Source organism: Dermacentor albipictus, chromosome 10, assembly GCF_038994185.2.
Source record: "Dermacentor albipictus isolate Rhodes 1998 colony chromosome 10, USDA_Dalb.pri_finalv2, whole genome shotgun sequence".
In the NCBI taxonomy this organism is placed as follows: Eukaryota; Metazoa; Arthropoda; class Arachnida; order Ixodida; family Ixodidae; genus Dermacentor; species Dermacentor albipictus.
Window position 1 is genome coordinate 1,784,019 of NC_091830.1, and position 918,593 is coordinate 2,702,611.

The window sequence follows — 918,593 nt, forward strand, 5'->3', positions numbered from 1 at the left end:
TCTAGAAGTCAGTATGGAAAAGTGACTGAATTGAGGATGCTAAGGTGGACGAGGCGAAGGCAGATTGTGATGACAGATCTTAAACACTTAACATCCAACACACACTTAAGTTGGCAAAGATTGGACTGAATGTTCAAGAAGGAATTGACTAAGATAATTTATTGGTATACATACATGAGAGAGCAGCAACAATACAGCAGAGATAACTGTCATGCAACACGAAACAACGTTATTCTAAAGATTAACAGCTGATCAGAAGGATGGTTAAGCATAGGCTCAGGCTCATGTACAATTCTGTATGGTATGCATGATGTCAGAGCTGCATTGCATAAGGAACTGTGGCCTTACATGCCTTGTTTATGAAATGATGTGGGCCAAGAGTGGAACAAGGATAGCATCAAGAGTGGGTCTCCTCCAAAAGGAGAACAGGAGGGAAACTGGGTGAGAGAGATTTTCTACGCAACAGATACAGAGTCATACGAGTCAGAATTAGAGCCAGCATGTCTCGGGGGAAGAGACAAACTTCCAAGGCCCTCCACTTGAATCTGCCAATGGTGCAGGCAAAACGGTACATATATATTCCGGTGTGATAGGCATAAAGTACTATATCTTTCTCATACTGTGTTTCCCTTTAAACTTAGGCCAATGTTGCTTTAATATAGCAGTTGTCAACTGGCAGATAGAAAGTAAATCTGCACAACTAAGTGCATATCTAGAATATGGTAATATATAGCCGTCTGCTGCTTATAATTAGTAATGAAGTCTTTTTTTTTTGCATACAAATAATGCACCGATATTTGCAAAAGAGCATCATGCAATAACTTAATTGTTCTTGGTTAAATAGAGCACGGAAATGCTTCACTCAAACCTACATACTGCAATTTTTTATATGAATGATTGTCGAACTTGTCGATGAGCACTTTATCATTATTGCTTCAGCTAAATGCTGGCAATATTACATGACTGAAATGTTGCAATCTCACTCAATATGTACACAGTTCCTTTGTACATAAATCACATCACATCACATCACTTTATTACCTTAAAGACCCCGGTTAGGGGGTATTACATAAGGGGTGGGTTTACAAATCAAGGTTACAGAGAGTGATCTTCATGAGAAACAAATGTAGTTATGTTGTCCGCAAAAGTTGATGAACACGTGATGGCTGCAATGTTCCGGGGAAGGCCATTCCAGTCCACTGCTGTGCGAAGAAAAAATGAGGCAGCAAAAGTAGTGGTGCGAGCACGTGCACGTGCGATTGAGTAAGGATGGGACGTACGGGGGGATATGCGCGCCGGTGGGATGATATACGGTGCTTGATTGAGCGGACTGTGAAATAATTTGTGGAACAAACAAAGACTGGCGATGCGGCGACGCACAGAAAGATTAGCAAGATCAGTTTTACGTTTTAGGGATGATATGCTTATGTCGTATGAATATGAAGAATGGATGAACCTGGTGGCGCGATTTTGTACAGATTCTAGTTCGTTTCTTAAGTATGCTTGATGCGGGCTCCAGATGGGTGCTGCATATTCTAGTTTCGATCTGATGAGTGATTTGTACGCGAGAAGTTTTATGTCTGATGGTGCGTGACGCAAATGACGCTAAATTATGGTACACTGTCAATAAATGTGCAGAAGTAAAAAAAAAATTTTACTCCCTCAGAGTTGGAGACTCCCTTGAAAGGATGCAGAGATAGCAGGAATATCCTTTCTGCATTGTTTATTGAGTTGTTAATACAGAGTAATAAAGTTTTGACTTGATATACAATCAGCATAGTGCTACATTGTTCTACGAAAAGGTTTACATCACCAGCCCAAACCACATGAACAAGTTAATTACTAGGTGCAGGCATAACGCGGATTAAAAAAAGAACTACTTCACCACTGCTGACAGAACAAAACATTGAACATGTGTTGGAAATTGTCTTTGCATGGTCCCTTTAGTAAAGCTGTCATGTGTAGCAGCACTCTGCAGTCTGATTGAGTGAACTGGAGTAACATAGGATAAGCAGCATCAATTGATCTGAGTTCAATTTTCGTGGTTCTTTACTTGCCGCTATAATGTACAGAATAGGCAAAAAGAATTTGCACCCACGAGCGATGTGGAAGCCATGACTCAAGGAGCTACACAACAAGGTATGCACATTCAAATCTCTATATATAACGAAATTTCCTGTTCTCTACAAGGGTGGCAATGTGGGCCTGTTTGTTGATCATCATGGAATGGCATGTAGTGTAGTGCAGCAAAAACAAGAACACAAGAAGAAACGAAGCACAGACACAAGCACTAATTATGTCTGTGTTTTGTTTCTTCTTGCGTCCTTGTTATCGTTGCACTACACTACATGCCATTCAATACTTTCACTGTCACATTCTTGAGCACTGAAAACCTAGAATGAACTAGCATCTTGCCTAATTTGCCATAATTTAAAAGAAAAATGTGGGTTTAGTAGGTCTAATTGAGTTCTGGTTATTTTAGTATCACTGTCGTATAGCTATACTTTTATCAATCTTTTATCAAATACTTTTTATCAATATTTTATCATTTCTCCCGTTAAGGCGGAGTACATGCTCAACTGCTACAGTAAGTGGGAACGTAGGCAAAAATGACATTTTTGGTTCTTGCTTAAATTTTATGGCATGTTGCATGATCTAATGAAGCGGTTTCAATTTGACGAAGTTCTCGATTTAACAAAATAAAACCTCACATCCCACTAAAATTTATTAGCTAGACTTACTGTGCTTTATAACCAAAGTACCGTAAACTATAAGCAGCTACAGCCGCCACAAGTGGTGAGCAAAAGTGAAATGACATTGTTTTAGTCAAAGCACACCGAGCGCTGCTGCTCAAGTATGCGCCAAATGCATTGGCAAGAAAAAATCTGTGGGAACTGCGGTACCACACGCAGTTATTCAAAGCAGCCCATAAAAGTGCCGCGGACTCAAATTGGTTAGTAAATGCATTTGGAAGCAGTCTTTCGATTACTCAATTGTTACTATCAGCCACACGCTCACATAGCACAGCCACGTGGCAAACGCAGCCGTGCGGACGCTTCGCTATGCGCGGATCAGCTGGTTGCAATATTGGGGCATTCTATGAGTGCATGTTTAAAGTGCAGCGTTTTATTGTCTATCGCGTGATCTTTGCGGGTCTTGCATGGTACAGAATTGGCCCCAGTACCAAAAGTACGCAGGTTGGGCGGCACATGCAGATGAAGCGCAAATGCGAGCTTAACATATGCAAGTTGTCATTATTCTGTAGCGATTATTTATGCAATAGCATAAAATGGCCCATTGAGCAAGAAAGCTGGCATTTGTCCTCCCAGCAAAATGGCACCTCAAATCCCATAGAAATTGAAATTGATTGATTTATTATAGATTACAGCTTATACAAAAGAATAATATACAGAAGGAGGTCCCATAGTCAAAGCCTGTATTGGGACCTCCTGTTATTTATAAATATGTGTTTTCTAAAGCAACGAGGACAACTACAAATAAAATCACACATAAGGAGACATGGAAGAAAGCAAGTACTGGAGAATCCAAAACAAGATTAGGAGTTACAATAAATCTAACGAAGGAAATTATATAATTGCAAGGAGCAAGTGCAGAAAAACTAAATGAACTAAACAAAATTGACACTAACAGACAAAAAAAAGTTTACCCAGACATGCAATACAAACAACAACAACAAAAAAGAATTTCAAAATATTCATGACCATAAATGCAACAATAGAAACAACAAAAAAAAAGACTTCGAGATATACATGACCATTAATAAAAAAGAAAGGTATCAGAACAGCGGAACTGGCTGTGACTGCGCCTCGACGGAGCAGAGCTGGTGAAAGGGTACATCTGCCGTTGCTGTAGCGTGCCAGGTGTTGTGTGAAGGGAGGAGGCATTGCCACAACGCCACGTCATCCTTGCTCTTGCAAGCTGGCGCCCGGTCCCTATCTCTCCCCTCCCCCCCTATGGGCTTAGCTGCTGTGCTTGCCTGCCGGCCTTGGTGGCCACTGCTGCTCCCTGGTCTCTGGTCGTGCTGGACGTTGGTGGCATGCGGCATTAGCACTGCAGGCTGCTGCTGCTTGCTGGCTCAGGCACGATGTAGCTCTAGGGTACATTACTCGCAGCACAAAGCTCGAAGGACTGCTCAGTGGCATTTAATTGGGCATTAATGCTTTCGCAATCACAACTCAGATAAGAAATGCTTAGCAGTCCTCAGATGTTTTTCTTTAGTTGCCAAGCAGATGCATCATTGTTCATTGTTCACAGCCTTCAATCTGTCACCATCATTGCATTGTCATTTCAAGTTAGTTGTAATATCATGCCGTCGGATGCTGCCGCCTTCACGCTGTGCAGTAGATATGCAGTCATTGCCATGCATGCACTCATCATCCCACAGTCGTTATGCCTCAGTCGTGATGACTCTAGAATTGTCATCCCATTGTCGATCACGCCATCGTTGTCACCCCATCAGCATCATACTGTTGTCGGCATTCAACAGATACATTACACAGATTAGCATTCCCTTTTAAGCTTCTAGAACAGAATGCATGCGATAATCTACCGCAGTAATATTGTGAGAGACACTCGGGCAGAACGATTGCTGGCCTCGATCACCAAGCCTCCCTGCCACATAATTTATTTCAATCGCACTCAATAATACTAAATTGCGTCACAAAACTTCTACAACAAATGTCAACATGGCTGCCGTAAGACCTTCTCTTTCATGCAAAACACAACTACTATTGTCATGTTCACTAACTTGATCTCCTCTCTTGAACTTGGTTCTTGTGCCATTAGTGTTTTAAATTCTGCTACTTTGTGCCACTGCCTCCGTCTCCTGAATAAGCAAACTTATGCAATAAGCGATCCACATGCAATTACTAAAATTCACTGAATGCTCTTGTTTTTATCTATTTATAGTACCCTCAGGGCTTACAATGAAGCATTACAGAGGGGAGGCGCTAACAAATGCAGATAAGTATGCAAGAAAGGAGAAAGGAAAACACGAATACTAATCAGATGACAATGCATGGTGCAATGTAAAAATAACGCGAGAGCGACAAAAAAAAAGCATATTACGGTAAAAAAATAATTATACAAAGAAAAACGGAAAACTTCGGTAATACAGATTAAATATAAATACATGGTATATAGGACAAGTTAGAGTGAGACAATAAGCACAGAATGATAGAAAATGAAGTATAATACAAAATACACTGTTTGTAGATTAGGTAGATAATAAAAAAAAAACTTATAAACAATACTGATCAGGAGAAAACGGAATTGCTTCGTTATACATTCACATCAAGGCATACTTGATAATATTAGTAAGTGCCTTACGGAAGTTATCTGTGTTAGTTATATAGACTAGTGGATCCGGTAGGTGATCGGTAGGTAGGGAATCATTCTATTCCTGGCATGATTTTGGAAGAAATGAATTACCATAGGTAGACGCTTTGTGGAATGGGATGTTCACCTTATGACGATGGTCCAAGCGTGCAGAAGTAAAAGAGGCTGGTTCGATAAAGCGTGACTTGAGTGTAGGAATTAAATAGTATATTTTATGGAACAGACAAAGGCGAGCGATTTTTCTGCGTTTGGAAAGGAGAGATATGTTGAGGGCAAGTCTGATGCTAGTTACGCTTGCTGTGCGCTGGTAATTGTTAAGAATAAAACGAACGGACCGATTCTGGACAGCTTCTAAGCTGTTAATTAATGTTAATTGATGAGGGTCCCATATTGAGGATGCATACTCTAGATTAGGCTGAATGTAGGTGACATAAAACTGTTTTTTCAGGGAAGAAGGTGCGAGTGAAAATTTTCGTTTAACACAGCCCAGCATGCGGTTGGCTTTTGATGTAATGTGTTCGATATGTCGTTTCCATGAGAAATTATTTGTAATGTGCACTCCGAGGTATTTATAACAAGATACTGATTCAAGTGGAATACTGTTAAGATGGTAGTTATAGAAAGATACTTGGCTGCGCGAGATTCTCATGAATTTACATTTTGAAGTGTTAAGATTCATGTGCCAGCGTGGGAGCACCAGGTTGTAACGTTATCAAGGTCTGATTGTAATGTAACCATATCAGAATCATTAGTTATTTTTCGGTAAATTACGCAATCGTCGGCAAACAAACAAATAGAGCTAGTGATTTGATTAGGCAGGTCGTTAAGATAAATGAGGAAAAGTAAAGACGCCAACACAGAGCCTTGAGGTACACCCGATTGTACTGGCACCTCTGGTGAGTCATTGTCATTGATGGTTACACATTGGGTACGATTACAAAGAAAGCTGCAAATCCATTTGAATATTAAAGGGTCAATATTTAGAAGGCTTAGCTTATAGATAATTGGTGATTAACTTTATCAAAGGCTATAGAAAAGTCTAAAAAAATACAGTCCATCGCAAAACCCGAGTCCACGAACGAATGCAAGTCATTAGTGAACGTTATTAGTAGTGTTTCACAAGAAAAAGATTTTCTGAAACCGTGCTGATCAGGGCTAAAAAAATTGTTTGATTCAAGAAAGTTTACAAGGCGAGTGAAAATTATGTGCTCAAAAATTTTGCAGGGTACCGAAGTTAATGAGATGGGTCTGTAATTCTTCATGGGTCTGCTTTCTTCATGACCAAGCACAATTTGTGTGTTAACAACTCCAATTCACAAATCTGTTTTTGTCCCTTCTGGCATGCCACAGTGCTGAGTGTTTAGGCCTTTGATTTTTGTTATTTTAGATCTCCCAAAGAACTTAACGTATAAAATTAAACTTTCTGTTGATGACTGTGTTTTGTCATAAAACAACCAAAACCTGGCAGGTCCGCTTCAGTTCGAACAGACTAATGTCTCTTCGGAGTGTCATCACTAGTTAAAAACCTAACATCAGTAAAGGTAAAATTAAGAGATTTTCACATTATAGCTAGTCCTTTTAACACATTTACCTACAAAATTAAGCACTAAACACCTTGCACATCGGTATTCATATTACTAATAACTTTTCAAGGAAAATGCTGTCAATTATGACTAATGCTAATAAATGAACACTTGGTTTTTTGTGCTGCAAGTTTTCTTGGACTCCTGCTTCCCTTAAACTTATACTATATAATGTTTGCAAGATCTAAAACTAGAGTTTGCTTCATTAATCTGGGATATACCTACAAAAAACACAACTCTCATATTTAGTTGAAGCCATACAAAACCAAGCTGTACATTTTATTGTAGCTGCTTATTCTTGTACCACAAGCATATCAACAATTAAAACTTGCCTTGATTGGCCAGGCTTGTCAACAAGAAAACTTACCCGTTTATTTCACAAATTCTCGATTGAAACACGTCTTTATTACCTCCTTCTATCTCATCGAGAATGAACCACGACCTCAAGGTACAGGTGCCAACTTGCAAAACCAATCTTTACTATTCCTGTCAAAGGCAGCCTCAGAACACACTCACACATATATGTATATTCCATTGCACCTATTCCGTAACTCTAATGCTCCATTTGGTTATCTTCCCTAAGCTCACTAAGATGGAAAATTGGGCAAGTTGGTGAAGCTTCATGGTAGCTACTGCACGACAGACGCTGCCAAAAGTAACTGAACAGGACAGGATACAGCAGTGACAAATGAAGTTTATTGGAAGAAAACAGCCAATATATAACACACATCACGTGACCAACACCCGTCCCCCCAGCATATGCGGATACATATCAAAACAACCTTCATATCACAGAATGCGCATGTTTTGATGGCAACACACATTTCACGGCTGATTAATCAACGTAAAAAAACAATTACTACGGCACAATGCAACTCAGTGGCTTTACTCAAGATCTAACAAGGCAACCTCGCTACCTTGCGGTAGGATGAATGGCTGGCTAACACATAGTGAGCCTTTTTTCCTAAGGTGATAAGCCTCAATTAATTCATGTAAGAGCTTTTCATAGTGTCTCAACAGCAGGCTAGTACTTTCAAAAACTGGATGACACCCACAGTTGCAATAACACACAGAAAGGTGTGAATGAGCAAAAACCCTTCAAAGAACTATGGTTACATCTTAGTCGAACGTTCAAGCATCTTCCAGTCTGACTGATATACTATTTTGTAGCCTGCAAGAAAAAGGAATCGAATAAACATTTTGTGTGCAAGAGACAAACTACATGCTATGTTTCACTTTGCAGACCCCCTGTTCAGACACCCCTTGTGAAGAATGCGCTTGTTTATTGCTTCACATATTCCCTTCAGCTTACTTTTGCATGAAAACCCAATCCGGACCTGGAGCTTAGAAGCCACCTTTTTCAACCTGTGCGACAATGGATAGAGTAGATAATGGCAACTTTGTTACACTCTTGCTCCTTAAGCTTCTTCCACCCTAGTTGCACTTTGAGGTCCTTAATTAACTTGTTGCAAGATAAAGAAACCACTGAAACTGGATAACCTGCCTCATCAAGCCTTGTCACCAGATTCCTTACACTTTCAAGCATAAGGTGAGGATAGCTCTTGGTTAGGGCACCTCTAATTGCGTGAGTGGCAATACATAATAATTTTTGAATAGCTAGACCTATAATCAGGAAGAGAGAAGTTCTCAACTGATGTCACCAGCATAAGTGATCCTTCATAAAAATAAGCCTGATATAAGAAGTTGCAGCAAATTTTTTTCTGGAACTTCTAAAGTGAAGTTGAAACCTTGCTCTTGTTCTCTAAATAGCTTCAGTATTTTGATGACAGCTCTGCAAAAGTTACCATTTGCCCATGAAAATCAAATACTCATCCACGTATCTGAAAATGTTGAGCAAGCCCACTCATGTTTTGATTAATTTGCTGGTCAACGTAACTTAAAAAAATATTACTGAGCACTGGTGCAACACAGGAACCTATGCAGATGCCACCATTCTGGACAAATATTTTACCTTCCCACCAGACCGAAATTGACTTTAAATAGAAATCTAGAAGCTCCAGAAAAATAGCAACCAGAATTTTACACCTTTCAGCAAATTCCAGCTAATCTGTTTGATCGTGTATGCAGCCCTTAACAACCTGCAGGAGACGCACCTGCAGCAAAGAATAGTATAGATCTTCTACATCTATATTAAAGCCTGTGCGTTTCCCAATATTATGCTCCTGCAGAAAGTATACAATACTCGGAGAGCTGGGAGCAAGGAATCGGTCCTTCATTCTCAGCTTGCCAAGGTGTGTCTGCAGAAATTATGAAACAACACGAAGGAATGATTTATATTCCGACACAATGGTCCTGAAATTGATTCCCTAGCTTGTATGTTTTGCACTGAAAAAGGCGCATAAAAGAAAACCTTTTCCCACCTTAACATCATTTGAGACTGTTGTCAACCCAAACTGATTCAACTTCACGACAGCTTAACATTTTATGTTAGCTAGATTGGCATAAATTTCATTAAAATTACTGTCAGTGGCCAACACACCCTCCTCCAGGAAAGTGCCTCCCAACATAACAAAATGCCCTTCATTGTGTCCAAGAAAGCTCCAAGTTTCTGCCCCGTATGTTAGCACAGGTAGAATGCAATGATTGTATGCTTGATTGGGCACAATGATATATATATATATATATATATATATATATATATATATATATATATATATATATATATATATATACTTTGCATTCACCATCCAGGGAACAAGAGAAGCCAGGCATCACTGACCCATTTCTGACTAAAGGAATTAATTTTTGACCTCCTACATCTCTTCACCGTCACCTCCCTCACCTCCATCTAGGTTCCCAACATTTATATCTAAAGAGCTTGTCTACCACCACATACATGTACCTTGAAGGTATGTCTGTGGAAAGCATTTTCAACTTCTGCTTGCTTTTCTGGCACGGAATAAAACAGCCTTTTGTCTCTAAACCACTTACCTTTAATCTATTCCATTTGGTTCATTTTTCAAACTTTTGCAGAGTTGCATTCACATCTTCCATAGTTAACCGGCTCCATTTTCTTTCTTGCTTCCCAAAATATGCCATCGTGTCATTCCGATTTGGAAGGCCTTGTTAGCAAAGGGTATTTTATTTCAAGAGTATCAGTGCAATGTTGCATGACGAAAACTATTCTTGAAGTAAATAATTGTTCAGCTTGATATGATATTGCCACATGGTTGTTATTTAACTCTGCAAAAGACTGGTCTTGCCGTCCTACCAAGAGTGTATTTCATGGGTATTACTCTCTTTCTTTTGACATTAGTTTATGAGGCTCACAGATATGTATCTGTGTCAACAATAACACCTGACATGGTCTCCTAATTTAGTGCAACATACACTACATTTCATCAGATAAAAGTTGCATGTTTTGTCTCTTGGACCAGTCTGCTCAGTGGCAAGAGGTCAAGACCACAGTTGGGGATGACTGGCCAAGATCCTTGGTGTCCGTCCCGTGTTATGCAACTGACAAGATTTTGTGGTGGCAAGAAGACATGTCATACACCATGTAGTCTTTCTAATTATTATGCACAGAGTTATCAGCATGATAATATCCTTAATGCTATAAATAATACCTCCAGCAGGCAGTCTATATGCTTATGCCTTTTTGTTGCTTATGGCAACAAAATACAACATCCTTTGAAGCATGCTCACTCACTATCTGATGCGCAAAATGAAGAATGTTGCCTTCTCTAAATTTATTAGCAACAAGAAAGCCACTCGGGAAGCAATTATATACATACACAACAACACAAACCAAAACCTATAAATGGGGGAAGAACACGAAGTAAGCTAACAATGAAAGAAACCAGACACCCAACATGTGTTACATGTTACTAAAGTATGCACATTCAACCTGAATTACAGAGATGGACGGTTTACTCCCGCACTCCTGTGCATGCATCTTGATATGTTAAGGCTCAGCTACTCTTTGTGTTTCATAACTACCCCCATGTTTGTGAAATCTGGTGCAGAATGCAAGATTGACAACGGCTTGACAGGTGGTTCACCTTTCGAGGAGTTATGTTCTATAAGTAGGATGCATCAACACTTCCTGCCAATGTACGCACTACCACGTGAAAGCAGCAGCTTATAAACAGTACAACACCATACAACACAAATTATATATTTGCCACGTTATTAAATTTACATCATTTAAGTACATCAGAATTGGTGCTAAGGCTGATGCACAATATATGCATTTACTTTGGACAATCATAGATAAGGCAGGAACTTGGAATATGATTGAATATTCTTGGAACTGCTTTGATCATACAAAAGTCAAGGCTTTCTTTTTGACATCACCCACTCCCGTTCGTTTCTTTTTTTTTTTTAAGTGAAGCATCGGCAGTGTTTGTGCCATACGCTTCGAACGTGATTCTTCCTTATTCGCGCCTTTTAAAAGTGCATGGCCACGACCATAAAACAAGAAAATCGCCACAGTAACGCAGTGGCCCTGTTTACTTCTTTTATAAGCTTCACCGCAATACATCATGCATGCTTCATCGCTTAACATAACTGTATTGCAGCAAAGCTGAATTTATGGAACTAACTTTATGTAACGGACCGTTTGTCATTCTGCTGCTCACACGAGCATAAGCTCGCAAAGCCACAAAACGCAGACTTGACTTGCTGCTGGTTGATTTTCTAGTTAACATTTCGAGACGTCCACATTGTTTACAAAAAAACAAGTGAAGTTTCTCGCGCTTGTACGCACTTCTAAAGGCAGCGTGACCACCTATAATTAAGGCACTGTCATAAGTGGCGACGAAATCCACACAAGGTACATCAACTTCCACAAAACTACTGGGCAACGCCATCAATCACTCGCACAGGCGCCACCCAGGAACTGGCAAACGCTGCGACGACATCCACACAAACCACGTCACTTTCCACGAAGCTATTGGACAACACGATCAGTCACAGTCACAGCTGAAGTCTGCTAAACACTACATGCGCAGAACTACTACGGCCACACTTGATTACTTCGCCACAAGCTCTCATTTAACCACATCAAACAGCCACCATCACTTCTCCACAAGCACGAGCACAGGCGAAGTCCGCACGGACAGAACGGAAGACGGAAGCACTGATTCAGAGCTCTCGTCGCGTTCATCACTTTGGCGCCACCTATTTAAAAATAATATACGAAAGGGGACCCTCATAACATCCATCCACCCTTCCATCCATCCATCCATCCATCCATCCATCCATCCATCCATCCATCCATCCATCCATCCATCCATCCATCAACCCATCCTATTTTATCTATAAATGTACATATAATAACCGACAAACAAGCTTAACATGCCATTTTGTTACAAAATAAGTAAACAACTGTTTTTGTTGAACTATGTACTTAATGTGTGTGCTTTATTACTTGAATGAAGGTTTTTAGTACTCACTGGCCTGCGATAAGCAGCAGCCCACTGGTATCCATTGCAGTACGTGCTGTTATCGATTCAAATTGTACGGCGGTAATGTTTGAGGTGGTCGTTTTCTTTGAGCAGCATCAGGCAGGTTTGTTTTAGTTAGATAGCAATAATACCTCAGTCAGTTTAAGCGTCCACCATTCAATAGCCGCCACCAAGCGAACAAGTTTAAAGACGGTGAATTTTATCAGCTGCGGCTATTCGCTGGCATAACGGCTGTATGCACGGCTTCCATCGATGGTGATCTGCCACTTTTAAAGAATGTTGCTATTAAAAATGTGCTAGCTGGCATGAAAATTCGCCGCTGGAATCAAGCACAGTGCATTTGGAAAACACCCATGAAAGCAGAAAAACCTTGCACCTTCTAAGTGAGTGCACCGGTGAGCAAAAAAGCAGTTTCGCATTTTCAAGTTCGAATTTCTTTACGTGCGAGGTGGATAAAACATATTCCTGTAGTCATTTATTAAAATTTGAAAAAAATATATAGTTATTGCTCTTCAAAGGGAATTCAAACAAGGCTCTTGTTATTTCGCCACATTGTAAAGTTCCCAACACCGAGTACAGCATAAATAATAAATAGTTTTTTTCTCTTTCTACGTAGACGATACGCTGCGGTAAATTCACTGCACGTTAGTGCAAATGTACTACTGGTGATACAGTTGGATTAATTGCATTTGATACATAACAAAATTATTGCTTATTATTTAGTATATGGCAAAAAAATTTATCTAATCAACGCTTCACTATGCACAGTCCACACAAGGGCACCATTGAAAGAAATGCACGGTGTTGCCGGTGTTTGCTTTTCTCTCATGGAGCGTTTTGTGCACTGTTCTTAGTCGTACATGAATCACAAACTCACCCACACTTCTGCTATAATAACTGAGGCTCTTTTTTTCGACTACAGCATCCAAGACGCTGCTCATATTTGTTCACCACTTTGGACTATTGTCTGTGGACGGGTAAGTCAAAAGTGAGTGTGTCACTACTGGGTCAGAATCCTCGCAAGGTATGCTTCTGAACACTTCACCTAGAACCGTGATTTGCTCATTTGTTTGACTAACTTTTGTTTCACCATTCTTACATGTTTGTCATGGCTTCATGATTTCTCTTTTCAAGAAGAAGGACAAAAGAGAGATTATTGGTCCGCAAGCTGCCCATGCCAAGCCCCAAGAAGCTCAGCAGTCACCATAATAACAACAGGTCTTCTTGAACTTTATGCCTCACCATGAAATGTTTGCAGGTTTACCAGATAGAGGGTTGTGAGCCTTGTCAGGGAAGCAGCTGTCTACAGTTTTGTATTGTACGAAGTGGGAATGCTAAAATTTTACATACAAGCTTACTTGCATTTAATGGCGTTTTATGACAACCGGAAAAGTAACATGTTGACTGCCAACTTGTTTCTTTTCATGTCGTTATAGCCATGACGACCAAAACAAAAACAATGTAGCGAACTCCTACTTGCTAATGCACATAATCTGTCATATGCTCTTTGCAAATCAGCTTTACAGGCGTTACCACCAAGTACCAAGTATCATATGCTCCCTCACAACATTAATTTGTTACATGAAAATGCACATAATGTCAAAACTTTCAGAAACGCTCAATGCAATTTTGAAAAAAATTATATGATGTTGACTGAAACTCTGGCAGCCACTGTTCATTTTATTATTTCATTTTTTTTTAAATACCCTCACGGCCATATGGCATGAAAGAGGGGACTGGTTACAAAGTAGTAGAGTAAAGCAAATAAACAAGTGCAGTGAGTTGTAATAATTATCCTGAATATACAATGTTAGCTAATGTTGTGCGACAAGTTTATCAGTGATGGCTACGATACTTGAGGGAAAGTGGTTAGATTCTTGAGATGTACAGGAAATCAAAGATTGAGAGAAAGAGTTTCTGTAACATGAATAAACTCCTACCTTACTGTGATGATCGACACAATTTGAAATGTACTGAGGTCGCAGTATAAAGTCATCATGAAGTGCTGTGTGATGGAAACTTTGAATAGCGAAAGATGGGCGAATTTATGGCAGTTAGCTAGTGGAATAAGTGCGACGTTAGTTCTCATTGAGGTTATACTCACGGTACAGTCGTAATGAGAAAGAATGAAGCGAGTAGAGTTATATTGTACTAATTCAAATGATGTAATAAGACTCGCGCTAATGGGATACCATATTGCAGATGCATATTCATGTTTCGAGTGTATTAGAGTCTTGTAAAACTGTATTTTAAGTAGATGGCGCTTTGGAAAAGTTGTACCATGAGTACCCGAGCATGTGATTAGCATTTTTAATGACGTACTTTATATTAATGGTCTAATTTAAGTGTTTGTAATGTGTACAGAAATACCTATATGACATGTTGAAATCTAAGAGACTGTTCTTAAGATGGTAAGTGCTAGGATTAGAATCAGATCTGGATACGTGCATTATTTTACGTTTGTTAACTACAAAAGGCTCATGTACAGTTTTCATGAAATCAAAAACTAGGCTAGCCCTGCATAGTAGGAGATAGCTAGAAAAGGCAAATGCACGCAACCAGCCTACTTCACAGTTCTCAAACATGACAAGCAATAAAAATAATTTTTATTTCTCTTCAAGCAGCAGATGAAAAAGCTGCACAGTGTGTTCCCAAAACTTTTTGAGATATACTGCGAAAGAGTTTTGCTTAACATTCAGCCAATCAAGAGTGGACGAGCAAGGGAAAGCTCAGCATAGATTGTCTTTGTCACAGCCCTCACAAATATGTTTCCTTGTTGAAATGTTGGCTCCAGGTTGAGGGTTCCCTTGCTCACCTTTGTTATTCAATTGAAATGTTCATCTCCTTGCAACCTCTTTGACTTGTTTGAATACACAAACCGAGATGTTTTTAAAACATGAAACGTTAAATTACATTTTCCAGAGATCCGTGAGCATTAATTGGTCTTATATGTTTATTTAGTGTACTTGTTTATTCGCACAATATTTGCAGATGTCCTTGTAAGCACTGTTGACTCCACAACGTTCCTTGCTTTCCTACAAATACTACACTTGTGTGGAAACCTTTACTGCCGCATATGAACACTAAATGTGCAGCAGAATTATCAAGAGGTACGATGCTAAATTGACGTAGTAGTTCTGCGGAAACCCGCAAGGTGGAGAGAAGTTAATAAAGGGAAAATCAGACATCCACCAGTTCGTAACAATTGCTACAAAGGAAACCCAAACGGTTTCCTCGAAAGAAAAGCCTCAGAGTTGAAGAAAAATTTGTCCTGGTTCGGGACTCGAACCCGGGACCACCGCCTTTCCGGGTCACCCGCCCTACCATCTGAGCTAACCAGGTGGCTAGCAGATGGCAGGGCGAAGTCGAATTTGTCGACAACACACGAAGCAAAGGCAAGTGTTTGACGTAGTAGTTCTGTGGAAACCCGCAAGGTGGAGAGAAGTTAATAAAGGGAAAATCAGACATCCACCCGTTTGTAGCAATTGCTACAAAAGAAACCCATACGGGTTCCTCGAAAGAAAAGCCTCAGAGTTGTAGAAGAATTCGTCCTGGTCCGGGACTCGAACTCGGGACCACCGCCTTTCCGGGGCAGCCTTTGTTTCCATTGTAGCAATTGCTACGAACGGGTGGATGTCTGATTTTCCCTTTATATTGTTAAATTTAGCACGTTTTCCCCCTTTCACGCCTCTCGCCAATGTGTTACAAAAACAGTGGGACATTGCAGCTCGAGCTTACCTTCCTGAAGGTACATCTTTGCCGAGCACTTTTTATGTTGCTTTTTTTAATATAGCTGAAATGAGTGAACGCAGACAATTTACTATGAAACACGTCAAGCAGCACTGTACGCAACTACAAGTACGAGGGTATGGTATTGTATGGTACAACTTTATTATGGTCCTTCGGAACGCACGTCAGCACGTAGCAGGCTGCTCCCATGTCTGTACAAAAAGGCCGAGCCTCTCTGCTGCGTGCAGACCTGACGTACAGCGCATAGCTGTTCCTCAAGGTCAGGGATGCTTAGGGCAGCCTCCTATTTGGATGACGTGACGTCGTCATCGCCGTGTAACGCGGGGCACTGCCAGAGCATGTCGTCCAAGTTAGCTACGTCAGCATAGCTCGCAAAGATTGGTTGATTGTGTCTCTGGATAGATTCTGTGTAACGGGGTTAGGGTATGCCCTGACCTAGAGTAAACCAAGCGTTAAGGTCTGTGGTCTGCTTAGTTTCCTATGGGGTGGAGGATATCGTCTCCGTCCTATGTAAAAATGTTTGGTAAGTTCGTTATATGAGGAGGGAGGGTCCTGATTGTTCCTAACCTCAGCACAGTGCCACCCGGTAGCTACGTTGTCGACGACTCCTTGCGCAGCACTGTGGACCGACTCGTTGAGGTTTGGCGGGGCACCCTCGATCTGCACCATCTGTGCGGGGAACCAGATTGTGTGTGGCTTGATGTCCTTGTCCTGCAGAATCTGCAGGGCCTGCTCCGAAACAGTGCCCTTGGTGAACGCTCGGACAGCCGTCCTCGAGTCGCTGTAGATCGTGGTCCTTCTGTCGTCCAGTTCAGGGCCATCGCCACCTGCTCCACCACCTAGGCCGACTTCGTTCGAACCGTCGTAGAGCTTGTGATTTTCCCATCGTAGTCGATGCCCACCGCTACGAATGCCGTCCCATCGGGGTACTGGGCAACATCGACAAAACAGCAATCCTGAGCCCATTTGCGAGCCTCAACCAGGAGAGCCTTGGCCCTAACTCGTCGCCGACCCACGTTATGTTCGGGATAAACGTTGCGTGGAACAGGAACGATGACAATGCGTTTACCCTGTTCCCGAGGGAGGTCGCAAAAACGAGACTCAATTTCCGCCGCAGGAACCCCAAGCTCCCGCAGGATGCTCCTACCTGCTTGAGTGGTGAGCAGCCTAGCCTATTGGGCCCTCTCCTGCACTTCTGCAATTTCTTCCAGTGTATTGTGCATGCCGAGCCGCATCAGTCTCTCCGAGCTTGTGTACATGGGAAGCCCAAGGGCACTCTTGATAGTCTTCCTGATCAATGTGCCGAGCTTGTCCTTCTCCAATCATTGCCAATTGTGCATGGCCACCACGTGGGTAAAATGACACATCACAAAGGCGTGCACCAGTTTCACGAGATTGTCCTCTCCAAGACCTTGCTGCCGGTTGGCAACTCTTCGTATGGGTCTGATGGCATTGTCCATTTTCTTGGCTAGTTTAGACATTGTCAGGTTATTGGACCTCATCAAAACGGACGTTTGGGCGAGTTGGTAAGCCATATTTGAAAAAGAACAGTGCGGTTTTGACGGGGACAAGCAGGGACAAATGACACGGACAGTCGTCCGTGTCGCTTCTCCCTGCTTGTCCCCGTCAAAACTGTGCTGTTCTGTTTCAAATAAGGTTATTGGAGCTGTTTGATTCGATCGTCATACCCAGGACTCGGAGGGAGTCTACCCTGGGGATGACGCCGGTCTCACTTGTCCATAGAGTGATGTCTACGTCACTTCCAACCTTTTGGTTTGGGCCCCCTTTGTCTGGGTCAGTAAAGGAGAAGTTCTGATTTCCACGGTGAACACCGAACACCGATCGGCTTGAGATATTCTTCCATGATATTGATGGCTTCCTGCAATGCAGACTCCACCCATACGTCGCTGCCTCTTGTAAACCAAATGGTGACGTCGTTGGCATATATTGTGTGATGAATGCTGTCGACTTCGGAAAGTCTCCTCGACAGACCGATCATGGCAAGGTTAAAGAGAATTGGGGATATGACAGACCCCTGTGGCGTCCCTCTGCAACCCAGTCTAATCGAGTCCGAAACGAGTTCTCCCACCATGAGGGTGGCTTCTCTGTCCATAAGGAACGATCTCGTGTAATTGTGGAAGTGCTTGCCCAACCCAAGGCTAGAGGTTCGGTCAAGACAAAGGAGTGGAGAACATTACCAAAGGCCTTCTCGAGGTCTAATTTGAGTATGGCTCTCATGTCCCTCTTGTTACGGTCAATGACTTGATCTTTGATCAGCTTCAAGGCATCCCGTGTTGACAGTCCAGGCCGAAAGCCCATCATATTGTGCGGGTAAATATCGCGGTCTTCCAAGTATTGCGTGACCCTGTTTAAGATTGCATGTTTGGCCACCTTGCCAACACATGAAGTTAGTGAAATCGGTCAGAGGTTGTCGAGACTCGGGGCTTGCCCGGCTTGGGTATGAGAATGGTGGTAGCCCTCTTCCACATCTCTGGTACCCTTCCTTCTTTCCACATTTGGTTGATGACATCTGTCAGGTACTCCACCGACTTGTCGTCCAAGTTCCTCAATGCCTTGTTTGTAGTTCTATCTGGACCCGGGGCTGACCTGTTGTTTAGAGCGTGCTGGGCCTGCCGAATCTCCTCGACGCCGAACTCCACATCCAGCTCCGGATTCACGACGCCTCCATATTACAGGACGGAGAGCGCCGGACCGGAGGCTACCCGCAAATACTTCTATATCAACCTTGCCATCATCTCCTCATCCAAGGATTCTTGCCTGGCGCTGTGAAGCACTCTTCCCAGCGTGCTCCGCTGGTTCAACTTGGTGTTGGTTTCATCCAGCAGATGTTTCAGGAGGTTCCAGGACCCACTGCTCCACATTTGGCCATCAATCAAGTTACGCACTTTGTCCCACTGCTGTCTGGAAAGGACCTTGCAGTGCTCTTCGATGATTTTGTTCACCTCAGCAATCTTCTTGCGAAGCCTTCGATTGAGCCGCTGACCCTTCCATCGGGCCAGAAGGGATTGCTTGGCCTCGAGTAGGTGGGCCAGCCTCATGTCCATCTTCACCGCTGGGAGGTCCGTACTAACCTCCTAGGTGGTACACTCACTGTCTTCACTAATCTGTGCAATCCATCGTTCTAGGTCGAGCCTTTCTTCGCCGGTCCACTCCTCTCTCAGCTAGCGGAACTTGTCCCAGTCGGTGAACTGGAACTTGCATTGTCTGTTCTGCTTGATCCGAAGGACAGAGGCCAAGATGGGTCGCTGCTGAAGTCTATGTTAAGTTCCATCCATTTCACCTCCGCCACTCGCCTGACGAAAGTGAGGTCCGGAGTCTTGTCCTTGCTAGACGATGTACCGCACCTGGTAGGGAAGGCAAGGTCCGTGACCAACATCAGGTCCAGGTTCATCACCTTTGCCTTCTCGTGACGCATGGGATTTGATATCACTGCTTGCACACTTTGTCTGCTGTCTTGTGCGGTCCCCTGCAGAGCTTGCATTTTGGGGCACAGTGGTGCTGATCATTTGGGCTCGACGTGCCACAACCCTGGCATGTCACGGCCTCCGGGGTTGGGCATACGTCAGCTCCATGACCCAGCTTGCCTCACGCGTAGCAATTGTCCACTTGCTTGCGGTGCAAAAAGTACTGCAAAAGGAGCAAGTACGAGGGTCGCCCAGCATAGATATGGTAGTCTGAAGCTTTGCTCTCACTGCTTTAGCAGCACGCCGAACACGATGAGAAAACTTTGTTTGGTTTTAGCTTTCAATTCCATTAAGTAGATGGCTATCTGTGTTTCTATATGTTGTAAACTTAGTGACTAACAGCATTAAGTCTGCCTGACCTGTACGAAATTTGCGAGCATGCACTGCTTCGTTCACCATTAACAATAAACAATGTAAGCTTAATTGTTTCAAGTGCATTTTTGCCAGATGAAGCCTCTTGGTCAACTGGCAACATAATAAAGATATCTGTAGTCATGTTAGAGTACCATTCATGCGATTATCGCCTGAAAGCGGTAACCAAACGCCAAAAACCAGCGAGTGAGCAACACGATGAGCCCCACCAGCCACTACCACAGCAGCCATATTGCGCACTGTGTAATGATGATGATATTAGCATCAGTTTTGATTTTGTCAGCGCCATCTCTCGGTCGTACACTTTAGTTCACAACACCACCGCTACTCTTATTATCCATTGCACTGTGAAAGGTAGTTTCCCTCATCTAAGTTTATATTGGTGTTCTGTGGTGTTCATGTCCACGCTTTCATCGCAACGCGCTGTGTTTGCAGCAGTCACCGAACGCCGCAATATGGACTTCTATATACAGTGTGACAGATCCGTGAAACTGCAGTCTTCGCACTGTCACTCGAATGTTTCCTCAAAGGGTCGAGCCCATACGAGTTATTTGCTATAATCGGATACAACTCAAGTCTGCAGTGAAGCCCCACTCCTGCCCTCATAACCGTCAGCGACTGTTCCTCTGCGACGCTGCAAATAGTTCATACTTCAAACTTTTCCTGTTACCTAAACAAGGCGGTAACCACAAAAATAAAATTATAAACACGTAATTTTATACATTTTTATTCGTTATAGTGGAACAGTGAAAGCCTAATTGTTTATTGAACTGAAATAAAACACTTGCTTTGCAGCAACTATTTATTGTCAAGTTTCATTTCAGTTGGCAGTGAAGTTTAATGAGTAAAATGGGCTCAGCAGTGAAATTAACTGTACCGCGGACTTTTGAAGAGTGAAATGTTCAGACTCCATACACTTTGTCTATGTCTCTTGCACGCTTCATCACTTTCGCTGATGAAAACTCTCTTCAAAAGTAGCAGACACACCGGAGGTATCAAGTACGATGCCATTTTTAAAAATTCACACGACGACTATTTTCTTCCTTCTGTGATTGGCTGGCAAAGTAACACAACCCCGTGTGGTCCATGTGCCTTGGTCGCCAACTGCTCTTTCTTCAAGTTTGATCCTACTATAGGGGGAACTCTAGCACTCAGCAGCTGCAAGCAGGGCAGTTCAGTCAGCATTGGAAGGATGCCACCACCCCGCTCTGTGCAGGGTGCCGACGTTCTTCGAAAGTGTCGATGCACACTAACAAAACCACTTCGAAACCAGTTTTCTGAGCGTGCTCTGCTATTTTGTACACGTGAGTGGTCAGCAGCCATCATACGCATTGCACTCGCAGGCATTGATATGGCTACTGAAACATGACAGGTTGCTGCGTCCCGCAGTGCCCTAATCATTCGCGAAATGGCTGGTGAATTTTGCCACTTCCGAGTAATAAAAAAAAGGGGCTTCTATGGATGGTGTATACTAAACAGAGCAATGGGCTGCCAGAGCCATGTGCATGTAGACCCCTTGTCCTTTACAACTACACTTTGTTTTTACAAATATCAAACTACACTCAACAGTTCCTTATGGCAAGCGTTTTGCTCTGCTGGCAATTATTTGAATTTTTAGAATATCTTGCGACTCCTTATCTCCCCCTACAACATTGCAATGTCGCGGTCACATCGAAAGTATATACTCGACTCACTGGAGCTTTAACACCGAACCTAGTCATTCTCCCACGACATTTGCATATACATACAGCTCCGAAGTGGGGACGAGCAAGCTAGCGAAAATTGCACAAACTGAGGCGATTTCACACAACACAGCTAATTAATTCCCACAATCGTAACTTTGTGTCCAAATTACCTTTTCACCCCATCTGTGCATACAATTTACAGCTCGCTGCAACATTTGCTTCTGCAGATAAGTTTGAGTTTGCACATATGTGTCTCTGCATACGAGCTTGTTTTACACATTTTGGTTCATCTTGCGCATGCGAGTTTACTTTTTCAAGCACTTCTGGTCACAATAACAAGTCCAGTGCAAGATATCGACATAAGGCAATCAATGGCTATCTCCACCACAGTGACAACCAGTATTACTCTCAGTTATTTGTTTGATCTGTCACTTCAATACACAATTTAAAGTTTAGAGAAATCATAAAACCTACAAACCGAATGTTTGAGACTTTGTTTTACTCTGTGCCGTAGCAAGAGGAACGTACTTCCACTTCGTCTGCTTGTTCCCACGTCGTGCAGTCACACGAACAGAAAATGAAAATAGTCTGTTTTAGCATAGTGACCTCCAAAGATAAGGGGCCACTAACAGTTAGCATCTCACCACAGCGCTTGTGCCAAGCCCGAACGGTATCTTCAGGTTTGGGCTTTCGCACGCCCCTAACGTTAAATTTCAAAAATAGCGTGGGTGCCCAAAACTACAGTGTACTGTACGTAAACGCCCCAAACCTTCTTTGTGTCATCTCAACGTCGCTACGAACATCTGAAGAACGTGTCAACGCAACCTCACTTAAAATAATAAACTCTCAGACATAATTTTTATCCTGAAAAATTTTAAGGATTGCATCAATTCATACTGTTCTTCTCCGGCTTAATATTTTCACTTTCCTTCCGCGTACAGGAAGGGCGCTGCAATTGCGTGACGCTTAAAGTTACTGGAACCTTTAGCGATGCTTAGCATGACTCGATTCCACGATTCTCCATAGAGGGTGGCGACAGGTCCAGTTGCGCTGCCATATTGCGTGGGAACACGTAAGGGTGCGCTGTGACAGAGTGATACAGCCTTTGACCGTAAAACTTAGCTGTGTAATGCGGCAAAAAAATACAGGACAGAACAACAAAAATAAATATGGCAGCATTACAAATAACTGAAGGTACTTCATTCATCGAGATACAGATCGCGAGTGTGAAAGATAAGAATGATAAGGAGCACATTGCCGAAAATTCTTATATTAGCACAGACACACTACGAGTGTCAAAAAGCAAGCTTGTGGTCATGGTTTCGATCACGATCGTGGCTGCAGATTTTCAAACGGGGCAAAGTGCAAAAGTGCTGGTGTATTGTGGGGTACACCGCTCCTCCGTGCTCTTGGCCAAAGGAACGACAGTACAGTAGTGCAAACACTCACAAGGGCATTTATTGCACCTTTCATAGATCAATGCCTGCTAGCCAAGTTGCCATCCACAAAACATGCCGATGGGCGCGCGACAAATCTAGAAGTCCGACTCACCGCGACCGGATAGCTAGCGAATATGTTCGCCCCATGCTGGATCCCAACGCCTGGTCGTTCGCGCATACTGTCACGCGAACGGTGGCGCATTCCAAGGCGGCCACGCGAGACGGTCTCGCAGAAGCATGGGTCGGCGCACGTGCGGCACGGCACGTCCGTACCGCTTGCTGTCTCGAACCCAAGAGAGCAAGCGCCTTCCTTTCGGCGCCCAAGTAACCTCGCCTGTCGGCGGCGTTAGCAGCGCAACACTCGCGCCATCTCTCGCACTGCGCCCCAACTACATCGACCGCCGGGGGCATCACGCAGGTCACGCAGCGAAGCCGCATTACAGGAGACGCGCTATGCGGGAAAAACATCAGGGGACGTGCGAGAGTCGCGCATCCCCACATCATTTAGATTTAGGTGCACATTAAAGAACCCCAGGTAGTCAAAATTATTTTAAAGTCCTTCACTACTACATAATTTATTCTCTTTAATAAGTGAAAAGCAAAAGCTAGGTACAATGTACAATGAAAAATGACGGTGGACCATGAAAAAGACATGGACTATGCTGTAAATGTAAACTTCATTTCTTATCCTGGCGTCCTTGCTACGTTGCTTGACTCTAAGACTAAAGCTTCTTGCGGTCCCTACAATATACCAAACATATTTCTTTGTCACTCTGCCGAGTCTGTTCCTAAATACTTAGTTATTATTTTTCATGTCTCTCTGTTATCAGCGGAATTGCCAGATGACCGGAAGTCAGCCCGAGTTGTGCCTATATTCAAGAAAGGCGACCGTCTATTATTACAAAATTATCGCCTGATATCCTTAACATCTTCATGTTGTAAACTTATTGAACACATATTAGCTCACAAACTGCATTAATTCTTAGAAGAAAACTCAGTTTTATCAAATCATCAACATGAATTTCGAAAAGGATTTTCTACTACAACACAATTGGTTACTATAGTTCACACCTTTGCAGCTTGTCTAGCTACGAAAAGTCGAATTGATGCAATATTCCTAGATTACAGCAAAGCATTCGATACAGTTCCACACGATGAACTACTTACTAAGCTTCGGATGATTAGCATACCAGAATTATTCATTTCCTGAATTTCAACCTATCTCAACAACTGCAACCAATATGTTCAGGTGGGAGAACAACACTCCAGCTGCCTTTCGGTAACTTCTGGCGTTCCGCAGGGGAGCGTACTTGGCCCTCTACTTTCTTTTTTATATATATATTATTGATATTGTCAATGTGGTTAACACCCCAGTTCAAGTTCGTCTATGTGCTGATGATTGTGTTTTGTTTAGAGAAGTTACCTGCATTACAGACCATTGTGACCTTCACTCTAACTTAGACAATGTGTTGAAATGGTGTGAGCAATGGGGAATGCTTCTGAATGCAACTAAGTGTGTCTATCTCCCCATAACGTATAAAAAAGTCCCCTTAGACTACACTTACAATTTGGCTGCAGCACCTTTAGTGAAAGTAGCCTGCTATAAAAATTTGGGCTTAACATTAACGAGTGGCTTATCATGGAACTTGCACATAAAGACTGGGATACATAGCGCAAAAAATGACACAGGGACAAGCAGGAACACAGGATGAGTGCTCGTGCTGTGTTCCTGCTTGTCCCTGTGTCATTTTTTGTGCTATGTATCCCAGTCTGTATGTATCCCACCAACACACCCAAACTTCTTCCCTGCTAAATTGCACATAAATACCATCTGCTCTGCTACTTTCTGGAAACTGTGCATTCTGCACCACAAACTCAAGACTGCTCCGCCTAGTGTTAAACTACTCTCTTACATTTCCTTAATTAGGCCAACACTTGAGTATGCTTCCATAGTTTGGGACCCTCAACAAAAATTAACATTAAGAACCTAGAAAGAATTCAAAGAAAAGCAGTACGATATATTTACAGTAAATTTAAGGCTACTGACTCCCCCACTGCATTATTAACCATTCACGACATTAAACTATTACAAATTAAAAGAAAGAAAAGTCAGCTAGAGTTTCTTTCAAACTTAATTAATCATAGGCTAGCCTTAGAGACTGCAATATCCGTATCCCTCTTGATAAGCAGACCCACTCAACACCACTACCCTCAATCTCTAACACCAATTTTCGCAAGTACTGACACTTTTCGGTACTCTTTCTTTCCACAAACAATAAATGACCGGAATAAACTAACTGAAACATACCCCCAGCACCCGTGAGCTGTATACCATTTGTGTAACTAATCTTGTTATTTAGTTCATTAATTATAGTAGTATTGTAATGAAGTTTAAATTTTTCTTAATCGTTTACCTTATCACCAAACAATTTCTGTGAAAAACATGTTACGCTTGTTTCATCTTGTTCTTCTGTGTAGTCTTTTGTATTTTGCTCACCCTGCTTGTGCTTCTTGTCTGCAGTATTGTATAAATAAAAATAAACAAATAAAGTACAAGGTCATGCATTCGGTTTGTGAAAATTTCCTGACTGTATTATAGTATATTTTCTGTCTGCATAATTACAGTCCTAAATATTTTTAGGAAAAACACATTCACCTTATGTTCTGTTATGTAAGGACCCATGATGAGCACAGCAATGTAAGAAAGAGAAGCATAGTGACACATCTCACTAAAAAAAAGGGAACACTTATTCCTAAAGTATATAACTGTCACTTGTGTAAAACCAGAGGAAGACAGCCCAGAAACCGAAATGTAGTTCAGTGCAGCTCACCAACACTTTCACCTGCCTAAAGCCACAGGAGGCCGTGCACATAAACTTGCTGGCATTGACAAAGCAAAGCTCAAGTTAAATGCCTCTTACAAATATCAAAACAGATCAGTTCACGTTTACACCTGCGGTAGTTTTAGCTTCCATATTCCATCCCCTCATTACATCTACAGCTGGTAAAATGAGTTCAAGTATAAATGCTCAGCCACAACAAGACAAAACTCCCCAAGAACGTTTTCCTAACATTTGGATGGCGAGTGCATGGGATTGTTGGAAATGACACATTGAGTTTGAGCAGGCTTCTCATCACCTTGATTAAATGATTTAGACGCACACAACTAGTGCATCAGAAAATTTCCTGAAGACTGTTGCACACAAAGACACAAATTCAAGCATCTAACCCACGATGCTTAAATTTGTGTCTTCCTGTGAAACGGTCTTTCTGCTGCAGGATGAGCAAAGTCATAGGTGTTGTTTTTCCGTTGAGCTACTGCACAAAGGCGCGTAGCAAAAGGGCATGACAGGGTATTTTTAGTGCTAAAATTGTTAAACACCTTTCATCTCGCATCGCGAGCCTGAAATGTCAAATCTTATTTTGTTATAGCTTTTGTCACGTGCAACAGAATAATAATAATAATAATAATAATATTTGGGGTTTTACGTGCCAAAACCACTTTCTGATTATGAGGCACGCCGTAGTGGAGGACTCCGGAAATTTTGACCACCTGGGGTTCTTAAACGTGCACCTAAATCTAAGCACACGGGTGTTTTCGCATTTCGCCCCCATCGAAATGCGGCCGCCGTGGCCGGGATTCGATCCCGCGACCTCGTGCTCAACAGCCCAACACCATAGCCACTGAGCAACCACGGCGGGTATGTGCAACAGAAGGCACATCTGACACACAGTGTGTGTGTCAGATGTGCCTTCTGTTGTCCGTGTCAAGCTTGCGCTATAACAAAATAAGATATGCCGTACCAACAAGCCCCTATTGCTATCCTCACTGAAAAGTCAACTTAGTGAACACGTGTGCAGCACCAATGAAACTACAAACGCAAGGCAACACGACTGCTCCACACTGTACAGCCGCTTCAACGGCTCCGACACAATATGACGGAGGTGCGGCGCGGGTCTGGTCAAATGGTGGTCACCACTCTGAATGGTAGGAGGCAGCACCGACATTGACACGCCCTATTGATGCTTACACATGCCAGGAACCCTATTCTAAAGCACCTTCTGGGCGAAACAGACCATGAAAGCAAAGCGGTCGCTTGTTGGGTCACCCTAAGCTCTAGACCGTTACTCTAAACATCCCTGCTATTTGCCATTTTCTACTTCGTTCCAGTGTGCGACCGTGCTCAAGGATCCACTTGTGACTGCCTCAGTGTTCGTGTAGCAGTGACTTGTTATACCACAAGTCGAGTGTTCTAATGCAACAACACAAACGCAACAGCTCACGCACGAGACCATTACCGGAACTAGTACACTGTGCCGCAGCGGTATACATACGAAAGATGCCGCATACAAAAAGAAACTTCGGTGATTGTCCTCCGTGCATTCTTTGTTTATCCCGCCCTTACACATGCTGATTTAACCGTTTCATCAAGCCAGATATGGTCTGTCAACTCGGAGCAGAAATTAAAAAAAAAAGAAAAAGAAAAGAAGTTTTGAGACCTGGCAATTTTCGATGCACCGAGCAAATGAGGGCTCCAGAGGAAAAAAAAAAGGATAAGCAAATAACTTTAATTGCAATACGTCATGGACTTTATCGTCTGAAAACACTTTGGCGCTGTTGTTATTGGCATGAGGTCTGTATAAAGACCACATCTTGACACTGTGCTAGGTACTGCGGAGAGATTAAACATCACGTGCGCTGTAGCAAACGTTGCCACACTGTACGGAGCAGCTTCGTGACTTCGCAAACTTATAATTTTCAAGAAAATACTGCATTATAAATAATTATATTTACATAAAAATTGTCTGAGGGCGCGATTCGAACGCAGGGCCTAGAGTACAGAAGTCTGATGTTGAAACCATAATACTATGCACACGTAGACAAGTGGACCCACTGCAATTAGCAGCAATAATGTGCGCTCGCAGAGCCTTATTGCCTTCTGCGTCCAACAGAGGTATAGATTGCTTTGAAATTTAGGCCAACTAAGTCAGATCATATGTAATAAACCAAGCCACAACCACGAGGGGATCAGACAAATCCGTGTACTCACCATCATTCCCATGGTGGCTGGATGATCGCAGCACCACAGTTCCCTCCAGTAATTATTGTAGGAAACTCCATGGTTTTGCCCGAACCGAGGCTGGGAGTCCGTACTACTAGATTCCACGCCAGCAGGTGGTGCCACGCTTTTTTTCATCAACTCAATGTGGCCTAATAAACCTAATCACAAGGAATTACCAACAGGTATCGCACAGTGTGAGATTGGTGCTGAAGTTCTTCTTTAGAGCTTGCTGAAGGATACCCCAAAACAGGATGACATTTCGTTTAACGTTTTTTCTCATGGGAATGCACATCTTGAGGAAAACGCATATGCAGGACCATAACACTGAATGAGCAGTTTCTTCCAGAATGCATTCTGTTCGAATGATTATTCACCTTTGCGGTTTGGTAGGATGAGGCATGGTTGCAGGCCTTTTTCAAGCGGCGGTCTGACTTTAAGATGGTGATTTATAATGATGAGGAGGAGCTTTTTAAGTGCTGGCAGGTTCTCTTCAATAACCACTAAACCTTTCTTGACTCTTCAGAGCAAAAGAACAGCTGGGAAGAAGGACTTAATGAGCTTGTCACATTCTGTACGCTGGATTGCACACACAAATTTTGAGGGGGAGGGGGGTCAGGACATCAGGACATCACCCTTGGATTCGTGCATGGGTATGATAACTTGGAAAACACCACAACAATTTTTCATTGAATTAAGAAACTGTCATAAAACATAATACCTATTTGTCTTGAACCATTTAAACTACTTGGCGACCCAATTTTTGCACTGTAGCACAGTTGGTACTGCTTTTTAATGCACACATAATGCGGAGTTGTGGGTTTGGCTCCCAGTGGCGAGTTTTTTTCATCTACTTTCATTTCCTTTTAGCTTACCATTTGTAAACTTAAAATTACAAATAACTTCCCCAACGCTTTCCTTGTCTGCTGGCTTCATATGGTTGTGATTAACAAATCGGACCCCTCGGTTCCTCTTCCTTCTATTCACTGCACAGCGAGGGTCTCATCTCCAGCAGGTATGATGCCTTCAGGTAGCACACGAGGCTTTATTGGCTTTATTGTTCAGCTGCCAGCTTCTAAAGATCATGCAATTTGTGATTCCTATTAATCAAAATTCACCAAAGAAATGAAAAACTCCATTTGATGCATGTGAAAATTCTAGCGCATCGACTAAAACTGACTTTTTTGTACTTGGAAAAATCCAGTCAGAAGGCAGTAAATCTTTTTACTCCCATATGGAAAGTGATCGATGTGACAAAATTCTAAAACGATGGAAGAAACCATCAACACATTGTTTTGTTGAAACTACAGGAAAAGCTGCAAAAAAATGACGGAAAAGGAATGTCACTAAAATTTTTACATAGTTTTTTCATAAAAAATTATTTTACAGCATATCCACAGTTAAAACAGTACCTCACATCCACAATTCGTCCAAAACTTGGATGGCCAGCATTGATAATGCGCACCATGTTCATGTGCTCCCAAAGTAGCTTCTGTCTGTAAGCTGACCGCTTGTTAAAGGCTGGATTTCCGTAAACTAGTATGCAGCATGAGGGGTGGCTCAAGAGCTGCTCAGATTGACCACCAAGGTGCAACCATGACAATTATGAGGTTTTTCCACAAGGGAGGAGAGAGGGAGAAGGTGTTCAGTTATTTCACACATGCAAGGTGTTCACAGAAGTTACAAAGGATTAGTGTGTTGCAATTACAAAATTAGAATTGTTGCAATCACATGAAAACACTTCAGCTGTTTCTAAATTGTGGTATCAGAAGGCACCCACACTGTCACATGGCATCACAGTTTCGACTTCCTTTCCTGTCACCTGCTGCTCAATTTTATCATAGCTTTCATGCTCGGAGTTTCATAAAGACGTGCATACTTCACATAAATTGTTGCAGCAAAACAGCCTTTTTGTTTGTGAATGCCAGTGTCATCTCGCCAGTATAGCCAGAAGCCACAGTGTGGAAGTCAGCAGAGGTGTCGCAAGAATCAAGTGTGCTTTTATTTACACTTCTCTGTTTTGCCATTCACACACTGCAGTTTGCTTTACATACACAGATCAAAGCGGGGCTTGCCACTGCAAAAATTTCAATGCAGCCATGGGCTCCATCATTACATGCGTCTCCTGTGCTGTACTGGAAGCACATATTTTCTTGTTTGGGCATACCTGGCACAGACAGAAATGTTCCATGGGAAAGCAGACTTGTTTCGCTCTGCATTCTGTAAATATAACAGGTCATAAAGGACTAAAAGCATTTTGCAAGTACTATGCATCTAAGACACTAAACAACATGATTTGCCAAAGATTCTTGGTGCAACAATCTGCCTCTTATGCACTGTCAAACTTCAAAGTAATAAACGCAGATACAACAAAGTAAATCAAGAATTTTTCTTGTTGGTTTATCACATGTAATGAAACAAAGCAGGCTTGTGTTAATTTGACTCCGGTTAACACAATCAGTTAACTATTTCGATCATGACCGAAGGTCCTGGCCCTACCAATATATAAGTATGGGCGAAAACTTTCGTTATTTCTATCCTGAAATTGCTCTTGTCGGATAATTCAAACTTGACTACTCAACACACACGTGCCTGATCTCAATGGTGACCTTAACAGGGGCAGCACCTGTCTTGGTGGCACTTAGGGGACAGTAAATGCTTTGAACACGTTATCTCCTAAAGGAAGCGCCCCTTTTCGGCTTGGCCTAGAAAGATTTTCAAGAAATAACGGTAACAAACAATTGAATGATTACAGTATTTACCCAATTGTAATGTGCACCTCTTTTCCAAAGAAAGAATTGGTACTACAGGAATTGTCAGCGTGGTGCAATCAAATACAAAACTAAAACTATATTCGTGACATTCACCATAGCCTGCTATAATTAATTAATTTATTTATTTATTCAGTTACCTCACAGGCTCCCGAAGGAGTATTGTGTGAGGGGAAGATACAGGGCATTAGCAAAAAGAAAGGAGTACGAAGAAATTATACATTTTTAGCCAGTAAACATGAAAGAACAAATATCTAACGCAATAAATGAAACAAAATGACTGTGTGAAGTGGCAAATTATAAAAATATTAGCTGGTGAAGATGAAAGAACAAGTCTCTAACAATGTTAATGCAACAGAAAACAAACAAACAAAACAAAAAGAACTATGCAACTTCGCTAAAAGTATTTATGTACTTAGGTGCGCAGTAAGGTTTAGTTGTGATGAATTATGGAAATAATATGCATAAGTGTGCTTTGAAGGATACAGGGTCAAGAATGTCAACTATGCATTTGGTAGTTATTCCAATGCTGAATGGCACGTGGTAATGCAAAAATATTGAGAGCACTGGTTCGGCCAAAGATACGCTGTAAATAGATGATTATGCAGACGCCGAGATGTACTAGATGGACGAGTGAGCGGCAGGGTGGACGGGCGCGTGCTGTGGACTATTTTGTGAAAGAAACAAAGCAATGTTATGCTTCTTTGTGATTCAAAAGATGAAAGGGATAAAGATGACAATGCTAGTCATGCTAGAGTCGCGGTGATAATCTCCGACAATGAAGTGGGCGGTGCTGTTTTGGACTGACTCGAGAGTTGCGATTAGGTAAGCTTGAAGAGGTGACCAGATAGAGGCTGCGAATTCCAGTTGTGGCCTTACGAATGTCTGATAGGCGATTTTTTTTATGAGAGCAGGGGCATCGCGCAGGTTGTGTTTGAGATAACCAAGCGTGTGTGAGGCTTTAGCAGTTATTTTTTCGATGTGCGCAGACCATGACAAGTTAGATGTAAGGAGGCTAGGTGTATAAGAGTTTTAGAAGTAGGAAACTTTAATGACAAGAGCTGGGCCGTTGCCTAAGTGGGAGTGAAGGGAATGGATGGGTGGAGTTAGGTATAGGATAGCATATTCTGGTTTCCTGCACGTAAGTCGGAAGGGCCAGCAGGGTGCAGTCGGCCCAACACATCAATCTGGTCCACTCCTCATAAGAGGAGGGTGGGGTAAACTGTTTCTGAGTGAGGCTGTGGCCTGGCATGTCCATAGCAGACGTGTCATGTCTATCATGGACATGGACCTGCAGTTGTGCAACTTACAGTGTGCTTCTACCACTGGCTAATGGCTGCCAGTGTATCGGCAACAACTGTCCGTGCCTTGCACGTCAGTACTTGAGCTGCTTGGGGAATGTCTTGTGATGTCGGTGGGTGGAGTTCTGAAAGGATGTCCAGTAAAAGCTGTCTGCTCCCACCAGAGTCAAAAGACGGTGTATGCAGTGGGAGCAGGTAACTTGGGAAGGCAGTGGGAATGATAGGGAGAGTCCCCCAAAGGCTGTCATAGAGGTGCAGTGGTCTATGAAAACTTGCTCACTGGCTGCTTCATGTGCCAGCTGCTTACCTTCGAGGGTGTAGCTGTGGCTTAGTGGCCAGTGTATGTCAATTTTGGTAGTTTGATGAACTAACTCTCGAAAGGTCTGTTCGATGTACAAGGAGAGAAAATCTTGGTATGAGCGGCCCTTGAGAGCCTTGATTACTTTTTGACTGTCTGTTAGCATGTGCACTTCAGTGATGCTGGGCTTTGTTGTCAGGGGCAAAATGGTGCTTGCAGTGTTTTGTACCCGACATCTCTCACACAGCAGCCCCAGACCTGCTGCGCGAGAGACTGTGGTGCCTCTGAAGCTACGATTGATGGACATGTCTGGTGCAGCAGTGTCGACCACTGCCATTGCCGCCAGAGGAAGGGAAAGAGAAAAGCGGAAGGCAGGAAGGTTAACCAGAATAACGTCTGGTTGCCTACCCAACCTACCTAGATCTACCTAGATCAGTGTCCCTAGCAGTAGGAGCAGTATCCAAGCCAAGTCATGGGCCCCCAAGCTGAGGAGGAGGAGGAAGTAAACTTTATTACTCTAGAAAGAGTAATTCAGCGGTCGGGCCGGATGTCTTGATCTTCTATTGGTTGATGAAGATCTCCGGCCTGCATGGTTGGCGCCCCTATTCCAGGGCACCACTGAGCATGGCTGCTCGTCGGGCATGATCCACCAGCTTCCGTTGGAGGCTAGGGTCGCCGCTGGAGAACACGCTCTCCCACTGCTCCGCACTCGGATTTTCTATTTTGTGGAATTCCTTATTCGCATTGCACTCCTATGCACTCTCACATTTTACATAGTATATGTAAATTTGGGAAAGTTCCCGTCTGTAGCTTTCACCAGTAAACAGCCTGTTGTTGAGTGAGTGTATTGTGGGGCGGGGGATATCTGATCCTCGTCCCTCTATGGTAATTTAGTATGTCAGAGTACGTTGGGATCACTGTCATGAAATCCTCAGGATCTCTGTTTAGGTCCGCTCGGTTTGCATGCTCCGAGCGATCCTATCAACCCTTTGGTTGCCCTCAATCTCAGTGTGCCCAGGTACCCAAAAGATGGTGTGTCTAATGCGTTTATTCTGTTGGCCAGCGCGGAGGAAAATTTGGAGTGCTTTTTGACCGATTCTGCCGTTAATGTAGTTTCGGCATGCTTCCTTGGAGTCTGTTAGAATTTTAAGGGATCTATTTGTGCGGTAGCCCTCCACAGCTGCTAGAGCAACAGCCATTTCCTCTCCCTCGGTTACCGTACAAACCCGTGCCGACGTGCAAGCGATTTCCCTATAGTCTGAGTCTATTACTGCCGCAACAACTCTTTGTTCTATTTCCTTTCGTTCTCGAGGATATACCGCGGCGTCCGTGTATACCGTGTTCGCTTTTGTTGCTAGGTATTTTTCTACATACTTTGCCCTAGCGTTCCGCCTGGCTGTGTGTAAATTCGGGTCCATGTTTCTTGGTAGGGACCCTACTTTGATGGTGCTGCGATACTCATCCGGTAGGTTTGCCGTTCTTTGTTCTTGCCTTTCAATTTCTTTGTGCCCCAGTTATTTTAGGAGCTTTCTGCCTGTGGTAGTCTGCTGGAGTCTGAGTAGCTGCGACCCTAATTGTGCTTCTTTGAGCTCCTCGAACGTGTTGTGGAGTCCGAGGGCCAGGAGCTTCTCTGTCGAGGTGTTGGCCGGCAGGTGAAGTGCTGTTTTGAATGCTTTCCTTATGATGACGTCAGCCTGATCCCGTTCGCCTTTGTTTGTGTTGTAATATGGGAGAGCGTACGTAATCCGGCTGATTATGAGGCTCTTAACCAACTTGACTGTATCTTCCTCCTTCATGCCGCTTCTTTATTGCGAGACGCAGGTGATCATACGTGCCACCTGTGCCGTCGCTTGCTTGAGTAGGTTTATGGTGTGTGTGCAGTGTTGATTGCTCTGCACCCACATTCCCAGAATCCTGACGGCTACTTTTTCTGGTATCTTTCGTCCTTGTAGGGTGATGCTGATTTGTTCTTTCAAGCATTTTCCTCTTCTGACTCTCAGCTCCGATTTCTCCGTCGAGCAGGCGAGGCCTCTTTCCCTAACACATTCTTCCACGCATGTTGCTGCAGCTTGTAGTCGTTCTTCTTTTTGGCTGAGCGAGCCTTGGTTAGTCCAGACGGTGATATCGTCGGCATAAATGGCGTGATGTATGCCGTCGATCTCCTCCAGCTTCCGGGCTATCCGAATCATTGCAATGTTGAAAAGGATCGATGAGATCACGGATCCCTGCGGGGTTCCTTTGTTAGGTGTGTGGAACTTGTCTTTCCGCAGGTCTCCTAACCCCACCGTGGCTGTTCTGTTTGATAGGAACGCTGTCACATAGCCGTGGATTCTTCTTCCGCTGCTGAGATCGTCCAGTCCCTTGAGGATGGCAGCGTGGCTGACGTTGTCGAATGCCCCTTTGACATCGAGTGCCATTATTATGTTTTCTCTGTTGTAGGGGATGTTGCTTAGAACCCCCTCTTTAATTTGTAGTAGGACGCCTTGGGTTGATAATTTGAGACTGTCTGTGAAAGATTTGTTCCTGTTGGAGCGCTCAGCCAGGTCCTTTGGTCTTTGTTGAAAGAAAAAATTAAACTTTGGGGTTTTACACGCCAACAGAGATAACTTATTAGAAAGGCAGAGAGGTCAGTCTGAGCTAGTATGGTCTGGCCTGCTACTCTGCCAGGGGAAAAAGGAATAGGAAAAAAAAAGTGATGAAGAATGATGACAAGGATAGAAAGAAGGAATACACATATACACAAACTCAGTACATAGTTCCTTTATAGCTTTGAGTCTATTCCAGTGATCTTAATGTGCTCCAGATCAGCCCTTGTAGTTATTGATGCTACTGTACGGTCACACATTTGGCACAAAATAGTACTTTCGAGCAATGCTAGCCTGCCAATGCCTGCTAGTGCTGAAGCCAGCGTCTTCAGCTGTGATGCATGGTGGTGGAAAAACAGATGTTGAAGAGTCTCAGACACTTGGCAGGGTCTGATAAGATGTGCATAGCGTCGAGTGAAGGTGACACCTAGGTGAATCCGGTGAAGTATGCTTACTTGCCATGGCATGACTTCAGCCAGGAGGCAATAAGTCCTGCCACAGTCTATTTCCCACAGGCACCTGTACCGATGGTCTCGTTGAGCCCAGTACTGTATTGTACTGTGCAATCTCGCATGAGTGTAGTCAACAAAGAGTAAATCGCTTCGCGAATATGGAATCCTTACGTTGATGGCTCTAGGAATAGCAGATCTTGCTTCCACATCAGCTAGCTCATTGCCGGCCAAGCCACAGTGGAAGGTAATTGAGCGACCGTTTCATATGTAAGAGGCATGGGGCACAAAAAGAAAAGAAGAGGACGATGTGCGCTGACCGGTCTGAACGGCACGAGCCCTCGAGGCGCGTGACCCGAGGTGTGATCGGGGGAGAAGCGGCGCCAAGCTGGGATTATCAACTTGGCTCTGGGCCAAGGAGGTTGGAGCGCCAGCTTCGCACTGGCGATGAGAGCCATGGAGGTTCGGTCTGGCCTGTGATGCTGGCTATCCTGGGTGTGGCCGTCAACCTCGGCAACGTTCGAGCGAGGCTTCCCTAGACCTGCTGCAGCCTCCCACGGCGCTGCCGGGCACTCCAGAAATTGGATTCCCCTTCTTCGGCAGACCAGCACGAACGGTAGTCTCCGGGGCTTCTCATCGGCACTCGGAGAGGTAGCGGCGGAGCCTGGGGGTAGGCCTAACCAGGAAGACCGGAGTGCCACGCCACTGACATAGTTAGGGGCACTGACATCCGAGACGGAGGAGCTGGCCAGTCGATGCCATGATAACAAAGCTTTCAAGTTGGCAGGAGCACCGACTGGGATCAAGAGCCGACGCACATCGGACTTGGAGTTACGTGCAACAATGGAACTTTGTAAGAGAGTTCCTTTTTCCTTTTTGTTAGCGTGCAGCCATAGGCCAGGGTTGCCGGACTTTCGCACTAAGGACGCACGTAGGCAAGGATAAGGACATTGTTTTGGCAATGCCTCCTTTACTAGATGCCTGCCGCATCGCTAGTCTTCCCATTAGAGCAGAAGTTCTCGTAGTTCAGGGTAGTCGCGGAGAGATGGCACTCGCGGCCGACCCACTTCCTGTTGCGGAGGAAGTGACGATTACTAGGCTGGTGCGCGCTCGACCAATGGCTTGACGAGAGACCACGGGTCCAGCCTCCGGGATTGCAAGAGCTAGACGCCATTAAAATCTCGGAGGCAGGGCTGCGAGATTTAGGTTTGCAGCGGCCACCACAGCTAGTGCTCACAGCCAACCCGGGTGGGGAAGGGTAAAGAGGAGAGGGGCAGGAACCAGCTTCTTGGCTCAAGCGGCAGGCATCTAGTAAAGGAGGCATCGATTTTGGCTATGCAAGTGTGGAGTTTTATTTCTTGCCAACTGAGTTTTGACTTTTCTTTTTCGAGTTTGGGTAAATTAAAATCTATTTGCTGCGCTCGCCTGCGTCTCCCGACTCCATCTCTCCCAACATCCGTACAGCCCCGAGATCAGTGACAGACTGTTCCTCTAAGCAAGATCAAACACTATTTGTAGGATGTCTACTATTTGTAGGATGTACATGGAGTCAGGCAACAGACGAAACGGACAGCTTCCCATATTGTGACAAGCTCTGCAGCTGTATAAGACGATTTGTGGTCCAATTTGTATCGGCGGTATGTGCCCACCTGAGGGATCACAAAAGCCACAGTCAAGGCACATGAATTAACAGATCCGTCTGTGTATACAGGGTGATCATTTTTTAAGCTTTACGGAATTTTAAAAAACAGCCTGTTACACATAACATAATTCTTGTGATTGAGCATGATTATTCAGAGTGCGAACATTACTTGCAGGAGAACTCAAAACACCTATTCAACTAATTAATACGAATTGTAGCCGGTGAGTTAGCGAAGTGCGTACACTTGGAATGAATTTCCAGAATGACGTCAGTTTGGAGATACATGCCATCAAACATGCCGCAAGAATGCCCTGTTGTTCCACTTGCTTTTTTAACAAAACGCTCTTCTGTGCATTGAACCACAAAAGTAACTGGAACGCCTGTGCATTTCGTCCCACATTTTCAGAAATAATATCTCGAAATTGATGTCAACCTCGAAATTCACTTCAAGGGAGCACATTCTACAAGCTCAATGGCTACAATTCGCAAATTGCAATATGGGCCATAAAGTAATTAATTATGAAGTTAATTTTTGGTAATTAGTTTCATATATGTTTTGAGTTCTCATGCTAGTTATGCCTGCTGGCCTCTTCAAATAATCCAGTTCAAGGACAAGAAGTGTGCTATCTGCCACAAGCAATTTTTGAAAATTCTATAACACTTAGAAATGATCACTCTATGTGTGCACAGAGTCCAGCCAAATGGGCCAAGGTGAGTTGTTTAATGCCATTCAAAGGGATACTTGACTTCTTTGAAATCCGAGGTATGCGAAGGCGCACCTTTAGTCTATGCAGTGTCCACAGTGGTGCTTCAGAGATGATGGTAGGTGCGAAGTGTGAGGGAACGATATGCCTGTGAGTATTGAGGCATCTTGAGTAGGTGCAGCCTGGCTGGTTCTCTTGAAGACAACGAATAGCGGGTGTCTCAAGTCAGCAGACGGAGGTGAACTTGAAGTGGCCCACAGGATACGTAAACTTCAATTGGATAGGTCCGTGATTCCTCTATGGTGCCGGAAGTCGATATACACTGTGGCAGGCCTAGGCATGTTCACAAAGCTTGGGCCTGAAGGCTTTCCAACAACCGAAGACAAGTTGAACATACATTGGAAAGCACAGGTGTGCTGTAATGCAGGTAGCTCACAAACAAAGCCTGATATAGCTGCAAAAGACTTTGATTAGAGGGGTCCCATCTAAGTCCAGCTACAATATGAAAAATGTGTAAAAAGCTGGATAGTTTAGTCCGCAGTGCATCGACATGCTTCGACTAAGATAGGCTGCAGTCAATCTCAACACCTAAATATCTATAGTACATGACTGCAGGGATCACTGTTCCGTCAAGGAACATCACATACCTTGTCATTAGTTTCCTTATGAATGCCACTGCAGCACATTTTGCTGTGGAAAGTGGCAGGCCTTCATGGTGCAACTACTTTGATGCTATGGTTGTGTTACGTTTTAGACTTGCACGCATTTGCAGATGTGTTACTTTAGATGCCCATATGCATATATTGTCTGCATATGCGCTCATGTTAACATTGTGGGGAGCTCAGCTCCAAGGCCGATGAGCGTTATGTTGAACAGCATACGACGGAGGGCTGTCTGTTTCACTGTCAGTCGTGGACACAAAAATAGTATGTCCACTAAAGTAGCTGGAGATCCATGCATAGCATCGACCACCTATGCCAAGGTCTTAAAGTGCACTGAGAATGGCCTCGTGAAGGACGTTATCGTAAGCGCCTTTTATGTCCAAAAATATTGCACCGACTAAGCGCCGACATTGTTTTTCCTGTTCTATGCATGAAATGAGGTCAATAACACCGTCTGTAGATGAACAACCTCTGCGGAATCCTTTCATAAAATCTAGCAAGCTGGAATTTTTCTCCAAGGGCCATTTAAATCTAGAAAGCACCATGCATTTCATTACTTTCCCGATGCAGCTGGCTAGAGGCCTACAGGAAGAAAGCTCGTACATGCACTTCCAGTTGTCCGGAACTGTTGCCGTGTCCCACATGTATTTGTAGAATGACAGAAGCACTTTCTGCACTTCCTGGCTGAGATGAAAAATTGCAGAGCAAGTGATGCCATCAGGCCCTGGGGTGGATGAGCATCGCGAGGCAGAAATTGCAGCGTCCAGCTCATGCAAAGTGAACGGCAGATCGAGGCGATCGTCACAAGATGGTGGTGAATCGCAATATGAAAGTGATGCTGGCGAGGTAGATGCGCCTACAAGTAATTGGCAATAATCTTTTGTCACTTCCACTTCACTCCGACCTTGCTTTAGTGCCACGGCTCAAAAAGGATGCAATTGTTGCGTGAGTGCCTAATGGCTCCGTGCAACTTGCCATATTCTAGATAAAGGTTGCTTTGGGCGCAGGAAACCACAAAATGTTCTCCAGCGTTGCTTATCGAGTTTGTCGAGGTGCTGAAGTACATGTCATTGGGCTGGGCGAGAAGTAGATAAGTCTGAAGGTGACTCTGTCCTCCTGTACTTTCGTTCGGCACAGCGACTGATTGCGCAGAGGTGTTTGTACTGCACATCAAGCTGTGATCTGGGTCTGGTCACACTGACATGCCTTGTTTTTGCAGTTAGGGCTGATGTAATAACATTTTCTATTTCTGAAAAGGCAAACCACAATATGATTATGAGGCACGTCGTGGTGGGGGACTCCATATTAATTTCGATTATCTGTGGTTATTTGACGTGCACCCTGTGCATGGTACGCAGCTTTTTTTTCTATTTCACCCCCATCAAAATGCGGCTGCCATGGCCAGCATTTCATCCTGCATTCAAACACCTGGGCTTAGGTGTGCAATTCGGTCTCTGTGACCAGTGGTCTGGGGTTTGTTGCGTGACATTCCTACCATGGGGGGAAGGGCCAGCGTGGCCTGTTGGGGAAGGGAGTGAGAGGCGGATGGGTCTACATGGCGCAGCAGACACTGACTACCGCAAGTGAACGTTAATTTTGCTCTACGACTTGCGACTGTGTCAGCAGTCAAGACAGCCACTGTCGGAAGCTGGGCATACGATGAAGCTTGATAATGTTGGCGTGTCGTGTAAGCACCTGTGATGACTCTGAATGCAGTATGGAGGAGCACATGGAGTTGTTTGATATCAGGCAGCCCAGCCAGTGCCATTGCCATTCTAAGATGGCAGCAGAACATGTTTTCTTATAGCATGACAATTAAGAAGCGCCTCTTTTAGTCTTTGATTACAAGAACTCATTCAAAAGTCAAGTTATTTTACATGCTAAACTAGCGGCAACAAGTTGATCGATTCAGGTATTTTTGGTGTTCAAGGAATGGCATGGGTTGAAGGATGAACTCGCGACGTGGTTAGTCCAGGCAAGGCCACCATCACATTTGCAATTGTTGCAGAGTCCTTTGATGGATGCAGAATACTAAGCCTACAATAGACCGGACAGACATGACCAGACCAGACAGCATTAAGCGCTGTCAGAAAGTGATCATGGTAGATATTAGGTGTAAATAAACTTTCTTTCTATCAAAGTAAAGTTAGCTGGTTTCATTTTTTTTTTGCTATTGCTAGAAGTGGAAGCATGCTACATATTTCTTGCTAAAAAACTGGGTACAGATCATATTGTTTGTTTGTTTGTTTGGGAGCTGTAATGTCATCTCTTGATTAGTTTTCTACTTTGAACCTATAAAAAACAGATATGTATTTGATCAGGGGCATGTTAAGATCGGGCAAATACCGCCAAAGTGGTCCTTGCACCATAAAACCCCATACGTCATCAATACTGCCAAATGAACTGGTGCCATGCAGGGGCATATTTTTTTGCCTCTTGTTTAATTTGACCCGCCAGATAATTCGGTCAATTCCGTCAGTCCTAACAGGATCAAATTAATGAAAGTTGACTGAGTAAATGATTAAGACAATATTGGACTTAATAAAGGTAGTGCGATGTTGCATGCAATTAATGAGGTTTGACTGTATAGGAAATATATCATGGCATTGTGCAGCATGAGACCCTGCAATCAAAGTCTATGATGTGAATCTTTGTTTTAGGCCACTGCGTTGTCCAAAGCCAAAGTGGCACCTGATCCTAGAAAGAAAGGTTGATCTGGGGCCACAGCACAAGTGAACTTATACATAGAGTTGCTATATTGGACACTTGTCAAGTCCCACCATGTTGCCATCTCTTGTGCTGTGATAATTGGCTCACAGAGGCACCTCTGTGACTGGCTCAGAATGCCAACAACATGGCAGAAGAACAGCATCCCAGTAATGCTTAACAAACCTGAAGAGAGACTCTATTGCCAGAACAGTATACCCTGGTGAATTGACTGACTATGATACCACCAACTTGAGTGAATGTTTAGCACTCAGCCCCAGCAACTGCAGATTATTTGACTAAAGAAGCAGTCAGACCTTGCGCACAGCAAGCAGTGCTAAGAAGGTCTATACAGGCTGCCACTGCAAAGTGAACATTCAGCACCAGAAACCAATCAAGTCAAGCTAGCTGAGCTGGGCTCTCTGAGGCATTACCTGAAATGCCACAAGGGGTTTCGAGGATTGGTGATTGGCCCATAGAGTGCTCAGTGTTGTTCCATTTAATGGCCTTTGTGATATGAACTAAGTTAGATGTTTGATCCATAAAGACACAGCAAGTGAGGCCAAGAACCCTTCAGCATTGGTGAGAAAGTAGAAGATGTCACAGTAAACATCCAGAGGTATGAGGTAACAGTAGCCAGTGGTGTAGCAACGGGGGGGAGGGGGGCCGTGTGCCACGGGTGCAAGGGGCCAGTGGGGGGGTGGGGTGTCATATATGCCTGAAGACACCCGGAAATTATTGATATCCTCGACTTCCTCGACTACACCTGGGGAGGGGGGGAGGGGGCAACAGAAGACCTATGGGCCTCGGGTGCCGGACGACCTAGCTAAGCCACTGACAGTAGCACAGTTTAATGTGAGCATGTGAATGCACCTAACAGATGTGGATAAAAGAAAGGACAAGACACATGTAGAGCCTATTTTCAATTGGTTTACTTGAAAAACCTACTGTGAAATATATGTGCATACATGCAAACATAGTGGGTATGTCTACCGAATTATGCTTTCTTGTGAAAACATACATATTAGGCAAAAAAGTTGTTGCATCAATGACTACCCCAGGGAACACTGCAGTAATGTCAAGAACAGAACCAACGGACATCTGGCTACCCACTGCAGAAACTACACCTTCACTCCCAAATTTGACATCTGTGCTGGTCTGGCTCACAATCGTAATGAATGGGCAAGGCTTATTAAGTTAAAAGTTCTTAATCGAGGCAAAGATTATGTGCACTACAATGGGGGTGTTTGCCTAGCGTCACTAGTTCTAGGTTGTAGCGGTAGGCTTAAACAGGTCGGTACTATGGCGAAACAGGGAAGCCAGCAATTCTCGTTGTCTTTACTTTCACAAGCACTATGCCCACTGCCCAGTGCCTTCAGTACAATCACTCCCCGCCGAAAGAGGAGCCATCCTGGCGACCTAAGGGTAGGAGAACACAGGGAGGTCATGGCACTGCTTGAGCCGGGAGACGTGGACAATTTCCTGGGCACGACGACGCTGGTCGGAAGGCGGTTCCATTGGCTCGATAAGGTAGTTGACCGCGGATGTTTGTTTCAGTACCCGATAAGGACCGTGGTACTTGGAGAGCAGCTTAGAGGAAAGGCTTGGAGGGGTAGAGGGCACCCACAACCAGACCAGCAAGCCAGGAGCAAAGCACGTAGCCGTAGTGGATGAATCGTGGCGATGCTTTTGGCGCCACTGGTCCTGGGATGTGAATGAACGGGCGAGCTGGCGACAATCTTTGGCGTAAGCAGCCACTCTAGAAACAGTCGTCCACTCCGAAGCATCCAGCCGGTAAGGTAAAATCATGTCCACAGTACATGAAGGTTCGTGTCCGTACAGGAGAAAAAAAGGAGAGAACCCAGTCGTGCTTTGCGTGGCGGTATTGTAAGCGTAGGTGACGAAAGGCAGAATGCGATCCCAATTCGAGTGGTCAGATGAAATATACATGGACAACATGTCGCCAAGGGTGCGGTTGAAACGTTCTGTCATTCCATTAGTTTGAGGATGATATGCCGTGATAGTGCGGTGAATGATGCGACACTCCTTTAGCAATGCTGAAAGGACGTTGGAGAGGAATACGGGACCACGGTCGCTCAGTAATGCTCGAGGTGCTCCATGGCGTAAAATCAATTGTAGTAATCAATCTAATTGTAATTGCGTCAGTACAGCAAGTTATCCCGAATGATTAAGTGCGCGGCTTGATGACGGAGCGTCTGAGAGATCGGCGGTGACAACTGTCTAGACAGGAAGTCAATAAGTGAAGAGATCCATGGGTCCTTGCGCTGCTCTGATGGCATGTCGGAAATATTGAGGGCGAAGGCACCGCAGGTGGAAATAGACGAGTGGACAGGACCAGAGGGCAGGGGTGACCGGGATAGAGCGTCTGCGTCTGAATGCTTTCGGCCTGAGCGATAAACAACGTGGATGTCGTACTCTTGTAGGTGCCAACGGGCGAGATGACCCGTTGGATCTTTTAGTGAAGATAACCAGCATAGGGCATGATGGTCGGTGATGATGTCAAATGGACACCCGTACACATAAGGACGAAATTTTCCTTTACCCCAAATGATAGCCAGACATTCCTTTTCAGTAACCGAGTAGTTCGCCTCGGCTTTGGTAAGGGTGCGGCTGGCATACACGATGACGTACTCTTCGAAGCCGTCTTTGCGTTGTGCAAGAACAGCACCGAGCCCGACACCGCTAGCGTCTGTATGGATTTTCAGTTGGAGCAGAGGGATCGAAGTGTCGCAGCACTGGAGGAGAGGTGAGAACGCGTCGCAGTTCTTGGAATGCGTCATCACACACCGGGGTCCAGGCTGACAGGTCAGAACTTCCGGTGAGAAGTTGCGTCAAGGGGGCGATGATAGAGGCAAAGTTACGGACGAAGCGTCGGAAATATCAGCAAAGGCCGATATAGCTGCGAAGCTCTTTCATGGTAGTTGGTTTAGGAAACTCGGATACGGTGCTAAGTTTCGTGGGGTCCGGGAGGATACCGTCCTTTGAAACTACGTGGCCAAGAATAGTAAGCGTGCGAGCGCCGAAGTGGCATTTCTTCAGATTTAGTTGCAGGCCTGCAGTGGAGAGGCATGCAGGGACTTGCTCAAGGCGGCTGAAATGCGACAGAAAGTCGGTGGAAAAAACCACAATGTCATCTAAATAACAGAGGCATGTTTTCCACTTCAGCCTTCGAAGAACGGTCTCCATCATTCACTCGAAAATGACAGGCGCATTGCAGAGGCCGAACGGCATGATGGTAAATTCACATAGCCCATTAGTGTGACAAAAGCTGTCTTTTGGCGATCGGCCTCGGCCATTGGCACTTGCCAGTACCCAGAGCGCAGATCCAACAAGGAAAAGAATTCCGCTCCCTGCAGACTGTCCAAGGCATCGTCGATGCGCAGCAAAGGATAGACATCTTTGCGCGTTATTCTGTTAAGGTGGCGATAGTCGACGCAATACCAAATGGAGCCACCTTTTTTTTTTAACTAGGACAACCGGAGATGCCCATGGACTGTTAGAGGGCTGGATGATGCCACGCGCCAGCATGTCGTCAACGTGCTGGTCGATGATACGGCGTTCAGCAGCCGACACACGATATGGACGCTGGTGCAATGGTGTTTGTTGACCAGTGTCGATACGGTGAACGACTGTGGACGCTCGACCCAAGGATGGTTGGTCAATGTCAAATGAGGCACGAAAACGTTGGAGGAGCTTGATGATTTCTGTGTGCTGCTCAGGTGTGAGTTCTGCGTCGACGGCACGAGCGAAGACGTCTACAGGGGCATCGGTTGCAGCGGGAGGAGTGACGGCACAAACCAGAAGTGATTCCGTATCACCAGACATGGTGGCCGAGAGAACGCATTCGAAAGTTAAAACACGCTGGCGGGCTAGTTGGTTAGAATCCATGGTAGAGTGTATAAGCGCGACTGGACGAGGACGAAGAAAGAAACAGATACACAGACACAGCGCTTCACTTTCAACTATATATTTTATTTTCGCACGCATCGATAAATATATACCGTACAAGCGGAAACAAACGTGACAGAGGCATACGAGATAGCAAAATTACAGCAAAAGTGCGTAAGCAAGCCATCGGTATCACTTTCGGAAAAGGAGATACGATTCCTTGGTTTGTCTTCGTGACAATTGTAGTAGATGTTTTTTTCTCTTTTTTTCCCTTGCCTTGCACACGTGTCCGGTTCAACGAAATGTACCACTCAATGTTCTTTTTTGCTGTCACGTTTGTTTCCGCTCGCACGGTATATATTTATCGATGCGTGCGAAAATAAAATATATAGTTGAAAGTGAAGCGCTGTGTCTGTGTATCTGTTTCTTTCTTCGTCCTCGTCCAGTCGCGCTTATACACTCTACCATGCATTCGAAAGGTTCAGAGGTACCCAGGCACTCGCCGTGGAATAGGGAAGATGGGCAGGCAGACGGATTGCACACGTAAAGGGCAGCAGAACTTTCGCAAAAAGTGACGACAGCAAACAGAAGCAGAAAGTTCCGGCAGCGCACACAAGTGGCCGACGGCATAAACAGAACAGATGAGTTCACAGCAGAGTTACATAACATAGGGACCAGAGTGGCGGAGAAAGGTTCGATATTGATGTCAGAGGCGGCAACAACTTTAGGAGAATAATGGTCGTCAGGGTCAAAGCACGGTACTGATAACGTAAGTTCGGCACGAGCGCAGTCAATAAGAGCTTGATTGACAGATAGGAAACTCCATCCAAGGATAACGTCGTGCAAGGAAAGAGGAAGGACGATAAATTCGATAACATACTAACGCTTTCAATGACGACCCAGGCTGTGCACGACGCTGAAGGCTGAATGCGATGCGAAGTTGCCGTACACAGAGAAAGAGAGGTAAGGGGAATGGTCACTTTGTTCAAATTGCGGCAAAGCTTTTCATTTATAATAGAAACAGCGGCTCTGGTGTCGATAAGTGCGTGTACGGTGACGCCGTCTACGGACAGTTCAATTTCGTTTGCCGGGGCAGAATGAGGCCTTGAAATGTTCAACGCAAACGCAGTTCTTGCCTCTGGAACTGCGACTGTTAGTTTTCCTGTCGGGCTGGGCTGGGTCGGCGAACCATTGGGGAAATGGATCGACGACGTGGGGAAGGCGACCGGCGTGAATCGAAGGGGTGGCGACTGTAGGACGAGTCCGGAGCAAGTTTAGGTGGGTCCTGATGCGGAAGTCGAGCAGGCCTGTAGCTTGAGGCGCCCCCACTGTTATGTAAACTGTGGCTGCGACGGCGGCAGAATCGCGCTACGTGGCCTGGAAAATGGCAGTAATAGCATATTGGCCAGTTATCAGGTGTACGCCACGGGTTGGCAACAGGCGTTCCAGCGGCCGAGTAAGGGACGGCAATCGGACGCGAAGGTGGCGACGGCACATGGAAGGTGCCGGTAGTCCTGTAGGCATCAGGAGCCGGAGGAACGTAAGGCCGGGCGACAACGTCAGCGTAAGTTAGCAGTCCAGCTGCAGGCTGCGGAGGAGGGGCAGATGGTAGTGCCGCGGCAACTTGCGTCTGAATGACGTGATGAAGCAAAGGAGTCAAGGTTGTCGACAGCTCAGGTGCGCTATTCGCCAGAAAGAGCTGGCGTGCGAGTTCCTGACGGATGAACTGCTTTATCTCTGGCATTAAAGGGAAGCTGAAGCGGTTTTCAATTTCCATGAATTGCTGGGATTGGGAAGAACAGACCTAATAATTTACGGTTCCGAAATTTTTTTCTTCGTTTTGTTAATATAAGGGGCGGAAATCGCTTTCTAAATCACCCCCGCGGACACGCCCCCATCGCTTCCCGGAGCGCCGGGTGAGGAGGTTACCAGAGGAGAGAACCGGCGAGAGTGACGTCACTGGCGGGGACCGAGCTGCCGGACCGGCGTGTTGGCATGCGCTGGCATGCCTCTTTCCGTCCTGCGCTTTACTGAACGACGCTACGAGAGATTTGCCGCCGCCGCCGCTCACGTTTGTTTTGCGATTTTCGTCAACTGTTCTTTCCTTCTGTGCTGCGTGAGTGCCTACAGCCAAGGGCGCCCAACATGCCCTCGTTCTGTGCAGCAATCGGCTGCGCGAACACACGCGGGCGAGACGATGTGGTGTTTCACAGGTTCCCGAAGCACAAGAAGCTTGCAGCGCAGTGCGGTGAGGAGAGATAAGTTCGTGCCGACGAAATCAGCTGTGCTGTGCTCGGACCATTTCCGCGATAGCCGGATAGCCTTACGACAAATGCAGAAACGCGTTGTTGCTAGCGTTGCTATACTCCGTTTCATACATCAGGTGCAACGCTGTGGAGGCTTGAGATACTTCTTGCAGTGGCTGCGTTCGCACTTAGAAAAAGTTCGGTGTTTCTTGACCCGATTTTTGAGAAAACTTTTCATATATAAGCTCAGTTATGAATGAAAAAAAAAGAATTTACCCATAGAAACAATCCGTGTACTTATACGGCTGCTAACACGTTCTTTTAAATCAATTTTCTTTTCGGCATTCTTTAACTGCAGCCCGTCGCGGCAGCTTCACGTGCATGCTCGCGCGAGCAAATGCCGCTGGCACGCTGCGAACCCTAGACGGAAACGCGCGCAGTAATAAATTTTGGTAACCGGACTTCGTGCGTAGCTTCCACAGCGTTGCACCTGAGGTATAAATTGGAGTATAGGCTTGCCTAGTGACATTCGACGTACGGTTGCAGTTATCATGTTTACCACACGGCGGTGCTGAAACTGCCTAATATCTTTATGTCAACACTAGCATGGAGCGCGCATACCGATTCTTGATCGAGCCACAATCGCAAAGTGTCGAACCATATTCTGAATATTGCACATATAATCCCCCTGACCATCTCGATCTGGATGTGTATGATAAGCAACTTCCATGACTGTACCTCGCAGCACTGCATGTGCGCGCTTTGAAACGCGGCACTTATGTTCGCGATCGTGTATCAACGCTCAGAAAACCACGGGACTTCAGACAAGCAGCGGCAAGGTGCTTGACATCGCGGAATTGTACCTGTGTTTACAATCTAATGAGAAGTTAGTGCTTCGGCATTCTTCCAGCAGCAAGTTCCCAGTGACACTTTAGCGCATTTTTTCTCCCGTCATTGGAACGTGCAGCTACATGAAAAAAAAAAGCATACGTAACAGCTAAGATTTACAGCGCGCGAGAAGATGTACACATCGCTCTCGCTTTTGGCACACTCAACATCGTCGTTGCCGCCGTTGCCGCCATCGTTTTCCGTATCGGCTGTCGGTTCGAACATATACGGCGAAAATACAAGCTGTCTGAGACAGCGAGAACGTTCCATAATGCTTACAACTCAGCTATGCAGGCAGAACAGAACAGCGTGCTACGCTCTCAAACGGTGGCGCCGACCGGCGACTGCCGCCACTGACGTCACAGCGGCTCCGACCAATCACGGGCAACAGCGGCGTTCGCGCGATACCCTGAGGCGCTGGTGCGCGTTTTCATTAAAAAACAGCCGCTTGCGCTTGTTTCCGCCCTTTTTGAACGAGATATTCGTGTTCAGGGGACTCAAAACTGCAGAATGCCGCAGAGAACTCATTTTTTTCGAAAAGTGTTTCAGCTTCCCTTTAAAACAGAGATGTCGGCAGCGTCACGGCCAAAGTCCAACGGAGATAGATCCGTGGAATCCTGCTGAGCAGTGCGTGTTGATACACGCTGCTTGCACAGCTCGTCGTACTGCTGACAGAGATGTTTGACCTCGGCAATCCTCCGGGGACTCCTCGCGACGAGCACCTGGAAGGCGTGGTCATCAATCCCTTTCATGACGTGCTTGATCTTGTCTGCTTCATCCATAGATGTGTTGACGCGCTTGCAAAGCGAGAGCACGTCTTCAATATAACTGGTGAAAGTCTTGTTCTGGTGTTGAATTCGGCCACGCAAGCACTGCTCATCGCGAAGCCGGTGAATGGCGGGACGGCCGAAGACCTCTGCCAAAGTTGTCGTGAAAGCCGACCAGGTGGTAAAATTGGCTTCATGAATGCGGAACCATAGGTTTGCCACGTCAGTCAAGTAAAAGATGACATTTGTGAGCTTGGCGCGGTCGTCCCACTTGTTATAGGCGCTTACACGGTCATCTTCGGCGAGCCAGTCTTCCACGTCGTGGTCATCTGTGCCGCTAAATATGGCCGGATCGCGTTGCCGGATGACACCAGAGCAAACGATGGGCGGGGGCACGGGAGCAGCAGCCTGGGACGGTCCCGGTTCATCCATTGAAAGAGCTGGTGGTAGTGTCCGACTGCGAAGTTCCAGGATGTCGAAAAGAAACCCAGTAGCTCCACCAAATACAACTGGGGTGTTTGCCTAGCAGCACTAGTTCTAGGTTGTAGCGGTAGGCTTAAACAGGTCGGTACTATGGCGAAACGGGGAAGCCAGCAATTCTCGTTGTCTTCACTTTCACAAGCACTATGCCCACTGCCCAGTGCCTTCAGTACAGCAAATAAAAAGGTGTCAGTTTAGCTTTAGTGACGTTGACAGAAAAGGAATCTTGGTTTCTGGATACCATGTGAGTGCAGTGCTCACATTCGAGTCACATGTCTGTGCATACTGTTAGTGGTGCCAGTAAGAAGAAGACCATTTGACGTGTGTAGGTGGAGTCGGTCTCGACAGCCATCCTGTTCGTGCATTGTTGTCTCTCTTGTAAATACATCGTTATATGTGACTTTTGCAACAAAACAATATATATATATATATTTGACAACAGGGTTTTCAAAGAACCCAGTTGAAAGTACTATACACTGTGTGTCACATCCGTCTTTTTTTGTCCATGTCTGTTAAGGACATTTACTTGCTCGCAATGCTCAACAAACCTGCCCAGCCAGCTGTGTTAACGGGTCTATGTGCCAACAATCATGATGAGGAACAGGCAGAAATGTACTATAAGAATGCTAAAATGGCAATCGGGAAGGACAAAACTGAGTACACTGTAGTGATCGGTGACATCAATGTGAAAATTAGGAAATGGCAGGCAGGCTAGCTGGCAATAGAATATTGCAGCAATAACTCTGAAAAAAAAAAAAGAAGCTTTGAGGATGCTTAAGCTGCACCTTGAAGAGTGCAACACGATAGCATTCAAAGATGCCTGACTGCTTCTCACGCTTCCCGGCAACTACAGCTTATGTAACTGTAATGTTTTCCTGAAAACGCTGGTGGCGGACACTATGCACGAACGCGAACTTTCTGGTTCTTTTTTTTTTTTCGTTGCTCCCCCCCCTCCCACAGTGGGCCTCACTACTGCCATGGATGCGAGCACCACCTGAATAGTGTTGCAAAGAACACAGACCTACCGTGGTTGCTCAGTGGCTATGGTGTTAGGCTGCTGAGCACAAGGTCGCGGGATCGAATCTCGGCCACGGCGGCTGCATTTCAATGGGGGCGAAATGCAAAACCACCCGTGTACTTAGATTTAGGTGCAGGTTAAAGAACCCCAGGTGGTCGAAATTTCCGGAGTCCTCCACTACGGCATGCCTCATAATCAGAAAATGGTTTTGGCACGTAAAACCCCATAATTATTAAAGAACAGAGTTCCTACTAAGACAGACCTCAAATGACAGTTGGAAAAGGGGTTTGTGTTAAAGTTTCTGTGTAACAGAATTACATTTTCTCGTATATTCAAATAACAATCCGATGCCATATGTCCGTAGGTTGAGAGTAAGTCGTACTTTACAAATTTTCTGACACATTTTACTTCGAGAAATTCAATTATTTCAGTAATGACTATGTGCCACGCAGAAAGCCTGTGTGGTTTAGGATGATTTTTCTTATACGAACAACGTCGCCAATGCTGATACCGGATTTTCTGCGACATGGGGCCTTTAATGCTATTGCGTAATTAGGCACCATAGCAAGAAGAGGGCCTGGTAAAGCCCAATTAGAGAAGCAAAAGAGGAAATATACATACTATGTGCCAATCTCGTCTCAACATTGTGCATGATATAGAAGCATTAGGTATGCTACAACATGGCAACTGTGGGTTGGTGAGGTCTAGGCTTAGCCTTAGCTTGAAGGCGAAATTTGGCAGCAATGATGTGACAGCAGTTTATCAATTAATTAATCACAAGAAATCCATAAGGAGACAATTACTGACCTTTCAAGTGTCAACCAGAGGCATAGATATGTATGTGTTAATGCCAGAGTTGGCCCTAATTATCTGTGGGGTGCCTATCAAACCTCTTTTCAACATCCCCTAACTTTCACAGTGAAAGTTCACTGACTAAGAAACATAAGACAGTAACTGATTTTTCAACACAATTTTTCGTACAATGTCCCATAAATCCAGACGAAACAAAACTAGGGGAACATTGCATTACGCCAGCAGCAGGAAACATATGAGTGTATTAGCCATTTGCTCAGACTTGCACTTCAGCAGGATATATACTTATAAAGCGACAGACTCATGGCAACCCTGAGTCAAGTGTACAGCAGCAAGGAACTGACTGTTCGATGTCAAACCTCAAGTTCAACCCTGCATACCACCTACAACACTTCCCTTCAACTACCCCTTCATGAACATCTTGTCCACACTTCTTCAAATTCATAATCATATATCAGGCAAGCCTAGACAAAGTGTTAGTTGCTTTGTGAAATGGTTTCAACAAGTTCACACCTGTTCCCTCACATAAGCACAGCACTCTTGGATTTTTTTTTTTCATCAGCAAGCTGATGTGAAAAAATGACTTTTGCATCACCACCACCAAACTCTGCTTCCAACAAAGGTGCATTGTCGCCGAGACAGGAGTGTAAGACGACGCCCCTCATTCGACACTGATGTCAGTGCCACTGCATGCACATGTATCAAATACTTGCGGAAACAGCAATTGACTGGTTTCCTATCTAATAGCTGATTAGTACAGTAAAATTTACTACGGCCATTCATACTTTGTGCTCTCACAACATGTCCAGAGTGGACTTTTGCAGAGAGGCGAGGAAAAAAGTTGCAAAGTTGCATGCAACATATAATCATACCTGCCAACCTATGATGATCAAAATTCTTAAAATTCTGCAGACATGACAAATGAGGGCGAAGGAGGCAGGGCAAAAGCAAAAATTTTATTGAAGCTTGCTCTGATCACAGACCTTTTATGGGACTTTGTAATGTTTTACCAAAAGAACAGACCGATGGGCTAATTGGTGCTGCAGTAAGTGAGGTATATCGCCAACACAGGACGACAGAGGAGATGAAGACATAAGCAATGTGTCTTTGCCTCCTCTGTCTATACCTCACATAATTATTTTACCTTTAGACTGACAAGCAAAAGATAAATTTTACATCAATTATTTTTTTTCTGCGAGTTTGCCGTTGCCGATTTAACTCGCTTCAGAAACTTCAATGAATAAACTATGCCTTGTGCTACCACGAAGGGCGACACAGATACTGTCACAATTTCTTTCTCGGATACATTTTTCTTTACATCCGGCACCGCCCTATTCTTCGACACCTCTAAAACACCTTTACAAACTGAATCTATCTTTCGTACATCGTGACACAATATTCGTAAAATCGTAAAAGAAGCTCAAATTTGTACATTTAATGAAAATTTGGGATTTGGCACATATGTGTGTAATGCATGTTGCTGCCAGTACCACATTCGCTAATGGTCCTTTGCCATCATTTATCTTTAGCATCCATGGCAGCATGGTTCAGCAGTGTACAAAGCAGTCCGAAAGGGTGCTACAACAAAAATGACACGAGGCTTCAGCAATGCCTTCAGCTGTGAACTCATTTGCTGCGACACAGCGAATAACGCCATCTCATTTTTTTTTCTTACCTGCTTGTTCCTCAGATACCGTACAACCTCGTTCATAAGTATTGAGAAAAGATAACGCAAGAAAAACACAACTAGCAGAAAAGCAAATTACAAATTTGGCAGGCGCGACTGCAGCTAGCATACTATTGCATGAATCATCGCAGCACAAGACGCAAATTCACGCCAAGCTGATGGGGTCCAAGCGGCCCAAGACAGCCATTATCATTGTTGCAGCTTCGCCAAGCTTACGATAGCTTACAGTAGAGTTTGGCCTGGGTCAGCGGCTTCTTCGGGGAGGACATGTTGGAGGGAAGTTTTGATGCGTCTACTTGTTGAGAATCGTTGCGCCATAAGACCCCGACACATGTTGAGCCGGCGGGGTCTGAGCAGCACATAACATGCTTTGGCATTTTTCTATTGTGCAGTGTTTTCCAACTGCGATGAGAAAATTAAACTAAATCAAGCTAGTGGGTGGTGCCGGAATACAATGCCACCAGAACAGGAGACTCACTTCGTGCTGCCTGCAGCAAGGAAAGGTGGCATTCGTGTTATCACCTATTAAAAGCATGCAGTGCACTTCCAATGGCACTACGCCACATGCTCCGTGAAACAGATAGGTGAAGATACTTATCACAATAGATAGGGCTGGCGGCGACAGCTGTGAATGCGATGTACAACAACCCATGAAGAGATTTGCTTGTACCAGAAAGGAAAACTGAGTGTGTGTCGGCATTTTCATGTGACACGGGTGGCGAGCACTGCGGGGAAGCTGCTGTGGCGAGTGCCTATGTCTCTCGATCACATGTGCCTCACACCTTTTCTTGGTCACATGGAATCTAGCAGCTGCAAAACGTATCATAGTAACAGCAGTTTGGCAATGTACAGAACGTTGGTGCTGAAACATTTTGTATAACGGGAATGCATTAGCCAGCAAAAAGAATGTGAAACTGATTGGGTCATTGTTTGTGCACACAATCCCAAATGTTGCCACCAGGAAATCGTACAAAAGGGGATGGTTCAACAAGGTTCTACTGTAGTTGCGCTCAGACACTGTGGGGTACTAGACAACCACCTAACGGTTGTAGGGCGGTTGGTTAGGGGACCGCTAGGGTGCAGCTGGATAAAGATGTACTGATTTAAGTAAGAATTTGAAAAAAAGATGAAGTATTTATTATGGTATTATGATAATGGTTCCATGATAGTACAGAAAGAACAGTGTTCATTAGATAAATTCTTTGTGATGCACGCAAATTCCTTTCTGTACAGCATAGTAGTGCATTTTGTGGAATTCGAAATATACATGGACAGATTATGATGAAAAAAGCGCTACTAAAGATGGAGACTTGGCAAGAACACAGGAACCACTTTGTCCTGTGTCCTTGCTAAGTCTCTGTTTTTAGTAGCACTTTTTCCATCATGAACGTTTACCAACATGCCCAATTGACAGCTATTATACACAGACATACATTAGCACACTCGGTGCCCCATGTCTAAGTAAGTTAGACTTAGTACGAATGAATAGCTTTATGAAACCTTATGTTCATAGCTTCATGACCAAAAGCTTATGCAAATTTTTTTTTTCAAGGCAGCCGTATATATTACTATTTGAATATATGTAAATTTGTGTAGAATAGTCACACTTTTCTGTTTCCATTGTTCAGTATGTTAACGTCTGAGCAGCTACCTGCCAAACATGTCGGCATCATGGCATCTAAATGACTTTCAAATATGAAGTCTCCTTAGACCATTCTTTAAATTCAGTGTGTGTAAATCAATACTTAGGCTGAAGGTTGCGATGGATGGGCAAGGCAAACCCAATTTCAAGCACGTACCAACTGGCACAGTAAAAGAGAGAGAAATACTAATTGTTACAAAAGATGGCCCATGGTCGCACTGTGCAAATTCAGCAAGAAATTTAAAGGTGGAACATAAGCTTTTAAGGTGAATAGCTTTCTTTGACTCATTCAGCTGCTGTCATGGTTGGCAGGTGGTCGATGGTCAGACTCGGCAAGGAAAGCGTCTGTTCTCACACTCTCCGTCTCGTTCTTGATCGCTTGCTTGTTTGGACTATTTGCTCACATTTACAATCATCATCGATGGTTTCTGCACAATCTTTTCTCTGGCTTTTTCTTTACATGTGTGCCCTGTAATCATGTGGGAAAACTTATTGCGACTGGGCACGCACCACTGTCAGCTCAGCAACCAAACACTGTATATCCGAACTCGCTTCATGCAAGCTAATGCCAGTAAAGCACACAAATGTACATAGTCTCTGTGCAACTGTGCAGCATTAGAAGACCATTGTGTCTTGCCGATGCTAGAGAATTATTGCACAAAACTTTCACAGAAAAGCTGACTTGTGCTGCAAAGGGTCTGAAAGCTCTGCAGAGTAAACGACCTACATGAATTTGCAACTTGGGCAGTTCACTCAGTCATTTTTCCTGACTCATTAAAAAATTTTCCTCGGGCAATTCTCTGACTTTTCCAAGCTTTCCAGGTGGCTAGGCACATTAAGTTTAAGACAGCAGTTTTCACTCTTCAAAAATGCAATGCCTTCTGCATTCTATTTGCTTATGTAACTTTCTTCTTGAAGATATGTCGTCTAATGCTACTCTCGAGTGAGCCATAGCCAATAGCAAACAACACAAAACGTAATAAAACTCCAAGCCCTACTCACTCTGATCCACATTTGATTATTCCCATCTAGAGATTACATGTAGCATTACACGCAAGGCCATCTGGCCTTTATGACTGAATTTTTAGAGTCTCTATGATTATATTTATAGGCAACCACAGTAGACTTTCTGTGATGTTTCCTCCGGGCAGTGATGAAGACAACTGGCTTATAATCCCTTTTGCATGATCACAGAGAACGTTCTTACAGGCATCCACAGATTGCACGCACAGATGGATTCATTGGAGCTCTCGCTGTCACATCTATGACTGACAATATTAAACTTTTTGTGACTATTGCCTACGTGTCTGAAATACAGTGAGACCATACACAGCACACCAAGCTGCTGCCAATTGTTCAAATATCCACATGACGCAGGCCACAACAATGGCCTTCAAGAAATATTGAGACCTACTTACGTTGACTGCATTCAGCCTTGCAGTATATCCCTCGATATCACCATCTTCATTACTTCATTGGTTCCTGAGGAGGTAATAGCGAAACACAAATTATGAGGCACGAAGTCCATATCGGCTAACCTATGGCACACCTCAAAGGTTAAAAATTGCAAGTTTACAGGTTTACATGCCTTATGCAGCAGTTTCTTGTTCGGCTACTCAGAACAGAAATGCATGCGCTGGCACTACTTTGTTGGCCAACATGCAGAATGTGTTCTTGGCCTGGTTGGTACATAGTGCGAGAATTAATTGCAATTAAAAGGACATACATGGAAACACAGGCACAAAGGGAGCAACCACCTACTTTTAAAGGAAAGAACATCCTTTTAGCCGCAATTATGCCTTGCAGCAAGTATCAACTAATAGACCATGAACAAGTTGTTCTGAGAAGAGCCTACGTGGCTTAAACCAGCCTATGACCAGGACGTACATGAAAACACAGTCATAAAGGAAGACTCATGATCTTGTAGAGGACAAAGCATCGGTTTAGCAGTAATTTAGATTCACTGACGGTTTTGCTGAAGCTTGCATCTGGCACACACAAGTGTGTGGCCGTGCATGTATCTATGAGTGGAAAGGGATTCAACGGGCTCGATTTTTAGTGCAGAATGACAGACAAAAGTCAGAGAATGCATAGGGGAAGGTGTTTGTTATGTTTAATTGAAATGTAGAAGTAATGAGGTAAATGTAAACGAAAGTGGAAAAAAGATAACTTTCCACTATCCTCTTCATTATGCATGCAGTGCTTTACCAATTAAGTCACTGGGGCGCCATCCGTCTGGCTTCTTTCTTGGGTGTGTGTGAATAGCCCTGGCAGTGTTCGCTAGTGCTGCTCATGTCCAAGATGGTGGACATAGAATAGAAGACATAGAACAAAGACATAGACATAGACATGGTGGACAAAGACATAGAATGTCTTTTCTGGCATGTGCCAGAAAAGAAAACTATGTGGGAATACAGACAATTTTTTTCTCGCACCTCCCCCTCATGGTTTTCGTTGCATGGTTTGTTTTAGAGCTAGTTTGCTTCGGCGCATCTGTATACTACCGCTCGTGCGCTGGCACGCGCCCGGGCAGGCGGCGGTTTGGGTTTTGTTTCATGGGCGGTTTCGGCTTCTTGCACTCGCAAAACTGATGGCTATCTCGTCACTAATCGCTCAAAGGGGCGACTACCTCTTTCTCGCTCGTTTAGTGCTCACAGGGGTGCGCATAGGAAGGATGCCGCCGTGCATGCATTTCCTTTCCTTTTCTTTTATTTCTTTTTTGGAGACGCACGAAAACTAATTGCCTCTGGTTGGCGATAAGATGAAGATTAGCAGAAGGTTGTCACACATTTTGTTTCTTTGACAGGCACACAACCACAGTTTTCTTGAGTGCGCTCAACTATGCAGTTCCATTACGCTATGGACGTAAATATTAGTGTAAGAGCAGGAACATTTGAGAGTTGCGAAGTATTCTCGTGTGCGCACTTTTCAAGCCTTGAACTATGTGCATGAAATTTTTTATTCTTATAAGCTTATTTCCTTTTTTTATTGTTGTTGTTAATGAATAAACAGAATATATATACCAGCGCAAAATATCTTTTCCTCACTTTACGGTCGCCCTAGAAAAATTACGGTAATTTTTTTTCAAAATAGGTCCCTCAGAAGAATCGGAATCTGCAATAAAAAAAAAAAAATCGACCCTGGGCAGTCGCATATGGCGAAGAAAAATCGACCCTCAGAGGGTTAACCAAAGGCATCACGCAGTAAGTGATCTGACGAGCAGGCAACTGTGCAATAGAACTTCATATGCTGCCTTATGACACAAAGATTGCTAAATTTGAGGCCCTGGCTATGCAATGAGCGAGAACAATATGGGCTCCTAGGGGCTAATTTTTTTCTTTTCCATAGCCATACGAAGTAACAAACAGTAAAGCAGAGAAAGCACACGGGAAGGGTCTTGTTATGTTTAATTGAAATATAGAAATAATGTGGTAAATAAAAATAAAAATTTCCTGATTTTATCACACCATCTAATTCGCTGCCATCTTCAACTGTGCTTCTCTTCTCTTGACACCTATTCTTTAGCTCTTAACAGACCACCGGCAACTTGCCTTATGCACTGTGTGGCCAGCCCAACTCTATTTCTTCATTTTAATGTCAACTAGCCTATTGGCTGCACCTATTTGCTCTATCAGCTATACCTTTTTCTCTTTTAACTTCACACCTATCATTTTTCGTTCCGTCGCCAACTGTGCGGGCTTTACCTTCTTCTCAAGCTTCTTTGTTCACCTCCCTGCACTATATGTCAGAACCGATAGAAGGCAATGATTGCAGAGTTTCCTTTTCAGGGATAGCAATAAGCTGCCGGTCATGCCTCTGTAATGACTGCCATATAAGCTCCAACCCATGTTTATTCTCCTGTAGATCTCCTTGTCATGATTAGGACCCCTGTAGGTAATTGGCCTGATTAACGTATTCTTGTACAGATTCTAGGAGCTGACTGCCAATAACAAATTCTCATTTTCTTGCCAGGCTAGTGAAAATTACCTCTGTCTTCTACATATTAACTTTCAAACCTACTCTGAGGACCTAAATCTTTTAATGCATTAGCATTAGAAGTGTCAAAGTGGAAAAAAAAGTGTACGTTTGAGATGCGAGAAGCCAGTCACATGGTCGAGGCAGATAGGGGATGCAAAGAAGAACTTAGAAGTGTGCGTGTGTGCAATGCAAAGTGGTAAGAGCACTGCACGTGTAATGCAAACACTTGAGTTTGTATCCAACCTGCGGCCAGTTGTCTTTTCATCCACTTTCATTTCCATTAATTTATCATTTGTTTAATTCAATTAAGAACTACAAATAATTTCCCCTATGCTGTCCTTGGTATCATTGTTGCTGCATTTTGCTCCTCGAAGAGGCCAGACATGAGTTGAGTGAGCTCCTGAACAACACTTTGCAACGTGGGGAACATGTTTTAAATCATAAATCTGGGACCTTAAAGAGGTGTGACATGATGGTAACGATATTATCTTGCATTTAGGGATAAATTACCACTGAATTTTTGTGGCAAGTTATCTCCAGCTTTGCTAAACAAGACAACGTCATTTGCAAACTACATAATGCTGAAATATTTGCCACTGATCCTCATTTCTAATCTTTTTCAGTTTAACAGCTTGAATACTTCTAAGCATGCAGTGATAGCATTGGAGAAATTGTGTCTCCTTGCCTGAACCGTTTATTTATCGGTTGTGTTTTGCTTTTCTTGTGAAATATTAAGGTAGCTGTGGAATCTCTATACTGTTTTCATGTAAGGATAGACTAAAGGAGTTCCCAACTATTTTTAGTTTTCAGCAAAGTTTTTATATGAGGTGGGAAAATGCTTCTGTAAAAAGTAATCAACCTTCGTTTTGTGAAACTTAGCACATATTTCTTGAAAACAATTCTTATTTCACTAAGGGTGAAAAAGAGCGTTTTAATGACTTAGATTTTACTAATTCGAAGACCTATCACTCAGAAATTAACTAATTGTACCCGCCAAAATTTTTTGGGTAAATCTACGCCAGTAGTACCATTGGCTCATGAGAAGTTAAATTTATGCCACCCCAGCATCCTTTTTGAAAAATTGCCAAACTTTGGTTTTTGAGCAAATGTATCCAACTGACCCTGAAATGATGGGAACTTTTAGGCTGCTTTAGGTAAGGCAATAAAGCTGAAAAATATTTTTGCAAACTTTCAGGAGGTTTCTCACAAACTAAAAAAAAAGTGGTGTGCAACTACACCACACATTTATTTCGTTATAAAATCCCCCAAATGTCAAAATTGCAAGAATAGCAAGAATTGTAACAATTAAGAGACATTATAAAAAAAATATCCATCGCCGATATTTATTAAAATTTTATAGAACACCCACCCAGTACTGGTAAATCTACTACTGCAGAAACATGTTGCATTATTTTACATTAAGAATACTGAGGGTATATTAAGATGCATGTATGGTCATCCCAACAATGGGTCTCATTCTAATAATAAAATAAAAACGACAGTCATATTGGACTCTAAAGTCATTGCTTTTGTTATAGTAAAGAGTGACTCAGATTGTGTCTTTTTGTCTCTTTTTAGCCATGAAATGAGATGAGCTTGAGTTTTCAGGGCTCCTGCATCCATATTCCTACTAGGGTACATTGAGGTAACAAGCATGCGACAGTACAGCAAGCTTTTAAGACTAGTCGGAAGAACCTATTTCTCGCATTCATCTCCAATTACATTTGCCATCTTTAATGCTTCCCATGCCTGCAGTACCTATAGCGAGTTTACATTGTGATTTGTGAAAAATTTGCCTTTTTCGTATAACCTTTTTTATATGATGCGTATGCTTTTTCTTCTTTAAATTTTTTAATCACCTAAAGCACATATCTATATTGTAACGAACAATTAAGGGAGTCCAGACACAACTATTTATTGTGGGCTAACTTGTGCCCTGGGGGTAAATAAAAAGGACTGCCGCGTTCTGAAGAGGAGATCAAGAATGCCTTCTTCTTCTCTCTCGAGCGTCGCTTCACCTCTTCTTCTTCTTGTAGAAGCTGACAACGGCCATCTACGATGCGAGTGCGTGCGGCGAAAACACGTGCCATCATTTCGTCGTCTTTTTCTCCAATACGCCGTTGTCCTCTTGAGGGGGCGCATGAACCTGCGCACGTTGTTTAAATATGTTTCTGCCTTGTTTCATTATCCCCCCTCCAAAACGCATCGTCCCAATGTGTACAGCGACTAAATTGTTCACAAGCTGTTGTCCATACTAAAGTGGTATATGGCACAGAATAGATGTTTGGTCGAATATTCACTGCCTGTCATAATATGGCTTCAGTCTGACATGTACAGTTACCGTGCGACGCCGGCATCGTGATGAGCTCACTTGTCCTTCTGGCGTAACTTCGTAGTTCAGAGGACTGATGCGGCGAAGTACTTGGTAAGAGCTGAAATAATGGTGCAAAAGCTTTTCGAACAGGCAGCGCGTCCGCACGGGAGTCCACACCCATACTCTGTCACCTGGGGCATACTCGACTTCCCTTCGCCGCAGGTTGTAATGGTCCGCGTCGATGCACTGCCTTTGTTGAATGCGATGTCACGCCAGCTGACGTGCTTCTTCGACCCTCTGTGTAAAGTCGCTGATGTCAGGGTTCTGTTCTGTACTGTCGCTGACAGGCAGCATTGCATCCAAGGGTGTAGTAACTGTTTGACCAAAAACAAGCTGGAATGGCATTACCTGAGTGGTCTCTTGCAATGCGGTATTGTAGGCGAATATTGCATAGGGTAGTATCTTGTCCCATGTACGGTGCTCTAAGTCTACGTAAATTGACAACATATCGGTCAGCGTTCTGTTCAATCGCTCGGTTAGCCCATTTGTTTGAGGGTGATAGGCAGTTGTTCTCCTGTGGCTGGTATGAGTCAGTTTCATAATGGATTGCATCAAATCGGCTGTGAACGAAGTTCCTCGGTCCGTGATAATAATGACAGGGGCACCGTGTCGTAATACTATCTTGGTGACAAAGAATTCAGCCACTTCGACAGCCGTTGCACTGATGAGAGGGGATGTCTCGACATATCGGGTTAGGTAATCCGTGACTACTACAATCCATCGTTTCCCTGATGACGATGTCGGAAAGGGGCCGACCAAGTCCATTCCTACTTGTTCGAACGGAGCTCCTGGGGGTTCTATTGGCTGAAGGAGGCCTGCGGGTTTTAATGGAGGCTTTTTGCATCTTTGGCAATCCCGACATGTTCGTACATAATGCTGTACTGAAGTCAATAGCTTTGGCCAGTAGTACTTAGCATGAATTCGGGCGAACGTTCTGCTCACTCCGAGGTGTCCTGCTGATGGGTCATCGTGACAGGCTTCCAAGATTTCGGATCGCAAAGCTGAAGGAACGACGAGTAGAAATTTCTCTGTGCTGTGCTCAAAATTCCTTTTGTACAGGACACCATTTCTCATCACATACGATCACAATCCCCGGCAGAAAACTCGCGGAACATGGACGGGGTGTCCCTCGAGGTGCCTGATGAGTAGGAGCAACTTGGCGTCAGACTGTTGGTGTTTGGCCATCTCAGATGTGGTCACGGCTCCAAGAAACGGAAAATCGTGTCCATCTTTCACAGGAGCAGATTCGACCGGCGCACGTGATAAACAATCAGCGTCACTGTGCTTGTGACCTGACTTGTACACGACCGTTATGTCATATTCCTGCAGCCTCACACTCCATCTAGCAAGTCGTCCAGAAGGATCTTTCAGGTTTGCAAGCCAGCACAATGAGTGATGGTCGCTGATTGCTCAGAACGGTCTACCATATAAGTATGGTCGGAATTTTCCTATGGCCCATATTACTGCGAGGCATTCTTTTTCGGTGGCTGAATAGTTGGTTTCGGCCCTCGAAAGAGTGTGGCTGGTGTATGCAATCACTCTTTCCTCTCCGTTTTGCCATTGAACGAGGACGGCACCGAGTCCTAAATTGCTGGCGTCTGTGTGGATATCTGTTTCCGCTTCCTCATCAAAGTGTGCAAGGACCGGGTGGTATTGAAGTCGCCGTCGTAGCTCATTGAATGCATATTCTTGTTCACTTTGCCAGACGAAAGGCATATCTTCTTTCGTTAATCGCGTTAATGGCTTGGCAATCTTTGAAAAATTTTTGACGATACGCCTGTAGTAGGCACAAAGTCCTAGGAATCGCCTAACGGCCTTTTTATCAGTTGGTTTAGGAAACTTTTCTACTGCTGCGGTCTTCTCAGGGTCAGAACGGATGCCTTCGGAGCGAATCACATGGCCGAGGAAAAGGAGCTCATGGAAGCCGAAGTGACATTTTTGTGGCTTTATCGTCAGCCCTGCTGAACTAATAGCTTTGAGCACAGTCCTTAGTCGTTCCACATGCTGAGCAAAGGTGGTGGAAAAAATCACGACGTCGTCAAGATAAACCAGACAGGACTGCCACTTTAACCTGGAGAGCACAGTGTCCATCATCCGCTGAAAGGTGGCAGGTGCGGAACAGAGGCCGAACGGAAGTACCTTGAATTCGTATAGTCCGTCAGGTGTGACGAATGCTGTCTTCTCACGATCTTGTTCGTCCACTTCTATTTGCCAGTATCCGCTTTTGAGGTCGAGAGAGGAAAAAAATTTCGCATCCCGTAGTCTATCGAGGGTGTCATCGATCCTCGGATGGGGATAGACATCCCGCTTTGTGACGACGTTTAGCTTCCGATAATCAACGCAGAAGCGCAAGGTCTGACCCTTTTTTCTTTACCAACACCACAGGCGAAGCCCACAGGCTGGTCGATGGTTGAATTACGTCATCTCTAAGCATTTCTTCGACTTGTTTGCTGATGATCTCTCTCTACTTCGGTGACACTCGGTAGGGATGCTCGTAAATAGGCCTCACAGCTTCGTCGACAATGATACGGTGTTTGGCGATGGATGTTCTCTGGACTTTCGATGTCGTTGCGAAACACGAGGTGAATTCTCGTGCAAGGTTCTCTATTTGCTGCTTCTGGCTCGGTGATAGTGCTGCTTCGATGTTGACAGATGCAAGTATGGAGTCTACGTTGTCAGAATCCAGTAGTGCAGCATCGGAAAGGCTCAAATCTGTAATCTGTTCATAAGCATTAAGGCGGGCAATGACAGTTCCCTTCGCAACATGCTGGACTTCATTTCCAAAATTAGTCAGGAAGACATTCGAACACCCGTCACGCAGCTGAACCAGACCCCTTGCCATACAGATTCCTTTTTCGAGTAAGAGCCCAGTGTTACTGTCTGCTATTCCTTCATACTACTTCCCACCGCCTACAGTAGGGAATAGCACCATGTCTGGGTTATCGCCTATTAAAAGCGTGTAGTACGCTTCCAATGGCGCTATGCCCCATGCACTGTGAAACAGACAGGTGGAGATGCTTATCTCAATAGGGTGGGTGGCAATAGCTGCGAATGCGGCGTGCGACGACTGGGAAGGCGATTTGTTGGTACCGTAATAGAAAACTGACGTGCGCTGGCTTTTTGATGTGAGATGGGTGGGCGAGTATTGCAAGCAAGCTGCTGCGACGGGCAGCTACTGTTCTTGATTCCATGTGCCTAGCACCTTTTCTTGTTTACGTGCAATCTATACTCCATCTCAAAAGCCGGTTGCAGCACTGCCTAAGGTGCGAGGCGTACACAGGCAATGTCCTTGCACAGAGGTATATAGTTCCAGGCATAACTGGCTGATTATTGGCTGCACTAGAGAGTCTTCTTTTTGCGTGCTATATGATATAGTGTAGCAATGCGTGACATGTTAGGACCTTTGCGCATGCATGTTGTATACAGAGAATTACTGTGACAGTTGCAGCCAGTAACTGTAATTGTAAAAGCCACCCTAACCGTGGCAACATGGCAGCGTCCATACAATGCTGACCAACCGCTTTAATTTGAATTCGCAATTGTTACTGGCCTTCCGCCCTGTCAGCAAGAAGCAAGTGGCAAAATCTGTCATCGATAAGTCTCATCTCAAGCTGAGGTCAAATCATTAGGTATGTTATGTCATAATTATTGAGATCGGCTGTTTGTTCTCACACTGCTAGGACTACAGACACGGCACCGACCCGTAAAGCTGGTTTAATTTATAGTTAGCAGATGGCACTACAGCATTAGCACTGGTGGTGCGTTGACGATGCGGAACGCTATAAAGGCCTAATTGTTCATTGCATCATTAATTTTTTATCCCGCTCTAGCATGGTATGTGATGACGGTAGCGAGCAAATGCCAAACAGATGCCGAGCAGATGCTGTCACAGGTGAACACTGGTAAGGGCATTTGCCCATATTACTTGATAAGGAGGCTGCAAGGTAACTGCAGGGAAAGTGTACAGGTAAAGCGAAACCCTGCTGTTACATGCATGTAAGCATAGCTGGTGGCTAGGGTGCTGAACATTTTTTGTGTCAATCAAACTACCATGGAGCATGAAACAGGATGGCAAGTAGAAGTAAGGCATTTTGCCTGTGGCAAGTAGACCCTGAGCGGACGACACGACATGGATGAGCACATCTCGAGGGACATTCAGCCTTCCTATTGGCTAAGAATTTGTGTAGCTTCCAGTGCTGCAACCAGCTTGTGACATGGAGTACAGTGGCTGGAAAACATATCATATGATCATAATTTGGCAATGTTCTAGACCTTGGCGCCGGGAAATTGTACGTAATGGAATCGTATCAATGAGGTTCTATTGTAACAAATTATTTCAGAGGCCTCAAGCAATTCATCAGAAAGGTGTTCAACTGTAGTACAATAAATGCACACAACCATACCTTCAATAATTAAGTGCGCCCTTAGGTCCCTCAGATACTGCTGGATCGGGTACTCCTTGATGAAGCCATAACCACCCATCATCTGGAGGGCCTGGTTGGTGATCTGAAAACATACCAAGCTCCATTGCGGTAGGTAGTTCATGTTGGTCTACACTGTTTTCTCAGACGATGCGTCACCAAACTGCCTGATTAATGGTCTACTGCAATAAAATTTCACTTTGGCTAAATTTGTTATAAATGAGTACTGCTATGATAGTGCTATTACACTATCGAAACAACCTTGGCAAAGCCACAAGGCTGTTAATTGTCTACCTTTCTTATCTGCCTATTTTCTTTTCTTTTCTTTTTTTCAGTTTTAGTAACAGAAACATTCCTTTTTGCAAGGCTTTTGTGATGCATCCACTCGTATTTCAAATGTAAAATTTTGCACAGAGGCTACTATATAGCTAAATTGTCTGAAATTAGGGAGTAACTGTGGTAGAACAAGGAATGTCGCTGGGACGCTCCAACATTCCTCGCTCGACCACTGTTTGTTCATTCATTCATTCATTCATTTAACAGGGTGTCTACCAAGTTGACATTTCCAAATTCCCTGAGTTTTCCAGGTTTTCCCTGAGCGCCTTTGCAAAATTCCCTGACTGATGCAGAACTAGTTTTATGTCAAGACGAGCAGAAACCATGTCGCCCGATGCGGTCATTCTCTAGTAAGCATATCAAAAAAATTTTAAAAACGACTTAATCCAATTTGAATACTAAGGAGTAGTGTTCATGTTATTCAAAAAGAAAATAGAAGGGTGGGGTTAGTAAAATGCACCGCAAATAAGATATCTTCGAAAAAAATTGCAAATCAAGTCGGACATTCTCAATTGCGAATAAAAAAGGAGATGCATACAAAAGCAAATATTTTCGAATATGAGCTATTTCTATCAACTGATAGCAAGCTCAGTGGTATGAGGCCCGAACTTTGTCACGGCTGAGATTCTCTCTCAACAGCTCGTAAGTCAACCTCAAATGTCCTGACATACTCTCAGCTCATGCACGACGCCTCACTGTTATGTTTCACTGCTTTAAAGAGTTTATTTTTGTTTGCATTAGGGACACTTGCATCTCGGCATCAGCCAACACTTTGTTTTTTGAGCTCAAGCTCCTTCAAAATGGCGGCAGCATGCTTCCTTTCCCGTTCATTCCTCGAAGCGCAGGTCCTTTCTGTTTCTTTACTCCTTCCGCCACTCGTTCGACCCACAGACCATTTGAAGCATCTTCTTTGTCAGTTGCAGAGTCCACGTCTGAGTTTTCTAATTCCTTAGGGGCCGCGAAAACGTCCGAAAAATCGGCCAGTTGGAAAAAAATAAATGCATGTCATTTACTGCCCTTAGTGGCTCAAACCACCACAGGCACATTCGAAAACGCTCTGAAGGCCTTTCGGGACACCTATTAGGCATATCAGTGCTCGCACTGTGACAGGAAATACCGATTGCACGCGTGTATGATTAAGGAATAAATACTGTGTCCCGTGGCAATTGCCCCTTCCCACGCTTGTAACGCTTCACTGCAATACTTTTGCGCATGCTTCACCAAGTAAGATTTCTATACGGAGGCGAAGCTGACTTTCGGGAACTGGCATTATGCAATGCACAGTGCTTTCTAAGCCAATCGGGAGGACCGCAAAGGCGGAGTCCGTGCCATTGCTGACAGCAGCGAATTCTTTCAATAAAGAACACGGCACCCAACGGCAAGAAGCTCCATAGCAAACGTCGAAGCAGCTAGGCCTAGCGTTGCCGCAGCGTTGGCTACGGCTGCCAGCGGATCTGCGTGCCAGAGCGCTGATTTCAGGCGGCGAGGTAATCAAAATGGCAGCAGTGGCGGCTTTTACTAATACCGTTTCGGACCTGCGGTCACGACAAAACCTCCGGAAAATTGGACGGCGAAGAGTTCTTGCGTCCGAAATTATAGATGTTCTGTTACATTGACTCTAGGGAGACGTGGTGGTGCCGCGAAGCCGTCCAAATTATCGGGAATCCGGAAAGTCAGTAGTTGACTGTACACTGACAACTCCTCCAGCCGCCAACAGGGCGTCAAAGACGATTCATTACGATTTCTGTCTGTTGCTCGATCCAGAATCACCGCGACTTTCGACCCTTTCAATAAAATTACAGCTAATTTTTCCTGATAGAGACACAAATTCCCTGAGTTTTCCCTGAGTTTTTCCAGACTACTCAAAATCCCTGAGAATTCCCGGTTTTCCCGGTTGGTAGACACCCTGTTTAATGTTTCCTTACAGGGCTCGTATGAGGCATTGGGTAAGGAAGGCGTCACAGTAAGGATTAAATGAGCATAAACGATGGGTATACAACAAAACATAATATACATACATGAAAAATACGCAGTAATATATACACAATATTTACATTACAGCACTGCACAGGGGATGGTAGTTTACATATTGGAGAAAAGACAAAAGATACAGTTCATTCAACAAACAAAATAACAATGCAGAAAAGTAGCCACTTCAATGTCACAGGATAAAAATTACAAGAATAATAAGCAAAATAATGAACTCGTAAGTAAAAACAAGAGAGTGTACATAACGTATAAAACTGGAAAACAAAAGAAAAGACATCATGCCATTTGTCAAAGTTACGTAGTGGAATATGAACTCATGAGCTAGCAAAATTTATCAGGATTTGTTTCGGAGATGATGAAATGAGGAATAGCATTCCATAACCGAATGGCACGAGGAAGCGCTCACCATATGATTATGTTTATGGCACGGTTATGGTTACATATGCTCACTTCATCTCTATCTTCCTGTGAACTTGTGCTCTGTTTTCACATCTGAAACTAGACACAGTCCAAACATTTGCTTGAGTTTATTAAATTACTTTTCATTCTACCCTCAATGCCATATGGCATATTAAGCATAGGGGTTAGAAAGCATTAAAATAAAAACAAATACAGTGAGTTGTGGTAAAAGCATATAGATCCTTCTGATTATACTATTTTAGCTAACATTTTCATGAAAAATTTTGTCATTGGTGATGGCCACAACTGGGTAAAAGGTTCTATTTCTGGGAGGTGTGCGGCAAGAAAGGGCTGAAAGCAAAACTTGGTATAGCATGAATCAATTGTTTCATTATGGTGATCAACACAGTTTTAAATGTACTGCAGCTGCAGAATGAGGTCGTTGTGAAGTCGGGTACAACGAATATGAAATAGCAAGAGACTAATAGCAACATTATGACAAGTAGCTAGTGGGACAAGCGCTAGGTTAGCTTTCATCATAGTTATAACAGTTGTCATAGTTTGGAAGGGTAAAACCAACATAACTATTTTGTACTAATCCAAGTGAAGTAATCATGTTGAACAGATATCAAAGCGCACGCTAACACAAACAAAATTTTACAGAAAAACAGACAGGACAGCCCTTCACTTATATGCTGTCTTTCACTAAGCACTGTCCTGTCTGTTTTTCTCTCAAATTTTGTTGATGTTCCGGTGCACTTCAAGATCTGTTCAACATATAACCAACTAGCCCCACTCGCCACATTGAAGTAATCAGTTTAACCTGGTTTATGCAGATGCACATTAAATTTGGAGTGCATTAATGTTTTGTAGAGCAGCAGCTATCAAGTAGACAGTGGTTTGGAAAAGCTGCATACTACTCGAGCATGCAATTGGCACTGTTAATATTGCACTCTACATGAACGGTCCAACTTAAATTGGTTATGATGTGCGCAGCTATGATCGGATGATTATATGGTGAAATAAAATCCAAGGGGAAATTGTTAAGATGGCAAGTGCAAGGACAAGAATTAGTTTGAAATGCCCACATAGCGTTTTTTAATATATAGTGCCTATTAGCTACTTCCCATACTGTCAACTACTTTATATAATCCAAATCAAACTGAGGTGTTCTCATATCATCAATGTTAACAATTTCCAGGAAGACAACACAATAATCTGCAAACATGTGTATGCTAGAGAATAGGGCAGCACTATGATCACTAAAAGTATAATATCGATAGAATTGAACATGCTCTCAGGAACGGAGGAAGCCTAAAAGCAGTGAAGAAGAAACTAGGAATAGGCAAGCATCAGATGTATGCGTTAAGAGACAAAGCTGGCAATATCATTACTAATATCGATGAGATCATTCAAGTGGCTGAGGAATTCTTTAGAGATTTATACAGTACCAGTGGCACCCACGACGATAATGGATGAGAGAATAGTCTAGCGGAATTTGAAATCCCACAAGTAACGCCAGAAGAAGTAAAGAATGCCTTGGGTGCTATGCAAAGGGACAAGGCAGCTGGGGAGGATCAGGTAATAGCAGATTTGTTGAAGGATGGTGGACAGGTTGTTCTAGAAAAACTGGCCACCCTGTATATGCAATGCCTCATGACTTCGAGCGTACCGGAATCTTCAAAAAACGCTAACATAATCCTAATCCATAAGAAAGGGGACGCCAAAGACTTGAAAAATTATAGACCGATCAGCTCACTGTCCGTTGCCTACAAAGCATTTACTAAGGTAATTGCAAAGAGTATCAGGAACACCTTAGACTTCCGTTAACCAAACGACCAGGCAGGATTCAGTAAAGGCTACTCAACAATAGACTATATTCACACTATCAATCAGGTGATAGAGAAATGTGCGGAATATAACCAACCCTTATATATAGCTTTCATTGATTACGAGAAAGCGTTTGATTCAGTCGAAACCTCAGCAGTCCTGGAGGCATTGCGGTATCAGGGTATAGACGAGCCGTATGTAAAAATACTGAACGATATCTATAGCAGCTCCACAGCCACCGTAGTCCTCCGTAAGGAAAGCAACAAAATACCAATAAAGAAAGGCGTCAGGCAGGGAGATACGATCTCTCCAATGCTATTCACAGCATGTTTACAGGAGGTATTCAGAGACCTGGATTGGGAAGAATTGGAGATAAGAGTTGATGGAGAATACCTTAGTAACTTGCGAGTCGCTGATGATATTGCCTTGCTTAGTAACTCAGGGGACCAACTGCAATGCATGCTCACTGACCTGGAGAGGCAAAGCTGAAGGGTGGGTCTAAAAATTAATCTGCAGAAAACTAAAGTAATGTTTAACAGTCTCGGAAGGGAACAGCAGTTTACGATAGGTAGTGAGGCATTGGAAGTGGTAAGGGAATACATCTACTTAGGAGAGGTAGTGACTGCGGATCCGGATCATGAGACTGAAATAATCAGAAGAATAAAAATGGGCTGGGGTGCGTTTGGCAGGCATTCTCAGATCATGAACAGCAGGTTGCCATTACCCCTCAAGAGAAAAGTATATAAGAGCTGTGTCGTACCAGTACTCACGTACGGGGCAGAAACTTAAGAGGCTTACGAAAATGGTTCTGCTTAAATTGAGGACGACGCAACGAGCTATGGAAAGAATGATAGGTGTAACATTAAAGGATAAGAAAAGAGCAGATTGGGTGAGGGAACAAACGCGAGTTACTGATATCTCAGTTGAAGTCAAGAAAAAGAAATGGGCATGGGCTGGACATGTAATGAGGAGGGAAGATAACCGATGGTCATTAAGGGTTACGGACTGAATTCCAAGGGGAGGGAAGCATAGCAGAGGGTGGCATAAATTTAGGTGGGTGGATGAGATTAAGAAGTTTGCAGGGACAACATGGCCACAATTAGTACATGACTGGGGTAGTTGGAGAAGTATGGGGAGACCTTTGCTCTGCAGTGGGCGTAATCAGGCTGATGATGATGATGAACATCATCACTATCAATAAGAAATATAATCCCAGCACAGGTCCTTCTGGTGCACCTGACTGAGTTTCAGCAAGTGCGCTAGTGGTAATGAAATGAAAGTGGTTAAAATACATTCAATTCCTTTCAGAAGGTTAAGGTTGATAGCCAGAAAGCATAGCTTAAAAAGCAGTTTGTGGCATACGTTGTCAAATGTTTTATGAAGATTTTCAAAAAACACAGCCAGCACAGGTTGGCCTACCCAGGAAGCATGAAGGTGATGAGTAAAAACTAAAGGTTGAGTTTCACAGCAATAGGTTTCTTAAAAATCATGCAGCGGCTTAGTTAAAGGGCCTCTGAAATGGTCCGGACATATTTTGTAGACGCGTAGGGTACAGCTTAAGTAGAACATTTGCACCACAATTTAAGTGAAGCGTTACGTATTAATGAAGCTACAAGCGATTACAAGTTACCCTCCTCCCTAGCCATGCTTTTCCTTCCAACTCGTTTGCCGAGCGATCGGGGCTAAGCTCTGCCTTCACTGGTCCTGCGTCACGATGCGACGTCACATCGTCCATTTCCGGTTGTTTTGGAGCCTGCCCCCGCCCGCAAGAAACCTCTCCGCTAGCCGTTTGGCCGTCGACCTCAAGCGAGAGCTATCAAAAGCGTGCATTGCGAGCATTCTGTCATAGCGCCGAATGTGTCTGGTATTCCGGTAATCACACACTACCTGAATATTTCGACGGAACGATGGAGGCGTAAACTCAAGTTGATGAAGGAACTTTAGCGCAGACATACGTGAGCTGCCTGATCGTTCTCCACGGTCCAGCCACCCGCTGGCGCAGAGCTTAACCAGCCAAAAAAAGAGCTAATATTGCTCTAACCAAGTGTAAAACATTTTAAACATTTACAAAAACAACGTGTTAATGATTACACTCCTGCGAAAAATTTACACCAGCAGCCAAGAAGATTAAATTTTGTTACTGCTACTGTGTGTGGTTGAGCTTTATGCCACCAGGTGGCTGTACCGCGCAGACCATTCACATTTGCGCTTCTGTTCATCCCCTGAAACCACACGCAAGGGGACACGGCCACGCCCTGTCCCCTTGCATTTGCGTTTACCCAAATACCGGACTCGCGAAACGCTATTGCATTAGTAATCTTCCGGTGTAAAGTGACGGCCGCAATCACACAAATCCTGGCACCGATCGGATAGCAGCAGTCCGATGCGCTGCAGCCAGTCCGCTCATCTACTGGCTTGCAGAGGGACACGATGTCGCAGCTTGACATATTGCCAGTCGCTACGTTTGCAGTCCACAACGCAACAAAGTCGAATCATAGCGCTCGCGAAAACACAAACCGACACTGACAGCGGAGCTCTCGTCAAAGACAGAGCACGTTGTAACACAAGCAGACGACACTTGCTGTGTGCCAGAAGTGCTTAAGTGTACTGAAAAATTTTTCTTGTGCATTCTCTTTATGTTACTTTCTTGTTATAAAAACAAATTAACATACCAACTATTACGAACAGCATTTGTTTACCATAAAGTTGGAAAACTTATCTATCATGCGCCCTGGTCAGCCAATCGGATAGCTCGCCCCACTGACGTCATATGGGTGATTTCGGTCATATGGGTAGGGGCGGCTTAAAATTCTGCCGAGCAGTGTACTGCGATCGGCAGCGATGTGCATTTTTAAAGCCTTATAATAAATAACACGCTTTACGCGGAGCACTTAGATGTGTCAATTAATGATCAGAAGGACTTACTCTAATGACTCAGTACGTTTGTAGAAAATCGTCAAAATCGTTTCAGGGTCCCTTAAAGTATCAATTTGGCACCAGAATGCTAGAAAAATTTGTGACTATGACAGATTCTAATAGTTTGCAAAAAGCACTTGTAAGGAAAATGGGTCAGTAATTAAGAGGTAAAATGTAGTCAGATTTATAGATCAGAGCTACCTTCCCAATTTTCCATTCCTTTGGAAGTAAACGTGTTCAGGGATTGCTGAAAGATTGTTTCAGTATATCATGGAACTAAAGATGCTAGTGCTTTCAAGAAATTTAATGTTAAGGCTCATTCACACTGGTGACTTGCAGATTGCAAAGCGGCCGCTCACAAATGGTCACAAATGGTCGAAAAGCAATTGTTCTGGGTCAGTTGCTCATTGCTCAATTTTACAGTCGTGTGACTGCAGTCACAAATCTGCTGAACCGATCAGCGAAGTGCCAGAAGTGACAACAGCACTGGTTTACATTCAGCCTCCCTTGGCTGCCTAGTGCCAGCAAATACAAATGCGAGAATGTCTGCTCCTCTGCACCATGACTGCAGTCAACACGCTTAAATATTGAGACGTGTACTTGTTTATCTTTATCAGATGACCGCGTTTCACCGCCTAACAAATTTTCTGTAATGTTAATGTAATGGAAGTTTCTGTAATGTTACTGATGGTTCCATCCGCTGTCTGTCGCTGAACCGTGTGTAATCTGATTTCATGTAATGGCGTAGAACATTGTGGAAGACACCCGGGTCCCAGGGATTACTCTGGAACATTCGACGACTGATGTATAAAAAGTCGATGCGCTTGACTTGCTGATCACGTTTACGATGATCGCCGACTGTGTTCGCCGCTATCATTGTGCTTTAAGTGTAACTTGCTTTGGTGGGCACAAGTTCGCCTAATAAAACGCTAGTCTTGCTGGCCATTCACCATTTTACTTTCTTCACCGTCACTACCACGTGACATCTGGTGGAGGTGTGCTAGTGCGTTCATGTACAGAACGCCCCCGCAAAGCCGTGATCCAAGCCTGAACCATGAAGACAACACCATCGTCGCCAAGGACCAGTGAGCTAGCTGCATGCTGTAAGGACCGCCCCTGGATCATGGACGTTTGTCTGTGAAGATCAGGAAGATTGTTACAAAGTCAACGACCACAATGGCTGCACCAGCATCCCCCATCTTGCTTCAACAGCCTAGAGAGCCACCTACCTTCGGTGGAGCTTCGTCGGAGGATCCAAAAACCTGGCTGGAGACTTTTGAAAAGGTCTCGGTTTTCAACAACTGGACCTCTGAGGACAAGCTGCGCCACAAGTACTGGTCCTTGGAAGATGCCGCGAGGACGTGGTTTGAGAACTGGGAGTCGACCCTTACAACATGGAAGCTGTTCCGAAGTAACTTCCTGCGGACCTTCACAAGCATCATCCGGAAAGAAAGGGCTGAGGTTCTATTGGAAGCCCGAGTGCAGCTACCAAAAGAGAATGTTGCCATCTTTACAGAAGAAATGAGCCACCTATTCCGTCACGCCAACCCGGAAATGTCCGAGGAGAAGAAAGTCCACCTACTCATGTGTGGTGTGGAGGAACTTTTCGCCGGAATGGTACGAAGCCCATCGAAGACCATCGACGAGTTTCTTCACGAGGGCACCAGCATTCAGAAGACACTGGAAATGTGTAACCGGCAATTCAACCTCCACATGAACTCAACAAGCTACACTGGAGTTCAATCACTGGCCACCAACGACCTGCGTGAGACCATGAGAGCGGTCGTGCGGGAGGAGATACAGAAGCTGTTCCCTTCATCACAAGCCACAGAAGACAGCTGCCATCACAAAGTTCCAGCAGCCCATCGACAAGAAGGCAGTGCGTAGATTCCTTGGCATGTGTGCCTACTATGGCGCTTTGTCAAAGACTTTTCACGCATCGCTGAGCTGTTGGCATATCTAACTAAATGTGGTGTCAAGTTCAAGTGGGAAACGCCGCAGGCCGACGCATTTCAAGAACTCAAATGACGCATGCAGTGGCCACCAGTACGTGTGCACTTCGATGAGTACGCCGATACAGAAATCCACACTGATGCCAGTAGCCTAGGCCTCGGTGCCATCCTAGTCCACAGGGAAGATGGACTTGAACGGATGATAGCTTACGCTGGCCAGTTACTGTCAAAAGCGGAAGGCAATTATTCTAGGACCGAAAAGGAATGCCTTGCCATCGTTTGGGCTACAGCAAAATTTCGCCCTTACCTATACTACAGGCCAATCAAAACCGTCAGCGACCATCACGCGTTGTGTTGGATAGCAAATTTAAAGGATCCTTCAGGACGGCTGGTGTGGTGGAGCCTCAGACTACAAGAATACGACATTACTGTAACCTACAGGTCCGGACGAAAACACTGTGATGCCGATTGCCTATCACGCGCCCCCATTGACCCGCCGCAGCAACATGACGAGGATGACGACGCCTTCCTTGGAATAATAAATGCGGAAGACTTCGCTGAACAGCAATGAGCAGACCCAGAGCTAAAAAGCCTCATCAATTATTTGGAAAGGCACACCGACGTCCCTAGGGCATTTAAGCGAGGATTGTCTTTGTTTTTGCTTCAAAACAATCTACTCGTAAAGAACTTCTCACCAGTCCACGCCAACTACCTTCTTGTTGTTCCGTCAGCGTTGTGTCAAGAAGTACTGCATGCCCTACATGATGATCCGACCGCTGGGCACCTCGGATCCTCCCGGACGCTATCGAGGATACAGGAAAAATATTACTGGCCGCGCCTGACCACCGATGTCATCTGTTACATCAAGACATGCCGAGACTGTCAACGACGCAAAACACCAGCGACAAGGACAGTGGGATTGCTACAGCCAATCGAGCCTCCTTACCGACCATTTCAGCAGATCGGGATGGACTCGTTGGGACCCTTTCTGACGTCAACATTCGGAAATAAGTGGATCGTCGTGGCGACGGACTACCTCACCCACTTCGCTGAAACGAAAGCTCTGCCGAAAGGTAGCGTAGCTGAAGTGGCGGAACTCTTTGTCGAGAACATCCTGCTGCGACATGGTGCCCCAGAAGTCCTCATCACCGACAGAGGAACGGCCTTTACAGTGGAGCTCACCCAAGTCACTCTGCAATACAGCCAGACAAGCCACAGGAGGACAACTGCCTACCCACCGCAGATGAATGGTCTCATGGAGCGCCTGAATAAGACCCTCACTGGCATGCTAGCAATGTAGGTCGGCGTCGAGCACAAGACCTCGGATGCCATCCTGCCGTACGTAACCTTCGCTTACAACACGGCGGTGCAAAAAACAACACAGATCACGCCATATAAGCTGGTTTATGGCAGGAACCTGACGACTCTCGACGCCATGCTGCCGCACGTCACCTGCAAAGAGAATCTTGACATCGACATCCATCTCCAGCGCGCCGAAGAAGCCCGACAACTTGCCCAACTGAGGATCAAGAACCAGCAGAGGACAGACAGCCGACACTACAACCTTTGATGACGCTACGTCAAGTACCAGCCCGCAGACCATGTTTGGGTTTGGACACCAATTTGCTGACAAAGACTTAGCAAGAAGCTTTTACACTGCTATTTCGGAGCCTACAAGATCATCCAACGCATTGGCGCACTCGACTATGAGGTCGTACCAGACGGCATTTTACTATCACATCAGCGCCGCTCACGACCTGAAATAGTCCACGTTGTGCGACTCAAGCCATTCTACCAGCACTAATAAACTTTGGGACTTTGCGTAGTTGACCTCTCGACTTTTCTTTTTGGATTCTGTTTTTTTTCGTTGTTTTGTTACTTTTATTTAGTAAGTGTCCTTATGTTTGTAGCATTGGGACGATGCTTCTTAAGAGGGGGGTATTGACACGTGTACTTGCTTATCTTTATCGGGTGACCACGTTTCATAGCTTAGCAAATGTTATCGCACAGTGCAGGATGCGCCTGCATGTATCGGAAGTTTCTGGAATGTTATCGATGGTTTTATCCGCTGTCTGTCGGTGAACCTTGTGTAATTTGATTTCACGTATGCGCGACGCGAATGGCGTAGAACTTTGTGGAAGATACGCGGGTCCCAGCGATTACTCTGGAACATTGGATGACTGATGTATAAAAAGCCGATGCACTTAACCCGCTGATCAGATTTCCGATGATTGCTAATTGTGTTCACTGCTATCATTGTGCTTTAAGTGTAACTTGTTTTTGTGGGCATAAGTTCGCCCAATAACGCAGTAGTCTCGCCATTCATCATTTTGCTTTCTTCATCGTCACTACCACGTGACAGTATTCACTAGGGCAGCTAATGAACTCTGTAAAACAGTTCCTTTTATGACAAGCTGAATGTATGTTTCAAAGATCGCACCAACACAGACTTGACATGGACAGAAATTGAGAAGATGTTTGGCAACCCTCAAAAGTACTTCATGCACAAGCATGCAAACATTGCAGATCCCCACAGTTCTCGCTGAAATTGAGACTCTCTAGGATTGCGACTTGCAGTTTGCACTCAGTCGGGCTTTGTCGCCAGTCGAAATTGGTTGTGCGACCTCTCTCTCTCTCTCTCTCATTAGCCAGTGTTAATGAGCCTTTAGTGCAGACATCGCCAGAGTGAAAGTGATATGGCAATGCATATATTAATTAGTCAATTCCAGGTACTTCTATAACCACTGAAAGCATTGATAATTATTTATATAGGTATGCATTACGTAGTTAAATATCATACGTTTACAAGAACTGACTAACAAATGAGTTCATTTTCAGAATAATCTTGCACACCAAGTGTATTGTCAACTAAAGGGTTATTATTTGCAAAAACTTCATAAAAAGTGTTTTTATTATTTGTGGTAGCAAGCTAGATAAGAAATTATTTGTAGCCATTTTAGTGAGTACCATATTAGTAGGTTGCCCAGCAAGCATTATAAGTGAATGTTTGCGCTAAATAATAGAACTCTTTTTTCTGTTTAGATGAGTGCTTTAGATGGGCGAAATACTACAGGACTTGCAGATTTGAGATGATTGTCCGGTTAAGAATGTATCTTTCACTTAGTTTGTGAGTCGTACATGCAAACACATACCAGTTTAGTCTATCAAAATCTCTCACAGAATCCTTATAGAAATGGGATATTTTGTTACTGTAGCTACAAAATTAACTTTTTTAATGTTGTGTGTGGTTTTTCAATGCGTAGCTTTTATTTTGTAGAAAGTAGCAATAATTTTGCCTACTACTGCATTTTCTTTTTTACTTATTTCAGCAATTTCAGTTTTATGCGATTTTACCGTATAAAAAAGCAGCTGCCATAAGAATGTTTTTTCCTAATAACACTCAGTAGGGACCCTTTAACAAATTTGTTGGGTCCCAAAAGTGTGTACATTGCAATTGTATACATTATTTACGTTAAATAAACTTTCAAACAAGAAGATGTAGCAACATGAGAGTCCTTTAAATGACCTTGCTGATCAACAACCATTTTCTAGGTCAGTGCGTTCACATAGCCTCCCCTGGACTTTTCATGAGGCAGTTCTTGTATATACTGCATTTATTTCTAAATTAAAGCTTAGTTCAAATCATGTCTCCACTGCGTTTCGGCTTCCATTTCAGCTGCTTTTCTCAGATGTTAATCATGAAAAAAAAAATCCAAGGGCACCTAAGCACTTTTTATGAGTTGTGAATGCGAAAGCAATAATGTCCGATTGAATGGCACTGAGTGGTCCTTCAAGTTTTGAACTCCTCGCGAGCAAGTGAGCGCGTTTTGATTTGGCCTAACTGAGGCACAGTTAGAACTCAGGTGAGAGCTTGCACAGACAAGGAAACACACAGATAACACAGGCTTGCAAGGGTGAGGGCGGCGCGTAATCGTGGCGATGCCCTCTCCCCTCACGCAATACCATGGCAGCAGCTGTTCCCTTTCACTTGCTCTGCTCCGCCAAGGCCCGAGCCAGCAAGCAAGCGGGAACCTGCGTCACGAGCGTGAGAGGCACCTTTTGTTTTGCTGATATGTGGCTAAAGGATTTTATTTTTCAGCAATATACCACCCTTGTCTATAATCATCCCAACAGTGGCGGAGCAGGGGTGGCACAAGCTGCCAGGCTTGAGTAAGCAGAAAGGAACATTTACTTGAATAGCGTGGGTTGCTGAGTGCGTCAGGTACCGCCTTCACAAGGCGGCACATATGTGAGATACTAATTCAGAAACTAACATTAACAGGACAGCAAGCTAGCAATGTAATCTTTGGGAGCAACCGCTGCATGTTCACCTGGCTATGCATTTTCATGAACACAACGACAGGCTAGTTTTTCCAGACATGGGAGCAGCCTTTACTCACTCGGTGCCTACTGCACAGGTACGCTGTTAAACCTGAGCACATCAACCAAATGGGTGGATTGTGTAGGCCATGCTTCACTGGCAGGTGGCAGAGGCCTGAAGTTTACTAAAACTTCAAACTTCTGCAGTGTGGAAATGTGAAAAATAAAAAAAGCAATCAACAAAAAGCTAATGAAATCTGTCTCCATATGTCTGTCGTAGCTTCTTCTTATTCACCACGGTAACTCTAAACCATGGAAACAAAAAACGAAAGGCAACCTTAAAACCAACTTCCGTGGCATGAAGCTTGGCCATGGCACACAACGTCATCTTGTCTGGAGTGTCGTCATCTATGGACTGCGCTGCTCGCCTCACAATCAGACGTGATGTCTGCAGCCCTGTAGCCATCTTTGCCAAGTTGAACTGGTTGTTCTGAAACAAGCAAAAATACAAGCTTCCAGCTGACAAAGTTGGCTTAATCATAAGCAAGAGCTTAAGCTTGAAATAAGTAAACAGGAGAAATAAATCCATTGCCCATTACCCATAACTGATGCCTCTTTAATTCTAGATTGTGAGTGGCAAAGTGGGGCACAAATCCCATGCATTCTTCATTTTTTGTGAAAATGCCAAGAAATTGTGGCATCATGCACATCTTTTGTTTTGCCTACAAACATGAGAAATAGAAAGACAGCAGAAAAGCATGAACAAAACTAGTAAAAACTGGGAGCTTCACAGTGTGAGAAAAGCAGGGTAATTACTGGAGAGCCATGTCTGGTCTCCCTTTCCTGCACTCACTACTTGCTCCCTGAATCAGCCACATTCTATTACTGCACCCAAGAGAGTAGACAGAGCACCAAATTATTTTTTAGACCGACTCCCTGCACTTCCTACCAGTACCACATGATCAATGTGCCCCTGCAACTTCAGTCTGCAACACTTTTGTTCGCATAAATGAGACTGCACCTACTCCCGGAGACTTCTCGGAGCATATTTTGAACTCGTGTACCGACTACGTCGAAAGACATTAAAGCAATGGCTTTATTTAACTACTTCCGTCGGTTTTCAGGGTTGGTGGATGGCAGTGCAACATGGTAGAGGGTAACAAGAGTGAGGAGGAGGAGAGTAAAGAATGGAGAAGGAAATGCATGTGTGGACGATGAGCAGAGAGAAAGGCACGTGATTGGTTGGTGTGGGTGATGATGTCATGCACGTAGGAGGAGGAAAAATGTGAGGAGGGCCAGTGCCAGGCAACATCCTTTCCACATTAAAAGCACAGTATAAAAAATACAGCACAATAACTGGAGAGCTATCACTGCCTTTGACAATAATCTTGGATGGTTCCTGATCACATTTTTTGTGACAGCACAGGGTGAAAGAAGTGTACCTGGTAAGAGGCAAGGGGCTTTCCAAACTGCTTGCGAACCTTCAAATGTTCCTTTACTATGTCGATGCTAGCAGCTGCAGCTCCCATGGAACAGGATGCTGTGGATAAACATGGAAATGCAATGCTCAATGGCTGAACTGGTGCAAGACTCAATGGGTTCAAAGGCTCTAAAAACCAGCACTGCACTCACAAAAATAGGGTACTTTCAGCTGCTGGTTTTAATAGCATAGCATAGCCATGTGCCACATTTTTTGAACCAAGTAAAATGAGAAAAAGATTTTCGACATAATAGTTCTTTCGGTTCTACTTTATTTGCCACATTGAAACATTTTTTTTCTCCAGGATTACTTACATGATGTTGATAAGAAGAAAACATTTGGTGATGCTTTGTCCACATCGTCAGTTGATAAGAGGATGGGGCTTTGTAACTTAAAAAAAGAGGAGTAGGATACCATTTGAAATGTGGCAGAAATATAAACTAATTGACAGTGAGACTTCGTGGTCTTGCCACGAACACATATTTGAAGCCAGAAATGCTCTCTCCCGTTAGGCAACTGCTGAACTAAATTTAATTGAGTATGCTGTATTTAGTAGTGACGAAAAGATTTTGCAGTAAAATAATGGAAAGAAAATTTAAACTTAGGCCTTCCCCTTTCCTTTCTCTTAAGCAAAAGAAAGTGACGGAATGTTTCTTTAGAAATAAAACTCAAGTTTACAGATTTGTGGCGTTCCCAACATAGAAAATTCTATGCCTGCTACAGTAGTGGACAAGAGCAACATATTGGAGTCAGCTCTAGATCACCCTGTTGTTCTGTTTTGTAAAAGCCATGTAACCAAGGCGACAATTTCCAGTAAAATGTAAATTATTGTGTTACTTTGAGGGAATTCTGGCTTCACTGTCTGTGATAGTTTCATAAAGGACACTGTGTGCGCAAGGGAATGCTGGCATTCAGAAAGATCGCCTCATCTCAAACATGGCCTGGCTAAAGCATCAATGGTCAATACTATGGAAAAAAAGATTTCGTGGAATCAAATCAATAAGTTATGGCTTTCTTTACCATAACTTTTATTAATACGGTAATTAGTTCTGTGAGCTTCCAGAGAACTTATTTGCCATATTCAGTATCCTTGTGCTTTGAGTTAAGTATTTCAGCCTCACCTTGCCATCTGCTAACCTCCTGATTAGGTCAGGTGGCACACTAACTTATCTAGAAAAGCGGCGGTCCTGGGTTCAATCCCCGGACTAGACCACATTTTTCTTCAACTGTGAACATTTCTTTCCGAGAAAAGCTTATGGGTTTCCTTTGGAGCTCTGTGCTACATGCGAGTAGCGATATAATCTCGACCAGGTGAGGTGGGTCTTCACTGCAAGAATCAGGAAACGACGACGAAGCCGGGCATCGCGATAATGAAAAAAAAAAGTAGAAAAGATTGTATTCATGTCATTGGTACATGGCTGGGACTCTCATCTGAGTCTCGAGCAGTTCTTTTAACACCGGGGCCAGCATGGCCTTAAATAACCTCTGGCAGTCTTGCGGGCATCGCCGTCTTCTTCCGGAGCCTGTCTTTCCCTTTGCCTATCCTTGGTTTCAGGTCTGGGAAAAGGGTGACGTCGTCTTGACCTTCGGTTTGTCTTTCTTATTCTATCCTATTGTGCCAGCTCAGGGAAAAGGGTGACGCCATTTCATAGAAGAGGGCAATTATGTTGACGTGGGGAAGCCCATTTGAATGCTTCTCACAATTGACAGGTCGATCATAACAGTAGGCAAAATTTTCCTTTCATCTTTTATTAATGTTTACTGATACGCAAATCATGAAAATTAAAATGTGCAACTTAGGCTGATGCACAATGAGCAGAGATCTTTTCCTCTTTCCTCAAACTTAGCAATGTGCCAGCACTGGTTGATCCAACATAACAGGGGGGGTGTCCACCTAGTGGACATGTCCATTTCGTCTACTGCTGAAATTGTGATTGGCTGGGCTGGGGAATGTGTCAGAAGGAGGCAGGCGCCCCCAACAAATTGGCACTTGAGTAGCAGACGAAATGGACATGTCCACTAGGTGGACACTTACAAAATACCCCCCTGTACGCCTTAGCACAAGGGCTTAAGTTTAAAAAAAAGGAAAAAGAGAGAAAGAGAGGAAAAGAGTACTTATATTTAAAAAAAGAAAATACGGCATTTTATGTGGTATTTTAGTAGAGACCAAGACACTGTGACAGATGGTAAACAGGTGGGACTTCTATAGGTGCCCTTTGAGAAACATGCCAATTTGATGAAGCCCCCATGCGTACAGCAGTGCCATTAGCGCAATGATAGGCCAGTACTACCGCCACGAGCAACACAGAGGTCTGCCTCACTGAGAAACAATTCCAGCCAGGGTGCACTGCAATAGTTCACCAGACAGGGCAAACAACAAGTGCATGAGGCACTCAACCACTTTTGCAGGCCACCAACTGCCACCAATACCACTACAGGCACCAAGCGAGGCATGCCGTCAGCTGCTGGCAGTGTCCACACCAAAAACAATGCCTAGTCACCCCTGTGCCATCACCACGCTGCCTTCACAGTATGTTTCAGGGCAGGACTGCTGAGGCACACCTGCCACTTGTCAGGCAAGCTGTTATAAAAAATAAGTTTCTGCTGTTCTTCTATAAACACCGAAAAATGAGCTGTGCATAAGGTAACGTGCCACAGTTTGAAGTACAATGAGTCTTACACTTCTAAACACGCTCTAAATCTTTTGTATTGACCTGTAAACTGCATGTTAATAATTAAAAGGTTATCTCATTAGTAATGCTAGTTATTTAATTTCATTTATTGTATCCTCAAGGCCTGACAAGGCTTTACAGAGGGGAGTGGGTTACAGGTAATATCAGCAATTACACGAGAAAAAACTATACAACATAAAAAGTACAATCTTACAAATAATTCGGCAGGAATACAATGAGTAGGAAAAAAGGTTATTACAAAAAATACAAGGTATACAGGTACATGAAACTGCGAGCTAATAAGTAATGTTGTTTAAAGCAAAATGAAGCAAGGAATTATCATTGATGGATACAATGTTTACGGGAAGGCAGTTCCACTCTAGTGAGGTCAGAGGTAAGAATGATTGGGAAAATGTATTTGTGTGGCAAGAAGGAACATGAACCTTGTGAATATGCATGAATAGATCATGCAGTGTTGTATGGGGAAAGGTCTTGTGGAATAATGATAAACAGGAAACATTACATTGAGCTGCAAGAGGTGGAAGAGAAAGGCTAGTTTATTTAATTAGTTTAATTAATTAGAAGCACTAAAACATGCAGGCAGCTTCTTCTAATGAGAACCTTCCTTATGCTTGATCACTTGAGAAACTTCCAGTACATCAGCTGCAACCCTCTGTAGGGAGGGAATGGTCACAATTTCTTGATGTCCAGTAAAATAAAGCCCTTGTGTGACCCCATGCCTGTAAGCTAAGATAAAGTTATACATTTCAGCACATTTTCTATCATTATTATGCATGACATCCTGTGTTTACGTTTGTGTACAAATTGGCATTTCCTCTAGTCAGCTTTCAATCAATGTTCAGAACTAGTTATGTCTTCTCTGCCACGTACCTTGGTGCTGTGGACATAATACAGTTCTGAATGTTTTCCACGAAGTTGTGGCAAGGGCAATAATTCGTTGCTAATAAGAAAGAATGAAGAAGTGCAAATGGGGCACAAGCAGACCAAAATCCTGCAGAAATCACCTCAGGATAACTGCCAATGATGTTAGTGTAATCAGTACTGAAGAAATGTAGCGACATATCACAGTGCCACCGTCAAAACCCATAAAGTGTGCTGCTGCAGCCAGGCCCCTCTCTCGCGCTTCACTTTAAACACACCGCACCACCTAGTGGCACCACCGTGAAGTCCATGCATAGTGCATGTCTGAATATATATTGACACAAGATGATTTCGAATTACGCGCGCCAGCCGCCTCCTGCGTTCGTGCAGTTGTTTACTGCTACCTGCGAAAGATAGCGGCAGTGAAGCGGGCAACACGGGCTCGCAAGGCACGCGCAATCGGAGCAGCGTGTCATGAGCGCGGGACACGAGCGAAGAAGAAGACGTGCGGGTCTCTTGCGAAAAGACTGCGAACGCTCCTGTGAAGCTCTTGTTTAGCTGTGTGTCGGGCACAAGTTCGCCCAAGGTAAAGCGATTAAAGCACCATCACTCAATTGTGCGTTACAAATCTGGTGGAGGTGCGGGGTATGATTTCAAGCCCTTCTCAAGTCAGGGAAAGGAGCCTGGACTCACGGCAACTTGGACCCATCGAATTGACTCCTGTTCACCAACGCAGCAGTCGTCGCCTACGTGGTGAGCCCCCTGAGTTCTCCTCTTTGCCGGATTCTATCGGTGCTTCAGCATCTGCTAGCGGAAACGCTATCGAGATGACCACTCAAACCACGCCAACTCATATCGTAGTCAACTCGCCAATGACGCCAGAGCCTTTCCACGGCGACACATTTGAAGACGCAGAGGACTGGCTGGAACGCTTTGAGCGCGTGGCCGAGTTCAATGGATGGAGCGGAGAGCGCAAGCTACGAAACGTTTACTTCGCATTGGAGGACAGCGCACGAACATGGTTCGAAAACCACGAAGCGACATTTGTGTCGTGGGATGCTTTTCGACGGGAGTTGCTGGCAACCTATCCGAGTACCGACCGCAGGGAGAGGGCCGAAGCTGCCCTGCAAGCTAGAAACCAGCGTAACAACGAAAGCGTGGCCATGTATGTAGAAGACATGTCCCGCCTATTCCGCCGAGCGGATCCGAACATGAGCGAGGACAAGAAACTACGCCATCTAATGCGGGGCGTAAAACAGGAACTGTTCGCAGGGTTGGTTCGGAGCCCGCCGCGCACCGTCGCTGAGTTTCGTTCAGAGGCGACGACTATGGAAAGCACGTTGCAACAGCGATCAAGGATGTACAACCGGGAGATGAACATCACCTCTGTGGGCGCATTTCCGGCCGTCTTCGGAAACAGCGTGGAGGTCATGCGAGAGCTCGTGCGATCCGTAGTGCGAGAAGAGCTTCAGAGGCTACGGCTTGACCAGAACGTTCCAACGCCCTCTTCGCTGGCAGACCTCGTTCGCGAAGAAGTCAGACAGGTGGTCCGGGAACCACAGCTTAGTGCGCAGCCCCAAGCGCCACTCCTGCGCCAGCCGACCCTCTCATATGCCGATGTGCTGAGGCAAACTCCCGGACGTGCTGACGTCGCAGCCACTTCCGCTATGAATAGCTCGATGCCTCGTACTACGCTGCCGCCACCCGAGAGAAGATTCAGGAAGGCCGATGTATGGCGCACTCCTGACCGAATACCCCTCTGCTACCATTGCGGTGAGGCTGGCCACCTGTACAGAATGTGCCACTATCGTCAGGCAGGGCTTCGCGGTTTTCCGGTGAACGCACCTTGCCCTCGAAATGGTGAGCGTCCCTTGGAAATCGAAGAGTACCTGTCCACTCGTCAAAGCTCCCCATACGCCTACCAGCAACACCAACCTCGGTCAACAGCGCCGTTGAGGCATCGGTCACCGAGCCCCCACCCGTCTTCAAGCTCTCCAAGACGCCGTTCACAGAGCCCGCGTCAGGAAAACTAGAGCCAGCGACCTCGGGAGGTAAGGTCGCTGCCGACGCGAAAAGAGAAGAACCTCCATCGATGACTCCGAGCGACGAAGAGGGACTCAGAAACCAGTGCCGTAAGAGTGACGTTGCTTCCGATTTACGTGTGTTTGTTGACGGTTACGAAGTAGACGCATTAGTGGATACAGGTGCAGATTACTCGGTAGTAAGTAGTGAGCTCGCCAGGAAACTGAAGAAAGTGCTGACTCCTTGGAAAGGGCCACAAGTTCGCACAGCAGGAGGACACCTCATCGACCCGACGGGCAAGTGTACGGCTAGAATAGGAATTCGAGGCTTCACGTACGTCGCCAGCTTAATCGTACTTCCCGAGTGCTCAAGAGACTTGATTATTGGCATGGACTTCTTGCAGGATAATGGCGCTATAATCAACTTGCGGGAATCATGTGTTTCCTTCTCAACCAAGCACGCTGTCGCAGCATTCAACACTGAAGAAAAATTCGACGCCCTTTACATTGCCGATGACGACGTGATGCTTCCTCCGAGATCCAGCGTAGCCGTCACAGTCAGAAGCGACGCGTTCAGCGACTACGAAGGAATTGCAGACAGCAACACCAGTCTCCTACTCGAAAAGGGGATCTGCATGGCAAGAGGCCTTGTTCAGCTGCGTGGCGGATGTGCCAACGTTTTCCTCACTAATTTTGGGAATGAGGTGCAACATGTCGCGAAGGGAACCGTTGTTGCCACCCTTAATAACTTCGTCCAAGTTACAGATCTCAGCATTCCGGAGTCTTCACCATCGAATTTTCAAGATGTGGATTCTGTCCTCGCAGCCATCGACATCGAACCAGGCCTATCGCCCAGACAGAAGGAGCAAATAGAGACCCTCGTAAGAGAATTTGCCGAATGTTTTTCAGTGTCATCCAAAGTCCGGCGGACATCTATTGCCAAACATCGGATAATTGTTGACGAATCAGTGAGGCCTATTTGCCAGCATCCCTACCGAGTGTCACCAAAAGAGAGGGAAGCCATCGGAAGTCAAGTTAAGGAAATGCTTGAAGACGACGTAATTCAGCCGTCGGCAAGTCCGTGGGCGTCGCCTGTGGTACTTGTAAAGAAAAAGGATCAAACCTTGCGCTTCTGCATTGATTACCGAAAGCTGAACGCCGTCACAAAGCGGGATGTGTACCCACTTCCAAGAATCGATGACACTCTAGATAGACTACGAGATGCCAAATTCTTTTCCTCCCTGGACCTCAAAAGCGGCTACTGGCAGATAGAAGTGGACGAACGAGATCGTGAAAAGACGGCGTTTGTGACGCCAGACGGTCTGTATGAGTTCAAAGTGCTCCCATTCGGCCTTTGTTCCGCACCTGCCACATTTCAGCGGATGATGGACACTGTGCTCACCGGTCTGAAATGGCAAACCTGTCTCGTTTATCTTGACGATGTCGTGGTTTTTTCTACCACCTTCGAGCAGCATGTAGAACGTCTGCGGGCTGTGATGGAAGCGATTAGGTCAGCAGGTCTGACGATAAAACCGCAGAAATGTCATTTTGGCTTTCGCGAGCTTCTTTTCCTCGGCCATGTCGTCAGTTCAGAAGGCATTCGCCCGGACCCTGAGAAGACTGCGGCAGTGGAGAAATTTCCGAAACCAACCGACAAAAAGGCTGTTAGGCGATTCTTAGGACTTTGCGCCTACTACAGACGCTTTGTGAAAAATTTTTCAAGGATCGCCGAACCACTAACGCGGCTAACAAAGGAAGACGCGCCTTTCGTCTGGTTGAATGAGCAGGAGAATGCTTTCAATGAGCTCCGAAAGCGTCTTCAGAACCACCCAGTTCTCGCTCATTTCGACGAGGAAGCCGACACTGATATTCACACAGACGCAAGCAATTTAGGTCTCGGTGCCGTCCTCATTCAGTGGCAAAACGGAGAGGAACGAGTCATTGCGTATGCCAGTCGAACACTTTCGAAGGCTGAGGTGAACTACTCAGCGACAGAAAAAGAATGCCTTGCGGTGATATGGGCCATCAGCAAGTTTAGACCATACTTATATGGCCGACCATTCCGAGCTATCAGCGACCATCATTCGTTGTGCTGGCTGGCGAATCTCAAAGACCCATCTGGACGGCTGGCAAGGTGGAGTCTACGGCTGCAGGAATACGATATAACGGTCGTATACAAGTCCGGTCACAAGCACAGTGATGCAGATTGCTTGTCCCGTGCCCCGATTGAATACACCGAATCTACGCTTAGGGAAAATGAACAGGATTGCCCTTTCCTAGGAGCTGTAACATCATCACAAATGGCTCAGCATCAGCGATCCGACGCGGAGTTACGCCTGCTCATTGATTACCTAGAAGGACATCCTGTCGACATTCCACGAGCTTTTGTCCGCAGCTTGTCGTCGTTCGTCCTGAGAAATAATGTCCTGTACAAACGAAATTTCGAACATAGTGCAGAGACATTTCTGCTCGTCGTACCTTCAAAGTTACGACTCGAGATATTGGAAGCATGCCACGACGAGCCAGCAGCAGGACATTTAGGAGTGAGCAGAACATTTGCACGCATCCGCATGAAGTATTACTGGCCAAAGTTATTGAATTCTGTGCAGCACTACGTAAGAACCTGCCGGGACTGTCAAAGACGTAAAATACCACCATTCAAGCCAGCAGGTCTCCTACAACCGATACAGCCACCGGAAACTCCATTCGCACAAGTGGGAATGGACTTACTTGGCCCCTTTCCCACATCGTCATCAGGAAAGCGTTGGATCGTAGTTGCAACTGACTACCTAACTCGATATGCCGAGACAGGGTCTCTTGTCAAGGGAACGGCCAGTGAAGTCGCTGATTTTTTCGTCACTAACATAGTACTGCGGCATGGCGCTCCTAAAGTTCTCATCACGGACCGAGGAACCATATTTACTGCCCGCTTGACACAGTCCATTATGAAATTGACGCACACCAGTCACCGCAAAACCACGCCATATCATCCGCAGACAAATGGACTGACTGAGCGACTCAACAGAACGCTGACTGATATGCTGTCAATATACGTGGACATGGAGCACCGAACATGGGACAGGATACTACCGTACGCAACGTTCGCGTACAATACCGCTGTGCAAGAGACGACTCAAATGACACCTTTCCAACTCGTTTTTGGCCGGACCGTCACCACAACCTTAGATGCAATGCTACCAGTAGATGAGACCTCCGAAAATGACAATGACGTCAGTGACTTCACACAAAGAGCTGAAGAAGCACGGCAGTTGGCGCGACACCGCATCCAGCAGCAACAGCAAACCGACGCGGACCGATACAACGTGCGACGAAGAGACGTCCAGTATGCACCTGGAGACAAAGTATGGGTGTCGACTCCCGTACGGATGCGCGGCCTATCCGAGAAGCTTCTTCGTCGTTACTTCGGCCCGTATAGGATAATTCGCCGAATTAGTCCGCTGAACTACGAAGTTGCTCCAGAAGGTCAAGTAACCTCATCACGACAGCGGCATCGCACAGAAATCGTCCACGTCGTCAGAATGAAACCGTACTACGACAGGCAATAACTGCTTCCGCCTACAAGCGTTGCGAAATCATGACAGCCTAGAAATCACCGCCCTCTGTATGAGCATCGGGACGATGCACTCTTGGAAGGGGGACAATGACACAAGATGATTTCGAATTACGCGCGCCAGCCGCCTCCTGCGTTCGTGCAGTTGTTTACTGCTACCTGCGAAAGATAGCGGCAGTGAAGCGGGCAACACGGGCTCGCAAGGCACGCGCAATCGGAGCAGCGTGTCATGAGCGCGGGACACGAGCGAAGAAGAAGATGTGCGGGTCTCTTGCGAAAAGACTGCGAACGCTCCTGTGAAGCTCTTGTTTAGCTGTGTGTCGGGCACAAGTTCGCCCAAGGTAAAGCGATTAAAGCACCATCACTCAATTGTGCGTTACAATATTTAGACAAGAGTGTTTGGACATACTATACGACACCAATTCTATGCCACCCAGCACCGGAAAAATTTCAAAGGATTTTTTTTTTTTGTCATTGAAAAGTGGCACATATCTAGTGACCCAAGTTGCCGTCATAGAGTTTCATTAACCCTTTGACGGTTTTTGCCGTACATGTACGGCGGCGGTTTTCTGTCCCGCAAGGTCTTCGCCGTACGGGTACGGTTTCGACCCTCCGTTTGAAATTTCGCGCCATAATGATGATGCACGCTTACTGGGAGGTGCTGCCACCTCTTAGGACTTACAAGAAGCGTTTGAAATTTGTCCTACCTTCTTGGGGAGATAAACAGAACTGACTTCAAGCTTCAGCGCGTCGCACAGACTGCGGCCACACCCCTTTTGCAGTTTCGGTTTCGCCGCGTGATCGCAACGGAGGCGCGCGAAACGTCATTTTTCTCTTTGTTGGCACTCTCTTGCAAATGCTGTGGAAGTTGATTTCTATCTTGATTGCCACTGCTCTTAGCTTGTTTATAACCGCCGCTCGCGAGGTATTCTCGCTCTCAGCGGCAACGCGCTTTCGCGGTTTCGGTTCCGCCGCAACGGAGGCGCGCGAAACGTGATTTTTATCTTTGTCGGCACGCTATCGCAGGGGTGGCGGAAGTTGATTTCTATCTTGATTGGCACGGCTCCTAGCTCGTTTATCACCGCCGCTCATGAGGTATTCTCGCGCTCTGTGGCTGCGCGGAGACTCGTGTTTCAAGGAGTACCACACTCTAAAATACTATTGAACATATTGCAGTTCCGAGTGATGCCGACACTAAAATACTGTTCCTAATTTTTTTTACTATTTATTCCCGACTTTATACATCTTGTACATTCAATATCCGCAATAAAATAATTTGACCACCCGGGAATGTTTTCTTCAAAATAATTCGACCCTCAAAGGGTTAAAGGGGTGCTGAACAATCCCTTGGCTTGATGAAAAAACACAGTTCACGTCCACAGATAGCATACGCTGCTGTGAATATCTCAGGCAAATTTTGCAGTCATGCGCTGTGCTTGGAGCTCATAAGCGGAGCGCAAAGTCACATCTTTCTCAAACGCTTTCCTTTCAACAGAAGCCTGCCCCTCACTCTTTTCTGGATGCTTTATTCAGTAATATAGCAGATTTACATATGCTGCTGCTATTGGCCAATAGCTAACCTCAATCAAGAATGGTGTTCGGATCAGTGCGCTTCTTCCTACTGTTACTGTGTATATTTACTGACACAGTTTCATAAACAGGCTGAAGTAAGCGAAAATCTTCTTTCGAATTTCTACAACAATTACGTACTTCCGGAAGATACCGACTATCATCTGCTCACGCTTGGCCGCCCATGCAGGAATTAAACTGTGGCCACCTGCTGAATGGTGTCGTAGCCGTTGCGTCCTGCTAATTTCAACTAGTTTTGAATTCAACTAGCGCACACTCACTCCTGGCTGCTGCTGGTTAGACGCCTTGGCAGACGCCTTCGCTTCCTATTCAGCTACTGATAGCACTTCAAAATGCACAAGTTGGATGTGGCTACTATTAGTCCTCCCAGGTGGAAAGACCCCGTCAGATATTACTGCCTTTTGTCCTCTCTTTCTAACTGTAAACATGCACTTGAATAAAAGTCAACTCAAATTAAATTAGTTGGTCAAGCTGGTGCAGGATGAAGCCAGTCCACACTACATAGCATGGCCAGACTGGAGCATGTAAGCGTGAGTGCACACGCAAGCCCAGTCGTGCACAAAGCAAATGCTGCGCATACGCACTGTGTGGTGCAATTGCGATGACGCTTACTACAGCATAGCCAGTGCAGGCAATGAACACGTTTTTTGAGAGCCCTGGTTATAAAGACATGAGCTAGCATGCTGTACATACTGCACAACACTGATGTGCATCCGTGCTGATACAATAACTACAGGTGTCTGCTACACCCTCCCTCAGGGAACAAACAAAATAGACACTAACGCAAATATGAACAATTGTCAAAGCTTATGGCACTTGATTAAATTGTTCATCATAATAAAGCTTGTGTGGAGGCCTGACGGTACAAGTTGACCTTCTTGCAGCTGGTGGCAGTGGCGTGCCAGGCAAAGGCTCGCAGTCACTTGCTGGTAGGGTTGATCCTACGAATGTTTCTAGAGATGATGCTTCAGAGGCTCACGCTGTTGGTTCAGCTGGTGCTGTAGGTGCTGGTGTACAGGAGTTTTCACCCAATGGGCTCTCCTCACAGTTGTCACCACTTTCAGCACTGTACTGCTCCCCCGTCCTAAGCAGATGTCGGCAGTTTCGGCAAAGCACATGGTAATCATGAGCTTGTACCAAGTAGGAACGTGAAGCAGTTTCACTAACAACCTTCGCTTTTGGGACTACCCCAAAACATCCTGAAGTCCCACTTTCGTGGCTCTGCACAGTACCGTATTTACTCGCATAATGATCGCACTTTTTTGTCAGAAAAATTGACGCAAAATCAGGGATGCGATCATTACGCGGGTTAAATTTCCCGCGAAAATAAAACTTTTTTTTTTTTCGTCCTGCGTTTGCTGTGGGACACCAAAACAAAAATGGCAAACAGTGGAGCAAACCAAACGCGCCAAACGCGATTTTTTGTTTCTTCTCGTGAGTACATTACTTGCATTGCAACAGTTTCTTCCGTATCAGTAATGAATAATATTGTTAATATTGGCAAGCTTGCAGCAATAACGTAGCCATGTCCACTTTGAGGGGACAGAAACAGATGGGGGCGCTTAGCTGCCAGTGACATAGAAACACATGGTCGGCATGCTGCGGAAACTGCGGCATCCGTCTTCACTACTATCCTAATACGGCAAGTTTCCGCTAAGGGTGGGTGAATCTTAGCTGTGTTACAAGCGTCGGCTATGAATAGGGTACACTTTTAACGTATCAGTGTAAACGTGGCTACTACCGTTGCCGCTTGCGATTTGTTGTGTGCCCACGAGTGCAGATAAGAAGAATCGAAAGGTGCCTTTTTTGTTGTTGTTGACCACAACCATTATAAAGCCTACACATAATAAAGGCAAGTCTGGTTGCACCTTTTTTTAGTCATGGAAGTGCGGAAAGTGATGAAAGTAATAAAATGAGGCATCTACTTAAGGATGCTTGATGCGTGCAAACCGCTTGGTTTATCTTGAAGAGTCGTTCGCGTAGCATTCGACAGGTGGTAAGCGCCACATGTCGAAAATTTCAACACAACAACGACAAAATTAAGGGACGCGATCATTACGCTAGTGCGGTCATTATGAGAGTACATACAGTATTTCCAAACTTTGGCTTGGTGTTGCTTCCTCGCAGTGGTCTGGGACAGTCTGCCAAACTCAGGAATGTTTAGATGAAGTCGTCGTCTTTGCAGAAGCTCACCTGGAGAACGCCTATCTTCCAGTGGTGCTGAGCAATAGGCTACCAGACCCAGCCAGAAGCACTCCACTGCCTCTCGAGTCATTTTCAGGGTCCACTTTATGATTTGCACACCTTTTCAGCCATTCAACTGTGGATAACCGAGGCTGGAGGGTCCGTGATGGAAATCTTATGTTTTAGCAATCCTGGCAAAATCACGGCTCGAACACTGGGATTCGTTATCCATGCAGCCTTATACAGGTATGATGCACCTGGCGAACGTGGTGCTAAGGGCTACGATCATAGTTGCTGCAGTTGTGTCTTCGAGCTTCTCGATGTCTGGGAATATGGAAAAGGCATTGTAAGCAACCACGTACGAATTTCTAGCATAAAAAAGGACATCCACTCCAACCTTGTACACCAAGCACATTTGGGAAATGACCACATTATAAGTGGTTTATATGGCTGTCTGCATGCGTACTTTCTGCACGTTGCGCAGAGTATTACTAGTGCAGCAATTTTGCCGTTCAGGGCCAAGAAACAAGCGTTCAAGCCCTCTCCTCACACTTTTGCAACTCGAGGTGGCCAGCATGAATTCTCTTCAGCAAACTTTGTTCCATACTCTTCGGTATTACAACTTTCAAGCCCTTCAGCACTACTTCATTAACGACTGACAGTTTTTTAAAGATGATTTGAGTTGCCCATTCACCAGCTGCCTGCATGCTAAGCTTGTCATCACGGTCTGTAGGTAGTCGTCACGAGAAGTTTCCTGCTGGAGTAACTGCTGCATTTCGGAAGTGACCATGTAGCCCAAGGTCAGTACCTCGTGACTTTTAACATTGTTTGTAGTGCCAACTTGGTCTTCGCCCTAGTCCGCCGTCGGCCATGATATGTCAGCGAGAACAAGCTGCTTTCTGGGAATGTACTGCAAAACAGTCATATTTCAGCAGTCACTAAAAGAATCTTTGCACTCGTGGTGGCATGTCAGCAACTTCTTTTTACATGATTGCTACAGGTAGCTTATGGTCTCTTTCGATAAGCACTTTTCTTCCATAGACAAACTCGCGAAAACATTCACAGCCAAAAGAAATGCGAAATGCCTCCTTTTCGATTTGTGCACAGATTTGGTCGGCTTGGGTTAAGACATGAGATGCATATGCTACAGGTAGCCATTCACCATTGTAGCCTTGCAACAACGCTGCACCAACGCTGTTCTTTGATGCGTCGCACTTAGTTTCTCGTTGTGGATCAAAGATGGCAAGCGGGGAGGTAGTGGTCAAAACTTGCGTTAAGATTTTCCACTTTTGCGCATTGTTTGCAGTCCATTGAAACTTAGCGCGAGACTTGATAAGCTCTTGTAAAAGCATTGTGCATTTTTGCCAAGCTTCTGATTAGCTTTGGGTCAGGCGACACGAACGTTCAGCACATAATGTCGTTAAGGAATTTGATTTTTTTCACACCAAACTTGCATTTCTGCGCATTGAAAGTAAAACACGCTTTTTCGGGAGCTTTCAGCACTGCTGTTAAACGCTAATCATGTTCTTACTTATTGGAACCGCAAACTAAAATGTTGTCAGTGTATATCAGCACACCCAGTAGGCCGTCAAATACTTAATTCACGGTTTGTTGAAATACCTCCTGTGCAGCTGAAATGCCGAAGGGTAGAAGCCGGAAATGGTGTCTCCGAGATGGTGAAGAAAATTGCAGACCTTGAGTCTGTTCGTCAAGCAGTATCTGATGATAGCCGGAGTTCACATCAAGACAGCTGAAGTATGCAGCATTGGTTAAACAGGCCTCCAAATCCTTGCGCCTAGGATGCAGGAAATTCTGCCACTTTGTGTACTTGTTAGCAGCTCTGCGGTCCATGCACACTCTTAGCATACCATCTTTTCTCTTTGCCAGAACTAAAGGGTTGACCCAGTCGGTAGACTCATATACTTTAACAATTAAGCCAGCACGCACCATTCTTTCAAGTTTCTTCTTTAGAGGCTCCTTCAGCCCCAATGGAACTTGTCGAGCTGGTTGCATGACTGGCACCGCCCCAGGTTTCAAGACCACACTGTAGGCCTGCTGCAAGCAGCCTAGACACTCAATGACATGCCTGAAATTCTTTAGAAGTTCATCATTTAAAGTCTTGTCTACAGTGCCTACTATATGCAGGACTATCCCAAGAGCTTCACTAGCTTCTAGTACGAGTATAGCCTGCTGTCCACTTTTCACAACAAAAATGTGACTGCAGCAGAAGTACTCTCATGCCTTACTTCCTGTGTAGATGTTCAAAAGCACGAAATAGTACCGCTGTTACACACCCGCAGCACTGAATTTGTTGGCTTCAAATCTTCTGCTTCCCACAATTGGCGGTAAATTGACATGAGAAACAGGCTTGTCTACAAGGTGGTGTCCACTTCAAGGGGAGAGGCTACCCTCAGCTACCAACTTTTTGTTTATTAAGATATCTTAATGAAATTTTCAAATTAGACTCATACCAAAAGCATTAGTAGAACTACAAGATTTCATGCAGTTATGTTCACTAGTTCTCAAGTTACAGCAATATGTCAGAATGGTGCACATGGTTTTCTCATTCCAGGCCTGAAGAAATCTCAAAAGGTGCTGCAACTGTGAAATTCACTATGATGATTCCCAGATGGATACCTCAGGGCAAGACAGAGCCCTTTTTTAAAATTTCCTTGCTGAAAAATTTTAGCAGCCCACCGAATTTAGTGTTGGTGATTAAGATTTTATCAATCAAATTTTGATTAAATATCGCAAATCACAGGCGCAATATATTGTCACCGACAAAGCTACAAAAAGACTTCGGTGGATGCTATAGATCTTTTATAAGCTGTCCTGGAACCTTCGTCATCGTCTTCTCCTGGGAGCCACCCAACAAGCCTAGCATATGGCACCGAATTGCACCAAGTGGCTGTCAGTTGTGTCAAGGTCGTGCCAATATAAAAAAAAAATGGGCTTGCCTTGCCCTCAGAAATTTAATCAGGTACACAATAAAAAAAACTTTTGAAAATCTGATCAACGGTTACAGAGATATGGAACAAGCAGCCTCACCAGCCAAAAAAGTCATTTTGAGAAAATGAGCTTTGAAAGCTTTGAGCACATATATTGGTCTAAAATGACCCTGAAGCGTAAATGGAGATGTTCTTAGGCACTCTCTTCTTTTTCACCTTTCCACCTTCTCTTGCGATCGCTTCTTGGCCTTTTTCAAGCGCAGAGAATCTTTCTCGGCTGCCCGTTGAATGGCCAGGCCCCACTGATGAACATAGCTCCTGGGTGACCCTGTGGCAGCCACCATTATATCTTAAAACTGCCTCATGCAGTGCTGTCTCCACAGCAAACAGCGACGCATGCTGCTCTTTGGGCATCAGGGACCACAGCATGGAGAGAAATTATCCTGATGTATTCTGCATCTTCCTTACACCGCATCCTTGCACCAAACGCGTGTCGCGTCTTGAGTTTCTTTGGGCGCATCGTGGCCGACCACACAACAATCAGCAGGCTAAGCACAACAACGGTCTCGTAAAGACGGTTGAAAATAGTCTCGTAAAGATGGTAAAAACTTGGAGGATATGTGAACAGCTGCAAAGATAGACAATGGCAAGCAGAACACACAAAGGGTGCCGGCAATGGAGGAGCCGAAGCAGACGACGGCTGGATGCATTATGCAGGAGACCACTATGTCATTGCACGCAGCAGCCAATGGGAGTCGCGGGCTCCACCGCGTCCTTGAGGAGCCGCGCCGCTTCGCCCAATCTCAGCTTCGCATCTAAACCGCGGGAAACTTGAAAGCTCTCGCAAGCCCTCCAATCATGAGCGATTTACGCCTCTCCCATGCTGCCACCGCGGGTGGCGGGGAAAAAAAAGCACAAGAATGCCCGAACAAAACAACACCAAAATGGTGGCGCTCAGGGGAGCCGTTGAGAAATGGCATTCCCGCCAAGTAGGGGTATTTTGAGCACTCGCTCACCGCTCAAGGGCTGCCATGGTTCGTTATAAATTTTATTTGAAATAGTTTTGCGATGAATTAGGCGTTGATATTTACAGAAATGGTAGTTTATAAGACATATTGCCCGAATATGTGGTTTTCCAAAAATTGACTTTTTCGCGATTTTTTCGGTTTTTAAAGGCTGTGTCCTCCCTTAAGCTCATCTCACAATTGAGAACATAAGGTTTAACTGTCCAATCCCTTTCACGTCTTGCTGTTGTGATAATGAGCTTGAGAATGTTGAAGTCTTCGTCTAGCTGATTTCTGACTTTGATTACTACAGCTGACCTGCAACCACTTGCAAAGTGGTTCAGCTTGTGGCATAAACAACATCTTTTTCCAAAGGCAGGCACTGCTTAGGTCTGTGCCAGCGGTTGCACTCACGACAAAATTGTTCTTTTCCTTGTTTCCACTTTTTTTCAGATAGTGCCGAGCACCTTGAAATGGCTTCAACACTGTTCTACTTTGTTTCGCTGTGCTACTGGCTCCACTGCTTTCCACATTTCCTCTGCTTTTTGCAAAGTCAATTGGCTATCACGAAGTATTTTCTTACGTAATCTAGGATTGTGCGTGCCAAATACGATCTGGTCCCTTATCATCGATTCTTGCATCACACCAAAGTTATACAGTGCTGCTTGCTTTTTTAGGTCACGAACAAATTTTTCGAATGGTTCTTTTTTCACTTGCTTTCTTGAATGGCATACACATTTCTCAGACACTTCATTGCTCCCTCTGGTGCAACAGGTATCAAACTTTCTCACTACAGTACTATTGAAGGCGAGGAGTTACGGAGTCGCCATCTGTCGGAAGTGCCTCTCTTGCGTAGTATGAGGGATCACGTGGCGCGCTCCTCATAGGTTTCGCTTACGGTGCTCAATAAAAACACCACGCGGCAGCCCTCCCGGACATTTATATAGGTGCTCTTAAAACGAGGGAGGTTTTCGACTGTCAATATAATAATGTTGGGCAAACTTAAAGCACAGAATCATTTACAGACGCTATCTCTTTACCGAATACGTACAGCGAATGCCACTACGCACGGTCGCCGTGATGGAGTCACCCGAACTGGCTTCTTGCGTGAAAGGTAGGCAAACACTGAAAGTAAACTATGTGAAATATCTTCTTATAGTAGGCTGTATGTATAACCAAATGGGGCATAACAGAATGAAGCCTCAATGCAGCGATCGCACGGGTTCGCAGCAAACGACTGCGCGTCTGCATGCATGTCCGCGCACTATGTTTTGCTTTCGCTGTGACCACGTCTTCGCACCGTGCCGTGAGCTTTAGGCCGCCGCATATGAGCATTCGACAGTACACCAGCAACCATTGTTGCGTGGACACTATCAGAAATGTTCAAAAATAATTCCGTTATAGAGACTTCAACGCCTACGGCGACTGTGATGTGCCGTCGCGACGACTCAGTCTTTTTTTGTCTTCTAAATTCTTGGACATTTCAATATTATTTCTCAAGCTGCCTCGCACTGTATGTTTATCGGTCTTAGCGTGTGATTTCCCTCTGCTTCTTTTTTGTAATTCCGTGCATTAATTCCTAACACAAAAATGATCATATCCCATGCCTTTCTTTAACCCTTTGACGGTTTTCGCCGTACATGTACGGCGGCGGTTTTCTGTCCCTCAAGGTCTTCACCGTACCGGTACGGTTCCGACCCTCCGTTTGAAATTTCACGTCATAATGACGATGCGTGCTAACCGGGAGGTGCTGCCACCTCTTAGCACTTACATGATGCGTTTGAAATCGGCGCTACCTTCTTGGGGAGATAAACAGAACTGATTGCTAGCTTCAGCGCGTCGCTCAGACTGCGGCAACGCCCCTCTGGCGGTTTCGGTTTCGCCGCGTGATCGCAACGGAGGCGCGCGAAAGGTCAATTTTTTCTTTGTCGGCACTCTCTTGCAGGGTGGTGGAAGCTGATTTCTATCTTGATTGTCGCTGCTCTTAGCTTGTTTATCAGTACCGTCGCGAGGTATTCTCGCTCTCAGTGGCAACACGCTTTCGCGGTTTCGTTTCCGCCGCGTGATCGCAACGGAGGCACGCGGAACGTCAATTTTTTTCTTTGTCGGCAGGCCCTCGCAGGGGCGGCGGAAGTTGATTTCTATCTTGATTGGCACTGCTCTTAGCTTGCTTGTCACCACCGCTCACGGGGTATTCTCGCTCTTTGCGGCAACGCGCTTACGCGAGACGGTGCCTCAGACCTCTGCCCAAGGCAACCGCACGCAAAGGTGTCTTGTGCACCAACACAACTCCTCGCTCCAAGAGAACAGACACGCATTTTAGGTGTGCAGATTGCGATAAGGCGCTGTGCGTAGACCCGTGTTTCAAGGAGTACCACGCTCGGGAATACCATTGAACATTTTGCAGTTCTGAGTGATGCCGACACCAAAATACTGTTCCTAATTATTTTTTACTATTCACTCCAGACTTTATACATTTTGTACATTTAAAATCCGCAATAAAGTAATTTGACCACCTGGGAAAGTTTTTTTCGAAATAATTCGACCCTCAAAGGGTTAATGTGCGTCTTACCGCTCCCTTTCCATTCCAGTGAACTTGCCGGTATCTAGCATCAACAAGTTCATAGACAAAACCGTCCTGACATCAGCCGGGCAGCGTGCGCGGGCGAGCGTCTCAGTGCGCGTTTTCTGCTACTCACCGAACATCGCGCAGTCCCGACACCGTAGCAGAAATCTTCCTCGCGCCTGTGCTTGCTGCATACCCGAGTTGCAGCCGACGGCTGTCTGCTGGTTCTAAGTTTCGCCAGCCAAGCTTCACGCAGCTCCTTGCCCTGCGGCTACGTGTGAATAAGGCTGACACTGGGATCCGTTGCGTATGTCCGGCACTGTGGCACCGAGCAGTAGCCTACCATGCAGCAAGCCTTCAAAGGCAGCCACTACCTATTATAGTACTTTCAGATGTTGTCAAGCAGACACCCAAGGCGGTAAAGCCTCACCACTTAATCAGAACCGCGGCGCAGGTGGGACTTTAAACTTTCGTTGTCAGCTCGCTTCGGCGCTTCCGAAGCAGCCGACGCGGCCGCTGTGTCCACGTGATCCCTCATGCCACGTCACGCCGACGGTGGTGCCAGCTTTTCCAGCAGTGGAGCTCGCCGCCAATAGTAGCTCTTGTCTTCACTCGGCTTGAACTGGAAGTTGTTGAACTGACATGAACAACAATTACATCGTGACATGGATGACATGGCATACATTTTATGATGTCAATGTCATAAATAAGATGACATGACATGCATTTCTTTAGCTGGATATGTATTGAGTATGTGTGTTATGACATGCAATTACGACATGAACATGTCATAACATGAATGGCTTGAATGAATATGTTTTTGATTCAATTAGTAAGTATAAGTAATTTTCCATTTTCCTTGGTGTCTTTGTTTGTTGGCTTCTCATGATACGACTGGATATCATGGCATGTCTGTATGTCAAGCCATGACATGATTCCTACGAATGTCATGACAGCTTTTACAGGAATGCCATAAAATCATGTCATGCGGTTGTGCATGCACAGCACAGCTTGACATTATTACCATGACAAGAACTTATGCCGACTTCTGTGGACATAGTTGTTTATTAACTTGGGCCGATGGCAATATGCTCGTGCTTGTGATGCCAAAATGGCCACTGCATCGTCATTCCAGCTTCGTCATCCGACTCTCACCTCTGATTCTTTTCTGCTACCTGCGCTTGAGCCAGGTGGCATGCCTATGAAGACCCCTGCATTATGGCAGTAGAACATCATCCGTTCAAACAGCGATTGGAAGGCAAGTTTCCCATGACTGTTGATTTACACATGCCAGCAACGCAGCTCCTCTTCATTCTTTCGAAGCTCGTACCAGGCTTTCATGACCATCAAACATCGAGGCCTGCTCTTTCTTGATGCACATTGTGTCCGGATATGACGATGCTGCACTGAATTGTGCTATGGCAGCGTCATCATGGCTCAACCAAGGTGAGCAGTGCATCATACCACTTGTCCGAATGGATGTAAATGGACACGGGCTTTAGGTTGTGCTACAGTTTCGCCATCATGTTCCCTGTTTGTGTTCTCAAGTGATACCACGTGCTTGCTTCCATGAATGTTCTGTTTCTGTGTTCCTTACCCTTCTAGCACCTCCATGCCACTCGTCCACATGAATTCGATCATTTGTGGTAATCACACAATCATTATTATTACCGTTGTTGTCTTGCTGCTGTCACCACACACATGCACAAGTGTTAATTCTAGTTCACTGTGCTTACATCACATACACAAGTACTGACCTTACACAAACACATTGGTCAACCTGTTAATCAGGGTGGCATAGCCTAGTCAATCAACCAGTGTTGCATAGCCTAGTCAGGCTCTTTCTGGGCCTTTTGCTGTGCCTCCTGAGACATAATGTATGAAATTATGTCAAATAAAACAGAAAGAAATAAAGACAGAAAACACCAAACGATGCTGCATAGCTAGCTGCCTGCAAAATGCTTCACATAACCTTCATTTCTACAGTGCATGGGATCTGCACAATTCTTTTTCTGTGTCCTTTCATGCTTCGTTATTCTTCCTTACCTCTTTGTGTACTGTGCCCGTTGGGCATCGTTAGCTCGCTACCGATGGTTTGAAATGCCACTTTCGAGGCCTTCCGCACCGCTCACAGGCACTGCGCTATCAGATGTAAAGGAGACAAGTTTTTTTTTGTTTTCTAAGCAGTTTGCTTTTTCTCGCCAGGCGGTGATTTTTGAACGTTCTCCGAAGTTCTTACGATTACCGATGTAGAAAGCAAAAAATGGCTGCCCACAATTTTTGGTTTGAAGCACCGCTTTCAAGACCTTCCATGCCGTTTACGGACACTCTGTGCCATTGGACATGAAGGAGCAGAACTATATTTTTGTTTTCTAAGCTGTTTGATTTTTTTCTCGCCACGTGGTAAGTTTTGAATTTACTCTGAAGTTTCCCAATCGTCAAAGCAGAAAGAAAAAAGTGGCCCCCTCCGTGAGTCGCGTGTGCACTTCTAAAGATTGCATATCTAGTGGTTGCGCTGTATCTGCAGCTGATTTCATCAATAGATTGAGCAGCAGCGAGTCTGACGATGCTGCCTTTTTGTTGGACTTTGACTCCGACAGCAACAATGACGCAAACCAGCCTGGAACATCACCAGCCACAGCCCGGCAAGCCCATCTGTAGTGCTTGCACTTAAATTTTTCTAGTGGAATACCTTTTCAATGAAAATTTAAATTTTTTTCGGAGGTAGTGCCTATTATACGACAACACATTTTGCATATCTCATAATTTCTGTTACATTTGTTTCTTAGCAGATACAAGCGTGTCTTTACAAACTTCATTCAAATTTATCTCACAATCTTGATTATGGTAATTTATATATTTTTAATGACATACATCTCGTTAATAAAACTTTTATGTGTGAAAAGTGTATTCATTCTGCTTTTTGTTTATGTATTACACAAAATATTGAGTGCAGCAGTTCCTTCAGAAGAAAGAAGATCTAGCTTAACCAACAAGACACACCTCAGAAGGGTTTGGGTGCGAGCTAGTTAGTACGGATCATTTATATTTAAAACAGTGCCAAAAAACACGGACAAGGGAGGACACAGGACAAGCGCTGACTGCCAACAACACCTTTATTGGAGCCTGCACAAATATATACAATTTGCAACAGGCATAAAGAGTGAAAGAAGAAAGGGAGGGGAAGGTGAGTCATCGTCGGTCAACTACTGCTGCGCATGCGTCAAAAACATTAAACAATATAAAAGAAACCATAACATGGTGGACACGGCCAACCTGCTTAACTTCTAAGGAACTTAAGTTCTTTATCACAACGGGCTATGGAAGGGGAACTAACACAGGTGGCTCCTAACAGACACATTGAAAATGCCTCAAACATTTCTCTGGCCATCTGATTGCTGTACTTTTTCAACACGTGTGTGTCGTCAAGGAGTGGAGAACAGCCACACTTGGCACAATGAACAGCCAGATTACTGCCAGTCTTAATCTTGACACAGTGCGCATGCTCACGCAAACGTTCATTGATACAGCGTCCTGTTTGCCCAATGTAAGTGTAGCCGCAAGAGGTGGGAATGGAATACACCACATTGGTACTGCAATCTACAGGCTTGGCGACATGTTGCTTATTGCACGGTCCAGATGTTCTGCGGCTTTCTTTTTTTTTTTTTTCACATCCTTCCCAACTTGTTAGGCGCACTGAACACGACCTTTATACCAGCCCGGCCTGCGGCTTTCTTGATGCGATGGGACACACCATGTATATACGGGATCGCAACAGTCTTGGTTAAGACATCATCTGCTTTGCGCTGTTTCTTCGGGGAACGAGCCTCTTGCAATAAAACTTCCGCCAAGGATGACAGCAGTTGTTCAGGATAGCCACTTGAGTTAAGCCGCTGGACTTGATTGGAGAGCCTGCTGGACATCGAGTGGTGGCAAGAGCGAACGACCACATTTATAAGGGCCCCTAGGGCGATGGAGTGCTTCACCACTTTAGAATGGTTGGATGTGTAGGGGAGAAGGTGTTTTTTGGAACGCGGGGCATATATCCAACATGTGTGCCCTTCCTGGAGGTGTAGCGCAAGGTCTAGGAAGCGGATTTGGCCTTTTTGCGGCAATTCTCTTGTGAACGTCAAACCTCGATAGATGCACTTCAATTTTTCATACACATGGTCGACCAGCGTTGTGGCTTCATTAGCGTATGCAGAAAGGATCACCAGAAAATCGTCGACGTAGCGAAACACCTTCTTGACAGGAATTGTGCTGAGTTGCTCCTGGAGGAGACTATCATAGTATCATGACTATCATCAGATGGCCAAAGAAATCTTTGAGGCATTTTCAATGTGTCAGTTAGGAGCCACCTGTGTTAGTTCCCCTTCCATAGCCCTTTGTGATAAAGAACTTAAGTTCCTTAGAAGTTAAGGAGTTTGGCTGTATGCACCACGTTATGGTTTCTTTTATATTGTTTAATGTTTTTGACGCATGCGCAGCCGTAGTTGACCGACGATGACTCGCATTCCCCTCCCCTTCTTCTTTCACTCTTCATGCCTGTTGCAAATTGTATATATTTGCGCAGGCTCCAATAAAGGTGTTGTTGGCAGTCAGCGCTCATCCTGTGTCATCTCTTCTCCGTGTTTTTTGGCGCTGTTTTAACCCTTTGAAGGTTTTCGCCGTACATGTATGGCGGCGGTTTTCTGTCCCGCAAGGTCTTTACCATACGGGTACGGTTTCGACCCTCCGTTTGAAATTTCGCGCCATTATGACGATTCGTGCTCACTGGGAGGTGCTGCCACCTCTTAGGGCTTACAAGAAGCATTTGAAATTTGCGCTGTCTTCTTGGGGAGATAAACAGAACTGATTTCTAGCTTCAGCGCGTCGCGCAGACTGCAGCAACACCCCTTTTGTGGTTTCGGTTTCGCCGCGCGATCGCAACGGAGCTGCGCGAAATGTCATCTTTTTCTTTGTCGGCACTCTCTTGCAGAGGTGGTAAAAGTTGATTTCTATCTTGATTGACGCTGCTCTTAGCTTGTGTATCACCGCCGCTCACGAGGTATTCTCGCTCTCTGCGGCAACGCGCTTACGCGAGAGGGTGCCTCAGACCTTTGCCCAAGGCAGCCGCACGCAGAGAAGATGTCATGTGTGCGCCAACACAACTCGTCGCTCCGAGAGAAGAAAACACACGCATTTTAGGTGTGCAGACTGCGATAAGGCGATGTGCGGAGACCCGTGTTTCATGGAGTACCACTTTGTAGTACTATTGAACATTTTGCAGTTCTGAGGGATGCCAACACCAAAATACTGTTCCTAATTTCTTTTTACTATTTATTCCCTACTTTATACATCTTCTAGATTCAAGATCCGCAATAAAGTAATTTGACCACCCGGGAAAGTTTTTTTCAAAATAATTCTACCCTCAAAGGGTTAAATATGAAAGACACACCTATTTTCTTCATGGTAATGAAAGAATACCAATGTGCCCAAACTGCCACACTCTTGAATTGCTGATAACTTTTTCACACAAGGCGCAGTGATAAACTACTGCTAACTGCAGAAGGCTTCTGAGGCATGGCACTCTAATGCCAGACATACTATTTTAAAAGGTATTAAGAAGCCCTTTTAAAGGTCTTAAATGAGCAGTCTTCCATTCTATGTTGTAACAGAAGAAATAAAGAAGGCATCTAACCGATATTGACACGTCCGCCGTTGAGTCCCAGCATGGCAAAGGAGAAGCCCTGGCCTTCCTCGCCAAGCCGGTTAGAGACAGGCACTCGGCAGTCCTCAAAGATCACTGCTCGTGTTGGCTGTGTGTTCCACCCAAGCTATGACAGAAAGGCACAGAAAGTGAGTGCTCCCACACTAAAGTCAAATGGTGTGCGAGGAAAGGCGGGCCTGTAAATGGCCACACTGCTTCACCAAGAGGTTTGGTGAGTGTGCAGGGCTACTGGAGACCATTACCAAAAGCCAGTGAGCTAGTGCACTGCACATTCCTGGCAGTGGGATGGTTTGCACCATGCTGAAATGACGTGGCTGCTAAGACAACTACAGAGGATGGAGCCACATGTTCAGCTGATGCTGACTGAGCGTTAACAGACCTTTGTGTGAATATATGTGCGTGCAAAGTAAGAATCACTAATAAAGTGTGAGCATCCACAAGTGAATGTGACAGCAAAGCTCATGTAGCTTTGGGAGGCCCATAAGCGGTGCATAGAAGCAGCCATAAGCGTACAGTATGGCCCAATCTGGAATGTAACACCTAGCTAGTAATAAAGCAAATATGACAAGCAATTCTACTGTATAAAGGGGAAGAAATGGCTGATAAAATGTACCAGGCTGACATCTTTGCATTAAAGAATACAGTTGAACCCACTTATAACGATACTGCGCGCATTTTAACATTTTAACAATATAATGGTTATAACAATGAGAAGCCACTGTACCGTCAACTTTTGTATGTTTTCTATGGTGAAATAACCCGCTTACTTATCCCGCTTACTTACTTAGTGGTTATAACAATAAAGTCTGGCTACTGAGTGTATGTTGAAAGGCAACGAAATGTGAAATCCTTGAAAACAAAAACAAAAGAAAAATTCAGGCCCCTGCATGATGGCCCGCCATCCCAACAGCCGCCACATGCTCACTTTCCAGCCTTCCATGCCTCTCACCATCCTCATGCGCCTCTCTCCCATTACTCTTCTCAGCAGTGTTTGACTTGCCACTGAAATGAAAGATGGTTGATCTGTGCGCTGATCATCGGCAATGCATGACATTGCCAGTGAAAAGAAAGCACACTGCTATTGATTTGGAAACTAAGTGCTTCTAACCGATGTGCTTGCATCAGATAGCGACGGCGACGACGGCAGCGATGGCACAGTAGGGTAGGCTGCATCAACTTTTGTGCTCACAAGAGGGCCGGCAGACGATCCAGTCCCTCCGGTACTTCATTTTTGCAAGGAACCTTCCGCTGCACTACGTCAAGCCCATGGATGCCTTGGAGAAGAATGTCAGCGAGCTTCGTGTAACGCAAGCAAGGCCGACGGTCATGAAATTTTCTTGTGCAAGCCAGTTAGAAGTACCCGGGTGTTGGGATGCTTGTGGCAATCTTGTCCCAGCATTTTTTTTTTATTTCTCAAGCTTACAGGCTGCCCCGGCAACCTTCCCACATTCTTTAAAAGGCCCTTTATGGGGCCACCGAAGCGATGCCTCAGCAGAGCTCGCATATTGCTTGCTGCCCGCTACCCCTCTTTGCAGTTGTTATAGCAGTGTAATTCTTCAATTCCAACAGCCATCGTTTGTTAAGTGTGATCGTAGCGTGCAGGAAGTACAGCTAAACAGTTAAATAAATGAGTGAACACAATCAGCAGCCAGATGGAGGAAGGTGGTCGGGAGGGGCACTGGCCTGCCCGCCATTATGGTCTTCTCGCAACAGCTCTTCCATCCCCTATTTAGATTTTTTTCATGCAACCTGGTTATAACAATTATTGGTTAAAGCAATGGAATTTTCGTGGCACTAGAATATTGCTATAAGTGGGCTCGACTGTAGTCTGTATGCCTTCATGCCACAATTCAGCAGAAATTCAGCTTTTATTAGCAGCCAAACAATAATTTGGCATTCCTTTCAATAGTGGACATTTATTTACTGTAGATTTTAGAACAGCAATGCAAACCACACACGCAACACAGAGTAGTACTATGAAAAACACTATGTAGTACCTTGAAGCTTGCTGTATGACAGTATTAACAAACAGCAATACTTTGGTCTTCGAAACAGGTGAAGTTATAGGAATTAACAAAATGAGCACATACAGGCTGTCCCACATAACTTGGCCAAGAATTTAAAAATGAAAGGCGCATTGGAAGCGAATTGAACTGAACGCATACTATTCGCAGTATCCTGTAGTAACTCAGACAGTTTTTTGTTTTCCCCATAACTCAGTAATTAATTAAGTTTAATAACCCAACTTTCTAAATATTGGTTGAGGAGCACAAGTATGATACGCAGATTTGTAGAGCACCTTCAGACACAACCGATCGACTTGTTTCCCTCACGATACATCTCACGTGGTCCTCTTTTCTGGGTTGCTAAGAAAGCCCGCGAAATATGAAGGCCACGTGATGGAGCACTTGCGCAGTGGTATCGTGCTGCTATCAAGCGTGTGTTCAGTGAACAAGGACGGCTCCCGTCGGATGACGGCGAAAATGCATGCTGCTGGCTGAGTGCCACCGAGGACACAAAGAACACCCTGCCACTTCCTCGTCGCCAGTCACGATGAAGCCGACCTTGTTCACCAAATGCACACTTGAGAGCAGCACGATACCACTGTGCAAACGCTCCGTCACGTGGCTTTTTTCATATTTCGCGGGCTGTCTTTGCAACCCAGAAAAAAAGACTATGTGAGAAGTATTGTAAAGGAAACAACTCGATCGGTGGTTTCTGAAGGTGCTCTACAAATCTGCGTATCATACTTGGGGTCCTCAGCCAATAATTAAAAAGCTTGGCCATTAAACTTAATTAATTAGTAAGTTATGGGGAAAACAAAAAATTGCCCGAGTTACTATAAGCCAGTGCGAATGATATGCATTCGGTTCAATTAGCTTCTGACGCACCTTTCATTTTTAAATTCTTGGCTCAACTTATGTGGGACACCTTGTATAAGCAGCAGTATAACAGAGAAAGAGAGAGAGAATACTTTATTTAAATGGTGGCTCTAGGCCTATTTGTAGAGGTTGGTAAGGGGAAGGCAACTAAGTATGGCTAACTATGGAAGTATTACACAAAGCTTCGCAGCGATTTCAGTGTCGCTTTCTCATTAGCTCATCATCAGACCCAGTCCTCAAATGATGTCAGCTCCTTAGGCCGGTACATATCTTGAATCCAGTCCTTCAATTTCCCACATGACGTAACGGGCGTTTGGGGTTACCTCCATTGAGCATGCATAACATTTTACTTGTGGAGGTAACTGCAAACTGCAAGGCCTATTTTATGACCACTTCAGGACGAACGCCTCTCCCAGTGATCTCAATTACCCCTTTCTTGCGCTAGCCAATCCCAGCTTGCACCTTCAAATTTCCTCATTTCATCACCCCACCTAAATTTCTGCCATCCTCGACTGCACTTCCCTTCCCTTGGCACCCATTTTGTAACTCTAACGATTCACCAGTTACCTGCCCTGCGCGTTACATGGCCTGCCCAGCTTCATTTTCTTTCTTTTAATGTCAACTAGAACATCAGTTATCCTAATTTGCTCTATGATCCACACCGCTATCTTCCTGTTTTTTAATGTTACGCCTAACATTTTTCGTTCCATCACTCTTTGAGCATTCCTTAACATGCTCTTGAGCTTGTTTGTTAACCTCCTGAGTTTCTGCCCCCTATCACTGGTAGAATGCAATGACTGTACACTTTTCTTTTGAACGGCTATAAGCATCACTGCTATGAACATCACCAACCTTCTTTTCTTTCTTGCCAAAGCTCAGGCCTGGTGTTCCTTTCTCGACGACAACTGTCGAAATGCCTTTTGCGCCTGAACCGCCGGTTCGGCACATTACCACGTACACATGGCTTGCACCCGAGCCACTGACGAATGCCTTGGTGCCATTCAAGATGTAGTCGTCCCCATCCTTCTTGGCTGTGGTGACCAGCGAGGCAGCATCACTGCCACTGCCTGCACAATTCAATCCACATTATTCCTGCTTCTTTCAAGCAGGGAGCCCTGTAACAAACTGAGTGAGGAACAGGATTAAATCTTTTGAGTGTGCTCACAACCACGCCAGCAGCAACATGACAGAAGATGCCAATGGAAGCTGGGCAGCTACTGCCTTAAAAGGCATCGCTATAATGGTGGATAGCTGATCAGAGCATTTTGCATACAGAACTATGCATGTGTCATATCTTGGCAGGTCAAAGTATGTTGCACAGTAAAGCTGGAAAAACATATCTATCAATCCCTGCAAACATTTTCATTGGCACAAAGAGGAAATATTCATTTGAAAACACTTTGCTATTTTAAATGTGAACTGAGAAATAGACATTGTCCATAAACCTTCCTAGACAAGGTTGTGAGGAAAATTTGTCGAGACCCTTTAAATAGATAAAACCAACTTGAACTGCACAAATGCTCTGATTACGAGATGAAATGGGTCACAATGAAATAAATTAAATGAATGGGTCACAAATGGGTCACAATTTGCCAAACATACAGGTGCATTAAGCCGAGTCTACCTGCATTGACCAATCTGAAAAGATTACCTGCATAGGTTTGAACTTGACAATATTTATTTATTATTTATTTATTTTATTTCAGAATACTGCAGGCCAACAGTTATGGCCCATGCAGGAGGGGCTATACAAGGCACGGAAATACACTGCGACATAAAAAGAAAAAGAAAAAAAGAAGGGCAGTTTAACAGATTGCCGCTAATATATACACGTATACGCACATATACAGCACTCATTCACTCAAACAAATACTCTTCTAGAGCTTTAACAAAATTAGAGGACTGGAAAATGGCCCCCGGAAGACAGTTCCAGTCGGAAACGGTCCTCAGGAAAAAACTGTGTCTGAATGTTTCAGTTCTTGCAAGAATTGGTTCCAGTAAATGACTTCCTGTGTGGTGTGTTCGTCTAGACGATAGCTGTTTTAGTACTGCGGGATGCGAAATGTTTAGTTTATGTGCTAAAAGGTTATGCATGAACAACAAATGGGACATTTTCCTACGTACTTGAAATAGTTGGATGTTGTTTGTTTTCATTAGTGTCGTAGGTGAATCAAGCCTTCTGTATTTGTTATAAATAAATCTAATCGCTTTCCTTTGCACCATCTCAAGCTGGTAAATGTCCTTCTTTATGAACGGGTCCCATAAGATTGACGCGTACTCCAATTTTGATCTAATAAATGTTATGTATGCAAGATGCTTAAGCTTACTTGGAGCGCCTCTAAGCTTCCGCCTCAGAACGCACAGCTTGGAAAATGATGAGGAACAAATGTCTGCAATACGCGCAGACCAGGTTAAATCGTTTGTTATTGTAACCCCTAAGTATTTATGATGTGACCTCCATAATAGAATGATTTAGAAGGCTGTAAGAGAAAGGAGAAACCTGCTTTTTGCGCGAAATTCGCAAGAGGACAGTTTTATCTAGGTTAAGTTGCATATTCCATTTAAGGCACCATTGATGAACAGCTAGTAGTGAGTTTTGTAAGATGTAATGATCATTACGCTCGTTTATGCTCTTGAAAAGAATGCAGTCATCTGCAAAAAGCCTGACAGAGACATTTTCGGAAACAGCAGCCGGCAAATCATTAATATAAATTAAAAATAGCGGCGGGCCTAAAACGCTTCCTTGGGGTACACCTGACGTAACTGGAAGCACTTCAGATTTACAACCATTAACCTCTACATACTATGTCCTGTGCTTTAAATAAGCATTAATCCAATTAACAAGGTAAGTAGGGACGCCAATACTTTCCAGTTTATAAATAAGTTTACCGTGGGGAACTGTGTCAAATGCCTTGCGGCAATCTAGAATAAGTACATCAATCTGCCCTGATTTATCAAGCACAACAGAAAAATCATGAATTGTTGTATCTAACTGTGTCACAGTGGACATTTCTTTCTGAAAGCCATGTTGTGCAGGTGATAAAATGTTATTTTCAGCAAGATAGGAGTTAAGATAACCAGAAACTATGTGTTCAAGCAGCTTGCAACAAAAGGAAGTGATTGAGATTGGTCGATAATTAGAAATGGTTAGCTTGTCCCCTTTTTTTTAGAATTGGCACAACGCGGGCCATCCTCCAGTCCTCCGGCACATCTCCCGAAAGTAATGAGACTTGAAAGATCCTCGTTAAGAAAATAGATACCTGTGCTGCAAAGCGCTTCAGAAAGGCATTTGGAAGCCCATCGGGACCCGCGGATTTTTCATCTGCGATTTTACGCAGCATAGACACAACACCGTTCACAGAGATAGCTGGTACGTCACCAGGATCTTCAACTGGAATTCTAGCTGTGGTTGCGCGTTTCATGAATGTTTCACCAAGCTGATTAAGAAGTTTTAGAAATATTCGACTCAAAGGTAGGCAAGCTTATGAGCCAGCTATACAAAACAATGAAGAGTAAAAAAAGAACGCAAAAGGCATACAATGGAGCTGGCTTATGGGTACGTGAAGCTGAAATCAAAGTGCGAAATGAAAGGTCAGTAGGGTTGAAAACACAGGCACTGACTCGCAACTTAATGCTTTGTTACTGACGAGATATGCACACACATACAAAGGCATATGGTGCATACAAGATATACAGGACGCATCAGCAAACCATGCCACTCAATAATTGTACTTCTTTGTTAAGCAAGATAAACATTTGGCTTACACACTGGGCAGAATTTTTATACATATGGCATGCCTCGACTATTTCGCAAGTTGTTTAGCTGTTATTTCAAAACAGAACCTTGATTTTCAGAATGCCCCTGTTGTCAAGAGTCTATTGTCATTTATTCATTTCACCCAGTTAACTTGCCCAACTTGCTGTTTTGTTAAGCAAGTTGGGGTGCTTGTTCTAAAACTCCCTATTGTTGAAACAATTACAGTAATGTTCTCATGCATACAAATCAGTCACACCTGCAGCCAGGCCCATGCAACTAGCCAATTGTGAAATCACCCTTATTGTCACTGTGGGCCAGTTATCCTGCATTCGACGAGTAGTGAATTTGCAAAACTTTTTAAGTGAATGTGAGCCCGCGAGGCTGAGCAAGTCCATGATTCCCAATGTATCAATAAGCTTATGATTCACATCGGAGTCAGATTTTTGTGAGTCGGAGTGAGGCTGACTGGGTCCGATTAGTGGCGAGTTTGAATCGAGGAAGGCAGATTGGGTCTGATCTTTGTGAATCCGTGCCTGACTGAGCCATAAGCTTAAGAAATATTTTGTGAGCGAGTCCGGTGAATTCTGTTTGGTTTGCCAACCTATGCTCTCTGGTAGCACAGACTTGTGTGCATGCAATGAAACTACAGGGTGTGTATACATTGCACTGCACACCATCCAATCCCAGTGCAACAAGTTTTTAGAAACCACCATTAACAAAACCACAGACATGAACTTTTGGTGGTAGCTGCAGTTGTTTGATTCATTCACACATTTAAGATGCTAACAAATTGCTATAATATATAAACAATGTTACGTGCCAAGATCATCTGAATACGGTAACACGTTAAACTAATCTCCTAGGACAGTGATGCCACGAATGCTGTGAAAAAAAAAAATGCCCAAGCTTGAAATGAATTGCAATAAGCAACACAGACGTAGAGGCTTTGGTTCACAGAAGAGTGGCTCTGAGGTACGACCATTAAGCAAGTCCAACAATGACTGTAACAAAGTCTAGTGGAACAAGACCAACATATAGAAAGGTAGACTTAAATGGATGGTAAACATAGCCAAATGCTACTGTGAGGTCAACTTGTAACAGCATCAACTGTCAATAAGAGATGGAGCAAGAACGAAGAAATATATTAGTGGTAATACATGTCAAATAAGGCAACACTAGGACTGATGTTACACATTAAAATCTGTTGCCTGCAATAATATGCCACACGAAAAAAAAAAAGTAGAATATACAGGAAAACGGAATGGTGGTATTGTTTGTCAATGTTAAGAGGAAGCTTTAGCTCGAGTGCTCCCATCTAAATACATGTAAAAGGAGAATTCGTTTTTCTCGGCAACCACTGCAGCAAATTTGACGAGGTTTGTTGCATTTAAAAGGAAAACTTAAAATCTAGCGACTGTTGGTTTTGAATTTCTGAGTTAGGTCGTCAATTATTTATTAAAGATTGGCAAAAATCAAAAATTTTCAAAATACGAAACTATCAAGTTTACAACTCTGTAACTCAATAACGAAAAATGATACCACAATTCTGTGGATTGCATCTAATGGTACATCTAAAGCGGACAAAATTGATATGTCACACATGAATATAAAAAAATTTAGTAATATGGAAATACAGCTTTTGCAGAACCCTTGTACCCAATGCAACAAATTCCTGTAAGATGTAAAATGACACATCGAATTTGTCCGCTTTGAATGATCTCATGGATGCCATTTACAGAACCGCGATATCTGTTCTTGATGCAGGGGTATGAATTTGTAAACTTCATGCTTCTATTTTTTTCGAATGGTCGAACATTTGAAAATCTTTTCAACAAGATTCAGGCTCTAAATCGAAATTCCGCTTTCAACAGCCACTAGAACTTAACTTTCTCTCTCAAATGCAACAAATTTCATTAAAATCTGTCCAGGGGTTATCTCAGAAAAACGTTCTTTTTGTTTTACATGTATTTGAATAGGCCGCGTCGGAGTTGGGCCCGAGCTAAAGCTTCCTCTTAAAGGGAAACATGGCACGCACCTTGTCTTGCTGTTACAATGAGAAATGACAAATGATGTCATCTACTATAGTATAAATTTAGGTGGTGGTGACGATTCTGCTACAGGCGGGTTTAGCCTGGCAGACTAGGCCAGCAAATGCTCTGCCCGAGGGTCTCTTTCTGCCTCAAATATGTCAGCACGAGCCTAGCAGTCCAATCTCGCGCAGAAATGTACAATGCTTCCTTGCACATGATTGACAGTCCTTCCATTAAGACTTCCCCACTTTTCTGGACCAAACAGGCAAAATAATGTATTCAAACACTATATTAAACTGAATCCACCATGCCTATATGTTAAGCTTTGTGCGCAAACCAGCGAGTGGTTTAGCTGTAAGAGCTGTGCACCTGGTGCTCTTATATTGCAACATTTGGTGCACCCTCAAGACAGAGAGGTCGACCTGAGCTAGTGCACTCTCGTCTCCTACTATGCACTGGGAAAAAAGGAAAGGGAGTGAAAGTACTGGGATGGATGATGATGATAAGAGAAGTGGTGAGTGCTTATGTACATGAGACAGTTGTCTCACTAGAGCCGCTCGTCGAGCTTGGTGTCCTGCAGAAACTTCAACAATACTTTTGTTGCACGCATTGAAATTGCAGTGTCAGGCCATGGGCCTAGGATAGCTTCCTCCGACAGTGGTTGCCTGCCAACGCTGGCTAGGAAACTGTCTAACGTCCTTTGCTCCAGCATATATACTGGGCAGTCGCACAGTACGTGTTGCAGTGTTTCGGGCATCTGGCAGTGTTTACTATCAGGGCTGTTCGATTGGCCGATGAGGTGTGCATAAAAAATTAAAATTAAATTATAAAGTTTTACGTGCCAAAACCACTTTCTGATTATGAGGCACGCCGTAGTGGAAAGCTCCGGAAATTTCAACCACCAGGGGTTCTTTAACGAGTACCTAAATCTAAGTACACGGGTGTTTTCGCATTTCGCCCCCATCGAAATGCAACTGCCGTGGCCGGGATTCGATCCCGCGACCTCGTGCTCAGCAGCCCAACACCATAGCCACTGAGCAATTACGGCGGGTGATGGAAATCGAACCTGGGTCTCCGGAGTGCCGAGCTGAATCCTGTGTAGCAATGATGTTTTGCTCCGTGTAAGCTTCGGGGGCAAACAGAATTTACCATCTGGGTCAATCATATGTAGACGTCTGTGAATGTTGTCATAGTGGGCTCTGTAAGCCTTTGTAAGGTCCTGCATGAGTGCCTTGATCATGGAGTTGGTGTCAGGTCGCAAGTAGGCAATCCGTACTTCATCAGAGGAAGAGGAGGCCAATCTTGCCTCACTGTCAGCGAGTTCATTGCCAAAAACACCACAATTACTGGGCACCCATTGAAAGGTGATCACGTGGCCACTTAACTCGGCACTGTGATGAAGTTCGACGATTTCCAGCACAAGCAGATAATATGGTCCTTTCTTTAAAATGTATTTTAGCGCTTGTAGCACTGATTTGGCATCGCACAATATCGTCATCCATTTATGGGGTGTCTGCATTCTCATAAAACGGACAGCCTGGTGCACCCTCATAATTTTTTCTTTACATAGCAGAAGCATCGACTTGCAAGTCAGTCAGCATTACAGAGGCATGCATGTTTCTCTTAAAATCATTTCTATAAAATTTTGCAGATCAAGAGGAAGCTTTAGCTTCCTCTTGATCTAAATACATGCACCTATCTAAATACATGCAAATGGCGAATTAGTTTTTTTTTGGCAACCACTTCACGAAATTTGGCGAGGTTTGTTGCATTTAAAACAGCTTAATATCTAGTGACTGTTGGTTTTGAACTTTTCATTTAGGTCGTAAATCTTTTATTAAAAAGTGGCGAAAATAGAAAATTTTCAGAAAACAAAACTATCAAGTTTACAACTCTAACTCAGCCATGAGAAATGATATCACAATTCTGTGAATTGCATCTAATAGTACATCTAAAGCAGACAAAATTGGTGAATCTTAAATCAAAATTAAATTTTAATGAATCTTTAAAAAATTTAGTAACATGAAAATACAACTTTTGCAGAATGCTTGTACACAATGTAAAAAATCCACATAAGATATAAAATGACATATTGAATTTGTTTACTTTCAGTGATCTAATGGGTGCCATTTACAGAACCACGGTATGTTCTTGATGCAGAGCTTTAATTTGTAAACTTCGTGCTTCTATTTTTTTTTCAAACTTTCGAATTTTTGAAAATCTTTTCAACAAAACCCAAGCCCTAAATTGAAGTTCCGCTTCAAATAGTCACTATAATTTAACTTTCTCTCTTAAATGCAACAAATTTCGTTAAGCTCAGTCCAGGGGTTATCTCAGAAAAACGTTTTCGCATTGTACATGTATTTGAATAGGCATTGGAGTTGGGCCCAAGCTAAAGCTTCCTCTTAACAGTAGTTGATGTCTACATGATATGAAGCATTCATGATTTGTAGAGAACAGTTGTGTGAACAATATAACTATTTCGTAGTAAATGGTGACGCAGGGATTATATGCTGTAGTGTTTATATTTATATTCAGTAAGACAGACTATTTCTAATGGCAAGATATCAGGTTGAAAGCAAACTACAACGCAGGGGCACATATCCAGTTCACCGTGTGGCACATAACATTACATTGCACCATCATTGGGATTTGCCGACTTAAACTTGCCTGCAAGGAAATGGCTGCTCTCAGAAAAAACTTCTTTGCATTCAAGATTTTGCACTTATCAGCAGTTGCTCAATTTAGGCACAAGGATCACACATTATGGTCAGAATCGTTCATAAAACATTTGGCCCTGTTACTTGCCTGCTTTACAAAGAAAAAAACTTAATTTGCATTTGTGTGCATTCCTCGCAGTGAGTGATGCTTAAAACATGGTGGCTGTGTCACTTTCGGAAACTGCAGTACAGCCACGCGTGGCCTTTGGGATTGGCTACCACCAACCGCTCGGTGCTGCATCCGAGAGGCACAAAGGAAAGCACATAAGGCAAGTAACTGTGCCAAGTGCTATACCGAACAATTTGAAGAACCATGACATACGATCTTGTAGCAAAATTTTGTCAAGAACAGCAGCAGCGGTAAGAGCAAAAATCTTTTTTTCTTCAACTTTAAGAGAAAAATGCATGTCCCTGTATGTGATGGAGCACAGTGGTGCCGTGGGCAAGCATATGTACACGTGCAAGAAACATAATTCAGTGCAGATGCTCTTTGTCAGGCTCTTCTCCGCATTCCTCACCACACCTAGCAAAAATATAAAGACTACACCATTTCCAAACTCAACTCGAGCCGAAGGAGCATACAAGGACAAACACATAGCTATTAGCCCCGAGAAAGAGGAATGGCGCCCTCTGGCGAGTGACGTCACGGCCAGGACGCCGCTCACTCCGGCTCGCTCGGCTGCCGCGCGCGCTCGTTCCCTTCGTGTATGCTTGGGGTATAGGTGGCTCGAGCCGTACGTATTGAAGAATAAGTCGGCTTCTTTCAGCTGCAATACCTTAACCACAGTTTCTTCTTCAAAAGCGTGTGAGTCGAGAAACTTTGCGACTTGGATATCGCAAGCTAAGTAGCGTTAAAGGGGTCTACAAGGTTTTGCAATGCATATATGCGCCGTGTCTATCGGTAAATTTTGACTAAAAAGAGAATATCTGCAAATTCAACGCGCGAAGTTGTGTATGATGCTTCGCTAAACACTTAACATTCCTTTAGTATTTAGCTATGAGAGGTATTGCATTTTACGTGGAAGAAAAATTTGGTAATTGGCGTCAACATGTTATCCGATATTAGAAAGACACTGCCCAGCGAAGCTGTCATCATGATTCCTATTACTCTGTTGTGTTGTTCTATTCAAATATGGCCATTCATTAATGCGTAAAAAAATAGTTAGGCGCGCATTTCTTATGAAAATGTTTGCTGCTACTTTCATCCCCCTCTGAAACAGGCCTCCAAAAAACGAATTGCTCATGGCTGCTAACACGACGGCGTGTCATGTAGAGTATTTACATATTTAATTCACAAACACCATAGTAGCAATCACCTGAGAGAAAAGTTTCGTTGTTTAGATCGACAGCCACTCAATTGAAAGTGATGAAATGTATCATAGTGGCCCTCAGTAGCCTTTATCGACAATATGGCCCACCCCTGATCACGTAACGGTAGCAATCGACTGTCCGTATGGCGAGGCACGCTATGTTCGCGAAACCCATCAGTTCACTTCAACTTCGAATTAAAACCATAAAGCATTTTTTTACAGTGCCAACTGGAATGGCTAAAGTATTCTCGAGCTACTACTACGCAGCTTAGATTGCCTACAAAAGGAAAATTCAAGCACCTTTTGTCTCACCATGTCTCGATCCAGCATTATTTAATTATACAAACGGATAACTATTCGCTTCGTCGGTACTTAAAAGAGAACCTTGCAGGCTAATTTAAGTTTGCTCCAATCCAATCGCAAACATTCATAAAGAAAGCACCACAAGCCTTGCATATACTTTCACTTGATTTCTGACCCTCCACAGGGGGAATTTCGATATCTTCAATATGTCCCATACTACTAGTCATTGACGCTTCGACTGCTTTCTGGCTACAGCTATGTGGTCCAGCAGGCATACTTCACTAAAAAAATTGGGCCGAGCAGCCTGTGTCAGTTTGCCAAACAGATTCGTCATGTATATTCCTTAAGCAACAAGCACCAGTAAATTTCTCAAGTGAGTTTGATGTGATTTGATTTATTAATTTCCGTTTACACACACACATGTACAGAGGAGTGGTAAATGGAGGTGGATGAGGGAAAAAAGCCGCACAGACGCGGCTTGAGGTAATCTCACCCTCTTAGGTACAATATGGCTGCATGGGGTAACACATCAAGCGCCATATAAATTACATCTATATAGTGGCCATAAAACATTGCAGTTATACAATATATGAAAGCACAGTGAAATATTTCCACGATGACAATGCAAAACACACTGCGGCATTGAAATAAATAAATGATATTCACTTGGTAACATAGACAAAAAAAGAGGAACATAACATGCATTATTAATCATTAACAAACGCGCTCTAAAGAGGTGAGTTGAACGTGTAGCACGGGAAAGGGAATATATATTGGTACATTCCTATTTGTACTCTGTAAATAGCTGTAAGCCTTCATTAACTTTACTTCAAATTTCCGCTGCTTAAAAAAAATAAACACGTGAAGAACCGCCTAATGTTGACAAGCAGTTAAAGAAGCAAGTGAGGCGTGTAGAATCTAAGCTCCAGTATTAGTTAAGTCACCGTGCTACTGCCGAGCGTTTCTGTGAGGAAATGCAAAAATTCGATATTATACCATGAACTACTCGTCGTGAGCAAACCTGTTTTAGCGGAATAAAATCAACGTAACTGCTGTAGTAGTCATATATAGCCAGCTTTGTGACATACTTGTTGCACCGCGGCAGGTATGGTATCATAACTGGATTCCTATAGGCTATGCTTTTGCGATTGTCTATCCGCGTATGAAAAACCCGCAGTGGGCTGGTCTGCGTCGCTTCGGCTGGCACTGTAGCGTTGCCTTCGAGAGCTGCATTGTTGTCTAAGAAATTAGCTCTTTGAATAAATGTTCGCAAAGGAAGACGTCATAAAAATATATTTAAGACGACCACCATAAGTATACAAGCAGAGAAAACGAGGGCGAACAAACGAAAACACCGCAGAAAGCGCCCGTACAACGCACGAACTGTAGCAGACGACAGGCGCGAGTCCCCTCCCTGACGTCACGCGAGCGGCGCTCGCAGCGCCGCTCGTGTTCGTTCTCGGGGCTAATGTTAATCAACATTACACCAACTCGATCATGTGGCCTTTTCATTTATTGGTGGTGTTCCAGAACGGAAGTGAAATGTGATAAGGAACCCAAATTAAAGAGGGTTCTGCACTTGCACAAAGCCATGCTTAATAGACATATGTACTTTCACCTATCTTCCCAGTCTTCTCCATCATAAATACTGACGCCTTCCCAGTCAATGCTTCTATAATATTAAAAATAGCATGGGTGTACAGTACACACAGAAAGGTTTAAGGATGTAATGTTAGCTCGCAAGCTGTGTCAACCTGCATCCAAAACTGCTAGTCTCTGCTCAGGCAGACAGCACCTTCGAGTCATTGATTGCATTTATATAGTGATAAACACCTAGGTCGGCATTTTATTATGTTATACATTACTGAAGATGAGCTAAATGGAGGAACTAGCCACTGCAAGGTTAAAACATGTTTTGGTTTTGGGCAAGTCAGTATGGCTTTATTGACACACAGGATATATTTGAATGAATCGATCTTAACATTCCCATGTGGCCCACTACAGCAGCATAACTAGTTTTACATAAAGAATTTGCTTCCGGCGAACCCTGTGATGTGAATGGAGTATTGTTTATGCAGTCCGAGATCCAATAGAACTGTTGGCAGACTTTCCTCATAACAGTGTACTGGCTGCTTTCTCATATGAGTTCAAGTTGTTCTTGGAAGACGAACGAGTAAAAAGATTGGCTAGCACAATGTGTACATGCTCACTCTTTCACAATAGAGTTTATGTAAGGAACTACGCAGTGCAACAGTGTGGGGAATGTTATGAAAGATGACACCATGGCCTTCTGAATGTTCTGCAGTTCTGAGCAAATGGTAACATTGCTTGTAACATAACAGAAGGTAATGCAAAAAAGCACAATCACAATAGAAGGTATGAAGAGAAAGTGTTAGACTCACAGTTTTATTCACCAGCATGGGCCGCTAAATATGTAGGGTGTACACGAAACAAACATACGCAAAAAAACAGGACTATCACAACAGTATCTACATGTGCACATCAAGAAATGCTTTCTTTATATTGTACAGGTTGGACGGACTGCTGACACAATCAATTCCCTCTTTGATATTGGAACAGCTTCTAACATGAGCTGTGTGTTTGTTTTTACTTTTACCGAGAATCATTATCTCAACAACTTGGGGATCACAAGTGCCCATGTTACCGTGCTCAGCTAAATTAGTATTTTCTTTCCCCTTTGTGTTCTGGAAATGTTCCCTCTCCCTATCATTAACATAGTATCCAGTTTGGAACATGTAGACGCAAGTAAGTGGTATTTGGTACACCTAGCCAATGGCACAATTCACCATCCTGTGTGGCACTCGGTGCCTACTACTGGCTGCTTCATACTGTTGGCTTTTGCTTCTTTAAAGCTGTCCAGCTTATGCAGCAGGAATTTGGTTATGACAATCACAGAGCGAAAAAAACCAGCTCCACTGGGCTACCCAATCTGAACATGCCAGTTATCGCTCATCTTGTGACCACATGACTTCTTGGGGTGCGACTCGAGGCACATCGAGGCAAAAACATTTTTTTTATAACTTTGGTATTTGGTATATACTCATTACAATGGCAAACCTTTCTTTGCTCTTGGTCAGTAACACTATCAAACATGATTTATGGCAAAAGTCAAGTTATCTAAGAATTGCAGCTTATTATGAGCAGGTGTCCCATGCCCCTTTTCATGCATCCATTGCATGTGCACGGAAATAGGACGAGAAGCACAAGTCCCATTCATCGTGTAAAATGAGCAAGCAACATCATGCCAGCGGTAGAATGGCGACTTCGGTTGTCATATTAGAGTACAGAGCAGAAGTTTGGCACTATATTCAGAGCCAGTTTGCGCGACTTGTGCGTAACTTCTGCTATAATCGCCTACAGAGCATTCTTGCTCTCTGCCAACAGATATAGGCTGATGAAACCAAGCACTTGCTCCAAACCAACCAGTGAAAAGCACTTTTTAAAGATTTTACTGCACAGCATAGAAAACACAGGACTAATGCACAGAGCAAATGGCACACGACACTGACCGTCAAGTTTTATTCAGTGTAGCATATTAAAGCCTTTGCAAGTAGAGCTGTGCAACAATAATTCGAACTCAAGTTATCACGTTTTGATCAATGAATCTGAACTTCTAGTTGTGGAATGTTGCTTTGCTTAGTAAGCTGTACCAAAATGGCACTCAGATGGCGTTGGATTTTGTATCTGCCAAGTTGAAGGGCAGCATGCATAGGCATTTTCAACTTCAACAGCTCAGTCTGTTGGTCCCTTCCTTGCTGGTGAGTAAGCAAAGTGGGTGTGTTAATGCCCAAAGTCTGCCTGTGGTCCCAACCAATTATTAAAGCATTAATATGAAATTAATAGATATACAAGATACTGTTACCAGAGCATAAAACTTGTTGAAATTAAGCAATGTGCGTCATTTCCTCTGCCTCCTGCTTTCCATGCTGTAAAGATAATTATGCCACATCAGCAAGCCCAGTATCTACCCTCCTTCACAATAATTTTACTGTTATTGCTCAAAAGAATGTATGCAATTGTTTTTATCGCCAATATACTCCTGCTTGAAACAAGTGTTGGAATTCACACCTTACCGCCTTATAAAGCAGGAGAAACAGTGTTGTGGTCAAGTAGTTAAAACACCATAACTACATGTCGAACTTTCATGCCATAATGATTAGGCAAGAAGGTCCTGTTTTTCCCCTCATTAAATAGCCCCATGAGAAAGAACAAAATGCTATCCAGCTGCTAAATTTACAGCCTTAGTTTTTCATGTGTTACAAGGTAGTGTCTGTGGTGATAGGTGAGTAAGCACAGGCACACAATCAGAAGACAGATGGGAACAAACATTGCTCACCACTTGCTCCCATTCATCTTTATTTAGTGTGCACGTATGACCTAGCTGGCTAATTAGGATAGTTGATGAAATTGTGCACTGTGATAGTTCATCCTGTTGACAAGCAAGCACTGTAAAAGCAGGACATTTAAGGGACTAGTTCCTAACCTTTCCAGTGGTAAGAGTGGACAATGTAAGAGCGACACTTTATTATTTACAAGTATGGGCTGTGGCGTAAGTTAAGGCAGTCCCTTCATACTCATTTTCAACCCTTTTGCTGAGCGCCTAGCCTTCCTCCGATCGACCATGTGCGCCCTCACTTTCTCTTCCCTGTCTTGCTCAACCTTCGTTTTTCTCAACGCAAATGTCATCATCTTATTCCCACTGGCACCCACTTCTGCACCTGTGCTACTCCTGTCCAATCTCTGAGCAAGCGTCAGCTTCTGTGCTGCCTTCTGCTGCTTTTTCACGATGTCTACATTTTCACCTTTTCCATAAATTACTCCGTGGAACTCAACACCACTCTTCAGTTCGTACATCTTAGGACCTTCTGCTGTCGATTTTGCTTCATGCTTTATCATCCGGTGTTGTTTCTTGACTTCTCTTGTCCATGTTCTGTCATCATCTGAGCTCTCCTCTTCACTTGAGCTGCCATTCTGTTTGACTGGATTGAGCAAGTCCATGATGCTATTGCCTTGCACCTCGGCTTCATCCACTTTTTTCTTTTGCCGTTTGTCCAGACTCTTCACGAGTGGATTCAACAATCTGTATTCTTCACTGGCAGGGTCAACCTCAAAGTCTGGGTTTTCAAATATTGCTTTAAATCGCGTGTCCTCCAAGAGGGCCGTCTTTGGAGCCTTTTTATCCTTTCTTGAAGCTACCATAACCTCGGCTACAGCTGCTTCTTGAAGTTTCTTTGCCAGTTCCCTGTTGACTGTTGGCAACTTGAGCTTGCTCTCAACACGGTTCTTCCTTGCAGCTTCAACTGTCTCTCTGATTTTCTTCTTTCGGTACTCATCGTATGCAAAAGGTTGCACCAGTGCTTTTGCCTTGTGGTAAAGCCTCATGTCTAGGAAGTAGCCATGCATGTATGCTCGGAGAAGGTTTGTGCCCACAAGGTGGCCCAAGCCAAGATTCTCTAGCTCCCTCTGTGTGACAAACTTGTAATCATCATACACGGTGTCCTGATGCGTCTCCTCCAGCTCCTCTGTCAAGTTGTCCAGGAAGGAGCACCAGCGTGGCGCGGGGCCTAGGCTCGGGATGTAGTATGACAGCACCTTTTTGTCTTCATTTGCCAGAAAGAACAACCCAGAGCTTCCTACAAGGCACAGGTCATTCAAGTCGACGCCTGGAGTGACTGAGCTGAACGCCTTTCCCGAAGACCGGTCCCACAGCTTAAGCACCTTCGAGTCCATGCTCATCACAACATCGGCGCCAGAGTGGAAGGCGATCTTTTTGACAGGCAAGCCGTACAGGTGGTCCTTCACGAGCAGTGGCTTGTCAGAACGAATGTCAAACAGCAAGATCTGGCCTGTTGCCGTGCCGACGCCGAGTGTCAAGGCGTCCTTGAATGTCAGCGCGGTGACCGACGGCATTCCCTCGACTTCTGTGTCTAAGGTGACACTGTTGAGAGCACATTCAAGGGTTCCCACCCGCGACCTCGACCTAGGATCGAACGCTTCCACTTTACCTTCTTGCGTCCCCAAGCAAACAAGATTGTGGTAACTGTTAACGCGACACACGTTGACAGCCACCGCCTCAGTCATGATTGGGCTCATGAAACGACCTTGGTCCAAGTTGAGCCTGTACACTTCAGGTCCGTCGCAGCCGAAGTACAGCTCGCAAGCGGCGGGCAAATAAGTCATGTCACGGCCAAACTTTGGAATTCTGATCCTGTGATAGCGCCCGTACGCGGCGTGGAACTCGACGTAACGGTCACAGTGAAGGAACACCATCTTTGTGTAGTCGTCACTCAATATGTCGAAGGTGACCACATCGGAGTCGAAGCAGCGCTCGAACTTCATGGACAGCTGCGACACTTCGTAGCAGCGAACGCGTGGCTTGTACGTACCAGTTGCCATTACGTACTGGCCGTCGCGCGATATGGCAACATTGGTACTCACGATTGGCATTTCGAAGTCCTGGATGAGTTCGATGCGGTGCCGTATCTCCGCGTTCTTCTTGGCCAGCATGCGCTTCTTGCGATCCGATAGCCATTCTGGCAGGGAACGACCCGCGCTAAGGTTGTAAATCTTTACGTCGTTTGTGCTTGACACTTGCATTTTGGACGCTTTTCGCGACTGTACTGACAAAATTGCAGCGTTTTAACTGTCGAACGACAATGGAAATTGCCCTTCTATCGGATGAAAACTGCACGAGAGAAAACAAAAAGCTCAACCATAGCTATGGCTCAACCATGCTGTGGCCTGGATTGGACAGGATGCGAGTGGCTGTGCGAATAGTCAACGTTAGAGGATTCGGCTTGGCTCGTTCTCTTAAGACGTAATGGCTTTAGCCAACGTTTTGAATCTAAAACGTTGGCTTTAGCGTGGTTCTAGTACACGAAACAATGGTCGAGTCCGTGGTCGAGTCATATGGGTTGAGTGGAACAAACGGCGCGCTCCCACTGAAGCGCCGCGTGTGGAAAATTTTGCGATGGCGCTGCGAGCGAACTCGATTGCGGTGAGACGCGCTTCGCGGCATAGTCAACGTGGTTTCGCTGCGGGCGCCGAGACCGATTGCAGGCGTACGCTCTTATAATGGTGTTTTATTTCAACTGCAAACTTATATTGACACCATTTTGCTACGTATATATATATTTGAGGCATGGGTCATACAACATTCAATTTTGATGTTATCAAGTGCGTCGTCTGCAAGCGAGCGCGCATTCGTTGCGCGGACGCTGGCGGACGCCCAGTTTTTCTAGCAGAAAGTCTGCGCAGTAAATTTTCTAATGGTATTCCTTGCTTTGCTGCGCCCGCGATTCCTGTCGGCCGGTACCAATTGTAGTTTTAGCCAAGTGAACTGCTATTGTTTTCTCAAAGTAACACGTAATTTTTGCCACAGAAGCCGCCCATCTGCGACATGAAGCTACGTAATGTCATTTTACGCGCGCTTCTTGGTGGAACATTGATCAAGGACAGTGATCAAGGAAAATATTACATTGAAATAAACCAGGTTTATTTACTGCGTGGCGCAAAGAGATGCAGATGACCAATGTAATTCTAGGTAAATCTAAGGGCACACAGACATATATATCCACGACATATATATAAGAGGGAAATTGTCAAATATTGTAAATGCACGTATTTAAAAAGTGAGAACTCCCAACCGGAATAAGCGTGCTTCTTTTAAAAGCTGCACCAGCCCCAGGTCAACCAATCGACTTTCCGAGAAAAGGAATCAATGTAATTATTAGGCGTTAATGTGAACAGCAGTGTTAGGTAAATATATTGCCTATGTACTCAGACAGAATCGAAGAAACCGGGAAGTCTTCAGCAACATAATCTCCGTGCCTTGTTTGACGATCTCCTTCAACGTGCCAGCAGGTGAAATAAATGTAGAAAATATATAGTGTAATCGAATGGTGTTTGGTATTCAGATCGTGTTCGACTTATTAATTCGCTATTAAAAATTATGGAATAGCCTTTTCCGTCTGGATGCAACGCGTAACAGCAGTTACCCGCTTCGGTTGCTTAGTGGCTATGGTGTTGGCTGCTAAGCATGAGGTTGCAGGATCGAATTTCAGCTATGGCAGCCGCATTTCGATGGGGGAGAAATGCGAAAACACCTGTGTATTTAGATTTAGGTGCACGTTAATGAATCCCACATGGTTGAAATTTTCGTAATTCCCCACTACGGCGTGCCTGATGATCAGATTGTGGTTTCGGCACGTAGAAAACCGCATTTTAATAACAGCACTTTTGAAGTCTCGAAGGTGAGGGGCCAATGCAAGTGAGGAGTCTTATTTCGAGTGATTGTGCTGCTGGAGAGTCGTGACTGTTGCGCAGAGGCGCACCAGCTCCTGAGAGAGTTAACGCACGGTTGTTATCAGCTCTGCTGAACAAGTTCCCAGCAGTCATTCAATATAAACGCCCTGTTTTGAGACAGCCTGTACATCTGCTAACTTGATTCAGGCTAGGAAAAAAAATTTTTGACAGCATTACCATGTCTGCAACCCATTAAAACTGGGTGTCCAATGTCGTACACTTCTTCAACGAACACAGCAGATCTACAAATATCTCTACGTGTATGTGAGGCATGCCGTTTCATTAATTGTTTCATCATTGTTCTTATGATAATGCACCGGATAACTGAATACAGAAGCTGCTTAGTTGAGCGGATGTACAGTTGGGAATGACAGTACATTTAGGTATGAAATATGAAAGATAAGCGCAAAATGTTTTCTCTGAAATCAGACGCGAGAATGATTTCTTTCATTTACACCGCTGAAAAATGCTTAAGGATGCAGCTAGCTGCTTCTTTTTTGCATTCTTTAATTTAAAATATTCTGGCATTTTTTGTCTGATGATATTGTCACAGGTATAAAACTATTTGCACGATGTATTTACAAGGCATACATGAACAGCAGCCGAGAATCCGAAGAGTCTGTTGCCACTTCATCGTCTTCACCGTCGACGACCTTGTCTTCTTTTCCCACCGTAACACGACCCCCGGCAGAAAAAGCACCATCCCGGTGCTTCACACGGGGCCGTCAGTAAGGGCATAGTAAGGCTTAAGCCAAGAGACGTGTATGACGTCAAGTGATGTGTAACCGGGTGGCATGATGGAGGTCACGGGGATTATCTCATAAGCGACATTGGTCACTTGACGTAGAACACGGTAAGAGCCTTTATAGCATAGAAGGAGTTTCTCGGAGAGCCCCACTCGGTGGCCAGATTTCAACCCTTCTGCAAAGGGAACAAAGTAGCACGAAAGAGCCGGGTGAAAAATATGTGTCACGATGGCGCGATTGTAAGCGTGCCATTGAGATTCCTGCGATGCCAACAAACAAGTTCGGGAAAGCTGGCGCGCATGGTCAGCATAGGTGATGGCGTCATGGGCATACTCGGTCCTCGAATCCTATATTATCAAGGGGAGTGAATGAAGTGTCCAATGGTAATACAGGGTCACAACCGAAAAGTAAGTAAAAGGGGGAATACCCAGCAGTATAGTGGTGTGATAAATTATAGGCGAACGTGACATAAGGGTCGGGTGAAACGCATTTCAATAGCATGTCAGTAATGGTCCGATTAAGTCGCTCAGTAAGGCCGTTGGTCTGGGGATGATAGGAGGTAGCCACCTCGTGCTTGGTAGAACATGAGCGTAGGATATCGGCGATGACTTGGGAGAGGAAAGTGCGGCCGTGGTCAGTAAGGAGCTGTCGCAGGGCTCCATGTACTAAATGATATCCCGGAGTAGGAAACCTGCGACATCGGTTGCACAGCTTGTGGGAAGTGCACAAGTGATGGCTTAGCGCGTTGCGTAATCAGTAGCGACAGCAGTGATCCACCTGTTGCCGGAGCTGGACTCGGGGAAAGGGCCAAGGAGATCCAAACCTATGCAAAAGAATGGGTCAGGTGGAATGTTGATCGGCTGTAGGTACCCGGCAGGAAGCGTTGCTGGCTTTTTGCAAAGTTGACAGGGCTTGCAAGCAGCTTCATAGCATCATACGATGCGTGCAAGGCCGGGCCAGTAGAAGCTGCAGTGCACACGGTTGTAAGTGCGAGCAAACCCAAGGTGTCCGGCAGTTGGGACGTCATGAAGCTCCTGAAGCATGGTTGAGCGGAGGTGTTGAGGAACAACAAAGGGAAGGACCGTCAGGATGAAAACTGTGTCAGCACAATATCCCATCGTTGAGGACAAACCACTGTAACGATGAATCAGTACGAGCAGATTACATTCGGTCAATGAGAGTCCTCAAAGTAGCGTCATGGCGTTGCTTGTTGGCCATGTCCAAAAGCTAGGAGATAGAAAGAACACTTGCAGAAGCATCCGTGTTGGCGTTGGCGTGTGTGTACAGTGTAAGCGACAAGCAGTCGGGGGTTTTTGTGTAGGCGACCAGACCTATACACCACCGAATAGGAATACTCTTGTAGCTGCAAAGCCCATCGTCGAAGCCTCCCTGTGGTATCATTTAAGGACGGAAGCCAACAGAGGGCATGGTGGTCTGTTACAATAGAAAAGGGCCTGCCACATAAATAGGGGTGGAATTTCGCTACTGCCCACACAACGGCCAAACATTCACGCTCGGTAATAGAGTAGTTCAGCTCCGCAGGTGACAAAAGATGGCTAGCGTACGCGATGACACGTTCATGGCCGTATTGAACTTGTGCCAAGACGGCACCGATCACGTGGCCACTGGCATCCTTGTGCACCTCTGCAGGGGGCTGAAGTAGCGAAGTGTCCTAGAATCAGTGGGGTGGTGAGCATGGTGGTAAGGCGAGAAAAGGCAGTGGCCTGAGAGGATCCCTATGAAAACAGCACACTTCAGTAGATCTGTGAGAGGGCGTGCTATGGCGGCAAAGTCTTTAACAAAGCGGCGGAAGTAAGAGCAAAGGCCCACGAAACATTGGACATATTTTGCGGACTGTGGAACAGGGAACTCTTGCACGACACGAATTTTCTTTGGGTCCGGTCGGATGCCAGTTGCATTGACATGCCCAAGAACAGTAATCTCACGGTGGCCAAAGTTACATTTCTTGGAGCTGAGCTGTAGACCGGCCTTGCGAAAAACGGCAAATACAGCTGAGGGGTGCTCAATGTGCATGCTGAATGAGGGCAAGAACACAACAACATCATCTAGGTAGCAGAGACAAGTTGACCACTTGAATCCTTGGAGTAATGAGTCCATCATACGCTCAAAGGTAGCCGGAGCATTACATAGCCCAAAAGGCATAACTCTGAAGTGGTAAAGACCATCAGGCGTTATAAAGGCGGTCTTTTCACGATCTAGATCGACAGTGATTTGCAAATATTCGGACTGTAGGTTGATGGACGAAAAATACTGTGTCCCGTATAGGCAATCGAGAGCGTCATTGACACGAGGTGGTGGGTAGACATCCTTCTTCATGATGCGGTTGAGGTGGCAGTAATCGACGCAGAATCTCCATGAGCCGTCCTTCTTTTTGATCAGCATGACAGTTGACGCCCAGGGACTTGACGATGGCCTCAATGATGCCTTTCGCTAGCATCTTGTCTACTTCTGTTTTGATGACGTGAGGCTCCGAAGCTGAAACTCGGTAGGGTTGCCGATGGATGGGTGGATTATCGCCTGTGTGTATACAATGTTTGACAAGTGACGTTTGGCCTAAAGGTCGGTTGTTCAGGTGGAATATATCCTTGTAGGAAAGCAATAGACTGCAGAGCTGTTCAGCCTCCACAGGAGTGAGATTTGGGGGCAATCATTTTCCTAATGTCGTTGTCAGTACATTTGGCAGAGTGGAAAGGCTCACAGGAAGCGTCGACAGCAAAAGTCTCGACGCAGCTAACTTCTAAAGCAGTGATCATAGCCAGGGTGATATCTTTAGGCAGAATTTGCTTAGCGAGCCCAAAATTCACCACAGGTAAATACGTGCGATTGTCTGTGACCATCAGTATTGCATGCGGGACAACGTTGTGGATGAGAACGATGGCAGTTATGGGAGCGAAGACGTAATCACCATCGGGAACTGGCATAGAAGGCGACAATTCAATGTATGTCAAGACTTGTGGTAGAACATGAACAAAGTCAGTCGGTCTCAGGCGAATTTCGTGTGGTGTTGGAGGAACTCCAGTAGAGGCAGGTCAAGATGCACAGTACTTGAGGAACAATCGATGAGCGCTGAATGGGCGGAGAGGAAGTCTAGGCCTAGTATGAGGTTTCAGGGGCATCGGTCAAGCACAGTGAAAAGGACGACAGTATGGCAGTCCAAAATGCTCACACGTGCAGTACACATTCCGACCACGGTCACCGTGCTATCGTCGGCGATTTGTACGAACAGAGTGACAGAAGGAGTAACAATCGCATGGCGAGTTGTTGCTTGGCGGGTAGTTGTCGACCGGTCGGATTGCCAAAAACGTCGGACAGCTTTTCTTTGAGCAAGTCTCAGCTGGTTAGCTCTTTCTCGTGTGTGCAAAACCCCGTTTGCGGTGTTTCGTCGAGGTAGAACACGATACTGACCAGCATTATGGCCGGATCCCACCTGCTCACCTTGCTGCCACGCCCATACATCTTCAACCATCCTTCTATGTCAACACCATCGAGGCCGGGGAAATTACCGGGGTCTTGCGGCTGAGGTAGAGCAACGTACTGGGTATGCGTAGTTGGCATTGCAGCTGCAGATGCGGTGCCTTCCACTGGAAGCATGGTCGCAGGCTGGGCGAGACATCCACTGCAGAGCTCCGTGGCGAAGACGCATACCCCGCACGTCCACCAAAATGTCACGGCTATAAAACTATTTGCACGATGTATTTACAAGGCAGACATAAACAGCAGCTGAGAATCCCGAGAGGCTGTGGCCACTCCATCGTCTTCACCATCGAAGACCTTGTCTTCTTTTCCCACCATAACAATGATTATGAAGCACTCTGTTCCGTTCTTTAACGTGCACCTAAACGGAAGTAAATGAGTGTTCTTCCATTTCATTCCCATCAAATTCCGCGACCTAGTTTTAACCCGCACGTGAGCTCAAGTTTAGCAGCGCAACCTCATGTCCACTAGGTAGCCACTAATTAGGCTACCGTGCCACCTCCTTTCTTTTTTTCGTTGTTGTTAAGCATGGACTGAACAAAAATTTTACACGGCTTGCAGGACAAAGATTAGCATATATAATGCATACCTACAACTGTTTTTGGCACCCGAGGTCCGACCACAACAAAAGAACTCGTACCAATTACTCCACATTCTGTTATGCGAGGAAGATAGAAACATGAATGGAATGTTGCACTGCAGCTTTTTTTTCTTTTTCTATAAGAATACTTCCCATAAATCTGAGTACAGGGCACCGAATGGGGCAGATATGTTTTATTTGTTTGAAGTGGCAAGCAGGATGTATGCATATGTTTTTCCGTCAGCGTTTTGTAAAACCTACTGATGAAAAACCACATGCGCAAAAATACACACAAGAGATACATGCTGCTTGAAGAACAAGAAGAATATTTGTTCTGCAAAGGGAACCATACAACAATGTAGTACAATGAAAGCCGACATAGCGGCCGCAATGCATGCGCAATCACCGAGCGGCATTTAAAAAATAATGATATAAAAAACAGAAAGAAAGGCACCTAATCCTACGGCATAAATACAAGCGATAACCAATTATAAACACCGTTTGAGTGGCTTGAACACATATACCAGCGGCGAAGTAGTACGATTGACCCTTCCGAGAAGTACCGTGCCGGCAGTTTCCAACGGCGCGACCTTGACGCGGCCCAATCCACTTCGATCGCATTGCCGCCACACAAATTTTTCGTCGTCGCGTGCCTCACTGCAAAGCATGCGCCGCCCGAGCTGCTCGTTTCACTCAACCGTATTCTAGTACACACTACTCTGGCCAAACTCCGGTGCGACCTATTCAGACAAATACATCTAAAACGCAAAAACTTTTTCTGAAATAACCTCTGGACCGATTTTAATGAAATTTGTTGTATTTAAGAGAGAAAGTTAAATTCTAGTGACTGTTTCCAGCGGAATTTCGATTTAGGACATGAGTTTTGTTAAAAAGTCTCAAATATTCGAAAGTTAGAAAAAAATATTGAAGCACGAAGTTTACAAATTAATAGCTCTGCACCAAAAACAGGTATCGCGGTTCTGTAAACAGCCCCCATTAGATCACTGAAAGTAGACAAATACGATATGTCATTTTATATTTTACACTTTTAAAAAAAATTACACCCTTTGGGGCTTGTCCCACAACAATAATTATCTGTCTTGCCCGCGTTTCCTTTCTTTAATGTTGCGAGCCCGATACAGGGTGTCTCCCAAGTTGACACTTCCAAATTCCCCGAGTTCTCCAGGTTTTCCCTGAGCGCCTTTGCAAAATTCTCTGAATGGGCCAGAACTTTGTTTTATGTCAAGGCAGGCTAACCCCATGTTACCCAATGCTGCCACTCTCCAGTAAGCATGCTGAAACAAAAAATGACTCAATCCGGTTTGAATAGTTAGGAGTAATATCTATTTTATTCAAAAAAACAACAGAAGGAAGGTGTTACTAAAATGCACAGCAAATAAAATATATTTCAAAAAAATGGTAAAACCTATTCCAAATCGAGTCGAACATTTTCAAATACGAATGAAAAGGAGATGCATACAGAAGTAAATATTTTCGAATATGAGCTATATACATCAACTGATAGCAAGCTCATCGGTATTAGACCTGAACTTTGTCACAACTAAGATTCTCTCTCAGGAGCTGCAAAGTCAACCTCAACTGTCCTGGCATACTCACAGCCTGTACAGAACATCTGTGTTGGGTTTCACTGCTTTAAAGAGTTTATTTTGGTTTAAATGAAGAACATCTGCATCTCGCCATCAGCCAACACAATGTTTTCTTTAGCTCAAGCTCCTCCAAAGAGGCGGTGGCACACTTCCTTTCCCGTTCATTCCTTAGTGCGTCGGTACTTTCTGTACTCATCCTCCTTCCGCTATGCGTTCACCCCATGGACCATTTGAAGTATCCTCTTGGTCAGTTGTACAGTCAACGTCCGATTTTTCGGACTCTCTAGGGGCCACGAGAGTGTCCGAAAAAAATGAATGCATGTCTTTAACTGCCCTTAAGGGCTCAAAATGCCACAGGCACATCCGGAAACGCTCTCAAGGCCTGCCAGTACACTTATTAGGCATATCTGCGCTCATACTGTGGCAAGAGAAGGGGGTGCACGCGTGTATAATTAAGGAATACATACTGTGCCCCATGTCAGTTGCCCTTTCTCAAGCTTGTTATGCTTCACCGCGTAACACTACTGTATTGAGGCGAAGCTAACTTTCGAAGACTGGCATTACGCAACGCGTTGCGCTTTGCGAGCTTCGAAGCCAATCGTGAGGATTACAAAGGCGGAGTCGGCACCATTGCTGACAGCAATGAATTCCTTGAATGAAAAACGTGGCGCCGCACGGCAAGAAGCTTAATAGCGAACATAGATGCAGCCAGTGGCGTAGCTAGGTCGTCTGGCACCCGGGGCCCATAGGTCTTGTCACCTCAACCCCTCCCCCCCCCGGGTGTAGCCGGCAGAAAGAGGGGCTTCTTCAGACGCATATCACACGCCCCCCTCCCCCTGGCCCCTTGCACCCGGGGCCCACGGCCCCCCGGCACCGCCTGTTGCTACGCCACTGGATGCAGCTAGGCCTAGCGTAGCCGTGGTGGGAGCTGTGTGCGAGAGTGCCGGTTCGAGCCTGCGAGATAATCAAATTGGCGACGGTGGTGGTTTTGATTAATGCCATTTCAGACCTGCAGTCAGGGCAATATACATCGACTCTATGGGGTACGTGGTGGTGCCGCGAAGCCGTGCGAATTATCGGGCATCTGGGAAATCGGTCGTTAACTACTCTGTCAATACCTCCAGCAGACGACACGGTGTCAATGATGATTCGTTGCAATTCCTCCGGGGGCCAGCATTAACGCGACTCTCATTCCCTTTCAATAAAATTACAGCTAGTTTTCCCTGACAGAAGCACTAATTCCCTGAGAATTCCTGGTTTGCCCGCTTGGTAAGACACCCTGTGGTACTTCCCAGTCACGAATGGATTGCGCGTTAACAGTGTGACACAGCACTCTCGACAGGAAAGTAGCGAGCGCCGAGTCTTCAAGAAAGGAAATGCAAGCAAGGCAGATGACGATTATGACTGTGGGGCAAATATACACCTCAAAGGGTGCAAGCGTTTTAAGAGCGTACACTCTTAAACAAATTTGCACCCTTTGGGTTGTATCTTGCCACACAACAATAATCGCCATTCGTCTTGTCCGCATTTCTTTCGCTACGAGCCCGGTACTTCCAAGTCACGAACGGCATGCGCGTTACCAGCATGAGGGCATTCTCGACAGGAAAATAGCGGGAGCAAGGTCTTCAAAAAAAAATACACAAGCAAGACAGATGATTATTGTTGTGTGGCAAATATACACCTCAAAGGGTTTCATTTGTTTAACGGGCCCCTGAAACGGTTCGGACAAATTTTGTAGACACGTAGGGTATAGCTTAAGTAGAACATTTGCACCACAACTTAAGTAAAGCGTTACATTTTAATGGAGCTACAAGCGATTGCAAGTTACCCTCCTCCCTAGCCATGCTTTACCTCCTCAACTCGTTCGCCGAGCAATCGGGGCTAAGCTCCGCCTTCACTGGTTCTGCGTCACGATGTGACGTCACATCGTGCACTTCCAGTTGTTTTGAAGCCCGCCTGCGCAAAACCTCTTCGCTAGCCGCTTGGCCGTCGACCCCAAGCGAGAGCTATCGAAGCAGCATGCGTTGCGAGCACACTGTCGCAGCGCCAAAAGTGTCTGGTATTCCGGTAACCACACATTAGCTGAACGTTTCGACGGAACGGTGGAGGCATAAACTCAAGCTGATGAAGGAACTTTAGCATATACGTACGTGAGCTGCCCGATCGGTCTGCACGGTCTAGCCACCCATTGGCGCAGCGCTTAACCAGCCAAAGAAAGAGCTAATATTGCTCTGACCAAGTGTAAAACATTTTAAATATTTACAACAACATGTTAACGATTACACTCCTGTGAAAAATTTACGCCAGCAGCAAAGAATACATTTAGTTACTACTACTGTATCTGGTTGAGCTCTATACCACCAGGTGGCTGCACCGTGCAGACCATTCACATTTGCGCTTTTGTTCATCCCATGAAACGACACGCAAGGGGACACGGCCAGGCCCTGTCCCCTTGCGCTTGCATTTACCCTAGTGCCGGACTCGCGAAATATTGTGTTAGTAAACTTCCGGTGTAAAGTGACGGCCGCAATCGCACAAATCCTGGCCCCGATCGGATAGGAGCAGTCCGATGCGCTGCAGCCAGTCCGCTCGTCTACTGACTTGCAGAGGGACACGATGTCGCAGCTTGACATATTGCCAGTCGCTACGTTTGCGGTCCATAACGCAACAATGTCGAATCATCGTAGCCACGGCTGCGAGCTGCCAACTTGGAGGCCGTCGCATCTTCGTCACCGATCAAATTACAAAGCAGCAGTTCCTCGCCGACAGCGGTTCCAACATTTGCTGCTAACCGCGAGCACACCTTCAAGGTACCCGTCCTTCTACGTCTTTCGAGCTCAGCGCGGCAAACCGGTCGACTATCAAAACTTACGGCTCGCTCCGCCTGCACATCCAGCTTAAAAACCTACGCTGTGACCTTCATTGGAATTTTGTCATCGCCGACGTCACAGAGCCAATCATCGGCTCAGACTTCTTGGCGCACTACAACCTCCTTCCGGACTGCCGCCACGACCGTCTCATCAACGCGACAGCGGGAAATTCTGAGCCAGGACAGCGAACGACTACCCACCAGCGAAGCATCGAAGTACTCAGTGTCGAACATAATTCACCGTGCCATGCCATCCTCGCCGAATTTCCCAATTTGATGCGCCCCAGCGGGTTGTCACGTGACATGCAGCACACCACCTTGCACTACATCCGGACCACTCCAAGCCCCCCGGTTTTCTGTCGCGCCCGTCACCTTGCCCCGGACCGCATGTGCATAGCCAAAGCAGAGTTCGAAGCTATGCTCCGGGAGGAAATCGCCCGCCCCTCCGACGGCCCATGGGCCTCGCCACTTCACCTCGTCCCTAAGAAGACCAAAGGCTGGCGACCCTGTGGGGACTACCGTGCCCTCAACGCCTGCACAATTCCGGACAGGTACCCCGTTCACCACATACGGGACTTCGCCAATTGCATTTCCGGCTCCCACGTTTTTTCCGTGCTAGACTTGGTCAAGGCCTACACGCAGATACCCGTCAATTCGGACGACGTCCCGAAAACTGCAATTATTACTCCTTTCGGCTTGTTCGAGTTTCCCTTCATGAGCTTTGGCCTGAGGAACGCTGGACAAACCTTTCAACGCTTCATCGATGAAGTCGTCCACGGCCTCGACTTCTGCTTCATCTATCTTGACGACATATTGGTCTTTTCCCGCAACACCGACGAACACCACAGGCACCTTCGTCTGCTTTTCCAACGCCTCGATGACCACGGCCTACTCGTCAATGTCTCAAAGGGCATGCTCGGCGCTTCAGTCGTCAAATTTCTCGGCCATGAAGTCTCATCAGAGGGAACACGACCCTTACCTCAACGCATCTCAGACATGCAAAATTACACTCAACCAACCACCGCTAAAGACCTTCGACATTTCCTCGGCATGCTGAACTTTTACAGGCGTTTCTTGCTACACGCAGCCGACTACCAGGCTCCCCTCCATGATGCTTTGGCTGGTCTATGAGAAAACCAACCCGTCACGTGGACACCGGCTTTAACAGAACTTTTTGAAAAATGCAAAGTTGCTCTCTGCACCGCCACACTTCTCTCCCATCCTGTGCCAGACACTCCCTTGGGGCTTTTCACGGACGCCTCTAGCATCGCCGTAGGCGCCGCCCTTATGCAGCGCATAGACAACACCTGGCATCCCTTGGCGTTCTACTCCAAGAAACTCTCAGCTCGCAAAACGACCCCTTTTGCGGCCAGTCCCACCGACGAAACCACGACCCCCAGCTCGTCGAGTTCACCAACTTAATACAGAGAACTTCTGGCAATATACGAAGCAGTTCAGCACTTTCGCCACATTCTCCAAGCACAGCACTGCGCTATCTACGCTGACCATAAGCCTCTGACCTACGCCTTCTCTCAACGCCGCGACAAACTCCCGCCGGTCCAGCAGAACCAGCTCTCGTTCATTGCCCAGTTCACCGCCGACATCCAACATGTCAGCGGGAAGGACAACGTGGTCGCCGACGCGCTTTCACGTGTGGCAGCTATTAGCCCTTCGCAGATAACAGCTGATGTCCTCGCCGAGGCTCAGACCACAGACACCGAACTGCAGGAGCTTCTTAAGGGCGGGTCCTCACTACAGCTGCAGCAAGTCCCCATACCTGAATCGACGACTATCTACTGCGACATATCAACAGCACGAAGCAGGCCTTACGTGCCCCTTTCCCATTTAACGTGCCCCTTTTCCAGCTACATAATCTCAGCCATCCCGGGATACGCGCCTCTGCACTCATTATGCAAAAAAAAAAGAAGTGAGGCGTGCAGACAGGACACAAGAGTAGAGCAGATGAGCTTTGCGTCTTTTTTCTTTTTTCGCCTCGGTGCTCCCTTCAGTTGATAGTCAGCGCTCGTGTTGTGCACTTCTCTACTCTTGTGTCCTGTCTGCACGCCTCACTTCTTTTTTGCATAATGAATCCTTACCAGCTAGCTCAGCTTTCTGTCGTTCTAAGCGACTCTACACGCCTCGTGGCCGACCACTATGTCTGGCCCTCCATGCAGCGGGATTGCTGCACCTGGGCGCGCTCCTGCATTCAATGCCAGCGCGCTAAAGTCACCAGGCATGTCACTTCACCACTCGGCGCATTTCCCCAGGCCTCTGGTCGGTTTCAACACGTCCACCTTGATATCATAGGACCCTTGCCTCCAGCTGGACGCTATCGCTACAGCCTCACTGCCATCGATTGGTACACCCGATGGCCCGAGGCATGGCCCCTTGAGGGAATCACTGCGGAAGACGTCGCCTTGGCTGCCGGCTGGATCGCCCCCTTCGGCCCCCTTGCCGCGTCACCACCAACCAAGGACGACAGTTTGAATCGCACCTTTTCTGGCTACTCGGGCTGACAAATCGGGTTCGAACGCTCGCGGGCCACCACCTACCACCCATGCGCCAACAGGATGATCGAGCGTTTCCACCGACAGTTCAAAGCAGCCATCATGTGCCACCCGGACTCAACCTGGCCTGAAGCCATTCCAGCCGTCACCCTAGGTCTTCGCGCCACCTTCAAGCCCGACATTCCGGCTACACCCGCAGAGCTCGTCTACGGGGAACCCCTCCGTCTCCCAGGCGAATTTCTTGCTGCACCGCCATCCACCACCGCGACGTCAGATCCCACCGATTGCATCGCCCGGCTCCAACGCACCATCGCTGCCCTCTGCCCGTCACCTGCAGCTCACCACTGTAAGACCGCCCCCTTCGTCTTCAAGGATCTGGCAACGTGCTTGCACACTTTTCTCTGCGACACCGTCCGCCGGTCTTTACAACCACCTTACAGCGGACCCTACCCAGTTCTCCGTCGCGACAACAAAATATTCACCCTGCGCATTAAAGGGAACGCCGTCCGCGTTTCTATCGACCGGCTGAAGCCAGCCTACACCGATTCCGCTGAACCAGGAAATACCAGTGCACCCACAGACGTCCATCCACGACCGCCGACATCACAGCCTGCTTCTGTCACTACACGCAGAGGACGTCGGGTACACTGCCCAGATTTTTACAAGCCCTGAGGGCTCTCCACTCCGCGGGGGGGAGAGGTGTGATGGGGCGACACACTCTGCGCATATTTCTGCGCACCCTCCGTCTTCCTATCATCCGGCCCAGCATAACACAGCTGCACGCTGGAGTGCGTAGCCGATAAAGCATAGCGCCACCGCCGCGTCACCTGAGGTATACGTCACCGACGGTGGCTATAAAAACAGGCAGCCTGGCTGAGAAGGACCGCTTTCCTACCTTCCGCTACTGGGACGAACGTAGCGTTGGTATGCCCGTCCACTGCCATCGTTAGTCGTTTAAAGAGTCGTTACGTTTTTATGTTGGGATTCGTCCTTCAGCAGACACGACATCCCACAGAAGCAAGCAACTATACAGGGTGACTTGCACAGGCTTCCACAAAACACACAATAAATCATAGACTGCACAAGTGGGCAAAATTACTTCGTTCAGTACATGAGCTGCCACTACTGTGCCATGATACTGCAGTTTGGCTTCCTAACACTTTCATGTAGTCAAAAGAACATGTGGCACGTGTTAGCGACAACAAAGTCCAACTCTGCAACATTTTGGGGATGCAGATTCCAGAGCACAGAATCAAATGGACATTCTTCTTTTAATCTATCTGGACTACTTTTAATTGTCCCCCTTTGATGATATGCTGCCAGCTTTGTCCAAAATGACAGATTAAACTCCCAGGTTTTAAGTGCCGAAACCATGACCTGAATATACGGCACGCTGTGGTAGTGGACTCAAGATTAATTCCCACTACCCGGTGTTCTTGAATGTACATCCAATGCATGGTACACAAGTCCTTGTAAAAATTTGTCTCCATCATAATGCACCTAGAATCAAATGTTGTGATCAGCAGCACAATGCCATAGCTACTGAGCTTCATTAAAACTTCTTTCTGGGCGAGTTATTGCATACTTGACATAAAAATTGTTACAGCGCAAACATAGATTCTCGGCAAGAGTGCTGACACGACGGTGCACGTCAGTTTGGAAGCGCTCCACATACACAAATATGGCAGCAAGTGCATAAGCACCCCTTCTGCATCGCTCTTTGCTGCAGAGCTTCATTTTTTGGAAGCGACTGCTTACTGATTTGATTGTATGTTAGTATCCCTCGCCTTCTTCTAGTGCTTTTCTAGTTTTTTTTCTCGTTTTCTTGTTGTTGTTTTTTCCGCCTGATTCCGTTGACTGCTGGCACATCCGTTCATCGATGCGCAATGTCATTTTCCCCGATTGTATCACTCCCTTCCCCCTTCGCTTCTGCCTTTCCCCTTATATAAGGTATCCGTCTTCCGTCAATAAAATTTAGTTCACAGTCAGCGCTTGTGTCCCGTCCTTGATACTTTGTGGTTGCATGTGTTTGCGCTGTAACAATTTTTATGTCAAGCTACTGAGCTACTGTCTGAAGTGACAATGCATGCTAGACCACAACAGTGATGCTCACAGCACCAATGTTGGTTTGTGTTCACAGCCAAAGAATTGTTTTTACAGAAATCTTCTGGCATGATCACATTAGGAAAACTGTTTGAGAAAGGTTCATAAAGCATGTTGTGGCATAAAAGTGCAGTAATAGCAGTCAAACACTTCACAGTTCAAAAAGCAACTAAGTAATTTCACGCATTTCATGGTAAGAGTAACGAGTGCCAGAATAATAGCAATAATTCATCACCAAGTACAGCCAACACCAACAACAGGGTCTTTGATAGCAACCTTTTGCTGAAGGGCATAATGGAACACTACCAGTAAGATTACATGTTATTTGTTTACTTCCAATAAAATGGCACGCAAGGTGCTTCACTGTCTTACCTGTGTGTAAGCATGGCCTTATTCACAGAAGTGATGAGGCATCCTTATCAGGCAACACTGAATTACCTTCAGACTACAGCAACGCACAGAATAAAGGCGAGCGCTTGCTAGCGGTGTGCTTGTCCCCAAGAAATTACCTGGCTCTGTCAGGCAGTATGATGCAAACTTCTCCATTGTGCACAACTCGGGAAGCCACTTCAGCTTCTGATCCTGACTCCCAAAAGCATCAATCATCCACAGTGCCATGCTGAAAAAATTGGCAAGTTATTGCACACAGGAAAATGTTGCCCTGCCTTAGAGAGCATTTGCTTACACACCACCATCATTTTCCATATCCTGCTGCAACTTGCATAAGCAAGTGTTATTTTACAATATCTACACAGAGCTAACTGTGCTGCATGAGTGTACTGCTTGCTGTTGCCTTTGAAATATACATTTGCCAACACAAATTTTGTGTCACGAATGCTAAGAACCCTGCCCAAACAGTCAGACTGTGCAATAGCTGAGACGTCACTGTTTAATGTGTTGGTTCTTAGCGTCACATTGCTTCAGTAGCATGAGCTCAATCTACAGTGGTGTGGATAGACACAAGCATTGTATTAGCCTCTAGCAAGGACTTGCTGTAAAGTTGCTTTGGCAGTGGTTCAATGTTTTTTTTTTTTGGCTGCAGTGTGCCAACTGACACCAAGCGTGCTGCAGCTAGAAGACGCAGCATGCAATAAGAAATGCAGTCACACAGTCCATGCACTGCCTACACCAGCAATTGTGTTGTTCAGGATGCATTACACACCGCTATGACTGCAGGACATGACTCCGTAGTTTACATGTTGATGTGTGCCATCATGCAAGAATGCATACTCTGCAACTTAATGTGTGCTGCAGCAAGTGCACATCACATTTGGCCAAAGATGAGAGGCAACCCTATGTGCAAATACAACCGCATTTACAGGTTTATGCAGTAGTCAAAATACCTGCAGGTACACAAGGTGATGTGTGTTAATCTACATTGCCATGTGAAGACAAGAGACAATGAGACCAAGGAAATCATTGAGGAAAGAGTTTCTAACAAACTTGCAATAAGTTTATATCCTGATTAAAGGGAAATGGTAATGAAAGTAGACAGAAAAGTAGCTTGTCACCTGCAGGAGCCCAACGCACAAGCTCCAAATGATGCATACGATGCTTGATCAGTTGAGCCAGAGCCCTCCCTCCATTCACTTTCTTGGGTATTTGTTTGCATGCATTACCCATAGTCCTGGGAGCGCTAGCCAATGCGACTTGCAACCATGGCAGTAGGTGCAAAACATCCTTTCAACTGCAGGTGCCACATAGTACATAATACATACACGACCTCGAAAAGATGTTAAAAGGGTGTTGAAAAGCTGTTAATCCCTTCTATGCTTTTCTTGGTTTTATATTTTGTCAACAATATTATGTCTGTTGGCATAATATTGTTGTTAGAAAAAATCAAGGCCCTCTGCTCCTCTGATTGTTTTCATCTAGGTAGGGGTCACCCATCTTCTCACTTTCCTGTGCCCTGTTGTTTCAATAAGGGTCAGTTTGTTATACATGATGTAGCCACGCACAAAGGACACAATGCACTGCATGCCTTTGTTTCCTTGGTGGCACTGCCTCTTCCCTTAATGTAAGTTATGAAATCCATGCAAACGTAGCACAAAGCTACAGAGGAAACCTGGTCTGGGATTGCCAGACAAGTGTTTCTTCAACTGCGAGGTTTTCTTTCTGAGAAACCTGTCTGGGTTTTCTTGGAAGCTGTGCACTACACTCGGGTAGATTACAATTTTTCCCTTTCATGTACATTCTCTTCCGCAGCACTGATTTGCCTTAATGCAGGTTTCTCAGATCTGTTACCTTATTAGATCATCAGCCTATTTATGTCCACTGCAGGATGAAGATCTCTACTCCTGCTGCAAGCTGCTGGTCATAACTTAATAATGCGCAGAGCATGTGCTCCAACACGTTTTTACTTTTTTGTAAGTTTCCTTGTTATGATCAGGGTCCCCCGAGTCTGTTAGCCTAGATACACATACCTTTGCAGAGATTTATTCTTGGGCCTCTCATTCTCCTGCCAGGCTCTTTAAAATTACCTTAGTCCTCTGCATGTTAATTTTCAGACCTACTGTTACACTTTTGTCACCTAAGTGATCTAAGTGATGAGGACAATCTCTGAGAAAAGGTTTCAAACCGAGCTTGTTAGTATATGTTACATGACTTCTTGGGAACTGTGCGAGAAATTGGAGAAAACTAGACAAACACGAGCGCAGTTGGAGGTGCTTCACAAAAGCACGCAAATCGAAAGCGGTCCTTGAAGAACCTGGCCAGCTTCCAGGTTTCTGGTTGTAGAATACAGCAACTACTCAGGCACTGCCCCTGAGAAGGGGCTAAGGATCCCACAAGAAGTCCACTGGCAGAACGGAATTGCCAACGGAGTAAGAGCACATGTGTGTTCTGATAATGTCATCTGCAAACCACACGGTGCTGAGATATTCACCATTGATCTTCACTTTTAATCTTTCCTTATCTAACAGCTTGAATACCTTTTTTGAGTATGCAGTGAATAGTATCGGAGATATTGTCTCCTTGCGTGACCTGTTTCTTCATCAGAATCCTTCCACTTTTCTTGTGAAGGCTTAGGGTAGCCGTGAAATCTTTATAGATTATTTGCCAAGATACTCAGGTATGCTTCCTGCACTCCTTGATTACGCAATGCCTACATTGCTGCTGGTATCTCTACTGGATAAAGTGCCATTTGAAATCTATGAAAGCTATATGAAGAGCTTGGTTTTACTCTGTAAATTTTTCAATTACTTGATTGATGAGATGTGCGTGATTCATTGTTAAATACCTTTTCCTGAAGCCAGCCTGTTCTCTGGGTTGACTGAAGTGTTGCCTTAATTTTGTTGGAAATTACTTTGGTGAAAGCAGCTACGGAATACTACAGGCAAGATAATGGGCCTAAAATATTTCATTTCATAATGTCTTCTTTCTTATGGATCAGTACGTATAATGTTGGCATTCATCCAAGTCTCTCGTAAACTCGCGGTTCTGAGGCATTACAAATAAAGGGTTGCAAGTGTTTCTACTATAATATCCTTGCTGTTACTTTAGTTGCTTGGGCAAATTTCACTCAGCAAGAAGCTGACCTGGCCAGCATGTGTTGCAGCAGCATCCCATTCCAACATAACATTTAGACAGACACGTGCCCTAGAAGCTTTTACACGAGTGCTTAAGGCAATACTGACAGTAGAGCAATATCCGTGCATGTAACTTATGGGCTGCTTACAATAATGGCACAATAAACAAATTAAGCAGGGGTAAGAGTTTGGTAAAAGTCTGCAACCAAGGTATGTCTTCATTAATAAATCACTCATCAAACTAAGCAAGAAGAACAAGGGGGTGCACTGGTTTGCATAAAATGAAGACCTATGTGCAGAGCCCCAGAATAGTGGCTAGCCGGGCTTGTTGGTACGATCACATACTTTTGCAAACAGCGCGAATAACGGGACACAGAAAGAGGCACACAACACAGGCGCCCTCCATACAGGGCGCCTATGTCGTGCGCCTCTTTCTGTGTCCCGTTATTTGCGCTGTTTGCAAAAGAATTGCAGAGCCCAACACAAAGGAATTTCTCTTAACAAAGTCAAAGGCTGCATACTTGTGGATGCTGATGTAAGCAGTCGTACTGACACAACCTTTCGCAAGGGCTTCAAATATCACCGAAGCATCAAGGCGACTCAGCCCTGACCCTCCATATTCATCTGAAATGTAAATAGCCCCAAAGCCAAGTCCAGCTGCTTTCCTCATTGCATCCACAGGGAAGTGTTCCTGTAGAAGTAGAAACGAAGTTAGCAGTTCCCACTGTATCACTGAACAGCAATAAGGTCCGACAATTAAGGCAGCATTATGACGTTTAAAACAAGCTCAGCCATCAGAATGTTACCACTGCTCTAAGGAATGAAACAGCTTCACCTACAAATCTGTATTTTTTAGTACTTCGTCTAGTCAGATTTTTGTCGTCTGGAGGGTGTGCGCTTGGTGTGTTGTCTTCTCTCATGTCCGTGTCGTTTTTATGTCGCGCAATATCATTTAAGCAATGGATTACCAACTTGCCCGGAATGCTGCTCTCATTAGGGTTGCCCTACTTTATTTTGTGTGGAAAACTACACTGCTCTGACCATACACCGTCATGGCAACTCCTAGATAATACTGGCAATATACTACACTCATGGAGTGAAATGCATCAATTGAAGAATAATTAATGCACATACTTTCATTCCTGTCTTCTTCAGTTTGTGTGACGTGGGCATAATTCTGGCTCGTACACTCAAAGGCTGCATTGCCTACAATGACCAGATTCATAGCGACATGACATGAAACGCATGAGTAATTGCACATATGGAGTGTCCTACATTAATGCTTACTGGCTGCATATCATTCAATGAGTATTGTACTATGTTTCATATAAACAATCACATAGTATCTCCAGAATAAACAAAAGCAGATACATAACCGTTCGGTATGCCTGGGTAACCTTTATTAGAGCTATCATATAAGCCACAGATTGGGTGAGGCAACAAACGCGAGTTAATGACATCTTAGTTGAAATCAAGAGAGAAACGGGCAAGGGCAGGACATGTAATTAGGAGGGAAGATAATCGATCTTCATTAAGGGTTACGGACTGGATTCCAAGGGAAGTGAAGCGTAGCAGGGGGTGGCAGAAAGTTAGGTGGGCGGATGAGATTAAGAAGTTTGCAGGGACGGCATGGCCACAATTAGTACATGACTGGGGTAGTTGGAGAAGTGTGGGAGAGGCCTTTGCCCTGCAGTGGGCGTAACCAGGCTGCTGCAGCTGCTGCTGCTGATGATGATGATAAGCCTCCATAGGGACACTAATTAACGTGAGCAATTAATATTGTGATATTTCAGACAGTTCTCTACGCTGCGAATCTAGATAATGCGTGCGCACACTCACCTTTTCATCCCATTCCATCATATTTGGAAGCATCTCCTTCTCAGCAAACTCGGCAGCTGTTCGCTGCATCTGGATCTGCTCTTCGGATAGTCCAATGGTGGCTGTGGCAAAAGTGAACAGCCCTGTTTAATGAACTTTGACAAATGGATATAGCACAGACACCTGTTAAAACTAACCTGGTTAATTAAATTTTTGGATATGAAGAAGTTTTGTAAACATATGGCTGGTTTCCCATAGACACAATGAAAAAATATCCCTTTAACAAGAATCACAAATTCAGTTAGGCTGAACTTCTATAACTGTCCACCACTGTTGCTTCATCCTATGTTCAGCAGGTGATCTGCTAGCTACAGAAGCAAATGGCGGGGATATTTTCGTTACTAAACTGGCTACACAAATGTAGCTAGTGCAGGAAGTCACCATTCTTTTTACTTGGTGTAGAAAAGTGTAGCACCGCCCACCTACACGAAGGCATTTTTTATAGCTGTAGTGTGGCATGAAAACTACACTTTCTACACTGTGGTTTCGATGAGTGTGGGCAGCAGACGACAAACAAGCAGGCTGGCATTGCAAATTCATGGTGCCATTTTGTCTGTGACTGTCGGCGCTGATATATAGCGACGATAGTGAATATTCGCTGCAAGGACAGTAGCGAAGTGCTGATGTGACCATGTGTCACAGAGGAAGGTGAGCGAATTTCATTTCATTTCATTTCATTTCATTTTTATTTCCTTAAAGACCCCCTGCAGGGGGTTTTACATAAGGGGTGGGGTTAACATGAGAAAGTAAAACATTTTTTTTTCATGATGACAGGTGGAATGTAACTTTTTCTAGGAAGGTTGATGGACAGGTGATGGCTGCAATTTCATGAGGAAGGTCGTTCCTGTCGCTTACTGTTCGGAGGAAGAATGACTTGGAGAATGTAGTCGTATGGGCACTTTGGCATGAGACTTTCAGCGGATGACCAATTCGGCGAGACGTGCATGATGGCAGTGCGCAGATGTATGGCTGCTGTTTGAGCTTCCAAGAATCTTCCAAGAAGATAAAACAGTCTTACTCACAGATGGTGTGGGCTTTTATCAGACTCTGCGCTGTATTATATGCATTGAGACGTTGTCTTCGTACACTGTGCATTCGCTGTGCATTTCGCTGCAGTTTGTCTAGATCTGTTGGTGATAGGAAACTCGTACATTGGCGTTTAGTTTCAGGCGAGGACATATATGCAGCCAATATATCCGAAGTCAGGCGAAGTCATGCACTTTTCGTCAATATGCTGTCAGCTGTGATTGGCTACAGCCCAGCAAGCCAAGTGCAGCACATGACATCATAGCCTCTGCCCAACACTATACTGATCTACGCAAGCCTGCACGAAGTGTAGGCAAAAAAAATAGCTCTGGTATTTCAGCGAACAGCTATCCCAGTGTTGCGGATAATGTGGAATCCTACAGGGCTGCCAACATGGCAATTGAAGTGGTGTTTGAAGTGCTTCTGCAGGCTGATAATGCTGGCAAGAACACTGCCGAGGAGCCACGAGAAAGCCAGTGGTGTTCACACACGATGTGGCTGATAACGCCCTGAATACTTTGGTTAATTTTTTAGCAACACGAAGGCAGTAAAGAATTCTTTCATTAAGCTGTGTGAAATTTACGCATTTCTGACGGGACACAGGTTTTCAGTACTCGCCAGCTAACATTACACAATAGCAAGAACAAAGAGTCCATGAAAGAATACTTTGTATCACTTAAACCTCTTTTCATAACTGCCTTTTGGTTTTGATGTTTCATTTACTGTTTTGTGTCATGAATATCCGGGTGTACAAGGAATAGTTGATCTTTAGTTTTGTGGATTAATTCTCTAAATATGAACAGTACTTATAGCAGAGCAATATCAGCGCATCTTCTCAGTTAATTCAGCAGCTCGTTAACAGACAGACAGATTTGCACGGTCCCTTCGAGTTTGTCTAATGTATAACAAAAACAAGATCTTAAATCTCAGCAATAATTCGGTGTCTACCATATGTTCTAGCTTCATGCTGCTAGCATGTCATACTCGCAAAGCTGCCTGCCTAGGACTAAAGATTCGTGCTTCACCATATCACAACGCATCGGCATCATAGTGAACCCCAACAGTCGGTGATAGATAAGACACAATAATAATTAAGGAACCATTCCGGTGAGCTTTTGTTATGGTAAAAAAGATGATGAAAGAGCTCGCTCCAGTCACAGCGGAAGCATTTTACAACCAATCTCTGCGGCACGTTTGTTTATGCAGTCATCTAATGCGCTGATTCACCTGTCAGCCAATCTAACCAAAGAGTGCGTTAACTTACTCCATATGGGCCAAACAAGCACAGAATAGCTAGATTGCAAGGTACTTGTAACCAGGGGCATAGAGAGGAGGGGGGGGGGGGCTTACGGGGCTTCAGCCTCCCCCCCCCCCCTAGAAAAAAAAAATAAGTTTTCGTGTTGTCATGCAAAGCTGACCAAAACAACCCTTGTCGCCGGAAATTATTCCGGATTTCATCTAGAATGTCCTTTTTATGCACGAAGAGACATTTCAGCGCAATTACTGTTAACTCTGGCTGGATTTCGTGGCGACGCCCATGCACCAGGAGTCGAATAAAGCAAGGAGCCCCATCCAAGCACGAAGTTTCAAAGGTGTTTCAATGGCGCCGGGCTCGTCATGGCATCTTGCCAAGGCCGTGGTATCTACACAGTGCATGGATTTTGATTCCGAAAGTTTATGGTATAAAGTTCTCATAAACTATTGATGCAAAATATACATTGACATTACCAAAGCCGTGCTTTAGATTTTCAATTCTATAACTTTGTGGGTTTAATGTTTGTTATAAACATTTGATGCCAGAGGTGCATTAACTTTTCTAAAGTTGTACATCAGACCGTATAACGAGACAAGCCAAATCAAGACACCATCAGACAAGTTGACAAAGCACGCAGTGAGGTCCGATGAGACGAAGTGTTCTGGTGTTTCATTTGTGCGATCATGTCACAGCAAAGAATATGAACATCTTTTTCACCTGCACCAAAGCACCCATGTCAAGGCACTAATGCCAACAAAGGTAACTATACATTCTTATTTATTTTTCTACTTTGGCTTTTATTCGCGAGGTCACATAGAGCTTCGTCAATTTTCTGGTTCGTTTCTATGCGCAGGCTGCCAGAGCCAGCCAGAGCGCCCTCATTTTTCTCATGCTGCCCCAACTGTCATGCGGCGCACTTCGGCACACAATTGTCTATGTCTGGCCGAGTGGGTTTTTGCCTGGCAGAGTTTTGGACCCTTTCTGGCTAGCAGACGAGAAAAAAAACCAATGGGTGCTCGCCGGCATCACTCTGGGGACTTGATGGATTGCAACACGCTGGCTTAAGCGCCTCTCCGAAATGTCTTGTCTAGCCAGTGTAGGATACCGAGCACTATGCATATGGTTCTCTGTTAACCAAACGTCTCGCGTTTTCTTCTATATTCCTTCAGTAGGTGCCCAAAGTAGGCATTCGATTGTGGTCAACATGCTTTCCTTCGCGTTTTTTTTTTTCATTTCTGTGCCCCGCCCTACAAAAAAAAAAGACAATGTTGTGGTGCAGTGAATTGTCGTATGATAAGAGTTTGATTTTGTTACTTCTTCTTTTGTGGAAAGTAATGGGCCATGCGAAGCTTCAGTTGCCGAATACTCTTACTATATTATTGCGCAATTGTGTGGACACTTCAGGCGCATTTCTGTTGTTGCCATCTCCCTCATGTTCCATATAAAGTTCGCGGGTGATAACATTATGACCGCACTCTGCATGCTGCATGTGCGAGTGAAAACGGGGGGGGGGGGGGGAGATGGCATGGGTGAGCCGACGATGGGACCTCAATCTTGTGTGCGCAAGGGAGAAAAGTGGGGAAGAAGTGTGATTTCTTCTATCGCATGCAATTATCAGTGGGAGTGGAGGTAAGGGGGAGGGTGGGCGAGCCTTAGAATTATATGATCTGTGAATCTGTGATTTCACATGTTTACTTGCCTTGTTTGACACATTATATATAGTGACTTTTTCTTAGATACCTAGATTTATTGGTGACATATACGTATATTAAATTTTCTTTTTGCAAGGTTTTGTGTATACGTGCAGTGAACTTTGTTTCCAGCAGCGCTCTTCTGCCTTTTATTAAGCTGTATCTTTGCATTTGTACATTCCATTGTATCTTCGAATTTCTAATGTATGAGGGCGAGTCAAATGACAGTGGGCCAACCTACCCTGCGCAATAATGGTTCAGTCCATTATCTGCGAGGCTTGCGTGTAGCACACATGCATCTCCCATTTACAGAAGTGACACGCAGGTGTGAGCATAAATGTTCTGTAATACTTTCATACATTGGGTTGAACATGGTTACGTGACATAATGGACGCTCAAAAAGTTGAACAGCGTGCTGTCGCGAGGTTTTTGACAGGTGAATGTGTTTCCCAAAAAGAAATTAGTAGCCGTATGACTGCCTTTTATGTTGAACATTGCATTTCATTGGTCACTGTGAAGCATTGGAGCAAACAGTTCAAAAAAGGATGTGAAAATTGCAAAGATGATCCAAGACTGGGCAAAAGCCACCATGCAATCTCATCTACCTTTGCAACCAGACCCAACACAATTACAGAGGTTGATGAGCTGATTAGACAAGAATGGAGGATAAGCATAGATGAACTGGCAGAGTGTGTGAACATCAGTCACGGTGTGGCTCACACCTTAATTCATGCACATCTCGGTTATCGGCTCTTGTGTGCGCAGTGGCTGCCCAACATTTTGAACCTCCGCCAGAAGACGGAAAGGTTTGGCGCTGCCTTGACTCATCTGATCCCGTATCACAATGAGGGTCACAACTTCTTGGCTGCAGCTGTGACCGGGGACGACTCATGGTGCCACTACTATGAGCCTGAAACACGATGGCAAAGCTTACAGTGGAAACATTTGAATTCACCACCCCCAAAGAAAGCAAAGGCCGTCATTTCCACTGGAAAGGTGTTGCTGACTTTCCTTTTTTTTTATCGTCAGGGGCCATTACTGATCGAATTTGCTAAACGTGGACAGACTATCAATCGTTTCCGGTATTGTGAAACGCCGGATCAGCTGCCTGTCACAGTCGAAGAAAAAACGACATGGAAAATTGACGAATGGGGTCATCTTGCTCCACGACAATGCCCATCCTCATGTCACTGATGTGGATACAGCCCAGACCTGTCACCTTGGGACTTCCACATTTTGGGGCAAGTCAAAAAACAGCTCAAGGTAACCTGATTCGTGTCGAACGATGACGTGGAAGTCAGTTACAGACTTTTTGAAGCAGCAACCCAAGGAGTTTTATGAGATGGGAATCACACGACTCGTTAGTCATTGGGACAAATGTCTAAATGCTCACAGAGACTACGTTTCAATAAGGTACCCCGTTTGTCATACATACACACTGGCTCACTTACATTTGCCTCGTCCTCATATATTTTGCAGAACTTCTGCTTTCTATATATTCTCTCTGTTGAGACTATAATTTCGGTGGTTACACACAATACACGACCGGTGACAGCTGCTCCTGCGCAATACGTTGGAACAAAGGACAGCATCATAAAGATTTTTTCCTGGCCATTGCACATGTACACAAACGTAAACAAAGTTCTTGAATGATGAAGTTTTATTAAAATATTTGTCCCCACCTTGTTGATTTCATGGCCTTTACATTTTTTCATACCAGCCGCATGTACTGCTTTGCTGGTTTCGAACTGATATATTTCATAAGTAAGTGTGATTTACTTAATAAATAGACAAAAAGAAACATGGAAGCATTGATATCAGTTATATTGGCGCAATTTTTGGTACATACGAGTATATTTCTTTATAAGAAAAATACATTTTACTTACGTTGACAGTGCGTAGCGTTCAAGAATTCGTTTGCAGCATCTTTGCAGCAATGGCAATGCAGATATTATTCATGTATTTGATCGCTCGACAAATTCCATAAGGAGGAGGCCGAGCTGCAACGTGAGCTCCCACCCGAACGAAATTTCTGCCTACGCCACCGCTTGCAACTGTTTATCGTTTAGGGGAAAGAATGAAAGTGTGAATTGTCTAGCACGTAGTACAAGCGACCACGAAAACGAATGGGCGGTTTATTTATTTCGCCGGAATTATCCGCCAGTCAGGAAGCATGGTTCATAAAAGCGCGGTTTACAAATAATCGGCAGCGCTCACCGTCTAGTGATGTGGACGCACTACGGGCACGCGCACTGGGCATCGGCAAGCGAAGAATCCGCCGCAATAGACAGTGTCTTGCGAGCATACCAAACGCGCTCATGTTTGCACAGGCTACAAGTACCACCACGCTGTCTGCTTTTAGGCGGCAAAAAATGCCAAGCCTTAAAATAAAAACCAACGTCACACTAGAGTTCACACGGACACAGTGCAGAAAGTGGCCCGCTGCGCGAGAGCCGCCACGGCACGGCGCTTCATTAGCTACACCTTGGGGAGTCGGAATGCTCATCCATCAGGGAGCCAAATGGAAAAGAGTAAATTCACAATGTCAAGAGGATCTTTGGTTATCAGGTACAATGAGTGGGAAAGAAACTTGTCTGGGAGTTACGTATTTGTGGACCGGAAAAAATTGCACAGAGAAGAATAAAGAGTTAGTGGAATGCATAAGCGCTGATATTAAGGGTTTCGGGAATGGTGCTGAGATTGTCCTAATAGGTGACATGAATGCCCACATACAGGATTTAGATGGCTATACCGACAATAACGGGAAGTCAATGCTAGACCTTTGCGAGCAACATAACCTCGTGATCGTGAATACAGGGCCTCAGCGTGAAGGACAGATCACGTGAGAAGTGGGAAACCGGCAATCGACGATTGATTACTGTCTGATGACAGAAGGAATTCATGATAAGTTGAGAGAAATGGTCATCGATGAGGAAGGGTTTAGCAGCATAGGGAGTGACCATAAATGCATCATTTTGAAAATGGGATATGTAGTTGGGAAAGAGAGCAAGAAAAGCACAATGGCCAGTCCAAATTTGAACGCTGAACAAATAGCAAATATAGTCACTAGAGTTGAAGAAGAACTTGGCAAGTGGCCAAGTAAGGAGTGGGAATATGGTGAGCTTCTAAGTGTAATAACGACAGAAATACGTAAAGAGAAACAACATGTTCGTTGGAAAAGAAAAAAGAAACCGAAAAGCTGGTGGAACAAGAAGATACGAGAAGCGATCGCCGAACGACAGAAAGCATCTCGAGAGCACAGGCAGGCAAAGAAGGCGCAGTTGCCACAGGATGAAGTAACCAGTAAATGGGAAATATACCGGGAGAAAAAGTCTATGGTTCAAATACTGGTGCAAGCAAAATTAAAAGGTGAAAGCGATCGAACGTTGGTTTTCAGAAATACGTGAGAAAAAGAAGGCCGCACCTAGAATATTTTGGAATCACATAAAATTATTAGGCAGGAAGTCAGCAACAATACAACAACATATCCTAGACGAAGATGAAAACAGACTGGAAGGAGAAGCGGCAATGAATTACATCCGAAACGCAACAGCCGAATCCTTCCAAGGCAATGACGAGGTTGTACTTGAGGAAAAAAATAGCATGAAAGAGACCCAAGTGGAAAAGGAGCTGGTGCTGACAAATTTAAACTGGAAGAAAGCGGAAGAGAAAATTCCTAAGCGCACAGCCACAGGGCTAGACGAGGTTCCCGTTAGGCTGATAAATGAAGTATAGGAAGCTCTGGTGAAAGCTGTGGAAAAAACTTTAAAAGATAGACGAATACCAGACAGTTGGGGACAAAGTAGAATTAATTTAATTTATAAGGGTGAGGGGGAGAAAGATAGAATTCACTCGTATAGACCATTGACCATTACATCGGTAATATACAGGCTAGCAATATGCAGGCAATCAAAATAAAGCTTCAAGCATGGGCAGAAAATAACGGCATTTTGGGAGAGCTTCAGAATGGCTTCAGAATAGGTAGGCGTTTGGATGACAACTTGTTTGTTCTTACTCAGTGTATTGAAATATCAAAAGCAGAAAGTAGACCGTTGTATGCGGCCTTTTTAGGCATTACAGGAGCCTACGACAACGTAGACCGCAACGTTTTGTGGGATATTCTGGAAGGGGAAGGCTTAGGTAACGATTGTCTAGAGCTTTTGAGACAGATTTACCTAGAAAATACCGTTTGCGTTGAATGGGAAGGGATGAGGAGCGAGGAGAAAGTTCATATCAACAAGGGACTGAGGCAGGGGTGCCCTTATCCCCGCTGTTGTTTATGATGTACACGATGAGGATGGAGCGGGCGCTAGAAGGAAGTAATATCGGGTTTAATCTCTCATACAAACAGGTGGGTACAGTAATAGAGGAGCAGCTCTCAGGTTTATTTTATGAGGATGACATCATGTTGCTAGCTAACAAGCAAAGTGGTTTGCAACGTCTAGCTAATATCTGTGGACAGGAAGGCAACAATTTAGGTTTGAAATTTAGTGTTAGAAAATCAGGTGTTATGGTATTCAATGAATATAGCGAACAGACAGTGGAGATACAGGGCCAAGAAATACCTCGGGTAACAGAATATAAATACCTTGGTATATGGATAAACGAAGCCAATGGATATATGGAAACGCAGGAGAAAACCATAACTGTAAAGGGGAAGAGAAATTCAGCCATAATGAAGCACAGAGCGCTATTGGTACAATAGGTACGAGGTTCTCCGAGGTATGTGGAAAGCGCTAGACAGTAGGTCATGGTGGAAAGGTGTAATGGGTTCCAGGGCTTACGTTTAGAAATGCGGCTGTTTGCTTTAAATCAGGGGTACAATCAGGACTCGACGGGAACCAAAGGTCAGTGGGTCGCCTCGCATTGGGCGCTCGCGGGAAGACTACAAATGAAGCTGTGCAGGGTGATATGGGCTGGACTAGTTTTGAAGTGAGGGAAGCTCGCAGTAAAATTGAGTATGAAGAACGGCTGCATGAGGATTATGGAAGAAAGTAAATGGGCTGGGAGAATGTTCAGGTATCTGTACAGGAAAAAAACATAGATTCACAGTGGAGGAAAAGGACTAGGAAGCTTACCAGCAAGTATGCTGCCTGTAGGGTGGGCAACACAGCAACAAAGAAGGTCAAGCGGAAAGTCAGAGAGGCTGAAATAATCTCATGGGTGGCGGCAATGGAAAAGAAACCTGCCATGAGTAACTACTTAAGAGGAAAAAACAAAATCAGGAAAGAAACCATTTATGATAACTCAAAGGGAAGCTCATTACTTTTCGAAGTGAGATCGGGATGCCTTAGAACACGCACCTATAAATTAAGCGAGATGTAAGAAGGAAGAAGAAGCACATGTGCTTGCTGCGGGAAAGCTAGGGAAACGACGGAGCTTGTTTTATTAGAATGTGAAGACGTCTACCCAACGGTCGATTTAGGCACCACTGGCCTCCCTGAAGCCCTTGGGTTCAGCGGGAGCAGGGGTGAAGCAAACAGGTCCGCAATATGCATTAGTAAGAGGCGATTGAAGGATTGGTGGAAGAAAAGTAAGGAAACGACAAAAGACGGAGTTGTACAAAAGCACAGTTCGCAATAGGGGATCAGAAAATTTGGGCGTCGTAGTTCATAGTCTTTTTTTTTCTTTTTTTATTGTTTAACCTAGGTAGGACATTAGGCAGTATATATATATTAGCAAGGTCTTGGTGACGCAACCCACCACCCCGTTCCAAAGGCGACGCTCCTAGCATACATCCATCCATCCATCCATATAGATGAATGCATAGAGCTACAGTGTACTAGACATAGAGTTTCTCACTACATTACCTAGAGGGAAATCTGGCGCTGCTGCGCTGTGGTATGCATGGGAATGCCGGTATATTGTGGATGCGGATTGGCATCGTTCTCGTAGAGACAGGACACCTTGAAGACGCGCTTGGCAAGCACCGTTCCGTCTGTCACAATGATTCATTTTCTGCTAGAACAGCACGTGAAAAGCTGTTTTAGCTTTATTATTACGTGAAAACATGTTTTGTTTAACTATGAGAACTTGTTATTGTGTACGACTACATGTTACGTAAAAATTATCAGTGGGCCGCTAAAGTTGGAGGACAGACGACAAGGTTCGTGCTCGCTTTGAAACAGTTGGTCGTCTGTTCTTGCTTTTCTTCGCTTGGTCATGCATCGTGGGTGAGTAAAGATGTAATATGCGTGAATGGAAACATTTTATGAAGATTTTACTTTGAGAACGTGTTATTTGCGTAGCCATATCCACGTTTTAGACGAAGCCTTTTACAACACCAGCCAACACGAGCCTCGCAGACACATATCCCGTCATTCCCATGACGGCACGGTGCCCCCTTAAGAAACTCCCATAGACGGTGGCGCCAGATTACCCTCTAGGTGTTATAGTGAGAAACTCTATGGTACTAGACATTGAGTTGCCGTAATTTTGTAGGAAACTCTATGGTACTAGATAGGGGCAGTGTGTTCAGACGGCGGAGCGCGCCACGCACCGCTTTGAAGCAGGGAGCGTAGACAGGTCCCGGATGTATGCGGCGGCGCTGCAGTCGCATGGGCTGTACCATGGAGGAAGGAACCAGTCGTCCTAAAGTAGGGTACCATACCTAAAGAGCTGGCCGGCGTTTGCGCGAGAGAAACGTGCGGAGAGGCCCTACCCCCTCCGCGCGCTAGGAGAAAAGTGTGGAGGAAATGACGTAGTCGATTCTCCTTTTTTGTTGATCTTTTTATTTCTTTGCCGTGGCAGCCACGCCTTTCGGGCCACAATGGCGGCTTTGTTTTGGTTCTGTGCGCTCACACGTGTTGCTCCGTAGGTTTCGTACCGTGGCAAAGGCGCTGTGCGGGCAGGTTCGCGTTGGTCTCCGTGTTTTGTTGCGCTGCGTTAGCTGGACCGTGCTCTTCCAGATTTTGTTGCGGCCAGGTGGGGCACGAGGAACTAAAGTTCGTGAAATGAACGCGCATGCAACGCTGTACGCAATGTACCGCACCACGGCAATGGCAACGGGCGAAGGAATATCTGCGGGAAATATTGCCCTCTTTGGCGGAATCATGCTAACGATTGTTTAGTATTGCTGCGGAGCGCGCGCGTCCGAGCACCACGGTTGCGCGCAGCGCGGCGTGGTTTCGCGAGAAATGTAACCAAGAGAGGAGAGCTGGCCCGATAGGCGGAGCAACGTTATGAGCAACGCCAACTTCCGGCTTCACTTTAGCTTCACAAAGAGTGACGTCATGGCCTCTTCTGAGTTTCCTTCCTCCGTGGGCTGTACGGACGCGTTCTCCGTGTGTTGCGGCCAGTTGCAGCGTGCTTGCTCTGAAGGGCTCTGAAGGAATTCCTCGAGTTTCTGTCTTGTTGGGAGTCACATGCAAAAGGATTGCCATTTGTTGGGCGTGTTGGTAGACTGACTTGGAAAGCATATTTAGCGCCAGCGAACTAGGACAGAAGGCAGACGACACCACAATGCGCTAACTTCAACCCACCTATTTAACCCATGCACAGTTAAATAGGCGGGTGTTTCCTTAAATTCAAGTTGTTGAAGTTAGCGCATTGTGGTGTCGTCTCCCTTATGTCCTCGTTCGCTGGCGCGAAATATGCTTTCCACTGCAGGACTTTGCGGCTTGAGCTAGTCGACGGCAGATAGACTCCGTGTGACATTGTGCAGCACTTTGGCTCTGTTAGAATACTTGGAAGGAGAGGGTTTTAAATACCTATTGACATCTAGACTAAGCCAATAAAAGTCGGAGAACTTCTTTTGCGGTAGTCGTGCGGATTCAACGATCACCCAACGCCGTCTCAATTTTTTATTGTTGTGAATTGCCTTTTTATATCTTGGCGAAGGCAATGCAAACAGGGGAACACAGAAGTCAGTAAATATTTGTTATCGTTACTTCACTCACCTGATCATTCTGACAAGGAAGGGGACGTTGCGTAACAATTGACGAGTTTAAGCTGGAAATCTGACGCTGGTAGAGCAAAGGCTAAACAATACTCCGGCAGAGCACCGGGCTTATGTAGAGGAAAGGAGCAATGACCGCCTCATCCATTATATATGGCAGGGTATGTCGCGCAGAAAATTTTTATTCCCAAGAAATGTGAGGACTGCCGCTCTCTTCTTCTGCATAACTCTAGTGTCAGTAGCAGTCTCAAAATTCACAAAATTTGTGACAGGGGAGGATTGCTGCATCCCTCCAAGTTGCTTTTTGAAGCACTAAAGAAACTTGAGGGAATATATTTACAACCTTCTTCAGCAAAAAGGAGCTTTGCAGCGACAGCATAGTTGATGCAATGATTTTAGTGAAAGCTTTAAATTTGGCTATGCCATGTGCTGCAAATTATATGCTGATGATTTCACATCAGCAGTTGCCCATTTTTATGTCTTAACAAGGCTGCACTTTTATGTTAAAGGTCTTAATCAGTGAAGAGAAGCATGACGAAAAAAGAAATTGCACTTTAAAGGTAGCTATGCTGTTCTGAGCAGGCTGGTGCAACATATGTATGCTGACCCTTTTTTGTCTTTTTTATCTGTATGCACAACTTTTTCTGGTGCATTCAAAAAGCTAATTTTGTGAATATAATTAAAATAAATTAAGGAATTCATATGCGCATATTAATTCCGCTGTAGGTCTCCATTTGGGGTATAATGTACTCGCACTGTTATCCTGTGTTTTGGCATACTGTGTGTAGTTTTGCAGAGATCCCTTTTACTTGGCATCTTTCGTACCTGTTGTATTCCTTTCATAGAAATGTAGGATGTCGGTGTGTCTTATACTCGCACATGAGCCTGACGTTCGGGAGCACTTCATGATGTAAAAAAAAAATGCCACGAATAAACTGGGCAAATGTAGTTGTGGGAGGTTCGCGAAACCGAATGAAAGAACGAGGGACAAATGTTTATCGCGAAAGAAGGTAAATGACAAGCAGGGAAGCTCTTTGGCTTTGGGCTATGTACGTAAATATTGTTTAGCCTTCTCTCCTACAACAGCGGCAGAGGAACTAAGCGCTTGACGTTGGGTCGCGGATGCCGCGGCCGCTTTTTTATGAATGCGAAACGCAAAAGAAAATGTGCGCACCTGGAGTCCGAGTTGGTTTAAATCAATTCGATGTCCTTTACTACGGCGTTATTTGCAGCCGACTTTTCCGTTCGAATAACTTCTAGTTACGTGGCAGCGTGGCTCAAAACAAATTTAACGGCTTTACGCCGCTACTTCGGTGTCTGCAAAACCTTTGCTGTCAGATTAATAAATCCGTCTAATGGACGTTGAGATGCGCTACATGTGCACATATAGTTAATCTCTTATATGAAGTGAGTTTCGGGGATGCATCTTAACATCTGCCAAGCATTTGCACGTCTATTTGATTGCGACAGAAAATGATTATAAAAATATCAACATGCAGCGCTGGCGCTGCGCCGTACGTTCCGTACAGGATGGATGAATGGATGGATATTATGAGCGTCCCCTTTGGAACGGGGCGGTGGGTTGCGCCACCAAGCTCTTGCTACTATACTGCCTAATATCCTGCCTAGGTTAAACAATGAAAAAAGAAAAAAAAATAACACTCTGAACTACCATGCCCAAGTTTTCTGATCCCCTATTGCGAACTGTGCTTTTGTACGTCTCCGTCTTATGTCGTTTCCCCACTTTTCTTCCGCCAATGCTCCAGTCGCCTCTTACTAATGTCTATTGCGGACATGTTTGCTTTACCACTGCTCCCTCTGAACACAAGGGCTTCAAGGAGGCCAGTGGTGCCTAAATCGACCGCTGGGTAGACGTCTTCACATTCTAATAAAACATGCTCCGTAGTTTCCCTAGCTTTACCGAAGCAAGCACATGCTTCTTCCTTCTTATATATCGCTTTATAGGTGCGTGTTCTAAGGCATCCCGATCTCGTTTCGAAAAGTAATGAGCTTCCATTTGAGTTATCATAAATGGTTTCTTTCCTGATTTCGTTTTTTCCTCTTAAGTAGTTACTGATGGCAGGTTTCTTTTCCATTGCCGCCACCCATGAGATTAATTCAGCCTCTCTGACTTTCCGCTTGACCTTCTTTGTTGCTGTGTTGTCCACCCTACAGGCCGCATACTTGCTGGTAAGCTCCCTAGTTCTTTTCCTCCTCTGTGAATCAATGTTTTTCCTGTACAGGTACCTGAACACTCTCCCAGCCCATTTACTTTCTTCCATATTCCTCAGCCGTTCTTCATACACAATTTTACTCCTCACTTCAAGACTAGTCCAGCCCATATCACCCTGCACAGCTTCATTTGTAGTATTCCCGTGAGCGCCCAATGCGAGGCGACCCACTGACCTTTGGTTCTCGTCAAGTCCTGATAGTACCCCTGATTTATAGCAACCAACCGCATTTCCAAAACTAAGTCCTGGAACCATTACACCTTTCCACATACCTCGGAGGACCTCGTACCTATTGTATCCCCATAGCGTTCTGTGCTTCATGATGGCTGCATTTCTCTTCCCCTTTACTGTTATGGTTTTTTCCTGTGTTTCCACATATCTATGCCTTCGTTTGTCCACATAGAGTTGCTCACTACATTACCTAGAGGTAAATCTGGCGCTGCTGCGCTGTGGTATGCATGGGAATGCCGGTATATTGTGGATTCGGATTGGCATCGTTCTCGTAGAGACAGGACACCTTGAAGACGCGCTTGGCAAGCACCGTTTCGTCTGTCGCAATGATTCATTTTCTACTAGAACAGCACGTGAAAAGCTGTTTTAGCTTTATAATTACGCGAAAACATGTTTTGTTTAACTATGAGTACTTGTTATTGTGTGTACGACTACATGTTACGTAAAAAGTATCAGCGGGCCGCTAAAGTTGGAGGACAGACGACAAGGTTCGCGCTCGCTTTGAAACAGTTGGTCGTCTGTTCTTGCTTTTCTTCGCTTGGTCATGCATCGTGGGTGAGTAAAGATGTAATATGCGTGAATGGAAACATTTTATGAAGATTTTACTTTGAGAATGCGTTATTTGCGTAGCCGTATCCACGTTTTAGACAAAGCCTCTTACAACACCAGCCAACACGAGCCTCGCAGACACATATACCGTCATTCCCATGACGGCACGGTGCCCCCTTAAGAAACTCCCATAGACGGTGGCGCCAGATTACCCTCTAGGTGTTATAGTGAGAAACTCTATGTTTGTCCATATACCAAGGATGGATGGATGGATGGATGGATGGATGGATGGATGGATGGATGGATGGATGGATGGATGGATGGATGGATGGATGGATGGATGGATGGATGATTGAGGCTCAACCCTTTGAATCGGACGGCGGCGACGCGCGCCACCTAGCCTTGAATGGTACTATATGCATGCATGCATACTTATGTATTTACTCCTTTACTTTTGCGTTGATATCATCCACCAATCAGATAGCCTCCGTTTAGTTATTTCTAGCTGTTCAAAGTCTATTTTACTTTCACTGTCTTTAAAACCCAAAGCTTAGAATAGCTCCCCATTATATAGTTTCCCACCAAGTTCTCCACCATACGCGTAGTGCGCGCCGATGGATGGGCCACTTGTGGCGGCCTTGCGCAGAACACACGGGAGAGGAGCCAGCCACGCGCCGTAATTTGTTGTGTCGTTGACAGTGCTTCTCTGTCTTATTCACGTTTTCAGAGCAAAATGGGCAACGCCCTTCGCATGTGTGGGGTGGCTAAAGCTTCAAGGAATGTTGGAGAAGAATTGTTGCCGCGTGGGGGGCTCAAATGCCGGCGAAAACGTGCCGGCGATACGGTTCTGATCATTCCCGGCGAAGCCTCATCAGCGGGAGCAACGGTAGCAATGGACCGTCGCTTCGGCGGGAAATTTCATGTTCTCATCCTTTTCTTTGTCGCGTCGGTGTTTTTTTCCACTCGACCATAGACGCGTAAGCGACGAAGTCCTCTAAACTTACGAACCTGATCCCACAAGCACAGGGCCACAGGAGAGAAGTTTATTAACATGTCTTTAATGTCACCTAAGTTGCGTAACAGCCCTCTACAATTTCAGTGGATAATAAAAGCCATCTTAAAATGGAAAGATAAGAAATGGCACTACAGAAAAATTAAGAGGTGAGGTATAGGTGACATGTATTTAAAGAGGCTAATACAAATGAGCGATAACCTTTAGGTTAACGCTTTCTTATTTTGAGTTATGGGGATTTTGTCCTTAGCGCGCTCGAGAGAGCGCTTGTCCTTCGGTGTCAATGACACCGGGGTTTTTGTGTTGACCTCCATCGCTCTCTCTGAGGCGCTGGAGGACCGAGAGTTAGGCGCCGAGACATGTGCCTCGGGCCTTGGGGTTCTTTATTTTTCTTTATTCTTTATTCAGACATATCCCCGCTTAGCCCGAAAGCGTTACAGCAGGGGGGTTACAAGCATGAAAAGAATACATCTTGATTCTCACTGCACACCTGTTCACATGACAGGGCCCTGTGGGACTGGTGTCTGCAGGGCCGCCGAAGAGGGTGGAGCAGTACTGACTGCTTCCACCACGGGGGCGGGAGGAGTCACTGCGGTACCACTGCGCGTGGGCTCGGAGGACTCCGGAGGCCTCTGTGACGCTGCCCCGCCTGCGTCACATCGGCATAACTTCTTCGGGGAAGGTACGACCGTCTTTTTCTGGCTTCGAAGAACGAGATTTTTTCTTTAACAGTTAGTGCAATGACTTCTTTTTCTTTTTTCCAGCAAGGGCAGGACCGCGAATAAGCTGGGTGATCTCCCTTGCAGTTAACACAACGTGGCGAAGAGGTGCAGTTGTCAGACTGGTGATTATTTGAGCTGCATTTAGCACAGGTTGCTTGGCCTCGGCATGCATGGGAAGTATGTCCGAACCTTTGACACTTGAAACATCGTCTGGGGTTCTGGATATATGGTCTTACATTGACTTTAGCATAACCTACATCGAGTGAAGTAGGCATTACGCTTGTTCCGAAGGTGAGTATAACATGTTTGGTGGGGATTTCTTGGTCGTTTCTGCGGATTACTATTCTTTGTACTTTGGTGACATTTTGTTCCTGGAAACCTTCCAGCAGTTCCTCGTCGCTTAAACCAATAAAGTCTTCTTCAGATATTACTCCCCCGCTTGTATTAAGTGTTCTGTGGGCTGAAACAGTCACTGTCGCCTCGGCAATACTGGTAAGTTCAGACAGCTTATCTGCTTGATCTTTGTTATTCAGTTCTAGGAGGAGGTCCCCGCTAGACATTTTGGAGGCTTTGTATGTCTGTCCGATTTTATCTTTCAGACATTTGGCTACCAGGAATGGAGAGAGTTTTCTAACAGGCGTGTTGCTTTCACTGTAGACTACATAGTATTTTGGGAAAGATGGAGCGTTGCTTCGAAAGGAGAATTAGAACGGTACTTCGGTGCGGCATCTTTTCAGACGCCGATCATGGACAACAGAGATTTGAGCTGCCATAGGAAAGTGTGTGTGTTGGGCAACAGCGCCGACCGCCCACCACGGAGCCCAACGAGGGGACGCGGCAGAGCTTGCGTACAAGCCTGCACGACGCCAGCCGTACGCCATCACTATAACCCAATATAGTGTACCCAAGGTAGGATATCCACACAAGGTTAACCCTTGCCGCCGTGGAGGAAGGAAGTAAATGGAAGAGAGAAGAAGACAGGAAAGACATAAAGTGAGAGATAAAGACGAAGGTTTGAGAAGAGAGAGACAGGAAGAGGCGACTACCGGTTTCCCTCGGGTGGGTCAGTCCGGAGGTGCCGTCTATGTGAAGCAGAGGCCGAAGAGGTGTGTTGCCTCCGCCGGGGGGCCTTAAAGGTCCAAACACCCAGCATCGGCTCAACCTCCAGGATCCCCCTATCCCCAGACACGGCTAAGCCGCGCATGGCTACACGCGGGAGGGTCCAACCCTCGTGTGCTCGGGTACGTGGTGTCGCAACACACCAAACGCCTGCTGACGCAGACGCCCCTGCGGGGGATAGGCAAGAAGCAGGCTGGAGACAAGGCAGTGGGGGAATATGGCATAGGCACTAGGAATAGCAGGGGAGAGTTATCAGTAGAGTTTGCAGAACAGAATAATATGCGGATAATGAATACCTTCTTCCGCAAGCGGGATAGCCGAAAGTGGACGTGGTGGAGCCCGAACGGCGAGACTAGAAATGAAATATACCTCATACTCTGCGCTAACCCTAGCATCATACAAGATCTGGACGTGCTCAGCAAGGTGCGCTGCAGTGACCATAGGATGGTAAGAACTCGAATTAGCCTAGACCTGAGGAGGGAACGGAAAAAACTGGTACATAAGAAGCCGATCAATGAGTTAGTGGTAAGAGGGAATATAGAGGAATTCCAGATCAAGCTACAGAACAGCTACTCGGCTTTAACTCAGGAAGATGACCTTAGTGAAGAAACAATGAAGGACAATCTTGTGGGCATTATTAAGGAGTGTGCAATAGAAGTCAGTGGCAACTCCGTTAGACAGGATACCAGTAAGCTATCGCAGGAGATGAAAGGTCTGATCAAGAAACGCCAATGTATGAAAGCCTCTAACCCTACGGCTAGAATAGAACTGGCAGAACTTTCGAAGTTAATCAACAAGCGTAACACAGCTGACATAAGGAAGTATAATATGGATAGAATTGAACATGCTCTCAGAAACGGACGAAGCCTAAAAGCAGTAAAGAAGAAACTAGGAATTGGCAAGAATCAGATGTATGCGTTAAGAGACAAAGCCGGCAATATCATTGCTAATATGGATGAGATAGTTCAAGTGGCTGAGGAGTTCTATAGAGATTTATACAGTACCAGTGGCTCCCACGATGATAATGGAAGAGAGAGTAGTCTCGAGGAATTCGAAATCCTACAGGTAACGCCGGAACAAGTAGAGAAAGCCTTGGGAGCTATGCAAAGGGGGAAGGCAGCTGGGGAGGATCAGGTAACAGCAGATTTGTTGAAGGAAGGTGGACAGATTGTTCTAGAGAAACTGGCCACCCTGTATACGCAATGCCTCATGATTTCGAGCGTACCGGAATCTTCAAAAAACGCTAACATAATCCTAATCCATAAGAAAGGGGACGCCAAAGACTTGAAAAATTATAGACCGATCAGCTCACTGTCCGTTGTCTACAAAGTATATACTAAGGTAATTGCAAATAGAATCAGGAACACCTTAGACTTCCGTCAACCAAAGGACCAGGCAGGATTCCGTAAAGGCTACTCAACAATAGACCATATTCACACTATCATTCAGGTGATAGAAAAATGTGCGGAATATAACCAACCTTTATATATAGCTTTCATTGATTGCGAGAAAGCGTTTGATTCAGTCGAAACCTCAGCAGTCATGGAGGCATTGCAGAATCAGGGTGTAGACGAGCCGTATGTAAAAATACTGAAAGATATCTATAGCGGCTCCACAGCCACCGTAGTCCTCCATAAAGAAAGCAACAAAATTCCAATAAAGAAAGGCGTCAGGCAGGGAGATACGATCTCTCCAATGCTATTCACAGCGTGTTTACAGGAGGTATTCAGAGACCTGGACCTGATTGGGGAGAATTGGGGATAAGAGTTAACGGAGAATACCTTAGTAACTTGCGAGTCGCTGATGATATTGCCTTGCTTAGTAACTCAGGGGACCAACTGCAATGCATGCTCACTGACCTGGAGAGGCAAAGCCGAAGGGTGGGTCTAAACATTAATCTGCAGAAAACTAAAGTAATGTTTAACAGTCTCGGAAGAGAACAGCAGTTTACGATAGGTAGTGAAGCACTGGAAGTGGTAAGGGAATACATCTACTTAGGACAGGTAGTGACTGCGGATCCGGATCATGAGACTGAAATAATCAGAAGAATAAAAATGGGCTGGGGTGCGTTTGGCAGGCATTCTCAGCTCATGAACAGCAGGCTGCCATTATCCCCCAAGAGAAAAGTTTATAACAGCTGTGTCTTACCAGTACTCACGTACGGGGCAGAAACCTGGAGGCTTACGAAAAGGGTTCTACTCAGATTGAGGACGACGCAACGAGCTATGGAAAGAAGAATGATAGGTGTAACCTTAAGGGATAAGAAAAGAGCAGATTGGGTGAGGGAACAAACGCGAGTTAATGATATCTTAGTTGAAATCAAGAAAAAGAAATGGGCATGGGCCGGACACGTAATGAGGAGGGAAGATAACCGATGGTCATTAAGAGTTACAGAATGGATTTCAAGGGAAGGGAAGCGTAGCAGAGTGCGGCAGAAAGTTAGGTGGGCGGATGAGATTAAGAAGTTTGCAGGGACAACATGGCCACAATTAGTACATGACCGGGGTAGTTGGACAAGTATGGGAGAGGCCTTTGCCCTGCAGTGGGCGTAACCAGGCTGATGATGATGAAATAAAATAAACAATGTAATGTATTGCTTGTTTCGCACAAGATGAAACACGCTTTGTGGCCTCTTATTTCTTTAGGGCGTTGTTGCCTGTAATTTCTCAAATTATTCACAACTCAAGCAAAGCAACGTTCAAAATAATCTTACACCGTGCTCCTCGTAGTGTCCGAGCGCAGTGTACTGAAAGGTGTGAAATTGAACAGTGATCAATCTGAAGACTATTTATGGAGAACACGTTTCAGAAGTTACTATTGCAGTATATCTATACGAAACGGGCCTGCACACTTATATTTAGTTTCATACTGACGTCATGCCTAGTGACAATCCAAGTGAAAAAAAAGCACATAGGAATTTGTTTGGAGACGCCGCAGAGCGACTTTCTCTATGGTTAGCTTGGGGTGTGGTAAGGGGCATGTCCTTCCTTCAAATTAATAATGCTGCTGGATGTCCGTGTATTTGTAGGGAATGTCATTGGACCTCGTAGCCTTTCGGAACCCCTCGGGCAGGAATGCCCGGCTTGTATGACCTGAAACTCCCCCCCCCCCCCCCCACGGGCGATGCCGAAGCACTATCCCCCCCCAGCAAACACACCTAACGTGCCGTTACCAGCGCTTTGTCACCCACATCATATGAAAATCCTTTTCACTTACGTCGACCTTTTCACTTGAAACTTAGTAAGTAAGTAAGTTTATTTCAACCATCACGTCATGCATTATGATGCAGGGGGACCGAAGTAAAAGCTGTCTTTCAACACCTTGACAGAGCAACGGCTCCCCTTATTTGGCAGTACTAGTATAAAAAGTGACATAAAAAGAAATACACATAAAGAAACACTGCTCACGGCGGTCACATTGCACTACAGAACAGTGTATAAACATGTTACATAAAGGCTGCATTTGGTACATAATTATTTTTTGAAAGAATTAAGCCATATACACATGGTAAAAAAATAAAAAAAATTGAAGGCTTCTAATGGTTTACACAATCCAATGACATGGCAAAGGCCCGTTAACAGAAAAACAGGAATAACATCGAGTAACACCATAATTCTGTAAAGCAATTTGGCTTTAGTTGCATAAAGAAATAACAAAAAAAGTTCAGGAAGGAAAATAAGCCAAGAGTGTCCGAAATGTGACATATTGGGGTGTCATATCCTGTCTCAACAGGTCATTAAGAAGCCGTGGAAGCCGGTGTTCTAGCGTTTGCAGACCATATATGTTGTTCGAAATGTTTTAATTTCCCACATACCCTTATTTCTTGTGTTGTAGCTTTGTTCGCGCCTTCTCAGACCTGAAAGAGTTTGAATAAAATATGTTTTATTTAAATGTTCTTGTTTAAGTGTTCGGCTGAGGCGATAGTCATAGATTTTTGTGACTGGAATTATTTTGTGTTCTAAAAATATTTCCCTTGTATGATGTAACCTCGGTAATTTCTTAACAATCCGCATTGCTTTTTTCTGTAATACAAATTAAGTAATTTGTTCAGGTTTGCCCGTGTTGTAGTTCCCAAGATAAGGCTACAATAGTTAAGGCGAGAATTAAATAGTAATAAACTAACATCATAACACAAGAGGGTAACATTTCACGGTTGCGATAGAGCAGACGAATTATTTGTGATAATTTAGAAGTAATGTGGGCCACATGATCGTCCCAGGACATCTGCTGCTTAAACACAACGCCCAGAGTTTTAAACTGTGATACTGTTTCTAGCGGACAAGATCTAAAGTATATTTGTTTTGTCAAAGTAACTTGTTTATTCTTGACCCGAAAAACAACTGCTTTTGTTTCGCTCACAGTTATTTGCAATGCATTTTTTTGTGTCCATTTGTCTAGGTGTTTGAGCATGCAGGTTGCTGAATCTATTAGATCATTGGCATTTTTGCCGGATAAGAATATGCTCCTATCATCTGCGTATATGATACATTTTGCGAGGAGAAATACGTTGATGATGTAATTGATGTAAAAATTGAAGAGAAATGGACCGAGTATACTTCCTTGCGGAACACCGCAGCGGACAGGGAGTCTATGAGATGAAGCCATTTACAGTTACAACTTGTCGGCGATATTCTAATACGATTTGACTATGGATGCTGCTTGCCCGTGACAACCGTATCGTTCAAGCTTCCGGAGAATTAATTCATGATTTATAAGGTTAAACGCCTTTGTAAAATCAATGAAAATACCCAAGACTATACTGTTCTGTTCAAATTGTTTTAGTATATATTCATTCTGCTCTAGGAGTGCGAATTCGGTTGAAAGGTGCTTTCTAAACCCATATTGTGATTTGGTGAGTTTATGATGTTTGGATTCAAATTCTGTGAACTGTTTGTGAAGAGCTTATTCTAATACCTTTGAGAATATTGGAGGTATTGATATTGGGCGGTAATTGCCTAACTGGTCCCTATCTCCCATTCTTAAATAATACAGAACAGCGGGCAACTTGCATTCCATGACGAAATACAGCATTTGAAATACAGATTATTGATGTGAGTGATGTAGGACAAAATAATGTCCAGAATTGATCTTATGGGCCGTATTTGTAGTCCATCTATATCACGTGAGGTACTATTTTGGAGCTCTGTGAAATTTGTCGTTACTTCAACTTCAGTCACAGGTTTAAGATATATCGTGCTGTTCAACAGTGGGACGTCATTTAAGTCGTTATCCACGTCTCTGTCACAAAAAAGACCAACGAAATATTTATTAAACTCGTCCGCTAGATTTTGGTCGGACATCTGTGTCCCATTTAATTTCAGCGATGTAATAATTGCTGTAGGATTTGTATCATTAGTTATCAGGCTGTTTAATTTTTTCCAAACATGGTCACTATGCCATTTAGTTGATTCGAAATCATTTATGCAATATTCATTCCTAACTTTCTTAAGTATCTTGTTCAGGCGGTTACGATAGGTTTTAAATATATGCAAGTCGCCCATCTCCTTCGTTCTGATAAACTTACGGTAGAGTTTATTTTTTTTTCTATCTTAAGCAGAAGATCAGGTGTGACCCATGGTTTGCGGGTTTTTTTATTTCGCTTAAATGTCTTTATGGGAAAGCAAGCAGCGTAAATTGGTTTCAGAATAGCAAGGAAGTCCTCGTAAGCCAGGTTTGCGTCACGTTCCGGAAGAACAGCATCCCAGTTAGCTTCAGATGCACGCTGTCTAAAAGCGAGGAGGCTTTCCTCCGTGATCGCTTGATAAGAGAATGCTTGTTTGTCTCTATTTCTGAGCTTTCCTTTCAAACACAAGAATATCGGCAGATGATCACTGATGTCTGAGATTACACTACATTTAGCTAACTTATTGGCAACATTTGTTGTGAACAGATCTATAAGGGACGATGATCTAGCTGTTATGCGCGTTGGTAGCCGAATCACGTTAGAAACCCCGCTAGCCTTTAGTAATAAGTCAAAACTTTTCTGCGAACTGTCATGAGCACACATATTTATGTTCATACCTCCACCACAGACCAGTGTAACGTTTTTGTAGGAGACAAAAGAAAACAACGATTTAAGAAAGTCGAGAAAAATAGGATTGCAACCCCGAGGAGAACGATAACCGACAACGAAAATAGTTTTCTGCAAGTACTGACAGAACTTCATAATCTGCTGTGCTCCGAGTAAACTGTGGTAAGAGCTCAGGTTCATGTTCACTATTTATTAACAAACAGACGCCACTACCACGACCTGCATCACGGTTTAAGGAGGATGTTTGATAGTTAGGAAACCTAGGAACTTCTGAATGATCCGTAGCCCAGGTTTTCTGTTAACATAATGACATTGAATGTCACGTCTAATTGTTGTAGCAGGTTAGTTAAACTGGGTATTTTGTTTCTAATTGACTGGGCATTGAGATGTAGGCATTTGAAAGACTTTAGAAAGGCTGTGCCAAGGTGACTCAAGAAGTCACTAGGGATAACATATGTATCCGAGACCAAAACCATTGTTAGCTAAAGGGTAGAAAATAAAAACGCAAAATGGTTCAAACAAGCCTAGCAAGCTCACTTGCCTTAGGTACAACAGTAAAAACTGTTGAAACTTTACTGGCACTAATAGCTTACAGCATCATTGCTGGCGCGGACGTGCGTGGCTTTTAACTCATACTTTCGCTTTATTTCTGCAAATCCTGACAATAGGAGGACCCGCGCATTAGAAGCACTAACGGTGGCTTCCTCATCCGTGTTTTCTCGATTCAACATTGTTTTAAATGTCCACTGTAAGTACGATGCACATACAGAATATATTTAAATATACACACTGGACAAAGTTTATTATATTTTTGAAAGAGATGGAGGTAGCCAATGAACAATTATTCCTAAAGGTATGGATAGCCTATGCCTAGAGAATGAACATGTTGCTGTATGTTCACCACGTCTCAAATTGCTTTGCTGCTTTGATGCAGTTGCTTTCAATCAGCTTATCTGAGGGTGCTGCCTTACGATGCGGGTGGTAACGCGCTCACGTGGCATATTTCCTGCTTCGCGAGGCCTTTTATTTGCCAGTTGGAAAAATATTGTGCGAAATTAATACGTTGCTTAAAACACCACAATCAGATGTTATTTTGCGGTGCCTACAAATGCCTCATTGACACTTTGAAAATTAAGGCAGTACTTCTCGAGTTAGATAATTAATAACAATTACCGAATTAAATCTCGATAACGAAAGCATTACTGGTGGCTTCTCCCCTGTACTGGAAATTAAGTTGTCTTCGAGTGACACAGCTGCTCTTTTTTGAGTCTTGGCGCATGATAGTTGGGGAACACTATAATTCACTCAATATCCGAAATGAGGTCCAGCCGGATTCACGCGAAATCAGAATCAACAGAAGTCTTGTGCAGGAGCGCTTACACTTGGACTCAGAAAAAGACAAAAAAAAAGACAGAGAGGCTGCAGTTTCGCCGGAAAGGCGAAGTGGTTATAGTGATAGCCAAGTATGTGACAATTACACGAAGGAAGATTACACCACCGCGAGGACTCTGGCTGTGAAATTCAACTATCCCCTAATATGAGGTCTTGTATATACTGATATAGCGCCGTCACTTCAGCTCTCAATTCTTCGAGGTCACACGAAGCTTCTTCAAGCGCAACACACACACACACACACACACACACACACACACACACACACACACACACACACACACACACACACACACACACACACACACACACACACACACACACACACACACACACACACACACACACACACACACATATATATATATATATATATATATATATATATATATTGTTACGTCCAAGCGCGTCAAAGGGACGCAGGGATCAAGAAGGGAGGGGAAGAGGAGAACAAAGACGGTGCAGCGGCCATTCCTGTTGTTCGTAGCCTGCCGTTCCTGCTCTCGCACGCCTAAATAAACCCCTTTTCCCCGTGCTTGTAACAAATTGGTGGACGGTGCGGGGTACACCTCGTAACCACGGAGCCTACGCTGCTACAACTTCGCCGAAGCCGTCGACTTGCCGGACTTCCGCCACCATCACCTGACATGACTGAATACGCCTGCCAGATTCCCGAAGGTTCTGACGCGGCTTCAAGGCCAGCACCTGGCGTTCCGTGGCAATACTACCGGGTGCCACTCACTTTCGGAGGAAAAGCCGGAGAAGATGTCGACGAGTGGCTCACAAACTACCGAAGGGTGAGCCGATCTAATGGTTGGAACTCGACCGCGCAGTTGTCAAATGTTGTGTTTTCCCTTACCGACACAGCACTCGTCTGGTATGAGAATCACGAAGACACGCTCACTTCATGGGAGCTTTTCGTAGAGGAGCTCAGAGCGTGTTTTGGCGACTCTAGCGCAAAAAAGAAACGCGCCGAACAGACGCTTTCGCAAAGAGCTCAGATTCCCGGCGAGACCTGTACTACTTATATCGAAGAAGTGCTGAAACTGTGCAAAATAGTGAACTCTCAAATGTCTGAAGAGGACAAAGTTGGACATTTGTTGAAAGGGATAGCCGAAGACGTCTACAATTTTTTGATCGGCAAAGAAAGCTTGGATTCCGTGTCTGACGTCATTCGCCACTGCAGAACCTTTGAGACGCTGAAGATGCGACGGATAATACCGAAGTTTGGTCGCCTGGCGAATGTCACAACGGTGGCAAGTGTAGACCCGAGTTCGTGTGTTGACCTTCCATCAACAATACGGCAGATTGTTCGCGAAGAGTTGCTCCATCGGGAAGAGATGTACCGTTGCACACCCGGCATCGCTGGTGCGTACTTACCACACGAGATGCGAAACACGGCCGTTTCGACCGCATGGCAACCCACGGTTCACTCAGCGACCGTCGAGTATAGGTCTACCCCACAAACGAGAGGGACCTTGAGCTACCAAGATCATGACTACGACCAACGCCCTCGCCGCACGCACGCCTCCGGGCGGCCGATGCCTAGCCATGATGAATGGGACCCACCTGCTGGCTATGCAGTCGACAGCAACATGCGTGACTACGTGCAAGAACATCGAAATTTGCGGCATCTGCCGGTGTGTTTCCAATGCGGTGTCACGGGCCACATAGCGAGATTTTGCAATCGTCGGCCAACAACGTGGAATCGTCGATCGGGGTCTTCAACAAGGACCACACTTCCTACGAGGACAACTCAACAACCATGCACCACCTCTTGGTCAGCTGGCGTCCCTCCTGGCAACGATTACTGGCAGAGAAGCTTCCGGAGCCGCTCGCCGGCATCTGACAGGAGTTTGACGCCACCGCCAACTTCTCGTGCACCGCGTTTACGCCAATCTCCATCGCCAGTGCGCCGCTCAGCCTCGCCTTCACCACCGGAAAACTAGCTAGCGCGGCCGATGGGGTGAGGTCGCTCGACACGTGCTATCGACAGAAATGCCCCCTGCAGTTGCTATGATTAAGAACAAAGTGCATCTACTTGTTGATGGTGTTCCTACAATGGCTTTAGTGGATACCGGGGCAACTGTATCCGTAATGAGTCTCGGTTTTAAAGGTCGGTTGGGGCGCAAAGTTGTATTCCCGTGGGACCAGGCTGCAACGTTTTGTGGAGTGAGCGGCGAGTCGTTGCGCCCTGTTTGTGTGTGCACTGCTGAAGTGTCCCTGGCTGGTGGAGTTTTCGCGACGGAGTTTGTAGTTATTCCCCGATCGACGCACGAAGTGATTTTGGGCATCGACTTTTTGCGGCAGTGTGGTGCGACCGTTGATTGTCGCACGGGGGAAGTTTGCGTCGATGGCCATGTTTCGTCCGGGCTCTTAGAGGAGACTTGTAGTCAAGGTGAACTTTGTGTGTCTGCAGATACTGTTGTGCCTGCGTCCACCTCGGTGTGCGTGCCAGTTGTATGTCGCGGTGAAGTTCCAGACAGTTTCGATGCCTCCGTAGAGCCAATGCATGTAAATCTTATGAAGAAGAACGTTTTTGTCCCTCATTGTGTGGTATCCATCGGCAACGGGCGTGCTGGCTTGTGGACGGCCAACTGCTCAGCAGAACCTGTCCTGCTTCCAGACGGCTTGAAACTCGCCCACTTTACAGAATACACGTCTTCGTCCGTAGCCGTACGAACAGACTCGCCGTGTGAACCTGCTGACCTTCGCCAAGTCTCAGACAAAAAGCTTCTGTCTATGATAAACAAGTCGCTCAGCACAAGGGAGCGCCATACCTTGGTGGATACGCTTTCTAAGCATCTGTCAGTGTTTGACTTTGCACAGCCGGACAAAGCGTTCTCGATTCCCGAGTCACGAACGCGCCATACTATCGATACGGGATCTGCGCGCCCGATCAGGCAAAAGCCTTATCGCGTGTCGCCTAACGAGCGCAAGATAATCGGGGAACAAGTGAGTGACATGATGAAAAATGGGATAATACAAGAGTCCTCGAGTCCTTGGGCAGCTCCGGTCATACTCGTCAGAAAGAAAGACGGTAACTGGAGATTTTGCGTCGATTATCGAAGATTAAACGCCGTGACTAAGAAGGATGTCTACCCGCTGCCCCGGATTGATGATGCAATTGATTGCCTTCATTCGGCCTCTTATTTTTCTTCAGTGGACCTGCGCTCAGGATATTGGCAAATCCCTATACACCCGACAGACAGAGAGAAAACAGCCTTCATAACCCCGGATGGATTATTCGAATTCAATGTGATGCCGTTTGGGTTGTGCAACGCTCCAGCAACCTTTGAAAGGTTCATGGACACCATTCTGCGTAGGTTAAAATGGAACATCTGTATGTGCTATCTTGACGACGTTGTTATATTCGGGCGCACATTCAATGAGCACAATACGCGCCTGGATATTGTCCTCGACTGCATCAAAAACGCCGGCCTGGTTCTGAACTCCAAGAAATGTAAATTTGGTGACCGTCAAACCCTTGTGCTGGGTCATCTTGTTGACAAAGACGGTATCCGGCCTGATCCTCTCAAGACGGCAGCTGTCGAAGCATTCAGTGCTCCGCAGTCAGTGAAGCAACTTCGTAGTTTTCTTGGTCTTTGCTCTTACTTTCGCCGATTTATTCCTCGTTTTGCTGACGTCGCTTATCCTCTGACAGATCTGCTACATAAAGACGCACGGTTTGAGTGGACACCCGAGTGCGATTCTGCATTTCGTCAGCTGAAGTTCCTGTTAACCTCTCGACCTATCCTTCGCCACTTCAATCCTACTGCGCCGACAGAAATCCACACAGATGCTAGTGGCGTTGGTCCAGGTGCCGTATTGGTCCAACGCTATGACGACCGTCAGCACGTGATTGCTTATGCAAGCCGCTCATTAAGCAAACCTGAACGGAATTACACGGTGACAGAGCGAGAATGCCTCGCTGTAATCTTTGCGGTTCAGCGATTTCGCTCGTACTTGGACGGACGCCCATTCCAAGTCGTCACAGACCACCATTCCCTGTGCTGGCTCGTGAACCTTCGCGACCCTTGTGGTCGCCTTGCGCGCTGGGCTTTGAGGTTGCAGGAATATAACTTCACTGTTTCCTACAAGAGTGGCCGAAAAGACGCTGACGCAGATTGCCTTTCCCGTATGCCGCTTGCCACGACGGACTGCGACGCAGACGATTTTGATCATCTCGTCGCTTCTGTGACACCCGCTTTTCCAGATATCGATGCGTTCAAAACAGAACAACGGACAGACACTAAATTGGAGCCATTCTTTACTTCTGCCCATTCAAGTGCAACAAGCAGCTACTGTGTGCGTGATGGGCTCCTGTACAAAAGGAACTACTCAGGCACGGGTGCACGCTTCCTTCTAGTGGTGCCGGAGCGTCTCCGCCCAGCAATCCTTCAGGCTATGCACGATGACCCTACCTCCGGGCACTTAGGCACAGTGCGCACACTTTATCGCATTCAAGAACGCTTTTACTGGCCCCGGATGCGACATTCGGTTGAGTTTTATGTCGCCAGCTGCATACAGTGCCAACGTCGGAAACGCCCAACCACTGCCCCATCTGGTCTCCTTCAACCTGTGCCGCCTTCCAGCTCACCCTTTCGGCAAGTTGGAATTGATCTGTTAGGCCCTTTTCCAAAGTCATGTAAGGGGAACCGCTGGATAATTGTCTGCGCCGACTATTTCACACGCTATTGCGAGACGGCGGCTATACCATCAGCAACTGCCACCGAAGTGTCGCTTTTCTTACTTCACGCTATTGTTCTACGATATGGACCACCTGGCGTTATCATAAGCGACCGGGGACGTCAATTCACGGCGGATATAGTGGAAGAGCTTGTGCGTTTGTGTAACTCGCACCTCAGGCACTCGACGCCATATCATCCGCAAACGAACGGCCTCACTGAGCGCACTAATCGCACGATCACAAATATGCTTTCCATGTATGTTGCGTCCGATCACAAGAATTGGGATGAAGTGCTACCGTTTATTACTTATGCATACAACACCGCCAAGCACGAGACAACCGGCTACAGCCCCTTCTTCCTTCTATATGCTCGGCCGCCCCGGTATACGCTCGACACTGTCCTCCCTTTTTACCACCACGACAACCCTACGGTCGCCGATACGCTGTGCCTCGCTGAAGAGGCTCGGAGACTTGCGCGTCTTCGGACTTTGGCATCACAAGAAAACTCCAAAGCCCGCTACGACGCACGACATCGGCCAGTTACATATAACCCTGGTGATCTCGTTTGGCTTTGGACTCCCACAAGGAAGCGCGGTTTGTGTCAAAAGCTGCTGGCAAACTACGATGGACCGTATGTTGTCATCGACAAAGTCAGCGAAGTGAACTATACTCTCGCGCGCCTCATGAACACTGGTAGACGTTCTGCTAGGACACAAGTCGCGCATGTCGCACGGTTGAAATCATGCACGCCACGACAAGCTAGTTGACTCGCCCAGGGGGCTTTGTCTGCGAGGGGAGGTATGTTACGTCCAAGCGCGTCAAAGGGACGCAGGGATCAAGAAGGGAGGGGAAGAGGAGAACAAAGACGGTGCAGCGGCCATTCCTGTTGTTCGTAGCCTGCCGTTCCTGCTCTCGCACGCCTAAATAAACCCCTTTTCCCCGTGCTTGTAACAATATATATATATATATATATATCGGTATACGTACGTACGTGTACGGTAAAATAGAGTACCGCACACAGGAATATCGCCCCGACAATGGCAACAAAACGACCCAAACAGCGAGCGAGCAGCGCGGCAAGCCCCACCAGCCAGGTGGTTAGGGTGGTTAGGGTGGCCCTTGTAGCCACCCTACCGCTGTCGCAGCGGCCATATTAGAGTGCACTAGAGCGGGGGTAGTGCGCCGAAATGGTGGCACGGGCAATGCGCGCGCGTGCAGCAGAAAATCCTCAAAGTCTTTGTGGCCGCGATGTGGCGTCATAATTATAGCCTTTCAGCGCTAGCGCGTTTGCCTGTCGCTTGCACTCGTCCACGTGTTTGTGTTCTGCGTTTTGTGCATGCATTTGTTATTTCGTGTGCAGTTTTCTTCTCTGACCGATGAGGTGACATGCCGAAGCCTCGTCGGAAGAACTACAGCTTCGCTGCCGGTTGCAGAAATGCGTATAGCGGCGTGAAGAACGCGCCGAAGTTGTTTAATGTCCCCGAAGACGACGAAAGGCGCTGTGCTTGGAATCGGAAAATTCACCGTGCTGATAAGCCCCTGGAGCTGTGTGTGAGCTGCAGTTCGAGGAAAGTGCGTATTTCGAGACTATATTATATGTTAACGTCATTGATGGAAAGGCAGTGCGGATACCGCGTTTTTCACCTCGCTTTCACCGGACGCATTACCGACCATTCAATGTTCCCAAGTACCTTTCGAAGGTGCCAGCACGCGAAAGACCTTCACGAAAAAAAGGTGTGCACAGAACCTGCAGTGTGTGGCTCGTTCTAAGAAACCTTGCTTGCAAGTTGATGAGCTTCAAACGGATGGGCCGACAATCGACGTGCAGTACGTGCCGTTTGACTTATAGAATGTGTCTCAATCGACAGAGCGCTGGGCTGCTCATGAATTTCCCAACTATGGTGGTGCTCCTTATGTTCACGCCTCTTTTAACAGTCAGTCTCACACAGTCGTGATCGAAAAGACTATCTTCGTGAACACTGGAAGTACGCAAGGCGACGTTGTCTGCCGGACGTATGTTTGCCGTACGTTGTGTCAGAACCTCTCGCACACCGTGAAAGAAGCGAAACAGGTGCTGCATGACTGTTTTCGTCCTGTACGTTTTACAGCGAAGTTGTCTATGGCTAGGAGCCCGGGATTTCTTCGTGGCGTAACGTCGACAGAAAACTATCATCATCTATGGCTGATGCCTCCGTAAGGCAGAGGCTACTAGCACTTACCAAAGGGAAGCGAACAGTGCATACATTCTCTGGAATCACACATACAACATACAGAACAACATACGTTTTAATAAAGAACAAGCTTAAAACAAGCATTCAAACCACGTGCATAATTGATGATAAGACGCTCCTACGCCTACTTGCAATGCAAAGCACGTAGCGCTCCCCGCATACATTTCCCGTAAAGATTACGTTGCGGTAACTACCGTGGCGACGGCACCTTGACTGTTGTGTACGAAGGAGGGTGTGACGTACGTAGCTACACTTTCGTACGTGGAAGAAGAACCCGCCTAGCAATTTATTTGTGTTGTGACACGCACGTATAATGCAAGAGCAGCGTGCATACGAGACACGGCGAATTTCTCTTCTCTCTGGCTAAGTCTTTCTAGGTGCACGCAGTAGCGGTGCAAGCCAAGTCGCAGGCCGTCGAAACGTAATGACTATAGGTAAAATGTATGTGAATGTCACCACGTGAATAATTTCAACCTACGTCGCAATGGGTAATCGTTCTAGTTGTCGTCTACAGCTTCGCTATCCAACCACCTTTACGGCATGGTTTGGAGCCTGTTTTTTTTTACGTGTAAATAAAGCGCTCTCTGCAGAACTTAACCTGTGTATACGCTGAATGTTTTCTTTTCGGTGCAGGTTTCGATGAGCCAGTCGTGCCAGCGGCGCGTGTTTGGACTCGCACGTACCTATTAAACTTTTTTAACTTGTGTCCTCGCAAGAAAAAAAGAAGAGAAAACGAAGCAACTCGGTTTCTGTCCACTCTTTATTTCTCTTCTGTATATATTAGAGAACGCGGTAGAGCGTATTCAAACGCATAAGTGCCTAGGATTGGATTGGATTGGATTTAGTGGCCTCGCCTTTTTCAACGGGCGAGCATCGCCGTGAAAAAGTAGCAATGCCCTGGCCTTGGTAGGTAACAATAAGGTACATGCACACATTAGCACAGTCACACATGCATTTCACACACACTGTCAATGTCAATACCAGATGAAAGGCGCAGCAGCGCCACCTGTACGTTTCTGGGAAAAGTGCTTCAGCACGGAGACTTCCCACGACCCACTACCCCTAGTCTAGTACAATATAGCCAATATTGCACACTAAGTAATGATGATGATATTACTTTTGATCTTGACAGCGCCATCTCTAAGTCATAGGCTTCACGGCGCCACCGCTACTTTTATTTACGTTGCGCTGTGGATGGTACAGCTCCCTTCTCTAAGTATGTCCTGTGCGTCAGTTGCATATCGTTCCTGGAAGAGGCCAGACGTAGGCCGAGTGAGCTCCTGAACGACACTTTGCAAAGTGGTGAACGCGGTTTAAATCATGGATCTGGGACCACAAAGAGGTGCGACGCAATGCTAAGGCATTTTATCGCATTTGGCGCTAAATTGCCACTAAACTTTGTGTGTGTGTGTGTGTGTGTGTGTGTGGGAAGTACCACACGTTCGCGCGTGGTGTTCGTATTTGAAATGTTTGGCTTTGACTCTCCCTATCTCCTTATCTTGGTGACCTTGCACGTAGCCGAGTCGCATAGTTAATCGTTAAAAAGAAAATTAGGAGAAGCAGAAGAAGGAGAAGAAGACAAGAAGGATCGCGCCAAACAAATTGCACTCTGATCAAGAGTAGGGTTAGGAATAAAAAAATGAATAAATAAAACAATGCAAAAGCAGCGGTCTGCGCCACGGAACGCCACGGTAGTAAAACCACAGAACAGTAAAACCCCGTGGCGTACCACCCTTGAGGCGGGGTGCAATTGCAAGTGTGGTGTCACAGATGGCGCCACCAATTCGGGCGCCGGTGGAGTAGGCGTGCGCGTGTGCGCGTTTCGAAAACGCCAGCCGCGAAGTCGGCTGTACGTGTCTGCAAAGCATAGACAGAGCAGCAAAGTCAGTAGAGCAAGCCAGAAGCAACAAATATTCGGGGGAACGAGGGCGGAAACTTCTTTCTTTCACTGTTGGCGAACAGCGAGCCGGCAGCAAAGAGCACGCATTCTTGCTCCTACTGGCAGCTTCTTTTTTATATGGGACGTTTCCCGCGTTGTTCCTCCATTGTTTTGGCGCGCTTTCTCCCCCACCATAACAAGGCGCCCTTCCCTCTCGGGCTTCCGTGGCTCTGGCGGCTTTGTGCGGATGCGTCTTTTCCGACAAAATAGCGCTGAGCCGATGGGCGCAAGGCGCAAACCGCGTGTTCTCCTCCGTTCATCGCGTTTCCCGCGCGCTTAACCCGTGCTTGAGCTATTGCCAATTAGCTTCTGTTGAGGTTTCAAACAGAAGCGCCTGCTTTCGCATGCTGGCTACACAGCGAGTTCCCTGCTAGTCTCAACTTTGTAACATGTTACGACGATGTACGTTACGCCAACGTACTGCTCGTCGCGGACGTACGTGTTATCAATACATGCATTGTGCGGTGCAGACTACATAAGCGAGATTCGCAATACGTACAGCTATCGGCGACCGATATACTGGTAAGATAGATAGCCTTAAAATTAGAAGGCTGTCGAAAGAAGGAACACGACAACTCGAGAATGTATACAACCGCGCGCGATATGAAGGTTAATTAATTAACACGGCAAGTTGGCCGAGTTGGTGATTGAGCGTGTTCCTAAGGGGGGGCAGCGCAACCCGGACGAAGGATAAGAGGACGTAATCTGACCGCGCATTGTAGAGTTTGCTTATGTAAACCTATGCTTGAATAAGCGGAAATATTGCATAAAAATATGAATCAAATCAACCGCGAGATTGTGGAAGCCTGCTTCATGCATGTAAACTCAGGCGCATGCGTCAGCCAGACTTCTATCACTCTGCACGATAAACTGAGTTTTTGAGTGACAAGATAGGCTAACGCTTGTAAGCGTCACTTCACTCGTGTTTACATTTTCTGTATATTTTAGTCCCTTGTTTGAAAAAATAAACCAGTTCTTAGTTTGCGCTCGTATCGTGTACTTCCTGCTGTCTTTCGTCCGGTTTGCGCTGCCCACCCTTAGGAACATGAAGGTTAAAGCACGAGCATCAAACGTTCCGGTGCCGTCAAAGGACGCTTTCGGTGCGGCGGAGACGAGACTGCACGAGGGAAACAACAGCGCAGGCAACTCAGGGCGACGGCCACACACGGGCGCTGACTGTCAACTGATGGTTCACTCGAGAAACGGAAATACGTACGGGAAGAAAAGCTGGGAGCATAGTCAACGTTACATAACGAAAAAAAAAACTAATCAAAAAGCTGCAAGTTATCAGGCACCAAATGTGGCAAAAGCCACGGCTGCCCCGCAACTATCACAAACAACACCTATCGTGTATGCAAACTGAATGCACTAGTAAAAAACAACAGCAGGAGCAAAGAAAGCAGACAACATACGTCAACAACTAAAAACCGAAGACCACAAAAACAAATGCAGCGGTGAAAGAGAACGCGGACGGTCCCATCGTGCGCAGCGAGAATTCTAGCCGCTAGTTTCGTCCGCTGCAGGTGTCTCCCGCAAGGACTGCCACACACCTCCGCGACTGGATCTCGCTGTAGGTGCCACAGGGGCGCCATCAAGTGCTCCTGCAGCAGCTTTCTGGTGCTTGGTCATTTGCTGTAGACGGAGCGGGACTGCGCTTACGCCCAGCACTCGTCGCGCCTCGGCGTCCGGCGCATCACGCGGTCTGGTTGCACTCGGTTCGGGTGCTCGCCAGAATTCAAGGACAGTGCCTCTTCGTATCTCGCTTTCCGGGTTCGCTATTGCATATTCTTACAACCTGCGATGCTTTATTGACGTCGAGCTTATCATGTAAGTGTGTGTGTTTTCCACCTTTCTTGCAGCCATTCATTCTTATTTCTTGCGGTACGCCGTCGTTCTTTGCCAAACAAAAGCAGCAGAAACAGAACGCAGAGCTTGCGGCGCGGCTTCTTCGAAGCGGAGTGGTGATATTCCGGAATGTAAATGCGAGTCGTGTTTACGTTCGAAGATCGCGGAGCGACCAGCGGCGAGAAGCAGCTGGTTGAGCAGCTGCTTTCTCCACGCACCTCGGTGCAAGGAGAAGGGCGAACAGGTCGTCATTCACCGCCTCCGGCGCGCTCCCATGCAATGGTGTAAGCCTTTGTATCTCGTATATTAAAGCAAGATATCGCTGTGCAAAAGCTTATGTTTCTAGTGGAGAGTCGTGATGCTTGGGAATCCCTTAAACTACCCATTGACGTGGTTGTTCTTGCGAACACACAAATTTAGTTGCAGAGAGAATTGCGTGATACTTTGCCGTGGTTGGTTGAGCACTGTGGGACCATTTGCATGCTGCTCGTTCCCCGTAAACTGGAATCAAGAATGCTTCGGCAGAATTTTGACTCCTGCATGATCCGTCTGTATAAACTTGAATTAAGCCTTGGCGCTCAGTGTAAATATGTGACAATGTTAGGTATTTCGCTTGTGTTGCTGGCAGTTTGTATTTACACGCAATTCCTGCTACTGAAAGGAAAATATTTGGAATGTGGAGAAGCCAAGGACGATGTCTAACTGCCAGCACTGGTGCACCGGAACGCGGTTTCTGCATTGTTCTATAATTTCGTGCACCCTTGCCCCATCTCGGCTAGTAAGCGCCAGATAATGGGGATGGTTTGCATGTTGAGTGGTTATACGAAAACAGTGAAAGCACATCTCCGCACCCCTCACTGACAGGACAGAAGGCGGGTGAGACTGGCGTTCCGGGTAGAACGAGGCGAACCCCCCCCCCCCCCCCCCCCCCAACAAAGCGGGGGCACTGGCGCGTATACAAGTGCCCTGACCGTGCGCGATGCGACGGGATCGTCTGCTCGCACGCGGCACTAAACACTGCATCGCGTGGAGCCTCTTCGCTGCGCAGGAACACCCTGCCAGTCAGGTATATGAGCAAAATTGGAAAGAAGGTATCTTTTTTTAAAAAATCAAGTATACATTTAAAGAAAGACGAAAAAGGAATCAGGGGCTGCCTCTTGTACTTTTTCTTTTGGTTAACTGACGGGTGCACACATGTAATTAGGCGACGGCACCCAGCCAACGAAAGCTGTAATAGACGTGTGAGTCGGCTTCACCACAGGGGTGAGCTTAAACGAACCGTTCCCAACCCCGCGAGCGCTGAGCGGCTGGGCGTGCGGTGCGACGATTGGCCTTTTCAAGTAGCTTTCCGGCCGCAGCGCTCAAACAGCGCCTGCCAAAGGGGAGCACTGTCGGCGCTCTATAGCGAACGAGCGTGGGAGACCACTGCAGCCCCGAACCGCAGCGCACAATGGAGCCCACTCTCGTACGAGGCGGCGCCTTCAAAACGGGGGTTTCGGTAAAAAACTTCTCACGCGCCAATGAACAGCGGGCCGCGTGTATGCCGTGGCAGAGTTTAGATTGATAAGCTGACGTCGTAGGTGAATCATTCGTCCATTCCAGTTTCAAGTGAAAATAGCTAACTTGGTGAGGGAGCTTATATTGCTAAGGATGGCCGGCGTTGATTAACAGATGGTGCAGTCCAGTTGATCGCCGATAAATGCTGCAACTTAACGCTTTTACTGATGCCACGGAAAGCGCCTCTGTACACGATGCCAAGCGCTAGTGAATCCCGACTGTCATCACAGACAACGCGGAGAAACTTCAGAGCGCAGAGTTTCGGGAGAAGGTCATGCGCACCACTCGTCCAGTCTTCGCATTGCTGAGACAAACGCGACCATGGCGGTCGTACACCTAGAGAGGTACCAGTTAAACTTTTGAACAGCATAACCACAGCTACGAATTCTTGCTCAGTGACAGCTAGGACTCGTAAAGTGGACACACACACACACACACACACACACACACACACACACACACACACACACACACACACACACACACATATATATATATATATATATATATATATATATATATATATATATATATATATATATATATATATATATATATATATATATATATATATATATATCAGCCTATTTTATGTCCCCTGCAGGACGAAGGCCTCTTCCTGCGATTCTTCAATTACCCTTGTCCTGCGCCAACCGATTCTAACTAGCACCCGCGAATTTCCTAATTTCATCGCACCACCTAGTCTTCTGTCGTCCTCTTCCCTTCTCTTGGTACCTATTCTGTAACCCTAATGGTGCAACGGTTATCTAGCCTGTGTATTACATGACCTGCCCAGCTCCATTTTTTTTATCTTGATATTTCTCCGAATATCGTCTATACCCGTCGCTCTCTGATCCAAACCGCTCTCTTTCTGTCTCTTAACGTTATGCCTAGCAATCTTCGTTCCATCGCTCTTTGCGCTGCCCTTAACCTGTTCTCAAGCTTCTTTGTCAGTCTCCAAGTCTCTGCCCCATATGTCAGCACTGTTGCACCTTCTTCCTTTTCAATGATAATGGTAAACTTCCAATGAGGAGCTGACAATGTCTGCCGTATGCGATCCAACCTATTTTTGTTCTTCTATGAATTTCCTTCTCATGATCAGGGTTCCTTGTGATTAGTTGACCTATGTAAATGTACTCCTTCACAGACTCTAGAGGCTGACTGGCCATCCTGAATTGTTGTTCCCTTACCCGGCTATTCACCATTATCTTTGTCTTCTCCAAATCAATCTTCAACCCCACTTTTACGCTCTCTCTCTAAAGGTCCACTATGATTTGTTGCAACTCGTTTGCAGTGTTGCTGAATAGAACAATGTCATTGGCAAATCGAATGTTGCTGAGATATTAGCCGTCGATCCTTACTCCTAAGCCTTCCCAGTTTGATAGCTTGAGTACTTCTTCCAAGCATGCAGTGATTAGTATTGGAGAGATTGTGTCTCCTTGTCTGATCTCTTTCTTCATAGGTATCTTCCTACTTGTGTAGAATTAAGGTGGCTGTGGAATCTCTGTAGATATTTTCCAAGGTATTTATGTAAGCGGTCTATACACCTTGATTACGTAATGCCTCTATGACTGCTGGTTTCTCTACTGAATCAAATGCTTTTTCGTAATCTATGAAAGCCATATATAGAGGTTTATTGCACTCTGCGGATTTCTCGATAACCTGACTGATGACATGGATGTGATGCATTGTAGGGTATCCCTTTCTGAAGCCAGCCTGCTCCCTTGGTTGACTAATGTCCAGTGTTGCCCTTATCCTATTCGATATTATTTTGGTGAATATTTTATATAATACTGGGGGTGCGCTATTGGACCTATAGCTTTTCAATTCTTTAACGTCTCCATTTTTGTGGATTAGTATAATGTTTGCATTCTTCCAGTTTTCTGGGACCCTTGCAGTCGATAGACACTTCGTATAGAGAGCCGCCAGTTTTCCTAGTATTATGTCTCCTCCAGCTTTGATTAAATCGACTATTATTCCACCTTCTCCTGCCGCTCTTCCCCGTGTCATGTCTTGAAAGGCCCTTCCGACCTCATCGCTAGTTATAGGAGGAGTTTGTCCACTGGGTACTGCACAGGTTAGTGTAGAATTCTCCCACTGCTTTTACTATACCGTCTAGATTTCTGATGATATTATCCTGCTTATCTTTCAGTGCACACAGCTTGATTTGTCCTATGCCAAGTTTCCTTCTCCTTGATTTCAGGCTGCGTCCATTTCTTACGGCTCGTAAGTGTTTCTCACGTTATAATTTCAGATAACCCTCATTTTTCCTTATAAGCCTTATAACCCTTGTTGATCAGTTTTGACCGTTCCGCGAATTCTATCTGACTTCTTGAGTTGGACCGTTTCATTCTTTGTAGCTTCTTTATTAGGCCCTTTGCTACTTGGGAGAGCTTGCCTACTGGTTGCCTTGGTACCTTACCTCCTACTTCAATTGCTGCCTTTCAAGCCAGCCTAGTTACGTTTTCATTCATTACCTCTGTGTCATCTTCATCTTTCTATTCTAAGGCTGCATATTTGTTTGCAAGCACTAGCCTGAATTTATCTGATTTTACCCTTACTGCCTTTAGGGGTGCGGTCTTGTACGAGTTCCAAAATCGAACGGAGGCGGTCCGTTCTTTACGTCACGAAATAGGCTGTCCGTTCCGTTGCGTTCGTCCGATAGCAGACGACACGGAGTGATTGACAGCAGATATCACGTCACAATTGACGTCATGGCGTTCATCACGGTTCAAATTGACCAATCGTGTGCGGCTCGGTGGAACGGACCCCCTCCGTTATATTTTGGAACGCGTACACGATCGCACCATAGGTTGACCTGTATCTTTTTGACCCATTTTCTTGGCGGGTCGACGGGAACGCTGTCGCGTTCCACTCTTGAAGGCGAAGCTTAAGCGTCCGCTTTGCAGCTGTTATGACGTCATATGGTAGCTACGCGGCCGCGCGTGGCGCAGCAAGGAAGAGCGTGGTTGTGCGGCTAGTATGCTTCGCATAAAAAAAAAAAAAGACCGCGCAATATGCAACGCATTCTTGGCTTAACCAAGCTAAGACTGGCCATTTTTTTCTCTCTTCAAATTGAGGTAAATCCTAGCCCTGACTAACCTATGATCACTTCACTTTAACCTACCTAACACTTCTACATTCTGCACTATGCTGGGATCGGCATAAAGTATGAAATCAATTTAATTTCTTGTTTCACCATTAGGGCTTTTTCAGGTCCACGTTTTATTCCAACGATTCCTGAAGAAGGTGTTCATTACTCGCAGCTTATTCCTTTGTGCGAATTCTAGCGTTCCTAGGATCGACGGATCTAGCGTTCCTTTTCTAGCGTTCCTAGGATCGACGCCGTAGTTGCCAATTGCTTGTTCAGCAGCCTGCATTTTCCTCACTTTTGCATTGAAGTCGCCCATTAGTACAATATATTGAGTTTGCACTTTTCTCATCGCTAATTCAACATCTTCATAAAACTGATCTTCTTTATCATCATCGTGACTGGATGTTGGAGCGTAGGATTGTACTACCTTCAATCTATACCTCTTATTAAGTTTGATTACGACTACTGCTACCCTCTGACTAATGCTGTAGAATTCGTCAATGTTGCCGGCTATGTCCTTATGGATTGGGAATCCTACCCCATATTGCTTCTTATCTGGGTTACCACTATAGCACAAGACATGGCCGTTAGTCAGCATTGTATAAGCATCACCAGTTCTTCTAATCTCACTAAGGCCAATGATATACCAAACAATATCTGATAGTTCCTCAAAGAGTCCCGCTAAGCTAACCTCACTCGACAGAGTTCGGCTGTTAAAGGCTGCCAGGGTCAGTTTCCGTTGGTTGCCTGTCCGGGTTCAGAGATTCTTAGCACCCTCTGCCGCGTTACAGGTCTGACGACCGCCTTGGTCAGGTGCTCCGCAGCTGCTGGGGACTGAGAGCCATGGTTAATTGTAGGAATCATGAGGGAGTCGCCGAATACTGCACCAGGGAGGCCAATTCCTGTTCTGGTGAGAGAGCCTCTTTATCGGAGCTTAGTGGGCCTACCTAATTTGGTTGTACCTGGGTTAGTATCAGGGAGGCCAATTCCTGTTCTGGTGAGGGAGCCTCTTTGTTGGAGCTTAGTGGGCCTACCTAATTTGGTTGTACCTGGATTAGTATAGTCCCACTCGCTCTCGGCATCTTTTGCCGGTGTGAAGCGCAACTCCAAGACTGCAGATGTGGTGCACCGAAGGAGGTCGAAATCTTGCATACCATTGTTAGATGTAAAAAAAAGGGATGCGAACTTTCCACTATCTTAACCGATGATTCGTATAGCTCAGCCATATAATCCCGCAGGCGGCGAGGCACCTTATCGCCGAGAAGCACCACCCAGAGGGCCCTACATGCCTAAGCGATCCGTCGATTTGTCCGCCCTTTGCGGGTTTATCCACCCTCTGCGCAATACAATTCCCGGGAATACAAACAAAAATACGCTAGAAGGAATAACCGCAAATGTAAACGAAAGGAATGGACGCAAATACGATCGTTCTGACGGGATGAAAGTCTGTGTGTTAACTTTACAAGTGGTAGTGTCGCTACTTGCTTTTTCCTTATTTGCATGATTACAGTAAAATCTTGTCATCACTTTTCTCTGCTCCTGTTGTGCGGAAAATTTGCATCATCAAAAGAAAGCCCGTTTTGGCAGCGTGCCTCGTAAGTTGCTACGGATAAATTCTTGAACTTTGTAGTGGTATGGGAGTGTGCAGTGCTAACATCTATTCACGTATTAGGTTCCCCGAATAGTTTTTCAAGATCTGTATAAGCTAGCTTCTGTGTATGTAGGCTTCTATATATATATATATATATATATATATATATATATATATATATATATATATATAGAATCAGTTGCTGTGGTTGAAATTGAAATCTAGAAAAGATTTGGAAACAACCTCAGGGGCGTTACAACACTATATTTTATGATTTTGCACTTACCTACAAAAGTGGACAAAATGCATGCGTGTTTGACATAGCACAACACTCATAATGCATAACTAAACGAATGAAAATTAACTGCTAACCTAAAGAAGTTAAGATGAGCTTTACTAATTCACGAGCAGGTAGCTTCACACTCAGGTGCCTCCTGAAACGGTATGCTGTGCAAAGAATCTCAGTCGAACAACGGTGGTGACCATCATGTGCAGTGCCGCGAGGAAATGCAGTGCGACAAAACGTGCTTTTCAGTTCTAGCTCATGCCATATCAACCAATTAATTTCAATTAAATAATTAATCGAAAAGCCGAAGAATTAGAATCCTCCCCCCCCCCCCCCCCCGCCAATTGCCCTACAGGCAAAAAAAAAAAATCACCTTCAGCGCTTGTCAAGTGGGTGCCGCAGTGCTTCAGTAAACATGCCAGGGAGGGGAGGGGGGGCACCGAGCCCCTTCTTGAAGAATGGAAAGGGGGGCCGGGTCCGCTCGAACTTTCAGCTTTAAGCGCGTGCAGTCTTGCTTAAAGAACGATTGGCGTATGCAATGTTTGCATTATGACGATGTATAACTTGCATCACTCCGATGCCCATTAAGCCGGCGTCAGTGTGAACATCGGTGGGAGCGGATGGATCCAAGCGACAGCCGATTATGAGCTCAACAGGCGTCCCCGCGAAGGTCTTTTCGCAAAAATAATGTCAATGGGTACCAAGTGTCCGTGAATATTGGTGCTAAACGTCGAAAGTAAGAACATAAGCCCGGAAATCCGCGGAGCATATAACTGTGCTGGCTTCCAAAATGTTGACTGTCTCCATTTCCAAGGGGCTCCTGTCCAATGTCATCTCTGTCAACCACACGGCAATGAACCCAAAGTTATGCCAATCAAAAATACGCAGTCGTTGTTTCTGTCGAAAGCCTGCTCTGCTTTCAGTGCGCAAGTGGCTAAGCGCACGTTATAGTTGATCGCAAGCGAATTTCGGGAAGTTTTATGTGCATATGTGTTCAGGTAAAAAGTCGCAGTTTCCCCTGAAACGCGAAGCCCCGATCGCGATAGCAAATTAGTAGATAGCTATACGAAGTAAGGCAAGTAGTGTTAGTGACCGTATAAACCTGTAAACATTCGCTTACTCACTAAATTATTAATGATATAATATGTAAGCGCGACTCAACGAGGATGTAGAAACAAATTGACGCACAGAGACAGCGCTGTCTCTGTATGTCTGCTTGTTTCTACGTGCTCGTTCAATCACGCTTGCACATTCTATCATGGATTCAAACCAACTAGCCCGCCAACGTGTTTTAACTAAATTAACAAGCACGGTGTCACGCGCGCACAGGTAGACGTGAACACACCTCGCTCGATGAACGCGGAAACTCGCTGTCAAAATGCTGGAGTGAGGAATCGTAGCAGCAGCAGCGATCGAATTGACCTTCGTGCATATCTCGCTTCAACGAGAACGAAACGTCGAAAGCACAGCGCATACGAAGCTACCGGCACTACGCGCACTCTGAAAATATGGACGATCGCTTTGAAGATGACGCCCGCTCGGACGCGCACTTTGGCTATGTCGCTGATCGCTGTCGAGCTGCGGCGCCCACACGGCCGCGCCGAAAGCAGCAGCCGCCGGGGAAGAACCTCACCACCGCCTCACCACCGTGCCTCGCGCGCGACAGGAGAGGGCGCGCTTCAGGTCCGCCTACGATAACCTTAAGGGAAGCTCATTGTTGTTTGAGGCCAGGACAGGTGTACTGCGGACTAAAACGTACCGAGCCAGATACCAGGAGATAGATTTGTTGTGCGGGGCGTGTGGAGAGGAGGAGGAAACGGCTGAATACCTGATACTTGCTTGTAAACAACTTCACCCTGCAGTTGAATGCAACGGGGAACAATTCAAAGCTCTGGGTTTTAAAGACAGTAAAAGTAAAATAGACTTTGAACAGGTAGAAATAACTAAACGGAGGCTATTTGATTGGTGGATAATATCAACACAAAAGTAAAGGAGTAAATACATAGGTATGCATGCATATAGTAGCATTCAAGGCTAGGTGGCGCGCGCCGCCGCCGCCCGATTCAAAGAGTTGAGCCTCAATCATCCATCCATCCGTCCATCCATCCTTCCTCGCTCGCTCGCTCGCACGAGATTCAGATGCGTCCGCCGGCTCAGCCTCGTACGCTTTCCCTCGCACATACAGCATACCACGCGCGGTGACGATTTTAACGCCCTTGGAATTTATATGGAACCTCACGGCGACCACAGAAATGCGCCTGGAATGTCCATATAATTCCTATCGCAATAAAACACTGATATGGTTCATTGGAGCCGCAGCCGTGAAACGTCTTGTACGTGCTGCTGATGGTGTAAGCGAACTACGCTGCAGAAATGGCGCAAAGAAAATACATAAGTGACATTTATTCACGGATTACAATGTTTACATCTTTAACATAGGATATAGTTGGTGGAGTCCTACGGTCTAATCTTGCAATTGTGCTCGTTCCTTAGACACCTCGCACTTGTAAGCGATCGCGTTGTCGATGAAGATGAATTGCGTTGTAGCCAGGTCCCAGCGCCTGTGGTGCTCGGGTGCACAAGTAACCTGTTCAGGCTGTGGTCCCGCAATCAGGCTGTTGGGTGCGCCTTTGAAGCTCCTGGTGGATTTCGATGGCTGGTCTCGCCGTCTAATTCCATTGCTGTCGCAGAACCCTCTACTGGTGGCGGCCGAGACCCTGCGCCACTCGAGCGCGCCACACTCGTAGATGGTTGGAGCTCGTGCGCTTGCCTCAATCTCCTGCGCTTGCGTACCCTGTGGAGACGGGCGCCGTCCGCTGTGGACGAAGGCCATGGTGGTTAAAGGAGTACGTGTGCAGTGTTTCGCACCATACGCTTTGAACTGTCCACACAAACTTCCTGATGGCGTTCTGAAGATTTATCTCGAGGAGTCTGTCGAGTCACATTTTCTGACAGCACCAAGACATTCTAGCACGCTTCCTAAGGCGACTGTGGACGACAATACGAAAAGAAGACATTCAGAACTTCTTAACAAGAAACCAGATCCGCTGCAAACTTATAGCTGTGAGAGCCGCTTGGTGGAGTGAATTCTGGGAAAGGATGCTTCGGTCCGTGAAACATCATTGAAGGAGGCCATGGGAAACAGCTAGTGGAAATACGAAAAGCTCACAGTACTAACACAAATCAAAGCTGTCATCTACTCTCAACCTTTGACTTACGCTTACACGGAGGCGAACGAACCCGAACTTCTAGCACCATCGCACTATCCGGTGGGAATGTGACTGACCACTCTTCCTGATAGCGGTTCCGCTACAGAGGTGGCTTGGCCACCTGGTCAACTCACTCGTCGCTGGCGCTACCACCAAAGGACGGTCGACCAATTTTGGCGTCGCTGGCAAAAGGAGTACCAGACAGGTGTCCAATCAACCCATTTTGCTTTGCCGAATTCGTCAACCTCTCTCGTTTTAGTTCACGAACATTACCGAGGCAACTCCGGAAAACTGGACAAGTGGCAGAAGTTCCTCCTGGACGAGATGCAAGAATCAAAATCTGCATGATGCACATGCGTAAGAACGATATTGACAAGACCACTTCAACTGTTGAAATACCCGGACGAAGGACTTGAAGCTTCTTCCGGAGGGAGTATGAAGAAATTAGCAACTTCAGACGCCTTCTTTCCGTCAAGGGGCAATCCTGTTCTCTTCCGAACTCGCTTACGAGCATCTCTATAGAAATAAAGTTAGTTGCTTTGTTCACCTCAAACTAAGCAGTGAGTTCTTTCTTGACCTGCCATAAGTTTCTCAATAATCGGTACAGATTCCACTAAGAGGGCGCTGTGAGATATTGCACCGGCTTCGCGGTTTGCCCGGGTGTTAGAGGAACAGGCTGTGAGACTCATTCGCTGGAGTAAATACAAAAGCGCCGTCAGGCCACTGCCGTCGTGCTATCTTCGTCGCCGTCGTCCTGCCGCTGTCGTCAAACGCAGAACGGTTTGCTTCAGACACATTTTCCATCTAGTATATGTTTGAAGATCCTCAAACGATGCTGGACAACCAGGCATCGGCAAAATACTTCGTATAACATAAATTCCCACAGTGCGTGAGGTGTGCATAATATTATTTGTTTTTAGCAACATGTTTTCATGAAATTTTGGGAACTTGTTACTGGTTTCAATTCAGTATCGCAAAAGGGTGTGAACCTGAGCTTGCTGGTAGTGTTTCATGAAGAAGAAACAGCGCGAAAAAACGGGCAAGAAAGAGAGGCCTAGATGTGTCCTTTCTTTCTGTCTAGGTTTTCGTGCTGTTCTTCTGTCAGTGTTGCGCTTTACAATGTAAGCATTACAGCTTATTATATCATATATCGGTGCGTATACGTGCGTATGAGCACAAAAATTGCTATCTGTCCCGAGGCGCCAACTTGCCACTTTAAGAACTTACAGTGAACTTTAGTGACACGTAGGTGAAAATTCATCATGGTATCGTTTTTTGAAGTCACACTTTATTTGCCGCATTGGCTGCCAAAATGGCAATCACAAGCTGCCGTTGTGTTGCGTTTTTCGACGCGACATGACAACGTTTACGTTGTGGAAGCAAGCATAACCAATCGACAGCGCTAGTGCTCTGTAACCGGCCGCTCTTCTCCTACAGACACCGTGATCGGATACGCGTGGCTAGCGAGTGCTGTGGGCACCACGCATCGAGCCCGGTTGCGACACAAAGCCCGATGGCATCGCCGGAAATCGTTAGCGTGCTGCAGGAAGCGCGCGCGACCGTCCTTGTGGGAGAACATCCGGAACTGCGTCGCGTGATGCAGAGACCGCCTGCGGCCCTGCGGGGAACAAACGAGTGAACTGGACCAGTCGTCGTCCTTCACACGAGCCAACGAACAGGGCTGGATAAAGACACCTTCACTATTTGTATATTTTAATACTTAGATACACTCGCACATTCTTCGTTATAGCTGCGTTGTTAGCTTGCAAATGTTTCAACTTAATTCTGCCAACATACTTCGTTCCTTTGGAGTTTTGTCGAATAGCACGTAAGAATTTTGTGTCTTTCTATATTCATGAGATCGTATAATGCGATTACCATTCTTTGGGGACTTCTTCCAATTTGCAGTACCTCTGTTTGAATGTATATCTGTCCGTTTGTCCTCGTTTAACCGTTTTCCAGCCGGCTTGGGTCACTGGCTAGTCCATGGTCTAATGAGTAGATCAAATGAGCTACTGTGCGGAGGGAGCCGAATTTGAATCTAACCGTTAGACCAACTTGCATCACTGGGTATGTGTCCAATTCACCTCTTTGACGCCACCCTTTGTCACTGGGTATGTGCCACAGGGTGTAGAGACGGACATAGGCGCAAACTGCGGGGGAGGGGGGGAGGCTCCAGGGCCTGAGCCCCCTCCACTCAGGCCCTGTGGAGTCTCCAGGGCCTGAGTTTACCGGGAAGGCTGAACCCCCCCCCCCCCCCCTCCGCGATACCAAAGTAACCCCCCCCCCCCTACTTATCGTGTCATTACCAGTGTTTTGTCACCCACGTCATTTGAGGTTTCGTTTGACTTGCCTCGACCTTTTAACTTAAAATTTTAATGTGGCTAATAGTTTACTGCACCATTGTTGGTGCATACGTGCACGGATTTTAATTTTAACTTTGCTTTATTTCTGCAAATCCTGACAATAGGAGAACAAGCGCATGAGAAGTTGCACCGGTGGCTGCCTTACCCGTATTTTCTCGCTTCAACATTGTTTTAAATTTCCACTGTAAAGACTATGCACATACACAATATATTTAATTATACGCACAGGACAAAGTTCATTATATTTTTAAAGAGAAGGAGGTAGCCAATTAACAAATATTTTTAAAGGTATGGATAGCTTATGCCTAGAGAAGGAGTATGTTGCTGTATGTTCGCCTTGTTTCAAAATGCTTTGCGTGCTTTTTTGACCGTGAAAAACCTGTAGACTTTAGCCACCCCTTCGGCTGACTCTTTTATCAACGACGTATGAAATGCACGTGAATGATACGTGTCTCAGTATCGCTTCTCTTTCCAGTAAGGAAAGCTAATAACTAATTAAAACACTTCTAATAATTTACAGCATCTAATAGGGATGCAGACATCGTCACTTGCATGCAAAGATCATAAATACATACATGGTGTGCCAATTAACTATCATGCACAAAGATTTAAAAAAAGGCAATACGTTACTCGAAGAAAAGCTAGTACACATTGTTTTCATAACAGCGGAGTAGCTGCCAGTATTTTTTTCGTTACTGATATTTCAGTAGGTAAGTGTAATTATTTTCTAACTCTTGACGTGCTATCATAATTATCAAAGTGTCAATAAGGGATTTGCAGGGACAGCCAAGGGACATCTAAGTACGGTATTTTCAGCGACGTACTAATTGCGCACTAATTTTTTTCGACTGATAAACCCTGCGAAATATGGCGAATACCACGTGACTGCGCTTCCACCCGCATCATAAAGCAGCGCCATCGAATACACTCCTTCTGAGTTAGCCAGAAAGAAATGAAGGAAATAAAGAAATCATCGCCCAAGCATTCTGTACAGATGGCTAACCAGCGAAGCTGAAACGTGCGGCCCCGGTGTTTATCACTGGATTAATCCCGATGGTTCATTAAACGACGGATCCTCATTACGCAGTTGCTGCTTGCGCTCGGCTGCAACGAGCCTGTTCTTGGCCCGGGCTGCAGCATCGGGACGGCGTAGACGAGCTCGTTCCCGGTTCTGCTCGCGGCGTTGCTGATCGAAGGCTGCCTGCTCCTCCGGAATACGTATGACGCCTGGCCTACCCATTTCGGAGCCGGAGAGAAACGGCTGCGCGCCCGCTCGGCTGCGACGGAGAGCAACGACGTCACTATTAGCGCAGCCAATCGCGCGCCTCCCTTTCGTTTTTTTTTTGTCCATTAGCATGGGGTTTCGCCGGAGGAGTTTTTGGCGTACAGGCGACACACGGATGAACGGACAAATTGGCTACGCATATACGGCTTCGCTGTAAAACATCATGATCGAGCTAGTGCCTCATCTGTCGCACCTCGGCCGAAGTAACATGTCGCGTTTCCAACTATCACAGCTAGTTGGAAACAAGCTATGATAACAATTGCCTTAGCGTAGATAATGTACACAGATGCTTCTTTATTTGCCACAAAACCTATCACGACGAAAGCGAGTTGACAATGTCAGTGCAAAGGTTTTGCGTTTTGTTTCGTCCCATGTCGCCATGTCTTTCTCTAATGAACAGAAGGTAAAAATTATACTTGCCTTGAGATCCGCAAATAATGACAAGAGGTGGGCGGCAAATATATATCAGTCATGGAATTGTGGCGGTAGACCAAACATGTCGACTATCATGAGAAATGATGAAAATCGGAGACGAACTGGCAGCTTCAAAAAACAATGGCGTAGGTCTCCATCTTTGAGTCCTAGCATACGCATGAATATTGCCACAGACAAAGCCACAAAAGGACTTCAGTTGACGCGATAGATCTTTTATATAGCTGTCCTGGCACCTTCGTCGTTGTCTTCCTCTGGGAGCCACACAACATGCCTAGCATGTGGCCCCGAATTGCACCCAGTGGCTGTCAGTTCTGTCAAGGTCGTGGCATTACCCCCTCCCTAGAAGCATAGTCTCGATGCGGAACATTTATGCACTGGAGAGTGCCACGGTGATACTATTAAGGAAGACGTAGCTGGTGAGAAGTGCAGAGCTTTGCGGTCAGCGGGCGTGGTATAGCTTCAACCTAGAGACGTAAACGACGGCGGGCAGACGTGGGCGTCGGGGACGGCGAGTGGTGCCTTCTCCTACAGGAATCACTTCGTATGTGACGTAGCCGAGTCGTTGAACGATGATATAAGGTCCGAAATAGCGGCGCAAAAGTTTCTCCGACCGACCGCGCTGGCGGATCGGTGTCCACACCCATACTTTGTCACTGGGTTGATAAGTGACGTCGCGGTGACGAAGATTCTATCAGTCGGCGTCGTTGTGTTGTTGGTAGCGGACACGCATTCGTGAGAGCTGGTGCGCCTTTTCGGCGCATCGAGCGAATTCAGCAGCATCAGTGACAACATTAGAACAGGGGGGGGGGGGGGGGTAAAAGCATCGCGTTCAACGTTGTGTCCGCTTCCCGGGCATGCACCAAACGAAAAGGGGTGAAGCCCGTAGTTTCTTGAACGGCAGTATCATATGCAAACGTAAAATACGGGAGAACGTCGTCCCAGTTCTTGTGGTCGACGTTAACATACATGTAATACATATCAGCGATCATTTTGTTTAGCCTTTCTGTGAGCCCATTCGTCTGGGGATGGTAAGCTGTGGCTTTGCGGTGAAATGTACCACTGAGAAGCACGATATCTTCTGTGAGCTGCGCTGTAAATGCTGTGCCCCAGTCGGTTATAACCACTGTTGGAGCACCGTGGCGGAGTACGATACCATGTACAAAGAAGGTCGCAGCATCATTAGCAGTGCCTCGTGGGAGAGCTCGGGTTTCAATGTAACATGTAAGGTAGTCTGAGGCAACAGCAATCCAACGGTTACCAGCCCTCGACGTGGGGAATGGTCCAAGGAAATCTGTGCCAACCTGCTGAAAAGGGATCCGCGGAGGATCCACGGGATGGAGAAGTCTAGCGGTACGCACGGGTGGTGTCTTGCGTCTCTGGCTGTCGCGGCATGTCTTCACGTATTGATTTACGTCATGGCGAAGGTTAGGCCACAAGTACTTTTGGCGTATGCGTGAAAACGTTCGTGCGAATTCCAAGTGGCCCGAAGATGGCTCGTACTGAGAGGCCCGCAGGATGTCGTCACGCAGTGAAGACGGCACTACAAGGAGGCAGGCGGATGCAGTCGAGTGAAAACCCAATTTGTATAGGACGCCATCGCGGAGAAAAAATGAAGATAACTTGCGGGCGAACATACGAGGCGGCTCTGGTAAACGGTCCTCAAGGTAGTCGATGAGAGGACGGAGTTCTGAATCATCGCGCTGTTGCTTGCTGATGCCTGATACTGTGATAATGAAAAGAAATGCGTCCTCTTCATCAACGTCGAATGGCGACGGTTGAAGTGGAGCGCGTGACAGGCAGTTTGCGTCGGTGTGTTTACGCCCGGATTTGAACACTATCGTCATATCGTATTGTTGCAAGCGAAGACTCCAGCGTGCAAGACGGCCAGATGGATCCTTTAGATTGGTGAGCCAGCACAATGAATGGTGATCTGTCACAACTCGAAACGATCGGCCGTACAAATATAGTCGGAACTTAGCAACTGTCCACACAACGACCAAGCATTCCTTTTCCGTAGTGGAATAGTTCCTTTCAGCTGGAGACAAAGTGCGGCTTGCGTACGCAATGACGCGCTCGGCTCTATCTTGCCACTGTACGAGAACGGCACCAAGGCCAACGTTGCTGGCATCCGTGTACAGCTCGGTGTCACTGTCTTCGTGAATTCATACACGTGAATTTTTTATAAAATACAATGTAATGACAATTGCCAGTATGTAAGATTATCGACTCTGTAGAGCATACAAACAAGAAATAAAAAATGGAGCCAGCTTTCTAAGAACACTAGCGGATTTAAAAATCAACATTACAACATATACGACAAGGACCAGAGAGTTTTGGAAAGCAGAAACCGTTAGAACGACACACGGACAACAAACTATTCGTAACAACCTGCTAAGGTGACTGAATAATTTACACAACGAAACCACCGGATTGGAAAATACATCTTTTAAAGCTCTGTATAGGTATTTCTGCCTGCACTAGATTGATCGCAAATTTTTCCATATCGTAACCAACTAGTACCATTCTATAGCTTATATTCAAGGTTTTTCATTTGTTTAGTTTGTATGAGAAATGTTATTGGTACAGCTTGTGTTATGATTATATATTTCTCACCCTCGTGTTTTTGAACAGTTGCGATACCGTCGTGCCTATCATTGCTTTTTATCCTTATTGGTTAGAGATATCTTTTACTATGACCTGTTAGAGCACATCTTTTTTTCTTCATTTGCTTCGCATGGTTCGCAATGCTCAATTTTGTGTAAAGGACATTTTTAAACAATGATGTACAGCCTTTGTGTTTGCTAACGCCGCGCAAACGCCAATGCGGGGGCCTGTGGCTTCGTTAAGCTGTCCATGTGGCAGATTTTTCTGCATTCCCCGCGTGCGTCATGTACTGATGCCAATAAACATCATTGTCATTGTCATTGTCATGCATTAAAGAAGTTGATTACGTTCATCAAAGTCGGTAACCGTTCAGGTTACCTGTCCCTTTTTCGGTGAAGCTACAAGAAGTTTGTCCGTCTTGGTGCGCTCCAGAGAACGTGGATCTTTTGGCGTCAATGAAGTCGGGTTTTTCGGGTCGACCACCATCACCGTTTCCGACGATGATCGAGAGCCAGGCGCCGAGACGCGCGTCTCGAGCCGTGGAATTCGGTTCAACTTTCGGTTCTGCGGCAGTGCGGTCTGGCGGCAGTCGGTCTTCGAGGATGATCAGAATCAGGATCGGTTTTTATTGAGATGATTAAAAACATTACAAGATGTTAACGTACAGAAGGATGTCCCGAAGTGAAAGACTGCAATGGGACCTCCTTTACAAAGTAAACGTAATAAAAAAATTACAGCAGTTTCGACAAATCGTTAACATGGAAGAATTACAGGTATTAGTATGAATGTCGTGATTAAAGAATTACATGTGCATAAATGCCATGAAAGAAAGCACTGTAACATATTCTCGTTGACAACTAATAATGTAACCGAGCAGGTGACGGGTCAAACACAGTGTAATTTGCTAACTCGAATGTATATGTAAGGCAGAAACAGAGACATAATGGTATGGCAATGAAAGTGAAATGAAGGCACCCTGAAAGAATGGTTGTGAGTATGAACTAGGCATAAGTATTCGACATAATTTACTCTTGTAGTTGTTTATTAAATTCGTGAATTTTAAGTGTTTTTATATGTAATGGTAGTGTGGTGCAGAATGCGATAGATGAAAAATAGAGGCTCTGCTTGCCATAATTAGTAAGTATTTTGGGTAAAATGAAGTTCCTATTTATTGCAAGACTGGTAATATTAGTATTTATTGGAGAAGGTTGTGGAATCAAGCTATCGCATCGTGCGTAATTGATTTGACGGAGCAAAAAGGTACCTAGGTTATATTTAATGAGCTGTGTGACTGAAAGAATGTGATTAGTTGGTAAAGGTATGAGGCGTTGTTATATGGGCTAAATGTAATTATCCTAATAGCCTGATTCTGTCGGATTTGCAATGAGTTTAAATGGGTTACGTAAGTGTTTCCCCAGCAAGTAACGCAGTAGTTAATGTGGGAATGAATAAATGAGAAGTATAATGAGAGTAATATTCGATGGTTAATTATGTTTCATGCTTCTAGAAGTACCCTAATCCCGTGGATAATCGTCTGTTTCACTTTGGTTAACTGTTCAATAAATTTCAGATTTCTGTCTACTTCTATGGCAAGATAATTACATGAAAAACTTGCAGGGATATGACTTGTGCCCAGAAAAATAGGAGAAATTGAGTAAAGTGTTCATTGGTGGGAAGTGATTACAACATATTTTGTTTTCGACGGGCTTATCTGTAGCTGGTTGGTATGGCACCACTCCAGCAGGCTGTGTAAATCACCATTAAGGTTAGATATTAAGGTTGTAAGACATTTATCAGAGTTAATGATAGTATCATCTGCATGAAGTATACATTTCGAAGAACAGAGGCAGTTAGGCAGATCATTGACGTATAGTAAAAATACAAGCGGACCCAATATGGAACCCTGGGGCACGCCAGCATTAGTGAACATGGTTTTAGAATGAACGCCTGAAATAGTTATTACCTGCATTCTGTCTGTTAAGTGATTTTGTAGTAACAAAAGTGCTGGGCCAGTAATTCCTAATGATTCAAGCCTATTAAATAAGATGTGATGATTTTCTCAAACGCTTTGGGATTAAATCTACAAATACTGAAGCTGTATAATTGCCTTGATCGATAGCGAGTTTTAGTTGATCGGTTAGAGCAACAAGAGCAAGTTCAATCGAGTAACGCGAGTGAAAGCCGTATTGGAATGGTGAGAGAATGTTAAATTTTGTAAGGTAATCAGTTAGACGTTTTTCTATAAGCTTTTGAATTACCTTGCTAAAAAAGGTAATACACAGATGGGGCGGTAACTGGAAATTAAAGAGCGGTCACCTTTCTTAAGAATTGGGGTGACCTTGCCATGTTTTAGTTCCTGTGGGAAACTGCCTGATATAAACATGATGTTAATTAAGTCTGCAAGGACATCAGTTATTAAGGGCGCAATTTGTATGGGATGGGCGTAATTTATCGATGCCGGCGCCGGTTATTTTCATGTTGTTTATAATGTTTAGAATTTCCTGGTTTGTAGTTGGAAATAAAAAGCAAGACTTTGGCAGGCGCTGGGGCACGGGATTGTCATGCGCAGGTCTCTGTAGTTCGCTGCTAAAGAAGAAATCAGTAAACGCATCAGCTATTTCTTTGGCGGTCTTGTACACCTTACCATAATAAGCAATTTCTGTTGTACTTTCGTGATTATTTGCCCTATTTAAGAAGGAGTTAACAATTTCCCATTTCCTTTTTACGTTATTACCGCATTCCAAAATTTTTCTTTCGTATGATTTTTTTTAGCACTTTTCAATGTGGAAGAAAGATGGTTAAAAAACTTTTTGTATTGAATGGCTAAATTCTTGTTAAATGGTTGTCGCTTGGTTCTATTGTAAAGATGATCTTTCTTGCGCATTAAAGCTAGGAGCTTATCTGTTATCCATGAATTCTGAGGTGACGCGAATTTCTTTTTGCATAGAACTTGATGGCAGTGACGATCAAAACAGGACTTAAGCATGATGGAGCAGCACTGCCTGCAGGCACCAAGGGGGCGAATGGAGTTTCGACAGGAATACCGGACGTGGACCCTGTAGACTTCTGAAACCGGTGTAGCGCTGCCCCTTGCCGCGCCGCACTGGCGTGACTTACTTGAGGTAAGTGCTTTAGCCTTTTCCCCGCTTCAAAGAATTAGAGGTGTTCCTTTACAGTGATTGCGATGCTTTCATTTTCTCTTTTCCAGCAAGGGAAGCTCCTTGAGTAAGCTGTGGTCGCCCTTAAACAATGTGCAGGAGTATTGCAGTTGTCAGATGGATGGTGGTTGGCACTGAATTTCGCACTCGTTCCTTTTCCTCTAGATGTTTGGATGCATGTCCGAACCTCTTGCACTTGAAGGACCGCATTTATGTATTTATTTATTTATTTATTTATTTATTTATTTATTTATTTATTTATTTATTTATTTATTTATTTATTTATTTATTTATTACATACCCGCAGTTTACATACCAGCAGCTTTGGTTCGGTATGTATGGTCTTACAATGATTTTGAAATAACCTGCGTGGAGTGAACTGGGTACATTACTAGTACCAAGTGTGAGTATCACGTGTGTCGTGGGGATCTGTAGGTCATTTCGCCGGAGAGTTATTCTTTGTACCTTCATAACGTTTTGCTCCTGGAATCCTTCAAAGAGCTCTTCGTCACTGAGGTTCAGGAAATTGTCGTCTGATATTACTCCCCTGCTTGTGTTGAGCGAGCGATGTGGAGAGATCGTCACATTAACTTTACCAATACTGGTGAGTTCAGCGAGCTTTTCGACTTGACCTTTCTTTGTCTGTTCGAGAAGGAGGTCTCCTCTTGCAATCTTTGAGGCTTTGTAACCAGGTCCAATCGTGTTTGCAATGCATTTATGTGCGAGAAACGTGGCAGTTTTCTTGCAGTTTTGTTGCCTTCCCTGTGAAGGACATGGTACTTTGGGAGGGTATCTTCGCTATGTTTCATAAAGAACTGAAAAGTCGCTTCGGTGCGCCCTCTGTTTAGGGCGTGATCTTGACGGGGGAAGGAGTGTTTGCCATGTAAGCCTTCAGAGATTCGGCGGCGATGGTAGCCACCCACCATCGAGCCCGACACGGGGTCGCTACGAGGTTGGAAAAATACTTGCAGACCATAAGCATCGCCGCTATAACCTAGCATAAAATACCGAAGGTTGGATAACTACGCCAGGTTGACTCTTGCAGCCCAGAAATTCGCAAATCAGAAGAATACAGCAACGAAGAAACAGCGACAGATAAAGCGAAAGATCGAAGAGGAGGGCAGGAAAAGTCGACTGCCGATTTCCTCCAGGTGGGTCAGTCTGGAGGTGCCGTCTATGTGAAACAGAGACCAAAAAGGTGTGTTGCCTCCACCGAGGGCCTTAGAGGTCCGAACACCCGGCATCGGCTCAACCCCCAGTATCCCCCTTTCCCCAGACATGGCTAAGCCACGGGCGGCTACACGCGGGCGGGTCCAACCCTCTTCTGCTCGGATACGTGGTATCGCAACACACCAAACGCCTGCTGACGCAGACTGATTTATAGCTGATGCGTACCTCCACAAGACATAAGAGGAGACAAATAGAGGGCCAGACTCGCAAATAAGTTTACTCCAGGAAGCACCTAATATATAGGCACAGAACCATTACACTCGCCGCACGTTCAGGGATACTGACAAAATAGTTGAAATCGCAAGATAGCTATCAAAATCGAGAGAAACTATCAGCAAGCCAAATCCAAAATTTGAAATTGGCTTTTTCAAGGTTAAACCGGCGGAACGCTAATGCAGTTCTAGATAGGGCGCGCGCAGTCGCGCAATACGCAGTTGCTACTGGAGTACAACGCCGCCCTTCCTTCCACCGCGGCGGCGGTGTTCTCGCCCTTGGACTTTATACCGAACACCACGGCGACGGCAACGACAAAAAAAAAATACAACTGACGATTACGATATTCTCTAATGCGAAATTTGAGCGCAGCTCTATATACGTGTTTTCATTTCGCGCCATATTGAAGCAAAGTATTTGAGAGAGATATGCAGCAGAGCCGGCCATCGTCGATAATCTGATCGGCGTGTCAAGCACGTCGGCTTTTATACATGACTCGCCATGCATACATGACTCGCCAGTGTGAGCGCCGGTGCCGCCTGGCTACCAGAAAGTACTGCATAATTCGCGTCCATTTCAAAACGATCGCACACCATGAGAATCTAAGCAAGCGCGAACGAGACCAAACCAAGCAAACCAAACAAGCGCGAGCGAGAGCGGACACGAGCAGACGATAGTACGAAACGAGCGGTACGTCCGGTTTTGACTAGATACACGAGTACGCACCAAGCGGGTTCGCATGAAACCTATTTCCGGCGCGCATGTCGCTGAAGGAGTCGCTTTCATTGGTCTCCGACCTTCGCGGCCCGTGCCTTGCATTTACTCCAGCGCGTTCGCTCTTTCAACTTTCGCTGTTCTGCTCGTTCGGTCGGGTACGCCGCCGCCGCGGCCGATGCACGCCGCAGGAACCGGCCATTAAGAGCTGCGCTCTAAAATGCGCCTGGAATGTCCATAGAATTGCTGTCGCAATAAAAGAATTTGAAAGCATCCAAACATTATGCGGTCGATTTATATGCAATCGTTATAAATGTCACAACTCGCCGACAGCTGTTTTGCAACTAGAAATTCCTAAAGAAAGGAGAAACATCGCCGTGCTCAAGATGCTCCGTTCGATATACATCTGTAAGCTGGGAATTCGACTTGAAGATGCCTTGGTAAAGATACGGCAGGAGCATCCCGCAACAAACATATGCATAATATTAAACCGACTTTCGTACACACCAATGTATATAAATATGTTATTTTCCAAAGATGATCGCCGACTGGAATACATTACCGAAAAGTTCTCATTTTCTTATGCCTCTCGAGTGAATTGTATTATACTGAAGTTGCGTCCCACTTTTCTATTATCATGGATTTTGCTTTATTCTTCATCGGAAAATTTTGAGATGATTCATGCATGCGTTGACTATATGGCAGTCCCTCTCCTGCTTGGCCCTTAATTGATTCGCACTATGTACAAGGTAAAAAAAAAATCAAGTCGCAGTTTCGCCTGAAAGGCCAAGCACCGATTGCGATAGCAAATTAGTAGACAGCTATACGAAGTAAGGCTAGCAGTCGTACCAGCCCTATAAGCTTGTAAACATACCCTTACTAAGTTAGCAATGATATAACGTACAAGAACCCGCCGCGGTTGCTCAGTGGCTGCTGTGATGTTAGGCTGCTGAGCCTGAGGTCGCCGGATCGGACCCCTGCAAAGGGGGCCGCATTTCGATGGGGGTTAAATGCGAAAACCTCCGTGTACTTAGATTTAGGTGCACGTTAAAGAACCCCAGGTGGTGGAAATTTCCGGATCATTCATATTTAAAACAGCGCCAAAAAAAAAAAACGTGAACGAGGGAGGACACAGGACGAGCGCTGATTGCCAACAACACCTTTATTGGAGCCTGCACAAATATATACAATTTGCAACGGGCATAAAGAGAGTGACAGAAGAAGGGAAAGGCGAGTCACCGTCGGTAAACTCCTGCTGCACATGCGTCAATGACATTAAACAATATAGAAGTAACCGTAACATGGTGGACACAGGCCAAACCGACTAACTTCTAAGGAACTTAAGTTCTTTATCACAAAGTGCTATGGAAGGGGAACTAACACAGGTGGCCTCTAACTGACACATTGAAAATGCCTCAAATATTTCTCCGGTTATCTGATTGCTGTACCTTTTCAACACACGTGTGTCGTCAGGGAGTGGTGAAAAGCCACACTTTGCACAATGAACAGCCAGATTACTGCCAGTCTTAATCTTGACACATTGTGCATGCTCAAGCAAACGTTCATTGATACAGCGTCCTGTTTGCCCTATGTAAGTGCAGCCGCAAGAGGTGGGAATGGAATGCACTACATTGGTACTGCAATCTACAGGTTTGGCGACATGTTGCTTATTGCACAGTCCAGGTGTTCTCCGGCTTTCGTTGACTTTTTGCACATCCTTCCCAACTTGTTAGGCGCAGTAAACACGACCTTAATACCAGCCCGGCCTGCGGCTTCCTTGATGCAATGGGACACACCATTTATATACGGGATCGCAACAGTCTTGGTTAAGACATCACCCGCTTCGCGCTGGTTCTTGGGGGAACGAGCCTCTTGCAATAAAACTTCCGCCAAGGATGACAGCAGTTGTTCAGGATGGCCACTTGCTTTAAGCCGCTGAACTTGATTGGAGAGGCTGCTGGACATCAAGTGGTGGCAAGAGCGAACGACAGCATTTCTAAGGGCCCCTAGGGCGATGGAGCGCTTCACCACTTTAAAATGGTTGGATGTGTAGGGATGTGTTCATTGTGCAAAGTGTGGCTGTTCACCACTTCTTGACGGCACACGTGTGTTGAAAAGGTACAGCAATCAGATGACCAGAGAAATCTTTGAGGCATTTTCAATGTGTCAGTTAGGAGCCACCTGTGTTAGTTCCCCTTCCATAGCACTTTGTGATAAAGAACCCAAGTTCCTTAGAAGTTAATCAGTTTGGCCTGTGTCCACCATGTTATGGTTACATTTATATTGTTTAATGTCACTGACGCATGCGCAGCAGGAGTTGACCGACGATGACTCGCCTTTCCCTTCTTCTGTCACTCTCTTTAGGCCCATTGCAAATTGTATATATTTGCGCAGGCTCCCATAAAGGTGTTGTTGGCAGCCAGCGCTCGTCCTGTGTCCTCCTTTGTACATGTTTTTTTTGGCGCTGTTTTAAATATGAATGATCCGTGCGAACTAGCTCGCACCCAAACCCTTCTGAAATTTCCGGAGTCCTCCACTACGGCGTGCCTCCCAATCAGAAAGTGGTTTTGGCACGTAAAACCCCTTAATTTAACAAACCTACAAGCGCAATTGTATTATGAGGACGTAGAAAGAACCCGACAGACAGAGACCGCGCTGTAACTTTTTGTCTGTTTCTTTGTACGTCTACGTTTAGTCTCGCTTGCACATACTATCAGGGATTCGAACAACAAGACCGCCAACATGTTGTAACTAAATATTAACAAGTCCGGTGTTACGCGCGCACAGGTAAACATGAACACATCTCGCTCAATGAGCGCGGAAACTGTCTGTCAAAAAGAAGGAGTGAGGAATCGCGGCCGCAGCAGCGATTGAATCGACCTTCTTGCATAACTCGCTTCAATGAGAACGAAACGTCGAAAGCACAGCGCATAGGAAGCTACCAGCACTACGCGCACTCCGCAAACATCGCAGATCGCTTTCAAGATACGGCGCCGGCACGGCGGGTGAATCTCGCTCATGCAAGCAAAGAAAGCGGGGAGGAAGCGCACCGTCTTCCGTCGCGCGCAATGATCCAGGGTGAGGGTAGGGAGAGGGGGCGGTGTATCTCGAAAGCCATCTGCGACGGCGACAATCCGCCGCGCACTTTGTTTTCGCGACTTACCGCACGTTGATGCGAGAGGGAGCACGGAGGTCGATTCGGGGGGCTCGCTGCTGATGCCGTGCTTGGTCACTCCAAAGTCTTGACAGCGACTTTCCGCGGTCATCTAGTGATATGTTTCCATGTTTGCTTCTGTGGGCGTGACACCACGTTTGTTCATTTCGTTTGTGTGCCTATACAGAGAGACATGAGAAAGGGGAAAGGCAAGGAGGTGAACCAGACGGGGAAGATCCAGTCTGCTACACTACACTGTGGAGAGAGGGGAGAGGCACGTAAAGTGACAGGAAAGCACAGAGAGAAAGAAAGGCAGCGCAGATAAAGAATCCCAATAGGTCACGGTCACCACATGCAATCTCCGCAGAGCACAGTAGCACCTGTGGCACTGTAAAAATAAGTTCAGGCTACAGCGACTTGTCCAAGTCTCGTGTCTTTAAATACTGCAACAGAGCCCTCCTCGCTCCCCACTGCGATGGTTTGTGATGTCGGCATACTAAAATTATTCCCTCTGTTAAAGGTCTTTAGTCCAAACGCGCTATCGCGATTGCGAGCGGTCATCCCAGTAAATTGTAAGGAAGGCAGTAACAGAGAAGGTGTTGAAGAGTCTTCTCGCAGCCGCAGCCATCACACGAGGCATCGTCGGCCCTTCCGATTCAGAAAGCAAAGCACTTCGTAAAGGACACTCCTAGCCTTATTCGATATCGCAGGGTAGCCTCGTGTCGGCAAAGTCCAGCTGGGATGCGACGGCGGAGGGAAGAGTCTAACTCGTGCAGCCGGTTGCTTTCAAAACTTCATTCCACAAGGAGAACATGATATCCCTGGGGAGCATTCAATGTTTTCTAGCGGCACCTGTCCTTGATAACTATAGCGACTCCTCTTTGTTGCCTTGAAGAGCCTACCGAACAGCGTCATCGACGTGCTCGTTACCTATGACGCCGCAGAGACATGAAAGCAACTGAAATGTCACGTAGTGTCTTTTCTCAGTCAAGGTATGGATTAGTTCTCTAATCTGGAATACCAGTTGTTCGTGTGGTCCGCGCCACAGGGTTGATAGTGAAGACTGCAGTGCTGCCTTCGAGTCACTTAATGTGGACCATCTTCGAGATTGTTCTTGGCTGACGAGACGAAGTGCAGCGCGAAGAGCTGTAAGTTCCACAGCCGTTGGTGTCATTGGCTGACACTTCTACATAGGCATACTAAAGCAAGCAACTCCCCAGTGTTCCTCTGGTGCCGCGTTTTTCCCAGCGAGAGTTAGTGTGCCTATGTTTACAAGTTTATACGGCCGGTAAAACTACTATCCTTACATCATATAGCTAGCTGTCCACTAACTTGCTATCGCAATTGACGCTTCGCCTTTAGGGCGAAACTGCGACTTTTTTTTCATGTGCACCCAAAGCCTGGTACACGGGCATTTTTGCAGGTATCCTGCCAATTTGCAGGGCCATGGCAGCCTATGATTCACCCACAACCTCGGGTTCAGTGGCAGAACGCTCTAGCACTGAGTAGCCGCGGCGCCTGCCTCCCAAGCAGTCAAACGCAGCTAGAAAGCTCCAAAGAAGAAATCGTGTAAAAATTTACGCCGAAACTCCTCTGGGAGTTGTTTAAGTATGCGTAAGCACTGTTCCACTTCCTCGCTCATCTTCACGCAGCCCGGCGTCACATCGATGTTATGAAACTTGATCCGACCAGTACAAACGACAGCGCTGCGGCGGCACGAACTGCTGTCGACGGCGGTGCAGAATTGATGACGCGAGCAATCTACTGCAGGTGGCGGTGCCACGTGCACTGATGGCGTTCCGATCATTATAGGCCGTTATCGCTCTGTAGCGCATTATCCATAGGCGTCGAACCATTGTGAACTGTGATCAACCGCACTTCGGCGGCGATGGTGTCGGGCTGTATGTAGAGATCGATGTGCTGGATGGATGGATGGCTGCTATGAGCGTCCACGTTGGAAGGGACGGTGGGTTGCCCATCCAAGCTCTTGTTACTATATTGCCTAATGTCCTACTATGTTAAAATGAAAAAAAACCCACGATGAATTGCCATAACCAAATTTGCTGAACCCCTATTGTGAACTTTGTTTTTGCACGTCTCCGTTTCTTGTCGTTTCCTTACTTCCGCCAATTTTCCAATCGCCGCTTACTAATCTTTGCTGCAGGAATGTTTATTTTCCCCTGGTCTCGCTGAACACAAGGGCTTCAAGGAGACCAGAGATGTCTAAATTGACCGCTGGGCCAGATTCACATTCTAATAAAACACGCTGCACCGTTTCTCCAGCTTTACCGCAGCAATCACATGCTTCTCATTTCTTCTTATATCTCGCTTTACAAGTGCGTGTTCTAAGGCATTTTGATCTCGCTTCGAATACTAATGACCTTCCCTTTGAGCTATCATAAATTGTTTCTATCCTGATTTAGTTTTTTCCTCTTACGTGGTTACTCATGGCAGGTTTCTTTTCCATTGCCGCCACCCATGAGATTATGTCAGCCTCTCTGACTTTCCGCTTGACGTTCTTTATTGGTGTGTTGTTTCCCATACAGGCCGCATACTTGCTGGTAAGCTTCCTGGTTATTTTGCTCCGCTGTGAATCAATGTTATTCCTGTACAAATACCTGAAAACTCTCCCAGCCCATTTACTTTCTTTCATATTCCTCAGTCGCCCTTCATAATCAATTTTACTGTGAGCTTCTCTCACTACAAAGTTTGTCCAGCTCACATCACCCTGCACAGCTTCATTTGTAGTCTTCCCGTGAGCGCCCAATGCGAGACGTCCCACTGTCCTTTGGTTGCCATCGAGTCCTGATTGTATCCCCAATTTCGAGCGAACAACCGCATTTCTAAATGTAAGTCCTGAAACCATAACACCTTCCTACATACCCCAGAGCACCTCGTACCTATTGTGTCCCCATAGCGTTCTGTGTTTCATTACTGCCGCATTTCTCTTCCCCTTAGCTGTTACTATTTTTTTCCTGTATTTCCATATGTCTCTTGCCTTCGTTTATCCGTATACCAGGGTATTTATATTCTTTTACTTGAGGTATTTCCTGGCCTTGAATTGACACTGTCTGTCCACTGTTATCATTGAATACCATAACACCTGATTTTTAACGCTAAATTTCGGACCTAAATTGTCGCCTTCCTGTCCACAGATATTAGCAAAACGTTGCCTATCACTTTGCTTGTTAGCCAGCAACACAATGTCGTCCGCATAAAACAAAGCTGGAAGCTGCTGCTCTACTACTGTACTTGCCTGTTTGTAGGAGAGATTAAACCCGATATTACTTTCCTCTAGCGCCCTTTCCATCCTTATTATGCACATCATAAATAGCGGTGGGGATAAAGGGCACCCCTGCCTCAGTCGCTTGTTGATATCAACATTCTCCTCGCCCCTCATCCCTTCCCATTCAACGCAAACGGTATTTGCTAGGTAAATCTATCTCAAAAGCGGTATACAATCGTCGCCCAAGCCTTCCCCTTCGAGAATATGTATTCCACAAGTCTTGCGGCCTGCGTTGTCATACGCTCCTGTAATGTCTAAAAAGGCCACAAATACCGGCCTGCTTTCTATTCTTGATATTTCAATACACAGAGTAAGAATATGTTATCATCCAAACGCCTACCTATTCTGAAGCCATACTGAAGTTCTCCCAGAATGCCATTATTCTCTGCTCGTGCTTGCAGCTTTAATTTAATTGCCTGTATTGCTAACCTGTATATTACCTATGTAATGGCCAACGGTCTGCACGAGTGAATGCTATCTTTCTCGCCCTTATCTTTATAAATTAAATTCATTCTACTTTGTAGCTAACTGTCTGGCATTCGTCTAGCTTTTAAACTTTTTTCTACTGCTTTCATCAGAGCTCCCTCCCTTTTTGCACCCAGTTCATTAATTCCCCTAACGGGAACCTCGTCTAGCCCTGTGGCTGTGCGCTTTGGAATTTGGCGAGGGCCACAGAGAGCGCCGACTGCTAGCAGCATCGTGCGCTCTGTGTTCTCGCCGCTGTGTTCGTGTTGAAGAGAGACGCGCGGGCCCCAGTGTGAAAGCGATCTGCGATGGGGGCTCAGTGCGGCGAGTGCTGACGGCTTCGTGGGCTCTGTGTTCTCGCCGCGTAGCTCAGCGCGTTGAAGCGAGACGCAGCACGAAGGGGAATTCGCCGCTGCTGCGGGCGCCATCGCTAAAGACATCGTCTTACGGGATGGACGGACAGTTTTCTTTGGGTAAGCATAGAAATGCTTACGCATTTGAAAATCTAGGCAGCCATATGAGTGGTCGTGTAAGGAGCTCTTTTCGTTTGGCGAGAGGGTGCCTCACCTATCGATAATTGCTTTGTTTAGCGTAAAACAAAGGACACAAGAGAGACGACAGGACAAGACGCTACTCCCAGTTGACATCATTTTATTGCATCTGTTCTCTATAGAGAGCAGAATATAGAAGAACATCCGCAGCGAACACCATGTGCAGGAACCACCAACATCCGATCACCAGAGCGCACTCATGTCACAGAATCCAAAAAACCATATTCAGCGCGGTATAAGGTTAAAGAAGGCACACTAATGCACCGCGAACCAAATGACTGTATGCAAGAAGCTTCCGAGAATTCTCGGGCAGTGGTATCATAGCTCTTTTTCAGAATCGTGGTATCACGAAACATAGCTTTGCACTTTCATATTTTACAATGTTGAGCTACATGGGAACGTGTGCCTGTCGGTATGGATCGCTCATGTTCTCTAAGACGCTCATTAACACAGCGGCCGGACTGCCCTACATACACTTTGCCACATGACAACGGAATCTTACATACCACACCGACGCTACAATCTACAACCTTCGCGTGGTTCTTTTCACAATCTGGTTTTTACTTGTTTTTGAAATACGGCTGCACAAGACTGAAAGTTTCTGAGGAGCAGAAAACACTACTGGGATTTGGTATCTAGTGGCGACATTCTTTAGATTGTGAGCCACTCTATGGCAATACGGCACAACTTCAGGCCTCTTCTTTTGTGTAACACAGTTACTTTTGTGACGCTTGTTGCGACACCGTTTCTCGAACCTCGACCGGCCTTACCATTGGGTAGCGTGGTGTTGTCGGCGGGCTCCAGGCGTCCGGTAGACCATGGCGACCTGGCAAGGACGAGACGATTTCAAATGCGAAACTTGCACTGTTTATTCAATGGTTGGTGAAAGTTGAGAAGAAGAGAATGAATCAATTGAAAAAGTACATTGCGGGGCCCCTTAAATAGGCCCACTAAAATTGTAGGCGGGATCTTGCTCATGTCAACGTCACGTGACATGCACCGAGTCCCATGGTGCTTGGCGGCGGCTTCCACTTTCCCCGGTGACTTTGCACGTCCCCGCTGCTGCTTTGCTGCTGCTCCTTTCTTCTAAGCGATGTTGGTTCGCGGGAAGCATTCTCTCCTAGAGTTGGACAGTGTGCTATAGTGATATCACAATTCTGCAAACCGAACCTTATGACACATCTAAAGCGAACAAAATTGATGCATTATACATCGGTTTTAAATATGCGACTTATTTGTCAGTAGAGCCATTTCACAGCCTGTGTAAACATTGCAACAAATTAACGTAATTTGTATATTTATCTACCGAATTCTCCCACTTTAGATTCTCTGACGGAAGCCCTTTACAGAATGACAATATCTGTTTTTGGTGCAAAGGGACAATTTTGCAGATTTCGGGCTTCCATTATTTTAAAGCTTCTCACTTTTTGAAAGGTCTGTAAAAAACTTCAGGCTCTAAACAAAATTCAAGGGGTGTATGGTAGCGCGATTAAAAGACGGGACAAAAGAAGACACACACAGCGCTGTGTGCGTCCCTGTGTGTCTTCTTTTGTCCCGTCTTTTAATCGCGCTACCGTACACCCTTTGAAAATGCATTACCATCAAGCCCACATTGCAACCCTCGTGCTCTAAACCAAACTTCTGCTTCCTACAGTTACTCGAATTTAACGTTGAACATACTTCATTTAAATTGGTCCAGCCACTGCTTCATCAAAGTATTTCTACCTTTCGCATGCATTCGAACAGATGGCATCAGTGTAATTGTGGAAGGGCGTGTCACTGACACATCTGAACATTGACCACTCCCACTCAGCCCATCTTATCTGATGCTGTCGACCGTACACAGACGTCGGCGTTCCCGTTGCGCTGTTCGCATGGTCGAGCGCGGCCTGTTCCAAATTGCCGCTTTGCGGTGGCTCTGGCGGTACAATCGTCACATATGGAATTGGAATTCGCATGTGGAATTGTCCTAGCTGCTTGCGTTCTTAGTCCTGTTTTGAATAGTCATCGTTCGAAAGAATAAACCCTTTGTCTTCAGTGGCTGCAACCTAATGAAAAGAGAGCTTGCTAAAAAACGCAGCATGTAGTGCAATCTCATGTATATAACCTCGTTTTGTAGTCTGAAGTCGGGTTTTCTGTCAACTGCTTGAAACGCCCCGGGCCCTCTGCGCTAAAAGAGAGGAAGCGAATCGTGGCACGGGACATGGCACGTTTTACCGTTCGCTTGTAATCACTCGGCAGGAAGCTTGATAGAAGCGGAAAGGTTTCATCACCATGCAGCACCATTTCGTTTCCTTTTGTTTGCGGCAGACGGAAATGACGCACAGTCATTTGCTTCCGGTAGCGGCACAACAGCAAATTCCATTTGTATCCCGGTGATACGTGTCGTCCACGTGGAAAACTGTGAGTCGATGCTGCTTCATTGTTTGTTTACATTTAATTTCACCGCCACGGAAAGCGGGCCACATTTTCATGAGTGCGCAAGTCCGTATATGTGTGGATTTACTTTTGTGTCGAGATTACGTGCCAACTGTATACAGCTCCGACGCGATGCACCGAGCCCTTCAATGTATGCAAAGGGCTTTCGTAAAGCCTGTACTGCACTCACACCGGGACGTCAGGCGATTTTAACAGGAGATTGATTCAGACATGACAAATCTAGACGAGAGCGTACGCGATAGATAAATGAACTTGAAATCTAGTGCTTTAATGAAGTTTCAGATGCAGCTTGAGAACTTTGCCATCGTGTAACGTTTCAATAGCGGTTGTGGTGAGCTTCTCAGAGATCGAGCCCGTGCGTCAAAGTTTTGATGACTAGCGGCAGCTTTGTTGCACGTTACCGATCGAACTGAGCGAATTCCTAGGCAGGCACTGTGGATAGTGTGTAGCGTAGCCACGACACCTGTGGCCAATCCAGGAGTGCGTGCGAAACAGGCACATGACTACGTGAGATCGGGGCGGCGCAGATCAGACCTGCGGATGGCGCTGGTTTCAGAATTTGGTATACGTGCTTGACAAGTATTTTTAGCATACGAGCACGCTTTGGCGAAAGCGTAACAGAGTTGTGTGTGTGAGGTGCGAGCAAACTGATTACGCGCGCCCACTTACAGGAATACTCTCACGAAAGTATCGACAATCTTTAATTATCCTAACATAGTCGCGGGTTTTTCTCGGGGTGTTCTACATGTTGATCGCCGTGATGTTGCACAATAGAGAATATAGCGTAATTATTTAGTCTGGTTTTAACTGTGAAATGGCGAACTGGGCGAGTTGATGGGCATTTATGATTAGGAAATCGCGAAGGCACCAAGAACACATGATGAGCGCTTTCTCCCTGTGTTCCCCAGTCGTCTTTGTCTTTTTTCGGGCACTGTGGTAGCCATGCCACTGGCAAAAAAGAAGTCAGTTTGCAAGGCGATGACAGCCGTTTCGAAACTTCCCAATGCTAAAGGCAAGGAAATCGCTTCAACGATTTGTTCGGTTCTGTATGGTTCCCAGAAGCAAGCAGAATATGTCATCCCATTAGCTAAAATTACCGCTTGTCTTTGGTGAAATTGTGAGTGTGCGCGGGAGTATAGAAAAAAAAAAGCCGCTTGGGAAATGCTCCTCTATTATCAATACCGGACAAATTGGAAAAATTATCAGTTTCTTGCTGTTACTTACGCGTACTGTTAAATACAAAAATATTCCAAAAACCGCGTGAATTCATGATTGAAAAATGGTTTACTTTGACTTCACATAAATTAACAACAAAATGGTATAGACGTTTCGTCACCCATGCAGGTGGCATCTTCACTATGTACTGACACAAATGAGGAGAGGTCCAGTCCACTCGTCCCACACGTTCTTGTAACCGTCCGGCAGGGGACCACGGTTAGTGTAGCAGGCCGATTCGTCAAAACAGACTAACCAGCATTCCAAGAGTTTGTTTTCCCTTACTCATGCACTCGGGCCAGCGTCGTCGTATTGTCAACGTCGAAGCTACGCCCTGTTGTCCACCAGTGTTCGAGAAGTTCCGTCTCAGAACGCGTTACATGGGTGGCCTTGGAAACATCTCCTTTGCGTGTTATTTTTAATCTCGTTGCCCTTTTCCTGCCTGTTTTGCCTATCTAAGTCGCGTCACAATCCCCGCATCTGACTTTGTAGATGACCCCGTTCCAATCGTCCGCAGGGGTGCAGTCTTTTGGTTTCGTTAACACATTCCACAAGGTATACTAGGGTTTAAAAACAGTTTGTGTGTCCAGCGGACGCAAAGCTCTCTGAACAGTATCTGACACATCCTGAACATAGGGAATAGATACAGTAGGCGCTGCCCTCACTCGTGAATCACTACCCCTTCTCCTCCGCATTCACTTCTGGGTCTCGTTAACAAACATTCTTGCATAATGGCGTCACTTTAATGCATCAGATACCCTCTATACTTGTTGCCGTAACTGCTTGCTCGAACACACTTCATTACAACGTGATAAAAAGGTTCTTACAACGGAGCGTTTGTGTTCGGTCGGGTGGTCCGAGTGAAAGGATAAAAAATTATCGGTGTCACACTGCCTTTGTCGTTTCCATACTGTCATTTCCCTACAGGCGTACAAGCACATCCAGAAAAGGCAAGCCATTATCTCGCTCTGTCTTGGAGGGAGGGACTCTTCATTAGAAAAACAGGGAATTTTGCCGGCACGTATATAACCGCTGGCATGCTACTCTGTATAGGTATGAGGAATGGGATTAAAAGATTCTAGAGGAGAGTGGGAGAAAAAGAGAATAAAAATAATATGAAATATCCAAGCGGACCTGGTTACATATTTACAGGTGACTTGGAAGGTAAATTTAGGCTGTTGTATACGAAGTGTGCAATCTTTATAGCTTTCCTATTAGACCAATTCCTGACAGGTATTTGAACAATAAATTCAAAACCCGCCGCTCTATTGAAGGGTCGGGCATTGAACCTAAGATGCTCGGTAATGTTAACGGTTCGTGGCAAATCATGTCCATTTGTTGCTCAAAAAATTGTCTCTCATTGCGGTACGCAGGGCATTATAGTAATATGTGCTCAATTGTCTAAGTTGCGACAGTTATCACAGTATGGGTTAGTGGTAAGCCCTATGCGGTACAGATAAATGTGTATGCCACGTTCAGTCGAAGACGATGGTACAATGTCTCTAAGTGTCGTCGAATTTTCGGTCTCATTTCTAGGTAAATATAACGCAGCAAGTTATCTTGGTGAAGCGGCAGATTCCAGATGCGGTCTTTTTCTTTATAGGCATATTTTTTGCCATGTTTGAAGCGTCGGCTTTTGTAAAAAAATGTTTTTTTTGAAATTGCGGTATTGGAGTCCATCTCTGTCAGCTTTATCCGCTCTTTCATTTCCCGAAATGCCGGCATGGCCAGGTATCCACTGGAACAGCGCCCAGCAATCTTAGCCTTGTGGTGAAGACAAGCAATGTCAATTGCTGCAGGTTGATTATTGCAACCCTTGTGCCTGTTCCACATACTTTGTAGGGCTGCTTCTCAATCCGTGAAAATCACCCATGTCTTTGGCCGCTGCTGTCGAAGTACATACACGAGGGCCTTCTTAATGCCATATGGCTCTGCTGAAGTAGATGATGCCGCTCGCTCAAGATGAAACGAGAATCGTTGCCCTGTAGAGGGAACAAAAAGTCCGCACGATGAGGGATGTGGAGTTGTAGAGCCATCTGTGAAAATGTGCGTTGCGGCTGCGTATTCTTTGTGCATATATTCCAAAGCTGTCTGATAAGTCGCTGCTGATTCCAGGTACATATAGCATAATTTCCAGTGGGGACAGTGTCCATGGTGAAACGTTTCGTGGCATAATTTGTGACGCCTGAGCAGGAATCGAAATAGATATTCTTCCAGCGGCCTGCTCAAAGCTAAATGTAGCACGGGTTCTAGAAATATCCTTTAAAAAGTGAGTGTTCGTATGAATGACGTGGCGGAGGCGAATCCGAAGTGTCTCCTGCGAAGATAACACTTCAAGAGGCAGGCATCCAGCTTCTGCTACAGTTCCTGAGCGGGACGACCTCTTCGGAAGGCCAAGACATATGCGCAGGCAGTTCCGTGTGTCCTCAAGTTTTCTCTTGCTTGTGGGAGACATTTTGTGCAGGATCGGAAGGTAATATTGTAGTGTTCCGTCGACGTAGACCTTATGGAGGAGCACCATTGATCGACAGTAGCTGCCCCACTGTGATCTGGCTAAAAATCGGAATACGTGCGAAGCCGAGGAAATCTCGCTCAGTTTTTTCACTTGAGGCGACCATGTGAGGTTCCTGTCGATCCTCACTCCAAAAAACCTTTGGGTCTTGACGTATGGAACGGTGCGACCACCCAACACTAGTGGGTATTTTTCCATACACCTCCGCGTGAAAGCCATGGCAACGCTTTTGTCAGGGGACAATTTCAGACCCCTTGGATTTAGGTAGGCCGATACATTTGCTAGCGCTCTCTGGAGACGTTGTTGGGTGGTACTGCGGGAACGCGCCGCGCTCCAAATGCAGATGTCGTCTGCATACAGTGTGATTTTGACGCCACGGGGCAGGTTTCTTCTCAAATGGATGAGGACTAAATTAAACAATACGGGGTTTAACACAGCTCCTTGTGGCACTCCCTTCTCTACGGCATAAAGCGCCGTAGGGCCATCTGGGGTACACATGAAAAGTTGGCGACCTTGAAGATATTCTTTAATTCATGCGTAAAGCCGTCCTCCAAGACCAAGAGTTTTCAAAGCGTCAATTATTGCTTTATGATAGAACGAATCATATGCTGCCTTAATGTCAAAAAATAATGCAGTAGGTGTGTTTCCATAGACCAATTCCTCTTCAATTGATGAGACCAAGGCAATGACATTATCAATTGCGGACCTGTTTGGCCGGAAGCCATTCATTTGCTCCGGGTAAACTTTTGTAGTTTCCAGGAACCAATTTAGTCGTTTGTGAACAATTGTTTCGAATAGCCTCCCTACGCAGCTAAGCAGAGATATAGGTCTGAAGGAGGCGTAATTTGTCGACTCCTTTCCTGGCTTCAATATAGGAATAACTTTCGCAAGCTTCCATTCCGTAGGAACCTCCCCAGTTATCCATGAGGCGTTGTAGTACTCCAGAAGGCGTCGCTGAGATGTGTGGCATAGATTTGCGAGCGCTTCGTAACTCCCACCGTCATGGCCACGTGATGATCGCTTGCTTACGTCGCCGATTGATGCTGTGAGCTCTTCGATTGTGAATGGTAATCCTAAGTCAGGAAAGGTCGCTCGAGGTGGACTAGGCTGATGATTTGCAATCTGCCGAGAAGGTTGTGCCCTGTTGGAAAGGAGCCTGCAGTACTGCTCTGCCAATTCTTTCAGGGATGCGCACTCATGTATTGAGAGGGCGATAAAAGGATAAAGCTGTTGCGGCTCTTTGCGAATGCCTCTGACGACTCGCCAGATTTTTCTCAGCGGTTGTCGTATGTCCTGTGTCCCACTAAAGTCCCTCCACCTTTTTCGGTTCCGTGTGGTGAAGTAACGTCGTATATGTCTTTGTGCCCGTCGACAAGTTCTGAGGTCTTCGATATTCTTAGTACGTAGAGCCTTCCTTACGGCACGCCTTCGAATGGCACATAACCTTTAGGATTCCTCGTCGTTAGTTGGTACATTACAATGCTTAGTGGCAGAGCGGGTGCTTTGTTTGAGGCAATTAGCTATTATCGGTATTAATTCTGCATTCGTAGTCGAGGCTGTGATCCCTTTGTCTACGGCTGCTGTGTAAGCTTCCCAGTCGACCGACTTCAGTTTCCCTTTTTTGGGCGACGTCCGAAAATGAAGGGCAGAGATTAGGATCGGGTAGTGATCATTACCGCGAGTCTTAAAATCTGTACACCATCCGAACATAGGGGCCACTTGACTTGATGCGAATGTGATGTCAAGCTAACAGTCTTCGGATTTTTCAGGTATGTTATGCTGCCATCGTTCAAGGGCTCTATATTGTATTTTGCAAGAAGTTTCACCAGCATAGCACCCCGAGCACATGTATGTGAACTACCCCAGGTCTCGTTATGTGCGCTAAAATCGCCACAAATAATATGGGGAGATTGAGTATTTGTCAACAAGTTTTCCAGTCTTGTTACGTTGAAAGGTGATCCTGGTTCCAAGGAGACGCCGATCAAGGTAAACACTTTGGATGTAATCACTGTGGTTGCGCAAATATATTCATTCTTGTCATGTGGTGCTACGCCAATCGCAGAGGCAGGCATGTAGCTGCGAAATCCAACGAGCAGTCGGCTAATTCCGTTTTGTCGCCTTGAATGATGAAAATAATAACCCTTTATTCCTAAGCTGCTCGTCGACGCGAGACTCGGAAATGACCATTAAAGGGAATCGGTACACTCGCCAAGATGCTTAAAGTCTGCTCACTTGAAGTGCAAGCCGCGAGCGTTCCACTGGAATATAGCATATGTGCGGAAGTGTTTGTTGGTGGACACCGCTTGTGAGACGATTCTTGGCGAAACCATCTTTGCTACTGCGAAGAATCACGGCGTTGCGCCGTGAAAGAAGACGACACCAGCGGTTCCAAAGCCAGGACGGCCTCTACCTCTGGGATGCTTTTAAACGATGGGCCGGCACGGAGAATAGCCTTGATTGCTGCAAACATCATGAGAATCAGCATACTTGATATCTCATTTACAGTGCTACCATCTAATGCTGCGTCCCCATGGTCGCAGCAGAAGAACAGGAAGAACCAAGCAGAACGCTCTGTTTCGCACGTGAATTGAATGGCTTGGTGTACACTGTTCAGCGCCGCCTGGAAAGCAACCAGGTTTGTGCGTCTCAAAATTACAAAAGTGTCATCCACGTACCAACAATACATTTTTACCCGAAAGGGTAATGAGTTCAGCACCTGTGTTTCGACGTGCTCCGTCACTTGGTTTGCCACGGTAACGAAAATAGGACTTCCCATAGGGCACCCTTCAATTTGATGATAAATCATGTTGGCGAAAGTGAAGTAGGTTTGATTCAAGCAAAACCGCAACAAAATTACGATCTCCTCTACCGACAAGGACGTACGGCTTTCTAAATTGCTATCTTTTCTCAAACGCGCATCTAACACATCAATGGCCAAACCAACAGGGCCGTTTGTAAGCAAAGAAATAACATCAAAAGACGCCATCACATCGTCACCATCAAGTTGCTGTGTACGGACGTCAGTTTGCAAAATAGTGAGAGTTTCTAACTGACCTGGGGTTGCCCTCAGTCAAGGGCTTCACATTCCAGCCAAGAACTGCGACAGGTTCTAAGTTGGTCACCGAACAAAAGACACGATAGGACGGAGAAGGCCACCCTCCATATGCACTCTGGGCAGCCTATAGATCGTTGGAGTAGCCCCGTCCGAAGAAAACAGTCGGCGGTACAACGTTTGATCCAGGCGTCATTTGTTTCGTAGTCCCCGTAATTAATCAACTAGCTGTCGCTTTGACTTTGCTGCCGTGTCACCATTCAGCTTCAGAAAGTGCAAGGGTTCGTTCAAGATGTGCATTTTCTGCGTCTGTATCCTTTTGTTGTTAATTTGTTATGTTAGGTCGGAGTAAAGCTATGTTCACACTACGGTCGTAACGCGCGTAACAGCTCGTTCGGCGTATCGGACGTAACGGCTGTAAATAAAGTTACGGCAGTTAAGCCGGCACCTTTGTTCACATTTACTGCTGCGTAAATTGCGGCTTTTGCAACAGGCCAATCAAATTTGGAGCTGCAGAATCGACGTCACCAGCGGTCCAATATGGCTCCTGTCAACATGCGAGCGCTCGCCGAGATCGAAGAAATTCACGCTCAAAACAAACTTATAGTCATGTATTCAATCGCACAAAGACGACGAAGGCGACGCAGAAGGGTTTGGGAGCGGCAAGTATTTCTCGACAGGGCCGTGGACGGCGATTTTCACAACCTTTTCGCCAAGCTCCGAGTTGGTGACGCTGTGATGTTTCATAACTTCATGCGCATGTCGCCCCAGCAGTTCCGCTTCCTTGAAAAACTAGTGAGACCACTCATCGAATTTTGGTGCACGCATCTGCGGCCATCGATTTCCTCGGCGGGTAAACCAGATGAACTGAATACAGTCTCGCAAGGCGCACTGCACACATTTTCACCAACACAGCCAACCTAATCGTGCGCACGGAATGGCGGAATGGCACTTCCCGCGCCCGGAGCTGTCTGCAGACGGGAGGACGGCAGTGTCGTCACCGGTTGTTGAAAACTGAAAGCTTATCGGTCATTGGCTGTGTCGCAACGGTCGTTATATCACAAGCCTGTTTCACATGATGCGATTTTCGTCGCACCGGAAGTGCGATTTCCGTCGTTTGCGATGAAAATCGCAGTCGCAGTGCCGACCCCCCGATTTTCGGCTGCGACCAACCGGTTGGTCGCACAGTCGCACCGTCGCACCGATCGCTGCGATTTTCCGTCGAAATTGCGCCGAGAGCTGTCAACGGAGCTATTTCGCCGGTTTGTTTTGGAATGTGGCGTCTCGCCCGACAAGTGCTATGCGCGGAGACGTGGATCGTCGAATTCGGTACGTACGCAAAGGGAGAATAAAAAACTTGTGCCGCAGATTGCACTCTCCGATTTCTATGCGTTTGTTGGCACGCTACACAGCAAATGAAGTGCATTTTCACGTTTGCTTCGTACGCCTTTGCGAGTTGTCAGTGCTAGCGAGAGATGTTCGATCCCCAGCAGACGACGAGGTCCCTACAATGTTTTGTTGAGTAGCATGGAAAAATCGCGCTTACTGAGCAGCTTGAATTATTTCAACCTCGGCAAGGGCAAATGACAAGACAGCAAAGTACCCGAAATTTCAACGTTTCGCTGAACGCGGTACCGTTCAGTTGCATTTTCTTGTCGGTTTTCAAGCATGAATTTCCCGATGCATCTTGAAAGCTCATCTTGCCTCTTATTAAATTTGACAGAGCAAAAGTGTAGGCTATCGTAATGAATTTGCTACGATAGCATTAAATCCGTGGCTCGAATAAAATATTACATGCACGTTAAGTTGCACCTCTTCTCTGGAGAATTTTTTTTTTCTTGCACAAAAACCAATAAACATCGACTATGTTGCGGACTTTGTATCCTTATTGCATCTGTATGAACACTTGCTCTGCAAGGTAATTAACTGTACAGCTAGTAGATTAAGTAAATACAGTAACAACGTACCCTCCTGCACAATTATGTAGAACTCGTGCAACAATGGGAAAAGCAGGCAAACGGCCTGTTCTTGTGGGGATAAAACAGTATAAAACGACGCGCTGAAGAAAAGTAAATCAAAACTGTGCAGTGAAGTCAGCCAGTACAAGCAGTCCTTGCACGTTCACAGCTGATCAAGTGTGCAGAAACATTCATGCCTTACATGTTTCTAGTAAGTTTCTAATAAGTTTGTGATCACATATATTAGTGTGTAAACCCATATAACGATATCCGCTGCGATTACTATCTTTATAAGTAATGAAATACCATGCTACTTGCAAGAACATATATCACCTGAGGATTTTAGAACAAATTTCTGCATTTCAACTACACACAATATGTGGTTTATTCAATAAAAGAACACAAACTGGGCTTTTTTGCAATGACAAACTTATTCCAAACTTTACTTACATACAGGCAAGAAAAAAAATTATAGACAGAAATATTGTTCACCTGCCACTGTGGCTATAGCATTCTGCTGCTAACACAAGGCGAGGGATTGATTTGCCAGCCATGGAAGTTGCATTTCGATGGGAGTCATAGGTGCTAAAAAAAGCTCTTGCACTTAGATTTAGTTCATCACATTTTATTGAACCCTTACACTTCAAAATGCTATTGCATGGGGGGCATGCTTATGAAAAATCTAACACCAATAGAAAGCAAAGCGCAGAATTGTAAAACAACCATCTTTCGTGATAATTCAAGTGTGTAAATATTCATTGCATCAATATGTATTGTTTAACAGCACTGCACAAGTAAGCATGATCAGGTATAGCAAGTACTCTGTCAAGAAGCTGGTTCTACAGATGTATAAATGTCAAGGCATGAATGCTCATACTACGTCGCACACATAGCACAAAGAAAACCTTTTTCAAGAGTTGTCCCTTCTGGCAGATATGAGTGGGCCATAAGCAGCAGAAACTTTATTGCAGGACATTGTGTAATACCGCTTATGAAAGAATGAACAGAGTGAAGAGGCTTTTAACAGCAGTACCTCATGCTGCTCTAATAAGAGGAACGATGAGCAAAAACATTTCTGGTTGAGCACTTAAACTAACTTTCTGAAAGACAGAAAATTCCAGGTGAGAGTTGGAGGTATGTTTAGCCCACACACACCAACAACACGGGCATACTACAAGAAACACTACAGCCTATGGTGTATTACAGTCTGTGGGAAAGCTATCTTATACAGAAATCAAGAATGATGCAACAAGCCCTCGACAACACTGCAGACTTTCTTGGCTAGTCTGGCCTCTCGCTTTCTGATAAGTCAGCCCATATCGACGTCAGAAAAAAAAAGAAAGACTAGAATCAAGAACTACCCCAGATTGCACATTGTGATCCACATAGCTGGACAAATATTCCCGCAAGTCAACATCCACAAATCCTCAGCTAGTGTAAGCCCATGACGGCAGAGCCAGCATGTGGGTGAAAGAATTATGCAATGCCTGGACGCAACTTCCACACCTGGTGAAAAGAATAATCTCGAAATAACGGGGGTGGGCGAGCGGATACTATAGAAAATCGCAGATGCTGTGCTTGTGTCCAAGGTATGGTACGGTATGAATTACCAGCAGCACACAAAAAAGACAACTCATCGAATACAGGCATCGGGTAGTAATAACAGCTCTTTCCAACTGTACCATGCTTGAAGACCTCTATGAGAAAGAGCTAACGAACAAGCACCTAGACAGAGTAGAGTTGCAGCCTGCAGCACAAATTCTTTGTCTCGAGAGCTCAGAACCTCATCCCAAGATACTATGCCAGCTAGCATATGAGATGCAAAGACGACTACCCCTCCCTTCAGAAACACAACCTCGGGAGTACCTGAACTTGAAACACAACAGGCCCATACCATAGAATATGGGGGCAAACAATTAGGCCAGGAGACTATATGCAACTGCCAAACACACAGAGGTGGTTGCTAGTCATGAAGATACAAGCAAACATAAGGCACATATAGTACACTGATCTGGCAATAGCAGTGTAACAGTAGTATGACACTACATAAAACTAAACCCCATATAAGTGAGTACCATTCCAGGTCATCCTACACCTAGAAAAGCTGAACGGAAAGCAATCTAAGCAGCACTTGTAATGCAGATTACACCCTGCACAACACCCTGCATGGATTCACCAGAAACTGTCTGGGCCTGCACATCACACAAGATTGTCAGGAAAATCAGGAGATTAACACGGGACTTGCCAGCACATGGCCAGAAATTAAATTACAGGATACATAGCCATGCAGATATTCCAGGACACAAGCGGGCTTATAAGCCTGACATAATAACTGAAAACTAGATGAGTTTGTGTGTATTCATTATTAACTAAAGTGCAACAGATAGACAACACACAAGAACGAAGCGCTCTGTGTGTTCACTTCGTTCCTGTCCATCGAATTTCTGTTGCAGTATAGTTATTGAATTCATAAGGCTGCACAGAAGAATGATACCTCTGCCCAAGGGCCCGATCTCGCATCCAAATCCACGCGTGTGCACACACACACACACACACACACACACACACACACACACACACACACACACACACACACACACACACACACACACACACACACACACACACACACACACACACACACACACACACACACACACACACACACACACACACACACACACACACACACACACACACACACACACACACACACACACACACACACACACACACAAATGTTACAAGAGTGCATAGCATGAAGCAGTATCAACAGGATGACACTAGATATGGATGAGGACTAACTTTCAACTGGGGTTCATTTGTAAAAATGTGGCGAGTTGTAAAAGGGCGATGAGCAAAATGAGAACAAGGTGAAAGCAGGAGCCAACGTTTCGACAAGTGGACTTGTCTTCTTCAAGGTCCACGTGTGGAAACGTTGGCTCCTACTTTCACCTTTTTCTCATGTTGCTCGCCGTCTTGAATTTCCATCTCCTGCCTTCCCCGAGTTTTCCCCAGAAAAAGAAAGACATCTTTGAAAGATAGATAAAAATTGGGGCTTGATGCAGCCAAACATAAATAAAAATGCTACAGAAAGAAAATAGAGAAAAATTCCAAGTGCACGAAAAAATAATTACAATTGCCAATCCTGCATGCCAGCACCTTTCAAGAAACACTGTTGTTATTCCAATAGACAGACTGACAGCTTGCTTATGCAATGCAAGCACGTTCTTCCAGTTCCATGCCATTGGGAAAAAAATGAGTTTCCTGGAAGGTAGCCACTTGCACACTTGGTGATCACTGTTTTTTTCCCCTGGACTTGTATATCCATATGTATTTTCCCGCTTTCCTGCTTTTATGCTTGGTTTCATCAAGCACTAGTCTTTATCAGGTTTTATTGCTGTACTACTTTGTGGTAACCTTTATAGATCACTGCATTTTCACAATAAACCTTTTAATTAGAAGTTAGCATATCCCATTCTTACTGCTTCACACTGTAAATTCTTGCTACATTGGCCAAATAAAAGATATTATAAGGTATCATGAGGGCCATTAAAGTGACTTGCTGCAGTCTTAAAAAAAAACGAATTGCCTGGCTGCAAATGGCACCAAAGAACACATAGGACAAACAAGAAAACCGTGATCATCTAACAATCAAAAGTTTAAATACACACAGAGTAAATGCTCGCTGACAAGCAATAGACTGAACATACACAAAAAGGAGAAGCAAAAATTCATGTGCATTTCCTGACGGGAAATGCATCCATTTCTAACGGAGGCCGTGATGACAAGACTAACCCAGCATTTTTAGATCTACAGCTTCTGTAATTTCTCTAGGCAGCCGATCTGCACAGAATGCTAGCTTCTTCCTCTACAATGCACGCTCAGATGTGGAGAGTGCATTGTAGAGGAAGAAGCTAGCATTCTGTGGAGATCGGCTGCCTAGAGAAATTATGGATGCTGTAGATGCAAATACACTGGGAGAATCTTGTGTCAGCATGGCCGCTGTTAAACTTTCAGAGATGGATGCGTTTCCTGTTGGGATCTGTATGGACACGCATCAGATCTTGCTTCTGCTTTTTGTGTAAATTCGATTTATTGCTTGTCGACCAGCATTTACTCGGCATGGTCAATAAACTTTCATTTGTTAGTACACCTCATGAGATTATCTTGGTATCTAGCAGAAAGGTGTTCATTCTTTTTAGAGTGAAGCTGTATATGCCTAGGCGAAACACTCATGGTCCGATCACAAGAACCCTAGCGTAGGGGTATGAGCCATTGTTTCGGGGGTTGTGAGCCATTGTTCGTCTTACATGAGGGACGGAGACATTTCTTGTTGGGTAGACATAGAAATGCTTATGCATTTGACACATAAACATTTATCTACGCATTATTGCAAGGAAGGGACACAGAGTGGGGCGGGGTTAAGACAAGATCATGATGTCATAATTATCTTTATTTATTTATTTATTTATTTATTGTCATACTCTCAAGGCCCGGAGGCATTACAGAGAGGAGTGGTGATTACTGCAAACAAATTCATTAACAATATTCTTGAAGTTGGTGGCTTCAGAAATGGCAGTGATGGAGGCAGGGAGGCGGTTCCAGTCATTCGTCGTTCTTGGTATAAAGGAATCAAAATAAACGTTGGTGCGACAAGTTGGAACTTCAACCTTAAAACGATGATCCGTGCGTGACGATATGTATGATGGCGGGGAGATTAGTTCATCCTTAAGTGTTTCGTTAGAGTAATAAATCTTGTGAAAAAGGCATAGGCGAAAGTAAGGCATAGGCGAAAGTATGCAGCGAAGGTGTAGAGGGCCATTGGCTACACCGATAGTGACGTCGTTTCTCTCTAGCAGCAGAGCGCGCGTGCAGAAGTCTCTCTCAGACTTCCCTATAGGTTCAAAAATGTGTCCCTATATTTAATTAAATGAAATGTGCAGCCCCGGTGTGTCACTTGGTAACTACAGTGCATAACTGAGTCATAAACATTATGACTAACGCATTACAAAACACAAATGCGTAACATAATTCAGAAAGACTTCGATGGACCACCTGGATTAACACAATGAACCGCTGCTCATCGCACTTTCAAAGATGGTGATCTTGCAAAGTGCAATGTGCGGCATTCCAAATAAGAGAGAGAGACAAAGAGGAGGAAAGACAGGGAGGTTAGCCAGTGTAAGTACTGGCTGGCTACCCTGTGCTGGGGAAAGGGGTAAAGGGAATAAAAGGAGAAAGAAGAAGAAGAGGAGAAAAAAAATTAAGGAAATTCACGCAGTACCGCGATACTACGCAATACAACAATGTGATAAACCCAAGCCAAATATGTGCATAACCTCATTAAGAAACACAGACAATACCAATAATATAGAAAGACTTGAATAAGCCATTGGAATTAACCCAGTGATAAAAACCGGGGCTGCACATTTCAGCTTCGCTGGTTTACCGTCTGTACAGGGTGCATGGGCAGTAACTTTTTCTGTTATTGTTTGTTAAGTATTGTATAATGTTGTGCCAGTAAAACACGTTGGGCTAGTTGGTGCAATGTAGTGGTACTGCTTTTTTTGCTGGCTTTTTCTTAATGTTGTGCCCTTCTTCCTTTTGTAACAACTTTTTTATTCCCCCTTGCATAATACTCCAACCTTGCAGCCTGCGAGGTATATAAATAAATAAGTACATAAGCACGTCATTCATTCATCTGCATACACCTCGCACCATTCCTTGCTCAACAAACGTCACTGTGTTGATGTCTCGCAGCGTGCATCTACATTAACTGCCGTTTGCGTTTTGGTATGGTTTGTGAACAGTGTAATGCATAAAGATTACATGACATTAAAGTTGTGACCTATGCGGTGCATAAGCAAACCTTGCAAAAGATGACAATTTGGATTGTTGAAAATAAGACAAATTGTATATATCGCAGTTACTTTAACAGCATTTAATTGACCACTTGACAAAAACTTCACTTCGCATAGATTCCAACACGTACACTGAATCTGCAGTTTTCTTTTTTGCTTATTAATGCAGTCGTTACTGCATGGCCACATTGTAGATTTGAAAACAAAGTGAAATAAATTTGTTTGTTGCAATATAACAATATGTGTAGATCACTGCGATTGTAACCCCAGAACTTAATTCAAACATGCACACTATAGGACGCAGACAAATGTTCAGGACAAATTTCAGAATGTTTGCATCCTGATACTTATGAAAGTGAACGGTTTCATTCCATGGCTGTCAATGAGAGGGAGAGAGAAAACTTAATTGTGTTCGTGGAACAAAAACGCATTGATAAGCTTAGACATATAGTCATTGCTTAACACTTTCGAAATGAATAATTATAGCTTGCTATCGACATTGAAGCAGCCATTCGACAGCAAGAAAAGGAATCAGTTTTTCCAGCTCTGAACATTGAATTGCAGGAAATGCAAGCTGGCATACAATTCTGCCAATATAATGTTTAGGAATCAATACCAAATTGGAATAAACATTGAGGCTTGCATTTGTACTTTCTCTGGCTGAGCAATCTAGTTTGAAATGACTCCCATAAGCATGTCGTAACAATGTTGATCTAATACAGGTTAAATGCATGACTAGCTTAAGAAATCTGGATGATTGCTATAAATTACAGTGAAGAAACTATAATATCTAATAACATTAATAACATAATAATAATATTTATTTCCACAAAATAGGCTAACCGTGAGAGGCGTGCGAGGCTGAGCAGAAAGCTGAAAAATTCTACGGCAAGTGCGCCTGCCGTGGGCCTACGATCCTGCATTATGAATAACGCGTATTGATATGGTCTTCTTGTTAGAAGTTCCGAGTATACTACCAGCGCGAGACACGGGACAACAAAGTGGACGAGAAGCGTGTCTTTTAGAATGCTACGTTACAACGTACAGGTTTCTACAAAAGTGACGGTAACTGCTCGAAACATTTGATGCGTGGGCTTTTGCGCCTTGAGAAATATTGAGAGGGGGCCCCCATATATATATTCGCTGCGCAAGCACGGCGATGGACGAACCAGGCTAGCGCTAAGGTTGAATTTCACTACACCATTTTCATTCCACGTCGTAATCACACAGATCGTTTGAGGCTTCGTTCAGGGGCACACGCGGGCGTTCGGGTTGGTGCTTCTTGTTGCGTTTGGCGTAAGAATATGGCTAGGAGCAGGCACCACATATGCGCAATGACAGGCAATATACACGCATCATTTCTCTAGATGCTGACGCCGAGCACGGGTAGCGCGAGGATCTTGTTGGGCTGACACGACGACTTCGTGGCAGCCGAATTCCGAATACTGCATATGCGGTGAGGGTAGCTATATGAACTTGTCGATAGGTCATCTTGCAGATTGTTGTAGCACAGGCAGAACGAAACGGTCATAGAAGGTAGATAAGACAACACACATCGCTGAACCACCTGCGAACAGCTGTTTACGTGCGCGATGTCGCACTGAGCTACAGAAACCGCCATCGCGCACCACAAGACAAATCTTAACTAACGTTTTTAAATGAGTAAACGTACATATTATTTGCTTATAATCAAGAGAAGTCAATAATATTATAGTGTAAACGTTTTATTCACTACAATGAAAGAATTATGCAGCGTGTGCCACGAAACCTGGCACTAAGCAACCCTGGGCGTCGCACCAGTCGCATTGTTGAAATCGCAATCGTGTGAAATGAGCCCTCTAAAAATCACATTGCGACGCGTGCGACAGCACCGATTTTCGTCGTTGCAGTCGCAGCATGTGAAACAGCCTACAGTCGTAAATGTTGCCGACCTTTTAACACTCTCACCCACGATTTTTGCGTGAATTGCGCACGTTGGTACCTTTACGTTCGTAGTCTGAACTAGACGCATACGCTTGTTGCGCTTCCGCTTACGCATGTTACGAAAAATCGGCGCCTTACGAACGTAGTCTGAACATAGCATGAAGCATTCTTCAATCGCGTACTGTTAAGCGAGCCAAAGGTAAATATGATATTAGGCATTACGATTATCTGTTAAATAAACAAACGTGCTTCGTTGGCATATCTTCGTGCTACCAGGGTGCTACCAACGCAGCTGACATTAGACGCAATTGTTTTCACCCCTCAAGAAATAGACGCGTCCATAGAAGAGATTGCCAAAGGCTTAGAAAATTGATTTGCAGCCCGGCTTCGCACTATTCATTTTGCATTAAACCCTTCGGATGGCCTAACGTCAATTTATTTGTCTCTACCAAATCAGACTGTGGTATGCTCGCCTAAAACGGCCCCTGGTCCTGACGCAGTCACAAATACAATGTTAAAAATATTGTTACAGTAATCACCTAACATTTCTTAGATCTGGTTATTAATTCAAATAAAAATGCGTGGATTTCGTTCCAATAGAAGTTTTCCAAAGTAATAATGCTGCTTAAGAAACAAGCGAACGGTATCCTTTCAATAACTTAGGTTCATTGCGCAAACGTATTAAAATAAGTTGAGAGGCTTCCTCACCTCCCTACGATTGCTTCTTCAAGTACGCTCATTTTCTCTCTCTCGTTGCAGCGCGCCATGCCGGCAAGCTGACGGGAACAGAGCCAGTCGGCGATCGTGCCTTAGTTCAAAGGTACAGTCCAGAGACGTACGCGACATGAGAAGAGCGAAGAGGTGCAAGAACTTTATCCTCAAGTCAGCGTTACCGTGTACTGTGTTGTGCACTGTGGTCTGTTTAGTGCTGTACACGCTTGACGCCTTCGGTCCACGTGATGTGACGTTTCTTGGTGGCAACATTACTAAACCGCACCGAACATATCGCGTTCTTATGTGGCACAGCTTTAGCCATGATTTTTTTGAACGCATTTTCGGGGACAATGCCATCGAGAAGTGCTCATTTCCATGCAAATTCGGCCAAGACCGAAATGACCTGTATAGAAGCGACGTCGTCGTTTTGCAGAGCTTTTCTAAGTCGTTCTGGGAAAGTCTCCCTCGCCGCCGTAGACCGGGCCAGGCTTGGGTGTTGTACGCCATGGAGCCTCCGCACAGACTGCCGGTGAAGGCTTCGAAGTTGGATACGCTAGGTATTAACTGGACGCTCTCTTATCGATTCGACGCTGACATCGTGCACAGACATAGCTTTAGGACGGTGCGTAGGCGAATCGTCGAGCGCGTATCAGCGCCGGACCCGAAAGCTAGACCCGTAGCGTGGATCGTGTCCAACTGCCGGAGCTTCAGCCGCCGCGAGAGCTATGTGCGGGAGCTGCAGAAGGTCGTCCCAGTGGACGTGTTTGGTCGCTGCGGGCGACACCGCTGCCGCGAGCAGCACTTCGGCTGCTACCGGGAAATCGCGGCCAACTACTCCTTCTATCTGGCCTTCGAGAACTCCGTCTGCAAGGACTACAGCACCGAGAAGCTCTTCCACCCGCTGATGAACTCCATGGTTCCCGTCGTGATGGGCGGCGCCAATTACTCCGCGGTCGCACCTCCGGGATCCTACATAAACTTCGCCCATTTCAGGACCGCTCGAGAATTGGGAGCTTATCTGCTGGAGCTGCAAGGAAATCCGCAGGAGTACAAGCGCTACTTCGAGTGGAAAAAGCACTACGCCATAGAGAGGCCTTCCTTCGGTTGCACCACATGCGAGCAGATTCACCGGCTCTTCAGACTTCCCGCGAGAGAAATCCGCCGCAGCCTGTACGAGTACCTCTGGAAAGAGGTGCGCTGCACCACGTGGCAGGGGCTGCTTAATAGGACCTGGTCGTAACGCAACCCAGCTTGTCAGGAGTGCGCTATCAAGACGCAACGCGCCAACGGCCTGTTTACCCCTCCACGTACTGTACAAGCTGTTACGCAAGCATACTGTATGCCCCAGCCAATGCGGCGCAAGCTATAACGAAAAAAAAAATTCGGCAGAACCCATCGCACGATGACTGCCGATGGTAATGCGTTAAGCATTGAAAAAGTATAGCGACACAACCTATTCCCACTGCAAAAACGAGGTATGTATGAGGCTGTACTTCAGTGGGACTCCTCTTTTACGCTCGTGACTTTTACGCTCGTGGGACTCCTCTTCTGCGTGCGTGCGTGCGTGCGTGCGTGCGTGCGTGCGTGCGCGCACGCACGCACGCACGCACGCACAGACAGACAGACGGTGTCCCAGCTGACTTGGACCAGGATTTTGGAAATGCCCGGGAGCTCTGGTGAAATCGTGGCGACTGCATAGTGGCCGTAGTCCTATGTACTTGCGGCCAGCATTTTTTTCATCACAGAGTATTACCTAATAAATTGCTTTTAATTGGTGGACTTTTTAATTGTTGCTTGAGTCACAAGCATGTCAATTGCAAAGTTGTGGGGCACATGAAGTGGCCTCCGAATCAAGCATTTATATTGTGCCGAAGTGGTCCTGGTTGTTTTTTCCAAGAACAAACAAAAGCCCACGAAATACGAAATGGATGCGCGCTCACGCGCTGCTGTTCGAGCGCCTGCAAGCAACCATTGAAAGATATACGGCTGCATTCTCTTATCGCCGCTTTCTACAAAGCTCTGCAACACTTATCAATGCTAGAATAGCAGCTTGGGCTTGTTGGTTTTCCATCCTGCTAGTAACAGCGCAAAATATAGACAAGGGACGAGACAAGAAGACACCACAAGCGCTGACTTTCAACAACGTTTATTCCGAAAGAAACACGGCTTTTTATAAACATTGCCCTCATGTGTCGCAGTCACGTGATCGCACATCATGTGAAACAAGCACTTTTTTCTTTTATGCACTCAAGATAGCGGTTGCACGTGCAAAAGCTCAAGTTCTTTTTTTGTCAGTAACAAGGACGGCGTGCTAACGCATTGATCACGAAGTCTGGTAATCTCGGCTGCCTCAATTATCTCCCGGACCAGCTGGTCATTGTGTTTCTTCAGCACTTTACAGCGTCTAAATTCTGCGGCGCAATCTTTTGAGGGGCAATCCCTGATATGTATGCCTAGATTCCTGTTAGCCTGCTCGACGCTAAGTTTATGTTCCTTCAGTCTCTCATTTGTGCATCTAGAAGTTTGCCCTATATACCTTTTTCCACATTTCAGAGGTATTGAATACACAACGGCTTCTGCGCACTCCACAAAACGATTCTGGTGATTAGTCGTGCACCCTTCCTGGTTTATCGGCTCTTCAGCATTGACGCGTCGGCAGAGGCTTTTTAGTTTTTTCGGGGCAGTAAGCACTACATTGACTCCAGCTTTTCGCCCAATCTTTTTCAGGCGGTGAGATAGGTTGTGCACGTATGGCAGGGCCACGGTCCGTCGTTTTTCTTTTGGCTTCTCGCTACCTGGCTCGCCATGGGCACGCTCGAGTTTTAGGTTCTTGCTCATTTTTTCCGCAACGGACACAAGAAGGTGCGACGGGTAACCAGCCCTAGTAAGCCGGTCAACCTGCCGACGAAAACTTTGTTCCATTGCGTGGATGCACGATTTTTTGAGCGCATTTGTTAGACAAAGGTTTGCAAAGGTTTGCGTGATCAATGCGTTAGCACGCCGTCCTTGTTACTGACAAAAAAAAAAAGAACTTGAGCTTTTGCACGTGCAACCGCTATCTTGAGTGCATAAAGGAAAAAAGTGCTTGTTTCACATGATGTGCGATCACGTGACTGCGACACATGAGGGCAATGTTTATAAAAAGCCGTGTTTCTTTCGGAATAAACGTTGTTGAAAGTCAGCGCTTGTGGTGTCTTCTTGTCTCGTCCCTTGTCTATATTTTGCGCTGTTACTAGCAGGACTTATCAATGCGTCAGCGACGTGTTCTCTCCCAGCACCATTCCCAGCATTAAACTTTCGGAACCACTATTGGGAACTTTTTTTTATGCGCCTCCATTGTCTGTGGTCTCAATACTGTTGTGCCGCCAAATCACCAATTCCCTTTTCCTAATCTCCAATGCCGACTTGTTTACCCTCCCTCTGCTATCCCTGAACCCAGGGGCTTTACTGCAGGAGCACATGGTTATTCTATATATATATATATATATATATATATATATATATATATATATATATATATATATATATATATATATATATATATATATATATATATATATATATATACTTTTCGAAGCGAGGTCAGGATGCTGTAGAGCCCGCAGTTCCTGCACACACACACATCATCATCATCATCCTGTTTTATGTCCACTGCAAGACGAAGGCTTCTCCCTGCGATCTCCATTTACCCCTGTCCTGCGCCAACCGATTCCAACTAGCTAGCGCCCGCAAATTTCCTAATTTCATCACTCCACCTAGTCTTCTGCCGTCCTCGATTGCGTTTTCCTTCTCTTGGTGTCCATTTTGTAAGAATAATAGTCCAGCACTTACCTAAACGGCGCATTGCATGACTTGCCCAGCTCCATTTTTTCGCCTATACCCATTTGCTCTCTGATCCAAACAACTCTCTTTCTGTCTCTTAACGTTATGCCTAGCAATCTTCGTTCCATCGTTCTTTGCGCGGTCCTTAACTTGTTCTCAAGCTTCTTTGTCAGTGTCCAAGTTTCTACCCATAGGTCAGCGCTGGTAAAATGCACTGATTGTACACCTTCCTTTTCAATGATAATGGTAAGCTCCCAATCAGGAGCTGCCAATGTCTGCCGTATGTGATCCAACCCATTTTATTCTTCTGTGAATTTCCTTCTCATGATCAGGGTTCCCTGTGATTAATTGGCCTTGGAAAACGTACTCCTTTACAGACTCTAGAGGCCGACTGGCAATCCTAAACTCTTCCTTTGTCCGGCTACTTATCATTATCTTTGTCCTCTGCATATCAACCTTCAGCCCCACTCTTACACTCTCTCTGTAAAGGTACTCAATCATTTGTTGTAACTCGTCCGCATTGTTGCTGAATAGAACAATGTCATCGGCAAACCAAAAGCACCTTAGAGATTCGCCGTCGATCTTTACTCCTAAGCCTTCCCAGTTCAATAGCTTCAATACTTCTTCTAAGCACGCAGTGAATAGCATTGGAGAGATTGTGTCTCCTTGTCTAACCCCTTTCTTTAGAGGTATCTTTCTACTTTTCTTGTGTAGACTAGAGGTGGCTGTGGAATCTCTGTAGATATTTTCCACGGTATTTACGTAAGCGGTCTGCACTCCTTGATTACGCAATGCGTGTATGACTGCTGGTATCTCTACTGAATGAAATGCTTTTTCGTAATCTATGAAAGCGATATAGAGAGGCTTATTGTACTCTGCGGATTTCTCGATAACCTGGTTAATGACATGGATGGGATCCATTGTAGAGTATCCCTTTCTGAAGCCAGCCTGTTCCCTTGGTTGACTAATGTCCAGTGTTGCCCTTATTCTACTCGATATTATATTGGTGAATATTTTATATAATACTGGGAGTACGCTATTGGACCTATAGCTTTTCAATTCTTTGTTTCCATTTTTGTGGATTAGTATAATGTTTGCACTCTTCCAGTTTTCTGGGACTTTTGCAGTCGATAGACACTTCGTATAGAGAGCCGCCAGTTTTTCTAGCATTATGTCTGCTCCACCTTTGATTAAATCGACGGTTATTCCAACCTCTCCTGCCGCTTTTCCCTGTTTCATGCCTTGCAAGGCCTTTCTGACCTCATCTCTAGTTATAGCAGGCGTTTCTGTATTAGCGGCGAAAATTAGGAGTGGCGCCCTCTCGCGTGTGACGTCACGGCCAGGACGCCACTCGCTCCGTCTCGCTCGGCGGCCGCGCGCGCTCGTTCCCTTCGTGTATGCTTGGGGCATGGGTGGCTCGAGCCGCACTTATTGAATGGTATGACGGCTTCTTTCTGCTGCCATGCCTGAACCACAGTTCCTTCTCCTAAAGCACGTGAGTGAATAAAATTTGGGGCTTGGATATCGCAAGCTATGTAGCGTTGAACGGGGCAACTGGTTTTACAATGCATATATGCGCCGTGTCTGTCCATAAATTTTGCGTAAAAAGAATGTCTGCAAATTCAATACGCGAAGTTGTGTACGATGCTTGGCTAAACACCTAACATTCCCTTAGAATTTAGCTATGAGAGACATTGAACTTTACATGAAAGAAAAATCTTGGTAATTGGCGTCAGCATGTTATCTGTGTTAGACATTGCCCAGCGAAGCTGTCATCATGATTCTTATTACTCTGGTGAGTTGTTCTAGCCAAATATGGCCATTTATGAATACGTAAACGAAAGAGTTAGACGCCCATTTTTTATGAAAAAGTTTGCTGCTAGTTTCACCCCTCTCTGAAACAGGCCTCCAAAAAACGAATCGCTCATGGCTGCTAACACGATGGCGCGTCATGTAGAGTATTTACATAGTTAATTCACAAATACCATAGTAGCAATCACCTGAGAGAAAAGTTTCTTTGTTAAGATGGAGAGCCAATCAATTGCAAGCTATGAAATGTTTCATAGTGGCCCTCAGTACCCTTTATCGACAATATGGCACACCCATCACGCAACGGTAGCAACCGACTGTCGGTATGGCGAGGCACGCTTTGTTCGTGAAACCCATCAGTTCACTGCAATTTCGAATTGAAACCATAAAGCATTTTTTTACAGCTCCAATTGGAATGGCTAAAATATTCTCGAGCTACTACAGCGCAGCTTAGAGTGCCCAGAAAAGCAAAATTCAAGCACTTTCTGTCTCACCATGTCTCGATCCAGTGTTGTTTAATTGTGCAAACGGAGAACTATTAGCTTCGTCGGTACATAAAAGAGAACCTCGCCCAACTGCAGGCAAAATAAAGTTTGCTCCAATCCAATCACAAACATTCATAAAGAAAACACCACAAGACTTACATATATATTCACTTGATTTTTGACCCTCCACAGGGGAATTATATCTTCAATATGTCGCATACTACTAATGATTGACGCTTCGACTTCTTTCTGGCTGCAGCATGCGGTCCAACAGGCATATTTCACTAAAACATTTAGGCCGAGTAGCCTGTGTCAGTTCGCCAAACAAATTCGTCATGTATATTCCTCAAGCAACAAGCACCAGTAGATTTCTCAAGTGAGTTGAACGTGTAGCACAGAAAAGGGAATATATATTGGTACATTCCATATTATATTCTGTAAATAGACGTAAGCCTTCATTAGCTTTACTTCAAATTGCCGCCGCTTAATATAAACACGTGAAGAACCGCCTAATTTTCAGAAGCAGTCAAAGAAGCAAGTTGTACTTGTAGAACGTAACTGCAGTATTAGTAAAGTCCTCGTGTTACCGCCGAGCATTTCTGTGGAGAAACGCAAAAATTAGATATTACACAATGAACTACTCGTCGTGAGCAAACCAGTTTTAGCGGATTGTAACTGTTGTAGAAGTCATATATACACAGCGTCTGTGATATACTTGTTGCACCGCGGCAGGTATGGTATCATAACTGGATTCTTATTTTCTATATTTTTGCGGTTATCGATTGAAAAACCCGCAATGGGCTGGTCTGCACTCCTTCGGCTGGCACTGTAGCGTTGCCTTCGAGAGCTGCATTGTCGTCAAAGAAATAAGCTCTTTGAATAAATTTTCGCAACTGAAGACGTCGTAAAAATATATTTGAGACGACCGCCATACGTATACAAGCAAAGAGAACGAGGGCGCGCAAGCGATAACACCGCCGAAAGCGCCCGGACACCGCCCGAACTATAGCAGACGACAGGCGCGAGTCCTTGCCCTGACGTCACGCGAGCGGTGCTCGCAGCGCGCCTGTAGTTCGTTCTCGGGACTAATACTGTTCATTATTTTTTCTAATAGAGTGCTCCTGAGTCCTCTGGGACTCAGGAGTTGAGTTATGGTTTCGAATGCCCCTTATTTTCGCCTGCACACACACACACACACACACACACACACACACACACACACACACACACACACACACACACACACACACACACACACACACACACACACACACACACACACACACACGCACGCACGCACGCACGCACGCACGCACACACGCACACACATATAACGTCCAAAAAAGGAAACGAACGTTATGGCATACATTTTTACTGATGTTTTGGCCGGAGGACAGGGCTTTGTCGGAGTGAATTTCACTCCGACGAAGGCCTGCCCTCCGGCCGAAACGTTAGTAAAAAAGTATGCCATAACGTTCGACTTTTTTTTAATGTTATACCTTCGGATCTGGCGCTAAACCCTTCGTCTTGTATGCTTACATCTGCATATATATTATGAGCATTATTCATACACTTCATATTCTGATCTGTACATAAGCCCCGTTTACATGAATGCGACAGTGGCGCACCGCATTTCCAAGCGCATTTGGGAAAGGCGACGTGACGCCGTTTACATGTAGCGCATTAACTCTCGCTAGAGTTACTGTATATGCTACCACAGGTAGCCTACCTGCGGTAGCATATACAGTAACTCTACCCAGTGGCGTAGCAACAGGGGGGGCCGGGGGGCCGTGGGCCCCGGGTGCAAGGAGCCAGTGAGGGGGGGGGGGGTGTCATATACGTCTGAAGACACCCCTGTTTCCGCCGGCTACGCCCGGGGAGGGGGGTGACAGCAGCCCTATGGGCCCCGGGTGCCAGCCGACCTAGCTACGCCACTGACTCTACCTATTGGCGTGCGTCGCGTACGTGTAGCTAAAAGCGTTTCAGTTGGCGTGCACCTAAGGTACGTAGGCTTTTCACGTTTGCGTACGTGAAGCCTCTACGTACGTGTAACTAAAACTGTCTAATAAACGTGAAACATTTCTCTGCTTTAGAAACTCTTAACACGAGCTGTTTACAGTACTGCGATATCTGTTTTTGGTGCAGAGTTACGGATTGGTAAGCTTCACGAGCTTCTCTTTTTCTGAAACTTATCACCTTTTGATTATTTTTGTGAAACATTTGCTCAAAACATTATTTTCTGGTGTTTGGAAGCATTTCACTTGCTCTCTAAACTACAACAAATTTCTTTGAAATTAGCCCAGCGCTTGGCTCATGAAAGCATTTCTGCAATTCATGAGAGCATTTATGAAAGCATATTTAGCGCCAGCAAACAAGGACGTAGGGGAGACGCATTGTGGGAGCGCATTGGGTTGTCGTCTCCCTTACGTCCTTCTTTGCTGGCGCTAAATATGCTTTCAATTTACCAACACGCCCAACAAATGGCAAAGCATTTATGAGTACTAAACGCACCGAGTGCAGGGTAATGTGGGAGGTTGACTTTTGTAGACACCCCGCAGTGAAAAACCTTCGGGAATGGTTGGCTTTAGAGGGCTGCGTGACGTCATGTTCCCTCATAATTTCATTCCTTCCTCCATTTTCCCCAGTGTCAAAGGGTGCATTTTCAGCGCGAAAAAAAAAAAGCGTCCTGCGGAAGCAGTCTTGCGTTCGCCTAGCTCCAAAAGTCGGTGCAGAATACGAACCGCCGAATTTGCTTTATTACGAAATCGAACGGCAAAAATTGTGCGATTGAAAAAAAAAACGTTGAATGTATCTCACGCGTAAAAGGAAATAAAATAAAACGGCACGTTTCAGGTATCTTTCTGTGTAGCATTTGTTTGAAACGTCTCTACAATGCTTAGTGTAGATTACAAAAGATATGCTGGGTCTGATGGCACCTTCGTTTCCTCAATGCCGAAAAGAGTTTCTCGCAGCTATTCGTTGAGCGCTTTAGCGAAGCTCTTGAAATTAGACGCCAAGCCTCAGGGCAGCAGCGCCTAAATATTATAGAGGCGGCTTGGAAAAATAGCTAATTGCGCAGAGTACTTTCGTTGTCCTCAGAAACTGCTGCAGAATGACAATGCAGACGTCGAAAAAAAAAAGACGAAATAGAGAAGTTGATACGGGTTGTCAGAGGAAGCGTTAAGCTAACGATGTCTGGTGGCAGGTGCTAGTAAATGCGCAAGTTAGGTCTATTTTAATATTGCCGCAGCCCCTAGAGTGCAGCTATATTGAGCACCATGTCGAAATTTATTAAGATGTAAATAGCGAGCACAGTACAGGGCGCAATTCACTTGTGTACCTTCTATCTGCGTCTCAATAAATTTTTGTCTCAGCATGTTGTATAGTCATTTCAGAGATTCTTAGTGCATTCCTGACCAATATTAAAAACACGAAACTTTCTTTGCCTACACCATACAGTAAAGAGAGTTACAGACATCGCATTTGGCTTTACTTTGTCTAGTTAGCTACTTCAGCAAAGCTTCAATTCACATAGATCGCAACATTCACATTGGATCTGCATAATCTTTAACAGCATCGAACTTCTAGTGCCCTCAAATGAATCACATTAATGCGTGAATAAGTCTAACCTGTCTCGTATAACGATTCGAGACCTAGGAGCAATCTCCAGCTCCCTTCATTCATAAGTGACGCGAAGCGAAAGGGAGGTTTACGCTCGACAAACTCCCTCGCCCACTGGAGAGTTAACATCCGGCCTTCGGCGTAAACGCTGTATATCACTGGCACGTAAACGCAGTTCGCGTTCCCGTCTCCCTGCGGTGAATACCGCTCTTTTTAGCCGCCTCGGGGAGGAAACCGTTTGGTGCCCTGAAAGTGTAAACACACTTCGCCCAGGCTGTTCTCGGGCAGGCTTTGTTTTCTCACTGGTTCACTTACGTTCTTCATCGCGGAGTGTGTCCGGACGCACGGTTATAAATACTCAGCTTCGAGGCTAAGGTCACCCATGCGGACTGCTCTGTGCGCATCGCTTATGCTTTGCGCTGCATGGTCTGCAACATTCCTACACTGAGGAGGCTCAACCTGCACAAATTCGTCGCTACGAGGCCACCTTCGCCTAGCACAGGAGAGAGTGTCCATGCGTAGTCGCGACAGGTGGGGCAGGGGGCAGGAATCCAGCGGCCTTCATACTGACACCTCAGAAGGCTCACATTATGGTCTATGTAAATGAAGAAAAAACTCTTATATATTCACGGATATGGTCTTATGCAAGACCCCCTTCGATGAAAGCTCATGGAGGAACAAGGGGCCGAAACAAGGAAAGACAGTAGGAGAAAACTTCCTTATATTTCGCGAACCAGTAATTCACAGGAACCATTCGTTAGCGCGCTTAAAACTAAGCCATATCTAAACCTTTTCACATGCTCTCTTATAAAGTAGTGTACAAACGGACGTCTTGCTTTCACCCGGCATAATTGTCAAGGCAGCTATCCTTACCACACATCCAGTTGTTGGTACACATTCAGAACAATGTACATAGAAATTGTATTACAAATGTCACTAGCGGTGAAGCATGTTTAATTACGTCTCGATTTGTTTCGAAGTCACTGTCGTTAGGCTGTGGTTCGAGGACAAACATTATTTACATAATATTTGTGGAGGACACTCACCCAAAAAGGTAGGCGCTTCAGCTACATTCAAATAAAGCTATCAGTTGAGCCAGTCTTCAAGTTCACATCTCACATCTCTTTGTCAGTCTCCAAGTCTTTGCCCTATATGCTGGCACCGGTAAAATGCACTGTTTGTATACTTTCCTTTTCAATGATAACGGTAAGCTTTCACTCAGGAGCTCACGATGTCTGCCGTATGCGATCCAACCCATTTTTATTCTCCTGTGAATTTCCTTCTCATAGTCAGGGTTCCCTGTGGGAAGTTGACCTCCGTAAACGCACTTCTTCACAGACTCTACAGGCTGACTTGCGATCCTGAATGCTTGTTCCCATGCCCGGTTATTCATCATTATCTTTGTCTTCTGCATATTATTCTTCAACCCCACTCTTACACTATCACTGTTAAGGTCTTCAATCATTTGTTGTAACTCGTCTGCAGTGTTGCTGAACAGAATAATGTCATCAGCAAACTGAAGGTTGCCGAGGCATTCGCCATCGATCTTTACTCCTAAACTTTCCAGGTTTAATAGCTTGAATACTTCTTCCAAGCACGCAGTGAATAGAATTGGAGAGATTGTGTCTCCTTGTCAGACCCCTTTATAGGTATCTTCCTACTTTTCTTGTGTAGAATTAACGTGGCTGTGCAATCTCTGTAGATATTTTCCAGGGTGTTTACGCAAGCTGTCTCTACTCCTTGATTAAGCAATGCCTCTATGACTGCTGCTATTTCTACTGAATCAAATGCTTTTTCATAATCTATGAAAGTCATAAAGAGGGGCTTATTGTAATCTGCGGAGTTCTCGATAACCTGGTTAATGACATGGGCGTGAAACATTGTACAGTATCCCTTCCGGAAGCCAGCTTGTTCCCTTGGTTGACTAAACTCCTATGCTGCCCTTATCCTATTGGAGATTATTTTCGTAAATATTTTATATAATGCTGGGAGTATGCTTATGGGCCTATAATTTTTCAGTTCTTTAACGTCTCCCTTTTTGTGGAAGGAATGAGTAGGCTTTCGTAAAAGCCACCCCTAATTAAAAGCGGCACAGTGAGTTTGCATTACGGCGGGACAAGTGCGATGGAATTTGAAGCTTAAATGCTGGATCAAGCCGGCGGAGACGACAATTCGAGACAATCGGGGAGTCCCACGAAGTTTCAATCTGGGTTTGAGGAAGTAAACGAAGACTCTTGGAAGTGTCTGTCCTTGAAAAAGGTATGGGAACTGTCTGGGGTTCTTTATGGGCTGACCAGGCGGCATCACCAGCAAGGTCATTACCGATGATGCCAAAATGCCCCGGCAGCCAGTGGAACATGATGTCATGTCATTCCGTGAAGGCTTGATGGAGAACTTCTTTAGTCTCAAACGCTAGTTGTTCATAGGCCTTGCGTCGTAAGGCTGTTTGCAGACTCTGAAGGGCTGGCTGCCTTGGAGTCACGAAAACGACCTACTTTCGAGGTTTTGCTTGTGCGATGTGATTAACAGCAGTACGTAGGAGTGCAAGTCCTGCTGCCGTGAAGGTTGTTATGTGGCACACTTCGAACTTCATTGACTGGAACTTGTAAGGCCGCGATGAGAATGGTACTTGCGGCGCTGGTGTCTCAGACAGATCGATCGGTGTAGAGGTGCGTTTTTTGATCATATGCCTCGTTTAGTAATGACGACGTCATATGTCGTAGAGCCACTGTTGAATGACGGGTATTGGTAATTACCTGAATTGTGAGGCTTATTTGTGACTGCCATATATACCACATATGTAACAGTGGTCTTGGTGTTAGTGTGAAGCCTGACGGAAGGAGGCATTGATGTGTCGCAACAAGTTTTGAAAATGTGGCTTGAGGTCTTTGTAACTGAGTAATACTTGTTGGGGGGCTAGTTGGTGCATGTTTCCAGAAGAGGGTTATAGCGCCGAAAAAACACAACACACAGCAAGCGAGACGGGACAGGCGCAAGGTCTTTGTGCCGGCGAAGCAGCAATATAGTGACTAGGGAAGTGACAGAGACGGCGAATGTGTGCTCTGCGTTTGTGAACTGTGATTATGTTGAAATTAGGTAACCTCTAGTGATCTTGACTGTTGCATGAGTCGAGGCATGCCGTGGTAGTCAAATACATGAGCATAGAGCCTGACCACGCAAACTTTCGAGGGTGATTTGCGTGTGTTCGCCAAAACCGGCAAGCTGTACCTGCCGCATAACGCCAAGAAATAGTGTTCTTTACAGCTGCAGCATAGACAGTACCGAGGTTCCCCAGATTTCTCCACGCAGGAACTTCACTATATGAACCATCGAAATCAGACACTGCTTCAGGTAGATACAGTGGAGGCTCCATGAAAGGTCTTTGTCCCTATCACACCTACGTCATTGAGATAATTAGGAGCGGTGTCATAGGGTTGCGCGTGAATGCAATTAACGCACATTTTCGGTGATCACACTGATACCTTGTTTGCGCAGATATTAACAAGTTACGGTGACCGCCCGCGGTATACTTGCGCGCACTTGAAGACGAGTCACTACACAAGACCAAAGATAAATATCGTGATAGTATATTGATACTATGACGATATATGACGAATGGTATACTGATAGGTGAACAGTCTTGGGCAAAATTTTAGAAAGGCCGGCCATAGTTAGGCAAAAAAATAGAGCACAGTACATCGCCTTGTGGGGCGCCACCATATGTATAACAGTTGGCAGTATGGTCATCTTCGGTCGGCAAGATAACTACCTTCTCGTGAAATAGCCGCGGACCCACTGAAACCCTCGGCCACCGATTCCAACAGCCTCCATTGACGCGAGGATCGCTTCATGTGTGGCATTATCGTACGTCCCTTCGACATCAAGAAAGAGCGCCATTGATATGCACTTGAGGTATTTTAGTTGCTGGATGAACGTTGTGAGATCAATAACGTTGTATATAGATGGCCTGCCACACGGGAAAGGCTGTGGTGGAGTCAGGGTACACATTGTGGCGTTCAATATACAATTCTAAGCCTTGTAAGAATAATATTTTCCATTACTTTCCCTATGCAACTTGCCAGCTCAAATGGCGACTTTTCTGGTTTAATTATCAGGACAAGCCGACTTGTCTTCCATTGCTGAGGAACAATGCCGTTATGCCTTGAGCGGTTATAGTAATTCGAAAGCTCTTGCTAGGCCTATTGTACAAGATGGCATAGAGCATCATGGTTGATGCCGTGGGGCCTTGGTGAAGTTGAACGTCAAGAATTAGGCAATGAGGCGTCAAGTTCTTGCATTGCATATGGAATTTTCGCTACTTGGGCGCGAGACACAGGGTTGACATTCACATCTTCGGCGTTGGGAGTGACAAACACACCAGCGATTCGCGCACAAGAATCATTCGCCACCTCATGTTGCATCCGGCAGTGATGTAGGGCTAAACGCAAGAAAGGATGTCGCTGTGGCGGAGACGAGCGCAGGCGAAAACGGTGCTCCTGATGTGCGACAGTGCTGTACGAGGGTTGTTACAATCTCGACCGGGTGAGGTGGGTCTTCACCACAGGAATCAGGAAACGACGACGAAGCCGGGCATAGTGATGATGAAAAAAACGTAGAAAAGATTGTATTCACTTCATTGGTGCATGGATGTGACTGTCATCTAAGTATCGAGCGGTTCTTATAAACACGGGGGCCAGTATAGCCTTAAATAACCCCTGGCGGTTCTGTAGTTGTCGCCGTCTTTTTCCGGAGGCTGTAGAAGTAATAGTGTTTTCGTCGCTCATTCTTGGTGTCAGCTCGTGGAGAACGGGGTAGCTCCGTCTTGACCTTCGGTTTGTCTTTCTTCTTCTATCCTTTTGCATCATCTCGTGGAGAGCGGGGCGGCGTTGTCTTGACCTTGTTGCCTGTATTTCCATTCGCCCATCCTTTTGTGTGAGCTTGGGGAAAAGGGTGACGCCGTTTCGGAGAAGAGGACAGTTATGTTGACATGGGGAAGCCCTCACACCTGACAGGTAAATCATAACAGGGTCGCAAAAGTGATTCATTAAAGCACCTCCAACGTTGTTCCTGCAATTTGTTCAAACGGCCCTGGATTTTCTTTTTTGTCCTCCGTGCCATTCTTAGGTCACAAACTGCCTTAGTGTTCCTGTATCTCCTTTCAGCTCGTCGTCGAAGTGCAGTTAGCCCCTCCAGTTCCACGTCGAATCGAGAACGATTCGCTATCAACTTTAGCAGCCATGCAGCTTCTCTCATTGCCTCTGCTTGCGATGGTAACCTCCAGGTTGTGGCCAAGGTCTTCTCTGCATGCATTTCCCATGTGTAGCATAAATTTAGACCAGTCGATTCTTCGTGCTGCATTTGACTAGAAGGAATTGTTTAGTCACCTGATCCGCACGTTAGTGGGAATATCGCGACTTCGATGCATTTCTCTGTCCAAAAACAACTGAACTTACGAAGTGAAGTACCGTCATACCAGGATCAAGTCGAGACAACTGCTGTACTTAAGGCCACGCCGATATTTAGCCTGCCATCACTCATGACACACCGTTACCATCAGAAGAGAATGGCACCAGATTCCTGCCTCTCAAATGAATCGTAGAGCTATGCGCGAGTAAAGGACGCACGTTGAAGTGTCTCGTTATAAGGACCACTGGTTTGTAACAATATGTATCGCAGTCTATCTCGTTCAAATCATCCAGACGAGGATATGCAGATATTTATTTATTTATTTAGTTAGTTAGTTATTCATAGTGCAGCCTGTTAGGGCTATGGCAGGAGTAGGTGTACATGCGAGGAAAACTGATTATGATATGCAGAAACAAGAACATAGAAATATAAATATGCGAAGGAACTATACATCTGAAATAGCATTTAAATATTGAGAAATGAGTAACAAACGAACTTCGGCAGGTAACAAATTTCACTGTTCAATTATGCGGGGGAAAGAACTGTATTTGAAAGTGTTAGTGCGTGGATGGAGTTGTCTGATATTAGAGGCATGATAAGCTCTAGTTGAAGTCGAGCAAGCAGGCATTAAAAGGGAGGGATCTGATAGGTGACAAAGAGAGTTCTTATAAGAATAGAAAATCTTCAGAGATTCTATGTGCCGTCGTCTAGAAAGAAACTGGAGGTTTAATTCCGTAAGAGCAGCTGACGGTGAAAAGTCTCGGTCGAAGCAACGGTAAACGAAACGAATAGCCTTCCTCTGGACCGACTCAGTACAATTAATTTCACATTGTTTATATGGGTTTCATACAGAGGAAACATATTCCAAAATTGGGCGAATCAGTGTTTTGTATGCTACTAATTTAGTGTCCCTCGGAGCAGGAGACAACGTCCGGCAGATGTAACCAAGCTTTTTAACGCTTTACTACAAATGTAATCTATATGTTTAGACCAAGACAAGGTGGGTGTAAAAATGACGCCTAAGTATTTGTATTGAAAAACTCGTGTTAGTGGTACACCGTTGCATATATAATCATAACACACGGGCATGTGTCTGTAAGTAAAAGACATTATAAGAGATTTATCAAAATTTCTGCTCATTTTCCAAGTAGTACACCAGTCACAAAATGAAACAAAGGAATCTTTAGGGCGCTGATGATCAGCGAGTGAGTCAACTGGGCTGTACATAACACAATCATCTGCATAGAGGCGTGTTTTTGAAGTAACATGGTCTGGAAGGTCGTTAATAAACAATAAGAATAGTAGAGGGCCAAGTACGGATCCCTGTGGGACTCCTGAGGTGACGTCGACTACAGACGAATCCACAGAATCATATCATACGAACTGGGAACGCAAAGAAAGGAAACTGGAAATCCAAGACACTAACTGCATGAGGGTTATTTAGAATATTATGGAGTTTCAAAAGCAATTTCGAGTGTAGTACTGTGTGAAAAGCTTTGCTAATGTCAATGAAAATGGTGTCAATCTGACTACCTAAGTCGATTTAATGGGAAAGGTCATGAGTGAACTCCGTAAGTTGAGTTACAGTACTAAAACCGCGCCTGAAGCCGTGCTGAAAGCTGTTAAATACGTAATTATTTTCAAGGAACAGTATTATATGCTTATAGATTATGTGTTCTAGTATTTTACATGAGGTTGCAGTTAAAAAAATAGGCCTATAGCTAGATAAAGGCTGCCTGTCACCAGATTTATATAAAGGTAGTACTTTAGTTCTTTTCCAGGAAGAAGGCACAACGCCACTATTAAGGGACTTCTGACATATAATGAACAAATATTTAGATGTCCAAAGCGAGAATCGTACTAAAAAGGAATTCTGAGTCCCATCAGGGCCGGCTGGTTTTTTTAGTATCTAAGTTTAGCATGAGATTCAAAACACCTTCTAGGCTTATGTTGATATCATCAATTGCATATGAATTGTTAGTTGCAAATTTTGAACGACTGGAATCATCCGAGGCGAATACCGACTGAATATATGTATTAAACGCTTCTCAAATCTCTAATGGATCGTTAGCAACACTGTCGTTGATTTTAAAAGATGTGGAAGAAGAAGAGCCAGGAGATATGAAAGACCAGAATTTACGATGAGGATAGCAATAGGGGCTTGTTGGTACGGCATATCTTATTTTGTTATAGCGCAAGCTTGACAAGGACAAAAGAAGACACATCAGACACACACAGCGCTACTTTCAACAACAGGTTTATTTCTCGTTCTCGTCGCTATATATACACCCTCGACCCGTCATACACCACGTGTAACATTTTTGGAAAAATAAACAAAAGATATAAACTGGGAACCACACGTAGGCAGTTTCTTGATTCACATATTCAAAGACATGTACACGTTCAACGCGAACAAAGATAATTCAGCTCTTTTGATGATAATGAAATGGAAGTTTTACTGACGCATGCATCGCCGAATGTTGCTATGTGTCTGGCTTCTATTATCAAGCGCGTAATTTCACACCTGCTTCTACTCATGATCACTGTTTCTTTAAATCTTGGTCTGCACTTGCATCTCTGGCAATGGATGGCAAGAAAGCCGTCAGCGGCCACGTTGTTAACTTTGTTACTATGTTCTCGTAGCCTGTCATTTATGCATCTACCTGTTTGACCGATGTAGGATTGTCCACAGCTGAGAGGAATATATACCACGCCGGCGATGCAATCAACGAATTTGTTTTTATGTTCTTTTTCGCATGCGCTACGTCGGATTCTTTCCGGCCTTGTGGTTTTACAGAGGCTGACCAATTTATTAGGTGCCGAAAACACAACGTTAATGCCGCTCCTTCCAGCAATCTTTATTCTATGGGAGAATCCGTGTATGTAGGGGATGACGGCAACCTTTCCTTTGTTCATGTCAGTGCTCGACACGTGCACCTGCTCCGAACTGCTTTGCTGCGCCTTCTTAAGCAGTCCTTCTGCGACTGACACAAGCACGTGGCTCGGGTAACCAGCGCATCTTAAACACGAGGCCTGCCGTTCGAAGCTATCGTGCATCAGGTGTTGGCATGATTTTTTCAGTGCTTCGCTGAAACACATCTTCGCGATTCCCCTCTTCACAAGCTTTGTATGCGCGGAATGAAACGGTAAAAGTGGCTTACTTGCCCTAGGTTCGTAACACCAGCAGGTTTCGTTATCGGTGAGCACAAACTTAATGTCAAGGAATCTAATCCTCCCGTCACATGGCATTTCAAAGGTCACTTCTAGTGGATTTAGACAGTCACGAATAGTGGTAAAAACAGGTGCACATTCATTAGTAAAACAAGCAGACGAACAGTCAATGAAAACTAAAAAGTCGTCAACTTTTACCACTATTCGTGACTGTCTAAATCCACTAGAAGTAGAAGTAGAAGTAGAAGTAGAAGTAGAAGAGCCCAACATTGCATCCTTCTAGCGCCCTCTCCATCTTCACCATGTACATCATAAACAACTATGGAGATAAAGGGCACCCCTGCCTCAGTACGTTTTTGATATCAACTTTCCCCTCACTCCTCATCTCTTCCCATTCAACGCAAACGGTATTTTCTAGGCAAATCTCTATCAAAAGCTGTAGGCAATCGTCACCTAAACCTTCCCCTTGCAGAATATTCCACAAAATGTTGCGGTCTACGTTGTCATAGGCTACTGTAATGTCTAAAAACGTCACATATAACGGTCTGCTTTCTACTTTTGATATTTCAATACACTCATCTCATCCCATCTCTGTTATTCCCCAAACCCCTTCACCAGCGTGGAGTAGCAGGCTAGAGGCACTTCACTGAGGCCGACCTCTCCACCTTTCTGCCATTAAACATTATCTCTCTCTCTCTCTCAATACACTGAGTAAGAGCAAATAAGTTATCATCTAAACGTCTACTTATTCTGAAGCCATTGTGAAGTTCTCTGCCCATGCTTGCAGCTTTGATTGCCTGCATTGCTAGCCTGTATATTACCGATGTAATGGTCAACGGTCTACACGAGTGAATTCTACCTTTCTCCCCCTTACCCTTATAAATTAAGTTCATTCTACTGTGTCGCCAACTGTCTGGTATTCGTCTATCTTTTAAAGTTTTTTTCCACTGCTTTCACCAGAGTTTCCTTACTGCTTGATCCTAGTTCATTAATCAGCCTAACGGGAAGCTCGGCCAGCCCTGTGGCTGTGCGCTTAGGAATTTTCTCTTCGGCTTTCTTCCAGTTGAAATTTGTCAGCACCAGCTCCTTTTCCACCTAGGTCTCTTTCACGCTCTTTTTTTTCTTCATATGAGACCTCGTCATTGCCTTGGAAAGATTCAGCTGTTATTTTTCGGATATAACTTATTGCCGCTTCTAATTCCAATCTGTTTTCATCTTCGTCTTGGATATGTTGTTGTATTGTTGTTGACTTCCTGCGTAATTGTTTTATGTGGTTCCAAGATATTCTTGGTGCGGACTTCTTTTTCTATCGTATTTCTGACAACCAAGGTTCACTTTCACCTTTTAATTTTGCTTGCAGCAGTAATTGTACCACAGACTTCTTCTGCCGGTATATTTCCCATTTACTGGCCACTTCTTCACCTTGCGGCAAATGCGCCTTCTTTGCTTGCCTATGCTCTCGAGATGCTTTCTGTCGCTCGGCGATCGCTTCTCGTATCTCCCTGTTCCACCAACCTTTCGTTTTCTCTCTTTCTTTCCAACAAACATGTTTTTTTTTCTTTCCGCATTTTTGTCGGGATTACACTTAGAAGCTCAGTATATTTCCACTCTTGGCCATTTGCCAAGTTCTTTCTCGACTCTAGTGACTGTATTTGTTATTTGTTCAGCATTCAAATTCAGACTGGCCATTTCGTACTCCTTGCTCTCCTTCCCAACTACATATAGCATTGTCGAAATGATGCCTTTATGGTCACTCCCTATGCTGCTATACCCTTCCTCATCAATGACCATTTCTCTCACGATATCATGAATTCCTTCTGTGATCAGACAATAATCAATGGTTGATTGCCAGTTTCCCACTTCCCACGTGATCTGCCTTTCACACTTAGGCCCTGTATTCACGATAATGAAGTTATGTTGCTCACAAAGGTCTAGCATTTACTTCGCATTGTTATCGGTATAGCCATCTAAATCCTGTATGTGGGCATTCATATCTCCTAATAGGATATTTTGGAAACAGGAAAAAACACATGGAAACACAGGAAAAACAATGACAGTAAAGGGGAAGAGAAATGCAGCCATAATGAAGCACAGAGCGCTAAGGGGATACAATATGGGTACGAGGTGCTCCGAGGTATGTGGTAAGGTGTAATGGTTCCATGACTTACTTTTGGAAATGCGCTGGTTTGTTTGACATCAAGGGTACAATCAGTAGTCGATGGGAACCGAAGGTCATTGGGACGCCTCGCATTGGGCACTCACGGGAAGACTACAAATGAATCTGTGCAGGGTGATATGGGCTGGACTAATTATGACGTGAGGGAAACTCACAGTAAAATTGATTATGAAGAACTACTGAGGAATATGGAAGAAAGTAAATAGGCTAGGAGAGTGTTGAGCTGTCTGGACGGGAACAACATTGAATAAATGTGGAGGGATACAACTAGGAAGCTTACCAGCAAGTATGCGGCCCGTAGGATGAGCAACAAAGCAACAAAGAACGTCAAGCGGAAAGTCAAAGAGGATGAAATAATCTCATGGGTGGCAGGAATGGAGAAGAAACCTGCCATGAGTAACTATTTAAGAGGAAAAGATGAAATCAGGAAAAAGCAATTCATAACTCAAAGGGAAGCTCATTGCTTTTCGAAGCGAGATCAAGATGCCTTAGAATACGCACCTAGATAGCGAGATATAAGAAGGAAGAAGCTAGGGAACCGATGGAGCATGTTGTATGAGAATGTGAAGACATCTGCCCAGCGGTTGGTTTAGGTGCCACTAGCCTCCTTGAAGCCGTTGGCTTCAGCGAGAGCCGGGGAACAATAAACATGTCCGCAATAGAGGAGACGAATAGTAAGAGGCGATTGGAAGATTGGTGGAAGAAATGTAGGGAAACGGCGAACAACGGAGACGTACAAAAATAAAGTTCACAGTAGAGGGTCAGAAAATTTGGTTGACGCAGTTCATTTTTTTCTTTTTCGTTTTTAACCTAGGCAGGACATTGGCAGTATAATAGCTAGAGCTTGGTGGCGCAACCCACCACCCTGTTCCAAAGGGGACGCTCATAACATCCATCCATCCATCCATCCATCCATCCATCCATCCATCCATCCATCCATCCATCCATCCATCCATCCATCCATCCATCCATCCATCCATCCATCCATCCATCCATCCATCCATCCATCCATCCATCCAAGATTTCTAACAAACACCGATAGGTGTTTGTTAGAAGGCACGTGCTCTGCATTATTATAGTATTATAGTATTATAGTATTTGTAATAGAAAAAGCCGTGCAATACTTGGCAAGAAAGTCGGGAAAGCGTGCAGTTTGCGGGGGTCCTTCAATGCAGAGGAGGGGACGGATGAAAATGGAGAGGGAAGCGAGTCAATCTGCACCCAGTGGGATGTCGATGCAAGGCTGAAGAAAATGGAGGCTTTCCAGGAAGAGCTTGCCAAACAGGTCGAGAAGCCCAAAAATGAGCTAAATAAGGAGCGGGATGCCGCGAAGGTAGTGGAAAAAAACACAAGCAGCTGAGGAAAACCTGAACAGGGCCGTCATTGTGAACGAGGATGGTTGGACAATGCAACCGAGTCCCCCGACATGACAGGAGAGGGAGTGCCAGCAAAGTACGTGCAATGCGTGCAACGTGGGGAGCAAGTAGCTGGAAAGAGCGGCACCTATCCAGGCCGCCACACACAAAAAGCAGGAGCGCAGCAGTCAGCACCCTTCGTCGAGTCCGAGTCACACGGAAAAGAACAAAGGGAAGGAGGTAGGGGTAGGAAAGAGTGAAATGGGGATTATCGCTGGCGACTCAAACCTGGCTAGATGCTCAGAAAAAATTGTGGAAAGGGTGAAAGGCGATAAAAGAGTGGCGGTAGGGACATTTCCACGGCGGACACTGGGTTCTGTCATGGAGCGAGCAAAAGCAAAGCTCGCGCAAAATACCCTGGTGCTCAACCGTGTCATAGTAGCAGGTTGGCTAAATTACGTTCTAAACAGAAAAGGAGAGGACGAGCTCAGCGCTTGGCGAAGGGGGCGGACGACTTGCGCGAGCTGCCCCCTCAGGTGCAGATCATGGTGTGCATGGTGCCGAAGGTGCCTCCACGTGACAGTCACGTACAAAGAGCCGTAGTGGCTGCTAATGAGGTGATATGGAAAATGAGCCGAAAGAAAGGTTTCGAGGTTTTCGATGTAAACAGGGAAGTGAGAAGATGTGGTTTTGAACGAGACCGGATTCACGTCAATTACAGGCTTGGACGAGAAGTGGGCTGGCGACTTTCTTGTCGAGTTTGTTGCTTCTTTAGGGGACCCGCGGAAGGTAAAGCCGTCCGACGCCGCGGAGCACCTGATGGCGATGTCCTCCGCATAGACCGTACGGTTGAGGCCTGCTATCTTCGAGATGCGTTCGGAGACCCCGGTCAACACCAGGTTGAACAGAGTTGGCGACAGGACGGAGCCCTGGGGGGTGCCACGTCGTCCAAGCTCGACTTCTTCCGGCATGAGGTCTTCAGCACAGAGCCCGGCCTTGCGATGGGTTGGGAAAAAGCGGACGAAGTTGTAGAACCGGCGCCCAAGCCCTAGGTCTGCGATCACCTTAAGTATTGCCGAGTGCTCGATGTTATGAACGCCTTCTCCAGGTCGAGGCCGAGTATAACGCTGGTGTCCCAGGCCTCGGCGTCTATGGTCTAGTGTTTAGGAGAAGCATCGTATCCTGCATCGAGAGCCTTGGGGGGAAGCCGATCATGCGCTGTGTGAAACAGTCCTGGTCTTCGAGGTGCGGCCGACTCTATTGAGTACGACATGCTAGGAGAGTGTTGAGCTGTCTGGACGGGAACAACATTGAATAAATGTGGAGGGATAGAACTAGGAAGCTTACCAGCAAGTATGCGGCCCGTAGGATGAGCAACAAAGCAACAAAGAACGTCAAGCGGAAAGTCAAAGAGGATGAAATAATCTCATGGGTGGCAGGAATGGAGAAGAAACCTGCCATGAGTAACTATTTAAGAGGAAAAGATGAAATCAGGAAAAAGCAATTCATAACTCAAAGGGAAGCTCATTGCTTTTCGAAGCGAGATCAAGATGCCTTAGAATACGCACCTAGATAGCGAGATATAAGAAGGAAGAAGCTAGGGAACCGATGGAGCATGTTGTATGAGAATGTGAAGACATCTGCCCAGCGGTTGGTTTAGGTGCCACTAGCCTCCTTGAAGCCGTTGGCTTCAGCGAGAGCCGGGGAAAAATAAACATGTCCGCAATAGAGGAGACGAATAGTAAGAGGCGATTGGAAGATTGGTGGAAGAAATGTAGGGAAACGGCGAACAACGGAGACGTACAAAAATAAAGTTCACAGTAGAGGGTCAGAAAATTTGGTTGACGCAGTTCATTTTTTTTCTTTTTCGTTTTTAACCTAGGCAGGACATTGGCAGTATAATAGCTAGAGCTTGGTGGCGCAACCCACCACCCTGTTCCAAAGGGGACGCTCATAACATCCATCCATCCATCCATCCATCCAAGATTTCTAGCAAACACCGATAGGTGTTTGTTAGAAGGCACGTGCTCTGCATTATTATAGTATTATAGTATTTGTAATAGAAAAAGCCGTGCAATACTTGGCAAGAAAGTCGGGAAAGCGTGCAGTTTGCGGGGGTCCTTCAATGCAGAGGAGGGGACGGATGAAAATGGAGAGGGAAGCGAGTCAATCTGCACCCAGTGGGATGTCGATGCAAGGCTGAAGAAAATGGAGGCTTTCCAGGAAGAGCTTGCCAAACAGGTCGAGAAGCCCAAAAATGAGCTAAATAAGGAGCGGGATGCCGCGAAGGTAGTGGAAAAAAACACAAGCAGCTGAGGAAAACCTGTACAGGGCCGTCATTGTGAACGAGGATGGTTGGACAATGCAACCGAGTCCCCCGACATGACAGGAGAGGGAGTGCCAGCAAAGTACGTGCAATGCGTGCAACGTGGGGAGCAAGTAGCTGGAAAGAGCGGCACCTATCCAGGCCGCCACACACAAAAAGCAGGAGCGCAGCAGTCAGCACCCTTCGTCGAGTCCGAGTCACACGGAAAAGAACAAAGGGAAGGAGGTAGGGGTAGGAAAGAAAGACTGAAATGGGGATTATCGCTGGCGACTCAAACCTGGCTAGATGCTCAGAAAAAATTGTGGAAAGGGTGAAAGGCGATAAAAGAGTGGCGGTAGGGACATTTCCACGGCGGACACTGGGTTCTGTCATGGAGCGAGCAAAAGCAAAGCTCGCGCAAAATACCCTGGTGCTCAACCGTGTCATAGTAGCAGGTTGGCTAAATTACGTTCTAAACAGAAAAGGAGAGGACGAGCTCAGCGCTTGGCGAAGGGGGCGGACGACTTGCGCGAGCTGCCCCCTCAGGTGCAGATCATGGTGTGCATGGTGCCGAAGGTGCCTCCACGTGACAGTCACGTACAAAGAGCCGTAGTGGCTGCTAATGAGGTGATATGGAAAATGAGCCGAAAGAAAGGTTTCGAGGTTTTCGATGTAAACAGGGAAGTGAGAAGATGTGGTTTTGAACGAGACCGGATTCACGTCAATTACAGGCTTGGACGAGAAGTGGGCTGGCGACTTTCTTGTCGAGTTTGTTGCTTCTTTAGGGGACCCGCGGAAGATAAAGCCGTCCGACGCCGCGGAGCACCTGATGGCGATGTCCTCCGCATAGACCGTACGGTTGAGGCCTGCTATCTTCGAGATGCGTTCGGAGACCCCGGTCAACACCAGGTTGAACAGAGTTGGCGACAGGACGGAGCCCTGGGGGGTGCCACGTCGTCCAAGCTCGACTTCTTCCGGCATGAGGTCTTCAGCACAGAGCCCGGCCTTGCGATGGGTTGGGAAAAAGCGGACGAAGTTGTAGAACCGGCGCCCAAGCCCTAGGTCTGCGATCACCTTAAGTATTGCCGAGTGCTCGATGTTATGAACGCCTTCTCCAGGTCGAGGCCGAGTATAACGCTGGTGTCCCAGGCCTCGGCGTCTATGGTCTAGTGTTTAGGAGAAGCATCGTATCCTGCATCGAGAGCCTTGGTGGGAAGCCGATCATGCGCTGTGTGAAACAGTCCTGGTCTTCGAGGTGCGGCCGACTCTATTGAGTACGACATGCTCGGCCACCTTACTCACGCAAGTTATCGACGCCAGGCGCCTTGCCCTGTTTTGAAATGAGGATCGTGGGAGCCAGTTTCCAGGCATCGCGTAACTCGACCCGCCCCAGACGTCGTTGATGGCGTCCGTGAGACACACGACTGAGGGGTCGTTTAAATTTCGCAGGAGTTTGTTGGTTATGCCGTCGAGGCCCGGGGTGGAACGGTCGTTGAGTTCGTGGAGAGCTCGCCGCACCTCTTCGACGGAAAAGTCGGCGTCTAGAAGGGTGTTGTCGGTACCGGTGTAATCGGGATGTAGGGTCGGCGGGCCTGTGGGTATCGACAGGTACTTTTGCACAAGGGTCTTGGCGACGTCATCCGGCGCCAAGACCCTCACGGACTTTGGTGAGCGAGTGGCGCTGGTTCGTGCAGGTGTTGATGTCGCCGAGCACGTGTCTGAGGATGCTCCACGCCTTCCCGTTGCAGACCTGCCCGTCGACCGAGTTGCAGACCTCGTCCCAATGTTGTTTGGATAGGGTGCTGCAGTGTTGCATTATGTTCTTGTTCAGTTTTGCTATGTGTTTGCGGAGCCATCGGTTGAGACGCTGGCGCTTCCATCGAGTCAGTAGAGACTTTGGCCTCGAGCAAGTGGGCGAGGCGGCTCCCCATCTTCTTGGTGGGCATGTCCGTAATGACAGTTTTCGTGGCTTACCGACGTCGGCCTTGAGCTGAGCCGTCTGTGTCTCGAGGTTCGGGGCAGTGTCGGCATGAAGTCGTGCAGCGCGAGTCTTGCGAAAGAGAGTCCCAGTGGAGCCACGTGTACAACTTGGGCTTCCTGACGACGGTGGGCAAGTGCACGGCCAGTATGAGGTGGTCGCTGCCGAGATCCTCCGCGAGATTGGACTAGCGGGCATCGGCTGTGTTCTTCGCGAAGGGTAGTGTCACTGTGGGTGAACGTGCCGATGCGGGCGGGAACGCCTTGTCCGTCACTAGGGTGAGACCGAGGTCGTTCGCTTCCTTTCACAGCCCGGTACCCTTGAGGGTGCCATACACATAGCCCCAGGAGCGATGCACAGCGTTACAGTTGCCATTTATCACGAGCGGGAGTGAGCCTGCAAGACGGATAGCTCTCTCGAATAGGGGTCGGAAACGTCTACTCTTTTGTCTGAGGCTGCTGTACACGTTGAGGATGTACAAACTTTGTGTGACAGATATCTCTAAAATTTCTCCAGGCCTGGGAGGGGTCAAACTCACGTCATATATATTCAGAAAATTTTGTGTGGATATGTATTAATACATGCACCACGCACCTACTTCATAGTGGCACCGCTAGATGGCGCTGCGTACCCTGCGATATGCACGAGTCCGGTTGCATATACGCCTCATTCGCAACGCATTTTGGCAGTAGCAATACGTTGTGTCACTTACTTGAATGCTAAGTGCACTACCGTCGACATTCATCTTCACATAGGTTCTGCCCAAATTTCTCTCTGCAGGTCTGTCCAGGCATAAGCACAGTGACAGTAAAAAAATACAGCTAGAAATATAAAAAATTGGAGGACGCTTAAGCTTCGCCTTCAAGAGTGGAACGCGACAGCATTCCCGTCGACCCGCCAAGGGGTGTAAGACAATGCGCGACGGCGCAGCGATCACTTACGAGGTGCCCCGCATCGGACACGGTGAGCGTCGAGCAACGCAGTGTTCGGCGCGGCAACGAAATGTGCGCCTGAGCAAACGGAACGAACCAAAGAACTCGGTGTCTCGGAGGAGGAAACGATCTACGCCAGCCGAGCGTCGTGATCGGCACGGGCAGAGAGATAGATAGATAGTAATCTAAAGAAAGGAACGGCGCTTGAGTCTGCAACCCGTGTGGGAGAACGGCGAAGCGTCGTCAGGGGAGAGGGAGTCGGGGCATGCGACGCGCCTTGCACCGGTCCGCGCACAGCCGTGGCGCGCCACCTGTCGGGGCAGTGCCGTACATTGAGAGGAGGGGGTCTTCTGTGTTTGCCGCAAGATGGCTCTGCGTGTGCGGTAAGCACAGAAGAAATGTTGCGGAAACGTACTGCGCTACTCATGTAAATGCGACTTCTGTAAGTTGCATGCTCATAATTACCGATATACACCGCAGTATAACTTTCTACGCCACGTTTTTAAGGCAACACCACATTCACTAGAAGCGCTTTTGTACTTCTTTCACGCATCGAACTCGTGGCTGAGTGGTAGCGTCTCCGTCTCACACTCCGGAGACCCTGGTTCGATTCCCACCCGGCCCATCTTGGAAGTTGCTTTTTATTTATGAAGTGCCTGCAGTGATTTATCGCTCACGGTCAACGCCGCGGACGCCGACACCGACACCGACGCCGACGACACCGGCTTTTCTGCGACACGAGCTCCTTAACGCTATCGCGTTAAAAGGCGCTTCACTTGATTCACGGACCTGGCGAAACTGCAGCTTCGACTGTCAAAATAGCACCCTGCCGCGGCAGCGTTTCTACAACCACGAGATCAGAGAGATAGCGGCTTTCGTCAGCGGCATATTAAACGCTCTACGAGAACCGAGCCGGGCGTCCTCCAAGTGTTGTCAGTCAGACGTAGCCAACGCGGCCTTCGGGCGCTGCCTGTTTGCGCAGCAGCACTGATGTGGCAGCCGATTGCTCGATACCAGCGCGCCGCTTGTGAGTGCCACATTGAAACACGTGGCCGCATCACGGAGGCAGTAGTGTCACCGCTGGTATTCTACCCGGCTTTCGCTGGCGGTACCATACACATACTCATCCATTTCATTCGAAGCGCGTTGCATCATTTTCCCCGACTTGGTCGTCACGCTGGAAACCTTTGCTGAATCTTCGTAAGTGTTGCTATGTTTATGGCTATATTTGCAGTAATGTTTCGTTCATCTGTTGCCCTCGCTTCTCAGTTTCAACGTGAAGTTTCTCGGACGATGATCGGTAGTTGATCGAATGCAGAAAGGAAGCGATGGAGACCAGGTGTACAGGAAATATTTATAAGTAAACTTTTTCTATATACATGGCACCTAAAACAAATGCATTACAACTTGAACAATTGAGAAACAAAGTCTCACTCTTCTACAGTCTCAATGACTGTTAGAGCCCAAACTCGGTTTAACGTACGTGGTACGGAGCCCCACTGATCTATCAGCAATCCTGATTTCAGCCCAGTCTTGTTTTAACGTCCATGGTGCGGAGCCCACTGATTTGTGAGCAGTTCTGATTTCAGCCAAGTCTGGGGGACAGCATATCGTTCCGGTTATTATAGCTCAAATAAACAAAGAAAAGGGGTGGTAGGGCCGTTGGCCTGTCCCCCAGATTCAGTTGCCAATGAGTCAAAAGTTTGTTAAGCCACAACCCAAAAGGATGCTATTAAAAATATTAGAAAACAAACCTATTTTCCTTCTCCCTAAAACTCCGTTCCCCTCTCATTTCTACGTAGTCAGTGACGGCCTCAACAAAAAACGCCAGGCCCGCACAATTCATTGCTAAGCCATCTGAAGCCCTGACGGCGTCTCTAGGCCGTCTCAAACCTCGGTGGCGTCTCTTCATCGCTAATATATCTGAAGCCGGCACTTCAACACTGCGTACCGCAGCTGCACTCAAGATTTGTCCGCGTGGGAGATTTATGACCGTTCATGGCATCCGAACTTATTGTCCACAAGACGAAGCTCTCCGAATGCGTGTTTACAAGACGACGTCGTTTGAATGTGCTCCTCACATGGCACTGCATCTCCACAGCGCACACTGTAAGTTGTCATTCGACATCACGTAGGCTTTTCTCCGCACCCAGCAACAAAGGCCGACGATTGCCTTCGAGACACGTAGAAGAATGGACCTCCGCTCCATGCATGCAGCACGTGGTCAATGTTGCTAAGGCATTTTAAACCTCGGCGGCGTCTCCAGCCAGACAGGGAATCGGGAGCCGGCGCCACAACACCACGTACCACGCAGTTCCATTCAAGGTTTGTATGTGTGGACCTATTACGGCCGCGGCGGAATGCCAACTCAGTGCGCACAATACTGCCTTCCCCGAGTCCGCACCGCGCCCCCCTGGCGCACGCTGTGACTCGTCATAAAAGACAAACGGTTGCCCTTCCGACATGGAGGGCAGTCGATCCCCTTTCTATACACGAAGCACGTGGGCGACTCGCGACACTTGGGAAGTACGAAAAACAATCAAAGCGGCCTTACATTCGCCTTAGCCTGGTAGAGCTTTCACGCAGGTTTTGCTGTTCTTGGCGAGGATTTTGCATTTATGTGCTTCAGATACGGGTAACTGTGATGCATGTTGAGCGACACTCAGATCAAAATTAATGAGCTACGGCTTATTCAGTGCAAAAGCTGTTGTCTCAGACCACAACGCATTACTTGTGGTCTGCCGGTTCCGCTGTGATCAGCTAGAGTTAAGCGCGGATTCTCCTACAAAAGAATCAGGCGTACAGTTGTGGAATCGCTCAGCTACCTCCACTTACCAGGTATATGTTTCTACGTTTCTTCCAAATGCTTTGGCGCAGCAGGGAATTCTAGTGACTGAAGCAATGCCGTGCCATTTGCGGGGCATTGCTCTCACCCAGTGTTCTCAGGGAAGCTGCCACCTGTGGCTAACACTTGGGAAAGGTCCGCACCGCTGTAGCGACCATTAACGCCAGCCAGTCACCTGCCTTACCATCCATTCCTAGGCACTGCCATAACACTGGCAGGCCTTTTTCAAGTACCCGTTTACTGGATTCCCGTATCCGCTGCCGCTGAAAGTAATCGTTTCTCTTCTCATTGTCATGAATGCAAATGAGATGCCGCTTGTCTTGTCGATCAGAGTTTTCAATTAGAGGAAACGTACATATTTGGTCATAACTCTGAAATTCTGCCACATGTGCCGTTCCTGCATATACAAGCCACAGAACAGGCGTGCTTGGACATAAACTGACCTATCTGGGGACAGTTTCTGCTTTCTGCCATTGTTTTAATGCGCAGCAATCGAAGAGAAACGCCAGACACATTAAATGGCGTTTACTTGGAGGCAGTAAGAACCAGCACAGCTGGCGCCTCATGTACAACGAAGGCTATTTTACAAGACCATTGACCTCAATGAGATGCCTAAGCACTCAACAAAATGTGTCGTGTGCATGTTCCAATCGTGTGCAGTAGAAATGATTAAGCGATCTGATGGTTCACTAACGTCTAAAAAAGAGTGTCCTTTTCTCACGCGAAGTATGAAACAGTGAGTTACCTCCCCGCCAGAACACAACATTGGGCTGTCCTAGGACGCACAGTTGTTGGCACTTACACAGCCCCGAGTGAAAAAGTGATAGCGCGCAGTAGAAGCTACTGCGAAGTTGCCCTATAGCTTAAGGACGCCATGTCCGGTGGGAAATACTGGTTATACGCCAGAAGTTTGCCGCACTATCCAATGATCGTTATTACCTCAATAACTTTTAAACGGCTCTTAGTAATGGCTGAGACTGAAGCAAATGAAATGTCGCTATGCCACGGTGAGCAAGGCCTACAATTCGACCACAACAGACGCGCTCTCATTGACCAGCCCACTCATTCTTCTTTCCCTCATATAGTCGGCAGTACTGGTGACGCGTCGCGAACGCCTCCTCAGTTCTTCTTTCTTTTTGTTCCCCGTTCTTGGTGCACAGCGCAATTCCAGAGGCAGTTTCTGGCGCATTCCGTTTAACGGGAATCCCCGAGTTGACGGCGCTGCGGCTGACTATTTACATGTACGCGCTGTAGGAGCCAAACAATGACGCGAAAGAACCTCGTGTGTGACGTCATCTTGATTTCGGAGCGAGCGGTTCCTTCGCGAAAGGCGCCAGGACTTTTGTATGAGTTTCCAACTATTTTCGCTGCGTATATACATAAGTGTACCCATTATGACGGTATATTATTTCAGCAAATTTGTTGGAATGAAACACATGCGTATTCATACACCTAATATTTAAAAAAAACTTATGTCTACATTTAGACTGCGCACTTAAAACCGAAAATTTAGTATAGCTCTCGGTGAAATGAAAACTAACGACGACTGAGAGGTACACAACAGTGGCGTAGCCAGAAATTTCGTTCGGGAGGAGCTCACGTTGCAGCTCGGCCTCCTCCTTATAGACTTTGTCGAGGGATCAAATACATGAATAATAACTTCATTGCCATTGCGAAAGATGCTGCAAATGAATGCTTGAACGTTACTCACTGTCAAGACAAGTAAAATATGTATTTTTCATAAAAGAATGCACTCTTATGCCTCAAAAACTGTGTCCGGAATAACTGATATCAATGCTGCCATGTTGTTTTCTGTCTATTTAGCAAGTAAAGAAAATATCAGATGAACTTTACAACTACATCAGTTCGAAACCAGCAAAGCAGTGCATGCCGCTGATATTAAAAACGTAAAGGCCGTGAAATGAACAAGCTGAGAACAAATGTTTTAATGACACTTTGTCAACCAGGAACCTTGGTTACATTTTTGTACATATACAACGGTCAGGGCAAAATATCAATGACGCTGTCATTTGTTCTAATGTATTGCTCAGGAGCAGCTGTCACAGGTCCTGTATTGTGAGTAATTGCACCGAAACTATAGTCGCAATAGAGAGCACGTATAAACAGCAGGAGCTCTGCCAAATATACGAGCGCACGTCAAATGAAAGCTAGCCAATGAGAATATATGACAAGCGGGGTACCTTATTTAAAAATAGTCTCAGTGAGCATTTAGACATTTGTCCCACTGACAAACAGTCGCGTGATTCCCGTCTCATAAAACTCCTTGGGTTGCTGCTTATAGGGGTATTACTCAGGCTCGCGCGTGCGCACCTGACCCTTCTCTGGATCGCACAGCGCCGGCGGAGCGGCAGTCGCTCCCTAGCACTTTCGCAGCAGCCCTAGCAGTCAGAGCTGTGACCCCTAACCCGCGGTTCGCAGTGAGTTGCGACCACGGCGGGTTCAGGCCAGTGGGGACAGGGTGAGTCTCGACCTAAGGTGTTTATTCACCTTAGAGTACAAAGATTCCAACAGACAACAACAGCCACAACACATACAAATACAACACAAAACACAACCACAGCGGCGGAGCATTCCGCACGTCTGGGGTGAAACAAACCGCACAATGTGGGAACCACAAAAGAGGCTGATAAGAGTTCAGCTCACCCAAAGTGGAACCGCGCTCGGGCCCTGGGGCGGTGAGTCGCACACAACGGCCGGGCGCAACAGGGGACGGCGTGCGGCGGTCTCAGCGGCTGATTTGAGATGCGGCCGTTCGCAAGCTCTTCTACCGTGAGACAAAAATGCTTCGGGGGAACAGCGCTGCTCCCCGAGCGGCGGAGAGGGAAGTCTCCCCGGTTCCAAGAAAGGGAAAGGAGGGAACGGGGTGCCTTGGCTGCAGCGTCGCGGCCAGGCGCCAAGAGCAGCGGGAGTGGCGAAGGTGCCCTCTCCACGCTACCCTCCGCGAGCGAGCACGTGATTATCGCGTGATAACCGCGTGGCCGCTCCGGAGATATCGGGATGCGCGTGCGATCCCCACATCCCCCCCTCCTTAAAATAAGCCTTTAGCCGCTAAGAGGCCGCCGTCACCTGAGGCTTTCCTGCGAGAGGGACATGCTACTCCGACAGCAACACGGTTTCAGTCCATGTTGGTGAGGGAGCAGCTCTAGCTGCAGACCGTCGTTGTCGCCGTGTAGGTGGTCGCGAGCCAGGCCGGAACGTTGAACGATGTCATGGAGCAGCTTGACAGCAGCGGGATGTAGTAGGAGGCAAGAAGGCTGCTGGGTCCGGGTCACCTTGCGTCTCGGCGGCGTCATCTACCCAGTCGGACTTGCCGGGTTGGTGGTGGCGAAGGGGGCCCCTGGATTTCTCTTGGCTGCCTCGATTACGCTGACGCGATCCCCGAACCAGCCTCGATATGGCGCAGGACAGCTCTTTTGATGTTCTCGGAGGTCGTTGCCCTCTGGTATGATCGAACGCGTTTCTTCCGGTTCGTTCCGACACAGCTCTCTGTCATTGCGCACCCTCGCGGGTGTCGGCACGCAAGATCGGCAAATGCGCGCCGACCCGCCCCGACGACGGCTTGCACCTCGCTGCGCAGCAGGGGTCCACTCTGTCCTTGCGGGAGAAGACTACGCTCGGCCTTGAGGCTGGATGCTTGGTTGCGGGGCTTGCAACTCGGTCGCGGAGCTGTGCGGTGCGGTTCGGCGAATTCTGCGCCGCTGCGACCATTCCGGACCGGAAGTCGCCCGCTGCACCTCTCACCTCGCTGTTAGCCGCTGGAGGATGTTTTCTCGCCGCCCGTTGCCTGCACTGCGCTGCTGACTGCTTGCGGCCTGCTCGTCCCCACCGGGAGTGGAGATGGTCTTTCCTTTTTGCTTGGTGGTTGTTTCACGGCTCCCGACGGGCGGTCTGCTGCTGCGACAATTCTGTTAGCCCCTCTCACTTCTTCCATAGAGAAAGCGCGTGCTCGCTCTGGAAGCCTGCATGCTAGACATCGGAGGAGCATTCCGTCCGATATCGCGCACAATAAAATAGCCTCCGCGAACCGGACAGAGTTAGTTCTGCCGAGATCGCAAGTTATAATACCGCACCGGGCTCGAACGTCGAGCCGTGCCACCCGATGCCGCTGCCTGCGGGCGCGGGAGAGCATTCTCCTCGGGCCACTCGTTCCCTCTGTCATAGTAGGGTTTGAGATCGCAGACATGCACCGGTCGGCTGATCGGTCTTAGCTTCAAGTCCGCCAGCCTGTACACGAGCGAAGAGACAGTCTCTCGCACCCGGTACGGTCCTGTCCATTTCGGCGCCAGAGAAGCTGAGAATTTCTTACTGGCGTCGCTCAGGACGTGATTCCGTCTCAACACCAGGTCGCCCACTTTGTACTGAACTTCCCGATGAGAGCGGTCGTACTGCGCTTTCTGCTCGGCACGTGCAGTGCTCAGGTTCCGTCGCGCTTTTCGTAAAGCCTCCGTTACCTTCGCGCGCAGCCCAGTCGCATAATCGGCGCGTGCCGACGAAACAACCAGTTCCGTGCTGCTTCGTTCCTGTAGAGTAAGTTCTACCGGATTCAACAGCTCCCTCCCAAGGTTGAGGGTGGCGGGGGTATACCCAGTCGATCGATTCACTGTCGTCCTGATTGCAAATCCAATTTCAGGAAGACAAGCGTCCCACTCATTGTGCGTCCCCGCAAATGCAACTAGCATGTGCTTGATGTTGCGGTTCACACGCTCAGTGGGATTCGCCTGGGCATGGTACGTGGTTGTTCTCCTGTGCTTAATGCCGAGAGCTGCACAAGAGTCCACGAAGAGTTTGGCAGTGAAGTAGGACGCATTGTCCGTTATCAGCTGCTCAGGATAGCCGAATCGTGTAAACACCTCGATCAGCTTTCCCATGATTACGCGTGCCGTCAGCTTCCGTAGGGGGAACAGTTCCACCCACTTGCTGAAATGATCTGTGACTACGAGAAGGAATCGGTTCCCGCTCGGTGTCCTGGGGTAAGGCCCCATGACGCCACATGCCGCAATTTGCCACGGTGTTCGGCTATTGATCGGCTGCATGAGCCCGGGTGGGCGTCCACCACGCGGCTTCACGCGTTGGCACACGTTGCAAGAGCGGGCGTAGCGCATCACATCCCGCTTCATTCCAGGCCAGGTAGCAAAGCGGCACAACTTCAGATAAGTCTTAGGGCCACTTGCATGCCCGGCCAGGCACGTATCGTGAAAGTAGCGTAAAAGTGCTCCTCTCAGCGTGCGTGGAATCACCGCTTTGAAGGACTCGTGTGTATCCTTCTCCGCGGGAATGTATCTCAGCAGGACGCCGTCAGAGTCTAGCAGGTAGGAATCCAACGCGCTCACAGCATTACCAGCTGTTTCGGAGCGCCGCGCACCCACAGCAATACCAGCTGCGTCCATGTGCGCCGCGGCCACGCCGCCGGGCTCCCGGAGCCCCTCAAACACTTTCTTACAAAATGGATCCTCCCGCTGTGCCTCTAACAGCTCCTTTCTGCCGAACACGCTCCCCATTGAACTGACGCAGTCCAAGTGGTTCACGCTTTCGTCCTGAGAAGGGGGTTCATCCGCCCTTCCTTCGGGACCAGCGCCGTCGAGCATTGTAGCAGTTACTCTGCTCTTCGGCTGAGTCACTGAGGGGTCACGATGGGTATTAATATTACCCCTCCTGACAACCTCAATCGTCGCAGCGGTTAGTCCGCTCTCAAGCTCAGTTTCGGGCGAGGTGAGTTGAGTGGTAATATCACTCTTCTCACAGTCAACGGGCGCGCGCGGAAGTGCGTCCGCCACAACGTTGTTCTTTCCTCTCCTGTAGCGAACGGTAAAATCGTATCGCTGCAGGAGAAGTGCCCATCGCGCGAGCCGGCCGCTCGGCTCTCCTAAGCGCCTAAGCCAAGTTAATGCCATATGATCGGTCTCAATTATGAATGGGACTCCATCAATATAGTAGTCAAACTTTTTGAGAGCGAAAATGATCGCCAGACATTCTTTTTCTGTCACGGAGTAATTTTTCTCTGCGGGAGTCAAAGAGCGGCTGGCAAAAGCTACCGGGCGCAAACTACCTTCGTGCTGTTGGAGCAAAACCGCTCCTAGGCCAAGGTCGCTGGCGTCCGTATGAATGACAAATTCTTTGTTCAAATCAGGTAGCCTTAACTCGGTGGTTTCCACGAGCGCGTTTACGAGGTTGCGCAGTGCCTCCTCTTGCTCGGGACCCCACCTCCACTGCTCACCTTTCCTCAACAGCATTGTCAAGGGGGCTTGCAGCGCAGCGCAGTTTGGGATGAACTGTCGATAGAAATTCGCCAGCCCCAAAAAGCGTCTCAGTCCGCCTATGTCTTCCGGTGACGGGTAGTTCAATAATGCCTGAACCTTGTCATCACACGGTAGAAGGCGTCCGTTATCCAGTTTAAACCCCAGTAGCGTTACTCGGGTTGCTGCGATCTGGGTCTTGGTCGGGTTTAGCGTTATCCCCGCAGACCTCAGACGCTCCAACACGTCCCTGAGATGGCGTAAGTGCCCATCAAAGGTACGCGAGTATACCACAACATCGTCCAGGTAAGCAAGAGCGTGGTGCCACCTTGCATCACCCAAGACACGGTCCATCAGGCGCTGGTAAGTCGCAGGCGCACCGACAAGTCCGAATGGCATACGGGTAAACTGGAAAAGTCCCCTGTGACACGTGAAGGCAGTCTTCTCTCGGTCAGAGGGATCTACCTCCACCTGAAAGTATCCTCTGCTTGCATCGAGCGTAGTGAAGTACTTCGCTCCGCCAACGTTGGATACGATCGAGGGAATGCTAGGAAGCGGATATGCGTCCTTGCGTGTCACCTCGTTCAGGCGGCGATAGTCAACACAAAGGCGGGGCGTCCCATCCTTTTTAGGAACCAAAACCACAGGAAAACCCCATGGGCTGTCCGATCTTTCAACAACGCCTGTATCGAGCAGTTCGTCCAGAGCGCTGTCTAGTGCTTTCCTCTTAGCCAAACTCACCGGCCGAGGATTACACTTCCACGGAGAGGCGTCGCCTGTCTCAATTTTGTGCCTGTATAGCGCAGTGCAACCAGGCCGCTCTGTGAATACGGCATCATATTCAGTCAGAAGCGCTGAGAGGCGAGCCTTTTCTTCCCCCGACAAACTGCTTGAGTCGTCCAGCAGCGGGTGGTATCGTTCGCCCCTCACTGCGTCACAGTCTGCCACCGCAGCGGGGGTTATGGGTTTGGCGGGAGGGGAGCAGTTCCCCTCCGCGCCTCTTTTCTCAGCGCGGTTGGCCGGACGGCATTTCGACCCGGCCGCAACCGTTCTGAGGGACCTTTTCGGGCAATCGTTTGGTCGGTCTGCGCGCGAAGCATCATCGAACGAAGTTGTCTCTGACGCTTTTTGAAATGAAACGAAAGGTTTCAGGGTGCCACATGCTCGCTCCCTATATCCTCCGTTGCAGACGTCAATAACAATGCCCGTCTTGGCGAGGAAGTCTCTACCAAGAATTATAGGAACCGATAGGCCGGGAAGGTGAGCTAGGCGCTGTCGCCTCACCCGTTTCTCCCACCGCACCACAAGCCTAGCAGCACAGCTCGCGTGTGCCGTGCCGCTGGCCAGTCGGAAGGTCACATTACTCTCTCTCAGTCGGATAGCGTTCCGACGGAGATGTTCACACACCTCGTCGCCAAATAGTGAAGCGCTTGCTCCTGTGTCTAACAGCGCAAAAAACCTGCGCCGGGCGACTGTAACCTCTATGAGCGGGACTGGCGTGTCGCTGGGCAATCCAAAACGACAAGCCAGCGGGGCAAGGAGTTCGTGTGTCTCACTTCGCACCGCTGTAACCGCCGCCGGCCATGCAGCATTGCTCACCGGCGGCCCCGCTCGTTTCCCGAAAGCGCGTGCTCTCGGTTCGCAGGCTGTCTGCAATCCCGGGCGTAGTGCCCCGGCTGGTTGCACCGATAACAGAGGAGAGCCGGCCTTTGACGGGCTTGGCGTCCAGTGCCTCGCGCCGTTTGACCGTTATTCCTCTGTATCGACTGCTCCCTTGCAGGCACGCTCTGCTCTCGCATCATCGAGCCGGCATATCGACCACGATTCTGCATACCTCGGCCATCGGCAGCGCATGCTGCACGCATGGCATAAGTGTACGGATCGAGAGCCCGGTCAGATAAGCCCCAACCGTTTCTCAGTTGTCCGTCACTGAAAGCAACCACACCATCTCCACCGGAACGAGTGCGAAAAGTGTCCCCGTTCCACGCGCATCGCGGCTCAAGTGCCCTCGACGCTGGGGGTGGAGGTCGGTATGAGCGCAAGGCGAGTATGTCCGCCTGTATGCGCTTTGCCTCCGAGGCCAGCTCATCCAAATCCCTGAACTTGCTGCCTCTTAGGTACGCTGCGAAGGTGGGATGAGCTTGTCGTGTGACTCTCTCCACCTTATCGCAGTTCGGAGCGGTAGGGTCAGCGGTACGATAAAGTTCGTCCATCGCCCTGACGTACTCGAGCAAGGATTCGTCCGGATGCTGAGTACGTAGCTCCAACTCGCGCCGCAGACGACGCTCGTAATCTGCGGGCAGGAATTCCTCGCGTAATCCCGCTCGGAACTCAGCCAGCGTGCTAGACCGGTAGCCAGTAAGCCGGAACCAGCGGGCAGCGTGATCAGTCAACGACACTGGTACGACGCGTTCCAGCATCTCGTCATCGGACAGCCCCGTTGCGCGCTGGTAAGTCAGCACGCGATCGAGGTATTCGTTGACGCTAACTGAATCATGATACCCGCTGTAGGTGGGTAAGTCCACCCTCACTCTCGGTCTAGCAGCGGCGGCAGATGTCAGCAGAGTGTCCTGCACGGCACCTGTCAACCTCTCAATCAAGCGCATCGCATCCTGCAACAGCGCCTGTTGAGGCTCGCTCTGGCCAGTAATGCCTGGCACAGGAGCAGAACGCGTCGAGCAAGTATGCCGCAGTGGCACCATGCTCTCCGCAAACACTGGCGAAGGGGTCGGCGTAATGTGCCTCACGCCTTCAAGGGTACATCCTGCCGGAGAGAGCGCCTCGTGTGTAGCGCTACCCTCTTCGAAGCTTATCAAATTCCCAGGGCTAATGTTCGCCGCAGGGCATGACTGAGCGGTAGCAGTTACCGCCGCTTCGAATTGTTGCCTGTTGGTAGCAACCTGCGACAGCGTATACAACGGCTGTAAATCAGCCCCGTATGCTGCCATGGTTCGTTCGTGTCGTGGCAATCACTTACACAAACAGACTCAACCTGTCACACCTCTGGCCCCACGTTGGGCGCCAAATATAGGGGTATTACTCAGGCTCGCGCGTGCGCACCTGACCCTTCTCTGGATCGCACAGCGCCGGCGGAGCGGCAGTCGCTCCCTAGCACTTTCGCAGCAGCCCTAGCAGTCAGAGCTGTGACCCCTAACCCGCGGTTCGCAGTGAGTTGCGACCACGGCGGGTTCAGGCCAGTGGGGACAGGGTGAGTCTCGACCTAAGGTGTTTATTCACCTTGGTGTACAGTGATTCCAACAGACAACAACAGCCACAACACATACAAATACAGCACAAAACACAACCGCAGCGGCGGAGAATTCCGCACGTCTGGGGTGAAACAAACCGCACAATGTGGGAACCACAAAAGAGGCTGATAAGAGTTCAGCTCACCCAAAGTGGAACCGCGCTCGGGCCCTGGGGCGGTGAGTCGCACACAACGGCCGGGCGCAACAGGGGACGGCGTGCGGCGGTCTCAGCGGCTGATTTGAGATGCGGCCGTTCGCAAGCTCTTCTACCGTGAGACAAAAATGCTTCGGGGGAACAGCGCTGCTCCCCGAGCGGCGGAGAGGGAAGTCTCCCCGGTTCCAAGAAAGGGAAAGGAGGGAACGGGGTGCCTTGGCTGCAGCGTCGCGGCCAGGCGCCAAGAGCAGCGGGAGTGGCGAAGGTGCCCTCTCCACGCTACCCTCCGCGAGCGAGCACGTGATTATCGCGTGATAACCGCGTGGCCGCTCCGGAGATATCGGGATGCGCGTGCGATCCCCACATGCTTCAAAAAGTATGTGATTGACTCTTTCACGTCATCGTCCGACATGAATCTGGTTCTCTTGAGCTGTACATTCAATTGCCCCAAAATGAGGAAGTCGCATGGCCACAGGTCTGGGCTGTATGGCGCAGGTTGCAGCGTTTCCCACTTGAACTTTGCCAGTTTTGTAATAACCACATCAGCGACGTGGGCATGGGCGTTGTCGTGGAAAATGATGACCGCATTCGTCAATTTTCCACGTCATTTGTTCTTGATTGCGACACGCAGCCGATCCACCGTTTTAAAATATCGGAAAAGATTGATAATCTCTTTAGGTTTACCAAATTTTATCAGTATACGACCCTGAAGATCGAAAAAAAAAAGTCAACAACACCAGTCCGGCATGAATGAGAGCCTTTGCTTTTTTGAGGTAGGCGGTGAATTGGAATGTTCCCACTGGAAGCTTTGCCGTCGTGTTTCAGGCTCGTAGTAGTGGCGCCATGGTTCGTTCCCGGTCACAATTGTAGACAAAATGTCGTCACCCTCATTGTGATACCGGATCAGATGAGTCAAGGTAACGCAGAACTTCTCCAACTTTTGGCGGTGGTTCAAAATCTTCGGCACCCATTGCGTACACAAGAGCCCATAACCGAGATGTTAATTACGGTGTGAACTGAACCGTGACTGATGTTCACACCCTCTGCCAGTTCATAGATGCTTACCATCTGTTATTGTCTAATCAGCTCAACAACCTGTGCAGTTCTGTTGGGGGTGATCGTACAGTGGCTTTGACCCGGTCTTGAATTGTCTTTGCAACTTTCACGTCCTTCTTTGAATCGTTTACTCCAACGCTTCACAGTTATCAATAAAATGCAATATTCAACGTGCACGTCAGCCATACGGCGCCTAAATGCTTTTGAGGAAAGGCCTTCAGCTGTCGAAAGCCCCACGACACCATGCTGTTCAACTTTTGGAGTGTCCATTCTGTCACGCAACCATGTTCAACCTATTGTATGAGAGCATTAAAGAACCGTTATCCTCACACCTGCGTGTCACCTTTGTAAATGCAAGATGTCTGTGTGCGACGCGCATTCTTCGCAGATAATGAACAGAACCATTATTGCGCGGGGTTGGTTGGCTCACTTTCATTTGACTCGTAATTGTACATTAGAAATGCGAAGATACATTGGAATACACAAATGCGAAGAAATAGCTTGATAAATGGCAGAAAAGTGTCACTGGCAACAAAATTCACTGCACGTATGTACAAAACCTCGCAATAAGATATTTAAATACACGTGTAGGTTTCCAATAGATCTATGTATCTATGAAAAAGTCACGGTATATAATGCTTCAACCAAGGCAAATAAACATGTTCTGCAATCACAGATTCACAAATCACAGAATCTAAAGCCCTCCCCCCCCCCCCCATCTCCATCCACTCCCCCTTATGTATCGCGTGCGACGGAAGGCACCGCGCTTCCTCCGCGCTTTTATGACTTGCGCACACAAGACTGAGCCACCATCATCGGCTCACCCATGCCAACCCCCACCCCTCCCCCTGCCACGCCCGTTCACTCGCCCATGCAGCATGCGGCGCGCGGTCACGTTGTTATCGCCCTTGGACTTTATACGGAACATGAGGGCGACGGCGACGGCAGGAATGCGCCTGGAGTGCCCATATAATGGTTATCGCAATAATGTAATAAGAATATCCGTCAAATGAAACGTTCTCTGGCCCATTACTTTCCGCAAAAGAACAAGTCACAAAATCCAACTTTCACCATACGACAATTAGCTGCGCCACAACAATGTTTATTTTGTGCGTGCGTGTGTGTGGGGGGGGGGGGGCACCGAAATAAGAAAAAATGCAAAGGAAAGCATGCTGGCCACAATCGAATGCCTACTTTGGGCACCTAATGTGGCTGCCGAATGAATCTCGAAGACAACGTGAGATGCTTGGTCCACAGAGAACCATACGCATAATGCACAGTATCCTACACCGGCGTGACAAGACTTCCCGGAGAGGTTGTGGTAAAGTGACCGCGTTGCAAGCCGTCGAGTCCCGCAGCGATTGTGGTGAGCGACCATTATTTCTTTTTTGCGTCTGCTAGCCAGAAGCTGTCCAAAACTCTCCCAGGCGAAAATCCACTCCGCCAGACAAAAACGAACGCGCACCGAAGTGCGTCACGAGAAAAACACATGTGCTCCGGCTGGCTCTGGCAGCCAGAGGACTGAAGCAAATTGAAGCACTGAAGCAAATTGAAGAGGCTCAATGTGTCCTCGCGAATAAAAGTCAAAGCAGAAAAATAAATAAGAACGTAGTGAACTTTGCTGGCTTTAATGTCTTGACCTAGATGCTTTGTCGCAGGTGAAAAAATTTTTGATATTTTTTTTCTGTGATGTGACGGCACAAATGAACCACCACAAAGCTTCGTCTCATCGAACCTCGCTGCGTGCTTTGTGAACTTGTCTGATAGTGTGTTGATTTAGCTTTTCTCGTTGTATGTTCAGATGTACGACTTTAGAAAAGTCAATGCACCTTTGGCGTCAAATGTATATAAAAACATTATACCCACAGAGTTCCGGAATTGAAAATCGAAAGCACGATCTTAGAAATGTCAATGTACCTTTCGCATCAAAAGTTTATGAGAACTTTATACTCATAATGCTTCCGAATTGAAATCCATGCGCTCCGTAGATACCACAGCCTCCGCAAGATGCCACAACGAGCCCGCTCGCAATGAAAACGCCCCTGAAACTTCGGGCTCGGATGGGGCGTTGCCGCGAAATCCAGCCCGAGTTCGTAATGTACGCGCTGAGATGTCATTTCGAGCATGAAAAGTTATTCTAGACAAAATCCAGAATGATTTCCGGCGCCGGGGGCTGTTTTGCTCGCTGACGCATGGAGAGTCCGAAACATTTTCGGGGGAAGGGGGGGGGGGGGCTGGAGCCCCATAAGCGCCCCCCCCCCCCTGGCTACGCACCTGATCTAGAGTGAGTGCGCCCACACATTGAAGGCAACGTGTAGCCAGCAATGAAACCGTGTCCAACAAAGAAGTTCGAGTATTTTGAACAAAAATTTTCACGTGTTGTTGGGTTAATTTGGTGCATTATAGCGGTAAAAGGTGCCAGGGAACACGAAAAAGACGAAAGCGCCTTGTTACCGCCCTCTTCGTGTCCTTCACGTTCTCTGGGGCCGTTGACCGCTACAAATAATTATCGGTGATGTTGCTGATTACAACAATTATGTTTAAGTTTTACAATTTACGTCATCGAGTATGACGTCAGGTCTGTTATAGACATCTATAAATCTGCGTTAAAATTTCAAGAGTGCCTTCACTGTCATGTGGCTTGACGACTATATAGGTCGACGTTTCACGACTGTCTATTCCGAAATCGACCGGTCGTCAAGACGCGCCAGCGCGGTCGCGAATTACTGCCTGTGTGCGCTGTTACGGGGACAATGATAAAGAATGTGTTCGATAGTTTCCTCATCGCCGCAGTGGTCACATGTAGCACTATCCACTCATCCTATGCGGAAAGCAAACGACTTCGTAAATGCGACGCCAAGCAACAATCGGTAATCTACCATTGTCTTAGGTCGGGATAGTCCAGTGTCAAGATTGGGGGGCTCAATCCCATCGCTCGTAATCAGTTGTCAATGTTGGAGTCGGCATGAATTAGATGGTAGTTGGCCCATGCCTTCGTCCAACTTATCCACGCTGAGGACGTTGATGAAGAGGACTGCTCCTCATCGAGAACGAGGAATATGGGTTTATTTACAGTATCTACATGCAGTTCATCAGTCTAGCATGACTGCGAGAGAAAAGTACATCAGTCTAGCATGAATGCTTGAGAAAGTACACTGAGCAGCCGCACAACAGCGGTTTATAAACTCTCGGTCCTCAATCGATCCCAAGGTTCGGGAAACGTTCGACCAGGCACCGTAGACAAGTTGACCAGGCACCGTAGGCGAGACGACCAGGCACCGTAGGCGAGACGACCAGGCAGCATAGGCGCATTTTATTCCCCGAGCTGACCCCCACAGCGCGCCCGCCGGCTGCCCATTGTCTTGCGTCTTGATCGGCGCGTGGGAAGGGGTCTCCGCAGACGTTCCCGCGGCAACTCCCCCGCTCATAGCAGATCAGGTCCGCGGTGGCGGGTTCAAGCACAAAGCCTGCTTCATCAAACTCGGCTCCAGCGACGGAGACTCGAAGACGCGCGTATTGTTGTCCACACAAAGTCGCCTTAGTGACGCCGTGGCTGGAGGTTCGCGGCGGCGCTCCAGGAAAAGTTGACGCCCGCTGTCGCATCTGGCAGGCAAAACTTGCACGTCATCGGGCCGTTCTTAACACCAGGTGGAGGCTGAAGTTGCACACAGGGGTCCAGTCGATGTCGACGTGTGTGCTGAAAACTAGGTGTGTTCCACAACGATTGTAAGGGATCATATGTAAGCACTCGAAGTTGCGCTGCTGCATCTGTTCTTGACAGCGAGATTGGCTCCTGCACGCCGTCTTCATGAGCAGATCGAGCAGCTTCAAAAGCCTGTTCATTACCCATCATGCCATAGGGAGCCACTAAAATGTGACCTTGTGTCCTTGCTCGACGAGGCAATGAAGGAGCTCTCGGATTTGTAGCACTAGTTGTCCGTAGGGCCCACGGGGTAAGGCGTAAAGCAAGCAATGTAGATCTGCCTTAATTAGAGTAGCTGAAAATGCTCCGCTTCTGAGGTGGTTCCTGTTGAATTATGCGTAATGCGCTATGATATTTTTACCATCCTGGTGTTAACAGCGCAAAACACAGACGGGGCACGAGGCGAGAAGACGACACCACAGCGCTTGTGGTGTCGTCTTCTCGCCTCGTGTCCCGTCTACGTTTTGCTCTGTTAACACCAGGATAGGAAAATAACAAGCCCAAGCTGTATTCTAGCGAAATTTTTTACGTTCGAGTGGCAGACCTATTGGATAGATTGTAATTCTCATGGGCGTTCACGACCTTCCCTACATATTTTTTTCCGTTAGTTTGCTTTTTTCTCCCCGCTTTTCTTACCGTTTTTCATTTCCCCTTCCCTTCCCGCACTGCAAGGTAGCAAACCAAAATCTCATCCGGTTAACCTCCCTGCCTTTCCCATCCCGTTTATTTATCTCTCTCTCTCTCTCTCTCTCTAGATCTGTGTAAGATGATGACTGTAAATGTAAATGTAAGATGACGATAAAAATATCCAATGATTCAGTTTCTTCGTAAGACGGGTGTGAAGTTTCGCTCATTTCGAACCAGACTGGTGTACACATCAGTGGATACCCAAATTTCAGAGAACCATGTATGATGATGTCTTTGAAATTAATATCGCTGACATACCTTTAAACAGTCAAAATAGTAAGCGTCATAACCAGGCAAAACACACGAATTATTGTTAATCTGGAGGATAACAAGAAGCGTCAAAGTCGCAAAAAATTGATCCATGCGTCCAGTCTGCTTCATGGAAATGCACAGTGCCACGTGCGGTTATTCAAATTGAGAACATTATTGTTTGATGTGAAGGACACGTATATAAAATTATTTTCTTTGGTCTATGAGAAAATGTGCACGAGCCTTACACATACGTAAATTGTTCGGTCGCTGCAGCCTTCCTACTTTCACTGACGATTGCAAGCGAAAAGTGCAGACGCAGCAGTATAGAACACGGAATATAGACGGAGTTCTGCGGAGAAGAGCTTTATTGCGCATATGCGCAAGTAGCACTTCTGTTGCCCTATATGTAAGCAGTAGTAGTAGTAGTAGTAGTAGTAATTGGTTATTGAAATGAATAAATACACGAAAAGGAAGGGAAGGAAGCTACTGTTGGCCGCGGTAACTGTCTAGCGCAGGTTGCTGAGGCGAGAATCGTTACGCCACTGATATTTCATTTCTCGCCTTTCGCATTTGTTTTACCGAAGACATTGCCACTAAGCCGTGTCCTGCAATGAAAGCTTCGTGCAGTCACCCTTGGCCGTCGTGGTGCGGTGATGCGTCATTTGCGAGAGCTGCGTTGCAGTGCCCCGTAGTGACGAAGACGGTGGCCTCCGCTCTGAAGAAGACCCTGTTCACCCGGCGCGTGCCGTGGCTTGGCCGGATGTGCCTCGCCCGGCCTTGGCACCTCTAACCGAATGCGCAGCCGAGCCAAGGTCAGCGCGTGACGTCACGCACCGCTTCTTACTCGTTCTGCGTGCGCGCCACTGGGCCCCGTCACGGCGTCCCGCGCAGTCCAACCTGTCTCCGCTAGGCCATCGCCCGCTGCTGTGACGCTGAAACGGCGCTCCACGGGCGATTACGGACCGCCTCGTTCGATCTGACAGCGAACTTGCTATGGGGACTTTCGCAGTTGTTTTCGTGAAGTATCAAAACAGCAAGCAACGCAACCTGCGTCAGGGTCTATAATTTGCTTTGAAACGTAATTATCAATCATTATAAAATATAATATATAATAAACATAATATATACCTCTCTTGAATAGACAACTTATTTGCCTGTTTCTCTTAGCGATTAATTTATATTCTCACGTGTGTTTAAGCGGCTTCACTTTGCAAATGAGATAAGAGGGGCCCGAGTCGACAGTTTGCGGGCATAGCGTCTTGGCCTCGTGGCAAACATAGTTTTTTTTTGTGTGTGTGTGTGTGTGGCGTGCGGGAAAACTCGACTTTTCGAGAGTTAAGTATGTGCGTGAAGTGTGGAAAGCCGGTCCCGTGGTAGAGGTACAGACGGCATGCGAGAGCTTAGAAGAGCGTAATAATATAATAATATATGGGGTTTTACGTGCCAAAACCACTTTCTGATTATGAGGCACGCCGATGTGGGGGACTCCGGAAATTTTGACCACCTGGGGTTCTTTCACGTGCACCTAAATCTAAGTACACGGGTGTTTTCGCATTTCGCCCCCATCGAAATGCGGCCGCCGTGGCCGGGATTCGATCCCGCGACCTCGTGCTCAGCAGCCCAACACCATAGCCACTGAGCAACCACGGCGGGTAAGAGCGTGTATGTATGTATGTATGTATGTATGTATGTATGTATGTATGTATGTATGTATGTATGTATGTATGTATGTATGTATGTATGTATGTATGTATGTATGTATGTATGTATGTATGTATGTATGTATGTATGTATGTATGTATGTATGTATGTATGTATGTATGTATGTATTGCAATGGACGGTGGCCTGATCCGGGCCACCGTTCGTTGCACTTCACTCCTTGGATATTGGCGGCGAGGAGTTACGGAGTCGCCATCTATCGGAAGCACCTGGCTGGCGTAGTATGAGGGATCACGTGGCGCGCTCCTCATAGGTGGTGGTAACAACTTTATTGAGATTCTGCTCAGTTATGTTCTGGCAGGCCCGAGTCCTAGGATGGCCCCTCACGAGGAGCGACCCTTTCGGCCCAGGCAACGAGGGCTTTTTGTACTGTTTCTTCCGGCGTTCTGAGCAGCTCTTCCCACGTCTGTTGTGAGGGAGCTGGCAGGAGCGACCTGGGAGGGGGTAAGCCCTCGCACCCCCAAAGAATGTGATTTTGGGTAGCCAATGTTTGATTTGTGCAATTTTGACATATTGGGTTCCATTGCCCGTTGGTAATTATGGCTAGCCAATGTGGGCTGGGGAATGATTTAGTTTGGATTCGACGCAGGATCGAGGCTTGCGCTCGCGTGAGGCTTGCGTTTGGAGGAGGGTAGATTCGCCTTTTTTGCTTGTAATAGTTTGTTATTTCGTGGTATGTCGTCGGTGCCTCATCCATGGGATCCGAGTCTGAGGGGCACATCTCCCGGTTGATTAGACCTCGGGCTACCCAGTCCGCCTCCTAATTCCCTTGATTCCCCGAATGGGCAGGGACCCATACGAGTTCAAAAGTGTTTTCATTATTAAAGTCCCGTAGGACTCGCGCTGCACAGACGCCTATGCTGCCTCTCGAAAAGTTGACTATTCATAGGTTTTGCTGTCAGCGCTCACTGAAAACACCACGCACGAGCTCTTCCGGACATTTCCGTAACTACTTTCGAAACGAGAGAACTTTTTTACTGTCTAAATAATAATCACGGGCAAACTGAAAGCACAGAATCGTTTACAGACGCTATCTCTTTACCGAATACGTACCATGAACGCCACTGCACGCGGTCGCCGCGATGGAGTCACCCGAACCGGCTTCTTGCGTGGAAGGTAGGTAAACGCTGAGAGCAAACTATGTGCAATATGTTCTTATAGTGTTTGTATAATTGAATGGAGCATAATAGAATGAAGCCTCAATGCAGCGATCGCACAGATTCGCAGTGACCGACTGCGCGTCTGCATGCTTGTCCGCGCACTGTTTCGCTTTCACCGCGTGCGCGTTTTCGCACCGTGCCATGAGCTTTAGGCCGCAGAATATGAGCATTTGACAGTATACAAGAAACCATTGTTGCGTGGGTGCTATCAGAGTTGTCCAAAATAATTTCATTGTAGAGACTTCGACAGGGACTGTGATGTGCCGTCGCGACGATTCAATCTTTTTTTTCCTCTTCTAAATTCTTGGACGTTTCAATATTATTTCTCGAGTTGCGTCGCACTGTATGTTTATCGGTGTTCTCAGCGTGCGATTTCCCTCTGCTTCTTTTTTTGTAATCCAGTGCATTAATTCATAACACAAACATGACCATATACCATGCTTTTTTTTAATGTGCTTCTTACCGCTCCCTTTCCACTCCAGTGAACTTGTCAGTATCTATAGCATCGACAACTTCATAGACCAAACCGTCATGACATTAGTCGGGCTGCGGAACCGGGCGCGCGTCTCAGTGCGCGTTTTCCGAACATCACAGACCCGGCGCCGTAGCAGAACTCTTCCTCGCGTCTGTGCTTGCTGCATACCCGAGTTGTAGCCGATGGCTGTTTGCCGGTTTTATGTTTCGCGAGCCAAGCTTCACGCAGCTTCTTTTCCTGTGGCTACGTGTGAATAAGGCTGACACCGGGCTCCGTTGCGTACGTCCGGCACTGCGGCACCGAGCAGTAGCCTACCATGTTGCGCGCCTTCAAAGGCAGCCACTACTTATGCGGTGCTTTCAAGCGTTGTAAAGGAGACACTCGAAGCGGGAAAATCTCGCCACTAAATGAGGACCGCAGCGTAAAAGGGAACTTAAACTCTCCTTTTCAGCTCGCTTCGGCGCTCCCGAAGCAGCCGACTCGGACGCTTTGTCCACGTGATCCCTAATAGCACGTAACGCCGACAGTGGCGCCAGCTTTTCCAGTGGTGGAGCTCGAGGCCAATACAAGACGTGTATCGATCGAGCTCCTATACAGCACTTTGCAATGTGGCGAACGCAGTTTAAATCATGGATACTGTACCTTAAAGAGTTGCGACGTATTGCTAATGCCTTTTTCCCGCATTTGCTCCTAAATCGCCCCTGACTTTTGTTTTAAAGCATCGGTTAAAGATCTACTATACATCAGTGAACTATGCAGCTTGTAATATAGTCATGTTTCCACATTCGCATTTTGCATCGTGGAATTTTCGTCTAGCATTTGTATAAAATATACCGATGCAAGCTAAAAAAATTTACTCACCTTCCCCGCCCTACGAGCGTAAATGTCCAACGCGAAGCGGTTGAAAACCACCACTACAACTGCTGAGGGGGGTATGCAATGCTTGATAGCTTCAGAATAACGGTAGTAATGGTAATTTAGGGTAATGGTAGTAATGTGATTAATGGTAATTTTGACAGCACGCCGCTGCTGGTCGTATTGCCGTTTCTTTTTCCCTTTGCCGCTTCTCGTTCACGCTGCTTCTCGGGAGTCCTAACTATGCGTTGCCTAGCCATAGCGATGCTGCAACAACAATGGCATCAGTTTCTAGGCTGGTTCCTTAACATACGAAAGGCGAGTGACATCACTCCTGATGTCGCAAGCAGCCGTCGCCGCTGCAGCTTGCGCAACAGTAATGTTTACCGGAAAATGCATGAGGAGAGTGCTGCGTATTTCGCATTGTTATCAGGAACACCTTGTCATCAATTATGTGGTTCACATGCTTGTTTTGGGCTGGTTCCTTATTGAAACGATTACTGTTCTGTATGTTGTATTCGTGAATCCAAAGAATGTATACACTTTTCGCTTCACTTTGCTGGATGCTTGAAGAGCTTCACATCCTCCGTGAGTCGGCCCGATATAGCACTACCTCCACGATCGGCCTACGTTTTTCTCCACGGACATGGACGCGAAAAATGGCGTACACCAAGAGACTAAGAGATTCGCTGTAAAACATTTAGTGCTTAAGCGCCGGTAGCACTTGGGTGTATTGGTTGAATAAACCTCACTTTATTTAGTTTGGGTGGCTGCACCTAAACGTTGTTCCCGAGCAACCAATGTAGGATTCGGGAGTCGTGGTCTCGGAGTCTGGCGTCACACAGAGGGTCGATCTCTAGCCTACGCCGTCGGTGCGTCTTGTGACGGGCCGAAGCTGGACTACGCTACCGGGGCGTCAGATTCGACTGGGGTAGCTTCTTCAGTGATGATTACAATGTCGAGAGGATGGAGAAACGGAACAGGGGATTTACTTACATAGGAGAGGTAAACTTATTTACTGAATAAGGAATACTCTACTGGCCGGAGCATGGAGCGTAGTACATTGTTCTCAAAGCGTGAGCTACATGGCAGAGCAGACATCTTTTAGGGCGAGCACGCCAGAGGGTACGAGCAAGGCCGCTTGTAAAACAGTCATCTTCCCTAGCTGACTGACTGCATTATTTCGGCAACATTACCCCAGCAATCCGCTATACCCGGTCAACGCTAGTGCGCGTGTGTTACTACACGCTGCCTCGAGCAGTGGAGTCGAGGCAGCAAGCGAGAATTGAAGAGGAAGAATCTGGAATTCTTTGCAGATCTGGTCAGCTTCCTAGAGAAATTGAAAAAGGGCCGGGGTACTGGCGAAACACAAGTGGACGCGCACACAAATAAAAGGCGTTAGACACGGACGGACGCTGGACTTTCAACTGTACTTTATTGGAATTCACATTTTCGCACCAACTTAAAGCCTAGAGAAATTATGGAAGCCGTAGATCTAAAAACGCCGGGAGACTCTTGTGCCAGCATGTACTACGTTAGAGATGAATGCATTTCCTGTCAGGAAACACACGTTAGTTCTTGCTTCTCGTTTTTGTGTATGTTCGATTTATTGCTTGTCAGCCAGCATTTACTCGTCACGTACATTAAGCTTTCTGTTGTTAGATCATCTCGGTTTTCTTGTACGTCCTATGTGTTCTCTTGTGCCATTTGCAGCCAGGATATCTTCTTGTTTATTTTTTAGAATGCAACAAGTCACTTATATGGCCCTCATGATGGTTCTGTGTACCTTACAAGATCTTTTATTTGGGCAATGTTCCAAGAATGTATGGTGTGAAACAGTAAGAACAGGGTACTCTAACTTCTAATTAAAAGGTTTATTGTTAAAATGCAGTGATTGAAAAAGCTACCAGAATGTACTACAGCAAAAAACCCTGATAAAGACCAGTGCTTGATGAAACCAAACATAATCAAAAACAGGAAAGGGAGAAAATACAAATAAATGTACAAGTCCAGGGGGAAACAAGGATTGGAATCACCAACTGCGCATGCGACTACCTTCCATGAAACAAGCTTTTTTTCCAGTAGCATGAAACTAGAAGTGTGTGCTTACATAAGCAAGCTTTCAGCCTGTCTATTGGAAAAAGAACAGTATTTCTTGCTAGAATAGCAGCTTGCGCTTGTTGGTTTTCCATCCTGGTGTTAACAGCGCAAAACGTAGACGAGACACGAGACGAGAAGACGACACCACAAGCGCTGACTTTCAACAAGGTTTTCAACAACGGTATAAGAAGCCGTGTTTCTTTCAAATAAACGTTATGGAAAGTCAGCGCTTGTGGTGTCGTCTTCTCGTCTTGTGTCTCGTCTACGTTTCGCGCGGTTAATACCAAGAATGTTTCTTGAAAAGTGCTGGCATGCACGATTGGCGATTGTAAGGATATGTTTCTTCCTGCACTTGGAATTTTTATCCGTATTTTCTTTCTGTACGTTTTTATTATTTACGCTTGGTTGCACCAATTGTTACCTGACCTTCTTGTAGTCTTTTTTTCTGGTAAACTGTACTAATTGCCTCAATTTCACAATAAACCTCATTTGGAAGTTAGCCCTCACCCCTCTCTAGTGTCATCCTGTTGGTACTGCTTCATGCTATGCGCCCTGGAAACATTTGTGTGTGCGTGTGTGTGTGTGTGTGTGTGTGTGTGTGTGTGTGTGTGTGTGTGTGTGTGTGTGTGTGCGTGCGTGCGTGCGTGCGTGCGTGCGTGCGTGTGTGCGTGCGTGCGTGTGTGTGTGTGTGTGTGTGTGTGTGTGTGTTTGTGTGTGTGTGTGCGCGCGCGCGCGCGCATGTGAGCGTGCACATATATTTCGATTTGAAATCGGGGCCTTGGGTGGGGTCATCGTTCTCCTGTGCAGCCTTATGAACTCATTAATTACGGCACAACAGAAAGACAATGGACAAGAACGAAAGGAACACACAGATTGCTTTGATCTTCTCCGCTGTCCGCTGTCTTAGTTAACAGTAATTACACGCCAAGTCGTCGAGTTTTTAGTTCTTATGCCGGGCTCATGAGCCCGCTTGCGTCCTGGAATATCTGCATGGCTATGTATCGTGTAATTTAATTTCTTCGCCTTGTGCTTGCAAGTCGTGTGTCAAGCTCCCGATTTTCCTGGCACTCTTGTGTGACGTGTAGGACCTGACAGTTTCTGGTGATTCCATGCAGGAGTGCAGGATGTTGTAGTCAGCAAATTTGCACCGCAAGTGCTGCTTTGATAGCTTTCAGTTCAGCTTTTCTGGTTGTATGGTATTTAATTTTATGCAGTGTTATTCTATTGTTACACTGTTACTGCCAAATCAGTGTACTACTTGTGCCTGAAGTTTGTTTGTGTCTTCATTAGCAACCTCCTCTGTGTGTTTGACAGTCGCACATGGTGTCCTGGCCTAATTGTTTACACCCATATTGCACAGTATGGCTGTGTTGTGTTTCAAGTTCAGGTGCTCCTGAGGTTGCGTTTCTGAAGGGAGTGGTAGTCCTGAAGGGAATGGCAACCAGGTCCGAGCTTTTGAGGCAAGGAATTTGGACTACAGGCTGTAAGTCTGCTCTGTCCAGGTGCTTGTTCGTGTGCTCTTTCTCGTAGAGGTCTTCAAGCAAGCATAATAAAGTTGGAAAGACCTGTCAGTACCCGATGCCTGCATTCGATGAGATGTCTTTTTTTGTGCGTTGCTGGCAATTCATACCGTACAATACCTTGGACACAAATACAGCATCTGCGATTTTCCATAGCGTCCGTTCGTCCACCCCCCATGATTTTGAGATTATTCTTTTCACCAGGTATAGAAGTTGCAAGGAAGCATCGCATAATTGTTTCGCCCACGTGCTGGCCCTGTCATCTTGGTCTTAAACTAGCTGCGGATTTGGGGTTGTTGACTTGCGCACATACCGGTATTTGTCCAGCTATGTGAAGCACAACGTGCAATCTAGGGTAATCCTTGATTCTGGTCTTATTTCCGACGTCAGCGTAAGCTGATTTATGAGAAAATGAGAGGCCATTTGGCCAAGAAAGTCTGCAATGTTGTCGAGGTCTTGATGCATCATTCTTGATTTCTGTGTCAGATAGCTTTCCCATTGACTGTAGTATTTTTGTAGTACGCTTGTGTTGTTGATGTGGGTGGGCAAAAGGTACCTCCAACTCTCACAAGGAATATGTTGTCTTTCAAAAAGTTGCGGTTTAACTTATGTGCTCAATCATAACTGCGAGTCGGCCTAGTTGGAGCAGATTCATTATTTAAAAACGTTTTGCGCGCAAACAGACAGGGACAAAGAAAAGGGCAACACAAGGACGAGCGCTTTCTAACAATTGGTTTTATTTTCGAAGAACTTCCTGCTTAAATACCCACAGATCTGCGCGATCTAGTCAAACAGAGCACGACTATTGCGCATATAACCTGCGAAAAAATGCCGTGGACCAAAGCCACCCGATCAACATAAAAACATCAAGGCGCATGTAACAAGCACTTACGATGAAAATACGTTATAGATGCGATGACAACAGCGAATTTTATTTATCCAGCAATGAAACAAAAGGATGGCTGATGCATTTTTATTTTTATTTTTCAATCCAGAGCGCTTCCACTATTTTTCTCGCGGTTTGATTCTTATGCTTATGCAAAATTACGGCGCTACTAAGACACGGTGAGCAATCGCGTTCTTGACAATGCATAGCCAAATGCGTATCAGGGCGACCTTTCAGACTGGATAAGTGTTCCCTTAGTCTCGTGTTGATGCATCTCGAAGTCTGCCCTACGTATACCTGACCACACGTCATAGGAATCTGATAACGTTTTTCGTGAAATCAACAAATTGGTTCTTACGCGGATATCTAACGCTATATTCATTATTTGCATCATCCTTTCTTTCGAACTCATTTTTAACCTTAGAACACGCACTACCTATCTTGTTTTTTTGCCGAAAACACCACTTTGACTTCGTAACTCCCAGCCACCTTTTTAAGCCTATGTGGAAGGCCGTGCACATACGGAATCACTGTAACCTTGGAAGCCAAATCCTTCTGCCTTTGGGTTTTTGTGCATTGTTCTTTATCCTGTTTAAGTTTCTTCATTAGTCTATCACATGACGCCAGCATCACAGTGAGCGGGTACCCAGCCTTTCTCAACCTCTCAACTTGTTCAAGAAATGCAAAGTTTACAGTGTGATGACATGACTTCATCAACGCTGACCGGAAACATGAAATGACTATCCCATTCTTCACAAGCCTGGAATGGTTTGAGGCATAGTTCATTAGAGGTTTTCCAGCTCGGGGCGAGAATGACCAACACACATGTTCCGGTAGAAATTGTAACTTGACGTCAAGAAACTGTAGCTTATTATCTACCGGTACTTCCGAAGTAAATGTTAAGCCCTTGTCCAGAGAATTAAAGGCTTCTACTACCCTATTCCTGAAAGCACCCTTGTCTACGTGACGGCCTAAAATCAACTGGTCATCGACCATATCTGTATAGCTTATATACTACACCTTCCAAACCTTTTGTCAGTTCTTAGTCTATGCTTCCCCAAAAAATGCTACTAAGGATGGGAGCTACCTTTGACCCGATGCGCACACCCCTTGCCTGTAGATACGTTTCACCACAGAATCCTACATGCGTATTCGCTAAGTAAAAATGCAGAATTTCAAGACAGGATTCAACAGCCATCCCGCACGTGTTGCGGAATGACACCTCGTCATTCTAATTTGTTATGCAGTCTTTTACACTGCACATTAGGGGCCCATGCGGTAAGGAATAGTAGAGATCTTGAACATCTATGCTGAATCCCCAGCTGTGACTTGTACTATCCGATGCCAGAAAATTCACTAGGCCTTCAGGGTTTTTCAACAAGTACGGATCCTGTACTTCTAAGGAATTCAACATTTTCTGAAAAAACCCCGCTACCAGAACCTGCCAACACCCTCGCTCGGACACCATTGGCCTAAAAGTAATTCCTTGCTTGTGCGTTCTTGCCGTAAAAAATACCTCTAATTTTATTTCTTTTGAGTTCTTTACATGTGACGCAAGCTTTTCTTGGTCACATTTTTTCAATAGCTCCACCACCTTCTTTTTTACGCTTTCTACATTTACATAGCATTTCCTAAAGCACTTATTCACCGCTAGGAAAGCTTTTTCTAAATAACAATCATTCGGTACAGATACGAGAAAGCCTTCCTTGTCTGCTTGAACCACGCGAAGATCGTTCTCAATCAAATATTTAGCAGTCCTATCAACATTAGGCTTGGATCTATCGCTCACCGAAGCTTTGGCCACCACGTCCACATATACCACCACACATCGTTCTTTATCTTTCTCTGGTACACGTTGGACTATATCCTGCGTTTGTTGGGAACATTTAGACAAGCAGTAAGCAACATGGTACGCAGGTGGCTGACGCAGCTGACGTGACTGTGGGCACATTTTCGTGGATGAGCCGGAGACCTGTGCAAGTTGTTTCATCCGCGAAGGCTTGATTTACATGACGGAACGTGTGTACCCTCAGTTCGGAAATGCCTGGCAATAGCTGCGCCCCAAACTGCAGATCGAAGTATGGCGGTGGTCTGGACAGCGCATGTGTAAGATCCTTGCAGACGAGGCACAAATGTCAGCGCGGACAAATGCTATATTTCATGAAAATTTCGTGCTGACGAAGCACACAGTGGTAAGCATCGCTTTTTCTTCTGCTTTTCAGAATGCTTGTGCTAAGTTTACGTGCTTCATGCCTCATTTTTTCCTGTAACTTACTTGGGAGAGCAGAACGTTTTTTTATTATACGTCGCTTGCCGAGTTTTGGTTCTGAGTTATTTCGCTTGCCGAATATTGTGAGCCTGTCCCCTAAGCCTAACTGACCCCCGTTTTACTTTGTCTTTAGGTGTGTGAAAAACACTCTGAGACGAGTGACTCCTTCAGGGTTGCAACGTGCACGGACTTGAAAACTGGAAAGGTTATTGCAGTGCCGCGTGAAGCATGTTCGCCTCAAGCCAACTCCTGTCCCCAGTCTTTTTCGCGGCTGCCCGAAATATATGTATCAGCCAACGCCAACGCATGAAGCTCCTGAAGAAAAGAAGGCTCGGCTCGAAGCAGCATCGCTGCGAGAAGCGATAGAGCTTTTTGTTGCTGCGCAAGAAGGAGATCGCAGGAACAAAATTTGCCCTTTTGGGGAGCTGTGTTGTGCCCTTCTGACGATAAAGACTTTAAACTTCTGGACTGTGATCACTAGACAGTCAAGGGTTTTATTTCTTGACCTCTCCCTCGACTGTGCTCCCACAGCGCGCTCGTCAGTGGGGGCGTTAGAGGACCTGGCTGTTCAGGTGCTCCTCGGAGGGTCCCGTCTTCACAAATTTCGAGATGTCTGCGTGCCATCAGAATTAAAGGATTTAAGGGAGCTTGACCGAGCGCTGTAATCTCTGGAAAAGCTGCAAAGTTGCTGTAGTGATAACAGTGAAATAGAAAAGAAACACCAGCTACTTTAAACTGTGCTGATGCTCCTGGATGAAGTGAACAGGGAATACGAGCACCAAGAACGTCAAGGATGGAACTTCCAGGTACTGAAATTTGTGAGAAGCCAAGTCGAGCTTGTGTTGAGAAATATGCCGCGATATCCACCAGATGTGTTTGTGTTTTCAGGTCTGCTGTATACCATTTCTCCACATGCGTACAGTTTCATCAGAAGTTCTCTTAAAGCTAAGCTGGCACACCCAGACACCATTCGACGATTATGTTCGTCATACCAATTGAATCCAGCTCTTGTTTTTGTTTTTGAACTATGCTAAAACTTTCTTGCAAGCAATGACCGATCATGGGCGCACTGTAACATTAATGATGGATGAGATCCATCTTCAAACCTATTTTGAATACAAAGCAGGCTTCGTTACAGGTCCCACAGCCAATAGTTCCAATCCAGCTAAAACAGCGTATGCGTTCATGTTGCAGAGCCTTTTGTCGAGCAACAAGGACGTGGTTCACATTTTACCAGTTGCACAGATCGATGCAAAAGCATTCCATAACTGTTTGCTTAAGCTCATCATTGACCTTGAGTCACTTGGATTCAAGGTACTAGCAGAAGTTTCAGACAAAAATGCTATAAACTGAAAAGCCATGACATTTTTTTGCTAGACCTCCTAAAGCCAGTGTTGTTTAGCCACATCCAGCGGATTCCTCTCGGCCACTGTTTATTTTGGACCCTGTACACTTTAAGTCGATCAGGAACAACTGGCTAACCCAGAGAGATAGTGGAAAGTGCTTGTATTACCCTGATCCGTGCAGCAATGACCCAGAGCCACCTGCTGTTAAAGCATATCAGTTAAATTTTTGTCTTATTTACATGACGCTGAGCAGAATAACCTTTTAAAGTTGGCACCAACGCTCCCACTAGAAGCACTAAACCCATCAACTATAGAGCGTCAGAACGTTAAGCTGGCTCGCAGTATATTTAATGAATGGACAGTTGCTGCATTGCATTGCTCCACAGTGCAACATGCCAAAGGAACGGCAGATTTCATTAACACCATTTTGACATAGTGGCGAATAGTAAATTTTAAGACACCGAGAAAGGGTCAACGCTTACGTGATGAAATGCAGTATCCGATTGTGCCAGCATGTCCACAGCTGGAATTTTTGAGAAAAATAGCAGTGGCTAGACTACTGGGCTAGCCTCAAGCACGACGCCGGCCACCTGACGAAAGAAACGCAGTTGGCTTTTGACCACAGAAGCCACGCCCTGCATGCGATCTCTGTATACTGCCTGGAAGGGCTAGAATTTCGATTTGTGCTCCTTGGAAAATTTCAAATATATTGCCTTGAAGACAGGTTTGGGAGATACCGCCAGCTATCTGATGCCCAATGCCACATGTCGATCAGGCAGATCTATGAATCTGAGAACAAGCTCAGGCTTAAAAGTACTGGACCTGCCTGACCTGGACATCATTACACAGCAAATTCCTACCATAAGTGTTCACTCACTTCGCGGGCAGTTCACCATAGCAGTGACCGATGCTGATGTTGCTAAAAAATCGACAGTGATTCCCGCTGTTACATACGTCGCTGGGTACTGTGCACATGTGACACAGAAAAATTTCATGTGCGTGTCGTGCAAAGAAAACCTTATACTGGAGAATACCAGTTTGGATCATGAAGACACAGTGCTCATTGCAGGTATGACGCGAGGAGGACTGAAGTTTCCGCGAGCTATTGTAGTGAATGCTGTGCTCTGTACTGAAATAGTCCTTGATAAATTGATGAGTGAGGAGTTTGCATCAAAATTTCTTGCTCTTCCAAATAAGAAAGAGGCCCTTGTAGCTCTTGTGTCAACCATTCTGCGTGATTCTGGAGGCCTTAATGACCTTGGTGCCTGTGATTCTGGCCACTCGCCAGAAAAAGTCACGCACCATATTTTGAGTGCAGCGGCCAACACACTGTTGAATAGTCTGTGTAAAACCAAAAATGACAAAGCAACTGTTTTAAAGGGGAAGCGTAAATTGCAAACTCTAAAGGGTTGAAAATTGATGTTCGTATGGTTTACTGGCAAATGTTTTTCAGTCGTGATAGTTTCTTGTACATCTAATTACATGATTATGATAGCTCTGTATTAAGCCATTTTATATTTTGTACACGCGCTTTTTATACTAAGCGAATGCTGCACATAGCACTGTATAGGGCGTGAACTTAAGTTCCAAAATGTTTGCTTTTGTATGATGGAGATGTACATGTAAATGTCAATGCTTGTTACTGTTTGACACACTGTGGTGGTCAACAAATTGGTTCCTCTGTGCTTGAGATGCATATCTCACCCTGTCAAGTGACAGCTGCCGCGCGCGCGCGCGCGCGCGTGTGTGTGTGTGTGTGTGTGTGTGTGTGTGTGCGTGTGTGTGCGTGTGTGTGTGTGTGTGTGCGTGTGTGTGCGTGTGTGTGTGTGTGTGTGTGTGTGTGTGTGTGTGCGTGTGCGTGTGCGTGTGTGTGTGTGTGTGTGTGTGTGTGTGTGTGTGCTTGCGTGCGTGCGTGTGCGTGTGTGTGTGTGTGTGACGTGATGAAATAAACTCTTCATGCCCTGTATTCATTGCATATCTTTTTGAAGTCTTTCAGGTTTGTTTTCATATATCTGTGCAGCTATCTAGTGGTAAACTATGGGAAGTGAGTATGGTAATCATATTCTGGCTGCAAGGTAATTGACTAATTATAATAAAAAGAAACGACATGCCGCAGATTGGATCTGAGGCCGGGACCTCTGAGTGGATTTGTCATGGATTAGTTAGTTGCTGTAATGGCTAACAAATGGGCTTTTTGCTTCCAAAGCTGAGTTGGAAAAATAAATTCAGGGAGAAAAAGAACAATCACGAATACTAAGTTCGCCATTGAGTGCAGTAATTGACAAAGGCCTGCGGCTTCTCATGCGCGAGCCTAAAAGCAATGTGTCGTACTCGCGAGGAGTACATCTATTGATAGGGACTATTTAAATAACAGTAAGCTGGCACAAAACACGCGGTATCTTTGAAAACAGGTGCTCTGATGGCTAGGAGAGAGAAACCGCGTCGGGTGAAGCTGACTTCCAGGCCGGTCTCTTGTGCGTGACGTCACGGACGCGTGCGGATGCCTTAAGCTAATCTAGGTTGTGTTGGGTGACGACGCAGTTTCCGCACATGGTTTGTCTTTCGTGTCCTAGACGCTACAGAGCTGGGCCAAAATGCCATCGCCGAAGCGACTTGGCAGCAGGACGACGCTCGACAACAAGACGCCGCGCGCCATGCAAACCTGGACCGCAGTTGCCGCAAATCGTGCGCCTTTCGCTGCAGCGGACCATGAGAGCGCGAAGAAAATATGCAACAGCTTCAGTGAAGACGCGTTTCACGTTATTGTTCTACTGATTCCTATGAAAGAGGGATCAAACATATATTTTATCACCATAAAGATTTATCTCAAGAACACGCACCGACTTTGCCAAAGCAACTACCAGTTACCAGTTCTTGACCAGCCATTAAACTTTAATAATAATATTTGGGGTTTTACGTGCCAAAACCACTTTCTGATTATGAGGCACGCCGTAGTGGAGGACTCCGGAAATTTTTGACCACCTGGGGTTCTTTAACATGCACCTAAATCTAAGCACACGGGTGTTTTCGCATTTCGCCCCCATCGAAATGCGGCCGCCGTGGCTAGGATTCGATCCCGCGACCTCGTGCTCAGCAGCCTAACACCATAGCCACTGAGCAACCACGGTGGGTCATTAAACTTTAACGAGCTCGTCAACAATATATTTTTGACTTACAGTATCTCGCGTAGTTTTTAAGGAAACACTATAGTATTGCATTTGGTCTCTATTTGAGCAATATAAAGAACTAAAGCAACAAAAACCTTCCAGGCCAAGTCTTTCTCACCTTGCCAGTTAAAGAGATAAGAATAAGGCAATATTTCTTATGAAGGGATTTTTTTTATCAAGAATGTTTACATTACTTCTTCTTACACAGCATCCCAGTCAATCATGATGTTGTGATAAGTAACCCACCAGTAAGACGATGTTGTAGAAAAAGAAAACGCTGAAATTAAGCCTGTAACACGTAGTAAGAGCTGATGGAACTCACTGCCGCGAATTAGAGGCAGACTAACATGTTTTTAGGACGAATAGTGCCAATAATTGAATAAGGCACTGTGAAATTACTTACTATAGCCAAAACGCGCATTGCCTAACGTTCCAGGTACAATAGATTACGTGTGAGCGTTACTACTACGCGATGCGCGAAAAAAAGACATTGCGTCTGAGGTGATTGTGATTTATTCTGACGAAATTAGAAGTGTGCGCAATTGTTGTTGTCACCAGCCTCTCCACAACTAAGATTTCCAATGAGCAAAGGATGATAACATGAGATGAAATGAAACAAACAAACAAACGTCCCGTCAACTAAATACATTTCGTAAACATGTTTAAACATTACGTGTTCTACGTCCTTCCATGAATGGCCGCACGTGCAACAAGGCATGCTTGAGCGACGTATGCGATACAGAAAGCTACTTGTATATGTAACTTTTAGCCTAATACGAGAGCGAGCATGAGAATCAATAAACAGGAAACTGTAGATCGGGGTCAACTCTACGCAGAAGACTGTTCACACAATTCGGGTCCAATCGGCGCACTTGTTTTATTGCAGTGGTGAACCTTGCAATCGGCGAACTAGCATAATTGATGATGATGGTGATGATGATGATGATGATGATGATGATGATTTGTAGTGTTTATTGGCGCAAGGTTCAAGTGTGGCCAAAGAGCGCCATGGCAGTGGTGATGAGTACTGAATGGACTAATGGCTGATGTGACGTGGCTGTAGAGAGGCCTAAAACTGAGAGCTATGGGTTGCTTAATATACATAAGGAATAAAAATATGACAATGGCTGAAGTAGGGTATGCTATAAGTATAGGACGTACAACAACGGTGTAATAGTGTTACGTGAATAAACTTGGACAGGTGATTGTTGATGACGAGTAGCAATACAGCCTCAGCGGATCCCTTGAGCACAAGGGCCCGGAGGCATGTGCTATAACAAAGGCTTACATCGCAACCGTGGCCTCTCACAAGAGGCTGTGTTACGAATTTCTTCAACAGAAAACGCGGAGCATGTCACCGTCGTTTAAAAATGCTAAGGTAGATTGCATGTCAAAAAGCGGTTCTCTGTCTAGAAACAGTGCCAGGTGAAGTGGTATACACTGACTATATGCTAAAGGGAAGTGCCTTTTCCTCTCGACTAGCGTTTCGCGGCATTCTAGGAAGACATGCTGAACACTGAGTGTCTCCCCACATCTACTGCACATTGGACGTTCACCGCCAGTCAACAAAAAGCTATGTGTACCGTAAGTGTGCCCTATTCTGGGACGACAGAATAGGACATCACTTCATCTGGACTTGGTGAGTGATGGCCAGTATCCTAAATGTCGCTTAACTATGTGGAGTTTATTAAAGGTTTCAGCGTCCCGCTTATGCTGCCAGTAGTTTCCCAGTTTCTTTTCCGTAAGTATGGCTTTAGGTCTGAGAACGGAACGGCTACGGACTTGTTGCAAGCTTTCGTGTCTAAGGAGGTAGCAATTCGGTCTGCCAGGACGTTACCTTCAATACCTCTGTGTCCAGGCACCCAGCATACCGTTACATGTTGGCCAGAGGCATAAACAGTACAGAGGAAAGAGGAAAGATCTGCAATTACTGGATTTGTGTGGTTTAAGCATGACATCAATGTTTTCACAACACTTAATGAGTCTGTGTATATGACCGCCTTATGTAGATTTAACTGTTCGATGTGTTTCGCAGCCGACCATAGTGTATACGCCTCTGCTGTAAAGATGCTTTTTTGATGGCGCAGAACATCGGACTCAGAAAAGGCTGGGCCGACGGCTGCATACGACACGCCAGCATGTGATTTAGACGCATCTATGTAGTACTCTGGACATGAGTATTTCAATTGTAATTCCAGAAAATGCATATGAATGTGGGCCTCTGGAGCGTGCGTCGTTACCTCTACAAATGACGTGTCACAGTTAATGATGCACCACAACCACGGCGGAAACGGCTTGGCAGAAGCCATTAGACGATTTTCATGTATAGGAACATCCATATCCCCGCTCAGCTTTCTCACATGGATCGAGAATGGCTCTCTGGCTGTAGGTTTGTTATGAAAGAGCGTTGCAGAGGTCATATCGTTTATGGTAGGATAACAAGGATGGTTTTTGTTAGCGTGTACTTTAAGAAGATAATTAAAAGTAAAATGTGACCGCTTCAGATCAAGCGACCATTCATTCGATTCGACATAGAGGCTTTCAATCGGACTCGTCCTAAAGGCACCGGTGGCGAGGCGGATACCAAGATGATCCACCGGGTCCGGCATCTTGAGCGCACTGGGTGTAGCAGAGTGATACACTACGGCACCGTACTCTAACCGCGATCGTACAGGGCTCCTGTAGAGGTTCATGGGGCAAGTTGACTTCGCCGATACTGTCCGAGCAGCTGCTTGCATCTGCGCAGCATCCTTCAAGGCATCGTGACGTCAACGTGACGAAGCATGTCGCCGCCAAGGGTATAAGAAGACGGAACCACCTTCGGGGAGGCATTTTGGCAGCAGCAGCGGCAGCAGCTTGATCGACCGACTCTGAACAATATTTCTGCTGCACTTTTGCAGGTCAGTTGAAAATTTCCATTGGAATATTTTGCTTAAATTGGTTACCTTTGCTGCTGCTGCTGCCGCCGCTCTGCTTCTTTTTTTTCTTCTTCTTCTCATTGTGCGTTTCTAGAAAAAAACGCGTGTGAACTTGTGTCTAGCCTTACCTTGTTATGGCTCCGGAAGTGTGTCCTGCCTGCAATAAGGATTGTCAAGATGAGGAGGGTTTTGCGTGTGTCAGTTGTACTTACGTATATCACTTCGGAAAGTGTTCAGGAGTTGCAGAATCGACATTCAGGTCAAAAGGCGAAACATGGCGTAAAGCATGGTGCTGTCCAACATGTCGGACCACAAGCACAAAGAGCCGCCAGAGTGGCAGGTCGAACTCTGAACAGGACACTGATTATGCCAGCTTGATATTGAGCATAAATGACAAGCTGGCACAGCTGATGACACTAAAAAGCACGGTGGAAAGCATTGAACAGTCAGTGCAGACAATGTCTGATCAGTAAGACACAATTCTTCAGCACATTACCCGCCAAGATAAGGACATAGCCGAGCTAAGGAAACGAGTGGACATCATTGAGAGTAGGGAACGTTCACTTGACTGTGAGCAGATAGCAAAGGATATCAATGACCTGGAGTGGCAAAGCAGGAAATTAAACCTTGAATTCCATGGCGTTCCGGAAAGTAAGGATGAGGACCTGCTGTCGAAGCTTAATGCTGTAACGAGCAGGGTGAACCTTCCCATGCTAACTGTGAATGATGTGGCCGCTGTGCATCGGCTGCCAGCGCCTAAACATAAGGTCCCAGCAATTATTGTCCGATTCGCAAGACAGTCGCAGAAAGATCTGTTCTTGAGCAAGAAGGGAGAACTGAATAAATTGAAAACAAACTGTTTTATGCTCGAAAATTTGACAAAGAGGAACAAGGAGTTGCTCAAAGATGCAAAGAACTGGGCGAAAAACAGCAACTTTAAGTATGTGTGGCACAGAAATGGGAGAATTTTTGTGAGACAGCGAGACGGAACAAATGCAGTTCACATTGCTTACACAGCGGATTTGAATAATATAGTACAGTTTCTTTCCTTGTGTCTCGTTTTGTTAGTTTTTCACAAGTTACAATGGAAAGTGCACTTTCGTCGTTGTACATGGCGGTATATGCTTCTTGCTGTGTAATGCCACGTGATTTTTTGGATCTTTCTAGATCTCAGACATTGCAGTCTTTCAGCGTGTTTCATTTAAATGCTCAGTCTGCGGTATCTAAGACAGCTGATCTCGAGTTTCTTTTTACGCAACTGGGTTTTGCAAACCTGGTATGGTGAACATAGCAGTATATTCAAGCTTCCTTTGTATGATACATTTGTTTTAAATCGCACGAATAGTCGCGGTGGTGGCGTACTATTGGTGGTAAAAAAGCACTTTCAGTGTGATGTGTTACCTGAATTTTCTGTCATCAACTCTGATTATGAAATTCTGTCTCTTGTTATCGAAAATAAGGTTGTGGCGGTCGTATATCGCCCTCCAAGCGGAAATTTGAAATCCTTCTTCGATTTTCTTGACCTTTTTTTGTCTTTCATAAGTGAAAACAAATACGATGTCATTTTAGGAGGTGATTTTAATATCAACCTTCTTGCAGATAACCCCACAAAAAAGAATTCCAAAATCTATTAAATTCTTTTGCCCTCTTAAACGTGATATGCGATCCCACACGTGTTACATTGCAGACTGAATCACTACTTGATCTACTTATAACCAATATGCACATGCCTATTCTGAAAGCAGGCGTAATAGATGCTGATATCAGTGACCACCGCGGCGTTTTTATGTGCGTTCCGAAAAGCAAATTTCCAAATTCAAAAAAGATACCAAAGTTATTTCAAGATATGTCGACAAAAAACCTGCACAGTTTCAAAGAGAAAGTTCGTAATCATGACTGGAGAAATGTTCTTGAGGAAACAAGTGCCGAAAAGGCTTATGTTTTGTTTTTAACGGCTTTTTGTGTATATACAGCGAGTTCTTCCCTTATAAACATGCACAGGAACGAAGGAACATAAGGAAGCCATGGATCACACCTGAATTGCTGAAGAAAATTTACAAAAAGGATAGGCTATACAAGAAGTTTGAAAAAACTCGAGACCCGGATAGGCTTAAGGCTTTTAAAATGTTCAGAAATAAAACTGACGGCGGAAATACGCAGAGCACGTGATCAATATCTCTGTAGCCAGTTTTGCTGCTCGATGAATAAGTCGGATGAATTATGGAGGAAATTGAATGAGCTTCTAAGCAGATCTACAGGCCCAAACCCAGTAACAAAAATTCATACTCAAGATGAAGAACTCACAGGCACTGATTTAGCAAACGCATTCAACATATACTTCACAGAGATAACTAGTAATTTCGTTGATTCTAATACTCTTCATATAAGAAACGAAAAGTCAATGTTCTTAACACCAACATCAGTATCAGAGGTCATGTCGGTTTTCATGGGGCTAAAAGATAGCAAATGTTGTGACGCAGACGGAATTGTAATAAAACCGGTGAAGTTTGTGATAGGAGACATAGCAGAGTGTTTAGCTCACATATATAACCTTTGCTTATCTCAAGGAACATTTCCGGGGCAAATGCAGCTCGCCAAAGTGAGCGTATTGCACAAAAGAGGTAGTAAGAATGATTTTACAAATTTTAGACCAGTATCCATACTACCCGTTTTCTCAAAAGGCTTTGAAAAAATAATTCTTACTAGAATGACAAATTTTTGCGAACAATGCAATATCATTCATGACGCGCAGTATGGCTTCCGGAAATATCGATCAACAGAAATGGCACTGTTAGAGCAAAAAGAATTTATCCTGAAATCGCTTGAAGATAAAGAAGTAGCCCTTGGAATATACGTAGATTTCACGAAAGCTTTCGATTATTTAAATCACTCTATCCTGCTAAAGAAACTTGATATGTACGGATTCCGCGGAACGGTTCTATCCCTACTGACGTCATACCTTAGTGAGCGCAAGCAGTACGTATATTTAAATGGCTGCTCTTATAATATATTACCAATTTCTGCCGGCGTACCTCAAGGGAGTATTCTGGGCCCATTTTTGTTTAACTTATATTTGAATGACATTGTTAACGTCGATCCTATGGTGAAATTTGTCATTTATGCTGATGATGTGACACTGTTATTCGCTGCAGAAAGTACGAATGAGCTGATTCTGAGAGCGAACAGAACGCTTGTGAAATTAGACACATGGGCGCAACTTAACAAACTGAAAATAAACGTTAGTAAAACGAAGGCTGTCATATACCGTGCGAAAAACAAGAAAATTAACATTACCTCAGACATTAAGCTGCAAAACTCAAAGGTAGAACTAGTAAGCGCATTTAAAATACTTGGAGTGTATTTCAGCGAAAATATGACCTGGGACGCTCATATCGACCACGTTGTGCCAAACTGTCTCGCATCGTTGGATTGACATACGCAAACAGATACATTCTACCGTCAAAGGTTAAGCTTCTATTGTACAATGCGTTATTTCACTCGCATATTAATTATTGCCAATTAGTTTGGGGGAACACAACAAAAGGTAATTTGCAAAGAATTATGATATTACAGAAAAAAATGTTACGAAATATTGAAAACGTTCCCATGAGTCACCCTTCCCACCCTCTGTTCTTGAAGTACTGTGTAATGAAAATAGACGAGCTATATCCGCATTGCCTGTGTTCACGTTATAAGCTTGAAGTAAAAAATAACAGCTATTCCCTACTACGGCTGGCATCGCTTTCTAAAAGGACCACACCTTATGAAAATCGAAACACATAGCCATGGCTAATCAAAACGTGCAGAACCGGATACGGACAACAAATGGTAAACAGAACCCTACCGCATTTGCTAAATTTCTGCCATAAAAACGGTTTCACTCCTGAAACAGCATCGAACCAGAAACTGAAATTGTTCTTCCGTGACAAAGTTCCTTTCCCATGACAGAATTTCATGTGGTTTTTTTCATCTCTGCGCATGTACGATATACGCATTGCAATGTACCAATGTACAGTTTCATACTACACCAAAGTGTGCCGTTTTATTTTTCGTTTTTTCCTTCATTATGTAGTGCTTTTTACTTGCAGTTTTTCATGTTTGTACGTTTTTCTATAACATTGTTCTATCACGCAGTTAACAAACATTTTATTTCTACAGTAACTTATTCTCAATGTTATCGACAAGTTATTGCTGCATTAGTATTTATTATTTGTTTGTGGTTTTTTATGTTGCCATGCGAAAAAAGTGTTCGTTTCTTCTATGTTGTACTCCGGGGAGCTGGGAACTAGTCAAGCTGACTTGTCAGCTTTTTTTCCCGCACTCCCTCACTTCATGAGTGAAATAAAGATTATTATTATTATTATATTATTATTATTTCCTGTCGCTTGCCCATGTTGTGTGTGACAGTATTTTCAGGATGTTCATTGTTTTAAGGCATTTAGTTTTTCAGAGACTTGATATGATGAATGAAGGTTAGCTTTGAGCCAAGTATTATGCGTAAAAAATTTATGTTCAGTGTTGAGTTGTATGTGTTGTCCATGCAGCATAATATCAGGATCTTGTATCAAGCCTCTCTTTCTAGAAAAAAGTACACTGGTGCTTTTGAGGGGGTTTAGCTTGAAGTCATTTTCATTTGCCCATTTTGAGACCTTGTTCAGTCCGAGTTGGACTTGGCGCTCGCAGACTGCTAAGTTACAAGACCTAGATCCTGGTTGCACATCATTCACATATATTGAATAAAACATTGAGGATGGAATGCCTTTGTGAAGGGAATTCATTTTTCGCAATGAAGAGGGTGCAACTGAGCACGCCTTCTTGTGGCACACCAGCCTCTTGAGTGAAAAGCCTGGACAGGGCATTGCCCACTCCAGCACGGAAGGTGCGGTTATACAAGTAGTTTTCTATCATGTTTAGCATATTGCCGCGTGCGCTCATCGCAGATAGGTCTCGGAGGATTCCGAACCGCCATGTTGTATCATAGGCTTTCTCCAAGTCGAGAAATACAGAGAGAAAAATTGTTTGTGTATATAAGCCTTTCTAATGTTTGCCTCAATGCAAACATGGTGTTCTATTGTTGACCTACCTTCCCTGAAACCACATTCAAGGGGATCAAGCAGACGGTTGCTTTCCAGGAAATAGATTAGTCACCGATTTACCATTTTTTCATACAACGTACACATACAGCTTGTTAGTGCTATTGGTCTATAACTGCTGGCTAATGCGGGGTCCTTGCCTTGTTTAAGAATTGGGATGACGATCGCTTCTTTCCACGAGGATAGAATATGCCCAGATATCCACATGGTGTTGTAAAGAGACAGAAGTGTGTTCAATGTTTGTGCGTTCATATTCTTGATCATTGCATACATTATGCGGTCACCACCTGGTGCTGAGTTGCTGCAGGAATTCAGAGAAGCCTTCAGTTCGGCGAGACTAAACGGACGGTTTGTAAGGTTCATCTGCTGCGCACTTTAGTTCAATGCGCTCTCGCTTTATGCGTTCCTTGAACTTTAGGAATGTTGGCGCATAGTGTGATGCACTAGAAATATTTTCAAAATGCTTACCCAGGAAGTCTGCCTGATCTTTCATGATGTCCCCTTGAACGTTTATTAAAGGGAGTCGCCGTGTTTCCCTGCTTTTTAGTTTGTTCACCCGGTTCCACACCTTACCCTCATCCTTGTACGAATTGATGCTACATATTATGTACCTTTCCCAACTTTCTCGCTTGGCACGTCGACGTGTTCTCCGGCCCTGTGATTTTGCCTTCTTGAAATTAATGAAGTTCTCCGCAGTTGGAGAGTCACGAAGCAGGCCCCATGCTTTATTTTGTTTTTTCCGTGCTTCTTTGCATTCGTTGGTCCACCAAGGCAAACGACGCTTATTAGCAAGTCCGTTAGTTTGCTTTATGCATTTTTCAGCGGCGTCAATAAAATATGTAACCTCCTGAAACAGTTCCCAATTCGACGACTCAGTTTTCCATCGGGGAATCTGTGGAGGGCAATCAGCTCGTTTTGTTAAATTTAAGAGAATAGGAAAGTGGTCACTTCCGTAAGGGTTTTGCAGGACTTTCCAATCAAAGTACGGCATTAAAGATGGAGAGGCTATGGTTAAGTCTATTGAATAATATGATTTATGTGTAGTGCTATAAAAGGTGGGTTCTTTTTTACTCAGAAGAACCGCACCGGTACATAAAAGAAAGTCTTCTACAGTATGCCCTCTTGCATCGCAGCGCGAGTCACCCCACAGCGTATTATGGGCGTTACCATCACCGGTTAAAATGAATGGCTCAGGAAGCTGATTGGCAAGCGTTTAAGGTTCCCTTAGATGCAAACAATGTTCGGGTGGCACGTAGAGTGAACAGACCGTAACCAGCCTGTCTAATAGTATCGCCCTAACTGCTACTGCCTCTAAATTAGTTTGAAGGTGGAGGTGTTGGCAAGGAACTGACCTCTGAGTTATAATAGCCACGCCGCCAGATGCGGCATGGCTTTGCGGAATAATGTGTATTGTGTTAGGAAATTTGCATTTGATGTTTTCATGTGGGTTTCCTGAACGCAGAACAACCTAGGGTTAAACTCTTGTACTATTTCTTTGATGTCATCTAAGTTGTTTAGGATGCCACGGGCATTCCAATCAATAATTTTTACAGCCATTTTATTAGGATGAGAAACGTTCTGTGTTCCGGTGTGTAATGGTGTACCTTAGGTAACAGGACCGTCGTCTGGCCCTATTACGGGTTTTTGTTTGTTTTGGGGAGCTCGAGAGAGCCACGCCAGTTTTTGGGCAGCAAACGTGCCGTTGTTGTGTCCATTGCCTCCTGGGAGGCACTGGACGTCAGCGTGTGCGGGCTGCTAGTTTGTTTCTCAGACCTCGCCTGGCGAGGCGTGGCGTTGAGTCCCGACGTACTCGGGAAAGCCGGCGTCTGTGTCTTCGCGGGTGGAGCAGATTTGACTGCTGCCACCTTGGGAGCGGGGGGTGCCACAGCCAACGACTCGCTGTGCGCGGGCCAGGCAGGTGGCGCAGGCCGGTGCGGCGCCGCCCCCTGGCGCGTCGCATCGGCATACGTTGTGGTATGGAATGGTGAGCACCTTTTACGTGCTTCCTTGAAAGAGATGTTCTCATTACTTTTAGGGTGATAATTTCATCTTCTTTTTTTCCAGTTGGGACAAGATCGGGAGTATGCTGAATGTTCACCATCACAGCTTACGCAGTGAGGTGCCGCTTCACATTTATCTGAGGTGTGGCCTTGGACTCCACATTTCGCACATGTGAGTTTACCACGGCAGCTCTGCGATCCATGGCCAAATCTTTGACATTGGAAGCATCTTCTTGGATTAGGGATGTATGGTCCGACAGCTATCTTTGTGTATCCGGTTTCTATGGTTTGTGGCTGATCGCAAGTGGCAAAGGTGAGGATCAGGTGCTTTGTAAAAATTTCTTTATTTTCTCTTCTGATAATGATGCGCTGTACGTTAGTTATATATTGCACTTTCCAGCCCTGTAATAGCCCTGTTTCGAACAAGTCGTTGAGATTTGCATCAGATACTACACCGCGTGCTGTGTTCATAGACCGATGAGGGGAAACGGTAACAGGAATATCTCCAAATGCCACAAGGTTGCTTAATTTGTTGGGCTTTTCTTTATCATGGATTTTAAGCAGGAGGTCCCCGCTCGCCGCTTTGGTGACCTTATAACCTGGGCCAAGTGCATCAGTCAAGCCTTTTGCGACAATAAATGGGGATACGGTTCTAGCTGGTTTTTCATGTTTTTCACTGTGTACAACTTGAAAGCAGGGGAAAGTTTCTTTCGGTTTGAAGAGGCTTAGTATTTCATCGGTGCGTCCCCTCTTTCGAGGGTGACGATCAAGTAGACGTGGAAAAGCAGATGTTCCCATAATATTTCGGTCATTTTCGGCGGCAATAGCGGCCACCCACCACGGAGCCCTTCAAGGGCACGCTGTAGCACTTAACGTGTAAGGCTGCAGACGCCAGCCGTGCATTGCTACTATAACCTAAAATAACATACCCAAGAGAGGGCATATAAACAAGGTTAACCCAAGCCGCCTACGAAAATGTAGAAGTAACAGAAGGGAAGAGAAGACAGGGCAGCTGAGAAAGTGTACAGGAAAGCAAAAGTTCGGAGAGGGGGACAGGAAAAGGCAACCAGCCGATTTCCCATGGGTGGGTCAGCCCATGGGTACCGTCTACATGAAGCGGAGGCCAAAGAGGTGTGTTGCCTCCTTCGAGGGGCCTTAAAGGTCTGGACATTCGGCATCGGCTCAACCCCCAGCATCCCCTTTTCCCCGGACCCGGCTGAGCCACGCACGGCTACACGTGGGAAGGTTCAACCCTCGTGTGTTCGGGTACGTGGTGTCGCAACACACCAAACGCCTGCTGACGCAGACGCTCAGTCGGGGAACTTGCATACTTGTTCTGTTCTAATGTTAGCATGAGCCTTCGTAATTTTAAGGGATTGTGACAGGAGCGGTACGATGTGCTTTTCTAGCCAGTTTGTCGGCTTCAGTGTTTTCTGCTACATCGCCATGACCAGGAGATCCATTCCTGCTTCATCTGATGGCCTGGCAATGCAGCTGTACCTAGGGTATCGAACCGGAACTGAACTGAAAACATAAAACCGGAAAGTTCTTTTTGCTCGAACTGAAACTAAACCAGAATGTTACATTTTTTTTGTTATGACCGATATGACAAGGAAAAATTAACGGTTTTTGGTTCAGGTTGGCCACCTTTTCAGGAGCTTTTTATCCTTTGCCTGCACTTATAGCTCAGTTACGCTACCTGATTTGTAAATACACAGCGTCTTCCCATGATTTTAAATGTAGCAACGCCAATAGTACAGTTTTCGTCACATTGCTTCATGGGGCAGACTAGGTGTATTAATGTGACATTATTTGTATCGCACCAAGACAGGCCGTTCTTTAAGAAAGTGTTTCTGTGCCATTGACCGGACATATCAAAGGAAGGAGCCATCAAGACTCTTAGAATATTTAGCTAACACAGACCTAAATTGAAAGCAATAAACGGGTCCTTCGAACAAGAACGTGTATATATATTCGCTTCATACTTCCTTTGCTCATCATTACTCCTCAGCCTCTTATCTTACTCTTCATCTGTTTGAGTTGAACCAGAATTGAACCATTTTCGATGAACCGAAATGAAAACCGCAACGAAACATTTTCGGTTCAACGATTTGGCCGTAGCTATATGAAAGTAAATCTGATAAGTCCCCATTATGTTTGGATCATGCGGTCAAAAGCACTGCGAACAATGAAGGGCCAATTTTGAGTTGACACTTATGCTGCTGCATTAGTCCCATGCAACTTTTTCCAGGTTTCGCGCCCTTCTTAAGAGCTTCGGAAACATGAAACCACTATAGCGAACTTCATAGAGATAAGTTATCTCGGTACATCTTCCAAAACGCTCTACAGCTTTCGGATTAAGATTTTTAATGCGTACTTCACGAACTTTCCCAGGGCTATATATGCATGTATCTATGCATCTGTGTGTATCTCTGCATCTTATAGTTGTATCTAACAATCTTCCCGCCTACCTGGGTCCCTGGGTAGTGCATGGTCGAATGGTTAGTGCATTGGGCCGCTGTGCTAAGGTAACATGGTGCGAAACCAACCAGCGGATCAACTTCGGTAACTGAGTATGCACCAATGTGTGAATACGTGCCTCTCTTCAACGGAGCTCGATCTTTCACGCCGACATGAGTCGGCGGGAGATGCGGGACTCGGTAGGTGCCGCTGTTCGAAGAAACTCTTTGACGCCGACTTGGAGCACTGTGTATCGGCCACTCGGTGTGTGATGGTCTTCAATGACCCTCTTGGAGGCCAGCTTGGGTCACTAGGTATGTGCCAGTGTGTGCGTGCCGCTCTTCAGTGAACGTCCTTAACTCCAGCTTGAGTAACTAGTTATGTGCCACTGGGACTGTGCCGTTCTACAATGGAGAAAAAATGCCTCTGCATTTCTTCGACGCTGAGTAGAATCGAGCCCAGGTCAGAAAGGTTTCTCAAGGCCCGTTACATTAGCAGGCTATGCCACCAGTGCACTGGGTAGGTGCCACTTTGCAATGAACCCCTTTCACGAAAACGTTTTAGCGAGCTGCGCCATGAACACACTGGGCATGTGTGGCTCTTCACTGAACATGGAGAGAACTTGGATCACTGAGTATGTACCCCTGAGTGTGCGGCTAGCAAAAGAACAATTCTTAGCCTTCCAAGGCGCCAGCGTGCCACGCTTCCCATCTCGGAGGCCACCTGTTGGCTTCTCGACAGTGCCAGCTGTTCCGGTGCGCAGTGACGACCACCAGCATGGATGCAACAAGAACAAGAAGTGTGTTTTATTCAGGGATGCTTACAGGTATATATAGCTTTGGTTGACTGTCCGATAACAGACACGTGCATGCTTCGTTGATCAGTCTGATCGGAAGGGGCCATTCCAGGAGCGCATGCGCGACCTGACGATACATCTTCCCCCGGGATAATGTTACAAGTTGAGAGTAAGATACGAGACTTGTTTAAAATCCCGGCCGTAATGCAGACGATTGGGTTGCTGTCTTTGTCGGGTGGATCGCCTTGGCACCGCTTGCGTGGGCAGCATTGTTGACTGTGAAGCAGCTGTCGTTGCTTGAAATGGCGTAGTTGCGGTTGGTTCTGATGGCGACGCCCTCCTAGGCATCGTCGCCTGGGAAAGCTCCTCGCTCTCGGATTCATCTTCTCCCAAGTCCGCGTGGAAAAGCTCACGTGTGGCTAGAAGGTGTTGCCGGTTGCGTCGGAGTATTTGGTTGTCCTCTGTAGCGACGCGACAGGACCTCGGCGCCACCAGGTCCATGACTCGAGCCTTGCGGTCCCACGTGTCTCCCCGTACTCTTACTACTGCATCTTTCTGGAGTTCGGGTAGGGGTTTCCTGCTTGCCAATTGCCGAGGTTGGCGCCTAAGTGCTTGTTTCCTGGGGCACGCCCAGAAGTCTGGCAGCCGCGTACGTAACCTTCTGCCCTGAAGCAATTCTCCTGGGGAGCGGCCGTCTTCAAGAGGGGCCGAACGATAAGAGAGTAGACCCAGCCAGAAGTCCTCCCTCGTTTCACTTGTTTTCTTCATGATCCTTTTGACGATTTGGACACCCTTCTCGGCGAGACCATTGGACTGCGGGAACCGTGGACTTGACGTCACGTGTTTGAAGTCGTATCTGGATGCGAACAGGGCAAATTCATGGGATGAGAACTGCGGACCGTTATCGGTGCAGACTTCCATGGGAATTCCGTATCGTGCAAAAACTGCACTAAGTTTACTTATGACAGTTCTTGTTGTTGTGTCAGCTAGTTTCTCGACTTCCGGAAAAATTGAGAATGCATCAAACACACATAAGTAGGAGGCTGCGCCGTACATGAAGAGATCAACCCCAACACGGTACCAGGCATGTTCTGGGATCTGTCGAGGTAATATCGGTTCGCTGGGCTGCTTATATGCGTATTTCTGACAAACGGCGCACTAAATTTTCGATGTCCCCGCTCAGTCCTGGCCAGAACACCAAGCGTCGGGCAATTGCTTTGCACTTATTGATGCCTAAGTGTCCTTCGTGAATACGAGTGAGCATCTCAGCTCTCATGAGCTTTGGAATAACAACCTTTGATCCCTTCATCACCATGCCTTGTACTTCTGATAATTCAGGGGAAACCGGTTTCATCGCGCCACTAATTTCTTCGCCGTTCCTAAGGCAGCGCAACACAATTTGCAAGTCTGGGTCAGCGGCTGTTGCTTCTGCTAGTCTGTCTAACATTTTCTTGCTCACCAATTCTGAAGCCACGCCCACTGCATGTATGTCGACGTCATCTGTGAAGCTATCCACGCTGCGGGGAGAGACAGGCGACGATCTGGATAGCATGTCAGCCAGGAGCAGTTCTTTCCCTGGGACAAAGTGAAGGGCATAATCGTATCTTAATAAGCGCAAGAAAAACGCTGTAATCTTGGAGGCATGTCTGCAATGGCTTTAGCCGCGATAGCTAGCAATGGTCTGTGGTCGGCTTCAACGATAAATTTGCGGCCATACACGAAGTGAAAAAATTTTTCGCACCCAAATGTTATAGCCATTGTTTCTTTTTCTATTTGGGCGTATCTTTGTTCCGCCTCGGACATTGTCCGGGAAGCGTAGGCTACTGGCCGCCAACTGTCACCATACCGCTGAAGTATGGCGGAGCCGATCCCATTCTGTGATGCGTCAGAAGAGATTTTGGTTTCTCGGGTCGGATCAAATATGGCTAGCAGTGGCGCACTGCTTAGAGTACGGCAGATAGCTTGCCACTCGTTGCAATGGTTTTGAGACCACTCAAAGAAAGTGTCCTTCTTAATTAGGCTTCGCAGTAGCGTTGTTCTTTCTGCCAAGTGAGGTATGTATTTACCGAAGTAGTTTACGACCCCCAACATTCTTTGGACGCCTGCTTTGTCGCTTGGCTGAGGCATTTCGCTTAATGCTGACGTCATTGTTGGGTTCGGACTTATTCCGTGTTGGCTGATCACATCACCCAAGAAGTCAATTTTAGTCAGCCCGAATCTACATTTTGTTGCATTAAACGTTAGGCCGGCCTTCCTTGCTAAATTCAGAACCGTACGGAGGCGGCTATCATGCTCTTCCCTCGTGCTCCCCCATACGAGTATGTCGTCGATATATATACGCACACCTGGGGCCTGGTCAAATATTTCATTCGTGGCTTTTTGGAAGACTTCCGGTGCGGAAGCGATTCCGAAGGGCAGTCTCAAGAAGCGATAACGACCAAACGGCGTTCCTATTGTGCATATCCTTGAAGTGGCATCATCAAGAGGGATTTGATGAAAACCCGAGTACGCGTCGAGGCGCGTAAAAAAAGTTGCTCCGGCCAGCTCTGCCTCAATATCTTCTCTTTTGGGCAATCGATAGTGCTCTCGCTTTATGCCTGCGTTAATGCGCCTGGGATCAATGCATATGCGAAGTTTGCCATCCTTTTTCCTTGCCGCGACAAAAGGGCTTACCCAATCCGTCGGCTCGCTGACTTGACGATAATGCCTGCACGTTGCATGCGGTCCAACTCTTCTCGGAGAGGCTCGCGCAATGCCAGGGGCACCCGTCGCACCGGCTGGACCACCGGCGTTGCTTCCTCCCGCAGGACCATGTGGTACGGGCGTGCCAGGCAGCCGATACCCTGAAACAACCCTGGGAATTCCTTCGTCATTTGGTCAGTACTGTTCATGTGAACAGAATCCACAGTACGCGACACCAGTCCCAAAGTTTCGCTCGCCGACAGCCCAAGGATGGCTTGGTTGCTCTTCCTGACGATAAAAAAATCAAAGTACTGGCTCCGGTTGTTCACAGTCACTGGTAGCGTAGCCACGCCGATATGCTTGATGACGTTGCCACTGTATGAGCGCAGAACAGAGTGGTTTGTCTTCAAACATTGATTCACCTTGAGCCTTTGAAAAATGGTGTAAGGCAGCAAGTTGGCTTGCGAGCCCGTGTCTACCTTCAGAGACACCAGTTGGGACGCGACTTGGGCGTCGATAACCCAATCAGCTTTGTTGCCCACGCCAACATCCAGGATTTCAAAATCGGCGTGCTCGTCCCTCACAGCGCTTATTTGAGGACCTTTCCTACAACAAGCCGAAAAGTGGTTAGCGCCACGGCACGAGAAACATGTTTTTCCAAACTCTGGGCACCTTCCACGTTCGTGGATGCGGTTGCACTTGGAACATTTGAATTGCCTCTTTGTTTTGATCTGCGCTACTTCCGTTTCAGGTTGAGCGTAACTTTGCTCGGAGCCTGAGGCAAGTTCCTCGCGTGCCAGACATTTGCACTGCACACGCTGAACATTCGAACTGCGCATTTCTATTGGTGCCACTTGTTTTTCTGCTTGAACCCATGCATTGTTTTGCTCGGCGCATACTTCTTCCGCCTTGCAGATTTCTTCGGCTTTGCGCAATGTAAGGTCCTTAACCTTCAGCAACTTCTTTCGCAATTCCGGGTTAACGGTGCCGAAAACAATCTGGTCTCTGACCATAGAATCACTTAGGTCCCCAAAATTGCAACTTTGGGCTAGCTTCCTCAGGTCTCGAGCGAAATGCTCAAAAGGGTCCCCCTCCGCTTGAGTCCTTGTACGGAAGACATACCGTTCATGCACCTCGTTTTGCTGTTGCCGACAATATTCTTCAAACTTTCCCGTCACTGTTCCATAATCCTCTTTACTTTCGTCGTCCGAAAACGAAAAATTGTTGAATACCTCTAGGGCGTCCTCTCCGGCAATGGTGAGCAGGAGCGCAGTCTTGGCTGGCTCGGACCTCGGTGCTTTCGCCGTTTCTGTTGCTTGCAAGAACAGCTCGAATCTCTGCTTGAACAGCCACCAATTCCTTGCGGTGTTCCCGGACAGCACCAGCGGTTGCGGCGGCTTCACTAAATCCATCTTGTCGGTTCACTGAGACGCCCGTCTTTCGATGCGTTCCTGCTTGAGCAATTCTACCCCACTTCTGACACCATGTTCCGGTGCGCAGTGACGACCACCAGCATGGATGCAACAAGAACAAGAAGTGTGTTTTATTCAGGGATGCTTACAGGTATATATAGCTTTGGGTGACTGTCCGATAACAGACACGTGCTTCGTTGATCAGTCTGATCGGAAGGGGCCATTCCAGGAGCGCATGCGCGACCTGACGATACCGACAGCCCAAGGATGGCAAAGGAACTACTTCGGTTTTTGAAAGAGACGGGCTTGGACAAGTGGCTGTGACAGTGATGCCTCGTACCGCGCAAGAGTGACGCACTGTAACTGACGATGTGTGTGCTGTGTTATGTGCTCTCTCTCTCTCTCCTCCCCATCTTTCATCCCCCCATCCCGCGCTCATGTGTAGGGTAGCAAACCAGTTAAGCTAAACTGGTTAACCTCCCAGCCTTTCCATCTCCACTTTTTCATTCCTTCCTTTTCGACAGTGCCACTAGATGGCCCAGTGCGTCGTGAAAGAATAGCTAGCAAGGAGCACGGTTGCCTCATGACGTGACTATCAGCGTTCGTACGCACCGGCGCGCAATGCATATCAGAGGCCACGCACTGACATCCCGGTGGTGGCACTAGATGGCGCCGAGTGTTCTAAGGGTCGCGCTAAAGAGGCGTTGCACTGCAGTACACGTCTCATACATAACTCGTTTCGATTGTGGCAATACGTTGTGTCGCGATATTGGTTCAATGCTCATGTATTACCGTCGGCAGTCATGGTGAGATAGGTTCCACCACCATTTTTTATTGATATCAATACTTTAACATTTACACAATTATATTGTGCTATTTAATACTGCTTATAAAAAATAAAGGACCTTTAATTGTTGAGGGCCACAGCAATAACACTACGTTGGTTGAATTTGCCTATACAACAGTCACATTGTTAATTTAAGGCTGGGCACAATTTAGCTGAAACACCCTTTTAAGTACTACGCCTGGCAGCAACAATAGTTCATTAACGTTTTCATGACTCTACAAAGAATGGGCAAGACATTTCAGTCACCCAGTCGCTCTCGCAGGTTGTCACAGCGAACGCTCATAGCCGGTCATAATGCGAACCATGATAACCATGATGCTTGTACTTTACACTGCTTAATGCAATCGCATTAAACTGAAATCACTCTACTCCACGCAGAAACATCGGAGCAGATACAACGGTGCTAGTAGTGGTTTTATTGTAGCTACAGGCGCGTTCAACAGAGATAAAGACGTCATATGCTCCGGCTATGAGGCACTATGCTCAACGTGTAACAGATGGGCGCCAGTCGCATGCGTCCAGCACTTGGTGTAATGGAAGATCAACAGAACCAGGCTGCCTGCCGCAGCACTTTCTTATCGTGACCTGTCGTCAAAGTTCGCTGCGTTGCGAGCCTGCACCGGACAGGCGGGAAACCCTTCGAAGTTGCACTCAATAGGACACAGGCCTTGGAAAGCCATATCGATAGTCAGTCTTAATTATTAGTGAGCCTACATACGGGTTTATGTAAGCCGAGTCGTCTTTGCTAAGACCGCTACGTGGAAAATGGTTTTGCACTTGCGCGCACCTCTCACTATTTTCTGTGCTGCTCCGCGTGCATCCTTTATAGCTGACAACAGTTTATTTAATTTGCACATTTTGTCGTTTGCTTTTCTGGCCCAATATGTTCGTCACGGTCGCTTGATTGTATCTCACCTAAAGCAATAGTTTGAATAAACAGCGATTCTGGACATGGCCCCCTTCTTGTGTGCTGGCCTCGTCTGTAGTGCGCCGTTAAATAACCTGAATTTCCGTGGACAAGGCTGTGCATGTATTCTTCCCGCTCTATCTACAAGCGCAACAGACCTACTCGGCAAGTGTTATTCTCAAATATCGTACAACTTCCGCCCCATGCTGCTCTGTGCAGGCTTTTATATATCCTGGAGGTTGTACACAAGCACTAGGCTTAGTCGGACGTCTATCTCTATATGCCCAGCATCAGAAATACGACCAGGATACGTAATCTCTTCACGCAGCAAAGCTAACGTAGCCGAGGCCTGCGAAAGACCCCACACGAGTGCACGCCTGCTCTGGTGCACGGCGGGACGATAAACGGTTCTGCCGTTTCTGGGAAGCTGCCGTCATCTCCCTAGCCTGCACTTTATCGCCGCGACGCTTGATAGCGTTGATTGTAGGCGCGCCGAGGTGGCCGCAGCAAGGAGTAGAGGTCTGTTTCGAGAACCGCTGTGTTCGTCAGAGCACAGCCCCAGTGCAATGAAAAAAAAAATAATGCCATACATAGGAGGCGATAAGGGTGTTGCAGGTCTTCGTCCTTTTTCTGTTGCAAACGTGCTCCATTGCTCTCTCCAGGGGCTTCAACGAGAGAGTCAGGGAGCATAATTTGAACGTGCGCAATAAGACGGGACGTTTTTTTATGGCTGAGCATTGTAAGCGATGTGGTTGCTCCCCTGATTTACAGCGAACGCAGTTTCTGAAGGGAAAAATTAGAGCAGAGTGCAAAACTGTAGAATCTTTTTTCATCCATGAAGTGGGAGACAATTGCGTTAGCAAGCCTTCTCTTTTACTGTCTGACGTAGAGGTCGATTATCTCTAAGGTTTCCTTTAATGCGCCTTTCTTTTGCCCTGCAGTATCACCATTGACGGACTTCATGATAAGGCTTTACGTTATGTATCTTTTCTGTCATCTTTTGTTGATTTCACGCGGAGTTACGCACAGTTACGCATTTCACGCCAGTTCGGTTTGGTTTACTCCTGGCGTCCTTCGTCGCCACACGCTACTCAGAATGAAGCGTCTGTTGTGTTTTATCTTTAAAAGAATGTATCATAAGTTGTTTGAGCTAGCCTTGTCAAGGCAGTTCGCATGTTTATTGTTAGCAATTGTGGCACTGTCACTATGCTGGCCTCGCGGATCGCACTTGACGGGATCAAAGCGTCCGCTGTCCAGCTAGATAACGGGTCGAACGCAGTTGAACATTTAAAACAAACTTTAATTACACTGAGAAGGTCAAAAAAGCAAGTTAAAAATACACAAAACGTTCAGTTTTAGCCCCGTAAAAAAGTGGTCCGGTCTCTAGGGCTGGTGGGGCGAGTCTGCCCGTCCCGCGCCTTTCCAACTGTGGTTTCCATCCCCGTCGACGCCCCCGGGCACGGGAAACAGCCGACCACCCCGAAGCGTCGTCACTGGGTTTCTTTCAGGAACCGAACGGAGGGAGTGGGGTCCTTTCTCTCGCGCACAGCTTGGAGTCCGCGGGGGGCCAGTGAAAGAGAAAGCCATAAAAGTAAGGGAGGCCCGCTTCCCTCTTGAAAGAAAAGTCTGGCCGTACATTCGCGACGCGCACAGAACACTCCCCGTCTGGTGTCTTCCGTTGTTAAGACGCCACCACTATATCACGGTCACAGCAAACGCACAACTTCTGTTGTTGGCCGGAAGAATGTTTTCACAACCCCGTCTTTGGCTGTTTTCAGCTCGACCTTGCGCACCCTTCCATCTGCGCTGGGCAGGCTTCGTGTAATCACTCCGACGGGCCAGTCGTTGCGGGTTGCTTCTTTATCCCTGAGTAGAACGACGTCGCCTTCTTTGAGGTCGGGTTTTGTTGCTTGCCATTTTCGGCGTTGTTGCAAAGTAGTGACATACGTTGTGCGCCAGCGCTTCCAGAACTCGTCAGCCAGGTTTTGCACGAGACGCCAATGCCGTTTGTAGAGGTTGCTTGTATCTAACTGCCCAGTTGTTACAGATGCGCTTCCGTGTTTTTGGGTTAAGAGTGTCGCCGGAGTTAGGATTGTGGGATCTTCGGGGTCAGACGAAGTAGGAGTTATGGGCCTGGCATTAATGATGGCCGCAACTTCTGCCAAAAAGGTTGCAAGAATGTCATGCGTGAGTCGTTGATGACGTGACTGCATGAGCATTGAGTCAAGAATGCGACGTGCAATGCCTATCATCCGCTCCCACGCACCGCCCATATGGGACGCGTGCGGTGGATTGAATATCCATTTGCAGCCGTTTCCGCTGAGGAACTTGCCTATTTGTGAGCGATGAATGCCCTCAGCGCTGATTCCAAGTTCTCTGCAAGCTCCGATAAAATTGGTCCCGCAGTCAGAGCGTATTAGCTTGACGGGCCCTCGCACTGCTAGGAACCTTCGGAAGGCATTAATGAAACTCGACGTATCCATTGATTCGATCAGCTCAATGTGCACTGCGCGAATGCTTAAGCAGGTGAACATGACTGCCCAGCGCTTGCTGTTTGCAACACCACCTCTCGTTCGGCGAGAGACAATCATCCAGGGACCGAAAACATCGATTCCAACATTCGTGAAAGGAGGATCTGTGCTGATTCGATCTGCCGGAAGGTCAGCCATCTTCTGGTCGTGAAAACGCCCTCGCAGCTTCTTGCATGAAATGCATGCTTGCAGCACGGATGAGATACACCTTTTACCTCCGACGATCCAATACCCAGCAGCTCGTACGGCTCCTTCTGTGAAGTGTCGGCCCTGGTGTTGCACGCATTCATGGTGGTGGCGCACGAGAAGCTTCGCCACATGGTGCCGACCCGTCTGGAAGGTCGCTTCTGTTCAAGCGGCCGCCGACGCGGATCAAGCCGTTGGCGTCTAAGAATGGGTCAAGCCTTCGAAGCGAGCTTGTCTTGTGAACCTGCTCTCCTCTCTGGATACAGCATATCTCTTCATTAAATGCGTCCTGCTGTACTGCGCGAATGATGACGAGCCTGGCTTTGGAGAGCGCCTCAACGGGAGCTACCTCTCCTTGTGATGCGTTCTTTGCGCGATGGGCAACCTGGATCAGACTTGCTACAGCACGAGTGAGAGATTTCCAGTTCGAGAGTCTATGAAAGCGTTCAGCTCCGAGTCGCTGTCGTCTGTTCACCTCCGTCGCCAGAGTGCAGACTTCAGGGCGTATTTCTTTGTCTTCATCAGGATTTAAGAGGATGAAGCTCGACGACCGTGCTTCCTCTTCTCGTCGTGAGAGAAAATCAGGTCCGGACAACCAGTTCGTGCTTTTAAGCTGTGCTGCTGGAATCGTTCTAGTGGCGTGGTCTGCTGGATTTTCGTCTGTGTGAACGTATTTCCATTGTTCAGGTTGCGTGCTGCTACGTATCCGCTGCACCCTGTTGGCCACATACACGTAGAACCTTCTTGTTTCGTTGTATATGTAACCCAAGACCACTTTGCTATCCGTGTAGAACGTGACCGAGTTCGGCTGGAAGTCCAATTCTCGTAGTATAGAATCGGTCATCTCTACAGCAAGCACTGCTGCACACAACTCAAGCCTGGGGATGGTGTGTTCTGGTTGTGGAGCAAGCTTGGCCTTTCCCATCACAAATCCGACGTGTCTATTTCCTTGCTTGTCAGTCACGCGTAGGTATGCCACAGCTGCGACGGCCCTTGTGGACGCGTCTGAAAATACATGAATGTCCCTGCTTTCGGCTTCAAGCGTCGAGACTGGCGCATACGTTCTTCGCACGTGAAGGTGCTGTAGTGTCTGGAGAGAGTTCTTCCACTCGTCCCATCTCTGCTTTTTCTCGTCCGAAAGCGGTGTGTCCCAGTCATAACCCTTCGTCACGAGGTCACGGAGAAGGTACTTGCCTTGAACCGTTATTGGAGCCACAAATCCTAGTGGATCGTAAAGGCTGTTGACGGTCGACAGCACTCCTCGCCGCGTATATGGCCTGTCCTGACGAGGAGCCCTGAAGACGAAGCTGTCGTCGCCTATGTCCCACAGCAGACCGAGACTTCTCTGCGTAAGCGACGCGTCTGTGCCGAAGTCGAGGTTCTTCAGTCCCTGGGCGTGGTCCTCTCGAGGAAATGCATTCAGCACATTCTGCCTATTCGAAGCTATCTTGTGCAGCCTTATGTTAGCCGTTGCAAGCATTTTCTGTGTTCTTTGCAGCAGACTAATGGCATCTTCTTCGCTCGGAAGAGACTTAAGTGCATCATCGACGTAGAAATCTCTTTCAACGAACTTCCTGGCATCTTCGCCAAATCGTGGGGCAGCTTGTTGGGCAGTCCGTCGAAGGCCATACGTTGAAACAGCTGGCGATGGGCTGTTGCCGAAAACGTGAACCTTCATTCGGCACTCTATGATTTCTCTGGAGATATTGTTGCCCTTAAACCAGAGGAACCTCAGGTAGTTCTGATGGTCCTCGCGAACCATGAAACTGTAGAACATTTGCTGGACGTCCGCTGTAACCGCAACTGGTTCTTGCCGGAAGCGTATCAAAATCCCCACAAGGTTATTCGTCAGGTCAGGGCCGGTCAGGAGAACGTTGTTCAGAGATACCCCTTCATACTGAGCGCTGGAGTCAAACACGACTCGGATTTGATCAGGCTTCTGGGGGTGGTGAACGCCGAATATGGGCAGATACCAACATTCTTCGTCCACGTGAAGTGGTGGAGCTTCCTCCGCATGACCCTTGATGAAGAGCTCGTTCATGAAGTTCACGAAACGTTCCCTTGTTTCAGGATTTTTTCGCAGGGTACGCCGTAGCGAGAGCAGACGAGACAGAGCTTGTTCTCTGTTGTTCGGAAGCCGACTTCTCGGTGTGCGAAAGGGGAGAGGGGCGACCCAATTATTTAATTTGTCTTGGGTGAATTCACCATTCATTATCTTGAGGAATGTCTTGTCTTCCATGGAGAGAGCACGCTGGTTGTCAAGTTCTGTTGTCTCGAAAAGATTCGGGGCCAGGTTGTCATCCAATGTTGCTGCCAATCGTAAATCTTTTGAGACCTTATCCGCAGAGTAGTGAATTGGCGCCTCCCTAACAAAGAAATGTCTTGGGCATGGCTCAAAAAGGGATGGTCGCCCACTGTCCAGCACATGGGTCTTGAACACGTTGACGCTGCCCGTTTTCCGCGTTCGACCAACGCAAACGTCACCGACAATGACCCATCCGAGGTCGAGCTTCTGAGCATACGGCGCGTCGTGGGGTCCGTTGATTGTCTGACGAACCTTGTGAGCTCTTAGGATGTCCCGGCCAAGGAGGAGCAGTATTCCAGCCTTCTCAAGAGGAGGAATGTGATTTGCTACTGACTTCAAGTGCGGGTAGTGCCTTGCAGCGTCAGGTGTCGGAATTTCCTCTCTGTTTTCTGGAATTGCCTTGCACTCGAGGAGAGGTGGAAGAGGAAACTTGACTTCGCCTGACATGCTCTGCACGAAAAAACCATGAGCGACTCTTCCAACCACTTCAGTACTGCCGGAGCAAGTGCGGAGCGTGTATTGCGTAGGCGTCCCCTTCACTCCGAAATCGTTGAGGAGTTCTGGCCTAACCAACGAGCGATTACTCTGGTCGTCAAGAATCGCGTACGCTCTGACTATTTTCTCAGGCTGAGTCTCATGGGTCACCTCTACGAGGCAGATTTTAGCACACGACATTGTGCTGCTGCCAGCGTTTGCCACTTCGGTACGCCTAGATGTGACTCTTCTTTCTGAGTCATCTGTGGTACTGTCATCAGACCCACTAGCCCTTGACGGCTCTGAGGTTGGCGGTGCTGGGTGAAGCGCTGTGGCGTGGTCGGCGCTGTCGCATATGAGGCATATCACGACTGCCTGACATTGCCACTGCATGTGGTTCTTGGATGAGCAGCATCGTAGGCAGATCCCTTGCTTCTTTATGAAAGATTGCCGCTCTTCCAAAGTTTTCTCACGGAAGGCGCGACACCTTTCCAAAGGGTGAGGTTTCTTGTGATATGGACACCACCTTTTAAAGTCCTTCGATTCCGGTTGCTGTTCGTTAGCAGTGGCATCTCGATTAATTTTGGCAGAAGCAGGATCCACTTCTGTTTTCCTTGCTGACACAGACGATCTTTGCCGCGTGGTCTTGGTACCATTGTCTTCCTTCCTTTGATTGAATTCAGACGAGGCATTTTGTGGATGCAAGATGAAACTCGGGTCGTTCCTCATGCTGGCTTGATCTCTAACAAATTTGCAAAAGAAAGAAAAGGGTGGAAATGCAGTGTCATGATCTTTTTTGTATTTCGACCCCGCCGACATCCAATTTTCTTGAAGTCCTGATGGCAACTTCGAAACAATTTTGTTGACCCCTCTTGCGGTATCCAAATAGCCAAGACCGGCGAGATACGGGTCAGTTTTCGCAGCCTCGAGTTCTAGCAGGAGGTCGCCAAGTTCCTGGAGTCTGGTATTTTCCCGGTAAGCTATCTTCGGGAAGTCTTCCAGCCGCTTCAGTAGTGCATCCTCAATTGCCTCAGGGCGCCCGAAGACGTCGTCGAGCCGTTTCCACACAACGTTCAAGCCCGTTGAAAAGTCATCCACGTGCACCGATTTCAATCTCCGAGCCTGATTTGACGATTCAGGGCCGAGCCATTTGATGAGAAGGTCCAGCTCTTCCTGGGCCGAAAGACCTAGATCTCTGACGACACCTTTAAACGATGATTTCCAAGCGCGAAAGTTCTCAGGTCGATCATCAAACTTGATAAGACCGCTTGAAACAAGGTCTTTGCGGCACAGGAATTTGAGGACATCGGCTAGCTCTGAACTTGAACTGTTGTGTGTCGGGGCGTGCACAAGCGGCTGCGGACCAACTCGTAAGTTCATAAGACGACTCGTAGCTCCAGCATGCTTACAACTTGGGTTGTTAGGGGCAGCATCGTAGTCAGGTGGACGTTCATCAGCTCGCAGACACATCGAATTATTCGCAGCTGTGTTGGCCCTCGGCGACGTGCGAGCATTGTTCACGTCGTCGCTTGAGTTGGTAACGGCCTCCTCAGTAAACACGAGTGCAGAGTTGCGTAGGGCTTGCTGCTCGTCGATATAACTCCTAGTCTGCAGCGTTCGGTCCACAGGAGGGAGCGTGCGCATGCGCTCCCCGCCATCCTGCTCCACGGCTGCCTCGAGCGCATTCGCCTGGGCGTTTGCAGCTGCCGCTTCTTTTTCATGCTCCAAAATATCCAATTCAGCCTCAATCCTTGCCCTCTCAATACGCATTGCGGCCTCTCTGCGACCGAACTCTGCTCTGGCCCGGACGGCTTCAGCTTGTGCGCGTGCTTGTACGGCGGCTAGGCTGATTGTTGACGAACCCGATCGTCGTGACCTCGAGGAAACGCTTGAGTGGGCCGATAGAGAGTGCTGCGACATTACCTCTTGTAAGCGGTCGCGTTCTCGTTCTGAAGCCTCACGTAATTTGTCGCTCACAGTCACATAACGATCTGCGTCGATTGCTTTTTGAAGTTCTAATTCCTGCTGGGCTTCAGATCTGCTTGTTTTGGCGAGGAAGGTAGAGTATCTGGCGGCGACGTGCTCGTAGCGCTCATAGCTTGCGCGAAGCTGCGTTGCGGCGTTGTTAACGTCTTCCTCTTTTGCACATGACACTTTGAAAATAGCTGTCTCCACATTCTTCCAGGCAGCGTCTATTCTCCGGCAGTGCTCTTCGCGGCTCGTTTCATACGTTTCTTTGGCTTTCATGGAAAACGTAGTTGCTCTTTGTGGTCGAATATTTGCCGTGGAAGCTTCATGCTCAGCTGTCATAATTTGAGACGTTTCAGGCGTCAGCTTGTCCTGATCCATTTAGGCGTGCGTGCTTCACGACGTATCTCACTCAAAGCGGACGTATGCCGTGAAGCCTGCTAAGCTGCGCGATGAAATTTGAAACGAGCCCACCTTGTCGTTGCCCTGTGTGCCGTCAGCTGCTCAACTTGTAGGCGATGCCGTGTCCTTGCAGTAGGCGGATGTCATGGTCCAACCGGAGGTCTTGCCGTGCGACGTATTCCACTGCAGCGGATGTTGAGTTGGCGGCCGATGGCAGTCGACTTCACTTTTTTACTATGCTGGCCTCGCGGATCGCACTTGACGGGATCAAAGCGTCCGCTGTCCAGCTAGATAACGGGTCGAACGCAGTTGAACATTTAAAACAAACTTTAATTACACTGAGAAGGTCAAAAAAGCAAGTTAAAAATACACAAAACGTTCAGTTTTAGCCCCGTAAAAAAGTGGTCCGGTCTCTAGGGCTGGTGGGGCGAGTCTGCCCGTCCCGCGCCTTTCCAACTGTGGTTTCCATCCCCGTCGACGCCCCCGGGCACGGGAAACAGCCGACCACCCCGAAGCGTCGTCACTGGGTTTCTTTCAGGAACCGAACGGAGGGAGTGGGGTCCTTTCTCTCGCGCACAGCTTGGAGTCCGCGGGGGGCCAGTGAAAGAGAAAGCCATAAAAGTAAGGGAGGCCCGCTTCCCTCTTGAAAGAAAAGTCTGGCCGTACATTCGCGACGCGCACAGAACAGTCACGGTGCGGCATTATTCGATTCGGCGAAGCACCGATCAATTGTCGCCAAAAGGTCGTGAAAATAGGTACCGGCGAGCAAGGCGGTTATTGCCGATCACTCGGTCAAACGGCGAAAAGATATCGAAGGCAGTTGGAGAGATTATTGGCTTTTTGTCGTCGGCGCGACCGTGACGCCCCGACAGCTTTTTTAGGAACCCCTGTGTACTTTCTGCTCCGCGCGTGCATCGAGAAGCTTACTGAGAAGTCGGGGGTGCGAAATATGATGATTGCTCGCATGGCTAGTGGCATACTTATCATTCAGGCATCAAACAGTATATATTGAAGGAATCAGTTCGGACCCTGCCCCTGTAGAGTCCGGTGTTCCTCAGGGCTCCGTCCTGGGACCATTACTTTTCTTGGTTTCTATAAATGATGTTGCTGCCAATATATCAATTAAAATACGTCTGTTTGCCGATGACTGTATGTTTTACCGTGAGATATTGTGCCACGACGATCAGGAATTTTCAAGTATGTCTCTACGTAAAATTAAGGCCTGGTGCTCAACTTGGCAAATGTGCATTAATTATAAGAACACAGTAGCTATGACTGTGACACGCACAGTTAATCCTTTGAAGTTCCGCTACACCATCGATAACAACACCATATCTAATGTTGAATTCCAATGGCGGAGTCGGAGCAAGTTTTTCTGCTCGTTTCGGAGCAAGTTTGTTCCAATGACAGAGTGAGGGAGGGAGTACGGTGTTCCAATGAGAGAGTCGGAGTGGATTCAGAGTGGTAGTCACTCCGTGGAGCAGAAAAAGATGCTCCGCCAAAATCGGCGGAGTGGACCGGAACTCTGCGTGACGTATTTCCTTTACCACATTTGTCTGCTGGGAGGCGCCACTGGTCACGACTCGCGAGGAAGCAAAAGCTGCTGCACGCTTGGTGAGATATCCATTCCGCACTTTCAAAAAAACAACAGGTGAACGGCGCTGAAAAGACAAGTGACCGGTGCGGTGGTGCTGGGGCCAAACAGTGGAAGGAAATGACAACACGCAAGGTATCCTGGGTAACTCGGCGATAGAAGTTCCGCTTACGCCTTGCTCCGGCGGCGCAGGTTGTGTTGTGTTCCACTCGCGGATTTGGAAGCGTTGCTCTACGCCTGAGTCGAGTGCTCGCTCGCGGAGTCTGTCGGCTGCTCCGACTCCGCCATTGGAATTCAACATAAGGTTACAAAATACAAATACTTAGGAGTCATAATTACATCAGATCTGAAATAGAATGACCACATAACGTACACTGTAACTAAGGCAATAAAACAACTTGGATATTTAAGAAGAACCCTTAGTAAATCCTCTACAGAAATTAGACTGCTCGCGTAGAAAACGTTCATCAGATCAATTCTAGAATATGCAGCAATTGTTTGGGATCCACACACAAAGTGCAATATTACCGAGCTTGAGAATGTCCAACGCAAATGTGTCACGTTCGTATATAATTGTCATAGTTTAAAAAAAATCCCCATCAGCCATTTTGCAAACAGCCAATTTAGAGACACTCCAGGTAAGACGACACCAACAAAGACTAAAAATTTTCTACTTAATTTGCCATAACCAACTTGTAATAAACGAAAATGCATATTTTCATTCAGTTACCCAGCGACAAACCCATTCTTTACATTCATAGAATATGAGCGGGTTGTTGTGCAGAAGAAAAGTATTCAAAGCCTTATTTTTCCCGAGCATAATTCGCACATAGAATAACCTACCTGCCAATATTGTTGAGTGTTCAACAGTGTCTTACTTCTTGAGTGCATTCCGCAATAGTTAACGATGCTTCACATTGTCGTGGAATATTGTTAGTACTTCGCGTTGTATGTCTTATGTAGGTTCTTCGAATGCCGTACTTGCTCGACCAAATGTACATTGTATTCCTATATACTGTATTGTTATGTACCCCACTTCTGCCAAAAGCTTGACATCCAGGCTGGCTGTATGTAATAAATAAGTAAATAAATAAATAAATAAATAGTAGCAGTATTTAATAATAGTAGTAAAACTAAGAGATCTTACTTACCAAGTGACGGCATTCCCGAATATGGAATGAACAATTTTCTAGCACTAAAAGCTGCTAAGCGCTCTGAATTCCCCCACTGCTTATCTGTTGAACTGAAAACAACTTAGAAGCTAAAAGATCGTGCTCACAGGAAGGCACAGCGTACAAATCAGGAACACTGGCATATAGATTTTAAAATGTACAGAGAACTCTGTAAACGTCCTTGCAAGCGTATTTACCTCATGTATATGTAACACATGTAGAAGCCAGTACTTCTAAAAATTCAGTCATTTTGGAGACTTGTGCGTGAACAGTCATCCGACAATACCAAACAAGATATCTCTCTACTTAGTGGCGACGGCCAACCTGTCCCAGATGTTGCGGGCGCATTCGCCCTATACTTCAGGTATGTATATGGTGAAGGGTACAGTGCCGGAGTTTATTGCGGGAGACACATGATGCGATTTTGGGTGCGATCGGTCGTACGACCATTCGCATCGGCAGCCGCACTCAACAGGTTCTCAACCAAATCCGCTGCACGCGGCGCCGAATCGCACGCCGCGCATGCGACCAACTTGCTGAATATTCTCGTGCGACCGCCGCATCGGTCGGGCGACCGCAGCCAATGACAGCGCAGGTAGCGCGAACGTCACGGCCACGTCATAGACCCGACGGGGCGAAGCCGGCGAGCGAGCGCCTCGCCGCTCCGATCATCTCTGTTTTTTTTCTCCCTGGTCGAAACGATGGCCTCTTTCGCCGCTGACGGCGGCACATAAATAAGCAGCAATTTGTTTCTGACACGAAGTAACTTATCGAATTAAGTGGCCTCGAAAGAGTGCATGTTATAAAACGTTTTGCGATATAGTAAATCGTTGGCGTGATTTCTTATCGGACGCGGTCAGCGCAGACGCGCCAGCAATCGTCTATACGAAGCGGCTCGCCTGACTGGCGTGTTTACTCATCGCTACTAACGGCACCTAGAAAACTAACCGTATTTTCACTTAAGAGAAACATAAATGTTCAGGCATTGATTGTGCTGATGAATGTAGGCGCTTTATTACGAGCTGCGGACGCATCGGCATGGGCCCTCGGCCTCGGATAGACGGCCGGCTAGCTAGGCCTACACAGTCTCCGAGCGATCGCAAGCTCGCCTGGCAGCTCGTTCGCTTCCGTCGGCGCCAATGAAATCAAATGTGCTGCAATTTAAGCGTGAGATAACTGTGTACATGTTGTGGCGCTTCGTTATAGGAGCTGCAAGCGATCGTGTCACAAGGGCCACCGGTGTCGGTTTCGATGGCCGAGTGAGCTATGCCTGCCGGCTCCTATAGCCATCGGCGGCTGTCAACGAAGCCGTTACTGCTAACGCGGCCTTGCGGAAACACTTCTACAGCGCTTCCATAGGCGTGTTTATATTGTCATCGTTTGTTTCAAACACGAGAGCTGTGCAAATACGTTTGCTTTCACTGTCTGTTCGAAGTTATGCAGCATTCCGAACTTCTACGCAGGGGCGCAGGTTCTGGGCGGAGCTAACCGCCACTCGCTCATTCGTACCATGTGTCCCGAATCGCCGCATGCGGCAAGTCGCACACGACGCGCCGTGCGACAGATCGCACGGAAAATCGCACCATGTGTCTCCCGAGCTTTCCAATCACACTTCCCTGGATTCAAGTCTATCGGTTTCAGAGGAGCTTGTCTTTCAGAGCATCAAATGCTTAGAATCGTCCTTTTCGTGTGGTCCTGAGGACATTCCACCTGCTTTGATTAAGACGTATGGGTCCTTGCTTGTTCCAGTGCTTACTTGTATCTTTAATTCTGCTTTAAAGACGAACACATTCCCAAAGCCTTGGAAAACAGCGCGGGTCGTTCCCGTCTTTAAGTCAGGGTTAAAACTGCTACGACTAACTACAGGGCCTATTTCTCTCCTATGCGCAGCATCTAAATTATTCGAGTGATCTTGCACTCAACAATTTCATCCTCTATTACATATACTACCATTCCTCAGCAGCATGGATTCATATCGGGCCGCTCCACAGCTACCAACTTCGTTAGCTTCATGATGCATGCCTCTCAAGCAGTGTATAAGAAATGGCAGCTAGATGCCATTTATTTTGACTTAAGTAAGGCGTTTGATGTCGCATGCAACGAAGTACTCCTTTAAAAGTTAGCGCAACATGATCTGCACCACTCTGTCACAGCGCTGATGACAACCTGCCTATGCGACCGGTACGGCTACGTTAGTGTAAATCGCCAGTCGTCAGAACTTTATGCGGTTACAAGTGGAGTTCCTCAAGGGTCTGCTCTGGGCCCTCTATTTTTCTCTCTGTTCATTAACGACGTTTCGACACTCATTCAAAACTTGTCAATTTTGTTATATGCTGATCACGCGAAACTTTTCAAAACGGTAAAAGATGTTAATGACTGCGCCGCTCTTCAGAGAGACATTGTAAATTTTGCGTCAGGGTGTGCTGAAAACAAGCTGGTCATAAATGCATCAAAAGCGAAAGTTGTAAGCTTCACACGGAAGATTAACAGGACTTTGTTTCCCTTTAGCGTTAAAGCTGTTCTCCAGCCAAGAGCTCAGGGAACGAAAGGCCTTGGAGTGCACTGCGATAGCTCTCCGAGTTTCTCACCCCACGCTCAACAGACGAGGCAGCGTGCATTTCCAACGCCCGGCGGGCGAGAAACTTCAAACCACCTGGGCCATTTGTAACGTTGTATAAGAGCGTATGCCTTCCAGTTCTTGAGAACGCCTCCGTAGGGTGCCTCGATGCGCGCGCGCTCCGCTGAGGGTGAAGACAACTGCGTCGTCTGCTACGGCGGCTGCCATTGCCATGCCGACTTCAGAGGCGCGGGGCGTGCGCCAACAGGCTTTTTGCACTTGCCGCTGCAAAAGCGCGCTTGTCTTCGCGACCAAAAGACAATACAACTGCGTTTCACGCCTTTTCTAATGAAGTGTCAACAGAACAGGCTTGTAAGGGGCAACTGTCCAAATATTTTAAGATTTGGACGGTCGTTTCTCCTAGCACACGGCGACTCGGGTGCTAGATTGGAAAGAGTTCATAGAGCGCACTAGGAACCTAACTGCAGGATTAAAATAAATTAATAACAGCAATATCATAAGCAGGTAGATTGCATTCAATTACTCAATTGTGTAACTAATTAAGAACGATCCAGTTGCCTTATTCACATTTATTGTCAACCTAGAATGACGGTTTTTTTGTAGAAGAAAAAAGATTAATGTGCTTTACGTACCTCGTCCTAAGAAATAAAAGCCAGCGTATTCGCCACACGTACACGAACCGAATATCGCAGTACCTGAGCCGCGCATGCATGCATTGTGCACTGAAAACCCCAAATATCTCCAGGCATTTTTATACGTGTGTAGTCGGCCATTCGAACTTGGCGGGACCACTGTATATTGGTCAAATGATGAGGAAAGTTATTAGTCGCAGTGAAAAGACATCCGTTTATACTCGAATGGAATCGAAATTTTGAGGTCATTAATAGGTCAAACTAATGAGAGTCGACTGCATTAGTATATTCAACGCGCACTTAAGACAGTGTTTTAAAGACAAAATAACAATCTATTGCCGCGATCAGAGGTTAGTTGAAAACAAACAATCATTAATATTGTTTAAAACCATGAAAGTTGTTTATTTGCCCCGAAAAAAATATTTCAGGGTACTTTGAAGGCATGTTTGCACAGATCATCCTTGTCTTCAGAACCTGGAGTCAGTGCAATTTAGGACACTTATTAGGTGTAAAAATAGGAACTCTGCTAATGCTAGCAGCATGAGTGTACTTCAGCGTGGATAGAAGCTTAGGTTAAATTAACTCCCGCACACGTCTTGCTTGCGTGACCATTGAGACGAGCTTTCTGAAGGTGTCGGAGGAAGATGCGCAGTCTCAATCTTGCGTACCTGTCGGTCAGCGTTTTCCGTATTTCTTCATCATGGCTTGCGCACAGCTTCAAGCGCGGTCGGTATGCTTGCTTGCAGAAGACCTTTCCTAGGTATGCTGTAAGTGAGCGGACAGGTAACTTCATTGTCACTAGTTTGCCTGTGCACCATGAGTTTATCCCTACAAAGTGCTCCTCGTAGATTTTGAGCATGTGCATCACATCATCACTGGGATAAATTAGGTTGTCACCTTCTGACACATATTCCTTCAGAGCAGTCAGAGAGGCATGTTCGTCACTAGCACATCCCAGTAGGGCATCCTTGCATTGCTGGCAGCTGACAGACGGCAAGATTCCTTTCAAAATGAAGCCTCCTACGTAGTGTAGAATGCTGCACTTTGTTGTGGACAGTTCTTCAATGAACAGAATTTCTGAGTCGTTTATCTCATCAGCTTCCCCTTCTGTCCTTTTTTCTTTGCCTGGGAGAGAAGGTCTACCAGATATTCGCGGTCATCGAGATCGTAGCTCGTCGTCCGTGGGGTAAATAAAAACTGGCTCACGCTCACAAGCCTCAGAGCGCATTTCATATCATACGCACTGGGCACAGGTTTTCTTAGTCGAACCACCAAAAAGAGGTTCTCCAGACAATCCTGTAAGAGTCTGCTGGTAAGAAAAAAATCGTACCCCTCATTTCCCAGCAACACTTCTTGGAGGTGGATGACAACGGTTGTTGCAATGAGAAGGCCAGCTTGGCATGGTTTCCACAGTGATGTGGACCCCATTTTCGTACTTCTAATGGTCTCCATTGCCGTGTGCAACGTGCCTAGGGCGGCATAATACTTGGCCATACTCCTGCGACTTAAGGCCATTGTTGGGTTGCGAGACGACATTAGAGAATACCATTTGAAAATGAGCTCCAAAAACCATGCAGTGGTTTCAGCTTCTTCTTCAATTACAGATGCTCTTATTAAAAACCGAATAGCAGCTGGTGCTTCGCGGAAAAACTGAACGGCAACACCAACTTTCATTTTCGTGAAATGGCCACTGCTAGTGTGCACCTCGCATAGGTTGGGCGCTACCTTGAGCTCGTGCTCTGCGTCATAGTCGAGCACAGCCTGAACATGCTCGAGTTTGACCTCCGATGATGGCAGGTTGTTCTCCTTTACAGTGGCATCACTCAACGTAAAAACTGATGAACTTTGTAACCGCATGTCCTCTGAGATTTTTGAGAACGTGTGCAGGGTCAGCCGTGAAAAACAGTTGCTTTCCATCCAAACATGGGTGTGGTATAGAGCACACAGTTGAGGAGTTCCTGTGGCTTGAAAAGCCAAAGTCTCGCCACATCGCTCGATTTGACGCACCCATATCAGATGTCACAACACGAACTCTGAGGGACACCTGGCTGCATAATTGAACAAGCTCAAGGACATAGTGCTTGAGCACAGAGCCCTCTACGTGATGTCCGTTGAATTCATAAGCGATCACCTGTTTCCACCTCTGATTTAAACCGCCTAGCATGAACACTAACGCGTGATTGGCAGGCTCGTCAGGCTTCGGCGGTAGTGTCTTTCCTCTAAGGAACGCATCTTCAACACGGTCCAACTCATATCCACTTGAAATCTCCATTTTATCCAAAAAAAGGATGCAATCTTTCTCCACCTACTCCATGGCCATTGCCTTGCACCGCATGACGTCAATCACCTCGTGAAGTATCCCCGGAAGGAACTTCAAACCTTCGAGCCTGCGAGTCAGTGTCCTGTTTGAGGGAAGGGGATATCCCAGCTTTCTGAGCGTTTCATATCCAGTTGTCCCGCAAGCGAACTTAATTTGAAGGCCTTGCTTGACCATTTCAGGCGTCCAGGAATTGCCCCGGTTGTTGCTCCTAGACAGAGCACGGAGCTGATCTTCATTCAGGAACTTGACATTTTTTGAAAAATTCCTGATTTCGCTTTCAAGCCTCTGAACTTGATTTTTGAGGCCCTTAATATTGTTTCTGGCGGCAGCATGATGGTCCTGAAGGTCTGTGTATTTCCTCGTGATGTCCGCTAGCTGCTTCTTCAGCTCTGCAGAATACGAGGAAGCAGTCTGGGTCCCACTAGGTTCGCCAGCTTGCTCTCTCCTGTCTGCATCCTGAACCTGCTGTGGACACTCAGCAATGACATTGCTGACCTGGAACGAGTCCATTTCGGATGTATCTTCCTGAAGCGGAGGTCTGAATTGAGACTGCTCCGTGGTCTCAGAGAGCGTTATTCCTTCACATGACGAGCTGCTTGCTTCCACGGGGGTCGCATCTGATTTACCATTTGAGAGCGAGATCTCTGAAGCCACTCTCTCCTTCGGTGCTTTTCGCTCCTTAGGTAAAGCTGCAACATAAAAAAATATGCACTTTAAGATCGGTTTATTCGACCTGGCGAGCTAGTACATTCTTTTCTACAACAAGCAAGATGGGACCAAGGATCACATCTTTTCTACAGTGTACTCTTGAGAACGCACATAAACTGGAGCAAGCATGTTAATGTTGTACGCTAACGTGCACGAACCCGACATTTCCAGACGGTTAAAAATGTTTTTTTTATTTAATGCTATCCACAAGCATGTTCCCGAGACGGCTTGTAAGCAATGCAGGTAACAATAGCTATATAATACTTATCCGGACTTTAGAAATAACAACTTACGTTTGAATGAAAAAAGAGTTGGAACTGCATTCGGCTTCAGCTTTTTCCATCCATCTGAACGATGCTGTTCAAAGCTGCTTGGTTCAAAGTGAGCCTGCAAATGAATGTGTAAGGTTGAGGCACATTAGCATTTTTGTTTCACTGTAGATGATATAGACAAAACCAAGTATATCATATAACTGGTATGTCCAAAACTGTGTAGTATAACCAAGTGTGTCATAAATGAAACTTTGTTTTACACTTGCTTGACGGAGAGCATCCGTAGAGCACCCAGAGCGAGATTTTATTTACAGACCCCAAGTATAGATAATTAATATAGCAACGTGCGAACAAAAATTCCAGTCATCATGAATATGTGCTCGCAGCAAACAATGCAGGTCATAGAGACGAGGGGGTGCATGTGCTCAAGGACAGGGTGCGAAATAAGTGATAGCAGGTACCAAGAAACGCCTATGCAGAATGCACTGAAAAACTGAAGCTTTATTTTCGCATGCATTACTAATCGAACAAATTCACTTTTTCTCAGCTGTTATAAAATTTTTAGGAGAGTACCACTAATTTTATTTGTAACAAGCACATGAGCACAATTATGCCATGTGTACTATAAGCGGTTTTCCGCGCATCTTATACCGAGCAATGAAATCAATTAGGTGGCATCAGTGATGTGAGCTGCAGTCGGTACACTGTTACGGCTGTCGCTAAACGTTTTAATGCGAGGGCAGCTCTCGCATTCCTTGGCTCGTTGTGCGAAAAGCCCGCCGTTGCCGTGGCAGCAGCACCTCCCCCCCCCCCGTATTTAACCCGGGGGGCGGGGGGGGGGGTTATGACGAGTGTATTGTCACCGCGGGGGTGACAATGCACAAGTTTAAACCTGTCGGCGTGGTGAAGGAATGTAGAAGAACTTCTTGCTGGGCGAGTTGGTGCATAGCTTTCTTGGGAAGGAAGGAGCGAGCAAACAGCGGAATATTTCTGCAGCTACCGAGTGCATTAAAAGGAAAATCCCGCGGTCAACATCAGCTGGCCTTCAGTTTTCGGAGAGCGAGGTTGCGGTGCTATGCCGTCTTCACCTTCTGAGGTTCAATCACTCGCGTCCACATCACCACTCGAGACAGCAAAGCGTGGCCGTAGGCGGCAGGGCATGGTGAGAACTCCGCAAATAAAACCCAGCTGAGAGATCGCAATATGACCGATTTGTCGTCTCGCTTTGTCGCGACCTCATAATAAGCAACTTTCGGAGCCTCGCAAAAATTACATAGCCGCACTACACATTGCAGTAGCATTTCGCCGCAGCCCTACACTCAGCAACAAGTAACGCTCTCGCCTTTACACAACATAATGATTGCTTAGGAGCCCACATAATCGAAATAGACTGCACTTTTCCTTTATTTTACTATGAAGGGGAATTGTGTGCGCCATTGTGAAGAGATTTCATGTTCATTGTTTCAAGTTAAAATGCAGTTAGTGAGTCAGAAGAGCAGGCGCACCAAAAAAGGCCTCAAGCTTTTTTTCAGCGAGAAAGTCTCATTCGAAGGAAAATACTCGAACAACGCCTCCTTTTTTTTTCTTTTTTCAGTCTCTCTCGTCAAGAGAACGCGGGCATTTTTGTTTTCTTAAAAGGTGCGGAACTTTCCGGGCAGTGATACTCGTTCTGTGAGCAATCTAATTTGCTCCCAACATTTGCCACACAATCCCTGTGCACGAAGTTGCTAATCCTCAGCGCCACTTAATTTCAGAGCGATCATATTTATATGTCCCTGTTCAGACCTTCCACACGTTCTCTCAATAAAAATGAATCGCGTACTTCAACGGCACGCACATGCGAATCCTTTGGCATACGAAGGAAAGTTTTACTCACGCTGCACATGCACGATGTGTTTGACGGTTGCCACTTGTCGCGCTTGGTGTTTACTGTCCAAAGCAGCCTTCTCTTGGGGTCCCTCGGGAACTGAAACATTCTCCATCCCTTTCTGGAGTGGTTGGTGCACTGCGGCACACAACAACCCGGCATTTTTCGATGTGCGCCACCGGTCAGCACCAAGAGAAAAGGCGACAGAGCGAACGCACGTGTTACGGCCGCCGCGCCGCCGCGAGAAAGGGCATGAAAATGGCCGCAGGTGGACTGTCCCGGCCGAGGAGGCGGCACAGCGAGCCGCAAGAGCCAGTGGAGCCCTGGACTGAGGGCCCCACCCAGACCTGCCATAACTCCGATTAACGGAGCAATAAAGTTTTTTTCTCTCTCTCTCGCCCTCCCAAAGGGTGACCTCAACCTAGAGAGGACGCGCGCGCATCGAGGCACCCTACGCCTCCGCGGTTCGGGGCGGCACTTGTCGGTCAAATTGTGAACTTCTAGAAAATGTGCAAGAAACGTTCCCATCTATATTTAAACATTGATTCTTTCAGAAGCCTTCCATCTCCATAGAGCTAACACAGACACTCACATTACCTACCCTCACCTGTAGATGCAATAAATAGAATGTTCTTCTCAAATGAATACATGAAAAAATTTGCTGCTCACACTCGCTAGGATAGACCTAACCAATGAGCAAGTTAAATTTTGAATAACAATAATAATATTATAACTGTGATATTCTTACTTCGAATTTTCTAAATATTTAATTTATTGAAAGAGAAATAGATCAATCATGAAAAAGGCGAAATATTATTAAGGCAATCTTTTTGTGTCAGAGAGGAAATTATGAATGGCTCGGCAAACGTTCCTGTGAGTGTATCCTAAGAGGGTTGCTCCTAGTAAGAGTATAACAGTACTGCATGAAGACTGTCCTAGATTTCAAAGCGGAATTTCTAAACATTGTTTTCGGTGAATAGAAAACATCCGACACGCTAATAAAAAGCGATCGATGGATTCCGGCTCATTGCAGGGGTAGTAGAGGGGATACCGCGAGACCTCATCTGTGTACGTAAAAATTAAGTGGTGGAATACGGCAACTCAGGCTTGTAAATGATACTTCGAATTGCCGGTTGGGTCACCATTGTTGATTCCAAGAATAATTTAGATCTATAAAGTGTGTAGATTTTACTAATGAGTGGCTTTTTTGCATTCGGTCAAAGAAAGCGGCCTATATCTGGCCCCAGTGATATGCTCAGTTGCCGGCAGCAAAGATGTGACCGGGTCTTTTAAAGAAGCTCGTGCTAAAGCATCGGCGATTTCATTGACATGAAAGTCTCCGCGGCCTGGTACCCATACTAAATGGACTACCGGGGCGGTACTAATGTATAAAACGTGTTCAAAGCTGTCGAATTTGTAGGCGCGTTAACTGTTTCCCTACCATGGGGGAAAAAGATGTTTTTGTAGGTTACGCCAGGTCTTTTTTGATGAAAAAACTACTGCACTGAATATTTTATGTAATACATAAACAAAAAAGCCGAATGAATGCACTTTTCACGCATAAATAATTTATTAACGAGATATATGTCATAAAAGAATATATACATTTCCAGAATCAAGATTGTGGGATACGACTGAACAAAGTTTGTAAAGGTACGCTTCTATCTACTAAGAAAAATATGTAACAAACATTATGAAACATACAAAATGTATTGCCGTCTAATAGGCACCACCTATGAAGAAATCAGTTTTTTTTTTTATTGAACAGCTATTCCACTACAAAAATTTAACTACAAGTGCTACAGTTGGGCGTGCCGGTCTGCGGCCGCCGATGTTTCGAGCTGCTTTGCGTCGTCGTGACTCTCAGAGTCTAAGTCCGACAAAAAGGCAGCATCCTCAGGCTCGCTGCTGCTCGATCCGTCGATAAAATGAGCCAATGAAGCAGCGGAATCACGAGATCTGCGATCTTTAGAAGCGCGAGCGCCACTTCCGGAAGCAGCCATTTTGCTTCCTATTTTGATTATCGCGAAACTTCGGAGCATGTTCAAAAATTACTGCCCCTTGGGAAAACATTGAACTGCTTAAAAAACACAAAAATATAGTTCTCCTCCTTCACGTTCAATAGCGCAGTGCGTCCGTGAGCGGCTCGGAAGGCCTCGAAAGCGGCATTTCAAGCCATCGTTAGCGGGCTAACGATGCACAATGGACGTGGTACGTAAGGAGCTAAGCGCGCTGCGTACACAACGAGAATCTGTGACAATAACAACTATTGTAACATGAAGGGGTAACTTTCGCAAAGAAAGAACTATTGCCAGAATTTCGGCCTGAAAAATTGATGTGCAGTCTGGCAGGCGAAGTTAAAAAGACCAGTCCAGGGACGGTTAGTAGATTCTGACGTCTGCCTTCTCTTCACATGAAGAACCATCAGTCGCGATTACATTTGTTAGGAAATGGGCCAAATATTCTTGCAAAAGGGCATTCAAATATATCGGGGAAGAAATTTTGCGTTATTGGGAAAAATGTCTGCAAATTCAATTTTCAGCGACAACGTGGAACTATCAAACTGAATGATTTCCCTAAGGCGAATATTTAAATGTGCTAATTCTGCCTGCACAAATACAACCGGTGGAGTATGCAACCATGGCCACGTGTTCTCGAAAAATGAACTTGGTTCACTAATAAATGCATGTTGTGTACGTCGTAGAGGAGATTCATAAATTCTTAAGTAGGTCTGAACCGTAAGCATACGGAATCACGAGTGAAGTGAAGGTAGGCGCGCTTCCTGGTATAACACATTATTAGCGACGAATTTAGGAAGACCAAAACACAGTCGAAGAGCTTCTCTCTCTCTAAAAGAACAACTGGTCTTATTTTACATTTTACACATCCGGATAAGAAAACGCAGCCAAATTCTAGTACCAGTAGTACATACATACGGGAAATCTTACTTAGTGTGTCATTTTGCATGCCGGAACGCCGGTTACTGATTGTCCGTAGTAAGCCTAGCGCTCGTGTCCCTTCCATTGCAATATTAACGCGACAGCGTTAAGGAGCTCGTGTCGCAGAAAAGCCGGTGTCGTCGGCGTCGGTGTCGGCGTCGTAGGCGTTGGCCGTGAGCGATAAATCCCAGCAGCCACTTTATGAATAAAAAAATTGGAGGACGCTTAAGCTTTTTTATTCATGAACTGCCTGCTGGGATTTATCGCTCACGGCCAACGCCGCCGACACCGACGACGCCGGCTTTTCTGCGACACGAGCTCCTTAACGCTATCGCGTTAAAACAACGTGCAAGATGGGCTGGGTGGGAATCGAACCAGGGTCTCCGGAGTGTGACACGGAGACTCTACCACTGAGCCACGAGTTCGATGCTTCAAAGCGGTACAAAAGCGTCTCTAGTGAATGCGGGGTTGCCTTAAAAACGAGCTGTTTCTAAGGCTCAGGCGTGCGTCCCTTGCTCAGGCGCACATTTCGTTGCCGCGCCGAACGCGGCGCTGCTCGACGCTCCCCGCGTCCGATGCGGGGCGCGTAGTCGCTGCGCCGTAGCCCACTGTCTTACACCTCTTGGCGGGTCGACGGGAACGCTGTCGCGTTCCACTCTTGAAGGCGAAGCTTAATTTTCTGTGAGAACACCAGTTAAGTTTTCCGCCATATGTGATACTCAACTACTTGTGCGATTTTGTACCTGTGGAATCAATGGTTCTCTGATCATATGCTTATAACTGTATCGGCCCGGTAAGCGGAAAGACAAGGACTGCACTTTTGTTTACGTTTAATGACAGATGAAGATTGTGAAGCCACATCTCCAGGCAGAGGTGCGTTTGCAAAGACAGGTAAAGAGAATTGATGTCTCTTGCTCTTGCGAAAAATGCAATGTCGTCTGTATAGACGCACCGATTCACATCCTGGCGCAGTGGAACTGGACTTATCAAGCGGGAAAATAGTACAGGAGACAGAACAGCTCCCTGGGGAACCCCTCTTGTTTGGTCGAACTTCGTTAAAGAAAAGCCGCTTTGAAAACAATGAAATATTCCATTTCATAGAAATTCGAAAACATATGCCGTTATACATCTCGAAGAATTGTAGGAATTAATCTGTCCAGCAGTAGTGAGTACTCGACGTTATCATAAGCCTTCGCTACGTGAAGAGCAACTAAAGCCCAAAATTCTTTTTTATGCCGAGCAAGTTAGATATGGCTTTCCAAGTTTACATGCGCACATCCAAATGGAGAGATCACGGTGGAAACCGATTTGACTTGAGCTCAGTAACGAATTTTGAAATATATGATCCATCATGCGCTCATATAAAGCTCTTTAAATAAGTTTTACCATATTTGAGGTAAGAGATATAGGACTAAGATTGTCAAGATTGTAGCCAGCGCTTTGTTTGTTAAGTAGCGGAATTATTTTGGCTGTACTCCATTCTACAGGAATCCAAGCATTTTTAGATAATAATTCACCGTGTTGAGGTCTTAAGGAGACATTGCAAACAAAATCTTTAGCATGACATTGGAAATGCCGTCAGGACGGAGCTAAGGCAGGCAGAGATCTAACGGCATTGGAAAGCTGACTGTGACTCCCACAAAGTCATCTGGGATAGGAGGCCTTAATAGCCCATTCGGCAAACGTGATGTTAAGCGTTTCGCGAAGCCCTTTCCTATGAATTCTAAGGAAGCAGATATCTCGCGTGGTGAAGCAATTCTCGACGCAACATTCGCTGGTGTTGGTATGAACTATTTAAATCGAAGGAACTTCCTCTCAATGAGTTAGAGAGGAAGTCATGATGTTTTTCATCATACTCGTCTTTGGCATTCGATACTGTTCTCTTGAATGTAGCCGCTGCGAACTTAAAATCACTCCAGTTATACCCCAGTCACACGGGCACTTTCAAAGTCCTTTGAACCAAAGATCCTTTACTTCAAGGGAGAATGCGCGCTGTCACACAGACACAACAAAGGAGCCTTACTGGAAGGGAGCTTTGAGTCGAAGGAGTGCGCGTTCGTCCTTTGAAACCTCAAGGGAATACTCTCGAGCCTAGAGGGCGTCCGACTGCAGAAAAAAAGATATCCAAAAATATGGAAGTTCAATTTTTACGTCTTCAGAACAAGCTTGTAAGTACGAAATACTATTACTAAGGTACTAAACACTTTCGGGACACCCGACATCTCCATCATGAACCTGCCGGTACAGCAGCGCCGGCACGGCCTGTCGTCAGCAGCAACATCGACACGATCGACACAAACACGGGCAACACGGGTGCCATGTGCGACTTGGTTCTTTGGCGAGCGGCTGCTAGGCATTTCAGTCTCCTCGGCTATCTTCAGCGTCATAGCTCAACTTCACAATCGTTGCTTTGAAAAAAGGCGAGAACACTAACCTAACGAACTGAAGCAAGGGCAACAACGAAGAATCGACGCCAACATGCGGTATACGAAGCGGCACACATGGTGGCCATCATTACAATAAATACGTCTGTATTTGGTAAAATAATGCCTTTACTGCGCGTGCATTTTGTTTTGATGTTTCTATGTATTAGAAAAAATAAATATTGCTGAAAAAATATATATAAATTTATTATAAGACGCATTTGAGCCATATTTTTTTATTATTTACGAGGCGATGGCAGCGCTAAGGATACGTTGCGGTTTCTGTTAAAAGCTTCAACGGAGACAATCTGGAGACCGTGTAGCACCGACACATCTCCCTTGAACTAATGGGCCTTTGAAAGCTCAATGCTCCTTAACCTCAAAGGACTTTGAAAGTGCCCGTATGACTGGGGTATTACTCGGACACTGATTGTAAAGTAGTTTACTACAAGCGGCTTTTCGTCGTCTATAATCCCGCGTGCACTCCGAATTCCACCAAGGAGAGGTAGCATTTTTATCCAAGTTAATATTAAACTGATACTTCTTAAAGGACCTTTTAATACAGAGCAAAGCCTAATCCGGCACCATTATCTGGGAGTTGAGCACTGTCGTGAAGACACACTGAAATTTCTGGTAATTGACACGAGTGTTCACCAGAGATTCTAAAGAGATAAAAGGGAATACAATATCAAGCCTAATAGATAGATGGTCATTGTTTTAGGCAGAGTCGACAGTAGACCAGGAAGTGACGGAAATCCCCGAACTGGCAAATGTTAGATCCAATGCTGATTTAGAAAGACCTTGAAAAACGTAACTACTTTCGTGTTTAAGCAACAAAAATTTCGATTAATTGCCCAGTCCGACAGCCGCTTTTGGACAATCATGAGTCCATTTTGAAAACCCAGGACACATGATGCGAATGAGTCTCCGGCTTTTTCTTTCTTACGAGATTTGACAACAGTATCAAGGTAACGAATTTCCTATACATGTGCACATCGGGGAAAATCGATCATGTATTTACTAAGGAAAATGGGGAACAACTAGGGAGAGTTAAATCTATTGCTAGTATCTCGCACTCCGTACACACATACTGATAGGATTTCTTTGCTTTGTGGCCTATTTCAGTTGTTATCAAGAAAGCAAATCCTCTATCTCTCGATGGATGGTCTAATCGAAATAAACGATAATTTATTGTGCAAAAATATTAGACATTTCAGAGCCCAGTTTGCTGCAAAAGAATAATCACGGGAGAAAATTGTGAACAAAAATATATTAAATCTGTAGCTGCAGAAATAATGGAACGGCAGTTCCACTGTAATACCTTTAAACAACCTATGATGAACGAATACCTACTTTACAAACCAAATGCTCTAAAATACTCTCTTTAAAAATCTGTCTTCGAAAGACTGTCTTTACAGTACATTGCGGGTTTTGAATGAGGGGAAAAGCTGGAAGAATTAGTATTAGCATCCGTCTTGCAAAGACTATCTTTAACAAAATGTTTGGGTTTTTGAGTGCAGGACACAAATCGATGAATTATTAGGTGCTCTTGTGTGCTGAAGCGTCGGTAGATCCATTTCTACATCTCGGTTGTTTTCCGGCACTGAGCATCCGTTGTCGGTCTGCTGAGTTGAACTTGATGGCCTTGTATTTTCAGTGTTTTCTACAATAACTGGCAAAGGAGCTCAGCGTTCGGTGTAAGGAGATGAGTAGGAATCTTCGAGCTAGCATCAGAACTAGCTACAGAACTGAAAAGCTGAATCATTTGGGTGTCAACACTTGAGTCAAAGTCTCCCCTACCCCGACAGGTTTGATGTTAGTCATTCTATAGATTTTGACAACACCTTTTCAATTGAGTCTGCAACCATTTGCTGATGAGCTTTCACTTCTGCATATCCCTTAGATCTTCCCTGGACCTCAGCAAAAGTATCACGGCGTGAGCAACTTCTCCTTTCAATTACTCATATAACTTGAAGTTCCTAGGTCCTTGCAAGACAATTCGAGTAGTTGGCGGGGTGACCACCACCACGAAGACAGCATTTCTGTTCATTGGATGAGCAATCACTAAAATTATGGCTGTCGCCGCAAGCACGGCAGCGTGGAGCAGATCTGCAGCCCCTCACGTTGTGACCGAATCACCAACATTTGGCACATTGTAGAATGCGTGGAGCCATAGCGTAAACCTTGTAAATTAGGGACCAGACCTCAATTTCTGTCGGACGCATCGTCCCAGCGCATGTAACTGACTGACTGACTCAATTGGAGTATTTTTATTGTCACCCGCCGTGGTTGTTCAGTGGCTATGGCGTTGGGCTGCTGAGCACTAGATCGCGGGATCGAATACCGGCCGCGACGCCCGCATTTCGGTGGCGGTGAAATGCGAAAACTCCCATATACTTAGATTTAGGTGCACGTTAAAGAACCCCAGGTGGTCGAACTTTCCGGAGTTATCCACTACGGAGTGCCTGATAATCAGATCGTGATTTTGGCATATAAAACCACATAATTTTTTTCCTGCCGAACTGGCGGACCTGAGTTGAAGTCTTCTATAGCTCCACCTGATTCGTCTTTGGGTTTTTCATGCCGATCATACCCCCGTCGGTACGGACTATCACGGCGGGAACGTTGCCGGTTCCACTGCGGAGAAAAAACTCAAGAGGTATCTCCTGAGGAGCTACCGTGGCTTACCACGGAAAATCCGCGATGCCAGGTGATGATACAGACGTCAAACAAGGCTGACTAACTGAAAATCACATCAAACTTGTTCAAACGAGAAAGGAAAAGAAGACAGCAAAGTAACGTAAAATAACAAGGCGAACAAAGAAAATACCACCCGATACTTGACCTAAACCTCCAAAGCGGAGATGTCTCTACAGCGATCGATCGAGCAGCTCGAATAACAGGGACGTGGCAGGCAATGAGCGCCGCGCTTCCCATTGGCCTGTTTGCGCATCCATTCAGAGACCTAAGGTGTGGCATTTATTGTACACTTCATCATCTGTGCATTATCATCATCACGTGTGTGCCCTTTTTATTCATACCGCGTGCGGGCGCATCATCAGCGCGCACTGTGCCGAGGGTCCCTCGCCACGTCTTTCGGGCTCAGTAATGGTCAGCCCTTACTGTGACGTCACGATATATATATATACCCACGGAGCCTTGGTGGTAAGAGCGAAATTGTTATTGCATTTCAGGGGATACCTGGTCGCTACAATATTCCTTGTAATACTGCAGCGGACGCAGCTGCGAATCGAGCGCACAATAACGCAGAGACAACCAATCTTCCCCTCTTGCGTAGTGAAGTCCGTCTGATCCTGAGACAAATTTCTTGTCGCCTCAGCAGAACTACCTGGTTTGACCAGCAAACTAAAAACTCGGATTTATACTCTATAGACCCATGTATGAGCTTATCAGTGCCGGAAACTCTAAGAGACAACAGAAAATTTGAAACATTGGTACACCGCCTGCGTTTTGGTACTGCATTTACGAAACACTTCTTGTACAGGATAAAACGAGTCTCTAGTCCGCAGTGTTCTTGTTGCCATCCAGACGAAGATGTGCATCATCGTCTTCTCGAGTGCACGAAATACGATACACAAAGAACGGTACTGCAAGCTAATTTGTTTATATTAGACAAAAGACCATTCACTCTAAAAAAAAATACTTGACCCATGGCCAACTGCGGGCCTTCAAAAAAGCACTTCTTGCTCTGAAAAAGTTCTTAGAGGACACCAACATTTTAGGAAAATATTATGTATCAGATATTCCGAATACGCTAAATGAGTTGCATAAACGTTGTTCGTGGTTCATAATTGGTTTATGAGGTGATCGCAACTTTCTTGCAAAATGTATAATTCTGTTCTTTACTTGCAGTGTATTACATGTGTGGTGTGTTTTGGCTGTTCAAAACAACTGACTTCATATATGCGTACGTGGACTGAACTAATGCACAGAACTTTGCGACTAATGTACTGTTGGACTGTATGTTTTTTATTGATCCGGTGTTCTACTGAGTGTTACATTTTGTGTCGCTATTCTCCCTTTTTACGCAAGTTTGTTTCGTTTGCCAAGTGACAAGGAGTAGCCGGTGCCCCCATAAAGGCGCCAACCTCTCCTTACATTCACTTCAATAAAAAAAAAGCAGTTGCGCGATACCTAGCAGGAACCGGACTGGTGTGTTCGGCAAAGAAATCTGAGCTCCTCATTTATGTGCCATCGCAACGTGGCCGGAACAATCAACAAATTCAGCAGATGGTGCGCCTATACCCAAGGTTGACAAGATCAGAGTATTGGGCCTCATCATTGAAAGTAGCAGCTGCACTAGGGAGACCATACGCAAATTAGACAATATAGCATATCAAATCATGCGGCTACTTAAACGAATAACCAACAAACATAGTGGAATGAAAGAAGGAAATCTGCCTAAACAGGTCCCAGCGTTCGTAATAAGCAGAACAGTATACGTGGCATCGTACCTACGATGGTACTCGTCAGAAAAATACAAATTAGAGAAAAACATACAAGCAAGCAATCGGACTCTCCATCACCACCAGCAACGATAGACTACTGCAGCTAGGTATCCACAATACACTGGACGATCTAATCGAGGCACAACGAATAGCACATTACGAACGCCTGTCCAAAACTAAAACAAGTAGGCAAATATTGCATCGCCCAGGTATAAGGTATTATACCCAACATGGCGTCAAAGTAGGTATGACCAGACAAATCAGAGACATGATAGCCATCCCTCCAATTCCCAAGAATATGCATCCTACCCAACATCATGGTAGACGGCAAAGCAGAGCGCGTAATATACAGAAGAAATTCGGTAACAGCAACGACACCACATTTGTAGACGCAGCTAGATACAGACACAAGCACGCCTACACAGCAGTGGTGATAAATTACGAGGGAAAATGCACGTCGAGCGCTACAGTCAACACGCTACACGCAAAAACCGCGGATGAGTCCGCTAGCCATAGCACAAACACAAGCGGACATAATCATCAGTGATTCCCAGACGGCCATACGAAACCTCGCCAACTTTCGTATTCCCCCAGAGGCACTACGACTCCTAAAATTAGCTAATAACCGCGACAAAAGTGACGACTTTTGTCAACAAGGACCAACAACCAAGAGGCAAGTGCCAACAACCCTTGGCCTAAACCTAGGTGGGGTCCAGACCTATCCCACCAAATCTCAGGGTACTGAATAAAGCTATTTGAATGAATGAAAGCTAATAGCAGATATTGTGTCAAGATTTCTGAAGGTTTATTTCCACGCACGTTGTAGTTGCCGTTCTAGAGAATAACGCCTAAGTCATCCATGGATTGACCCCTTCCATACGTTTTTTTATGCGCTTGTATGGCTCATGAAGCGGAAAATCTTGAGGCGTGGCCGGAGATGGTACAAAAAGTTACGTGATCATATAGACGCATTCATGCCACTGCTCGCGCATTGGTCGTCGTCTTCTTCAACAGCTGGCTCCGATGCCGCTTATAATGCCAGCGTTCCCATGCAGCCCCTCCTTAAAGGCACTGACAGCCCTCCAGTCGGTGCGGTGATTTCGGTGAGTTTTGTCGTGCGCTCCGATGGACGAGCCTTCGATGGAGATGGTACAAAAACTCGCGTGGTCACAGAGATAGACTGCGCCGGTGGCCGGTCTATACAGGGTGTTTCACGTAACTTGAACCAAGGATTTTAAAAAAGTGGTTAACCGCAGCTGAATGAAACCAACGACATACGGTTTGCCGTCATGTGGCGCTCCTCAGCGCATTTTTTTATATTCCGATTCATTGGTTATTTACTACAATAATTATACAAAACATTTAATCACTTTAGGGTCAAGTGCGTTTTGTTGCGTTGTAGAAGGGGTTCAGAAACAACCAACCCAATTTTTACGACAACATGCTGCCTGGTGATTTTTTTTCGGCGTTCAAAGAAAGCCAGCCAACTATGACATAGAACTACGTCATAGCGCTCGTGCGATACCGTATTACACCGCTCTCAACCGTACGTCGAGCCTATCGCCTATCAGGGACGACGACACTTCCTTTCCGTGTGCCATCGCCAAAGATGCTGACGCACTGTGAAGCCGATGCCTTGTCATGGTCCGTGCGCATGATTCTTACGCGCGAAGCGTGGTTGAGAGCTCTATACTACGATAAAGCTGGAGCGCAGTCACATGGTTTTATCTCATATTTCGCAGGCTTTCTTTAAACGCCGAAAAAAATCGTCATGCAACATGTGCGTTGTCACAAAAAATTGGATCGGTCGTCTTTAACTCCCCTCTACACCGCAACGCGACGCACTTGGCCCTAAAGTGAATATAAAAAAACTTTTCATACTTCAAAGAAAGAGGTCTAGACACCCACCAAAATTGTTTGAAATAGTTATTTACGTTAGCGCTCCTCCACGGGAGCCTTGTTCACAATGAAAGAAGCGGCAGAGCTGGCGCCCCTTTTTATGTGTGTCTCAAAACCTGACCAAGGCACCTGGCATACATGGGCGGCAGATTGCCTTCGTTGCGATTAAGAGTGCGTGCCGTTGTATGGATGATTAGGGACTCGCGATAAAGACGCGAAGAATGATTTCGTTCCTTGGCAATCACGCGAGATTTCTCCCAGAGGGACCTGCAGAAACTGCTCGCCGACGTCTTCCGTATGGTGCTGCCTCAACAGAAGCAGTTGTACTACAGATTGCTTTGCCACAATGTATCTGCTCCAGCAATATACGGCCTGCCGAAAGTACACAAGCCCGATGTTCCCCTGCGCCCCATTGTGGACATCACACGTTCGCTGCTCCTTAAGGTGTCAAAGTTTCTTCACAGAATCATTTCGCCACTCATTGGAAAACGTGCTACGCACATACGCAATACGTACGACTTCATTGAAAAGGTTAAAGAGACAAGCGTCCACCCTAAAGGTTAAAATGGACAAGCGTCCATAAAAAGGGGCGCCAGCTCTGCCGCTTCTTTCATTGTGAACAAGGCTCCAGTGGGAGAGCCGAAACGTAACTATTTAAAACCATTTTGGTCGGTGTCGAGACCTCTTCCCTTTAAGTATGCATCATCCCGACCAGACGGGCTTCCGTCATACTCTCAACTTCAAAGCATTTTGCATAACTGATCTTAGTTAACTGACCAATAAAGCGGGATAAAAAAATACCCTAATGAGCACCACATGACGGCAAACGATATGCCGTTGGTTTTTTTCAGCTGCGGCTAACCACGTTTTTTTTCCTTGATGCAAATTGCCCGAAACACCCTGTACATAGCGCCGCGCGTCGCGACGCTGCCAGTCGGTGACTTCGGCGAGTTCTGTCGCGCGCTCCGATGAACGAACCTGGGCTTCTTAGCCAGCGCCCGGCGTGGACGTCCACGTAAGTACGCGAGCGAGGCCGAGGCACGTGATGCGAGAAATGATAGAAGGCAACGTGAAAACAATACCATTACGTTTCGTAAAGCGACTTATCATAGGGAAGACCTAAAGAAATTTAATTATGGGGTTTTACGTGCCAAAACCACTTTCTGATTATGAGGCACGACGTAGTGGAGGACTCCGAAAATTTCGACGACCTGGGGTTTTTTAAAGTGCACCTAAATTGAAGGCTACGTTTACACTTGGGAAACCGCAAGCGGCCGGAAAACCCAAAGCGGTCGGAAAATCTTTTCCGCGCATGCACAAGGTGTTCCCATTTGTTTCGCCACTGCAACGGAAATCACTGCCGCTTTCGCCCACATCCATCTAGTTTGCGTATGTTTGTCCGCGTGGTGGCGCTGTTCCTTACACTATTTCAAGACATGCGTTCATTCATTGACCTATCAGTTATTACAAACTATCGTTTCGCGCAACTGCGCGTATCGTTTTTAACTTTAGTCTAGCACGGAAAATAAACAGGACATAGTTTCGATAGTTTTAGCTAATTGCTTTTCCTAAATATAAACAATGAACAACGGAAAATGTTAAATTTGGCGACCGGATGTTTACATGCTAGTGCAGCTTCCGGTGAAGCAGAGAGCGGTTCCGCTTCGCCGTGGCGAAAAATCGAGACCGATTTTTTCGCCGCCTGGTTTTTCGCCCGTTTTCCCGCCTGGGCGGGCGAATTTTGTGAAGTTTTTTTCCGCTTCCGCCTGCTCCGAGACCAAGTGTGAACGTAGCCTAAGTACACGGGTGTTTTCGCATTTCGCCCTCACCGAAATGCGCTGTGGCCGGCGGGAAGCAAGATATTCATCCACGTAGGGATGCCCAAGTGCCCCGACTTTTTTGGCTTCCATAGGTGCAAAATGCGACAAACAGTATTTCAGGAAGGCTTCAAATCTGCTCAAAGCACCTCCACGGAATCCTCGCGTGAAAGCGCGTGAAGAGCTCACTCAAGAGTGTGGTACTGGGTCGCTTGGTGCATAGCGTAAAAAACGACAAAACGCAGCTTTCGACGACGCGTACACAAAAGGAGAAAAAATCACACAACCACACTGCTGGCACTACCAGCAACATGTGTCTCTGCTGCTAGACCTATCGCGTGCAATTTGTCTCCTCTTGTGTACGCGTCTTCGAAGGCTGGGTATTGCCGTTTTTCACGCTCCCTCAAGATAGACGACAACTGACGTGTCATCTGCTTGTTGAAAACTAAAATTATGCATGTGCAGTTTTATGCTTCCTAGACGCTTGTTGTTGACCCAGAGGTCGGTTGTTATGGCTTTGTGATCGGCTAGGGCGCAGTGCTGCTAAGGGAAAGGTCGCCGGATCAAATCCCGGCCACGGCGGCCCGCATTTGGATGGGGCTGATATGTAAAAATGCTCGCTCATTCGGTGCACGTTGACGAACCTCAGGTGGTAGAATTGATCCGGAGTTCCCCACTGGACTGACTACCGCGCAGGAACGCCATAGCCGCGCTGGAGCGTCAACGGTTGATTGACGTCCGCTAGACATTGAATCGTATTCCAAACTTTTGCAATTAGTTACCATCATCATCATCATCATCATCATCATCACCATAATCACATATTCAATAGTCCCAGTTACACATATCCCTGTGGCACACGCACACCCAGAGGCACCAGTAGGACATATTTAGACTGCACTATAGATGTACGAAGATAAGTAAATCCGACAAGAAAATCTGGTGGGAAGCCTTCAAGGAAGACACTGTCTACAAAAAATTAATAGTGCGTCTGTACAGTACGCGGTATCCAAAACCTGACGTTCATGACGTGTTCCCGGCTCCCGCAATCGCTTCCGCCCCATACAGCCAGCAAAATCTTGGCCTTCGAGAGCATGTATTTGTTATCCAAAGGGGTTGTCACAGGAGCGTGGATTTGGACACCACCTCAACTGTACCTGACCTGTTAAGTACACGTTAGAATGCTTGGCTGACGCCCACTCTTACCCCTAAAACAGCGCCGAGATGAAGGAATAAAAAGCACACAAGCGGCAGGAAGCGTGACATCTAAGAGAGGACGAATAAAAAGTCGTATCTCCGTTTCTCCACTGGTGTGCCTTTATATACAGTATATGTTAAATGGGCGAAACTGCAACTCTCTTGGCCTGTAGTTTGGAACAAAGCAGCGACTCCGCGGGTGACTGCCATCTTTGACTGGAGTACGCATTTCACAAATCGTATATCCAGTTTCCCATGCCTATTCTTCTAAACGTATCACCCACCACTCACGATCGACCGATCATGGTGACAACGTAGGCAGAACGAAAACGAATTGTAGTGGAACATTATCCATGCGGTGCTTGCTCAAGCCGGCGATATTCCTATCTGCTATCCGTGGCCAAGGATCAACCGATCGTCCTGTTACCTTAGCAGAAAAAAAAAGACAAAGAAAAACTCAGCGCAATAGCAAGCACTGCATACAGCACGAGTACGGAAGCGAGAATGAGAAGGGGCGCAGCACCGTGGCGATAAGGTTTCGCGCGCCATCCAACTCGGCTTGGAAGCGTAGTACGTAATCGCTGTGACTTGCGCACGGCACCATCGCGACTCATCGCTGATATCGTGTAAACCATACGCAGCACACACACAAACACTCACGCGCTGGGCAGCTCTCCCTTTTTATCTACATGCATTGTTTCGCTGTTGCGTCTGCCGCCGGCGCGCAGTCACGTGAGCCGTGCGCCAGTGATCGTTTTTCGCGGTGGAAAATCTGAGCGCGATTCCCAGGCGCCGGCGTACTCTCACTACGCCACATCCGGCTATCACAAAGCAAGCTCAGCGCTGATACCCGAGTATCGATCCTGCTTCTTTGCTTTTCTTAAGCAGCACGGCCGTGGGGAGGCCCAAGTCCATGGACGTCGCCTGTTGTCTTGCGGCTCTAGGGCGCTATTCTGGATATTCCGCCATTTTCTTCGATGCGTGACGTAGGCGCGACGCAAACAAAATGGCGCTGGTGGCCCCGTTTTGCTTACGTAACGTGACGCCAACTTGACGTTTTACCTAAGAAACTGAAATGAAGGCACTGCATGTAGCGTTATCGGTAAAGCAAAACAGTTTTCCTCCGCAGTAAAAATAAAGCAGCTATCTCAAAGCATATGATTTTTCCGTCGAAAACGCTTCTCGCTTCCGTCGTCTGCTGCGTACAAGCCGTCGTCTGCTTCAATAGCTAGGATGCGTGCCCCCGGAAAATCGAATGAGTCATCGCATGTTGGCGCCAACGCGCTTGTTTTCTTGCTTGAGAAAACATACGCGACCTACCAGTGGTGATGCGCGCACGTTCTAGGCCACGTTATCGCTATCTCGTGAAATGCGAGTGTCTCAGCCCGACTCGGCTGGCTGATAGCGTCCTCGATCACCCGCACCGGTGCGCACCGGGGCGCCTTGGTGCGCACATTCATCCTCGATCAACCGCACCGGTGCGCACCGACCATCCTCGATCACCGGAAGCGCACCCTGTTGGAGCGGTTTTCCATTGCCCCGTCTCGCACCGAGAAAATCGGCGGTGCGCCGGGGTGCAATCCCAGCAAGCACTGCGGGACGCGCGCGCGCGCGCTGCCGACTGCAGAACCGTGGATGCTCTGGCCCGATAGCTGCGGTTGCAACGGAGTTGACGGAGTTAGCCAGTGGAGATGTCGGCAATGAGAAAGGAAGCGCTGCTAATTGCCGCAATCGATGAGCTTTTTTCAAGTTCGTCTGACAGCGAAGACAGCATGCTTATCGACCTCGTCCAAAAACAATGTGGTGAAGAGCGGCCGAAAGTGGACAGGTTCGTTGAAAGGGTCGTCAGGAACGGGTCGTCAGGAACGGGTCGTCAGGATTTTTTATAAGATCCATTGGTGTTTGCTTGCAACCAGGTATGTTATAAGATCCATTGTGAGCACGCAGTTTGACAAGGTTCGAGCGCTTGCCGCAGATGCTCAGCACCTGCAAACAACAAAATGTGCGCGCGCGCGTGTTCGCGCGCGTCTTGCGCGCCAGGAGCAAAGTAGCACTGCATGCAAGCACCCTGCAATGGGTGCAGTTTTGTCCTCGATGTTGACCCTCCGCAGTGCGCCACCACGGCGGTGCAAGGCGCACCATTCTGGTTTCGGGGCAATCCCGGGGCAAGGTGATCGAGGACGCTATGAGAAACGGCCGAATATGACCTATAGCGTTGCGCGCGCCAGAGATATCCACAAGCGCGACGCAAGCGTCGGCGCTGCCATCTCTTGTTCATTTCGCTGGTTACTCGCCCCGCGGGAGGAAACTTCAAGGCGCCGCCTTGCGTACATTTCTTTTTATAAACTAAAAAGAGGCCGCTGTCATAACTTTTGATTGTGCGAAAAGGCATTAATCTGGATTACAGTACAAATGCAGCAGTGAAAAGTGGACAACATTGCCGAAAGTTTGCTATGTTCAACCAATATTATTTCGTATAAACGTGTTCTTTTAAAAAATGATCGCCCCAAACACAAATGCCAACACCACCCGAGAGCGATGCAAATACTATGAGCACGCGTTATGAACAAAAGATTTTTGTGGCGCCAAACGACGGAAAAAATGTGGCGATACGCATTCCTCTCGGCTGCCATTGCATATGGCTGCTCATTAGCATAATTCGCGCGGTTCGTCGCAGCAAAATTCTGGCGGAAAATCTCAGCAATGACTGCCCAGTGCAACGTCACGCATCGTCAAAATGACGTTTACGAAACAGCCCTTCCTGTGACGCTCCTCACGAGATATTCCTTCAGCCAATCAGCAAGCTGGCATGGCGCATATCTTGGATCGCCACCACATATTCGCGCAATTGCGGATGCATTGCACTGGCTTCTGCACGCTACCGCTCACATTCTTTTTGAAGCCCTAACATCACAATATATCTGCCAAGGACCAAAATAATGTATTAGTCCACAAAATTTGCAGCTCCACGACACGGTTCGTCATCTTGATGAAAACGCAAAATGACATTTCGCAACACTTCCGTTTCCCAGCACAAATTTCAAGGCACGTGAGCTCTCCACAGCCAATCAGAGAGTAAACATGGCGGATAATCGCATCTGTGCAGCCGCCATGTGTGTCCAGAATAGCGCCCCTATTCTTGGCATTCTGCCATTTTCTTCGAGGCATGACATAGACGCCTATAAAATGGCGCTAATGGCTCAGATTTGCTCTCGTAACGTGACGCAAATTTGTCGTTTCGGTTAAGAAACTATAATGCAGATACTGAACGTAACGTTCTTGATAAAGCAAAACAGTTTTCCTCCTTAGTAAAAATAAGGCAGCTCTATATTACAGTTAAAGCTTACGATTATTCCATCGAAAACACTTCTCGCTTCTGTCGTCTGCTTTATTAGCTAGGATGTGTGTCGCCGAGAAGCAGAATGAGTCAACGTATATTGGCGCCAAAGCGACTGTTTTTGCCCTTGAGACAAGCTGCGCGACCTATCAGGGATGGTGAGCGCATGTTCTAGGCCGCGTTATCGCTATCTCGCAAAACAACTGACTGCCCAACTCGTCTGCCTGAGAGGCGGCCTAATATCACTGATAGCGTTGCGTGCCACAGGTATTCGCTTGCGCTACGCAAGCGCCGGACCTGCAATCACTTCTTCACTTCTCTGCTTACTCGCACCGCGTGAGGAAACATCAAGGTGCCTCCTTGCGTACATTTCTATTTATAAAACGCCGCCGTTGTCATAACTTCTGACGATTGGAAAAATCATTAAAGTTGAATACAATACAAATGCAACAGCGGAGTGTTGAAAAAGTCGCAGAAGGTCTGCAATTTTCAACAAATATTATTTCAAATAAACGTGTTTAAAAAAAAAATGACGGCCCAGAACAAGAATGCTAACACCACCCGAGAGCAACGTAAATGTAATGACGGGGAAAATGCGGTGATACGCATTCCTCCCGGCCGCCATTTCATATGGCCGTTCATTAGCATAATTCGCACTATTCGTCGCCGCACAAATTATGGTGGAAAATCTCTGCAATGGCGGCGCAGCTCCTCTTGCAGGACTTGTTCAGCTCGTGTCCAGCGCTTAGCGACGACTTCGGGGTCAGTCGACTCGTGCCTGGCCTGCGGCCGTCCTTCTCGCTCAATCACGAGACAAACCCGGTACGTCCATAACGCACGCGCAACCCATAGTAACTGCCAGAGGTCAACCCAGCGAGCCTCTGCCAACCCTCCTCCTCCGCGACACTTCACCTCTTTTCTCCTTCCCCGCTTCACTCAACGCCACATAGAATTTCCTCAAGGTGGCGTTGCTTTGACGCGTGCTTGGTGGCGAACAAGAACTTGGGGGTAAGACCCACCACCCCACTTCAAGGGGGATGTTCATACCATCCATCCATCCTCGGCGCACTCCTCCGTGCTCAGCCATCCTCAGCGGCCTCCTCCACCTCCAGGCACCTTCCTTCTCCGGTGCTCCCTACCTTCGCGGCGACACATATAATCTCGCCGATTTCACAGACGGGGCATGTACGCTTGCAGTAAAAAAAAGAACCAGTAAGCTCGCCTTCGCCAATAGCGTTCACTCGCCACAAGAGTTTCCTCGTAAAGAGTACGGTTACATAAGCTGCCGTTGTCGGGAAGCGGCAACTGCAGCATACAAAGCAGGGAGTCACATTACTACACTTTCATATGTTAAACAATAGCCCGCCTAGCAACTGATTTCATGTGTGTTGTGATAGCGCTATGGAAAGGCCAAGCATAGTTAGGTCTCCGGAAGAGCAGTGTGAACGCGGTGAGCGGCGACGGGAAGAGTAACGTCAATATTGACACGTGTACTTATCTTTATCGGGCGACCACGTTTCGCCGCTTAACAACTGTAATCGCGCAGCGAGGGACGCGCCTGCATGTATCCGACGTTTCTGGAAAGTTATCGATGCTTCTACCCGGCTGTCTGCTGTCGCCGAACTTTGTGTTATCTGATTTCATCGCGTTACTCGAATGGTGCAGAACTGTGTGGAAGGCACGCGGGTCCGAACGATTAGTCTGGAACATTCGACGACTGCTCTATAAAAGCCGACGCGCTTGACCCGCTGATCAGATTTTCGACGATCGCCGAGCGTGTTCGCCGCTATCGTTGCGCTATAAGTGTAGCCTGTTTTGTGGGCACAGGTTCGCCCAATAAAAGTTAGTTGTCTTGTTGACAGTATTGCTACTGTCTTATTCAACGTCACCACCACGTGACATCTGGTGGAGGTGCTTGTGCGTTCATGTACCGAACGCCCCCGCAAAGCCGCGACCCAAGCCCGAAGCCCGAGGACAGAACCAACATCGCCGAAGACCAGCGTGCTAGCCGCAGACTGAAAGGACTGCCCCCAGAGCACGGACTTCTACCTGAGACGACAAAGAAGATCGTGGTCAAGACAACCCCAATGGCTGCCCCAGCGTCCCCTGTTATCCTACAACAACCTCGGGACCCACCAAGCTTCCATGGAGCAGCGAGAGAGAGAGAGAGAGAATAAACATTTTTATTAGGTAAATGCAGCTAGGGAGAGGCGTCCTCATTCCAGGATGCCTTGAGCTCGGGCCGCGTCCTGGGCCCTCGCAATCAGCCGTTGCTGATCCTCGAGGTCGGAGCTGGCCAAGGCTCTCTCCCAAAGCTAGCCTTGGCCAGCTCCGACCACTGAAGACCCGGAATCATGGCTGGAGACCTACGAACGAATCGCAATATTCAACAACTGGGACTCTGACGAGAAGCTGCGGCATGTCTACTTCGCCTTAGAAGACCCCGCCAGAACTTGGTTTGAGAACAGGGAATCGACCTTGACAACGTGGGACCTGTTCCGTAGCGGCTTCCTACGCACCTTTACAAGCGTCGTGCGCAAGGAAAGGGCTGAAGCTATGCTGGACGCCCGAGTGCAGCTACCAAACGAGAACGTTACCATTTTTACGGAAGAAATGAGCCGTTTGTTCCGCCACGCCGACCCGGATATGGCCGAGGAGAAAAAAGTCCGCCTACTGATGCGAGGGGTAAAGGAGGAACTTTTCGCCGGGATGGTAAGAAGCCCACCGAAGACCGTCGAAGAGTTTCTTTCTGAGGCGACGAACATCGAGAAGACATTCGAAATGCGGAACCGGCAATTCAACCGCCGTACAAGCTCTACCCACTACGCAGGAATTCAATCACTGGCCACGGACGATCTGCGCGAGACCATTAGGGCCATTGTGCGCGAAGAACTGCGGAAGGTCTTGCCTTCGTCGCAGCCTCAAGTGGCCTCGATCGCCGACATCGTAAAAGAAGAGGTGCACCGATCGCTTGCAGTTCCTCAAGTGCAACCAGAACCGCCGCAGCCCCAGCCGCAAGCGATGAGCTACGCCGCCGTCGCCCGCCGTCAAGGTCCCCTTCCACGACCGCGCCAGGACCCCGTAACGCCGCAATTCCGTCGACCACCACCGCCGCCGCCAGCACGCCCGCCCGTCGCCCAGCGCAGCTACCCGAGAAAGACAGACGTTTGGCGTGCTCCTGACCACCGCCCGCTCTGCTACAACTGCGGAGAAGCAGGTCACGTCTACCGACGATGCCCGTACCGAGAGATGGGACTGCGAGGTTTCGCCGTCAACGCGCCGCGTCCACAGCTTGGAGAGCGCCCACGGGACATCGCCGATTACCTCGCCGCCACTCAGTGGAGCCCTCGACGACCGTCCCGTTCGCCGTCACCAGGCCGCTACCTGTCGCCGCAGCGCCGACCGTACACCGGCCCAGCCCGGGGCCGCTCTGCGAGCCCATATCCGGAAAACTAAAAGCAGCAACCGATGGAGGTGCGGTTGCTGTTCGTCGAACTGACGAAGATCCTCCGCCGCCGACGAAGACGACGAAGAAACCATCTCGACGACCTAATGACGACACGCCGCCGTCCCGAAGAAGTCGGGAAGCCAAGACTACACCGACGAAAGACGACTTGACGACGCAACGTTCCAGCTTCAGTTCAACACGACGCAGCCGTGATCCGACGCCAAGACCCAACTGCAACGCCTGACAAAGAACAACCGACCTCGACGTGCTTCTCGACGGCCACGCAGTCACTGCCTTAGTCGACACAGGGGCCGATTACTCCGTAATGAGTGGACACATCGCCGCCCAGTTGAAGAAAGTTAAGACCGCATGGGAAGGCCCTCAGATTCGAACCGCTGGAGGACACCTCATCACGCCGACTGGGATCTGCACGGCAAGAATAACCATTCATGACCGGACTTACCCTGCCACCTTCGTTATCCTCCAACAGTGTTCACGAGACGTCATTCTCGGTATGGACTTCCTCAACCAACACGGCGCAGTCATCGACCTGAAGTCGAAGTCAATAACACTGTCGGAAGATCATGCGGTACCGCCGGAGAGCCCTCGTAGTCGTCACGCCTTGAGTGTGCTCGAAGATCAAGTGAGCATCCCGCCTCGCTGCAGCATTGTTATTTCGGTCAGCACCAAAACACTCGCTGACGTAGAAGGCCTCATCGAAGGTGACCAACGACTACTGTTAGACCGTGAAATTTGCGTCGCAAGAGGGATCGCTCGACTGCATGAAGGGAAAACTGAAGTGTTGCTGACAAACTTCAGCCAGGAGTTCAAGCACATCAACAAGGGCACGACGATCGCGTACATCGAGGAAATTCTGGAAACAAGTAATGCATTTGTCCTCTCGGATTCCGCCACATCTACCCCGACGACTATGGTTCCCGAACCAGACTACGACATTAATCCAAATCTCCCTATGATTAAGCAACAGGAGCTCAGAAGTCTGCTTCGACGATACAAAGACTGCTTTTCGACGTCATCGAGGATTCGGCAAACACCAGTCGCCAAGCATCGCATAATAACCGAGGAATGCGCTCGACCACTCCGTCAAAGCCCTTACCGCGTTTCGCCGCGAGAACGCGAAGCTATAAGAGAACAAGTCGACGAAATGCTGCGCGACGACATCATCCAGCCGTCGAAAAGCCCGTGGGCATCCCCTGTTGTCCTGGTGAAGAAAAAGGACGGAACCCTACGTTTCTGCGTCGATTATCGTCGTCTGAACAAGATCACAAAGAAGGACGTATACCCCCTCCCACGGATAGACAACGCATTGGATCGGCTCTGCAACGCCAAATACTTCTCGTCCATGGACCTCAAGTCTGGCTATTGGCAAATAGAAGTCGACGAAAGAGATCGCGAAAAGACCGCCTTCATCACCCCAGACGGCCTCTACGAGTTCAAGGTTATGCCGTTCGGACTGTGCTCGGCGCCTGCAACGTTCCAGCGCGTGATGGACACGGTTTTAGCAGGATTGAAGTGGCAGACCTGTCTCGTATACTTGGATGACGTCGTCGTCTTCGCCGGAAATTTCGACGTTCACCTTAGGCGGCTTGCAACAGTACTAGAGGCCATCAGGTCATCAGGACTTACTCTGAAGCCGGAAAAGTGCCGCTTCGCTTACGAGGAGCTTCTACTTTTAGGCCACGTCATCAGCAAATCTGGAGTCCGCCCCGACCCGCAGAAGACAGCTGCCATAGCAAAGTTCCCGCAGCCCATCGACAAGAAGGCAGTGCGTAGATTTCTTGGCATGTGTGCCTACTACAGGCGATTTGTCAAGAACTTTTCACGCATCGCTGAGCCGCTGACGCAGCTAACTAAATGTGACGTCGAGTTCAAGTGGGAAAAGCCGCAGGCCGACGCATTTCAAGAACTCAAACGACGCATGCAGTCGCCGCCCGTACTTGCGCACTTCGACGAGCACGCCGATACCGAAATCCACACTGACGCCAGTAGCCTAGGCCTCGGTGCCGTCCTAGTCCAGAGAAAAGATGGACATGAACACGTGATAGCTTACGCTAGCCGGTCGTTGTCAAAAGCGGAAGGCAATTATTCTACAACCGAAAAGGAATGCCTCGCCATCGTTTGGGCTACAGCGAAATTTCGCCCTTACCTATATGGCAGGCCATTCAAAGTCGTCAGCGACCACCACGCCTTGTGTTGGCTAGCGAATTTAAAGGATCCCTCTGGACGGCTGGCACGGTGGAGCCTCAGACTGCAAGAACACGACATCACTGTAACATACAAGTCCGGACGAAAACACTCAGACGCCGATTGCCTATCACGTGCCCCCATTGACCCGCCGCCGCAAGATGACGAGGATGACGACGCCTTCCTTGGAATAATAAGCGCGGAAGACTTCGCCGAACAACAACGAGCGGACCCGGAGCTTAAAGGCCTCGTCGATTATTTGGAAGGGCACACCGACGTTGTCCCCAGGGCATTTAAGCGCGGATTATCTTCCTTCACGCTTCAAGACAGTCTACTCGTGAAGAAGAACTTCTCACCAGTCCGCGCCAATTACCTTCTTGTTGTCCCGTCAGGACTTCGTCCAGAAGTATTGCACGCCCTACATGACGATCCGACCACTGGACACCTCGGATTTTCCCGGACACTATCGAGGATACAAGAAAAGTATTATTGGCCGCGCCTGACCGCCGACGTCGCCCGTTACGTCAGAACATGCCGAGACTGTCAGCGACGCAAGACACCGCCGACAAGGCCAGCCGGATTACTACAGCCAATCGAGCCTCCTTGCCGACCATTTCAGCTGATCGGGATGGACTTGCTGGGACCCTTTCCGACGTCAATAACCGGAAATAAGTGGATCGTCGTGGCGACGGACTACCTCACCCGCTTCGCTGAAACAAAAGCACTGCCGAAAGGTAGCGCAGCCGAAGTGGCGAAATTCTTTGTCGAAAACATCCTGCTGCGACATGGCGCCCCAGAAGTCCTCATCACCGACCGAGGCACGGCCTTTACAGCGGAGCTCACCCAAGCCATTCTGAAATACAGTCAGACAAGGCACAGGAGGACAACGGCCTACCACCCGCAGACGAATGGTCTTACGGAGCGGCTGAATAAGACCCTCGCCGACATGCTAGCGATGTACGTCGACGTCGAACACAAGACCTGGGATGCCGTCCTGCCGTACGTAACATTCGCTTATAACACGGCGGTACAAGAAACAACACAGATCACGCCATTCAAGCTGGTCTACGGCAGGAATCCGACGACGACGCTCGACGCCATGCTGCCGCACGTCACTGACGAGGAGAACCTTGACGTCCGTACCTACCTCCAGCGCGCCGAAGAAGCCCGACAGCTCGCCCGCCTGCGGATCAAGAACCAGCAGAGGACCGACAGCCGACACTACAACCTCCAACGACGCTTCGTCGAGTACCAGCCCGGTGACCGTGTTTGGGTTTGGACCCCTATACGCCGACGAGGACTGAGCGAGAAGCTTTTGCGTCGCTATTTCGGACCGTACAAGATCATCCGACGTATTGGCGCCCTGGACTATGAGGTCGTGCCAGACGGTATTTCGCTATCACAGCGGCGCCGCTCACGACCTGAAATAGTCCACGTTGTGCGACTCAAGCCCTACTACCAGCGTTAATGAACTTTGGGGCTTCGCGACTTTGTTTCTTTTTGTTGTTGCTTATGTTTAATAAGTGTCCTTTTGTGTTTCGCTCTCTTTGTAGCATCGGGACGATGCTTTTTAAGAGGGGGGTATTGACACGTGTACTTATCTTTATCGGGCGACCACGTTTCGCCGCTTAACAACTGTAATCGCGCAGCGAGGGACGCGCCTGCATGTATCCGACGTTTCTGGAAAGTTATCGATGCTTCTACCCGGCTGTCTGCTGTCGCCGAACTTTGTGTTATCTGATTTCATCGCGTTACTCGAATGGTGCAGAACTGTGTGGAAGGCACGCGGGTCCGAACGATTAGTCTGGAACATTCGACGACTGCTCTATAAAAGCCGACGCGCTTGACCCGCTGATCAGATTTTCGACGATCGCCGAGCGTGTTCGCCGCTATCGTTGCGCTATAAGTGTAGCCTGTTTTGTGGGCACAGGTTCGCCCAATAAAAGTTAGTTGTCTTGTTGACAGTATTGCTACTATCTTATTCAACGTCACCGCCACGTGACAATATGTAAAGCAGCGTAGTGCTGAGGTAGGGCAGGGCGCAGTGGTTCCTGGCCAAAGCAAGCCACGCACAGTTAGGACGCCTGAAGAGCAGTGCGCATACGATGAGCGACGAAAGGAACAGCAATGACAACATGCACAATGGTGTCGTGCTCAGGCTACGCAGGACGCAATGGTTCCTGGGCAAAGGAAGCCACGCACAGTTAGGACGCCCGAAGAACAGCGCGAATCCGGTGAGCAACGAAAGGAACCGCAACGTCAATATGCACAACGGCGTAGCGATCAGGCTAGGTTAGGGCGCAACGGTTCCTGGCCAAAGCAAGCCACACACAGTTAGGACGCCTGCACAGCAGCAGGAATACGATGATCGACGAAAGGAACAGCACCGTCAATATGAACAACGGCGTAGTGATCAGGCTAGGCAGGGCGCAACGGTTCCTGGCCAAAGCAAGCCACGCACACTTAGTACACCTCCAGAAAAGCGCGAATACGATGAGCGACGAAAGGAACAGCAACGTCAATATGCAAAGCGGCGTAGTGCTAAGGTAGGGCAGGGCGCGACCGTTCCTGGCCAAAGCAAGCCACGCGCACTTAGGACGACTGAAGAGCAGCGGGAATACGATGATCGACGAAAGGACCAGCACCGTCAATATGCACAACGGGGTTGTTCTCAGGCTATAGGCAGGACCCAATTGAAGGCCACATCAGATTGGTCTATTGCATCAGGCGATACCAAAGCTTCGCTGGCCAACTACCTTCCCGAGGTGGATTGGAACCCATATTTGAAATAAAGAACGCGGCCACAAAACGCAACACATTAACAAGCACTACAAATCGACATACCTAATGAGAATAAATAATCAACTGGAACTACACAATCTTAATGCTAATTCTCATATAACAAATCGAGTGCAATAGCACATAAATAAAAGAACGTGACAGATAGACATAGCGAATACAAATAAGCAAGCACGCAAAGCTAGCCAATCGTAATACCCTCTACATATCCATTTACTCGCAAGGCACACTCCGCAATCCGACTTGATACGTCGCGGAAACAAAACAGTACGAAGGCAAGGTGTCCTTGGTTTCGTTAACCACGGTTCTCCGAGCGAAGCCATCTACGAGAGGTTGGCTGAGCTGGCGGACGGGTGCTTGGCCCCATGTTACCTTTCTCGCAGTCGCTCCATCTTCTTCCGCCGAGACTTGCCTCGCTGCTCTCAGGAGCTGGGTGTTACTCGTCTTCCCTTTTACAGCGAAGCTGTATACCTCTACCGTCCAAGGAGATTTTCGTGTCGTTGGCGTGGTATGCGAAGCACTGAACCCCCCCAACCCCCCCATACGTGTGCCTATCCCGGACATAGTGCAATGCCGGGCCGACCTACGGCGGAGGTAAAGCAGGCGTTAACCACTCCTCATACGTCCGATCCCGAAAATAGAGCCATACCGACCCGGCCCGTGGCAGAGGTGAACCAGGCGTTGCGCAATCCTCCCTATGTGGGCCGATACCGAAGCTAGTGCAAAGCCGGGCTGACCCTTGGCGGAGGTCCAGCTCGCTATTAAGAGGCCCACATGCACAGCTTCGCTGGTCATCCTTCTTCACAGAGTGTAAGCGCACTAACTGCCACTGAGATTTTTTCGTAACTTCGGACGACGGCCCCTGTACTTCTCTCCCTTCGATTATCGAAACTTCCTTTGTCACCTCGATTCTAACCTGGTTTGCAGGCCAAGGCGCTTTAAGTACGGGAATGCGTATGAGGACAGGGAATGCAGGCGCATATATGTACTATCGGCCAAAAAAGTAAACGGACCACGGCTCAAGTGGCCGGAGCGGCTGCGGGGCCACACCGGGGCGCTGCTATCGCGCTCCGCGCGCTGACGACGAGAGTGCCCCGAGTGACGCCAGACTTCGCCCTCACTCTCACGCGGGGCTTCGTCATGCTTGGTAAATTTCTAGAGCACCGTTCGGTTGCTCTGCTACTGACGGTCGCAACGAAGGGGACCGTGCGTCGCCGGTAGTCCAGCACATGGCGCTGTCGTGCAGTGGCGGGCGGCCGCAGCGCATCAAAGCGCGGCACTTAGAAGGAACGAAGACCCGCTGTGATTGTTGTTTTGCTTATATTCACCTTGTGTTGCATATTAGTGCATGTCGCCGGCCTCCACCGCTGCTCGATTTTAGGCAGCATAACGCAAGTAGCCGCAACGGCGGCTACGGTGACGCGGGCTTATTCACGTCCGCGCAATAAGTTCTACGGGAAGCGCTGCGCAGACGTCCGAAGCTATAGTGGCGGCGCTCTACGACTCGATGCCAAGGCGAGTAAGCCAAGTCATCGCGGTCGACGGCAACTTTTCATCGCACTGAGGACCCCTTCAAGCCATGGAATGCTTCCGTGAATAAACTTTCACGACTAACTAGTTTCTCCGATTCGTCTTCCCAATTATCTTTTCCTGGCCGTACTTTTGTAAAGTTTCATAACGGCCTACGCATTGTAGTAGCTAACTAAAGCAGTTTTCACAGGCGTCACTAATGTAAATAGTAAACCCACTGCTGGAGACACTGCCGGAAAAGTACCCCTGAGAGAAAAGCCGTGCCCTCAGTAAAGCTTCGCGCCTGCAACTTATCGGGCTGGCGTGAAAAAGCGCGTATCACTATCACCACCGTTGCTGCTACTTGTGTTATGCAGCTTAATATGGAGCAGCGGTGGACGCCGGCGACATGCAGTAATATGAAACACAAGGTGAACATAAGCAAAACAACAATCAGAACGGGTCTTCATTCCTTCCGAGTCCCGCGCTTCGATGCGCTGCGGCCGCCCGCTACTGCACTACAGCGCCATGTGCTGGACTACCGGCGACGGACGGTCCCCTTCGTCGCGACCGTCAGCAGCAGAGCAACCGAATGGTGCACTAGGAATTTATCAAGCATGACGAGACCCCGCGTGAGGGTGAGGGCGAAGTCTGGCGTCACTCGGGGCACTCTCGCCGTCAGCGCGCGGAGCGCGATAGCAACGCCCCGGTGTGGCCCCGCAGCCGCTCCGGCCACTTGAGCCGTGGTCCGTTTACTTTTTTGGCCGATAGTACGCGGCAGTTGGCCAGGCAATTGAGGAGACGAACAAATCTGCTCAACCCACCCCCCCCCCAAAAAAAAATTACCGACGATTACGTTACTTCCTAATGCGAAATTTGAGCGCAGCAAATAAGCTGTTTCACCTTTTCGATAGATTGAGGCAAAGAAATCGAGCAACACATGTATGCGCTATCACAGAATTTTTCTTTTATTTTTCACACGTATTCCTTTAACGAAGACTCCATTAACAGTTCTTGACAGTCATGAAGGAAGCATTGTGGTCGGAGAAATAGACTGATATATGTTCGACTTGGTACACCAATGCTTGATTCTCAAAGACGAGATCTATACAAGTGCCTCGCGAGGTTGTCACAGCCGTGGGACGCGTTACGAGCGAGAGGAACGGGATGTTCTCCCGCATAAGTGTTAGGAAATTGCTGTTTGTCTTTATGTCAACATTAAAGTCCCCTACTACTAACATCGGTGTGGATCGATGGACGGTTAATGCGAGTTGCAGGAAGTGCACGACGTCTTTCGTGAGTGCGGTAGCGGACTCACGAAAGCGGTATCAGTCGGTCGCTGCTAGCGCTGGGGGGATGAAAGGGGGGCGGAGCTGGTTACGAGGCCGACGACAACGCGAAACCCAGGAACGGACGCCAAAGAGCCATTTGTGTAGCCAGCCCTCCTCCACAGTCTCTCCTCCTCCCTTCCATCATCCTCCCTCGCCCGGAGAGCCGACAGCGCGCATGCGCGGCGGCGGAGCAGCGGCGCATGCGCGGCGGCGGAGCGCGGCGGCGGAGGCGAGCTGGTTACGAGGCCGACGACAACGCCGACAACGCCGACGCCGACGACGACGCCGACGCCGACGACGACGCGAAACCCAGGAACGGACGCCAAAGAGCTGCGCTCTAAAAATTCACGCAAGATTACGATACCCCCGAATGCGAAATTTGAGTGCAACTCTATACGTGTTTTGATTTCGCGATATATTAGCTGGCGCGGACAATCTGTCTCGTGTGGCTCGTTGCAAATTGAGCGAAGTGCGGCGTCACTGCCTCTCTAATCTGTAGATCGAGGTTCACAGCAGCCGCCGGTGACAGACCTCACAGACGACGCGCGCCACTCTGGCGCCGTCTCGCAGCTATCGTCGCCGCACCATACGCTTTTCTTTTCACGCTTCCGCCATACCCTCCTCCGCTTTTCGTCTGATGGTTCTGGTGCACCGCCCTCTCCGCTTTCCTCCTCGCGTCTTTCATCCCCCGGTGCGCTCCGCGTTCGCTTTGATCTTTCGCTGTGCTCGTTCGCTCGGTTACGCCGCCGCCGACGCCGACGCTCGCCGCAATAACGAGCTACGATCTAAAATGTGAGACTCGTGCACGGCTGCTCGACTCGCCGAGTGTTTCCCTCAGTGCGTCTCTAGGTTTTTACACCTGCAATGCCGCTGGCGGCAATTGTCATCGCGCTAGCGTTCTTAGACACCTACTCTCAAAAGCTGCGTCCCATGATGCGTCGCTCCAACATCGCATATCGACATATCAAAACGTTTATTAAAAAAAGTGCAGAAAGCGAGTGGGTGGAGCCCCTATTCCAGGGCCCCACTAGCTTGAGCGGTCCGCCATACATGGTCGAGGATGGATGAATGGATGGATGAAAAACTTTATTTGGTCCTGCAAGTAGTGATAATTAACCACTAAGCCGACCGCTCCCACGTCGGGACCGGAAGGCCAAGCCTCACGGCCACGTCGTGAGCCTGCTGGACAGCCCAGAATTGTTCATTTAGGTCCGCGCTGCGAAGTGCAGCCTCCCTCCTGGACGCATCCTTGATCGCCGAGTCTTCAATTCTTTCGGAAGACCAGAGCATGTGTTCGAGCGTGGCTAAAGCACCACAATCTTGGCAATAGGGCTCTGTATACGTCTCCGGATAAAACAACCGGATAAAACAGTGCCTGAGCCCTGTTTAGTTTAGGATGTGGCAAAACGTAAACCCTGCGATTAAGAAGGTAATACTTCGTGATTTCATTGTATGTGGAAGGGGAGTCTCTGTTATCGGGGAGTACCGCCACGCCGCGGCGCGGGGCAGAGCGGAGGGTAAGATCTCGCGCTGCCTCATGAGCGGACTCATTGAGATTCGGAGGGGCTCTCTCAATGATCCCAAGGTGAGCAGGGAACCAACATAAGTGGTGTTGAGAGATCTCACATGTCTGCATAATTTTAACAGCAACCTTAGCCACCGAGCCCTTCTCGAAGGCCCTAACGGCCGACTTTGGATCGCTATATACAACAGGCCTGCGCCTGTCAACCCGGGCGAGCGCACTAGCCGCTTGCTCCGCGACCTGTGGCCTATCAGTCCGAACGGTAGCAACGTTAATGGCACTGACCTCATTGTCCACGACAATTATGGTAAACACCTTCCTCTCCTCGTTAAAAGAAGTATCGACGAAGCCAACCTTCTTATTCTCATCACGAATGAGTATCAGCAGGCAAGCCCCCCCTGACCTTTCTTCTGCCCACATTTCGCTCCGGATGCATGTTCCTGATCTGCAGCGGTGGCGTAGAGGTAGAACACCCGCCTCGCGTGCAAGAGGTCCGTGGTTCGAATCCCGGTGCCGGCAATTTTCCACCGGATTAAAAAAAACCGCGTGTTGATAAAATTGCACAAACAGGCCTGGAGTGTGGCCTGATCCCGGTGACCAGAACCGGTAACGCACTCCCTCATCAGAGCAGGAGTGGCCACCCTGGTGCAGTACTTGGCCACAACCTCCTATAAGAAGACAACAATCAAACCCCGGCCCTCAGTCCCCAGCAGCTGCGAAGCAACTGACCACGGCGGCGGTCAGACCCGCGACGCAGCAGAGGGTGCTAAGAATCACTGGCTCCGGACAGGCCGCCATTGCAATATGAACCTCGCAATGTTTAACGCTAGAACGTTATCTAGTGAGGCGAGTCTAGCAGTGCTATTGGAGGAATTAGAGGGCAGTAAATGGGATATAATAGGGCTCAGTGAAGTTAGGAGGCCAAAAGAAGCATATACAGTGCTAAAAAGCGGGCACGTCCTATGCTACCGAGGCTTAGCGGAGAGAAGAGAACTACGAGTCGGATCCCTGATTCATAAGAATATAGTTGGTAACATACAGGAATTCTATAGCATTAACGAGAGGGTGGCAGTTGTTGTGAAACTTAATAAGAGGTACAAAATGAAGATTGTACAGGTCTACGCCCCTACATCCATTCATGATGACCAGGAAGTCGAAAGCTTCTATGAAGACGTGGAATCGGCGATGGGTAGAGTGAAAACTAGATACACTATACTAATGGGCGACTTTAATGCCAAGGTAGGCAAGAAGCAGGCTGGAGACAAGGCAATGGGGGAATATGGCATAGGCACTAGGAATAGCAGGGGAGAGTTATTATTATAGAGTTTGCGGAACAGAATAATATGCGGATAATGAATACCTTCTTCCGCAAGCGGGATAGACGAAAGTGGACGTGGAGGAGCCCGAATGGCGAGACTAGAAAAGAAATAGACCTCATACTCTGCGCTAACCCTGGCATCATACAAGATGTGGACGTGCTCGGCAAGGTGCGCTGCAGTGACCACAGGATGGTAAGAACTCGAATCAGCCTAGACTTGAGGAGGGAACGGAAGAAACTGGTACATAAGAAGCTTATCAATGATTTAGCGGTAAGAGGGAAAATAGAGGAATTCCAGATCAAGCTACAGAACAGGTATTCGGCTTTAACTCAGGAAGAGGACCTTAGTGTTGAAGCAATGAACGACAATCTTGTGGGCATCATTAAGGAGTGTGCAATGGAAGTTTGGTGGTAACTCCGTTAGGCAGGATATCAGTAAACTATCGCAGGAGACGAAAGATCTGATCAAGAAACGCCAATGTATGAAAGCCGGCTCTAACCCTACAGCTAGAATAGAACTGGCAGAACTTTCGAAGTTAATCAACAAGCGTAAGACAGCTGACATAAGGAAGAATATGGATAGAATTGAACATGCTCTCAGGAACGGAGGAAGACTAAGAACAGTGAAGAAGAAACTAGGAATTGGCAAGAATCAGATGTATGCGTTAAGAGACAAAGCCGGCAATATCATTACTAATATGGATGAGATAGTTCAAGTGGCTGAGGAGTTCTATAGAGATTTATACAGTACCAGTGGCACCTACGACGATAATGGAAGAGAAAATAGTCTAGAGGAATTCGAAATGCCAAAGGTAACGCCGGAAGAAGTAAAGAAAGCCTTGGGAGATATGCAAAGGGGGAAGGCAGCTGGGGAGGATCAGGTAACAGCAGATTTGTTGAAGGACGGTGGGCAGATTGTTCTAGAGAAACTGGCCACCTTGTATACGCAATGCCTCATGACCTCGAGCGTACCGGAATCTTGGAAGAACGTTAACCTAATCTTAATCCATAAGAAAGGGGACACCAAAGACTTGAAAAATTATAGACCGATCAGCTTACTGTCCGTTGCCTACAAACTATTTACTAAGGTAATCGCAAATAGAATCAGGAACACCTTAGACTTCTGTCAAACAAAGGACCAGGCAGGATTCCGTAAAGGCTACTCAACAATAGATCATATTCACACTATCAATCAGGTCATATAGAAATGTGCGGAATATAACCAAGCCTTATATATAGCTTTCATTGATTACGAGAAAGCGTTTGATTCTGTCGAAACCTCAGCAGTCATGGAGGCATTACGGAATCAAGGTGTAGACGAGCCGTATCTAAAAATACTGAAAGATATCTATAGCGGTTCCACAGCCACCGTAGTCATCCATAAAGAAAGCAACAAAATCCCAATAAAGAAAGGCGTCAGGCAGGGAGATACGATCTCTCCAATGCTATTCACAGCGTGTTTACAGGAGGTATTCAGAGACCTGGATTGGGAAGAATTTGGGATAAAATTTAATGGACAATACCTTAGTAACTTGCGATTCGCTGATGATATTGCCTTGCTTAGTAACTCAGGGGACCAATTGCAATGCATGCTCACTGACTTGGAGAGGCAAAGCAGAAGAGTGGGTCTAAAAATGAATCTGCAGAAAACTAAAGTAATGTTTAACAGTCTCGGAAGAGAACAGCAATTTACAATAGGCAGCGAGGCACTGGAAGTCGTAAGGGAATACATCTACTTAGGGCAGGTAGTGACGGCGGATCCGGATCATGAGACGGAAATAATCAGAAGAATAAGAATGGGCTGGGGTGCGTTTGGCAGGCATTCTCAGATCATGAACAGCAGGTTGCCATTATCCCTCAAGAGAAAAGTGTATAATAGCTGTGTCTTACCAGTACTCACCTACGGGGCAGAAACCTGGAGGCTTACGAAAATGGTTCTACTCAAATTGAGGATGACGCAACGAGCTATGGAAAGAAGAATGATTGATGTAACGTTAAGGGATAAGAAAAGAGCAAATTGGGTGAGGGAACAAACGCGAGTTAATGACATCTTAGTTGAAATCAAGAAAAAGAAATGGGCATGGGCAGGACATGTAATGAGGAGGGAAGATAACCGATGGTCATTAAGGATTACGGACTGGATCCCAAGGGAAGGCAAGCGTAGCAGGGGGCGGCAGAAAGTTAGGTGGGAAGATGAGATTAAGAAGTTTGCAGGGACGGCATGGCCACAATTAGTACATGACCGGGGTTGTTGGAGAAGTATTAGAGAGGCCTTTGCCCTGCAGTGGGCGTAACCAGGCTGATGATGATGATGCATGTTCCTGGGAACAGGCTTGACGTGATACCGATTACGGACCTTCAAGGGAATACCGACATGAAGCTGCGAAATCTTCTCCTGAGGAACACCGAACTCTCTCAGAATCTGCCGACCCGCGCTAGTCGTAGAGAGACGCACCATCTGCGTCCTCTCCTGAGCCTCAGCTATCTCATCCAAGGTATTATGAATTCCCAGCTGGAGAAGTCGGTCGGCGCTGGTGCACATTGGCACATTGGCACTCCCAACACTTTCTTCGTGATCTTCCTTATCTGCATGTCAAGCTTCTTCTTCTCCGATGGTTTCCACTTCTGCATGGCCGCCACATAAGTAAACTGACACAATACAAATGCGTGCATATGTCTAATCAGACTGTCCTCCTTGAGCCCCGCCTGCCGGTTGGCCACCCTCTTCACTAGGCGTACTGCATTTTGTCTTGGCAATGATCTTCTGGATCGTCAGTGTGTCGGCGCCGTTCGACTCAATCATCATCCCCAGAACTCTGAACCCTGATCTTATCTACCCTAGGTATGACATCACCATTTCTTGTACGAAGCTGAATGCTCAGCTGGTCCACGGGGATCTATCCCCTTGGCTTGGCTCCCCTTCTTGTGGGACTCTACAGCAACAGCTCCGACTTGGAGGGGGAGCACCTTAACCCCGTCGGGTCCAAATAATTCGCAATTACATCTACTGCCTCCTGCAGAACACTTTCGATATAGCCCTCACTACCACCACGACACCATACGGTCACGTCATCTGCATACATGGTGTGCTTAATCCCCTCAATCTCCAAGAGCTTATTGGTAAATCCGACCATGGCCAGATCGAACAATGTGGGCGAGATGATGGCCCCCTGAGGAGTGCCCCTGTCTCGAAGATTTAACGTCTTTGACGCCAGCTCCGCAACCCTCAAGGTAGCCTTCCTGCCTGACAGGAAGGACCCGACATAGTCATGAAAGCGCGCGCCGTGGCCATGATCCGAATTGGACTTAAGAATATAAGAGTGCCGAACGTTGTCAAAAGCCTTCTCCAGGTCCAGCCCTAGGATGGCCTTAACGCCCCTTCCATCTACATCAATGACCTATGCTTGATGAGCTTCATTGCGTCTTGAGTCGACAGCCCGGCCCGAAAACCAATCATAGTGTGGGGGTAGACCTGGTTTTCCTCAAGGTACCTTGTAAGCCGATTAAGCACCGCATGCTCGGCTACTTTGCCCACACATGAAGTGAGCGAAATAGGCCTTAAGTTATCAATGCTCGGGACTTTGCCAGCTTTGGGAATCAGCACCATGAGAGCTGTCTTCCACTGCTCCGGAACCATCCCGTCTCTCCACATAGCGTTAACCTCCCCGGTAAGGTACTCGATTGACCTATCGTCCAGATTCTTCAAAAACATGTTCGAAATCCCGTCTAGTCCGGGAACCGACTTGCTGTTAAGGTTATGCAAAACCGTGCGTATTTCTTCCACAGAAAAGTCCTCATCTAGGGAAAAGTTGTCCTCCCCTGTGTAGGCCTGCTCCGTCAGAAGAGCATCCGGGTCCGCAACAGGAAGGTATTTGTTGGCCAGCTTTTCAACCAGCTCTTCCTCCGAGGCAGACCCCCCCTGCTTCATGTGCAGCTCTAGCAAGGACGTGCCCCTGACTAACTCTCGTATTGTAGCCGTTCAGCAAATGCTTAAGCAAGCCCCACGACCTCCCGTTGCGCACCTGCTCGTCCAATGAGTTGCATACCTCATCCTACTTTTGCCTAGACAAAAGCTTACAGTGCTCCTCAATCAGCTTATTCAGCTCGGAAATCTTTTTACACAGCCTGCGATTAAGCCGCTGCCCCTTCCACCTAGCCAGCATAGACCGCTTGACTTGAATCGGATGGGCCAGCCTATCAACACTATATCCACCTCCAAATCCGTAGTCCCTCACCTGGGTGACCCAATCCTCCAAGGACGGCCGGTACAGGCCTTCGAATTCCTTCCCCCTTTCTCCTGTCTCCTCACAGATCATCCAAAACTTATCCCAGTCTATAAACGTTAAAGCCCTAGGGCGCCTACCCTCAACCTCAAAAACGACTTGGTTAATATAACGATCACTACCTAGGTCTTCGGCAAGATTGCACCAACTAGGTTTATAGTACCACTGACCGCTCCACTGAAGCCCTTGCCTTGTAGACCCTGCAACACATCACTCTTGCGCACACCCTGTCCCGCAGTCCCATTGGGGCCACGCGCTGTCTCATTTCCCAACTGTCCGTCCAGTCCGAGGCGCACCTTAGAGGTCGATCTGCTCCCAGACCGGCCACCGGAGCGGCTGCGAGATGCTCTACCTGGTCTCCTTGATCTTGATCTTGAACGTCGACGCCCACGATCTTGTCCTTGCCCAGTCTCCAGCGTCTTGCCCAACGTCGGGAACTGGCTTTAGTCGTACCTGAAGCCTCCCTTCTCTTCATCCTCCGCCTTGATGTCCGCCATAGCCCGCTCAAAACGACGGCGCCGGACCACATATGGGGTACGGTACCGCTGCTGGCACTCCTTGGCAGCCGTGATATGATCTCCCCCACACAGTTCACACTTGGGCGTACACCGGTGGGCCTCACCGGGATTGATTGAACCGCAGCCACTGCAGACCACTTCTTCCGGCGAGGGGCAGACGTCAGCGCGATGCCCCAGCTTTCCACAAGCATAACAAACATCAATCTGCTTGCGGTAAAGCGTGCACCTAACCAGCGCGTTACCATAAGGAACGTAGTTGGGCACCTTGTATCCATCGAAGGCGATGATGACCGTACCCGACTCCTTGATGCGTTTTGCCGTCAGGGCCAGGGGATTATGCGGGTTAACAATCTTGCGACTTAGCGCTTCAGGTCCCTCGCTGAGAGGAACATTTCTTATGATTCCTTTGCACGTTTCATGCGGCGCCGCACGATATGCCGCAGCTTCATGCATGTGCCCAGCAATGCATAAATCCTTGATCCTCACGTACTTCGCAGCATTTTCTTCTTCCGGCGTGCTAACCACCACAATATTCTGCTGATAATTGGGGCAGATCGTGTCCGCCCCTCGCTTTACCTCGTCTATGCAAGCAGCAGCCATGATTGCACCAGCCACCGTGGCCGCACCAATTTTAGCAATATTCAGACCTCCCCTAATCCTGATGATAATCTTGATATCATTTTTCGGCAGCGGAGACATTTTACCACGAAGGATGATACCCTTCTTGACGCTAGCAGGCGAGTTTGGACTCACTTTGCCCCTTCTTGGGTGCCGGCCCGCCGTTAGGGCTAACATTAGGGCTGGTCGAGGAGTGCTAGTTTCATCTCCCGATCCTCGTTGGCGAGCCAAGTCTCCTACTGCTCCCTTCAGGAAAGTTTGCCGGATATTTTTGGTGTACTAATATTCGGTGGCCTTTTCTGGCAATCCCACGTAATGTGGGCGAGAGTTGGCTGGCCTCCGCACCAAGGACAGCGAACGCTGTACAGCGTTGGGTGAAAGGCATGTTTCAAATAAAGGCTTGCGCTCCAACATAAACTTCAGCGCAACGCTAAACCTTCCGATTGAAGGCTTCGTCTTTCGGATGAAACTTCCAAAATTTCCAGCGTTCCTGCGCTATTAGTTCTCCGTTATTTCAACCTTGCTCTGCCACCTGCTATAGCAGCCTTCGGCTTAGCTCAGATAATAGAGCGACCCGCCGAAAAATTATCGTCTCGGGTTGGATTCCCAAAATAGGACGAGTAGAAACTTCAGCTGAATTCAATTTCGCGACCGCACGTTAGGCCATATTATTTGTTTCTGCGTATGCAAATACAAGTACTACAGAGCGTGTTTGTCCTGCAGCGTGTCTCTCCCAGCGGCAAGTAGGGCGTAGAGCGAACCAAAAGATAAAAAAGGAGTACAAAAAGGCCGCCCCTAGGAGAATGGGCGTCATCGAGCCAAGCTCCATCGCCCACAGGCCGAGTAGGAATTCGGCACGTACCGGAAACCGACAGTAACGCGCCGCGGCTCGACACCCGAACCGTATCACGAGTTCCGGTGACAGGTGAGAGCGTCACTTCCGGAATGCAGGATCACTCACACGTTATACGGTGCTCCCACTCGTCATCCAGAGCCTTCTTCTCTTCTGGAATGCAGGATCACTCACACGTTATACGGTGCTCCTACTCATCATCCAGAGCCTTCTTCTCTCGTCCTCGCTCATACGGGTCGGCATTTCGGCATGATCGTTGCGGAGCCAACTACTATACTTAGTGCTTGATCGAGTCAGTACTTGCGCATAAATCGCGCGCTTTTCGTAGTTGGCGGATGTCGTCGTCATGAACATGCTGGGGTGTTGACACAGGAGGAAGAAACAAATTTATTTTGGGGTGTTGACACCTAAACTTTGTAAATGCAGCGCACCGTTATAAGGCACTTGTGACAGCCGAAATGTCAATGTGTCGCCAATTTCTAGCCTTATATGTTTTGCTATGACAAGATACAACAGCGCTGGTGGCTGTATCTTGTCCGCGGTAAGACAACCTTTCTTGTCGTAATGAAAAAAAAATGATTCTGTGGTTTTATGTACCAGAGCCACGACACTGCGAACCTACGACATTGCAAAGCAACTACGGACTGTAGTGGGGGGTTTCTGAATAATTATCTCCATGAGGTGTAAGTTGTAGGCGAATATTCGAAATCTCGAATATGAATTGAATAGTCCCTGCTATTCGATTCATATGACGTATGTACAGGTGGTTGTGTACTTGAAAGGATCAATGAAAAGTTTCTTGGCAAAGCAATCGCTGAAAAACATGGAAAAAAGTGGAGGGTTGTTTGGTTATCTAACGGTGAAGTGCTCGCGAGGAAAGCAGGAAATGCGAATGTAGTGCATATTTGCAATAAAAGTGACTTGCCCCTTATCTGATAAAGTCTAAATAACTAAACCAGACGAGCAATAAAACACTATCAGCTGAGAGCTAGAAAAGCAATAATTCGTGTGTGAGCCATATTCACTGCAATTTTCGCAGTGTGAATAAAAGCATCGACAGTGTTTGTACACTGTTATCTGCTCATTCGTTTTTGTTCAATTTTATTGCGGTATTTCAAACCTGGTTAAAAGTTAACGAACGTCACAACTTCACGCCCTACGCGTTTTTTTTTTTTTTTGCTGCTCCCAGGCATGTTAACAGTTCAGGAGGGAGTGTGTCCTTGTTTGTGAAATCTCATAGGCCCTGCTTGCGTCTCACTGTATACTCGCACTTTTAATCTGATCATTTTGATGTTCTGACCATAAAGTGTGCAAATATAGCAATATTCGTAATCCATAGGGCACCTAATTCCTACATTCCTCGTTCTCTGCTTATATTAAAACGTTTGTTAACATAATTGAGTGGTATAAAGGTAAAATGTGTTATGTATGGTGACTTGAATATTCTTTCTTTAGAAGATTCTCACAGTGAGTACTTTAATACAATGTATTCGTGTGGTTTGCGCAATTAACGTAAGAAATTCTGCAAATGGCGTGACAACATCAATACCTTGGTATATTGACCACATATTGTTCAATTTCGACACTGACTCAAGTTGGTGTATGCTATTTATGACTCCTCCATTGGTAACTATTATCCAACCGCCATTCTTTTTTTCCTCGCTCTATTCCTCGCATTACTCAGTCGCGATATATCCCCAGCCCCACATTATATCCGGTTTTACGTGACCGACTCAAGTTACTAGAAGTTCAGTTCGGCCCGGACTCTAACAACATGCAGAAGGTATTTAGCGACATCCTTAATGAAATATTATTAGAATGCACAATTATGAAGGAGAAGAGGCATTACTATATTACGAAGGTATTACAGGACACCACATTGCCTCTGCATGACAAGCTTTATACTAGCACTAATTAAAAAGGAAGAATTTTGGAATACAAAAATAAAATCATGTAGAAAGAACGTATAATAATTACCTCGAACAATTTCTAACTGCCCGTATTAAAGTCACTACTGCAATGCGCGCTCGCAAAAAAAAAAAGAAGTATTGCGCCCGATTAATAGCTATAAGTACAGGTAAATATAAACACACATGGCATGTGATTAAGTCTGTAATCAAGCCTTATGCAAATCATTTTACGATGCCCAACACAAAAATCTTAGGAATAGCTTTAAAGACATTAGTTGGGTCCTTTAGCAAGTACTTTTGCGAAGCTGCTGTAGCGTTAAATAGTACTTGCAATAATAGTGCGCACTGCATTAAATATCCACAACGGCATTAAAAGGCGCTTTTTTTCAGGAATTAACAGCCTCAGAGATTGTATTAGGGGTCAATGCTCTTCCTACCAAGTATTCAATTAGATGTGACACTATGCCTCCCTTGGAGATAATGCATAGATACCCTTGCGTTCCTCTAGAAAAAAAAAATTGTCCTGCTTTTTTTTCACATCAACGTACTCTGGCATACTAAAGCTTTCAAGGATAATTCCAATATTCAAAAGTTGTAATCAAAATCTTGTTGAAAATTACCGTCCAATTTCGGTTTTAAGCTATCTAAATACTGTTTTCGAGCAACGTATTATTAAGCGTGTTATAATTTTTTTGGAGCAACAAAAGATCCTCACACCATTTCAGCGCGGTTTCAGAAAAATAAGTCAGCTGAAACGGAATTATTGACCTTGTCTGATGTATTACACTCGTATTTAAGTAAAGCTAAAATGGTGATAGGAATTATTTTAAATATAAAGAAGGCATTTGACACTGTTCAGCATGATATTATGCAAAACAAGTTTGAATTTTGTGGTTCCCGTGGTATAACTCTTTATTCTTCTTCAAAGTTACCTATTTATCCGAAGGCAACTGGTGAAAATGACCGAGGGTCGTTCGGATTTTCAAGATACCACTGCCGGCGTACCCGAGGCCCGTTCCTTGGCCCGATATTATTTCCTTTATATATTACCACGCCTGTTTTACATGTTCATTTCGTAATCATGATCATCAGCTCGGGCGCCTATATTTTTGGTCTAGATGGATGTAAAATACGGTGTGAACGAGGTTGGTTGAAGTCGCTTCAGTAAAGGTGCCGTTCGCTGCCAGCGGAGTTCTCTCGCCTTTCCTCTCGCGACAAACTGGTGGCGGTGCTGGGTAGCCCGGCATCCTAGGCGTTCTGGAGCCGAAGCTGCGGACTCCACTATACTCGCGAACTATCTGTGGCAATGGAGGGAGAGCTACGGACGCGTGTCTACTGCACATGTGGGACGGCGCCTAGTCCGCCACTGATTGACAGTGCATCTGGTTGCTCGGGAGAGACACTGAATCGACGCAGCATCACGTGCCACGGTTTCGCGTTTGTCCACACGCGGAATCGAAAAGCCACAAAATAAGTAAACTTTTACATTCAGGGGAGTGTTTTCTCTAATTTAACCGTTGCTAATAAGGTGTTTACGTTTTCTCTTCCCCTGCTTAAACTAACGTGGATGAAAACACGGCACTCTTTTCAGAAGCGCTCTCACTTGTGCGCAATTTGCCTCCGTAGTTTTTCCTTCATCGCCACAGAAAGTTTCCCGCGAGTATAGCTTTCTTACCCAAAGTAACCCGAAGAAGCCGTCGCCTGCAATGACTGCCACCTGAGTTCCAGCTGCTGGGAAGTCCATCGAGAAGAATGTCCAGTACTACAGCAAACCAGGCACAAGAGACCCAAACTGTCCCATGGATGGCTTATGTGCCACGCACGCCACAATCTTTCCACGGTGACGCATTCGAGGACGTTAAAGTTGGTTGGATGATCTCGAATGAATAGCCCGCTTCAAGGATTGGGATGAAACCAAGATGACCCAGAAAGTCTACTTTGCACTCAAGGATTCAGCGCGCATATGTTTTGTGAAGCACGAATCTTCTCTGACGGTTTGGCAGAGATTTCGGCAGCAGCTTCTCGGTACAAAGCGAGACAGTTTAGCCCTGAAAGGAATAAACAAGTTGAGAAATTCCTCGCGCCACGAAACCAGAGGCCAAACGAGAGCGTTGCTATGTTAGTCGAAGAAATGTCGCGGCAGCTTCGGCGTACAGATACCTCCACCTCCGAGGCGACACTGCGGCTCTAGATGCGTGGAGTCAAAGAGCAACTGTTTGCCGGCTTTGTGCGTAATCCTCCTGCCACTGTAGCGGAGTTTCTTTGTAAGGCATCGGGAGAGGATGCATCGGCAGCGTTCGTCACAAGCCGGTCACCTTGCAACAGGAAACGAAAGCCAACCTCACAGACCTCGTACAGCGCGTGGTGAGGGAAGAACTCCAAAAATTGCCTGTGCTCTTTACTAGCTCGTCCTGTGTCGCGCTGTTTGTTTTATTTCAATCAGAACTCTTGTTGTCGCGACAGAACGTTTCTGTTGCGACTTCCGAACTCTTGGTCATAGCGACAGAATGTTTCTGTAGCCACGTCAGAATTTCTGTCGTAACGTCAGAAATGTCCATCGCAACTACAAAGACTTCAGGAACTTCTGTCGTACGACAGAAATTTCTGTAATCGTGACAAAAATTGTGTAGTTGCGACAGAAATTTCTGTTGTCTTTTCAACTAGGTGCTCTGTTTCCATAGGCTACTAATGAGTCGTAAGGGTCATTTCTTTAGTATTATTCATTTTTTTTCACCAAATAAAACCTGCAACACTTTTTCTAAAAGCTATAAAATCCGCCTTATGTTAAAGGTAATCTCCTCACGTTATTTTAGCGCAGATCTTAAGCGCCCGTTCCAGCGGCGAGCGTCGGCGTCGGCATCCTTGTAACCGAACGAACGAGCAGAGCGAAAGATGAAAGAGCGAACGCGGAGCGGGGATGGAAGACGGCGATATCGAAAAGAGCGCGAGGAGGAAAGCGGAGAAGGAGGGTGTAGTGGAACCATGAGGCGGAAAACGGGGGGGTGGAGGGTATGGTATGCCGAAAGCGAGTGAAGAAAAGCGTCGTGCCGCGCAAGACCAATTAAGAGGAAGCTTTAGCTCGGGCACAACTCCGACGCGGCCTATTCAAATACATGTAAAACGCAAAAATGTTTTTATGAGATAACCCCTGGACCGATATTGATGAAATTTGTTGCATTTGAAAGAGAAAGTTAAATTCCAGTGACTGTTGGAAGCGGAATTTCGATTTAGGGCTTGAATTTTCTTAAATCGATTTTCAAATATTTTACCGTTTGAAAAAAATAGAAGCACAAAGTTTACAAATTCATAGCTCTGCATCAAGAACTGATATCACGGTTCTGTAAACAGCATCCATTAGACCATTCAAAGCGGACAAATTCAATATGTCATTTTACATCTTACGTGAATTTGTTACGTTGGTTACAACGGTTTTGCAAAAGTTGTATTTCCCTATGATTAAATTTTTTTATATTCATGTGTAACATATCACTTTTGTCCGCTTTAGATGTACTATTACATGCAATTCACAGAATTGTATTTTAATTTTTAGTCGTTGAGTTACAAAGTTGTAAACTTGATAGTTTCGTTTTCTGAAAATTTTTGATTTTTGCCAATTTTTAATGAAAAATTGACGACTTAACTCAAAAATTCGAAACCAACAGTCACTAGATTTTAAGTTTGTCTTTTAAATGCAACAAACCCCGTCAAATTTCGTGCAGTGGTTGCCGAAAAAAACGAATTCTCCTTTTACATGTATTTAGATAGGAGCACTCGAGCTAAAGCTTCCTCTTAAGCCAGAGGCGAGATGGTGCCAAGAATAGCGCGCGTCGTCTGTTCACCGACGACGCCACCGATCTATGGAAACAAAATGCCGCATGAGCGGAAGTCTGTCTGAGGCGGCTGCTGTGAATAGCGCCAGCGCGTCACCCACGCTCTGCCTCTCGCCATCTCCCGATTAGCGAGGCAGTCGCGCCGCACGTCGTTCCGTTTCAAACGTGCCGCACACGCCCGCCCCAGCCAATGTATCGCGATATGAACACAGGTATACATACAGCTGCACTCAACTTTCCCATTAGGGAGTACCCGAACGGTCAATGAATTTTTTTTATTGTATTGCATTAGCAGCAATATCGGCAATCAAATGTCTCCTTGGCCATCCCCTTGCAGCCTCATCTGTGCCGCCGTTCTCTCGAGGAAAAAATTGTTCAGAGCACACAGCCCATCATAGCTCCGAGTTTTGGTATCGAGATCAGGCGGCGCAATACTGTTTTGTGATCCGGGACTGATAAAAGATAACCCCTTATGTAACGCTTTATTTATTGGGGCCTTTAAGGTAACAAAATGAAATGAAGTGAAATGAAATTCCTGCGCCGTGAGATTGTTCGTCGCCCCTGGATGGCACCGCTACCTTATTGAAATGCAGCTCAGTGACGAAGCTGTTAGCATGCACGCCTTGACCAAAAAGCGTCTACTAAATTTGGAGCACCCGCTTGTTATTGACCATTTTGTGCGGCAGGGGTGCAACAGAATGACTGTCTCAATGAAAGGCGGAGGCTTAGGAATACTAATTAGGCGAGGTATGAAGTGGGAAAGGAAAAGACATGTAAGCAGCGTTTATAAATTAGCAGCACGTGGGAAACCAAAAAGACCTCGCTTGGAGTACTTAACCTATGGACAACCCGCCGTGGTTGCTCAGTGGCTATGGTGTTGGGCTGCTGAGCACGAGGTCGCGGGATCGAATCCCGGCCACGGCGGCCACATTTCGATGGGGGCGAAATGCGAAAACACCCGTGTGCTTAGATTTAGGTGCACGTTAAAAATTCACTTCGCACTAGTCGAATTGTTAACTGCCGCTGTGGCCGGGTCTCAAATCGTGAATCACCATCCATGCCTGCTGCTATGTCGGTCTACCATCGGGACTGTAGGTGCAAAAGACCGAATTTTAGAACGCGGATAATCAAGCAAGCTTCAAGACAGGCGAAGCAGTCAGCATGGCGCGAAGTTTCGCTTACTCAGCGCGACGAACTGCAGCTATGCAGCGCGCCCGTCGCTCCACTTCGTGAGGCCTTGAAGGAAAACAGTAGAATCTGATGTTGGGATTCAGGCCTTCTTGTTCATGGCAGCCCACGACGCAGAAGTAATGACGGTGACGCCTTTTCGAGGCTGGGCTATGTCTCTCCGGATCGGCGTCACCGATTCCTTCTGCTCCCAGCATTACGGCACACGGAGAGTCCGTTTTCGTTAAACTATAGGCTGCGGCGAGCTCGCAGCGTGGTCGGCATGGTCTGTGAGAAGTGACGAGCCTTTTCGCACTCGCGGCATGGCAGAAAAAAGTGCGAATCGACGCAAAACTCGGCCTAGAAACGTGCTTCGCCACAGCCAGGGCTTAATGGGGAACCAGCAGCGCTGGAGTTTTCACGACGCCTGCAGCGCCACCCTGGCGGTCCGAACGTTCATAATGCAGCCGCTCCCGCGGACGAAAATTGCTGCTGGTAGCGGCGTTGCGTGCGCTGAAAGTCGAAGGAAAACAAAAGGACGCCGCGGTACTGTTGCGTATACAAGTGTCACAACTACGTCGGAATGAGGGAGGATGTATCCTTCTGCGTCTTTCAATCTAAACACTACGAACAAGAACGGAGGCGGCCTTAAGTTCCCGTCTTGTCGCCCTGTCAAGCGGTGTCGGGCGGGTTTCTAAATCGAATTTCGCGTGTGTGCTTGGTTTATTCGATAGTGAAGACGGTCAGCCGTGGCAGCCAGTACCAAACAGCAGAATCTGCAGTCGGCATTTCATCGGAAACAAAATGAACAATAACGTATTGCACCATCCGGCATTTGTACCAACCATTTTTCCTTCGCAATACCACCGCTAAGCTCCTTCCAATGCCACTACACCAAGCGAACGATACGAAAGGTAAATAGTTTCCATTCATTGCCAAGAATTATGTGTCAGGGAAGCTGCCTTGTAATACGAGTTGTGTGCGCATACTGCCGGCGCACGCGCGACTAAGCCGCCTATGTGTTTTTAAAAATGCGCATGCGGATGAGGACTCCGCGCTGAGATGCATCCGGTAAATTTATGTAATAAGTGCTAAATGTAGCCAGGGTTGTTACGAATCAAGCAGCGGAGCACTCAAACATTTGCTTGCCCAAGTCAGCTGATGCGATAAAGCTTTCTTCTCCACTGACTGCTGTAACACATCAGAATTTCTTATGTCTAGCCAGAGAAGTATGGAATGTCTTCAGGCCAACTAATACTTCCGAAACCATAGCGCAGCAAGACCGGCGATTTGCTAGGCAGGCTGCCACACATGGGAACGGCACACGGCGCAACCGTTAAATAAACGCACGTGCTCGCCGCGACACGCTGTGAAAGATACATAAAGCTTAAAAACCTTCTTTCGTCATTGCTTCACTTGATGGCGCTAGCTTCTTTACGAAAACTGTCCACTTGAAGCTGCGCGAAAACGGAAACATGCGAACCATATGTGCCAACTATGAAACGGCCGCGGGCGTGTAGTCTGGTCGACCGGCTGGCATATGCCGCGTTTCGTCACCAGGGCGGCGTTCAACGCACTCTTTTCGACGCGCCGCCTATCCAGCGCTGGTTCCCCATACGACCCAAGCTGGTACGACCCAGAGGTAGTTTCCCGCGCCGCCACCAGGCGCCGCTACTATACCTCAAACTCCAGCGCAAGACGCCCATTGAGATACGCTTGCTGTAGGACTCTTAGGCTGGTGCGTTTATTTACGCAATGAGACAATAAATGGTGCACACGGACTTGTGACTGCAAAGGCAAATCTGTAATGCATCTATGCTGAAAATAAACTGTTAACTTGCAACTCGAATGCCGTTTCATATCATTTTGACCCGTAGATAAAATATCATTTCACTTGCCGCAATTTCGGCCGCGTCATGGCGGGGGGATTCCTTGCGCGATCATGCCTTCACTAATAAAGTCTTGTCTCGCAAATGTTACTTCGGAGGAAGTGAAACCGTCCTCAATGCATGCACCTCAGTGCAACTCGGTTCGCGACAAGTACGTCACTTAGTAAACAGAGGAACCAACGCACGGTGAAGTGTTATTCGTGATAAGTCATTCACCTGAAAAAAATTACTGAAGCGCACAGTGGTCTTGTTTGAGATTGAGTCAAGCATTGTTATCGCGCTCCCGCTTCACGCATGAATGCTAAAAACTATCATGCGTGAAGCGGGAGCGCGATAACAATGCTAAAAACTAGAGTGAAGACGAAGAAGTGGCTCTTGTGTGGAACCCCGTTTTCTACTGCTCTCATTTTGCGAGTATTTTTGCGTGTTTTCGGGAGGCGCCGCTTCCGAGACCTTCGGCGATGGAAGCGGAGTCAGCTAGACGTCCGGAGGAGACCGACGTCACAGCGTCGTGCGTTCCGAGGAAGCGCAATCACCTGATGAGCGACACAGGCAGCGAGGACACCTTGATGTACTACTCTGCTTCCGAAGATTTGTCGGATGACGGCGACTACTTGACAGTTGTGAGGAAAAAAGGAAAGAGGAGAATCGTCACTGCCTCATCGTCTTCAACAAGGACGACGGCGTCAGCAAAGGCCCATGACACGGCTCATACCATCCTCTTCTTACCCGAGACGCCGACCGACAACCTGAATCGGCTAAACAGGCAAGCTGTATCTGTAACACTAGAGGCGCTTGTTCCAAATGAGATCACGGATATGAGAATTAACACCCGTAAGAACATTCTCGCGGTTGATGTCAAGAACAGAGCAGCATTGGACATCTTGAGTACAGTGAAAATGCTGGGCAAGATAAATGTTCGCACCATAATACCGCAGGACAGCAATACTATATCAGGTGTGATTTATGATGTCGATGAGTCAATCGACGACAATGATCTGCCTATTTTGGTCAAACCCGCCACAGCAGATGTACCTATTATTGAAATCCGTCGCCTAGGACATTCACGCTGTGTGAGGATAACTTTCAAGGGAGGTAGCCTGCCGTCCCACGTGAAAGTTGGATTTTTCCGTCATCCAGTGCGACCGTTTGTTCCAAGACCACTTCAGTGTCGTAATTGTTTGAAGATCGGGCATGTCAGCGGCACATGCGAAAATTCGACCGTGTGCGCAAGATGCTCTGAGCAGCACAGCGCAGATGCTTGCCGTGCGACTCACTTCAAATGTGCCAATTGCTCCGGACCCCATGAAGCATCGTCGAAAGACTGCCCGAGACACAGGACAGAGCGGAAAGTCCTAAAACAAATGGTGAGAGACAACTCAACTCACAGAGAGGCCGCCGCCAAAGTACGACGGCGTAGTGTCCGCCGTCACCATAGACGATCCTCGTCTACTAGAAATACTGATACCATCGCAAGACAGACGATACTTCCTGAGGCTGGTGCTCCCAAGGCGCTGACCCACACTAACACGGTGTCTGATGACGCAGTGAATGCCTCTACTGCAAACGACTGGCCTGCTCTTCCGACATTGAGTCCTCCAGCCCAACAAATGTCGACGGTGGACTACCGACGAACCAATGAGGGCACAGATCACGTGCGAGGTCAAGACAACCAAGTAATCGCCATAATAAAATCTCTAATGAAAGTGATTCGCGTGTTGATAAATGACATGCAGACGCCGTATGTTCGAAATGCACTACAAGTGCTGGACGGCCTGAATCCGCTTCTTGCGAGCCTCGAGTAGCAAGCACAATGGCTCTATCGCGTCAGCCGTTCTTCAGACAAGTCAAGGAAGCATCTATTATGCAATGGAATGCCCGTGGCCTGAAATCCCGCAGTGATTTTCGCCATTACGTTTTCACCAATCGATTCCCCATTGTGGTCGTCTGTGAACCGAAACTACCGAAACCCGTCCGGATCTCAGGCTATGAACCTCATGTGTCATCCACTTGTGCTGACATTAGCAAAGTGACCATCTACATACGGGGTGAACTGACTTATGTTGTTCATCCAGTGCGGCCACATGACACTAATCAGTATGTGTGTTTGACCGTGAAAAAACAAAAACTTACGTTTACTTTAGTGGGCGCTTACCTTTCTCCATCGAGTCGTTTCGATAGGCAGAGACTGAGTGACATTATAGATGCGACACCTGGTCCATGGATTGTTGTTGGGGACTTCAACGCGCATCATTCACTTTGGGGAAGCAACAAGATTACTTCCAAAGGAAGAAACCTCGTGTCCTTTGCTTGCGACCATGACCTTTGTTGTCTAAATGATGGCAGTCCCACGTTTCTGCGTGGCCGGACGTACAGCAGTTGTTTAGACTTAGCCTTTGTTTCGCGATGCCTCACTCACAGCGTCCATTGGTTCGCAGATATAGAAACCCACGGAAGCGACCACATTCCTACCTACCTGAAGATAAAAGGCCTCACCAAATCCGTTCCATCAAGTGTTAAACAAACAATAGATTGGCCCGTGTTTAAATCACTTATGGAAGACGCATGTCACGAAGGCATTTCGTCCACACTAGAATTTGAGATCGCCAAGGCTATGCAGGATGCTATGCGCTCATATCGTCCATCAGAGAAATACACAGACTTTGATTCGGAAATACAGAGCCTCCGTGCAATCCGCCGGCGAGCAGAGCGACGGTACACACGAACTAAATCATTATACGACCTTAGAGAGGCCAGACGCATCCAAAAGAAAATTCAGCGTCGCCTTGCTGTATTGCAAAATCAACGCTGGAAATCGTTTTGTGAGTCTCTCGACCCGCGTAAACCTCTGTCGGTTGTCTGGAGAACAATCCGTGGACTTCGATCAGCTCCTGTGGGGATCGCACGCGCATCCCGATATCTCCGGAGCGGCCACGCGGTTATCACGCACGTGCTCGCTCGCGGAGGGTAGCGTGGAGAGGGCACCTTCGCCACTCCCGCTGCTCTTGGCGCCTGGCCGCGACGCTGCAGCCAAGGCACCCCGTTCCCTCCTTTCCCTTTCTTGGAACCGGGGAGACTTCCCTCTCCGCCGCTGGGGGAGCAGCGCTGTTCCCGCGAAGCATTTTTGTCTCACGGTAGAAGAGCTTGCGAACGGCCGCATCTCAAATCAGCCGCTGAGACCGCCGCACGCCGTCCCCTGTTGCGCCCGGCCGTTGTGTGCGACTCACCGCCCCAGGGCCCGAGCGCGGTTCCACTTTGGGTGAGCTGAACTCTTATCAGCCTCTTTTGTGGTTCCCACATTGTGCGGTTTGTTTCACCCCAGACGTGCGGAATGCTCCGCCGCTGTGGTTGTGTTTTGTGTTGTATTTGTATGTGTTGTGGCTGTTGTTGTCTGTTGGAATCTTTGTACTCTAAGGTGAATAAACACCTTAGGTCGAGACTCACCCTGTCCCCACTGGCCTGAACCCGCCGTGGTCGCAACTCACTGCGAACCGCGGGTTAGGGGTCACAGCTCTGACTGCTAGGGCTGCTGCGAAAGTGCTAGGGAGCGACTGCCGCTCCGCCGGCGCTGTGCGATCCAGAGAAGGGTCAGGTGCGCACGCGCGAGCCTGAGTAATACCCCTATATTTGGCGCCCAAAGTGGGGCCAGAGGTGTGACAGGTTGAGTCTGTTTGTGTAAGTGATTGCCACGACACGAACGAACCATGGCAGCATACGGGGCTGATTTACAGCCGTTGTCTACGCTGTCGCAGGTTGCTACCAACAGGCAACAATTCGAAGCGGCGGTAACTGCTACCGCTCAATCATGCCCTGCGGCGGACATTAGCCCTGGGAATTTGATAAGCTTCGAAGAGGGTAGCGCTACACACGAGGCGCTCTCTCCGGCAGGATGTACCCTTGAAGGCGTGAGGCACATTACGCCGAACCCTTCGCCAGTGTTTGCGGAGAGCATGGAGCCACTGCGGCATACTTGCTCGACGCGTTCTGCTCCTGTGCCAGGCATTACTGGCCAGAGCGAGCCTCAACAGGCGCTGTTGCAGGATGCGATGCGCTTGATTGAGAGGTTGACAGGTGCCGTGCAGAACACTCTGCTGACATCTGCCGCCGCTGCTAGACCGAGAGTGAGGGTGGACTTACCCACCTACAGCGGGTATCATGATTCAGTTAGCGTCAACGAATACCTCGATCGCGTGCTGACTTACCAGCGCGCAACGGGGCTGTCCGATGGCGAGATACTGGAACGCGTCGTACCAGTGTCGTTAACTGATCACGCTGCCCGCTGGTTCCGGCTTACTGGCTACCGGTCTAGCACGCTGGCTGAGTTCCGAGCGGGATTACGCGAGGAATTCCTGCCCGCAGATTACGAGCGTCGTCTGCGGCGCGAGTTGGAGCTACGTACTCAGCATCCGGACGAATCCTTGCTCGAGTACGTCAGGGCGATGGACGAACTTTATCGTACCGCTGACCCTACCGCTCCGAACTGCGATAAGGTGGAGAGAGTCACACGACAAGCTCATCCCACCTTCGCAGCGTACCTAAGAGGCAGCAAGTTCAGGGATTTGGATGAGCTGGCCTCGGAGGCAAAGCGCATACAGGCGGACATACTCGCCTTGCGCTCATACCGACCTCCACCCCCAGCGTCGAGGGCACTTGAGCCGCGATGCGCGTGGAACGGGGACACTTTTCGCACTCGTTCCGGTGGAGATGGTGTGGTTGCTTTCAGTGACGGACAAATGAGATACGGTTGGGGCTTATCTGACCGGGCCCTCGATCCGTACACTTATGCCATGCGTGCAGCATGCGCTGCCGATGGCCGAGGTATGCAGAATCGTGGTCGATATGCCGGCTCGATGATGCGAGAGCAGAGCGTGCCTGCAAGGGAGCAGTCGATACAGAGGAATAACGGTCAAACGGCGCGAGGCACTGGACGCCAAGCCCGTCAAAGGCCGGCTCTCCTCTGTTATCGGTGCAACCAGCCGGGGCACTACGCCCGGGATTGCAGACAGCCTGCGAACCGAGAGCACGCGCTTTCGGGAAACGAGCGGGGCCGCCGGTGAGCAATGCTGCATGGCCGGCGGCGGTTACAGCGGTGCGAAGTGAGACACACGAACTCCTTGCCCCGCTGGCTTGTCGTTTTGGATTGCCCAGCGACACGCCAGTCCCGCTCATAGAGGTTACAGTCGCCCGGCGCAGGTTTTTTGCGCTGTTAGACACAGGAGCAAGCGCTTCACTATTTGGCGACGAGGTGTGTGAACATCTCCGTCGGAACGCTATCCGACTGAGAGAGAGTAATGTGACCTTCCGACTGGCCAGCGGCACGGCACACGCGAGCTGTGCTGCTAGGCTTGTGGTGCGGTGGGAGAAGCGGGTGAGGCGACAGCGCCTAGCTCACCTTCCCGGCCTGTCGGTTCCTATAATTCTTGGTAGAGACTTCCTCGCCAAGACGGGCATTGTTATTGACGTCTGCAACGGAGGATATAGGGAGCGAGCATGTGGCACCCTGAAACCTTTCGTTTCATTTCAAAAAGCGTCAGAGACAACTTCGTTCGATGATGCTTCGCGCGCAGACCGACCAAACGATTGCCCGAAAAGGTCCCTCAGAACGGTTGCGGCCGGGTCGAAATGCCGTCCGGCCAACCGCGCTGAGAAAAGAGGCGCGGAGGGGAACTGCTCCCCTCCCGCAAAGCCCATAACTCCCGCTGCGGTGGCAGACTGTGCCGCAGTGAGGGGCGAACGATACCACCCGCTGCTGGACGACTCAAGCAGTTTGTCGGGGGAAGAAAAGGCTCGCCTCTCAGCGCTTCTGACTGAATATGATGCCGTATTCACAGAGCGGCCTGGTTGCACTACGCTATACAGGCACAAAATTGAGACTGGCGACGCCTCTCCGTGGAAGTGTAATCCTCGGCCGGTGAGTTTGGCTAAGAGGAAAGCACTAGACAGCGCTCTGGACGAACTGCTCGATACAGGCGTTGTTGAAAGATCGGACAGCCCATGGGGTTTTCCTGTGGTGTTGGTTCCTAAAAAGGATGGGACGCCCCGCCTTTGTGTTGACTATCGCCGCCTGAACGAGGTGACACGCAAGGACGCATATCCGCTTCCTAGCATTCCCTCGATCGTATCCAACGTTGGCGGAGCGAAGTACTTCACTACGCTCGATGCAAGCAGAGGATACTTTCAGGTGGAGGTAGATCCCTGTGACCGAGAGAAGACTGCCTTCACGTGTCACAGGGGACTTTTCCAGTTTACCCGTATGCCATTCGGACTTGTCGGTGCGCCTGCGACTTACCAGCGCCTGATGGACCGTGTCTTGGGTGACGCAAGGTGGCACCACGCTCTTGCTTACCTGGACGATGTTGTGGTATACTCGCGTACCTTTGATGGGCACTTACGCCATCTCAGGGACGTGTTGGAGCGTCTGAGGTCTGCGGGGATAACGCTAAACCCGACCAAGACCCAGATTGCGGCAACCCGAGTAACGCTACTGGGGTTTAAACTGGATAACGGACGCCTTCTACCGTGTGATGACAAGGTTCAGGCATTATTGAACTACCCGTCACCGGAAGACATAGGCGGACTGAGACGCTTTTTAGGGCTGGCGAATTTCTATCGACAGTTCATCCCAAACTGCGCTGCACTGCAAGCCCCCTTGACAATGCTGTTGAGGAAAGGTGAGCAGTGGAGGTGGGGTCCCGAGCAAGAGGAGGCACTGCGCAACCTCGTAAACGCGCTCGTGGAAACCACCGAGTTAAGGCTACCTGATTTGAACAAAGAATTTGTCATTCATACGGACGCCAGCGACCTTGGCCTAGGAGCGGTTTTGCTCCAACAGCACGAAGGTAGCTTGCGCCCGGTAGCTTTTGCCAGCCGCTCTTTGACTCCCGCAGAGAAAAATTACTCTGTGACCGAAAAAGAATGTCTGGCGATCATTTTCGCTCTCAAAAAGTTTGACTACTATATTGATGGAGTCCCATTCATAATTGAGACCGATCATATGGCATTAACTTGGCTTAGGCGCTTAGGAGAGCCGAGCGGCCGGCTCGCGCGATGGGCACTTCTCCTGCAGCGATACGATTTTACCGTTCGCTACAGGAGAGGAAAGAACAACGTTGTGGCGGACGCACTTTCGCGCGCGCCCGTTGACTGTGAGAAGAGTGATATTACTACTCAACTCACCTCGCCCGAAACTGAGCTTGAGAGCGGACTAACCGCTGCGACGATTGAGGTTGTCAGGAGGGGTAATATTAATACCCATCGTGACCCCTCAGTGACTCAGCCGAAGAGCAGAGTAACTGCTACAATGCTCGACGGCGCTGGTCCCGAAGGAAGGGCGGATGAACCCCCTTCTCAGGACGAAAGCGTGAACCACTTGGACTGCGTCAGTTCAATGGGGAGCGTGTTCGGCAGAAAGGAGCTGTTAGAGGCACAGCGGGAGGATCCATTTTGTAAGAAAGTGTTTGAGGGGCTCCGGGAGCCCGGCGGCGCGGCCGCGGCGCACATGGACGCAGCTGGTATTGCTGTGGGTGCGCGGCGCTCCGAAACAGCTGGTAATGCTGTGAGCGCGTTGGATTCCTACCTGCTAGACTCTGACGGCGTCCTGCTGAGATACATTCCCGGGGAGAAGGATACACACGAGTCCTTCAAAGCGGTGATTCCACGCACGCTGAGAGGAGCACTTTTACGCTACTTTCACGATACGTGCCTGGCCGGGCATGCAAGTGGCCCTAAGACTTATCTGAAGTTGTGCCGCTTTGCTACCTGGCCTGGAATGAAGCGGGATGTGATGCGCTACGCCCGCTCTTGCAACGTGTGCCAACGCGTGAAGCCGCGTGGTGGACGCCCACCCGGGCTCATGCAGCCGATCAATAGCCGAACGCCGTGGCAAATTGCGGCATGTGACGTCATGGGGCCTTACCCCAGGACACCGAGCGGGAACCGATTCCTTCTCGTAGTCACAGATCATTTCAGCAAGTGGGTGGAACTGTTCCCCCTACGGAAGCTGACGGCACGCGTAATCATGGGAAAGCTGATCGAGGTGTTTACACGATTCGGCTATCCTGAGCAGCTGATAACGGACAATGCGTCCTACTTCACTGCCAAACTCTTCGTGGACTCTTGTGCAGCTCTCGGCATTAAGCACAGGAGAACAACCACGTACCATGCCCAGGCGAATCCCACTGAGCGTGTGAACCGCAACATCAAGCACATGCTAGTTGCATTTGCGGGGACGCACAATGAGTGGGACGCTTGTCTTCCTGAAATTGGATTTTCAATCAGGACGACAGTGAATCGATCGACTGGGTATACCCCCGCCACCCTCAACCTTGGGAGGGAGCTGTTGAATCCGGTAGAACTTACTCTACAGGAACGAAGCAGCACGGAACTGGTTGTTTCGTCGGCACGCGCCGATTATGCGACTGGGCTGCGCGCGAAGGTAACGGAGGCTTTACGAAAAGCGCGACGGAACCTGAGCACTGCACGTGCCGAGCAGAAAGCGCAGTACGACCGCTCTCATCGGGAAGTTCAGTACAAAGTGGGCGACCTGGTGTTGAGACGGAATCACGTCCTGAGCGACGCCAGTAAGAAATTCTCAGCTTCTCTGGCGCCGAAATGGACAGGACCGTACCGGGTGCGAGAGACTGTCTCTTCGCTCGTGTACAGGCTGGCGGACTTGAAGCTAAGACCGATCAGCCGACCGGTGCATGTCTGCGATCTCAAACCCTACTATGACAGAGGGAACGAGTGGCCCGAGGAGAATGCTCTCCCGCGCCCGCAGGCAGCCGCATCGGGTGGCACGGCTCGACGTTCGAGCCCGGTGCGGTATTATAACTTGCGATCTCGGCAGAACTAACTCTGTCCGGTTCGCGGAGGCTATTTTATTGTGCGCGATATCGGACGGAATGCTCCTCCGATGTCTAGCATGCAGGCTTCCAGAGCGAGCACGCGCTTTCTCTATGGAAGAAGCGAGAGGGGCTAACAGAATTGTCGCAGCAGCAGACCGCCCGTCGGGAGCCGTGAAACAACCACCAAGCAAAAAGGAAAGACCATCTCCACTGCCGGTGGGGACGAGCGGGCCGCAAGCAGTCAGCAGCGCAGTGCAGGCAACGGGCGGCGAGAAAACATCCTCCGGCGGCTAACAGCGAGGTGAGAGGTGCAGCGGGCGACTTCCGGTCCGGAATGGTCGCAGCGGCGCAGAATTCGCCGAACCGCACCGCACAGCTCCGCGACCGAGTTGCAAGCCCCGCAACCAAGCATCCAGCCTCAAGGCCGAGCGTAGTCTTCTCCCGCAAGGACAGAGTGGACCCCTGCTGCGCAGCGAGGTGCAAGCCATCGTCGGGGCGGGTCGGCGCGCCTTTGCCGATCTTGCGTGCCGACACCCGCGAGGGTGCGCAATGACAGAGAGCTGTGTCGGAACGAACCGGAAGAAACGCGTTCGATCGTACCAGAGGGCAACGACCTCCGAGAACATCAAAAGAGCTGTCCTGCGCCATATCGAGGCTGGTTCGGGGATCGCGTCAGCGTAATCGAGGCAGCCAAGAGAAATCCAGGGGCCCCCTTCGCCACCACCAACCCGGCAAGTCCGACTGGGTAGATGACGCCGCCGAGACGCAAGGTGACCCGGACCCAGCAGCCTTCTTGCCTCCTACTACATCCCGCTGCTGTCAAGCTGCTCCATGACATCGTTAAACGTTCCGGCCTGGCTCGCGACCACCTACACGGCGACAACGACGGTCTGCAGCTAGAGCTGCTCCCTCACCAACATGGACTCAAACCGTGTTGCTGTCGGAGTAGCATGTCCCTCTCGCAGGAAAGCCTAAGGTGACGGCGGCCTCTTAGCGGCTAAAGGGTTATTTTAAGGAGGGGGGGGATGTGGGGATCGCACGCGCATCCCGATATCTCCGGAGCGGCCACGCGGTTATCACGCGATAATCACGTGCTCGCTCGCGGAGGGTAGCGTGGAGAGGGCACCTTCGCCACTCCCGCTGCTCTTGGCGCCTGGCCGCGACGCTGCAGCCAAGGCACCCCGTTCCCTCCTTTCCCTTTCTTGGAACCGGGGAGACTTCCCTCTCCGCCGCTCGGGGAGCAGCGCTGTTCCCCCGAAGCATTTTTGTCTCACGGTAGAAGAGCTTGCGAACGGCCGCATCTCAAATCAGCCGCTGAGACCGCCGCACGCCGTCCCCTGTTGCGCCCGGCCGTTGTGTGCGACTCACCGCCCCAGGGCCCGAGCGCGGTTCCACTTTGGGTGAGCTGAACTCTTATCAGCCTCTTTTGTGGTTCCCACATTGTGCGGTTTGTTTCACCCCAGACGTGCGGAATGCTCCGCCGCTGTGGTTGTGTTTTGTGTTGTATTTGTATGTGTTGTGGCTGTTGTTGTCTGTTGGAATCTTTGTACTCTAAGGTGAATAAACACCTTAGGTCGAGACTCACCCTGTCCCCACTGGCCTGAACCCGCCGTGGTCGCAACTCACTGCGAACCGCGGGTTAGGGGTCACAGCTCTGACTGCTAGGGCTGCTGCGAAAGTGCTAGGGAGCGACTGCCGCTCCGCCGGCGCTGTGCGATCCAGAGAAGGGTCAGGTGCGCACGCGCGAGCCTGAGTAATAACCCTATACTCCTCAACAGCGTCGTCCATTTAAGTCTCTAGCCCTACATTAAGGACGCCGAGAAGTCGAGGTAGCCGAAGATTACTGCGCAAAGATCGCGCGTCCGGCGCTCACGTATTCACCTTGCGCACCTATTCCCATTGTGCCCCCTTGCTCCCGAGATCCTCGTATGGACGCTGCTTTCTCCTTCGAAGAACTGGAGGCCGCACTTGCTGGGTGCAGGCGATCTTCGTCACCAGGACCCGATGGCATCACATACTCTGCGCTTGCAAACCTTGGTCAAGAAGCCAGAGATGCCCTTCTTGGCCTATACAACGCATCATGGCGTGACGGCCTGGTCCCTACAACGTGGAAATCCAGTCGGCTTGTTCCACTCCTCAAGGCTGGCAAATCCCCGTTGGAATTATCATCTTACCGTCCAATAGCACTGGCCAGCTGTGTCGGCAAGGTAATGGAAAGAATGATCCTCGCACGGTTAGAATGGTACTTGGAATTTTACAACGTCTATCCAGAGGTAATGGCTGGTTTTCGACGTGGCCGCTCGTCAATAGATAGCGTTATCGACCTGGTAACATACGTACAACACCAGAAACATCTGAAACGAATCACTGCGGCCCTATTCCTTGACGTTAAAGGTGCGTACGACAATGTAGGTCATCATGCAATACTGGACGCCTTAGAAGCTGTAGGGATTGGTGGACGCACCTTTCGGGGCGTGGAACCGGCATGGCAGAAGCGGTGCCGCTCACGTTTTTCTTGCTGCTTTTGCAGGTTCATGGCATCTCAGCTTTGAAGCAGTCTTTTGGCGACGCCGTTTCATGTACGTCAACTACGAGTTCACCCTTTTGGTCTGGGATCTGCGTTGATGGATCAGCGAATGGAACTTCGTCTGCTGCTCACGACGACGAATCGACAAGCATAGCCGCTGACTTCGGCCGATGTACCGTGCCGATCAAGGAACACTGGTGCAGTGAACGCCTTATCGTCAGCCTACAAATACCGGGATCTGGCAGTCACCCAGAGAGGCGTGGAACCGGCATGGCAGAAGCGGTGCCGCTCACGTTTTTCTTGCTGCTTTTGCAGGTTCATGGCATCTCAGCTTTGAAGCAGTCATTTGGCGACGCCGTTTCATGTACGTCAACTACGAGTTCACCCTTTTGGTCTGGGATCTGCGTTGATGGATCAGCGAATGGAACTTCGTCTGCTGCTCACGACGACGAATCGACAAGCATAGCCGCTGACTTCGGCCGATGTACCGTGCCGATCAAGGAACACTGGTGCAGTGAACGCCTTATCGTCAGCCTACAAATACCGGGATCTGGCAGTCACCCAGAGGGGCGTGGAACCGGCATGGCAGAAGCGGTGCCGCTCACGTTTTTCTTGCTGCTTTTGCAGGTTAGTAATCCGAACTTGCATTGCTTTGCACGCATTTTGTTTTGCCGGTTCCACCCCAAATGTTATTTGCTTGCCTGAAAACTCACTCGCAAGTGAAAGATTATTCGCGTCATCGCTTTCGATTATTGCGTCGTATTTCCTTTTATCTGTTGCTGCTACTTTTAAGTGGCGACGTTGAGCTTAACCCTGGCCCGACCACTGCGGAAACTCTGCAGAGGCTCCTCGATGGTCAAGATAGCATTAAGGCCAAGTTAAATGCAATAGAACTAACCCAAGTTGAAAGTAAACGCGCTATGAATGATCTCAGCGCCCGTGTAGCGTCTATAGAATCTAAAATATCTAGTATTGACAAAATTAACTGCGCAATTAAAGAATGTAAGAAACAATGTGAAGAACACCAGCGTATGCTGGGTTCAGTTATGGCGAAGGTAGACTATCTCGAGAACTAGAGGAGGCGTTGTAATTTGCTTTTTTTCGGTGTAGAAGATACAAAACCAAACGAGTCAAGTGAGGACTCTGGAATATGTGTAATTGATGTGTGCAAATCAAAATTGGGTATCCAATCAGTGAATATGGCAAATGCTCACAGGCTAGGCAAATTCAAGACTGGTAGCAATCGTCCTTTAATAGCGACTTTCGCTTCCTACGTTGAAAAGCAAAATGTTTTAAAAAGTGCTTATAAATTAAAAGGAAGCAATGTCAGTATTTCAGAGGACTTTTCTGAGGATGTACGCGAAAGAGAAAGAGAAAGAGAAAGCATCTATGGCAGTTCGCGAAATCGCGACAACAAAGTGGCGATAAGATCAGTCTTAAGTACGACACTCTTATTATAAATGGTCAGAAGTACTTGTTTGATGATAATACAAAGGAGGTGGTACCAGTAATAAAAGAGAAAGCAGATGCTACAAAGGGAGTATAACCGGTCGGATGACGGCGTCGGCATAATGCAACGCATATTTCCTTTCTTGTAATTAACTGCCGAAACATTAAGAACAAGGTTGATGAATTTGCATCTCTAGTTGATATGGTAAAGCCGTCTATTATTCTCGGTACTGAATCATGGTTAGCAAATGAAGTTGCTGATGGTGAAGTATTCTCAGATCGATTTAAGTGTTATAGAAAAGACAGAGACTTGCATGGTGGAGGTGTATTTATTCTTGTGGATTCTAAAATTTCTTCTTCTCAGATAAATGCTGGCACCGATGAATGTGAGGCTGTATGGTGCAGACTGACGCTTAATAATAGCAAAGCTTTAACTGTGTGTTCATTCTACCGCCCGCCTGATTCATCCGTTGATGTGCTTAGGCAGTTGGCAGTGACAGTTGATGCAGTTCAAACAGACTTCATGGTAGTTGGAGGTGATTTCAACCTGCCTAATATTGATTGGAGTCATCAACCTCACTTTCACTCTTTTTCGGGTCGGTCTAGTCAGGAACTGATTAACTTGGTTGAATTTTTTGAGTTACATCAAACTGTATTGGAACCGACACGTGGGAACCATATCTTAGATTTGTTATTCACAAATAAACCTGAATTCGTCCGGTCTACTCACGTGCTACCTGGAATAAGCGATCATAATGTTGTGCTTTGTGAAATGAATGTTGAACATTTAAGAAGCATTGGAACAGCAAACAGACGAGTATATAACTACGAAAAAGCAAATGTATGCGAGATAAATAAAGCGTTGAATGAGTACCGGATGGTATTTGAAACATATGCCGACTACACTGGAGTAACTGAATTATGGCCTATATTTAAGAAGAAGATGTTTGAGCTGAGGGAGCGCTTTGTTCCGGCGTGGACATTAACGAAAAGAAGAAGTAAAAGTAAACCTTGGTTTACTCAGGAGTTACACAGTCTAACACGCAAAAGGCAACTAGCTTACCGCAAATACAAAGGTAAGCCGACACGTGATCATTGGTTGAAGCTGCATGAAACTACCGAAAAAATGAAAGTTGCAGTGGTAGCTGCAAAGCATTCATTTGGAATTTCAATGGAGTCGAAATTAAAGGATAATCCGAAGGAATTCTGGAAACATGCAAAGAGAAATGGAAAAGACACTGTGACTATACCACCGCTTGTGTCTGGTAACAGCTTTATTGATGATGACGTAGGAAAAGCTGAGTTCTTTAATACGTATTTTAGCTCTGTTTTCAGCTGTGCATTGCAACACAGACATGATATGAGTACCTTGAATTTCCAGCCGGTGGTGAGTGATATGGATGATGTTGTTATTAGCATTAATGGCATAGAGTCTCTGCTGCAGAATCTGAAGATTTGTAAGGCTGGGTGTCCTGATGACTTGCCAAACAAGTTTTATAAATTTTGTGCACAGTCAGTGGCACCGTACTTGAAGATTATTTTCGAAAAGTCGCTTGAGGAATCCTGCCTTCCCGATGACTGGAAAATCGCAAGCGTAGTGCCAATTCATAAATCTGGTCCTCGTGACACCGTCTCAAATTATAGGCCAGTATCACTAACTTCAGTTGCGTGCAGGACTCTTGAACATATTTTGTACAACAGTATAGTAGCACATATGGACGCACATTCATTGTTTAATCCTCGGCAGCATGGTTTTCGAAGGGGCCTATCTTGTACTACGCAGTTGACTGAATTTGTGCACGAGCTGGCAGAAGCACTGGACAGGCGTCTTAGCGTGGACTGTGTGTTCTTGGATTTCAAAAAGGCATTTGATACAGTGACGCACTGTTTACTAATAAAAAAAAATGGCCTTTTACAATATCAGTCCTCAAGTAATATCATGGGTAGAAGATTACCTACGCTTACGTCAACAGTTTGTCATGGTGAATGGTACTCAGTCACAGAAGGTGCAAGTTGTGTCCGGTGTTCCGCAAGGCTCCGTGTTGGGGCCGCTATTGTTCTTGCTGTACGTGAACGACATTGGTGACGGAGTAGTGTCTCAAATGCGGTTATTTGCGGACGACTGCGTTCTCTATAGAGTAGTCACTTGTGACCGTGATGCTGAGATTTTTCAGGAAGACTTGAACAGAATCTCAGAGTGGTGCGTCAAATGGAATATGAATTTGAATCTGTCTAAAACTGTTCATATGAAATTTACAAGAAAGAAAAACCTTGATATGCAACCGTACGTGATTAGGAATGTAATGTTGGAACAGGTATTCGAATTTAAATATTTAGGTGTTTATTTTACTCCCACTTTGAATTGGCGCCGTCAAGTCGATTATGTCACTGCTAAAGCATGCAAAATCCTGGGATTTCTTCGCCGAAATGCAAACACTTTTCCACAGTCATGTCGGGACATCTTGTACAAGACTTATGTGAGGTCAATTCTGGAATACGCGTGTACGGTTTGGGACCCGCCTACTCGTAGAGATAAAGATAAGCTGGAGCGGGTGCAGAACATTGCCGCTCGCTTCGTATCTGGCATACGCGGGGCTCAATACAGTGCATCGCGTACGAAGGAAGCACTCAACTGGGAATTACTAGACATGCGCCGTAAGAAGTTGAGGCTGAAGTTCTTCCATGCTATTTATTATTCAGCTGTTCGGGTTTATCGCGAAAAGTTTGTGCTAGAGCCTTTTTATAGATCCAATCGTGTTGACCATGATTTTAAGGTCCGTGAATTTGCGACAAAAACTGAATTGTTCAGAATGTCTTTCTTTCCTAAAACCATTAGGGAATGGAATAGACTGCCGAGTGATGTTGTGAGGGTTGAATCAAATGATGCTTTCTTTTTGATCTTGTAGATTGTAGATGTGCATTGCTAGGGGCTTTGCCTTTTTTGCCGTTTTTTTTTCGTTTTTCCTCTTTTGTTATCACTTTTAACACTGTACAGGAGCAGAGGTGTCGTATGTATTCCTTCTTGTGCCCCCCCCCCCACTGTAATGCCTTGGCGCTGTGGGTTCCTTAATAAATAAATAAATAAATAAATATGCAACTATTTGAATGGGAGATCTCTTTTTATTTTGACTGAAGACGGACCAACGCAGCCTAGCTATACCAGTCGTGGTGTACCGCAAGGCGGAGTACTCAGCCCTACCCTTTTCAACCTGGTGCTCGTTGGTCTCGCTGATTCGTTACCGCAAACCGTTCAACTCTCCGTATATGCAGACGACATTTGCATATGGGCTTCAGGCGTGACACGTGTACAAGTCCGCGCACGACTTCAAAAAGCCTCAACGGCTGTGTCAAGATACCTAAGAAAACAAGGCCTGGAGCTTTCCGCTGAGAAATGTGCACTCGTTGCTTTTACTCGCAAATCGATGGCCCCTTATGCTTTGCGGATTAATGACCAAATTATACGATATAGCCGAACGCACCGATTTCTTGGCGTCATCATTGATAGAGACTTGTCTTGGAGCCCTCACATCTCGTACATGACAAAGCGTTTGGCCGCCATTGTGGACCTTCTTGCGTTTCTCGGCGGGAAGTCCTGGGGCGCGACAGTACCGTCAATGTTGCAGCTATACAAAGCACTGTTTTTGGGCTTCCTGCGGTACAGCTTACCTGTAATAGGAAATACTTGCACTACGAATATTCGCAAGCTCCAGAGCGTGCAAGCCCAAGCACTCAGGACTTGTCTCGGTCTTCCCAAAACAACGTCATCGATTGCGACAGTGGCCATAGCCAGAGACGCTCCTTTGACAGTATACATTGATACAGATGTGCTGAGAGCGCACATCCGACACCTGACTCGGATCCCCTCACACCATCTTGCTTGCTTGCCAGCAAAAAGGCCACTTTCAACTTTTGCTAAAACTATTGCAAGACATCAATCGTACTTGCCATCAGAATTTACGCCCGCTACACGATTGTCAGATCCACTGTGGTGTCTGCACCAGCCCCAAGTTCAACTGACAATTCCAGGAATCGGAAAAAAAGCTGGAGCGCCATTGCAAGCTTTGAAACAAGCAACATTGGAGCACATTCACAACGTGCACAGATTCCGGCAACATGTCTACACAGATGGTTCGGTGAAACTCAACAGCTCTGCTGCTGCAGTCATCATCCCGGCACAATCTGAGGAAATCAAATTAAGAACTTCATGTGTGACCACATCGACGGGTGCAGAACTCGCGGCGCTCCGTGCTGCACTTGATTTCATTAAGCAGAAGCCTCCGCAACAACGGACAGTCTTTAGTGACTCCAAGGCAGCCCTTCAGTGCATACGAAGCCCAATGCGCCACGGACCGAATGAACAACTGGCCTCAGAAATTCGGCACATATATCATCAAAGCTATGACAAGGGACACGACATAATCTTTCAGTGGCTTCCAGGACATAGTAACATCAGCGGGAATGACCACGCCGACGAAGCCGCCCGATCTGCCCATGAAAGTGGTCAGCGAGTCGTCATTCCGTTTTCGCGAACAGACGCTGCGGCTGAGTTGCGATTGATGTCCCGTGAGTGTAGTTTGCCCCTGTGGGACTCAAATGTTTTCACCATGTGTCGGTTGCGTTCATTGTCTCCGGACATACGGATGCACCTCCCGCCTGGATTACCACGACGTGAACAGACCATGCTCTACCGTCTGTGGCTAGGCGTTGCCTTTACAAACGCCTATGCTTCCCTCATAGGAATGGCCAACAGCCCCACGTGCGACACATGTAACATCGACGAGACGCTAGCACACATTATCTGTGTCTGCCCACGATACAGTGCTGAGAGACAAGTGATGTGCAGTGTACTAGACCAGTTGGACAATCGTCCACTTTCAGAACTAAAAGCTTTAGGCCAATGCTCCGATAGGACATCCGCGTTGAAGGCCTTACACGCGCTAGTAAGGTTCTTGCGGTCTACGGGGCTTCACGACAGACTCTAAGAATGCCGCCTCCTACCGCTCTGTAGTGTACGCGCTTTGTTTGTGCTTGTCTCCCTTTCTATCTCCCCCTTCTACTCTGTTTATCTTTTTATCCCTCTTAACCCTTCCCCCTGCGCAGGGTAGCCAACCGGAACTACCTCTGGTTAACCTCCCTGCCTTTCTCTGCATTATTTCTCTCTCTCTCTCTCTCTCTCTCTCTCTCTCTCTCTCTCTCTCTCTCTCTCTCTAAAAACTAATTTTTTTTTTGTGTACGCAGAGTCCCGACTCGATGATCGGCCGCGGTATTTCTGTCGACGTTGAGACACGAGAAACAACACAACACCAGCGCCCACCTCTGTGCCTTTGCGCGCGCTTACATTGGCAAGCACGCACGTTGGCGGCACTGTAGCTTGTGATACACTTTCGAACCATCAGAGCAGTGACCTCCGTCAGCCTTTGTACGTCATAGCTGATACGCGCCGCGAATTCACATGGTAAAGGCGGCGCGGATTCTTTAGGCTGAGGGCTTGCTGGAAGTCAAGATGTTGTCATTCGATCGTAAACGTGTTATTTACAACCATTCACAACAAGATCTTGCGACACGCCCTTGACAAATGTTGCGTAACTAATTGTGGGGCACGCGATGCATTCGCAGTCGTCAACGCACAGCGTTAACACTCCTTCAGGTACTTTTTTAAGAAATAGTTATCAAAAAATGAAACAAAAGCTGCCGTTACTGAACTTGTATAACCATCCGACTAAAAATTTTATGCTGTACACGAAGTTATGCGGACCTTCTCGTTTCTTTATTATATACGATACAATACAATATGCCTTTATTTCCATAAACGTACAATTTACGGGGGATTTAAGGAAAAAGTTACTCGCAGCAACTTGACGGGCCTTAAACCGGGTCTGAGGGCAGCAGCAAAAGGCACAGGCACTGATTTAGAACCGACAAAAACAATACATAAACAAAAATACAATGACAAGTTGGCTTAGACAGTATGCCAGCAAACAGAAATGCAATGAATAAAAGAACCATAAAACCATAAAACTACGCAATCCACAGCGTACACTAGAACAGCAAAAGCAGTGGTAGAATCATTAACAAAGTAATCATTGCAGGAAAGAATAAGACATGATTGAGCCGTTGACAGAGGCTAATATCAAACGGAGGTGTATGACGACAGTCTACCTCAGAAAACAGTCACAAACAACAAATTAACTCGTCTTCAAATATCAATGAAATGCTCATATAAATGCGATACAGGACAAAAAGTGACATCTATGTTATTACGTTTAACCGTGTTTAATAGGCGTGGTAAGCGATGGTACAACATTTGATGAGCACAGTTAGTGCGAGGGTGCGGCACATACCAGTGTTCAGGTGACCGTGTGCTGTATTCTGTTCTGTTTCTAATTAATCGTGCTAACGACGTGATGTATGACTGGGTTTGTTTTGCTTCTTTACGATAGGCTACTAACAGCCTCAACTCTAACAGAGAATGCAATGTGAGTAAATTCAACTGTTTGAATAGAGGTGCAGTGTGAGCGTCTACTGGAGCATTACAGATGCTACGTATTACCTTTTTTGAAGCAAGAATAACGGGTTTATTTTTGTAGCAGACGTCGTACTCCACACGAGGCAGCAGTAGTGTACATGACTCTGGAATGCCAACGTGAACGCCTAAAGAGCACTGCCTTGCCATGCGTGCATTCACTCTGCGAAAGGTCGTCTGCTGCGCTCGAGCATCGTAGGCGGCGCCACGGTCGAGGTGGGAGCGAGAAAGAGAAGAGAAACGAGGAGTGAAGGCGCAGGAGGAGAGTGTCACTTGTTCCTCCTCTCTGCCTTGGGCGATCCAGGGCGGCGCTGCTTGAAAGTATTGCCGTCGCGTGCTGCGGAATGATTTGGGAATGTTTTAAATCGTACTTTGTGAAATTTACGCCATATCCATTCATATACTTTATCTTTTATATTTTGTTGAATATCGTTGCTTTTTCATTCTTTGTGTAGATCGCACGTGTATTTATGTACGGAAAAGAAAGCGTTCATGCCCGTCTGCTAGGCTCACGGCTGAGAGCGGCAGTATTGTAAAATAAAAAAATAAGTAAATAAATAAATAAATAAATATAAGGTTGTCAGGGAAGCCTTTCGGTGCATGGTAACTACAGCAGACGGAAATATGTCCTGGGAGAGCAAAAATCTGACGCGCTTTATCAGCCGCGGTGTACGCACATTATCAGTCGCGGTGTGTGTATATGTTGTGAACTATATTGCTTATATCGGTTTTAATTCAACAAAGAAAACCGGTGTCTCTGTATAACCAGCATTAAATGATAAATCAGCTCACTGTCTGATCGCTTTGCGTAGGGAGTAAAAACATAAAACGTAAGAGCGCATGCTCGTGCACGGCCAACTTAAGGCCGTGCACGAGCATATGTATCAAATAGTTGTTATACATCGGCATCGTTCTCACGCATTTCAAATCTAGTAGGCCTTAAATCACTATGTCTACGCTAGTCTTTCTGCATGAGGCCGAAGGCGCTGCTCAACACAGCGATCACTGCGGTTGGAGAACCAGCACGATACATGTGTAAGCTGTACGCTTCGGCATTGCCTTTTTGGCCTGTATACAGCCATAATATATTAGAGGAATCGCATAAAAAGAATGCGATGGCTATTTTTGAGGACAAAAAGCAGAACGGTACCCAGGCTGTTACGATCGTCGCGTATGTTTCATGGCTTACCGTAGCTTAGAAACAGAGGATAATACTGCAATAAGGTCACTTTAGAGAATGGAACATTCAGAAATACACGATCTGCGAGGCTAATTGTAGGCTGAAATATGCGCGCACACCTCGCGCTGTGTGTTCCGTCCACCTCAACGCCAGCAGAAACCGGCCATGATGCCTTAAAAGGAAGCTGAAGAGTATGTCGGATTCAATAAGACGCTCATATACGGATGCGGTAACCTTATAAATCATGCACGTAAAATGTTGGGCGGGATTTTTCACTTAGGAATGACGTAATCGCCGGTTAAAATTGCGCGCTGCTGCTGACGCTGACGATGCGAGCGGAGACCGGAAACCGCGGCGTAGTGACGTCAGCACTGGTGTTCCGCTCCTTCGCAGTCTCCGCGAACGTGCCTGACCGCGCGTGTTTCTGCGTGCGTGCCGTCATAATCTGCGTAGCTCGAGACTGCATTCCTTTGTTTGTGTGTATGTAGAGTGGTATTTGACGTGCGCAGCATCAATTGAAGTGATGGGCCAATCATGCCGGCGTTCTGTGCAGCCTACGGTTGCACGAACGCCAGCGGCTGCGACGATGTTCCATTACTCCCCGCAAGACAAGAAGCTTGCAGCTAAGTGGGAGGTTGCCGTGAATCGAAAGAATTTCAAGCGCTCAAGAACAACAGTGCTGTGCTCTAACCACTCCCGTGACGACGATTACTACTAGAGTTTATCAATAATGCGTGAATGAGTGAGAGCACGGCTTTCTGCTAGCAGGCTTTCTAAACGCAGCGCGAAAAGGTCGGGGCAATGAACGCACAAAGGCGGGACGGGTGCGGGCGGACTCATGGTAACTGGTCACAGAAGACCTTATGAATACGCGAACTCATCCAAACCTGGATTTTGATTTATTGCTAGCTCCTTCGTGTTAGCACGCTGAACGGAAGGTATGTGTTCATCTCCCACCCTTGACGCAGGTTTCGTCGCAAACCGCCGTTAATTTTCTATTCGCACGTGTGTTGTGAAACAGCCAACATGCTGCTACGATAATGAAGTGCAAGTGTAAAGTTTTCATGTGTTTGAAAGCCGGCGCACGCCAGGATGCTGCGTTCCCCCTCGCGCAGAGAGAAACCGGCTGTCTCACGAAGCCGACGGAATTCGCCGCCTTTACGGCTCTGGTTACGAGTAGCATGCGAATGGCGCGCTGATGAAGGCCACCACACGTGCTACAAGAGCCGAAAAACTTTTCCCGCACGTAAACCGTCTGTGTAGATTGCCGAGGGCTTTGGGGCAGCGCACAAATGCAGACGATCGCATCCCTCCTTACGTTCCACGAGGAGGAATGCAGGAACATAGCAGTACAGTTGTTTGCCCGGAAACAAATTCACTGGAGACGCCTGCATGCGCTGCAGGCGTGACTGTAGTGTGTGCGTGCGATTTGCCGCTTGTGCGCGTCCCAGATAGCTGCTTCTGCGGTGTCAGTGTGCACAAGGAAATCGCACTGTAAATAGAGGACATGTCTTTACGGACATGTCTTTACGGCTGTCTGGGACGACATTGTCTCCTTACGCGCCAAGTGCTTGCCTACGAAGTGGAGCTCATCGCCAGTATGCCACTTTCATTATAACGCCCCGGCCGCGAAGGTTTCATTTGTTGTCCCGTGAACCAACGTTATTTATGCACGCACTTGCTTCGTTTACATGCTGTGTATTTTTTATAGTAGGTAGAGGGGGCGCCGTCGTGACTGCGAATGCATGGTTCGTACAGGCGCGGCCACGTGAGAAGCCAGCGACGGTAAAGCTTGCAAGCCAGGACGATGAGCTTGAGGAAAATAGCACCATATAGGACTCCGACACTAATTAAGGGTGGATTATTTTATGCTTGCGTCTTACCACTGTCTGTACAGCATGAATTCCACATCTTCCATCGTTAAACAAGCAGAGTGTTTCGATGATTTTACAGGATCACGCGAGTGAGATATGTAGTCTGCTCGCTATGCTCTCGGCGAGCACGCTCTGATATCGCGCGCGCCGGACGGCCACCCGCGTTCGAGCGCTCCGAGCCGCCATGCATACAGGGCGCTGCGTACGCGCCTCTTCTAGGGTGCCTCGATGCGGGCAGGCACCGAGGCACCCTAGCCTGCTCCGGCCCGCTCTGTGCCGACGCGCCGCAGCGCGCGCTCACGCCCCGTCGGCCCCAGCTAGGGGAAGGCGAGACCACGCGTGGAGCAAGGGAGACCCTAGACGAAGCGCTCGGGGAAGAAGAAATAGCATTTATTAAGCTGGGATTTTATGCAAACGCCACTTCTATCAACACATCCGCATCTAAATCTAATTGCGACACAATACGTTACGAAATGGTCGCCATAAAGAACCCAGCAGTAAGAAGCTTCCTATCCTTCGGTCAGCGCCTGCCATCGCGCGGCCCACAGCAGAGATAATGGAAATAGAAAGAAACGACAGACGAACAGACGGGGGCACGCTCGGAAGACTCAGAACATCGAGACGACGGAAGAGGGCGCGCGCCCGCCGAAGACGGGGTCCCGCTGAGCTGACGTAACCATCGGCCGGCGGCGGACAAAGGGGGCCGCCGCCGGCAGAGAGGAACACGTACGCACCTTCAGACGCCCCAATGTGGTCTCTCCGGGCCCCGTCTTGCGCGCGCGTACCCGGAGCGCACGCAAGCAGGGCCCAAATCCCCTCAAAATGTCAGCAAATGGGTTAAGCTCGTTGACCTTCCCGTGGGCGGGATGACAGCCGTGTGACAGTGTTTTGTGACCCGCTGCCAGCCCATCCAGGCAGGGAGGAGAGGGACACGGAGCCCCCGGAATCGCAATGAAACGGCTCCACACAACCACCGCGAGAGCCCGATACCCGACAGATATCAGAAGACGCCATAGCTGAAAAATTTGCCTGCCTGGTCAGTCAAGAGCATATTCCTTTTATATCTTATGTTATTTTTTAGTGTCGACACCATTTTTACTACCATGACCCTCGCACCCAAATGCAAAATTAAACTGCATCTTGTATCGCCTTTTGTAGGGCCCCGAGTCTGAATAGCCAATGCAGCGCTTTTTAATTAGTTAGAAGAACACGTTAACACAATATTACCAGTTCGAAAACAAATACAAAGCATGGCATTAAATAATTCTTGTAAGCCACGTGCTACATTGACATCATTTTCAAAGCAGAGACAACAGTGAAGCAACATGAACATATATTGACCCGGAGCAGCACTGTTTTTAATGCTCGTAATCATGAACCAACCAGCCCAAATGCATACTCTTCTGCAATATATTGACCCATTCCTTTGCAAAAAAAAGAAGAAGAGAACAAACACTCGCTACCACCACTAGCAAGAAAAACAAAACAAAAAAAGAAACATGAAGTTTTCAGGATTTACCACAACGCATGACACAGCAAGGGTAAAGTGAATATTGACACGTGTGCTTGTTTATCTTTATAGGGTGACCACGTTTCACCGCCTAACAATTATTATCGCACAGGGCAGGATGCGCCTGCATGTATAGGAAGTTTCTGGAATGTTATCGGTGGTTCCATCTGCTGCCTGTCACTGAACCTTGTGTAATCTGATTGCATGTATGCGCGACGCGAATGGTGTAGAACTTTGTGGAAGACACGCGGGTCCCAGCAATTGCTCTGGAACATTCGGCAACTGGTGTATAAAAGCCGTCGCGCTTTACCCGCTGATCGGATTTTGACCATCGCCGACTGTGTTCGCCGCTGTCGCCGTTCCTGAAGTGTAGCCTGTTTTTATTGGCACAGGTTCGCCCAATAAAAGTTAGTTTCGTCTTCCACAGTATTGCTACTGCGTTCTTTATTCGTCACTACCACGTGGCATTGGGTGGAGGTGCTTTTCGTTCATGTACCGGACGCCCCCGACAAGCCGTGAGCCAAGCCCGGTCCGCAAAGAGAACACCAACAGAGTCCCGGACCACCGAGCGCGCCGGCTTCTACAACAGCTGCCCCCGAAGCACGAACTTCTACCTGAGAAGACCAAGAAGATTGTGGCCAAGACAACCACAATGTCAGCCCTAGTGTCACCCATCGTACTTCAACAACCCTCAGAGCCCCCTACTTTCCGTGGAGCTACGTCGGAGGATCCGGTAACCTGGCTCGAAACTTTCGAAAGGATCTCGACCTTTAATAACTGGACCTCTGCGGATAAGCTACGACATGTGCACTTCTCCTTGGAAGATGCCGCGAGGACTTGGTTCGAGAACCGGGAGTCCGCCTTTACAACATGGGACCTGTTCCGCAGTAACTTCCTGAGGATGTTCACGAGCGTTATCGGAAATAAAAGGGCCGAAGTTCTGCTGGAAACCCGAGGGAAACTACCCAGTGAGACCATCGCCATCTTCACGGAAGAGATCACCCGTCTTTTCCGGCACACCAACCCGGAAATGCCCGAAGAGAAAAAGTGCGTTTCTTGATGCGAGGCGTAAAGCAAGAACTTCTCGCCAGACTGATCCGAAACCCACCGAAGACCGTAGCTGAGTTCCTGACAGAGGCAACAACGATTGAGAAAAATCTAGACATGCGCACTAGGCAATATAACCGCCAAATGCTCACGTCGCAGTGCGCCATCCAATCACTGGGCTGCGGTGATCTCCAAGAGACCATCAGAGTCATTGCGCGCGAAGAACTGCGAAAGATGTTTCCTTCGGCGCAACCACAGGTGTCCTCAGTCACTGATATCGTCAAGGACCTCATTTGCTTCCTCAGTAGTATGTTTTCGGTCCAAGTGATTTCAAGGGGACCATTCCATTTGTCATTATTATTGCTGTATATTAATTGTTCCTATTTTGGTGTGTTGCTAATTTGAAAACTGGTTGTTTGAGCCTTGTGTACCAGATCGTACACCTGCCTCTTGTTGCAGCGGGAGCAAAAAGGGGTATAGCAATTTAGTTAGGTTGATTTGGATTATGGCCTTGTCTGGTGTTTGACGGGAGACAGAGGGCACTTGTTTGTGTTGGGTGTTGCCTTTTGCCGGTCGGTTTTGCAAGCTGCAGAAGAACCAACCGGGACCAGTGGCGAGAAGCAAGGGCTTAGGAACGACCCGAGCGGAGCTGGTTGAGGTGCCTTGGCGACAACGCGGTGAGCAGAGCTCCTGTCCTGGCGAGTGGGACCTGGGCACGTGAAGTTACCTGGCGTCCAGACACTGGACGTGAACTTGGACGAGCCTGACGAACGTGCGCGCCTGGCATCCGAGCCACGTGGAGGCAGCTCGTATTCCCGGTGCGTTATCTGAGGGCGGGGATGCTGTTGTACCATTACCACCAGCCCGGATTCCGAATCTACAAGATGCAGAATTTATCCTGCGAACGCCCTTTGGACAAACCCGGGGCTGCGCCGAAAGGCACAGCGCCCTAATTCTCCCTTGACAAGTCAAGATGCTGAGCTGTCAGGCAGCGGTGTCCTGAGGAGAAGCATCGGCGAGCGACATGTCCAAACGTGCAACCAAGTGCCAGACAGCCCGGCGCCATACCTCCTTTTGCCAGGAGGTCACCGCGCGCTCCAACTTTGAACCGGGTGGCCAGCGCGGTCGCTGGTTGGACCTCTCGGACGACCGTCGAGTGCTGGCTTTGTATTGGGCCGTTTGAGTGACAATGGTTTCTCGGGGCATTATAAGGCCCGACGCTGCCGCCTGGAAAACCGGATCCGCCGATCCACCGGGAGCTAAGTGCCGCTCTCGACTGGAGTGAGATGTGTCACGCGTTGCAATCTCGCCGGACGTCGCCGTGCGGGAACAGTCGCGTTTGCTGTGAGCTCTCGGCCCGAGTGCCGATCCTATCTTGTCCTGTATAATGACCTGTATATAGTGTATAAAATCCCTTTCATTATTCTCACCGACGCCCGACTCGGATTCTTCGCTACCAACGTTCTGTCACGAAACGGGTGACGAGCGCTACGGGACCACATCAAAGTCGTAATAGCGGTGGCCGCGGTGCAAAGTCGTAACAGTGTACAATGGAAGCCATGGTTGTGAGATGAAAAATGTGATGTGTGGAAACTTAAAAAGTAAAGGTGACATGCGATAGAGAATAATACATGTTTGATGGACAGTAACCATTCAGGTTACCTTCCCTCTTGCGGCGCAGTTACAAGGAGCTTGTGCTTCTTAGAGCGCTCGGAAGAACGCTGTCCCTTTGGAATCGATGACGCCGGATTTTTCGCGGTGACACGTGTCTCGGGCCTTGGCGTTCGGTTTAGTTTTGGGACCTGCGGGACAGCTCTGCAGGGCCGTCTTGGATGATGGTGGAGCATCACCAGCTGCGTAGACTCCTGAGACCGACGTGGTGCTGCCCCCTGCCGCACCACATTGGCATAAGTTGTTTGAGGTAAGACTGAAAGCTTCTTCCTCGCTTCGGAAAATGAAATTTTCTCTTTTACTGTTAAGGCAATGACCTCCTTTTCCTTCTTCCAATAGGGACATGATCGTGAATATGCTGGAAGATTTCTTTTGCAGTTTACACAGCGTGGGGGAGCGTTACAGTTTCCAGATGAATGGTCGTTGGCACTGCATTTCGCGCTCGCCTCTACATGATTGCCATGCATGACCGACCCTCTGGCACTTGAAACACCGCCTTGGGTTCGGTATGTATGGCCTCACATTGATCTTTAGATATCCTGCGTCGAGAGAGGTGGGGAGATTGCTAGTTCCAAACGTAAGAGTCACATGTTTAATGGGGAGTTGTTCATCGTTTCTTCGGATTGTAATTATTTTAACTTTGATAACATTTTGTTCTTGGAACCCCTCGAGGAGTTCCTCGTCACTCAAGTTGAGAAAATCTTCCTCCGAGATGGCACCCCTGTAGGTGTTTAGGGAGTGATGGGGAGAAATCGTCACTTTGATTTCACCAATACTGGCGAGTTCGGACAGCTTTTCCATTTGTTCTTTGTTTCTCAATTCTATAAACAGGTCTCCGCTGATCATTTTCAAGGCTTTGTATTCTTTACCAATTTTTCGACGAAGCATTTCGCCACCAAGAAAGGGGATAGCTTACGCATACTTGTAGTTCCTTCACTATGCAAGACGTGGTAATGTGGGAAGTTTCCTACGTCGGTTCGGAGGGTAAATTGGAAAAGTACATCGGTGCGACCTCTTTTCAGAGGCCGATCTGGAAGTCGGGGGAACGCTTCTGCCATAACATGGTTTCAAAATTCGGCGACTGTGGTACATTCTAAGAACAGTTTACACCCTTTGGCGTGCCCCTTTTGCCACACAACAATAATCGTCATCTGCCTTGATGTGTTTCCTTTCGTTAACGCTGTGAGCCCGGAACTTTCCAGTAATGAACGGTAGGCGCGTTTTCAGCATAGAACGGTTTACACCCTTTGGAGTGCCCCTTCTGATAACGCGCGTGCCGTTCGTTACTGGAAAGTTCCAGGCTTGCAGCGTTAAAGAAAGGAAACGCATCAAGGCAGATTACGATTATTGCTGTGTGGCAGAAGGGGCACCCCAAAGGGTGTAAACTGTCCTTAGAGTGTAGCCACCCACCACCGAGCCCAACAAGAGGACGCTACAGGTTCCGAGAAACGTGCAGACGCCAGCTATGCACCACCACTATAACCTATTGTGTATGCCCAAGACTGGATATATTGCACACGGTTAACCCTTACCGCCGGGAAGTCGGAAGTGATAAAGAAATTAGTAGAAGACAGGAAAGATGAAAAGGCTAGAGAGAACGACGAAGATTGGAGAGGAGAATAGGAAAAGGCAACTACCGATTTCCCCCGGGTGGGTCAGTCCGGGGGTACCGTCTAAGTGAAGCCGAGGCCAAAGAGGTGTGTTGCCTCCGCCGAGGGGCCGTAAAGAAACGCCCGGCATCGGCTCAGCCCCCTGGATCCCCTTTTTCCCGGACACGGCTAAGCCGCGCACGGTTAGACGCGGGAGGGTCCAACCCTTGCTCGGGTACGTGGTGTCGCAACGCACCAAACGCCTGCTGACTCAGACGCCAGCTGGCGCTCGCCTCTGCCACATCGCGGCCCACGCAAGAGGCCGCGGTTCCACCACACAGCTCGCCTTCGTGCATAGCGTTCGCGGCAAGCGTTTCCAGGTAAACATTATGGTTACATACGCTCCACTTGCCGCGAAGCGTGAGACGCAGTCAGGGATCTTTGAATGCTATTGCGTTCCACTCTTCACGGCGAAGCTTAAGCGTCCTCCATTTTTTTTTTGGGGGGGGGGGGGGTCATAATGGTCGAAGTGGGCGAGGATCGTTGGTGAGGTCAAATCAATGATAAGACGAGAGAAGGCGGTAGATTGTGAAGGTCCCCATGAGAAGGCTACGCCTTTCTTCAAACGGTCAGTGAGAGGACGAACAATAGAAGCAAAATCTTTGAGAAAGCTGCGAAAGTAAGAACGCAGCCCGACAAAACTGCGAACGTCTGTGGCTGACTACGGAACCGGAAAGTCTTGGTCGGCACGAATTTCGTCTCGGTCGCGTCTTACTCCGGAATCGTCGACAAGATGGCCCAAGACCGTAATTTGGCGGCAGCCGAAACGGCATTTCGAAGAGTTGAGTCACAGCCTGGCCTTACGAAAAACGTGAAGTATGGTTGAGAGACGTTCAACGTGAGTGTCAAATGTTTGTGAAAAGACAATAACGTCTTCAAGGTAGCACATTCATGTGGACCATTTGAAACCCGGAAGCAAGGAGCTGATCACACGCTCAAAAGTACCCGGTGCTTTACGTAATCCCAGGAGCATAAATTTGAACAGGAAAAAACCATCGGGTGTTATCAATGCAGTGTTTTCTCAGTCCATATTGCCGACAACGGTCTGCCAGTATTCAGATCGATGGTCAATAGAGAAGTAGTGGGCACCGTAGAGGCAGTGAAGGGCGACGTCGATACGCGGCCGCGGGAAGACGTCTTTCTTAGCCACTTTGTTTAGATAGCGGTAATCCACACAAGCGCCATGCCCCGCCCTTCTTAACCAGCGTTACCAGTGACGCCTAGCTACAGATGCGAAAAAGGCTCAGTGGTGTTTTTAACGAGCATCTTGTTAACCTCAGTTTGAATGACCCGGCGTTCTGATAGAGATAGTCGATATGGTCTACGGCGAATACGAGCAGCATGGTCAGTATTAATACGATGCTTGACAGCGAGCGTCTTGCCTAAGGGGCCATTGTCAAAGCTGAAAACACCCCTGTAGGAATATAAAACACGGTAGAGGTCTCCGGCTTGTGCAGGTAAAAGGTCCATCGCGACCATATTCTGAATCTTGGGATTAGCACAAGGGGCAGACTTTGGAGACCTGGTATGCTCAGACGAAGCGTCGGGCGAGAAACCGCCAAGTAATGGCCAACTAAAGGCTCATATTGAGCGCGGCAAATTCCTTTAAGCACAATTTGCTAGGTTCGACCGATGTTTAAGACAGGAATACAAGTCCGGTTGGCCGTGGTAGTCAGAACTACGTGATGTACGGTGACATCATGCTGCAGTGGAATGTTGGGTCGCGCATTGATGAGAAACTCTCCATCAGGAATGGGCGGGGAAGACGACAACTCGATATATGATGAGTTCGGCGCCAGTCGAACGAAGCTAGTGTAGCTTAAGCAGCTGGGGTTGCATCAGAAGTATAAGAAGATAGGCAGTTCTAGGCGGAAGGTGCTTTCAAGCAGTCAATAAGAGCTGAATGCGCTAAGAGAAAATCGAGGCCGAGAGTGAGGTCGTGTGGGCAATGCGCAATCACGGTAAGAAAGACAGCAGTGCGGCGCGACGCTTACGCGGGCTGTACACATACCAACGACGGAAACAGTAGCGCCATCTACAACGCGGACGACGCCTGTGGTCGCAGGAGTAAGGAGCTTTCTAATTCGTCGTCGGAAGGCAGCGCTCATAATGAAGAGGTAAGCAGCTGTGTCAGTCAGCGCAGTGACAGCAGTGCCTTCAACGTCAAGAAGGTTCTGGTTCGTAGGCAAAGTAACCAGATGATTTGAGGGCAAGGTCGTCCACGCAATTTCACCTCCAAAAGCTGTAGTTCTAAATTTTCCGGTCGGGCGTTGGGGGTAATGGACGGCGACAAGGAGCGACAGGGCTGGGGCGAAAGAGACTGATGACGCCGGGGTGACGGTGATTGGCCGTAGCAAATATTCGGAGCAGAGGCGTCAGCGGCATTACGATCTTGGCGAGGAGCACAGGGAGCAGTTGGTGTAGAGTTGGGTAAATAAGCACCGTTGTATGTCCGAAACGGGGTTGGCCATCGGTTGCGGCAGTGATGAACGATGTGGCCAATGCGGCAGCTATGGAGGCAGATGGGCTTGTCGTCAGAGGTGCGCCGTTGAGACGGGTTGCGGCATATGGCGAGAAAGGAATGTCATGGGCGAGGAGGGCAGCGAGAGAAGTGCTGGGTGCTGGGTTCGTGGGTCGACGAGCACATGGAGTAGAGACCCATGTTTTCAAATTCTTGGCGGACAACGGCCTGAATCATTGCAATCGTGGCTAATGATGGATCGGTTGGCGTTGTGGAGAAGAATGGCGAATAAGCGGCCTCGAGCTCGCGGTGAACGAAGCGAGTTACGTTGTCAAATCGGATTGGCTGGTGAGGATGGTCCTCACTAGTCAACGTCGCAGCGGTATTTGGCAGGTTCACGAGTGGGGCATGATACATCGGCTCCTAGCTTGTTAGAAGCGACGACATTCCTTGATGATGGCGTCACTAGTAGAAACGTTGCCGAAAACTAGCAAGTTGAAGGCGTCGTCTACGATACCCTTGAATATGTGGGTCACTTTGTCCGTTTCAGACGCCTCGTCAACAGCTTTGCGGCAAAGAACCAAGACGTCTTATGCACTGTGTGGCTCTGAGCACGTGTCGCAAGGACGTTTTTTGCTGCGACCGTGTGCCCGAAGGTGTCGCCGAACGGATAGCGAAGTTTTCTCTGAAAATGTCCCAGCAATCGGGAAATATCACTATTAATGAAGGGGTGAGTAATTATGCGGTATCAATTCAACAGCAAGTAATACTCATAGTCAAGCTATATAGATACATCGGCGTATGTGTAAACGAAGAGAATGCTTACTCAAGCAGCTACTAAAATAAGCTGAAACTAAAGGAGAAGCAGAATGCAGCAATAATGAAACCTAGAGCACTTTGGGGCCAGAATGAGTATCAGGTGCTGCGTAGAATCTGGAAACGATTAATGGTGCCAGCGCTAACGTTCGCACATGCCATTCTGTGCTTAAAACCGAGTTAAAATCGAATATTTCCTCGAGGATGGAAGTCAACCAAAGATTGGTAGGCCGGTTAGCTTTGGGAACCTACGGCAAAACCATAAACAAAGCAATGCAGGTTGACGCGAGTCGGGGTCGTTTAAAATCAGAGATGCGCACAGCAAAATTAGTTTTGATGATAGTCTGAGGAACATGGATCAAAATAAATGGGCGGCTAAAGCCCACAGGTGCCTATCAGTAACTGGAAAGCATACACATCTAATAGAGTATGAGGTAAAGGAAGTTGGCAACCAAATACAGGGTGATTGAAAGCGTAAATAGACAACCAGGAGTCATCCGAAAGAAAGTGACAGAAACAAAGACAGCGAATTGGATGCAAAGGAGGCAAACGAAAAAGACCATGGAGATCTACAAGAGCGAGAAGAAATAAATTAGAAGGAAAAATATGTACGGTAACACGAATGGAAGTACCTTGCTATTTGAGGGTCAAGCAGGTTGCCTAAGAACAAAACACACCGGAGCAAATATTCGCAACTAGATAAGGCATTTGTATGCTGCAGAGAAAATCCGGAGACCACTCAGCACGTTTAATAGAATGCGAAGGCATTCACCCAGTAAGACCCGTAAGCAACGTAGACCTTCCAGAAGGACTTGGATTCAATGTCGGCAGCAGCATAAACCGGTCACAGGTCAATATAAGCTAGAGACTTTTCGAGTATTGGTGGGAAAAAAGCATCGAACAGATTGATACAACCGGATCCGTTACAGGCATCGTTAGCGGTACAGGGTAAGTTTTCAAGGAACAGAAAGATGGTTAAAGAGCTGTATACTAAAATATTAGCAAGAAAAACATGCATATAGCATGCCTGAGTAACTCAAGCAGGCTGGGTCACTAATCGTCACCGCCCCGTTTCAAAGGGGGCTCCAATAAATCATCAACATCAATAGGGCGTATCAGTTTTATGCGAAGCATATTAACGTAGGTTTCGGGCCTTCGCGCGACGCCCGGCGGTGGCCACCATTGACCCTGAAGTGGGGTCACGTGACATGACGTCACGTGATGACGTCACACAGGCTGCAGATGGGGCCTCATATCGCGCCGTCGCTCGCCTCCCGGCGGTGGCCACCATTGACCCTGAAGTGAGATCACATGATGTGACGTCACGTGATGACGTCACACCGGCTGCAGATGGGGCCTCATATCGCGCCGTCGGACGTCGCCCGGCGAAGGCCTCCACGCTTCGGTTCGCGCCGTCGCGCGCGACGCGGCGGCGGCGCCACCATCGCTGCATCACGTGATATGTGACGTCACGCCAGGGATGAAGCGGCGCGCGCCCGCCGTCGCATCAGTCTCTGTGCCCGCAACCGCGCCAGTGTCTTTGCGCCGGGCGTGTATGCGGTCAAGATGCCTCCAAACGCTAAGGATAGGCTAAGGTTAAGCCCAGTGGATGCGAAGCATCCACTGGGCTTAACCTTGATAAGCCTCAAATTTTTCCTGCTGGAGGCACTACATCACTGTGACTCCTACAAATATACGGCCAATGGTCATCGCGTTTCTAATTGCGTGACAATACACAGGAAATTCAGAAAACCGAAAAAGTATGTTTTCCAACATCTTTAAAAAGGCTGCAGGGCCGCATTAAGCAGTGATGCCGCTCACTTTATCTCCAATTATTGAGCAAAACATGTCCAAGGAATCGCTAACATCTTAAACGGCGAATTTCTTTCATCGTGTAGTGCCTTGTTTTCGACGACATAAAAAACGCTCCCGACTCGGCGGGCCCCAACGCGGTCTGGTACAGCATCCAGTTTTGGTGTCGCCGTTATCCCTTTGGTGTCCAGAAGGTTCTTTCAAAGTGCACTAAATAATTACAGGTTGCTTACTTGCACTTCGTATTTGCGAAAATGTTAATCAGCGCACGCTCCAGCTAGCGCGTACTTCATGACGAAGCCTGATCCCCAAGACGCCGATACGCGCCGGCGGTGTGCTTGTCCATTTCTATGGTCTTACTACTCAGTTACCATCTTTTCAATACTTCGCACGTTTATCTTTCTCTGTCTCATCGTTTCATTCCTGCTTTCACTACTATACGTGTGTTTCCTAGAGCCACCCGATTCTTTGCCCATCCCCCATTGTGTGCATGTTTAATGCTGATCATCATAAGCACAAGACAGGTGTACGAGCCCCTTATGCGTCTTTTGCTCTGCATCAGCTACCTGCAGAATGAACCAATTTGCAGGTTACGCTGTTCGGGACAAACTGAAGACGCTGTCCCTTGTCTCTTAGTGGGGCTTGAGGTCTTCTTATCAGAGTAGAGCACGCTGTGGCGCAGCTAGCCCGCCCACAAGCGCTGCCTGTATGCGACTGCTTTGCTGCAAGGCCGTGGTTCAGGCGAACGGGGCAACCCCCATGTCCGAAGGAGAATGGAGCGATTCGGAGAACTGGTTCGAGCGTGTGAAGCGAAACGAACAGAAACGAAGCAAACAAAGACAAATTCATTCAGCTGTGCACAGTGCATTATGGTTCGTTCTGGTTGCAATCGTAGAAAATATTATCGAGTGATTGTGCTTCGTTCGCAATGGCCAGACTCACACATAGGCTGCACCCACGAAAGTAACGCACTTTGGTGTGTTCCCACTGATTCTACTAATTATGTCCCTCCCTGTACTTCTTTGGCTCTTCGACCATTGTGACGGAGGCATATATCGCCAAAGCCCGCTACTGCCTCCAGATATTAAGATGCCCGTTGAGGTGACACTGACGACGTGTGAGTGATTTTAATTGAGAACAGTAAGAGAAAAGTACAGCTCCGTTGCTGCCTCTCGCGCGAGGGCACCTCCACAGCGCTGTACGGGTCGGGGGAAGAGATCAAAAGAGTAGAGGAGAAACAATGATGGGGATATAGGGAGAGAAGCCAAACGGTAAGGCACATACGCGAAGGCGGCGTGCTTACAGCCGTCCGCGCAAGTCGGTGGCTGTGTCACGCAACGTCATGGTAGGCCGTCGCCGCTCATTGGCTCAGTCGGGACGGGCAGTTGTCAATGATAATTGTGCGCTGTATTATTGCGTATCATTATTTAGCTACTGCATTCAAAAGCAGGCAGGAGAATATGGTAGCAACACCTACAAGGTCTTCATGCAGCCAACATTTTCCGCGACGCATAAGAGAAAATTAGGTGCGAGCATCACGGTGCGACGAAGAAAACTAACATGTTTCATATACATCTACCACATTGTGTCGATCACTGTAAATAATAACCTAACAAGTCTTACATAAGACACACGTAATAACAGACATCTTTCCCACATTATAATGGGCCAGACGGCCAACAGTAAAGGAAAACAGAAATAACGATTACTGATCAGCATCGACAAACTGCCGTAACAGCAGTGTCTCCGAAACCGGAATAGAATTTATAGAGGTATGAATGACTTCAGAGCCAGGTACGAAGAGCGTCACGAAATGTTTCCTGCATTATTTTCTTTTAGCCCTCCGTGTGTTCTTTTTGAGCTGTCTTTTCGCTTGCATGTGCATCACCAAACGAAAACGTTGTGAAGCGGACGACGCCTTGGAGTCGCTTCCCGTCGACACCTCGTATTTCACCACTCGGACACGCACTCGGCACCACAGTCGAGGGACAGAACTTTGTCAGACATCTCCAGGAACAGAAAAGCCAACGCGGCATAACCTGCGCTAAATTATACGCATTGCTTGCAGCACAAAATTTACGACCGGAAATGTGATAAGTGTGCATTCCCGGCAAAGAAACAGAATAATATTCTACAGGAGTGCGAGCAAAGCCTGCTTCCCACCGGCCGGCCGTGACCGAGGGTCTTCGGCGCTTGTCCCTGCCAAAGACTGCGTCAGGAGAGTCGACTGCTCTGTGTTCCCTCTCAGAAAGAGCCACAAGCGTCTTGCCTGTGCCTTCACTGAGGGCCGTGGATGCCTGCAGGAGCCGTACGAGCAGCTTTTTCCCTCGCGTTGTCAGCGATCGGGTCAAGACAGTTAAGTACCATTTCAAGGTGGCAGCCAAGCACATTTGAAATGTCTTGCCGCCAAAATTTGTGCCTCTGAGGTACAGGGTTGCGTTGCAAGATGAATTACTACCGTTTATTCTATGGCGAAAAGGAAAGCGATTTGGTAGCCTGTGTTGTAAACTGCAAGTGGCACAAACTTCAGGCCAAAAACAACTTCACTTGGTTTATTATTCCATTTATTGTGGTTCACGAAATCGGTGTCGAAAAAGTGGCCGCGAGTGCGGGTGCGCCATGTTGCGCGAGCTTCTACAATTCAGAGAGGTTAAGGCTGTTGAGATCGTGCTTGGCATAAACAATCATGGCGACCGCTTTTTCGGCGCACCGCGAGTTTCCGGCACGTGTTATTCAGCAAATATTTGAAGGGAAATACTAAATCAGTTTATACAGGTTATATATTCCTAGATTTCGGTAATTTGTTAGTAATGAATTGATTGTGAGAAGATAAATTGAAGTTGCTTTGTTCTCTTAAGCTTAGCGCCGAAAACCCAGTGCCAGTACGCCAGTGTGACTTCGCTGATTTCAATTCAATTTCTCGCATTTGGGACCAGTTGCGGTTGAGCAGAAGTTCTTTAACTAAGTCGAGTTTAATCTCTCACTTCTTTAGCATACCATGGTTATCGGCGAAAAATATGAGTCCGAGCAGACACCTGGTGAAAATCAGTGACGTCACTGCGAGTTGGTGCAGGAATATCGAGGGAATGTCTTTTAATTTCTGCCTTTCTCGTTTAGCGAATCTCCTCTCACTGTACGAATGAGCCTTTTTTTATTGTAGAAGATTAATTTACTAGTACAGCTCAACTAACTTTTAATTTTAGTGCCCCTTTAAAACAAGGTTCAAGGTCATGAACAACAACTGCTGGTCCTGACAGCGTGGATATCAAAACGTATACTATGGGAGCCAAAAAACGTGTCACCATGCATTGGATGTATTTGGAGACTTCTGTCTCTGTTAAAGCGTGTTCGGATACGTTTTAAGAGCTTTCGCGAGTTCTCTCAAAGCTTGCGACGTGTTGGCGAGCGTCGTCCGCAAGAAGACACCAGCTGTACCACATCGCCAAAAGGTGAAAGGGTTCCCTGCGCCTCGCCTGCGCAACGCAGCATTGGAGCGCTGTCCGTTCACGTGCGTTCTTTTGCACTGCAGAATTTATTTATTTATTTGTTCCAAAATACAGAATAACAGGATTGTGAGACGAGTGAAACGCTCGTGAATGGAACAGATTGTCTCAATCTAGCTACTTATTCAACGCTACACTGTGGCATACTTTTTGTTCTCCCCTGGAAATTTGGTCATGTGTGTGCAATTCGCCGCAGCCCAGCTTTCATAGCTACGCGGCGCATGCGTACTGGTGCCCTGATCTTTTATTGCTAAATAATTTTGTTCCATGGCCAAGCTACTGCTTCGTCTTTTTTCCGGTTGCCTTCACTTTCATGACTCAGTTCTCAGCACATCGACGCAGCGTTGTGCGCTCGCTCGCCGAATTGATGAATCCCAATAAGCCGGCGGCACTGCACGGTAGACGCGCGCTACTCACACGTATCAGGCTGCCCGGCAGGTTTTCCGCTTAGCTCCCTCTGGCTTCTTCCCCCCCCCCCCCCCCCCCAGTTTTTCTTTCTTTTCAACCGCAGACGCTGCTGCGTGCGAAGCGGGCGTCCGTAATGGCGGCCTGTGCCGCGTACACGCATCGTAAAACAGGGGTCCTCTCCTTCTTTCTCTCGTCGTTACGCGTTTTATTTATTTGTTGTCCGCCATCGCTTTGCCAGGCAGGGCATCGCTTTCGCCGGACCAGTGCTGGACCTACCAGCAGCTCTTCGAGGCCCCAAGCCAAGTGTGGAAAGGCTGTTGTGGATACAACGTTTGCGTCAGCACTTGCCCGCAGGGCAGAAGCAGCCGAGCAACGAGCCAAAATATCGCAGCTGATAGCAGCAAGTGAGCCCAATAAATGTTTTCCGATCCGATCCGAAGTTGGTGCCATGACTCTATTTTTGCGCTCTTTCAGCATTGGAAGCAGTGAGCGTATCAACTCTTATCCCGCTCAACCTGTTCACGTTCAGGGCAGTAGAAAATGTGGTTGCTTAAAATGCAGCAACACCCACCGTGGTTGCTTAGTAGCTTTGGCGTCACCCCGCTAGTCACGATGTCGCGGGATCAAATCCCGGCCACGGCGGGCGCTTTTCGATCGAGGCGAAAGGGGATAAAAACGTGCTTGTACCGTGCATTGGGTGGACGTTAAAGAACCCCAAGTGGATCAAATAATTCAGAGTCACCCAATGTGGCGTTGCTGATAATCCGATCACTGTTCTGGCGCGTAAAACCCCAGAATTTGTTTTAACACAGCAACGCGATTCGGTTGGAGAACTAGGCCTTCATTCACGAAGCGATGTCAAGAAGAACAGACGCCACTCAACAGGTAACACGCTATCGACTAAGCTGGTGGTCGGCGAAAGACGCAATTTGTGTCAGAGAAAACTTCAGGAATTTACCACCAGGAATTTTACACTTTCATTCTTTGAAAGGACTTGCAGTGATTTCGGAGGTATGTCCAACACACACCTTCTTTGTTGCGTGTGGCCCTTGGTGTTCTAGCCATCGTGTCTTGCACACCAGCCAATCATGATTTTGTAGTACAAAAATTCAGAAAGGATAAACCAGTCAAAGAGCAAACAGAAAGAAAGACGCAGTCTGCTCTTTCCTTCTACTGTTTTTTTTTTCTTTTCTGAATCTTTGTGCTACAAAATCATGTTTTGCAGCAAACAGCAGCTCGCTCAAGAAGAAGGCATCTTGCACACCAGCCAGTTGTGCGCGGACTTTCGAACCCTCGCATAAGCTGCAATATACGAGAACCGAATGCCTCCGTACTGTGTGTCCCCGGAATGGCACTGAATACGCAACAAGAAAAAGCGCAAGCAGCCGTTCACCGTATCCGCTGTTCTGCTACTGACTTTTACGCAGTGCGTAAATCCATTGCGTCTTCCTTCATTAACGAAAATAACAAGGGGACTCGAGGGTCTCGAGTTTCCGTTGGTCATAACCGACAACAAAGCCATAGAAACCATAATTGTCGTTCATTGTCGTCACGCTCCTAAATTTCCCATGAGTGACCAGTCGTATAGGACGTACAAGAACAACACAGACACACAAGGCACAATGGCTTTTTATCAGAAAAAAGTTCCTGCCTAAGGAAGTTCGAGGCCTGTTCGGCACTCGTATGCCGTCCTACGGACATGGAACTATAGGATTCTAAAAATTCTTCTGGCAAAATAGCGCCTTGTGTGTGCCTTCGTTCTTCTTCTACGTCCTTGTGCTATTTGTGCTACAATAAAAAAAGCTGCAAAATGTTACACCAGCAAACCCAGGAGCATGAGGCCTAATATGAGGTCAAAGGCAGAGAGGTTAACCAGAGTAAGTGTCTGGTTGGCTACTCTGCAAAGGAAGATGGGGTAGAGGCAGGAAATATAACAAAATCGAAGATTAAAAAAATGAGCGCATCAGTTCGCACATTCTATAGTTTTTCAATGAGTCCCGTTTCTTTCAAAAAGTACACTAGCGCTTTTAAAGTAGTTGGGGCCGACGTCGGCTGGGACCAGGGTCCAACAATTCTAGCTTCGGTAAGGAGACGGTTGTCAATCTTGTCGAGCGTGGTGCTGAGGACTTTTCTATTTCTACAGTAGTAGAGACGTACGAAATTCATCCCAAAGTTAGGGGCGTTCGAGGGGACCTGTTCTACTCCTCTCTCGTCCTTTGGCGGTGCTTCATCGTCATGGATATTCAGCAGGAGGACTAATTAATGCGAACCGCGACAAATCCGTCGGCGTAGTCGGCGTGACCGAAATATGGTACCAAACATGGCCGACAGCGCAGTGAGTAAAATGACGTGATGAAATGATCGGATTGATGTCAGATTTCTCAGGGAGGTCCCTGCAAGCACAGTAACTTGCTGGCTTCATGAGCACGTCAAGGCCACGTCATGAGTGTTTAACATATGGGCGCATTCATGGCGTTCCGAGGTCTACAAACGGTACAATGCTTTTGCATTCCCACATGTAAGCAGTCAAGTGTCTCTGCCAAATGTTTATTGGGCTAGTTGGGGTTTACTTGACGACATACTGTAGCGCGAAGACACAGTCCCAAAGAAGACACACAGACACACGTCACAGGCGATACTAAAACAATATTCGAAAGACAGTGAGAGTGAACACGCTGGTAACTTGAGGAAGGACTTGACTGCGCATCTTTCAGTGATGTGGCAGTCTGGACACGCGGGTATTCCACTTTTAAAAAACTCTACAAATGCAAGTACAAGCGCAAAGAAAACAAGGACAAAAAGACGCATAAAAAAGGCGCCTGAGTGCATGTGTGTATGTGTGTGTGTGCACGCGCAACTTATTTCGTCCGTGCTTTCTTTGCGGTTGTCCAGTTCTAAAAGATCCTTCAGCGCACTGCAAGGACTGCTCTCGCCAGTCAAGATTTTACGATGTGAAGATCCTAGGCAGAAGCAATGACATAACAGCACGTGAACTATTCGAAGCGGTTTACATAAAAGAAAAAAGTAGTCCTTGTGTACGTCAGACATCTGTTTTGTACAATGCGGATCGTACTTTATTTAGAACTTTCAAATGATCTTGCTGGTTGTGGTAATCGCTTTCTGCAGTCTGCCCGAGGCGGCTGGTGAGCCTGCGCGTTCGAAACAGTGTATGTACTGTGCGCGTCACCCTTGTGTAAAGCTAGGGAACGACGGCCGCGAGGGCGCTCCGGAGACAGCCAGCGACGTGTAACGGCAGCTGTGGGGCTCGAGATCAGAAGTGCCTGGGCACATGCGGCCGACACATCTCGGGCCCAGCAACTACCGTTAGACGTCGCTGTCTGGCTCCGGAGCGCCCCGGCGGCCGCCGTTCGTGCGCTATTAGCCCCGAGAAAGAGGAATGGCGCCCTCTCGCGAGTGACGTCACGGCCAGGACTCCGCTCGCTCCGGCTCGCTCGGCTGCCGCGCGCGCTCGTTCCCTTCGTGTATGCTTGGGGTATAGGTGGCTCGAGCCGTACGTATTGGAGAATAAGTCGGCTTCTTTCAGCTGCAATACCTTAACCACAGTTTCTTCTTCAAAAGCGTGTGAGTCGAGAAACTTTGCGACTTGGATATCGCAAGCTAAGTAGCGTTAAAGGGGTCTACAAGTTTTTGCAATGCATATATGCGCCGTGTCTATAGGTAAATTTTGACTAAAAAAAGAATATCTGCAAATTCAACGCGCGAAGTTGTGTATGATGCTTCGCTAAACACTTAACATTCCTTTAGTATTTAGCTATGAGAGGTATTGCATTTTACGTGGAAGAAAAATTTGGTAATTGGCGTCAACATGTTATCCGATGTTAGAAAGACACTGCCCAGCGAAGCTGTCATCATGATTCCTATTACTCTGGTGTGTTGTTCTATTCAAATATGGCCATTAATTAATGCGTAAAAAATAGTTAGGCGCGCATTTCTTATGAAAATGTTTGCTGCTACTTTCATCCCCCTCTGAAACAGGCCTCCAGAAAACGAATTGCTCATGGCTGCTAACACGACGGCGTGTCATGTAGAGCATTTACATAGTTAATTCACAAACACCATAGTAGCAATCACCTGAGAGAAAAGTTTCGTTGTTTAGATCGACAGCCACTCAATTGAAAGTGATGAAATGTATCATAGTGGCCCTCAGTAGCCTTTATCGACAATATGGCACACCCCTGATCACGTAACTGTAGCAATCGACTGTCCGTATGGCGAGGCACGCTATGTTCGCGAAACCCATCAGTTCACTTCAACTTCGAATTAAAGCCATAAAGCATTTTTTTACAGCGCCAACTGGAATGGCTAAAGTATTCTCGAGCTACTACTACGCAGCTTAGATTGCCTACAAAAGGAAAATTCAAGCACCTTTTGTCTCACCATGTCTCGATCCAGCCTTATTTAATTATACAAACGGATAATTATTCGCATCGTCCGTACATAAAAGAGAACCTTGCAGGCTAATTTAAGTTTGCTCCAATCCAATCGCAAACATTCATAAAGAAAGCACCACAAGCCTTGCATATACTTTCACTTGATTTCTGACCCTCCACAGGGGGAATTTCGATATCTTCAATATGTCCCATACTACTAGTCATTGACGCTTCGACTGCTTTCTGGCTGCAGCTATGCGGTCCAGCAGGCATACTTCACTAAAAAAATTGGGCCGAGCAGCCTGTGTCAGTTTGCCAAACAGATTCGTCATGTATATTCCTCAAGCAACAAGCACCAGTAAATTTCTCAAGTGAGTTTGATTTGATTTGATTTATTAATTTCCATTTACACACACACATGTACAGAGGAGTGGTAAATGGAGGTGGATGAGGGAAAAAAGTCGCACAGACGCGGCTTGAGGTAATCTTACCCTCTTAGATACAATATGGCTGCATGGGGTAACACATCAAGCGCCATATAAATTACATTTATATAGTGGCCATAAAACATTGCAGTTATACAATATATGAAAGCATAGTCAAATATTTCCACGATAACAATGCAAAACACACTGTGGCATTGAAATAAATAAATGATATACACTTGGTAACATAGACAAAAAAAGAGGAACATAACATGCATTATTAATCATTAACAAACGCGCTCTAAAGAGGTGAGTTGAACGTGTAGCACGGAAAAGGGCATATATATTGGTACATACCTATTTGTACTCTGTAAATAGCTGTAAGCCTTCATTAACTTTACTTCAAATTTCCGCCGCTTAAAAAAAATAAACGCGTGAAGAACCGCCTAATGTTGACAAGCAGTTAAAGAAGCAAGTGAGGCGTGTAGAATCTAAGCTCCAGTATTAGTTAAGTCACCGTGCTACTGCCGAGCGTTTCTGTGAGGAAATGCAAAAATTTGATATCGTCACGTCGGACTTTCAGAGAAGCTTCTTTCGCGATACACAGGGCCCTACCGCGTGCTGCGCCAGGTGACGCCTGTGACTTACGAAATTGCTCCTGTGGGCTCAAGCTCGTCCTCTCCTGTGGCATCTAGTGATGTCGTACACGTCAGTAGGCTCAAGGCCTACTACACTGCTTCCGAGTCCGATCTTTAGTCGCTCCGGGACGGCGCTTTTGCAGCCGGCGGTAGTGCTACGGCACAATATGTGCGATCACGAAAGGCCAGCAGTGTGAAGACGACGACAACGATTTAGAAGCTAGCGCGGGCTGTTGCCTCTTGGCCAAGCGCAGCGTATTTTCCTTGTAAATATATTTGTACATATCTTGTCGTCTGCGTCTTCCTACGTAACAATATTATACCATGAACTACTCGTCGTGAGCAAACCTGTTTTAGCGGAATAAAATCAACGTAACTGCTGTAGAAGTCATATATAGCCAGCTTTGTGACATACTTGTTGCACCGCGGCAGGTATGGTATCATAACTGGATTCCTATAGGCTATGCTTTTGCGATTGTCTATCCGCGTATGAAAAACCCGCAATGGGCTGGTCTGCGTCGCTTCGGCTGGCACTGTAGCGTTGCCTTCGAGAGCTGCATTGTTGTTTAAGAAATTAGCTCTTTGAATAAATGTTCGCAAAGGAAGACGTCATAAAAGTATATTTGAGACGACCACCATAAGTATACAAGCAGAGAGAACGAGAGCGAACAAACGAAAACACTGCAGAAAGCGCCCGGACAACGCCCGAACTGTAGCAGACGACAGGCGCGAGTCATTGCCGTGACGTCACGCGAGCGGCGCTCGCAGCGCCGCTCGCGTTCGTTCTCGGGGCTAATACACAAGGGTGGCGTGCCCTGTACTTTACCTCGCTGTCTTTCGGAAAAAGTTACAAGCGCCTGTGGCGCATGTTGTATGCCTTCGTCGTGACTGTGGTTTCGCGCTGCAATATGTCGTCATGGGTTTCCAGGTGTGAGTTGTGGCAACGGTAGTCACTGCTTTTGGAAGACGGTACTGCTTTTCCTTAAAGATATGCCTCTCTCTGCAACATTGGCCCCCATTGCCACGGATGCCCCGCGAATCCTCCACTAATGTTGTTTACCTTTCATTTTTGCAGCGTCAGAACACAACCTGAGTGGCTTCTTTGATTTCTTCAAGGCGGCGTGCCTGCAGTCGCCGTGGAGACGGTGCCATTTCGTTAGGCCCTCATCAAAGACATGTGCAGTGGCCGATTCCTGGCGAGGCAGCTCCGCCAAAAGATCGTTACGGCTTTTTCTCTCCCTCGCTCCCAGCAGTGCTTTGAAAACAAGATTCCTCGTGAAGACGCCGAGTCGATCGCTGCGCCGCAGTGGGTCTTTCCCCAGGAGCGCAGCCAGTTTTCCTCGTGAGGTAGAGAGACCGTGTCCTCAAGAACCATTTTCCTAATTTCTCTCTCTCTTCTTGCTTCTCCCTCTCTGCCGGCAACAATCGCCGGAGAGGAGGTGCGACAGGCCTTATTTTATGCGCGTCCACTTAATGGCGCTCGTAATAGCTCCTCGGACTCCTTGGCAGAGAAGATTGCCGCTGCTTCTTCACCCTCGAGCGGTCCGGTTCCTGACTCACGCTCTTCTGAAGGAACCAACTAAAAAATTGACGACGTCCGCTGCTTTGGCTTTCTTCACGCCCCCCCCCCCCCCCTCTCCTCTCCGCAGCCGCAGCCGTGCAAACGGCGCACTTTCCTTCGGGCCGCTTGCGCGCTAGCGCAACCCTCTTGTTTCGCGCACAGCGTGGCATCTTCCCTCGACGCTTTCTTCTCTGGGTTAACAGTGTCTGGCTGCCTTTCGCTGCAGGCTCTCTGCGCAGGCTTGCGTAAGTAGGCGGAGGGCGGCTAAGCCGCTTCGAAATGGTCCGGTGATTCCGTTGCTTCCGAAGAAAAAGGAACAACAATTCTCTCCAAAACGAGGGCGAATCAGAAGGCCTTCTCCGAGCGCGGCAGTCATTTCGCTCCTTGCGAAACGCACTCTCGGTTTTATTCGTTCGGTTTGTTTACCACTTTGTTTAGCACTTTCTGCCCCTCTGTACAAGGCAGCGCCCATGCTCGCTACAACGTGATGCGCGCCCTTAGGGATTTCGCATATGAAAACGGGGAGACTGATTGAGATAACATTTCATTTTCAATAATTGTGGAGCCACCCTCTTACATCAAATCTTTACACAATAAACACTGGCCTTCTTGGCGCAAGGAGCTACGCGTGCTGCCTATCTCTACTGATATGCTACAACGAATCTGAAAGCTTGCAGTCCGAAAACGGCTTGCAGAGCAGTTTCCACAGAAATACATTATTTTATTTCTGCCGTCCAGATGAACATCCACAATGAACTAGAAACGTGTGAAGGAACAGTCCCGGTCGCAAATCTCTCACGGACAACAAGCCACTAGCTACTTCGTCTTTTTTCTCCCTCTCTCCCTCCTTCTCTCTATCTCTCTCTCTCTTTGTACGCCACTGAAGCCGCTTAACTATAGGGCCGCTTAACTAGGAGGAGGTCTCAGGCGCAAATGTTTCGAAGAATGAATGCGTCATTATCGACTTCATTGTTGAATTACAAAGAAGATGGCTTGTAATTCACTACGTGAACATTACAACGCGCGTCACATTGGCAGTGAACGTGCACTTTGAAAATGTTCAGCAAGCGAGAGCTACTCAGTGTCAGGGTCGCGGTTCACCAGAAGGTGCAGCGAGGATGACATGAAATTACGTTCGTAACTACATGAATAGCTCCTCCTTTATTCGAAATTTGAAATCTTGCAGAAAATTGCGGAGAGACGACACATTTTCACAAACCAGGAGCAGAGGCGCTTTTTATAGTGCTCTTCCTGTCACCAATTTCTGGGCTCTTCGTGCAGAGTCGTGCAGTTCAGCCTCTATCAGTACCACATGCGAAGTGGTTTGCCATAGCGGTTCATGCAAGACGATGTTCATTTTTTTGTGTTCAGTAGAAATAAAGAGCGTTTCCCGCCTCTCGTGGTGGCTCTGCTGCCACGAGAGACTTTGCAGAAGACTTTGCAGTCTTCATTGCAGAAGACTGCAAAGAAACGTTGTTCGTATCATAACTAGCTCCCCAGCCTATTACCCCGTAGCACCACTACAACAAAAACGATGGTTACTACGCGTAGAAGACAACTCTAACTATAAATTGTGCTAATTACAAATCAAAGATTCTCAGCACAAAACTAATTTTCTGACACGATTCAGTCAATTAACTTTAACACAACCTACACAATACAACTCAAGAATGCTGGAATATTGAAAAGTCCACGGCTATCGTACTAAATACGCCATGTAGTCAACTCAATGCCGTCTTCCTGCTCTGTTAAATAGTTATCTAGCAATAAACATTCCTAAATTAAATATTAATATAAGAGAATTTACCTATATATTTTGTAATAAAGATGCAGCCAGCAATCTATTTCAATCGAAGCTGATTTTTTTTTTTATACGGCTCATGCGAACTCGTGAACGTATGTGCACGGGCCGCCAGTGCCTCTGAGGACTTATTTTTCATTCGGCAGTGAGCATAGAAGCATGGCCTGTGAATTTATTTATTTTATCACCAACGTAAAGTGCTGTCCCGCTATCTACAGGTAGAAATCAAAACGCCTTCGTGGCTTGAGCCTCTCAGACCGAATGACATCGCAACAAACAGTCCATCTCAATAATACCGGCAACATTTGGCTAATATATTTTGTTCTCACAGTGTCACCACGGAGAGCAACTAGCAAGGGCGAATTTGCATCGAAGCGGGCGGCCTGCATGGGCGCTGCCATGTATCGTTGTGCAGAAACACGGTACCCTGATTGCGAGTTGAGACTTGTGCGCTAATTAACACAGCCAAAGGTAATTGCCAGAACGACTCAGAGCTGAAACCTGCGGCAAAGCGAACTGCAGAAGTTCTCAGTTTGTAGTTCAAAATGAACTACAAACTGCCCCGGTACCTTATTGTCGTCATGCCACAGCCCTCAGGGCTGTGACACCGTTGCTATCGCAGCAGTTTCAAGGCGAGAGGAGTGCCTTTATAGTACCTGATGACTGAACCACAGAGCAACAAAAACGCACAGAAAAAATACACGGAGACAAAGACTGGCTAGCAAATCTTTATTGCGCTCAATTACGAAGGTTTATAAGCACACATATTGCGATAATACAAGAGAAAAAGAAAAATAGAAAAACTACGCGGATGTATGCAAATCTGAGCAGCACATACGTCAAGGAGTGCAAAGCTGTAAATAAGGGAGTTCTCACATTTGCTACCGAGCAAGTTGTCGTCGGAGCTTTTCGTCGTAGAAGTCGTCGTCGTAAAATGGTCGTGGAAGTCGTCTTTAGCATTGCTACGAAAAGAGGAGAGAAACGACGTCTTCTCGAGGAAATCAAATATTCTTTAAATACGAAACCACGTTATCACTCTGGAATAGGTTCGGCTATCATTTTGCGCACCAAGAACTCGCATCCTCATGCCACACCTATTAGGTTGACGCGTACAGAAATACTTTGATGCCCTTGCACGCGGTTTTTATGGGTCTTTGGCGCACTGGTTTCAGTGAAGAAACGGCACATACATCTCAGGTGAGGACGATGGCTTAAAGACGAAGGAATTATGACGACGGCGTGACGACAACGGATTGACTGCGCTGTAATGACGACGACTGCATGACGAAGACGGCATGACAAGAGTGGGATGATAAAGCTTGAATGACAAAGATGGTACAACCACCATGGAGTTAAGACGACGGTGCGACCACGAATGCATTACGGCAACTGTATGACGGCAACGCAATGATAGACCATCGCATGATTATGACGCCATGATTACGGCGGTGTGATGACAAGTGTATGTTGATGGTAGTATGACGACGACATAATAAGGATGACTGCACAACGACGGAGGCATGATCACGACAAAATGACAATGCAGTCACGACGTTAGACTGAAGATGGCAGAACGATGACGATGGCATGAAACGAAGGAATGATCACAACGGAATTTAGGCGACCACGGCATGACGACGACGGGCCGACGGCGTGTTTGCGTCGGAGCTCACGTCCGCGCTTACGTATATCACTTGCCGCCCCGGGCCACTTCGGTGTGCGCTACATCCAGGACCGGTCTGCATCTATATCCACAAATGTATCCACCGTGATACTCAGCGGCCTAGCAGACAGCCACGCAAAAACCTAGAGGGTAGGCAAAGAAACCTTCACTTTAAGGTCATTTAGCAAGTGTTTGAAACCGTTATGTGGCCGTTTCAGCTGTTTCTTATTGTTAACAGGGAACTGCAGTATACACACAGTTTATTTTGATGGAGCTAAGAGACACGTTATGAGTTATGTATACGAAAAATTCGCAGTGTTTGGGTTAGCTAGGGCTGTTGCAGTAAATTAGGTATTCAAGCGTTCCGAGGCGTTATGAGCGTGTTTGGCCAGCGGCGCAACACTGAGCAAGGCTAAGTGCTTGGCGAGTCCACAAAATTTCGTGGCTAAATTTACAAGGACCGGGCATAACTACAGTTGCCACCGACATCAAACTTAGCAAAGCACCACATGCCACCGACGTCCGGCGCGACGAGAGACCAAGGAAGCAGCAGCGGCCGCTGTTAAGAACGGCCCAGCTGAGGTGCAAGTTTTCCCAGCCGGTTGCGACAGCGGCGGCAACCTTTCTTGGAACGCCACCGTTACGCTCTAGCCTCGTCGCCGTCGTGACTGAATGCGGTCGGCGGACTAGCTATTGTTACTGAGCCGCCGCCACCGCCCTGGTCTACCGCGAGCGGGGGAGTGCTCGCGGGAACGTAGTTCGAGGCTCCTTCCCATGCGCTGTCCAAGACGCAAGACAATGGGCACCCGGCCGCGCTGCAGGGGTTGTGTGATGTGATAACTTTATTTGGAATCCGGCGATTGAGAGGCCCGGGCCTGGGGCCGCCTAGATGGCCACTGGGAGCTGCTGCTCCCGTGTGGCTTCCTTGGCTCGCTGGACGGCCCAAAGTTGGTTTTGGAGTTCTGAGCTGAGCAGCACGGCCGACCACCGCGCCCGTAGATTTTCTGGGAAGACTGCCATTTTATTTTGGTATATTTAACATCCCCACAACATGTGTTGAAGGGTGGCTCTAACAGACTTGCATAGCTTGCACATATCGCTCTCGTATATATCGGGGTAGAAAGTTTTTAGTTGCACGGGACTCGTTTAAGTTTCTGTTTGTAGTCGCCTCCAAGTAACGGACTCAGCTCTGTTCAGTTTAGTGTGAGGCGGTGGTAATGCTCGCCTCCGATTTTGATAGAATTTGGTAATGTCACTAAATCTTGTTAATATGTCTCTTTCTCTCCAGATTTCCTCCTCCGCGTTCTCCTGACCGATGGAAGTCACTCTTTGCTCAGCTCGGCGAGTAAGACCTCGAGCTTCGCGGTGCGCTACCTCGTTGAGGTTGACTGCGGGAATGTCTGGAGTCGTATGCGCTGGGAACCAGATCAATTGGCTGCCGTTCTTCTCTGCATTGGAGAACTTTGCTTCGTTGACTCTGATGATATGCCATGCCTCAGGAGAGATCCTACCTTTTGCATAATTTCTAATGGCCGCTTGAGAATCGCTAATGATGTACTGAGCATTCGTGGAGACCAATGCTAGTGCAATGGCTACCTCCTCTGCGGTCTCGGAATGTTTGGTATTAACTGATACGCTTGTAAGGGGTTTTTGGGTGTGATCTACGATTACTGCTACATAGCTACTTCTGTCTGGGTATTCAGCCGCGTCTACGAAGGTTGCTCTGTCGTCTGACCCAAAGCTTCGGATAATTTTGTCTGCTCTACTCTTGCGTCTGCCGTCGTTGTAACCTAGATGCATGTTCTTGGGTATATTTGGTACTAGGAGTTTGTCACCAATTTCTCTCGTTATCGTCATCTTTTCCCCGTATAGATTGTGATAATTCATTCCTAGTTTGCTTAGTATATGCCGTCCCGTTTTGGTTTTGGTTAGTCGCTCTGCTTGAGTTGTTTGTTGTGCTTCTATGAGTTCGTCCAGTGTGTTGTGGAGTCCTACCTTTAGCAAGAGATCCGTGTAGAATAATTAAAGGGGCTACGACCAACGCTCTGTGGAGGTCACTTCGCGAGTGCGACTACAACAAAAAAACTGAACTGCTGCGTGAGACTCTTTCGGGCGGCGGCGTATACAGCGGCCGCGCACGCAGGAGCCTCGAAGGAACGATTCTCACTCGTCGGGGTTCGCTTCAAGACTGAACGTTTATTTTACAAAAGACATCGCAGTGACTAGAAAAGTAGAGAAAAGAAAATACAAAATCCAAATTGTCCGTTGGCCGCACTGACGCCTTCGTCCTTCTCGGAAGCGCCGGCCATTTGCGCCCAGCAGGCGGTCCGCCGAAAACGCGGGGCACGGATCAGGTTGCGGGTCGAGGCGCCGGTCGGGACACCAGCCCAGCGGGGCGCCCCCTCGTCCGTTCGCCGGCTCCCTCTTCGTGCGTCGCCGGGCCCCCAACCATGGTTGCAGCTAGAAACGCGCGACGGTCGCTACCAATTCTTAACAACCTCCCCCGCAATGAGCGTCGGCTCATTCCTCCCCTAGTTCAAGCGGGTAGAGGGCTTGGACCGGTCGTCTCAGCAGCTTTCGGTCCGGCAGAGAAATCTTGCATGCTCGAACTCGGCCGTCCCTTCCAGGAAACGTCTCGACAACCCGGCACAGCTTCCACATCTGTCGCGGGACCTTCTCTTCTCCGAGTAGGACAATGTCCCCTTCCCCTATGCTTCTCTCTTTGCGCTGAGCGGTAACATAAGCAGAGCGAAGCTCTAGTAGGTATTCCTGCCTCCATCGTCTCCAGAATGAATTGACAAGTGTCATACGGTGTTGCCAAGGTTTTATGAGCGCAGCCTTCGTAGATTCACTGGAGACCGTTTCTCCAGTGTTAGGCAAACCTGTCATTTGGCGCCCTATTAAGAAATGCGATGGCGTTAGCGGCAGAAGCTCCCCCGCATCCGAGTGAAGGAACGTGAGCGGGCGGGAGTTCACAACCGCCTCGATCTGAATGAGTACGGTGGTAAAGATGTCGTTATTTAAACCACTTCTTCCGATGACCTTTCGCAGCCCTGATTTTCTTGGAACGAAAACTTTTCTTAAGTCAGGAAGCTGTTGACACCACTTGTTCCATGTTTCGAGGATGTCTGACGGAAGTAGGTCATCCCATTGAGCCCCTCGTTCCCATAGGCTCTGAAACATAATCTTAGTCGTGATAGTGATGGGCGCAAGGAATCCAAATGGGTCAAATATGCTAGCCGTCGCTTGTAGAAGGAATCTTTTTGTGTCCTGATGCTGTTTTAGAAAGTCAATCAGGGAACTCATTTCAAACGTGAATTCATCGGTGGTCGGTCTCCACTCAACGCCAAGGATCTTAGTTACGATATGTGCTGAAATTCCGTGTTCGTCTCCTGACTCTTCTGACCATTCTGCTGCAAGGTTTGGGTCATTGGACCTCCATTTTCTCAAATTCATGCCTGCCATCTGAAGAATATGTTCCGCCTCCTTGCATATGCGCATAGCGTCCTCTAGAGTATCGGCACCTGTGACCAAGTCATCCACATACACGTCGTTGTTTAGCATCCTTGTCGTCTCCGGAAAACTATCTTTTGTGTACTCTAGATGGTGCTTTAGTGTCGCGGCGAGAAGGAACGGACTGGATGTTGCGCCGAACGGGACCCTCGTCATCCGGTACTCTCTGATTGGAGGGAGAGCTCGTCCCTGTTTGGGAGTACTTTCATACCAGAGGAAACGAAGGGCGTCCCGGTCATCCCTTTTAAGCTCAATCTGCAAGAATGCCTTCTCGATGTCGGACATGATCGCCACATTGTGTACTCGAAATCGAGTTAAAATATCCGACAGATTTGGGTTCAGATTAGGCCCGGCGAACAGGACGTCATTTAGAGACAGTTTTCCCGGCGCTTTAGATGACGCATCGAAGACGACCCTTAATCTTGTGGTCTGACTGCATGGACGGGCCACGCCGCGGTGAGGCATGTAATAAACGGGCCCTCTTGGGGACTCACCCAGTCCGATGACCTCTTCTGCGTGTCCAGCAAGCACGTAGTTCCGAACCGCCTGGTCATAGTCGCGCATAAGGTCATTGTTGCCCATCAATTTTGTCGTCAACGACCTGAGCCTACTGAAAGCCGTGGCTTTGTTATCTGCCAAATCGGCAGCATTCTCTTTCCAGGGAAGGGAAACTTGATATCGGCAGTTGTTCCTGGAGACGTTCTCCCGAAATTCCCGCAAAACTTGGTTGTCTTCCACGTCGGCCTCTCCTTCGTCGACAATGCCAATGTGCTCGAGCTGCCAAAACGATTTAGGTTGAGCAGCAGTGTCGTCTTGGTCTTCCTCGCCGATGACAGCCACGCGCAACACTCCCACAGTGGACACGTAGGTTGCTGTTGATTCTGTGGTGTGCGTTGTCCCCTGCAGGGTCCAGCCAAAAATGGTCTCCACGGCTACGAGACCGCTGTCCAGGCGCCTGACACCACCGGTTGTGACCTCCCAGTAGTAATCGGATCCCAGCAGCAGTCCTATTTCTGCTTCATCTTGCGTACTGTCGGCGAGTTCGAGGCCTTGCTCTTCGAGGTAGTTGACGGTGGAAGCTTCAGGTGCTGGCACAATGTCGCAGCAGATTTGCGGGATCTCGAGCGCTTCAACGCGGATCTTTCTTTCGTTGTGCCGACTGCACAGCCATAACTCCACTCGGCGGCACTTCATTCCTGAAGACGGCTTCTCGTTTCCAAATGTCATTATTTTCAAGGTCTCCTCTCCCATCACACGCAGTTGCATCTTCTGTGAAACCTCTTTCTTGATAAACGTGCGCTGACTTCCGCCGTCAATCATCAGCCTGACCATCGCTCGCTTCTCCCTACCCTGAACCCACGCTTGAGCCGTCTGCAGAAGGACACGGGTTCTCTTCTTGGTGCCTTCTACTTGCAGCGAAGACTGTACGATTGTCTCAGTGAGTACAGTCTTCTCTTCCGACTTTCCAGTCGCTGGTGGTCGATTCAGGTTACACAGGGCTGCAACGTGCCGGCCGGAACATCTCTTACATTTAAGCCATCTTGCGGTGCGGCATTCGTATGCTCGATGACCTGCCTTGGCGCACCTAAAGCAGAGTCTTTCCCGCTGCACAATTCTCCTCTTCTGATCCGCAGTCAAATCAACTTCACAGTCGGCGGTTGAGTGGCTGCTCGCTTCGCATAATTTGCACTGTGTTTCAGCTTTCATGACGGCAGTTAAAACCGACGCGGACGCCTTCTTTTCAGGAATATCCTTGCGGATCGGGTGACTCAGCCTGTCGGTGCTCAGCTGTCGACGGGTTCCACATTCGGCCCTCTCTCGACTTTCTACTTCGGTCTTGAGGTAACTGAGGAAATTTTGAAGGTCATCTCCTGGCGCGACTGCAGATGTTGTCTTCTGTCTGCAGTAACCGAGACAAAGCTCATTCGGGATGTTCTTCCGTAGGACTGTCATTAAAAGCACTCCATAAGTGTTCGACGCCACACCCAATGCCTCGAGACTCCGAACCCCCGTCTGTACCTCATCATAAAGGGTCCGCAGCCTCTCGGTGTCAAGGATGTTATGGACAGGTCGGATGTTGAGCAACCTCGACATGTGTTCTTCAATGATAACGTCGTCCTTTCCGAATCTTTCGACCAATATCTTCACTGCAATTTCATAATTTCGGTCACTGAGTGGTAGCCCGTCGATAGCGGCTGCTGCTTTGCCGGTGAGATAGCTCGTCAAGTACTGAAACTTGTCAATTGGATGTAGAGCTGGATTCTTGTGGATGGTAGACTCGAACTGATTCCAGAATCTGTGCCATGAGCGCAGGTTTCCGTCGAATTTGGCGATCTCTAGCTTCGGAAGTCTTGTCGTTGTCGACGGTAGCTGAAGAGTCGTCGTAACTGCATGCTGCACGGAACCTGACTGTGCGACGTGGTCAGAGTTATTTCTTGTTTCTGATGGTGTACTTGACCTCGTTTCGCTCGCGGCTCCACCTCTCAGTGCCCTCTTTATCCTTGTTTTCAAGGTGCAAATTCTCAAGCTGTACGCAGCGCACTCTGTTAATACGGTGTCGAGCTCCTGTAGGTCCACTTTCTTTTCTATAGCGTCGTTGACTGCTTTAAGCTCTTCAGCTTGCTCAAGAAGGATGTCCAAATGTTCTTCAAGCTCACCGGTTGGTGCTTCTGTCGCTTGAAGTAGGGTGCTGGCCGCTGCCATGGTAGTGTCGATGGCTTGTCGCAGGGCCGCTTGCTTCCTTTGTAGTCGCTCCATGATGCAGGCGAAGTTATTCCAGATGTAGCACTCCCGGGTTTCGGCACCAGAAAATGTAGAATAATTAAAGGGGCTACGACCAACGCTCTGTGGAGGTCACTTCGCGAGTGCGACTACAACAAAAAAACTGAACTGCTGCGTGAGACTCTTTCGGGCGGCGGCGTATACAGCGGCCGCGCACGCAGGAGCCTCGAAGGAACGATTCTCACTCGTCGGGGTTCGCTTCAAGACTGAACGTTTATTTTACAAAAGACATCGCAGTGACTAGAAAAGTAGAGAAAAGAAAATACAAAATCCAAATTGTCCGTTGGCCGCACTGACGCCTTCGTCCTTCTCGGAAGCGCCGGCCATTTGCGCCCAGCAGGCGGTCCGCCGAAAACGCGGGGCACGGATCAGGTTGCGGGTCGAGGCGCCGGTCGGGACACCAGCCCAGCGGGGCGCCCCCTCGTCCGTTCGCCGGCTCCCTCTTCGTGCGTCGCCGGGCCCCCAACCATGGTTGCAGCTAGAAACGCGCGACGGTCGCTACCAATTCTTAACAATCCGTGCTCGTACTGATGGGAATCCCTAGCGCTAGTTTGTATGCTTTTTTTATCATGTTGTTAATTTTACGCTTTTCAGCTGCAAACCAATTGTGGAAGGCTGCTATGTATGTGATCTGACTGATTACGAATGATTGTATCAGCCGTATGATACTTTCTTCCTTCATACCTTGGTGCTTGTTAGTAATTCGTTTGATTAATCTCATGGTGTTTGTTACCTTTGTGTCTAACTTCATTACGGTTTCCCTATTTGTGCCTTTGTTCTCGATTACCAGACCCAGCACTTTGAGCTGGTTGACTATTGGGATATTCCGCCCGCTCTTGGTGTGTAGCTTGATTTCCTCATGAGCCTTGTTTCTGTCGTATCCTTTGGGAGGCCTGCCTCTAAGTGTGGGGCGGTATAATAGAAGTTCAGATTTCTCTGCAGAGCATGTGAGGCCTGTTCCTATGAGGTGTTCCTCTACTGTGTTAATTGCAGTCTGGAGTCGTTGTTCTATTGATCCGTCGCTGCCATCACAGGTACAGATAGTAATATCGTCCGCGTAGATTGTGTGATTCAGGGACTCTATGTGATTTAATTTTTCGGGGAGTCTCATCAAGACGAGATTATACAGCATCGGCGAGATGACAGCGCCTTGCGGCGTGCCGCCCCCCCCCCCCCCTATGTCGATCTCGGGCGACTTGAGCCCTCCGACGGAGATGACTGCTTTCCTATCTGATAGGAAGCTCTTGATGTAGTTATACGTCCGTTGCCCTAGTCCTATTCGTTCGAAGTTTTCCAATATGGTTGCGTGGTTGGCATTATCGAAAGCTTCTTTAAGATCAAGGCCCAAGATGGCCCTTGTCGAGCGCGTGTTATAATCGATTATCTGATGCTTAAGTTGGAGCATCGCATCTTGTGTCGAAAGATTTTTGCGAAATCCTATCATTGTATCTGGGTATATTGACACGTGTACTTGTCTTTATCGGGCGGTAAGTTTTTGTCGCCTAACAAATGTAATCGCACAGCGAGGGACGCGCCTGAATGTATCCGATGTTTCTGGAAAGTTATCGATGCTTCTACCTGGCTGTCTGTTGTCGCCGAACCTTGTGTTATCTGATTTCATCGCGTAACGCGAATGGTGTAGAACTTTGTGGAAGGCACACGGGTCCGAACGATTAGTCTGGAACATTCGACGACTGCTCTATAAAAGCCGACGCACTTGACCCGCTGATCAGATTTTCGACGATCGCCGACTGTGTTCGCCGCTGTCGTTGTGCTTCAAGTGTATCCTGTTTTGTGGGCACAGGTTCGCCCAATAAAAGCTAGTTTTGTCTTTCACAGTACTGCTACTGTGTTCTTTCTTCACCGTCACTACCACGTGACAATATGTTATTATCCTCTAAGGAGTTGTCTACTCTGTTTAAAATTACATGTTCCATTAATTTTCCGACGCAGGATGTTAGGGAGATTGGTTTGAGGTTGTCTATCTCAAGCTTCTTACCAGGTTTTGGAATAAGCGCTACCGTCGCTTTCTTCCATTGAGCTGGCGCTTCTCCCTTTACCCAACACTCGTTTATGTATTCTGTTAGTTTGGCTATCGATTCATCATCCAGGTTCCTGAGAGTCTTGTTGGTTATACCGTCCGGGCCTGGGGCAGATTTGGTATTTAACTTTTGTAGGGCCGCGCGGATTTCTGCCTCCGTGAGTTCCTCGTCTAATTTTGCGTTTGTATTCCCGTTGTAGCTAGGATAGATGCAAGGGGGTGCCTGTTTTAAGTATTTCTGCTGTAATTCATTGAGAAATTCCTCTTCTGTACCCTCATATGCGTGTATTAACTTATTAATGGCTTGCATGTGATTTTTCTTGTTATTGTCATGGTCAAGCAGGAACCTGAGCATGTGCCAGGTTTTACCGGTGCTTAATTGTGCGTCCATGGAATTACATATCTCGTCCCATTGTTGTTTGGTCAATTGCTTAGCATGTTCTTCTATTTTTTGTTGAGGAGTGCTATGCGCTTTCTTAACTTTCTGTTATGCTTCTGACCGCTAAGTCTATTCTGAAGCGACTGCTTAGCTTCCCACATGTGGAGAAGTCTGCTGTCGCATTTATCCAAGTTAGATTCAGGTGGTGCTATTTTTCTGGTAGCTTTGACGTCATCACTGAGCTCCTTAGTCCATTGTTCTATGTCTGCGATTGATCGTTGTTGTGTCTTCTCTCGCGTTCTACGAAACAGTTCCTCTACTAATTTGATCTGGCGTTCCTTGGGTCTATTCGGCCCTTCTCTGACGTGTAACTCCAATATGCGGTGGTCACTACCCAAACCTTCCAGTGTGTTGTGCCACGTCGCCTTTTCAATATTCTTGGTAAAGGTTAGGTCTGGGGTTGTGTCCCTGTTTAGCGCCGTGCCTGCAGGGGTTAGCTCGGGGAATAAAAGGCACCTTTCCTGACACAAGCCCCGAGTTCTACGAAGTCCGTCTGAAGTCAGCTCCGGACCATGAACCTCGCGCAAGGAAGTGTGTGTGTGAGTGTGTGTGTGTGTAAACCGTCCCGCAGAGAGGCGACTTGTTTACGATGACTGGACGGCCGTTTCCGTCACCTGGGTATAGGGGGAGGACTGAGTGTTTATAAACCGCTGTTGTGCAGCTGCTCAGTGCACTTTTCTCAAGCAGTCATGTTAGACTGACGTACTTTCTGAAGCAGTCATGTTAGACTGAGGTACTTTCTCTCGCAGTCATGCTAGACTGATGTAGATACTGTAAATAAACCCATATTCCTCGTTCTCGATGAGAAGCAGTCCTTCCCTTCATCAACGCCCTCAGCGTGGATAAGTTGGACGACGACATGTGCCAGCTACCTTCTAATTCAGGCCGGACTCCAATCTTCACAACGGGTTACGAACGATGGGATTGAGCCCCCAATCCTAATGCCACCAAGGCCGGCTGGCGCGCGCAGCAGCTAAGCCCTGACGGGGTGAGAGAGAGAGAGAGATGCGCGGACCACGCGCCGGCTTCCGAGAGCGAGACCGAGGGTGACGTGACGTCTCGGTGGTGCCCTCTCCACCCACACAACACCTGGCGCGCTCACACAGCAGAAGGTGTTCCCTTTTCCCGCTCTGCTCCGCCGGAGCGCGCTCGTGACGTGGCGTCGCAGCCAATGGGACTTTCGGCGCTGTTTTGCTGCTACAGACGCCTGTTTTCTTCGCCCATTTGACTATTTCGCACCAAAAATATGGTGACTACTATGGAAAATGGAATGCTTGTGGGTGAAATACGGCCTCTGCAAGAAATGTCTTGAGAAAGTGTTCAAAAGTGTCACATCACCGCTTTCGGCTGTTTCCCATGTCCCGAGGAACGTCTACGTTATAGGAAGTTTACGTTTGGCGGCAATCAGGGGCATCTTGATTGTAATGTGTGTCCAAACATTGAGGTTCCTGGCTTAATTAGGAGAGCTGCAAATAATTACTGAACCATCCTATTTCTCCAGTTTCGTGCGTTATTGACCCTTTCCACGGCGACACCGTGGGTACTGCCATGTTTTATCACGTGTTCGCGCTTCCATCGCTTGCCTAACTGCCTTCGTTCCCTCTTTGTTTACAATGGATGTATATGACGCCGGTGCGGCGCTGCAAACCTATGTTTCGGCGGATATCGTAGACGGTGACTGGACGGACGACACGCGAAGCTTTGGCTCCAGCTTCAAAAGACATGTAAGCGCTTTCGGAGCTCATTACGTTGTCCAAATAACGCAAGCAGCGTGTACGGTGCTTCTAATAAAAACGTGGCTAAAAATGTATTACAAGCTATCCTAACTTTCCGCTTATGGAATGAATTAGTATCAGTGTTTTTAGGTTTGGTTCTTCATTTAGCAAAAACGTTTAAGCAGCGGCCAATGCCTCCTTTACTAGATGCCAGCCGCGTTACTCGCTTTCCCATTGCGGCGGCGGTTCCCTTAGTTGAAGGTAGTTCCGCATAAATTCCGAGAGGCGGCGCTCGTTGCCTTTTCAACTTCCGGCGGATGTGGCAGCGGCGGCTGAATGCTCCGCCGGCGCTTTATATGCGCGGGCGTCTGTTAGCGAGCGTTATCGCGGGCCTCCGAGATGGCAACAGACGCCATGGTAATCTCAGAGGCCGCAGCAAGTGATCTAGGTTGCAGACGTCTGCCACAAGCGGCGCTCGTTGCCTTTTCGCGGAGGAGAGAAAACGGAGAGGGCCAGGAACCGAGTTTACGGACAACGCGGCTGGCATCTAGCAAAGGAGGCAATGCAGCGGCATGTCCCGTTTCTTATTCAGTAAGGTTCCCCGGGCGCTCACTATCTAATTGCTTATTTTCTGGCTGACCGTTCACGGGTGTCCTCAGCTACGATAGATTTGTTCTTGCTGGGCACAAGGCTTGGAAAGTAGATGTTCTGTAACGCTGTAATAGCTTGTAGCAATTACGTATAATCGCTAATCACTCACTTACTATGTGGACCGTAACAAAACCTTCAGCTTAACATTAGTGCGCTGTCGGTGTAGCCGCCGGCATCCATGCTTCAGCGCATTGATTCAGCTATGCGCCCGTTCACTTATTCTTGATGCGTTGGCGATAGAGTGGGTGTAAGTTTTCGTAGGAATTGGGGTGGACGTGTGCAGACGATGTGCGAGAAACTTACTGTATGCCAATAAGCGGCGCTACTCCCTTTGTCATTGTATAACGAGCGGTGCTCACTCGTGCAGACGTTCCGGGATTCAAGTCGTTTTCTTGGAGGTGAGCGCTAAACGCTAGCGGATGAGTGAATTTCATTTTTGTCCTCGAGGGAAGCCGTGCATCGCGAGCAGCCGGCAACGGAGGCAGTCTTTATGTAGCAGCGGTGCGTGAACTTGGACACACAGATTCATTCCATTCCTTAATACGGCTGTGACAATTTTTGCAGCCAACTAATTCACGCACCTTCACTCCACCGCTCCATATTTTGCAGAATGAATGGAGCTCAGTGCGTTAGCGAAAACCCAGTTGCACTTTCGACAGCTGATTGCACCGAAGCAGGGCCTGATGGGGTGAGGGCTACGTATTCGTGCCCTTTCGCTGAGGCAACGGGCTGCGCGCCGCACTCAACGCCATGTCGTTTCGCTGGAGCAAACTGTTTCGCCAAACGGGCCAATAATTAAGGGGTTCGTGGCAGGTCGTCCCGATGTCCTCAGTGAAATGAGCCAGCTTCTTTATATTTGGTGCAAATAAGAGCTAGGTCTTGGGAGATATGTAGGCAAAGTTCGAAGGGTGTCTGTCAGTTGCGGCATTCGCAATAAGTTACGTATTCAAGCACTAACGACTGCTATATATGTGTTTTACGAACGGCTCAGAGATTCACTAGAAAGGCAGAGAGGTTGGCCTGGACTAACATGCTCTCGCCTGCTGCTGCTGCTGCTACTACAGGGGAAAAAGGAAAGAGGCCAAAAGGAGTGTTGCAAGACGATAATGGAAGTACAAGAAGAATGGATGCATATATGCACCAACACAGTGGTTTCCTTAAAGCCTGCCGTCTAGTCAGCTGATATTCAAGTAGCCTATAGCCGCCCTTGTGGCTATTCTTGCTACTGTACGGTCACAGACTACGGACAAAATAGCACTTTCGAAATATGTTTAACTGACTATGCCTGCTAGCGCAAAAGCCAGCGTCTTCCGCTGTGACGCGTAGAGAGCGCAGTCGCAAAGCAGATGTTGGAGAGTCTCAGACACTTGGCAGTGTTCACAGTTGAAGCTGTCCGCACGACTGATGAGATGTGCATAGCATCGAGTGAAGGCAATGCCCAGGCGAATCCGGTGAAGCATACTTGCTTGGCGTCGCTAGACTTTAGTCGTGAGGCGAAAAGTTCTGCCAGAGTCTACTTCCTGCAGGCGCCTGTACGGATGGTCTGGTTGAGCCCAATAATCTGCCGTACAATCTCGGATGAGCGCAATTAACAAAGAGTTTACATCAATTCGCGAGTATGAAATCTTTACGTCGGCGGTTTTAGAAGAAGCGGTTCTTCTTTTTGCAGCAGCTAGCTTGTTGCAGGCCAAGCCACAGTGACCAGGTACCCATAGTAAGGTAACTGAGTGACCGCTCCTTTTAGCAAAATCAAATATATGTAGGATGTCTAATGCTGGCATGTAATACTGGTCTCTCCTTGAGAGGGAATCGATGGCTTGCAACGCTGATTTTGCTACTGAACGGCTCATAACTTAAACCGCGCTCCTATAGGGTAACTATAATTGCCACCAATTCTCGCGCAGCAAAACGTGTTTACATTAATTGCTGCCTTTGTAAAAAATGTATTAGCAAGGGCACGAAAGCGTTATATACGACCAAAGTTCCAAACGGGCGAGTCATGTGCGGGCAACATTTCATTTTAAGGGTAGCGGTTCAATTACAAGCTACTGAAATTCTAATTCCAATTGCTCGAAAGAAACTGCGTAACTGAAAATTGAGTTGTGATTCTGCATAGTCGTACAAGTCTGCTGTCTTTTCATTTTTTTTTTCTCCACTGCACCAGCACACGCAGCAGCATGCATAAACAATGTATCCCGGACTAGAGAATAGCATCAGTGACCGCTGCGCTGTGTAGAACCGGATCCTGACACGATGGCAGCAGATGAGTTGGCTCTATTTAGTTTACTTTTGTCTCTTCCTTTCCAGATATGTAACTTCTGTATTCTCGGCAGTTCTTGTAGCAAATAATTTTTCTTCTTTCTTTTTCTCTATTTGTTTCCCAACGTAAAAGCGTCATACGGAAGTCGTCCACTTCCGGGCTTCACAGTGATGCCATCGTAGCGTTTCCGTTATTCGTCACTCTCTTGCTTCCTTCACCGACGAAGGATGCAGCGGTGCGCGAATTTCCTTGCTTCGCGCATTCGTGCTGCTGGAGATAGAGAAATGCGCCACGGGTATCCAAGTATCGAAGCAAGCAAAGCGTTATCGTCGGAGGCTGTAGCCAGATGAGCGTAGAAATTTTTAGAGCTAGCGTTGCCATACGTTCAGTGGACACTGTACCGAAGCAACAAAATCCTCACAAGTACAGCTATGAACCTGTTGCATGTATTCAAGCTTGCCTTAACTTTACAAGAACCAGTGATTGTACCTTGACGCACAACATGCTCGGTAAATAAGTAAGCATGGTCCAGATTCGATATAACGATGTCGCAGCTTGATCTGTCATATGCCATCCATTGCTCCTTTTCTCGAAGCTGTTGGCAAGAATCTGTCGTGTATTCACCCTCTTGTTATGACGATGAAAGCCAGACACTGCTTGCCACTTAAAGCCGACTGAACGACCGAGCGTTCAGGGAAAATTTTGTTACCATGGACTACAGCGCCACATGCACAGGCAGCAACCATATAACCCCTGCTGAGCTTTTAAATACCTTTGAATGCACAGTGAACGCAGTTATTAGTACGTCACTTGGACTCAAAGTACATGCGTCGTCTAACTTTTCAAATCATCGCTCAGTTTTCTGTCGTTCCGAGAACTCGCCTATACTGCATTCCATACATAGCAGTCAACGCTAAGGAAGCTACGCAAGAAGTTCTATCAAGAAAAGTTATCACTCCGCGCGTTCCGTCCATGCATCACGCGCGAGCAGGCAGGTGAAGCTCCTCGCGACGCGCGACGAGTTACAAATGAAAAACCCGAAAAGAACAACAAAAATAAAGATGATCTAAAACAAAGCGTTATCAGCCGTATACCACAGCCTGTTTGTTTCCCATGATTAAAACTGGTTTCCTTCAATTTTGAGCAAATATAAAAAATTTGCTGTTCCACCCGCAAGGCGAAGCACCGATTGCGATAGCAAAGGAGTAGATAGCTGTACGAAGTAAGGATAGTAGTATTCTCGGCCGTATAACTTTGTAAACATTCGCTTACTAACTAAATTAACCATGATAAAATATGTAAGCGGGACTCAACGAAGACGTAGAAAGAAACCAACACACAGAGACAGCGCTGTCTTTGTGTGTCTGATTCTTTCTACGTCTTGTTCAGTCGCGATTACACATTCTAACATGGATTCAGACCAACTAGCTCACCAATGTGTTTTAACTAAACTAGCCAGCACGCTGTCACGCACGCACAGGTAAACATGAACGCATCTCGCTCAATGAGCGCGCAAACTCGCTCTGAAAATTCTGGAGTGAGGAGTCGCGGCAGCAACATGCGAACTGACCTTCGTGCATGTCTCGCTTCAGCGCGAACGAAACGTAGAAAGCACGGCGCATACGACGCCACCGGCACTACGAGCACTCTGCAAACATCACAGATCGCTTTGAAGATGAGGCCCGCGTAGGCGCGCACTTTAGCCGCGTCGCAGATCTCTTCCAATGAATGAATGAATGAACTTTATTCCCCTTTTAAGAAAGGGGAGGAGCCGGGGGGAGAGAGGGAGGTCTAAGTAGTCCAGTTCCAGCAGGCGTCCATCACCACATTATGTGGCTAGACGTCCGTCTACCAGTCGTGGTAGGCCTCCGCTACCTCCTCAGCCCACCTCAGGACTCGGTCCTGTAGGGTAGGATCGGAGCTGCGCAGGGCAGTCTCCCACAGCTCCTCGCTACTAATTAATGGTTTGAGCTTGCGGGGGGGAGTTTTGATGGGGCATTGCCACATGATATGGGAGAGATCTGCTATCAAAACACACGAGCTCCGGCAACGCGTCCCTACGACCTCTGCCAAAGCGTCTACTACTGCGTCCGCGATTCGCGTGGTCAACGCCGTAGTAGAAGCCGCGGTTGTCTCCATTCTGTACGGAGAGGCGGCAGAGGAGGACAACGAGGCTCCGTAGCAGCCGCCGGAGAAGAACGACCCTCCTCCCTCGCCTAGCCCCCCTGCATCGCGCACCACAGGAGAGGGCGCGCATCCGAGCTGCGTTCCTCGCTCGCGCACGCGAAATTGAACCGCGTTCGCCGGCTCCCCCTCACACGCTTTCACTCACGCGGAACCGCACGGTGACAGCAACGCCGACGCCAGAAATGCGCCTGGAGTGTCCATATAATTGGTATCGCAATAAAAACACGTGACCTTCTCAATGGCTCATACCCAAGGCTGAGACTACAAGCACACAGCATAGTGAAGCGAACAGTGCATACATTCCTTGAAATTACCCATACAACACACAGAGCAGCATACGATTCAATCCCCTGCTAAGAGGACGCAAAGCCGAAGAAAAACGTCTTTCGCGCGAGTCTGACCCCGCTATTGGTGGCGAGGACTTACGGAGTCGCCATCTGTCGGAAGCGCCTCCCTTGCGTAGTATGAGGGATAACGCGGCGCGCTCCTCCATAGGTTTGGCTTACGGCGCTCATTAAAACATTCGCAGTGGCTTAGCTCGGATATGCCAGGATATACTGTTAGGGACGGCGTGCAGAGATGCAGACATTCAACGTTTTCTCAGCCAGCTGAGGCTGCGAGCGTGGCGAACTTCCCCGAAGATACCATGGAAGCCTTCAACACCTGCCGCGGTGACTCATTTCATAGGGACCACGAAGTGCCGCGTCAACAACCCCTCGGCGGCGCTGACTAAACGCGATCGGCGGACCAACTATGGTTAGTGAAATCGCCAACGTCTTCACGGTTCGACTGAAGCAGGGGGATTTCCTGGAAGGAGATGCCTTGCGGTGCCTACTCACGGGCCTTTGAAGACGCCAGACAATGGGCAGCGGCGGAGGCCACTGTGCGAGGTCCGCTCTGAAATTTAAAGGCGCCGGCTGGGGTCAGGCATGACCACCTGGCTACGGGTACGCGCTCAACACGGGTTCTAGGAATCCAAAGTGCGTGAGCCCTCCTCCTCCAAGTCGTGAGCCCTCCTCCTACAAGTGTGCGAGCCCTCCTCCTACAAGTCGGGTCGACTACGCCCCAACGACTATGGACAGTCAGATTGGACAGCCGTTTCCCTCAGCTAGGGAACTAGGAACCAATGGGGTGTTTATAAGCAGCTTTTGCCGGCTGCTACGGTGTGCTCGTCGTTGTGCTCTGTGATCGTACTCGTAAGTTGTGTGCTGTATGCTCGTCTTGCGTGCTCCATTTAGGAGTCACGCTAGACTGTGTAAATGTATCACTTGTTTAAAATGTAAATACTGTAAATAAACCCTGTTCTCCTAGTTCCTTCCAAGTTCCTCTATACGACCTTCAACCCTTAGAAATGGTGGCAGCGGCGAGATCGTCCAACTCCTACAACTGTATGCCAGCGGTGGGAACGTCCTCCAAACCTTACAATACGTAGTGAAAGCTAAGGCATAGCATGGTTAGCCTTGGTTAATCTTGATTGGAAGTCCAGGTTAGTCTCTGGTTGTCTAGCTATGTTGCGGCGTTTAGTCAGTCGTTCGGCGCGCTGTTCGTCTGTTTCCTGGGCGATTCGTTTCCTCTTCATCTCGTTTCGATGTCGATTCCAGGCTTCCTCCTGCTTATCAGAATTGTCGCCGTCCATACTGCCGCCTCAACTGTGGTTGCGGCGCACTCGAGCTCTACTTTTCAATCCTCCGACATGTTATCAGGCATGCGACGCAGCTGGCGAAGCGAGCGGAGGCGAGCGCAACGACGTGGAACGCGGTGTGACGTCACACCAAACGGTGGCGGTAGAAAGGCGCGGCGCTGCGCAGCGGCAGAACACCTGTGGCTCGGTGCGACTAGTGGCGCATGCGCAGAAGTGACTAGGGAGCGAGAGAGAGAGAAATATCCGCGGCGAGACGCACGTTGTGACGTCATGTGCCTCCTCGGAGCACCGCCATGGCGAAATCGCAAATTCGCGACCAGTAAAGCTGTGGCTTAAAACACCACGCGGCAGCCCTCCTATACATTTCATTAAGTATTCTCGAAATGAGAGAAGATTTCACTGTGGAACTAATAATCTTGGGCAAAATGAAAGCACAGAATCGTTTACAGACGCTATCTTTTTACCTAATACGTACAGTGAACGCCACTGCGCGCGGTCGCCGGGATGGAGTCGCCCGAACTGGCTTCTTGTGTGACAGGTAGGCAAACGCTGTGAGCAAAGTGTGTGAAATATGTTCTTTAGTGGGCTGTCCGTATAACCAAAAGGATCCTCAATGTAGCGATCGCACGGGTTCGTAACGACCGACAACACGTCTGTATGCATGTCTGCGCACAATGTTTCACTTTCGCTGCGTGCGCGTTTTCGCACCGTGCTCACGGCAGAATATGAGCATTTGACAGTGCACAAACAACCATCGTTGCACGGGCGCTATCAGAACTGTTCAAAAGTAATCTCGTTATAGAGACTTCCAAACCTACAGCTACTGTGATGTGCCGTCAGGACGACTCAATTTTTTTCCTCCTAAATTCTTTGACGTTTCCATATGATTTCTCAAATTGCGTCGCACTGTATGTTTATCGGTCTTCTCAGCGTGCGATTTCCCGCTGCTTCGTTTTCGTAATCCAGTGCATTAATTCATAACACAAACATGACCATATGCCATGCCTTCTTTATGCTTCTTACCGCTCCCTTTCTATCCTAGTGAACTTGCCAGTATCTAGTATCAACAAGTTCATAGACCAAACCGTCATGACATTAGCCGGGCAGTGGGCGCGAGCGAGCGTGTCAGTGCGCGTTTTCTGCTACTCACCGAACATCGCAGTGCCGGCGCTGTAGCAGAACTCTTCCTCACGTCTGTGCTTGCTGCATATCCGAGTTGTAGCCGATGGCTGTCTACCGGTTGTAATTTTCGCGAGCCAAGTTTCACGTAGTTTCTTGTCCTGCGGCTACGAGAGAGAGATAATGTGTAATGGCAGAAAGGTGGAGAGGTCGGCCTAAGTGAAGTGCCTCTAGCCTGCTACTCCACGCTGAGGAAGGTGTTTGGGGAATAACAGAGGTGCAGTGAGAAGAGGAAGGAGGGTGGTGGTACGGCAAATACGGTGAGGGCTGCACATGACACTGTATCTGTGCATTGTGTACGTTTACACTTCACACCACAGCACAGTCATCTCAGCGAGCAGAGTTAGAAATTACTGCAATGTAGCCAGGAGACTGTCTACAGCGTTCATAATTTTTACCGCTGTTAGCGCCACTGGCGTAGTTAAACCGGACAGTAGCAGCTGCAGGGTGGCAATTATTTGTCGCAGCATGGTTTCGATAACAGAGTCCGATGGTGCCATCTCAGTGCACTCTCCTTGGTCGCGCTGACAGTCTAAGGCCCGTGAGCGCGGCGGCAAGCGTGGCCATACATTCGATTCAGGGCTTGCGCAGCTGGCTGGAAGCAATGGTTTAGAGAGATTTATCGATGCCAATTCAACTACCTTCTCCTGGACCTGCGGAATTGGAGCCAAGGAGCTCTCGTTTGGACCTCCGCTGTTGCACTGACGCTGCCGCCTCCTTGTGTGACATACTTCTCTTGCTCATTTTGTTCAGTACTTTTTTCTCCTTTTTTTTTTGCTTAGGACACTCCTTGAAATTGGCCTCGTGTGTTCCATCGCAATTTGAGCACTTCATTTCTTTCACTGTGCACGAAGATACGTCATGGCTGCCGGCACAGCGGAGGCATGCCCTATGGCCTGTGCATACAGCGCTGACATGGCCTAGCTTAAGGCACTTGTGGCATTGCAGTGGCCGGGGCACATAAGGACGCACCGGGTGTCTCACGTAGCCCGCCTTGACATGATCAGGCAGCGTGTCTCCCTCGAAAAGAATCTTGACGCTCGTCTATCGACCGAAGCGGTGAAAATCGATGACCTTGACTGCTGAAGATAGAAGCCTTCGTAGCTCTTCGTTGCTGATGTCAATCACGACATCAGAAATAACACCAGCCCTAGTGCGACCACAGTGCACGATGAACGACCGGACTTCTGTGTGTCCTAGTATGCGCACGGTTTCCAATTTTTCTAGTGCTGCCTGCGTCGTTACTTCCACTGTAACTACGTTTTTCTTGGTGTTAAAACGCTCTTCGTTAATTCCTTTCGGAGCCACATTACCAAGGTAAGTGTTAAGAATCTGTCTGTGTACAGAATTTAAATTCTTAGACACATCGAGCGGCACAAAAGCGATCCTGTAAGTCGGAGTAGGCGGTCGTTGGGGCCCTGCTCACTCACGTCGTTGGTTGTCTTGCGGTATTTCCTCTTCATTCGCCTGCCCTCCACGACTACGTGTGAATAATGCTGAAACCGGTCTCCGTTGTGTACGTCCGGCACTGCGGCACCGATCAGTAGCCTAACATGCTACACGCCTCCTCCAAAAGCAGCCACTACTTATTACAGTGCTTTCAAACGTTGTCAAGTAGACACCCAAGGCGAGAAAGCCTCGCCAATTAATCAGAAGCGCAACGCAGGTGGGACTTTGAACTTTCGTTTTCAGCTCGCTTAGGCGTTTACGAAGCAGCCGACGCGGCCGCTGTGTCCACGTGGTCCCCCATGCCACGTCACGCCGACGGTGGCGCCAGCTTTTCCAGTGGCGGAGCTCGCCCCCAATACGAGCGAGCGAAGTCGCAGCGAAGCGTCAAAAACGAGCCGAACGAAGCCGAACTGCGAAAGCAGCAACGTGACGATGCAAGACGACGCATTACCAAGTGGCTTTCGCCTTCACGTGCTACAGAATTGTAACATGCCATCGCACTTTTCAGGTATATGTATATGCCACGCCTTGCTTTATGACATGCGGCATGTGCGGGTTATATTGTCACACCATTCTGTCACCTATGTTGCCCATACCTTACCTTACATTCTTGACAAAGTTATTCCTCGGAATTTTGAGAATGACAGCCCACAAACAACTTTCACGAAACGAGGGACCGACAGCGCATGCGTTTTATGTTAGATTTTTTCAGACTTAACTATGAAAAGCGCGAAATAGTAACAGAAACCTGAAGATTACGCAATTTTTTTCCGGCGCGGCTGTGCACTGCCTCAGGGATCGGCCCATGCAAGAGGCCGCGTTTCCACCAGAAAGCTCGGCTTCGTGCATAGCGTTCGCCGCCAGCGTTTCTCGGCAAACACTACGGTTACTTAAGCTGCAGTTGCCGGGAAGCGTGAGAAGCAGTCAGAGATCTTTGAATGTCATTCACAACTCATAAGTGCTTAGGTGTCCGTCCGTCTACGCGTCTCGTCGTCACTATAAAAATTTCGCCTCCTACAGTTTCCCGCGAACGCTCTGTAGCTCGCAATCTTATGTAGGTATCTTGCAGATCATTATACTGAAATTTGCCGCTAAGACTACTCTATCATTACGCCGAGTTTGATTTACCTATTATAATTAGTTCACTGTGTATTTTAAACGTTACAGAATGCCCTTCTGCTGTCAATACATGGCCTTCTACGGGAGGGAAGAGGACAGCTCCATTTTTGCAATAATAATAATAATAATAATAATAATAATAATACATGGACGCGTCGATTGAGGTAAAGGACACCACAGCTTCGCTGCTCGTACTTCTTCACAGAGCGTAAGGGCTGATCAATTTTTTATTACCTAAATACAAAAATAAAACTAAGGCAGTTGGTCGCCTTAGAAAGGTGATAGCTACAACTCTCATCTTTCCTCTTTTGTTTCGTTCTTTCTTTTTTCTCTTGTTTCGTTCTTTCTTTCGTGAAGTTCGACTTATAATGGAGCGCTTGGTCACATGCATATAAATATGGCATTAGAGGAACGGCTCTCACATTAGTAAAGAATTACCTCCTAAATCGTCACCAGTACACGAGCATTACGAATGCAAAATCCAGCTTAGGTCAGATACATTATGGAGTTCCATAAGGATCAATCCTTGGGCCGCTGTTATTTCTGCTTTATATAAATGATATAATTAACGCGCCCTGTACGCAAGAAATAATAATGTACGCTGATGATACCAATGTATTCTTCTGCGGACAAGACCTAGAAGTCCTCCAAGTAGAAACCAATGTATGGCTGGAAAATTTGTCCACGTGGCTCCACGGTAATGAACTAGAGTTAAATACTAAAAAAACTAAGTACATTATATTCCGCGCTCGCAACAAGTGTATAAAACAAGAAGTACTTATCCAATTTCGCGATGAATCTATCGAACGTGTAGCAACACAAATTCCTTGGTGTCATATTTCACGAGCATCTTGACTGGTCACCTCACATTGAAAAAGTTCGCACTGGTATATCTAGGTCCATTGGTACCATGTATAAAATAAAGAACCTTTTGCCTATCTGGCTAAAGAAACAACTATACTACACGCTGGTACATTCGCGTTTCCACTATTGTCTTCTTGTCTGGGGCACAGCACCTAAAACAAGCATAGAAAACATATATTTATTACAAAAGAAATTTTCGCGCCTAATTGATAATGCATTATACCTTAGCCGCACTGCCCCACTGTTTAGAAAACATCAGCTGCTTACACTGTGGAATGTTATAAACAAAAAGATAGCGTTAGCTAGTTATCTACAAATGCATTCCGATCCTACGGCTTTTTTTCAACAGTATCTAAAGAAAACACACACTTACTACACCCGGCACATATGTTACAATAAGGAAAAAATACGTACGAACTACGGCACCCAGAAACTTAGCTACAGAATTTCCAATTTATTAAACGATCACCATCCTGCTGTAAACATTATCCAGGAAAGTAAATCATTCAAAGCTTTCAAAAATAACATCATTATGTATCTATCGTCCTCAGGCATGACCACTCCTTTTGTTTTGTTTTTCCTGTTGTTTCTTACAGCATTTTTCTCAGTTGTACATAAACGTTCAATATGAAATAACTCCCGTTTCGATGTTACGAACCACTCTGTATTTCCATCTCGTTTAGTGTTTATTTTATGCGCTGAATGTCTTGTGCTCTCGAATGGGAGCAGAAGGGCGCAGACTCCTTGTCAGGCAACCACTTGCCTTTTGGTCTGCGCCCTAGGCAACTGTACCATACGTTGTCTGAATAACTCTTTGACTCTTTGACATAATGCGGGGTGAGGGAGCCATACAAGTGACGGACAGCTGAGTGATCGACAACCAAGTCAGTAGCGCGGTTTCAAAGCGTGCTAATTCTTGGTATACAACGCGCTCAAAGAACCGTTCACTGGAGCTCAGTGCACCAAACTGCATGGCTGCCGCTGGCTGACGAGTATACAACTGATCAGGACAAATCGTTTGCATCGAACTCTCTTTGGGGCAACGTGCGCCTCTCGCAGCTGGAAAGATGACCACCAGAGGCGTCTGACATATGGAGCGCGCACCAACGTCGGCCAAGATCAAATCGATTACGTCGAGGTGTTCTAACAATAGTTTGCGTTTTCTCTTTTTTCTTCCTTTGATTCGCATGATAAATTGCAGCAGCGCCGACAGTGCAGCGTGTGGTCCATAGGGCACTGCCAGATAAAAAGAGCACGCAGGCAGCCTTTGCCCTGCGTCGTCTCTAATCAGCGCGCCGCTCCCGCGGGTGTTGCTCGCCCACCCTCTACGCCCTGCCGCTCGCTGTATCGCAGCTCTTACTTGATAGGGCCCCCAAGAGTCTCTGGCTCTTATCCTGTTGACGTAGTCCTAGCGGGCGCGTGTTCTAGCAGACGCTGTTGTTGAGATTACGAGCGGTCAGGCGTTATTGTGGCTGTGCTATTTCCGGTGCGGCAGGAAAGTGCTGTAATAATTATGCGGGAAAACGGCGCCAGTCAGAGATGTATCGCACTTTACACGCAAGTGTCCAACCACAGTAATCAGTAGAAAACATTTTGGACCCATACACTCTAATCGCAGTAACCTGTAATGTAACTTACAAGATACGCCCCAAAAAGTGTAAATTGTTTTAAGAGTGTACAAACGCTTACACCCTTTGGGTCATATCTTGTCCCACAACAATAATCGTCAACTGTCTTGCCTACATTTCCGTTCTTTAACGCTCCGAGATCGATACTTCCAAGTCACAAACGGCATGCGCGTTATCAGCGTGACATAGCATTCTCGACAGGAAAGTAGCGAGCGCTGAGTTTTCAAGAAAGGAAACATACTCGTAAGCAAGGCTGATGGCGATTATTGTTGTGGTGCAAGGTAAGGCCCAACGGGTATAGACTTTTTACAGCAGAGCTGTCTCAGGCTAGTTACCACTGTTTCGTTATGCGCATGTGCAAACACTATCATGATGTGGGCCGCGTTTACGGGGGTATGAGCCATTGCTTAAAGGGATATGAGCCTGTAGGGGATATGACTGCATAGGCGAACGACTTACGGATCACGTCCACGTACCACAAGCTGTTCGGCGCTCTGGACATCATAATGTTTGGCGATGTGCGACGACTGCCTCCGGTTCGTGCTAACGAGGCATACACGCGGTCACAACAAGGTGTTCAGCCCGGAGTTCAAGTGGCATCATCTCTCCTATATTTCCCGTTGCGGCAGGTTGTGTGCTTCAATAGGACGCCGCGTTCTCGGCGATCCTCGCGCAAATCGGGGACGGGAGGGTGGACCTCCAACCGGACGAGGTGCGCGTCGTCGAGACTCGGTTCATCAGCGCCAGTCGAGCCTTGCTCGTTGCACCCGGTGCGGTGAGACTCTTCTACTCCAATAAGGACGTCGATGCGTTCGACACCGACGTTGCCCTATAGGGTGCGGGAGGCGTAGACGAGGCTAGAGCAGTTGATGTGTACCTCGGATACAGATCCGACGGCGAGTGTGTTCGCGCACAGGCCAAGGTGGCCAGTATGGCGCATGTCGAAATGGGCAATTTACCCCATACGATAGTACTCGCACGGGGCAAACCCTGGCAAACCCTACATGGTGACGTTCAACATCGACGTGAAGGACGGGCTCATGAACAGTGCCGTTGGTGCACTTAGAGAGATCGAATACAGGGAAGGCGACGCAGTGCGCATTAGGGTGAAATTTGATGTGCCACATACTGGCCGTCTGGCACAGATCAAAGCCAAGCCCCTCTCGCATGCTGCTCGGAAACGGCCGAACAATATCGTGGCTCATTTGGTGTCCATCGAGTTGCGTACCTTCACCCTCACCCTGGATAGAAAGACTGTACTGAGTTGCCGACAAAGGCCGTTTGCGGTGGTTCGAGCAAGTGCGATCACCATGGCCCGGAAGGTCAAAGGGGGACCTTGAAGAATTTATGAATGACACATTTGAGTGGATCCTCCAGGTGGACCCCAATACCAACGTCATTGTGGGTGACTTTAGCGTCGATGTGTCTCGTTCCGACGGCAAGTGGTTCTTGGCGCTTCTCTTCGGAAGTTCCGCATTCAGTGTCACACCAATACGAATGTCTCCACGATTCACCATCGGTCGCTAAGACCTCCAGTGTCGTCACAGAGTCCATGACCGTCTATCGTAGCGCCCATAAAGCAATAATTACTGCGGTCATAAGACAAACGGTAATACAAATAAACATAAAGAAGTGCATCATCATCATCATCAGTCTATATTATGTCAACTGCAGGACGAATGCCTCTCCCTGTCCTGCGTCAACTGATTCCAACTAGCGCCAGCGAATTTCCTAATTTCATCGCCACAGCTAGTCTTCTGCCATCCTCGACTGCGCTTCCCTTCTTTTGGTACCCATACTGTAACCCTAATCGTCCACCGGTTATCTAACCTCCGCATTACATGACCTGCCCAGCTCCATTTTTCTGCTAATGTCAATTAGAAGATCGGCTATACTTGTGCAATATTTTTTTTTAATTTACAGTTATATACAGCTCCGCAAGTCATCCACCTTGAGAGAGTGGAATTGCTCTGAAATTTTAAGAGTTTATACACACAACATCACAAAAAAGAGAGAGAGAGAGAGATCGAAACACGCGTCATATTTTTCATCTTGTATTCGTAGCCATTGGTGACTGAGTAGCTTTATATATACATTTCTTTTTTCGTGTCCGCCGGCAACTTCTTATATTTTGGTAAATTTAAGTGAAAGCATTGAATTTAATGCATTAAGCAGTTCCACTCATGATAATCCAACCATATTCCGTTTTTGTTGGCTCCAAATGTTCTTGTTTTTCAGTTTAGTTTACCTTGGGGTATTTACTTTGTAAAAGCGTTCATTGGCCACCGGCATTTGGAACTGACCGTTAGCGCAGGGCACGGACTCTCAGCACGAGCGGCAATCACGTGCAAAAGCGCTGGAGAGGACGACCTACTATTTCGTTTCAAGCCTTCGCTACAATTTTTACAGCAGTGAAGTGGTGCATCGCGTTCGTGCAGAAAAAAAATGCATCAGTCCTACTAGCTTCATGTCATTCATGCATTTGTTTGTGGAACTAGCAGTCTGATCACTTCTAGTGCATAAATGAGCCCACAAATGTTCTCATTTGTAATCCTAACACTTAAGCTGTTGACACGCACTGTACTTACGCAGACATGAGTGTTAGGAACAGTAAAAACACTTATTTAATTAACATGCTGCTTAAGCACCATGGAACAAACAGTGTACATTTGCCTGTGTTCCTTGGGTCTTATGTTTTACTGTTCTGTCCCAACAGCGCCTGCACCAAGCACGTCTCGACCCAGTCAGCTGACCCAGTGAGTAAGTGAGTGAGTGAATAAACTTTTATTGGGTCCAGCAAAACGCGATAAAACGCGCACCCGGCTGCACGACCCAACCAGTCGTCGTTCAAGGTGCGTTCACAGGTGGTGTGCGGTTAATCGCTGGCCTTCTTGCCTGTGCTTTATCTTATGTGTTACCGTTCTGCCCCATCAGAATGTGCACCGAGCACGTCTCATCACAGGTGCCCCCATCTACTCCAACAGAAAAGCGCCAGAGCCGAATTTGCAAAGCATTTACACAACGAAGAAAGAAGCGGATGCAGAAGTATTTGAATGAGATGTTAGGTCTACAAAGGACTGTGTCAAAACTGAAAAGAGCCAAAGCCATCATTCCACCAGCACAGATATTGCTCGAGTCCTCCAGGGACCACACCAAAGAGTTTCTATAAATTTTTCATGTTCAGATGCACCTGCAACCTCTGAACAAGCACAGACGACGCTGGTCAGATGAGTTCCGTCAGTTTGCCCTTAACCTCTATTTCAGTGCCCTAAAAGCGCACAGGTACCTGGCAAAAACGATTTGCCTTCCAACAGTTAAAGAGTTAAGAACCTGGTCACCGGCAATACCACTAAAACCTGGATTGATGCCAGAGATCCAGGATTTCGTAAAAGAAAGAGAATCATGCAGAAACTCATCTGTGTGTTGTCTAAGTGTGCGTAAGCATTGCGCAACCTGCTCATCTCCGCGCAGCCCGGTGTCATTATCAATGTTATGGAACTTGGTCCGACCACTATAAACCCTTATCAACCCTCATCGGTCGTTCGCTTATCGTGTTCGATAGCGAACATGATAAGACAGGTTTAATTAAGATATAGTTAATTACTGCACTCGAACCCACGACCATTGTTGTTAATTAAGGAAATTAATTAGCCATAGTTAATCTAGATATAGTTAATTAAGGCACTCGGCACATCGATCTTTGGTGGGAGTCGAACCCACGACCTATGGTGTTAACTAAGGTGAGTTGAGGTTCGTATATTCAAGCTGTTGGAAAGGAACCGCTACATTTGCTTACGGGGTACACAATGCTTTGTTGTTGGTTCGGATGCCTGTTTTGAGGTTGTTCTTTGTTGAAACGTATGCTGTTCAGTGTGTTGTAGGGGTGATTTCAGTTAATGTATGCACTGCCATCCAGAGCTCAGAATATACACATCAAACTTGGGCTGTCCAGAGAGCCCACGATGCGGCGGTTAGGCTCGGCCTACCAGTCCCCACGTGGGAGCGGCCCGCAGCTCTGCCCTAGGGCAAAGCGTCTCAGGACCTTGCTATTAAAGTTCTTTATCTGTCTGTCTGTCTATGCACTGTTCGCTTCACTTCGTCGAGCCCTTGCAGCCTCTGCCTTACGTGGGTATGAGCCATTGCTAAGAGGGTATGAACCATCCACTACCTCAGGTGACGTCGATGAGGATAGCAATAGGGGCTTGTTGGTACGGCATATCTTATTTTGTTATAGCGCAAGCTTGACAAGGACAAAAGAAGGCACATCAGACACACACAGCGCTACTTTCAACAACAGGTTTATTTCTCGTTCTCGTCGCTATATATACACCCTCGGCCCGTCATACACCACGTGTAACATTTTTGGAAAAATAAACAAAAGATATAAACTGGGAACCACACGTAGGCAGTTTTTTTATTCACATATTCAAAGACATGTACACGTTCAACGCGAACAAAGATAATTCAGCGCTGTGTGTGTCTGATGTGCCTTCTTTTGTCCTTGTCAAGCTTGCGCTATAACAAAATAAGATATGCCGTACCAACAAGCCCCTATTGCTATCCTCATCGACTTCATTTCTCGTTCAACGGGCTCTTTTGTTCACGTGCTCCGGGATCCTTGCGGTATATTCACCCTCATCGTCAACGCCGTGTGCAGAGCAAGGTCACTTAGTTTCTGCATAAGGAATAAACTTCTGCCAGAGGACGTTCGAGCGCTCTTTGGAGGATGCACTCCGTCGAATGGACACAGGACAAGGATCCTAAAAATCCAGCGCTCAGAATGGCTCCGACAGGCTAGACTTTTCAGAGCCTTTCTGGGGACGCAGCTGCGCAGCACCTATGAACCAGACACAGCGGAACTGCAAGTCCGAAAGCATCTACGGCTGGCAGACCAAACGACGGAGTTCCACTGGAATCTTCAGCTGAGACATCTACGTGACTGGGTGAGCAAAGTGCGCGTGAATGCGACCTGCAACTTACATATACCCGAAGGACTCTGCCTCCCTGAACCTGTACGTGATGTCTTGGGGCTCGGACCAAAGTTTGCGCTGCAACCCCCGAAGAAAAAACCTGAACCTTTATCTATTGTGCGTCAGGTTTCCCGACGTGCTCCAGAGGACGAGGACACGAGGATAAACTCCGAAGGTGTCGACGCCTTAAAAAGCTGTAAGCCTCCACGTCAGAAATTACCTGTGAAACACGTAGAATCATACTTGTTACAGCATGATCTGTGTGTGTTGCCAGCTGATAAAGAAGGTGGCTTCGCAGTTTTTTCGCATGAAGAGTTCAATGAGAAAGCTATAAATGCTATATCGGCAGTTTTTAATGAAAGAAATGACGTCTCTTGCAATAAGGTCAGAGCAAAAGCAAAACAATTGTGTAAAAAGATGAATTTGCCAGGCGTGATGAACAGCATCAACAAAAGCAAGAAGGATTGTCTGGAAGTATTTTTCAGCGCTAAGACTCACAAAGAAGGTGTACCGTTCAGGGTGATAGTTTCTGAGAGGGACACGTGGCAGAAATCTGTCGCCATGTACCTTCAAGAAAAACTAAACTTGTAAGACATCAGTGACCCTTTCCTGACAAAGAGTTCTGAGGAGGTTTTAAATTTTGTAAGAGCTCATGAAAATCAACGGTTAAAGGCCTTCTCTGCCGATGTTAAAGACCGTTATTATTCTCTGCCACAATCAGAATTATTAACCTGTATTGACAGTTGCATAGATACATATGGTGCCGTTAGGTTTAGCACGGAAGCAGGTACATCCATTGACAATTTTTTAGAATTACTTAGGTTTTATTTGTCATCTAGGTTTATCGAGAACAAAGGTACCCCGTATCTGCAGAAACAAGGAGTGTGTATAGGTTCTTGCCTAGCACCAGTGCTAAGTAATCTCTTTTTAGCCAAACTTGACAGAGACCTGTCACAGCGCCTTCACGAATTTAAGGTCGTAAAAGTTTTTAGATATGTTGACGACTTTTTAGTTTTAATTGACTGTTCATCTGCTTGTTTTACTACTGAATGTGCTCCTGTTTTTACCACTATTCGTGACTGTCTAAATCCACTAGAAGTGACCCTTGAAATGCCATGTGACGGGAGGATTAGATTCCTTGACATTAATGCTATCTTCGGCTGGTCGTTTCTGAGAACTCTGGAGCGCTCTCACGAGCGGCGTTGTCTTCGGCTGGTTGAAAGAGGGTGCGCGCCCTGCGTTCGGCTGATTCTTCTCGATTGCCCTCCTCTATCTTGGAGCGCTCTGAGGCGCTCCGAGCCCTGTCGTCGGAGCAGTCATCGAGATTGCAACGTCATCGCAGCGCCGGGTCGCTGCTGTTGGCGACGGCCCACGTAACCTTGGCAACCTAGGCCACTGCATGCTGGCGTCTCGACGAACGTTCGTCCCGCCGGCACGTCCGCCGGTTTTTCCGGCAGCGCCGGAAGCTTTGGATAAGCGAAACGTTGGACGTTAGCAGTAGTCACGTGGTTTCGCATGTGCCAATTCCTCCGAGAGCGAGCCGCACGTTCGGCTTGCGCGCTTGTCCTCCAACTCTGAGCTCGGGGAACGCCGGATCTGCCCGACTCTGCTTCGGGGGATGGAGGCGACCAGTCGAAGATACCATAAGTTTGTGCTCACCGATAACGAAACCTGCTGGTGTTACGAACCTAGGGCAAGTAAGCCACTTTTACCGTTTCATTCCGCGCATACAAAGCTTGTGAAGAGGGGAATCGCGAAGATGTGTTTCAGCGAAGCACTGAAAAAATCATGCCAACACCTAATGTACGATAGCTTCGAACGGCAAGCCTCGCGTTTAAGCTGCGCTGGTTACCCGAGCCACGTGCTTGTGTCAGTCGCAGAAGGACTGCTTAAGAAGGCGCAGCAAAGCAGTTCGGAGCAGGTGCACGTGTCGAGCACTGACATGAACAAAGGAAAGGTTGCCGTCATCCCTTACATACACGGATTCTCCCATAGAATAAAGAAGATTGCTGGAAGGAGCGGCATTAACGTTGTGTTTTCGGCACCTAATAAATTGGTCAGCCTCTGTAAAACCACAAGGCCGGAAAGAATCCCACGTAGCGCATGCGAAAAAGAACATAAAAACAAATTCGTTGATTGCATCGCCGGCGTGGTATACCGTATCCCTCTCAGCTGTGGACAATCCTACATCGGTCAAACAGGTAGATGCATAAATGACAGGCTACGAGAACATAGTAACAAAGTTAACAACGTGGCCGCTGACGGCTTTCTTGCCATCCATTGCCAGAGATGCAAGTGCAGACCAATATTTAAAGAAACAGTGATCATGAGTAGAAGCAGGTGTGAAATGACGCGCTTGATAATAGAAGCCAGACACATAGCAACATTCGGCGATGCATGCGTCAGTAAAACTTCCATATCATTATCATCAAAAGAGCTGAATTATCTTTGTTCGCGTTGAACGTGTACATGTCTTTGAATATGTGAATCAAAAAACTGCCTACGTGTGGTTCCCAGTTTATATCTTTTGTTTATTTTTCCAAAAATGTTACACGTGGTGTATGACGGGCCGAGGGTGTATATATAGCGACGAGAACGAGAAATAAACCTGTTGTTGAAAGTAGCGCTGTGTGTGTCTGATGTGCCTTCTTTTGTCCTTGTCAAGCTTGCGCTATAACAAAATAAGATACTCAGGTGACGGAAAGCTTTCTCGTTGGGTACGCATAGAAATACTCACGCATTTGAAATTCGGATGTGATGGGCAGGACATGTGTCCTCACTTTTGATGAAATTTCTCTAAAACGAAACCTGCAATATGGCTCTAAGCATGATGTTATTGGTTATGTTGACAGCGGCACTGAAAGGTCTGGTCGTGAAGCAAACACAGCGCTTTTGTTTCTGGTGTCGGGCATTCTCATTCATATATTTAATTCCGAGCGTCGTTGAGTATTGCCCTTCTTGCTGGATAGGCTAGATTTTTGCGCAGTATACACTGAAGTGATTGATTGCAGTGCCTCGTTTCAATGCTGTCCCGCTTGGTCATGGTTGCCGTGTTGAACGTGCCGAATGAACAAGCATGCGAAATAGAATCGAACAAGGTTAACAGCGATGCCTAATGGAAAAGTACTTACGTAGTTTAACACGCTTTGCCGTTAAAAAGCATATATACTACTAAAGCCGTGGAACGCGTCTTGCTGACTGTAGTGGTGTTTCTTTTGCCATCTCGGAGAATTCAGACTGGAAACAGCACACAACCATCCATCCTCGGCTACCACTTGACCGTATTTCCAAAGAAAGGAAAAGCGCGGCTATCGGCAGCAATAATCTGGCCTCGACCCTCGGCCGCCGTGGGAGGAAACGCCCCGACCATTCATCCGCTACCCGAAGACCATCAGCGGGCGGCCACAGAGAGTGCTGCTGAATCAGGGCCGACCTTGCTGAGCGGCAACGAAACCGCCTAGACAAACACCCGTCAAGACAATGGCACCGCGTACACGGCGGCCATTGTTCTTCGTCTGCTTCCTCGGCGGTCGTCTGCTTTTGTGTTTCGCCCTCGCCCAGTGCATGTGTTGGTGTCACGCGCTGGACTGTCAGCTCTGGTGACGTCACAGCCGAGAGCAGAAAACGTTCTCCTTGCGTGGAACTGAACGGTGTGGTAGGAGCGCTGATGACGAACGGAGAAAACAACGGGGCCGTGGGCAAAAGAGGCGCGGTGCCGACTGATTTTCGAAGAGCTGGCCTTCCAAGCATACATAGGCGCCCGGAGGTGAATCGCGAACCTAGCCGTAGCCCACCGTAGCGACTACACGGAGAATAAACACTCAACGTAGACTCTGAATTACGTGGATGTGTATTTGAAAGAGCGCGATCGCCAGAATTGTCCCCTGTGTTACAGGCTCTCGTTCTGCAAATAGCTTTCTTCGCTTAGACAGCTCGCTCCTGTGAACGAATATTGTTATTGCGGAATGAAACCTAACGTGCTGTCGCGTGTGACAAGCGGACGTCCGACTCGACGATGTAGTTACCTTTGTGTCGCCCTGCTCCGTTTAAACTATTTATTTTTACAGCGAAGCTGTATATACGTACCCTGCGAGTGGTGCTCGATGCCCATGCGTCTACGCGTCGTGTCGACACGAAAAAATTTTCGTCTCCAGTTTCTCGCGAATGCTCTGTAGCTACCCACAAAAACGTGCCCTATGTCTAGTCGTACTAGATAGTGCAGATATTCTGAGAGCTTCGGCCACGCTCAACACTGTGGACAGTGGCACGGCGGAAGAGGCTGCTATTGCCCTTACCATCGTACACGCTTCAACCATGCCGGCGCCGGATGGACCTATCACAGTGGTCACTGATTCTCAGACCGCCTGCAGGACTTTGGCACAAGGGAGGGTGACACCCTACACACAACGCATCCTTACATCATTACACCCCACAGCGTTACACAGGGTGCGTATCGTCTGGACACCTGGACACGCCTCTCTCCATGGTAATGAACGCGCTAATGCGGTAGCCCGAGAGCTCGCTAACCGGGCGCCATTGGAAGAGCTGTCCAACCCAGACGACGCACCGACAGAACCACTGAACTACACTGAAACTCTACAATATTACAGAGATACCAGGAGATCCCTCCACCACATAATTCCCTTAATCGAGAAGATGCCGTCGCGTGGCGACAGCTTCAAACTAATTCATTTCCCTGCCTCTTTTATCTTCACCTCTTCCACCCCACACAATATCCCTCATACTGTCCCTATTGTGGAGCAAAGCCCACAGTATATCATTGTACCTGGGAGTGCCCACACCCTCCGGGCTACTCCCCCATTCCTTCACCTTCCCCTTCCTCCTGGGAGACTGCGCTGACCAGCTCAGACCCGCAAGAGCAGCGACGGCTGATCCGGCGGGCACGCGGAGTGGCGCGAGCCAATGGAGCCCTGAACTAAGGGCTCCACCCTGCGAGGAAGTCGCCCAAACTCAGGATAAATAAATGTTTTCTCTCTCTCTCTCTCTGTAGCTCACAATCTAATGTAGGTATCTTGCAAAAATCAAAGTGAAGATGGCCACTAAGACGACGGAGAAAACAACGGGGCCGTGGGCAAAGTAGGCGCAGTGCAGCCTGATCTTCCAAAAGCTACCGTTCCAAGTATATGCAAGTGCCCGGAGGTAAATGGTGAACCTAGCCGTAGCGTACCGTAGCGGCTATACGGAGAGTGTAGCCGCTGTTGTAGGTGTTACGTCTCAACACCACAAAGGCGTTAATTGGACGTTTGCCACGTGTCAAACCACCAGCCCTACTATCCAGACGTTAACGCAGGGTGGACACCGACTGTTGAAGGGTCCCACGAGGCGCTCATCCCACCATTACCTAGAAGCCTGAGCAAAGGATGAAAAGGAGGGGACAACGACAAAGAACTGAGAGTCGCCGGTTGCATTTTTGCCACAGATTCCAAACCTTCATCTTCGTAGGCGGAGTTACTGCGGGTTGTTGCGAACATGGCCATGGTATCATAACGGAGTCAACGATTATGATTTGCTGCTGGACAGTCTTCAGATTCCCTAGTCGGCTCGCCGACGGAAAACGACGGTATTAAAAGCGGAGACTTTTCGAGAGTGAGGACAAAGGGTCCTGATGAGAACTGAAACGCCTTGTTCCTGCAAAGAGTGGGCTTCCGTAACTGGAGCCGTGTAACTAAGCTAAACAAACCCTTTTTCCGTCATTTTCTACAACCTGACGTAGCAGTCAATGCACTTGGTAGATTCCATGCCCTGAACGCCACCCTAGCGGCAACATAGGCTACACTCTCCGTGGGTATACACTCTCCGCACACCAGCAAAGCTGAAATGCGCGTCCCCGATGTTTATCGCTCGGTTAATTCCAACGGTTTAGTAAACTCTTTCTCAATTACTGGTTACGTCTTTATGTTTCTTAATGAGGTTACGCGCACGTTTGGCTTGCGTTTATCACAGTGTTTATTTGAAATGCCACACATTGCGCTTCGCATAATCACCATCTAGAGGGGTGCAAGGAGTGGTTAATTGTGTTAACCAAGCGGGTTCATCAAAGTCTTTCTGAATTATGTTACGCATTTGTGTTTCGTCATGCGTTATTAATAGGGTTTACGACTCGGTTGTGCACTGTAGTTACCATGTGACGCACGCGGGGCTGCACATTTCATTTATTTAAAGACAGGAACACATTTTTTAACCTATTTGGAAGTTTAAGAGAGTCTGTTGCACGCGTGCTCTGCTGCGAGAGAGAAACGACGTCACTATCGGCGTAGCCAATGGCGCGCTGCACCATCCACAGGTAAAGCCCCTTAAACTTCTTAAAATAGCGCCACGCTTTGAAGAATGCCGCCTCCTCCATGCGCGCTCTGACTGAGGCCGACGCCACGTCGCTATTGGCCTAATGGCATCTTGTGGGCCCTGTCACCGGCTTCGTTTGTTTACAGCCGCGCTTCAGAGCCATTTTTGCTTGAGAAGCGTCTGCGGAGCGCACGATGGCGCCGTTGCTGTTCCGTGTTCTTTTAGTTTACGATTGCCTAGAACTAAGTTTTGTGGCAAGTGCGACGTCGCTCCACGGCATTTTTTATCACCATAACCTGCTGGGCCTTCGTATGCCAAAATAGCTTTAGCAAAAACAAGACGTTGTTCTCGATACCGTCCGGTAAGCGCTACGGGTTAAGAAGAAAGACATGGATTCATCGAATTGGGAGGGATAACTTCAGACCAACATTCTCTACGCGATTATAGACTACATATGAAGCTGCGAATCTCTCATAGTAGTATGTGTCAGGCTTGCGTCATTTGTTGTGAGCCATACCGTAGTAAATATTGCACAGTTCACTGAGCAGATTGCCATCTGTCTGCACGCTTTAGCGCGATTCCAACGCGATGTGTGCTTTGTTTCTTTAAGCAGTACGTGGTTGCATTTGGTGCGCTTAATTGTATTGTACGCCAGCAGGCTTGAATTCTTGGGCACGTGAGGCTGCGTTCGAAAAGGCGATTACGAAACCTTTAGGATTCATGCATTTCTTTTGATAAAATTTGAGGCTCGAGCGTGAAAACTCATCTTAGGAAAGCAACTATCTGCATTTTGTGGTTACTCACAAGCCTTCTTCAGAGCGAATAGCTTTATTCGCCTCTTTTATTCGTGTTCGTCATTGGCAGTCGCCTGGTGGATTTGCGACATAAATGAAAAGTGTGCGCGCTCTCCCGAAATGCGTTCGTCGCCAAACGACAGCGTCTTTGAGACGTATGTGTTAATTCTCGTCAGCTTTTTAAAGTGCGTGTAGGTTAAGATACGGCGGTGGAGCACTCGCAAAGAAAACGTGCCGTCGCTCGCTGGCTGATTTAGTCGTCGATCGCTGATCGTTTAGTCGTTTGCTTACTGGTTCGTTCAACTTTTTTAGCTCTTTCGACCACTATGTCTCTGAGACACACGTAATGAGACAACAAATTGTGCCTCAATATTGTTGCGTGTGGAAAAACACAGACAGAAGACGCTATTTACAGTCTATTTACACTGGAGCCAGGCAGCCAGGCCGACACTCGCTCGCGCCAAACGCACCGACCAACTTCATCGTCGTTCGCGGCTCGTCTCTTGAGCATCGCTCGATGATATCGTAACACTACCCCCGCCCCTCCGGCGTCAAAAGCACCGTCACGGTGCTGTTAAATATCCAAGGCGCGTGGAGAGTTGTAGGGCTTGAGTCGGGCGACATGGACAATGTCGCTGGTTGTCACAGCGGAGGACGTAGTGGGCGTGGCTAGAACGATTTCATAGGTGCCATCGGTCACTTTGCGGACTAAAGTGACCGATGTCACTAATGAAATCCCTGTGTCACCTATGAAATCCCGATGTCACCTATGAAATGGCCAGTGTAACAAGAAAGCAGTTTTTTACAAAGGCCAACTTTACGCGAAAGTGACCAAAGCAACACGAGGCTGCCAGGCACAAAATGGACATCATGGTGACGGAGGTCGTAGCGTTGCTTCTGCTTGTCTTGAGACACTTGTAGACGAGCGCACGCAAGTTGGCGAGCGTGGTCAGCATGGGCGATTGCACCACGGGCATAACCGCTAGTTGAAGCTGTGGCGCACGGAAGCACAGTGTCCAGTGGTAGCGTTGCTTCGCGGCCATACAAGAGGTAAAATAGGGAAAAGCCAGCAGTTTCAAGACGGGAAACGTTGTATGCAAAGGTAATGTAAGGTAGAGCCAGGTCCCAGTCACGGTGATCGTCGGAAACATATTTAGATAGCATGTCTGTAAGGGTGCGGTTCAAGCGCTCAGTGAAGCCGTTCGTTTCGGGGTGGTAGGAGGTGGTAAATTTATGCCGTATTGAGCAGGCACGCATGATGTCGTCGATGACTTGGCCAAAAACGTACGACCACGGTATGTTAGCGATTGACGCGGAGCACCATGCATCAAAACGATATCATGTAGGAGGAAGTCCGCAACATCAATTGCGCGACTGGTCGGAAGTGCACGGGTTACGGCGTAGCGGGTCGCGTAGTCCACCGCGACTGCAACCCACTTGTTTCCTGATGTAGATTCCGGAAATGGGCCGAGAAGGTCTAAGCCGACACGATGAAAGGGCTCGGCAGGGATGTCGAGCGGCTGCAGGTAATCAGTGGGGAGCTGGGAAGGCTTCTTGCGTCGTTGGCAAAGTTCACAAGCGGCGACGTAACGTCGTATGGAACGGGCAAGGCCGGGCCAGAAAAAACGGCGACGTACACGGTGTGGGCTCACAGTACGTCTCCGCGCACGGCGTCGCCAAGTGGCCCCCGAGAAGTGGAGCCTCACGACGCGGCACGACGGCGCACGGCGATAGACCCACCGCAGGTTCGAGCACCGAGCCGAAAGACCTGGCCGGCTCTGGCCGTACGCATGGGCGCTCTCTCAGGAACACACGGCGTCCAGGACAGTTAAGGCGTTTATTGATCACCAATGGCCAACATGTACCAGGCTGCACCCAAACACACGGAGTACACTTGGCGCCCGCGTTTCCCGATGGCGAGGAAGGCGGGTTACACGCCGCGTCGAACAATGGTATACGCGCGCGGGCCGAAATGCGTTCGCAAACGCTACCTAGCGCTTCCCGTCACCGACAATGGTCTGCGACGGTTCGGACACGCAAAATGTGACGCACTGAGCGCCTGCGACTACCGCAAGGGCGGAGCGCAAAGCCACTCAGCAAGTCACACTTACGCAAGCTAACAAAGCACGTGGACGTCCCCAGGCCGGGGCGTTGGGGACACAAATAGCTGGTCGTTCACGTACCTTGCAGCTTGCCTCTCGTGACCGGCGCTCGTCCCTCTCGCAGCACGACTCCCCCGCGCACCGCGATCGTCCCCAGTCGGGGCTTCTTCCCTACGTCACGCCCCACGACCCAATCACAGGGCCGCGTAGCATGACGTCGCGGGACGCGGCCGCGGCGCCCGGGGAAAACGGCGCGCGGGTCGAGGGGCAGGCATTTGGGAGAGGTTTTCCTCGCAATGGCGAATAAGTCCGGAGCCTTAGGCACAGCAACGACTGCGCCCCGGTAGACCGAAGGAACTCCCACAACGGTCATAGGTTCGAGTTACGCCGAGATGTCCTGCCGTTGGTGCGTCGTGGAGCTCTTCTAGAACGGTGGAGCGGAGGTGTTTAGGTATTACAAGTAGGAACTCAGAGCCGTCCGGATGATGGTTACGACGAAGAGGCGTAGAGTAGCATCGGCCGGAGAGTGTTCAAAACGGTCGATGTGTGCGCTGATGTAGGCGTCACGGCGTTGCTCGTCGGCGAAATGCAGCAGCTGTTATACAGAGAATACGCAAGAAGCACTGGTAATATTGGAGGAGTCAGAGTCGTCAACAGGGTAACGCGACAAGCTGTCAGCGTCTTCGTGCAGGCGGCCAGACTTGTACACCACAGGATATGAAAATTCTTGTAGCCTCAAAGCCCATCGACCAAGCCGGCCTGTAGGATCATTTAGAGATGCGAGCCAGCAGAGAGCATGATGGTCAGTGACTACGGAAAAAGGGCGACCGTAAAGGTAAGGACGGAACTTCGCTACCGCCCAGACAACAGCATCGTCATCTTTGCGGCATAGAGCCAATACGTCGAGGATGTAGGAAACGTACGGCTCCGTAGATGACTGAACACGAGACGCAAGAGCCTTTCTCGCGGCAGCCTTGCGCACAATGAGGTCGCCGAACAGTTCCCGTAGCTTCTCTTTGAAACTGTCCCAACTGGTTATCTCGTCGTCATGCGTTTGGTGCCACACGCGTGGGTTGCCGCCGAGATAAAAGATGACATTGGTGAGCATAATCGTTGGGTCCCACCTGTTATTAGCACTGGTGTGTTCATAGAGCTTGATCCAGTCGTCAACATCCTGTCCCTCCAGGCCAGAGAACACACCTGGGTCGCGATGTGGGGCGACCGTGACGATTGGAGCAGTGGAACAAGCCGAAGCCGCTGCAGAGGTGGGCGCGTCACCGGGAGGCATGGTGACAAGCTCGGTGTGCCGACCACTTCGGTGTTCCGTAGTGAGGACGGGGATCGCTGACCACCACCAGAATGTTGCGTGTGCAAAGACAGAGAGAGAAGAGGCTATTTGCAGGCTATTTACATTGAAGCCAGGCAGCCAGGCCGACGTTGTTGTTGTTGTCCTGAGTGGCCGTGGAACATACCCACAGTGGGGGATTGGCCAAGAATCGGGTGGTTCAATTAGGTGCATAAAAGTAATAACAATAACAAGGGAGTTAACAATTTGAGCGTTGGAGATTGAAAGTAAACGTTTTTTGTTTGGAGAAAAAAGGAAATAATCAGATGAAAACCGGGTATAAAAGAATAAGAAGAAGAACAATTAATAGTAGATAAGAAATAAAAGAAAGCTATGGTTGGGATGGAGAACGATCAGTCTAACATGGAAATCGATTGGTTTCAATGAGGTAATACACTCGCTCACGCCAAACGCACCGACCAACTTCATCGTCGTTCTCGCAGCGGCTCGTCTCTTGAGCATCGCTCGATGATATCGTAACAAAATGAACGATTGCATCATTTCACTTACCGCAATTTCGGCCGCGTCATAGCGCGGCAATTCTTTGCCCGGTCATCACTTCACTAAAGTCATATCTCGCAAATGTTATTTCGGAGCGAGCGCAACCGTCCTCAATGCATGCACCTTAGTGCAACTCGATTCGCGACAAGTACGTCACTTCGTGAACGGACGAGCTTCGTGAATGGACGAATAACGATGAAATGTTATTCGTGATGAGTAACTAACCTGAATAAACAATTCACTTATTTGAGCCTGAAAGAAGCGCTGTTCCCGCATTCCCGCTTCACGAAGGAATACTAAAAACACTGATTTCATTTTCTATATATCATAGAATCCCGACTCAATGATCGGCCGCGCGTATTTCTGTAGACTTTGAGGCACAAGAAATATAATAGCATCAACCGCGAAGCCCTCTGGACACTTTCTTACCCTTCGTTCTGCACATTGACGATACTGTGTCGAAGACTTTGTGTCTCGCCGAAGAAGCCCGTCAAATAGCTTGTCTTCGTACTCTGGCCTCGCAAAGTCGTTCGAAAGAGCGATACGATGACCGTCACGTACAAGTATCGTTGGAAAAAGGTGACTCGGTCCTTCTTTGGACACCGCAACGCAAGCGTGGATTGTGCCAAACGTTCTTGTCACAGTATTCAGGCCCATTTGTAGTTGTGGACCGCCTGAGCGAACTCATTTACGTCATAGCTCGCCTACTGTGCAATGGGCGCCGATCAAGCAGAACTCAGCTGACTCATATTGCTCACCTGAAGCCTTTCAACCCTGCTTGTCCATCTTGACTCGCCCCACAGGCTTCGTCTGCTTGCGGGGAAATGTAACAGATACGAAAAACACGGACAAGAAGAAAGAAGAGAAGATGAAGAGAACGAGGAGTTTTAGAGGCCGAGCTGCGCTGCTATGATGCTACGATCATCGTCCATCTCCTGTAAATAAAACCATTTCTTCGCAACTCTTCGTAACAATATTCAAGATAGCTGTATTCTTTGCCGTGGAAAGCGACACGTATACCGACGGAGAGCCTGTAACTACGACAGCTGACGATTGATTAGCGGGAAGCTTGCGCAGCGCTAGAACAATAGCCAGTAATTCTGCTGTGTAATCTGGAAGTCGTATAGAAAAGGACCAACACAAAGAAGGAGAGAAAATGCCTACGCCAGCCTTCTCTCCAGACAGTGAAGCATCAGTGGCTAATATATTGTTTGTCTCCACGCGAGAAAGGTCATCTAGTAATTGGTCATTTAAATATTGGTATGGCATTAGTTTAGTATTTGAGGGGGAAATATCGTCAAATTCTATCTGGAGACTTACCTTGGATTGACACGTTGGTTGAATACGTTGAATTTTCACATTCAATGGTTTTAGCTGTGCCTCTACAAATACAATCTTAGGCGTGCGTAATCGCGGCCAGTTATTATAAAAAAATTTACTTGGTTCATTAATGAAAACCTACATTGATTTTCTTTGAGGAGAATTGTAAATTTTTAGGTACGTTTGGACTGTGAGGATCCTGAATCTACTTTTGAAATATGGTATTCGCGCTTCCATATACAGAACGGCGTTTGGAGCGAACTCAGGGAGTCAAAGGCACAATCGCAGAGCTTCGCTTTCTAATAAAACCAGAGGATGCATTTGATAAGCTGGGCTGCGAGAAAACAACACACACCCAAACTCCATGATTGGTGGGACATACATTTTACATACAATAATTAATGGACGTCTTCGCAACCCATATCGTCGGTTACTGATCTTACGCAACCATCCCACGGCACGATTGCCTTAGAAGCGACTTTTTCAATGTGGATTTTCCAGTTTAATGTCCCATCATAGGTGAGCCCCGGGTATCTAAGAGAATCCACCTGGGAAATGAGCTCAGGAAGACACATGAGTGAAATGTGAACGGGAACATCTAACGGAAAGCGAGGAAGTGCACTTTTAGTGACGTAAAAAGACATATATGCATGCCCTCTATCCAAGTTTAAACGTTACGTAAGTAATTTTGTAAGGACTGATAGAGTAAATGTAGATCATCATTCGATGAAAAAAAAATGTCATCGGCATAAACGTATACCTTGATGTCTTGAAAGGGATGGAGTTAAAAATATATTAAATAAAACAGAAGATAACACTGACCCTTGTGGCACCCCGCGTATCTGCTTATACCTAAACGATGAACATCCGCTTTGAAAACTTAAAGAAACCTTTAAAATTCTGAAATCCATGCCGTGATGTATTTCGGAAGCATGCAAGTATCTAGTTGCTTTGTCAGTGTGCCCTGCTCCACAGAATCATAAGCTTTAGCCAGATCTAGAGTCACTAATGCTGAATATTCTCTTTCGCGACGAGCAACTTGTATGCGACTCGCTAAGTCTACTTGCGCACACCGTATCGAGCACCAAGATATAAAGCCAACTTGACTTGGGCTAAGTATTGATTTTTTTTAGAAATGCAGGTTGCAATTCGGTCATTCAAAATTATTTCTATTAGTTTAATTAAATTGGATGTGAGAGAAATTGGTCTAATATTATCTGAACTATATCCATCTCCCTGTTTCTTTAGGTGTCGCAATTATCTCAGCAATTTTTCATTCTCAAGGTATCCAGGCATTTTTAGAGAGTAATTTACCATCTTCAAAATTTCCTGCGGGGATAATGTATGCGGAATTTTGATCACGGCTGTGGTAACTCCATCTGGACCTGGCGCTTTCTTTAGGAAAAATTTTTCTTCATTAGAAAGCGAGGTTTCTTGTAAGACAGTTATGTCTGGAGAAAACTGGGAGGAAACATACGACAAATCTGCAGAAACAGAAACAATCGAACGGCAGTTCCACTGTAATATCTTTAGAGAGCCTACGTTAAAGAAAGAAGGGCAGCGGAAACTGCTTGATCAAAAATACTCTCTTTCAAAAAGTTCTTCTTGGAGAGGTTCTCTGCATATTTTTTTAGCTTTTGACTTGGGGGAAATTTTGGGGGTAGGAGACTTGATGTGTTTCAGACTTCGTGACGAGTTCCATGTCTACATCCTGGAACTCGTCATAATCGTCCGTTAGTGGTTCTGGTCCCGTCTGTTCTACATGGGTAGGAGGTCCTGCACAAGAACAGTCAGCTAACAAATTGAGTGACGATGTTTGCTTTTCAGCTAGATTGAGAACATTAGAAACATGGGATGCATGAACCTAGATAGAGGCAGCACTAATGGACTGTGCCAGGTGACTAGACAGCATTCGTGCCAAGGACTCAAAAATAGTTCTCGCAAGACGTTCCATAGCCTTTTTCGTAGCTTTCTCTACTGCGTCTGCTACGCATGGCCTTGGATACAGAGACGTCTACGCCAGCAGCGTGACGAGCTGTTACGCCTGTATAGCCCTGGGCTCTTCCTTGAACCTCAGTCACTGCTTCCCTACGAAAGCCCTTCCCTTAAATCTCGTTCCTTCGCAGAACATTTCGAGTAGTCTGCAGCGTGAGCTTCATTACATGGACATTTCTCTTCCCGAGATTTACAGTCTGTGCTGTCATGATTTTCTCCGCATAGTCGGCATCGAGTAACTGACCTGAAGCCTTTTGATGCTGTGCGCGTAACACCAATATTTCAGGCACTGTCGTGAAGAAAGTAGTTCTACTCTATATATCAGGGGCCATATGCCTTGATTTCAGGTTCACGGATTGTTCCCGCGAATGTAACAATCACTGATTCCGTAGGTGACTTCTTGTTCTCGATAACTCGGCTACATCGGTATACGAAAACAGCATCCGCGACTGAAAACAAGTCTAATACTACTGACGAGTCCAGGCTCACGTCTACCCTGCGAACTAAAGCCTTTCGAGCAAGCAAGGTGTGCGGCAATATACGGCCTCACCGGATTCGATGGAAACTCGAAACTGTTGAATAGGTCTAGAACGCACTGCTGGTCTGACGAACAGCACATAATACCACCATGACCAAACTTAAGGGCTTGGGTGATCTTTTGGAATGAGGAAGTGGCCTTCCGAAGCTCCACCTGACTGGCTTTTGGGTTCATCTGTATAGATCTCCCATTAGTATGCACTAGGCCCACAGGGACATTATTGATGCCACTGCGTAAAAATGTGTCTATCGGCCACTCTCGGGCAGGGATAGAATTAAGCTAGCCAAGGGGAATGCGCTTGACCAGGAGAAGAAAGAGACATCAAGTTAGTCTGACTAACTTAGACTCGGCACACTAGTTTGAAAGGTGAAAAAAACGATATACGAGTCAAAATAACAACGAAAATTTGAAACGAAGAGTATAACACCGCCGCCCGATACTTGACCACACCACCAACAGGGTTCTCTTCAACTCTTCAGGGATCAAACGGAACGGCAGGAGCGCCCATCTCGGATCCACGACGGTTAATTCCAATCTACTCCATCGTCTCTAATTTCCTCCTTCAGCCGTATCCCACTACTCGCTCGTGTCTGAAACCAGCGACGCGCCAGAGGAAGAAAAGTTTGCCAATAGCATACCTGAGTAACTCAAGCAGGCTGGAGGATGACTTGACCCCGCCCTGTTTCAAAGGGAATGCCAGTAAATTATCATTATCATCATCCACATTCTAAATAAACAGCACTAAGATATTCCTGTCCTCTCTCGGGGTTACGTTGCTGAAGCGGCGGGAGGTGGCTGCTGCCTGCTTGTTCTGGACTCCGATCAGGCTCATCGCGTTCTCCTTACTTTTCTAGAACCAACTTAGGTTCACATATGTAGCATACTTATGTTTGTAAATGACAGGACATCAGACACTGTTCCTTCCTTTATAACATTCTTTAGCAGCGTGATTTGCAGTGACCGGCCCAACTCTATGTGGCCAGTACTGTGTGTGTTCTGATTAATTATTTGAAATTTGTCAGCTTGCTCTTTCTTTCCTCTTTCCCCCCTTTCTTCCTGTCTTCCATTTCTACGTCTCTGTCTCCTCCTTTCTGAAGAGTAGGCAGGCGTTGTGCCCCTTCGGGTGACCAGTTGCCAGCCTTCTCCCCGCTTTCCCTTCCGTGTCAAGTGCATAGACTGTTACGCTAAAGCGGCAGCAAGTACGGAAGAAAAGGAGGATGAAGTGCGCTTATCTTTGGAGAGGCTTGGTGTCGGTGCGGCAACTTCTGCCTTTTTCGTCAATTCAATTTGAAATAAACGCACACTATCGTAACAGTTTTGGTGGAAGTGCGGGGTAAAACAACGACGCCCCTAAGAATGATGACGAACTGACTGCAAAAGCGCAATCCGTAGAGCTTCGGCGAAGTCGCCGAGCTGCCACTCTGCCACCAGAGACGGCTTCCGATGGCGACAACCCGCCACCTTCTTTCAGCGTCCCATGGCAGCCCTACATCGAGCCACGAACCTTCACTGGAAAAGCCGGGGCAGACGTGGACAAATGGCGAAGCTTTCACTAAGGAGCGAGTCGGTTCAATGGTTGGAATGCCAACGCCCACCTTAGCAACGTTGTCTTCTTCCTCAAGGGAACCGCTTCTCTGGCTTAAAAACCACGAAGAAGGCTTGACAGCGTGGGAGAAGTTCGTAGACGGAATCAAGAAGTGCTTCGGAGATCCGACAGCCAAAAAAAGCGTGCAGTGCAAACACTAATGCAGCGAGCTCAAGTTCCTGGCGAAACCTGCACGACGTACATCGAGGAAGTGCGCAAGTTGTGCAAGGCCCTGGATGCTCAGATGACAGAAGAGGACAAAGTTGGTCATCTTCTAAAGAGGATCGCCGAGGACGTGTACCAGTTCCTCATCGGAAAAGACAGTCTGGAGTGCATAAGTGACGTCGTTCAGCGCTGACGCACATTTGAAGCACTGAAAGTTCGGCGTATCACACCGAATTTCAGCCGCCTGTCCAACTTAACTAACGTCGCTAGCAGTGGCGTAGCCAGAAATTTCGTTCGGGGGCGGGGCTCACGTTGCAGCTTGTCCTCCTCCTTAAGAGGAAGCTTTAGCTCTGGTGCTCCCATCTACGTAAATACATGTTTGAATTGAATTTGAATTGAGTTTATTCCGCAGCAAGAAAATCTTACGAGGAGGACAGGCAAAAGCTGTAAAAACAGCTTGAAGAGCCCTGACCCCCTACACACGGGGAAGCATAAAAGCGTGCGGCTAAGGGAGTACAACCTACTAAGAGGAAAACACTTACAGGAGTAATAAAACATCACTTGTAAAGGGGGTTATATAGCAGTCAGATAGAAGATCATCGTATCACATCATTATACAAACATTAAACGCAGTTGTTTTGGTGATGTAGTAGATATGTCAATCTTATTTTCTTTTATTATGTAGTTTAAAAGTGTAGGCAATTGAAATTTTAACATTGGATTTCCGTAATTGGTCCTACATTTGGCGACGTACCACACTTCAGGATGGCGCACATTATAAGCAAGGAAGTTTTTCTCCAGCCTGTTATTGTCATGGCATCATTATTTTTCTGCAAACCAAGTTTATATAGACGGCATAGCTTGTAATAATACATTGACGGAACCTGAATGATGTGGTGCTTCTTAAACAATTCTGCACTGTGGTAGCGATATGGGACTTTACAGGTTAGGCGTAGAGCACTTTTTTGCAAGACAGAAAGTTTGCTAATGTTTGAAGCTGTTGTTGTTGACCATACAAGAAACGCGTAATTCAATAGAGAAGAAAATAAAGAGTTATATATGAGTATGCTAGCAGAGGTAGGAAAATAGTAACGGTGACGGCGCATAATGCCGGTTGCCCTAGATAGTTTATTAATAATGTAGTTCACGTGATAATCCCATCTCATGTTTTGTGAAAATACACGCGCAGTGATTTGAAGCTTTTTACCTCTTCAATTTTAGAGTTATTTAACGAAATGGTGGGTAACTGGACATATGTGTGGCGGGGGTGAAATAGAAAAGCCTTTGTTTTATTCATGTTTAGTTTTAGGGAGTTCATTTGAGCCCATGCATCAATTTCAGACAGTGCGCTGTTCACTCGACTGCCCAAATTGGCACACGATTTGCCTCAAAAGAATAAGCTCGTATCGTCAGCATAGATTATATAATGGGCTGTTTCATCAACGTGGACAATCTCATTAATATAATGTATGAACAGAAATGGTCCCAGGATGCTTCCCTGGGGGACACCTGTTTTAATAGATTTTATTGAGGAATGTTTTCCTTCAATGACTACAAATTAAGTACGGTTAATTAACATTGTAGAAATTTGAAATTGTAGAAGGTGAATTCGTCGGCGTTTCAGATCATCGGAAGCCATTGATAGCCTCTCCGGCTTTAGCAAATTCCATCAGTAATGGCCCCTGACGATCGAAAAAAATAGTCAACTCCTTTCCGACGGAAATGACGGCCTTTGCTTTCTTTGGGGGTGGTGAATTCGAATGTTTCCATTGTAAGTTTTGCCGCCGTGTTTCAGGCTCGTAGTAGTGGCACCACGGTTCGTCCCCGATGACAATTGTAGACAAAAAGTCGTCACCCTCATTGTGATACCAGGTCAGATGAGTCAAGACAGCGCAGAACCTTCTTCTGGCAGTGGTTCAAAATCTTGGGCATCCATTGCGCACACAAGAGCCGATAACCGAGATGTTCATGAATTATGGTGTGAACCGAACCGTCACAGATGTTTACACGCTCTGCCAGTTCATCTATTCTTATCCTCCGTTCTTGTCTCATCAGCTCATCAACCTGTGCAATTTGGTTGGGGGTGATTGCACGATGGTTTTGGCCCGGTCTTGGATGGTCTTTTCAACTTTCACGTCCTTCTTTCAACTGTTTGCTCCAACGCTTCATAGTGGCCAACGAAATGCAATGTTAAACGTACACGGCAGCCATAAGGCGACTAATTTCTTTTTTGGGAAGCACCTTCAGCTGTCAAAAACCTCACGGCACTACGCTGCTCAACTTCTGAAGCGTCCATTACGTCACGCAACCATGTTCAACGCAGTGTATGAGAGCATTAAAGAACACTTACCCTCCCACCTGCGTGTCACTTTTGTAAATAAGAGGTGCCTGTGTGCTACGCGCACGCCTCGCAGATAATGAACCGAGCCATTATTGCGCGAGGTGGATAGGCTCACTTTCATTTGACTCGCCCTTGTTCATTAGCAATTCGAAGATACAATGAAATATACAAATCCTTGATAAAGGGCCAAAAAAGTGTCACTGGAAAGAAAGTTCACTACACGTATACACAAAGCCTTGCAACAAGTTATTTAAATATACGTATAAGTCTCGAATAAATCTACGTATCTAAGAAAAAGTCGCTGTATGTAATGCGTCAAACAGGCAAATAAACATGTTGCCCAATCAGATTCACAGAATCCTAGATCCCCTCCCCCTCCCTCCACTCCCCCGATGTATCGCGCGCCGCCTTACGTCGCGCGCGATACATTGGCGCGACGTAAGGCGCCCGCTTCCTCAAAGCTTTTCTCCTTTGTAGACACAAGACTGAGCCACCATCATCGGCTCACTCATTACACCTCACCCCCTACTCTTTCACTCGCACGCACAGCATGCGGCGCGCGGTCACGACGTTATCGGCCTTAGCCTTCATACGAAACATGAGGGCGACGGCGATAGTAGGAATGCGCCTGGAGTGCTCATATAATTGCTATCGCAATGATATAATAATAGTATCCGGCACCAGTAGCGTGCCGTGGCCGATTACTTTCCGCAAAATAAGTAACAAACTGTCACCATGCGACAATTCGCTGCACCGCAACAATGTATTTTTTTTCCTTTTGTGGGGCGAGAACACCACAATAAAAAAAAAACGCAACGATTGTGGCGAACATACGTTCGCCACAATCCAATGCCTACTTTGGGCACCTAATGTGGCTACCGAATGAATATCGAAGAAAACGTGAGACGCTTGGTCCACCGAGAACCATACGCATAGCTCGGTATCCTACACCGGCGAGGCAAGACTTTCCCGAGAGGTTGCGCTCAAGCGAACGCAATGGAATCCGTCGAGTCTTCACAGTGATGGCGTTGAGCGACCACTGTTTCTTTTTCTCGTCTGCTAGCCAGAAGGCCAGAGAAAAATAAACGCGCACCGAGGTGCTCCGCGCGGTGGGCGGGGCAACACGAGAAAAACGCATGCGCCGTGGCTGGCCTTGGCAGCCTGCAAGTAGGGTAGCGAGTACAAAAAAAAATTTGAGAGGCTCAATGTGGCCTCACGAATAAAAGTCAAAGTTGAAAAAATAAATAAGAACGTAGTTACCATGGCTGGCTTTAGTGTCTTGACATGCATGCTTTGGCGTAGGTGAAAAAAAAATGTTGGTATTTTTTGTGCGACATGACGGCACAAATGAACAACCACAACGCTTCGTCTCATCGGATCTCGCTGCGTGTTTTGTCAACTTGTCTGATAGTGTGTTGATTTGGCTTGTCTCGTTGTATGTTCCGATCTAAGACTTTGGAAAAGTCAATGCCCCTTCGGCGTCAAATGTTTATAACAACATTAAACCTACAAACTTCCGCACTTGAATATCTGAAGTACAACTTTGGAAATGTCAATGTACGTTTCGCATCAGAAGTTCATGAGAACTTTATGCCCATAAAGTTTGGGAATTTCAATCCATGCTCTCCGTAGATTCCGCGGTCTCCGCGTGATTCCGCGGCGAGCCCGTTCGCTATCGAAACGCCTTTGAAGATGTGTGCTCGGATGGGGCTGCTTGGCGTTACGTGACTCCTGGTGCATGGGTGTTGCCGCGAAACCCAGCCCGAGTTCGCAATGTTCGCGGTGAAATGTCTTTCCGAGCGTGAAAATGACATTCAATACAAAATCCAGAATGATTTCCGGCGCCGAGGGTTCTTTGGTCGACGGTGCATGGAAAGCACGAAAAAATTTCGGGGGGGAGGAGGGGGCAGGAGCAAGGGTAAGATTAATATGATTATTCCATGATAAGTTTGGCTGAAGATTGATGCCAAGGTACTTGTAAGTAATTGCGAGTTCCACAGCGTTGTTTTCAAGGGAGTAGGTGGTACGAATTCGTGGCCTATTGGTGAAGGAGATGAGTTTAGTTTTGGAAATATTTAATGGCATTAACCAATTAGAACACCATGCACTTATTGCGTCCAGGTCAGTTTGTAGTAAGTGGCTATCAGTGTTACTTGTTACACATCGATATGTTACACACTTTTTCGTACAGGCTGCCCTTCTTTGGGCCACTGTAGCCTCAGCCCTTGCTGACGCTGCCGGTGTCTTCATCGAGTACGGCATCTACAAGCTGCCACAAGAACTTCGAGTTGGCGAAAATCTTCACTGCGCAGTTTTCCTGCTACCGCCAACGACAACAGTCAACCCCTCTCTCGCTTGGCCACAAGGAACAATCAGCGCGGGAGCAAACCCGTATCTACAGATACCGCCCTCACCGGACGCCAGTTTGGGGCACCTAACTGCAAGGAACACGGTCACGCAAATGCCATTTTTCTGCAGGTTAGTTACCTGCCACACGCATCTTGCTGTTGTTCCTGCGATCGCTTCTTGTTTGCGGTGTCGTGCCTCCCCCCCCCCCCCCCCCCGACATGCTTGACCGTTGGCGTATTGCACTTGGCAAGCTATTGTGTTCAATTGCTATTAATGCTTATGTTGTATGTTTATTACTTATGTTATCTGGAGACATTGAGGTAAACCGCGGTCCTGATCACGGTGACGCTAACCCTGCTCCCACCCTCGAAACAATCTATAACGCTATTTCGCGCCTCCAAATGACCCAGAATTCCGTCCTAAGTGAACTCGCGTTAATACGTACTGCGCAGTCAAATACAGATAGCTTAGTTGGACGCCTTGCCACCCGCGTCGACAAGTTGGAGCAAACCGCTGAATCAAATTAAGCTTGCCATTCTATCCATGGCACTGAGGCTGGTTCTGTAATTTCCAAGCTTTCGTCGGAAGTGCAAGCGTTAACTGAAAAAAGCGACGACTCGGAGAATAGACTTCGGCGTTGTAACTTGGTCTTTTTTGATCTCCGTGGCGTGGTTGGCGAGTCTTGGGAGCAGTCCGAGGACCAGATTATTTCGTTCTGCCGTGACAAACTGGACGTATCAGTCGATACTAATAACATTGAACGGGCCCACAGACTAGATCGATTCCAAGAAAAGAAGAACCGCCCTATTATCGTGAAGTTTATCGTGAAAGCTGAATTGTTTATTGCAACAAAATACCCGTGATACTTCCGAAAACTTTCAGCATGAAGGAAAACGAATTTATGGGACCTGTTTAGCTGACGCTTTCAACAATTTCTTTATTTTACAGGCATCTCAGAGTCAGGTAGAGTGCAGCCAAAATTACATTGAATTCATGAAGGGAAGCAGCTGTCCATCATCCCTCTTCATTGCTCCTACGAACTGCACGGAAGTTTTCTCGTGCATAAGTAATATTAAAAATAGCAAGTCAGTAGATGCAACTGGTCTCCAAATAGCGCCCATTAAACATGTTCTTCACTTAATATGCCCCGCTGTTACTCACATTTACAATCTCATATTATCTACCGCTGTATTTCCAAAGGCACTGCAAATGGCTCGAGTAATACCGGTTTTTAAAAGCGGCGACAACAATTTGATTCGTAACTATCGTCCAATTTCTATACTGCCAGTGTTCTCGAAGGGTATAGAAAAATTAATGCATGGTAGGGTACTGTCTTTCTTTGAAAAACATAACCTGCTCCTTGACTTTCAGCACGGGTTTCGAAAGAATCGATCCACTGAAACAGCATTACTGACTCAAAAAGAAATCATTATAGATATGTTTCAAAATAAGGAAATAGGTGCAGGCATATATATAGATTTTACTAAGGCTTTTGACTTGATAAACCACAGAATTTTACTACATAAACTGGCAAGCTATGGTGTTCGAGGAAAAGCTCACGATCTTATGAAATCGTATTTGTCGAGCCGAACACAATATGTTGACTTTAAAAATTCGTTGTCTTCAATACAAAATATTTATGCAGGAGTCCCCCAAGGAAGCATATTGGGACCGCTCTTATTTTTAATCTATATAAATGATATTGCGCAATGTGTAACCGATGGAAAGATTGTATCCTACGCTGATGACACTTCGGTGTTCATAACCGGGAGATCAGAAAATGACATTGAAGAGAAAGCAATCAAAACACTGAGTGCATTAAATACGTGGGCAAACTCAAATTGTTTGAATATTAATTCTAAAAAGACAAAAATAATATTGTACTTTCCAAAAGGAAAGATAATTTCTAGGCCGTTGAACGTGTTCTTAAACTCTGATACTGTTGAAATTGTAGATTCTGTTAAAATCCTTGGTGTTATATTTTCAAAGCATTTGACTTGGAATGATCATGTTGACTATATCAGATCAAAAGTGTCTTCAGCTGTCGGTGTCATGTTGCGGCTGCGCGGTATTCTTCCTGTGAAAATTAGGCTATTGCTATACAACTCATTAGTTCTTTCTCTTTTGCAATATTGTTGTACCGTTTGGGGCACTACGGGTGTCACAAATTTATCCAAGCTTCACCTTCTTCAAAAAAGAGCTGTAAGATGTATTGCTGGTGTTCCTTATTGTTCCCCCACACATGACTTGTTTTTAAAGTATGAAATCCTGCCAATCTATAGTTTATACAATTATAGACTTTTAATGCTCTATAAACGCTCTTCACATAGTGATGAACATTACATTAGTTACCTGGCAAAACTTGAGAAAAACACGCATATCCTGCAGACTAGACATAAAGAAATTTGGTTAGTGCCGACGCCTAGGGCATATTATACAGAGCAGTCTCTTTCTTATACTGTCCCAGTATTATTAAATAAATTAAACAAAGAATTGTTTGACCCCTTTCAGCATTCGAGTGATGTTATTAAGCGATTTTTTCTTAGCAAGATTACGTAATGTTGCACTCAGTTTAAACCTATACCTGTTATTATTATTTTTTTTTCGTTTCCCCATGAGCACTTATTTGTTTTTCTAATACCTATGTTTGTGCTGCAATTCATAGCGCTGTTTTTACAAAGTGTTTTGTTATTTTGTTTCAGTGTTTATTTGGAAAATTGAAAATCTCTGTCTGTGTACTGTACTGCCAAGTTGATAAAGGGGGCAGGACCTCTGTCAAGCTTACGAGCTTTTAGTCCTGTCTCCTTCTCTGTCCAAGAGAAAAATAAAGACTGAGTTGAATTGAATTGAATTGAAAGTTTGCGTGGTTTAAAGACAAATCCCAAATTCCCTCCTGTGGCGGAAAATTAAAAGGCACATCGTTTGCTATAGGCGAAGGTTATTCCGCACGTGTGCGCCTGGCTAGGAAAAAACTTTACCTTTACGCGCAGGAGAGAAGCCTTCCTTTTAAGATTAGGTTCGATAAACTTATCATAAGCAATAAGCGTTTTGTTTACAATGCTCAGACTGACTGCGTTATTGAATTCAATTCATAGCCACCAACACGTGTTTCCACTCACCCGTTTTCATCCTTCGCCCTTGACTCTCTCATTCCTGTCTTTGAAGCAACTTATCACCTTATGCAGGGTGTGCTTTCGAACGTCCGTAGTTACTTACCAAAAAAGGACATCATGGAAGCTCTTCTTCAGGATAGTGAAACCGACTTTGCCCTCTTTACAGAATCATGGCAAACTCCGGTCATGGAAAGCGACGAACTATTGCAGGATGCCACCTCATTCATTACTTATAGATACGATAGGACTTCACGCAGGGGCGGTGGTGTATTCGTCTTCGTTCGATCCAATATAGCCTCATGTTCCGTTGCGATTAACTACAGCCTAGAGATTGTCTGCGTTAAACTGTCCCTCAAAACATGTTCAAACATACTTATAGCATGTTATCGCCCACCGGACTGTGACCACACCTTCACTAATGACTTACACTCGGTTCTAGTTCGTTTGATTTCCCGGTTCCCCAAGGCCAATTACATCCTTTGTGGTGATTTCAACTTCCCTGACATTGACTGGAAGAACTCAATCGCATCCTCACAATTATCCAAAGACTTCCTTCAGTTAACCCTATTGTTCAACCTTACTCAGACTGTCCACTTGCCCACTCGCGGCTCTAACATACTCGATCTTGTTTTGGTCTCAAACCCTGACTTAATTTCATCAGTGTCCCTTCCCATGAAACTAAGTCATTATAAAGCCGTAACATTCCACCTATCTTTTCCCATATAAAAAAACAGCCAATAAATCAAATATATCAGGAGCTACAACAAGGCCAACTTTTCTGCGATTAACTCCGAACTAGAATCTTTCTATGAATGTTTCCGTCAATCTGCTCCTTCACGATCAGTTAATGATAACCGGTTGCTGTTCAAACAGCAAATTCAAAATTTAATTGACAAACACGTATACCTCTGATTCGCATTCGAGGCGATGCAGGTCAGCCCTGGTATTCTAACTCGCTAAAAAGACTATCGCGCACGAAAGAAAAATTGTATCATGTCGCTCAGAAATCGTACTCGGCATCTAAATGGTTGAAATACTCGGAGTGCCTGCGCGAATATGCCCGTCTTTTGAGGCACTCGACACGCAAATTTCATCATGAGGATCTAAAAAAATATCGTTAGTGTTAACCCTAAAAAAAATTTGGAGCATCTTAAAACCAAATAATCAATCCCATACATTGCGCTTGTTTATCCAGACGGCTCTGACGTTTCACATGATCAGTGGGCTAATGTCATGAACTCCTATTTCTCGTCTGTTTTTCCCTCCGAACCTGTTCATGATGTACCGGCGCTGACTAGACCAAATTTTGGTGCAATGCCACCGGTCGTCATCACAGTTGAAGGTATTTTGTGCCTCATTAACAAATTAAAAATTTCGAGTGCTCCGGGACCTGACAATATTCCTGCAAAGTTCCTTAAAAGTACTAAGGACGTGTCAAGTCGCATCTTGCAGATAGTTTTTGCGCAGTCTCTTTTAGGAGGTGAAATTACGCACGACCGGAAGACTGCGAAAGCAACCCCGGTTGTCAAAAAGGGCAACCGCTCTGACCCGTCAAATTATCGGCCTATATCGCTGACATGCGTTGAATGCAAACTAATGGAACACATCATATCCCACGCCGCCAGTCATCTCGATAATAATTATTTCTTTTTCCGCAAGCAGCACGGCTTTCGCCCCGGGTTATCATGTGAAACACAATTATTCGAATTCACTACAGACCTTAACTTGAACTTGGATTCGTCTTTTCAGACCGACGTCATTTACATGGATTTTTCAAAGGCTCGTGTTGCTCATCGTCGTCTCATGGCCAAACTCAGTTGTCTTAATCTTGACCCGCTTACCTTGTTATGGATCAAAAGTCTTTCTAACAGCACGATCTCAGTTCACAGTCATTGGCGGTAAGCTTTCAACAGCAGCACAAGTAGTATCCGGCGTCCCTCAGGGATCAGTTCTTGGCCCGCATCTCTTTATCTTCATAAATGACTTGCCATCTGGAATAACGTCATCTCTTCGCCTCTTTGCTGATGATTGCGTTGTATATCGTCGAATCTCAAGCAGTATAGTGATCAATCATTACTACAACGCGACCTACACCTAATTCAAACGTGGTGCTCGCACTGGTTCATGGAGCTGAATACCTCAAAGTGCAAATGCATGGTTGTTTCACGCAAAAAAAACTAATCTGATTTTTCAGTGTTCTTTTAATTCGACAGCTTTATCACATGCTAGCCCTTACCGATATCCAGGCGTCATCATTAACACTAAACGGACATGGTCAGAGCATATCTCGAATGTTGTAACTGATACCTCAAAGTCGCTAGGTTACTTAAAGAGAACACTACGTCTGCCCCCCCCAACCCCCCCCCCCTCCGCCGGGAAATCAGAAAAATAGCCTACGAAACCTTCGTTAGGAGCAAACTCGAATATGCCTCTCCCATTTGGAGCCATTACCAAGATTATTTAGTTACTTCTCTCGAGTCCGTCCAAAAGCATGCTGCCCGATTTATTTCATAAAACTATATAATACACACGTCAGCGTAACCCACATTAAATCAATTCTTGAACTACCCCCTCTAGCAGTAACACGCAGAATCTCACGTCTCAGCCTGTTCCATAAGCTATATCACAACTTGTGTTGGATAGTTTGCCAGGTTTGGGGAGGAAAATAACTAAAGCTTCCTTCCATGATTGTGGAATGTTCCCCGTCTCCCATGCATGGTTAATGAGATGTACAAGGTGCTTCTGCTGGTTTTCGGGCAAGTTGCGGAGCATGGTATGTGTTATCTGATCCGGACCCGCTTTTGGGATTGGGAAGCCAGAGACGCTCAATGACGACATGGTCACGTGTTCTAAGTGGCAACGCCCATGCAGTAGCATTGTTGTCATCGTTAAGAATTAGTTTCCCTCTCTGTATACGAATTCGTATCTATAGAACCCTGGATGTGATAAATGGTTTTAGTTATAATGTGTGTGACACGTCGCGGATGTAGTGTTTCTTTATGCGGGCGAATGGGGGAAAGGGGGGGAGGGGGGTTTGCGCTACCTTTCGGGCTTGTGTCAACAATAAAGTTCTGTTGTTAGTACAGCATTCATCCTGTGTCGGGCTTGTTTCTTGTGCGTGTATTTCTTTCGCTCTTTTTCGTCTGTTAACCGTGTACCAACTCATCCACGCGCCCTTAGCCTTACTGCGCATCCAAGCGCATCCTTCCCATAGAGTTTCTCATTATATTACCTAGAGGAAAATCTGGCGCTGCTGCGCTGTGGCATGCATTGGAATGCCGGTAAATTGTGACTTCGGATTGGCATCGTTCTCAGAGAACCACAATGAGTCATTTTCTACTGAAACTGAACGTAAAAAGCTCCTTTAGCTTTATTATTACACAAAAACATGTTATGTTTAACTATGAGAACTTGTTGTTCCATGTGCAATTACATGATACGTAAAAAGCATCAGCGGGCCGTAAAGTTGGAGGACAGACGACAAGATTTGCGCTCGTTTTGAAACAGTTTGTCGTCTTTTCTTTCTTTTCTTCCCTTCGTCATGCATTTTAGGTGAGTAAAAATGCGATTAGCGTGAATGGAAACATTTTATGAAGATTTTACTTTCAGAATGCGTTATTTGTGCAGCCTTATCCACGTTTTAGACGAAGCCTCTGACAACACCAGCCAACATAAGCCTCGCAGACACATATACCATCATTCCCATGACGGCACAGCGCCCCTTAGGAAACTCCCATAGACGGTGGCGCCAGAATTTCCTCTACGTGTTATAGTGAGAAACTCTATGATCCTTCCTTTAATAAAGCGAATCGCTTCCTATAGCACGACTATTCTCTCGCATTACAAACGCTCGTCGATTATCTTCGCAATTGTTTTTGCTCGACAGGTCTGACGGATTGATTGATTGATTGATTGATTGATTGATTGATTGATTGATTGATTGATTGATTAATTGATTGATTGATTGATTGATTGATTGATTGATTGATTGATTGATTGATTGCGATAAAGGCAAAAAGAAGGAAAGGCAGCGAGGTAACGAAGGCCGAGCCTGATTGGTTACACTTGCGGAATAGGAAATGTTGAGCAAAGGAAAATGTAAAGAAAATAATAAAAACGCTATCAGTGTGAACGCACCCACAGAGGAATATGTTCGCTGCCACTCACAGGCGTTCGTACAGCGCAGTCGTGACACAAGTTTGTTGGAAAAGTTTGCCCAAGAAACTGTTGAACGAATAGGTGAAGCTTGCGGGGGCTCAATGGTTTTACCATTTCAAGCGGCATCTAAGCAAAATACACGCTTACAATTTCATGCAAACACACACACGTGCGCGCGTGTGCACCCACATATTTAACGTAAGTACAGTGCATGGCACACTATGTCGATCACTGTAACAAGGAAGCAGCAATGTTTGATGTCAAAATACGGAAGAAATTTTTAAGCAACTAAAGGACAGTGATTAGAGATTTGTTAAGGCACGGTTGAAGAACTCCATGACGACTTGTTTATAGGCAACCCCAAAGAAATAATTTCACCGCGAGGTCTAACGAAAAACATATTGTCTCAAATATTTATCAAATAACGTCTGTGTTCTCCGTTATGACAAAGGTTTGAAATATTTTATAACCATCTTCGCGACTTAACAAGGGCCTCCTGCTCAGCAGCTAGCCAATGCGGCGCGTAATGTCATTCTTTCTCAAGACAGAAAGAACAACATAAAGAAAATATTCAAGTGAAGACAGATGACTTCCTCAGCTTGAGAATCGCTCTAGACCTTCGCGTTACGACCCGCACTAGCGTTCGAATCCTGCGGTTGCTACGACCAACGATCGCAAGCGCCGTCAGCGTGGGGCTCCGCATCCGTGGCCGCATCCGGGCGTCTCGCGTTGCGCGATCGCTTTGCGGGTCGTGTCACGATTAGGCGTGCGCACGCTTCAGTGACGTCACTGGCAGCAACGGGTGGTTGCTCGCTCGGTGAGCCGCTTATAAATAGAGCTTGGTTCCGGTAACGCCATTCGTTGCGTCGCGGGACCGAGCTGCGCAGCAACAGGCGCCTCAGCTGTGCAGCCGTGCGGGACGAGCCACGTTTTGCGCTCGGAACACGCAACGGCAGCATAGATGGATGAGCGCTCTCGTGCCCCTTTGTCTGCGAAGCTCGCGCAATGCCACCTTTGCAAGGATTATCGTAAAAGGCAGAGCATAAGGCGCCTGCTATACGGCTGGCAGGCCGCTCCATAATGGGGCGGACACGAAGAGCCTGCTGCATGTCCCCAAGGTGACGCCAGCTTAACGGCAATCTCGCCACTAAATCGATACCAACTCGCTGCATACCCCCGAAGCATTTAACACCGATGTTAACATACAGTAGCATCACAGAGGGAAAGAGGAAGGCGCACCACCTCACACAATACACGCAGTATGAGCACAACAAACGTAAGTATATGTAGTCCCTGCGTTGAGAAAAATCCTAGCACAGCTCTGTGAGTAGCGTATCAAGTTGAAGCATAACCTTTCGCAATTAAGAAATAACTCATCACAGCTAAATAAAAATTTGGAGGACGCTTAAGCTTAGCCTTTAATTGTGGATCGCGATAGCATTCAAAGACCCCTGACTGCTTTTCATGCTTCCCGGCAACTGCAGCTTATGTAACCGTAACGTTTGCCGGGCAACGCTGGCGGCGAGCGCTATGCACGAAGGCAAGCTTTCTGGTAGAAACGCGGACTCTTGCGTGGGTCGATCTCTTGTCATGGTTTCGCACCTAATCTTTCAGTCTCAGAAGAGCTAACATAAAGAATATGCGCTGTCTTTTTTTTTTTCACATTACATTTATTTGCGGGCTGCCATTCTCAAAATTCCAGGCAACAACTGTAAACAATGAAAGACAAGGTATCAGCAACTTTGATGGCAAAAGAGTGGGTAGGTATCCGTGATTCGGAATTCGGTCCGAGTTCCTTTTTGCCGAAGCGACGTCCGGCGATGGATGCCTGACTCGGGACGCGGGACGCCGGACTTTCTGCTACACGGGGCCCTGAAGAGGAAGCTTTAGCTCGGGCACAACTCCAACGCGGCCTATTCAAACAGATGTAAAACGCAAAAAACGCTTTCCTGAGATAACTCCTCGACCGATTTTAATGAAATTTGTTGCATTTGAGAGAGAAAGTTAACTTCAAGTGACTGTTGGAAGCGGAATTTCGATTTAGAGCCTGTATTTTATTAAAAGGATTTTTGAAAATTCGAAAGTATGATGAAAATAGACGCACGAAGTTTACCAATTAATAGCTCTGCATCAAACACCGATATCGCGGTTCTGTAAACGGCATCGATTAGATCATTCAAAGCGGACAAAGTCTAAAAATAACGTACAGCGCGAAAGACAAGCACTGCGAAAACGACACACACAGCGCTGACTTCCAACAACATTTAATTGCGTTGCAATATCGTGTGTATATATACAAGAAAGGGCATGCCCAGAAAATGAAAGGCAGTATGCGCATGCCCTTTCTTGTATATATACACACGATGTGGCAACGCAATTAAATGTTCTTGGAAGTCAGCGCTGTGTATGTCGTCTTCGCAGTCCTTGTCTTTCGCGCTGTACGTTATTTTTGATCATGAATTACCGACTAGCTCAAGCAGCCACCCTAGGACAAAGTCTGTATGTCAATTTATATCTTACGGGAATTTGTTCCGTTGTGTACAAGGGTTTTGCAAAAGCTGCATTTCCATACTACTCAACTTTTTTTAGATTCATGTGTAACATATCCATTTTGTCCGCTTCATATGTACTATCACATGCAAGTCACAGAATTGCCATATCATTTTCCCTTGCTTTCGTTTTCTGGAAATGTTCTATTTATGCCAATTTTTAATAAAATATTGACAATCTAAATCAAGAATTGGAAACCAACAGTCACTAAATATTAAGTTTTTCTTTTAAATTTAACAAACCTCGTCAAATTTGGTGCAGTGGTTGCCGAGAAAAACGAGTTCTGCTTTTACACCTCCCCTAATATCATCATGTACGCAGACGATACTAATCTTTTCTTTGCAAATTGTTCCTTGCAATGCTTACAAAAAGAAATAAATTATTATTTAAATTTATTATCTGAATGGCTGTACATCAGCAAACTACAATTGAATGTCAACAAAACCAAATATATTATATTTAAACCGATAAACAAGCCATTGCCTGTTAATATAACTGTTCTATTTCAAGCAAAGAGACTAGAACAAGTAACAACGCAAAAGTTTTTTGGGGTAGGGTTCCAAGAGAACCTCTCCTGGGACAATCATGTCAATAAGTTTAGCAATGATCTTAGCAAAGTAGTAGGCTGTATGTATAAAGTAGGTGATCTAATACCTTTATGGCTAAAGAAAGCAATATACTACTCCCTTTTTTACTCGAAGTTAACTTAGTGTGTCTTGATGTGGGGAACAACTACAGCAAAAAACTATAAGTTATTAAACTTGCAAAAACAAGTAGTCCGAATTTTTGAAAACTACCGTGGTAGGCCGCGTGACTTGCCCACACACAATCTCTTCGGCAAACATTTACTGATCCGAGCAAATCAAGTATTTTATTATAGATTACTCTTACATATAAAAAAAAACACAGGCTCCATGTTGTCAGCATACCCACTTCTCCTCGATACCCATTACGTTATCAAATGAAGAAAATACCATTCACGCGTACTAACTACGGACGTCAGGATATAAACTATCAAATACCAAGGCTACTAAACATTGTTGCGCAAAAAATTGATTTTTGTGCGCCTAATTTTAAGCAATGTATAAAAAACCTTCTCATACACAATCAAATTATTTATACATAAAATGCTATGGCACTAAATTTTTTTATGCACTTTATATGTATTCCTTAATCTGCGCTGTAACGTGAATGCACAAACAAAAATTGAAGCATAAATGTCTTTTTCACATAGTCATTCTATAATGTACACGTTATCTCGTTTATTTGTATTTTCTACATTGTACTTGCTTGTTTCTTGTTATATTTGCTTTTTTCGTACATTGGATCATCATGTAAGCCAAACGCACTTAGGAGCAAGAGCCCCTGTCAGGCCAAATGGCCTTCAGCTCTTGCTTCCTCTTTCTGTAATGAAGAAAGAAAATAAACTTCAAACTTCAAACATGTATTTAGACAGGAGCACCCGAGCTAAAGCTTCCGCTTAACGCTCTCGCGTTAATAGAGTGTTTTAGAATAGGCGCCCCGAACGTTTGGGGCCCCAAAGAAACAGCGTCGAAGCCACTGAGCATGCGTGAGACGCAAACTGCGTTTGGGTTTTGTGTCGGGCACGCTATTTCGCTGATTTAGCGGGAGCTCCAAAAGCTGCCCCAAAGGATATGCGTAAACAAACATGGCGGCACCCATCGAAGCGACGGCTCTGACCTAGCACCAAACTGGGCTCTATTCTTGGTAACGCGTTAAGTTCGCAAGCTAGGAGAAGTGTCTGCGGTTATCACTTTCTCTCAATTATCGTGTGTTATGAAGATTGATTAATTATACACCACTGATTCTGAATTCGATTGTGGATTTGATGGCTCGTAGGCCTAACACGGCTTAGCTTGGCTGGTGAAGGCAAGTAAGGTTGGTTAATCAAAACTAAGTGCAACTAATTGCTTGCTGCTAAAAGAATAGCATCCTAATTGTAACTGAACGATAAAACACGACATTCAAAACTACTATTCTTATCATAAAATGGTATATTTGACTTAATTATTTCTAATAGCTTTTCTTTGACGCCGTAGTGGCGCTGTCAGCGCAAGACGCTATCCGCAAACGCGAAGCCCTATTCTAAAGCTCTTACGCTCCTGCGTGCCCCAACGCTAACGCCCGCAAAGCTCTTTGGGGCCCCAAGCTATTTAGGCCCCTATTCTAAAACTCTCTAATATAGCTTTAGTTTAGGGGATGCAAGCGGCTTGCGTACGGTCACGGTACTGCTATGCGCAGACCCAAACTTTCCATTGGTATTCTAAAATTGGTATTCTTTCCATTGGTATGTCGGGTATTCTAAAAGCAAGAGCTCAGGCTGTTCGCTGTGCTCAAAAGCCGGGAACGAAAGGCTCGGCGCAAGCCTTTGCCAGTGAAAACGATATGCTTCGCCAACGCATCTGCGTCTCCATAAAGGAGTAGCATACAGTTAGGCAAATCGCAAGCAGAGCAATCTAATTGTGGATTTCACTTTATTTCACGCTATTTCATTTGTGGTTGTTAAAGCCGGAACGATTACGCATGAGGTTGATCCACCAGCGCATCATTTGCGTGCGCACTAGCAAGCTGGGAAAGGAGTTTGAGTAACACAGGGGCACCCAAAATTTAGAATTGCCGTGGCCTCCTTGTCAGAATCGCATATTTACCAAGTCACCTGCCTTCTTGAGGAGAGGAGCACGAAAGTTAGACTTGGTAGAAGGGTAAACAAGACGAACACACCTGCACGTCTCTTATCATTTCCTCAGATTCAGTCAAATGATGCTACGTGCAAAAAGGCGTCGTCGGTTCCGGTTGGCTTTGCACTCGGGCAAAGAGGTCTCAACGGTGAGAAGTGGCATGAACGCACAGGCGCGCAACCAAGCGTTCGTCATGCAGTTCTTCGCCAAGTGGTTTCACAGGCCGCTGGCGTGTCTCGAGAAACGCAGCAAAGCCTTTATGTGGCATTACACATCGCAGACGCACAACGCTACGATCTTCTCTAATAGTCTTGTCGTCTGATTCCACTAAAGCTGTCCGATGGAAGCGCCTCTGGCCTTCGTATGATGAGCACTCACGCGGGAGATGTTTTTATAGTACATTCTATGGCACGTGAGCCCTAATTCGCACTGTCACCCATTCCAAGCAGGAATAAATAGAAGTACCTAGAAACATTCGTAATCAGTCGTATTGTATATGTGGTTCCTTACCTCAAGCTCTACGCTGCGGAGAAAGCCAAGATAGACTGCATTATTAGAAGGGCGTATAAGCAAGCCTTGGGACTCCTGGCTAATACGTCATACGAGAAATTCTTGGCGCTCGGCGTGCACAACACATTAGGCGAACTTATTGAGGCCCAGAGAGTAGCGCAGTATGTAAGGCTTACACAGAGTTTGACGGGGAGACACATCCTAGATGACATCGTAATTACCTACGAAGCACAGCACGGAGTGCGGAGAGACATCCCAAGGAAAATAAGGGAACATCTATCAATACCCCCAATCCCCAGAAACATGCACCCGGAGTTTCACCAAGATCGAAGAAACGCACGAGCGAGAGCTCTACACAAAAGATTCCGTAGTGCCAGTGACGTGGTCTATGTGGACGCGGCGGAGTACGCAAATGGACAGAGTATGTCGATAGTTGCTATGAGTCTAGAGGGTGACTGCAGATTTAGTGGGACGGTAAAAACATGGAAGGCAGAGATGGCGGAGGAAGCTGCCTTAGCACTGGCAATAGCCTCCACGGAAGCTAACATCGTAGTAAGCGACTGCAAGACAGCCGTCAAGAACTATGCAAAAGGAAGAATCTCGCCGGAAGCACTGGGAATTTTAAACAACTTTCGTGAAGATCGCGACGTTCACATTATATGGGCACCCCGCACACTCCTCCCTTCCCGGGAACGAAATAGCGCACAACCTGGCTCGAGAACTGACAGGCCGAGCAGGTGACACGCAACAAATACTGGGAACGGAGAGAGACCGGATGAACAGCTTTAACGAGATCACCAAACACTATAAATTGGGAAGGGCCCATTTCCCCCCGGCACACTCCTCGTTAAATAGACGGCAAGCGAAGGTATGGCGCCTCTTACAAACAGGTACATAACCGAGCCCGGTGGCCTACCACCGCTACTACCCGGACCTTTACACGGATAGATGTAGATTCTGTGAAGAAAGGGCGGACCTACAACATATGGTTTGGGCTTGTCCTCGTACACCCATACAGAATAAGATAATTAAGACCAGAGAGTAGCGGGAGACCGTGTTGCTCAGCTGTGCACCGGAAGACCAACTCAAGGCAATCCAGCAGGCCGAAGATGCCGCCAGGGCCCAAGGGCTCGAGGCCGTCATTTAGGTAGAGGCCTAGGTCTCAAATCTGCTGTGCACAAATAAAGTTTATTCCTCCTCCTCCTCCTCCTCCTAAAGGAAGCGCCTGCCCGTATAGGCGTAAGTTCATTGTCGCGCCGAATAAAAGCGAAGCTTCCCATGCGGGACCCCATGGCGTGTAGGCGGCCGCTAGCGAACACCGGTGTAACCCGCTGCCTTAACGTTCCCGACAACGGATCGAAGTGGTTTCGATTTCTCCGCGTGACTCACAGGGCAAAATTTGCTGGCATGCACTGTCAGCGCCAGTGCATGCCAGCGTTAGTGATATCACAGCGCACCGGTAGCCACTAAAATAGTATGTCAACCGCTTGGTGGTAATGTGATCTAATCCATGGGGCCAGCTCATGTTTGCCGCGATGTAGCGAGATGTAGAATATAGCGCAGCGATTTGGTGACTGTCGATTAACATAAACGTCTGCATTAGAGAGGGTGACAATACCTGATCCTGTCAATGTGGCGACATTGGTGATCTTGAGCTCCTGGCAGCTCTATGTCGACGGAATAACTACTCCACGCACAAGTGGAGTTGGTTAAAGTCCAAGAGTCATCTGTATAAAGGCGAATTCGGTTATAGTGCGTGTCATGTAATGGGTGCAGAGCGTCTTGCTTCAGGTCAAAGGTCAGCAAGTCGGACTTGTTTCCAACTCCTGAAATGCTGAGGCGCACTTCTGGCGACACCACAAAGCGCGCAGTTGTGTCTATGCAGGCGTGATTTCGGATGGAATAGAGAAACGCTGATGCTCTAAAATATTGCGTCTGGTCTGTTTCCCCATGGAGAGACAAGGGATTAAGACTGAAGCCGCGAAGTGCCGTATTGGTGTGTTCTAAGCATGTCAATATGTGCGTACCGGTGGAATGATCCCTGGCTATGGCACTGGTGGGGGGTATTGGGGGCATCATGGCAAAATAATGTAAGATATCCTGTATTAATAAATTACTATTTTTCAATATCAAGAAAGTCGCCCTTGCTGTAAGATATGAGGCTTGATAAGCCAGAAAATAAGCAAGAACGAAAGGCGAAGGGCGAAATCACCATGAAGTGCCCGCCGTGACTTCGTGCATTTCAATGGCGTATGTTCGGGCTTAGTTAATAAAGCACTGCATCATTCTAAAGGAGGCTGAACTTGGATAGCTCTGAGAACTGCACCCCAACGGCCCCAATACAGGAAAGCATTTTGAGATCGGCACCGTCACAATGACGGACTGGCGCAGGGGTTTCAGCACGAGGTTACGAGTAAGCTTCAGCTCGGAGAATCCTATATTTGAATAAAAGGGGAACGGAGAAACAGCTCTTTTCAGCATTCACTGCAACAGGTTCGATTAGGCTTGATTTATTCAAAAGGAAAACTTAGAATCTAGTGACTGCTGTAGCCAGAGGTTTATTCAGGCCGTGCATTTCCTGTAAAATCAGCTGAGAACTGCAAAATGTAACAAAAAGAAAGCTATCAGGTTTCCAACTATCTACCTCAGCAGTAGAAAATAATATCACTATTGTCTAAACTGCACCTAGCAATGCAGCTAAAGTGAACAAAACTGAGGTAATACACAATTTTTGACAAAAAAATGTCAGGACCTAATTAACACCTGCTTCCTATGATCATTAGAATGTAACTTAACATTTCAAATACAACACATGCCATTCAAATCAGTACATCGGTTGTCTCATAGAATAATTTATGTGTTTCTTATGCATTTATTTTAAAAGTTGGAATCAGAGTTGGCCCTAAGCTAAGGCTTCATTTTTTAAGCGCCCCACACCATGTTTGGGCGTTCAAAACAGACAACGCGCTATGCACAGACCACGCGGTGGCCATCGTTTGTGCCGGGCATGAAGCAGCTGCGCGGCCCGAGAACAGAAGAAACTGAGGAACACGAGGGGCGCGCCCTTCCTCGGAGAGAGCCGCACTTCAAGTCAAACAGTCAGTGTCACACGTACAAACGCCTCAACGTAAAACACACTGCCTGCAACGTTGCGGGTTATGGCACGTGACCTCGGTAAGCCGTCCAATTCAGAACGCGCAATGCCACCTCTGGGAGTGCGCTGCGCAGTGAAAAGATAAGAGGAAAAATACGAGGCGCGATGAAAACGTTGTCCCTCGACTCCCATATGGGAGAAGGCAGGGAATTCGCTTGCGGGCGCCTGTCGAGACTGAAGGATTGAGTGTCTGCGTTGGCAGTAAAGCTTGCCTTTTGGCAGCCTACAGCATTCGATACTCTGATTTCTCCTATCTTTGCTAAGCAAATATTGAAGCAATTCGAGAAATTCTTACAGTAAAATGCTCCCTAGAGGGAGCATCAACCGGCCACCAGTCGAGAGAAGCGAGAAACGTTTAGAATATTGTTGGGGAAAAAAGCATAGAAGAGATTGATACGGCCGGATCCGTTACAGGCATAGCTAGCGGCACAAGGTAGATAGAGAAGTTTTGATGAAGACAAATAAGATTAAGAAGGTGTATACAAAATCATAAAAAGAAAAGCATGTATGGCATAATCGATTAACTCAAGCAGGCTAGGCGACTGTCCCTCACCGCCCCGTTTCAGAGGGGGTGAAAATAAATCATCATGTATGATCGATTTTTACAATTGGGTCTAATGAAGGGCCTTTAATATACTGAAAGTTAAGCCTTCCTTTTCTTCTATACTAACTGACCTCTAACTGCGAAATTAACAAAAAATAGACGCACTTTTTTATTTATTTTATATACGTCACAGGCTCCAGAAGGAGTATCGCGTGAGGGGGGCGGTACAGATAACAATTGTGGAGCAAAACCATAGTTTTTGTTACATAAACATGAACAGAACGAGAATCAAATAATAAACAAAGAACGCGAAATAAACAAAGATAGAAAGCAAGGAAAGTAAACGGACAGTAGTTAGCTTTTCAGTATACAGTAGAGAAAACAGCCTTAGTACAAATGCTTACATAAATAAGTAACAATGAAGTTAAAAGTAACAAAACTAAACAGATACTTGTTTTTAGCTAAGTACTAGCCAAATATGCAGCGTTTTTTTGTTTGAAGGTTGATGGGTCGTTAATGCCAGCGATGTTATCAGGAAGATCATTCCACAGTGCAATCGCACGTGGCAAAGCTGAGCAGTTGAATGCATTGGTGTGACCGAAGATGCGTTGGAAACAGATGATTATGCAGACGTCTAGATGTGCGGGAGGGACGAACGAGTGGTAAAGTAGATGGGCGTACATTATGCATGATTTTTTGCAGAAGACGAAGTAATGCTATATTCCTGCGCGATTCCAAAGATGAAAGCGACAACGACAACTTGATGTTAGTTACGCTTGAAAATGGGCTATAATCTCTGGCAATGAAACGTGCAGCACGGTTTTGGATCGACTCGAGAAGATGGATTAGATATGCCTGATGATGATGATGGTGCAGCGGTAGCGTAGAGGTAGAACACCCGCCTCGCGTGCAAAGAGGTCCGTGGTTCGAATCCCGGTGCCGGCAATTTTCCACCAGATTAAAAAGAAATCCGCGTGTTGAAAACATCGCATAAACAGGCCTGGAGTGTGGCCTGATCCCGGTGACCAGAACCGGTAACGCACTCCCTCACCAGAGCAGGATTGGCCACCCTGGTGCAGTACTTGGCCACAACCTCCTATATGAACACAACAATCAAACCCCGGCCCTCAGTCCCTAGCAGCTGCAAAGCAACTGACCAGGGCGGCGGTCAGACCTGCGACGCAGCAGAGGGTGCTAAGAATGCCTGATGAGGTGACCATATAGAAGCTACGAATTCGAGCTGCGGTTGCACTAATGTATGGTAGGCTATCTTTCTAGTGAGGCAAGGAGTGCTGCGAAGGTTACGCTTTAAATATCCGAGAGTGCGCGATGCTTTAGCCGTTATTTTCTCAATGTGGGATGACCATGAAAGGCTAGGTGTTAGAATAACTCCAAGGTACTTGTATGAAGATTTTCGAGCGACGATACTATTGCCAAGTGAGTAACTGAAACTAGGGTAGGACTTTTTGCGAGTAAATGTCATTAGATTGCATTTGTTAGTGTTTAGGGTCATTTCCCAATCCAAACACCAGTTAGTGACACATTGAAGGTCATGTTGAAGAACAATATGATCAGCGGGGCAGCGGATTTGACGGTAGATAACGCAGTCATCTGCGAATAGTCGAACACTGGATGTAATGTTAAATGGCAAGTCATTGATGAAAATCAGGAAGAGCAAGGGTCCAAGGACACTTCCCTGAGGTACGCCTGATGTTACGTTACTGAAAGGGGAAGAGTACTGGTCAATGACAGTGGGCTCCTTTCGAAAAGACAAAAAGTTTCTTATCCAAGAAATTGTTAGTTCGTCAAGGTTTAAACGTGAAAGTTTAGAAATGAGGTGACAGTGAGCCACGCGATCAATGTTTTAGAGAAGTCGATGAATACTGAGTCAGTCTGAGCATTGTCGTCCATATTTTGAAAAATATCCATAGTGAATTCAATTAGTTGTGTCTCACATGAAAAGCCTAATCTGAATCCATGCTGATGTTTAAAAAAGAAGTTATTACATTCTAAGTGATGAACGACATTAGTAAAAATGATGTGGTCGAGTAACTTGCAGGGAACGCTAGTTAGTGAAATGGGACGGTAATTACTCACATCGCTGTTGTCACCTGACTTGAAAATGGGTATGATTTTGCCGACTTTCGAATCATTCGGCAGCTCCCCTGTTGACAGTGACTGCTGAAATATATGACTAAGGATTGTACTGGAAGGGACTACTGTATGCTTTAGGATTTTCGTGTTGATGCCATCAAATCCGGAACTACTCGATAATTTGAGATTGTTAATCAAAGTAGCGATTCCAGCGGTTGTTATGGTAATAGGAGTCATATATTGGTAATCAGAGTCTGCCATCTTTGGCATATTGGAATGGTCTTCCTTTGTGAACGTGGAAAGAAAGTAGTTGTTAAATACAGATGCGCAGTGCTCTCGCGGTATGGGAAGACCAGTGCTATCCACTAGTGCAGGAGTGTCGGTGCTGTTTGAAGGAGATATGGTTTTCCAGAATTTCTTAGGATTATTTTTTATCAGTGACTGAAGGTCATCGGAAAAGAATTTATGCTTTGCACGACGAAGGGAACTGCAGTAGGCTTTTTCGCAGGCTTCATGTTTATTCCACGAATCTAACGTGTTGACACGTTTGGCTGCCCTGTATAAACGTTCCTTTTTTGTTTTTTGACGCATTCAAACTTTTATTAAACCATGGTTTGGAGCAGTTGGTGCGAAATGAGATCTGAGATATGTATTTATTTGCTAGACCTAGTAGTTGTTCTTTAAAAAGGCACCAATTTTTGTCGACTGATCGTTGAGAAAATGTTGCGATAAATCTAGATGAAAAGCTTTGTAAATCTCGGTTAATGGCATTATAGTCTGCTCTTTTATAGTCAAATATTCGTTTTCTTATTAGATTACGTGTACATGAAGGTGCGCGAACTATAAATTCCAATAACGAGTGGTCACTGAACCCATCAGTGATCGAAATGGTGCTATTAGGTGCTGTTGTTAGAACAAGGTCTAAGACGTTAGTAATGCGCGTTGGTTGCAGGACTAGTTGCTCAAAAGAAAAATCAAGGATGAGCTGGACAAAGTCATTAGATGCACGTCAATTGCCTCGTAAGTTAGACTAATCTATGTCCGGGAAATTAAAATCACCGAGAATGAATATATCAGCTTTAGGGAATTTAGAACGAACAGCAGTAAGGTTCTCACGCAAGCTAGAAACGAAGTTATCAGTACTGTCGGGAGGCCTGTAACACACTCCGTAAAGTGGCTTTGATAGCGTCGATGTTATACAAACCCACACTACCTCAATAGCGGAGGGTATTGGTACTATAAACGAAGTTATGTGTTTCTTTATTGCCAGCAAGACACCACCTCCCCTTCGATTATGTCTGTCTCGGCGATAAATGACAGTCCTCGGTATCAGAAAAAACTTCGCTGTCATTCACGTCGCCACAAAGCCAAGTTTCCGTTAGTGCCAAAATATCCAAAAGCCAAAAAGAAGCGTTCCGCCAGCGATTGTCGCTGCACAGCTTATCAGAGCGAATACGCAGAAGGTGTTCTGTAGTCCCGCATATGTCGCACTCCTCGCAACTGTCTGCACGGCCGATAAGGTGTAGGTAGCTCTGAATGAACGCCACACGAACGTAAAATGTACCGCAAGCTTGCGGTACTTAACTTGGTGGCAGCCGGTAACTTTTATGTCTGGGCCATGTCCGTGAAGTCGGCGATGACGGTGACCCGGCTGCACGCTACGTCCCACTATTTTCCTGCAGTAGTATATACACTTGAGCGTTATAGTAGAGAAAATGAGATGCAAGCATGCGTCACATTATTGTGAGCCATCTTGCCCTCCTCGCCGGCGAGCTCAGTTCCATATAAGCCAGAGTGCCCTGCAATCTGCTGAAACGTTATCAGATGAGCAGTTCTCAGGACGAAATCGCCTAGTTCTGCCATATTGTGAGTAACCGGGAGACAGTCCTCGATTAAGGCTTACATGAATAATTTTAGCGCTGGTCACCAAGTACAGTCAAGACCTGAGGCAGTTTATTCGACACAAAACGGACTGCCACGTGAATGGCTAAAATCTCCATCACCGTTGACGTAGTCTGGTGGTCGGAAGCGCCCAGCGCTTAGAGATAACGTTTTCCGACATTTGTTATTGCTTCTTGGCGTCGGTCATGGGCTTCGCGTTCAGACTACAGCCGCTGTATAGACCGTACAAGCGACGCTCGGTTGGAAATGTGCAGTCTGTAACTTCGCTCGACGCTGCCTTCCTCTCCTTATGCTGTACAATGCTTCGAAGTGGTTTGACGTTGGCAGCTCACTCATAACGATGTTGTGCAAAGGTTGCGTCATATGAACCTTCACGGTTGCCTTAATCGAAACGAGCCAACTCCACGTCTGAGCCCTGGCTCTTCTGGAAGAGGGCGTCGAGCTCGTTCGCGCATCGGCGTTGAGTGGCCTGTGCTAAGCCACTGCGGTTATCGAGCATGCCGCAACTACAGCGGGGCGGAAAGGAGGCGCAGCAGGTATCAGGTGAAGCTGTGTGTCTGACGGCGTTTTTCTTGTGTGGCGTTCGCCTCGTGCATTGTATTCTTGTGTAGTGCGGACCGTGAGGCCATGTCGGCTGACGTACTACCGTATCGTCTGGAGGGCGTCTGCGTGGAGGATATCCGCACGCAGCTGGTTTCCAATGATTCACGACTGCCTGTGCGATGCGGGGGAAAGAGAGGTCAGCGCTTCGGCGCGCATTGTGCGCCGGAAGCGTTGGCGGCGCGTCTTCTTCGGTAGCGCGGCCATTGTCTGTCTCGTCAGTTCGCGCGGTGTTGTGTTCCTTCGCAGTACGACTGCACTGTATCGCAGCGCTCGTTTCCATCACCAGAGGGCGATGCACACGCGCACAGCTTTCGTATCGTTTTGTGAGCGTTAGCTCGGGAATAATCGTAGCTCCCCATCATAGACACAAGTGAGCATTTATTTGATAAGAATAATCAACGCTGATACCGCAGTCAGCTACTGCGCCATAGACATAGTCGTACGGTAACATATCAAAGAAGGAAATTTTCTCACTGCTGGCGCTGTGAGGCAACAGCAGCCAACTGCACAAAACCCGTTGCATTTTCTCCCATTGTAACACCTATGCCCGTACTTTACTGCTGTTGGGCCCTTACAGAGCAGAGAATAAGGCGACAGTACTTTCCACAGGAAGCAACAGCGCGAGGCATTTCTCGCGACGCACTACTTATAATTTCTCACACTTACAAGAAATTATCTGTCTGCTGAGTAATTATCGGAAGTAAACACCTAAATAACATCGCCATAGAGAAACATTGTTTTAGTGAGAGTGAATAAATACAGGACTACCTGGGGATCATGAGCGGTTTTAAAGCGCTTAACAATATATGGGAACTAACAGCTATTTTTTTGTGACTGCCTAACCGATTTCGTGAGCCGATCCCGAAGATAGAGCGGTGTAACGCAGCGGTAAAAAATTATAGCAGAGCGCATCTCGCGATGAGTGCCGACGACAATGCGATTAGTTTCCGAGAAACGAGGCGACACACCATATTTCTGAAATCACGTTTATTTAACGCATATAGTGGTTATTCTGAAACTTCCGTTGCATCGGATATGTGCGACGTACTCTAAAAGGGTCATACGTCGCTATGCCACTCGCTTGCAAAGTTCGCCCTTGAGCATAGCGGCCTGAAAACAACTAGATGACTCGGACGCCGTGACGCCGATGGAATGCTGAAGAAGGAATGACATCGATGGAAGGACAAAGGCAGCATGACGACGACGGCATGACAACGAGATAACGATCATTAAGCAATGACGATACTAGGACGACATGATGATAATGGAATGACGAGAAGGGTAAGACGACGATGGCGTGACGATCGCGGCATGACGAAAGCCGGACGACGAGGATTAAACGACGACGATGACGTGACAACGACGGTATCACAATGAACGCATGATAGCGACTGGCTGATGAAGACCACCGACGACGATGGCATGACAACGGCGGCATATACTGCATCAAGACGGCAAGTTGGTCCAGTTGGTTAGGATACATTGTAAGGTTCGTTTCAGCGCAACGCACAACACGGACAAAAGGAAGGTATGAAACGAAGACACGGCGCCGTGTCCTCGTTTTATACCTTCCTTTTGTCCGTGTCTTGTGTTGCGCTGTAACGAACCTTACAATGAAGGGCGGCATAACCACGATCTAATGACAACTGGATGATTACAATAGAATGACGAAGAAGGAATGACGTCGTTGAATTGACGAAGGCGGTATGATGACAATGGGATGAAGTTACCACAGTGATAATGTTGGTAAAACGACAACGGGACGAGAATGTCATGACGTTAACTGAATCAAAACAGTGTGACAACGATGGCGTGACGACCACGACACAACGAGAGTCGAATGTAGAAGTTAGAATGACGTCGATTAAACGCCCGCGACGACATCACGATGGCGGTACGATAACGAACCCATGCATGACGACGTTACAATGACGATGATGACATGACAACAGTATGAGGACAATGGGACGACGACGACTGTATCACGAAGCCTGTATGACGACGATGGAGGGACGACGACGGCACGACGAGAGTCTAATAACGAAGTAGGAGTGACGACGATGGCACGACCATGGCTACGACGGACGACGACGTTCTCACAACGGATGCAGAGTGAGACTGTCTGACGACCGTGGCATAGCGACGGTGACATAATCACGATTGAATGACGACCGCATGATTACGATAGAGTGACGAAGAAGAATTGACCTCGATGTAACGACGAAGGCTGTATGATGACGACGGTAGGACGACAATGGGATGACGTTACTGAAGTAAGGGCGATGGTACTGAGTGATGACGATGCCATGAAGATTACCACGCGGCGAGTCGGATGGCGTACGTAGTGAAAATGACGAGGATCGATCGACCTCTACGGCATCACGAGATTGGTATGACAACGTGTGCATGATGACTGTATGAGTACAATGGCGTGACGATGGCATGACGAGAGTCGGATGACGAAGTTGTGATGACGACGATGGAATGACGACAAGCAGATGCCTAGTGGCCCAAGCTGTTAGACAACTTGAGTCACCGGGTCACTGTAGAAGGCGCGACGCAGACATGACGAGAATCGGATTATGAGGCTACAATGACGACGATGGAATGACCACGACGGCATCACGCCCAAATACCCAAGTCGCCCAAGTAGGCAGGCAACTTGGGTCACTGCATCGATGCAAGCGGCCAGATAGACAAGTTGAAAAAAAAATTGACAGTCGCTTAAGTATTCTTACGTGATCTAAAGGCGAAATCAACAGGACTTGTCTAAGTATTACCTTAAATTGAAACTCCACCTTAATTCACCTTGCTCTAATTTGTACCAACCTTATTTAACCTTACTCCACTTTAATTGGCCTTGATCCACTTTAATCCACATTATTTCAATTTTGGGAGTGGGCCAGGTCGGTTTTTTGAGTGTGGGCCATGGCGTCACGCCAAGGCCATGGCTGTTCCCCGTGGGATTTCGCTGTGCGAGCCGCAGTAGATCCAGCGCCTGGAATGTGACGTCAGCGCTAGGTCACATGGGCGAGTGAGTGAGCGAAAGAACTTTACTGGAGGTTCGGCGAGGACGCGAACTCGTCGCACACCAGGCTAGTCCCACGCCGGGACTGGCAGGTCTAGTCCACTGGTCCGGTCATGTGCACGCCGGACATCCAGGCTTTGCTTGTCTATAGAGCGGGGCTACGCAGAAGCGAGTGCCACTCCTTCTTGCTCAACTTGGGGTACCTCGACCCGCACTCCCAGAGCAAGTGTGCCAGAGTGGAAGTCTGCCCGTAGGACGGGCAGGCGCTTTGATACCATGGGATGATAACGCCGTACGGACGCCGGATTTTTCGCTTCATGGGACATATAAGGATTTCGCCTTAAAATAAGGGAGACTTCATCTCACGATGGCTGTCGACGCTAATGCGATTAGCATGCAAGCTATTAGCGACGCACAACATTTCGAACACACTTTTGTTTAACATCTGTAGCGGTCATTCTGAGACTTCTGCTGCTTCAGATATATGCGACATACAGGGGCGTAGCCAGGGGGGGGGGGCTTATGGGGCTTGAGCCCCCCCCGAAATTTTTTCGTGCTGTCCATGCACCGCCGACCGAAGCGACCCCCAGCGCCGGAAATCACTCTGGATTTTGTCTAGAATGTCTTTTTGACGCTTGAAAAGACATTTAACCGCGAAGATTGCGAACTCGGGCTGGATTTCGAGGCAACGCCCATACACTGGCAGTCACATAACGCCAAGCAGTGCCACCCGAGCACAAAGTTTCAAGGGCGCTTTGATGGTGAGCGGGCTCGTCGCGGCATCTCACTGAGGCCACGGAATCTATGGAGCGCATGGATATCAATTGCGAAACTTTATGGGTATAAATCTCATAAGCTCTTGATGTAAAACGTGCATTGACATTTCCAAAGTTGTGCTCTAAATTTTCTATTGCGGAACTTTGTGGGTTTAATGTTGTTATAAACATTTGACGCCAAAGGCCCACTGACTTTTCTAAAGTCTTACATCGGAACATACAACGAGACAAGCCAAATCAACACACTAGCAGACGAGTTGACAAAGCACGCAGCGAGGTCCAATGAGACGATGCGTTGGGGTGGTTCATTTGTGCCGTCATGTCACATAAAAAAATATCAACATTTTCTTTAACCTACGCCACAACATCCATGTCAAGACACTAAAGCCAGCCAAAGTAACTACCTTCTTATTTATTTTTTCTACTTTGACTTTTATTCGCGGAGGACACATTGAGCCTCTTCAATTTTTTTTTTTTTTGTTCTCGCTACCCTACCCGCGGGCTGCCAGAGCGAGCCAGAGCGCATATATTTTTCTCGTATGGCCCCGACCACCGCGCGGTGCACTTCGGTGGGCGTTCGGTTTGCTTTGGCCGAGTGGATTTTCACCTGACAGAGTTTTGGAAGCTTTCTGGCCAGCAGACAAGAAAAAAAAGAATGGTCGCTCGCCGCCATCACTGTGGGGACTCGAAGGATTGCACCGCGTTGCTTGAGCGGAACCTTTCCGGAAAGTCTTGTTTCGCCGGTGTAGGATACTGAGCAGTATGCGTATGGTTCTCAGTGGGCCAAGCGTCCCATGTTTTCTTCGGTATTAATTCCGTAGCCCCATTAGGTGCCCGATGTAGGCATTCGATTCTGGCCAACGTACTTTCCTATGCGTTTTTTTTTTTCATTTCGGTGCCTCCGCCCAACAGAAAAAAAATTCATTGTTGCAGCGCAGCGAATTGTCGCATGGTGAAAGTTCGTTTTTGATACTTCTTTTGCGGAAAGTAATGGGCGACGGGACGCTTCAGTTGCCGGATACGTTTATTATATTATTGCGAAAGCAATTATATGGACACTCCAGGCGCATTCCTGCCATCGCCCTCGTGTTTCGTATAAAGTCCAAGGGTGATAAAATCGTGACCACGCGCTGCATTCTGTATGTGCGAGTGAAAGCGTAGGCGGGGAGGTGGAATGGGTGAGCCTACGATGGTGGCTCAGTCTTGTGTGCGCAAAGGAAAAAAGCGGGCAGGAAGCGCGCCGCCTTCCTTCGCGCGCAATACATCGGGGGGAGTGGATGGAATGGGGGCGGAATCTAGGATTCTGTGAATCTATGATTGTGCAACATGTTTATTTGCCTTGTTTGACGCATTATATGCAGTTACTTTTTCTTACATACATAGACTCATTAGAGACTTATACGTATACTTAAATATCTTGTTGCGAGGTTTTGTGCACACATGCTGTGAACTTTGTTTCCAGTGACACTTTTTGTCCTTTATCAAGCCGTATTTTCGCATTTGTATATCCCACTGTATCTTTGCATTTCTAATGTACGAGGGCGAGTCAAATGAAAGTGGGGCTACCCTAACCGCGAAATAATGGTTTGGTTCATTATCTGCGACGCATGCGCGTAGGAGAACGGCATGTCTCATTTACAAAAGTGACACGCAGGTGTGACGATAAATGTTCTTTAATGCTCTCATACACTGGGTTGAATATGGTTGCGTCACATAATGGACACTTCAAAAGTTGAACAGCTCGGTGTCGCGAAGTTTTTTACAGCTAAAGGTGTTTCCAAAAGAGAAATTAATCGCCGTATGGCTGCCGTTTACGTTGAACACGGCATTTCATTGACCACTGTGAAGCGTTGGAGCAAACGGTTTAAAGGACGTTGTAAAGACATTCCAAGACCGGGCCAAAACCATCGTGCAATCACCCCCCCACACAATTTCAAAGGTTCATGAGCTGATGAAACAAGAACGGAGGATAAGCATCGATGAACCAGCAGACGGTCTGAACATCAGTCACGGTTCGGTTCACGACATAATTCATGAGCTTCTCGGTTATCGGCTCTTTGGTGCGCAGTGGATCCCCAAGATTTTGATCCATAGCGAGAAGACGGAGAAGTTGCGCGCTGCCTTGACTCATCTGATCGGGTATCACAATGAGTATGACGACTTCTTGTTTGCAACTGTGATCGGGGACGAGCCTTGGTGCCACTACTACGAGCCTGAAACACGACGGCAAAGCTTACAGTGGAAACATTCGAATTTACCACGCCCAAAGAACGCAAAGGCCATCATTTCCACTGGAAAGGTGTTGTTGACTTTTTTTTCGGTCGTCAGGGTCCATTACTGATAGAGTTTGCTAAATCTTGAGAGGCTATCAATTGTTTCCGATATTGTGAAACGCCAGAACGGCAGCGTGTCGCAATCAAGAACGAACAACGTGGAAAAATGACGAATGGGGTCATCTTGTTCCACGACAATGCCTGTCCCCTCGTCGCTTATGTGGTTAATACAAAACTGGCAAAGTTCAAGTGGGAAACGCTGCAGCATCCGCCGTGCAGCTCAGACCTGTCACCTTGCGACTTCTACATTTTGGGGCAACCGAAAAAACAGCTCAAGGGAACCAGATACAGACTTTTTGAAGCAGCAACCCAAGGAGTTTTATAAGACGGGAATCACGCGACTCGTTAGTCAATGGGACAAATGTCTAAATCCTCATGAAGACTACTTTTAAATAAAGTACCCTGTTGTTGGCTCACATTCATTTGACTTGCCCTCGTATATCTTACAGTATTCCTGCTTTTTATACATGCCCTAAGTTGCGACTATAATTTCGGTGCAATTACTCACGATACACGACCGGTGACAGCTGTTCCTGCGTAATACATTAAAACAACTTACAGCGTCATTGAGATTTTTCACTGGCCATTGCATATATACAAGAATGTAAGCACAATTCTTGAATGACAAAGTTTCATTAACATATTTGTCCTCAACTTGTTCAGTTCATTGCCTTTTAATTTTTCACATCAGCGGCATGCACTGCTTTCCTGGTTTCGAACTGATATAGTTCTAAAGTTCATGTGATATTTTCTTTACTTAATAAATAGACACAAATATAGAAGCATTGATATCAGTTATTTTGGTCAAAATGTTTGGCACATACGAGTATACTCTTTTATGAACAAATACATATTTTATTGTTTTGACTGTGCGTAGGGTTCAAGAATTCGTTTGCAGCATCTTTGGCAATCACAATGCAGTTATTATTCATGGATTTGATCCCTTGACAAATTGTTTAAGAAGAAACTTTAGCTCGGGCCCAATCCGACGCGGCGTATTCAAATACTCGTAAAACGCAGAAACGTTTTTCTTAGATAATCCTGCTAATCGCTTTTATTGAAATTGGTTGCATTTGAGAGAGAAAGTTAAATCCTAGTTCTGTTGGAAGCACAACTTCGATTTAGGGCCTGAATTTTGTTTAATATATTTTGAAAAATTCGAAAGCTTGAAAAAATAGAAGCACGACGTTTACAAACTAATAGCTAAGCATAAAGAACAGACATTGTGGTTCTGTAAATGGCATCTATTATAACAGTCAAATTGGACAAGTTTGCAATGTCAGTTTGTATCTTACGTGAATTGGTTACGTTGTGTACAAGGGTTGTGCACAAGCCGTATTTCTACAATACTAAATTTTTTTGAGATTGATGTGTAACATATCTATTTTGTCCGCTGTAGATGTACTATTAGGTGCAATTCACAGAATTGTGATATCATTTTTCATTGTTGAGTCACGGAGTTTTAAACTTGATAGTGTCGTTTTCTGAAAATTTTCGATTTGGGCAATTTTTAATAAATAATTGACCACCTAAATGAAAAATTCGAAACCAGTAGTCACTAGAATTAAGCTTTTTTTTTTAAGTGCAACAAACCTCCTCAAATTTGGTGAAGTGGTTGCAGGGAAAAACGAATTCCCCTGCTACATGTATTTAAATAGGAGCACCCGAGCTAAAGCTTCCTCCAACAAAATTTCGGGCTAGGCCACTGGCCCCTTGTATATATATATATATATATATATATATATATATATATATATATATATATATATATATATATATATATATATATATTACATGGGGCCAGTGGCGTAGCCCCCCCCGAACAAAATTTCTGGCTACGCCACTGGCGACATACTATGGTATCGTACCACTTTGCTATGGTACTTGCTTGCCAAGGTCACCCATGAGCATAGCGGTATGACGGCACTACGTGTAGTTACGTATCCTTTTCTCGGGGACTGCATTTAACCCGCACCCGGCGTGGTTGCTGAGTGGCTATGGTGTTGGGCTGCTGAGCACGAGGTCACGGTATCGAATGCTGGACACGGCGGCCGCATTTCGATGGGGGCGAAATGCGAAAACACCCGTGGTACTTAGATTTAGGTGCACATTAAAGAAGCCCAGGTGGTCGAAATTTCCGGACTCCTCCACTACGGCGTGCCTCATAATCATAAAATGTTCTGGCACGTAAAACCCCATATTAAATTTTTTTTATTTAACCCGCTAACAACTTAACGTTATCACTCGGCGCAAAACGCGCCTTCATGATTTCGAACTTACTCGAGGTTATCGTTTATTCTAAATGATGTGTCTGTTGTCACCGAACCTTGTTTAATCTGACTGTATGCGCTACGCGACTTGTGTAGCATTTCTGGAAGGCACGCGCGCACCAGAGATCGCGCTGGAGCATTCGACGAGTCGTGTATAAAAGCCGACGCGCTTGACCTGCACATCAGTTTTACAGCGCAGCTCTTAAGCCCAGACACAGTTACTGATACATTTCAGAGCTGTTAGATCAGCACAAAAAGGTCAGAAGAAGCCGTTTCCTGCATGATGTAAATCTGATTCACTGAGAGTTGACTGCACCACGCCGCAGCTGCGTAGCCAGGTTCGCCGTCATGAGCTGTTCACCGTGATCGCGCCGCGTACGAGCTGTGCCGCACCGTCTGCGCATGCGTGGGTGCACGTGCGCGAGCTTGCGCACGTACACTAGCGTACGTGCGGTCTGGGCTTTAGGCGCCTGTTCCTGCGGCGAGCGCCGGCATCGGCGTAACCGAGCCAAAGAGTGCAGCGAAGGAAGAAAGAGCGAACGAAGAGCGTAGCGGCTGAAGAAGCGGTAAAAAATTGACGCAGCCTGAAAACAATGCGAAGAAAACTTGGCATAGGATGAACAAAGACGTATTCACTGAAAGATATAAGCGAGTGAATATCATCAGCAATCTCGAAGGTTTAGTAAAAGCAGCGGAAGAATTCTATACTGACCTGTACAGTACTCAGATGACTCAGGATAACTCCATTCGAAACAATAATGAACAGTATACAGAAACTCCTCCTATAACTAGAGATGAGGTCAGAAGGGCCATGCAAGGCATGAAACGGGGTAACACATTTAACAGGGATAGGCAGGCTAGTTGGTGGTCGATATTAGAATGCATCATGTAACCGCGCAAACAACAAGGGACAAAGAAGGAAACACACAAGACAGGCGCAAAGGATCCGCGCCTGTCTTGTGTGTTTCCTTCTTTGTTCCTTGTTGTTTGCGCGGTTACATGATGCATTCCAAAATGAAACGGGGAAAAGCAGCAAGAGAGGATGGAATAACAGTCGATTTAATCAAAGATAGAGGAGACATAATGCTAGGAAAACTGGAGGCTCTCTATACGAAGTGTCTATCGACTGCAAGGGTTTCAGAAAACGGGAAGAATGCAAGCATAATACTAATCCACAAGAAGGGCGACGTTAAAGAACTGAAAAATGATAGGCCCATTAGCTTACTTTCAGTATTATATAATAATATTCACCTAGATAATCTCCAATAGAATGAGGGCAACACTGGACTTTAGACAACCAAAGGAAGAGGCAGGTTTCAAGAAAGGATACATTACAATGGACCACATCCGTGTCATCAATCAGGTAATCGAGAAATCTGCAGAGTACAATCAGCCTCTCTATACGGCTTTCATAGATTATGAAAAGGCATTTCATTCAGTAGGGATACCAGCAGTCATAGAGGCATTACGAAATCAAGGAATACAGACCAGTTACGTAACTATCTTGGAAATTATCTAGAGATTCCACAGTTACCTTAGGTCTACATAAGTAAGAAGATACCTATAAAGAAAGGGGTCAGACAAGGAAACACAATCTCTACAATGCTATTCACTGCGTGCTTGGAAGAAGCATTCAAGCTATTAAACTGGGCAGGCTTAGGAATAAGGATCGACGCCGAATACCTCAGCAACCTTCAGTTTACCGATGACATTGTTCTATTCAGCAACACTGCAGATGAGTTACAACCAATAATTGAGGACCTTAACAGAGAGAGTGTGAGAGTGAGGTTGAAGATTTATATGCAGAAGACAAAGATAATGATGAATAACCGGGGAAGGGAGCAAGAGTTCAGGATCGCCAGTCAGCCTCTAGAGTCTGTGAAGGAGTACGTTTACCTTGGTCAATTAATCACAGGGAACCCTGATCATGAGAAGGAAATTCATAGAAGAATAAAAAAGAGTTGGTTCGCCTACGGTAGACATTGTTAGCTCCTGACTGGAAGCTCAACGTTATCAATGTAAAGGAAGCTGTACAATAACTGCTTTTTACTGGTGCTGACATGTGGGGCAGAGACTTGGTGACTGACAAAAAGCTTTGAGGACAAGTTAGGGACCACGCAAAGAGCGATGAGAAGAAGAATGCTAGGCATAACGTTAAGACACAGGAAAGGAGCGGCTTGGATCAGAGAGCAAACGGGTATAGCCGATATTCTCATTGACATTAAGAGAATAAAAATGGCGCTGGGTGGGTCATTTAATGCGCAGGTAAAATAATCGTTGGACAATTAGATCTACAGAATGGGTACCAAGAGAAGGAAAGCGCAGTAGAGGACGGCAGAAGACTAGGTGGTGCGATGAAATTTGGAATTTCGCGGGTACAAGTTACCTTACCTTCTAAACTTATTACACCATGAAGAATTTGATCCTTCGTGTAATCAAAATTGTCTCATTAAACGCTTTGCCCAATCCATTTAATGTTCAGGAATAGTACATCGTTTCGAATTTTTTTTATCCCTCTGCTTGTCGATCGCTGCTTTTCCTGTTCATGCCATTTTAAGGCTATGCAAATGGGTTCTAGTGTTTCGCTTTGTTACAAAATTTTGTCTTACCCGATGTTATGTAGTATTCGTCGATTTATTAGAACTCTTCGTGCATGACTGACCGTCACCCTGCTGTTTTGCCAACTGTAACGGGGTCGGGACCTCGTCAAGCTGCTCAAGCTTTTAGTCCCGTACTCCTCCTATCCAAAGGAAATAAAGTTGATTGATTGATTGATTGATTGATTGATTGATTGATTGATTGATTGATTGATTGATTTATTGATTGATTGATTGATTGATTGATTGATTGATTGATTGATTGATTGATTCGGTTGGCGCACGACAGGGGTAACTGGAGATCGCAGGGAGAGGCCTTCGCCCTGCAGTGGACATAAAATAGGCTGTTGGTGATGAATTTGGTACCCGCACACTCAGAAACATGTTAACAAAGTTGAAAAAATGCTAAAGAGAGCGGTGAGATTCATTTGTAACAGCTTTGGGCGAACTTCGATCACATCATTATTAGAAAAAGTCAACCTCCCAACGCTAACGCAAAGAAATCGTGTTTTCAGATTGAAACTTTTGTTTCATTTAGTTAAAGGTTATTATAAGGTAGACACGTAGCAGATACTTTCTGTGCACTGCAGCTTCAAGCCGCGCACGTAGCGCCCTCTGTCGCGGGTGACGGCGATTATAGGTTGGGGGTGAATGCGAAGTGGACGCGTTGACAACGTAGGGGAGCATGGCGCCTCGTCGCGTGGTTGTGAAAACCGGGTCCAGGAAAGGCAATTCGCCGTATTGCTGCGTTTATGGCTGTCACAACAGCTACAGGAACACTGCTGGATAATTGCCGCCGATCAAATTCTACCGTTTTCCTAGGAAATCGTATGAGAATGAAAGAAGACAGAGGTGGATCGCAGCTGTCCGCCGAGCAAGGTAAACATGTCTTACTATCGATTAATGCTTTGGGCTTCTTGGTATATCATGATGGAGGCAAAGTAGTTGCGCATCAAAAACAGAACAAAAGAACACAGACAACACACACCAAAGCGCCAAATGTGTGTGTCGTCTGTTTTCTTTTGACCTGTTTCTGATGGGCTGCGCCTTTTGCCTTTATAATGCCAGTCTGTGCGCCTTATGTATTCAGACACGTTATCTTCTTGCTTTCTAACAGCTCAGAGGGAGAGCTGTGGCAACCGAAAAGGAATGAAACGCGAATATGCAGTGCTCACTTCGTGGGAAACGAGAGAAGCAACATCGCTCAGCACCCAGCGTACATTCCAACAATATTTCCACCTTGCTACAAAAAGAGTGATGCCGCCTTGCCCCAGACCATGTTTTCACTTTTCAGAATAAAAGGAGAGGTCGAAGTGACCCTTAGCGCACTGTGTATGCTGCCCTCCTTATCTAGTTTTTTTTTTTAGCAACTCTCGGTCGAAGCTGTCGTCTGCTAGATGTGCCGTCGACGGCACCTGGATCATGTCCCTGCGCTCCTCAAGCTCCTTAATGGCACAATTTACACCTGCAAACTGCGAGAAAAGAGCTGCAGGGTTCACCATCTGCAGAATTGGTTTTCGCGAAGGTCGACTTGCAAAATTGATTGCGTCAATCAGCGGCAAAGTCGCATCACACACACACAAAAAAGTAAAAAAACGAACTTCCCGTACGGGAAAAGACTTCCTTGATTGATTTTTTGACATCGACGTTGGGACGCGATGATGGTTTCTTCCATGCGCATGGAACATCCGTGCACGATGTATATTCGTATTCATTTACGAATATCGCCATGGCCGCGGCGTGCTTGCACCAGCCTCCGCAGCCAGCTTTGCATGTACAGCTTGCGTGCAAAATATTTCTGCAATTTTCAGACAACTAAAAAAGAAAAAAATGAAGCGGTTAGCGATATTGAGGCACTTATTTATTTATTTTTTTTGAAGGATTGGTTCACCTCAAGACGCACATCGTAGTCCATGCTTTTCATCTGGACGACACATTTGCCGACGATATCCGACGGGCCTCTTGCGTTCACCGATTCTTCTCTTACTGCGTAAACGTGCCTGCTATAGTACAACCTCGCACCCATGCGTAAGAAGCTCTTCTTGAAGTAGCCATCGATATTTTCTATCTTTAGAAAGCCGCAAAACAACACACGCCGATCACTTGTCAACGCCATCTCCACCCATAGCGCAGTGCGCGGCGCGGCCGTAAACAGTATTGCCCCCAACCTGAAATCTCCGAGGATGGCCGCATGTGGCACTGCATGTACCGGTACAGTGGCGCCGCGTAACCAGAGCTCGAGGATGCCACAAGGCAGAGACACGTCTTGGCCACAACTCTTTTTTCCATAACTGGTTTTTTCCACTCGAAATACCACTTTTCCTTTTTTCCACTCGAAATAACACTTTTAGGTATTCGTTTTTTTTTTTCCTAGAACAATAACTGAAAGGAATAAACTTACTAATGAAGTCGTTTCACAACCATCCGCAAACCTTTTTGCTGTACACCTTCAGCAGTGACTTGTCTAGCCTGTCGCGCTAAGCTTATTATATGCTTTCGTGCTTCTTTCCGGTATATCATTGGGTTTAGGTTGCCAAATTATGTACTTCATTTCCGTGTATTTCTTTTGTTGTTACAGTTGTTTGCCAATTTGCGAAACCCAACAAATGTAACTCCCCTCTGCTAAAACCTCAACTCGGGGCTGCAGTATTTATAAATAAATTAAAAAAGTAAATATGGGACTGAAATTTGATGTGCCAAAACAGACAAGCAAATAAAGAAATAACTTAATAAATAGAATGGGAACTCGTATTGTATGCGGGTTTTGAAGAAACCGTACGACACGTGCAAGGCATATATGCCGAGCGGTCGGACCACCACCAAACAGACCGGATCCGATCTTTACCTGTTGGGTTGTTCTCTTTGTTATTGGACATCAGGCGTGCCGCTTCCCGTTCGGTCTGGCTCTGTAAACTCGGCTCAGTGAAGGATAAGGTGAAGGTTAGTTGGTTATTTGCTACGGAAAGCAAATTGCGGTTTTCCCGAGACAGAGCTGAGAACTGCACCTACAGTTGCACTCTGGGCTGATCCGTGCGTCATATTAAATGCCACTGGCGTAGTGCTTCCAAGGCGGGACGATGTGTTTTTCCGTGTCTCTTCGTCAGATGCGCTACGCCAGTGGCATTTAATGTGCAACTACAAGGTCATTTCAGCACTCGCTAAAAAAAAGGAGTGCGTGTTTTTCAAGTTGTACGACGTTCGCCACTCGCTACTCACGTGTAAAAAGAAAGTTGTGAAACACTTTTAATTTGATACTAAACAGCTGTCTCGAAATGCCAGACCTGACATCATTGACATTATGGAGAGGTCATGGCGAATAGCAATAATTGCTCACGATGTATAGAAATAAAGCTTGCTATGATGACGATGCGTACACACACAAAAATATATATAATAAGCAAGAGCGCCGCGTGCTATCCTTGCCACGTGCAGTAGCCTCAGCGATCACAGGTGGAAGGTACATGGACACATCCGCCTCCAAAATGCCGTAACTATTTCGTAGCCACAGGTATTTTATCAAATTATTATCGGCGCCCTCGTGTCTGGCACTATCATTTCCAGGATTCTGGGAGCTCGATCGTTCATTTACTGTTTTAAAGTTAAAACTTCGCCTGTTCATTTGTATAATCGCTTTCCGCAGCGCGCTCCGTGACATGGAAGCTACACGTTCGGATACGACGCGCCTCTCTCCGGTGCGTCTCCTTGCGAGGCTCAATTTCTCATTTTCCACAGCGCGGCTATCACAACTTAGCGCTGACGGAGAGTCGCCTGTGGTAGAGCGGGCTTCAAATGCCAGCAAGAAAAACAAGTTTGTTCGCTGGCTCTGAATCGTTTATCTGTCCTCTTAACGATCACGTGTTCCGTCGCATCCCACTTCGTTCTCGTCTTCGCTCACTTTCCCCTGCTTCTTGTGCCCGAGGGGAGCTTTCTCGCTTCTTGTTTTGTGTTTTCACCTAGTCTTCGAAATTCATACCTTGCCCGAACGATGGCAATCGTCGTTGTGTTTTGCTTTACTGGCCTGGTCATCCTTTCCTCTCCGGGAGCCCGAACCAGCTGAACTGAATAAGCGGTGGCCAGCGCTAAACGTAGATAGAGCCAAGCAACAGAGAAAGTAGCAAGAAAAAAAATAAACTAATACAAGCTTCAAAGGAAAAGGCACGCGGAAAGAAGGAGGGGAAACACTTTCTTCCGAAGCCCGACTCGCTAAACCGGTTCGTGGCCGGGTCCACTCACAGCGGCGGCGGGGGAGGTTGGCGGCCGGGGCGACCACCACTTTTTTCCCGTTCCCAGAAAGTGGTTGCTCCGAAGAAGCAAACATGAAGAGAGCGAAAGTAGCAGTGAGCGGCGTCCTCCTTGGCGCGCCAGATAAAAACAGCCCGGGGAGAGGTTCCCTCGGCCTTTCTTTGGGGGGCTATTTTTTTTTCGCGTCTCGCTTCGGTGTCACGAGGGGGCCAGCGATGGAAATTTGCGCGCAGTTTCGGTTTTGGCATCGTCTCCGTACTCTTTCGAGAAGGTCCCCTTCCTCGTCTCCGGCTTCCCGCAGGCAGCTTCTGCGAACAATAAGCACGCAGCTCGCCAACCGTTCGCCGCTTGGTGTGCGTTCTCGGAAAGAACGCGAGAGGCGTGGGCGGAGAAGGAATCCCTGCGCCTAAACGGGGCCACTGCTTGGCAACTCCCGCAAAGCTTCCAAAGCGGTTTCGCTAAGCCACTTGGCCCCGCCTTTGCATAACTGCGAACAGTTGTTAGCGAGCGCCGATAGTTCAATTGAGTTAATATGCAGCGTTAAACCGAGCCGCATCAATTCGTAGTGCATCCCTGCGCACCCAAGTCGTCGTTTGGCCGTCCCCCTGAATGGACCAAGCCAAGCGCAGCAAAGGCCCGGCCTCGGACCAACATCCGGCGGAGTGTCTCGCAGTAAAACTGCCGAGAAGGCCGCCGCTCGTAATCGCCTCATTGTCGGCGGTGGAACGGGAAGGAAGGACGCGCTAGCGATTTGCTTGTTTTGCAAATACACACGTGTCCTCCCAATGGAGGCTTCAAAGGATGGCAGGGAACGGTCGGTGCTGGTCTACGAGGAAAAAGAAAGACGTCCTTGGTTTTTGAATGCCAGCCGGGAGTGCGGCGACTCGCGGGCCCTGGCTTCCTCCCCGCAATGTCTTCGGTCGCGTCGCGAGTGGCAAAGCTTCCGGTGATTCGGCGAATGTAGGATGTACTAGAGTTACGGCAGATGACTTTGTGATGCGCAACACAACGCCGCCTGCAGAACACCGTGTTCGTAGCCGGACTATCTTACGGTAGGCTGCGGTGCTTCCTCAGACCGCTTTTGATGAGTGGGCACCGGTCGGGACGCCTAGAGAGCGCCCGCTCGGCAGGTTCTGGGCGAATGCGACGTGCGCGTAGCGTCCGCGATGGCAAAAGTAGGAGCCTTTGGCAGTAGCTTTGTTCTTGGCCATAATTTTGGTAACTTGCTTGTTCTTAGAGCGCTCAGCTTCGGATTCAGAGTTTGCCATTAAGCTGTGTTAGCGTCAGCGCTCTTCGTGCAGTTGTAATTCATTCAGCCTGTAGACGTCTATACCGAGAGACAGGCCTCACGCTCATTCGTGTGCAAGCTTCCTCTCTCGGCGTCTACTGTCAGATATCAATAGAAGACATCAGTAGTCTCTCATCGAGTGCATTACTTGAGCACAATATCAATGGCGGCACGTTGTGTCTGATCGAGGCTCTGGGCGCGGCCGTAATGGATGGATGGATGGATGAAAAACTTTATTAGGGTCTTTTAGGGCGCGCACTAGCGCGCAGCGGGCCGCTCACACGTCGGGACAGAGAGGCCGAGCCTCTCCGCCGCGTCGCGGGCCCGTTGGACAGCCCATAACTGTCTTTCGAGGTTGGGACTGTGTACGACCGCATCCCAACGTGAAGAAGTGTTTTCATCGCCGTGTAACGCGGGACATCGCCAGAGCATGTGAGGTAAATTCGCTAAGTCATTGCATAGTGCACATGCATATACTTGGAATGATCCATTAACTTCATTCCGCATTGCCAGACAAATTCCATTTCTTACTAATACGCGGTCTTAATGTACGTTCGACCCATCAGCGATCGCTTGCTTTCTCATGGTGTGTTGACAGGAGAACGTCTGGTTCTGTTTTTTCTCTTCTCGTCCGTGTATGTTATTGCGCTTAAGTGTGCCCTAGTCGCACAAAGCGAGCTTTTTCTGTAGTAAATAATTTCACCGGGCCTCGATGCATTCTGGTATATAAGACACCCAACCTCGTGGTACTCCGTGTCATGAGGTCGCTGTGAGCACTCGTGCATCGACTGTGCAGTGCCCTGCATGGATGCATTTAAGTACGAAAGATAAAAAAGAACTTAAATTGTGTGAGTAGCCCTCATACACGTCGCTATTTTTTATCTATTTGTTAGCCGAGCTGGCCGTTGTTCAGACGAGTCAGTCGTCCGCTAGGCGGTTACGGGGCGGCCAATAGAACGCTCCTCTCGATCCCTTTTGTTCCTCCATTAATCACAAATAAGTAAACTGAAAGTAGGCGCTTTTGTATTGATCGTCTCGTTGGAAGGGAAACGCTGTGTACCATATGATGTGCATGAAATGAAAAAAAAAAATTAAGCGACGATTACGATGCTTCCTAATACCAAATTTGAACGCAGCTCTATACGTGTTTTCATTTCGTGATATACTGGCTGGCGCGGACAACCTGTCTCGTGCGGCATGTTGCAAACGCTCCGAAGCGCGGCGCGACTGCCTCCCTGGTCGGGTGATCACTACAGGCAGCGCGTGGGTGACGCGCGGGCTTGATTCACAGCAGCCGCCGTGCAGACCTGCACTCATGCAGCGCTTCGTTTCCATACAGACGACGCGCGCTATTCTGGCGCCACCTAGTAGCCATCAAAGCCGCAGAGCCCATCTTCCGCGGCACTACGCTGTTCTTCCCACTCTCGTCGCTGTCGTCCCCCGCTGCACTCCGCGCTCTCATCCTTCGCTGTGCTCGTTCGCCCCGAGGGACACCGACGCTCACCGCTGGAACAGGCGCCGAAGAGCTGCGCTCCAAAGGAAGCACCCAAGAGAATCCAACAGAGTACAATCAAAAGTGATTTTCCAGGAAGTTGAATTCATTACCGTTGGGCACCAGAGATTGTTGACGCACATTTCTGTCTTTACAAACCTATATAGACCATTCGCATCGAAGAGACTACGCACTTAGTTTATCTACATAGGCTGGGTGCTCCCAACTGCAAATTTCTTGCAGGCACAAGCCTTCTGTGAAGAGTGAAATACCTCCTAAGGTTTAGCGCTTCCTCTCCGCGCACCATTCAGAGACAAGTATATTGTGCACTGTACAACATATACGGCTACAAGCATACGTGCCAGTTTTTATTTGCTCGCATTATATATGGCCGTGAGAGTCGTTGAGGCCGAAGGTAGGGAGAGCGTTACACCGCAAGTCCACAGGTATCATCTACCTGCGACCTTTCATAGGCTGCATAGTCAGGTGTGCGTGCGATCTCCCCATCTTTCTCTCTTTTCGTCTCTTTGTCCCACAATGCAGGGTCAGCTCGTTTAGCTAATCTTTCCAATTATTCTCTTTCTTTGCTTTAATCTCCTTGCTAATTCTTTTTATTTGTTTCTTGTATTGCATGCCAAATTTTAGCAGTCGTTGCAGCGATTGCTGGATAGTCATTCGCTGCAACTGTTTTACTCAACTGTGAATGCCACTCTTTTCCTGCGTCCTAATAAAGATATTTAGCGAAAGACACTGTATTGTAGACATTTCAGAAAGGCTTCTAACATTACTATAACGTCGCTAAAATAAATCTGGATCACGCAGATGGAAGTACACCTTGCTGATAACTTTAGTTAATTTTGTTGCCTTTCTATGCACTACGCATACCTGTTCCATTTTAACTTTTGCACGTAGCATAATAATACGTGTTCTTGAGTGGGAAAGCAGCAGTGCATTGATGAGCAGTCATTTTGGCCCACTTGAGCACTTCTTTAGTTTTACACGAAAAGCGGATCCTGTCCGCTCTAACATAACCACCAAGGACAACGTCATTACTGAGTAAGGTGTTTGGGACGCTACGGGACTTTACATAAAAAGCATATTGAACGCAAAGTTCTTAGCTTTCCTTTTGAAAATAAGTAGACTGTTTGATCTGCAATAGTTGCCTCAATAAAATAATATGAGTAGATAGTAGTGTCAGCTCCCTTGCAATCGAAAAATTGGAACACGTATGAGTATACACAGCAAATTACGTTGTGCAAAAAAAGAATTAACACCCTCAAAATATATTTGAGGGTGTTAATCTAACTACCTGCATATTTCATTGATAACGACTGTGTTCCAACTCCGTTTGCAGCGATGCGGAGCCCTCTCAAGATTGGAGACGGAGAGAGCCTGCCCAAGCCGAATGTGCTAGCTTCTCTCAGAGCAATCGGGGTAGCCACGCGATCGACATTCTGTCGCCTATTTTGGTCACGTTCGCATGTTGAATTTGGGAGCCCCTCCGAGCGCTCTGAGGTGGAGCGCGGCGCTCTGAATGAACCAGGCGAATGTGTTCTGAGCGCTCGATTACGATCAGACAATTAAACGTTTGACGCTTGTTATCGCCATTACAAGATCTTATACGAACAGATGGGTTCTGCAGAGATTCGCCTCATTGGACATGGATGTTACGGGGCACATGGTCTTGTCGTTAAGCGAGTGCCAAACTCAAGCCACAATGATAACGACAGTACAAAAACGATGGCAACGACACTTCGTTAACCGACAGCGAAGGCGTCTTTGCAAGAATGAGTGCTGTATTGCGCAACCGCAGCTATGCTACACGAGCATACTGTAACGTGGCCGCATCGAAGCCGTCACCGATTGCGGAAGGCTTTCAAAGCGGACGGCGCCATTTCCGAAACACATACACGCCATCACTCTCTCGGAGTCATGCGTAAAATATCCCCGTACCAAGAACAGCCAAGTGCGAAATTGCGCAGTGAGTCAGTGGTCAGCGCTCCCCGCTGCCGCTCATGGTCGATCTTCACATGAGCGTTGAACAAGTGTTGCTCTTCCCATTAAGATGAGGAAGTGGCTTGGATGGCACAACAAACGATGGACGAATACCGCAAAGCTCTCTTCTTTATTCACTGCACATCCAACTATTACAGCATTCGGTCTAGCCCGCAACGACAGATTATGCAACCTGTATGTCAGTTTTTCATCGCCTGCGTTCCCCTGCCTCAGCTTGAAACGTAAAGGCAGCTCGGCCTTGGAAGGAGACCGATAGGAGTGGTCCCGACCCAGCAAACTCGCTTTCTCTCCTGCCCATGCTTGGGCGCGCTCCCTGGTGGGTCGGCCCGGTCGTTTCCTGCTGCGTACTTCCCTTCGCGCCTCGAGCGGGGGGGGGGGGGGGGGGTGCTCTTTCGGTCAGCTTTGCAAACTCAAAGGGAAGCTCATTACTTTTCGAAGCGAGATCGGGATGCCTTAGAACACGCACCTATAAAGCGAGATATAAGAAGGAAGAAGAAGCATGTGCTTGCTGCGGTAAAGCTAGGGAAACTACGGAGCATGTTTTATTAGACCCAGCGGTCGATTTAGGCACCCCTGGCCTCCTTGAAGCCTTGGGTTCAGAGGGAGCAGTGGTAAAGCAAACATATCCGCAATAGACATTAGTAAGAGGCGACTGAAGGATTGGCGGAAGAAAAGTAGGGAAACGACAAAAGACGGAGACGTACAAAAGCAAAGTTCGCAACAGGGGATCAGAAAATTTGGGCGTGATAGTTCATAGTGTTTTTCTTTTCTTTTTTCATTGTTTAACCTAGGTAGGATATGAGTCAGTATAGTAGCAGGAGCTTGGTGGCGCAACCCACCGCCCCGTTCCAAAGTGGACGCTCATAATATCCATCCATTGCACAGCCTCGTGCGCAACATGCACCCGGTCAGCGATGCCCTTCGGGTGCAGGCGAAGCAACCAAACAAGCCAGACGGTGCTGCGTGCTTCCGGTTGCAGCGTTGCCCGGAATACGTGGCCGTAGGCATCTTGCCGCTGCTCCCTCCGATGGTACACAACAGCTCTGGCCCTGCAGCCGCTGAGAGTGCTCTTGGATAAACGACCCGCGCGATACCACACCCCTCAGCCCATTCTTTTTTTCGTGCCTTCGGTTTCCTTTAAACACCGCAGAACACGCGCCTACCACGGTCGTGCACATCGCGACCGCGTGTCCGAGTGATTCGCGGCGTCGTTCAACGTCTCGTCCGCTACGCTGCAAAATTAAGCGGTCATAGTGCTACACTCTCAGGTACGAAAACACGGCTAAGGCGGGATGTGGAGATTCAAGACGATGAGCAAAACGAGCACAAGGTAAAAGCGGGATCCAGCGTTTCGACAAGTGGACTTGTCTTGAAGACGACAAGTCGACTTGTCGAAATGTTGGCTTCCGCTTTTACATCGTTCCCATTTTGCACTAAGGTGTCAATGGGTGCTCCATTCAGCCGTAGCTCTGCGGGACGCAACCAGCTATGGTAATGGCTCGCAACATGGCGGTGACGCTACAGTTGATGCTTCCATGAGATACTTCGTATAACATAAACATTTTCTTGCAGCAATCTTTGCCTATTCACACGAATGTGCATTTTTGCCTCTATATTGTTTCGACTGCACACGTTCAGAAAAGGTTGAGGAGTTGCACATTCCAGTTCAGGCCCTCGAACTTTAAAGTGCAGAGAAAAGAACGGCAGCGGGCTGGCACTCAGCCCCTCCAGGAATATGGCGTTGAATTCGAACTTCGTTGTTTTAAATTTCAAAAATGCAATGCAGTAATGGTATCTGATTGGTTGCAATTACTTTGATATTATTTGAAGAGAGAATGGCAGCGGGCTGGCGCTCGGCCCCGGCGGGAAGCTGGTGTTTCATTCGAACCTCGTTGTTTTAAATTTCACACGATGAGTGCCTAAAGGCTGTCTGATTTGTTACGATTACTTTGATTTCATATTATTACGGTATTATAGGGAGATACTCAAGAGACAAGCCGCCGCGAGAACGACGATGAAGTTGGTCTAACAATATGAATCAGTAACGAGTGATCTATTCTGACACTCTACGCTATTTAATACTGGAGCTGATAAGCACATTAGGTCTAATGACTGATCCTTCTAGGCCTCAGTAGGCATTAAACCACAGTTGTTGGCTGCTTTCCTTCGGTAAATGGACTTGCGTGGCAAGCTTAGAAAATGCTGTATAGACATTAGAGTGACCAAAAGTCATTTTGAATTTAATTACTCGAACTTCACTTTACATGTAAACATGGTGTTCTACAGCGAAGCTGTATTCCTATAACATCCAAGGAAATTTTCGTGTCATATACAACTCTCCATACGTGGGCCGATCCCGGAGATAGTGCAATACCGGACCGACCCGCGGCGGAGGTGAAGCAGGCGTTAAGCACTCTCCATACGTGGGCCGATCCCGGAGATAGTGCAATGCCGGACCGACCCGCGGCGGAGGTGAAGCAGGCGTTAAGCACTCCCCATACGTGGGCCGATTCCGGAGATAGTGCAATGCCGGGCCGACCCGCAGCGGAGGTGCAGTTCGCCATTAAAGGACCCACGTAACTTCGCTGGTCATCCTTCTTCACAGAATGGAAGGGCACTGAGATTTTGTTGTTGTTGTCGTTGTTCCTCTGTTTCTAGCAGAGCATTTCAATACCTCATTCCCTTCCCCCGCGCTGAGCAGCATCTAGGTGACGAGATCCACCTTTGAAAAGTCTTTGAAGTCGGAACGACTTCAAAGACTTTTAGCTAGAGGACTACGCCTATGCCTAGGAGTTCCGCGAGCGACTTCTAGTTATCTTGTAATAGCTGACGCTCACCAATCACCATTTCCAGTCATGCGAACTACAGAAACATGCCGGCATTATTTCCGTCTTCAAACCCAGCATAAAAACCACCCATTGGCTCTAGACATAATGAAACGAGATGGAAGTTATGTTCATGTAGAAATTCGAGAAAATCTTCACATATTGCCAAGAAATGAATTTTGGAACTCAGACATCGAATATCCTCCATGGCTGCTTACAGTTCCAAAAATCGAATTGTCAGTAGATGGGATATTCAGCATAAGAGACATGTTCATTCGAGCTGTTCAGCAACTAGCGCAGTTATCTGGTACATGCGGTATATGCGGTATTCAGGATACAGACACGTCTATACAGATGGCTCCAGTACAGCAACCTCTTCAACTTCATCATTTATTATACCGCACCTCAACAAACAAGAATCATTTAAGTTATCTCGTACGACTTCGTCCACAACGGCTGAACTGATCGCAATCCTATGTGCGATAAAATTTATATTGTCAGTAAGAGATGCGCAAAAATGGGTAATTTTCAGCGATTCACAGGCGGCTCTAACATCACTCTGCAACACAAAGGGAAAACATTCAGTGACAGTATAATATATGAAACACTTAAAAACCTCACAAAGGCAAGCGAAGCGAAACATTCAATAGCATTCCAGTCGATACAAGGGCATTGCGACATTCCTGGCAACACAGCAGCCGATGAAGCAGCACGACTAGCGCACCTCAAAGATGATACGGCTCCGCTCCCAATATCAAAGGATGAATTACGCTGCATTATAAGGACAACGTCTCTCAATATGTCTAGAAACACTTGGTTTGACCAGAATTCTAAGAGCTCGGACTTATATCATATTGATCCATTTATTGAATTCAAATTTTCATTGTCATTAGATAGAACTATGGAAATCCTTATTCATCGATTAAGGCTAGGCACTGCCTACACAAAGTATTTCTTACACAGAATCGGCCGTGCGAAAACCCCCGAATGTGATTGTGGATTTGTAGACGAAGATATATATCACCTCCTTCTAGATTGCCCACATCACGACACACCAAGAAGCCGACTTAAATCAGCGTTAATTAAATTAGACCGCAGACCTTTCAGTTTAAGGAAACTCTTGGGCCCTTGGCCAACAACGGCCTTACAGAAGAGTGCTTTAAAAGCACTAAAGACTTTTCTTGAAGACAGCGGCATTGCTGGGCGTTATTGGCGCTTTCATTGCTCCCTTCATTCCATTGTCACTGTATATACCCATCTGTTTGTGAATTATGTTATGTTGACTGTTCTGTTGTGACTGTATGTGATAATGCATTTACATGATGTGTGTAACACCCGCTGACTAGACAGCGTGTGTTATGCTAGATGCTAGATGCTAGATGACAGCGTGTGTGCTAGATGTGTGTTATTAGGCGATAATATCTTTTGTACTTTTGAGACCTTAATCTACATAAGTGTGGAGACATTTACATTGTATATTGTATGTACAATGTATTCCTTACGTCATAGTCTTCCTGTGGAAACGTTGCGTGATAAGTCCTGATACTTGTGTGAAAAGACTATTTGATATGTACCCTTGAACCCTGTACGATGTATGACGGAACCACTCAAGAGATGAGGAGTAGCCGGCGCCTCGAACTGTGCGCCAACATCTCCTTATATCATATAAAAAAAAGATAAAATGAATGAATGAATGAATGAATGAATGAATGAATGAATGAATGAATGAATGAATGAATGAATGAAGAAGAAAGGAAGAACGTTTTCTACGGTGTGGAAAGAGAACTGATAAGGGCCTTCTTGCAAATGAAAAATAAAATGGTGGTGCTCTAGCGGCAGATAAAAAGTCCTATCCGGCCACATGGCAGTCCTTTTTCGTGTTTCAATTTCGCTTCTTGCTACGCTCTCATGCTGCATCAGCGTGACTGAAGCACATCATACTATAACACCGCTGCGAAATGAGTTTTCTGGGTGTGTTCCGACATCGTCGTAGTTCGGATACCTCCTCACCAGGTATGGCGAAAAAAAATACAACAAAGAAGTATGTTGCCCACCACTGGGTATCATACCCGTATACCTTAGCGGGAATGTGCAAACAGACAGCAACGCTTAGATTTTTACCAGTCGACGACGACTTGTCGGCTACGGTATATATAGGTGCCTGACCGTGTCACGTGATGACGTCCGGTTCGGTTGTCCGTCCTGGTTGTCAGCATTGCTTGAAGCCGCGTGCACGAAACGCCACTTGGCCAAGCGAGGCCTCTAGTGAAGGCCCCGTTTTGGCCTTGTGCACCAAGACACACCGAGGAGAGGTCACTGCGCGGCACTTTCAGATTCACGTTACTTCCCGGCACTTGCACTTCTAGGCGAGGAACGAGACGGAACGAGTCCAGGGGAGCTGGAAAGTAGCAGATAGCTTGCAAAAAGTTGTTCTTGAACGTATGGCAGTGTCCGCTGTGAGAGCCTGCTGTTCTCGCAGCGAATGAGTTCAGAACCAGAATTGTACAAGTCTACGAGTCCTTGTAACTGCAAATGCATGTGGTGAAAATGCATTTAAAAGGCACAATTTAAGCAACAGCAACACTGATACGGCATACCGATCACACCAGTCGCAACATAGGTTCTTTTTCGTCCAACGGCTCGCTACTTCTTTGCCGCAGGCACTGTAACTGCGCCGAGGCAACGTTATTAATTACGCCTTTTAAAGCGATAGCGTTAAAAGGAAGCTCTTGCTCGGGTGTTCTTATCTAAATACACGTAAAAGGAGTACTCATATTTCTCGGCAACCGCTGCACCAAATTTGACAAGGTTTGTTGCATTTAAAAGACAAACTGAAAATTCACTGACTGTTCATTTTTTCGAATTTTCGATTTAAGTCGTCATTGTTTTATTAAAATAGGCAAATATCACAAATTTTCAGAAAACGAAACTATAAAGTCAACTCTGTAACTCATCAATGAAGAATGATGTCACAATTATGTGATTCGCATATAATAGTACATCTAAAGCGGACAACACTGATATGTTGAAGAAATAAAACGAAGGACACCGACCAACATTGAAGTGCTAAAAAATGAAAAAATCTAAAAGACGTTTCGGCTTCGCTACGGAAGCCTTGTTCACAATGGGATGACAGAAGGTTCATGGAGGCTTATGTATGCTTTAGAACGTGACGTAAGCAGCGCGTGTATGACGGGGGGAGGGTTCCCTCGTTTCGATTAAGCGTGTGACGTGTTTTTTGTATCTCCAGTGACTCCAGATACAGACGCGATTTTCGGTTTCTTTCTTGGCCGATAATTCTCGAGCGATCCCAGTCGATATTGTGGCCCGTTGCATCCGTGTGCTCGGCAAGGGCATTCGACACTGTACGCTTCTTTTCGACATCTTTCTGATGCCCTTGCCGAGCACGGATGCAACGGGCCACAATATCGACTGGGATCGCTCGAGAATTATCGGCCAAGAAAGAAACCAAAAATCGCGTCTGTATCTGGAATCACTGGAGATACAAAAAACACGTCACACGCTTAATCGAAATGAGGGAACCCTCCCCCCGTCATACACGCGCTGCTTACGTCACGTTCTAAAGCATACATAAGCTTCCATGAACCTTCTGTCATCCCATTGTGAACAAGGCTTCCGTAGCGAAGCCGAAACGTCTTTTAGATTTTTTCATTTTTTAGCACTTCTATGTTGGTCGGTGTCCTTCGTTTTATTTCTTCAATGCTTCATCCCGACCAGACGGGCTTCCGTCGAACCCTCGATTTCACTGATATGTTACACATTAATGTCAAAAATATTAGTCATATGTAAATACAGATTTTACAGAACCCTTGTACACAACGTAACGAATTCAGGCAAGATGTAAATTGACGCATCGCATTTGTCCGCTCTGAATGATATAAAGTATGCCGTTTACAGAACCGCGATATTTGTTCTTGATTTAGAGCTATCTATTTGTAAACTTCGTCCTTCTAAATTTTTCTAACTTTGGAGTTCTTGAAAATTCTTTTACCAAAATTCAGGCCCTAAATTGAAATTCCGCTTCCAATAGTCACTAGAATTGAACTTTCTCTCTCAAATGCAACAAATTTAATGAAAATCAGTCCACGCGTTACCTCGGAAAAGCGTTCTGCGAGTTAGGCCCCATCTAAAGCTTCCTCTTAAGAAGTCCGCGTCGCCATCCAACGTCACACGCCACTTCGGCAAAAAGAATGTCCAACGAAAGTCGCAATCACGCATACCCAACCACTTCTCTACCACCAAAGTTGCTCATATGTTGTCTTTCATTCTTTACAACGTTATACCTCGCAATTTTGAGAACGGCATTCCACAAACAAATTTAATAGAAAAAAACACCGACAGCGCATGTCCTTTATGTTAGCTCTTCTCAGACTGGAATATTAAAAGTGCGAAAAACTAACACGTGATCGACCCATGCAAGAGCCCGCGTTTCTACCAGAAAGCTCGCCTTCGTGCATAGAGTTCTCAGCCGGCGTTTCCCGGTAAACGTTACGGTTACATAAGCTGCAGTTGCCGGGAAGCATGAAAAGCAGTAAGGGTCCTTGAACTCTATCGCGTTTCACTCATAAAGGCGAACCTTAAGCGTTCTCCCAATTTTTAACGCGTAGTCACCACCTCAACTAGCCATATCTAGTGGACTTTTAACCGTGTAAAATGAAGACACATCATTCGATGTTGGCAGTAATGCTACATAAAGAGAGATGAAAAACGAGCGGCGTACACACACGAATACAGCAAATAAGCAATGTAAAGCAAAAGCAAATAAATTGGGTATGGGAGAGGTTGCATACAAAGAGAGAGAGAGAGAGAGAAACATTTATTAATATAAAGGCAAAAGACGGATAAACCAGATTATGTGTGTAACACCTTAGGCACTACTTGAACGGCTCAAACAGAGCAGCAAGAACGCCATATTACTTTTTGCCCTGCAGTCACAATATCAGGCGCAGCCGAGAACCGCCTCAGCGCCCGTCGACGACACCGGGAGAGGCCACTCGCTGGCTTGGGCTGGCCGTATTCTGCCCGCCCTCCACCAGATCCGCAGTTTCGAATCTAGGTCAGTGTCACACACGGCTGCTAAAGTGGCGCTCGAGAGCCTTCCTTTTCGACCTGCTTTCTTTCTGTCGGGAGTGCTGCTTTCTTTCCTGACCCTCTCCTTTGCTTTCACGGTCCCTCGCGCTTCTGCTTTTCTTATTTGCGAAGCCTCGCCGCCGCTACGCTTCTTTTCCTTTTTTTTTTTTCGCCCTGGACTGCTGTAGCGCTCGATGGTGACGGGCGGCCAGAGAAGCAAAGAAAGAGCCTGCAGCTGAGCAGAAACCGGCAGAGCCACACAACAACGCCGAGAGAGGGTGAAAGCTGCGCTCACTGGCGCACGCACAAATACGCACGCAACGACTCCCGTCGGGCCGGCCTCCAAAATGGGGTAAGCAGACCGGCCGCGATTACCATTGCGGCCAACGACCCCGACGCACTCGGTCGGCGGCGGCGGCGGCGGCGGAATTGCCCCCCGGTCGCCGCTGATTAATGCCTGGGTCACGCGCGGCGCCGCGCTCGTATACGCGACTGGCACAGTCCGCCAAGGGACTTCGTTAAGTCACACTGACCCCCGAGAGTTTACGCGAACTCTAATCAATCATAAGCATTTCTAAGCAGGCCTACGCAGGTAGGCAGCGAAGGGATGGCCGACCTCACTTCACTAAGCGCGATGGCTCAAGTTTCTCCAGTTCGAGCGTTTCTCGATCACTAAGCCAACTGAGCAACGAAGCGACGTAGCGTAATGGGAGGAGAAAGTGTGGTTGTTTCCACGCGCTTGTGTCCCGCAATAGCTTGCGAACTAGACGCCTATTCACTGACCCTAACACTGATTTTCTGTCCCTGCACTGCTTTGCTCCGTCTGAGGTTCCGTAGTAGAGCGTTCAAGTAACGAAGGTACAATTTGCGGCACTTGAGACGGTCGGGACAGGCAAGCTCTATTACAAACGTGCCCGGCAAGCGAGCTTGCCTGTGTTTCAAGTGCTTACACCGTAAATTTGGACGCGTAAAGTCAGCTGCCAGTTGTAACTTGACTGTAAGCCCGCAGGTTATTATGGACCGGCGGATTACAAACATCAGAGGAACCACCTTCTAGTGCACCCCTCTGCCTGGAAGGCGGACTCACGTGCAAAATGCCATATATTTTGCCTTTAGCAACCCTGTAAAGTACACGAAATCACATGCAATAAATCTATAATACACAATCAAAATATTTTATTGAATTAAAATAAGTTCGTTACACCATCTTCTCTCATATTTCAGCAAGCTCTATCACACAAAAGGTGGGACAACGTATGTCCCACGGCACACGATGGGCAAGAAGAATATTGGGACAGCATATATGTCCCAATGTACGTGACAGGGTCTAACGTTAAAAAAAAAGTCAGTATAGCACCCACTTGATGTCAGTGGCCGGAATGAAATGGTGTGGGGTACTTCACGCACAATTTAACATGACATGCCCGCAGTGCCTTCTGCGTCAACAGGCGTTTGGTATGTTGCGACACCACGTACCCGAGCACATGGGGTTTGGACCCACCCGGGCTTAACCATGCGTAGCTTAGCCATGTCCGCGAAAAACAAAACCTGGAGGTTGGGCCGAGGCCGAGTGTTTGGACCATTATGGTCCTTTGCAGAGGCAACACACCACTTTGGCCTCGGTACCCTCGGACTGGCCCAACCGGGGGAAACCGGTGGTTGCCTATTCCTGTCTCTCTCTCCAATCTTCGTCTTCCGCTCTCTCTTTCAATCTTTGCTTCCTTTCACTTCCAATCATTCTGGGCAGCAAGGGTTAGTCTGATGTAGTTTATCACACCTTGGGCGTATTATATTAGGTTATAGTAGCTGTGTACAGCTGGCGTCTGCGATTCCTTCGAGTTTCATGGTGTCCCCTAGTTGGTCTAGGTGGTGGGCGGCTGGCATAGCTGACGATATGAAATTAATTCTGTATGGCTTTAAGCTCTCTCCCCCGACTGCCTGATCGCCCCCTTTCGAAAAGAGGGCCCACCGATGACTCAATTTTTTTATACAACCAAAGGATATCTAGCCAAATCACTACGCCCTTCACTGTGAAAATCCTGAAAAGACTGGAAGAACACTGCCATCATTTATGGTTTCGAAGTATGTCACAACTAGGTCCCGGTTACAAGATCACGAAAATAGACAGCGGTGATGTCTTGCTCGAAATCCGTGGCAAACATCAGTACTATGAGTTGTCCGGAGTTGTACTTAGAAATACTCCAATCATGGTAAGCCCGCATCGCCCTCTGAACAGCACAAGGGGAGTGATATCCGAACAAAACCTTACAGATTTGACCGAAACTGAGCTCTGAGTGCTGGAAGGAACAACACGTTACGAACGTCCAGCGCATTAAGATTCGACGAGACGACAAGGAAATCTCAACTAAACACTTCATCGTGATTTTATACACCAGCGCGAGACCCGAATGCATGAAATAGGCTACGTGAAAATCCATGATAGACCCTACATACCTAACCCATGCCACTGCTTGAAATGCCAACGATTCGGCCACGCCTCTCAGAGCTGCTGAGGCCGCCTTACTTGTGCAAAATGCTATTCGCACGAGCACCCTGACGACAAATGTCCTGACACACCTCACTGCGCAAACTGCAACGGTAGGCACGCGGCATACTCTAGGTTGTCCATCATGGAAGTAGGAAGTCATAACCTTCAACGCGAAAGAGAATACTTCCTTCAAAGAGGTGCGCAAACGGCTCTCATTTGTGCAAGGATCTTTGTACGCCGAAGTGTCATGGCAGGAGGCAGTGGCCCTACGGTTCTCGGCGACCGTCTGGATGGCGCAGAGCGCACCGCAAGTATAACACCGTCCTCCCCCCCTCCCCCACCTGCCCAGTGGAAGCAGCCAGCGGTGGTCCAACACCTAGCAAGTAGAGCCAGCAGGCCTCCGTGCATGTGAGCTCTAGGCCCTCTGCATTGGCGTCCCAGGCGCCGGAGGATCGGTGCAGCATCCTGGAGGGCGCGAATAGAGGCAAACCCCGCATCATAGGGCCTGGAAAGGGCCCGGTGGGCTAATATAGTTTTTCGCTCATAAACACACAGCAATAAATACCATCACTGTGAATACACATATATTGTAATGCGAGAAGTCTTGTCCCCAATCTCAATGATGTTAAAGAACTACTACATAAACGTAATCCAACGTTGCTGTGTATTCAAGAGACCACATCTGAATTCTACTCTCAAAAACTTCAGCAATATGTAATCTTCCGAAAAGACCGCGACGAGGCTTGCGCCTTATCCGGCGTTGCAGCGATCGTTCCAGACAAATATGTGGCTTGTCAACATGTAGCACTTGGGACGCACCTTGGGGCAGTGTCACCGGGTAGTTCTCTCTAATAAGTTGGATGCTGTCTGTTGTATATATACAACAGACAGCATACAATACCTCCTGAGGGCCCGGGCTAAGGTGGCGGGATCAAATCCCGGCCGTGGTAGCCGCATTTCTATGGTGAAATGCAAAAATGGCCATGTCCTGTGCAATGGTGGCATGTTAAAGATCTCCTGTGATAAAAATTAATCCGGAGTCACCCACTACGGCGTGCCTCATAATGAAATCGTGGCTTTAGCAGGTAAAGCCCCAGAATTCAATTCAATGCACCACCTAACTATGAACTCGGAAAAAAAGACATTTCTATAACCTCTTAGATCAACTGACGCAACCCTACATATTCCTAGGTGATTTTAACGCTGTGGGGTGACCCCTGAGGGGAGACCCCCGTTGTGACACGAGAGGTCGACTCATTGAAAAATTTCCTCTGACCTCTGGCACATGCCTGTTCAATAAGACGCCGAACAATTACAACGTTCAAAACAACACTTATTCATCAATAGATCTAGCATATGACTCTGTTTCTCTTCTGCCTGACCTGTAATGGAACGTCATCAACAATCCTTTTGGAAGTGACCACTTCCTTGTAACCTTAAACTTAAAAACGCAATATGACGACCCTCCCCATATTCCTCGACGGAAATTAGCATTCGCTCACTGGGAGCATTTTAATGAATCAACTTATTTACCACGGCATTATATAAACGATTCTAGGATAGATGACGCTGTAGCATATTTTATCGCTTTCAATATTGATGCAGCTGAAAAGCTTATCCCACAAACGAATCGTCATCATCATCATCAGCCTGGTTACGCACTGCAGGGCAGAGGCCTCGCCCATACTTCTCCAACTACCCCGGTCATGTGCTAATTGTGGCCATGTTGTCCCTGCAAACTTCTTATTCTCATCCGCCCACCTAACTTTCTGCCGCCCCCTGCTACGCTTCCCTTCCCTTGGAATCCAGTCTGTAACCCTTAATGACCATCGGTTCTCTTCCCTACTCATTATATGTCCTGCCCTTGATATTTCTTTTTCTTGATTTCAACTATGATGTCATTAACTCGCGTTTGTTCCCTCACCCAATCTGATATTTTCTTATCCCTTAATTAACGTTACACCCCTCATTTTTCTTTCCATAGCTCGTTGCGTCGTCTTCAATTTAAGCAGAACCCTTTTCATAAGCCTCCAGGTTTCTTCCCCATACGTGAGTACTGGTAAGACACAGCTATTATAGACTTTTCTCTTGAGGGATAATGGCAACCTGCTGTTCATGATCTGAGAATGCCTGCCAAACGCACCCCAGCCCATTCTTATTCTTCTGAATATTTCAGTCTCGTGATCCGGACCTGTGGTCACTACCTGCCCTAAGTAGATGTATTCCCTTACCACTTCCAGTGCCTCGCTACCTATCGTAAACTGATGTTCTCTTCCGAGACTGTTAAACATTACTTTAGTTTTCTGCAGATTAATTTTTAGACCCACCCTTCTGCTTTGCCTCTCCAGGTCAGTGAGCATGCATTGCAATTGGTTCCCTGAGTTACTAAGCAAGGCAATATCATCAGCGAATCTCAAGTCACTAAGGTATTCTCCATTAACTCTTATCCCCAATTCTTCCCAATCCAGGTCTCTGAATACCTCCAGTAAACACGCTGTGAATAGCATTGGAGAGATCGTATCTCCCTGCCTGACGCCTTTCTTTATTAGGATTTTGTTGCTTTCTTTATGGAGGACTACGGTGACTGTGGAGCCGCTATAGATGTCTATCAGTATTTTTACATACGGCTCGTCTACACCCTGATTCCGTAGTGCCTCCATGACTGCTGAGGTTTCGACCGAATCAAACGCTTTCTCGTAATCAATGAAAGCTATATATAAGGCTTGGTTATATTCCGCACATTTCTTTATCACCTGATGATAGTGTGAATATGGTCTATTGTTGAGTAGCCTTTACGGAATCCTGCCTGGTCCTTTGGTTGACAGAAGTCTAAGGTGTTCCTGATTCTATTTTCAATTACCTTAGTAAATACTTTGTAGGCAACGGATAATAAGCTGATCGGTCTATAATTTTTCAAATCTTTAGCGTCCCCTTCCTTATGGATTAGGATTACGTTAGCGTTCTTCCAAGATTCCGGTACGCTCAAGGTCATGAGGCATTGTGTATACAGGGTGGCCAGATTTTTCTAGAACAATGTGCCCACCATCCTTTAACAAATCTGCTGTTACCTGATCCTCCCCAGCTGCCTTCCCCCTTTGCAAAGCTCCCAAGGCGTTCTTTACTCCTTCCGGCGTTACTTGTGGGATTTCAAATTCCTCTAGACTATTCTCACGCACATTATCGTCGTGGTGCTACTGGCACTGTATAAATCTCTATTGAACTCCTCAGCCACTTGAACTATCTCATCCATATTGGTAATGATATGGCCGGCTTCGTCTCTTAAAGCACACATCTGATTCTTGCCTATTCCTAGTTTCTTCGTCACTACCTTTAGGCTTCCTCCGTTCCTGAGAGCATGTTCAATTCTGTCCACGTTATAGTTCCTTATGTCAGCTGTCGTGCGCTTGTTGATTAACTTAGAAAGTTCTGCCAGTTATTTTCTAGCTGTACGGTTAGAGGCTTTCATACATTGGCGTTTCTTGATCAGATCTTTCGTCTCCTGCTATAGCTTACTGGTATCCTGTCTAACAGAGTTACCGCCGACTTCTATTGCACACTCCTTAATGATGCCTATAAGATTGTCGTTAATTGCTTCAACACTAAGGTCCTCTTCCTGAGTTAATGCCGAATACCTGTTCTGTAGCTTGATCCGGAATTCCTCTAGTTTCACTCTTACAGCTAACTCATTGATTGGCTTCTTATGTACCAGTTTCTTCCGTTCCCTCCTCAAGTCTAGGCTAATTCGAGTTCTTACCATCCTATGGTCACTGCAGCGCACCTTGCCGAGCAAGTCCACATCTTGTATGATACCAGGGTTAGCGCAGAGTATGAAGTCTATTTCATTTCTAGTCTCGCCATTCGGGCTCCTCCACGTCCACTCTCGGCTATCCCGCTTGCGGAAGAAGGTATTCATTATCCGCATATTATTCTGTTCTGCAAACTCTACTAATAACTCTCCCCTGCTATTCCTTGAGCCTATGCCATATTCCCCCACTGACTTGTCTCCAGCCTGCTTCTTGCCTACCCTGCACTCTAAGAAGAATTCCGGGGAAAACGGGAGTAACTGCGCAGTTCGTCCCAAAAAGGGCGCTTTCGTCCCTCAAGGGAGTAACGGCATGGATGTGCGTGCCGTGTGCAAATTTTGGAGAGTAAGTGTTTAGTCCCTGGTCGGAAAGAGAGCAACGGGAGGACGAACGGCAACAGTTACTCCCCATGCGCTCCGCTGTTTTCGTCTGTGTCGTGCAGTGATGCGATAAAAACTGTATTGTCAATAAATCGTGAATAGTTCGAGGTTCGTGCACTGTCCATTGAACTACATGCAAAGCAGCACTTCGCCTCTTCGTTAGAAAATTGCGTGAAACTTAAAGTTGGAATGTGAAGAGCCATGCCCTTCGTGCGCACCCCATAAGTGAGCGATACACATTAAACGCGCAAGTCATTGATAGACTGCCAGATATTGCTGGTCAATAGTACCTAAGTTCCTTCCGTTCCAAGGAGATTACGAACTTAACTGAAGCGCTGTGTAGCTCACACGGGACACACTAAGCGACAGAGCAATTGTCCGTCTCTGTCGTCTTAGGTGCCCCGTTTGAGCTCGTTACACGTTTACATTGTGTAGTGCCTCAGTTTAAAGCACCCTAAGAATACTTGGGCATATTTCTTTTCGCACTCGCTTATGGTTGCAAGTACACTCAACGTTACACTCTACCCACACAGCATACACAAAATGCCGAGTCGCTTTTACATTGCCGCACCTGCGTTCCAATGCTTAACCTGTCTCAAGAAGCCGTGTGGAACGGCTGTGCTCTACAATGCTCTCTGCTGGAAACAGCGTATCGGCCCCAGGCCGAGGATCGTCGACCCCGTTTTTGAATGAAGATGCAAGCTACAAAGTTATCCTCCCGCGTCTACCAACCGGTAACGATGTTTTGAATTCTGTTTTCCTTCATGCGGACTTGAGTGGCAGACCATACCGTGCTCGCGACTTCCGAGACGCTCTGCTTAAGGTAGTGAATACTTCAGATATTGTAGGTGTCGGACAGTATCAAATGAGCCATGTATGGACGGTTACTTGCGCTAGTAGTGCGGCAAAACAGACTCTCGTCGCCTGTGGTGAGCTCCATGTCAAAGGGCTGAAGTGCATGGTGATAGATCCGGAGACTAAAAACATCAAGCTTAAATTACTATGGCTTCCACCTCACCTTGAACCACGACGCGTTGAGGAGGCGTTCCAGGCCTATGGTCAGGTGAAGTCGGTGGAGAGAGAAGCATGGAGATGCACTGGCATGGAACAGTGGGTGACAACAAACCGGGAGGTTTCCTTGGTGCTCAAGGACACTATCACAGTAACCTCAATACCGCACATTATGTCCATTTATGGACACCAGTGCCTCGTACTTATCCCCGGTAGGCCTCCTCTGTGCCTTCGTTGCAAGCGCGTGAGACACGTTCGACGACAATGCAGAACACCGAGATGCTTACAGTGCCATCGATTTGGTCACTCAGCGGACGCCTGCGTGTCCACCTACGCCAATAAGCTTCGTTCTGGGCAATATAGCGCAGACGAGCCACAACTGGACCACCTCATGGATTCTACAGAGGTAGTAGATGCCAACGGAGAGACTACAGGTGGCATTAGGGACGAGGACCAGGAGACCTTGAAGCCAATGCCAACCAGTCATAACAGCTCAAGTAAGACTAGCGAAGCTTCCGGCGAGGATGACTCAGTTTGCCCACCTGGCCTAGCAAGCCTTAAGGAAAAGCCCCCTGATGACAAGGAAGAAGAGGAAGAGGCGATGGACATCAGCAAGGCCAGGAAACGTCCGGCACCATGCAATGATGAAGCAACAGAATGTGCACTACCGGCGCCCGAGAAAGTGCCTCCTAGTGCTCAGCAAACTCCCTCTCCTGGTGATAATGTGCCCCGCCGGTTATATCAGCGTAGTCAGGAGAGTGCCACAAAGAAGCCCAAAGGGAGCAAGACCACAGATTTACCTGTGGCCAAGGGCAATGAAATACAAAAACTTTAGGTGAGCAAAATGGCTACCGCCTTCACCCTCCCTTTATGTGTAGCGACACTCAACGTACGTGGGCTGAGGAATATAAGGCGTCAGCGGCAGTTACTACACGTGCTTAGGCAGCATGAAGTTGATGTTGGTGCAGTGCAAGAGACAAAGATATCGTCTGCTGGTGATGTCAACCTTTCGCTGCAAACTTTTCAACCTGATTACGAGGTGTGTATTAGCCAAGCATGTGGTGCTTCCGCTGGATGCTTTTTGTTAGTCAGAAAGCAGTTAAATCATTCTTCATTGTCGCTGCGTGTTGATGGGGAAGGCCGCCTTATATGCTGTGACCTCTCTTTTCATTCCCGTAATTGGCGATTCATTTGCGTTTATGCTCCCTCAAAAGTGAGTGACAGGAAGGCTTTCTTCCTCTCACTTGCTCCGCTCCTAGATACTGACAGAGATTTGGTACTGTTGGGAGACTTCAACTGTGTTTGTCATTCCAGAGACCACTCATACCTAACTAATCGTTATGATGCAAGTGCTGCTTTCCTGCATCAGTTAACGGAAGATCACAATCTAATAGACGTGGGCGCCTACACCCCATCTTGGGTGCGGTTCACGCACTTTCAAGGCGTCTCCCATGCTCGACTTGATCGTGTGTATGTTTCGACGAGTCTCTGGTCTAACATTCACAACTACGCCGTGAAGCCTGTATTTTTCACAGACCACTGTTTAGTAGCTGTTTCATGGGGTCCCCGAAAATTCCGCAGGTTTGCTCCAAACTGGGAACTGTGGAAACTTAATACACAACTTTTGCGAGAGGAAAGTTTTGTAAACAAAGTGCAAGAATTATGGCTAGAAATAACACAATGTCAACAGCTTCCTTTGTTTGCTCGGTGGGAAATGTTCAAAATAGAGTAAAAAATGAGGCGATTGCCATTTCATGTGAGCTGTCTCAAAGAAAAAAGCTGAAAAGCATTACCTTCATGATCTACTTCACAAGCTGCACGCTTTCGAAAGCCAGGAACCAGGGTTGTATAGCGATGAAATAAACACAGTTCGCGCACAAGTACAGAAATATGAGACGGAAGTGTACAAAGGAGCAATGGTTCGTTCACGCACAACTCGCTTCACAGAGGAACAGCCCACAAAAAGGGCTCTCGGTGATGAGAAGCGATACGCGCTTTCCAAGCAAATATTAGAAATTGAGTCTGGTGGGTCTATATACACAGACACGTCCCAAATAATAAGCCTATTTGAAGCTCATTATAAAGATCTTTTCGCTGCAGTCAAGCCTCAGAATGGATACGAAGAAAACGCTGATCAGTTTATTTCGCTTATGCCACACTTAGAAGAAGATGATCGACTCAGCGTTGATGGGCCAATAACTCGAGAAGAAATTAATTTTGCTGTTGAAACGCTGCAGAGGAACAAGACGCCTGGTCCTGATGGCCTTAGTGCTGAATTTTATATAAAATTTCAGGAATTCCTGTGTCCTTTTCTGCAGCAACTTTTCGAGGAAGCCTATCAATATGGTGAGCTTCCTCCATCTTTCTATCAGGGCCACACAACCTTAATACCAAAAAGCACTGATGATGAAGCACTAAAGAGAGTAAACGGTTATAGGCCGATATCATTATGTAACGTGGATTACAAAATATTTGCAAAAATACTGACAAATAGATTGCAGACAGTCATTACTAAATTAGTAGGTGATCATCAAACATGCGGAATTCTAGGCCGCTCTATACAGACAAATGTTCATATCGCACGTTCAGTCCTTGAGTGCATTGAGGGCAGTACGGATCAAGTAGCTCTTCTCCAGATTGACCTCGCCAAAGCCTTTGATAAGGTTCAACACGAATTTTTATTCCAACTACTGCGACATCTTCAGTTAGGGGATGTATTATACAATGGTATAACACTTTGTTATAAACACTGCACTACAAAGTTAATTGTGAACCGTACCACCCTCTCAGATATAATACAACTACAGTCATCCGTTCGTCAAGGTTGTCCGCTCTCGCCTTTACTCTTCGCCATATACTTAGAACCGCTTTGCTTAAGCGTGCTTTGTGACTCGAGCATTAAAGGATATATGTATGCCGATGAGGAAATTAAAGTGCTAGCTTACGCAGATAACATTGCCTTCTTTTGCGTCGATAAGCCAAGCATTACCAAGGCAATAAACGCTACCCTGCGTTTCTGTGAGACTGCAGGAGCTACTGTAAATTTTGACAAAAGTAGAGGCTTTTGGCTAGGCATGTGGGCGCTCACTCCCTCTGTATTCGCGAATATTCATTGGAATCAGTCTCCGTTGCGATATCTTGGAGTACCTCTCGATAACTTCCGTAATAGTGGACCTCATTGGGCGTCCACGATAACCACTATCCGTAGAAAGGTGACAACCTGGCAAGGACGTGATCTCTCCATTTTTGCGAGAGCTAAGGCATGCAATACATTTCTCGCTTCTAAGCTTCTTTATGTTCTGCAGGTCTCGCACTGCTCACGTGTCCATGTCCAGGCATTTCATAGAATATTTGCATGTTTTATTTGGCATTCATCATGGGAAGCCATGAGAAGGGACAACCTTTTTCTCCCGCTTGAAAAGGGAGGCCTGGGTCTTGTACATTTGTTTGTGCGACAATTGGTCATGCGCTTATTTTACCTTAAAAATGTCCGTCATCCATTCCTTCTCGCAGTTAATCGAGCACGTCTTGCGTCACACCTCCCTTTTCTTTTTGTCACGACAAACGTTGCTCAAGAACTACCGTTATGGGGCTTCTTAAAGGAACTTGTCGACACTATTTCATTCTTAAAAGCCAGATTCAACCTTGAATATTTGTTTACCGTTAATCGCACGTCGCTAAATGCAGCACTTATAGATAACCTTTTCCCTGAACCGCTGTACCGAAAGCCGTATCTGTCTCTATTTGGTCAAGATGTTCTTTGCCGTGTCCGTAGAATGTGCATTGCGCCAGCAGCAAAAACGTTTTTCTTTAAGCTGCACACCTCCACACTGCCAGTTAAAACGTGGCTTCAGGAAAAAGGACTCTATGTACCCTGGAATACAAATTGTAGGCTTTGCAATCAACCCGAGACAATAGAACATTGCTTTATACTTTGTCGTGACGCATTTCTTTTTTGGGACATTTTACAAAGAACTATCAAAAAAGACTTTCCTCTCACATGTTATGGTATCCGGTTCCTTCCTTTCAAAAAGACAGCCAGTAATACACCATATGATTTGTTTATGTTATTAGGACTTTATTCATTATGGAGAAGTCGAATGATCGACAGACATGCCGAGCCACCTCGCTCGACAAGGTCTATCTTCCGAGAAGAGACTGCTCAAGTCCGGAGTGTGGTGGCTACATATGATCCCGTCCCTGAATGTATTTCGCGTCTGGACGCTTGTGTTTGTTTACCAGAATTTTGAACTGTCATTGGACTGTATACTTTCTGTGAATTTGTTTCTCTTGTATGATCATATATGATGTAACTGTAGCGGTTTGACAGTAACGATAATTCCATGCAATAAAGAAAAAAAAAATCTGCCGTGGCGCAGTGGTTAGAGTAGCTAACATGGGGAGGGCGAGGACGTGAGTTCGAATCCTGCTTTCGGGCATCTTTTTTTTTCTTTTTTTCAGCTCAGTAATCTTTTTTATTAGCATATAAATGCCTAATTTCATTATTTCACATTTGCGGAGCATCGGAAATAATGACCGTTACTCCTTTGAGGAGCATCGGAAAAGAGCAACTGTTAGTCCTCGGAGGAGTAACGGCATGGGGAGTAACAGTTCATCCTCTCGCACTTACCCCCTAAAGGGAGGAATGGTTGTGGCAGATCAGTTGCTCCCCTAAAGGAGTAACCTCAATACCCCATTTCCTCATTTTCTTCTTAGAGTGTGGCATTTAAGTCGCCCGTCAGTATAATGTATTTTGTTTTGACTTTACCCATCGCCGATTCCGCGTCTTCATAGAAGCTTTCGACTTCCTGGTCATCATGAGTGGATGTAGGGACGAAGACCTGTACGACCTTCAATTTGTACCTCTTATTAAGTTTCACAACAAGACCTGCCACCCTCTCGTTAATGCTATAGAATCCCTGTATATTACCAGTTATATCCTAATTAATCATGAATCCAACTCCTAGTTCTCGTCTCTCCGCTAAGCCCCAGTAGCACAGGACGTGCCCGCTTTTTAGCCCTGTATATGCTTCTCTTGGCCCCCTAACCTCACTCAACTCTATTATATCCCATTTACTACCCTATAATTCCTCCAATACCACTGCTAGACTCGCCTCACTAGATAACGTTCTAACGTTAAACGTTGCCAGGTTCAGATTCCAATGGCGGCCTGTCCGGAGCCAGGGATTCTTAGCACCCTCTGCTGCGTCACAGGTCTGATCGCCGCCGTGGTCAGTTGCTTCGCGGCTGCTGGGGACTGAGGGCCCGGGTTTCATTTTTGTATTTATATAGGAGGTTGTGGCCAAGTACTGCACCAGGGTGGCCAATCCTGCTCTGGCGAGAGAGTGCGTATGGTACTTTATTTAAAAGAAGTGTTCCCTCATGGGAGGAAAACTGCAGAGATATGCATGGAAGAGGCAGGCTAAAGTAAAAGGGAAAACTGCGTAGACCGCCAAATGTGGAAACTCTCATTAAATTTAAGCGTACAAAATCTGGTAAAAGGTGGACACGACGTCAGGCAAAGATAGGCTTCTCTCATGTATAAGCTCATGCACACAGCAGGCACACGTTTGGTATGGCCCTAAGAAAGCTAAAGGGGCAACAAATTTATCCATTGCCTCTGGTGAACGGACAAGGGAATACCTTGGAAGATCAGGCCGACTCTCTTGGGGAGCATTTTGAACGTTTGTCAAGGTCAATCCACTATTCCCAATCCTTCCTGCAATACAAAAAATAGAAGAATGTAAGCCATTCGCACGTAAATTCCGACAGAGCGAACCATATAGCCATCCTTTCTGTATTGCCGAGTTAAGAGCTGCCTTGATCGTATGCAAGCGCTCTGCACCGGGATCTGACAGAATCACACAGGACACGCCAAGTCTTCAGTAAGCTGAGCATCCCTTACCTCAGGCAGCAGGCTGGAGTCAAGCTCCCTATACCACTGGACATTCGCGACACTTTCCTGATTCGCCCTCTCCCGAAGAACATGCACCGTGACTACAATACAGCACGTCGCACCGCAAGGGCTCAGCAACCCGGCACTAGGTACGAGGCGCCGACGCCTCGCAGGTGGCTTATGTCGACGCCGCGGACTACCCAACCCATTTGGCCATGAGACACTTGCCGTCATCTGGGGCTCGAAACAGGATGTGTCAGTATAACCAGCTCCATACGCAGCATTCATCCTGAAGAACGCGAAGAGGTTTCTATAGCTCTCGCCTATGCATCGACTACTGCATCGTGCATCATCACTGATTCCAAGACGGCCCTACGTAACTATACCAGAGGGCTCACCTCGTCCCATGCATTCTCAACGGCACACATCCCTCCCGTCACCGCAGCATCCACCTGATCTGGGCCCCGAGCCACGCAGGTCTTACCGGAAATGAAGCCGCGCACGACGCCGACCGAGCAAGTGTCCACCGGGCACGTCATTCCTCTTCGAGCCAGCAATTTTCCGGACGGCCACACCATCCGCAAGCCCCTGATCACGAGTTCATGGCCTCCAGGCGCTGCCACGCGCGCGAGCGTATTGTTACGAAGATTATTTTTGGAGAGATCCTTACGACTATCGTAAAGCCCGCCCCAATACAACCCTCCCGACAAGTCTCTTAACAAGCATTCATCGACCACGTGGCGGCTCTTACAGAGGCGCACCTTTCTTACGCAGTCCCTGTATCATCACGTCTACCCCGATGCCTTCACACCGAGCTGCAAAACATGCCACGCGCCACGCGTAGATCTCGGCCACATTATCTGAGCATGCCCTGCAGCACCACACACCATCAAACACAGCACCAATCCTACATTCAGAATCGCCACGCCCGAGCAGCAGGAAGCCATGCTGCTCAGTGAATGCGCGGAGGATCGAATCTGGGTTGTCCGGCTGGCCGACGACGACGCCACGACTCAACCTTAAATCTGCATGGAAATCTGCACGCACCCGAAATCTGCATGGAAAGAAGCGATTGTGGTCCCTGTTTTGAAACAAGGAAAACATCAGTGGTCGCAAGCTACCGCCCTATGTCGCTTACAAGTTGTCTTAGCAGGCTGTTCGAGAAAGCGATCAATCATAGTCTGCTACATTACCTTGAATGCAACAAAATGCTTGATCATTATCAATGCGGTTTCACAGAAGGCCGGTCTACAACCGACCATGTTGTGCCCATCGAAGCGAACATTCGAGACGCGTTCATACAGGATCAATTCTTCTGATCCATATTTCTCAATACGGAAAGACGTACAACACAGCGTGACGTTAAGTAAACCTGCGAGACCTGTTGGCAATGGGCATCTGCGGGAAGTTACTGAACGTAATAGAAAGCTAGTTGGTCGATCCCACCTTTCGCGTCAAAATCGACAGTGTGTTGTCCCGTCCCTTTACGCAAGAAACTGGTATACCCCAGGGAGGCGTGCTAAGCTTCAAGCTTTTCATCGTGAATATGGACACGCTCCCGGCTTCACTACCACCAGTCATTTTTTACCGCGTGCAAGACGACGACGTAAAAATAGAATTCAAATGTTGTAACATTACAGTGTGCGAGAGACAAGTACAGCGTGGCTTGAACAAGCTAAGTGGGCAGACGAAAATGGGTTCAAAGTTAACCCCCAGAAAGTACTTGTTTTGTTTTCGTAAGAAATAGAGGGCTGGACCCAATCTTCAAATGTATGGACAGCATACACGTGTTACTACTGAGCATAAGTTCTTCCAAACTAACCTTTGTTCCCCGCATATTTAACAGGGATAAGCGGGCTAGTTGGTGGTCGTTATTGGAATGCATCATGTAACCGCACAAAAACAAGGGACAAAGAAGGAACACACAAGACAGCGTCACACTTGATGATTAGCAAGCGTGATTACGATACTTGTATAAATGTGGGATTTCCCGGAGTAAATCTTAGTTGAAGTTCCGCGCCTGTCTTGTGTGTTCCTTCTTTGTCCCTTGTTCTTGTGCGGTTACATGATGCGTTCCCCGCATAAAGCATCTCAAGGTCCAATTCTTAAAGACAATGAATCAACTAAAAATTTCTTGCGCACGCAACATGAGGCAGTGACGCAAAGTGTCTCATTAACGTGTACAAAGGCGTTGTATGTACGCGCTTGGACTACAGCACCCTAGTTCATCAGTGCGCTATACCGAATGCCCCGAAAATTATCGATCCTGTCCACCATCTAGGCATTTGACTGGTCGCGGGGACCTTCAGAACAAGCCCTGTACAAAGTCTCTATGTAGAATCCAATGAGTAGAAACTCCATCTGCAAAGGTCGTACACTAGTTTAACAAACTTTTCTTCCTCTTTCACTCCCCATTCCCCTCCCCACGTGTAGGGTAGCAAACTGGACTCAGTCTGGTTAACCTCCCTGCCTTTCCGTCTTCCCTTCTCTCTCTCTCTCTTTTCGAAAGCAAACTCCAACCCTGAACATCTTCTTACTCAAGTGTAAATGATTTGACATGTGCCACACTTTTTCATAATCGACCTGCAGCGAGAGAGTCTTTCTCGTTGCGTGTGTGGAATCCCAGCAAAGTGGGCGCACCGCTCTTTGAACATCGTCGCGCCTGATGCCTACAGCAAAGCTGCTACCGCTGTGGCATCTCATAAAAGGTAACATATCATTTATTGAGAACGTTATGGACGCCCCAGAAGCACACATTAAGATGCACTTCCTTGAACTTCAGGCGAAATACCCATGCCCAGAGAATTACACAGACGCATCAAGATCACATGGCGGAGTCTCTTATGCAGCCGTAGGTCCCTGCTTCTTGGAGTCTAATTTTCTGAATCCGGTAGCAAGTCTCATTAGGGCTGAGGCCTATGCACGACTGTCGGCTGTAAAGCACATCAAGCAAATGAAAATACAAGGGGAAATTATATTTACAGACTCCCTAAGCATTGTGAAAGCTTTAACGTGTCTGCGAAAGCACAAGAAACTTGCACTCAATTATCTAGTTTCGTTTATGTGCACTATGTATGCATCTAACAAGCCTGTCGTTTTATTTTGTATACCCGGCCATAAAGGAATCACGGATAATATGCTTGCAGGCGAAAATGCTACCTCCACATCAACGAAAGCCTGTAACTCTAGCATAGCCATTCCATCCCAGACTTACAGCCGTTCTTGCGCAGGAAGCTGAGAAACTTTTGGCAATTCATTTGGAACAAGGAAACCCTGAATAAGTTCCATTTGTTCAAGCTGCATTTGTGTAAATGGCCGTTCGTAGCAAAATCGCGACGAACTATGTCCAGTTTTGTCGATTGAGAACAGGGCACAGATACGGTATCAATTCTTACCTTTTGATTGGCAGTGAACCCCTCATTTATGGCAGATGTAGTGAGCGGCTAACCGCTTTGCTCGAGTGCCAGGAAGGGAACATCAGCCAAACAAAAAGCACTTTCCTGCACCTTACCAACAGCATGCTCCTCTCCAAGACTGTTTCTTGGTGCTGTACAGTTTTTCAGAGCTAACGCATTTTCGTAGCACGTGATCCCACCAGAGGCTTCTGCTGCGATAGTAGCGCTTTGTAGAACACGCGCCTCTAGGACCTTGCGTTTAAAGGCCTTGAGGAAGCAGTAGTGCTACCCAAATTTATACCTTTCAGTATATCAGTCAATGCAAACCATGCTTTTCATGTCAATAGCACACCTCACAAGGTATTTTCATTATTTTTAACACGTATATACTTTACTCAATTTACAGCAACAGTCTTTAGGATTCTATACAGCCACATTTACCATTTGCAATTGACCACATCATCGACTACATTATACCAATGAATTGCACTCTTCGAACCATCATTGGCCCTATGGCAACAAAATCCCATATATCATCATCATCATCAATGTAACATGGCACGCTTCGCGCATGAACTTTCTGAGCCCTTCAGACAGACAATTCGTATGTTCGCCTTATTGCTACAAACCTTGACAAACGGAGGTCAAACGCATTAGAAGCACCAGCGGCGGCTACCTTATCCGAACCTTTTCTCCTGAACTTTTTTTTTAATTTCCACTGTAAACACCATGCACAGACACAATATATATATATATATATGTATACATAGGACAAAGTTTATTATATTTTTTTAAAGAGAGGGAAGTAGCCAACTAACAATTATTTCTAATGGTATGGATAGCATATGCTTAAAGAATGAATATGTTGCTGTATGTTTAACTCGCCTCACATTGCTTTGCATGCTTTTTTTGACCTTGAAAAATCCTACGGAGTTCAGTGGCTCTTTCGGCAGTCCTTTATCAACGGCGTGTGAAATGCACGTGAATGATGTGTCTCAGTATTGCTCCTCTCTACAATAGGCAATGCCAATGACTCTTGAAAAACAAACTCTTCTAATAATTTACATTTATTAGCGATGGAAATATCGCCACTTGCATGCAGAGGTAATAAATATATATAACTCCCTCAGTAAGCGAAATGAATCCAAGCCGGATTCACTGTAAACCAGAACTCATAGCCGTCATGGGTAGCAGCGCTTACACTCGGACTCACAGCAAAAAAGAAAACAGAGGCTACAGTTTCGCCGGAAAGGCGAAGCAGTATTAGTGATAGTGAAATAGACAATTACACGAAGAAAGAATACACCACAGAGAGACGCCAGATTCTTGGTCGTATGAGGGGACTCATTCTGTGAAATTGAGCTGTCTACTATGAGGTTTTGTAGATACTTATATAAGGCCGTCACTTGAGCAAATAATTCTTCGAGGTCACGCGATATTTCAAGTGGAACTGTTAATAAAGGTTATAAACGTATATATACGGATGGGGTTCGAAAAACTGGTCGGAATCCAGCCCTCCCCGGGAAAATGAAAACTTCCGCGCCTGTGGCAGTTCCACTGAAGCACCCTCAACAAATATATGCTGAGTAATGTGCCTCGGTCTAAACTGCCTCCTTTAGGATACTTTCATTTAACTTTAGCTTTCGCTGACCTTTCTTTGACTTAGGATGAGGAGGTGAGGTATTCCTCGTTGATGGGGGAGATGTTTTCTGTGCCCGAGCGGTGTTCTTTGCATCTTCCATTTCTAACTCTCGACTATTCTGACTGTCATTCGCTATGGCAACATGAGGGCAATTTGGAGCCTCGGAATAATTAGACGTAGTCTCCTGTGCCTTTTCCTCACTAGCCTAAGTCAGAACCTGTTATCTGTGATAATACAGGACCCAGTTCCATAATTCGCATGACATTTATTTGCGAGACAATAGCTTGAGAAATACAGTCACCAACACTCACTACCAGTCGCTCCATACCTTTGGCCTCTGCTTTTTCTACTGCCGTTTCTATGACTGCAGTGAGGGATATGTCCGCAAGAGACTAGCTGTGACTGCATCATAACCACGTTTCCTTTCTTTGACAATGTTGCTGGCCTCCCTGCTGGGGTAACGTCACTTGTCTATTGCTTCCAGTATCCCTATTTCTTGGCCCCGAGCAGAACAATTAGAATAGTGAATGAGATGTCCCTCCCTCCCCCGCCCATTAGAAACAACACTCGTCGTGGACATTATAGTCACTACCTGTGTGATCTCACCCGTATGCACGGCAACGTTGGTTTGATTTGCACCCGCCAGTGCTGTGACCAAATGTGCAACAATTGAGACATTGTAGAGGTCGTGGTACAAGTGGCTGCACTCTAAACATAAAGGATCACACGTTTATTTCCGCTGGGCAGGAAATCCCAGCAAAAGTAGCAATCATCAGTTTTATTGGTATCCGAACATTATCAGTGACTCGTGCATCGATGTAGTGTCGTGCTATGCGCAGGAATGAATGCACTCAGTGGTGCTGATGCGGAACACGTGCATTTAAAGGAGCACCTACCCAAAAATTTCCGATCTTGTTGTTTCTGCTGCAATAAGTAGCTAATTACCCAGTGATAACGGCACGAAACATCATTTGCTCCAGAGCGCGACAAGTAATTATTTGGAGTCTTGCTTGTAACGACCAGTCCAAGTTTCAGTTTCAGAGAGCAACGAGATAGGCCAAAGAAGGATTGATTGATTGATTGAAAACTTTATTATTCCACCGAGCTGGGGTGCCTGCCTATTACCCTACACACAGGTAGGGGGGGGGGGGGGGAGGACAAGGCAGTCCCCGCGCGTTGAGGACGGTGAGTCTTCAGGGCCTTAACGGCCAGGCGGATTGCTCGACGCTGGTCGTCTTCGGCCTCGTTCTGGAGCAAGGCCTGCCAGGCTTTTCTACTGTCAATCTTTTCCTTGGCCCCTGGGGAGCCAGCACACTCCCATATTACATGGTCTAGCGTACTTTTTTCCTTACAAATTTTGCACAGGGCGTCGTTATAGTCCCTCGTCTGAGTTAGGTAGATCGAATATGGCGATGTATAGTTGTTTCCCTGGAAAAGCCACCAAATGCGAGGGTCCTCCAGAGAGAGAGACAGATGCGGAGGCGGAAAGATTCTTCTTTCCGCTTTGTAATGATTAACGATTTCCCTGTACGTGATGATATCTTTCATCCCTGGAACTGGCTCCTCCAGAGTTGCCCGGTAGTAGAATGCTCGGGCGAGCTCGTGAGCGGCTTCGTTACGCGGGACCTCTTCATGGTCCGGAACCCAAATAAAAGTTATGTCCCTCTTAGGAGAGTTTTTTAGTACAATTTCGGGGACATCTTACGAGATTCTCCCTTTGCTGAAATTTCGGACAGCTCATTTGCTATCGCATAATATTACTCCCGCTTTTGTATCCGCACAAGCGAGCGCTACTGCAACCTCCTCAGCTGTACAGGCGTCCCTCGTGCACGCGGAGCACGCTATCGTAACGCACCCGTCGCCATCAACCACCATCGATACCGCTGCACCGTCTCTGCCGCAAGCGGCGCCCACGTACGCTACTTTATGCGCCGTTGTGCTTTTAGGTTATTTACCAGAGCCTTGGCCCTATGAGCTCTCCTCTCTTTTTTGTAGATAGGATGCATATTTTTCGGTGGGGACGGGGCAATTTGGAAGCGTTGGACGTACGTCCAACGGAACGTCCTTCTTGCCAGTCGGGACACCCCTGCCGCATTGGATTCCTACCCATTCGGTGATTTTTCTCCCTGTTTTGGACTGGCCTAATCTTTTCAACTGAGGCAATCGTACTGCCGCAGTGAGCTCAACGAGCGTCTTGTAAACCCCCTCTTTAGAAGGAGGTCTGTCGAGGTCGATTCTGGGAGCCCTAGGGCTCCTTTAACGCTCTTCCTAATGATCGCATCTATTTTCTCTTTTTCTTCTTGTTTAAACACTAGATGCGGTGTGGCATACGCTATTCGGCTGGTAATAGAGGCTTGCATGAGTATGAGGAGCCTGTTCTCTTTGAGGCCTCTGCCTTTGAGTATATCCAGAGAAATGGATACAACCTCACGACAATCAAGAAGTTAGAATGATACGCGGCGCAGATGGCGGGATGTAATGAAGCAATGTAAACAATGCTGGGCACGTGATCGCACGAAACTGTTACGTGCGCTCGACTGTGCGCGAGCTTCGTTTTGCTAGTTCGTCTGCTGTGCCTGCACGTACTTTGCGACGTCCTCGCCATCATCGTCATCCTCGTTTTCGTCCTCCAGCGGCGACTGTTTCCTGCAGTCGAGAGTCACTGCCATATATATATATATATATATATATATATATATATATATATATATATATATATATATATATATATATATATATATATATACGTGGCCCCCCACTTTTAATGGATCCACTACAAAACAGCGACTCGGAAAGTTCGGCCATCGACAGATATCAATATGCGTACCACGACCTCCTCTATAAACTCGTGATGCGTACGCGCCAACAAGTACGAACCATTCATCGAGGGTGCTTTGGGAATGAAGCATATTCGGGAGCAGGACACAAGGCGAGGTAAAAGTCAGCACAGCATCAGGCTTTGCGGTACGTATATTCTTGGTGAAAGATCATCGGACTGCTCTAAGCTCGGCGGGTTTTGTTTATACCAGACACGCTCGAAATGAAACGAGCAAACCTGGCTGCACTTCAGTGGGGTCCATTTTAAGCGTCCAGAGGCGCGCACGAATTCGGACCACTCTCGCCGCAGATCGACGCCGACGGTAGCGAACGCGCAAGTCAGGTGAGCTGGCGATCGCTGGGCCTCCCTCGCTGGCCGTCGGATCCGAGGCCGACGGCCCTTGCGATCCGTCCGCAGCTCGTAATAAAGCACCTATATTCGTCAACACAATCAACATACGCACACCTATGTCACTCATAAGTGACAATACAATTAGTTTTCCCGGCGCCGTTGGTAGCGATGAGAAAACACGTTAGCCAGGCGAGCCGCTTCGCAGAGACGATTGCAGCGGCGGCTGCGCTGACCGCTTGCGAGTCAAAATAACGCCAACGATTTACTATTTCGCGCAACGTTTTATAACAGGCACGCTATCAAGGTCACTTTATTCTATGAGTTATTTCATGTCAGAAACAAATTTTAGCTGATTTTTGTGCTACCGTCAGTAGGAAGAAATTAAAGAAAAAAACCGGGGCAATCGGAGCGACGAGCAACTTGCTGGCAGGGCCCGTCCCGACGGCAGCGCAAACTCGTGACGTAGTGCTTTGTTCACAATCCTTGTTTGATGTCGATGTCGCACGGTGCTGCGTCTTGCGGTTGGCTGCGCGCACGTACTTTAAAATTGATTTTAAATGGGTTCTAAGTTATATTCGCCGTTTATATTTTGCAGACGGTGTGTGTGCCACATAAGTCGATCACACACGTTAACTAGACTTAGAAATTTTGGGTCAGTACTGTTTTAAGTAAATCTCGTACATAGGACGATCTGCACACCGTACCTCCACGGCCGAGTTGACTCACGTCTGTGATGTTCCGGTAAAGAGGTGGGCCTGGAGACGTGGCATGGAGGGCTTCCTGTGCAGCCTGGGGGTTGTTCAGTGGGATGGAACATTCGTTGGCTGGAACCAACGACACAGTGATCCTTGTAAGGCCGCTGCGATACAAAGAATCCAAAGGTAACTTAGAAGGGCTTGGGAGCGAGCTAGTTGGTACGTAAGCGCCCCTTCTATAGCTCTTTGCGATAAAGAACTTAAGTTCCGTAAAAGTTAATCAGTTTCGATTGTGTCCATACTGTGTACTTTACATTTGTATGGTTTTACGTTTGTGACGCATGCGCAGCAGTAGTTTATTGACGATGAGTCGCCATCCCTTTCTTCCTTTCTCTCTTTCAGTCCGTTGCGAATAGCATACGTGCGTGCTTCAATAAAGATGTTGTTGGCATAACGCTGGTCCTGTGCTCTTCCTCGTCCGTGTGTTTCTTTTTTGGCGCTGTTTAAAATGAATAATCCAAGGATAATTCGTGAAGAACAAGAGAAGCCGCCCAAGGGGACGGCCTCCTTCTGGAGGAGTCTTTAGAAATGGGCTTACGCTGAAATGATCAAAATTAGAGACGAAAATAAAAATAAAAAATGGCTGCGGCTTAGCTAAGGTTAAGCCCAGGATGCGAAGCATACTAGCCTTTATTTTAGTTGTTGAACCACTCTTTAGCCTGGTGAACTGCTGTTGCTTGGCTATATTTGGTTCGGCTAGACGAAGAAACAACTCATGCGTTACTCTGCCGATTCCTTTATTTTCAAACCAATAAATACGCTCTACCGCTACCAATACCGCTATACCGCTGGTATAGCGGTATTGGTAACCTGGTATAGCGGGAGGAGCGGGAGTTAGGCCGCAGTACCATCTGTGCGACCACAGGCGAGCGCACGAGCTGAGACCCGGCTATGTAGCTACGCGGCCGCAAGCGAGCGCACGAGTTAATAATAATATATGGGGTTTTACGTGCCAAAACCACTTTCTGATTATGAGGCACGCCGTAGTGGGGGACTCCGGAAATTTTGACCACCTGGGGTTCTTTAACGTGCACCTAAATCTAAGTACACGGGTGTTTTCGCATTTCGCCCCCATCGAAATGCGGCCGCCGTGGCCGGGATTCGATCCCGCGACCTCGTGCTCAGCAGCCTAACACCATAGCCACTGAGCAACCGCGGCGGGTAGCGCACGAGTTGAGCCTCCGCTTTTGCAGCTGTTATGACGTCATATGGTAGCTACGCGGCCGCGCGCGGCGCAGCAAGGAAGAGCGTGGTTGTGCGGCTAGTATGCTTCGCATAAAATAACTAAGCCCATCCGACGCCTAGACAAAGCACCAGAGCCACAGAAGAACACAAGCGACCATCGGGAAGCGTCTTATGCTAGAGTCGTTAATGCCTTAGCTTTATTCTTTGTTGTCTATGCCTCTTTGTTTATTTCTATTTTATTTCCAAGGAGGCTCGGCGCTGTCATAGTTTTACGACGGAGGAGTGAAAGCCAAGATCAACGCTGCTTAGAAATGGTTTCTCGAGTCACTCGACGCGTCACTTTCTGATACGTTAAGGAGGCTGAAAAACATCGGCAAGACCTCCACAGGAGTGAGACTTGGTTCGCCTAAGAAAATGAGAAATACGTGTCATACGGTAAACTACGCGTATCAACACTGTGTATATTCTCCAACTCAAAACAGTTTATATTGTGGCAACAAATGTGTAAATTTGCTCACATGATTCCGACGAATGTAGGAAGGAAGGAAGGAAAAAGTGGAGAAGGAAAGGTAGAGAGGTTAACCAGTTTGGCTTTACCGGTTTGCTACCCTACACATGGGAGAGGGATGGGGGAGATGAAAGATTGGGAAGGGGGAGAGGGAGAGAGAGAACATAGCGAATGTAAATGTATCAGGCGCCTTACGTGGTACTCCAGAACAAGGAGATCCCCCTGAGAAAATGTCGTGGTGATAGCGCACTTTAAAAAAACTCATTCTTCTTGCACTCAGAATACTTGCACCACGCCTCGGAGCAAGAAGAAAGCCTAAAGTGGTCAAATAAGCTTTTCTCAAATGGCGGCAAAGTACTAGGCTGGACCATGGAGCTCACAAGTACCAATTCGCGAATGCCTTGCAAGTAGGACGCGGGTGTCACGATGTTCACTAAAGGAATAAACAACACAAGAAAACAAGGAAGTATTGCAAGGCAGAAAAAAGGCAAACTGCGAACGTCGTCTGCTAAACGTCGAAGTTCGGCGGTGAACAGCCAAGTTCGGCGGTGAACAGCGATCGAGCAACGATCTCTGCTACTTTATCTGCTTAATTGTTCTCTGCTTAACTGTTCAGTAAACTCACTCCCTCGTGAACCAGTCACGCCTCATTAAATAGCGAAGTATATATCGCAACTAAAAAATAATTGTTCTCGCGGACCTGTCTTCTAAACGGTGCCACAGAAAGGCACGAACACGGAACGACACTACGAATACATACGCCGTGTCGTGTTCGTAGTGTCACTGACGAGCGCGATTTTGTAAATAGGTGTTGCATTGTCGTTACTACATTCTTGAAGATTTTGATGTTTTATTCAATACCAACGTGCACTCAGTGGGTTTCAACATGCGCCGTGGTTGCTCAGTGACTATGGTGTTGGACTGCTGAGCACGAGGTCGCGGGATCGAATCCCGGCCGCGGCGGCCGCGTTTCTATGGGGGCGAAAACGCCCGTGTACTTAGATTTAGGTGCAGGTTAAACAACCCCAGGTGGTCGAAATTTCCAGAGTCCTCCACTACGGCGTGCCTCATAATCAGAAAGTGGTTTTTGCATGTTAAACCCCATAAGTTAATTTCTTTAACTCCGTTTCAAGACAAGTTGTATATATACATAAAAAAAATATTTGCATTGGTTCTAGGATTGCCCCTGTTCCAAGCAATGTATTTGTGGATTGCGCTGGTGAATGTATTTGCGGCACGTGGATGGGTATATTGTTCGAATTTTCAGGTGCATGGATTATTATTTGGTGTTGAACCAATTTTCCGAAACAATGGTTGACGTACTTAAGGTTTTCAAAGAATCTGCTAACGGCCCCGGGTTCACGTTTGAGCTGCCCCAGGCGAACAATCAGTGGTTCCTAGATTTGATGTTGCTCATGCAATGTGATCAAATTTATTGGGAGCTTTGTCCGCGCTCACAGCAAGGAATTTTAAACAACTCCTCCGGGCACTCAAAGCTGGTAAAAGATGGTATATGCCTCGTGCACCGCCTATAGAGGCGCCGCTGATAGCCACCTAGCGGGCGCTTCCAACAGTACGCGCGGGAGCAATATAGCAGACGACAATTATTTGCAGCAATGATGGCTGAAGATCACGGCTGCGATTTCTCCTTCGTTCGTGTGCCAGGCTGCTGCTTCTGCGGTGGCAGCTGTAGGGAAGACGCTGACCTCTGTGGGAGCGGGTATGAACACGATGTTACGGGTGTGTGGGACAACATGGTTGGCATACGTGCCAGGTGCGTCCCGCAGCCAAACGCCATGAACCCCATTTACATGAAGTGGAGCTCATATTAACTAGCCAATAAAGTTTGTTGAGTAATGCGATCTCGATCGTTTTGTTTTAATTCTACCCTTGCCGTAATGCTGCTTCTGTATCTCAATAATCAGCACCCGTCCTTAGTGCAGGCTTATATCAAACATATCCGCACGGTGCGATGTCTGCATATGCCATTGTGATTTTTCTGCCGATAAATACATGTGAGATCGCCGAATAAGTTCAGTCGAAGTCGCCTCGAGAAGAGTAATTGAGAATTTATTTATGGAAACGCATACACTAGTCAACGAAGTCGTCAAACGCACGGGTTAATAAAAGCACGTGTTAGTGCTGTAGCGCCGATGCAGTTCTGCTGCATACGCTGATGAACTGCCATTCCAGCTGCAGTTTTTTCAATTTTAAGTTCCCCAAGGGAGCTGCTTGGAAACGTACAAAGCTAAAGCCTGACTAACTTTTCAGTACATTTTTTTATATTGCTAGAGAGAGGTGCTACACGATATATTTAAAGGCGGAGCAGCGCCAGTCAAAGTAGATGAGCGCTGCCGACAAGGCCGGGTTTAGTCCTCTGCAGCGTAAGCATAATAAGAAAGAATTCAGTTGAGTACAAAATTCACACGCAAGAAGGGACTACATTGTGAAACAAACAAATCACTCGGCGTGTTAAGTATGCTCAGGCAGCATCGAGGTGTGATGACTTACCAAACGTGACGCGAACTTTTCAGCGAAGAATGAAAAAAAAATACCATATGCAGTAACTATAAGCAATTCTCACCCTGAACTACCTATTTTCTAAACACATTTTCAAAAAAAACGCAATATTTAAGATGCCCTCCGGCGAAAAGAACAAAGCTGTTAAAGAAGCACTCCCTTGGCATCATTCCGATAAGACACAGCATGATTTATACCCTTTACAAACGAGGCAGGGTGTAAACCTAGCAGCTCAAAAGAATCAACTAGGGTTATGCATCGAACAACTAGCAACAGTTAAACATGTGCGAAGCCACGCATAAAATAGATGTAAAAACACAACGTGCGCGAAAGCTGGTGCGAGGATTTACCGGGCCACATAAAACTTCACTTCTTGCAAACTTCAGTAGCTTTAACATACAACACAATCCGCTCGTGCAGTCGTGCTGCCTAGCTAGCGCAACGCGGTAAAGAAGCGGAAAACAATATAAGCGGCAAACGGCATTCCGAATTTTAGCGAAATGCCTTTAAACCGCATGCTGCACTGCAGACGAACTTCGTCGCTTACGCGTCGAACTATGATCGAGTGGAAAAAAACACCGACGAGACAAAGGAAAGGATGAGAACAAGAAATTTGCCGCCGAAGCGACGATCCATTTTTGCTACCGTTGCTCTCGCTGATGAGGCTTTGCGGGGAGTGATTAGAACCGTAACGCCGTCACGTCTTCGACGGTATTGGAGCCCCCCACCGTGCAACAATTCTTATTCGACATTTTTTAAAGCTTTGGCCGCCCCACACATACGAAGGGTGTTGCCTATTCTGCTCTGAAAACGTGAATAAGACAGAGAAGCACTATCAACGACACAAGAAACTACGGCGCGCGCCTGGCTCCTCTTCTGTGTGTTCTGCGCAAGGCCGCCACCAGTGGCGCGTCCATCGGCGCGCACAACTGTGTTTGCCGCTATCATTGTGGGTTAAGTGTCACTCATTTCTCTGGGCACAGGTTCGCCCAATAAAGCGTTCAATTCGTTACTCATAGTTTTGCTACTGTCTGGTTCTTCACTGTCACCACTACTGTTATTGTATGATGAGTTAGGTAGTTACATGTTCTAATTATTGTATTATTTATTACTGCAATAATTTGCTGTTGCATTTATATCTCAGTGCATGAACAAATTCCTGTGCGTGTGTGTACCGCAAGGTTTGAGTGTGATGTGACTACTATGTGTTCTTTGTTTAATTTTATATATATATATATTTTGTTTTTAGAACCAGTCGAATTTTGTACAGCATGCGTGGAGTATGCGCTTGCCATTGATTTTGTTGTGCCACCCTACTAAAATCACTTTGGATAATTTTGTATCTAGCTTTATATGAACAAAAAAAAATGTTCTCAGCCTTGACACAGCCGCTGGGAAGTGGTGCTTCCATCCATAGGCGTCTTGTGCGCACTCGGTCCACGAGAAGCCCTTTCTTTATTTTTGTATTTGTAATTTTTCATTTTTTATTGATACATACCGCACCACTTTAGGGCTATAGCAGGAGAGGGTTTGCAAAGAGTTGTTACAGCGATGGGCACTGATAAGATCAAAAGTGTGCAAAAACAATCAGACAGAGCAAATCTCAAAGAATACAATAAAAGCATTAAACAAATAAATCAACTTCTCTCTACGCCTGAAGTGGCGTCTTGGCAACTCCTCGCCGCTTGCACGGCTCGCACGTGAACCCCGACTCCAGGCAACCAGCGGCTCTGGGCCTCGACTGCGCCTGGCCCCTATTTGGCATCACCGTTTTTGGACTTGCGTTGTTATGGATATATAAGGTGGCTACGGAAGGCTGTTGTGTATCTCGACTTCCCCAGACCATAGAAATCTGGCCTTAGGTCATCTCTTCAACCCTTGGTCAGTATAGGGCTTCGCCGCGAACAGCATCTCCTGATCACTGATCAGGCACCTGATTTCCCTGTCTTCTGCACGCATCACGGCCCAGGTGCAGCAAAGCCTAAACTTTACTTGCCTATTGTAGCCGAAGCACCGGTTGCAAACTCGGCCCCGTTTGGTTGCCGTTGGCGCGATCTCGCCAACTTTTGATCCACGCTATCATGCTGCTTGCGTGGTACGACCACCCTTCACTTTCCCGATAATTGTAATTTCGTCTCAGCTTTCTTGATATCGTCTACGTGTATTTGCCAGGACAACTGATGTGACCACCCTGCCGAAGCACTGGGCTTTTCCCCTTCAGGCTCGACGACAGCACTTAAGGTGAGACTACCCATTGGTACCAAGCCTCGACAATTTCTGGCCTGACTGCACCCTCTATACAAGGCCTCGGCACCTCCTGGCCAACCTCGTCGCCGCGGGTCACCCGGTTCAAGCTCTCTCTGTGTCGAACTTGGTGTCTCTGCAAGTGGGCGAGCTGATCCACCATGCGGCTGTTCTTGATGTAGGTGACGTGACGAAATTTGGAGTACTCCAGGGCGCGTCTCTGCATGATAAGGAAGAACTTCAAAGATGTACGTCTCGACAGAGCAGCATGTACACAGCAGAGGTTACGCGGGCACCAACTCTTCTACCGGGCACGTGAGCTTGCATTAACTGAAAAATACCGCGACAATGACACTGACGAGAAAAGAAGGCGACGAACAGAACGATCACTCGCGACTAAAGGTTTTCTTTCGGGAACAACAGATTAAGCAAGAAAAGCTGGACCACAAAACAAAAGTAACCATTTATATGACCCATATGAGGTGAGCTTTCTTTTTGAATAAATAAAGCCATTAGTTGTGACATCTTTTCCAGTGCTCAGCGCAGAAACCTCTAACGAGACGGGCAAGAAAAGAGACACGCAATCAAGTTGCGAGCACGCTCCGATTCGCAGCTGACTCAACAGCACGGCGCGCTGCTTTCGTCGTCTGCTCCCGGTGGACACACGCACACCGGCTAGCGCAGTTCTCAGTCTTGATGCAAGACTTATGCTTGAATGGAAGCATGCCCCAGGTAGGTACGCGAGACGTTTTGGATGACATGGAAATGGTTCCACTCAGAGTGACTTATTTCACGATTTCAGAACAGATTTCTTATCTCCTGGTAATACTGTTCATGTCATCCATTATAACCAGTCTAAAGTATAGGACATTCACATCATTTACTATTTTCCAGCAATAAAGAAGGAAAATGCGGTCTTGGACTCGAGGTAGAACGTCCCTATAACAGCTGCGTACTTCTTGGTTCGAACACAAGTGATTATAGAACTTTTTAAATTTTATTTACGTTGCCAAGGCGCCACAGCGTGCTGTTACAGAGATAGCTCGATTGCGTGCCCACAACTGTTTAGTGCGATAAATGAAGCGACATTTAAAAAACTTACAAAATTATGGGGTTTTACGTGCCAAAACCACTTTCGGATTATGAGGCACGCCGTAGTGGGGGACTACGGAAATTTAGACCACCTGGGCTTCTTTAACATGCTCCTAAATCTGAGTACATGGGTGTTTTGACATTTCGCCCCCATCGAAAGCGGCCGTAGTGGCTGAGATACGATCCCGCGGCCCTTTAAAAAAAAGGAACACTATAATCATTTCTAGCAGGCTTGCGATGCGTTTACGACGTTCGCGGCCGTTATTAGGATCTTCTACTTTTTTGTGGCCCAGGCAGAACGACAGAAAGTCGCATTGGACAAACACACAATGTGGCTTTCTTTGACAATGTCATTCTGCCTGCGCTACAACAAAGTAAGATGCCATACCAACAAGCTCGTGCAGATACCCTCATCGTAGTTAGAAGGCAGCATATCAGTGAAGTATCTCAGTTATTATGAAAGGGCCTATACATTATACCGTCTCTTCGACGCGCCCTGGTCCCATTTAGGTGAAGAACTCTGTATAAAACCCTCGTTTGAGAGTATTCATAGCAGCTGAGGCTTCGTAACTGAGCCCTGTTCTGACTCATGAAGCAGCGCGCTGCGCGATAGTGGAAATTTTCCTCCGGGTGTTTTTTTCTTTTTCTCTCGACGACAAATAGCTCACGAACAGACGCCTCTGCCTTTATCAACCAAGCCTAGAGTCAAGGCACTTGATAATCTGTGTCGAAAGAATTGGCTCGGCGCTAGGAATTGTGCCTTCTGGCGCAGTACAGAAAAAAAAAAGTGAGCCATAAAATAGCAGCCTGCTCTTTCGTATACACTTCCCACGGAAAAGACCCCGCGACGAAGCAACGAGTTGGGTTGGCACGCAGAGAGTGTGCGCGTGGCATCTCTCCTTTCGCAACTGCCCCCGCATGCGATTGCACGTGTATATAGTACGTATTCGCTGCGGCTTGTACGCGCCCAACATAACTGGTTGAAAGCGCTCTTGATGTTTTGTCTAAGTGGATGTCCTGTTTGCAAGCAGACTTAGTACAGATGTCCCATTTCATAGCCCGATGCACTGTGTGACACACACACAAACACACACACACACACACACACACACACACACACACACACACACACACACACACACACACACACACACACACACACACACACACACACACACACACACACACACACACACACACACACACACACACACACACACACACACACTATTTATATTGCTATGGATGATCCACAAAAGGAGAATAGGATGAAGACGAAAGCTCACAAAAGTCTTTCGACGCCATCATTACATAGACTGTAAATAAACTAGATCCACCGAGTGCCTGCAGGTAAGACGTGAACACGCATCGGGATTTTCAACGCAGTAGAGCACAGGTCGGGCATTTTTTGGCCAAGAGGTCGTCTCGCAAGGACTTCCTCGTTTTCTAGCATCGACGAAGGCTGCGATGGCGTCACCCGCCCGAAGCTAATCTCAATCGTTCCTCCCCGCTTACGCAACAACGCCGACGACTCTCGCCCAACAGCAGATCTGTGCCGGTACGCGATAGCTGCTGCCTCGAGTTCCGAGAAGGCGCTCCCTTAAACGACGGCTGCGGCGGGCTCGTCCGGTGGGTCAGCGCGGCCGGCTCGCGCCCTCCGCCAGCATTCGCCGGGTGCACGCCGGGGTTGCTGCTCCACACGCGCGACGAGACACAGTTGACGCACTCAAACCTGGTGACAGTGAAATCATTTTGCTCTCATTGTAAGCACTGCACAAGATGGGTTTACCTAGACAGGCCGACAATGTCCCCTCGGCTGTCGCGACCAAGAAAATTCCTAAATGACTGTTCATTGGCAAACCATTCTTTAAAATCTATGTACACGTTTATTTGGCAGGCACATGTTGATGCGTGAAAAAAATAATACACACCACCCTTTTTTAATATGGCATTGTTTACAAACAATTATATCGCATATCGCATAAATCGCATCTCTTCAATGCAGCAATAGCAGGTCTACCACAAGTACTTCCAGCCGACATAAACATATCTATGTATGCTGATGACATTTGCATATGGACATCGCACAAGTCTCTAGAGGTTGTCAAGCATCGGCTGCAGGAAGCTTTAAATGCAATAAGTGATTATTTCAGGGAACCAGGGCATGCAGATACCTTATTCCAAATAAGCGGCTCTGTCCTTCACGAGAAGAAGAAAGTTAGAAATTCCGGACTCTAAACAGATGACCATGAGGTGGCTCGGAAACATCGTTTTCTCCGCGTGATTTTAGACCACCAGCTTCGATGGACTCCTCATTTGACGGCCCTGGAAGACCAAACTAGTTTTGTCATAAATGTTCTCTGCAAAATTGCAGGTACAAAGTAGAGTGAAACAAGTGCATCCCTCCTTCGCGTTCACACAGCACTAGTCCGTCAGAGAATAGCTTAATCCACCTCTGTATTGCACAAATTATCTGCGACGTCCCTTCACCGGCTACAGCTGTTGCAAGCTCGGAGTTTACGAGCGTGTTTAGGAGTCCAGCAAGCTACATCCAATCACCTCACTATTACAGAAGCGCCGTGACCACAATTCACCGTAATTCGCAGCCTGAAAACATGCCGACACCTCTTCACAATTCCTATCCAGCATTCTCCGCACCCACTTCTGATAGAGAACCATCCGGGTGCGCAAGTACACGCCATGTTTCAAGAGCATAAATAGCTACTTCCACGATCCGTTTTTTTCCTTTCTTTTTTGGCACTGAGACCTGCTACCTACCATGGCTTCTACAGGCCCCGAAAATAGAAACGTCAACTGACGGTCTTAGATGCAAAAGCGACATTTCCACAAAGATGCAGAACACATGAAGTATGTTTCCTCAAGTTCACATAGAGGAGACGGACACATAAAGGTGACATAGGGCACAAAAAAGAAACATACAGGAAACATAAAGGTTATGGTCATTTTCATGGGTGTTTGCAGCGAAACAATTAACTTTACATCACCTATTTGACAAGTATCATGAATCTATTCACGTCTGCATGAACTGTTCTGTAATCAAAGAAAGTATCACTGCAGCTTATGTTTATACCGACCTTAAATGCAGATTACCCTTGTGAACTAGGAAGCACATCGCCACCAACTATAGCAGAATCAGTGCCGATTCTCAAAGCCACTTAATTTATCAACACAAATTAGACAGCAAGAAAGTGGGCAATTTGTATGGATTCCTCATTGGCTTTAGCATATGTCTTCAAAATATTGATGACAGCCAAACACACGCATGAATAACATACGCAGTACTGGGAAAACGCGAGGAATGCGGGAGATGGAAATTCAAGACGATGAGCAAAACGTGAACAAGGTGAATGCAGGAGCCAACGTTTCGATGCGTGGACTTGTCTTCTACAAGGCGGCGTACGCTTTCCTCGCCACAGTATATATAGGTGGGGCTTGTGTGCACAGTGTTCCTTTACTCTCAATTCGACGCGCTAACACACCTTCCCTCTTTTCCGCACCCTCGCGCCTCACACCCTCTCCCCTTTAGAAGAACCCCACCTATATACACTGTGGCGAGGAAAGCGTACGCCGCCTTGTAGAAGACAAGTCCACGTGTCAAAACGTTGGCTCCTGCATTCACCTTGTTCACGTTTTGCTCATACGCAGTACTGGACAGTTTAACTCAGGCTCATGAAAGAAAACATGTAGTGATATTACACTGGGTCCCGGGACATTATAGTACAGCAGGAGACGATTTAGCGGACTCGTTGGCGAAGTCGGCCCATAAAGAAGCACAAGTTCAGCTCATCCCTTTATCACCTTTGCACACGTACCGCGTACTAAGAGTACTCAAGGACATGTGTATGTCAACCTGGTTCAATGAAAATACTAAGGAATCGATTCTTTACAAAGTGGCCCCTAAAATGAAATACCAGCGGTATATATAGATATGGAAAAGTACTGAGACACTTAATTCACCGACTGCGCCTTGTGGCAGCATACACCAAACATTTCCTATATCGCACAAAACGGGCTTCTTCCCCGGCTTGTTCCTGTGGGAACGACGGTGAGGATGTTCGCCATCTACTCCTCCAATACGCGACGCAAAGACGGCAGCTAGAACAAGAGCTACACTCCATTTATCCTCACCGACCTTTCTCACTCGCAGAATTGCTGGGCCCATGACCATCGAAAGTAGCCCAGCGAAAAGCACTGAACGCACTCGACCATTTTTACTAAGACAAAGGCATCATTAACAAGTACTACATATGAATAATCACACGATGTAACTAAAGATGGATTCTATTATTTGTAATTATTAGCGCTTGTACATTATGTATTATACAGTTTTGTACTCCGTGTATTCTCATCTGTTTACACGCTCATCCCCGTCTACATCACGGCAGCTTGTGTGTGTTTGTGAATTTGTTTACAAACTCATCGTGGTGCGATTTGCCTTTCCCTCTTATATCTGTATGATCGTGGGTGTGTAGGACTGTGTGCTGTGGGTTTCTCTCCCGATGACATGGTTTCTTTTCATTTTCTTGATTCATATATTTTTTACATTGTTTCTGCTATGCGAGAAGGAGCAGCCGTACCCATTACAGGGTGACTACATCTCTTTCTTCTGCTTTCATTTCAATAAAACAAAAAAACGAAAGAATTGCGCACCTATGCGCGAACCCTTTTCTAGTGGTGTTGTTAACCACATGTTCAATGGCATTCTAAATGTAAAAAAAAAAAAAATTACGGGGTTTTACGTGCGGAAACCACTTTCTGATTATGAGGCACGCCATAGTGGAGGACTCCGTAAATTTTGACCCCCTGGGGCTCTATAAAGTTCACCTAAATTAAGTACCCGGGTGTTTTTGCATTTCGCTCCCATCGAAATGCGGCCGCCGTGGCCGAGATTCGATCCCGCGACCTCGTGCTCAGTAGCCCAACGCCATAGCCACGGAGCAGCCACGGCGAGTCTCAATGCCGTTTTATCCCGTCAAGGAAGAACAAAGGAAAATTAACCAGCCTGTCGCTCCATAAGAACTGGCAAGGAAAGCTTTCTTTTTTTTAAGTATGTCAAGTTCTTGCACTCTTTCTCGTTTGTGGGGAAAAAAAGGGAACGATTGACAAGGAGCTGCTTAAATGGGTATCTTCTTATCATTTACTTTCCTCTTATTGTTGGTACTAAAACGCTGGATAATGTATACCACCGCCATTGGCTTGATGTTTACGCATTTTATTTCCCTGGCCAAAATATACTCCGAAAATAGGGAAGAGTTGTGCCAAACCTTTGCAGCGCATTCTGCACGTATTGTGCGCACCGTTTTCTTGCTTCGTTTTCTCATTTACTAAAGCTATACTATTCAATTTCGCACGCCGACGGGGTATAACCGTTTGAGCGTGAGATGCATTCTTTTTTTCGCTTTCGCAGGGGCATCTCAGTATAAACTGAGATACCCGCCGTGATTGCTTAGTGGCTATGGTGTTTGGCTGCTAAGCACGAGGTAGCAGGATCGAATCCCGACCACGGCGGCCGCATTTCCATGGGGGCGAAATGCGAAAACACCCGCGTACTTAGATTTACGTGCGCGTTGAAGAACCCCAGGCGATCCAAATTTCCGGCGTTACCCACTGCCTCATAATCAGAAAGTGGTTTTGGCACGTAAAACCCCGTAATTTAATTAAATTTTGTGATAAAATGAGATAGCGTTTAAAGAAGGGCGCAGCATTGACGCATGTCTTGGTGCAGGGGCATCGCAAGAAAAGAGGAGGACAAGGACTCTACTCGCCTTTGTCCTCGCTTTTTTTTTTTTTTAGCGCTACATAAGGCAGAACATGCCACACAATCTCGCCCTACAGCCGGTACTGTATTGAAGTACTGCCGTTTGTCAAAATAAAAAATAAAAAAAGAACATTCAAGAGACCGCAGTGATCCGACGATGGCAGAGATGCCAACCATAACACGGCGCGCAAGGCATATACCCTCCGCTCAAGAAGCTGAAAATTGAAGTCCCTTCAATCGTAAACTATTAGCCTTATATTTTCGAGGGCTACCAAACACATAGAAATTGAAATTGGGCACAAACGATACACGATTATGGTTAATGTAAGCGAATAGCCGAACGCTTCTAGAAAGCTATTCCCTTTATTGAAGAACTGATGCGCTCACTTGCTGCAATCAGGATATTTAGGTATTGCGCTTGTTCTTTTATTACATAGTTCCGTGGAGAACAAGCCATTAAGCCGCATAGGTGTAGTGATGGTAAATGCGACTATAAGCCTATTCGTCGTGCACGGTGTGTCGTCTCCAGTGGTGCGAGCACTGCCATGGATGGCCATCCTCCTCTCCCAAGGCAGGGGGAGGGCCTACCGCGCGGTCCTTCAGACGGCCCAAAGCTATCGCGCCTGCGTCGGAAAGAGCCACGCGTGCGTCTTCCACACCTAGCTCTCAAGATTCCACCGCAAAATGTGCTCCGGCGACGATCGCAGTCTCGGTTGCATCCGCCCTGAGAGTTAGAACAGCGAGAGAGCAGGCGAAAAGCCAAAGAAATGAATTCGCTTTAAAATGCTGCTGCGTGTTGTTTCTATATAACTTGTTTCACAACGCATTCCGGTAATCTAGCGTGACGTTTCTTGCATGAGCAGTACACCTGTACCGGGTGTTCCATGCAACTTGAAATATCGTGCTGCGTGTTAGACGAAAGAAATAAACGATGCCCATGGTTCGCAGTTGTTGCTAAAGTGCGATGTTCCCTTCGGCACCCTTCCTGTTGCCCTTCCTCAATGCGGAGTTCTTCCCCGCCTTTGCCAAGCGGGGATGGCACGCCACAGGCGCTTCATAAAACAGCGTGATTACTCACGCAAAGTTGTCAATATTCGCTTTATGGAATAACTCGCATTTGAAAAGTTCTACAGCGAGCTCAGATGCACCTGTACTAAAGTTGCTTACATGGCGCTCTTTTGCGTGTTGCAATTTTCCGGGGCACTGAAGAAATCCCACTCAGGCTATAAAAAAATAGTAACAAATGGCGTCACTGCGTCAGTGGGCTAAATGAGCAGATTGGCACCGGCTCGCTGGTCAATGCCTTGGCGGCGATGGCAACATGACAAGAAACGGCGCGGCCGACGTTACAGGCGCTCTTTTTTCGCTTTCTATTTCGCTTTCGGAGTGCCTTCGAATGTGGCATCGTTGTTCGCATTACTCCTCACAGAAGTTCAACCGTCGAATGAAAATCTTTTCGTTCAGCTTGATACTGTAGAGGACGGGCCCCAAGCTATTTACTTACTTTAGAGATCAACAATTGAAAGTCGATTAACGAAACTTGGTTAGCTGCGCAAACCAGTCCGTGTCTAGAAGTTGCCACACTGCACACTCGAACGGTGGCAATACCGTCACCGTGATTTATACAGCAGTAATCTTGTTTTGGCGAAAGAAAGACACTCGGTATTTTCGGTTCAAATCACGTGAATCAGCCGGTGTGAATACTAATTACATATTCGTAGTCGATGTGCTGTCTTGGCACTGCCGTAGCGCATGAGAGGCAAACGTGGCCCCTGAGACGAAGACGAGAGGGCACTGCTGCAGCGCCAGCCAAATTGGTGCGACAACTCGTCCGAGCTCCGCAGAACGAAACGAGCCCGCCGCGATAAGGACGTCCGCTGTGCGCGCAAACAGCGTCCTTCCACTCGCGCCCTTATCTCGGTCAGATAGCCCTGCTCCGCCGCACGCAGCGCCTTGCGAGCAGCTCAAGGCTCCTGCAGTGACGTCACCGCTGCTCGATCAGACCTCGTGAATTTGTTCTCTCGAGTCTCTCTACAAAGTCCGTGTTGGGGAAAGGCGGATATTTGAATATGAAAAAGAGGAGGACCGTGCGACTTGTCATGACTACCGTATACACAAAGCGCCTACCAGAATTTTTTTTAGTGATCTCACCAAAGAGAAAAGACCACCGCGACGATCACTACGACATTGGTCTGATCCCGCAGTCATCCCGCAGCTCGAGATCATCTGAGGAACAAGTCGAGAATGTCGACAACTCAAACACCAAATCATACTCCAAGGATTTTTATTTTATTTTCGTTTTTGCTACAACTCGGGAACAAATTGAAGACGACTCAGCAGCCAATAGGATATTTTTTTAGGAACATGCTGAGTTTTGGTTATTAGTATGACTCACCGCGAGAAATGCGTCTGGCCCACCGTTTCCCATTATCAGGATCCATTTTAGGGAAGCCGCCTTGCGTGTGGCCCGTCAGGGCCTTTAAACATCTCAGTATAGTCCGTGCTGTCCCTCTTTCGTAAATACAAGCTGAAACGCCCTAGAATTTGTGCCACGTATATATGGCCTTCCTTCCGAAGCCTACACCCGCGTTCATGAGATTGAACTCCAAATAGCAGTTCTCTGCACTTGAATGTTTTCCTTACGTAACGCCTTTATGGCGTATGTTCATATGCCTCCATAGTGTTACCGTAAAAAAACGGTGTATGACGCAACAGGAGGAGACGAAAAAGCAGCGCACAGATACACTGCCAAGCAACGCGTAGCCATGGAACGTTTATACCTTGTCTCGCAGCTTATCTGTGCGTAAATGAGGGCCAGCGTGAAGTGGTAAACGCTCATCCTCAATCCAACAGTGAGGATAGCAAGTATCGCAGCAATCGTACATGTGACGTGCTTGCCTGGCGTCTCGCCATTTCTTTTCCTTTTGCTCTGCGGGTCAGGATTCCGTTATCTTGGCTAAGAGGACCCGTATCGGCGCACACTCTCTTATCAACGCCGTCTTCCCTCCGCACCGCGTCTGCTGCCACCCCCCCGTGTTGCGGAACACGACAGCCGAGCAGTGATCATGGCTCGGCACTGCTTTCGTTCTGTCCGGCGCCACTCGGCATAAAAGGCAGAACCAACGTCGTCATGGCTCCCGGCAGCCTGCACTCTTCAGCGCTAGAGTCTATGGTATCGATGTATCATGGCAGTGAAGCGCTGAACGGTCGTGTCCCTCCAGCTACGCTTGATGATGATCAACACAAGACTGCCGGAGCCGTATGCCACTTTTAATGCGAAGCATTGTTTGCCTGCCATCCCACCCATGGTTTGTCCTCGGTCTGTCAGTCTGTCGGGTTCTCGCCGACTAGAATTATTATCGCTAAAAAAAAAAAAAAAGAAATGGTCATCCGGCTTCGTGATTAGAACTTCGGCCCGCCAGCGCAGCAACCCAATGCTCTAACCATCAGGCCGCGAAATTTTTTTTCTTTGTTTATTACACTATGTAAACGCATTTTTACGGTTACGCAAACATACGTACAGGAAAGGTGCAAATTCCAGCCGAGCGTGGCTCTTAGAGGTTTTCTAATATTTCTTCATCTGTAGAACGCTTTCGTCTAGTTGGGGCCCTTTGTGTTTGTACCAATAAACCTATCGATTAAAAAAAGTAATTTTGAAATGGGTGTACACTTACGTATAGTTTTCTCGTGCCAACACAAACTAGCTCTTTCAGGTGGTCACCACGTGCTGATTATGACGACGATGATGACTGTGGAGATATACCGTTATGGCTACATATCCACAACGGGGGATTGGCGAAGAAGCGGGCAGCAGATGTCGCGACGCTGACTAGTTCTTTGAGATTATCGCCGCGTGTTGATCATAGTAATGGTTTGCATTCTATGATGCCACATATAGGGCCGATAAAACTATTCTATCCTTACTTCGTATAGCTGTCTACTAATTTGCTGTCGCCATCGATGCTTTTTCGATGCTTTTTGCGATAACAACTACATGGACACTCCGGACGCATTTTCGTCGTCGCCGTGATGTTCCGTATAAATTCCAACGGCGGTCACACCGTCGCCGCGCGCCGTATGCTGTGTGCGAGTGAATGCTTGCGAGGGTGAACCGACGATCTCGGTTGAATCTCGCCTGCGCAGGCGAGGAAAGCCGGGATGTAGCGCATCGTCTTCCATTGCGCGCAAGGAACCAGGGGGAAGGGAGCTAGTGGGGCGTTGTATTTCGGCAGCAACTGCGTATGGCGCGGTCGCGCGGGCTTTATCTTGAAAACGATCTGCTTTGGGGGCAAAGTCTAGGTGGCTCGACGGCTCGTAGCTTCGCATGTACTGTGTTCTCGAAGCTCAGTTTGCGTTGAAGCGATAGAGAGCACGAACATCACTTCGCTCGCTGCTGCTGCCGCGCTTCCTCGTGCCAGGGTTTTGACAGCGAGTGTCCGCGGTCATCGACTGTGATGTTTGCATGTTTGCCTGTGCTCGGTGACCTCATGCTTGTTAATTTAGTTAGTAAGGGAGTGTTTACAAGTTTGTGAAGCCGATAGAACTGCTATCCTTACTTATTATGGCTTTCTGATGATTTGTTATCGCAATCGATCTTCGCCTTTCGGGCGAAACTACGACTTTTTTTCACTGTCGCCATCCAGGAGGGGTGGGGAGGGTGGAGTATTTTGTGAATGTCCATCTAGCGGACATGTCCATTTCGCCTGCTGCTGTAGTGCTTGTTGGCTGAGATTTGGGTACCAGCGAGAAAACAGGCGCCCACAGCCAGTTTCCTTCTCGATGGTTCAGCTCAAGCCAGTCAGCGGCGGCAGAAATAGTCTACTAGGTGGACACTTACAAAATGCTCCCATCATTCACGATGAACAAGGCCACATTCACCAAGGCGCCCATCCTTCAAGCCGAACCACGCCGTGTCCGGCTGGATGTGCGAACTAAAGCGCGATCAAGCATGGAGTACGGCGGGTCCACAATGCGTTTGCATTCCCTGCGGGTTCAATCGCGTCAGCGGTGGCACGGACATTCTGCCGCGCGCGCGTCTTCATTCGTGAAAAACGCACCATACGGTTCCAGCCATGAGGATTATCCGGCAATCGTCAGGTGATTTTGCCGGGTGGATCAATAGGTTGTAGCGGTGGCGACACCATCGCCAAGGCATGCTCCCTGCGCGACTGCGGTTTTCGCGCTACCATAACAGATAATCTACACTCACTGATGTGTCCTCGTCGCAAGGCGGACACTGGCACACTCGGTTTACTGTGATAGCAATTACATGGATACTCTAAGCACATTTTAGCCGTCGCCGTGATGTTCCGTATAAAGTCCAAGGGCGATAACACCGTTGCCGCACGCCATATGCTGTACGTGCAAGTGAAAGCGTGCGAGGGGAGCCGATAATCGCATCTCAATATCGCGCGCGCAAGGGAGGAAAGCGGAGCGGAAGCGCACCGTCTTCTGTCGCACGCAAGCCACCGAGCGGTGAGGAGGGAGGGGCGGCGCCATTGTACACCGGCAGCAACTGCCTATTTCGCGGCTGCGTGTGCCCCAATTTGAACGTTGCTGGCATAATCTAGGTACGCCGACGGCTCATACTTTTGTGCGTGCTGTGTTCTCGCCGCTCAGTTTGCATAGAAGCGATAGACTGCACGAAGGTCACTTCGCTCGCTGCTGCTGCCGCGCTTCCTTGTGCCAGCGTCTTGAGAGCGAGTGTCCGCGGTAATCGAGTGTTATGTGTTCATGTTTGCCTGTGCGCGCTGACACCAGGCTTGTTAATTTAGACAGTAAGCGAATGTTTGCGAGTTTATATGGCCTATAAAGCTAATGTCCTTACTACTTGTAGCTGTCCAGTAACTTTCTATCGCGATCGATGCTTCGCCTCTCAAGCGAAACTGTGCCTTTTTGAGCATGTTGCTGGCCTCGCGCAGAACCTCTCGTCTGGATACCGCTATCACTGCAGAAATCCACGGAGGAGTTTCAAAAACTCTGTTTAAGGCTTGTTACGATGCGTTCTAGTGTGTAGCATAGCTATGCATATATTCATGCATAGCTTGAATATACAATATCAAAACGGATGGAAGCAATTACTTCAACATATCCTAGAGCAGCACAGGGGCCGTGAGAGACAGCATGGCAGATAGCTCTGGACTGGCTCCCTGACGTGCACGAAATACTCGGCATAAGCAAGCGCTTTTCCATTCCATCGAAATGCGACTGCCTCGTCCTCGAATCGAACCTTCAAGCAAAGCGCTCTAAGCCTACACGGTGGCAACACAAAATTGAAATGCATTGGTTCCGGTGTTTTCAATGCTACATTTTATTCGTTCCTCCCTTTCGTAGTAACGATATAGAACACGCTCGTAATACACAAACAATCCGCAGGCCATCAGCTGCGATGGAAAGGCCGGGAAACAATTGTATCACACGGAGGCAGGCACCGTACGCATCATACAGCTGCGAGGAGACCATGCAGGTTTTCATTTTCCCCTCCTCCAAATAAAGTATATTATCCTTCATTCTTGGGGGGGGGGGGGGGGTCTACCCCGCGCTCTGAATGTACTGCTGTTATTATTTCTTTACATGTGCTAGTCGTTCGCTCCGAAGAACCGGCCATGTAGCACGACACTCTGCTGCGTAACATGTAGCCGGTCTCCGTCACCAGAGGGCACGAATTGTTTTAACTGCGCACCCGCCGTCGCAGCACAAGCGTCGGCGAGCCGCCGGCTGTTGCAATCGACTGCGCGCGCGTGATGCGCGCTGCAGCGTTGCCGGATGCGAAGGACGTGCGCCGGCTGCTGTCGACGCAGCCCGATAGCGCAGCCCGCGACTGGGCCCACACAGCGGCGATAGTGCTTGCACGTGGCGAGCGCTCGACGTCTCCGCACACAAGACTCTCTCATCGCCCTTCTGCACCCATGAATGGCGACCGCGGGGGAATCTGTGACGTAAGAAGAACCGCCCCTTTTTATAGCTGAACTGCACTTATGATAAGAGCCCCGCCCTATTCCCCATGGATCATTCTCGTGGCGGTGTCTGTACGAGCCCTTGACGCTTCTCAAGCGGAGATCTCGCAGCACGCTGGGCGCGCATATGTCGTCAATACCGTGACGGCACGTTCCGACGCCGCGCTTCGAGTGTCCGAAGAATTCCGCTGACTGAGCGGAATGTCACAGTGCGTCCGCTTGGCTTCGTCGCTTTTCCAGCCAAACGCACGGAGGCAAGAACCCTTTTTAACAAAGCACGAGGGACATGGCGTCAGGCAGCTAGCCTTAGCGAGCCGGCCTCTTCTGCATAGGCATGCCGCCAGGTGGCGCGTATGAAATGTTCTATGCATGTAGTTTATTGTTATTGTTACTACAATACGACATGACTCGTGAAATTATTACATCTTCCGATCTACTAGCTTCTTTTTCACTGCGGGCTCCGCAAAAGACCAGCAGGGAACTTAGGCCTGTTTGAACCGCACCGATGGCACCGGCTGTTGGAACCTCAGTGCTGACGCCCGTTATTGCAACTGGGTCGCAAGCCCCAAGGGTAGCGTAGGCCTGGCGGCCTGGGGCACACTGGAAGCATCTGAAGGTCCCAGCAAAGCATGAGGCGACTGCTAACAGAACAACTTGTTTATTCTAGCATCGCAAAGAGCGGGCGGTCAGGTCGACCGAAGTAGAGAGACGGGAGAGCACGTTACTCAACAGCAGAAATCGGAGCCTCTCTCCTGGCGTCCGGGGGCAGCTGCTCTTATACTCTTGGGGTCGCGGGCAAGAAGGAAGGTCACGAGATGACACCACGTGACAGCGGCGACGGACGGACTGAGAGACACGTTGGAACAAGGAGGTGACGCATCAGACGGGCCGGCGCCGGTCAGACCTCCTCGCTTCACACTGGGGGAGCTCCTCTCCCCGGCTGCCGCGCTTTGACAAGCGTGGGCACACACACACACACGCACACACAAAGACACGTGGCACTGAACATGCCGGGACGCGCTCGCCGGGGATGCGTCGCGGCCGCTCCGAACGGGCCAAAATGTCCGCCGCTTTGAACGAAGCCCCGGCGTACGTTGCATCCGCGCCGGCTTTAGTGCGCGTCGTAGGCGAAACGTAACAGACCGCCCCGCCGGGGGAGGGAGATCCCGATGGTCAGGGGACTGCATCCGCTGTCCGGAGGGATGTCGCTCAATGATGCTCATTACCGAAGTCGGTCGTCCCTCGGCGTTTCTTGAGCCAGCGCACCGAGAAGGCCTCGTTCTCACGTTCAGGTTCACAGAGGACACTGCAAAGTGACTTCGGGAGAGTTCTCATTTTTCTCTCGTTCTCAGCAAGCGTTAGAACTACGCCGAAACTCAGCCGCTCAGTCAGCAAGCACGGCACAACCCTCACTAAGCCATGCCAGGCTCTTTCCCCTTTTATACTACTGCCTAGTTCCTTACAGTAGTCTAGCAGCACTCAGAACGCGTCCACAAATCGGAAAATTGCACTAGAAAGCACATTATCACTTTGAAACACTACACAAAAGCAATATGTTAAAAATCCTGCCTCAGGAAGAAAAACATCAATAACAAACAATTTTGAGGCTGATTCCCACGTTAGGGGCTTCGACTTAAGCCATCGGCGTTACCGTTGAGACTCCCCTTTTTGTAACGCACCTCAAAAGAATGTTATTGCAAAGCGAGGCTCCAGTGCAGGAGGCGGCCATTTGTGAAAGAGATGGTCTGCAGCCATTGGAGAGGGCAGTGATCCGTTTCGAAGCATGCGAAGCGGAGATCGCAGCGAGCGCCCGTACACTACCTCAGCTGGCGAAAACCCCGTAGCCGCATGCGGCGCGGTCCTCAATGCAAACATCACCCCAGGCATACACAGCTCCCAGTCAGTTTGTTGTTCAAACCACAACGCTCTCAACACGCGCTTAATGACGGAGAGGAGCTTCTCAAGGGAATTCGACTGTGGGTGGTACACTGAGCTGTGTAACAGCTTTACCCCGCACCTTTCGAGAAAGGCTGTCGTCAAAGCGCTAGTAAACACTGTGCCCTGATCTGATTGGATTTCCGCAGGAAAACCAACTCGCGCAAATATGGACAGTAGTGCATTGACTATCTCAACTGAGCTGAGTTCTTTAAGCGGCACTGCTTCAGGGAACTTTGTCGCTGGGCAGATCACAGTCAAAATGTGTCTGTACCCCGTGGCTGTTACCGGCAGAGGTCCCACTGTATCAATAACGAGCCGTCTAAAAGGCTCCGTAATGATAGGTACCAACTTCAACGGCGCCCTCGATTTGTCCCCTGGTTTGCCGACCCGCTGACAGGTGTCGCATGTCTTCACCAAGTGGTCTGCGTCCCGAAAACACCCTGGCCAATAGTACTCTTGCAAGAGACGGTCCTTAGTTTTCTTAACTCCTAGGTGTCCGGACCACGAACCCCCATGAGACAAGCGCAACAGATCCTGACGGTAGCACTGAGGCACGATCAGCTGATCGAACTCCACTCTCCTGCGGTCTAGATACTTCCGGTACAGGACCCCACCTCTTTCCACAAAGCGAGCATTTTTCTTGGCGACACCTTCCTTGACAATGCAGCGTATGTTTGCTAGGCTGCCATCCTTCTTTTGCTCGGCTATCAAAGCCGACCGGCTGACTTTTAGCAACCTATGAAGTCCGTCTGACGTAGGCGCGATGAGCAAATCTGCAGATAGCTCTTCTAACTTTCCCGCATCGGGAATTTCCTCTCCAGTATCTGGTGCCTTTAACGCTACAGGCTCAATTTTATTCAGTTCGGGCGTGCTCTGAATATCACCTTGCTGCGCCTCTGACCCTTTCTCATCGTTCGACAACGTCGGCCCCGCAACTACCGCCTTTGCAGCGAGCTCCCGAACCTTCGATCTGGTTAAGGCCTGAACGCTAGCCTCACCAAACAAAAGCCCCTTCTCGCGCAGGAGGTGATCGGACCTGTTCGAAAATAGGTACGGGTACTGGGGGGGCAGCATAGATGACACTGCCGCCTCCGTCTCAAGTGCTCCGAAAGGTCCTTCAATAAGCACTTTTGCTACGGGCAGACACACGCTATGAGCTTCCACGGCTTGCTTGATCCATGCGCACTCGCCCGTGAACATATCGGGTTCTACGTAAGAGGGGTGAACCACATCCATCGTAGCTGCGGAATCGCGAAGCACTCGGCACTCTTTCCCGTTTACGAGGAGGTCTCGCATGTAAGGCTCGAGAAGCTTCATGTTCTCGTCAGTGCTGCATAATGACAAAAACACAACTTTTGTTTTTGTTTCTGGACACTGCGCCGAAAAGTGACCCGGCTTCTGGCACGTATAACACACGCGCGCTTGCCTCGCCTCGAACCGCTTTCTGCGTTCGGCTTCGGTTGCCGCCGTCTCCTTACGTTCGGTCGGACTGCTTTCACTCGCATCCGCACTACGTGTGTCCCCCCCCCCTTTGCTCTCATGGGCGTGAACTTCGGCCTCTCAAACTTGGAGCCAAATTCACCCTTTTGACCGTCCTTAGCTCCGCGAGCCCGACGCGTCACAAACTCTTCGGCTAGCTCAGCGGCTCTAGCCACCGTACTAACGTCTGGCCTATCCAAGACCCAGTACCGCACGTTCTCAGGTAACCGACTATAAAACTGTTCTAGCCCGAAACACTGCAGAACTTTCTCGTGGTCACCAAACGCTTTCTCTTCTTTGAGCCACTCCTGCATGTTTGACATTAGCCTGTAGGCAAACTCTGTATATGACTCACTTTTGCCTTTCTCATTTTCTCGAAACTTCCGACGGAACGCCTCCGCGGACAGCCTGTACTTTTTTAGCAGACTCGATTTCACTTTGTCGAAATCCTCTGCCTCCTCTCTATCCAAGCGAGCGACTACGTCGGCCGCCTCGCCGGGTAACAAAGTGAGCAAGCGCTGTGGCCACGTTTCCCGAGAGAACCCCTGCTTCTCGCACGTTCGCTCAAAGTTAACCAGGAACAAACCAATGTCCTCTCCAAGCTTAAACGGCCGCATCAGGTCAGTCATTTTGAACAATACTCGTTCTCCTGCACCGTGTGCCTGATTTCCATTACGAGCGCGTTCCATCTCTACCTCGAGACGCTTCATTTCTAAAGCGTGTTGACGGTCGCGCTCTTCTTTTTTCTCTTGTTGCTCTCGCTCTTTTTCTTTCTCTTGTTGCTCTCGTTCTATCTGTTCTTTACGTTCACGCTCCTGTCTTTTTGCCCTTTCCTCAATGGTCTCAAGGCATTCCGACAGCTCGTCATCCTCAGCTCCTAACTCAAGAATAGCACTTAGCAGTTCTGGTTTTCTGAGTTTGTCTGAGACATCCAGACCCAACTCTCTTGCAAGCTCCAACAATTTCGGTTTGCGCAACGACTTCAAATCCATGGCTGCTCTGAATGCTGCTTTCTCTACTGCCTACTATTGTCTTGCCGCAAACTAACCCGGCCGCAACGACAACCACAATTACCAGCTCTGTTTCTAACACTAACAAAAGCCTGGCAAAACTCAGAAGAAGAAAGTCCCGCACTCACCAAACCTCGCAGCCAAGAATTCAGCACAGTCGTTCCGCTGCAGGCAACCAGTCATCACACAGGGCTCGTTGCACTGCTCCCGGATGGTCGTTGTGCTGCTCAGCATACAGGCAACCGCATATCTTCGCTGCTGGCCTCCGTTGTCGCGATCTCACCGCTGGCAACCAGATGTTTGAACCGCACCGATGGCACCGGCTGTTGGAACCTCAGTGCTGACGCCCGTTATTGCAACTGGGTCGCAAGCCCCAAGGGTAGCGTAGGCCTGGCGGCCTGGGGCACACTGGAAGCATCTGAAGGTCCCAGCAAAGCATGAGGCGACTGCTAACAGAACAACTTGTTTATTCTAGCATCGCAAAGAGCGGGCGGTCAGGTCGACCGAAGTAGAGAGACGGGAGAGCACGTTACTCAACAGCAGAAATCGGAGCCTCTCTCCTGGCGTCCGGGGGCAGCTGCTCTTATACTCTTGGGGTCGCGGGCAAGAAGGAAGGTCACGAGATGACACCACGTGACAGCGGCGACGGACGGACTGAGAGACACGTTGGAACAAGGAGGTGACGCATCAGACGGGCCGGCGCCGGTCAGACCTCCTCGCTTCACACTGGGGGAGCTCCTCTCCCCGGCTGCCGCGCTTTGACAAGCGTGGGCACACACACACACACGCACACACAAAGACACGTGGCACTGAACATGCCGGGACGCGCTCGCCGGGGATGCGTCGCGGCCGCTCCGAACGGGCCAAAATGTCCGCCGCTTTGAACGAAGCCCCGGCGTACGTTGCATCCGCGCCGGCTTTAGTGCGCGTCGTAGGCGAAACGTAACAGGCCCTTCCACGTTCCTGCCTCTCACCGCAGGCACTCGCCTCTCCACAAAACAATAAATTTAAGTCTCTATAGTTGTCATTTTTCGCATTTCTTGGTATTCTTCAAGACACGCTATTTCTGTGCCGAACATCGCACTTTCCCCATGACCCTTCTAACTTCAATCCTTTCCCATATGTGTGTTCTCATAGTTTCTCTCCCCTATGTGCGCTCCGTCCCGCAATTGTGTTATTGTTGTATTGTTGCTTATTATGTGGTTGTGTATGGAGTTTTTTTTTTGTTATTGTGCTTTAATCCATTTATCATTCGCATAACCTTTTGTTGTAGTTGTTCCACACTTCTACTGCTTTTGTTTTTTGTGTACCATCAGTCGGACCTCAGTGTTGTTCCTGAGCGCATTAAACTATTTATTTATCTATTTATCTCATCGACCACAACGCGCCGCCCTGTCTGGACTGAGCGTACTCTGTTTCTCGCTTTCTGCCGGCGTGCGAGCGGCTTGGCCCGAACCGTTCGTCTGGAAACTCGGCGAGCCACTTGCCCAGCATCTGGCAAGCACGTGGCAGCGCTTGTGCCCGCGCGCAGCTTATGTACCACGCGCGCTCGCTGCAGGTCCGGCACACGCGCGCTATAAGTGAGAGTCACACCGCAAGATTTCGTATTCCGAAGTCATTTACTGCGGAAATAACTTAAAAATCTGTTCTCACTAAATTCGGCGCGTCCTCCCCGCTACTCCAGAGGTCGCGTGATTTGCGCCCTCGCAGCGGCGCTCGGCAAGTGCACCGCCTGTGCCAGAGACGCCTCGCCGCTCGTCACGTCGCCTTCAGCCGCATTCACCAATTAATGGGTACTGTGCGCATTTCTCCACACCGTTGAAATATTGCAACTCCGACATTCATTTGTTCGATTCCCTCAATGTCAAGTCTTACCTCGGTATTTACCTTAATTGGCTTGGCCATGAGAACCATGTAAAGTGTTCACTGCGAGATCCTTACTACTCCCCCTCTTCCCCTCAGTTAGGTCCGTTTCTTATCACTGCTTTGTTTAGTGAGATAACCATTTATGTAGCCCACGTTTGCTTTCACCTCGTAAAAAAAGAAAAGGAAAGGCTCATCAGTCCCCAGTCAGTGACGGCGCTTAGTACCTCCACTGCAATGCATCTCTTCGCATGGCACCAGGAGATTGGTCTTCGGATGAACAACTGTGCACTGCACCAAAACTGTCGGTTATCCTTTCGGGCCCCATCAAGTATTCAAATTCATCCTAAGTGGCAGTTCGGGTTATCTGTGACAATTTGATAATCGCTTCCTGTTTAGAACTCTGCTATAATGCTATGAGATGCTATGCTATGAAAGCAACCCCTTTCAAAGAGCTGAGTCACTTTTCGGTTGAAAAGTGCCCCCCAGCACAGCAGAGGAGCTTAGTGCTGGAAATGTCGGCACACCTCGATCGAGTGAGAACTTTCTCGGCATTGCTGGAGCTGGTCAGCCTCGGTCTTCGCCAACGTGTATGATCGCTGCGCATTTTTTTTCTCTTTTTTTTGTGCGCGGTGCAACTGCACTTTCTTTGCGGGTGGTCGAGTCCGGAAAGACTTCCTGCGAAAGTTCTTTTTCAGATGCCTGAATGCTCAAAATACTGGGAATAAAGGCTAATCACCCTGCTGTTGGTAGCACCGTTACTAATTACCCTACATTTTGTCGGAAGATTGCTGGACGGCCCTACCAAGCTCCAAAAAATACCCTAAAGTAGCGTAATTAACCTACGTTTCGCAACACTGGTAGGCAGCCCTACATAAAACACGAGCCAACAACGCATTTCAGACCTCAACAGCACACGACTGAAAGTTTCCTTCATTTTTAATTGCGAAACATTCTTTGTCTCACCCCGGGCACATTGCGGTAGAGGTTGCTGTCTCGCCTCATTTCCGAGCTCTTCAATACAAAACAAATTCCCCCATGGTGGGATCAAACATCTGTCTTCTAGCACGGCAGTCCGATTGATGCTCTAAACATTAGTTGTTGTTGTCGTTGTCCTGGGTGGCCGTGGCACATACCCACAGTGGGAGATTGGCCATATGGTATGGTATGAAGAACTTTATTTAGGTCCTGAGGGATCAGTCTGGGACTGATGCGGGCCACTCCCACGTCGGTACAAAGAGGCCGAGCCCCTCTGCTATCACACGGGCCCTCTGGACAGCCCTGAGTTGGTCCGCCAGCACTTCACTGTGCAGCATTCGCTGCCACCACTGTTCACCTCGAGAACCATCACCGGCCAACGCCAAGCAGCGCCACAGCATGTGTTGTAAATCGAGCAAACCCCCACACTTACTACAATAGACTGAAACCCCGCAGTCCGGATTAATTTTATTCATGATGACAGGGTTAGGGTACGTCCGTGTCTGCAGAAGCCTTAATGTAACCGCCTGCGGCCTATTTAATTTAGGATGTGGCAACGGGAATGCCCTGCGCCCTAAGTAATAGTGCTTGGTGATTTCGTTGTAGGTTAACAGTTGGTCCCTGTACTCAGGAGCGGGAGATCCAGCCCCTTCAGGGAGTACACGGCAAACTAATCCTCGTGCCTCCCTGTGCGCCACCTCGTTGAGGTTACGCGGGGCTCCCTCCACTGTCCCCATGTGCGCCGGGAACCAAGTAACGGTATGCGAAGTGATATCCCTACCCTGCAGCAGTCTGTTAGCCGGTTCCGCAACAAGTCCTCTCGAGAAGGCTGTAATCGCAGATCGCGAGTCGCTAAACACCAAAACTCTTCTAGAATCAATTAGTGCTAGAGCAATAGCCACCTGTTCAGCAACCCCCGGATCTTTGGTATAAATGGAAGCAGCATTTCTAACGCTCCCTTTGCCATCTACTACCACCACCGAATAAGCATTTTTACCATTAATCCATGCGGCGTCAACAAACGCAGACTCCTCCTCGAATCGGGTGGTTAAATCAGGTGCAAAAAATAATAAGGGAGTTGACAATTTTAACATTGGAGTTTAAAAGTAGGCGTTTTGTGTTTGGAGAGAAAAAAATTATCACAAGAAAACCGGGTATTATAATAATAATAATAATAATAATAATAATAATAATAATAATAATAATAATAGATAAGAACTAAAAGAAAGCTACGGTAGAGAGAGAGAACGATCAGTCTAACATGGAAATTGATTGGTTTCAATGAGGTAATTTTGAATTGCCAACCAAACATTTTTGTGACTGAACCCAATAATGGAGGCTCTGAAAGATAGAATCACAGGCACTGATAAATTTAGACCAACAGTGCGAAGCGGGATTTCGAGTAGCCGTTTTCTTGTAATATAAAAACGCCTGCAAGACAGCAAGAAATGGTCTATTGTCTCCGCTTCGCCACAGAATGAGCATAACGGTGAGGGGACCAGACCAGACCTGTGGAGGCAGAAGTTAAACGCAGGTATACGGCAGCGTAGTCTCGTGACGGACACTTCAATTTTCCATGTTCGGCAAAAGTCTATGTGCCAAGGGTATAGGAGATGTCGGTAATACACAGAGTTCGTAATTGCGGAGCCTGATACTGCCTGCATAATGACACTCCTGCAAAATCTAGCAGCAGGAACATGAGCAGTCAATGGGCAGTAAGGAAGAATCGGGCCACTTATCGATGCCTTCTCCAGAGAATCTGCAATTAACTGTGATGGCTGTTTCTTTTTTTTCTTTGTAAAAGATAAGCACGTACGCGCACAGAGATTACACATAGCATCCAAAAGAGCCATAGTAGCCGCGTCTGCAAGCACAAAACAAACACTTCACAGGGCAATTAATAAAGCAAGCAGTTGTCTAAACTGGAGGCAAACAGGTACACTGCAGCAACAGTGAATACTAGTCCGATGGGAAGTCATTTTGAGTCTCTCATCTGTGAAATAATTTGAATGAAATATAAGTGCGAATATACAATCCGCTCTGCATCGCGATCTAAGCTGCCAAAATCGCACGGACGCTTCACTCGCGCCCACCAGCTCTTCGAGACGTTTGGCGCCAGTTGCTTGCGATGCTTCCCTCGTCACAGCTGAGGCGGCACGTTAACTGCACAGCCTTCAGAACCGGCCCACATTCCCCACTGCTGGTGCTGCTGTATACACGCAGAAGCTGCGCAACATTGGATCGCCTTCATGTCGAGCATCTAGATTGTAACGCTTCATCGTCGGAGCACAATTTCGATCGTTGTTTTAACGTTGACCATACGAATTGTACACAACCCACCGCGGTAGCGCAATGCCTACAGCGCTGCTCTGCTGTGTTCGACATCGCGGGTTCGATCGCTGCAGTCGCATTTCGGTGGAGACTCAAGTGCAAAAAACACTCGCGTGTCTCGATTTAAGTGCACGTTAAAGAACCGCAAGTAGTCGATATTAATGCAGAATCCCCCACTACGGCTAGCCTCATATCAGATCGTGGTTTTGGCACGTAAAACTCCAGAATTTAATTCAAATTAGGGTATGTGCCTGCCCCTGTATAACCCCAAGTCGCAAATAATGTCATGATGCGTGCTACTGTCGCTTGTGCCTGTTCAGTGCCTACATCGACATATACATACAACTGAACAACCGGCAGGTCGTATACTCAGTCGGACGATTGGAGTAAAAAACTACGGTGTCGCCTTTAAGCTGTCATCTCCATCGCGTTCATCGTCCTTTGCAGCTGTGCGCAATTTACACAAACACATTAGTCAACGTGACGATGCCTTGCGGAAACCCAAATTATGCTGGATAGCCAGCTACCTGCAGAATGCTTCGCGCATAACATCCATTGCCACAGTGAATGGGACGTGCATGTCTTATTTTTATTTTTTACACTTTCGTTTTTTCACGCACTCGGCAGCCGCATCAGAACCCTCGTTGAGTGCACACAGCGAATGCCCATCGGTACGCCCCTCGTGTGCATCGCTCGCGCATGTTCCCGTGTGGCTTTCTTCGGGGTAAATCGGGGGCTGCCAGCTCTCGCAGTAAAATTCTAAGCTTAATCCTATATCCAATCTAGGCGTTATCTTTCATGAAACACTGAGCTGGTCCGATCACATAGATAGTCTTCGCACCCATATATCGCGATCCATTGGCATAATTGGCAAAATCAGATGTTTACTACCCCTCTGGGTGACAAAGCAGCTTTACTACACTTTAGTTTACTCGCGCATACATTACTGCCTGTTAATCTAGGGCACAACAACAAAAACAAATAAAGATAGTATTCACAGGCTCCAAAAAAGAATCTTGCGTATAATCGAAAATGTTCCGCGCCGAACGCCTTCTGCTACACTTTTCCATAAACACAGCATATTAAAATTCGAAAATATATTTTATAAAAAACTAGCGACAGTCATCTACAATCAAATTAAATCGGGCGCAGATATATTTCAGGATACCTACTCGCGCAAAACACACACGTATAATCTTAGGAAAACCACCTATTACAGTGAAAGGATTCGAACCAACTAGGGCAAGCAAAAACTAACGCAATTTATGCCTTCATTTTTAAACTCTAACATGACGGCCATGAGCATAGTGAATGAAAGCCGATCAGTAGCAATATTAAAAAAATATATATATATGCATGCTTATCTAATAGCGCTTCAAAAATGACATCTTTTTTTCTTTCTCTTTCTCTTCCGTGCAAGACTTGCTTATATTGTATACTTTCTTCCAGAACTGTGTTGTGCCTCAAAATTCAGCCATGAAAATTTTTTGTCGATAATCTGTTCATATCAATTATGTTCTAGTTCACTTATTAAAAACACGGCTTAGTTTTTTTTTCTCCTCTGCATTTATGTATTACATGATGTATTATGTGTCATTATGTAGTATTATATTTATGTATTATGTATTACACGCTGAGTGTACTGCAAAAATTTTGTTGTTGTTTTCTTTTCTTTTTTTCATTTTTTACTACATTGCTGTATTAGAGTGACACGCTGAGTGTTGTTGTGCAATATCGTGGTCTGGGCGGGGATTGGCGCATTTTCAGGCATTGAGTTGCCTTTTCGCCACCCCTTCCCGCTGTACCACTGGATATGTATGCTCAACTGATGATGAAATAAACCATTCAATATATCGAGCATTGGAAATGCCCTCGAGTTGTACCAATGTACACGAACTCTTTGCCATGCCGACACGTTCCCTCGGGTGCAGGACGGTCAAAAAGAATTTCGTCCGATCGCCCAACGCATAAAACGGCCCCGTGGCCCCAGCCATGGCAACAGCGCTGTTCAGACGCAGCAGTTGAGAAAGCGACTCAAAAGGGAAGAAGAGAAATAAAACCGCGCGCGTGTGGGAAAGGAGGAAGGCCTTGAGAAACGCGGAAATACGAGACGACCGGCGCTGGGCTCTTCTCCGATGCGGCGCGGGAGAAGCTGCGGCGGCAGCACACGTGACGGCATGACCCCATTCGCCGCGGCTCTGTATTTGGTTCCCGATATTTCTCACAGGCGATCCGCAAATGCACGGCGAAGTGCTGGTGGCTGCGGGTTCAGTGCGGCTTCTGCACTCTTTCTTGGTGTCGTTCGACGACTGTAAATGCAGATTACTTTCGTTGCTTGAAGTCATCTTGTTTTCTTTGTGATACGCAGAAACACAGCGGCTATCTCGGTGTACGCGAAAAGGGTGTCCACGTGACACGAGCGAAAGAAAATAACAGGAATGGCAACTTCAATATTTCTTGCAGTTTCTTTTTTTTTGTTTTTTTGCCCGTCTACTGCCCCGAGCTGCCTTGGCTCTTTCCCCTGCTGCCTCGCGGGTGTTTACTTGCCTCTTTTCCTTTTTTGTTCCCCCTGCAAGACGAACATCCCGGGGGAGGGAATAATAACGCGCCAGCTAGCAGGAGAGACGGGCTGCGCAGCTCCTCCCTCTCGTCGAGGGGCGAAAGAAGGAGAAAGCAAGGCAGCGCAGGATGCACCACCGCACAGCACTGGGTCAGGCGAGGAGACAGCGAGGCGCTGGCAAAAGACCGTTGCAAGAGACCGGAGGGAGGGGGTCAGCGAAACGAGCTTCCCTGCTTGAGGGGAGCGGCGAACACCTGCAGTGGAGGCCCTCCTCGACTGGCGCAGCTTTTTGAGCCGAGTTGTTCGCCAGAAACGGGGCGAGTCGAAGAACGTGGGGAGCGCCGGCGAGTCGTAGCGTGCCCCGCTTTGCTAGAACGGGGCGTAATTACGATGCCCCCTCCCCGATGCTATCGTGCGCCATTCTTTCTTTTTTTTTTTTCGCGTCATGCTCAGCTGGTGCCACTTGCTTCGCTGTACATGGCAAGTGGTGCAAGGTGCCTTCGATAGAAGTTCTTCTCGTATAGCTTATTATATATATATATATATATATATATATATATATATATATATATATATATATATATATATATTCTCGCTTAGCGTGACTCTTGGTCAACTCCCGCGCTCAATCATTGTTTTCGCGGTGATTTTTTATCGCTACTTCCAGGCTTGCTTACAAGCAGTATCCTTACGCGTGTGCGTAGACGTCTGATGATGTAATGGGCACTTGTTGCCCGGACTTCGCAGAAGGTTATTACCTGAATGTTTTTCCATGGTTCCCGGTTCGGTCATGCCAACCACCCTCCAATGCATAGCGTTTTCTTCTGCGTGGCGCCAAAAGTACTTTTCGTTTTTTTTTTCAAAATTCTGGTTTCCTTTACTTTGCAAAAGGGCCGCCCGCAGCCGTATCATGCAATGAAAATATTTCCCACTCGCTGTATTGTCGCTCCTTGCGAGCCTTGTACGGCTCAGTCACTTTTCCGCGTTTGACGTTGGTGCCACGGTAGCTACTGAAGGTGGGCGAGGCAGTTTCCGAGCGACAACTGAAAGCGGCGAAGGCAGGCAGTGACAACGGAGGAGGCGAAGCAGGGACTCATCCCTCGGCGGTACTTTTTCCCGCCGCGTTCCTGCTTGGCACAAACGGCTCCGGAGGTCCATAATCGAACGCTGACTTAACAAGCGTTATTAGACAAGATAGGCTGGCGTCACGCGTTGTACAATTACGAACTGCTCAGGCACATGGCATCCGGGCGCAAGGAATTTATTTATTTATTTATTTATTTATTTATTTATTTATTTATTTATTTATCGCAGTACCGTCAGCGCCAAGAAGGCACTATGACGACGGACAAGAAAAGGGGGCCCGTGGATGAAGAAGCAAAAGCACCGCAGTTACACAAGCTAAGCGTGGACAGCTGGGCCAGTTGGTTGTGAATAGCATTAGGAAACATCGTTCCAGCGAACAAATAAACACGGACGAGCTGAGGAGGTCAGCAAAAACGACGGACTTGAACTGAATTTTATTCACCGAAAACAGGATTTCATGTACACAGGAAGGCGCTGCTGGGGAAACCCGACAGCTCGTTCGGTTTTCGCCGCCTTAGATGGCCTCTCGCTCAAGGAAATTGAGCTGTCGGGTGCACCAGCAGCGCCTTCCTGTGCACATGAGGCCCCATTTTCGGATAATTAAATTCAGTTCAAGTCCGGCGTTCTGGTTCTCCTCCTCAGCTCGCCCATCTTTATTTGTGCGCTGGAACGACCTTTCAAATGTAGTTACACAAGAAGCTTCTCTGCAATGTATGTGCCTGATGTAAGCAACACGGACGCCTTAACTGCGTCAGGTTAACATGGCGCTTGAACGGCAAGCAGGAATGCACAAGGTGACTCCGTTAAGTATTGGTACGATTTGTCTGTGCGCTGGTGTACATGGGTGAGAAACTGCCTGTTCATTTCAAGAAGTTGCTCAGAAACTTTTATCGGGGCTGGCCACCGCTCGGCTATGGTTCGGCAAAGGCCTTGAAGGTCGCAGTTATCTGTGCCCGATAAGGATATTTAAAAATCCGCGTGCCCTGCGTGACGCACCGCAGAAAACGCCACAATGGGTGGTTTTCTTTTTTTTTTCTTTCAGATTACGTCTGCGTGTATCCAGCGCTGTAGGCATTCCGCCTTTCGGCGCTGCAGTATGCACAGCTGCCTATGGGCAAACGCTGCGGTGAGAAAAACACGGACAAAAAAGAAACAAAGGCTGAAGAAAATTCTCATTGCAATGACTGGTTGCTGCAATTGCCGATGGTCGGCGCAGCGCGCGCAGACGGGGCTGCGAGCGCGCGCCAGTTTAGTCCGGGTTCGTGGCGCGTCACGTGATCTTGAGCTCGCTCGCTCTGTTGTGCGCCGAAGCTGGAAGCGCATGTACGTTGGCCTGCGCCAATTAAATTGAGAATGCGGTATTGTGCACCTACGCGTTTTTTTTTTTTTCCTGTTATCGTCAAGTACGATTTGTTGCGGTGCAATTATTCTCTCTCTTGACATGTATTCAGTTCTAACATTATTATAAAGCACAAGCGAGAACACAACGACTCCAGCCATTTAGCAGGACTTTTTCATATTCCTCGCTCTCCTTCCTCGGAGCTACTGCTTCTTCATCGCCTTATCCGGCTGATCATCTTGGATCGCTACAATTATGAATACGGTTATCTGTCACGTACAGGGGTGGCAAAAAGTACCCAAGCCACAGCGTGTTCGACAAAGTTCACTCTCAAGCAAGTGACGGAGCTCCTGGAGTAATTTTGGCACTCGGAAGCTGTGGGTGGCGAGAAGCAGTGTCCCTTACCCTCTTCACCAAACTCTTGGGGTCCTTATAATCCGATGCATGACACGCCACAAGGGCACGAAGTCAACGTGTTCGCGCAGACTGTGGCCTGGAAACTTTTGAGCACCCCTGTAGGTGTGTGCACTCATGCACATAAGGAATCGTTTGCCTCATTCAGTGGCCAGCGATAGTTTATGTTGGCGCACTATAGCAGATACGTACTTTTTAAATCGTTTAACTTTCTTCGAGATCAAACCGCCGTTTCTTGTTAGTGTCTAACCATATTCGTGGGCAGATTGCGAAGATAATGCAATCTAATACAGCAGTAAATGGTACCGGCGGTAGTGTGCAGTACTGCACGGTGGTAAGGAAAGCGTTCTTCCCTCGTGCCAGTTAGCATAATTGAGACGCTGTGGTTGAGTCGCAGTAGACGTTGCACGGGTTTCTGGACTGGTGCTTGAGTAAGTGGCGCTCGAAGTACCGCTTGGCACCCGCGTACACGTAAGACACAGTGGAGCGGCACCCATAACGCGCGATGGTGCAACGCCAGTGTCGCGAATAATCACCGCCCGGAGGATGACATAAACGGACTCTTCGAAAGCAACCGGTTCTTCGTGATTATTTCTGCTTACTAAAGGACCGTTTTGATCCTATGATGTAGGTGTCTCGCATGGTTTGGGCGAAACGCTTACAGGGGCTTTTAGACGGGCAACGAGACAAACACGCTTCTCCAGAAAGAGAGCGAGAAAGCTAAGCTATCACCTAATACATCTCCCGGAACGCCCTTAACCCACATGTTGCTAAAAAACGAGTCCGCAGGAGTATGGAATGCTGATAGCACTTCACACCCATATATATATATATATATATATATATATATATATATATATATACTGTATGTTAGCGCATCTTTATGCATTCTAATTATTTTATATTATAATCTTTTAGTGCACTCTCCCCCCTTACAGGATGCCTCTAGGGGTCTGTAAGGTATCTTTAAATAAACAGACGTGTCCCACGTAGCTGGAGAGAACCACGGTAATGTAGTTGCCGCCGCTTGGAGGAACTGAGAATATTTTTTTTTGTATTTCGCCTAATCAGATATTTGTTAATAGTTAATAACACAATTAAATATTTGATTGCATCACCCCATCACCGCTTAACAATTATGTTTGTGCATTCAATACTTCCAACTGTCTTTTGGCGGCCTAGACGATTGTTTATAAGGCTACTAAGTATACACTGAACTGCAGGAATGTGCCGAGTTGGGCTGGTTGCATCGGCGCCTGCTTAGAACCGAACCGAACAGCGCTACAGCAGGCACGAGGTGAAGGCACGGCGCTGTGTCTTCGCTTCGTCCTGCATGAAGCGCCGTTCGATTCCTCTCGAAATGCCGAACGGCACGTGGAAGAATATGAGCTTGCGATGTGCACAGCGGTGCAAGCAAGAAACGCGAATGCACGGAGAAAAGTGCGCAGTGAGCTTAAAGGCACTGTTGTTAGACAATCATAGTAGCATCAAAACGCTATTCTTACAATTTGGAATGATATAAAAACAAACAAAGAAAAACAATGCGAGAGAAACGGGACTGAGACTGTTCCTCTCGTATGAGCAGCCATCGCGTCGCACCTGTTTCCACGGCGTGCATGTGCAGAGGGTGACAGCGCGAAGCTGCTGCAGCGATAGAAAGGTCGGCGGCAAGATATATCGAACACGCGGGAACAATGGCTGCGTCGCAGAGGGCGTAGTACATGTGCGTCGACGGTGGCTGGCATGCGCGTCTGCAACCACAGAACCGGGCAGTGCGGCCGAAGGCGATCGCCGTCGACAGGAACGCTGCACGGATTTAGCGGGAAACCAGAGTTCGCGAGTGTGCAGCACGAGGCGAACCAACCGCGTTCACATGAATTTCGCTAAGCGACTAGCGAGAGTGCAACTCGAACATCCGGGCTGGCCCGAAATGTCCGCTTGGTTTCGCACAGGCGCGCCAATCGAGTTTCCACCGGACGAGGGCCTGACTGGGCCTGACAGGGTCATGTAGACCTTTCTTTCTGTTTTACTTTTTTGTGAAATCACAGAATCCACGCAAGAGTCACGCATGTGTTCATGAAGCGACGCAGCTCAGAGGATCGGCAATTATACTTGGCACAATTTAATTAATACACGTTCACCTGTTTCTGTTTCGGGTATATTAGGGGTGGGCGAATACTCCAAGTATCCAATACCAATCGAATACTACGCACCAACTATTCGTATTCGAAAAGGCGTAAGGTTTCCTGCAATAATTACCAGAAGGAACTCTCGCTGCAATTCTTTAGCCACTATGATAATGGTGGTTAGTACATGGATATCTCATGTCTTCGTGCTTGTGGCTTCGTTTATTTAAGACTTATCTGGCTTCATTGGCATAAATTTCAAAGCAAGGCATATTGCCTTCTGCATTAAATAAAATAGTATAGCTCGCTTTGAAATATGTGAACACGCAAAAGCGCTGTTAATTACAGTGGTTTCGCTTGTCCATGCGTCCGTGGCGTAATGGTTTCGCTATCGGGCCTCTATAATGTTTACTTAATTATTTGTAAGCTGGTATTTTATTGAAAATGATCAGTTCGCAAAATCGCCGTTCATAAAGCGGAGAGCTTTGGGCAAACACACGTCCACCACTCGCACGCTGCCTGCCGTAAGCCCCGCAGTTCCCTCCACTAATTGCGTGAAACGCTATGCGAAAAGTAACTACTCGGTACTGTCGAATATTCCAAAATATTTCGCGACAACCGAGTGTTAATTTCTGGTTATTGTTCTTGATCTGCAAAAGACAGTATAAAAAATTATCACAAGTGAGACAACGGCAAAAGTTTTCGAACCAATGCAGAAATGAAATGAGTAATGCAAGTTTTCTTTTCGGTTTCGCGGTGGAAGCCTGCATTGAAATAGTTGCAGCGCAGCCTTACTGTCTGAAAAGAGTACACACAGGCTGCGGCGTTAGCTTCCGCAAGGCTGCTTCTATGGAGGCACTTTCACATAGCGCAGAAGACACAACAAGGTCAAGCCTGGCGGCCCACGAAATACTAAGAACTGCGATCCCATAAGTCGCGACAATAGCTTGATTCTCTTTTTCAGCAAAGCTGCCAGTGTATAACTGGAGATTGCGGTCATACATTTTGCCAAGGTGTTCGAGCATAAGATACCTTACTTGCACCACAAGTGTAAGGCGCTTGGTGCGAATGCAAGAAATATTTAGCTGACATTGCACGGCCACGTACAGTAACTCCTGACGCTCTGCAGGTTTTTAGTAGACTGCTGGACAAATACACGAATTGTGTGCCACAGAGGTGCGAGATTCAGTCCGACTCCGAAGTGTCTGGTGAAGAGCTCTCCCTGCACGAGTCTCGTTCACCAGACAACACTTTATATTGAATGACTCTGATCTCACTAAGGCGCAACTGCAAGAGCAGTCGTTTAGATGCAAGAAGGCTGAGGGGAAGATTCGCGCAAAAGGTGGTTGCCGTCAGTGGCGCTACGAGAACCATGTCCCGAGACCCTTCCGACGTTGCTACTCCAGAAGATGAGGATTTTGACGGCGATATTAGCGGCAACTGGAGAAACACGCGCTTCACCGAGTTCAGTTTTAACATGAAAGAAAGGCCCAGCAACTACTGCAACGCAACGTTTCGACACAGTACATAAGTGCATGATTTCCATGACGAGTTGTTCCTGTGTGCATGGTGAACATGACCCAAAGCTGGAACTCTCTGCTCCATAACGCAGACAATTAAACGCTGCCCACACTGTTGATATGACAGAGCCATAATTGTAGATATGATGTTCAGCCCTGTAGTAGATGTTAATATGAGCACGAGCGAGTTATGTGAGCGCCCTGAGTCAGCAATAGTATTTCCCTTGATTTTGAACCCAGGCATTTATTTATTTATTTATTTATTTATTTATTTATTTATTTATTTATTTATTTATTTATTTATTTATTTATTTATTTATTACATACCTGCATCGCCCATGTGGGCATTGTGGCAGGAGGGTTACATTGTAAAGGGAGAAACAAGTGAGCACATACATAAACCGCGATAAAGGGCACCATTGTTTTCAATATTAACAATGTCAGGTGAAACAGCATTCCATTCTTTTATAGATGTACCAAAAAAAATGCCGAAAGACGTCATCCCTGAAAGGCAACTCGCGAACTTTCAGTGCATGGTCGCGTCTCATCGACACGCAAGTAGGCGACTGAGTATAGCTTTCTCTCTCAATCCCTGTTTTTGAATAAGAAGCCGCGTGAAAAAAATTCAGCCTGAGATTTTTTTCGGCGGTCTTTCTATGCTTGCCACGATAATTTAATTTTGCTCTCTGTCATATTTAATTTTCTACTATAATTATTATGGACAAACCCAGCCCACCCAGTCTGCATTCTTTCAAGCTGTTCCATGAGATCAGCCGTGTACAGATCCCAGCAGATACAACCGTAACCAAGTAAACTACGAACATAACTGAAATAGAATTGTTCTTTTAATTTATTAGGTAACTAACTGACTGAAATTACGGCGCAGGAATCCCAATGAACCTATTGCCTTATTCTCAATGTGCGTAAATTTAAGTGCCTGTTCCACATAAGTCAGACGTCATTAGAATTCCTAAATATTTGTATTCGTCATCCCTTTTTAATGCCAAATTACTCAAGGTATAAATACATGTGCGCGCTTCCTTGGAAAGTTGACGTGAACACAATTTTGAACATTTACTGACATGTCCCACGTGTCGCACCGTGTTCCCATTATGTCTAAATACGTCTCTCATGATGCAATGTCACTTGCATTATATCTGACTCTATAAATGACACACTCATCCGCAAACACTCTAAACGAAGACGTGACGTCAGTTGCAATGTAATTAATAAAGAGTAAAAATAAAAGGGGGCCAAAAACTGATCCCTGAGGAACACCTGAGGTTACTCGAACATATACAGAAGAAAATTGTGTCCACTCTATTGTGGACATAATTTGTTCGGATGAGGTAAGGTGTCAGCGACGATCTTCAACTCTACGGGGCACGATAAGCCCAGAACGGGGCGGCCACCACCGCCTTCCTTCACCCACGTGGCAGCAACAACCGCTGCATCGCGGAATCCGAGCCGCCGGGGAACGGCTCCACTTCCTCGTTCGTCTGGGCCACGTTCGCTGATCCACGTTCGGGCGAACAAACGCTGGGCGGTCGTAAAATGCGCCAGCTTATGCGCCAGCGTGAAAGCCGCTCGATTCGCATTTCCCTTCATTTTACATTCCTTTGTGTCTGCGCTACGGACGAGACACCGAGGTAGATGAAGACAGGACGTACGCAGACAGGACTGCGTTCGTCCTGTCTTCATCTACCTCGGTGTCTCGTTCCTAGCGCAGTTAAAGTTCACAAAGAAATGTCTTACCAACTAGCCTCTCAATACACTCTCCAATTCACATGATTCGTCTTTTTTTTCTACCTTGGCTTATACAATGCGCATCGCGTTAACGGCGTTCTATCGGTGCTCAGCTTGTTTCCAGGCAATTAAACGTTCCATTAATGTGTTAAACAATCCTCTGTGCTGAAACTGTTTGTACGATCGCTTTTACAAAGGCTGCGAGAAGAACGATGAATAACAATTTTGTGTGGGATAAATACCGATGTTGTATACGGAGCAAGAGAGGGAAAGAAGAAACAAAAACAAGAAACCTGCACCGCGGAGCGGTTAACAGGATTAACTGCCTGTTACGCTACTCTGCAGTGGAAGCGGGGCAGAAAACATAAGCAGATAAAAGAGGAGGCACGAAGAGAATCTTTCCTCGCAAGCACAAGGCCACTGACGATGCGTGTACAGCTTCTGATTCACTCCCGATGCTTTTGAAATAAAAAAATCACCACAGCGCTGTGAGAGCAACTTACGTCGGCTGTCTCCGAGAAAAAGTGTGTTCTCCGCAAGCGAACGGCTGTCGAGCGTGGTGCATGCCGAGGGCTTTTCTTTGTGCACCGAAACAGGGAAAGCCATCGCGCGCATGCAATTGTCTCTGTGTAGCCAAAAACATTCAGGACATCAGACCACTCCTATGGGGAAGGCATTAGCGAATACTGTACTGTAGGCCATAGACGACACGTGAAAGTTACGCGTGCATGGTAAGCCGTCCGGAAGGCGGAGCTTTAAATGGGGGTCCAGGTAGTAAAAAGGCGCTGGCTTGTAAAGTCCGCTGAATTCTATTGAGCCAATGCAAACAGGCACGCGGAGCTTTCCCGCTTAATCCGTTCTTGACATCGCAAAATAACCTAATGTACAAATAACAGGCGTCAACAAATTATTAGCGCTTCTACTGGTTGTAAATGTATAAAAGCAGCAAAACCAGCCATAGTGCCGATGCTTGCCCACATAATAGAGGAAAAACAAACTGATGGCGTAGCATTGCAGTGCCCGTAAGCCTCCGTATTCAGCCACCGAGGGGCCGAATGTGCGTTAGCCACAGTCATACGGGATGACATAAGTGAAAGAAAGCACAGCGATAGTTAATTGTTATGCTTAATTGAAATAGGGAAATAACAAGGCAAACGGTAGTTTCGTACGTTAAAGGACATGTATCTTGAAACAGCTGCCCCGCCCTCTGATGTGCCTAGGGAGAATGGCTCGATTGATCACGGACATCAGCTGCTCACGCCGGACGCACAAAAAGCGCCGCTGTCAGGGTGACGAGCGAGCGCCACCGAGGAAAGCGAAGGCCTGGACAGGGGACGATTCCCTGAGGAGGAGCTGCAATCTTCGATTGCAACGATCGACTACGCTACGATCGAATCAACGATCGACTACGCTAACGCTCGTAGCATTTAGCACTGAGTGGGGAGATGTTATAACGGACGTGAAATGCGTTGGCTCGACGACGACACGTTACGCCGTGACGCTCTCCGTCATGCGACCCGCGCCGGAATTCCGCCGTTCGAAAGGCACCCATATTTTTGCTGGGGAGCAAGTCTGCTCCTGCGCGAACACATACCTGCACCTACATGCAGGCACCTCATCAACGCGCCAGCCGGGCCGATGCCAGGGACGGGCGACGCACACCGCGAGGCCCTCGTGCGTTGGCCACTGTCGGGCTGAGTCGCGGTTGCGCAGAGTGGCTTGTCCGCCCTTGGTGAGCTGTGCGCTCATCCACTGCCGCGGTTCGTTGCCGCGGCAGAGCTGAACCCGCGAAGCTCGGATCGGTTTCGTACATTCGAGTCATTTGCAACACATCTGGTCCTCCATTTACGCCTATATAGTGAAGCCCATCTGCACCAGTCAGTGACGTCAAGAGACGCTATACCACGTGTCCCACGTAACTTGCGCCAAAATGTGAAAATATACGAGTGCCACGTAGGTGGACAGAACCAAGGTAATGTTGGCAGCAGCTTAGAGCAAGTCAGACTATTTGTTGCATACGGTGTAGTTACACAACTGAACTGAAGCATAACTGCGAGTCGGTCTAGTTGGAACATATTCATCTTAAAACTTTTTGTGCGCAAACAAACAGGGACGAAGAATAGGACGAAGACGAATAGGACGAAGAAAGACGAAGCGCTCGTCCTTGTATTGCTTCTATTATTCGTCCCTGTTTGTTTGCGCACAAAAAGATTTAAGTTACACAATTGGTCGTCATTATTTAATCAACTTCGTTGGATATTATATTCAGAGCAACAAGTGCTATGAGAAAATTGTAGACCATCCTAATCGCATGGCACTCGTTTAGTGTTTTGGGGGCATAAAAAACATTTATGTAGCAACTATTGAGCAACGGAAAGCTGAATCGAGAATTTTTCAGGATGGTCTGCAATTTTCTCATTGAAACTTTTGCTCTGAATAATATTTGAGCAAGTGAATATTTATTAATAACCAATTATTTAATTAGGCGAAATACGAAAAATAGTCTTATTGCTTCAAGCAACGACAAGCAACGATTACCTTCACTTTGTTTATTTTTGCGTTTAGGCACAAAGAAAGAGAGGGAGAGAATAATGCAGAGAAAGGCACGGAGGTTAACCAGAGGTAGTTCCGCTTGGCTACCCTGCGCAGGGGGAAGGGTTAAGGGGGATAAAAAGAGAAACAGAGTGGAAGGGGGAGATAGAAAGAAAGGGAGACAAGCATGAACAAAGCGCGTACACTAGAGAGCGGTAGGGGGCGCATTCTTAGAGTCTGTCGTGAAGCCCCGTAGTCCGCAGAAACCTTAGTAAGGCCTTCAACGCGGATGTTCTTTCGGAGCATTGGCCTAAAGCTTTTAGTTCTGATAGTGGACGATTTAAAGTACGTAGGGCACCTCTGGGCAAGGATGCTTCAACCGCTAGCGCCTCATTGATGATGATTTATTTATTTATTTATTTATTTATTTATTTATTTATTTGTTTGTTTATAAATAAATAAATAAATAAATAAATAAATAAATAAATAAATAAACAGCCCTCTCAATGATTTTGCTGTTGCAGATTTCTCCTCCTTCAGGAACTTGCTCAAAGCAAGCGCCCGTCACACATTTTCACCATAGGAAACCTTCCAACAGGAGGTCCTGAGACCGACAAGCTAAACATTTTCGAAAACAGCATTTTTTCGTAAAACTCGACGCAACGTCCGTAAAATCGTGAAACGATCCCAAATTCATGCAAAAAATGAGTTGGCAGATATGCATATGATTAAACCAAATGTTGAATCGCACTGAAAATGTGAGAAAAAGTGGAATAAATTCAAATGCGTGGCCAAACCTCGATTCGCTGCATTGTGGGGAAATTAGATATTAGTTTCGATATTTGCTTGCCTCAGTCCATTTAGAGACTATGCGAAAGCGACGCGAGAGAACTAAACACTGGGTGTGTCGAATGCGAACCTTGTAAGAACAGAGTACGTATCTTGGAGACTACACGCTGTCCGCAGGGCAAGTGAGGGAGCCGAAAAATAACATCCAGATCGTCCTAACCTCAGCGCTACTAGTGAGTGCCAGTAGTAAAAGAACTGCTCATTTTATCGCATTGGCATTTTGCACAAACAGAGTATACGGTCGAATAAATATGCTTATAACGGGTCAAAATCCTGCAGCAATTTCTGAAATCACTGTCAATCAACAAGTTGCCACAGAAGTCATGAGAACGCCCTTTGGAGTAGGAAAATAATTTTGAAAATGTTGTTCTAGCAGAACATATACGTGGAGGTTTAGATATGAAACTGCACACGCGTATATAGTCCGAGCCCTCAGTGCAGAGAAAGGTTTTTTTTTTTTAGAGTCACCTTGTATGTGCTCAGAGTAGACATAGCCTTGGAATCGATTTTACTAAGCCACAGAGCTGTGTTTAGCAACTCACTGTTCGGCTTCTTGCACATTCAGTTGAACGTTTATCAAGTAACGTGGTGGACACAAATTATGAGCGCAGATTAAAATATAAGAGCTGCTTTAGGCTAAAGAAAACCCCAATAGTGACACATGGAACATTATTCATCAAGCATATGCTGACGAAGCATTACCGAGGAGCCGTGTCTTCGAATGGCAACAAAGCTTTCTGGGGGGCAGAGATTTGATGCAAGGCGATTCGGCCACCCGCCAACCTCACATAACGCTGCAAATGTGGAACGTGTGAGGCTGCGTCACAATCGCCGCGCTACTGTGTGCGTGGTATAAACAGGCGTGAAATTGAAGAGGGATATGCGAAACCAGACCGTGAAACTTGAACTCAAAAATCGCCCTGCACACACTGACAGAAAAGACAGCAGAGAAATAATTGCCGCTGCACTTTTCAAAAACGCCAGGAGTGAGCTCACATTTCTTAAAAGGGTATCGGTTTGAGCTATAACTGGTGTATTCTAATTAGCGGGCGCGCCAATTAAAGGACGAGTACACAACGTGACAGACGACGACAACCGCTTCTGTTAAGCATGGACGCTGGAGATAAAAGCTGGGACGCTCAACCAAAACGGCAAAGCCGCGAATGCGAAGTCATGGTTCAATTCTCTCTACGAAAAGTGAAGCGGCAACCATAGTAAACAAAGATAAAGCTCTTAGCAGTTCTTGATGCCGGACGCTTGGTGCACCATATAATACCTGTCTGAAGGACGAACAATAAACCGAAAGTCGCCAAAGTGTTTGCGCCAAGCAATTTGGCAGCGCCGTCCTGATTTGTCATCCAGACAGTGTTAGTGTTGCACGAGACCCCACACTGCTGCATCAGTTGGAGAATATCTGGCCACGCAGAATATTCGTCCAACCGGCCGTCATGCGATTTCTTTCCCTTTGTGAAATTGTCTTTGAGAGGGAAGCCTTATGGAGGTGTATGGCAGCAGTCTCAACTGCTGTGACTAATGTGCTGAAGAGCATCCCGGACGAATATTTCTCTGCTTGCTTTCGCCAACTCCATAAATGCTGGCAACACTGCGTTAATAGCCGAGGTCACTACTTTGAAAAGACCTCGAGTCATTATTTCGTAGCTTGAACATGTGACCTTTTTTTATCTTGTTCTCTTTCTCGGTCGCCTAGACATCGCCACTGGTCCTGCAGGGTTAATGGCACGTTAGAACGGTCGTGACAAGTCTCTGAAAACCATTAAGACACATACGCAGGTTCATTGAAGTATGTTTTTATTATTTTAACACTTTAATCGACGAGGATGGCTACATGGACTTCTATATATGGTGCCTTATACATATATATCCACTAAGCGATAATAACGTTTTCTCTCTCTCTCTCTCTCTCTGTATATTTCTGTATTTCTCTCTGTATTTCCAGTTCTCGCAGCCGTACTTCTATTTCTCAAAACGTATAAGACACGTTTACATTGGTCGGCAAATATGAAAAAAAAAAAAAACTGGGAAAGCCGCAGGCAAACACTTCATCAAGCTGACTAAATTATTTAAAAGGGTGTCCGCTCAAGGCGCAGAGATAATCAAGCTGTTTTATTGATAAAGAAATTGATGGCTTTCTATAGCGCATGCGCTTGAATTTTGGTGCCATAACGCTGCACCGTCGTCGGATTTCTCGACCCATGAGCCATCGAAGGCTTATAAGCCTCACCAGAGTTATCGCCTTCGCGCATCGCGTTCACCGCAAGCGTTTCCCAGTAAAGATTACGGCTGCAGGAGCTGCATTTGCCACTAAGCGGCCACTGTAGCATTCGAAGCAGGGAGTGAATGAGTAACTACACTTTCATACGTAAAAGAAGAACCTGCCTATCAACTGATTTCATTGTGTTCTGATAGCGCTATGGAAAGGCCATGCATAGTTTGGACTCCGGAAGAGCAGCGTGAACACGATGAGCGGCGACGGGAACAGCAACGACAATGTGCACAACGGCGTTGTGCTCAGGTTCGGCAGGACCAAGTTCAAGGCTACGTCACATTGCTCCATCGGATCAGGTGATACCACAGCTTCGCTGGCCAACCACCTTCACAGCGTGGATGGGAGCCCTTTTTTTTTTATGAGCTCAGTCCTGGAATTTGTTCGTAATGGTTGTGTTAACAGCGCTCGTGCTAGACGTGGGTTTGTTGTTTCGTGCCGTAAAACACACAAGCCTTGTCCTACTACGGAGTTGTATAATAAAAGATATCGTTCGTATAAAATAATTCTTATTCTAAAAAAAGCATTTATTTTTACGTTCAGGCCCCAAGCCTGAGACGAGGGGCGTTATTTGTACTGTCGCTTTGTCTGGTCGCCACACTCACGTGCGTGCTAGTGAACGGAAAACAAGACGCTGACGAATCCCCATGTCGAAGCTCCTCCTGGACCACTAACGAATGGCGTGTTCTGTCAGGAAACAGATACGAAAAAATGTCTGTATTTTATAGTATTTGAGGCGGGACAGGCTTCTTACGTGCGATTCAGTTATTCTATTGGACAAAGTTGTATGGGAGTCGGTTCTAGAGATGTCAGTCACGCAGCCGTGTGCTACACCCAAACGCATCGCCACCTCTTCAGGTGTTCCAGAACCTTAGTGCGGGAGTTATGTTAAGCAAGACATTGTTGCAACGCGCACATTTGAGCATAACGAGAATGCCATTTACATGAAATAAGCAATTGTGACAAATGTCGACATTCGGCAAGCAGCAATGTCGCTCGTGCACGTCGTTTGCTCACTAGTGTGCATGTTCGAGCTACGTATCCAGAGCTGTCTGGCAAGCATATCCAGAGCTGTCTGGCAAGCATTGCCAGACAGCTCTGGATACGCTCTGGAACCTGGCAAGCGTTGCCTTGGTTCGCCCTTTAGTAGATCGCCCCTACGCACACAAGTTTGGGGTTCGTACACATTGCCGTGCAATGACGCAACTTGTTTTGGTTCTGCTGAGAATCGCCGAAGTCGATGCAGCAAGCAAAACATCAAGTGGTGAAGCTAGACTTGGGAGAGACTTGGGAGTTTCGTATCTATCGCAGTGTACTGGGAAAGTTAAGGTGATCCAAATGCATGACCGCGCCTAAAGCCTTCGTTGCTTTAACGCATGAACCGCGTTTCTTGTGCGTTTGGTGGGCAACGTTCGCGCGGAGGGCCGCTGAGCGTCGCCGAACTCTCGCCCGCCAGGGGGCTCCCCCGGCGCGTTTCTTTCTGGGTCCCGTGGCGGCGGCGGCGGCGGTAGGTTCAAGCAGGTCAGCGGCGCTTTTTCCTCGTGGCCGGTTTTTCCTTTCGACGGCGAGACCCGGTCAGGCGGCCGCCGCAGGGCCGCTTCGCGCGCCGCATTCGCCGGCTCGTCTGGGAGGGGCCTTCTCCTCACGTCGCGTGCATTCTGGCTACGCCGATCAACATCGCATCATTCGAGCCTGGCCGAGCATGTTGTGCCGCGGGAGTGCTTGTCCTCCTCATTCGGTCGTCCTGTTTTACACATGTCGCCAACCAAAGCCGGCATGTTATAAGCTTCACGTGTAAAGTTACCGACCTTGTTTAAGAGCGCACCTCTTAGGCGCCCGTTCCTACGGCTAGCGTCGGCGTCGTCCCTCGGGGTCCTCGTAGCCGAGCGAACGAGGACAGCAAAAGGATGAAACACGACGATAGCGAAGAGCGCGCGAGAAGGAAAGTAGAGGAGGGTGTGGCGAAAGCGTCAGAAGAAAAGCGAAGTGCCGAGCACGACGGGCTTTGCCGCGGCGATGGCTACGAGATGGCGCCAGCGTAGCACACGTCGTCTGCCTGGAAACAAAGCACTGCATGAGCGGAAATCTGTCTGCGGCGACTGCTGTGAATCGCGCCCACGCGTCACGATTAGCGAGGCAGTCGCGCCACATTTCGCTTCGTTCGAGACGTGCCGCACGAGACAAATTATCCCCGCTAGCCAATATATCGCGAAATGAAAACGCGTATACCAATGCGCTCAAATTTTGCATTGGGGAGTATCGTGATCGTTGATTTTTTTGGATCGCATCTAGTCGGGGCTGCTCTCCCCGCCTCGAATATTACGAGCTACAGCGTTACATCCCTTTAGCATTCCGAAAACTGCGTCTGCACGCAACAGACGCCGCCAGACCATGACGAACTAAGATACATGTTTATTAAAGATAAGAAAGAAAAAAAAAACGCTGCGTCAGGGTGCGAGGCGATCGTTCTCCGTAAATATCCGCGCATAGTTCATTTTCACTTTCGCAAACACTGGGCGCCTCGAAGTCGCAGCGAGGCCGCAGCCTCGTCGGAGGCCGGGAAGCGAGCGACGGCCTGGCGCGAGCACACACCGCTCGCACGGCGAACTCTCGGCACATTGGACGGGCGCAATCTGATCGCCGCCGGTCTCCACCCGGGAAGCGGCCGGGACGATTCCGTTCGCCAACGATAAAGCTTCTCTAGTCGGGGCCACGACGAGCGCTGAGCGAGGCTTTGGAATAAGGATTGCTGCTGGGTTTGCAACACCAGTAAGAGTGGGGCAGCTGAGAAAGAACCGAGCGGGCCACCCGACGAAACGACACTCCGCGTCACATACGATATACGTAGTACGCGAAGGATGGATGCACGGCATTCGGTGTTCGGCAAACGATCGCCGATACGAAAAAGGCGAATCTATGCGACTGCGAGCCACGGAGATAATCGCTTTGTTGAGAATGTCATTTCGACTTCGCAGCGCTGAATTGATTGACATTTTTAATACCCCTTTGTAATAATAATCTCGAGCCTGGCGGAGACAACGTCAGAACAAGTTCTGTCGTGCAGGTTATTGTACCGCATTGCAACGTGCCCTTAGTATGTAGCTGCCTAAAACGAGGGGCCCCCATGCAAGTGCGACGAGTACGCTTCTCCCTCTATCGCGCACACCATGCGTGTCGACGTCATCAAGCTGCCATACCGCTTACGTGTTTCCTTTTTCTAAATACTACTACTACTACTACTACTACTACTACTACTACTACTACTACTAAACATAATAAATAAATAAATCAGTCAATCATTTATTTACCGTACCCAGGAACGACCACGTCTGAGTGCTGGCGCATGCTACAAATAATAATAATAACCATAGTAAGTTGTGGAGAAACCATCGCCAATGATCGTAAACAAAAGTGAATAGCCTGAACTAAGGAACAAAGAAACGAACGTTTTCTTTGCCGAGCCCGACGATCGACCGGCGACGAAACAGGGAAACGGCCGAAAGCGGCAAAGCAACCTATTCGTTTTTATATAGGCTGCCAGGCGGTGTACGACTGGCAGCCATCATCACCTTCCTACGCGAAGCAACGCCGTTTCGCTTTCTGCCTCGATGGAAGTCTGGTCGCGACGCTGCAGTTGTATACGAGTCATTCAGAAAGTTGTAACCCCAAGCAACGAACTCGGTATGACGTCGTAGTGGGCGGCTCCACCGCCTGTGGTTCGCAGGCCGAATGCACGCTGCAGGGCGTTTTTTTTTTCGAACCCGCCAACTCCGGACGCAGTGGAAGAAGTGTTTCCCCCCTGTCCACTCTTGACGCGAGTGCAGCAGCGTGCGATGCACCCCGTGCTTTCCCCGCATGCTGGGTGTGTATATCAGCGGGGCCGTGAAGAGATGCTCGTGACGACTTCGATACCGCATCTGCTGCACACAAAGGCGTCGTCGGCGACCTTGGAGAGTGCCGCACGCGACCGCGCGTGGAAGCACGCTCGGGCTGGCAACCTCCCGCACTGACTGGTGGCAGCTCATGCGACGGCTGCAAGCACGACGAGCTGAGCTGCCATGCTGCCTGCACATGCTTGGCTGAACAGACTTTGTTCCGCTCACTCTGAAATCTTCCGTCGTTACGGTTTCACACGATGTGTTATGGCCACGACACGGCAAGTGGCGTCATGTTTATGCGTCCTCGACTGCGCGTGTTGTCGCGTTATATATCTTCTTACCGGACGATGGGAGCCGAAATTAATATGTGCGAAATGTCGCAAAGGTTGTCACATTTAATTATTCGCAGTGCTGCTGAGCGCTGCACAACTTCAGTGGCGCGGTTAACTGACAACTCAAAAAGCGCCACTCATAACAACATCGTAACTTGCTATGAAGGTCGCCGAGAAGCACTTGAATTTTACTTTCATAACGACCGGTATATGTATTCCTCGTTAACGCTAACGACCAGCATATATATTTCTCGTTAACGTTATGCTTAGCAAAGATTGCTAGGCATAACGTTAGGAGACAGAAACAGAGCGGTTTGGATCAGAGAGCAAACGGGTACAGACGCTATTCTGATTGACATCAAGATAAAAAAATGGCGCTGGGCACGTCATGTAATGCGCCGGTTCGATAACCTTTGGACCATTAGGGTTACAGAATGGGTTCCAAGAGAAGGGAAACGCAGTCGAGGACGCCAGAAGACTAGGTGGAGCGATGAAATTATGAAATTTGCGGGCGCTATAATTGGAATCGGTTGGCGCAGGACAGGGGTAATAGGAGATCGCAGGGAGAGGCCTTCGTCCTGCAGTGGACATAAAGCAGTCTGATGATGATGATGATGATGAAAGCCTGCTGCCGTTTTCCCAATACTACCTACACATTCATCTCTCGCACGTCAACTAGGCACTAAACATTTCATTAGAACTTTTTTTTTCTTTTTTTTTAGTGGCTCGGTGAGCCGTATGAGCTTGTGGGCGGCTACAAAAAAAAAAAAAAACAATTGCTGCACTTAGCTTCTAATGTGTGGAGTGTGAAAATGCGGTAGTTAAAAGCTGGCGCGATGCGCTAAGCATAGGCCTGCGGGAGTGTTTCGAAATCATTTTAATTGATCTTCATACAGTGGCGTAGCAACAGGGGGGGCCGGGGGGCCGTGGGCCCCGGGTGCAGGGCCCAGTGACGGGGGGGGGGGGGGTGTCATATACGTCTGAAGACACCCCTCTTTCTGCCGGCTACACCCGGGGGGTGTGACAGAATACCTATGGGCCCCGGGTGCCAGACGACCTAGCTACGCCACTGTCTTCATATAAAGCTTTCTCGGTGCTGCCTTGGTCAGAATAATTCCACTGACGACCACCTTTTCGTAGAGACCTTTTCCCACGTCTAAAGGGTTCACCGATACGGAACGCGAAGCCGTCACCTACGGGTCTTGCCATGTATAAGCCGTTAATAGATGGCGTCATCTCAGGCGCCATCTTAGGAACCACTAGCACATCGAGAAGCTGGGTAAATAAGAAACGTCACAAGACGACAACACGGCTGGCGTGTCTTGCACCGAGCGACAAATCGGCAACACTGACAATCTCGTAAAAAGAACAGTAAAAAAAGTAAAACGACGTACGCGTGGCGATATGGGAGCATCGTGACCGCCATGTTTGTGCACTAGCACTATCCACCGTACGAGCACGGTGAACAGCTGCATCCATTACGTCACGCGCAAGGTATGGGCGCTCGTATTTCGTGTGACGCCGTGACATCACGTGGTGCCTGCGAATCCCTTTTCCGCGGGCACGAGACGATCACCTAGGGCGCAATATTGCTCGCTTCTGTGCTCGGAGTTCGAAAAGTTGCGCGAATGCAGATGAGCCAGTGGACCACCGCGTGGATACTCAGACAGTGCAGCATGGCAGCCGAGAGACTGCGACGGACCTAAGCAGGTCGCGCTGCGCCGTCGTCACGGTGTATGTACGAACGCGGCAAGTTGGTGCTTCTTGTGTTCCCGAGCGAAATGCGCCAACTGTCACCTTCATTTACTCTCTCATCATAATCTACCTTCTAACGCGAAATTAACGAAATTAGAGTTTAGAATAAATGCTAAGCTTTGGGCCGCAACCTTTAAAATAGTTGATGGGAACTTTTGGAAATCACGCACCTGAGGTTAACGGACGCTGAAAACAGACGCTGGAAATATTCGGGTAGTATAATAAACCTGGGAACAGCTCCTCTCTTTTCTAAATACTACTTGATACGAGCCAATCAAATATTTTATGTTATATATTTAACGATGCAAAAATCTAGATACGACGTCTCAATTAGGATGGAACAGCGCCAACTAAGACGACCACGAGGGGTAGAACGACACAGGACAAAAGTTCTCCCTCTCGTGGTCGTCTTAGTTGGCGCCGTTCCTTCCTAGTTCGAAGTACGCACCATCTAGCCTAAATTAATGTTGTTCTGAACGACGTCTCATTGCATTGCAAACGATCAGGCACCTATTGGTTACGAGAGCATAAAGCTCACACCTCTCGTAAGAACAAATCAGTATGGCGCGCAAGCTTCTGCATACCAACACATTGAAACGGTAAACAAGATCGTTGATTGAAAGGCTGATTTCGATTATAGCCCCGCTATGTTTAGGAGACAGAGAAAGCAATTAGCCCTTCAGGGACCCTTCCCCGTTCCATATAGCAAATTTTGGCTACACGCTGTTAGTTTTTACGTGTCATCTAACAAGCGTTCTACCGCAAGAATTATGGCAAGTAGAACGATTGTTTTGCTCGCAGATTCTTTCATTATGTTGTTAATTATTTACTGCTTGTTACAATGTCGCCTTTGTGGTCTTCATTCTCTTTCTTCGTATTGATTTTATATCCCATGCACGCTGATGGCCATGTTGATTTGTTTTGTACGTGCGGCATGTTTTATATAAGTCACATTTGATGCGTCACTATCCGTGATCTGTCTCGTAGGCGCTTGCGGCTGCACCTGTACACCTCTGTCGGGAACCCCGTGCCTTTAGTGTCGGCCTCCACTTGAACCTCGAAAAGATTTCAAGGAAAACGGAACTGCCAGCCGGGCTGGTCGCGCCTCGATTCACATTTTAATTGACTTGCCCCGCGCGGACGTGTCCGGGTTGTTCCCTGCCCTGAACAAGTAAATTCAAAGATAATGCAATGAAAATTAAGATTTGCTGTGGTTTGTGCATGCTTGCGAACGAAGCACAGTCGGCGCGAACGATGCGTGCTCGGCGCCCTTGCACGCGTCGCCCACTCGGCAGCCGCCGTTGGTCGCCGCGATCGCTGAATCTTGTGCCGGTCCCTGCACAGGGGCTCGGCTAGATTCTCAAATGCTGCGCCCGTTACATTGTGCTCGACGCAGTTTTCCGGGGGCGCGATGTTCCCCGACCCAAGTTTCATCTTCGATTTGTTGATGTCCCTCGAATGTCGCACTGCATTCTTTTCCCAACTGCGCAGTGCCTTCCAACGCGTGCGAGCAGCGCGTTCCTAGCCTTCTTTGCTTGCCTGGTGACTTTAGTAGTGCGCACCGCAGTCAGAAAATGTCATCCTCGAATTTATTTCCAGCACATATTACGTATTGCACGTTTTTGTCTCTTTCGTGCTCTTCGCGCGAACTTGTCATTGGCCAGTCTATATTTAAGCATTTAAACAACGTCTTGGGGGACTGCTCAAGTTCTCATCCATCGCGAGAGCTCGTCGAAAATAATCTGCGATTACGAGTTGCTCGACGCCGATCAGTTCGAACCTGACCACGCATCCCACCGCGGCCGGCCACGCGAGCCTTCGAAGAGGCCGCACATGCGAGGCGCGAGGCCGCCTGGTATGCCGTCACGCGGCCAGGGCGGCGAAGCTGTAGCGGGCCTTGCGGTGGGGCATTTCAGGTCTCGACTGGCCGAATGGCACGAGAAGGCCAGGGACGGAACACAGCGTGTGCACTGCGCGGCTACATTGTCAGAAGGCCAGCCTATCGACACGCGTGTGGTTGTCACAAAACCGACGGCTATGTACAGCCGGTTAGATGCGCGACGTAGCGCACAACCGCTGCCACCAACTGCAGGCTACTTTCATTTCAGCCTGCCAAGCACCCGTAACTTTTCTACAGCACCTGTTTCTGCTAAACTTACTATGTGCAAGACATTATTAGTACGTTCAAAATTACAATGTGCATCTACAATTTAGGACCCCCGTATAACGAACTTAACGTCATCACTCGAGATGGTCCAGCATAATTCGGCGCGTTTCATTTTTTCCAATTACAACCGTACAAGCAGCATAACTTCAATGAAAGTAACGCATATCATTGCCGTCTCTTGAGATCCATAGGAAAGTATTTTAGCCTTATTCGCAAAATTTATCATCATGGTGAATTGAAGCATGCTTTTATTTCGCAACCATTTTATCGCTCATACCACATCGACTATCCATACAAAGTAAACCTCATCAGTTCTAAAACCAATACCCTTTTTCATTCTTTTCTACTTCGTACATCAACAGTGTGGAATCGCCTTCCGCCCGACGTAGCATCAATACCAGATGACTCATTTCGTTCATCTGTCGTGCGATATCTTGATGCTGATCCACCCCTCCCCCCGCTTTCTTTTTTTTTTTTTGCACAGAATTATCAGGTTTTCAGTGCGTTGTGATCTGTACATATGTTCCTCCGCTTGTGATTGTTGTTTGAGCTACTGTGTAGCATTGTAGTTTATCACCGTTTATCCTCTTTATCAATACTTCTTTCTGCTAGTTGGCTTTTTGTATTGCCTTTCGTTTCATTAGTTTTCATTGTTAATTTTTCTCTATATGTTATGTACCACTCCCCTCTGTAATGCGTATGCGCTTGAGGGTAATAAATGCACACACGCGCACACACACACAAGCACATATATATTGTGTTTCACGTAGCTTGAACCTTAAAAAGCTTTAAAAGCGGTTAGCTGCACCTAAATGAAACCAACGAACGCCATATTGTCGTCATGTAGCGCTTCTTAGAATTCTTTTTTATACTCCGACTAATTAGTCAATTAACGCAGATGAATTATACCAAGTTTAGCGTTCATTTAGGACTAAGTGCGTTTTCTTGCGTTGTGGAGCGGATTCAGAAACGACCGATCCAATTTTTTGTGGCAACGTACATACTACGCGGTGATTTTTTCCGGCGTTTAAAGAAAGCCGGCGAAATAGGAAATAAAACCACGTGACTGCGCTCACGCGCTGTCGTATTGCGGCGCTCAATCGCGGTTGGTGCGACAGAACCGTGGACCGTGGCTTCGCATCGCGTCGCCATCTTTGGCGCAGGGAAAGGAAGCGCCGTCGCCCCTGACGACAGGCGCGTCGAACGGTTGAGAGCGCTGCACTACGATAGCGCTCGAGCGCAGTCACGCGGTCTTATTCACTATTGGGCGGGTTTTCTTTAAACGCCGGGAAAAATCAGCACGCAGCATGTACAGTCGCCCAAATCTTTAACTGGCGTGCGGGAGCGGCGACTTTTCCGGGCGTCAGCGCCGTATGACGCGGCGAGGCTGGAAACAGCCTAGTAGACGATGGGCCCAGCTGAGCGCGCTTTGTCCGCATGCGCTTAGCCTCAGACTGTTTCCAGCCTCGCCCCGTCAAACGGCGCTGACGCACGGAAAAGTCGTCGCTCCCGCACACCAGTTAAAGATTTGGGCGCCTGTACGTTGCCACAAAAAATTGGATCGGTCGTTTCTGAATCCCTTCCACAACGCAAGGAAATGCACTTCGTCCTAAAGTGAACCTTAAACTTTGCAGGATTCATCTTAGTTAACCAATAAGGCGTAACATAAAGCATACTCTAAATAATGAGCGCCACATGACAAAACATATGGCATTGGTTTCATTCAGCTGCGGTCAAACACGTTATTAATATCCTTGGTTCAAGTTACATGAAACACGCTGTATATTTATAGCAATATATATACAACCGTGGTCACAAGATACCATATTTTGTTGCAAAATAGAAAAAAAAATACTACTCGGGATGTTGGCCAGTTGGCCATGAAAGGCCGTTATGCTACAGCGACGCTTGTGAACAGGCGCTCGAACTGCACTACCGTCGTAACCAGAAGAAACACGCAAACGGAAATGTTGATAAAGTTTACGAATTAAACATTCGGCGAGCAACGGCGGCGTAAATTCTTGCGGCCGTTGCACTTTTCAGTTGTGCAGTGGTTGGCAGCAATTTGGCTAGATTCGAAAAATGAGCCGGCAACAATTTCTATTTCCCAGCACTCAGCCGTCTTAAATAGGGCACCGAAAAAATTATGCAATGGAAAGACGAAATTACGACCTTCCCAAGCGCTGTGTAAAATCTCAGCCATTCTTTGATAAAAACGTAAATGTTGGGAGGTATGCAAATCACCTGTTCCTTCCCTTAAAGTCAGCCCGTGGCCTTCCTCCGCGGTCGTGAGTCACAGCCGCACGCTCCCAACAGCTGCGCGCCTGACCGACGCAGCCGAGCCAAGCGGCACAGACGCACAACGGACACGCGCATCGGAGGATTGCTTGCACTCGTTCCTTCACCAATGCCCACCCGACGATGGGCAACAATTTAAGGACGCGCCTTACCTTACGCGGGGGCCTTTCACTCTGCCGTCCGGTGTAGCCGCCCTCGAAGGGAGTCAACTTGGTCTGCAGCGGTCCAGCATCGGCCGCGTGTTTGTGGCGTGCCCTTCTTTTTTTTTACTCGAGCGCCGCCCGTGACATGGCCCCGCGGCTCGACGTTAGACAGCTTTCGCTGGCGCTCCCCCTAAATCGGAACGCGCATGCGCACAACGCTGCCAGGCTGAGCGCGACGCTGCGCTTGGTTTATTGCGACCACGCGTCGATCGTTGGCCGCCGGCACAAATGCTGAAGTGCGAAATGAACGCTCCCCATCGGCAGCTCGTGAAATGCGAGCGGAGTGACGCTCGGCTAAAGCTGCCCGTTGTTGTGTATGTCAGCGACGCGAAATAAATACCACACAACACACAATGGTTTAATAACTTAAACATCTTGTATTTGTTTCTCTCAAAATCCATTAAGGTATGACACAAGCACACACACATAAGTAAAAGACAAATCTCTTCAGAATACGAAGTCTTGATTTTTTTTTTTTAAGTTGGTCGCATTTCTTGTCAATATTATTCGTACTGCTGGAAGACAAACAGCAAACGTGCACATATAACCGAAAAAAAAAAGAGGGAAGGCCGGGAAGGCTAACAATATAGAATTTCCGTTCTCGTATCGCTATTGTACAAAATATATATATATATATATATATCTATGCACTATATTATTCGTACTTCGAACTGCAAATGTTAAGGCCACTTGGAAACCGGCGATTCTCGCGTGCGCCGTATGAAACAGCGCAAAGCGTCGCAGTGGGCGAACAAGGCACACATCGACAGGAATGTCTACACGAGACAGTGCGCGCAATTGGTCCTCGAGTGCCAATAATACTCGGCGGCGGCGCGGCATATGGGATGAGAGAAGAGATACAAAATGGCGTACGCGGCCTGCTCTGCGCCTCCAGTCTGGTCCGTTGCAAGTAAGAAAAAAAGACGCGTGGAAGGCACTTTCGGTAAAAAAAAAAGAAAAGAGAACGATGCGGTCTTGAGGTTATACGGCAGAGAGCGCGAGGGCGGCGACAAACAAGCACACATCAAGCATCACAATTTTCAAAGGCGCCACTCGACTCTAGGTGCGAACTCACTGACTGCACTTTCCAGCGGGCGCAACAAGGCCCGACTCGCCGTCCCGGACAGTCGGCGGCCCGACAGGCTGGGGAAACGGCGCACCTATCACAACGAGTGCGTCTCGCTTCTGGACAGAGTGTTCTCCTTCACGAAACCTGAGATCCCCCGCTGCAAGTCGTTTGGAATGGCACTGCAAGACCAGCGCGAGCTGGACGTCCACGCACGTGGCTCCTGCAACGGCGCCGGGAATGGCCACGACTGTCACCACAGGCTCCAAACGCACCCCTCAAACGCCGTGGATTAACGAAACTTTGAAAATTCGAGAAGCAAGACCCGATGAGGTTTCCCTGAATCACTCAGTTTTGCCGGAGCCATAGAAGCCGCCCTCGTGAAGCGTCGCGACGGATCGACGCCGGTCAAGGGGCGAACCTCGTCCGTTGCAGGAACCCTTCGATAGCCGACGCTCTGCCAAAGGCACCGCCAAGTATAATCACAAGCACCATTGAAACGAAGCCGTGGCGCTGCTTATCACTTTTGAAGCGACAGGAAGTTGACTGGGACGTCCCGGATTGCATGCAGCTCGGCAGCACCAGGCAAACGATTTGAACAGTTTTCAACAAGAGAGCATATAAATAAGTTATTTTATTCTTCTCACCCGTCGCGCGAGTCTCCTTAGATAGTCAGTCCAGAGAACAATATCTGACCTGAGACGCTAACAACAGCCCAAGACATAACTGCTCCAACTTGTTTTTAACAAAAACGCTTAAGGCAGTAGAGAAACCACCGGCAGTCCCGTGTATTTTTTTCATAGCGACGACCTCGCCACCGTGGTTACAATAAGTGCTAAGAGCATGGCGACAGTGCCCACCAGCTATTCTTACCAGAGTTGAGATCTTGTAGTGTGTGTACTTCATCGGTTTGTGTGTCACTACTTTGAACAATGTATCCTTTCTGACAGTCTAAGTCTACGATGCGAGTCTTAAATAACGAGTTGAGATGATTTGGAAAGGGACAAGAAATGGATGATAGTGGAAGACTGCGTTTTGCTTGCTATTCCCCCACATACAAATGATCAGTTGAAGCACTCACTGCAATTGACTGTTAGCATCACATCATTGCTGCCAATAAAGCTCAACTACAAGTCAGTCATAAGTGAACCCAAAGAACACATTGCAATGAAGCTCCATGGCTGATGGCCAAACCGTTTAAAGGGAGAATCCTTCTGTGCAAACATACATGTAAAAAGAAAACCAATATGCTGTTCTACGCATTAGAAATGATACGAGGCTGCATGTCGTGCCTCTAAAAACAATTTGAAAAAAAGAAATGCACAGCTCTTTCAGTCTCCAACATAAATTAATGTTAGTTTTTTTTCCTTCAGCATATGCTTCGGAAAGAAGTTGCCAAGTGATGTGTCAGCACAGGCTCAACAGAGCGAAAAGAAAGAATGGATTCATCTCTTCGGATGACTGGGCAACAAGGCCACAAACCTAGGTTGAATATGAAAATAAAGCCGGCAACAAAGGCCTCAATGTCAATAAATAAATTAAATTCTCATTAAATACAAAAGTACAGCAGGAATTATAAACAAGTGGACAACAGTAGCTTAAATGAAGAGCAAACTTGCAGGCACCAACTGAACTGCACTTGAGAAAAACTAATATGTCACTGGTTGATGACAATTGTCAACAGCACAGATACCATCAGCAGGCCAGGGCTCCACTAGTGCTGCTCTACACAGCAATGCACAATTATCGGAAAGGTACTCACGGCTTTTACGCCCCAGGAAAAAAATATAATAAATAAAGGAAAGCTCACAGAGCTAAATATGCCTTGCCTGGTACCAGAAGTGGTCATTTCTTTCCTTTTTTCCATTAGTGCTTATGTACAAGGTCTAGTTGACAAATCCATAAATTTACATCCAATTAAGCTTGCTTGTTTAAGGGAAGCCAAGGGTAACAATATAACATTTTAAAAACTGCAGATTCCTGTGCAAAGAAAAAAAAAGCAAACAATAACCAGACATCCTTGCTGACTTCAAACACATTTCGCTCACCACGATTTGACAGAACCGATGACAGTGTACAATGAATAATAATAATAATAATAATAATATAATTAATATAATAATATTATAATTAAATCAAATAAATACGACAGATACAGGAAAGAATGGAGAGGCAAAGAGAACAACACGAGCACACAGTATAGTTTGTAAAACCTGAAATATGTAGCACACAAATAAAAGAGTTTGTAAGCCTATCTTTACCCAAACACAAGAAGGCACAGTAGTGGTGATGCTCAGCCAGAACATAAGCGTTTCTTTTCATAATAAAAGTTATGAAAACTAAAACCAGGCTGCATATGCAGACTCGTATAATGTAACAAAATATTCTGGCACTGCCCACACAGTGCACCTGAAACTCAAGACACCGTGATGCAATATCCCTGCACAAGCAGGCTGGTATCAAAACTAGCTGACAAGGTTCCTCACTGCACAAAGAACAACACTCTTGCTAACAGTTTGGAGAGCATAGGCATGTATAGCTAGGTATTATGGCAAACGTGTATTGGACTATAGAAGGAGCACCATTGACATTTTGTTGCTCCTTTTCTGTTGGTCTCTTGAGTTTCTCGCTACTCTTGCATTTCAGGAAGCTTGGTCCTCAGGACTTGAGCAGTGTGCCATTAAATATTTGTAATAATAAAATTAGCATATACATGCACATTAAAAAAACAAAGTAAACATAGAAATGGCAGCCCCAGGTCCGCACTGCCAAACCAAAATGCCCAAACGTGAAGAAAGCCAGTGTTCCACCAGCAAGTTCTACTGGAACATTTGTTACCTCTTGCTTTTGAGTAAACACAACTGTGTGCAAATCCTTGCAAACTGAGTCGATGACTAATAAATGCTTTCACTTCAGACCTGCTGGGGAACACAAACTGAGCCGAACTGCCAAGACGCCCGAGGGTACATGTGAATGAGCACAAATAATAAATAGATGAAAACGTACTTCCTTGACGTGATCATGATAATGCTTTCTTCCAGAAAATACTCGAGGCAGCTAAAAGAGCAGCAGGTTCGGAAGATTTCCATCTTCAGAGAAACTAACCTGCCAAGTGGTGCTCTTGCGTGGATCAACTTAAGACTTAAAAAGGTGACCGATGAACAATGGCAGCATGTGGGACTTTAGAGTCCCCGATCACATCAGTGCTGTACAAGCTTCGGTTAGGGTCGGCAGACGTATTATGCAGCTCAGGCTCGTTGACTACAGCGCGTAGCACGTGTCAATGGTGTGGCAGGGACCTGGGGTTCGGTAGGGGGCGGCACCACCGCACAGGGATCGGCGCCTCAGTCGGAGTCGCGGGCGTTGGCGAGCCTGTTGAAGATGGGCAGCCTGGTCAGCGGCGACCCGCACGAAGCCGGCGACGAGGCGCTGACGCTCATCGAGTCCAGCTCGGAGCCGAGCGAGTCGACGGGCGACGGGGGTCCCTCGACGACACGCTGCTGCGCGGCCAGCGCCGGGAACGGGAAGGCGCTCTCGGGGAGCGACAGCGCCGAGAACGGCGACAGCGCCGCGGCGAGCGCCGGCTGCGAGCCGCCGAAGCCGTAGCCCGGGTGGCCCTTGTTGGCCGCCACGAGGGCGGCGAAGTCTTGCGAGAAGGAGAAGGCCGTGTTGCTCGAGGGCGCGTAGAAGGGGTCGTCGTAGAGCGGACTCGACGGCGGGGACAGGTCGCCCGCCGAGCCGAGGCTGCCGAAGCTGCCCACCGACAGCGCCTTGGGTCGCTGGGCCTGGCTGTTGATGTTGTTGAGCAGGCTCTTGCGCGACTCGTCCGAGTTGTGGATGAAGTGGCAGCGCGGCCCGTACGGGCAGAACCCCGTCGTGTGGAAGGTGCGGCACAGCTCGGTCTTGTACTTTGGGTGCCTGGCCAGCGTGCGCAGCTCGTGGCCGCCGTGTGCGAACTGGCACTTGTCGCCGTACTTGCACGTGCCGCTCTCCTCGAACGGCCGGCACAGCTCGGTCTTGTAGCGGCTCGAGTTCTGCGCCGCCGCCACGGACGGCGGGCTGGTGGGCGGCGCGGCGCCCGTCGGCGACGGCGGGCCGGCCAGCGACGCCCTCCGGTCCGCGGGCTCGCTGTAGCTCCGGTCCAGCTTCCGGTGGTCGGCCGCCCTCGCCGCGGCTCCGACCAGCGCTCCCACCGCGCTGACCATGTTGCCGTTGACGGCGCTGCTCGGCACCATGCGGCTGCCGGCCTGCTGCGGGCACGACGGCGGCTTGGGCGACGTCGTCCTCAGCACCACCGGCGTCACCGAGGACGTGGAGCGGCGCAGCGGCGGCGCCACGTGGTGCATCCCGTGGCCGCCCGCTGCCACCACCGAGGAAGAGTGTCGGCGGGGCGACTCCAGCATCTGCTGCGGGCGCGAGGCCGCAAAGTTGCCGCCGTTCTGCAAAAAAGAGGGCGCCACCGTCAGCAGCCGATTTCGGTGCAATCACTCTCCCAGTCCATGTGTGTAGCGTTTTGCTTCACTTTGGCGTCATACAAACGTAGCTCCTTTCTAGGATGTTTCGTGGCACTAACTTAACCTTGTGCACGCTTTCTGGTGTCAGCAGGGACTTGACGTGACTGGACGCGGGCCGTGTGCGCGATTTAGCATATGACGTCTCATTATACAGCCTCGAACCGCGCTTACCGTGCCAAAGGCTACCCGTCCGTAGTCGCCTCGTATTGCGGGCTTCGGGACCGGCACTGCTTGCGGGTGCCATGACTCGTTACTATCTCCCTATAGACACTACGGATTCGAACTGCACGCGAACCAAACTTTCGCAATGAATTCATGCTGCCTCAAAATCGATGACCGGGCGATCGACGAGGTGAATGAGCAAAGGCGGTCGCGCATTTACAGTCTCGTAGATAGAGAGAGCGATACTTCGGAAGGGCTATTCTGATAAGCATACATTGCAAGAGTACAATAACACTGGGCTCTGCGCATGCGCAATGTCATTGACACTACCCCTCCTTTACTTTTTCGTACGCTATGTGTAAAACTCGTTGACTTTATTTCGAGCGCAGATAAGCGAAATCTCATGCTAGTCTATGCGCACGGTACCAAGATGACCAGCCGACGCGCATTTACATTTGCTCCAATGCACAGCACACCAGTCTCTGGAAGCCCCTGCTGGGCTCGAACGCACTCGCCTCTTTGGCCAGAGGAAAAATGCACCTCTCACACAAGGAGGGAAGCCTGCGGGTTTTACGTAATTACAGTGCTCATACCAAAGGATTTGCCCGCTATATGTCTTGAAGAGAACCACCACCGTCTATGAGGTGCGCTTCATGCGTAAATAATAATATTCGCAAATGTTATGCGTTAAATGCTCATGTTATTTATGGTGCACGCACCGGTTAACAGCCAAGCGTAAAAAAAAAGGCCGGACGTCCATGAACTATCAATACGTGCAGAAAAAACTAGCCTTGCAGTGGTCGTTAGACTACACGTACACAGCCGCGGCAATAATGCAACGAACGAGATCGAATCAGAAGCCGTGTTCCAGAAGCTCGAGCTTGTTAAGAACGGCCAGCTACAGTGCAAGTTTTCCACCCAGTTACGACTATGGCGGCAACATTCCGGGAGCGTCGCCGCCAACCTCTAGCCACAGCGTGAATAAATCGACTTTGTGTCGGGGAACAATACGCGCATCCTCCACTCTCCGTCGCTTCAGCTAGGTTGCGTTCGATGAAGCAGGCTTTGTGCTGAAACCGCCGCCAACCTCTAGCCTCATCGCCGTTGTGACGGAATGAGTTCGGTGGGCCAACTATAGTTACCAAACTCCCAAACGCGGACCTGATCTGCTAAGGGTGCGCGAGTTGCCGCGGGAACGCCGTTTTGAGCTCCTTTCCACGCACCGACCAAGACGCAAGACAACGCGCTACCCGGAACGGCTCCGAATTCTATGAAATTCGTGTGGTGTCGGATACACCTGTGTGTATGCGTGTGTGTGTGTAAACGGTGCCGCGGAGAGGCGGCTAGTTTGCGATGACTAAGCGATCGTTCGCATCACCTTGCATCGGGAGAGGACCGAGTGTTTAAAAAAACCGCTGTTGTGCGGCTGCTCAGGTCACTCTCTCTCAAGTAGTCATGTTATACTGATATACTGTAAATAAACCCATATTCCTCGTTCTCGATGAGAAGCAGTCCTTCCCTTCATAAGTGTCCTCAGCGTGGATAAGTTGGACGACGGCATGGGCCAGCTACCTTCTAATTCATGCCCGACTCCAATCTTGACAACGGATCACGAGCGATGGGATTGAGCCCCCAATCCTGACAAGCTGTACAAAAAAAAAAAAAAAAGGAAAAGTGGGCAGAAAAAAAAGGAAAGGCGATTTAGTGTTACGCAACACATATCTTTCATTTATTTTTCAGGCAAGTGTTTGGAACGGCAATGGGAGCATCGGTGTCAGCGTCTTGTGCCAACATTGCTTTGGAAGCCCTCGAAGATAAAAGTCCTCACGACGTTCCAGCCTGCCCCAAAATTGTTCCTGCGGTATGTCGACGACTGTTTTTCCATTATCCGCGGCGAAGACGTCGTATCTTTTCTGCAGCACCTGAACTCTTTCCAAAGCACAATAGAATTCACCGTTGAAGAAGTTAATGGTCGCTTGCCCTTCCTTGACGCTGTAAGTCATGCGCACTGCATCCGGCCTTTCCATGTGTTTATCGAAACTCACACAGGGAAATATCTGCACTTTGATTCGGCCCGTACGCTTGGACAAAAACGATCTGTTGCCTCGACATTGTTCACCCGTGCATTCCGATTCTGCTCGACTACTGACGCACGCAGAGCTGAGTTGAAGAGAGTGACGCAGGAGTTGGTCAGCAATGACTATCCCGGCCAGTTTATAAAGACAAGAAAAGCGTGCAGCTGAACCCCCTGTAACGCCGATGAGAACAAGAAAACGGACGTCTCTCCCCTGTGCACGAGGCGTGAGCGAGTCAATCTCAAGAATTTTCAAAGATTATGATGTACAAATCTGCCCATCCCTTCAAGCAAGTTAAAATAACAACTCATCCGAGTCAAAGACCGCCTCGAAAAAGGAACTTTTCCGGGCGTCATTTACAAAATGCCTTGCCAGGACTGTCGGGCGTGCTACGTAGGCGAGACGGCGAACTTTAAAAGAAGGACACAGCAGCACCGCAATGATGTAGCCAAAGGACACACGGTTTCCAGCGCCCTGGCAGAGCATCACGACTGACAGACTGACAAAAAATAAGTAAATGCTGGATACAGTATTAATTGGCATTCAGCTTCTATCATCGAAAGAGAGAAAAAATTATCATCCCGATTGCTCCTTGAATCATTCTGCGTACAATCTACTACTAATACGATAAACCGGGCACGGGGATCCCTCCCTGAGTTGTACGCAAGCGCATTACGTCTTCCGGCGCTTATATATTAAAGACCATCATGCATTCGTTCATTTTGAACAAGGCACCCGTATTGGGCGCCGAAACGTCAATCTGTGTTTCGAATTTTTTGAGCTGGCGAGTGTACGTTTCTTCAGCCATGTTCTTTCCTCGGCAGACGAGTTTTCATCGAACTTCAGGATTTAGTGAGTATGCGAATGAAAATGCGCATGATGCAAGACTACCGCTGAGATCGAAATAACTGCTGCTCGATCGACCATGACTGCAGGTACGGCTATGCTGCTTAGCGTTAAGGTAGGATCTAATAACGCAGGACGCTTTTCCTGACGGTGCAGAGACGGGCTTTCACTACCACCACTCAGTACGAGTCGCATCTGGGGCAGAACCACCGTGCTGCATAAGGGCCATTTGTACAAGGAAAAAAAAAAAAAAGGTGGGAGGGGGGGTGGTAGTAAGGCGTCGAAAGAAGCCGTCTAGAAACGGGCTCACGGCGGCGGGGCAATCCTGACCCACTTGCAGTCCGGGGGCTCGCTGTTCGTGACGAGACCTAAAATTGGGATTGAGCGAAACAGCGCGAAGCCACGTAAGTCACCTACGGAGACCATTCTCGTTGAAAGAAGCCAGCCTCACGGCACCGTCGAAAACTCAATTTTGTACGCATGCCGGCTGATTTGGGCATGATACGTGGCGAGACCGCGGCAGAGCGAAATGCGGCGGACTGCGCATTTCTCGCCACGTTTTCGCGTGGCAGACAGGTGACGACGCGATGACACCGCTCCACCGAGACAGGCGACCAGAAGCACTGCAGCGAGGCGATTAGCACGGCTTGTATACGCGGGAAACTTCAGGGCCTCTCAAGCTGTGGTGGCCGCAAACGGAGACCCTGAAGCGCAGACGATTCTGCGCGAGCTGGCGGAGACGTCCTTCGGGCTGGAGCGAAGAAGTCAGGCGGAAGGAGCGACTTCATCGCGCTCGTGTGTCCTTCGTCTGTCTTCTTCGGTACAACCCTAAGACACATTCACGCGCACCCTTTAGTTCTAGTTGCGATAGTAGAAAGCGGATCGAGAACAGGTAATGAACGCGAATGGAAAGACACTGCACAGGTGCTACGAAAAATGGATGAGCGGAGTATGCATAGGTGAAAAAATTCTTTCGTAAGTTCTGCACGAAGAAAGAAAGTAAAAAAGCTATCCTTTTCTTTTTTTTACATCCTCAGACTCAAAGTCAGCTTCGTCGCTTTTCAAGTGTCATTACCGAGTGGTATCTTACGAACCAGAAAAAGGAAAACAATATTTCATGTAAATACCGCGGCTATTTGCTGAATGCAGCATGTGTATCTACGTGCAGAAAGTAACCACCCTCTCGTGTTCTATGGAGGAAGAAAAAAAAATTGCGTTAAAGATGAAGGTGTAAGATCATCTTGTATTATGTTGGCATGCTACGCCCTTGTCAACTCGCTATATGCGGAACGTACTTCAACGGTGGTTTTCATCGTTTGTGACAACAGATTGTTCTAGATCACATTAGTGTCCATTTTCACCAAAGGTGATGACAAGAATATGACTAAGCCACTTGCCATAATACAGTCCCACAGGCAACTGACTCCGTATCCAGGATGACTATTTTACGTGATGGCTTCAGAGTTAATTTTGAAAACTATTTACGGCAATTCGCATCAAATGCATAAGGAGTCTCACGAGGTTGATAATGTGACTGGACCGCCACCATTTGCTAGATTAAAGCTATCTGTTCTTCATGCAATATGCACCCAGTCAGCATGGCACCATCCTGGAAGCGCAATGGATTTTTTTTCTTGGCGGACAATGCTAGCTGCCCGACCACACGCGACGCTCGCGCAGATAGCATGTGTACAATGCGCACAAACTACAGGCAGTGTTGTACGCTCCGTTTCACACGTAGCAGACAGCACGGCGGAGGCGATGCAAGCATCGCGGCCACAGAAGTTTCACTTCACTCGTTTCGCAGTGCACTATCCACGACGCCTTGTGCGGGACAAATATATACTACAACTTGCAGACGTGAGGCTACGTCGCATAACGTATTGTTTGTGTGCCTTCGTGCTTGTACATGCAACACGAGACCCCGTCACGTTTTCTTTGTGCTGCATGCGCGGTACCTTTTTTTCATGCAGTATCTACGCCACATTTCGCACCTAAAAACGTGAGATTTAATTGCATGTCGACTTACATGACAAATAATGCACTATATATATATATATATATATATATATATATATATATATATATATATATATATATATATATATATATATATAGCGAGCGAGAGAGAGCGATTTGCTAGAGGTATCCCTAGTCCCCATGGCATTCGCCATGTATGAAACGGTCTCGACATTGAAAGTCTCGCTGAAGGGTCGCACCGTGGACCTTCCTTCGCACGCTGCCAACGTTCGTGCAACGAGCGAGGATCACAGCAGAGAGTCGGAGGGACGCAAGCGCAGGACGGTCCGGCCACGCGTTGCACCCGAAAGCGCTTTCGCCAACTCCGAGAGCCTCCGAAGCGTATTTTAAAGCGACGCCGCACGTTCATTCGTGCCGATGGGAAAGCTTCTCAAATAAAGAAAGTAAAGCAGTGCGACGCAGAATGTGATTCGTGGGCCTGCTTGGTTCTCGAGACGAGATCACGTACATCCCAGACGGTCGCAACAGCGCCTCTCAAAACCGGCTCCAAAGCCGGCTTACGAAAAGAAAAAAGACACGCCGAGCTCTACAGGAAAGAGCGAAAAACGTTCGGTGCCATCAATATGCAATCTCTCGTGCGAGGCCAAGCTTTCACGAGGCGTGAAAACCAGTTCCCCTCGGCAGCACTTTCATCGGAGGTGCGCGGCACATGCCATTGTGGTTCAGCGTCTGCAGTGGCTGACACCCGTTCGTTCCGAGGGTACTACGCCCACTGGAGCTGCGGCTTGGAGCGCAGGAACCGCTTGGAGTCGCTCTCTCACCCGTGTTCTCGATGTGAAGGCAGCTTTACGGCCGCGTCTCAATTTCAGGCTTTTTCCTCGCCTCGTGGCGGCGCCTTCTCGACTTACGTTAATAAGCGGAAAACGTAGTTCGTGATGCTTCGGCCTGTGCGGCCGCTGTAGATCTTTCGACAGGTTTTCAACCGGGACTGGCCACGTTCTGCCGTCGTTCACTACGGGGGTTCAAAGGACAGAGCGCTCGGATCCAGCTTTCATTTCGCTCACAAGGCGTACAGCAAACCTTGGACAACGATGGAATCGATTCTTTCACAGGTGTAGAATGTTACAAACAAAACTAGACTCTCATGTTCGCCCGAATGTCCCAGGACTGCGTGCCACCATCGGAGATCACTTTATTAAGGCGGTGTGTGTTTAGGGGCGGGGAGGGGCTAGTCGAGACTAACAACAACAAATGCCTTTATTTTCCATAAACGTACAATTTATAGGGGATTTAAGGAAAAAGTTGCTCGCAGCAACTTGACAGGCCTTAAACCCGGTCTGAGGGCAGCAGCAGAAGGCACAGGCACTGATTTAGAACCGACAAACAATACATAAGCGAAAAAAAAAAACAAAGACAATGACAACTTGGCTTAGACATTATGCCAGCAAACAGAAGTGCAATGGAGAAAAAGAAAAAAAAGGAAAAACGTTACAAATCATAAAAACTACGTGAATCCACAGTGTACAGTATTGTACAAAAAAAGCAGCAATAGAACAAGGTAATCATTTTAGGAAAGAATAAGACATGATTTGACAGAGGCTAATATCAAATTGAGATGTGTGACGACAGTCTACTTCAGAAAACAGTCACAAACAACCCATTAAATCGTCTTCAAAATGTCACTGAAATGCTCATATAAATGCGATACAGGACAGGAGGTGACATCTATGTTATTACATTTAAGCGTGTTTAATGGCGTGGTAAGCGGTGGTACAACATTTGAAGAGAATAGTTAGTGCGAGGGTGCGGCACATACCAGTGTTCAGGTGACCGTGTACTGTATTCTGTTCTGTTTCTAGTTAGCTGTGCTAACGATGTGATGTATGGCTGGCTTTGTTTTGCTTCTTTACGATAGGCTAGTAACAGCCTCAACTGCGGCAGAGAATGCAGTGTGAGTAAATTCAACTGTTTGAATAGAGGTGCAGTGTGAGCGTCTACTGGAGCATTACAGATACTACGTATTGCCTTTTTTTGAAGCAAGAATAACCGGTTTATGTTTGTAGCAGACGTCGTACTCCACACGAGGCAGCAGTAGTGTACGTGACTCAGGAAGAGAGCGTTGTACAAAAGAAGTTTGACCTTGCGTGGCAGCGGTCTTAAGCTGAAGAGCGCCCCAGCTACTTGCGCAAGTTTGCCTCCAAGGAAGTCGATGTGATTAGTCCATAACATATGGCTGTCAAAAAAGACACCTAACGTCTTCGCAGACTGAACAAGCTCAATTCTTGAAGAACCTATTATAATGTCGGTCTCTAAGCTCACACCTTTATTTTTTGGTTGAAATAAAATAGCTTTTGTTTTGTCAGTGCCTCCTTGCGACTGTGCCTCCTTGCTTGAACAGGCCTTGTGGTCCCACCGGACGGGATTTATTTCAAAACGGCAGAGGGAGCCATATATATCAGCGACTACAACGCAAACCGCGATGCAGACGTGTTTCCGTGGCTGGTACGCGAATGACTGTCGCGCGTGCCAGGCTGCCAAAGCTGTGCGCACGTGCTGTAACGCAGGGAATCGTCGATTCTTCGTGTAGGGCGTTCAGAGTAGTCTCCCCTTTCTTTCCTTGTTTGATGCATCTCTGATGTAGCGAGCTTCGCACGTCACAAAACAGCCAACGAAAGTTTACACGTGAAACAGCCAATTACAGTGCTGGTTACGTAACCTCGGCAACTTCGGTGAAACATATATACCCACGTGGCAGCAAACGGATAACAATAAGAAATAACTGAACCACGCCACACTCCCGAGAGCAAAATGCGTGCGTCCAAATGTTTAACCTTCAAAAGTAGTCGGTTGTGTTCACCCCTTCGTACGTGCACAACGCCCTCGGCGTGCGATCGCGCGTCTCATCGCACTGCGGCTGTTTTGGAGTCGTCCCGGGCCCGACAGAAGGCGCCGAGTCCCTCTTCCCGGAAGGTCTGCGCGCTCAAGCTGTGCCGACGTCACAGGCGGCTGCGCGCCCGTCGCGGAAAGTTTCCCTCTTTTTGTGCGTTGCTTCCAACCTGGCCTCAATGACTGGTCGCAGCTGCGGGAAAAAGGATTGGAGCGGCGACTGCGCTGTGACGCAGAGCGCGTGGGCAGCTTCGAGGGCGAATGAATGCGGCGTCGCATTTGGCGCCTCGAGTTTCCTGCAAACATCACCACTGCGGCGCTGCGATCGTGCATGCCAATGATGAACAGGATTTGTCTAGTCCTCGAGCCTCCACGTAATTACGCTGCGCCTTTCTACATTCCCAAGCAATGATAAGTTGCTAAACACAGCAACGTATCTGCGCACACACGTAATCATTAGGAATTGTTCAATTTATAACGAAATATTTCGTTGCAGATGATCGATTTCTAATGCCGTTTGAAGCCAGAAAAAAAGTTTAGGCAAATCCACGTAATACCCATCATCATTCATAAGCACCGCCATACTAGCGGCTCCCATAGACACTACCGCCACGGCTCGGAAACTCTCACGCATTGAGCGAAGGGCAGCCTGTCCACGCGCAGACGAGAATAAAGTGAAACAGCACTTTTCTATGTTACCAGCTCGAACCGCGGCACCAAAGAGGGGTAGCGCCGTGGCCTCACATAAAACGGTATTTTCACGCACCCCTAAACGTGTCTGAGTGTTAAAAATTTGCAAAGGCTGGCAAGTTGAGCTTTCAAGCTCATGCTTAATGAAACTGGGCGCTTTTGAACAAGGTACAAGACTCGGCTGTAAAGCGTTATGGTCCCAAACGGCGCCAAAAATGCGTGATGCCGAAGATGGCTTCGTGAACGCAAAAGTGGTTCCACCGCCCACCTCTCGATTTTCAAGTCGCGCACTAGGCCTAATCTCCCTCTGCAATTTGGCTCATTAATGACGGCGCACAAGTGAGGCAGAGCATCCGCATGTCAGAGCCACCAACAGAAAGCAGCGCTGCCGCTTCAAGTGCGAACAGTATCAATAAGTACACGAGCTGGCAACAACCCGTGTTGGTCGACAGCGTCAGTTAGGTGCGCATGCGAGTGATCAGAGCCATGGCAGACCGCGGTTCATAAGGTGACCATAACCTCTCTTGCTTCCACACAACTACCTCACAAAGCATAATATATACAAGCCTGTAATAACTGGCGATTTACTCATCGTCCTGTGGCCACTAGACGAAATTACATGTACTGTACGTAATAAATCCAAGAGCAGTCTGAAACAAACTATAGCTTTCGCTGGGCCGGGCGAGTCTAGAGGCGCCGACGCACAACAGCGTGAAAGCTATGCAGTGCCGAGCCCATCTCCAAAGCCAGCTTCGTTTTGAGGTCAAACAGAAGGAAAGCGTAGGCGGTTTTTGAACGCCCAGAATATTCCAGAGGGACGCAGCGCAACGAGACAACAGGTGGCGTGAGCGGCGAGTGCAACAGGTGGTTCGGGCCGCGAGTTCTCGGAACAGGCGCTTCCCTAGAGTTACGGTCACGCGCAGACAATGCAGCGTTGAGAACTCGTGTTCCTGGAGGTTTACGACGATATTATGGCTACTCGCTGTCAATAGGCGTGACGAATGCTGTCTGGAGTCTTCATTTAAGCACTCAGCTTTCCTACGCGTCAGCGAAGATTTAAAAGCGGACGTCCGCGGCAAATAATGTCGTTAGTCTTCGAAAAAAAAAAATAACACAGATATGTTTATGTTCAACGAGCAAAGAAAGGCAGGGAACAAGTCGTTGCAGCAAGAGAGCCGTGCGGAAAGAGATGCGCATACCTTTCCGTACACAACATTGGCGCCGTAGTCGCTGAAGAATGAGGTAACCATCGCTGCGCTCATGCCCGCTCTCTCGTGTCGATCACCGCACCGTGCGCGGATGAGGGGCTACCAGTGGTGGGAACGAACACGCCGAACGCGGCACCCACAAAATCCTGCCAGGGCGCGTAAACCGTCGTCGACTGGATTCGTTTCGTCGTCTCGTGGCGTCTGCACAAGCCAGCGGCACTCACACACTCGTCTTCCAATGGCCGTCGACACGGGCACACAAACGCGCTCACTCGCGTCTGAAGCCGCTGAACGCCCGCCGCGCGCTGGGGCGAGTTTTCTCTGTCGCCCCGCGAACGTAGCCAACTTTTCAATGTGGCGACTGCTTGCTGACGTCATGGCGCGAAGTAGGCGGAGTTCCGTTCGAGCGGCAACCAATGGGAGCGGGCGGAGAAATTCAAACACGCAGATAGAAAGAGCACCCGTTCGTCCTCTCCCTTCGGCAGCAGCCCGCCATTTTCTCCAACCCGCGTACATTGCAGGGCGCGAGAGACGGCAGCGACGGCTCCTTTCTTTTTCCAGCGACACGAACAGGCGACGTCATGCGGCGGCCGTGGGGGCGACGCGCGCGCGGAAAGTAGCCAAACAAAATAGAAGCATGAGCTCTGGGCGCTCTGCTCAATCTCAAGCGAGCTGAAGAAGCAAACATGCGAATGGCCGGAGAGAAGAAAACCACCACCGAGAGAGAGCATACGCACGCCGCCCAAGACCGAAGCGACGGCCGAGGAATTCCGCTAGCTGCGACACGGTGACTCTTTTCCGTCCACCCGGCTCTAGCTCGGCCAAACTTCTCCATGGAAGATAGGCAACGGCGCAGTTCCGTGCGCAATTGAACGTTAAACCTTCGACCAATTTTCGACCTTCGCATACGCGTCTTGTCGGCATGCAACGCGCCCTGTCCGTCGGAGTAGGGTGCCTCGATGCCAACGCCGAATGTCAGACGTGATATTCGGCACGCTACAATAGGAGTATAGGCACCCTCCTCCTCCAAGAACACGTGAGGACGCTTCTTTTTTAGGCTTCTTTTATATGTGCTACCGGCGACTGGTGGTTCTATGCGCCGGCGGGCACTAAGTCGGTGACAACCTAAGGATTCAGTGGCGAATTACCCCGTTGCCTAACGGAAATACAACCTTTACAAACTTGTGCTCGTTTCCTTGACCTCACAGCGGTGGCGAACTCCTTTCTGTATCGGCGTCCCTCGATAACTATGTTTTCAGGCGCAGTTATGTGAGCGGAGTTAGGGCTGAATTCTTATGTTATCGACAATAGTGAACGCCGGGACTTGCGAAAACATTTTCTTTTGCTCTGTCCTTCTCGTTCTCCGCAGAAAGATCAAGTGGCTGAACAGTGTTCCACATGCATGCTCTCTTCAATGTCTTCGGTTTGTTGCTTTTCCAAAATGTTCAACTCGCGGACCCCTTCCTTGCACTGCCATGGATAAAAACAAAATGCGGTTTTACGAGTCAGAACCACGATATGATCATGACGCACGCCGTAGACTCCCGATTAATTCTGACCAACTGGGCTTCCTTAACGTGCACCCAATGCACAGTAAACAGGCGTTTATGCACTCCACCCCCATCGAAATCCAGCCTCCGCAGCAGGGATTTAATACCGCGCCCTCGGGCTTAGCAGCGTAACGACAAGGCTACACACTACGCCAACACGGCGGGTGCCGTGGATTTGCATGTTCGCCGTCTAGTTTGGCCAGTTTTGCCTGAGCTTTTCCAAATATGAAGGTTATTCGCAACATTGTCTCGTCCGTACGCTCTTTATAACTTTACCCAACCATGTCCTGTCACTAGCCTGCCTGCACATATATCCTCACGAGGAGAGAAGAACGCATTCAGGGCGTTTCGCGATGAAAATGCGCCTCGAAATGTGTCGTGCCTCTCGACTGCTCCTTCAACTTGAAAGTTGACGCCCAGCGACAGACAATGTGCCGAGCGAGGTTCGTCCGGCCTTAGTTCGTCTCGCGGCCACGTATGTTATCGTCTGTTCCTCCGGAACGATTAAAGTCAACACCCGTAGTTCGTTAGCGCCAGATGTGACTTGTGCAGCCAAAAGCACTACGCTGAATATTTTCCCATAGGTAAATGGAACTGTTTCAACGCAAGAGGCTGGCGAAACATGCCGGCCAGCGGTTAAGGCAACGTACTGGGGACGTCAATTGTTCGTTGCATATAACGGTGTACGAATACCGTGGGGGCGGCGCATACTACACAGAAGTACGCGCATCACAAGCGAGAGAGCAACGCCGTAGCTTCCATCGCTCTGCAAAGTGCTTTAGCTGGGCTCCGCGCCAGCTGTGCCTTCTCCGCTACAAACACGTATTTTATTTTCTACCTTTCAGAACGTTTTTTTTTTCCTTTTTAATGTTCCTGCTATCTACGAGTGCTAGGAATGTTAGGGTGAAATAACTTGTGCTGCAGCTTCCATTAAAGTTGTTAATTTGTTTAACACACTTTACCCTATAGAAATGGTGTTACGCTTACCTAAAATGCTCATCACAAGTGTGTTCTGCCATCGGGAAATGCACTTTATAAGCAATGTGACTTAGAAAACGTAAATAATCGTGTCAACTTGTTTATACCAAGTCAGATGTAATTATTTACATGCCGCCTTGGTATTACTGACTATTACTTTTCTTTTATGGATCGAGGAGGTCCGGCTTATTCACTTCTGATGACAAAGCCAGCCATAACAAACGTAGGCTAGCAGTTTTTAAACATCGAGAAGAAAATGAGCCTAATGCTCGCATGACTCTGGCGTAGTCAAATACAACGCATCTCCCTCGCAATCCACGAGACTTCCTTAATTCTTCCATATGTAGTACTTAGATAATTAGTTATTCATATCTGTAACAGCAGACACTTTAAATCCCACTTGCAAGATACTTATTTCATTTCACCTTAACTTATTAAAAAAATTATAACAGTTCTCTCACCACCAGATTCATGGGCAATCCTCCAGAGTGGCTTGCGCCGTTTCGCTGGGTAACAAGAACTTCTTTAATCACCACTGTCACATGTGGTGTGCTAAATAGAAGCCAGGCGTTTCCGGTTTTGCGTTGTCAAGGGCGAACAAGTGATGATCTCGCGTCCGGAAATGACCACAGGGGGCACCACATCCTGCTGCAAATGGACAACACGCCTCGAAATTACCCCGACTTCGTGATCGCTCAACAGATGCAGAAAATATGTTTGCCTAACGAACATCCCAGCGCGAGCCGTTACAGACAGAAGAAGAATCGCAGGTCACTTGTGGTCAAACTGAATCGGTGATTCATACAGGAATCAACTGGCAAGCTCAAGTCATTCATGCCTTGAGAAAATGCAATGTGCTTAGCGAGTAGTTCTCGCCACAGGGCTAAGCAAAATGTTCTGGTGTGTCTTACATGAGGGACAAGGCGTGAAATGAATTAAACACAGGAAAAAAGAAATGCAAGTGGCCGTTAGTTATTCCTACGTGGATGAATGCGAAAGCATTGCGACCACCGCGCTATGCTTAGACATTATGCCGCCGAAAGTCTAGGGTTCCACTCCCAACAAAGGTCCTGGGTTTGTAGCCTTTTTCGGACCTTCAGTGGTCGCGCCAACTACGCCCGATTTCCCGCCTCATGAGCCCTATAACGCTTGCGCATTAATACGAGTTTCGAACAGACCGAGGACGAGCAACACCAGGCGGCCGTACTCTTCTCGCTCACTGTGCACGGGGTGCCCCACGTAAGCTGAGCAAAGGTCTTTAAAATGAAAGGACTATTCGCACTGGCCTATAGTAACTTTTGTTTTTCCCATATAAATAAGTTTAGTTACCCAACTTTCTAATTATTGGTTGAGGACCCCAAGTATGATACGCAGATTTGTAGAGCACCTTCAGAAACCACCGATCAAGTTGTTGCAGGTGTGATACGTCTCACGCAGTCTTCTTTGCCGGTTGCAAAGAAAGCCCACGAAATATGAAAAGAAGTCACGTGACGGAGCTCTTCCGCAGTGGTATCCTGCTCCTCTCAAGCGTGCTTTCGGTAAATATATATATATATATATATACTAAACAGCGTGTTTCAAGAAGTGGATCAACTTTTCAATTATGACCTTGCGTAAGCCGAAGACATTTCTTCTACCTTGACGGTCACACACGCGCGCGCACGCACACACGCACGCACAGAAAGTAGACCCCCGCGAGTACGAACCCGGATTAACGAAATTTTCGAATGTGCGGAGCAATGCATGAATTTGTCGTTAATTTACGCTAGAGCCAACCGCAAACACGGTTCATCCGAACTTCTGCCACCGGCGCCTGCAACTGGGCTCAGCGGGAGGCGCCGTATCGGTGCCCCTCTGCACACGAAAAGCCCAGCCCACCGCTATTCTGCGGACGCAGCAACGCCAGCGTCGACGATGCCATGGAAACATGCAGCGCACGCACCATGCATTGAAGCAATAGCTGAGCTAAGCTTAGCGTGATTCTGCAGGTTGGTAATGCCAAGGAGTCACAAGAACCAGTAGTGTTCACAAATGATGCAGCTGACAACTACCCGAATACTTTACATTTTTTTTATGTTATATTTTTCTTTCAGCAGCTTGGAGACACGGAAGAATAAGGAATCAGCCAGGTGGAACGTAGGTATTTGTGATGGCGCACAGCAAAGTTTGCAGAGCACCAGTAAACTTCAATTGCTCCAATAGCTGAAACAAGAGTGCAAGTAAATACATTAATGTCTCTTTTAATGAGTTTATAATTGTTTGGGAACTAACTACGATGTCTTGTGACTGCCTAACCATCTCCACGGGCCGACGCCGCAGACTGATTGACTGATTTTATTGACAGTAAACATTTTACAGAAAAGAAGTACTGACGCATCTGAATCCCTATCCATAGCCTAATCGGGATTCACTCAAGTAGTGAAGATAGCTCATCACGTACTCAAACAATAAGTGTATTGTGAGCATCGCGAGAGAACGGCCAGTCTTTCTTTTTAAGAAAGAAAAGAACCTCCCTTACCTTATTTGTTCCCGTTTCAACGGGGATGCGAACCGCGGTCCGAAAGAAAAATTACGGCATAACTCGTCTCACGATGACTGTCCACGCTAATGCGATTAGCATTTGAGCAATTTCCGGAGCTACTTTCATTCAACATCTCCAGTGGTTATTCTGAGACTTCCGTTGCTGAGGTTATTTACTCCGGGTCGTGAGTGGAATGACGACGACTGCAAGACGCCGAAGCAATGGCGACGATGGAGTGACGAGAGCGGCACGACAACTGGATGATGACGATGGTCCGACCACTACGACAGCGGCATCACAACGGATGCGTCATCATATCGGCCGTCTGACGACGACGCAATCACCACAGTGGCACGGCAACCGCACGAAGGCAATGGGATGACGGCGAGTGTGTATCACGGCGATGGCGTGACAACGACGGCGCGACGAGAGCCGGACTACGAGGCCGGAGTGGCGACGACGGGACGAGCACGAACGCATCACAACGGCGGTGTGACGACGACGGCGAGACGAGAGTCGGATGACAAAGCTGCAATGGTGACGATACAACGACCACGACAGCACGGCGAGAGTCAGGTCACGAAGCTGGAAGGAAGATAGATAAAAGTGGCTAAATACTAGTTAAAAACACACTTTTAAAGTTAAACGGAAGTTATTACATTGCTTTATTTATGGTGGGAAGGCTATACCACCCAACGACTTCATTAATGGTAATTTTTCTTTTACCGTGGAAATTTTTTTGCTTTTTGAATGAAGCAGTTGCCCTGTACTTTGTCACGGCTTTCATAACCGGAATAGAAAGAAGTGTACATACACTGGGTAGTTAGTGTAAGTGCCAGCATGGACCATTAGTGTCGTATTGTAGTCAATTAGAGCGACACGATGCATCGTAAGAGTGGTAGCGTAATGAGAAGTGTGATCTGAATAAGTAAAAAAATCGTATAGCTCTTTTTTTTTTCTTTTTGAGCGAAGGGCGGCAGATTTACCTGGTTCTAATATGTGCGCTATGTGTGATCCCACGTAACAATGCAGTAAGCTAAGTGGTTGTGAAATATGTTCAAATAGTACGGCATTGTTTCTATATCGAGTATGTCACGTATGTCACGGTATTTATATAAGAGAAAACAAGCTTTACGAAGTTTTCTGCCGAGTTGTTCAGGTGGAGTTTCTACGCCTAGGTCTTTTATGGACTTTCCCGCGTTCTAGCCCTGTTTTGACGCTGCAGTCTAACAAAGCGGTAGACACTGCACGGCGGTGGCGCGATAGTACCAACGGTAAGAGGGGTGTTCTCGCATCCTTCTCCAACGACGGCGAGCGCGCTGTGTCAAACACAGACGCTGCTGTTCGAGACTGGTCGCTGCGCGAGGTTCTCCGCTGGTCACCTGGAGTGCCAGCTGGCTCTCTCTCTCTCTTCCGCGCACGGAGAAGGCACGGCGGCAAGCGAAGCGCCACCCATAGTGCAACATAGTGCCACAAATGACCAACTCCCAAAGGATGCTACAAATGCATTCTTGGATAGCAACAGAGGTTGGTTTTTCATATTAGCTGCCTTTTAGTATCGTAGCTGTTACGTTGATTATATTGCGTCGTAATTATGTGGGTGCAGCAGGAGTAGTAGATATTGTCTATCACTTCTGTTAAGAAAAGTACTTTTGAAAGACCAACACATTTTGACAGTCCCTACGGGAACGCAAGTATTCACGTTATAGCGGCACTGTAGTAGACACGTGAAACGAAGCGTAAACTGCCAGAAGTTTGTTCGCCTCGATGCCTAGCTCGCAGTGCAGCATTTCAGCAGCGCGCCAGCTCGATCGCCAATTTCGGCACGGGAAGCAGTGCTCATATCACCAACAGGCACCACCTGTATTTCGAAGCACACAGCGTTCTCCGTCATTCCTGTGTGGCACGTGTCAACAGAGAACATCATATAAACACAGTGCTTTTGACTACTGAGTGGGCGTCACCGCACATTGACGGCACGAAACAGGGAGACTTAAATATACTGTCCAGCAAGGGACGACCATGAATACTTTGTTTAGCGCAAAACAACAGACACAAGAAAGACGACAGGAGAAGGCGCTAAACAAAGTATTCATGGATTCGCACCAACTAGCCCGCCAACGCATTGTGAAGGGACGACCACTTAACCAACATTTGGCATTCAAAGTGCTCCGGTACGTCGTTGCTAATGGGCTAACGCCATATTTTTAGGAAATTAACATGTTCTGGTCGATTTACTTGCACCACGATATCTTAAATTTATTGTGAGGTTGTTTTGTGTAGGTGCACCATCCCTATCTCTTTTCTGAGATCACTGGGACGCTTCACGTGTGTGTGGTGTGATTTGAGCTATTAACGGGTTGTGCGACCATTGCTCCGAATGAATGGTGACGTGATTAAAAAAGAAACGATCAAATTAGGGGAGATAACAACCTGGCTACAGACCGGCTTTACTTGAAATGGCAGTCCGATGTAGTCGCTGGGGTTCTCATTTAACGGCCGGCTAAACCTAGCGCGCGGAGGCCTCTTTCCGCGTGCGGGAATCGGTCGGAGGGCCACGTGCAGACGCGACACGCAAGTCAACGCACTCGGCCGCACACTGTTCGTCGTGCACAAAAGCGCGAAGCTCACCCCTGCTGCTTCCCCACTGTTGTAGGGATCACTGTTTCCCGACGTTTCGTGGATCTCCATGCCGTCACTTTTGACCGAGTCCTCCCCCGACGGGGTCTCTACAGTACTTTACTCATTCTTATTTCGCAGTATCGGTAATCGATTATGTACACCGCAGCTAATCCTGCGTTTCAGGCATTTAAATGTTTATTTTGACAGTCAGGGTTTTCCAAACGGCTGAGGGCAGGGACAAAGCATTACACTCAAAACAGGCATACGGTGAACGTGCGAGGTGTGCATAGCCTCGACTCCATGCAGGTCGGTGACCATGCACGTGGGGCGGTCGAATAGCTGAGTCACTGCCGCCGCGCCGATCCCGAAATCCGTCAAAAAACAGCCGGGCCGCTACATCGGACTTGGCCGTCCGGTCATGGCGGCGTTTTGAGCCAACTTTAGGGAGAGACCAAAGCAGCCCTATGAGTCAATCAGAACAGACAAGATGAGTTCGACAACATGGCGACGACATGGTGTGTTCTTATGCCATTCCTCGCAGTGCGCACACGAGCAGCGCACATTTGAGCCACGTGCACTTGTGGAGAGCCCAGGCAGGCGAGCCCGGGGGCTGCTTCGGACGGAGCGCGTGCTCGCTGCCACCGCGTCGAGGAGGCCCAGAGCAGCTGTGTTGGCTGTGTGCGCCGACAAGACAACGCCCGCCGTGCAAACGAAGCAAATAGTCTTTTTGAAAAAGCAAGCAGTGCGCATCCCTCCTGCTGTCACAGCGCTCGTCGGCCGGGTTAAGGTCAGGGCTAGCACGCACTCCCGTCGTGGGGCTCCCGGCCGTTCACTCCGTGGCATCGAAGGGTGCAGCTTTGAGGAGCACGGCTAAGGAAACCGTGTTCTAAAGATCTTGCGCCCCCTTCGGGGAATACCTTCTGCCCCCACAGAATCGCTTTAACACCCGCTGTACCTTCCTGCCGCGAACGACACGCACGTGCCGGCCTGAAAGTACGACTGCCGTTGGGGGAAGGGCGCGCGCTCACTGATGCCAAGCGTGCTTGGCGCTTTGCGTATAGGTGAAGGCTCCGGTCTCGGTTCGCTTGAAGGCACATAATCTGACCGACGCGGGAACCGAATCTCTGCCGTCGAGCACAGCAGCCGGGTGTTCCAACCAGTAGACCACGATCCCACTTTTTTCTTTTCTTTTTTGTTCCGTTACATGGGAGCAGAACTTCCAGAAAACAAATCACTAAAAAATCTAAGGCGACTGAAAACACATTCAAAACTCATAAAAGCACGTCCAAGCGTCCAACAGAGACATCTAGTCTGGCGGTGTTTCTTGTGTAGCGTACACACTCCGAGCGTAAGCAGCAGATTCTCGAAAAAACGACAGAATGTCTAGGAATACAGCTTTATTATTTTTTTTTCAGCGAGGTAGTGCCAATATAATCGATACTAAAGAGAACCTTTAGAAAGCGATACCTTTCAGCATATCAATAAAAACGTAGAGCGCTAAAAACACGAAAGACGTAGAAAAAGAACCACACACCACACTCGCTCACTCACTACTGACGTTTAATGCACGTATGGAAAAATACATATATAGAAAGTCGACGCTTCGCGCATGTGAAGATGAAGTATAAAAACAGCATGCGTCTAAGGCATGTGTGAATATCGAATAATAAAATTGGATTCTTTATCAAGTAGTAATAAGGATGGTTGGCTTACATAAAGCGCGGCATTTTTGGTGATACGGTAGACTTCCGAGATTGCTCGAGTGGTGTGGTTAGGGTGACAGAATAAAATGACTGTGTTTTCGAAGATGGGTTTACAGAGACATAATTTACAATGTTAGGCGATATGAGAGGATGGCGCGCAGTTTAATGAACTTCTATGTTCTCTTAGGCGTATGCTGACACACCTGCCTGTTTGGCCAATGTACATATGACCACAGCTTAGGGGAATTCTGTATACTATTCCTGAGACACAATCGACAAAGCGATTAACATGTTTCTGGCTGCACCCTCTATCACCCACTGACGTGGCCTGTGTCCTTATGTGCACAACGGAGCAAATGCGACTAAGCCTGTGTGGTGCAGAAAATGCCACCCGAATACCATAACGCTTTGCCACATTTTTTTAGGCCGTGTGAAGCTTTATGTACATCGGGGATAACTGCAAATTTTTCGTTTCCTTCATTTTGAACAGAAGGACGAGACCACGTCAGTGGGTGATAGACGGTGCAGCCAGAAACATGTTAATCGATTTGTCGATTGTGTCTCAGGAATAGTACACAGAATTCCCCTAAGCTGTGGTCATATGTACATTGGCCAAACAGGCAGGTGTGTCAGCGTACGCCTAAGAGAACACAGAAATTCATTAAACTACGTGCCATCCTCTCATATCGCCTAACATTGTAAATCATGTCTCTGTAAACCTATCTTCGAAAACACAGTCATTTTGTTCTGTCACCCTAACCAAACCACTCGAGCAATCTCGGAAGTCTATCGTATCACCAAAAATGCCGCGCTTTGTGTAAGCCAACCATCCTTATTACTACATGATAAAGAATCCAATTTTATTAATCGATATTTACACATGCCTTAGATGCATGCTGTTTTTATACCTCATCGTCACATGCGCGAACCGTCGACTTTCTATATATGTATTTTTCCATACGTGCATTAAACATCAGTAGTGAGTGAGCGAGTGTGGTGTGTGTTTCTTTCTCTACGTCTTTCGTCTTGTTAGCGCTCTACGTTTTTATTAATATGCGTTACCAACTAGACCGCCTATCCATACCTTTCAGCAACCTTCTTCAAGCCCCGACGGTGCATCTGTGAGAGATGACAATGCAACTATTTCTGTAATGTAGTTCATTAATCCATATTGTAACACCTCTCTTAGAAATGGATTGTTTACATCACGAAAGAGGAATAACCGGGAGACAAGTTGCTTAACAAAAAGGTGGACCAGGCCAGGACCCCCGCTCCCAAGAGGAAGAAAAATGTTATCGCACCGCATGTTCTCAACATGTGAGCTCCTACGTAATGAACGTGTGTAGCGTTCCGCGTAGAGCAGTGGCAAAAGAAGGGACACTGTGACACACTCGCAGCGCAGACTATCAACAATTTATTGCCGAGAAGAACGTGAGATATTCCACATAACAAGGGCAGAACCACAACGAAAGAGCGTCAACGCACACGTGTCGCGCCTTTGAAATACGCTATTCCCTTACCTGATAAGAGTGATAGAGGTCATACTAATCCATTTGTCTTTTAGACTTGTCGTACTGCGGGCCTCAATAACTAGGCGTGTAATTCCATTATTGGTTTTTGCAATCAGCGTGAAACTAATTATCAAAACTTTGGTCCGCAACAGCAACCATCACAATGAAGTGTCATCCCCCTTCCGTCTTATTATTTACGTTGTTAGCATGCGGGCCTCGCAGACACATATACCGTCATTCCCATGACGGCACGGCGCCCCTTAAGAAACTTCCATAGACGGTGGCGCCAGATTTCCCTCTAGGTGTTAGAGTGAGAAACTCTATGCCTTCATGCATGTCTCGCTTCAGTGCGAACGAAATGTCGAAAGCACAGCGCATACGAAGCTACGGGCACTACGCGCACTCTGCAAACATCGCAGATCGCTTTGAAGATGAGGGCCGCGCGGGCGCGCACTTTAGCCACGTCACAGATCGCTTTCAAGACACACGAGCGCCGGCAACGCGTCCCTACGGCGACCGCCAAAGCGTCTACTACGGCGTCCGCGATTCGCGTGACCGCAGTAGATGCCGCGGTTGTCTCCACTCTGTACGGAGCGGCGGGCGAGGAGGACAACGAGGCACCGTAGCAGCCGCCGGACCCTCCTCCCTCGCCTCGCGCGCCGCAGGAGAGGGCAGGCAGCCAGGTCGCGTTTCGCTTTCACTCATACGGAACCCCACGGCGACGGCGATGGCAGAAATGCGCCAGGAGTGTCCATATATTTTGCAATCGCAATAAAGACAGCTGCGTTATGGCAAGGACTGTATCTACACGGTTCTCGTAATCATAGAAGAAGGCTACGTCATCTGCATATGTAAGCTCACATTCTCATCCAATGGGCTTATACGACGATCCCACGCATTCTTCTCTCGTTCCATCTGAGCGCATGCAGCTCGTGCTAGACTCTTGTCTTGTGACAGCTCGCGCTTTGAGGCCCCGTCTCGAGGAGCGGCCCAGGACCTCCAGGACTTTTCCCAGTGCTTTCGTCATAGAAGTTTACTGCGTGATATTGTACAGGCTTCATGATCGCCCAAGTGAATAAAGTTTGTAGCATTTCTTCGCCGAAGTGCAAGTGCCATTGTCGTTTTAACCTGCACCACCAGAAATAGCCATATGTAGTATGATTTTACAACACTTAGTCGCTGATGACGTCGCAATTCGTGTTTCATTTACGCTCGTCGACTACCTATGTAGAACCCAACAATTGCCATGCCGTGGGCTTGCGTCGAACGGGCAGCCCGCGTTCAAAGGGTAATTCGGGCAATTTTTCGAGGTCGGCGGATTTGAATGAAATTTGCTGAGTGCGTTCTTCTGCACGCTTCTGTCATTTATAGAAAGAAATTAGGCTTGAGAGTTAAGCAGATTTTTACCAATGAATTTTGTTCATTCCCTCGAGACACCTGCCTTGCCAGCTCCTCAGCTACTGGCCACATTCCGTTATAACGTAGAAGTACTAGGTGGGGGCTAGTTTTGGTATCTGGCAAATCGCGTCGCGGTGTTTTTGGTGGTCAACGGAAAATTAAATACATTTGCACATTTGGAGCCTACGAATAAATAAAGTAAGATTTCGGGATCATGCGTACAAAAAAGATTGTGCTTTCTCGTATTATATTTCGTTGGCGTATTTTTCTGCTTTGGTCGCTTAATTCGTAGCGCCACTCTGCACACGTCCACCCCTTGCCGTCTACAGCGCGCTGCAAGATATTATTCCTCTATCGGCCAGTGGTTCCGGCAAGGTAAAGAAAACGGAAAACAAAGGCCACGAGGCGCGCTCTACGCGGCTGTGTGCCATGGGCCAGCACGGGCAGGGACAGAATAAGTCACTTATTTCCACTTCCAAGAAAGTAAAGGTAAGCCCCCTTTTTATGCAGTCGTTATGATAGCGATTATCCGTTGGCTTTATCGAAACGGCTGTAAGACGAAAAGAAGGGTACTCCGTACGTGGCATATTTGTCTGTGCTGCGTAAATGCATTGAAGCTACCCATCAACAGCAGCTCCTGAGCTAGCGAACTCGCTGACGGAAATGGCGCTTCGTTATGTCTAGGCGACTGCTGTTCGTTTTCTTGAATGAAAAACTGATAATTGCGGAATATGTCGTGCTGCGTGGACGAGGCCGTTAGGTTAGGGAACACCGTGCTTGCATGTTGTTCTTGGTTAGACACTGCATGCCGCCTGAAACTTCGCGAGATGCGGAAACCAGTCAAAGGAGCCCAGCGCAGGCGCGAAGAAAGGAGGCAGCGCAAGCACGGTTCTTTCCGCATTGTGTCTGCTGCCACGGAGCCGGGAGAATTATTTCACGTTGCGAAGTGAAAAAAAAAAGACATTCTGTTTGTCCTGTTGTTGTTCCTCATCGGATATTCATCTCCGACGTGCCATGTTCACAGAACTAAGAAGCTGAGCAGATTTTGCTGCGAACGCGCGAATTCACCTTCGAGGCAAGTCGCGCTGCCGCGCAATGCGTACGAAGGTGCTTACGTCGGCTTTCAGCGACCCACGCGCTCAGGTGTTCCCGCAAACCTTTACAGCGAAGCGTATACCTCTACCGTCCAAAGAAATTTTCGTGTCGTTGGCGTGGTAAGCAGAAAACTCCCCATACGTGGGCCCATCCCAAAGATAGTGCAATGCCGGGCCGACCCGCGGCGGAGGTGCAGTTCGCCATTAAGGGGCCCAAATACGCAGCTTCGCTGGTCATCCTTCTCCACAGAGTGGAAGGGTACTGAGATTTTTTTATAGCTGCTTTAACAAAAGCTTTAACAAAACTCACTCAACAGAGCGCGCGTTCCTGGCACCTTTGTTAAACACCGGGGGAGCGGGTTTCATCCCGCCTCCTGAAGAGGCTGGACTTGGACAGCAAGCTGAGACTCGGCAACGATGCGGAGAACGTCGGAAAGCTCGGAATAGCCGAAAACAAATCGCCGCAACGCCTCTGTCCCTCGCGGCGTAGGTGCACCGTACACCAGTGTCTAACATAAGGCTAACCGACTATTCAGCTGGGAAACAAATGGAAAAGGCAGCGTCCGTGCACGAAGGCGTAAACACTCGTCCTGAGGATATACGCGAGATCAGGCGACTCAAGCGTGCACTTATAATAGTTGGCACGGATGCCGTGCTTGCGATACGCAGGAGGCAAACCCCCTGCGAGTGGTGAGCTCTCGGGTCTCTAGGAAACAATTATGCGGCCCCCAGGGCAGGCCCAGCAACAAGCGCTGCCGGGAAGTGCAAAACAAACAGTGAAAGCGCATAACTGCGGTCCAGCGCCGCGGAGGCCACGTGCTCGTACGCGATCACTTCGGCCGAAAGCTCGTGGTGCTAAAACGCTCCAGGCGACCACTGATGCAACATGGTATCCCCCCCGCCTTTTTTTTTTTTCTAGCCACGTCGTTTTATAACGGAGTGAGAGCCCGCCAGGGCTCAGCCGGTGGGTGACACAAAGCGGCAATTTCGCCCCGCACGGGCAATGCTCGGAGCGCCTCGTGTCAAGGAGAAGCGGGGCCCAATGAAAAGGGTGCAACGACCACTCGCATGAGACTGCACGCGCTGCTTGCCAGTCGCAAAGTGGCCCGTTACGCCACGCCAGGGACAGCGACGACGCGACGTCAGCCACTTGACCCGCTGCATCACCGAGGGGCCGCGCACAGTCAACCGCAGGCGGCCACAAATTCAGCGAACATTAGTGGCCACTGAGAAGCACTATAGTGTGTACTGGCGCTGCCAATATTTATCGGCGACAGGAGTGGAAACAAGAAAAAAATTATAACAAACGCTAACATACAGAGCTCCGCGGAGGTATTTCAGGGCTGAGCACGAATGATGCTTAGGGTGCAGCTCACGGACACTTGTGAAATTACTCCGCCTCTTCGATCGAAGCCACACGCCAAAGAATTTGGAAAAAAAAAAGAACGACGTGAGGTACATTGCGGAGCCCCCACACCCCACACGCAGGTTACATCACAGACTGACGTCACGGATATCTGGGTCCACGATATCTGGAGGCTTCGAAGATACCATAGACCCAACCCCGCTGCCAGCCTGAGTTCCCGTACAGCTTACGTGCCAAGAAGTATTTAAATTACTGTCATTTGGCCCGGGGGAATACTACAGAAAGGAGCCCCTCGCAGCTATTAGAAATGGAAAAAAAAAGAATTTTGAGAATGATATTGAATGTGCCTATTCTGTATCCTAAAGCACCGCTCTTTAAAGAAATTAGAACAATTATAGCACGCTGAGGCACATATCAGAACAAATTGTCGCGCGAGCGTCGCCTGAAGAAGGACCGTCATGATTTTCTATTCATCGGGTTATAAAATTTCCGTCGGAAAGAACTGCCTGATAACACAAGAACAACATAGATATAGGAATGTTCCGTATTGTCGCATTGGTTATGGTAAGCAAATGCTTCATAACCAACTTCCGCATTTAGTAAATGACTCTAATAAAAAATAAATTGACATCTGCGAAGTAAAATGGCCTGACTTTTACGCGTTGTTTCTAGCCCAAGATTGACCACTAGAGCGGTCGTCTTTGATATTGAATTATATTCTTAAATGCCACTACAGTTGAAACTCGATTTAACGAAGTGATGACCACGCTCCTGTTATTTCGTTAAACCGGGAAGCTTGTAAAATCGAGAAAGGAATTTTTCGGTCCTTCGAAATCTAAAGTTGTAACGTAGCGACACGAAAAAGATACCGCGGTATCGTATTTGCCGCTAATCCAGCCATCTGTTGCATAAACCGTGAAATAACGAAAGCAAACACCGCCGCCTCTACCGAGGCGGTGTTTAGTCCACAGTTCCGTGCACGGACGCGGCGTGCAGTCTCGTCGGAATAAAGCAAGGGCCACGACTAGGGCGCCTAGATGTTTTAACGCGTTAGCTGAAGAGCGCACGCCCGAAGAAAAACCCGGCTATGTCAAAATTAAAAAGAAATCGCAGCTTTTTTTTACTCATTTATGTCAGAAGAAACTTCGTCAAATCCAGTTCGGCCAAGGGAGTTTCGTTAATTCGGGTTGATGACAACATTCAACCTTACGGGTAAGTGCGGGGAATAGAAATTTCTTCGTTAGATCGGAAACTTCATGATGTCGGGCTTCGTTAGATCGAGTTTTAACGGATCACAATGTGTAGGTTCTAAAGAGTGCTTGTGCTGATGTGAAGTTATCTATGCTAATGCGTGACGCTCTGTGTAGGGCAATAACGAGTGAAGTATTTAATTTGACGGCTTCGTCATAGTGTATGACAAGGTTGCGTTTAATTTGGTGTCTTTGTCAAAGTACACGACAATGTAAACATAATGCGTGTGCCTCTGCTGCAGTCTTTGCCAGCATGGATGCGAAGGACTCCCTCAAGCCATCCTTGAATGGCGCTGCACTTGGGCTCCCCTCGCACGTATTGTGACAACGCAACGATAAATAAATAAATAAATAAATAAATAAATAAATAAATAAATAAATAAATAAATAAATAAATATCAATTTACGGAGTGAGGGTTCGTTCACTAACCAAACTGCCAGAAGTGACTGTGAACGAAGCACGTGTATCACTTAAAAACGCACACACAAAGAAAAAGAAAGAAAGAAAGACAGAAAGAAAGAAAGAAAGAAAGAAAGAAAGAAAGAAAGAAAGAAAGAAAGAAAGAAAGAAAGAAAGAAAGAAAGAAAGAAAGGAAGAAAGAGAGAAAGGTGCATTCGCTTATTACAGCGACACTCAAGTGCGTGCGGTCTCTGCTGCCACGCATCTTTGTGGATCAGGAAGGGCACGATCTGTGTCGTGCCAGCCACGTGCGACTGCAGACGGCGCGCCAGACTACCACGTCGGCGCATGCGCCTGGTATCTGCCTGAAGCGCCCCAGATGCCTTCCTGCGTTGGGTGCGTTAAGTTGCCAAATAAAAGTCAATTACTGCACCAGCGTCCTCATTTCCGGTGGGGTTCGTAACCGAGCACTTACTAACCTCACCGACCATTTGGCGTTACAAAATGACCGATCGCGCATACAAAACTGGTGTAACACTTGGCTCATGTCATTAAATGTAGCTAAAACCGTGTTGATGTCTATTTATCGTCGTCGTAATTCCGATATGCCTAATTATAGCATCAATAACATGCAGATTGCAACAACTGATTCATTTAAATATCTTGGTGTTTATATACCCGCTGAATAATAAATTTTGCGGGTTCAAACATCTTGCGTTGTATATTGTGGACCCACTACCGGTGAAACCATGATTACGTGCAGCTGTACTTCGCGTTTCTGCGTGGAGCCCGTAATTAGCTGCATGGCGAACTAGCCCTGGAGGTAGTTGATAAATTCTGCTAATCGTACTCTAGGGTATCTGCGATACCCCACCACAATAACCTTATTAACGTACTCGAGACGGTTCAGAACCGTGCGACACGATTTATTCTGTCAACTTAATTATTCGTATAATTCAAGCATCTCAGTGCTGAAAGCCCAAGTAAACTTACCATCTCAAGCCTCACGCCGCAGAATAGCACGTCTTAACCGCTTTCATATAAATTTTCCATTCTTTACCTTTTGACAACCCGTACATAAAAACAGTACATGGCATTGCCCGCAGCAGTCACTCAAACACAGTTTATCCCCCACAGGCCCATACCATGACTTTTCAGCAATCATTTTTTCTGCGCACAACACGAGATTGGAATGGCCTGCCCACCGAAATTGTCACCATCATCGACCCACTTGCATCCTAGCGGCTCATCGAAAATATTCCTTTGTAACTTGTAGTATTTTTCTTTGGCACTAACCCCCCCCCCCCCCTCCCTCATGTAACGTCTCAACAAGGCAACTTTGAGGAAATAAATGAATAAAGATAAATAAATAAGTGCCTTAAACATATCACATTGCTGGTAAGATATCGTAAACGGCAACAGCACAAAGCGTGACTATGAAATTATGAAATGCTTACACACGCTTACAGTAACAAGCCACCGTTATTTATAAAATCGACGAGAATGTATTTTTACCTTGAACAGAAGCATCGCGGATATAACGGAGAGATGAAAAACATCGATGTGGGCAAACAGGTGATCAATCATTAATGGTTGACACGAGATAACTCAGAGTTATCATAACTGCCGTTGATTAAGTTAAATGTGTGGTGGCTCAACTCGTCTATAGTAGGCGCAGCTGTGTTTGACTGTGCACTATACAAGCGGTTATAAATCGTATGAGCCGTTCGAGCGTCACTACAGTTCCGATACCACCACCATTCGTTTGTTTGGTTTATTGTTCTTGTTTCTGCTCGGTCGTTAATGCCTATGATAAATGTTAAATTATGAAGCTGTGGTAATGTCGGTAGAATTGACTGCTTCACAGAGTCGATGGTTTAGCACGCCAGGATTTTCGTGGAGCGGAAAACAAACAGCGCTGAAAACGGGACTACACAAGAAGACATTGAATCCAGAGCATACGTTCTCGGTCTGTTCTTAGACCTCTGGAAAGCTTTTGACTGCGTACAGCATGAAATTCTTTTGAGTAAACTGAACAGTTACGGGATACGCAGAATAGCTCTAAACCTGACGAAAAGTTACCTAAATAAGGGAATACAATACGTTAAATTGAATAATATTGTTTCGAACCATTTGCGCATTACCCAAAGGGTTCCGCAGGGATATATATTAGGTCCACTTTTTTTTTATTGTATATAAACGACATCTGTAACATACCTGATTCTCCAGATTTGGTTATGTACGCTGACGATACAAATATTTTTTTTCACATCACGCGCTCTGCCGGAATTACGAACTATCGTGAACGCTTGTTTGGTAAAATTATAAGCTTGGATGCAGGCGAATAAGTTTAAACTTGTCAAAAACCAGGTACATATTTTCAGACCTATTAATGCCTCTGTTCATTACACACTTAACCTAATATACGCCAACACAAAACTGCAACAGGTAACAACTCAGAAGTTTCTTGGTGTCTGGTTTAATGAACATTTATCATGGAACACGCATATTTCAATGCTTCTTACGGACTTTAGTAAAACTGTTGGTTGTCCTTACTGGATCAGCGATCTCTTGCCTGTTTCCCTAAAAGTATCCATATACTACGCACTATTTTTTTCCATATAGTCCTATTGTGCACTGGTCCTGGGGCACTACAACAATAAGTAATTTTCACAAGTTATTGCTTTTGCAAAAAAAGGCATTGCGGGCTATTGAGGGTTACCATGGTAGGCCGGAAAACCTACCAACATTACCACTCTATCATAAGCATAATTTACTTAAAGCAAAGCATGTTTACATATTTCGCCTGTTACAGTACGTCCATCATAATCGTTTGTATTCCATTGTTCCAAACCGCCCTCCTACTAAATACCCCCTTCGGCAACACAGAAACTTGGTCCCTAAAACGAGGACAAATTATGGCAAACAAAAACTCGATTACCTGATTCCAGTCGTTCTCAGTAACCCATCTTTAAGTGTCATGTTTGATCTCCCTTAGAACAAATTTAAAAAGGACATCAAAAAGTTACTAATCAGCACTGACTCAATATAATCTGTTTACTTAGCGAAGCATCTATTGTTTTCGTATCAAGTTGTTTCTGTGTGTGTTTTCCTTAGAGACCTCATGCCTTTGATTTATAGTGCACTGTCTTTGTATCAAAAGTAATATTTCTCATGGTAATACTGTCGTTTGATGTGATGTATTTTGTTCACTATCATACTATGTTAATATTTATTTCTGTATTGCTCACTGCTGTATCGACTGTTTTTGGGAACTGTGACCTCGTCAGGCTTTACCGCCTTTTGTCGCAGTTCCCTTTTTCATCTTTGAAAGAAAATAAACCTTAAAGGGACACTAAAGTAAAGAATGATTTCTCCTGCATCAGTAAATTACCGTTCTACAACACCAAGAACACCACTCTTACAACGATAAGACGTTTGGTTAGCCGGAAAAAGCGCAACAACGAAATACGGGTGGCGACGCCTACTTGAGTTCCCGCACCTGGGGGCTGTGACGTCATGGATTTTGATGGCATCTTCTAGGGCCTACTAATTATATATAGTGGTACAGATTGACTACATTGTGTTCTGAAGGAACCAAATATTAAACATGGTAAGTTTTGGGAACCGTTATTCAGCCAACACGGCTCAAATGCGAAAACATACTTTGGAGTCCCTGACGTCACGCTGACGTACCGGCGCTGGGGTTTCGGCGCGAAATTCAAATACTGATACTTGTACCTTCATTTTCTCATCTAATAATCAAACTATCTTTTTTGAAATGACTGCCTGCAGGGTTCTCAAACAATGTTCCATTAGTCTAAACTGATTTATTGTTTCCCTTTAGTGTCCCTTTAACACCATGTGGTGCGCTGAGCGCTTTTGCGGCGGTCGCGTTCAACCTGCGCGGCGACATGCACACAGAGGCAGTAGCACAGTGTTGCGACGGCCATATTGTTCCCCATTCTTGGATTTTGCGAGTTTAAACGCACCAAGCGTTTTTCTTTTTCTCTCCACTCTAATCAGAAGCGCGGCACATGCATGCGTTGAGAAGCTGAAGAAGTGGAAAAGAACGTTGGTATATATGTACAATAAGGAACGAGAAGCAAGGGAGTAGTTAACCGAGGGGGCCGATTCTTATTCATAGTATCATGAGAGGCCAACGAACTTAAATTAAATTATGGGGTTTTACGTGTCAAAACCACTTTCTGATTATGAGGCACGCCGTAGTGGAGGACTCCGGAAATTTCGACCACCTGGGGTTCTTTAACGTGCACCTAAATCTAAGCACACGGGTGTTTTCGCATTTCGCCCCCATCTAAATGCGGCCGCCGTGGACGGGATTCGATCCCGCGACCTCGTGCTCAGCAGCCCAACACCATAGCCACTGAGCAACCACGGCGGGTGGAGGCCAATGAACAAAAACCCCAATGACAGCACAAGGGAAATTATTTGTACTTACTAAAGCGATGCACGCGTAATACGAAGACGTGTGATGGTTCCCCAACTGCGGCAAGTTGTTTGATCCACATTCATCGCCGTTAATTTATCATTTTCTTGAACTCAGTAAGTACAAGTTATTTCCTCTGTGTTGTCTTTGGGGTCTTTGTTTGTTGACCTCTCATAATATGACACACACACACACACACACACACACACACACACACACACACACACACACACACACACACACACACACACACACACACACACACACACACACACACACACACACACACACACACACACACACACAAGGGTTTCGCGCCAGAGACGAAGGGAAGGTATAATATTCAAAGCAGAAAAAAAAACGATGAACGTTATAGCATTTGTTTTTATTGCCGCTTCGACCGGAGGACCGGCCACACACACACACACACACACACACACACACACACACACACACACACACACACACACATATATATATATATATATATATATATATATATATATATATATATATATATATATAGCGATCGCACCGCGGGAAACCACCGAGCGACGCCTGGCCCACTGGTCGAAGTGCAGCTGCACGCCTTGCAAAACTGCAGTTGCCCGCTGAGATCAAAAGCTGGGAGTCGAGCGCGCTGACGTCGCGGCGCGTCAGCAATAACGGCGGCGACGTCGCTTCAACGATCAACGGCTGGCGTGGGGAGGGGGTGGGGAGGCTCGCACGTCTCGCGGTGGATGCGTCACCAGCCGACGATAATCACGGCCATCTTGTTTCTCACACGATTCCGTCGCCCTCCCTGCCTCTCTCTCTCAGCGGAGGACGTGCAGGCCAGTTGAAAGGCTTTTTTTGTTGTTGTTGTTAAAACGACACAAAACACAACGTTACGACTTAGAGGGAGGGCACGCTCAGCGTTTGTGCGCGCTACTGAACTTGTAACGAACCGAGCCGCCCAAATTTTGGCCGGTCTGCAAAGTTTGCATCCCGGTGTCACAGCTGCCTTGCAATTTCATGCAGTTGCGATTTCATATGCAAGCAACATATGACGGCCATGCCTCAAAATAAATGGTGCAGACGTGACATGGAGGAAGGAAGAGCACGACGTCGTGCAGTGAGCCTTCGCAAGCCGACTCTCCGTGAAGCCGTCTCTCTGCCAAAACTCGGCGCCACACTTCACCCTTCGGCTGCGCTCGGCCGACTCGGCACTCGGTTCAGTACGTGTCGTACCCGGTAGTCTTTCAAGTGATGCGCACTCGTTCGGCAGATTTGCCAATCGTTCGGCAGCCGCCTTTGTGGCGTACAGTGGCTCTGGCGTTGCGGTGCTGAAAGCCCGAGGTCGCCAGATTAAATCCCGGCCGCGGCGGCCGCATTTACGCGGGACGAAATGCAATAACGCCGGTTTACCGTGTATGTTTTGCACGTCTGGGATCCATCAATCTGGAATCCCCCACTGCGGCGTGCCTCATAAACATATCGTGGTTTTAGCACGTAAAACTGGCCAATTTTAAATGGCTCTGTGTACACTTTCCCCCGGTACATGCTTGTGCAACTTCGGTCGTTTCTAATAATGTCGCATTATCTTTGCTGCAACCTGCGAGCGCGGCAGCCAAACGTTGCTGTCGCGCTCGCTGCAACAGCGCGCTGAGGAGAGGAAGACTTCTTTTTCTTGTCTCTTTTTTTTTCTGAGGGTGGTTGAGGAGGGGGGGACTTCACCACGTGACGGGGGCATGACTTTAATGTCTACCAGTTGCCATGTTAGCCGCGATCAGGGGTAAATAAACCTGCGGGCCGCTTTTGCTGACGTCACGGGCAGTTGCAATTTTTTCGCACCCGTGTACCGCTGTGCCCCGCTTCCAATGTAGGGAGGTTCATCGTATCGCACCTCGTTGAAATCGCAGTACCTGAATAGCAGATGGCTCCTCTGACCATAAAAAAGACAGTTGTTGAACGATAATCCGAAATGGGTTTCGTAACAAGTGCTGCTACAGCAAAATTGTTTTCTATACAGGAAGATTCGACAGAGAAAAAAAAAGAACAAAAAAAACATACCAGTCTACCCACTCTGAATCTACGTTGTGCGAGCGCTAACAAGAACAGAATGAAAAGAAATAAACAAAAAAAGATAAGCATAAGCGTGTGTCGCAGAAATCGAGAATCACGGCACTAAATATGTAGCCCTGCTATTCGCCAGCTTTTTTCTTCCGATTAGTTCGGCGATTACGTGAATTACACCAATATATAAGATCACACAATATGCACTTCACAGGCTTCCCCCGACTTCACCGTTCAAAAAAAAAGAAGCAAAGATTAAGAAATACATTGGGCGAGGCAGGGGTGGGGCATGGATGCAGAAACGCACGACGGCCAAACACATGAAGAAATGCGAAAGCGGCTAAAACCGGTAAACAATAGTTGAGCAGTTTCAACCTCGGAACATCCTCCTGAATACCAGATATCTACTATACTGCCATCCAGGAAATGTGAAAAAGAAAGGCAGTATACTTGTGCGACGTTCCAGAATCACAGCCCGATTTCCAGCGAAGCTGTTTCTTTTGATAAATTTCATTTAGAATTTCCCTTGCCTGAAATTAAATCACAAACTTTTGAAGCGTGCCCACACATGACTCGCCTGCTCGAAACCTCGCACACATATAACGCTTCCGAACGCTTCCTCAAGGATTTTCTTTTTTCTCAAAAGCTCCATTTGATCCGCACGCATTTGACTTCGTGAAACAGACTGTGCCATAATGTTCCCCCTATCGCGGCTAAAATGTGATCTTGGTGCGCTTACAATTCGCCCAAGGCGGCCCGCGCCTTTCGTGAAACTCCATCACCTCGGTCCGAATCGCCTGTAACTTGCCTGCCAAGGACACAATAAACCCTACCACGTTGCTTCCGCAGGGGAGCGTACTTGGCCCTCTACTTTTTTTTTTACTATATATTAATGATATTGTCAATCTTGTTAACACCCCAGTTCAGATTCGTCTATTTGCTGATGATTGTGTTTTGTTCAGAGAAGTTACCTGCATTACTGACCAAGTGACCTTCACTCTAACTTAGACAATGTGTTGAAATGGTGTGAGCAATGGGGAATGCTTCTGAATGCAACTAAGTGTGTCTATCTCCCCATAACGTGCAAAAACGTCCCCTTAGACTACACTTACAATTTAGCTGCAGCACCTTTACTAAAAGTAACCTGCTATAAATATTCAGGCTTAACATTAACGAGTGACTTATCATGGAACTTGCATATAAGTACCATCTGCTCTGCCACTTGCCGGAAACTATGCCGTCGGCGCCACAAACTCAAGACTGCTCCATCTAGTGTAAAACTACTCTCTTAACTTTCCCAAATTAGGCCAAACTTGAGTATGCTTCCATATTTGGCACCCTCACACAAAAATTAACATTAAGAACCTAGAAAGAATTTAAAGAAAGGCAGTACGATTTACTTACAGTAAATTTAAGGCTACTGACTCCCCCACTGCATTATTAACCGATAACGGCATTGAAGTATTACAAATTCGAAGAAAGAAAAGTCGACTAGAGTTTCTTTCAAACTTAATCGTAGGATAGCCTTAGGCACCGCAAAATACGTATCCCTCTTGATAAGCAGAACCACACGACACCACTGCCCTCATTCTCTAACACCTATTTTCGCAAGGACACACACTTTTCGGTACTCTTTTTTTTCCACAAGCAATAGATGACTGGAATAAACTAACTGAAGCATGCCCCCAGCGCCCGTGAGCTGTATATCATTTGTGTAAGTAATCTTGTTATTTCGTGTATTGGTTAAAGTTGTATTGTAATCAAGTTAATTTTTTTTCTTAGTCGTCTACCTTACGACCAAACAATTTGTGTGAAAAACGTGTGACACACTTGTTTCATCTTGTTCTTCTGTGTATATCATCTTTGTTTTTTTCTCACCCTGCTTGGACTTCTTGTACGCAGTATTGTATAAATAAATAAATAAATAAATAAATAAATAAATAAATAAATAAATAAATAAATAAATAAATAAATAAATAAATAAATAAAATATCGAGGCGCTTACTTTCACCGAACATAAACAAGGTGCCTCGTTCAGTTCACCGAGCACACCGGGCGAACCTCGTAATAGAAATGCAAAAAAACAAACGAACTCTTATTCCTTATTGGCAACGCTCCTAATAAGCCAGAAACATGAAAATTTCGCGACTCATTGAAATTGAGATGTCCACCATTTCTACTAAACATAAACTTTGCGCAACGCGAAGTTATCTTGGGACATCGGGAAACGTAGTTGGTAATGGCCGCGTGACACTTTCGGATACTTGCTTAGTAAATTTGTTTGCAAAAGCTGTATTTAATCAATAGGCATATAATTGGGCATACTGTTTGCCCATGGAGCTCTACCTTTTTCTCCTATAGTTTTATCTCGGTGGTACTAATCGTTATGCCAGAGCACTGGACTAAATTTCACGTCGCTCTTTAAACGCACTCATAACGTTCTGGAGGGCTTGCATTCGTAACGCATTGCAAAGGCAATTCGAACTTTGCCTGCCGATCACCCATAACGTACCCCTTATTTCCACCAAAGACAAAAAAGGTACTTGGTTTAGTTCACTGGGAAACCAACAAAAAGCATTGCGTAAGGTGTGATATTAGAGAAAAAGCAAAGGATCGTAACAATTTGCAACGCTTCTAATCGAGCCAGAAACGCTACGGATTGCTACGCGGCGTCAGCAAATTTTCCTATGTGTCACTGCGTTACGGTAAATGTCGATGACGGCAGCTTCGGCATTTCTAGACGAACTTTAGTGTAAAAAGAAAAATAGAATAAGGACCGCTCCTCCATTTTCGTACTCGGTAAGTGTCGTCCTTCTTCGCGTGAGAGAAACGTGTGGTCCACAACTAGGAAAATATGTGTCGGTACTCCATATTTAAAGGCTATACTGCTTCTTTATAAGGTGGCATATGACTGGAGATGTAATTATCGGCACATCAGTGTCTGTCAATAGGCGTATTTCAGCAAGCTAGTGCTCTCAACAGATAACAGTGTCAACTGTTTCAATTAAGGCACATGTACGGGCTTCAGGGGACACTAAAGGAAAATAACGAGTCAAGCTAGATTCGAAGATTGGGCGTCTGTAATAGCGAAATCCTCATTCGTAAAGAAAACGGAGCTTTTGTAAGCGAGTCAATGACGAAAATGGAAAACCTGAGTGACGCCCCCTGTTGTGGACTATGGTACCTCTCGTGTGACGTCAGCACTGGCTGATTCAGCGGCTGCTATGTGGCGCCCCCTGCAAGCTGCGCCGCTTTCTCTGTTCGGCACGACAGCCGAGGCGCCAGCTCCGACCGCCGATCGCTCAGGCGACCGCGCGCGCGCGTCCGGCATAAACAAAGGAACCCAAGCGGAGCTTCAGGCACTCGCGTAAGCAGGAAAACTAGTTTCTCAAGGACATAACAGCGGGATAGAGCACGTGGATATCACGTCAGCTTATCCGTTCTGGCGCGGCCGCTTCAAATTGAGGAACAGCAGCGGTAGCTGCTGGACCGGCGGCAATTCTCTACGCAACGAAATTATATGTTGGCACACAGAAAACGATGAGAGACTGCTAGACGAACAGTCTATAGATATAGCTCGACTTAATATTTTCATGTATTGTTGAATAATAATAATAATAATAATAATAATAATAATAATAATAATAATAATAATAATAGCGACATCGTACACATGTAAATCTGTGTTATAATGTGAGCCCTGTAATTTGAGTGCCTACAGCTTCATATATGCAAGCCGTGCTATGAATCTATTACCGTATTCTTCGATCAGTTTTCTTATATCGCTTATTTTTTAATACATGCCATGTTTGCCAGTCCTTCATTCTCCATTGCAAAAAGAAAAAAAGAATTACAGTGCGCCAAAATAGTTGCACGACACTTTAATGAATACTTATATTTTGATTGATTGTTTGATTTATTGAGGGACTGATTGATTGATCTATGTGAAGCAAACCCTTAGTCAACCGGTGTTTATTAAATCATCTACAACGGCGGTGCGTACAATCGTGTTCACCCTATGCAGCGTGTCTCTTCGATTCTCCACCACCTGAGAACGCCACCCACACAAATGACTACACATAGACTGAAGTTTGCTTTCTATTTAAAAGAGATTGCCATCAGAGCGAACAGCGCTTGCTCAAACCGACAACTGCATGAGAGAATGTAGTATGCTATGTTATCGCGTTAAAAGTTTCGCATCATGAGCGAACCTGTAACTTTTTTGCAAGAACAATTCTGCAGCGCGAGCACATTATTCAGAGCAAAGAACCGCTCACAAGAGCACTGGCATATATTGCATGCCATGAGAAGTGCGCAATGACATCTTTCCAAACATTTTAAGGGGACAGTGGCCTTGCTATCAGTGGATGAAGTTGACTGTACAATCGTCTTTCACAAAAGTCTAGGAAAATAAGTATTTTGTTCATATAAGTACGTTTCCTTTTAATTTGCACTGTCGCCTTGTACTTTAGGTGGTACCGTTCTTAGACATTATATTAATGTTTTTCGCTGACGCTGTTGGTTCGAGAGTTATATGTACAGCCTTCCGCGGTGGCTTGATGGCTTTGCGAAAGCATCCGGTAGAGGGTTCGACTCCCTGCTGCGGAAGTCGCATTTCGACGGAGACAAAATGCGAAAAAAAAAAACTCGTGTACTTAGATTTAGCAGCTGGTTAAAGAACCTCGGGTGAGTAAAATTAAAAATATATATATAATGGGGCTTTACGTGCGAAAACCACGATCTGATTATGAGGCACGCTGTACTGGGGGACTGCGGAACAATTTGTGACTACCTGGCTTTTCCTGTATTAAAAAAAGAGCTTTTCCTGTATTTAATCGTCGCGAGCCAATGTTGATTTGTGCACACCTTTTCCGTGAAGTTGTAAGGACCACGTGGATACCCTTTTTGCCACAGTGAGTGACTTTTCACCATTTTACGGACATTCCTGTGCATCCGTCGGCGGCGTCTGACGAGCACTTCGGAGACCACGCCTTGGCCTCCGGGGTGGCTCAGTGCCACTCGTCCGCTACCGTCATGGAATACCAAGTACAGGGAGAAAATATTCTTCCGGAGGAAGTCACTCAAGAGCAGGGATGGCAAACCGCAGGTGCTAGAAGAGCTGGCGCCAAATCGCGGGAAGCTAACCCGAACGCCATGGCAACGCCTTTGGCTCCCCATAGCTACAAGTCTAGCGGCACAGCGCTGAAGACCAAGATCATTAGGGCGAGCCGAATGCCTGTTCTTCCCAAAGAAGACACGAAGATCGTTATTAGACCAAGAGGTGGGCTGAGTATTTCCAAAATTGGAGCGGCCACAGTGGCTGACGCAATACTTGCAGCCTCCGGCATCAGCCAGCACGAGCTCACGCAAGACACTCTGTGCCCGAACTTACAGCAAAACATCATGGTGGCCAGCACTCCCAGACGGGAGAATGCCGATCGATATGCCCGCATCAAGCAAATCCGAATCACGGGCAAGATTCACGACATCTGCGCGTACGAGACAGCCCCGCACTCCACGTGCAAGGGGGTCATACGTGGCATACCGTTGCAAGACGACCCAGCGACGGTGGATGGCAAGATTGTTAACCCGAACAACCCTCTTGCACTAGCAGCCAAGAGAATCGCTCAGACTGGGACCATCATCATCGCCTTTGACGGGCAGCGGGTACCGAATTTTGTCAGGTACGGAACGCTCCTGATGAAATGTTCCCTATATCGAAAGCAAGTGGACGTATGCCACGCCTGCGGAAGACTCGGGCATCGCGCCGATGTATGTCCAACACCGAGCGACGTCATCTGTCGGGGATGCGGCCTGCCGAATCCCAATGAGCAGCATCAATGCACCCCAAAATGCAAGATCTGCGGTGGTCCGCACCTTACAGCCGGTAAAGAGTGTGCGCGCAGATTCAAGACGCCGTACATTGTTCGCCGACGACGCTTCGAGCGTGCCAGGCAGCAAGAGCAGCTCCCCACGCCAGCACCAACAGCACCAACTGCACCATCCAGCACCAACCGTAGGGGCAGAAGCCGCTTGCGCTCGAGAAGCCGCTCTACAAGCCGACGGGGCTCCAGAAGTCGCTCTACCTCGAGATCGCGACTTACATCACCTTCTCCAGCGCGCTCCAGCTCCAGAAGCTGCTCCAAGTCCCGTACTGGGAGCGACTCCTCCAACAGCTCACGTTCGAAGACCCCCAACGGCGGTAAAGGCAAGTCCTCTCTAACGTGGGCCGATAGGGCCCGTGGCAACCAAACGCTGGCGTCCAACTCTCAAGACTCGCGCGACCTGCGTCTCACGAATGAGCTCGAAGAGCTTAGGCGTGCCAATGATAGTCTTAGAAAGGAAAACGCTCTGTTCAAGCAGGAAATCAGTCGGCTAGCCGCTGAGATGGCGGAAATACGAAGATTGGCGCTCACACAGCCAGCTTCTCAGCCTGCCGCACGCTCTTCGGCCATGGACACAGTGGAGGCCCCTCCCAAGACGGTTGCAGTGAAGCGGCGTGCCCTGGATGACTCAAGGGGAGACGAGATGGTAGAACTCCTGTCTGACCTCAAGAACGCCATCTCCAACATACAGACAGGTCTCTCTCACGTACAAGAAATGATCGCGCACCCTCAGCTGGGCCTGGTCGCCCTCAGCACTAGAATACTTAGGCTGGAGGGAACCAGCCACGGATCTTTGCCAAGCACATCTACAGCACAAGTCCCAAAGTTGCCCAGCGTCATTGCCTCACCGACGGAGGGTGCCATTATGAATGCGGCACTTTCGCAATTCATTCCCAAGCCCAAACATGGATAACGTAACTAACGTCATAACAATGTGGCAGTGGAATTGCGCAGGGTTCGCCAGCAAACGGGCGACCCTGCGACAATACCTAAAAAGCGTAAAGGACAAACCCCAAGTAATCGCCTTGCAAGAAACGATCACATCATCACCTATCAAGCTCCCCGGTTTCCTTACGGTGGCTTCTACTGAAGGAGGAATGGGGGTCGCTATCCTGGTCAGCAAAAAGTTCACGTGCCTTCAGCGACACCTTGGTCCCGCGGACAATGGGATTGAGTACGTCATGGCCGAACTCCTTGTCGACCCCCCTACGCAGCGCTTAAGAAGAAACAGTATCTTCATACTGAATGTTTACTGCAGACCCAGCGTTCACAGAGCCAGGCCTAGTGGTATTCTCAAGAAGGCCGTGCACTTGGCTGGCTGTCAGCCTCTAGTCGTCATGGGGGATTTTAATGCCCAGCATCAGGCGTGGGGCTATTGTACCAATACCAAGAAGGGCAGAGACATATGGGATGCGGCAGCTGAGGAAGATCTTACGCTGATAACCGATAAAGACTTTCCAACCAGGAGAGGGAACTCAGTATGCCGAGATACGACTCCGGATCTTACCTTTGTCAAGAATCTGGAAAACGTCAAGTGGACCAACACAGCCATGGACCTCGGTAGCGATCATTGCATCATTGAAGCTGTGATCAAGACTGCCCGCAACAAAACGAGGACCTTTAGGTTCACTGACTGGGACTTGTTCCGAGCCAATCGCTCCGAGCGCGTCCTTAACGATGATATGGACCTAGACTCTTGGTGCGACGAGATAAAGAAGGATGCGGCTAGAGCCACCAAGGAGGTGACAACCGATCTGGAGGTGGACAGGATGGACAGTAGGCTGGCGCATCTTTCGGAAGCCAAGCAGGCACTGCTCGGGAGATGGAAGACTCAGCGCCATAACAGAAGACTACGCAAGAAAATCTCCGATATAAACAGGATGATAGAGGCTCATTGCAAGGTGCTATGCAAGCAGCAATGGGACGAGCTGTGCGACTCGGTGGAGGGCCAGCTCAAGAACGGTAAAAGCTGGGGTCTCCTTAAGCACCTACTGCACGATGGCAACACCAAGTCCAACCAGAAGAGAGCTTTGGCGAAAGCTGTCCATTTGGCCACCGACTCGACTCCAGATGAGGCAGTCATGGAGCACCTCATAGACAGGTACCTGGCGGCCACGGACGATCCGGTGCCCCCCCAGTTTCCCGAGTACGAAGGGCGTGACGTACCATCTATGGACGAGGATTTCACCGTGGCTGAGGTCAAGCGCGTTCTCGCATCCCTCAACGGCAGATCTGCCCCTGGGCCCGACGGGATCACCAACAAAATGCTCAAGCATCTCGACGACGCCTCAATCGAGTTTCTTACGCGCAAGATGAATGATATCTGGTGCAGCGGCCTCATTCCCAAGAGCTGGAAAGCAGCCTACACAGTACTCATACCGAAGCCAGGTAAGGCGCCGAGCATCGACAATCTAAGGCCCATCTCCCTGACGTTGTGTGTTGGAAAGATGGCCGAACACGCCATGCTTAACCGCCTCACTGACCATCTCGAGTCTAACGAATGCTATACACACAACATGATTGGCTTTCGGTCGGGGCTTTCGACTCAGGACGCCATGAGACTAATCAAGCACCAGATCATTGACTCTACCTCCGCCGACACTAAGGCAATTCTCGGCTTGGATCTGGAAAAGGCTTTTGACAACATATCGCACGCCTTTATTCTCAAGAGCCTGACAGAGTGTAACGTCGGCAAACGGGCGTACAATTTCGTGCGATCCTTCCTTTCCTCAAGGTCCACTAGACTCAAGATTGACGAGTTTTTGACCCACGAAATCCAGCTGGGGCCAAAGGGAACACCTCAGGGGGCGGTGATCTCCCCGACGCTGTTCAACATCTCCCTGATCAACCTGTCGAGGGCCTTGAACAAAATCCCCAACATTAACCACACGATCTACGCGGATGACATCACCATCTGGTGCTCCAGTGGATGTGAAGGGCAGGTCGAGGGTGCTTTGCAAGAGGCCATCGATGTGACGGAGCGGTATCTTATCCCCACCGGGCTAAGGTGCTCGCCCGCTAAATCCGAGCTCTTGCTCTACAAGAAGAGGCCCAGAGGCGGTTCACACCGGTCCTGGAAGCCAGCAACAGAGAGCCACATTACATTATTCACCGGCAAGGGCTCCCCAGTACCGCGGGTAGACACTATCAGGGTCCTAGGGATGTTTATCGAGTCGAACGGGGCCAATGGAGCCGCCCTCAAACGCATTTGTTCCAAGACCGAAAGCGCCCTCGGCCTGATCCGAAGAATCGCCAACAGGTACCGCGGAATCAAGGAAGACAATCTGATCCGGATTATCCACGCCTTCGTGCTATGCCACCTCGCTTATTCAGGGGCTATGCACAACTGGCTCGTATCGGAGCGCAACAAGATCAATGCCCTAATCAGAAGAGTCTTCAAGCTTGCCCTCGGCCTTCCCATCCGAACGCACACAAAAGACCTCCTCAATCTGGGAATTCACAACACGTTCGAAGAAATCGTTGAAGCCCAAGAATTTTCCCAGTTTGTCAGACTCTCCGGTACACCAGCGGGCCGAGCCATACTTGGCAAGCTGGGACGTAACCCCACGGTCGTCAGTCTCGACGCTGTGAAGCTTCCCAGTGACGTCAGGTCCAAGATTTACATACACCGGATGCCACGAAATATGCATCCCACCTACAACGAAGGACGAAGACGAGCCAGGGGTAAAGCTCTGCTCGCCAGTGCGCGCTTGAACAAGGACCGCACATGCTTCGTAGACGCTGCTTCGTACGTTCAAGAAGAGGCCTTCTCCTCAGTGGTCATCGACTGTGACTCTAAAATCCTTAGCTGCGCTACCGTCCGCACTTCTAATTCCAGCGTTGCAGAGCAAGTTGCTATTGCTCTTGCATTGACGGACAGTGCACATGACACGATTTATTCGGATTCCAAGGCCGCTGTCAGGGCCTTTCAGATGGGAATGGTGGCTCCCCAGGCCCTACGTATCATCCGAAGTGCCAAAGACATGAATCATCACTCTTTGGCCTGGTTCCCTGCACACCTTGGAACAATTGAGGGTGCCTCGATCAACCCCAACGAGGAGGCGCACTCGGCTGCACGAGGTTTGACTGACCGTGCGCCGGGCAACGCGTCCTCTCCTGGGCGACCCGAGCCTCTCTGCTCGTACAACGAAATCTGCAAATACAATTATTTATCAAGAAGAGTCCTACCTTCGCCGCACTCCTCGCTGTGCAGGGCCCAGGCAGTCACTCTCAGACTTCTACAAACAAGCACTTACCCGAGCCCCGCGGCGCTGCACACAATGTACCCCGAACGGTTCCCAAGCCCGGACTGCCCTCTGTGTGGTGATTATGCGGACTTCGAACATGTCCTGTGGGGCTGCGCCTCTGCCGGTCCCCCTTTCACTCACGAGGAAATGATGAGGCTAATTAGGGCCCAGGATCCGACCTCTCAAATCCTGGAAGTCCAGAGGGCTCGCGACAGGGCCGTCAGGTTCCACCTGATGGTCCCCGAGTGGGCCTAGCCAGGTGGCGTGGAGTTTACTTACGTCTATAGTGGACAAAATAAAGTTGTTTCACTCACTCACTCACTACCTGGCGTTTTTAAGTGTGCACCTAAGTCTAAGTACCACAGGTGTTTCCGCATTTCGCCCCCATCAAGATGAGGTCGCCGTGACCGGGATTCGATCCCGCAACCTCGTCCTTAGCAGCCCAGCACCATAGTCACTAAACAATCGCTTTCTTTTCTTTTTATTGGATGGTATTTATTACAGCACTATAGCATTCAACCCGACATTCACCAGTTGTGCATAGTCACAAAAGTGGAGGGCGCAATGAACGTCTCACACACAAAAGGCAGCGTTCATACTGTGGGTGGAAACGTTGGTTCCACTTGAGAAGGGTGGTAAGGTTAGGCACCTCACCAAAATGAGTACCAGTCCGGTTGTACATCAAGTCCATCATAAACATGTTTTAGGTGTAGTGTAAGTTGGATGAAATGTACCCTTGTAAGTACAACCATTTCGGCGTTTCGGTCCATCATTTGTGTTTTCGACAAACTGTGAATTCCCATGAGAAAAAAAAAACATATCGAAAGGTGCATCATTATCAGAGGTCGGCAGCAGGTATCGCACAGTATCAGCGCCGATTTCAATGTCTTTTTTTTAAAGTCCGTTGGAGGACATCCGAAAATAGGATGGCGTCGATGCAGCTAATAAAACAATGCTCAGTTGTCTCTGGCACATCACAAAGGCGACAGTTAACAGAAGAGACAAAGATACCCTTTTTCTGTAGCCGTGTTCTTACCGGTATGGTTTCACTGTGAAGTTTATAAAAGAATGTTTTGCTGCAAGGGGATGTATATATTTTACAAACTCGCTTTAGTGCATTCTGGCCTGGCCATTTAATGCACAGTGATCGGTAAAATGGAGAGGGAAATAGCATGGACAGTAAATATTTGTATAACGTTTTACGCGACACAGAGTAGAAGAATTCGGTGGAAAACCGAATTGTCAGAAAACGAACCACCAAGTAAACTTCTTGCATGAACCCCCACAAGCATAAACGTGAAGAAAAATTTGGAAGAAACAGCTAAATCATATAATGCATTAACAAGTGCGACTTGCATGAATGACCCAATTATAGGATGCGAAGCATCGCGAAATATGAAGAAACGAGACACTATTTGCCACAAATAACGATGTACTAAGCCGAGCCTCGCTTTCACTAATAGGCCTAAAAGTAATGTCTTGCCTCACCATACGAAGGTTGCTAACATTCGGTGAAAGCGTTGGATGTAAAGCCTGGCGGAATGAATAACTTCCAATACATAGCAAGTTTTTGTTGCTGAGAACTTATTGCAGGCTTCGGATTTTTCAAACATAGAAAGTCGGTGTGGAACGAATGTCTGGGCGCAACTGTGCAGGGCCGAAAGCCGTTCTTTCCAATAGTGCGCCCTTAATTTATGTGCGTCTAGCGGAACGCCAATATACTTTGGCGGGACATGAGTCCCCTCAATGCCTGCAAACTGTTCTGGTGTATAAGACCATGAGCCAAACCATAAGCCTGAACTTTTTGAGGAGTTCATTCGTGCGCCTGATACGCTGCCAAATTCCTCTATTGTCGATACTACCTTTTCAACACTGGACTTATCCATGCAGAAAGAAGGCCGCTACATCATCTGCATAAGCTAATACCTCCACTTCATTACCTGGCATATTGAAGCCATGGGTATAACTCGACTGAGTTACACTTAAGCATAGCGGTTCCAGGTAAAGGGCGAATAGTAGTGGGGACATGGGGCATTCTTGTTTTACTGGAGAATAGAAACGGGTCTCGATAGATGGCCATTCATAACTAAACGAGTAGAACAACAAGTGTAGCAAGGCCTAAAGCCTTTAAGCACAACGGAACCAACACTGGCGTGCTCCAGAAGACAAAATAAATAAGAGTGACTGACACGCTCAAAATCTTTAGCAACGTTTACCTGGAGCATTGCAGGCTGCTCAGTGTAACCGTCACAGTATTGAAGAAGTGTACGGGCGATATATCAATCAATCAATCAATCAATCAATCAATCAATCAATCAATCAATCAATCAATCAATTTTATTTCGCCTTCATTCATTTACAAAAGATGAACGCTGGGACAAGAACTAAAAGCTGCTTTTTTGCAGCTCGACAAGGTTCTTGCTCGCATTCATGACAACGGGGACATAATAAAATAAAGTTTGTACACTTTAGCGTGTGCGATGTACACATGTACAAGTGAAAATGTGTAAAGCGAAATGTACAATCACTGATACAAAGCAGTGTGTTAGTCCGTACAAATGACATATATGAATATACAGTATAATGTGCAATCAGTGATGCAATGCAGTGTGTTTAGTCAGTACTAATAACATATATGTACATACAGTATATAAAAGATATACATAGTTATATTCAATTGCTGAAAAATTTATCATATAGCATTCTCTTAACATACGAACACATAGATAGATTTATTTATTTAGATTTATTATTATTTATTTAGATTTATTAGATTTATTTAACGTAGACAGATTTATTTTTCTTACTTATTTTTTTATCCCCTTGAGGAAAAAGTTTGAAATCACGTGATGTTTGTACCACTCCTGCCTGGGCTTCCAAATGGAAGCCGGCAGTATTCTGAAATAAAATAAATAAAACAAAGGTGTGCATAAATGTCTTGCAGTTACATCCTATATGCGTAAATGTCATCAAAACATAAAACCATTAATTAAAGGAGGTAAGTAGTGACTTCCCCTATCTAAAGGAACGTTTAAAAATAATTACTCAGTTTGAACTAGGAAGTCTCGTATTGTTTTCCTAGTAATGTCTGTTATATCGACACCGTTTTCATGAAGTTTATTAAGGACGGGACGGAATTGGATAAACGATTTGATCCATAATTTGTACGGGAGAGTGGTAGCCGCCATCTCTTTCTTTCCCTAATGTTATAGGATATATATATGTTGGTTCTGTTAGGTTGCACAACCCCAAGAACGATTCATTGTTATACTTAAAGTACCTCTGGTTTCCCTATGTTATAGGATATATCTGTTGGTTCTGTTAGGTTGCACAACCCCAAGAACGATTAATTGTTATACTTAATGTACCTCTGGTATTTTAGGGCAAGGTTAACTTCCCATAAACTTGCTAGACAAATGATATTAAACTTCGAAAATAGTTCAGATGTATGAGCGTCGAATGCGCGTTTGCGATATGGCGAACAGCCTTTTTTTGCAGCAGTAATACTTTATTCATATTTTGCTTTGACGTGGTACCCCACACAAGGTGGCAATACATTAAATGAGATGAGAATAGTGCATTATAATGGATCAGCTTAACTTTAGATGGTATCGTCTCACGGAGTCTACAAAGCACGCCACAATCTTTGGCTAAACGGGATGCAATAAGTTCCACGTGTTCATTCCACATTAATTTTTGATTACATATAACACCCAAAGTGCTGACGTTAGAAATAAGTTCAATTACTTCAGAGCCAACCTGCGACAGTATATCTTCCCTCAGATGTTTTTGTGAAGGTGGAAAAATAACAGCTTTTATTTTTGTTGTATTTAATTTGAGAGCGTTGATCTTGCTCCATTCGGCCAATTGTTTCAGTGTGGCATTTGCCAACAACGAGAGATCGCTGATATTACGAGACTGAAAAAAAGAGGCTGGTGTCGTCCGCATATATGATGAAGTTCGCGTCATTAGAAATGTTGACAACGTCGTTAACATATATATTAAACAATACTGGCCCTAGTATACTTCCTTGGGGAAGGCCCTGTGTAATTTCCCGGCGACGCGAGTCTTCTGATGAAATTGAAACGAGCTGTTCTCTGTGGTTAAGATAAGATTGTAAGAATTTGAAAGATATGCCCCGAAACCCATAATGCTCTGGCGCAGAAGACCCATAATGCAGTTCGCCCAGAAGCCAGTTAGCGCATTGTGTTGTCGTCTTCCTTACGTCCTTGTTTGCTGGCGCTAAATATGCTTTGATTTGAAAGCTTTGTAAAATCCACTTGAATGTCCATCAGGGCCGGGTGTTTTCGAAAAAGGCAACTGATCAATACTTAGCTCAATTTCTTGGATCGTAAGGGAGCCACTGATGAATACACACTCATCATCCTGTAAAGGTTTTACAAGAGACAGAAAACTAAGACTTGCATCGTGATTGTCAGGAGGGGCACTAAACAACACACTGTAGTAAGTTTTGAACTGAGAAATTATGGCATTCGTAATTGTTAGAGGACTACCTTTGGAATATATTTCCGGCATTACTTTGGGAACAGCGTGACGTCACTCATTGAGTAAAGCTTGACGTGTTGGCTGCTCAGACTGCAGAGCACGTCTATTACGAGATAGAATTCGCGCACCTTCTGTAACGCAGTGCATCATACTTTTGGAACTCATATTTAAGATTCTTTATGTCAACAATGTAGGTACCTGGCATTTCACATTCCGTCTGATAAAGGCTACATAGGCTCTTAAGAAGCGTTTTTTTCTGTATTTTTTCTATAGAATGCGTTCACCGATCCAATTTCTACAGCAACTGTACGAACCTTTTGTTTAAAGAGTTCCCAGGCAGCAAATAATGGCAAGTCAGTATAAAGAGAAGTTGTTAGGGCGATACGCACGCGATTAATAAATTCCTGCATCATTTAGGAGCTCAGAGTTAAGCTTCCGGAGTGCCCATTGTGGTCGGGAATTAGTTACAGATTTCTCACCAATCCTTGCGATAACCACACAAATCAGAGAACGAAACTGGGATAGTAATACAGGAGAGTCCATAGGAGAGGAGTGATGAAGAAACACAAATCCGATCAAGATGAGCGTAAGAGCGACCTTTAATTCATGTACAAGAGCGAGATACTTGTCCAGATACTCCTACATCAATGAGCCCTGCATTTTCTATTACGTTAGACAAAACTTCACTCCTGTCCCGTTGAGTGTTATGCCGCTTCGATCACATGGATCACATACACAATTGAAATCTCCCATTAACACAATGCAATGATCATAGTCCATTAGACTCGACACAATATCAAACAAAATAATTCGTTTTGCAGCGTCATTAAATGCATAGACGTTGACTATTCGCTATGGCAAGTCCTGCAACACAAGATCACAACATATATATCGACCTTCTGTGTCTACATGGTAGCTAAATGCTTAACGGACTAGAATCTTTTTTCAGAAACAGGAAACAGCCCGCGGATAAACCAAGAGGCTGTGAAACGCAGACATTATACTCAGACAAAAAAGGTTGCAAAGCCCTTTCTGTCTAGTCATCACTCTCAATCTTCGTCTCCTGCACGGCGACGGAGCCTAAGCGCTTCCTAGGCAAAAGCCGGCGAGGCTGTGCCTGTTTCAGCCGACCTAAGACATCGTACCTTAAAAGATGCGAAGTTGCTGGAACGGCCATGGTGACTACTCACTATTTGGAATCAATGATCTGTGTGGTCGGTCCCAGAGGGCAACGGTGAGGCTGCCTCCGAACCCCCACCAGGCCTCCCGGATGGTGATCGTCGGCGCTTTCCTGAGTGTATCGATGTTTTGAGGCGACGTGCTTTTCTTGTGAAACTGGTCGTCTCGCTGTCCGTGCTTGATTCCGATCGGTTAGTCGCACGGCGCTTCGGAATTGATGTATCCGCGCTACTTCGCCTGTCCTCTGCAAGCATAGTGCACGTGCTGAGATGCTCGCATGTAGAAGACGAGTCATCAGCGGCTGCCTCATTCGATTGCTGGGCAGGAACTGGCTGTATGGTAACGGGTGCTTCTTTGCGTTGTTACTTGGATTGATCATCTTTCTCTTCGCTACTTTTCTTTTCCACGGGCAGTTCTGCGATGTCATTGTCTTTAACATGTAAAGGGGACTTACTGGCACAGCTGGTCTCCGCGGAAGAAGGAATGCCTCCAGTCGCGTCGAGAACCTAAGTAACAGCCATTATGTGATCTTGCAAGCTTTCATCCGGAGGCCTTGCTCTGTGTCGTAACTTATCAGCGTATGTTACAACACATTCTTCAGCTGTGTGGCCAAAGCGCCGGCAGGCCTCACAACGTGGGGTTCCGCAGTTCCGACGAATGTGCCCAACCTTGCTACAGCGGAGACAAAGCGGGGGCCGGCCTCGAATCAATACGAGGCTCTGCACTCCACAGACAGGTAGCAGATGTGGAACGTCTCCCACGCCGACTCAACCGGCAATGGTCAACACCACATCACGATTTAGGGTACGCATTTGTTCCATCTCCGATGCTCTCGAGCTTTCTGCTGATATAGACTTTACTTTCCCGTAAGCTTGGAGCGAATATCGAATGTAGTCGTCTTCCAAACGCTCAGGAAGCCATAAAAGCTTCATTTTAACTCCCGTGGGCTCAGGATCAATAACGACGCAGTGTCTACCTTTCACTGATAATTCCCCGCACGTGACTAGCTTTGATTTTGTCATTGCCGCTTTGCAAGTCATCATCCACACGCGCGACATCTGAAATAGACCGATGAAGCTTATTTGCTTCAAGTCAATAACGTTCCGAAGGGCGTCTCCGAAGTCTTGGGCTCTGTACGGTCGACCACTTAAAGGGACCCTGAAACACTTTTGACGATTTTCTACAAACGTATTGAGTCGTTAGAGTAGGTCCTTCTGATCATGAATTGACACATCTAACTGCTCCGCGTAAAGCGCGTAATTTATTATTAAGGTTTTAAATATGCACATCGCTGCCGATCGCAGCACACTGCTCGGCGGAATTTTAAGCCGCCCCTACCCATATGACCGAAATCACCCATACGACGTCAGTGGGGCGAGCTATCCGATTGGCTGACAAGGGCGCGTGATTGATAATTTTTCCAACTTTACGGTAAACAAATGATCTTCGTAATAGTTGGAATGTTAGTTAATTTGTTTTTATGAAAAGAAAGTAACATTAAGAGAATGCACAAGGATAATTTTTCAGTACACTTAAGCACTTCCGGCACACAGCATGTGTCGTCTGCTTGTGTTACAACGTACTCCATTTTGACGAGAGCTCCGCAGTCAGAGTCGGTCTCAGTCTCTTCGCGAGCACTATGACTCCACTTTGTTGCCTTGTGGACTGCAAACGTAGCGACTGGCAATAAGTCAAGCTGCGACATCGTGTCTCTCTGCAAGGCAGCGTACGAGCGAACTGGCTTCTGCGCATCGGACTGCCGCTATCCGATCGGCGCCAGGATTTGCGCGTTTGTGGCCGTCACTTTACAACGGAAGATTACTAACGCAATGGCGTTTCGCGAGTCCGGTATTAGGGCAAACGCAAGCGCAAGGGGACAGAGTCGGGCCGCTTGACTGTGCCGTAACGGGATGAGCCATGAGATGAGCAGAAGGGCAAATGCGAATGGTCTGCAAGGTGCAGCCACCTGGTGGCACAGAGCTCAACCATACACAGTAGCAGCAACGAAGTGTATTCTTCTTTGCTGCTGGTGTGTATTTTTCGCAGGAGTGTAATCATGAACACGTTGTTTTTATAAACGTTTAAAATGTTTTACACTTGGTTAGAGCAATATTAGTGCTTTGTTTGGCTGGTTAAGCGCTGCGCCAAGTGTATGGACCATGCAGACCGATCAGGCCGCTCACGTACGTCTACACTAAAGTTCCTTCATCAGCTTGAGTTTATGCCTCCAGTCATTTGCCCAAATGACCAGCTTGCCTGTGGCTAACGGAATACAAGACACGTTCGCGCTACGACAGAATGCTCGCAACGCACGCTGCTTCGATAGCTCTCGCTTGGGGTCGACGGCCCAGCGGCTAGCGGAGACGTCTCGCGCGGGCGGGGTCGGGCTCCAAAACAACCGGAAGTGGACGATGTGACGTCGCATCGTGACGCTGAACCAGTGAAGGCGGAGCTTAGCCCCGCTCGCTCGGCGAACAAGTTGAGGAGGAAAAGCATGGCTAGGGAGGAGGGTAACTTCTAATCGCTTGTAGCTCTATTAATACGTAACGCTTCACTTAAATTGTGGTGCGAATGTTCTACTTAAGCTGTACCCTACGCGTCTACAAAATTTGTCCGAACCGTTTCAGGGGCCCTTTAAGTGAGCATGCAGGAAAACGGAGTCCACAACCAGCTTACCCGTAAGACGAGGTAGCACAACACGGTAGTCATTGCTGCTGGCTGAAGCCTGAGCAGCACCTCGGCCAGGGGCCGACAAATCCTTTTTGGGACGTAAAATCCCAGATTTTAGTGATTTAGTTACTTTGTAAAGTTGTTTGTTGCTGTAAATGCTACACCGTAATGTTGTTGCGTGTGCGTATTCACCGCAATAAACTCGACTTCCTACATGAAATATTGCATAAATGTAATGGAGTATTTGTGTGTAACGCCACCTGTTCATGAGATGGGGAGTAGCGCGTATTAGGCGCCAATATATCCTATTCATCGCCTATAATAAAAAAGATGCAAAAGAAAGCACAGGCTTCAGAACGACAAAGAGCTGAGCAAGTAGGCAGATATTCGCAATACGGAGAGGTGTCTGGACGGCTGCCTTATTTCCGTGCGATAAGTTTGAGGAAACACTTGAATTAGCCTTCCAAGTATAGTTCTCGTGTTCCGCTTCTTGCAAGTACGCGAGCTTTGCGCTTCTCTTTCACTGTGACTGAAAAGCCTAGCGGCAGGGGAAAATAATGCAGCTATCCTTAATTCGCAAAAAAAAAAAATCTGGGGTTTTACGTGCCAAAACCATGATTTGATTAATAAGCACGCCGTAGTGCGGGACTCCTGGTTAATTTTGACCACCTGGGTTTCTTTATCGTGCACCCAATGCACAGTACACGGGCGTTTTCGCATTTCATCCTCGTCGAAATGCGGCCGCTATTCGATCCCGCGCCGTCGGGCTTAGTAGCGCAACACCATAGCCGCTACACCACAACGGCGGGTGCAGTTTGCAACGCGCACATGGGATAGACTGTGCTTCTAGCGAAAGTAACTATAAACATAACGGACATAAATACGGATATAAATAACGGATATAACGGATTAATGAATTATGGCGGGAAGCAACTGTGCGGACGTGACTCAGGAATTCACTGAAGTAGCAGTCAGGGTATTTCCGCCGCAGCAACCAGCGACGCGATTACTGAGAACTGCCAAGAGCAAAATGCGTAGGACAACGCAAATACACGCTGGAACACAATATCACGTGACGTCACAGCAAAAAGCTGAAGTTAGGGGCCTGTGAAAAACTAAAAGATTTAAAAAAAAAATGCATCCCACACTGCAGCGGAACAGAAAGCGGTGGTGCAGAGGACAAGACCTCCAAAATGAGAAATGGTGCAGCTGCTTTGACAACCTGCAACGCGTGGGGGGTGGAGAGAAGGAAGAAAGAGCTGAAAGATGAAAACGAAAAAAAAAGGGGGGAAGAAGCGAAAAAGAAAATGCGTAGAGAGGAGGAAGTACGACCGTACAACACAGAGATAGGAGTAGGCGCACACGCGGCGACAAAAGTCAGAAGAGGCAACAACGTGCGAGGCAGCGAAAAAATCACGAAGAACGGGCGCGTACTACACGGCGGACCGGCAGCGCGTCGCACCTGCAGCGTAGGGAGCGGAAACAAACGGCGCTTTTCTCTCTTCAGTTGCTTTTCATCGGCGTCAGCAAAACACGGCGATGGAAGAAGCCACAGAATTGCAAGGTCGAGGGGAAAAGGCGGCCACCGATAAGCAGCGCGGCGTATCAGCCCGCGATGAATGCGCGACGCGGGTCGCCTGTACAATCGGACGCCCGCGAGGCGACTCTCGGCGCCCAGGATACCTGCAGAACGAATGTTAGCACTGCGAAATCACGTAAAAGATGCCAGCAGTTGTGTCTTGTACGGGTTCTCTTCCAACGATGCATTTTATCGTCCATACCGAATACAGCAATTACTAAAATACAGTAACTAAATTCTGCTTCTTCTTAGCCTTACTATTACACCTCTCTTTGTATAATGTAATTCACCGATTACATGCACGGATATACTAGGTTGTTATCCTACGGGTTCCGCAAAAAATAAACTACCAGGGAACAAAGACCCTCTCATTTGTTCCTTCCTCTTTCAGGAGTCGAAACTCGCCTATCCACAATACGCAAAGGATATACAATAGCCATGTTTCAAAACGTGTTATTTCCTTCCTTTTCTGAGCTTCCTCTTGATCAGTTTAGTTCTAGCTGCACTCCTCTCCAGCCCCTTCGAAGTTTCTCGCTCCCTACTCATATGCCACCTCATGAAAAGTACATTTTTTATTATTATATACTGGTGCTCAAACACCATTATTCGTTCTGTGACCAATTATTGCTTTAGTATTCGGAGTATCGAATTGGAAAGAAGTGTGTGCGAAGTGCGGGAAGTCCGTCACGTGGTAGAAGTGCGTATTAATATAAACGAAGAAAAGAAACCGAGGGGCCTGATTTGTATTAGTCATACATGAAGCCAACAAACAATTACACGAAGCACAGCACAGGGGAAATTATTTGTAGTTCTTAATTGAATGAAATAAGTGATAAATAAATGGAAGTGAAAATGGATGAGAACACAACTCGTCGCTGCTGGGATACGAAACCAAGTATCTGCATTACTGCCGGCGCCGTCTTCCCATCCGCTTTCTGGGGTGTTTATGTTTATCTACTAGAACTAAACCTGGGAGTGTTAGCCAGCACCACCACTCACGGTTATGGATGTAGAACTTTTCTATCTACCGCAGGCGTCATGTAGTACCTGAACTTTTTTGGGCGCAGGCAACTGGTCAATAAACTCTTACATGCTATTAGAAGGCATCAAAGCTGCCAGATTCGAGACTCTCTCCATGCAATGAGCGAGAAGAACGGAAGCCGAGGTTCCCTGTTCTTATTAGTCATAAGAAGCAAACAAGCAATGACACTAAGGACAGCGAACAATATGATATTACTAATAAAGATGGAGCCCAAGAAGCATGCTAGACGCATTCTCAAACAGCAACCAGGGTTGGTTTATCTAAATTTTTTTTTTGAAAGGCGTTTTTCACGTGCCGTAATGGATGTGCGCTGGTGGAACTGCCATTAAGCACAACAAAGAAAATGTTTTTGACAACGTCTATAGCTGTTATCTGAGAACTCCAGTGATGACACATGCGTGATTAAACTAGTATATGAAGAATCGTACCTTGGTTGAGTCAGAACAAGTGCACGTACAGCGCGACATAGGACTGAAGAGAAAGCGCTCTGCTGTGCTCAGCCTTTTAGATTACGCCTGTAGTTACGTATTATCCTTGCAGACGCACCATTGATAAACTACTTTCCGCGGCGCCGTAAAAGAACATTGAGAAGAAAAAAATGAACAGCGGGACATATTTGTTTTTCGCTTCTCGACAACAAGCTACATCTACAGCTCTTATAAATCACCAAAAAACCCAAATAGCAACTTTAGCAAGCTGACGCTCTGCTCCTCTGCCCTTCCCCCATGTCCTCTGCCACCGTGGATGGATGGATGGATGTATGGATGGATGTTATGAGCGTCCCCTTTGGAACGGGGCGGTGGCTTGCGCCACCAAGCTCTTGCTACTATGCTGTCTAATATCCTACCTAGGTTAACCAATGAAAAAAAAACGCTATGAACTACCACGTCCAAATTCTGATACCCTATTGCGAACTGTGCTTTTGTACGTCTCCGTCCTTTGTCGTTTCCCTACTTTTCTTCCACCGATCCTCCAATCGCCTCTTACTGATGTCTATTGCGGACCTGTTTGCTTTACCACTGCTCCCCTGAACCCAAGGGCTTCAAGGAGGCCAGTGGTGCCTAAATCGACCGCTGGATAGACGTCTTCACATTCTAATAAAATATGCTCCGTCGTTTCCCTAGCTTTACCGCAGCAAGCACATGCTTCTCCTTCCTTCTTATATCTCGCTTTATAGGTGCGTGTTCTAAGGCATCCCGATCTCGCTTCGAAAAGTAATGAGCTTCCCTTTGAGTTATCATAAATGGTTTCTTTCCTAATTTCGTTTTTTCCCCTTAAGTAGTTACTCATGGCAGGTTTCTTTTCCATTGCCGCCACCCATGAGATTAATTCAGCCTCTCTGACTTTCCGCTTGACCTTCTTTGTTGCTGTGTTGCCCAGCCCACAGGTCGCATACTTGCTGGTAAGCTTCCTAGTTCTTTTCCTCCACTGTGAATCAATGTTTTGCCTGTACAGATACCTGAACACTCTCCCAGCCCATTTACTTTCCTCCATATTCCTCAGCCGTTCTTCATACTCAATTTTACTGCGAGCTTCCCTCACTTCAAAACTAGTCCAGCCCATATCCCCTTGCACAGCTTCATTTGTAGTCTTCCCGTGAGCGCCCAATGCGAGGCGACCCACTGACCTTTGGTTCCCGTCGAGTCCTGATTGTACCCCAGTGCGCGAGGGTGACGCCGCCTAGCGTCGGGTTCTAGACGTATTCTTCCCCTCCTATCCCCTTTGCTCCCCTTCCCCCCTGTTGGCGCTGAGGCTGCAGAAGATAGCGTCAACCTTTCCCCTTTCCCACAACGAACGACAACTTTCTCTAGATAGATGACATACGTCTAGATGCACAGGCGGCGCGTCGAGGGATTTTCTGTCAACCGAGCGGTCGACCACTCTGACGAAAACCCCTTTTTACCACGAGACACCCTTGAGCACCAGCGGCGCGAGCGAAGAAAGTACAGTCCACCACACCCTGACCTATCCAGGCAGGAGTCTTATGACTGGCGCCGAATACAGACGCACACATTTCCAAACCTTTATTTGAAAAATGCCAATCACCCAACGCTGTACAGCGTTCGCTGTCCTTGGTGCGGAGGCCGGCCAACTCTCGCCCACATTACGTGGGACTGCCAGAACAGGCCACCCAAAATTAATACACCAAAAATAGCCGGCAAACTTTCCGGAAGGGAGCAGTGGGAGACTTGGCTCGCCAGCGAGGATCGGGAGATGCAACTAGCGCTCCTCGACCAAGCACGGTGGACCGCTCAAGCCAGTGGGGCCCTGGACTAGGGGCTCCACCCACTCGCTTTCTGCATTTTTTTTTTCTTTCAAATAAACGTTTTGATATATATTCCTGTCAGACAGTCGGTGCCAGGACAGGGTTGGCGCCAAATGGGGCATCAACAGCGAGCCATTGTAAAATAAAAATTCACTGTGCACTGCCGTAACTGAATGTAGCATAATTACCAAATAATGACAAGTGCAAAGTGAGTGAGACCAATGTAGAAATCTCGCCGCCACTTGGTCGGTCTCCATGCAGCTGACATATATGAACTGCAGCCCCTTCGGATAATGTGCAGAGCTCAGGTATGACAAATGCGGATGTTCAGCACCGCCCAACAGAAAGTCACTCAGTGCTGTTAAGAGAGTGGCGTACGTGCACAACCCTGATTAGGTGCAAATTGGAAAAGTCTTACCAGATTCCTTTAATACTTTGAAGTATTAAGTTATTATTAAACTAAGTAAATTATTAAAATACTGAAGGACCCCATCTTTACTGACAAACGTGTCCTTTTATTTTAGTGGCGAATGAGCGTCTCTTCGGCCGTTTAACGTATGGCGCCGTCAAGCAGCCGCGCTGATTTCCACATGGTTACACGTCATTCTAGTGTCAACTATGTTACACCTCCGAGGGAACAGTGCCGAGTGGCAAGTTAACAGGGCTGAGCAGGGGAAGACGCGCTAAAAAAGAAAATTCGCAAGATACGAGCACCTGCTCAAACACCGGCACTCGTGCGGGGAAAGTACGTGCACGGACCGAGGACTGGACAACCAGTCTAGCCAGAAAAATGGCGCGCGAGCTCAGTTTCTCGATACACGCAGAACCAGCTCTCGCCGTCCCTTCAGCGAACGTGCTGCGTCCTCGGGGGTCAACGCAAACAGACGAAACGAGACGTTCGAAGCAAGTCTGAGCAGAAGAAGGACGGGGGCATTAGGAGCTCCTCTCTCTCCCTTTCTTTTCTCTCTCTTCACACTCGTTTCTTCCATCAATAGCTCGAGCGAAACGACCCGAGCGAGGATTTTGGGGAACTCCTTTGTGCTTCCTCATTTTGTTTCCTTCGGTCTTTCTTCCCTCCACTTCTTGTGCTTAAGCCCGTCAGTCCCTTCATTTTCCCCCTCTCCGCAAGGTGGGCTGAATTTTAAAGGGATGCCACGTCGTTTCTTTCCTCTCTTGCCCAAATCTCCCCTCCACTGTCCAGTACAAGTGTAGCTACGACTGGAACCATTACATGAAATACTCAAACAATAAAGAAAGAAAGAAACGGAGGGGGTGGCGAGAATAAAGCGCCGCGCTTTTGGAAGCGCGCGAGGGGGAGTCAAAGCACCACTCGCAGATGCCCCGCAGGCACGCAGCGGCACAATGGGGGCCCCTTCAGCCCAAGCTGTACAAAAGCAGCGAGGAGGCAGCGTCGCTGGATGCGAGGAGACCAGACGGCCCCCGCCGGCACCAACCGTGGGAAAAGGTCCCGCGGCTGGCACCCCGGTCCCCGCCAGCCGGCGAACCCCCCCCCCCCCCCCCCCCCCAACCGCCCAGAGGGGAGAGCGGGGGCGGAGGAGCGCGTCGGGCTTTCGTTCCGCCGCCGAGCACGTCTCGGCTGCAGCGCCTCGCATCACGCTGCGTGATGAGGGCGACGCGCGATGAAGCAGTCAGCGGAACGCCAGTGGGCGGGGAGGAGGAAAGCGAGGGCATTCCCGAATTCCCTCCAGACGGCTTGACATGTGTAAGCAGACCCGCCTCGGGGGCTCAGAGCGAGCTCGCGGGTTCGATTTGACCGCGGAAGGAAGCGTCCTATCTTTATGAGCACTAAAAGAGCTCGTCCCGGTCAATCATCACGCCGACTGATTCTGCGGGTCCAGATGCTCCTACAGTGTTGAATTCACTTTACTCTGTCCAAGAAAATTCGACGAATTTCTCGTGGCAAGTCAATGGAGGCGCTGCAATGGAGCCGCAGTTGCTGAGCGAACACCGAGGGTAGATAACTCCTGCACAATAATTTCCTTGGGCTTACGAATTTGTTTTCTCCATTTGAGCAAAGCAATTTATTACCTTGACAGTATCAACATGCTCGCATCCCTTCGAAGTGCGGTGCGGTTCTGCAGTATTTTGTGATTTGCTCCTTCAACGACCACACCACTGTTCTTGTTTCATTGCTGCATTATGACCGTGCGCCAGATACAATCACCTTTCAGTGGTTTCTCATTTATTCAAGTTCTCCAGCTAGTCGGAAGCTCACTTGTCAATGCCAGTAAATATATCGAATGGTGCAAAGAAGCCGCCTTTTTTACCCAACTGCCACCACAAAGCCTTTATATTTTATGTTGTTTAAAAGTGAGAAAATATTCAATTCGATATTCGTAGATCGTTTTTTTTTTAATACACCTTTTCAATTCAAATATATCTATATTCCAACAGACTCTTTAAAATAAGCCCACACTTGCAAGCATACGTCCCCATTAGTTCGTACCTTTCTTTCTGTATTATTGGTATTTTCTTTTTGGTCCCTCGACATATAGTATTTGTAACGGACAGCAGAGAACCACTGCCGATGGCAATGCTACTTACCAGGAAGACGGAACAAAATCTTCTTTTTTTTTCCGTGTGGCCTCCGAGATGGTGCCATCTCGTAAAGGCCACACCTGCCCTTTGAGATCTCGTGGCGCTTGAAATGTCTGTGGGTTGACTAAAATAGCTCATACCGGCTCAAGAAAAGTATGACTGACGACATATTTCAACAGCCATGCAGGTAAGGGTGGGTTGGGTGGACTCGTACCACCTGTCAAATATCTGTGGAAGCAAGTGTTGATGCGTGCGTTTATACTCTGTGTTTCGACCACCCTCCCACGTCGGCAGGGATTCAGGACTGACGTCTTCGCTTGCTGGTGTATCAGATGTGCGGGTGATAAAATGCGACCTACAATATGTTCATACCTCGAAGTGAAGCGAGTGTACAGCACGCACAATCCCGACGCTGGACGAACACCTACGGGGCTGTGAACTTACGGCAAGTGCTTGTGGTAACAGCGGCAAGTTTCATGGTTTGCTGCGCGCCATGCGGTGCCCCCTTTGTTGAGGCCTCCTCTTAGCGTCGGGTTTTCTGGCACTGTAGGCAAGCAGTGATGGAAGTAGCGCTAACATTCGGAAAGACGGAGTGCCACTCCGTCCTGCTTCCTCTCTTCTTTAACGCCACCTTGGTTTGGGGCGAGTTGGTTCAGGCATACGACAGTCCTGTCGTATGTGTTCCTCTCGTCTTCACCGCGTTCTTCCGAATGTTTGCGCTACTTGCGTCATGTCTATTCACCAACTATTCCAGCACGTCCAAGCCACGACAAACTACCCAACAATAAGTTTTGACCAAGGAGTTTCAGAAATGCAAGAAGGGTCAACCGACGTGGTTTCTACGCAACGTGCAGCAATATCGGTGGGAATCTTTCTGACAAAACTTTGGCGTTATGACAACTGTTTGCCCTATAGGGCAAATGTCGGAATTGAGGGCCCTTCAAACTCGTTGTAGCGTTTACGACTGACTCCCTCATCCTCGTGGTGAAAATACTATATCATTATTATTATTGACACGTGTACTTGTTTATCTTTATCAGGCGGCCACGTTTCACCACCTAAAAATATTATCGCACAGCGTAGGACACCCCTGCATGTATCGATAGTTTCTAGAATGTTATCGATGCTTCCATCCGATGTCTGTCACCGAACCTTGTGTAATTCGATTGCATGTATGCGCAACGCGAATAATGTACAACTTTGCGGAAGACACGCGGGTCTCAGCGATTACTCTGGACTGATGCATAAAAGCCGATGCGCTTCACCCGCTGATCAGATTTTCGACGATTGCCGACTGTGCTCGCCGTTTTCGTTGAGCATTGAGTACTATAGCCTGTTTTTTCTGGGCACAGGTTCACCCAATAAAGTTAGTTTCGTCATTCACAGTTTTCTTGCTGTGTTTTTGTACACTCTCCTTTTCACAATTCTTTCTGTATTCATAGTTTCTAAAATTTATATTTCCCTGCAGTTTTGTTTGTTTCTTTGTTTTCTATATATGCTTGCGCCAGCGCTCAGATCTTAGTGTTGTTACTAAGGTCGCGGCAAATAAATGAATGATTACCAATAATAATAATAATCGCCGGTTTCGTATCGCGTTGTGGATAATTGCTATTATTATTATTATTATTATTATTATTATTATTATTATTATTAATTAGCCTGAGGTGTTTTAGCACATTAGCATGGAGCTACCAAGGGCAGCCACCATCCTGGTTTGAGAAGACGAACACAGTTTAATTGGCTGGGTGCTTTCAAAATATTATTGCTGAGTGTTCACTTGCTCGGCTCAAGGGTAACATTAAAAGACATATCCGCTCTTCGTCATCAACAGCCACGGCACTTTTAAGTTGCTTTTGGTTGCAAGCACCACAGCTATAGTCCGAATGATAACCAGCTCTTGATCCTATAAGGTTTCTTTTGTAGATTATCGCAACGGAACAAAATTCGTGGCTTCTCCCGATGTCTGCTTGTAATTGTGTAGAGGACCAGCACATCCGTTGCGGCAGTGTGATTCCCTCATCGGCGTGGAAGGCTACTCTTGCCACCGGATCCCGCAGCCACCGTTGGAGAACGCGCGGAGGTTCCAACACAGCATCCAAACTACCGCGCGTTGAGAGGCAGTGTTAACCTTTCCCTTCTTCACAGAGAACCAGGCGCGTGCCCTCTCGTGACAGAGCACGTGCTCTTTGTATCGGCGGAGACCACCGCGAAAGGGCCAACGAAAGCTGTTCGCTTCAACACTTCTCTCACCCCTCTTTCAATTCCCTTTTTCCCCCTGTGCAGCGCGGTTGAGGTGTCCTCTACGGAAACAGTTAATCCCACTTCATCCCGTATTTTCATCCCCTTCTATAAGAATCTCAACACTTCGCGATGAAGCCCGAGTCAAAATGACATGTCTCAGATAACGAGAAGTTCCTGGAAATACAGTGGAACAGTGGGGATCTTGGGATTTATCTCATCCAATTATCTTGCTACGAATAGCATTCTACTCTAAATTCCAGGCTATGCTCCGCTCACCCATGTAAGCTTACAAACTTCTATATATCAGACCCTTGAACAAAACTTAAAAACAAAGCAGGCCACTGTAACTGTAACTGCGAAACGCAAGATAATTCAGGTGTCCGAAATATTGCCGTAATTCCGTACATTGCTCAGAAAGAATCTGAAGTGATGTAGTCACTCACTTTAATTGGCTACTGGGATACTTTTACGGTGCTTATTTACTTACTTCAGTACTCTCAATGACACATGGGGCATTACAGATAGCAGCGGTTATCAAAACGTACAGTATTGATCGCAGTTTTTAAGGATGACGGGTTGGGATTGCTGGCAGGGGGGAGGCGGTTCCAGCTGGACGCTATCCTTGGTATGAATGAGTTTGAGCAGAGACTTGTCAGCAGCTTGGGATGTAGACCTAGAACTTGTCAAAGTGAGACGCGATGTAGTAAGGTTCTGAGAGCAATGCTTTCTTGACATACAAATTGATTTGGTAGATCTAGTGAGAGAGGCAAAACTTGCCATTCTTCATCTTAATGTAAGGGCAGTGAGATCAAGCTAGATTTCCATGCAAGTTACACTTGCAATATTGGAATAATAATAAAGAATGAAGCGAGTTGTGCAATTTTCTATGGCTTCAAGTGATGAGACTAGAAAAGCATAGCGAGGATCTCAAATACATGCAGCATATTCGAGTTTGAGCTTCGATCGGACGAGCATTTTGTTCTAGAGCAAAAGCTTTACAGAAACTGGTGCTAGCATGACGCTGCGACAAAGGAAACCTAACATTGGCACTGTTAGCTGGGAAGCTGATACGAGTTTGTCATGAAAGATTGTTAGTGATCTGGACGCTGAGGTATTTATACGAATCAACAGACTCTAGGTTGGCAGTGCTAAGTGAGTACGTGAAATGGCCAGTGCGATTCTAATGTGCGCTATGTGCATTGTTTTACATGTATTCATATTTAGTTTCATTAGCCAATCAGTGCCCCTCAGACACCATGCTTGGACATGATTAAGATCTGTCTGAAGCAAGTATGTGTGACGTGTCTTAGTTATCTCCTGGTAGATCACACAATAGTCTGCAAAAAGTCAAATTGTGAGGAAACATGTTTAGGAAGATCATTATTATAGATGAGAAAGAGCAATGGCCCATGAATGGACCTTTGTGGTATACCAGAAAAAAAAACAGAACAAGTGGGTGAAGTGTTTAGCTGTGACGTATTGTTTTTGATACAATAAAAACATTCTATCCTCTTAAATACATTGGGTTCAATATTAAGGCTTCTTGACTTTAGCAGAAGGCAATGGTTGCAAAAGGTGTCAAAGGCTTTCAGAAAGTCGAGAAATATACATTATGAAATATCTACAGTCAAGAATACAAAACAGGCCACTAGTAAAAAGCAGGAGCTAAGTTTCCCGATTACTGCTTCCTGAAACTGTGGTGAGGTTCACTAAAGAGGTTGTTATTTCCTAGGAAAATTGCTAAGTTTGAGAAAATTACGTGATTGAGCAGCTTGCATAGAATTCTGGGTAATGTGATAGGCCTATAGTTTTGTGGGCTTGATGCGTTACCTTGCCTACCGACTGGCGCCACCCTCCCCCTCCCAGTTATCGGGATTCATGGAACACTGCAATGACTGAGTGAAAATTTCTGATAAAGTAATTGATGAGAACGCATCAGTATGCTGAAGAAACAAAGCAGGGATTCGATCAGTGCCAGGCAAAAAAGATGGATTTAAGTTTTGTATCACTTTGGAAATACCAATCCAGTGAAGAGTAACTGCCTCCACAAGAGGATAACTGGTTTCTGCAAGACGAGGCTACACACACAACCCCTCATTTGAAAACGAAGTTGCAAAAAGATTTTGAAAAATAACACAGCATTCGTTAGCCAGAACGATGTCCTCTTGCTCATTATATCATTACATAGTTTCATTTCATGCCCGTTTTTGGACAACTTACAATACTCCAGAACTTGTGTGGATTAGACTGCAGCAAAGATGAAAGGATAGTCGAAAAAAAGTATGCTTAGCTGTCTTAAGGGCATATTTATATTCCAAAACAATGTTCTGATACACTGCCCACTGTTCACTGGTGTCACGACATGAAGCATTCCAGTACAATCTATTTTTCTTACTGCAAAGCCTGTTCAACGTCGACATATATCAAGGGGAACGAAAGGCCCTACAGACAGGGCCAAGTGGCACATAATTTTCTATTAGCAACAAGATTTGATGTTTGAAGATGGTCCAGTTTAGCTGATCTGAAATATTTTAATATTGCACGTGTATTCATAATAAAAGCTTTCTAAGACTGTGTTAACTGAATCAATGTTAGCTTTTTGTAATCTTGAATAATCTTTGTAGAATGGGATATCTGCATAGCCCTGGTTTTGCGTGCGAATGAAAGAATGCAGTGCTCTCTGGGTCCAGGTAAATGTTAGATCAGAAATCTGGCTCGGTGGTTGGAACTAATCCAAGAATTGAGATGAAGAGGAAGCTATATATGTGAGTTGTCCAACAAACTCCGCTTGAAATCATTACACAAATTAATGAAGCAACTGTTCTCAGTGATGAGCGATGTGAAGGCAGCTCTGTGTTTACTGTAAGAAATATATGGATAATTGAAATCGCTTAAAAGAATGATGGCATTAGTGGACCTTGATGTTATGCAAGGCATTGAATGAATGAATGAATGAATGAATGTTTATTTCATCTCGAGTACAATTTCAAGAAAGGTACCCACAATATACGCTTTTCTTATACATTATTTAGTGGTAGTTCATTGGCTGTGAGCAGACACACATAACGTTACATATTTTAACACATTGTACATGAGTTTACACAAACTGAGAACAGAATTGACAAAATTATTGGGTTACTGTTTGTTTACTAATATAGACGGTGAAATAAAAATGTTCCCCTTAACCCCTCTTCCCCTTTCCTCTCCCGGTCCACAAGCAGTAAAGTACAGGTTATACATGTAAATTACCATAGTACACTAAAGTGCAGCATATAACCGTGAACATGTATGTATACACGTAAAACAGAAAAAAATGAAAAAAAAGCAGGTTATAATATATTTATGTTGCAACAATCACTCTCTCAAACACTGTGTTAGTAACAATTCCTTCACATGGTTTTTGAAGGCGTTTCTAGTCATACTGAAATCAATGTTATCTTCTAGCTTATTTAGGATTGTTAGGACATGGTACCTGCTGGTTGTTTGTTTACCATAATACCATAATTGGACCTTGTGTTTAGCGTCCGCTTTCTTTTTAGTCTCATATCATAAGGAACTTCATTAATGTTATCGTGTATATATAGTGCATATTTATTTATATACTGTAGTAGTTTAAAATCATAAACGTAGCTAGTTTTAAGCATACGGTATTTAAAAAATAATGGTAATGTACTTAGTTCATAACAGGGTCCATGATAATTTTCATAAATGCACAATATTTTCTTTTATAGAATAATGAGCCTGTTGTAGTGAGGTTTTGTTGTGGTACCCCATACCAATATGCCGTACGATAATCTGGAGTAGAACAGCGAAGTATAAAAGTTTTGTTTCAGCCAGATAGGTATTAAGTGTGCAATTTTATACAAGCATCCAACAGATTGGGAGAGTTCGGTAGCTAAATTATAAATGTGTACATTCCATGAAAGGTGCTCTTGGAACCAAACACCAAGAAACTTTTGCTCCTTAACCCTGGTTATATGTTGCCTTTCAAAAGTTAAAACTATTTCCCTACTTAGTGGTTTGTTAAGTGCACGAAATATTATGTACTTTGTTTTCGCTGTGTTAAACTGCAGCCTATTTTCCCAGAGCCAAGCCGTGTGTCAATGTCATTAATGTAAACAAGAAATAAAACCGGTCCTAATATTGACCCCTGTGGAACTCCTTGTGTTAACTTTAGCAGTGATGATGTGGTGTCTTTTATTTGCACGATTTGATAGAGGTCACTCAAGTAGTTTTTAACGAGCTCTAGTACAACTCCCCGCACACCACATCTAGACAGTTTGTGCAGTAGGATATCATACTTTATTGAGTCAAATGCTTTCTTTAAGTCTAGAAGTAAACCAAGAGTTCACTTTTTACTGTGAATGTTTGTAAGTATGCTATCTTTAATACAGCACAACACTTCTTCAGCTGACCTGTTTTTTTTTTTAATCCATATTGGCTACTAGACAAGATCTTGAGTTTAGCAAAAAAAGAAATCAGCCTTTGGTTAATCACACTTTTAAAGATTTTTGACAAAATGGGGAGCACCGATATCAGTCGGTAATTTGATAAATTCTTTCTATCGCCTCCTTTAAATATAGCTCTTACTTGTGCTATCTTAAGTTTATGTGGGAAAACACCGGTTGTTAACATGAGTTTAATAATGAGAGCAATTGTCCTCGATACAAGGTGAGATATTTATTTTAATTCTTTAGAGCCAATTTCATCAATTTCAGGGGCGACGTTACTTTTCAGCAGCCTTATGGACGCTTCCACTTCGGTAGGAGACGTTGGTTGCATGAATATTGTTTGTTCTAACATGGGTATAGCTGTAATATTAGTCTAACAATCAGTGGCATTAGGCTCTTCATAACATCCTGCATTTATGAAATGGGCATTCATTGAGTTAGCCAGATCCTCACCCCAAGTAGTTTTACCATTTATAATAATTTCTTTTATATCACCAAACTGTTTCTTTCTATTAATGCATTTACCATTTCCCATACTTTCTTAGGGTTGTCATAAATGTTCTCAAATTTTGCTGTGAAGTAATTATATTTAGCTTTTCTTAAATCATTGTTCAGCGAATTTCGGAATTTTTCGTAACTACAAAACACTTCAGGATCCCGGCAACTGAGGTATAATTTATTCTTATCCTTTATACGTTGATATACACTTTTGTTTATCCAAGGCTTTCTGTATTTTTTATTTCTACGCACCACGATTTTCTTGGGTGGAAATGCTTTGTCAAAACAGCTATAGACCATGGAAAAAAACATATCATATGCAATATCGACATCACTCTGCTCGAATACAACGCTCCAGTCATGCCCTTGAACTAAGTTAACGAATACCTCGCATGAGCTATCATTTAAGTTCCGTAGAAAAGACACCTGCTCATCAGCCTTATTTTCATATCGAGTAGTTAATAGAAAGAGTGGCAGATGGTCGCTAATATCGGAATATCGAATATTGTGACATAGTGCGTCACGGAAAGTGGACGAGCATTTTGCTGGACGATAACACGCACATACAATAACACTTTTCTTGCCTAAGTGTACACATGTGCACATAAGTTCCAAACGACACATGACCAGAATGACATGTGAAGACAGCTGAACAGAAACTTCAATTAAAACGGCACCACCGATTCCGGATTCACAGTCAGACCAGTACAAATTAAACGCATTGGCGCACTGAAAAATTTCCTAATTATGGATCTTGCTTGAGAGCCATGTCTCAGTCAGAGTGACATCAGTACCACAGTCATACATATAAGGTGATAGCTCATCACATTTGCGTACAACACTTCCGATGTTAGCAAAAAGAAAATGGATGCATTCTTTATTATGACTGTCACTATTTTGTCCGCATTGCTATGTTTTGCATGCTGCGACCCTGACTGGCACCAAGGGGAACAGCAGCGACCTTCGCGCATGAAAAACCAGTTACATTGGTTTCAGACAGTTCACGTATGCTGTGGGTTTGAGGGCAATAAGGCATTTTCTTACGAATAATTTGTTGCGATGCAAAGAGTACTGCTGAACCGGTGCCCTTGACATATTCAATAAGATTTCTGCGTAAATTGCGAGTATCTTACAAAAATCTTCACTGATGTCGATTCCTGACCCTTCTAACTTTAATCTGCTCGTGGAGAAAATGAACATCTGAGAAGTGCAAAACACAATACAACATGATCTAGTGATGTTATATTCGCCCAATGTGCCTGGTTGTAGAGAAAGGATTACTCAAAAGCCTGAAACACAGCTCAGCTACAAAGCTTCACTTGCGCATTAATCAGAGGAGAAGAAATTGACTTAGTGGAAGCCAGCAGGTTCTGGTTGTATGATATCATGTCCCACACCTAATTCAAGATGGTCAGGTAATTAATATGTAGCTATTAGTCATTAAAAATTTAGTCACACATATCATTCAGAAGTGGTGCAGGTGTTGAAAATGGCCTAGTATATATGGTCTCCCTTGAGAATTCGGCGGAGAAACTTTTTTAATAAGATGTTCAGTTACCAATCAGGAAAAAGAAAAGCGTTGTGCACTGACCGTAGGTAAAGCATCACACCTAAATAAATACACCTGCACTATATACCTAAGTCAGCAGTACTCAACACTATCAGCTTTCGCCTACGGTCCAGGTGTGAAGCTACATTGACTGTATGAACAATACGAGGCCAAGCTCAGAAAATAAAAAGTTGGAGAAGAATAACAATACGTATTAGCACATTTTTCTAGGCAAGAGAGTAATCATTTCTTCTATTTTTTTTCAAAACTTGTTAACAAATGTGGATCCAGCAAGTTTAATTTGGTTCATCACAACATAACAATTTAGGGCAGTCACATAGGTAACACGTTTGTCTGTGCAATGAGCCATAGAGTATCTCACTAGATTACCTAGAGGGAAATCTGGCACTGCTGCGCTGTGGTATGCATGGGAATGCTAGTATATTGTGACTTAGGATTGGCATTGTTCTCGGAGAGCCAGGACACCTGCCTGGCAAGCACCATTCCGTCTGTCCGAATGGTTGATTCTCTACTAAAGCACCACGTGAAAAGCTGTTTTGTCTTTATTATTACACAAGAACATGTTTTGTTTAATTATGAAAACTTGTTATTGCATGTACAGTTATATGAAACATACAAAGTTTCAGCAGGCTGCTAAAGTTGGAGGATAGACGACAAAATTCACGCTCGCTTTGGAACAATTTGTCCTTTGTTCTTGCTTTTCTTCACTTGGTTATGTATTGTAGGTGAGTAAACTTCATTGGAAGATGTAATATGGTTGAATGAAAACCTTTTATAAAGATTTTACTTTAAGAATACGTTATCTGTGTAGCCATATACCCGTTTTAGACGAAGCCTCTTACAACACCAGCCAACAGAGGCCTCGCAGACACATATACCATCATTCCCATGATGGCACAGAACGCCCCTTAGGAAACTCCCATAGATGGTGGCGCCATATTTCCCTCTAGGTCTTATTATGAGAAACTCTATGCAATGAGCCAAAACCACGGGGTGTGCGAATAGCAATTTTGCAGACCGAAACAAATACGCATCGAATAATGCAGGCGAATTGAACCTAATATCAAATACATTTTGAATAGTTTACAAATAAAAGCAGCCATTTTCACAGAAGATATAATACGGCATTCACATCTTAGTATTCATAGGCATAGCAACTTTCTGTCATTACAATCGTACATTATCAAGTGTTGTTTATCAAAATGCATGTATTGAGCAGCAGGAACAATTAAGAAATTAGTTTTCACTAGAGGAGTTTTCGGAAAGTGCAAATGATTCCTTTAATGTAGCCTGTTGCGCTGTGTAAGCTTTCAAGTTTTACGTGTATGTCATGCTTGCGGGGTTGAAAATTTTCGCACGTTTGCTCCAATATAATGTTTGAATGCGCACAGTTGACATTTTAAAATACTCGAAAGCCATTAGAAAAACATTGTTATTTATGAATTCTGACTATTCGATTTGAAGACTGAATCGAATATTTCGAAAGTTAATATTCGCAAGCCCCGAGCCAAAACTAACAAGACCTAAAGAATCATACAATTGTATTGATAAACATATATAAAGAATAGAGAAACGAAAAGGAACGTGCTCTTCGGGTACGTATGCCTTATACCTATCATATTGACCGCAAATAAGACGGGGACAGAGGGAGAACACACATAAACAGCACGGGCGGTAAACTTTCAACTGTTTTATTCACAGCAGCCCGTGGGCATATATAGGCAAAAAGAACATGCGCAGATCGCAGCAAACAAGAATACACATCAGCTTAGCGTGGCAACCAATTATCAAAAAAATCTATTTCCGATTGAAACAACCTAATGGAGGTACCGCTAACACAGTCTTGGCCTTTCTTTTTTATGTGATAACCCTCCATCAGTTAACGTGCAGTCTGGTCATGGCTTCTCCCCAGAATCTTTATCTCCTCAAAAAGAGGTGCACAGCGACAGGCATTGCAGTGCGCAGGTAAGTGCGCCAATTCATCTTTCGTTAACTTTTGTTCATGTTCCCTGGCTCGATCATTTAGGCACCGTCCAGTCTGATAGGCAGTAATATGATAGGCAGTAAATACCAACTAGGCCAATGAGAAGTTCTGTATGCCTTATATAACGCCACACCAAACCTTGTAGTACGAATATACTTATTCTGAGTCACTGTAAACCCAAGTATTTCAGATCAAGAAATGTGCATGGTTGCTAGCACTCGCCGCGTCGTAGTGGTGACGTCATGTGAATCAGAGAAACGTCATAGATGCATGCGTACTACTGCTTTCACTACTTTCTCTCCCGACACGAGCACGCAATAGGCAGTGATGTGATATCTGCGCGTATTAGTAAAAACTATGCGCCTCTCCAGTTAAAGCGCAGACACGGCAGCAGAAATTATTCTTACCGTGAGGAGCATTCGTGAATGGCACAATCGCATAACACCGTGTCGACGGGCAGCTCGAGCAGCGTGTGGCGTACGTCAAAAGATGATAATCGGTAGACGAATTCCCCGCTAGCAGCACAGAGCACTGTCAGCTGACACCTTAAGGAACGTCACTTCACTTTTGTAGCTGTCGTCCAACACCACACGTCCTGATTTAGGGAGGCTGGTCGAAAAGCGCGAACGGGCCGATCACGGGCGCGCCTGCCGCTATGCCAGGAAGTCGTGTTGCCGGCACACGGATCAATCAGAAGACGTGGTTTTTGAACATCGATGATCGTAGCGTGATTGTAACGAAATTTGTTTGGCGCACTCGTCACGGGCAAAGGGGATCTATCGAAGGGGCAAAATACAGTAACACGGCGGGCCCCCTTCCTCGGCCTTAATTCGAGACCCACGCAGGCACGTTCGTGCAACACTGTGTGTGCAACGGACTCCAGTTGTTTCGATATTATCTGGGGTAGCTGGCGCCATCTCTTGCAAGGAGTGCTACTTACAATCGGCGAAAGAGGAAGCGAAGCTGCTACCGCGTCAGTACGTTGAGGTCAACATGGCAGAGGCTGCGTTAGACGAACAACAATGGTTCAGTGCTTGCGCCGCCCACGCTGTGGTGTATCGAATGCTATGGTCATAATCGACGTTTTCCATTCACGAGCTAGATGAAGGCCAAATCACTGACATATTATGTGCTATTGAGATGAAGTTCAATGCCAAATTCTGCTTATGAGACATTATATTAAGCTTCCCCGTGTCGCAAAATATTTGATGTCAGCGTCGGACGTCGCCTGGCGAAAGATCATACCGAACCACAACCGCGCAGGCCATCCGAGTGGCGTTGAGGCGTCACTTCGTCAAAGTAACATGCGGCAGAATAATCGTAAAGTACAATCTTACCACAATGTACAGACAGGATTGTGCGACAGAGTCGGATTGTAATTTGAGTATGCGAGAAAACATAATTCTGTTACCCGGAAACTCGAACACAAACGGCATCTCCAGCCTTTCTGCAATTGGCCTCCAAGATTTGCGCGCGCCAATCTCGGAGACCACGTAACGGTGCGCCCGTTTCCTTGCAATGTGCCCAGATGGCGCTCGCCTCCGCCGTCTAGAATAGGCTACATAAACATGCAGGGTGGCAGAAGAAAGGAAAAGTGGGCAGAGATTAAGGAGCAGTTACACAGAGAACAAATAGGGGTGTATGCGGTTACAGAAAGGCACCTTGGAGACTCAGCAGAGCCGCCAGTTATTGAGAATTATGTTTGGGAAGGGTGCAACAGAACTAAGTCGGAAAGAAAGGGAGGGGGAGTCGGAACGCTCATCCATATGGGGGCCAAATGGAAAAGAGTAAATTCATAATGTCAAGAGCATCTTTGGTTATCAGGTACAATGAGTGGGAAAGAAACTTGGCTGGGCGTTACGTATTTGTGGACCGGAAAAAATTGCACAGAGAAGAATAAAGAGTTAGTGGAATGCATATAAGCGCTGATATTAAGGGTTTCGGGAGTGGTGCTGAAATTGTCCTATTAGGTGACGTGAGTGCCCACATACAGAATTTAGATGGCTATACCGACAATAACGGGGAGTCAATGCTGGACCTTTGTGAGCAACATAACCTCGTGATCGTGAATACAGGGCCTAAGTGTGAAGGTCAGATCACGTGGGAAGTGGGGAACCGGCAATCGACCATTGATTACTGACAGAAGGAATCCATGATAAGTTGAGAGAAATGGTCATCGATGAGGAAGGGTTTAACAGCATAGGGAGTGACCATAAACACATCATCTTGAATATGGGATATGTAGTTGAGAAAGAGAGCAAGGAGAGCAAAATGGCCAGTCCAAATTTGAACGCTGAACAAATAGCAAATACAGTCACTAGAGTTGAGGAAGAACTTAACAAATGGCCAAGTAAGGAGTGGGAATATGGTGAGCTTATAAGTGTAATAAAGACAGAAATACTGAAAGAGAAACAACATGTTCGTTGGAAAGGAAAAAAGAAACCGAAAAGCTGGTGGAACAAGGAGATACGAGAAGCGATCACCGAACAACAGAAAGCATCTCGAGAGCACAGGCAGGCAAGAAGGCGCAGTTGCCACAGGATGAAGTAACCAGTAAATGGGAAATATACCGGGAGAAAAAGTCTGTGGTTCAAATACTGGTGCAAGCAAAATTAAAAGGTGAAAGTGAACGTTGGTTGTCAGAAATACGTGAGAAAAAGAAGGCCGCACCTAGAATATTTTGGAATCACATAAAATTATTAGGCAGGAAGCAAACAACAATACAACAACATGTCCTAGACGAAGATAAAAACAGACTGGAAGGAGAAGCGGCAATTAATTCCATCCGAAAAGCAAGAGCCGTATCTTTCCAAGGCAATGACGAGGTTGTACTTGATGAAAAAAAGAGCATAAAAGAGATCCACGTGGAAAAGGAGCTGGTGCTGACAAATTTAAACTGGAAGAAAGCGGAAGAGAAAATTCCTAAGCGCACAGCCACAGGGCTAGGCGAGGTTCCCATTAGGCTGATAAATGAACTAGGACCAAAAAGTAAGGAAGTTCTGGTGAAAGCAGTGGAAAAAACTTTAAAAGATAGACGAATACTAGACAGTTGGCGACAAAGTAGAATGAATTTAATTTATAAAGGTAAGGGGGAGAAAGACCGAATTCACTCGCATAGACCGTTGGCCATTACATCGGTAATATAGCAGCTAGCAATGCAGGCAATCGAATTAAAGCTTCAAGCATGGGCAGAGAATAATGGCATTTTGCGAGAGCTTCAGAATGGCTTCAGAATAGGTAGGCGTTCGGATGATAACTTGTTTGTTCTTACTCAGTGTATTGAAGTATCAAAAGCAGAAAGCAGACCGTTGTATGTGGCCTTTTTAGACATTACAGGAGCCTACGACAACGTAGACTGCAACATTTTGTCGGATATTCTGGAAGGGGAAGGCTTAGGTCACGATTGTCTACAGCTTTTGAGAGATATTTACCTAGAAAATACCGTTTGCGTTGAATGGGAAGGGATGAGGAGCGAGGAGAAAGTTCATATCAACAAGGGACTGAGGCAGGGGTGCCCTTTATCCTCGCTGCTGTTGTGATGTACATGGTGAGGATGGAGAGGGCGCCAGAAGGAAGTAATATCGGGTTTAATCTCTCATACAGGCGGGTACAGTAGCAGAGCAGCAACTCTCAGATTTATTTTATGCGGACGACATTGTGTTGCTAGCTAACAAGCAAAGTGATTTGCAATGTCTGGCTAATATCTGTGGACAGGAAGGCAACAATTTAGGTTTGAAATTTAGTGTTAGAAAATCAGGTGTAATGATATTCAATGAAAACAGTGAACAGACAGTGGAGATACAGGGTCAAGAAATACCTCGGATAACAGAATATAAATACCTTGGTATATGGATAAACGAAGGCAATGGATATATGGAAACACAGGAAAAAACCATAACAGTAAAGGGGAAGAGAAATGCAGCCATAATGAAGCACAGAGCGCTATGGGGATACAATAGGTACGAGGTCCTCCGAGGCATGTGAAAAGATGTAATGGTTCCAGGACTTACTTTTGGAAATGCGGTTGTTTGCTTTAAATCAAGGGTACAATCAGGACTCGACGGGAACCAAAGGTCAGTGGGTCGCCTCGCATTGGGCGCTCACGGGAAGACTACAAATGAAGCTGTGCAGGTGATATGGGCTGGACTAGTTTTGGAGTGAGGGAAGCTTGCAGTAAAATTGAGTATGAAGAATGGCTGAGGAATATGGAAGAAAGTAAATGGGCTGGGAGAGTGTTCAGGTATCTGTACAGGAAAAACATTGATTCACAGTGGAGGAAAAGGACTAGGAAGCTTACCAGCAAGTATGCGACCTGTAGGGTGGGCAACACAGCAACAAAGAAGGTCAAGCGGAAAGTCAGAGAGGCTGAAATAATCTCATGGGTGGCGGCAATGGAAAAGAAACCTGCCATGAGTAACTACTTAAGAGGATAAAACGAAATCAGGAAAGAAACCATTTATGATAACTCAAAGGGAAGCTCATAACTTTTCGAAGCAGGATCGGGATGCCTTAGAACACGCACCTATGAAGCGAGATATAAGAAGGAAGAAGAAGCATGTGCTTGCTGCGGTAAAGCTAGGGAAACGACGGAGCATGTTTTATTAGAATGCGAAGACGTCTACCCAGCGGTTGATTTATGCACCACTGGCCTCCTTGAAGCCCTGGGGTTAAGCGGGAGCAGTGGTAAAGCAAAAATGTCCGCAATAGGCATTAGTAAGAGGCGATTGGAGGATTGGTGGAAGAAAAGTAGAGGAACGACAAAAGACGGAGACGTACAAAAGCACAGTTCGCAATAGGGGATCAGAAAATTTGGGCGTGGTAGTTCATAGGGTTTTTTTTTCTTTTTTCATTGTTGAACCTAGGTAGGACATTAGGCAGTATAATAGCAAGAGGTTGGTGACGGAACCCACCGCCCCGTTCCAAAGGGGACGCTCATAACATCCATCCATCCATTCATCCATAGGCTGCTGCTGTTCATATTTTATATGATAAGTATGGAAAGAAGGTTACAACGAAGCAATCTAGGGTATAATCTGTCGTACAGATTAGGCGGAAAGGTTGTTGAGCAACGACTACCAGGTTTAATGTATGTGTACGATATTGTACTGTTAGCAGATATCCAGGAAGATTTGCAAACTCTGGTAAATTACTGTGGAGACGAAGGAGACAGTCTAGGTTTCAGTTTTAGCGCAGCTAAGTCCGATGGGATGTTCTTGAACGATACAACTGATCAGGAGCTTACAATACAAGGCCATGAAATACCTCAAGTGGCCGAATACAAATATCTCGGGGTATGGATAAACAAAGAGCAGAAGTACACGGAAAAACAAGAACAGTCTCTCAAAGCAAAAGGGTGAGGAGATGCCGGGATAACGAAACATAGGGCATTGGGGGGTACAACAGGTATGAGGTACTAAGAGGTATTTGGAAGGGAGTAATGGTGCCGGGGCTTACTTTTGGGAATGCGGTCCTGTGCTTAAGTGCACAAGTTCAGTTGAGACTAGAAGTAAATCAGAAAGCTGTTAGAAGATTAGCACTAGGTGTCCACGGGAAAACCACAAACGAAGCTGTACAGGGGGATATGGGCTGGGCACCGTTCGAAGCACGGGAAGCTCAAAGTAAAATCCTATTCGAAAAACACCTGAGGAAATTGGGCGATGACAGGTGGGCAGCTAAGGTATTTAAATACGTATACAGAAAGAGCGTTGACTCACAATGGCGGAAAAGAACTAGGAAGCTAACCAGTAAGTATGCCAGACACGAGGACGGAGAAAGACAGAGCATTAAACGACAGGTTAAAAACGCGGAAGGCAAAAATTGGATAAATTCAATGGAAAAGAAGCATAGTGTTGAACTATATCGAGACTGGAAACAGCAAATCAGGAAGGAAGCGTTTTATGACAACTCAAGACGCAGTTCCCTTCTCTTTGTAGCTAGGTCAGGATGTCTTAGAACGCGGAACTATAAAAAGAAATTTAACGAAAGAGAAGACACATGTACCGTGCATGGTAAATCTGTAGAAGCAATAGAACACTCAGACTGGGATACATAGCGCAAGATATGACACAGGGACAAGCAGAACACAGGACGAGCGCTAACTTTCAACAATTGATTTATTGCAGCTGGTGAGTATATAATATGTCCGCAGTAGAGATTAGTAAGAGGTGATGGGAAGATTAGTGGAAGAAAAGTAGGGAAATCGCATACAACGAAATCGTTCAAATACAAAGTTTACAATAGCGGTTCAAAAACGTTTGGCTATATCAATTCATCATGGTTCTTTTTTTCATTTTTTTCTTTTTTACATTGGTAGGACATTGGGAAATATAATAACGAGAGTTTGGTGGCGCAACCTACCGCCCCGTTCCAAAGAGGGCGCTCATAGCATGCGTCCACCCATCCATCCATCGTAGAGTTAACTCTTCCGCACCAGCGTGCTGTTTCTACCAGAAAGGTCGCCACGCCTTCGTGAATAACGTTCGGCGCCAGCGTTTCCCGATAAACATTACGGTTACATAAGCTGCAGTTGCCGGGAAGTGTGAGAAGCAGTCGGGGATCTTTTAATGCTATCGCGTTCCACTCTTAAAGGCGAAGTTCAAGCGTCCTCCCATTTCTTTAAACGCATTTCGCTGCACATTTAAAACAGTTAGAACAAAATTTCTTTACAGTTCTACATGGCCTGCGTGTGCGTATCTAACGTGTCGCTTTCCTATGTGTCCTCAACAATTCTCTATTGTTCACAGTGACCGTTGGAAACACTGGCGCACGAGCTTTCTGGAATATTTGTTTGCTCGGTGCGCATCGCCTGGGAATAACTATACCGTCAATTCCAACTTCCACACTAAACTGCTTGGCGCTCAGTTGCACATCAACCGAGGTCCATTCATGGTGGTCGCATCCATTAAAATGAGTTCTGCAGTTCTCATTGTGCACTGAGGCGCAGCTGTAGCATATATCGCTAGGCTACGAACATCTGCTCCACGTCCACATCTGGTCGTGTTGCTGACTCAGCCCTCTCGCTCGTTGAACACGTAAACAAAGTGTCTCAAATGCTCCTGTTTAGACTTACCAGCCACAGCTAACTATGAAAGGACGTTCAATAGGTTAGCTTATTCTCACAGGGGTGTGGAGTACGTTTTTTTTTTCTCTAACAAGGAACCAAGCTTTCCGGCAACATCAAAGTCCGGAGGTTGAAGAAGTAAATATACGCGACAACGATAAATGCAGTTCAGTTTTCGGCTTTTCTCTCGCAAGGATCGACAGGCTTGCGCTTATATTTTATTAACTGTATACCAATCACTGCATTGAGCCTTTGGAAGCAGAATAAAAGAAATGTTGTAACTTATTTGTAAGCACAGAAAATAAAGATAATTAGTTGGAAGGCGACAGCACGTTCTTTCAAGTCGATGCAATTGTGAGCTCTTCTAACATGATATATTTTGCGCCATCATACCATTCTCGTAGATATAATTATGAAGCCATCACTTAACAAACGACGTCCATCATCAAAGTTGTATGGTTAATACTATCGTACGGTCTCGTTGGTCGCGATGTCAAATTGCGTATATTAATTGGTAAGCATGTTATTGCTTATATTTTCCTCGTCATCTTTGATGTAAAAGGGTAAATTCCGTATGCACACACACACACACACACACGCACACACACACACACACACACACACACACACGCACACGCACACACGCGCACACGCACACGCGCACACGCACACGCGCACACGCACACGCGCACACACGCACACGCGCACACGCACACACACACACACACACACGCACACACACACACGCACACACACACACGCACGCACGCACGCACATATATATATGCATAGGGAATTTGCATCGGGCAGACGGGGCATTGCATCAACGACCGCTTAAGGGAACACTTAACAAAACAAGACATACTTGCGAATTTAGTTTCGCATGTGATGGTTTGCGAGTGCGTGCCACGGTTTAAAGAAGCAAAGGTTCTGGGCAGAAGTGCAAGCGCTAAAGCTAGAGTTTTGCTGGAAGCTTTCCACATACAAAAAAAGGCGGGTCTGTGCATCAGCGATGATTCAATAAATTTGTACTCGGCTGAGCGCACACTTCTGGGGCAATTTGAAAAACCGTAACGGTATGGCTTTTCTTCAATTGGTCATGTGTTCACTTCTTGCTGCTCGGGTGTTTTATCATTTCACTTCGCGTGCATGCTTTCGATATTGCGATAAAAAGAAGGCTGCTGCAGTTTGGTTGTGCGCATGTGTTGTGATTCCTTTAAATATAGAACTTTTTCGAAAAATAAACCAGTTGTTAGTAGCGTTTCCTCGTCGTCGTGTCGTCTTTTCATCGTGTGTCCGTCCTTTTTAGCGCTACCATCAGTTTTAAAGAAAACTTGGGTTACTCGACACCTGCTGAAAATTGTTAAGATCAAAGATAAAATGTTTCAGGTGTTCAGTCTCGTGACCACAGTAAGTTTATAGAATTTAAGTCATTTAGAAATCAGCTTAGCAAAGCAATTAGGAAGTCGAAGGAAGAATACTACATACGTATTTTTGATCATGATTGCCTGCATAACAGTGATGTTCTTTGGAAGAAACTAAATACAATCTTAAACCGAAAGCCTATGTCTAACTGTACTGATCACCTTGTCGCTGATAATACCATGTTTAAAGGAGATGAACTTGCGAATCGCTGTAATGACTTTTTTGCGCATACAGGTAACACATCGAAGACTTCTGTATCTACTGCGTGTATCCCTAGAACTCCGCATTCTTTATTCCTTCAGCCTACTTCGATCGCAGAAGTTATAAGGGGTTTCGAAGGCATTAAGAACAGCCATAGTCGAGATGCCGATGACTTACAAATTAAGCCCATTAAGTATGTGTTAACTGAGATCGCACTTGTCATTTCGCATATCTTTAATATCGCAATTTCTACTGGCATTTTTCCAAATAATATGTAGGTAGCTAAGGTAACCGTAATCCATAAAGGTGGGGATAAAAACACTTTTTCTAACTATCGCCCGGTCTCAATATTATCTGTTTTCGCGAAAGGGCTTGAAAAGGCGATTAATACACAAATTGACAGTTTCTGTAGCAATCCTAACCTTATAAAAAGTCATAAATTTGGGTTTAGGAAACATTGTTCCTAGAAATTATTTTAGAAAACATAGAAAATAAATTGATGACACTCGGGCTATACTTGGATTTCAGTAAAGCTTCTGACCGTGTAAATCACCATTTTATTAGATAAAATGGAACGCTATGGATTTAGAGGAGTAGCGCTGGAATTAATTCGTTCATACCTCACAGGTCGATCCCAATATATTGAAAAAGGCAGATATAAATCGCGCATGATAAAGATGGTATCAGGGGTGCCACAGGGAAGTATTTTGGGGCCTATCCTTTTACTCTTTTGTATAAATGATATAGTACAAATAAATAAAACTTGCAAATTCGTTATCTACGCAGATGATTGCTCCGTGTTTTTTGCAGGAAAAAATCTAGTGCACGTTACTGCCGAGGCAGAAGCGTTTTTTTCTAGAGCAAACGAATGGTGCAAGACAAATTGTTTGACACTGAACGAATCGAAAACAAAGTGTGTGTTGTTTCGTGCGTTAGGAACATTGATTAAGATACCTGATTCCCTTATGCTTGGCCCGCTCAATCTCAATGGCATTATATTTAATGAACATATGTCCTGGAACCAGCACATTCAGTAATTATTGCTTAAATTAAGCAAAACAGTGGGCATAATGAATACGTACCGACAAGATCTCCCGGTGGCAATTAGAAGACTGCTTTATGAAACCCTGATTAGTTCTTATTTGTGTTATTGTGGGCTGGTTTGGGGCTGTTAATTTGTGTTTCGGGAACATGGCTTGACAATGCTGATAGCAATTTATACGGGTTTCGTCCATACCAAGCAAAATACAGCCATCGTATTTCGGATCGATACGGCGGCTCCGCTATGTTTGTTTAACCTCATATTAAATATGAGCTTAGGCTTGACCTTTTTATTAATGTAAATCACTGTGAATTGGTATGGATTGAAACTGACTTACAGCTGAATTCTCATAATCACAACAGTTTTATTCTTGGTTGTGTATACCCCTCCCCTTCTTCATCTATTCTTGATTTTCTGGGTGAACTCTGCATAGTTTAAACAAATTCTCTTGAAGATAAGCAAGTCCTATTTATCGGTGATATTAACATCAACTTACTTGACGTCGACAACGGAAGTGTAACAGCTTATACACACTGTTTTGCTGGTTTCGAACTGGAATCATTAATTATCTCTCCTGCTAGGTGTTCTACTCATGGTACCAACACGCTTCTTGGCCATGCTCTAACTAACATCGCACCAACTCCAAACTCTGGTGTCATAGATACGCAGATCACGGACCATTTCCCAATATTCGTCTCCTTTGAGGCCTAAATACCTCAGTCCGAGCCTTGCTACTTTTTCTCCAAGTTTGACCGAGACAGTTTTGTTAACACTATAACAAATACTGATTGGTCTGCAGTTAACTCCCTGCACGATCCCGATCAAGCCCTTGAAAATTTTTGTTCCATCTTTCTACAGGCCCTTCGCGCTAACACTACTACCATCCGATGCAAGAAACATTTTAAGTTTACCGGTAACCCTTGGGTAACGAGAGGTCTACTGACTAGTATGAGAAAAAAAGAAAACCTATACAAAAAGACTAAGAAGAAACCTTTTAATTTACGCTTAGCGGCACGCTATAAAAATTATTCTAACATTCTGAATAACTTGCTAAAGAAATCTAAATGACAGTATTACGAAAATGAATTTGCTAAACACAAGAACAATCCCAAAAAACAATAGCAGCTTCTTAATGCATTCATGAACTTACCTAAGCCCGGTAATACTGCAGATAAAATAAACTACAACAATAAAACTCATGCTAATTCTTCTAGCATAGCAAATAGTATCAGTGACTACTTCTACGATACGTACAGCAGTCGTCCTATGACTACTACTTATCCCATTTATCGCTGCAATCATTCTTTTTTACTCTTTCCCGTAACTGCGGATGAGGTATGTTCCATGGTATTAGCTCGAAAGAATTCTAGCCCTGGCTTAGATAATATTTCTGTATTTCATCTAAAACTTGTTGCACCGCTTATTTGTGATACACTTTGTATTATAATTAACAATATTTTTAAATGTGGTCTTTTTCCCACTTCGCTTAATAGGGCTAAGATTATTCCTGTATACAAGAAAGGTGATGAAACGGAGGTGTTTAGCTATCGTCTTATTTCTATTCTGTCGTCGATTAGTAACGTGGTTGAGAAGTTATATTGTAAGCACCTAAATAATTACTTAAAAATTTGATTTGATGCAATCCTCTCAATTTAGTTTTCGCGCTGTCAGTTCGACTAACTTAGCTTTAATATCTTTAACCGGCTACATTCGTCACTCCATTGATACGGGTAACTTCGTTGGTTCGGTATTCTTGGACTTTACTAAAGCTTTTGATACAATTAATCATAACATACTGTTAACTAAGCTAGAAGCCCTGGGAATTACCGGTACAGTAATAAAATTCCTAAAAAGTTACCTATATGATAGAGAACAAACAATTTTTTTGGAGGTGCTTATTCTGATGCTAAAGTTATTAACCAAGGTGTACCACAAGGTTCCATACGAGGTCCCTTATTATTCTGTATTTATATTAATGATTTACCCACTTGTCTTCACAGTCGGCACATTGTGTACTATACGCAGACGATACTACTATCTCGTTGCGTAACAATTCTTTAACAACCTTAATCCTTAAACTAAACAATGAGCTTGACCATATTGCTGCTTGGTGTTCATCCAATCAATTACTTATCACTCCTTCAAAAACTCAATTCGAGATCTTTCCATCTAGCCAAAGAATACTAACTGGCTTACCTGAGATAACTCTAGATGGTCATCACATTCCCGTCTTCGACTGTGTACCATTTTTGGGCATCAAATTAGATTCTAACCTTAAGTTTTCTGAACACATTGTCTTCAGTTTCGGTATTAGAGAATTAATCAAATCAAGACCATACTTATCTAAAGACGCATTATTAGCATTATACTTTGCTTTCATTCACAGTCACATTAATTATGGCATTGTTTCCTGGGGAAACACATATAACTGTCATATCTCATCTATTCAGCACTTACAAAACCCAAGCAATACGCATTATCACTAACAGTGGGTTTTTCGCGAGTGCTACTCCTCTACTTCGTGAAAATAACATTTTTGTTCTAACGAACTTGTTCAAATATCATCTAATAATTATGTTTTATAAATTACTTACTAAACAGCTCTCATACCAATTCATTGATTCCAGGCACATCATCAATAACAATAATACCAGGTTTGCACGTAACTCTAATTTTCTACTACCTATGGTTCATTCTAACTATGGAAAAATGACATCATCATTCGCTGCTATAAAACTCTGGAATGGTTTACCCGTTAGCATTAAATCTTCATCCTTTCATACATTTAGTCATGCTCTTAAGCTGTTTTATATGTGTAACGAAGTTTATGTCATTCATTACACTATATTTGTCATTTGTATGTACTGACAGTTTTTTTATGCTTATATGAATACAATTTGTTTTCATTTATATTATTTTTCCATGTTGTATTTTAGCGATTGTGTTCGTTTGTTTTAGTTAGTTTGCCCTTCTTTAATACATCTCTACATTGTTATTATTAACCGAGGGTCCCGTTGTAGTCTTTGACTTTGGGACCCTCGTCTGCATATTGTATCTTTCCAATACATTGTATTTAAAGAGTAATAAACTGAAACTGAAGCTTAAACACTACAGCTGATAACCTACACAAACTCGTTTTAGTACAAAAAAGGGCAGTCCGCGCGCTATCAAGTGCTCCTTATTTAGAACCCACCACGCCTCTTTTTGAAAAACATGAAATCCTTAAAGTTCGACATTTTTACACTTACGCTCTACTGTGTTCCTATAAGAAAGCAGTTCAGGGCAGATTAGATGCTTTTCTAGATATTGCACAACTTGTGTACACCCCGACAACATATCCTTTTCAGTATCAACCACCATGGCACGTTCGTTTTTCGCACACACAATACGGCCGACAGAGAATGCGGCATACATTGCCAACGACATTAAATCACTATGACACACTAAATATTGACATCACAGTGTTAGCGAAGAAATACATAAGGAGTTTATTCATGCAATAAAGAATATTTTTTTTGTTGTGTATTATGTATGTATACTATGAGTACTTAGCCTTTCTATTTAATCCTTACTTCCAAGATGTCCTTAAAGAGGCGTGTTTGGTTGTAATGTAATGTAATGGATTCATTGTATGTCTGGCACAGTGCTTTTTATGAAGGTTTAGTAATCCTAAATGCGTTTCGTCTCCATTGCTGACGGGTGGCTGGAGGTCAGTCAAGCTGCAGTGTAGCAGATTTTTCTTCGGCCGCCTTTTTTGCCTCGTAAAGTTGCGAAATAAAATTGCTTTGATTTCAATTTTGTAATGGAAACTTCCAATTGCCTTGAAGGATACCAATTATTTTCCATGGGAAGCCAAGGTTGTGGAATTCAGAAGACAGTGTCAGCCTGGATATTGCAAAATTTTGCGATATAGAGAAGTTTCTGTACCTAGCCGCGGTGGCTTAAGCTGATGTCGACAAAACAGATATGGGCCGTTGGGGGATGCTCGTGCGAGTGAATCAGCCATTTCATTCAAGTGAAACCCCTCGATGTCCCGGTAGCGAAAGCAAACATACTTTCCCTAAGTACGGTGGTGCTATCGAACGAAATGTTCTTTGAATTCTTGAATTTGAAGATGTTGTAAGTGCTGTGCATAGAGATAGCGAGTCGGTCACAATAGCAGCTAATGAGTTATTTTGGGGCCGCTTTCGTAATGCTCATATAATCGCTAATAATTCTGCCTGAAATATGGGTGTGAAGTCGGGAAGGCGAAGACAGTAAGACCATTGAAGAGATTCAGAGATATCCCCTCCTGCTTTTTCATTGCACATAGAAGCATCAGTAACTATTGCATTGTCAGTGGTTAGCTGGTGTAGGTGGTCGTGTGAGATATTCATTAAATGTCTGCTTGGTAGTAGTTTAGTATGATTTGGAAATATGTCCTCGAACTCAATTTTGAGGTCTGGCAAGGCATCATTTGAATGGCAAACTTAGCGTATGGATACATCCAATTTTTATAACTGTGCTCGCACAAATATTGTCCGAGGGCTGTGTAATCTCGACCCCGATACTTGAAAGAACTCAGGCGGTTCAGTGATAAATACATATTGCACACGTCTTTTTAAAGAGTAATACATTTTGAAAAATGTCTGAACCGTAAGCATGCGGAATCTGCAATATAGGGTGGGTATATGAGCTTCCTGATATAAAACAGTGTTGCCAACAAATCTAGGTAGCCCCAGGCATAATCGTAGAGCTTCGCTTTCTAAAAGTATGAGAGGTTTAATTTTGTAGGTGGGACCACCGGAAAATATTACGCAGGCGAATTCTAATATAGGCCGAACATACATGTTGCATATCATCAGTAAGGTATCCCTGCGTAGTCCAGAGCGATGGTCGCTGAGCCGGCGGAGCATATCTACGGCACGTTCTGCCATTGTTTTATTATGTTCAATGTGACTGCGCCAGGTAAGCTTGCCATCCTAAATAACACCAAAGTACTTGACTGCGTCAACTTGAGCAATGATTTTCTGTCGGTGTTGTAAAGATATATGCACCTGTGCAGTTAACGGAAACACTAATACCACACTTTTGCTAATATTTAACTGCATACATAACCCCTCTAGCCATGTCTCCAGCATTCCTAAGTAATTCTGGATCGATTGGTGTAGTGAATGTATATTATTTGAGGACGTAAAAATGCGATATCGTCCGCATAAACATAAACATGTACTTCCGGAGACAAAGGAATTGTACTTAGCAAGATGTTAAATATGATAGGGGAAATAACGGCACCCTGTGGTACACCTTTCGTTTGCTTGTGTTTAGACGTCGAAATACCGTGTTGATAACTTCTTTAGGCTTGTAGCGCAGCTCAGAAAGAGCAAAAAGGAAGGTGAAAGGGGTAATGAAAGGGAACAAAGAACAAAGGGAGGAACGGAGAACTCTGTTTTCCGTTCCTTTTCATTGCCCCTTCCAACTTTCTTTTTGATCTTTCTGAGCTGCGCTACAAGCCTAAAAAAGTCATGACATACCAACTCGCCCAAACTGCCACGCTTTTGACCATGTTTATAACAATAAAACTCTCTATCCCTCATAAATTCATAGATCCGAGCGGTTATATAGTTCGGAAAATTCGTGGGTTGAACCTTATCGAATACAATACAATATTCTAAAGAGTAGACTTGTATGCTTTTGCTACATCTAGCGTTACCAAAGTTGCGGACTCTCGTTTACGGCGAGCAAGTTTAATGCGGCTCTCTAACTCTACATGGTTGGACCATATGGAGCGGCCGGGACGAAATCCAATCTGACAGGGACTGAGAAGTGTATCGTCCTGCATAAAATTCTTTATACGGCCCCGAACAAACCTTTCTAATAATTATAGACGGCATCGGAAGTAAGAGAAGTTCGTCTTATGCTGTCTAAGTAAAGTCCGGCTGCTTTTTTCTTGATCAGTGGAATAATTTAGCTACTCTCCACTCTCTTGGAACCCATGAATTTTTGACGGAAAATTTATTATACTTAGTAGGTCCTGAGGCGCATAAATAAACAAAACTTATATCATTCCTGCTGTAATGACATCTGGACCTGGGGCTGACGCCAGTAACAATCTAATAATTCCTTCAAGCTCTGTCTCTGTTACTTTTACAAAGTCGTCCCCTGAGGGAAGTTTATTTAGTCCTATCGGTAATTTATGCTTGACAGGTCGCGCATGTCCTTGAGCAATTTTCTCAAATGATTCGGATAATTCTTTAGTTCATAGAACGACAGAGTCGATATTCACGGGCGCCGGTATTACGTATGCGATGGAATTTAAACAGGGCTTTTTTGTTGCTAGACATCGAAAGATATGTGGGGTGCTTGGAATCATAATCCTCCTCAGCTTTTGAGACTGTTCCTTTAAATGTAGTAGCTATATATGCAGCCCATTTAACAGGACAGTGGTTATGCATATAACGAATGCCCTGCTTCGTATATGCCAGTGCCCATGTCGTGTGCCTCTTTTCTGTGTCTCGTTATTCCAGCCGGTTGCTAAAGAATGTGTTCATACCAAAAAGCCCGGCTAGCCACTATTCTGAAGTTATATAAAAGTTTTTTTTCCACGCTGCTTTTCTACGTCTAAAATCTCGCTCACCGTCAGAATTCCACCAGGGACAATATGATCCACCCTTAGTAGATTGGACAACAAATTTAGCTTTTTTTGGTGATTGTTTTAGAATTGAACACAGGCTCATTGCTTTAATATACCTCTCCATGCCCTCTTGGGCATTTAAAGCTGATTTTAGTGCATTTTAAATTTTGCGTAATTCACAAAAGTGCGCACAAGACTATCTAAACTAGTTAACGGGATAAGCAGTTCAAAAATTATAGGGAGTTGATCACTGTTAGTTCCGGAATCAACAGTCGTCCAGGAGGTGACCTAAAGGCTCGAGGTAGCAAACATAAAATTAAGGGCAGACCACGACTGACCCCGAACAAAAGTATGGCTCTCGAATTTAAGCAAGCGAAATGATTTGATAAAACCCAAACCCACAAGTGTTTGCCTCAAGTGTCCGTTCGGAAACTCCACGATACGTGATAAGAATTAAGATCGCCCTCTAGTATTATGTTCTTCTCTGGGTCAGTCTAAACAAAAAGGTTGAAGTAACGAAGCAACAGCGATGCGCGTGACCGTTACAACAGATGGTGACAACTGAACGCATCTCGAGTTAATCGCGGGCACCGAATCGATGAGAAAACTGGCCTTCACATCCTAGGAGATGCCGATAACTACATCCACCCAAAAGGAGTGCAAAAGGCAGCAAAATCGTAACTGCCGAATAGCTGTCAAGTCTCAAGTTTGATTTGGCGGCGCTGTAGGAATGTGTGGGAGTAGCGATGACGTGGGGGGAGAGGGGGTATGCCGTTGGGTACGTGCTTGTATAAATGTGGTCAGCATGGGCATTGGCGTCGCGGGCATACTTGCTCCTCGAGGCATTAGCAGAGCGAAGTGAAGCTTCCAAGGGCAATGCAGGGTCACGACCAAAGAACAGGTAAAACGGCAAATAACCGGCAGTTTCTTGGCGTGAAGAACTGTAAGCGAACGTGACGAAGGGTAGTGCAATGTCCCAGTCACGGTCGTCGGGCGAAACGTGCTTGGACAGCATATCGATGATGGTCCGTTTCAATCGCTTAGTCAGGCGATTGGTCTGGGGATGGTACGACGTGGCGAGCTTGTGCTTTGTATAGCAAGACTGCAAAATGTCATCAATGACTTAGGAAAGGAAGGTACGACCACGGTCCGTGATTAGTTATCGTGGGGCACCATGCACTAAAATGATGTTGCGGAGGAGTAAATCCACGACGTCACTTGCACAACTGGTCGGAAGCACTCGGGCTATGGCGCAGCGCGTCCCATAATCCGTAGCCACAGCGATCCACCTGTTGCAGGACTTGGACTCGGGAAAAGGACCGAGAAGGTCTAAGCTCATTCGAAAAAAATTGGAGCACGCTTAAGATTCGCCTTTAAGAGTGGAACGCGGTAGCATTCAAAGATCCCCGAGTGCAATTCTCACGCTTCCCGGCAACTGCAGCTTATGTAACCGTAATTGTAACCATAGCTGCTATTCAATATTGCTTCTTTTGATGGTGCTATGCGAGGTACCTTGTTTGCCAAAATGTTGCTCGCATCTTGTATGCAAACATGACGTAGGTTCATTGCAGGAACCTTCATTATGTTGTAGATGTAAGATGCATGCGAATATGACCGGTGTAGGTCTACAGGCCCATGCCACTACCAAGCAAATGCCAAGTTTCCATTGTATGAATCTTCCTTCACCTCTCTGCACTTCACAGGGCTTGTTTGGGTAGTCCCTTGATATGTACAATGGAATGCTGACAAGTCTCGAGCCTTACCCTAATCCTCTTGTCTAACGAAAGTTTTTGAGGCATTGCATTAGGAAGTATATCTGGTTGACAATGTGACCATTTTTTCCTCTATAGCCCTTCTTTTCTCCCATCTTTATCGGTAAAGTCGTCAACCACGTGTGATTTTGCTCAGAGTGCAGTGCAGTGACATAATTTCTCTTCGCAATAAAAAAAGTATGTGAAGGAGATACATTATGCAAAAAAGAGGTGAGGCGTGCAGACAGGACACAAGGGTAGAGAAATGGACAACACGAACGCCGACTATCAACTGAAGGGAGCACTGAGGCGAAAAAAAGAAACAAGACACAAAACTTATCTGCGCAAGCTCAGGAGATTTTTGAGGCTTGCTTGTGGGCAAGTTGGTGAAGTATGCTAAACATTGTTTTTGTGTGCGAAAAGATATTTACAGAGGAAGGACACATGAGAGTGCGAACTACCAACTGATTTAATGATTCAAAGGATGGAACATAGCGTGCAAATTTTGTGCACACGCGAGACGCGGATGTTGTGACAATGCTAGTTTGTCTAGTAATGCTACAAATCGGCCTTAATCTAGTCCACCTATAGGATGTGCAGAATCTCTCTGATAAAATATGCCTTCATGAGCTCATGTGCTTTTTTGTTGAGACTCCTGCCCATGCAGCATCATAATGTGCGAAAGCATGGCTCACGTGAGCAGGCATTGCAAAGCGTGCTGCACCCTGTGGTTCAATTAAATTGATTGAATGCTTCCTCAAATAGCCATGAATATTCTCATATGTGCATAACTTTATGAAACACTCATTCACCGTATTTATCCCATTTAAGCACTGGCCCGGTTGACCCACAAAGAACTTACAACAGATGACAGGTATCTCACAGGCCACTCCACAGCACAATGCACAGAATGGTTGGCATGATTTTTCATACATCCTTGTCTCGTGGTACGAAAACACAATTGCGCTAATTTGAGAGGCGCGTAAAAAAAAAAAAATGGGGCACCGTATCCAGCAGGCATGTTCTTCAGGCTGTGGATAAATTTATGCATATATGGCAGGCTCAGCTCTAGTGGCGTCTGTTCCTGTTACGCCTGGTTGGAAAGTCCATGTCAAGCTGCTCTTCAACATTTAAAGGACGGATTCGGCCATGACATGCATGACCTATAGGGTAAACCTGCTTTTCAAAACCTGTCAATCGGACCTGCTTCATTTTGCCATCAGAGAAAAATAATTGACTGCTGTTACTGTAGCACCCACTTACATATAGTCCAATGTGATCCCTTTTTTTTGGTCCCATATCATGGACGCCGTCACCATACAAGCAGAAATTTGGACTTGGAATTCCTTAGTATCAAATGCCTTCATTTTTTCTTTGTTTCAAGATTGCACAAAAAAATAACCATGTGCCAAATTAATTCAGAGTAGCCCACACACAAAAAAAATTGCCTCTCTTAACTATAGCGTACACAACGCAAGGTACTAACCACACTACGATCTCATCAAGCGTACAACAATAGATCCCATCCATGTCACCAATCAGGTAATCGAGAAATCCGCAGAGTACAATCAGCCTCTCTGTATGGCTTTCATAGATTACGAAAAAATGCATTTGATTCAGCAGAGATACCAGCAGTCATAGAGGCATTACGTAATCAAGGAGTACAGGCAGCTTACGTGAATATCTTTGAAAATATCTACAGAGATTCCACAGCTGCCTTAATTCTACACGAGAAAAGTAGGAAGATACCTGTTAATAAAAGGGTCAGACAAGCAGATACAATCTCTCCAATGCTATTCACTGCATACATGGAAGAAGTATTCAAGCTATTAAACTGGGAACGCTAAGGAGTAAGGATCGACGGTGAATATCTCAGTAATGCAGTGATTTGGGCTTATTGGTATGACATCGTGAGGCTTATAGCGCGTGAAAAGACAAGGACGAAAGGATGACGTGACACACACAGGCGTTAACTTGCAACAATCCTTATTTCGAGCAAAGGACCCACACATATATACAACTTTATCGCATACATCACCATACATACGCTGTTTGCGAAAAATCTTCATAACACACGCTAGTTGAGAGGAAGCAATAACCGCAGTCACTTCTAGATTGCGAACTTCACGTGTTACCACGAATCGAAACCAGTTTGGTGCTAGGTTGGAGCCACGGAGGAAGGAAACTAAGGAGAGGCCCTACCCCCTCCGCGCGCTAGGAGAAAAGTGTGAAGAACATGACGTAATAGGTTCTCCTTTTCATTGCTGTTTTTTTATTTCTTTGCTGTAGCGGCCACGCCTTTCGGGCCACAATGGCGGCTTTGTTCTTCTTCTGTGCCATGGAGGAACGAAACTCCGTGTTCTGTGCGCTCACACGTGTTGCTCCGTAGGTTTCGTACCGTGGCGAAGGCGCCGTGCGGGCAGGTTTCGTTGGTTTCTGTGTTTTGTTGCGCTGCGTTATCTGGACCGTACTCTACCGGATGTTGCTGTGGCCAGGTGGGACAGGAGGAACTAAAGTTCGTGAAATGAACGCGTATGCAACGCTGTACGCAATGTACTGCACCACGGCAATGGCAAAGGACGAAGCAATATCCGCGGGTACTTTTGCCCTCTTTGGCGGAATCATGCTAGCGTGCTTACGATTGTTTAGTATTGCTGCGGAGCGCGCGCGTCCGAGCAGCCCGGTTGCGCGCAGCGTGGCCTGGTTTCGCGAGAAATGTAAACAAGAGAGGAGAGCTGGCCCGATAGGCGGAGTAACGCCATGAGCAACGCCAACTTCCGGCTTCATTTTAGCTTCACAAAGAGTGACGTCAGGGCCTCTCCTGAGTTTCCTTCCTCCGTGGTTAGAGCCGTCGCTTCGATGGGTGCCACCATGTTTGCCGATGCAAAGCTTTTGGGGCTGCTATTTGGGCTACCGCTAAATCGTTGAAAGCGTTCCCAACGCGAAACCCAAACGCAGTTTGCGTCTCGCACATGCGCAGTGCCTTTGACGCTATTTCTTTGGGGCCCCTATTCTAAACCTCTAATAAAAACCGACCCTGCGGCCGCAATGCACGCGCAGTCACCAAGCGGCATTAAAAATAAATAAAATGAAATAAAGAAGAAAAAGCATCTATTTCTAAGGCATATATATATATATATATATATATATATATATATATATATATATATATATATATATACAGTGAAAGCTCGTTAGTTCTAACTTCAATAATTCGAACTGTACGATTTGGTCCGGCCAAGCTCCACAGAAGTCTATGTACAAAAAAGTCCGTTAATTCGAACGCGAGAAGGTTCCCTCACGGATAATTAGAACTACGCTCGCCTGGCACACGGCCAGAGAAACGCGCTTACTGCCTACACACAAGGCTGTATTGCCTCCGAAACGGAGAAAATGGCGACAGAAGGCAAAATCGGAAAAAAATCTAACCGACGCGGGGTCAGCCAGAAGGCAGCGGCGGCTACCGCCCTTCCCTTCTACGTAACCTCCGAGACTTCTTGCCCGTTGCGAATCTCGGAGGCTTCGCAAATCTTGTACAGCTGCTAATGTTGTGCGGAGATGGCACGGCAAGCGCCAAAACACAGCTAATCAAGTACGTCGCAGCTGCGCTTGCAATCAAGAACCAACGAATCAGGGCCTTCGCCACCTTCACGTGTTCAGCGTCTTTGTCTCGGCAGTCTTCATCGGTTGTGCACCCAGAGCTTCTACTTGAAGGTGGCGTGTGCTCGTGGCACACGCCATCACTTTCTGAAACGCCAAATTTCTGACATGCCCTACTGCTTCCAAATCGCAGTGTACTGTTACTCTCCTTCACTTTCGTTAGTTCGAACTTTCGTTAATTCGAACTGAAGCGGCTTCCCCTAGCGGTTCGAATTAACGAGCTTTTACTGTATATATGTCATATCCAAATATAAACACAATTTGAGCGGTCTGATTGCGAAGAGCAGCGCGCGAAGCGCTACGAACGACCCCGCGGAGCAGAATCACCAGCAGTTTCCAACGGCGCGACCTTGATGCAGCTCAATACACTTCGATGGCAGCGCCGCCACAGTATTTTTCGTCGTCGCGCGTGCCTCTGTTCCATAGAGTTTCTGAATACTCTATGCTCGGTCCAAAACTCTATGGTCCCAAGCATGCGCCATGATGCGCGGCTGGTCCCACTCAACCGTAGTTCAGGTATTCTAGCCTCTCTAGTTCAGGCACGTATGGTTCGTATTGAAAAGGCAGGAAAAATGGTGTTGAAACGTGTTCGCGGTGTTGATGTTTATTAGCACCGTTACTGCGGGTAATAGGTTGTGGTAGATGCTGTCTCCCCACTCTCGTCCAGTTCAGTCTCTCTGAAGGAAACCCGAGGAGTGTTGGCCTTCTACGACCCCCTTCATTATGTCTGTGTTTAAGCAACTTGCATTTGTGCGAGGTGCCGATAAAGCGCACGCCGTTCTTGCCCCTCATACGCACACAGCGCAGCTGTTGAGCGGAGACGCTGCTAGGAAGTTCTACGACGACACTGTGTCGCAACCGTCAACGTCTGTCGCCGTTGTCGAGCCGGTGACTTCGACGTGCGCAGGTCGAAATCACGGGCGCAAAACATTGCATTTTCAACCGGTGAAACCTGTAAAAGTCAGTGAATACTTCATTGCTGCTCAGAGTAGTGATATTTTAGAGCTAAAGCGTTGTCTAGGTTCTGGCGTTGATGTAAACGTCACTGATATTTTCGGTTGGACTGCTCTTATGTGTGCCTGTTTTGAGGGTGCCGTAGCCAGCGTTCAGTATCTCTTAAATAATGGCGCGAGCAAGTACCTGACAAATGCGCAAGGGAAAACCGCCATCGAACTAGCTGCTCAGCGTGGGCATGTTGAAGTCGTTGAAATGCTCTGTAAGCCAGAAAAACTCGCCAAGGCGGAGATCATTCTGAGCACGGAGCGGCAGGCTGATGATTCTCGACGCCATCCAGAGCAATTATGCCGCGTGTGCGGCAGTTGCTTCACTCCCTCAGAAATGAACACTCACGAAACTTCAATAGTGCATCAGTTTAACCTGAGACGGGATAGCGCACCGGGCCTGACGCATTACGGGATTTCCGAGAACAACGCCGGTTTCCAAATGCTTCTCGGTATGGGTTGGAACAGGGAGAAAGGGTTCGGAGTGCGGGAGCAGGGACGCAAGTTCCCCGTGAAAACTGTGTTCAAGCGCGACCGCAGCGGACTTGGAGTCGAGGCGTCCACTCCCCGAGTGACGCATTTTGCACCACATGATAGAGCCGCCGTTGCAAACGTGCGTGGAAAAGATTCGCGTGAAGGTACGGCACAATCGCTGAAGAGCAAGCGGAAAGAACAGGAGAGCCGCTCTCGAAGAATGAAACGAATGGAGATCGAATTTCGACGGTCCTTCCACTAGCTGCAGCAAAGAGCACTCTTCGTGAGTATTGAGCTTCTTGTAGTGAATGGAAAAAGGTTATCCATTCAACAGCAATGATAGCACTAGAACATGGGACACTTCATGCTCGATATTGTTTCATTGGCTGGATTGACATTTGTGTATGTTTGGGCAGACTGTTTATCGTCCAGGAATTTACAGCACATTTTCTGGCAGGTTTACAAGCAGTGCATGGCGTTCACATAATGTTTAATCTTTATTAAATAAAGGGCAAGCTTCCCTGAAGCCACTATCCACTATAAATACATTTTGAACTTTTTAGCCTCTTGCCAACAAGACGTTCACAAATGAATGCATTCACTGACAGATGGTAAATGTCAGTTATTCCTCTTGTGCAGAACTTTCCTGCAGTGTGCAAGCTGTATCTGTAAAAAAATGTGCTGATCCCATGCACTGGGAAATAATGTTATGCAAAGCATTTTGCAGGTACCTGGCCACCCAGCATTACCAGGTGAACCAATGTGTTTGTGTAAATTGGGTAGTAGTGTGTGTGTGGGTTGTGAGCGTACATGTATGTGACGACAGCAGCACGAAGACAACCATCTATGCCCGCCGTTCGATGCGAGCTTACGACATGACGATTGTTGGGTTCTACGTGGGTAGTGGGCGAGCGTAAGCAAGAGAAACATGGATTGGGATGCTATCAGCGACTACTTGACATGCATTCGTACATACCTATGGCTATGTCATGTGATGTATGCTAAAACCATGATGGCATTTGTACTCCAGCAAAAAAAAATCTTAAAACACTATTAACTTGGGCAATCATGAAGTTGGCAGAAAATCGTAGTTTCTACATAGCGTAAACTGCTCCAAGGAAAGTGCAGGAAAATGTGGACTGGTCCGCGAAATAGTGCAATCTAACACGGTGCCTGAAAATGTGAGCTGGCATGAGAAAAGAAGTTGAGTAAGTGCCACATGGCGCATGCGCCGAATGTTTCAAAGAGGTGGCTGCATTTGGAGCATGGCCTAGTGGTTAGAGCACCAGGCGGGTGGCACTACTCCACGGCAGTTCTATTCCATCATCGGTCACATACTGTTTTCTCTTAATTAAAGTGAGGTGAGGCAGGAACCTACTACCTACAAAATGCCAAGAATGATGCGGAGGATGTTTCACATTAAATGTCAACAAAGCAGGAATTCCTTTTTTCTTGTTTCTGAATGGATGCATAGTAGTACCATTTAGAGCTTGAGAAAGTTGCAAAGGTGCGTGACACCAGTAGGCACAGGAAACCTTGTTATGGCAGGTAACTCGTTGGGACTTGCATCTATGCTTTGAATCACTGTAATAACAAAGTTATCTGTGTGACACATCTCCTCTAGTGTGCACACTGGTATGTATACTAATATATGTGTAGGGTGCCAGCCATGGGGTATCCTACAATTGTTTGGAGGGAATGGTGTCGCAGCACTCTAGTGCAGATGGGGAGGCCATGACACTTTAGACCGGAATCACCCTCAGAGTGATGGAACCAGACACATCTGGCAAACTATGTTTTGTTTGTCACAATGGTTTGCTACAACACTGCTGTGTTTCTCTGTTATTATGTAAGAACATTATTGAAACATAAGCACTCATGCTATGTTGTATAGTTATATCAAACACGATTCTTGGGTCGCTAAATGAGCATGAGAAAGTCTGCTCAAGGTGCATTGGTTTCTATGTTTGTGTTTTCTTTGAGTTTCTCACCTAGCCTCGTCAGAAATTTGATTATATGGTCGAAGTTGTGAAGTGCCATTCATAGAGTGTTTTACCTCAATTAATTTTCAAATGTTACTAGTGTAGTAGCCAATATAGAAGCAAAGCAAAGATGGGTGGCCATTATGTAATAAGGCAAGCCACCCTCCCTACCGCAGACCCCGTCACCTCAACCAACACACATGATTGTCATTCTCCCACATAAGTGTTGAGGACCTAACTTTTTTTTCTTTTTTTTCATCATGTACTTATTGCACAGAGTATTTTCAGAGGTGGTTCTGTGCACCCTGTGGGTCACAGGAATTTCCAAGTTCTCGCTGCTGCAGGATCATGTCACGCAATCATATGAGCTTCATAGATTGTGCATGACATAGTAACACCATTGCACGTGATTTGGATAAAGTGGCTCCATTGAGGAGCAGAGTGCATGGGCTTTCATTTAAGTTTCCAGCTATTCTTGTGGTGTGCACTGCTGTAATACTTTGCAGATACCCTTTAGAGATCGAGGTTTTGTGGCTTAATTATTTAGTTCACAGCTGCCCATCAAAGAAAAGGAGAATGAGGGAGAAATTTTGTTATTGTTGTTAGTACAGAATGTTGGCAGAGAGAGTGGGAGAGTGTTGGTAAGTACTATAAACAGTGGTGCTTGGAGTGGTACTTGCCTGTATTTTAGTCTGTTCACATATTTTAACCTTCAGGATATAAATAAATGCAATGTTACATTCAAGTCTTGTAAATGGATTGAACTCTATTTGAGCCTTGAAAGCCTTCTTGTAGTTCTGCTCTTGCTTGAAGAGCAAAGCACATTTCGTCCATCACTTTTCAGTTTGCATCTATTATGATTTTGTGGAGTATGAGGCAGTTCCTGCATGGAGGATGTGGTGCTTAACTTAGAATCCTAGCAGTGCTATGTTTCTTTTTGCATGCTGCAAATATTTTTCTGCAATTCAGACAGCGCTGTAGTGCTAAGCAAGGAATTGAACTGGTAGTGCCGTTAGAACCTGGGAATATGCAATGCCTTTGTTCAAGTTAACAGCTATTGGATAATTATTGGAGAAATGTCTTGCTGAAAGAGGCCTTTTAACTGTGCTACTTTTGTAAATGCCAAACACATTGTTTTCACAGAATGAATCCTACAACAGCACGGGTGAAGCAGTACTTGGCAGACATTGAATCGACTGCCGAGACAATCTTAGCTGACAAAGAGCAAGTGGTTGAGCTTGACCGACGACGACAAAAGAACAGAGAAGCTCTAAGGTACGTCTTGCACATTCCACATCTTGTTGTAGGATATTAAAATGATGACATTTGATATTAAAATCCTGTGTGGGGACATGTGAAAGTTGGTAATGCCCCGGTCAGACGGGCAAATTTAGGGGCACTTTGTGCAAGCGCAATTCGCTGTACGAAATGTCAGTCACTTTGGCGGCGCACTGCTAGATGGGAAGGTAAAGGGTCCTTCGGCTTTGATGGCAATGTCGATGGTCAGATCAGCATGCACCTCATGTATTTGTTATATTATGTTTCCAAAATAACACTAAATTCTCCATAAGTAAGCGCAGTATTTAGTGTGTAGTGTAAATAAAGTAATTTGTGGCAAGTGTGTTCACATGCTCAATCGTCACAATCCAATACAAGACAGTATTGCAGCCAAGGCAAGCAGAAGGAGAATGAAAGTTTCAACAGCAGATGACTACTTATGGTATGGTGATGGTTCTATTTGAAATCACACACACAAAAAGAAAATAGGTTCGGAACTAGTGCTAACCCTGCATTGAGTATAACTTTATTTTTCAAGCACTGCTATTCAGGCTACACACTTCTATGCTTTGACACAAGGAAGTAAGTTCGACGAACGCATTTGCTGGCACATGCGTTCTACAGCAAGTGTCACTAAACCTTGCCATTTGACAGCCACAAATAACGCTGATGGCGATGGTAATAAACGCTGGAGTTATGATACGACTAATAAAAATCGGGCCCCTCAGTTAACCCCCTTTGTTCTCATTTATTACATAACGAGGGTCTCAAATCCGGCAACATTGATGCTTTCAGGTAGCATGTGTAGGTTTATTGACCAGTTGCCTTCAACCAAAAAGATCACGTTCTTGCGACGCCTGCGGCAAAAAGGACGTTCCATGTCTGCCACCAAGGTCTGTGAGTGGTGGCGCTGGCTAACACTCCCAGGGTTCTTCTAGGAAACATAAATACCCAAGAAAGTGGATGGGGAAACGGCACCGCGGTAGCTCAATTGGCAGAGCATCACACGCGAAATGCGAAGGTTGTGGGTTTGTTCCTCACCTGCAGCAAGTTGTTTTTTCATCCACTTTAATTTCCTTTAATTTATCGTTTATTTTATTTATTAAGCCCAAGTCATTTCTCCTATGTTGTCTTTAGAGTAAGTGTTTGTTGGCTTATGATATGACTGATGGCGAAGTAACACTAAATTTGCCTATTTTACTGGGGTATAAGTCATGCTATTTCGGTAGCAGTGTGTTGCAACCTTGTGGCACTGTCTTATTGAATCCTGAAGCCAGAATAGAAATCAAGGGCATTGTATTTATGAAAGGTATGTTTCCTCTGAAATGTGATGTGGATCCAATTGTACGCATTTCCCAGAAAGGTAACAAATCTGGTGCCACATTCAAGAGCAGCCTGTGGCAGGCATGGTGCTGGTAGAGCTGCCATAACTCGAATGGGGATAGCACATGGAGCTCCTGCTTGCGACTGCCCTGGCCCATATAGCATGTGCGTCCACTGCTGTATAAAGATGGTTCAATGACTGGGTCTAGAATTCTTCACTGCATGTTCACTGTACCATCTCGTAGCGTTTTTTTTGTTAAAATTGTGGCTCCAATACTTTCTGCCAGATGCCACATCACTCTCGCTTTTATGTGGTGATAGCAATATTCACTTAAACATGCTATAGTTCATAAATAAAAACAGTTCAGGAGCAAGGGGCCTTAGCCCCAATCATGAAGAGACTTCATTTACCTATCCACTTCACTGCAGCAGCATTGGTGCTGCTCAGTACTGGTGTCATTCATTAGAAGCAGCGATAAAATGCCATGCCGATGTTGTGGAAGCTTTATTGTTCACTGCCTCGGGGAAGTGCCATAAGTTTGGTAAAGCGCATTCTAACAGGGGGGTGCAGCTTGTGCTAACATTAGCCACATCTGCAAATAGATTGATTTAATGTCCAGTTTTGCTATGGCACCGCTGCTGCCAAGCTGGCAAGTAGTGGTAGTCCTTAGCAGTGTGAAAGGCAACTTTGGTAAAAAGCATGTGCCACAACAAACCTTCTTAGCCGGCCAGATCAAAAGGCAGGGAGGTGACAATAAAAGGACACTACAGTATACGTACGCCCAAGTGCGATATTTGGAAAATTTCTACTCTTCACTTGCCAGCCGCATTTCAAGAACTGAAAAATTTGACATTACAGTAAAAGCTCATTAATTCGAATTCCACGGGGATGCTACGTAAATTCAAATTATACAAAATTCGAACTAATGAAAGTTCAAGAAAAAGGTGGCTCGGTTAAGGCGCGTATATAGTCCGATGTGGCGTGAGCATGCACGCACTAACGCTATGTTACGTCGACGTGACCAACAAGGTCTATACTTCACAGCATTGGCGCAGCCAACTTAGCCGGACGCGGCCAATGCGGTCCGACGTGCCCGACGTCGAGAGGGCTCGTGGTCCATCCGCACGTTTGTCACGCTGACTGATGTGGAGAAAAAAAAAATGTTGCAGTTTCACCCTAAAAGTGAAGCATCGATTGCAACAGCAAATCAATAGATAGCTATACGAAGTAAGCATAGTAGTTTTGTCAGCCATATAAGCTCGCAAACATTCGCGTACTAACTAAATTAACAAGTACGGTGTCACGTGCACACAGGTAAACCTGAACACATCTTGCTCGATGACCATGGAAACTCGCTGAAAAACGCTGGAGTGAGGTATCGTAGCAGTAGCAGCAAGTGAATTGACCTTCGTACAGCTCTCACTTCAACGCGAACGAAGCGTAGAAAGCACAGTGTATACGAAGCTACTGGCACTTTGCACACTCTGCAAAGATCGCAGATCGCTTTGAAGATGAGGCCCATGCCTATGCCCACGCGGGCACGCAGTTTGGCCACTTTGCAGACCGCTTTCAAGATACAGCGCCTGCGTAGACGCACCGTAAGCAGCAGCTGCTGGAAAAGAACGTCGCTCCCCTTCCTCCCTCCTTCTCACCCCTGTGCCTCGCGAGTAACGGGAGAGGGCGCGCATCTGCCCAGCCTTCCTCGCTCGTGCCCGCGAGATTTAACCGCGTTCACCGGCCCACCACCGCATGCTTTCGCTCGCACATACATCATACGGTGCACTGCGATGATTTTATCGCCCTTGAGCTTTGTACGGAACCTCACGGGAGAGAAGTCAGCTGCAACAGAGGCGTTGGCCATGCCTGGCCAGGCGGAAACTCTCCAGTCAGGCCTGAACAAAGGGCTGCAGATGGAAACAGCAAAGCTGCATGGCCAGCACGGCGACTCTCCCCTGCTACGATGGTGCGGAGTTGTAATTATCGGTGGCGGTGCGGATTTCAGTGTGGATTACCGGGCTGTATTACATATTGCTTTCAATGCACTGCTGGGCGGACCACGGCGGCTACTTTGAATTATCCAAAATTTCGAATTAATGAGTTGGAATAACGAGCTTTTACTGTAAGATCATTAAATTTGCTTCATCATTATACCTTGCAGCCGAGGCTATTGAAAGCCAATAAATTGTATAAACATTGCAAAAGCAGCCGTATGTATCATTTACAGCAGTGTTACTAGAAATGTAGTCCATCACGTCCAACCAACTCAGCAAATTTTTGCATGACAAAATTTTTCATTCGTGAATGGTGGTAATATAATAATGTTGAAATACTCAAGCATGGTAAAAAACTGAACCTCGAGGAATGAGCAGCTGGTGCGTTGCACTGTGTGTGCTGACATTGACACCTTTGCATGTTTAGAGCACTGCAACACTTGGAGGAGGATGTCCACAGGCCTTGGGTTTGCATCGGGAACATGTTCATGAAAATTCCGAAGCTGCGGACCAAGGAGCTTCTTGAACAAGGCAAGTGCTTCTAATTCACGCACTGTTGCTCACTTTTACATACTGAAGCATTCAACACCAGGTATAATATGAGCATACTTAAAGGTGTACATTTAGAATGTACTTGAAATCAGGTACTATTTGGGTGGTGTGCTCTCAGAACTCTTAGCAAACACATCAACAAAGTTGTAACTTATAAACATCGCTAGTAAAATGCTAAGTCTATTTAGGACTTAGTATTAGGACTTAGACTTAGTATTAGTCTACTTAGGACTTAGGGAAGGTCAGCAATGTCCCTCAATGTAGCTCTGAAGTTCTCTCCGACCTCTTGGGATCGTGTGTGCAAATGTTGCTCTGCACGAAGCTTTCATACTGCTGGCCAACCGAAAATTGGGTAAAGCTGGTCTTGAAGACCAACCACGAAGTGAGGTCGGCTTCATGGTTTAGAAACCAGTTTCGCAACGTTCATAAGATATAATGCGACGTTTCTCAACTTGGTAACATCGTCCCACTGGTTATGGGCACTCACTCGCTCATAATAGGAGATCCAATCTTCAAAGTAAATGTAATCTGTGTGGGAGAAGATGGGGGGATCTCGCTGACGCAAGGCACCGGCACAGATTGGGGTGGGCGGCGCTGTTGGAGGAGTTGGAGGAGTGCATGCATCGTCAGGCATGATGGGAGGTAGAGTGCGACTCCAAAGTTCCAGGGTGGTCGAAACCCAGCACCTCCACCACTTGCTAAGAGATTTATTAGTAACGAGGGCAGGCGAATGGGTAGCAGTCACAAGCATTCTGCCAAGGGCAGCAACCACGAGCTCATACCAATAGCGATGGTGCTGAGGTGCAGGCAGGCTACTCTTCTTTGTTACAGTAACAGAAATAGAGATGTGCATGAGGCTAGAACTGTTACATATAACAAAGAAAGAGTACCGACTTAACCTCGTAGGCTTTGTTTAGGTACAACAGTTAGAAGTAGCGAACATAGCTGTAAGATAAGCGAGTTAAATTGCTGAGCGAACTATGTGAAGTCTTTTCTTTTCTGTGCACAGTTTTAGAATAGAATGCCTTAACTGCAGATAAAATATTTGCAGACAGTGCCTGCTTCATCAGAATTATGATTTGTGAATAAAGAGTTCAGGGATGTCTTATTCATGTGTGGACAGGGTTCTCCACTAACATGCACCAAGTGTTAGAAGGAACTCAAGCCTCGAATGTGAGCAAGACCAATTTCATGCACTTAGCAGCCATTTGGGAAAGCACACAGCTTTTGTTTGTGTGTAACATGAGAATCATTATGAAAGTTTTTCAGTGCTTCCAAACAGAGAGAACCAAAAAACTACGTGTGCCATTTCCATTATTTGTAGTACCAACTAGCCAAGCAGCTTCACTTCTTCGCAGCCTATTATTGACTAGCCAGCATATTCAATATTGATGTGACTGTTTAGTTTGAATCACTGCGCTGTACTGTCAAAATATACAATTAAACCTCACCATAACGAACTTCAATATAACAAAATTCTCGATATAATGTATGTAACTTTTCATACCATCATTTCCACAGAACACCATGTATTTATAACCTCAATATAACAAAGTGTGTTTATATGCGATTTCAGTACAACGAAATTTCACTCTCGCCGCAAAGGAATGCCGAGACAATAAGTAGAAAATTCCGAGGATGCCGATGGCCAAATGATTGAATTGCAAGCACGTGCTTGCAAATGCATCTCTCAAATCGCACGCGACGCGACAAGTGAGACCCCCGCAGGGGAGCCGCATCATGCTCGCTATAAAGTCCAAATGCGATAAGGTGCTATCGCACCCCACGCACTGTGTACTTGAGGTGTGAGTGAAAGTGTGGGAGGGTGAGACAAGAAAAATGGTGGCTTCACGAGTGCCGCTTTCCCGTGCTAGCAAAGAAAAATAAGGGGAGGAGAGCTTGCTCGCGGTAACGCGATTAAGTGCACCCACGAGGGGCGGGGAGAAGGGGTTAGGTGGCGCTTCATGGTTTCTGGCACGTGTCTTGGCCATGGCTGCTTATGGCTGTAAGCGCGGCTGAGCTCATACGCAGCCGCGCACACTGCCTTAGAGGTATCTGCTGCGTGTTCAAAGAGTGGGCATGCCGAGATGGCGTTGCATCATGTTAGCTGTCTTCCCGCGCATTTAGTATTGGAGGTTGCTTAATCTTGAGTTTCAGCGACCTGTTGGAGCGATAGGCAGACAAAGCATTCGCACCCTTCTGCCGGCGCTTTTTGTGATAGCGTCGTCCCAGTGCAGGTGGCGCTGTCAGCTGCGGGGGCAAAGTGCACGCGAGAGCGTGGCTGACTTCGCCTAATTCGTACCGCTGATGTGATGATGATGTTGTTGTGGCATGAAACCGTACCATTCGTTGTCGATTCCCAAATTCATCAAAATAAATTGTTTTCTCATTCAAATGTGCTTTTTCTGATTGCCCAATACGGAAAATTCTGCAGCCTCTTTTCCTGTAAAAGAAATAGATCGGTGACCGTACTTATTTGCATAACAGGTCGAACTTCACTACAACAAAATTTCGATGTAACGAAGCAAAATGCCGATTTTACCTACTTCGTTATATAAAGGTTTAACTTTATTGGTTCGGTTCAAGTTCAGTGTGCTGTACCTTTCGTCTGGTTCAGAGAAATAAATATACGGCAGAAACCATCTTAATATGACCTGTTGATGTTAATGTGTTTAGCATTGAAGCAATATAGCGGCACAATATACCGTATTTAGACAATTGTAAGTCGACCCATTTTTCTAATTTTGAAAATCAGAAGTGGGGGGTCGACTTACAATCGAAACCAAAACATGCCACCGCTGAAAAAGAGACCAATGGGAGCTACAACGTAGTTACAATTTTATACTTGCTCTATGGCTCTACCCGTAGATTTTTGCTATCCTGCGTGTTTTTTTGCTTTTCGAAAGGGTTTTTCAACATTTTTGAGAGTTTTACAGTGTACACAACACTAACGAGGGGTGGTGTTGATAGTTGAGGGAAGAGCAGACACCGCTCACGGGTGTTTTCTATAGTTTGACCAAAGGAATTGGTTTGATGCGTTCGACTTGACTGCTGGCCACGTGCTACTTCATTGCTTCTTCAGTCATCATGCATGCTCCAGGCCCACTACCGTATTTACTCCCATAATGATCGCACCCCTGAACTTTGTCGTCAAAATTCGATTTTTAAAAATTTCCCATGTAATGATTGCACCCCGAACTTATCGCAGCGATATGTCGTGTGCCAAGTCTAGCTAATATTGATCGCGCTTACCATCTGTCGAATGCTATGCGAACGACTCTTCATGACAAACCAAGCGGTCTGCGCGCACCAAACATTCTTAAGTAGATGCCTCATTTCATTACTTTCATCACTTTCTGCATTTTCATGACTAAAAAAGCTGCAGCCAAACTTGCCTTTATTATGTGTAGGCTTTATAATGGTTGTGGTCAACAACAAAAAAGGCGCCTTTCGTTTCTTCTCATCTGCAGTCGTGGGCACGCAACAAATCGCGAGCGGCAACGATAGTAGCCACGTTTACACTGGTACGTTAAAAGTGTGCCCTATTCATACGGCGACGCTTGTAACACAGCTAAGATATTCACCCGCCCTTAGTGGAAACGTGCCGTATTAGAATAGTAGTGAAGACTGATGCCGCAGTTTCCGCAGCATGCCAGCCATGTGTTTCTGTGTCACTGGCAGCTAAGCGCTCCCATCTGTTTCTGGCCCCACAAAGTGGACATGGCTACTTTATTGCCGCAAACTTGCCGATATTAACGATATTATTCATTACTGATATGGAAGAAACTGTTTCAATGCATGTAATTTACTCACGAGAAGAAAAAAAAAACGCGTTCGGCCTGCTACGCCGGCCGACATTTTTGTTTTGGTGTCCCACAGCAAATGCGGGCCGAAAAAAATTTTTTTTTCTTCTCGCCGGAAATTTAACCTGCGTAATGATCGCACCCCTGATGTTGCGTCAATTCTTCTGACAAAAAAGTGCTATCATTATGCTAGTAAATACGGTAATCATTTGGCACTTGTTCACAGCAGTGTTCAAAAGGTCTGCCATCCTTTACGCCAAAAAAAACAAATCACTGTGCAGCGGGCCGCAAGTTCGATGTTTCTGAACGGGTGGTGCCAGAGTGGCGACTGCAGCGAAGTTAAATTTTCACTTGTGACGGCAAGTGAGCAGTTTCCCACGTGCTGAAGTCTGGAGGCTTGCCGGAGCTGTAGGCCAAGCTTGCGGCGTACATCGCTGAAATGCGTGATCGGTCCCTGCCAGTGAAGTGCAACATGGTCACGAAACAAACCTGGATCTTTGCCTTTTTAAGGACCTGCTCTGCCATGAGTACAACAAATGGCTGGTGGCAGAAGACCGCGAACTTACGCCAACAGGACCTGTCAAAAGAGACTCCCTGATGGCTATGTGTGGTTGAGTGCATTCGGCGTGGGCTGCTGTTCCACAATATGTCATGGTGCGGTCGTTTGCCAAATGTGGAATTTCGTTGGACAACGACGTGCTGTGGGACCGTAGGAGCGCTGACGATGGCAGCACTAATTAAGAGGAGTAGTCCAATGACCATGTCAGCTACTAATAAATTTGCGTTGTGGAAGGCGCCCTCGGGTATTCTCTACTTTTTTTTTTTTCCTGTCACGCAATACAGGGGGGTTGACTTACATTTGAGTGACTTACAATCGTGTAAATACGGCATTGCCACTGCTGAAAATTTTTATCTACGAGGTGTGTGCTGCCCGGATACTCTTCTCTTGTGCTTCCCTATGAACACTCCGCACCATCTAGCGACACTGCCAAGAAGCCTGCGCATGGCCTCTGAAATGCATAACTTGTTGGCACATGCAAACGCTGAGAAACACCTCACGCAGCACCTGGGCTCCTTTTTTGCACTTCTTTCTGGACACACCGCGCCATCTACAGTCAAACCCACTTATAACGATACCGGTTTTAACAATGTATCGGTTATAAAAATGAAAAGCTGCTGCGCTGTCAACTTTTGTATGTTTCCTATGGGGCAATAACCCGCTTACTACAATGTCCCCATGCCCCATTATAGGTAGTAACGATGGTAGTGACTACAGTGACGAGGCCTGGCACTTTAACATCTGCACTGCAGTGATGGGGCCCGGCTGCATTGAAGCTTCACTCTGTTATATGCTCCATTTGGTTATACAAAAGCGGGCATTGAGAATCATGACACTCTTGAGAACCGATACTCCCAGCAGGCCACTGCTCAATCAACTAAACGTATTGCCATTCGATCTTATGCGGGAGCATAAAGCAGCTAGCTATGTAAACAGTGTTGTAAAACCTAATCATCTTTTCCCTGTGTCCATATTTTTTTCATCATCATACCAGAAGTACTGCCACTAGAAATTTCAACTTGCCTCCTGTACATAATGCATATGGCAGAACATATGGCAAATATGTTAGAGTTAAGACATGGAACAACATACCCTCCAAAATAAGAAACATAAAATTTTGGCAAAGCACTATTTATTAGCTATAAACCACTGATTTTGTGCCTGTATTCTTGCGTGGTGTTCTGTTGTTTGTGGTTTGATAATTTATGTAAAAAAATATTTTTTTTTCTGTTTTTGTTGTGCTAATGTGTTGCATTCATCCCCTGTATTGATCCCCCTATGCTTGTACCAAATGTCTATTATATTTCGCATATCCGGACCCATCCACTAGCCTGCGGGTACTGGGTCCAACAGTCTTTTGCATATGCACTGTAATACCTATGGTGACAATAATACAGAAAGAGAGAAAGAAAGTTCACTAGAATGGAGAGGGAACGGTAAAAAGCTTAAATAAAAAAAGGTATGACATGTGTTGATGCTTGTGTAGCACCTGACAATGAATATTGTGCTGGATTAAGAAAAAGAAGCAGCCGGTAATCGCTCGCTTAAAAGACCGATAAACATACAGTGCGATGCAACTTGAGAAATAATTACATTGAAGCTTCCAATACCTTAGAAGAAAAGAAAAATAAAACACTCGCGACGGCACATCACAAGTCGGCGTAGGCGTTGAAGCCTAGCCATAACGAAATTATTTCTTAACAGCTCTGATAGTGTCCATGTAACAATGGTTGCCTGCGTATTGTCAAATGCTCATATACTGCGTCATAAAGCTCACGGTATGGTGTGAAAACGTGCTCGCAGTGAAAGCTGAAAAAAACATTGCGCGCGGACATGCATGCAGACACGCAGTTGGTCACCGCGAACCTGTGCAATCGCTGCATTGAAGTCTCATTCTGCATTGCTCCATTTGGTTATTTAGTTCAACCTTTGTTTAGGCTGATCTAGGGGCAGGAAAGGGACTCTGTTCATAGTCAGCTGGTCTGTATGCTAGTGGAACGACTTGTGGCCGGAGGAAACGCCAGTTGTGTTTAACTTTTCCTTTTGCTTCATTATTGCATCGAGTGACGGCTCGCTGCGACGCTAGCAGATGCTCGGAACTATATATCCGCGACATGGTTTAGATAAGGTGGAAAATAAGATATTGCGAAAGATCGTCCATCATCCGACCCTGCAATAACCATTCAACCCATAAGCAAAGTCACCCCTTACCTCATCTGGTTTTTCCCTAATTGTACAACACTTTTCGTGCAAAATTGGCAACTGCAAACAAAGGGTCGCAAGCAACAGTCGAACAGGGAGGTAAAACATAGATTGCTTGTGAAAATATTTGTGGATGAACATCTTTTTATTTAAAAAAGAAGCAGAGAAAATGCCGCCGGAAGTGGAGAATAATTCCGTGTGTTTTGAATGACTTCTACAGTTATCAATTGAGCCGTCTGACGTAGCTGCTTTGCTGCTGTGCTAATGGGGTGTTTTTCTAACCTTCCGTGGTGGGTGCAGTACGTCTAGAACCGCAATGTCCTGCGCTCTACGCAGTTGTAAGGGATTGGTGACAACGCATCGCTACGCAACTTCCCAAATAACAACACAAGTTTTGTGGCACTTGGTAGAGCAGTAAAGGAGGAATCCAAAAGAACTGCGATTGTTCCGCAAATATACATTTCTCTATAATTCTTCCAGAGCTAATTCAAAATACGCTACTAGAAATCTTTATTCTGGACTTTTGCTCGTTAACTTGTTCTTGGCAAGGTTCTTCCTGCGCATCTTTCTTGCGTGAGTCCATTTGATGTGGTTCTTTGTTTGCCAAGTAATAAAGAGGTGTATCTCACAGGCGCACCTGTGAGATACACGTTATTTCAATTATCTTTTGTGGGTTTACGTCTTTATGGCGAATGGTGGGCATTATTCACATTTGTACTAGTGAAAGTACCCTCCCCCTCATTTACATAGACAAGTTGCCTTGGGTTAGCACCCCCCCCTCCCCCCGAAAATATCCTGCGTACATGCCTGCAACCGGTGTTCTGACTCGGTGCACATGTTGGCCACGTGCCTTCAAAACTGTGTAGTCGCTATCCATGATTGCGTCGATAGAGACCGTGGTTTCATCTGCAGTTATTGTAGGAGACAATGGTTTCATTGGGACTCTGTGCGAATGTCAGCCGCCTGCCTTCAGAACCGCAAGGCTGCCGTGCATGAACCTTGCAACCACGGTTTCGCCTGTAGCGGTTACGGCAAACAATGCAAAGCTGTCAAGGATGAAGAGTACTAGCTACATCAGAATGGACAAATGATTTGTTGGCGACCAGCTCACTGGCGATAAAATAATTGGGATGTGCACGTGGTAGTGAAAACACTCAGATGAAGACGTGCGCCGCAAAGCAAGTCACGAGGCCTTCACTGCTGCAAGCACTAATCAGTCACGAGATAAGTCCAGCTTCCGCACTGCTCTTGTGCAAATTTGCTGATTCAGTAAATAAAAGCGTGTTGATTTAGTAAGCATTTGTTTATTGTTTTCTTGATAACCTCGATAATTCGACATTCAGTTAATTCGGTCATTTGTTTCAGTCCTGTGAAATCCAAGTTAGCAAGGTTTTACTTATAAGTACACGAAGGCATGTTGCAGTTTGCCTGGTGTTGCTGTGAAGATCGGGCTTTCTTGGATTATTTGTCCACGACAGCCTCCACTGGGATCTGTTGCAAGTTGTTTTGTGTCTTCCAATTTCAGATTCTCTGAATCTAATTGCACTCCTCCAAGACTGTGGAGGTTCACCATGATGAGCAGCGTTATAAAATTTACTTTTCATCAAACTCCTACTAAAGTAACATTTGCAGTGCACGTTATGTTACGGCAATTTATGGCAGCGAACACGCATCTGGATGTTTCTCTTGCCTTTGCTGTAGAAGGTCAGTGTCCATTGAGATTTGTTGCTTTTGCAAAATTGGCAATTTTTTTTAAAAGCAAAGCTCTCCTTGTCTGTGTTTCAGGAGTTTAAGAGGTCGTCTGTATTACTATTCATGCATAGGCTCAGCTGGGGTGCAGTTAAGTTTTTGTGTTCTTTTCTCCTTGAAGTAGACCAAAGTCTCTTCAATGTGATTATCGGCGTTGATGAAGCAGTAGGCAGGTTGGAGGTAACAAAACTTGAAGATATATTGCAATGGAAATATTTACACAGTCAAATACAGAGTTAGCAAAAGAACACTGATGCAAAACATACAAGTAAACAGCGCCTTACTCTTCTGCTTTTCTTAAGTTAGAGCCTAGGACAACTGTCACTACATACGACCAACTGAGTCTCACTGTACTACCACTAAGTGGTTACGGCCCAGACTAGCGTTGCATCGTACGGAGTCTTACTGTTCTATCAGGTTTAGTGATTACAGCCTAGACTGAGGAACAAGCACCTCGTCTCGATTGTTATAGGCGAAAGAGACAAAGAAAAAGGGCGGTAGGACCGTTAGCCCATCTCACAGAAGCAGTTGCCAATGAGAGTTGACAGCAGTTGCCAATGAGAGGCAAGCAGATCATCCATTTTTCATCTATCGCATTCTGTACCACACTACCATTAGATATAAAAACACTTAAAATTCATGAATTCAAGAAACAACTAAAAGATTACATTTTGTTGAATACTGAGGCCTAGTTCATACTCACAACCATTCTTTCAGGGTGCCTTCATTTCATTTTCATTGCCATACCATTAGGTTTCTATTTCTGCCTGACATATACGTTCGAGTGAGCAAATTATACTGTATTCGTCACGTCATCTATGCCGTTACTTTATTAGTTGTCAACGAGATTATGTTACAGTGCTTTTTTTCATTACATTTACACACATGTAATTTTTCAGTCATGCTATTCATACTAAAACCTGTCATTCTTCCATGTTAACAATTTGTTGAAACTGCTGTAATTTTTGTTTTATTACGTTTGCTTTGTAAAGGAGGTCCCATTGCAGTCTTTGACTTTGGAACCTCCTTCTGTGTATTAACATCTTGTAAGCTTTCTAATCATCTCAGTAAAAACCGATTCTGATTCCACTGTGTTAAAATTTTCTACCTTGATGTTTTCTGCTCATCAAGCTGCAATAATTGTCTTATCTGTGGAGCCCATTTCTTCTTGCGTGACAGTGGGCATCAAGATCAACTGACTCTAAATGCAGTGCCTGGATGAAAAATGTAGCAGGAGACAGTAAATTATAATTGAAAACCATGATTACCATAATTGTTTATCTTTTCCATGGCTACAGCAGAATGAAAAAGACAGCATTTCAATTCACCACAGTGTAATGCACATGTGGTGGATCTATTTTCAGGCTAGGTGCCCTTTGACTCTTTTCTTGGTTAGTTTGCATGAGAAGTGAATTCTTCTGTACCATTAATTGAAACATGGGAATAACAAGTGGCAGTCTAAATTGGCTGATTCATTATGTCGTGATAACTTTCTGCCCAGTGTTGCAATACCTTGTGTTTCTGTGCCACTTGCTATTTTCAGGATGTTTTGTCCTCTTCAAGAGCTGTCGTACATTTTTACATGCTAAGGAAGCACATCAAAAGCAAAAGCACTAAATAATGACATTTAAAGTGCGATGCATACATCCTGAGGTACATATGGTGGAATTTCCCTTCAAATTTGAATGATATGCGAAATGTTTTATTGAAAAAAGTTGGAACGTTGAACTTCTGAATGTCTGCCTTCAGCAGTATGCTGTCACATGGTTTGTTTACTTTAGTTCTTTCTGACAATAGTTTATGCATAAGGCATATCTTTCTAGTTGTACAGGTGCTTTTCCAGTATGCTGGGTATACAATACTGGCTTCCCATCTGGCATTCCTGTAAGGAATTCGTGCATAGAATCTGAATTTTGTAAACTTTACAAAATTTACTGATGAAATTAACATTTTTAACCTGTTATGCACTATGCTTTTAACGAATCTGAAGGTAGAAGAACTTTGATGAAACGAAATTTTCAGTGGAGTGAAATACTGATTAGCACATGAATAATCAGCATTTCCCTCTTGCAGAGCAAGAAAAGCTAGAAGATGAGATCGGATCTTTACGGAAGAAGCTGAAGAAGAATGTGCAATCTCTACGTGAAATGGAAGGCAGGCCTGAAGTGCAAGGCTTCTCGCTGGAACCCCTCAGCCGGGAAGAGATGCAGGCAATCAACAAGGCCATAGGCCCTTGTACGTAAACACAGTGTACCACAGTGTACATTTAAATAAATGTGAGCCACGCTGCATGCAGTATTTCTTCAGATGCTACAGTTCTGGCAATATTTACGGCCAACACCTCTCCAATGAATGGATGCAAATCTGGAGGCAAGAGAAAGGTATGTGCAGCAGTTTATGTGGTTGTGGTGAATGTCATTTTGTCTTTTGGACACCATGAACGAAAACAAAGATTGTTGAGATAAGCATCAGCATCTCTTCACTCATATCCACAAAAGCGATCAGCCCATTACTGTTCTTTTATTTTTATTTGTTTGTGTTAAGCTGCCAGCTTTTTTCAGATGCTAAGGCAGCAGGTACTCTAGGTGTACTAAGATTATTAGAACAAAGCAAGAACTTTAATAAAACTGTTGTATATGTTGACTTGTAAAGTGATGACACCAACATAATATATCAGTGAAGCAATATAATGCATACAATGCAAACCGAAATGACAAAGTTGGCAAGAAAGCAAGTTACAGCAATAAACTATACCAAGTATAATGATGTGCTCTGCATAGTAGGAGGAGGCATAAAGAAAGAAAGCCTGATCTGTCGTTTTTTCTATTTTTATCATGAAAGATTATGGAGTGTCAGTGCACACAATCTCAGCCAAAAATCTGTTCCACTTTGTGATGGTGCGAGGGACAGTTTGTATATAAAAGCAGTTTTATGGCATAATAATTATTCGAATGTCTTATTGTGGCTTTGTATATTTCGCCATTTGCTGTAATGTAGCCAATACCAAGGGAGCTGTTTCAATGTCGGAAGTAAAATTTTAATGGGTTGATTTTTTTCTTTTTGCTTCAAGAGAAAGTAACCTTGATAAACAATATAACTCAGCAGTGGATAACTGAAATTCATATGTATAGAAAAAAGTCGCAGTTTCACCTGAAAAACAAAACATTGCTAGCAATGGCAAAGTACATATTAGATAGTTAAATAAAGTAAGGTTTGTACTTTTATCGGTGATATAAATTGCAGTAAGCATTCGCTTGCTAATTAACAAGCATGGTGTCATGCATGCACAGATAAACATGAACAGCTGTCTATGACTGCAGCATTATCTGTGATAATGCTGCCGTGATGAAGAGCACTGGCAACAGGGAGCAAATGCTTCATGTAGCTCACTTCAACTGCTCACTTCATTGTGTATTTGAAGTTTACATTATGTGACCTCCTACACTAGGCGCGTGGGAAGATGGTGTATGTGAAGTCACAACCATCTTGACTTGCCATTATTCCGTGCACCCGCCACAGACTACCTCCAATATATAGTGCGCAGACCATGTTTGCTGCATATGCGTTCAGCCACGCGGACAGCTACATTTAGCCATGGCTTCCCTAGATAGAGCACTCCCCTTCCCTACCCGTGTAGGTATTAAACTTTGGCCACCCTGCTTATCAGTTTATCATTATATTTCACTGTAACTCTGTGCATGTAGCTGCAGTGTGCCACATAGCGTAGATGCCGCAACTGCTGTGGGATGCTGTGATGAGTCCACTGAGTGTGCACGCTGCAGATTGCTGAGGACAGCTGCGTTTGGCTCGTTTGGTGCATCGTAGGCGCTGAAATCGGAAATCGTGGTGTCTGTGTGAACAACCAAAATCAAATTTGACCTGTGCGCCACGGTGATGTTCAGTAGGCGGAGCTCTGATAGCCTCCGCGACTAAAGAAATAGTCTCGCTCAAGAAACCATGCTTCCAAAAAATGCATATTTCTCGGGACCGTTGCGGGCATATCTTGCTCCACTGTAGCCTTTGCAGTGCAAGTCATTGAAGAAGGAGTGAAAGCACTGCAATAGCTTTGTTTGATTGCCAATAACTCCGCTTTTTCTGAATGGATTGAATTACTTGTGGGAAAGTATTTCTGAAATAGTTTTAACTTCAATTTAACTTCAAATACATTTCATGACTTCGATAAAGAGTGGTTCAGGCCCCCTTTAAGGAAAGCCTAGTGGTTGCTTTCTACTACACACTGTTATATCAGTGCATTGAAGTGCATTTGTGGTCATCGTTCTCTTCAACCTCCACTCGGCATATCTGCACAGGAAGCAATCGTGGATTTTGTCGGGTTCACTCAATGTTTTAGCACTTCACTGCAAGAGTAAGTTGAGGACCTCCCCCTTAGTGAGAAGATTTAGGTTTGAGCTGCTTCTGACGTAATTCACTAGCTCCGAGTTGTCGTTCCTGTAAATACCTGAAAATGAGTAATTCAACTCACTGCAACGGCTTGGCCTTCCTGAATAATTATGTTGTACTTAATCATGTTAATTGGCTCACATATTTTAGATATGTGGTGCCAGAACTTTAGAGGGGGTAGATAATCTTTCGCTGTATGAAAAGTGTTATGGAAGTGATGCTGGGGGAGTGTTAGTTATGCACAGGTCTGTGCTGGAAATGTAGTAGACTTCACTTAGCTTGCAAGACGTCTGAAATTGGTTTTATAAATGTGGAGGTTAACACAGAAAGAAACACAATGCGAGGAAAAGCGTATGCAGCAGCAGTGGGATGCTCCCAGACAGCTGCTGCTGCGAATGGCAAAAGAAACTTCAGCATGAGTGCACATCCTGTCATCGCAATAATCAAATGAGCAGCTTACCTGGCACAGTACCAGCAGACTCAATACTTTAACGTGGTGACTTGCATGATAAGTGCATGTCTAGCATTCGATAAACAGCTTTTTATTATTGCTTTTTGGAGCGCAGCTCTTAGGCGTGCGTTCCTTTAGTGTGCGTCGGCGCAACCGCATAGCGAAAGATGAAATGGCAAACGCGAAGCACAGTGGGGTATAAAAAAATGGTGAGAGCGAAGAGAGCACGAGGTTGAAAGCAGAGAAAGCCACTTTGCAGCACCACCGGATGGTGCTCACGTCTGCCAGCGGCTGTGAAGGGAAAGCTTGCCTTTGCACAGCATTTGCCACAAGCGTTTTCCGGTAAAAATTACAGTTGCATAATCTGCAGTTGCCAAGAAGTGGCCACTGTGTGGCTGGTCTATATGTAGCGCTGCGTGTCGTGGCTCTGCCCGTCGGTGTGTGATTGGTGCGATGCTTCAGTATATCTCAAAATGAAAACGCATATACAGCTGCGCTCAAATTTCGCATTATAGATTATCGTAATCATCTGTGATTTTTTTCAACAGTGTTTCATGTGCAACTTGGCTAACGGCAGATAATCTCTGCCTGACTGTGGTGCTGTCACCCATGCACTGCTCAAGAGGCACCCATATCTTTACAGAATAGTTACACTGACAAATGCAAACACCAGTGAGAAAGAAAGTAAATTTTCACATAGGGTACACTGGAACTAATTTAATGCATGCTTTAAACTGGCCTGGCTTTCTTTTATATTGTGGAACAGGTAAGGAGATGTGATTTAATGCATTTTTAAAACTTTCAAATGATGTACGCTGGTTCACAAGTTTTAATGCTGGCTTTATGCTGTGGCTGCAGCTTGCAGTTTCTGGTCTGGAAGGAGCAAGCTGATGGGCCACCAGCATGCTACATGGCAGATGACCAAACCATTACGCTTGCTTGGGGAATGCTCCAAAAGCAGAGGGGTTTACTTGTCATTGTGCAAGAACAATTACCCCCCCCCCCCCCCCACCTCTCATTATTCTAATTTCTTAAACATTTTTTACTTCTCTCACCCTGCTCTACACACCTTACTCTCGCCTTGTGATGGCAGTGCGCGTACAGAATGGAGGTTCTTGAACTGAACCAAAAAATGAAATGCTGTTGTAAAATTTGAGAAATATGAGTGGTGTGACAGTTTGTAAAATTCGTTACAACAAAAATGTATCGTGCAGATCTCCTTGTGTTCTCTCTGGACAACTAAAAGAAGTGGTTTCTGCGTTATAAACTGGCCTCTCAACTATAGACTTTAGTGTAGTAGTCACACCACTGGGCACTGGCACTGGACACCCGCCGGTTTATAACACATGTACAAGGCAGTCCCCACGGCCAGGTATTAAGCTTTCCTGGGGTAAGTTGCTTGGGAGAGGCTCGTGCAGATCGCTGTGCTTGCTGTGCAAGAACCAAGACAAAACGCCAAACAACTTTCGGCCGTTCCCATGGCGGCGATTTCCCATATGGTGTCTAGCCACCCTATCCTAATGCACCTCAGCAGGGGTGCCCTCGGGCTGGGTACAAGCACTGCTTTCCAAGTGTTGAGATCCGTTGGCCGAGCAACTGGCAGGGAGCACTTGCCTGCTTCCCACAACCACGACAGATGCCCTACCAGAATGCCTTCCGTGTGTGGGTTTATACGCCTCGTGCACCGCCTATAGAGGCGCCACTGATAGCCACCTAGCAGGCGCTTCGAACAGTACGCGCGGGATCACCTTGGATCACCAAAGAGAGAACTCTTTTCGGCAAGGATGGCTTTGGTTCGCGGCTGCGATTTCTCCTTTGTTCAGGTGCCAGACTGCTTCTTCTGCGGTGACAGCTGTAGGGAAGACACTGACCTCTGTGGCAGCGGGTATGAACACGATGTTACCGCTGTTTGGGACAACATGGTGCACATGCGTGCCAGGTGCGTCCCGCAGACAAACGCCATGAACCCCATTTACATGAAGTGGGGCTCATGTTAACTAGCCGATAAATTTTGCTGAATAATGGTTGCGATCGTTTTTTTTTAAATTATACCCTTGCCGTAATGCTGCTTCTGTACCTAAATAATAAGCACCCGTCGTTAGTGCAGACTTATATCAAACGAATCCGCACGGTGCTATCTGCATATGGCGTTGTGATTTTTCTGCCGATGTATACATGTGACATCGCCGAATAAGTGCAGCCAAAGTCTCCTTAAGATGTGTAATTGCGAATTTATTGATGGAAACGCGTACACTAGTCAAAGAAATCGCCAAACGCACGGGTTAATAAAAGCGCGTGTTAGCGCTGTACCGCCGATGCAATTCTTCATATGCCGGCGAACTGCCGTTCCCGCAGCAGTTCTTGCAATTTTAAATTCCCCAAGGGAGCTGCTTGGAAACGTACAAAGCTAAAGTCTGACTAATTTTTCAGTACCTTTTTTTTTAAATGTTACTAGAGAGAGGTGCCACGTGATATATGTAAAGACAGAGCAGCGCCAAAGTAAATGAGCGCTGGCGGCAAGGCCGGGTTTAGTCTTCTGCGGCGTAAGCATAATAAAGAATTCACTTGAGTATAAAATTCACATGCGAGAAGGGATTACGTTGTGAAACAAACATATCACTCGGCGTGTTAATGTCTACTCAGACAGCATCGAGGTGTGATGACTTCCCAAACGTGGCGCGAACTTATGAGCGAAAAATGGAACAATAATACCATATGCAGCAACTATTAGCTATTCTCGCCCTGAACTACCTATTTTCTAAACACATTTCCCAAAAAGCCACAGCATCAGATTCGCGCGGGCGAAAAGAATAAAGTTGTTAAAAAAGCACTTGCTTGGTATTATTCCGATAAGACAAAGCGTGATTTATACCCTTTACAAACGAGGCAGGGTGAAAACTTCGCAACTTGGAAGAATCAACAAGAGTTATGCGTGAAGCAACTAGCAACAGTTAAACATGTGCGAAGCCACGCATAAAATAGACGTAGAAACATGAAGTGCGCGACAGCTGGTGCGAGGATTTACCGGGCCACATAAAACCATCAGTTTCAGTAGCTTTAACATACAACACAATGAGCTTGTGCAGTCGTGCTGTCTAGCTAGTTCAACGCGGTAAAGAAACGGAAAACAAAAGCGGCAAACGGCATTCCGAATTCTAGCGAAATGCCTTTAAAACGCATGCTGCACTGCAGACGAACTTCATCGCTTACGCGTCTATGGTCGAGTGGAAAAAAACACCGACGCGACAAAGAAAAGGATGAGAACATGAAATTTCCCGCCATAGCGACGATCCATTGCTACCGTTGCTCCCGCTGATTAGGCTTTGCGGGGAATGATTAGAACCGTCTCGCCGGCACGTCTTCGCCGGTATTTGAGCCTCCCACCCTGCAACAATTGTTCTTGGACATTCCTTGATGCTTTGGCCACCCCACACATGCGAAGGGTGTTGCCTGTTTTGCTCTGAAAACGTGAATAAGACAGAGACGCACTATCAACGACACAACAAACTACGGCGCGCGGCTGGCTCCTCTCCCGTGTGTTCTGCGCAAGGCCACCAGTAGCGCGTCCATCGGCGCGCACTACGCGTATACAGACCATGCCAAGTGTTCTCTATAGGGCCCCCCTTTCGAGATGTGAACCCCCACAAGTAGCCAAGCACTAAGCCAGGACATTTCCCTACCCATTTGAATAACCGGTGGGTTTCTGGCAGCACTGGGATTTGAACCCAGTACTTACCGCAAATGAGGCAGATGCTTTAGCACTGGGCCATAACTGCGATTACACAACGCATGTGTGCGTCGCCTTCTTGTCTCTTCCTCATCGTTTTGCGCTGTTATTGGTTCGAAGACCAGAGAGGGCAGTAAAAGCTTCAGAAACAGATACTGAAATTGTCATGGACATATCTTATCATGGGTAAAGTGAGGATGTCCGTGGCACATTTCACCACTTGACATTTTTTCTGTGTGCAATGCAGCTGGCCTAGAAGAGCAGATATCTTGTGCTTTGATCTGGGGATGGCCAGCACAGTAATTCACTCCTTGGTATTTAGAATGGCTGCGATCTCAATTATAATTTAGTAGACTGCAGCTTTACTGCTGATGATTGCAGTGTTCCATTATACTGTGACTGAAACGGTGTAATAATCTCGGGAGGGTGTGTTGGAATGCGGTGATAGGGTAGCTGAGTATAATCATTTGTACTTTGGCATTGCAGCCAAGAAAACATGCTTAATCACAACAAAAGGAAACACTTCACTGAATAAGGCTATATTGTAAACCACTATATGGAAATCACTGTTTTTGAATTTTTGTGTGCTCCTTGGTTGCAGCGCATGCATTTCACACTGGACTATTCGAAGTGGAGTGGTGCTGAGCTCTGCTTAGTTTTGCGCTGCTTTGACTGGGATGCAGAGAGTAAATACAGGTGACACGCAAAAAACGACTTGATCATACTAGGACAAGGACGTACATTATCATTACAATGATAATGTGAGCACGGACATAAAACGTGGAACGATTACAATAAAACTAAACAGCACATGTATAGTGAACTATAAGGTTGTCTATATTTCTCTAGTGCATTCGTCCGACATGCTTGGTGCATGTAGCACGCACCTGTCCTTGAGGTCCCACTCACGAACTTTGTGCTGGTCGTGGAGTGGCAGCGGCAAAGCATTGACGTTACCCTGGTGGGTTAGTCCACGAGGCAGCCTCCGTGGCTGCCAGAACCAGCTCTTCCACTACCAGAGGGTAGTGGAGGAGCTGCCTACAAACATCGGGTGTCTCGTACTCTAGAAGCGAGACGTCAGGCTGGAGCCACAAGCACGGCCAGGATATCGGTGCTGTGGGCTTCAGGTGGCGGAGAGCAACGGCCTAGGAGCTGCCCTTTGGATGTTCGATTCTCCGTCCATGATCTCCCGCCTCTTGTAGATTGGTGGCCCAGGTTCTGTACTTCCATCTCGTACCGTATTACGCGCGCGCACCATAATTCTTTATTAATTCTTTCATGCACATGTTAAAGATGCCTAGGAAATTCAAACTAGCGTGACATTTGAAAGAATTCAAACGTCAGGCTAATATCACATGTCAATAACTACCATGACGCAGTCGTGGTGGTTATTGAGTGTGATAGTAAATTTGAATTATAATGTGCATAACTCGTGGTGGTTATAACGTTGCTTTGTGCTTGCGCAGGCCTTGCGGTTTTATGTCAACAATAAAGTTCAGTGAAAACGTATTTAGCGCCAGCAAACAAGGACAGAAGGGAGACGACACAACAATGCGCTAACTTCAACAACTTTATCACTATCGGCCCTTCAGCAAGTTTATGATGATAATGCACTAAAGAAAACCGCAGCTTGCGACTAGTTTGCACGGTTTAAAAAGAGACGAGACGTTAGAGGACGATGAGTGCAGCGAGAGACCGCCGGCATCCTGAAATGGCGAAATTATTGCCAAAGTGGAACAACTGATTCGCCGTGATCGAAGAATGGCATTCGAGGACTTAGAGCAAGAAGTGAGTAGCTCACACGGATCAATTTAGGTCATTTTATGTAATGATTTAAAGACGAGACACGTCAGTGTGAAGTTTGTTTCGAGGCAGCTGAACACAGATCAGATGGAAGGTCGCATGACAATTGCTGGCGAACTGTTTGCGAAGAGTACGCAGGACCCGACGTTGCTCGAACAGATCGTCACTGGTGATGAGTCTTGGGTGTTCGCCTATGACTCTGCAATGAAACAGCAGTCATTGGTGTGGCACACACCAGCCTTTCCCAGACCAAAAAAAAATTGTGCGTCAGATCCAAAGTCAAAGTATGATGCTCATTGCGTTCTTTGACATCGACAGTTTGGTGCACTGTGAGTTCGTACCGCCTGGACAGTCTGTTACTGGCCATTTCTACGTGCAAGTTTTGCTGAGGGTGCGCGATGCGGTTTGAAGGATGCGGCGGGACAAGTGGCAAGGCCTGATAACGGCAAGGCATGATAATGCACCAAGCCACACATCACTTGGAGAGCATGGCAACAGTTCTTCGGCGAGAATATTATTCTGGTCATCCCTCAGCCACCATACTCTCCGGATCTTGTTCCAAGTGACTTTTGGCTATTCCCTACTCTGAAAATTGGCCTCAAGGGGACGTGTTGCAACCGTGGAGGGCATCAAAGGTAATGCGACAGTTAAGCTCCCACAGATTCTGAAAGAAGCCTTCTCCTACTGCTTACAACAATGGCAGGAGAAATGGAGGAAGTGTGTGTGCGCGCGAGGTTCCTGCTTCGAAGGTAGGTAAGCATTGCCGTAGGTCGTAGCATTAGCACGCTGAACCACCATTCCGGGAACTTTTTGACTGCCACTTGTACTTTGAGGGAGCACCGACACATTGAGGTCTGTACCTTGCCACATTTTTTGCTTCTGCTGCAGTTAGAGAGTCCATATACGAGAGTTGATCCAGAAATAAGGTTCCCAAAGAGCTCCAGCCACGCGGGAATAGTGCGAGGCGAAATCCGGCAACACTGCTGCGCGCGCCTGTTTCCCCCTCTCGATTCCCCCCGGCCGCGCTTCGCTGCGCCACTCATTCTTGTCTCAGCAGCCGTCCGAAATGAAAGTTCCCATTGTTGATCTCGCCAAGTGCGAGATTCGTTCCGTAATTCGCTTTTTTCACGCTAAAGGGGCCCCACCCATGGATACTCGTCGTCCGTTGACAGAGTTGTATGGCGACACGTGTATGTCCATTCAACACGTCCGAAAGTGTTGCAGAGCGTTTAGTGCTGGTTGGAAGGAAGTTCACGATAAAGACTGGAGTGGATGATCGTCAGTTTTGGAGGCAGTTATCGAGATGGTCCAACGCGAAGTGCTTCAAAACAAGAGGATCACTGTCCGTGAACTTGTTGCTCAGATTCCTGGGAGTTCTTACGGCACAGTGGAACGAGCTTTGAATGAAAAATTGGGGTATCACAGGTGTTGTGCTCAATGTGTACTGCGGCTATTTACATCAGACCACGAGGAGAAACGCCTTGACTGTGCTCGTCAGTTTCTTCAAAAGTGTCAAGAAGATAACGAAGGATTATTGGACTCCATTGTTAAGGGAGACGAAACGTGGGTGTTTCATTTCGCTCCCGAAACGAAACAAAACTCCAAACAGTGGCATCACCCAGAGTCACCAGTCGCAAAGAAGTTCAAACAAACTCATTGTGCTGGCAAAGTCATGGTCAGTATCTTTGGGATCGTAAGGGGATACTGCTGATCAATTTCATAGAACGTGGTACAACCATAAACTCAGTTATTGTGCAACACTAAGAAAACTCAGGCGGGCCATCCAGAACTGCCGGCGAGGACGACTGGCAGCCGGTGTAACACTGCTTCACGACAACGTCCGACCTCACTTCTCCTGCCAAGCCTAAGAACTTTTGACAAACTTTGGGTGGACTGTCATGCCCCACCCACCGTACAGTCCAGACCTCGTGTCTTGTGGTTATCACTTGTTCCCCAAGTTAAAAGAACATCTGAGTGGCCAACGCTCCCGGAGTGGCGATGAAGTCAAAGAAGGGGTGAAACGCTTCCTCAACGGGTTGACGGTGGAGTTCTACGACAGTGGGATACAGAAATTGGAGCACCGTCTACAAAAATGCGTAGAAAAAGATGGCGATTATATAGAAAAGTAGAGCAAAGTTTCATCTTTCCAATGATGTAAATCGCTATGGGAATAGACAATGTTGCCTATTTCTAAAATTGATGGGAACCTTACTTCTGGATCAACCCTCGTATATGGGGCACTTGTGCACTGGCGCCACATTGACTTGCGTCATTCTGCTGTGTGCTACAAAACTTGCCATGATGAATGCCTGAATGCCTGATTGCCTACTACTCTTAAGAGGAAGCTTCAGTTCAGAGCCCGCTCCGATGCCGCGTAATAAAGCGCATGTAAAACAAATGCTTTTATAGGGCATCCCCTTGACCAATTTGAATGAACTTATTGGCATTTAAAAGGTTACATTCTTAGTGACTGTAGGTTATTTTGATTTAGGCTCTGGATTTTTTAACGAAAATTTCACGAAAAGATAAGAATACAAGCGAGGAGTTTAGAAATCCATAACTCTGCACCAAAAACAGATTTTGCAATTGTGCAAACTGAATCCGTGAGAGCATCAAAAGTAATCATACTTTATATATCAGTGTACATGTTGGGTGAAAGTGCGGAAATGTTTACAAGGGTTTTGCAAAAGCCCTACTCACATATTACTGCTGTACTTGAGAGTCATGTATAATAATAGTAAATCAATTTCGTTCATTGTGAATGTCCTATTAGACACAGTTTACAGAACAGTAATATCATTTTTCATTGCTGAGTTACACGTTTATAAACTTGGCATTTTTCTTTTGTGAATATTTGCAATTTCAAGCAAATTTTATTAAAATATTACCAGCCTAAATAAAAAATTCATTTCCAACGGTCACCAGATTTGAACATTTTCTTTTAAATGTAAGAAACCTCATCAATTGTGGAGCAGTGGTTGCTGAGAAAAATTATTTTTCTTTTGCCATGTGTCTATATAGGTGCCCTCGAGTTCAAAGCCTCCTCTTAAATGCCCTCTCTCCCCTCAGTCCACCAAGTTTTCAACTGAAAGTGCATGAGGCTGCTCATCTTGGGGTGCCTTTGTTCACGAGGGTTGCAATGTGGGCTTGTTGGTAATGCATCTGCAAGGGGAGTATGGTAGCGCGATTCAAAGACGGGACAAGAGAAGACACAAAGGGACACACACACAGCGCTAACTTCCAACACTGTTTATTGTCGAAAACCAGGTCGTACTTATACACTCAGAGAACATGAGTCACAGCCACGTGAACAGATTAACAATCATAGCGATACATTTTGTGATAAGTTAGGCCATGCGCAGAAATTTCAGTTCTTTTTCAGAGAAAGCCAATGATGGTTTGCTGATACATGTATCCCCTAGGGCATCAATCTGCTCGGCTTCTATTATAAGTCTAGTGAGTTCGCACTTGTTTCTACCGGTAATGGTTGTTGATTCGAAGAGAGGGGAGCACTTATGTTGCTTACAATGAAGGGAGAGAAAGCCATCTGATAGAAGTTTGTCGACTTTATTTTTGTGTTCGCGCAGTCTATCATTTATGCATCTTCCCGACTGTCCGACGTAATACTTCCCACACGATAAGGGTATACGATATACAATTGAAGTCTTACATTCTCTGAACTTCTTCCTGTGTTTAACTTGGCAGCTAGGGGCACTTTCTTTCTTTTCTGGTCTTGTTTTCCTGCACAGGCTGATTAGTTTGTTGGGTGCAGAAAAAAACACATCAGTGTTTCCTCGGCGAGCAATTTTCTTTAGGTTGTGCGACAACCGGTGGATATACGGTATCACTGTTGGTCTTTTTTTTCTCTTGGTTCCTATCTCTTTCCGCTCGTTCAGCAGTCCCTGATTGCTGCACTTGCCGAAGTATTCCCTCTGCAACTGAAGTCAGTACATGATTGGGATAACCTGCTTCATGCAGCCGCATGGCTTGTTGTGTGAAGGCTTCGTCAGTGCAATGATGGCATGATTTAGTAAGTGCGTTAGTGAAACACATTTTCGCAATTCATTTTCGCAACAGGCGCTAAGCAGGATCCTATAGTATAGGATGCTGCTTAGCGCCTGTTTTAAGCAACCTGTACTTAGCCAAGCTAGACAGAGACCTATGCTCACGCATCAATGATACAAAAGTTGTTAAAATATTTCGATTTGTTGATGATTTTTTGGTGTTTGTGAATGTTCAGCAAGACAACTTTGACACAGAGTGTTCAGCTATTAGTAATATTATACGCGAATGCCTTTGTCCTCTAGAAGTAACGTTCGAAGTGCCTATAGAACAAAAGATCAAATTTCTGGATATTAAATTCACCTTCGGTGATGAACTAACTTGCTGATGTTACACTCCCCGGACAAATAAACCGTTGTTGTCATATCATTCAGTCCATTCTAAACTGGTAAAAAGAGGAATTGCGAAAATGTGTTTCACTAACGCACTTACTAAATCATGCCATCATTGCACTGACGAAGCCTTCACACAACAAGCCATGCGGCTGCATGAAGCAGGTTATCCAAATCATGTTCTGACTTCAGTTGCAGAGGGAATACTTCGGCAAGTGCAGCAATCAGGGACTGCTGAACGAGCGGAAAGAGATAGGAACCAAGAGAAAAAAAGACCAACAGTGATACCGTATATCCACCGGTTGTCGCACAACCTAAAGAAAATTGCTCGCCGAGGAAACACTGATGTGTTTTTTTCTGCACCCAACAAACTAATCAGCCTGTGCAGGAAAACAAGACCAGAAAAGAAAGAAAGTGCCCCTAGCTGCCAAGTTAAACACAGGAAGAAGTTCAGAGAATGTAAGACTTCAATTGTATATCGTATACCCTTATCGTGTGGGAAGTATTACGTCGGACAGTCGGGAAGATGCATAAATGATAGACTGCGCGAACACAAAAACAAAGTCAACAAACTTGTATCAGATGGCTTTCTCTCCCTTCATTGTAAGCAACATAAGTGCTCCCCTCTCTTCGAATCAACAACCATTACCGGTAGAAACAAGTGCGAACTCACTAGACTTATAATAGAAGCCGAGCAGATTGATGCCCTAGGGGATACATGTATCAGCAAACCATCATTGGCTCTCTCTGAAAAAGAACTGAAATTTCTGCGCATGGCCTAACTTATCACAAAATGTATCGCTATGATTGTTAATCTGTTCACGTGGCTGTGACTCATGTTCTCTGAGTGTATAAGTACGACCTGGTTATCGACAATAAGCAGTGTTGGAAGTTAGCGCTGTGCGTGTCCCTTTGTGTCTTCTCTTGTCCCGTCTTTGAATCGCGCTATCATACTCCCCTTGAAGGTGCCTTTGTTCTTGCATTTTGTGTGGCATACGTTGTCACCACATCCTCAGTTTTTTTATAGGTCTGCACAAAACAAAATGCTGATTTGTGTTCTCAATGGTTCCTGCAATGCTGCTTCCTGTAGTTCACCACGTGTAATTGCGGAGTAAAATGGGTGCAAAATGATATGCACAAGACATCGTGCATAGGTGCCCTTTGTTTCGGGAAGTGAGTCTTAGTCAGTGGCCATAAATATTTTCAAAATAAAGGAAAATGAATTTTTGTATTGATTTAGGCAGAAGCCTTGTAGAGTTAGCGTAAAAAGTGCATATATTCACATTGTCGAAGTACATTATGCCCAATCTCTAGTGTCTTGAGGCTTGTACTATTGAAAATAAATAGCAGCCTTTATCTTTTGATAAGGCAATCTAGATAGTTCTGATGTGAGATGTGGGCACCACTTGACCTTGCAGTCTTTGTGGACTCGCAGCATCAAAACCGAAAATCTTGTCCTCGAGTTCTTCTCTCTGGAAAAGGGGAAAGACAAAGCTCATGGCTTTTATTATTTGTGATGGTGAAAAGTGGTCTCTGTTTGCATGCAACTATCACTTCAGTATATTCCTACATAATGAGGGATTTTGCATTTAAAATTTTTTTCTAAGTTTCAATTGTGATGCATGTTGTTAGTTTTAATACAGGTGAAAATGCTGCAAAATGTCTCTACAGTCACATATTCTTGGGTTTCTGGTAATTCCTGGTAACATTCCTGGTAATTGCTTACACATGTGTGGTGCAAATGTCTCAGTGATGTGGTTTCTCTGTTACCTATGGAATGTGGTTGTAGCAACAAATGCTCTAACTGTAGTAATGTTGATTACATAGAGTAACATGGATTTTAGTGTTGAAGATTGTAACTTTTTTAGCTAAGTTTACAGGCTAAATTTAAGATTTCTTGTGCTACAGCTCATACACAAAATCAACATGACTGCACAATGCCGGGCATAGTCCCTCAACTGACTGCGTTACTTTAGAAACAGTTTGCCAGTTTCAAAATTTGTTTGTAGAAAACGGCATTTGAAGAATCTTATTTGTTTAGAGGCTGGTTAATTTTCTCACTCACTCACCTTTGTGTGATAAATTTTTTTTCTCCCACAGAAAATGAAGGGCAGCATGCAGAAGCAGAATGCATTCATGCAGAAGACTGTCCCAGCACCGACTCTTCTCTTTTCATGTCTGGAATATTTGCGACATGACTTGTTCATGACATCAACATAAAAGCACATCAATATTGCACTGTTTCACATTGACACATGTGCATGCATGCAAAATTACTGTAAAGTTTCACTAGAGCTTTCATTCGGTACCTTCTTTAGTGCATCAGCTTTCAATATATGGCAGTTGTTTATGCAGAAGCCTCGGAACCTATAGTGTCTGCTTATGCATGCATGGTTCTAGTATGAACGAGGTTCAGTACAGTGGTATTATAGCAATGCTTTTAAGCAAGACTGAATGTTGTACTGTGATGATATGACTTGAAAGTTTATGTGGCTGCCACAAGCACAAATGCATGACTAACATGGTAAAACTTCAAGCAATAGAAAATCGTTGATTTGCCTTCTAAGTAAGCACCCACATCATTGAACAGGCGTTATTGTCCCTCATCTGAATTGCTGTGACGTTCTGCTGCTGAGTCCAATTAAGGTCATGGGTGGCCTCGTTCTGTTAAGAACAGAATACAAGAATGCTCGTGTACCAAGCTTGAATGTACGCTAAAGAAACATAGGTGGTCAAAGTCAGTTCAGTGCCATCTACTACAGCATGTCTCATGGCTCCTTTGTTGTTTGCGTTGTTAAGTACCATCAATTGTTTATCACTTACGCATCGGAAGTTGATGAACCATTTGAATCAGTGTCACGAGAGTGCTCGAGTTGTGCAATACAATTTTGAAGGCCCCATCTTGCTACAGGTGGGCTTGCAAGACCAACTATTGCTTTGAACAAGCCTGCACACAAACACAAAAAAAGGTTCTGCTTGTAGAGATTGGATTTGCTAGTATTCAACAATGTCTCTGGCTTTAGTCTTATTCTGAAAATGAAATGGTACACTGAATGCTTGTAGATGCAGATGGATGTTGGAACACGTTGGTACTAGTTGTGCAACATCATAAAAGACATGAACAAAGATGATACATGGTGCACACACTTACTGGCAGCTACATGCAACTACATCTTTGAAAAATTGTTACAGTGCGCACCGAGGTTTTCAGTTCTATTGTTTCATCCATTCATTGCCAGGGTGCCCTGGTGCGCACCGATGCGATTTGTTGAGGATGCCATTAGACGTGTAGTGCAAAAATTCCGAAAAGGAAACACCAACAGAAAAAGAAAGAAATGGAACAGAGAACAGGCACCACACTTACAACTATTTATTCAGAAGCCCATGCTACATCTAACAGTGCAAATGAGCGATAATAAGGAGCAATGAAGGGCAAAAGAAGTTAGCAATGACAAAAGTTAGCTATCTTATTTTTGCATCACATAAAGAAACTGGTCTGGCTGATACAGTCTTGACCATTGATTCGAATGTGAAATACTTCTAAGAGTTCCAAGGCAGTTTTATCATTACTTCTCTCCAGGATCCTTGCATCAGAAAAACTTTGTTCACAGAGGCTTAAGAATGTTTTAGAACGCAGCTCTTAGGCCCCATTCCTGCAGCGAGTGTCGGCGTCCCTAGGCATCCTCATCGTAACCGAGCGAACGAGCACAGCGAAGGATCAAAGAGAACGCGGTGCGCAACGGGGAATAAATGATGGCGATAGCGAAGAGGAAGGAGGAGGAGGAGGGTATGATGAAATCGGGAGAAAAGTGTAGTGTTGCATAAGACGGGCCCTGCGACGACGATGGCTACGAGATGGAGCCACAGTGCGTATCGTCTGTTCACCGATGACATCACCGATACCATATATGGAAACAAAGTGCTGCATGAACGGATGTTTGTCGGCGGCGGCTGCTCTGAACCGCGCCCATGCATCACCCAAGCGCTGCCTCTCGCAATCCCCCGATTAACGAGGCAGTAGCGCCACACTCCGCTCCGTTTGCAACACGCATGAGACACGAGACAGATTGTCCGCGCCAGCAAATATATCCTGAATTGAAAATGCGTATAGAGCTACGCTCAAAGTTCGCATTAGGGAGTGTCATAATCGTCCGCGAATTTTTTCAGTGCGAAGCATTCTTCTCATAGTCAAGTCAGTTTTTGCGGTGAAGCTCGACGTTTCCATGTGCCGATCTCGGACATAACCTGAAATAATGCGCCACTGGGTATGTGCACTGGGACCACTGGCCGCTGTTATGTTTTGGAGAGTTATAGATATAAAATTGTCTGACGGCTTTATTCTAACAGAAAACCTCTGGCACTTGTGGTACGTGAGGAAGTCGGAGCCGATGATTGGCTCGCAGACGTCGGCGATCACTAAGTTCCAAAGAAGGCCATGGTGTAGGTTTTTGAGTAATACGTGCAGACGGATTAAGCCCGATACTGCAACCATTGCGCCACGGCTGCATGTCTCAACAGGCGGAATAGAACATCTTTAAGAATTTTCGCATGCAAGTCGCCGCGATACTAGTGCCTATATACAAAAAAAAATGGTCTAAACGCCGTTGTAATTACAGGTACTCATTAAACAAACTTATGGTTTGGTTAAACCAATCTTGGTCTCATCGCCCAGTGGCCTCTGTCGTGTGCGGCCGCATTTTCGTTGCAGCTAGGCTTTCACCTTTTTCAGTGTATCTTTAAAATATTTAATAAAAACAAACAAGAAGCCAACAAAGACGCCAAAGACAACACAGGGGAAATGAACTCTTCGTACTAATTGAAATAAAAAGAATATAAATTAATGGAGATGAAAGTGGTTGAAAAATCTTGCCGTAGGTGGCGAATGATCCCACGTCTGCTTATTACGCGTGCGATGCTCTGCCAATTAGCTCAATTGTACTATGGCTGGGTGTTGCTTTTACCAAAGCCCATGCGTTCCGCATAGGGATGGCCGACACCGCAACCTGTGACCACTAAGGCCATGAAGAATCGATTGGTCATACCCAGGGTGACTGCCTGCACTACAGTAAAACTGAGGGAATCCTTTCGGCACGGACTCGACCAGCTAGACCACCGACCACTATCGGAAGAAGGAATTCTACACCATCGACAGGACCTAACGTCACAGAAAAAGGCCGTGCAAGCGCTACTGTGCTTCTTGCAGTATATCGGCCTTTGTGAACGTCTCTAACTGGAATGCCCTATGTGTGTGTGTGTGTCTGTGTGTGCATGTTTTCTTCCATTTTTTTAGACCTTTTCCTCCCTGTCCTCTTTCTAACCTCTATCTCCCAACCCCAGTGTAGGGTAGCAAACTGGAGACATACCTGGTTAACCTCCCTGCCTTTCCTCTTCATCTCTCTCTCTGTTGGTTGACCAAGTGGCAAAGTGACAAGAAATTGACCAAGTGGCAAGAAATAGGCAAAAATTCAAGAGAGATTTTTAACTTCACAGAAAGCTAAATGCTTCTCTCCACTGACCACACCAAAATACAGAGATCTTTTACTTGAAAACTAACAATATAATTGTGCTACTATTATTATCTATTTCGTTGTTTCACGAGATTACTCATCTAGTGACTTCCAGTTGGGTTCACTTGGGACCAGTTGGCATACCAAGCTCCATTGATGTTCAAATGGAACCACTGTACTACTCATCATGACCAACTGGATAAAACTGGACTTCTCATGAAGCCCAATTGAAACTCGGGCCTCCGATGACGTCCAATTGGAATCAGTTGGGTCCCATTGAAAAATCCAGCTAGACTCAATGGTTTCTTTTGACTGGGCAGGTACTACAATATATTTTGTGATTTGACACCTACTTACCTACACATGTGTATAAAATGCATATGCGTCTTTGGTATAACGCAGCACTCAATGCATAACTAAACTAATGAAAATTACGTGATAAACTAAAGAGACCAAGGTGAACCTTGAATTCACGACCAGGTAGCTTCACGCTCGGTTGTGACTCGGGAAACAGTATGCTTTACCAATAATCTTAGTTGTACAAGGGTGGTGGACGTCATGTGCAGTGCCTGGGGGAAATGCATGTACCAGTACGATAATGCCTGCTTTCCTGCTTTTGCTCATGCCACATCAACCGAATAATCGCCGATAAATTCATCGAAATATCGGAGAGTTAGAAAGTGCTCCTTACAAGGCACTGCTGGTAACAAAATTGTATCCAGTGCTTGTAGAGTGGGTGCCGCAGGGCTACACAGTTGACCTGCTGAGGGGGGGGGGGGGTGACCTCGTCCTTAAACAATGAAGGGGGTGGGGCTGGACCCCACATCCGGGCCACCCTGACAGCCCAGTAAGGCGTATGGTAATATAACTGGTGGTATGTTATGGTTGCAGAATGGGTGTCAAGTGAAAGGAAGTGCAGGACGGCAGAAAACTAGGTGGCGTGATGAAATTAGGAAATCTTGAAGACATAGGATGACGTCAGCTGGCGCAAGACGGGGGCTATCGGAGATCGCTGGGAGAGCCCTTCATCCTGCCTAGGACATGAATAAGGTACTCGTGCGTACAGTAAAGACAGCTGCTTTATGTATGGATGACGACAAACCTGGTTACTCTACAAACACTGGTGAAAAAAAAGTTGGGAAATGTTCGATAGTTTCGAAAGAGAGTACACCGTCAGACGGCAACACTTTTAGTTAGGTGGGCTGCGTAGGGCCCAAAGCACATAGCCAAAGCACATAGCTTATTTGAGGAGCGGTTGGGGCTAAGTAATGTAGCTTCTTGAAGAGTGACGCGCACGTGGAGCGCACTTTCAGCGGCCTTACCCAAGCTAAGTAGAATTTCGAGTATGACGATTGTTATCGATAAGCCGCAGGACAGTGGATCCGCCGCGTCTTCAGTCGCCGAGGCAGTATAGAGGGGCTCTGGGATCTTGTAGAAGTGAGACGAGCTGGTCGTCATCACTGACGTGGGCTTCCGCACGGGAGCCGCTGAAGGCATTTTGTTGGTGTTCCGCTTGTCCCGGTTTGCCGGACTTTCCGCCTTGCACATCACCAGCTCGCCTAGGCACTGTGGCACCAGCATGCAACACGGTCACGAGTAATGTACTTACGTGCTCACGCGACATCATTAACTAGTAAATGAGTTATTCTGTGCTCTAAAACAAATTACAACAAGCTTGTTATACTCCAAAAAAGGATTTTACGGTTTTTGAAAATTATTATGGTAAAATGCAAGATTTAAGAACGGCTCCCTTATTTATAAAACATGGTATACTGCGGGCAGACCAGTTATACTATATCAAGCTATTGCAATTACTACACAAAAACAAACTCTACACAAAAGATGAAAAAATTCCTAGCTATTGCCTAAGATTCCAAAAACGACGCACTCCTAAAATACGAACTGAATACGGACGACAGAAAACGCAATATCAGGTAGCTGATGTATTAAATAAGGTCAAAGAGTAATTGGATTTCAGTACCACTATAAATATTTTCAAAAATAACATAAAAATGTAATAATCATTTCAGAATTAAACTACTCTCAGAAATAATGTTCGCTGTGGTTGTTTCTCCCCTTACTTCCTATTTGATTTCTTTTGGTGTGTGTAAATATGCAAAGGCGTGTGATATATATGTGTGTATACAAACACCTTCGTATGTTGTATAAATATAGTTGCATAATAAAAAAAAACACGCACGTGAATGTATGTTCAATGTATATATCTACTTCATACATTATGTATGTAATACAGACATGCATAGACATAGATACTGTTCTTATTAAAATGTAAAATGGTTATATTCTGTGTTTTTTTCATGTTTTTTGTTTATTTGTTTGTGATAAAAGCATGACTGTTATCTTTGCCTAAAACCGCTTGCCAAACTGTAAAGGGTCAGAGGCCGTAGTCAGGCATTTTAAGCCTTTAGCCTCTGCCCCTCTAGCAGGCCCTGTATTAGGTCTGTTGAAAATAAAGCATTCATTAATTCACGAGGGATGCCCATTGAGCTAACCACGACAAATCCATATTTCGACCCGATGCTCGCATGCGAAGCTGCATTGTCGTGTATGACGGTGATTTGGTGAAATGACGGTGATTTGGTGGCGGGCACGTGCCCTGGTGTTATGTCGACACTCGTTAATTCCCCTTAAACTTCCTAAAGAGGCGGCACGCTTTGAAGAATGCCGCCTCCTCCTCGCGCGCTCTGGCCAAGGCCGAGGCCGACGCCGCGTCGCGTCGCTATTGGCCTAATAGCATCACGTGGGCCTTCGCGCCGTGCACGGAGGAAGGAAACTAAGGAGAGGCCCTGACGTCACTCTTTGTGAAGCAAAAGTGAAGCCGGAAGTTGGCGTTGCTCATGGCGATGCTCCGCCTTTTGTGCCACCCTCCTCTCTTGTTTACTTCTTTCGCGAAACCACGCCGCGCTGCGCGTGGTTGCGCGCGCGGAGTGCGCGCGCTCGCGCAACATCTGGCAGAGCACGGTGCAGGTAACACAGCGCAACAAGACACGGTGACTAACGCAAACCCGCCCACACAGCGCCTTTGCCACGGCACGAAACCTACCAGAGCAACACGTGTGAGCACTCAAAAAATCAGAACAACGCCGCCATTGTGGCCCAAAAGGCGTGGCTATGCAGCAAAAAAAAAATAAAAAAGCAGCAAAAAAATGAGAACCTATATGTCATTTCCGCCACACTTTTCTCCTAGCGCGCGGAGGGGGTAGGGCCTCTCCTCAGTTTCCTTCCTCCGTGGCGCCGTGCATCAGCGCCATTTTTGCTCAAGAAGCGTCTACGGCATGGAGGAAGGAAACTGAGGAGAGGCCCTACCCCCTCCGCGCGCTAGGAGAAAAGTGTGGAGGAAGTGACGTAGTAGGTTCTCCTCTTTTTTGTTGATTTTTTATTTCTTTGCCGTAGCGGCCAGGCCTTTCGGGCCCCAATGGCGACTTTGTTTTGGTTCTTTTCGCTCACACGTGTTGCTCCGTAGGTTTCGTACCGTGGCAAAGGCGCCGTGCAGGCAGGTTTGCGTTGGTTTCCGTGTTTTGTTGCGCTGCGTTATCTGGACCATGTTCTCCCTGATGTTGCTGTGGCCAGGTGGGAAAGGAGGAACTGAAGTTTGTGAAATGAACGCGCATGCAACGCTGTACGCAATGTACTGCGCCACGGCAATGGCAACGGACGAAAGAATATGCGCGGGAAAAATTGCCCTGTTTGGCGGAATCATGCTAATGTGCTAACGATTATATTTAGTATTGCTGCTGAGCGCGCGGGTCCGAGCAGCAGGGTTGCGCGCAGCGCGGCGTGGTTTCGCGAGAAATGTAAACAAGAGAGGAGAGCTGGCCCGATAAGCGGAGTAACGCCATGAGCAACGCCAACTTCCGGCTTCACTTTCGCTTCACAAAGAGTGACGTCAGGGCCTCTCCCGAGTTTCCTTCCTCCGTGGTCTACGGAGTGCCGAGGAGCACATGTTGGCGCCGTTGCTACGCTGGAGCAGTGTAGGCGGCGCCACGGTCGAGGAGGGAGCGTGAAAGAGGAGAGAAACAAGGAGGAGTGAAGGCGCAGGAGGAGAGTGCCACTACATTACAAAATTTGAGGGGTTTTAGACAATCGTGGCCTCGATGCGCGCCCTGGTGCCACTCTTTGAAAGGTGCGATACCTGCGCCACCGTGGCCTGTGCGCTGGCCGCACGAGACGCATGGTTTTCCTTCCTGCGAGTCAGCGGGCAGGCCGCAGACATGATTTGTTCACGCGCACCTTTCGCGTTATATACTTGGAGTATGCATTTCCCGTAGCAGCAATCATTCTAGATCTGGTTGGATGATGTCTTCCTGAAAATAAAACTTGCATGCGCCGTGAAGATTAAAGGAGACTATATATCTAGTACCACCGAATCCTTTGCGGTCGCATTTGTCGTTGCACGTCTGGGATTGTTAAATTCTTGCTTATGTGAAGCGTTGGGCAAGGGAAATATTTGGGCTATTTGCTGTTCTAGCAACGACATACTTAGCTTGAAGCTTCATTACACGCTGTAAAGCAGTGATTTGGGCTTGTTGGTAAGACATGGTGAGGCTTATAGCGCGTTAAAAAGACAAGGACGAAGGTGAGACGTGACACACACAGGCGCTAACCATCTAAACGCAGGCGTTTAGATGGTTAGGCGAAACGCAGGCGAAAGCCAAGAAGCTTTGTAAACGCCTGCGTTTAGATGGTTAGCGCCTGTGTGTGTCACGTCTCACCTTCGTCCTTGTCTTTTTAACGCGCTATAAGCCTCACCATTCATTACACGCATGTCAGCGTTGCGTTAACTGTATGGCGCGTCTTTTCCTGTGCAAGGTACGACGAAAAAAAGAAGTCCCACTAGTATGATTCGCACAAAAAGCATCGCTATTTCCGTTGATACACCTCGTCGCCTCGAGGGCACTGCATTTTTACAGACTCCGAGTGCCCGAACATATATGCGCAGAGAATGGAAAAGACAAATAAATTTGGAGTAAGCAACGCAACGTCAATATTTGTTCGTGTTTTCCATGCATGAATATTTTTTCTTAATCTTTTGTCGCGTCAATTTATATAGTACATGATCTAAAATTATTTCCAGGGTTAGGTAACGATGCTTATCGTAAAAGTACCAGGCGGCGACAAAATAAATTGTGAAGGTTGTGATTCTCGCGCACGAAATTCTTTTTGGAAGTGTACTCTTTAGTTTACGCATTCACGTCCCTGATCGCTACTGTGCGGAACCCCCCACCTCCCCCTCCGGACTTTCCTAACCGTGGCTGGTGCTGCTGTCTTGCCGAGTAGCTCACACATAAAGAAATATGACTCGCCATCCCGGCACTGCGAAAGTGGATGCCCAGCGAAGCTGTTTAAAAGCGCCCCTACAGGTATGCAATGCTTTATTGCTTTAGAGTAATGGTTTTTTGACAGCACGTCGCCGCTGGTCGTATTGCCGTTTCTTTTTCCCCTTTGCCGCTGCTCGTATTGAATTGCTCCTCGGGAGTGCTAACTATGCGGTGCCTACCCATTTCGGCGCTGTAACAACATTGAAACCAGTTGCTAGGCTGATTCTTCACATACCAAAGGCCAGTGACGTCACTCCTCACGTCGCAAAATGCCGTCGCCGCGACATCTTGCGCAACAGTAATCTTTACCGGGAAACGTATGCGGGGAGCGCTGCGTGCTTCGTATTGTTATGAGGAGCGCCTTATCACCAATTATGTGTTTTAGATGCGTGTTCTTTATTAAAACGAATGCTGTTCTGGACGTTGTATGCATGAGTCCAAAGAATGTATGCCCTTGCCGCTTCACGTTGCTGAGTGCTTGAAGCCTGCTTCACTGTCGCCGCCGGTCGGCTCGACGTTGAACTACCTCCGGGATCGTCCCGCATTTTTTGCCCGCGGACATCGACACGAAAAATGCCGACCAATGAGAGGCTAACAGCTTCGCTGTAAAATAGCACAGAATCCCGACGAACAATTAAGCCCCACCCACACGTACCAACGCCAACTACAGCTGAGATGATTGCCGCGTGTGTGACACTGCGTAGCGCGGGTGCGCAGAGCACGGGCGCGCTTGTCAATTTTCTGTACGCCAAAGAGGCAGGAACGAAATGGACAAATTTGTAGCATTATCTATACGGCTTCGCAAAAGCTTCGCTTCACATCGATTACAAGATGTGCCTTAATTGCACGTGCATAATTTTTTGACACCTGCACTCAAATTTACCAGAGGACTCAGCTTCAAGGAATCAGATCGGACGGGAACCGGCGTATTCAGCATGGTATGGCCGATGGCAATACCAGCTTTCTGCAAAAACGCGCAGGCCAGTGAAATAAGTTCAACCTATGTTCTTCAGAGGATGTGACCACTTGCCTCGAGCGCTGAACAAAGTGGAGAAACAAATAGGCTAATTAAAAAAAAAACATTGACACCTGGTCTCGCACTGAATGTTTGCAACGAGAATGCACTTGTGTCAACTCGCGTACTTTTTATTTTTATAAGTTTGTTGTGGACGTAACATTGAGGAGTAAACAAATGTTTCCCGCGAAACAATGCATGCGTGCTTCCGTTACTGATAATGCCATTGTGAAGTTCCTCTGACTCAATTTAGCTAAAAATCGAAATATTAGGCAAGCAGATTTGGCTGAACTGAGGTAGCAACTTCCTGACTTCAATCAAGTTTACGCTGAAATTTAAAAGCAGCGCCCTACGGACAAAAAAAAAAAAAGAACACAAGGCTCCCCCCCCCCCCCCTTATTCCTCTAACTCCACCTTTTACCCGCAGTCTCTTTGGTCACGAATGATGATTTAGTGTCTTTAAGGCCTACAAATTTAAATATTTTGCTCAAAATATGACGCAAACATTGCGGAGACAACTGTCCCTTAGCATGAATATTTAATTAAGTTCAGCCCACTCTTCATAATTACAATAAGTAATGAATTCCGGATGTAATTGGCGCTCTATGTCAAGAAAAGAAGTGAAATTGTTACGACGACATGTATCTGTTATTATTGGGTTCAGGATCTTCTCATACAATAAAGAACACGAGTTGACTGCAGTGATGCAGAATAACTTGTCAAGCATCGTACTGCGCCTCCGAATTATCTTTGGTTTACATTAACCTCTGTACTGAAGTAACCTATGACTTTGTTTATATTTAGCAGTGAGCTACGTTTACGTTCTGGACCATGTTCAACATTTTGTTTGTGTCGTCAATAGTCGGGACATTCAAAAGTATGTCGCAATTACAATCTTCAAAAAACAGGAAGCGAAACTGTAGATTTTGCACAGAACACACCCCTAATCAATAATGACCAGAGCAGCCGCTCTTTTTAGAAAACCAAACAAACAAGGCAAATGCTTTTATTCGTAAACAGCGAAACAATGAAACGTTTGCAAATTAAGTTTGCTTGTTGAACAATAGTGCACGTGACACTCAAGAAGATAGACTATCCCCTTGAAAAGGGGTTTTATATCTGAGTAAAATGGATAATGGATTCGCATGGAAGTGTTTGTGTTGTGGCGTTCTCACCCGCGCTCTTGGGACAAATGAACGACACCACAGTAGTGCAAACAATCACAAGGGCATTTAGTGCACGTTTCATAGACTAATGCTTGCTAGCCGAGTTGCTGTCCACAAAACGTGCCGTTGGGCTCACGACAAATCGCGGAAGTCCGACTCACCGTGGTCGGATAGCGAACGAATATGTTCGCCGCATATTCGACACCAATGCCTGGTCGTTAGCGCGTACGGTCGCGAGAACGGTGGCGCGTTGGAACGATCGTGTTCGTCCATTCCCGAGTAAGCCTCGCGAGATGGTCTCGCAGAAGCATAAAGTAACGCGCGCGCAGAACGTCCGCGCCGTTTGCCGATTCTAATAATAATATAATAATCATGTGGTTTTACGTGCCAAAACCACTTTCTGATTATGAGGCACGCCGTAGTGGAGGACTCCGGAAATTTGGACCACCTGGGGTTCTTTAACGTGCACCCAAATCTAAGTACACGGGTGTTTTCGCATTTCGCCGTTTGCCGATTCTGAGCCAAAGAGGAAGAGCCTTCTCCTTTCCGCGCCCAAGTAACCCCGCTTTTAGGTGGCGTTAGCAGAGTCACACTCGCGCCATCTCTCGCAATGCGCTTCAACCACACCGACTGCCGCGGGCACCAAGCTACGTGGCGAAGCCGGATTACAGGAGACGGGGCTATGCGACAAAACAGCACATCAGGGGACGAGTGAGTGTCACGAATCCCCACAGTGTGTATGAAATTGCCTTTAAAAAGTCAAATGTTTTTACCTTCGCAGGGAAGGCAGAGCAATGAATAAACCGATGTCGTTGCTGCGATCAGTTCATACGTCTTCCTTTTTTCTTTTTTCAGACATGCACTAGCTGAGCTGCAAAACCTGAATGCGCTATAGCTGTTATGACACAGCCCTGTCGACACTTGAATACGATCTCTATATAATTGATCATGGTGCGCTTAACGAGAGGGAAGCCGGTAGCTTCGTTTGTGAAATCTAACGGAAGTTCTGCAGTTCGCTTGATTCAACAAAGACGAAATACATGTTAGCGCGCGTTTCTTCCCTTTCGAGCATATCCGGCGCCAGCGACTGGTTCGGCGGGCTACGCATGCCGAGCTTCTCGTAAAGAATGGCGAACGCCGTAGCGCACCCTGCTCGTGGTTTTTATAGATACTACGATTAGTTCCTGTTTGTTCCAAAGGTTCGTCTTATTTCAATAAGGGAACGTCTGCAGCTGCCAGTAACATTTACTGTCAAAATGACGCCAAGGCGTAGCTTGACAAGGTCTGTCAGAAGTGCTGTTGAGGTAAATCCAGTGTACTCTAGGGAATGCTAAATGAATTATGTTTGGCGGGCCATCCACAGTCAAAATAGTCCCTTGCGTCGGCCACGAATTGTTCAACGTTTTAGAGCGCAGCTCTTTGGCGTCCGTTCCTGGGTTTCGCGTCGTCGTCGGCCTCGTAACCAGCTCCGCCCCCCTTTCATCCCCCCAGCGCTAGCAGCGACCGACTGATACCGCTGGATGCCGCTGACGCCGCTAGAGAGTCAAGATAACGTGACTGCATAGAACACCGTCGCCGCCATGCAGAAAGAGGAGGAAAGGGTCCCCCCCCCCCTGTTCTTGTATGGCGGATAGGGTGCTCTTCAGTTGCCGACGCGCCGGTTATTTCACGTAGGCCCCGGCACGTCGACGAATACGTGACCACCTTCCCACGGCTAGACCTGGTTCTTAGCGCTGCGGAAGCGAGCGTATCATATTGTTTGTGTCGGCATCGGCGGCGTTGTCCCTGAAACCAACTCCGCAGCTGGGGTTGACTCACTATCGGCGCCAGCGGCATCAGTCAGTCGCTGCTATCTCTTCCCTCCTCCCTTTATCGTGTTGTCCGCTTGCTGCGCGCGCTTCTGCCCCCATTGTTTGCCGCTGGGTGTACACGCCGCCCCCCTCCCCCCTCTTCCTGCGAGTCTCCGGTTGTCAAAGCGCCGGCTCGAACTTAATTCCTTTCTTCGCTCCTCCTCCAATGCAACCCCTGTGCGGTGGCAATCAGAGAGCCAGATCGGTGGCGGCGGATCTGTATATGTGCACCGCCCGAGCCGAAATTGCCGCTGCCGTTCGCCCTGTGCGGTGGCAATCAGAGAGCCAGATCGGTGGCGGCGGATCTGTATATGTGCACCGCCCGAGCAGAAATTGCCGCTGCCGTTCGCCACTGCGAAATTATCTGCCAGTTCTTTCTGAGCCATGAGCGAGACGACCGATGGAAGTCAAGAACTGTTAGTGGAGTCTTTGTTAAAGAAATATGTGTGAAAAATAAAAAAAAAATTCTGTGATAGCGCATACATGTGTTGTTCGATTTCTTTGCCTCAATCTATCGAAAAGGTGAAACAGCTTATTTGCTGCGCTCAAATTTCGCATTAGGAAGTAACGTAATCGTCGGTAATTTTTTTGTAGACGAAATACGCATATTGAATCTTCAATTGTTCTGCCACGTTCTGACGTTTCGGAACTACGATACAGCACTCGATAGGTGGCTATGAATATGGCCATAGCCTGGCTAAATAACGTCTTAACTAAAAGGCGAGGTGTCTAAACAATATCCGCCACCAAAGGTGGTGGATATTGCTTGGTGGACCGAAGCTACTATTTTTTTTCAGGCGGAGTGGTCTTCTGTGCAGTGCGCAGTATTTGTAAAAACCTGGAACAGTATGGTCTTCACTGATAAGTTTGTGAATGCAAGAACATATTTAGGTCAGGATAAATAACGTCTTCACTAGAAGACGAGGTGACTAAACGATATCCACGGCCTAAGGTAGCTCCGTGAAGCCAATATATTTTCAGGTGGAGTATAGTCTTCTGTGTAATGTTTAATGTTTGTAAAAACCGGGAAGAGTATAATCTTCACTGATAAGATTGTGAATGCAAGAATATATTTAGGTCAGGGTAGGGGACTTTTGAAGATCTATATTTAAGCAATTAAACTTACCATGCATTGACAGTCCAGGTAGCAGAGGCAGTGACCCTTCGGCCTGATGAGCACATTCCTGGACGTGATGATACGATAGCCGTCGTTTTCAAGAGCCACTGCGCATGGTTCGCGCGGGGCTATCTTTACTGAGTGAACATCCTGTGTAAAGGCTATACACTTCAGAGATCCATGATAAATTTTCGGGGTGAATAATCTTCCCCCGATATGGTAGTGATTACTGACCCCGCGCTTACCCGGTGATGTGCGGATCAATTGACCACCTTCCGTGCTTGCATAAGGCGTAGAAAGTAATCCCCGTTTGGCACGTGACAATAACGAAGGAGACATTCAGTAGACTTCCATCCCGAGCGCTTAAAATACCTGGAGATGCACCGCATTAGAGATATCGGAGATGCACAGCACGTCTTTGAACCAGCCTTGATCACGTAAGCAGAGTAAGCTGTTGTGACAGCGACTGTATCTGCATTTTCGGCTTAATTAATGGCGCTGAATATAATGACGCAGTCAACGTACAATTCTAGGCGACAAAGCTGACAGGCACTGCACTAATACGAACGTAAACGGCGCGTCAGATGGTTCAAATGTATTCAGATAGCGCATTATACTTTTTTATGTGGACTGGAATCCTCAGTCGCGCTCTGGCATACACACAATTTTAGTTTGATAATGTTTTCCATCGTATGATACAGCAGCGGCATTAGCAAAATGTCACGCAAGCTGATAAGGCATGTCCTCTCCTCCAGTTGTTTAATATAAACGCTGCGTATTTGCTGCGTTAGGATCAGCTCCTTAGGGCAAGATGTCTCTGGCTCACGCCAGTGAAAACTCATCGGCTATGTCAGCTCGTCGTGCCTTCGTTATGCTTTCCTACTAGACATCTGCCAGCGGCCTACAGAATTCTTACATTTCGCCTACATGTGCTGAAAACGCGCAGTGAGAGTCGGCGCTGGTAATGTCTCAGGATTAACTTTTGACACCTGGGTTTCTTCAACGTGTATCTAAATCTAAGTACACCAGCTTTCCTATATTTCGCCTACATGTCCTGAAAAATCTCAGTGAGAGACGGTGCTGGGAACGTCTTCGGTTTGACTTTTACCCGCGGGGTTTCTTCAACGTGCATCTAAGTATATCAGCTTTTCTACATTTCGCTTACATGTCCTGAAAATGCGCAGTGAGAGAGGCCGCTAGGAACGTCTCCTGATTAACTTTTACCACCTGGGGTTCCACAACGTGCATCTAAATCTAAGTGCACCATCTTTCTAACATTTCGCCTACATCTCCTGAAAACGTGCAGCGAGACACCGCAGGGAACGTCTCCGGAATAACTTTACCATCTAGTGTTCTTCAACGTGCATGTAAATCTAAGTACACCAGCTTTCCTACATTTCGCTTACATATCCTGAAAACGCGCAGTGAAAGACGCTGGTGGGAACGTCTCCGGATTAACTTTGACCATTGCATATGGGCACCTTAATGACGAACTGCACCTCCGCCGTGGGTCAGCCCGGCATTGCACTATCTTCGGCATCGGCCCACGTATGGGGAGTGCCTAACGCCTGATTCACCTACACCGCGGGTCGGGCCGGTATTGCACTATCTTCGAGATCGGCCCATGTATGGGGAGTACTTAACGCCTGCTTCACCTCTACCGCGGGTCGGCCCGGCATTGCACTATTTTCGGTTTCGGCCGACGTATGGGGAATGCTTAACGCCTGCTTCACCTCCGCCGCGGGTCGGCCCGGCATTGCAGAATCTCGGGGATCGGCCCACGTATAGGTAGTTTTTTTCTTACCACGTCAACAGCGACACGAAAATTTCCTTGGACGGTAGAGATATACAGCTTCGCTGTAAAAAGCTTTTGACCAATCATGGAGGGCTGATTGCAGCATTGGAATAGAAAAGTTTGGAATAGCTTTACGTTATAGCACCCCTTATCCTGCACGCACTTGACCTTCGTCACGGTTAAGTAATCGACAGGTAACGTTGCCGGATTGCTTCGGCCTCTCGCTCCCGCAACTAGGGGTCTTATCGTTACCAGACAGTTTTAGTATAGCGTACGCTAAAAAATAGCGGATCGTCACTGCGCATGCGCTGAACGCTAAACGAAATAGCGGGTATAGCGGGCGTACGCAACGCAAACGAGTTAGCGTTAGCGTTTTTGCGGGGTTTGCGGAGTTTGCGGGAAACATGGCGGCGGTCCCGGCTGCCCGATTCGAATCGAATTTGGCGTTGCTTTTGTAAAATGCACTTCTTTCGTAGTAAATGACTGTGTAAACGGCTTTCGCTTATTCTCAGGCCGCTTCGACGACAGAGTATTATGGATAACCTCGTGGTGTTTTCTAAATCGCTTCTCGTTTCGAACGAGTCGAAACCTAACGAAAGAAACGTTCGAGATGTCAGCGCCACCTGTCGCTAAATGCGCGAAATAGCCGCAACGATGGCATATGGCCTCTGAGATCCGAAGATATCGCCGGTCAACTAAAATTGTAGAAAACGTGCGCCGCTTAGCGTACGCTATATTATAGCGTATAGCGTACGCTATAGTTGAGGACGCTAAACTAAAACGGTCTACTGTCAGGTTATCTGGTCTCGGGCGGCTCTAGCGGCTGAATCGGCGCGGCGACGGCGAGTCCTTTCACGGGTGAGTTCTCGCCACCGCTCGTCGAAGGCTGCGCGTTACTCGGGGGAACGTACAACGCGTGGCCGTCCCATCCATTTCACGAGACTGAAGTGAACTGAAACGAAGCCAGCGTAGCGCGCGCGATACCCTTCCTGCCCTTTTCCTTCCCGGCGGAAGCGAAACGGCTCTGATTGGTTGCGCGCGTGGATTGAGCGCGCGCCTATGCAGTTGGAATCCTTGCTAATGACTGACGCTCAGGCCCCGGCGCAGCTGTCGACTCTTCAAACCGCCCTTTGCCGCCGCTGCTCCGCTCTGGAAGCAACTGGATTTTTTGTTGCGTGGCCACACGCCACTAAAACTTGGGAGCCAATGCAAGCTTCGCTTGAAAAGACAACCGCTGCCTCTTCTTTTGCATTGCGCTCCTGTAGTGCAGGACACCTACGCTGTAGTTATTTTTTTCAGTACTACGAACAAAGAGTTGCACTTCATCGAATTTCCCATTGATCAATTTCTTGCGTACCTTAGAGGTGAACGCATGCGGCAACCGGGTGTTCTAGGTTCACACCCTTGCACCTGATCAGTCCATCTAGAAACAGAAAGCGCTATCAGCACAAAGTTGCCAAACGGCTGCCACAGCTAAGCTATCGTGGACATTTTTTTTTTTCATTTATTGAAGCCTTAAAGGCCCGGAGGCATTACATAAGGCGGGGGCAAACAAAGTATGAGGAACTCTTCATCACGCTAAAGAGGGAAAAGGGGAAGAAAAGATAGACGAAGAATAGAAAAGGAAACAATGCTCAGGAGGGAATCGAGCAAGCAGTAGTATCATCAAAATCACTGTAAAGAAACCATAATATACAACACAATATACAGTACATAAATACCATTAAGAACATATTATGCGTGAGAACGAATCACTATCAATTAATTACTTAAAAGGGGTGAATAAGCAAATGTATTTGAGACGAACCATTCTAGGTGTAGTGGATTGTTAGTTTCTCACGGAAAGTTGTGTGGTCGGCGGAAGAAACAATGCTGTCGGGCAGAGTGTTCCACAGCGCTATTGCATTTGGAAAAAAAGAATCCTTCATCGAAGACGTACGGCACTGAATGTGCGCGATTGGACAGCTGTGGTTGAGGCGGGGAGAGATTCTAGGCGGGGGTTGCAGTCGAGGGTGTCTGGCTATTGGGTGATAGTAGTAAGAGTGAAGCATGCAGAGACGCGAGATGATACGACGTGATTGGAGACTGGGAAGATCGAGTGTGCGTTTTAGTTCAGTTATGCTGGTTTTACTTGAGTAGTTTGACATGATAAAGCGTGCAGCACGATTCTGAATGGCTTCTAATTCATAGGTGAGATATGCTTGCGAGGGGTGCCAGATAGATGATGCGCACTCCAGTTTCGGCCTAACGTATGTCTGATATGCAAGTTTTTTTATAGCGGGCGATGCAGATTTCAGATTGCGACGCAAGAAACCAAGTGTGCGCGAGGCGTTTGCGCATATTGTTTCAATGTGAGTAACCCATGATAATGATGATGTCAAGTGAACACCTAGATACCTATAGCAGTCTGTTCGTGGTATTGTAGTTGAGCTTATGTGGTACGCGTAATTTGTAATGCTGCGCTTACGTGAAAAGGACATACATTGGCACTTATTAAGGTTAAGAGGCATGACCCATTTTTCACACCATGAAACGATAGTGTCTATGTCTTCTTGTAAGTCAATGGAATCACCAGGGTTATGGATGGCGTTGTAGATAACGCAGTCATCAGCAAAAAGACGCAGTCTAGTTTTTGTGTTACATGGCAGGTCATTGACATAGATTAAAAATAACAGCGAGGATAAGCCTGCTCCCTGGGGGACACCGGATGTAACATCAGAAAGGTGCGAGTCATGAGAGTTAGCGGATGTGTATTGTACGCGTCCTTTTAAGAAATGTTCGGTCCAAGTAATCAGTGATGGGGGGATTCCAAGAGTAGATAATTTGGCAAGTAGATGATTGTGAGGGACGCGGTCGAAGGCCTTCGAAAAGTCTAAGAAGATGGCGTCAATTTGTAGGTGATTGTCCATGTGTTGTAAGATTTCATCGGTGAATTCAGAGAGCTGAGTTTCGCAGGATAATAGTTTTCTAAAACCATGCTGATATGAATAGAAGAAGTTAATTGATTCAAGGTAGTGCATTAGATTGGTTGCTATGATATGTTGCAGCAGTTAGAGGGGATACTGGTTAGAGAAATTGGACGATAGTTACATGCTTTTGTTTGATCACCACATTTATGGACGGGAATGATTTGCGCCTTTTTCCAATCGTGGGAATCGTATCTTCACCAGTACTGATTGATTGTTGGAAAAGTAAGCTAAGTATTGCGCTTGAGAGGGAACTGGTGTTCTTGAGTAATTAGCTGCTGATTTGATCGCAACCAGCCGAGGAGGATAATTTTAGAGCCTGTATTAGCCCAGCTATTCCATCAGCGTTAATCTGGATATCGAGCATTGTAGACAGCGAGTGGCATGGTAATTCGTCAGAACTGAAGTTTATAGCAGGAGGAAATACTGATGTGAAGAAATTGTTGTGGGCTGTAGCACATTTTTCAGTGTCAATTAGTACATTATCGTCGTCTGATAGTTGTAGCCGAGTTTGGCGCTTAGGCGGGGAGATAATCTGAAAGAATTTAGAAGGGTTGGACTGAAGGATTGATACTGAAGGATTGATGAAGTTGTCTGATATCGTTTAACGTTTCATTCTTGAAACCAATTAAAGAATAATGATATATACTATATAATAATATATATATATATATATTTCTCTGATGCTGAGCGGAACCGAACCCATTTCACAAGGGTTTTTCAAGGACAGCAACCCGACGTATTAGTAGGATGTGTCGGAAATGAAATGGGTATGTTTTCAAAGAACGCCTTTCAAGACAACGCTTTATCGAGCTGCACTACTGCGTATGTGCTGCTCTTCAATGAAACTCTTGCCAAGTTCAGTCACTGAATATGCGCCACTAAGTTTGCGCAAGCGTGGGAACAATTCTCAGCGTTCGCAGGCACGGGTGCGCCACGCTTTATGCCTCGGAAACCTCGCGCAGACTTTTCGGCAGTGCCACTAAACGGCGCAGCGTGTCCAGAAAGAAGCACGAAGCCCGCTCGCCGTTGCCGCGTTTCTCAGCGTTCGCACGCACCGGCACGCCATCCATGCATACTGGAAGCCACGCGCAGGTTTTGCGGCGGCGGCGCTAGAAGGCGCCGTTTCTTCTCAGGGCAGCGCGAAAGAAGAGTCCCGCTGCAGTACAAGCTTCATGCACATTTCTTTTCGACGGTGACAATACGTTGTGTCGCTAAATTTATTCTATGCTAACGCATTACCGTTGGCAATCATCTTGAGATGGGTTATTTTTGTCTCAATTTTTTATGATGTTCTCTTACGTCTTTTTGATTTGCTCCCCAAACCGATTATTATTGCAATTATATGGACACTACAGCTGCACTTCCGCCGTAGTCGCGATGTTCCGTATAAAGTCCAAGCACAATAACATAACCGCGCGCCGTATGTTTACATGCGAATGAAAGCTTGCGAAGGTCAGCTGACGATCGCGTATCAACCTCCCGGGCGCAATGGAGGAAAGCGGCGAGGAAGCGCGCCGTCTTCCGTCGAGCGCGAGGCACCGGGGTGGGGGGTAGGGACGGGATGTGCGCTTTGCTCCGGCAGGTGCTGCGTACGGTGCGGGCGCGTGGCCTGAAAGCGAGCTGCGATGTGGACAAAGTGCGCGGTCGTGCGGGCCTCATCTTCAAAGCGATCTGTGAGCGAAGTGCGCCAAGTGCTAGTACTTTCGTATGCGCTGTGCTTCCGACGCTTAGTTCGCGTTGAAGCGAGACACACCACAAAGCTCGATTCGCTCTCTGCATCCGCCACGCTTCCTCACTCTACCGTTTTCACAAGGAGTTTCCGCGGTCATGGAGTGAGATGTGTTCATGTTTACCTCTGAGTGTTTGACACCGTCCTTGTTTGTTTAGTTCGTAAGCGAATGCTCACAAGTTTTTACAGCCGATGAAACTACTATGTTTACTCCGTATAGCTGTATACTAATTTGCTATCGCAATCGATGCTTCGGCTTTCGGGTGAAACTGCGACTTTCTTGGTACTTATAGATGTCGGTTGATCAGCCATAAAATTCGTTCGTTAGTTCAGGGCTAACGTCATTTCTTGTGTCGTCGTCTTCCCTGCACTGCTGCCAATTAACCATGTACATGAGAGGTCACTGCTAGCGGGAACATAGGGAGCTTGTGGCAGCGTTCCGTAGAGTGCCGCCACCTGCGCCTTGTGAAGTCTTTGCCGACGACTCACCATAGCAGACGTATCGCCGGGCTTTTCGCCAATCGCTTTGATTGCTCCTGCACCGCAAGTCTTCATAGGAGGCGCCAGTGGTGGGGCACTCCGCGGAGTGAGGCCACGGGCTCCCGTCTTCCCGCTAGCAGTGGCCGCACCTGTACATGGAAAAGAGACCCACCGGTGCACCACACGTCAGTGGTGGGCATGCTGCCTTCGACCTGGAGGCTAAGCAGCATGAGCAACTTCTGTCCCGGGGACAAAGGAACCTGGTCGGTACTGGCGGATCCGAAGCCGAAGCTGCAGTCATGTATCACAGCCCTGACCACCATTGGACTGTGGTCGGTGTTGGTGGCGTAGAGCCGGATGACAACGGGGTTCCCCGAGGCTGTTGTGCTCACCTCGCTCAGGGACTGCTTCGCACTGGATTAAAGGAGAGCGGCGTGACACGATTTCTTGCTGTCGTGTTGCGGAGAGAAAGAGCAAAACAAAATAATGTTGCAGTTAGTGTCAGTGCTGCTCTTTAACTACTGCATTGCCGACAAATGCCCCATGGAAGGTCCACACTTCCTGCAGCTACAATCACTTTTCAACAAAGAGATCAATGTGGCGACGACTTTAACTTTGGAGATATTGGGGCGCGTGTTTTGGGTAATGTACGGCCGAAGTTTCAAAGGCGTTTGTGTTAATTATGAGCTTTGCAATGAACTAATAACACAGCTGCTCGAAAACAGCTTCTCTGGAAATGAGGTTGTCATTCTGAAACTTCGCACAAGTACGCCGCATCTTGTTTCCTATACAGTCTGATTTAACGAATGCTTTGTTTGAATATATAGGTATAGAGAAATTGTTCAGGCTAACTTTCAAACGTAAAGAACATGAGCGATGCTACAAGGTAAACAAAAGAACTACTTAATTTCAACAGTTTCGACCAATGGACCGGTCTTCATCAGGGTTTAGAAAATACTGATGTAAACCCTCGTAAACACTGATGAATGGTCCGCCGGTCGAAAGTGTTGAAATTAAATAGTTATTGTGTTTGCCTTGTAGCATGCTGAAGTTCTAATATATATATATATATATATATATATATGTTTTGCACTTGGCACGGTGGCACTGCCAGTATGCGGCACGCTAACCCGTTTGCATTCATTATAGAGCTGTCCTTCGGCCTGCTGCTTCATACCGGGGATGGAGGCCCTGCGCAAGCCGGGGCGACCAGGGCGGCGCAGGGGCTCTACGCTACCCGATGCCACATGCTGGATCCACCGCCATACTCATCGTGGGAATTGCACCGTCAACACCGGAAGACAGCATGCTCGGAGATCTTGGCCCGTGATCCGCGTTCAGTGCCACTGCTCACCGCTGCTTTAAATAGCCTGCCTGGGATCGACTCGGCCACTGGGCACGGTGGCACTGCCAGTATACGGCACGCTAACCCGTTTGCATTCATTGTACAGGTGAGAAAGGATTTTGGATATTGCATCCGCTCAAGCGACGCTTTCTTGCTAGTGCTGCCGTGCCCACCGTTTTGTATCCTGGTTTTTGATATCGCCTTGGCCTTGAAAAAATTGCTGCTATTAGGTGGTGATATTGAAACTAACCCTGGCCCTGATCTAACCCAAATTTCAAAACAGCTGAAGGATATTGGAGTCGACATCAAAGATATTAAAGAAAAACGTTTAGCAGATATAGAAAACAAGCTTGACCTCCTTGCAGTCCTTGAAAATAGAGTTGAATCCTGTCAACAAGAAATAGCCTGTATGAGCGAAGTTATAGACACTCTTCAACATAAAATTTACGACCTTGAAAACCGCAGTAGGCGATCTAACCTAATTATCTATGGCCTAAAGGAAAAAAAAAACGATGAAACTAGCGAGTCGTTAGAGCACACTGTGAACAAAGACATTATCCAAGACACCCTGGGACTAGAAAAAGATGCCATCGAGCGTATGCATAGGTTGGGGAAACGCGCCACAGATAAAACTCGACCGGTAATAATGAAGTTACTTGACTACAGACAAAAAGCAGCAATCTTAAGCCGAGGTTTCAAACTAAAACCAACTGAATACTCAATTGGTGAAGACTTCACTAAAAGAATAAGAGACATACGGAAGAAACTTTGGGATAGTGCAAAACCAAACCGTGAAAAAAAGGAAAAAAAAGTATCACTTTCTTTTGACAAGCTTTACATTAACAAACGCGGATATATTTGGGACGAAGAGAAGAAGGACAAAGTACCGATGCAAAAAAACGACGCAGAAAGAAACCGCCGAATAACCCGCCGAGCCGCACAAGCGGCACAAGCCGCACAATCAATAGATTAACATTGATAAATGTAAACTCCCGCAGTGTCCTAAATAAAACAGAAGCCTTGGAAAGCCTTCTAGTCGATTACAAGCACGATATTGTGGCGATCACGGAAACAGGGCTATCACCCGCTATATTCGACCACGAGATTGCCCCACCAAACTACACAATCATTCGAAAAGACCGACTTTCACGTGGTCCAGGTGTGGCCTTACTGATAAAAAACTGTCTTCGCTTTGTCCTTCTTCCCGAGGTGGACAACGCTGAAGCCGTTTTCTGCAAAATTTTGTGCGACGGGAGGTCAATCGTAACCGGTTGCGTTTATCGAAGCCTTTCCGCTGACAGTGCATGCCTTTCAGCAATTCAAAAATTATGCAGCGTCATGTCCATCAATCCAAGATTATTCTTGCGGGTGACTTTAACCTTGCTGGCACAGACTGGCCCACAATGCATCATACGTCAGAAGCCTCAGAAGTGCTAATAGACTTAATGCGAAATTTTAACCTACATCAACTTGTCACTCGTCCTACTCGCGTTCAAGGCTCGACTAAATATATCCTCGACCTCATATTTCTTAGCAACCATTTTTCTAGAAGTCAAGCACAAATAGACATTATTGAAGGGATATCTGATCACAGTATACCTATGTGCACATTCCAGCTTGATCATTGTATTTCTACCCAGTCTGCAGTAAAAAGCTTTTTTAACTTTCATAAAGCAGATGACGCCAGCATACTAACTTATCTGTCGCATGAATTCGATTCCTTTTTGGAAAAAGCATCTCAGGAATCTACTGATGTAGATGCATTATGGCTACATTTTAAGAGCATTGTCCTGCACATTATAACTAATTATATTCCAATGCAAAAGAAAATAGAGCACCTTAAGAATCCATAGATCACACGCGAAATCATCCACGCTAAACGGCGCGCAAATTGGCTTCGTAAGGCAAATAAGAATAACCCAAAACCATCTACAGCCTAGAAGTGAAAATGTGCAGTTATGCACTTCAAGCAGAAACTAAAATATTCTAAACAATATTACTACAGTGTCACTCTTGCTAGCTTCCTAAAAAATAACCCACAAAGATTCTGGAAACATCTGCGCAGTACCGAGCAGACAACAACCAAACTAACTGTAGAAGAAAAAAGTGCAACGGCAAACAAATATAACAATTTCTTCAAGTCAGTCTTCACGGAAGACAATGGTACACTCCCCCCTCTTCCACCATCCTGTACGTCAGTGCTTGATCCCTTAATAATAACGGACGCCGGAATCCACAATCTTCTCCTCAACATTGACCCTAAGAAAGCAAACGGCCCTGAAAAAGTTCCAAACGAATTTCTAAAAAAATATGCTGAGTGGTGCAGTAGATATCTGGGACACATTTTTCGTAAGTCACTAGCAACTTCTAATCTACCACACGACTGGAAAACGGCTAAAGTAATACCTATCCACAAGAAAAGAGACAAAAATAATATTACCAATTTCAGACCCATATCTCTCACCAGCACGTCATGCAAAATACTAGAACACATCATTCTAAAACACGACAGTATTTCTCGAACGTGAAAAAATCCTATCGCCTCACCAGCGCGGTTTTCGATCTGGCTTATCAACCATCACTCAACTGACAGAGTTAGTTCATGACCTTGCTCTTAGTATTATTAATCGTTCTCAAATTGACATGATTTTACTTGACTTATTTAAAGCTTTTGATTGCGTGAGTCACATTAAGCTAATTGCAAAAGTGGAGCAAGCCATCGGGAAGGGAGAAGTTTCTGCTTGAGATAACAGCTTTTCTAACACACCGCTCACAATTCGTTATGTTTGACCACATGCCATCTGATGTCGTTCCTGACACATCTGGAGTACCACAAGGCTCGGTACTCGGGCCGCTGTTATTTCTGATCTTTATTAACGATATAACCAATAATATAGGGTGCAAAATCAAACTCTTCAGTTGGATGACTGCGTGATATTTATAAAGAAATTAACAGCCGTAACGACCATCGCGATCTTTCTGATTCCCTTAACACGCTAGCCGAGCGGTGCTCCCAGTGGCAAATGTCTATTACCGTCAATAAATCAGTGTCAATGACAATAACAAGAAAAAAGTAACCCTCTCATTTCACCTATATCGTGAATGGCACGCCTCTTTCGATGGTTGAGCAACAAAAATATTTAGGGATAACGCTGACATCAAACCTCAATTGGGAAACACACATAACTAATATTACAACTACTGCACTACGAAAGCTATTTTATCTGAAAAGACGCCTAAAGTTCGCTCCAACGAACATTAAGCTTCTGGCCCACAAAACATTTGTGAGACCTATTTTAGAATACGCTAACACAATTTGGTTTCCTTACACAGCAACTAACATAGCTAAACTTGAAGCCGTACAGAGAAAAGCCGCAAGGTTCATTCATAGCAAATATCGTTCTACTGACTCACCTTCACGTCTCCTAGCTTCCTCAGGCCTCAACACACTATCGACGAGAGCGAAACAAGGTCGACTAAAATTTGTTTCAAATGCTGCGCCGTCAGTATAAAATTGATATCACCCAGTACATTTCATATTCGCAATCTAGAATAACACGGCATCAACACGAACATACGCTAACCGAGTATTCCTTTTCTAATGACGCATTCAGGTACTCATTCTTTCCTCGGGTAATCAGAGAATGGAATGAACTGAACTCTTCATTAACAGCGACAAACTCTTTATCCCTGTTCGTTTCACAACAAACTAACAGTGCTTAGAAAAAAAAAGTATACACTTGTTTCTTCCCGAATATTTCACGTTTTTGCTTTGTCTATGATATGCCCCGGTTGTTCATTTTATTCTGCTTTGTTTAGTGTTTTGTTGTCTACCTTATCTACCTTATCTGTTGCATTTTGTTGAATATCGTGGCTTTTTCATTCTTTGTGTAGCTCGCACATGTATTTATGTATGGAAAAGAAAGTGCTCATGCCCGTCTGCTAGGTTCTCGGCTGAGAGCGGCAGTATTGTAAAATAAATAAATATATTGTTGCGTGTGGAAAGACAGACAGAAGAGGTTATTTACGGGCTATTTACACTGGAGCCAGGCAGCCAGGCAGCCAGGCCGACACTCACTCGCGCCAAACGCACCGACCAACTTCATCGTCGTTCGCGGCTCGTCTCTTGAGCATCGCTCGATGATATCGTAATACTTCCCCCCCCCCCCCCCCCCCTTCGGCGTCAAAAGCTCCGTCACGGTGCTGTTAAATATCCAAGGCGCGTGGAGAGTTGTAGGGCTTGAGTCGGGCGACGTGGACAACGTCACTGGTTGTCACAGCGGTGGACGTAGTGGGCGTGGCTAGAACGATTTCATAGGTGACATCAGGCACATTGCGGAGCACGCGATATGGTTCTGTGTAAAAAGAAAGGAGTTTTTCACATAGGCCAACTTTACGCGAAGGTGCCCAAAGCAACACGAGGCTGCCGGGCACAAAATGGACATCACGGTGATGGAGGTCGTTGCGTTGCTTCTGCTTGTGTTGAGACACTTGTAGACGAGCGCGCGCTAGTTGGCGAGCGTGGTCAGCATGGGCGATTGCATTACGGGCATAATCGCTAGTTGAAGCTGTGGCGGACGGAAGCACAGTGTCCAGTGGTAGCGTTGGTTCGCGGCCATACAAGAGGTAAAACGGGGAAAAGCCAGCAGTTTCGAGACGGGAAGAGTTGTATGCAAAGGTAATGTAAGTTAGAGCCAGGTCCAAGTCACGGTGGTCGTCGGAAACGTATTTGGATAGCATGTCTGTAAGGGCGCGGTTCAAGCGCTCAATGAGGCCGTTCGTTTGGGGATGGTAGGAGGTGGTAAATTTATGCCGTATTGAGCAGGCACGCATGATGTTGTCGATGACTTTGGCCAAAAACGTATGGCCACGGTCTGTTAGCAATTGACGCGGAGCACCATGCATCAAAATAATATCATGTAGGAGGAAGTCCGCAACATCAGTTGTGCAACTGGTCGGAAGAGCACGGGTAACGTCGTAGCGGGTCGCGTAGTCCACCGCGACTGCAACCCACTTGTTTCCTGATGTAGATTCCGGAAATGGGCCCAGAAGGTCTAAGCCGACACGATGAAAGGGCTCGGCAGGGATATCGAGCGGCTGCAGGTAACCAGTGGGTAGCTGGGAAGGCTTGTTGCGTCGTTGGCAAAGTTCACAAGCGGCGACGTAACGTCGTATGGAACGGGCAAGGCCGGGCCTGAAAAAACGGCGACGTACACGGTCATAGGTTCGAGATACGCCGAGATGTCCTGCCGTTGGTGCGTCGTGGAGCTCTCTGTAACGGTGGAGCGGAGGTGTTTAGGTATTGCAAGGAGGAACACAGAGCCGTCCGGATGAAGGTTACGACGGCACAGAGCACCGTCGCGGAGGACGAAGAGGCGTAGAGTAGCATCGGCCGGAGAGTGCTCGAAATGGTCGACGAGTTCTCTGATGTAGGCGTCACGGTGTTGCCCGTCAGCGAAATGAAGCAGCTGTGATACAGAGAATACGCAAGAAGCACTGGCAATATTAGAAGAGTCAGAGTCGTCAACAGGGTAACGCGACAAGCTGTCAGCATTTTGGTGCAGGCGGCCAGACTTGTACACCACGGAATATGAAAATTCTTGTAGCCTCAAAGCCCATCCACCAAGCTGGCCTGTAGGATCTTTTAGCGAAGAAAGCCAGCAGAGAGCATGATGGTCAGTGACTACGGAAAAAGGGCGACCGTAAATGTAAGGACGGAACTTCGCAACGACCCAGACTACAGCAAGGCATTCTCGTTCCGTAATGGAATAGTTGCGCTCCGATGGTGTGAGGAGGCGGCTCGCACAAGCAATAACGCGATCCTGGCCACGCTGACGCTGGGCTAAGACGGCACCTACGCCATGACCCCTGGCATCTGTACGCAATTCTGTAGGGACATCAGGGTCGAAGTGGGCGAGAATGGGTGGTGAGGAGAGAAGAGTAACGAGACGAGAGAAGGCGGCGGCTTCTGCAGTACCACACGAGAATTGTACGCCTTTCTTCAAAAGACTAGTGAGGGGCATAGCAATTGCCGCATAATCTTGAAAATAAAATGACGAAAGTACGAGCGTAGCCCTACGAAACTTCGAACGTCTGCGGCTGTCTTCGGAACCGGAAACTCTCTGACAGCGCGAGTTTTGTCGGGATCAGGCTGTACTCTGGAAGCGTCAACGAGATGGCCCAGAAGACTAATTTGCCGGTGGCCAAAACGACATTTGGACGAGTTAAGTTGCAGCTTCGCCTTTCGAAATACATCAAGTATAGTTGTGAGACGTTCAAGGTGAGTGTCGAGCGTGGGCGAGAAGACGATGACGTCGTCGAGGTAGCAGAGTCATGTGGACCGTTTGAAACCTGGGAGCAAGGAGTCCATCATACGCTCGAAGGTGGCAGGGGCGTTGCATAATCCAAACGGCATTACTTTAAATTGGTATAGGCCATCAGGTGTGATGAAAGCGGTTTTTTCTCTGTCCATATCGTCAACAGCAATCTGCCAATATCCCGAACGAAGACCAATAGACGAGAAATAGCTGGAACCGTGCAGGCAGTCAAGGGCGTCGTCTATACGTGGGAACGGGTAGACGTCCTTCTTAGTAATGTTGTTCAGATGACGGTAGTCTGCACAGAAGCGCCACGTCCTTCTCCTTAACCAACACCACAAGTGACGCCCAGGGACTCGATGAAGGCTCAATGATGTTTTTATCTAGCATTTTGTTGACTTCGTTTTGAATTACTCGGCGTTCCGACGCAGAAACTCGATACGGTCGTCGGTGAAGAGGCGTAGCATCACTATAGAATCCGATGCTTGACCGCGAGCGTCTGGCCTAAAGGGCGATCGTCGATGTCGAAAATATCTTGGTAGGACGATAATACTTGGCAAAGTTCTTCAGCCTGCGCCGAGGACAGGTCCGTCGCAACCATTTTTTTTTATATTGGCATCGGCGAGGCTGGCGCGAGGGGCCTGCTAAGCTCGCGAGAACCATCGGTCGATATCGCTGCCACGTATTGGTCGACGAGACAATCAACGGTGGCAAGGCAAATACCTTGCGGTAGAATTTGCTTTGCCAATCCAAAGTTACAGACAGGCATGCGAGTGTGGTTCCCAGTAATATTAAGTATACTGTGAGGCACTGTAACGTCACACCTTATTGGAATGTCGGGCAGAGGAGTGATGAGGTACTCGCCATCAGGAACTGGTGGGAAAGACAACAGTTCAATGTAGGCTATTTACTTTGGCTGCAGGCGAAGAAAGCCGGTGGGACGTAAGCGGCAGTGGGGTGCGTCAGAAGGTTCTGCGAGCATCGGCAACTCAAGGCGAAGGGTACTGGAAGAGCAGTCAATAAGAGCAGAATGTGCGGAGAGAAAATCGAGGCCGAGAACGAAGTCGTGGGGGCAATGAGCAATTACAGTGAAGAGGACAGGAGTGTGGCGGCCGGCGATGCTGACGCGTGCCGCACACATGCCGATGATAGGCACAGTACCGCCATCCGCAACGCGGACGACGCGTGCCGACGCTGGGGGGAGGAGCTTTTTGAGTCGTCGTCGGAAGGCAGGACTCATAATTGAAAGATGAGCTCCTGTATCGATGAGTGCCGTGACAGGATAGCCGTCAACGTCAAGAAGGTTTCGGTTCGTGGGTAACGTGAGAAGAGGATTTGAGGGTAGGGTCGACAACGCAGCTTCACATCCAGAAGCTGCAGTGCCTGGTTTTCCGGCTCGGTCCGGGAGGCGGTAGGCGGCGAAGAGAAGCGACGGGGTTGGGGCGAACGAGACTGATGGCGTCGAGGCGAGGGCGAGCGGCTGTACCGAAGGTTCGGAGCAGGAACATCAGCGGCAGTGGATTCATGGCGGGTGGTATAGGGAACGGAAGGTCCAAAGGTGCGGGAATAAGCGGCGGTGTATGTCCGAGGAGCTGGTGGCCATCGGTTGCGGCAGTGACGAGCGACATGGCCGATGCGACAGCAGTGGAAGCAGATCGGTCGGTCATCAGGGGCACTCTAATCGGACGGGTTGCGGTGAGTTGTGGCGGAAAAGGACTGCCGAGGACGAGGAGGGCCGCTAGAGAACTGGGGTACGCTGGGTTGAGACGTGGAACACACGGAGTTCAGACCCATGTTCTCAAATTCCTGTCGGACGATGGCCTGGATCATCGCAATGGTGGTTGCTGGCGGATGGGGAGGCGTCGTGGAGAAAGCTGGCGAACAGGTGGCCTCGAGTTCGCGGCGAACAATACAGGTGACGTGGTCGACCCTCACATGTCGACGTAGCAGCAGTGTTGGGTAGCCGCGTGATGTGGTGTATGATTCGGCGGCTCTTAACTTGTTCAAGGCGTCGGCATTCTTTGATGATGGCGTCGATAGTGGAGACGTTGCCGAAAACAAGCAAATTGAAAGCGTCTTCGGCGATGCCTTTTAGAATATGTGACACTTTATCGGCTTCAGACATAGCATCGTCAGCTTTGCGGCAAAGAGCCAAGACGTCGAGGATGTAGGAAACGTACGGCTCCGTAGATGTCTGAACACGAGACGCAAGAGCCTTTCTCGCGGTAGCCTTGCGCCCAATGGGGTCACCGAACAGTTCCCGTAGGTTCTCTTTGAAATTGTCCCAACTGGTTATCTCGTCGTCATGCGTTTGGCGCCACACGCGTGGGGTGCCACCGAAATAAAAGATGACATTGGCGAGCATAATCGTTGGGTTTCACCTGTTATTAGCACTGCCGTGTTCATAGAGTTTGATCCAGCCGTCAACATCCTGGCCCTCCAGGCCAGAGAACACACCTGGGTCGCGATGTGGGGCGACCGTGGCGATTGGAGCAGTGGGACAAGCCGAAGCCGATGCAGAGGTGGGCGCGTCACCGGGAGGCATGGTGACAAGCTCGGTGTGCTGACCACTTCTGATTTCCGTGGTGAGGACGGGGATCGCTGACCTTCAGCAGAATATTGCGTGTGGAAAGACAGACAGAAGAGGCTATCTATAGGCTATTTACACTGGAGCCAGGCAGCCAGGCAGACACTCGCTCGCGCCAAGCGCACGGACCAACTTCATCGTCGTTCTCGCGGCGGCAGTTTCTTGAGCATCGCTCGGTGATATAACAATATAAACACTTGTAGGTTGAGGACGCACGTAGGAAAAAAACGCTACGTCATTTCCTACGTGTCGGCCGGGGTCCGGTCTCATTCAGGGAATTATATATATTTGGCTAGCCACAGCACCAGCTAGGGTGGCAATACAGTGGGGCTCCAGGATCGTGGATTGCAAGGGCTCAGTCAAGGCAGTAGTTCATTTTACATATTCTTACCGCTGATATACTAGCATATGTATTATCCTTTTAGAATGTATATTTCGTGTTCATAGTGTACATCATTAGTCATTGCCATAATCTTATTACATATCCATTTTCCGCACTTCACACCGACTATTTTAAGGTCCCTTTACAGCCACGTGATATCTACCTCTCGCAATTCACAACTACATTGCCAACTTATCAACACTAGCCTGGCGCTCTTTGCTGATACTGGGCCCCTGCGCCATAAAACTCCATATATCATCATCATCAATACAGCGGTGAGTAGAGATGACAGACGGAGTACAAAAAACAGTTAGAAGTCACGAGAGGAAGTGCTTGTGAGTCTAACGCAAATTGAACCAGAAGTTATTAACATGTAATACATAAAAATAACGCTGCTCATAGAAAACGCCATACAAATACAAAAGAACACAAGAACAAGCATGCAGTGCTAACCTGAGCATTATAAGGATTTAAAATTGACTCACCTGAGCCACCCCAAACGATAACTTGTGGCAGTCCATTCTTCATTCATTTGTGACAGCAGCCGCAATGGCGCAGTGGCTACGGTGTTCTGCCGCTGAGCACGAGGTCGCGGGCTCGATACCCGGCCCTAGTAGCCGCACCTCAGTGGAAGCAGACGTGCGTACTTATTTAGGAGCACGTGTTGAAAGAATTAATCCGAACTACGGCGTGTGCTGTTTTGGCTACACCCCCACCATTCTGCTTCACCTTTATTGACATCTTCATGAAATCGTAAATCTTCTGGCAATCTATCCAATGTGGAATAGATCCTTATGTTTTACCGTGTGTCCCAGCTAACGTTAATCAAGGTGTTCAAAGAAAAAAGTTACTTAAAATGGACAATGATAACTACAGCTATAAAACCTCCGGCGTTCGGTCTTCAGAAGTGTGGCGACCAATCATCGTAGTTCGTTATGTTGTATCTTGCGCCGTGCTTCTGAAATGTTTCTTTTTTTGCCTGCCTTCGACAGCTTGCCTAATTTTAGGTGGGAAAACGTACATAGATTGGAAGCTATTTTTTAATATGATATAATTACGCACCTTGTTAAATGCATTCCCTTTTTAATTCGTTGTTATTCTTATGGCACTTCACGCTCTTTTTGAGAGTTATCTATTTATGTTTGTATCTATCTATGTTTTGATCTAACTGTTTTCCCGCCTACTTGGGTCATTGGGTAGTCCGTGGTCGAACGGATATCGTATCAGGCTGCTGTGCTGAGGGAACAGGGTTCGAAACCAACCATCGGATCAGCTTGGGTCACTGAGTATGTGGCAATGTGTACATCCGCGCCGCTCTTCAATGAACCTCTTTCACGCCGATATGGGTCACTGCGGAACTGAGTAGTGTTGTGCCTGGCCGTCCTTCTGGACAAAGGTTGCACACCGGCGAGCCGCAACTATGGAAGGCTATTCACGCTTCATCGTCTTTTGACACCACAGAGATGGCGATGAAGACAACTTGGATCGGACTGCCGGGGGGGGGGTGAGGGGGGTTGCGTGTGACGGGTCGGGTTCGATGTGCCCGTCGAGCGGGTCGAACTTGCCAAGGGTGGTGGATTTGAGAAGTGTGAAGCCTTGACACTGCGATTGTACGGCTCGATCACGTTAGTTCTGATGTGCATATCCCCAAACGCTACCCTGAACGAAGTTAAGCGATTCGTGCGCACTAAACTTCAGAACCTATACGAGCGAGGACCGGTAGCTCTAATGGGCGACTTCAATGTCGACGTCAGGAAGGAGAAGTGGCTTCTCGAGTACATGTCTATAGTTCGTTTGGGATGGCCTGTCTCACGCAAAAGTGGGGCTGCTAACCCACGACGATTCGCAGGACTTGCATAGATTTGATCTTTGCTAACTTTCATACGGAATGCCTGGTCGAGCTCTGTAGGCCACTTTCGGTTTATCACAGTGATCACAAGGCCGTCTTGGCCAAGATCAGTAAGAAGCCGTCTTGGGACGAGGCTACCGTGCGGAGGGGTGACTCACTAAATGCAATCATGGAGAATTGGGTGCATGGCTACAAGTGTGCCACACCTTGCCTTGATAATCTACAGCTGCAGCCCGGGCGACCGGTTGAGCTGAGGGACAACGAGATCGTGGAAGTCTACAATGGCGAAGATGCGTTTGCCGAAGACCTGCCGTTTGCCCATACTCGGTTCGATGCCGAGGACTCGGACCGAATTAACGATGATGACGACTTGTACTGAAGCACTGTACTTAATGAATTGGTGATGCACGTACTGTGGCTTATATGCGTGTGACTTGCTGTGGCTTGTGTGGCTTACCGGCCTGGCCGTGTATCTTCTCGTAAGAACTTGGCGAAACTTAGCAAATCTTGGCGACACTTAGTATGAGCACAGTTAAGCCATGCATAACCTCGTAAGGCTTAGCAAACGTGATATTGAATTGTAGCGCAAAGTGACACAGATAGAGACTAGAAGCAAAAAGGACGAGCACTAGTGTGTCACATCGCGCTACAATTCAAGATCATGTTACCGTACCAACTGGCCCAACTTTCTTTTTTTTTTGCAAACTTAGCAAAACCTAGCAACACTTGGTATGAGCCTAGCCAAGCCATGCATAACATCGCAAAACTTAGCAAAGCCTAGCTACACTTAGTGTAAACCTAGCCAAGCCATGCATAACCTTGTAAAACTTAGCAACACTTACCAAAAGTCGGAACTAGTTCCGCTGTGACCCAGCCTAGCACCACTAGTGCAAACTGCCCCCATTTCTTAAAAAACCGGCATAACTTCCGCCTTAAGGTACACAGAATGCCTTCGGCGCAGCTCCGCTATCCTTTTTAAAGCCTCACCGCGACGAAAAGAGAGGGAAACACAACCGCCTCGTAGATAACAATCATGCGCGACGGCACATTATCATGCCGAACAGGTACACGCACCCCAGTCTAGCACATCGCCATGTGTGATCGCGGGTCATCCACCTTCACAGAGCAGAATGGCTATTTTTTCACAAGTCCCGTCGTCTGCGCTGTTTTGCCACAATGTACGTAAGCCAACTCTAAGCCCATCTAAGAAACCTCGTGCATGTGTATACCAACTCGCCCAGCACTTAGTTTCGCGATTCTTTCACGTACTTTGGCAAGACTTGCGAGGACCGCTCTCACGTGACGTTACGGAAGCAGCTTCTCATCGTACTAATACCCGAACATGGTGGTCACGATGGCATCGGCCATTCATGCAACGACCTTCTTTGCTAGGAAAGAGCCGCTCACTCGGACGCTTGGCGCCTGAGGCTGTCGGCGCTGATCTCGAGGAAGGCGACGCTGAGGTGAGGGCCTGCGTAGCGGAGAGTCAGGTAGCGGCGCCCTGTCTTCTCGTTCAGCAAGATCGGGTCGTCCGTGGGATCAGCGAAGCCCTCCAACAAGTACTCCGTCCTCATTCCCCGAGACCGCAGTTCCTGCGGCGCGAACACTGCAATGCTGGATGACATTTCTACGACATGTTCGGGCCAGATGAACTTCGACGGGGATAATAAGGTTCTGGCAGCGACAAGCGAAGTAAGCCATGATAAAGTCATGATCCAGCGGCACGCACACTCATTGGGAGGGCTTGAGCTCAGTGACGACACAGAGGAGTAGGTGGAACAGACGAGGCGCAAACGAATGTGGGCTGTTTGGGACCCAGGCAAAGACTTGGGATGACAGGGAGACATTGCACTGAAAGAAAAGTGCCCTAAGAGCATTTTTAGAGCGAAGTTGTACATGGCTAGCCCACTCGATCGTCCGTCCGTCCGTCTGTCAGTCGCCTGTACGCCGAAAACTCCCCCGGCGCAACCCCATACGCATGCAAGAAAAAGAGGGAGAGAGAGAGAGGCGTGCGGTTAGCCAACACCAGCTAGATAGCACAATGTCTGTTTACTCCGATCCATGACGTCACGCTACCTGGCCCGAAATTTCCATTGACAAGGCTGGCTTGATGAAAGTGGTGACGTCAAAATCCCTGTTGCCTACTCGGGAGCGTCCCCATTAGATTCTATGGTAGTTGGGCCTGGTAACATGACGTCATGGATCGGTGTGAAAATACCTTGTGCTATCTAGGTGGTGTTGGATTAGCTGTGCCAGTAGTGACGTCGTTGCTCTGCGTAGCAGCCGAGCGCGCGCACAGCAGTTTCTCTTCGGCTCCGAAATGGGTAGGCCACGCGTCATATGTACTCCTTAGGAGCAGGCAGCTGTCGATCAGTAACGCCGCCAACAGCCCGTTTACGCCGTGTAAATGCTGCAGCCCGGGCACAAGAACAGACTCGTGCTGCCGAGGGCAAGTAGCAACTGCGTACCGAGGATCCGGCAACCTACCAAGCCGTCGTTTATTGAACCGTCGGGATTAACCCAGTGATAAACACCGGGGCCGCACGTTTCAGCTTCGGTGGTTAACCATCTGTGTGGAGTGCTTGGGAGGTGATTTTTTAAAATTTTACACGTGCCATCCACATTACTGGACCAAAAGCTTCTTGTGTATATGCGTAGTTTAATTTACGACCCACCGTTTTGGCTTAGCGGCTATAGAATGGTGCTGCTAAGCACGATGTCGAGGTTTCAAATCCCGGTCCCGGCGGCCGCATCTTATGGAGGCGAATGCAAGAACGCCCGTGTACCGTGCATAGGGGGCACGCTAAATATCTACTGGTGGTGAAAATTAATCCGGGGATCCCCACCACGGCGTGCCTCATAATCAAATTGAGGTTTTGGCATGTAAAGCCCTACAATCAAAATCTAATCCTTCCAGTTTAAATTACGCTCACTCTGACGACGTCGCATGAACACTGAAAGTGGTTCCTATTGCATCCCGTTTTTATTCCATGCACTTTCAATATCTCTGTATGTGTATTTTCTTTTCACATCGTTAATATTTTAGTCATTCTCTGTGCTTTGTGAGTGCACGCGCGCGTGACTTGCGGCGATACAGCGCAGTTTACGAAACGTGCGGTGGATGGCTAAGCGTATTTAGTTCGAAGTGTGTATACTTGGTAAGAGGACGACTTCAATAAAAAATGAAAATCAAAAGTTGATATTGATGATGATGATGATAACAATAAAAACCTTATTGCGTCGATGCAGGCGCACGAAACCACAGAGCAATCGCGTCGATGCAGGCGCACGAATTTCATTGTGGTTGTTCTCGTAAGAGAATGCCCAACAAAGTTCACACGAAGTAAAATTAACTCTTTTAGTGCTCGTTACAAATGTTTTGCTTCACTCCCATTCTTATGTGAGCATTTGTAAGTAGAAATAAACGTATGATTTGTCTCACATTCGTTCATGATTGCATTGTCACATTTTTCCAGCGATAGCAATGAATGCCCTCGCACAATGCTACTCCCCATCGTCGTATTTTAGTGTGGTGCCATGCTTCCTACTGAAATAAAGGAAGCAAAAAAACCCCCTTAGGCCTATTGTTTTAGATCATACGGGGGGTGATCAGGCTTAGGTTTTACCGAATTTTTGAGAATTGTTTGTCGCAGACAGCACAATTCTTGTACTTGAGCTGGATTATTGGAAGAGGTGGACAGTAGTGGCACAAAAAATTGAAACAAATATTCAACAAATTAACAAAAATAATTAATTAACTTCATGAATAATTACAGCATATTTGCAATTTAAGTATTGCAGCCGGTGACATTGCAATATACGTATCCACTCGAAATAGATTTCGAGGATATCAGCTGTTTCTAGATAGTTCCCGAATTGTAGAACGAAATACATGGGCGTCCCAGTTACCTTTGTGCTTCAATGCATAAAAGAGCGTTTTCTAAAAAAAGTAATTGGAACAACAGTTGATTATTACGGCAAGTTTGATCGCGCATATGAACAAAGTGGTGTCATTCTGGAGATTCATTCTAACTGGATACGCCTTGCAAACTCACCGACTACAATTTGCAAATTGCCATTTCTGACGTACAGTAAGCAATTAAAAGTTCATTAGTGAATTATTGTCAACTAGTTCAATTCGTGTTTCAGTTTTTTTGTGCAAGTAATGTTCGCCTGTTTGAGTAAGAGTAAAATGATGTTATCTGAAGCGGGCGATTTTTACAAATTCGGTAAGACTTGGAAGTGATCGCCCCTTAGAGTGTAGGAGACAATTAACCAGCGCACTGAAGTGACTTGTGAATTTACTATAACGTTCTGCTCTGATAACTGCTTCAAGTATCATGTTCCAAAGTTTATTCGGCTGCAGCCTCTGTAACCAGGGGAACTTCGGAACAGAGTAACCTCTGTTCCAAAGTTTCTTTGGCTGTCGGCGTAATTACCATTGATTGAGACATATACTCCGCGTAAAAGTTAAAGCTATACTCCAAAATTCTTGCTACTTTCACCGCTTCAGTGCTGTCACCTTGTTTTGGGTAGGACTTATATGTCCAAATAACATCTGCGTCACAAAAGAAAAAAAGGTGGTATTATGTATTGCTAATGTACCTTATAACGAGCTCTCTAAAGACTAGCTCACAGAGTGTAATATTTCTCCCCAGCAAAAGTTATGTAACAACACATATTTTTAATGTGCTATAGATCGCGGGTCAAGCAGAATGACACAGTCATAACACAAATCGCAAAACTATCTATAGATGCAGTATACCGCCTACCAGAAATAAGAAACTATAGAAAATACTGACTCAGCGAGCTAACTACTTTAGACAGTCTTCATCACATACCCTTCCCTCATTATGAAATCAGTTGCACCAAGAATCCTTCGACCCGTTTTCTTACTCTAACATTGAAATCAGGTTGTTTTTATCGTATCTGTTAAATATACTTTTATGTTTCTCCTGTATTATTGCTATCCCATAATCGACAGTCCTTGAATTTATTTAAGTACGAGTATTTGCAATGCACTTAGGAAGTGTTAGTGTACGTGTCATGTTATTGCCTCTATTTGATTTCTGTTAAATGTACAGAACCGTCGTTAGGTGTGATATGCCGTCTGCTGTGTATGCCAAGCAAATAGGAAAATGACCTCTGCGAAGCTGTTCTTTCAGTTCCGCTTCCTCCTATTGAAAAGGAAATAAATGGATGGATTGAGTCATTGACAGTTGAATTGGGCTTCGCGTGTAGAAGAATGAGCCGGTAAGGAAATGCCGTTGACGTGCAGTTGCCGGTCACTCACGTTGTCTCGAGACCACATGTCTAAGGGCTGCAGCTCCAGGCAGCTGCGACAATGGAGAAAGCGACAGAGGCGAATGAATAAGTAAGCGTAATTTCATATTCAATATAAATTTCTTGAAGGACGTTTAACATATGATTTCTTGTAGCGCTGTGATGCACACATTGTGAACGAAACTGTCTGGGTTTGTTGGGTCATTTATTGGGTTATTGCCTTCTGTACATGGCACTGAGGTAATTGACGTGATGTCATCCTGGCTTAGATTGATGTATTGCACAAAACGTAAAAGAAATTTCCTTGTCAGCCCAATAGGCGCTCAATCGTTCTTACCTTCCAATTTGGCGTTGACAGCGTTCTTCTTGATTCCAGAAAGCTTTGAAGTATGAACCGACCTTGGAGCACGCCGCGTCACCAAGGCCTAACACGTGATTTCGTACAAGGAGGTAGTCCCTTGCCCCGTTCTGCATTGATTGTGAAAAGCGGAGCAGCGGGACGCATTTTAGTGGGGCTTCGATGAATGTTGAAATCGCGTGATATCATGTCGGCTTAGCGAAAATTCCCATACAGCACTTTCGAGACATCCATCCTCAATATATTACGAAGTAGCACATTGGAGTTCCAGTTAGAAGTTTCCGTATAAATGTTCAGGACGACATAAAAAAAAAAGAACTTGAGATTTTATGAGTAAATACCGTTTATACTATAAAGAAAAAAATAGGCGACTCTTACCGCGAGGCAACTCGGCAAAGACGCAATCAACGAGACCGGTGACAAGGCCGCGCTTCCTGCGCCAGCTCACGGTAACGGCGCAGACTTTGACGGCACCTAATCAGGCCTTAGTCAATTGTTTTTCGGTAAACGCTGGCTGCGTCGTATATTCTAAAGGCGCCAATTAATTTAGCAAGCTTGCGGAAATTTTTTTTCTGCCCAACAATGGCCAAAGTCGAACACTTACTTTCAAATGCGCGACTTCGCACTGACGTACCGGCGACGGGATACGGCGCCAAATAAAAAAAAATGCAACTTTGCATTCATGTTTGTATCTATAGTCGGATACAACTTTAGAAAAAATGGGGCGTGTACTCCTCCGACGCGGATGCACACGAGCATCCACAAATGGGCGCGCACTCCAGACTGACGTCATGAGCCAGACGGCCGGGGACCCTGCCGACGGAGAAGCGGCCGCCCGCGCTTCGAACTGGTCCAAGTCGCGTCAGTTGCGTGCTTCAGCGATAAATACAGTTTTATATAAGCACTTTTTCAATAGCAACTGATTCATCTTAAGCCCGGAAAACGAGTAGTCGATACGCCGTGTACATGCGAACAAGCGCAAAAGCCATGCAGAGCGGCTATTTCTACTTTTGCCACTTGCAATGAAGCTAAAGAGCAGACGACGGGCAGCGCTGTAGAAGGCACGGGGTTATTTTTCTGTCGCTATCCGGCATGTGCTGTAGCACATGAGAGCTCTACTAAACCAGTCATCAAAATGCAAAAGTCTTCATTTATACCGAGAACTGCGCGTTTCAGGAGCACGATTTTTCGAGCGGGACTATTTTAGTCGCGGAGGCAGTCGGCTGTCGCGCTTTGGCCATCTGGGCGGGGCCTCCCCTTTTTTCTAAAGTTGCATCCGACTATATAGTAACCAATCTTTTACCACGAAGTTAACGAAAATAGTGTTGTTAAACAAATAATTATTAGGTTAAATTGATTTAGCATTTCTGCTCAGTGTCCCCGTGACTGCACTGCGAATGCGTTTTTTATCGCATTTTGGGAACGCGTGTCTGAAGTGATGCTAGCCTTATGGCCCGAGTGACTTGACTACTGCTCGGCTTCAATTTCGCAATTTCAACGTACGTCTTATAGCGAATAAAATGAAGTGAGTGTTTCCCTCTTGAGCTCTACAGTTGGAGTGTGTACTTGGCGCACCCTCATGTGCGGCGGCAGGTCGTCGGGCGCCATTCCGGCAGCGAAGTGCGGGACGAGAAGCCTGTGGGTCTCGAAGGGCAGCGCTGGCGCCGACTCCACGCTGCTCAGGTACTTGGCCACCACCTGGCCACGAGAACGCCAATCGCGCTCACTGATCCGTTGCTCAAGGCCGACCTGAAGGCTGCAACGCTCTCTTCTGAGGCTCGCCTTCGGGGCTTTGAATGTCACACCTCTATCGTGGAGCAAGGGAAAAAAGCGAACGTTAAAAGAGCGTCCCGTGATATTATTGAAGCAAGAAAAAGTCCCGGCACGTGATCCCGTGGGGTTAGCTTTTAGCGTCTTCCACCGCCGTCGCGCTCAGCGACACATGCGGATGCCGCACTCGATCGTTGAAGCTCACGAGCACGCATCGGGTGGCGAGCGTGTGCACAGAGAGGATGTCAAAACATCCGAACATGCTCATTTTGGTTTAGAACCTACCGTGAACCAAGCACAGCGGGCCAATCGACTCCGCCGAGCGCAGCCGAGACTGAAGTCACGTGTTGGGCCAACTTTTGGATCCACGGCAGAGATAAAAAACGAAGGGCCTGGCTCGTAGTTGAAGCGCGAAAAGTGGCTGCGTGACGTCATGCTCCATCCTAGATTCCTTCTTTCCTCTACGATCTCTTCGTTTCGTGGCTCCATGAAAACGGTTAGCAACTTCCTTCGCATCTGGATATCAACTCGTTCCCATCGTGAGCAGGCTGAACAGTGCTTCATATTAATTTTAGTTCTGTTTTTCACATAGCGGTCAAATACAAACGACTCCTAATCAACGTGTCTAAATGGGCTGGTTGGTGATCCATGTTGTTTGAACAGCACAGAAGCAGATGGAAGACTAACATAAAAGCAACGGGCGTTTCTGTCGATCGCGTTCCGTCGATAAAACGATTCGTTTTTCTGTCTGTCCTTCGCCTGCCACTGTGCTGTTGAAACAACGACTCTTAGTTGAGTTGTACAGCCATTCATACTTTGGAAAAGTTTAATAAATGGAATCCAGACGTAGCGAAGCTGTATTTCTTGACCTCTTCATCACAGATATAACAGTCTGCGTTGGCTAATGTCTTCACCCACTGCTTCCCTAAGTCTGCGAGTACACGAACGATAGACTGCGTCGCAAACCCTCAGAAGTCTTTCGGGATAGCTCTATTTACGGATGGTCGCGTTCCGACCAACGCAAGCAAGCTCGTTGTTTACTGTGCCTTGTAGGGCAAGGAACCCCGGGTGGTGAAAACGAATGTTCTACGGCGTCGCTCAAAGCCCAGTGTGGGGTTTGGGGAACCCCACGATTTTATAAGTTTTCCTCAATTGCTGCATTGCCAGAAATACGCAGAATCGAAGCTGCTGCTGAAGAAAAAAAAAAGATCGTGAAGGCTCTATTAGGGACGTAGCCGCAGGGTGTACGTGAGTAGTTTTGTGCGTGCTGCAGAGGGTGTATGGGCACTAGGGTAGAAATGACGTAACCACATTTGGTTTCATAACCACAAGTTAAATTTATTCACGCCTTAGAAAGTTTACATGCCGAAATTCTCTTACAGCTGGTGGGGGTTTTACGCTGGAATCTCGCGAAAGTGTTCGCTCCCTATTCGACGTGGGCTGTTGGGTGGGGCCGCACGGTTGCTTGGGTGCACCACCCTTGCACTGCAGGTGGGCCTTCGAGACTGCGCTGCGCTGCTCGAGCCCGTCGCGCAATCGTGCATTGTTGGGGCTTCCGGGCTCATTTCTATGTACCGAAGCCAAATTTCGTTCATATAAAAAATAAAAAAACACGCATAATGGTAATAGTGTTTGAGCGCTCTGGTGCGTGCCTGTATTTTAAAGCGCAGCTTTTTCTATATAGGCATAGCATCGGTTGGTGGGTATCCCGTCTGATAGGATGACGTCACAGCAAGCCGGCTTATATGGCTCACTAGACACCGTGTTTGCATTGATGACACCACACTCAGTGGCGTAGCCAGAAATTTTGTTCGGGGGGGGCTACGCCACTGGCCTCATATATATATATATATATATATATATATATATATATATATATATATATATACACACATACATGGGGCCAGTGGCCTAGCCAGAAATTTTGTTCGAGGAAGCTTTAGCTCGGGTGCTCCTATTTAAATACATGTAGAAGGAGAATCCGTTTTTCCTTGCAACCACTTCACCAAATTTGGGGAGGTTTGTTGCATTTAAAAGAAAAAGTTTAATTCTAGTGACTACTGGTTTCGAATTTTTCATTTAGGTGGTCAATTATTTATTAAAAATTGGCCAAATTGAACATTTTCAGAAAACGAAACTATCAAGTTTAAAACTCCGTGACTCAACAATAAAAAATGATATCACTATTCTGTGAATTGCATCTAATAGTACATCTAGAGCGGAGAAAATGGATATGTTACACATGAATCTAAAAAAAAATTAGTATTGTGGAAATATGGCTTGTGCAGAACCCTTGTACACCACGTAACCAATTCACGTAAGATACAAATTGACATACCAAACTTGTCCGCTTTGACTGTTATAATAGATGCCGTTTACAGAACCACAACGTCTGTTCTTCATGCATAGCTATTAGTTTGTAAATGTCGTGCTTCTATTTTTTCAAACTTTCGAATTTTTCAAAATATTTTAAACAAAATTCAGGCCCTAAATCGAAGTTGTGTTTCCAACAGAACTAGGATTTAGCTTTCTCTCTCAAATACAACGAATTTCAACAAAAGCGATTAGAAGGATTTTCTAAGAAAAGAGTTTCTGCGTTTTACAAGTATTTGAATAGGCCGCGTCGGATTGGGCCCGAGCTAAGGCTTCCTCTTAAACAATTTGTCAAGGGATCAAATCCATGAATAATAACTGAATTGTCATTGCCAAAGATGCTGCAAACGAATTCTTGAACGCTACGCACAGTCAAAACAATAAAATATGTATTTTTTCATAAAAGAATATACTCGTATGTGCCAAAAATTTTGCCCAAAATAACTGATATCAATGCTTCCATATTTTTGTCTATTTAAGTAAAGAAAATATCACACGAACTTTAGAACTATATCAGTTCAAAACCAGGAAAGCAGTGCATGCCACTGATATGAAAAATTAAAAGGCAATGAACTGAACAAGTTGAGGACAAATATGTTAACGAAACTTTGTCATTCAAGAACCGTGCTTACATTCTTGTATATATGCAATGGCCAGTGAAAAATCTCAATGACGCTGTAATTTGTTTTAATGTATTACGCCGGAGCAGCTGTCACCGGTCGTGTATCGTGAGTAATTGCACCGAAATCATAGTCGCAACAGAGGGCACGTATAAAAAGCAGGAATTCTGCAAGATATACGAGGGCAAGTCAAATGAATGTGAGCCAACAACGGGGTAGTTTATTTAAAAGTAGTCTTCATTAGAATTTAGACATTTGTCCCATTGACTAACGAGTCGCGTGATTCCCGTCTTATAAAACTCCTTGGGTTGCTGCTTCAAAAAGTCTGTATCTGGTTCCCTTGAGCTGTTTTTTCGGTTGCCCCAAAATGTAGAAGTCGCAAGGTGACAGGTCTGAGCTGTATGGCGGATGCTGCAGCTTCTTCCACTTGAACTTTGCCAGTTTTGTATTAACGCCATAAGCGACATGGGGACAGGCATTGTCGTGGAACAAGATGACCCCATTCGTCAATTTTCCACGTTGTTCGTTCTTGATTGCGACACACTGCTGTTCTGGCGTTTCACAATATCGGAAATAATTGATAGCCTCTCAAGATATAGCGAATTCTATCAGTAATGGACCCTGACGACCGAAAAGAAGTCAACAACACCTTTCCAGCGGAAATGATGGCCTTTGCGTACTTTGGGCTTGGTAAATTCGAATGTTTCCACTCTAAGCTTTGCCGCCGTGTTTCAGGCTCGTAGTAGTGGCACCAAAGTTCGTCCCCGATCAAAAATGCAAAGAAGAAGTCGCCATCCTCATTGTGATACCCGATCAGATGAGTCAAGGCAGCGCGAAACTTCTCCGTCTTCTCTCGATGGATCAAAATCATGGGGATCCATTGCGCACTAAAGAGCCGATAACCGAGAAGCTCATGAATTATGGCGTGAACCGAACCGTGACTGATGTTCAGACGGTCTGCCAGTTCATCGATGCTTATCCTCCGTTCTTGTTTCATCAGCCCATGAACCTTTGAAATTGTGTGGGGGGTGATTGCACGATGGTTTTGGCCCGGTCTTGGAATGTCTTTACAACGTCCTTTAAACCGTTTGCTCCAACGCTTCACAGTGGTCAATGAAATGCCGTGTTCAACGTAAACGGCAGCCATACGGCGATTAATTTCTGTTTTGGAAGCACCTTTAGCTGTCAAAAACTTCGCGACACCGAGCTGTTCAACTTTTGAAGTGTCCATTATGTGACGCAACCATATTCAACCCAATGTATGAGAGCATTAAAGAACAGTTATCTTCACACCTGCGTAAATGAGACATGCCGTTCTCCTACGCGCATGCCTCGCAGTATGAACCGTATGAACCGAACCATTATTGCGAGGTTAGGGTAGGCGCACTTTCATTTGACTCGCCCTTGTACATTAGAAATGCAGATACAATGGGATATACAAATGCGAAAATACGGCTTGATAAAGGACAAAAAAGTATCACTGGAAACAAAGTTCACTGCATGTATACACAAAACCTCGCAACAAGATATTTAAGTATACGTATAAGTCTCCAATGAGTCTATGTATGTAAGAAAAAGTAACTGTATGTAATGCGTGAAACAAGGCAAATAAACATGTTGCACAAACATAGATTCACAGAATCCTAGATTCCGCTCCCATTCCATCCACTCCCTCCGATGTATTGCGCGCGACGGAAGGCGGCGCGCTTGCTCCCCGCGTTTCTCCTTTGCACACACAAGACTGAGCCACCACCGTCGGCTCACCCATTCCACCTCCCCTCCTACGCTTTCACTCGCACATACCAAATGCAGCGCGTGGTCACGATTTGATCACCCTTGGAATTTATACGAAACATGAGGGCGACGGCGACGGCAGGAATGAGCCTGGAGTGTCCATATAATTGCTTTCGCAATGATATAATAAACGTATCCCGAAACTGAAGCGTGCCGTTGCCCATTACTTTCCGCAAAAGAAGTATCAAAATCGAACTTTCACCATGCGACAATTCGCTGCGCCGCAACAATTAATTTTTTTTTCTGTGGGGCGGAGGCACCGAAATGAAAAAAAGAACGCATAGGAAACTATGTTGGCCAGAATCGAATGCCTACATCGGGCACCTAATGGGGCTACGGAATTAATACCGAAGAAAACATGAGACGATTGGCCTACTGAGAACCATACGCATACTGCTCAGTATCCTACACCGGCCAAACAAGACTTTCCGGAAAGGTTCTGCTCAAGGAACGCGATGCAATCCTTCTAGAGTCCCCACAGTGATGGCGGCGAGCGACCATTGTTTTTTTTTTCTCGCCTGCTAGCCAGAAATCTTCCAAAACTCTGTCAGGTGAAAATCCACTCAGTCAGAGCAAACCGAACACCCACCGAAGTGCACCGCGCGGTGGTCGGGGCCATACGAGAAAAACATATGCGCTCTGGCTCGCTCTGGCAGCCCGCGGGTAGGGTAGCGAGAACAAAAAAAAATTGAAGGGGCTCAATGTGTCCTCGGCGAATAAAAGTCAAAGTAGAAAAAATAAATAAGAACGTAGTTACTTTGGCTGGCTTTAGTGTCTTGACATGGATGTTCTGGCGCAGGTTGAAAAAAAAAATGTTGACATTTTTTATGTGACATGACGGCACAAATGAACTCCCCCAACGCATCGTCTCATTGGACCTCGCTGCGTGCTTTGTCAACTCGTCTGCTAGTGTGTTGATTTGGCTTGTCTCGTTGTATGTTCCGATTTAAGACTTTAGAAAAGCCAACGGACCTTTGGCGTCAAATGTTTATAACAACAATAAACGCACAAAGTTCCGCAATTGAAAATTTAAAGCACAACTTTGGAAATGTCAATGCACGTTTCACATCAAGAGCTTATGAGATTTATACCTATAAAGTTTCGCAATGGATATCCGCGCTCCATAGATTCCGTGGCCTCAGTGAGATGCCGTGGCGAGCCCGCTCACAATCAAAGCGCCCTTCAAACTTTGTGCTCGGATGGGACTGCTTGGCGTTATGTGACTGCCGGTGTATGGGCGTTGCCACGAAATCCAGCCCGAGTTCGCAATCTTCGCGGTTAAATGTCTTTTCGAGCGTCAAAAAGACATTCTAGACAAAATCCAGAGTGATTTCCGGCGCCGGGGGTCGCTTTGGTCGGCGGTGCATGGACAGCACGAAAAAATTTCGGGGGGGGGGCTGAAGCACCATAAGCCCCCCCCCCCCTGGCTACGCCCCTGACCACACTAGAAATTTATGCAGATCCCACGAACTGTGCGAATTAATGTTATGAGGAGCAATTCGCAGGTAGCTGGCAATGCAGCATTGTGGCTTTGCATAACGCTAATGGATAGGCAAACATGTTTGTGTATAGGTTGAGATGGTTCAAGCAGCTGAAAAAACGCAACGACGAGTAAAAGAAGGCGACAATGTGTGCGCAAAGCGAGCAGTTGCGTGTTTCGCGCGAGCGTGTGTGTGCCAACAGCCGTAAAACATTGACGGTAGTGTGACAGTGAAGGCGATAACATGATTTCTTGTACTCTGCCGAAGCACCGTTAGAACCTGTTCCTTAGCTTTCTGCTCCCCCCCCCCCCCTTCCCCCGAAGACAGCACAATAAAGAGGGAACTGGCGTGCTCTGGCTTTTATAGTAAAACACGTTGCTATGCGACGTGACGCGCACATTCATCGTCTCAAACGCCATTTGACGTTGACGGAAGAGCAAGAAATGACCAAAACAAAAATCATGGCGACAATCAGTTCATAGCATATCATTAAAAAAAAGATTATCGTGTTTTACGTGCCAAAACCACTTTCTGATTATGAGGTGCGTCGTAGTCGGGGACTCCGGATAATTTGACCACCTGGGATCCTTTAACGTGCAGTTAAATCTAAGTACATGGGTGAAAGCGCACTTCGCTCCCATCGAAATGCGGCTGCTGTGGCCGAAATTCGATTCCGCGACTTCGTGCTTAGCAGCCCAACACCATAGCAACTAAGCAACCACGGGAGGTCGCATAACACTTCATGACTGGTTCGCTCATACACAGATTCCGACAGCTGCGTTGGACCTGTTTTCTTACACAAGTTCACAGCGTTTGAACGTCGATGTAAAGAAAAAAAAAGAAAGAGGATAATACCGCGTCAGTGCTCCTTTAATAAAAGAATAAGAGAGACTCGATCAAATTAGCTGTATTAACATTGCAGTGGAGGTGACAGATCTTTGCTACGAAACCTTACATTTGTCTTGCTGCCGCAACAATATATATGGTCATAGTGATTGCTCTGTGTGCATGCTGTGCTATGTCCCACCCAAATCAAAGAAATGCAAGGTGATTATATTAGGATTCTAAAAAAAATGCTCATCAAATGTCAACTATCTATGCATAGTTACACGCGCGCACATTGTGCAGCATGTTGGGTTGTTGTGTTTTGTCTAACATCAGAAATCGTCATTCCTATATGCTGCACTGTTTTCCAACTCACTGCAGCGCTCGTTCCTTTCTCGTCAACGCCGATACGCGCTCATGTGATCGATACGGACGACCAATGGGCGAGCAGTGGCGTTGAAAAAGAAAACAATTTTCTCAGATGCACGCAAATGCGTACAATGACAGCGAAGCTGTATAAGAGAACATCTTCCAGAAGTGCTGAGTTGATACACTCGACATCTATACCCAATATTCTGCCAACTTTCCCAGTGATCCATTCTTGGATGGGAAGGGGTCCAACGACCGCGCTCTTTTCAAAAGTGCATCAGTTAACGTGAACCAGTGCAAAAAAAATAATAATAAATTACGGGTTTTTACGTGCCAAAACTACTTTCTGATTATGAGGCACGCTGTAGTGGAGGACTCCGGAAATTTCGACCACCTGGGGTTCTTTAAGGTGCACCTAATTCTAAGTACACGGCTGTTTTCGCTCCCATCGAAATGCGGGAGCCGTGTGAACTAGCGCTGTAACTTTCCTTTATTTTATTGTGATAGAAATTATATGGACACTCCAGGCGCATTTTTGCCGTCGCCGTCGCCGTGATGTGTTGTGCTTTGGCAGCAACTGCTCATTTCGCCACCGGGCGCAACTGACGATCGCGGGTCAATCTCGCGCGCCATATATGGAGGAAAGCGGGGAGGCAGCGCCGAAGGGGGGCGGCTTCGACTCCGCCAGCAAACGCGTGCTTTGCACGGCCGCCCGCGGTCGTCTACATGTGCCGTATCTTGAAAGGGATATGCAGACGGCCTTTGTGCTGTTCTCTTGCGTTGGAGCGATAGAACGCACGAAGGTCGCTTCGCTCGCCGCTGCTGCCACGCTCGCTCGCACCAGTGTCCAGCGTTTTGCAGCGAGTGCTCGCGCTCTTTGAGCGTGATGTGTTCATGTTTGCTTGTGCGCGTTGACACCGTGCTTGTCAGTTCAGTTAGTACGCGAATCTTTACGCGGCCGATAAAGCTGTCTGTACTTCGGATAGCTGTCTACTAATCGGCTATCGCAATCAATGCTGCGCCTGTCTCGCGAGACTGCGACGCTTTTTGTTGCTACTTGGTATCAGTGCCGTCTAACGAATTACTTTTTGTGCTACAAAGGGCGTTTGTATTTACTTCCTTACGTTTAAGATTCTTGCGTTTTTGAACATAGTCCTGTAACATTGAATTATTTGCGTCAATAGCGTGTTTATTTATGCTGTATTCTTGTATTTTCCCCTCTTCTTTTCTTACCATAATAAATATATCTCTTTCTCGTCTCCTGTAATGTAATGCATGTACGCTGAGGGTATTATAAACAAACAAACAAAGGAACATTTCACTATATACGGCGCGTGTCTGCAAGTTCTTCGCCATACCCATCTTGGTACTGCGCACGTTCTTACATGCTGCGCCTGCTCTGTACCCGCGCTCGCGTTCGGCTGCGCGTTCCGACAGCCTGGTGTGCGGCTGCACTGCTGGCTGTTACACGCGGTTCATGGACCACGCCGCCGCGCGAGAACCACGCTCCCCTTAAATGGACACTAAAGGTTAATATTAAGTCAACGAGGACTTGAAATATTATCCCAGAAACCCCGAAACGCTTGTTTCGTGCGAAGAAGAGACTTATTTTAAGAGAAAATGCGTTCTGAAGCGTCCGCGTACCTCTAGCGCAGTTCAAATCACCGCCCTCCGATCGAGGAGTGGTGTGATCATGGTCTCATAGTGACGGTCCGTCGTCGGTGAGTAAAACGGCGCCCGCAGGCGGCGTTACGGCTTTCTGCGCAAACGCAAACGCGCGGATAGAAAAAGAGCCGACAGCAGCGCGAAAGCGGAACTATGGCGGCTAGCGGAAGGGTAAGCGCGCGACGATAAGCTGGTTCTTTATTTTATGACGCCAACTTTGACGCTCGTTGCAATGGACGACCCTGACAACGACACACTGGCTCGCGATGCTGGGCTCGACTTCAGCGATTTAAGCACTGATGAACGTGACCTGCTGCTGCGGGCTCGCGCTGCCGGCGTCGTTGCGTACTACTACGACGGCAGCTGTATGTCATGGCTGTACATATTCGCACATTTGTAGCCTTTCCTTCGGGAAAACCAAATGTCGCATTCACCGCCCCGTCTTCGACCTGCAGTTCTTGCGCTCCGGAGAATGCAGGCAAGACCGACGGAACAGCGCTACGGGAAAGCATTTCTTTGAAAGGCACTCCACACGACTTGAGGAAGTCGGCGGTGACCTCGTAATCCTCTGGTTGAAAGTGCAGCGAGAACATTATCCGATTTTTGGGCCCTTTGCCAACGCGCTGTGGCAGAGGTACGGCGGTTAACCACTTCGAACGGAGAGGTTCACTCGATGGCACACAGTGATAAGTAATGTTGGATAAGCCGCTGCAACTGCCCTTGGCCAAGTTCCGCAGACTGTTAGAGCATCCCACGACATCACATGGACGTGGCATTCTCGCTGCTTGTTCCAATGCAAGTTTCGCGAGCCAGCACAACCAGCGCAGCACGACGCGATAACGAAACAACTGAAACACCAAAGCGCGCGCAGCACACAGTCGAGCGCGCAGAGTCGAGCGAAAACGAAACCTTTCGACCACCCATACTACTGAAAGGTAACGTCAAACTCTTATTTTTTCTTAGAATCGAACAGAAGTAGACAAGTAGCATTTTCTTCCGTCCTATAACCTAATGAAATGATCTTTTTAATAGGACTAGTTGAGTACTAGTACCATAAAATATGATGAGGAGTGCCTTCATCATCGGGCTAGTACCGGAATGTCGCGGAGGGGGGTGTCAAACCGTGTCATGCATTTACCTCAACATCTCGGTTACTAAAGCTCTGTTCGCGATTATATTGACGCTTTAGACGTTCCAGAGCATTGCTTTATCACTTTAACTTGACTTCATAGAAATCTTTAGTGTCCCTTTGACAGCTTGGCAGTGCAGGCTTGGGGGCTTGCACGACACAGAGGGCACGCGCTGCGTTAGAAGGTGGCATGCTCACGTCGCCGGCGCGGCTCGTCGGGTTGTCGGTGCTGAGGAAGACGCCTTTGGGTCCCGTCACGCTGTGCCACGAGCTGGGCCCGCTTTTCCTGAAGACGTGCACTTCGAGCGCGTGGTAGACGACGGCAGGAGCGAGCGCAGTGACCGAGTACCTGCACGGGACGTGGATATACGCGGTTATCGACAGGTGGGCGAGTTGGTGCATCTGTGGAACAGCGCGAAAAAAAAAAAAGGGGGGGGGGACGTACAGATATGTGACACAAGACGCCACCGACTAGCGAGGGGTATTTTTATTCCAGAGATGATAGCGGGTAATTTCAGCTTAGTAGATATCGCCGCGTATGCAAGGCAACAACAGCGAAAAATCCGAGCACAACAAAACCGCTGCAGCCTCAAAGTGATCAGGCATCTAGAAAGGATACGTTTCCCTTCTTGAAGAAATAATATATATATATATATATATATATATATATATATATATATATATATATATATATATATATATATATATATATATATATATATATATATATATATATATATATATATATATATGGTCCTGTGCAAATTTGCTGTACGGGGTCATGAAAGAGGGAAGAAAATTTGCGAACTACACGAGAAAGGAAGCCATGCAAACACGAGAAGAAATAAAAAAAGGGAATATTCATATGGACACGTGTACTTATTTATCCTTTTTTCGAGGACTGCATTTCACCCGCTAACAACCGTGAGTTACCGCTTAGCGCAAAACGCGCCTGCATGATTGGAACTTACTCGTGTGCTATTGTTGATTCTATCTGTTGTGTATGTTCTCACCGAACCTTGCGTAATCAGATTGCGTGCGCGACACGAATTGTGTAGTAGTTTCTGGAAGGCACGCGAGCACCAGCGATTATACCCCGGTACTCTCGACGAGTCGCGTATAAAAGCCGACGTGCTTGGCCAGCAGATTCCGACGATCGCCGACACTGCTCGCCGCTTTCGTTGCACTGTAGCCTGTCGTTGCGGGCCCATGTTCCTCCAGTAAAGAGTTAAGTTTCGTGACTCACAGTTTTACTATACCGTGTTCTTCACTATCACTGTAACGTGACAATACTGCGTTTCCGTGCTTTCACAATGTGATACGGCAGCAGCGAAACGTGCTGCGCTTGTAAAAGCGTGACTGACGACTACATCTGGAGCGTGCACTGGACGAGCTGGGTGCTTCCGGGAGAGCGCGCGTGAGGCTCACCAGTACGGGCTCTCCCGAAGGCAGTGCGTGCTGGGACTGCGTTCGGCGGAGTCGCAGCGCCTTTGGCGGCCATCAGCGGGGCACTCGTCCTCCGCGCACGGGCAGCAGAAGCCCTGCGAATCACGGAGCCTTGTGAGCGACGACTCTATTCTGCCCACGACGACTTCGATGAACTTAAAAAAATTGCATTTAAAAATAAAATTATGGGGTTTTTACGTGCCAAACCCACTTTCTGATTATGAGGCACGTCGTAGTAGAGGGACTCTGAAATTTCGACCAATTTCAATATATATATATATATATATATATATATATATATATATATATATATATATATATATATATATATATATATATATATATATATATATATATATATATATATATGTATTTCTTGTGCGGTATTTGTTTCCTTACATAATGAAGTGTGCCAGTGAATGAAGCGTATTTTTAAAGCTCGTCGAGCAGTATCCTGTTAACGACTTATGACAACCCGCGAGGCCTGCTGCCTCTCAAATGGCGCCGCTGAAATGCACTGCTTCAAAGGCATGCCTGTGGGGAGCTGTGCCTGCGCTGTTTCCGCCTACACCGACACAATCTAAACCGAATGGAACGCGTAAAACAAAGTTGCAACAGCGAAGGAGCCCTGATGGTTGGTATGCATCGAACTTCTGCAATGTTGACCAACATGTTAGTATCCTTTCACTGCGTAATGAACTAACGTGCGAATAATATCAGCGCTTCCAGTTCATGACAAGGAACGTTCGCAACTGTGGCCATTGTAGCAATTTGTGTCTCACAATGCGACGCTATAGTATATTATAGCGGTATCAGTGTTACGGGCACCCTAGGCGCATTTCTGTCGTCGCCGTCAGGTTCCGTATAAAGTCCAAGGGATAAAATCGTCACCGCGCGTCGTATGCTGTATGTGCGAGCAAAAGCGCGCGAGCGCGAGCCGGCGATCGCAGGTCAAACTCGCCCACGCAAGGGAGGAATGTTGGGAGGAAGCGCGCCGTATTCGGTCGCGCGCAAGGCTCCGGGGGAAGGGTAAGGATGGAAGGGGGGGGGGAGTGTTTTACTGCGGACTAAAACCCCTTAAACTTCGTAAGGTAGCGACACTCTCCTCCTCCGCCTTCACTCTTCCTCGTTTCGCCTCTCTTTCACGCTCCCTCCTCCACCGTGGTGCCACCTACACTGCTCGGGCGTAGCAACGGCGCCAACACGCATTGCTCGCCACTCCGTAGACGCTTCTCGACCAAAAATGGCGCTGAAGCAAGGCGCGAGGGCCCACGTGGTGCTATTAGGCCAATAGCGGCGCAGCGGCGGCCTCGGTCAGAGCGCGCGAGGAGGAGGCGGCATTCTTCAAAGAGTGGCACTACTTTACGAAGTTTAAGGGTTTCTACTGTGGACGGGCCGGATGGCCGCGCGCGCGCCCCGGGGCCGCTGTATTTGAAAGCCATCTGCGACGGTACTGAGTCCGCCGCGCACTGTGCTTTCGCGGCTTAGTTCGCGTTGATGCGATGCGCAGCCCGAAGGTCAGTTAGCTCACTGCTGCTGCCGCGCGTTCTCATTCGAGCGTTTTGACAGCGAATTTCCGCGGTCATCGAGTGAGACGTACTAATGCTTGCGCGTGCGCACTTGACACCGCGCTTATTAATTTAGTTAGAATGCCTATGTTTACAAGTTTATACGGCTGACAAAACTACTCTCTTCGTATAGCTGTCCACTAATTCGCTATCGCAATCGTTGCTTCGCCTTCTGGACGAAACTGCGTTTTTTTTTGCAAACGAAATCGACAACGAGGCAAATTAGTTGTATGCGCTGCACTTGTCCGTGACACACCTTGGGGTATAGTTCATCCGGGTCGTAGCCACACTGGAAGGCTGAAATGTCGTTGGAGTAGCACGCCTTGAGCGATTCTGGTCGGGACAGGTTGGCCACGGTGTACACTTCCTCTGCCAGCTTGCCGTTGACGCTCTGTTTGTGAGTAGAGAGAGACTGGATGGAAGCCCACAGCACAGTACATGCGACAGAAAACGTTACCATAGACTATGCTTTTCACCAAGGAAAGAAAAACATATTCGCTACCGAACGTCTTGCGGCGCACGCACGTCCTCGGTAAGTTTTCAGAAAACTGGAGCCACGAAAAGCTCGGATCTTTTGGCACATCCACAGGGTTCTGCTCTGCAGACGTTGATCAGCAAACACACACCGCAGAGGACCAGCTTATCAGCTTTAGAGCTCCGCATCCCACTGTTCTGACGCAGAGATAACTACTTTAGGCGCTTTGTATAGTAATCCACACATTTTTAGTGCCGACTTCATGACTTGACACTATACTCAGCTATTTCCTTAGTGTGTTCACTCGCTTTTTCTTCAGTCGATGGCACCGAAGCCTGTGATGAGCTCTAAAACATTGCCATGAAAGGGCCACAAAACTATGTAAAAGATGTACGGAGGGCACGATCAATAGCCATAATTGAAGAAAAGGCAGAAAAACGGAGAGGCTATTATGCTTCACTAAAGTTAATGTATGAATGGCGTTGTGAGAGACTGCCGAATTCTACGATTCTTTGAGCTATTATGATGACATGATCTGCTGCTGCTGTTAGTTGCTGCTTTCTACGTGACTGCGTGAGCTACGGAAAGAAGAATGATAGGTGTAACGTTAAGGGATAAGAAAAGAGCAGATTGGGTGAGGGAACAAACGCGAGTTAATGATATCTTAGTTGAAATCAAGAAAAATATATGGGCAAGGGCAAGACATGTAATGAGGAGGGAAGATAACCGATGGTCATTAAGGGTTACGGACTGGATTCCAAGGGAAGGGAAGCGTAGCAGAGGGCGGCGGAAAGTTAGGTGGGCGGTTGAAATTAAGAAGTTTGCAGGGACAACATGGCCACAATTAGTACATGACCGGGGTAGTTGGAGAAGTATGGGAGAGGCCTTTGCCCTGCAGTGGGCGTAACCAGGCTGCTGCTGCTGCTGATGATGATGATGACGTGACTATACAACGTCACTAATGGTCAATCAAAACAAAGCACTGCATAGACTGTGACCATTTTTTTCGTTGCCCTTAAAGACGAAACGATTTATCTACGGTGATCATGACGACAATTTATTGGCATCCCCTTTAAAACGGGGCGGTGACAAATAGTTACCTAGCTTCCATAACGATTCCATCAACGTCGCCGTACCTCTCTTAATGTCTATAAATGCTACCCTTAAAGGTCTATTCTGAGCTACTGAAATATCTTTGCACTGAGTTAGAACAGACATATTGTCCTCTAAACGTCCGCCTGGTCTGAATGCATTCTGTAGTTCCCCCAGTATATCATCTTGTCTACTCACTGTGACAGTTCTAATTTTATGGCTTGCACTGCCATTCTATATATCACTGACATTACATTAACTGGCCTGCATGAGCTCGTCTTTTCCTTACCGCATTTTTCTTGTAGATAAGGTTCATCTTGATTTCCCACTATCCAACCGGAATTTTCTTCGTTTCAATCACTTGCACTATGGTATTAGTCATCAGTTTCTTGCTCTTTGGACCGAAGTTTTTGATTAACTGTATTGGGATTTCATCGGGCCCCTCGGCCGTGTTATTAGGGACATTTTCTTCTGCTTTTTTTCCAGTAAACACTTTCTATGTTAAATTTTGATCTCTCAGGCTTCTCTGTTGTTGCTGGATCTGTGTGAGTATGAACTACGCTTTTCTCGTGCCAAAGTTATGCCTAATAACGTCTCTGATAAACCGCAGTGTATCGTCTCCCTCGAGCATGTTACCGTCTTCATCCAGTATAGCTACTTGCGAATCTTTAGTTGGAGCGCCGGGTGCTCTTACATAGTTCCAGCCATCCTGCTGCTGATCGTGCCCTCTACAGTTGCTCGCACTTCAGTTGGCATTGACAGGAAGCGGGCTCACTCACTGTGCCACGTCCGCTACCGGCAGCCCCAACGAAATGTCGCCAATAATTACAAATAGGGGAGAGCCTTACGCGAATGCCTTCACTGTATGTTTATGGGCAGTGTTCATGCTATATTACTAAGTATATTTCTCATTTTATACAAAGAATTAGTTAGTGAAGTTTAAATAAATTTTATTTATCTTGCTTAGTAGAGAATGTATCAATGCAAAAGCTGTTAAGATGTCGCAAAATGACTGATAACCTCGTTTAGAGCAAACTATAAGTGTTTCCTTTTTCCAAAGAAAAACGTGCACTGTCACGGTGTCACGTGTTTTCTTTTCCTCTTTTTTAATTTCCTGGGTTTTTTCTTGTAGTATTAATGCTGTTTTCCGTGCTTTCTCGGCATCCTCAACAACTCCTTTACTTATGTTATAAATTAAGCTAATTAAATTTAGCCTAATAAACGGTAATATACTTATTTGTGCGACAAATAACGCATGATAGCGAAGAACATGAAGACTTCTTTCTCCCTAGACGTAATAACTCACTGGAGTAGCCTTCCAAAAAAACATTTTCATACACTGACCCTATATTATTCAGGAAAACTTTATCTAATCATTTTGCCAACTTTTCCTAAACATAGTCTTCTCAGACTCCAACCCACATTTTCTTTTTTTTTCTTGTTTACTCTACCGGCACAATTTTGCCCTTTCGTTAATGACTCCCCCCCCCCCCCCCCCTATTCTACTTGTGACCTGTTCATTGTGTTCTGCTATGGTCACGCGGAATGAAGGCTTATGTAATGCCTCATCACCTTTAAGGAGAAATGAAATGAACATTGCCTATAAATGTACAATGGGTGCCTTTCGTGTGAAAGTACTCCGTTATTTTTTAATTTCCAGGAAACATTTTGTTACGGCAACCGGTATGTGTAGTCAACTAGAAGGCAGTGAAAGAGATATCCCTGAAATTGATCGATCATAGTCCCTGAACGAAAAAACCAGTCAAATACACAAAGGGCAAGGGGAGAGGTTCACACCACTACGACTGGGCTATCAACTGAGGTTTATTAGAATCGGTGTAGTCCCAGCAAGGCCAGCAGAGCATGCGCAACTGCATCATCGCTAATCACATAGCAGGAAAAGACAAGAAACGTTTCTATCGGGACCGACACTTGTCTTTTCATGCTATGTGATTAGCGATGATGCAGTTGCGCATACTCTGCTGGCCTTGCTGGGACTACACCGATTCTAATAAACCTCAGTTCATAGTCCAGTCGTTGTGGTGTAAACCTTTCCTCTTGTCCTTTGTGTATTTGACTGGTTTTTTCGTTCAAGTATGTACCAACAGGCCCAGATTTCAACCCTTCTGCATAGTCCCTGGTCATAGTATCATTCTCTGCTTTGCAATGGCTATAGAATTCTTCACATCTACATCTTTAAAAACGCAAGCCAAGATAGACAAGTTTCGACGAGCATTAGGGGCACCACAAGGAGACCGATGTGGTGTTGTACTTGCACCGAGGTAGCGAAAGCCGTATGCGAGGACCACCGGATGCTGGTAGATTTTGACGACCAGGGGCTCAAGCAGCTTGACACTTTCGTTGCTGTCATGATCCACAGCTTCGTCGAAGAACACGTACATGTCTTCTTTCTCCACCTGCTGCGAGAAAAGAAGGCTGTGCGCTGGTCATCGCGCGCATAGGGCGAGCAAGCGAGAGGTAGGTGGAAAAGGGCGAGGATGTTTATACGTTGGTGACTTCATAATGAAGGCACACGCGATTCTGGATGTCAGCAAAAAGAAAAAGCATAGCAGACTTGTGCGACCTTGCACAATCGCAGCCCAATTTCTAGAGAAGCTGCTGGCTTCGAGCGCCTACATTAGTATGTCTTCCAGAGCTCGTAATTAGCCCACCTAAAGCTCGTAAATAATTAGCTCGTAATTAACGGTGTCCGCACATTATTCATAGCGTTCTCATCATCCCTATAAGCACAAAAGGAACTAAACTTCGCATTTGCTTCCCCAGAACTCTAGGAAAATATTCTACAAACGAGGTATAACGCCGTTTCTTATGGAGAAAGCGGGCATTTAGTAGTTATCCCCAACGACCTTAATTAACCCATGAACATTAAACATTGCTCATATTCTTCCTGGCCCACCTGGAAAACGTGCGTCTAGTCGCACTAACAGCTTCGCTGTAAGTGCTACGATATAAACATTTTGACAGCAGTGCTACAGACCGCTAAAATGTATGAAAGATATGAGATCCAGCTTTTGTATCCAACACTTGCATTGTATGAGCTGTGATTCTATTTCCAGCTTGTCTCGAATTGAAAATGGCAGAATGGCACACTGGTGCGGGACTAGATAACAGAGAGAACGACATTCACGAAACAGGCTTTGAATATTTTGTGCGTAGAGATACTACTGCGCGGACCTCATGACAGTACTTGATGGTTCTCAGAGCTGTTTGCGTTCTAGTAATGAGCGATAAAGTGTTTTTCACTGTAAGACGTATAAGTGCAGCGCAAGTTTTTTTTTATGTGATAGTGTGTTCAGTACGACCTGCTGTTGTATATTGAGTTACCGCCTCAGTCAACTTTGTCGATTCAGTGCTGATACTGGCTACAAAAGAGGCGATGAAAGCGTTAGTCGACAGTTATTTTATCGTTGATCATTACGACCACCACCACAACAATCGTAATCATTATAATGATCGTCATCATTATCCTATTTTTATGCCTACTGCACGACGAAGGCCTCTCCCAGCGACCTTCAATTACCCCGGTCTTGCGCTAACTGATTCTAAGCGGTGCATGCAAAGTTTCCAATTTAATAGCCTCACCTAATTTTCTGCCATCCTTGACTGCACTTCAATTCGAAAGCGTGCGCATTTGGGCGGGTTGTCTCATGCAGTTGAGCCAATCAGCTTCCTTTGATACGCGTTTAGTTACTCTAATTGACCAGCGGCTATCCATCCTACGCATTACGTGATCTGCCGGGCTCCATTTTAGAATGCAGCCCTTAAGTGCCCGCTCCTGCGATGAGCGCCGGCGTGCCTCTGCGTTGGCGTCGTTGGCGTAACCGAGCGAACGAGCAGAACGAAGGATGAAAGAGCGAACGCAGAGTGCAACGGGGAATGAAAAGCGAAGAGAACGCGAGGAGGAAAGTGGAGCAGGAGGCTACAGTGAAAGCATGAGGCGGAAAGTGGAGGAGGAAGGCATGGCGAAAGCGTGAGAAGGAAAAGCGTAGTACCGCTCTGCGGCGACGATGGCTAGATGGCGCCCGAGTAGCGCGTGCGTAGTCGGTTCTCCCATGGCATGCGGCGAGCACGTCCAACCATACTATATACATAGATGAAAACAAAGTGCTGCATGAGCGGAGGTCTGTTTGCGGCGGCTGCTGCGAATCGCGTGTACGCGTCACCCGCGCGCTTTCTCTCGCGATCTCCCGATTAGCGAGGCAGTCGCGCTACACTTCGTTCCTTGCAACGTGCTGCACGAGGCAGATTGCCCGCCTCAGTCAGCATATCGTGAAAGGAAAACACGTTAGAGCTGCGCTCCAATTTCGCATTAGGAAGTATCGTAATCCTCAGTGAATTTATTTCCGCTTACTGTGAACTACAATATCGACTAACCCCGTTTGCTCTCCGAACCGCACCCCTCTCTTCCTGTCGCCTAAAGTTAAGCTTAACATTTTTGTTCCACCACTCGCTGCGCTCTCCTCAACTTGTTCTGAAGTTTCTTTGCTAACTTCCATGTTTCTGTCCCATATGACAGTACCCGTGGAATGAAGTGATTGTACACTTTTCCTTTTTTGATGATAACGGTAAGCTGCCGGTGATGATTTGGTATGGCGTATGCTCTCTAACCCATTTTTATTCTACTGTAAGCTTTCTTCTCGCGATCACGATCCCTTCTGAGTAAGTGACCTAGAAAATTTACTCCAGCGCAAATCCTAGGAACTGACTGCTGAACACGAAATCATATTCTCTTGCCACGCTATTGAGCATTACCTTTGTCTTCTGCGTATTAACATTCAACCCTACTCTTAAACTTTCTCGGTTAAGGTCCTCAGTCATTCGTTCCAATTTGATTTATAGTTATGACTACTTTCTTATGCTGACACAACCTCGAGGTAACGACTAAGAATCTCTTAATCAGTTTATATAACGGATTATGTATGGAGTAGCTCGCCGGTGGAGTTGATGGGTATGCTTCCTTGTGCGCGGACGAACTCGAGCCATTCAGTTCCCCGAACCGTGACGTGCGTGTGTGCCCTGTATTATTATTATTATTATTATTATTATTATTATTATTATTATTATTATTATTATTATTATTATTATTATTATTATTATTATTATTATTATTATTATTATTTTTATGAAATGCCGACCACGTCTCGGTGGTCGGCATTCTTCCTGTCCGCGTCCGTTACCGAAAATTTGGGCCGATCCCGGCGGCAGTTCAGTCCAATAGCAGTGGCTCGAAGCTTCTGCACCCCAGGCAGAGGCTTCAAGCAGTCTTAAAAGTGAAGCGAACAGTGCACACATTTTTCGGAATCACGCATATTACAGAACAGCATGCGTTTCAATAAAGAACAAGCAAGAAATAAGCATCCGAGCCACATAATTGATGATGAGGTGCTCCTGCTAACAATGTGAAGCACATAGTGCTCCCCGCAAACATTGTGCAAGCTACTGCGGCGACGGCAGCTTGTGACGTGGGGAGTGGTGTCCCTAGCCTTTCATATGTAAAAGAACTGGCCTAGCGACTGATTTAAATTTTGTTGCAGCACCGGTATGGGCGGCTGCGTGGTGTCAACATTACCATTGCTCCCATTACTCTAAAGCGATAAAGCATTGCATATCCCCCTCAGCAGTTGTGGTGGTGGTTTTCAACAGATTCGCTGGACATCCACTTTCGCAGGGCCGGGATGGCGAGTTACTTTTTATTACTCAGTAGTGAATCTTTGCGAAGTTATCTTTCTGACAGAGTATGCTATGTTAACGTCAATGACGAAACGTCTTCTTTGCACACGGAAACTAGTGGTGTGCCTAGGTTTAGGACAACTTCTTTTTAAAATTTTCGTTATTCACGTTTCTTTCCTTCATGGAGAATTCTTTTCTTCGATACGCTGATGACGTCAATATTTTAAAGGGAATTTTATATTGTTGATGACTGTGGCATCCTGCAGTCTAACTTGTTTTCCTACTCTAATTGGCGCAAAGATAAGGAAAAATGTCATGAATTTCATTCGTGAAAAATCAAGCATTTTTTTTTCTTGTTCAGTAAATTCTGTACCATTGTGTAATGCCTGTCAGATCAACGAAATAGGCGTATTCTTTGATACAACCTTACTCTTTTCTGATGACGCTAAACGCGTTGCAATGCGGGGCATGCGCTCTCCGGGCTCTGTTGGCAGGCTATCAAGGGAAATAGAAATCTAGAAATTACATTCGTCAACGAAGGGGATTTCTAGATTCAACAGCGGCATTATAGAGGGTGAACATTTTTAAGTTTTACGGAATTTTATAAATGACCGGTTGTATATAACATAATTCTAGTCATCGAAATGTATCATCCAGAGAGGGGGACATTACTTCAAGCTAATTACCAAAAATAAATAATAATTTCTGAATTAATTAATTTACGGCACATATGGCAATTTACGTATTGTAGCCAATGAGCTTGCAAGGCGTATCCTCTTGGAATTAAATTTCATAATGACACCAGTTTCGAGATATGCGCCATGAAAAATGCACTGTTGTTCCCCTTACTTTCTTGACAAGACGCTCTTTCATGCACTGACGTAGAAAAGTTACCGGAAAGCCCATGCACTTCGTGCCATATATTTGGAAATATAATGGAAACTAATGTAATCCTGGAGATTCATTTCAAGTGGATAGGTCTTTCAAACTCATAGGATACTATTACTAAATTGCAATATGGTAAAGTAACTAACAAGTTAATTACTGAAGTTTCATTACTTTGCTGAACTGGTGTTTAAGTTTCTCGTGATAATAATCTCCGCATCTTCGAATAATACAGCTCAAGGAGGAGAATTATGCTACCCGCCCAGGTGATATTTAAAAATTCCCGAAAACTTCAAAACGATCACCCGCGTAGAACGGGCCGAGAAAAAGTTTATCAGCGTATATCAACACCCCTTCGATAACATCGATCCTGGGCCACGTTCTAGCTCGGTTGAACTATAGTCACTGCCCTTATATCAGTGCCGACGTAATGACGCTGATGTTCTGTTTATCTTTAAACTCCTTCAAGGTATCTTAATCTGTCCCGAATTCCTAACTTGTATCGTTTTACGTGTTCCGCGCAAGATCACCGGAGAACATAGGCCTTTCCATATTCCTGCCTGTGGTCACCAACACTCACGCGTCCACAAAATACTGAGACTTTACAGCGCTTCTTTTCATAATGTCGATATCTTTCGTAACTCAATAGCATCGTTCCTTCCCCGGCTTTCCGTTGTTTCATAGTTTCAAACATTGCTCAACTGCCGTTCACCTCCTTGGTTTTTATGTACCTTGGGCTTTCTTGTATGTGAACTGTTCTTTGCATATTTTTTATTCATTGTGCTTTTTTACTTATATTCTTCTGTATTTTTACTTTCTTCTCCGTTGTTATACGGTTTTAATGTAGGCATGCGCCAGCACTAAGACCTTAGGGTTGCCTTGGGCACGTTAAATGATTGCTTAATTGATTGATTGAGTGATTCCAATATCTAGTTTCGTCCAGCAGAAGCACCTCACATTTAGCCAGCATAAAATGCAGTGCCTTTTGTCAATCATAGTGATTGCAGTGCTTCTTTCCTTAGTGTCGCGGTGCTTCTGTGAAATCACTTGGCTGCAGCGCTGTCAACGCAGAACGAGTCGCTTCCCGCGCGGTTTCTGACGCGTTTTTTCTCTCGCCTGCTCGGTGTTGTTGATGCGGAGCACGATGCCGAGTTTCTTTTCGCACGCCGTGAGCGCCGGCTTGGACGAGAGGAATCCGTGGACGGCGCTGTCTTGGCCCTGCTTTGACGGCGCGGCCGCGCAGGGCACCAGGACCGCCTTGGCCTTGATCTCGGGCCCAGCGGCGGCCGCAAGCGCGTTGTACGCCAGCGCCAGGGTGATAGACACCCAGGTCACACGGGGACTCATAGGGAAGCCGAAGCACAGCGTGGTTGTTGTTGTTGACCATCGAACGTGGCTCGTACCCACTTCAGGGGAACGGCCAAGAAAAAGGTGGTATGTTATGAAGAACTTTATTTAGGTCCTGAGGGATCAGTCTGTGACTGATGCGGGCCGCTCCCACGTCGGTACAGAGAGGCCGAGCCCCTCTGCCATCACACGGGCCCTCTGGATAGCCCTGAGTTGGTCCGCCAGCACTTCACTGTGCAGCATTCGCTGCCACCACTGTTCACCTCGAGAACCATCACCGGCCAACGCCAAGCAGCGCCACAGCATGTGTTGTAAATCGAGCAAACCCCCACACTTACTACAATAGACTGAAACCCCGCAGTCCGGATTAATTTTATTCATGATGACCGGGTTAGGGTACGTCCGTGTCTGCAGAAGCCTTAATGTAACCGCCTGCGGCCTATTTAATTTAGGATGTGGCAACGGGAATGCCCTGCGCCCTAAGTAATAGTGCTTGGTGATTTCGTTGTAGGTTAACAGTTGGTCCCTGTACTCAGGAGCGGGAGATCCAGCCCCTTCAGGGAGTACACGGCACACTAATCCTCGTGCCTCCCTGTGCGCCACCTCGTTGAGGTTACGCGGGGCTCCCTCCACTGTCCCCATGTGCGCCGGGAACCAAGTAACGGTATGCGAAGTGATATCCCTACCCTGCAGCAGTCTGTTAGCCGGTTCCGCAACAAGTCCTCTAGAGAAGGCTGTAATCGCAGATCGCGAGTCGCTAAACACCAAAACTCTTTCAGAATCAATTAGTGCTAGAGCAATAGCCACCTGTTCAGCAACTCCCGGGTCTTTGGTATAAATGGAAGCAGCATTTCTAACGCTCCCTTTGCCATCTACTACCACCACCGAATAAGCATTTTTACCATTAATCCATGCGGCGTCAACAAACGCAGACTCCTCCTCCTGATCCTTTGCCTCTCGCAACAAAGCCCTAGCTCTCGCGACCCGCCTCCCTACATTGTGCACGGGGTGCACATTCCGCGGAAATGGGCGAACCATGATATTTGCCCTAAGGTTCACGTTCAACTCGTGTAGGGGCGCCCTATCGCGCGACACAGCCACCGATTCTTCAATTGATTGTAATGTATACCTACCCGCTGGTGTACCTAGCAACCGCTCCCTCTGTGCGGTACGTTGAGCCTCAGCAATTTCATCTAAAGTATTATGCAAACCCAGTCGTAACAACATATCGTTTGACGTAGTCATAGGCAGACCAAGCGCAGCCTTGATGGCTTTTCTGATTAATGCTTCCAATTTATTTTTCTCCCCCCTATTCCAATTTAGCATAGCTGCCACATACGAGAAATGACACATAATAAATGCGTGAACTAAGCCCATCGCACCTTCTTCTCCTAAACCCCTATGCCTATTAGAGATCCTTCTTATAAGTCTTATCGCCTCCTCCGTTTTCTTGGTAATACGCTGAATGGTTCTAATAATGTTCGATCCGTTCGCTTCGAGTACAAAACCCAGGACCCTGATTGCTTCAACTTTGGGTATCACCGACCCTTCCCTAGTATGAATTCTAATGCAAGGCTCAACTTCCGGTACCCATCCCCTCGGTCTACGACCTAGCTTCTTAGATTTGAAGGTCAACAACTCCGACTTTTTAGTGGAGCACTTGAGCCCCATGAGACCCAGATACTCCTCCGTAAGCGTTACCACCTGCTGCAGCCTAGCCTCAAGCTCTCCATCACTAGCACCGACACTCCATATAGTAATGTCATCCGCGTAGATAGAATAGCCAATATCCTGGACAGTGTCCAGTCTATTAGCCAACTTCGACATCGCCAGATTGAATAACATAGGCGAGAGTACGGATCCCTGCGGAGTACCACAGCAACCCAATTTAACGACTTCCGATTTTATCTCCCCAAACCTGAGACATGTCTTTCTATCCGTAAGGAAAGCCTTGGCAAAATTGAAAAGCCGCTGCCCCATATTCAAGTCCGATAGCACCCGTAGAATGAAAGAATGTCGGATTTTATCGAAAGCTTTTTCCACATCAAGTCCAATTAGTGCCTTAGTATCCCTTGTTCGCCGGTCGAGGATCTGATGCTTAATCCTGATCATAGCATCCTGAGTCGAGAGGCCGGGCCGAAATCCTATCATCGAGTGCGGAAAGACTCCATTGCCCTCAACATAACGCGTTAGCCTTTTTAAAATGGCATGCTCAGCGACTTTTCCCAAACACGACGTCAGGGAAATGGGTCTGAGATTTTCAAGCCCTATGGCCTTCCCCGGTTTGGGTATCAGAACAGTAGTTGCCAGTTTCCATTCTTCAGGGGAAGAGGCTTCCTTCCATAGGCAATTGATCTGCCGCGTAAGGAACTCAATTGACCCATCGTCTAAATACCGTAGCATTTTATTCGTAATGCCATCCGGCCCTGATGCCGATCGACCATTAAGATTCTGCAGCGCCATCCTGATATCACTTTCAGTAAATTCCGCGTCCATAGCTGCATTTTCGTCTCCACTATATTCCAAAACCACATCAGGTGTATCGTGCCAGGTCTCCAACGGAAGGTATCTCTGAGCCAAATCCTTTAGCAACTCCTGCTCCGTGGAGTCCCGACACGCCTGATGGACCAGCTTACCTATCACAGTCCTCTGATTAGACTTAGTGTTTGTCTCATCTAGTAAATGTCTGAGCAAACTCCATGCGCCTCCCCTCTTAATTCGACCATCAATAGAATTGCACACTTCATCCCATTGCTGCTTGCACAGTACCCGACAATGGTCTTCAATTTCCTGATTAACCACTGCTATACGCTTTCTAAGCCTTCTATTTAATCTCTGACCCTTCCATCTCGCTAACATCGACTGCTTTGCTTCCAACAAATGTGCCAGGCGACTATCCATGTGTTCCGTGTCAATATCGGTCTGAACCTCTTTAGTGGACGCCTCAACGTCACTTTTAAGCTGACTAGTCCACTGTTCCAAGGTCAACTCATTTCCCTCATCATCGATTCTCTGCGCTCTTCTTTTCCTAAATGCATCCCAGTCAACCATCCTGAATATGCGCTCCTTTTTATTAGCCACTACCAAAGTAATCATAAGTATGTAATGATCGCTACCAAAATCTATATTAGAATTGGACCAAGACGAATCCACCACCCCCCGAGCAAAAGTGGGATCAGGTGTCGAATCTCTACATGTCGACGTGCCACATCTGGTGGGATACGAGGGGTCTGTAATCAGAGTTAAATTCAAGTCTAGTGCCTGCTGCCATAGTCTCTCCCCCTTAATAGTGCTATAAACATACTTCCACACATGATATGGTGCATTGAAGTCCCCTCCAATAAGCAACGGTGCATCCTTAGCCAGATTGGTTGCCTTGGTCAAGCGAGATTTGAAACTCTGCTTCTTGTCCCGGGGGCTACTGTACAGGTTAAGCAGGTAAACACTCCTCTGACATGACCTTTGCCGACCTAAGATTACTTCCACCATAATATATTCAATCTTGCAATCTGCCATGTGAAGATCATGTCTAATATACGCCAACCTCCTATTAATGAGAGTAGCGAGTCCTCTGCCCTGTTCATTATCCTTAACTTCCGCTTTGAAATTCGTTAAGGTCACGTTAGACGTCAGTGTTTCCTGTAACATGATAACTTGAGGCTTGACACCATGCGTTCTAACAAACTGCTGCAGAGACGCCTTCTTATGATTGAACCCCCTACAATTCCACTGCCAAATACTAAATGAACTATTTAATAGAGCCATCTTGACCACGGAAATTTGGTGAACTAGTTTTGAGCTCAAGTCCACTCGGCGACTTACCCTGCTGGGCTAGCGGCCGAGTGCACTCCCGCTCCATAACAGGGACCACTGTCTCGTTTAGATATATTTCAATTTTGCCTAATCTCTGATCCGTGATATTTTCCCGTTCTTCTATCCGCTCCAGTCTACTAATAATCTGATTTACACTTTCTTGCAATGTCGCCATCACTGCTTTAAGCTCGGAACCGACTTTACCCTGAATCCGTACGGTCGAGGATAAGGCCCTCTTTTTCGGAGCAGGCGTCTCTTCGTCCGCCATGTTCTGTTCTGCGACCTCCACAGACCTTGGTACCTCAACCGAGTCATCATGTTTCCTAGTCTGTCTTAAGCTATCGTTGTTACCGGAAGGTAAGCCGTTCCTAAGTTCAGCTATCTTTTTGATAAGCCCGTCAATGGCTGCTTTTAAACTACGATTCTCTCTCTCCAATTGCGCAATCCTATCCCTATCCTTATTACCATCCACATGCTCCTGGCGCTGCTCGGGCGCTCGGCCGGCGCTGATGCCACCCTTGACCTTGTCAGCCCAGGTGGTCTGGCTCCCAGCTGCGCCGAAGCCGCCACCAGCTGCAGGAAAGCGCACCCGCGCCTCCATAGAAACGGATCGGCTCCTGGTCGTACCAATCCCAGAAGATGGCCGCTGCCTCGACCTGGAGTAGCTCCTAGAGCGCGAGCGTCCCTTAGAGCGTTGGCGGGCGCTCACCAGCTGCACCATCTCGGCTGCCTCCTGTTCCGCCGTTAGCTCTGCCCTGGCTCTCTCCTGTCGTCGAACACGCACGACGTAGGGGAGGTGGTATCGTTGTCTGCATTGTTTATCCGCGGTCAGGTGTCGTCCGCCACAAAGCTTGCAACAAGGCACACAGTTGTGATCCTCTTCAGGGTTCCGAGCCCCGCATCCTCGGCATTCAAAACAATCGGGGGCTGGGCAGACATCCGCCCGATGTCCAAGCTTGCCACACACATAACATACATCCAACTGCTTTCGATACAGGAAGCACCGTACCAGAGTTGGCCCATATCTGACGAAATTGGGCACCTTTAACCCGTCGAAAACAATGATGACTGATCCTGTGTTTTTGATTCGTTTGGCCGCCATAGCCAGCGGATTGCGATCGTTAACAATGTTCCGCTCAAGTGTCGCGGGGCCATCCATAATGTCTACATTGCGAATGACCCCCTTACACGTAGTGTGTGGGGCTGTCTCGTACGCACTGACTTCAAAATCCTTGTCTGCCACTCTGATTGACCTGAGTCTCACATATCGTTCAGCGTTGCTCCTTTCTGGCGTACTAGCCACCAAGATATTTTGCATAAAGTTCGGGCAAATAACATCTTCCAGAATCTGTTCAATACCGAGGCCTGCCGCCTCTACGATTGCCTTGCCCACCGCTGTAGAGCTAACTTTCTCCAAATTCAGTCCACCCCGTGGGCGAATGACTATTTTGATGTGTTCTTGTGGCATCGGTGGCATGCGCGACGCCTTCACAATGCGATTCTTGATTGCCGAGCCTCCGCGCCGTTCACCTGCGCCCCGTCGTTCAGGCATCTCACTTGGCGAACCGCCATCACCCAATTCATGCCTCGTCGTAGTTCTAGATTTTCGGTTGGACACTGTCCGCCATCCCAGGTCTTCAGTAAAGTCCTCCGCCGGGAGCACTTCCCCTTCAACGTGCATTGCTGCCATGCCGCGCTAGGTCTACCAGACGCTAGCTCGCGGCCAGCGTGGCGTGAGCACAAAAGTTCCAATGAAGTCCAAAAAAGGGGTGGCCCACCTCAAAATCAGGTATCCGCTGAATCTTCTCTTCTTCACGGATCCGATGATATCAAATTTACACCACTAGGTGACCAAAAAAAGGCTCGGAAGCTTCGAAAAAGACGGACCCATAAAAGCCCACAAGCCTCCTTCGAACTTCGTCGTCCAAGAAATAGGTGGATTATTTCCGAGTTAGAATCGGCGGCTTCATGACAGTCATTGCGGCTGTTGTCTGAAATGTTGCACAAGCCTACAGCAGGAACAAGACAGTATGGAGAAACAAGAGAAACGAAAGAAAAGCGTTCATCAACATAAATAAATAAATAAATAAATAAATAAATAAATAAATAAATAAATAAATAAATAAATAAATAAATAAATAAATAAATAAACTGAGGTCTTTTAGCTCCCGAAAAGGGACGAAAGACAGTGGCAAGACGCGGACACAGCGCTTCCCGTCTTGCCACTGTCTTTCGTCCCTTTTCGTGCGCTAAACGACCTCAGTTATGGAATACCAACACGCCCTAACCTACGCTGTTTCAAGTAAATAAATAAATAAATAAATAAATAAATAAATAAATAAATTTCGGGCAGCTTTGGTGCGAAGACTGGGCAAACAGCGAATGTGGCGCCCCCACCTAGGTGTTTCGTGGTTCGGCTAAGTTTATGGTTGGTTATACTTGGAGACTTGGCCAAGTTTTCTGCGTGGTTATGCTTCGAGACTCGGTCAAGGTTTTGCGTGGTGTCGACCTTAGCCCCCCAAAGAGCAATGGACACTCGGTCGTTAAAGTACGTGCAATGTGTGTTTTATTTTCTGTACCAGTCATTTCTTTGGTTGTCGTCGTCCGATGGCACAACTACACAGGGCAAACTTTCGTCCAGCGCGTGTTCACCTCGGTAAACCTCGACCTCCTTTTCATCTGTCCCGGGTCAAACGCGTGCATTGTCAAAGAGTACCTCGGTTGACTTGTGCTCTACTCTGTCTGCAAGGCGCGTCGACAAGAGGTTTGCCGACGCGTCTGGTTGCACGCATGCTTTTTCTAGGTAACGCGAGCTCGATACCCTGCACTTTCTGCAACTCGCTGAGGTTTCGCCACCGCTTCACCGGTGCGATATTCGGGAATGGACCGAAGTCATCGTATCCGTTCTCAAGTAGCTGTGGGGCGGCTTTCGCGCCGCGCTTCCTCTTCTTGGAGAGTGACGCTCTACTTCTGTCGCTATTCGCCTCTATTTGCCGGAGACCTGGCTGTTCTGTCGGCGCGGCGGCGGAGCGGCGCTGCTTTTATACCCCTGTGGTGACGTCACGGCTTATATCCGCATCTGCGCATGCGCGGCCTCCGCACGGCGCGGCGACGCAAAGCTACGGTGAAGCGGTACCGGCGCGCGCTATAACGTCATTGCTCAGCGAGGTATTGATGCGCACGTTCGCCGGCCTAACCACCAGCTTAAACAGCCTCGCTGTTAACAAACAAACAAACAAACAAACAAACAAACAAACAAACAAACAAACAAACAAACAAACAAACAAACAAACAAACAAACAAACAAACAAACAAACAAACAAACAAACAAACAAACAAACAAACAAACGGAAGCACTCGGTGGACGCTTAAGCTTTAATAGTAGAACGTGATTGCATTCAAAGATTCCTGACTGCTTCTCACGCTTCCAGACAACTGCAGCTTATGTAACCGCATTATTACCTAATGTAATCGTTACATAACTGTAACGCAACTGTAACGTAACCGTAACTCTCTAGATCGGGGAAGCAATTGGCCACGGCTGACATGCTATCGCGCACCCCGATAATACAAGTTTCAAGCCCGGAAACTACTGCAAAAGAAGCTTACAACATAGAGCTCTTTGTCCAGGAGATCGTTCGCGCGCTGCCAGATATCCTGTCGACACACCTTGACGAACTTCGTCAGGCACAAGCGAGGGATGAGGACTGCCATTTACTCCTCCAATACTGCAAGAAAGGCTGGCCAAGGAAATACCGTGTGTCCACACATGTAAGGAAGTACTGGCAGTACCGGGGCGATCTTCGTATCGATAAAGATCCCCTTCTGAAGGGTGTTCGCGTCGTGTTTCTGGCATTATACCAGCAACAGATGCTGCAGCTTCTACACGACGGCCATCAAGGAATAGGCTGGTGTGAGAGTCTTCCTAAGGAGTCTGTTAGGGGGCCTGGCATAAATTTACAAATTGAGACGTTGGTGATGAGCTGCACCAAACGTGCTGAGACCACAGTTCAGCGAGCAGAACCTGTGCTCGTTACTGAAACACCAAGAGAGCCTTGGGAGGTCGTCGGCATTGACCTGTTTCATCTAAATGGTGAAGACTACGCGCTTATCGTAGACTGCAGTTTCCGTTTCTCAGAAGACATAAGCTTACGCTCTACGAGAATTAAATTAAAGTAATTAAATTATGGGCTTTCACTTGCCAAAACCACTTTCTGATTATGAGGCACGCCGAGGTGGAGGACTGTCTGGTGGACTCACGAAATTTCCTCATGGAGGAAATTTCGACCACCTGGGGTTCTTTGAGGTGCACCTACATCTAAGTACACGGGTCTAGCTGCTCCGGTCTAAGAGCGTGCGAGCTTACTGAATATTTTACTCCTTCTTCTAGGCCGATTTCAGAGTTGTGGGTCGCCTTATACTCCTTAAACTTGGTACTAGTGTCATCCAGCTCTTTGATGGTATAATTAATGACTCCGCTCCGTTCTAGATACGGCTTCATCAAATTGCAGTAATATATCCTCACCTCCTTCCTGCGACCGGGCATTTTGAGAGCATAGTTAGTATCTGAAAGTTTGTGCAACACTTTAACGGGCCCATCCCAGTGAACTTCAAGGTTGTTCCTTCTTGAGGGTTTGAGGATCATTACCTGGTCTCCGGCGTTAAACGTACGAAGCCTCGCATTCTTGTCGTAATAGAACTTGGCGTTATTTTGAGCTACTCCCATGTACTTTTAGACTAGTTCTAGGGTTGCACTTAGCCGTTCCAGCAAATTTAGCACGTATTCTACCACTGTTGGACTCTCTCCTCTTTCCTGCCACATCTCTCTTAAGATTCTCAGTGGAGAACGGAGTATATTCCCATACACTAGTTCTGCTGGCGAGAAACCTGTAGCCTGTAGCCTCATGAGGAACCGTTCGCGAAGCAAGCAAAGTGGCTGGAAGACAACCCTTCCAGTCCTTGTGCTCGTAACAGAGCGCCCGCAAAGCTCGCTGAAGCACTGAATACCACCTCTCTGCACTATTTGACTGAGGGTGATAAATGAAACTGTGCATCAACTTTACCTCGCACTTTTGTAAGAATGTGGAAGTCAGTGAGCTGGTGAATACTGACCCTTGATCTGCCTGAATTTCGGCTGGAAACCTAACTCATGCGAGTACTGTCAGAAGCGCGTCTACTACTCCGGTGGAGCTGAGCTCTTTCAAAGGGATTGCTTCCGGAAACTTTGTAGCCGGAGACAGCATGGCAAACAAGTACCTGTAACCTGACTTTGTCTTTGGTAGAGGCCTTACCATGTCTATCAGAAGTCGTCTGAAAGGTTCTGAAATTAAAGGCACTGCGTTTAATGGAGCTTTCCAGGTTTCTCCTGGTTTACCCGAGCGCTGGCCGGCGTCGCATGGTCTTACAAAGTGTTCTACGTCTTTGAAACAGCCAGGCCAGTAGTATTCCATAAGCTATCTTTCCTTCAATTTTTTGCCTAGGTGGTCAGACCACCCATTTCCATGACGGAGACTCAAAAGCTCCTCCCTGTACTTAGTAGGTACGACTAACTGATCTAGAATCCTACCCTCTCGATCTCTGTAGCGCCGATACAACAATCCTCCTCTCTCTTGTATCGTCATATTGCGCCTAGCAATGCCTTCTTTAGCTGTGTGATGCAATTTAGCTAAGCTGTCATCATTCTTTTGCTTGGGTGCCAGTGACTCTGTCCACACGTAAGAGCTGATCAAAGTTCTTTGAGGCCGGTGATAGTAACGACCCTGTCTCGCTCCCGGGTGCTTCAGCTGGCTCATCCTGCAGGCATGAACTTTGACACCCTAGTGATACGCTCTCATGGAGCTGGTCAGCTGGCAGGGTCTCCTCAACTGTTCTTTGTCCCTCGGGCCTAGCTCGGATTCGGGTATTGAAGTTATTCCCTTTTTTGCTTCCGCTGGAGCAGCTTGTGCACTTTCAGCCGAAAGCGACGCGATTTTACGAGCTTGGCCTCGGGTCAATGCCTGTACTACGCCCTCCCCCAGTTTAAGCCCCTTTTGACGCAGTAACCGATCCGAACGATTTGAAAAAAATATAAGGGTACTGTAGTGACAAGAATTTGGAAACTGCAGCTTCGGTCACTAGCTCCCCGAATGGTCCACTGATTTTGACTTTGGGCATGGGCAGACACACACTGTGTTCTTCTACAACCTGTTTGACCCATGCTACTTCTCCGGTGAAGTCATCTACCGTCACGTAAGACGGATGGACAATGTCCATCGTGGCGGCACTGTCTCACAGCACCCTGCATGGTTTGCCATTAACTTGCGGGTCGTGGAGATATTGGCTTCAAAGTTACATATTCTCGTCTTTTTCATCCACCTAGGGGGAAAACTACGCTATGCTTCCCGCAGTTTACGGCGATATGTCCGAGTTTGTGGCGCTTATAGGAGCGGATCGGTCTGAAAGATTATAATTTTATTTTCTGCTCTTTTTGCCTGGTTTCCACGTTTGATTACTCCTCGCTCTTTTCTGAGGTCTTTTCCTCCAGATCTACAGGCTCCTGTCATCCAATCTGCGAACCCTTTTTGAACGGAAATGATTTCCGCGGTCTATTTCGACCGTCCCAATTTCCGTCCTCGGCGGTCAGCTTTCTACGCGTTGCGTACTCTTCGGCTAATTCAGCCACCCTTACCACAGTGTTTACGTTTCCTCTGTCTTGCACCCACAGCTTCACAGGTTGTAGGATGCTTTTATAAAACAGCTATACACATATGCCTTCAATAATCATGTCTCCGCTCTCGTACGCTTCCGCTCTTTTCAACCATGCGACTAGGTTTGCCTTTAAGCCATATGCAAACTCCGAATATCCCTCGCTATTCTTCTTGCCCATGCTTCTAAATCTTTGCCGAAAAGCTTCGGCTGAAATGCGGTACTTCTTCAGAAGATTAGCCTTAACCTTCGCATAACCATATGCATCTCGCGCACTGAGTCTGGCGACCACTTCCGCAGCGTCACACGGCAACATAGACAGCAACCGCTGTGGCTATGTACTCGGACCGAAGTTGATCTTCTCGCAAGTCCTTTCAAAATTTCCGAGGAACAATCCTATGTCGTTCCCGACCTCAAATGGCTTTAACAGCCTGTCCATGCGGTATGATTCTGCCTCAATTGATCGTTGCAGAGCCCCTTCACTTCCTTGAGACAACTCCAAACATTTGCTTTCAAGCTCAAATTGCATTTTTCTTAACACGCGACCTTTCTCGCGTTCCTCTATGTCCCACTTCTCTTTTTCCCGTTCTTCTCTGTCTCTCTGTCCCGTTTCTCTCCTTTCCTAAAAAGTTCTAACCCAATTTCAATGTCCTCCTCACTGGCCTGTTCAGAAATCAGCTTCAATAATTCCCATTTTAGCATTTCCTTGTGTACCTCTAGGACCTGTTCTTTACCAACAATCAACACTTCGTCTCTCAGCAGTGTCCTAAACTCCATGAGTGCTGCTTTACTGCCTTGGACCTCCTCGCTAAACATAACTACGTAAGCACAACCTAGCTAACAATCAACAAAACAGCTTCCCTACTGTTCTAAACAGAACAACCATGAAATGAAGCCTAGAGAGTCAAAGCAAGTACTAAGCATTTACCGCAGACACAGCGCCACGTCGCAAAGTCCGTCTCACCGCTGCCAGCCAGTTGTATGGATTGGGGTCGGGCACGAAATAGATGGTAGCTGGCCCATGCCGTCCTGCGACTCATTCACGCTAAGGGCGTTGTTGAAGGGTGGGACTCGTTCTCATCGAGAACGAGGAGTATGGGACTTGTTTACAGTATCTACATGAGGATGGAGAACGTTACATTTCATCAGTTTGGCATGACTGAAAAAAGAAAGCACGCTGAGCATCCACAAAACGGCTGCTTTAAAACACTCTGTCCTCCCTAGATGCCTAGGTGAGGGAAAACGGCTGTTCAGCCTTCGACCAATGGGAGCGTCCAAAGTCTTCGTAGTCGACCCGCCTTTGAGGGGAAGGGTTCACACACTTACTTCCGCATTTTTGTTTCACTGAACACACCGAGGTGAGAGGGTTCTCGTAGACAGACTTCTTGACCCAAGCAGGCGCCTTTTGATCCCAGAGCTGACCCCGCAGCTAGCCGCCGCGTCTGTCGATTGACTGTGACGACTTCTGGGGCCCGTGATAAAGCACCGCAAAACACCCTGTTCCAGCAGTTCTCTTGCTCCAAGCAAACCGTGTAGGTGACAGCGAATCAACCAACCGATAAACACTCTAAATATTCTCCTCCCTAAACCAAAAGATCGTCCACCAAAAGAAAAATCTCTAAAATCGAAAAACAACCCGACAACAACAACAAAAAAGGAACAATCTACGATTACAAAGAAGACGCCAAATAAAACAACAGACGAAGGACGGAGACACGAGACACGTAGGCGCACTAACAACTGAGTGTTCTATTTCTTGACATAGGAATATATTGCTGCTGTCAAGGATCAAAACAAGAAGGTTCTTATGTCAAGAAATAAAACACTCAGTTGTTAGTGTGCCTACGTGCCTCGTCTCTCTTTCCTTCGTCTGTTGCTTTATGTGGCGCCTTCTTTGTAATCATGCATAACCAACTCGCCCACCTGCACATGCTCAGTAAACAATCTACGGACCTTTAGCCGTTGACTTCTCCCGAAACCCAGAAACGAATGTCCATCCCGTACGTCAGAGGTACCAGCGAAGCGCTTGGCCGAATGTTAAAGAAGGCCTCAAAGTGGCGCACAAACCGCACTCTAACTATCCTCCTCCCTAAACCAAAGAATCGTCCACCAAAACAAAAAGCTCAAGGCGTCGTCTACAAAATCAGCTGTGCCGACTGTCCGATGTCGTACAGCGGGGAAACCAAGAACCTAAAAGAAAGAATCAGACAACACGAGAACGACGTCAGAACATTCAACCGTATACGCACCGCTGTCGCCGAACACTCTAAAGACGCTGACCACAAAATTGACTTCCAGGAAATCCAAATCCTTCAAACAGAGACGAACTCGCGAAAAAGACTGCTACTGGAGTTATGGCACATTCAGAATACGGGGGGTAGCATAAACCGCGTGAAGGGCAAGCAACCCTCGGTGTATATCCATGACCTTGGCGACTTGACGAAAAGGACGCCCAGCCAGGTAGATTCCCGCTCGAGTTCACCAACACAAAGACGTCTGCGCTTCCCGGTAACCTCTCTCTCCCCGCCTCCCGTCAGCGGCACTCTCGCGGATCAAGCTCCCACAGCACCTGTCATCCCAGCCGCCCAGCACCACTGCAGCCATCTCACCGTTTTGCTTCCCCCCCCCCCCTTTCCCGTCTGTCTCCCCACCTTCCGTAGTCTCCCCTCCTTTTTATGCGAAGCATATTACGAGGGCTCAACCCAGCTCCTCAGGCGCGGCGGTGACCATGAAATCACGTGACACCGTGACGTCACGACAGAGGAGAAGTGGCTTTGGCTCAACTCTTGCAAGACGGGCTGGAGTGGGAATCGAACCAGGGTCTCCGGAGTGTGGGACGGAGACGCTACCACTGAGCCACGATTACGATGCTTCAACGCGGTACAAAAGCGCCTCTAGTGAATGCGGTGTTGCCTTAGAAACGAGCTGTTTCTAAGGCGTGCGTCTCTTGCTCAGGCGCACATTTCGTTGCCGCGCCGAACGCTGCTTTGCTCGACGCTCACCGCGTCCAATGCGGGGCGCGTAGTCGCTGCCCTGTAGCCCATTGTCTTACACCCCTTGGCGGGTCGACGGGAACGCTGTCGCGTTCCACTCTTGAAGGCGAAGAAGTAATGCATGAGTTGTTTCTTCGTCTAGCCGAACCAAATATAGCCAAGCAACAGCAGTTCACCAGGCTAAACAGTGGTTCAACAACTAAAATAAAGGCTAGTATGCTTCGCATCCTGGGCTTAACCTTACCTAAGCCACAGCCATTTTTTTACAAAGCACCCTTTAAAAGCTGCACGCCGGCACCCCCGAAGAACAACACCTGAAGAAGGAGCCGAATGGGCTCCGAAATGTCGGGCTAAGAAAATTCCCTTTGGAGTCAGTCTGTAAGTCCTAATCAATTTCCCAACGAGACAGGCAATTCTGTCGAAATGTTTAGCATCAGAGACTGGACAACCTGCCTCAGGTCACCTTGAAAGGAGGTCTAAGTTTGGTCGCGTCATAAAATCGCCAAGGAGGCTAAACTTGCGAATCAGCTCGTGTGTCGCGTCTCATCTTGAAAAGGGGGTATGTAGTGTCTGCTACCTCATACGGAGGGCGTGAGTGTCGGGGGCTTGAGGGAACACAGTAAACCGCAGCAAAAGGGGCTCCGCAGGGATTCAACTGGCGGCCGTCGTCCGGTGTACAACGATCTCAACATCTGGCTCTCACCGGTAGGGTTGATGTTAAGGCGGTTAGCAATGTAACGACCGTGTTTGGTGCGAGAAAGCAGGTGTACCTGTGCAGTCTTGTGTGCCTATATCCGCTCTGTGAGGGTGTTGTATACTCCAAGCTGGAGAAGACGCTGTGTGCTGTCGGACTGTGGCAGTCCCATTGCCGCCTTGTACGCCGAGTGGATGATTCTATTTACCGCCTCTTCGTTTTTGCGGCGGAAGTGGTAATAAGGGTATGTGTAGACAATCCTGATAATAAGGTAGGCTTTTGTGAGGCGGCAGAGGTCGGTCTCCCGCATTCCTCTGCGGCGAGTGGCGATGCGGTGGATGAGGCCGTTGACTTGGTGGGCTGTTGTTCGGATGCGTTTTTACTGGGAAACGCTGGCGGTGAACGCTGCGCACGAAGGCGGGCTTTCTGGTAGGAACGCGGCCTCCTGCTTGGGCCGCGGATGCGTGGAGGCGAGCGCCATCTGGATAGTGTTGCAAGGAGCCGGGTACGCCGGTATATGAATGGTAGAAACGCTGGAAAAGGGGCTTGTGTTCGAGTTTCTGCGAAGCAGAATTATGTTTTCTCGTATATTCAAATTACACTCCGACGCTATCATGTCTGCAGATTGTGTGTAAGGCGTACTTTACGATTTTTCTGATGCAACTTATTTGAGAAATTCAATCAATTCAGTAACGTCTCTGCGCTACACGGAGGGTCGGCGTGGTCGGGTATGCGTGGGCTGGGAATGACATTTCGCTCACAAGACGGTCGACGCTGCACGCGGATTACTGACGCCGGATCTGCTGCGACACGGGGCTCTTAACGCTGTCACGTTAAAATAAAAAAAAATAAAAATTGGCAGAGACACATAAGACTACTTACGTGTGGGAATTCGAAAACATAATACCCTTTGTTGACCTCGGAACGTCAGGAACGTGCTCATTGTACGCACGCACCAGGCACACTTTTAGCACTTTTACTCAGTCAGAACCGTTGTGGAGCGGCCGTGGCGTCAGGGAAGCGTGCTCGTCGGAAGCGGTCCCGAAATGCGTGTAAGAGCGCCATTGGTGACCCTAACCAAGAAACAGCTTCAACATCTTGACGATGGTGTAAATTCGCTAAATAGACGAGGACGATAGATGAAGACGAGATACACATAGCGTAACTTTCAACTTGTTTATTCGAAAATCTGGTCATCCCTTATATAAGCTTACACTCGTGACACCAGACATGCGCACTGCACTCATTACACGTGCAAAATCCTCAGTTCCTCTTCTGTCAACGTCAGGGACGCTATACTCACACATTTCTCTATTTCGTCTCATACCGACTTCGCCTCGATAATACGCATTGTCCATTGATTGCGATTCCGGGCTATGATGGTGCAGCTATGAAATTTTGGAATGCAGGTGCACATTTCGCAGTGCGCGGCGAGGCGGCAGTTGTCTCTGTTTTCGACATTATTGCAATCTTCCCTTAGGCGGTCATTTACTTGCCCAACTAAGTGTACTGACCGTCAATATATTGAACAATGTTGCCGTTTACAGATAACGTGGTTACCCCGAATATAATATGTTGTGTCTTGCGTACATTCAGTACGGACTTGGGGGAAGTTGGTTTCAAGAATAAATATAAGATTTCAGTCCAGCCACCTTCCTGTCGTTTTGTCAATCTCTGCCTCTCGAATTCTTTTCCCTTTTCAATAACGCTGACATTCTGCGATTATAAGTTTCATAACATTGATAATGACATCGGGCTTCGGGGAGATTAACAAGCGGCACAATGCTTACGCATACTTAGACAACTCCCAGTGGAGCTTCTGCGTTATTTTTTTAAGCGTTTAGGAAGTACGGCGACGTTTACAACTGGGAAAGGCTTTCGGTAAATCGAATTTCCTCAGGACCCATCAAGCATGGATTTAATTATAGGTGAAACGACTTACTACGTGCTCTCCGTATAGTTGCAGCGAACAATGGTTTGAGTAGAGATTGATGTACTCTCGGGGTTTCGTAAGAAGAGCTTAACATGGACCTTGACCTGTTTTCATCGTTGAATCACAAGCAGACTATTCTCATCATTCTGCAGCAGGTCTATTGTTCCGAACAAAAAGGTCCATCATCGCCGGCCTGGAGCGGACAAAACTAGAAAATATTTCACGATAAGTAATTAAGCAAGTTGGTTGCCCGTTCGTCCAATGTAATATGTGCGTGTCTACCTCTTACTGATATGGTCCTGCAAGCTGCAACTACTTGATTTACAATATCGTTCTTGGTTAAATCTCATTGTACCCACCAGTGCTATGTAGTGTTTCTGAATAAGCACTATGTGAAAATAATGTGCACAAAGCAACTAAATGTTTGAAGAACAATTTCTGCATGAAATTCAAGAGCCCGTGGGTTACGAGTAAGGATCGGCAGACTGGCGGACGTCTTATTTACCATTACTGCAACGTGCGTTCCCAAGAGCAAACTTTTAGCAGCACGCATACTTTCGCCGTGCCCATTTTGTCGCAGCGCGCACGTGAAGCCGTCAGTGATTTGGGCGCCAATTAACCCGGCGTTTACATGTTGAGGCCAGCGGCTCTCGCAGTTTGTTCGAATGCCAAGTCTCAGGAATGGGTGGCTTTTACGACTTGCCATTTTTCGTTTCCGTAAAGGCCAAACAGAGGAACTGCCCCGAAGCGACCCAAATTTTTCGCGGCCCGTTAAAGTGCAGGTACACACTATAGCAAGCCTGTGCACGGCATTGATCTATAGCGAGCGCTCGGCAACGCGCGCCTTCCGTCGCGGCCGGAGAGGGCAAATCGGGAGCGGACGAGGCATGTGATCCGCGTTCAAAGGTCCTTGTGCTGCTACCGTGAACGACGTACAGATTGCATCGAGGACAATAATCGGAAGCACTCGGCAGGGGGAGGCGCCTTTCGTATCCGCACTGCGCCCGGTGCGTATCGGGCGCTGCGGTGAGAGGGCTGCGCCGGATCGAGTGGAGGGAAAGGGGCGCGCAGCAGGAAGCTGGCACAGCTGCGCCGCTTCTCGCGACGCGGTGACGCCGCAGCGCTGTCGCCCATATGTTGCGTGTGCGTGAGCGCGCGCTGTCATGTGAGCCCGCGGATAGCGCGCGTGACTTCCAGGGGAATGCCACTGCCCGCAAGACAAGGTGAGCCGCACGATCCGTATAACGGGGTCCACTACTTGTGCATTCTTTCCGAGCAATTTTATTAAAACCTGGTCGTCTGTGGGGCCAGACTGCGCCATAATTACCAAGGGTAATTTTCGTTTTTCATTCTTCGTAAATATCCTCACGGGCTGGGATGCCACCACGCCGCCGTTACCGCTGGGCTCAGTCACTCGGTACGACATATGATGAAAGGAACAGGAAATGGATCGCATTCATACTGGCGGCGATAAAAGGAAGAAAACTCGAACGCAAAGAAAACGTCGAAATACACGGGACGAGTGGTGGTTCGCTTCGTGTCTTTCTTTGGGCGCGTGTTTTGTTAAGTTTCATGCTGCCAGTGTAATGCAAGCGCAAGCAACTAGCCCGCGTTTCGCTTTGACGATGGAAATTGGAATGGATTACTACCGAATGACCGGGTTCACTCCGGCTGGCTTAATCCGCTCGTACTTGATAACGCTTCGTAAAAACGGTCGCCTGCAAATTGCGACAACCAACGAGATGATTTACAAGGCGCTGACAAGCGGCTGTTAAAAGCGAAAAGCTGTATCAGCTAGAACTCCGACCTGGCTGACAGTCCCGGTGCAGAAGGAAGTGGCAAGCGCCAGTTTCGGAGCACACGCTTTTTCGAATGATTTTGCGATTCACACCGTAGATATCATCACATAATGCACCTAATGCAGTGTGCTCTTTACTACCAATAAAGCACCTCTAAACGGTATACATAAGTCAACGGTGTTACGTACGGTCTGCTAATATTCATGTGGCGCAAAAAGGTAGCAATAAATAAAGATTTTCGCCCCCGAAATTATCGAATCTGCGAATGCCTCTGGCCACTGCAGTTCAGAGCACCGGCACGTACATGTACTACGTGTTCGCTTTGCAGATCGCTTTTGAACAGCTGCAGATTTCCCTGCAGTGCTCATTCTTGTTGGGTGAATCGACGAACAATTTTTATTTCGATGAAGAGTGCATTTCACGGGGGGGCGAAGAAATATAAACTAGTGGAACCAGAGATGCACTTCATCTAGGTCGCGTGTTTTGTCAGAACACAGCCGAGGATAATACGGAAAACAAGCGCAAAGAAAATCATTGGTCTTGCCGAGCACATAATCCATGAAGGTTTAATGATTTTTCCTTTTCGTGACGCAACCACGGCACGTAGTTTTCCTTGACGCTCGTAAGAGGCTTCGCTTGGGGCACAAATCAAGGTTTTCCTGACGAGCTGTTCGCTCCACTGCAGGTACCAGGACTTCCCGCTGACAATTCTCTCTCTCTCTCTCTCTCTCTGATTTTACGCCCCAGGTGACGTCGAATATGCGTGAGAGGATAACGATGCGCTTTGAGGATCGGGTCATTTGTAAAACAATCAGGCATAGCAAATTAGTCAGGGTGCGTTCATTCTGCAGAACGACACTAGGCTAGCGCCTCGCAGTTCGAGCGGGTCGAAAACGGTGGTTTGGCGGGATGGTTAGTCTCTTTCACGTGGCCAAAAAGATGCAGTCAATTACAGCATGACATCGAACGAAGCACAGCCGCCGCTTTGCGCCGATGTTAGTACGCCTTCGCACACGTTTTACGGCAAACGCGTGACAGTGAAAAAACGCTCATTAACACTTCAGGTTAGTCAGCCTTGTTCGGAACATGTTCCATCAGTAAAGTGCCAAATATGTATATCCTGAACTCAGTCTCTAAATATGTTTATCCAGTGAGTGAACGCAAGAAAATTATAATTCATTCGCTACTGGAAGTTTCTTTGCTTAGCTTGGCTACTCCGGTGCTTGATTTAACTAAAGACATTATGAAGACCGCCATCGCTTGCACAATTACGCCGAAACTGTTCGCGACCTCGTCATGGAACCCATGTGTTGTTATCACTCGAAAAAGTCAAGATGTGTTTATGCTGCAGTTCGGGTAGCTTTAGCTTACATAAACGCAAGTTTGATGCTGAAGAATATTGTTACGGGGATGTTGGAAGTATAGAAAGACTGTATTTACAATATATATACCACGAACAACACGCAGCAGCCAGCGTCTCGCGACCTTCTTCTTCCTTTCTCTCCTTTCATCCTTGCGTAACAGGACCCCCGGATGGTGAAGCGCCATCTCGGCGCATGGTAGGCGAAGAACTGCAAGCGAAGTATGGCTTCAGCCGCGAAATGTGCATGACGTCAACAGGCGTCGGACTTGAGGATGCATCAAACTCTAGCGGCGAAATCTCGCAATTTCCGTCAACTTGACGTAGGACTTCATAAGGTCCTGTGTAGCGAAAGAGAAGCGTCTGGGAGAGGCCAACCCGACGACATGGTGACCAAAGGAGTACCCAAGCACCTGGCGCGAACTCAAGATCGCGATGGCATCGGTCATAAGGCTATTTTTGTATATGATGCGAGGCTAATAAACGAGATCGGGCGACTTGATGTGCCATGTAAGCGCGATCGATGACTTCACAAGCATACTCAGTTGCAACACATGGCACAGAGGGTAGGACAGTGTCAAACGGCAGTGTGAGGTCGCGACCACACAAAAGATAAAAGGGTGAATATCCTGCGGTGTCAGGTCGGGATGAGTTATACGCGAACGTCACGTAGGCCACCGTGGAGTTCCAGTCGCGGTGATCGTTGGAGACGTACATCGACAGCATCTCTGCGATTGTTCGGTTGAGACGTTCCGTAAGTTTGTGGGTGGTAGGCGGTGGACAGCTTCTGCTCAGTGGCACAAGAGCGGAGGAGGTCGCCGACAACTCGAGACAAGAACGAGAGGCCGCGGTCTGTAAGTAACTATCGAGGGAACTTCAATTGGGTGGAGTCATCCGACAGGTGGCAGGGGAGGTTTCTTCCCGCGCTGACACAATTCGCAAGTTGCGACATAACGATGCACAGAGCGGTAGAGATCCGGCCAGAAGAACCGGCGTCGTACGCGGTCGTATGTACGCAAAACTCCAAGGTGTCCCGCCGTCGGTGCATCGTGAATTTGCTCGAGAGCGACGGATCGCAGATGACGACGAAGGATCAGGAGAAACTCAGGGCCGTCAGGGTTGATATTTCGGCGGTAGAGGATGCCGCCGTGCAGCACGAACATGCGGAACGTGCCGTCAGTGCTGCCAGATTGCACTCCGCTGGTGGTGGAGTGCAAGGATTCGTCGCGTTGTTGTTCAGCGCGCAAGTCGGCCATATGTCCGTAAAATTCATTACGCAGGTCACCGGATCATGCGCAGCAGGATCAGGGGGATCCACGGGGTGACGAGAGAGGCAGTCAGCGCTCTTGTGTCGGCGTTCAGTCTTGTAATTGACAATAAATTAAAATTCCTGGAGCCGCAAAGCCCAGCGACCAAGCCGTCCTGTCGGGTCCTGGAGGGAAGACAGCCAGCAGAGTGCGTGGTGGTCTGTAACGACCAAAAACTTGCTGCCGTACAAATATGGCCAGAACTTAGCGACAGCCCAAACTAAAGCCAAGAACTCTCGCTGGGTGATGGAGTAATCTGTCTCGCCAGGTGACAGCAGGCGACTCGCGTAAGCTATCATGCACTCGGTACCATTCTGTCGTTGGGCGAGAACAGCGCCGATGCCATGGCCGCTTGCGTCGGTGGACTACGGTCGAGGCAGATGGATCAAAGTGGGCAAGTATGGGAGGGGTGGTCAGAAACCCGATGAGAGCGGCGAACGCGTGAGCCTGCTCCGGGCCCCATGAGAAGGGCGTGTTCTTCTTTAGAAGATCTATCAAAGGTCGAGCAACGTCGTTGAAGTTTCTGACGAAACGGCGAAAGTAACAACAGAGGCCGACGAAGCAGCGCACGTCAGAAGCAGAACGTCGGACAGGGAAACTGCGTACGGCGCGAACTTTTTCCAGATCTTGTTGGACGCTGGATACGTCAACGAGGTGTCCCAACACGGTAATCTGACGGCGCCCAAACCCGCCGTGGTTGCTCAGTGGCTATGGCGTTTGGCTGCTGAGCACGAGGTCGCGGGATCGAATCCCGGCCACGGCGGCCGCATTTCGATGGGGGCGAAATGCGAAAACACCCGTGTACTTAGATTTAGGTGCACGTTAAAGAACCCCAGGTGGTCAAAATTTCCGGAGTCCCCCACTACGGCGTGCCTCATAATCAGAAAGTGGTTTCGGCACGTAAAACCCTATATATTATTATTATTACGGCGCCCAAATTGACACTTCGAGGGGTTCAGTTGGAGGCCGGCTGAGGCCGGCCTCCAACTGGAGTCGGGTAAGGTGGCTGGAGGCCGCAAGAACAGCAGTGAGTCGGGTAAGGTGGCTGCGAACATGCATGTGAGAAAAAACAGGTAACGTCAAGGCAACAAACGTCAAAAACGTCAAGGTAACAAAGAGAGAGGGTCCATTAGTAGCCTCGCAGAAGAGAGTCCATCATACCTTCAAATGTAGCGGGCGCTCTGCATAGGCGAAAGGGAATGACTTCGAACTCATATAAGCCATCCGGCGTGCATGGTGAAGGCCGTCTTTTCACAGTCCATTTCATTAACTGAAATCAGCCAGTAGCCGGATCGAAGATCGATGGACAAGAAGTATTTAGCTCCGTGCAAGCAGTCCAAGGCGTCATCGATCCGTGGTAGTGGGTAGACGTCTCCTCGCGTGATCTTGTTTAAGTGGCGATAATCGATGCAAAAACGCCAGGTGTCATCTGTCTTTTTCACAAGGACGACAGGCGAAGCCCAAGGGCTGGCTGATGGCTCGACGACCCCTTTGTGGAGCATTTTGTCAACCTCTGATTGGATGACTTAACGTTCAGCGTGCGATACACGATAGGGACGCGGACGAATAGGATTCGTGTCTCCAGTGTTTATACGGTGGTGAACAACAGATGTTTGGCCTAAATGCCTGTCGCCGAAATCAAAGGTGTTACGATTCAAGCAGGAGGCGTATGTCCGTGGCCTGTGCGGAGGTGAGGTCAGGTGCAATCATTTTCGCGAAGTTATCCGCTATAAGGAACCAGAGCTGTGAGCTGCAATTGGCGCTAATAAACCACCCTCGGCATTCAGACCCTCAATGTCAAATTCGGAACCACTAGAAACGCTGGCCAAAAACATGCCGGCCGGAATAACTTGAGGGCACAGGCTGAAATTCAGAAGCGGTAGAACGACGTCGTTATTAGTAACCCTTACCAGCGTATGCGGAACAGCAACCTTCCGGTTCAAAAAGCGTGCACGTCGATTATGGGGTGATTATGGGGCGATTGATGGGGTGAAGCACATATTCATCGTCAGGAACCTGTGGCTAGGCGGTCAAAGTGACGTAAGTAACTGCCTCGGGCGACAGACGCACATTGGGAAATGAGCACACGTGCGGTGGGGTGGTGCTCGGAGGATCGGTGAGTTGAGGAAGTTCTAGCTCAAGAACGCCGGTCGCGCAGTCGATGAGAGTAGGATGAGTGGATAAAAAGTCCAATCTAAGGATAACGTCGTGAGGACAGTTGTCGATCACAGCATAGAGAACAGAAGTATAGGCGGCCGGCTATACTGAAACGCGCAGTGCACATTCCCACATTCCAAGAAGAACCAGTATGCTGCCGTCGGCCACACGAAGCACTCGGGCAGATGCTGGGATGAGCACCTTCTTTAAACGTCTACGTAGGCTAGCACTCATCACAGATAGGTGGGCTCCAGTGTTGACGAGTGTCGGTACAGGTACGCCGCCTATTTTAACGTCAATTGCACTTCTCTTTGTGGGCACAGACATGAATTGCTGCAGTAGTAGGCAATGCAGCACCACCTCCGAGGGCTGCGTTTCTTGAATGAATGAATGAACTTTATTCCCCTATTAAGAAAGGGGAGGAGCCGGGGGGGGGGAGAGAGGGAAGTCTAAGTAGTCCAGTCCCAGCAGGCGTTCATCACGTTTCTTAGTTTTCCGAAAGGGTGCGGCCAAAAGCCACAGGAGACGAAAGGCGACGAGGCTGTTGCGAACGGGAAGATGGGCGACGTGTTTGCGGTAAACGAGACTGGTGTTCGCGCGGCGATGGTGAGCGACTGTACCACGTGTTCTAGCACAGTTGTCGGCTCTGTTATACCCGGCGGTGGGCGAAACATTGCGGGCATTTCCATCAAAACGGCTCAGGTTGGTCGGCGTGCGAGGTGTTGAGGGCCACGAGTTGCGACAGTATCGGGCGACATGACCAATGCAGCGGCAGGTGAAACATGTCGGCTGGTCGTCCGCAGTTCTCCACTCAGTGGGGTTGCGATAACGCAGAGAGAAGCATCGGGGTGGAGCAAAAATAGAAGGGCGTGCGTTATTTCTGGAATTTGCGACAGCGCAGACAGAATGTAAACCAATGTTATCGAGTTCCTGGCGAACGATGGCTTCTACGATGGGAATCGAAAAAGTGGTAGCATCAGGGCTATACGCGAACAGAACGCTGCGGGCGCCATTGCATCTAGTTCACGTCGAACGATTCGCACCGCGTCCTCTGATGGCGACGCATGCTGCCGTGCGGCTTGATCTTCACACGTCGACGTTGCGGCAGTATTGGGAAGTCTGGCGAATGGTTACAAGACGCGTAGGCTTTTGGCCTGCTCGAATTGTCGGCACTCTTTAATGATAGCATCAACTGTAGAGCAGCTTTGCACAAGAGCAGATTAAAGGCGTCGTCAGCAACTTCCTTAAGCCCGTGCCCGACCTTCTCAGTTTCTGTCATGTCATGATCGGCTTTACGACAAAGTGCCGGCGCGTGCTAGATGTACGAGACATAGGACTCCGTGGGTGATAGGGCACGCGACGTCGGTTCCTGCTTTGCGGCAATTTTGCGGCCGGCTGGTTTGCCAAACAACTCTGTCAACTTCTCTTTGCATTGGTCCTAGCTCGTTAGCTCCTCTTCGTGGTTTTCGTACCACACCTTTGCCGTGCCTCTTAGGTAGAACAACAGGTTAACTATCATAACGTTGGGTCCCATCTGTTGATTACACTCACGCGTTCGTGAGTGGAATCCACTCTTCAACGTCGGTGCCATAGGTCCCGCAGAAAGTTTCAGGATCCTTGGGCTGCACAACCACAACCGAAGGTGACAGCGACGTAGCTGGTGATGGTGATGTTGGAGGCGGCGACAATGTGATCCCGCGTGCTCACCGTCATTCATGGTGCAGACGGTGATGCGACGTCCACTGCGGAGCTCCGTTTCGAGCCGTGGTACCCCGCACCTCTCACCAATATGTTAAGGGGGTGTTGGAAATGTAGAAAAACTGTATTTACAATGTACATATATATATATATATATATATATATATATATATATATATATATATATATATATATATATATATATATATATATATATATAGGATGGAGTCAGAGTAGTTATGTATATAGGATGGAGTCAGAGTAGTTAAGATGGCTGACCACCAACAACACGCAGCAGCCAGCGTCTCGCGATATTCTTCATCTCTCTCCTTTCGTCTTTCCGTAACAATATCGTAACACGAGCACTGCAGAAAAGACGGGGACAAGATGAAAAAAAAACACACGAAATTACCAACACGCACGAACCTTTACCCTTGTCAGCCGAAAAATAAAGTTATTACTAAATTCAGGACAACATTAATTTGGGCTAGATCCTGGCGCTTGTCCTGTGTCGTTCTCCCCACTTGTGATCGTCTTAGTTGGCGCTGTTCCTTCCTTATGACTAAACGGTAACCTCAAATTGGGACGGAGTGAATTATGTGGCGTATGTCACCCATGGATAAGTTTACAGTTACGCTGGTAAATAAGAAATACGTTATATCGGAGCAATGTTTAAGCGTTAAGATTTCTTAGTCGTAAGTTGTTTTACAAAATTCTGATACTTAGTATTTGCATCCCGACGTGACATAGATTGCTACACCCCCTCCTCGCCTATCAATTCAATTTAAAGCGCAGTCAGCATACCCATCAAAGTACAGCCGAGCACTGCTGCCATGATACCATGCTTCGGTTAGCATAATCATATTAAACATGACTGAGAACAGATTAAAAAAAAAATCTCAGTGCCCGTCTACTCTGTGAAGAAGGATAACCAGCGAAGCTCTGTATGGGCCCGTCACCAGGTCTGGCCATTTTGAGCTGACAAGCACAAAACATACATTGCGCGATAACGATCATGTCTGCAAAGTATTACATTGCTACGCGCCGCGGAAAGATCTGAAATTTCAAATCGAAAGCCGTTTTTCCTTCTCGCAGCCGCGGCACTCCGAGCCAGACGGTGGCGTACTCGCGTCCCTGCGCTTACGTACTCGGGTCTGCAGTGTTACGTCGCTCGTAGCGACACCTGACTTCGAGGATTATTCCAGGCACCACGTTTTATCAGTGTGATCTGTTGCTTGAATTGATGAATTGAAGTTTAGAGAAATAACAAAACACACAAATGGAGTGTCTGCGTGTTTTTTTACTTCGCACCGAAGCAAGAGAGATGTACTTTCGATTCATCTGCTTGTTCCCACGGTCGTGCGGTCACGTGCGCAGGTACTGAAACTATGCCATTTTGTGCCGTGTTCCAGCGCGTGATCATGCTCTGCGATCCGCTTCTTCTGCCTGAGTATTCGTGTAGCACTGAATTATACTGCTAGTCATGTTTCCTTGTGCACAGCGCGCAAATTCGTGTGCTGCGCGAACGAAACAGCTCGCGCGCGACGCCGTCAGCGGAACTGCGTAGCAGCGAAAAAAAAAAAGCGAGGAGAAAAATAATGAAGGTGAGGCCTATGACGTATGCGTCACGTGATCCTCGAGGTTCGGCATGGGAGAACGTAGGGAAGGAATTTCGCTTGCGGAGGGTTAGACGGGGCGAGTGGAGAGAGCGTCTTGCTTAGCTGTGGAGCCCGCATGCTGGAATGATGGGTTCGCGGCACTGAAATATTTCTATCTCGGCTATTAATGAGCCGATTTGAAATTTTTTTGCGGCAGGACGCTCCCTAGAAGACACGTAACAACTTCCAGCATATAATCAAAATTTGCTATGGGGCTTGGTGAGGGGTCCTTTAATGGCGAACTGCACCTCCGCCGCTGGTCGGCCCGGCATTGCACTACCTCCAGCATCGGGCCACTTATGGGCAGTTTCTTGCCTACTACAACGGCAAAAAATGTCCTTGTGCGGTAGAGGTATACAGCTTCGCTGTAAAATTCTAATTATTTCTTGTTTATAGGGTGCAGATCGAGCATTCAACTGCAGAACGGAAATGCTGGAGTTAGGTTGTAACCGTAAACGATGCGGTATCAAGAAATCGTGATATTCCATGACAATTTTAGCGAGTGTTCTCAGTAGCCTCAGGAACAGGGGGCATAATCCTACCAAGATCACGTTCTTCCGACATTTGCACAGACTCAGGGCTATCATTTTCCCTTGCATAGATTTTCTCGGGACGCGTAGGTTCTAATACCAGGTCTGTTCTACTCTGCACTGGGTAAGAGTGAAAGAGACCTAAAGGAATGGGATGAATGAGGGGAAGAGGAGTAAGTGCTTATGTACATGCCTTCTACTAGTCTAGTTTCATGTCTTGCAGGAACAAGAATAGCGTCTTCCGTCAGTGGTCGGCTGCCAACGCTGGCTAGGAAATTGTCCGGCATCATGTATGCTAGGCAACCACATATGTGTTACTGCGTTTCAGGCTTCTGAGAGAGCTCACGGTCAGGACCGGTGGATAAGGTCCCAACCGAATGCTGCGTAGCAGTGACGTTTGGTTCTGCATAAGCTTCGGAGACAAACGCAACTTTCCATCTGGGTAGATTACATATAGGCTTCGGTAATGTTGCCAACGTCAGCTTTGTGTGTCTTTGTAAGGTCCTCAGGGTGTCTACCAACCGGGAAAACCGGGAAAACCGGGAATTCTCAGGGATTTTGAGTAGTCTGGAAAAAGTCAGGGAAAACTCGGGGAATTTGGGACTCTATCAGGGTAAAATAGCGGCAATTTTATTGGAAGGGTCGAAAGTCGTGGTAATGCTGGCTCGAGCAGCAGACAGGAATTGCAATGAATCGTCTTTGACGCCGTGTCGTCGGCTGGATGAGTTGCCATTGTGCAGTCAACGACCAACTTTCCGGATTCCCGATAATTTGGACGGCTTCGCGGCACCGCCACGTACCCCTAGAGTCAACGCACCAGAACGTGCAATTTCGGACGCAAGACCCCTTCGCCGTCCGATTTTCCGGACGTTTTGCCGTGACTGCAGGTCCGAAACGTCAATAATCAAAGGCACCACCTCTGCCGTTTCGATTACTTCGCCGCCTCGAACCGGCACTCTCGCATGCAGATCCGCTGGCAGCCGTTGCCACCACTGCGGCAACGCTAGGCCTAGCTGCTTCGACGTTCGCTACGAAGCTTCTTGCCGTTTGGTGCCGAGTTTTTTATTGAAAGAATTAGCTGCTGTCAGCAATGGCATGGACTCCGCTTTTGTGGTCCTCGCGATTGGCTTAGAAACTTAGAAGACACGGTGCGTTGCATAATGCCGGTTTCCGAAAGTTAGCTTCGCCTTTGTACAGAAATGTTACATGGTGAAGCATACGCAAAAGTATTGCAGTGAAGCATAACAAGCGTGGGAAGGGGCTATTGCCACGGAAAACAGTATGTATTCCTTAATTATACACACGTGCACCCTTTATTTCCTGTCACAGCACGAGCGCCGATATGCCTAATATGTGTACCGACAGGCCTTCAGAGTGTTTTCGAACGTGCCTGTGGCGGTTTGAGCCCCTAAGGGCAGTAAATGACACGCATAATTTTTTTTCCGACTGGCCGATTTTTCGAACGTTTTCGCGACCCCTAGGGAGTTCTAAAAATCGGCCGTGGACTGTGCAACTGACCAAGATGCTTCAAATGGTTCCTGGGGCGAACGAGTGGCAGAAGGAGGACAAGAACAGAAATGATGTACGCATTGAGGAATAAACGGGAAAGGAAGCTTGCTGCCGCCGTTTTGAAGGAGCTTGAGCTCAAAAAACAAAGTTTTGGCTGATGCCGAGGTGCAGGTGTCCCGTATCCAAACCAAATAAACTCTTTAAAGCAGTGAAACACAACACTCGGGCGTCGTGCGCGGGCTGAAAGTATGTCAGGACAGTTGAGGTTGACTTACGAGCGGTTGAGAGAGAATCTCAATTGAGACAGAGTTCAGGCCTCATACCACTGAGCTTGCTATCAATTGATAGAAATAGCTCATATATTCAAATATATTTGCTTCTATGTGCATCTCCTTTTTATTCGTATTTGTGAATGTCCGACTTATTGGCAATTTTTTTTCGAAGACACTTTATTTGCTGTGCACTTTACTAACCACTGCCTTCTATTCTCTTTTTGAATAACATAAACACTACTCCTTACTATTAAAATTGGGTTAAGTTGCTTTTTAATTTTTTTCATCTGCTTACTCGAGGGTGACAGCATCAGGCGATATGGTTTCAGCTCGTCTTGACATAAAACATAGTTTTGCATCACTCAGGGAAATGGGCAAAGGCACTCAGGGAAAACTTGGAAAACTCAGGGAATTTGGAAATGTCAACTTGGTAGACACCCTGGTCCTGCATGAGCGCATTGATCAGTGAGTTAGTGTCAGGTCGCGACTAGGCACCCTATACGTCATTCAGATGTGCCGTGCGGAACGTGCGGTCATTCATCGGAGAACGTAGAACACGTTCTATTAAGCTGCCCTAAGTTAGAACAGCAAATATGTGCTTTGAAGGCAACATTGATGATCCTTAATAATACTCCTTTCGGCATAGCAAGGTTACTTGGATCATGGGATAACGTATCATTACAGCGATCACCTCTGAAAGCTTGAATAACATTCTTTAGTGAGAAATGAGAAGAGAAGGGGTTGACCGAGGGGCCCGATTTTTATTAGACATATCATAAGAAGCCAACAAACACTGACACCAAGGATAACATAGGGGAAATTAGATGTGCTTAATAAATGAAATGAAGAAACGAAGGTTCGGTTCCCACTTGCGGCAAGTTGTTTTTTCATCCACTTTGATTTCCATTAATTTATCGTTTCTTCATTTCATTTATTAAGCACATCTAATTTCCCCTATGTTGTCCTTGGTGTCAGGGTTTGTTGGCTTCTTATGATATGACTAATAAAAATCGGGCCCCTCGGTCAACCCCTTCTCTTCTCGTTTATTACATAACGAGGGTGTCGAATCCGGCAACATTGATGCCTTCAGGTACCATGTGTGGGTTTATTGACCAGTTGCCTTCACCCAAAAAGATCACGTTCTCGTGACGCCTGCGGCAAAAAAAGGACGTTCCATGTCCGCCGCCAAAGTCTGAGTGCTGGCGCTGGCTAACACTCCCAGAGTTCTATTCGGGCACATAAATACCTAAGAAAGTGGATGGGGAAACAGCGCCGCGGTAGCTCAATTGGTAGAGCATCGCACGTGAAATGCGAAGGCTGTGGGTTCGGTTCCCACCTGCGGCAAGTTGTTTTTTCATCCACTTTGATTTCCATTAATTTATCGTTTCATCATTTCATTTATTAAGCACATCTAATTTCCCCTATGTTGTCCTTGGTGTCAGTGTTTGTTGGCTTCTTATGATAGTCTTTAGTGAAAGTGTCATTGTATCAGTGCATTAATACTTTGTACGTCCTTGTGTGTTATTTATATGCTAGAGCAATGTGTGTGAATTAGAGATTGATTTGTGTGCTGCTCTTTTCTATGTTGACTCTTGTTTATGCATACTTACGACATGTGCTTTATTACCGGACCAATTGTTTGCATTTCAACTCACCTGATGCTGTCAGCCTTCGCTCAGTAGAAAATCTATTGTTTGCGGAGACGCCACGGACACAACATTTGCTAACGTTTCCAATGTGATCAGAATAAATCACTCACAGGTAATCCGCACTTCACCATGAGGTGCATAATAAAGTTATTTGGTGAATATTTATTGAATAGGTGATTTCTCATGCCAGTAATGTCCGCCTATGCCAGTAATTGAGCTAAAGGATTAAAATTGCATTATCTGCCGCAATAATTTAAAAATATTCTATCAAATTTAAAGATTGCGGTATGAATAATCAAATATGACTGTCAAAATCAGGGAAATGTTTCCTGTATAACCTGCTGCATATTCCCATGCCATCCTCGAGTCGCTATAACTTATGAGCACCTCAGCAGACCCATGAACCTTTCTGCCAACCATCGACGACACAGTATATCTTGTAATCATGGCACCCCAGATGAAACCGTTGTAGCAACCTCCACTATCCCAACTATCCTGGTTGAAACTTCATTACAATTACTGTCTATCAAGCGGCCACGCTTACGTAGAGTTATCTGTTGCGCATGAGACGGCATAGTTTTCATATATTTAATGCTACCTAGTTCATGTGCCACCTCGGCACATTCATTGTGGCGGATCGGTCACGAATGGGCACACACCAGTGTCACACACACAGTGCCGCAGTTGTCTGTTCAGACACAACTAGCGGCCCATGTTGTCAGTCGGCAGCACATACCTGGTGGCCCAAGCTAGTAGACAACTTTGCTTCTTGGTTATTTGCAACTGCTTATTGTGCGAGATCATCTAACTGATAACCGGCCATAACTGGCCAATGTATCTAAAAAAGCTATCACATTAAAAACAGACAATATGATGTGAATGAGTATAACATGGTATGTTATACGCTACTTAAAACTGTCATCCGACACTAGATAGGGACAATAAATGCCGTTTGTCAGCTAGCTGGTACAGTTGGGTTCAGCTCACCAGCGGTTGGCACGCTAGCACAGGCAGATCTCCTTTGGTTGAATTGCGTTTGCATTCTTTGGCTACTTCACGCACTTTCCGGGCGCCATGTATCTCAGTATGTTTGTATTTAACCGTTTTCCCGCCTGCCTGGCTCACTGAGTAGTCTACGGTTGAATGGGTAGCGCATCGGGAACTGAGGAAACTGGGTTCGAAACTAACTATCGGACCGGACCAGCTTGAACCAATGAGTACGTGCCAATGTGTAAATACGTGCCGCTCTTCAGCGAACCTCTTTCACGCCGTCATGATTCACTCTAGATGCGGGACTGGATACATATGGGTGCCGCTTTCCGAAGAAACTTTTTGACGCCGACTAGGAGCACTGGGTTTGTGCCATTCGGTCTCTGGTGATCTTCAGTGAGCCTCTTTGCTGTCACTTTGGGTCATTGGGTATGTACCAGTAGGTGTGTGCCGCTCTTCAATGAATGTCTCTGACGCGAACTTTGGTAGCTAGGTATGTGCTACTGGTAATGTGCGGCTCTGCAATGTCGAATAAGATCCATAAGTTTCTCCGATGCTCAGCGGAACAGAACCCACGTCACAAGGGCTCCTCCAATACAGCAAGCCGGCACAGGCTGCGCCATAAATGCACCTGCTATGTGCCGCTTTTAATGAACGCCTTTCACGAGAACATTTTAGCGAGCTGTGCCATGAATGCACTGAGTATGTGCCATTTTTAAATGAACCCCTCTCCAACGTGGGCCACTGAGTATGTGCCACTGAGTGTGCGGCAAGCGAGGGAACAATTCCCAGCGTTCGTAGGCACCAGCGCGGCTCGCTTTTTGTCTCAGAGACCACGTGCGGACTTCTAGGCAGCGCCACTAGGTGGCGCAGCGTGTCCAAAAAGAAGCGCGAGAGAGGGTCGCATGACGCGTTCCTCAGTGTTCGCCACGCACCAGTGCACCGTGCGTTTCGGATGCCACCCCAGGCTTCGCGGCGGCGGCTTTAGATGGCGCCGAGTATTCTTCAAAAACCAACTTAGGGTTTAGGAAGTGCGTAACGGGGGTTCGGCTGCAGTACACGTCTCATATATAACTCGTTTCGACGGTGGCAATACATTGTGTCGCTATATTGATCGAATACTAAACGCATTACCGTCTACGGTCATCGTGAGATGCGTTCTGCTGAATTTTTTTAGTTGGTACAACACGTTAGTACGAAACTGCAGTATCGTGTTTACTTTTGCGAGAAATAAAACGGGAACAGGTGTATTATTTTCCAAGTCGTAAATTTTCTTATTTATTCTCTTTCTCAACAGTTTTGCTGTCGCTGCGGTAAACAGAACAATATAGTAGTGCCGCTCGGCCTTATGTTGTGTTATTTTGTAGTTTTCGTTTACGTGCGTATCGGTGGCTCACGTCGTTCCCGGGGCCAAACTCTAACCGTGAGCAGTTGAGTGTTTCTTTTTCCCGTCTCTTCAAAGCGGCGTTGGTAATGCGTGTTCAGCGCTACAGTTCAACGAGTTACGTGTAGGCGTCGGGAGCGCACACTGGCGTTTTGACTGCATCGCAACACTTTTATCGTACAGGATCGTCGGCTAATGGCGAGTCTATGCGAATAAAAAACCTCTCTTCTCTGATTTTTATTCCGTACTTGGGAGAAGCGACTGTCTTGCTGTACATTTTATTCTACGCTTGACCGTCGAATAATTCTGCTCACCTCAGCCTTTTCAGACGAACTGCTATGTGCACGATTTACACACGCTGTCTGTGAGACATATGAGGACATATGATTTTCTCTACAGGTCAGTGTTAACTACCCGACCATGGCGGCCACCAGCGGCGGGCCTCTGGAGACAAAGCGCTGCCTTCGGTTGTCCCTTGCCTGGCGGCTGTACCTGTACGCACTTCATGGCTACTTCATCGAGGTCACCTTCACCGCCGTCTGGGATCTGCTGGTGAATGGAAGCCTCGAGCTGCGCGGCTTCAGCAGTGTCTGGAGCCTTGCCATCTACTCCATTTCTTGCATCGCCATGGAGAAGATCAACAGCTTAATGCAAAGGCGGTGGCTTCTCGCTAGAGCGCTGGCTCACACTTGCTGGATTTACGCCTGGGAGTTCACGACGGGCTCTGTGCTGAGGTCTATGGGGTCGTGTCCCTGGGACTACCGGGACTTCCGGTACAACATTTACGGTTTGGTGACACTTGAGTACGCGCCACTTTGGTTCTTGTGCGGACTGCTCTTCGAACTGCTCCTTGTGCCCAACATGAACAGGCTGGTGTGGATGTGCGAACAAGCCGAATCTGTAGTGGACGTGAGGGACGGCTTTGCCGCAGCCGCAGCGAGGAACGGATTCATCGCGTGGAAGAGAAAATAGGGAGCTGTAGTTTGTATGCGTGAACGGCCTAAAAAGCGGCTGATGCTGGTGAAATGCCTCTGCAGCACGTAGTCGTTAAAACGGAACCGTTCATTCTTTTGGTTCAACAAGAATGCACATGCAATACGAGAACTATTCTAACGCGCTGCAGTTCAGCAAAACGTCACAAGATGTCGATAACAGCTTTGTTAGTGTCGTTCACATGTCTGGTAAACCGGTGTTCTGTGGCGAGTAATACGTTTACGGGCAAGCAAGAACTCTCTATTAATCATAACAATCTGCTCCGCAGGTGATGCTAGGCTGAAACACATGGTTCACGTCGCCAGCAAGGTCTTTTAACGCAACAGCGTTAAGGACCCCGTGCCGCAGAAAATCCGGCGTTGGCGTCCAGCGTCGGACGTCAAATTTCAAACCACACATACCGAACTTACCGAACTAATTGAATTTCTCAAGATAAAATACGTAGAAATATTATAAAGTATGACTTACACATAACCTACAGACATGATAGCGTCGGAGTGTAATTTAAATATGCGAGAAAACATCATACTGATGAGCGAATACCCAAACGAACCCCTTTACCAACGTTTTTACCATTCATAGACCGGCCGCGGCGTCCGCCAGTTTCGTGCGCCGGCGCGCAAATATCTTGGAGGCCACGGAGCGGCACGCCCGGTTCCTTGCAACACCTTCCGATGGCGCTCTCCTCCGCCTCATCGCGGCCCACGCAAGAGGTCGCGTTTCTACCAGAAAGCCCACCTTAGTGCATAGCGTTCGCCGCCAGCGTTTCCCGCTGACATTACGGTTACATACACTGCAGTTGCTGGGAAGTGTGACAAGCAGTCAGGGATATGTGGATGCTATCGCGTTCCACTCTTAAAGGCGAAGCTGAAGCGTCCCCCAAATTTTCCTCCACGTTTCACGCTGGTGCGTTGCCCTTTGGAACTCTTCAAGAAGAGCGACGTTTTTACTTGAAATCATCCCTAGCGTTATTACTGGTTCGTAAAACCGCTTGCCTAATGCTTATTGCGTTTAAGTCTAATACCGGAAAAAAGAATCAATAAATGAAACAATAGCACACCGAAATATCGAAGGCACAGCTGCCATTCGCCGAGTGCTTGATAGATGGCGTCACAATACTGCACCGCAGCAACACAGACACTTCAGCAAGACGGGTGTTATCTACGTTTCGCTGACGAAAGTGCCTCCACATGTGAGGTGATGCGGTGATTGATAAGCAAGAACACGTACGCCAGCGGTGCATGCACAATGTGAAATACGTGACGTGAGCTTAAGGGGAACAGACAGACAGACAATGAACTTTTATTGAGGTCCTGAGGGACTAGCCGGCGGAGACCCGTTGGGGTCCCGCCGAAGGGAAAATTGTTTTTATAAACCGCTGGGCTGGCAAACCCGAAATATATATATATATATATATATGTATATATAAATGCCGAATAAGTGCACCGTGGGATTTGTTATGAGCGAAGCCTCCTGTGATTGATTAATGTGGTGAATTGGGCGTGCTGGTACATATTTGAAAAAGCGGCAGCGCAAAAGAAAAGAAGAAAAGGAAACCGACGGATACGAGACGACAAGGACGAGAGCTGTGCTGGTTGCTTTGATTGACGATAGTTAGTAGTGATGTTCACGGCGGTTGTTTGTTTTCATCGCTTAGTGCCATACGAGAATGGTGTGTTGATGTTAAACATACTTTGCGTGCACCATTTCTGTTTGTCTGCGTAGCACACAGAACACACATGGCGCCATGTTTCCTTGAGGCGTTGTTGTGCGCCATTGTTCATAACTTCTGCGAGGCTTGAGCATTGTCATTGCCTCATATGGCCCATCGCATCATGGCAGAAGTGTGAAGCCTTAATTGGACTTTGGGGCTCCTTCACAATTTCGTTGCAGTGGTTGTCCGTCAAGCAGCCACCGCGCTCTACGAGGAGCACGGTGACGAGCCAATCCGATGTGCTGCTCATTGTTTTCGATGGCGCGTAATCGGCACAACTGAGCTACAGCAGCTTCGCCCCCCTCACCCTTCACCTGGAAGTTTGCACGTTAGCTATAGTTGCACGCTCGTGTGACGATCAAAGTTGGAAGTTGCGCTTGAGAGGCACGGTTGCTGTCAAGCAGAGTTTTGACGATTACCGTCACTAAGGCGCCAATTATTACGTGCTTGTAACAGGCCTGGTAATCGCGACTACATCTACGGCGCGACATCTGGCGGTAAAGTTAACACTCCAGAGTATACTCAGCGCAAGGCACTTTTAATGCGAAAGCATTATATGCCACATTACGCGAAAATCCAGCGTCGTCGTCGTCACCGATCGATGGTGCCAAAGTCGCGGACGGCGCAGAGTAGAAAATACACGACAAAAATGTTCGGATGGACGTCACATTTCTCAGGGGGGGTTGCTATTAACAAAGTAGACTAATGGCTTTCACAATATAATTTGGTACATATCGGACTGGGTGGGGGTCGAGCCAGCGTCTTCGGGGTGAGAGACGAGCACGATTCCCAGACGCCACGGCGGCTCTGGTTCACTAAAGGTGTGGCCTACAGTGCGTGCGCCATTGGTCACGTGACGGCGCAGCCAATAGGCACGAGGCGGCTTCACCTCGTGAGATGAGTGTGTAAAATGAGGGCGCTGCTTCCCACGCGTCACTTGCTCTTCGGATGTGATCGGTGCTGTGTCGACGGACTCTGAAGTGTCTACCTCAGCGGCAGCTCACGAAACTGTGGCCAACGTATACGGAAGCACATACGCCGAATCAGCAGAAATAACTTTGACGAAATAGTTCTGCGGAAGCCCCGCAAGGTGGAGAGAGGTAATTATAAAGGGGTAATTATAAAGCGGCTGCCCCGGAAAGGCGGTGGTCCCGGGTTCGAGTCGCGGACCAGCGACGAATTTTTCTTCGACTGCGACGCTTTTCTTTCGAAGAACCCGTATGGGTTTTCTTTGTAGCAATTGCTACGAACGGGTGGGTGTCTAATTTTCCCTTTATTAGAAATAACTTTAATGCACGTCGAAAACATTTCACCAAAGTGACTATAATGCTTTCGCAATCCCACACATATCGAGTCTTAAGTGTCTCTGTCGAATATTCTTTTTCTTTAGTTTCATGTAACAGCTGTGTAGGGAAATCACGTAGGCAGATGATATTTTATTATTGCTGCATTATTTACAGCAAGACCAACTAAATAATTATCATGGAAACATCTGCGTTGTACAGTTTGGCTATACATAATGTAGTATTTACAACAAAAGAAGAATAGAAGGCTACATAAATGCTAATTATTAAGATACATACTTTATTATTGCGCTATGTACCATACGACAGCGGCAGGAAAGCAAGGACACTCGTTTGTCCTTCATTTCCTCTCCTTGCGTCATTTCGTATACAAGAAGGGATGCAAAGGAGACTGCTTCATTATCTTTTAACTATGGGCGTTCTTGTACTGCAGCAACCGAAGAAAATAACAGAAGAGGAAGAATTCGCTGCTTTGTTGTTCACTAGTTTACTTGCCCCAGATATTTGAAATGGCATGAGAGCAAGCCCGAATGTTTACCTCAGTGAATTTAAGCGTGCGCTAGGAACTCCAACGCTGTTACAGTCTAATAGAGGGACAAGCTTGTTGCGCTTATTTTTGTGAAAGGGTTCTACAAAAGTAGGAGCCAGTCGCTGCCAATGATGATAACAAATGACCAAAATCAGATGAAATGAGCCCGTACAAAGTGCGGCACCTGGAATCTAGCGCAGAGCTCTCGTTCAGCCACTATAGATTGTCGAGGTGCTCCGTAAACTGGGTGATGCTCTAACGCGAGGTCGCACTCGCCGATGGTCGTGTCTCCGCCCCTTCCGAAGCTCTTAAATGATGAGGGCTTTGTTTGTGAATGGCCCAGCTGGGAGGAATAATCCCAGGCCGCTGTAACTGGGGCGGCGCGGCAGCGTGCGGCTGTCGGCCAGCGTCCTGTTCGGGCTCGTTGCGGGCGTTGACATTGTTCTGCCTCGCTCAGCTCTTCTGGCATGGGGCGAATGACACACCAGTGGAGGTTAGCTTTTTTCAGCTAGTACTGAAAGTGTTACCCAGACGGAGTTTTACAGGTGAATGTCGCAAGGATAGAGTATCAACAGCACCCTCGTCCTCGTTTTAGGCAACAAGTAGTCGACACTTGCAGATTTTGCGATGGCAACCACCCAGACATATGGTAGGTTCCCGCATATAAGTCATTGAGCAAATTATCGACATTTTCCAGAAAGTGGGCTTCAGTGCTGGATAGGGGTGGAATGCAAAAAAAAAAAAATGTGTACCGTGATTTTGGAGATGCTAAAGGACCGATGGTAATCAAAGGTCTTTCACTAAGCTGTACTTCACAGCTCGTTGCGCCAGTTTCGGAACGTTAAACCCACATTTTTAGGGCTATGGTAGGTACCGGTGGAACGTAAAGCGAAAATAAATAAATAAATAAATAAATAAATAAATAAATAAATAAATAAATAAATAAATAAATAAATAAATAAATAAATAAATATTTTAGAGATTACCTAGGCTCTGAACTTACAAAGCAAACAGCAGCATTCTGCAACATTGAAGATCACCATCATGCTTTTGCTTACCCAGCTTTTAGCTCGGAAATGTTTTATGCCGGGTTCTCCCAAAAATCTGCGCCATGTACGTGCGTCACGCGATCATCACACAAAACCGAGAGATGGCAATGCTTTGCCCTTCTGTGTCTACATAATGATTAAGAAAAGCAGGCATAGCAAGCTTAGAAGGCTTTACTTCATTAAAGGAATTGTGCTCTTAATGACTTATATTTGTTGCAATACGAACGTTTAGAGATTATTTCTTCTATTACTGAATAATTTCGTACACAGCATGGCCGGCAGATGGACACCTATACAGGGTAGTAAAAATAGCAGTGCTTGAAAGTGTCTTTCCGTGTAACCACCACATCCTTGGTATAACTGAAAGCCAGCTTGATTTCCGCGTCACTTCTCGTAGTTCGCCTGCATAGGCGACGAGTCGCCGGTTGGGAACACGTGTTTTTGGTGTTCGTGTTGGAGTGAACCTCGGCGTGTGATCTGTGCGCTCGATCTTGCGGTTACTCTGTGGTTGTGCTACTATGCGAACAGAGAGAGAGAGAGAGAGCGTGAGCGTGTTTATTGAAGTGTTGTGCGCACGCGCAAAGTACTGCCACAGCTGCCCGTGTTCTTCCTGAAGGAAGCAAGCCGCCGTCACAAGTTGTTACAGGAAATACTTGGAAGGAATGCCACTCCGATTGGTAAAGCACTAATTATTAAAAAAACATAATGCTGCTGTCCGCCAACCACACCCTTGTCAGCATTTCTCGACAGTTTACTGCTGCTTGACTGCAGCGTTCCAAAATACGTTACCGAAAACTGCGCACTGTCTATTGTCGATTGTGGAAAGCAGTGTCACGGCCGCGCGATGCAAAGCAAGGTGCTGTTGGATCGAGCGGCCGTGGCGGTGTAATGGCTTGAAGTACATACTTATAGCTTGAGTTTAGCGGAACAATGAACGCTAGGCTTTCATCAGGGCGAATAAACAAAAATATCGCCAGACTGTTGTAGGCGTCACTTTAGTCAATCTTGTACTCCCGACGTAAAAGGAGCAATTTTTGCTATTCCACTGCAGCGTAATTGGTGACGTGACCGTCGGAGAGGGAGAGAAAAGAACTTTATTTTCATGTTGGGTGATGCGGTGGAAAGGTCCTCAGTACAGAGCCTCGCTTGTGGCATTCTTCAGTGCAGCACTGATAAACGCCGCAAGTACCGTTCATCGTCGGCGCTAGTTGCTTCCGACAGCCATCCGACAAGGGGTTTAAGAGAAAGATTTGTAGGGCAGGCAGAAGAGGTGGTGGTGGTCTACAGGACCAGAGGATACGGGATGTGTTCGGGCGTTCGCCACAGTATTGGCAGGGTGGGGCGTTCTTCAGGTACGAGGCCGTGGAGGAGGTGCATTCGCGCTGGCGTATGGAATGTTTCAGTCTGGGCCTGAAGAATCAGTACACAGTGCCTATGGATGAGCTTTTACTGAGCTTGGGAAACTTGCGTCTTGCCTCTTGATAAGGCCGCAGAAGCAGGCGAGCCGACCTTTTCGTCTGGGCTGGTCGCGGAATGTAGGGTGCCTGGTTCAATGTCTCGCAGGCGAGCTGATTAGCTCTTTTATTTCCCGGCAGCCCGTCATGACCATGTATCCAGATGATTTCTAAAGAACCCTGAAGGTGCTCTTAAATAGGTGTGGAAATGTGGGCCGGGAGATCGTTGTGCAACAATTTCCTGCAAGCCACCATGGGGTAGGCAAATATGATTCTTGGGTAGGCTCAGATACTAGGGGTATGTGTTTGGTCGCGATTGCCATGGTTGCCAGCTCCGCTAAGGTCGGATTTGTCTCTGGGAGTGCCTCCGTATGTAAAGTTTGGAGGTCGTTATTCACGACTGCTACAGCGGAGCCCCATGCACCAACGATAGCATCAGTGTAGAAGTAGATGCCGTCAGGGTGTCTTGCCGTGTACCTCTTGAAGTAGGCAACTCGCTGGCATAGCCTCTCCTTGCCTCGTTCTGGATTATTGTGGCGTGGCAGTGGAGCTATGGTTAGGAGTTCGCGTTGTTTCGGGGGTAGTGGGCGCGTGTCCACAGTAGGCGCAGCTTCTGGATGATGACTGACGCTATGGAGGATGTGTGTGCCTTAACACGTGCGCTGCAAACGTAGTTATTGGTGACTACGATGAATGCTGACTAGTTTCGCCACCGTGTTAGGGCAACCGATGTCAAAGAGGCGCTTAGTGCTGGCACTAAACGGAATGCCGATCGCCAGCTTTGTCGCCTTCCGGATGAGCGCATCAAGGTGATTCATATCTTTCTGACGGGGATTGGTATACGGCAGGTGATAACGCAGGCTCGACATAATTGGTGCGTTTCGTATTTGAAGCATATCCGCCTCCTTCACTCCAGTGAGCCACTGGAGACTCTACGCATCATGTGCAGCACCTGTTCTCCTTGCCTGAGCAGGTGCTGCACCGTCGCAGCGGGACCTATATCTTTCTGGATATGGAGAATGAGTATCTTAATACATTTTGGCTGGGAAATCGGCACGCCTTCGCTTACAATTTGTATGGCGGGCGGTCGCCATGTTTTGTGATAGATCAGTAGCAACTCAGATTTTTCTGGCACACATCCTAGGCCAATAGTTTGAGCACCCTCACGCACCCTGTTCATAGCCTGTTGGAGAGTTTCTTGAATGTGTCCTGGCGAACCCGTGCTGATCTAGATGGCAATATCATCTGCGTATATCGCATATTTGATGTCGCGGATGTCTCGTAGCGTTCTATGGAATGCGCACGTGGCATGATTAAAGAGTGTGGTCGAGATCGCTGAACCCTGCGTGATATCTCTCTGCGGGTGGGGATACCGTTGTGAGGGGATGTCGCCTACTCGTAGCGTATACGGGCGACTCCGTAAGAAGCCCCTGATATAATTATAAAGCTTGGTTCCACAGCCAGTAGCTTCGAGATCTTGCAGCATAGCATCGTGGTTAGCATAGTCAAAAGCTTTCTTGAGGTCGATGGCAAGAATAGCTTTAAGCTGAGCGCTGCTTGTTTCCTTCGTGATTTCTTCCTGTAACTGCAGCAGAACGTGTTGAGCAGATAAGTGATGTCTGTATCCAATCAAATTATGGGGTAGGTGTTGGGATTTCTCAAGGTGACCAAGAAGTCTGTTAAGCACGACACGCTCCATCAGCTTACCGACGCAGGATGTTAGCGATATTGGACGCACATTCGCTGTTGCTTGCCAGGCTTCGGAATGAAAATGATGCTGGCTGTCTTCAATTTTTCTGGCAAGCTTCCCGTGTCCCACGCATTATTAATTTGCTGAAGTAAGAATGCATGATCGGCTTCTGTAAGGTTGCGGAGCTGTGTTGTCTTAACTTGATCTGGTCCTGGCGCTTTATTCGGCTTTGCTTCTGCTAAGGCACGCTGTAATTCCGCTGGTGTGATTGGGCCGATGGGACCCTCATTTTCTGGCTCTGTGTTTTGTAGTCAGCATACTGTGGTTGTGCTGGATCCGCAATGTTGAATAGTTCGTCGGTATGCTCAAATGTTTCTAGCAGCTTCCGGAGCTTATGGGACGTTTGTGTCTTTGTGTGGGTTGGGTCAATGAGTTATCGGATGAGATTCCACGTGGGGCTCATATTCCGTGCGTCGTTGAGCTTGTCGCACGCATCGTACCACTGCTCCCGAGTCAGATGTTCAGCGCAGTGGACGCTGGAACGATCTGCTCGTTGAGCGTGCTGATGCGTGATCGTAGTTTGCGATTGAGCTTATTTCTTTTCCATCTCTTGATGAAGGCATGTCGTGCCTCCCAGAGATTAAGAAGATGCTTGTCCGTGCTTGGTTGCTCCAACTTCTATATTCTCTCCTTCGTGTGTCTCTGGATTCGTTGCCTGACCATCTCTACCCAATCTTTCAGGTACATGTTTTGGAAGTCTCCTACATGTGTCTTGCGTAACTCATTCCAATTCGTGAGGCAATGCTTGCGCTGGCGCTTTGGGAATCCTTTGATATGCAGAAATATCTGTATGACAGTGTGGTCACTCGTTAAGGTATCGTGCGTGTTAACCCATTGCGCTGACAGTCGTCCTTTAATGAAGGCCAGACCGGGCGTGGTATCTCTTTCTACGAAGTTTCCGTGCCGCGTTGGGGAGTCAGTCTCGTTAAGGAGAGTTAGCTGGGCTGACCGTCGGAGGAAAAGATTTCTTACGCCTGAGAGGCGCTGGTCTAACTAACCCAGTCGGCGTCTACAGCCAACGGCGTTTCCAATGCGTGGCGCTGGAGCTCTTTCGAAGGTGACAACCGTCACCGCTCAGTGGTGCTGCTGCCTCACTCAGCTTACCTTGCTCGCCGACGCCGTTGCACTGCCACATGTGCTCCCAGTGTTTCAATGATACACGCCGCGCTGTCGTGTTTTGAGCAGTCGCGTTCACCCACTAACTCGGAACTTAGAGATAAAAGAGCTGAGAAAGGTAGGGAGGTCAAGAAGCGAGTGGTTATAGGGTTGTTGGTACAGGCGTAGGAAGGGGAGGAGGGGTTGGGGGTGAATGATAATTACATTATCTACAGGAAGAACTTGAAATAGTGAAATGCTCATTATAAATTATGCGATACCAGAAGAAAACAATGTGTTGCATAGACAAGCGATTCCTGACTTTATCTTTTTTATGATGTACGCATATTCCTTGTGCTTCGCCATGCGTGTTGTGGAATTAAAATATTAGCGCAGACTTTAGCTCTCTCAGACTCTCCATAGCTAAGTCGACTAGACTTACCTAGTTGAAATGCAGGCACGTACCCAGGGGGGGGGGGGCCGGGGGGGGCCCGGGCCCCCCCCCCCCCGAAATCAAGTGGCATACCCCCCCCCCCCACCCCACCCACGCCACCACTCCTCACACATTCCTAAAGCGCCGCCAGATCAATGTTGAGACGTCGCAGCTGTTAATCGGTCAGCATTATGCTGCCTTTTTCACTCCTTTTAGATGGCGGTAGTTATCGTCATCTCTTGTAATGTGAAGGACAGTTTTCTCGTAGATTCCGCACCCGCGCGATTAACTCGAGATGCGTTCAGTTGTCACCTTCTATTCAACCGTCACGCGCATAGCTGTTGATTTTGTTAGTTCAAATTCTTTGTTTAGGCTGATTCTGGGACCAGGAGAGGGAATGCGGCTGTTACTCAGCTGGTCTGTACTCTCATGGAACGAGTTGCGGCCGGAGAAAAGGCCAATTGCGTTTAACTTATCCCTTTGCTTCATTGTTTCCTTGAGCTACGGCTCGCCGAGGCGCTGGCAGATGCCCGGAACTATATACACGTGATATGGGTTAGATAAGGTGGGAAATAAAATAATGTGAAAGAGCGTCCATCATGGAACTCTGCAATAACCCTTAAACCCATAAGCAGGATGACTGTCGCCCGTTACCTCGTCTATTTTTCCCTAACTGTATAGCACTTTTCGTGCAAAATTGGCAACTGGAAACAAAAATCGCAAGGAGTTGAGAAATTAAGCGATCTACTAAGGGAGGGAGCCAAGGCAACAACCAAACTGAAAGCAAAAGTGAATAATAAAAAGTTAACCGTTGTTTATGAGAATATTTATGGATCAACACCTTTTTATTTAAAAAGGAAGTAGAGAAAACGCCGCCGGAAGTGGAGAACAATTACTTGTTTTGAATGACGCTTCTACAGTTATCGGTCGAACCGCCTCACGTAGCCACTTCTCTGCTGTGCTTATGTGGGTGTTTTTCTAACCTTTCGCAGTGAGCGCAGTACGTCTAGAATCGCAGAGTCCTGCGCTCTACGCGGTTGTATGGAACTGGCGGCCGCACAGCGTTGCGCAATTCGCGGAACTGTCAAAACTGATCAACAAGGCGAAAATAACTGATGTTCGAAACTATTACATGAGAAAGACTGAAGAAGGCGTAAAAAATGAACGCAGCCTGAAATCAGTAAAAAAAATAACCTGGCATAGGACAAACCATGATGTATGCACTAAAAGATGAGAAGGATAATATCATCCGCAATCTCGAAGATATAGTAAAAGCAACGGAAAAATTCTAAGCTGATCTGTATACAGTACCCACAGGAGTCACGATACCTCACTTAGAAACAGTGATGAAAAAGATACAGAAACTTTCCTATAAGTTCCGATGAGGTCAGAAGGGCCCTGCAAGACATGAAACGATGAAGAGCGGGAGGATAAGGTGGAATAACAGTCGATTTAATCAAAGATGGAGGAGACATAATGCTTGGAAAACTGGCCAAGCATTATGTCTATACGAAGTGTCTATCGACTGCAAGGGTCCCAGAAAAGTGGAAGATTGCAGACATTATACTAATCCACAAAAAAAGGAGACGTTAAAGAATTGAACAATTATGGGACCATTAGCTTGCTCCCAGTATTATATAAAATATTTACAAAAATTATCTCCAATAGGTTAAGGTTAACACTGGATTTTGTCAACCAAGGGATCAGGCTGGCTTCAGGAAGAGATACTTTACAATGAATCACATCCATGTCATCAATCAGGTTATCGCGAAATCTGCAGAGTACGATAAGCCTCTCTATGTGGCTTTTATAGATTACGAAAAGGCATTTGATTCAGTAGAAATACCAGCAATCGTAGAGGCACTACGTAATCAAGGAGTACAGAACGCTTACATAAAAAAGCTTGGGAAATATTGCTACATGCGTGAAGTATTTGTTTGTTCGAACGAGGCGCGTAGGCGCCATCACTCCAGAAAAGAGGAGGAAGAACGAACTGGGCTCGCACTGTGAATCTAACCGGTCAGCGCTGCAACCGCTGTTGTAAATATAATCTGTAAATAGTTTCTCGTCTTACTGACTCGTCTTTCGCGTTAGAATTTCTACAGAGGTTCTTACAGCTACTTTAATTCTACACAAGAAAAGCAGGGGGATACCTATAGAGAAAGGGGTCAGACAGGGAGACACAATTTCTCTAAAGCTATTTTCTGCGTGCTTAGAAGAATTCAAGCTATTAAACTGGGAAGGCTTAGGAGTAAAGATCGACGGCAAATATCTCAGCAACATTCGGTTTGCCGATGACATTGTTCTATTCAACAAAAATGCAAACGAGTTACGACAAATTATTGGAGACCTTAACAGAGAGAGTGCAAGAGTGGGGTTGAATATTATTATGCAGAAGATGAAGATAATGATAAATAGCCGGGCAAAGGAACAAGAGATCAGGATGGCCATTCGGCCACTAGAGACTGTGAAGGAGTACGTTTACCTAGGTCAATTAATCAGAGGGAACCCTGATCATGAGAAGGAAATTCACAGAAGAATAAAAATAGGTTGGATCGCATACGGCAGACATTGCCAGCTCCTGAATGGAAGCTTACCATTATTATTGAAAAGTAAGGTGTGCAATCAGTGCATTTTGCCAGTGAAATATGTCCAGTGCCAATGCATTTGCCAGTGCGTTTCCCAGTGCATTTTGCCAGTGCATATGGGACAGAGACTTGAGAGCAAGTTAAGGACCACGCAAAGAGCGATCGAACGAAGATTGCTAGGCATAACGTTAAGAGAGAAAGAGAGTGGTTTGGATCAGAGAGCGAACGGGTATAGGCGATATTCTAATTGACATCAAGAGGAAAAACTGTAGCTGGGCAGGTCATGTAATGCGCCGGTTAGCTAATCTTTGGACTATTAGGGTTGCAGAATGGGTACCAAGAGAAGGGAAGCGCAATCAAGGACGACAAAACACTAGGTGGAGCGATGAAATTAGGAAATTCGCGGGCGCTAGTTGGAATCGGTTGGCGCAGGACAGGGCTAATTGGAGATCGCGGGGAGAGGCGTTCGTCCTGCAGTGGACATAAAACATGATGATGATGATGATGATGGAGATGGTGGTGGCGCCCCCCCCCCCCCCCCCCCGAAAAAAAATCCTGGGTACGTGCCTGTTGAAATGTATAACTTTATGGAACATTATGTTTGTAGTTGCATCACTAAATGCTTATGATACATATTTTTATCTCAGGTGATCCAACTTTTATTGCTGTAGCAATCTATGAACACTCCAGACGAAATTTAACTGTCGCCGTGATATGGCGGATAGACCAACCGACTGAATTCATCGCATAGGTAGGTTGACGTTTACACGCTTAGTAATGCGTTCTTTTCCCAGCATCAGCGTCAAGAATTATTTCAAGAGACATTTATTTGGGGTATTATGGATTTAGAGCAGTCGCTTAGGAATTTTTATATTTCCCGTGAAAATTACGGTGCAAAGAAACGAAAGGATCATTTGTATTAATAAAGCTCATTGGCCTGTTTACTGGCATGCATGCAGAGCCAGCTATGTACATGTCCAGGAATTTTATACATTCCTCCTTCGGCTTTTTGTCTGTCAACACAGCAGGGAACGAGCGTAACTCAATGGTCAGCATTTCGTATAAATTATATGTTTTCGCCACCCGAGTTTCGACAACTTTCAGTTAGTGACGCCGAGAGGGTATGCCGTTTTATTAACATGCGTGGAAGCTTGATGTGGGCGAGTTGGTTTTGCATACTTGAAGAAAAGAGCGCTACGACGACGCGGACTGAAAGAGGAACATGTACGACGGACAAGGCGCTACTTCCAACTAAATGTTTTCTTGAAGAAACAGGATTATATATAGATACAACCTAGAATAGCACCACCGTGACATCACGACCTCCCTATCTCATTAGAAAAGCTATCTCTTTTTCGGTAAGCGTCACTGACGGGCAGCTAATGCACGCGCCCTCGGCTTTTGCAGTGTGGAAAGCTCATATCTCCCGTTCTAGTCTATCTCTAGAACGTGCCAGAAACCTGGTGTCACGAAGATACGGACGGCAATTGTGACATTCTAAGTGTTCAGCCAGATGTCCCCCGCATGCCTATACAATTTATTTATTTATTTATTATTACCCTCAGGGCTTAAAAGAAGCTTTATAGAGAGGAGGGCTTTAGTATAACAGTACATATAAAATAAATACAAGGAGAAGTGAAGAACAGTTATACCGCTAAGAAGATACAGCAACAACAGGTAAATGAACACAAAAGTAGCAAAGTAAAAATAAACACTTAGAAATCAAGTAACAAGAATAGAAAAACGAAAACACGAAATAATAGCAATGAAAGAAAACGATAGCAATAGGTGACGACGCTTTAGTGACGCAGTTTTGAAGTAGGTTTATAATTCGTTTAAAGCGATGATAGACACGTACGGAGACATGAGATGCTGGTGTAATGTACCGGGACTTGAGCTCGAGGTTATGATAGTAGATTTTGTGAAAGAGGGAAAGACGAGATAATTTTATTGGGGAAGAAGACGGCCCAATTGTGCTCACGCGCCCTTTCATTGCCACACCGTCCTGTTTGACCGATATAAACCGGTTGACAATTTAGGGGTATCTCATATACGACATTACTATTGCAAGCCGTGTACTGCGCTGCATGTTTGTTAGAGCATGGTTCGGGTTTTGCTTTTGTCAGCATAGGGCATATCTTGGCCAACTTACACGGTGCACTGAAGAGAAGATTAACACGGTGCCTTTGCGCAATCTTCTTGAGGTTGTGGGACACACTGTGCCAATAAGGAATCACATGTAATCTCTTTCTATCAACTGACTTTTCTGAGCGAATGCCCTCTCTTGCCTGTTTGATCTTTTGAATTAAGAAGCTTATCGCTGACGCTAGAAACCAAATGGGAAGGGAAATCGGCAAGGCGTAGCCTTGGAACCTGATTATTATAGCTGCTTCCTACTTTGTGGTTGCAAGATTTATTTAAAACTTCCTTTAGACAAGTCATTGCAACAGCTCTTTTTACTAGCTTGGAATGGGCACTGTCGTATAAAATTAGCTGCTTGTTCAACTTCGGCTGGTATTCGAAACAGACATGCGTGTTCATTAGAGTTAGATTGAGGACCAGAAAAGAAAAGCCAGTTGATAGGAAGAGATTACACGTGATTCCTTATTGGCACAGGGTGTCCCACAACCTCAAGAAGGTTGCGCAAAGGCCTTTTCTTCAGTGCGCCGTGTAAGTTGGCCAAGATAAGCCGTATGCTGACAAAAGCAAAACACGAACCATGCTCTAAGAAACATGCAGCGCAGTACACGGCTTGCAAAAGTAACGTCGTATGTGACATACCCCTAAGTTGTCAAGAGGTTTATATCGGTCAAACCGCACTGCGTTTCAATGAAAGGGCGCTTGAGCACAATTGGGCCGTAAATAACAATGCGGGGGACCATCTGGCTGAACACTGTCAACGTCCCAATTGCCATCCGTATCTTCGTGACACGAGGTTTCTGGCACGTTCTAGAGATAGATTGGAACGGGAAATATGAGAAGCTTTCTACATTGCAAAGGCCGATGGCACGTGCATAAGCTGCCCGTCAGTGACGCTTACCGAAAAAGAGATAGATTTTCTAATCAGATAGGGAGGTCGTGATGTCACGGTGGTGCTATTCCAGGTTGTATCTATATATAAAATCCTGTTTATTCAAAAAGCATTTAGTCGGAAGTAGCGCCTTGTCCATCGTACATGTTCCTCTTTTAGTCCGCGTCTTAGTAGCGCTCTTTTCTTCAAGTATTAGCATGCGTGTTTATGGCATTTAGTCGGAACGCCTTTGCTGCATTATAGAAGTGCTTTGGTGAAGATAGAAGTGAAGATATAGAAGTGCTTTGGTGAAGTGCTTTGGTGCCTCATAATCAGAAAGTGGTTTTGGCACGTAAAACCCCAAATATTATTATTATTATTACCACTATTGCCACTTCACTCAGGCCGACCTCTCCACCTTTCTGCCATTAAAATTTCTCTAGCTTGGTCAAAATTGAAACACCACTATAACGCAGCAGGAAAGTTACGAATAAGTGCTGTAAATACGCATGTCATTAGAAGGGCGCACCGTCTCGACGTTCCTAACTGAAAGTTGTTGAAATTCGGGCGGGCTTTTGAAATATCACGTTTAAAAATGCTGCCCATTGAGTTACGCTGTTGCATTGTGGTGAAGCTCGACAGATGGGCACAGAGGAAATGTCCGAAATTCCTGGTTATGAGAGAAGGTAAAGAAGACGAGTGAAATCGATCTCTTATTGGTATGCTCTCTTCAACTTTTTCTTGCCACACCTTCACATACCCGCCAGTTCCTTGGCCGATCTCCCGTAGTGGGTGGGCGCCATGCTATAAGCAGGAACAAAGCAAAAGAAAGAAAAAGAAGAACGTCAGCTGGATAGCTGCATCAAGGGTAAGCACCACAAGAGAAGGATAAAGCAAGCAAGTAAGCCTCACGAATCAACCAAGCCTTGCAAGAACGTTCCTGCTTTTCGTCTCTTCTCACGAACTGCCGACCTCGGAAGTGTTGATGGACTTTCCACGAACGCGACCATGGACGGGTCGAGGGCACGCGCCGCCGAAGTGTGGCCGGTATTTCCGGCGGGGACCTTCGGTTCAGGACCTGCGCAGCAGAGCACGAGGTACAGTGGAGGAGCGGAAGAGAGAAGTCGTGGTAGCTCAGGCTCTGCTCCTAAGGTCGAGGATCCCGAGCGTTCCTTCGCGAGCTCACCCAGCAGCCACACGATGAACTCGGGTGAACGACGAAGCTCGACGATGGAGCACTCACAGTTCTCCAGAATAATCCACGACGCTCGGAGGCCTCATGCAATGCGTCGCAATGGAAAGGGGGGCATCAAGACTCGAGAGACGCGGCTGCAATACAAGGGCACCTCGAACGTTGCTGAGCAGCACAGAGATTCGAGCCGGAGATCAAGGGATGACAGGTGGCAGCAATGCACAGCTCCCGATTACGACGCACCTGATAGCAATTCAAGGGTGGCACAGCAGCAGCACATGAGATGCCCCGAGGAAGCCCTGCATGACAAGAGGCGAATGACGTCTGCCATACCGAATCCGAGGTCCACACGGAGGCTACGTCGCAATGTCCATGAGGCTAATCACTCCAGCGACGCTGCTTCTAGACTACCGGTACCAGTCCAAAGAAAACATGTTTCACCAAGAGTACAACCTTCTGTGCCTCTAGAAGATATGAAAAGCCCTTCGCGCACAGAACTCAATGACCGGACGGATCTTGTTGAAAAAAGAACGCTTGACACTTCGTTGGAGGCTAAGAGCAGCGAAAAAACGCTGCTAAAGAAGACCGGCGTGACAAGTCCCCCCTTGTTCGGGAGAAGAGCTAAACAACAAAAGGACGCTGTACTTCCGAGAAAATCGACATTACTGATGACGAAAGATGCTGTAAGCGGATTAGAAGGTCCAATAAATGAATGGTCAGTGGCGACACCAGCTGAACAGCATGACAGAAGCGTCCAGCCTATCCCTTTAAAGCGATCCAGCCTGTCTCCAACTGCCAAACCACTCTGTGCGCCAAGAAGCCTATCGGTACAGAAACCAAACCAAGCTAATGATCGCCAAAGGCAAACGAAGTTTTCCACCGCAGGAGAAAATGGATTGAGCGCCATAACTGACACGCCATGCTTCACAGCCATGACTTCACTGTCTCCTCCTGATGTCGCTAAACCTGCCTCTTTGTTGCTTGATAGCCGAGCCAAAACAGAGGCAACGCCCAGCAAGGCTAAACGAGTTTTGGAACGACCACCGAATAGCTTTACAGTTCAAGAAGTGCCACAGCTTGTCAACAGCACCAAGGATAGCGCTGCTTCTAAATGTACAGGGCAAGGCAATCAGCCTGGCGGCAGTGTTGTCCCATCCTGGAGAGAAAAACTGAAGCGCAGGTCAACGTGCTGCGCCCCTGATGTGCGACACGACGAGTCGGTGAACGACAGCTTGCGAGGCACCAGATTTTCGTCGTCTGAGCAGAAGGTTCTTGAGCGAAGTGAGATAGAATCGAGGGAGCAGCCGCCTGTATTTCCAAATAAAACAAGCGATGTAGATTTGGAAAAGCTGAAAACACACTCTGAAAACATGAACGGCGCCACAGCACCGGTTACTACGTGGTTAAAGATGGCCAATGATGCGGGGGAAACTATGCCTCCAAAGAAATTAACAAAGGAACCACGAGCAGTGGGAAATGCCAAAACAACGGCACTTCGGGACGAGGGCACGCGAATAACGTCTGTGATCACGAAGGTGCGAGACAAAGACGAAAAGGGAGGCGAGAAATCGCGACAAGGAGATCTGGTTGCCGATAAAAGGCGCTCTCATCCTGTAACAGATGACGTCTCCTACACGATGGCTCAGAAGAGCTCCAGGAGCACAGCAGCAAAGAGGAGTGTTCAGACAGGCTTCGAGTCAGCCGGCGGTAACTTCGGCACACTGAAGGTGTTACTTGCGGGGAAGCAAGTTGTCGAAAACCTCGAAGTGTCTGTTCCTAACGTGGACGCGTCAACTGGAGCCCAGAAGCTGCCAGCGGTGAACGACAGTGCTAAGGATCTAGAAGGCACAAAGGCGACAAGCGAAGTCTTGAATGGCGAAAAGCGGGACCCGTCGCTGCGCGCAAAGGCTGTAAAGATTCTGGCGGAGCACACGGCAATTTCTCCATCTCCACTTGTTTCAAACGAGGACTCTCAGGAAGAAGCACAATCTATCAAACGTAAGTTTTTGCGCAGCGGCACTTTGCACTCATGGCGAACGATAGACCGCATACCGAGTTGATGTCAAGCAGCAATTTCGCCCGTCATCGTCGGGCGATGACGAAGCGAGCGTCCTTATCAATACCCAACTACCTCATTTGCTTCATGCTCGGCCGACAAGTGGGCCGTAATCATTCGCGTCACTAATGGGGCTCTGCTAGGGGCGTGAATTGCGTTACGGTAGTTAATAGACAGATTTAGTTGGGCGTCTGCAGCAGCTCTGCCTACGCAGAAAACCCGCGGAGGCGTCAGTGCACATGCGCAGTACGCAGGAGCACGGACGGTATCTTACGTGCACCCGCAACTTTTCAAAAGCTGAGTAGCGTGTACTGCGGGCTCAACTGGCTTTGCGGGCCATTCTCGCGTGTTCTTGTGTGTCCACGAGAGTGCATTTTTTGATATCGCTCTTGCTGAAGATATGACTCCGGCTTGGGATTTGACTTCTGATATTGGCTACACAGTTTCAGAAGGTGGGATATGGTGGCACTGAGTAGCACACTACTGTTTCCTACACGTGCTATTCAGCAATCCCCTTCTCCACTTTTGCGTCCGCCCAACTATTGCCGTATCGCGCGCTGCGCTACGCGTGCACAACCTCGCGCGCAGCGTACGTGGGTGGTTGCGGACGCCCAACTAAAACTGCCTACACTCTTAAACAAATGTACACCCCTTGAGGTTTATATTTGCCACACAACAATAATCGTCATCTGTCTTGCCCGCATTTCCTTTCTTTAACACTGCGAGCGCGGTACCTCCTAGTCACGAACGGCTTGCGCGTTATCGGCTTGACACAGAATTCGACAGGAAAGTACTGAGCGCCCAGTTTTCAAGAGAGGAAACGTAAGAAAGGCAGGTGACGATTATTGTTTGGGGACAAGATAAGCCCCAAAGGGTGTAAACTTTTTTTTAGAGTGCACTCTTAAATATACACGCTTTGAGGTGCATATCTGCCACACAACGATAGTCGTCATTTGTCTTGCTGCGTTTCCTTTCTTGAAAACGCTGCGCTCGCTACTTTCCTGTCGAGAATGCTCTTGTAATTTTGATATGCCGTTCGTGAATTGAAAGTTCCGGGCTCGCAGCGTTAAAGAAAGGAAATGCGGTCAACACACCTCAGCAAAATTACACCGTTTTGCCACAACAATAATCGTCATCTGTCTTGCCCGCATTTCCTGCCTTTAACGCGGCGAGCCCGGTACCTCCCAGTAACGAACGGAATGCGCGTTATGAGCATGACATAGCATTCCTGGCAGAAAAGTACAGGGCGCGGCGTTTTCAAGAAAGAAAACGCAAGCAAGGCAGGTGGCGATTATTGTTGTGTGGGAGAGATACACCCCAGAGGGCGTAACTTTGCCTAAAAGTGGACAGATGACGATTATCGTTGTGTGGCAAGATACGACCCAAAGGGTTTAAATTTGTTTACGAGTGTACTAAGTGCACTGTTTACGAGGGTGCTAAGTAGAGTTTGCGGAACAGAATAATATGAGGATAATGAATACCTTCTTCCGCAAGCGGGATAGCCGAAAGTGGACGTGGAGGAGCCCGAACGGCGAGACTAGAAATGAAATAGACTTCATACTCTGCACCAAGCAGGGAAGAAGTTTGGGCGTGTTGGTGGGATGCATTCAGACTGGGATACATAGCGCAAAAAATTACACAGGGACAAGCAGAACACAGGACGAGCGCTAACGTTCAACCACGCTAACGTTCGTCCTGTGTTCTGCTTGTCCTTCTCTAATTTTCTGCGCTATGTATCCCAGTCTCTGCACTAACCCTGGCATCATACAAGATGTGGACGTGCTCAGCAAGGTGAGCTGCAGTCACCACAGGATGGTAAGAACTCGAATTAGCCTAGACCTGAAAAGGGAACGGAAGAAACTGGTACATAAGAAGCCGACCAATGAGTTAGCGGTAAGAGGGAAAATAGAGGAATTCCAGATCAAGCTACATAACAGGTATTCGGCTTTAACTCAGGAAGAGGACCTTAATGTTGAAGCAATGAACGACAATCTTGTGGGCATCATTAAGGAGTGTGCAATGGAAGTGAGTGGTAACTCCGTTAGGCAGGATACCAGTATACTATCGCAGGAGACGAAAGACCTGATCAAGAAACGCCAATGTATGAAAGCCTCTAACCCTACAGCTAGAATAGAACTGGCAGAACTTTCGAAGTTAATCAACAAGCGTAAGACAGCTGACATAAGGAAGTATAATATGCATAGAATTGAACATGCTCTCAGGAACGGAGGAAGCCTAAAAACAGTGAAGAAGAAACTAGGAATTGGCAAGAATCAGATGTATGCGTTAAGAGACAAAGCCGGCAATATCATTACTAATATGGATGAGATAGTTCAAGTGGCTGAGGAGTTCTATAGAGATTTATACAGTACCAGTGCCACCCACGACGATAATGGAAGAGAAAATAGTCTAGAGGAATTCGAAATCCCACAGGTAACGCCGGAAGAAGTAAAGAAAGCCTTGCGGGATATGCAAAGGGGGAAGGCAGCTGGGGAGGATCAGGTAACAGCAGATTTGTTGAAGGATGGTGGGCAGACTGTTCTAGAGAAACTGGCCACCCTGTATGCGCAATGCCTCATGACGTCGAGCGTACCGGAATCTTGGAAAAACGCTAACATGATCCTAATCCATAAGAAAGGGGACGCCAAAGACTTGAGAAATTATAGACCGATCAGCTTACTGTCCGTTACCTACAAACTATTTACTAAGGTAATCGCAAATAGAATCAGGAACATCTTAGACTTCTGTCAAGCAAAGGACCAGGCAGGATTCCGTAAAGGCTACTCAACAATAGATCACATTCACACTATCAATCAGGTGATAGAGAAATGTGCGGAATATAACCAACCCTTATATATAGCTTTCATTGATTACGAGAAAGCATTTGACTCTGTCGAAACCTCAGCAGTCATGGAGGCATTACGGAATCAGGGTGTAGACGAGCCGTATGTAAAAATACTGATAGACATCTATAGCGGCTCCACAGTCACCGTAGTCCTCCATAAAGAAAGCAACAAAATCCCAATAAAGAAAGGCGTCAGGCAGGGAGATACGATCTCTCCAATGCTATTCACAGCGTGTTTACAGGAGGTATTCAGAGACCTGGATAGGGAAGAAATGGGGATAAATTTAATGGAGAATACCTTAGTAACTTGCGATTCGCTGATGATATTGCCTTGCTTAGTAACTCAGGGGACCAACTGCAATGCATGCTCACTGACCTGGAGAGGCAAAGCAGAAGAGTGGGTCTAAAAATTAATCTGCAGAAAACTAAAGTAATGTTTAGCAGTCTCGGAAGAGAACAGCAATTTACAATAGCCAGACAGGCACTGGAAGTCGTAAGGGAATACATCTACTTAGGGCAAGTAGTGACTGCGGATCCGGATCATGAGACAGAAATAATCAGAAGAATAAGAATGGGCTGGGGTGCGTTTGGCAGGCATTCTCAGATCATGAGCAGCAGGTTGCCATTATCCCTCAAGAGAAAAGTGTATAATAACTGTGTCTTACCAGTACTCACCTACGGGGCATAAACCTGGAGGGTTACGAAAAGGGTCCTGCTCAAATTGAGGACGACGCAACGAGCTATGGAAAGAAGAATGATAGGTGTAACGTTAAGGGATAAGAAAAGAGCAGATTGGATGAGGGGACAAACGCGAGTTAATGACATCTTAGTTGAAATCAAGAAAAAGAAATGGGCATCGGCAGGACATGTAATGAGGAGGGAAGATAACCGATGGTCATTAAGGGTTACGGACTGGATTCCAAGGGAAGGGAAGCGTAGCAGGGGGTGGCAGAAAGTTAGGTGGGCGGATGAGATGAAGAAGTTTGCAGGGACGGCATGACCACAATTAGTACATGACCGGGGTTGTTGGAGAAATATGGGAGAGGCCTTTGCCCTGCAGTGGGCGTAACCAGGCTGACGATGATGACGAGTGTACTGTCTAATGAGCAGTACGCAGGAGAGCAGGCATGGTCTTTTGTGTGCGCCCGCAGCTTTCAAAAGCTGCATAGCGTCCGCTGCGCGCTCTGCGGGCTTTCCGGACTTTGCGGGATGTTCTCGCGCGTACACGAGAGCGCATTTTTACAGCGAAGCTGTTTCTGGCTAGGTTCTGGCGGATCTCGTCTCTGTGAAGATGGACCAACACTTTTTCATATGTGGGCCGATCCCGAAAATAGTGCAATGAAGGGCCGACCCCCAGCGGAGGTGAAGCAGGCGTTAAGCACCCCCCATACGTGGGCCGACCCCGAAGATAGTGCAATACCAGGTCTATCCGCGGTGGAGGTGAAGCAGGCGTTAAGCACTCCCTAAACGTGGGCCGATCCCGAAGATTGTGCGACGCCGGGCAGACCCGTGGCGGAGGTGCAGTTCGCCACTAAGGGGCTCACATTCACAGCTTCGCTGGGCATCCTTCTTGACAGAGTGGAAGAGCACTGAATGTTTTGATACGGCTTTTGCCGAAGATATGACTCCGGCTTGGGGTTTGACTTCGTGGCGGCCGATATTCGCTACACAGTTTCAGAAGCTGGGATATAGCGGTGCTGAGTAGCACACTACCGGTACCTGCCCGTGCAAGTAAGCAATTCCCTTCTCAAGTTTTGCGTCCGGCCAAATATTGCCGTTTCATGCGCGCGCGGTTCGGTAAGTGCGCACGGCCTCGCTCGCTGCTTACGTGTGTGGTCGCGGGTGCCCAAGTTAAAGGGTCTAATTTCGCGTATTTCAGAGGAAACAGTCCAGAATTCAATATGCTGCGGAAATTACCAGCGACAAGACATCGTATGTTTGCAAATGACTAAACTTCTCGGGTAACGGGCTTCCAGTGTTGCATCGGTAAATAATCGTCTAGTTTATTCAGTTATAAAGTGAATTAGCATAATATTATAATTGTCTCATTATACTACATCGAGTAATTTTGCACAAGCTATGCCTTTGCGGCAAAAGTGTTCTCGAGAATACAATATAATCTGCACATGTTCCCTATCTTTGGTGATTTTGACCTAGCATGCTCAAACACCTTAATCTATAACTCCTAAATTACATCAGGGAATGCATGTGACTATCACACACATGAATGCACGGAGCGCATAATCACCAAGCGTCTTTCTGTTCAGCTAAGTTTGCCGAGAACGCGGCACGTCGCTGCAGCCAGTAGTGGGTGACACTTATACAGTACTTATATATTTTAGCTTTACGGGTATGCTTGGACCATCAATGCAGGAATTCTGTAGCTTAAATGTGCGTCGTACGTATGAGATGTAACGTGGTTTTGTGGTGGGAAGTTCATATTTATTCTTTTCCACCTCTGCAACCCGCAGTAGACGAGGGCGACATGTGGCTCGAGGAGTGCCGGTTTGCTTGCGAAGGGGCCTCCACTGTGATCGCCCTCGTGCTCGTGGTCCTGATCCTGTACGGCGTTGCGCGGCCGATGTACGTCCGTGACTCGGATGCCCAGATTATCAGGTTACAGTCTTGCCACGGCGAATGGTGCGACCGGCTCGGGCTCTGGCTGCTGCCCAACAAAAGCAATCCGGAGAAAGACCCGTGCGAGAACTTTTACGAGCGTGTCTGCTACGAATGGAGTATGGGTCGCGAGAACACAACGTTTGTAAGAAGCGTCGTCGACTACGCCTACAACTTCGTCATCGGGAGGATCTCGAGGAGCCCGATGCCATCCTTTATCCGGAACGACCTGGACCAGTTCGTGGCCTTTCTCAAGGTGTGCATGTCAGACCCAAGCTTCAGCGACACCGTGTCGGGATGGATGTCGCTAATTCGCTACGAGCTGGGCGATGACTATCTTGTACTCCGGCAATGGAACTGGTCGCGCATAATGCAGGCCGTGATAAAAAAGAGTTTAGTCTATGGTCTCCAAACCATTGTGGACGTGAGAGTTGGTCGCCGCCCGGATAAACCCGACAAAGCTGGACTCTTTCTTTCGGTCGATGGGTGTATCATTAGTTTATTTTCACTGAACCGCAGTGATACCCGCGCAATTATGTCCTTGCTTAGAGAAATAATCGACGAGCTCCCGGAGTTTCAGTACGTAACCGACGCCGCAGCTCAAGTGAAGGACATTGCATTTTCCATACACCAGAAAAGAAAAGAACCAGTCAAGAAAAGCATGCTTTGCCAAAACCTCGAATCTATCGCAAGGGGTGTTGATACCTCAACTTGGCTGAGCGAGATTAACCAATACGTTTCGGCGAATATGAGTCTCGAGAACGATTGCATCGTTCAGACTCACGAGACCACCGATTACAGGAATCTGTTCCCGACTCTCGAAGAGTATCCTACCGAGATAAGGGCCCTGTACATCAACGTACTTATGGTTGGTCAGGTTCTCCGATATCGGTACAGCTACGTTACCCACATGTTGTCCAAATTGCACGTGTGTATGCACGCGTCTCGCGGCGCATTCCGCCACCTGTGGGTGAAACTGATGATGGACGCGGCGGGCTTGCAGGTGCAGGTGAGATACCTCAGTAACCTGTTCGAAGGCGTTAAGCAGGAAGTCATCGCCCACCTCGAACGAATAGAAGGCTCCAAAGTGACCAAGGTCGCAATGGTGGCCCTCATAAACAAAACCGAGCTACGACCCATCAGCAGTGCCAAAATTATGAATGAAAGCCTTTACAGATATCCTCAGCTCGTCGTTGGGTATCACATGCCACAGTACTTCCTGCAGACGTTAGCGGCTCAGGCCAAACGCAGCGTCAACCAGGTGATGGACGAGGACAGCATGATCGATTTCAAGGGAGAGGCCATTTTGAAACCCACTTACAACACGGATGATCTGACCATCAGCGTGCCGTTTCTGTTGCTCTTCCCACCCGTCTTCTACGTGTACCGCGAGGAACAGTTCCATAACTTCGCAACACTGGGAGTTCTACTCGCCCTCGAATTGGTTAGGGAGGCTGGCAGACGTTCGCTGCTGGACTTGCGCGCAGCCAACGAAAACGCCCGGTGTCGGATACAGCGGTACCTGCGCCTGCCGGGCACAGGAAGCGTTGATCCAGCCCAGCATGATGCCACTGAAGTCTTCATGTGGGAGCTGGCAGTGCGTGCGGCACTCAGTAGCCTCGAGAACTACACAGAACAGAGCATGTCTTCCATAGAGGCGTCAAGTTATGGAGAGCAGCTGAAGCAGGTCTTCTTCGAGCGCTTCTGCATGCTCAGCTGCGCATTACCAGGCGACGACACCACGAGCGGCATGAAGCATTGCGTTCTGCCGTTGATGAATATAGCCGAATTCGCAGTGACCTACCGATGTGCAACCAAGAGCAGCACGAGGTGTGGTGAAATGTGAACCCCGCGTACCGTTCTAGCGTTCGGCCGTCTGAGCGCCATCAGGCGCGACGCGCGTAAAGTGTGCATAGTAGTATTACGTTTGCGCCTTTGCGACTGTAGGTTTTCGCTGTTGGAGTGGTTTAGCGGCTGACATCGACTGTGGCATTACTTGCTGCGAATCTGGCAGTTTCTGCTGTTCTAGCACCATTCACTTTACGTTTTCGCTCGGCAGCCCCAACGCGTCTCTATATCATCGAAATGATTTTTTTGTTGATGTCTAGTTGCTAGTATCCGTTAAGAAATGCTTTTACATGGACGCTGTTTTCGGAACTTTAGATACATCAGTGTAAATGCTTTTCATTTCTCAGTGCATATGCTGGGCAGTGTTCTGGCTTAACTACAGTTGAACATTAGCAGTGTCCTAGTAGTGCATGTGCACCAAGGGAAGTCATGAATAGATCCGCTTAAGAGCTGCATTGTCGTGCACGTTCGCTACGTCGATCTGATGCTGCTCTGATGCTGCGTCAGGGTAACAGGGGCAGCTCAGAATAGTAGATGTCCCAATGGGCCCGAATACGTTGAAATGTCTACACAACAACAACGTAGCTACACAGTGACGACATTCTGGCACATAAAAGGCTCATTTGGTTAGGTATGCGTCTCTCGTTTTTTTAAAAAATAACATACCCTGGTGCTTTGCGTCAACATTAATCTTTGCATCAAGATTCATCAAGCATATGCGCCTGTTTAATTTGCTTGTCGGGTTAGAAGAAAAGTTGCATTTTGGTATTCAAACGGTGGAGGGCGCTGCCCAAAACAGCGGCACTGCAGGCTTTGTTCAGAACGCTATAGATTGATCGAGGGAGAGATAAAAAACTTCATCATCTGCGGCAATGCAGACGATCAAATTTTTGTAACGGATCCCTAGGTGAAACAGTACAATGAATGGCGTCTCTAATAAATCGTGTTTGTTGCTGAACATGGTTCTCGAAATTTAAGGGGAATGGTGGCGTCGTCATCAAATACGAAGTCTTTTTCACCGCATCGGAAGGTACACAGCCTCTCTAACGACGTCTACTATTCAGGCGATTCTTGTCGGACCCCTCGAAATTTCTAACGATGAATTGAAAACTTCGAACTTCTATGAGATGATTCCCACAGTGGAGCACTGCACGGGTCGCTATTTCAGGCCTGTGCCCGGCCACAGCCCAAAAGAGCCATGCGTTGGCCCACACGAGCCCGGCCGGGTGATTTGGAACCTGGCCCGGCCGTACCTGGGCCGGGCCCGAAAGAATCAGACCCGACCAGACCCAGGGTGTCACTGCCTGGTTCGGTTCGACTGATTAGACGTTGAGCCTATATGAAGGTAGAATTCTTGGTTATTGTAAAGATACTGCCATATGATGAACGGGCACGGGCCGGTTTTCAAGCTGCGCCAAGCAGCTTTTTGCCCTGCGTCCGCTCTTCATGGCTACTCTGTAATTGCGAGAAAAAATGAACATTTCATTTTATTACAGCGAATATGTTTATGGCTAGGGTTCCGTGGATTTTTCGTGTCCGTCAACAAATTGTGTGTGCAAAAACTGAGCGCCCGAATTCGATGCAAAATCGTTTCATTCTATCCAAAAGCTTATACGTCTCATCACTTGGATATGCATCTGCAGTAAATTAGTTATCAATGGGCACCTTTCCTTCTTTCTTTTTCTTTCCATTGCTAAAAATACAATGGTGGGGGCTAAGATAAAAGCTGCACTGAGGCAGCTTGAGGTGCCCTTAGCCCCCGTGTTACATGGTGGCAGTGAGTCGCGCGATCAACCGTATGCAGAAACATTAATATAAATGTTAAGTACTATAATCAATCAATTCAAGAGAATTTTCAACAGGGGAACAAAGAAATTGGATAATGGCAAGTAAAAACAATGCAGATAGTACACACCCTCACACTACGTAAACTTGGCAATACGTAAATGAAAATGAAAATTCCGTACACTTGACGAGGCATAATTAAATGTGAAAAGAAATGGTGCTCGATCGATTAATATTGGAATGAATAGGAGAAAGAATAGTATGAGCAAAAATTGTCATTACAAACATTTAACAACACGCATGTGTGAATACATGTGAAAATGAAATTACGCTTGATTCATTTTCTGATAAGTGACGACAGTTCTGACCATGTTATGTTTATGATGTCAATGCCAGCGTCATGAATTGAATTAAGCAGTCTGGGTAATTTATTTTTCTTCATTTGCAAGCTATAGTTGGTGCTTGAAGGGGGTATAGACCAATATTCTCCATGACGGGTAATATAGGTAGCCGTATTTTTTTGCAGACAAGCAATTTCATTGAATACGCTGTTTTCAGAGTTTGAGTGCCATATACGAAGGATAGAGCGGTTGTATAGTGAGTAGATTGTGGGTGTGTTGTAGTGCCTAAAGAGCTGCTCACTGTGACTGTAATATGTGATATATAATTAATGACTGATGCAAATAACGAGAGATAAATTAATATTTTTACGGATGCTGGTAGACGATAGCTGTTCTTGTTTAGCATTCCTGTGATACGGCTAAGCTTTTGGACTACAGAGTCTACATGTCGATCCCAGTGTAGCGTACTAGATAAGTATGTACCTAATACTTTAATTTTATTGACTATTTGTACGCTCAGTTAGTTCATCTCTAAAGTGTGGCTTTTTGGAATCTTTGTGCCTTTCGCATAAAAAATTGCGGCTTTTGTCTTATTTGAATTTAATTTTAGATAATTATCTGCAGACCATGTGGATATGTTCTAGAGAAACTCGTTTGCGCTGTTTATTAAGCTAGCATAACATGCCGATGAATTAAACACACTAGTATCGTCTGCATATATGATAAATTTTGTCTTTGGATAGTTCAGAACAATATCGTTTATATACAAGTTAAAAAGTAGCGTACCAAGAATATTTCCTTGCGGGGCTCCTGTTCGTATTTTTCTAGGAAACGATTTAAAGTTATTTATGTGCACATATTGCCGCCTTTTTTCTAAATATGACTAAATTAACTGCAGTGACAGGTCCCTGATACCATACGTATCAAGCTTTGTTAATAATAAGTTATGGTTAATATGATCGAAGGCCTGAGTAAAGTCTATATACATACCTATTGTCAGTAGCTTCCTTTCAAAATTTTGCGGTATATGGTCTTTCTGGTCTAGAAGTGCTAAGTGTGTTGATTTGTTGTTTTGAAAGCCATACTGAGCTTTCGTGATAATGCGAGATTTTTCACAGGATGATAACTGAATCATTATTATTTTTTCAAGTCCCTTAGAAAAGTGCGGCAAAATTGACATGAGGCGATAATTTTGAATACTGAGCCTGTCTGCCTTCTTGTATTGGGAATGACTTTAGCAATCTTCATTTTTGATGGAAAGATACCTTCATAAATAGAGGTATTATAGATATGGACTAGAATGGGGGCTATATCGTGTATGACATATCTTGTGGGTGTTATCTGCAGGTCGTCTGACTCACAGCTTTTAGAGTTTTTTATTGCCATAGATACAGAGCATACCTCGTCAACATTAGTTGGATGGAAAAAGATTGTGTTTTGGTTTCCAGGTAGGCAGAGAGTGGCTTTCGGGCGCGTATGCGCTTGTGTTTTTCTGTTCAGGAAGTATTCGTTAAACGCATCCACCCTGTCTTTTTCGGACAGTAAATGACCTTCTAGCCCAATTTTTTCAATAGGTTCTGTGCGTTGTGTCCGCTCTATTATATTATGAAGGTTCCTCCACAGTTTTTCTGAGTTTCCTCCACACAATAAAAAAGACTGTATATAATAGATATCTCTGGTTTTCCTTATTTCATTGTTTAAACTTGTAGAGAGCGCTACGCGCCATGCGTTCTATATATGTGGTTGTCGAATAAAGGTGTGGAGCATTCATTCGGTCAAGGCGGCTCCGAGTCACTTGGGTAGACGCAGCTAGCGTCTGTCAGCACCCCGCATCGTACATGGTGTCAGAAGTGGCCGCCGTTCGCTCTCTCTTTATGGCGAACAAGCCGGACGCTGTGTTTTCCGAGGTACCGGACTCCAACAACCATCTAGCTTCGACTTCGCCGACCCAAGTGGATGGTCTACCTGGATTGAGCAGTTCGAGGAGTATGCCTACGCTACAGGATTGCATCAAGCTACCGACGAGGTTCGCGTACGAACGCTTCTTTATTGCATGGTGTTAGGTAAGGCCGGACACCACGGGCGATACGTCATCCCCCTACCTTCTACTAGGCCGGACACCACGGGCGATACGTCATCCCCCTACCTTCTATATGGCCGGACACCACGGGCGATACGTCATCCCCCTACCTTCTACTAGGCCGGACACCACGGGCGATACGTCATCCCCCTACCTACTAGGCTGGACACAACGGGCGACAGGTCGTTCACCCGACCTTCTCCCAAGATTCGTCGAAAAGAAGGCTGGCATCTCCTTCGAGGGCCAACGTCAGTCAGCTTGCGCACAAAAGGCCTTCTACCCGGATTCGTCGGAAAGAGGGTTGACTTCTTTCCTTGCTCGGTAATGCAGGAGGAGGGGCCCTCTCTCTGTGCCTGTCACGTGTCATCGACAGAAGCAAGATCCCGCCCACACTTGTAGAGAGCCTATTTAAGGGGCTCCGAAATATACTTTTGAGATATTATACACTTCATGCTTTCCTTATTTTCTTTCAACTACCTTTGAAGAAACAGTGCAAGTTTCGCACTAGCAAATCGTCTCGCCCTTGCTCGGTCGCCATGGTCTACCGGATGCCTGCAGCCCGCCGACAACGCTACGCTACCCAATAAGTAATGTCGGTCGAGATTCGATAGGCAGGCGCCGCTACTTCTCGGCAGCAGTACCTTACGCTAGCCTGGAGTACGCAACAAACCGGTTGCTAGCGGTGGGATCGCCTCCAAACGCAACAAACGGGTTGCTAGCGGTGGGATCGCATCCAAACGCAACAATGGGTGTTCAAGGTCGACGCGTGCTGGCGTCTTTCAACTTGTCGTGGGAGGCGCGACTCGCGGAAGTGGAATTGGGAAGCCAACTGGTGACCCTTGACCAGGCCCGGCGAGCCGCTGTAACCAGTGGGGCCCTGGAGGAGGGGCTCCACCCACCATAACCAAACAGTCTCTGTTACAATAAACGTTTACTCTCTCGCTCTCTCTTTCAACTTGTCGGCCGAAGAAGTTCAGCCGTACAGCGCTGTTAAAAGCAAGTTCACCTCGTATTTCGCGCACCCGCTAAGCGAAGTTCACAAGAGTAATCGTTTTCACAAGCGGACGCAGAAAGGAGACGAGAGCGTCGATGCCTTTTATTTCGCGTTGCCAAACATGGTAAAAAGATGCAACTATGGCTCGGCGTCCATTGAGGACAGGCTCGTTCGAGACCGATTTATTATTGGTCTGCTGGACAGCAGGTTATCGGAACAACTCTGACTTGACGCTCGATAAAACGCTTCTGCATGCACGGCTGCACGAAGATGCGGAACGAGAAAAACGTGAACGAGAAAAACAAGTTAACTGGGCCAGTCGCCGTTGATGTAGCGAAACACAGGCCAACGAGAAGGCCGTCACGTAATCAAGCGTCGGCAGCAAGATAAATGCTCCTCGCCGGCGCGCATAGATCGTGTCACTTCTGCGGACGAGATGAGCATCAGCGGAAATTTTTTTCTACCAACAAAGCTGTTTGCAAGTTGTGCAAAAAGAAAGCACACTTCGAAGCTGTTTGCTTAGCCAAACTGCGCTCGCAGTGCCGACAGTCACATGACATCAAGACGCATGCTGTCAAGAGGCAAAGGCTAAGTTTGTTTGGGTCCACGTGAATGGAGTGCCACTCAAATTCAAGGTCGACTCAGGAGCGGAAGTTACCGTCGCTCCAAGCACTTTTGCGGAGTATCGTCGCGACTCGAAAAACCGGAGGGTCTTCTCACCGGTCCAGGAAATTGTCCTTTGAAAGTAACAGGCCAATTCACAGCTACGTTGGAGTGGAACAGCCACACCTCTGTACAGTAAGTATACCTCATGCCTTCGCAGTCTACACCTCTACTAGGCTACCCCGCTATCCTCGCATTGGGAGTCGTGAAGTTCATCGACGCCGCACATCGACCTGAAAAGCAAGCTAGCTCTGCAAGCGACACAAACCCTGGCCAGGACATCTTCGAAGGACTTGGTACTGTAGTGGAGGAGTGCACTATTCGACTCAAGCCAAATGCCAAGCCATTTGATCTCAGTGTACCTCGCAGAATTCCCATTCCTCTGTACAACCAGGTAAAGGAGGAGCTGGACCAGATGGAAAAACAAGGTATCAGGCGCATTACGGAGCCGACGCCATGGTGTGCCGGTCTGGTCGCAGTACCGAAGGCATCAGGCGGAATCCGAATATGTGTGGACTTAACGAAGCTTAACAAAGAAGTTCTCCGTGAAAAGCATGTGCTTCCAGCGGTCGAATGGGTACTCGGGCAGCTGGGCGCTGCTAAAGTGTTCTCAAAGCTCGACGCGACAGCAGGATTTCATCAAGTGCGATTGTCCCGAGAATGCCAAGAGTATACCACATTCATCACACCACTTGGACGTTATTGCTACCGTCGTCTACCTTTTGGCTTGACTTCAGCACCGGAATATTTTCAGAGAGAAATGGCTCAAATTCTGGAGAGGCAACCCAACGTCGTCAACATGATAGATGACATTCTAGTTTTTGGCGAAGACCGAGAAGAGCACGACAAGCGACTTGTGGAGGTTCTTGAACGTCTAAAGACAGCCGGAGTTAAACTCAACAAGGCGAAATGTTGCTTCGGTCGAGACACAGTAGAGTTTCTAGGTGTGGTGATCGACGCCAACGGTATCTCGCGAAGTCCCAGCAAACTCGAAGCACTGCGCAACTTGGAGCCACCTAAAGACGTCGCCGGGGTTAGGCGATTCCTCGGCATGGCTAATCATATTGGTCGCTACCTGCCCAACCTTTCGCAAGCAACCGCCTCTATTCGCGCCTTGCTAGGTGAGCAAAATGCATGGCAATGGGGACCGCTTCAAGAGAACGCTTTTAATCAGGTAAAAGCGATGCTCACCTTGGACCTGTGCGTCGCTAAGTATCATCCCGGTCGTAATACCATTGTCTCATGCGACGCGAGCTCATTTGGATTGGGCACGGTTCTTCTGCAGGAACAACCACCAGGCGAGCGACGCGCGGTAGCGTTCGCATCCAGGTCGGTTACTGAAGCGGAACAGCGCTACAGCCAAACAGAGAAAGAAGCGTTGGCGGTAGCATAGGCAGTGTACCGTTTTGACCAATATATGCATAGCCTAAACTTCACGGTAGAAACCGATCACCAGCCGCTGGTAAGACTACTTGGAAACGCTGACTTGGACACGATGCGCCCACGTATTCAAAGGTTTCGCATCAAGCTTATGCGCTACCAGTTTAGCGTGGTCTACATTCCTGGCAAACAGCTAGCCACTGCGGATACTCTTTCAAGGGCTCCGCATGAGAAGCCGTCGATCAGTGTGGTGGATGTGGTAGAGGAGTTTGTTGAATTTCAAGTTGCTACGGTCACAGACACGAAGCTGGTTACGGTAGATGAGGTTCGCAGGCGCCAAGAACTGGACTGGGAATGCAACCTGCTCGTCAAATACTGCACTCAAGGCTGGCCTCGTCGGAACAGGCTTCCAGGGCACCTCAAGAAGTACTGGAGCCATCGATGTGATCTCTCTGTGCAACGGCATCCTGCTAAAAGGCAATCGCTTTGTCATCCCAGCATTGCTGCAAAAGGATACGCTCGAACTTATCCATGAAGGCCACCAGGGAATTAGCCGATGCCGACTAAGGGCGAAGGATTCCGTTTGGTGGTATGGACTTTCGCAGCAAATACGTGATAGAGTCATTCGCTGCATACAGTGTGCAGTCACAAGAGCGGAAAGAAGAGAGCCTTTGGTCGTAACGAAGACTCCAGAACAACCGTGGCAAGAAGTAGGAATGGACTTGTTTATGCACCAGCGACACAACTATCTACTAGTAGTTGATTATCGTTCTCGATACCCTGAAGTTATCTACATGCGAAGCATGAACTCTGAGGTGGTCATCAATGTAGTCATGCAGTCATGTCATGTAGTCAGTCATGTCATGTCATGTAGTCATGCAGTCATGTAGTCATGCAGTCAAAAGCGCATGGTGCGAAAAGGCACACCCACGCATCCCATCCTGTATAAAAGTTTGCCGCGTGGAACCTTAACAAAAGCCTTGCTGAAGTCAAAGAAAACCAAGTCTGTTTGCCCGGACATATCAAGCACACCTCAAGCACAAATTTGCCTACAGATAAAACAGTCTGAGTAACTGTGGACAACCTCTGCCTAAACCCGTGCTGATTGTCAGAAAAAAGATTGTGATCATTCAGGAATTTTAGCAAGTAACCGGCAATGATATGCTCCAACATTTTGCAACGACTAGTACGAATCACACGCGCTATTTTCCAATGTGAAGGTATTACTCCACTTGATAATGATAGTTTAAATATATCTGTGAGAAACCCTGGCATTTGTTCAGCATATCGGCTCAGAAATAAAATAGGGAGACCGATGGGTCCGGCAGATTATTTAGTGTCAAGCTTGAACAACATTGCAAGCATACACTCTCGAGTTATTTCAATGCCATCCTCTGTAGCAGCCGTTGGTTTTATTTCATTTATTTATTTATTTATTTATTTATTTATTCATTTCCTCAAAGGTCTCTGTTGAGACATTACATGAGGGAGTGGGGAGTTAGTGACAAAGAGATACTACAAATTACAAAGGGATATTTCCGATGAGTCGCTTGAATGCAAGTGGGTCGATGATAGTGGCAACTTCGGCGGGCAGGCCATTCCAGTCTCGTGTTGTGCGGATAAAAAATGATTGCTGAAAAGTAACGGTATGGGCTTGTGGGGGATATACTGTATTAGAGTGACTGGTGCGGGCAATGCGATGTGCTCTTTTTATGTACGGGTTGTCAAGAGGCAAGGAATGAAAGAATTTATGAAAAAGATTAAGACGGGCTATTCTACGGCGTGAGGCTAGAGAGGGTAGGTTTATTTGGGCTTTTAGTGCCGAGATGCTTGTATTGTATGAATAAGTTGACAGGATAAATCGTGTCGTGCGGTTCTGAACCGACTCGAGGGCATTAATAAGGTTATTGTGGTGGGGGTCAAAAATAGCTTCGGCATACTCAAGCTTAGGCCGCACAAAGGTTAGAAAAGCAAGCTGTTTAATAGAGGGAGGAGCGAGGAAGAGGTTACGGCGCAGATAACCTAGAGTACGATTAGCAGAGTTTATTATGTGGTTAACATGACAGGTCCAAGTTAAGTCACGCGAGATGTACACACCAAGATATTTGAATGAATTCGTTGTTGCAATCTGCGTGTTATTGATGCTATAATTAGGGACAACGTAGTTACGACGACGATGAATAGACATTAACACGGTTTTAGCTACATTTAATGACATGAGCCAGGTGGTACACCAGTTTTGTATGCGCGATAGGTCATTTTGTAACGCCAAATGGTCGCTGGGGTTAGTAACTGCTCGGTAAACCACACAATCATCAGCGAAGAGTCGGATATGAGAAGAAATGTTACAAGGTAGGTCATTGATGTATATTAAGAAAAGGAGGGGACCAAGTACGGTACCTTGAGGTACGCCTGAAAGCACGGGTGTTAAGGTTGAAGAGTGTGAGTTAGCGTATACGAATTGTTCACGGTTAGTTAAAAACCCTCGAATCCAGCTTAGAACACAAGGAGGAATGTTAAGACGCGATAACTTTATTAAGAGACGACCATGAGGGACCTTATCGAATGCTTTTTCGAAATCTAAAAATATTGCGTCAGTCGGGATGTTACGATCTAGGTTTAAATGTAAATCGTGCAAAAAAAGAGCAAGTTGAGTGTCACAGGAATAATTTTTGCGGAAACCGTGTTGACTTGGGTGAAAAAAATTGACGGATGTTAGGAAGTTAGCAATATGCGAGTATAAAATATGTTCCATTATTTTACAAGACACGCTTGTTATGGAAATAGGACGGTAGTTACTCGGTGATGATCGGCTTCCTTTCTTGAAGACTGGGATGACCTTGCCCACCTGCCAGTCATGTGGAATGGAAGCGCTGTTAAGCGAATCCTGGAATATGAGTGATAAAAACAGGCTACAGACATGTTTAGTATTTTTTAGAACTTTGGCATTGATACCGTCTACTGCTGTAGAGAGTTCTTCAATGATTCAATTACTTTGACAATGCCGATGGGATTGAATGTGATATTTTGCATGAGCGGATATGTGAAGTACGGTGGATCGGGCAAGCCATCAAGTAATTCATTAGTAAAGACTGAACTAAATGTTCTGTTAAGAAGATCCGCAGCCTCAGTCTCTGGGATCGGAAGTCCGGAGCTATTGATAAGTGATATCTCATTTCGCTGATTAGGATTAATAGTTTTCCAAAAACGCTTCGGGTTAGTTTGTAGCATAGCTGGTAAAGTGGTAGAAAGAAACTTGTGTTTAGTTTGAGAGGTTAACTTGTCATATTCTTTCTCGACTGCGTAATACTTTTGCCATGTGCAAGAAGAATTAGATCGTTTGGCTTGTCGAAACAACCGTTTTTGCTTATTGTTTAGTCGTTTGAGGGATACATTAAACCATGGTGATGTTGTTCTTTCTGTTATTGTAATGGTGGGGATGTAAAGACGTATAAGGCGATGCATCTCTGATTTGAAAAGCAGCCAGTTCGACTTGAGAGAATTTAGTTGAAAGTTAGCGGCGAACGTGTCGAAGTACTCAGATAATTCTCGGTTCATGCTGACATAGTCCCCTTTATCATATAGTGTAAGTGTTTTCCGATTTTATGCGAAGCATATTACGAGGGCTCAACCCAGCTCCTCAGGCGCGGCGGTGACCATGAAATCACGTGACACCGTGACGTCACGACAGAGGAGAAGTGGCTTTGGCTCAACTCTTGCAAGACGGGCTGGGTGGGAATCGAACCAGGGTCTCCGGAGTGTGGGACGGAGACGCTACCACTGAGCCACGAGTACAACGCTTCAAAGCGGTACAAAAGCGCCTCTAGTGAATGCGGTGTTGCCTTAGAAACGCGCTGTTTCTAAGGCGTGCGTCTCTTGCTCAGGCGCACATTTCGTTGCCGCGCCGAACGCTGCTTTGCTCGACGCTCACCGCGTCCAATGCGGGGCGCGTAGTCGCTGCCCTGTAGCCCATTGTCTTACACCCCTTGGCGGGTCGACGGGAACGCTGTCGCGTTCCACTCTTGAAGGCGAAGAAGTAATGCATGAGTTGTTTCTTCGTCTAGCCGAACCAAATATAGCCAAGCAACAGCAGTTCACCAGGCTAAACAGTGGTTCAACAACTAAAATAAAGGCTAATATGCTTCGCATCCTGGGCTTAACCTTACCTAAGCCACAGCCATTTTTTTTTGTTTCTTTAGTACGTTGCAACGAAACGAAACATGTACTGTCAGGTGGTCGCTCAAACCGCGCAATAAGGTGACAGGGGTAAAGTTATCAGGGTGAGTTGTTAATACAAGATCTAAAACGTTGGACGAGTGAGCAGTGACGCGTGTTGAGTCAGTGACGAGCTGCGTTAAGCCGAATGTCATACACGTGTTTAAGAAGTCACTACCGGGGCTGGATTTAGATAATGTAGAGGCAGGATCGGACCAATCAATAGTTGGAAAATTAAAATCGCCAAACAGAAGGACAGGACTGTTAGGATATGTTTTTGTTAATGTATTTAAGGCTTCATGAAGTGAAGGCGTGAAAGAACTGTCGGTACTAGGGGACCGATAGCAAATACCAATCAGAATGTGCGGGTGTGTGGCAATGCATCGAATCCAAATCATTTCCAGTTGTGAAGAGAGGTTTACAAGTGAACAATGTAGGTTACGCTTAGTGGCGATTAATACACCCCCACCGCGCGAGTTATCGGGTCTATCTTTCCGAAAAATGTCAAAATGCGAGAGGTAAGGGAGAATTTCGGTATCATCGATTGATGTGTTAAGCCATGTTTCTGTTAGTAGTAAGACATCGCAAGAAGATGAGCCTATTAGACTGCACAGTGCATGACGCTTGGGAACAACACTTCGAATGTTAGCGAGCAGGAATGATAAAGGCTGACAGTTCTGTGGTTGCGGTGTACATTTTGGTCTCAATGATGGCTAAAGGCGTTCCTCAATGACCTGGTTAGTAGTGTGGTCGAATTAGTAGGTTTTTTCACCTATCATAAGCTTTTCATGCCGCAACTTGAACCGCAGTTTACGGGCCCTTCCAAACTCGATGAGGCGTTTCTGGGCAAGGCGCGTGCTTGGGGCGAGATCTTGTGCAACGGCATAGCAGGTACCTTTGAACTTACGAGCCGAAGAAAGGATAAGATCTTTGCTTTTAAAGTGAGCGAACCTCACAATTATAGGCCTGGACTTTCCAGTTTGGAAAGACCCAATGCGATGAGCACGTTCAATATCACCCGGTTCTATTTGTACATCTAAATGTTGTCTACAATGTGCAATAATAACTTTCTCAGAATCAGACCATGATTCTTTAGGTTTATCGGCGATGCTGTAAAAAACAAGGTTATTTCTTCTAGATCTATTTTCAGCATCGTTTATCCGGGCAGACAGTACACCTATCTGTGCCGTATTTTCAGTGCTTATCTCATGTAGTCTGCCTAATTCAATTTGCATGTCATCAATACCAGCACAAGCTGTCTCAATTTTGTCTAGCCGTGTTTTAATTTCACAGAACGTCTTATCATGATCAACTAGTTTTTTTTCAATAGACTTTAGCTGTTCGAGCATTACCGTCTGTCCAGATTGCAGTTCTTTCAATACATTAATCTCTTTGTCGGGGCCGGGGTTAGATTCGATATCACCAGCTAGCATGAGAAGTTTGAACAGCATATGCGCACAATCACACACAATGGAACAAAAGCGCCGTGGGCCCGGCAGCACAAGAAGTGCACGGTGGCTACTAGGTTTTGCGTAAAGGCAATAAGAGTTCGTTACCTGCACCAGGAAGAAGCGTGGAACGTTAGCACGGGCCATCGCTAGCTTGCTGCCGGGCCCACTGAAGGGCGCGTTGCTCGGGCGCAGCTTTTTAACAAAATTCCACGCATGCGCAGGATGCACAGGGGTGGTTCCGGTGTTTGGATGACTCGGTGAATGCCACGATGCTTGCAGATATAGTCGGCGGCCGTGTACAAAGTGCGCGGACCGCGATGTGCTGTTGGTAAGCCGGTGATTTGAAGCCCAGTACGGCTCCACTGGATCCGCCGCAATACGCCCGTAGATCGGAAGTCTTGCGCCTGGACCTAACCCGGCGACAGACTCTGGGCACGAGGCACTGAAGCTGGAAGGCTCCAGGAGCTGCAAGCTCCAAAGTCCAAGGAACTGCACCAGGAAGAAGCGTAGAACGTTAGCACGGGCCATCGCTAGCTTGCTGCCGGGCCCACTGAAGGGCGCGTTGCTCGGGCGCAGCTTTTTAACAAAATTCCACGCATGCGCAGGATGCACAGGGGTGGTTCCGGTGTTTGGATGACTCAGTGAATGCCACGATGCTTGCAGATATAGTCGGCGGCCGTGTACAAAGTGCGTGGACCGCGATGTGCTGTTGGTAAGCCGGTGATTTGAAGCCCAGTACGGCTCCACTGGATCCGCCGCAATACGCCCGTAGATCGGAAGTCTTGCGCCTGGACCTAACCCGGCGACAGACTCTGGGCACGAGGCACGAAAGCTGGAAGGCTCCAGAAGCTGCAAGCTCCAAAGTCCAAGGAACTGCACCAGGAAGAAGCGTGGAACGTTAGCACGGGCCATCGCTAGCTTGCTGCCGGGCCCACAATATTCATCCAATGCTCCAAAATCCCATAAAACTGCTGATTAAAACTATCCGCTATTTCAGTAGCATCCGTGGTAATCGTGTCGCTAATTCTTATTCTATTAATCTCATCTTTAGGCTTACTCAAGTGAAACCAAAATTTCTGTGGATCAGTCTTCAGAAATGCTGCTAAAGTCGGCGAAAAATATTTTCCCCTGACGCAGCTGACTTAGGTCATATTTAATTTCCTTAAACACTGGTGTTAACGTCCCATGCTCCTTGCGATATCTTTTTATTCTACGCTTAGTGTGCATGATTTCACGCGTAATCTAAGGATGTTGCCGTCTTTTAAATATTTTCCTGTCTGGACCCAAATTTTTAGAGCAGGGCCTAAGTATTTTAGGAAATCGTTGTCAAGAGCTTTCCACATCATCACCTATAATTCCAAGGTTCCCATCTATGTAGTCAATAATGGAAACGTCATCAGCTCTGCTATATTCTTTAATCGAAGCGACATTGAACGCATGCATTCGTTTATTTTTAACCTTCCAAGAAAAGCAAATTAACCTATGGTCAGATATGCCAGGGTCAAGTGTAACAACTCCTCCTCTAAACGCTTCGCTAATGAACGGAAAGCCAAGAATTGATGTGTCGCGAGTACATTCAGTAACTATTGGGCTGCCGAGCACGAGGTGGCGGGATCGAATTCGAGCCACGGCGGCCCCATTTCGATGGGGGCGAAATGCGGAAACACGCGATTTAGGCGCACGTTAAAGAATCCCAGGAGGTCAAAATTTCCGGAGTCTCCCACTACGTCGTGTCTCATCAACAGATCGTGGTTTTGGCACGTAAAACCCCATAAATTATTTTAAATAATTTTCACATTCAGTAACTCTCTGATCAAGATCAAGCGCAAGCATAATGTCCAAAATAGCATCCCTCGTTTACAAAGACAAATTATTCCAATTTATGAGCGGCAAATTAAAGTGACTAGTTAAAATCAGATTTTTGTTTCGTAACATTAGCAATTGATCGTACAGTATATTCAAAAAGCTGTCGTCAGTATCCGGAGTACGATAAACTGCACACAGGTGAAACATAGTTTCCTTCACTTTAATTAAAAAAAAGGCAAAAAAAAAGGCTTTGATGTTCAGCACGCCGGCCGGCGCAACAGGCGCGCGCGGGATTTACAAAAGAAATACGGCAGCAACAAAGAAACTGTCTACGTAGATGCGGCCCGTTACGAGCGGCGGCGTGGTTTCGCGGTTGCAGTCACGGACCATAGCGGAACTTGCGTCGCGAGCGCGACGATACGCACGGAAGAGACGGAGGCGGCCGAGGAAGCAGCGATAGCCCTCGCGGTGGCCACCATGGATGCCGAGGTGATAATCAGCGACTCGCAGGCAGCGATACGCAACTATGCTAGCGGCCGGATCTCCCGGGAAGCGGCCCACATTCTCCAAATTCAACAGGGCAATATTTGCCGCAAAAACGACCGTTTCCTCGTATGGACCCCCGCCCACACGGACCCTCCGCTCTCGGGAAACGAGACGGCCCACGCCACGGCTCGAGGACTTACATGCCGAGCCGCGGCGCCCGCCGGCAATCCCGACGTCTCGCCCACCGCGAGAGTGATGCAGGAGTGGACGTGGGGGGATCGCATGACCACTTTCAGAGACATCACGCAACACTACAGATTGAACAGATGTAAATACCCACCACCGCACGCCAATCTAAACAAGAAACAGGCGGTTGCCTGGAGGCAATTGCAGACACACACATATCCTAACCCGGTGATCCTTCACCTCTGCTACCCCGACATATATCCGTCCGACGCCTGTAAAGCGTGCGGAGCCAGAGCGACGCTGCAGCACATGCTGTGGGCATGCGCCGGTAGCCAGCAGCAGGAGTCTCCGACGAACGGGATAGAAATGGCAGTCTCGGACCGAGGGGCGCGTTGGGAGGCGGCCCTGCTCAGCCACGACCTCGCCGATCAACTGTGGGCCGTCCGGCACGCCGAGGAAGCCGCCCGGGTCCAAGGACTCGAGGCCGTCACCTAGGCTGGGGTGCTTATGGCCCCACCCCACCCAAATCGCCGGGCATTTTCAATAAAGTTTTTCATCATCATCATCATCATCATCATTGATGTTCAGCAATCTGCCTTTCGATGACAACATCGACGCCGTATTTAATCACAATCGCGGCACCATTCCCTCTAGACTTCCTGTCCCGTTGATATAACTGATAACCTGGTGGTACGATGCAATCGTTATGAGTAGTTCATGTAGCCAGGTTTTGGTTATCACACACGCGTGCGGATCCAAAGAGAGCAAACATTCTTCAAATGTTTCTGTCTTGTTCACAATGCTTCTTGCATTGAGAGAAACCAACCGCACTTCGAACAGATCCGGCCACAAACTTTTTGATAAAGATGCGGTGTTCCACCCAATCAATCTTTGGGAATTTAAAACGTCATCCCATACATAATATTGCCCATTACTCTTCAGCGTGACGTAAACGAGGGAAACCTTACTTCCGGCCTTTTTTTCGAGTTTAGCACCTTGCCAAATATGTTTGCGTGCATAAAGTTTCAGCGCAGTAATCATTATCAATTCTTAAGTTTTCTCCTTTGAGCTAAGAGATGTTGCTCCAGACTGCTTGTTTTTCCCTGTAGTCCTGAAAGTGCAATATGACTGGATGTTTAGAAGAAGGCTTCCCCAATCTATGAATTGGAAGTACGGTGAACACTGCACACCCAATTTAGCAGGAAACAGGTAATGGATAACCTTCTTACGCAAGTCCGACTCCGATTCGTTAGGATCTTGTTGTATGCTAAAGACAATTAAATTGGACCTCCGGCTTCCATATTCTACACCTTCAAGTCTCGTTTGATGCCGTGTAAGCGCATCCTGTTCACCAGTTACAGCTATACGTATGCTTTCAGTTTCATCTGTTCTCATCTGCAACTCTTATAAGTTTGCCTGTATATTATTTAAACGATCACCAAAGTTCCCTAGCGTCCTTTATGTGGCCTCTAAATGAGATATAATGTCTATTTGCCACTCGATTAGCGTCCGGAACATCGCCGCAAATAAGCAGCATACATGAACAATAGCAGTTATCGGCATAGTTGAAACGCGTACATAGGCACGGCAAGAGAACAAGAAACCTGTCGTCAGTGCGTATGGTACAGCCATAACTAACCTGTACCAGGAAAAGACGGAACATTTTCAGTTTCCTGCTCACAGCGCTTTCGCGCCCACTGAAGATCGACGGATGTGGTGCCGAATTTATGGGTTCCAGGGTCGATGACGCCGTGGTCGATGATGACAGGAATCCAAGCACCTGTGGCGTCCCCACCATGACGGCGCTGCCAGATGTGCCGTTTTTGATGACCAGTCTTTCTGTTGGGACTCGATAAAGCTGGGCGAGAGTCTGCGATGTTGCATGTGAACTTGCCAGCAGGAATGCCTGTGCCAGGAAAAAGGCGGAGCATTTTCAGCGTCCTGCTCACAGCGCTTTCGCCACGCCAGGGTAGGCATAGAAATGCTTACGAAGTTAATAACAGGTAATGCGAGAATGTGTGTGCATACGTATCGTCACACTTGTTTTATCATAACTATCTCAGAAAATTATATGACAATTGGCCGCTGAGATGACTGTATCATTACGTCGAGTTTCATTAACTCTTCTTAATTAGGTATGCCACAGTGAGGTTGTAAAGGTTGTGGAATTTCTGTCTACTTCTGCAGAAGGGAAACGGGCAGCCCCACGTGTTTCTGCTAGAATAAAACTCTAGTCTTTCCAAGTTTCATTAAGCTAACAAACTAAAGAGTATGCTGAATGGCACAAACGAACAGACGTGTTTTCTTTCGTGCACTACTTTTTTGGACTGCGCCTCGATCAATGGTGTTTTGTTTCATATACGCGTTCGCCTTTGCTGTCCAACCACGTTCATATCATGGAATGGGGTTTAATTTGGGAGCACAACGACAGCTTCGCTGACATTCCTCCTTGACTGAGTACAATGACCCCCAATTTTTATTTATTGGTACTGCAACCACCATTACAAGGTTGACATGGTGGGATACAAACTAGAAGAAAATACAACATAATGGCACAAAGAGACATGCTCAGGTTACGAAGTTTCCAAATAAGAGGCACATTATTACAAAAAGAAGAGTAGTATAAAGACAAAAAGACATGAAATTACGCTAAAGAGCAACAAAATGTGTTTCTGTCGTAAAAAAAAAAAGATGAAAACACAGATAATGAATCTGCTTCGACAACGGTGTTGCTATTATTCCTGGTTATTATTCCAGGGGGCCTGTAAAGTTAAACACGTGACACCCTTCATTAAGTGCAACACCGGTGTTCTTTACCCCATTTCGTTGGCTTGTGGTAAAGTATATAGGCCAGACAGGTAGGTGCGTTAATAAGCGCTTGCAAGAACATAACCTTTCCTTAAGCGGGGACCAGGGAAGGGATTTGTTTGTTCATTACCGCGGCTGCAAATAGTGCAAAAAAGTGCGCCATCTTTTGGTCGTGCGACCATTTTAGGATAGGGCATGACCAGATACGAACGCGAAATCTTAGAAGGTTTTCACATTGGAAATGAGAAAGAAATTTCTGTCAGTGATAAGTGCTTACCTTCGAGTAGGTAAAATATGATAAATAATATGTTGACATTGTCTGGATTGGGGGCTCAATCCCACCGTTCGTAACTCGTTGTCAATATTGGAGTGGGGCATGAATTAGAAGGTAGCTGGCCCATGCCGTCGCCCAACTTATCCACGCTGAGGACGTTGTTGAAGGGAAGGACTGTTTCTCATCGAGAACGAGGAATATGGGTTTATTTATAGTATCTACATCAGTCTAGCATGACTGCGAGAGAAAGTACGTCAGTCTAACCTGACTGCGAGAGAAAAGTGCATCAGTCTAACATGACTGCTTGAGAAAGTACCTCGAGCATCTGCACAACAGCGGTTTATAAACACTCGGTCCCCCCTCGATTCCAAGGAGACGGAAACGTTCGTCCAGGCGTCGTAAACAAGCCGCCTCTCCGCGGGACGGCTTACACACAAACGCACACGCGCACACCCGCACAAACGCGCGCACACACACACACAAACACAAACACACACACACACACGCACGCACGCACACACGCACACACACACACGCACGCACGCACACACGCACACGCACGCACGCACGCACGCACACAAACACACACACGCACGCACGCACGCACGCACACACGCACACACACACGCACGCACGCACGCACACACACACACACGCACGCACGCACGCACACAAACACACACACACACACACACACACACACACACACAGGTTCTTGCGTCTCGAACGGCGCGTGGGAAGAGGCATCAGTAGACTTTCCCGCGGGCACTCCCCCGCTCGCGGCCGACCAGGTGGGCGGTGGTGGGCTCAGTAACAATAGCTGGTCCACCGACCGGGTTTAGTCACAATGGCGACGAGGCTAGAGCGTAACGGTGGCGTTCCAAGCAAAGGTTGCCGCCGCGGTCGCAACTGGCTGGCAAAACTTGCACCTGAGCAGGCCATTCTTAACAGCGCCTCCATGGCCCGGAAAATCTCGACTGTCCAGCGCTGACAACAGCTGGGCAGGAAGAGAACGGCTGGTGGCCAGGGGTTGATGCCTTGGCTCGCAGCGATCACTTGTGGAATGATGTCACCACCCCAAAACATCCAACAAGGACAGGCAAGTGCAAAACGAACCCCACAACTCGGCTGCGCGCCGAGATGACGTACTTGAATCTCACTTTGGACCCGCTAGGCTTCAAAGAAAACATAAGTGCAGAAATAAAAAAAATGCTGCATATCGCTAAGCCATCGTTTGAAGCAATTTCGTGCTGACAAAATCAGCAATCATGGAGAAAATCCTGCTAAATGAGAGGGGATGTTCTTCTCTTAACAAAATTAACAATAATAACCCAAAAATTTAGGCGGGACCCTTAAACGCAGAATTCAAATTAGCCTGCTCAAACCATCCGCATTGCTATGCAACTTTCCCTTCTTATATCTAACGGAGAAGTTGGACTCTTGGAGAGTGAGACTACATCGGAGCGAGCGGCCATTTTTGTGTGACATTTGATTGAGCCATGTCAGAGGACAATGGTAGTTCTCGAAGATGAACTTTGCTCCGTACAAGTAACATGACAACTTCTGAGCGGCCCAAACTAAACAAGCGCATTCCTTCTCGGAAGCGCTGTAGGCTTCCTCTCTTACATTTAGTTTACGGCTGGAATGGAGGATAGGATGCTCCTCGTTATCGTCGCCGACCTGACTGAGTACCACGCCCATACCTCTGTCACTTGCGTCGCATTGAACTATGAATTCCTTTGTGTAGTCTGGCGCGCGAAGCACAGGACGAGAAACCAATAGCGTTTTCAAACTTTGGAAAGCGTTCTCTTTGTCCTTATCCCAGTGTACGCTACTCGGTGGTCCCTTTCGGAGGGCGTCCGTTAATGACCTTGCCATTTGCGAGTAATTCGGAATGTACCGTTGATAATACCCCACAAGTCCCAAAAATTAACGAAGGTCTGTTTTCGTGCGCGACTGAGAAAATTCTCCAATCGTAGCTATCTTCAGCTCGGCCGGCCGTCTGGTGCCCTGGCCTACAACATGGCCCAGATAAGTAACCTGCGAACAACGAAACCTACACTTTTCTGCTTTCATCGTTAAGCCGGCTTCCCTCAACCGTGAGAAGACCTGTTTGAGGTGCGATACGTGTTCTTCCCAGCTGTCTGAAAAAATTGCTACATCATCAAGACATAGCAAGGCGAACTCCCGCAAGTCCTTTAGCACAATATCCATTATCTTAGAGAAGCTAAACGGCGCGTTATTCAGCCCGAAGCTGAGGGCGAGCGGCCGAAAAGTGCCTACAGGTGAGATGAAAGCGGCATAGCGGCTGGCACTTTCTGAAAGGGGAACTTGCCAGTACGCCCGCAGGAGATCTATAGTTGAAATGTATTTAGCAGCGCTCTTTCAGAGGGATTATTTCTGGAAACTTTGTAGCTGGACACAGCATGGTAAACAAGTACCTGTAACCCGATTTTGTTTTTGGTAGAGGCACTACTGTGTCTATCACAAGTCGTCTGAAAGGTTCTGTTATTAAGGGCACTACCTTTAGTGGAGCCTTCCATGTCTCTCCTATCCGCCGAGGCTGCTCAGTGGCTATGGTGTGAGGCTGCTGAGCACGAGGTCGCGGAATCGAATCCTGGCCATGGCGGCCGCATTTCGACGGAGGCGAAATGCGAAAACACCCGTGTACTTGGACTTAGGTGCACGTTAAAGATCCTCAGGTGGTCGAAATTTCCTGAGTCCTCCACTACGGCGTGCCTCATAATCAGAAAGTGGTTTTGGCACGTTAAACCCCATAATTTTTTTAGTGTCTCTCCTGGTTTACCCGAGCGCTGGCAGGCGTCGCATGATCTTACAAAGTTTTCTACGTCTTTGAAACAAGCAGGCCAGTAGTGTTGCATAAGCAACCTTTCCTTTGATTTGTTTATGCCTAGGTGGCCGGACCACCCATTTCCATGACGGAGACTCAAAAGGTCCTCCCTGTACTTAGTAGGTACGACTAATTGATCTAGAATCCTACCCTTTCGATCTCTGTAGTGCCGATACAACAATGCTCCTCTCTCGTGTATCGTCACGTTACACCTAGCAATGCCTTCTTTAGCTGTGTGGTGTAATTTAGCTAAGCTGTCATCATTCATTCGCTCCGCTGCCAGTGACTCTCTGTCCACACGTAAGAGCTGATCAAAGTTCTTTGAGGCCGGTGATAAAAACGACTCTGTCTCGCTTGCGAGTGCATCAGCGGGCTCTTTCTGCAGGGGTGAACTTTGACACCTTAGCGATACGCTCACATTGAGCTGGTAAGCTGGCAGGCTTTCCTCAACTGTTTTTTCCTCACGCGAGCCTAGCTCGGATTTGGTTATTGAAGTTATCTCCTTTGCTACTCCCGCTGGGGCAGCTTGTGCATTTTCGGCCGAAAGGGACGCGATTTTATGAGCTTGGCCTCGCGTCAATGCCTGTACTACGCCGTCTCCCAGTTTAAGCCCTTTTTCACGCAGTAACTGATTTGAACGATTCGAAAAAATGTAATGGTACTGCAGTGACAAAAATTTGCGATCAAAAATGCAGCCTCGCTCACTAGTTCCCCGATTGGTCCACTGATTTTGACTTTGGCCATGGGGAGACACACGCCGTGTTCTTCTACAACCTGTTTGATTCATGCTACTTCTCCGGTGAAGTCATCTACCGTCACGTAAGGCGGATGGACAATGTCCATCGTGGCGGACAATGTCCATCGTGGCGGACAATGTCCATCGTGGAGTCTCCTAGCACTCGGCATGGTTTGCCATTAACTTGCAGATCGTGAAGATATGGGCTTAAAAGTTCCACATTCTCGTCTTTTTCCTCCGCGTAGGAGAAGACTGCTCTAGGCTTCCCGCAGTTTACAGCTATATGTCCCAGTTTGTGGCATTAATAACAGCGGATTGGTCTGAAAGATTCTAATTTTTTTTCTGCTCTTTTAGTAGTGTTTCCCCGTTTGATTTCTCCTCGCTCTTTTCTGGGGGCTTTTCCTCCACGTCTACAGGCTCCGGTAGTCTAGTCTGCGAACCTTTTTTGAACGGAAATGGTTTACACGGTCCATTTCGACCGTCCCAGTTGCCGTCCTCGGCGTTCAGTTTTCTACGCGTTGCGTACTCTTCGGCTAATTCCGCCGCCCTTTCCACAGTGTTTACATTTCCTCTGTCTTGCACCCACAGTTTCACAGATGGTGGGATGCTTTTGTAAAACTGCTCTAGACACATGCATTCAATGATCATGTGTCTGCTGTCGTACGCTTCCGCGCTTTTCAGCCACTCGACTAGGTTGGCCTTTAAGCCGTATGCAAACTCCGGATACCCCTCGCTATCTTTCTTGCCTATGCTCCTAAACCTTTGCCGAAAAGCTTCGGCTGAAAGGCGGTATTTCTTCAGTAGACTAGCCTTAACTGTCGCATAATCATATGCATCTTCCGCACTGAGCCTGGCCATTACTTCCGCCGCCTCAGACGGCAACATAGACAGCCACCGCTGTGGCCATGTACTCGGACCGAAGTTCATCTTCTCGCAGGTCCTTTCAAAATTGCTTATGAACAAGCCTATGTCGGCCCCGACCTCAAATGGCTTTAATAGCCTGTCCACGCGGTATGATTCTGCCTCTCTTGATCGTGCCAAAGCCCCTTCACCTCCCTGAGACAACTCCAAACGTTTGCTTTGAACTTGAAGTTGCATTTTTCTTAACTCGCGTTCCTCTCTCTCTCTGTCCCGTTCTTCTCTTTTTTTCAGAAGTTCCAACCCCATTTCAATTTCTTCCTTACTGGCCTGTTCTGGAATTAGCTGCAATGATTCGGATTTTAGCATTGCCTTGCGTACATCTAGGCCTAGTTCCTCACCAACAATCAACAATTCGTCTCTCAGCAGTCTCCTTAACTCCATGATTGCTGCTTTACTGCCTTGGTCCTGCTCGCTAAATATAGCTAGGAAAACGCAACCTAGCTAACACTCAACAATCTAGCTTCGCTACTGTTCTAAACACAAAAACGACAAAATGAAGCCTAGAGAGTCAAAGCAAGAACCAAGCACTCAGCGCAGACACAGCACCAAGTCGCAAAGTCCATCCCACGGCTGCCACCAGTTGTCAGGATTGGGGGCTCAATCCCACCGTTCGTAACTTGTTGTCAAGATTGGAGTCGGGCATCAATTAGAAGGTAGCTGGCCCATGCCGTCGCCCAACTTATCCACGCTGAGGACGTTGTTGAAGGGAAGGACTGCTTCTCATCGAGAACGAGGAATATGGGTTTCTTTTCAGTCTTGCATGACTGCGAGAGAAAGTACGTCAGTCTAACATGACTGCGAGAGAAAAGTGCATCAGTCTAACATGACTGCTTGAGAAAGCACCTCGAGCATCTGCACAAGAGCGGTTTATAAACACTCGGTCCCTCCCTCTCCGAGACACACACACACAAACACACACACACACACACACACACGCACGCACGCACGCACACACACACACACACAAACACACACGCACGCACGCACGCACGCACCCCTCCCTCCCTCCCCCCCACGCACAGAGGACAGGTTCACGATCCGGAACCGACGTCACATGGACTTCGTAGAACTCGGAGCTGACCTCCGCAGCGCGGCCGGTAGCATATTGTCTTGCGTCTCGAACGGCGCGCGGGAAGAGGCATCAGTAGACGTTCCCGCGGGCACTCCCCCGCTCGCGGCCGACCAGGTGGGCGGTGGTGGGCTCAGTAACAATAGTTGGTCCACCGACCAGGTTTAGTCACAATGGCGACGAGGCTAGAGCGTAACGGTGGCGTTCCAAGCAAAGGTTGCCGCCGCTGTCGCAACTGGCTGGCAAAACTTGCACCTGAGCAGGCGGTTCTTACCAACATTCATGCACAGGTCTTGGTTGGAGTAGGAGTTGCGCATGCGTGGGCTGTTTTCACACAGTAATGCATCTTCGAGGTGTTTCTATGCACATGCCTTGGGAGGAGTTGAAGATGCACATGTGTCGGAGGTTATGTGGGGCAATGTAAATTCTAATAAAGCACAGTTGAAAGTCCAGCGTCCGTCCCTGTGTAACGCCTCTTCCTTGTGTGCGCGTCCTTTGTGTTTCGATGGTACCCCATTTCTTCATGTTATTATTCGCGACCCTGATTGTTCACAGAAAAAAAAAACGTGGTGGTGGTGGTGATGATGATGATGATGATGATGATGATGATAAGAATGATTGGGGTTTATTGGCGCAATGACCAGAAGTGGTCAAAGACTGCCACGATTATTAGAATAGACTGCGATTGGTAAACGAATAATTAATATCGAGACATTTATGCAACACGGTTGTATAGAGGCCTAAAAATATTCATTGGAAAGGGCGTAAAAATATTCGTAATAAAACCAGAGGTGGTACATGGCATATGTTGTGGAAAAACGATGTACTACGAAGAGAGTGGTGCACTAAAATATGTCTCTACAAGTAGCACTACTGCCTCACCAAGGCCCTTAAGCCCAAGGGCCCGGAGGCATGTGCCCTACAGGTCGCTACTATCGCACCATCAGCCTCTCGTGAGATGATGTGCTACGATATCGTGGTCTCATAACGCGCAATAAATCGACATCTTGTAAAAAATTCAAAACTGGTTTATGATGAAAAATTGGGTGCGCTTCAAGAAACAATAACGGATGAAGGGGAATGTGGCATCGGTACGCTATAGGAAAGTGCATGTAATGACACGAGGATGAGCGGCAACTGACACGGGTTTGAATTGCAGAAGTCATCAGAGTTGTAAAGCTACTAAATCGTTAGTGCAGCAAGTCGTGCTTGGAGTAACTGCTGACGGGCAACATTTCCACATGCAAAACATTTAGGATGATTGGCTGGTGTGTGTGACAAAGAAACAGCAACAATGAAGGTGATCCGGAAAATAGGAGGAATTCGGGTGTGGAAGAAAAGCAATGGGGCAGATTGCCACTCAAGCGATCGCTTTCAAGGACGGTCTTGGGGTGTCAGTGGTGAACTAGTAAAAGGACGGCAACGACTATAAGTGAGAAACAGACCAAATATAAGCGTCTGATGCAAAAAATTATAAAATACCATGCACTATGGGAATATTTATATGCTGAGCATTTTGCTGGTAGCCGGTTGTCAACATTGTTAGGTGGACCAACGTGTTCAAGGCGAGTTGTGTGTGGGGCATCAGTAATGTGTAGGAGTAGCAAAACGACAGTGATGGGGATCCTATGAGCACCACACTGGCATTTCTACTGTGGCCATTCGACTGCATATATAAATACATCCTAGTGCGCATCGCCAGTAATATTTCTTCAAAACTTCACGCTCATCGTAACGTGCTTATGTTCTTAGTCTTCTGTAAAATAAACTGCCACAATCAAACTTTTCGCTTTTTTTGCTATCTCCGTTATTGTTGTTTTGTTTTATTTCTATTACTATTGTCACTCCAAACACGGCGCAACTAATCTCATTACTCCTGAATTTGATTGCTAAATGCTTGTTACTGCTATTTTATTTATTTATGTTGTACTCGTGTTCATACCATCGCTGATACTGTTGTGTCATGGTTTATTTGTATTTTTTTATTTATGTATTATGGATGTATTTATGTTGTCTATATCACGTTGCGGTGACGTGCCCACCTTACTCTGTAATGTAGGAAGGCTCCGAGGGTAAAAGTAAATTTAATAAAAGACTGCGGCATTCGTACTTCAGCAAATAAATGTGAAAGTAACAACCTGGGCCAGTCATGAAAATGGTACGATGTCGCACAGCTTCTGTGTGTCAGGGTATAGGCTAGGGGGCCAGTAGGAATCTGTGTTAGCGGCTCTCAAGACAGCTTGCATGCCAGCACTTTCCGAAATATCGTCGTTGTCGCTGGTGGTCTGGCAAGCACAAAACCTACTACATGGCTCCCTATGAAAACGCATATGCCGAGCTTACATTCAGGCATATTTGCAATGTACTCTGTCTTGTTTTGAGCTAGACATTTTTTTTATTTTTGAAGCCACGAACAGACAATGAGGGTACGGTCGGAAAATGTCTCGCGCGGTGCCCTGCCCGAAGCAGACATGTAGGTTGTTCTGAAAAGGACCGTTTTCTATTGTCCTCTTGCGAGGAAGGTGTAGCTGCTGAGCTACTTGTGTGAGTGGCAGTGGATTTGCGGGATATCGATGTCAAGGTGGGCTCGCTTCACAAGACTATGTGAAGCGCCTATGAACTAGAAGGATACCGTGTATGCGGACCTTAAAGGACTGCCTTCACGCGATGCACAAAGACGTTGCTTTCACATCCATGAACTACAAGGATACAGCGCTTGAGGACCTTGAAGGGACCAGTGTAAACTGAGGAGCTTGCAGGACGTTGCTGAACCGAGGTGCGACACATGGGTTGGAATCTTGAGCGAGATGTTTGCTTACTTGGGCTTTCTCAACTTTAGCTTCAAAGGTTGCTTTTCCTGAGCAAAGTAGAACCCTTCTTGATATTTCTTAAAGGGTGCATAGCCTACGCCCGTAGTATATAAAAAACCCGGCCGCCTTATACGCTTAGTCAACAGATCTGGTATGACTGCCATCTTATAGAAATAGCGAAGGCCTTCAACAATGTTCTTCCACATTGCCTCCTCAAAATAAATTCGTTACACTGACACATACTAATGAAGGTCAGCGTGATTGGTCCAAATAATGAAATTACACCATGGCTTTTGTGTGACCTCAAGCTGGCCTTGCACTTGCTTGGAGCATGCGTGTGTTCTCTTGAGACCCACTTCACCATGAATAACTTCAGTGCGAAATGCTTTGTCCATGCATGTATCGTGCACAGCTTGCCCAGCTTTTAAGGCTGGGCACTTCACTTCAAGCAGCCCAACATCATTTCCGCCTTTACGCGGTCTGGCGAGGCAGCCACAAATGAATAGACCGCATCAACGTTCAGCCCCGTCTTTAATACCTGAATGCCCTTGTCTTACAAAAGCATTACAGTTTTGTAAGCATTCACAGTTAAGTCCTCATTTTCCAGACTATACAGTCTTGAATCACCTGGTTTGAGTGGCCCTGCTATCTTGGGTACAAGATGCCTTGAACTAAGCCTTCAGGTTTCACACAATGAATAATTCGGTGAAAGTTCGACGCCGTCAGTCGACCTGTCCCCTCTTTCATCCACTCTGCATTTTTATTTTGGCCATTTGTTCTTTCACGGGTGGAACTTCTTTCGTAGTCTGACAAAGCTATTTGCCCGCTAAATATTTCTTAACATTTGAATGTACTTCTAGGACAGCAGATTCTCAATGTCGGGAATGGCACTGACATTCTGCAGATGTGCTCTCTTTTCGTCAGAATACCTGTTCCACAGGAGGCTTGGGGCGTCCTTGGCAATTTTGTCCTGCAGGATCTTTAACAAGCCGTCAGCATCTGGCGAACTTGACGGAAGCCCTTCGCAACCACTGCTACTATCAAGCAAGGCCAGAATCTACCAACAGACCGGCAACTATCTACACATCGACCCTCTACAACTACTGCGCCCAACCTTCTGCACACCATCGTCGTCAACTGTGTCGTCACATCGCAGTGGCAACTTAAGCGGCTGTCCGAGCGTCAGCCCATTTAGTTGGCATGGAAGCAGCAGTTGGAGCACAATGGCTCATATAGCGCACCTTTCCACTTCACAGGTGTGTAAAAACTTTCTGCTTTATGCTAAGTGAGGCCCCATTTTTGCTATTGCTTCTGTGCCAACAAGTGCTCTGTGATAATGTCGGAGATTGTTTCTCTATGGCGTTGCCGTTAATGCACTCAGGTGACGTGGAAACTAATCCGGGTCCTACTACGCGTACTGAGGCATTACTTGAGCTGCAGAATTTGCCCTCCAATCCTTCTGAGCAGACGGAAGTTCTTTTCCGGCTGTTAAAATACCTTCAGGCTCATTCTGTGCAATTTTCTAAGGGTCAGGCCGAGTTGGTTAACGACGCAAAGGCTATTAAGGTCGGTCAAAAGAACATCGAGACCAAAATGGAATCTATCCAGGAATGATTAGACAACCTTGAAGAAAAAACAAATGTTTCAGACGATCTTGATGATGAAATTACTGGCATTCAGGTGTCGGCACACGCCCAAACAACTCGGCTTGACTCTTTACTACTGTGCGTTGAAGAACTTGAGGACAGATCGCGACGCGATAACCTCATTTTTCATGGCATCTGTGACTTTCGCAAATTGTGGGAAGAGTCCAAATCACGAATAAGAGAGGCACTAACCGACATAATCGACAGCCTGCCTGACGCAGCAATCGAACGCCCTCATCGCATTAGTCACTACATGCCCAGTAAGTATAGCCAAATTGTAGTTATTCGCCCGCACGAAAACGAAAGACAAAGGACTTTCCGTGCGCGTAAAGCTGAAAGAAAAGGATCTTTCTATCTCCGAAGATTTTTCGCCCGCCACCCGCCATGTCCGCAAAAAAACTAATTGAGTACGCTAAAAGCCAGCCCCAACCATGCCCTTTCCAGTTAAGGTGCACCAAACTGATAATGAATAAAAAAAATTACCGACGATTACGTTACTTCCTAATGCGAAATTTGAGCGCAGCAAATAAGCTGTTTCACCTTTTCGATAGATTGAGGCAAAGAAATCGAGCAACACATGTATGCGCTATCACAGAATTTTTTTTTTATTTTTCACACGTATTCCTTTAACAAAGACTCCACTAACAGTTCTTGACAGTCATGAAGGAAGCTTTGTGGGCGGAGAAATAGACTGATATATGTTCGACTTGGTACACCAATGCTTGATTCTCAAAGACGAGATCTATACAAGTGCCTCGCGAGGGTGTCACAGCCGTGGGACGCGTTACGAGCGAGAGGAACGGGATGTTCTCCCGCATAAGTGTTAGGAAATTGCTGTTTGTCTTTATGTCAACATTAAAGTCCCCCACTACTAACATCGGTGTGGATCGATGGACGGTTAAAGCAGCGACTGACTGATGCCGCTGACGCCGATAGTGAGTCAACCCCAGCTGCGGAGTTGGTTTCAGGGACAACGCCGCCGATGCCGACACAAACAATATGATACCCTCGCTTCCGCAGCGCTAAGAACCAGGTCTAGCCGTGGGAAGGTGGTCACGTATTCGTCGACGTGCCGGGGCCTACGTGAAATAACCGGCGCGTCGGCAACTGAAGTGCACCCTATCCGCCACACAAGAACTGGGGGGAGGGGACCCTTTCCTCCTCTTTCTGCATGGCGGCGACGGTGTTCTATGCAGTCACGTTATCTTGACTCTCTAGCGGCGTCAGCGGCATCCAGCGGTATCAGTCGGTCGCTGCTAGCGCTGGGGGGATGAAAGGGGGGCGGAGCTGGTTACGAGGCCGACGACAACGCCGACGACGACGCGAAACCCAGGAACGGACGCCAAAGAGCTGCGCTCTAAAAACAGTTACCGTCAAAAACAGACACCGTCAACGAGCATGCGCCATATGAACCACGAGATAACGGCCGGCATATGAATTCCCAGCACATGCCCAGTTAGGAAAACGTGAGGGGATGGCAACGACAATCTTGCGCCGTATCTGTGTTCTTTACTAATATTAGAAGCATCATGAATAAGCGCACTTCCTTAGCATCTATCTTAGAGACTTCCAATGCCGACATTTTTGTGCTTACCGAAACGTGGCTACATTCACGGATTCAAGATAACGAAATTCTTCAAACTGCGCATCATTTTTTCGCTGTATCGTTGTGACCGAACAATGTGTCAGAGAGGCGGCGTGCTCTTAGCCGTTTCTAAAGATTTGCCATCTCAGTGTGTTCATGTCAATACTGACCTCGGAACTGTTTGGGCCATGATTGAAATAAATCGCCAGAAGATAATCATTGTTGGTGTTTGTTACCGCCCCCCGCACTTATTCATCTAATCTCGTAAATGAGATGCATGCTATCATTAACATTGTTACATCTCGTCATCCTACATTACCTTTATTTTTGCTTGGCAATATTAATCTACCGAATATAATATGGAACACTGAATCTCTTTACACCCTTTTTCGTCATTAACTAATGAGTTCTTAGACATGTGTTCTGTGTTTTTACTTTCACAACTTGTTACTCAACCCACGCGAACTAGTGAATCCGTCGAGAACACACTTGACTTTGTATTAACATCGCGGCCTGTCCTAGTTTCTGACATCACGCATTTACCTGGCTTGAGCGACCATGCGGCACTTTCGTCTTACATAAATATTTTGTGCCCCAAAACCGGTAAAAAATTCAAATCTTTTTGAAAGTACGCGAATGGAAATTTTGACACCATCAACGCCGAATTATCTGCTTTTCTAAACGTGTTTTTAAACAACTTCGACAACCGTAGCGTTCAGACAAACTGGAATATGTTTGCTGCAAAAATTGCTGAGCTAAACAAATACATCCCATTGCGCACCCTTGCATGTAATCACAACGCCCCATGGTATAACATCCGTCTCAAGCACTTGTCTAATATTTTTATTGTTAGGGTTAGGGATACTGGAGGGGAAGTCAGGGATACGGGACGATAACTATCTATCTGTAATGGGAGCCTTTCTTAAAAACAGGGATAACTCTTGCTGCACGCCAGTCATCAGGTAGCGTGGCTGTATCGATAGAGTCCGGAAAAATTTTTTGCTAAAAGGAGTGCCACTAAAAGGCGAGCTAGTCATATCAAATATCTGCATTTAGCTTTCGAAGAGAGCAGCTTTCCAGCTTTTTTGGGGGTTAAAGATAGGTACTCTGTCACTTGATCTTTTGAGATGTATTCGACATACCAGAAAAAGCAGTGTACATATTCGAAATATATTATGCATTTATATATGCAGTGTGTACAAGAAATGGTCTTCCTAAAAAAATGACAGAGAACCTGCTTTGGGACTAGACATAGACGAATGAAACTAGGCGCTGCACCTGAACATTCAAGCTTCATTGAATGAAAATCTTTCAACCATTTGACTGCAGCAAAGCGTAAAGCATTTTTCTGCTGTCACATAGACATTTCGCGTCATGGAACTCAGCTACTCGAAGTAGGTTTAGTTGAGCAGAGAGTGATATTCATGTGTTCATTTTTGTACGCTGAAGCCACATGAATGAACCTATTCTATACGTTTCTTTCAGAACACATATCCCTCACTTTTGAAACACTTTTGAAACCCTCGAAAGTTAATGCTTAAAGATAGAAACCAGTAAACCTGAGATATGCAAGCTCAACGCGGCGTGTTGCTTGACCAGTTTCTCTGTCTAATGGTAATAAAATAATAACAGGCTGCTATGCATGCACTTAGAGGGCACGTTTAAAAGAGATCACAGTGCACCATGACCAGTAAGCTGAAGATATACTTGCCTTGAGTTGGCGCCATTCATCTGCGTGGCCTGTCTGTACAGGAAGGTGTCTGCACCTCAAGGAGGGCAAACAGCAGGGCAGCCACATGTTGACACTTCTGGCTCAAACTGTCTTGAAGTATCGAAATGCGTGCACTCACATAAATATCCTTTCAAATAGTTAAGTCGACTGCACCAGCAATGCGATGAAAAAAGGGGGTTAGATGGTGATTGCAACACACACGGTGTGTCCACGCAATCATAACACCAAAATCAAGCGTCACTATTGCTCTTACAACTCAGCAAAAAAAAGAGAAAAAAGAATGTGCAGATTTTACACAAAATACGAACAAGTAGTGCATCCACCCTGATATTCTTATGAGCTGACGGAATGAGAAAAAGCTTTAGCTGGGCACCCTCCTTTAGCTAGTTAGCATAGCGTTTCTGCTTCACCATACTGTTTCGTTCCCGCATAAAGTGAGTGTGTTTGCGTGGCTTTGTTTTTACGCGATGACCAAAATAAGACAACACTGGTTTCAGCCTCAATTTTGTTAAACAAAAATGCCACTGAGAACTGCACAACGCAAACTAGAGCGTTGTTTGGTGAAATGGACGCATTGATAACACAGCACTTGCATTGTTGATAAACTAGAACGGCTATTCACCCTGGCGCGCAGTCGCAGCGAGCTTGAACGACGCTTGTTGTCTCGACCTTCTTAAGAGCGATGAGCTGCCTGTAATGACCAGGCTTCAAGGAGCAGAGGCATATGTTTTTTAGGAGGACCACCTCGCCAACGGATGGACAACGGTGTAGAGTACATTCGATACGTCGAATGTATATTTATTCTTTGAAAAGCCAACCTTTGTGCTGCTGGCGGTTCGGCGAAACTAAATGGGCTTCCAAGACGCGTTCGCTCAGTTCGGACACATAGGCCAGGTCAGAAGTCCATTCACCGCCGGTGTCGTAAAACGACCGAAATTCGTTTAACGAGTATATCTCGAACACTGCGGTTGAGCGGCTCAATGCGCTATACAACGAAGAAACAAAGCGGAAAGCTTGTAACACGTGTTTGAACCTGGTACGTCTAGTACACGTGCGCGAAGACGCGCGAAGAAACGCTAGCGACAGAACAGCACGCGCGGCAAACACACTGGCTGAACTGGATAGGAAGCGCCGCCTCGAGCCTCGGTTGCAATTTCGGTGGTCGCCCCTAGAGGCGCTCTACAGGCCTGAAAATGGCCCTGTGCCATCGGTGAAAACTTCTTCCTTAGCCAGGCCCTCCCTGACAGTACCAGTGGAATCTGGAATCGTCGCGTCCTTGCTTTGCTCGGCCGCCCCGCTAGCTGGGTCCACCTTGGATGACTCCGGCTGTTTGCCCATATACAGAGGCACGAGCACGGTCTACATCGACTCCTTGACCTGCACATGGCTGCTGGAAACAATCTCGTACCTGCAAAGAACGCTTTCCAGAGTGGCCCATGTTTGTAGACCGGCGACGGCCTCACTCTCCGTATGCTCTACCTCTGAGGGTTCGTCGCACTTTGCTTGCTCAATATTCATTCACGTGACCTTAACCGGAATTTGTCGCTCAGTTGCCTCTAGAGAAGAAACTCTCTCTTTGTCCCTTTAACTCTTCCGCTCGCTCTCAACCGGAACACAAAAACGCCAGAATAAAGCTCTCGCAGCTGCATCGCAATTCTGGTATTTGTCATCAGAAACGCGAGACAAGACGTCGGACACGTTACGGGGAGACACGTTGTACAGTTCGGAGGGCCAATTTTCACGGTCAAGCTACAAGACATTGTTGTATTGAAGTGAATGATGAGGCGTGAACAGCACCCGTGACGGTTACATGCCTTCAGGTGAAGCATCATTTGCTCCAAGAGATTACCAGCCCCGCCACGCGTCTGCACTCGTCCTAGCGGGCGCTTGTTTCGCCCGTCAGTTTTGGTTACGCTGATTTAGTATGGTGCTTAAACGTCAATCGCAACAGGTCGCAAAGCACAAACCCCGTCGTAGAGATGAACGGATGTAGCATTAAAATATGAGACCTCAATATATATGACGTCGGTAACTCAACCAATGCTTTTTCATAAATACGGGCACATGATATATAAGCATTCCTGATAAGAAAAAGAAAGAATCACACAAATAGTAATTACTAGTAAGCACAACAGTTGAAGAACGAACATTTTATCTGATATTCGAGAATCGACAGCTTGTCATAGGATGGCTGCACGACAGCCTGTAGTCGAGGTATTTGAGGTGACCGCATCGCAATTGAGCGTGTGGTCGTGTGACTCCCAATGTAATAAAAACGAATGCGTATATTGAACATAAGATAGCACGCTTTTCTAATCTACTTGGAATCCTGTATACGACAGCTCTGATATGCTCACCACGTTATCGTATTCTCGCTATCAGCTCGTTTTTATCTCCGCAGGGACGACAGACAATGGGAACTTTCCGTTTGACGATGCTGCAAGGAAAACCGTAGGTCAAAATGGCAACGTGATAGTGTTGAAAGGTCAGCATTTTGTGAGCAAATAGGTCGCTTTGATAAAGTCAGGCAGCGCATCAGCCAAGGTTCTCTTGCAGACATTTCGGGGAGACACATGAAGTGGCGAAATATACGACGATGAAATAAAGCTCCCGTGCCATAGCAGCAGGCAACGATAGTTCAGAACACGGGGAGACTGCGTACTGCCAGGGAAGAACAGGGCCCAGCATGACTTGCGCGGTTGGCACGAAGGGGGCCAACAGCAAACAACGTCGTTGGAGAGCAGCGCCTACGTAAGCAAGTGGAAACTCACCAGATAAGGGCCACCTCATGGCATGTGCCAGGCGCGGAACAGCGATAGCGGCACCACGACGTCCCCGGACTCCGAGGAGCAGGGCGTACGAGTCCATTGGGCCCCAACGCGAGGGGAGGGGAGTAGCTGGCAGCGCTGTTTGGGAGTTCACAAGCATGCGTAGAGGATAAATGTTCGCCGCAGCTTGTGCTACGGAGTGCAGGAAAATGTTCGCTTGACGTCGAAACGTTGTTTTGACGTAAAAACCAATGCTTTCAGCTAAGCACGGAGGAGCCCAGTTTCCTATAAAGACCGGAGAAAATAAATAATAATAATAATAATAATAATAATAATAATAATAATAATAATAATAATAATAATAATAATAATAATAATAATAATAATAATAATAATAATAATAATAATTATTATTATTAACCTATTTTATGTCCACGACAGGGCGAAGGCATCTATCTCCCTGCGATATCTGATTACACCTGTCTTGCGCCAACCGATTTCAACTAGCGCTCGCGAATTTCCTAATTTCATCGCCCTCCTAGTTTTCTGCCGTCTTCCGCTGCGCTTCTCTTCTCCTGGCAACCATTGTGTAACCCTAATTAATGGTTCACCGGTTATCTAACCGGATGAGGCGAGAAAAGTATTATTATTATTATTATTATTATTATTATTATTATTATTATTATTATTATTATTATTATTATTATACCAAAAGAAGTCGATTTCCCCAGTATAGGAAGACCTTCTTTCTATAATTTTAATTTCAAGAAAAAGAATGTACAATGCGCGTGTTGCAATCTACGTGAAGCGAAGCTTTTGTGAAATGATTAACTATATGTCATAAAAATAAACATGGTGCGTACAATTACATTTGCCGTCATCCTATGTAAACGTGTAATCGGATCACTTTAACGTTTAAGCATCGCTCAGATGATAACATTAGTGTAACGCAATATTTCTGTTTATGCACTAAATCGTTTCACAACTGTGTCGAAATGCCAAACAGCGCAACTCATGCGAACGCACACTGTAAGAGGTCGAGAACATTCGTAATCTCGCAACCTTTATTAAAGGTGTACTTCTTGCAGTGTAGCGTTAAGTAAACATGCACATTATCTTTTAGTGTGCTTCACATCCCAAATATCATAGAAACCTTATATGTAGTAAAAACATACAATCTCATATCCGTTAACCTGCAAGCAATGCACTGAGGTCACATAAGAAGTAAGGTATAGTGATGTCACGGTGTTTTTTTCGAGGCAACAATGGCCAGGAGAAGTGAATGCAGAGAGAAGTACGGCACTAAAGACAGTAGTAACGTTGACTATTGTTCGCGCATTTAAATGCTACACCGGAAACCGAGGCAGCCGTACGAGCTTTCGTGCGCTGGTGCTCACGTGTGTGCGTGCTTTATTCGCCAACACGGCCGCAGCCGCGATCTGCAAAGTCTGCGAGGATTCGCAAAGGAACGAAATAACGCTCGCACTCAATGGCAGGCACGGCACGGGAGGATGTGAAGGCTACTCGAATGAACGACGATGGGCCAAAGGACAGCTATTTTACAAATGTTTCGCATCAAAAATTGTCGCCAAATCGTGCATGATTTACGACGAAGTACACACTCTGAAGTCAACTAAAAACCCCACATTGGTGTTTCATGCTACGTAGCCTGAAGTCAGGATAAATAATAAAATTTGCTACAGAAAGAAGTTATCCCGTTCACATCTGATAAAAATTTGTGGTATTGCTGGTGATCGCTATTACACCACTTGAGGATGCTGGACAACGACAAAAAAATTGATTCTCTGAGGGCCGACCCTATAGCGCACAGGTTTACTCATATATTGTTGCCACGGCTCAGCGGCTTCGTGCGTTGTTTCTTTCGCTCGGAATCTTCAACTGCACTCCGTCTCAGTGTCACTGTCTCACTTCGCAGGCATAAAAGAAAGGTCCCCAGTGAGAAGAGGAACTCGCCCCCTTGCTGTACTTCTTGTGCGCTTATTTGCTTTACTGCAAGTCGAAATTGTTTGCTTTTCAGCTGCCTCTCAGCGACATCTTGTAAATGAGAGGGATAATTCGCAACTCGGTGACAAGACGGCTTTTGCCTCACCACATTCCATTTGCCCCCTTCCCTGCCTGCCAGTCTCCCGTTTCTAAAAAGACTTCCAAAGTACCGTTCTCTTCATTTACTTTTCGTTTCGTCGTCCAGCATCTTGCCGTGCAAGTAATGCCGCTGGAATTCCCGCAGTTTGGAGTTCCCGACCATTCACTGTTCTTTTCCCGCCGCCTTGAGAATTCCAGCATCGCTTTTGTGGCCAAGGATCCGATTTTGCCGCGGAATGCAGCGTATGCGAAAATCTCTGGTGGAATGTTTCGTTATTTTGCCGTGTCTCTTACAGTGGTGTTCTAGGTTGCTTTTTCCCGGTGCTTTGCTTTCTGCTACTTAGATACCATTACGCAGTTCCACACTGATGCGTATGCTAGGTTTTTATCTTACTCTGACTGTGGGGTAGTACAAAGGGGCCGCATTGCATAACGCCTACCATGAATTCGGAGAGTGCTTCATTTTATTCCGGCTTTTCTTTTACTCTTTTTGGGTGAGGAAGAGTGGGAGCAAATGATGTTTTATTGAAGACAGGCACTACGGACAGGAGATTTTATTGTGTTTGTAATCAACTTGACTGTCCATATATAAGTTCAGTCGTAATTTTAATATCGAAAAATATCGGCTGCCCTGTCCTGTCCTATCGGCTGTCCTCACTCCTTTAGATATAATTCACGATACTCAGTACGCGTTTACGTTCGTCTTACGAGCATTCAATATGCTAAGTTAGCTGCTCTGACGAAAACACACAGGAAAACGTTCCAGAAATTTTAGACATTGTAGAATAAATAGGAAAAAAGAACATCGGGAACAATTCTTATGCATTTGCAGATGCCACACGAAAATAGCTGAATTCTGGTGTATGGCGTGTTAAAACCACGATGTGAGTATGAAGCACGGTGTAGTGGGGAACTCAGCATTCATTTTGACCAAGTGGGGTTCTTTAACGTGCCCCTAAGCAGACGGGCGTCTTTTGCTTTCCGCCCCATCCAAGGGCGGCTGTGAACGAACCCGTGACCTCGAGCTCAGCAGCGCAATGCCATAGCCACTGCCCTACTGCGACGTGTTTGATAAGATTGAAGTCGTGATTGACATGGACAAGAACGACGACAAAATAGCGCACGTTTTTCTTGTGCGTGTCGATCCAGCTCTATGACTTCAATTAACGGAACCAACCAACCAGCCCCAAAATCTGCACTCCTGTGCTTGCAACGATCATAACGCCTGCATATGTAGTCGACGCAGACCTCTCCAGCAAAGACAGTTCTTACATGTAAGACAGTTCTTACATGGGCAGGAACACAGATGGGGCGCTTACACACTTCTCGGGGCCAAGTTTATAGATGCGATAGGCTTCAATCAGTTCTCTTTCTTGCTGAGTCTTCGCCTTCGCCAAGATTGAAACGTCATTGAAGATAGGATCACAACCGCACTCCTTACAATGCAACGGAAGATTACCTCCTGTGCCTGTGGGTATTAGATTTGCATGCTCACGCATGCGATCATTGACACAGCGACCGGTTTGTCTTATATAATCTCTACCACATGTCAAAGGGATACTGTACACTACACATGTGTCGCACGTGCGGTGCTTCACAACATGCTTGGTATTGCACGTACTCTTTCGCGAACTGTGCTGTGAGACCCGACTGCAAAGTTTTGCAAGCTTACAAGGCGCAGAACAAACATGCTCCCTTGGCTCTGGCTGGTGGGAGTACTGCTGCCGTTGTGTGTGGATTCAGCTCCTGGCTCAACCGATTCCATTCACAATTCTTTGTCCACATGTCTGACTGGCGTGAGTGCTTTGGCAGGTGCTGCCGCCTATGCGGATTACGCCCCTGGCTCAATGGGCGGCTCAGCCGGCAGAGTGGCGGATGTGATGCGGGCCATCTCACTGCGTGTCGCAGCAACTGGACTAAATCGTTTCGGCCACCTCCGGTTTCCTGCTTGCAACCTTACCATCACCAGCTGTCTCAGAATTACCGGACTTCCACGGAATCCATATTGACCGCATTCTGTAGGCGCAAGCAGCGAACACAGTCGGCGCCTGCCATGTCTGGTTAAAGAACACGATATGACTCGTTACAGCGGGACTACTTCGAGGTGGCGCCAGGGCATGAGACCACAGCGAAAGTCATAAGTACCGGTCCTGGGCAGTATAGAGCGCTGCTTTGGTGGCTCTTTCCCGCCCGCTCGCATATGCCTGCGACAATCCCGGCTGGTACTGCTACGCTACCGGAGCTCGTAAGGTACACCACTTTGACGAGGCAGTTGTGCCCAACGCCGCCGCGACAGAGGGTTCGCAGACTGCCCCGCCCCAGAAGCCGGCTCACCTGGTGTCGCCTTGGGCTGCACCCCAAATGGTGGGAGGTTTATGGTGATACCCGCTCCCGCGTTGACCCACTACCGGGCGCCGCATAACTGATCAACACCATTGCCTCCACTACAACCCCTACACACGCAGCAGACCACCGCTACTACTTTTGTATGGCAGTACTCACCGGCTGAGCTGTTGCAATGAAAACCCTGCGGAGTTGGGAGCAGTGCCGCCTCGCCGCTTCAGCAGCACCCGGCAACGTTTTTTGGCAGATTGCCTTACCACCTGCTCCACTGTAGACCCCGGATGCAACCCATATTTTCCCCGCCACAGTTCTCAAATTCTGCTTTGGCATGCAATACCATAACAAAACTTCCAGAGACCGAGACCACTTTCCGTCCTCATCAGTAGGCGAACCGGCTCCCAAAATCATCAAGACACATGCAGGCGCCGACGCTACTACTCCACGAACCTGACCTGTGCTCGGATCACAGCATGGAGATGCCTCCTGACTCGTCGGAGCCACACCATTGGATGTCAACGCAAGACGCAATTCGTTCAAGGTACCGCCAGACGCGCGAGATAACACCGCAAGAGACCGCAAGAGACGCGCAAAAGACAGCACGCGTGAACTAGGCAGCTCGGTTGATTCGAGCGTATGGGCGGGCCTCGATCAGTTAGCGGCAACGCCGCGTAGAAGCACGCGACCGCTGAGCAGAGCGGCTGTTCACTGTACGTTATCCGCATGTGTCCGTGTGCCACGGGTAATGAACTTCAACTTCAACTTCAACTTTATTAATCGTCGGTGATACCTCCGACAAACGCGCAACAGCCAGTGCCGCCCACCGGAGAAGGTGGTTGGGCGCTGAACGGCTCACCAACGACGACTTCACTCCCTGGACAAGCTGTCTTCATGTTGAATTGCATGGTTGCAAGCCATGCCCAAAACGTCTCACTCCTCCTCACATGTGTATCCACAGTGTCGACAAAGATTTGAATCGCACAAGTCCTCATCAACATCATCAACCTAGCTTATATCTACTGTAGGACGAATGCCTCTCCTTGCGATCTCCAATTAACTCTGTTCTGCACCAACCAATTACAACTAGCAGCTGCAAATTTCTTAATTTCATTACCCCACCTAGTCTTCTGCCGTCCTCGACTGCGCTTCCGTTCTCTTGGCACGCACTCTGTAACCATAATGGTTACAGTGTGCGTCTAGCCTACACATTGCATGTCCTGCCCAACTCCACTTTTTTCTCTTGATGTCGATTAGAATATCGGCTATCCCCGTTTGCTTTCTGACCCACACCGCTCTCTTCCTGTCTCTTAATATTACGGCTAACATTCTTCGTTCCATAACCCTTTGCTCGGTCTTTAACTTGTTCCCAAGCTTCTTTGTCAGTCTCCAAGTTTCTACACCATATGTTAGCACCGGTAGAATGTAACGATTGTACACTTTTCCTTTTAATGACCATGGTAAGCTTCCAGTCAAGATCTGACAATGTCTACCGTATGCGCTCAAGCCCATTTTTATTCTTCTGCAAATTTCCCTCTCAAGATCAGGGTCCCCTGTGAGTAACTGACCGAGGTGAAGGTACTCCTTAGCAGACTCTAGAGGCTGACTGGCGATCCTGGACTCTTGTTCCCTTGCCAGGCTATTAATCATTATCTTTGTCTTCTGAATATTGTACTCCGCATATTACCTTCACTCCTACACTCTTTCTGTTACGGTCCTTAATCATTTGTTGTAACTCGTCCCCAGTGTGGCTGAACAGGACAATGTCGTCTGCAAACCGAAGATTGCTGAGATATCCACTGTTGATCCTCATTCCTAAGCCTCCCCACTTTAATAGATTGAATACCCATTAGCTTACTTTCAAGCTAATGCATTTATAATATTTAATTTTTTAACCTCCCTCTGTTATTGGTCCAATCTTTTACCATTGTCAATGTAATTGCGATGTTCCGACATGTTAAAACAACCAAACTTGCTAATAATTGCATGTGAGCATCATTATTCGACGTTACATTAGGTATTCGAGGCTAAGTACTTGTACTCGATCCATATTCGAAAATTTTGATATTCGCACACCCCTAATTTAAGAATACGCGCCCAGGCCGCGTATTCACAAAGTATTCACAAGGGATTTGCGGCCATCAGCAGCATGTACTGAGTGGTGCGTTTTTCTGCCATAGGTTGACTCGTGCTTGCCGCCGTGTGCTGCTTGGCCGCCCATCATCAAAAACCGAAGCTCTGCATCATCTGAAGATTATCTTGGTTCCGCAGTGAACTTCAATGCGTCTGCGTCGCCGGTATCGGAAGCAGCGCCGCCTGGACCTATAAAGGCACCAGTGCTCCAGCAACCCGTTGGGATTTGCGGCCACAAGCAACATGTACTGAGTTAGTCGTATTCCTACCAAAGGTTGATTCGCGCTTGCCGCCGTGTGCTATCTGACCGCCCATCATCAAAAACCGAAGCGCTGCATCATCTGAAGATTATTTTGGTTCCGCAGTGAACTTGAATGGGTCGGCGTCGTTGGTATCGGAGGCAGCGCCACCTAGACCTATAAAGGCATCAGCACTCCAGCAACTCGTTGGGATTTGCGGCCACAAGCAGCTTGCACTGAGATAGTGGTTTTCCTGCCATAAGTAGGCCACAATTTTGACTTGTTAGATTAAGCCTAGGTGATTTCTGTGGTCGTCTGATCCCCCGTGTATGTGCCTTTTCTGATGTTCAAATGGGTGTGGATCTGTGCACATACTGCGCACGTATTGGTTTGTTTGCATGCCGCAGTCACAGTGGGGTTGAGCTTTTACGTGACAGCTCGTGCTTTATTCGCGCGGTTAGCCTCAGACCCTCATTGACATTGCTGTGCATTTCTCTCGCTCTGCTTTTGCTTCGAGCTGGAAACATGGAGAATAACGCCGGGCCCAGGATTGAGGACGTGCTGACCTTTCTGAACGAGTTTCGTGAAGAAATTTCATCCGATCTAAACCAAGTTAACCATCAATTTACAAGCTTAAATACCCGGGTCACCGCCATTGAAAAAAAAATAGTGGAGTACCGGAAATTAAAAAGCACTTTGACGCTGTCAAGAATTCTGTACAGGAAGTTAAGACAAACATTTCTAAAGCAAATGAAGAACTCGTCTATGTTGTGGACGACATAAGTAACAGAATGAGGCGCAACAACCTTATAATCAAGGGTATAGCCGAAGAGGGCCATGAAGGATATGCCGAATCCGAAGCCATTGTGAGAGAGAGACAACTTCATGGAGTCGCCTGCAGAACGACACCATGACTAAATGGCGCCGTGACGCGGGCCCTGACGTCAAGCCATTGTGAACAAATTTTGTTCCGCTCACTTGAAAGTCAACGTTGGTGACATTGAATGTGCTCATCGTATTGGTCAGCGCCGTCATGGTTTTCACCGTCCTAATATCCTTAAATTCCTCAACCTTAAATCTAAAACAGAAGTGCTACAATATGCCCAAAATCTGAAAAACCTCGAGTCCCTTAAAGTGTGGATAGAAGACTTTCGCCTAAGGTACAGCTGGCTCGTAGGAAGTTGCGCGACTTTGCTAAGAGCAATCGTGAAGAAAACGAACGTTTGTTTATTTGTTTTACGTCTCTACATTTTAAAGGTTCTGTTTACCGGATTGACTCAGTCACTAATAAGGTTGTACAGGTTTCTGCGAGGAACCGCCCTTCCGGTAATTGACGAAAAACAACTGACAAGCGTAACGTTCCGTCCATACATGCAGTCTCCTTGCTCTTGGCAAATTTCAGCAGCCTTTTTTACAAAATTGACGCACTGAAAACGCTCATACATTCTTGCACCACAGATATAGTGATAGGTACGGAAACGTGGCTTTCCAGTGATATCACTAATGGCGAACTTGCACTTGACCCATATTTTTTAATATTTCGAAAGGACCTGGAAGGATTCCGAGGAGGTGGAGTTATCATAGTAATTAAAAATGACTATCAGCCGTCTCTAGTGATAATCGACTCTCCTCTTGAGATAGTGTGGATCTCTGCAGGTATTGGACATGCGCAATGTGTCATTGGTGCATGCTATCGTCCACCTGATGGCCGTTTGGAATTTGTTTATATTTTAAATGATGCTTGTTGACGTAGTGAAGACGTGGTGGTGCACGCTATCGTTCACCTGATTGTCGTTTGGAATTTGTTCATTTTTTTCAATAATGCTTTACAACAGGTCATATCCTAGTTCCCAAAATGTATGTTGATATTAGGGGGTGACTCTAATTACCCAGATATCGAGTGGTCGACCTCGTCCTTAAAGTAAAATAGCAACAGATCCGAGTGTCTTCATTTTCTACAAACTTGGAATTTTCATTATTTAACTCAAGTCGTGCGCGAGCGACTCGGGGTGACCACATACTAGATATTATTTTAACAAAACATTCAGACGTTGCTGCGACACATGTACTAGAACCATTAAGTGATCACAAGGTGGTGCAATGTTCCTTTGCATTGAAACTTGCCGAGAAATATGCAGCGAAAAAATGCATTCTCAACTACGCACGTGCTGACACTGGCAGAATGATTGGTATGTTAGCCTCATTTACAGCCGACTTTGCCAAAAAGTTTCAAAACAGAACGGTAAATGACAACTGGAGCTTGTTCCGCGATAGACTCAAGGAAGTTGAACCTACATGTACACCAAAAAATACCATCAGCTCAAGGTAGAACGATCCGTGGTTTAACCGCGAAGTGAAGTAGTGCATAAACAAGAAAGAAAGAGCGTTCAGAAAAGCTGCCCGAACAAATGCTCCAGAACACTGGCAAAATTACAAAACCATAGCGCGCCATGCAGAAACTACTATTCTCGAAGCTAAGGACAAGTTTTTAATTGCACCCTTCCCAATATGATGAAAACTTATCCGAAGAAGTTTTGGCAAGTAGTTAACCCATAACCAAATCACACCGTTCCCTTACTAATTTCCGAAAGTGGAGCAGCGCTCAACAGAAGAGATAGCACAGAGCTATGTAGCAGATGCTTGTCTGCAGTTTTTACTAATGAAGTGCCGCTTGATAACACTCACATACTTGAACAACCTTCTATTCAATTTCCTTTTTCATCCATCATAACATCGGAACATGGTGTCTCTCGCGCAATTGACAGGCTTCTTCATAAAACCAGCCCAGTTCCTGATGGTATAAGTGCTAAACTTATAAAATTAACCTCGCACTACTCTTCCGTTTTGTTATCTATAATATTTCAGCAGTCACTAGATATGGAGTGCATACCGGTAGATTGGAAATCAGCATTAGTAATACCGGTATTTAAATCTGGTGACACAGCAGACCCTAATAATTACAGACCTGTATCACTGACATCTATCTGTTGCAATTACTGGAACACATCCTATACTCCCACATTACAGTCTTTCTTAAAGATAATAACCTGCTCCTCAATAAACGTGGCTTTCGCCAAAATGACTCATGTCAGACGCAACTATACGAACTTGTAAGATATATTCACATTTCTTTGCACAAATTGATTAGTACAGGCGCTATTTCTATTGATCTTTCTAAAGCTTTCGACCGGGTACCTGATAATCGATTAAAACTAAAAGTGAGAAACGTACACCTTGACTACAACACGACGCGATGGATTGAGGTATTCCTAACGAACAGATTTCAAGTAATCAGACTAAACTTTTCTAACTGCGCTCACGTCAGTTCGGGAGTTCCTCAAGGGTCCGTCCTTGGTTCACTGCTATTTTAATATTGTAACGTAGATTTAAGACGTAGTCTTACAAAATAGATGTCTGTCTTTAATGGTGGGCCAGAAGAAGAGCGTGCACCTTATGCACTGCATCGTGTTTCGTGGCGCCGACCTTCGCGCGCGCCGTCCTGCGGTGCGGGAGCCCCACATCTTTGTGTCAATTGCCTGCCATGCGAAAAGTGACCATCTCAGTCGCGTAAAAAAGTTCTTGCAGTGACATAAGAAATGGAGATCCCCAGGTGCATCTCGGCGTTCATGTACGCGCATAGTATGGTTTCATGCGCACTACATGATCAACTTCAGCGCGAGGACAACGATGGAGTGAACCGGGGTCAGAACTGCAGGGGACGACTTCGTAGGTCACGTTACTGAGGCGGCGTGTAACCCTATAGGGGCCAAAATACCGGCGGATCAACTTTTCCAAGAGTCCACGACGACGGATGGGCGTCCAGACCCACACGCAGGCGCCGGTATTGTAATGGACGTCGCTTCGACCCTGGTTGTATCGAAGGGTATCGGTATGCTATTTGCTCCGGATACGATGCCGGGCAAGCTGGCGTGCCTCTTCGGCTCTTTGTAAGAACTCTTCCACGTGTTCGCTGGTCGGATATTATCAGTCAGAGGTAGCATTGTGTCAAGTGTTGACGTGACGTGGCGCCCGTATACAAGTTCGAATGGCGTAAACTGTGCAGTCTCCTGTACAGCAGTGTTATACGCGAAAGTCACATAGGTAAGATCTCGTCCCACGCCTTGTTCTCTACGTCGACATACATAGAGAGCATATCAGCCAGCGTTCTATTCAGACGTTCCGGTAATCCATTGGTTTGAGGGTGATACGCTGTGCTCTTGCGGGTAGAGCTATGCGTAAGCTGGAGAACGTCCTACACAAGTTCCGCTGTAAATGCTGTACCGCGGTCGGTGATGAAAACAGATGGTGCACCATGTCGTAGGACGATGTGGCGTACAAAGAACTTGACCACTTCATACGAATCTGCTTGCGGAATAGCTTCGGTTTCGTTGTACCGGGTTAAGTAGTCGGTAGCGACGACTATCCATCTTTGCGCGAAGAGGTCACTAGGAATGGCCCAAGTAGATCCATTCCTATTTGTTGAAACGGTGCTTGAGGAGGGTCCACAGGATGGAGAAAGCCAGCCGGTTTAACTGGTGATTTCTTGCGGCGCTGACAATCGCGGCAGCTCTTCACGTACCGTTGCACAGAAGAATAAAGCCGGGGCCAGTAATGCTTCTGTCGTATCCTTGCGAATCCCATGAGTCCCGCGCATGGATCATCATGGCAGGCTTGCCATATGTCTTGGTGTAGCGCCGACGGCACGACCAGGAGGTACGAATTGGGGCCGCTTCCATACTTCTTCCTGTAAAGGACATTGTTGTGCAAGTAGTATGATGATAAGCTGCGCACGAGCGAGCGGGCTAAAACACCTTCAACTCCTTGGAGGTGCTCGATCAGCGGCAGCAGCTCCGCGTCAGCGCGCTGGTGCTCAGCCATCTTTTTGGCGTCGATAACGCCGACAAATGGCAAGCCATGATCAGGGTCCGATGACGTCGTAGGGAGTGGTGCGCGTGACAAACAGTCAGCGTCACTGTGCTTCCTTCCAGAAGGGTGGAGAACTATAATATCGTACTCTTGTAAGCGCAGGCTCCAGCGGACTAGTCTGCCTGAGGGATCCTCGAGGTTGGCAAGCCAGGACAGGGCGTGGTGATCGCTGACAGCCTTAAAGGGTCTACCGTACAAGCAGGGTCGGAATTTACCAATTGCCCACACAACCGCTAAGCATTATTTTTCAGTGGTTGAGTAGTTTTTCTCAGCCTTGGTGAGACTGCGGCTTGCATAAGCAGTGGCGCATTCCGCACCAGCTTGCCACTGCACAAGAACTGCGCCGAGACCCGCATTGCTGGCGTCAGTATGAATTTCAGTGTCAGCGTCTTTGTCGAAATGAGCAAGTATTGGGGCCTCTTGCAAACGCTTGCGCAATTCATTGAACGACTGCTGCTGCTCGTCCGACCAAATGAAAGGCGCATCGTCGCGTGTAAGCCGTGTGAGAAGCTCAGCAATTCTCGAGAATCCCTCGACAAAGCACCTATAATATGCGCACAAGCCAAGGAAGAGTTGAACAGCATTCTTGTCTGTGGATGGTGAAAACTCGGCGACGGCAACTAACTTGTCGGGGTCTGGTCGGACGTCTTGAGGACCAACGACATGGCCAAGAAATTTGAGCTCTTGGAACCCGAAGTAGCATTTTTGAGGCTTGATGGTGAGGCCGGCAGTATGGATCGAAGTGAGCACACTCTCGAGTCATGTGAGATGTTCGTCAAACGTGCTCTAGAATACGACGACGTCGTCCAAGTATACGAGGCAGGTTTGCCATTTGAGTTGAGCAAGCACGGTATCCATCATCCGCTGAAAGGTGGCAGGTGCGGAACAGAGACGGAAGGGGAGAAATTTGAACTCATAAAGCCCGTCAGGTGTCACAAACGCTGTTTTCTCACGATCCTGTTCATCAACTTCGATTTGGCAATGCCCTGATTTAAGATTCAACGAAGAAAAAAACTTGGCATGTTGTAGACGATACAATGTGTCGTCGATGCGTGGATAAACATCGTGCTTGGTGACACGGTTCCACCTTCTGTAATCTACACAGAAGCGTAGTGTGTTGTCTTTCTTTCTGACTAACACGACAGGGGAGGCCCGCGGGCTGGTTGACGGCTGCATCGCGTCGTCTTGGAGCTTCTCTTTCAACTAATGCTTGATCGCTTCCCTTTCCACTGGAGACACTCTGTAAGGATGCTGACGAACAGGACGTGCGGTCTCGTCCGTGATAATGCGGTGCTTTGTGATGGACGGGCGCCGCACTTTGGATGACGTTGAAAAACAGTGCGCAAATTCATTCACGAGACTCAGTAGATGGCCTTTTTGATGGTCTGGCAGAGTGGCGTTAACGTGAGTCCGTTGTTTTAGGCTCGGTACCTCAGATTGCTGAGGCAATGTGGTTTTTAACGTGGCAGTGTTAATACCATCAGTGATTTCGCGAAGAAATGCGATTGTCGTTCCTCGCGGTACATGCCGATACTCGTTGTTGAAGTTTGTTAGCAAAACGACTGAACATTTGTTTCGCACCTGAAGAAGCCCTCTGGCTATACAAATATGGCGCTCAAAAAGCAGAGGCATGTTTGCCTCAGCAATTACTCTGACGTCGTCCTCCATGTCGCATCGGACAAGGGTAAGCACGCTGCTCTTGGGTGGCAAGGTGACGTGATCGTCAGGTACGCGAAGCGCGATGTCACGGTCGTTGCCATGACTGTTCGCTATGGCTTGCGTAGTAGCGAAGCTGACTCTGAACTCCTACAGGTCGATGATGGCACCGTTCGTCTGAAGGAAATCCATGCCGAGTATAAGGTCCTTTGAACATTCAGGAAGAATGACGAAGTCGCCCATGTACGTGAAGCCCCGAATGTTGACTCGTGCCGTGCACCGGCCCATTGGAGTAATGAGATGCCCTCCTGCAGTATGAATTTGGGTTCCGGTCCATTGCGTCGAAACTTCGTTCAGTATACGCGCGAGATTCTGGCTCATAACAGACATGTCCGCACCCGTGTCGATTAACGCCGTGACTTCGTGGACATCTATGGTAACTGGTACGTCGCAGGATACTGACACGGAACTACACTGCTTTCTCTGCGTCTCAATTACGTCATACTGCGGTCGTTGTAGTGGAGGATCTTCACCGTTCGCAACGTCAGCGACCTCACCTCTGGAGGTAGCTGGACGCAGTTTTCCCGGGAGGCTGGGCTTGGTGAGCGGCGCCTCGTTGCTCTCGGCGTGAAGAGGGGCTGGAAGACCTGTTTCGGGCGGGTGACGGTGACCGGGGTTCACGGAATCGTGCGGCAAACGAGGTCCGGGCGTCTGCGAGGTATGCTTCAATCTCCAAAGGGCGTTCACCATTGGGCGAACACGGCGCATTCAGTAAAAATCCACGGAGCCCAGCCCGGTGGTAAGGACACGCCCTGTAGAGGTGATCGGCCTCACCGCAATGAGAACACAAGGGCCTCCGGTCTGCGGTGCGCTATGCGTCGCTCTTGCAAGGTGGTCGTGTTTCAGCTATGAATGGCGTGCGGCGAGTCCTGAAGTCGCCAGTTGCTTGTTCAACGGCGCGCACACCATGAATATCCGGGACGTCGCGCGCATCGTGAAAAGTCGGAGACAACTAACTTCGCGCAGCTTCCGCATACGACATGCGAGGCTGTGGCTGCCGTACCTCGTGCTGTGGTGTCTCGCTTTGCTCCGGGACTTGTACTGCCTGCCTGATTTCTTCCCGGACGACCTCAGCCAGAGCGAGTCGCGGTACCAATACCGGAGCCACCTGAAGCTTTTGGAGCTCTTCTCGAACAACAAGCCTAATGAGCTCCCGCAAGGCGTCGGTATTGTCAAAGTGTATAGTGAGAGGGTCACGCGACAGGGTCTACACGTCGCGGTTGTACTGTCTTGTTCGTTGCTGCAGAGACTTTTTCATTGATATGGCTTCCGCGAGAAACTCTGCAACGGTCTTTGGTGGGTTGCGTATTAGGCCACTGAATAACTCTTGCTTGACACCGCGCATCAAGTTCCTGACCTTCTTTTCTTCCGGCATGGATGTATCTGTGCGTCGGAAAAGTCGGCACATATCTTCGACAAACATTGCGACGCTTTCATTCGGACGTGGTACTCTCGTCTGAATTGCAGATTCAGCGCGTTCCTTGCGATCGAGGCTGGCGTATGTGCCGATTAGCTGCCGTCGGAATTCGTCGCATGTCGATAAGGTGCCTCATGGTTATCAAACCATGTCCGCGCATAGTCCTCGAAGGCAAAGTAGGCGATGCGTAGCTTGCGCTCTGGAGTCCAGCCGTTGAATTCTGCGACGCGCTCAAAGTGATTTAGCCAGTCCTCAAGATCCTCGAAGGTGTCCCCATGGAAGGATGTGGGGATTCGCGGCTGGTTAAGGACGACCTCGGTTGGTGCCGTTGAAGAAGAAGACGGAACCGATGTACTCATCCTTCTGACTGTATTCGGTAGAGGCTCGTGCTCAGGTGGAAGTCCTTGAAGTCGACGGCTTGTCCGTACGTGAACAGGATTCAGCTCGACCGGACTTCGTTCTGGGCTTGTAGGCGGCGTTCGGTCTGGGAGTGGTAGCATTTACCCCGCACCTCCATCAGAAAATTGTAACAGCGTAGATTGAAGACGGAGTCTTACAAAATAGATGTTTCTCTTTAATGGCGGGCCAGAAGAAGAGCATGCAGCATACGCACTTCATCGTCTTTCTTGGCGCCGACCTTTGCGCGCGCCGTCCTGCGGTGCGGGAGCCCCACATCAATGACTTGTGTCTATATACATCAATGACATCACAACTAATATTACTTCACAAATATGTCTCTTCGCCGATAATTGCGTCTTGTATAATGAAATGAGCTGCCCTGCCGACAGCTCTTTGCTGCAGTCTGGTTTAGCAAAACTAACTGACTGGTGTGACACATGGCAGATGGAAATTACCATAGCCAAAACTAAACACGTAAAATTTACTTCTATAACTCGACCTACCTCTGACCAGTATACAACACGTGGTATTACTGTTGACTCAGTATCTTCAATCAAGTACTTGGGTGTCCTGTGTACCTCCAATTTAAGCTGGAATGCTCACATTCATTATTATTATTATTATTATTATTATTATTATTATTATTATTTGTTTTGAACACATATACACAGTTAACAGGAAAGGGAAAGCGACGAGCAGGCTGGGAACGGCCACCGGAAGGGGCACAACGCCTGCCTACTCTTCTGAAGGGAGGTGACAGCAACACAGAAATGGAAGATAGGAAGGGGGGGGGGAAGAAAGAGGGAAGGAAGAGCAACAGGACAAATCTAAAGACTAAAGTCGAACACAGTACAGGTCACACACAGTAGGGCCGGTCACTGAAGGTCACGCTACTACAGAATGTTGAATAGAATAGTTTCGACGCTACAAACGTGAACCTAAGGTAGTTTACTTTAGAAAGGTGAGTAGGGCGCGATGGGCCTTATCACGTTTAGATGCACAACCACTGGAGTATAAACATTCCTTGAGTGTCGCACACCGCCGGCCAAGGAGATCATAGTTTCTCACTAGCGACATGCACTGCGCACTTAAAGCGGGACACTCAAATATAAGGTGCTGAAGTGTCTCGCAGCAGCCACAAGACGTACACAATGGACTTGTCACACGTCCTTGTCTGTATAAACGTTCGTGCACGTTCACGCAACCAACCCTCAGCTTGAGTAGTTGGGCTCTAGCGCGACGAGGCAAGCCTCGACCGCGAACACGGTGCGGGAACGTTCTATTGGCGACGCGCTGGTCTGGATGCTGCTTGAGTAGGTGGCCACGAATCAGCAGACGAGCGTCATCAAGCTTGCACAAAATTTCACCACAAACGCAGGCAAAAAGCATTGTTAGCTGAAACGGCACTTACACTTTGCGAACACAGATACCAGACTTCGCGCATAGAGTTCTCTTATCAGGGCTTCTTTACAATATGCGTCCATAATTTGGCACCCCCATCGCTCTAATCTCACGAACCTACTCGAATCAGTTCAAAATAAAGCTGCGCGCTTCATCTTAACTTCATACTCTCGATATCAAAGTGTGAGCACGAGGTCGCGGGATCAAATCCCGCCACGGCGGCCGCATTTCGATGGGGGCGAAATGCGAAAACACCCGTGTGCTTAAATTTAAGCGCACGTTAAAGAACCCCAGGTGGTCAAAATTTCCGGAGTCCTCCACTACGGCGTGCCTCATAATCAGAAAGTGGTTTTGGCACGTAAAACCCCAAATATTATTATTATTATTATATCAAAGTGTGTCCACCTTAAAGAAATTACTTAATCTCTTCACTTGACATGCGCAGGAAATTATCACGGTTGTCCTTCTTCCATAGCCTTTACCACAGCAACATTGCATTCGCTCCAATTTTTTCGTCCTCCAATTTTTTCGCTTGCAGAGGAGGTATGTGCCATTGCTTACGTGGGTATGAGCCATATTCAGGGGAGTATGAGCCATTGCATTCGTCTTACGCGATGGAAGGACGAGTTTCTCGTTCGGTAGGCATAAAAATGTTTACGCATTTTAAAATGTTACTGGGCCCTTGGCTGGACGTATCGTAATACCAACGAAGTGAGCAGTCAAGGTTCCCTCTGCCAGCTTAGACTCAAGGCTGTCAGTAGACCATTTGCACAAAACGCGTATATAGCCGCATCCCTACTACCTATCCTCATAATCGCTCCTCACACCTTTAGCAGCTCCATTTTTCATCGTTCCTTTCCCTTTGCAGACACTTTCTGCGTTTTCTCAATCGGTACTATGTGCGGCCTGAAATAACGCGCATAATGTTCACAAGCACCTTACCTGCAGTGTCGAGATTTTGCATGAAATTAATACATGCTGTTTTATCTGTAATTATTACTCCGTTTTGGAAATAAAGTGTTCGACAAAAACTCGTCTGGCAAGGAAACACATTGGTTCTGGTAATCAACTTGAATTGGTTAGAGCGAGTTTGATCCCCCACTCCCTTTTTTGCTCGCAATTGAAAAGAAACTGAACGGTTTTCGCTGAACCGGAACGAAAACCGGAATGGCAAAAGTTTCGGTTCCACACTCTATCTGCAGCCTATATGATCACGTTTGATGAACTAAACGATTAACGCTTTAGTGCGTGTGTGTTGGCGTTTGCGTTCTCATCTTTCTCTCCCATTTCCCCAGACCAGGGTAGCCAACCAGGCTCAGCATGGTTGACATCCTTACCTTTGCCTTTAGTACTTACCTCTCGCGCTGTCTTTCCTTCGAGAAGGTAGAGATCAGCCTTGCTTGTAGAAGATTGGCTGCGGAGAGGCTGGTGATGGTTTATGAAATGCTGTAAATGTGATTATGCAGTAAAAGAGATTATATTAACGTTTAATGGAAACATATACAATTTATTAGGTCGACCACACGCCTCTACAATATTGCAACAGGTTGACGTGCAACGGCGCTAGGAAGAGGCCGACCATCAGTGATTTAGCCTGAATGCTTTAAAGCACGTGGGTAGTAGTCAGTGTTCTATCCCGTGAAGGGGCCGACAGACAGGTTTAAATTGTTCTAAGGTTTCCCGCTTGCGGCTTTCTTCAGATGAAATAAATATTATTATCAGAAGGCTTAAGTAACGAAGCTTTTGTCTGACCAAGACCTATGGCGTTTCTATTTTCATGCCGGTCCCTTACTTTGACAGGCAAGCGATGTGGAGATGCGGTGAAAACCTTTTTAGAACTGGTCTTGCACAACAGGGTATGACGTTCCCTTTTCTCCCTCTTCTCGTTTCTTTCCCCCATGCAGGTACGATAGCAGGACAACTAGATGAAACAGCGAAAGGCCATTACGATGGATAGCACATATACAGATGCTGCTTACATGGCTTAAAGTTGTAAGACATCTCTTGGATGTCTCATTTTCTACGGGGTTAAGTCTGGGAGGCTCAAGAAAGAGATATTGGTCGCCGTACGACGGGTTTCTGACCCATTGTATTTGATGCAAGGCGTTAGCATAAGGGGAAAAAACGAAATAAATATGACAGTGCACACTGTAGGAAATTATGCGCATGCGCTCTTGTTGTGCAGTATGTACATACGTTAATGAAGCGCTCCCAATGACGTTTTGGCTACCCTACGAGTAACTTCTTTGATACCGGACTTCACGGGTAAATAACACGACGGTGAGGAAGCTGGGAAACAGGCCAGGTACTGGGCGTGCACTGTCGAAGCCGATAATTCCTTTCTCCTCAGAATAGCAGGGGTCGAAGAAGCTGTCATCCGTCCCACGGGTTCGGTCGGTGCTCGCAACAGGAAGGCAGTCGATTTTCGCCCCTGCTGATTTTCTAATTACACTCGTATGCACCGTCAGGGCTTGCGCCAACGTTCCTCGTTCTTCCTGCAACTATTCTTTCATTTCTATCGCAGCCCCACACATGAGCGACGCACTTCCCGCAGTGGACGGCAGGCGGGGAAATGAAGGTGCACATTTTGTATAATCTCCGAGGAGGGTCAAAAACAAAAGAACGGGACATCATGAAGGGGATAGTCTCAAAACCTACACCGACGCACATAGAAATGCAAAGAAAAGATTGTGAGACGCGGAAGCGACGGAGCGAATATTAATTCGTCAAAGCGTGAAGCTTCGCGCCTGCCGTAAAGCCTTGTCGACTCGGCGCGCTGTAATGGAATGGCGTAGCACCGACGCGTCTCGAGAGAAAAGTATACGCGGCAGCTGGTCCGTCACAGTGCGGCTTCGCGGAAGGGAGTCGGCGACGCGTACGGCCTCCCCGGCTTGGCATCCAGAAAATGAGTTTGGCTGCGTGAAAAGGTAATGTATTAGAGAGAAACACGTGACAGTGAGAACCTAGTGGGGACAACGTACGCTGTGAAGAAGGTGAAAATCGGATTGAAGTTATCCACGATTTCGAGTGATGGCACGGTGAAATGAGAATAAATGTTCTTTCGTCCATGGTGGAATACTCGTATGCTCGAAAGGGTAGCGATTTCATGGCGCAGTCGTGGAGGTCTCTACAGACAAAGGACATAAGGTAGAGCGAATAAATAATAGAAAATGGGCCGGTTTCTTCTAAGGCGAAGCATTGAGATCGACTGCATGTTTTAGAGTTGCGCTCAAGCTCTTGAGGCGATGTTTTCACGTAGACCATTGTTTTCACGTAGCCTGTGCCAATGATATGTTAATACTGGAGATGACTGCGCCATTCCACTTTGACACTACATGAGAACTTTTCATGTAGATGCTGTAGATAGGATACTTTGCGCTCATAAGTAGAATGTCGTAGCCACCTCTCTAGATAGCAGGAGTTGGACAACTGATTTGCTATCATCTTAATGCCTTTTGCTACTGGAATCACCGACACTGTCATCGCCATCTGCACTCTGCATGGTAGAATATTGGTCTTCGTCTCTTCGCTTCCTGTTTGGGTTGAAGCAAAGCACAACACTTTTCACTTCACCATATGTACTGCTATCAAGCACGTTGTAGGCCCTGTGCAGTTTTGCCACACAACCACCGCGCAGTTCCTTTTCAAAAGAACAAGTCATGCAGAAAACGACCGCCGACACGGAAGAACACTCGTCTGTAATTAGTTGTTGAATTGTGCATTTACTTGTAAATATCCATGACAACTAATTGTCAGTAACTTTGTTGACAATCGTTTATTCATGGCCCCAGTGTAAATAAAAGCATGTAACGCATCTCCAGCATCATATTTAATAAATGTAAATGTTAGTCATTGTGACGCACAGTTGTAAGTATACAGGACATGATTTCACGTTGACAAAAGCACAGCATGATGTCGCACTACATGGGATCCTATGCACTGTAAAAGGATCACAGAAATATCTGACATGCGCATAATGATTTTTTTAATCTTGTGCGCGACCATTCACCGTCACCTAGGAACTTCACAGCACAGACGGCACCGCGAGTCTAGACTGTTGTGCATTCAACATGTCGGTAGACCAAAATAGAATTTTTGTCCAATGACTACTGCCACCTTATGGACCGCCATCGTAAAACAGCAGCCGCATGCTTTTAGAGAGCAGCACACGGGAGAAAATACTTTGACTTTCAAGGGACTTTCTTGTAAGAACGGCTACCAGAACAGCCTGGCAGTGAATGTCTTAAAATAGCGGCCGCGTCTATGGCTAGGTTAAGTATATCGGGAACTGTGCTGAACTAGAATGGAGACTAGATAACATTGCTAGGACCGGCGTAAACACCTGAAATATGACAATAGCTGCCACAAATAACACGCCCTTGCTGTTGAAAAAAGTCTATAATACGGCCACTTGTGGCTTCCATAGGCGCTATAGATGTGAAAATACAAGCGTGGCATAAATATAGCATGAAAATCCTTACGGGGAATTTCAATACCAGTTATCACAGCATTCCATTCAAATGCATCTATCGTAGGTGTGTGTGAAGGACCGCTGTGGTAACATACCAAAATAATAATGATTACACTGTATATATGGTGCATCAAAAGCAGTATATGTTGAAACATCGCGGTAACTGGAAAACAAGATCACACACCCAACCAGAAAGGTGAAAAAATTAGACATGCAATTTATACTCCCATAGGTACAAACTCGTATGGCAAGTAAAGCTACACATGAAAAAAATACATTTAAAAACGTTATAAAGGAGCTACACATATTTTTCATCATTTTTGTGTTTCTGTGGGCCCAGTAAGCGGATAGTGAAACCACTGTTTCTCCTGTGTGCGGCAAACAGTCATATCATCCTTTCATGCGACACATAAAAAAAAAAAAAACGTGTCATGTGGGTTCGTGTTTCCAGCAACATCTCGCCATTATCGATTTTTGTTGCCACGGTCATGTATGACCTGCTCATCATTTCGCTAGGCAAGGCAGCTTGTGAAGGCGTGAGCACCACCACCAAATGCTGCAGCGTCCATTTGAACCGAAAGGTAAGATACACTTGTAGTCTGATTGCAGTGAAGGAGTATGTGTAAACAAACAATACACTTAGGTCCATCACGGCTCAGGCGGCTCACGAAGGCCATGCGCAATGGCTACCAGAAGCTTGCGCATGGTGCCTGGCGTGTGTACAGTAGCCTCCCGCAAGTCCCGCATCTCATGTGCCAGCTGCTGATGTGCCACGCGGGAGGCTCTCATCTTCTCCAGCATCTGCTGATGATGCTGCAAAACAAATTCACTTACTGTAGCTACAGAATACGCAATGTAAATGTTCGTTTCACAATGTTTGCAAGGGTTATAGTTTCAGCAAGGTTGGTTACTCTTGAGAGCGGTGTAAACACATGCATACGACGTGGTCAATGAAAGTAGGAACTGTATACGATCATGTTACAAACATGTTAAGGCAAGTACACGGAGCAGCAATGGGTGCGTCGAGTCGGTCACAGTAGCTAACCTAACAATAGAGGCTATCGAAGCTGAAGCGTTGTCCTCGTTTACACTGGCACCTGAAGTCTTCCTCAGATATGTCGACGACTGATCTCAGGAAAGCGTTTCTGCGTTTTACGCGCATTTGAGTAGACGGCATCGGAGTTCTGCCTGAGCTGAAGCTTCCTCTTAAGATACAATCTTACCGACTCACTCCACTAGCTAAGGTTCTTCCATCATTGTACGCAAGCTGTGAAGCTAGGCTGATGGAGGCCGGCGACCGCAGAGCCCCGCGGTCGGCATGGCGAGAACAAATGCACTTCTTCGTGTTTGTTATCCGCAGGAAACAAAGAACGCCTCCCCTCGGCGCTATTATTAATGCCCGCAATGCGTTGTCTTGTCCGCAGTTTCTTGCGATGCAAATAAATGAACAACCGTTCAGTTGTTCTTCACAGGGCAGTATTGTTTCCGCTCCAAACTACGAAGGTGAAATGTACTTCTTGACCATCACATGATGTCACTTACTTTGCGCTGCCCATTATTTGCTCCCGACAGCTTAGATTTCTTGGTGTTTTGTCGTTATTGCAACAATATTTATGCCTGAATCTTAAGCACCAACTAAGGTATGGTGCTACGTCTTACGCGAAAGTGGCTCCTTTTATTTTATTTTTAATTATCTTCTTAAAAAAGGAAAGGAACGGTGGCCTTCGTGGTGCTCGTTTCTGGAGCACTAATTCTTACAATTGACGAAGGTCTCCGGTTTAATTTGCACATCTCTACCATCCTTTATTTTGTTCTGTCATTTACATGTGTTCATGGACACTATCGTCGCCGGGGAGCTATACCGGATGTTTCTGCGAATATTTTAGGTAATATTTAAAAAAAAACATATCCCTCGAGAAATAAAAGGCAGGTTCCTTCGGAGACATGCCGTCAGTGGTGGCGGCGACCATGGGGTGACTGGTGATACGTGGTAATTAGTAGCTAATTAACACAAATTAGCTAACTTTTCAATGATCTCATAGTTTCAGCGTGGTCATCGTGATTGGGAAATTGAAGCAGGCTCTCCGTACAAGCGCTTTAGGCTTTTGGATCTGAAAACTGTGACTACCGGCGTAATTGCAGTACGACGAAATTCGACGAAACTGAAGCTGGGATGCTGCAGCGAGCGCAAAGCCGCGCCCCACCTGGCTTGTACGGAGAGTTTGCTTCGATTTCACAATTACGATTACCTTGCTGAAACTAAACGAATAAAAGTTTATTAATAGATTCTTGTTAGCGACTAATTACCAGGTATCATCCGTCACCCAGTGGTCGGAAACGCTGATGGCATGCCTCCGAAGGAACCGTTCTTTTATTTCAAAATGGCTATGTTTAAATATTACACAACGTCTAAGTAGAAACACATTCTATACTACCACAGTGATCTACGGCAACACCATGAATAGAACTGGGAAGCCCTTGTTACATCTAACACTGTGAAAAGTCACTTTATCCAAACATCTCGATCGGCGATGCTGAACAAGGTCTAGAACGTTTACAAATGCAGCTCATGATCATGAAATGAAACAAAAAAATATCATACTTCTTCACAAGTAGTTAATTATGTAAACAAGTGCACTGCAAGAACATTGTGGCATGCACCACTTATTAAATGTTTCTTTGTAGCTACGTTGACGCACCATTTGTCTAGGCGCTGACAGCGCAGTCTGTTTCCCCGTCTCCTCAGTCTTTCCATAAGCTGCGCTGGTAGAACAGTGGCCATGGCACTGAGCTTGAGGTCGTTCCATTTCGGGCCGCGCTCTGAGGCGGCGAATTCGAAGAACGCCCACGTACCACGCGTCGGGTTCACGTTAAAGAACCCCAGGTGGTGCGCCCACTACGGCGTGCCTCATAATCGGGTGGCAGGTTTGGCGCCTAAAACAATAAAGAGAATCTCCTATAAGCCTTTGAAAGGACGTCTTGTTGGGCGAGTTTGTCACAATTCATTTTGGGTACAAGGCGCGAACACGCTCAGAAACAAGAAAGGAGAGGGGACAGAGCGGACAGTATAAGCCCACTACCTCTTTACTTCCCGCTGCTACATTCTTGATATTCAGCGGCCTGAGTGGCTCGCCTCTACTGCTGTTGCCTAGGTTGCTCTCCGACTTCTCCATTATTTTGCACGTAAATGATAATCGTAGAGTGAGCGATAGTCGGGGTTTGATGCCTGGAAGCGGCGCAACAGCGCTGTTACTTTGAATCCGAGACAGTGGGCATTCTGACTGTGCGCACCTCGCTCTTCACGCTGGGAAATGAATGGGTGCGCTCCTCTGGCAGGGATTATTAGCCCAAATAAAAGGCACAAGGTGATTCGGCTGCAAGCGTAGGAAGGGGGATTACCTCTGACAAACACGTTATCCCGTCCGGACTGTTTTCTGCGCATTATGTCGCATGTACACCCGTCCCCAGCTTTCACTCGCGATTTGCAAACAGTAGCACCCCGCACCGAGGCATGCCGATGACAACGGATTACAGCGTGATTACCGAAGCGAGAGATTAGCGCTGATCGCTCGACATGCACTGCGCATCCTAAGCTTACAAGCTTCGTCTTTGGGATTCGTGTAGCGAGCTCTGTCAAGAGCGGCATCGCAATCTCCGTGAGCTGTCTCATCCTGCCGGATTTTCCTAGTCTTCTTTCTTGAGCATCTCTGTTATTATGTCGTGTTCTCGAAAGTGCAGTTGTAACAGAGAATAGTATACGCAGAGGCACCCCGCTGTGTGTACCATAAACACATAACGAGCGCCGGCGAAAAAAAGAAAGAACACCGCAGTTTTTATGTCAGCGAATTTCTGCAGTTGCATTGCGTTGTGCTATTTACTGATTCCTCCAATCATTGCATGTCTGGTTCTGATTGCGAAGTCAGTTATTCAATGAGTTAATCGTCAGCACAAATATATGCCACTGGTGCTATTACAGCTGTAGCTACTACGGGGGCTCACTCCCCTTGTTGTTTTCATGCCCGCCATTGTTATCTATAGAACCACAAAACTGTTTGCGTAGAAAATTACCAAGACAAATTCTAATTGTGCTGCGAGGATTCGAACTTTCGGCCAACAGAGAGAAAGAGGGAGGGCACTGAGAAGAAAGGCAGGGAAGTCAACCAGAGGAGCGCCCGCTTGGCTACCCTACAGTGGCGTTAACGAAAAGGGTGAATAGAAAGAAGAAAAGAGTGAGAGAGTGAGAGCTGAGTGCTCGTGGTAAGATGCCCAGGGACACTGCTAGCGGTCTGTTAAACCGATGTGCTTCTGGTAGTGTACTAGTTGCACGAATCACGTTTTGGGCCAGTGACGGGTGTTGCCACGGTCCGAGTATCTTAGGGAACTGTCTCGAGTCCAGTCGGTTTGAAGTTGTCTGGAGAAAGAGATGTTGTGCGTCGTAGTGAGGACAGGTACACAATAGTCCGAGTTTTTGTCCCCGTTATTTTTTTTTTGCTTTAAACATGGACCATGTGGCCCGGAAGTTTACGTTTCGAAACTTCGTTAGGTCGGTTCTTTTGCCAGCTTTGTTCGCGAATATAGGTCGAGACACTTCGGTCATGACTTGGGTCAATAGCTCATTGTGGGTAACATTTTCGAGAAAAACGGTCGACCTATATTTTAATAAATACGGTACTTGTGCGCTTATGACACGTTCTTGAAAATGAGACATGTGGTAATGGGCAACAAAAATTGCAAAGAGTATCTGACGCACGTGTTAAACTACACAAGGGTAGGAATGTATTATTAATATGCTCTAGATTATTTTCGTATTTGTGAGCATGAGTAAAATTATGCAAGTACAAAAATGTTAAAACGTTAAAGCAGTGATAAAGTCCTTCAGCTGGAACGTAATTACTAACGCTTGCTATATGACGGAGTGCGCTGTTTTGAAATGAGTTTAATTTAATAATATAGAACTGGGAAGTTGTGCTCCGCACTAGAATTCAATAATTGATATCAGAAGAAAAAAAACCGTTTTATATTAAACGTTTCGCTTTTCCATGTAGAATATATCGTAGTTTGCTGAGCACTCCAGAAATGTTTGCTAAGCGTTTAAGTACGCTTCTTACAAGCGAATTACATATTAAATGCTCGTTAAAAATGAACCCTAACGTCTTTACCTCCCATAGTCTTTGAATATCTTGGCCTATCTAAAGCTGAAAATTATAATTGATACGTTTCTGAAACATTTTCAACTGCTTTTTTTTGTTCAAGCTGTAGAGCTCCGAAGAATTGGCATAAGACCATATTATGAGCCTTTGAGTGGACAGTTTGCTTTTAGATATTTTCAGGGCTGCCAGCTTCTGTATCGTAGCGCCTAGGAAAACGAACATGCTGGGCCGGGGCAGTGGGGGAAAGAACTCCGATTTATTGAACATGTGTACATATATAGGTTTTAGGAAGGGGTGTGTCTTTTTATCGAGAACAGATAAGTTGGTTGCACAGCATGCACATGGTGCATGCGTATTGACATATAATGCGCTTGCGCGGAACACGTGTGGCGCTCAGCGCCCAAGATACGATACATCTTCCTTTGTACGAAAAACAAAACAAGAAATGGGAAAAGAACATTAATGAAAATTGTCAGGCAATTTTGTTCAAGGCACTTGCGCGAAGTTCTCGTCGTAGGCCAGACGTTGAGGCGGTCGACGTTGTCTGAGCGACCTCCTTGGGGCTGGTGTGGACGAGACAGTAATTGGGGCACAGGGCTCAGAGGGTATAGACGGGGCTGTACATTCTGTGTAGCTAGGTGCCGACCCATTTCTTTGGCCCGAGTTTCCCTCGAAGTCATCGTCTCCGTCTTCCTGTACCCTGCGTCGGTAGGGCTCCGGGGTCAGTAGCAGGTGCTGCCGGTTGCGCCTCAACACCGTGCCGTTTTCTGTGACGACTGTATACGACCTCGGGTAACCAGCAGGCTTGGGAACCTTTGCTTTCTTGTCCCATGCACCTTTCTTGATCCGGACCGTACCTCCAGGGCTCAAGCGTGCCACTGATCCCCTAGAGTGGTCTGTCTGAAGGCGCCGGATCACCTCGTGACTGGGGTTGCCTTGAACGTCGGGGTTTGTGCGGAGCCTTCGCCCCATGAGCAGATCAGCGGGTGATGCGCCGCACTCGAGTGGAGTT

At 46.9% G+C, this 918,593-nt stretch overlaps 11 protein-coding genes, 1 long non-coding RNA gene and 1 other non-coding gene across 35 annotated transcripts; 6 read left to right on the plus strand and 7 right to left on the minus strand.

The window, feature by feature from the left end:
• Positions 1-30,144: 30,144 nt before the first annotated feature.
• LOC135911965 (isobutyryl-CoA dehydrogenase, mitochondrial-like) lies at positions 30,145-603,880 on the minus strand. Of its 6 annotated transcripts, XM_070527794.1 has the most exons (15): positions 593,706-593,762; positions 546,711-546,865; positions 538,285-538,416; positions 537,548-537,623; positions 212,341-212,396; positions 146,473-146,573; positions 145,155-145,324; positions 141,616-141,725; positions 109,607-109,821; positions 105,843-105,978; positions 80,687-80,784; positions 79,582-79,734; positions 65,485-65,587; positions 56,148-56,211; positions 54,847-55,198 (listed from the first exon to the last, which is right to left on the minus strand). In XM_070527794.1, the coding sequence occupies exons 1-14, from the start codon at positions 593,747-593,749 to the stop codon at positions 56,159-56,161; spliced, it is 1,602 nt and encodes a 533-aa protein (XP_070383895.1). In that variant the 5' UTR covers positions 593,750-593,762; the 3' UTR covers positions 54,847-55,198; positions 56,148-56,158. The 6 variants fall into 6 exon arrangements, with proteins under 6 accessions (XP_070383898.1, XP_070383897.1, XP_065300410.1 ...); XM_070527797.1 differs by lacking the exons at positions 54,847-55,198; positions 538,285-538,416; positions 593,706-593,762 and adding exons at positions 30,145-30,381; positions 603,683-603,880 and having other exon boundaries at positions 546,733-546,865; XM_070527796.1 differs by lacking the exons at positions 54,847-55,198; positions 538,285-538,416 and adding an exon at positions 30,145-30,381.
• On the minus strand, positions 121,252-125,769 carry l(2)34Fd (lethal (2) 34Fd). The gene has a single exon (XM_065444337.1). The coding sequence runs from the start codon at positions 125,490-125,492 to the stop codon at positions 123,450-123,452; it is 2,043 nt and encodes a 680-aa protein (XP_065300409.1). The 5' UTR covers positions 125,493-125,769; the 3' UTR covers positions 121,252-123,449.
• Positions 179,868-232,800, plus strand: LOC135911967 (alpha-(1,3)-fucosyltransferase 7-like). 2 transcript variants are annotated; one of them, XM_070527799.1, is made up of 3 exons: positions 179,868-179,930; positions 182,051-182,354; positions 231,293-232,800. In XM_070527799.1, exons 1-3 carry the CDS (start codon positions 179,909-179,911, stop codon positions 232,485-232,487), a joined length of 1,521 nt encoding a protein of 506 aa, XP_070383900.1. In that variant the 5' UTR covers positions 179,868-179,908; the 3' UTR covers positions 232,488-232,800. The 2 variants fall into 2 exon arrangements, 1 of the variants encoding a protein (XP_070383900.1); XR_011509156.1 differs by lacking the exons at positions 179,868-179,930; positions 231,293-232,800 and adding an exon at positions 195,563-196,973 and having other exon boundaries at positions 182,228-182,354.
• Positions 305,258-309,460, minus strand: LOC135904093 (uncharacterized). 2 transcript variants are annotated; one of them, XR_011509039.1, is made up of 3 exons: positions 307,945-309,460; positions 306,731-306,846; positions 305,258-306,127 (listed from the first exon to the last, which is right to left on the minus strand). XR_011509039.1 is itself a non-coding variant. In XM_065434692.2 (2 exons), exons 1-2 carry the CDS (start codon positions 309,363-309,365, stop codon positions 306,825-306,827), a joined length of 1,443 nt encoding a protein of 480 aa, XP_065290764.2. In that variant the 5' UTR covers positions 309,366-309,460; the 3' UTR covers positions 305,258-306,824. The 2 variants fall into 2 exon arrangements, 1 of the variants encoding a protein (XP_065290764.2); XM_065434692.2 differs by having other exon boundaries at positions 305,258-306,846.
• Positions 327,267-330,290, minus strand: LOC135911978 (THAP domain-containing protein 11-like). The gene is made up of 3 exons (XM_065444358.1): positions 330,138-330,290; positions 328,283-328,376; positions 327,267-327,970 (listed from the first exon to the last, which is right to left on the minus strand). Exons 1-3 carry the CDS (start codon positions 330,288-330,290, stop codon positions 327,267-327,269), a joined length of 951 nt encoding a protein of 316 aa, XP_065300430.1.
• LOC135911944 (uncharacterized) lies at positions 507,892-508,601 on the plus strand. Its single transcript, XR_010567520.2, has 2 exons — positions 507,892-508,147; positions 508,386-508,601. It is a non-coding gene; the product is annotated as an uncharacterized lncRNA (long non-coding RNA).
• Positions 603,881-604,090: 210 nt separating the features above from the next.
• Positions 604,091-679,594, minus strand: LOC135911963 (mRNA decay activator protein ZFP36L1-like). 3 transcript variants are annotated; one of them, XM_065444335.2, is made up of 2 exons: positions 679,143-679,594; positions 604,091-609,238 (listed from the first exon to the last, which is right to left on the minus strand). In XM_065444335.2, the coding sequence occupies exons 1-2, from the start codon at positions 679,173-679,175 to the stop codon at positions 608,144-608,146; spliced, it is 1,128 nt and encodes a 375-aa protein (XP_065300407.1). In that variant the 5' UTR covers positions 679,176-679,594; the 3' UTR covers positions 604,091-608,143. The 3 variants fall into 3 exon arrangements, with proteins under 3 accessions (XP_065300407.1, XP_065300405.1, XP_065300408.1); XM_065444333.1 differs by lacking the exon at positions 679,143-679,594 and adding an exon at positions 619,152-619,492; XM_065444336.2 differs by lacking the exon at positions 679,143-679,594 and adding an exon at positions 609,485-609,716.
• A 21,253-nt stretch (positions 679,595-700,847) lies between these two features.
• LOC135911961 (p53 and DNA damage-regulated protein 1-like) lies at positions 700,848-719,693 on the plus strand. Of its 4 annotated transcripts, none has more exons than XM_065444330.1 (4): positions 700,848-701,003; positions 705,088-705,219; positions 708,965-709,068; positions 719,476-719,693. In XM_065444330.1, the coding sequence occupies exons 2-4, from the start codon at positions 705,089-705,091 to the stop codon at positions 719,643-719,645; spliced, it is 405 nt and encodes a 134-aa protein (XP_065300402.1). In that variant the 5' UTR covers positions 700,848-701,003; position 705,088; the 3' UTR covers positions 719,646-719,693. The 4 variants fall into 4 exon arrangements, with proteins under 4 accessions (XP_065300402.1, XP_065300403.1, XP_065300401.1 ...); XM_065444331.1 differs by having other exon boundaries at positions 700,881-701,026; XM_065444332.1 differs by lacking the exon at positions 700,848-701,003 and adding an exon at positions 702,105-702,245.
• Positions 719,694-733,435: 13,742 nt separating this feature from the next.
• Positions 733,436-797,832, minus strand: LOC135911960 (hapless 2). Of its 11 annotated transcripts, none has more exons than XM_065444322.1 (15): positions 797,566-797,832; positions 792,150-792,290; positions 788,563-788,697; positions 786,721-786,833; positions 785,491-785,641; positions 774,842-774,964; positions 773,246-773,376; positions 772,919-772,961; positions 769,033-769,217; positions 755,318-755,559; positions 748,182-748,279; positions 739,008-739,251; positions 735,002-735,125; positions 734,248-734,356; positions 733,436-733,650 (listed from the first exon to the last, which is right to left on the minus strand). In XM_065444322.1, the coding sequence occupies exons 1-15, from the start codon at positions 797,794-797,796 to the stop codon at positions 733,552-733,554; spliced, it is 2,169 nt and encodes a 722-aa protein (XP_065300394.1). In that variant the 5' UTR covers positions 797,797-797,832; the 3' UTR covers positions 733,436-733,551. The 11 variants fall into 11 exon arrangements, 8 of the variants coding, with proteins under 8 accessions (XP_065300394.1, XP_065300393.1, XP_065300397.1 ...); XM_065444321.1 differs by having other exon boundaries at positions 792,150-792,293; XM_065444325.2 differs by having other exon boundaries at positions 792,146-792,293; positions 797,566-797,700.
• A 29,642-nt stretch (positions 797,833-827,474) lies between these two features.
• On the plus strand, positions 827,475-827,547 carry TRNAS-UGA (transfer RNA serine (anticodon UGA)). The gene has a single exon. It is a non-coding gene; the product is annotated as a tRNA-Ser (tRNA).
• A 1,704-nt stretch (positions 827,548-829,251) lies between these two features.
• On the plus strand, positions 829,252-840,511 carry LOC135911959 (transmembrane protein 229B-like). The gene is made up of 2 exons (XM_065444319.1): positions 829,252-829,271; positions 830,626-840,511. The coding sequence occupies exon 2, from the start codon at positions 830,647-830,649 to the stop codon at positions 831,196-831,198; it is 552 nt and encodes a 183-aa protein (XP_065300391.1). The 5' UTR covers positions 829,252-829,271; positions 830,626-830,646; the 3' UTR covers positions 831,199-840,511.
• Positions 840,512-846,962: 6,451 nt separating this feature from the next.
• Positions 846,963-857,073, plus strand: LOC135911958 (uncharacterized). The gene is made up of 2 exons (XM_065444318.1): positions 846,963-849,335; positions 854,710-857,073. The coding sequence occupies exons 1-2, from the start codon at positions 847,154-847,156 to the stop codon at positions 856,698-856,700; spliced, it is 4,173 nt and encodes a 1,390-aa protein (XP_065300390.1). The 5' UTR covers positions 846,963-847,153; the 3' UTR covers positions 856,701-857,073.
• A 7,086-nt stretch (positions 857,074-864,159) lies between these two features.
• On the minus strand, positions 864,160-909,384 carry LOC139050809 (uncharacterized). The gene is made up of 5 exons (XM_070527570.1): positions 909,317-909,384; positions 873,729-873,995; positions 869,513-870,484; positions 866,341-866,357; positions 864,160-864,448 (listed from the first exon to the last, which is right to left on the minus strand). The coding sequence occupies exons 2-5, from the start codon at positions 873,885-873,887 to the stop codon at positions 864,160-864,162; spliced, it is 1,437 nt and encodes a 478-aa protein (XP_070383671.1). The 5' UTR covers positions 873,888-873,995; positions 909,317-909,384.
• Between the last annotated feature and the right edge of the window lie 9,209 nt (positions 909,385-918,593).

What these genes read in the sequence shown, in the direction of transcription:
- LOC135911967 (XM_070527799.1), top strand. Translation starts at nt 179,909, where the DNA reads ATGGATCTGGGACCACAAAGAG. An exon ending in GGATCTGGGACCACAAAGAG is followed by an intron (nt 179,931 to 182,050) that starts GTGCGACGCAAT and finishes CGTCCGCTGCAG; the next exon opens with GTGTCTCCCGCAAGGACTGC. An exon ending in ATTGACGTCGAGCTTATCAT is followed by an intron (nt 182,355 to 231,292) that starts GTAAGTGTGTGT and finishes CTCTCGTTGCAG; the next exon opens with CGCGCCATGCCGGCAAGCTG.
- LOC135904093 (XM_065434692.2), bottom strand. Translation starts at nt 309,365, where the DNA reads ATGGATTTAGTGAAGCCGCCGCAACCGCTGGTGCTGTCCGGGAACACC. An exon ending in TCAGCGAGCCGACGGATTGG is followed by an intron (nt 306,847 to 307,944) that starts GTAAGCCCTTTT and finishes ACTTTGTCCCAG; the next exon opens with GGAAAGAACTGCTCCTGGCT.
- LOC135911978 (XM_065444358.1), bottom strand. Translation starts at nt 330,290, where the DNA reads ATGCCGGGTTGTTGTGTGCCGCAGTGCACCAACCACTCCAGAAAGGGA. An exon ending in ACACATCGTGCATGTGCAGC is followed by an intron (nt 328,377 to 330,137) that starts GTGAGTAAAACT and finishes ATTCATTTGCAG; the next exon opens with GCTCACTTTGAACCAAGCAG. An exon ending in AACTCTTTTTTCATTCAAAC is followed by an intron (nt 327,971 to 328,282) that starts GTAAGTTGTTAT and finishes TTTATGTTGCAG; the next exon opens with CTTTACCTAAGGAGCGAAAA.
- LOC135911965 (XM_070527794.1), bottom strand. Translation starts at nt 593,749, where the DNA reads ATGGGGATTCGTCAGCGTCTTGTTTTCCGTTCACTAGCACGCAC. An exon ending in GAGTCAACTCGGCCGTGGAG is followed by an intron (nt 538,417 to 546,710) that starts GTACGGTGTGCA and finishes CGCGCGTGGCAG; the next exon opens with CGCCTGGAGGCCATGAACTC. An exon ending in AGTCGGCCTGATCTTCCAAG is followed by an intron (nt 212,397 to 537,547) that starts GTATTCCCTTGT and finishes CGTCCTTGCCAG; the next exon opens with GTCGCCATGGTCTACCGGAC.
- LOC135911963 (XM_065444333.1), bottom strand. Translation starts at nt 619,214, where the DNA reads ATGAGCGCAGCGATGGTTACCTCATTCTTCAGCGACTACGGCGCCAAT. An exon ending in CCAATGTTGTGTACGGAAAG is followed by an intron (nt 609,239 to 619,151) that starts GTATGCGCATCT and finishes TCTTTTTTGCAG; the next exon opens with AACGGCGGCAACTTTGCGGC.
- LOC135911961 (XM_065444329.1), top strand. Translation starts at nt 701,211, where the DNA reads ATGTCTGTGTTTAAGCAACTTGCATTTGTGCGAGGTGCCGATAAAGCG.
- LOC135911960 (XM_065444321.1), bottom strand. Translation starts at nt 797,796, where the DNA reads ATGAGTCCCCGTGTGACCTGGGTGTCTATCACCCTGGCGCTGGCGTAC. An exon ending in CACTGACGTGTGGTGCACCG is followed by an intron (nt 748,280 to 755,317) that starts GTGGGTCTCTTT and finishes AACCATGCGCAG; the next exon opens with TGGCTCTTGAAAACGACGGC. An exon ending in GGTTCATCAACTTCCGATGC is followed by an intron (nt 734,357 to 735,001) that starts GTAAGTGATAAA and finishes CAAATATTCCAG; the next exon opens with ACATGAAAAGAGAAGAGTCG.
- LOC135911959 (XM_065444319.1), top strand. Translation starts at nt 830,647, where the DNA reads ATGGCGGCCACCAGCGGCGGGCCTCTGGAGACAAAGCGCTGCCTTCGG.
- LOC135911958 (XM_065444318.1), top strand. Translation starts at nt 847,154, where the DNA reads ATGGACGGGTCGAGGGCACGCGCCGCCGAAGTGTGGCCGGTATTTCCG. An exon ending in AGAAGCACAATCTATCAAAC is followed by an intron (nt 849,336 to 854,709) that starts GTAAGTTTTTGC and finishes TGCAACCCGCAG; the next exon opens with TAGACGAGGGCGACATGTGG.
- LOC139050809 (XM_070527570.1), bottom strand. Translation starts at nt 873,887, where the DNA reads ATGGTGGGGACGCCACAGGTGCTTGGATTCCTGTCATCATCGACCACG. An exon ending in TCCGTCTTTTCCTGGTACAG is followed by an intron (nt 870,485 to 873,728) that starts GTTAGTTATGGC and finishes TTCCTGGTGCAG; the next exon opens with TTCCTTGGACTTTGGAGCTT.